Here is a 1,143,801-nt window from a genome sequence, read left to right as displayed (position 1 = left end):
AAGACAAAAAAGAACCAGAAACAAATATGAGATCAATGACAAGATGTGGTGAAGCTAAGCAGTGGGTCCAAGGCTGTTCATCCATGTGTCAGTCAAGTTTGCTTCAATTATATATATATATAACATATTATTATATATTATATATATATTAAAAATATATATATATTTGTTATTATTATAACCCCCAAAGTTTACAATAGCAAACTTGTATTTCTTGCTCATGGGACTGCAGTCCCCAGAGGCTCAGCTGGGCCTGGCTCTAGGCTGCCGTTTGGGTTTAAGCTGCTCTAGGGTTTCCTCCTTCTGGGCGAGCAGCTTCCCTAAAGCAACTTCTTTGCGTAGCAGAGCGCAGAAGTCCAAGAGGCTGAGCCCAACCATGTAAACACATGTTAAGCCACTGCTCACGTCACATCTGTTCCCTTTCCACTGGCCAAAGCCAGACATGTGGCCAAACCCAACTCAAGGGGACGGGGCGGCGAGGGTAGGGGAGGATAGCACTGACGTGTAATAAAATCAGCATAATAGTCTACTTTATTTAAAATGTTCTTAGTAAAATTAAAAGGGAGTAAGTGTTCTGTGACATGCCACAGAATACTGATTCCCACTGGAATTGCCTTTGTTTTGGGCATCTCTGCCATTACAAGAATCAAACCTGGCTTTCCACACTGGAAGATGTCCAGAATTAAAAACCCCATAGCAGTCTCTTCCGGGATTTTGGGATCTCTACTGGATGCAGCTGGGTGCTTTAAAAACCTTGCTGCTTGCGTGGATTTTTAAGGCTTGTGTTGTGGGGGAGGTGCCACAAATCTATAAATTCAAGATATACTATTCCAATATATACAATTCGAATACACAAAAAAGAGAAGATGAACCCAACCAAGTGATTACTGCAGTCAAAAACCAGTCTTCAGTGCTTCTCCTCTAAATCTGGGAGGGTCACTTTTCAAAGGGTCACTTTTGCATACTATGACGATTAGGCATGGAATCTTACTTTTGTGTTTGAATTACTTTTAGTTGTTCTTTGATGCTCTGGAAGAGAAAGAACAGGTGATGAGTTCAGAAACTGCATTGAGACTCCCTAATTGCTTCGCTGATAGTTCAAGGTTTTAGTCCAGTTTAGGAGCCCAAGAACTGAACACATTTTTCAGAGACCTGCACTGTGGTAGCTGTCCTGAATCATTTGTATAAAAATGGACACCCTAGGGCCGGCCCCGTGGCTTAGCGGTTAAGTGCTCGCGCTCCGCTGCTGGCGGCCCGGGTTCAGATCCCGGGTGCGCACCGACGCACCGCTTCTCCGGCCATGCTGAGGCTGCGTCCCACATACAGCAACTAGAAGGATATGCAGCTATGACATACGGCTATCTGCTGGGGCTTTGGGGGGAAATAAAATAAATAAAATCTTTAAAAAAAAAATGGACACCTTCCACTTTTCTGCAAGTTATTTTCGTGTGTATGTCTCTCTCTCCTGGTGGTACATATGGCTCTACCTCATTCTTTTAAACATCTGCCTAGTCTTCCATTTTGTGGATGGACTATAGTTTATTCAACTAATTCCTTGTTGATAGACTTGGGTTCCTTGCAGTTTTTCACTATAATAAATTAAACTGCAAAGAACCATCCTTCTATGTACACTTCTGTGGAATTGTGGAGGTATTTCTGTAGGATAAATTCTTAGAAGTGGCCTTTCTGGGTCAAAGATTATATGCATTTTTAATTTTGATACATACAGCCAAATGGCTCTCCAAAAGCATTGTATCAATTTGCACTCCTGCCAAGAAGGCATGAGAGGGCCCATTTCATTGCTCAGAATTTAAAAGTGCTTAATCAGACACGGGCTTGATGAACACTTCAGAAGCTGTTAGAAAGATAAAGAGAATGCATATGTTTCTATCGTGAATATGCCTCTGCTACAATGCTTACTGACTGGTTAGATAGGTCTCACCCTGTACTCATGGTTAGAGCTTGGTTCCCCCAATTTTTCAATCCAGGCGCCTTTTGTGAACTTGTGCGTACCCAGGTCATGATAAAGGCAGAAAGAAAGTGGATAAATGAAAATATCGATGCACTTGGCAGACATGTTCTGCTGCTAAGAGGCTGCTCTAAGAATCTCAAGCCACTCCTTTTACAACAAAATTTTTCGTAATTATTTATGGAAATTGAAGAACAATGACTCTCTTTGAATAACTCCAGGACCTTTACCACAAATGGCAAGTCATTTATTTTTCTTATGTAGACTGTATTTTAAATGTTTTTAGAGTTTTGAAGCTCATTTGGGAACACGAGGTGGCTTTTTTTCTCCGAATATTGCTGACATGCATATAGACCCGTGAGGAGGGTCATCAGGGCTTTCAGCTGCCCACTGAGCTGGGCTCATCAGCAGTATGCAGAAGCCAGTCTTTCTGATGAAGAAACCAGGATGTTGCCACATAGCCTGGGCATCTTTCTGACGTGCCAAAGTGTTGCAACGCTCTGCTGGGAAACCGTGAGTAGGGTCAATGCTTTGAGGAGGCCAAGGTCATAGGTTTGATCTTCAGGGAAGCCAGGTGGCCTTATTCTCTCCAAGGCCCTGGTATCTCTAATATCTGTCAATAGTTATGTCCCAGGACACTGAGCAAGCGGCAGCAGAGGCCTGGGCTCCTCTACCATGAAGGCTGGAGAATGGCTCCCAGCTCCTGTCCCACTGAATGCCATCCAGGGCACCTTCTTCACACTGGCCCAGTGCTGAGCGTGGTGGAAGGAGCATTGGCTAGGGTGAAGAGGCCGGGGCTCTGGTTATGACCAAGGTGATCTTGGGCAAGTCAGTTAACCTCTCTGCACCTCAGTGTTTTCATCTGTGTAAAGGAGCACGAGGCTCAGTGATGCCTAAAGTCCCTCCTTCTGTTCTCATGATCATTATCTTTACGTGGGGCCAGGAGACCCCCAGAAGAAATTCTCCTTGGTGGCAAGAACTAATCAGATTAAGTGCATTTCCAAACATGCTCAACCTTGGCAACTTGCCTCCCCAATCTCTCCATTTAGGCAAGTTGTTCTCAATTTTGGCTGCACACAGAATCACTGGAAGAGCCTTCAAAACTCTCGGTGCCCGACCTGCATCCCAGAGCAATTACACCCAAGTCTCTGGGGGCCCAGCCATCAGTATTGGAAAGCTCCCCGAAGATTCCAGCGTGCGGCTAAGGCTGAGAAACACGGGTGCCAGCCTTTAGTTGGGAGCCCTGGGATGGGGTTTTGTGTTGAGGCTCCCGGATTGTCTGTACCCCTCTCCCTTCATGCCTGGCTGCTCTCCCCCTACTCACTGGTGACCTTTAAGAAAGTTAATTCCTTCCCCTCTTTCCCGCTCCGGCCTGTCATTGAACTCACCCAGCTGATTGAGGCGCTTATGATTGAGAACCTCTTCTGACCGCTTCCCTTTCCCCAGAAATTAACGTGATCATTAAGGCTTATAATTTCACTCACCAGTGCTATCAATCAAGGGGCTGCGAAACAGAGTTAAGAGTCCTTTTGTAATTGGCAGCAGCCTGCGATTCGGAGCCGAACATCCAGGGGCCGTGGGGAGACTGGAGGAGGGGAGGGCCTGGTGTGCAGGGAGGGGCCGTGCCCCCTCGAGCTGACTCCCCAGGCTCTTTGTGGCCTGCTCCCACAGGGGCCAGCCGCTCCGGCTTCATCTGCGCTGAATGTCAAAAGGAGGAAACCAGTTCTTGCCAACAGCGCTGCAGGCAACTCCTTGCCCACCCTGAGCTCTCTGCCATGGAAAGGAAGGTATCTTCAGAACCCAGAATCGGGCAGACCAGTGGATTCTTTATACACTGGGCAACTTGAGTCTTGTGGGGAGGGGCGGTAGGTCCAGATTATTTATAGTTCAGAAGTGGGGTTGAGGCTGTCAGGCCCAAGGGAGCAACACCTTCCTCCCCAACCCCCTTGTTTAGAGACACCTTGGAACCACCTAAACAGCAGCTGAGCCTGGAGCAATGCACACTCTGCGCCCCTTCCTCCAGGCTTCCTTCTGGATGCAGGGAGCTTGTGATCAGAGTGGCCCTGGGACTACAGCGGAGTTTTCCCTCCTAGGACGGTTGGGCTGGTTGATTCAGTTTCCTACACACACAGGGTCTAGTGGAAAATCTCAAACATACATAGTAGGTGGGTGATGGGCCAGAGGTGAGGGAGTATTTTTATCTCAAACTAAGCATTATAACAACATTAAAAGTGACTTTCCTTTATTAGATAATAATACAGGAAAATCTGGAGAGGAAAAAATTATCTATAATTCCACCTCACTAACACAACTATTTTCACTTTTGCCTGTTTTCTCTAGTTCTTACATAGGTACCTACATATTTGAACATAGTTGTAACCATAGTGAACATGTTTGCATCTTGATGTCACTCAACATTTTATCACAAACATTTTTTGTTAGTAAGTTATGAAGCCTCAGAATGCCTTTTAGTGTTTGCATAATAATTCTGTTACTTGGTGTGTGCCGTAATTTACCAGCCATTCACTGTTTTGGATAATTTCTAACAAAATGTTTAATAAAATAAATTCACATTATGTGAAACAGCATGTATAAGACCTACCCATGGAGATGGTTAAAAATGTAGATTCCTAGTTCCCACCTCCTGAGACTGTGTGAGATGGGGCCTGGGCATATGCATTTTAACAATCCTGATGGAAGTGGTCCCAGCTCCATACTTCTGGAAACACAGCCTCGAGGCTTGCTTCGGGTTTCTTTAGGGGCCACCAAGGATGGAGGTTTGGTCACAGATCCACCACAGAGATACCGAGAGAAATTGCTTTCATTTTGCATTTCTTTTTTTTTTTTTTTTATAATTTTTATTTATTTTTTTTTCCCCAAAGCCCCAGTAGATAGTTGTATGTCATAGCTGCACATCCTTCTAGTTGCTGTATGTGGGATGCAGCCTCAGCATGGCCGGAGAAGCGGTGCCTCGGTTCACACCCGGGATCCCAACCCCGGCCGCAGCAGCGGAAGCGTGCGCACTTAACCGCTAAGCCACGGGGCCGGCCCTTGAGCTCTTCAATTAGCACCAATATCGAGCCCAAGATTGGAGCTGTCTCCTCAAAGAGTGGGTCACATGGGAGCTTCTTCCCCACCTGGCTCTTCACTGGTATTCACTGGGCACTGGCTCTCCCGGCAGCCTCTGAGAGGCCAGCAAGCCCGAAAGACAAGGTTTGGCCAATCAAATTCTTTCTAGGATCAACCTAGCTCTCTCCTCTCCACTTAAAGATGAGATAGGAAGGGTTCCACATATTTGCTCTGCTCCAGCATTTTGTCAATGAGAGGTTCCTTTGAATTATTGAATTTCTCTTTAAAAATGCAAGTACCCACTGGTAGGGTGAAGCTGTCCTAGGTGAGGCCACCCCTGATCTCTCCACTGTGCCTGGTCTGCTGGAGCCTGAGCTCTGTGAACAGTACCAACAGGTTCTCTGGAAGCTTTTGGTTAGGTTTGACTAATGAGGAAAACCAGAAGGAGGCTGGAGGAAGAGGGAGGGTGACGTTGGCTCTTACGGTGTTGCTGTGGGTTGGCTGCATTTCTTGACTTAGAGGCCACAGCTCCTGTCCAGCGGTCCTCTCCACACAGCTCTCTTTCCCAGAACACTCGTCCAACCTAGGGGTGGCTGTGGTTCCCCTAGTACCAGCCTCAAGGAGCTGCGCTATCTCTGTGGCCTCTCTCCATCTTGCCTTCATCTTTGCAGATACCCTTTTCATTAAACTCGGCTCCAATTCTACAATGTGAATGTGCCAACTGTTTTCTACTGGAGCCCTGACCAGTATGAGTAATATTTTGAAAATGATTCAATATGTTTTTGTGTTTGCATACCTTTCTGGGCACTTCACCCTTACCCTTGCCTGGCTGAGATAGCCATTTCGCTAGGAGAAATATTGGGATTTGTTATAAAAGGAATGAAAGAAGATGAGGAGGAGGAGGAGGAGAGAGAGGAGGAGGAAGAGGAGAAAGGGAGAAGGAGGATTCCACTTCTGATCTGAAAAGTAGGTTTAAACCACAATATAATAACATTACAGGGTGGGCTATTATTTTGTTTTCAAATCCTTCATTCTCTCCTTTTTCAAAGGCAGAACCTAGAGAACCCAGTTCACAGAGTTCTGTGGGGTAGAGAAAATTCTGCTTTGGCCTCTGACAGTGAAGCCATGAGGCATGCTGCTTGACGGCTGAAGTAAAGGGGGAAGAAAAAGAAAAGCCCCTTTCCTCTCTACTTCTTGGGTACGATGGAAGAAGGAAAAACCGAGAGTGAGCTTCGTGAAGCAGAGTGAGCCAGGCTCATGGATGTGTCCAATTTCCAGACCTTTGACCTGGTGTGGGGGAGGGCTCTGAAGAAGTGAGGAGAACTTCAAGGGAACAAGGCACTTTCTGCCTCCAGACCTCTTTGGATTCTGGTAATCCACGATACTTTTGTGGTGGCCATATCAACCAGGCCACAACAAGTGGAAAGAAAAGTGAGGTCCTATGGTTTAATTTTCTCTCAGTTCTGCTGTGATGTAGGAGCTGACTGAAGAGCTAGGGGCTAGCCATGGCAGGGCAAGGTGATGGACCACTCAGCACATGGTAGGGGTGGACCCCTGGGTCTACGACTATCTGGAGAACTTGGCAGAGATTCAGGAGTCAGCAGCCAGCAAGAGCTGAAGTGGGGCCCTGTTATCCAGGGACCACCATAGGCTCTGACCAAACCTGGAGACCAGACCACAGCTTAGCTGCTGGAAGCCCAGCACAAAAGCCTGCTGGTGGGCAGCACCCGGCAGACAAGGACATCTTTCCAGAGCCCAGCGGGGTGGGGGCACTGTGCCTGACGACCCCAGCTCTTCCTACAGCCAGGAGCACGTTTCTGCTGCACTAGTCCCCATTACATGGGACACCTTCCTAGGGAGAAAAGCAGGGAGAAGGAGTCGCTCTCCAGGAGACTGCAAACTACCTAAAGGGCTATTTAAATCACTCCCACAAGATAGGACGAAAAGTTAATTTTTGTCTCTAAGCAGCAGGTGTGAGTTTGTGAAGACAACCAGGTGAACTGCAGATAAACTAAAGAAATGGAGTATCTGTGCAATTTGAGTTGTAGTGAGAGTTTCCTCGGGGCCCTCGTACATTAGTTCTAAAGAGCTGGGCCCATCATTTGAATCGTGAAATGATGGGCTAAAGCAGAGAGATGTCCAAACTCCTGTCCAGCTCTGGCATTCCAGCACCGTGATCCAAAATAAGAATTTTGATTGGAGGAAGGAAAGAAGATGCCATAACCCTATGGGTTATGATATTCATCATTCATTCATTTCTTCACCCAGTAAGGCTCACTGGGAGCCTACTGTGCACCAGGCCTGAGCTCCATGGCCAGGACACAGAGATGAGTGATAAAGTCCTCAAGGAGCCCATTCAAGGTCTAGTAAGGGAAACAGATACACAAAGAATTACAACACAGTGATGTGGGCCATCATAACTGGAGACATGGACACTTTGCTAAGGGAACACCAGAGAGAAAGAATCTTTTCTTCCCTGGGACACGAAGTAAGCCTCCACTGGGCTGGCAACAGTTAGGCTGACTCTTGAATGATGAGCGAGGTAAACCAGGTGCCAAACAGTTGGGAATGGGGGCTTAGCTGGAACAGCATGTCAAATGCCTATTGGAATGGTGTTTTTAGGTCAAAGCTTCAGAGGCTGGAGGGTATGTTGTTAGGGCCTGAAGGGTTGGGGGAATGGTAGCAGATGATGTTCAAAACAAGATTGGAATCAGATTCTGCAGGTGTATACATCTTTATGCACCACATTCTACCTTGAGTTGTTACATACCGACCTTCAGTCCCCGTACTAGGCTGGAAAAGCCAGTGCTGGGCACTGCACTTAGAAAGCAGTCCATAAGTATTGAATAGAGAGTTAAATGTGTTTCTGTAGAGTGTATGGGGTCAACTGTGCTGAGAGACAGGTTCTATTAATCCATTTGACAAGTGTCAAGATGAAAGCAAGGGGGTTCTTAGGGACTTTCTCTCATGCAGTCGGTAAAATTCTGTGGTCCCCTTGAATCTCTTTAGGAATTACTAACTCCTGTGTTTTCCATCAAAACCTTCAGCATAACCCAATATCTGATCCATCCATTCATGGATCCCCTCTTACACTGCTGCTCTGTCCCAAAGCACTTTACCTTATTTTTTTAAAAAATCAGGGCCAGCCCTGTGGCCTAGTGGTTAAGTTCACTCTGCTTCGGATCCTGGGCGCGGACCTACACCACTCGGCAGCAGCCATGCTGTGGTGGTGTCCCACATACAAAATAGAGGAAGATTGGCCCAGATGTTAGTTCAGGGCAAATCTTTTTCAGCAAAAAAAGAAAAAATCGTCTCACCTGCAAGTGAAACTGACACTGCTGAAGAAAGAAAATGGCAGCAGTCCATTGCATAACACCGCCTCCATGGTAGTTTAGAAACGTAAGCAGTCAACACCAGAAGTGACAATGTCAGCAGCCTATGGTGCCCACATAGCTGGTGAAGACCTGGAAATAGCATCTCTCGTCCAGAGACTGAGCCAGCAGAGGAGTTAGAACACCAAATTCACCCCCCAGCTGAAAGATACACCTAGAACGAGGCATCTTCTCCAAAGTAAAAAGTGCCACAGTGAATTGGCATTTTCACACAATGCTCGTGAAGGTAAGTTAGTATACAATTCTTGTGAAAAACAATTTAGCAACTTGTATCACAAGCCTAAGGTATTCATTCACATCTTTAGATGGACTTCTGGAACCCTGGCTCAAAGAAAAACCTAAAACACAGCAAGGCTTTTATGCATAGAGATGCTCACCATAGTGTTATTCATAATATTTAAAAATTGGAAATAATAAAAATGTCAAATAATAGAATATAGCACAAACATATGTTGTATACTCTCCACATCTATTGTTATATCTGCGAGATTATGTGGAGGTATTATCACATGAAAATTTGCATAGGAAAAGATGGTGGGATTACAGGTAAGTTATTTTTTCACCTATTTTCCAATCAGGTGGTTTTATTATTTTTAATAGTTTGACATATTTATTGTATTTATATTAGTTTTTTATTGTTTATATTTTTATAGCCAACAAATTTGTTTAAGATTTCCCAAGCTGGATTATTGACTGATTTAATCTTGACTGTAGGGAATTTGCAGGTGCTGGCGGATCTGTGGAGATCCACAGTCTGGAAGGTAATAAGGAGGTGCCTGCCTTCTTGGAAATTCCTATGCAAGTTCAAGCAAAATCTCCCTCTCTGTGTGTCTCATTAATACCTACGGGAAAAACAAGGGCATGAAGCTGAAGAGAGGGCATCTATGAGAGGTATGAGCGTGAATGGTGAAGAGAAACAACAGTGAGAACCAGGGGAGAATTTAGAGATGGGCTGTCCCACTCCCATCATCTTACATGGGAGGCCCTAGAAGATGAGTGACATCTCCAAGGTCACAAGGCTGCTCTGAACCCAGAGCTCAGCAATTTCCCCAGCTTCTACAGCTGAATTTTGCAGTCCATGTAAAAGACCAGTCCTCTGCTTCCTAATATGGAATGTGTCCACTCGGTGCCTATATTAGAGGCTTGCTTTTCTTCTCACTCCCTCTCACTGAGGAGTGAAGGTAACTCTGTGGGCTCTCATCTCACAGTGCTCCTTCCCATTGCTGCCCCGCCCCCCCCAGCATGCCCCAGCAGTGTAGGGGCCTGAGGACTCAATGTGCTCGAGTCTTCCCAGGAGGGAAGAAAGAGTCTGGTCAGTGGTGTCGCATTTCTGTCCAAGAAACAGAGATCAAGGATGGAAAAACACACTTCTGTTTTTCTCAACAAATTCTTAGAAATAATGACTACTTCCTCAAAGAACTGTTTTTTGTTTATTTGGTCTTTTAAGCAAATTACTGATCCATGCAACAATATGGTTGAATCTGAAAACATTATGTTGAGCTAAAGAATCCAGGCAAAACAAGAGTACCTACTGGTCCAGAGCTGGGAATTGAAACCAAGCCTGGGTGACTTTAAGGCTTACCCTCTTTCTACTACTCCCCGGCCCTGCCTCTTGGTTTCTAGTCCAGGCTCGGGGTCTGCTGTTGGGGAGGCCACTGGACAAGTCCCTTCTTGTGTCTGAAAGATAAGAGGTTTGGACTGGATTGCTTCTAAGATTCCTCATAGTTCTAACATCTTATGACTCTATAAGTCATTTCTTTTTAAAAATTTACTTATTTTTGAATAGTTAATAGTCACATGATAGAAAATTCAAAAAGTCCCAAAGAGTGTACATGTCAGAGAGCAGAGGAGACCAAAGAGACGTGATGTCTAAATGCAACATGGTCTCCTGGATTGGATCCTGGAACAGAAAAAGGATCTTAGTAGAAAAGCCGGTGAAAGTCAAGTAAAGTTTGGAGTTTAGTTAACAGTAATGTATCAATGCTGGTTTCTTAGTTTTGACAAAAATACTGTGGTCAAATAAGATGTCAACACGAGCGGAAACTGGGTGACGGCGTATATGGGAACTCTTTGTATTATCTTGACAACTTTTCCGTAAATCTAAAATTATTCCAAAATAAAAAGTCTTTTTTTTTTTGAGAATATACAGTGAAATGTTTTCCTCTCATCTCTGTCCTTGGGCCACCCAGTGCCCCCAATCAGGCAACCAGTGTTACCTGTTTCTTATATAATGTTTCAGAGATAGTCAATTAATTATCAGACAAAATATCTATATTGTGTAAATATCATTTCTCAAAACAGAAAGTATGTCTGTGAGATAAATTCCTAGAAGTGGAGGCCCGGGGCTTATAGTTTTGTTATTGCCAAATTGTCTTCTGTGGAAGTTGTGCCAATTTATCCTCCCACAAGACAATGTGTATTAGGACCTGTCATTTCACCAACACAGACTGTTGTCTGAGACACCACTTCACTTCAGTTTAAGTCAGACTGTCAACTCTCAACATGCTCATGAACAAACCTCTCTAGAATGCTGTCACACAACAGTGGGCCCATTCTGAAGCACGTAGCAGAGGCAAGCGGGGGCGGCTGCAGTGGCCAGGGGCAGCAAGGCTGTGAAGAAGTAATAGCCACATGATGAACATTCCTAACGTCAATTACTGCTGTCCTCAGAAGAATTTCACAGAAGGGCATTGTCTCTGCTCCACAGCACACAAAGAGTCAAGCCTCACAAATTTGCTCATAGAGGGGGGAAAAAAAACCCCATAGGTCAAAGTGTTCAGATTACAGGTCCAGGAAAATCCCTTTGCAGAAAGACAGCAAATCCCCAGTGCAGTTGAAAGGACAAAACTTTCTTCACCTCAGAGACTCTCCAATGAATAAACCGGTTAAACACGGTTTGGATTTACTGAACATGAAAACAACTAGATTAAAGTATAATCTGCCTAGAAAGGAAAGGAAATGTACCGAGAAAGCTGTGTAATGACAAAGCTGCGGTGTTTACGTGGGCCAAGCAGGCACCGCCATTCGTTTTATAATTAAGTTTTCTTAAATGTTTAACTTTCTTTTAGATCAGGATCGTGAGTCCGTTCTCGATGGCCTCGTTGATAACGACACTGCTGTCAGGGCAACTGTGCGAGCACTGGTGGTACTGGTGCGCAGGAGGCCAGAGGCCCTGGCTGTCAGGGTGATGTCTGGCATGGGCCCTGGGCTAACTGCCAACAGTCTGTGCAATCCATAATGTAGGCAGCATCGCACAGGACCAGGTTTTAGAATCAGAAAGACCTGGGTTTGTATCCCAGTTTCCCTTTATACTGGCTGTGCGACCCTGGGCAAATGACTTACACTCTTAGTCTTCCTCTTGGTAAAATGCGGATAATATCTACCCAACAGGGCTGTTTTGAGAATTCAATGAGATAATACATGTAAAGGGCCCAGGATGAAACCCAAGAACACACTAGATGGTAGGCTGGCTGTTTCCAATCTCCCCCTCCCTTTCCTCGTGCACACCCATTGGAGCTCCAAGTGAGCCTGCCCCACTTCATGCAGACTCAGGGCACAGCAAGTCGCACTCTGTGCCAGGAAGGTTCAGAATTTGTCACATCAGGGGTTCCTAACCTTTTTTGTACCCAATATCCCTACTCAGATGTTTATAAAAGCATAAAACAAAACACATAGGATTATAAAGGAAACCAATTTGTTGAATACATTTATTAAAGTATTTTTAAGAACTTGTGGTAAAATAATATATGTGATTAACACATTCAACAAGATTTTAGGGCAGGTCTAATAACTACAATAATTTCCAAGTAGTGACCAGTGTATTTCAAGATCTGCAACAACAAATTTGATATATTTGATTTTTTTTTTTTTCCTGAGGAAGATAGCCCTGAGCTAACATCTGTTGCCAATCCTCCTCTTTTTTGTTGGGGAAGATTGGCCCTGGGCTAACATCCGTGACCATCTTCCCCTACTTTAAATGAGACACAACCACAGCATGGCTTGACAAGCGGTGCGTCAGTCCACGCCGGGGATCCGAACCTGCAAACCCCGGGCCACTGAAGCAGAGTAAGCAAACTTAACCACTACGCCACCAGGCCGGCCCAATATATATACATATTTGCATTTTTTAACTGGTAACAGTCATGAGTTCTGCTTATACTACTGTTATGGTTTGCTTCTTCGTTCATAATGGAAGAAATGCTAAATTTCAGTTAGAGAACACTAAATATAAAGATGCAACTTTTTTCCCATCCAAATTCAGACCCCAGGTTAAGAACTCAGGTGTTATAAAATATCACCACCTCCTGCCCCGCGACTACCGACAAAAGGCACTGAAGAACTGTCAAACCATCACTCCTTTATTTTATTCTTTCCCTCTGGCTTCTTTCACGATTTTCTGCTGCTCTTTGGTTTTCTGCAGTTAGAACATGATATGCCTAAGTGTTGCATTGTTTTGAATTTATTATGCTTGGTGTTCTCTCAGCTTCCTGGATCTCTGGTTTGCTGTCTTTAATTTTGGAAAGTTCTCAGCCATCACTGCTTCAAATACTTGTTTTGCTCTCTTTTCCTTCTGCTATTCCAATTACACGTTATACCTTTTGAAATGATCCCACAGTTTCTGGATGTTCTGTTCTATTGTTTTCTCTCTGCATTTCAGTTTGGGAAGTGTCTACTGACCTATCTTCAGATTTACTGATTCTTTCCTAAACTATGTCACATCTACAGATGAGCCTGTGGAAGGCATTCTTCATTTCTATTATAGTGATTTTGATTTCTGGCATTTCCTTTTGATTCTTAGAGTTTCCATTTCTGATTACATTACCCTTCTGTTCTTGTATGTTTTTCTCCATTAAAACTTTTAACATATTAATCGTAGTTATTTTAACTTTTAATATATTCATCATAGTTATTTTAAATTCCATTTGATAATCCCAATATCTGTGTCCTATCTGACTCTGGTTCTGATGATTGCTTTATCCCTTCAGACTATTTTGTCTTGCCTTTTGGCATGTCTTGTAATTTTTTGTTGAAAGTCAGACATGTTGCATTGGATAACAGAAACTGAGGTAAAAAGGCCTTATGTGTGAAGATTTATGGTAATCTGGCTAGGGAGTGGATGTGTTCAATGTTTGCTGAAGTTATAGGTACCAGAGGCTTCAAATTCCTCTAATGCTTTTGCTTTTGACTCTCTCTGAACTTTGGGTTTCCCTAATTACTCTTCAGTCTGTCCTACAGCTGTAATCCACTATGAGTCTACTGGAGCCCTGGTGGTGTGGTGATAAAGTGGGGAGGGCATTCTATAACTTATCTCCAGACTAGATCTCAGGTTTTTTTTTCTTTTGTGAGGAAGATCAGCCCTGAGCTAACATCCATGCTAATCCTCCTCTTTTTGCTGAGGAAGAGTGGCTCTGAGCTAACATCTATTGCCAATCCTCCTCCTTTTTTTCCCCAAAGCCCCAGTAGATAGTTATATGTCACAGGTGCACATCCTTCTAGTTGCTATATGTGGGACACAGCCTCAGCATGGCCGGAGAAGCGGTGCATTGGTGCACGCCTGGGATCCGAACCAGGGCCACCAGTAGCGGAGCGCGCGCACTTAGCTGCTAAGCCACGGGGCCGGCCCAGATCTCAGGGTTTTAATGGGTCTGTGACCTCCACAAGTGTTTCCCCACTGGTATAGCTTTCTCCCTCTGCCCCTTCCTCTCTTCTCTGGCTGCAGCATTCCCAATCTATTTCCTTAAGGCTTGACCCCTGTTGACTATGTGCGGGGTTTTCCCCTCAGGGGAGACAGGAAGGCTAGAGGGAGCTGGTGTGGGAAGAGCGCCCTTTCCCCAGCTGGGTTAAGGCTCTGGCAAAGTCTTCTACCCCGGAGAGTAGGCCTTTGTAATCAAGAAGGTCCTGGGTGTATTTCACAATAACTAGTCTTCTCTTCTCCCTGTCAGAGCCACAAGGGGCTCTTTTTTGATCTTCACTGTGGCAATCTGGTGGGGTTCCTGGAGGTAAAGCCGAGGAAAGTGTGGGGGCCCCTCTAAGACCATGGTCCCCAAGAGTTTCTCACTCTCATGCTAGACCACACTCAACCTCCAGCAATTCATCCACTTTATCATGTTAAGTGTTCCCACCAGTTTATGGCTTCAGCAGCTTCTGCGCAGGGTAAACAGATTTTGACTGTGTCTCTCTAGATGAGTCTTTCTCTCCCGATTTTGGGGTGGTGGTTTGCCCTGCAACCTTAATTCTCTGATAGCTGGGTACAAGAAAAGTCATTGATCTTCAGTTTGTCTAGCTTTTTCTTGGGTGCCAACTTTTAAGCTTCTTTACATGTCAGAGCTGACACTAGAGTTCCCTTTATTTTCAACGGCCATTCCTTCCCTCCACGTGAACTCCGTGCTCCTTCTTGTCCTCACATTTGCCACGTCTCCCATCTGGCTGTACTATCAGTTAGTCATCATGACAGCATACCAAGAAGACTGAGTGTCTTGAGAAGAGGGCCCATGTTTAACCTCTGGTCTATGTTAACACTTTGCATATATAAAATGCTTAGTGTTGCTGGTTTATATCCATTTATAGCACTCATTCTGACAGTAAAAAGCATCTGTGGTGAAGTTTTACCCGCATCCTCTAAACGTCCTTTTGTGCTTTTTAGTTAATTTTTCTGGTCTCCAAATCAAGGTCTTATTTTCTTAGCAAGGTTGGAATAAGGCAGACTTTGCTTACTGTAAATCAAGATTTACAAAAGTAATTTCTCAAGATCTGATAAGTCCTGACTTTTTCTCGATTTCCTGATCTCTTTTTGTAATGACTTAAGTAGTCATGTTAAGATCAAATCTGACCAAATTCCAGGAAGTCAAAGGGCCTTCTAGCTAACTGCCAAAACCTGGCTGTTTCAGAATTATTTGGGAAGCTTTAAAAAAAAAAATCCTGGACTCAGTCTTAGAGAGTAATTGTGGTACACAGCTAAGTTTAGGAAAATAAGATACTTCTGATCAGCAAGCTCTTCATGACCAAAAGTGCTTTTTATACCCACATTTAAAGTCAAACTAAAATCCAAACATTATCTATTCATTCACTCATGTTCGGCGTAGATGACATAGTAAATCTTACTGAAAATTCACCCTTCCATTCATTCAATAAATTTTTGAGCACCAAGTAAGGGCTGAGTACCAAGCCACAGGCCCTGTCCACAGAAGGAAGTGCACCAAGGCATGGCCTTTAGAGTCAGCTATCCTTCCAGACTAAATCCAGAACCATCACATCCTGGGGAACCTTGAGCATGTTTCTTTAGCTTGCAGAGCCTCAGTCTTCTCACCTGTAGAGGAGATTACCTACTTCTTAGGGAAGTTCTGTGACAGAGAACTACTGAAGAAGACTTCTACTCTCTATCCTCCTAAAACAGTTTCTAACTCGTTTCTCAGTCCAAACACTACTTATTGTAATAACCACTGCTAGCACCCACTGAGCAGTTAGTCTATATGTCAGGCAGCGTGCTAAGCTCTGTCCATTCATACCTCATATTTTATCTGTAAAGGCCTAGGGGCCAGCAGCCTCCTGCTTTTATTGGATATATTCACTCCAAACAGGCAAACTGAAACAACAGGACAAGGATTTCTAATCTAGAGTGACCCAGAACAAGAGGGCTGAGGTGAAAAGCCACAGGATGTAATAAAAAGGAGATGCCCCCCTGCACGCCACCCCACCCCACCCCCACCCCCCCGCGCAGAGGCCATCATCACTACTCATGGTCATGATGGCAGAACCTCTAAGCAGGAAACCAAATACCAGATAAACCTCCAAGCAGGAAACCAAATACCAGATAAACCTATCTGGGCACTGTCATGGGTTTAGTACCATTTGCTGTTATCACTACTATAGCTATGATTACCACTGCCATCAGATCACTATTATTAAGGTTTTACGTGTCCCGGACACTGCTGTTCTATGGATTTTACATTTAGTCCTCAACAACTCTAAGTCACTGAAGGTAACACTGATGTTGACCTTTTACGACTGGCAGGACTTGACACAAGGCACTCACTGACTGAGAGGACACACAGCCTGGGACACTTGCTGCCGAACTCACTGCCAAATTAACTTCTATCCTTTTAGGACGACTCTTAGTGGCTTCTAGAACCTCCTATGTGGTTCGAGTTAACAGCACCTGCATTTTTCCTTTACAGGGTTAAACATGTAGGTTTAAGATAGACCATGTTTTCAATTCTCTGAGAGATGACCCTGAAAAGTAGCCCCCTACATTAGGCAAAAACATGTTACCTGGAATAAGCAACTTTTTGCCTAAATTAAAATCTTCAACTTTCTGAGAACATGCCAGCCCTTAGGAAACTGTAGAGGCTAAAAGCAAGCAGGCCAATACAACCGTCCTAAACCACATTATTCTCTTGTCTACAAGTGATCAAAATCAAAACCATTCCACGGTGAGTGGAAACCTCGGCACTACTGACGTTTGCTGTTGTGGGAGGCCTCGCAGCATCTCTAACTTCTGCCCACTAGATTCTAGCAGCATTCCCCAGTTGTGACAACCAAAAATGTTTTGGGACATTGCCAAATATCCCCAAGGGGCAAAATCATCCCTGGTTGAGAGACACTGCGTTAGAGGAATTATTCCGTTTTTCGCAGAGCTACCATTACTCCGTTCTGCATACCAAAAACCGACGGCCTCTGATTGTACTTCTCTAGCTCACTGAAATAAAATTCATATGGTTAGCTTTGTGCCTTCTTAATTTATAGTAACTGAAAAGTTGAGTATTATGATATTGTGAAATATTGTTTAACAACAAAAGGCCTGATAGGGCAGCTCTGACTTCTTCCTAAGATTTCCAATCTGCCTAGTGGACTTCCTACTTTAGACAAGCCCTAAGCTGGTTTCCTCTCAGTGCACTGACTCATCTCTAGGAGATGCTTCTGGAGTGGGAAGACAAATTTTCCCTAGTCAGGGGTTTAACTCTAGGTCACACTGAGGGCCGGCCCCGTGGCTTAGCGGTTAAGAGCGTGCACTCCGATGCAGGCGGCCCGGGTTCGGATCCCGGGTGCGCACAGACGCACTGCTTCTCCAGCCATGCTGAGGCCGCGTCCCACAGACAGCAGCTAGAAGAATGTGCAACTATGACATACAACTATCTACTGGGGCTTTGGGGGAAAAATAAATAAATAAAATTATAGGTCACACTGGGTCCCCAAAAATCACCAGGATGTTGTGCAGATTCAAACTAGAGAGCACATACTGGCTGCAAAGGTCTGGTCACAACACAAGTTAGGCAGCAAGGAGTCATAAATGTTCTGGTTTCTTATCATTTTTACAAGTCAGGCTAGAACACTGTGCCCTTCTCCCTTGGTTAAAGAGGATCAAGTGTGCCACTCTCCAAAGCCAAATTAAAGAGAAAGCACGAATCTGCTGACTAAGAAAAGGGTTATTACACCCTTGCTAAGTTCGTTTAAACAAGTCACTCAGATGAACTAGGAAAAAATTCTTCTGAAAAATAGGGGGCATGGTATTGACTTATCTTAAAAGGCCTTTTAAAAAGAATGACTTGAGATTATAAAGCATTTTTCAAATAGACAAAGTGCTTCATAAAGACTCAATAAGCCTTAACGAATGCTTTTTCTAGTACATCATTTTTTTTGTTGTTTAAAAGAAAATACCCCATTCAAGGGGTGGTAGCATATTTGATATCACCACTGTTTAAAGAGGAATGGAGTTACAGGAATGAGAAGTATATAATTAGTAAATAATCCTTCTCAATAAGTGAGTTAAGTAGGAAAGCCATAAAGGGAAAAAAGAAAAGCTGGAGGCAACACAATCAGTGCATATCAGAAATGCATTTTTATTTTTATTTGAAAACAACTTAAATTTTTAGACAAATGATTTTAGTATATAAATTTGACTTTGTTTTTACACAGAATATAAAGATTTCCCTCACTGATCTTCCATGTGAAGGCAATTACAGGCCTGAAGGGAGATACCTTCTGCACACAAGTGTGCATCTTACATGTAGGGTACTGGAACCAACGGTGTAGTGCTCCTACACATAAATTAGGTTACATGACATCACATATTAAAAAGGGGATAAGAGAAATATTCTAGTTAATCATATTCAAGAAGCAAACATGACACAAAAACTGAGCAGGTAAGACCAAGCCAGTAACTTTAGTTAGGACACTGCAGATTATACTGGAGTAACAGGTCTGTGAGGCTATAGTGTGCACCACATTGAAACGGCAAGGAGAGCTATTTATATAGAAAGGCTGGAATGAGGGATTTTCACTAAAGCAAATTAACTTCTTGTCAACTGCCAAAACAAACGAAACAAAACAAAACAGAGCGTATGAGTGTTAGTATACTGAAGGCGTGTCATACCAGTTTCTGTGCAGCATGCTACAAGTTAGTTAGAACTTCTTCACTGGTGCATATGAATCATTAATAGTCACGGAAAGTTGCTTTTGCCCCTTCTCACCAAATTTCAGGCATGTCTTATTTTAGATGGAGTATAGCTTTTATCTATTATTTCATCCTGTAAAAACATGTGAAGACAACGTTCATTCTGTGCCAGAGGATGACCAGCGACCCTAGAAATAAAAAACAGAAATATAGTCCAATATTTTATAAAAGTGGGGGAGGAGGGTCAAACACACATATTTTAAGAGTAGGAAGCGTGTACAATTTAGTAATAACAAGTGTTATTCTGGACTGCCCATAAAGCTATGCTCTATCAACTAATGGTATATTTTCTCTCCTTTGGTTCACAAGGGTAATTCAGAAAACATTTAATCACTAGTTTTGCACTGCTTCTGGCCTATGTACCCAATTAGCTTCTTTACATATTAGTTCGTGTATTCATAAGAAACCTAAATAAATTTTAATGTTAAAAATGAAACATGTCATTGATTCTAAGAATCCATTTTAAAGAAGAAAAACATAGGAATAGAGTTAGAAATATACTGAAGTTCAATAAAAGCCCAAAAAACTAAGAAATAGGCACAAATGTCCAGTTTTCTTTTTGTTTTCTTTGCTTGCTTTTAAAGGTTTCCATTACAGACTAAACACAAGATCAGACTGGGCAACCAGACTTCTCAGAATTAAAAAATATCTAAGCTAGCACTGCCTTCTCCAAAAGGAAAGTATGTTCATAAAAAGACAACGAAGCTTGTGTGCTAAAGTAGATAAGTAAAAGTTAAAGGCTTTGTACAAATTTCCCTTCTGTTTACCTGGACTTACCAAAGCACAGATCTTCAAATTACTAGATAAAAATTAAAGTGTTGCTAATAAGTAAGCTCACACAACCTATTCTTTAGGATTTGACTTTATTTGGTCAAACTTAAGGCCAAGGAACGACAGCGAGCCCCTTCCTGGCATGACTTTATTACTCTGGCTTTTAAAAAATGGCTATATTTCAAATGGTAATAAAATTAAAAGCTAGAAATTTTGGTTTATTAAGAGCTTCTAAAGTAAAAGATAATCCCAAGTCTTCTAATATTTTCAAAAGAATATTTTGCCATGAAAATTTTAAACATGCACCTTTACACAAGACATGCTGATAATACCTCCATCTGCAAACAAAATGACTGTAAGTGTATTGTAAGTTTTATTGTTCATGCTAGAACATAGCTTAAATCAGAAGGAATCAAAAACTGTATTTTTTTAAATGCTGTAACTTTAAATGTAATTTGCAGAAATTAACCAAGAAAAACAAATACCAAATGTAGGTCAATACAAAATACTCCTTTCAATCACTCAAGTGTGTTAATATTTATCACATGATATTCAACTTGTTAGATACTTTTACTTTGTTTAAATGATACAAAAAGTTAGCTAGGAAATGGCCAAAACTATACTACAGTTTAGCTTAATATCTAAATTACTAGTAGTCACTAAAGTCATCTCAGAATACTATTCCCTCTTACACCTCAAGGAACAGGAAGCACTTACTTGTTTATAAACTGCTCCAGCCCTTGCTTCCTTTCTTCAATAAAATTGTCATCAAATATTCCATCATCTCCTCTAAAAGGAAGTTGGCGCAAAAATGCTTTCCCAGGGAGAGGGGGAACTACAACCTAAAACAACATAAAGAAAGTTAGTTGTCGAACATGCAGACTGGGTTGTGAACATTTACAAAGCACAACACGAAGACAAAGTGTATCTTCACTTATGAGAGCCATCACATTATTAAACTAGGTCAAATATAAAATGGAACCAGTAAAAAACACGCTGAAAAAAGATTGAATGTATGCTTTTGGAGGCATGATAACCAAGTGCAGAACAAGCCCAACAGACCAAAGTTCCTCAGTGGCGGGGCCCATGGCTTACTTATCATTTTTCCTGGACTTACCAAAGCACAAGTATACAAAAAGAACACTCAAACAATACCGAAATAAAGGCTACCATGACCCCCAGACTACTCTGATGCCACTTGGGGAAGACAATGCTTTATTACAACAGACACTGCCGAGATTAAAATCAACTCTTAATTAAATGAAGAAATACAATATTAACAATGTTCTTTCTGGCATGGGCAAATAAGAATTCTGTGGTCAGTTTTTCCCATTTCATACCCATTTGCGTATAGTCTTTCCTACTTGTGTTTGAGGTGATGCCAAAATAATCAACAACTCTATTTGTTGCCACTCTTCCATTTCCTGGGCTAAGAAACGGGTCAACTGTCTCCCAAATCTGCTATCCTATCTTTCCCTAAAGACCCGTCATTTCTTTCTTCCCACACTACAGGAATATCCCAAATTTTCCCCTTCAAAGCCTAACTATCCTCTAGGGTCAACTTACACTGATCTCTCTCTGGAAGTTATCCGGAGCTCAAATATCTGTTTGAATTAAATAGCACCTAGCTATTTACTTCACAAGTTAGTTTGGTTTCTCTATTCCAGGATTTCTCAACATGGCACTATTAACATTTTTAGTCAGATAATTCTTTTCATGGGGCGAGGAGGCTTTCTTGTGCACTGTAGAATATTTAACAGCATTCCAGGCCTCTACTCACCAGACGCCGCCAGTAACACCCCAAGTTGTGACAATAAAAACTGTCTCCAGACATTGTCAAACGTCTCATGGGGGACAAAACTGCCCCCAGTGGAGAATCACCAATCTATCCTATTAATGCCTTCAAATCAAGAACCTTGCCTCAGGTTTCTTATGGTTATTTTAAGAAAAGCTGGGCATAAAACAGAAGCTCAAATATCTGTTAAATGACTAACCACTTAGCTGAATCCTTATCTTACACTACAACAGAGAAAAGGTGTAAGCAAACATTCAAACAAGGAGAAATATAAATAGTAAACACCAGTAATAAAAATTATACATATTCTAAAAGAAGTAAAACTTTAAACCCTCAATACAGAGTTTCCATCCTAAAATGGCCCAGTGGCGTAGCAGTTAAGTTGGTGCACTACTCTTCGGTGGCCCGGGGTTTGCCGGTTCGGATCCTGGGCACGGACCTACTCACCGCTCATCAAGCCACGCTGAGGCGGCGTCCCACACAGAGGAACTAGAAGGACCTACAACTAGGATATACAACTACGTACTGGGGCTTTGAGGAGGAAAAAAAACAGGAAGATTGGCAACAGATGTTAGCTGAGGGCCAATCTCCCCCCCCCCAAAAAGAAGAGAGCTATCTATATCTTAAAAAAAAAAATTCAACAGGGTCAAAAAGAGAAAGATCAACACAACTTCATACAGATTAGCAAAAAACAAAGTAAGGGCAAAAAAAAAGAAGCACGAAACCAAATGCCCAACTTTATAATTCCTTCCTAGATCTACTTTCCCCAGATGACCAATGATTAAGACATCTAAAAACTTATCTCCAGAAGTTTGCTTTATCATTCTTCAATCTCTCCCCTGTATTAGCATTTGTCAACTTGAGAGTTAAAACCTGCAGGGACCTTACAACTGAGAACAAGGATCATGACCACTAACTGAGCTCCAGTAGAATGGCTATCTGATGGGCAGGGAAAAACATCTATAACTATAAAGCTATTACAAAAAAAAAAAGAATCTAGAGGCCGGCCCGGGGTTTGCAGGTTCGGATCCCGGGTGTGGACTGATGCACCACTTGTCAAGCCGTGCTGTGGTGGCATCCCATATAACGTAGAGGAAGATGGGCATGAATGTTAGCCCAGGGCCGATCTTCCTCAGCAAAAAGAGGAGGATTGGCATCGGATGTTAGCTCAGGGCTAATCTTCCTCACACACACACAAAAAAAGAATCTAGAACCAGTGCATTAAATAAATGACCACCATTAATTCAGGGTAGAATTTAGCATGAAATTAACTATGATTATCATCTGTAGAGATACAGTCTTCCTAACATAATATTCAAAATAGTCATTGAAATGGATGGTGAGGTTGTAGGTAACAGGATTAACAATCTACAAAAATCATGAGTGGCTTGTCTAGCTAAGATTCCAAAGATCCTCTTCAACATCAAATTACTTTTGCTTGAGTAATATGAGAAGATCTAGTTAGACTTCTTACACCAATTTAAAAGTCATAAATACGTGTGTGTGCATGTGGGGCAAGAAGCAGACAGGAGGCTATTTGGCCAGCATAATATACTGAACTCATACTAAAATAAAAGCTAAAAGATTTAACCATAATGACCGGTAAACACAATAAATGTTACCTACTTTCTAGCCTACTATAATAGATCTTAGTTACTAATATATAAACAAAATAACTTTAATTATTCTTAGCAATACTGTAATATAAGTACAACTTTCACATAGGTTATTTAACTGGTCTAATGTTAAAAATGAAGTATTGTGCTTCAAAGGACACCAACCAAATGAAAAACAATCCATGGAACAGGAGAAAATTTTTGCAAATCATATATCTAATGAAGGACTTGTAGGAGTTTTTTTTTATATATTCTAGTTACAACTCAATAATAAAAAGACAAAAAACTCAATTAAATGGGCAAAGGATCTGAAAAAATATTTCTCCCCACAAGATATATAAATGGCCGATAAATACATGAAAAGATGATCAACATCATTAACAATCAGGGAAATGAAAATCAAAACCACAACAAGATAACCACTTCACACACACTAGGATGGCTACAATAAAGATGAGAGATAGTATTAATAAGTGTTGGTGAGGATGTGGAGAAAAGTGGAACCCTCACATTGTTAGTGGGAATATAAAAACGGTACACTTGCTTTGGAAAACAGTCTGGGAGTCCCTCAAAAGGTTAAACAGAGTTATTATGTGACCCAGTAAATCCACTCCTAGGTATACACCCAAAAGAAATGAAGACATATGTCCAGACAAAAACCTGTACACAAATGTTCACGGCATTATTCACAGTAGTCAAAAAGTTGAAAGAACCCACATGCCCACCAACTGATGAATGGATAAATAAAATGTGGTATATCCATACCACAGAATACTATTTGGCAATAAAAAGAAATGAAGTAGTGATTAATGTTACAGCAGGATGAACCTTCAGAACATGCTCAGCAAAAGAAGCCAGACACAAAAGACTATATATTCTATGCTTCTATTATGTCCAAAATATGCAAATCCACAGAGAAAGTAGACTAGTAGTTGTCTAGTGCTGGTTGAGGACCAGTTGGGGGAGAAATCAGTAGTGACTACTAATGGGTATGGGGTTTCTTTTATGGAGTGATTTAAAAGTTCTAAAATTGACTGTAGTAATGGTTGCACAACTTTGTGAATATACTAAGAACCAATGAATGGTACACTTTAAATGGGTGAATTGTATGGCATGTGAATTATATGTCAATAAAGCTGTTATTAAAAAAAAAGTGATGCATACATTCATCAAATGTTTATTAAACACTCCAGTGTACCATGTGCTATGTTAAGCAAAGCCCAAATCTTATCAAGACACTTCTTCCCCTAAGTCAGACAAAGAAAGACAAATATTGTATAATCTCATTTATATGTGGGATCTAAACAAGTTAAACTCATAGAAACAGAGAGTAGTAGAGCAGTGGTTGCCACGGCTTGGTGGGGTAGGGGAAATGGGAGACGTTGGTCAAAGGGTACAAATTTCCAGTTGTAAGATGAGTAAGTTCTGGGGAACTACAGCATGGTGATTATAGTTAATACTATATTGTATACTTAAAAGTTGATAAGAGAGCTTAAATGTTCTCACCACCAAAAAAAAACGGGAGCAATGTGAGATGACAGATGTATTAACTAACCTCGTTGTGGTAATCATTTTATAATATATATATATCAAATCATCATGTTGCATACCTTAAACTTACATAATGTTATTTGTCATTTATATCTCAATTAAGCTGGGGAAAAAAAGACATTTTTTCCCTATGGTCATAACAAATTTCTTCTCTGTTCCCCAAAACTTTCCTAATTTGTTTTGTATATTTAGATCTTCAAACCATCTGTAATTTATATACAGTGAGTTATAAATCTTGATTCCCAAATAGACAGCCAAATGTTTCAACCCCATTTACTGAATACAAATTCCTTTCCCCACTGACTGACAATGTTATTCTTGTTAAGAACTAAATTTCCAGTAAACACATGGGTCAGCTTCTAAATTCTATTACATTACGCTAATCTGTTTGCCCACCCCTGAAGCAATACCACATTGTTTTAATTGCTATGGCCTTAAGATACACTCTGATGTCTGCAAGTGCTCAATATATGTTGAAAAGAATTTTTGGCTATTCTTAAGCTTTCTCTGATTCTAAAGCTCATATATAAATCTGCAAGTTTATAAGGAACTCCAGTAAGATTTCTACTAGAATTTTATGAGTTTATAAATAAGTTAAAAGACATGGCCTTACTTCCACCAGGCCTATCGCTAAAATGTCACCTCTGAGTGAGCCCTTTCCTTGACCATCCTATATAAGAGTAGCCCTCCTAGCACTTCCTACTTCCCTTAATTTTGTTTTTTTCAGAGCATACCACCATCTGACATACTACATATCTTACTATTTTTCTGTTTCCCCCCGCTGCCCCACACCGCAACTTACCCCATAGAATGTAAGCACTATAAGTGGGGACCTTAATTTGTTCACAGCTCTATCTGTAACTCAGAGAAAACAGAGAATGAGCTCTCAAGTGTTTATAGAATAAATGAATCTTCAAAAGTGATTATTCCAAATCAGGAATGTAATATTTCTATTTATTAAGGTCTTTTTTATCTTTCAGTGAACTTTTAAAGTTTTCTTTACATGGGTTTTGTATTTCTAGTTTTATTCATAAGTATTTTACAGTTTGATATTCTTTGGAATAAAACTGTTTTTCCTTTACATTTTTGATGGAATGCTATGATTTGTGTATGCTGCTCTTGTATCCAGCCACATTTATCTGGTTAAGAAAGTTTCCCTTCCATTTCTAGCTTATTATGCTTCAGAAATGAGCACAAGCTAGCCTTATGCTACTTCAGGGCTCCTACCATACCCACTTCTTTGCTACTACACTCTAGTAACAAAATAACTTTTGATCATTCTGAGCATACCACACGCCCTTCCATGACTCCATGCCTTCGATGTCATTCTGACACAGGGCTGAAATAGGGAACACTAGAATGAGACTTTGCTCTAATTTATTTTGTAGCCAAAGCCACCAAATTTTCTTCTAAGAGAAGACAATTCTTACACCAACGTATATAACAGGTAGCAACTGCAGGTTGCAACCAATTAGTAGATCGTGGTCGTCATTTAAAAAGCTAATCTGAAGAATATCAGCACATATCACACAGAGTAAGGTAAGTACTGGTTTATGAAACTTTTGTTATATGTACACGTGTGATGATGAAAAAATGTATTTATGATGAGTCAGTAAAAAAACTGGAAATACACTGATATAGGAGATATACTGAGGAAGAGAAAGTTGGCAAGGTGTATGGAGCAGGGAAGGTGGAATATGAAGATGAGGGAAAGGAAGGAAGTAATAGCAAGAAAGGTCTAAGTGTTATCCAGTGTGAGTGAGCAAAGGCCTCAATTGAGCCATTAAAGTAGACAAAAGAAGGAAAAGAGTTCTAGGAAAAATTATAGACTTCCCTCATCACCTATGAAATAAGATGAAATTGAACTATTTGAAAAAAACAAATTATTTTTGCTTTTACCCACTTTATTCAAGATAAATTTCTTAAGAGGTCTTAAATATTAAAATTTGGAATGTTTTGCTTTCAAGTTGCATTACAAATAATTCTTACCTTGCTCTCTCTTTCTAATTCACTTCGCAGCCATTCAAAGTCACTGTATCTTCTTCTAACGGTAGATTCTTTCAGCTTGAAAATAGGCAGATTTGTCTGAAACAACAACAAAAAAATCCACTTACAGGAATTTCAAAAGTGGGGAAGGGGCATCTGTTTGTCAAATTGATAACATGGCAAGCCCAGCTACCTTAAGATAATAAAATCATAAAGTTATTAACATTTTACCTCTAACAAAATAAAACTTGGCTAAGTGTTAAAAAGTAGGATATTTACACTAGAGAACAACTTTTAAAATGTACGTTGGCACATAGGCTTTTGGATGTCATTCTGTATGAGGTTAGTTACATAAATATAGGTCATTTTTTTCCATTTCAGTGAGCTATAAAAATGTCCTATAGAAAAAGGTGAGATAAAGCTAGCTGATTACTATCCCATTTAGATAGTACCTTAGTATACAATGCTCACAGGGGAAAGAGACTTCAACTACTTTGAAATGAAATATAAAATATTTTATTATGACTACATCAGATGTTTCATAATTAAAGAAATGAATAAAGGATTACTCTTAATTATGTTTTTAAAAAATGCCAGAAAGAGCAGGGAAGGAGTGCAATGTCTGCACTTTTACCACTAGTAGGAAACTAGGAGTCATACACATTAGATCGAGTTCATAGGTCCAGTGCTTTATAGGCTGAGGGCAGTTTAAGAACTGAAAAAAAAATGCCCAGTACTTTGAGGTTATGTTGGAATTGAAGACTGTTCATTACCAGACTGCAAAGACCACTTCTGTCAACTTCTAAACTTAAAGTAACAGCAAAGGGCCGGCTCCGTGGCTTAGCGGTTAAGTGCGCGCGCTCTGGTGCTGGCGGCCCGGGTTCGGATCCTGGGCGCGCCCCAAGGCACCACTTCTCCGACCAACCCGAGGCCGAGTCCCACGTACAGCAACTAGAAGGATGTGAACCTATGACATACAACTATCTACTGGGGCTTTGGGGGGAAAAAGATGAATAAATAAAATCTTTAAAAAATATAAAATAAAATAAAAAAAATAAAGTAACAGCAAAGATTTCTATTATCTTTTACTGAACCCTATAAAATGAGAAATTATACTACCAAATCCAATTTAAAATGGTTCATGATTAAGAACTATTAGCAGAAGCTGTATACCACCAAGATTTTATCATCAAGAATAGACTTTAAAATGCACATAATATCACAAAGTTTGTAGGGGACAGAAATGATCTAACACAATTAATACCACATCATACTGAAAATGCCATTTAATACTATATACTGTCAGATTATATTTTGTCCTTAATTCAGTCTTGGTGCTTGTAGAACTGCAGACCGGTTTCAGCTGAAAAGAAAAGTGCCACCAGAAGGAAAAACTGGCTTCCTACTTTGTATACAGGGACATCATCATCATGTAAAATTCACTCCTAGGAAAATTCCAATCATTTAAACTTAATACCACTGGTAAGTAATTGTCATTCAGCAAAAGAAAAGCTTTTTACTCAGGACCTTAAACGCATTTTGTAGTGGTCTCAATTTTTTCCAAACTGTATTAACTTCTCTATGTTATACCTTATAGCTTGGAAGCTTCTACAAATACTATTGGGCATAACACTGTATAGATTTCAAGCATGAAACCAAATCTCACAAGAGGTTTAAAAGCACTTGAATTTTCGTTCCCAGGTAACCACAACATTTGTTCATTGTATTAATGACTAAGAGCAAAATTGCACCTAACAAGACTCTTATTATACTAAAAGTCAAGCTTACATTTAGAGATGCTGGCTTCTGTACAGAGGGATATTCTCATTCCCCACAGGGAATAAAATTAGGTCCCCTGGAGAGCAGGATGATAATTCCCAGAAAGAAAGCACTGGATTATTTCTCTCTAATTTCATCCATTGGCTTTTTAACCAAGTTCACTCTTCCGTATTAAAATATTAAGTCTTTGTAAGTGTCTAAAGACAGAAAGGCCTTTACAGAATTGAGTGTTTTCTGCAGGTGAGATTTTACATTTTGAATTCCCTCCTCTCAAATTACTTTACAAAAGGGATTAGCTGCTCTCTTTATTCAATATGTTAAGATCAAGCTTGTGAAAAGAGTTCCCTAAGAATTTTCATACTTCTGGGCACGGAAGTCTATAAAGTTAATCTCTGAAACAACATATCAAGCTTACAGGTACAATGTTGAGGGAAGAGTGCCAATTCAGCTCAACTTACCTTCCATTTTCCTTTTTGAACTTTTGACACAATCATGATGATATCTGATTCACTTTAACAGAAGGGGAGCGGCAGAGAGAAAAAGTCCATTCCTCTCTATGATTAGCTAATAGTTTGATAGATTAGTAAAAAAGGCATGGTTAATTTAAGAAAATTCTTTTATTTAGCTTTCTCAGCTGGCTGTGATTTCTCTCTCTCTTTTTCTTTTTGTGAGGAAGATCAGCCCTGAGCTAACATCCATGCCAATCCTTCTCTTTTTGCTGAGAAAGACTGGCCCTGGGCTAACATCCGTGCCCATCTTCCTCTACTTTATATGGGACACTGCCACAGCATGGCCTGACAAACAGTGCATCGGTGCGGGCCCAGGATCCGAACCCGGGCCGCCAGCAGCAGAGCACGTGTGCACTTAACCACTATGCCATGGGGCTGGCCCTGATTTCTCTCTGTACAAGGACAGCTTTCGAGTTTTGATCAAGTCACATCAAGCAATTCTTAATATTATTTGCCCACTACATTTAGAGTGGTAAGTTTGTCTGTTAACTTCTTCCTGGTCATCACAAGGAGTTTCAACTCAACTTGATCAAAATACAAATGAAAAATACCAAGGTTTTTCATTAAAGCCACTAAACTACCACTGCTGATTACAAACTCTTATGATTGGTCACTTTCAACTTATCTAACCCTTATAAAATGTTCTATTTTGGTTTTCTAAAGAGAGAAGAGTAAGGATTAATTATTTTTTTCCTACATTTTTTTCCTACAGTTTTGAGAGGATTCAACTACTATTACATTTTGGGAGCATCTATAAAAGGGCATAGTGCTGAATAAGGAGAGGAATATGATGATGAATAAGACGCAGTCCTGGCTTTTATGAAACTTATAATATATAAAGGATGTTGAAGATAGGCATATAAAAGGTTAAATTTATGTGGTTAAAAATATCATACATCATAAACAAAAACAAAGTTAAAAGGGGTGGAGGGATGCACTCATATGGTGACTGACAAAAATAATGTACAACAAAAATTTCACAATAAAAAACAAAGTTTTGTTTGTTTGTTTGTTTGGTGAGGAGATCAGCCCTGTATTAACATCTGCCAATCCTCCTCTTTTTTTGCTGAGGAAGACTGGTCCTGGGCTAACATCCATGCCCATCTTCCTCCACTTTATATGGTACGCCGCCATAACATGGCTTGACAAGCAGTGCGTCAGTACGCGCCCGGGATCCGAACCAGCGAACCCCAGGCCGCCGCAGCGGAGCATGTGCACTTAACCGCTTGCGCCACGGGGCCAGCCCCAAAAAACAAAGTTAAAAGACCAAGAACAAATTGTAGACAAATACCTGCAACACAAAACAAAGGGATAATTTCATTAAAATGTAAAGAATTAAAAAACCAATGAAAGATAAAGATGCATAACTTGACAAATAAAATAGGCAGAACACAGAAAAATTAGTGGCCAATAATGTTCAACTGTACTCACACAAGAAATGCTAGTAAAACAGTAAAATCCCATTTTTATTATCAGACAGGCAGGTATTAAATTTTAATACGCAGTGATGGGAAGGGTACAGAGATAGGCAACTATCTCCAGTGATGGTAGTAAAAACTGGTATAACATTCATTCATTCATTCATTCATTCATTCATTTATTTATTTATTTATTTATTTATTTATTTAGTGAGGAAAATCAGCCCTGAGCTAACACCCATGCTAATCCTCCTCTTTTTGCTGAGGAAGACTGGCTCTCAGCTAACATCTATTGCCAATCCTCCTCCTTTCCCCCCCCTCCCCAAAGCCCCAGTAGATAGTTGTATGTCATAGTTGCACATCCTTCTAGTTGCTGTATGTGGGACGCGGCCTCAGCATGGCTGGAGAAGCGGTGCATCCGTGCGCCCCCGGGATCCAAACCTGGGCTGCCAATAGCCGAGTGTGCGCACTTAACCGCTAAGCCGCAGGGCCGGCCCCTGGTATAACCTTTAAAGGAGGGCATTTTGATGACATCTATCACTCTTTTAAATGCATATATCTTCCGAACCAACAATTCCACTAGGAATTAATCCTATAAATATTTCCACATATACAAAAAGATATTGCGGCATAGAAGTTTACTTGAGCCTTGTTTATGTAATAGCAAGAACAATAACAATAGAAAACTAAAAACCTAATAAAACTGTTACAAACATAAATTGAAATATTATACAGCTTTTACAAAATATAACTTGGCCATAGACTGATCAGGAAGCCTACCTGAGATGTGTTAAATATAAGTTTCAGAACAGTATATGTCGTATGAACCACTTGTATAATACAAAAAGCATAAAGAAATTGACAACTGATTTGGCCGGTATTCTTTTAACACATGGAGTCAGCCATACCATAGGAAAACAGTTGAAAATGATGGAAATAGGGTGAACTGCACGCAGAGAAGTAACAAGTATATCTAAGTAATTCATGTACATTCTAAAGCATAGGAGATGATAGGAAATAAAACTAAAAAGGTTAAATTGTGCCCTGAATGTCTGGCTAAGGTATCTACCTGTGAGTACCAGGAGTTAATAAACATCTCAGCAGGAAAATATCTTTGAAACAGAAAACAGAATAGAGAAGTTAACACAGAAGTAGAAGCCACAGATTTTGAAAGATTAGCTACAGGTATGTGTATGGGGTAGCACTAAGAACAGTTAGTTTCATTCTCATCACAAGAAAAAAATTTTTTTTCTAACTACGTATGGTGATGGATGTTAACTAGACTTATTGTGGTGATCATTTTGCAATGTATAAAAATATCGAATCATTATGCTGTACAGCTGAAACCTCAAAAAACAAGAATGAAAACAGCTGGGGGCCAGCCCAGTGGCATAGTGGTTAAGGTCGCATGCTCTGCTTCGGTGGCCCGGGGTTCGCAGCTTCGGATCCCAAGCGCAGACCTACACATCAAGCCATGCTGTGGCAGGCGTCCCACATACAAGTGGAGGAAGATGGGCATGGACGTTAGCCCAGGGCCAAACGTCCTCAGCAAAGAGAGGAAGACTGGCAACAGATGTTAGCTCAGGGCTGATCTTCCTCACCAAAAACAAACAAACAGTTGGCTCTAGCTACTTTTAAGGTTTATCTGCTTGAAGAATATGGACAAAAGTCATACTACTGAGGCAAACTATAGGAAAAATTCCTTAAAGCTTATACTTTGGATCTCATTTTAAAAGCTTTAGAATTATCCAGAGGAAATAAAGTGCTGAATTCTGAAATTAAACGTAAATCAGACTTAAACATGGTTAATTTACTTTAAGATGACTAAAACTTTTGAAACTTAAAAGGCAAGATTTAGTATTCTCTCATCCTGACATTTATATTTTCCCCCTAACTTTAGGAAAAGTCGCTCTAGTTGCTCAGGCTTGAGCACAGACTAGAAGCCACTATTTTCCTCCTAGCTCCCGTTCATTTTACCTAACAGGTAAAAGTGTCAAATTCAGCCATTTGTATGAAATAACAATATTTGTAGGAAATATTTTATTTGTAGGAACACTGACCAGAGACAGGCAAGACTAGAGATAAGCAAAACTAAGTCCATCAGCAGGCAAGAACCATAAACTAAGCCATAGCCTTCATCTACTTGTATATAGGTATGTACTATTAGTAAATGCTAAAGGCGAAAAAAAAAATGCTTACGGCAAGTTCAAGTAACCTTGGTCTATTTTAGACTTCTCAATTTCGTTCATGGAGTTATGAAAGTTCTGCAAATCATGTTTCATTATACATCTGAAGCAAAGACAGAGACTCCTATAAACATTTACATCAACTACTCTCACAGGATCTATATAAGAAACCCAATATTAACAATAATTTAAAGCTATGTCAGGGCTATGACCCAAAGTAACATTTAAAAAGCAGAGAATTATAATTATCTGCCCCTCAAAAAGTTATGTTAGTTGCCTGCAATCCATAGTCTATAAAAACTATTTTATTCCACATTTAAAACATACCTTTGTTAATCATTATAAGCCAAATACTAGCTAATTTGTTACCACTACTTAATAACATTTCTTTGGAAAACTATAAAACAGATTATCTATATTATCAAAGGAGGCAGAAGCTGAGAATACAAGAATGTTCACATCTGGCACTGAAAGGAGCCTTTAAAATCACATCTAAATACAGGACACAACGTTAAAAAGTCAGAGCAAAAAAAGTCAATGTAAAATCTCTTCTCCATATCCCACCCCTCCCACTGAAATCAAAGACATTAGTGGTTCTTCAACCTGGTTATGCCTCAGAATTACCTGGGTAGCTTAAAACTATTTCTTAAATGTAAGTATAACACAAATATAGAAAAGTGTGCAAATACATTGAGGGTACAGCTCAATAAGTTTTCAAACGGTAATAATCTGGGTACTCTTTAAAAAAAACAGTCCTGAGGCTTACTTTAGATCAACTAAATCAGTTTCTAGGGGAATTGGCCCTTTAAAAAAGTTCCCCAGATGATTAATTAATACAGAAGTTTAGAAATTATTACCATACCACCTCTGACTGGTTCAAAAGATCATATAAGCAGCTAAAGCAATGCTTAGAGGGAAATTTATAGCTATAAATGTTCACATTAAAAAAGAAACACCTCAAATGAATAACCTAACCTTTCACTTGAGGAAACTAGAAAAAGAACCAACTAAACACAAAACAAGTAGAAGGAACGAAACAATAAAGATCAGACTAGAAATAAATGAATAGAGAATAGAAAAACAAAAGAGAAAACATAAATGAAAAACATTCAATGCTTCAACTAAAGAAATGGAAGATTTTAATCAAATTTGAGATTATTTTTAATATCTTGTTTTACATAACTTTTGACACACAGTCATACTACTCCTTCTATGGGAGAACAAAATCAAAATCAGTAACCCTACTAACTTCTTCTCATTTTTTTTTTTTAAAGATTTTATTTATTTATTTCCCCCCCCCAAAGCCCCAGTAGATAGTTGTGTGGCATAGCTGCACATCCTTCTAGTTGCTGTATGCGGGACGCGGCCTCAGCATGGCCGGAGAAGCAGCGCGTTGGCGCGAGCCCGGGATCCGAACCCGGGTCTCCAGCAGCGAAGCGCGCTCACTTAACCACTAAGCCACAGGGCCAGCCCACTTCTTCTCATTCTTACCTTCAAATCTCACAGAGATTCATTCCATATAAAAGTACACATTTTCTAGTATTCTACACTACAATTGCAGTTAAGAGCTCAGTCTCTGTCTAGGTTCAAACTCCAGCAATGCCACTTAGCTATGTGACTTGGACAAGTAATCTGTTTCTCAATTTGCTCATCTATAAACTGGGGGATAATAGTGTGAATGTACATCTAAATAAATGGTTTAGAAGTTACACTAACTTAGAAGATTCCCTTTCTACTACTTGGAAAATCATACAAAGGATAATTACTTTGAAATAAATTAGATTTGTAATGCTGGAAGACCATGCTCTTGTAATCCCATCTCATACAGTTGTTGCTGTGATTAAATGAGGCAATACATATAAACATGCTTAGAGCTGTACCTAGCACACAATAATTGTACACTAAGTTATTTGTTTTTCTTCCATCATCCTTTTTGTGTCTTTTTTAAACTTAGCAAAAAGTTCTAAGATTATAATACTCGCCTATTCGTGGTTAGTGCCATCGAGTTGATTTTGAGACTCTGAGCAGCCCTGTGCAGAGTGGAGCCTCTGCCCAGTCTTTTTACACCATCCTCTCACCTTCTGGAGCTATATCAGACAATGCTCTGCTGCTATTCATAGGGTTTTCATGGCCAATTTTTTTGAAGTGCGTGGCCAGGTCCTTCTTCCTAGTCTGTGTTAGCTGGATGCTCCACTGAAACCTGTCCACCACAGGTGACCCTGTTGGTAGATGTGGTTCCCTAACCACTGCAGAAACGAACCTGGGCCGCGGTGATGAGAGCAAAGAATCTTAACCACTAGACCACCAGGGCTGTTTGCAATACTCTCCTATACCCTTAACTAATTGTTATTACTGGTACCTTTGCTTTGTAAACCTTCTACACACAGTTATTTTTGCTGAATCATTTGAGAGTAAACTGCAGATATCATAACTCTTTACCCCTAAGTACTTCAGTGTGCATTTCCTAAGAAGAACATTCTCTTACATAACCACAGAACAAGGAGCAAATACAGAACATTTAACACTGATATAGAGTCCATATTCAAATTTTACCAGTTGTGACAATAGTACCCTTTATAACTTTTTAAAAACCAGAATCCAATTAAGAATGAGCACTGCCTCGTTATCTCTTTAGTCTCCTTCAATCTAGAACAGTCCTCCTGCCTTTCTGCCATTCGAGAAATCGACAGTTTTAAAGAGTGCAGGCCAGATATTTGAGATGCATTATATATGTGAGTTTGTTTCCTCATGACCAGTTCCATGTCATGCATTTTTGGCAGGAATGTTCCTAACAGCAGGAATGTTGAAGCCTTCTCAGGGTATCACATCAGAAGGTACATGATGTCAGTTCGTCCTATTACCGGATCACTTGGTTAAGGTGAGGTTAGCCAGATTTCTCCAATGTAAAGTTACCTTTTTCCTCTTTATAATAAGTTTTTTCTTATTCTTGCACTTGCCCTTCATAATAAAATTTAGTGTCAGGTGGAATTTACCCAGCTAAATTTAAAACTTACAGAACTGTCAGAGCACAGAATGAATTCTGTTTCTTGGAGAATTCACATTTTTAGGTGAAGTTATTTGCCTGACATTAACCATTAGGCGAGAGACCGGCTTATTGCAGGAAAGCCCTACTACTTTCTGCCAGATATAGTGTGAACATGCAGATGTGTAAGTACATTATGTTCACAAACTGTTGATTCAGTAAACAGATTGTTTACAACAGAAGAGGATTTATAGTCTACTTGGTAGAATGAAGACATGGATATTTGTACTTGCCATAGGAGAAATTCAGGGCAATTCTCAAGCTTCTGCGCATCTTGCCTTAGGAGAATGTATTCTGCGTAGCTCATGAAAGGGTGATGGACTAATAACATAAGATACCTGGGACATTCAGAAAACTAGAAAAGAACCAGACTAAAAACCTGAAGAGAACTGTTCAATATTTGGTTGCTGTTCACTTGTTCTAATAATATACCAAAAACAAAACTCCAAGGGGATGAAATGTTATAAGAGATGTCTGTATGCCTGAGACTCTTAAACTGCTATTTATATAAAAAACAAACCAGCCATTTCCCACAAGGTATTACTAATCACATAGAGTAAAATCACCAGGAATCCAAACAGACGTTATATACTAAAGGACAGATTTCTGAAACCATGGCATAGAGCTCCAAAACAAGTGCTCCCTTCACGTTTAGGCAGAGGAAACTGCCACATTACTGGTCTCCAAACAGCTGGGTCTTACAAACTTACACAGGCTGACCTATTAAAGTCAGCAGCTCACAGATACCCTATATGTAACCTGATTATCGCTGATAGCCAAGCAGAAAACCAAGCTTCAAAATGTGATCACCTGAATGTAGCTTAACAATAGATATTAGAAAAATGTTTACTAGGTGTTTCTAGTATTTCTTCAGATAGTGTCACATGTACATTTGAAAAAAGAGACTGGCAACGACATCAAAAGTATACTCAATAGACCATACTCTATTCAACCAATCCTAAGAGATGTAAATGGATGCCTCACTGCAGTTCTCATTAAACGGTTGCATTTCTCCAAATATCTACATCTAGAGATAAAGGATAAGCTGAGAAGTGCTTAAGCTATTACCTCGCCCTTCAGTACTTCTGATACCTGTTTTAGCCAATCTGGAACAGCATGAATAACTGGAGATATGGTTTATAACCCAGATGAACTCTAAATATGGCTGAGAAGAAGTCATTTAAGTGAAGAATAAGCTTTCAGTCTGGAGAAACTTTGAAATGTAGATTGTCACTAAGCCAACGTATTTAGTTTAGTTTTTCTTTCTTTTTTTTTAAAAATAAGGACATGGCCTTCCAGTGATACAATCTCTCATTATTTTAAAAGAAGTATCCTTTATGGTATAATTTCCAAAACAGTAGAGAAGAAATCATCTAAGCTGGTTTAATGCATAAACCAAGTCATTCCATATACTTTTCCTACTTTGTTCATATTCTTCATTAGTGAATTGGCAACAAGACTCATTTGCAAGCTTACGCAAAGTTCTCAATGAGTAACCTTTAATGGAACTGTGCAGTAATGATTCTACTGTAAAGGAAACTTTGTTCATAATAGTTTCTAAACATTTACATAATCCTACAGGCTTCTGCTGAAAGAAAACCGCTGATTAATAGGGTAAGACCTTTTTTGAACAATTTTAAAAGTGCAAAACTATTTTCTGTATCTTCCCAACTTGCCTAATCATAAGAATCGCCTCAAGTATTTTAAACACACACCTACCCTGACACGTCCCAAGTGTCACCACCTAGAGAATCTCATTAGAATTAAGTCTGGCATGGAATCTGAACATCAGTATTTTTAGGTAATTCTAAGGTGCAGCCAGAGTTGAGAACCACTGCCCTAGACCTGCTAAATGTGAAACAGAATAAGGGAGCTGAGGAATCTGTATGATCACCAAGTGATTCTAGTTTAGCTGGGACAGATAGGAGAAATAATATTTTACCTCCTCAAGAATAGTGATTTGGGGGCCAGCCTGTTGGCGCAAGCGGTTAAGTGCACGCGCTCCAATGCGGCGGCCCGGGGTTCGCCAGTTCGGATCCCGGGCACGCACTGACGCACCACTTGGCAAGCCATGCTGTGGCGGCATCCCATATAAAGTGGAGGAAGATGGGCAAGGATGCTAGCCCAGAGCCAGTCTTCCTCGGCAAAAAAAGAGGAGGATTGGCAGATGTTAGCACAGGGCTGATCTCCTCACAAAAAAAAATAAAAATAAAAGAATAGTGATTTGGAACTAACACTATGAGAATACTGAACTGGAAATGGGACACAGTCATTATTAAAACTATGATGTAGAAACCAGTGAAAGAATATTAGTTAAGAAGCTCTAATTCAGTAAGCGTATTCTAAATATCCAGCATTGAGCACATATGGACTGCAGGGATCTAAAAAAGACATCCTCCTCAAGAGATATTTAAAGCATGAAATCGGGGGCGAGGGGGAGCAAGGGGGAAGCAAAGAAGTCTTCCAAGATTTATTACATGCAGCAGTTACAACCATAATTCATCATAGACTTTTACTGTTTAGATAAAAGGGTGGAAACCTGTACTAGAGAAATCAGGGTAGTAATAAAATAGATATAAAACATATACATATAAATATATTAGGTTAAGTTTGCACGGCGGACTTACAAAAACTATCCTTACAATTAAAAAAAATTAAAACAGTACATGTTCATTTGTAGATATTTCATTTTGATATATATCCTTTCAGACTTTTATATATACAAATTTTATTTTTATTAAATATATTATTAGCTTCTTATTTGATATTGTTAACATGATTGTACATAGACATCATCTATGTGAGAGGTGGTACAGTACAATGGTTAAGCACACAGCTCTGGAACCAGACAATCTGGTTTTAATCTGAACTCCTACATTAACCAGCTATCTGACCCTAGGCAAAATGCTATGGATGAGAGCTAGATGAAGACTTGATACAGATCCAGGGAATTTATATACTTTCCTCAGGACAAGCCCCTAAAAGTGAAATTACAGGGCCAAAGGCTACGAATGTTAAGGATTCAAAATGTCCTCCAGAGAGGCTACTCTACTGTATATTGAGGAAGTACATAACTGTAGTAGGCTACTACTTTGGTGGCCTACCATAAACCATGCCACTCAGTATCTTTCTTTCTGTATCTTCTCTATCTTTCTGAACCCTCTCCCATATTGGCTTGGCCATATGACTGCCTTTGATCAACGGTATATCAGCAAATATTTGTGAACTGGGGTTTGTCTTCTTAGAACATTTGTTCACAAAGACATTCTCTCTTGGAACCCAGACACCATCACTCTGTTAGAAGTCTAGCTCTCCACACAGAGGAAAACTCAGGACCTGATGAACAGCCCCAGCTGAGCTCCCAGATGGTAGCCAGCGCCAACTAGCCAGCCAGCCATATAACTGAGTCATCGTGGAAATAAATCCTCTACCTCTCAAGCTGCTTCCAGCAGACATCAAGGAAAACAGAGATAAACTGTCCCCTGTCCCTTCTAAGACCTGACCAAACTGCAGAATTGCGATAAAATGAATGTTACGTGTTGCTGTTTTAAGCCACCAACTTTTGGGGGTGTTCGTTACACAGCAATAGGTAACTGAATAAATAACCTGACTTTGGCAGAATTATGCTAAACAAGAAGCAGATTGAGAGGACAGTATTTCATATATAAAAACGTGGTATCTGAGGAGCCGGCCCAGTGGCATAGTGGTTAAGTTCACACACCCTGCTTTGGTGGCCTGGGGTTCACAGGTTCGATCCCAGGCACGGACCTATGGACCGCTTATCAACCCATGCTGTGGTGGCATCCCAGAAACAAAATAGAGGAAGATGGGCACAGATGTTAGCTCAGGGCTAATCTTCCTCAGCAAAAGGAGGAAGATTGGCAGTGGATGTTAGCTCAGGGCCAATCTTCCTCACCAACAAAAAACAAACAAACAAACCACATGGTATCTGAAAAGTACATAGAATTTTTTTTTACTTTTAACTCTTTGCTGTTTACTTTTTTGCTTCTTTATTAGCTTTTTACTATGTTTTAAGTAGCTGAGGTTCCCAGAAAATCCAAAATGGTTAATTGATTCTGGATTACTCAGCAAAGGAAGTGTTCCTCCATAACTTAAGAAGCTGATAAAATGAGCTGAACTGAAGTCTTTCGGTTCTAAACAAAGGCAAGAACTGAAGTCTTTCTATTCTAAACAAAGGCAAGTTTCTAAAATTAAAAGTTGTAATTTAAGACTGAGTTGCTCTCTCTACAATAACTTGATAAACCTCTAAGAATAAATAGTACCAAATAGTTCGCCACCTATATTATAAAAGAATGAAGCTGAGATGTTTTCTCAAAGAATGAAATATTACCTGAAAACTATAAAAAACATGGAAAGGGTGTTTAGTGTGAGTCAATTCTCTAAGACATGAGTGATACCTCTATTAATAGACGCCTTTCTCTTCTAGTCAGAGTGATTAGCTATAATAAGAGCAACTAGACAATGATATTAAACACTATATACACGCATGCTTTAAATTTAGATTGACAGCAGTGCCATTACAATACTTTATTCCTTTCATAAAGCCCCACAAAGAGTGATTATTGTTCTAATAACCTGAAAGTACTCAAATCACTAACACAAAGCCCTTTTATTGGAAACAATGAGTAACTCTCTGTTGTCTAAGACTCCTCACAATAAACCACCGTAAGAGCACAGGTCACAAGAGGAGTTGCAACTTGTCATCAAAGGTTTCAACGCATTAATAATTAGGTCAGTATAATTTTTAAAAATTTCTGGCCAGCATACCCTCTTTAACTGTTAGGTGTAATCAGTGTTTGAGGTAGGGCTGGAGAACAGAGTATTCTGATTCTTTTCCTCATAATTTAAGTTCATTTCTGTATTCTCTGTCTAGCCTCTTTTCTCCTCACACTTCCCGTTCCTTGCCCTGTTCCCTGAGTTGTGAAGTTTGTAAGATAAGGAAATCATTCCAGATCCTTCACCCCTAGCCCCCAAACCCTACTTGGAAGTATGGTAAATAAGACATTTTAAGTCATGACATTTATAAATATCAATTATGAAGTCTCATAACCCATTAAACTCATGTTACTTAGAATGCTAATAAGAACATAGCATAAAAAGCATTAAGTGAGAATCTACCATAAATATTGACTAAGCATATGGACATGGTCCTTGACTTAGCAGACTTTATACAGACAAGGAAGGTCAGAGTAAGGGGAAAGAAATTAAGGATACTGGAATACTGTGGGGGAAGTTTCTATAAGATAGTATACAATTTGGGGAGTACATTATTATGGTAAAGACATGTATGCACAACTTTTAAGGCTTAGAGGCTTTAAAGCTAATAGAAAATTTTTCTAAGTACACTTTTATGGCTGCTTACACCATTATGTATCAAAAGTTTTCAAGTTTAGATGTTCAACTTTGTGGACAAAGAATTTAAAGTCTTTCTTTTTTCCATTCACCTAAGATAATTGAGGTTATAATCATTAAGGTGTGTCTCAGAGAGACACTTCAGGTTCCAATTATTACATCACTCTTAGTGTGGAAGTTCCTGACATGCTACATTGTCGCAGGAAAAACGCAAGCAATATATATGAGTATATAATTCATTCACTATTTCCTTTCTATGACTGTAGACTTAGCATAATAGGAGCTAATGACAAATTTGTAACAGTATTTCTCATTCCTTGAAGCAGCAGGGAAGAGGTAAGTTAGTCAAATAGACCTGGGTTCAAGTCCTCCTCTGGAACTCATAACAGTGTGACCATGTCAAGCTACTTTCCTTCTCTAAATCTGAGCTGCATCATCTTAAAATGAGGATACTGCCATCTTCCTCAATAATTAAATAGGAACCATTATTACTTCACACCTATTATCACTTATTGGATACTTAGTACAAGGCAAATACTATGCCACATAACACATTTAATCCTCTGAAATTTCATTTTCTGGCTGAAGAAACTCAAAAAGAGGAGTTAGGGAAGCTGCTCAGGGTTAGCCACATATCTACTAAGAGGCAGAAAGAGAGACTTCTTACCCATGTTCAAGTTCAAAGTTCATGTTCTTAAGGCAAACTATAGTTACAGTACATGACACAAGGCAGATATTAAATAAACAAAGCTTAAAAACTCTACTAAGCACTTAATAAATATCTCAACAACTACTATGTGCATGGAGTTAAGTAATACTTGGTTAAGAGGCTTTTAAAAACACTTAAACATCACATAAAAAGTGCTTCTGAACACCCATAAATTAACATCAAAAGCATAATAACATGAGTAAGATCTTTTCTCTTCAAAATATGGAACCAAAAGAAAGGTATGATGTAAAAAGTTAAGGGTGGAGCTGCTGGAATGGTGGAGTGAGGAGCTTGGCAAAGCCTCTCCCAAAAAAATCAACGACAAAACTAGATAGACTTGGGCTGGCCTGGTGGCACAGTGGTTAAGTTCCCACGCTCTGCTTTCAGCAGCCCAGAGTTCGTGGGTTTGGATCCTGGGTGTGGACCTACACACTGCTCATCAAGCCATGCTGTGGTGGCATCCCACAAAGCCATGATGTTTGACAGCCCTCAAAACAGGAAGGTTGGCACAGATGTCAGCTCAGCAACAATCTTCCCCAAGCAGAAAGATGAAGACTGGCAACAGATATTAGCTCAGGGCCAATCTTTCTCACCAAAAAAAAAAAAAAAAAAAAAAAAAAACTACACAAACCTGTCAAAAACAACCATATCAGGACTCTGGAAATTGGCCAAAGATATATAACAAATCAAAAAGAATTTATTCAAGAAAAGCTACTGAACTTTTCTCAGGTAGGAACAGCGGAAATCTGTGGTGTTTTAGCCATCCCACACCAGCTCCATCAATGGTAGTTTTTACCAGTGCAGAGCAAGCTGTGAAAACTAGCACCATCACCACTAGAGGGGATCACTGATTAAGAGTAGAACGCAGCAAAGTTCAATAAGCAGGGGTATTGTTGAGAACAATAGTGATCTTGATGGCAAACAACTGGGTAAAGCCAAAACTGCAGCAGCCCAAGGCTGCAACACGGATTGGGGCAAAAAACAAAACAGGAGACTTGCCAGAAGTTTAACATGGATATCCTGAGACTGGCACAGCCATAATGGGCCTTGACAAGCTCCCACTTATCCCTGGTGGTCTGAAAGGCTGTGTGCTTACACAAAGCTGTTTGCAAGCTCTGGAAAGACTGGAGTTATCTATACATCCCTGGCTGCATGTCAGGTCTTTCACAGATACAGAAGAGCCATGAACATGAGAAGGCTTGGCACAAAGTAAAAGCTGAAATAAACTTGTAAACTGCCTATACAGTCATGCGCTACATAATTGATGTTTCAGTCAACGACAGACTGCATATACAATGGTGCTCCCATAAGATTAGTACCATATAGCCTAGGTGTGTAGTAGGCTGTACCACCTAGGTTTGAGAAAGTACACTTTATAATGTTTGCACAAGGATGAACTCACCTAATGATGCATTTCTCAGAACATACCCCCACTGTTAAGTGACGCATGACTATGCTGTGAATTCATTCTCCAACCTACATACAAATCCACTGGCAAAGAGCAGAAGTCTTACTGACTCAAGGTGTTTATGCACAACCTCTGAGCAATCATTGACTGACCACTAAGCTGTGCTGATCCAAGGGTGACCCCTAGGAAGCTAGGCTTAAAAAAAAGAAAAAAACTGAAAGAAAAAAAAAAAAAGTGATCAGAGATATCAGTAACTGTAAACTACAGACTTAGTGCAGGCAAGTCCTCAAAAAAATAGACATTAGCAACAGGACAAGAGGTGATCTAACTCAAGAGTCTCTAAACTATATTATCTAAAATGTTCAGTTTAATAAAAAATTATAAAACATGCAAAGAAACAGGAAAGTGTAATTTATATATGGGGAAAAACAGTCAATAGAAATTGTCTCTGAGGAAGTTCAGTTGTTGGACTTTGACAAGGATTTCAAAGCAGCTATCATAAATATGTTCAAATAACTAAAGGAAATCATGCTTAAAGAATTCAAAGAAAGTATGACGACAATGACTCAATGAATAGAGAATCACAACAAAAAGATGATAAAGAAGAACCAAATTGGAATTCTGGAGTTGAAAAGTACAATAACTGAAATGAAAAACTCACAGGAGGGGCTGAACAGCAGACTTGAGCTAGCAGACAAAAAAATCAGCAACCTTGAAGACAGATCAATAGAAATTGTCCAGAAGACAGAAAGAAAAGAGAATGAACAGCCTCAGAGACCAGTGAGACTCTATCAAGTGTACCAACACACATGTAATGGGAATCTCACAAGAGAAAGAAAGAATAAAGAATGGCTGAAGAATTCTCAAATCTAACTAAAATCTTTAATCTACACATCCAAGAAGCTCAGTGAATTCCAAGTAGGATAAATATAAAGAGATCCACACCTACACACATCATGGTCAAACTGTTGAAAGCCAAAGACAAGCAGAAAATCTTGAAAGTAGCAAGAGAAAAATGACTCATCACAAACAGGGGCACCCATATTACAATTAACAGCTGACTTATCCCCTTGAAACAATGGAGACCAGGAAGGAGTGGCATAGTCAGAGTGCTGAAAGAAAACACAACAACAAAAAATTCTATATCCAGTGTGGTAGACAGAATTCTGACATAGCCCCTAAAATTCCCACCCCCTGGTGTACACACATCCCTGTGAGTGTGGGTGAGGCCTATGAATATAATGGATGGCACTTCCACGATTATATTACATAATATGGCAAAGGTGAAGGGGTTTTGCAGGTGGAATTAAAGTCCCTCATCAGCTTGACTTTGAGTTCATCAAATGGGAGATTTTTTGGGGTAGGCCTGACGTAAATCAAGTGAGCCCCTTAAAAGAGGGTTTTAGTTCTCCTGAGATCAAAGAGCTTTTCCCACTGGCCTTGAAGACAAAGGCCACTATAAGTTCTATAGTTACAAGAAAATAAATTCTGCCAACAATCATTTGAGCCTGGAAAGAATCCCAAGCCTCAGAAGAGACTACAACCCTGGCCAACCCCTTGATGTAGGCCTTGTGAGACCTGAGCAAAGGGTCCAGCTAAGCCATGCTCAGACTTCTGACTTACAGAAACTGGTGAGGTAATATTTTAAGGTATTACACTTATGATAATTTTTAATACAGCAATAGAAAACTAATATATCCAGCAGAACTATCCTTTAAAAATAAAGATTAAATAAGACATTCCTAGATGAACAATGACTGCAAGAATTCAGAGTAAGCAGATCTGCCTTACAAGAAATACTAAAGAAAGTCTTTCAGGCTGAAAAGAAATCACATCAGATGGTAACTGAGATCCACATGAAGAAATGAAGAGCAGCAGTAAAGGTAATTACATAGGTCCATATATAAGACAGTATAAATATATTTTTCTCTTTTCTTCTCTTAGCTGATTAAAAAGACAATTGCATAAAACAATTATAAAACTATATTGTTGCCCTTATAACATATAAAGATGTAATACACATGACAATAATAGCACAAAGGAAGGGAGAGGAAATGGAGGTATATTGGAGCAAAGTTTCTGTATTTTACTAGAATTACGTTAGTATTAATCTTAAGTACACTGTGAAAAGCTGAGGCATATTGTAATTCCTAGATCAAACATTAATAATAATTTTAAAGAAGTAAAAAAGGTCTCAGGAATTAAAATGGTACACTAGAAAATATCTATTTAACACAAAAATCAGTAAAAGAGGAACAGAGAAACAAAATATGAGACATACAGAAAATAAGTATCAAAATGGCATAAACAGCCGCCGGCCCAGTGGTGTAGTGGTTAAGTTCGTGCGTTCCGCTTCAGCAGCCCAGGCTTTGCAGGTTTGGATTCCGGGTGCCGACCTACGCACCACTCATCAAGCCATGCTGTGGTGGCATCCCACATACAAAATGGAGGAAGATGGGCACGGGTGTTAGCTCAGGGTTAATCTCCCTCAGCAAAAAGAGGAGGATTGGCAATGGATGTTAGCTGAGAGCCAGTCTTCCTCACACACACACACACACACACACACACACAAAAGGCATACATAAATCCAGTATACCAATAATTTCATTAAACATAATGGATTAAACACTCCAATCAAAAGGCAAAGATTGTCAGACTGGATTAAAAACAAGATCCCATTATATCTTGTCTACAAGAGAGACACTTAAAATTCAAAAACAAAAACAGGTTACAAGTGAAAAGTTGGAAAATAATACAGCCTACAAATAAGCATAAGAAAGCTGGAGTGGCTATATTAATATCAGATAGAATAAAACTTTAAGACAAGATAAGAAGGGTAAGGACTGAGATTCTTGGCAAAAGGTCATAAAGAACTGCTTTCCTTCCCTGCTTTGGTAACTTGAAAGGAAAGAGTATAAAAACTTAAACTGCTCCTCCCCCATTATTTCTGTTTCCATGTTTTTTTACTCTGGTAAAACACAAAATAAAAGTTGCCATTTTAAGCGTACAGAGTGTACGTTTCTAAGTGTACATTGTTCTGTGGCATTAAGCACATTCACACTGTTGCGCAACCATCACTACCATCCACTGCTAGAACTTCCATGTTTAAAATAATACATTTTATAAGAATATAAGAAACTCCGAAAAGTTTTGACCTTTCCTTAAGCACATTCCAATGACACATCAGAGAGCTTGGGGGAAAACAATGTAGATCTGGGAATATGAGTCAGAAAATTTATCATTTACTGAAGTCAGCACTTCTCTCTTTTGATAGTGCAATAAAAAGCTAGAGTCAACTCTCAGACAATAATAATAGCAGCAGCTAATATTAAATAAAAGAGAGAGTATTTCCAGTCCATAGTACACATCATTTAATTCTCATATAACTCTGAGAAAGATACTAACACTCTCATCTTTAGGATGGACAATAGGTTCAGAGGGGTTAATTGCCCCCGGGCACTCAATTATTAGATAGGGCAAAACTGGGATATGAATTCGTGTCCATAATTTAAGTGTTCTTAAACTATGTTAAACAGTATCCCCTGAACAAATACTTGGTGGAGCTTCTAAAAGAATGAAAGTCCATGTCAAATAAATACTCAATAATAGTTTTGCTTCTCTGCCACAACCTCCCCTCCCCACCACACACATAATACTCAACTCTATCTCCTTTTCCACCATCACTGGGTAAGGAAAGATGGCCCCAGATGCTTAGATCAATTGGGAGAGAAGTCTAGCTTCCTTGAGAGGGAAATTTGAGCAATATGATAAACCTATCAGTCGAAACCCAACAAGAAAATGAAATATGGGTCAGGTATTCTGTTGGTGGGGTAGGAGTAGCAAGCCCTATACAGGGACTGATGCAGAATGAGAGAAACAAGATGTAATGTCAGGGCAAGTGTAGGAATTAATAGTAATAAATAACAGCAACTACGAATTAAAAGAACAAAATTTCTCTGCAGATTCTGGCATAGAATATAGAATTTCTACCAATACTGATATCAAAAAACTGCCAAGATGTCTCTGAAACCACATGATACTTTCAATAAAGTCAGGTGAAACTAGGACAAACACTAATCAGAACCACAAGCCATCAAAAATTGGCAAAGAAAGTGTTGCAACAATTGAAACAATCTTTGTAACAAGGTGACTTGTTCAAAACCAAAAATTTAAATTAGGAAGTTAAAAAAACGAAGTTCTCTAGGGCATTTCAATGAAGCTACAACTGAAGGTGTTTTTGCTTTGCAGCTTGTTCAAGACGGCCAACCCTGACTCCTCACCAACTTATGGTGTTTATGAAAAAAATATATTAATGCGTGCTTTAAAATCTAAATTTAATATCCACTGTGAGTTGTCTTTTGTTTGCTTACATGAGAACTTAAGAACTCTTGAGGAAGTGTTGCAGGAAGGGAATTCAGGAAGCACTTCTTCTTCCACCGGCCACAGCAAGACCTATGAGACCCAAATTTGTTGCAGAACAGGAAATTACTTCAGGGCCCCTGAGCTAAATATTTTGGGAAGGCCTGGGGCTCTCAACAGACCTGAATGCAGATATAACTGAAATCTATCTGGGACCACATAGATTTCACATCCAACCTGGACATGACTGAAGAGAAAAGAGTAAGATACTATGCACTCTGAAAGGCACCTTTTACTATTATCTCACTTTCAGTTAAGCTATAGTGTAAGTAAACTACAGTTTATAAACTTATGCTCAATTTCCTAAAGTAATAAAAAGATCCTATCAAGAAAATAAGTCTCTAGCCTTTGTTTGTTGGGATTACGAAATTTTCTCTGTCTTAATCAGTTGAGAATGGGGCATATGTAAAGTCAGTGCACACCTGGAGCTTGGCACAGGGGTAACAGTGACCAGACTGTGAGTGACCACTGACCAGAAACACAGTGAGATGGAGCAAAAAGGTCAAAGAAACTCAGGAGAAAAAGCCCTGTGTACAGTGATCCCTTCACATATGAGCCATCCTGTATATTTGAGGCCAATATCACTTATAAGCAACTAAAGACAAGTCAAACAAGTCCAGTTCAATTTCAAGGAAACTGGACAGATGTCTGGTAGTTTGGCGCTAACACGTTAATTCATATAGTCCCACATGGCTAATGGGTACTGTATTAAGTAGTTTTAGATAAAGGCAGATCAAAAGTTCTAAATAAAAGCAGATCAAAGAATATATTTCTTCTAAATAATCCACTGAACTATATTTGTAACTGATGGCCTACTTCAACCCATAAAGCTTTTCTTAATTTTATGAATGTTTTATCAGATTCTATATAATTATAATCATTCTTCCACAATGCTCCCTAAGCTTTGACATTCTTGAACTTGCTTCATATAGAAGCTCTGGGTGCCCTACATGTTTGATATGTATTTTTTATATACTTTATAATCTTTTAAAATCTATCCTGTCACAATGGATGTGGATGTTTTAAAAAACAGATTGTTCTTGCTCAGTTGAAATGACTACCTGAAATTAAGGTGCAGGTTTCTGCTCAAAATAGAAACAAAAAAATCATGTGACATTAGAAGAAATTGTGCAGTTATACATTTATTGCCTGAAATACTTAAACATATTTTGGACTCTGACACCCAGACTCACAAGTTGCAAAAGTCAAAGTACACTTTTCTCCTCACGTGTGCAGTGAACGGAAGAAGATACTCTTGCTTTCAAGACCTTGCTCGGAATTATGGAGGGTCAAAGACCTTGACAATAAAGTATGAAACCTTCTCTAAGTCAAATTTTATTTATTTATTTATTTTTTTAATCAAGAGCCAATAACCTAAAGTATTCACCACCTACTACTCATAATTTTATACTTGTCTAGTCTCAGAAGTTAGCCCTCTCTCCTAGAAAGGCACCAGATCACAACAGCAAGGATAAATAACTGTACTGTACTAAAGATTATGTGGTTCCTTCTCTTATACTCAGTCTTTTTAAAAAGCACACTGGTCATTTAGCATTGTTAACTGTGACCTATACTTGGATAGCCAAAGTGACTTAGTCTTTTAGTAATTTTCTCTTTAGTTTGGAAAAATAATCCTCTACAGCCTATTAACTTAAGTAAGACATTCAACTTTTTCCAGAGAAAATATTTTTCTACACCCTTGGTAAAACATCTTGGCGGACTAGAAAGAGAGGGGTGATGAGAGCCAATGGTGCTAGATTCTCAGAGGGAAGAAGAAAGATAAGGCTGTGGCCTACGACCAAGGCTCAGAGTCAGGCTGAGCCTCAGTCCCTACTGACTCCCGTTCCCTTGGAGTGAGTCTAGACTACTGTCTCCTTCTGTTGGAAAGGACCTTTAGGATGAGGGCATGGTCATTCTTATTAGTTTCCTATTGCTGCTGTAACAAATTACCACAAACTTAGTAGCTTAAAACAACACAAATTTATTATCTTACAGTTTAGGAGGTTAGAAGTCCTAAATGGGTCTCACTAGGCTGACATAAAGTGTCATCAGGACTGCATTTCTTCTAGAGGATGTAGGGGAGAATTTATTTCCTTGTCTTTTCTAGCTTCTAGAGGCTGCCTGCATTCTTTGGCTCCTGGTCCTTTCTTCCATCTTCAAAGTCAGCAACTGCATCACTGTGACCTCTGCTTCCATTGTCACACCTCCTTCCATGACTGACTCTCCCGCCTGTTTCACTTATAAGGACCCTTGTGATTACACTAGCTCCATCCAGATAATCCAGGACAATCTTTCCATCTCAGGAGCCTTAACTTAATAACATCTTTACATTTGACAATGAAAGTCACATTTGCCATATAAGATAACATTCACAGGTTCTAGGTATTGGGAAGTAGTTATCTTTGGGGAGTCACTATTCTGTCTATCACAGTCACCCAAGTCACAGATGCCACTACCAACTATGGCATTTGGAGATTTCTAACTAATGAGTAATGCATGGTAGACAAATGCTGCCAAATTCTTTGAAGGTCCTTCCATCCAAGAGGTGGAGTCTATTTCCCTACCTTCGAATTTGAACTAGCCTTATGACTTGCTTTGACCAAGAGAATGTGGCAGAAGTGACAAGCAAGTTTCAGAGCCTAAAACTCAAGAGATCTTGCTACTTCTATCTTCATCCTCTTGGAATGCTATTCTAAGACTGCCACATAAGGAAGTCAGTCTAGCCTACTGGAGAATGAGGGGCCATGTGGAAGAGAATGAGCCATCCCAGAGAACAGCCAGACATCTTATCAAATGCCAGACATGCCAACTCTCCAGCTAAAAACAGCTACATAAATGAGCACAGGCAAAAACCAGCAGAGAAGCTGCCCAGCCAACCCACAGAATGGTGGGAAATAAATCACCATTTTAAGTCATTAAATTTTGGGAGGGTTTGTTATACACAGCTAACTGATACAATATTGGTTAGTGGGAAGACTAGCCTATACTATGTACATATATTTGGAAGAACTTTTGGCAACAGGAATAAACGAAGGTCATTAGGGTTACGTTTGGGAGGAGAACAGCAAGTAGACTTTCTCGGCTATATCACAAAGTACAATCAGGCTGAAACAGGAAATGACTATTGTTAAGTAAGAATGATCAACTGGTCTATATTTATGATCTAACTGGAAATAAGAGCCATTACAGTTTCTAAGAAGAGGCAGTCAGATAACTAAAACTATATCAAAGAAAACACAGGAGCAAGTGTCTACCATACTGCCTGAGACATAGCAGGTGCCCAAGACATACTTAAAACCAACAATAGAGTAAAGAGGTAGAGAGAGATGTTTGAGCCAGACAGTAACAAGGGGTCCCAGGGCATAACTTAGTATATCAACTTAAGTATATCAACATCATCTGCCCTTTTAAACTAAGATAAGAATTCTATCAATTTACTATATTGTCCCATTTTGAGAACTAATATCAGTTTCTCAATTTTGAACTTAACCCCTTTCTAAAACCCAGACATTAACCTTACCCATATCAATAGGTGGCAATATGTGGCAATACCAATTTAAAGATTAAAAATCATTTAATAATGGCATACTGCCATCTTATGTAGAGGGTTAACATGTGAGAACACAAAACATTACATGGTGATATGGTATAAGAAACTAATTCTGGGCTATAAAATATCTAAACCATGATCCTGGCTAGAAGTGACTACAGTTAGTTTTGTCAGGTATCATCAGTTTTGCCACTGGTTTATTGACTGACCCTAAACCACCATGAACCAGCTGCCTATTAGCTTTATCAGCACCAACTTTCTCTCTTTCATTCAAACAAGTTTATAAAACGCTTCAAGTGAGAAAATAAGCTTTACAAGTCGAAAATCTTTGTGGGTGGCCTTAATACGAATACTAGATGTAATCTAGTAACTCATAAAGTTAGATTTTGTCTCTGTGAAAACTGGGCCTTTAGAAGGAAAGAATGGCATGTAATATTTCATTCAGCACCCAGCAACAGGGCTATGCTTTAAGATTCTATTGGGATTTGATGAACGTGTAAGGAAAAAAACCTAACTAGCAGTGTTATATTTAACTACCATTTCCTCAATCATTTACTACTGGCATCCGAAGTCGAATATTTTTTTCACAGTCCCATGTTTTGAAATGAAGATTCTCCAAGCACTTTTGATTTCTATTATTTCAAATGCTACATAAACTCTAGACCAGGAATTGGCAAACTTTTTCTCAAAGGGCAAGACAGTAAATAGTTTAGGCTGTTGCAACTACTCAACTCTGCCCTTTTAGTGCAAAAGTGGTCATAAATAATAAGTAAACAAACAGGTGTACTGTGTTCCAATAAGACTTTACAAAAACAGGGAAGCCCACGGCTTGCTGATCCTTGCTCTAGATCTATTAATGTCTTAAGAATGTTCTCAGTTATATAATACAGGGGAATCTTTGGGTGTAAATTTAAACAAGACCTGGTGATACACAGATGTATGCCTAGGCAACAAGATTTTATCTACTTTTGTTTCCACATGAAGATAACCAATAATGTCAAGGCAAAAGAGGAGTGAGATACTGAGAGCCAGACACAAGGAGAGGAGCTTTGAAACTCCTTTGTTCCTCTATAAAATTCCCAAACTTACTATAGAACAGAGAAGCTCATCCCACAAGGGCAGGAATGGATTAAAAAAAGAATGCAAACAAGCTATAGTGGCAGGTGTGGAAATAATTTTAGGAAAGTCCAGCAAACAGAGACACTACATCAGTGATATATCAAAATAGAGAGAGCAAAGAATTAGAAAGTGACCATTCTAATGTTATTACACAAAAGTAATTTTATAAAAATTATTTTTACTCTTCCCATGATTTTCTAGTAAGGGACACTGATCGCACTTATTTTGGTGGCTCAAATTATATACTCCATCATTCTATGTCATCAACTAAAACGCTGGCCCTAAGTAAAAATGCCTACAGTTTTAAACAACCATTGAAGGCAAAAAAAAAATGTTAATCATCTATTTTCAGTACCTCTAACCCAACCTCAAGAATCACGGCACGCCCCTATCAGATATGCCATGTCTTCACACTTGCCTCCTTTCTCTACTCATCAGAACTAATTCTCAGGAAGGAATCAAACTCATTCACTTTTAAGATTATCAAAACTAATGAGAGCCCAATTTTATTTCTTACAAATCAAAACAACTTTCTCTAAACTTTGAAATTTCAAGCATCAGCAAAAAAGGAAAAGAATCAAGAGAGATGATCAGAATGTTGCTAAAGTCACAACCTAGGAGGGCCGATCACAATCACTTATTTGCTACTGTGGCAAAGCAAAGCACGGTGTCTGTTCTTCCTTTCCTCACATGGCTGCCCAGCTAAACTAAACTTCCCACCTTCCCTGGTAGCTACATGGGGCAATGGGGCAGGAATATGCCTTCCCCTTGGCTAGAATGTGGAGGTGATGTTGGGAGCTGACAGTCACGCCACAACACGAGCCCTGGACTGCCCCTGAGACTTCTTTGTGTGTGTGTGTGTGTGTGAGAGGAAGACTGGCCCTGAGCTAACATCTGCCAATCCTCCTCTCCTTTTTGCTGAGGAAGACTGGCCCTGGGCTAACATCCATGCCCATCTTCCTCTACTTTATACGGGACGCCGCCACAGCATGGCCTGACAAGCGGTGCATCGGTGTGCGTCCAGGATCCGAACCGGGGAACCCCGGGCTGCCGCAGCAGAGCGCGCGCACTTAACCACTTGCGCCACTGGCCGGCCCCCCTTGAGACTTCTTCACATGAAAAAAAAATAAACTCTCTAGTTTTGATGTCTCTGTAAGAACAGCCCAAACTGTATCCTAACTGATACAACTTTTCCGGCAAGCAAATGTCACGTTTTACTACCATGTCCAAATTCCTAGGTTCTAAGTTAAATATTTCTTTAAAGAAGTAGAACTTTGGTTGAAAGCTTTAAGTCATTTAACTAAGAAATCAGTAAACAGTAGTACCAAGAATATAGTATTGCTTTTCTTGGACACCATCTTTCTTATCTGATGTTCAAAAAACTGCTGGCTCTGCTTACATGGAAGCAGCATAATATGGTAGAAAATGTCAAAGTATCTAAAAATAACAATTCAGTACTTTTTTTTTTGGTAAGCAAGATTATGAAGGTGAGGAGAGGAAAATCTCTATTACATGGAATCACCAAGATAACTAAAAGTTAAGCACTTTGAGAATTTACACTTTAAAGGTGCAGAGTGGAAATAAATATAAAAATAATAAAATATAAATATTTCTTTCTTAAATGGATATATATTTTGCCTTTTGTTGACTTCTGGCTTACTTTATTACACAGGGGAATAGACATGGATGGTGCAAGACAGGGGGCAAAAAGACCTGCCTTGGTTGAATAAGGTCAATGCCTCCCCTTCTTCCCCAAAAGCCAGGCTGTATAGCACAGGTTGGCATGCTTTCAGCTAGTATCTAAATTGCCTCCCCTCCAAAAACAGTTTTCTATCTTTGGCAAATGTCACTGATTTTCCTCTCTACTGTCAGGATTTGCTAATTTTTTTGTCTTATTTATTTTAGAATTTGTCCTTTTTTAAATCTCATCAAGGCTACCCATTGTGGCTCCATATATTTTTCTCATACTTCTCTGCTGCCTGTCATTTCTCAGAGACAGAGAGCATGGTGCAACCAGAAATAATCTTTGCTGCAGATCAGTAAAGCGCCCTTGCTGGGGTGCTTTTTAAACTACCACTTCCCAAATCCCACCCCAATCCAATAAAAAGAGAATCTCAACAGCTTCAAAAGCTCCCCAGGTGATCTAAATGTTCAGTGAGGGTGGAAGAAAAAGTATAGGCTCTGAAGGTCAGAAAATCTAGATTCAAATCCCAGTTTTGCCACTTGATAGCTGTGACTAAGGCAAGTTACTTAACCTTCCTAAACTTCATTTATTCACAAGTGTCCACTATGTGCCAAGCAGAGTGCCAGGTTTCCCCATCCGCTAAGAGCTTATAGGGGAAAATACAGGAACTAAAGGAAGCTGAAGACCAGCAAACAATCTTAATCCTAATAGAGCTACAAGGGCACACAAGAAGGAAATCTAGTCCAGATTCCAGGGATCAGCAAAATCTCTAAAATGGTGACAGTAAGGCTGAGCCCTGCAGGACAAGTAATGGTGGCCAGATGCAGCCGCTGAGACTTGTTAACAGAGGAGGAAGTGTGTGCAAAGGCCTGGTTACACGAGAACTCAGCTTATTCGGGAGATACAACTAGTTTAGTAGGACTGGAGCAGAAAATAAGAATGAGGGAAGGACAAGAGATGAGGATCAACAGCGACCTCAGCTTCTACATCTGCAAAACAGGAATATTATCTACTCTGCTTAGTTACCTCAAAGATCAAAATATATATATAGCACAGTGCCTTCAATGTAACACGTACTCAAGTGATCAATCTCCTCACTTTTCAGCTTTAACATACACAGAAAAAAAGCTCGCCTTTTAAAAGCATCTCTGCCAATCAACACCACTCTTTTTCTTCAGGTCATCTCATCATAGCACAAAATTGAACAGCACACTCTTTTCGGCTGTTTATTCTTCCTGGGCGCATCTTGCCTACTGTGGATTACTGAAGAGTCAACTCCCAGATCTCAAGGGTGCCAAGACTGGGATTTCCTTTAAAAGGTTAAAACACGTGAGGGTGCCCCAACACTAGGCTGTAGATAACAAAGGTTTTAACGTACTGTTTTATATTAAATGAACCGTAACTGTGAAGCAATTCTGACCCAGGACCAGAACACTTCAAATCTAACCCTGGCTCTGACACTACCTAGATCATTTACCGTGGGTGAGAGACAACCTTCTGTGCCTTGGTTCCCTAATCTGTTAAAATGAACAACATAGAACTATCCCTAATAACCCAATTTAATAGGGCTACTTTTTAATTGCCACTGCCTCCCTCTCCCATCTTAAAGGGATGAGTTAGATAAGAACAGAATCTTCAAAGCTAGCAACATGCCTTTCCTTGATGGAGACCCTGGAAGTCAGCCGTAGCTGGCAGCAAAGATGTCTATCAGACAACATCTCACAGCCAATTGATAAAGCTACATAGACTCTGCAGACGTCCTTTGGCACCAAAATGCTTTGATTCCTTAAAATATTATTTTGGCCCTTTAATAATACATGCTTATAAGTCCTAAAAATAAGTCTAAGAATTATTTATTTCTCAGCTTCCAATCTGGGTATTAATGATTCCTAATTTAAAATGAGAGGACTCACCCAGAGAACAATCACCAATACAGATTTAGAATTGCTAAAACTGTCAAGATGCTACTTTTGCTGACCACCTTTCTTGTAAAAATATTTATTAGCAAATGTTACTAATCAGCTTTATGTTTTAATATGCCTCAACTTCAAAAGGCTACTTTTGTAACTCTGTGAGGTAACGGGTGTTAACTAAACCTTTTGTGGTAATCATTTCTTACAGCACATCATTACGTTGTACACCTAGGGAACACCTGAAGTTAGGAAACATACTAACTCAAAATATGGAGTATTCTATTCAATATTTTTGGTCTTAAATGAGAAATTTACCATGTTCTGAATCGCATCACAAAATATAATAAAAAACTAAAACATTAAAAAAAAAACCTACTTGGTGAAGTACTAAACAAGATGGCTTCTTCTTATACCACATTTTTCTCAATGAAAGTACTCCTCCATGCCAAGTGGGTTTCTTGATAAGAAAATCTAACAATTTCAGTAACTCAACTATACATTAACACAGAAAATGTAGTTAGTTGATCACTAACTTTTAATTTAGAAGATATCTGAATTTAGAAAGAGGTAACTTTTGAGGGCTTATTAGGTACCAGTCACTGTGCTAAAGAGATCTACATCCATGACCTCACTTAGTTCTATGAGGTAAGTACTATTATCAGCATTCCAATTTTACAGAGGGCAAGTGGGGCTTAGATTTTGTACCTTACTCTGCTAATAAATGATAAAATCTATTCTTTGAACTCAGAGCTCAAGAAAGATCCTTAACTTCACTCCTGTTTAAACAGTTGTCTCTAGGCACAATAAATTTTAATTAATTCAAAGTCTCCAGAAAATTAAAGTTACATTATAGCACAAACTTAAAAACAGTAACTGAATTTCCCCTTTAGCCTTCTCTTTAACATGCCAAAATAATTCTAGACCCTGAGCTTTCCAAAACCTTTAATCATTTATGGTCTCTCTGCTGTACTCACACCCATTAGAACAATTTTAAAAAACATTAACAGTGTACCAATTATTTTCAAAAGCCCAGAGATACTAATCAAGTGATACTAATAGTCTTAAACATTATCCTCAAACCAAAAGATAAATGGAGATAGGGAAACTTACATTCTAAAGTGCCACCATCCAGATAAAATTACTCTGTGAATTAGAGTAATTTCAATCAGATCCTATAAAATTGAACATTTTTCTCAAGACCAGAATTAGAGAGTAACTATAAGATAGTTTAAGGGCCCACACTCTGGAACATAAAATGGTTTGCCACATGGTAAATTCAATAGCAAAAGGCAGGCAGTAGGGGCCAGGGAGAGCAGCAACAGTACAGAAAAGGAGTAATAAATAAAATTACAAAATGGTTTACCTATTCAACTCACTGGCCATTCTATCTTAACATAAGAGTGTAATTACTCTCAAAAATCATTATGCTGCTTAAATAACAGCTAATATCTTACTATATGGTGTCCTGAGTTTTAAATCAACACATTACATATTAAGAAAAACCCCAAAGGCATTTCATAAGCATTAGAAACTCACATTTTCTTAGAGGGCACCTTCATTTATGACTATGACAGTCATTAACACACAACAAGCTGGTTTATACAATACAAACCAGCGTAAGTGTATACCTCGTTAATTCCATAAGTCATTAATCACTCTTGAAAAGGGTTATTTTCTTTAAAATGCAAATGGTCATACCAAAAACACTATTTTTAAGTGTCACATCAGCTATCTGGTAATAAAGTATCAGATGTATTTTAAAAATAATTAAATTATCATACTAGAGTCCATTTAATACAATGCACTCAGCAAGGTAAACACAAAGTTATTAAATGGAGGAAGTGTAGGCAGGAGATTCTGCTTCAGTTGTGTGACAGGAAGTACCAGTTATGGAAGTTCAGAAACAGGAATACCAAGTTCTGTTTTAGCACAAGAAGTAAAGGAAAATATGCTGCTGAATAAGGGTAAAAGAGGAAGTTCTTTTTCAGTGAACGATCTACCATATATTTAAGACAATCCAAAACCATTCCAAAAAGTTAAAAAAAAAAAAGCTTCACTTTTTCACTAGGCTTATGTGATAATGTACTTCCCTAGGTATACTGGAGCCTGGACTTTGTAGTTCCCCTATAACAAGACTGCTTATGGCTCACATTTTACAGATCCATAGGGAGACAAGGGTGGCCTGTAACATTAAACTGTTAGCTTCCTATCTTAAAGTTTGATGATAATTAAATTTTTTTTAGGAACATTAACTACATGATAAGTAAATCATTTTTTAAAAGTTTCGCAACGATGTGACTGTACTTAACACTACTGAACTGCACACTTAAAAATGGTTAACATGGTATTTTTTGTCTTTTACCACACACAAAAAAAGAGCATAAAAAGTTAGTGAGAAATTACACCGCTTAAATGTTAACAGTAATTAACAGTAACTCGTTATATAAATTTTGATTACTCTACAGCTGAATTCTTACTATGCTTAATTTTTAATAAAGTAATTGGTTATCGTGTTTAACAGCTGGATTCATTTTATGTAATTAACTTTTAAAGATACTTCCATACATGAGCAAGTTCTTTAATCCCGAACCACACAGTGAAAGTGAAGCACGATTTTCAATTGGCATCTTTCAAATCAATCTGAATTACTTATTGCCAACAAATACTAGTTACGAAATTATAGGTGTGTTTCTACTTCAGCTGATTCCTCCATTCACTGAAGTGCAAATCTCGAAATTAAGAGAGTAAGATCCCTAAATGTATAGACTTTTCTTAAAGCAGTTGTCGTTCTGGATTGTGAGGTAGGCGACACTCCACGTCTCAGCCCTGAGCACGAAGGATGCCCTGAAAGCTAAGGTCAATCATTTCCAATCACGGTTCTCGCCTGGCTCAGCCCTACCAAGTTTGTCAGGCTTTTGTAAACTCTCATCTGGCTCTGTTCAAAAGAGTGTACAACCTCGGTTAGTCTGGAAGCCGGAGAAGGGCCTGGAGCAACCAGCTTGGCTTGGCCACCTCTGGGAAAACTCTCCAAGAAAAGAAAACCGGGAAGGCTCCAACTTCGCGCAAACCCCGTTTCTCAGTCACACCTAGCTCCCTTCCCGAGGAAGGGCTGTATTCTCGAAAGATCTACTCCTTTCCAACTCAAATGTCATTCCCCAGATCAGCTGCTTGAGGGGCAAGCGGCGCTCAACCCACGCCCTCTTCTTCCAGCACCTTCTACAAGAGCCAGCGCTGGGCTCAGCTCCCTCTGCAGCCCCCATCCAAGCCCTACATGAAGAGGGGCCCTGGTCCACGACCCCACCCGTGGACAGGGCTGCCCGACCGAGTCAGCGGGGGCTGCTGGCCTGGGCGTCTGTGGCCGCCTGACGGGCTCCCCTCCTGGGTCGGCTGGGGGCGACGAGGGACGGCGGGAGGGGTCTCTCTGTAGGGGGAAAGACAGCCTCACCTTGACCCTGATTTCGTAAGTGGTGAAGCGGCCCCGGCCGACCCCCACTGTCTGCGGGTTGCTCACATCAATCTCGAGGAAGTTGCTGGGCGGCCCGTAGGCGTCATTCAGGTTCTGAGGTTTGGTGATCAGCCGCCGGGTGTCCGCCACCGTCTCCGCCATTTCGCTGCCGCCGCCGCCGCCGCCGGCTCCCTCCGCGTTCCGCCGACGCGCCGCTGCTGCCCGCCGCGGGGACACCCGGCTCGCGCGCAGCGGTCGCGGGGCGAACGAGCACGTAGGGCAGGCGTTCACCCCGCGCGCGAAGCTCCTCCCCGGGCCCCTCCGGCTTCCGCCTCTTGTGCCCAGGGGAAAAACAGCTGACTCGCCGGAACACCGCGCCCCGGGCCGGGCAGGCCCAGCTGAGGCCGCGGAGGGGGACTGCGGGCTAGGCGGCGGAGCAGTAGAAGCGGGCGAGAAGTGAGGTCACGGGATTTGTAGTCGCAAACAGGTTCCGGCCGGACTACAGCGCCCACAATGCACCGGGCGAGCGCACCGCCGCCAGGCTCCGGCCGAGGTCCTGCGGTCCCAGGCGTCCCGGGCTGGCGCTTCCTGTCTTTCTGCGTCCGGAAACGGTCTTTGCGGCTTTGGGAACTGCGAGGACAAAAGTTAGGGAGCGAGATGTTCGAGATTTGCCCGCGGTGGAAACAAAACTGCCTCTGCTAACTCTATGCCAGCCTACCTGCCGTGTCACCGTGAACCGCTGAAAATGCCTTTCTTGATAACTAGTAACAAATGCCGCAAATGATGATTCTGACATCATCATGAGAGTTTTACCAAACGCGTGTGTGGATTGATGAATTGAAGGCGGTAAAGTAGGAGAGTGGAATAAAAACAAAAAAACTCGCGAGATCATAGTACTAAGGTCAAACCCTTTTTGGAGATTGGTTGGCCCTAGAAAACGAAATAACGGATAGTAGGTAGGCTGAAACCTGCCTTGAACGTACTATGTTTGAGTGACCTATATAGGGGAGGAAAAATTTTCCCTTGTTTCCTTCTAGGTTCTTTGGCTGTCAAATTGACATAACGCAGATTAACAGGAGAAAAACAAATTTGATTACTATGTATGGGAGCCCCACAAAGACTAGGAGACTCAAGGGCAAGTCCAGCAATTGAGGCTTATATGTCATCCTGAGCTAAGGAATGGGACAGGGGCCTGGGGCTTCAAAGGCGAGGGCAGTAATTCAGGTTGTAAGAAGAGCAGATGTTTGGTAATTAGATGCTTGCACTGCCATACAGATAGGTAATTCAGATAAAAAGTTATCTCTGGTAATAGCTCTCTTCCTGGGCCAGGTGCCCTATTTAAATTCTTTTAGGTAATTAAGGGAAAGGTGATTTTCTTGAATCTGCTGGGTCTTGATTGCGTTCTGTTCAAAACAATCCACATGCCAAAGTGGCACATTTTTGGGCGGGGTATTCTGCTCCCCTTCACCTGCAGCTTTTTTACTTGGTTTCCCACAAAGTCCAGGTAAATTTTAAACAACAACAAAAAAGAAGTGGTAAACGTACCTCTACAGCATTTCAAGTGAAACTCAGATAAGCCTTTATAAGAAATGAAAAAAAGACAAAACAATTAAGTAGATGGTAGTTCTAGAAATGCAGATTTGGAACCTCGAGGTAGAAGGACAAATTTCTATCCCTGGCTGGAGAGTCATCTCCCTTGATGTTATAGTCCCACAACTATCTCTGCGTTTTTAAATATGTTGTTTCAGAAAACCCATTCACTTTAAATAATCTGGTCTGTCCCTTAAGCTGAAAAATTGTCCAGATCATTAGCAACCATTTCTAATAACACTAAGAACAGTTGGAATAAAGAAATTAGTTAAATGTGATTATAGATGATTTTCCAGAAAACATTCATTGATTCAACAAATATTTATTGAGGGCCTACTAGTATTCTCAACTCTAGATACTAGAGAGATAAGGGTAAATAAGATGTGGAAATTGTCTGATCTCATCAAGTTTATAGTCTAGTATATAGTCTATCTTGGGGAAACATAAACCAATAAATAATATACCTGCCAATATGATTGGTGCTGTAAAGAAAATAAAACTGGATAATGTGAGACAGGATAACTGAGTCCTCTCTGAGTATCTCTTTCAAAGAGTAAAGGTAATGTCAGAATAAGTATGCCCAGGCAGGACTCCCTGCTGAGCCTGTCTGTTGTTGCAAGAGACTAAATGGGAACTTGACAGGTATGATCACAATAGTGAGTTCAAGAAATGAGTATAGATGACTCTTTGAATAAGAGTAGACTCTTAGCTCTTTGAATGAGAGCTAAGAGACCAGGACAGCACTGTATTGTGTTGTCATCCGTGACACCTGAACGAAGCGATCATGGGATGTTCACCTTCCTTGGAGGCCACTTGGGCAGCAGCAACAATTGCCTGCAGTGGGAAGCAGCTACAGCACAACAACTTAGCACAGTCATACAGCTAAAGAAGAGCTCCCCAGTATAAACATCAGGAAAAAAATGATCTTTATTTTTCAGGATATATGATTGTATTCCTAGAAAAATCCAAAAAAGGATAAGCTGCTAGAATTAAGAAAATTTAGCAGCTGAGTGAAAGTAATGAACCTAATTTATAGCTTTCCTGTCTAGGCAATGTCTAGTTAGAATAGAGATCGAAAAAATATCCTATTCACAATAGCAACCAAAAGTAAAAAAAAGAAAAAAACAGAGCCAGCCCCAGTTCCCTAGTGGTTAAGTTTAGCATGCTCTACTTCAGCGGCCCAGGTTCAGTTCCCAGGCATGGACCTACACCACTCATCTGTTAAATGGCTGTGCTGTGGTGACAGCTTATACACACACAAAAGAGGAAGATTAGAAGCAGATGTTAGCTCGGGGTGAATCTTCCTCAGCAAAAAGAAAAAAAAAACTAGGAAGGAAGGCATAGGATTTATAGGAACAAAATCATAAATTTTGTTGTTGTTGTTGTTGAGGAAGAATAGCCCTGAGCTAACGTCTGTTGCCAATCTTCCTCTTTTTTTTTCTTTTGCTTGAGGAAGATTCACCCTGAGCTAACATCTGTGCCAATCTTCCTCTATTTTGTATGTGGGTCGCTGCCATAACATGGCTACCGACGAGTAGTGTAGATCCGCGCCCAGGAACACAACTTGGATTGCTGAAGCAGAGCATGCCAAACTTAACCACTAGGCCATGGGGCCGGCCCCCTGAATTATGAAATTTTATCAAAGGACATGTCAATGCAGATAATCCATAATCAATCTATAAATGAAAATTGGGGTGAGTATATTAAAGCCAAGTTTGAGGACTATAGCCCAGGGCCTTCCTTCCCCAAGGAGGAAAGAACACCAAAGAAGTGGGTTGTACAGAGTGGTTATATACTGTCTTGGAATAAATAACATACATCACATATGACAGGAATATCTCTTTTACTACTGTCACGAGATGCTTAGCTGGGACAGCAAGTCGATGTCAGCAAGTCAGTGGTCACAAGGTGAGCACAGCAGGTCAGTAATTAATCCTTAGTTTCCAGGAAGAGATGCTTATCCTTAAAGAAATGCCGACATGAGGGGAAGTTATCCCTATCTTTAACAGCATCATTCTTGTCTTTGGGACAGAGTAAATGTTAAAGCAGATGTACAATGTGTGCTCAACAAGCCACGTCAGGTGCTTTTAGAAAAACAAGGTCAGGCCAAATTAGTTTTAAACCAAATGGCTTCCTCATATACTCCAATATATCTTATTGCTTTTCATTTATTCATCAGGATACACACACTTTTGTACCTTATTTCACTTAACAATGTATCTTTTTTGTGTGTGAAGAAGATGAGCCCTGAGCTAACATCCATTACCAATCCTCCTCTTTTTACTGAGGAAGATTGGCCCTGAGCTAACATCCCTGCCTATCTTCCTCTACTTTATATGGGTCGCCACCACAGCATGGCTTGACAAGCAGTGTATTGGTGTGCGCCAGGGATCCGAACCTGCGAACCCAGGGCTGCAGCAGCAGAGTGCACGCACTTAACTGCTATGCAACCGGGCCAGCCCCTTAACAATATATCTTGAAAATTGTTCCACATCTGTAGCAGTAGAATATTCCATTACATGATATGCTATAATTTAACTTGTCTCCTACTGACAAATATATATGGTGGTCTCAGACTTTCACTATTATAATGCTGCAATGAGTAACCTTGAATATGCTGCCATCACACACACGGGATTATATTTGTAGGATAAATTCCTGTAAATGGAATTACTGGGCCGAAGGATACATACATGTATAAGAGATATTGCAAAATCTCCTTCTGTCAGGTTTTACCAGTTTACATCCTGTTCAGCAGTGTATGGAAGTGTCTGTTTGTCCATAGCTTCACCAGCACCAAATGTTATCAAACTTTTCAATCTTTACTAGTCTAAATTATATCCTTATTTCAATCCTTACAATTGAGCATCTTTTCATATGTTTACAAGCCATTTGTATTTCCTTTTTTTGTGTGACCTATTTGTTTAAATCCTTTGCCCATTTTTCCATTGACTGTTGCTCTTTTTCTTGATGTGTTGGAGCTTATTAAATATTAAAGAATATGCCTTTTATGTGGTATAAATTGCAAATATATTCCTCAGTTTAACTTTTGATTTTGCCATTGATGGTTTTTACCATGTGTTTTGTAATTTATGTAATTTAATTTATCAGTCTTTTCTTTTATGGCTTCTGAGTTTCAAGGCATGCTTAGAAAGCCCTTCCTCCTCTTATAAAAAAATTTCAGGGGCCCACACAGTGGCATAGTGATTAAGTTCATGCGCTCCCCTTCAGTGGCCTGGGGTTCCTGGGTTCAGATCCTGGATGCAGACCTACGCACCGCTCATCAAGCCATGCTGTGGCAGCATCCCATATACAAAATAGAGGAAGATGGGCACAGATGTTAGCTCAGGGCTAATCTTCCCCAGCAAAAAGGGGAAGATTGACAATGGATGTTAGCTCAGGGCTGATCTTCCTCACAAAAAAATAAATAAAAAAAAAAATTTTGTGAGGAAGATCAGCCCTGAGCTAACATCCATGCCAATCCTCCCCTTTTTGCTGAGGAAGACTGGCTCTGAGCTAAAATCTGTTTCCAATCCTCCTCCTTTTTTTTTCCCCCAAAGCCCCAATAGATAGTTGTATGTCATAGTTGCACATCCTTCTAGTTGCTGTATGTGGGACGTGGCCTCAGCATGGCCAGAGAAGCGGTGCGTCGGTGCGCGCCCGGGATCCGAACCCAGGTCGCCAGTAGCGGAGCATGCGCACTTAACTGCTAAGCCACGGGGCCGGCCCAAAATCCATTTGTTTTTTTCTAGTATACTTATAGTTTTTAAAAAATATGTGACCCATCTAGAATTTATTTTGGCATAAGAGAAGTTTGGATCTAAAATTTTCCCCCATTTGACTAACTAGTTGTTCCAACACCATTTATGAAATCTATTTTTTTAAAAATTACTTTTTACTCACTGATTTGAAATGGTTGTATTATTATACTTGAAGTTCCATGAGAAATGTATTTCTCATTCAGTCTTGTATATTTCTCTGGCTGTATGTGGTATAATAAAAAATATATTGGTTTTTGTCTGTGGATCCTGGCACCAAGCTCCTAAACCCTTGCAATTTTCTGAGTATTAGCAGTGTCTTTTGTTATTCCTAATGAGCCCCTTTTGACCACACCTGAGTTTGTGCTTATGCAGTGACTCAGGGTGGGGCCCCTAGATAGCTTCAGGATGGGAGCTGGTCACCAGAAAGACCAAATACATGAAGAGAGGGTGGGAACTTTCAGCCACACCCCCTGACCTCCAGGAAGGTGGCAAGCAGAAGAGAGTCTGGAAGCTCCACACACCCCTTCCCCATACCTTGCCCTACATATCTCTTCTATTTGACTGTTCCTGAGTTGCATCATTTATAATAAACTGGTAAACAAAAGCAAAGTGTTTTTCTGAGTCCTGTGAGTCAAATTATCAAACCTGAGGGGGAGGGGGTCATGAGAACCCCCCCAAATTTGTAGTCGCAGGGCAGAAGTACATAGCACCCCAGTTGTGGCTAGTGTCTGAAGTGGAGGCAGTCTTGTGGAAACGAGTCCTTAACCTGTGAGATCTGTGCTAATCCCAGGTTGTTAGTGTCAGAATTGAACTGAATTATTGGACACGCAGTTGGTGTTGAAGAATCAGAGGCTCTGGAGATGCTGTTGATCTGTTCTAGTAGCAGACCAGATCGTCTCTGTCCTCTCAAAGGTTCCCTTCTCCGCTTCCACACTCAGGGAGAGGTCAGCACATGGTTGCCCCCTGGACAGTCTGAGTTTGGAGTCTCCAGGAGGCTTATACTTTAGGTGAACACATCTACGCACTGATTTTCTTTGTATATTTGTTCACAGTTTTATTTAAAGAAGACGCTAAGTGTTGCTGGAGGCAAGAGCTGGAGTGAGCCAGGCCCTGTTTGCCTGACCCACTCAGCAAAGGAAGCCTACTGGTAGCTTGACTCTCTCTCACAGTAGGCCGGTTGATGACCATCTATTGTGTTTTAGGCGTGCCCTTTGAGGGTCTTACTCCCCACCCTGAGAGCCTTTGCAAAGTATCTCTTCCAAAGCACACACAATTCTACATTTTGTTGTATTTTTTATGATTTACTGCCTCTTCCATATTGGCAAATCAGGCAGTGCCCAGCTGGCTGTATCAACATCAGCACCACCTTCTCTTGCTTTTTTCAAGTTCTTCTCTATCAGTTATTCCTTTTTTCCTATATTTTCTCCTTACTCTTTGTGGTAGCCATAAGAATGTGCCTCTCAGATCTCCAGCCTCAGGAAACATAATTAACCTATGGCCTCAGCTGCTGTGCTCTGTAATTCATTACTGCATCTGCCCTGGGGCCACATTTCCCATGGGCTGCTCCCAGCCAACAGCTGAGGATTGCTCAGACACCAGGGATATAAGGCCCCTTCCTGGGAGAAGAGGAACTCCTCTGATATATGACGTTGGATCCAATGTCTGGAAGAGTTAAAAGCAGCCACGACAGTGAGCAATTCTGTTTCTAGTTTGACAGGCTGACTTGTGAAAAAAATAGGCACAGGATTCCTTTTGAGATAGAAGGGCCCCTGATGTGAGATAGAAGGGCCGCTGATGTGTGGAGTGACTGATTTCAAACATGTAAGGACAGGCAAGGTCAGTGTAACCCTGGATTAGGGTAAAATAAACAAGTCCTCAGCTGCAGGAGCACTGGGGACCAGGCATTTGCATTTCTTCTCTCAGGGAAATGGAGTACCAACTTTCTGAGTAAAGAATCACCAACGTTATCTAGAGCAGTGTTTCTCAAATATTAACATATTATACATATAATACAATATATAATACAAGTCACCTAAAGGACCTTGGAGAAATGTGTCTTCTGATCCAGGAGTTCTAGAGTGAGGCCTGAGATTTTGCATTTTAAACAAGTTCCAGGTAATGCCAAAGTTGCTGGTCCCCAGACCACTCTGAGTAGCAAGGGTCCAGGGCGTTTCAAGAATGCCAGGTATGTTGACTAATTGATGGGGCAGGGAGAGGGTCCTATTCCAGAACCAATGGCATCATGTGGTCTCTTTAGCTGAATAGATATGTCCCCCTTAGGACTCTTAGACGCTTCTGGCCATTCATGTGACAAATACGTGCTGAGCAGCTACAATAAACCAGACACGGTGTTAGGTACTGGGGGAGGAGGGAGCACAGAGAAGAGGAAGGGTGGTAAAATAGATACAGTTTTTGCTTCCAAGATCTTTGTCTGGTCATAGGGACATAAGAACAAACAAGCCATGTCCGTAGAATGTGATGAGAGCCACATACTCTTGAGGGTAGTAGGGGAAGAATTCCAGAAGGAAGCAACAACAAAACTGAGACTTGAAGTTGGTGTTTGACAGGCAAAGTGCCTGTGATTTGGTTGTGCCTGTGTGCGGGAGGTGCATTCCAGAGATAGAGATAAAAGCATGCAGAGGCCCAGGGGAAAGAAGGAGCTTGGCACAGCTGGGGAATTACATGTAGTTCAGTACTACTGGAATGAAAGGGAAACATGACAAGGACTAAGGCCAGAGGGACAAGGCCATGAAGGGCATTACAGTCCAGGTTTATGGTTCTGGACATTCTCTAAAGACATTCTAAAAGAAACAACTGAATGGGGGTGATTTGATTTGATTTTTAGTTTAGAAAGATCACTCTAGCAGAACTAAGATTGTAGCGGTGGGAATGTAGAGAAGTGAATGGACTTGAGAAATATTTGCCTCTGTTTCTTTGGTTTGACCTAAAGAAAGTACTACACTGAGCAATTGAGGACTGCTCAGACCGGAAGTCTGTGAGATGCCAGGCCGAAGGAGGTCAGGATGCAAATAGCACCATGACTTCTAATGAGAGGTGGAAGTCCTGGCAAATCTCTGTGGATTGGTGTCAGTGTTCTAGTGAAAGGCCTTAGCCACCAGGACATACACTCCCAGGCATACCTGGTTCAATTCCTAATTGTATTTGCAAAGGAAGTCAGTTCTTCTAACCACTCATTTGGGAATACATCCTCAAAGGAGGCGTATTTGTCCAGAACCTGTGGATTGATTTTGGTAGACAGTTTGACCAGGCCTGCTGGACCAAGGCTTGATTCACTAAGCTGTTTAATGCTCCCAAACCTATAATTACCTCAACTTGGAGGACGAGCATATCGCTACAATGTTTGCCACCCATCATACCACACACTCACACAAGCACCATATCCTATTTCTGTTTCTTGTCATTTTGACTACATCAAATTCAACATGTGTAATATCAGTCTGATCCCATTTACCCTCAAGCAATACCCCCAATATTTACATCTTTTTTGCTGTAAATACTATCATTTTTCTAATCACTTGGACTTATAACTATGAGTCATCTTTTTTCTCTTCTTTCTCATCCACCTTTCGCCCCCCTGCTAGCTCCTAGTTTTGGTTAATGTTAGACTGCAGAGATCTCTATACTGCCTTGCTTTATCTAATCCCTCCTACCCATTATGCCTAATATCACCATGATTGACATATTACCATCTGATGATGTTTTTGTATTATAAATATCTCCTGGCTAGAATTTTATGTTTTATATAAATGTGTCTGACTTGAAGGCAATACTGTGAGCAAATCTATTCTATTTAATCAGGGCTTGGTAGAGGAAATGATCAAAATCCTCAGTAGCTGCGTAACCCTTGAAAAGTTACTTTGCCTGTCTATTCCTCCATTTCTTAATAAAATGGGGGTAATAATAGTACCTGCCTCATGGGGTGGTTATGAGCTTTGAAAGAGTTAATATTTGTAAAGCATTTAGAACAGTGGCAGACACATGGTAAGCCCTGAAATACTTAGACTCTGTGCAGGAGTGAATAAGGAAATGGGCTTATCTAGAAAGAAAGAGTGAGGTTGGAAAATCATAGGATGAGGCCTTGAACATCATGATTAGGAATGACCGGTGGTGTGTGGCTAAGTTTGTGAGCAGAAGATGTTGAACGAATGTTGTATCCAGATGAATCTAGTAGTGGAAAGTTTGATGATCCTCTTGACCAGAAACCTGAGCTAAAATCTACTGACTGAATGTTTCAAAGCCTTGATTTATTTACTGTTGTTTTAGATTCAAAACGTTGGTTTTCACAGGCACTTCAGTCTAACGCAATGTCAATTAATTAGGTCCCAAGTAAAACAGCTGCCATGAGAGGTTTGCATTTGAGAAAGTCAAAATTTTCAAAATATGGTTGGTTTTGAGGTATATTTTTGATAAACTAGCTTGAATACTGCATTGTGGATAACAAGGTTAAATAAAGGTTCTAATAAGACAAACAGTGACAATTTAAATAAATCAGATGTTTTTGTCGAAGATTACTCTGTGATTTTCTCCAATTATTCATGACACTTCACCCATTCATATTGTGATCTGCTTTAATAGTGGAAGGAAAAAAAAAACCTTGTCTCCTTGTTTATTCTTTGTTCTCAAGGAGATAAGCTGTTTATAAAGATATGTTATTTGTTATTTAAATCACTTTTACTGAAGTTGTTTGTTTCCTTGTTTCAGTTTCTAAAAATATTGCAACAATTGGAATGCTTCTTAGAGATGTCTATTCAATTCAGAGTGATTTGTACTGAAATTCTTTGCTAAATGGGCACAGGTGCTGATGTGTATAACATGCTAGAGTGAGTCAAAACTAATAAATGCTAAAAAAAAAGATAACAAGGATATACTTGTGTCAACTTTTGAAATCTGTGATTAAAAATATTTTAGACCTAAAGTCTTGGATATTTGTAAAGGTCTACCTCAATACTTGCCATTTCATAACCAGTTAATAATAGTAATAATAATAATGATGATAATAATAATAAATTAGATAACACCAAAACTGTAAGCAGAAAAATTGCATAATTTAAATCCTGATATCTATTTCTTAGAAAATGCCCTTTAATCACTTTGCAGACTTTCAAGATCATAATTATAAAAGTAATTACATTAAAAGATAATTTACCTGGTAGTAAAGTATCAAATTAAAGCTGAAAAACAGTACTTGTAAACAGAATTATATTTCTTAAAAAATTGTTGAACAGAAAACACGGGAAATTATATCTCCTGCCTCTCTTTTTGCTATGTATAAAATTACCTCCAGAATAAATTTTGGTAATTTAATACTATGAAGTTGCATAGTAGGACTGTATAGCATACAGCTCTGTATTATGCATCTTTCATATCAATCTATAAACCCAAACTATGGCTTATCCTAGGTAATCAACAGGATTGATATGTGAAATAAAGACAAGATGATTTGATTTTAAGGGACGGTTGATTATTTCCAAGAACTAAAGCTTTAAAATCCAACTGAGTTGATTTGGACTAAAGAAATGAAGCCTGGTACCATAAATTATAGTATGTATTCCTGCTGAGTAAGCCATGGATACTGCAAACTCGGATCTGTGGACGCACATCTCTCCCTTTGAAGTTGATGAGAATTGCTTGCCCTAAGTGAATCACACATTGGGAAAATTGGGCCCTTACAATTGTTGTGTAAAGACATTAGAGGTCTCATGACACTTTCCTCATCTGGCCCCTTAGTTTTCTCCAGTCTTGGTTCTGGCAGAAGACACTCAACTTTGGAATGAACCCTTTTTGAATTAGATATATCCCACGAATAAATGGTATTCAGGTTTTATCATCTAGTGAGTCTAGATTGGAGCTGGCCTGGTGGTGCAGCGGTTAAGTGCACGCGCTCCACTTTGGCAGCCCGGGATTCGCAGGTTCGGATCCCAGGTGCACACTGTCGCACTGCTTGTCAAGCTACACTGTGGCGGCATCCCATATAAAATAGAGAAAGATGGGCACGGATGTTAGCCCAGGGCCAAGCTTCCTCAGCAAAAAAAAAAAAAAAAAAAAAAAATAGAGAGAGTCTAGATTGAGAACTTCTTTGTTATCAGTTAAGTTGAGTAAATAAAACTCACCTTGATTTAAAACTTATCCAAGTACTCTCCCCAGGATGTCAAACAAAATAAAGCCACTTAGCTGATTCCTTTGAAATATAGGTCAAATCATGGCTAATTCTGAGTATAGTCACCTGGTGCAAGTACTAATACTTATAAACAAATGAATTCATATAGTTTTATGATTGCGTCTTTGGGTTTGGAGGATTGGCTACATTTTTGGTCAACTTTAGTTCCTCTGAATAAGCAGTCTATGGAACTGAAAAATATTCTGTCTATTTGATTGCCCGGATGCATTGCATTAAATCTGCCTAACCAATCAACAAAACTAGATTGGTTATGATGATCACTGAGTGGCAATCAAAATTCTATGTAGCATGGTCTACTTTTTGTCTGTGTATAGATCTGATTTTAGGGCTATTTGAAGAACTATCTCATTGAATACATAAGCTTTCAGTCCCTGTTACTATTCAGTTAACTTTAAGAAGGGGTAGTACCTATGTTACCTTGGGTAAGTCACTTTATCTCTGAGGATTATTGAGTCTTAATATGTGAAATGGCTGGGTTAAAATCAAAAGATCTTTTTTTTTTTTGAGGAAGATTGGCCCTGTGCTAACATCTGTTGCCAATTTTCCTCTTTTTTCTTTTTTCTCCCCAAAGCCCCAGCATATGGTATGTATCATAGTTGTAGAGTTGTACCTCTTCTATGTGGGACGCTGCCTCAGCATGGCTTGATGAGCAGTGAGTAGGTTTGCGCGCAGGATCCGAACCGGCAAATCTCAGGAGGCCAAAGCAGAGCATGTGAACTTAACTGTTATGCCACTGGGCCAGCCCCCAGAAGATCTTTAAGGTTCCTTGAGAATCTAAAAATAATTTTTCTCATTAAGTCTGGATATCCATCTACATGTTTTTTTTTTTTTAATAAGGCTGAATACTGAATACATATGCAGTATTAAACTTGGAACATTCTTAGAGTTTCCCTGAAAATATTAAAATCCAATTACTAGTTTTTGTAATTTTTATTAATATGTTTTCTTATAATTAACAAAAAGTATCAGAACATGCTTAGGAAATAAACGTGGGGGTAGGGATGGGGGGATGGGAACAGTTTTCCAGTTTTTCCAAAATAATATTTATGGGGGTTTATGAAAACAACTGAGATACTTGGTAATCACCCATGACAGGCTCTCTGGGTCTAAATCATTTGAGTGATACGAGAATATGGTAAGATATGTAGGAGCCGGATCTTGATTTTCTAAAGGTCTATATAAAGAAATTTTATTTCATTCTGTAGATAATAGGAAGGCATTGGAAGTTTAGAATGGGTGATGGGATGTGGTCAGATAGGTCACATTTTTGGAAATAAATCTGACAGCAGGATGGAGTAGAGGAGAAAGAGACAGAGCCAATTAGGAGATGACTGCATTAGCTTTGGAAAGATAGGAGGAAGACCCAAGTATAATAGATGAATTTAAGCCATATTAAGATGATAGATTCAATCATATCTGGTGAAAGATTGGATGTGAGTGATGAAGAAGAAAAATTAATCGAAGGTTGCTCCCAGATTACAAATTTCCACGTGAAGTTGGAGGTTAGAATTGATTGGGGGTTGCTGCTATTTTAAAAAGAAAGATGGCAGAGAGGGTATGTGGAGAAATTATATAAGGAAAGCCTCCCCTCCCCCCTCAAAATTTGGATAAGGAACTTTAAAAGAGGAAATATATAGGTAAATACAGACATATTACCATGTGGTTCAAATTTTAAAAAAAAGGATACCCTGGTAAAGGATCTTTAAAACTGAAAAACAGAACCAGTTATTTTTAATCTGTTGTTGAAAATAAGTAGAAAGAAACTAAATAAAGATTTGAGCACTGAACATGACTTCAAATATTTTGTCTTTGGCCAGTCTCTAGTTACAGGTGAAACAATGTTTCAGTAAAGGAAAAAAATGGTAACTTTTGTTGGAAGGGTAGCAAATGTATAATTCTTATTTATTAGAAGGAATGGACTGCTTGCAACAAAATCTACACTTTATGTAAATATATACATATTACTGAGGTAGATATATCTTGTATAGAAATTTCTGTGGTTTATAAGACACTTAGGCATATTTATTTAGTTTGTTAAAATTAAGTAACCTAAATTATATTTTCAGTTAAGGATCTTTAAACACAAATGTTGGAATTTAGAAGCTAGATATTTGAGTCTAAAAATGAGTTATTATGGTTTAAATAATTTCTTATGTGTCTTCAAATGAACCATATTGTTTCTTGTAGCACTAAAGTGTGTCTTTGTTAAATTAGAAAACCTGTTTCTAAAAGCTCTACTCTTTTACTCCCTTCCATCCACATTTTATGTTTTTGATATCATATCTAAGCTCTTTTTTGTGTGTTTGTATCCGTTACTCTCTTATCATGGAAATAGATAATTTTTTTCCTATTTGCAGTCTTCTCTTTCCCCCTTAAATAAGTCCCTTTAGCATTTCTTATAGGACTAGTTTCTTGGTGATAAACTCCTTTAATTTTTGCTTGTCTGGGAGAGTCTTATCTCTCCTTCCATTCTGAATGATAACCTTGCTGGGTAGAGTATTCTTTGCTATAGGTTTTTTCCTTTTAGCACTTTAAATATATCATGCCACTGTCTTCTAGCCTGTAAGGTTTCTGCTGAGAAGTCAGCTGATAGTCTTATGCAGTTTCCTTTGTATGTAACTTGTTGCATTTCTCTTGCAGCTTTTAAGATTCTCTCTTTATCTTTAATTCTGGATATTTTAATTATGATGTGTCTTGGTGTGGGCCTCTTTGGGTTTATTTTGTTTGGTACTATCTGTGCTTCCTGTACAGAGGAGACATCTTGCTGATATCTGTTTCCTTCCTTAAATTAGGGAGGTTTTCAGCTATTATTTCTTCAAATAGATTCTCTGCCCCTTTGTCTCTCTCTCCTCCTTCTGGGACACCTATAACATGGATGTGAGTGTACTTGATGTTGTCCCAGAGGTCCCTTAGACTGTCCTCACTGTTTTTAATTCTTTTTTCTTTTTTTTGTGAGGAAGATCAGCCCTGAGCTAACATCCATGCTAATCCTCCTATTTTTGCTGAGGAAGACCAGCTCTGAGCTAACATCTATTGCCAATCCTCCTCCTTTTCCTCCCCTCAAAGCCCCAGTAGATAGTTGTATGTCATCATTGCACTTCCTTCTAGTTGCTGTATGTGGGACGCGGCCTCAGCATGGCCGGAGAAGCAGTGCGTCTGTGCACACCCGGGATCCGAACCCGGGTCACCAGTAGCAGAGCGCACACACTTAACCGCTAAGCCATGGGGCCGGCCCTAATTCTTTTTTCTTTTATCTGTTCAGCTTGGGTGATTTTCTCTAGTCTTTTGTCCAGCTTGCTGATCTGTTCTTCTGTATCCTCTACTCTGCTTTTCAGTCCCTCTAGTGAATTTTTCATTTCCAGTATTGTATTCTTCATTTCTGATCGGTTCTTTTTTATATCCTCCATTTCTTTGTTGATGTTCTCACTGAGTTCATCCCTTCTTCTCCCAAGATCAGTGAGCATGCTTCTGACTTTTTGTTTGAACTCTTTGTCAGGTAGATTGCTCATTTCTGTTTCATTTAGTTCCTTTTCTGGGCTTTTGTCCTGTTCCCTTACTTGGAACATATTCCTTTGCCTCCTCATTTTGCCTCTTTCTCTGTGCTTGTATCTATGTATTAGGTAGGTCAGCTATGTCTCCTGATCTTGGAGAGATGACCTTATGTAAGTGATGCCTTATGAGGCCCAGCAGTGTGCTTTCCTCTCGTCACCAGTTCCAAGTGTTCCAGGAGTGACCCCCATGTGGGCTACATGTGTCCTTCTGTTGTGACAAGGTTGCTCTTGCCGTAGGTGCCCAGGGAGGCTGAGCTGTCCCCCTGTCCAGCTGGTTGTAATGCTCAGCTGTGTGTGGTTGTTGTGGACACTTCAGTCTCTTTATTGAGTGTGGGGAGCACCAGCTCAGTTGGCTGCAAGGTCTAATAGCACATTCCTGTTGCAGTTTTTCTATTAAGTGAGTAGGCCTCCAGTGTGGCTGGTTGTTATGTTCAGGGGCTTACAATTGCTATAGGCCTCTGGCCTATAAGTCTCTTGTCAGCTCTCTGAGGATTGCAGGTGGGTGGGGCTGGCCCCAGGCATGGGAGCACCCAATTGTTTCAGACTTTGGAAGGTGGGTCCTATCACCTATGTGGCTGTTTGAGAAGCACAAGTCTTCTGCAGCTGACAAGCCCCACCACCCACAAGGTCACACACACACAGTCAACACAGTCCTGCCCCATGTGTGCACCCTGACCCCCTGAAGTGGACCCAGTCTCTCCGAGGCAGGACCTCCACACACTCCACCATTGCCCCACACTCTCCACCCGCTCCTTACACACGCCCTGCCCAAGAGAGGTGGACCCACTCTCCAGGCTGCACAGAATCCAGGCAGCTTGCTCAGCAGGCTCACAAGTTGCCCGAGGGCTTGTTGTTGGGTGGGGCCAGTCCCTAGGGTGGGCTGCCTGCCCTGGCTGAGCTGGATTAAATCTGTGCTCTAGTGGGTGGGGCAGACCCTGGGATAGCAGGCCCCAGGGAGAACTCCAATGGTGTCTGCCAGTGTCTGTGTCAGCACTCCCACACCAGGTCACAACAATGGCCGCTGCCAATGTCCCAGTCCCCGGAGAGGTCTCACCTCTCACTGAGATGCACCCAGAGCCTAGCAGGTGAGTCTCTTTTCACCAATGGACCATGCACCTTTCTTTCTGGAGATTTTAGGTTGCTTTCTGAAACAGGTGAATTTGTGTATGGGCCCTTTAAGAGCTGGCTTTAATTTCTTTATGTCCTAGCTTTTCTAGGGGTATTCTCCATTGTTGTTAGTAGCCAGCAAAGCCATTATGACACTTGTCTCAGTTGTGCTGGGTCCAAAAAATGCTTATAGTGGCAACGTTCCCTGGCTCAGGTCCCACACTCCTCCAGGGAAGGCTGCGTACCTTTGGATTGTTCCCAGGCAGCTGTGAGGCACTGCGGCTTGGGAAGGTGGCTTTTGTTCTCTCCAGAAGGGAATTTCTGCCTCTTCCATCTAAGTCAGGATTGTCGTTTGTTGCAGGGGTTCCTCTTCTCCAGTTTTCAGTTCTCTCTCAGGGGTTACTGTTCCAAGATCAGTTGTAAGTCTGCTGTTTCCATGGGAGGAGGTGAGTTCAGAGTCCTCCTATGCCACCTTCTCGTAGGGTCAGCTAAAAGCCTACATTCTTTTTCACTCCTGTCTGCAGATCCTGAGAACAATTCTCTAGATGAGAAGGACAGGCGACAGTCTCTTTATGGTGGAATTAAGGATTCCTTCAGCAGGCTGCCTGGGAGTCAGCGGCATGCCGCCTGCTGGCTGTGCCCTCAGCCCATGCCCAAAAATCCTAAAATTTATATGGAACAACAAAAGACCCCAAATAGCCAAAGGAATCCTGAGAAAAAAGTACAAAGCTGGAGGTATTACACTCCCTGATTTCAAAATATACTACAAAGCTATAGTAATCAAAACACCATGGTACCTGCACAAAAACAGACACACAGATCAATGGAACATAATCAAGAGCCTAGAAATAAACCCCACACATCCATGGACAGCTAATTTTTGACAAGGGAGCCAAGAACATACAATGAAGAAAGGAAAGTCTCTTCAATAAATGGTGTTGGGAAAACTGGACAGCCACACTCAAAAGAATGAAAGTAGACCATTATCATGCACCATACCCAAAAATTAACTCAAAATGGATTAAAGACTTGAATGTAAGACCTGAAGCCATGAAACTTCTAGAAGAAAACATAGGCAGTAAGCTCTTTGACATTGGTGGTAGCACCATATTTTCAAGTATGACGTCTGACCAGGCAAGGGAAACAATAGAAAAAAATGAACAAAATGAAGCTTAAAAATCTTCTGCACAGCAAAGGAAATCATCAACAAAAATGAAAAGGCAACTTAACAATTGGGAGAAGATATTTGCAAACCATATATCTGATAAGGAGTTAATCTCCAAAATATATAAAGAACTCATACATCTCAACAACAAAAAAACTGACAACCCAATTAAAAAATGGGCAAAAGATCTGAACAGACATTTCTCCAAAGAAGACATACAAATGGCCAACAGGCACATGAAAAGATGTTCAACATCACTAATTATCAGGGAGATGTAAATCAAAACTGCAATGAGATATCATCTCATGCCTGTCAGAATCACTATAATTAACGAGACAGGAAATAAGAAGTGTTGGAGAGGATGTGGAGAAAAGGGAACTCCCATACACTGCTGGTGGGAGTGCAAACTGGTGAAGCCACTATGGAAAACAGTATGGAGATTCCTCAAAAAATTAAGAATAGAACTACCATACGATCCAGCTATTCCACTGCTGGGTATTCATCCAAAGATCATGAAAACATGAATGCATAAATATATATGCACCCTTATGTTCATGCAGCATTATTCACAATAGCCAAGACGTGGAAGCAACCTAAGTGCCCATCAAGGTATGAATGGATAAAGAAGATGTGGTATATATACACAATGGAATACTACTCAGCCATAAGAAATGATGAAATCCAGCCATTTGTGACTGGATTGAGGGTATTATGCTAGGCAAAATAAGTTAGAGGGTGAAAGTCAAATACCATATAATCTCACTCATACATAGAAGATAAAAACAACAACAAACACATAGGGACCAGCCTGGTGGCATAGTCGTTGAGTTCATGTGCTCTGCTTCAGAGGCCCAGGGTTTGCAGGTTTGGATGCTGGAAGCGGACTTACGTACCGCTTATCAAGCCATGCTGTGGCATGCATCCCACATATAAAGTAGAGGAAGATGGGCACAGATGTTAGCCCAGGGCTGGTCTTCCTCAGCAAAAGAAGAAAAAAACAAAAAATCACATAGAGACAGAGATTGTATTGGTGGTTACCAGAGGGGAAGTGGGGGAGGGAGGAAGGCAAAGGGGATGATTAGACACAAGTGTATGGTGATGAGTTGTAATCAGTCTTTGGATGGTGAACATGTAATCTACACAGAAACTGAAATACAATGATGCACACCTGAAATTTATATAATGTTATAAACCAATGTTACTGCAATGAAAACAAACAAAACAAACAAACAAATAAATAAATAAAATTTCTCCCTACTTTTTTCAAGCTTTAGAGCACATGTTTTATTTCTAAAATTCTTAGATATCATGAATCCATGCTGTCCTAGGCTCTTCCTCACTTTAGATTTTGACCTTATCCCATCTCAATTTCTATTTACATGTGTATTTGATTAACTCTTTGTGTACATACATTATCTCATTCAATTCTCACAAAACCTCTGTGAGGTAGCTAGGACAGATGCAATCTTAATTTTATACATAAGGAAAACAGAAAGAGAGAGGATAAATTATTGACAAAATCAGGACCCAAATATATCTTCTGATTCCTGCTATAGTATGTTTTCTGTCAACCACTTTCTTTCCCATTTCCTTCATTATTTTATTTCTCCTTCTCTGGATACTTTCGATCTGGTTTTGTCCTTGAGATTAGATGTCAGATCTACTTGGCACTTTCTCTAGGGAGATTTTTAAATAAAGACAGGATAACGCTTTCTGATTTTCTTCTATTAGTTTTTCTGATAATGTTCAAAATTTCTTTTAGGGTAATTTTTGCTTTTTTATTTGTTTTAGCAATTGCAGTAAGAGCAGGGGCATGGAATTGATGTTTTAATAAAATGTTTTACAATGGCTGCTTAATTAGACTTCTGGTCATAAGGATTCTCTTGAATACAACAAAAGTAATCCAAGTTATTTCCCTCTAAGTTACGTCATATTTGTATACAATAAAGTTCATTTGCCTTGTTTCTGTCTACTTGCACAGCCATGAGAAAATTTTCTGTAGATTTTCCTGCCAATTTGGCATTAGACTATACGTGAGTGCTTATTTCACTTCCATAATTATTAAGCTGTTGGAATGTCTAACAAAAGGTAATTTCATTGACCAAGGCAAGCAGTTGTTTTCTCAGAGGAAACAAAATGATACCTAGATACTCTCTGAAAGTCTTGAGTGTGATGAATATGTAAGTCAAGTAAGAAATAGTCCATTTTTTTCCAAAAGATCTTTCACAAAGTGTCACACCAAAAATTAGTAACATTAAATGAAGGAAACAAGCAAAAAAAACCCATTTTCTATAGCATGGAGGAATAGCTTGTCATGTCAGACGATGGAATTAAAGATAGAAAACAAATAGTATTAACTGATTTATTTTGAACGATACAATCAAAATAATTTTTTCCATAAATGATTTGACAGAGTTGGTAGAGAAATCTCCAAATTATTATACCATGCTATGCTCTCCTTTTCCTGTTTTTTGGGTATCTTCTATTGTGGACCAACTGCCTCACTTCCTGGAATTCTTTCAAGTGTAGTCTTTTCAGTTTTCATGCAACTGAAATTTGGCTTCTTCTTGTAGTCCAGACTTTCTTTCCTGCCTGCCTTAGCTCACTTTAGTCCCTGTTCTTGGAATGTCTTCATCTCCTGTTTAAAGTAAAGCTTCTAAAAGGTCTTCCTGATTTCCCAGCCAACGTCCTCTCCTTCCATTGATTCTATTACACCTGGTAGAATCTTTTGTTACTTTCTTCCTCTCTCCTGCTGGAATGCCAGCCTCTTCTGGACAGCAATTTGTATTCCCAATACACTTATCATAGTGACTCAAAACATTTTTTGTTTAATCAAGTTAGGGCAGATCACTTAGAAATTCCTCTTTGGATACCCTGTCCCCCGGCCACTCCATCCGTTCATTGTCCATCTCGGGCCCTTGGCTTTCCCATGTCACTTATCACTTCTTTCAAAACATTTGAGTGTATGCCATATTGAAAATGATTTATGCTATTCAAATACAGAAGGCAAAAGTGGTAGGAGCACATTTCAGGTACTCGGACAAAGATGAGTTGGACGCCGGAGTCAAAAGAAATGGGGCTACCATCCAGGGAGGTGTGACAAAGTAACATCAATATTTCGTTAAAATATGACGGCCCGCTGGCTCACCTAGATTTTATTTAGGTTTCTGAATCTCGGTCAGGTGGGCTAACCGAAAAGACTCAGAGGTGGTTACGTGACCACACGTCATAATCATGTTCCAACTCCTTGAATATGTTTTGGGACCCTCTGCTGCCGGCGCCAGGCAGAGAATTGCCCCTCCCCCCAAACCTAGAGTGCACGCCCCGCCCCCGGCAACGCCGCACTGCATGCTGGGAGTCGTAGTCCCAGCTGGCAGCTGCCCGGAGGGACGGAAGGGCACCGGAGCCCAGGCTGCCGCTTCACTACTAGAGGTCGCGTTCTTCCGCTGTTCTTTTTCATTCTATCGGTCGGAGTCTTGCGTGAGCCCGGCTGGGTTTGTCCGTGTCACCGTTTCTCTTCTGGGTTTCAATAAAGTTTTTTTCTTTCTTCCCTTGTACGGAGCTCAAGATGGCGGCCTCCTGGTCGCCCTTGGTTACCCTGCGCTTAGTGCAGAGCCGGCTGAGACGGAGATGTGTTGGGTGCGGGGCGAGGGCCGCTGCACTCGCTCCTCCGGCCACCGTCCCTGGAAAGCCCCTTTGGAAAGGTCAGTGACTGTGCCATGAGTAGGCCGAGCCGACTGAATATGCCCGGGGAAGCCTCGGGTCAGTCACCCTCCCTCCTGTATCTCCCCCAGCTGCCTCCTGGTTTCACGGTTTTTGGAGCTAAGGGCCCCTCGAGAGGAGTTTCAGCCTCTCTTGCCCTTCTGTTACTGTCTGCCCATGAGAGAGCCCTGCACACTGAGAGAGCTGGCCCACAGTGACTTTTCATTTTGAGGGTCAGAGGTCGGCCCCAGAGTTGGTTCCTTCCCAGTGTAGAGTTGAGACCTGGTGAACCCAGGTGTGGGAGTGCCTGGCTTAAAGGGATGCAAGTGTGGGGTTGGGGCCTGGGCACCCTTTCACCCTGCGCCTTCCCAAGCTCTCCTGGGCTGGTGACCGAGCACTGGATCTAATAGCCAAGCCTGGGACCTCTGCAGAGCCCCCTGGGTTTTGGGATTCTGGGAACGCAAGTGTACAAGCATTCTCAGATTGAGGGATCGATTCTTCATGTTCTTTTCAAGTCACTACAGGCTTCAGTGGGATTTTTTTTTTTAATCACTGGGCTTGCTTCATTCATTCATTCAGATTGTTACGTGTTCATCAATGAATGAATCATATTATATTTTGAGTAACCAAGCCCACAGGAGTGCTGATCTTATTCATATATACTCCCACTACACTGCGGGCTACTCAAAGGCAAAGACCAGGTGTCATTGTTTCCTTAGCGCTTAGCACATTGTTTGATTGGCAGATGCGTTTTTTTGAAGGAATGAATGACGTTATTCTTATTGTCTCCCCCATAGTTATGCTTTCCTTTTTCTCATCTCCAAGCACTCCCTCTTATATATCTTAATAAGTTGATTCTCATTGGCTAATTTAGCTAAAACTCTGTAAGTCTTTGGTTATTATCATCAACAGAGTTGAAATTAATACTAGCACTGTGATTAAGTCACCTTAGATTTTTCTGCAAAGTTTAGCATAAGTCACTTATTGTATAATGGAATATTTTGGTAACATAAGGTTTGGATCATAATAACTTTATTTTTTACTTTTGGAATAGGCAATAAAAGCAAATGATACAAAATTCAAAAGGTACAAAAGGAATATGGTAAAATGTTAAGACTCTTCCCCCTCTATCCCTTAGCCACTTGGTTTTCCTCCACAGAGGCAACCTCTATGACTAGTTTCTCATGTATTCTTCCAGAGACATTCTGTGGGTGTACAAACATATATGTGTATAAATATCTGTATTAAAAAAAAAATAGAAGTGGTAACATACTATACACATTGTTCTTTTCCTTTCTTTCTTTTCATTTAGTATATCTTGGAGCTCATTCCATATCAATATGTATAGAACTGCCTCGTGTCTTAAATGGTTAAAATAGAATTCCATTCTATGCATATACCATAATTTATGAAAATAATATTTAAGGAGCATCATCATAATAACATATAAGATTTACCGAATGCTTATTCTGTGTCATGCACTATGCTAAGTGCTTTCTATATACATTATCTCATTTAATTTTTGTATCCTCATTTTGAGGATAATGAATCCAAGGTTGCAGACTAGTTAAGTGGCAGAACTTGTGGGTTCAAGTAAAGGCTATACTTGGACTTACATCTGACCCTAAAGGCTATGCTGTTAACCTGTCCTCGTACTACTTCTCATTCTCAAAATTTAGCCAGTTTTGGGTGTGGAGATTTGATGAAAATGCAGTTAGGGTAGAGGTGGATTTAATTGTAACTAAAGATGCTCCCTCCCCCTCTTTAAATAAAAGGAAAATTTAAGTTGAAATGTTATTCAGCATTTAGAGTCTGATTTAAAAATTTGTTTTGTATCCCTTTCTTGATTTTTTTTTTTTTTGGTGTTTTACTGTCTACGTTTATATTTTATCTCTATTTTTTCATCTTTGCAAGTCTACTATTTACTACAGTGTAATGTGACGGAAGCATTGGCTTAATGTTAAACAAAAGAAGGAAATAGGGAAAGGAAAGGAATAAGGGGAAAGGGAGAGCAGGTTCTTACTTTGTTTTTATGTCTCATCTAAGCTTTAATGCCAGCCCTGGCTCCAAGACATTTTGGAAACTGGAACTATGAAATCTTTAGGGGTCCTAAAATGCTGTTCATCCAAATCACCTACCTGATTGCCTAACTTTAAATTCCTTAGGAAATAGAACATTGTGAGATCTATTTGGGATGCATGTATTTAGATTAGTTAGATTATTAAAAACTTGAAAGTAAAATTTGGTTTCTTAGGTAATTTAAGTATATATGTTCAATTTTGATTTCACTGCCTGTTTTCTTTTAGGTCTAAGTGTGTCTTCATTTAATGTAACAGTTATTCAATCTCCAGATAGTTAAGGGGAAGCATTTTATTAGAAATCAGAGTGGCTGTGGCGTGGGTAGAAAATGCCTCAAAACTGGTAATTCAGTTGAAGCCTTGTATTAAGTGTGAGGGGGAGAAAAAGTGAATGAAATTGGGTCCCAGTCCTTGAATAGCTCACAGTCTTGGAAGGGAGCTGAAATTACAGTAGCTAACATTTATTGAGCCCTTTCTATGTTCCAGGCAGTCTACTAGCAGTTTCTTTCTTCATAGTTTAATCTTCATAAAAACCCTATAAAATTGTTATCTATATTTTATAGATGAATAAACAAGCATGACCACCTAACTGGGATTTGAACCTAAGTATTTTTGCTCCAGAACCACAAATGTAACCAACTGTGTTCTACTAGCTCCTTAACATAACAATGGACATTAATAACCCATCATCTAGGCCCATCTTGAAGTGTTGGGTAGGACTCCAGAGGAGAAAGCAGCTCTGCTTAGGGAGAGGAGGATTTTTTTAGCAGAAGTGTAGAAGTGAGCTGTACATGGCCTTTATTGGTTTATGGTCCCTCAGGGAGAGTAGCTAGAGGTGAAGCTGGGAAGGTGGCCTGGGATCTGGTTAAAGGAGGCCTGTATAGTGTGCAAAGATGTATAGGTTCAGTGGGACAATGTTGTAGGTTTCTTAAGAAGAGAAGTGATGGGAGGCCAACCCCATGGCCTAGTGATTAAGTTTGGCGTGCTTTGCTTTGGTGGCCTGGGTTTGGTTCCTGGCTGTGGACCTACACCACTCATCCGTGGCCATGCTGTGGTGGAGACCCACATACAAAATAGAGGAAGATTGGCATGGATTTTAGCTCAGGATGAATCTTCCTCAGCAAAAAAATAAAAATAAAATAAAATAAAATATGGGCAGAGAAATCAGGGCAATTTAAGCATCAAAAAGAATAATGATATGCAATTATAAAATATTGAAAAGTAAAAATTCATGAGTCCAATGTGAGACACATACACACAAAGAAGCGGAAAAAAAAAAAAAAAAAGAAGTGATCAGATCTGTTTTAGCATGATTATTCTTATTGCTGCCTGAAAAACAGATCAGGAATGCCTGGATGGGGGAATAGTGGAAGCTGGGAGTTTATTTAGAAGGAAGTTGTAGTTTAGGGGAGAGTAGTTTGCAGCCTGAATTACTGCTGTGGTGGAGGTGGAGAGCAGGGCTGCAAGGGAGGGATTTCAAAGACACTTCTTTGGTAGAATTGACAGGCTTTGGGGGAGACAAGGGGAGAAGAGTTAAGATCAATTTAGATTTCCTAGTTGGGGTAATTTAATGGTATCACCATCCATCTATCAAGGGAAACAAAACAAACATGCAAAAGGGCCAGAGGCATTTTACAGGAGATTCCATTTTGGACTTGTTAAATTTGAAGTGTTTATAACGGTTCTGGTAAATGAGTCTGATTAGTTGTAGGAAATATGGGGATCTGAGACTGAGAAAGGAAATATGAGGTGTTGAGAGCCATGAGAATGGAAGAACTAGCCCGGGAGTATTTGTAGAGTGAAAAGGGGAAAAGGCTGATGGGGATTTTCAATTTTCCTTGAGGAAAATTGATATTTATGAGCAGAAGAACATGACTTTGTTGGAGAGCAGTTAGAGAGGTCATAGGAAAACTAGGAGAGAAGCCAAGGAAGAGAATATTTCTAGGTTTTCTAAAACTGAAAATTACTGTATCTCAAAATTCTATTTTTAGTTTCAGCTAGACTTAGAAACTGTTTATTTCATAGAGGCAAGGTAATATGAGAGTCACATCTTGTGATTTCTTATTATTATAGTGTCCTGTATCTCAATGTTATGTTTTTAGTGGTCTCTTACATGATGACTCATATTTGCCTTTAGCTCCACAATCTCCTTTATTATATGTGCATGGGAGATCTTGATTAAGTACTAATATGAGTAGAACTAACCCATCTCAGCCATATGAATTGGTATAATTTATTGGTAGTACAGATTAGTGTTTAAGAAAATGGGCTTTGGACTTTTATTACCCAATTAGATGAATACCCTTATGTGAAACTTTGTGTTTCTTGGATTTCCATTAACATTTATTATACTAGAAAAGAATATTCTTACCTACTCTTGAGGCTGATTAACTTCATGTTAATGGTTTCTTTCAATTAAATTTTTTTAAAGCATAGCACAGCTTATTACATAGATATAGCTAGTGCCCTAGATGTAGTTCTGGGGTGGAGAGAGGGGCAGATGAAATAGGGTTGATCCAAGAGTAGAAGTGATAGAAAGGAACCTCAGAGGTCCAGAAATGGATTATTGATCTGTAGATTAGCACTGCGTTATACCTTAAGTGCTTCATTCTCTTTAAGTAAATGATGGAATGTTTAAATGGGTATAACTATTTTTTTGGATTTGTCTTTTCACAAAAAGTACCACAGAAATAATAGGTGTCAAGGGTCTAGAAATGGGTAGTTCAGCCTTAGGCCAGTGTAATAATATGCTCTATAAATTCTCTGATAAAAGGTTGTCTAGCCTCTGCTTGAATATATCTAACTAGATCACTTATATATTTCACTGATTAAGATTTGTTCTAATTTCTCTCTTAAAAGCCTTTTGGATATGTCCGTTCTTTCTGCTATGTTTTGTCTTCCTTGCCTAAGGTCCACTGTTGAGGTGCCATTTGTATGCCTACCCTACTGGAGGTACCTGATACTTTTATCTCCAGAATCTTTTTCACAACCTTTGTTGACTGTCTTGCTTGTCCCTATTTCTTCTCTCCATTGAGCCAATCCTAGAAGTTACTTTTGCAGCATGATATCTATCCATGTTCTTGACCAGGTGGCAATTTTCAACCATTTTTAAAGCCTGAATGTGTAATTCTTAGGGTAGTTCCTTCATAGCTTCATAATGCAATTTATATCTTAAATGCAACTCCTGTAGATTCCATTTTAAAATTCTCATTTATATATGTGTGAGTGTATAAAATTTAAACGAATATAACGAATAGATGTTATTTTTCTTTATCGTTTGAAAGAAAATAGTTCCCTTAGATCTCATTATTAGTGTATGAACAGGGTGAATATTAAGGAGTTACTCAGTATGCTAGGCCATGCCTATAATTACTTCAGAATAGCTTTATTCAGATTTTTAGGCAGTATTTTACTGATTTGTTATCATGAAATTTAAAGTACTATTTTTTCCTTTCGTAAAGTTATACACATTGGCGTATTTAAGATTAACTAGCTTCTAAAGGAAAAGAATGATAACCAGCAAGCATTTAGTTTTAATTTTCATAATTTTTCTATTTAAATCAAAAGCACCCTTTTAAAGCCCCTAAATCAGCCTTTTATAAATAAAGTAAATCATCTTGTTGATGCATTCCTTGATGATGGCTTATGTTGTTTTTCTAAAGAAAGAGTTTAATTAAGATTTGATTTTCTTCTATTCTGTACTTTGTTTATTCATTGCTGAATCAAACATAGGTCTTGAATGTCACTGGTAAGTCTGACTTTTTGGGTCATTGATGACCACTGCAATTTTCAAAAAAGCAGCTGAATATTTATCTTTTGGGTATGATTAGAACATAATAGAGCATAAATGGGCTGCCCATGACCTTAGCATGGGCTTCTGTCATTGTAGGAGAACATTTCTGGTCAGTGGCCATTGTTTACAGTTTGTTAAAGTCAACATCAATGTACAAATAACTCATCAATAATTGTGAGCACAGTATTTGAATGGATGTTTAATAAATATGCATTAAAAATCTAATTACAGTAATGAAGTTTACAGCTGAAATTTTAATCCAGCCCTTTAGAAATATTAAATGTGCTTTTCCTGATTGTGCATTTTTCTCACAACAGTTGGGTAAACATTTTAAACTGGAAATCTAAATTCCTTATATAGTTTTGATTTCATTTAACTAAGCGTGTGTTTTTTTTGGCAACAATCTTGTTTCTCTTGGTGAAGAAGTGAAGCTCCTTTTATTCCATACAAAGAATATGAAGAACTCGTATTCTTTGAAGAATTTTGATCAGTTCTGCCTTAGGCCTGGTGAACCTATGGGATACCAGATGAATAATAAAATGTGACCTGGGAAGACTAGATTGTGATTTTGGTTTCCTTTCGTAGTACTGGATCAATCATTTAATTTGGTATTTCCATTTTCTCATCTGTAGAATGGGATTAATTATCCTAACTCTACCTTCCTTGAATGTCATTAATGAGGCTCAAATAAGTTATTATATAATATGAGAAAGTCCTTTGAAAACTATGAGAAATATTATATAAATGTGAGGCTATGCCAGGAGTAGTTGAAATATTAATACTGAAATGCTAGAGGCGGTGCATTCCAGTCAGTGAATAGAAATGGGATAAACTCAACTCTATATAGAATTACTAAAACCAATTTAATTTGAGGGAGGACTCACTTATATTAACAATGGCAAAAGGCTCGGTCTAATTTCAGTGCTTTGAATTCTAGAAAATGTAGTTTTGATTTTTCTGATTGTACAAAGGGCCTTCATAGATAACTGGGGATGGTTTTTGTTCTCCTGGATTTAACTACCTTTTCTCTGGATATCCTGAATACCTAGAGGTTCTTAGAAAATACGAATTTCATCATATTGCTTTCATCATCATGTTGCAAAGAGAGCTGTTGAAATTTGATTTATAGTATGCAGTTAAGTCACTAAGGTAAAATATCTTCATTTAGTAAGATACTGTTTATGGATACTGTTTTCAAAGGAACTCAAGTAGTTGTGAACTATTTACTGTGCAGCAAGATATAAAGATAACATTTCAGAGAATCATGGAATATTAGAGCTGAAGAGGACCTCTGGGTCATGTAGTCAAATGTCAGATGGGCATGTAGTTTCTATCTTAACTATTGCTTTTTGAGGCATCCTATTCATTTTTGGATAGCCCTAATTGTTAGAAAATTCTTTAAGTAGGCTGAAATTCAAGCATTTCCGTAACTTCTCCCCTTTCATCTTGAATCTTTCCCCAGGCACAACATATATAACTCGAGTCCTCATTGCACTTATGACAGCTCTTTAAACATATCAAGACTGATAATGTTCATTTATTTACTCATTAATGTATCAAATTATTGGATGCCTCCTTATCCCAATTCCAACAACTTTTAAAACATCCTTCTATTTCTCCCGTTCATCCATTCATTCATTTGTTCCCCAGATATTTCTTGGTGCCATCTATATGCAAGATACAGGATGCTGGGATGTTGTTACTCTCTTCTCAATGTCAGCTGTCCCTTGTCCTGTCAGTCAAATCTCATGACATGGTTTCTAGATCCTTGAACTACTTCCTTTCTTGAGATTACAATCTACTTTATGAATGTCACTCTGAAAATGTAGCCCCCATATCTCAGTATATTCCTTCAGCTATGTCAGGCTAGAGCAGTATTATAGATTATCTTTTCTGTTTCCTGTTGCATTAACTTTTGGTGGCCAGCTCATCTTCGTGTCTCACCTTAAGACTCCTAGGGCTGTTAAGACAGGTCTCTCCAGTTTGTATTTGATTAGTTATTTTTTTCTATTTAAAAAATAAATTATTATTTTTTTAATTTTATTTATTTATTTTTTCCCCCAAAGCCCCAGTAGATAGTTGTATGTCACAGCTGCACATCCTTCTAGTTGCTGTATGTGGGACACGGCCTCAGCATGGCTGGAGAAGCGGTGTGTTGGTGTGCGCCCGGGATCCAAACCCGTGCCGCCAGCAGCAGAGCGCGCGCTTAACCGCTAAGCCACGGGGGCCGGCCCATATTTTTAATTATAAAAATACTACATGTGCATAGTAGAAAATACAGAATGGACAACTACTGTTAACTTTATTTTTTTATTTTTTATTTTTTTAAAGATTTCATTTATTTATTTTTCCCCCAAAGCCCCAGTAGATAGTTGTCTGTCATAGCTGCACATCCTTCTAGTTGCCGTATGTGGGACGCGGCCTCAGCATGGCCGGAGGAGCGGTGCGTCGGTGCGCACCTGGGATCCGAACCCGGGCCGCCGGCAGCAGAGCGCGCGCACTTAACCGCTAAGCCACGGGGCCGACCATGTTAACTTTATTTTTATTTTTTAAGTATACTTATTGAAGTATAAGGTTCATTTAGAAAAGTACACAAATGATAAGTGTAAAGGCCGATGTGTTTGCATAAACAGATCTGTATAATGCAACCTAAATCAAGGAGTGACACATTTGTAGTGCCCAGAGGCCTCCCATTGTGCACCTTCCAAGTCACCAGCTTTTTACTCGCAATGGTAATCAACATCTTGATTTATATTCCTATTGATTTATCCATTCATCTGTTGATGGACACCTAGGTTGTTTCCATGTCTTGGCTATTGTAAATAAAACTGCAGTGAACATGGGGGTGCAGATAGCTTTTCAAGATAGTGATTTCATTTCCTTTGGATAAATACCTAGAGATGGAATTGCTGGATTCTATTTCTTAATGAGTTGTAGGAGTTCTTTATATATTTTGGATATGAATCATCCTTTGTCAGATATATAGATTGAAAATATTTTCTCCCAGTCTGTGGCTTGCATTTTAATTTTTTTAGTGGAGTCTTTAGTTATTATTTTTTAAAAATAGTTTTATTTTATTTATTTATTTTTTTGAGGAAGATTGGCCCTGTGCTAACATCTGTTACCAATCTTCTTCTTTTCTCATTTTTTCTCTCCAAAGCCCCAGTAGATAGTTGTGTATCATAGTTGTAGCGTTGTAGCTCTTGTTTGTGGGACGCAGCCTCAGCATGGCTTGACAAGCAGTGCGTTGGTCCACGTCCGGGATCTGAACCTGTGAACCCCGGGCCGCCAGAGTGGAATGCGTGAATTTAACCACTACACCACCCGGCCAACCCAAGTGGAGTCTTTTAATGAACAGAAGTTCTTAATTTTAATGTAGTCCACATAGCAGCCTTTTTTTGTGTGTCCTATTTAAGAAATCTTTGTTTACCTTCAAGTCATGAAGGTATTTTTAAGTTATCTTTTAGAAGCTTTATTGTTTTACTTTTCACATTTAGATCGATGATCCATCTGGAATTAATTTTTGCGTATGATGTTAGGTTTGGGTCAAGATTCATTTTTTTCCATATGGCTATCCGGTTGACCCAGGAACATTTTTTGAATAGAGATCTTTTTTCCAGGCCACTGTAGTGCCACTTTTGACATAAATCAAGGCAACCATATATATGTGGGCTTGGATTTTGTTCCATTGGTCTACTCTTGTGGCAATACTACACTGTGTTAATTCTTTAGCTTTATAAGTCTTAATATCTGGCTGTATAAGTCCTCCAGCTTCGCTCTTTTTCAAGAATTACTAGACTGGAGCTGTCTGGTACCATAGCCACTAGCCACAGGTGGACACTGAGTACTTGAAATGTGGCTAATGTGACAGGGGAACTAAATTTTTAATTTTATTTAATTTTAGTTAACTTAAATATAAATTTTAAAAAGATATTTGATTCAGCTATGGAAAACTTTTATTTTTAATAGATTTTATTTTTTAGAGCAGTTTTACGTTCATGGCAAAATCAAGCAGAAGGTACAGAGATTTCCCATATATCTCCTGCTCCCACACATCCATAGCCTGCCTCATTATCAATATAGGTATTCTTTGAATGACTTGGGAATGTTAATCTACTTTCCCAACTGTAGATTTTGTTAAGTTTGAATATAGATTAAGTATTTCCAATAAAAATTTAGCATCCAAATTGAGGTATGTTCTCAGTGTAAAAATACATACTGAATTTTGAAGAGTTAGTATGAAAAAATAGACTGTAAAATATCTTATTAAAATTTTTAAGATTTTTATTACATGTTGATTACAGTTCTTGATGACAAGAACTGTGAAGCGTCTAAGATTTTACCCTGATTGCAGGATAACATGTTAACCTGCCATGGTTTCATGAGTGTTGGCAGAAGACATGAAATTCCTGGATTATAGACAAAGAATTTTATTACTCATGGCCCAGCAGGCAACGTGAGCTTCATGTTTGCCTCAGTTCCCCTTGCCTCTCAAACCCTGTGGGGATGATGCAGAGGTTGGTACAGGTGGATGCCTGCATATTTAGCAGGTTTGTGTCACAGCTGAGAAACCCTGAGCTTAGGAAACCCTATTTTTTATAAGGGGGCTGCAAGCAAACTCAGCTTTTGAGCTGGAGGAGGACATTATTATACTGGACAGCAACAGACATTATTGAGAAGATGATCTAGGACAAAAGCTATCTGTGCTTCTACTCACAGGTGTGCAGAAATGCAAAAGACCTATGAAAAATTGTCTTCCAACAGTTGAAATGATAGTTTGTATATGTTGGATTAAATAAAATATGTTACTGCAATTAATTTTACCTCTGTTAAAAAACTTAAAAAAAATTTAGCTATTAGAAAATTTTAAATTATATGTGTTGTTCAGATTATATTTCTTTTGTACAACACTGGTATGGGCTATTCTAGGTCCTTTGCATTTCCATATAAATTTCAGAATCATTTTAGGAATTTCCTCAAAAATATATGCTGGGATTTTTTTTTAAGTGGAGTAAAATTTGTCTAGAGTGAAATCCACAAATCTTAAATGTATTATTCAATGAGTTTTAGCAAATGTATTCACCATGTTAATTGCACTCAATGAAGATACAGAATAGGAGTTGACAAACTTTTTCTGTAAAGGGCTAGATAGTAAATATTTTATGCTTTATGGGCCTTAGGGTCTCTGTCACAACTTTTTCGTGCCCTTGTGGTGAAAAAGCATCCATAGATAATATATAAATGAATGAACACAGCTGGGTTCCAGTAAAACTTGGTTTACAAAAATAGTCAATGAGCTAGATTTGGCCCAAGGGCCATAGTTTGCTGACCTCTGATATAGATAGTAAAGTTCCCTCCTGCTCCTTTTAGTCATTCTTTATATCCTGTAGTTGATCACTGTTCTGATTTCTATAACCATAGATTAATTTTGCCACAGATTAATTTTTCTATCACTATAGATTAATTTTACCTGTTTTGGGAATTCATATAAGTAGAATTATATAATAGATACTCTGTTGTGTCTGATTTCTTCTACTTTACATGTAGATTTTTTTTTCCGGATTAACCTACTTGATTTCATATTTTAGCAGTTCATTTTTGTTGCTCGGTAGTATTCCATTGTATGAATATACCGGAATTTGTTTATCCGTTCTCTTGTTGATGGACATTTGAGTTCTTTCCAGCTGCTGCAATCTCATATTACTTACTTTGTGGGATATGTGTTTTCATTTCTCTTGGATATATAGGTAGGAATGGCATTTCTGGTTCATATGGTAAGTGTATGTTTAACTTTATAAGAAGCTACCAAACTGTTTTCTAAAGTGATTGTACCATTTTACACTTGCATCATCAATGTATGAGTGTTCTGGTTGCAATACATCCTTACCAACAATTGGGGTTGTCAGTGTTTTAAGTTTTAGCCATTCCAGAGTGTGAAATGATATCTTATTGTGGTTTACATTTGCATCTACCTAATGACCAAAGATGTTGAGCAATTTTTCATATGCTTATTGATCATTTGTGTATCTTCTTTTGTTGAGTATCTGATCAGCTCTTTTACCTCTTTTTAAATTGTGTTGTGTGTCTTATTTGTAGATGTTCTTTATGTATACTGGATACAAGTTTTTTGTCATATATATGTTCTGGGAATAATTTTTTCTTACTGGAGTTTTTTTTAAATTAATATTATTGAGATATAATTCACATTCCATAAAATCCACCCTGTTAAAGTGTACAATTCAGTGGTGTTTAGTATATTCACAAAACTGTGCAGCCATCACCACTAATTCCATAACATTTTTATCAATCCAAAAAAGATATCCCATACTCATTAGCAGTCACTACGCATTTCCCTCCTTCTCATCCCCCCTCCTCAACTGCCCCCAGCCCTTGGCAACCACTCATTTACTTTCCATCTCTATGGATTTGCATATTCTTGACATTTCAAATAAATGGAATCATACAATATGTAGTCTTTTATGTTGGCTTGTTAGCATAATGTTGAGGTTTATCCAAGTTGTATGTATCAATACTTCATTCCTTATTATAGCTGAATGATATTCTATTGTATGGATGAATATACTATATTTTATTTATTCATTCATTCATCTGTTGATGGACATTTGGCTTGTTTCCACTTTTTTGCTAATATGAATAGTGTTGCTATGAACATTTGTGTACAAGTATTTGTGTGAACATGTATTTTCATTTCTCTTGGCTATATACCTAGGAGTAGAATTGCTGGGTCATGTGGTAACTCGGTTTAACTTCTTGAGGAACTGTTACTGTTTTCCAAAGCATCTACATGATTTTATATTTCCTCCAGGAATATATGAGGGTTCCAATTTCTCCACATCCTCTCCAACACTCATTATTGTCTTTTTGATCATCACTCTCCTAGTAGGTGTGAAGTGCTATCTCATTGTGGTTTTGATTTGCATTTCCCTAATGGCATTGAACATCTTTTCATGTGCTTATTGACTTTTCATGTATCTTCTTTGGAGAGAGATCTATTCAAATCCATTTAAAAAATTGGGGTATTTGTCTTTTTATTGAGTTGTAAGACATCTTTATATATTCTGAAGCCAAGTTCCTTATTGGATATGTGATTTGCAAATATTTTCTCCCATTTTGTGGGTTGTGTTTTCACTTTCTTGATAATGTCTTTTGATATACAAATGTGTTAATTTTGCTGAAGTCCAGTTTATTTTTTCTTTGATTGCTTTTGCTTTTGATGTCATATCTAAGAAATCATTGCCTAACCCAAGGTCATGAAGGTTTACAATTATGTTTTCTTTTAATCATTTTGTAGTTTTAGCTCTTACATTTAGGTTTTTGATCCATTCCTACTGGGATTTAATTGTGATTCATTAAGTCTGAGTTTCACAGGTGATTGTGATGTCTAGATAGGTTTGGGCTGAGGAAGTCCACAGCTGTTAAAAGAGTCGATCAGGGATTGGCAAACTTTTTCTGTAAAGGGCTGGATAATAAATGTTTTTGGCCTTGCAGGCCATATGTCTCTGTCGCAACTACTCACCTCTGGTATTGTAGTGTGAAAACAGCCATAGACAATACATAAACTAATGAGCACGGCCGATGTGGCCTACCGGCCAGAGTTTGCAGACCTCTGGACTAAATAAATATTCATGTATACTTTCTTTTTTGGGTTAGAATTTTTTTATGTATTCACATTTTTTTTTTTTTTAATTTGAGGAAGATTGGCCCAGAGCTAACATCTATTGTCAATCATCCTCTTTTTTTTCATTTTTTCTCCCCAAAGCCCCAGTACATAGTTGTATATCCTGGTTGTAGGTCCTTCCAGTTCTTCTATGTGGGACGCCACCTCAGTATGGCTTGATGAGCAGTGAGTAGGTCCATGCTCAGGATCCCAACCAGCGAGCCCCGGGCTGCCGAAGCAGAATGCATGGACCACTACACCTTTCCTCTTTTATTATATATTAAATTATTCCATAAACTTCTTTTTGGAATGTCCATTCAGAAATCTTTTGATTATAGTGTTTTATATTTATTTTCACATCTAATAGGCAAGATCTCCCTTATTACTTTACCTCTTCATGATTTTCTATGAATTTTGGATTAGGATTTTGTTGGAACTGTATTTAATCTCTAAATTAATTTGTAAAGAATTGCCAATGTTATGGTGTTGAGCCTTTCTTTCCAGTAACATTGTGTGTCTGTTTTTCCAAATTTTCATTTATGCCTTTGAGAAAGATTTTATTTCATATAGATCTTACAAGTTGATTGTTAATATCCTTCTTTATTCTAGACTTTTTATTGTAATTGTTAGTGGGATCCTTTTTTTTTTTAAATTGTATTTTCCAACTGCTTATTTTTAGTATGTTAGAAAGATAAAGCTGTGAAAATATTTTTCCAGTATCCTTCTTCTTTGCTTAAGAGGGGGCGTAATCAAGCCACTGCATTCTTTAAAAGTCATCAGCGGCTTCCTGTTGCCTTCAGGATGAAATTCACACTGCTTATCATTGCAAGGCCCAGTGTCACCTGGTTCCTTTCTACTTCTCCAGTAACCCAACTCTTGCCCGTCTCTGCCTTCCACTTTATATCAGTCATACTGAGCTTTTTTCATTTTCTTTAGTGTGCCACACTCTTGTGTTTGGGAGCCTTCTCTCAGGCTAATGCATCTCCTTCCCTCCTTTCCATCTTTCCCTGGCTAACTCCTGTTGGTCCTTTGCTCTAAGTTGAAACATCATTTCCTCTGAGTACCCTTCCTTAACTCCCTCAGCTAGGTTACTAGCTTTGGCTCTGTGATCTTCTAGCATCCTCTTCTTCCCTGTACCACACTTTATTAAAGTTGTTTATCTACTTGTTTGTATCTCTCCCAGTGCACTGTTAGTATTTTGAGCGCAGTTACAGTGTCTGTCTAGCTCATCACTGGTTGTATTCGAAGTTTTTAGCACAGAGCTTTGCACTTTATAGATGTTTTATAATTATGTGTGAAATTATTTGTTGCTTATCAAATTCTTCTATTTAATAGATTTTCAATTGATTCTTTTCAGTATAATTAAGTTTTTGAGCCTAAATGCACCTTAGTTAAATTTTATCCAATTTTTTTAGCATATCAGCATCATCTTGAATCATGATGTGATCCAGCATTGATTTGTCTCTCAACCTTGTGTCGTCTTATATTTGAGGGCTAGATCATTATGTCTTCACTTAGTGCCAAATATATTAATATTTGTTCTCAAAGCTCAAAAAGGTGTACATAAATCTAGTTTGACAAAATTCTTAAAAGCCAACTGTGAAATATAAGGGCTTTTAGATTTATATGGAAAAGAATTTCTTTCCTCTAACACTTCAACTTTGGACTTTTAATAGAAAAAAGCTGCTGGTGGGTTTTGGAAGTGTGTCGTTTATTAGCAGAGGCAGGTTGACCCCACAGTGCAGGCAGGGCAGAGCTCTAGTGGCGCCTGAGGAGGGTGGAGACCCAGGAGGAGCGGGTTGTTGGTTGCTCCAGGAGGCTTGAGTACTTCAAATTAGAGGGCCTGAGAGAGGTCTGTGTTTTGATTTTCTGTTGCCTGGCTACGACAAATGGGAACACAGCCTTCACTTGTCTGTAATATTATGGTGGTTTTAATGAGCGCGACATCCTGGTGGTTTGGGGTCACTTAGCTTCAGATCCTGTCTTGGTCATTCACTTAAGTTTCCTACCTTTTTAAGGTATTTTAGTTTCCTCATTTGTAAAGAATAACAATATTTACTTCAAACTGTTTTGGAGAAGTAAGATAATATATAGAAAGTGCTGTCTGTTTGCTAGGTACATAGTAGGCACTTATTCATGTTAGTTTTCTTTTTCTTTACCTTTCAGAATTGTGTCACGTATGAATTTTCAAATGAATGCAAGTTTGGCAAAGAAAACCTTAAGTTGTTAAAATTGACATAAAGCATATAGCTTTTCTGGGTTACATAAATACCTCCTGTAGTCTGTGGATTTTTTTATAACTTCCTTAATTATTCTATTGAAGTAAACACACATAATGCCTTGAAATAGATTCATCACAGATTACATTGAATATTTCTGGACATACAACTGTCTAGGAAGGAATAATGCAAAAAGTTTTCTTTACCTTGGAAACTCTTTAAATTTGTATGGTCATGTGTCATTTTGCATATCTTCAATTCTTTCCTTTAATCATAGGATCTTTTCAAGCTGAGAAATCCTTACAGAATGTTTTTGAGCTGAACCCCACTTTACTGACAAGTTGTATGTAAAATTTCTGCGCGTTAAACCACATTGTTACTGATTTTGAGTATGAAGCTGGAGATGGATTCTCAAAAAATATTTAACCTCAAGTATTAAAACAAAAAGCCTTAAGGATGAAGCAAACCTTTAAAATAACATTTCTGAAAGGGAAAATGCTTACTTTCTGTTGAAACAGTTTGGTCCACCATTTTGCTTAGGTCTCTAAAGAATATCTATAAGGTATTAACTATCTATCTTTGTGTAGAATTAGAAATCCATTCCAATTTAAAGCACCAAAGAGCACAAAGGCCACATGTCCCCTTTGCTATTATCACTTCAGCTCTATGAAAACAGTGTCAACACAGTTAAACTTCTTGACATATGTGTTAGGGTTCCCCAGAGAGACAGAACCAATAGGATGTATATACATTTAGAAAGAGATTTATTATTAGGAATTGGCTCACGTAATTAGGGAGGCTGACAAGTCCCAAGATCTGCAGTCAGCAAGCTGGAGACCCAGAGACCCGGGAGAATCAGTGATGTAGTTCTGCTCTGAGTCTGAAGGCCTGAGAACCAGGAGAGCCAATAGTGTAGTTTTAGTCCAAAGACTAGCAGGCTCAAGACCCAGGAAGAGCTGATGTTTCAGTTGGAGTCCAAAAGCAGGAGAAAACCAATGTCCCAGTTTAAAGGCAGTCAGGCAGCAGGAGTTCCCTCTTACTCATGGGAGGGTCAGCTTTTGGTCTTTTCAGGCTTTCAACTGATTGGGTGAGGCCCACCTACATTAGGGAGAGCAATCTGCTTCACTCAGTCTACTGATTCAAATGTTAATCTCATCCAGAAATACCCTCACAGACACAACTAGAATAACGTTTGACCAAATGTATGGGCACTCCATGGCCAAGTCAAGTTGACACATAAAATTAACCATCCCAACATACGTCAAGATTGATTGTCCTCTGTGTGTCAACAGCATTTCCCTTCATGTTCTTAAAATACTTGCAGCAGTCCAGGTATCCTGATTTCACAGGTAAAAGTATAAAGGCAGGAAGGAATGGGTTCCTGTCCTGGTCTTCTTTTGAAGAGCACTGGGGAAAACTTGGGCAGAAGCTGACTTCTCCTTAGGCATATTGGCTAGGATGGTGATCACATGCCCAATCTGCCTTGGAGAATGGCATTAGCATGATTGAGAGTCGAAATGGTGGAGTTAGGAGATGAATCCAGAGACTATGACTCCAGAGCCCATGCTCCTTCCACTGTAACATCTGGCTCCCTGCTGTATCTGGGGGTACAAATGCTAGCCTAGCCACTACCTGGCTATAGGAACATGGACAGCTTACTTACTTAGCCCCACTATGCCAAGGTTTCTTCATCTTTAAAGTAAAGATAATATTGGTACCTACCTCATAGGGTGGTTGTGAAGATTAAATGAGTTAATGTGTATAAAGTACTTAGAAAAGCACCTGGCACTTAGTAAGTACTCAGTAAAGGTTAGTAATTGTTGCTGCTGCTGTTATTATCTACACGATCTTGGCCAGTTTACTTATACTGCAGTGCTAACTCTCTAGTCCAAATCCAGACATCTCTGAACTGGACTATTGTTATAGTTGCCTAACTAGTCTCTCTGCTTCCACTTTGCATTTTCTACAAAACAGAATAGTCTATCAGAAAATAAATCAAATCGTGTCACACCCCTGATCAAAGCCTTCTACTTGTTCTTAATCCTACTTATAAAATCCACACTATTTACCATGTCTTAGAGGACCCTACATGATCTGGTCCTTGCTCTCCTTTCCAGCTTCATCTTATAACACATTCCACCTTGTTCATTTAGATCAGCCGCATAAACTTTCTTTCTCTTTCTCGAAAATGTGAAGGTTATTTCCATTTTCACTTTAGGGTTTTTCCCCAGCTCTTCCCTCTGCCGGGGATGATGTTCTCCCAGATCTTCTTCAGGGCTGACTCTTTTTGGCATTCAGATGTCAACTTAAATCCACAGGGAGGCTTTTCCTCATAATTTATAGGAACCCCCAGTCATTCGAATCTACCAGAGTGCTTCTCAAACTTCAGTGTGCATATGAAACACCTAGATATTTTGTTAAAAACGCAAATTTTGATTCAGACCCCTGGGCTGGGGCCTGAGATTCTGTATTTCTGTTTCCCAGCTCCCTGGGGATGCCCATGCTGTTAGTCAGAGGCCCTAAGATATCACTCTTTTTTATTTTCATCTATGTACTGATCACTACCTGATCCTTTCTGCTTCTTTATTTAATTTTTTGTCTATCTTCCCTTTTGACTTCACTTTTGACTGGGGTGAAGGCTCCACAAGGAAAGGAATTTGTTTTAGTGTTTTTTCACCAGTGTCAAGAGTAGTACCTGAGATATAGTTGGTTCTCAACAAACATGAGTAAATGAATGAACAAATTTATCCGTGGCTTTTTTTAGTTATTTGTATAACAGGATGATTGTGAGGAGTAGTAAAAATAATCATGTTACTTAACCTAGTCTCTGGCACACAGGTGCTCGGTAAATGTGAGCTGCTATTAATAGATTTTCCTTCTAAAACTCTAAGTTTTGACTATTATTTTTAAAACAGTGGTTCTTAACCAGTTTTTGTTCACAAACTTGTTTGAAAATCTGAAGGAGGCTGTAGTATGTTTAGAGATCTTGCCTCAGAGAAAATACACACACACACACATACACACACACATAATTTTAATTTCAAAAGGCTCCCAGGTCCCCACCTCCCACCCTCCCTCAGCCCATCATAGCCCCTTAGTCAAGACCTTGTTCAAAAAAACTCATGTGTATATAACAATTCTTGTTAGGGCTATTAGTGACAATTTGTTTTTTTTCTAATTTCTTTTATAATTGTGCTGTTGAGTTGCCTCTTCTTTCTGCGTTGTAGGCTACCATGTGCCATTAAGAAGAGCATAATTGTGGTTTATTATATTATTTATTAATGTAGTGAGATTAGTTAAGTGGAGCCTATTAGCATAGACTGCAAGACTGCAGAACTTCAGAAGAATTTTTTTGTTCTAGACTTCTGTCTTAAGATGAAAACTTAAAAATTGGGGGAAGTTGCTTTCTTTCTTTCCCTGCCAATAGCGCCCCTGCAAACAAATATGGTGAACATTCCTAAAACCTGCCAGACTTCCTGTAAGAAGTGTGGCAGGCACTAAACTCAAAAAGTGACACAGGACAAGAAGGGCAGAGACTCTCTGTATGCTCAGGGAAAGCAGCCTTATGACAGGAAGTAGAGAGGCTACAGTGGGCGGACTAAGCTGATATTCCAGAAAAAGGCTAAAAGTACAAAGAAGATTGTGCTGAGGCTTGAATGCATTGAGCTCAATTGCAGATCTAGAGAATGCTGGCCATTAAGACATGCAAGCATTTTTGAACTGGGAGGAGATAAGAAGAGAAAGGGTCAAGTGATCTAGTTCTAAGCTTTATCTTTTGTTTTATGATTAAGACAATAAAATCTTGAGGTTATGTTCATTTCAAAAAAAAAAAAAATATGGGGAGTAATCAAAGCAATCACAAATACATTCAAAGCCTAGGAAAACTCGTTTTTTTCCTGGGAGAAAAAATAAGAGTAATTGTTAAAATACTATCTAGGAAGTTATAATAGATTATTCTGATGCTGGGACATCATGATATTGACTAAATCTTATAGCAAGTGGGCTGCAAACTTGGTTTACAAAACTTAGTTTAGGAGAAAGTAGTGAAATAAGGTACAAAATTGGGGTATTAGAACAGCGCAGACTTTTTGGGCCTCTAAAATCTTCCATTTATGTTTGTAGATTAGTGTGTGGATCTTGAGAATGGCATTTTCCCACTGTCCATTTGGAGTACAATAAGACAAATTAATACAAATCAAAATAATATGGCAGCAGCATCACATAATTTGTGTACACTGATGTAGTAACAGATTTAATTTAGTGCAGCTTTTGAGAAGTCTTTTGTGTTTCAATTTATACAGCTGCTATCCAGGCCTAAGCTGGCCAATCTCTCAGCCTTGAGTGTCTTGCCTGACTGATTCTCTTTCTCTCTCTTTTTTTAAAGACTTTATTTATTTATTTTTTTAGAACAGTTTTAGGTTCACAGCAAAATTGAGAGGAAGGCACAGACATTTCCCATATATCCCCTACCCCTACACGTGCATAGACTCCCCCATTATCAACATCCCCTGTAAGAGTGGTGCATTTGTTACAATTGATGAACCTACATTGACACATCATAATTACTCCAAATCCGTAGTTTACATTGGGGGTCACTCTTGGGGTAGTGCATTCTATGGGTATGGACAAATGTATAATGACATGTATCCCTCATTATAGTATCATACAGAATATTATCACCACCCTAAAAATCCTCTGTGCTCTGTCTATTTAACCTTCCTCCTTACCTCCGCCCACTTTGCCTACCACTTATCTTTGTACTATCTCCTTAGTTTTGCCTTTTCCAGAATATCATATGGTTAGAATATATGACCTTATAGTATGTAGCTTTTTCAAATGGACTGTTTCACTTAGTTATATGTGTTTACGTTTTCTCCATGTGTTTTCATGGCTTGGTAGCTCATTTCTTTTTAACATCGAATGGTATTCCATTGTCTGGATGTACCAATTTATTTAAATCTACTCACTTACTGAAGGACATCTTGGTTGCTTCCAAGTTTTGGCAGTTATGAACAAAGCTGCTATAAACATCCGTGTGCAGGTTTTTGTGTAGACATAAGTTTTCAGCTCCTTTGAAATACCAAGGACCATGATTGCTGGGTCATATGGTAAGACTATGTTTAGTTTTGTAAGAAGCTGCCAAACTGTCTTCTAAAGTGGCTCTACCATTTTGCATTCTCACCAGGAATGAATGAGAGTTCCTGTTGCTCCACATCCTGTCTAGCATTTGTCCGTGTTCTGGATTTTGGCCATTCTAATAGGTGTGTAGTGGTATCTCATTGTTGTTTTAATTTGCATTTCCCTGATCACATATGATGTGGAGATCTTTTCATATGCTTCTTTGCCATCTCTATATCTCCTTTGGTGAGGTGTCTGCTAAAGTCTTTGGCCTAGTTTTTAATTGGATTTTTTGTTTTCTTGTTGTGAGTTTTAAGAGTTCTTTGTGTATTTTGGATGACAGTCCTTTATCAGGTGAGTCTTTTGCAAATATTTTCTCCCAGTCTGTGGCTTGTCTTCTTTTTTTTTTTTGTGAGGAAGATCAGCCCTGAGCTAACATCCATGCCAATCCTCCTCTTTTTGCTGAGGAAGACTGGCCCTAAGCTAACATCTATTGTGGCTTGTCTTCTAATGAGACCATGGCATTGTCTTTTGCAGAACAGAAGTTTTTAATTTTAATGAAGTCCAGCTTATCAATTTTTTTCATGGTTTTGTGCCTTTGATATTGTATCTAAAAAGTCATCACTATATCCAAGGTCATCTACCCAAGGTTTCTCCTATGTTTCCTGTTTCTCCTATGTTATCTTCTAGGAGTTTTATAGTTTTGTGTTTTACATTTAGGTGTGTGATTCATTTTGAGTTAATTTTTGTGAAGGGTGTGAAGTCTGTGTCCAGATTCATTTTTTTGCATTTGGATGTCCAGTTGTTCCAGCACCATTTGTTGAAAAGACTGTCTTTGCTCCACTGTATTTGCCTTTGCTCCTTTATCAAAGATCAGTTGGCTGTATTTATATGGGTCTATTTCTGGGCTCTCTATTCTGTTCCTTTGATCTAATTGTCTGTTCTTTTGACAATACCACACTGTCTTGATTATTGTAGCTTTATAGTAGGTCTTGAAGTTGGGCAGTTTCAGTTGTCCAATTTTTGTCTTCTCTTTTAATGTTATGTTGGATATTCTGGGTATTTTGCCTCTCCATTTAAACTTTAGAATTATTTTGTCAGTGTCCACAAAATAACTTTTTAGGATTTTGATTGAGATTGCACTGAATCTACAGATCAAGTTGGGAAGAACTGACATCTTGACAATATTAAGTCTTCCTATTTATGAACATGGAATATCTCTCCATTTTTAAGTTCTTCTTTGATTTTGTTCCTCAAAGTTTTGTAGTTTTCTTATATAGATCTTTTACATATTTTGTTAGATTTATACCTAAGTATTTCATTTTTTTGAGGTTCTAATGTAAATGACATTGTGTTTTTAATTTCAAATTCCACTTGTTCATTGCAGGTATATATGAAAGCGATTGACTTTTGTATATTGACCTTGTATCCTGCACCTTGCTCTAATCACTTATTAGTTCCAGGAGTTATTTTCTTGATTCTTTGGTATTTTCTACATTGACAATCATGTCATCTGTGAACAAGGAGTTTTATTTCTTCCTTCCTGATCTGTATACCTTTTATTCCCTTTTCTTGTCTTATTACATTAGCTAGGACTTCTAGTATGATGTTGACAAGGAGTGATGAGAGGGACATCCTTGCCTTGTTCCTGATCTTACTGGGAAAGCTTCTACTCTCTCACCATTAAGTATGTTCTTGGCTGTAGGTTTTTTGTAGATATTCTTTATCCAGTTGAGGAAGTTACCCCTATTCCTAGTTTACTGAGGGTTTTTATCATGAACAGGTTTTGGATTTTTTTTGAATGCTTTTTATCAATAGAATGCCTCTATTGATATGATCATGTCAATGATCAGACAGTGTCTTTGTCTGATTTTGGTATTAGGGTAATGCTGTCCTCGTAGAATGAGTTAGGAAGTGCTCCTTCTGCTTCTCTCTATAATTTTATATTTATAATTATACAGTATATTTTATAGTTTTAATATATAATTTATAGTAAATACATATATAGTAAAAATACCAGAGTACATTATACATAGAAAGATCTTTTTTTCTTGTTTTTTAATACTTTTACTAAATCTCTTATTATATCATGAAACTTGTTTTTTGGTTATATATATATGTGTATGTATATTGGGTCATGATATAAAAAGAGGGTCCAAAAATTTGAAAGCCACTGATTAAAGGACAAGTGAATGCATTAATAGTCCTTGGTGGAATAAGAAATAGCTCTTAAGCTGTAACCTAGAGAAAGAGAAAAGGATGGAGGTAATACAGGTGAGTTGGAATTCTGGTGGTAGGGAACTGAGGAACCTTGAAGGGTAGATGAGATTCTGTGGAGGAGTTAGACTGGCAGAGAGTTGGAGGAGGAGGATGTCCAGTCAGGGAATCTGTATGAACAAGGCAAGACTATGAAATGAAAGAATGGAAAATGTTTGAGACACAGTAAGTAATCCAATTTGACAAGAAGGCAACCCACATTGTAGAATCTACCTTTGCATTTTCCGTTCTACCAAGCTTCCTAACATTTCTACTTTTGCCTATCCTAATTTGGGCTTTTGTTATTTCTCATTTGGAATAGTTTTATAACCAGTTTCTCTGTACCCAGATTCATTTTACTTGCTACTGCCAGTTAATCTTGATACAGTACTGCTGCAATTTTTGTCCCTCCACGGCTACTTAAAAAAAAAAAAAAACTTAGATATTCCCTATTACCCATTACATATGGTAGGTATGCAATCATTTCTTGGATGCCTTTTGGAGAGTAGAGGGAAAGTAGTATTGAAATGCAGGCTGGGGCCCTATTATGGATTCCTTGAATCCCAGAATGAGAATACTGTCTGTGTTGGGGATCCCCAAGACTACCCCCAGTTTTGCTAATTTGCTAGGAGGACTCACAGGACTCAGCATATAGTTGTACTCACACCTATGATTTATTACAGTGAAAGGATACAAAGTACAATCAGCAAAGGGAAAAGGTATGTGAGGCGAAGTCCGGAGGAAATTAGGTGCAAGCCTCCAAGAGTCTTCTCCCAGTGGAGTCACATGGAGCATGCTTAATTCTTCCAGCAATGAACTGTAACAACAGGTGTGAAATATTATCTACCAGGGAAGCTCATTCGAGACTCAGTGCCTAGGGTTGGGGGGTGGTCACGTAGGCGCTTTACATAGCGCATGCCGAAATTCTGGACTTGTAGAAGGAAACTAGGTGTTCAGCATAAACCACATTGCTTGTACATGGTACAAACATTTGGGCACAATGAGTCACTCTTAGCATTTCTGGGAATGGTGGGAACCCTCTTGGAATCCAGGTTCCCAGCCAAGGGCACATGTTGGCAAGCTAAGGACAGTAATCTCAGGCCTGCCGTGTTAACTCTTTTCTGCACACTATTCATACTTAATGTGATCTTTTAAGGTGGGGAAGTGGCCTTAGGGGCTGCTTTGGAAATGGGAGTGTTGCCACACAAAATTGGGGTTCTCTTGCCTGATGTGCAAGAGATACAGATCAGCTGTATTCTGTGAGATCGATCTGCAGGGAGAGGGGGCCGTGTGCCCTTAGATCTGTCTCCCTGTTTCTGGGTTTGGGGCGAAATTTAAGAGGTTAGGAAGTACAGACTGGCACGTGGAAATGCTGGCGGGACAGATTTTGATTAGTGCTTCAAGCACTTATGACAGGGTTCTAAACGTTTATGATGAGGTTCTAAACTTTAATGATGAGGTGGGAAAGGAATTTTAACACTAGGTCTTCCCTAATGAAGGATTCCTCGCTTCTGATAGGAGTCCAAGTTTTTATTTTTTACTTTTTATTTTATTGAGGTCATATTGGTTTATAACATTGTGTAATTTCAGGTGTACATTATTATATGTCAGTTTCTGTATAGACTGCATCGTGCTGCTCACCACCAATAGTCTAGTTTTTATCTGTCACCATACGTATGTGCCCCTTTACCCCTTTTGCCGACCCCCCCCACCCCCTTCCTCTCTGGTAACCACTAATCTGTTCTCTTTATTCATGTGTTTGTTTATCTTCCACATATGAGTGAAATCATACAGTGTTTGTCTTTCTCTGTCTGGCTTATTTCACTTAACATAATACCCTCAAGGTCCATCCATGTTGTTGCAAATGGGACGATTTTGTCTTTTTTTATGGCTGAGTAGTATTCCATTGTAATATATACCACATCTTCTTTATCCATTCATCAGTCGATGGGCACTTGGGTTGCTTCCAAGTCTTGGCTATTGTGAATAATGCTGCAGTGAACATAGGTGTGCATAGATCTTGTTGTGTTGTTGATTTCAAGTTCTTCAGATAAATACCCAGTAGTGGAATAGCTGGATTGTATGGTATTTCTATTTTTAATTTTTTGAGAAATCTCTATACTGTTTTCCATAGTGGCTGCATCAGTTTGCATTCCTGCCAGTAGTGTATGAGGGTTCCCTTTTCTCCACATCCTCTCCAAAACTTATTTCTCATCTTGTTAATTATAGCCATTCTAACAGGTGTAAGGTGATATCTCATTGTAGTTTTGATTTACATTTACCTAATAATTAGTGATGAACATCTTTTTCATGTGCCTGTTGACCATCTGTGTATCTTCTTTGGAAAAATATCTGTTCATATTCTCTGCCCATTTTTTTTTTTTTAATTTGCCCCCAAAGCCCCAGTAGATAGTTGTATGTCATAGTTGAACATCCTTCTACTTGCTGTACGTGGGATGCGGCCTCAGCGTGGCGGGAGAAGCGGTGCGTTGGTGCGCGCCTGGGATCTGAACCCGGGCCACCAGCAGTGGAGAGCATGCACTTAACCGCTAAGCCATGGGGCCGGCCCTCTGCGCATTTTTTGATTGGGTTGTTTGTCTTTCTGTTGTTGAGTTATATGAATTCTTTATATATTTTGGAGATTAACCCCTTGTTGGGTATATGATTTGCAAATATTTTCTCCCAGTTGGTGGGTTGTCTTTTCATTTTGTTCATGATTTCCTTTGCCTTGCAGAAGCTTTTTAGTCTGATGTGGTCCCATTTGTTTATTTTTTTCTTTTGTTTCTCTTGCCTGAGTAGACATGGTATTTGAAAAAATGCTGCTAAGACCGATGGCAAAGATTGTACTGCCTATGTTTTCTTCTGGGAGTTGTACAGTTTCAGTTCTCACATTCAAGTCTTTAATCCATTTTGAGTTAATTTTTGGGTATGGTGTAAGATAATGGTCTCCTTTCATTCTTTTGCTTGTGGCTGTCCAGTTTTCCCAGCACCATTTATTGAAGAGACTTTCCTTTCTCCATTGTATGTTCTTGGCTCCTTTGTTGAAGATTAGCTGTCCGTAGATGTGTGGGTTTATTTCTGGGATTTCAATTCTGTTCCATTGATTTGTGTGTCTGTTTTGTGCCAGTACCATGCTGTTTTGATTATGATAGCTTTGTAGTATATTTTGAAGTCAGGGGTTGCAATGTCTCCAGCTTTGTTCTTTTTTCTCAGAATTGCTTTGGCTATCTGGGGTCTTTTGTTGTTCCATATAAATTTTAGGGTTCTTTGTTCTATATCCATGAAGAATGTCATTGGGATCCTGATTGGGATTGCATGGTATCTGTAGATTGCTTTAGGTAATATGGACATTTTAACTATGTTTATTCTTTCAATCCATGAACATGGAATAGCTTTCCATTTCTTTATGTCTTCTTCAAGTTCTTTCAATAGTGTCTTCTAGTTTTCAGTGTATAGGTCTTTCACCTCCTTGGTTAAATTTGTTTCTATATATTTTATACTTTTTGTTGCAATTGTAAATGAGGTTGTATTCTTGACTTCTCTTTCTGCTAGTTTGTTATTAGTGTATAGAAATGCAACTGATTTTTTCAGTTGATTTTGTACCCTGCAACTTTGCTTTAGTTGTTGATTATTTCTAATAGCTTTCTGGTGAATTCTTTAGGTTTTTCTGTGTATAGAATCATGTCATCTGCAAACAGCAGGAGTTTTACTTCTTCCTTTGCAGTCCGGATACCTTTTATTTCTTTTTCTTGCCTAATTGCTCTGGCAAAAACCTCCAGTACTATGTTGGATAGGAGTGGCGAGAGTGGGCACTTTTGTCTTGTTCCTGTTCTCAGAGGGAAGGCTTTTAGATTTTCGCCATTAAGTATGATGTTGGCTGTGGGTTTGTCATATATGACCTTTATTATGTTGAGGTACTTTCTTTCTATACCCATTTTATTGAGAATTTTCATCATAAATGGATGTTGGATCTTGTCAAATGCTGTCTCTGCATCTATTGAGATGATCCATGTGATTTTTATTCCTCATTTTGTTAATGCAGTATATCACATTGATTGATTTGCTGATGTTGAACCATCCCTGTGTCCCTGGTGTAAATCCTTCTTGATCATGGTGTATGATCCTTTTAATGTATTTCTGTATCCAATTTGCCAATATTTTGTTGAGGATTTTTGCATCTGTGTTCATCAGCAATATTGGCCTGTAATTTTCCTTCTTTGTGTTGTCCTTGTCTGGTTTTGGTATCAGGGTAATGTTGGCCTCATAGAATGAGTTAAGAAGCATTCTGTCTTCTTCAGTTTTTTGGAATAGTTTGAGAAGGGTAGATATTAAATCTTCTTTGAATGTTTGATAGAGTTCTCCAGAGAAGAGTGTGACTGTTAAGTTCTGGTCATGTCCTGGTCCTTTGGTTCCATGGGGAGGAGAATGTTAGGTTCTGTGGTCATTTCAGGTCAAGATTTTTTTTCTGCACATGCTCTGGCTATGTGACTTTGCAAATTTTCTGAAAGACAAGTCTTAGTCACTCTGTTGATAAGGAATGGGTCAGTTGAACTGGTCCTGGAGGGCCCACTGTTATAGGGGTGGTATGGGTGTGGGAATGAGGGAGATGTGAATAGAGTGTGACTTTGTGGCCCCTCTCGCCACTTTTCTCCTTAATAAATTTAGGATTACATGGAAGGTTTTGTATTACATGGAAGGTTTTGTATGTCAAAATGGTGCTGCTCTTAAAATTATGTTTGAAAACCATTCCTTTAAACAATGAGATAGGGGCCGGCCCCGTGGCTTAGTGGTTAAGTGCGCGTGCTCTGCTGACACTGGCAGCCCGGGTTCGGATCCAGGGTGCGCACCAACACACCGCTTCTCCGGCCATGCTGAGGCGGCGTCCCACATACAGCAACTAGAAGGATGTGCAACTATGACATACAACTATCTACTGGGGCTTTGGGGAGAAAAAGGAGGAGGATTGGCAATAGATGTTAGCTCAGGGCTGATCTTCCTCAGCAAAAAGAGGAGGATTGGCATGGATGTTAGCTCAGGCCTGATCTTCCTCACAAAAAATAAAAAAATAAAAAAATAAACAGTGAGATGAATTTCAAGCAAAATATTGATAAAACCATATTTGGATTTTAGCAAGATCATCCCTGTAGTTGATGAAAGATATTTTAGAGATTGTGGTAGTGGTAAATTTGGGGCAGTGTGGTAGGGGTAAATTTGGGGCAGAGGCAGGGAGACCAAGCCAGAGATAATTAGAGCCCCAGCTGGGGTGGTAGGATGAGGAATGAATGGGAGGAGGGAATGGAATAGAGAGTATTTACTGTGTAAAACTGAGTACCATTGATGATTGTGTCCAAATTCAAAAACAGAAACCATTTTAAGAGCCAAAGCCTCTATTTGGGATCAAAGAATTAACAATTCGGGGAGCATAGATTCAGGTAGAAACCCAAATGGTGTTCTGCTAGGGAGTCAAAGTCAGGGGCTTTTCAAGGCAAAGAAGGGAGATTGTATTACAAAGAATTTTAGTTGAAGTTGGAGACAAAAAGCTAGTCTTCATTGATTGACTATTGATTTTATCTTCAGAATGTCCACAATATTAATCTTTGTGATCAGGATGTCTGTTCTCCTGCTGATTTCTCAAACAATTGCTTATAAAACAACTCCCGTTTTGTCCCAGTCCAAAGGTTTGGCCCAGTCCAGGGTTCAAGACAGCAAGGCAGTTTCTCCAGAAGGGCAGCTTCGACTCTGTTTTAAAATGGTTCCACTACAGTCAATTTTGACAGTTGATTGGCTGAGGACCTGGTAAGGGCTGGGGAATGGGGTTCTGGGATGGAGGGGAAGGAAGTTAGTATTACTCTTCAGTTTCTTACCTGGTTAACTCCAGAAAATTAAAGGAGGGAGTGGAAAAGAGCACTTTCCCTGGTTTGAGATTCTCAAATCCTCCGATACCAATGGGTATCCAACAAGTCAATTCAATTCTGACGCTATATACCTGTTGGTAGAGTCAGATCCCATAAGTTAAAGGGCTCAGTCCCACAAAACTGGCCCCACTTCAGAGGCCAGCTACAAATGGGCTGTTCAGGCTACCCACACTTCTGCATGGCAACGACAAATTCAGGTTTGATAATTTGTTAGAAATGTCTCATAGAACTCACAAAAACACTCTACCTATGTTTACCAGTTTATTATAAAGGATATAACTCAGGAACAGCCAAATGGAAGAGATACACAGGGCAAGGTATGGAGGCAGGGGCATGGAGCTTCCATGCCTTCTCTGGATGTGTCACTTTCCAGCACCTTGATGTGTTCACCATTCTGGAAGCTCTCCAAATCTCATTGTTCAAGATTGTTTATAGAGTCTAATCTCCAGCCTCCCCTCCCCTCCTAGGAGGTTGGTGGATGAGGCTGAAAGTTCCAACCGTCTAAATGCTAAGTCTTTGTGGGGACCAGCCCTGTCCTGAGGCTGTCTTGGGCCCTACCCTAAGTCACCTCATTAGCATAAACTCAGGTGTGCTGGAAAGGGGCTCATTATGAATAACAAAAGGCACCCCTATCACTCAGGAAATTCCAGAAGTCTTAGGAGCCCTGTGCCCGGGACTGTGGATAAAGACCAAATATATTTCTTTTTATACTGCGCTAGTAAATATCTCAAATTCCTGGAAACCTTTATGGAACTCTCAACCTACACCTCCAGCTTCAACACTGAACTCAAGCCTCGTCCTTGGTCCTTTGAGGACCAGGGTTCTAGGAGACTTGTGGTCAGATTCTCTTTGGCAGGCTGTAAGCCCCCTGTATTAATTAGAGTGCGACTTAGGCCTCTGTAACAAAGAGACCCCCAAATATGCAGCTCAAAATGCAAGATAGAGGTTTATTATTCTTTTTCGTAAAAATCCAGGTAGGTGGTCCAGAGCTGGTTTGGCAGCGCAGCATTGTTGGAGAACTTTGCTCTGCTTTGCTCAGCATTCTGTGTGCCTCTCCTTGCCAGGTTGGCTCTTCCAGCTGCAATCACTGTACTTTCATTCCAGTCAGAGGGAGCGGAGGAAAAGGGAGGGGTGGTTTACCCTTTTCCTTTAAGGGCGTGTACCAGAGCTGCACGCATTTCAGTTCACGTCTCATTGGTTAGAACTGGTCATCTGGCCATCCTGACTGCCAGAGAAGCCCGGAAATGGAATATTTAACTTGGCAGCCTTGTACCCGGCTAAAACTTCTATTCGGAAAGAGAGAATATTCATGCTCTATCCCCAACATTCATGGTATATTTAAGGATTTTTTTTCCTCTCTTGGGAAAAAGATGGAAATAACATTGACTTAATTTTTTTTCCCCTAAAGTTAAGTAATTTTCGTATTATTGAAACAAAGGAAACATGGTATTCACTGAAACGAGAAACACTGGCAAAGTTCCTTTGAGAAATCTTTGTGTGAAAAATGTGCCAGTTTGCTCCTGTTTATTGTTGCTTCTAAAAAATAGAGAGGGAGTTACCTGCTCATTGAACCTGATAAGGAATGGGATTATAATTGGACCTTGCCGTGGCTAGTCATTTTTCTCCCAGCAGAGGCTTAAAAAAAGAGTCAGAACACCCTGCTTTGAAGCAGATGATCTGTTGTGTCCCAGTTCTCTGTGTTCAACCTAAAGGTTATGGAAAAGGAAAGGAATCTCACAAGCAGAGAGCTGAGATCATCATGATAATATCTGAATGCTGTGTTGTTTTGGATAGAGAATAAAGGGGCAGTAGAAAACCCCTTGTGACTAGTCTCTAAGTCTCTGGTGCTCAAGAACCAGAAAGGTACTACGCCTGCCGTGGGATGAACCCAGGTGGCTTGTTTGTTGGTGTGGAGGCAAAGCAGAGATGCTATAGCAGGTTAGGCTTTCTAGAAGAGGGGTTACAATGATAGCTTATGGGTGTTGGGGTTTATTCCCTTTTATTAAAAGGAAAGAATTATTAATATATTTATTATATGGAATGTGTTTTATATTGTTATTTTAATCAAAATGATATTTATAATAATTGCCCAAATTTATACACTTGTAATTGGTTAAAGGTTTTAATGTGACCATTAAGAAACATATGTAGAGCACTATGAACTATCTTCATTCAAGAAAGTCTAAAATTTTATATACATTTTTCTTTATAGCCTACACACTTCAGACACCCGAGAGTATGTCTCCAACTGCGGCTGCAGAGGCTTATTCAAAAGCTTTGACTATTTGCCATGGACCACTAGACCACTATGACTTTCTGATCAAAGCTCATGAGCTGAGGGATGATGAACATCAAAGAAGAGTCATACAGTGTTTGCAGAAATTACACGAGGACCTTAAAAGATACAGTATAGAGGCAGAAGGCCTTTTTTCAAAGGTGAGTTTTGTGTGATATTAAAGATTGAATAATTAAAAGTGTAAGCACTTTATAAAATGGATTAAATGCAGTTAGGTATAATGATAAAACAGCTTGAAAATTTCCCACCAGTTCCTTTAAACAAGCTCTGTGGAATCCCCCTTCCTGACCTCTTGATGTTCCAAAGTTTTCTTTCACCTTCTAAGGGATTCAGGTAGCTTCATATTTAGGTAATAATTCATGCAGTCCAGTCTAAATGAAAACTTGTGTGCAATTCAATGCGTTCCCCTCCCTCCAGCTCAGGCCTGGCCCAGGTTCAACTGTAGAGAAGGCTGAATGATTTGTCCTTCCACTTGCTCTGCTTCCCTGGCTTCTCTAGGGTCAGGATGAGAGGGATGAAAGATTAGAAAGAAACAGCAGAGATTTAAGGGACCAGTTAAGGGCCTTTTGTGGGGTAGATGCTGACATGCTAGCTCTCTGTTGAGGGGCACCTTGGTGGGTTCTTCAGGACTCCCGTGGGGTCCTCCCCATTGCTCCACTCTTTGACTGGCCTCTCATGACTCTGGCAGAACACCTCACACCACCGCATTCTGCTGGGACCCCCTTGCCCTTAGCCTTCTTGGGTAGGGTCCTTTCAGGGCAGTCTACCAGGTCACCTTTTATGGTGTCCACTTAAGCCCCAGGAACCATAACATCTCCTTTCTCCAACCCCTACTGCACAGGCAGCTTCACTCAGCCTCCTGCCCTCAGACTTTGCAGATAAGAAGCAAGTACCAGTCTCTGTCTTTGTCCTGTACACCCCATGTTCCTGGGAACATGTGTCAAGTTCTTCCATGAACTCTTCCACACCCTGCTTTGGTAGCTGCCTGTGGATTTCCTCACCTAAACAAGCATTCAGCTGCAGAGGGGGATGCCCATCTTGTCTTACACTCAATCCTCATCTCCTTGGATGCTTCTCTTGGGGGACCCACTGCAACTTGTCATGAGTTTTATCTGGGAGAAATGCCACAGCATTCCTTACCCAGCTAACAACTTTGTACCTTGATCACTTTCTTCAGTTCCCCTTTGGTTTTGGGGCTTTTTTTTCCTTCTTTTTAAGTAATTCCTGCATGGATATGGCTAGTGCCTCTCTTTAGACCATAGGGGAACTTGTTTCCCGTTGTCCTCAGCTTTGAGCTTTTGCTGAAATTCTGAGACAACAGGAAAACTCCCATTCCTTATCCCATTATAGAAGCCAGTGTCATCAGCGGTGTCATCTTCAAATTATGAAGGAAATTAATAGTAATAAGAGGTAGAATATGGTTCACTGGACAAACCACCTCCCCCCTACTGCCCCCTTCCCCCAAATATTCTTTTATTATAAGGTCTGTAGAAGGAAGGTACTGGATAACATATGTTAGTAGTACTTTATTTAAAAAATACTGAAAGTAATTTCAGTTTTTAAAAAGCACTGAGAATATAATTAAATAGTTTTATTTTTATATAAAGAAAAAGGCAGTCGTATTAACATCTTTTGGTTATAAGGAATAGAGATTCATTTAGGTCACAGAAAGAAATCAAGATTTAGAATAAGACTGCATATGCAAATAGCAGCGAAGAGCATCTTCATTTCACAGCCAGGCCTCCCCAAGCCTAGCTTTTGGCTGCATCAGTGGCTCTGAAAACTTTGATGACTTGACAGGCAGTATATTCTTACTCTAGTGCTCTGCCATTCATGTCATCTGCTTCCTTTGTTGTTCCTTTTCCCCTATACCCATTTCCACTTCTGTTCCTTCTACCAGCTTCTAAATTCTCTTCCTGTGTCTGTGGTTTAAATTCTTGAGTAAGAATCTGATAGGACAACCAACCAATCACTTCATTTGTGTTTGGGCTGAGCTCTCACACCAGGTTTTTCAGAGGCTGCTAGCCAGTGTGAAGATCAGATCTCTGCATAAGGTACCCTCCAGGGCTCCCGTGAGCCTGGCAGTTTCCCTCAGAGGTGAGTGTGGTAGCCACTGTGATTGGCCGGTCCAGCACAATGGTTACAGGAAGTAATGATGAATTATCCCTTTTGATGGCCAACTTTCTTCTTTTTCCCATATTTCTAAAAGTTTATAGATGAGCAAAGAAATAATAAGTTTGGAAAATGTCGACTGCTTATGTACTGCATATCTAATTATAGTTTGCAATACAGGTGGTCTTCCAAACAAAATAGCAACTTGGATATCTGTCATAGCCAGGAAACAAGATGTTTTACTTAACCGGATTTTTTGATTATCTGAGAATTAAATGCTTTCATGAATTTTGTATTTTGTTCCCTTTCTAGTCCTCTCCTTTTGGGAAGTACAGTCCTCTTTTTCCTTCTCTCCACTCTGTATTATCCCTAGGGCTCATCTTACTGTGGTTGGTGAACTTGTATCCAGTCAAAGGTATCCTTTAATCATTAACTTTTCTGGTTGCCAATTCAACAGTGTGGTTTTTTCCTTTAAGTTTATTGTTTGGCTCTTCTTAGGGGTATTCTCCCACACTTCCACATTTGATTTCTGAATTGGCTGTGATGGGTCTGCCTAGTAAACAGACAGCTATTTAGCAGTAAGTCAATGCAATACTCACTATCTAGAAGCCCTAGTTTTATTGTGTAGTTGTAATCTTACGTAAGTAGGAGATTTGCCATATCAGGTAGTTTCAAGTGTGTCTAATGAAACCTTGTATTTGTTAAATTCTAATGCATATTTGAATAAATGTTTAGTAGATAGATCAACATCTCTTTGTGGTAGTACTTGTCCTGTAGTTTCTTTAGCCGGCCAAATCTTTGACGTTGAAGAAGACCCAAACATCTAACATAATTTGAGTAAAACATATATAAAAGCTTTAGTTTTTGAAGATTGTAAAGATGCCACAGACCTATTTCTCCTAAAAATAAACACTGATATGCTGATTATCAGAGAAGGAAAATTTGGGCTACTAGGTTTTCCAGTGATAGGACTTCATTTGTAGAGTTTTTGATTTTGGTAAATAGGATTTATGATTTTATGGGTATTTGATTTTTCCCTCCAGATTTATTGAGCTATTATTGACATATAACATATGTAAGTTTAAGGTGTACAATGTGATGATTTGGTACTCATGTATATTGCAAGATGATCACCACAGTAAGGTTAGTTAATACTGCATCGCCTCCCTACATCCCCTCACATAATTATCTTTTTTGTGTGTGTGTGGTGAGAACATTTATCTACTCTCTTAATGGCTTTCAAGCATATAATACAGTATTGTTAATTATACTCACCATGCTATACATTGGATTTCCAGAACTTATAGCTGGAAGTTTGTACCCTTTGACCTCCGTCTCCTCATTTCCTTCACCCTCAAGCCCCTGGCAGCTGCCATTCTACTCTCTATTTCTATGAGGTTGGCTTTTTTAGAATTCTGCATATAAGTGAGAACATACAGTATTTGTCTTTCTCTGTCTGACTTATTTCACTTAACATATATGGGCATTTGATTTTGTTTTTAATCCAGATGTTTAAACATTCATTATGGTGGACTTACTTTTTTTTCATTATACTCCTAAGAAACTTTCTGTAAGGCTAAGCTATAATATTAAAATAAAATTCACCTTCTTCACAAAATGCCAGAATTGTTAATCAATGAGAAAAAAATTGGTGGCAGACTCTTAGGCTGCTTTCACCTACCTATGTAACAATGTTTTCTCTAATAAAAATTTGAAAAAGTTATGAGCAGATGACCATGCTACATGAGCAACAAACTATGAAGAATGAGCATTTATGAACACTTTACTTTTGTTATCCAGTAAAACTTAGAGCCAGGTTAATCTGACACATTTAATGTATGCATAATTGTTATTGTGCTGTGAGGTAATTAGGCATAAATGGTAAGAGTTCATGTAAATCACTATAATTAGAATTACTTTTACACAGCCAAATCAAGCATTTCTGGAGTCAGGGAGGGAGAGAATTACATAGAGTGTGGAGCTACTCTAAAAATCTCTGTTTCTGTTAATCAGGGGTATACAGGCAGCCAGGTTTTTTCATCTCTTGGGAGGAGACATCATAGCCCAAGAGACCTGGGAATTGGTTTGTGTGTGTGTGTGGGGGGGGCACAATTCCTTTGCTTTTTCTCCTGCTTTCCATAAAATAATGTTCAGTTTTTCCCTTATGAGAAATTATTATTTCCAGCTTCCTCCTGCATCCTATCTACCATCTTTTATTTGGCTACCTCTCTTCAGCCTGCCAAGAACAATGCATATAGCAGGTAGAAAAGACCTGGCCTGCCTTAAACCCAGCTAGTGTAAGGTCTTGATGCTTTCTTTGTTCTGGCTTCTAGCACCTGGAGGCTGGGAGCAGTTTACCTGGGATGCTGGGCTGTGGACTTTTCTCTCAGGAGATGCGGGAGGCCTTTTTGTCTGGATCCTGTCAGTTATTTATCCAAGACTAGGCAGTTTGCTGTTTTTTAACTCAGTTCCTCTTTTTTCTCCTCCAGCTGAGGGAGTGAGCACTTATTCTTGCCATTCCTCCTGTTAGAACTGGCATTTCTTATAGGTAGAGTAGATTGAGCAGTGTGATTTTGGTAAAACTTTCCTGATCCCTGGAACTTTATCCTTTAGAAGATCATAAGCAACATTGAGTACAGAATGGACAATACCTATAGATACAGTTTTATTAAAGACCGGGAATATATATATATATGTTTTGTTTAGGAAGATTCACCCTGAGCTAACATCTGTGCCAGTCTTCCTCTATTTTGTATGTGGGTCGCTGCCACAGCATGGCTGCCAATGAGTGGTATAGGTCTACGCCTGGGAACCGAACCTGGGCTGCTGAAGTGGAGTGCATCAAACTTAAACACTAGGCCATGAGGCTGGCCCCCAGAAATATTTTTAAATCAATGTTTGTTGTATCAAATTTTTATGAAAGCAGAAGCAAAAGCATTACGTTCTAACCCAATGAAGGCATTATCTGTAAGGATGTGAGACTGGGGGTCAAACTGTTGTTTTTTGAGAACTAACATACCAAAGTCTCACTTAAAATCTGAAATTTGAGAAACAGAGTGTAATGGACCTGCTTCAGTCTTCAGAATAATTAACCAATGTATTCAATTACATTTTAAGTTTTATCATGCTTCCAAAAGGTGAAATTATGCCTTCAACATAATTTCAGATGAGAATGTCTTTAATAAATCCCTTGCAGTGAATTTCAAGAAAGGGACTATAGCCCTATTTTATAATATTTAGGATTAGAATTTAATCTGTTATTATCAACCAAAGCTGACTACTTGGGTTATGGCAGCAGAATTACATAGGCCATATAGAGGCATCAGTACATGGAATCTATGTTGAGATTACGGTCAGGTCACTAGATCAGGGGTTGGCAAACATTTTCTATAAAAGACCACACAGGAAATCTTTTAGGCTTAGGGGGCCATACAATTTCTGTTGTTAACTACTCAGTTCTGCCATTGTAGTCAAAGCAGCCACAGACAATATATAAATATATGTATTTCAATAAATATTTATTTCTAAAAACAAGTGTCAGGCTGGATTTGACCCACAGGCCATAATTTGCCAACCCCTACTCTAGATAACTGCAGCCTGACTAGATTTGAGGGCTAATGAGAGACCATTAATTGTATTCAAGGTTCTACTTGAACTGTACTTAGTTTAGCTTTCCCATCTAATGTCCCATTACTTCCATTTATATATACCTGCCTCTAGTTAACAGAACTACTCACTGTTCTATTATATAGACAAATAGACAAGTGGGACAAGATAGAAAGTCCAGAACATACATGGAAACTTGATACACCATTGAGTTGGCACTGAAGATCAGTGGGAAAAAGATGGTCTAGTCAAGACACAGGGATGAGACAAGTGATTATCTATGTGAAAAGTGAAATAAAGTTAGATACCTTCCTCTCTAAACATAAAAAATAAATTCTGTAGAATTAATGTCCTAAATTTAAAGTGAAACTTTAAAACTTCTTGAAGAAAATATAGAAGAGTATCTTTATGAACCTGGGAAAAGGAAGAATTTCTTATACAAGATACGAAAGCCTAAATTATAAAGGCAAAGATGGATACATTTGATCATACTAAAATTGAAAACTTCTAGTCAACAAAAAGCACCATAGAAAAAGGGAAAAGGCAGACCACAGACTGGGAGAAAATATTTGCATCAAAAAGGATTGACTGGATTGCTGTCTAGAATATATAAAGAACTTCTAACAAAAACAGAAAAAAATCAAACAGTCTAGTAGAAAAATGGGCAAAGAAGAGTCTGTTTTGGGGGGATAGCTAGCAGATACCACAAAAAATGGATAAATAAATCAGAATGTATTTTTTTATTTTTTATTTTTATTATTTTTTTATTTAAAAAAAAAATCCCCCCCCCCCACAAAGCGCCAGTAGATAGTTGTACGTCACAGTTGCACATCCTTCCAGTTGCTGCATGTGGGACGTGGCCTCAGCATGGCCGGAGAAGCAGCGCGTCGGTGTGCACCCGGGATCCAAACCCCGGCCGGTGTGCACCCGGGATCCAAACCCCAGCCGCCTGTAGCGGAGCGCGCACACTTAACCGCTAAGCCACGGGGCCGGCCCCAGAATGTATTGTTAAAATGGAATGTTACATAGCATGGAGATGATAAACTTCAAAGTCAGGATTGTTAACTCTGAGGAAGAAGGGCACAAAGGGGGGCTTCAACTGTATCTAATGTTTTATTATGTAAATTTTGAATAAATATGTCAAAATGTGAAGAGCTGATCAAGTTGGGTGGTAGGTAACCAGGTGTTCAATATTTTCTCCAACTTAGCTTATTTATAATATTCCATAGCAAAAATATTTTAAGTGTAATTGTGAGACATTTCAACAGGTTTTTTTTATCATTTTGAGAAAATTACAACTTTTCTTGATAATATAATTCTAGACTCTATTTAGCATTTGCTCTTACAAATAGATTGAGGAAGGAGAATTATTAGCACAGTGCTTAAAAAGGCATAGGAAATATCTTTGTAAGAGGTTTTTAGCAATGGAATTTTTTTTCCTCTTTCTGAAATTTCATAAGCTGAATTTTCTTGGCCTTAAATCTTTTCCATGATTGCCAGATGTTTCTGAGTTCTATGTACAATATGTAGTTATGTCTCCATTTAATATTGGACTTAATCTTACCTCTCTTTTGGCAGTGTTTGGTCTTTTCCAGGTAAGGTATCCATTTCATGTACTGGGGAAATAATTAGCCGAGTGTCTTCTTGTCTTCTAAAGGAGAGTTAATACATTTCCAGAGTGGGTCCTGGGGATGGTAGTTCTATTGTGTAGCTGGGAAAAGCAAATGACTTTTAGTTTTACAGAAAAGTCTATCATGCTTAGCTAGAAAATATATCTCTTTGTTTATCAGAAGATCCAGAATTATTGTATATGAATTGAATTCAAGAAAAAGAGAGTTGGTCCTCGCTGTGTCCTAGGCTCCATGCTGGGAGCAAGGATATAGATGTGAATAAGATTAATGGTTTCTGATTTCAGTGATACCTTGTTCAGTGGAGGAAATAGTCATGAACAGTTATTTATAACTCAGTGAATTAAGTACAAAAATTCAAGTGGGTATAAAATGCATATGGGAAAAGTCTTTGAGAACCCACTCTAAATAAAAGGATTTAAATTTATTCTATTCTATATATTGCTTCGCTTGGGACTTATAATTCTGACTCGCATAAAGAATATATATATATTTTTTTTGGTGAGGAAGATTGGCCCTGAGCTAACATCTGTGCCAATCTTCCTCTACCTTGTATATGGGACACCACCACAGCATGGCTTGATGAGTGGTGTGTAGGTCCGCACCCGGGATCCGAACCCATGAACCCTGGGCCACCGAAGCGGAGCATGCGAACCTAACCACTACACCACCAGGCTGGCCCCCATAAAGAAATTTTATGAATCACATTACTGTTGATTTACTCTTGAAAGACCAGATTCCAAATGTGGATATATACATCCAAATTAACAGCATAAAACCCACAAAAAATATATGGTACAAATTTATATATTTATTTAAGTTTATATGTATTAACTGTTTGCTCCTGAGAAGCAATGTTTAAAATACTTTTTTCAACATGTTTAAAAAAATGCCAATTAAAAACATATTCAAGCTACTGTCATATTTATCTTATAATTGAAATAAATTAGAGCCAGCCCTGGTGGCCTAGTGGTTAAATTTGGTGTGCTCCACTTTAGCGGCCTGGGTTTGGTTCCTGGGCGCAGACCGACATCACTCATCAGTGGCCATGCTGTGGTGGTGGCTTACATGCAAAATAGAGGAAGACTGGCCACAGATGTTAGTTCAGGGCGAATTGTCCTTAGGAAAAAAACAAAAAGAATTTAAATAAATTAAAATAGGATACTGCTTTTGGCATATAGAATGGCTTTGCCATTTCAAGTGTGTCTGATTTCTGAACTGAGCGTGTAACAGTTTCAGTATTACATAAATTCAGTATTATTCTTGTAATAATGAACTGTTAATCAAATTAAATGCAATATTTACTCTCTAGAGAGAATAATAACATGTAAATAATACACTCAATAAGATTAATATTTAAATAAATTTTATAAAATGGTTCCGAGAATTATTATTCTATAAAGCTTCCATTTGTGCAAAAGTATATCACTTAAAAAATAGCAATTTTTGAAACTAAAATTGAGAATTCAAACTTACATTTGAAGAAAGACAAAAAAAAGTCACAAGTTTCTTTTCAAATTCAGAATATTCGATAATAAGTTCGTGTGAAGACAGAATCAACCCTAAAGGTAATTTTCTATTATTTTCAGAATGTGGGGATGGTGGGGGAAAATCCGGCACATAGAAGAAGAAAATCGGGATGAATAGACAGTACAGTAAAAAAATCCCTTGCCAGAAAGTATTTAGGGAGTCGGAAAACTGGAGTCTCTATTTTAAGAATTGTCCCCTTGGATCCACTGGCAACAAGGAGTGTGACTGGAGGAGGAAGTGGGGAGGAAAGCGTGGTAGCAAGGGGGAGAATCTGAGTAGAGGAAAGGGAGATCTCTTTTCACACGAAGGCCGACCCTTTGGTGATGCACATGCTCTATTTGGAAAAGCCACGTGATGTGATAGATTTTGATTTATGTTCTAGTAATTTCGTTCTTCTTGTCAAGCCTAGTTAATCTAGTTCTGAATTGTTTAGTTTTTCCTTTTTTTCAGTTGTTTTTCCATAAAATCTATTTCAGCCTGAAGTTCAGAGTTGTACCTAGTAAGCTCTTCACCAGTTACCTTCCCATTTACCGTTCCTAAAGATTCTCTATGAAGGCGGCATCTTTCAAGGATAACTCTTAAGAAGTAATATTCTCTTTTAACAATATGAAGCTTTTCAAGAATTAGATATTTGCCTTCACTTAGTTTCTTAAGTTGAATAGTAAGCCGATTTTGCTTTATGCAGTTGGTTTTGAGCTGACTGAAAACCTCTATTCTGAAACAAGAGACCATAAAAGAAAAACTGAGCAGTTGCAACCCATGCCATCATCTCATGGAAATGTGCAGATATTAGCATCTGAACATGTGTTTCAGGCCACACTGCCACAGCCATGTACAGTTTCTCTAGGAGAATCCTGAAGCACAGCTCCAAGGCAATCTGTAGCCCCTTCATGGCAGTGGAGACCACCACGGAGCTGCCTTCAGTTGCCTTTGCCCCAATAAACCACAGAAAACCCCCCACAAGTATTTCTCCCTGAACCACACTTCTACCTGGCAATCAGGATGGCTGGTCAGTGGAGCAGATACGAGTGGTGGTGTCTTTGCCTATAGTTTCCTCCCTCTAAGTGCATTCTCCACAATGTATCAAGAATGATATTTCTAACACATAATCTGATCTCACCATTCTCATGCTTAAGGCTTCTCATGCCCTCAGGAGAAAGTACAAAATGATTAGCATGTTCTACAAGGTCCTCGAGAGCCTGGTCTCTGCCTCTTGCAGCTTCATCTGTCTTTGTTCTTTGCTGGCAATAAAAGCACCAGTTCTGACAAGCTACTTGAAGATCCTTGATAGCCTGGGACCTTCTCTTGCTTCTGGGTGTTTGCTAAGGCTGCCCCCACAATCCTTTTGTTATGCCCCATCTCATATTGCTCACCTAGTGACCACATGCTTCTTCGGTAAGTACTGTGTCTTTGTTTACTGAGTCTTCTAGGTCTTCAGAACCCAGCTCACTGCCTGGCACAAAATAGGTGCTCAATGCTTAATCCATGTTTGCAGAATAAATGAAAAATGAATAAATAACAAAGCCATCACTGAAGATTCACAAAATAATTCTCTGCTAACTCTGAAGGCAGTTGTCCTGGAGGGTGTCAGCCTCCCCATGTGTCTGTGTGAGAGCGTAGGTGTCTCTGTGAGTTCTTATATCCATTTGCCTCTCTGTGGATATGTTTGTGTTCTCATTCTCTCCTTAGCATGAGTTCCTCACTAATCCAGGAGAATCCTGGAAGGCCACTTTAGTTCCTCAAATTCAGAACCTCATCTGGGTTCAGACTGAGGAATATTTTCTGCATCTTTCTTTTGATGAATTCCTGATTGGTTTGAGAATTATGCTAACGTCCTGGATATCCCTCTGAACTAGTGGTGGACTGGAGTAGATCACACCTAGCATAGCTTCACCTAAGCTAGTCCAGAAGCAGAATATCAATTAGGAGTGAGTAAAACGGAAGGATTTGCTGAAGAAATTGCCTCTGTCATTTGTCTCCCAGTGGCACATACAGGCACTTGTAAATACTTGTTGCTTCAATGCATGAGGCATTAAAAAGTCATTTGCATCTTCAAATTCTGTTATAATCAGAAATTGAGCCATTTCTTATGCTAGTTGTTTTAGATGTTTAAGCTCATTCTCCCCCCCACTTTCTAGTTATTTAGATACTTAAACAGGCTTAATTATACTAGTAAACTGAACAAATTAGTGTACTTTAGGTTATGAGGGTTCTTTTGCAAATCAGCTGAAGGCATTTAAAAAAAGCTTTTCGTTTAAAGGGAATTTATGGGTGCTAACATATAATTCAGTTTTTTAGTTTTTAAAAATCTTTTTAGGAACCTGAAGTGATCTACTTTTATCAAAAAGTGGTCTATGTTGAGAATGATATATGCTAGTTTTTAAAAGATGTAATTATGCTCAGCATTCCAGCTGGAATCATTGTCTCCAATTCTGTCATTTTGGGAGATAATAATGGAATGGTGAGGGGAGTGGGGAGAAACAGGAAAAGTAGTATTCCTGCCTTTTAAACAAATTGAAAACGACACTTTATTTTAAAGAACCATCCTTATTATGTAATGGTTCTAATGGAAATTATGCCAGATTAGCAGATGGATAGTAACCCAGAAAGGTGGAGGACATGCTATTTTAATTTATAACTTTGGTAAGAATCACCTTAGATTATTTTTTAACGATAGAATTTTAATCTCATAAGGAACAAAGAATAAAGTTAGAATGATCAAATCAAAATATTTGGAATGATGGATGACGAATGTTTGCTTTGCAGCAGTTAAAGGAATAGTTTTGGTAGCAGTTTTGAAAGCAGTTGTCTAAAATGCAAATATGCAGATACTTTTGGAATAATTTTAAACTTAATTCAAAAGAAAAAGTAATACAGTAATTAGTCACTTTACCGAATTTTGTTTTTTTTTTTCCTAACTTTTTATTTTGAAAAATTTCAACAATACACTTAAATCCACTGATGGTTAACATTTTACCACCCTTGTTTTTTCTCTCTCTCTAAATACATTTTTTTCTTTAGTCATCTGAAAGTAAGTTGCAGCATCATAACACTTGACCTCTAAAAACATCGTTATGTATCTCCTAATAAGGATATTCTCTTGCATAACTGTAGTACCATTATCACACCCAAGAAATTTAACATTGATATAATAATATTATCTAGAACAGAGTTGCCTGATTTGGCAAATAAAAATAGAGGATGTCCAGTTAAACTTGAATTTCAGATAAATAATGAATAGTTTTTTGGTATACGTATGTCTCATGCAATATTTGGGACATACATATACTAAAAAATTATTTTATGTTAATTCAAAATTCAAATTTAACTGGACAGCCTGTGTTTTATTTGGCAATCCTAAAAATGAAGCCCACATTCAAATTCAAATTTCTTCAATTGTCCCCCAAATGTTTTTTAACTCTGTGTGTGTGTGTGTTTGGATCCAGGATCCATACTTTGCATTTGATTTTATTTCAGAAAATTTTAATAGAATAATGATTAGATATTTACTTTTAAAAATATAGACCCCACGTTCAAAAGATTCTTTGTGTGGAAATGGGCTTTTTATATGTATAAAATTCAAACGTAAATTTTTACTAAATTTAGTGCTTTGGAGTACATCACCGAATGCATAACAGCCAGGACCCCAAACACTCGTGACATCAGTGCATTTCCTTATTGGACAATTTTCAGTATAGTCATATTGTTTAAAAAAATTTTAATGACTTTTTTTGACACCTGCTTTTCTTACCATCCTCCTTTTTTTTTTTTTTTTTTTGTGAGGAAGATCAACCCTGAGCTAACATCTGTTGCCAATCCTCCTCCTTTTGCTGAGGAAGATTGGCCCTGGGCTAACATCCATGCCCATCTTCCCCTACTTTATATGTGGGAGGCCTGCCACAGCATGGCTCGACAAGCGGTGCGTCGGTCCGTGCTTGGGATCTGGATTCTCGAACCCTGGGCTGCCAAAGCAGAGCACACAAACTTAACCATATGCCACCGGGCTGGCCCCTTATCCTCCCTTTTGACTTAGGTTATTATAGTAAGTCTCCTAAACTTGAGGATGCTCTCTGACTGCACATATATGAGTTTTTTTTTTCACATTCCACATATAAGTGATATCATATGGTATTTGTCTTTCTCTGCCTAACTTATTTCACTTAGCATAATGCCCTCAAGGTCCATTCATGTTGTTATAAATGGCAGGATTTCCTTCTTTTTTATGGCTGAATAATATTCCATTGTATATATGTACCACATCTTTATCCATTCGTCTGTTGATGGGCACTTAAGTTGTTTCCCTGTCTTGGCTATTGTAAATAATGCTGCAATAAACATGGGAGTGCATGTATCTTATTGAGTTAGTGTTTTTGTTTCCTTTGGATAAATAGCCAGAAGTGGAATTGCTGGGTCATATGGCAATTCTATTTTTAATTTTTTGAGGAAGCTCCAAATTGTTTTCCATAGCAGCTGCAACAATTTACATTCCTACCAACAGTGCACAAGGGTTCCCTTTTCTCTATGTCTCCGATACTTGTTATTTCTTGTCTTTTTGATAACAGCTGTTTTAACAGGTGTGAAGTGGTATCTCATTGTGATTTTAATTTGCATTTCCTTGATGATTAGTGATGTTGACACCTTTTCATGTACCTGTTTCCCATCTGTATGTCTTCTTTGGAAAAATGTCTATTCAGATCCTCTGCCCATTTTTTAATTGGATTGGTTTTTTGCTATTGACTTGTATGAATTCTTTATATATTTTTGATGTTAAACCCTTATCAGATATATGATTTGCAAATATTTTCTGCCAATTCATATGTGCCTCTGCAGTTTTCCTAACACAATTTATTGAAGAGACTATCTTTTCCTCGTTGTATACTCTTGCCTCCTTTGACATAAATTAATTAACTGTATATGTGTAGGTTTATTTCTGGGCTTTCTGTTCTGTTCCATTGATCTGTGTGTCTGTTTTTATGCCAGTGCCGTACTGTTTTGATTACTGTAGCTCTCTCTTGAGAATAGATACATTCATAGATACTTTACTTATATCAGGCCACTAACATGGCTAAGTGGAATATATTATGGCATCAGTTAGGATGCTTTCAATTACAAGTAACAGAATACCCAACTAAAACTGGTTAAACAATGCAAGTAATCAGTTGGCTCGTGTAGAAGTCCAGGGCTTAGGTATGCTTCAGGTGCAGTGTATTAGGGTCCTGGCTCTGTTTCTTTGAGATCTTCTTGATTTTGCCCTCCTGTGTATTTTGGCTTTGTGCTCAGTTTGGCTTATCTCAAAGTGGCAAACTTGTGTCATATCTATGCACCCTACTACCCAGAAGAAAGAGCTTCTTTTTCACCAAGTGTTGAACAACAGAACTCTGCTTGGTCAAACTTGGATCATAAGCTCAGCCCTGAACCCATCACTGTATTATGGGGGATGGAGCTGGAAGTGGGGTCATTCTCACTTAAAGAGCATGTCTGCTGCACAGTTGTGGAAAAGTGGAATGTGATGAATGTGGGGTAGAGGGGAACTATAGTTATATTTAAAGATAACTTCCAAAAAGAAGACATGCATTTGAGGCATTTTTTCTGGTAATATGTTGTTTGCACTACACCTCCCCATATTTCATCAAGTTTCTGTGTGATATATTTGAGGGACCTCCGACCAAAGTTGCTATGGCCATGGAAAGATCTCCTATTCTAATGCACTAAGAATCCTATGGTCCTCAGACTAGGTGACCATATTGTGGTCACCATCACCTCAAGGCATATATCAAGCCCCTGTTTATGCATGGCTATGGTTAAAGTAATAAACATAAAGAAGGCTGATTTATTTTGGAACTAATGGCTGTTTGAAAATATCCAAATTAATGCTGGGGTTAACTCAAAGCATATGGTCCAACAAAATTTTCTGAGTTGCCAACTTCAAACTTTATGTGTTCTATTTTCTTGCTTTTGTTAATATAAAAGTTTAAAATAAATTAAGCAACTAGTGTTGATGGTAGAGAAGAACAGTCAATTAGCAAATGAGTTATAAATCTGAGGCAGGGAGCTCAACAAAAGCCAGTACAGGAGTGAGGGGAGGTGATTTTTTTTTTTACATTTTTTTTTTGCAAAGAAGATCAGCCCTGAGCTTACATCTGATACCAATCCTCCTCTTTTTTGCTGAGGAAGATCTGCCCTGGGCTAACATCTGTGCCCTGAACTTCCTCTACTTTATATGGGATGCTGCCACAGCATGGCTTGACAACAGGTGCATTGGTGTGTGCCCGGGATCCAAACCTGTGAATCCTGGGCTGCTGAAGCGGAGCGCACACCTTTAACTGCTGTGCCACCGGGCCGGCCCCAGAAAAGGCGATTTTTATAACAGGACAGCTCTCATCTTTTGTTTCTGTGTGTACTCTGTACAAATTTCATGATTTCCTTTTAAGTTTGTCCCAGAAAGCTATTTGTTATTTCTTACCGTCGCCTGTAATTTGTTAAGGCATTGACTCAACACTTACTTTTAAGTGTCTGCTATGTGTGTTGTTCTGTGGATGCTAATGATTAAGTCCCTGTCCCTGCCATGAGGAGATCCTGTTCTAGAGTCCAAACTTTAATAGGAAATTTGGAATTTAAAAGTATTGGAAAATTTGAGGGGTGTGTTTGGTGGGCTGTTGGCTCCATCAAGTAGGCCAGTGGGCACCCGGATACGATGGAACTCTACATGTCTGGTTTTGGTCTGAGAAGCGGCTTCTGGTCTTTTGCCTGAGCATTAGAAGCCTGTCTTCTAGGGGTGCTACAGGGGAGGGGGTGACTGTGGTTGTATGTACATCTACATACAGATGTTCACTTCATCCTTCTCCCCCCTTTTTCTCATGCTCTCCACAGGACCCCTTGTTTCCAAGACCTTCAGCCTCTCTAGTGTCCATCCTCAGGGCGCGTTTCTCCAGGGCGGCTCTGTGCTCTGCCTTTCCACCCTGCTTTCTCAGTTACCCTCCTTTGTCAACATTCCATCTTCTAAAAGTTTGTTAAAATCTCTAGTCAGCTGATGTCTCCTTTCCAGTCCTGTCCTTTTTGTACCTAATACCTTTTTCATTCCTTTACTTTTCTTGTGCTGTGGCTGATGAGTCCTCTGGCAGAAGCATATCTACTCTTCTCTAAATCAACCTTTTTAATGAAAAGAAAAAAAACCCATTTATACTTGGTAACAAAACATTATAAAGGAGAGTACAATTAAACTTAAGACTCTCTTATCTCCTCTGTTCCCTTTCTGGATCATTCACTGTTGACAGTTTCTTGTAGAGCCCTCTAGAAATTTTCTAAGCCTTCACAAACAATTGTGTATGTGAATGTATGCCCACACATTCTTATTTCTTTTTTATATAGTGGGACCACAGCATACATGCTGGTCCATACTTTTTAAATTTTTTTTAACTTTAACACTATAGCTAGGAGACAGTCCCGCATCAGGCACTCTACTTCTTCTAAGAGTACCTCATTCTTTTTAATTCTTTCATATGAATGTTCCACAATTCAATAGTTTTTAACAGTGGTATAGTATTCCATCGTATGAATATACTAACATGTCCTGTTAATGGACTGTATATGCATCTTTGTGTACATGTGTGAGTACTCTTATAGGGTAAATTTCTGGAAAGGGAATTATTCAGTTAAAGGGTATGTGTGCTTTACATTCTGATAGACAATGCCGAATTGTCTGAAAAGAGATTGCAGCAATTCATATTCTTACCAGTTTATGAGCCTGCCTGTCTCCCTACATCTTTGATAATACTGTATCCTCTCAGACTTTTAGATTTTTGTCAGGATGGTATTTCCTTATTTTAAATCACACTTCTTTTATTGTGAATGAGATTAAGTATTCTTTCAAATGTTTAATCCATTTGTATTTGTTTTTCTTATCAATTTATTTATTTATTTATTTTATTATTTTATTTTATTTTGTGAGGAAGATCCCTGAGCTAACATCCGATGCCATTCCTCCTCTTTTTGCTGAGGAAGATTGGCCCTGGGCTAACATCCATGCCCATCTTCCTCTACTTTATATGGGACGCCACCACAGCATGGCTTGACAAGCGGTGCGAGAGTGTGCACCCGGGATCCGAACCAGTGAGCCCCGGGCCGCCACGGTGGAGCGCACGCACTTAACCGTTCCACCACTGGGCCAGCCTCCCCTTATCGATTTATAAAAGCTCTTTGTTTACTAAGGAAATGAGTTCTTGTCTATAATAGATGTTGCAAATGTTTGTTTGCAGTTTATTTGCCTTTTTCCCTTTGTAGTATTTTTTACCCAAACAGAAATGTTTAATTTCACTGCTTTTAATGTATCTATCTTTTCCCTTATGGTTTTTGGGTTTGTGTCTTGATTATAAGACATTACACTTCAAGACTGTAAAAATAAATTCACAGGAAGACATTTATAAAGATGTTGATGAGAAGGATTACAATAGAAACGAAAAATTTAATTTGGTGGGCCATGGTTCCTGAGAAGATTGTGGGGGGGTGGGGGTGGTGGTAAGGTGGGTACTGAGATCCAGAAATTGCTAGAAAATTGTATAGGAAGAGGAATCATCTTCCTTTGTCACAGGAGGGAGAGAGGAAAGGATGGGTGCAGATATGGGTGGGATTACAATTTCATATAAGAACTTCAAAGAGTTCCAACCCAATGCCTTCTGTTTTCTCGCTATGAAGGAGTAGGAGACATCCGCTGAGGGTGATGAGGGAAGTGTAGTTTAGCTTAAAGGGGACTGAGAAAGTTCCAGAGAATCATTTCAGAGACAGAGAGTGAACTAACCAGGGAAACAGAATTGTTGACGATATGGAGGGACTGGTGAGAGGGTACACTCTGCAGGGCTTCCAGACTTTTTTCAGCGGTCTTCAGAAGTCCGGGTGAGTGTGGTGGGAATGTTGATATCTTAGTATGAGATTTTTTTTTTATTTTTAGCTATCCTTCCATTCATTTAGTTCTAATTTTATTACTTTATGGTTGGAGTATGGTGATTCTTTAATATTTATTGAAGTTTCATTTATGGCTTAGCACGTGGACTATATTTGAAATTGTGCTCCCTGTTCTTGAAAGTATTCTTGATTTGTTTGGTGTAGAGTTTATTTAGCTTGAGTGTGTATCAGTGTTGTTCAGATCTTTGAGAAGAGTATGTCAAAGGGTGTGATGTTTCTCTTTGCATGGTCCACAGGTTTGGATGGAAGCAGGTATCAGTAAGTACGTGACGTTTGCGGTCTTCAGCGTGAGTGAGTGGGCCTTGTGATCAGTCATGCGGAGGTGGGCAGTGAGTGGGAACTCCCCTGTGCTCTGCCTGCACCCAATAGATAAGGAAATGGCAGGTTGTAGAGTTGATGTGGCTTATCCAGAGTCACATAGCTAATAAGTAGCAGAACCAGAATTTGTAACTCAGATCTTTTGGGTTCAACTCCAGTACTCTTCTGCTGTATCTTTTATGCTTAGGAGGTAGTTGATTACCACTGTCTTCCAGTGTTATCCTCCAGCTTCCTATCTGTACAATCTGTAATACAGTGTCATTGGATCCTTATCAAAAACCCATTAGAGAAGGTGTCATCCTCCTACTTTACAAATTCCCTTAGATACAAGTAACATGACTTACAACTTGTCACTAGAGAAACTTATTCATGTTCAGATTTTCAAGTCTTTTTCTAGTGCTTGTGCATTTTAAGGATTGGGTATGTATCAGAGTCCTGGCAGGAAACCTTCACAGCAGATGTTTCAAATAAAGACTGAATCAAGAGATGACTTAGATAGTCGTGGGCGGGGCAGCCTAAGGCAGCAAACAAGGGCTGGAGGGCTGGAAGAGGAGCCTGGAGAGAGCTGGAGCTGTGGCATGAGGACCTGATGGTCCTGGAGGGATGCAGCTCTGCTGGAGATGCAACACTGAAGCAGGGAGAGAACAGGAGAGAATGACCCGGATTTCTCTCTATCCTCTCCCTCCTATCTCCTTCAAATAGTGGGTGCCAGGGGCTGAGCCCAGCCAGCAGCCAGCCAGCAAGGTGAGCCTCCTGGCTCCAGAGCAGGAAGGAGGAGACATTTGGGGGAGGAGAGCACAGAATACCAGCGCTGAGGAAATATGCCAGGGTGGAGTTCTCTGAGATGTAAGAACAAATTAACAGGAAATTAAAACATTAAGAAAGGAAATTTAATGGTACTGAAAAATAGGGTAAATTGTGAGAAAATGTAAATTAGGTGCATGTAAATGATGTGAGTTCCTATGTAAGTTAGCCATTTTGAAGAAAACCGTGTGAACCCAACTTTCCCTGAATTCACTACTATAAATAAAGAATTTTAAAACTTCTTTACGACCTGTTTTATAGCCTTCTAAGTAGTCTTACTGTTCTCCATTCAATCCTCTGATTTCCCCCTTAAAATATAGATTTTTAAGTCCTTTGAAATAATTTCAATAATTTTTGGAAGACTGAAATTTTTATTAGGAGAAAATTAGCTTGCCTCTCCAAGTAATACTTGGAGTATATAACATTGTTTAGATAGACAATATCTAACATTTATCATTTTTGTTTGTCAATTTATTTAGAGTAAAATCTACACCTTAAACAGTATTTATGTCATACGAGGTGTTTGTGATCTCAGCTGTGGGAGGATGTTCTCCTTTGGTAGTCTACAACAGTATCTCTTTATCATCTTCTAAATATTACTATAATATAAATTATACATGTAACATATAATATAATATATTTGCCAAAGTGCTCTTTCAAAAGTATGTTGAATATCAGTGGGTAAAACAGAAGATAGGACGTGAGTGCTTTTCTTTTTTATTTAGTAGCATTGACTTCTTTCTGTGCCATCTTTTTTCCTCATCTTTGTTAAGTTTTTGCCTTGAACTTCATTTATTCAGCGTATATTGATTATATCATGTGAACAGTAGTAGAGTAGGCCCCACATTATTCCTGCAAAATGTGTTGTGAAGAATTATTGATTTATTAATTAATTATTATTTATTATCTTATTTTTTCTTATTATTAATAAGAATTATTAATGTCTTCTTACTCTAATGTACTTCTAGTTACCTAATACAGAATGTTTCTTTCAAAAGATTTCTAGGGGCTGGCCCCGTGGCGTAGCGGTTAAGTGTGCTCATGCTCCGCTGCTGGCGGCCCGGGTTCGGAGTGCGCACCTACGCACCTGCTTGTCAGGCCATGCTGTGGCGGCATCCCACATAAAGTGGAAGAAGATTGGCATGGATGTTAGCTCAGGGCCAGTCTTCCTCAGCAAAAAAAGAGGAGGATTGGCATCGGATGTTAGCTCAGGGCTGATCTTTCTCAGAAAAAAAAGTTTATATTAAAAAAAAGGGTTCTAATATATAGAATATACTTAGAGATTATTGGGTTGTAAGTTTTCTAATACATAGAATATACTTAGAGATTATTAAGTTTAAAGTGTTCTAAAATTATTTAATAGCTAATGCTTTTTTCTGGCAAGTTGAAAATAGAATAACCAGTGTACAAGAATGGTTCATATAAGATATCAAAACAAGGCAAATTAAAATGTTTTGGCAGGAGTGAAATCTGTTTTCAGTTGAGGTTTAAGAATAGGTGGTGAGTTAATGTGCAGAGAACACAGGGAAGGCATTCAGCTGGCAGAATCAAAGCAAAGAAGATACTTTTGCCTAAACCTTGGTGAAGATTCTTCTGGAAGGGGCATGCTGGAGTCAGGGCCTGGATTTATAGGGAAAAAGCTAAGAAGGATAAGTAAGTGAGAGAGGTTTCTGAGGCATGTTGGAGTGAATCCACAGATTAAAAAACAAAAGCATTGTGTACTAGATCCTGAAATCTAGCTTTTGAGAATGTTCTCTGCCAAAATATTGACTGCCTTGGTTGGTGCTAAGTGGCATAATCTTCGCTTCTTTCTGCTTTTGCCCTCTCTGAATTCTCTCTGCTCTGGCTTACCTTGGTTTTTGCACAGGTGTCTAGGAACTGTTTCGGAGTTTGAAGGTTATTCTTCGAAGTGGAACAAAATTCAGGATGATTATTTGGATTGGTAATTATATCAAGCAGAGAGAAGTTCCATTTTGTTTCTTCCTTGGAGCCCTCCATCTGCCTGTTTTGGCTTGGACTTTATTGCTTTCTTGACCTGCTTGTGCTGCTGTGGTTCTGGAGCAACTCTCCATCTTCCAGGGCTTCCTTCCCAGGATCCTCTGTGTTTCCTGGAGCCTAGGTGTTCCTATTTCTGTTGGGGAGGTTCTTTTTGAGACCTCGTATGTATAGAATGTCAATTTCCATTTTCACACTTGATGGATAGATTGGATGGGTTAGATTGAAAATCATTGTCCCTCAAATTTTACTCAAGTCTTTATCTGTTGTTTGTGACTTGTTCCTCCACCCCCCTCTGCCTACCCCCGCCATGACCACCTTGGACATTTGTAGAATCTTTATATCCTCAGTGTCTGAAATTTCAAGATTGTGACTTGTTACGGATCATATTTCCTTCATTGTGCTGGACACTTATTCCGTCCTCCTAATCTAGAAATCAAGTCCTTCAGATCTGAGGAAAATCTTTGCATAAGTTTCTTAGATAATTTCCTCCCCTTTTTTTTTTGGTGTTTTCTTTTTCTGGAATTCCTTTTTGTCAGATATTGGACTTTCTGAATTAATCCTGTAATTTTCTTATGTTTTTTGTCTTTTATTGTTGCTATTTATTTGTTTTATTTTCTGGAACATTTCCTCAAGCTTACTGTCTGATCCTTTTTATGGAATTTTATTTCTGCTACCGTATTTTAAATTTGAAAGTGCTCTCTTTTATTCTTAAAAGAGAATTTTTAAAAATTACATTGTGTTCTTGCTTTATAGTTTTAATAGCTTCTCTTATTTTCCCCAGTGTATTAATTGTATCGATTACAATTTTATTTTGAAGTTTCTTTTTGCTCTCTGTGTAGTGTCTGTTTCCTCTGAGTTTTTCTCCCCCACTGTTTATTTGCTCTGGTCTCCAACTTTTATCTTGAAAGTTTTTTTTCAAATTTCTCTTGATTCTTGGCTATCAATTCATTTTAGAGTCTTTTCATATACTTGTTAGTATTGGAGGCTCCATCTTAAGAGATTTGTTGACTGGTGTTTTCCTGTAAGGTGATCTGATAGGAAGATCTTTGAGAGAAGCCCACACATAAATGCTCTTGAGCCTTTTTTCCTGGGGACCATTCAGTTTCTCCAGAAAAATTCTTCTGATCTCTTGCTTGCTGGGAAGAAGCAAGGCTGTCGTTGTTTGGGGAGCCCATTTGGGAAAGAAGGGGAAGATTACATGGTTAGTAAAGGGTGTAGGGGATGTAAGCTCAAGTTGTGTGACTTCGGAGCCTTTGGTCTGGGCTGCTATGATTCTTGCCTCTGGTATTAAAACCTAAGTTGGGCTTCACAGCTTTTTACATCAAGTTTTTCGTACTTATTGTGTCCAATAGTCCATTTTAGTCCTGTATATAGCACAGTTAGGAACACTATGTATATGATGATATTTAATTATTTCCATGTTAGAGATTTATAATCTGTTCTTAATTTGCAGCTTTTTTCAAGGAGCAAACCTCCAAGGGGCCTGTATGTTTATGGAGATGTTGGTAAGTGTGTTGAAATAAGTTTTGAGTGGTCCAAACAGAAAGTGTCCCAGCTTTCACTCAGGGATAACTTCCATTTCCATCCCTCAACTGGCTACAGCAAAGGAATAGGGTGAGGCGAGGTAAAATAAGGGGAGAGGAAAGGGGACAGGAGGGCAGTTATCTTAATTTTCACTTTTACTTCTCATAGGGTGTGACTGTAGTTTAAGGCAGGATTAGTTAGCATGTTAGGGTGCAAACACTATTTAATGTGTGAAATGAGTTGATCTCAGGGAAGGAAATCATCTATAGATAAGTTATTAGATAAATCAGTGTCTCATTGCTCAGTGCTGTTTGACTCAGCTTAATACTTTTTTAAAAATAAGCTATTCTTTTTTACTTTTAATTTCCACTAATATTTCTACTCATAATCTAAGCCCTTGTCCTCAATTTAGTTATTATCTTTAATTTAGTTATTAATGTATATTCTTATCGCTTGAATGGTAACATTTCCTTGGTCTCCCACTTGGATACATTTGGCACAAAGACTCACATTTTCTTGGAAACCTTATGAGCTGTCACTTTCTAGATTTTCCTAGTCAGTTAATGTCTTTCTTCTTCCTTGACTTCTTGCTGAAATTATCTGTTTTCTGGTTTCTATTTCTTCAAATAAATCTTTTTCTCCTAGTCCTCAAGCTCTCCCTGGTTACCCATATTCACTGATGTCATGAAGGTGGCTCTTGCTTTACCTGGCCTTATTGCTTATCAGTCATTTCTTTTATTGGTATACTCAAAATGCACATTTACATGTAACACGATCAGTTTTGGTCCTCGACTAATAAACAAGCTTCAGGCTCTCCTATAGCCATAGCAAATTTGAATTATGAGGAAATGGTGGCAGAGGTTATCATCTTAGTAAGAATTTTAGGGCAAGAGAAATAATAGGAGTTGAATAAGTAGTTATAGTGCCTTAAAGATGCACCTCTTTTCTGGGTCCTCCCTCTTCGTCTGATTTGTTTACTAATGCCTCTAAATACCTGTTTTACATTTACAGATTTAGCAAATCTAGTAAAAAGAGAATTGTTTAGTTCACAAAAGTGAATGATGGAGATTGCCTGTTAAGATTCTTCAAGTTCTTGAAACTTACAGATTTAAAAATGTGAAAGAAGCTCAAACTATTCTTTTTCTTAGTTCATTGGCTAATTGGTATTTTTGAGACCAATGTATGCTTACTTCTTATTTAGAAAGCAATTTATACCAGGTGCTTGATCAGTTTTATGTGTCTGCATCTTTGGGTACCGCTAGCACATCTCATTCTGTTGTCATCTCTCATTCTTTGCCTGTTTGGAAAACACTTACTTCCTATACCTTCACTTTCATGTTTAGTCATTGCTAAAATCAACGTCTTTGTTTCTCCTGTTACCTTAACCACTTAACCATAAATGGAGATGGTTAGTAAAGACAATAGTTTCCACTTCTGCAAAAGGACTTAAAAAACCCAACAACCTATGAAAGTTACTGGATTTTAGTTTGGAAAATACAGCCATATTCTGACAACTTGAGGGGAGGTACAGTAAACGTAATTCATCTGAATGCTTGAAAGAATTAGAAAAGATGTGATAACATGGGATGTTCACATAGGCTGAGTGTGTGGCAACCTCCGGTTAGGAACTTCTTTATAATATAGAGAGGGGAAGAGAGAGGACTTTTGAAACAGGAAATGAGATGAAATTGGTGGCTATTATAATCAGTTGAGTTTAGAATACTTACAAAATAGGTAAAGAAAAGATAGGTCAAATTCTCATTTCTTAGGTGCTCTCTGGCTGGGAAAATGGCCTCAGAATGTTTTCACAAGCTCTTATTCTTTACTGTTTTCATTTTTTAGACTTGGGAAATAGGTATTAAGTTTTAAGGAGACTTGATGGGAAAGACGATGTCTGCTTCCTAGTACCCCCTTCCCGCTCCTTCGTCCTGCTCTTGGCTTGGGCTCTGTCATACCCACCGCATTGTACTCTCTTTCTTCATAGAAGTGTTGAGCTGATTGACTTAGATGGACCCTCAATCCAGGGAACCCCAGTAGAGTCGATATATAAGTTGGAGGGATTACCATCATGGTTCAACTTTGAAATGAAATGTTTTCATTAATAAAATGCTTAGTACATCTCATACAGAAGCCAAAAGCTGCAGTAGTAGTATTTTGTGGCTTCATTCTTCCCCTACAACTGGCTTTCTTATAACAAGGGTTCAACTCTTGACCAGCAGACTACAGTGGTGATGGCTAATGATTTCTTCGGTACATTAGAAGAGAATAAAAGTACATTTTTGTATATCAATCCCTTTTCTGCAACCTCCTGTTGAAACTCACCTGTTTCACATTTATAATTTCACCAATTGAAAGGTAGGCTCGTGTTTTTGTTTTTTTTTTGTGAGGAAGATCAACCCTGAGCTAACATCCATGCTAATCCTCCTCTTTTTGCTGAGGAAGACCAGCTCTGAGCTAACATCTATTGCCAATCCTCCTCCTTTTTTTCCCCAAAGCCCCAGTAGATAGTTGTATGTCATAATTGCACATCCTTCTAGTTGCTGTATGTGGGATGCGGCCTCAGCATGGCCGGAGAAGCAGTGCGTCAGTGCACACCCGGGATCTGAACCCAGGCTGCCAGTAGTGGAGCGCATGCACTTAACCACTAAGCCACGGGGCCGTGATAGGCTCGTTTTAAGGTTAGGAGCTGGGAAGCAAAATTCTGCTGAACTTGGAGGCAGTGATGGAGGACATCACTTCCAGCTCCTTCTGCAGGGGGTTGGTTGTGAAAAGGGCACCACTAGGGGGGGCTCTTGAGTAGTCATTTTTGGCTTCAAAATTAGCACTTAAACAAGTTCTAGGTTTTACAAATTACTCTCCTAGTAAGAATCTTCTTTTGAGAAAAATACAAGGTTTTATCGAGGATTCTGTAGAGACCAAAGCAAAATTGTGAAGTAGGTAAAATTAATGTTAGTTTCTTCCTCACCTTTTTCCAGTCTCTGTCCTCATTCTTCCATTCAGTCGATAAGTGTTTATTGAGCTTCTGCCTTTTGCCAGGCAGTGTGTTGTTTCTGGAGATGTAATGGTGACTAAAAGCACACACAGCCTTTGCTCACCTTTGCTCATTTTTGACCCACAGTAAGAAATATGTTTTACATCCTGACCCAGTGTATGCCTGCTCATGTGCGTGCACACACACACACACACACACACACACACACCTGAAAAATAGTTTCATGAAAGAAAACTTATCCTTACATGTGAGGCATTTTGATATTTTCTATTCTATTTTATTCTATTCTATTCCATTCTATTTTATGAAAAAATAATTCTGGTTTAGTGGTAGTTTGAAACATACTGGTCTAGTGTCTTTAGTATCCATTACTGCATGTTGGTGTACTAGGGTTTCTTCCTGCTATTTTATCCCTTCAGGCCTCAGGGTTTCCAATGCTGCACCTTCCATAGGACGAAGCTTTCTCCTCTACTTGTTTAAACTAAATTGGTTGGACTCCTATTATCCCAGGATCTGCCTTCTAGCTAAATGTCTGAACTACTTCTAAGATATTTCTAATCTAAACTATTCTAAACTACTTGCTAAATTTTTAATGGGTACCATTGGATTAGTAGGTTACCTCTCCAGAACATTTGCATTTAAAGAGAGTCTTCTAAGAGTTAGAATTTCACTGAAACTTTGGTGTATGAAATAGAACTTGAGTGACATAGCTGGCCACTTGGTGATTTTGGGCAAAGAAATCTTTTAGCATCTCTGAAATTCCGTCACACTCAGGCTCTTGCCCACCATACTAAATCTAAAGGTGCATATCAGAGACACATTGAAAGAATTTTACATTTTAGAAAGATCTTTGTTACCTTTTTTCCCCCTATTTTGCTAGTATCATGAACTGAGCTCCTCTGATACTCACCCAAAGCACTGTTTGGTGCTGAGGAAAGCTAAATATTGATAATTACCTGAGTATGTCTGCCAGTCTTAGAGGTAGAGAAAATATAGATGTTGATAAGAATAAGAGAAAGAATGAATACAAAATAAGTAGAAATTTAACTATATATAGCCTCTAACATTTTCACACTTGAAAAAATTAACATTATTTTTAATTTCATCACATTCAGTTATTCAGATTTCTAATTATATCATAAATGTTTCTGTTTTCAATGTGATATTAGATAGGTCTTTAGATCTCTTTCTCTCTCTCTATATATATATATGTGTGTGTGTGTGTATGTGTGACTCATGTCACACCATAGAGATGCCTCAGCAAAATCCAGATTGTTATATGTTTGTACGTGCATGTGTGTGTACATATACACACACACATACACACACATATAAACTTATTTGTCCTGTGGGATTTCCTACGACCTGGATTTTGCTGATGCATCTCTGTGGTGTGATGTGAGTCCTCCAAGTTTGTCTTTTTCAAGATTATTTTGGCTGTTCTATGGCCTTGGTATTTCCATATACATTTTAGAACTAGCTTCTCAATTTCTTTAAAAAAATCCTTCTGGGATTTTGATTGGGATCTATAGATTATTGAATCTATAGATCAATTTGGAGAGAATTGAAAACTTGATATAGTCTTTTAATCTATGGGCATGGTGTATTTCTTCATTTTTTAAGACCTTCAATTTCTCTTAGTGGTGTTTTGTAGTTTGTAGTGCAGAAGTCTGCCATGCTTTTTGATAAATTTATTTCTGTGTATTTTATGTTTTCTGATGACACTACAAATGGTGTTATATTTGAAATTTTTAATTTCCAACTTATCACTGCTAGTGTCTAGAAGCAGTTGACTTTGTGTGTGTGTGTGTGTGTGAGGAAGATTAGCCCTGAGCTAACATCTGTTGCCAATCCTCCTCTTTTTGCTGAGGAAGGTTGGGCCTGGGCTGACATCCGGGCCCATCTTCCTCTACTTTATGTGGGATGCCACCACAGCATGGCTTGACAAGCGGTGCTTGGGTGTGCGCCCGGGATCCAAACCTGTGAACCCCGGGCCACCACAGCAAAGCACGCACACTTAACTGCTACGCCACTGGGCTGGCCCCAGCAATTGATTTTTTGATAACCTTGCTAAATTCAATTATTAACTCTAATGGTTGTTTAGTAGATTCTTTAGGATTTTTTGTGTACACAATCATGTTGTCCACAAATAAAGATAATTTTACTTTTTCCTTTACAATTTGTATGCCTTCTAGTTCTTTTTTTGGCTCCTTGCACTAGGTAGGAACTCCAGTACAATGTTGAATAGAAGCAGTGAGACTGGATATTCTTGCCTTGTGTCAAATTTTAGAGGAGAAGTGTTTAGTCTTTCACTAGTAAGTATAATGTTAACTGTAGGGTTTTTTTTCCCCTTAATGTTTAATTTTTTTATTGTTAGCAAAATATATATAACATAAAATTTATTACTATTTTAACCATTTTTAAGTGTACAGTTCAGTGGCATTAAGTACATTCACATTGTTGTGAAACCATCACCAGCATCCATCTTCAGAATATTTTCATCTTCCCAAACTGAAACTCTGTCCCTATTGTAAACAATAATTGCCCATTCCATACCCTTCTCCCTCCCAGCCCCTGGCAACCACCATTCTACTTTTTGTCACTATGAGTTTGACTACCCTAGGTACCTCATGTAAATGGACTCATATAATATTTATTTTTTTTGGCTCTGGCTTATTTCGTCTAGCATAGGGTCTTCAAGATTCAACCATGTTGTAGCATGTGTCAGAATTCCATTCCTTTTTAAGGATGAATAAAATTCCATTATATGTATATACCAGTTTTGTTTATCCATTCATCTGTTGATGGATGTTTGGGTTCTTTCCATCTTTTGATTATTGTGAATAGTGCTGCTGTAAACATTGATGTACAAATATCTGTTCAAATCCCTGCTTTCAATTGTTTTGTGTATATGCCATGAAGTGGAATTGCTGGATCATATGGTCACTGTGCATTTAATTTTTTGAGGAACTGCCATATTGTTTTCCACAGCAGCTGCGCCATTTTACATTCCCACCAGCAGTACACAAGGGTCCCCGTTTTTCCACATTCTTACCAACACTTGTTATTTTCTGTTCTTTTTTTTTTCATAATAGCCATGCTAATGTGTGTGAAGTGGTATCTCATTGTAGTTTTGATTTGCTTTTCTCAAATGATTAGTGATGTTGAGATCTTTTCATTGTAGGTTTTTTGTATTTGTCTTTTATGAGGTTGAGGAAGTCTGCTTCTTTTCCTAGTTTGCTGAGAGTTTTTATCATGAATATGTGTTGAATTTTGTCAGATTTTTTTCAAATGTTGTGATGATTATGTGGTTTTTATATGTTGAATTTTGTTTTGGCAGGGGGTTAAGTTATTTGCATGCCGGATTGATTCATTTGAAGTATTTTTTTAATTGAAATTTGTTAAGATAATTATTGATTCACATGCTGGCTGTAAAAAGTAGTACAGAGGGATCTGTGTACACTTTACTCATTTTCCCCCAAAGGTAACATTTTGCAAAACTATAGAGTAAATATCATAACCAGGACATTGACATTGACACAATTCACCGATCTTATTCCAAGTTCTCCAGTTTGACTTGTACTCATTTATGTTCTATACAATTTATTACCTGTGTAGGTTCATGTATCTACCACCACAGTGAAGATAGTAAACAATTCTATCACCACAAGAATCCCTTGTGTTGTCCATAATTTTATAACCATACCTACTCACCTTCCATTTCTAAGTTCTGGCAACCACTAATCTGTTCTCCACTTCTAAAATTCTGTCATTTTGAAAAGTTATGTGAATGGAAAAGTATGTAACCTTCTGAGATTGGCTTTTTTTCACTCGGCATAATTCCTTGGAGAGGCATTCAAGTTGTTGTATGTATCAGTATCTCTGGAAATTGTTCATCTTATAGCTTCCTGGTGGCCATTCTTTGCCTCACATCATGGAATATCACCCTACACATGAGCAGCTGGTATTCAGCCAAAGACTCAAGAGTACCCACATGTTGATTTCTGGAGCTCTTTCATTATAGTATAGGTTCCTCTTGCAAATTTCATCTGCATTGAACTCCCATAATTCTGATCTCTCTCAACTCAACTCAGCTAGACCTGGGTGTTTTACTTGGATTTCCCCTTTCTGTCCAGCAATCTGGAAAGTGCCTCCAAGTCAAAAGCTGGAGTGATATAGGGCTTATCTTGTTATTTCCCTTCTCTCAGGCAACAGAGCCTTGTGTTGCTTCTTTTCCAATATCTGAAAACATTAGTTTCATATATTTCATCTGATTTTCTAGTTTTTTATATCGGGATGGCAAGTCCAGAACCAGTTACACTCACATGGTCTCTAAAAGTTTTTGTTTTCCTGATACATATTGCTAAGCCTTTCTTACTCTAAGGTTACACAAATGTTCACACGTTATCTTCTGGCTCTTTCATTTTTTAGCACCTTGAATTCATCGGCAATTAGTTTTGGTGTGAAATGTGAAGTGTAAGATCTAGTTTTATTTTTTGCAAATGGCAGAGTGTTTATCTTTAGCAACTATTAATTTTTTCATATACACTGTTTTTATATATACTTGGGTCTACTTAATTGATTTAGTTAATATTTTACGAAATCAGGTACTACTCAAATGTAATTTCTCTAATTTTTTTTTTTGGTGAGGAAGATCAGCCCTGAGCTAATATCCAATGCCAGTCCTCTTCTTTTTTTGCTGAGGACCATTGGCCCTGAGCTAACATCCGTGCCCATCTTCCTCTACTTTATATGGGATACTGCCACAGCATGGCTTGACAAGCGGTGCGTTGGTGCGAGCTGGGATCAGAACCCGAGAACCCTGGGCTGCTGAAGCAGAGCGCGCGCGCTTAACAGCTGGTGCCAACAGGCCGGCCCCGTAATTTCTCTAATTTTAAACTATAGTTTTATTATGTAGTTCCTCTCCCTTTCCTCCTTGCCTCTCCCAACCTTTATTACTTGCTACTTACCTTCTTTTGGAATATTTTTGACACTTCTTTTTGTATTATCCACTTAGGTGAAAATTTTAAAGTATAGGTGTTTATTTTGTTTTACTCAGATGTTAAGTACCTTATTTTTTTTCAGTTAATCATAGGTCTTAGATATCATGCCATGTCAGTACATATTGATCTATCTCATTCATTTTACTGGGTATGTAGTATTTTATTATATGAACGTTTCACAATTCACTTAACCAGTTTCCTGTTAATAGGCATTTATTTATTTATTTTTAACCAGGAGATAGACTTTAGAATTAGGTTGTCAAGTTATTCCTAAATTAATTTTGATTGGGATTTCATTGAACTTTGAAATAATTTAGGGAGCAAAAATATCTTTACAATATTTATTTTGGTTCTGAGTATTTTTAAGCCATTTGATAGACTTGTAGAAAGACAAATTAACTTGCAGAAAGATTGGTTTTACACTCCCACCAGAAGTATGTCAGAGTGCTTATTTTCCCATTTCCACATCAACATAAAAATGGTATATTGCTGGTGTTTTAATTTGTATTCCTTTTATTTCTGGTGGAGTTAAGCTTTGAAAAATATGTTTAAAGATGTTTACATTTTTTGCATCATTTGAATACTCATGTTCTTTGCACACTGATGATCCCCCCCACCCCCCGCCCCGTTAATTCTGTGTTATTCAGTATTCTCAGTTTCGGTAAAAAAAAAAAAACAGTTGAATTAGCTGAACCAGGGGAAGAATTTAATGGTTGCTTTAATTGTTAAGTCAAGTAATAACCTGATTCAGCCATGGTAGATTTATGAGCTTAAATGATATTTTGGGGCTCTCTCTCACCTTCTGTCCTTTTCCCTTCACTTTTATCTTTTGGTTCTGCTTTCCTTATCGTTGGCTTCATTCTTGGTCAGGACTTTTTAATGTTATAGGAAAGGCGGCTGCTGGAATCTTCTAGATTGCTCTCTTAAAAGGAGAAGGGATGATTCTCATTCTCAGAATCCACATTAACTCCCCCTAGAGAATGCTGATTTAATTGGGGTTACATGCCCACCACAGGGCCACCCACAATAAATAGAGTAATGGGGTATTTTGATTCACCCACCCTGTGATGAACACCCTCATAGAATCATACTAAGTAGAGAAGTTTTCAGAAGGAAGAGATTTAGGACAGACAGCAAAAAAAAAAAAAAAAAAAAGGATATCCATTGGGGGCTGACCCAGTGGTGTAGTGGTTAAGTTCTCGTGCTCCACTTTGGCGGCCCAGAGTTTGCGGTTTTTGGATCCCAGCGCGGACGTAGATACTGCTTATCAAGCCACACTGTAGGCGGAGTCCCACGTACAAAATAGAGGAAGATTGGCATAGATGTTAGCTCAGGGCCACTCTTCCTCAAGCAAAAACAGGAAGATTGGCAACAGATGTTAGCTCAGAGCCAATCTTCCCCACCAAAAAAAAAACACAAAAAACAGATGTCCATTGTAGTTTCTAGGAGCTCTTTACACCCTAAAGATATATAAGCTTAAATCCCCAGTTTCCATGAGGGCAGGGATTTTTGTCAGTTTTGTTCACTGCCATATCCTGAACACCTAGAATAGGGCCTCACACATGGTAGGCATTCAGTAAAAATATATTGATTAAATAAATAAGGATATTAATTTTATTTATGGTGATTTTGGTATTTAGAAGGTTGAATTTCATGTAGTCTAATCATTAAGCTTTTCCTTTATGATTCTTCTTTTTGCTTTTATCTCCAGAAACTTCTTATATGATGGTCTTATTATATTTCAAGCCCATTTTTTAGAGTTAGCATAAAGATTACATTCAAATATATATTATTCATATTTTTGGTTAGATAATTCATGACTTTTTGCTGGATCCACAAGTATACTATGCTTCATGCTGCAGAATTTGAAACTTTGTTTACTTTTTTGCATAAATGTAATGATATAAAATCTCTGCCACTCACTATATCAGGAGATATTGTACTGAATATTTTTGCAAAAAATTAATTTTCAATCTAAACGATCTCTTTATTAAAAATTTGTTTGGTGAATTATATTTTCGTATACAGAAAACTTTCTGGCCGTTCAAATGGCATGGGCCCAAAGTCATCTTATGGAATAGAGGAAAGTCTCAAAGATTTAAGACTCAGATCTTACTTCCTGAGCTTTGAATTGAGTAATCACAGCTCCTGTGAGGAGAGCATGGGTACTGTGGTGGGGTGGTGGTGGAGGAAGCAGTAAGGATGAGGGACAGGACCAGCATGCCCTGGCCTGGCCTACCAAGGACTGCCAGGTATGAGCCGAACTTGAGCACTGCCCCATCCCCAAAGCTCTGGGCTTTCTGTGAGGGAACAGGGCTTTCTGTGCATGCCTTGTTAAATACTCAGGCTGTTGACTCTTCAATTATTAATGCAGCTGCAGTGATTAAAAATTTCAGAGTGTTGGGGCTGGCCCCGTGGTGTAGTGGTTAAGTGTTGGTGCTCTGCTGCTGGCAGCCCAGGTTCAGATCCCGGCTGCGCACTGACACACCGCTTGTCAGGCCATGCTGTGGTGGCGTCCCACATGAAGTGGAGGAAGATGGGCACGGATGTTAGCCCAGGGCCAGTCTTCCTCAGCAAAAAAAAAAAAAGAGGAAGATTGGCATGGATATTAGCTCAGGGCTGATCTTCCTCACAAAAAAACAAAACAAACAAAATTTCAGAGTGTTGAAAATTAGAGAATTTCATTATAAGTGTTAACTGTATCAAAATTTCTTCCAGTAGGCCTCATTTTTTTCTTTACTGGTGCATCGGGATCCGAACCGGCGAACCCCGGGCCACCGCAGCGGAGCGCGCGCCTAGGCCTCATTTTGAAAGACCTATATTCGCGGCTTTTTAAAAAAAACCTGTTATAATTGGCAATTCTCCAGCTCTAATCTACATCTATTACTTATTTTCAGTATTTATGTTAGATACTAATCTTTATTTTCTCATTTTTCATTTTTGAATTTCCCCATAGTGCCTTAAGACGGTTACTCATGCTTAGTAATGGCCCAATAAATATTCATTTAATTAATTAAGTTATTTTATTTATACTGGTGCCTTTTGGAAGAGAAACTGAAGAATGAATAATCTGTAAATCTTGCCAGTTTATGAACATAGTTCCCTGGGGGAAATAGCCCCTGTAATGTTAACTAAGTATTGTATTTCCTAAAAACAAGGTTTTAACAGAAAACAGTAATACAAACATTTTATTTTTAGCTAGTTTAACATAAAAAATAAACACTCCTTTTTAAAAAAGTAACATTGTCTCAAAGCCAGCTTGGTCGTGTAGGGGTTAAGTGGCTCACTCCACTTCGGTGGCCTGGGATTTGCGGGTTTGGATCCCGGCCACGCACCGACACACCACTTGTCAAGCCATGCTGTGGCGGCGTCCCATATAAAGTAGAGGAAGATGGGCACCGATGTTAGCCCAGGGCCAGTCTTCCTCAGCAAAAAGAACAGGATTGGCATTGGATGCTAGCTCAGGGCTAATCTTCCTCACTAAAAAAAAAAAAAAAAAAGTAACCTTGTCTTACTTAAGCTTTCCAGTAGAAGAGTGTGGTTTCATTATCCCAAAGCTAATGAACAATCATTAGAGCAATCAGTACGTACTGTTTAATAGTATTCTTTTATTTTTTTTAAGGTACAGGGAAAACAATGGTGATGGACATGTTTTATGCTTATGTGGAAATGAAGAGGAAAAAACGGGTTCATTTTCATGGTTTCATGCTAGATGTTCATGAAAGTAAGTTAATGGTATGAAAGAAGTGATTTTTAAGTGGGCAAACACCACAAATAGTTTTTCTCATCTTTTAAAATTCTTAATCTTTTAATCTTTAAAAAATTAGATTTTTGCTTGAAGTAAGATTTTATTTGGTTTCATTTGTTTTGAGCCGTACTGAAACAATTAGTAATGTGTCCAGAGTTGGTCCTAAAGACAAATTCATTACTTCTAAATAAGAGAACAGGAGTTACTAAATGAAGGTCAGGCAAATTTCTTTTTCTACTAGGGATCATTAAGAAATGTTAAAACCTCACCTGTTTCAAGAAGTTATTCTTGATAAGGTCCTTTACTCTGTGTCACTTTAGCATGTAGGCATTCAGGTTATGCTAGTATGTATGCTTTATTGCTTTGTCAGTGTTCTTATGTTGTTTCATTTTTGCATTAATTGTCTACCAGTTATATTGTAACCCTCTCCAGAGCAGGAATATTGTGTTTTTCTTCTAATGTCTTCAGCATTTAGTACACATGTACTGAATGAAGTGGGACCAGCTAGAGACAAGGGAACATCTTGATTAGATATGCTAGACATAGGGCAGGATCACCTCCTCTCCTCGCATCCCTGAAATCCTCAGGACTAAGATCCATCTGTCAATCTATCTGGTCACTGTCTAGTCATCTAGTCTATCACTTTGTCTTCTCTAAAGTGATTGAACAGTGGGAATGGAATGGCCGCAAAGTGTCCTTACAGCCAGGGGAATATAATAATATGTGAACAACTTATTTTGAGGTAGAGAAAATGCAACTAATTTCAATAATCACATTTGGTTGTTTCTGGAATTTAAACTTAATTTTTATGTTCACACTAAAGCTTCATTTGGAGATTTAAAAAATATGTTATAGTTGTCTAAAATGTACTATTAATACAACATTTTATTTGTGTTTAATTTCATCCATTTAAGGAATACATCGCCTGAAACAGAATTTGCCAAAAAGGAAACCGGGGTTCATGGCTAAATCATACGATCCAATAGCTCCCATAGCTGAAGAAATCAGTGAAGAAGCATGTCTCTTATGTTTCGATGAATTTCAGGTAAGGTAGAGATGTTTCATAGATGTAGAATGGTATATTGAATGAAGTGTGAAGATTTAAATTCTGTTCCTGAGTTTAATAAATTTTTAGTAAATCGATTTGACACATTATCTCTTATGACTTTAATTTTACTATCTAGTCTAGGGGTTGGCAAACCATGGCTTGCACAAGGCAAGTCTGGCCCAGCTGCTTCTGTATGGCCAGTGAGAAAAGAGTGATTTTTATATTTTTAAAGGGTCAGTAAAAAAATAAAAAAGAAAATACAACACAGTGCACATACGGCTTGCAAAGCCTAAAATATTTACTATTTAGCCTGTTATTGAAAAAGTTTGCCCACCCCTCATATTCCAGTCAGTGGATTCACATTTCCCATACACCACAATGGAGATAATGTAATGATTACACAATAATGTTTTTAAAGATGTTGGAGTTTTTTTTTAAGTGTTATATAAAAAAACAAGTGATTCACACATCTCGTTTAAGCCTTACAACTTATCTGTGATGAAGGGGGGGAGTTGCCCTAATTGAACTTTTAAAAGTTTCTTCTAGTTTTAGGATTCTCTGAAACTGTGCATTTAAATTGGTAGTAAGTTATTTCCTGATCTTTATTTCTTATCAGAGCAAATATGGCATGAAGGCAAATACCATGTCTTATCTGTATCCTAGGTCGTAGCCACTGTTGTTGTAATAATAATAATAATAATAATAATAATAATAATAGATACTCTACATTAAGAATTATTTCCTTTTTATTTGACTGCTTTCTTTAGTAGTTCTGAAATGTAATAGTTGGTTGTTCTATAATGCTTATCATAAAAACGATTATTGGGATGAAAATAGAAAAATCCACAAGTACTGAATGTAAGCTTAGAAATAGGGCTTCACACCCAAAGCTTTTGAAAAATATTTCTGGGGCTGAGTGCAGAAACTCCTGTGTCTGATTGCTTAGAATAAAGGCCCAGAGAACTTTCAAGGGTAGGAAACTAACTGTTGTGTGCCTACTCTGATGTAGGCCCTGGGGGATTCATATATCTCATTGAAGCCTCACAACATATTTGTGATGAAGTGAGGGTATTGCCCTAGTTGAATTTTAAAGTTTCTTCCAGTTTTAAGAGTCCCTGAAATTATGCATTTAAATTGGTAGTAAGTTATTTCCTGTTCTTCTGTGCTTAAAAACCTGGGTTAGTGGGAAGATGATGTGGCCAGGATGCCTTTATCCCAATGAGGCATGATAGGTCTCCTCTAACAACTTAATACACGTAGCTAACAGTGGTCTTGATTTTTGATAGAGGAGAAAGGAGAATTTTCACCAGGAATGGTGTTAGACTGAATCATCTGGGGAGGAGGAATCTTTACTTCTTTCCTCCTTCAGTCATATTAAGACAGCTTAGCATTAACCCTTTGTATTGTAGAACTACAAAGGTCTTCAAAAGAAGGGCTTATGGAAAGGTGATGTTCCCTTGCTACTCTGAAGAGGGATATGAAGTGACCAATGTATTGCAGAAAGAGAAGGGCCTCACTTAGTTCTACATTTAGTTCTAAATACAGCACTGAGTTAACAGTTGCGCTGCCTTCAACAGCAAAGGTCAGGGGTGAATCAATGAAAGCCATCTCTCTTGGCTTCTCATTATGAGTCTCTTAACCCAATTATCTCTAAATAAAATTGAAGTGGCACAGTTAAATTTTTAATTAATATATTGAAGTTAAAATTTTAAAACAGTATATTGATACCCAACCTTTGTAAAGTGATTCATGGTTTACAAAGTGTTTTTACATCCTTACTTCATTTAATTCTATAAAATAGTTATTATCTCCATCATATAGATGAGGAATATAAAGGCATCAGAATTTCCTAGGTATCATGTAAAAATCATTACCCTTAACTTAAAAAATGTAAATTTTAAAACAGGTAGAGAGATGATTGACAGATTTCTGTGACACGAGGACGATTGGCAAGACTATTTCAGAGGGTTAGGAAGTGATGAAAATGTGACTGTGCAAAGGAGATCCTGAGAAGATTTATACAAGTAAGGCCATATTACCCGTTAGGCACAGGAGGCATAGTACCTAGGGTACATGATACTTTTAGAGGCCCATAAAAATGTTTTAATTTCTTTTAAAATTTGAAGAAAAAATGAATATATCAATAATGAATCCAGCTTGTATCTGTATTATATTTGTCTTATACCCACACAGTCATAAGATATCATATATATATAGATAGATAGATACGTATATATGTATATATATAAAATTTATTTTTTAATTGGGGAAAGGGCTCATGACAGTAGAAGTGCTTGGGGCCTGTGAAAATCATAATGCCGCCCTGATAGCGAGGTCCTAATAGAAACTAATAGAAACCTGTCTGGTTGCTCTGGGCATTCTCCATTGAATTCAGATTTCAGAAGGGTTGGGAATTGGTTAGGAAGGAGGAAACAAAAGCAACTCTCACAATGCTAATGTTCCAAATGAGCCAAGTCTTACAAAAGAAATGCAGGCAACAAAAAGGATTTTTCAAATTACATATTAAATATAAGGGAGATCAAGAGAGAGCAGTTGCCTTGCTTATAAAATGTTACTTGCTAACGAAGAAAGTGGATGTGATGGAGCTGTCTGCCTGCCCCATCCAGAGTTGGTTTGATGTTCATTCATTCATTTATTCATTCATCTCAGTTGCCTTAAAGAACCTAATTCCATACTACAGGACCCTATCTGTCCCACAATCAAATGGACTGTATCTGGACATCTGATCTATGAATAACTAGTCCACAAGCTTGTCAACACCCTTAGACTTGTGTGGTGTGGCCTGGGGATTGGGCCAATCATATACTCTCCCTCATGTATTTGAACTAAAAGGCACAGAAGGAAGTTCCCACTTAGAAATGAGACAGGAATGAAGAGACATAGGAAGTAACTGAATCACATTAGGGGGAGGAGTACTAGGGTGCTCCCTAGACAGCTGCGGAGCTCTCCAGAGCTACCTGATATCCCAGGCCAATCTCCAGCTCCAGTTCCCAGGAAGTGTTATCAGTCTGTTCCTGTCCTGGAGTCTCAAGTAAACCCTCTTTTCTTTTTCTGTTTTTTTTTTTTTTTTGTGAGGAAGATTAGCCCTGAGCTAACATCTATCGCCAATCCTCCTCTTTTTGCTGAGGAAGACTGGCCCTGGGCTAACATCCGTGCCTATCTTCCTCCACTTTTTATGGAACACTGTCACAGCATGGCTTGACAAGCAGTGCGTCAGTGTGCGCCCGAGATCCGAACCCCGGGCCACTGCAGTGGGGTGCGCACACTTAACCGCTACGCCACCAGGCCAGCCCTAAACCCTCTTTACTTTAGCTGAATCCCCTGTGCCTGGTTCTTGCAAACAGAGTCTTGATGAGAATGGAACTATTCAACTCATGTTTTGCTCCTGTCTTCTATGTCAAGAGAGATTTCCCTGTGATCTAAAAAAGATAGGATAAATAGAAGACCTGTGAGGAAATTTCACCTTCCTTAATATAAAATCTGCCTACCTCCAATGGGAGGAGAATTACCTGATGAACTAAAGCACAAGAAAAGCAGAGATGAGGTATCTACTGGCATACTTTTGGCTGCAGGTAACGGAAAACTCAACTTAAAAGGGCTTAAACTCTAAGGGGGGAAATATTGTGCTATATAAGATAGTGCCTTTCCGAACCTTGCTTAAACTTCCTGCTTCCTCTCTGACCTTATCTTCTATACTTTCAGCCTCGCTCGTTGCTCTCTACTGTTTCCAATTCTATTTTCTTCATAGATTAGGGAATCATAGTCAATAGTGGGTGTTATACCAAATGCTTCTTTTTCACCAGGGCTCTGAAGAAAATATGTGCAGAGAATATCAAATCGATTGCTTGTATTTGATCCCAAATTTCAGTGTAGCATTCTAGTATGTTAGAGTTGACAACATGAGAGACCCCATTCCCTTGAGCAAAGTTGGCCTGAGTGTCCTAGAATGGAAGATGTTAATAGTCTTTCTCTTTTAATTCCTCTATCATTCTAAACTTGAACCTTGGACTTTACCACTGCATTCAAGAAAAGCCCAATGTCTGCATGTAGCCATTGTTGAGAAGAGCCAGAGAAAGTGAGAGAATAAGGGCAAGAATGTGTCCCCTAAGGGCGGAGGTGATCCTCCAGCAAAGCCCGGATTTCCTAGTTTCTGTATCCTGGACTGACTTCTACTGGTCTTAGAGAAGCTCCTTCAGCACACCAACACTGGATTATTGCTTGTCCAAATCTCTACTTGTCCCCCTCTTCTAAAATTCAAGATAGTAAGGGCTACTCCCAAATACTGCTGCACCAGCTTTCTGAGACCCAACATCCATGCAATTTAGAACAAACCAGCAGAGCTTTTGCACCAGACGTTCTTTCTGCATGGAAGTTTCCCCCAGATACCTCTCCTCTGTGAATACCTCTCCTCTATCAATATCATTTAAAAACTAGTTTTGACCATTTTTATAAAACAGGAAGGCTATTATAAACTGCTAACAAAAAATGGATGCTTATTTTTGTGCTAATACAAATCAAATACTAATCAAAATAACTCTCTCACTTCTTCAGATCTTTGCTTAATTATCTCCTTAACAAAGCCTATCCCTAAACGCTATGTAAAATTGCAATTTGCCGTTGACCCCCACACTTCTAATGCCCCTTTCCCTCCTTTTTTTACATAACATGTATCATCTTCTAACACATATATTTACTTATTTATTATGTAAACTTGAAAGCAGGAATCTTTGTTTTGCTAATTGATGTATCTCAAATATCTAGAACAGTGCTTGAGAATGAATGAATGAATAATTATACAGAGTGAATGAATGAATAAATCCCAGTATCAAATGCTAACTATTGAAGTAGTCCCTCAACCAAGTGTCACCTCCCTTATATATAACAACCCGTATTTTTTCCTGTCAGCATTCTGAATTATCTTAACATTTTTGTCTAATTTAATAGATGAAAAATGGTATCTCATTGTTTTAATGTGTATTCCTTTAAATAGTAATATGGTTGAATTTTTTGCATATCTGTTTGCTTACTTTGTAAAGTCCATCTTTTATGAACTATCTGTTTGAGGCAATGCCCATTTACTTATTGGAATGCTTACATTCTATCTATAATGTATTCTGTAATAATATTAGCTACTGTTTACTCAGTGGTTTCTATGTGCTTGTATTCTTAGCTACTGTACTATACTGTGTATTATTCCATCTACAGCTAAAATTCTATACAGCTATATGTAAATAACACATAATTATACTAGCATATATACCTACATAGGTAATAGTCATAGTTAACATTTCTTGAAGATTTACTACAGGTATCATAAGAATTTTGCACGGTAGGTGTTATTACTGTCTTCATTATATTGATGAGGAAATTAAGGGTCAGAGAAGTTAAGTAACTTGTCCAAGGTCACACAGCTGGGAACTCAGTTTGAATCCATTGTCAGTGCTTTTATTGCCTAGTAGGAACAGCTATGTTATGTGTTCTCCTTGATATATGATGTCTTTTATTATGTGTTTAAATATACAGATCTAGAGCTGGGTAGACTTTTAGTAGATGTTTTAATGATAGAACCTAAAAATTATCTTTAAACCTATTAAGCCTAGTACAATACATTGCTGATTTACTAGAAAAGAATTTTTTAGGCATTTTAATCTTGACGACAGTATGTCTACAATCACCACTTCACTTTTAAAATTGAATCCTATTAGTAGTCTTGATTTTTAACTGGTTATTATTAGCATTTAGCTGGTGTTAATTAATATAATATTTATTTTACTAGGGAGATGAATGGGAATTGTTACTGCTTAAAAACAAGAATAAACTCTTTCTTTTTTGTGCTTTTGAATTTAGGGCATTTTTAAGATTATGTTTTGGTAGCATTCAGATTGCATTTGCAGAATGTATTCCTCATTAGCTTGGTCATCTTTACTAAGTGTAGCATTTCAGTTTTTCCTGTGGTATCAGATACAGTATTCTTATTTTGTTTGAGAACTTTGTCTAGATAACGTTTTTATGTGCTTTAGTTGCTGAAATAAAAGGTTTCCCTTGAAGTTTTCTTTAGGGTCTTCATTATGTCCTTCGTCAATATTTATATTTCTTATTAAACCATTTATGATTCTGAAGATATCAGAATACTAAAGGAAACTGATTTAAAGAAATGTTATTTCTTCCTGTCTCTTTTTAGGGACGTTGGATAGATGTTTTACTAATATGATTCAGAACAAAAAAAAAAAGAATTCTGATGAGCAAAATATCATGCAAAATTCTCCTCTATAAGCTATCAATATCATTTAAAAAATAGTTTTGACCGTTTTTATAAAATAAGAAAGCTATTAAAAACTGCTAATAAAAAATAGGTGCTTATTTTTGTGCTAATACTAATTACTGATAATGCATGCTTATGTTTGTCACTCATTACCTGGCACTGTACCAATCAGTGGATGACTGAGACTCAAGCACTTACACATGTAAATTAACCATTAGATTTTTTTTTTTCTTTTTTACTTAAGTGAGTCATAATGGAAAGCAACTCTAGGTCATAAAAAATCTTTTCTCTTTAATGCTAATGAAATGTCTCCACTCTCTGTATTAGCAGACTACCCTTATTGGTAATCTGTAGCCTTCTCTTTTGTTCCTGGTGGTAATGAAATGCTGGATGCTGAAAAAGCCTGCTCTCCAAGAATGTGTGGCCAATTGTCTCCTGTTCACTTGTACTGTAAAATTACTGTTCCCCAGCAAAGCCGAACAAGTGTGGGGACAAGATCAAAAGAGTGTACATTGGCACCCGGCTACACCAAGTGACTCCTGCTTTATTAATGAGGCATAGCTTCTCCAAGTTAATTTACTCTGATAGAGCAAAAACATTCCGTAATACAGAAACAGCAAATTATAATTCAACCACAAGTCTTTATTGTTTGCTTTCTTCAACTTTCAGTTTAAACCTTTGCATTGTGTTATAAGCTAAATGTTCCTTCACTTTTCTGAACCTTAGGGCACAAAAGCTATTTTTAATTTTTTCAAAAACATCAGTGAGATAGTCAAATGACCATTTTTATTCTCTAAGACTGGGTAATTTTTAACTGATATCATTCTTTTTAAAAGTCAGTGTATTGGGGATCCAATTTAAAAGTGCAGTTGCTTCTAAAATTTGCAAGCTTGTTCTGTCCTCTCATCAGAAATGCCACTGGTGTTTAAGCATTTGAAAAAGGCCTTCTGGGAGTGTTTTTCTGGAAGCACAATTTGACAGTGATCCTAAGCTCCAAATTAAATAATATCACTTTCCTAAATAATTAAATCGTACCACTTTTCATTTTAATCATCACTTTGTAAGTTCCTGAAGTCTTTTTAATTTAAGGAATCTTCAGTAGTTTTTTAGTTAACGTTTTAAAGTTACAGCCCGAGACAGCAAAAAAAGATCTGCACATCTCCGTATCTTGCTTTGGTTTTGTTTTGTTCAGATGGGAAGGAAACGATTAAATTTTTGAGTAAGATATCTGCTGTAAAGAGAAAAGTGATTTAGACCTGTGTAACCCAGGTTGTTGGTGTTCGTTGTGTTATAACCATTTAGTTGGTAACTTTTAGGATTTTGATTCAATTTTAAAGAATTCCACTAGTTTTTATGTACTCTAATATGATTTAAAAATAACAATGTAATTATGTATTGTGTGATATATTTTATGAATATAAAACAAGTTTTATTGAGAGTATCTAAAATGTGCTATTAAAGAAAGATTAAAACCTTTTTATATCTGGAGTATCTAAAATCCGTGTTAGTATATTCATAGGCGAAGGTGCAAGATGATGAATATTAGCCGTCACTATACATTTGTTTTTGAAGTCAGCTTCCTTTCCTCCTTAATTTCTGTTTTTCTTTGTGATTTTTAAATGCTTTTTAAAAAGTTATCATTAAGCTTGTTAATTGTGGATTTTTAAAAATAATTTTAGAAGAGATCAGTAGTTATATGTATCTCTGTAACTTAACTTGGATGGAATAGTTTTATCTGCATTATGCCTTTCTGGTTTTGTCAGAAGTTATTTTTTTAAAGCACCGTGTTAACTATTCTTGTTAGTTTTTTTTTTTGTTGGTGGAAGGAATATTTGTGTTTGCGAAGGTTAGCAGAGGCTGGCTGTGCTGGAAGTGACTGCAGTGCCTTTTGATTATTCATGGACAGTAATAGAAGGCACTTAAAAAGAACAATGAAATTGCTTATTTTTGTGATGGGCCATCTGTTGAATTGTTTTGTGCAACAATTGCACAATAGTATCTATGTCCTATCATTCTATTTTCAACAGCAGCTGATTATGTCTCACTGGCTACTTGTCCTTATTTCTAAAGTCCCATGACCATTTAAAGTCACCTTTTCAGGGCCTTTGCCAAAAAAGTATTAGAAATCTCAAACAGACTGTGTATTTTTTTTTTTCTATTTTTTTCTCTCTCTTTTCCCTCTTTTTGGGGGAAGGGGAGCTGTGATGGGAGGAGGAGGAGGGAGTTGGTCATGTTAGTTCTAATTAATTAGACTTCCTAAATGTTTAACACAATTATCTATGCTTTCCACCTGTAGTTCTAGAAAAGAAGTTAACATAGAACCATTTGATAATTCGCATGGAAATGATAGGCTTGCAAAAAAGAAGAATCAAGTTTAAAAGACTACTACATAGTCTTTCATGTCTTTAATTATCTACTCTTTTCTTCATGATGATAATTAGAATTTTTCTCTTGGAATTCACTTCCATTTAAAAAAAAAGATGAGCCATTAGCAAATTTGTTAGAGCAGAAGTGAAATTAAAATAAAACAAATGTGTTGTTGTCCGTAGGTCACTGACATTGCTGATGCCATGATTCTGAAACAGCTTTTTGAAAATCTGTTCAAAAATGGGGTCGTCGTTGTGGCAACATCCAACAGGCCACCGGAAGGTAAAAACAAACATTGTGCCAGTCTCATCCAATTAGGTGGAAACTAACAAGCTTTAAAAAAAATCCATAATTTTGTACTCATTTCATGGTGTTAATAAATCTGATGACTTTGCTTATCATTAGTTTTATAATTGACTTAATCTGAAAAATCAGTTGGTATTGGTATTTGAAAAATGTCTATTCTCAGCAAGCTAAATCCAGGTGATCTCCCGTGTTTGATGCCTTTGCTGTTTTTCTCTGAGTATTAGGTATGTCATATGTACATATCAAAAAATGCAGGCCTTTCTAATTGCTTTTTTAACTTTTTTTTTTGGTTTTGGTGAGGAAGATTGGCCCTGAGCTAACATCCGTCGCCAGTCTTCCTCTTTTTGCTTGAGGAAGATTGTCCCTGAGCTAACATCTGTGCCAATCTTCCTCTATTTTGTACGTGGGATGCTGCCACAGCATGGCTTGATGAGTGGTGTGTAGGTCCGCGCCCAGGATCTGAACCTGCGAACCCCAGGCTGCCGAAGCAGAGCGCATGAGCTTAACCACTACACCACCAGCCCGGCCCCTTCTAATTGCTTTTTACAGGCCATAAAAGAAACTCGATGAAATGAAAGAAAAAAAATCCTAATTAAATTTTACAAAAAGACCTAAAACGTACTTGCATAAGTAGTTTCTAGTACTTCATTTAATTTATCATTTCTAAAAAAGCACTTGTGGCTTATTAGGAAATTATTTGAGAATTAGAATACAAGTCATATTTAGATAAAAACAACAAGTTTAGAATCCTGTGTCTTTCAGCTCATCATGTGGTCAGTTGAAGGGCTAAGGAACCAAAAATAATATTTTATGTGTTCTTAATGTTAACATCTTTCTGCCTTGAATGCTCTTCTGCCAGATATCTGCAAGGCTAGGGCCTTGAAGTCTTTGCTCAAAAGTTACTTTGCTAATGAGCCTAGACTTATCTCACTATTTCAATCTATGTCCCTTCCCGTTTTTCCTAGCGCTGCTCCTCCTTACCTGCTCTATTTTTTTCCTGTAGCGCTTATAGACCCAGCATATAGTTTATTATATTTATGGTTTATTGTCTGTCCTCTTCCAGGATGCAAAAGCTTCATGAGGGCAGCGATTTTTCTCTCCTCTCTTCGTGGATGTATTCTAAGTACCTAAAACAGTGCCTAGCACATAGGTAGATCTCGGTGAATAGTCTTTGAATGTTGAATGAAGGAATGTTTTAAAAGCATCTGTCTGGCTTCAGTGTTGAGAATAGACTGTGGGGATGAGGTTTCAAGGCTGGAGGTAAGGAGACCATTTAGGAGATGATTGCAACAATTCTGATGGGAGATGATGGAGCAGTGAAGGTGATGAGAGTGGTCAGATTCTGGATATGTTTTGTAGGCAGAGCCAAAAGGATTTACTGATGAAATGAATATAGTATACAAAAAAGAAGAGAGGGATGAAGAATGACTCAAAGGTTTTGGCCTTAGCAATTGGAAGGATGAAGCTGCTGTTCACTGGGATGAGGAAGAAGACAACAGGAGAAGCAGATTTGTGTAGGGAGGTGGAAGTAGGGGTTTCTCTGATGATGTGGCTGATGCATATAAGAGTTTGGGTTTCAATGGTAGGATTTGAATTGGAGATATAAATTTAGAAGTCGTTAGTCCTAAAGGAAGCTGGAAAGAGCAGCCAGTGAGGTGGTAGGAGAAGAACCAAGAGAGTGTCAAGTGAGGAAAAGGAAAGTGATGCAAAAAGGATGGATGATCGCCTTTTGTTAAATGCTGCTAGGAGGTGAAAATGAGGTTGAGAATTGACCATTGGAGCATGGAGTTCACTAGTGAACCTGAAAAGAGCAATGTAATGGTGTGAGTTTTTTTTTTAAATAAGACATGTCACATTGATGATTTATAATGAATTTGTAATCTGATACACCCAGATCTTACTATGTGAACTGCTATTAAACTAGGTCTCTCTCATTCTGCATTTGTGTAGTTGATTTCTTTTTCTTCCTATTACATTTCAGCTTATTAGTTTGTCTACATTGTTCCATTTTATTGATTTATGTTAATATCTTTTATATTAATATCTAACATAAATTATTTTTAGCTATCCCTACTAACAATGACATTTATAAACTTGGCAATCATGCTTCTGTATCTTCAGCCATTCATCAATTAAAATGTGAAAATAGGATAGGACCAAGTTTAGACCCCTGTAGCATACTGCTGGAGGCCTTATTTTAGGGAGACATTAATTAATTAATCAATACTCTTTGGATCCAGTTATTCAAACAACTATAGTTGTACCTAATCTATTACACTACAAGAGAATTAAGAATGATTTTGTCAGAGCGCTTATTAAAACTACGTTATGTATACACCATTCTTGTGATTTACTAGTGTAGCAACTCTATGAACCAAGGCAGTGAACTTTTTAATATTAGATCATCTATTTAGGTGGAAATGAGGCTTGACTCTACTCTAGCTAACCTGTTGCCTTAACAGTGTCATCAGTATTACAAGTAGATATTCAGTGACAAGCTATGTTCATAAATAGCAAGGTGCTAGAACAGGCTTGGAACCCTCGCAGCAAAGACTATTGAAAGGAAAATTGCAGTTGACTGCTCAGGCTCCTGCAGTGTGGTAAATTGAGGAAGGATAACCACAAGGAGAGATTGAAGAACATTCTGGAGCTCAGAGCTTTGTAGGAGTGAACAAAGATACAGGCCCACTAAGGTAGCATGCAGAAATCTGAGGTGGAGCCACCCTTCTGGAGAAGACTGAAAGTTCAAGTTGCAAAATTGCATAAATTGAGCATTAGCCACAAACTTAAAGAAAGCCTTTTCTAAATATGAATCATAGAGGAGATGCTTGTCATAGCAAACAATCATCGTAAATAGCTTAATATTTTAATATAAAGAAGATTATATATATATATAATTTCATGGGTTGAAGAAACAAGACTCAGAGATTAGGTATAGATATCAGGAAAAGGCAAAACTGTAGGACAAAGAATGGGTCAGTGGTTGCAGGGGCTAAGGTGGGGAAATGTTTGACTACAAAGGTGCAGCACAAGAGAATTTTTAGGGTGATAGAACTGTTTTGTATCCTGACTGTGGAGGTGGTTACATGTGTTAAAACTCATAGAACTGTACACCAAAAAAAGGTGAATTTTACTGTATGTAAATTAAAAACAAATCACGTGGATAGTGAGTGGCAGAATAAGGGCTAGAACCTAGGTTTTGTGACTCTTTTAACACATTGTCCTCTGTCTTTTCTCCTTGTTGGTCATCACTGATCTTTGTCTACCCTGTCCCAGATAAAGTGTGTCCTCTTTTCCAATCATCAGAATGCATTTAACTTTTTCTTTAGGCCACAGTTTTTCATCTAGAGCCCCCAGATAGGTTACTGTTATTTTTTTTCATAGCATCTACTTATTCTCCGAGTGTCACAAGAGGTGGAGGAAGAACCTTCCGGGCAGAGGGTTGAGGCAAAGCTTGATGGCTGGAAAGAGAAGGCCCATTTGAGGAACTGAACAGTAGCCAGTGTGGCTGGAGTACAGCGAAGGAGGGGAAGTAGGATCAGGGAGGTACAAGATGAGTCTGGAGAAGTGAGAGCTAGACCTTGTAAAGCAATACTAAGGATTTTGGATTTTATTCTAAAAGAAATGGGAAGCCGCTGAAGTGCTTTAAGCAGAGACTGACAAGATAAGAGTTGGAAATATCACTCTGGTTATAGTGTAGAGGATGGGTTACGGGGTGGGGTGCAGTGCTATGGTGGATTCAGGGGGACATAGTAGGCGGCTCTTGCAGTACACTAGAGGCAAGAAGTGCTGATAGCTTCGTATAAGGCACTGATTCTCAACAGGAGGGCTGTTTTGCCCACCAGGAGATATTTGGCAATGTTGGAGACATTTTTAATTGTCCCCACGAGCTGGGACGGGGGGTGGGTGGGTACTACTACTGGCATCTAGTAGGTAGAGGCCAGGAATTCTGGCAAAACATCCTATAATATACAGGGCTACCCCCCACGACAAAGAATTATGTAGCCAAAAATGTCACTAGTGCCATGGCTGAGAAACCCTAGTATAGGGTGATGCCAATGGATATCGAGAGGATAGAGTTGGAAGATATTTAAGAGGTAAAATGGATAGTATCTGGTTTTAGGTTGGATACTGAGGAACAGGGAAAGGACAATTTCTAAATTTCTGGCTTGTACAACTGGGTGGGTGGTGGTGCCTGTCATTCAATAAAGACAAAAATCTGGAGATTAGAGGTCCAGAAGATATTGCCCAGTGGAGAACACATATATTTTTTTTCCTTCATTAATCCTTTAGCCTCTCTGTTTAAATGTCTTCCACTTCCTTTATTTCATTCCATTCATTTCTAGTTATGATGCATCAATTTCATGGGCAAGAATGAGGATTATTGCTATTGGTAGAGGTTATAATCATATCCTCATCTTTTATCAGCCAACAACTTAATTGTCAGTTTATAGACAAAGAAGTTATTAATTTTAATAGAAAATGATCAGAAATATTAATAATAATTAATTTTAATAGAAAATAATTGATAGTAAAGTAAAAGCAATACCAGAATTTAGGAACCTAGGAGAGACAATAGCTGTGGAAGGAAGTGGTCTGGGAAAGTCCTGCAGAAGAGAAGAAAGGGAAGAAATACTTGAGGGGAGTGAAGGGAATAAGGTATTAAAGGGTGCCTGTTTCTGTGTCACTGTTTTTCCTAGTCCTAAATTCTAATTCCTACCTTGCTTGGGTCCAAGGCCTCATCCTCTGTACACCATGTCATTGTTAAAACCCCAAACCAGTGTCAGTTCGTGATTACAACTTGAGCTTTTAGCTTCCTGTTTGTTTGCTGGTCTGTAGTGATTTTCCTACTTTCTTGCAAGCTCAAAGTATGTTTAGTATATTTTAAACAACATTTCTAGCACAGCATTTGTAGTGCTATAATTTTATATTTTCTAGGATAATCTGGTTAAGGCTCTTTAAGCTGAAGTAGAGAGGATCTTGGGTCAGATCCAGAGGCATGGGAAATTGCTGGAAAATTTTCCGATAAAATATATCTAGAGATAGTTTGTATTCAATTTCTTATTTTTATAAAACCTCAAGTAAATGATTTATTTAGCAATTTTGTCATTTAGGTAAATATTTTATATGGTCTATATACAAATAGATTTTTACTTTTGAGAGATTACATTGTCAGGTTATTAGAAGAGCTAGAAACAAAAATCCACAATTATAATTTCATATATATGTTACTCACTTTTTATGTTCTGAAATAAAATTTTGTTAATTCTGTGATAGTCTGGTAAGGAAAAATAATATTATAAGATTTAAGTGCATGGAGACCCTAACAACAAATTAATAATAGACTAGTAGATTAAATTAATTAAAAATTTGAAATTAATAAGCTTAAGAACTTAGCAAAAAAAAAAGAATAAATTTTTATGGGGAAATAGAATATGTAAGTCGAAATGACTGTAGCTTCTTTGGCAGTGAAACACAAAGTGCTAAAATGAAAAAAGTCCCCTTATTAACTGAAGCTAGAAGAACTGTGAGGACAGTGTATTCTGGACTTTCTAGTTTTTAATTACTGTTTATTATAATGAAAATGCTACAGATAGCATTAGAATGTCCAAGAATAATCCTGTATTACTTAGATTGTCCAGCGACAACATTGTGTATCCTTCCTCAAACTGACATATCCATAGTAAATAAAAGGTTGGATTATCACTAGAAAGTTGGCTAACAGTTACGTGTGCACACACATGCAATTTATCATATTAATACTTTTGGGGAGAAAAAATCCAGTGGTATTCACTATCAAAACTGAAAGAGTATTTAGAAAAATTTAACATCTTTCTTGATAGAATCACTCCATAAAATATAAATAAGTGGATAATGTCTTAATATGATACCAAATATATCCTTGTTCAAGGTTATGTTAAGACAAAATAGCCTAATATGGGAACAATAAGTAGGAAAGAGAAGTAAGTATTAGAAAATTTCTATTTTGTATTCTTTAAAAATCAGGAAAACATAGACTCTGTGATATAGATGATCTAAGCTGAGAGAAGACAACAGATTGATCTGAAATCCTTTTTACTAAGAAATCAGTTGAAATAAAAGAAAGCTAAATGAAATAAGAAAAGAGATTAATTAATTAAATTAAATCAATTAAAATCAGCATTAGAAGCACTAAAGTATAGAAATGAAACTACAGAAAATGAAATCAGTGGTGTAGGAAAACAAGAAGCTCTGCCAGAGTGTAGGAACAGAATAAAGAGAATAAAATGATGAAAAAAGTAAATAAGTCCCCTGGAGGAAAGAAGATTTAATGTAAACTAACTAAAAGGAAATGTTTGAAATAAAATTGATTATAACAATGAATTGAGTGTAAATGAATACTTGAGTTACTGCTTGCCTATATAGATTTGTAAATTTCGTTTGCCTTGGAGGGAGAGTTTACAGCTCCTGAGTGACAGTGTCATTATTTGTGGCCCTGATAACTAGGGAAATACACAGTCAAGTATTTTAGCATTTAAGATATGCCTTCTACTTTTCAAATTAGTAGAAAAGACAAAAGATCAAAGAAAAAATATTTCTTAAGCAAAAACTGGAAAACAGAAGAAACAGCAAAAAGTATGAACAAAAAGCGTGAAACAAGATCAGGCATGTCAGTGACAAGAAATATAAATCGGTTATGTTCCTCTATTAAAAACTAAAACTTCTGGTATGGCTAATTTCCTAGCCAAATGACCTTCTTACAGACAGCAATAATAAATTCTGAACAAAATACATAACACACCTATTTGAAGGTCCTAGAAAATGAAAAAAGGCATGCAGATTCTAGAGGGGAGGCAAAACTTGGAAGAAGGTCCAAAATGGATAGAATTTTCTGTCTTTTTTTTTTTTTTTTTTTTTTAGTGGCTATTTTACTTTAGGGCAAGTAAAGTCAGTATTACATTGGGTGTCTGAAATTCTGATAGAAAACTCACTGTTTTCTGGCCTGAAGAATAAGATAGCAGAGTTTGGGGCAAGCACTACGGCTGGAAAATGAGAAGTGAATCCTAGAGGGAACTAGATTGATGTAGCCCCAAGTTCTGTATATAAATCCTGCCCAAACTCTGACTGATCTCTAAACCATACATTTTGAAGGATGAACTACAGGCTTCTTAACTAATGATAGGCTACTGAACTGAGATTTGAGTTTGTAGTTTGAGTCTAAGCAAGGTTATTTCTTGCTAAAACAAAAATACCAACACTTTTCAGAAAATGAAATAGAATCTCAAATTGTCCCAAATTGTACAGGATACAATCCCAAAGTAAAGAATGGGGAAAATATGGCATTCCCAAGAGAAAAAACAATCAACAGAGACCAACACCAGTATGACTCAGATATTGGAATTAGCAGACAAGGACTTTAAAACAACAATTGTAACTATAATTGTTGGGGAAATGAGTTAAAGAAACTATGTTCATAATGAATGGACAGATAGGAAATGTCAGCAGAGAAATAAATACTATAAAAAAATACCAAATCTAAATCCTAGAATTAAAAAAAAGAAAATATTTTAAATAAAAATTCACTTGATGAGCCTAATAGCAGAAGGGAGATAACAGAGCAAAGAGCCAGAGAACTTGGAATTATCCAGTGTGAAGAATAGAGAGAAAATGATAAAAGAAAAGAAACAGAGCCTTAAAAATTTGTAGAATCATAACAAGTTTTCTAACATATTTCTAATTGGACTCCGAGAAGGCAAGGAGAGACAATGGGGTAGAAAAACTTTTGAAGAAATGATGACTGAAAAAATTTTAATCTGAGGCAAGACATAAATTTACAGACTGAAAAAATTTTAATCTGAGGGAAGACGTAAATTTACAGACTCAAGAAGCTCAGTGAAATTAAAGCAGAATAAATACAAAAAAACACTGCTTAGGCACATTGTGGTCAAACTGCTAAAAACCTAAAGTAAAGAGAAGTTCTAGAAAGCAGCCAGAGAAGAATGGCGTATTAAATACAGGGAAACAATGATTAGCTTCTCATGACTTCCATTAGAAACTATGGAGGCCAAAGACAAGGGAACAACATCTTTAAAATGCTGGGGAGAAATTATCAACCTAGAATTTTATATCCAACAAAAATTTCCTTCAAGAATAAAGACAAAATAAAGACATTCTAAATCAAAGAAAATTAAAAGAATTCATCTTCACTGGACCAGCACTACAAGATGTTCTAAAAGAAGTTCTTCAGTTAGAAAGGAAAGGATAACAGATGGACACTTGGATCCTTAGGAAGAAATGAAGAGCATTAGAAGTGGTAAATATTGGGATAAATATAAGTAACTAGTTTTTCTTCTTAGTTTCTTAAAAATAGAAATGTTTGTTTTATGGGAAATTATAACAGTGTCTTGGGTTTATACTGTATATAAATATGATGATATGACATCTATAGCATAAAAGGGAGAGTTTAGATGGACTTATATGGGTCCAAGGTTTCTACATTTTTTGTGAGGTGGTATGTTATTAATTCTAAGTAGAGTGTAAAAAGTTAAGGGTATACATTGTAACCCCTAGAACAACAACTAAACTAAAAGGCCAATAGACAAATTAAAAAGGAATTTAAAAATATATTCATATAATCCAAAAAAGTCAGGAAAAAAGGAGCAGAGGAAGAAAAAAACAGAGGAGACAAAAAGAAACCAAATAATAAAATCATAGACCTAAATATTAAATGTTAAATGAATTAAACATCGAAATAGAAGGTAGAGATTATAAGAATGGATTAAAAAAATATCGAGATATAATTTAAATATAAAGATAGATTGAAAGTAAGTGGATGCAAAAAAGGTATATCATACAAATAGTAACAATATGAAGGCTGATATGGGTTTCTTAATGTTAGATTAAATTGACTGAGGCAGGCTCTGCTAGTCCCTGTGGTCCCACCAGAGGATGCTTGTGCTGGGCTCTGCCTCTCCTTTCTCAGTTCATGGCAGTAGTGGGCCATGACTCTTGGACCATGGTGCTAGAGTTTGTCTGCCAGGGATTACAGTTGTAGGTAAATCAAGTATTGTATGGTGGTTTGTGGAATTTAGTTTTGAGCCTAAGATCATTTCAACAACAGAGCATCTTTTCTCTGGTACCAGAGTAAGCTACATAAATTCCTAATCTGGGATACAGCTGTGCAAGAATGATTTTGTGCCTTACCATGAATGAACTGCGATAGTTAGCTTCAGCTATAATCGTTTATGATACCAAAAAGAAGAAATATTGCAACATTAAGGAGTCAGTTAAAAGATATTTGTCAGCAAGGCCCATCTAGTTTTGTAGCTGACATTGCAGGAAATAAGTGTGATGATATCACAAAAGAGAAGTCATGGAGAGAGATGCTAAGACTGCACCGACTCATCTATGCAATTTTTGTGGAGATCAGTGCAAAAACAGCAGTGAACTTAAATAAACTCTAAAGAAGTTAGTCAAAGAATTCCATTCACTCGCACCAACACTCCGTTTGGTGGTAAGGGCTTCAGACTCCAAAGACAACCTTTAGAGTCAAAATGAAAGCTGTTGTTGGCTGGGCCTCAGCCTCACACATGATAATGAAGTGGTTCTAAGGGTTAACAGGAGAGCTGGAGTCTCTGCCACTAGTTGTTGCCTGGCTGGTTTGGGGTCCTCTTTATGCGCAAAAGATTCCCAGAAATACACAAGTTTGTTCTCTTATTGAAGACTCTAGTCATGATATTTAAGTCCATTGACTTCTGTTGTATAAAGAAGCTCTGCTGTGAAAAACTACTTCATTGGTATTTAACTTTACTGAAAATAAATGTGTAAGTGTATGGATGGTAGTATTTTTGTGATCAAGTTTTTATGTAACATTTTGTAAAATTTCTTTCTCATGGTTCTTAAAAAAAAAAAGACCCTGTGGAGCCTATAATCTCCTTGGATTCCCATTATCATTGTTATAGAGGATTGAACCATTTAAAATGTCGTAGGATATCTAAAGTAGAGGGCTGGTGATTATTATTTGATTAAAAAATGGGTTCAATTCTGTAGGACTATTTGTAGGATTGATGGAAAAGATTTTATCTTCCTGCCATCTCTTAGGCAGTTTTCATTGAAAACATTAGGCAAGGATACATGTGGTAAACTAACATCAACAACAATAGATGTGTAGATCACCCTGACTTTTCTTTCTGGTTTATTAATTTGTGTGTCAGCAAACACATTATTGCTGCATTTAAAAATAAGCCCTTATGATCAAGATAGTGGTGGTGCAGAACATCTCTGGAGTAAATTGAATTTTATTTGTTGTTCTAAACTGACTGGCAGTGATTAAAAAGGAAGGAAAGAAGAAGGGAAGGAAGGAAAGAACCAAGAAAGAAAGAAAGAGAAAAGAAAGTAATGTAAATGTTAATTTTCTGTTTAACCCAAATATTTTGTGAAGAAGAGATAGTTAAGCATTGTCTAGCATATGTAAAGTCTATGTGAGAGCTGTACTTAAGGTTTTATAAATTATATAAATACATTAATAAATTCTAAGTTTCATCTGAAACTCCAAAAATATAGATGTCAAAACAAATATTACTAGAGATAAAGAAGGACATTTCATAATGATAAAAAAGTCTATTTATTAGAAAACCAGAACAATCATAAATGTGTATGCACCTAATAACAGATCTTCAGATTATACAAAGCAAAAATAGATTCAATATTAGAATTAGACAATTGAACAATCATAGTTGGAAATTTGAATATCCCTCTTGAAGCAGTTGAATGAACAAAAATTTGTAAAGATATAGGCAATCATCTGTCTTGACCTAAGTAATATTTATTGAACATCAAACACAACAACTGCAGAATACAGTCTTTTCAAGCACACATGGTATGTTCACTAAGATTGAACATTTGTTGAGCCATAAATGAAATCTTAGTAAAAATTTACAAAGTTTGAAATCATACAGAATATGTGTTCTGGCCACAATGGAATTCAATGAAATGTCAATAACAGTAAGATATCCAGGAAACCCTAAAATATTTGCAAATTAAACAATACATTTAAATAACACATGGATTAAATAAGAAATCAAAAGAAAAATTAGAAAATATTTTGAAGCAACCTACTGAATGGGAGAAAATATTTCCAAATCATATATCTGACACGGGGTTAATAATATAATCATTTCAATATATGCAGGAAAAACATCTGACAAGATCCAACACCCATTCATTGTAAAATGCTAGGGTTAGCATTTTATTTTTAAAAAACCCAGCTAAATAGGAATAGAAAAAAACTTCTATAATCTGATAAAGAGTGTCTACCAAAAACTAGTAAAAATATTTAATGGTGAAATATTGAATACTCTCCCTTTCTGATTGAGACCAAGGAAGGCAATGATACTTACTCTTCCCATTTCTAATCCACATAATATTGGAGATCCTAGTCATTGAAATAAGGCAAGAAAAAGAAACAAAACACATAAGGAATGGAAAGGAAGAACTAAAACTGTCTATTTGTATAGAAAACACTTTTGACATAAAAATGTCTTTAAAATCTCCAGATAAGCACATAGAGCCAATATGTGAATTTAGCAAAGCCACAGGTTATAAGGTTAATATGCAAAAATCAATGATATTTTTATACACTTGTAGCAAATAACTGGAAAATGAAATAAACAATTTTTTATAATAGCATCAAAAGCATAAAATAATTAGAAATAAATTTAGCAGAAAACCTACAATACCTCTACACTGAAAACTATAAAACATTGCTGGGAGAGATTAAAGAAGACCTAAATAAATGGAGCGATATACTATTTTCTTGGATTAGAACATTCAATATTTTTAAAATGTCACTTCTTCCCGAATTGGCCAATAGATTCAGTGCAATCACAGTCATAATCCCAGCATACTTTTTTTGGGGTAGAAATTGATAAGTTGATTCTAAATTTTATGTGGAAATGCAAAGTACCTTGAATAAGCAAAACAATCTTAAAACAGAACAACAAAGTTGAAGAACAATAGCTGATTTCAAGACTTCCTATGAAGCTACAATAATCAAGACGTGGCATAAGGATAGAAAAATTAATCAATGGAGATTAGTGATTGGAATGGAGAGCCCAGAAATAGATACTTACTTATATGATCATTTGACTTTTTGATTGAAGCAGCAGGGCAAGCTATTATAGGGGAAAGAAATGATGCTGGAATAACTGGACACTGATATGGAAAAAACGAACTTGGACCTCTACCTCACATGGTACACAAAAATTAATTTGAGATGGATCATAGACCTAAGCAAAAAAGCTAAAACTATAAAGCTTTTAGAGGAAAACATGGAAGTATATCTTCATGACTTGGGGGTCTTAGACAAGTCACAGAGAGCAATAACATAAAAAAAAAAAAAAGATAAATTAGACTTCGAAAAATTAAAAATTTCTGCCCCTCCAAAAGCACCTTAGGAAAATGGATAGGCAAGCCACAGACTGGGAGAAAATATTTGTATATTATGTATTTGACAAAAAAATGGTATCCTGAATATATAAAGAAATCCTAGAAGTCGATAATAGAAAGACAAACAACGCAATAAAAATTGGGCCCAATTTTTGAACAGGCATTTCTTTTGACTAGTAGGCACATGCGGAAATGTCCAGTTTCAGTAGTCATCAGGTAAATGCAGATTAAAAGCACAATGAAACATCATACTACACACTCACCACAATGACTGAAATTAAAACGACTTGCAAAACCAAATACCGATGAGGATGTGGAGCAGTTAGAACTCTCATACACTGTTGATGAGAATGTAAAATGTGAGACACACTTTGGAAAAAAGGACTGGCATTTTCTTATAATGTTAAATATACTGCTACCCTATGACCCAATAATTACACTCCTAGCTATTTACCCGTAGAAATGGAAAAAAAAGTTCACAGAAAGACTTGTACAAGAATGGTTACAGCAGCTTCATTTATAATAGCCAATAACCGGAACGAACTTGGGTCTTCATCAACTGGAGGATGGATAAACCAACTGTGGCATATTCATAAAATTGAATGCTACTCAGCAGTAAAAAGGAATGAGCATATAACAACATGGATGAATTTCAGAAACATTAGGCTGAGTTAAAGACGCCGTATCTAGGGCCGGCCCCATGGCTTAGCGGTTAAGTGCACGCGCTCCCCAGCAGCCCGGGTTCGGATCCCCGGCGCGCACCGCTTCTCCGGCCATGCTGGGGCCGCGTCCCACATACAGCAACTGGAAGGATGTGCAGCTATGACATACAACTATCTACTGGGGCTTTGGGGGGAAAAAATAAATAAATAAAATCTTAAAAAAAAAAAAAAAAAAGAAGCCGTATCTAAAAGAATAGTTACTCTATGATTCCATTTTTATGAGGTTTTAGAAAAGGTTTTATGGTTTGCTTTACAGATTATAGTTTATATCTTTAACTTATCACAGTCTACCTTCAAGTGATATTATATCACTTCTAGTGTAGTGTAAGAACCTTAACAACAGTATACACCCATTTCTTTCCTCCCGGCTTTTGTGCTATTTTCATACATTTTACTTCTACATGTGTTATAAATCCCGAAATACATTGTTATTATTTTTGCTTTAAATACTTTTAAAGGGATTTAGATAATTAAAGTCTCATATTTACCCACAGTTACCATTTCTGGTGCTCTTTATTCTTTTGGGTGTTCCAGGGTTCCATCCAATATTATTTTTCTGCCTGAGGACTTCTTTTTAAGATTTCTTGTAGTTCTGTTGTTCTGGCGATGAATTCTTTCAGCTCTTGTATGTCACAAAAGTCTGTATTTTAAAAGATATTTTTGCTCAGGATAGAGTTCTTTGTTGACAATTTTATTTTTTTTCTTTGTCCTTTAAAAGTGTTGCTCTGCTATGTTCTGGCTTGCATAGTTTCCAATGAGAAGTTGTTATCATTCATATTTTTATTCCTCTGTATGTAATGCATCTTTTTTCTCTGGGTGCTTTTAAGTTTTTTTTTTTCCCCCTTTAATCACTAGTTTTAAGCAGTTTGGTTATAATATGCCTTGGTGTCGTTTTTTTCATATTTCTGTGCTTGCACTTTATTGAGCAATTTAGATCTATGGGTTTATAGTTTTCATCAGGTTTGGCAATATTTTGACCGTTATTTCTTCACATATTTTTTCTATCCCCTCCTCTTCTCGCCTTTGGGTACTGCCATTACACATGTATTAGGTTGCTTAAAATTGCCCCATAGGGGCCAACCTGGTGGCGCAAGGGGGTAAGTGCTCGCACTCTGCTTCGGCGGCCCGGGGTTCGCAAGTTCGGATCCTGGACGTGCACCAATGCACCACTTGTCGAGCCACGCTATGGTGGCATCCCATATAAAGTAGAGGAGAATGGGCATGGATGTTAGCCCAGGGCCAATCTTCTTCAGCAAAAAAAGGAGGATTGGCATGGGATGTTAGCTAAGGACTGATCTTCCTCACACACACAAAAAAATTGCTCCACAGCTCACTTATTTTCTGTTCATTTTTCTTCTCAGTGCTTCATTTTGGGTAGTTTCTGTTGCTGTGTCTTCAAGTTCATTAATACTTTTTTCTGCAGTGTCTAATCTGCTGTTATTCCCATCGAGCATATTTTTTTGTCTCACATATTGTCGTTTTAGAGATGTGGTTTTCATCTCTAAAAGTTCATCTTGGTTCTTTTTTATATTTTCCATGTCTCTATTTGATATGATCAATATTTCTTCAAGCTGCTTGAACACACGGAATATAGCAATAACTGTTTTAATGTTCTTGTCTTTTAAATTTATTATCTGTGTCAGTCCTAGGTCCGTTTCTATTGATTGGCTTTTCTTTTCATTGTGGGTCATGTTTTCCCGTTTCTTTGCATGTCTAGTAATTTCTTTTTGGATGTCAGACAGTGTAAATTTTACTTTGTTGGGTCCTGGATATTGTTTTGTTGCTATAAATATTCTTGAGCTTTATTCACTTTCTTAGAAATGGTTTGATTCTTTTGGGTACTGCTTTTAAGCTTTGTATGGCAGGACAGAGCAGCATTTAGTCTAGGACTAATTTTTCTCACTAGTGAGATAAATCTCTTCTCAGTATTCTACCCAATACCCCATGAATTATGAGGTTTTCCAATCTGACTGGTGGAGATGGGCACTATTCCCAGCTGTGTGTGAGCTCCAATGATGGTTTCCTCTAATACTTGCAGACGATTCTTTGCCTGGCTTTGGGTAGTTTCCTCACACACATGTACTCATCAGTACTCAGCTAAGGACTGAATTGGAACCATTAGCAGATCTCCAGAGCTTTTTCACTGGCAGCTTTCTATTCTCTGGTACTCTTCCTTGTGAACTCTAGCTGCATTTTCCTCTCTGGACTCTCATCCATCTCAATTCAGGGAGACTGCCAGGCTCTGCCTGGGTTCCCCTTGCCTGTGCAGAGTTCTATAAACTTTCACCAAGCGCTAAGCTGAGCAATTGTAGCACTCACTGCATTTGTTTTGTATTCTCAGGGATAACTGTTCTTTGTTCCTGCTGTCCAATATTTACACAAGCTATAACACCTAGTCTGGGAATTAGGGAAAGCCAGTCTAAAAGTTTGTCCACTATAGTGGATTCAAGGAAGGTTGATAGAAAATGTGGCCTTTGAGTAATTGTATAGTGTTAGAAAAGAAGGAAGAGAAAGTCATGAGCTCATGCTGACTCTTCTGCCTGGTGGCACCCTGCTCATTTTTCCAAAGTAGTCCAGTCCCTTTGTTACCTCTCTAAAGCTGCCTTTAGAGGTAGCTGATAAAACCCTGATAAAATGAATAACTTCTTGCTCTGTGTTTTATGTTTCTACCTTGTGTCCCTTTTTACCTTGAATCATGGTTATGGTCTGGTAGTGTCTGTCAGCTGTGATAAACGCAACTGGTCACAGCACGGTTCTGAAAAAGTCTACAAGTTTTAGCATCATTAAAGACCTAGACTCCTAGGTATATCAATTACTGGCTGAGAATTCAGCAAATTATTTAAAAAACTCTGAATAGGGGCCGGCCCCATGGTGTAGCGGTTAAATGCGTGTGCTCCGCAGCTGGCGGCCCGGGTTCAGATCCCGGGCATACACCAAGGCACTGCTTGTCAGGCCATGCTGTGGCAGCATCCCACGTAAAGTGGAGGAAGATGGGCACGGATGTTAGCTCAGGGCCAGTCTTCCTCAGCAAAAAGAGGAGGATTGGCATGGATATTAGCTCAGGGCTGATCTTCCTCACAAAAAAACAAAACAAAACAAAACAAAACAAAACAAAACAAAATGAAACTCTGAATATCAGTTTCTTTATTTGTAAAATGGAGTAGAACTGTCTACATTGTAGTGTTATTGTAATTTGTGTACGTACAGTGCCTAGTGAATTGCCTGGCTCCTAGTAGGTATTCTATAAATCCTAGCTCCTCCTTTTATTTATCTTTTGTCTTCAGCCTCATTTCAGTGCAGACATATAGTAGGAATTCATGAATGTATGTTGAATTCCAATTAGTTTTTTAAAAAGAAGCTAAGTAGCTCTTGCTGCTTAAATGGTCTAAAGGCGCCATTTTCTTTTAATCTATACTAAAATAAGAATCTCCTGGAAGGACAAATCAGATTGGTTCCATAAAGCTGTATAAATACTGTGTGTTAATTTATAGGAAAACTCCTTTTAATTACCCGTCTTAGAAGTTTTTCTTACTCTAAACCAATATTTACTCATATAAATAAGCATTATTCAGCCTGTTGGTTTTGACACTTGAATTTTTAAGGAAAAGATCTGCATGTCCATGTGCATCTCCAAAGTATTTAGATCCTTGTAATTACTTAAAAAAATCCTCTTTGCATGTATTTCATCTGTAAGTATTATTGTAGTTATTCACTGAGGAGAATGTAGAGGTCCTTATACCATTCTCAAAAAATGGATGTGCTATAATTCCGGTACTCTATCTTATATGAGCAAGTGCTCATTTAGCTCTGTTTAGAGATCCTTAAAAAATCATAGGCAAGAACTTCTGTTGAATTTTAAATAGTATTTAGTAAATAATGACAAATGTTGATATAAGTGTATTATAAAAACTTTATATCTAAAAAAATAATATCAAACAACTAATATTAAAAATTTGGTAGCTAAATAACATTTCAGGAGATGGATCTATTGCATTGATAATTACCATAATATTTGAATTGCAAAAACCTCTTCAACTTAATGAATACAGCCCTTTTTCACTTAAGGGTTCTATAAAAATCTAAAGGTTTTCAAGCCAAATGAATTCTATTTAGAATTTTGTTTAGAAAATACTTCTCAGAGCATAAAGTTTGAATTTTATATCCTTGTAAAGGCTGAGTTTTTTTTTTTTTCTTAAGTTAGCCCTTTAGAAAATTAAATCTTGAAGAGTAAAAGACATTGTTATTCTACTTTAACTTTGCTGATGAGTGGAGATCTTTTAATCAAGAATAATTCAAGTGGGCCTTTACATTTGTCCTTGCCATTAACTTGCTAAAAGGTGTGTGCTTGTTAAGTTACATCCCAGCCTTATATGTCCTTAGAAAAAGATATTATTCCATGAGTAAGACCAGAATGTTACCTTATAGATAAACTTTGATTAGCACAACTTGTTAGTTTTAATTCTATAACATTGTGTTCTTTGATACTCGCTAATGTTGTGTATGTTTTTTTCCCAATAAATTTTAAAAGAACTTATTGAAGCATAATTGATATACAGTAAATGGCATGTATTTAAAGGATACAATTTAAAAAATATTGACATAAGTAAACATCTGTGAAATCAATATAATGAACATTTCCATGACACCCAAAACTTTGTTCATCCCCTTTTTTCAACTCTCCCTACCATCTCTGTCCCACCCCAACCTTTCCCCTTCCCCAGGCAACCACTGATTTACTTTCTGTTACTATAGATTAGTTTGTTTTTTCAGTTTTATATAAATTGAATCACACAATATGTACCCCTCTCCGCTTTTGTTGATCCAGCCTCTTTTACTGAGTAATTATTTTGAGATTTAGCTAGTTTGTTCTGTGTATGAATAGTTTATCCTTTTTATTGCTGAGTACTATTTCATTGTACAGATATGCCACAGTTTATTTATCCATTGACCTAATAATGGACATTTGGATTGCTTCCAATTTTTGGTTATTACAAATAAAGCTGCAGTTTTTAGCTGTTATGAAAAAAGCTATTATAAACATTGAATGTATTTTTAAAATTATATTATTTTCGATTTTTACCACTTACTGGCAATCACGGCTGTCAGCTCTTATCATACAGCAATGTTTTTATGCACCTTCCCCAGCAGCTTGTAGTTAGGGAAGACTATGAAAATACCTAACTTTAAACCTATTTCCTGCCTTATACCCATTTTACTCATTCGAAGTATTGATTACGGGAAAGAAAAGATCTTATTTTGAATTTTGAAATTCTGACAGCCTGGCCAGCATTATCTTACCTTTTATAATATCCCTAAATAAAAATTTTAAATGTAACTGAATTAAAGCCTCTAGTCCTTAATTAACCAAAGACTTATGCAAATACTTGCTTCACTATAATGGTGTTATGATGAGTATTTTTCTAAAGAGAATAACTGTTTCCTAATGACCATATTTTATTTCCATAAGTAAATGTGGCAGTTGAAGTCCTCACGCCCGTCAGAATGGCTATAATTAACAAGACAGGAAACAATATGTGTTGGAGAGGATGTGGAGAGAAGGGAACTCTCATACACTGCTGGTGGGAGTGCAAATTGGTCCAGCCACTATGGAAAACACTATGGAGATTCCTCAAAAAATCAAGGATAGAACTGCCATATGATCCAGCTATTCCACTGTTGGGTATTTATCCAAAGAACTTGAAAACACCAATTTGCAAAGGTACATGCTACCCCTGTGTTCATTGCAGTATTATTCACAATAGCCAAGACTTGGAAGCAACCTAAGTGCCCATCAAGGGACGAATGGATAAAGAAACTGTGGTATATATACGCAATGGAATACTACTCAGCCATAAGAAACGATGAAATCCAGCCATTTGTGACAACATGGATGGACATTGAGGGTATAATGCAAAGTGAAATAAGTCAGAGGGAGAAGGTCAAATACCGTATGATTTCCTTCATTAAGTAGTAGATAATAACAGCAATAAACAAACACACAGGGACAGAGATTGGATTGGTGGTTAGCAGAGGGGAAGGGGGGAGGGAGGAGGGTGAAAGGGATAATTCGGTACATGTGTGTGGTAATGGGTTGTAATTAGTATTTTGGTGGTGAACATGATGTAATCTATGCAGAAATAGAAGTACAATGATGTAGACCTGAAATTTTTACAATGTTATAAACCAATGTTACTGCAATAAACAAAAAATTAAAAAAAAAAAAAAGACAAGAAAAAAACAAAAAAAAACAAAAAAAAACCAAAAAAAAAAAATAAAGAGAATAGCTGTTTCCTAATGACCATATTTTATTTCCATAAGTAAATGTGGCAATTGAAGTCTATTTTAGTTATCAAGTTTTCTCTAAACAAGGAAATATAGAAAGGATCCTATAATGCAATACTTAAAAAAAAATTGAGACGCATAATCTAATTTGTGGTTTTTATTATTGAGAAAACTTTTTACTGTTCTCATTTGTATACTTTATTTTTTTATTACTTTATAGATTTGACTTTATTTATTTTTTATTTTTTAATTTTTTGTTTATAGCAGTAACATTGGTTTATAACATTGTAAAAATTTCAGGTGTACAACATTATACTTCTATTTCTGCATAGATTACATCATGTTCACCACCAAAATACTAATTACAGCCCATCACCACACACATGTACCGAATTATCCCTTTCACCTTCCTCCCTCCCCCCTTCCCCTCTGGTAACCACCAATCCAATCTCTGTCCCTGTGTGTTTGTTTATTGTTGTTATTATCTACTACTTAATGAAGGAAATCATACGGTATTTGACCTTCTCCCTCTGACTTATTTCACTTTGCATTATACCCTCAATGTCCATCCATGTTGTCACAAATGGCTGGATTTCATCGTTTCTTATGGCTGAGTAGTATTCCATTGTGTATATATACCACATCTTCTTTATCCATTCGTCCCTTGATGGAATAGCTGGATCATATGGTAGTTCTAGCCTTGATTTTTTGAGGAATCTCCATACTGTTTTCCATAGTGGCTGGACCAGTTTGCACTCCCACCAGCAGTGTATGAGAGTTCCCTTTTCTCCACATCCTCTCCAACACATGTTGTTTCCTGTCTTGTTAGTTATAGCCATTCTGACGGGCATGAGGTGATATCTCATTGTAGTTTTGATTTGCATTTCCCTGATAGTTAGTGATTTTGAACATCTTTTCATGTGTCTGTTGGCCATCTGTATATCTTCTTTGGAGAAATGTCTGTTCAGGTCTTTTGCCCATTTTTTAATTGGGTTGGTAGTTTTTTTGTTGTTGAGATGCATGAGTTCTTTATATATTTTGGAGATTAAGCCCTTATCAGATGTATGGTTTGCAAATATCTTCTCCCAATTGTTAGGCTGTCTTTTCGTTTTGTTGATGGTTTCCTTTGTTGTGCAGAAGCTTTTTAGTTTGATGTAGTCCCATTTGTTTATTTTTTCTATTGTTTCTCTTGCCCGGTCAGACATGGTGTTTGAAAAGATGTTGCTAAGACCGATGTCAAAGAGCGTACTGCCTATGTTTTCTTCTAGCAGTTTCACAGTTTCAGGTCTTACATTCAAGTCTTTAATCCATTTGGAGTTAATTTTTGTGTATGTTGTAAGGTAAGGGTCTACTTTCATTTTTTTGCATGTGGCTATCCAGTTTTCCCAGCAACATTTGTTGAAGAGACTTTCTTTTCCCCATTGTATGTTCTTGGCTCCTTTGTCAAAGATTAGCTGTCCATAGATGTGTGGGTTTATAGATTTGACTTTTAAAAGGAACATTTCATATGCAATAAAATTTCTACCTCTTAAAAAATATTCCAAGTCTCTATTTTTAAAGAAAAATATGCAAAGCTTAGAATATGTTACCCCTTCCCGCTTGTTTGCTCTTGACAATATGTATGTTTATGTGTGTGTATATGTGTGTAAAAATACATACACTGTGACACATAAATATATATAAAATATCATTGTGAGGCAATAAATACTACCTGTTTATGATATATAATTGCATTAAATTTACAGTCTTAAGAATGGAGTTTTAATTTTTAGGTAATTTCTTTTAAAGTAAAGTGGCCTTAATGTCATTTACGTTAAAGTCAAATATATAAGTGTGATACAAATACATGCACAGTTCTAGCTATTGATGTGTTTTCTTAAAAGGCTAATCTTATTACACACTTTTAATTCTGTACTGAGAACTTTTATTATAGATTGAGAAAAGGAAAATATAATTCCTTTCCCAGTAGAATCCTATATATTCAAATATCAAATACCTTTCAATATATTATTTTCTTATCTTAAGTTATTGATTTAGGATCATTTGTGAATTTTGAAAAGCAATTCTTTCATTGCTTTTTATTATAGTTTAAAGGTAATTTGATTGAATGCCTTTTGATCTTCTTTCTGTGATTGTTAATTTTTTCTCTTATTAAGAATAGAATGAATTTTGTGTAATACCAGAATAGAAATCAGTTTTGGTTACTTTCCTTCTCTTTTACTCTGTTATCTTCTTTATCAGTAGAAAACTTGCCAGGCTAAACTATAAGCTAACGTTATGATTTAGGTTAAGTACAAAGCTAATACCAAGTTTTTCTTTCAGATCTTTATAAAAATGGACTCCAAAGAGCTAACTTTGTACCATTCATAGCTGTCCTGAAGGTAAGGAAAATCACTTACATGTGTTCACTGACTAATATCGTATTGCTTGATAATCAAGGGCTTTTATAGGATTGCCATGGTGTTGCATTCAAGTAGAATTCATTTTGCTATTAGATAGTAATAGTCAAAGACACTAAAGGAGAAAAGAATCTTTTTTATATGGTATTCATCAATGTGTACACAGGAAAAATTATAAAATATAGTCTAAATTATTATCTAACTGAAACATTTGATAGTTTGCATTTTATAAATTTTAATTTGAGGTTTGCTCATAAATATTATAGTAGAGTGTTTAAACTTATACATTGATTTCTGAAAAAAATGTTTAATGTTCCCTGTTTCCTTCAGGTTAATGGCCATTAACATGTTTTCCCAGCTATTAAAGTTGCTATTCTAGAGTAGCATTATTACAAAAATATTCTAATATATTTAAATGTGATTGCCATCAACTTATCATGAAATTATGTCAAGTTGAGGCACATAAATAGTTTAAATATTTGTGTGTATCATCACTGAATACAGTTTAAAATAGTCTTCATTACAATATGATTAAGAATAAAATAGCCTCCTTTTTCTCTGTTAATTTTTAGTAATTTTTTACACGATTATTCAATAATTCTACATCTATCAATATCTATTGAGAACCTACTATGTGCAAAGTTCTACATAGGCTTAATGGGTAATATAATCATGAAATAGGCTTTTCTTGCTTGCAAGTCATTTATAATCTAGTTGGGCTATAATATGTACACAAATACCTATAACACAAAGCAAAATGTAATAAGTACCAAAAAGAAGCATATGTGCAAAAATATGATTTCCGTAATTCTTAGGTACATAATTTTTCCCAGTCCATAACAAGATGACTGAAGAAAGGATAAAGTTTTATTTTTTTTTAAAAACCCTAAAACCTCAAAAATTCCTACAAAGAAGGAGGAGTAAAAACATTTTATCTTCAAATTTTCTGAAGATATAGTCAGACAATCTTTTTGAAATATACTTCAGTTGGAATTGTTATTGGTGTCAAGCTTTATTCCCTGTGCTATACTTAGGAGAATTCAAACATCTGTTTCCTTGACCAATTTTAGATTCCCAGAGGATTTTAATTTCTCTCAGATATTTATAGATGTAAGGAAAAGTACTTTTTGAAGATTTATACTGTTGGTAATTTTTTCCACTTTATATTCATATTTTGCATTTGGGGAGAAGATAGATTTGCTGTGTTTTCTCCCCGCCAGGAATCCAAAGTAATATGGTGTACATAGATGCAAAAATATAAACAGGGAAGCTAAGAAAAATAGGTGCTAAAAATAGTATCTTCATATAGCATAAAATACACAAAATATAAAGAGGGAAAGCTCATAGAATGAAACAAGTTAAAAGGTTCTCAGAGAACTTGGTAGCTGTACGTTTTTTTTTTTACCCCAAACCTTACTTTTTAGCCAGTAATTTGTCATACTTCAATATATAATAGCATTATTAATAGGCTGCTGAATTGGCCAGATTGAATTTAATTTCCTTTCCTTTTCCCACTCTTAATTTATTTTTTTTTTTGAAGAGGAAGGAAAACCAAAAAGATGAATAATCTAAATTTGAAATTGAACAAGAACTGAGATAAATATTATACAATTTGAAATTGAACATGAACTGAAATGCCTAGGAAACTAGATACCAGATTGGATGAGAAAGGATTGAAAATGTCTCATTTATTCAAAAGACTTTTCACGTGTTACGAACGTCAGCCTGTTGAAATGTACACTGGAGTGTGTTTCCCTGGAGCATTTTTGGTGGGCATGTGAAGTTTCCCTTGTAAGGAGAGGTTGTTTCATATTAATTTAAATGGCATTTTGCCTATTCACATATGCTAGTGTTACTCTTTTCTTTTGGCCCAGCTGAGAGAAAGGTAGCAGAAGTCAATCTTAAAACAAATAGAGAATCTGAGTTTAATAAAAAGGGATTATAAACAACATAGAAATGTATTTGTGGAAAATGTGCAGTGTAAAATCCATTTTTTCCTTTGTGTTCTCCTCTATAAACCAAGTAATAGCAAATTTGTAATTCACAACAAGAACTTGTGATTTGTTGCTTGAAGTATTGCAAAATAGCAAAAACTTAAATAAACTCATAGTAAACAATAATATTTTTATAAGATAGTAGGAATAATGAGGAGGACTGAAATGCTATTAAAAAACAAAATGTGGTATATACATACAATGAAATATTGTTCTGCCATAAAAAGGAACGAAATTCTGACATATGCTCCATTATGGATGAACCTTGAAAACGTACTGAGGGAAGCCAGGCACAAAAGGACAAATATAATATGATTCTACTTGTGTGAGGTACCTAGAAAAGGCAAATTCAGAGAGACAGACAGTAAAAATAGAGGTTACCAGGGGCTGGGAGGAGGGGGCACTAGGTAGTTATTGTTTTATGGATACAGAGTCTCTGTTTGGGATGATGAAGAAGCTCTGGCAATAGACAGTGATGATGGTTGCAATAACATTGTGAATGTACTTAATGCCATTGAATTGTATGCTTAAAATGGTTAAAAATGGTAATTTTATGTTATGTATATTTTGCCACAACTTATTAAAAAAAAGAAAGGACTGGAAAGGATATAGAAAATGCTCAGATACATTCCCTCTAGGAAGCCTTCCTAGAGTAACTCCTTGAAACAAAGCAAAGCGAAGTGAAGCAAAACAAAACATAAAAACCAAGCCCTTACGTATAATTTCTATGGCCTTTTAAGTAGGAAAGTTCCTGCTTTGCTCTTACTTGCATGTTCTTTGAGTTTATTTTGCTGTTCTTTTTCTTTTTTTTTTTTAGCTATCTGCTCAGCTGTCATCTGTTTCTCTTTTTTTATTTTTTTTTTAAATTTTTTGTTTATTGCAGTAACATTGGTTTATAACATTGTATAAATTTCAAGTGTACATCATTATACTTCTGTTTCTGCATAGATTACATCATGTTCACCACCCAAATACTACTTACAACCCATCACCACACACATGTGCCGAGTTATCCCTTTCGCCCTCCCCCCTCCCCCCTTCCCCTCTGGTAACCACCAATCCAATCTCTGTCTCTATGTGTTTGTTTATTGTTGTTCCACTGCTGGGTATTTATCCAAAGAACTTGAAAACACCAATGCATAAAGATACATGCACCCCTGTGTTCATTGCAGCTGTTCTTTTTCTGATTTACTAAGATTAATTTTTTAATCTCATTTCAACCTTCTTTCCTAAATGCATTTAAGGCTCTTTATTCCCTCTAAATAGCTGCATCCATGAAGTTTTGATATTCAGTATTTTCACTATCAAGTTCAAAGTATTTTCTAGTTTCCATTCTGATTTCTTCTTTAAGCCATGAGTTGTCCAGAAGTATGTTTCTTATCCAAGCATATGAGAATTTTCCGGTTATCGTCTTGTGATTGTTTCTTAACAAATGCTTAATTGCACTGCGTGCGGTCAGAGAATATGCTCTTGCAACTTCAGGCCTTTCAAATTTGTTGAAACTTGCTTTATGACCCAGTATGTGGAAAATTTTTGTAAATATTCTCTGTATTTTTGAAAATAATGAGTACTCTCCAGTTGTTGTATGTGATAATATATATAGCTCAACACACCCATTAGGTTAGATTTGTTAATCATGCTGTTCGAACCTTTATTCTTATATATTTTTCCCATCAGTTACTGAGAAGCTTATGAAAAGCATCTCCTACTATGATTGTGAATTTGTCTGTTTCTCTTATAATTCTGTCATTGGCCTTACATATTTGGAGGCTATGTTATAAGTTGCATGCAGGTTTAAAATTATTAAATATTGCTTTTGAATGGAACTTTTTTTTATTGTGAAATTTTTGTTGTACATTATTGTTTGTCAGTCACCATATAAGTGCATCCCTCCACCCCTTGTGCCCACCCCCCACCCCCCAGCCCCTAGTAACCACCAAACAGTTGAATGGAACTTTTTTAATCATGTTTTTATCATTAAGTAGTAACATAAGCTCCTTTGTCTCAAGTGTAGTCATAATTGCCTGTTGAAGTATTTTTATCATGTCTGCTTTAAATTGCACATTCATAGGGTAATTTTGTCAGATGATTCTAACATCTCTGTCATTTTGATGTTGGCATCTATTGATTGTCCTTTTACATTCAGTTTGAGATCTTCTTGGGTTTTGGTATGCGTGAATTTCACTTGAAACTTGGACATTTTCATAATTTGTCATGAGACTTTGGATTTTTTTATATCAATTTTTTATTGTGGTAAAATACACATAACATAAAAATTACCATTTTAACCATTCTTAAGTGTACAATTCAGTGTCATTAAGTACATTCATGTTGTTGTGTAACCATCACCACCATCCACCTCCAGAACTTTTTCATCTTGCAAAACGGAAACTCTGTACTCATTAAATAATAACTCCCCATTCTCCCCCTTCCCCAGCTCTCCATAGCCACCATTCTACTTTCCATCTCTATGAATTTGCCATTTCTAGGTACCTCATATAAGTGGAGTCATATAATATTTGTCCTTTTGTGTCTCGCTTTTTTCACTTAGTATAATGTCTTCAAGGTTCATTCATGCTGGGGCATGTGTCAGAATTCCATTCCTTTTTAAGGCTAAGTAATATTCCATTATATGTATATACCACATTTTCTTTATCCATTCATCTGTTGATTGACATTTGGGTTGTTTCCACCTTTTGCCTATTGTGAAGAATGCTGTTCTGAACATTTGTGTACAAATATCTGTTTGAGTCCCTGCTTTCAATTCTTCTGTGTATGTACCCAGAAGTGGAATTACTGGGTCACATGATAATTCTGTATTTAATTTTTTAAGGAACTGCCATACTGTTTTCCACAGCAGCTGCACCATTTTACATTCCCACCAACAATGCACAAGGGTTCCAGTTTCTCCACATCGTTGTCAACACTTGTTATTATCCTTATTTTGATAATAGCCATCCTAGTGGGTGTGAGGTGGCATCTTACTGTAGTTTTGATTTGCATTTCTCAAATGATTAGTGATGTTTAGCATCTTTACATGTGCTTATTGGCCATTTGAGTGTCTTCTTTAAACTTTTAGTTTTAGGTGGCTTTTTGGACACTATTCTGGCAGAAGAAGGAGAGGCACTACCTCGTTACTACCAGATATGGGTAGAAGTCCAGGTTCCTTAATTAGCCTCCATTGAGTGATCCTCCTTGTTATTGCTGGTGGAGAGGTTCCACTGACATCATGAGAGGGAGGGAGTGTGATGCTCAGTATTGACTGGCAGGGATGATATTTCCAGCTCCCTACTTGGCCTTCTCTGACATCATCCTGGCAGGAGTGTTGGGATGCCTCATTACAGCCTTGTCAGAGTGTAATTCTAGGCTCCCCTCAGCCTTGGCTGGAATGGGTAGAGGTGACATCAGTTTTTATTTCTGTGGTGTTTGCTTCAGTAGAACAGTTATTGTCAAAAAGTTTTTTCTCTTGTTATGCTGCCATTTTCCTGGTCCTTTGGCTAAAGAGAGCAGACTTTTGTTGGGGCCTCATTTGTCTGTGTCCATTGGCCTTTCTGGGTTGCTGGCTTCTTCAGCTCTAAGTCTGGAATATATGAACCAGAAAGAAAACTAGAGAACTCACCATTGTATTGTTCTTGGGGTCCATGTTCTTCCTTCTTTCCAGTTTTCAGTCTCTTCTTCTGTTTGTTTTATATATAATTTCCAGGATTTTAAATTGTATATAGCAGGAGGAATAGGGAAAAGTATACCTACTTCATCTTCCCAGAAGCAGAAGTCAGTTTATTAAAAGTCCTTGTCTGCTAATTCTATCCTCTCTGTCATTTCTGGTTTTGTTTCTGTGGTTGATTTTTCTTCCTGCTTGTGAGTTCTATTTTCCTGCTTCTTTGCAAGTTTAGTAATTTGTGATTGGAAGCTGGACATTGTGATGATTACATTGAGTCTCTGTTACTTCCTTTAAGGCTGTTGAACTTTATTTTGGCAAGTGGTTAAGTTTCTTGCAGATCAGCTTGATCCTTTTGAGGCTTGTTTTTAAGCTTTGTTAGAGTGTCTAGAGTAGCCTTTACTCTGGGACATTTTTAGCCTTTCTTCTAGGTGTGACCCTTCTAGGGTCTCTACCGAATCCCCTTAGTGTCCATTGAAATCTCTCTACTCTGGCTGTTCAGAATGCTTATATCTCCCAGGTTTGTGTGGATTGTTCTTTGCCTAGTCTTGTGGAGTTTCACCCTATGCGTGTGCAATATAATATTCAGTCAAAGATTACAGACTTTCCCTATGCAGATATCTGGAGCTCTTTCTCTACATAGCTTTCTCCTTTACTGAACTCTACCATGCAAATCCCAACTGCTTCAGCTTCCCAAAACTCTGATCACTGTCTCCTCAATTCATTTAGACTGCTCTGCTGCAGTCTAGAAATTGCCTCTAGGCAGAAAGCCAGGGAAAATGTAATGCTTGCTTGCCTGATTTATTTCCCACATCTCAGGGATTGCTATTCTTTGCTACCTATTGTGTTATGTCTGATATCAGATGTTTTACATGTTTTATCCAGTGTCTTAATGCTTTATGGCAGGAGGGCAAAACTGAGTTCTAAATACTCTACTTGGGCCAAAAGTGTAAGTCTCTTTCTTAGTTTTTAATTGTAAGGAAGAAGAAGGCAGAATTTTTTGTACTTCAGGAACTCAGTGCTGTATTTTTCTGTAGAAACAAAAATGTAAACAGGATAACTATAAAAAAAACACGTCTTGGGTACAAGATGTAGGCACATCTTTGTCTCACATGTTTAGAGGAATCATTAAGCAAATGATGATACAGTCACATGAGGGGATATAGTATACTTACTTGGAATGATATTTTTAAAAAGCTTTTGATAATATAGAATAATGCTCACAGATAATGTGAGTGAAAGAAATATGATGCAAAAATATATTTATTACTCTCTTAACTATGGAAGTAATATACATGGATGGAAAAATACTGGAAATGAGTATGCCAAAATGTGAATAGAGCTTATTTATGAATAATAAGATTATAGATGATTTAAATTTTCTCTTTAAGACTTTTCCAAGATTTCTGGAACAATCTTGTATTATTTTTATAATAAAAAACGTTTTTTAGCAGATAAATTTTTGCTCACTCTTGTTAGGAATGAGCAGACCTGAATAGGACCACCCATATTCAGCAAAAAAGCAAAATGGATTGAACATAGGTTCTCTGTATAGAGGCTATTGTTAAAAGAAATGATGTACACCTGAAATTTTTACAATGTTATAAACTAATGTTACTGCAATAAACAAAAAATTAAAAAAAAAAAAAAAAAGAAATGGAATAGGGGGCATAGGAAGGAAGCAGCAGGAGTAGACAGGAGACATAGACATGAAGTAACAAGTAAAGGCACATGAAGAATATACTTTGGAAGAACTACCTCAGGAAATGGGAGACTTTTTTAGATAAAACTTTTCTATATTTTAAAAGAAATTAAAGTACCGATGAAATAACTATAAGATTAGATGCAGGGTGCCAGCCCCGTGGCTTAGCGGTTAAGGGCACGCGCTCCGCTACTGGCGGCCCAGGTTCGGATCTGGGTGCGCACCGATGCACTGCTCGTCCGACCATGCTGAGGCGGCGTCCCACATACGGCAACTAGAAGGATGTGCAACTATGACATACACCTATCTACTGGGGCTTTGGAGAGAAAAAGGAGGAGGACTGGCAATAGATGTTAGCTCAGGGCTGGTCTTCCTCAGCAAAAAGAGGAGGCTTGGCATGGACGTTAGTTCAGGGCTGATCTTCCTTACAAAAAAAAAGAAAAGATTAGATGCAAAGTGAGCTGGCAGAGCTAAGAAAACAGACCGAGGGTGGACCCATTAAAAAAGTGAAAAACATCTTAGAAAAAGCAAGTTAAAGAATCAGCCCTTCTGAAAATAAAATCAGTGCTCAAGAGACCAGACTTATGAAAAAAATCACATACAATGAAGCTAGAATAGTCAGAGATAAAAACTATTACAGAGAAGATGCTAGATATGGAAAGCAGACAACAGAGATCAAACATTCACATAATTCGTATTTCTAAAAAAGAGAACATAAAGATAAAATAGAGGAATAATACATTTTTTCTGGTGCATAACTGAACTTCAAGGATAAAGAAAGAATCCTACAGTTACATAGAAGAAAAATCAAGCTGGGGGCTGGCCCAGTGGCGCAAGCGGTTAAGTGCGCGCGCTCCGCTGCAGCGGCCCGGGGTTCGCTGGTTCGGATCCCGGGCGCGCACCGACGCACTGCTTGGTAAGCCGTGCTGTGGCGGCGTCCCATATAAAGTGGAGGAAGATAGGCACCGATGTTAGCCCAGGGCCCTCTTCCTCAGCAAAAAAAGAGGAGGATTGGCGGATGTTAGCTCAGGGCTGATCTCCTCACCAAAAAAAAAAAAAAAAAAAAAAAAAAAAAAAAAATCTAGCTGGACTGAGACTTGTTTGCCACAAGTAGATACTATAATAGAATAGAATAGTTTTTACTAAATTAAAAAAACAAAGGTGTGCCGTTTTGTCAGCTAGGCTGTCATGAATATCTAAGTCCACAGATATGTATTTTTTGGTATATGGTAACTTGGGAATTATAGTCCTCATGAAGCTTCCTGAGTAAACTAGTTTAAGATTTTTATACCACTACTCAAAATTAACAACTTATAAATAGAGATATTGTGATAAGAGAACATTGGCTGTAGTCATTGAATCTGATTAAATATTGTCTTATTCTGGTAAGTCAGACAATAAAAATTTTTTCGTATCGTGTGAGAACTTCTGTAACTGAGTCAACTACAGAATGCTAAAGAGTATAGAAAAGGGGCCCCACCCCACCTAGTAGTTTGAGTGGAGGAGCTGGCACATGTCAGGAGTCTTTCCAAAGAGGAGATGATTCTTAAATTAAGACTTGAAAGACAAATAAAAGTTACCGGGCAAAGTGGGAAAGGGCATTCATCATGGAGGAAAAAGCACGTGGAAAAGACACAGAAGCATGAGAATTATAGATTAAAAATTTTGTGATTAGTAATTAGTTCATTGAGATTTTCATAATATAATAGCTATTGGGGCTGGCCCCGTGGCTTAGTGGTTAAGTGAGCGCGCTCTGCTGCTGGCCGCCTGAGTTCGGATCCTGGGCGCACTGATGCACCGCTTCTCCGGCCATGCTGAGGCCGCGTCCCACATACAGCAACTAGAAGGATGTGCAGCTATGACATACAACTATCTACTGGGGCTTTGGGGGGAAAAAAATTATAATAGCTATTGCTATTCTTCTGTTTACTTGAGGCTTGGAAATTTATTTAAAACTAAGATTTTTTTCTCCAAAAAATAAAAGCAGAATATGTTTTGTATTGTATGTAAATTAAAAAAAAACCTATTTTTGTAGTTAGCATTCCCTTATTTATATAAAAAGATAGTTAATATTATGATTGTTGTGCCTGCTTCAAACTTGAAACTTCTTGTTGACCATATGACATAAGGTCCTGATTGTACTGATTTATTCTTGAAGAATCCTTGTGATTTTAATAAAACTTAGGTAATTCTTCAAAAGTATATGAACAGATATAATTGTGAAAGCATTTGTTGGTATCTACATAGCAGCATTCTATAAAATTAAATACATCTGTCTCAGTCTCTGCACTGCAGTATTTTATAGCAGACTGTGATAATTTATACCAGGGGTTAGTAAACTATAGCCAGTGGCCAAATCTGGCCTGCTGTCTGTTTTTGTAAATAAAGTTTTATTGAAAAACTTCATGTTCATTTGTTTATGTATTGTCTATGGCTGTTCTCACAATACAGTGAAAGTAGAGTTGAGTAGCTGCAGCAAGAGACCTATGGCCTTCAAGGCCTAAGATATTTACTATTTGACCCTTTACAGAAAAAGTTTTCATGCCCCGATCTATGCAACATATAAAGGACAGAGAGATAAACAACTGTTTAAAATAACATATGTAAGTAGCACTTTTTTTCTATAAACTATGACTTTTATGTGATGGAAATCATGTGTCAGTATAGATTCATTAGTAGGGTCTTAGAGAAAGTGGCGTTTTAAGAGCTCGCTGGATAAATGGTTGATAGAAGGGAGGAAACTTGGTGAACCAAAAGACAAGAGGGTGGTTCAGTATCAATTTCAAGTAATTCGGTAACTTGAGAAATATCAGCTTTGTTAGGATCAACTTTCTTAGAAATATCTTCAATTTTATACATTAAAAAAGAATGACGTCTTAAATGTACATTCAGTGAATAATATACATTGAACATAATCTCATTGCATTGCAAACATTATTTAAAATTATTGTGGTTGAAAGGAAAAGAAGACCAATTAATATTTTGATGAAAAGAATGATTTCTTAGGTTAATTTCAACTAGACTCCTATTATTGGCCTTCTTCATAAATGGATTGCCTGGCAAGCATTGCTATTCTCATCTGATCAAATTCCAGCAATCCATGATATTTTGGACAGGTATTTTATATTTGGGTAAAAATCTGTCTGTTCACGCCATCACTTATACTTACGTAAACCGTCTTGTTTGATTCATTCCATAGTGAGCCCTGAAAGAGATAAATGCTATTCGTAATTTTTAGCATTAAAAAAAATTCTCCCTGTGAATTTCATTAACTTTGTTTTTCTGATTTTCTTAGTCAGTTTAACGATATGGACAAATCTAAAATAATCCCCCCATGGGAAATGTTCCTGTGCAATATTGTATGTAGTGCTTTTGCCACATAGTGATAGATTCTGTTATCAGTAATATAGCACTTTAATTCTCATTCACACTAACATTTTAACAAACTATCTTCTTTTTTAAGTTTTTTATTTCTGTTTAAAATTAAATGAGTTAGATGATTAATAGATTACTGAAATGATAACTGTAAGCTGGTCAAAAATAACCAACAGGGCATACTACAGTATAAATTTCTCTTTGATGAAGGTCAGTTAGATGATAGAATTAGAGAAAAATGAGATACTAGCATGAAGTCTGATATGTATGAGTTTTCCTTTTCCTGATAAAGAGTTGCCCATTTGGAAAGCATCATAATCTGATTTTTTTAACATTTGTTGGGTTTAATTATGCAATACATAAAAATACTTTATAATCTGAAGTAGTAATAGTTTTGTTATTATTATTACTACTTTTGTAATATTTATTTAATATTCAGATAATGACTTCATTTCTTGTCCTTGGTTGTTATTGTTTCTCAGCTATTTTGCATCCTTTATGCAAAACTTAAAAAAAAAAATTAAGCTATATATTAACCTTTGTATTTTTGTTTCCTGAGGAATTTTTTCCAAGGAATCTTATACCTGTAGTGAACTCTTTGAGAATATTCCCATGGTGTGATCCCTAGTTATAAACTTTAGAAAAATTGTTTATAACCCTTAGATAAAGTGCTTCAATGTTCGGCCTTTGTCCAGCCACCTGCGTTAGGATGTATAGACTTGCTAAGTGTATATTTGCCATTTTTTCTTGCCACAATTTTCATTGCATTGGTGAAATTGATTTGTCAGTTTGTTCATTATAACTTTCAATACTAGAGCTTTCACAGGGCTAAATAATCAGAATCAGCTTTTGAGGTCAGTGTCAGCCCCACTGACCTCCACTGTGTTGTCACCTGAGTCAGCCTAGCAGGGATTAACCCTTTGTTAGTGTGATAATGTCTTTACTTATGAGTTGGCTTTTTAATACTTAAGATTGAAAGATACAAAAGACAGAACAAAAGTAGTAGACTGAACTCCTGAATGGAAAAGAGTTGTGTCTTTCCCCCACAAACCACTAAAGTGTTCATTTGAATTTTAGTATTAATATTTTAAGATATGAAAATGACTATTTGACTTCAAAACATTCCTATAATTACCAAGTTTTAGGCTAAATAAATTAAGGAAATCTATGTAAGATATTTTCATAAACTTACCTATTTCATATATGTTTGAGAAAATATGTTTAAGAAAATTGGGTATAGTAACAGATGTTCAACTTTATTTGTGGTGGTATTTTTATGCTGTCCTTGAAATTAATAAATATCTAGAATACAAATTGTTGTGATGTGGATTTAAAATATAATTCTTGCCCATCTTCATACCAGAATGTACACCTTCTATTAGTCAGGGCATACCTATGCCAAAGTAATTTTAGGTGTATGCGTTTTAAAGTAATATTTTCTATAATTGTATTATATAAAATAAAAATAAAGATTTCTCATGAAATGTATAAATTATGTATTTGTTTCAAACTGGAATACAGCAAGCTATTGCTTGTATGTAAAATATATACTGTTTAGGCCTTGAATTCTCTTCTCTTAGAAGTTATTTTTTGTTAAATTACAAGAAATCAGTTCTTTGATGACAAAAATGATTTAAAGGAAGTGTGTCTTAAATATGAATTAGTGGTTTCTTTGACTCATGAGACAAATTAGTTTAATTACACGTGGCAATTTTCTTGGCTAGTGATGTAATGTGAAAAAAAATTCTCCCTTTCCCCTCCCTGAAAACTCAAGCCAATTAATAGAACTTTTAAGCTCTTTGTCATAGGCCACCATGGAGGTCTGCAGAGAAGAACTTTAATCCAATAAACATTTCATTTAGATCATGAAAAGAAAGCATGAGGAGAAGCTCCTGTAAGAGAGGGTGTTACTATGATTCCAAGCATGAAGAGATGTGAGGAATTTGCCAAATTAATCAAAAGGTTCTCATATTTAATGCATAAATGTGTCAAAACTAACAGAATAATTATTTAATTTGCTTGAACTCTATATTGAGAAAACTCTAAAAAGCCACAACTGTTTTCTTCAAAGCCTTCACTGTGGGGCTGGATGGACAGGGCAAAGGGAGGTTGTGAGAAATCCAGATAGCAAATAACACTGGCCGAAGCTGGTCAGAAAAGGGAATAGATAATTAGACGTAATTAGCGTGTATGAATTGTTGTCTCTCTGCCCTTAGCTTGAATAAATTTTGAAGAAAAAAGCCTAGTAGTGAAAATCCTTTGATGTAGGAAGAGTCATTGTGGCTTGGCAGCATAAAGGCAGTGTTTTATACTTCTTACATAATGGTTGTGATACAGAAAGAGTGAATGGACTCTGCGCCCCCCTGTCTGCTTTATAGCAAGGACTTTTGGATTCTCTTGAAACAAAATGCATCACAAGTTTTCAGTTGTTAGTAATGAGGTAGCGGACCTCATCAGTGCTCAGAGGAAGCCATCTTCAGCTTTTGTTTAAATCTTAATCACAGTTTTTTTTCTTTCTGGGAAATCTGTTTTCTTAAATCAACACTTCTTTTCCCTTCTTTGCTTGCACCTCCAGTAAAAGAAAGGAATAATGATCAAGAAAGCTAAATAGAAGAGTTAAACAAAAATTATCACATAAAAGACTTACACATTTTTATGTTTTTAATCCCATATTAAAAAGATGCTTGCTATATTCCTTTTTGCCTCAGATCGGTGACATTGTAGTAAGGTTGTTTTATAAGAAAATGTATAAGAAAACATATAGGGAATGATTTTAGATTGGTTTTTGAAATAACTTATTTTTCAAATTGAAATTACACAAAGTAAAGTGGTAAGCATGTTCCTTTTTTGCTGTAGTTAAGTTTTTAAATGGAAATCAGTTTGGTTAAAAATATTACTCAGTAGATTTACTGTAAACTTATTTGAGAGACATAGTGTAAATATAGGTTTGGAAACTTAGCTCTATGTGGATATTCTGTATCCACAAATTGTTCTTGAGAAAGCATTGCATTTATTTGGAAATTTTCTAGGACCTGAAACAATGAAACACCTAAAATGCAGTATCAATTTATTCTAGTAGTTGAATTATGTTCACTTTGACTATCTACAGTTTTTTAAAAAATTAGTCCTCAGCAAAAAGAGAAATTAGCTATTTAGCTATTTCAGAATTCTAAAGTACATCATGTATTTTGGTGGGGAGGTGCTAAAATAGTTTACACATTATCCTCAATATCAGAATAGTGTCTCTAAGTAAGTTTTATATTTCTGATAATTTTCACTTTCCTCTATCAGCTATTTTGGAATTTCATTTTAAAAAACTACCCTTCAGATACTTAAATGGTCAGATTTCCTTCTAATTAATATTCTTTTTTTTAGCATATTTTAATGATAAGACTTTCTGCAGTAGTCATCAGTGATCCATTCCTTCATGTGTAATCTATGAATCTATTTTTATAAGCGTCGCTTTGCTTTAGTGTATTTTTGTTCTGACGTTTTGATTCTGGATAGACTTCTTTCAAGCCACAATGCTCTGAGATGCTTTTGGCTACTTAACCCATTTTGCATATTGTGCCATTTGTAGAATAAAGTAGCCTTTTATACTCGAAGTTGATTTGAACTCTGAAAGGCAACACCTGAACATCTCACAAAACTGGGTAATTATGGCTGATTGTGTTTTTCAGGTATAGGTCACAGGAAATTCATTTGGGGTAAAGTATGTACAAAGCTAAGAAATATGCAGATTTTCTGTTGTAGGATTGTGTAAAAATTATTTACAGTTAATACTTGCATAAAGGTTAGAAAGGTTGATGAAGTGATATTTAGTTTTGCTTTACTATTCACTGCATGTCAGAATGTAATTATGACTGATTCATGAAACTGTCTTAGAAACGAACCATCTTTATTAAAATGCTGATCAAGATAAGAGCTGACAGTAATAAAGAATAGAACATTTTAGTCTTGTTGCTTTTGAATGATTGCTAATTACCCTAGAGGTCATGTATAGTGCTTGGTAGGATTCATTGACATTATTTCTTTTAAGTCTGCTGTTTCAACAACATCTGAGCATGAAGACACAAACTGTGCACGTTGAACAATAGTTTGGCCAAGTTTTTGAGGCTTCAAGATATCCAAGAAATCTTTTTTCTGCTCTAGTGAATTTAGCTTTTCTCTCTCAAAATTATAGTATATTAGGGGTGCTTGGTACAAAATATTTTATATATTCGTACACTTCCCATTTTTAAGTTGGTGTCAAATGGTATACATGGGTAATTGAGACAATGTCCTCTCTGAATATGCACACAAACATATAAAATTAATAAGAATAAAATGTAGATTGGCACTTAAGTTAGAATCCGTAGAAAAGACTTCTTAATGTATAATCAGAATGTACTCCTACTATCAGTAGTTAGTGTCCAACTTGTTTTTGTTTTTATTAAACGTGAACTTTGTAGTTTGTCTTTAAAGACATGTGGAAGTCCTTATAGTGTACTCCTCAGCCAATGGTGAATGATTGCCAAGATTCATATATTATAAAGATATAGTTGATTAACTTAATAAACTCTGACGTAATGTCTAAAATAACTTAAATCTTTGAATTATTAACAACTGAAAGTGGAATAAACCACACAGTCACATCACACGTATTTATGTGGTTTCTATGATATAGCAGAAAAAACAGTGGGTTAAGAAGGCAATCCTTTGTGTGTCTGTCTCTGTGACTGACTTTGGGCAAGTCTCTTGAATCTGCTTGAGTTTATATTTTTTTTCATCTGTAAATGATGGGATTGGACTACCTGATTGCTAAGCCCCTTATTATATTAGGGATTTTCAAAAAGATTAAGTTTCAGAAATTTACTTGTAAATTATTTCTTTTGAATTATGGTAGATTTCTCCCCCAAGCATTGTTCTAAATGTGGTTTTAAAGTGCTAGGCTAGCTAGTCTACAAAAGCCTAATTGTTCCAAATAGCTCAAATGTTATACCTTTGTAAGATAAAATAGAAGACAGCAATATTCTGGTTTCAGCATGTGTTTATTAAGTGCTTAGTCACTGGGGTTACAATGATGAATATTGTCCTGAGTTGAATCCTGCCATCGAAGAAACCAGGATGTTCTAGTAGAGGAAACAGACACACTAACAAATAATTATAGTATAGAAAAAATATTATACTACAATATAGAATGAGTAAGCGGTGATTGTGTGTTGGGAGATTACAATGCTAATAATTATATAAAACAGCAATATGTTAAATTAAATGAAAACCACAACTTTTAAATAAGTTTTATACCTTCTGTAACGCTGGTGATTGTGGAGGATGAGTGAATGAAATGGAAATTTATGTGAATTCTTACTCCTGTGTGTGTCTACAAATTTCGGAGGTTGATGAAACTAGAGCCTTGTTATGCCTTTTGTTTTCTTTATTTGGATATATCACTGCTATCACTCTTGGTTTAATAGTCATGCTTATGATTTTATTTTGCTCTAATTGGAATGAAGTAGAAGTTTTCCCGAGAAAACCGGACAAGGCTTTGAAGGGAGAAGGGGAGGGCAGACGAAGAAAGCTAAAAATAGTTTCAGTGTATATGGGAGAAGTTAACTGACGTGGAACTAAATAAGTTATGAATAGTGAGAGCTAGGAAATATAGAGCAAGGAATATGCAGAAACTCTTTTTGAGGGGGAATGAAAGGTGGTAGAAACGTGACTGTATTCTAAGTCATAACTAGAGGTTAAGAGAGCCAGTTTAACTTTTGGAATATCGTCATTGTGTGTGGAAGGCAGAATGCAAACACAGGGTTATACATATTAGACATTTTATAACTTGAGGAGTGCCTGTAAATAAGGATGATCATTCAAACTCTTTAACGACTGGTACAACATTGACAGACCAATCAGAACAGATGGTGGGCTATGAACAATGAGTCATGCCATCCTGGTGTGTGCTAGTGAATACCAGCGTTGCCCATAAATAAAAGTGTGTGTGTGTGTACTCACAGGGTGTCAGGGTTTGAAGGAGTCTTAGAAACATTTATCCCACTACCTCTTTGTACGGTGGAGGCAATTGAGGCTCATGCCTAAGATCACCTTGCCTAAGATTACACAGCTAGTGGCAGAGCCAGGTCTAGAACCCAGATTCCCTGCTTTTTATTGAGAGTTCTTTCCACCAAACCATACTGCACAATATGTGTGTGTGTGTGTGTGTGTGTGTGTGTGTGTGTGTATGTTTTAACATTTAATTACAATATATAATTATATATTCATTATATTTACATATTATAATCTTATTATCTTTAGGTAGAATTAATGGTATTCTTAATTGCTTTTATCAGTAAGGAACTCTTTATTTTTCTTTGATAAAAGTATAATCTACCTTACTAATCTATCTTTAGTTGTACACAATAAGTTAAATATAGTGAAATCTGAATCTTATTTTAGCTGATAGCTTAAAATTTACTCTTTAGATCTTTTATCAGAGATAAAAATAATTTGCAAGATTGACTGCATTCGTCTTCTTTCTTTTCCTCTTCAGATAAAAGTGCTAATGAACAGTAAAAGTGCAAAAAGTTGAGCAAATACAATGAAGAAAGAGCATAACCAGAGTTTAGAATATTTATAAATGCTATCTTGGATACTAAAAGTCTTAATAATGAAGTCTGAAAATAGACAGGGGTTATTTTTTAAACTAAATATTTTATTGAGATTTAGTTTTTTTTTTATTATTTTGGAAGATGTGGTTATATTATAAATAAATCACATGCATTATGGACTTTGTGTATTTATAGTTATTTTTTTTAGATAGAAAATTATTGTTTACTTCTGATTATTTGTATAGAAGAAGGAAAAATTTTGTGGGTAAATTTATTGGAATTTGAAAAAATAGATTTTGCAAAGCTGCATATATAGCGAGAAGTCCCTATTAGCCTGCAGATTTATTGCACAGTTCCTTTTTGTGGGACAAAAATAAAAGCTTACAGGAGCTGCAGTTAGGCGTTTGGTAGCATGCTTATAAAAAAGATTCTCAAAAGGTACATGCATCAACTTCTTTCCAGTCTATAATAAGCCATTCTTATGTTTTTCTTTTTTTACCTCAGGAATGAGGACTCTGGTTTTCTCAGATAAAGTAAACAGCAGGAGAAGAATGGAATATTAATTAAAATTCTGTTTGTTATGACAGAGCTGGAAATGTGTAATGGCTGTAATTTCATAAGATAGCTATCAGCTTTTTCTGAGCATCCCTATTTGGGGACAATAGATGGAGTTCTCTAAAACCTTTCCTTTTATAAAATTTCATGAGAGATTAATGAATTCATGCAAGATTAAAAAATCCAAACATCACATAAGCGTATATATGCAAGCACACCTCTTTTTATTGTGCTTCACTTTATTGCGCTTTGCAGATATTGCATTTTTTACAAGACCCCCTACCAGCAAAAAGATTACAACTTGCTGACTGCTCAGATGATGGTTAGCATTTTTTAGCAATAAAGTATTTTTAAATTAAGGTATGTACATTGTGTTTTTAGGCATAATGCTATTGCACACTTAATAGACTACAATATAGTGTAAACATAACTTTTATATGCACTGGGAAACCAAAAAATTCATGTGACGCTTTATCGCGATATTCACTTCATTGTGGTGGTCTGCAACCAAACCTACAATATCTCTGAGCTATGCCTGTATTAAACATCGAGAGCTCCCCCTTCACTACTCTTCCCTTTCCCCATTCCTCCCACCCTCCACCCCAGTCTCATTCCTACTTCCCTCCTCAGGAGTAGCCACTGTTAAAAATTTAATGTGGAGGAGTGACATCAGCATCATGGCTGAATAAGACATCTTTTGTTCATGTTCCCCCACCACCACCAACAGTTTGACAACCATCTACAGACAAAAGAGCCTTTGTGGGAGCTGTTAGATTCAGCACCATATGCCAAGGAACCTGAGAGGAGACTTGCCCATCCATGTGTTAGGTAATAGGCATACAGACTTTGGTCCTGGCTGTAAATCCTGCAGTGACCCATGAACCAACTCCAGCTCCTCTTGGCCATGGTCTGGGAGCCCCTGGAAACACTATCTTAAACAATCATCCAAGGATGAGAGAGCCTTTGTGGATGTCCAGGTTTCTGGTGGAGAAGTTCCAGCACACCAGTGGAGAGAGAAAAAAAAAAAAAAAGAGTTTGGACACATTGGAGAGGATAAGAGGAACAGTTTGACTTTATCTGTATCACCCCTCCCCCAAGACAGCACAGCTTAGGGCCAAGAGAGATTCCCCATAGGGGAAAGTAAGAGCATGTGAGTGATTACTCAGCTTCCCCAGCTGTGTGTGACGCTACCAAAGAAGCTCATTTCTCTTTTGCTCCATCCAAAGTGCTGAATCGTGAGCTGCATGACTGGAGGGCAGGAAGAGGCTGGGAGAGCAGCAGATAGGACGCTTGGTGGGCATTAAAGGGAGGCAGATCATACTAACTTCTTCACAGACACCATCAAGAAGCCTGCCCATGAGCCACGGGGGATACCTCGCCCACAGATTACCCCATCTGGCCAAAGGGCATCCCCAGTGCTCTGCACACGTCACCCGCACACACCCCCAATCTGTGGCTGGCACCCTGTTTGTGCTCCTGATGGTGGTGGTGAGGGTGAGCTGTGGCAGATGGCTAGTGAGCATGTTCAGAAAACCTGAATTTGTGGGCCAGAGAGAGATCACAAACTTGAACTTTAGTGCCACCTTTGGGAAAACTAAAGGGAGGCTCTCAGCACTTGGCATGGTGTGTTGTAGGATCGAGAGAAGGCATATAAGCTTAGGAAATCTGCCACAAGAGTGAACAAGAATCATGGAGCTGGTGTATCCATAGAAGGTCTGAAAAAGCCTCAAAATCACTAGCAGGACTGATGGAAGGTATTTCTCTCCTGAGAGCAATTAGTAAAAGACTAGAGGAGGTGACTGCTATTTCAGATGTGAAGAGAGCAATGCAAAACTTCAAGGAACATGAAAAATCAAGGCAATATGACACAACCCAAGGATCACAATAATCTTCCAATAACTGATCCGAAAGACATAGAGATCTGGGATTTACCCCCTAAAGAATTCTAAATAGCTGTTTTAAGGAAACTCAATAGCCGCAAGGAAACACACAAAGACAGTTCAACAAAATCAGGAAAACAATACACGAACAAAATGAGAAGTTTAATGAAGAGATAGAAATCATAAGAAAGAACCAAACAGAAATTCTGAAGCTGAAAAATACAATGAATGAAATGAAAAAAATGCAATAGAGAGCATCAACATCAGACTTGATCAAGCAGAAGGAAGAATCAGTGAGATTGAAGACAGGAACTTTAAAATTATCCAATCAGAGGAGAACAAAGAAAAAAAAATTAAACAGAGTGAAGAAAGCCTACATAATCTATGGGATACTATCAGAAGAAACAATCTGAATTATTGGGGTTCCAGAAGGAGAAGAGAGAGAATGGGGGCAGAAAGTTTATTTAAAGAAATAATGGCAGAGAATGCCCAAATCTGAAGAGAGATTTGGATATCCAAATTCATGAAGGTTATAGGTCATCAAACAACCTCAATTTAAAGAATCCTCTCCATGATACGTTATAATAAAACTGTCAAAAATCAAAGACAAAGAGAGAATCTTAAAAGCAGCAAGAGAAAAGGAACGTGTAATTTACAAGGGAACCCCCATAAGGCAATCAGCGGATTTCTCAGCAGAAACCTTACAAGCCAAGAGAGAGTGGGATGATATATTCAAAGTGCTGAAACACAAAAACTGCCAACAAAGAATCTATCCAGCAAAGTTATCCTTCAGAAACAAAGTATAAAGATTTTTCCAGACAAACAAAAGCTGAGGGCGTTCATCACTGCTAGACCTGCCTTACAAGAAATGCTGAAAGGAGTTCTTCAAACATTGAATTGAAAGGACAGTCATTAGTAACATGAACACATATGAAAATATACAACACACTGGTAAAGGTAAGTATATAGTCAAATTCCAATTACTCTAATATTGTAATATGGCAGAATGTTAAACACTTAATCTAGTATAAAGGTTAAAGGACAAGAGTATTAAAAATAACTAGAGCTACAATAATTTGTTAATGATTACACAATATAAAAATAGGTAAATTGTGATGTCAAAAACAAAAAAGGGGGTTGGTATAAGGGTAGAGTTTTTGTATGCAATTGAAGTTAAGTTGTTATCAGTGTAAAATAACTTATATCTATAAGATGTTTTATGTGAGCCTCACAGTAACCACAAAGCACAAACCTGCAATAGATACACTACAGAAAAAGAGAAGGGAATCAAAGCATACCATTAATAAGATGGCGTTAGTAAGTACTTACCTATCAAACAATTATTCTAAGTGTAAATAGATTAAATTCTCCAATCACAAGGCATAAAGGGGCTGGATGAATTAAAAAAACCAAGACCTAACTATATGCTGCCTACAGGAGACTCAATTCAGCTTAAGGACACATAGGCTTAAAGTGAAAGGTTGGGAAAAGATATTCCGTGTAACTGGAAAGCAAAAGAGGAGAGGGATGGTACACTTATATCAGCCAAAATAGTCTTTAAGTCAGAAACTGCAAAAAAAGGCAAAGAAGATCATTATTTAATGATAAATGGGTCAATTCATCAAGAAGATACAACAGTCATAAATATATATGCACCCACCATCAGAGCACCTAAATCTTTTAATCAAATACTAACAGATCTGAAGGGAGAAATAGACAATAATACAATAATAGTAGGGGACTTTAAAAAATGGGCAGAGGAACTGAATAGACATTTTTCCAAAGAAGACATACAAATGGTCAATAGGTACATGAGAAGATGCTCAACATCATTAATCATCAGGGAAATGCAAATCAAAACCACACTGAGATATCACCTCACATCTGTTAGAATGGCTACCCTCAAAAATACAAGAGATAAGTTTTGGGGAGGATGTGGAGACAAGAAAATCCTTGTGCACTGTTTGTGGGACTGTAAATTCGTGCAGCCACTATGGAAAACAGTATGGAATTTCCTCAAAAAATTAAAAATAGAACTAACATATAATCCATCAATCCCACTTCTAGGTATATAGCTGAAGGAGAAGAAATTACTATTTCAAAGAGATATCTGCACTTCCATATTCCTTGCAGCATTATTCACAATAGCCAATACGTGGAAACAACCTAGGCGTCCATCAATGGATGAATGGGTAAAGAAGAAGTGGTAAATATATACAATGGAATATTTTTCAGCCATGAGAAAGAAGGAAATCCTGCTGTTTTTGACAAAATAGATGGATCTTGAGGGCATTATACTAAGTGAAGTAAGTCAGAGAAAGACAAATACCATATGATATCACTTATATGTGAAATCTAGAAAAGCCAAATTGAAAGAAACATTAGATTCGTGGTTGCCATGGGCTGGGGAGTGGGGGAAATGGGGAGATGTTGATTAAAGGGTACAAACTTTTAGTTATAAGATGACTAAGTTCTGGGGATCTAATGTACAGCGTGGTGATTATAGTTAACAATACTATATTGTATACTTGAAAGTTGCTATGAGAATAGATCTTAAAGGTTCTCAACACACAAAAAAGAAATGATAGGGGCTGACCTGGTGGCATAGTTGTTAAGTTTGCACACTCTGCTTTGGCAGCCCCAGGTTCACAGGTTCGGATCCTGGGCGTGGACCTATGCATTGCTCATCAAGCCATACTGTGGCGGCATCCCACGGACAAAATAGAGGAAGATGGGCACAGATGTTAGCTCAGGGCTAGTCTTCCTCAGCAAAAAGAGGAGGATTGGCAATGGATGTTAGCTCCGAGCCAGTCTTCCTCAAAAAAAAAAAAAATGATAATTATGTGAGGTGGTGGAGGTGTTAACCAAGGCTACTATGGTAATCATTTTGCAGTATAGTGAGTGTTATCAGTTGTATACCTTCAACTTAGACAATGTTATGTGTCAATTATATCTCAATAAAGCTGGAACAAAATTAATGTGTCTCTTTTCAAGCATTTTTCTGTACAATTATATGCATACATGTCTCTGTATATGCCTAAATCTATAGTTTTGTTTTGTTATAAATTAGTGGGGTAATAGTTACATCTTGATCTGAGTTGTGCTTTTATCCCTTGGAGATAGGCTGGAGATCTTTTGATATCAGATATAACTCTATCTCATTCTTTTAAATGGCTGCTTTGTATTTCACATTATGGCTGCACTATCATTTTTAAACTAATCTGCTATTTTTGTATACTTAGGTTTATCCTAGTTTTTCGCTTTTCTTTTTTTCTTTTTTTCTTTTTTGTTTATTGCAGTAACATTGGTTTATAACATTGTAAAAATTTCAGGTGTACATCATTGTACTTCTATTTCTGCATAGATTACATCATGTTCACCACCAAAATACTAATTACAACCCATCACCACACACATGTGCCGAATTATCCCTTTTGCCCTCCTCCCTCCCCCCTTCCCCTCTGGTAACCACCAATCCAATCTCGGTCCCTATGTGTTTGTTTATTGTTGTTATTATCTACTACTTAATGAAGGAAATCGCTTTTCAAATAATACTTTAAAAAACCTGTTTACAAATATATTTTTAGTCACATGAGTCAATGTTTCTGTAGGATAGATTCCTAGAAATGGAATTTCTAGGTCAGGGGTTCTGTGCAATTAAAGCTTTGTTGGGTTTTGTCAAATTACTCTTTACATGTGTATTAGCTAACATGGAAAATTAAATGGTGAAATTGAATTTACAAATAGTAAAATGATATATTTTTAAGAAGTCACATTAAGCCTTCTAGCACAGTACGATATAAATAAATAAATGACAAAAAAATCATGTGGAGCTGAGGTATGATGCTCTGGGGATTTTATTGGATGTTGCTTGTACATATTGAGTTAGCAGCAAGTTATTGCAAATTCATATTACCAAAATATTTAAGAGTGGTGGAATTTTTGAACTTTTGCTATATGTCTTATTCTGAACATAGTAGGTTTGTGTAGCCATGAAGATCACATGGTCTGCAGACCCAAGTTCTGGTCTTCTGCCCCCATGAGCTAAAAAAACTCTAGACAAGTGATCAGAATATTTGATCTTTTTGAACCTCAAGTACTGCATTGGTAAATTGAGGCCAACAATCCTATCTTTAAAGATTATTGTAAAATTAAGTGCTCAATAAATGGTAGCTGTTATTTTTATTCTTCAGTTTTATAAAGATAACCATGATTAAACATTTATCTTCTGGATTAAATGGCAGTGGGGTATCTTCTGTATAACAGATAGAAAACATGTAAACTCTGTGTATCATCCCTCTATGTATCAATGGTTGCCACTTTCTGATGAGCAGAAACATCTCTTCATATAAACATTGGATTCTTTGTTTTGTTTTCTACCCCTATGCCAAAATAATTTGATAGTATAAGGACAAGACTTCATCAATTCTGACTTGCTCACTATCCTGGCACATAGTTATTTCGGATGCAAATTGGTATCTTAGATCATCCAACTTAATTAAGTCTTATCAGGAAACTGATATGCTAACGGCGCCCAAGCTCTTGACCAAGCTGACAAAGTCAGCATAGATTATTGTTCTCCACAATTGCCTACTTCCTGATAATAAATACCATACTTTACTAGAGTCCAAATATTTTCTGGAAATCACTCTAAGATAAAGAATGTAGAAGAGAAAGTAAGTCATTGGCATTCTTAACAAGACCTCTGGTTACGCAGTAGCAGTTGCCAGTCAGATGTTCCACCTTTCCTTTTATAGATGTGAGAGTGGTGGTGTGTTTGAAGGGCCATGGTTTCACCTCAGAGTTCCACACTGACAGAGAGACCCCGCAACTGTTGTGCTGGGCTTCAGTGCTACACTTGCCAGGTTTGATCAGGTGTACCACCAGATGCCGGTGCTTTGCCTTTTTTTCTCTTTTTTTTTTACAGTTACTTTGAAAATATTTTGTGACATATCCAGAAACTGATTATTTCAGAGGAATATTGGGGTGTTCCAACTCATAGTGGTACTCCAAAAAGATAAGGATGTAACCTCATTTACAATATGAGATGTGAGTTGAAAATCTAACTCTATAAACCTAGGGTCATCTAGTTGGAGATGTTGCAGTCCTTTCCTGGACCAATCTGTAGTATGTCATCACCCAGGTCTTCTTCTGTTCTTTCCGTACATTCCCATAGTTTTTTTTCCTAGGGAAATTTGTTCCAAGTCCTCTTCATCTAATCAAACTATTCCAGCTTTAGAATATTTCTCCAGCCCATATTAAGCTTCATCAATCCTTTGTTTCCTTAGTATTCTATTACTTTCCTACGTTGATTCAAATAGTTCTTGACAACTCATATGCTTTTATGTCCTTTAGCCCCATTGCAGAGTAGTGGTGATTTCCTTTTCATCTCATTTTGTCCAAATGTGAATGAGAAGGGAATCAATGCTACGGATCTCTGGCTCTGTGATTCTAGGATCATAAACACCAACCCTGGGTGGTCCTATGGCTTTAGTTACCACCTATGGTGGGACATTGTAGTTATTTTCTTCAAAATCCACTCCACCTTTCTGCTATTGTATAGTAGCCATGTGATTTGGATGGGACCAGTCAGAGGTAGGGCTGGATTAGGCCAAGCCAATGGGTCTCAACCCTGGCTACCCATTAGAATGACCTGAGGAGCTTAAAACAAAACAAAATCAGCCAAATAAACCTTCCTCTGCAAAAATGTCTGGGAGTGGTGCCTGGGCATTGATCCTTTCTAAATAATTCCCAGCTAAAGCTAATGTGCAGCCAGTATTGAGAGCCACTGGTCTACCAACCAGGGTATTTCCATCTTTCCTGCCACTTGCGTTGGTTTAGGAAACTTAAACCTAAGCAGTTAGCTTGTGCCATTCCTTAAGCTACATGAATTGGTTATGGTGGTTATAATCAGCCTAATCACCATAGCTCAGGAGTTTTGTTTTATGCATATGGATATGTTTTCAGTTTCATCTCTTTGTCGTGGAGAGACCTTACCTTGGGATGAAACTCCAACTTGGAGGAGGACAGAGTTTTCTGTCTCAGCTGAATTCTGACAAAGACTTCTCTTTGACCCTACTTTAGTTAGCCTCCTCTGAGCCCTCTTCTCTACTGGGCCTCGACTTTGGCCTACCATGTCTGTGTCGGTCTTTGCTGAGTCCAGTTTTAGCAAGAATCCTGCTAAATCAGTTCCTATTTTGTCATAAAAGCTCTTTGGGAAAGGCACTGTACTGGTTGGCTTCTTCCTGTAGTTCCTAACAGATTGACTTGCATCTAAGCTTTGCATATACGTTGCTGATGATTTGTTCAGTTGATCAATATTTAGTAAGCATTTACTGTGTACTATGTACTAGATAGTGTATTATGTGCTGGGGACACAATGAGGAACAACACAGATGTGATCCTTGTCTTGTAGAGTTTACAAGCTTGAAACCCAAATCTGTTTCTACTATCTCAATCATTATAGGAAAACTTTCAATTTGTTATAATTGCGGTATAATATAGCTGGACAAAGTCTCTAAAAAGCTTCCCCATATCATTTTTTTATGGGGTTAGGTTGTAAATAAGTAAACAAATCTGTTTGCAACATGGCTGCTCCTCAAGTTAGCTATCAAGACTAGGCCTTGCTTGGTTAGCATATGAGCGGGGAGCAGCACAGGTGGGACTTTCCCCAGCGGGCTGACAGAGTACTGCAAGAGGTCCCCAGTAAGCCCACAAGAATTTTGCATTGCCTTGTATATCCAAGAAAGAGCTCTGGTTGCTTGAACATATCCTGGGGTATGGTGGCAATATGGCAAAGTAGTTAAGAATATGAACACTGGAACCAAAATTGTGGGGTTTGAATCCTGGTTCTACCACTTCTGAGCTCTTTGACAATAGGCAAGTTATTTCTCTGTGCGTTAGTTTCCTATCCATCTGTAAAATGGGAATAATAATAATAATGCCTACCTTATAGAATGGTTGAGAGGATTAAGTGAGAGGAATATATTTGAAGAGTTTAGAATGGTTCCTGGCATGTGGTAAGCCCTTATATCAGTGTTTGGTATTTGATGATGTTGATGATAAAGATGGACTCGTTTATTTACAACTCAAATTCCCTTACTGAGTTTATGGCAGTCTTAAGAGATTTTAAAAAATATGAACAGCATCTTCATGCGTATTTTGTAGAAGAGAGTAATCGTCAGAGATGAGTTTGTACTTTCCTTTCTGCGTCTATGAGAGAGGGGAAATCACCATCATCATTGGCCTCCAGTCCTGCTTCGTAGGGCCTCTGAGTGTGCGGTGCTGTGTAGTGAGTTAAGCAGGCAGTCCTTGCTCTCTTGGAGTTTACCTTCCAGGACTGACAACATCAGTTTAGATGATCAAGTAAAGGTCATAAAAACAGTGGACTGTGAGTTGACCAGACATTTTAAACATAGAAAATATCCTATATAATGGAAGTTTACTATAATACGACCCATTATACTGTAGGATTTAGTACAGGGTGCGTATATCTCATACACAGTTTTGGACTAAATACTTACAGGTAATCATAGTAGAATCGTATGGTATAGACCTCTAGAAGAACAATTAGCATATTTATACTGTGCAGAGGTAATTAATTTGGGGCAGGGAAGGAGGAGTAGGGGAGCAAAAATTTATCATGTAAATTGTATAAGGCTGAAGAAAAATGACCCTCTGGCTACTGTTTAATGTAGCAATGTGACATGGTGGGATGACCATGGATTTGGGGATAAGAATGACCTGGGCAAATCATGGCTCAGCCACCTACAAACTGTGTGGCCTCTCTGGAGCTCTATGAATTGTGAATTTACTGTGTTTTCCCTTCCAACTGTGGCTGCAGAAAGAGTCAGATTTGTGGCTCACCAACAAGTGTATATAAGTGTGCTTTTTAGCTTCAGTTCTGGCTTTTTTTTTTTTTCTCTCACAATTGTTCTTTACTTTTTTACTGTTTTTAAAAATGCCTTCCTGTATGCTTATTAATGGAACAAGAGTATTAGCAATTATATTAGTTTGCTAGGGCTACCACAGACCGGGTGGCTTAAACAATAGAAATCTATTTTCTCACAACTCTGGAGGCTAGAAGTCCAAGATTAAGGTGTTGGCAGGGATGATTTCTTCTGAGGCCTGTCTCCTTGACTTACAGCTGTCTCTCCTGTCTTCACATGTCCTTCCTCTGTGTGTGCACATGTCCCTGTCCTAATTTCCTCCTCTTATAATGGCACCCGTCATGTTGGATTAGAGTCCACCCTAAAGACTTCAGTTTAACGTAATCACCTCTTTGAAGCTCTATTTCCAAATACAGTCACATTCTGTGGTACTAGGGGTTAGGACTTCAACTTATGAATTTGCAGAGGACATGATTTAGCTCATAGCAGTGATTAAAAAAAAAAGTAACCTCCCTCATAAATTTCCTCAACTGTAAAATGGGGATTAAAAAAATGATTAGCTTCCTCTGTTTGATTATTGTGAGAATTATATGAGATAAATTCAAGTCAGTTGCCCAGCACAATTGAGTCAAATAATAGGCACTTTGGAATTGTTAAATATCTTCCTTTCCTACTTTGTGGAAGGGGAGAGAAATTCTGTAACTGCTTGATAAAAAGAAGGGATACAGACCTTACCTACTAATGTGATAGGGTGTGGGTATTTTAAGTGTGAGAGACAGCTGCGGTAGCCAGGGAAGTAGGAGTGGGGCAGTGGGGAAAAAAAAGTTTTTGTTTACTTTGGAGTATGAGATAATCAAGAAAGCAAAGGAGCTGGGGTGGCTTGAGGTAGACTCTGAGGCTGGGGTCTACTCCAAAATGCAAAAAGCCTGGTGAAGAACTTTGCCCTGAAGTAAAAGAACTTCAGCAATAGTGTTAAGAATTTTAGACTGAAAGGGATCATAATTCAATTCCTTTATTTTATGGAGGAGAAAACTGGTGTCCAGAGAGGTTAAGTAACAGGCTAAAATCACACAGCTAGTCAATTGGCAGAGGACTTATCAACTTTAAAAAATTACGTCCATGATGGGGAGGAGAAGAAAATGGTAACTTGAGGCAAATATCTGAATTCTACCAGACTGTCAGAGCTAAAGCTATATCTTATTCATTATTGTATCTCCAGTAACCAGGGAAGTGCCCGACATATAGTGTTCAGTGATGTTTGTTAGGTTGATCCAAAATAAATATTAAATTTGCAGGAGACTTCTTAAACCATAAGTGTACATTTTTGTGATATAAAACAATGTAGCATATTTATGAAATTTATGGAACATCTTTGTATCATCTTGAAAATCAATATACAAAAAAGAATTACATTCATAAGTGAGTTTCCAAGCAACCCTGTTGGATACAGGGTCAGTATTCAAAAATCAGTTGTATTTCTTGATACCGGTAGCAAATACATACTTAGGAATGCTCATACATTCCTGGTGGGAGTGTAGGTTGTGCAGTCATCTTAGAAAACTGGCAGTATTTACTAAAGCTGAGCATACTTTTACCCTGTGGTTAAGCAGTTACTCTTCTCGGTATATATTTAACAAGGGCGTGTGCATGTGTGCACCAAAAATCACATGCAAGAATGTTTGTGGCTGCGTTATTTGAAAGAGCTAATAACTAGAAGCAACCCAAATGTCTATCAACAGTAAAATGAGTCAATAAATTGTGGTATATTCATATAGTGGATACAATATGGCAATCAATAAACTACGACTGTACATACACAACATGTGGATGGGTGAATCTCGCAAACGTCAAGGAATCCAATCACAAAAGAATACATGCTGTGTGATTCTACTTGTATAATGGTCCAGAAGCAGGCAAAATTCTGTGATGCTAGAATCAGGATACTGGTTACCTTTGGGGAGGTAAAAGAGGATACTAGGGGGGCTTTAGAGGTGCTAATCTTCTATTTCTTGATTGAGCTGGACACTAGTGATTTGTGTACTTTTCTGTATTTGTTATACTTAAATTATAAAAGGCTTAAAAATATGTGGAATTTTATGTATTGGATTTTTATATACCATTACTTAAGCTTAGAAATAGTAGCACACGGTTATTTTAAATGAGACTGAAGCAATTATCTTAGAATGTATAGCTGCCTCAAAAAACAAGACACCCTCACCCAGTCTCCCACTCTTTTTCTGGTTCAATATCTTTCTTTACTCTTACTTGTCATTTACTTATAGAATTGTATTCCTAGTAAACAAAATTAATACAGTATGCAGTATAGCTTTTCTGTATTTAAATCTATAGTTGTTTCTCTCATAGAACTTTTAAGATACCAAAAAGAATTAAGGTTAGAACCATGTGTATAATATGATCCCAATTTCTCTGTCTATCTACTTGTCTGTCTGTCTGTCTATCATCATCTCTATACGTATAGGAAAAACTTGAAGGATATAAGCTATAAGCAAACTTTTTTCTGATAAGGGGATAGACTTTCATTTCTACTTTTATACTTTTACTATTTGAATTTTTTACAATGAGCATGGCTCACTTTTTTAGTTTAAAAAAGATACATTTTTAAAGAATTAAGTTAAAAGATAGATCTTAGTTATTAAAATGTTTTATTTCCTAGAACTAGAACAAGTCTCAACCATTTTTTCCTTTTATGCTTACTTATTAAAAATGTATAAAACCAATCAGTTGAATACTGTCAAGAAAAACTCCAATAATTTTGATCCTTTAAATTCCTATTTAATATAATCACTTACCTAAGACATAAAACTTTGATTTATGTGGGGTTTTTTCCTCTTTTTCCAAATTTTCTGTAGTAAGCAATATTACTTTTGTAATAAAGATATGTAAGGGAGGCAAATCTTTATTTATTATTTCAGTCTTTGCTTATGAGGTTAATATATTGTGCTTTTAAAGGATTTTCTCCACAATATTTATTGTTCCAACTGGGAAGAGAAAAGCCAGAGTAGAAGCTATCTAAAGTTATTTTGTGAGATGGCTGTTTTTCTAATGGTATTATTCAGAATTGCTAAAAATATACACAATAGATTTTGAGGAAAATGCAAACTGGTGAAATACAGTTCTTTTAGTGGTACATTTTTCTTTCCAGAGTCAAAGGCCTTTCACTCATGAGTGTGTTCCCAAGGGTGTATTAACCTCCCTCCTTTTCCTCCCCAGATTTCCTAATTGCATTTTTAGTTTGTGTAATTGTATTCGTCCTTTGTGTACATAAATATACAAACTATTTTAAAATAAACTTTCTTTGGTGGCTGATTAGTTTTATGCATTTGAATTGGATGGTGATAAGAGGTCACAGGTCTTGTAAATATCCCTGGAAATTAGGAAATTACTTAAGAGATCATGCCCTTTTGACTATTCATTCTCAACGTAGAAATAGCTTAGCTTTCACCCTTCTGCATACTGTTTTGAAGAATCTAGCTTAAGTGAATAAAATCTGAAAAACTGAGGTTTATTTTTCTTTAAAAATATAAACCGAGTGTTGGTATTTTTCAGACAATTAAGAGCTAACGTCTGAGGGCTTTGGTTATAGTTCTTCTGCTGCTGATTAGGTATTCCTCAGTGGTGATTAGTGAGTGTACAAATGCAATCATTTGGTAGGGCTTAATCACTCATGAGAGAGAAGTTAGTACCCAGAAAGAGAAATTGAAGCTTGTATAACTTCCATTAGCCTTATTTTTTTCAAAGTGAAAAAAATTTTTTTTGACTAAATTAGAATATTAAGCCATATAAGATAAACTGTAGTTTAAAACAAATAGAGAACCTGGGGAAATACACTGATATGAATATATTGCTACACTCTGTAGTGTATTGTCTGTAGTACAGGTAGCTTATGAATAATTGGCCCTTCCATACCAGGACAGATTTCCCTCAGAGAGAGGGAGTAAGTAGTGCTGCCTAAACAAGTGTATTTCCTCCCTTCTTTGTACTGGGTGGCTGAGCCCCTACAATTATAGCATAGGCAAGAGGGAGGAAGTATCTCTTTTCTCAGGTTTACTGCGTTATGACTCATAGTTGAGAAGGAGAGAGATATATAGCTATGCCTTTTTTTCTTTACAGGTCATCTGAGGCAAGGGGAGAGTGGAGTGCATATATTTGGGCAATGCTGTATTCCTTTCTGGTGAGATGCATTACAGGGCCTGTGTTCTTGAGTGAGGCCTGGGGAGTGGGTTGAGCAACTTAGAATGATAAGCGAGGGATGTCTGTGTGGGGAGGCCAGCTGCCTGCTCAGGTCAAGCATTGTAGGGCGGCATGACCCTGTTAGGTTCAGGGGTTGTTTTTCACATGTGCAGTTCAAAAGCTCAAGTTTGTAGGCTTCCCCAGAGGACCAGCTTCTTCTTGGGGATTATTTTATACTAATCGCATTCACAATTGCTAATATATAAATCAAAATGCAATACCTACTCCAGCCTTTCAGCCCAGATTTCTGGGTCTTCACTTCTAGGATGACCAACTGTCCTAGTTTGCCCAGCACTGTCCTGGGGTTAGCACTGAAAGTCCTGCATCCAGAAAAACTCCTCAGTCTTAGGGAAACCCATTAGTCCCCGGGGGATGGTTGACCACCCTCTTTTACTTCCCTGAGCCCCTTAGCATCTGCAGCACGAGAAGAGGGGAAATTATTCTCATTGCTGCTGTGTGCAATCTCTTCCCTGTAGTGCAGATGATAAACAGCCCTCAGCCCTTGCATAGCGGGACAACCCAGGATGCAACTTCAGGGAGGAAGAATGTTGCTACATCTCAAATGTGCCCAGATATCGATTGCTGCGTAACAAATGACTGAAAAATTTAAAGGCTTAAAACAACATTACTGTATTATCTCTCCTGGTTTCTGTGGTTCAGGGATTTGAGAAAGGCTCAGCTGGCATTTCTGACTCCCTCACTACAATAGTGGCTACAACAGGAACAGCTGGGGACTGGTCAGGCACCTCCGTCTTCATGTCATCTCAGGGCCTCTCCAGGTCATCTCTCTGTATGGGCTACTTTAAGCTCTCATGACGTGGTTGCCTCCAGGCAGTTTGATGCTTATCTGGCAGTTCAGGGTTCCAGAGCAAGTGTTCCAGCCAACAAGTAAGAAGCTGCCTCAAATGTCACATTGGATATTATTGTGTAGCATCATTGACACCATAGTCACAAAATTCAAGGGGGAGTGCACAGACCCCACTTCTTGATGGTTGAAATGTCAGTCACAGCGTGTTGGGATAGAGAGATTATTGCAACTATCTTGGAAAATACAACCCACCACAATTACCTTAGCCACAAAATGCAGTTTTTCATTAATAAAAGTAGTGAAGTTGTTAAAATTTAATTTTTTCCTCATGAATTTTCATAATGCAATTTTCCTTTTGAATGAAAACAGAAAAGTCAGCCTGTGAATGTTTCTTGAATTGTTCTGAAAACCCATGCTCACGATCGTTCTACTGGAATGAGTGTATATATATATGTATATATTCCCTCCCCCTGCAGAAAAGCCAACTTACCAAGAGAGGTATATCAAAAGTTCATTTGCTTCCATAGTAAGAGTTTTACGGGGTGTATGTATGTATCTGTGTGTGTGTGTGTGTGTGTGTGTGTGTGTGTGTGTATGGTGTGTGAGTTTCCATGCACATATGCACCTGGGAAGATGGAAAGGAAAGATTAATTGGGAGAAGAGAAGGACAGCAGTGGCACAGGATGACTTAGGTTGAAGGGAGGTGTTCAGAGCAGGAAAGAACTCTGAAGACATCGACGACTGGAAAGGGAGCTAAGGGACAAGGGCAGTGGCAGTCATTTAGAAGTCAAGGGCAGGCATACCTATAGCATCACTTTAGTATGACCATTGGTTTAAAATGTGGATACTTACGTTCCGGTGCAGCTCTCTCAGACTCTCGCACATCGTGACGCTTAAGACCCATGACTTACTCTTTCTGACAGCCTCCAGCTTCTCACTTGAGAGTAATGGAAATTGGGATTTTAAAAAAATCTAATGCAATTATTTGGGGAATTTACTGACAGCGCTCTTTTAGCAAAGTTTCAGGAAGGCATGCTGCCATGTTAATTTTATTAAATTGATATTTTTTGGCTTGATATGTGGTTAATATTGCAACTTTTATGATTCTTACGAGTTCTATTGTTTTGTCCTAAACTCATTATATTATTTTATAGAGGAAAATTTCAAAAATTAAAAAAATATAGGATAGCAGAAAGATTGTAATTCTAAGCTACCACTTGTTGAAAAAGATACTTTATGTGTTTGGATTGTAGGAATACTGTAATACGATCCAGCTAGATTCTGGGATAGATTACCGGAAAAGGGAACTTGCTGCTGCAGGAAAACTCTACTACCTGTAAGTATTTTTAAATTTAAATTTAAATTTTCCAGGTTTAATATCTAATGATTAATTAGAAAAAGATGAGAAAAATAAGCAGAGTAATTATTACAACACGAAAGGCTAGTTCCGAAGCCTGTGATTTTTAATATGCAGAATGTTATACTGTTCACTTCTTTAAACTGTGTTTTTTGCCATCCACATTTGCATGATTTATGATGTGTGATTGGAGGAAACTCTAATTAGTTTTTTGGGGAGGAGTGATGACAGATGGTTAGAAAATAACGAGTATCCTCTTATAAGAGACTCTAGTATGAAGAGAATATCTTTATTGTGCTAAAGTAATTAATTATTTGTGGACATCTTCTGACAAATGTGTCATTTCTGTTCCCCCCAAATTGTTATTTTATTTTGTCAGGCAATCTGTTTGTAGTTCTCATTGTTGATTGACTTCCATACATAACTATGTAAAATATGTGTACACAAGTGCAACTGGATATATTTTGTCTTTTGAAAGCCAAGACTCGCCTGAGTAGGAGCAATTTATAATGATAGATGTATTCAGCATGTGCAGTTAATGCTGAAAAACAAATATAGTTTGTTGTAAAATGTCATTTGTGAGAACCTGAAAAGGAAGAAGTGCTTTACAAACGCAAACTGCTGTTTAGTGTGTGTGCGGCCAGTGTTTGGTACCTCGTGGGTTCTCAGTGAGTAGATCTGTCCAAGGGCTCATTGTGATTTAACTCAAAGGCATGTTTCTGCTAATTTAAATTTTTATGACAACGTGCATATGAGAGTTTCAGAAAAGTTCTTGTCTCTGCCACCTTGTAAGCAGAAGTACTTTACTGTTTTTGAAGCAGAAATTAGCTAGAAAAATCACATAATTAAAATTGCATACTTTACAGCGTACCAAGGGGACTATTTCAGTTTATTATTCAGATTCTGATGATTATTATAGGAGGTTCTTCATCTGCCCTTAAGTACTTTGTCTTTAAAGTACTTTATAATTTTAAAAAGTTCTTATAGCACTTTTTTCTGCTTTAACTTGGAATTTTTTTCCTCCAGTTTCTTTTGTGTTTGTGTTTTCTGGTTTTTTAATTTTTCTGATATTCTCAATCTTTCTCTGACTCTTTGCTACCTATTTCTTGATGTTCTAGATGTGTGATATTTATAAATTGACTTATTATTCTCTTTAATTTTTTTCAAAAGAGATAATCTTTGTTCCCTGTTTTCCCCCAAAATGTGTCCCTATGTGGAAGAACTAAAACATTTTCCTAATGGGAAGTTCCTTAAATAAAGATGGTGGTCTGGGTCTAAATCATGAAATTTGTTTCATAGTGCTGGAGAGGTCTCAGTGGAATTTACAGGAGGTGGAAAGTCTGTGTTTGCTTGGAGCATAGCCATTTTCTCTCTGATCTACCTTGTGTTGCCTCTTCCTCTTCCTGATAAAAATAATACAATTCTAACGCAATTAAATTCAGGTTGACACTTAAAACGTGCACCGGAGGAAAACTAATCTAACAATGTCTCAGAGTCCAGGAAACTAGAATCTACAAAAGATAGATACCATGAAACTCTGGAACAGTTTTCTTAAAAATATATAAATTCATTTAATCCTCAGGGAAGGCAGATTTTATCATGAATTTGACATCAAAAGGGCTTCACCCTAGTCTGGTAACCAAGAATAGAGAGCCTAGAGTCACATCGCACTTAGAGAGTAAGGCAGATAGGTGTCCCTGAGGAGAAGTGGGAGAATATTAGATACCAAGATAGCGTGCTAGGGATATAATTTATATTGTTTCACATGAGCCCTTAGGTAGAACTTCTTTCCTGACAAAGTAAAAGAAAATTTCCTGAGGTCATGTTCACATTTCTGATTTAATTAGGTTTCTTTTTGTGTTGTTCTTGTAGGAAAACTTACTAATTTCCCCCCATAACAGATTTTAATGTGCCGTGCTGTATATTGCCCTATTAAAGCACGGGTTTCTCTGCCTAAACCTCTGGAATTGGTTCCTGAATATGCAAGTCCAGACTACACCCTTGTCACTCTCACTCGTACCCCAACTAACTGAAAGTAAAAACAAAATTCTAGCTTTCCTCCAGGAGAACACCAAGCACTATCTCAGAATTTCATACAAGCAGAATCCCTTATATGATCTTTCATTAAATAGAAATATTCACTAATTCAGTATTTTATTAGTCTAACTTTCCAAAAGCCAATTAAAAACATCCCAAAACACAATCCAGATAATATCAACAGTTACCAGAGATTTTAAAAACTACCCAAAAAGTTGACATGGAACACTTTCTATGGTTCATAATATTGTCTGGGTTACAGAAGAACTAACTCATACAAGGCATTGTGTGTTTGTATGTAATCTACTTCAGTTGTAGTTTTATATTACGTTAAATTTAGAAATCATAGAGTACCTTTATAAATAAGTTACAGATGTTTTTGACCCATCCCAAGAAGTTTTTAATCTCGTATAAAACAAACTCAGAGAATTTAAATGTAGCAAGTTACAAGCGACAGAGAGCTTGAGTGCGAACATCCAAACTTTTGCATAGATTAAAACACCCCATGGTGTCCAATTTTTCATTCTGTGGTCACTGCACCATCATCTCAGAGAGGAGCACGAAGTCATTTTCTTCCTGGCTGCTTGGTGGATTGGGAATAAGATGCCATGTGTGGAATTTGGTTTGCCAAAATCCAAACAGGTTGACCAAGCATTGGGCTTGGACCAGTAATTTATTTTGAACTGCCTGGTGTTTGCCTAGGATGGCGCTATCCCATGCCTTCCAGAGGGTTTAACTGCTTCAGATTAGCTCTCTGCTTGGGGGCTGGTGACACTAGGGTTATCATTTTATATATGCGATGAGCATCTCTTTTCAGACAGGAAACACCACTGCTGAGGGGTCCATGAGATGCTGGCCCAGGCCATTTTGCTGTCACTTCTGTGAAGGGTTATGTTTTGCTGGGGAGAGGAGGTCACCTTGGACCCACGCTCGCTCTCTGTCTCTTTTCCTTTTTCATTCAAGAGCTGAGTAGTACAGGTTTTTTTCTACTAAGTCTTTTGAAGGAACTGGGGGTTGGGGGTGGAGAGAGGGTTCCTATTCAAACACCATATCTCCATCATACTCACATACAAACACCCCACCTCCAGCACAGAAGCCAGGGCCTCAATGGAAGATTATTTTGGCTGTCCTGGGTCCTTTGAATTACCATATGAATTTTAGGATCAGCTTATCAATTTCTACAAAGAAGCCAGCTGGAATTTTGATAGAGATTGTGTTAACTCTATAAATCACATTGGGGAATACAATATTAATTCTTCTGATTCATGTAATGTTTTATTAGTTTCCTAGGGCTACCATACAAAGTACCACAAACCGAATGTTTTAGAACAGCAGAAATGTATTCTCTTGTTCTTGAGGCTAGAAGTCCGAAATCAAGGTGTTGGCAGTTTGGTTCTTTCTGGGCACTATGAAGGAGAATCTGCTTCATGCCTCTCTTCTAGCTTCTGGTGGAGTTCCTTGGCTTGCAGGTGCATCACTCCAATCTTTCCCTTTATTTTCACATGACATTCTCCCTATGTGTCTCTGTTTCTAAATTTCCTCTTCCTATAAAGACACCAGTCATTTCATTAGGGACCACCCTAATCCAATATGACCTCATCTTAACTTGATTACGTCTGCAAAGACCCTATATCAAAATAAGGTCACACTCACAGGTACTGGAGGTTAGTACTTTAATACCTATTCAACCCATAACAGATGTCTTTTCATTTATTTTGCTCTTTAATTCCTTTCAACAATGTTTTATAGTTTTCAGTGTGAAAATTTTGCAGTTCTTTTGTTAAATTTATTCATAAATATTTTATTCTTTTGGAAGCTAGTGTGAGTGGATTTGTTTTCCTAATTCCATTTTTGGTTTCTTCATTGCTACTGTATAGAAATACAACTGATTTTTGCATATTGATATTGTCACCTGAAACCTTGCTGAACTCATTTATTTGTTCTAATAATTTCTTAGTTGATTCCTTAGGATTTTCTAAATACAAGATCATGTCATCTGCAAATAGAGATAATTTACTTCTTCCTTTTCAATCTGGGTGCCTTTTGTTTACTTGCCTAGAACCTCCAGTGCAATGTTGAATGCAAGTGGTATATTCTATCATAGAGAGTGGACATCCTGTTCCTGAGCCTAGAAGAAGGACTTCAGTCTTTCACATTAATTATGATGTTAGCTCTGGGTTTTTCATAGATGCCTTTTATTAGGTCAAGTATATTCCCTTCTATTCCTAGTTTTTGAGTGTTTTTATCATGAAGGGATGTTGGATTTTGTCAATGCATTGTCTGTTGAGACGATCTTGTGGGTTTTGTCCATTATTCTGTTGAAATGGTGTATTTCATTAATTGATTTTTGGATTTTAAATCAATCTTGCATTTCTAGGATAAATCTCACTTGGTCGTGGTGTATAATCCTTTTTATTTGTTGCTGGATTTAGTTTCTTAGTATTTCGTTGAGGATTTTTGTGTTTATATTCATAAGAGATATTGGTCAGCAGTTTTCTTTTCTGGTGATGTCTTTTTCTGGTTTGCTGTCAAGATAATACTGGCCTCATAGGATGAGTTGGGAAGAGTTTCCTCCTTTTCTATTTAGATTTTCTCTTTCCTCTTGAGTCAGTTTCGGTAGTTTGTATTTTTCTAGGAATTGCCCATTTCATCCAGATTATCTAGTTTGTTGTTATACAGTTGTTAATAGTATTCTCTTATAATCTTTTTTATTCCTATAAGGTTGGTAGTAATGTTCCCTCTTTCATTTCTGATTTTAGTAATTTTGGCCTTCTCTCTTTTTCTTGGTCCATTTAGGTAAAGGTTTTTCACTTTTATTCATCCTTTCAAAGAACCAACTTTTGGTTTTGTTGATTTGCTATATTATTTTTCTCTTCTTTATTTCATTAATTTCCACTCTAATCCTTATTATTTCCTTCCTTTCACTTGTTTTAGGTTTACTTTTCTCTTCTTTGTCCAGGGCCTTATGGTAGAAGTTTAGGTTGTTGGTTTGAGATTTTTCTTCTTTTTCTAATGTAGGCAATTACAGCTATAAATTTCCCTGTAAGCACTACTTTAGCTACATCCCATAAGTTTTGGTATGTTCTGTCCTCATTTTCGTTGTCTCAAAGTATTTTCCAATTTTCCTTTTGATTGCTTTTTTTGATCCATTGGTTATTTAGGAGTGTGCTGTTTAATTTCCATTTATTTGTGAATTTCCCAAATAACTTTCTGTTACTAATTTCTAATTTCACTCCATTGTGATTAGAGAACACACTTTGTATAATTTCAATACTCTTTAATTTATTAAGGTTTGTTTCGTGGGCTAGGATATGATCTTTCCTTGAGGATGTTCCATGTGCACGAAAGAAAATGTATATTCTGTGGTTACTGAGTGTTTATATAGATGTCTGTTAGGTCTAGTTTGTGTATAGTGTAGTTCAAGTCTTATTATTTCCTGTTGATCTTCTCCCTTATTGTTCTATCCATTATTGAAAGTTGGATGTTGAAGTCTCCAATTATTATTGTTGCATTGTCTATTTCTCCCTTTACTTTTGTCAGTTTTTCTTCATGTGTGTTGGTGCTCTGATGCTAGGCGCATATATGTTTGTAATTGTTATATCGTCCTGATGGATTGACACTTTTACTATTATGAAATGTCTCTTTTAATCTGTAATCACCTTTTTTTGTTTGTTTTAAAGTCTTTTTGACTGATATTAGTAGTGGTTGCTGTTTTCATAATATATCTTTTTTTTTTTCGTCCCTTTACTGTCAACCTATTTGTATCTTTGAATCTAAAGCGTATCTCCTGTGGACAGCATATAGTTGGATCTAGCTTTTTTTTTTTTTTTTTTTTTTGTGAGGAGATCAGCCCTGTGCTAACATCCGCCAATCCTCCTCTTTTTTTTTTTTTTTGCTGAGGAAGATGGCCCTGGGCTAACATCTGTGCCCATCTTCCTCCACTTTATATGGGGCGCCGCCACAGCATGGCTTGCCAAGCAGTGCGTCGGTGCGCGCCGGGATCCGAACCAGCGAACCCTGGGCCACCGCAGCGGAGCGCGCGCACTCAACCGCTTGCGCCACCGGGCCGGCCCCCGGATCTAGCTTTTTTATGTGGTCTAACAATCCCTGCCTATTGATTAAATTGTTTAATCCATTCACAAGTTATGTTATTATTGATATGGTTGGGATTTATATCTGTTCTTTTACTTGTTATTTTTTTTGTTTCATGACTTGCTTGTTCCTCTATTCTTCCTTTACTGCTTTCTTTTACAGTAAGTGAATATTTTTTAGTGTAACATTTAAATTCTTTTAATGATTTTTTCTATTATATTTTTTGTCTTTTTTTTTAGCGAAGAACTATTTATCTCTATGAGAAGTATAAAGTATAAAGTTTCATTCAAATTGAAGTGTTGTCTTAAATTCAAAATGAAGCGTTGTATGTTGCTCTATGTTTTGATAATTAAAAAGTCAGTAATGGTAATGAGTCTTTACTCTAAGGCCACCTGTAGGGAAAAGGGCTCGATGATGGGGAAATATAGTTGGCTCTCGAAAGTAGATGCACACTAGTATCTTTGTCATAAAAACTCCTATTGATATTTTATGAATAAGTGTCTATGACATTGCAAACTTATAACAACAACAACAATAGCTTTCTGCTTTGTATCCTCTCAGACATAGTCAAGTGGGCTGTTTATTATGTCTCTTAAATCACAAAATTTTCCTATTTGACATAATTTAGATGCAAATTTGAATATTTTAAATCAATATTATATTAACTCAAGGACTACTGAATTAAAAATTAATATCAAGAGTTTGAAACTATATGAAACACCACCCAGAAAGTGGTACAGCATCAAAAGAAGTTCATCTTGTATAGACTTCAATATCAGGTTCCATCAGTCATCTCAGCACACCTTTTATCTTCTATTCCTTTATTGAACTGTAGTTTGACAATAGCATATTACGGTGTTTGTTTTCCAGCAGGCCAGACAGGACCAGAAGAGAGCTGGCCCACCATTTCCAGCTAAACACATTAACAAAGTATTAAGTTGTATGGCTATACTCATCTAGTAAAGTGGAAATAAGCTGTATACACAATATGTACATGATTAAATAATATATATACTTATACATATAGAAGTACAAAAGAAAGTTTTTACATTTTCTTGGAATTCTTATCTTGTTATTTCATCTTCAGAGAGAGAGCATTTATAAGTAAAAGTCAATCTTCAACATAGGAAAAGCTGATCTGGCAAAGTCCTAGGTCTTTAGTTACTAGCTGTGTACCTTTTTTATCTACTAAAACTCCCTGGCCTCTCTTTCCCAGGTGGATGTGACCATCTTCTTCTCCTGAGGAGGAGTTAGAGCTTTTTACTCTCAAGCTTTTCTTCATTTTTATTGTTGTTGCTGTTCTTTTTTAAAACCTTCAATCATAATAGCCTTTCTGAAATTTTATGAATAAGAAATATTTTTGGATCTACCAAGTTGCAATACTGCATGTTACACCACTGATTTATTTGGGGGGGAGGAATGCAACATAGATTTGGCAGAAATTTTATATGGAATTTGGAGCTGAGAAGAGAGAGTGGAGGTCTGGAATTTGAGAGTTAAAAGTGCTAGATCCCACTTTCTGCATTATACACAGGTCAAGATTAATGGAACCAGGTGAGTTACTCTCCAGGTGATTGAGAAGGGTGGGAAATTTAGAGACTGAAATGGATCTCTGAATAGTCAGTTAAGCCTTTGAGTGATTGAGAAGAAGATAAATACTAGGACAAAATCCATCCTGACAACTGAGTCCGTTATATAAAACAAACCTACGGGATTTGAAATGCAACCAAGTCTGTTTTATATTAAGGCAAGTATAAATCGAGTTAATCTTAGACCTGCCTCCAGCCCCAGATTATGTTTGGTATGAGCACAAAGAGCTGTACAGCATGAATGCGCAAGGAATCAGTAGAGTGAGAAGCCTCACTGCCAGGGAAGTTTGGCACAGGAACTCTAAGAGGAAGGGAAAATTTCTCCCTCGTTGAATCAACTTTGGCTCTCTGGAATAGAGAACATGAAGAGAGAGGGACCAAGGAAAGCCAACCCTATTCTACTTGTTGATACCTTAACAAGCTGTTGATTTTTAAAAGGGGATAAAGGGGCAAAGTGTGGGTAGCATTCTGTTCCCCTGAGTCAATCCTAATGAAGTGGGAAGTTCTTGAAGAAATTAATTTCCATTTAAATTCATGTGTGACCCTCTTCTAGAAACCTCCACTTGTTTTGGAATTTTTGTTGAGAATTTCAAATGATCCAGCAATAATAAGGTCTTTTTTGATATGTTCTATTTCTTGAGTCTATGTTTTATGTTGAGTGCCTGATTTCAGCTGTAGAAATTTTCTCAAAATTGGAACGACTGATTACTTTCCTCTCTGTTTACTAATTTAATATAGAAAAATAAATCATGATTCTCATACTTCCGAAGCAATCAGGCTTTTAATCCAGGGTACTGTACTCACAGGATTCCTGTAGGTGTTGATGCCAAATTTCCTGGCAACGAAACAGTGGTCGATTCCAGGGCTTTTCTGACTTAAAGACACAGTGGTACTACTCAACAGAAAATACAAACCTTCACTACAGTTTCTGAGCTTAACAAAAAGTGACAGAAGCAATGAAATGGGTGGATTTTACCAGGGCATTATAGAACAAAGGAAAAAGAGTCCGTGCTCGTCTTGGGGCCCCCACACCCTGCTCCCCACAACAAAAAGCATTTGAAAAGAGTGACTTTGCTTCTTCTTCAGAAATGACTTCAATTCTCTTACTGTGGTCAACTTTTGATTATCTGTGGGCAGATTTTCTGTTTTGCATCTTATCTGCACAAAGGACTACTCTATAGTAGCATCCCACTTATGGAGCACTTACCCAGAATTAAAGGAAGTCACTTAAATTCTTTATCTCTGCGAGTTGTAGGAGCTTATGTTTCTGTCTCCCCCCTTGAGAGGAAAGGGAATACGATTCATAGCATCTGAGCTTAATTCCTGTATTTTCTCTGCATCAATTTGGTGCTACCCAAGTCACCCATCCTTAAGATATGCCTCTGTGGTTAAAACTGAACTACACAAAGCTGAACAGAACATTTTCTTCATGCTATGTGACATGATATTCTTGTAGCCCCAAAAGAAAACTCTGAATTTAGCTCCCTTTTACGCTGAAAAAATCATGTTTAATTTAGTGCCATCTTTAGGCTGTAGCTTTTCCATGCAACTGCTGTTGACTACTAGGCATTGCCTTTTCCTCAATTTTACTGGTTAGGCTGGAATATTTTTCAGTTACTTTTGTAATTTGAGTCTAATTTTAATCACTATTGTGTTTTTGTATAATCTATACCCTTGTGTGTTTTTTGTGCATTCATTTTTTGAATATACCTGTTGCTCACCTTAGGTCCCAAACACTTGATTTTTTTAAAACTAGCTGACCCTGATCCTTCTTTAGAGCTTCACAGGCGTGATTGTATTTCTGAGTATAGATTTTTAGTGTAAGGTAATGTTGCTATCTTTTTAAAGAGTTTCATTAGAAAACTGAGAGGGCCCTCGTCATAGACTCACTGCTGTTACTTCAGTTTTTCTCCATTAAAAATGCCTTTTTTTTTTTCTGTTTTGAAGTTAAAGGCATTTTCTATGCCTGAAATTTTTACAATAAAATTGTGTTCTTGAAATTTCCTACTTAAAAAAGTCAAGAGATCTTAGGTGTTTTTAAAAATGGATTTAAAAATTTTATGTATATCATAATGACATTGTACTAAGAAGATGCTTCTGGATTAACTATTGCAGTAATTTAATTATATTTGTATTTTTATGCCCCACCCATTTGCAAAATAATTTGAGGCAATTTACATTAAAATCGTTTAGCATACCTCCACCACGATCACTGAAATGGAAGAGATGGAAAATACCAAGTGTTGCCAAGGATGTGGAACGAGTAGAACTTTTTGTACGCTGCAGGTGAGAGGGTAAACTGCTACAACCACTTTGGAAAACTGTTGGGCGGTATCTACTAAGCTGAACATAGGTATACCCTATGAGCATTCTACTCCTAGTTGTATACCCAACAGACATGCATACATAAGTTTACCAAAAGACATGTACTAGAATGTTTACAGTAGTACTCTTATGGTAGCCCCAAACTGTAAACTACACAAATACTCATTGTTATGGACTGAATTGTGTCCCCCCAAGATTCATGGGTGAAGCCCTAACCCCCAGTGTAACTGTAGCTGGGGACAAGGCCTTTAAGGAGGTAATTAAGGTTAAATGAGATCATAAGGGTAGGGCCCTAAACCCATAGGACTGGTGTTCTTATAAGAAGAGGAGGAGATACCAGGAGTGCTTGCACATGGAGGAAAGGCCATGTGAGGACATACTGAGAAGGTGGCCCTCTGCAAGCCAAAGAGAGAGTCCTCAGAGGAAATCAAACCTGCTGACACCTTGATCTTGGACTTGCAGCTTCCAGAACTGTGAGAAAATAAATTTATGTTGTTTACGCCACCTAGTTTGTGGTGTTCTGTGTGGCAGCCATAGCAGACTCATTCACTCATCAACAGTAGAATGAAAATAAATTGTGATATTTTCATGCAGTAGAATACTGTACAGAAACAAAAATAAACAAATTGCTTCTACATGCATCGATATGGATAAATCTCACAAACATAATATTGAGTAAATGAAGCCAGATACTTGTTAATAAGGAAAATGAGCTTATATGAAGCAATATGTACCCCAGTACCCAACTTGAAAATGATTTAGGACACACTCAGTGATATGATCACTATTAGTGCAAAATGAAAGAAATTTTCCTATGTCTGGAATATTTGTCAACCAGGAAAGATCAGAACTATCAGATAGGGTAATTAATGCTTTATGTTTTAAAAACCTTTAAAAAATGGTGACTTTTACATATTATATTTTGAGGTATTTAAATTTTAAAATAATTTTATTTATCCTTTATTTTGTTTTAATGTTTCCTTCTGTTTTCTATATCAAAAGTCTATATCAGATAGAGATCATTTTTACATGTTAATTGAAATATATAATCGTGTCATAGTATTTTGGTTTTAATAGGGATAAACCATGAATTTATTATTATACTGTTGTTTTACAGAAAACTGCTGAAAATTTTAGTATAACCCTATGATGGAAAAAATGATTCACTGTTTATTATTGTGGGCACTCATTATTATTTGAAAATGTAAAACGTATTGTGATAAATACAGAATAACTTAAGCTTTCAGGAATTTTCAAGATTATTATCTTTTGAGAATTTGGAAACACTTTTTCTGGGATTCCCCCTGATTTTCCAGCTGTGTAGTTACCTCCAGCTCTCCTCTGGTTCTTCATGCCATAAGGACTGTAGGTTTTCTATTTGAGTTTTAGTTGCCCTGAGCAGTACTGACTTTACTCTCTTCAGTCTGAAAGCTGTAAAAATGGGCAACTTACCTCATTTTTCCCTTCTCCCAGGTGTCAGCTCCCTCCAGAATCTGTCTGCTTCTCTTCCCTGTCCAGTGCCTTCAGGTCATCTGTTTTTGGATTTTGTCCAGAGTTTATAGCTGCTTTCAGCAGGAGAGTCAGTTAGGGCGGAGCTTACTTTGTCCTACTAGAAGCAGAACTCTTCTTCCTGTTGTGATAGAGCACACCATCTAGTATCTTCCTGAGAAGTCCGCATGGAAAATGTATTTTTTGAGGGCTCATCTGTCCAATCTAATTGCTTGATTAACAGTTTGACTGGACATGGGTAGTTTGACAATAATGTTCCCTTAGAAAATTTTAGATACTATACCATTATCTTCACGCTTCCATTATTACAGTTGCAAAGTTTGATGTGAATTGATGTAAATGTTTCTTGACCTTTTATATTTGGCCTGTTTTTTTCCCTTTTGAAGTTTTTAGGATATTCTTTCTTAATTCCTGGTTTCCTGAAATTTCATGGTAATGTGCCTTAGAATGGAGCTTTTTCCCCAATTCTTTGTGCTGGGTATTCGTTGGACTCTTTCAACTTAGCAGATCATGTCCTTCAGTGCCAGGAAATTTTACTTTATTTTTTTCTTTGATTCTTTTCTTCTTCGTTTTTTTTTTTTTTCTTCCTCCATAGTCTTTGGAGCTTCTCCTGGAGCTCCAAAGTTTTTTGAAGTTGAAGTGTTACTTCAACTTTTTCTTCTAATTCTTTTCCTGAATTTTTTATTTAGCAGTCTTATTTAGAGCTCTTTCTTATGCCCTAATTGTTCTTTTAGTTTACAGCATCCTTCTTTGTTTTATGGATGCAATATCTTCTTCTCTCTAGGCGTATTGGAGTGTATTTTTCCCCTTCTGGTCTCTATTTTTTCTTTGCTTCTTCCCAGATCCGTTCTTCTATTTCTTTGTTTTGGTCTTCGTATTTTATCCTAGAGGCTTTCCTTAAATACCCCAAAATACTTGGTTGTCCATTCATACTTAAGATTGAGGCATTAAAAAGCTGATTAGGAGTTCTGTGTGCATAGAAAGGGTTTTATTGATTGGTGGGCTTCACTGGAGGGTGATAGGTGGCAGGTCAGGTTTTCCATTGACGAACCCCCAAATGTCACTATCTGCAGGTCTTTCTTTTGGCTATTCAGTTTCCCCCAGAGAATTTCCTCCAATCTTTCTGCCTGTTTCCTGGGATGGAAGCTTGGCTGGTAGGGTTCTGGGTACTGAAGAGGGAGGGACTGTCAGTTTCACTGTTTGATATGCAGGATTTCAGTATGGTGTCTCTCCCCCTTTCTTCATTGTTAAAACTGTCCCAGACAGTAAACTTACCAGTTTCAGCTGGAATGGAGGAGGTAGAGGAATCTGGCTGTCCAGGTAAATGGAGGGAATCTAAGGAACTGCCTTTGTCTTTTTTTTTTTTTTTTTTTTGTGAGGAAGATCAGCCCTGAGCTAACATCCGTGCTAATCCTCCTCTTTTTGCTGAGTAAGACCGGCTCTGAGCTAACGTCTATTGCCAATCCTCCTCCTTTTTTTTTTCCCCAAAGCCCCAGTAGATAGTTGTATGTCATAGTTGCACATCCTTCTAGTTGCTGTATGTGGGACGCAGCCTCAGCATGGCTGGAGAAGCGGTGCGTCAGTGCGCGCCCGGGATCTGAACCCCGGGCCACCAGTAGCGGAGCACGCGCACTGAACCGCTAAGCCACAGGGCCGGCCCTGCCTTTGTCTTATTTTCAAACTATGCCCCTATTTCTAGCCTGACCCCTCACCTGTATCTTTGAGTATATCTAGTGGTGCTAAACCTTTGGAAGGTTTTTGGTGAGAACTGGCTTCCTTCATCTTGGCTCGGCACCCCACCTCCCACCTTCTGATTTCTCAGTCTACTAAGGTTCTGTTCATCCAACGAAGGAAAGCAATGGCAGTCTTTTCTTCTTCCAGACCCCTCTCATCTTTCCAAGTGATTCTCTTAGAGAACTCTTCCCTGTATCACTTGTTTTTGGGGAAGGTAAATCACCCTCTTCTTTACTAAGGGGAAAGGAGGAAAAATGTTTTTACCACAAATGCTAGACACAAAGACCAGTGACTCCTGATCCCCTTTCCCCTCCTTATAAAGACACTGTGGTGTGGGGAAGAGGAGGGGATGGTGGAGGAGGGGTGGCATTTGGAGTAGGGCTGGTTTTCCTCATTATTTAACCGTGGGGGCAGGAGTCTGGATCTAGTTATTGGTGGATCATTGGTGGTTCTCTTTAGAAACTCGGCAGTACTTAGCACTTCTAGCCATCAACTTTGGGCCTTAATTGCAATTCCAAGACAAGAGGGAAAAGTTGCGCTCAAAAACAGCATAAAATTCCATTGTATGAGTGGATCTAAATGTATCTTAAATTCCCCGTTCTTAGACATTTAGGAGGTTCTTTTTCACTTTTTTAATGTCGGCAGTGTCACAGTGAACATCCTTATAGTCATTAACCATTATTATTTCCACAGGTGAAATTCCTGTGAGTGGAATAGGTGGGTGATATGATATGCATGTTTTTAATGCTTTTGATATATATTATGTGGTTGCCCTGAAATCTAGTACCAGTTTTACAGTCCTCCCAGCAGTACATAAGAGGGTCCTTTTTCCTCTTACCTAGGCTGGCTCTAGCTATTTTATCTTCTTTCCTATCTCTGCCAGTTTGGATAAAAGAATGGCATCTCATGATTTTACTTTGCATTTGCTATCACTAGTAAGAAGGAACGATTTTACGTAAGCTCCTTGCCCGTTGAGCTATTTTTTTTTTAATGCAGTTTGCCTGTTGGGTCCTCTGACAGTTTTTCTATTGGAGTATTCAATTTTTTTATGTGTTGGAGTTTTTTATACATTGATAATATTAATCATATGCCATAAATGTTGCCACTATGTTTCCTGGTTTGATGTGCCTATATATATTTATAACACTTTCTGTTATACAGAAAATTTTAATTTTTATATATTCAAATCTTAGATAAGTGCCTTAATTCTCTGAGTCTCAGTTTCCTCTTCTGCAAAAATGGGAAAATAACACATACCACACGGTAAGGTGGGGGTAGTATAGGTAAATTAACTGCTACATAATAGTTGCTCAGCAAGTGATAACTTTTGTTATTCCCTCTGTGACACACGGAAATAGTTCGGAATCATTTAAATTTTTTACTAGAATTACAAAACATACTCAAAGATGTTTAAACCAGGTGTGAACCTGGATAATAAGTAAAATTCTGAATCTTTTAGGCTAATATAGACAGGTAAGTTTTAATTTCTCTTTTTACTTTTCTAATTCTCATCCTTAAAAAAAAATTAATGAGGGGCCGGCCCCGTGGCGTAGCGGTTAAGTGCGCGTGCTCCGCTGCTGGCGGCCCGGGTTCGGATCCCGGACGCGCACCACCGCACCGCTTGTCAGGCCATGCTGTGGCGGCGTCCCATATAAAGGGCCCATATAAAGTGGAGGAAGATAGGCACAGATGTTAGCTCAGAGCCGGTCTTCCTCAGCAAAAAGAGGAGGATTGGCGTGGATGTTAGCTCAGGGCTGATCTTCCTGACACACACACAAAAAAATTAATGAGCTCTGATTGATGCATCCTCTTAAGTAGGGAAATCTGAAGCCTGAGTGGAGGGTGAGAAGACTAATGTTTTCTTGTAAGTTATTTGTTAAGGGATTATGAATATATTCATTTCTGGTGAGGATTCCTTTCATAGCATCTTTATTTATTTTATATCAATATAGATCCATCTAATAAAACCAAAAGCACGCATTAGCCCCTCCTGCTTCTGTGACAATATGAACATGAGTTTCCTATTCCCCAGCAGGTCAGTAGAACTTACTCCCTGAGGTCAAGTACAAGTGGGCTTAGGTGGATAATACTCTATTCAACTGTAAGTTAGATATACTGCTTTTATGAATATTTATTTTTAGGCCACTTAACACCAATACAGATTTTTATTTTGCATGTTGTAACTTCTGAGTAACTTTTTATAATAAATAATAGAATTCTTATAAGATACTGTTATAATAAAAATAATTGTGTGATTTCATCACTATAAGTGAAATCAAATATAGTAATTTCATAAATGGCATAGAGTATGTGGCCTGACTAAAGTCTAGTGAGCTGCATTTTAATATTAGAGCACAGAGTAAAAAAGAAATCACCACTCAGGAAATTTGTAAGCAATTGTTTATCCACCAAATATGCTTTTAGAAATGGCTTCTTTCTTGGTTATTTTTCAGAATTCAGTTTTCCTCCTCTATTTTGTAACATGCCTATCCTACGGAGAGGTTAACTTGCTGAAAGCCAGCAGATGTCCTGTGTGGCTAGCATGGCTCCCTCCTTTCCATATGCCTTAAAAAGTAGCTCACTTCTGCAACAGTTGTGTGTGTGTACACTGCCATTGCAAGGTGAAGAGAATTCTGAATGAATTCCCAAGACTGATGTTGGCAAAGCCATTTAAACATACATGTGCTTGGCGTGCCCATTGACATTTACACTGGCTTCTGTGATTTCTTTGTACCTTTAAAATAGTTTATCATCTCTATAGTCACTCTTTTTTTTTTTTTTGTGAGGAAGACTGGCCCTGAGCTAACATCCATGCCCATCTTCCTCTACTTTATATGGGACGCCGCCACAGCATGGCTTGACAAGTGGTGTGTCGGTGCACGCCCAGGATCCGAACCCGTGAACCCTGGGCCGCCGCAACGGAGTGCGCGCACTTAACCACTTGCGCCACCGAGCCAGCCCCTATAGTCGCTCTTTCTGTAGTGTCATTTTATTATTTTAATATGGCTCTATTCAAATGTCATACAAGGCTTTATGTAAGTCAAATAACATTTCCCCTGGCAAGTTAATCATTGCAAATGATGTTTTTAAGATCCTTTGAGGTGGAGTGGTTATTACTCGGAATGTGACAATTCCAAACCCTTCATAACGACTGTGTGCTTTGTTGCATTTTAAAGGCATTGCTGTAGAACAGTTGAAGAATTAGGTGCTTGTGTATTAAAGGCCTACCGCCTGATAATTATCTCAAGGGAGAAATTCGTTTGGTTTAGTTTAAGCTTAATCTAAAGAAAAAATAATTTGTAATATTAGTTTTCAGTAAGACTTTATTGAGATAGATATCCAGAACTAAGTTTAATTGCTTTCACACCTCGATAAGAGTGATTTGTGTGTCAAAATTAAGCATATTGGCAGGTCATCCTGTATAAGTTTGTATGTAGAGTTGAAGTAAACTTAACATTTTCGCTTGAAGTTTTTTTTTTAATGGCATTTATTTCTTCTGCTAGTTATTTTATTTTATTGACTGTTAATTTATCAACCCCTCTTTTAAAAAAAAAAAGTGAGAGGAAAAAAGGCCATAGTATTATCACATTTATATATGTGGGTTCCCTAAACCATATGGTGGTTTCTAATTAGAATACAAAGGATTCTTTGATGAGGCTAACTTCATAGTAGTTGGAATGGTGGGCATCACAGAAGGAGAGAGTTTTCCTGAATTTCCGACAAGGGCACTTTCCAGAGAAACAGTGTAGTTTATAATTGTCCTTATACTCGAAGTCTGATAAAGTTATTGATGTGCAGATCAAGTTGGTGTTTCGAAGCTGGTAATTTAATTCTGGAATGTTTGATCCTCTCAGTCAGTGGCTTGACTTGGTTTTTTTTTAAAGCAGCTTCAATATTTAATTTCACATGTACCCTCTCAGTAGAGATTTCAAAGGATACTTGCTGGATGCTTGACTGCCTTGTCTATTTGCTCTTGTTTTGCATGCAAGAGAGAGCCAGAGGCCTTTCTTCTCATTGTGTACACATAGTATTAATGGATTTACTCTGCCTGTATCGTCTCATTACTGGAAACAGCCAGAAGCACAGAAGTCTTTCAGTGTATGCAAATAAGGCAGAATCATCTACCTGAGAGTTAATATTCTCTGCTTTTAAGTGTATTCTAAATCTAATGTTTGTATTTAGAGCATAACATCCTGTTCTCTTTTTTTATGGGCAAAAAGCTAAGCAGGCTCAGGCAGCTGTTTGATGTTGGCTTCAAGTGTTATTAATTTCATATTCTATTATTCTTTTCACTGTAGCACAAGTGAAGCTGATGTGGAGGCTGTCATGGATAAGTTGTTTGATGAGCTGGCTCAGAAACAAAATGATTGTACGTAAGTTAATTTCTCTTGAAAGAGAATACATTTAGAACACAATGCCCAATCTCCACTGACCAATTAATAAGTTCCATTGCTGTATATGGGTTGATGCCACGCTCAAGTGGCAGTCATTGTATCAGCATTTTGTCTAATTTATGTGTTGAATCATGTGCTATTATTCATCAAGCTATGCATTTCCTATCTGTAAGAGATGAATTTTATAGTAATTATCCAGACAAGATTGAGTCTTTGTTCGTGTTCCCATAGTAACTAGACCAAGGATTCTAAAAGTGCAAGGCAGAGAGCTACGGCTGAATAAAGCCTGTGGAACCGTTGCCGACTGCACATTTGAAGAGCTGTGTGAGAGAGTAAGTATCCAGACACGTTCAGACTCATTGGCCTTTTCACATGTTAAAATACTTCATATTTTCCCCTCTGCCTATTTCAGATTTTAAAATACTATTCACAGAGTCAGAACTGATTTAAAAGTCTCATTAAGGGAAATACTCATCTGTGTATGCCATGTGCTTTTTATAGATATTGGCACAAAAGTTGCACTTAGAAGGACTCTAAAGAAAAATTAGAAATACAGAGAGAACTGTCAACTGTTGCTGGAAGCAAAACTCAAATCAGTTTTAGGGATGTTTTGTAAAAGTCAAATGTAAGAGAATTATGTTTTTAAAAAATTGATATGAGGTTACTAGGTGGTGAAAGGAAGATGAAGTAATACTACCTTGATCCAGGGAAGTACAACATAAAAGAATTTCCATTCCTCATTCTCATTGCCCATCTGTTATTGCTGTAGTATCTAACCTATTTGGGCCAGGGTCAAAGAAAGTGAATTTCTATAACTGTGACATCTATATTATATAATAATATATTCAACAGAGGAAAAAATGTATAAACACACACATTCATATAAATGAGAAAGACGTTCATTGCAGATTCATTATAGATATGAATTCTGTTTTTAAAAGCTCTGGAATTCTCAGCACTCAATGGATGTTCTATATATTTATTGACTATAAATCTTGATAAAAACAAATCCAAATTACACATAACTTTAAGCATAATGCCTCAACCGTCAGTTATAAATTATCATTTCAGCTGGTCTCTGATTTATCTTGACTTTTAGGTAACTAAAAAAGAATTATTGGGGTTGGCCCAGTGGCCTAGTGGTTAAGTTCGTGTGCTCTGCTTCAGTGGCTTGCCGTTCACAGGTTTGGATCCTGGGTGTGGACCTATACACCACTCATCATGCCATGCTGTGGCAGTGTCCCACATAGAAAATAGAGGAAGATTGGCAACAGATGTTAGCTCAGGGCCAGTGTTCCTCACCAAAAATTAAAAAAAAAAAAACAGGAAAGATTTGTTTTTTGGTAAAGGAGAAGAGAAAATCTTTATTTATACCTGCCAGCCATTTTAGGAGTATTTTCTTAAAAGCTAGTGACTTAATTACTTCTAACCAATGTAAATTTATAATTTTTAAACCAGAGAGTTAATCCAGTCTACAATTGTTGTTACAGAAACAAAGCACTTCAAAACCAATAAAGCTTAGGATCAATTAGGATCCTCTAACAGGGTGATAATGTCAATTTCTGTTAGTGAAAGTCATTCTGGGTGATATGGACCCTTCACACTTCTACTGGATCAATCTCATCAAGGTCTTAATAACCTAATATCTCCAGAAAAAGTTCTATTGAGGCTTCCATTTAAGTTGTACTTAACTTTGCCAGAAAAATAAACTTGAGAAAAATCTTGTATATTCAAAAGATGAAGCTCCTCCTCCTTCCACAGAAGGAGATCTAGTGAAGAAAGAGGGGAGGACAGACCTGTTGTAGACCATCCAAAGATGGCCTCTTGGAGCAGATACTGAGGAGATAAAAATATTTATCTATATTTTTTTGTGTGTTCATTATTTCAGGAGACTTAATACCAGGAAAAGGCTGCTAATCAGGGACCAAAATCTTCCTAGTCTACTGTATGGGGGTAGTGGGGAAGAAGATGGATTGGGACTTTAGCTTGAAAAATGAAAATAACACTTATAAAAATAAGTCATTTTTTACCTTATTTGACAAAAATATGGATTATAATCACAACTATGAACTAAATTTCTAGAATAAACAATGAACAAATTTACAAAATTTTAGGTCAATAAAATAGTATATCCTGCACCTCACAGTTTGGTTGTTCAATTACATAGAAAATCGTTTTTACAAAAGTATTTTAAATACTCATCAGTTTTTCAAAAATCCTCTTTTTAATTCATGAATATTTCAGTTAGTTTCTTTTAAAGTTGTTATGGTGTCATTATCCTTTTTGGTTTTTTTTCCTCAGGTTGGCCAGATCCTCATTTGTCAGTGGCTTTGCATGGATAGGTTTGCTTTTTATCTACATTATAATTGTGGGATTTTTACTACAGCAGACAAGCACTGAATGACTGATGAAAGACACTGACATGATGGGTGGGGTTAGGTACCAGTATTAGCCTGTAAGGGATGTTTGAGGAAGGGCTACATTTTCAAGTGGTCAGTTCCTTTGTGACTATTTTCTTGTTATGATGATTTTGTATTTCTTTGCAACCTCATAACTGTGGCAATTTAGATATTAAATACTTGCATGAAGAGGACTGTTGAAATCATTCAGCTGCAGGTGTAACCTAAAACTCTTAATTAGTTATAATGATCTTATGAGCCAGGCTAAATAGTTGCCAAAAACTGTTCAGTAAAGAAAAAACACAACCAACCCAAGGTAAAAAAGCAGGCATCTGGTATGTCTGGGATAGTCCCAGCTTTGGATCACCTATTCTAGTTTTCTGGGAGGCTCTTGAAGCCTGAGGCTCATCCAGCCACAACTCCTGACACTCCATCGTGAAAAAAAACCCTTTGGCAAAGAGTGGATAGGTTGAAAGTCTGTAATGATTATATTTGAGCCATGGCCCCTCCCAAGGAAAAATAATATATTTATAAACATATATTGGGTAGAAACTTATCTGTTAGTGTCTTGATAGGTAAAAGAAGGTTTTGACTATAAGTCCTTGATGTACACCATAAATAAAACTAAAAAGGCCCGGGACATTCCCCTCTTCTTACACCTCTCTCTCTCCATGCTTCAAGCACATTTCCTGAGATCTGGAATCCTGCAGGTTAACATCTAGCCCTTGGTATCTCTGGGATTCTCTTTCTTTACAAATCTATAATTCAACAGTGTCATGTGCAGGGAGGCAGTACCAATTAGGAAACTCGAGAGCACCTGCATAATAATAATAGCAAACATTACCATGTATTAGGCATCATTCTAAGCACTTTATATATATTACCTCATTTAATATTTAAAATAGGTAGGCACTATTATTGTCCGCATTTTATAGGTGGAGAAATTGAGGCACTGAGACGTTAAGTTACTTTCTCAGGATCACACAGCTAGTAAGTGGCAGACGCAGGGCTTTGAACTTTTTGGTAGTCTGGGAATATTATTGTCCGCATTTTATAGGTGGAGAAATTGAGGGACTGAGACGTTAAGTTACTTTCTCAGGGTCACACAGCTAGTAAGTGGCAGACGCAGGGCTTTGAACTTTTTGGTAGTCTGGGAATCAGATTCTGCACTCTTAATGACTACCCTATATCTGAAAATGTTCTGGTCAAGTTACATCAAACTGCGTCAGTTACATCAAATCTTTAGTATAATTGTGGTTCTCCCATGAAGTATGATCAGATGCTTTGTGAACTCCCACATCTGAGCTAAGCTTTGAGCCTTTTATGGAGCATGAAGCTGGCTGGGCAACAGACATCCTCCAGTCTGAGAACCTTAGTACAGAACTGTCCAATTCACGTGCCTTGGCATACCCACTGGGAATGGACACAGCTACTGACCCCTCCGTCCTCCTGAAAGCTATATAGCGCCTATACTTCCACACTAGGGACCTCAAGCCTTAGGCAGCCTCATTCATTTGCTCCTTAATAAAAATATTATCATTTTCTCTCCCTGCCATGATATGAAAAGATTGGGAAGCCCTGTTTTAGAGAACGGTGGGAGGGTAAAGGAGAATATGTTTTGGTGCTGTTTGTTCCCTGTCACTCCCTCCATGTCAGAGCGTGGTAAAGGAAAGTGAGGCAGATTCTTTTCAGTGGACATGACATGAGCTTTCAGGTTTGCTTACCTTGACACAATTACTTGCCTTAATCGGAGGCTAGTGGAGAAGTCAGAAATGTGATTACTTAAGTCAGTGGTTCTCAAAGTGTGCTTCTTAGACCTCTAGGGATCCCTAAGACCCTTTCAGGAGTCATTGAGGTCAAAACTCTCTGTAATAATACTAGGACACTACAGTCATGCACCGTATAATGACGTTTCAGTCAACAAAGGACCACATATACGATAGTCCCATAAGATTAGTACCATGTAGCCCAGGTGTGTAGTTGGCTATAACATCTAGTTGTGTAAGTACACTCTATGATGTTCACATAATGACAAAATTGCCTAACAATGCATTTCTCAGAACATATCCCTGTCGTTAAGAGATGCATGACTGTATTTACCTTTTTCACAGTGGTAACATTTGCAGTAGTAGTGCAAAAGCAATGATGGTAAAACCACTGATGCTTTACTATGTATCCAGGCAGTAGCACCCAACCATATTGTATTCTTCATTGCCCATGTATTTATAGTAAAAAAAAAAAAAAAAGAAAAAATCCAGTTCCACTTAAGAAAGTCCTTGAAGAAGCAGTAAAAATGATTAATTTTGTTAAATCTCAACCCTTGAGAATATATCTTTTTAATATTCTTTTTGATGAAGGAAGTACGTATAAAGCACTTCTTCTGTGTGCCAAATACAATGGTTGTCTTGAGGAAAAGCACTTGTGCAATTTTTTGAGTTGTTAGCTGAACTAGCCACTTTTTTCATGGAACATCATTTTTACTTGAAAGAATGAGTGACAAACTATGGTTATTCAGGCTTGGCAGACATTTTCTCACGTTTGGCAGTCATTTTCTTGAAAATGAGTGAAGTAAGACCATCACTTTAAGAAAAAGAACTAACAGTATTTGTTGCCAGTGATAAAATTTGAGCAAACAAGTAAAAATTAGAATTTTGGAAAACTTGTTGCTGTCACCATGAACTTGACAGCTTCCCAATTCTTAAACATTTTTATCTGATGAGATTGATGGTGATATTATCAAATGCAAAGTTTTGACATTGTGTAATTAAATGTGTCAACATTTGGAAGATCTACATAACTCATTAAACCAATATTTTCCAATAACTGATGCATGTTCTTACAAAATCATGCATGACAAAAGATCTATTTAAAATGCAAGAAAGACTCATGGATTTTAATATAACAGAATTAAAAAATTCTAATATTGTTTCAGATTCTACATTGCAAGTAACATTTTAAAAATTACTTCTTGTCAAGTTTTTAAAAATTTTTAAATAGACTATTTTTTAAAACAGGTTTAGGTTTATAGAAAAATTGAGAAGATAGTACAGAGTTTCCATATACTCCCAAATCTAGTTTCCCCTATTATGAGCACATTATGTTAGTATGATACATTTGTTACAATTAATGAACCAATATTGATATTTTTATTACTAAAGTCCTTAGTTTATTCAGATTTTCTTAGTTCTTAGCTAACCTCCTTCTTCTGTTCCAGGATACCACATTACCTTTAGTTGTCATGTCCTTAGGTTCCTCTTGGCCGTAACAATTCCTCAGACTTTCCTTGCTTTTGATGACCTTGATAGTTTTGAGGAGTACTGGTCAGTTATTTTGTAGATGGGATTTGTCTGATATTTTTCTCATAATTAGACTGAAATTATGGGCTTTCGAGAGGAAGACAACAGACGTCAAATGCTATTTTCAAACATTATATCAAGGGTACATATTATCAACATGACTTATCATTGTTGATCACATTTCTCTGAGGTTGTGTTTGACAGGTTTCTCCACCATAAAGTTATTCTTTTCCCCCTCTTTCCATAGTGTGCTCTTTGGAAGAAAATTCTTGTGAATTTTCATGTAGCATCAAAGAATACCCACAATTATCTGATAAGGCTATTAAAATACTTTTCCCTTTCCAACTACTTATCTGTTTGAGGCCAGATTTTCTATATACTTCAACCCCAAAACCATATCACAATAGATTGAATATAGAAGTAGATATGAGAATCCTGCTATCTTCTATTAAGCCAGACATTAAAGAGATTTGTAAAAAATGTGAAACAATGCCACTCTTCTTACTAAATTATTTTCATTTTGGAAAATATAATTATTTTTCATAAAAATGTTATTTATATTAATTTGTTAGGTTGAATGTAATGGTTTTATCCTTGTTATTTTAAATAAATTAATAAATATTTTAAAATTTTGTCAATTTTAATTTCTAATACAGTAAATATTGGGAGAGGTACCACATAAACAGAAGCTCTTTGGGTTCCTCAATAATTTTTAAGAGTGTAAAAGGATCCTGAAACCAAAAAGTTTGAGAACCACTTGCTTTAGGGTTAAACTTCTGTAGACCAAAAATGAAATAACCGTATTCAAAGAAAGCAAGCCAAAACTGAATTCTAAAGGCTTAATGAGTAAACTGACTATACCTAAATTTTCCTTATTGAGAAATGTAATTTTTACACCTGCAGAAAATTGTTTCCTCAACTGATAACTGTGCTCACAAGTAACTATTTGCAAAAGTAGTTTGTTATTTGTGTCTTAAAAATAATGACAGGTGGCCAGGTGTGTTCGTAAAAAGTCTTGAGCGAAAAATATATCAGTTCATGCATATGCATGGGTGTACACATTGTTCACCGTGAACTTCTTGTTTATTAGCTTTCTTCTTTGGTTCTTAGTATTCAAGGAATGGTCCATCAGATCTGTGTTTTGGCCTTCATCTGTCTATTAATCTTGGTTATGTCATATTAGTTTATATATCATTAGACTTATAACTGTACCAAACAGTATCTCTTGGGGAGTTGTCAAGAGACATTTTGCTTCTCTTTCTCTGTTTTATGCTTTATTTTGTTTCATGTATTCCAAATGAAACGACTGGTTGGGAACCACTTCTGATTTGTGTCCTGTGCTTGGTACACACTCAGTAAATACTAAAGGATGAATAACTTTTATCTCTACTATTTGGCCAAGAGTCAAGTCTGATGGTGTTTGGATGCCAGCAGTGGATGGTGATTATCATCAGGTAATAAGGGCATTAATCACCAGAGCCGAGGCAGCCCAGGAATCTTCATGGCCCTTTACCCTCCCAGCACCAAAACCATTCTTGTAGCATTGCTGATCTGTGTGTGCCCATTTCCCAGGTATGCTGACCTCTGGTAATACCACGTCCAAATAAGGCAGGCAGCCAGCCTGGCTAAAGCACGGGGGACGGGTAAGGCAGAAATGAGATTACAAAAAGCTTAGTAGAGAATAGGTCAGATTCTTGTAGGGAGGAATGTGAATCCAGTGTCAAAAAATGATCTCTAAGTCTTTTTGTCCTTTGTCTTTCTCTGCCTACATTCCTACTCAAGCCTTAAGCTGAAGAGTCTTAGTCTTGGTGTTGAAAGGCACCTTGAAAGTCATCTTATCCAACCAATCCTGAATCCTCCCTAAAACTCTGGTCGTCCAGTTGCCCTGCAATGTCAGTTTGGGGAATGCAATCGAATGTGTGGAAGGAATTTAGGACATATGCAGTTAGATGTACAATTTCAACATACATACCTGGACTTAACCTGTTTCACATGGGCCCTCAGTATTGTAAAGAAGATTTTTGGAATAAAATCTCATAATTGACCTATATCATAATTTGATTTGAAAAGGTAAGATGTATACTAGTAACTTTTTACCTGAATTTATTTAATTATCCTGAAATTTTGTAAATAAAAGAAAAAGAGAATTCTCTGCAAGGTTGGGGGTTTGACTGATGGATCGGTTTTTACTAACTATTGATGATAATTTATATCTTCCAAGGAAATAACTAAACATTGGGTTAAAAGTTGTTGATATGTTTTTTGTGTTTTACTATTTTAAAGGAAAAAAGAAAAAGGGCTTCTAGAAAAATGCCCATAAAAAAGGGGCTAGATTAGAAATTTGAAAACTGTAGCCACTCAGAATAGTTATGGTCATTTCCATGATGAAAAGCCAGGGGAGGAGGGTGAAGAAGAATTAGAAGGAATGAAGAAAAACTGAGTCAAGAGAACACCTTCCTACTTTCTTCACATGGCAAGTTTTCTATTATAGGACACACTGTGAGGCTGAACAGTCTTGCTCAGCTTCTGTTCCCAAACTAGGACAAAAATAGCTCCTGAGATGATGCAGCGTATGGCTACAGATTGTAAACTCTACAAGCCATGGACTTCTCAGACTTAGCTGCCTGAAACTTCTCTGAGGGAAAAAACTTGCTTTCATTTTCTGTGAATATATTTGTGTTGTGCTGCTAACTGATGTTTAAAAGCATGTGTGGTCCCTGTAATGGGGAGAAAGTACCTATGGATTCCCTGAGGGTCTTCTGGGAAGAGTAAGTGTGCTAAGAACTGTACACCTTCAACATGTTGTCTTTCTTAGCAAGAAAATTATTTTGAAGATCAGATCTACTGGTAGACAGAACTCCTCATATCACTTTTTTTTTTTTTTTTTGGTGAGGAACATCAGCCCTGAGCTAACATCCATGCTAATCCTCCTCTTTTTGCTGAGGAAGACCGGCTCTGAGCTAACATCTATTGCCAATCCTCCTCCTTTTTTTTTTCCCCCAAAGCCCTAGTAGATAGTTGTGTGTCATAGTTGCATATCCTGCTAGTTGCTGTATGTGGGATGCGGCCTCAGCATGGCCGGACAAGCAGTGCGTCGGTGCGCTCCCGGGATCCGAACCCGGGCCGCCAGTAGCGGAGCACGCGCACTTAACCGCTAAGCCATGGGGCCAGTCCCCTCATATCACTTTTTTTTTTATTTTTTTTATTGGTTTATAACATTGTAAAAATTTCAGGTGTACATCATTGTACTTCTATTTCTGCATGGACTACATCATGTTCACCACCAAAATACTAATTACAACCCATCACCACACACATGTACCGAATTATCCCTTTCACCCTCCTCCCTCCCCCCTTCCCCTCTGGTAACCACCAATCCAATCTCTGTCCCTATGTGTTTGTTTATTGTTATTATCTACTACTTAATGAAGGAAATCATACGGTATTTGACCTTCTCCCTCTGACTTATTTCACTTTGCATTATACCCTCAATGTCCATCCATGTTGTCACAAATGCCTGGATTTCATCGTTTCTTATGGCTGAGTAGTATTCCATTGTGTATATATACCACATCTTCTTTATCCATTCGTCCCTTGACGGGCACTTAGGTTGCTTCCAAGTCTTGGCTATTGTGAATAATGCTGCAATGAACACAGGGGTGCATGTACCTTTGCAAATTGGTGTTTTCAAGTTCTTTGGATAAATACCCAACAGTGGAATAGCTGGATCATATGGTAGTTCTATCCTTGATTTTTTGAGGAATCTCCATACTGTTTTCCATAGTGGCTGCACCAGTTTGCACTCCCACCAGCAGTGTATGAGAGTTCCCTTTTCTCCACATCCTCTCCAACACATATTGTTTCCTGTCTTGTTAATTATAGCCATTCTGACGGGCGTGAGGTGATATCTCATTGTAGTTTTGATTTGCATTTCCCTGATAGTTAGTGATTTTGAACATCTTTTCATGTGTCTGTTGGCCATCTGTACATCTTCTTTGGAGAAATGTCTGTTCAGGTCTTTTGCCCATTTTTTAATTGGGTTGGTAGTTTTTTTGTTGTTGAGATGCATGAGTTCTTTATATATTTTGGAGATTAAGCCCTTATCAGATGTATGGTTTGCAAATATCTTCTCCCAATTGTTAGGTTGTCTTTTCGTTTTGTTGATGGTTTCCTTTGCTGTGCAGAAGCTTTTTAGTTTGATGTAGTCCCATTTGTTTATTTTTTCTATTGTTTCTCTTGCCCGGTCAGATGTGGTGTTTGAAAAGATGTTGCTAAGACCGATGTGGAAGAGCGTACTGCCTATGTTTTCTTCTAGAAGTTTCATAGTTTCAGGTCTTACATTCAAGTCTTTAATCCATTTGGAGTTAATTTTTGTGCATGGTGTAAGGTAAGGGTCTACTTTCATTTTTTTGCATGTGGCTATCCAGTTTTCCCAACACCATTTGTTGAAGAGACTTTCTTTTCCCCATTGTATGTTCTTGGCTCCTTTGTCAAAGATTAGCTGTCCATACCCTCATATCACTTTTAAGATCACTTCTACTCTAGGAAAGTATGACATACTAATAATTGATATTTGCTTCAGTCTTTGGGAGGAATGTGTCATCTACTTGCACAGACAATGATTAAGAAATATGAATTAAAATTTTAAAAATTAAAGTGGTCAGTAACTTTTAAAAATTACAATTTGTTTTTACTTTTAAAGTAAATGATCTCACTTGGTTTTAATAATAAATGTATCACAGCCCTAAATAATAATTGGGAATAGTTCTCTAAACAGAAGACCTGTATGATGAAATGATTGGTAAAGTATTGAGAAAAAAAAAAATCTAGGCCAACCAATTAATATGACTATAAAACCCTTTAAAGATCTTGTTTAATTTTTAAAACTAGTTTTAACACTGATGGCTTTTCTAATGCTTACCTACCAACTGGCTGAGGTTTTTTTAAACAGAAAAATTTTTTATCAAGTAATTCTTTGATTCATCATTTTTAAATTTTTCTGTTTCCCACCATTAAGTATGTGAGTTGATATACTCCATAGTACCTTCCCCCTAGATTAGATCAGTTGACTCAAAATTAGTAATTACTTGGGACCGGCCTGGTGTTGCAAGCAGTTAAGTGCGTGCGCTTCGCTGCGGCAGCCCGGGGTTCGCTGGTTGGGATCCTGGGCACGCACCAACGCACTGCTTGGCAAGCCATGCTGTGGCAGCGTCCCATATAAAGTGGAGGAAGATGGGCATGGATGTTAGCCCAGGGCCAGTCTTCCTCAGCAAAAAAAAAGAGGAGGATTGGCAGATGTTAGCACAGGGCTGATCTCCTCACAAAAAAAAAAAAAAAATTAGTAATTACTTTAGTACATTACTAATTAGAATATTTAATAAGATATATCCCATTAGATGTATTATTACTTTGAGATATATTTTATAGAAAAAAGTTTGAAAATTGTGAGAATATACTATTTTTGTTTCTTAAAATAGTTCGATGAAGATATTATTGAGTCAGACAAAACATTTTGAGAAGAAAAACTAGAAATGAGCTATAATATCAAGAAATTATAAGATTTCCACGTATTTTAGGGTCAAATATTACTTAACTCTTTTATCTTTTATTGTTCATCAAGAAATATATGTTATATAAGATCCCCCCCATAATATTGTTACATTGATTTGGTGGTCAGCAACTATTTCTTAAGTTCTTCCATATCTGTGTGCCACTATGTTATGAGGAATATAAAAGAAGTGTAAGAAGTTTCTTTCAAAGAGTTTACAATTTAGTAAAGGGTATAGCATGAACCAAATACCAGACAGTGTAGTAGAGTGGAAAGAGGTCTTTGAGATATGAGTCAAGAGATATGAATTCCAATTCTTACTCAGATGCTATGTAGCTGAGTGGTCTTAGGCAGATCACTTAACCTTTCTGGGTCCAAGTAACTCATCTGTAAAAATGCATGATGTGAGTAGGTAGTTTCTGTCATTATTTTCAGCTATAGCAGTCTATTTTAAAGAGCTGTGCTCACTAGTTTAGTACATATTATGAATGCATCAGGAGTTAAAAGTAAAGATGGTAAGGATTGGTAAGATTCTGAGGAGACATGAGACTTAAGGAGGAAATTGATCTTGACCTTGAAAGGTGAGTAGAATTTAGATGAGCAGAAGGTAATTCAACCATGATCTGAAACCAAGCACTAAATGTTTTAGGAGGAACAGAAGACATTTGCCTAATGAGAGCAGAGTGCATGTTGAAGAGAAAAGGGAAATAGAATGAAAATGTCAAACAGATCAGCCATAAAAAACAGGCAGAGAAATGTAGACTTCTTACTGTGATCCACAGAGAGTCATTTTAGGTTTTAAGCAGGAACATGGTACATAAAGTAATGTTTTAGGAAGATTAATGGGGCAGTGTACTCTAGGAAAGGCTGTAGCTTTCACCAGCATGTTCTAGTGGATCAGCAAATAGTATCTCCTCTGGGAAAGGTCCTCCTTTCGGGAAGGAAATTTGGTTAAATAAACAAACATGCTAGGTGTTTGTTTAAGTTACCATGTGCAGGGTAGCAGAGAGAGCCCTACCCTTTTTATATTTTATGGCACTTGCCCTAGTCATTCAAATAGATATTTACTAAGTATTTAATGGAAAGTTGGCATAGTTCTAGATGCTATAGGGGGTACCAAGATGAATAAGAATCAATCTCCACACTTACATAACCTTAATTTAGAAGAGAAAATGTGATCTGTACCTGGATCACTAAAATGTGAGGCAGATTATAATTAGTACTACAGGATCAGTAGTACTAGATGCAACTATGAGCTTTTTAACTGCGGCAACTTTAATATATGCTATTGGAGCTGGAATTACCATGGCTGCAGGCACCAGACTTGCCCTCCTATGGATACTCGCGAAAGGATTTAAAGTGGACTCATTCCAATTACAGGGCCTCGAAAGAGTCTTGTATTGTTATTTTTTGTCACTACATCTCTGGTCGGGAGTGGGTAATTTGCATGCCTCCTGCCTTCAAAGAGGAAGTGGGCCCTGAAGGCTGGAGTGTTAGAGATTCTACTGGTGCAGGACATGTGGGAGAAAGTATGAATGGTGGCTGTTTGGTTGTTCCTAAGCATAGGGGATCATGAGGAAAATCTTTGTGATCTCTTCCTCCTCTGTGGTTTTATATTTATATGAAAAACACAGAGGTAGGAAATTACAGAGTATATTCAAAGAACTGAAAACTCAAGAAGGTCTGCTATTAATGACAGAGTAGCTCCTATTTACCAACCTACCTGTAGATCACAACTGTAAACTCTGGACAAAATCTAAAAAATAACTATCTGGAAGGTGCTGTTGAGCAACCAAAAGCATAGAGAAAGTGGAGTGCAGTTAACACTTGGAAGAAAGGGTTGATACTGGTGAATTTCTTATTTTTATAGTTTTTTGCCTAAGAGCAGATCTAGTTAGCCTCATGTGAGACATCTAAAACTCAGTAGAAACCTGAGTATTCCTGGCTTGAGGAACCAGAGACGAGTGACCATATCAGCTGGGAAATAAGAGGAGAAATCATGGGAAGGAGAGAACCCCAGAGGAAAGTCCAATATTTTTCACACAAACTCTGCCCAAATCTTGAGCTAACCTGTGAACTACACATGCACTGCTAAGGCTAAAAAAACTGAACAGAGATTTCAGTTGCTGCTCATCACAGAGGAGACAGAGTTTGGAGTTTGAGACTAGCCATGTTAATTACCTGCTAAAATAGCAACAACAAAAATTCAGTATACTTTGGAGAAATATAAAAGAATCCTAAATCTCCACAACATATCATTCACAATATCCAGAATTCAAAATTACTAGGCATATGCAGACACAGGAAAATCTGACCCATTTTAAAAGAGAAAATCAACAGAAGCTGACCCTGAGATGACACTGATGTTGGAATTAGTGGCGAGAAGTTTAAAGTAGTTTTTATATCTGTACTCAAGAATATAAAGGAAAATATACTGATAAGGAATGAACAAATAGGACATCTTAGCAAAGAAATTGAAACTATAAAAAAGAACCAAGTGGAAATTCTAAAACTAAAAATTCTAGATCTAAAAATTTTAAAGTTCCCTGTATGTACTTAATATCAGATTGCAGATGACAGGAGAGTCATTGAACTTGAAGACGGATCAATAGAAATTATGCATTCTGAAAAACAGAAAAAGATTAAATAAAAGGATGAAACCTCATGACATAAATTATATATCAAAAGTCAAACTATATCATTGGAGTCACAGAAGGAAAGGAGAAAGAGAATGGGGCAAAAAAATTTTTTTGAAAAAAATAATATCTGAACTTTTTCCAAATTAAAAAAAAAAAAAAAATCTGAATTTACAGATTCCAGAAGCTCAACAAACCCCTGGCAGATACAAAGAAAATCACTCCTAGGCGTATCATAGTCAAACTGTTGAAAACCAAAGAGGGCCGGCCCCGTGGCTTAGCGGTTAAGTGCACGTGCTCCACTGCCGGCGGCCCGGGTTCGGATCCCGGGCGCGCACCGACGCACTGCTTGTCCGGCCATGCTGAGGCCGCGTCCCACATACAACTAGAGGGATGTGCAGCTATGACATACAACTATCTACTGGGGCTGTGGGGGAAAAATAAATAAATAAAATTATTTAAAAGAAAACTAAAGATAGAGAAAATTATAAAGCAGACGGGAACAACAATATGATTAAAGACTGACTTCTTATCGGAAGCAACAGAGACCTGAAAACAGTGCAACAACATCCTTATAAAGTGCTAAGAGGAAAAATACCTAACAATCCAGAATTTTCTTTCCAGAGAACTTAAGAGTCATGGCTGGAACTTAGATTATGTGTAGGAGAGTGGTGTGCTCTCAGACAGGATAGGTGGGTTGAAGTCAGTGTAGGGAGGCTTGCATATTACCTGGTAGAGTTGGGGTTAGAAGGTTCATCACGATAAAACAAACTAGTCATTAGTTTTTAACAGATCTGTGTTGGATAATCTGGCTAAGATGTACAAGATTGGCACTGCTGCTACCATATATGGAGCCTTTCTGTGCATTAGATGAAGCTGCTTTTCAAGATGGGCATTGAGCTAAGTGAGCAAATCATGCCTTTATGTGGAAAAAAGAGTGCCCCTTCCTGTAGGTGGATACTGCCCCTCACTAGGGTGCATAGTTTGGCAAACAGAGCATGGACTGAATTTCAGCTCCTAATTGCGCCCTAAACCATATACATGGTAGATTGGAAAGAGGAAGATGAATAGGAGAGAAATCTATAGGATTGGATACACAGAGTTCTCAGGGCCAGGGACAAGCCACTGAGGACTCGGATGTTTTCAGTTTGAATGACCAGAGGAATGGCAGGACCCTTAACAAATACCAGAGGTAGAAGAAGGGGGCTTACAAACAATTGGAAATCTAGGACTGAAGGTACAGATCTGGAAGTCATTTATAGAGATGTGTTAGTTTGGAGTCTAATGACATTGAAAAAGAAAGAGATGAGGGGTACCGGTGGGGTTGGAAAGTCTTGTCATGAGAGTCATTGGAAATAGACAGAGCCAAAGTCCTAGGACAGATGAATCAAGGTACAATAGGAACAATAATTTCCCACCATTTTATTGAAGAATTTTTAAAAATAGAAGTAATTTACAAGATTAGTAACATCTTGGGATTTGAATGTTACTTTGTAGAAGGTCTTAATAGGCATATTTAACAAACCGCTGCTCATAACCTAATCTTACTGCTTTTCAGCCTTAATATATGTGAAAAATTCTGTAAACTGTAGATTATTCACACTTACATGGAGATATAAAAATTATCTTGCATACCTTTTGGTATTGTCAACTTCTTTCCTGAACTTTCTACATTGCCCTATCATGTCCTAATACAAATCCAAATTGTTAAATATTCCCATCATTCTGGACTGCTGCAGCCTTTGCAATACATTCCTAGTATGCTTTACTAAAGCCAGTGATGCTTTGCTTTTCTCAGGCTACATCTTCCTTCATACAATTCCATGTTCATGAAATAGATTTCTACTTCCCTACATCAGACAAATTCCCTCTCGTTGAAAACCCGCCTTCTCTCAGAATACCATTCTCTATGTTTAGTACTATGCACCTGATGGCTGCTCAGTACGTACTTGTTAACTAACTAAATTAACAGAGGCTCTGCTGTGTATCTTCTGACGTTTTTACTGACAATTTGTGTCTATGATTCTCTTTTGCTTCTTATTTAACTAAAAGCAAACTAAATAACAATACAAGCTTTAAAAAGAAGTAGAAAAAGAATAATTTTTGCTTGTATTTATTTATACTTTATTTGATTCCAAAAAGTTATGTGTGTACACACATGTGTATGCAGACTCACACACACACACTCCCATAGAATAAAATAGATTTTTTTTTTTAGTCAGGGCAAAAGGAAATAGAGAATAGTTAAGTTGAAAGACAGGAAAAGTTAGTATACATAAAGCCATGTCATAAACTTCTATAAAGTTCTTAAAATTGAACAATTAAATCAACTCTCAGGGCCGGCCCCATGGCTTAGCAGTTAAGTGCGCGCGCTCCGCTGCTGGTGGCCTGGGTTCGGATCCCGGGTGCGCACCGACGCACCACTTCTCCGGCTGTGCTGAGGCCGCGTCCCACATACAGCAACTAGAAGGCTGTGCAACTATGACATACAACTAGCTACTGGGGCTTTGGGGAAAAAAATAAATAAATAATTCAGACCACTGCTACTCACATGTTTAAAAAAAAAAAATCAATTCTCAGCCTCCTCTTAGACAAAGAAAGAAAAAAATATTCAGTAAGTTAGAAGATAGAAGCAAATAAGTTACTCAGAAGAAGTGAAGATTTTTCTGGCACTTGGACCTTTCATAAAGGGATTTATGAAAGGTGCCAGCGGACAATTTCCTCAGAACCATTCCTGCTGCCAATATAAGTTTGTATTGTATGGATTCTTATATACAAGCTGGGGGCATAATGACAAAGTACAGTTCAATGAAACTAGTGCCATGGAGGTCAAAAAAGTGCTTTATAAGTAAGCTTTTCTCTTTATTTATCTGGCTTATACCAGAGAAAGGGGAGGTATACCAGATGTTTTAAATGTTTAGATATTGGATAGACTCTTGTTTAAACCTTTCATGAATGTTGTGTATTTTAATAAAATTTGGGCAGCAGATAATTCAAGGTTGTCTTCTTGGCAAGAAGATGGAGTGAAGAATTCTATTGGTCTCCCTTTTGAAGGGTTTGGCCCTTTGTGTATCCAGCAGCACAGAGAGGCATTCTACCTTGCTCTGATTCACTTTTTAATATCTTTAGAATATGAATTAGCATTTTTAACCTGATATTTCCATGATTTGGAAAGCAGAATAGTGGGAGGAAGGATAATGACTCTCTGATGTCCACTTCTTTTCCAACTCTGATTAGGCTTTTCAAATATCCTAACCTAAGAGCATTCCATTTCTCTGCAATAAACTCTCACAAGGAAAAGCAAAATAAAAATAACAAAATCTCTGCATTTATAAGACTTTAACATGTTCAGAAGTCATCATTCTCAAATTTAAAATAAGTTCTTTGCTATTCTAAAGCCTTTTCTCTCTTTTCTTTTTGGTGTCCTAAATATAACTTTTCATGCCTCTTAGCTCTGATTTCCAAAGGAAAAGGAAATTGATTGACTTTTCATTTCAAATGACCATGTAGGACAAGTAGCAAAGGGTATAAAACCTCACCATGCACCTTGTTTGGGTAATCTTTCAGATTTCTTCTGGATAGATCTCAAAGCCAGACAAATTTGTAACACTGTCTTTCCTCCCACAGAGATGTAGCAAATACTGCCCTCTACCGAGGGGATGCTCAGAATGGCTCGATTATGTTAATGATGAAGTGCTAGTCTTCGGTTACCGATTTCAGAGATTTTGGTGGAATTATGTTGTTACTAATTACTTCACCATATACATTCCTATTAAAATCATTGTATTTAAAAATAGAAAAAAAAAAGATGGAAACATATTTTAGCCTTGGCCATATACATTTATTACCTTCTGTAGTCTGTACAATCAGATATCATAATTAATGTCTGAGGCATTAATAATAATGTTTAAATTTCCATTTGTTTTGAACTAGTTAAGAAAATCCCTTTTCCAGTGGGAAATTAGAAGGGCGTTGTTATAGCGTTACTTTAATAAATGAGTTTGTGAAATAACTCTAGCAACAGTTGGGCTATTTTTCCTCCCCCCGCCAATCTTTTTTGCTTATAGCCTGTAGCCTAGAAAACCAAAATGAAAAATGCAGAGATAGGTTAAAAACACAACATTAGAAGAATATGAAGAGGCAGGAAATTATTAGAATCATCATGACTATAAATAAGCATCACTGAATGAAAGCATCAATATAACCGCAAGGCAATATATAAAAACTGCAAAAGCATCTCCATGAGATGGTAAAAACTAGTGGTAAAAAATCTATTATACTAACCACCTGGGATTGAGTAAACCAGATAATCAGTGTCTGCTGGATTGCTGATATCTAGATTAGTCATTTCAAAGAACTAGCTGTTTGTATAGCTAAAATAAATTTTCCTCATTCTTTATTATATTAAAAGATTAATTATACATGGTTAATTAACAGTAGAGGATCACATTAAATAAACTACCTTCCAACCAAAAACTCCTTAAAGAAAGTAACCAATGAAATAATTACACACACACACACACACATTTGTATATGGCATGTTTTTTATTTATTTATTATTTTTGTGTGTATGTGAGGAAGATCAGCCCTGAGCTAACACATCCATGCTAATCCTCCTCTTTTTGCTGAGGAAGACCGGGTCTGAGCTAACATCTGTTTATGGCGTGTTTTTGAAAAGTGTCATGCTATCTGTGCTGCTGGATATGAAGAATATGGGTTCTCTTATTAGGCTAAATGTCAGTATAATGCACTATTCAGCTACTTGTGTTGTTCCCATTTTTCTAGAACCTGGTTAGCAAGGGAGCCTTGAGAAACAAAACCTAGTAATCCAAAGTGTCCCCATGGCTTCTTATAAAATCTAAAGCTTAAACTTCTCATTACCTTAGTTCAGAAACTTTAGATACCATGAGAGCTAGTAGGAAAGTCTAGCTAGGTTGAAAAATCCTGTGGTGAAGGTAGATTCTAGGATGTGGTTACCCAATGTCTGTGAGGGAGGCTGTGAAGGCCCATTTCCATAGCCTTAGAAACCTGAGAAGCAATTCTCTTTTTCATCGACTCTAGGCTGCTTTCTGACTATCCCTTACACTACAGTTAAATTGAAAACTTAGGCTAAATAAGGTACCCAGGCAGGACTTTCTAATTCCAGAAGTATCTGGAGCCTTTCTGAGTGGTGGGCTCTGAGCTACACTAACTCATTCATTGTTGCTGATTCCGTTGGCTGCTTGAACCCAGCTTATCCCATTTCCAAAAGGAAATTTCCTTCAAATTTTAGATGTCTATTAAACAGTTGGACACTCCATCCTAGTCAGATGCTAGCTAATTGTTTAACAACTGATTATCTGGTTTACTCAATCTCAGGTGGTTAGTATAACAGATTTTTTACCACTAGTTTTTACCATCTCATGGAGATGCTTTTGCAGTTTTTATATATTGCCTTGCGGTTATATTGATGCTTTCATTCAGTGATGCTTATTTATAGTCATGATGATTCTAATAATTTCCTGCCTCTTCATATTCTTCTAATGTTGTGTTTTTAACCTATCTCTGCATTTTTCATTTTGGTTTTCTAGGCTACAGGCTATAAGTCAAATGTTTTTATGCCAATTGTGGGAGTTTTCCACTCCCCAAATGAACTGGAAGTATTCCTAAGAATGAACCTAGCACAGTGCTTTTCACGTAGTAGGCACGCAATAGATCTGCTTTGATGTGGCTTGTGTTTTGAGAAAGTTGTCAGTTCCCAAATCTCCATAATGAGATATCTCCAGAATTTGGAGTTCTGTTACATACACAAAGCTAACCGAGTGGGGATGGGGAAAGGGTGCAATTGCCTCTGGTTTGCTGCCTGAATTTTTTAGTTAAGTCATTGTTTCTACAAACTCTGTTAAAACAAGAATATGACACCCCCCAAAAGAGTACTATATTAACCATTATTATTTGGCCATAGAAGGATAGAGATTTGAGCAAAGATATGGCAGATTTAGGTAGAACCAGCCTCCTGCAAGTAGTAAAACTTTTCAGCACCCAGAAGAACATCTTCTGAAGTAGAATGTGTAAGAGTTGGTAGTATTTTCTGGAATGGTGAGATTTTCCCTGCTGGGTGCTGTAGACTTCATACTAATAAGTATACTTACTTGTGGCTAATGCTTGTCCTGTAAGATTTCTCATCTTAAGGTGCCATATGACCAATCTGGGGAAATTATTTACTCTACAAGTGCACACATTTCAGTGCTCTGTTTTTCTAATTAGTATCTTTATTAATTTGATGCACATATACATGATATGTTTAGTTTGTTTTGAAAAGGACACGTTCATCCTAATTCCATTCAAGCATTTTTTTTTCCTATTAAAAAGTACCTCTGTTTAAGATATGAGGTATTATCATTTTTCTGTAAACAAAGCAAGATGCCACGAATACTTGTATAATGAGGAGCTTTCAGGGTATCACTACATAGAATTTGTAAAGAGGTGTCTATACAGATAAAGAGTAACCCTTAGGACAGTATAATCTAGACAGCACTTGAAATAATAATCGTCCTACTTGAGCTGAAATAATGGTGGCAGGACAAGCATTAGCCAGGCAGAAAAAAAGAAACTCAAGCTGACAGCTCATTCGTGTATGTTGAAGTGGATCAGCCACTCATGGCAGGGCAGAAGGCAGCCTGGTGGTAACGCTCATGCATTTCACATTGGTGTGGCATTGAGAAAATCCCCACTCCTGGCACCAGGGTCAAACCAAAGCACAGAGCTGTGCTGTTTCTCATACAGGAGAAAGAAGAGATCAAGCAAGCTCTTTATTCCTAAAAGTTTGTTAGAGAAACTGTGCTACATATAATCCAGCTGTATACTCTCGATAATTAAGGAAAACAAATGCTCTTTGCAAACTCATTATGGATTTAAAGTTCTTTAAGTTTTCATCAGGTTTCCACAGAAACAAAGAGTTTGAAACAATAGTCGAGAATGCACAAACCATCGCATAAGTGGATTTTAATTGTTCCTGTTTAGAAAATTATTCAGATAACCAGTCACATCAAAGACTATTAAACTTTTTAATTGCTCAGGTAGAAAGATGGAGAATGTCATCATTATCTATCACAAGAAGAATCTGCATTAGATAATGCTACTTGAATTCTGAGCTAGAATAACATACTCAAGGATGCTACTAACTGAAGTGCCATTTAGTACTCAAAAATAATCATATGCTTTAATTATTCATAGGACACAATGCACGGATTTACAGTACTAATTATGGTTTCAAAAAGTGTCTTATGCTATGGTTTACTTACATAGGAGGATCAACTAATGCAAAACAAAAGTATAAATATTAGCGACTGCCATAGATATCATGTGCATGCAATTTAGTGATATGTTAGTGAGGTCAAAAAAGTGGAGAAATGTGTCTTCTCTGTGTTTTGCAAAGTTCTTGTAGGATTTAGTACAGTGCCTTATGTTAAGCATGCAGTAGTTATAACTGATTTTGAAGAAGACTTGGTGATAGTGTATTCATTTATTCACCAATCTTGTATACGCAGGACTCTGTTCCCTGCTCTGTGCTAGGTGCTAGTGACATGGAGGGGAATAAGATAGTGCTGACCCTGCTGCTGGGACACCCAGTCTTGTACAGTGGAGTCAGTGAGGGTGGCAGCTACAAATTTAAATAGATTTGTGACTCCTCAAGCTCTTTAGTTTATGCATTTGTGTTGAATATGTTACACATTCACTCTTCATTATTATTAGGGAACATGTAGGGGACTAAATACCTGAAAAACAAAAACCAATATAAAGTATACTTTGTTTGGGATCAGTAAAGATCTTCAACATTGTTTTGATACAACATCATTTTGTTTTTACTCTTTTTTGTTATAATATATTTTGTTTGTCTTCCCTTTGGGAAATACAGGAAAATCTAAAAAATAAAGAAGATCGTTAAGTCTTTAAGTCTATCAGACCATTTAGGGATAACAATTGTTAGCATTTTTTACATATTTACTTAGCCTTTTTCCTACAAATATATTTTGAGCAAAACAGATACCTTAATACAGTTATAATTTTGCATTGTGCTTTTTTTACTTAGCTTTTTATCATGTGTTTCCGTATCAAAATATTTTTTATAAACACCATTATTTGTTGGCAACATAGTATTCCATTATATGTGCCATAATGTATCGAGCCATTCCTCTGTTGTTATATTTTAAAGTTACTTTGTAGTTCACATTGTTATAAATAGTCCTTTTGTATAGCCTTTGGTTGAATTTCTGATCATTTCCTATAGATTGATTTCTAGAAGCAGAATGACTGGTTAAATTTCTGACTTCTTTTAGGGTTCCTAATACAATCTAACAATTTTTTTTCCTGAACAATTGAACTAATTTACTCTTCCAGCAGCAGTGGGTGTCTCATTACACGCTTGCCAGCGTAGAGGTAGTATAATTTATTTTTCTTTGCAAAATTGCTATATAAAAAATGTTACATCATTTTGTCTTTCTTTAGTTCCTACTGAGCTTGACTATATTTTTCATTTGTTTTATTAGCCTCTTCTACTTTTTATATTTTCTGTTCCGTGAATTGTATATTCAAATTCTTTATCCATTTTTCTGTTGGAATGCTCTTACAATTTTAGTTTTATTGCAGTCAATCCTTGTCTCCCCCAATTCCTTTTTCATGTCAACTTGTTCTCTCTCTATGGCTTTCTGTTTTTATTTGATTGGGTCCATGTCTTCTTGCATTCTGTAAAGATGCCACATAATTTTCTGGCTTTTTTTCTTCTAGTTCTTTTTTTTTTCCCTTTATCTCCCCAAAACCCCAGTAGATAGCTGTATGTCATAGCTGCACATCCTTCTAGTTGCCGTATGTGGGACGCCACCTCAGCATGGCCAGACAAGCAGTGCGTTGGTGCGCGCCTGGGATCCGAACTCGGGCTGCCAGTAGCGGAGCGTGCGCTCTTAACCGCTAAGCCACGGGGCCGGCCCCTTCTAGTTCTTGTATACAGTAAATCATAAGTTTTATTTTTGGAAATAAGCTTTCTACTACACCTTAAAAATTCCAAAATTGATTACAAAAATCAATGAACATAAAATAAACGATGATATATGTGTTTACATATATTTATCAATTATGTAAAACCAGTCTTTTGCTATAAAAGCTAGATCATATTTTTGTACATGTGCTGGACTTGCTAATGACTTCTAAAATATGAGCTTTTCCTAGTAAATCTCTCTGCAGCAAGTACAGTATTTCAGTTAGCTATTGCTGTATAACAAATAATGCCCAAAATTCAGTGGCTTAAAAAAATAATCATATTTTATTGCTGTCTAGTCTACAGGTCAGCTGGAAAGTTCTTTTGATCTGTTTTGGGCTCACTTATGCATCTGCAGTCAGCTTTGCTGATCTTGGATGGGCTCTCTTATCTGTTTGGGGAGCCAGCTGGCTGTCCCGGGATGCTTTCTCAGTTTAGACAATTGGCTTTCCTTCTTATGTTCCCTCCTCCTCCAGCAGGCCAGCCTACGTGTTAGAACAGAGTGAGCAGAAGCATGCAAAGCCTCTTGAGACCTAAACTCAGAATTGGAAAATTGTCGCTTTTGCCTCATTCTATTGGCCATGGTAAATTACAAGGCTAGCTCTGGTTGAAGAGTTGGGCAGAGAGACTCCATGTCTTAATGGGAGAGCTGGAAAGTCAGAATCCAAAGGGTGTGGACAAGGAGGCAAGAGCTGTTGGAGCCACTGCTGTAATCACACTACCCCACAAAGGCATTCTTCATTTCTCCAAAAACGTTTTAAATGGGTTTTAAATTATCATAATTTTCTAGAGAATTTTTTAGTTAATGCATTTGAGTGCCCCAAACACCTTTAAACACTGAATGCCAGGGAAAGAGGGGATAAATAGTGGCAACAGTAGTATCAACTTATCAGTCATAGTGATCAGGATGTCACACATCAAAAATGATACTATTTGTGAGGCACGTTGGGCTATATAAGATGATTTGGCAGCATCTGTATGTGGTTTGGTGAAAACATTTATTCTATTTCTCTATATTATATAATTATGAAAAGAAAAATAAATTTACAAAGATATTTTAAAATATATGAAATATGAATTTGAACAAAACTTTCAAATAAAATATTTTCAAATTTGTAATGAGAAAAGTTGCCTCCATGAGCATAACTTTTTAAAAACCAGGTTTGATGCTGAAAATGGCTAAATGCAGTTTCTGATTAAAATTTTTTAATGGTAATCTGAAGAAAACTTGAGGAAAAATTTTTGATACTTACTATCTTGTGTGAATGAGAATCCTTGTTCACACAGGAGCTGTTAGGAAGTCTTCCACTTCAATAATGGTGGACTCTTTGTCAGAAATTTGCACCAACCTTGTAGTTAGGACAACAAAGAAAGCTGGATGAAGTAAGTATTAGGATAGGCTACCTGCTGAAACAAACAATCCCAGAATCTCTGAGACTTAAATAAACATGTGTTTCTTGCTCATATCACCATCCAGTGCAGGTTGGCTGGGAAACTCTGCTCCGTGCGGTCCTTCATGGATCCAGGCTTCATCTCACTTGTGCTCCTTGTGGTCCTTCATGGATCCAGGCTTCATCTCACTTGTGCTCCTTGTGGTCCTTCATGGATCCAGGCTTCATCTCACTTGTGCTCCTTGTGGTCCTTCATGGATCCAGGCTTCATCTCACTTGTGCTCCCTGCAGTCCTTCATGGATCCAGGCTTCATCTCACTTGTGCTCCTTGTGGTCCTTCATGGATCCAGGCTTCATCTCACTTGTGCTCCCTGCAGTCCTTCATGGATCCAGGCTTCATCTCACTTGTGCTCCTTGTGGTCCTTCATGGATCCAGGCTTCATCTCACTTGTGCTGCATGCAGTCCTTCATGGATCCAGGCTTCATCTCACTTGTGCTCCTTGTGGTCCTTCATGGATCCAGGCTTCATCTCACTTGTGCTCCTTGTGGTCCTTCATGGATCCAGGCTTCATCTCACTTGTGCTCCTTGTGGTCCTTCATGGATCCAGGCTTCGTCTCACTTGTGCTCCTTGTGGTCCTTCATGGATCCAGGCTTCGTCTCACTTGTGCTCCTTGTGGTCCTTCATGGATCCAGGCTTCATCTCACTTGTGCTCCTTGTGGTCCTTCATGGATCCAGGCTTCATCTCACTTGTGCTCCATGCAGTCCTTCATGGATCCAGGCTTCGTCTCACTTGTGCTCCTTGTGGTCCTTCATGGATCCAGGCTTCATCTCACTTGTGCTCCTTGTGGTCCTTCATGGATCCAGGCTTCATCTCACTTGTGCTGCATGCAGTCCTTCATGGATCCAGGCTTTATCTCACTTGTGCCTCTACCTCATTTGAGTCCTCAAAGCCCTCTCTACTGAGCCAGCAGATGAGTAAAGGAAGTGAGGTTTCTGTGTGGGAGGTTTTTATGAGCCAGATCAATAAGCGAAGCATATCACTTTCTCTTATATTCCACTGGCCTGGACTTAATCATATGGGCACACCTAAATGCAAGAGAGGCTGGGGAATATAGATTAGCTCTGTGCCCAGGAAGATGAAGAAAATATGGATATTGATGAGCACTAGCAATCTTCTTTAAAAAAGTGAGCTGAGTGGAGCTTTTGGCAGCCTCACTGAGTTAGTGGGACAAAAGTCAGAGACTAGGGCCAGCCAAGGATGGGGACCTAGTAAACTGCTCCCCACTTTGGATGGAGCCCTGAAGGCCTGCACTCCAGGAATAAGTGTGGACGTGAAGTAAACCATTTCTCTTGTGGACTTCAGTCAAACTTTGTGTGAGCCGAGTAGCTCAGAATACAAGTCTTGAACTTCAATTTTTTTCTACAAGTGTTTTTTTTCAAAGATAAATCCAGTACACAAAGATAGCCAAACATATGAGGAGACAAGACACTGTGGATGCAAACAAGCGAAAGCAACAAACAATAAAATTAGGAACATAAGATATTGGAATTATGAGTCCATATTTTAAACTGAGCTTGCATATTCAAAGAAATTTTTTAAAAAGCTAGGCTCAGAAATTTAAGTGTAGGGATCTAGAGACTAAAAAAAGAGATATATTAGCTTTGAGAAAGAACCAGTAGAAATTCTAGAACTATAAAGTACAATAACCAAAATTAAGAACTCAATGGATGAGTTTAATAGCAGATAAAACACAGCTAGGGAGAAATACAGTAGACTAGAATATTGGTCAGCAGAAACTATTCAAAATGAATCATGAAGAAGTGAGTAAAAGGAAAATACAAAAGAAAGGATAAAAGAAATGGAGAATATGAAGTTTAACCTGGGTTCATTTAGAGTACCAGAAGGAAAAGAGAGGGAGAATGGAGCAGAGGCAATATACATGTGCAGACATGCTGGATAGTGTCTGATGTTTATGGAGAAAAGGAACATTGACAACACACTAATCCTCAAACGTATGTGGAGAAAAGTTGCTCAAATTAGGACATGATATAAACGGGTATGTGTCAACCTAGGCTGTGACGTGCAGTTTGACGTTACTAGGCCTTTGATTTGGGGAACTTTGGGGCTGCGCTGGGAGGACTAAACGTGAATGATTTGGGAATGCTGCCGTTCACCCCATCCCCTCCCTCTCTCTCATCGCCCTAGTGTGAAGAATCATTAGCTGAATACAAGTGTATAACTGAAGTCAGATTTCATCCCAAATATCAAATCCTTTATCCTTTTGCCAAACTTTAAAGGAGAAAATATATGTTCAGCTTATGTTTTATTTTCTTTTTAAATGTTTCTGAAAAAGTTCTACTTCTATAGATTAAGAAAACTTAGGGAAAAAGAAGAGAAATGTCCATGACAAAACATCTCACACAGATGAGACATAGATGATAAGATGCCCATTATAAAAATGACCTCCAAAAAAGCATTATTGTTGTTGCTGTTTAAAAGTAACACAAGTTCACTGGGGGAAAAGATCAAAAAAGTATGACAAAGAAAGAAAGTTCATCTTGTATTCTACCATCCAAAGATAAACACTGTTAACATTTTGGTCTATGTCTTTCTAGGATATAAAACATACATATATATATACATATATATAGGATATAAAACAAAGGCTTGCCTTGGGAGTGGGAAATTTCGGCCAACTAAAAAGTGGGATTTTTTGGTAGGTGTTTTAATTATTTTGGGTATAAAAGATTATACAAATGGGTATAAAAGAAGGAATAGGCCTGCCCCCCAGTCTATGTTGTGTTTTATTCATACATTCACTCACTCATTCATTCAGTAAGTATTAAGCACTTCCTATGTGCCATGTACTAGGTTAGGGGCTGTTCGTTATGTGGGCCTAGGCCTTTCCGCCACATGTGGTGCTAATGGTATTACCAAAAGACATGTGGGAGGGAGAGGGCCTGAGGCAGACGCTGTTTTTGTCATCTACATATGACTTCGTGGAGGGCTAAGGTGCCGGGAGGGCAGATATTTTGGTGGACCAGAGACAGCAGAAAGAACCAGAGGGAGCAGCTTTTACCTCCTGAGTGCCAGTGCAGAGGCAGCCTGGAGTCCGTTTAACTGTTCACTTTAGGCTGCCTGGCTTCATGAGCTGAGGAAAAGGTTATTTAATAGTTAATAAAAGAATAGCTACTATTTATTGTCTGTTGTATGCCAAATGGTGTACTATGCATATATCATTTCATTTACTTCTCCCAATTAACTTTGTAAATTAATAACTAACATTTATTGAGTACGTACTATGTGATAGCTACTGTTGTAAGATTTTACATGCAGTCAATACATCGAATCCTCAGGACAAACCTGTGAGACAGTTCCTGTGATGATCCCCCTCTTACAGATGAGGAATTGGAATTGCAGAGAGACTTGCTCAAGGTCACATGACTGAACATGACAGACCAACAATTCCAAAGCCTCTACCATATATTCGCCCACAGCTGTTTAACTTATTTAATTAATGAAAAATACTGTTTCTGAGGAATAATAAACCCCATCTCCTACCAAATTCAATCCTGGACGTTTGTGTGAGTGTCACTTTTTAGACACTTCAACATTGAAGCCAGGATAGGAAAACATACTCTTTAAATACGACTATTTTTTTTATTGTGGTAAAATAATATGTAACATAAAATTTACCATTTTAATCACTTTTAAGTGTACAGTTCAGTGGCATTAAATACATTCGCATTGTTGCGCAACCATCACAACTATCCATCTCTAGAACTTTTTCATCATCTCGAACTGAAATTCTATGCCCATTAAACAATAACTCCCTAGCCCCCAATGACTTGTTTTTAAAGGAGTTAGATAACTGTATAAAGCTTAGTTTTCTTTATGTGAACGAGAACATAATTGTTTTAGGGATATGAAGGAAAGATATATTTGCCAGTATAACGGTAAATGCAGAACCTACTGACAAAGGTATATAATTTGTGAAAATAGCTGAGTGGGCAAGATTCTGATTTTCAGTTGCCCTAGGCACTTCAGGGCACTTCTGATAATCATTTTCCTTGGGCACGTAGTTATACTGATAGAAATCACATCCATGCATAAAGAGTGAGCCTAATTATACATAACTACATACCTAAGATGTGGTTTTACCTTTTTTTTACATATACTTTATGATTTACAAAAGATGAGACACTAAATTCTAACTGATCTCAAAAAAGTAGTGTGTGTCACCCTCAGAGCATGAGAGTCTTATTGTATGAATTATCCTTTTTACATGAAGACACTGTATCTTGCCTTCCCCCACCCCCTTTTGTTTTCATGACATGGGGATTCCACGGTCTCATCTGGTCCCTGCTGTGACTCCGAGGACAGGCAAATGCACAAAGGCTGATTTAGGGTTTTGGATGTAGCGGCTGGTGGAGCAAAACTACCTGGTCTTATTGAGAAAGACACTTCTCTACATCCTCAAGTCATTCGTACTTGAGGATGTACTTTTGAGCCCAATCATTTGAGCTCAAAATAATAAAAATTAAAAAGCAGCCAAGGGGCCGGCCCCGTGGCTTAGCGGTTAAGTGCGCACGCTCTGCTACTGGTGGCCCGGGTTCGGATCCCGGGCGCGCACAGACGCACTGCTTCTCCGGCCATGCTGAGGCCGCGTCCCACGTAGAGCAACTAGCAGGATGTCCAACTATGGCATACAACTACCTGCTGGGGCTTTGGGGGGTAAAAGGGAGGAGGATTGGCAATAGATGTTAGCTCAGAGCCGGTCTTCCTCAGCAAAAAGAGGAGGATTAGCATGGATGTTAGCTCAGGGCTGATCTTTCTCACAAAAAAAAAAAAAGCAGCCAAAATGGTTTGAGTGCTAATGTATGCCCCTGGCACTGTGCTAATTGCTTTAAATGTATTATTTCCTTTAATCCTCAAAATCCTGTGAGATAGGAATCAAATTCCTGTTTTGCAGGTGGGAAAACCCAGGAACAGAAAGATGGTGTAACTTGCCAAAGGGGTTAATCAGTGACAGACTAAGGATTGAAACCCAGGCAGGCTGGAGCCCCTGCTGCTAGCTACTCTGTTAACGAATGTGACTGGTCCATAACAGGCTTGACAGCAGGGTTCCTTTGTAACAGGGTCAAGGTTAAAGCAAAAAAATATTTACACATTCGAGCCCCTACGTGGGTGAAGTGAGCAGGGGAGTCCCAGCAAAGGTCAGGCACTTCGTCTGGAGGTAATGGCTCTCCAGCCAGGGAAGGGGAATGGGAAAGACAAGGGTCATCTCCTTCCAGCCCCATTTGTTATCTGGTTGGTGAGAGGAGATGGAAGGAAGGGACATCTCTAAACAGATTTCCGAGGGCGTCAGGTCATGCTTTGTGGGCTCTCTCTGGTTTTGTGCCCTTTGCCCTAGGTCTTATAATTGCTGCCTCCTCCTTAGCACTGCTCTCCCTTGAGGGAACCACTTCTCCAGAGCCTAACTCTCTGGTTTACTTTTACCTCCCTACATCTCCATGCGTAGTCTTCTTTGCTGAGTGTAACTGATTTCATCTGGTTGTTAGGATGGATGTGGGCTTAAATGAATGGACTCCAAAGTGAGATTGACTCTCCCCCTCCTCATAATTCCCTAATTCTCCCAGGAATGTAGCCGGATCTGTATTTCTGAAAGAAGGAGTTTTAGTGCAAATGACTCCTCAGGTGAGGGAGACATTTCTGGACAGGGAGGAGTATTGATAGATTCTGCCAGAAATTGAGGATGCTCAGCCACTTGTGTCATACGGATAGGTCATATTGATCCAGGAGCTTTCGGAGGTTCCTCAGAGTAGCTCCTGCCCCCTTTAATCTCCGGTCTCCTCCACACTCTAGCAGGGCCAGAAACACTCTCCCGACTCCTGCTCGTGGTTCTTGCTCACAGGGTACTGTCATCCTCACGCAACTTAGAATGAGGAGAGGTAGCATTTCCTGAGAATGTTCCTAACCCCAAAGAATGTGTTTGCAGGTAGTTTTCATAATTTTCATGCGTTCAATTTATGTTTGAGGAACAAGAGCCTTACATCTGTAGGTGGCACCTTTGTGGATAGTTTTGTGGACCTTGAGAGTTGTACCCTCCTCATATGGAGCGGTAGTACGCTGTGCCAAATTGTGCTCCAGTTCTCGGTCTACTCTGGTCATTAAAACCCTCTTGTATTGCCGACAGAGGTTAGCAATGTTTACTACATTGCACTTGAATAATTGTACCTCAAATTAAATGAAAAATATATTCTGATGATTTTCATACTGAAGTTTAGTCTTTATTTCAAAATGGTGACATAATATTTAGCATGCCATTGTATGATAGCTCCATTTAGCAATAGTGACAGTTTGCAGATGAGTCATAGGGAGGATTTATTAGGACATGTTTAAAGTTATGTCACGTAAATAAAAATTGAAGACTGGATTTAGGACGGGGGCCTACAAGGTACCAGCCGAGGTGGCTAGAGCTATTCCTTCAGTCCCCACCATGCTCTTGTCTTCTTTCTTGCCTACTCTTTACATCACTATTGCAGCACAGTACACACTGTCCTCAGCCTGTTCTGAAAACATTGCCCCGCTTGGTCAAGTTACCCCAAAGCTACACCATGACACACCGTGACAAGAAAAAGAGGTGTTTTTAAATTAAACTAATCCAAGGGCAACCAGAATTGGCTTATTTCAATTTTCTATTCTTTATCTCGTTTTAATTACAGCCCCTTGGAGCCAGTGACTATTTGGAACTATCAAAGAATTTTGATACAGTATTTTTACGAAACATTCCACAATTTACGCTGGCGAAGAGGACTCAAGCTCGAAGATTCATAACGCTCATTGATAACTTTTATGATTTCAAGGTAAGGATATAGTACATTTTCTCAAAATGAAACATTGTGGACCGTGGAGCCAGGTTGCCTGGGCTGGCATCCTGGTCCACCACTTACTGCACTTCTTGTGCCTGTTTCCTCATCTGCAAATCAGGAATGATGACAGTATTCACTTCAGAGAGTTGTTGTGAGGACAAAATAAGCTAATCCATGTAAAGCATTTAAATCGCTTGGCGCAAGCTGAATGCTGTATGAATACTATTAGCGGTAGTATAGTAACACTTCCATCATAAGACACTCTGCTACATTAATGATTCCATCATCCAACTAGATGTATCATGTGCCCTGTCTATGCTGATATACAACAGCATGCCTTCTCTGGATTGAGTCCTCAATAAATATTTGTTGCATGAATAAATCATTGGACTGATAAAATAATGAATGAACAAATGAATGAATGACTAAACGACCGTCCTCAGTATTGGAGCTTTCTCTCTCTATGACGCAGAATCCCCAGTAACTGGCGTGGTACCATTTTGTTGTTTGTTTGTTTCTTAATCTGTGTGTTTTAGCACAAGTTGCAGAGCCGTCATCTGTTCATCAGAGGCTGTATAGCTTAGTGGTTAAGGAGTGGGCCCTTGGGCCAGCTGTCTGCCTTGAAGACCAGCTTCACCTCTTGGGCTTCAGTTGCCTTCTGTAGAAAGAGGGGGTCATAATGGTACTTATCTCGTATGGGTGTTGTGAGGATTAAATGAGCACGTACGGCACTTAGAACATTGCGTGGCATATAGTGAGCTTTCACTGAAGGCGAGCCACTGCACTATTAATCGTGTATATCTGTAAATATATATTTACAGTAAAAGTATAAGTACAACTTCAAATTAGAGTTAACTTAAAAAGTTATTTTACTGTTAGATAAAATTTTCCTCTCTATTCCTTATACAGAAATGGGTAGAGCGGTGGTTCTAAAATTGAAGGGACTTTGAGGGGAGGAGGAAAGTACCAGAATCTGCTGGGAGGGAGAGGTGAGATTTCAGTCTTTCATTTATTCATTCATTCGTGCAACAACCTTTATCATGCCCAGCACAGTGCTGAGCTCTAGATATTCAATGACACGCACAGCCAGACATGGCGCCTGCCTTCTTGGAGCTTATAATCTTGTGTCGAAGGGACATTAAACAGATGTCACAGAGCTAAATGTAAAGTCACCATTGTGGGATGATCTCTTGGAAAGAGAGAGAGGAGTTTGATGCTGGGAGAGTAAACTGATCTTTGTGGGAGGGTGGGAGGTTCTTCTTGAGGACCACCTGCATCAGAACCATCTAGGCTACTTAAGACCTGGATTCCAGAGCCCACCCCATCCCCGGCCCAGCAAATGAGCCCTAATCCCAGGGGATGGGGCCTGGAAGCTGCATGTTCACAAGCTCCTCAAGTGCTTCTTATAAACGCTGAGAAGTGATGGCTGAACTCCACATGCAGGGTGAAAAGGGGTCACCAGGGTGAGGGTTTGCAGCAAAGGTCCCGTGATGGGCTGGAGCATGAAGGGCGGCCAGCGTGGCTCTGGTGCAGCGCTGACAGGGACCCTCCTTAGTGAGTGACATCAAAATCTGCTGCATGCTCCCATGGGGCTGACGTGTGTGATCAGGGAGTCAGGAGAGGCAGGAAGCTGGAACACCAGAGCTTGGGCATCAAGTCCTATCACTTGTCTCCACTGGGTCACTCATCCAGAGACTCTGCTCTGAAATAATCATGTAGGGTCTGGAATAAAGGGAGTGAGCCTGGAGGTGGCAGTCTGTTTTCAGAGGGTTAATTCTTCAAGAAGAAAGGAGTAGAGGGGCATTAGTAGGTGGTTCTTAGAGTGGAGGATTGATCCACTTATTTTTTTATATTTCAGCTAGGAATACATTACAGAAAACTTAAGGTCCCCATCCCTCAGTCCCACCCCCTAGTCCTGCCTCACCCTCACTGTGTCACTTCTTAGTTAAAGGGAAAAAAGATTTATGTGGCAATTCAATGGAATACCAGAACCACTCTCCTAACACTTGCTTCTCCTAACATTTAACTAAATCACGTATTTAAAGTTTATACTCTTTTTTTAAAGAGTAGTTGAAATTATCTTATTTCAGAAATTGGGAGCATTAAGCAGACATTATTCTAGAATGTATTCATGGAAATTTGTGAAATAAGGGTATTCCCATCTAAATAATGAAAAAAGTGTCATTTGTGATTAAAAGAATTTATAAGAGGAGATAGAAGGCCATTTGGATATGGAAAAGCTGGTCCCAAATTTCAACACATTGTTTTAAAGTATTGGTATAGTTATTTAAATAATGATTTTAAAAAATAGCTATGAGTCCTGAAAACAAGTTCAGGACTCTTTAAACATCAAGAAGAGTATGTTTTGTATTTGAACTAGTGGACATAAAATTTATAAAAATATAAAAGCTGTTTCCAATATATGATCACATATGCACACTCACTCAAACACATAATCAAGAAATATTAATGTAAAGCTTAGTGTTTTTGAAGGCTGTCTTGGCAGGATGCTGATATAAGTGGAGGTTCTGGAAACTCAGGGTGTAGAGTAGCTAGCAATGCATGAACTTAGCAGTCACTGTAAAGTGGTAACCTCTTTACAGTGCATCTGGGGAGCATCTTTGATGCATGGAGACGGGCTCCAAACGGCCAGGTATAAATGTCAACCTCGGGGTGTAGTGGAAAGACCGCTGGACTTAGAACCAGAAGATCTGGGCTGGAATCACGAGCTGAGACCTCTCCAAGCCTGAAGTTAACAACGAAACCTTTCATAGGATGTTATAAGCTGTGTGGAAATATTTTGAAATTTTAAACTATGCAGTTTAAAAATACCACTTTAATGAGACATAAACTATTAGAAAAAATATGAACATTTAAAAGCAAAAATCTGAGCTCTCTGTTGTGACAGAGTTATATTTTGTGAGAGATTTGTTCTTATCTTCAACTTGTGAAATGTAGGGAGTAATACCATTTCCTCATTTTCCTCTATTTCAGGTGCGCATAATTTGCTCTGCATTGACTCCTATCTCAAGCTTATTTTTGCATCAACATCATGACAGTGAGTTGGAGCACAGCAGAATACTGATGGATGATTTGGGGCTGAGCCAGGTAGGCGATATTAACATAATCTCTTTTTATTATGAAACAGCTTAATTGTCTTTGGTGTGATACGTGGCTGCACTTTGAAGAAAGAATGCAGTATATATTTAACCACTGATTTGCTGCTCTCTTCTAAAGCTGGATGGCAGACTTATTCTCAGTGTCACTGAGTATAGAGAATTACAGTCTGAGAGTGGAAGGAATCTTCATCTTCATTTTTGCATCTGACAAAAACAAAGTCCAGAGAGGTGGGCTAGTGGGCCCATGGTCACACCACTGACTAATGGCAGGCCAGAGCTGGACACCAGGGCACCTGTGTCTGACTTCTGGGCTCATTCTGCTACACTATGCTGTCTTTCTTGGATATTCTTCTTCATGTCCTCTGGATTTGTAGAATGCACGATATAGTATCCAAGCATGTGGGCTGGCTGTTCCAGGATCAAGGAGTGCCTGACAAGGCCCTTGGCTTAAAAAGAAATCCATGATTCATCTCCCAGCCCCCATTCTGTAAACATTTATGGAGCACCTGTGGGTGCCAGGCTCTGGGGACACTCGGTAGGGAGCCAGGCAATGCTGGTCCAGTTCTCCTGGAGCTTGGGGTCTGGTGATTCACTCCAGGCCAAGTAGGAGTGACTTTACATTTCCTTTGTCTGTATGAACGTTACAGGGCATGTTTCTCAACTGTAGACAATGAAAATATTAGTTAAAATTTTAAATCTATGTATAAACACTCACCCCCAGAATGAGGGGACCCCCATTCTTCCAACCCCAGAGGTGAAAGGCCATTTGAAATGAAGTAACAATTCCTTATTGACTTCAATAGACATTATGCATTCTCAGGAGTTTGGGAAAATGAGGCCAATAGTCCTTTAAAAAGCAAACTTTCAAAATATGATTACTTAATCCTACATGTAGAAATAAGTAGCTGCTTATAAATCCATGTGCTGGGACCTTTAGAAATGATGGTTTCTCAAAGAGCATACTTACATCGAAATAATGTCTTTGATAATTTGAGAGGATACCCTTGAGGGGCTACATCATCTCGCTTTCTAAAGTCCTTTAAATCATGGGCTCTTAAATTTGTCTCCCGAGGATAGGTTCAGATATAGGGTAGAGTGAGCTCAACACTCAGGGCTCATAATATATGAAGAAATCAGGGCATGTGACTGCAGGGTCATACAGAGTTACAGTGGGTCAATGGGCAACACAAACTTAGGAGTCCAGAACTTTCCTCGGAAAGAGTATAATAGCAAACCCCTAAGGAAAGAGACAAAAATTCAACGCCCACTTACTGGCCGCAAGCCCACGTTGGTATCACCAGTTCTAGGCTGTTTACTGGCCTCAGAGAGTGCTCCCCAACTGACCCCTAGATGGGAGGATGGAACAGCTCAAGACCAGAAGCAGCACTGGCCTTCCCAAAGTCAGCTCCCAGGCACAGTCTCCAGGCCCCATACAAGACCTCCGTCATCCAGGTGGAAAAGGCTCTTGAGAGGTTTGTCCTCAGGGCCTCCCCTTGGGAATGTGGCCCTGCCTATGAAGCTTCACAGGAAGGCGTCAGCCTCTTCTTAACTTGCCAGAACTGCTGTTTTTCTCTGTTACTTATTTCTGGCATGCATTTTTGGAGAAAGAATTCCTTTTCTGTCTGGAATGTCCTTCCTTTAGATTTTGCAGAGAACTTTCATCTGAGCAAAAATTTTCATAAATGGATTTTGGGGTGTTGTTTCAGCTTTAATTATTCTTCTAATGTTTTCCCTCTGGTAATTTGTTCTGTTTATTGATTATTGGTTTAAATTAGTTGATTCTCTAGTCTAATTTAAGAGACTGTATATGAAAAAATTTATGGAACATTTTAAAATCTAAACAGACAAACCTAAAAAGTTTTTTTAAACCTGTACTTAGTTCTGTAAACTTTTATTTTTAGTGGTTTTAATTGGTGCTGGGTTGTTGTTTCGTTTTGTTTTTTGGTAACCAGGAGTCCGCAGAAGGACTCTCCATGTTTACCGGAGAAGAGGAAGTCTTTGCATTTCAGCGCACGATTTCCCGACTCACAGAAATGCAGACTGAACAGTACTGGAACGAAGGGGACAGAAGCAAGAAGTAACCGTCACTTTTGTGTGAATAAAACGCTGGGCAAATGATTACCACAGGGAGAACTCTTTATTATGAGACTTGAAGGAATCATTTTCTCATCATTAATTATGCACTTTGTCTTCTGGACCATTTTTATCTAAAATTGCTGTCAAATAATGTAGTGGATTAGTAAGTTAAAGCCATTTTTCTAGGTCTACTTTTTGCCTATTTATTTGGCCTTGTTTCTGCACCACAAAATTAAAATCAGCACTCCTGAAGATTAACGTAGGACCAGACATTTTGGCTTCATATCAAGCCACTTGAATGAACCTTGAATACACACACACACACACACACACACACACACACACACACACCTGGTAAATGCAGAGTGTCTGGGCATCTCCAAGCTTTGGCTACATGGTAGCCGCACGATAGAAACACATCTTTCATGAGAGGGTAAAAAAAAAAAACCCTGCATTTCAATTTAAAACAAAGAAACCCTTCTGATCTTTTTTGTTTTATCCCTCTCCAAAGCCCCAGTACATGGTTGTAAATCCTAGTTGTGGGTCGTTCTAGTTCTTCTATGTGAGCTGCCGCCACAGCATGCAGCTGACAGACAAGTGGTGTGGTTCTGACTGGGAAGCAAACCTGAGCTGCCAAAGCGGTGAGCACCGAACTTTAACCACTAGGCCATCAGGGCTGGCTCGAAACCTTTCTGATCTTATTATAAACTAATGGGAATAACATTTTAGAATGTGGGCTCATACATGTGATTTGGGGGGCTATAAATTATACTAAGCCTCCCAGACTTTCATGTTTCCTCACAGCAGAGTATGTTTTTTACCCTGAGATCAAGCTTGGCAGGCAAGAACTGATCTCCTATGGACACAGAGTTGCCTGAAAAAATCGAGGATTATGACACCATAGAAATAAGGAACAAGGGTGTCAAATTCCAACCGACAGGCAGATCCCTCAATTCTGACAGCCAGTAGGAGGACAGATACCAGGAATGGGGACTGTTGAGAATATCGGGAGGGGGCAGAGTCCTGGACACACCACGCAGCAGAGTGAACTGCTCGTCTGAGGCCAGCAGGACCCCAGTGGACAGCAGGGTCCTTCCCACCACTCATACGCATTTGCTCTGGTTGCAGACTGCCACTCTCCACCCCTGCCTCTGCTTCTGCGGTGAGATGGACCAATAGCAAATAGGAAAGAATACTTGATGAACCTACTTATATAAAGTCTGATTTGTCCTACACTGAGGTCATTCCTTGATCCATTCAAGTACAACCTGACTTTGCTAACTATTGTCACAGGAGGGATCTTGGTTGAAGCTGTTACTGTTACAGGTGAGTCAGTTCAAATAAATGATTACAATTGTCAACATAAGTAAGCTCTTTGATCCTATTTAATTTGTCAGTTAGTGGTCTATCCACATTAGTCTATTTTGGACATTAACCTAAGTCAATCAGATGGATGGATAGGGTACCCAAGTGTAGAGAAAAGTTTAAGTCAAGGCTTATGAAAATTAAATGTGGTTTAAAAATATTTTTATTGAAGTGAAACAGTGAGTTCAAAAAGAGGTTAATAGGGAGAAAGGATGGAAAATAACCACTGTGTGCCAGATTTATTGCTAGACATTTATATGATCTCAGTTAAAAAATTAATCCTAGAGAGTTAATGTAATCATCCCTGTTTATAGATAAGGAAACCAAGGAAAAGTTAGGTAGCTTGACCTGAGATTCAGTTTACAACTACAAAACTCATGTACTATGTTTTATACCACACCACTTCTATAAAAAAAAGAGATCATTTTTAAGATTGATTCTCTTTTTTAAACTCAGTGAAGATGAATTTACAACAGAACCATTGCTTTCAACTGAATAAATATAAAATGTTTAACTTTATTTTTTCAGTCTTAGCTTTTTGCTTTTCACATTTCTTTGGCAATTATGCTGTATCTTAATAAAAAGATAACGTGAAGGGGTGGACAGACAGATGGACAACCTGCCTGATAGAAAGAGGAACTGTCCCTGAGGTGTGGGTGTATGTGAAATAGTTCCCCACTCAAGTTCTGTTGTAAAAGTTCATTTCAGGTCAGGTATTTGGAACTAGAATTTCATTTTTCCATAGAAACAATAATGTGGTGTTAGTTAAGGCCCTGGCTCAATGCACAGAAGCCTGTGGAATTCTCAACGTAGCTGCCTTATCATTTTGGTACTAAAGAACTGAGACTCCTTTTAAAATATTGTTTCTTCAGAAAACTGTAGTTCAGGTTCCACCTGAGTACCTTAATCAGGCCCCCACTTCTGCCTCACCCCCTACGCCCCACCACCTTCCAGAGCCTGGTGGGCTAGGCCCCGATGGAGGCGGCTTTCTGAGCTGGGAGTGGGGTTTATGCAGGGGCGGGTGGGAGGATAGACTGCAGGGGTTTGATGCATTGGCCTAGGTGCCAGGAGGGGAGAGGAGAGAGTTTCATGGTAGCTGGAAATGGTACATCTTTATCCCCATCTCCTCTCCACAAAGTGTGTTTCATAAAACAGCCTGCAAGAAAACGAAACAAAGATCTTAAAGAATAGCTGTTACCGGGAAACAATATGGCAGTTCTACTAAAAGAAAATTAATGCCAAAATGAGACATGAAAAACGACCCCTAGATTGGAAAGCCACGTTTCAGTTCATGTGTTTCTCTTCCGAGTCCTGCCCCGTCACATTCTTGGCATTCCAGTCTTTCTCCCTGGGCTTGCATGAAATCTCTCAGAGCAAATGCTCTTTTCTTGAATACTTGAGATTTTTACTTGAAGATGGAGTTGAACTGGGTATTGCTGTGGGTCACACCCACTCACCTGGAAACTCAGCCCGAGGAAGTCTTTATAGTCGCAGAAATGGCAAGGGCGCCCTCTGAAGTGATCACTAATTCCCAAACTCAGAAGAAATCAAGTGGAGAAAAAGGAAAACTTTTCTTAAAAAAAGAGAAAGACAAATCTGATCCCTGCATTATTCTTGTATTTCTTTAGGCAGTGGATAGGCTTATTTGTCAGTAAAAATGAAAAGAAAAACATGGTGGATTAAAGAATTTTTAACCTATTTCTGATGTTTATAAGGCCCAAAAGACTATAGTACCATTCTAATCAAATTTATGCATTTTCAGTGGGATTTCAGATTTTAGTCATAAGGCCATACTTTAATCTTCCTGAAGTATATTTCCTGTACCTACAAATGTGCAAATAACATAATTTTAAAATGACTTGGAATTTTGAAAGAAATTAAAAATTTCACTCATAAAATATATAAATGGATGTGCTCCTATCCATTTATTTGTTTAACATTTTTGATTTAAGAAACTCGTAGTGCTTACCGTGTGCTGGGTGTGGTTCTAAGTGCTGTGTGAGTAAACTCTTTTGATCCTCATGACAATCCTGTGAGGTGGGCGCGTTCCCACCATCGTACAGACAGGGAAGCTGAGGCACAGGAGGAGGCTACTGCAACACACTGAGTTGCTAAGGTGCACACTGGAGTCAGTAAAATGATCAAAGTACTGCTTTATCAAACTTTCCACATAACTGCTTCTGTCCTGAAAACAGTCTCCATACACCAAGTAACTTGAACCTACGCTTGCAGCCCCTTCATCTGGGATAAAAACACCCGGAGGGATTGGGGTCCAGGGCCCTTGACGTTGGGTTCCCGCTCGATTGTGGGAATCTGTCCGTCAGTAAGTCTGTCAGCCATCTTGTAAATGATCTTCAGATGATCCACTAAGCTCATAAGATGTCGCTTGCTGGTACAAAACGATGTTCTTTGGAGATGAGTTTACAACTTTTTCTTAAGGCAGAATTACGATTTTGTTTTTCCCATTGACAGAGGAGTTGGTTTTCCTGGAACAGAAAATTAAAAATTATAAAATCTGTCCTCTTGTTGAGTGTCTGCTGACTCTATACAGCTGGTTGCCTCAGCTGGTCACTCAGCCCATCAAACATGTCTACTGACCTGTTGTCCCTGATGGTGTGAAACTCCAGGAGGATGTCTGTCCATCTTTTTCACTTGCTTAGGAAGTCTCCCAGAGATTGTCCTGAGAAGTTTCCTCTTGTCAGGTCCCCAGTGGCTGACTGCTGATCTCTTTGACGCGCCTGCTCTTCTCATCTGAGTAGAGCAGGAAGGGATTAGCATCTGGTTCTGCCAGCCTTTGCCTTGTGACCTTGAACTAGTGCTCTGAGCCTCAGTTTTCTCATCTATAAATGGGAACAATAATACTCGTTTCATAGTTATTTTGAGGATAGTTGGCGAAAAGCACTTTGCAAATGGTAAAGGATTAGATTAATATGAGTTGTTATTGGTCCTAATGATTATGATCATAAAGCAAAATAAATGCCTACTCGGCTTTGCATCACAGCCCCATGAGGAATGCACATCAGTAGACGACACATCCCAACCCAACACGGTTTCTAGCAGAAGGGAAAAGATACATGTTAAATGGCTGGACACCAAGGGCACAGAAGTCAGAATTCTGGCTTAACGAGATGCTGTGAAGATTGTTAAATTCAAATCCATTCTTTTAGGATTAATAGAAAAAATGGATTGTTGCCTATTTGACAAACATCAAAGATTTCCCAGAAAGAAGGCACCATCTTGTGGTCAATGGGATGAACTGACAGAGAAAAAGTCCAAGAATCCCACAGCGTTGGAGAACAGTGGTTCTCAAAGCTGCATGTTCCCAGGCCTCGGTCTACCCCTGGAGAGTCAGATGCAAGTGGTCAGATGTGGGGTCCAGGATCAGTACCTGTTAATGCTCCCCAGGGGACTCTAACGTGCAGCCAGGGTTGATAACCGTCCATCAGGAGCTCTTGCTGGTGACCACACAGCCAGTAAGCACGTAGTTGGGCCTACAGCTGCGTCTCCTGACTCCGCACCAGGGCCCTTCCCAGAGAGCAAAGGCTGCTGCTGTGACAGTTGGGGCTCCTGGAGCCCAGGTCACTGGCGCACAGCAAGGCATCTCAAGGGCCTCCCTGCTGCCTCCCAGTGCCTGCTCCTCTCCTTCCTTCCTCTGTTTCTCCCCCTGCCCTCAACTCGCCTGCCTTTCTTCTCCCCCTCCACTGACAACAACAGAATAGCTAACCCAGCACTTGCTTTACAAAGCACTTGCTCCTACCCTATCATTTGATCCACGGCAGTTCTCTGAGGGAGGCGTGATTATCCCTACTTCCTATGAGGAAACGGAGGCCCAAGGTAACACAGCTGGAAAACAGTCTTCTAGACCCAGACCCTGTGCTCTGTGGCCTTGTCCGCTGTGGTAGTAATAATAATAGCCCCCATTTATTGAGTATTGTGGACCTTGAAGGCTGGGATAGGAAAGATATGGGTGGAGATATGGAACAACAAGGGGGTTGTTCCTCACAGCACCATATGTGATGGCAAAGAACTGCCATCTCAGTGGTTGGCAAAACTCTGAAGTACCAATTGGCACCATAACTCTGTAAAAGGAGGTATTATCACCACTAGTCTTTTTGTTTAGTGAAAAAACTGAGTGTCAAAGAGATGGATTAATTGGAAGCCACCTGGGAGTCTATCACTGGGGGATGGCTAAGGAAGGCAGACTCTGCCTGCAAGAGAATCCTCTGCCGCTGTCAGAAGCTATGAACTGGCTTTATGTGTGGTGTCATGGACAAAGCTCAAAAACCAAGTTGAGGGAAAATTAGACCCAATACCATTAATATAACTTTGGGAACCCACACATAAAATAACACTCAGTATTTTTGTAGGGCACACAAAATCTAAGTTTATTTATGGCAGATAGATTGGAGGGAACAGCATACTTGAGAGTGGATGCTTATGGGAGGAAGGACATGAGATCAAGTATGATGGATGAGAGAGGAAAAATAAGGGCAGCCTTGCATGGACAAATGACGCCAATGTGTTATAAACTGAGGAGTACGATCAATACAATTCGATGCACCAGAGGCTCCTAAAAAGAGAGAAGAGGGGCCTGCCCGGCGGCGTAGTGGTTTAGTTCACGTGCTGTGCTTTGGTGGCCCCAGGTTTGCAGGTTTGGATCCCGGGCACGGACCTATGCACCACTTATCAAGCCATGCTGTGGCAGGCATCCCACATATAAAGTAGAGGAAGATGGGCATGGATGTTAGCCCAGGGCCTATCTTCCTCAGCAAAAAGAGGAGGATTGGCAATGGATGTCAGCTCAGGGCTAATCTTCCTCACCAAAAAAAAAAAAAAAAAAAAGAGTGGAAAATATTTGGAATGAGCATTTGAAGGAAAGTAATGGGGATGTAGGGGTTCTTCTACGCATGGCTGAGGCAGCCCTGAAGGCCCAGCTGAGGGGAGGCAGCATGGGTGCTAAAGGAACCATTGGCAGAGTCACCGGATTTTCTCCAGCACACTGGGACTCCAAGGAGGTGCAAAGACAGCAGACATTTTTGGAGTTGGCAATGAGAGTTTGTAGACAGTCTCTGCAGGAGTGGGAAACCAGGGTGCTGGAGAGAGACTGGTGAGGCATGAAAAGCTGTGATGTCAGAGTACCGCAGAAGAGCTGGGGCAGGGGAGGGGAAGAAGGAAAGAGGGGAGTGACCCCCCCCTTCCCCGATGTGGTCAGAGAAGGGGAGTCAGGGATTCGAAGAAAGTAAGGAACTTGATAGCAGTTATTGAATGTCTCAGGACCACTTTCCAACTTTAAAATTATTGTGGACTTCAAAGAGCTTTTATTTGTGTAGGGTCTCTGTGTGTGTGTGTGTGTGTGTGTGTGTGTGTGTGTATTTAACCATATTAGAAATTAAAATTGGGAAATTGCTATTTATTTAATTCATTTAAAAATAATAAGCTCATTACGTATTGTACAAATAGCATTATGAAAAATATCTATATTTTCCAAAACAAAAACAATTTAGTGTGAAGAGTGGCATCGTTTTAAATTTTTGCAAATGTCTTGCTTAATAGAATATAGCTAGATTCTCATGTTTGCTTATGCACTCAATTTGTTGTGATATCAGACATCATGTAGCTTCTGGAAAAGTCAACAGTATATTTATGAGAGAATGAGAATGAGAAAAGTGAATAATGTCTTGGTAGTATGATGAAAAATAGTTTTGACCTCACAGATTCACTGCAAGAGTCTCTGGACCACACTCTGACAAGGTTGAGTTTATTGCTGATGCTGATGGGATAAAGGATTCCACTTAGGCCGCTGGAGCCCAGTGGTAAGAGCTGGTGTGGAGAAGTGGATGGGGAGAGGGCTCTGAGCACGGGGAAGGGGTGGGAATTTGAGTACAGGAGAAGATGACAGCCAGTCTACTGATGGAACCTCTCTCTCTCTCTCTCTCTGCTAACGCTGACGTCCTGACTTCCTGATCCCCGACTGTGAGGCCTCACTTTAGCCCTCATTGTCTCCTGCTGAAGCATTTAGCCCTTTGCCACCCCAGCCCACCCTTACAGCTCCCTCCTGGTTCTCCTCCTGCTTCTTACCTCCTCCTTCTCTGAGTGCTTCTGGCCCCCTTTCCTTTTCTCAGCCCCTGAGTTCTTTCTTGGACCCATTAAAAATGGTAATTATAAAAACAACATCCAATATTATACAAAGTAGTTTCACACTTATCATCATCTTCTCATTCTTTTCTTGATTTCCACAGCTACAAACACCACCAGATGCCCAAAATCCCCAAACGTATATTCCCATCTCTGACTCCCCCAGTCTCCCATTCTGCACTTCCAACTGTCGATTGCTTCTTTCTTCTTGAATGTTCTTTAAACTCATTGTGTCTAAAATGGTGTTGATCTCAACCCAGTCTTCCAAGCTTGCAGTATCTTCTTGAAATGATATTGTCCCAGGCACTCATGCAGCTGCAATAGCCTATGAATTGATAAAAAGCAGTGATGTTGAGAACACAAGAGAAAAGATGGACATTAGAATCATGCTGATGCAGATTGAGAAATGGTTCAACTAGGTATTAGTGCAGGACAGGACGTGGTGGATTGATAGTTATTGGAATAAGTGGCAAATTGGCCAATCTGAAGAGAGGAGCAGTTTGAGCAAACAAGATCCCACACTTTGGGCCTGTCCTGAGTGTTTCTACAGTAACTGAATCAGGTCTCTCCAGTCCTTATCCACCTTGGGCCTGAGGATCAACTCTGGCCAGAATGAGGCTGGGCTTTGGGAGTGCAGTAGAGAGTTGATCGTTCTCCTTCTTTTTGTTCATTCTTTCTTTTATTGAATAAAGATTGTTTAAGAGCTTCTTATGGTGAGGCACTCTGCTAAATGCTATGTGGGATAACATGATGTAAATGCTTTAAAAACAGTAGTTAGTTTGATAGGAGAATCTATATATTGATTATATTGTTTCTTAAGGAAAGCTTGCCAATTTAAATCAAACTAAAAACCAGAATCTCCAAGACTGACATAAGAATGAGACTCTCCTTACTGGAGGCACCAACTTTGTCTGGAATATTCGGCCCTCCCCTGCCCCTAATATCACCTTCTGTATAGTCTGGCTCAGGCAAGGATGAGCTATACTTGTTGAATTTCCCCAAATCTTAGCTAAGACAAAGACTTCATTCATGTTTGGGGGATACAGATAATAAAGTCAGAAAATACTTGGAATCTAGATGATCTGGCTAATAATATTTAATTTGATCATCTGCAGCATGCCTCTTTCCTTTGTTTCAGCCCCCCTTCCACATTCCAGACACCTTCTCTATCTCTACCACAAGGGGGTACCACTCTCACAGACACCAAGAGAGCTCCAAGAGCTTCCTTGGGAAGAGCAAGGTCCAAAAAATTCTCTACCCCTTCTCCAGCCGGGGTAGAGAATTGTTAGAGTTTGCCCATTTCCAGTTCTCTTCTCCTTCCAAGCTCACAGGAGGATCACACTTCCCAGCCTTTGGCAGTTAGGCCAGACCATGTGACTAGTTCTGAGCAATTGGTTGTGATGTGACATGTGTCACTTCCAAGGTGAAGCACTTATTAGCTGATTTGAGATCTAGATCTCTCTTCTCTTGCCATGGAAAACTGGAAGTATCCTGTTGAGACATAAAAGTAGCCCGGAATGGTGCACCACCACATGAAAATCCATGGTGAATGTTGCATGAGCAAGAAATAAAATTACATTCTGATAAGCCGTGGAGATTTTTGGTGGTGTTTGTTACTGCAGCATAATCGAGCCTATCTTAACTATATACCAGCCAGCCCCTGGGCCATTTCTGTTTCTTGTCTGAGGACCTGACTCTTCCCTGAGGATTGACACTAAGAATGGCTTCTCTCTTCAGCTTTATCTCCAGATCCACATGGTGTGATCCTGGGAGAGCTGAGCAATATCAGCACATCTCTATATCCTCCCAAACCCCAGTATCCATACCTACGCTATCACTCCCCATCAGCCCCACTGCATCCCTTAACTCAAAATGCTTTCTTACTTTGTTTTTGTGTTCTTGGTCACAGGGAAAATATTAGGTGGACAGGTTTAAATTTATCCTATGGGGGCTGGCCCAGTGGCGGAGTGGTTAAGTTTGTGCACTCTGCTTCAGCAGCCTGGGGTTTGAGGGTTCAGATGCCGGGAGTGGACCTACACACCACTCATCAAGCCATGCTGTGGCATCCCAAATACAAAATAGAGGAGGATTGGCACAGATCTTAGCTCAGGGCCAATCTTCCTCACAAAACAAACAAACAAAAATTTATCCTATGATTTTAGGCCCATCCTCGCTAGTACTCAGGTGGCCAAGAAAGCTGCTTCAAATTATTTAATGATTGGGGTTCAGATACCAGTTGTTTAAAACTTTAGGCAGCTGCAAGTTATAAAAACCATCTGCTCAAGTATCAAGTCTCAGAGAGAACCATTTTCAGAGATGAAATCAATCCAACCAAAGAAGAAAAGACAGAGCATAAAATCAGGCAGCCCTGGAGCACATCGTCCCCCTGACTCTCAGGGAGCCAGGCGCTTCACTCATCCAGTGCGGGAGGGATCCAGAGGCACCTGAGAGAAGGGCCGGGGGCAGGAGCAGAGCACTGGTTAGGAGTCAGGGGTGTATCTGAGACCCTGTGCTGCTACTAACCACACATAACCTTGGGCACACAACCTTGGGTAAGTCACTTAATATTACTCTTTGGGCCTCATCTGTGAAGTTGTTTCTGTGAATCTCTGACATTTTATAATTTGATTAAATGGTCTCCAGATATATATGACCAATAAACACATGAAAAAAATGCTCAATAACTCATGAAGGAAGTGCAAATTAAAACCACAATGTGATTCCACTTCATACTACTAGGATGGCTAGAATCCAAGAGAGATGATAACAAGTGTTGACAAGGATGTAGAAAAATCTGAACTCATACATTGCTGGTCAAAATGTAAAATGGTGCAGATTTGGACAACAGCTTGGCAGTTCCACAAAATGCTAAACAAAGTTACTGTGTAACCTAGCAGTTCTACTCCAAGGTATATACCCAAGAGAAATGAAAATATATATCCCCAAAAAACTTGTACATGAATGTTCATAGACAGCATTATCCAAAAAATGAAACAACCCAAATATCCACCAACTGATGAATGGATACACATAATGTGGTATATCCATACAAAGGATTATTAGTAGCATTTAAAAAAATGAAATACTGACACATGCTACAACACGGATGAACCTTGAGCACATTATGCTAAATGAAAGAACCTAGTCACAAAGGCCCCATATTGTATGATTCCATGTAGATGAAATGTCTAGAATAGGCAAATCCATACAGACAGAAAGTAGGGCCTGGGGGGCATGGTGGGGAATGAGGAATAATTGCTGATGGATACGGGGGTTTTTTCTAGGGGTAGTTTCAGGGGTTCTGAAATTGGTCTGTGGTCATGATTGCACAATTCTAAGAATATACTAAAAACTACTGAACTGTACACTTTGGTTGAATTTTATGTTATGTGAATTATATCTCAATAAAGCTGTTAAAAATCATGTATAGATATTCACTAATCATTCATTCATCATTTACTTGCTATCTAATCTGTGCCAGGAGCTAGGCCCACGCAGGTGAATGAGACAAACTCCCTAGCCATGATGGGTCTCCCTCATGATCTTCTGGGGCTGACACGTGGACATAATGTAGTAAGTGTCAAGAGGGCAGCTTGCCCAGGTGTCCTGGGCACTCAAGTCGGCCAGGAAGTTTAGTAAAAGGCAGAGAAAGGACAGAGCGACAGACACTGTGTGCTGGGGGAGAGATGCAGGTTGACTAAACCCCTCACTCCTCTCCAGGAGATTGAGCACAGAGAAAGTGCTAACAGACAGGGCAGAGTGTGATAAATACCATGAGAAATTACTAGTGCTCTGGAAATTCAAAAGAGGGAGATATAATAACTTGAATGTTTTTCTTCCGAATGTTCAGAGAGAAATGGCATATAATTTGGTCCTCCTAGACTTAACAATTCATCTTTAGAACCCAAAATTTAGGGTGCATGGTGTAAAAACTGCTGCTATCATCAAAACGTGCCCCTTATTTTGCACTAATAACCTATCATTTTTAACCAAATTCTGTAAAATGCAGAGTATTAAATTCAATTGCTAAAGAAGTCTCAGTTGATTTCTGTTGATTAGAGTAACATAGTCTGTAGAATTAAAAATAATTGCTTAGGTTAAGTGTGCGTGCTCTGCTTCGGTGGCCCAGGGTTCACAGGTTCAGATCCAGGGCACGCACCAACGCACTGCTTGTCAAGCCATGCTGTGGCGGAGTCTCATATAAAGTAGAGGAAGATGGGCACGGATGTTAGCCCAGGGCCAATCTTCCTCAGCAAAAACAAAGAGGAGGATTAGCGTCAGATGTTAGCTCAGGGCTAATCTTCCTCACAAAAAATTTAAAAAAAAGAAAAATAATAATTGCTTATACCTTTGTGGTACTGACAATAATCAGATTTTGCAGCACAAAGATCATCCTCAAACCATGATCAGGCAACATTAAGTTTGGGACAAAATAGACACTCAGTGTGTTGGTGGCTACACCCTCATGTTAGGACCCCGGAGATGTAACCCACGCGGTGAGAAGGAAAAGATGGAGCTGCTGTGACGTGGCTGGGAGAGGACTCGTTCCTTCAGGGGCCACTGAGAACGAGGGGCAGGATATTGACAACCAGAGCTGTGTCATAGCACAAGTTGGAGGGTCTCAGGATGGCCCTCTGATGGCGGCTGAGGGCAGGTTCTTCTTCCTGCTGGCACTGGTGAGACCAGCTCCCAGACAGGCCCAGGGCACAGCTCCTTGTTCGTGGCTGAATCAGATCTGCAGCCTGTGCGTGGCCTCTGGGCCCACCTTGACACTTGGGTCAGGAAGAGCTTTCTCCTCCAAGCCTCTGGGCTGTGTCCAGTTTGTGCCACTGAGTTTCGGCCCCTTCAACTCTGCTTCGAGGCCAGAAATTGTGTCCTAGGGTTGCAGGAGTGGGAAGGGGCGTCCTCACACCTGTTCTCTACCTCATCCACAGCCCGCATTGGCCCCGTTTGTCCTCTGCAGAGCAGAGCTTCTGTTTTCTGCTTTCATTTGTCCTCTTTCCAAGCCCAATGGGGGGTAAAACGGGTCTAGACTGAGACCAAGAGATGCTGGCTGGGGTCTCGGCTTGGTGATGGAGCAAAGCCCAGTTCCTACGGACTTTGGATTTCTCACTCCTCCTGGGAGGGCTAGCTTGTTGTTTGGAGGCAGAGAGACCTGGGGTTAGCTGCCTGCCTCTCAGTAGCCCTGGGACCCTGGTATGTTATCTAAGCTTGCTCCTCCTGCACGTCCCCATTTGTAAAATGCGGGAGAGCACACATACCCTGCAGGGTGTCACGGGGCCTAACACTTGGCATCCAATCGATGGTCACTATCATCTATGATTATCTTCTGAGAGACACGCTGGGTCACAGGGAAGCCCATTCTTGCCCGTTTTCAGGCTGACACATTACTTCCATCCGAAGGATGAGGAGAGGTGACCCTGAGGAACCCACCCACGAACTCAGAGGCCCAGATGATGCCTGGCCCTCACCCCTGCACCCCTGCTCCCACACGGCGGCCTGGGGCAGCCGGGTTCTCACCTGCAGTCCTCCTCCTGCGGGACTCGCTGCCCTTGGCGTTTGCATCTGTGCTTCTTGCTCCAGCAGCGCCAGTGAGGCTGAGCGGATGGGGGCCTCGAGTCCTCCCCCCAGCACAGATCTTCACCTGTGAGACGGGACTGCAGAGGAGTGAGGCCCCGGCACTGGCGCCGTGTACTGTCTTGTCCTCTAAGCTGAGGCCTTACCTCTTCAGTCGTGGGCTCCATCGGGAATCTGAGGAGGAACGCTCAGAATCCTCTTCTCAGAGTGATGGAGACCTATGGCCACATTCTGCACACAGGTCCTCTGAAGCCTTTGCGTGGATTCTTGGGGGGCCCACAGACCCCAGGTTAAGAACCCCTGAGTTACGGTCACTCCGCCTGTGTGTGCACAGCCTCTCCCAGTAAGAGAACAGCTCAGAGTGCTTGCCTGCTCTCTGGATGGTACCAAATTCAGGGCCTCTCTGGCCCAGGTGCTGCTGCTGGACATGCTGAGGGTGCTGAAGAGACTAGGGAACTGCACTGCCCTCCTCTCAGAGACTTCCTCCTCTCAGTGACCCAAGAGGGCCCCCAAGGTGTCTGGCATGTTCAGGGAGAGTCTGGCAAAACGTCAACATTATAATCGCAAATTGTAAGCAAAATCTTTTACTCCTTTGACAACATTTTCCTCACAGTAATGAGCTTTCAAGCAGTAGAATGAACCATTGATATTGTTTTCTGGATGATGGGTAAAGGATAATGTATTAGATTGTTCCCCAAACTCAGTGAACCATGAGAATCACTTGGGAAGCTTAATACAGATTATTGGACCCTACCCCCAAATCAACTGAATTTGAATCTTCAGTGGGGGGGCCTAAAAATCTGTATTTTAAATAAGTGCCCTCAGAGAACCTGTGATTAGCTAAGACTGGGAAACGAAGACTTAATACATTTAACGTTTCTAAAGAAATTTGTGGAGAAATCAAATACTCAAAGTTACTTCCCCAAAGTATTTTTTTTTCACCACCAAGAGTAGTTTTTATCTGTCACCATACATATGTGCCCTTTTACCCCTTTCACCCACCCCCTCACCGCCTTCCCTTCTGGTAACCACTAATCTGTTCTCCTTATCCATGTGTTAGTTTATCTTCCACATATGAGTGAAATCATAGGGTGTTTGTCTTTCTCTGTCTGGCTTATTTTCACTTAACATAATACCCTCAAGGTCCCTCCATGTTGGTGCAAATAGGATGATTTAGTTTTTTTTTAATGGCTGAGTAGTATTCCATTGCATATATATACACCACATCTTCTTTATCCATTTATCAGCTGATGGGCACTTGGGTTGCTTCCATGTCTTGGCTATAGTGAATAATGCTGCAATGAACATAGGGGTGCATAAGTCTCTTTGTATTGTTGATTTCCTGTTCTTTGGATAAATACCCAGTAGTTGGATAGCTGGATCATATGGTATTTATATTTTTAATTTTTTGAGAAATCTCTATACTGTTTTCCGTAGTGGCTGCACCAGTTTGCATTCCCACCAGCAATGTATGAGAATTCTTTTTTCTCCACATCCTCTCCAATACGTATTTCTCATCTTGTAATAATAGCCCTTCTGACGGGTGTGAGGTGATATCTCATTGTAGTTTTGATTTACATTTCTCTAATAATTAGTGATGTTGAACATCTTTTCATGTGCCTGTTGGCCATCTGTATATCTTCCTTAGAGAATGTCTGTTCGTAACTTCTGCTCATTTTTTGATCGGGTTGTTTGTTTTTTTGTTGTTGAGTTGCATGAGTTCTTTATATGTTTTGGAAATCAACCTCTTGTCAGATATATGATTTGCAAATATTTTCTTCCAGTTGGTGGGTTGTCTTTTCATTTTGTTCCTGGTTTCCTTTGCCCTGCAGAAGCTTTTTAGTCTGACATAGTCCCATTTGTTTATTTTTTCTTTTGTTTCCCTCGTGTGAGTAGGCATGGTATTCGAAAAATGCTGCTGAGACCAATGTCAAAGAGTGTACTACCTATATTTTCTTCTAGGAGTTTGATGGTTTCAGGTTTTACATTCAAGTCTTGAATCCATTTTTAGTTAATTTTTGTGTATGGTGTAAGATAATGGTCTACTTTCATTCTTTTGCTTGTGGCTGTCCCATTTTCCCAACACCATTTATTGAAGAGACTTTCCCTTCTCCATTGTATGTTCTTGGCTCCTTTGTCGAAGATTAACTGTCCGTAGATGTGTGGTTTTATTTCTGGGCTTTCAATTCTGTTCCATTGATCTGTGTGTCTGCTTTTGTGCCAGTACCATGCTGTTTTGATTACTATAGCTTTGTAGTATATTTTGAGGTCAGGGATTTTGATGCCTCCAGCTTTGTTCTTTTTTCTCAGGATTGCTTCAGCTATTCGGGGTTTTTTGTTGCCCCATATGAATTTTAGGATTCTTTGTTTTATTTCTGTGAAGAATGTCATTGGGACTGCGTTGAATCTGTAGATTGCTTTAGGTAATATGGACATTTTAACTATGTTTATTCTTCCAATCCATGTGCATGGGATAGCTTTCCATTTCTTTATGTCTTCTTTGATTTATTTCAATAATATCTTTAGTTTTCATTGTATAGGTCTTTCATCTCCTTGGTTAAATTTATTCCTAGATATTTCATTCTTTTTGTTGCAATTGTAAATGGGATTGTATTCTTGACTTCTCATTCTGCTAGTTCATTATTAGTGTATAGAAGTGCAACTGGTTTTTCTAAGTTGATTTTGTACCCTGCAACTTTGCTGTAGTTGTTGATTATTTCTAATAGTTTTCTGGTGGATTCTTTAGGGTGTTCTATATATAGAATCATGTCATCTGCAAATAGCGAGAGTTTTACTTCTTACTTTCCTATTTGGATACTTTTTATTTCTTTTTCTTGCCTAATTGCTCTGGCCAAAACCTCCAGTACTATGTTGAATAGGAGTGGTGATAGTGGGCACCCTTATCTTGTTCCTGTTCTCAGAGGGATGGCTTTCAGTTTTTCATTATTAAGTGTGGTGTTGGCTGTGAGTTTGTCAATATATGGTCTTTATTATGTTGAGGTAGTTTCCTTCTATACCCATTTTATTGAGAATTTTTATCATAAATGGATATTGGATCTTGTTGAATGCTTTCTCTGCATCTATTGAGATGATCATGTGATTTTTATTCCTCATTTTGTTAATGTGGTGTATCACACTGATTGATTTGCAGATGTTGAACCATCCCTGTGTCCCTGGTATAAATCCCACTTGATCATGGCGTATGATCCTTTTAATGTATTGCTGTATTCAGTTTGCCAATATTTTGTTGAGGATTTTTGCATCTGTGTTCATCAGTGATGAACATTGGCCTGTAATTTTCCTTCTTTGTGTTGTCCTTGTCTGGTTTTGGTAGTAGGGTAAGGTTGGCCTCATAGAATGAATTAGGAAGTGTTCCGTCTTCTTCAGTTTTTTGGAATAGTCTGAGGATAGGTATTAAATCTTCTTTGAATGTTTGGTAGAGTTCTCCAGAAATTCATCTGGTCCTGGAATTTTGTTTTTTGGGGGAAGTTTTTGATTACTCTTTCAGTCTCTTTACTTGTGATTGGTCTATTCAGATTCTCTATTTCTTCTTGATTCAGTTTTGAGAGGTTGTATGAGTCTAAGAATTTATCCATTTCTTCTAGGTTGTCCAATTTGTTGGCATATAGTTTTTCATAGTATTCTCTTATAATCCTTTGTATTTTCATGGTATCCATTGTAATTTTTCCTCTTTCATTTTTAATTTTATTTATTTGAGCCTTCTCTCTTCTTTTCTCAGTGAGTCTGGCTTAGGGTTTGTCAATTTTGTTTATCTTCTCAAAGAACCAGCTCTTAGTTTCATTGATCCTTTCTATTGTTTTTTCAGTCTCTATTTCATTTATTTCTGCTCTAATTTTTATTTTTTCCTTCCTTCTGCTGCCTTTGGGCTTTGTTTGTTCTTTTTCTAGTTCTCTTAGGTGTAATTTAAGATTACTTATTTGATATTTTTCTTGTTTGTTGAGATAGGCCTGTAGTGCTATAAATTTCCCTCTTAGCACCACTTTTGCTGCATCTCAGAAGAGTTGGTATGTTGTGTTTTCATTTTCATTTGTCTCCAGGTATTTTTAGATTTCTCCTTTGATTTCTTCATTGATCAAATGGTTGTTCAGTAGCATGTTGTTTAATCTCCACATATTTGTGACTTTCCCAGCCTTTTGCTTGTAGTTTATTTCTAGTTTCATAGCACTGTGGTAGGAAAAGACGCTTGATATAATTTTAATCTTCTTAAATTTATTGAGGCTTGCCTTGTTTTCCAACATATGGTCTATCTTTGAGAATGTTCCATGTGCACTTGAGAAGAATATGTATTCTGCTGTTTTTGATGGAATGTTCTATATATATCTATTAAGTCCATCTGGTCTAGTATTTCATTTAAGGCCACTGTTTCTTTGTTGACATTCTGTCTGAATGATCTATCCATTGATGTAAGTGTTGTTGTCAATTTCTCCCTTTAGGTCTGTCAATAGTTACTTTATATACTTTGGTGCTCCTGGTTAGGTGCATATATATTCATAAGTGTTACGTGCTCTTGGTGGAATGTCTCTTTTATCACTATATACTGCCCTTCTTTGTCTCTCATTGTCTTTTTTATCTTGAAGTCTGCTATAAAGATGGCAACACCTGCTTTCTTTTGCTTCCCATTTTCTTGGAGTATCACCTTCCATCCCTTCCCTCTGAGCCTGTGTTTGTCTTTGGACCTGAGATGTGTTTCCTGGAGGGAGCATATTTTTGGGTCTTGTTTTTTAATCCATCCTGCCACTCTGTGTCTTTTGATTGGAGAATTCAATTCATTTACATTTAGGGTGATTATTGACATATGAGGGGTTAATACTGTCATTTTATCTCTTGTTTTTCAGGTGTTCAATATTTCCATTGTTTCTTTTCCCTTGTATTTCTTTTCTTTTTTTTTTTTTGTGAGGAAGATTAGCCCCGAGCTAACATCTGCTGCCAGTCCTCCTCTTTCTGCTGAGAAAGATTGGCCCTGGGCTAACATCCGTGTGCATCACCCTCTATGTTATGTGGGATGCTTGCCACAGCATGGCTTGACAAGCGGTGCATAGGTCTGCGCCCGGGATCTGAACCTGCAAACCCCGGGCCACCAAAGTGGAGTGTGCGAACTTAACCACCACGCCACCAGGCTGGTCCCTCCCTTGTATTTCTGACTGCCATTTCAGTTTGGTGGTTTTCTGTGATGGTTTTCTCAGTTTTCTCTTTATTTATGATTTGTGGCTCTGCTCTGATTTTTTATTTAGTGGTTACCATGACGTTTGTATAAAAGATCTCATAGATGTGGTAGTACATTTTCTGATAGCCTCTTGTCTCCATTAGCCTAAGCAGGTTCTATCCCTTTCCTCTCCCTCTTCTGAGTTATTGTCACAGATTGTTCTTTTCTGTGTTGTGAGTTTGTGACTAAATCGAAGTATTTATAGTTATTTTTGATGCTTTCCTTCTGTTTGTCTTGTATGTTATAATTAAGTGTTTACTAACCTGTTCTGATACAGAGCTGCAATTTTCTGATTCTATTTGTCTATTTATCTCCTTGCTCAAGCTTTTGTAAACTTTTGCTTTTTAGTTTCAGATGGGAGGGCTCCTTTCAACATTTCTTGTAGGTCTGGCCTAGTGCTGATGTAAGCTCTTAGCTTTTGTTTATCTGGGAAGCTTTTATTTCTCCATCATATCTGAAGGATAGTTTCACTGGATAGAGTATTCTTGGCTGAAAGTTTTTGTCTTTCAGTATTTTGAATATATCATTCCATTCTCTCCTAGCCTGTAAGGTTTCTGCTGAGAAATCTGTTGAAAGCCTGATAGGGGTTCCTTTGTAGATTATTTTCTTTTGCCTTGCTGCCCTTAACATTTTTTCTTTGCCATTAACTTTTGCCAGTTTTACTATTATATGCCTTGGAGAACGTCTTTTTGCATTGATGTAATTAGGAGTTCTACTGGTTTCATGTACTTGTTAAGTCCAGTTTCTTCCCCAGGTTTGGGAAGTTCTCAGCTATTATTTCTTTGAACAAGCTCTCTGCTCCTTTCTCCCTCTTTTCTCCCTCTGGAATACCTATAATCTTTATGTTGCATTTCCTAATTGAGCTGTATATTTCTCAAAGAATTTGTTCATTTTTTTAAAATCTTAGTTCTCTCTCCTCTTCTACCTGAAGCATTTCTATATTTCTATCCTCTAAATCACCGATTCTGTCCTCCATAACATCAGCTCTATTTTTTAATGATTCTAGATTATTTTTTATCTCATTAATAGTGTTCTTCATATCCAGCATTTGTTTGGTTTTCTTTTAGAGTTTCAATCTCTTTGGTGAAGTATTCCTTCTGCTCATTAATTTTATTCCTGAACTCATTGAATTGTCTTTCTGAGTTTTCTTGTAACTTGTTGAGTTTCCTTATGACAACTATTTTGAATTCTCTGTCATTTACATTGTAAACATCTGTGAGTTCAGGATTGGTTTCTGGCGATTTGTCATTTTCCTTCTGCTCTGAAGTGTTATTGTAGTTTTTCATGGTGTTTGATGAACTTATCCTTTGCTAGCACATTTGTAGTAGTATCAGGTCATGGATTCCACCTGCCATCACTAGGGGTGGGCAGGAGCTGTGTTTCCTGATCCCACCTCATCTGCTGGAAGTTGTGCTGGGCTCCGTGTTTGCATGGCCTGGCCACAGCTGCTTGACAGGTCACATACACGTGTGCAGGCGCTCTGGTGGGGACTGCTGCCTCAGCAGGGGACTGGCTGAGTTGTGCACTAGGCAGGAGGGAAGGGGTGATTTTTCCCATGCGCAGGCTGGCTCTGTGCTCACAGGTGATTTGGGTGAGCTGCTGCCCTTGGTGGGGGCTCCTTTGTGGAGGCTGAGCCACGCCACTTGGAGAGAAGTGTTCCCATGGGCAGGGCTGCCGCCGCACAGTGGGCACTCCACCAGGCCAGGCTGCAACTCCAAAAGTGTTCGCACGCAGGCCGGGCTGCCCCCGCCTCCTCTTTACAGTCATGCACCGGCTGCTTTGTGAGGACCCACAACCTAGATTGCTGCTGCCAGGGAGGGAGAGGGATCCACTTACCTAGTTCCACTGCTTCCTGGGGATCTTGTCCCCCTACCTTCAGATGTATGGCTGTGTGGATTTCTCTGACATCCTATTGTGCTGTGTAGGGAATCCCCTATTGAAATGTCCATTTAGTTGTAACTTGGAGAGAGACAAAGGGAACAACTCACTCTGCTATGATGCTGACATCTGAGATATGTTTTTTAAGATGCAAAGTATTTTTAATGTATTTAGTGGTTCTACCACCTTTTTTCTACAACTTAAGGCATCTTTGAGAGGTGCATAAAACAGAGTAAGATTTTTTTTAACTGAAGTGAGAAATAAAACAAATTAGATTTAAATAGGAGTTTAAACTCAAGCTGCCCGGTAACCTTGTACATCAGATTTCACTGGAGCAATTCCCACTCTTGTATATTTCTCTCTTTCTATTTTCCCATAAGTGGATTTGGGGTAATCTCAAGTGGGACTATTTCATCCAACTAACCTTATAAAAAGTATTTTATGAGGACCTGGATGAAGTCACTTACTCAATATTTATATTCAGTGATCACAGCAGCCCTGACCTTATATTTATGTGTTTGAGTGTTGGGGGGTGGGGGGCGTCAGTTAACAAATCAACATAAAAATAAACAGGAAAACCTCAGGGTGTGTTTAGTGCTGAGACAAAAATGAATCGTGGGGTGATGGGGTGTGCCTGGGCTCCCCTCAGTTAGAAGGTCAGAGAAGGCTCTGAGGAGGCAGCATCCGAGTGGAGCCCTGAATGCCATGGGGGACAAGCTGTGTGACCTTCTGGGGAAGGCATTCTAGGCAGAGGGAAGCTACTGCAAAGACCATGATGGGAGTATGGGGGGAAGAGGAAGAACATCTGTGAGTCCTCGTCTAATGACTTTTTTACCTATTAGGTAAAAATTTTTCTTAAAAATCCAATGTATCTGGAATACTGTAGGGGATACTACTATTATGTCCCAGGCCACCACCAGCTGTGGATTTTTTTAGTTTGTTCTTGAGAGTGACATGGTGAGCTCTTCCTCCTTCATCTATACTTTCCCCTGACAGGCCTTTCTCTTTGATGACATCTCCTAACGGCCACTTCGTCTTCTCTCCAGCCTTTCCCTTATTGAAATGGTACAAAAACTTACACCACTGAACAGAATGCCACCTCCTCCAAGAAGCCTTTCTCAACCCTACTACAGAGAATGAACAGGAACTAAGAGTCTTTTGCTCCATTCTCCCACAGCCCTTTCTTGCATTTCTCCAGCAGCTCCTACTTCATTCTGCCCTGGATTGTATGCTGTCCCTTGTTTACACATCCGTCACCCTAGTTCACGAAGAAGGCTCAAGAGTGGGGCTGGGCTGTATTCGTCTCTGAGCTCTGCCCCAGCCAAGTCTGCGTGGGCATCTGCACATTACAGGGCTCATTGTTGGCAGAATCCAGTCATTCCATTAATCCAGTGTCAGGGAGCAGCTGAGCTTTGCTCTCCCTGTGCTAGGTTCTTGGGATGGATGAGAAGGGCCAGGCACAGCCCCTGCTCCTAAGAAGCTTAGAAACCCGTGGTGGTGGTGGCTGGGGGTGGGGTGAGGGGCAGGTAAGACTAGCACACTGAAAGTACTACCATGGGGCAGTGGTCTCCAAACTGGGGGCGAGTGCACACCACAGGAGCACTTGAGAAGCACTGGGATGAAGGAGGAAAGCACAAGAGATTCTGTTTTGTTGTATTGCTTATTTAAAATTTAGAAATAAATTAAAAATTTGGAAATAAAATTTTTTTCACTCATTTTCACTATCTGGCTTGCCCTGAGCACCTCCCTAGGTCCATTGTCAGATAGCCAGTGACATGACTCATCCTCAGGGAGAGGTGGCAGCCACAATGTTGAGGCCTGGATGCTGGTGCCCCGACTTGTCCACTTACCAGCAATGAATCACCTCACACTACAGTTTAGGTCTTACAGGACGTCCGCCACATGGTTACTTTTACATAGACAAGAACTTTAAATAATAGGCTCTTTACAGTATTTTGTAAATGAAATGGTGGAGGACAGACATGGCCATGAAAATCTTTTGTACCACATAGTGGTTTTTGGATTGCTCATAGCAAAGTGCTTAACAGAACTGTTGGACTTAGGGGGCCTGCCCCGTGGCTTAGTGGTTAAATGTGCTCGCTCCACTACGGGCGGCCCAGGTTGCGATCCCGGGCACACACCGACGCACTGCTTCTCCAGCCATGCTGAGGTGGCGTCCCACATATAGCAACTAGAAGGATGTGCAACTATGACATATAACTATCTAATGGGGCTTTGGGGAGAAAAAGGGAAAAAAGGAGGAGGATTGGCAATAGATGTTAGCTCAGGGCCGGTCTTCCTTAGCAAAAAGAGAAGGATTGGCATGGATGTTAGCTCAGGGCTGATCTTCCTCGCAAAAAAAAAAAAGAACTGTTGGACTTAAAGATGAGTTACGAACTTTTCTTTGACAAACAAACAAATAAAAGAAAAAACACAATTGTTCTAAATTTGCCGACCTTTCCTGTGATAAGTGGTTTAGTAGTGTGTTACCAATGAGTATTTTTAAATCAGTACCTTCAAGGAATGGGTGATATTTTTTAACAAGAGTGAGAAAGAAGCAGCCTTACAACAGCTGTAACTGCTGCTATAAAGGGAATGTTTTGAGCACGTCTGGGAACACTGCAGCAAGATGTGATTTGTGGCCCAAAATGATAAATGTCATTTATAAAAACTCCCACATCTGCACACTTAAAAAACAAAGTTTTAACGTCTTTGAAATTAAGTGTTCATTTGTTAGAAAAAAACCAACACAAAATAAAATAATTCTTGGTGTCAGGAAGAAGGAAAAGAACTTTGTGTAAGTGGTAGATAGAACTGAAAAACTTGTATCGTGGATTAGTAAGTGCAGACACTAATCCAATTTTCCTAATTTGAATCTACATGTCAGTAGCTTGTTCTAACAGCCATTCAAACCAAGTACAGAGCCAGCCCTGATGGCCTTGTGGTTCAAGTTTGGTGCACTCCGCTTTGGCGACCTGGGTTCGGTTCCTGGGCACAGCACCACACCACCATCTGTCAGTAGCCATGCTGTGGCGGCAGCTCACATAGAAGAACTAGAAGGACTTACAATTACAATATACAACTATGTACTGGGGCTTTGGGGAGGGGGAAAAAAAGAGAGGAAGATTGGAAATAGATGTTAGCTCAGGGTGACTCTTTCCCAGCAAAAAAAACCAAACCAAGACAAAAAAAATCCTAAAAACCAAGTATAGAAATCAACGTAAGACTAGGCCTTTCTGGGAGCCGGCCCCGTGGCTTAGCGGTTAAGTGTGCCCGCTCTGCTACTGGCGGCCCGGGTTGGGATCCTGGGCGCGCACCGACGCACCGCTTCTCTGGCCATGCTGAGGCGGCATCCCACATACAGCAACTAGAGGGATGTGCAACTATGACATACAACTATCTACTGGGGCTTTGGGGAGAAAAAGGGAACAAAAAAAAAAAGGGGGAGGATTGGCAATAGATGTTAGCTCAGGGCCGGTCTTCCTCAGCAAAAAGAGGAGGATTGGCACGGATGTTAGCTCAGGGCTGATCTTCCTCACCAAAAAAAAAAAAAAAAAAAAAGACTAGGCCTTTCAATTATAAAGTATGAAACTAAGATTTTTAAAAGAGAATAAAGCATTTCCAACCACGATGTTGAGAGTAAAAAGCTTTTTGAACTCGGTTAATAAAATAACAAAAAGTTAACTATTTACAATTTTACTTTAATTTCAGCTTTTAAAATATATTTTTGTATTAGAGTGTATGTATATATTGCTACATTAGTAGCAAAATATGCATCATCTTTATTGATTGGGCTATATGATGACAAACACTTAGAGACTACGAGTGTGGTACATTATTATTGGCTACCTCCCTGGCATCTATTCCTTTTATTCCATCAAAATTCAGGGTCCAGTGTTTTTGGAGAATGCCCCGCCCACTTTGTGGCAGCCATATGTGCTATGTGAGACTGATCCCACCCCAACTCCAGGAGTGGCCCCTGTTTGGCTTATACCAGTCAGAGGATCCCATCCCCCTGGGCATGATTGGCTTAGGGATGAGCACAGGATCCAATCTGGTCCTCACAGAGACAGAGGGAAATATTTGCCAAGGGCTTCTAACCCCAGGAAGCTTCCTTGATCTTCCAGGTACTACTAGAAAAGATATTCTGTCTTTCTCTGGACTATATAGCATGCAGATGTGAGGCCTGGCCTCACTCTACTATGGTGAGTTCTGCAGCCTGGGGATGATGCCAACATACAGAGGGGGCCAAAGTAGAAAGAATCACAGAGACCCAGACCCAGAACCCTAAAGACAATATGAACCTCTGGATCAATCCATGCCTGAAATTTTCCCTACCTTTGGTTTTTCAGTTATATGAGCCAAGAAATTCCTTTTATTTCATCGGTATTTTATGCTACTCAAAACATGAAAAACTCCAATTAAAACAATTAGGGGGGCCGGCCCAGTGGTGTAGTGGTTAAGTTTGCGCCCTCCGCTTCGGCGGTCCAGGGTTCGCAGGTTCAAATCCCGGGCGTGGATCAATGCACCATTCATCAAGCCATGCTGTAGTGGCATCCCATATACAAAAAAATAGAAGAAGATGGTCATGGATGTTAGCTCAGGGCCAATCTTCCTCAGCAAAAAGAGGAAGATTGGCAACAGATGTTATCTCAGGGCCGACTGTCTTCCTCACAAAAACAAACAAAACAATTAGAGAGTAGTGAATTTAGCTGAACTATGGAACAGAGGCATCACAACTGTTCTGGAATATCACTAATGTGAGGGCTGCACTGTTGATGAAATTAAGACTTGTTCCTAAACTCTGTCCTGAAGTATAGTCAACTCTGCACATCAGAACAGAGTTGGATTGGGGCCGGCCCCGTGGCTTAGCGGTTAGGTGCACGCGCTCCACTGCTGGCAGTCCAGGTTCGGATCCCGGGCGCGCACTGACGCACCGCTTCTCTGGCCACTGCGGCAGGGGCCGCGTCCCACATACGGCAACTAGAAGGCTGTGCAACTATGACATACAACTATCTACTGGGGCTTTGGGGGGGAAAAAAATTTAAAAAAAAAGCACAGAGTTGGATTGATGGGAGGGCCCCAATTCTCAGGGCACCTCATCTACCCAATTTCAGCACAAGTTCAATTGGCTAGCGGTTGGCATCTGACATTTTCTGCCTCCCTTTTTGGTAACCTTGCCATGTTCTCAGACAATCAGTTTCTTTTCACCTGTTTCATTCTAAGGGGCAAATGAGTTATGGGTCCAGTGGATTCTCCCTCCCAGAGGGTGGACTGCAAAGGACAGAGACTCGCTCTGATTATTCCAAGTGTGGAGATGAAGAGTGGAGTTTGCGTGCATGCTTGGCTTGTGGCCACAAGATGGCAGGAAAAGATCAGTAAACACAGGCAAAGACCTATGTCTTCCAGGCTCGCCAGAGGATAGCCCTGGGAACACTTGCTCCATCTTGAGGAAACCACCACCTGCCAGTGCCTGGCCAGGTTCCCCTTCTGGGTAAGTCTAGTATGGAGAGAAATAATTTTTTTTTTTTAGAGTTCCCTGTAAAACAATAAGAGGTGCTGACCAAAACAAGTAGATGCTGTGAAGTTTGATAGCGAAGATACCCAGGAGGGAGGGATACGTGTTCCTGCTGCCGCTTCTCCCTCTGCCTCTCTTTCTCCATCTGCCGAATAGGGGTTCTGGTTGTGACCTACCTCACTGTGATGAAGCAGCTAAGAGATAAGATGAGTACAGTGCCCCGAGTGCCGCAGATGAAAGATGTTTTTCTAGGAAGATTGGTGTCAGTGTGCCATGTGTGTCGAATCCTTCCAGAACCTTCTGGGAACACGTGAAGTGCCCTGGTATTCTGGTGGCTGAGGACCATGGGGTGATCTTTAAATGTGCTTCCAATTCTGACATACTTCTCTGCTTAAGTCAGACACTGACACCAACTGAGTTACACTCACCTCTTGAGAAGTGCCAGAGGCAGAGGAGAAAAACATTTTGTTTGCAAGGGAGGATTCTGGGAAGGACGGATTTGGAACCAGATGCCGCGGTTGAGATCTCAGCCTTGTTCTGACCAAGGCTGACTCCCTCAGCCTCAACTCTCCCACCTGGAAATGAAGGCGATGTCTATCTCATAAGCCCCTCGCAGGCTCAGCGGAGATGACGGGAAATGCTAACGCTGATCTGAATAAACTTTGTACATAATCACGTGTCGCGGTTAGAGACTATCTCTTCCTAGCCCTTTGTGTTGAATTTCACCCTCTTTTGAGGCTATCTGATTGTCCTCACTAGGGAAACTTGGAGTCCCTGGGTTTAGAGGCGCCTTCCTACATTAGAAGTGTGGTGGGAGGGCACCATCTCTGGCCAGCTGGTCAGCCAGTTTTGCATTCTTTCTCCTGCTAATGAGAAACTTCATCCTATTTCATAAATATCATTGTTATTTCTTGGCATTTTAAGCTGTGAGATGAGCAATATATATAAATACACTGAGGTCATTGTATATTTTCATTTTAATCAAGAAATTCTTCTTGAGACTTCACCAAAAGTCTTTCTGTTCCCATCCTGACCCTCCAAATGTCTTACACATGGCGGCTGGGAGGTGAAAATTAAAATGAACTGTAGAAGACTCTAGAGCTACAGGGATGAAAGCACCAGAGGAGGAGGTGCGTGCTCAGGCCTTGGCCAGGAGGTTCTCTCAAGGGATCCGGTTTTCTCCAGTTGCAGTCACAGAGCAGCCTCTTGGGGAAACTGGAAAACTTGGCCCAAGAACAAACTCTTCTTTAGCTGGAATGTTTTCTGGAATGGGCATGGGGAGAAAGTCTGGTGGTTCAAATGAAAGGAACTTGAGAAATAGAATTAAAGTGAAGGCATGTCATTGGTACGAAACAACTTTGGAACGAGAAGGCATTGGAGTTACGCTCTGGAAGGATGGAGAAGGCTGCAATCCAATGCCAAGCCTGGCTGCCGCCTTGCAGAGTGAGCCTGATGGGTCCTGCTGTGCAACTGAATGCGCTCAGGGGGCCCTGACGTTGGCACGGATCCAGGAGACCATGAGAGCTGGCAGCAGCAAGAGTGGGGAGCCCACAGCAAGGGGGTTAATGATGATCCACTGCGACCCCTGCAGAGAGACTGATGTCAAACAGCATCGCACGGATTCTTCCAGCAAGGACGGCAGCTGCGAGGGGTATCAGGAGGATTAGGACAGCATCTGACTCAGGGAGCAAAGTAGACCCATCCCCCTGGTTAACCGCAGGGTCACGCAGGCAAAACAATGGTGCGAGTCCTGACCGAGGCCTCCGCTGGCAAGCCCCAGTTTGACCTCCCAAGATTGTTCTGAAAAATTACCTTTTCAGGAGAAAAATGCTGCAAACTTGGGTCTTATCCCCAAGGTGATTCACTTTTCAGCCACTATTCCATTTTTTAAAGTTATGCAAGATTAGAAGAGGGTGGTAATGATGGGTATAAAAGCCAGAATAAATGTTAAGGGCTTTATTACATAGGTCATCTCTTTTTAAAAAGGGGTTTTTTCGTGCGCGCGCTCCGATGCTGGTGGCCCGGGTTCGGATCCCGGGCGCGCACCGAGGCACCACTTCTCCGTCCATCCTGAGGCCGAGTCCCACATACAGCAACTAGAAGGATGTGCAGCTATGACAGACAACTATCTACTGGGGCTTTGGGGGGAAAAATAAATAAATAAAATCTTTAAAAAAAAAAAAAGGGGGTTTTTTCCCCAAGCCGAATCTTTCCTGTGACAAGTTACAGGTCAACTAAGACAGAGGTGCAAAGACATCAAGCCATCATCCACTAACGCAGATTCCCCTTGCTGATGAAAAAGTGTGGGCAGCTTTCCTTAGCCTCATACCCAAAAGAAAGGAAGCCAGGGATCTAGGAATGGGGATAATTGACAGTTAGTCAGATAAAAAATATCCATTGAGGGCCCGGCCCAGCGGTGTAGCAGTTAAGTTCCCGTGCTCTGCTTCAGTGGCCGATGGGGTATGCAGGTTCGGATCCCGGGCACGGACCGACGCACCGCTTGTCAAGCCATGCTATGGCAGTGTCCCATATAAAATAGAGGAAGATGGGCACAGATGTTAAACCAGGGCTAATCTTCTACAGCAAAAAGAGGAGGATTGGCATCGGATGTTAGCTCAGGGCAACTCTTTCCCTGCAAATAAACAAATAAAATTTTGTATTTTACACTTGAGTGAGGGACAGGTGGCAACGATGGGAAGGAAATGTAACTGGGCCATATTGATAATGAGTCACAGGTCACTGTGAGGTTTGGCCCAGAACTGGACCCAGGTAAAGAAAATTTGACCTTCCTAAAGAGCATCTCTAAAACACACCAGCAAAAACTAACACAAAGCAGGTGGCCTTACAGTAATGCCAATTCAGCAGAAATAAGGACCTTCCAGAGTGGTAGATTTTCTATGGTTAGAAACCAAATGAGTCTGGTAACTTCATTAAAATAGTTTTCTCTTCCCCTTTGTACTCAGGAGCATTTGGCATCCTTTGTCAAGGCTAGGATTATATTAGGTACCTGCAAAAGGTTTCAACAAAAGCAATGTGATTTTGTATAGCTCTGATGATTTGCTGATGCAGTAATCAGAGCCTGGTACCAAGGGCTCCCTCTGTGGGCAGGGACTGTCTCTGTGCTCCGTGATGTCACAGGCATGGGAAGATTCCAAAGATCAGTTCTCCTTCCCTCTCTCCTGCCCTTCCTTCTTTCCTTCCTCCCACCCTCCTTCCCTTTCTTCATCTACACTGATTGAGTGCCTGATATGTGCTGGAGATACAAAGACAAATTAGACATAATCCCTGGCCTCATGGAGCTTCCAATCTGGTGTGGAAACAGCAAAGATGGCCCTTGCTAAAAAAGAACTAAATCTAATGGTTAGAACTAGGTAAACCATGAAGAAATAATGAGTGCCCACAAATACATAAACAAGAGGAAACAAAACAGCTCTGTGGCATTTTATCTGTGTATCGATGATATGGGCCAGACTGTTGTTTGTAAAACGGTGCAAACAGAAGGTGTTTGATAAGTGTTTGTTGAAGAAATTAATTAACACGGTCACAGATGCTAGTGCTAGAAAGAGCCTCTGAGATTCTCTAGTCTAGCCCTTTGGGTTTATTTTATTTTTATTTTTTTATTTTTATTTATTTTTTTGTGTGTGAGGAAAATCAGCCCTGAGCTAACATCCATGCTAATCCTCCTCTTTTTGCTGAGGAAGACTGGCTCTGAGTTAACATCTATTGCCAATCCTCCTCCTTTTTTTCCCCAAAGCCCCAGTAGATAGTTGTATGTCATAGTTGCACATCCTTCTAGTTGCTGTATGTGGGACGTGGCCTCAGCATGGCTGGAGAAGTGGTGCGTCAGTGCACGCCCAGGATCCGAACCCCGGGCTGCCAGTAGCGGAGCGCACACACTTAACTGCTAAGCCATGGGGCCGGCCCTAGCCCTTTGGGTTTATAGAAGAGGAAATTGAGATGTGGGGAGGTCAAAGGGCCTGGGTGAGCTGAGGATGGGGCAGAGAACAGCAGCCATGTCTCCTGGGTCCTGTGCGTTTTTTCCCACGTTGATCCCTGGTCTGGGCATTTAATATAGGATTTTTTTCTTTTGGTTATTTTATTTTATTTTAACCACTTTATTGAGGTATGATTGACATACAAATAGCCATACATATTTATTGTTGAGAGTGTGAACTGTACAACCACTTTGGAGAACAGTCTGGCATTCAGTGAAGTGGAAGATGCACATGCCTAGGACCCCAAAATTCCTCTATTAAGTGTATACTAAACTCATGCACACATGACCAGGAACGTTTAGAACAACATGTTCGTAATTGCCCTAAACTGGAAAAAACCCAATCAGCCACCAACGTTAGAATAGATCAAGTAACTCTATATAGATTATAGAGAGATGGATAACTCTTCATACAACGGAGTATATGGCAACGAAAATGAATGAAGTACAGTAGCAAAGAGCAACCTGAGTGAATCTCACGCACATGATATCAAGAGAGAGAGGCAAGACACAAAAGAACACACAGAAAAGATCACATGCAGAGTGATCCCCTTCCTGTGAAGATCAAAAACAGGCAAAACTAAATGATAGTGTTTGGGGTTGCAAACATAGGTGGAAAGCTATAAAGAAAAGAAAGAAAAGATTACCACAAATGTTAGCAGTGGTCACTTTTAGGGAGAGAGAGGAGGGTTTTGATGGAAAAGGGCACCCCAGGGATGTGTCAGGTGCTAGTAATGTTCTATTTCTTGACCTGGATGTTAGTTATATGGTTGTTCTCTTAATAACCATTCATTAAACTGTGCACTGTTACACAAACTGTAAACTGTTCTGTGATTTTCTGTAAGCACGTTATTTCTCAATAAAAAGTGAAAAAAAAGAAAGTATATGCTGAAGGAGATAGGAGTATCATCCTCATCAATATAAGGCAAGTCAAAAATATAGATGTCTTTTAAAATATTTGAAGTGTTTTTGTTTCATATAGGATAAGCTGAAAGATTCAAGGTTAATTAAACTTTTTTTTTTATATCTGAGAGAATGAACTAGCATTTGGCAGGACCACGTTAAGGACTTCTAGAGGGAATTTTCCAAGCTATCTAACATTCTCATCTTCTGAGTATTTCTTGAATCCCGAAGTTAAGCAACAATAACATACGAATTTTGACCTGGCCTAATTTAAATATTAATGTACTATATAACTGTGAAAAAGTGGAGGGGGACTGACTTAAAACATATATAGACAAACTAGTTCTTATACTTTTGAGAAAGGAATGCAATTCTCATTGTTCACTTAGGGATCAATTAGTTTGAAAAGAACAATTTGTTGATAATATCAACTTTATGGGGGAAAAAAATAGGTCAAAATGGCCTCTTTTAGACTGTGCCTCAGGGAATTCTTTTGTCTGTGGTTTCTCCAGATCAGGTCTGATTCCCTATTCCGCAGGTAAAGAAACTTGATTTCACCATTTAACCCAGAGAGTTGTCACGTCTGGGGACGGCTGGGAGTGGTGTCTCAGGCCACTGACCCTCCCTCACCTGTTGGGTCCTCCTCTCTGCTGCCTGCCCACTGGAGAAGAGCTGGCCTGTGCAGGCCACAGTCTCTCCCATTTCTAGGCTCCATGTCAGTCACAACCCTCCATGGTTGTCATGACAACCCAATCACTCTTCAACAACATATTTTCATGGCACAACAAGTGAAAAAAAAGGGACCAGGTCAAACCTTATCTTTTTACTGGTTGGCAAAATCCCCACAAACTCCAAAGGGAGTTTCACTCTCCATAGCGAAGAGGAAGGCCAACCAAAAGTGACTGGGTTTGGTCAGCTCCCTAAACATGACAGGTACCCCAGAGATTCTGTTCTTTTATGGAATTATTCACTTGGCTTCATTATTTGTTTCAAAATACAGATTTTACAAAAGTCATTTTAAGTATTAAAAAAAGCCTTCAAATTATACATCTGAGCAGTGAAATTGCAGAAGGACTCTAAATGCTGCACAAATGTGTGAGGTTCAGATGTTATGCTTCCATAAAATAACCCGTGTTTGTAGGCCTGGACACTGCCTCCTCACATATGTCTCATTTAGCAATTTTGTCACCCATTTTGGTGGCATCAGCTGTCTCTCCAGACAGGAGCACAAGAAGGCCCTAAGAGGGCACAGAAATGTGATATTAAAGGAATGTGAACTATCCAGAGAGTGGGGAAAGGGGTGAAGGAGAGCCCTTTCCAATACATGGAGCAGAGCTTCCTTTTGAGAAGAGTGGATTGAATCACCAACCAGAATTTCTTCTGTGGTGAGATCCCAGGTATGTGCTCTTAGGCCAGATGCCTTGAACCCCATCTGCTGGAGAGGGGAGCGTGGGCTCACAAAGCGGGTCCCACTAATACCACTAGGACTCCTACTCCCACAGGCCACCACAAAGGGCTCCACCAGGACCTGAACCGAGAGAACAGTTCCCCCAACAAAGGAAAAACTTTCTTCTAAGATGTTTGAACCGTCGCTAATGAATAGCATTCAAACTCAAATATACCATCCTCATAGCAATCAGGGTAGCTTTACTTGGTACTTTTCTATGACAGGATTTGCTGTAACCTATGCACAGGCCTCCTACCTTGCTAGCTTGAGAATTTTAAACTATTTACATCAAACTTGCAAAATTTGCCAAACTTAAATTTTCCCTCTGTCATCTTCCTCTTTCACAGGTTTACTCCATTTCCAGTGTGTACGTGGGAGAGGCAATAATTAGATTTAATATCCCTTGAGCGCTAAATCACACCCTGTGGGGACTTTAGTATCAGACTATTCCAGAAAACTTTACTCATTAGTGGACATGCCAAATTGTACCAGGGAGATGCAATATATTCTGAAGAGTAATGAATGGTTCCATATGGCCTTGATTTCTTTTAAGTACCACGTCAATGTTTTAAAGTAATTTATATGTAAGATTCCAATTACAGGCATTTTAAATAGATTTTCTAGCAAGTGGACATGGACACATGCTCACTTCACAAGTTTTCCCAAGAAGAGAAATGGAGTAGATGGATCACTTACAAAGTCCATTGCCATCTGCCACGGCCAGTCAGCCGGCAGCATTGCATTAGTTCTGCCTCCATGTCTTGTTCTTAGAAGTGATTTCTTGGATCTTACAATAGGATTTTCCAAATGTAGTCACAAACTCACCTCCTTACTGCTGGATTTCAAAAGAAGACTTGAGTACTTCCTCCCTTCAACTGGGAAACAATAACTGATAAGGTGTTCAGCCTGGCCCCTGTGCCCTCGAGGACCTAAAATCTAGCTGGGAAGAAAAAATTAAAAACAAGAAGTACTTGGACTTCAAATCTGCTCAGTTGTTTTTGCTAGACTTTTGTTCCTTGCTTATATTTTCAAGCTTCTCTTTTACTTCTTGAAATATACTAAGCACACTTATTTTCTGCGTCTTCTTATTCCAAGACCCCAAATCTTTGTGTGTCTGACCTTACTTTTACTTATGGAACCTTGCTTCCTCATTTGTTTTGTGTCTTCTGATTGTGAATTTCTTTTCCTGAAACTTTATCTTCGGGCATCCTTTTGGGCCTGGGTTCAAGATATTTCCCTGGAGAGGATTTGTGTTTGCTTCTGACAGTTGTTTAGCGCACCCAAAACTCGGACTCGTTTTTTTAATTCCATGGTGTCATGAATTTGGGTCACAATCTTACATGTCAACCACACCACACTTATGCACTTTCAAGGGAGATTTATATATCTTTTTTTATTCCTCCATCCAGCACCAGGATCAAGACAGGCAAATTTTTCGGGAGTCCTCCTCTGCATAACAGGTCAATTTCACATTCGTCTTTACTTTGGCTCTTTGGAGTCCCAGTTTTATAGAAGAGGTTCTTTTTTATATAGAATTGTTTTACTTTTTATGAAATTATTTTTTCCCAGCTTTATTGAGATATAATTGACATATAACATTGTGTAAGTTTAAGGTACATAAGTGATGATTTGATATACATATATATTCTGAAATGATTACCACAATAAGGTTAACACAACCATCACCTCGCATAGTTATCTTTTGTGTGTGTGTGGTGAGAACATTTAAGATTTATTCTCTTAGCAACTTTCGAGTATACAATACAGTATTGTTAACAATAGTCACCATACTGTACATTAGATTCCCAGAACTTATGCATCTTCTAAGTGGAAGTTTTTACCACTTGACCAGCATCTCCCCATTTCCCCCACCCTGTAACCCCTGGCAACCACCAATCCACTCTCTGTTTCTATGAGTTTGGTTTTTCTAGATTCCGTATATAAATGAGATCATACAGTCTTTCTCTATCTGACTTATTTCACTTAGCATCATGCCCTCAAGTTTCATTCACATTGTCCCAAATGTCAGGATTTCCTTCTTTTTTTATAGCTGAGTGATATTCCACTGTGTATATATGCCACATTTTCTTTATCCACTCATCTGTTGACAGACACATAGGTTGTTTCCATGTCTTGGCTATTGTGATTTATGCTTCAATGAATATGGGGGTGCAAATATCTTTTTGAGATAGTGATTTCATTTCCTTTGGATATATACCCAGAAGTGGCATTCTGGATCATATGGTAGCTCTATTTTTAATGTTTTGAGCAACCTCTGTACTGTTTTCCATAGTGGCTGCACCAACTCACACTGGGAGAGGTTCTTATCCTGCTCCTGATCTTGGACAGGCCTAAGGCTTTATCTTCTGTCTCTCAGCCCCTGCACACCTGTCAGAGTGGAAGCTCAAAGACACTGTGGTTTGACAGATTTTCTGGGAGCTTGCTCACTTCCCAGGGGTCCCACCTAAACTTTGTTTTTGGTTTCTGTGGTTGTCTTGCTTTCTTGCCAGCTCAATGATTCATTTTTAAAAATAGTAAAAAATCTTATCCAGCTTTAGTTTTCATCAAGAGGTTTGTTCTAGGTCTCTACCCATCATATTAAATTGAAGTACTTTAAAAACAAGGTTAGATAATGTGTAATAAATTACTAAGCAGAGTTGAGGTAGTTTCTCAAGTGCTTCTGTTCCCTTCACTTTCTATTCAGGACAAATGTCTGTCTTCAGAACACCAGACAGTGGGTGAGTGGAGCAAGGGCAATGGTGTGCTGGCAAACTGGCTCTTCGAGAAAAAAAAAAAGACTTGATTGTTAGCATTTGCCAATTTCTGTGGAGTAAATACCCCCACAACGATCCATTTCAAGTCACCAATTTGATTTACTGAGCAAAGAGTTGGGAAGAGATGTGCACAGTTCTTTCTCATGAACTGAAATGAGCCAGCTCCAGCATGCCACTGTAGAGGTGGAGAATACAAGTGAGGGTGGAAGTCAAATGTCCAGAGACCAGTCAGGATACATAAATGAGGGAAGAGAGCCTGATGATGAAGAGGTGAACTGGAGAGCACATACCAGCTAACTTGCCATGTGGGTATGGTGCCAGTGTTATCAGATCTTCTGATTTTTCAAGAAGAGTTAGAAATCTTGCTTTTAGGCGAAATCTCCTTTCTAAATGTTGGCAATTGACTTAGGAATTTTAAGAATACTTGAGAGAGCCAAAGAACAACCTGATGGCCGCAGATTTAGCCAGACAACCAACCACCAGCTTTGGACTGGTTGGGTTAGTGCTTGGGGTTGTTTGCTTGTTTGTTTCCAGCCCCATTCCTCTAGGCCAAATGGCCTACAGAAAGAAATACCACAGGAGGGGCAGAGCAGGGCTCGGCAGGAGCACATGCCACGGATTCAGACAGACCTCAGCTCAAATCCTGGGCCTGCTACTCACTGTGTGACCAGGGAAAAACCCCTTAAAATCAGAGGGATAGTTCCCGCTGGGGGAGGTTGTTCTAGAGATAAAGTGAGATGTTATGTGCATCGGACCTGCCGCCGCGACTGTAGTTAATGGCTCTGTTATCATTCCTAAGCAGAAGCCAATTAGTCATAGCTGAGAGCAGACTCTGGAGTGTGCAGGAGAGACCCCTAGCTCAGTGTTCTCAACCTTTGCTGCCTTAGATTCATCTGGCAAACACTGAAAAAAATATCAGTACCAGACCCTACTCTTAAAGATTCTAATTTCAGTTGGTCCAAGACGGAGCCTGGCCATCACTATTTTAAAAAGCTTCCCCTGGTGTTCTAATCCTAAATGCTTTAGATTCATAATATCATTTAACCCAATTCTTCCAACAATCCTAGAAGGTATTACCGTTATTTTGTGAATGAGGAACTGAGGCTTGATGGTTTAATAACAGCCCACAGTCCCATAGCTGATAAGTGAGGGGATCAGGCTCAACCTCAGAGCCTGAATTCTTAAACCCCACACCATTTAGCACCACTGTACCTACCTCATGTGGTCTTCCTGAGGCTTAAATTAAACACTGCAAATACAGTGCTTAGTTCAGGGCTGGAACATATTAACTGACAAATAAAGATTAGCTATCATCATGACCTTATAACATCAAAACAGAGACTCTTTCCCACTTTCTCTTGTCTGTGCAATTCCATCTCAGGTAATTCTTCACTCTTTTTTGGATCTCCCACTATTTTCCCCTCTGAAAATACAAATACTTGCCCTCCAAATGAACCAGAGGACAGTCACTGTAATGACCTGGAGGAGGCTCTGCCAGGGTGTGTCACACTCAGAGGAGGCAAAGAGGAAGAGAGGGGATGGGAGCTCCAGAGACTCCTGGGGAGAGTGGTGATGAAACCTGTCTGGAATGACACCCAGAGAGACAAGCTAACACTGAAGCTCTTTGGTACACAGTGTCCAATATGTTTTCCATGTGCATAATTTGCTGAGAAGAGGGGAGGCAGAGGAAGGGACTAATGAGGGTGTCAGACAAAAGACGGGGAGCAGCTATAGATCTGAATATTGGGGCTCCATCTTTTCAGCTGGGTCACACAATTGTTGGGGGGCTTATACTGCATTTGTGTTTCCTGTCTTCATTGTTGAGACGGACCAAGAAGCCAATCCAAGAGGGAAATGAGCACTTTGCTGCCAGGCAGCGTGCTCAGGCCCTAGTATTTGGGCTCTGGGGTCAGAGGGCGTACCTAGCTGACTTAGGTTCAAAGAGGACTGGGCAAGGACACAAGTGCTGAGCGGTGGCCCCCTCGGAGGCAGAGCCCTGGCATCTACCATCAATCCCTTCATAATTAGATGTGTGAAATGGTGAATTTACTCAGTTTATTCAGGTAAAAAAACATTTAACTTTTGCTCCTCCAGTGACCGAATTTGCAATATGGAGTGGACATCACCACCTTAAATCCTTTGTAGAAATAATCAGGGTATGATAAGAAGTGAGGAGAGCTGTGACCAAAAATTCTACCTCAGAGGTTATGCTGGCATTCCTATTCAGTCAACAACCATAACTTACTCAGCTTTCCTAGACTAAAAAGTTTAGAAAAAAAAAGGTAGGGGGAAAAATGGAGAAGGACCAAGGAGGCTTTCAGGGGAAAGCAAAGGTCACAGCAGTTTCAGGCTAAAAGAGAACAATCACTGAGATCCAATCTCTGAGTTTTTAAAGGCCTGCCCACAGGGACAAATTACAAGTGTAAATTCTTTGGGTAAGACGCACATTTACCAAGCTGAATTTTTATAGTCACTGCCATTTGAAGTTCTGATCCTTAACTCATTTGAAACTTACCCAATGCGATGTGTATGACCTCTTGTATTTGTCTTGTATGTTTTTAAACTCTTGAAATACTGAACTTTTTAATATGTCTTACACCCCCAACTAAGACTAAGCTCTTTGAGGGAAATGGCTAGATCACGTCCCTGTCCCCCACTCCTCACCAAGAAGGTCTCAATGAGCTCAATTAATCTATTAAATCTTTAACTTTTACATTTTTTGGTATGCCTTCGGGATATGCATTCTGTAAATGGACATCCCACATGTTTATAGTGAAAATCTCATGGCCAAGAGCCCAGCCAGTGTAAACACATTCTTTCTCCTTCTGCCCGTCTGCACTTTAATGACAAAAGATTGCTTAGATTTAGAGAAGAAAACGGGTAGATTTCTTTTACAGTGTGTTGTAAGTATTTTTAAAAAGCTGCTGAAAGTTCTTTGGATTTTATACTGTATCATGGTGCAAGGCCCTGGGTGATCTAGCCACCAGGTTCTGCGTGCAAAGCTGAACACCAGACTCCGGGTAATATGCTCCAGCTCCCCCGCCTCCCCATGGGCATTCGAAGCTGAGTTTTGGTCGGACAGCACTGTCCACACTGTCAGGCTATAAACCAAATGCAAACTCAGGGATTCTCAGTGGGGCAGGCCCACAACCAGAGGAGAGGAGCCGCACGCAGAGGAGCAACCCCAGGAAGCAACCAGAACCCTGTTCCCAGACTCCTCCTTCCAAAGACACCCCGAAGCAGCAGAAGCGCATTTGTACGTGGGCAGAGCTGTATGCCCAAGAGATGGGCACATATGGACTGAGGACATTCGGAGCAAGCGAACGAGGGCACAAAGCACGCAAGGTGGTGCGAGTCTCCCTCGCGGCTAGGTTGTTGTGTGCCAGTGAGCGTGTGAAATCTGCTCCGGAACCGGTGGCCGCGGGGCCCGGCCTGGCGCGGCCTCCAGGACCCAGAGAAGCAGGTAGCTTTGTTCCCGGAATGTGAATGAGGGAACCGAGCCCGGGGTTAAAGAAGGCAGCGTCCCGAGGCGGGAACACGTCGTTTCCGTTGAGGCTTGCGCAGCGCGAGAAACTCGCCGTCAGGCTCCCCGGGTCGAGGGGCCGGCTGCGCTGGAAGCCCGCCGCGGGGACAGCCTCGCTGGCCGGAGAGCAGCGCCAGAAGAGGCCGTGGAGCGGGCCCCGCGGCTTCTCCCAGAAGGCGCGGGCGGCCCCACGCGCCCGCCACTCAGCTCGGCTGCCAGCACTACATTCCATTTAAAAATAACACCCACGTGCGCTGGTAAACAAGCGCGCGCGCCTGGCGGTGCCGCGCGCCCCGGGTGAGCGTGTGCGGCGCGCGCCCGCCCTCCTCCTGCACGTGTCTGCCGGCTCCACCCGCGGCGCTCCGGCGAGGCTCAGTCTCCTCCCCCGCGGCGGGCCGCGCACCGCCCCCCAGCCCCGAGCCAGGCGGCTCCCGGGCCCTAACGCCCCCCTTACTGCCAGGCGCGCCCCGCAGAGTGCTCTCCAACTTTCCTCTCCTGACGCCACCTCATCGCGGCGGGACCCGTCACCCCAGGTCTGCTCCCTCCCTCCTCTCCCCGGTCCTCTCCTGTCCGCCTCCTTTTAACTCTCCCTCCGTCAGAGCGCCAAGGACTGGCTTCTGGTTCGCCCTCTCTTTTTCTCCACTCCTCCCTCCCCTCCTGCCTTAGAATTTTACTCGATTGTTTATTATTTGCTGTGCGGGCGGGGGCGGGGGCGGAGAGGGGCGTCTGCGGCCTGGAGACTGGTGGCTGCGGCCAGTCAGCGTGCGACTTGGCTTGACGAGTAAGCGGCGCAGCGAATGGCGACGCGGCGCAGCGCTCTCGGGTCACGCGCGTGTGGATACAATGACATCATCTATTTGTACGCGTCGAACTAGCTTGGTGCAGGGGCGGGGCCGCGCGTCACTTGAGTGACGGGCCCTTCGCAAAGCCCGGAGCCTGGAGTAGGCCGGGTGGGCGGACTCCTGCGTACGCTGGGTTGGACCTTTTTGTGTGTCGGGTTGTTGAGGAGCCGCTCTAGACTGTAAGATATCTCCAATGACTTGGAAGGATTTAAGAGAAAAAAAGATATTCATGAATCAAAGTGGATAGACTTTTGGTGTGTGTGTCGCATGTGGTGCATTCTTAGTGCACAAATGAACGATCTGGGCACTGATCGTAAGATAAGGACTTGTGAAGATGTTTTGCTAAACCTAAAGGAGTATCTCTTTTTTAAAGTAAAAAATGCACAATTAGCCGTTTTGCCGTCATTTACAAATTAGAATCAAATTACTTCCCATTCACAGTTGTCCAAAATCTGCTCATGCGTTTAGGAATGGGGAATAATTTGCTTTTCCCTCCTGAGTTACACTTCTCCCCTCGTTTGCCACGAAATTCATGAAAATTGAAACACGATTGCGGTCGAGCGTCTTAGGTAAGAGACAGTGCAAACCTTTTCGTGCCTGATCGAATCGAAGCGCATCAGTTTATGGAAGTCCTGTAGCCACCAACATCGTCGCTTGTCAGTATTTCCAAGCTGAGGTAACCCTTGCCATCTTCGGTCAGCATCTTATCTCGGGTGTTACCTGGTGTCCGGTTCCCCATTAGAACCGGACACCAGGGCGGCTCCGGGCGGGCAGACGCGCGTGCAGGGGACCGCCGGTGCCAGGCGCCCTGCCGGGAGTCAGAGAAGCCACGCGACTGCGCTCGTGGAGCGTTTGGGGCTCTGCGCTCCCCCTCCCTCTTCTCCTGGGCCAGCGCCGCGCTTTGTTGTCGTTGAGGCTCTGGGGAGAGAGGAGGAGCCCGGCGGGGACGGCTGCGGGAGCCCGCCGAGTCCCGGCCCGTGGCGCGCGCCCTGACACCCACGCCCGCAGCCCCGCGGAGCCGGGTCGCGCAGGCGCGCGCGCGCGCGAGCGCACTCACACACGCACACACACACAGCACACCCGGGCCCGCCGCCCAGCCCTCCCCCTGGGCGGGGACCCGCCCGCCGTCAGCCTAGGTTGAGGCACCCTGCGTGTGTCTATAACTTTGTGCTGCTGCCGCGGCCGCCCTGCTGGTGGAAGGGAGGAGGAGGAATGTGGAAAGCGGCGGCGCGCAGGCTGACAGGCGGTTCCTCCGGCGGGCTGCAGCGGCGGCCGGAGCACCTCTCCTTCACCGAGGTTGCGCGCCCCTTCCTCACCGTGCCCCGGGCCCGCGCGGGATTGTGCGTCCTCCCCCCTCGTCCCTGAAGGGAAGGAATCGAGGTAGGCGCCGGAGCTGTGCAGCGGGGCGTCCGCCTTCCCGGTGACTCCGGATCTGCTTTCGAGCTGGGCCAGGCGCTTCCCTTTTCCCTCCCCGTGACTCGGTGTGCGCGCCCCCCCTTCTCCCCGCTAGTGTTTTTAAAGGACTTGAGTGAAGGGAGAAAAAACTGTCAAGATGGCAGCAGCGGGAGCAAGGAGGTGATGAACGTGCTGGTCCGGGTTTTCTGGCGGCCCGGGAAGACTTGGCGCTTCCCGACCTGTTGGAAGATTTATGTTTGACTTGCCCCCTCCCCCCGATCTTTACAGGGAAGCGGGTGGAGGGCACAACGTGCGCGAGAAAATAAACCACACAAAACCCCAAAGTGGCTGTTCCTGCTCGGCTCGACCCTTTGCGAACACCAGCCGAGCTGCCTATCCCCCTTCCCGTCTTTCTCTTTTCTGGAAGTGACAAGGGCCCATTTGCGCGCGGATCCACGTTCGCCCTCCCGGCCCGCGGGCCAAGAGGGGAGAAGGGAGCTGCCCGCGCCGTCCCCGCGCTCGGGCCCCTCCACTGGGAGGGGAGGTGGCAGGGGAGGCGCGGAGGCGGCAGGGCTGGGGACGGGGAGGAGAGCTGAAGACGCCACAGACTTTGGCGGCGGCGCCGCGGGAAGCACTTGAGCGGCCCCGAGCGAAACATAAACAAACGCACGCCCGCCCGGGCTCGGACTCCGACCGCGGCACCGCTGCGCCAGCTCCGGCCGCTGCCCGATTTAAAGGCGCGGCCCGCGCCCCTCCCCCTCCCCTCCCCCTCCCCGCCCCTCCCCCTGCCTCCCCGCCCAGCCACCTAACCCAGGAGGGACCTGCGGCTCTGGCAGCGGCCGGGGGAGGGGGCTGCCCCGTGCGAGCCCGTCGATTCGCTCCTGTCTCCCCCGCGGCCCGGCCAGGGGGCGGTGTCTGCTGCGCCAGGTTCGCGGGACGCACGTCTCCAGGTCTGCCTGCTCCTAGGAGGCGGGCGCGGTGCGCTCGGGCGGCGGCAGCGGCAGCGGCGGGCGAGGACTCGCCGAGGACTGGGCTCCGGCCCGGGATAACCAACTCTCGTTCTCTCTTCTCTTGTGCTTCCCCAGCGGTGGCGGCGGCAGCGGCGCCCAGGAGCCCGAGTCTTCGCGGCGCCCCAGTCCCTCCCCCGCCGCACCCCTCCCCGGCGCGAGAGGAGAGCGCGAGAGCCCGAGCCGCCGGCGGGCGGGCGGCGAAGATGGCAGAGGCGCCGGCCTCCCCGGCCCCGCTCTCTCCGCTCGAAGTGGAGCTGGATCCGGAGTTCGAGCCCCAGAGCCGGCCGCGCTCCTGTACGTGGCCCCTGCAGAGGCCGGAGCTCCAGGGGAGCCCGGCCAAGCCCTCGGGGGAGGCGGCCGCCGACTCCATGATCCCCGAGGAGGAGGACGATGAAGACGACGAGGACGGCGGCGGGAGGGCCGGCTCGGCCATGGCGATCGGCAGCGGCGGGAGCGGCTCGCTGAGCTCCGGGCTGCTCCTTGAGGACTCGGCCCGGCTGCTGGCTCCCGGAGGGCAGGACCTCGGGGCCGGGCCAGCCCCGGCGGCGGGCGCGCTGAGCGGGGGGACGCAGACGCCGCTGCAGCCTCAGCAGCCAGTGCCACCCCCGCAGCCGGGGGCGGCTGGGGGCTCCGGGCAGCCGAGGAAATGCTCGTCGCGGCGGAACGCTTGGGGGAACCTCTCCTACGCCGACCTGATCACTCGCGCCATCGAGAGCTCCCCGGACAAACGGCTCACTCTGTCCCAGATCTACGAGTGGATGGTGCGTTGCGTGCCCTACTTCAAGGATAAGGGCGACAGCAACAGCTCCGCCGGCTGGAAGGTGCGTACCCACCTCGGGCGGGCGGCCGGACCCGCTGGGCCTCCTGCGCAGTTCGAGACGCGCCTTCGATGCCTCGGAGCGCGCCTGCGGGCGCCGGGGAGAGGGGTTGGCAAGGAGAGCCTCGGCGGGGAGGCTTTGGGGGTTCTCTGCGACCCCCGGAGGAGGGGAACCTGGGGACGGCCGAGGAGGGGTGGGGCGGAAAGGAGGCTCTCGGGGAAGCCTCGGGCATGGCCAGGTGAGGAGAGGGGGCAGGGGACACCGGCGAGGGAAGGACAGACGGACAGGAGTGCGTTTGCTGGATTCTCGGGACAGCACGGAGAAGGTAGGTCCGCGACCAACTTTGGAGTAGTGGGGGTGAGTTCACCGTAGTGGGGTGCGGTGAGGGCGCTGCGGGTGGAGCGAGGGGACGTGGGGGAGTGTTTGGGACTTGGTGCTCGCAGGAGGGGTTGGATTTGTGGTTTCCAGTCGGTCGCAGAAGCATGGTGTATTGTCACCAGCTGGATGAGAACCTTTGGGTCTAAGTTTCAGGCTTGTGGGTGTTAACTCCCATAGGCACATGGATCCCGTTTGAGAAAGCAGTGGTTGCCAACCTTTTCCTGGCCGGCTGTCTTTCCTTCCTCGTGTTGACACTTTTATTTTTCACAGATGTCTCTTTAGTAAACCTGCCCCCTAGTAGCCTCTGAGCTGTTCTGGGGCCTGGAACGGGCCAGCCCTGCCACCTCCACGCGGACTGGCCGCACCTGCTGCTCCCGGTGAGGCCTGCACTCGGGAGCTGCACGAGGCGGGGTGGAGGACTGGGCCTGCCGCTTCACCTAGGCCTGTGGGAGAGAGGTTTGGTGGCAGGGCTGGGCCGAAATGGCTTCTATCTGTAAGTGAACCTGAAGAGAGGCTCTCCACTGCTCCTTTTCAGCCTCTCTAGGTACTGGACACATGGTAGGGAGAGAGGTGTGGAAAGGCCTATGATGTAATGATTTCCTGCAGTTGGGCATCCAAAGAGATTAACTCCTGTGCCCCTGCTGGGCTGCTGATACCCCCTTGTTTTGCTCTTCCTGGCACCTCATCCTCCTGGCCCTTTTCCCCAAGATATGGATGTGTCAGTACCAGGCAAAAGCGTCCTGAGCAGGTGGAGATACCTATGGTTTATCAGTTGCTTGTATTTGCAAGTTAGCTTTTTTTTTTTTTTTTTTTTTTTTTTTTTTTAAGTTAAAGGAGTAGTTGCTTCTTCCTTTTATCCCTTCCTTGTCTTTGGGGAGCTGTGTATCTTCCTGGGTTCCAGTAGGTGTATAAAATAGGAGCCATTTAATCTTAGTGGAGAACTGAAGCAGTGGAGAGGAGTCTATATAAAAAAGCTAAAGAATTTAGTAAATTGGCTACTTTTAAAAAAAAAATTTTGCAAGCCTAGTGCCTGTTTTTTATTTTTTATGGCTAGAGTTGGAGAGGCCTTGTTTAGATACTTTAAAAGCAAAGCGTGCTTTGATATTATTCCACAAATCGGTCTCATTTCCTTTAACAAATGCTGACATTATGAATCTTATATTTGATTTAATTTTGTTGCTTTGCAAAGGAATGCCAGTTGTGTGATCTGAGGGCTGTTTCCAGAGAGGACGATAGTTAGTTCCGTTTCAAAGCCATGCTACTGTGATACCTTTTAAAACTTGAGTGTGCAAATAGATAGCAATGGTTAATTTCAGTGTACAGTGTCAGGAAGGGGTGAGTTTTACAGGATCTAAGAAGATGGATTTGGGGGTTTGGAATATTTTTTAAGTTTCTCACGCTTGAAATTTAGTTCTGTATATTTTGAATTTGGTACAGAGAATCAGTTAAAAGTTAGCTAACTTAGTTAAAAAGTTAATGTAGGAAGAGTTGTCACCTCTCCTCTCATTTTTAAGATTGCAAAAGTAATTTAATTCCACAAATAATATTTCTTGCTATTTTGTTTATAAAGATAGTAATTTAATAGCTTTTGATTTTTTTTGGAGATTTATGTGAAAAAGTAGTGTTACCAAAAGTAGCATGAATCAAGACTGGGCTAGTTAGATTTTCATGTAGCTTGCAGAACTTGCAGTAGAGATTTTGGGCCTAGTCTTGAACTTTGTGGTTTTATGTCCTAACCAGTTTTTTTGTCTCATGGTTTCTTTTTTTCTTCTTTGCTATCTCATCTCTCTAAAATCGTATGAAATATTGTAAATTAAAACTCAAACCTTAGTATTTTTAATACAGGGTGCACTTTTATGATTACTTTTAGTTTAAAATTTTACACCAATTCTATTTCTGAGTATCACGTGGCAGCTAATCCCTAAAGGCTATAGAGGTATAATTTAAAGAGTTTTCTAAGATGACCTTCATCAAAAGATGCAGCCATGCAAGAACTTCCAAATCTTTGATGATGGAGAAGGCCCTTTGAAACTGGGACTGGTTTCATATTTCAATTATGACTAATAGCCAACCTTTTTTGTGCTTGTGGTTCAGTGGGGGTGGAAGAAGAGGAAAAAGAGAGAGGTCAGGAGCTAATTGTGACCATTTCCATGCATCCCCGAGTTTCAGGAGTTGATTCCTATCATGATTAGTCATTCTGGAAGCCTGCATGTGCATTTAAACCACATTACTTTCACTCTGAGTTGTGCATTATGGTTTTAACTTCTAAAAAGTCTAGAATTCAGGTTAACCTTTTGTAGTCATATGTGCACATAGGCACAGTATGTAGGGTCTAGGCCTTACTCCTCTTTTGGCTTTTTGGGCCATTGCGTTATGAGATCCTGTAACCAGAATTACCACACTAAGATCATAGAATGAAAGAATTAGAAAGGAGACCTTAGAGATCAGAATTGAGACCAGTGGTTCAAAGCCCTGATTGCATATTAGAATCACCTGGGAGCTTTTAAAATCTACCAGTACTCAGAAAATCTGATTTAATTGGGCTGGTGTGTGGCTTAGCATTGGTTGTTTTTTTTTTTTTTTAAGTTTCTCAGGTGATTCAGACGTACAGCCAGGGTGAGGTTTGCTGATCTAGTTCATCCCCCTTATTTTATAGGTGAAGAACCTGATTCTTCAAGTTAGTGACTTCAAAGATCACACAGCTAGTTAGTACAGAGGTAGTTAGTAGCCACAGTTCTAGAAATCTTTGTTCTTTATCACACTGTTTTCCTCTTTAAATTGATCTTTTTTGAAAGGTTACTTACTAGGTAACAAGTGGTCTTACATAAGTAGAAGTTGCTTTCCTGAAAAGCATATTTCCCTCTGGATCTAAAAACGTCTTGGTTATTATTTTAGCGTTGGAAAGAGAAGGATATTGATGGAGGCTGAGTGAGTGTATTCTCCCTGTATAGCTCTCCAGTGCCTATCAGTATGGGTACTTATGAAGTGATAAAGGTGGCAAAAAAGAGAGCATTTCAACAAAAGGAGGAAGCTCTTGGTTAACTTATGTTTGTCAGATGCACACTGTGCCAGGAGAAAGGTGATGGCTATCTTACGGGTTCCTTTACCTCACCATTAAAGTCGAAATGAGTAATCTGATGTGGTTAAGAGGGGAAAAGGTTACATTTCCTTTAATTCAGATTAAGCTTACTTGCACTGCACCCATAATTAAACTGGTGAGTTCTCTTGGTTCCTCCTGTCCCCGGCAGACCTTTAGGACCCCAGGGTTTACCTGGGCAGCCCTGTTTATCACTTACTTTCCTACGTACACCTGCATTTCCCATGGTCAGGGCAGGATCACGTTAGGCAGCTATGAGTTTCTGTGGTGGTTCCCACAATTTCGCAAATGTAGCATGCGGTGTGACAGCTTCTACTCTGCTGCAGATAATTCTTCGAGAGACCGAGTCTTCCTCCATGTGAGAGTGTCCTAAGTCGTACAGCTTCTTCCCAAGGTAAAAAACTGAGGGCTGACCTGCCAAGAATGCTTGTTTATGTCCTCGCTGTTCTGGTCCTTTAGATTAACCCATCCAGTTCCTTTTCAAGATCCTGTATTAAGAAAATGTTATTTTAACTGCCACTTCTACGTTTAAAAACATTTTTAAAAATTTCAAAATGGCCAAGTCATAATAATTCCTTATTGGCTCGTAATTTTGACCTCAGTCACCTTTTGGAGTAACTCACCAAAGGGCCAGCTTTGGTCGTGTGCGAGGAATCTGTCTTCTGCTTGGCCCGTGTTGCCAAAATGCTGTTTTGTAATTTCCTTTGGCAGTGCTGTCTTCGTCAGTGATTCTCAACTAATATACTTCCTCTTCCTACAGCAGCGGTACACTAGGGGGACCGTTTTTCCTCTTTTTCAAAGCTGTGTCATCGACCTATGAAGTGAAGAAATTGGCCCTTTTAGACTTTGGTCTGTGAGCCCCATGGAGCAGAGAGACCCTTTAAAAAAGGAGCTAAGTGTTTGTTTTGATATGTTTATCTCCTTCTTAGAAAATGAAATGAAACTATGCAGACTTATTTTTAGGAGATTTTAGGAGGGTTCTATTTTAAGAGAATGATACCATAGAAGAACATCTTGCAGTTAAACTTTTTAATACTCCACTTGTGATTCTTCCTTAAAACCTGCAAGATATTTTTATTTGGAAGATGAATGAAGAGGCCTTGTCCCACTAAAAAGTCATGTACTCGGTCTGGAAAAAGTTTTGCAGACACCATCCATGCAAAGGTCTTGATAAAAAGGCAAGATAAGACTGTTTGGGTCTGTGCATTCTGACGAGGTACCCCACTTACCCATTTCTGATCAGATTCCAGATTCCCGGGGCTGGAGAGAATGTGGAATTTATTTTGTTTTCATACCCACTCATCTTGCCTGTAAGGAACAGACTCGATCCTATTCTGGACTCCTCATTTTTCTTGTCACCTTTTCCTGTATCACAAATGGAGGGGTCCTGAAGAGCCGTTTTGGCTTTTTGCTGCTGTAGAAGGAACTGGGGATGACAAATATATAGAGGTGGGTTAGTATCGGTGGATGTTACAGCTGGTGTACAGTGAGTAAAAGATTGGAAAGAGAAAACCCTTTTTACCCATCTGCTTCACATATCATTTCATTCATTCAACGAATATTTATCGAAGGCATACTGTGCGCAGGGCATTCTGCCAGGCCCCAGGGATGTCGTGGTCACACAAGGCGCGACATAAGGTTCCAGTTCACAGGAGTTCACCTTCTATTGGGGGAAGACAGAAAATAAACATGCAAATCTGTGCTCTGCGAGCTTATCCTTGTCGTCCATTTTCTTTGCCTTTTTTCACATTTGTACTTCTGCCTTCGTCAGTACTTCAGCCCTCTGCAGAGAAGTTACTGGCAAATGGCGAAGTGGGTGTTGAGCTCTGGCTTGGAGCTGGCCTTTAATTCTTGGCAGGTCATTTTCAGCTTGCTTTGGAGATGCAGGGCCACTGTAACGTGGCTCCTGTGGTTTGGGTCTGTTTGGGAGGAGGCTGAAGCTTCCCCAAGTCTACCTGGAGTAGAGCACACCTGTGGCCCTGGACTGCTCTGAGATCCCTGATTCTGTCTTGTGGGGCCTCCCTCTGGAGTAGATGTGGAGCCTTGATACAGCTGACTCATCCGCATTGCTTCTTGCCTCAAATTCAGAACTAAAAGAGGTCTTCAAGATCTTCATTTTACGGGTGAGGACACAGGCCAGGAACATGAGTGACCGGCTCAGGGACACACAGCTAGCAGAGATGGAGTTAAGACTGTGTCCGCATGAGCCCAGGGCACCACTGGTCTGTAGCCTGCTGCTAACCATTGTGGTTTCACAGCTGTTCCTGGCTGTGCCTCCGATTCTGCAAACTCTTTCTTCATTTGCTCTCCTCTGCTCCCCTCCCCACCTTGAGGCTGGCCGGCGCTGGAGTAGCTGTGGTTCTCTCTCTGCATTCTCCGTCAGCACGCTCAGCTCACCTCACCTTGCTGAAAAAGCCTTCTGTCTCAACCCCACCCTACCCTACCCACCCCCTGACTCCTGCTTGTTTCTTTGGTCGTTTTTCCGTGACTCCTGTATATTTCCAAGTGCAGCCTCAAAAGCACAGAGTGTGTCTACCGAACAAATAAAGAGTTTCTGATACTTGGACCTGCTTTTTGGATCGTTATGTCCTCAGCCCGTGAAGATAGCCTTGTTCTGGGACTCTGACACTGAAAGGTCATGCTGTGACTCAGGAGTGAGGTGATGGCACGTGTAGAGTCTTTTGGATACTTGTAGCAATGAAGGTGCTGTAAGTCGTGGACCTCGGGCGTTGATGTTGACATGATACAGTGTAACGGTGAAATGATGCTCTGCTATTGAAGGCATTTCTTGCTGTGTCTTGTTTCCTGGTGTAGAAGTCCCTGAAAACTTCATTAGTGCCAGTCTCCACCCACCACAGAAACTGAAGGAAACTTGATCTTGGAATGACCTTTCTTTAAGAGACAGTTGAAATCAAGTCTGCCCTCTGTGTGTGTACCCCACTTTATGCAGCGTCAATATGCCCTGTCTAGAAAGAGTCACTGTGGGATTGTTCAGCCTAAAATTTACTTACCCACTTCTTACACGAGCAAAGCTGTTGTGTAAACCTGAATTGTCCATAATGTTCTACATTTTGGGGCAGAAGTCCCAGATGTACTTGAAGTTTTATATCCATGGATTGGAAAATAGAAGTCATGTATGAAGGAAGAAAAGATAACAAGCAATCTTTGAGATGCATCTTTTCAGGGCCAGCCTGCAGCTCTTCTGAGTTAGAGTTTCTGAGTAGGTGGTTAGGCTGGTGATGGTGATAGGAGACCCCACTTCTGATTGCATCACTACTCAGTCAGACTCAGTATCTTGAACCATTTTATCCTTGACCAGACAACGTTGATTTCTCAGTATTGCAATTTCCCCGGTCGGGAAAAGTACAATAGCAGCTGTCCGCAGAATATTGTGATGTGTCACTGCTTTCTGGTAAAACACAAATGTAGGACTGGAGTATATTTCAAGCTCAGCTTCTCTAGAGCATGTGTCTTCCACTTTTCACTCCAGCTTTTTTCTCAGGTTTTAATCTTGAGACTTTTTCTCTGCAGTGCGTCAGGTACTACTAGGAGATAACATCACAAGGTGAAATGGACTAACTTCTCTGATGGGCTGTGATCCTTCCAGTAATTTCCTGCTCTAGTAATTGCTTATGGTGAAGAAGCCAGGTGACCGTCTGGGGGCTCACCATGCCTGGGTGTCCAGACACACCCGAGTCCTGCAGTAGAGAGGTGAGCACAGAGCAAGGAAAGCTTGTGGCCCACTTGTAGGGGCAAGGCCGACGACACAGGAGGTGACCCCTGCTCCGGACGAATGATATACGTTATCTTTCCTTTGGGGTGAACTGATAATAAATGCAACAGAGGTGCCTTTGGCAGTTTTCAGTATGTGTTTTGTAATTTCTTATTTATTTCTTTGAAGACCTTTGCATGTGTGTGGGGGAAGAATCCACATCATATTTTTCCTTGTGTTTTAGATGTCTAGTGAAATTAATAACTTGGCTCCTGAAGGCCTGGAGAATTTATTTTAAATTCAGAGCCAGCAGAGGGAGTATACAAGTCTTTAAGCTGATCTCAAGTATTTTTCCCACATAGCTAAAATAATACCTTGATTAAAAACAAAAAAAGAACTCTGATACATAGTGCTTCCGTGTAGGCTTATGTCATCATTAGAAAAGGGTAATTTAGGGGAGGGGCGGTTAAAAGCCTAAGGTAACTTTTTAAAAGGAAACCTTGGTCTTCTAGGACCCATGGTCCACTTTCCATCCCTGAATAGTTAAATGAAAGCACTTTTCACTGAAAGGCGTCCTCCCCTGCCTTTCATCTTTTTGCTGCTCCACTCCTGATAATATATGTGAGTGTTCGTCGATACCTAATACCAAACTTATCAGAGTATATCAAGTATCTGGATCAGTGGAATGTTCTGTGTTTCGTGCTATTTTGATTGGGACTTTTGATATTTTCCAAGACTTCACAATTTCCTGTGGACAAGAGAAAGACAAAAGCTACATTATTTCCAGTTCAGATGTAGTAGTCATGGATCCACTGGAGATGATAATTTTGAAATTTTTCATAGTTCTGTAAGGCTGTAATTTGTCATCTCCCTCCACCTTGCCCCCTATTTTGGTAGTGGTGGTTTATTTTAATTTGGGGGCTGCTGTGGGTTGAATGGTATCCCCCCAAAATTCGTGTCCACCTGCACCTAACCTCAGAGTGTGATCTTATTTGAAAATAGTGTCTTTCCAGGTGTAATTAGTTAAAATTAGGATTAGGATGAACCCTAAATCCAATGACTGGTGTCATTATAAGGAGAGGAGAGGAGAGGACGTACTAAATGCAGAGAAGGCTGCCTGAAGACCAGGCAAAGGTTGGAGCGATGCAGTTACAAGCCAAGGAGCACCAGGCATTGCTGGGAGCCACCAGAAGCTAGGAAGAGACAAGGAAGGAACCTCCCCTAGAGCCTTCCGAGGGAGCGTGGCGCTGCTGACACCGTGATTTTGGACTTCTAGCCTCCAGAACTATGCAGAATAAATTTTTGTTGTTTGAAGCCCCTCAGTTTGTGGTAATTTGTTATGGTGGCCCTAGGAAACAAACACAGGAGCATGGGGATGGAAGAGAGGGACAGGCAGGGTTGCAGATAAAGGAGAAGAATAAAAAGGGTTTATGTATTATGGAGATACAGTTGACACATAACAGTGTCAGTTTCAAGTGTATAACGATTAGATTTTTGTACATGTTGCATAGTGATCACCACATGGATATCCATTACCACACATAGTTACAATTATTTTTTTCTTGTAATGAGAGCTTTTAAGATCTCTCTTAGCCACTGTCAAATATACAATACAATATTATTAACTCTAGTCACCATGCTGTACATTAGATCCTCAGGACTGACTTATTTTATAATTGGCAGTTTGTACCTTTTGGCCCCCTTCACCCATTTCACCCATCTCCCCACAAGAAAGGTTTTATTTCGATTAAAATGTTAATCATTCATAGGCTACTTTCTGGTAATTTAAGTTTCTTCTTTCTTCGTCCTGCTGTGAGAGACAGAAGGGAGGCATGAATTCTTCTTGATTTCCCAGTTAGAGCTACTAAAACTTGTCCCTCCCTCCCGTTTCTAATATGGTGTGCTGGGCTCCCTCTCCTTCCTCCCCCACCCCCTCTTACTGAATTTCTGCTTGGCCTGTTTTGTGAAGCTAGTGGAAGGGCTGTGCTTGTGGAGTGTGGGCTTGAGATTTACACTAAGGCCATGAGGTCTGTCTGAGAGCTTTAGTCTAGAACATTCAGTCTTTGAGGGGAAGGAGGAGCCTAGGGTCCTCACTGGAAGGACCGTATTCAAGAAGAAGCCTCTCTTCCCTGTCCCTGTCAGAGCTTGAGAAGGTGGCGCCCCATCAGGTTCATTGTCATCAGTGATGGTAGTAAGGCTAATGCAGAATCTTCTGGAGTCCCCTCAGCTCCTCCTGTGCTTCATGGCCTTTCAAAGTCACACACACCGGAAGCTTCAGGCTCATGTCCCCTCTGGATACATATATGTCCAAAAACCAGCCATTCTGATGAAGCGTACAACATAGTGTGGTTGTCCTCACAGAAGTAGCAGCAGATATTTTCTAGGCACCTAGGAGGTGTTTGAGTGGAATTGCTCAGAAGTATTTAAGAATCAGAATTGCATCTGTTTATTCTCATATTTCAAAGTGATACTTTTGGAGACGGGAGCTAGGGTTTTATTGGAGAGACAGTTTGGTTTTTATAATAAAAAGGAGTCTACACGAATTCTCAGGCCTAGTCATAATAATTACTATTATAATAGTAGCTCTGATTTATTGAGCACCTACTCTGCCAAATGCCCAGCTAGGTTTTTGACATCTAATATTGATCCTACAAGATAGGCATTTTAAATGTAAATCCTAGTTTAAAGATGAGGCAATGGTTCAAAGAAGTTTAAGTAACTTGTTAGGGATCAAATCCAGGTTTCTTTGACTCTGGAACTTTTGTCTTTTCTACTAGAGTCTGCTGCATCCTGGAGTTTGGAGGGTACTTTGGGTTGGAGGGGTTACAACAATAAAATTAAATAGGTGCCATTTTATTTATTTTTAAAATTTTTTTGGAAGGGGGTTGAGTTTGTGTTTTTTTTCAATTAAGGTGTAATTGACATACAACATTATTTTAGTTTCAGCTATACAACATAATTCAATATTTGTATATATCGTGAAATGATCACTACAATTAGTCTGGTTAACATCCGTCACCACACATAGTCACAGAATTTTTTTTTTTGTGATGAGAACTTTTAAGATTTACTCTCTTAGCAACTTTCATATATGCAATACAGTATTATTAACTATAGTCGCCGTGCTGTACATTACATCTCCATGACTTATTTATTTTATAACTGGAAGTTTGTACCTTTTAAAAATAGCTCCCTTTTTAAAAGTTTCTACTATGTGCCACATTCTTTACATATATTACCACTGATTCTCACATTAATCCTTCAGAATACTGTCTTGAATGCTTGTCTTCCGAGTTGTGGCTGACTCAGGGTAACGAACACCTCTCTGTGCATTGGTGGAGGAGTGGACTGGGACCCATGGTTAACGCTCCTTCCTTTGATTTTGCATGAGCTAATAACTTAAGAATCGAGTCAGTGTGTGAGCTTTTAGTGGGGAAGTAGAGGAGTGGCTTGAGAATTTTTGTCAGAAACCTGTTGGTTTGGGGACTCTCATTTCTGTTTGGTCACTGCCTTGGGTGACATGGTTTATTGTGGATCAGATACAAAGTGTACTATTTAGAAATAATAGAGTGATGCATAGTGTGTAGAAATCCTTTGAGTTGGGCCATTCCCTGCCTTGGGAAAACAGGATATCTGTGCTTCAGTAGGCTTCAGGTAGGTAGATGAATGGAGACAACTCCACCAAGAAAAATGGATTTCAGGAAAAAAAAAAAAAAAAAAAATTTACAAGAAGTTCCTGGCAGAAGTTTGGCTGCCGAATCAGAGCTCATAATTAAAGGTATTAAAAATATTTTGTGAAGTGGTTGACTCTTTGCAGTGCAGTTCCTAACGGGTTTAAAGGCAGGCTGCCAAGACAGAAACAGAAAAAGTTGCATAATGCAAGTTGCTGGCCAGGTTAAAGTGTTGATCTCTACTGAAGAGCTTACTGCTTTGTCTTCAAGGTAAAAATATGTATGAGAAGGACCTAAAATGATGGTTTTAATTGGCCACAGGAATGCAGTACCCATTTGCCCTAAGATAAAATGTGACTAGCAGAATACTAATCCCATGTGTGTTGGAAAAAATTGCAGAACTCTCAGTTTCATAGTAAAGATAGGTGAGTAGTGTCTGGACAGTGTCCAGAAGATAGACTGAAACCATATGATAAAAGTGGAGCAGGCAGAAGGGTTCTGCCTGATAAGTGAATACCTCCAGAGCGCGTGGGAGGGTGGTGGGGCTGGAGGCCGTTGAAATAGAAGGTGGCGGTGGCCACAGTGGACTTATAAAGGTACAACTCTGACTATAAGCCTGAAGTTTAAGATGGGCATAAAATTATATCCAATAGAGCTTGTTAGACATCTCCTTGAAAATTGGTACTACATTAAAAAGATGAAATGGATAGTTAAGTCGTTAATTCACATAATTCAAATCTCAAAACTGCTTTTTTCCTGAAGGATTCTAATAATTAATTTTAAAAATGATATTTCTTTCATCATAAATTATCTAGGTAACTGCCTCAGTTCCATATTTCATATTAAGGTCAGCTGAGTGATGGTTAAAGCCTTCTGCTTACCTTCTCCTTTCTCTTTTTTTCATTTTTATTTTACTTAATATTTTTAAAAACTTGATATAGTTTAATTTTCTTCTAAAACTGTAATAGTTTTATAAAGTAGAACACTTTATCTAGGTCTGTCCATGAGAACTTTTCGTGTTGGTAAATTCCTAAAAAAAAAAGTTCTGTCGAATTAAAAAAAGAAATCTACCTAATTAAAAAAAAATTCGATCTCATTTAAAACTCAGTGTTGCTGTAGATCTTGCAGAGTTTGTACCTTACCTGATAGCTGTTCTGGGGCTTCCTGCCAGTGTTCATTTCCACATCAAGGACTTGTTAATTTCACCCTCATACCTTTGCATCTTGGTCTGTGTTGGGTACCTTCTTTTTTCTTTTCCCAGTTGGTAGAATGAGAAGGGACTTATCTTCATTCACTAGTTATTTTTCAGTACAGTCCCCTTAACAGCGTGAATTTGCCGTATACAAATATACTCATCATGCAGATAAACGCTGGCCCACAGACTAAATTGTAAAGATAATTTTTTTGAAAGTAAACATTAAACTTTGAGTCCAACTTCTGAATTTCTTGAAAAGAATCATGACCAGTTAGGTCATCCTTTGTTTAGCCCTGAGAAGCCTGGAATGGGTTTTTGAACATATTGTGGGTCTGATTATTTTGAAGTTATCTTTGAGCTGATACCGGTGTGAGTGTGGTTGCTTCGGCACTCTTGGCCTGTTCGTTGAAATTAGTGGCCTAGATCAGGCCTTCTATCTCCAACCCTGTCCAATAAAGATAAACTTACAGCCTTCTGTTTGAATGGATGCATGTCCTCTGCTGCACTGAATTATCTAAATCAGTCCTATTTTGTCTGCTCCGTTTCCAAGAAAGATCTTTATTTCAGGCTGAAAGTCTAGGTGATCCGTGGCATGTTTTAGGCTTGACCACATTCAACCTTCCTGTCAGCTGCTAAGGTGAAATTTGGCACTTGACCATTGGCATCATTTAGTAGGTGCTCTTTGGGAGGAGGGGAGAGGTTTATTATGATCGTCTCCTAAAACCAGGGAATGCTGTGAGTTAATCTGCGGGCAGTCAGTACTGGGTAAGTGCAGTACCACGTGTTAAATTACGAAAGCTCAGTTGTGGTGCTAGTGCAAACTACTGTCCTCTAAATTAATTTTAAAATAAAAAACATTCATTTGTTAAGTAATTATCAAAAATTACAATTCTCATTTTTAAGATGCAGCTTTATCCACATCTGAGTTTTCTAATCAAATCAAGAACTTTAAATTGATGAATCAGTTTTAACTGTTAACACAGTGGCAGTCCATCTGGATTTTTCTCTCTGGCTTCCAGTGTTGGCCCTGTTGACGTGAGCAGAGATAATTGTCACCTGACGTCTGTTTGTGTGACCTGCCCTGAGATTCCCTGCTCTGTCCATTGACCACCAACACTTCGTTCTTCTTACTGGTCTGTTTTGTGTTCATCATTCTGCCTTAAACAGGATCGTAAAGCTTTCAAACATTTTTTTTTCCAGCTTGTTTCCTCATCCATCTGTGCTAGTCAAGAAGGAAGAGAAGAAAATAGCTCTATTTGGAGAATGATCATCTGCATCACGATTTTACAACTTTGAAAACTCCTTTGTCAGTGTGGTTATTACTGGGAAGATAATTTCAATTACTAAATACTCCGAGAGTTGCTTCTTCAATCTCCTCTCTCGCCTCCTCATTAAAAAAAAATTTTTTTTTAAATTTTGCTTAGGCATAAATTTTATTGTCTTCTGGCACGTGATTTCACAGTTGAACCTTTAGATGATTTGTTTGTGAGAAGTTAAAGCTCTGCCTCAAGTGCCTAGTTACTAACTCTTCTGGGGAAAAAAAAAATAGCACATCTTGTTAAAGGGTTTCCTCATACGACCTTTGGACTGTTACCAAGTCTTTGGCGAATGTGGGCACTTCCTTGATCAGATAGCCATTTCTGATTTTTAAACCTAAGACAGCCAGCATTGGGTTAGAGCAGTCTCAGGATCTAAGAGCCTCAGTTTCACCTGTCCTTCCGGCTCCCAGCTTCTCTCCCATTCTTTCCTCTTTCCTTTGATGTCATTAGACATTATTTAAAGGGGGCTTTCTGCCCTTCTCTCTTTCCCATCCACCAATTATTATCTCTCTGTGACCTCTCTCTTACATCAGTGGTCTTCAACCTTGGCTGCATTTGAGAATCGTCTGGGGAGCTTTGAAAAACACCCACGTCTGGGTCCCATCCAAAAACAAGTTGGAATCCCTAGGTGTGGGGCCTGGGCATCTGTATTTTTTAAAGCAGGCAAGGTGGTTACGATGTACAGTTAGGGCTGAGAACCATTGTCTTAAGCGAAATGAGAGAGATTTTGGCTGTGGAAGTTATCAACTATTTTAGTATTGACTTTTAAACCTATTTCCACCCTCTCCTCCATGGGAAGATTACAAGGTGGAGTTTGCCCCCTGGAAGCTCCATATAAAAAGAAGTGTTGTCAAGTTGGGATCTAAGAGAACAGTTGGCGTCTGAGACAATGGCATTATTACTTAACAAACTGGGTTTAACTAGAATCTCCTCCTCTACTTTCTTTCGTGTAACTAAATGTGGTTTCTTTAAAGTTTCCAACTCCCACTTGTCTTTCTAGTCTCCACTGGACCCCAGTTAACTTATTTTGAACTTTTCAGTAATTTGTAAGAAGAGGTGGTGCTATTTCAAGTCATTGCGTAAGTCTTGAAAACTGAGACACGTAAACTTACTATCCCTCTTTTGTGCAACCTAATCGGATAGACTAGAGGGTTCTACCATATTCTGATGCAGTAAGCTAGTGGTTCTCAAAGTGTGGTCTCCAGATCAGCAGCATCAGCATCACGTGAGAACTTGTTGGAAATGGGGATTCTTGGTCCCATCCCAGACCTACTGAATCAGAAACTCTGGACCCAGCCATCTATGTTCTAGCAAGGTCTCCAGGTAATTCTGCTGCAAGCTGAAGTTTGAGAAACACTGCTTTAAGTCATTTGCTAAGTCTAGAATTCCTCTAGTGACAGATTAGGAGTCAAAAATCAAAATTCTCATGCCGTCTTGGCTTCAGAATCCTGACAAGAGTGGGAAGAGATGAACAGGTATCTTGTGGTGGTATCTGTTGAAAGGTAGCAAAGACCTAGCCCCTGGAGTACTGTAGACTTCCCACAGATCCTTGTGCTGTGTAGCTTTCTGTACAGGGCAAGGGTACCCGCTTCCCTCCTAGACAACAATAGGGAAGGATCTGCTCAGGTGCACAGAGGAAGCCAGTGTTCATCCTGGTGCGTATATGGTGTTCAGTGGACTTGTGTTTAGGTTGGATTCTTGTTTTGTGAACTTTTCCCCTTACTTGTTTGTTTTGGTCTTTTGGGAATGTTCCTAGTTTTAAGACCAGCATCAGAGAGGGGAGTAGTCTCCCTGACTCATCCACAGACGGACGTGGGACATGTGGGAGAAAGATAAGATTAAAATGTGCTGGGTGTAATCAGTGTGAGAGGGTGAGTGAAGGGGAAAGTGATGCAGCTTTCGTGATGAGGTCAGAGGCGAGGCAGTGGTGAGGAGATGGCATCCCTCTTGGCTCGGAGGCCTAGAAGGCGCACTGCGTCTCCCACCACAAGGTGAAGCCAGGTAAAGATAAAACAAGTTATTGCTGCTTGTCAGTCTCATTGGAGTCTGTCGTCCATTAAGCAGGGCCTCATGATCAGCCATATCAGACATAGCTGATGGCTTTAGAAATATAAATAGTGCAAAGAACAGTGGGTTGGCCAGGACTTGGAAGTTCATTTCAGGGCCTCTTAGCAGCTGCTTCAGAATGTTGCCTGAGATTCATAAATACTCTTATATCTGACACATTAAAAAAAAAAACAGGATTAGTTTGGATTACAAATTCTTCTGCTGTTAGTAGCACACCTTTTCCTACATGAAGCCCTCTCTGAGACGACACGGCGTGGGTGCTGAGCTTCAGAGGGGCTGTGTTCTGGGATGTCTTCTCAGGAATGGGGAGGGAAGTGGAAGTCACTTTCCTCAGATTCAAGATTCTTGAGAAGGACGGAGAAGGCAGGTTCAGGGGTTGAGACATCAGAGGGTTCATGCGGTGGTGGGGAAAGCTGCACTGAGAGACTTGTGCCTGGGGCCAGGGTTTGGAGGGGAGTCCTAAATATTGTGCCATTGACTCTGTAAGCAGCATTCGCAGTTGGACTCCAGGAAAGTCCTAGGGACTTTGAAGATCAGAAGTCAGTCACATGCAGCTTGTGGGAACTGGAATTGCTTGGGCCCATGGGATGCTTCCCGAAGCTGCCACTGCTCACAGATGAAGTGTGTAAACACGTGTCAGTTTACTGCCATTTTAGTTTTCCAAAAGGATGGGCTGCTGCTTGCATATTTTGGGGACAGGGAGAGGGAGGTATTTTGAAAAAATTCTGGCATCAAGGATGCCTTTCCAGAGGAGTAAAAGCCTTAAGGAACAGTGTGGCTCATAAGAAGCAGCCTGCCTGGCAGCAGGCAGTCTAGAAGGCTTGGCTCCAAGCCCAAGAGTCAGAGGGATCTGAGGCCTTGGCTCCTATGGCCTAGATCTGAAGATGGTAATAAGAGACACCTATCTGCTCAAGCTCTCTTTGAAAATCCTCTCTAGGAGGCTGTAGAGGCCTTTGGTGTTGAAAAGACGGTCCCTGTGCCCTGACTTCTACATGATGCTGAAGTGGGGAGAGTTGTAGTTGAGGTTGGAAAGCTTTTGTCCCCTCCCCCCAAAAAGGGGCAAAAACCATTATATCTTCAGTTTGCATTGGTGTGAATAGGTGTGATGTGTGCAGTCTTAGGTTTACCCATCATTTTCATGGCTGTAACTAAAAGTTCTTATTAATTGAGCTTTTATTATGGTCCAGACCCTACTAAGAGCTTTGTGCATGTTAGCTCTTCCTCTTTACAGGTGAGGAAACTGAGGTACAGAATGGTTAAGTGACATGGCCAAGGCCACACAGGTGGTGAGTTATAGAAATGGGATACCTGCATCAGTATGTCTCAACTTGGACTAAACTCCACAATCAATAATTTATCCATGCTTTAGGGATTTAGATTTTATAAGACTGCCTGAGACCTCACTGGGCTGTTCCTTCCTATCACATCTCTCATTTTGGTTTAAAAGAAAAAGGAGGGGAGTTTGCACGATCTTCTGTTAAAATTAAGACGTGTTCTGCCTGGCTTGTCGCTCTTTCAGAACCCATGAAGAACAGACTTGAGTGTTAGGCTGTAGACAGGCGTTCACATTGAGCACAAAAGGCCTTTTTTTTTTTTTTTTTTTTTTTGTGAGGGAGAGGGAGATCAGCCCTGAGCTAACATCCATGCTAGCCCTCCTCTTTTTTTGCTGAGGAAGACCGGCCCTGAGCTAACATCTATTGCCAGTCCTTCTCCTTTTTTTCCCCAAAGCCCCCCACTAGATAGTTGTATGTCATAGTTGCACATCCTTCTAGTTGCTGTATGTGGGACGCGGCCTCAGCATGGCCGGAGAAGCGGTGCGTTGGTGCGTGCCCGGGATCTGAAACCGGGCCGCCAGTAGCGGAGCACGCGCACTTAACCGCTAAGCCACCGGGCCGGCCCCACAAAAGGCTTTTTAAGACTTGCACTCCTGTGAAGTGTAATTATTCTTAGGGACAGGACTCTCCGAACTGCCTATTTTCTCCAGGCTGCAAAGCAGTTGTAAGTGATATTCCAAGAAGGGTGACCCAGGTCATATTTTGCAGATTCAGAAATGAGCCACAGAGATGCTCTCACCCTGAACCACATCTAAACTTCCCTGGGGTCACTGCTTTCCCTCTCCCCTTCTCCCCCTGGAAGTGGAAGCGGCCTAATTGTATACCACCGCTTGGTGGACAGCCACGTCGTGCCTTGGCCTGGCTTCGGAAGCCAATGGGTCATTTAGGTCTAGCTTTCATTCTTTTCTTTGGATCTGCTTCACACTTAAAGGCCCAGGGCATTGTGTGTGATGGTTTAAGACGGTGAACTGAAGTGAATAGATGTTGAATGATGATGGAAGCATCAAGAGAAAGAGGCTACGTTGTGGAGGACATGGGTGATACTTGAGTGGCGTGGGTGATGGCCCAGTAAAAATACCTTGGCAGAAGCTGGAGGGTTGTAGTTGTATGACTGTGGTGAAATATTAAGGGCAGTGGCTGGGTTTAGGACAGTTAAGCCATTATGTAATTTCTCCAAAGGATGTTATCAAACAACACATACATACTCTCAGTTCAAAGCCATCATTAATGAGAATATTTTATAATTAAAATGCAAACGGTTTTCTTTCAGTCTCGGTCATGGAACCATCGATACACTTTGGGGAGGAAAGTGAACCATAGTAGTTCTTATTCTGGAAGGAAAAAGAGGAAAGCACAGTTATTTTGTAGTTCTGAGAGGGTAAAAAAAGTAATAATGTTTTGTGTTTTGGTAACGTCTTCCAAGGAGTTCAGAATTATGAATAAGTTTTTCTTTGTCAAAGTGGGATAGGTATTCTGTCTGTAAACTAAATCTCCCAAAGTCCCCGGTGTTTGAGGGGCAAAGGAATGAGAGGAAAGAAATAGGAAACTGTACGTGCCGTCTTTCCCCGTTATCGCCCTTTCGTGAAAAATGATCTGCGACTTGCCCGCCAAGGCTTTGTTAAAAGAACTTCGTTGTCTGGTGTTTCTCATCTGAATGAAAAATAAAGTGTCTCCATTTTTTCTGAGGTTAAAGCTTTCTCAATACTTTAAAATATAGGCTGCACGTTCTCCAAGAAAAAGCCCTAAAAACAATGAGGCTATTTTTGGAATATTATATGAATAGTTTTAACTATTATCTAGGGACTAAATATTTTCCTTGCACTCTTAACCCCCACAGAAAAAAAGGAGAAATCAACCTTCTTTGTTGGTTTGGCACAGGTCATTTATTTACTAGCCGCTTAAGCAAGTGCCTACCAGCTGCTTTTAGATTAAATATAGAGATCATCCGAAACATCTTGCTTTCCAGTTGTGGGCAGCAGGCCCAGCAGGCTTGTGACTTGTCCTAGAACTCGTGGTGATTGGAAGTGAAGGTGAAGCTTGTGCTACGAAGTCCGATATTCCAGCCCTGTGTTCTAGCAGGAGGCAGTTTTTCATCTGAGAAGTCACGTGGGAATCTTTATATCCAGTTGTTACAACTCAAAAACATCTCTTTTCTCAGACATCGACTAATAATATTTTTAAAAGAGGTTGGACTTTTTTAAATGAAAATTTTGCATTCTGCGTGTAAACGGAGAGGTCCTAAAAGACCTAAAAGAAAATAAATGAGCTGTTTGTAAGATAATGGGTTTATCCTACTTAGCTCAATAACCTTTTAGTTAGGGTTTTGTCATGTAGATGATGAATGACTTCTCCAGATGTTAAGGAGTAGGGTTATTTCTTTTTTGAGGAGATAATTTTCAAGGCAGACTTTTAATATTTTGTTTTCTCTTGCTTCCTGGATATAAAGACAGGAAAGCCAAATCTGACCCGGAAGAAATAGTGCAGCAGGTCAGTCCACCCCTCAATCTGTGATTCACCACCTGTGTTAGGTGTAACTGGCCCCACCACTGCAGGCCCAGTACTCCTGACTCTCAGTACCTAGACCACCCTTCTTGGCAACCCTGCTTTGTGTACTCAACATTCCCCTTCCATCTCACCTGGGCCCTGTTTCCTGAGGGATTTTCTAGGAGAAAGACTAATCTGAGAAGCAAATTAATGCTAAATTGATGATGGAACCTCTCTGTTCTGAAACTGAATATCCTGGATGTCATCTGATTTATCCCTTTATTTTCTGGATGAGGAAATTAAGGATGAAAGATGTAAAGGAACTTCCTGAAAGCACACAGTGAGGCCACTCTTGTTATGAACTGGCTCAGTGGTCACCGCAGGGACCTCCACTTGTAGGAGGATGACTTGCCTGGCCGTCGTCTGGTGGGGGTCTGTGAACATGCCGGTATCTGCCTGGATGCGCTCCTCACTTCAGACACCACTGCGTTTATTCTCCAGGAAGGAGCAAGGCTTTTTGTTTCCCTGTGGCCAGTGTGGCGGCATTCTGTGGAAATGCACCTGTGGGGCACTTCCTCAGGCGGCTAAAATGCTGCCTAATAAACCTCCAGACCTTGACGAATGCCTGCTGGCAGCCCTATAATCCGAGTGATGGGGCCTGAGTATTCTAAGTGGTTGTAACTTTGAGGGTTGTGACTGTGGGAAAGTGTCACACTCCATGTAATGTTTCCAAGAATTAGTTACTCTGTGCCAGAGGAGTGGGCATAGTTAGCCAGATCAATGGCTTTAATTGGCAGCAGTTTGCTGCAAGTGAAATGCGCAGTTCCACCAGTCTTAATGATGGGCAGCCCATACATTTCATACTGTTTGGTAGACTTGATATCTTTTATTGGGAATTAAGTCCCCAAAGCAGCTTTCTGTAACTATTAAAGTCTGATTGATAATGCTCAGCTCTTTTGTAGCCACTGGAGAAGTTTGGTAGTATTGGGAATGAGCAATTTCTTTAGCTTTGGCATTGAGAGCAAAAGTGCCACTTCTAGTTGCTTTTAATGTTACTAGGAGATTTCAGTGTCGACTGATTATTGAAAGGTTTGTGGCAAATCGGATTTCTAATGTGGTGGTGAATTAATCTATATGTGCTTTAAAGGGGAACTGAAAATACAGCAAATTATCTGAATAAAACTCCTTGTGAATAAAGTTTCTTGGTCACACAAACGGTTGGAAGTTCAGGTCCCTCAGCGGCGGGTTGGTGGCAGTGGTGCTAGCTTCTGTAGCCTGGGCCAGGGTCGAGGCCTAACCCCAGCGCTCACATGACATGGTCATTTGGGGACAGGGCATGGGAATGTGTTGTCTGGGCCGCAGCCATGATTATTCATTCGTCTGCTTTCATTCAGCCAGCGTGGTGATGTGTGGAAGATCAAGATGGATGCAGAAGTGGGCACTGCCTTTGATGAGTTTGCAGCATAGTGAATGATAGGGATGTGCACACAAAAAGTTGCATCATTTCTTGGGAGACTGCACTGGGAAAGGCCCCTGTGGCCCAGAGTCTTTCTTGCCTGGAAAGAAGGGAAGGCTTGCTGAGCTGTGCATCCTGATGTGTATTTCTGCTCATCCTTCATTATTTTCACTTCTGATAATGAAATTTCTGACAGTGCCATGTGTTGTTGGAGTTCATTTTCTTTTGTTGATAAAAGTATTACTGCAATCAAAGAATTCCTTGCAGAACTTTTCAACCCTCAAGGAAAAGTGATAAAACACAGACCCGGCTTGATAGATTGCAGGGTACGGGGAGGAGGGAGTCGTCCTTCCTTTTGCTTTGGCTTTGCTATTTGTGTAACCGGGAAAGAATACTGAGTCTGCTTTTTGTAAAGGAGATAACTTGGCTCATCCCTAACTTGCAGAGTGTCGGGTAAATTAATGAGTGGAAGGCACGTAATAATATGTGGCACTTATGTAGTCTTTTGATGATTTCACCTAAAATCTTGCCATCTGGAAACTTGCATTGACTCAGATGCAGAGCCAGTTTTGGATGATACTGAGTCCAATGTGTATTTAAAGTGGTTTAGATTTTCATTTGGCTAAAACCTAGGAGGTTGTAGACTAATAGAATAATAATAATGCTGGCTTCTCCTAAGGAGCTCTGAATCGCCTCAGAAGCACTCTAATGGGAGGTAAGAAGCAGGAATCGTATTCTGTTTCATAGCCGTTAAATGGAAACGTGGTAGCCTGCACAGGGTCAGAGAGCTGTCCCTTTTGAAATGGGAAGTTGAATTCGTGATCTATGGCTTTGGCTCTTTGCCACTAAGCATTGCTGTCCCCAAAGCCTCCAAGCCATGAAGAATCTTTGCCATCTTATTTCTTAGCTCCTGGGAAGCAGAGTTTTCCCACCTGGGGTTTAAATTCTGCCGAAGGTGCCTAAATCCAAGCCTGACAGATCTCGAGCCCCTTGGCCTGGGGACCAGCTGCTGACTGTTGAGTTTGGACCCCAGTTGGCAGTGTGTCCATGGCTCTGTCACTCTCCAGAAGGGCCCTCTGCACTCCCTCAGCACCTCACAGACTGGGGCTGGGCTCTTTTTCCCAAGTCAGCTGAGAGCCTCTGCAAGCTGTGCCCCATGCTTTCCTCCAATTTACAGATGCCTTTTACCTCTCATTAGACTGCTTCTAAGGCTATTCAGGATGCCTTAGATAAGCTATCATTATTATTTTTCTTCTAGTCTACAGTCTCCTAGGTGTTTGCTAAATGAAAATCTAAACCGCTTTAAATACACATTGGACTCAGTGTCATCTAAGATTAGCTTCCACTGAGTGGAGGGGTGTGCTGTCCCAGGCCTCTGTGCCCTTCATTCTGGCTGCTGCTCTTTGCACCCTTTAAGGGAGACAGGTGAGGGACGTAGGCTGAAGTTCTGCTTCCACCTCAGTCCCATCCCACATGCTCAGCAGGCTCCTCGCTTTATTATTACCTCTAAAAGCTGACACAGATCTGCCATTCCTGGATGCACTCAAGCCTACTGAAAAGCAAAGACCACCTTTCCCTAAAGATGTTAATTTCAAATCTGTGTTTGTTTATGCTCCTTTTATGCCACAGTGGCAACTTACAAATTTATGCAGTATGAAGGATGAAACCTGAGAGTAAATGACAATCTAGTACTTGACAGGTGCTCGAGTTAGGCCACAAGTTTGGCTCTTGAGTTTCATAGCAGCTGAAGGAAAAAGGGATATAAGATCAACTTCCACATTTGTAATTGCGTTTAAATAAAAACAGACCAGTTTCACAGAAGGAGCCTGGCTTTTTCTGTGAGTGAGAAACTTTTCCTCTTAGGACATCATAAAGAGAACACTGATCTAAGAGATGACATTCGTATATTAGAAACTTGGTTCTCTAAGGTGACGAGCCAGTCCACTGGTTTAAGTGCTCTTTCCTCAGTGGTGTGTTTGTCCAGTGTTGTCAGTCCTTTTCTGACACACCAGGAGTTTGGTTGGGTGTGTATGGCTCCCGACTTAGGAGTGGCTGGGACTTACAGATAAGCAGTATGGATCAGGTTCTTTGGGAAAGTTCTCAGAGCAGCCTGTGGGAGAAAACCAAGACAGATGGGAAGCTGAGGCATCAGAAGAGGTGGACTGATGGCGAAAGTCTTGGTATAAGGAATTGCCTATACTAAGAAGAAGTAGCAGGGACTCTGCAGAAGGGGCTGGGGTTGAGGGGACTGCCAGGGAGCTGGTATGTAGCTGGTTCTCAGTACAAGGGCATTGGCGTAGTCTAGCCTCCAGCAGGACTCAGGGGATGTGAGACAGGACTGGTTCCCCTGAAGCAGGCAGGGAAGGGGCCGGGGGGGTGAGTGAGGAAGTAGTATTAACATTTATTGAGCGCCATCCTCACGATAAACCTGAAGGTAAAGATTTTATTCCTTTCTAATTGCTGAGGAAACTGAGGCTCAGAGCTGGGTCTGGCCTTTGATTCGTTCACTAGGAGTTTGGTGCACCCAGTGGACTGAGCTCACCCAGCTTCTGAGTGGCAGAGTGAATACAGACCGAGTCCCCACTGTACCTCCTGATTCCCCCTCCTCTATCAGAGGTCTCTGTCACTTAGAACAATTGCTCAGGGCTGGAATAGCCTCCAGGCGACAGATGAAGGGATCCTGACACTGCTTCTGTCTGGGTGGAACTGGTCCCCAAACTGCTTGAGGGAGTGAGGTGGTTCCATTGAGGGGCATCAGATGTGGGATTGATGGGAGTCGGGGGTGAGGCAGCACTGGGAGACTTGTGTGCCCACCTGTGGGACATGTATTATGCCACTTCATACAAAAATGTATGTATGTGTGTACACACACACACACACACACGCAAGATCCCACAGTTTGCCTTTGAAGTGCAAGCCGTGGCTCAGTCCTGTCCTTGTTCTTACTCCCCTCCATCTTAGGCCAGTCCATGTTCCTGCAAACAGACAAGGCATTGTTGAAAGTACAGTGCACTCGCCTGCTTTTGCATTGTCATCAGAAACCCTTGACAAAATGTTTAATTTCTCTCTAAGGTTATCTGTACTTGGTCAACTTGCCTGATGGTACATTTGCTTCTGGAACCTGGAACTTTCGTTTTCCCACCTGTGTTGTTACATTAAGTCAGTCATAGGACACACAAAATATTTTTATAGAAAACTAAAGGATTTCTGCATTTTGAGATGACTCTGACCAGTGTTTCCAAACTAGTAACATTAACTGGGACACATACCTCCCTCCTCTCTTCTCCTCTAGCAGTAGTCCTTCCTACTGCTCCCTGTTTGCAGTAGGGTAAGAGGGACCTGCCTCCTGAGTGTAAGGTTCCACCTAAAAATGAAGATAATTTTTAAGGCAACTTTAACAGAGTTAAAAGCTCTAAGTTCTTATGAAATCTGCCAACCAGTTGCATTGCTTGTGACCTCATTAAGAATGTTTTATTTCATCATCTTTAAACTGATAAATTCAACAAAGATAAAGATGATAGGTATGAGTTGTTTTTTGGGTAAATTACTTTTGAACGATTCTTTAATATATTTAAAAATGCAATTTATGTTTTTCTCTGCAGTTGGGCTTATTCTTTTTGCTAGTGTGCTGATTCATTTGCATGGACCATTGACTGGATATAATATATATATATTTTGTCTAAACTATATGAAAAAATCAAGGTTTACAAAAAGAAACTGAGGTGATACAATTACATTTCTTTAATTAATGAGCTGTTACGTTTTTTTTAAAAAATCAGATTTCAGCAATTCAGTTATAGTCAACTTTTTAAGAATGCATTTGTTGGAACAGCCCTGGTAGCCTAGTGGTTAAGTTCAGCGCACTCCGCTTTGGCGGCCTGGGTTCAGTTCCCCGGGCATGGACCTACACTGCTCTGTTAGCAGCCATGCTGTGCTGACAGCCCACATACTAAAAAATAGAGGAAGATTGGCATGGACGTTAGCTCAGGGCGAATCTTCGTCAGCCAAAAAAAAAAAAGAAGAAGAATGCATTTGTTATACAAAATGAGATATGTGTGCATGGACACAGACTGATCTTTCTCCCTTCCTCCCTCTGGTCAGCACTGCTTCTACTTTATATCCCTCTCCTCCTCCCAAAACGCAGTGGCTAAGAAAAAACTTAGAATATGAAGACACACTGAGCCTATCTTTGTGGTGAGTCAAGATGCAGTGTCCTGCTGGCTGGGAAACAGTGGTTTGGGTCCCACAGAGTATAGGAGGCTGGAGAATCAGAGGAAATCCAGCTTGAGTGGGTCTTGCCCTTACACTCAAAGTCTCAGCAGGATGCTTTCTGCTTTGCTGGGATTATTTTCTGCAATTAGGCAAAAAAAAAAAAAAAGAAGAAGAAAGGAAAAAAAAAACACACAGTTGCTTCTGGTGTGACTGGAAAATGGAAAAGCTTGAAGGAATACATACAGTTTTTGATAGAACGTAGTGACAGTATCTTAGTTCCTTAACATTTGTTAAGTGAACATAGTATTGTAGGTTCTGCAGTAGAACATTTGAAAATGGACATTCCTGAGGATATTTCCTAAGACAGAATAGCCAAACCTGTTTCTGGTCTGGTGGGGTTGGGGAAGTTTGATCTAGATGTGTATGGGGAGACATATGGATGGTATCATGGTGCCTGTGTCCTCTTCCTGTGGACCGTTCCACACGTAGCTGTTTTCCATGTTTCAGCTTTACTTAACTTCTCCAGAAAATTATTGTTTTTGAAAATAAAAGAAAAAAATCTCAGTGGTAGGGAGAAATATAGGCTGTATTTAAACTGGCCTTTGTAATTTTTCCTGGTCACACGCAGCCCACATTTTGGAGCTCCGTGACGTAAGTGCTCCTTGACTGGGAGGTGGGAGTCTTGACCTGGCCAGGCCTTGACCACCCTGGGCCACACGACCGCATGCACGACCCGGATCCTTGTTTACTTCCTCTCCAAATGCTGGGGACATTCAGTCCTAAGAAGGACTAGGTGCCTGCACCAGCCTTCTCTCTCAACCCTGTCATTCCTGACTGTCTTGGAAAGTGCTTCATCCGTGAGGCAGGCTTTTGTTGTTCGAGTGCAGGCATTATTCCCCAGCCGTGCACCCTTCTCCAGATTCCAGTGCAGACTTGCAGACCCGCTCCCCTGCGGTCTAGCCAGCGGTGGAACCTCGGCGTTAGCTGCTGTTAACTTTAAGAGCAGGAGGAGGAGTCTGGCAGGGGGTGGATCTTTCTGGAGCAGGGTGACTGGCCATCCAGCACGAGATGCCGTGACTAATTAATTTGGGAAAGCAGTGCTTTCTTTAGATGCTTATGGGAAATTTAAGGGACTTTTGGATTATACAGTGTTGCCTAATGTGGATTCTGTTAAGACTCAGTTTCTAATTGCAAGGATATGAAAAAACTCTTTCATACTGAATGTTATAGTCAAGCTTAAGCGATCCTTTGCAATTTCATGAATAATCAAAACAAAAACACATTGCCCAGGATGAAACTGTTGCAAAATCAAGTGGTATTTTTTTCTTAAGGAAACTTTTCACCCTCTAGGGATTTATTCTTCATCAAAGAATATCATGTTCTATACAATAAGTCATAATAAAAACCCTTAAACAGTAGTATTCAGACAAAAATAGACACATAGATGTATAAAGTCAAATGTGAAGACTGCAGCTTATTAACAGCATTTAATTTAAATTGTTTTTTTGAGGGATAATACTCAAATTAGGGGAAAGAAAAGAGGTAATGGATAGACAAAATAAAAGTACTTATTTAGACACTATAATGGCTGAGAATTATGAATGGAGAATTGAGACTGATGTTTCTGTTAGAATTTTGGATGCCATGCTCACAAATTCTATTATGGTTCAAAAAATACGCAACTTTTCTCATTTTAGTCTTGGAATTATTGCTTTTTTATGAGACTCATATTACAGCTTTCAGACTGGAGGGAACATTAGAGCTCTTTCTAGGTCAGCCGCCTCATTTGATGGAAGGACCCAAGACCCAGAACTTGGTGGTGGGCTCAGAGCACAAAGCCAGTTGGTTAGGCAGAGTGGTAGGAAATAGTCTCACTCTAGGCCCTTTCCTGTAGAAGATGTTGTTGCCTGCCTTTGTGACTATTATAAAGACTTGCTTGGGGCATGGGGGGAACAGTGGGGGCTGAGGGTACGGAGATTTCTTTTTCTTTCTGGGGCATTGTAGTTTCTCATTTCAAAACCCAGGTGTAGCTGGGACTCACTGGGAGATCTTGGAGAACTTCTCTTTTCATCTTTGTACCCAGCAATGGGATAAGGGTGGTCCATTTGCGTTCAGGATAACCATGCCTGTTATAGACAGGCAATCATCCTGAAGCTAAGGACCACGTGAGGGATGTACTTTATATCTGTTAGAACAGTATTTCCCAAATTGCATTCCCTTGGAAACAATAGGAGTCTTCATGATTGGGGCAGTTAGGTTAAACAAACTTTAAATGGTCGATTTATTTTCTTTTCTAAACAAGACTTCTCGGGGCAGTCCCACCTCAAAGGCAATCCCATCACATCCTTCTGGTGGTAGGGTATCTCAGGAGTCAGCATGAAATCCAAAATTCGGACTAATCAGGCAAAAGCAGAAGGATCTGAATCAAATTAAACAGTAGCCATGAAGTTCACTTTTCGGTCAGGCATTCAGGAAGCAGCAAATGAAAATTTGTTTGGATATAGTTTCCTCATAGGTCTTCAACAGCTTGAAATAACATCTTGAACTGGCAGTAAACAAAAATCTCAGGTTATCATTTTTCTTTCCATCTGATTGAAGAAGTTATTGTATAGGGAGGTGAAATGAAAGAAAACTTTGTGTTCCTGAAGCCAAAGGTTTTGAGATTGGCACTTTCTACAGTTACTGATAGGTTCCAATTGCCTTGAAAGGAAGAAATAATTCTTAAAAAGTCTTATGTACATGTTTTAAAGTTAACCATTGCAGCCTTTTTATTTTAAAAAAGTTTGGAAAGGGGCTGGCCCGGTGGCACAGTGGTTAAGTTTGCACGCTCTGCTTCAGCAGCCCGGAGTTCACCGGTTCGGATCCTGGGTGCAGACCTACACCACTCATCAAGCCATGCTGAGGCGGTGTGCCACACAGAGGAACTGGAAGGATGTACAGCTATGACATACAACAATCTACTGGGGCTATGGGGAGAAAAAAGGGAAAAAAAAAGGAGGAAGATTGGCAACAGATGTTAGCTCAGGGCCAATTTTCCTCAAAAAAACAAAAAAGACTTCTTTTAAAAAAAAAAGTTTGGAAAATTGTGGTATCTTGATACAGAAAGAATACTACTCAGCCATAAAGAGGAACAAACCCCTGATACAAAACAGGGATGAATCTCAAACATACAGAAGAGTCCATACTGTTTGATTCCATTTATATGAAGTTCTAGAAAAGGCAAAACTAACCCATAGAGACAGAAAGCAGGTCAGCGATTGCCAGGGGCCATTGAGGTAGGAGGAGATTGACTGCAAAAAGGGCATAAGGGAACGTTCTGGAGGAGATGATGATGTTCTGTGTCTTTATTTTGATGGTGGTTACATTGATGTATATGTTTGCCAAAATTCATCTAACTGCTTAAAGTAGGTGCATTTTTTGGTATGTAAATTATACCTTAATAAAGTTGATTTAAAAAGAAAAAGTTTAGAAAAGGCTATGATTGGAATTTCTTGTGTAACTTGAACCAATAGTACATTTTGGCCAGTTTTTAAGCACTGTAAGCTAGGCCCTTTGCTTTTGCCTTTCTTCAGGTATTCCTTTATTCACGATTACTCAAGAGTCGTCTTATCTCTACCTTCCTCCTCCTCTTGTGATGTGAGCAATAGAAATTCTTTCCCTTCAGGAACTTACAGTTCTTGTTAGTAGTAAGCAAGAATGCATTTTAAATTCACCTCAAATTATTTTTCAAGTAGGAGCTTCTGTAAACCTTGGTGGTTTTCTGGAATGGAAGTGTGGTGGAAGCACGAGTGTACGTGTGTGGAAAGAGGGTGTATGTTCCTCAGATAATTGTGCTGTGGTTGCTCACACCTGTCTAAGCTTCTGTGTTAATACTGAAAGTGTCATGAATTTTGCTTCTGGCATTTGTCTGCCACAGCTGTGGCCTCGGGTTTGCACATGTGTTGTGGTTTCAGGGTCTCTGGGAAGCCATTTGTTGAGAGGGGGCTGAGAATGGTTGATGCGGGTAGTAATTCAGTGGGTAAGGGAAAGAAGAGGAGGATTCTCAGGGCATCTGTTGCTCCCCAATCTTTAATCTCAATCTCAATCCCATTAGAAACCCAAGAGGGCATTTTTCTAGTGTGTCCACCGAGAAATGGATGCATGCCGAGGCATGTATAATTTAGTGGGTAATCTGAACATCTAGGTATTGAGAATATTGTTGAATGTTCCTTTTTAAAGTTCCCGTCCTCCATGGATTGTCCGAGATAGCTTCAAAGAGAGGACTAACTTGCTCTTAGTGAGTGGATCATGTTAGCTGGATTTGGTACAAGTGTTTTTTCTTAGAAGGGAGGATTACACATTACAGTAACAAGATGTTCTTTTATTTCCTAGTTTATCGAAAGATGTTGATTGTGAAATAGGGTGTGCAGATATTTTAGATCTCACTGTTTTAAAATAGATGAGCTTGAAAGAGTGAGAAAAGGTTGTGTCAGAAGGTTAACTATGCCTGAGGAGAGCTGAATAATTCAGGTGGGGAGAAGGAAAAGTAAATATTTTTTTCCTTTGCTCTGTATTTCTTTTGGACATCTTTTGATTTTGTGTTTGTGCTGTGTTTGTGTTAACTTTTTTTTAAAAAACTACTAAAGTGAACAGAGATGGCACAATGTGTATGCTGATTTTCTTCCCTTCTTCTTGTTTTTCTCTCCCCAAAAAGTTGTTGGCAAATTAATTTCAAGTGGGTAAAAAAGGGCACCTTGAGATTTTTAGGTTGATTTACGCTGTATGTTTGTTTACAAAAAGATGAAAAAAAACAGAAGAAGTTTGTGAAACTTTAGAGAAGAAAAAAGGAGAGTCCCTGCCCTCTCATTCCCGTTCTCAGGAGAGTTGTGGGGTAAGAGATCTGGGTTTATGCTTCTAAGGTTTAGAAGCCAAATAAAGAAAACAGAGCTGTCAAGTTACTGGAGTTCGGGTTTCTTGTTAATAGAATAAAGGGATGAAACAGCCTCATGAACCAGGGCAGCGCGTCTGAGTTCCCCAGGGCTTTCTGTTGAGGCAGGAGGCCCTCAGCCCTCTGCCCTCCTTCCCCACCTCAGCTGCATTTCCATCTTTGCTTTTGCCTCCCTCTCATGCTCCCTTCTTCTCTGGCTTGGGCCCTGTCGCTTTTGTGTTACTGCTTTCTAAACTCTAAGAATACACATGGCGTATCTGAGCTCTGCCTCCCTGGTGGTGGCCCCCGTCTTCTGTGCCCCCTTGGGCCGCTGGGTCTGGTGTGTCACAGTGATGAGTCCTTGTAGGTCAGGACAGCTGGGCCTCATCCCCAAATCCAGCTTTGTGGAATCTGGCAGGGTTCCAGCTCTTTCCAAACTGACTCCTGTGCCCCTATGCTGTGAGATAAGAATGGCTCCACCTGAGCAGAGCTGTGTGGGCAGGCTCTCTCTTCCTTTACGCGCTTCCAGAAACCATTTCAGAACATGTGTCTTAGCGGTCTGTACGCGTCAGGGAAAATACGTGATCTTGGTGGAGATGTTCATGATCCAAGGTATTTGTACGGAGTTCAACACTAGCAAGAACTAAGAGTTCAGTTTATCCTCCCAGTATTTTAATGTTGTGCTCAAGGAGAGGGGATTTTCTTTTCAAAGACGTGATTTCCACCCTTCCCAATCCCCCCTCCCCCAACAGCTGGGTTTTGCAAACCCTTGTCAAGCCACAAGTTGTTCAGGTCAAAAGCCTCCTGCTTATTGTTGTTGAGTTTATGAGAGACAAGAGCATATAGTGTTTTTAGGTAGTGACGTGGAACGCAAATCGAGTTTTCAGGAATACTGGAAGTATTTGTGAAGAAGGAGGTAGAGTGAAAAATACTTTTCATTATAACTGTCACCTCTCCAACTCTTCAGCTTAAGCTGAATTTCACTTATGATATAGAAAAACTTTGGTGCTGATTATATTGAATTCATTTCCCAAGCATGGTCATTGTTTTGTATGAAATACAACATAAGTTTTTGTTACTAAAAAACTCAACAAAAGCTGTTGGGGACAGGAGACCCTTTTGCCCTTTGATTGAGATCATTTAAATAAGTTTTTATAGTTTCTATAACTTTTCATTATTTGCTGTTCTCTCTGTGTTGGAAATATGTCTTTCTGGAGGGAAGGCAAGTTTGTTAATACAGACCCTGAAGATGGGTTATTTACTCTAGAAAAGAAAGGAGTAGTGAGAGCAGAAACTTGAGAGAATCTGCCTTCTCATGTCTCCCATTCCTAAGATTTCAGGATAGAACCAGCTTTTCTATTGACAGTAATTGCTGTCTAAGGGAGCTTTCTGTGTACACATGAAATCATAGTGACCTCTGTAAGACAGACCACATGTTAGGAGGGGCCTGCTGGTGTTAACATGCCAAGCTACCATTTTATCTTGTTAGTGGTGACCTTCCTAGTTCTGCTGGAAATTGATTTTGCATTAATGTGCCAGGTATAGGATATTTTGAGATTCCAGTAAAGTAAATATTTTAATGGTGGCAGCCCTGTTCCCCATCATTCTCTTAGACTCTGCCTAGACCCAGCTTCCTTCCTCCTTTCTTTTTTGTTTAAACTTTACCATCCTTATTTTTTCTTCCTAAAATTTTCCCTTACTTTGAAGAACGTCCCCCAAACTTATAATCTGTCAGTGTGTATTATTTTACCGTAAAGGTGAAATACATTTCTCCTCTCCGTTCCATTATCCCTTAGCATTAAAAACATTTTATAATATATTTTTTGCTGTTATTTGCGATTTTGAGGAGTAATCAACCCCTTGGAGAAAGTTATTGTGCCTATCCCCAGAAAAATGTGGTTACATAAGACATTTTGTATGTGATTTGCATATGATTTCAGGGGCTTATGGACACTCTAAATCCCATTTATGGACTCCTGGTTAATACCCTAAATTTTTTTAAAAAATTGCTCAAAGTAGGAATGTGGACTCATATATAGGGAAAAAAAACATGTCCAGGTAACTTGAAAAGTTATGCGTTGTTGAGGGATGAACATCTCAAGTATGTTTTGTCAGCAGGGAAGGAAAATGTTTGTGAAGGGCTGGGAAGGTTTAAGCAGGAGATGGAAATCAGAGATAGGAGCACTGAGAAGGGACCTTTAGGGAAAAGAGGGAGATAAATGTGTGCCTATCCATAGGCAAAATTATAGGGAGTTTGGGAGAATCTAGAACACTAGCCTAATCATACATTTTATTAAAAAGAAAGATCTTTGGTTCAATGAGTTTGGAAAATACTTAATATACTATCACCCTTTAGGGGCCTCAAGATGCATATCAGCAGGTTGAAATCCCTGAGTCCTGCGCTAAAGAAACCTGTTTTACATTATCTAACCCAGCATCTCCCACACAGTTTTAGGTCCAAGGGATTCTTTTTTGCAAAAAAAACAGTTATCAGCAGAACACACTTTGGGAAATGAACTGCTGGACTAGATAAACTAGCACTTTCTGACTTTTGAGAGACTTGAGGTGTGGATGATACCTTGAACCACAAGAAGCAGAGGAAATCCCAAAGGACTAGAGAGAAAATTTCACTCTGGAGGTGGCAGCAGCTGAGTGAGAACGTAACTAGGCCGTGCAGTTGTGTCCTCACTTGTCCTAAAGGAGAAGTGCCAGAATGTGGGTGATGGCGTTGTTGAGAGAGAGACAGCTCACAGGTTGTGTACGTTCTTACCGTGGCTAGATGAGAAAGAGAGCGCCAGACCTGAGAGTGTGCAGCTGGGCCGTCAGAAACAGTGTCACCCTGGAGATCGACTCTTGCAACTTCTCTGTCTGCATTAAATCCAGAAGCCCACCAGGCTGAGAATAGGCACTAGGCTTAGGCACAAAAAAATTGCTTGTGATTCTGAATGTAGAAGGCATTTTTCTTTTTAGCTGTGAGGATGCTCATTTAAGAGAAATTGCTTTCTTATTAAACAACATGATTGTGCTGTTTTTAACTGGATCAGGACATCTCCATGCTGCCTTGTGGTGTTCATACCCATTCTGGGTAATGACTACATGAAATTATGGATTCTGTGGGTTAAATGTAAGCTACAGTACAGGGCAAAGGGGTACTTTGATTCCACTATGCCTTGTTATCAGTCCCCTGAGCCCAGCATTCTCTCGGTTAAGTACCACATATTTTAATATGTTTCAGGGATTTTTTTACACAGGTATTCTGCAGTATTAATAGGCTTTGGTGGCTCCTACTGTAGACTGTATGTGGCTGAGTCCAGCAGCAGCGTGTACGGTAGCCAGAGAGCTATTTCAGGCACAAACCTCATGTTTCCTCTAATTTTTAATAAGCACTTAGGGCTGCCTGACTCTTGAGCTATATCACAGAGTCCATCACATGCCACCTACTACAGTACTAAAGAGGTACTAAAATTAGAATTCATGCTTTGGGTTTTAATTAGTGATTCTTCTTCCTTGGCTGAAATGACTTATCCTCAGCCATATTTGTTAAATAACCTCTTCTAAACCCATCAATTGTAAGTTAGAATTTGTGAACATTCAGACTTAAACCAAGAAAGAAAGAACTGAATGAAAAAATAAAAACATAACTCCTTTCATGGAGTTTTGAGGTTCCCAGTTATGTGGGAGGGCGTTATGTTTTCCTTTAAGGATCTGGTTCTCATGCAGTTGATAATATGATATTGTAGGTTCTCTCCGCTTTAATCCTTGCCTTCTTTCTCCTGACCCTCCCCTCATCTATCTCCCCCAATTGAGGGAGGGAAAAACCCCCATGCTTCTCTCAGTTTGAAGAGTCTTGCTGCCCTAGAATTGTGTTCTTCAATAGTTTTTTCATCTTCACTTGAGTCGCCTCAGCCCGGAGGAGGAACAGATTGGCTAAATTCTGCTGACTTGTTGCTACCCAGCTCCGCTGATATGGACGTTCGTAGGGTGGGGATGACAGGGGATTACCAAGCAGTTGCTGGGTGATAAACTGAACTGAGGCAACCACAAGTGGGATGTGCAAAAAAGAGCCACTGGGCCACACTGACCCATTGCTCTGCACTAGCCATCTGTGCTGAGGCCTGCTGGGAAACAGGGGAAAAAATCTAGAGCTTTCTCTTGAGCGAATTTGTTAAGTACAACATGAGTCAGAAGAAATTCCAAATTTTGGGGGCTATCCAGATTTGGTGGTGGGGGGGTGGAGTGGAGGGAGGAGGGTAACACATCTTATGGTGATTGACTTACTGGAAATTCACCCTTATGGAAACAAATTTAGGGAAAGAATTGTGAATGTGTTCTGGGAAGGCTCCCATTCATGGAATTGGTTTGGCAGACGAAGGGCTTCCAGGAATGAGAACCAGATTTATATAGCAAGATGTGGACAGTTGATAGTCTCTCTTCCTGTTACTGCAACCTGGTGGTGGATGGAGACTTCCGACCTAGGACAGGGCCCTCTTTCTCCACACGTGGCCCTCTACCTTGTTTATTCTTGGCTTCTCATGATAGCCAGGAAGGAATTTCTCTAATTCTCATCTGTGTATTTTCTTTCTCTCTCCCTTTCTTTTTAGATGCAATTAACAAAAAGATAACTAACAGTTATTATGTCAGAAACTTGAGATGTAAACCAAGTTCATTAGAAAATTGGATGAGAGCTGTTTCTTCCTACGTCAGAATAACTTTGTGTAAGCAAGTTTTTAATTTCCTGTCCTCCATCTTCCTTTTGCCCCGTTATTATTCCAGCTAATGACCCTTCTGAATTGAAACAGGTTTGGGAATGTTCTTTAAAAACATAACCTTTTTTAATGGGGATTTTCTTTTAAGACAAGGCATTTTTATACAAAAGAGAAAAATAGAATCCAGCTAGGTACTGACTTGGTTGCTTATTCTAGGACCAAAAAATATATTAATTTCTATACATCTGTATGCTCTTAGCTATGCCTAGAATAGTGTGTGTGTATGTATCACAACTGTAGTTTGTGGGTTTATGTTTTCAATACAATTATTTCTTCTTATTTGAATGGCATTCAGTGTTTGATTTAGGAAGCAACATAAAGAGTTTAAGATTATAGGCTTTTCATAGTGCTTCTCATAGTGACCTTCCACACAATATATGCCTTGCCCTGGAACTTTGATGGGAATGTTGTGTCCATGAAGATGCCTCTAGTCTTTTCCCTCGTAATCAGCCACAGAAGGCTTTCCCAAGTTTAATGTGCCAACTTTTTTTTTTTTTTGTGAGAAGGACTAGCCCTGAGCTAACATCCAATGCCAATCCTCCCCTTTTTTCTTGAGGAAGACTGGCCCTGGGCTAACATCCATGCCCATCCTCCTCTACTTTATATGGGATGCCGCCACAGCATGGCATAGCAAGCAGTGCGTCGGTGCGGGCCCAGGATCCGAATCTGCGAACCCCGGGAAGCCGCAGCAGAGTGCGCGCACTTAACTGCTGCGCCACTGGGCCGGCCCCATTAATGTGCCAACGTTTGACTGCAGTTCAGTGGATTTAGTTTTCTAAAACCCTTCTCCCACCCTCCTTTAAAAAAACAAAAAAAAAACCCTTAGTCCGTTAAAATCTGACTCAAACTTAGAAATGCTTTAGAATAAGTATCTGAGAAGCAAGCCCATTCCACATCCAGCATATACAGTTGTTTCTATTAAGGGCTATCCCATTTCTTCAGACAAATTCCAGCCTCTTCTTTCCATCCCATTTACTCTTGACCGTGGATGTGGATTGTCCCATTTCAAGTTTCCCTCCAGAATGTAGCCACATTTCAGCAAGAAAACGTTGGGTGGCTTGTTCTTGCCTTAAAGACCCATCTGAATCTGTACCAGCCCACTGTTGGGGCAAGATTGAGTTGCTGCCCAGCGCCACTTGCCACTAGATATTCCTGTCTTTCAAGACTTCTGAGGAGTAAGCCATTCACCTTATTTAATTAATTAATTAATTAATTTTTTATTGAGATATAATTGACATATAACATTGTATTACTTTTAGGTAGACAACATAATGATTTGATATGTGTATATATTGCAAAATGATTACCATAAGTTAACATCCATCACCACACATAGTTACAATTTTTTTTTTTTTTTTTTAATCCATTCCTTTTAAAAGACTACTGACAAAATCTAGTTGTGTTACCTGGGAGGACTAGCTTAACACAGATTAGTGTTCCATAAATATAAGCCTATAAAGTTTATTTCCTTTTATTATTAGTATGTTGAAGAAAATTTGAAAGCTACAGAACAAAAATGAAGAAATAAAAATCACCTATAATTCTGCAGTATATTGTTAACATTTCATTGTGCTTATTTCCTGGTTGTTTGGTTGACTGGGATTACGTATTCTACCCAAGGCTTTAAAACCTGGTTTTTCCCTTAAGCCTCAGGAACTTTGTGGTTTGAGGTCTTGGCTAATTTTTATAAAGAGGGTGGGATTATGGATACTTTTCCATGTCATTAAATAATCATGAATGACTTCATTTTAAAAAAATTAAATGTCTTATGTTGAGATAATTGTAGATTCAGATGCAGTTGTAAGAAATAATACAGAGAGATCCCATGGACCATTACCTAGTTTCCCCAGTCGTAATATCTTGCAAAACTGTAGTACACACAACCAAGTTACTGACATGGATACAGTCAAGATACAGAACATTCCCATCACCACAAAGATTCCTCCTGTTGGCCTTTTATAGCCATACCCACCTCCTTTCTCCCACCTCTACCCTGACCCCTGGCAACCACTAATCTGTTCTCCATTTTTATAATTTAGTCATTTCAAGAATGTTATATAAGTGGAATCATATAGTATAGTAACCTTTTAGGATTAGCTGTTTACATTCAGCCTAATTCCCTGGAGATTTATCCAAGTTGTCACACACATCAATGGTTTGTTCCTGGGGCCAGGCCGGTGGTGCATGCGGTTAAGTGCGCGCACTCTGCTGCAGTGGCCCGGGGTTCGCCGGTTCGGATCCCGGGCATGCACCGACGCACCACTTGGCAAGCTATGCTGTGGTGGTGTCCCATATAAAGTGGAAGAAGATGGGCACGGATGTTAGCCCAGGGCCAGTCTTCCTCAGCAAAAAATACAGGAGGATTGGCAGATGTTAGCACAGGGCTGAATTTCCTCACCAAAAAAAAAAAAGTTCCTAATTATTGCTGATAGTATTCCATTGTATGGCTATATCACATTTTATTTATCCATTTATCAGTTGATTGGATAGTTGGGTTGTTTATAGTATTTGGCTCTTTTGAATGAAGCTGCTACGAACATTTGTGTACAGGTTTTTGTGTGAACATGAGCTTTCATTTCTCTGGGATAAATGCCCAATGACTTCATTTTAATGATGGCATAATATTTTATTGTATGACATTGTTTTTCATCATATGAAATAAATATGTCATTTATTTAGCTGGTTATTTCTAGATGGATTGTTAAGGTTTTTCCTCCCCAGTTTTTCTGCTATTATAAATAGCACTGATGATGAGAATCTTATGGGTATGTCTGAATGCACATCTGTTTTTGTTTCTGGAAGTGGAATTGATGCCTCTGAGTATGCAGAATTTTAAAGCATTGCTTTCTTTTTTTTTCCCCTAGTATCTCTCTTCTTTCTTTCATAAAAATCTGTTAAGGGGCCAGCCCCATGGCGTAGTGGCTAAGTTTGCATGTTCCGCTTCGGGGGGCCAGGATTTGCCGGTAGGATCGCGGACCTACTCACTGCTCATCAAGCCATGCTGAGGCGGCATCCCATATAGAAGAGCTATAACTCTACAACTATGATACACAACTATGTGCTGGGGCTTTGGGGATAAAAAGGGAAAAAAAAAGAAAAAAGAGGAAGTTTGGCAAAAGATGTTAGCACAGGGCCAATCTTCCTCAAAATAAATAAATAAATAAATAAATAAATAAATAAATCTGTTAAACTCCTACCAGTGATGTATAAAAGTGTCCGTTTCTCGTACCCTTGCCACACAGAGCATTATTACTTTTAAAAATCTTTGTAAATTTCTGCCATACCTCTGTAGCAGCATGTACCTACAGCTTGACTCTTAGTTTTCCAGTCCCACTTTGCCTAAGAAAATCTTTCAGAATAACAGAGGTACCACCAAGATCTTGTTTTTGCCTGAAGTTTAGGCCTCTGCTGAACGGGTTTTGTAGAGCCTCCAAGAATTTGGTATAAGATGGGTACAGAGAATTACAGGAAATCGCTCTGAGTCCGCCTTCTTGTGTGTGTCTCTTATTGTAGCTCATATTCATCCAGAAGAACTAGACAGAGGGTGTGCTGTCCTAATTGGTAGCCTTAAAAAAGAAAAACAAACCTTGGCGATGTGAATCACTTTTTATAAAAGCTGATTAATATAAACAATATAGGGGTGTGGGTGTGGGAGCGTGTGTGTGTCGTATGCCATTTGAAGCTCTTAGAGATGAGATTTAAGTATAGTCTTTTAATGGAACTGTTAAGAAAAGGTAGGGTGGTGAGATGCTTTTCTTCCCCCTTCTTCCACTGAAGTGTTTCAGTGTTTCTGTGTGACTAGGCAGTGATTTTGAAGGAATAATATAGGGTTAAGAAATATACATCTACTGAAACCCACAAAATGTATTTGTGTTTTCTGAGATAAATGAAATCTTCTGTTTGAAAATTACTTTCTGGTGGAATATGGCAAACTGACATTCCTTCCAGCCTAAGACTTTTTTTTTTCTCTTTTTGTGTTTCGAGATGTGTAGTTGTTTTCTTTACCTGTGGTACCATATTTAAGAGAATCAGCCTGATTTCAGTAAAAATTGTTTTACTGTTAGAATGGCAAATCACTCTTATAGAAGGTTGCATGATTTCAGAATATCATGCTCACTAGTTTGTTTTGGTGCTAAATCAGTGTTCTGTGACAAAGAAAAGACCTCATTCTTACAAATGAATGAAGGAGGCTGGCAGAATCTGGCATTTCTGTTTTTAAAGTTATAGGAAATTCTTATTCATTCAGCCATTTTTTTAATTGATGTCATAATAGTTTATAACATTGTGAAATTTCAGTTGTACATTATTGTTTGTCAGTCACCATATAAATGTGCCCCTTCACCCCTTGTGCCCACCCCTCAACCTCCTTCCCCCTGGTAACCACCAAATAGTTCTCTGTCTGTGTGTTAGTTTATCTTCTACATATGAGTGAAATCATATGGTGTTGGTCTTTCTCTGTCTTCATTCAGCCATTTTTAAATACTTTCTACAGGTTTGTGGCTGAAGAATACTAAAGAGTGTCATGAAATGAGCAGGTCATCCATGAAAACTGTTCACTTTCTCAGGGATGATAGAGAAAACCTCTTTTCTCATCATTTTTTCCAGTTTATCATGCTTCTTACAGCATCAGTGATCTTAACACTAAGTATCTAGAACATTCACAAGCGTTTTGGCCCAGGAAAGAAAGTAGAGCGTTGAACATCACGTTGGTCATTCTTATCTCCAGGTATGAAGAGAATGCAGGAAGGGACTTCTGCTTAGTGTAGGGGAGGGGGGTGATCCCTGGGGGATTTTGAGTGGAGCGTTTTCTTTGAGCCCAGCCTGTACAGCCTTTCCCAGACTGAGTGCGTATCATAACTTTCCTACAGGGCAGTAAAAGGGCCTTGGGATCTGTCAACTTGATTGAAGCTCAGAGTTCAGTTCTATTTTTGAAATAAAAATTTCTCTACATGGTACATTGTAGACAATTTTTTTTATTTAAAAAGAAGTATTTTTGTAATGATCATGGAAATATCTACAGGTCTGAGAAATCCCAGAAGAATCTTTGACTATGAAATTGACTAGGAGTGTTGACTTCAGCGGCTCTGAAAGAATATGGTGTTGAGGATGATCAAATGCAAACAGCAGCATCAAGCCCTCAGACTACTTTGACTAAAATGGTGATGTGCGATTCTAATCTGAGTGGTTGTTAGGAGACAAGTTATCATCATGCAAAATTAGTCTGTTGAGGGGATCAGAAGGTGCCAGAGGAGAGAAAAACTTATATTTTAAACAAACAAGATTTATTGCATAGATATTTTAGGAAAGATTTACTTATGAAAATCTGGAATTATGGTGGATGTAATAAGAGAAACTGAAAAGACAACAGTATATTTCGTGGTGAATAAATGAGGTGAAAATCATCGGGTTCCTTTGCTGTCTTCAGTGGAAGGTTAAGTTTTTACGGATTATTATACCTTTGGATATAATGTGTGGATGACTGTGTGGAAGAACTTCCTGATATATTTTGTGTTCTTTTTGGATTTGGGTAACATTTAACAGTGACGTGCCTTTTCCTGAAGTGAGTGAATAGTCAGTTCTGTTTTAAAACTGTGTTGACGTGTGGAGCCTTCATAGGTTTTATTAGTACATAATATTATGTTTGACATTGACCTATTTGTGAATAAGGAATATTCAATTCATAGTCATTGTTCATTATTGTGTTTGAACAGCAAATAAATGTTACAGTTTTAGGATCTGTGCTAGAACTGAAGTTGAACAACAGTCAGGATTTAGCCAAAGAAAATAGCCAGCCTGGATGTGTCAGGCCCCCTCAAGTTTTTGAGGATTATTTTGTTGTTGTTGTTGCTTTTTTGCTTTTCGGTTTGGGCCGTTTTTTTAGTGTCTGGAGAACTGTCTGAGCTCTGGTTCATCCCTGTGGAGATGCCTTCATGTGCCACAACTGAATGTCATGAGTGGGTAGTGATTTTGAGACTTCTCTGATTTTGTTGGGACATGGCTCACCTGTGGGTTATAGTTGTCCCATGAGAAGAGAGACAAGGTATTCAAAGCCAAATGCTTCTGTTTTCCAGATTTTCTTCACACTGTTCCACGGGGGCATGGCCTCTTGGCTTTAGTAGTTTTTATTTTTAAGCTTAAGGTGTTGCTTAGGCCAAAATGAACTTGTTTTTTTTTTTTCGCTAAGGAAGATTCGCCCTGAGCTAACATTTGTTGCCAGTCTTCCTCTTTTTGCTTGAGGAAGATTGTCCCTGAGCTAGCAGCCGTGCCAGTCTTCCTCTGTTTTGTTTGTGGGACGCTGCCACAGCATGGCTTGATGATCAGTACTGAAGTGGAGCATGGCGAATTTAACCACTGCACAGCGAGGCTGGACCCCAAAATGAACTTTTTAATTTAAGTTCACAGTCATGCTCTTTATTATGGGGATCCTTCTGTTTAACTAGTACTAATTTTTTGAGCACATACTATGTATCAGACACTGTACATATGAAAGTTACTCATTTCTCAGAAAAGGAGGCTTAGATCAATTAAAACTTGCCTAAAATGGTACTTCTAGTAAATAAAAGTGTGGGATTTCAGATTGAATTATCTTAATTTCACAGATGGTCCAGGGACGATTGGAATTACCCTAGAAAGAGAAGATTTGTTTGTTTTTGTTTTGTTTTAGCCCAGGGAATATCAGGATGTTTCCTGTTTTGATTACCTGTTTAGATAAAGTGAGGGACCATGCCAGGATGGCTCAGGGGGGTGAGCATGGTGCAGTAGCATGAAGTTATGGTAGGACAGCAAATTAGAAGAAAATTAGGTTAAAGGGAGAAGTCACAGGTGGAATTATTTTGTAAAATGTTGTGCTTTCATATCAAAAGGCCAGAAAATAAAAAAAAATTTTATCTTGTAATGTGAGTGTGTGGTAGCTGATAGTTAATTGCTTTGCAAATTATCTTTGGTAAAATGTTTTGGATTTTTTTTAAGTGTAAGAATGGTAAGTAAATTAAGACAGTTTGTGCCACGAAACAACTTTGGTCTGAAACAGAACAATTATAAATTTAAAAGAGGTGGGGCAGGATCAGAAAACAACTAACTTAGTATTAGGGGTTTGAAGACTAGAGTTCTGTGTAGTTTGATAAGAGGCTGATCAGAGCTGCTTCCTTGGTTGTCAGTAATGTTCTTCTCCGTTAACGACTAATTGCTGCTCTTGCCCAGAAATCCAGAAACTCTGGAGATGAGGAATTCTTTTTGAAACCAATTCCACAGTACATCACCCCTTTTGTTCGCCACCACAGACTGTACCCTGGCTCCTCTTCCCAAGGGTGGTTCATTGGCACATCTGTCTGGTAGGGCGGTGTTTTCTGCATAGCAATGAGGCTTCTGCAATTGTAACATTCCTCCCCCTCTCCCTAGACTCTTGGGGTTCTTGACACACGGTGGCAATGCCACTGGTAGGACAAAAATCAAAAGGAGAAAAGGAATAAGAAAATCTTCTAGAATTTGATGTGTCTGTACGGTTCTGCCACGCTGTGATTCAGGAAACCCCATTAAAAACTTGCTTCTTCCAGGAAGCAGCCTTGTAAACAGGCAAGTTCAGAAAGCCAGGGAGCCAACAAACTTTTTCTAGTGCTTTTACCAGCCTCCTCTGCTTTTACCAAGGGCTTAGTAATCAGTCTGCACGTGTTAAGTGGTTAAAGTGTGTATTTTGATCAGCTTTAGCACGTGCTAGTTTGCACACCTGTTTTTGAAGCTGGCTCTTTGGCCACCGTTGCGTGCGATTTTTACTTTTTTGCCGGCTGTGACACGAGGGGGTCCCAGTGCCAGTCCCATAAGGATAGCTTAAGGAGAATGTTGAAGAAGACAGTGCTAGTTCAACCAGCAAGTATCCATGTTGGGCTTTTGGTTTTTGTTTTGTTATGTTTCAAAAACAAATGAAACCCTGGGATATTAGAATATTTAGGAACAAAGTGTCGTCTTTGGTTCTCAGACTCACGGAATTTAGAACTGGACTTTTTTTTTTTTTTTGTGAGGAAGATCGGCCCTGAGCCAACATCTGCCCATCCTTCTCTTTTTGCTGAGGAAGACTGGCCCTGGGCTAACATCCATGCCCATCTTCCTCCACTTTATATGGGACGCCGCCACAGCATGGCTTGACAAGCGGTGCATGGTGTACGCCCGGGATCCAAACCTGCGAACCCCGGGCCACCGCAGCGAAGCACGCACACCCAACCGCTTGCGCCACTGGCCGGCCCCATAGAACTGGACTGTTTAATTATTAACTTGTGTTTTGTCTTTCTTACCCAAAAGAGCATACTTAGGAGATGAAAGATTTTTTTTTATCACAAATTGAAATACTATAGACGGATAATATTTCCTACCCTCCCTTCTGCAGAAATCGGCTTCGCTAACGTTGTGCTTTCTGATCCTGGTATGGTTACATGTTACATGTCTTGAAAGTGGGATTATAAAATGCATTTGTCTCTAATGCTGTTTGTCTTGCTTTATTCAGATGCCCAGGTGATTGTGGATAGATTCGGCACAGTCTCTAAAGCCCAAGGGAGTCCCCATATTCTTATTTTTCTGCCATCCTGACACATAGTAAGATATAAACATCCTTTAGGGGCTCACAGATTAAATTCTTTGGATGCCTTCCCTCAAATGCTAGGGAATAAATTTATTCATTCGCTCAATAAATGTTTATTGATGCCAACTCTGTGCCAGGCAGTGGAATGCGGATTCTTTAACAGTGGATTTTCCTGGACGAACTAATCTTGATAATTATCAGTTTCTCTGTTCAGCACAGCAACATGTTGAGAGTTGATGGCAGGTCTGACCTTCAGTCCTGTCCTATTTACTGCCATTTTCCAAGGCCTTTGGGATCATAGAATGTCAGAGTTGAAAGATAATGTAGACATTCTAGTTATTTTCCTTCATTTTCTTAATCAGGAATACTGTAGAACTTCATGTGCAGACCCCCAGTTGGCCTCAGGATCACCTCAAGTTTCTCTGTCTTAAACCTAAGTGTTTTATGCCCAGAGTCTTCTTGAGAGGGCTTGAGTGAAATCTCTAGTTCTGCCCCTTGGAAAACTGATGGGTAGATAGATTGACAGTCTATCTTGACTCAAAGATGGCAGAGAATTGGCTATCACAGACCTATTTTCTGGTATTACCAGTAGTTCCGCCAAAGAGGCTCACTTCACGGGGAATTATCTTTTCTCCCCCAGAGGGAAATGGAACATGAAATAGATTAGAGACACAGTCTAAAGGAGTAGAAGGATACTCAAAGAACTTTTCAGAACTTTTTGGGTAAAAAAAAAAAACCCAAAACCCAACCCTTTGCTGATGCTACTGCAGTTTCTCTATCAAAAACAAAATCCAGTAACAAAAATACCCTGACAGAAATCAGGAAACCAAATATCCTACCTGCTAGCCAACTTTATGAGCTCTGAACAGAGTGTACCATTTAGGATCCCTTTTAGCTGTCTTCGGGTTTATTTGAAAACCACTCCAGTGTGTTTGTAAGTGGAAAACAATTTAGAAGCTCTTCTGTTGGCCTTGGTACTTTTTTAGGACTTAACATCTCTAGTAGTCAGTTCTTCAAAAAGTTTGAAGAGAAATATGCTCTTCTCAGAGAGAAAAAAAGAAAAAAAAAGCTGAACTTTTTCTTTACCCTTACACTCCCAGGGTCAGAAAACTGGCCCTAAATTCATAGCCTCTTAAACAGTTAACACTCAACAGTATAGAGCACGTTTCTTTTTGTTAACACGGAGGTAGCCACAGCGCTTCGGCCAGCTGCGAAGCTTTGTGAGCTGGAGCTCAAGATTTTGCCTTAATCCAAATGGACAGTTACCAGAGGACGTGATGCAGAAGAGGTTATTGGAGGTTAGTTCTTAAATGTCTTTAGGATCAGTCTACTGTAATTCATGTTCAGTAAGGGGATGGTTTATAACTGGTAAGCTGAGTAAATGGATTATCTCTAAGCCTTACTATTTTTAGCCTTTCCCCAAAAATGAATGGCGAATTGTCACGTCACTTCCAAAAGGCTTTGTTTCAGTGAGTGCTCAGAGACAAGACAGATCCCAAGAGTTGTTCCTAGGTGACGGCAGTGGGTGGGAATGGTTGTGCTGATGGGGGTGATTCCAGCACTCGTGGAGGGGCACCGGGGTGTGACATACCCAGGTGCCCACGGGCCTGGGTTCTAGTCCGTCCAGGTTTAGCTACTTAGCAGCTGAGTGACCTTGGGCAAAGTTGTAAAGCTCTGGGTCTGGATCTCTTTAGTTTTAAAATTAACCAAAGTACTCTCTGTCCTGTCTACTTCTTTCAAGGTGGTGGTGAAAATACAGTATTGAGATTGGAGGTGGTGGTGTTAAAAAAGGAGGTGGAAAGCTAAGTACCAGATAGGCAAGTGAATTTGTTGCTCCCTGTATCTCTCTTCGTATAATGCTATGGATCCCCTTTAGGGCTAAGGTATTTGTGTTTCTGGGTCAGTCACATGGGCCAACAAAGTGACCTCTTAAATTGCAAGGCGGTGGTGTTCTCACCTGTGTTTCTTCACGTCACACTCCTTTAGTGGTGACTGTCATCACAGGTCCTTTGGTTGTAGCTTAGGGCTTGACACTGCACATACCTACTTGCTGGTGACATGCCTAGAGGACTTAGCTGTTGACCACAGGGCTGCGTATTGACTACAGGGCTGCGTGTTGCCTAGGCTAGAATCCTTTCATTAACTCAGGAGATGTGCCTGTTGGGTTAAAACACACACACGCACACATACGTACACTTTTGAAAAGAAAAAAGTTAGGAGAAACCTGTTATAACCCCTTTTAATTTACGTGAGTTCCTTGCAGATTTGGTCAGATGCACGTGAACTATTTACTTAGTTGCATTAAGAGATTTTCTACTCTATGTGTTTTGTATTTATCCGTACATAGGCTTTATAACGACTATTTCAAATTATTACTTTAATAGGGCAAAGATCGGATGGATTTATAATTTTACTGTTTCCCTGTTGGAGAGTGGTTGTTTTTTTCTTTATTTTAATATTCTTTAATATTATAATTATTGTTTTTATAATTTTAAAATAAAAGGACTGAGTCTGAGAGTCCCATCAATTGCTTAGGTTCTCACTGTGGACTGCTGACCAGGGACTCAAAGTAAACTGGCTACAGGGAATTTTGCCCCACAAGAAACGCAGTAGAATTAAGAGGAGGATTCAGTGTTCTTAAGTCTGTGCAAATCAGAGTCATGCAACTGGACCTCCCAGTCTAATAGACTGAGCCTCTACACCTTTGTGCTCTGAGTCAAAGAGGAAAAAAGAATAGTGAAAGGACTGGGGTGTGTGTGCGTGTTTGGTTTTTGAGAGCAAGAGAGAGGAGGCGTTCCTATTCTGTGTACTTATATCTATTGTACAAGTAGATATCAGTGATGGGAGTGGAGGTTGGCGGAATCTGAAGCATATAAGTGCAGTTTAAACAATTCAGAGAGCAGCCTCCACATTTTTCTTGTGCTTATGCTTTTTAAATTTTTCTTATGCTTTTTGTTCCTACCCATCCCTCCCCCCCACCACAATCCATACAGACACAATTTGTGACCCAGAGAGGATGAAGACTGTTTTCCTACAGCCCTTCTGTTTTAAGCATTTGGATAATTTTACAGTGAAATAAAATTGTCTCTCTCTTAAAAAAAAAAAAAAAAAAAAAACTACCATGATTTATTTTGAAATTCACCTGTGGAAAAATTTGATCGAATTTACTGAGTTATATAGTTTGAATATAATAAAACTTACCAATTTAGGTGGAAAATTTGAGTTTTGATAAATGTGTACAGTTGTATAACTAACATGACAATCATGATATAAAACATTTGGAACGTTTTCATCACCACAAAAAGTCCCTGTGTGCCCCCTCTTCAGTCAGTCCTGTCCCCCTCTCCCCAGCTGCATCTGAGCTGCTTTTTTGCCTTTTCTAGAATTTTATAGAAACAGTCATACTGTACGTAACCTTTTGTGTTAGCTCCTTTCACTTAGCATAGTGCATTTGGGATTTATCCGTGTCTTACTTTTGTCAGTGGTTCATTCCTTTTAATTGCTAAGTATTCCATTGTATGAGTATTCCATTATATAAATATAGCACAGTATTTTATCCATTCATCAATAGATGGACATTTCGATTGTTTCTAGTTTTTTACTATTATGAATAAAGCAACTATGAATATTCACTTTCAAATCTTTTGGGGATATATATTTTCATTTTTTTGGAGTAAATACCTAGGAATAGGATTGCTGGGTCATATGTACATTTTTTATGTCTTTTTTATAAGAAATTGCTAATTTGCCAAACCAGCATTGTATGCAAGTTCTAGTTGTTCCATATCCTCTCCAACATGTGTAATTGTCAATCATTTTATTTTTATCCATTGTAGAATATACTGTGTAATGGTAGATATCTTGTAGTTTTAATTTGCATTTGCTTAGTTAATAATGATAAGCAGCTTTTCATGTGTTTATTTGTATTTCTTCTTTGTTCAAATGTCTGTTGAAATCTTTTACCTCTTTTAGAAATAGGAATATTTGTGTTTATACTATTCACTTTTAAGAGTTCCTTATATATTTTGAATGCAAATCTTTTTCAGAAATAAATTTTGAAAATATTGTCATCCTGAGGATTGCTTATTCATTTTCTTAAGTGTCTTTTGAAGAGCAAGTTTTTAATTTTGATCAAGTCCAGTTTATGCATTTTCTGTCCTAAGAAATTTTTGTCAAATCCAGTCATGATGATTTTTTTCCACTATGTTTTCTTCAACAAGCTGCATAGTTTTAGCTCTTAACTTCAAATGGATCAGAGATTTAAAATTAACTTGAGTATATTGTTCATTTATCCATTGAACTACCTTGATACCTTAGTAAATTTCTGGACTCTCTATTCTGTTCTATTGATCTGCATATCTCTTCTTGTACCAATTCCATACTGTATTTATTACTCTAGCTTTATAGTAAATCTTTAAATCAGATAGTATAAGTCTTCTAAGTTAGTTCTTTTTCAAAATCGTTTGGACTCTTCTAGATCCACTCTTCTTTAAATTCTCTCAGCAATATTTTATATGTTTCAGAGTACAGGTCTTGTCACTCTTTTGTAAAATTTATCCCTAAGTATTTCATATTATAATGCTATTGCTAATGATATTTTTAAAACTACAGCTTCCAATTGTTAATTTCTAGTATATATAAATACAGTTGGGTGTTGTTTATTGACCTGTCTCTTGCAACTTTGCTAAACTCACGTATTAGTTCTAAAACATTTTTTGGAGATTTCTTAGAATTTTCTACTTTGATGATCACGTTTTATGTCTTTTTCTACATATATATATAAATGTGTATATGTGTATCTTTTATTTCTTTTTCTTGCCTGTTTCACTGGCCAGGACCTCTAGTACGCTGTTGAATAGAATTGGTGAGAGCAGAGATCCTTGCCATGTTCCCAATCTTAAGGGAAGGCATTCCATCTTTCACTATTAAGTATGATGTTAGGTATAAGTTTTTCGTATGTGCACCGTATCAGGTTGAGGATGTTCCTTTTATTCCTGGTTGAGTGTTTTTTTTTCTTTTTTTCCGCATTTCTTGAGATGATCATATGGTTTTTCTTTTTTAGTCTTTTGATATGATGAAATGCATTGATTAATTTTTAATCTTAAACCAACCTTGCATTCCTACAGTAAATCCCACTTGGTCATGATGTGTTATCTTTTGTGTTGACAGACAGATTCAAATTTAAGATTGTTATATCCTCTTGATACATTGACTCCTTTGTTATTATGGAAATGTCCCTCTTCATCGCTGGCAATAGTCTTTGTTAAAATCTGTATTAATAAGGCTGGTTTCAGTATAGCTACTGCAGCTTTCATTTGATTAGTGTTTGTATGGTATATATTTTTCCTTCCTTATACTTTTAACCTATCTGTGTCTTTATATTTAACCTATATGTTTGTATGTTATATGTCTATATAGTTGGGTCTTGTTTTTATTATTGTTACTGTTGTTTGATCCAGTCTGACAATTTGCGCCTTTTATTTGGACTTTTTTTTTAAAAGATCATTTCATATAATGAATTATGATTTGCTTAGGTTTAAATCTACCACCTAGTTACAGGCATACCTTGCTTTACTGTGCTTCACAGATGCTGTGTTTTTTACAAGACCCTCCACCAGCAAAAAGGTTACGACTCACTAAAGGCTCAGATGATAGTTAGCACTTTTTAGCAATAAAGTATTTTTAAATTAAGGTATGTATATTGTTTTTTTAGACATAATGCTATTGCACACTTAATAGACTACAATATAGTGGAAACAGAACTTGTACATGCACTGGAATATCGAAAAATTCATGTGACTCGCTTTATTGTGATACTCGCTTTATTGCAGTGGTCTGGAACTGAACCCACTGTATCTCCGAGATATGCCTGTATTAGTTTTCTGTTTGTACTCTATGTTCTCTGTGTCCTTTACCCTCTTTTCCTGCCTTTTAAGTTGTCATTGTTTAAATGGATCCCTGTTATCTCCCCTCTTGGCTTATTAGCTACACCTTTTTGTTATTTTATGATAGTTGCTCTAGGGTTTGCACATCTTTAACTGATTATAGTCAATCTTTGAATAATATACCACTTTCTGTAGAGTGTAAGATCCTTGAAACAATATGCTCCCATTTCTCCCTTCCTATTCTTAGTCCTATTTTACTTCTACATACGTTATAAACCGCACAATACGTTATTGTTATTTCACTTTAAATAGTCATTATCTTTTAAAAAGATTAAAAATGAGAAAAAAAATCTTTATATTTACCTGTATGTTGATCATTTCTGGTTCTTTATTCCTTCGTTTAAATTCAAATGTCCATCTAGTATCATTTTCTTTCTGCTTCATGAACTTTCTTTTAACATTTCTTACAGTGCAGCTCTGCTGGCAGTGAATTCTCTCAACTTTTGTTTGTCTGGAAGTCATTATTTTATCTTAATTTTTGAAACACGTTTTTACTAGGTATGGAATTCTAGCGTACTAGCTTTTCCCCTCCCTTACTAAGGCTGTTCCTCCACTGTCTTCTGTCTTACCTAATTTCTGAAAAACAGTTTGCTCTCATTCTCTTTTCCTCTTAACTGATGTCTTTTTTCTCTGACTACTTTTAATTTTTTTCTTTATCACTAGTTTTGATATGATGTGCCTTTGTGTTTATTTAGTCTATTTAAGGTTTGTTAATCTTTCTTGGAGCTGTGGCATTACAGTTTCTATTGAAATTTTTAAAATTTTAGCTATTATTTTTCAATTATTTTTGCTGTTTTCTCCTTCTCTCCTCTTTTTGACCCCACTTACACATATGTTAGACGACTTAATATTGTCCCCACAGGTCACTGATAATGTGTTAACTTTGTTTTTCAGTCTTTTTCTCTTTCTCTGCTTCATTTTGGATAGTTTCTATTGATGTATTTGAAAGTTTACTGATCTTCCGCAATGTCTAATCTGCCATTAATCTCATCCAGTGTATTTTTTATTTCGGATGCTGTATTTTTCTTCACTGGAAGTGCTGCTGGATTTGTTTGTTTTGTGTCTGTCATTTCTTTTTTTTTTTGTGAGGAAGATCAGCCCTGAGTTAACATCCTTGCTAATCCTCCTCTTTTTGCTGAGGAAGACCGGCTCTGAGCCAATCTATTGCCAATCCTCCTCCTTCCCCCCCCCCAAAGCCCCAGTAGATAGTTCTATGTCATAGTTGCACATCCTTCTTGTTGCTGTATGTGGGACGCGGCCTCAGCATGGCCGGAGAACCGGTGCGTCGGTGCGCGCCCGGGATCTGAACCCGGGCCACCAGTAGCGGAGCGCGCGCACTTAACCACTAAGCCACGGGGCCAGCCCAGTGTCTGTCATTTCTGCTTCCTTTTCCTCTACCTTCTTACTGCATGAAGTATATTTTTATAATAACTTTTTAACAGCTTTATTGAGGCATAATTCACATTGGTATATAATTTACCTGTTTAGAGTGTATAAATCAGTGGTTTTTAGTATATGAATAGAGTTGTGCAACCATCACCACTATCTAATTTTAGAACATTTTCCTCACCCCACAAAAAAACCATGAACCTGTTAGCAGTCACTCCCCATTCTGTCCCACTCCTCTTCAGCCCTGGCAACTGCTAATCTACTTTCTGTCTCTATAGATTTGATTATTCAGGACACTTCATATAAATGGAATCATATAATATGAGGTCCTTTGTGACTGTTCTTTTTTGCTTAACATAATGTTTCCAAGGTTCATCCATGTCATAGCATGCATTAGTACTTCCTTCCTTTTTATTGCTGAATAATATTCTATTGTATGGATATATACCACATTTTATTCATTCATCAGTTGGTAGATGTGAGGATTGTTTCTACTTTTTGGCTATTATGGATAATGCAGCTATGAACATTTGTGTACAAGTTTTTGTGTGGACATATGTTTTCATTTCTCTTGAGTGTATACCTAGGAGTGGAATTGCTGGGTCATATGGTAACTCTCTATTTAACTGTTGGAGGAACTGTTGTATTGTTTTCTGAAGAAGCTACACCAGTGTAAGAGCTTGTTTAATGCCCTTGTCTCCCAGTTCTGTCATCTCTTGTCATTTTGGGGTCTGTTTCTATTGATTGATTTTCTTCTGGTTATGTGTCATAATTTCTTCTTCCTTTGTATGCCTGGTAGTTTTTACTTGTATGCCCAACATACATTGTTCAGTGCTTGATTTTGTTGTATTCCTTTAGAAAGTGCTGGACTTTGTTCTGGCATGCAGTTGAGTTACTGGGAATTAGTTGTATCATTTTGAAGCCAGCTTTCAGGCTTTGTTAGGGTGGGTCCAGAACAGCCATTATTTTAGGGATGATTTAGCCCTAATACTAAGGTGATACTCTTCTGAGGATTTTATCTGATGCCATGTATATTATGAATTATTTCCACTTCCACTAGTGGAAACAAAACTATTCCTAGCCCTGTGTGAGCTCTGGGACTTAGACCAACTGCTTTCTGGTGCTCCTCTTCCCCAGTTTAGGCAGTCTCCTCTCTCACAGAACAGAACTCAACCTTAGACTCTAGGGGACCTCTGTGCTGCCCCCTCCTCCCAGGTGTGCTGCCCTGCCAATTCTAGCCGTCTTGGCCTCCCTGAATACTCATCACACACAACTCAGTGTGACTACCCAGCTCTGAGTTCCCCCTTCTCTGTGCTGTGGCTTGGAAAGTGCCTCCTGGCAATAAATTTAGGCAATCATAGGGCTTGCCTCATTTGTTTCACCCTTCTCACGAATTGAGTCCTGTGCTGCCTGTTGTCCAGGGTGTGAAAACAATTGTTTCATATATTCTGTCCTGTTTTCTAGCTGTTACTCCATCATAGCTGGAATCTATGATAAATGTGATGTCAGTGCTAAAATCTTACTATATGAACTGTTTAAAGCAGAGCCTGTCATAGGGAGAAAAAAGGAGTTAGTGTAACTGTGGGGCCAAGGCAGAAAGCATTCCACCTATATACTACAGACACGATACCGTGACTTTCTGGCTTAGGGCATTTGTGATTTGAAGAAGAGATATCTGAATTTTCAATATGCTAGTCATTGTTTGAATGATTGCCCTTTTTAGTTATCCGAGTAATATTTATTAAATACCCACTGAGTACTTGGTACTCTGCTACACGTTACTTCTCCTTATTCCTACTTCTTAACAGATGGAGTATGTCAAACAAATGAAATAAAAATAATTTTCCTCTTCTGGTTACCAGTTGGACTCTTGGATTTTTCTCCTAAGCTTTGACATTCAGAAACTGGAAGTCGAATGCAGTATATTCTCAGCTTAAAGTTGGTCTCATTTCTCCATCTGTTTATTTGTGTCCAAGAATAACAAAAATCTCATAGCCATATCTGTATTATTTAATTACTTAAAATAATGAGTGGACTGAACCATGCTTGCCCCACTTTAAAACAACTCCTCCGATAGGCTGTTGCACTAGGAAGTGAGTGCCTCTGATTAAGAATAAAGACCAGACCTACATAAGCATATGTTGTATTGCTGTATCTGAAGTCATGAGAGTGTGATTAATGGTCCTTAAGAGTTTTAATGTGGTGTGTCTTACTCCTAAATCTCACTTAAGCTTGGCTGCAAAGCTTGGTTGGAAGACAAATGAGTCTTCTGTACTTGCCAAGCTAAGATATGTCACGGACTTCTTGGGTCCTCATTTCCTAAACTTGCCTGGATTCCTGACAGGTGAAATTACAGGACCAAGCTTGTGTGGAGTCATAGGGAATCTCCACAGATCTGTCTTCGAGCAGAATAGTTAAATAACATTCCTTGCCTGAGAGCATAGTTCATTTCCCAAACAATCCTAACAGTGTCCTCTGTTAGATCTTTAAGTTAATTAAATATTTTGGGGTCAGAAAAACAGACCATGCTTGTCATCAGGAGCATCATTGACTAATTCCTGTCTTAGAGGTCTTACGTAGTTTCAAGCTGCCTTTTGATTTGTTTATATGTGTGAAACATTTTTCCTTAACACATTTCCTTAACAGTACATAATTTTTTGTCTGTCCTTTTCCTTAAGTAGGAGGGAGGACAGTTTCTTCAGGAGGAAAATATGTGATGGTCAGCGGCCTCAGTTTATTCCATGTGGGATGTAGACATTTTCACTAAAAACTAAAGTTACCTGCTTTTTGCAGACCAGGCTCCTGTATTTCCCCCATAGTACTTTATAGAGCAAAGGGGCTGTGCGTGTGTGAGGGCGTAATGCTTTTCCGTGGAGCTGGGATCATTTGTATTATGCAACCACATTTCTGAGTCTGAGGATGAGAACACCAAGTTGTTATTTATCTTGGAAAGAACTAATAATTTGTTTGTAGTGAGAATTTTCTTTTATTTTTCAATAGCAGCAGCTGTTGGCAGCCTATTACTAAAGATTTCAAGTTGTAGTTTTTAATCTGGGGTGGGAGAAGGGGAGAACAAAATTAATGTTATTAATGTTTTTACTTGATAAAAATTGTTTTATTTGATATAGGGCCTATCTAGGGTCTTTATTGCATAGTTTTTTATTACTGACACTCAGCAAATGATTCTCTCTGTGTGCCTTTGGGCTCCCACCATATCCAAAATGTAGCCACTTCTTAAACGTTTGAATGAATGACTCAACCAAAAACATTAAAATGCTTATTGAAATCGTGTCTTATTTATCCCCCTACTTCCAAAGAGAATTTTGAGGATAGCTAGTGTTTCAGTTGTTCAAGTTGGATAATTTTGTTTGTATGGGGAGTCTATGTTCTTGTGAAATTAGAGTTTATGAAATAAGATCGGAAAAAAATAGAATGTATGATTGGGCACATCCTGTACTGCTTAGTGAATCACCAAACCAGTGTAATCGCCCTTAAGCACTTTGGAAGCTAGGCTTGTATGTCTTTGCTCTGCCTGAAAAGCTCGGAGTTGCCCATGAGGAGCAGCAGTTCATCTAGGCTGTAGTCATTGGCGCGATGCGTGGAGCCCTTGCAAAGTGTGAGTGAGTCGGCTGCCACGGTGGCTGCTGGTGTGAGTCGCAAAGGCATCAGATGCTATCAAGTCAAACCAGGGCCTGCCTTGGTCATTTTTAAGGCTATGGCAGGAGTCACGTTCAAAATACAATTAACGAGGCAATGTCCAGAAGAAAGAATTAAGTATATGTGTGGTGCATGACGCACCTCAGCTACTACATTGAAAAATCATTGGGGTGAAACTCTCACCGCATCGGCCAGTTTCTCTTCAGTCCAGTACAAACCAGCTTTGGAAGGAGTAGATGCATCATTAGAATGAAAACGTCTGGAAAAGTGAATTCCAAACTCGGGCCAAATTAGGTGTTCACATCCTCCTGACCTTGTAAAGTGTAAAAGCTTTTTAAGTGTTCTTAAAATGGTATACAGGAGGGTGTGTGTATGGACGTTTTTCTGGGAAGTGGATGCATAGCATTCACTAGACTCTCAGTGGAGTCCGTAGCTCCATGAGATGATCCACCGACCTAAGAGACGGGTATGCTTGCGGAAAGGAAGTTAAAGTCTTAAACCCATTAGAAAGGATGGTATTTATCCCTGGAAGAAAAAGGAGCATTTATTGGTCTTCATCTGTGCCTGCCTGTAGCACCCACTCCTCTAACCCTGAATCCTTTTAAGGAAAGACTTTGTTTCCCTTGTGGGCAGTAGAGTTTCCAATAGCTGGTTAGGCTGCTTTGAGACATGGAGCTAATTTTTAAAGATCTTTCTGCCATGGAAGCATTTTTTCTTCTCTTTTGCCAACCCCAGTCCTTGGCTTTCCTGGAGAATCTCAGCAGTCTCACCGTCTACCAGCCCCAGCGCTCTGGCCCTTTTGCACTTCTGCAGTGTTGTGGTCTTCAGCACAGCATTATTGCACAGTGGTTATAAACGTCTGGAATTAAAAGAATCCGTATTTGAATCCAAGCTTTACCGCTTATCAGCTATATGACTTTGGGCAAGTTACTTAGTGTCTTTGAACCTCAATTTTTTTTTTTCAGCTATGGAATGAGGGTAGTAGTACTCCCTATATTGTAGGCTTGTTTTAAGGATTAAGAGAGATAATGGCTATAAAGTGCCTTGCATAGAGCCCGGCACATTATAAGCTTTCAATAAACCTTAGCTGCTGCTGTTAGATGATGAGGATGTTGATGAATATGTAATTAATTTTCTCCCTACTTGATTGTCAGCAACTTGAGGGCGGGAACCATGTTTTATCCTTTTGTATATCATCTAGAGCTCCTAGAATACTAATTGTTGGTTGCTTTTTCACTGTGGTCCCACCTGTGAGGCCACCAGCAGAATCGCTCCATATCGTAGGCCTGTGTCTCACCTATTCCACTTGTTCTATGTGGAGCACCAGGGTGCTTGTCAGGTGCTCCCAGAAACATTTCTCAGGCAGAAGTGCAAGTTTTGCCTTCATTTCATTGGCCAGGTCCAGTTTGGTGAGGTTCAGTCTTTCTGAGATTCTGTAGCTTCTTACAGTGTCAAGTCTATATTCCTTGGGTAAGACTGAGACTTGAGTTCGGTTCCGTTCCCTCATTTGTTGTTGTTAGTCCGGTGGAATTGATTCTGACTCCTAGCGACCCTGTGCAAAGCAGAGTGCAACCCTGCCCAGTCTTTTTGCTCCATCCTGTCACCTTCCAGGCTATATCAGACAATGCCCCACTGCTGGTTTTCATAGCCAATTTTTTCAGAAGTGGGTGGCCAGGTCCTTCCTCCTAGTCTGTCTTAGTCTGAAAGCTCAACTGAAACCTGTCCACTATGGGTGACCCAGCTGGTATTTGAAATGAAATACCAGTGGCATACCTTTCAGCATCACAGCAACACCCAGCCGCCACAGTATGACAACTCACAGACGGGTGGTGTGGTTCCCTGACCGGGAAATGAACCAGGCCATGGTGGTTGAGAGCGCTGAATCTTAACCACTAGACCACCAGGTCTGGCTTCTGTTCCCTCATAAATAGGGGGAAAAACAGCTTCAAGTCCCATGCTGCAGATGGGGGGGTCAGTTGTTTCTTCTTGTACCATGTTTCCTACTGGCAGCATTCTCCATTCCCATTCCCCATCTCAGCCCTGCCACAAAGGCCGAGTCCTCTCAGTGTAATCACATCCTTGTCAGGCTGTATTCCTTTCAGAGCGTAGATTAATTCACACCAAAGTTAGTAGCTTATAGCAGTTTATGTCTTCTTCTCCCTCTAAGAATATGGGAGTTTACAAAGAGAATATGCGGAGGTGATATTTTAAGCAAGTGGTTCTCAGCATGGGCGTGTGTGTGTGTGTGTGGGCGGGCATGTGAGATTTTACCCCTAGGAGACATTTAGACACTTTTGATTGTCACAGCGTGGGAGCTGCTACTGGAGTCTGGTGGGTGGAGGCCAGGGATGCTGCTAAGCATACTAGAACGCACAGGTCAACCCCCACAACACAGAGTTTTCCAGCTCAAAATGTCAGTAGTACCAAGGCTGAGAAACCTTGCCTAAGCCCCATATCACAACTTGGAGGGGGAGAAAATTAGAGGCTAGAGGTCTTTAGTTCTCTTAAGTCAAGCCACTGAAGCCTTGCCAAATAGACAATACCTAATGGCAGGATGAGCTGGAGGGAGTTCTTGGTCTCAGACTCATGTATTCATGTTTATGTGACATTAGGAATGGTCATGGGCCTGATGCCACTGAGGAATAAATCACAAGTTTTGTCTGGAGAGTTGGGAAGAAAGAAGCAGAGGCATCTGAAACTTTGAGGAGTGGTCAGGGCAGCTCTCTCCAATTTCCTCTTGGAAATTGGCTCTGAGAGTGGAAGCTTTCTGTCTTGAGGTTTGCTTTGTACCTGAGAACCTACTTGCATCAGCCAGGAGAAGGTGGTGGAGGGAAGGAGGGTGGATCTTGTCCAGAGTACCTTGCGCTTGGAATCAAATCAGAGGAAAGAGTCCTTGCCCCTTGGACAATTATTGAAGATATGGTTGAGTTGAGATTTTTGTTCCCTACTTATATATATATAAGTGTGTATATATATATATATGTATATATATATACTTTTTGGTGTTTTTTTGTTTTTCAACATCTCTTTCCTTCCCCTCCCAATATTTCCCATCACCTGCCTCTCCCCACAACCACATAGACATTGAGGGGAGCCTTTCTGCCCCTCGAGGGAAGGAGCCATCACGCGTGGAAGCAGCTGGTTCTTACTGGCCGCCTCCTTTCCTGTTGCTGTGATCATCTTACACACCCAGTTTCCACGGATCCCAGGTAGATCCGTTTGCCTGACTCGTTTACTCTGAGCAAGGTGGCACCAGCAGCAGCAGCAGACATAGATGAAGTGACTCATTTTGCGTGATGTCTGAGAGAGAGCAGGGGCCTCTTTCTTTTAGAAATTTGCTTCTTTAGAGTTCTAGAATCGTGCATAAGAGGGCCTTAAAAAAAAAAAGTTGGCAGCATTTTCCTTCCTGAGCTGCAGTGGAAGCAGCAGGAGGGTCGGCCACTTCCAGGACAGTGAGGGAGGCACCACGGAGGGCACAGAAGGAGGCCTGGGTCCGGGCATGTGCTGTGTGTCCACCTCCGTTTTGGGGCACAGCTCCCTTTCTGTTCTTAGACGTGTCATAGGATTAAAGCATGCCTCAGAAGCCCACCAGGATCTGCCAATGGTTTCTAGAATCTGGTTTGGGGGAGGATTCTATGGGGTTTCCCTGGGCTAGCCCTCAGGAAGGGTCAGGGCAGACATCCTGAGCCCTAAATGTCTCGGGAGCCTTCTCTGAAGAGCTTATAAGCTGGCTTCTTTTCAGGATTTCTGGGTCGTTGGTGAGTGTGGGTAGGAGTTGTAGGATATTTTGTGGGCGAGTGGAAGATACTTGTGGCAGGGAGGTTTTCCTGAACCCACCTGCACATGTAAATCTTTCCTTCTCAATGTCTCACCTCCTTGGTTTGGGTGGAGAAGCTTGCCACCTCCAGGTTCCTCCCTAAGGACAATTAAGCATTGTCTCTGATTCAAGACTGACAGACACTGGCTCAGCCCCACTGTGGGCTGCCAGGCCTGGCCTTCAGTTCCCGTCAAGCCTGTTTTTCCCCTGGGCAGGCCTTGTCAGACTTTTTGCTCTTGGGTATTTGCATTTTTTGATGTCATTATTATAGGAAATCACATAGCCTCTTTCCAGGAAGGCAAAGGAATATGCCCCTCTCAAGCTTCTGACCTCTGCAGAGAACAGTTTTAACAAATAAAGTATATTATCAGTTTGTGCTGTCTCATCGAGGAGTAAATAATCTCAGGTACTAAAATGAAGTAAGAAGGAAGGAACTTCAGGTCTTGGGCTGTGGGTTCGTAAACTTGATTTAAGAAGAGTCTTCCGCCTTTTATGATGCTAAATGTCCTTAATGTTTTCTTCTTTATGAACAGTTGATAGAGTTTTTTCCTTTCAGCTAAAAAATAGAGAACCACCTGGAAGTTGTGTTGGTTCCTTTGTTAAATGCATTTTGAAGTAATGGAGAAATCTATATTCCTCAGTAAAAATAGGTATGAAGTTAATGGGCAGGTAGGAGTCATCGTGCCACCAAGATTTTGACATCTAGATTGTATGCAAACTGTGACAAAAACATCATAAGATAGTGTTGGGGCCACAGGGGCAAGAGAATTTCATTCTTCTGATGAACCTGCGGGAGAAGTTTGTTCTGTGGGAGAAGTTGTTTCACTTGCTTGGAGAGCAGGGTCCAGATTGGATTGTACCCTGGGCTTCCCAAGGGCTTATCTTGTGTTTGGGACAAAAACTTGGAAGCCCATGGGTGATGGAACTTAGGGTGAATCTCCTTTCCTTGTTCTGATGAGACATTTCTTAGAAAAGACTAATGGTAAAAATATCTCTGGGTTTACGCTAGAAAAATACAGCTCTTTTGGCACAGATCCAAGGAGGTGAGGATTAGGTTTTATAATTACATTTCAAGATGCGAAGGGGGAAATTATCAAGTTTATCAGACCAGTAGGTTGCTTGCTTAATAAACAGTGGCAAGAATAAAGCTGTGGGTCTAGGATGAGTGCACTTTTTAGAAAAGATTATTTGTATTTGTAGGGCACATCCTGTATGTGGGCTTGGAAATAAGAATTTAAGTTGCCACTTCATTTTTGAAGGAAATAATCAAAATGTAAAAAGCTAAAGTTAGTATTGCATTTTCGTAAAGCTTTAGATGTATTTTATATTCCTTAAACTTTTCTCATGCATAAAAGTGGACGTTGGAAAAATCACAAGTGCATCCTCAACTGGGTGGAAATGGGTGCTGGTGTTTCTCATATATATAATTTTTTTTTGCAGTTACTTGACATTTTTAAAGACTCAGACTAAAAAGTTGATTCATTTGAACACATGCAATATGCATAGGCTTAAACATTTTATCTGGTATTTGTTATAATTTAAGCAGGAGTGTTGATAAAACTATATTTAATGAACTAGCATATACTTAACAGTTATGGTTTTCTTAATTTAGTTTCCTATGAAAAGTTCAATTCCTTAACGTTTTCATGCTTTTTGGTGAGTTTGCTCACTTGTTTAATCTTAAAATAATGACTGAAGTAGTAATTTTGTTAGGTGATTAGATGGGTGGTCTTCCCTTTTGTACAGTCATAACAATTTCTTCCTTTAAGTTTATTGGCGAAAACTAGTAAAGATCCTAGGTTGCTCACAGGACCACAGTTTAAAAGTGCATTCGTGTGTCTGGTATGAGATACTTGTCCTCACTATATTAATCATTTGCACTAACCAATAAATTTTAACTTCTAAAGATATGGTGGGGGAAGAAAAGATGTGATGGTGATGAAAGGGATTATTTCTCTAACACTAAAGAAGTCTTTGCTCTGGGAAGCTGGGTGAGGAGAATTCTAAGCTCTGCGGCATGTATCACAGTCTTCTGGCAAGACCTTCACTCCCCTGTGACTCAACTGTGGTATAGCAGAAGGATGATGCCGCTCAGAGTCAGAGGCTGGGACCCAGACCCACCCTGCCACCTGCCAGCTGTGAGACCTTGGGTGAGCCCACAACTTTGCCACGACTCATTTACCTTATCTTTAAAATAGAAATAGTGTTGCTACGTGCTGGGTTGTTGAAGTGAGATGATGGGGTGCTGAGGTGGCGCCTGCCCTGCCGCAAGAGCGTAGTATGTTATGGTTTCTTTCCTTGCCTCTTACCTCCTTGTGAGGGCGGTCGGAGCGTGTTGGCTTAGAATTGTGTCTAAATTCAGCTGATGTGTTGCATAAGCTTCGTTATCTGCTTTTCCTTTCAGTTCTTCCTAGGTAGACAGCTGGTTGGAAGCAGGTGGGGGGAGGAAGCTGTTTGAAGCCGGCTCTGAGGAGAGGAAGTTGTCTGAGGCTATTTAGTGTAGGAGCACATTTCGGTATGACCCTAGACATCCGGAAGATGTTAACTTATGTCCAATACACTCTTTTAAAATGGTTAATATTTCGATGTTTTGGCATTGAGAAGTAAGTGTTAGTGATTTGAAAATTTCACTTTTGTGTAATCCACTTATATTCCTGTGGCACAAGATAGCTGAGGGGTGTCAGTTGGCCTGGGTAGAATTTAAATCACTGTTAACGGTGTGATCTCCGGGGATATTAGTATTCTTTCCTGATGTGTCAGTACTCGTTGGTCGTGTTGCCAGCCCACATACCTATGGCACCCTGTCCTCCTAGCAAGTTTTCACTGTTTTCTGGAATATCTGTCACTACCTTAAGACAAACCTCATTATTTTAATCCATCTTCCTAGGTTACTTAATGACTTGAGCACATATATCAGAGATAAACAGACAGGCAGGCCATTGATTTTTGAGATGAAGAACAGCTATATAACCAGGGAGGGAAAGATAAAATCAGGTTATAAGTTACAATCGTTCAGGGTGCTCTGCTTTCTCAGGGTTTTTTTTTGTTATTGTTCCCAGCAATCATTGATTTCATGGATTTTTTTTTTAACCTTTACCATTCTGCATATTTCAGAGTGAAATGTTCTATGAGGATAATCTTGTTAATCATTAATCTGGAATTTTATGTGCCCCAGCTGGCCATGCCAGTATTTTGATTAGGATTTTAGGTGATTTAAAAAAATCTGTGCACTCCGACATAACTTACTGTCAACCAGATACTTAAAACTAGGGGTATCTCCAAAGATTTCACATAGAAGGTAGCATTTGAGCTGAGCCTTGAATGATGACCAGAGTTTCTTAAGGTGAAGGATGGATGAGCTCTATGAGGGCAAAGACCATGTGTCTTTAGTTCACCTTGTATTTCCAGCCCCTAACAGAGAGCCTGGTGTAGGGTGTTTACTCACTAAATGTTTGTCAAAGGAATAAATGACTGAGCAGTGGAAATCCCAGGTAAGGGTAGATGGTGAGAAGAGGGGAACAGGTCTGCCAAAGGGTAGACTACAGCCTGTGAGAGGCCTTGAGGGTCAGGCCTAAGGGCTTGTTCTTTGTGCTGGGAAGGGGTGGTTGGTAGATGTCCTCTTGCATGTGGACATGCTGATTGATGGTGGCTTCTGAGCTCACTCCTGGGTCTGGCAGAAGGGAGGGCTCCAGCTCTGGTGGATTGGGCAGGGGGATGGAGAAGGATGTGGCAGTCCGCTTGTTGTGAGTTTTCTCTCCAGTGGTTTGGAAATGGAGAGTAAAGGAATCCGATCTCTATGTTAGACATTTTCAGTCTGTACCTGTCTGCCTTCACATATTCCCAGAATGGACACACTCAGGCTGGTCAAGGGTCTTTGGGGGCTACTGAGGGGAGCTGGAGGCCTGGACCCAGATGGTGGAGCGGAGAGTGAGATGCTCCCAGCAGTCAGATCCCTCCCTGTATTGCACCAGACTCAGTTATCACTGATGACTCGGCCTTAGCTGGTTCACAGTACTGATTGCTGAGTGGGGTATGAAAAGTGGTCCCTATCCCCTCCAAGAGCTTATAGTCTCATTGAAGAAATAACACCTAAAAAAACAAAAACAAAAACCCAAGTTGTATATTTTGCAGTATAGCTCAGTGAGTAAGAGCACAGATGTTGGAGCCTGAGTGTCTAGGTTTAAATCCTTACTGTTTTGCTTATCAGCTGAGTGACCTTGAGTGAGTGACTTAATGACTCCCTCTGTTTGCTTGTCTGTTAATAGTCTCACCTATCTCATAGGGCTGTTGTGAGGATTCACTGAGTCAATATGTGCATATTTAAAGTGCTTAGGACAGAGTTTGGTGCACAGTAAGTGCTATATACTTACTTTGGAGGTAGAGTCCCTAAGCCTCAGTTTCCTCTCTATAATAAGAGCTTCACAGGATTATGAAGGTTGAGTGAAATCATGTCTGTAAAGCATCCAGCACAGAGCCTGGCTGAGACCAAGTGCTCCATCAGTAGTAACCATAATCATTCTTATTATTAGATACTTGCCCCTTGGTGTAAGTTTGTTTGGTTCTCCCTCCACAGAGATATGGGAAGATATGATGTATTTTAGTCATCTATTTTTGCTTTCGGTTTCAGAATCTACTTTTCAGTACAAAATATGCATTTGTTATCAGGCTGCTGCATGCCAAGAAAAATGACAGAATTACCTCTGTGTGCTCATCTCCCCTCCTCCAAAAGCCCTGAATGGGCCTGAAGTCTCTGGCTTGCATATTTAAGTATTAACTGAGATAAAGCATGAGCTCAGCAGGGGCTAATCCGTAGTAACCCATTTTCTCAGTCTTTTTCTCCCACATGAGAAGAACTCGCAGGGACAGGACATTTTGGTGGTCCTTTGAAAGGAATGTCACCTAGAGAGTTTGAGGGAGGAAGAGTGGGGTTTGACCATGGAGTTTTGTTGCGTGGTGCATGGCTCATCTCCAGTCCATTTGCTTCATCCAAGACACGAGGTGGAGATAGGTAGGAGGAAGGAGACTCCATCAAGGTTCTAAGCAGGTTCTGTGGTGTTGAAAGAGCTTAAACCCACACTATCAGCCAGGGACAGGGTGGGGAGGGCACCTCCTTCCTCCCCCATTAGGCACTGACGGCAAAGACAAAAGGTGAGAGGAACTTTGGGTGGGTGAAAAGGTTTTTACACAATGAGTGCTGGTGGTCTTCTTATCTCTGGGGGCCTTTAAACTTCTGGAATAGGGATGGAGGCACGGAGGGTTCTTTTTGCCTAAGGTTTTGTCGTGGTTAAGAGTTGGGCTTCAGAATCAGACAGACCTGGGTTCCAGTCTGAACTCCTTGACTTATTGGCTGAGGACTGTGAGCAAGTTCTGTAACCTCTCTGCGCCCATTTCTCGTAGGTAAAATCCCAACTGAGGATTAGTATGCATATTAAATGCTTAGCATACTTCCCAGCAAAAAGCAGATTAAAATTTATCTGTTACTATTGGTGGTGGTAATATATTCACCAGCAACAGTCAGGTGCCAAGGAGGGCAAATAGAAGAGGAAACAGCATTCTTAAGGGTGAGAGAGCAGAGTTGCCTTCTAGATTGTGAAGGACCCTTCTAAGACCTTCTCCCAGTTCAGTTCTGTAGGAAAGGCAAGTGAGGTTGGGAATGAGGGTTGTGTAATTTTCTGGCGCCTTCTTCCTGTTGGTCTCTTAAGACCTGAGAGGCACTGGAATCAAGTGGGATGGGGGAGAACTGCCATAGGGAGGGGTTTGGTGATTTACAGTGTCAGTTTAGAGGGAGGTTTTTTGTTGTTATTTCTCTCCTATTACCATCTTATCCAGCATGTGGCACTTTGATGGCATCGAGAAGTCAAAGGATGGTAATATTATAAACAAATATTCTGTCTTTTCAGAATGGATTAAGAGGAGGTAGAAACTTTAGTTAGGTAATATTTTTGCTTCATAGTAAAACCTCTCTTTCAGCATAATCTTAAAAAAACCGCCTTTTTTTCTGACAGGAGACAGTAAGTGTGGTATCTGCTCTGTATGTGCTTTTCTCAAGCTTTTTTTGTGAATCAAGTAGCACTTGTCTTGAAGCACCTTTGAAAGGAATTTAGATAATAAACCCACGAAAGGAGGTCTTTTCATCCATAAATCCCTGTGGCCTTGATGGTGAACCCGAGATAAAAGGATTAGAAATACAGATCAGGAGGTTGATTTTGATACATTTGGCCGGTTATATAAATTCTCTGCTTATGGCTCTGAAATAGGAAAAGCCCACCTGAAGCTTTGGGGATCTCCTTACTACTTCCAGGTCATCCTTGAAGATCTTTAAAAAAATTTTAACATGACCAACTTTTTTATATTATGTTAGTTTAAACTCCACGTTGGCCCGTTCTAAGAGAAGATTGTTTCTTCTGATTTGGTCATAGATGACAAGTGGCTTCAGGGAAACCAGCTTCTGGGTATAGAATGGAGCGGGGAGAAATTTTGGGGGATACAAGTAAAAGTGAGAACTATTCTCATACAAGGAGTGAGAAAGGTATGAAGAGGAAGAGACCGGAGGGGAAGAGCAGGTTGGGCAAGAAAGGAAGAAAGAGGGCAGAAGGGTGAAAATAGGGAATGAGGAACTTCCTGGAGAGGACAGAGAAGGTACTAGGTAGAAATGGCCAGAGATGAGGGTGAGAGAAAAGGGAAAAGGTGGATGAATGGGGACAAGAAAATGCATTAGATTTGAGGGAGACAGTGCCTGAGGGGGATGCCATTGTGGCCATGAGACTTTCAAGGGAATTTGAACATTTGGGGTGTCCGGGGTGACATTTGAAACTTGGCTGTTCTAGGGAGCCCTTGGGCATTTGTGTCTAATGGGATCACTTGAACTTTTGTGCTTGGAGTGGGGAGGAAACTGTAGAAGGCAGCTCTGCCTATCCTTTTATGTTAATTTTCTGGTGACTTTGTGACTCAGACCTGTCTTTGTTGGGTCGGCTAGTTCTACATTTCTACCTCCTTTCTCTAAGTTAGATCAACTCATGCATGAGTCCTGCCACTTCCTTCTATAACTCTGTGACCTGTTTCACTTAAAAAAAAAAAAAAGAGAAAGAAGAGGAAGAAAAAGCTCTAATTAGATTTTCTCAAACTCTGCTATCCTTTCTTCCCATTTTCTCTCCCATTACCACCAATGGATCATTGTATTCTTCTCAAGGAGCCATTACAAAAAGGCTGTGTGTTAATTAATTGATAACAATGCATAAAATAATTATGAACTTTAGGATCCTTGATTGCTTTTCATTGGATAGAGATTTTTTTTTAACATATATGTTTAAGTGCCTATGCCCATTTATTTTAGATATTTTCATAGTATTCTTTCTAAAATATATTAAATTGTACTGCTTGCTTGCGTTTTTTTTTTGCTGAGGAATATTTGCTCTGAGCTAACATCTGTGGCCAGTCTTCCTCTGTTTTGTATGTGGGTGGCCACCACAGCATGGCTGACAAGTGGTATAGGTCTCTGCCCAGGAACCAAACCTGCGAACCCAGGCCACTGAAGCGGAGCGTGCCAAACGTAACCACTAGGCCACTGGGCCAGCTCCAAATTGTACTGCTTTCTTAAACTAAATCTGTGGATCTTAGTGTATCATCATAGACATCAGTATTTTCTAAATCTTCTGGTTTTGAGAAGACAGAGACTGAGGTGGTTAAGATTGTGGATACATTTACCCGCATTCATTTGGGTGTGCATATGTGCCAGGCACCTGGGGATATAGTAGTGAGCAAGACAGACACCATCCCTGCCCTGTTGGGAGTTGAGTATGTAAATTCTGAATGCAGACTGGTAAGTGTGGAAAGTGCCAGTTTTACTTGTCAGGCTGCCTCCAGGTAAATGAGATATTACTCTCTTTTGGGACCTGACTTGCACATGTGGTCATTTCCTCCTCTGGTCTACAAACATGTAGCCCCTTACTCCATATGCACTTTGGGGTTTTATTTTCTTGGGGGCAGGGGGAAGAAAGAGCATAAAGAGAAGGGCACATGTTGATTTGCATGAGACAGGATATTGTGGGTCTAGGATGTTTCTGCTCTCTAAATGATTATTCTGTATTCTTTAAAAAACACTTTTTTCTTACAGAAGACTAAATAAGTGAGGAATCTACTTTTCATGTGGTTTTCTCAGGCTTTTTTATGAATAAAGTAGCACTTGTCTTCAAGCACCTTTGAAAGGAATTTAGATCATAAACCCGTAAACTGAAAAGTATGATGCTGTGCCTACAGTTAAGTACCTTCTGTGACACCCTCGTGTCCTGCCTAAGTTTCATCCACTTTGTTCTTAGCATTTCTCTTTCAGAGTTGCTTCCTGGGGCCTGGGCGTAATTGCTGTGCTTCCTGGTAGAGGAAATGTGCCAGTGGTCTGCTGAAGAGACCGTGTCTAAGGGTGGACACTGCTTATAGCATTACTTGTTATTACTCATCTGACAGTATGTAAAATGTTTTGTCTTTGTAAAAAATATTTAGTGAGGTAATCAGAAAAGAAAGCTGATGTTTGTCTGTCAAATGAACCAGATCTGAAGTGAACGTGTCTCATTTCTAGGTGTTTTCAGGAGCAGACCCTCTCTCAGGTACTGACTGTGGGGTCTCTCCTACTGGTTGTCTAAGAGCTGACTTTTACACGCTTGTGTACTCGCATTTTCTCTTTCCGCAGAATCTTAGGTGTGAGGATCTATGAACAGTTTGCCAGTTTAAACTACTTTGCTGATAAGTATGAGAATGTGGTCAGAGAGGTTTGAAAATGTCTGCTTCATTTATGCATAAAGTATTTTTTAATTACTGTTTTGAGCCTCCTTAATTTAAAAATTATGATGAAAAAATTCAAACGTAGTCAGAAGTATGGAGTATATGTTCAACGGTTATCAAGATTTTGCCTCATTTGCTTAATCTATCCTTTTTTTTTCCTTTCTTGAGAATTTTAAAGCAACTCCCAGGCCTGTTTCACCTTTACGTACTTCAGGGTGCACCTTGGGAAGAGACAGACATCTTCTTACATAACCACAGTGCCATCATCACAACTATATTTATCATATTTTGTTGGTATCATCTCATGCCCAGTTTATAATTTAAAAAAGGGTTTTTTCAATTGTGTAAAACAATGTGTTTTTTTTTTTATAGTTGCTTTGTTCGAAAGGTCTACACATGGCATTTGGATGTTCTGTCTCTTTTAATCAGGAGCGGTCCCTAGTTCCCTCCCCCTTCTTTCTTCATGCCATTGACTTGTTGTGGAAACTGGGTCAGTTGTCCTGCAGAACGTCCCCCGTTCTGGATATATCTGTTTTCTTGTGGTGTCATTATCTTGTTCTTCTATTGCCTGTGTTTCCTGAAACTGGAAATTAGCTCTAGAGGCTTGATTAGATTCAGGTTCAACCTTTTTAGTTGGGCAGGGCAGTGTCCTTCACATGGCTGCACATGAGGGAAAGCCTCCTTAATTTAATTAAAGAATTTTTATTAGTGAGCGCTGAGTTTGGTTTAGACACGGTGCTAGGCACTCTGGGGACTACAAAGATGAATGAAGCATAGTCCCAGCTGCCTTAAATTTCTGTTTGGAAGCAGACTGTGATTAGCAGCATGACAAGGGTAAGTAAAGCGCAGCCAGGGACCAGGAAGTCAAGAGTTAGCCAATTAGTAAATATCTTGTATCAAGAGAGATCGCCTAGGGGCCGGCCCGGTGGCGCAAGCGGTTAAGTGCGCGCGCTCCGCTGCGGCGGCCCGGGGTTCGCTGGTTCGGATCCCGGGCGCGCACCGACGCACTGCTTGGTAAGCCATGCTGTGGCGGCCCGGGGTTCGCTGGTTCGGATCCCGGGCGCGCACCGACGCACTGCTTGGTAAGCCATGCTGTGGCGGCGTCCCATATAAAGTGGAGGAAGATAGGCACAGATGTTAGCCCAGGGCCGTCTTCCTCAGCAAAAAAAGAGGAGGATTGGCGGATGTTAGCTCAGGGCTGATCTCCTCACAAAAAAAAAAAAGAGAGATCGCCTAAGAAGCCTTTGAAATTTTAGCACTCCAAAAATGTTAGTACAGACATGTAATACTTTCTCCCATACAATAGCAGCTATGCTCTTTCTACAAACAGTTGTATTCCATATAATTCTTTCTTGAGTAGTTTTTCTCTCTCCCCTAACCCATTGTGCATTGCATTATTCAAGGTACTACAACATTGCTGTAGATGCCCTTAGTGCACCTGGGTCAGGATAGGACCTGCAGACATCCCTATAGTTCCCATAGCTAGTCAGCGAGATACTCACAAGGCAAGAAGTTCACGGCGAAAGAGAAAGCTAGTGCCATGTTTGAACTGGTGATCCACCTCTGTCAGCTGGCTCTGTTTCTCCATCTCTTCCTCCTGCCTGACCCGTGTAAATTTAGAGCATGGAAACAAAGTACAGTGTAAAAAACTTCAGCTTTCTAGTGAGCATCTTAGTATTTCTTTTCTGTTTTTCCCTTCTTTTGGAGGGATATTATGGAGAGGTTTACACTTTATGAAGAATGGAGCTGCAACTTTAAAATTGTTTATGTGGCCTTTATGAAACTGTTTTAAAAATCCATGAAATAGTATCTATTACTGTATTACAGTGTTTTTACCTGTCTCTTCTCTGTCCAATCCCCACTCCTTGTATATTTTTATTTCCCATGGGAAAGTAAAATTTCAACTAGATGTCCTCTCAGTTGACGGTTCATAAGTCAGAAACTTAAGCAAAAGAAGAAATTCCTCTATATATTCAAAATAAAAAGCTCTGTGAGGAGTATCTTGTTCACTGATGTATTTCAACATTTAACACAGTGCTGGATACTCAGTGCTCAGTAAGTACTGATTGAATAAGTAAAATGAGATGTTGGGGCATAGTGTTTACTCTTGTTTAGATGTTGTAAGTAAACAGTATGATCATAGGGAAGACTCCTTAGCCCACCTTGGATAAGGAACTTTGGTTCAGGCCCTCGGGGGTGATTAGAGGGGAGTGTGTGTGTGTGGTGCATTGGAAAATAGAAGAGAAGGATTTATCTTATCTGCTAACTGATTTTTTTTTTCAAGGTTGTATGTTTATAAAGAACATAGCATTTAAGATATCCAGCCTAAAAAGCTGCTGAGTAAAATTCTGGATTTTGTTCTTAAAAGAAAAATGGCATTTCTTCCGTAAAAACCAATTTCTATTATAAATGACCAAAAATTGTTAGGGACCAAGTTGTGATGTATTTACTGCATGAAGGTCAAATACTTAGGTCATTATAATTCTGCCCCTTTTTGTGCATGCAATACAATGAGCTCTTTGATATGGCAATACCACATTCTCGAGAAGGAAGGTCACGTGTTTTCGGGCATTAAGAGCATGATCTACTCTTTTTCGGTTCCCTGTTATAAGTGGCTCTTGAGATGGGAAGCTGGACTAATGAAGGGCTTTTGTCTACCTTTGTTCTATTTTTTACTTACACAGAAGTCAATTTAATTGTGACCCCTTAAAAGGAAAAGTTGAATGTCATAGAGCTGAGACCAATTGCTCAGAGCAGTCCACAGACAGCCTTCAATCTGGCTCAGTTACTCAGCTTTTTATCACATCCTTCCTATTGACCTGGAGTTTTGATTGCCTCCAAACGTTAATGAAGTATATGGCTTCTTTGTGTTCCACTGGGAACTGGTCCTTTTGCTAAGGAGGCAGTGTGGGTTGTTATGTGAGTCCTGGAGCCAGTCCACCTGGGTTCGATACATGGCTCCACTTATTAGCTGTTTGACCTTCGTGGAATTATTTAATAGTTATTTAGCCTCTGTGCACAGTTTTCTCATCTGTAAAATGAGTTAGTAGTGCAACCTAAGGCCTGAAAAAAATGCCTCGCACAAAGAAAGCACACGATAAACATTAGCAACTACTGTTACATATGTATGTGTAAATTTATTTGGACATGTAGTTCAGGTATTGAGTATGTGGAGGAGGATGACAGTGGAGTTTCTCTCTAGGTGCCAAGAGAATATTATCTTGGGCAGTTTAAGTATTCAGATGAGACTGAGCTGGGGTTGAAGGTAGTGGGCAGTGGAAGGGTACAGGGATGACCTCCTCCCTGCATCAAAGCCACTGGGAAGGGAGAAGCTCATGCTTAGACTACTGGGCCCTAACCAAAGCTGGCATTCCTTTTTGCCCCATTGGATCCATTTGCTAATGATTTGTGCTATAATTCCTAGGGTGGCTGAAACCAGGTTGTGTATTTGCATTTTTTTCCCCGTTCTCTCTTGGCTTCTCTTTAGAAAGAAAGCCACCTTCAATAGTAACTAGACCTTTAAAAGTTTTGCATGTATGGGATTTGTTTCAGAGTGATTGGGGGGCCAGGAAAGGGATGAGTGGATAGGGGATAGATATAACAATCTACAAATAGATATAGTAAGATTAGTTATGATGCTGGATGATGAGTACTTGGGGGGGTTGTTATAACATTCTTTCTGGTTTTGCATATGTTTGAAACTTTCCATAAGAAAAAGTTGTTTAAAAAATTGAGCAAAAAATGCAAGTCACATAACAATATAGACAGTGTGGTAACTAACTTTAGAATAGTGGTTACCTGTGAGGAGGGTGCAAGAGAAGTGGAATGAGCAGGGGATACACAGGGTGTTTCACTTATATCTGTAATGTTTTATTTCTTTAAAAAACAGTTATTTGAAGCAAATATGGCAAAATACTAAGATTTGTTAAAGTCAAGCAGTGGGTTCATGGGTGTTATATTCTGTGTAATATCTTTTGTCTGTTTAAAATATATGACAGTAAAAAGAATAATAAAATGGTATATTCTGTAGCAAGAAGTGTTTTTAGACACGTCAGGAGCCAAGCTACAGGAGATGCGAGAGGTACCTTCCCTGTCTGTTAGAAATACACATCCCATCATGGCATTTCACATTACGACAAGGGTGAGGCGATGGCCGGCCACTCGCATAGCTGCATAATGAGAGAGAAGCCTTCATGGGTCAGGAGAGATGGAGGTAGGGGGGTCAGAATTAAAGGCAGTTAGCGATGGCAGAATTAGTGTTTTCTGGAACATGCTGACGTATTGCCTTCATCAGAAGGTTTGGGCTAAGTCATGGGGACTGAGTTAGTTACAATGACTCGAGTGTTTAGAGACAAACAAGAAAAGGGGAGATTTTAAGAAAGCATAGCTTTTGTGTATAATTTAATAACTGGTTCCCTTGATAAGACTTCTCAAAAAAGGAAAGCTATTTCTACTGCCGGTTGGCTGTCCTTGTGGTAATCTTGTCTGCCTTCCCACGCAAAGCGGGGTTAAGCTGTGTCACCCCTCAGCTGGGGAGGCAAGTCCTCAGTTTGGGGATTGAGAAGACCGATTGTTCTGAGGCTTGGGTTCATGGTCTGCTTCCAAAACGTGACTAGCACCTCCGGGTCTCCCTGCCTCCGTCTGAGGAGGAAGACCTGAGACTGTGCATCCTTGTTCCCAGGTCCCATTCTGGGTGTGACTTATTTATAGGTGCTGGGGGTGTTGACCATGTGCAGTATGCGCTCACAAAACGTTAACCTGATCTTTGGGGGATTACAGACGTAAGATGTTCACTTGTTTGGTATATTTATTCACCAAAAGTCTCAACAGGAGATCCCTGTTTCCTATACTCAAGAGAACTCGTTTAACAGAGGGAAAGGATAAACCCAACATGCCTTACAGGTTAAACATGATGCTAATAGAGCAAACGCTGTGTTGAGCCCGCGTGGAGCTGGGGTGCATGGGGCAGGAGACCAAGCATCTCAGAGACCCTGCTTTTAGCACTTGCGTGCTGGTATCCTAGACTGGAGGAAGGGGGTGACTAGATCAGACCAGCCCTTTGCCACTATGCGTCCCTGGTAAATAGGGATGGAGGTCTCTAGGGTGTGTTCCGGAAGTTTGTGAGGGGATTGGAGTGAACTCACCACTCAAGAAGGGACCTCCCTTTGGTATAAGCCAGTTGAGAAACTATGGGAAGCAAAGACCACCCAGATTGGCAGCCACTGTTCTCTGGGAGGACTCCCTTCAGGTTCTGTACCTCTCAGGGCTTATTTGCATTCCCTGGAAGAATTTGAGAAGTTACAAGACCCAGGCAACATGAGCAGCTCTGTAGCTTCTTCCCAAGCCGACCCATTGAACGGCCTCTATTTAAATCCCAGCTGTTCTGAATGAGCAGCCCTACAAATGAATCTGAAGATCATCTGACGTGCAGGGATGGACTGGGGAGAGGTGTAGACGTCTGCAGAGTGAGGGGGTGTCTGGGGGCTGGGCGGGGTTCTGCTCCGTCGCCTTTGTCTTTTATTTTAGTTTACAACTTTGTGTCTTCCTCTAATAAAATTTTCCCCAAAGCTGGCAAAAAAATAAAATGAGATATTAAAAGAACATGCATAGAACTGAGAGGTTATTTTTCTGTTAGCTATTTTTGTCTTCCTTAATTGTTTGGCTAGTTTAGCACCACTTGAAAAAAAAATTTTATATTTAAGTTTGATGGGTTCCACGTGAGCATGTGAATCAGCAGCTTCTCGAGGTCCCGTCACACTATTTCAAACACAAAGTTAGAAAGCCAGAAACCAGCCTAGAAACTAGGCATAGGGCTTTGTCCTAGAGTCCTGCTCCACTTGTCCCTTGTTATGGATTTAAGTGTCGAAATCCAGTGAGACAAAGTTGGTTAATAACAGGATGGTGTCATTGGCCTCTGAGTGTTTTCGTGGATGTATAAAAGTAGTATTAGATGGTTTAAGTCTGTATCAGTTTCCTATACATTTCAGCCTCCTGATAAAAAGATTTCATTTTTCTAGAGTTGTGCTTCTATAAGACTATATTTCTACCAAGAATTTCCTTAACATTTCTCTTTTTCTGAATTTTTTCCCCCTGTGCAAGTCGGCAGTGTGTCCTCCCCTCCCATCCTGGTCTTTTCTGTCTCCTCTTTAGTAGCTTTTTAGTTTTTCTCCTATAGCTAATATTATCTCTATTAAAAAATTTTTCCCCCTCGTGCTGGATGCATGATTATAACATCCAAGATGTCTGACGTATTTCCGAAGGTAGCCGTTTATGAAAAAGAACATCCCGAAATCCTCGTGAGTATTAATAAAAATTGAATTTAAGCAAATATATGTCCAGAGTCAAGTCAGTAAAGCCGGACAGAAAATTATGTTTTCAAGTTTGTAAAACAAATATACTTAGAAGAAAAAAATGAAAACAAAGTATATTGCACTGTCAACGGTGGTTAAGTTAGAGTAGTTGGAAAGTGAGTAATTTTTTACCCTGTTTTCTAAATTTTCAGTAATGTTCTTATAAGCATGCTTATATTTATTCCCCCCACACCTCCATGTGTGGCACAGGGGGGTGTGAAGGAGGAGTGTGGTGGAGGACAGCAGTTTTCAAGTGCAGTCCTAAGAGACCCCAGAGGTCCTTGGGGGCTGCAGGGCCCTGAGGGACGATCGGGTGGTGGGAAGGGGGCCTGGGCCTTCTACCCCCCACTTTAACCAGAACATTTCTGTTTCAATTTGTTCTACATATCAAGGTTTGACTAAGATTTCATTTGGGAAAAGCATTCTACTGCTGAATATAAGGTTTGAAAACCACTGGTATAGAGAAGAGAGCAAACCTTGGCGTGAGAGCCAGGAAAGCCGGGTGTGGCCCTGGCCCAGCCCCGAACTAGCAGGGTGTGACTTTGTGCAAGTCACTTCACTTCTCTGAACTCCGGGCTGCCCGTCTCTGAAATGACGGGTTCGGGCAAGGTGATGTCTGAGGGTCCCTTACAGCTCTGACCTTTTAGGACGTTGTAGGATTCTGTTCAGGTGATGTCAAAAAATAAGGAACTCCAGGAAAAGTGGGCTGCGATTCCCAGCCGCCTCCTGCTGCCCCCACCTGGAGGACAGCAGACTGCTGTAGCGATCCCCACGTTGTGGGAGTTTTGGTTTTTAACTTGTGGTTTGTTTTCTAATAGGGGTGTGTGGTTAGGACAAGGAGCAATAGGAACCAGGACAGCGATGTACAGTGCTGTTTTGAAAGATGACTTATTGGTTTAGATTAGAGGTCCAGCCACTTTAGAGAAAGTGGATGGTAATTTCTCTTATCCTAAAGTTATTCCAAATCGACAACAGGAAAAGGGCCAGAAAAGTGACACCTCGTCCTGGCTAACAAGTCCAGGGTGTTCGTTTCCAGAATCCTTGCCCACTGCTGTGTCAGCACTGTCTCGATGGCCTTAGAGGGGTGTGAGGAGGCTGTGCTGACATCCCAGTCTAGAACAGACTTTTCACATTAATGGACCAAGAGGAGAGGTAACCTCAGGATCTGCTCTTTCTCCCAGGGGACGCCTGGAGCCCTGGCATCAGTTTGCTTCTCTGCCCTGAAGATAGGGCACCCTCCTTCAGACTGTGCCTCTCATAGCCACCCCAGTGAGGCCAAGATCCTGCTTCCTTTCATAGGCAGAGAATAATCTCTTCACCAGAATCCCTCTGGGGAAGCAAACCAGAACTCCGTTGGTTGCTACACTATTTAAGCATTAGCTTTTTGACTTTTTGGTAAAGGTTTCATCTCCATGTACTTAAAGTATATGGTGTAAATAAAATCAAAAACTCGGTTGGTCACAAGTGCATTGGACTGAAATGAGAGAAAGCCAGATGAGACGGTCTTATTTCTCATTGTACTCCGATCCCAGAAAAGCATTCCTGGGACCGAAACCCTGCTTAAGCTTGACCTCAGGTGACAGCAACGACAGGGGCCCTTCAGAAAGGAGCAAGTGGAGCTGGACCCTGTTGCAGGCAGGTTTGGGTTTGCTCCCAGGTTGAGCTTAACTCAAAATCCAGCTACTGCAACTGCTTAGGCACCTTCCTTTTATATTTAATTTGAGTAAATTACATATAGACTAACTCTTCCTGAAAAGTACAGTCAATTTTAAGAGGACAAAACTTGGACGATCAATATATTGTGGTCTCAGTCCTATAGCATAACACTGTAGATTTTACTTTCTGAATATTTATTGAACACCACACTACATGCATCAAACTCGTCAGTCACCCTGAGGTGCAGAAAGAGTAGAAAACTTACTCATAGGTCTTCGAGTTTACAATCTACTTGGCAAAGCAACGTCAGACAGAAAACCATACACCTGTGAAACAGAGATGGGTTCAAAACTGCAAAGCAGAGAGGAAAAGACAGTTCTGCTTTTAAAAATGGTGTACCCGCTTCCAGATGCAGAGGAACACAGCAGTGATCTGAATGGGGTGCGGCTGGTCACTGCTGCGGTAGTGAGCTTGACGTTGGGATTTGCAGGAAGTGATGGGTGTGAGGAGGAGGAGAGGCAGGGCTCCCTGAGGGAGTCGTGGAAGGAGGCAAGCAGATTGTTTTCATTGGAGAGGAAAGGTAGAGATGCTGTTCTGTGATAATGAGAAGGGTTGAGACTTTGAAAACACAAGCAAGACTGCTGCACAACAGGCGTTAGGATCGTCTTAGGCAGGAGGATTTTTCAGGTGCCATGATTGGGGCAGCAATACATATAGGATGAATTGACGTGGAAGTAACACACACGCACACTCCCCCCCCCCCAGTTGGCCATGTGCTCCCCCATGTGGCTTCTATGTTAGGTCACTGAGTGCTGTAACAGCAGCATACTATACTTTTATGAACATGAAGCACATATTAAATAAATTCTCCAAGATATGCTTCAGCAGTAACAAAAATGTCAGTATTTCATGTGAATATAGTTCCATTTATCCTGATGTTTAAAAAAATTTTTATCTGTCATTTTCAGTTGTTAACTTCTTAGCATCTATTCTATAGCATGTTTAGGATATTTAATCAATTTGGGTTTTTTGATCCTTTACAATTTCATATGTACAATTAGTAGATGCGAAATTTGGGTTATTAATCATACAGCTCGTTAATGCCTTCCAGACTTCCTTTCTGCTGCTTTGAATGATTTTACCCTTTCATGTTGGGTTTTTCTACAAAGTTGATGAATCCTATTCATTTATAAGTTCATTTAACAAATATCTATTTGGCCCTACTACGTTGTTACTGATTAGAAACAAAACTCAGTATTTCAGCATGATGAGATTGTTTTAGCTAATTTTGGTTTCCTTGTCATACCTTTGAATATGTTATTGGTTTAATTTGTTTTAAAATATTTCATCATCAATAGCAAAAACCAAACATTCTCACTAATGCTATTAAAACATTTTTGGGGGCCAGCCCGGTGGCGCAAGTGGTTAAGTGCACGCTCTCTGCTGCGGCGGCCTGGGGTTTGCCGGTTCGGATTGCGGGCGCACACCGACGCACCGCTTGTCAAGCCATGCTGTGGCGGCGTCCCATATAAAGTGGAGGAAGATGGGCATGGATGTTAGCCCAGGACCAGTCTTCCTCAGCAAAAAGAGGAGGATTGGCATATGTTAGCCCAGGGCCAATCTTTCTCACACACACACAAAAAAAAACAAAAACTTTTGTATGGGCTGACCCAGTGGCGCAGTGGTTAAGTGCGTGTGCTCCGCTTCGGTGGCCCGGGGTTCGCAGGTTCAGATCCTGGATGGGCACTGATGCACCACTTGTGAAGCCATGCTGTGGTGGTGTCCCATATAAAAAAAAGTAGAAGAAAATGGGCACGGATGTTAGCCCAGTGCCAATCTTCCTCAGCAAAAAAGAGGAGGATTGGCATCGGATGTTACCTCAGGGCTAATCTTCCTCTCCAAAAAAACCCCAAAAAACAAAACATTTTTGTAAACCCTTTTGAAAGCAATTAATTTTGGTAAATTTAGCACATTGAATTATGGTGAGTTGCTCTGCTTCCCCACCCAAGGCCCTGAAGAACCTCCACAGCTCCACTTAGCAGTTTGAATACCACTGGGTTAGCTGATCCCTGAAGTCTCGTCCCATTCTAAAATTCTGTCTCAACTTTTCTGTGCAGTTTTTCTCCTGCATTAAATAGGATAATAACATTTAACTTATCAACCAGACAGAGTTGTGATAACTACTTGATACAGATTTAAGATGTAATTCCCCTTAATCCATTTTGGGGTCTTTTCTTCCCTTTAGTGGCCTGGTTGCCCCCATAGTGAGCAGGATGGGGCATGAGAACTGGGGAGTGCACACGCAGCCATTAAACTATGAGTGTGTGAGGGACAGCCTCAGGGGTGATGTGTGCAGTGGGACGAGAGCTGTCACCAAATAAGTGGAACAGTTAACACCCTACAATCAAAATCTCTCTTGGGTTTTGCTTGTAAAGGATAAACTTTTCAGTGAAAAAAGACTTTGTACCTTGAATACAGATGCTATTCATTGTACTAAGACCCATCTACACAAGTGGGCTGACTGGAAGAGAATTCTGCATACTTATGTTCTGCATTCTGCGTGGGATTTAGGAAGAAGAATGCAAGAATACATGAAACTTGAAATATAAAGCCTTAGTAATTCAGACTTGCAGAACAGTACTCGACTAAATAATGAACAATACAGGTCATTGAAGTTTTAAGAAATACACTTAAGAGGGCTTATTGACAGGGGAACTGCTTATAACGAATATAACAACTTGGGATAAAAATAAGATAGTATGCAGGACGTTCTCATTCATATAAACAAAAAACGAGAAAATAAGTAGCAAAATCTACAAAGGTTGTGTGTAGAGGGTCAAGGACATGTTTTTTCTGCCTGGCACTTTTCTGATTTTCCTAGATTTTTAGAATAAGCATGTATTACTTTGGTAATCAAAGAAAAGTTAAAGACTGAAAACAAAGGCATAGCAACTCTTACCCAGTTCAAGGCTAACAAATGATAAAGATTTTGAAAAATTAGAATAATTTGTGTATGGCAGTATTGTACTCTAAACTACTTTACTATTCTCACTGAGACTAGAATTTTAACTCTTAACATGCATTGTTTTGGACAATTGCTGAAAGAGTCATAGCTAGGATTGTCTGACCCCTGTGACCCCAGCTGAGTAGCAGGAAGTCCAGTTAGTGGTCCCATAAAGCTAATTAGTTGCATCCCCAACTCATGCAACTTCAGTTTTTGTTACTATTGTAGCTTGTTTGTTTCTAGTCCTTTGCATACAGATAGAGCTCATTTGTAAGAATCTAGAACATGATGTATTTTTCACATGACCCAATAAGGACATCTAAGCTTCCTAGCTAAAGAATTTCTGTGTGCTGTCCACTTTCTATTCGAAAGAGACTAACTCATAAATAGGTTCTCAGACTCTGGTTTCTCCACATTTTGGTGTGCCGTTGTACCAGGAGAACCCGTGGAATCTTTTTGCCCCATCTCATGTGCTCTGCTGTGAAAGGTTTGCGTGTGGCTCGAGGGCCAGGACAATGCCAGTCCCTGCCCATGGGCTCTGGGTCCTGTTCCCTCTCACCCCCTGAGGCCTTCGCTGCACAGTGTTTGGGCTCTGGAGCCAGACCCTTGAGTTCTAATCCCGGATCCTCCGCTCATAGCATGTGGTCTTGGGCAGATTTCCGCAGGCTTCAGTTTTCTCATCTGTAAAACGGGGGATACTATTACCCCCGTTGTTAGAACAGTGCTTAGTACATAATAAGCACTCAATAAATGTTATTTTAAATTGTGATTAGTGGTCTCTTGCTGGCATCGTCCCTGGCTTCTGCCCCTAGCACTCCTGATTACTAGTGTTACCAAGATCACCAATGGTAACATCTGTGTCGCCAAAGCTCATGGACACTCTTCATCTCCTCCTCTTTCTATATCTTTCTGCAGTGACTGCTCCCTCCTTGAAGTACTATGTTCTCGCAGCCATGATCAGCACACTCCCCTCCTGCCTGGTGGCTCCTGTTCATCCTCTTTTGTTTGGTCCTAATCCTCTGCCTGACCTCATGTTGCATGATTTCAAGGGGGAACTTCTCAGATTTTCTCTTCTCCCTTTTTCTCTCTAGGTAAACTCGTCCACTCCGATGACTTCCCCTACTTGGTGGCTCATCTTCCAGGTCTCAGGTCTTTCTTGACTTTCCAGTCTAAGTCTTAGGTCACTCTAACCCACCCCGTTATTTTCTCTTCTGAGACCCTGTTGTTTTCCTTCAGAGCACTTTTGACAATTTGTAATTATGTATGTATTGTTCATTTTAACTAATGTCTGACCCTTCCCTCCCCCTCAGCCCACAAGATTGTAAAATCTGTGAATGAGAGCAGGCACCAGGTCTGTTTGTCCACTCGTGTTTGTGCACCTGGTGCCTGGAAGGAGCTGGGTAAACAGCTATGTGAATGACTATATGTCTGCGAGGCCCCTCCACCTCATCCTCTGCTCCTCCAACCCTGACAGTCCTGGTGAGGCTGGGCAGAGGCTGCACTTTTCTTGTTATTGCATCCACCCCCTGCCAACCTGGATCTGCCTTCTGTGTTGGGAAGTCTTAGGGAATTGTGCCATTTCCCTTACACCTCTGGCCATGGTCACCTTAAAGTCATAGAATCCTCCAAGTTGATGGTCAGAAGACTGAAATAAGCGCCAGGTGCTAGTTCCTGCGAAGTGCTCAGGGTGGAACATCCTGGGTGGTTTGCTTAAATCCCTAAGCAAAAGGAAATTGGGACGTGAGGTAGGATATTTATACCTAAGGACAAAACATTAATAAACTAACGTCAGTTTCCGAGATAGCTATTAGTTCATACAGCATTTGTGGTTTGGAGAGGTTTTTCCTTTTTAAAGCTTCCTTTAGTGTGGTTATAATATAATGAAAAAGAGTGTCTGTGGACTGCCCAGCCCAAGTGCTAGGACTTTCATGGAAGACATCAAAGAAGTTGGTGGTCCTGGCCCAGTGGCCTAACCCTCTACGGGGGGGTTGATGCCACAGGGGTCATTTCAGATCTAAGACCGTACAGGTTTATTTATGAAGTGCCAGGAATGGATTTAATAGCATATTAAGAAGAGATTAAAAGATGTTGAGAGAGACAGTTTAAACTCTGAAATAAACTCTTTTCATCCCACACAGGCTTAGGGGAGTAACTATGTAGAGTTTATCAGTAAAACGTCCATAAGATATCAGTTACTAAGTAAACTCCTTTCCTCTGAGTCGGTCGCCCATCTTTTCTTCCTATCCTGAGGATGTCCCTATCTTCACTAGCAGCCAGTGACTACAGCCCAGCAAGTACATACCTCACTGGGAATATTCAGGGCTCTTTTTCCCGGCGTGTTCTTTCTTACATATCAACGAAATTGGGCAGTATAGTTAAACATTCATAATACTGTCCTGTTCACTAGGCCTTCATAGCTGCAGTTTTCAATATCCAGCCTTGAGACATGAAAAATTGAGACAATTGTATGGTATTGTAATGCAATCAAGTTTTTATTCTTGTGTAACATTCATTATTCAGGGTATTGGAATAGCTTTATGACAGATTTCTTCATTTACTCATTTCCTGATTTTTGAAAATTCATTTTAGGGAAGGATGACTGATCATAATTTGGTTCAGTGGGAGTATAGAATTTTTTTAATACTCTTACTCGATGCTATCCCACAATGTCCAGATATGACACTCTTGGTTTTCTTATTGGATAGCACTTTTATTTTTTGGATGTGGTGCTCTGGGCTTGAGTGGAGACTGTGTCTCACTGTGTCTGTTTTACTTTTCCTCATTTCATTGTTGCTCCAAAGTTAGAAAAGTGTAAGCCTTTGTCCGAGTTATGACATTGTGGTATGTTCTGGATATTCTTTGCTCATTGGCTCTTGATGTTATTTCTGATAGTTTTGTGAACAGTGTTGCTAAAGTAGTGGTCCAGGCATAATTCCCATCATTGGTGGACATAGCCTTATGTATTCTGTTACCACAAAATTAATTCCTAGAAAAGACCATATGTCTCCCCAAGTCATCTTTCCCACAGTTCATTTTTATGTCTTGAATCCCCAGAAGTGCTCTTTCTCTTGAAATTCAGCTTGACCCAAAACAAGAAGTTTAAAAGCCTCATTATCATACAGCGTCTTCACAAATGTGCTTGCAAACGTGCTGAGTCCCTATCTTTAGGGGCCCCCACATCAGAGCTTCTAAAACTTTGGGGCCAGGAGGATCACTGCTCACTCTGCCAGCCTTGTGACATTGGAGGATGACAGTATCCAGCACACACAGAAACATTCATTGAAAAGCACTTTCAAAGTGCCTGATGACACCTACGTCAAGGTAGCTGGGAGACAGGCAGAGAAAGGCCTTTCTTCTTTGGTGTGTTTCTATTGCATTATTTACTTGAGGTGATTAGAAACCTTTAATTACCTTTATTAATACTTGGAATTTTGTAATCACCTATTTTTTGTTATCAATCTAATATATGCAAAAGTTGAGAGAGAGAGAGTGTGTGTGTGCGAGAGAGAGTGTGTGTGTGTAGACACACATAGATAACACATGCAGAAGGGTGTATCAATAAGATTAATTCCTAAAAATAGAGTTACTGGGTCTGTCAGTTAGGATTAGGTTTGGCTATGTAGGACAGAAAACCCAAATTTAATAGTGAGTTATTGTCACGTAAAAGAAATCGAGGGCTGGTACGGCCGCTCTTTAAGTGGTTGATGCTCAATCTCCGCTTACATTCTGTCTCACCAGAGCAGGCGGTGTTCATCCTTAGATGAACCACCCATGGTCCCCTCATGGTCCATCTAGATGTAGGCCAACAGGAGGAAGAAAAGCAGAACAAAAGGAATTCTCATCTGAGTCAGCTGCCTTTAAACAGTCTTCCTGAAAGTTGCTCGGAACTCTACCACTTACGTATTCTTGGCCAAAACTAAGTCACGCGGCCACATTTAACTTCAAGGAAGACTAGGGAATTTAGTCTCTTTTTTTCTGGGCAGCCATGTGCCCAGCTAAAAATCAACCTTCTGTTAGTAACCAAGAGGGGAGAATGGAGTGGTCTGTTGTACTAAGTCAAAGATTATGTGCATTTTTAATATCAAGAGATATTGATATTATTTTTAGAGGTTTGCACCCGCTTAATACTTTTGCCAGTTAATTCAAATGTTTATTTTCCCACAGTTACCAAAAAGAAAAAAATCCCAAATCTTAATTAAAAATAAAATGTTCTCTCCTACTGTATTCGAATTGTGTAGTTCACTTGAAGCATGAATATGATTTCTAATAAAACGAATAATATCTTCATTGTACACGTTTAAGTGCTTCTGAAGTTTAAGGCAGACGATTTAAATCTGACACTTTACTATGTATTTACTGTGACTTTCAATGCTAAAGGTAGATTTCCTTGGAGATGGAGAACCTGGGACAAGAGAGTGTCTACCTCCTTAATGCTGGACTTCTGGGGTTGTACTGCAGATGCTAACCTTATTCAGTATGGTTTACTTCAGAAGAGAGAAAAAAGGGAGAATTCATTTATCCTTTCAAGAAAATGTATTGAGAGTCTTCCATGTTTCAGGCATCTTTGGCATAGAAAAAGAGATGTAGTTTTGCTTTCTTTTGCTATTTAATGCTTCCCAGTTGCCTTCTTATATGAATTTATATGACTTCTCCATATTTTTATGCACCTTTTTCCCCCAAGAACTATTTTAATAATCATCACTAAACATAGTACCACATAAAAGAGAGCCGTCAGGAAGAAGGACAGAAAAGCCATAGGACTTTTTTAATGTCCAAGTGGTATCTAAATTTTAAACCTTTATTTTTTCTTATTGTTAGACTGCATATATAGATTTGGATAGACAAAGTAAAGCCTATTTACTGTAGTAAGAATACCTCACGGTAGCTTAAATTGGTGTTTTTTAAATGATGGCTTTTGCCAAGTTCTTTTGGCAGCTACACTAGACTGAAAGCACTAAAAATTGATGACTTGCAAGTTGTTGCTAATAGTTCCTTTTTTATGCAGCCCTTGTCACCTAACTCAGGCTGGGGTCCCTGTGTAATGTCAGTATCTGGAGGGCCTGTGCGGGGCCCTGCTGCCCGAGTGGAGTGAGTTGATTCTAATTTACTCCTGCGTGTCTGCATTCTTTTCCACGTATGGCCGCAAATAGTGTCACAGCAAATCATCGTAATTTTCTGATTGATATAAAGAGTGACCAAAGAAAGCTTATTGTGTTTGGTGGCCAAAATACCACACAGTGTGAGCAGAGTGGAACTGCTGGCCCATTTTATAGCACTCTAATTGATAATTATTTCTCAAAGAGCACATTATTTGGCCATCTGGCAGCAATCCAATATCTTTCTTAGAGGCACTGGATGTGTAGGTGCATGTGAACACTATAGTAACTATATGCCTCCTTCTCCAAGAATGGAAGTAGTTATCCAAGAGGAAAGGGGAGGGAAAAGAAAATACCAATTTCCTATGTACCAGAACATGTCTGGCTTAAATCAGTTAGTTAAAAAACTGTGGAGCATGAAATCTTGTAAGGTTTTTATATTTTATAGTAGAGGCTCCTGGTTCATATTTAATAAGCTATAAAATTAACTCTCTTCTTTTGGAAACTTGGAGAAAGTATATAAATGTGTGTGTGCATGTGTTTGCTCTTGGTTCACGGGAGCTGCCTAGTCCGTCTTCCTTTCTGCAGGTCTAAAGCTGCTAAATACTGTCAGAGGAATGAAGAGAATGTATGTGCGAGAGCTAAAAGGGAAGGAGGAGGGAATCCTGGGTTTCTACATACGTGACATGTTACAACGACAGAGTCACTGTGGCAAAGAGAAATGCTGAAAGTATTTGCATCAAGGTTAAATTTGGGGAAGCCCATAGTCAAGTCGAGGGGACTGAGGAGGAATTCTTCCCTCCGAGAATGGCCCAGGACTCCATAATGGAGATCTGGGCCCTGCAGAAACTCAACAAATGTTACCAGGAGGACTGCTGTGCGATGTGGTAGTCGGTTGTCAGGGAGGTGGGGAGGATGGACATAACGTGGTCTGCTCTTGTGTCTGGTAGAAGAGGAAGGCAAGAAGAGACAACCTAAAACTGCCGCTCACTCAGCTCTGCTCTTGACAAGCAAACCGCAGGGTTGAGCAACAGCCAAAAGAGATGGTGACTGATGCGGATGAAACGCTGCAAAGTGACTGTGTAGGGGAGCTTCTCTTTTTCTCCCCCAGCCCCTCCCCTTTTATTAATGGTTTGTTTTCATAAAGCCTTATGGGTCCTCAGCAGAGCCGGGTCAGAACATTCAAAGCGCTGGAGCCATGTGTGTCTGCCAGTCTTACTTGTTACTCATTTTCCTCCTTCATCCCATTATCTTGTGTTCCTTCTCATTTATGTAGGAGTGGAGAACAAAGGTAGCTAGAGATGAGTTGCCCAATTTCGTCTTTTGCAGTTAATGAAATGTCAGCAGTTCATAAACTAAAGTATTGGGCTGTCAAGAGCTGCAAGGGTCTGAGATTTGACCCTACTAGCCACAAGACTTGTGGGTCAGAGGCAAAGGAATTTATTACTGGCGTGTGGCACAGCAAGCATCATGAGCAGCAGCATATTTTGTGTCCCTTCCCTCCTTGCCCTCATGTCCCACGGGAGTGACACAGATGGGCCCAGGTTGATGCCTGCACATGTTATGGAATTTGTCCCTGGAGAGAAGCCCTAAGTTCAGGATCCTCAGTCTTTTGTAATGGGAATAAGCATATCTGCCCTTTGCTCTGCAGGGAGACGCTATCGCTATCTTTCAAGGCTATTCACTATGCAAATGCAGACATTCTTGAAAGATAGTTCAGAACGGAGGACGATTAGTACTTTGCTTGTAAGACATGCAGAAATACCAGAGATCCGTGGAGAATTGTCTCCAAACTTGGATTTGTTAACCTTATATGAAGCTTGTATGACTTCTGTTTCTGTCCACAAATTAACCTTAAGACTTGGCTTTCTCACTTGGGAAGACTGTTGAGGTCATAGCTGTTTGAAAGAACCTGATGAATTTGTTTCTGGAGAAACAGCTAATGTAGGGTAATACTGTTCCATATAATACCTTAGAGAATTGGAAGTGTGTGACTTGAAGTTACCTTTGAACCTGAAAATGGTTCGGCAACATCTGTTCCTGTGTGTTTTTCCTCTCTTGTCTTGATGTGAAGGGGTTAATCTCAGTGGGCCCCGTATGTACAATGATTTGTTAAGCCTTAGGGAGTGACATAGTGCCTGGCCGTGCTGTGGGCTCATACATATTTCCTATTAACAAATGAACAACCTGTCTAAGGAGAAAGAGTTGGAAACTTGAGGAAGCCCAGATGTTGGGGGCGAGAATCTAAGGGCTAAGTCAGACTCAACCAAGGAGGCAGTTATAAGGCCAGGGGTCCTGCGTCCTCAGGAATGGCCTTGAAATCACTGACAGCTAGTGTGTGGGCACCAGTGAGCCCTAGAACACTGATGCTGGTTGAGGAGTGGGCTCACTCCCCAATCTCTACCATACCCTTCAGTCTCTCTATCTTCTAGAGTCCTATCATCTCTCATGTGACTATGATTGCCAGTTCATATTATCCCTCCTGCTCTTTGGGTGATAGATATTACACCACTGATGCTAATGCTTCCAGTTTCTTAAGTGCTTTCAAGCTTACCTGGGAGTGTACGTGAAGTAGATTAGAGCCTAGTACGTGTTAGGACTAAAATATTGCATTCCTGTTGTGGCCTTTAGAAAAACTGTGCTTTATCCCATGCAAGTCCAACCTGCTTCATTCATCACAGTTTGGAAAGTAGTGCTGATATTAACTTGTACATTTGGGAACATCCTGGATTTTAAGTTAGAATGCACCAGTATCTGAATAGCTCAATGGCTGTTGTTTCAGAAAAATAGAATGAGTGCCTGGTCCTTTAGTTGGTGGAAATGTCCTCTGCTTTCCTTATTTGATCTTTTTATGTGGACTTTTGAGCTGGCTGGTGCTCATTGTTTGTGTAATTGGTCCCCAAAAGTGTCCTGGAATAAATGGTTGATTCACTAGGCATTTAGCAATGTCATTATATTGGTCATCAGCCACTTTTGCATCCTGTGGTTTAAACAAGAAGAAATCTTGCAAAACCAGTACCGTGAAATGCTGCACATGCAGGTGAGCTCGTTGGGTAGAGAAAGCAGTTCCTCAGGAGGCTCCTTGTTAGCTGCATTCACTGGGGTGTGGAGGGGAAAGAGGGTACTGTAGGCCTGAGTCATTCTGCAGAATTGACTGTTGCACTTTTTATTCCCGTAGAGAAGAAGTCCATCAGTGGTTCTGTTTGCAGTAGCCAACAAAAGATATTCTGTTCTGTGGCATTTACTTTCTTTCTCTGCTGCTTTCTCTAGTAACACCTTGATTTTTGATGACTATTAGAATAATTAACACTGACACTTGGAAGAGAGCCTGCTTCCAAATGCGTGCACATCTGTCTGTTTTGTAAATACCAGCCCAAACTTTTTCCTTTCCTGGCTGAAAACGTGCCTTCACCCCTCCCAATCTTTCCAGGGTGTGGGCCTGCGCGTCGCTGTGTGACTGTGCCCACATGTTGGCATCTATTTCAGAGCCACCAAAGAGAAATTGGTTGCTCTTGAAATAACAGGACAAAAAAGAACAGTTTTTCTGAGCCATAACATCTGAAGAGCTGGAAACAGTCAATGTTTGTATGTGTGACGCTAAAGCCAGTGAATATCATGTGAAGGAAGGGATTGTAAACTAAGAACAGAAAAGCAGTTTTCCTGGATTTCAGATGTCAAACTCTCAAGCTGTTTAACTCACCCACTCAGCACCTCCACATACATTTCTTTAATGTGCTTACATTGTCAGTGATTTCTGTTTCTGCAGGTTTTGATGCCAGAACAAATAATAGCATGCATACACAACCGTAAAGCAGTTTTCTATCAGAGTTTTTTGATGGAGGTTAAACAGAAGCATCCTGATCATGCTGTCAGTTGGCAGGCAAAAGGCATTGTATTTTAGAATTCACATACTTTTAAAGCCAGCTAATCTTTTCTGGCTCAGTAATAAACTAATTACACGTTTTAAATAGCATAGAGCAGAGTCCCTGTTTCAGATTAAGCCTCGTAATAGCAAGATGCAGGGCAGAGCAGACATTGCCTGGTGTGTCTGGCTTGAGGGCCCATATGTAGCATGGTGCTAGCTGTTTGGGGGTTGAATAGGCCTGCCAGGGACAGCCAGGTAATACTGGCTTGACTCAGTCATGGGTTAATGCTTCCTGAGCACAGAAGCCACCAGATGTGCTGCTGAGGAAGGCTTGGATACTTAACAGTTTATGGCAATAGTCGTGTTTGGTCATTCCCTACAAGTGGTGATCCCAGGTCAAGTTAGGACATGCCAATAGCGTCCCTTTTGGGGTGTGTCTGAGAAAAAAGGGGTCATCTTTAGAAACAATCTGGTTCCAATAAGGCTTGCTTCGTGGCTGGTCATTTTTCTTCCCTTTCCCCTCCCTTTCATAATCCTAGGGACCATGTGCAGAAATTTAGAGATGGGAACAATTCATTCAGTAGCATAGATTTCTGTAGTCTTTAAAGCTGCATGTTCCTTGGTCACCTATAGTGGTGCCTCTCTCCTTAGGCGCAGTATGGTGACTTTGGGGGGAAAGACACAGTGCAGTGGTGAGAGCCTCGCTTTTGGAGTTCGCTTCAGGCCTGATTTCTAGCACCATGGCCTACTAGACAAGTTACTTAACTTTTCTGCACCTCAGTTTCCTCCCGACAGACTTGTCATGAAAATAGAATGAGATTCGATTTGTCAAGCACAGAGCATTGGCCCAGATACATCAAGTTCCTTCGACAGCAGGTGAAGTAGACTCTACTTTGGATTTCTCTTGTTCCCTATGTGCTTGCTTGGAGGAGACTTAAAACCAGGGTGTGTTACCCGTGGTGTTAAGTATGCCTTTGGGGGCTCTGGGCCAACCACAGCACCAAGTAATGGGGGCCCCGTGGCATCCCAAGACAGGGATCCCAGCTCCTCACCATGGATGTACCCTTGACCGCTCTGCCAATCCCTTGCCTTACCAAGTAGCCCCCACGCATGGTCATTGCGCCCTTCTTACCATCCCTTATTATAGAGAACCTTAAGCCTACTTATTAGATTATGTTGTCTTGTTTTTAGAAATTGGGTTGTATAATTGAAGTTAATAGCCAAAGGTGAGACTTGTCAACTTGAAAACAAGCTAGATGCTTCCTCACATTTTACAATGGAAGCTTACTTCCATCTTCACTCCTGTGAGGATTGTTCATTGAGCTCATGTTTTATAACATTTCATTTAAATGTATAATTCAGATCTATTTTGTGGCTGTTGCCCCCTTCCCACTAATTCATTGATTAATTAAATATTTTTTGAGCACCTACTGTGGACCAGGCCCCATGCTAGGTGCCAAAGCTGTGATAAGACATGGTATCTGGTTTTAAAGAGTTCAGTATATGTTAGAGGAGACAGACTTCTATTCCTCAAGTTAGAAAGCAAGGCAGACTGAAGATGGATGGATGGATGGGTGGGTGGATGATAGATGATAGATATTATCCATCCTTTGTGCGCCCTGCACTTCACCCCTTCAGTTGGTGTGGGAATCCAGACATTGGGACTCACGTTTTTTTGTTTTTGTTTTTTTTATAATTTTTATTTATTTATTTATTTTCCCCCCCAAAGCCCCAGTACGTAGTTGTATGTCATAGCTGCACATCCTTCTAGTTGCTGTATGTGGGACGCGGCCTCAGCATGGCTGAAGAAGCAGTACGTCAGTGCGCGCCCGGGATCCGAACTCGGGCCGCCAGCAGCAGAGTGTGGGCACTCAACCGCTAAGCCACGGGGCCAGCCCTAATGTTGTTTTTATTTATTTATTTATTTATTTTATAATTTTATTTATTTATTTTTCCCCCCAAAGCCCCAGTAGATAGTTGTGTGTCATAGCTGCACATCCTTCTAGTTGCTGTATGTGGGACGCGGCCTCAGCATGGCCGGAGAAGCGGTGCGTCGGCTCGCGCCCGGGATGGAACCCAGGGCGCCAGCAGCAGAGCTCACGCACCCAACCACCAAGCCACGGGGCCAGCCCCCTAATGTTGTTTTTAGTGGTATTACTGTTACGCCTCAAGGCCAGGAGATCTGAGTTTGTCTCAGATCGGCTGCCACTTACTAGCTGATGGAATTCACGTACATCCCTGTATCTCTCGTGCCCGGTTTCTGTCACTGTAAAGTTAAGGTTGCTTTTTACTAGATGGGTTTCACAGATCTCTCCATTTTCCCAGTATTATTTTTTACTGAACTTCCTGCCCTGATCACTTATATAATGCCATGAAAGTGATTAAATTCTCTGATGTATTCCTGAATTCTGGATGTGTATTTCCAGTGCCCTTTTATTCTCCCATTTCCACCCACAATAAGTTTTCAAACTGGAAAAACTTGCAACTTTATTTTTTTAACATCTAAGTGAAAATTACGTTAATAAAACTATTTCTGTTCTACTTTGTTCTACTTTGCATAGTCAGTTTCAAGAATGTTCTGTAACTTCACAGCTTTTAACCCTTTGAAGCCATTTCTTGTGGCTAGCTGTGCACGGTGTTAAAAGGGAATTTAAGTAGCGTCTGTTTGCCGAGCCACTGTGGGAAGGGGAAACAGATTCAATCACATCAGGGAAGAAGCTTGGAGAAAGAGAGCAGGGCCTCAAATGCTGCAGCTTTAACCTGCTTTCTGGGGACTGTCGTTCTTTTGACTCCATGCCCTGAGCTGCCGCTTCCTCAGTCTGTGGGGAGAAGGACGGACGTGGGGTTGGAAGTGGGAGGGTTTAGGGGGAGAGGCAGGGTGCTGCAGGGAGTGGGTGTGGGCAGAGGTTGCAGGGCTGCCAGGGTTCTCTGTGTGCCGGAAGTGCAGGTTTGGCTGTGAGGAATGGAATGTTCCCTCTTGCCCTCCAAGAGCAGAGACAGCTGTGGAAGAGCTTGAAAAGAAGATTGCTAAACGAAAAAAATAAAAAATTAATATGAAAATAAAACCCACACTAGAAAACTCAACAAAACTGTCTGCAGTAGAGTGGTAGCCATCTTTTTCATGCTCTTTAAGAGAACTTGCTTCCCATCTAGGATTTGTTTTTCACTTGGGGGCAGGACAAATTGCCCAGCCCTTCATTTCCTAAGAAAGCCTCATGTGTCTCATTTTGCCTGGATAAAAACTGGGTTCATAATGCTCATCACAAGATGACGTTGATGATTTTATTCCTCCTAATGAGGGACCACAACCTGTCGCTTACTGCCTGAAAACTTGAGACAAATGTTAGTTTTCAAAGGAGGTCTCTGTGGGTTAGAGGATTATTATCAGCAAATTTCATGGAAATCTTATTTCTAGCTGAAAATTGAATCCTTCAGCCAAGTTCCTGACAATATTTATTTTAGAACATCGTCTCTTTTAAATAAGTCCCTTAATGGTTTAAACTCTCCTTGCTTTAGACAGAGTAAGAGTGCAGCTAGCCTGGAACTTGTCTTACACATCAGGGTTGATTGTGCAATCCTTTATGTGAATGTTTATTTTAGGTTTCTTCTCAGTCTGAAAGGCTTATTTGGCTATTAGAGGTGGTATTCCATATAGTCAGAAATAATAACTGTTTCTGATTGCAAGTCTGTTTTATGCTGTCATGCTTTCTATACTTGCTTTTGAACAAGTTAGGCCCAAAGGAGATAAAAATCTAGTGGAAGAGGGTAAGCCAGCTAAAACCTAGACTCTAGCAGTTGTCTCATGGGAAGGACCAGCCCTCACACTTCTCCCTCAGATGGTGGTGCTACTTGTACCTTTGCAACGTCCACCCAAGGGTCTTTGCACTGAGTGTAATGGTGTAGTGTTTTGCACAGTCGAGGAATGAGAAACAGAATGTATCATAGTTAGTAATGTTCTTGAGGCTGTCTGAATATGTACTTTGGTTCTCAGAGAAGTTCTTTAAGTAATGCTTGACTGTATTCTTAACAATGGAAGCTATTAAGTACCTCAGGATTGGGGTATGGCTTTTTTAGTGTTTATTTTTACCCACTCTTCTTGGTGTTTTACTTGAAGGACAGTCTATACGAGAGATTGTGTGAGATTGAGTGCTAATTCAGGGAGGCTCCTGAAATTTACAGGGATCAATTACTGTTCCAACCCATTCTTTCTTCAGTCTATATCAATTCCTGGGTTTATGGAAGTCCACATGCCCTCTTTTCTGTCCACGTTGGGTGGAGAAGTGGCACAGGGCAGAATAAGATGACTGTCCACAAGGCAGTGTAAGGGCAGGGACCATTCACCCTCCCCCTGGCCTTTTTTTTTTTTTTTTTTGTAAAAAAAGATATCTGGACCCCAGTGATCTGAAAAATTGCTCTAATGCTCCATTTTACTCTGTACATATAATCACAGCTTTAATCTGTGACCCCAATTTTCTCATCCTTATCTTCTAAATGGTGGAAATTTGGACTTAAAGAATAGCAACTGTGCTGTGTCACCAGACCTGGGAAGACTAGGAATCGTTAGGTTGGAATCAGCTTCTCAGACAGTGGAAATGTAAGGGGGAAATTCCAGGGGTTCTGAGCTCCAATTGCACATTAGAATAATCTGGGGAGCTTTAAAAATATACTTCTCCCCAGGCCTTACCCACACCAATTGAATCAGAACCCCTAGGAGTGGGGTGTGAGTGTTGAAAGTCTCCACAGGTGATTCTGATGGGCAGCCAGGGTGAAGAATTAATACATACTTAAGAGAAATCAGGGCCTCTTCCAGAGAACTGCCTTTGAAAGAGCCTGTCATTATATAGTCACGTGCCACATAACGATGTTTCGGTCAGTGACAGACCATGTATGTGATGGTGGTCCCACAAGGTTAGTACCCTATAGCCCAGGTGTGTAGTAGGCTGTTCCATCTAGGTTTGTGTAAGTATGCTCTGTGATGTTCGCACGATAACGAAATTGCCTAACAACGCATTTCTCTGACCGTATCCCCCTCTTTAAGTGACCCATGACTAAATCCAAAGGCAGCTTCCCAGGCCCTCTCCTGAAGCTGTATCTGCGTTGCTCTGCTGTGACACCCAGCTCCCTGGGTCTCCCATGGCTCATGCTTTCCGTTGGGCTTTTCATGTGACCTTTATCATCTACTGTTCAGCAGGTGCACACGTTAGAATTGAGGCATTTGGCAGCCTCGTTCTGAATTGTCAGTGCCCACAAGTCAAAGCAATGATACCATAAGTCAAAGCTGGCCCTGTGTGCAAGGTAGATGAGTACTGTATTTAAAGGCGGTCCTTTGCGGATCGTCCCCACTGAAATCCCTCGTAAGGACGAGGGAGACGCCTGCAGTCTGCCTGGTGGGAAGCAGTGGGTCTGGCTTGAGTGTTGACAACCATAATTCTCATTTTGCTGCTTTTGAGACAGCAGAAAAAAAAAGAAGAAAAGGCTGTCTTTTAAAAAAAAAAGAAAAGGGCAAGAGCCTTTAAGAGTTAAATTACACAACTCCCTTTTTATTTTTAAAGTCAGTGGATTCCTTGTTGCTGTTGCTGAAAAAGATAAATTGATACCACATGTTGCTTCCAGACAAAACCCTCTCTGTGTTCCAGGGGAAGCACATGCAGCTGGTGTCTGGGTTGGTGGACAGTCTCCACACGGTAAACACAGTTTGGAAGGGGCTGAAGCGGACACAGGGTAGCAACAGTTAAGAAATTACCAGTTACTCCTGACTGGCACAGCATCTTTGAAATTCTTTTAAGAGTTTGAAATCTTTTCCTGGAAGGAGCCGCCCTCACACCTTTTGGCTTAAAGTATATGGTGCTCGGAAAACAGTAAGTGAACATTTGTGATGTCACTGCTTCCGTATGTGGGATCTGACAGTTGAGAGCCTCTTTTGTGCTTGGCACTCCAATGAGTACTCTGCATGCGCAATTTCATTTACTCTTTCCAAATATCCTAGAGTTAGGCAGAGAGGGTGTTTTTATCCCCATTTTATGAAAGGGGCAACCAAGGTTAAGTCATTTGCCCAAGGTCGCAGGACAAATGCCAGGGCCAGGATTCCGACTCGGATCTGGCTGACATCAAAGCCTGCGGTCTTTCTTCGGCATCACGCTGCCTCCCTCCGTTGGCCTCCTTAAATGCATGTGTGAATTATCCACTTTGTAAAGTATTGGTGGAATACTTTTTCGTTTCAGGCAGCTTCTCTCCAACACCTAATCTGATCTGTTTTGGGTCCATCTGTCTTCACAACCAGTTGGCATATATGTAATCACTATGTGCACTTTAGCATTAGCAATAAATGCATCTTGCAGTAGACAGCTGCCTTCAGTATAGCAAGAAAAATAATTACCAGATTCTGATGTGTACAGTCATCTTGATGCTAATTTCTTCGAGGAGGGCCAAGCGAAGGGATCCCTAGCCTGTGGCCCACATGAACCACAGTAAGCATAGCGTGACTGTGGAAGGAGAGTTGCCTCATGCTGCCTCCTACACACTGCTGCACATACCTTGAAATATTAGGCCACTAATTGCAACTGCAATCACAAAGGACACCATTTAGCCAGTTGTTACTAATTAACTACACCTAATTTCTGTCCCAGAGCAGAGCTTGCTTCTGTGTAAATGGTTTTGTAAAAGAGAAGATTGAGGGGGCTGGCCTGGTGGCATAGTGGTTAAGTTTGCACACTCTGCTTCAGTGGCCCGGGGTTCGCAGGTTCGGATCCCCAGTGCGGACCTACGCACAGCTTATCAAGCCGTACTGTGGCAGGCGTCCCACATATAAAGTAGAGGAAGATGGGCACGGATGTTAGCCCAGAGCCAGTCATTGTCAGCAACAAGGAGAGGATTGGCAACAGATGTTAGCTCAGGACTAATCTTTCTCACCAAAAAAAGTAAGTAAGTAAAGAGAAAATGACATAAAAATGAGATGAAGAGTATTCTTATCTCTGCTCTCTCTTCAGACACGTTGTGATGGAGTTGCTTTAAGGGTTCCCTAAATCTTTGGATCCATGTTGGAGAAAAACTGGTATATTTATCCCTGAAGCTCAAGTTTCTTTCTAAAGATGGTGCTTTCTTGTAATTCATCAGTATCCTGATTTCTTGGTAGTGGATTTGACTAACCGGAACTATTCAACATGGTCTGGGGTTGAGGTTATAGTTGCTTCTTGGTGCCTTTAGTTAGTAAACTTGATGACAGAATGGCCTGAGCTCTAGCAATAGGAGTCTTGGTTGGTAATATTTACCTTTTCGCCTTAGCCTTAAGGAGAGCACATCCCTGGTACTTCAGCCAATTAACATTGGCCTGCCTCACAAGGTGTTTCAAAATGTGTATTTAGATGTGATCAGAAAAACCACTCTAGTCCTATCAAACCATTCCTCCTTTACCTTCAGCTCCTGATCCCCAAACTAATGTAAAATCTTAGAAATTTAGACTATTTGGTAAGATGATATATGAATTAGTGGAAAACCATAGAATATTTTTAATCTGGTAGTTTTATAGTTTAAAATACACATAGTACATTAGAGACTAATTGACAGAGCCTAATGGAGAGGTCTTTAGAAAACTTAAACTATAAATCATAAGAGGATTTTACAGTTGGCTTGCCTATTTTTATAAATCCCACTTCTTTATTCCTGGGATTGAGGTGAGGGAGGAGCAGTTTGAAATCTTACAGAAATCATATCATCATTAGTTTTTGTCATCAGGGAAGGTGTGGAGAAACATTGCAGTTCTGACATTTTATCCAGCATTTATTTATTTACCTTTTCCTGCTTCACCAAAATTTAGATAGAGAAGCTAGTGATTAGAATCACGACCTATGAGGGAAACCAGAATACAGTTCTGGCATCTGACCTTGTCAGAGTGAGGGGCCATATTTGTTAGCTTCTGTCAATGCCCTGCCTTCAGATAATGGATTTTGTAAATGGAAGGCTGGCCAGCCTGTATGGATAGAAGGCTGCTAAGAAAGGGGACTATGAGGATGGTGGTGGCACAGTTTCTGTTTGTGTTGTCTCAGTAATGTAACTGGAAAAACCTGTCTGAGTGTTGTGTAGGTAATACACCTCAGGGAATGTATTCTGCCACTAATAACCTCTAAAACAAGAATAGAGCAAATATTGGACACCGAAGCTAATCACCCGTGTAATAAGTTGGGTTTTGTTTCAGAATGGTAACCACTGCCCTCTCCTTAGAGTGAATGCTGTGGTGGGCACCTTAGCAAAGAAAGCATCTGCTCAAGTGAGCCTTCACTTATAGGTTTGCTCTTCTGAAAGACAGGCTTTCTTTTAAATTTTTTTTTTTTTTTTTAATTTTAGAAAAGACCCACCAAATTATTACCCCTAACTATTTTGTAAACAAAATTGCAGTAATAAGATTGTGCTTTTGTATCTTTCTTTCATAAATGTTTGTTTCTTTAAATGTTAGCACAGATAGGTTAAACAATGACTTCTACATAATTTGGTGACAGACCTTTGGTTCTTATAGACACTAGCTGTGTGACCTTGTGTGAGTTATTTAATATCATCTCTCAGCCTGAGTCTTAAGATATATGATGAGGGCACTGATGCCAACTTTGCAGGTTTGTTATGAGGATTAGAGACAATGAATCTAAAGCCTATGGCCCAGTACCTGCTGGTGCTGTAATCAGGCAGGCTCTCCGTTCTTCACCCTGGAAGTTAGGGCCTGGGCTCTGACCCCTGCAGATCTGTTCCTAGGTATGGGGATGCCAGCCCCTCTACCATGTACCCTTACAGAAGCTTAATTTTTATCTCCAAATTTTAACCAATTGTAGCTTTTCATTTTATAAAATTACACGTATACATTGTCGGGGTTTAGAGTTGTAGTAATAGATGACCATTAGAAAATTCATACAGGGCATTTTGGAGATCTCTAAATTATTTCTTTTTTTTTTTTCTCAGTTTGGAATTGGTTAAATTAAAAATACATTTTTAAGAAATATTGTTCCCTAAATGCTTTTTAAAAGGAGGATAACTGGATACTTATGATTGGTCATTGTTAATTCTGAATGTTGGTCTGAACTCTTTCCAAAATCTGGAGCAGAGGGGCCTGGCCAGGGTGGGGGTGACTGGACCAGTGTCCACGTGGCCCCGCATAGCCTCAGCCTATTTTTCCACCAAGAAGATGAAGCTTAAGTTTTTGTTTAATATATCTAGTCGTGTGAATACTCAATAGTAGAACCACCTTGCACTTGCCTGCTTTGTGAATCCCACCAAGTGAGTTTTAAGAGCATGCTTCAAATCCATTTTACAGAGACAGTGTTTTACTTTTTAAAGAAATGTAATTTCTGAACCATTAGTAGAGATGCCATTATTCTTTTAAGAACCATACGAGTGAAAGGGAAGCAGGATATATAGTCTCCTGGGCAACATTTGTCTCATCAGATACAGGCCTGTTGCCTGTTTGCTTCTCACAAATGCATCTTTATGGCCACCGTAGAAATGCCAACTTTTGACCCACGGTTGTTGACGCTCACTGCCCAGCCTGAACTGTAGGCCTTCCTTGCACAGAAACATAGACGTGGGAGGTACTGTGAGTATTTTGGGTTATTTACTTATGGTAACATCCCGCTGACTTGCTGTGTTTTAAAAACATTCTGGTAGAACACATGTATTTGTATCTTCTACATAAATACAGTTGGCGATTGCCAATTTTTTTAAAACTATGGGAACTTTTAGGATTGTTCGTATTTAATGCACAGCATCAGGCAACATCTTATGTCTTTAACTTGCAAATAAAAACTCATCTGGCCTGCAGGTGCTGTTCCAGATGTGGAGAATCCATCGACTCCTCTCTCTTATTCCACGTGAGGCATTTTACAGATTAAAAGGAGCTCGCACAGGTGGTGAGCTCTCTCCACCAGGGACTCGGTGCTTTCTAATAGCGTAAGAACACTCTGATTTCGTACGTGACTGGCTCCTAAAGTATCTTATCATATATCATCCTTACGTCATCCCTGTCAGGGAGGGGTGATTTGGATGCTATTAGGGCTGTAATGAAGATGGAGAACTGGAGTTATTGCAGATGGGTTAAGTGATTTGCTCAAGGTCACATGGTTGGTCACAGACAGAGATGGGACTGGATCTGGGTCATGCTGTCAACTGGGCTTATCTACCAAGCCAGGAGGAGGATTCTTGCAAGATGGGTGTAGTCATTAGTGTTTTGAAGCTATTTTTCCCTATTTCTCTTTTCTTTTTTTGTGAGGAAAATCAGTCCTGAGCTAATATCTGCCAATCCTCCTCTTTTTTAGCTGAGAAAGACTGGCCCTGGGCTAACATCCATGCCCATCTTCCTCTACTTTATATGGGACGCCGCCACAGCATGGCTTGACAAGCGGTGCATCGGTGCACGCCCGGGATCCGAACCGGCGAACCCTGGACCGCCGCAGCGGAGCGTGCGCGCTTAACTGCTTGTGCCACCAGGCCGGCCCTCTCTTTTCTTTTTTAATAAACCTTTTAATTTAGAAGAGTTTCAGATTTACAGAAAAGTTGCAAAACTAGAACAGAGAGTTCTCATATACCCAACATTGTTTTCCCATATTGTTAACATCTGTTAGCTTGGTACATTTGTCACAATGAATGAACCAATATTGACACATTATTATTAACTAAAGTCCCTAGTTTATTCAGACTTCCTTCATTTTTACCTAATGTCCTTTTTTTGTTCCAGCCTCCCACCCAGGATACCACATTATGTTTGGTCATCATGCTTCTGTAGGCTCCTCTTGGCTCTGATAGTCTTGAGGAGTACTGGACAGGCATTGTATAAATGTCCCTTAATTGGGATTTGTCTGGTTTTCTCCTGGTTAGACTGGAGTGATGGATTTTGGAAGGAAGGTGCCATTTTCATCACATTATTTGAATGCATGTCATCACCATGACTTATCCTGTTGATGTTCCCCTTGGTCACCTGGCTGAAAGAGTGTTGGTCGGTTTTCTTCAGTGTACAGTAACTCTTTTCCCGCCTTTTTGTACTGTTCTCTTTGGAAGGAAGTTAACTATGCTCAGACCACATTGCCTTGAGGGGAGAGTATCTATAAATTATTTGGAATTTTTCTGAATGGGAGATTTGCCTGCTTCTTCTGTCATTGCTGCCATTTTTTCCTTAAGCCTGCCAGACAGGTATGACATTGTGGCAGGAGGAGACGGAATCATAGAAAGGATAGGTTAAAAATGCACTCCAGTTCTGAGCTCATAGAAGTTAAGAAAAGGTAGATGCTGCTTCTATGCTGGTGGAAGAGGGGACGATGAGAGAATAAATAGCCCCTGGGTGATTCATTATCCTAGAGCCAGGGAGGTGTGTGGCGAAGTGCGGGGAGAGGGTGGTGTGGTAATAAATTATAAGTGTGAACTTCAGAATAGGAAATACAATTACAGAAAGGACAGCAAAACTTAGGAATTTGGGGAAAACAATGTCAGTGAGCTTATACATTCCCAGCATCTCCTGGATATGAAACCATCACCCACCTCCTAAATATAAAACTTGCCGTTTACAATGTTGTCATTTAACTCCAAGCCAAGGCGGGTCCTGCAGCTGTTTGTCTTTTTTTTTTTTTTTTAAGCCTCTGAAATTGAGGAGTTTTTAAAAAATGAGTCCGATTAACTGTTTCTTCTCGGTACTCAGTTTGCAACATTCAGGCTCATCTTCTGCATTTTCCCTTCTCTCTGCAGAACTCTATCCGGCACAACCTGTCGCTGCATAGCCGGTTCATGCGGGTCCAGAATGAGGGGACTGGCAAGAGCTCTTGGTGGATCATCAACCCTGATGGGGGGAAGAGCGGGAAGGCACCCCGGCGGCGGGCCGTCTCCATGGACAACAGCAACAAGTACACCAAGAGCCGTGGCCGTGCAGCCAAGAAGAAGGCAGCCCTGCAGACAGCCCCCGAGCCAGCAGACGACAGTCCCTCCCAGCTCTCCAAGTGGCCTGGCAGCCCCACATCACGCAGCAGCGATGAGCTGGATGCATGGACGGACTTCCGCTCACGCACCAATTCCAATGCCAGCACAGTCAGCGGCCGCCTGTCACCCATCCTGGCAAGCACAGAGTTGGATGATGTCCAGGATGATGATGCGCCGCTTTCCCCCATGCTCTACAGCAGCTCAGCCAGCCTCTCACCCTCTGTAAGCAAGCCATGCACCGTGGAGCTGCCACGGCTGACCGACATGGCGGGCACCATGAATCTGAATGATGGGCTGGCTGACAACCTCATGGATGACCTGTTGGATAACATCACGCTCCCATCGTCCCAGCCATCGCCCCCCGGAGGGCTCATGCAGCGGAGCTCTAGCTTCCCATACACCACCAAGGGCTCCGGCCTGGGCTCTCCCACCAGCTCCTTTAACAGCACGGTGTTCGGACCCTCGTCTCTGAATTCTCTGCGTCAGTCTCCCATGCAGACCATCCAAGAGAACAAGCCAGCTACCTTCTCTTCCATGTCACACTATGGCAACCAGACACTCCAGGACCTGCTCACTTCGGACTCACTCAGCCACAGTGATGTCATGATGACCCAGTCAGACCCCTTGATGTCTCAGGCCAGCACCGCTGTGTCTGCCCAGAACTCCCGCCGGAACGTGATGCTTCGCAATGACCCAATGATGTCCTTTGCCGCCCAGCCTAACCAAGGGAGTTTGGTCAATCAGAACTTGCTCCACCACCAGCACCAAACCCAGGGCACTCTCGGTGGCAGCCGTGCCTTGTCGAATTCCGTCAGCAACATGGGCTTGAGCGACTCCAGCAGCCTTGGGTCAGCCAAACACCAGCAGCAGTCTGTCAGCCAGTCTATGCAAACCCTCTCAGACTCTCTCTCAGGCTCCTCCTTGTACTCAACTAGTGCAAACCTTCCGGTCATGGGCCATGAGAAGTTCCCTAGCGACTTGGACCTGGACATGTTCAATGGGAGCTTGGAATGTGACATGGAGTCCATTATCCGTAGTGAACTCATGGATGCTGATGGGTTGGATTTTAACTTTGATTCCCTCATCTCCACACAGAACGTTGTTGGTTTGAACGTGGGGAGCTTCACTGGTGCTAAGCAGGCCTCATCTCAGAGCTGGGTGCCAGGCTGAAGGATCACTGAGGAGAGGGGAAGTGGGCAAAGCAGGTCAGTGCCCAGTGCTATGGCATGATAACCCAGTGGGGATGGTTGGGGGAGGCTGTCTTTTATTTGCTTTGAACTTGACTCCACATTGAGAATTTGAGAACCGTGGAGCGGTGGTGCACAGTAACATGGCTGCCGCCAACCAGTTCATCTCCAAGTTTTACCTGCAAAACAAATAGGGCTGTCAGGTGCCCCTCCCCACAATTTGCTGACAGCTCAGGCATTTTATTGCCAGTGAAAAGAACACACTACACACATTTCAGAGATTTCTTTCTTCTTTGTATCCAGTCGCCCTTGCTGACCTATGTCACAGGTCTCCCTACTTGATGGATGGATGAGGGTGGAAGGGAAGGGGAGGAAGGGGGACCTTAAGTCACACAAACTTCAAGGTTAAGGACCCAACCAAAGGACTTCCTGAGACTCTCAGGCCCAACCAACACTGCCGTTGTCGATCCTCCGTGTTGTGGTTTCTCCATCCTTTTTTCCAGTCAAGTAACGATTTGCAGGTACTTCTAATTTACCTGTAGAATATGTATTCTGGGCTCTTTCATACATGGGTATTTCCACCAGAAGCAAGATCTGGTAGATTCTTCACCGTGGTAGTAAGCATCTTTCTTAGTTAGCACTCAGCATCTACGCAGTTAAAAGGAAAAAAGAGTTAAATTGAAAACAGGAGTTTTTCTGTGAGAGAGCACTTACTCATGTACTTCTTGTTCCCCAACGTATAAATGACGTCAGGTTCCCAGCAGAGTGACATGGGTTGTGAATGGTGACAGAGGTTTTTAAAGTTGTGGCATTTTAAAACTGTTGGAACCAGAGCAACCAGGCCACATGATGTGGTAAGAAGAGCATTTGATTGGAATCAGAAGTAGAGGGCTCAGTCCCACTTCTGCTTTCTGGCTGCCGTCGGGAGTGTGTCACTTCGCCTCTGAGCCTGGATTTCCAGTTGTAGAAAATGAGAATAATAGCCCCTGTTACTTCACAGGGTTTTTGCAGAATCAAATGCCCTGAAGTATGTGCAAGTGCTTTGTAAAACTGCAGTGGGCCGAAACATGTATGGTGTAATTAGGTAAACATACTGACAGATGATTAAGCAGGGAACCCAGAGAGGTTAAGTAGCTTGCCCAGGGTCACACAGCTAGACTCTGAATCCATATTTCTTGCATGGCTTGAACCATAATAGTTCCTCCTAATTTCCTTGAGATGGTAAAAAATAGGAAATGCTCTCAACCGGAGGCAGAGTAACAGTACGCAAGCTTGCCCTGAAACTTTCCTCCTCAAGAAGTAAGATGAACACTGGGGTCTTCTGCTGACAGGTTTGCACCCCCAGGCCCTCCCACGTCCACAGGCTCTGTTCTGTGCCCCAGCTCCTTTTTTCTTTTTCTTAATCTCAGCAGGCTCCTTACACCCTTCTTTAAATGGCATAAAAGAGAAATGGGATTCCAAGGCACAGAAACCTGGGCCTGTGTAACCCTCCGCCCCGGTGAGGGAATTACCAGGGTCTCCTACGGTGACTCACTCCAGCTCACCGATGGTTGTGGAAAGCGCAATGTCAGGAGTGTAGTGGTGCTGAAGCTTCTCTGCTTTCCCAGGCAGACGCAGGCCCTTAACAGACCTCAGACATCTGTTTTCAGTCATTTAATTGCCCTTGAGATGGTAAAAAGACTGCCGTGGGAGCTGAATAGGGTGACACACTTCATGCTGGCGGTTTAGTACCACTCCAGAGCTGCGACTGATGGAGACTGGTGGGGAGAAATTTAGATTATTTGGCTTTTAGAAGAATAAATAGTTTATCTTCCTTTAATAAGAGGAATTTGATTATGGTTTCTAAAGGCACAAGTAAGTTTTAATTTTGGTGTAGTTGTAAGGAGGCCACTTTCTAGTTCGTTGAAAAGAATAAGTTCAGAAGGAAATGTACTATCAATTTTCGTCTGATTTTTCAAGTGACTGTTTTACTTTTAGTTGAATGGCAGACCTGTCTTGTATATGTATAATCCTAAAGGGTTGTATAAAAATACTTAAGGGAGACTTAAATACTTAAGTTTTTAAAACATGTTTAATTATTATTAAATATTTTGATAATATTATTTTGATAATAAGTGACTACTTTTGGGATAATGCATTTGATTATTATGCCCTTATGAAACCGTAGGTCATTTAGTCACCTTTTTCTCAGAACATTGTTTTAAGAAGATATTTCTTCAATTAAAAATGAGAAGTCATCAAATTTTCCTGAATGTGAACTAGTTCAGTATGACCAGAGCAAGAGTGGAAGCATCCTAAAGACAGTGATGGGTTTCGAGGGGGTCTGGTTTCTGGGTTTAGGATTTCTCTTTTACTCTGGAATGAATTGCTCCGTTGAACAGCCAGGAGCACGGTGGCCTGAAGTACATTCTTTGCTTTTAAACTTAACTTGTGGCTATCACTTTATTGAAGACTCTCTCCTGAATTCACACAACAGGCCTGAGGTTGCAATCGCAGGCCTCGCTTCTCCCAAATTAAGCACCCCAGCTTCCCAAAGAGTTGTTCTATAATGACTCTCTTGGTTTGTTGTTTTTTTTTTTTTAAACCAGTAGTCATGGTATTCTCCAGACTCACTTCCTGGCTTGCTCACTGACGGTCACGTAACCCTGAATTGGAGCCGTCTTGTTGTGAAGTTAATGGAGCAGTTCTGTCCAGGTGACAGACAGTTTTGCCGGAGAGCTGTGGTGGGGAGCTTCTCTGGGGGCTGGGTGTTTCACACGTGTCATTCATTTTAGACCATGTGTAAAAGCCTTTGACCTATGGGTCTATCTGGAAAAGAAAAAAATAACCATACCTTTTTATGAGTGCCAGTTACTGGGGTGTGAAGGGCACTTTCTTCTCTCAGGGACTCATAAAGCTTGATGCATATACTTGGTGCACAAATTGAAAGCATAGATGTCTGTGAGCTAGGGTGGTGGTTGCAAGGCTGAGCTTCCAGTGAGCCCTCCTCAGTTTGACATGTGTGTCCTATCGGAGAGAAAGCAGCTTCAGTCTCACCGTAATTTTATTGTCAAAAGATGCCTAAATTCACAAGTTCTTTCATTCATCTTCATCCTTTGGCATTTGGAAACCCCATTAGGGAGCAGCCCAGTATTTAGTTGTTCCAGCTGCTTGATGATAAGGATTGGAAACCATCAACCAGGAAAACCCAGATGGAGAGGAGAGGGGCAGTTTTCTTCCTGTTTCTGCCACTGGCCACATCACTGATGAATCTCTTAGAACAGTAGGTTTCTCGTCTGTCATAAGAGGACAGAATCGTAGAGTTTTAAAGATGCATAGTATGTATAATTGTAAACCTGAAACCTAACATTCTGTCTGTGAGATGGAGCTGTAACGAGATAGTGGTATACTAGTGTGGGAGGCCATGTGGAATTTATATGCAGGCTACTTCCCAAAAGGAGGAAATCTTTGATGCTTGTTGGACTGATGTTTTACTGCTGTGATTCTGTTATGTCTTTAAAGATTCACGTTGGGGGATAAGATTAATTCTGATTTAATCAAATACAGACAATCTAAGTTATTTATGCCATGTTTTTTCTTGATGTAGATATTTCTGTTTTAGGGAATGTAATGTGTGGTAAATATGAATCTGTACATATTCTGTGGAGAATATACTGTGTTACTTGTACTTGGGACTGTAGTCTAGTCTTTGGTTACAATACGCCAGCCTCAAGAATTCTGCACCTGCAGGAATCGTTATTCTTTTTAAAAAGCCTGAAGTCTCAACTGTCATTCATGAAGAAAATGGCTGTCTGGATCTTTCTAGTGTTGACAACCGTAAAGGAAAATTGACACAGCTGTGCAAAGGGGTTTCTGTGCAGAGGCTGGTGCACTCCTTCCATACATTCTTGTCCCTGGAAAGTAGTGACAACCAGCACCACGGCTGTTCTTCCTGGGCCTGTGGGGTTTTTAATGTGCCTGTGGTCACCTCTGGCCAGCCTGCTAAGCATGGGGACAGAGCCTGAGTGGCTCTCACTTAAAGTAGTTGCATATATAAATGGCTTTCTGGAAGGTCTCTTTTGGCCGCAGAGCATATGTGGAGCGTAAATAAATTGGGGTGAAAATCATCAGAATTACTACTGGTAATTCTTGTGAACTTTAAGCTCCTATTAAATGCTTCTTTTTAGAGTGTTCCTAATGCTCAATATTCAATATCTTGTAAATAAAGTCTTGTACAAGTAAAGTCTTCCCTAGGCACCCCCTGTGCTTCTCACAGGTGACCTTTCTGTATAGAGATGGAAAAAGGGGCCTGTTGGGATCCACTTCTGTGCCATCGCCAAAGAGATTGGCCTGCCAGAGGTCCACCTTGGCCCTGGGGCAGGTGGAAGGATATTTGCTGACTGCTTTCTCGTCCCGGACTTGGAGACACAGGTTTTAGCACTGGATTTTCGTTCCAAGATGGAGATTCTCCACCTTCCAAGAGACATCACCTACTTCCCCTGGGTTTTGTTGGTGTGTTCATTTGATTTCAAAACATTGTTTTCCTCCATCCTGCAAATTGTTTTGAAGTTTCAAGTTTTAAAAACTAAAATGAATTGAAATTTTGTTGTGCGAATTAGAGACACTTCACATATTTAGATGTCCTGTAGATCAGTGTTTCACAGAATGGTACATCCTCAGGATATTCATGGGTATTAAGTGGAAAATGGGTTCTGTGGTCAAATAAGTTTGAAGTATGCCATGTTAAAGTGAAATAGGGTTATTTCCAACAGGACTTTTCAGAGCCTTAAAAGTTAATATACATAATAAACCTTCTTGGGTAGGATTGCAGTGTTTCCTAAATTTATTTGATGTCTTTTGACATCAATAAGGATTTGAAGTCAAATCCTTTTTCTTTGAGAAACCATAGAACCAGCGTTCTATGGAACCCTGTAAAGAAATCCTGCCCTAGATGTTGCTGAAAGGAGTCGAGAGCCCGCTTGGCAACTATGGATTCTTTGCCTTTTTCCTCTTGATTCTTGTTGAGTTTTTTGTACAGCTTTGTCATATATCAAGCTTTTCTCGGCCATGGCATGGATTCTGCTCTTGGATGAGCTAGCTGCCTGGCAAAATGGTAGGCCCCACCTTGGCAGAAGTGCTCCAGAAAAGCCTGAATTCATTAAACATAATTCATTTATTGTGTACCTGAGTGCATGAGGCACAGGGGATAGAGTTAAATAAAATAGGGTCCTCCCCCTCAAGGAATGCATGGCCTGGTTGGGAAGGTGGTGGCAGTGGTGGTGGTGTTGATCATTCGTCATAGAGGAAAAGACTGCCTTACCTGCAAGATTGGAGCATAGGACCAATGGATGTGTGGCAACCTTACGTGCCTGGTTTTTGGGACAACCCTGCTTTGAGGTGTCCTGTTCCATTAACACGTGGTCTATTCTGCCTGTTTGGGGGATAAAAACATAGACCCTGCACGTCAGGAGCTCCATGCTGATGGGGCAGAGTTCAGACTAAATCCAGATGCTGATTTCTGTTAAAAGCCCTGCAGGACGCTTGCTCTAGTTTATGTTTGATTTCTAGAGCCGATTCATCTCTGTTGGACGTGAGCCAGCCACCCACTTCAGCTCACTGTTCCTGGGGCTCTGCTCTGAGGGGAACTGTGGTTGAAAAAAGCCTCCCCTGCAACCCACTCCAAGTTAAATAACGTCTGTGTGATATGGCAGAGGGGCTGTGGGATTTGTAGCAGAAGGCTGCCGTTTTCATGGCTTTGTGCCAAGTCACTCATCTCTCTGAGTCTCAGTTTGCTTATCTGTAATATTGGGTTAAAATGAAAACTTAGCTCACACTAGCTCTGATATGGGCTAATTTGCTTTGGCAACTTTTTAAAAAGTTATTTATTGTTTACTGTTTTTTAAATCGGCTCCAGAGGTTAATACAGAATAAAGGAAGCAGCCAAGCCAATCTTACACTATTGGCAGAATGAATACTTTCCTCAGTAAACCAGAATCAATCAGATTTCTTTTTATCAAAAAAGTTGCCTGTTGTGTGAAACCTTTGATGTCCCCTAGAAGTCCTGCCTTACCATCTTGGGGGTACCCATGAGAGAAGCTATTTTTTCACTAACAGAGGGAATTTCTGCCACAGATGGAAGGAGGAGGTTTGTATGTGGTACCCCAAGTGTTTCCTTAGCGTCTTGAAAGGGTTGCCTGAGAAGTCTGGGCTGTCTGGCCTCAGCTCTTAGGGTGCCTGTCGATCTCCCCAGGGGCTGATGGCAGCTGTGTCGAGGGAGAAGCCTCACCCTTCCCCTTCTCTGCTACCTCAGAGTGTAGCCTCTTCTGTTGGGAGGGGGCCTGGAATCTGATCTTCCCCCTCCCACTACCAGGCCATCCCAAGCCACACAGAGAAATAAAGAGCTGTTCCAGGAACAGAAAGATTACCACACAATAAATAGCACGATGCTGGCAGTGATCTGGCCGTGGACACCGCCCCCCCACACACACACAAAGGAGAGCCAGTGGTTTACCCCCTTTCTGGCTAACATGACACAATTTGGGGTTCAGAAAGTATGTCGCTGTAGCCTTAAGATCTCTTCCAACTCTAAGTTCAGTGAAAACCCAGAGAAAATGGGCCATTCTTCTCCAGGAGCTTTCCTCCCAAAGAAGTGGGGCCAGGCCTGGAGCTGAAATACACCACTGCCTCAGTGAAGAGCTGCGGTGCGCTTGGTTACAGGTGTTGCGTTTTCTTTCTTTCTCTCTTGGTAATAGACGTGGGCCTTACTCTGGAATCCTAGAATTTCTGTGGTTTTCTATAAACCTCTTTTTTGCTAAAATCTGTGATATTCCTTTTTTAAGGGATGAGAATTACTTAGTCATGAAGACCTCAGAGGGTAATTCCAGTGTTTCTGAAGGATAAACTTTAATTGCCAGTCTTGATTTGGTTGAAGGTTTGCATATCAGTATGTCCTGTCTCCCCCTACCCCTTCTCTCTCCTCCTTCCCTTTCTCTCTCATGAAAGAAGTCGGGACCATAAGTTTTTTTTAAGCATTCATGTCTGTGTGGAGTATTTGATTTAACTCCTCAGGGAAATTAATGGCCAAGAAGAGGCCAGAGATAGGAGTCTAGGAGTTCTGAGGTCAAAATTTTTAATTCATTTTCACCGGCCTCCCTGTGTGTACGTTACTGTAATTAGTTGGCTCTTCCATTGGTCATTTGTATGTTCAGAAATGATCAGAAAGCAGTATAGCCCAACGTATCTATAAGTAATCAGAAAATATGTGCTGACTGATAGACCTGTTAGAAGGTTTCCCTTTTCTTAACTAAAAATGATGCCTCAGGGCCAGCCCGGTGGCTTAGCGGTTAAGTGCGCGTGCTCTGCTACTGGTGGCCGGGGTTCGGATCCCAGGTGCGCACCGACACACTGCTTCTCTGGCCATGCTGAGGCCGCATCCCACATACAGCAACTAGAAGGATGTGCAACTATGACATACAACTATGTACTGGGGCTTTGGGGAAGGAAAAAAAGGAGGAGGATTGGCAATAGATGTTAGCAGAGCCAGTCTTCCTCAGCAAAAAGAGGAGGATTAGCACAGATGTTAGCTCAGGGCTGATCTCCCTCACAAAAAAAAAAAAAAAAAAAAATGATGCCTCAAGCCAAAGCACTCTCAGCCCAGCCCATCAAGTTTCCCTCAGGTCACCCTGCTGGCCGGGGTGGGCCTCGTGGTAGGGAGCCCCAGGCCCTTATCACCACAGTGCAGGTGCAGGCTGCTCAGGGGGATGTGGGCCACCCGAGCCCTATAAAATGCGGATTTACCTCACTCCACTTTGAATCTGCGCTGCTGGCCAGATCGCTGACCTCACGAAGGTCTTATGTCTCTTGTCAATCTTGGACCCACCCTCGAGACCCTCCTTTCAGTTCCTTCTTGGTTTCCTTCCTCTGTTGCACTGGTGTGTTGGTTGCTTCTTGGCCCCCGTCTGTGTCACCTGCATGTTCTGGTCACACCTTACAGGTGGATGAGTGTTTGGACGGTTTGTGGAACTAAAAGAGCTGATTTTGTGTGTTCAATTTCAGAATCACTTTTGGAAAAATTAGATTGTCTTCAAACCCCTGCACATCTAAAGCGGGAAGAGAAGACTGGAGACCCCTCTCTCCTGTACTTGGTGGTGGAACCCTTAGATGGGCTGGCTTATTACACCTGCACTTGCACCAGCCCCAAGGACACTGGGGTATCCCACCCTGAAGGGTTGGCTGCACGCTCCCAGTGGTTCCACCCCCACCCTCACCCCACCCCCACTCTCCCCCCTACTCCCAGCCAGTACAGTCAATGAAGAGTCACACAGGATGGGCCACACCCAGCAAATATAAACATTGTGATATTCAGGTCGTGGTTTATGGCTCTAAGCATTTCCTGCTGGATTAGGGTTCCCTTCTGTTTGTAAGTGGTGAATCACTTTAGCAATGACAGCTATTTGAGAGTTAGAATAGGAAGACTACTAATTTTTGGACTGGTAATAAAGGATATGTATGTACAGAAAGGGTGGGGGAAGGTAAATTCTTCATTAAATACTACTTAAAATTTTTTAATAACTTTTAAAAATTAAATTAGTTGAATGTTAAAGTTGTGCCTTCTACTGATCCTTAGGAGGTTTCCTCTTATAGAAAATATGAGTTTTAGAAACTTAATCAGAAGCCATCCTCCCCAAAAATTCTAGGTCTTGTCCCACAAGCAATAGGTTCTGCCTGGATACAAATAAGGTTAAGTCTTAGCAAATGTGAGTAGGTTTAAAATGCTTCATGGAAGCTATAGCACTCACATAAAGGGTGTTAAGTATTTGAATTGGCGGAGGGGAAGAGAGGACTGTTCCAGGAGGATGGTTCATTTACTTCTTCAGCCAACATTTATTGTGTGCCTATTCTATACGGTCATGATGTTTCTGTCAACAACGGACCACATATACGACGGTGGTCCCATGAGATTAGTACCATACAGCCTAGGTGCATAGTAGGCTCTACCATCTAGGTTTGTGTAAGTACACTCTATGATGTTCATTCGTTGATGAAATCGCCCAACGATGTATTTCTCAGAACATATCCCCATCATTAAGTGACACGTGACTGTATTTCAACTTTCCAGGCTACTTGGGATATCAAGAAAATGTTGTGTCCCTGAGTGGAATATACACTTCTTGAGGGCAAATACCATGTCTAACACAGTGCTCTTAAAATAGTAGGTGCTTGGGGGGCTGGCCCGGTGGCACAAGCGGTTAAGCGTGCGCGCTCCGCCGCTGCGGCGGCCAGGGGTTCGCTGGTTTGGATCCTGGGCGTGCACCAATGCACCGCTTGTCAAGCCATGCTGTGGCAGCGTACCATATAAAGTAGAGGAAGATGGGCATAGATGTTAGCCCAGGGCCGATCTTCCTCACCAAAAAAAAAAAAAAAAATAGGTGCTCCATAAGCATTTGCTTTGAAAACTTTCCTTTGCTTTCAAGGAGTTCCACATATCAGGAGTTCAATGTCTATGAAAAAATAACCGTTCCGGGCACTATATGATTAAGTGCCAGGTGAGTGGCTTAGGAGTTTGGAAGAGGACAGCCTGGAGGAGCCGTCTGATGTATGGGGGTGATTCACGTGGGCGGGGCGTGCAAACCAGGCAGCGTGTGACTGAACCTGACCCATCCGCCGAGGTAGGCTTGCTCCCGTGAGCGGTAGTGCGTAGTGGAGCCTGACCCCAGAGGTCTCTGCCAGCCGAGCTTTGGGGAAATTATAATTAAGTTTAAATAACCATGAGTCCAGAGAGGATCCAACACCCCTTAAAGGCTTTTGCCTTAAACGTGGTTCTTTAAAAGAATGTAATCCAGGGCCAGCCCAGTGGCGTAGTGAAGTTCGCTCGGTCCGCTTCAGTGGCCCAGGGTTCACAGGTTCGGATCCTGGGCACAGGCCTATGCACCACTTATCAAGCCATGCTGTGGCAGGCGTCCCACATATAAAGTAGAGGAAGATGGGCACAGATGTTAGGCCAGGGCCAATCTTCCTCAGCAAAAAGAGGAGGATTGGCAATAGATGTTAGGCCAGGGCTAATCTTCCTCACCAAAAAAACCAAAAAAATAAAATAATGTAATCCAAAACTTTACATGCTGTTTTATGTGGTCTGAAAAATCTAAGAATCTTAAGAAAATATGAAATCTCTACAACTTTGCTATTGACAGTAAATTAATAGGTATCATATTTCCACCGTGTCAGTCAACATATTCCACTCTGGATGTGCAAAGAATATTGGTTAACATAATCCCTGCCCCAGTATAAAGACATTCTTAAGTTAAACTTACATTAACCATCAGTAATCCTACAGTTTAGGCGACAGGAAAGTGGGTGCCTCTCTGCAGGGCCCCCTGCTCTTTGTCCCTCAAATGTGAAGTGCCAGGATGGCTGCTTCTCCTCATGAGGTTCCCCTGTGTTTATCAGCACAGCACAAAGCTGGCTGGAGGGCAGTCCACACTAGGTCCAGGTTATGAAGTGTCCTGCAGACAAAGGCTCTTCAGGGGCCTATCACCAGCCTTCAGAGACAGGCTTCACCTGCCGTCTTGAAAAGCCCAGGAATTACTGGGAGATAGCAGAAAGGAGTACTTAGACGAGTCAAGCTTTTACACAGACTAAGCTTTTTTAAAAAAATAGTATATCTATTTTGTGTCTTTCCAGCATCTTGTTTTGTTTTTTTTTGTGAGGAAGATCAGCCCTGAGCTAACATCCATGCTAATCCTCCTCTTTTTTTGCCAAGGAAGACCGGCTCTGAGCTAACATCTATTGCCAGTCCCCCTCCTTTTTTCCCCCATAGCCCCAGCAGATAGTTGTATGTCATAGCTGCACATCCTTCTAGTTGCTGTATGTGGGACGCGGCCTCAGCATGGCCGGAGAAGCAGTGCGTTGGTGCGTGCCCGGGATCCGAACCCAGGCCGCCACTAGCGGAGCGCACGCACTTAACCGCTGAGCCATGGGGCCGGCCCTCCAGTGTCTTCTTGAGTTGCCACCTTTGCCATGAAAAGCTTCTTATTTTGAGCTTCTCTATAACATCCTCATTTTGTCCCTAAGTATGAGGCTTGCCCATTAGAAAGCATGGAGCCTCTGGGCTGCATTTCCTGAAAACTTGACTTTCCTTTAGGGAGGCTCCTGAACTGAATACCAGTTTGGCCTCCAGCCTGGCCAAAACTTCCATACCTGTTCTGTTTCCCTCATAAACTATTCAGTGTCTAAAATGGCAAGTTGACGGCATTTGCCAAAATGTATTTTTATAGAGCTGCACTCCTAACTCCCCTTCTCTGGCGGTCACGGAGGATGGCTCTGCCCAGTGTCTCAGGCAGAGGGCTGGGTTTTCACTGGCCAGGCCCCTGCTGTCAGCGACCACCAGGCTGGTTTTCATGCACTTCCCTAAGTCCTCTTCACCGCCATTCCAACCTAGAAGATGCTGAAAAATTACCAAATTGAGGCAGAATGTTGTGAACTTTAGGTGTTTTCTTGAGCTGCTCTGTTTTGGCTGTGAAGATGAACTCTAAGGGAACTGCTGCCATTTTGGCACTCCCAAATTAGACGTGGTTGCCTATCCCAAGACCTGCAAAAATGCTGTTTTCCCTGGGGTGACACCAGCTACAGTAGCCTTGGTGGATGTGGGCAGATGGTTGTCGCTCATGATGGATTGGGGTCCGTTAGATCCTTCTAGGGGTGAAGCAGAGATGGCCGCAGGCAGGCGTTTCTTTGCTTTCTGCTCAGGGGTAGAAACTATCATACTCGGAAACCCACACCTGTTTTCTGAACTCCACATGAGGCTTCCCTGTCAGATTGAGTGAACATCAGTCCTTTTCCTTTTCTATCCTGAATGTTCCATATTTCATTCCCAGTTTGCCCCAGGAGTTGCAAGTTTGGCTTAAATTATGTTTGAAGAGTGAGGAAAGTGGTGCTTCACTTTAATTTTATTTTTCAGGCAGACTTCCCTCCAAGTATCTTTTAGTTTTAGCTGGAAAAGCAGTGGTCACCTTCATGAATTTGTGGATGCAAGAGTTTCATTCTCCTGGCTCTTTTTCCTTCCATGTCCTATTTGGTACTGGGGTCCTGTTCCTCTCCTCTCTGCCGAGAAGATAAAAACACTGCTGAGATATTGAAATCTGTCACAGTGGAGTTAAGTCTTGGAAGGACAGTAGTAGGAACGTTTATGTTTTACTCCCCGAGTAAAGTTGGTTGGGGTTGTTATGTTTTGTGTAGAGTTTTTTGGAAGCATTGCCCTTAGAACATCATGTGATTTAGTGTAATAATGAGGCAGGAACTTCTCTTCCCTGTAGATGCCGAGACTAGAGAGGGATTTGCTCTCACCAGAGACAGGATGACAGCATCCATAGATTATTTTTAGAATGAGCCTTGTCATTTGGTTTCCCCATCTCATTTTCCTTGCATCAACAGCCTGATTTCAAACTCATTTATTGAGCTGGGAGGGAGACGGAGGGGATCTCCTTCCTATTAATAAAAGTCGCTGATGGGACAGGACATTTTCACGTTTATTGTTAGTTATCCTGTTGCCTAGTAACTGGAAGGTGATAGCCGTAATTCCCTTCAGCTGTGTGCTTCCTTTTCCTTCCAAAAGTTTTCTTAATCTGATGTGTTTTTAAACTTAGAAGGGCATCAACATATACACATAAACCTCACAGTTAACTAAAACATCTTACTTTAAACAATGTAAGAATGGTGGGAGCGTCACTGAAACCCACGAAACTTGTACCCAACCTCAGTATCATTAAATCCCCAGCTCAGTAGCCGGTCTCATCACTTCACGTGCTCACTCTATTCTTTCAGGCCTTGATGGAGTCAGATAAACATGTGCAAACATTGAGCCACCAAAGAGCGGTTAAAAATCGAAGGCAGATGAGGAGCTGCTTTCCTAAGGACTATTTTTCATCGTAAGGTCTTCCTAGTGAATGGTATTCTGTTGTTCCTCTTGGAAGGATGATTGTATTTCTGTTCAACATTTATCTGGCTCCTTTATGTTTTCATAATACTTTACAATCTATTTTCCTTGTATCACAGAGAAAACAAGGCGCCTTTCTGTTCTGTGGAGTGGGAGTTTCTTTATTAAATTTGCCCCCTGTGAGAGCTCCCTGTAAACCTGGGCCTGGACCTCTCCCACCTTATCCTCTAGGCACGAAGCCCGGTTCCTGAGCCAGCTGGGAGGCATAGCCTGTGAGCCCCCTGGGGAGCTCTAGGACATAGCGTCACAAGGGCCCCAAGCCTATTCTGCAGAAGGGGAAAGAGTGATGATCAGTGTGTCTCCTTTTTAATGATGAAATCCCCTGAAGATTCTGGTCTTTGGATGAAGGAATGGGTATTTGGCCTGGGGATTGTTGTTGCTTGTTGCTCTAGACTGCTCAGTGTGGGCCTCCTGCCCCTGGTTCCAGGGCTACTGCCCTGTTCTGCTTAGAATGATGCCATGCTGGGGGGTGGAGGTGCCCTCTGCCTCCTTCCCTCACGTGCTGACCCGGTGCCTGCATTAGAGCAGGCTGTGTGCTCGGCCTCTGTATTTGGGGAATGAAGTGTGCCACCTTTCCAGTACGCACTGGTTTCCGTGGCTGAATAATTAACACCAGAGGGAAGAGGGGGATGGGGTCTGAATTAGGTAATACTTTACAGCTTCTCCCGTGGCACTTACAGTAAGTGAGGATCGGGACTCGGGGACCAGAGTCCCCTGATGACTAATTGCATAGTGATGTTAGATTGTGGTTTATTAAGTGTTATTGTGAAGGGAAAAAAACGAATCTCCTTCCAAAGCACCCTATCTGCACCCTGTCCGTCATGCTCAGGGGTGCCAGGTGGAGTTGCTAGAATAGCACTGGTCCTAGCAGGCTAAATTCCTCACGGAGACTGAGATCTGTATCTAGTTTAGCTTTTTCTGCCTCTGAAATCAACAGGCCATTATCAAATAGTCCAGGATAATGTCTGATACCCTTACAAAGCAGAATACCTCCAAAAAAGCCATCAGCCAGGGAAACTAAAGACTGGGAATGGGTGGGAAGAAGGAGCCTCCTTTTCCTGCTTTATTGTCTCTGCCTCTGATAAAACAACCTGAGTTCTTCTATTTGGAGCCATGACAAGGGGAACTGTGACCATGGGTGTGGAACATTACAGATAGCACGCCCTGCCATCTTTCTGAATATTGGTAGTGAGAGGTAAGATGGCCAGCCCATCCAGCCACAGAAGAGATTGAAGTCACAATATACTTGTGAAAATTCCCAATGAACTTACGATAATATCTCCTCTAGAGGAGGGAGAAGCAGATGTCCCGTAACCTGTGTGTGTGAGCTTAGGGATGCATTTTTCATTACTGCTAACCTGATCTGGCGAAAAGATCGTGAGTTCCTGTTGCCTCACTGCCACTTTTCTATCTATTTCTTGGCCTAGAGCCATGTTTTTTCTACCAGGACAGCTGACACTGTCTCCGTAAACAAAAGGTCTCATGTCTTGAGGCCTGTCATCTCACTTCCTTTAGCTACATCTCTATGAGTATATTTTTTTTTTTAGTCTTCTACTTCAGTGGTCCCATGAAGTCTGATAAGACTTGTATAAATTCAGATGCTCTGAGAGGACCTCTTTTGTGCCTTACGTTGAAGACTGTTGGAGGCAAAATAATAATAATGTTGTTAATTGTTATAGGGATGTTTTGTGGGAGGTTTTTTTGGCCATATGTGTGGTATATAATTTTTTTTCTCTGCAGATTATTTATTTATTTATTTATTTTGTGAGGGAGATTAGCCCTGAGCTAACCTCTATTGCCAATCCTCCTCTTTTGCTGAGGAAGGTTGGCCCTGGGCTAACATCTGTGCCCATCTCCCTCTACTTTATATGCCGCCACAGCACGGCTTGACAAGCGGTGCGTTGGTGCGCGCCTGGGATCTGAACCTGCGAACCCCGGGCCGCCGCAGCGGAGCACACAAACTTAACCGCTACGCCACCAGGCCGGCCCCTGTCTGCAGATTTTTAACACAAAAAGCCAATTCCTAAAACAGCCCACTCAGAGATTACTTGATAGTGAGGGAAGGCAAGACTACCCCACCCAGCAGCACAGACTGCTTAAGCCTTTGTGGCAAGTGGCCATTTCATCTCCCCTGGTATTGGGATGTTAATGGAAGGCCGGTTAACAAGGTCGGTCCACATAGCCAGCCGGGTAGAACCAGAAAAGCATAGCTGGTCTGCTTAGGGTGACCAACTTCCCTGGTTTTAGCATGAAAGTCCTGTGTCCCAGGAAACCCGCAATCCAGAAGTCTAGAGCAAAACCCCACCTGCACCCTGGACATCCCTAACTTGAAAGGACCCACCACAGCACCCCTAATTTGCCTTTCTTTGTTAACCTCCCGAAGTGAATGGCCCCATTTTCTCTAGGCTTTTCAACTGGAGGGCATTTTGTAATCCAGCACAGAAAGAAGGTAAGTATTCTCCATGCTTTGTCATTAGGTTTGAAGGATTTTTGAAGCAACACAGCTTTACTCTGAGTCCCCTTGGCTCGGAGCTGGGTGAGGAGACGGGAAGCTGATGAATTGTGAGCCTGAGATGCCCACTCTTGCTATTTGAATGTCCTTAATCATCTCTGGTTTTCTTTTCTCCTCCTGTAGACCCTCAAACTGACACAAGACCTACAGAGAAAACCCTTTGCCAAATCTGCTCTCAGCAAGTGGACAGTGATACCGTTTACAGCTTAACACCTTTGTGAATCCTGCACCATTTTCCTAACCCAGCAGAGACTGTTAATGGCCCCTTACCCTGGGTGAAGCACTTACCCTTGGAACTGAACTCTCTAAAGTATGCAAACTCTTCCTTGTATGGGGTGATGAGCCATCTGCCAGCGAAGGACAAGCACCCTGTTAGCACCACCCACCCTCGTCCAGAGCACACCGTGAGCCCCCTTGGGCAAAGCCGTGGTGTTTTAATATCTCGATGGTTTATGGGATGTTCTAAGTGTTGTTTTTGTGTCTGTTTTCCTTTGACTTTCTGAGTTTTTCACATGCTTTAACTTGCAGTATTTTTATGTTAAAATGTTAATCATCCTTACCCTGACAAATTTAAAAACAGAAGGAAAATGTTGTACCAGTTACCATTCTGGCTTTGGGCGTCACAAGCATTTGAGCCCATAGAACTTCATAAACTAACAAATTACATAAACTAGAGGGAGATTTTCTTTCTTCTTTTGTTTGGTAGAAAACTATCCTTTTCTAGAAACTGAACAATGGCACAACTGTTTGCTGTGTGCACCAGTCCAGGACTGAACCCTGCACAGGCAGAACGGATGGAGCTCGGCGTCCGACCCAGTGTGTTTCAGGAATGAGTCGGGGTGTTCAGGGGCCGAGATCCCCCACACCTGGTCTGCAGTTGCCAGATCCATAGGGCCTGTGGTCTCCTGTCAGTATCCTCAGCTAATGCAGTGAACAGTGATGGTGTGTTGGTTAGAAATTAGGATCTTTTCAAGGAAGAAATCAGCTCAGCTATCCACTCGTTGCCAAATGCCACTAAAGGATTTAGTTTTTAGGAGAAAAGACAAGGAAAAAAAGTAGTCCTGTTTTGCTTTGCAGAAGAAATGAACTTAACAGGTGAGCATTAAGCCTGCAGTGAGAAATATGTGAAAAGTACAAACCCAAGTCACTATTTTCCGAAATACACACCCTTGATTATTTTCAGCTTTGCTGTGTATAATCTGATCCACTAGATGTGTATGAGTGACAGGCAATAGCATACAAACTGATTTTTTTTATATATATATAAGCTTAGATTGTAATTGTACAAGTGACACGATGGAAGTACAAAATAGGGCAGTTTTGACTTTTTTTCTCCCACTTTCTTGCTTCAGTGGATTTCATTTTATTTTGTTTTCAAAAAGTTATGGTGCTGTATAGGTGCTTTCTGTTTAACCCGGGAAGTGTGATTATCTTAGTGACCCTCTTTGGTAGACAGAATAGTTGGGAACACCTTTGGTACATATGAAACTGGTGTAGGGATGCTCTGATTAGCACAGCATATGCATACTTCTCCAAAGTGGTATATGAAGACTCTTTTCTTTGCATAAAAAGCATTAGGCATATAAATGTATAAATATATTTTATTCATGTACAGTACAAAAATGGAACATTCTGCATGGACGTTAGGAATACAGGCTAGTATTTCAGCACAGACCTGCCTGCATGAGTTCTCGCAGACGCTTGCACCGTGCAGTGGGCACTGACTCCCTCCCACCAACACAGACGTGCCACCTGACCCCCTGCACCCAACACCGGCCACCAGGGGCCCCCTTGTGTACCTTTGCTTTATAATTCTTCTGGGGGTGACATTGGTGGTGATAACAGCTCCTAGCATCATGAAAGTTCCATTTGGTATTGTCACACGTCTCGCCCACCTCGCTTGGGTTGTCCTGTTTGATGGCCCTGTTGATTTCACCCTGCCTTTTCCTGAATCTGTAAATTGTCGTGCAATTGTGGTTATGGTAGACCTGTAGCGTATCGCCTTTTCTAAACTGCTACAAGTTTATAATCTTCATTTTAAAAGTACATATAATTTTTAAAAATATGTATTCTATTGGTCTGCTTGTCAGTGAGACAGACTTTTGCTTACTATATTCCTTTGTAATAATGCTAGCCATTGCCTCGATTCTTTGGGAGTCTGCTGTACACGAGAACTGTCCGGTGTCAGTGAAAGAGGGCTGCCTCTCTGGGTTCCCAAGTGCAGCTGCCCTGGCTGGAGGGAGAAGCAGTTCAGAGACAGCGACAGTAGCTGGGGTGGGGAGGTGAGGGGGTTATCGGATGCAAGGGAGAATCCAGAGTGCTTCCAACAGGAGGGCCTTGAGAATTTCTCTCCTGAGCTCGAAGAAACAAGCAAACTGAAAAGTAGTAATTTGCCTTTGCAGTTTTATAGACCCTGGGAGCTACTTTGGGAGAAAGAAAGGCAACCCTCAAATGTGTTTTGACTTTAAAATGTTGAATTCCTTTCAGACATGTGGCATCTCATTTATTCTCTTTTTTTCCCAATGTTTGTTAGATTTCAGGCAGAATGCCTTACAAAATGTCCCAGAACCAGATTATAATTTAATCTAAAACAGCTGAGGGAGGGACAGAGGCAGTATGAGAGCCGGGCAGCCATGGAGCAGATCAGCCAAATGGAGGGGGAAGGGTGCTTTGAATTTTTTTTTTTTTTCTTTAATTCAAACAGCTTCTACGTTTAGAGCATTGTGGAGATCTGAAATCAGGGCAAAGTCAAGTGCCAGCATCCATCCCAGGAGGGGGTCAGGCAAGAATGAAATAGTTAGGCCCGTCCAGGATCATAGCAGCCCCACTCGTACCCTTGGTCACCTTCAGCTGGCCACCCACCCAGAGGCCAGCTTCCGTAGACTAACTGAGTTCCCAGGCAGTTAGACTGGGTAGAGGTGTGACCTGAGCCCTCTGTCTCTTATATTGAGACCCCACTTTCAGGAAGGGCCAACTGTTGGCCACCATGTGGAGGTGAGTGTCACGGGTCCCTCACAGTTTCCTGATCTGGAGCATCTCAGAGGAATACTTAGGAGCCTCCGAGGGCAGCAGCTGTAATGTTTGCAGCCCAATGAGAACTATCCAAAGCTACCCTCAGCCTCTAAATAAGCTGCTCTAGGGAGCCTTCCACTTGTTGATGGGAAATTAGAAAGGAGAGTTACTAATGTTGAAAACATGACATGCACTCTGGGGCCCTGTGGTTCTCTTCAGGGCTCCAGGACCGGATCCCTTTTACCAAAGTTAGAAAAGAGCTTTATCACAAGCCTTCACTGTCCCGGTGTGAGGACTGACTGCCAGGTTCAGCGTACCGCAGTAACTGGGAATGAATCTGAGGTCGATTTCCTGTATTGCTTCCTCTGCAATATGATGATTGCTGAAACACATATTTTGAAAAATTTCAGAAGTTTGTCTTTCCTGTTAACGGGAGGATCGTGCACACACGTAGTCCAAAGTTGACTGGTGTGTGTGTCTGTTTGTGTGTTGAGTTTTGGCATTACGTGTGTGTCACTCCCCTACCCTGAGGAGAAGCCCTCATGGCCCACTGCTCAGGACAGGTACGCCCAGTCTCAGGGTGTCATTTCAGGTGGCTTCTGAACTTGTTAAAGATGGTAGGGACAGACTTGGTCTCGATCTAAAGAACCCCACTTAAAGAATAAGGAACATTTGAATCTCTTGGAAGGACCGTCAAGAGTTAAGCAGACAGCCAGTCTCATTTTTTTGCTGATGCCACGGGCTGGTGGGGGAAAGAAAAATGTTACCCTTTCTCTCTCAAAGCAGAAACAAAACCCTGACAGCTGTGAACTCTGATTTCCTTTTTCCTGCTGTATTTGGGGAACATTGTATGATTAGGCATAACGTTTTTTAAAAAAATTAAGAAAAGCAAATTTTTTTGTAGAAATACAGTCACTGGCAAAGAGGTACGAGAAAGCCAGCCTCTCCTGGAGACTGGGGGAGGCAGGCACGAGGCGGGGAAAGTGAAGGCTTTGTGAAATCATGTCTGTCAAACAAGAGCCAAAAGCAGATGCCCAAGTAACTGAAAAGAGTTTTTTATATTGGAACTAAATCTTTCATGGGTAACATGTTATGCAGGTTGAATGAATGAAATATTTCCTCTTGTTCAGTTTTATTTTTATGTATTTTTCTTTGATGAATGATTGGTTCCGAGGCCTTTGCCACACTCCAGAAATACTTGTGTGGCTGCTTTAAAAAACTGTGTGTCTGGTCACTTATTTCTCTAAAATTATTTCATTGCCTGGCAATCAGTCTTCTCTCATATACTTGTCCTAGCACATGAGGTACACGGGAAATGTAAACAGATGTGAAGGAGGACCAGAAAAATTAGTTAATATTAAAAATAAAAAATGTATTGTGCGTTTTGGCTTCACATGTTTAACTTTTTTTAAGAAAAAAAGTTGCATGAATGGAAAAAAAAATCTGTATACAGTATCTGTAAAACTGTCTTATCTGTTTCAATTTCTTGCTCATACCCCATACAAACTAGAATGAAATATGGTGCATGGCCATATTCAAACACGTAAGAGTCAAGCAGCTGACACTTTGGTTTGAAGCACCTCATCCTTTCTTTCAAGGCGAACACTATCATATTGCGTTCTTACTGAGGATCTTGTCTAACTATATGTTGCCATGAATTAACTCTACCACTTTTCTTCTCAAGAATCAAAACCAGTTTGATTTGGGATTCTTCCCCTTTCCAAATGAAATAGAGACTCAGTACTTACTTCCCTTGGTGTTTGTAGATATTGCTTTGTGTATTCCATTTAAAACTGTAATCTAGTTTGTAAAAGAGATGATGACGCATGTAAATAAAGCATCAATGACACTCTATCTTATTCCAAGAAGTCCTTTGTTCTCCCTCCCCCTTTGTTTAACCCCAGAAATGAAATAGCTGAGTTTATCTCCAGGTCTTCCCGTGGAATTACTTCACAGGCTACGAGAGGCACAAAGCTGAGATACTCTATCGTGAGATTTCCAAAGTAAATGAGTCAAGCAGACTTTTTCTCTGGCCCACTTTTGACCTCCACAGACAACCAGACAATTTAATAAAAGCAGATTGATGGTGTGTTCATGATGGCTGATAGCCACTTTTGGCGTGCGCTGAGTCATGTCGCCCTGGAGGAGCTTCTAAATAGGGAGGCGAGATATAGACTCGCTGCCTTCACTGAGTGTCAGAGGTTTTGCCCAGCTAAGTGTTGGCCCTAATGAGGTCCTCCTCATGTGAGTCCAGCAGGTGACTCGGTCATCGACAGTGCCCTCCTGCATATCGAAAGTCAAGCACAGTACTTCAGTTTTCTGGTGACAACAGCGTAAATATTTTTTCTGTGTACACGTTTAACTCGCAGCCAAGTTAGGGGGAACTCCACCCCATTGTAAAACTATTCCTAGTAGCTTGAGTTGTGTTTTTCATTTTAATAGATGTGTTATAAAAATTATTCAGCTTATAGAAACCCTCTAAGATTTGGTTCAAAGTCCCAAGCAACATGATGGACTCTTGGATCAAGTAGGTGAAAAATATCTTGAAGTTTGCCCTTTGGGATCAGTTCTACACTGGTGGAGAGTCATACTTTTCTAAGTTTGTCCTTACCGTTGTTTTAATTACCTATAGATAAAACCTCAACGTCTAATACCAAAGCCAGCTGGCAGAAGGTATTTCATTTGACATTGCCACCCAGTTTTGATTTTGTCTCCCAAAAGATTAAAGATGGAAATCCAATACCAGCTATCACAAGATTCTTGATAGAGTTCTCTACAACCAAAAACTAATTAAACTTAGTGATCAACAATTACTAAGTCGATCTCAACTGTGGCAGTGGGCCAGACCGTGTAATGGACACCAAGAGAACTAGGACTGTGCCCTGCCCTCCATAAGTTCATCCTCCAGGTATACTCTATCTGCTCCACCTGGGCGAGTAAAGAGCTAATTCTTGCTGACTCCCTGCTTCAAAAGAGGAAGAATTTGGACTAGTTCATCTCTCAAACACTAGAGGTTTGATTTCGCAAATGTTGAAGTAGTGAAGACAAGCCTTTAGGATAGCAAATGTGACATGTACCTACCAAGTCACCCACACCACCTTGGAATACAAGGGTCAAGCGGGGAGGAAGGTAGAATCCATAGCCACTACCTGCCAGACCCTCCACCCCCCTCACCCACTCCCCTAGGACGTGGAAAAGTAGGGAGATGGCGGTGGGGGAGGTCTGTGGCACCCTGGGTGCCTCTCAGCTCAGCCTGTGGTGGGAACTGGAAGGGTATTTGAAGTGTGGAGGTGAAGAGGAGCATTCAGAAGGGGAGCACAGCCCCCTCCCGCTCTGCTTCCATCTCCAAAGAGAAGCAACAGTGCTGAGTTCCGAAGACTGGACACATTTGGAGCTGGAGGAAGAGGAGTCCTTCCACCTGGATTTTCCTCATTTGAATGTTAAAAGAAGACTATCAGCAATATTTAGATCTGAAGAAAATTAGATTGTGTGTGTATGTAGTTCTGCCTAATGGCTATCACATAGTAATAGTCCAAAACTTTGTTTTTGCCCTCCTTCTCTGAGGACTTGCTAGAAACACTGCAATCATCCCCACTTTTCTTCCCACTCGGGGAAGAAAAATCTCAATGCCTTAATATTGGTACAGGAACTCCACTGTGAGTTCATCCATCCCACCAGCATCTACTGTGTGCCAGTCACTGTGTTTGTCCTAGGGACACGAGCCTAAAGCGTCTGAACTGAAATATGTGGGCCTGCTGGCATGAGTTCTTGAGTGGATGAATCCCATGGATGCTTTAAGGGTGTTATGGAGGGACAGAGGAATTAGAGTGGAGGTAGCCCAGAGGAAGTGAACTTTTGAGTAGAAAGGCGGAGGTGGATCAGGCTTTCTAGCTGAAGTAATGAGTCTTGGGGACAAAGGCCGGAGGCAAGAAAGATTGGAACGTATTCAGGAAACAGTAGTGGGTTTGTTTGGGACTTAAAGAGCTCAAAGAAGACAGGTGAGAAGTCAGGCAAGAAAAGTAGGCCTCCAGAAAATTCCAGACCAAGTCGCTTGGATTCTGCTAGTGGAATGGGAAGCCAGCAGGGCAGGGACCTGATCAGGGTGGGCCCTCAGGCACACTGTGGAGGTGGATCCTAGAAGGAGGATGTTGAAGAAATGAGAAGTCATGGTTATTCTAGAACTATCTTCACAACATGCTACCCACAGAAAATGATGTTTATGTGGCCCCTGGGTTGACAGAGAAAGCTGCTCCAGGTCTCAGTCCTCTCGCAGGCACAGGCCCTACAGGCTGCCCCCAAGGGCTGAGGGATCCGTAGCTCAGCAGCTCTGTAACTTTCCAACTGAGTTGAGAAGCCCTGATCTAGAAGAAATCACTAGAAACTTGGTAATGGTTAAGTCTAGGGGACAGAGGTATGGGACTTTGGCTTTCAACTCTTCACCTTGTGTACTATTTTAATTTATCAAAATGGGAGCGTGTTACTTTTATAAAGATAATTGTAGTTTCTGAAGAGCCTAGGTGGAGAGGCTAGCTTTGACTCCTCTTCTGAGACTGGAGGGCATAAGGAATAACTGGGAGAAGGTATTGGGGAACAAAAGTGGAGATAATGACGTAACTGTACTGTTTAAAAGAAATCTGATAAATGAATATGGTAGGATCATGGCAAAGTTGTGTCTTCATAACTTTGGGTTTCCATAATTTCCTCCTATTAACATCTTGAATATCATAGTATATGAAATACCTAATCAGAACAAAGGAATATATGCATCTATTAAAACAATAATTATGACAACTATTCATATACATAGCAAATGCTCATCTCAGATGCACTCTTAAAAATGTAATTATCCATTGCTCTTATATTATAACCTTATATATTGATAGAAGAAAAATAAAGAGCAGAATAGAAATAGCACATGCCAGCATAAACTATGCCTGGGGAGAGGTACTAAAAGGTAAAATGCAAAAATTGAAATACTTCTTGTGTTCTGGACACTTTTGGCCTCAACACTAGACTCGGGACCTCAACTATTGTCACCATGAATAAGATTTAAATGTTCCTCAGTCACTCCCTCCAAATGCAAAGTCAGAGGGCACCTGAGCCACCTGCTGCTCGAGCCCCAGCTGGTAGGGGCTCAGAAACCCTGGCCCCCTCCAGTTGGGGAGGGAGGGCTCTTCCTCCCACCAAGATGCACCCACTGGGTAACCCCCCAAGTAAGGAGAGGGTTCTCATGCTGGGACCTGTCCCCAGAAGACAAACGTCCGTTGTATTCTCACAACTGGGTTATGGAAATTCTTTGTCAAAATTATCTTCATTTTGTTGCACTGTATTTTTAAATATTTTGAAAGGTAATGCATTCACATGATTCAAAAGCCAGAAAGCATATAGATACAGGGAATGTTTTCTTCCCATCCCTGTCTGGTTCTCTGCCTAGTTCCTCCCACCCCAAAGTTTCTTGTGTATCTTTCCAGAATTTCTTATGCATCTACAAGCAATAAAAACACAGATTCTTATTTTCCTCTTTTTATTACAAAAAGTACATTATACATACTGTTCAGCATCTTGCTTTGTTAATGATTTGTTCACACATGGAGGAAATGTAGGTACACAGAAAGCCTCCTCATTTTTATAGTTGCATAGTATTCCATTGTATTATTGCATCATAATTCATTTAATCAATAGTCCCCTATCGACAGACACTGGACATTGCATTGTTTCTAAATGTTTGTTATTATCAGCAACACTGCAGTGAATAACCATATACATATATTACATACGTGTACAAGAATCTTTGTAGGATTAATACCCAAACGTGGCATCACTGGATCAAAGGGTATGTATACATTTGCAATTTTGATAGAGATGGACCAAATTGCCCTCCAATGGACCAATTCACAACACCAGCAATATATGAGAATCCCTGTTTTCCCATAGCTTCATATTTTTAATGTTGTGAAAATTAAATTGCAAGTCTGTTTTCCCCTCTCCTGCTCCAAGCTCCTTTGTTTTAAGTCCACATCTAAGGTAATGAGGGCCTGGTGAGAGTGAGGAGTTGGGGATGGGAGAGGGGCTTAGGAGGTAGACTCAGGGTGGCCTGGTGACCGCTGGGGAGGGAGAGGAGCTCTCGGCACTCAAAGCTGAACACCCGTCCTTGTGCCAGCCCGCTAAAGAGTCATGCTGCCAACCTGCCCATCCAGTCTGGCCACAGGCTCCTCCCCTCACGCCACCAGCTTGGACTGCCCAACCTCAGAGTCAGCAGCCTGGCCTCACAGCTGCACTCCTTCACCTCCCAGAATTCCAGAGGGGAGCTGTCACCCCAAGGAAACAAGTCTGGTCTCTTTGGCACCAAACCACACACCTAGATCTATTCATAGCAAGATTGCACAACCAGCTGGAGAACAGCCCAGCCGGGCATGGGGAGAGTGGTGCTGCTCCTGAGCCCGGCCCTGACCCACCAGTGCCCCTGGGCAAGGCTTCCAGCTTTCAGAGAGGGGCTGCCCCCATGGCTCCTCCTCCCAAGTGGGGGGAACCTGCTCCTCCAAAGGAGAAGCTCTAACACCGCCCACAGCTGGCACCCTGTGAGCCCTCCTGCCCTACTGTACATGGCATCTGGGATAAGAGAGGGGCCTCTCTTTAGTGAATGCAGAAACCAGGAGGCAGGCTTTTACAAAAGAGGAAACTGAGTCGCTTTACAAGTAAGGCCTTTATGTCTCTGGGGAGCCGGAGTCCTGGAGGAGGGGAGAGAAACTCAGCTTTGGGCTGACAGACCTTGATTTGAACCCAGCCCTGCCGTTCACCAGCTGAATGATGATAGGAGAGTCAGTTAACGTCCCTGGGCCTCTGCTTTCTCATTTGTGAAATGAGAACAAGGCTGCCTGTGTTGTGGGTTGTGAGGATCACCAGAGAGAGAGCCCGTGAAGTGCGGCAGCACGCTTCCAGCAAGTCAGCAGCAAGCCCTTCGTCAAAAGTCCTTTCCCTTTATACACAGCCCATTGGCTACACTCTGTAGGGTGTTGGTTTTTTATCATATAACAACATAAAACAAAATTTGACATATTAATAAGCCCCATCAGTATGATTACATTGCATATAATTAAGCATAAAAGGTAACCAACTCGTACAGTTTTTCTGCTCTCATTTTCTTCGATGTTCTTCAGGTTCTGTTGGCAGCAGGCATGCTCATGGCCCATGTCCTCCGTCCTGTGTACCATAGAATCATTATCATTATCACAAAGAACTCAAATGTCATGGCAAATACAGGTTGGAAGACTTGTTTCTAGTCCTGGATCTGCCACTAAACACTGTGTGGCCTTGAGTGAGTCACTTCCTTTTCTGTGGGTGTTAGTTTCCCTGTCTGCAAAGTCCACTTCATGAACTCCTTACTTCATAAAGCTGTCATGATGAGCCCAGAAATGGAGCACACGCCTTACCAACCACAAAGCACGTATCAGAACCACAGATGCTGCCTCGAGTCAGGAAATTGGCAAATGTTAATACTCTCATTTTCCAGAAGGGAAATGGGGGCAGAGTCCAAAGTGGGCTTAAAGGTTCATGATTTCTTACTGCAACCCACCCCTCTGCTCCAGGCCTTCAAAGCTACACAACTAAGAAAGGGAGAAAAGGAAAAGAGTGGAAGAGAGAGAAAAAGAGAGATGATGGAAGTAGAGGGGGGAGGTGGGGTGTGGCATGGAGAGTGAGGAAAGAGTGGCTTGTTCTGTGGTGTCCATTTCAGAGGAGGTGGTGTGCCCTACACAGATGTTAGCCCTGTGACCCGTCTGGTGTTACGAGTCTCTCCAGTTTCTGTCCTAAAGAAGTGAAATGATACAGGGGCCTGTGGTGGCCCAGCTGGGAGGTCTCTCAGGCACAGACAGGAGGCCAGGGCGATTGCTGCTAGTTTTAAGGGTGCAGGGAATGGTGGCAGGCTGAGACCCTCCCATACAATGAAGGGAAACTGTCCCCTGGCCTGTGTGTGTGTGTGTGTGAGACAGAGAGAGAGAGAGAGGCCCTCTGATGTTGCTGTCTCTAGGATGGGCCAGGATGGCATCTCTTCAATAGACTCCTTCCTGCCCAGGGTACTCTCGTGGCCCTGCTGGGTGTTTGGAGAATTGAATTAAAGAGAATCTACCCTGGTGGTTTGAAGCTTTTAATTGCTGTGTTTGTACCTCCCTGAGTGTAAAGGTTCAGGCTCCTTTCCCAGGCTTGGCTCTGCCCAAGGCTAGTGCCATCTTTGGGGAACTAAAAAAACTTCCCTGGGTGGTGGACCCACCACTTGGGCCTGATTTTGTATACAGTCATGTGCCACATAACGACATTTTGGTCAACGACAGACTGCATATACAATGGCGGTCCCGTGAGATTAGTACCGTATAGCCTAGGTGTGCAGTAGGCTAAACTATCTAGGTTTGTCTAAGTAAACTCTGTGATGTTCGCACAACTACAAAATTGCCTAATGATGCATTTCTCAGAATGTATCCCCATCGTTAAGCAACACATGGCTGTAATTAGGTTCTTGTTGATAGAAGCCACTTGTTAACTACAGAACTCAAAGCAAATATAACTTTCATAATGGGAAGATTTTTGTGTAATAATAAATGCATGATGAGAAAACAATCCTTTGTAAGAACATGTAGACTGCCACTTGCAAGGCCCCGTGGTGTGGTGAGAAGCATATGGACTTGGGAATAGACACAGTTTTAGGGCCTTATCCTCTCCAAGCTTCCTGTCCTTATCTCTTTCCTGGGGATAATAATAGTACCCCCTTCTAGGATGCTTACAAGGATTAGAGTGAGTGCATATAAAACGCCTACTTATTTATTCAGCTGTAATTCAACATATATTTATTGAGGGCCTACTATGTGCTGGCACTATGCTCGAGTTAGTGGTGAAGAACTCAGGCTTTAGAGGAAGAAAAGGAGGGAGATGAATAGGCATCTGGCTCTGCCTGTGTAACCTTAAGTAGGTTAGCCCCCTGCACCTCAGTTTTCTCATCTGCAAAATAGAGATGATAATAATAACCCTACCTCGTCATGTTGTTGTGAGGATTAAGTGAGGGGATGTGTGGACAGCGCTTAGAACAGTATCTGGCACATAGTAAGTGCTTGCTAAACCCAGCTATATTTATTAGTACACTGGAAATTGTGCAATATCATAGATCACAGATTTTGTAATTAGGTCTCTAAAATGAACTATACCCTATCCAAAGAAAAAGAAGAGCAGATTTTTCAAAATGAGCTCCGTGGGCCATGTGTATCAGGAAGCCATGAGGGAGCTTGCTAAAAATTCAGATTCCTTAGGTTCATTCCAGAAGTGCTTAAACAGAATCTCATGGGGCCTAAAATTCCGCCTTTTCAAACATTGTTTTCTATTACACTAAAGTTTGAAAATCCCTGGGAGTACAAGGTGAAAATTCTCATTCACTTAGGGGCATCCTCTGTGGTAGACAGAATAATGGCCCCTCAAAGGTTCCATGTCCCAGTCCCTGGAACCTGTGAATGTGTTGGGTTATACAGCAAGGGGGGGATTCAGGTTGCTAATTAGTGAACTTTAAAATAAGGAGATTATCTGCCCAATGTAATCCCAAGGGTCCTTAAATGGGATAGAAGGAAACAGAAGAGTTAGAATCAGAGAGATGGCATTGTAAGGAAGACTCCACTGGCTTTGAAGATGGAGGATGGGGCCACAGGCCAAGGATGAGGGCAGCCTCTAGAAACCAGAAAAGACAAGAAAAGGAATTCTTTTCTGTGCCTCCAAAAGGAACACAGTCCTGCTTGATTTTAGCCCAGTGAGACCCACTCTGGACTTCTGACCTCTGGAATAGTAAGATAATAAATTTGTGTTTTTTAAGCCACTAAGTTTGTGGTGATTTGTTACAGCAGCAACAGGAAGTGAACATGTCCTCCTCAGAAGGACTGCCACTCGATCTGGAAGACACATGAGGTGCAGCTGTAGGCTAGGGTGGGACCCTTGGCTAAGGGGAGCTGCAAGGAAGGGGAACCAGCCGCTCAGTTCAAGGGCTGTCCTCATGGCTTTGCTGACCCCCTCTGCCATTTGTTCCTTGTTCATTTACACTCTGGTGCTTGGGACAGCTGTTGAGCAAGACTCTTGTACATCAAGGAGGCTCAGAGTGTCTATAAATTGCCAACAATCCTGAGGCCCAAAGGATTTCTCTCATGCTTCCCATCCCAATCAAGAGGGCCTGGAGCACCTGAGAATAGCACAATTGGTTCTTCTCAGAGCGCTGAGGAAAGAGAAAGGAATACGCCAGGAGGCCCCGGACTGGAGCGGGGCAGTCCTTGCCCACACCCATTCTCCGGAGATGAGAACACGAAGGGCAGTTCTCCCACCCACATCCTCCCAAGGGGACGCACTGCTGGGCTCCTGGGCCTCTCGTCTCCTTGCTCTCCCCGGGGTCCTCCAGCACTGGACTTCCCCGCAGCCTTTCCTCCTTCTCTCCCCCTCCCACTCCTTGCCCTGTCCCCTCACCTTCTCTGCTCTCAGACCTGCTGAGACCAACTGAGTGACAGGCCCTGTGCTGATGGTCTTACATTCATCATCTCTTTTTCCTGATTTTATTAAGAAAAGTGTCAAACATACCAAAAAGTTGAAAGAATGATTACCCATATACCCACCACCTAGATTCAACAATACTTAACATTTGCCATATTTGCTTTACATATTGTGTATATATGTGTAAATGTTTTTGTTTTTGCTGAATCTTTTGAAAGTTTAGCCATCATAACACTTCACCTCTAAATACCTCAGCATGTGTCTTTCTAACTGCATACTAACCCTGCAAAGTGAGTACAGTTATCAGCCCCATTTTACACTTGAAGAATTTGAATGTAAGAATTTGAGATTTTAAGAAATGAAATTACTTGCCCAGAATCACACAAATGGTAAGTGATGGAACTGATATTTGAATCCAGGTCCTCATCCTGTCTTCTATTTGAATGGTTCTGGAGCTCAGAATTATGGTCATCCCAGAAAGGCATGCTTCTGCCTGTGGATTTCTCTCTGTGAGAAAACTCAAAGCATTTCAGACAAAATTTCATCTCAACAATATTCCCTTAAGGTCAAAGCTACCACTTCCCAGGAGGTTGGGTAAATTCCAAGATGGCAAGTTACAGGAAATGATGTCACGTTCAGGGTGCAGACCCCAGAGGAACAGATCATTAATGCTGCCAAGCCTACTGCCACGGAATGCAGGTAATGCCTTGGAGCACCCCCCAACATGTACCCGAATGTCCTCCCATCTCAGATCACTAAGAAGCAGGAGACTGGTGAATTGTCCCCATTTTCCTGGTGGAAACACCAAGGTATAAAAGGGGCTTGCTCACAAAAGAATTTTAATTCCCAAATAATGAAGAAAGTCCTAATAGTGGGCCTCAAAATAGGGGCTGTTACATAAAAAAAGACAAAATCGTCCCATTTGCAACAACATGGATGGACCTAGAGGGTATTATGTTAAGTGAAATAAGCCAGAAAGAGAAAGACAAACACCGTATGATCTCACTCATATGTGAAATATAAACCAACACATGGACAGAGAAAACTGTATTGTGGTTACCAGGGGCAATGGGGGTGGGGGGTGGGCACAAGGGGTGAAGGGAGACACGTATATGGTGATTGACAAACAATAATGTACAACCAAAATTTCACAATGTTATAAACTATTAAGACATCAATTAAAAAAAATAAGAAAAGTTAAAAATAAAAAAAATAGGGGTTGTTAACCATCTGAACCAAAATAACCTGGGAAGCTTGTGCAGACTTGGGAGTTTACCCCAGATCCAGGGAATCAGAACCTATAGGGGTAGAGGGGCCTGGACTCTTGACACCTTCCCCAAGTAATTGTTGCCAACTCAAGTTAGAGACCCAGTGACCAAAGTCCTAGACTAGTACACCACACACTACACACTATACTACTTTACACTACTACACTACACACTATACTACTTTACACTACTACACTATGCCTCATACCATACTACACGACTCTAGACTCCATACTATACCATGGGACTCCCTGCTAAATTGCTCTGCTTTCTCAGTGATCTATTTGTAAAAATTCTCAGAATAGTTTATTTTTTAATTGTTAAAAATTTGTTTTGATTTGCCTACAGTAAAATTCACTCCTTTTGGTATCCAGCTCCATGAGTTTTAACAAATGCATAGAGTCGTATAACCACCACAATCAAGATACAGAATAGTTCTATCACTTCCCCTAAAACTCCTTTGTGCTACCCTCTTCTAGTCTAATCCCTCCTGAACACTTACCCCTGGTAACCACTGATCTCTTCCCAACTCTGTAGTTTTGCCTCTTCCAGAATGTCATATGAATGGAATCACACAATACATAGCCTTTTGAGTCTGGCTTCTTTCACTCAGCACAAAGCATTTGCGGCATGTAACAGTATTTCATTCCTTTTGTTGCTGAGTAATATTCCATTATATGAATGTATCACAGTTGTTTATGCATTCCCCAACTGAAGGACATTTGGGTTATTTCTGGATTTTGGTGATAAACTCAATGATCCTAATTTAATTAACTGATTCTTTTCCATGGGAGAATAAAAATCTCCCATAGTGCCAGTGTGATAGAGGGGGTAGGTGGTGGGTTGAAGATAACAGCTCACACATGATTCTTGCCAATGGGTCACCTTTTTAACAGGCCAGGTTCAGCCAGGGAGGACTTAAGTTTGGCATTATAATAAACCTTCTGGTCTTCCAAAATCATAAAAATAACAGGGTTTTACGGAGTGCCTCAGAGCCTGGTTCTCACCAATGAAACGAAAGGCCCTTGGAACATCAGGCCTCGGATCTCACTCTGAAACCATCTGGGCAAGTCTCTCTTCTCTTAGAGTGTGTTGTGTCCCACGGGGGAGCCGTTGAGAGTCTTCTTGCTTCTTCTCTACAGTTTACGATGCTTTTCCCAACTGGGTCTATTTGATCTTCCAACAAGCCCAAGAGGGAAGAAAGGCAGATATGTTTACTTGCACTATTTTGAAGATAAGGTTGTGGGAGCTCAAGGAAGCTGTTACTTGTCCAAAGTCAACAAGACCCCTTGGTTGGGGAGAAAAACCTAGTTCTTCGGATTCTCAACCCAGTGTTTTCTGGTTCTAAAGTCTTAAAACCTCTACAGATGGACAATGCAAGAGTAGTGATTATCTCTTTAATCAGTGTATTTGAGAACCAAATCTTGCTCTAACTAAGTGATAGCGTGGGCAAAAAGAGAACAGAGCCAAGTTTAAATCATGACTCCTTGCTGGTCTCAATGTTCTCATTCATAAGATAGGCGAAACCATTCCTACCCTCTAGTATTGTGGCAAGGTCGAGAAGTCTCAGAAGAGCTAATAATGCAAGTGGGCAAGGCATATGAGGCACTCCACAGATAGCAGTGATTATTATTAATTTGGTTTATTAGGAGAAACCAGAGACCTTCACACCATTAACTCCGTGTGGTGGGTGCCCTCTGCCTCTCAGCGCTGCACAGGATTTCTGAGGCCTCATTTTTTTTCTGGCAGCGATGGAGGAAACCAAGGGGTTAAAGAGGAGGCCTGGGAGCTGGCACAGCTGGGGACCATTAGCTCCTAATGAGGGGCCAGCCCGGGAAGGAGGCCTAGGCAGCTGTGAGGACGGGTGCTGAGGGTGTCTCCGTGGAGGAAACTTAGGCTGAAAACTTTGTTTTTCTTTCTTTTTTTTTTTTTTGTAAGGAAGATTAGCCCTGAGATAACCTCCATGCCAATCCTCCTCTTTTGGCTGAGGAAGACCTGCCCTGAGCTAACATCTATTGCCAATCCTCCTCCTTTTTTTTTTTTTTCCCTTTTGCTCCCCAAGACCCCAGTAGATAGTTGTATGTCATAGTTGCACGTCCTTCTAGTTGCTGTATGTGGGACGCGGCCTCAGCATGGCAGGACAAGTGGTGTGTCGGTGCGTGCCTGGGATCCGAACCCGGGCCGCCAGCAGCGGAGCGTGTGCACTTAACTGCTAAGCCACGGGGCCGGCCCTATTTTTCTTAATTCTGAACTCAGTTTTACACTCCAGAGGGGAGCCCTTCGTACCTGAACTTGGTTTTGGAGCCCTGGCACTGGTGGTTCCCGCAGTAAATGGCTTGCCACTCCTTGTGGGGCAATATTGCTATTGATGTTGAGCCAGGGTGGTTAGGAAACGGGATCTTCCAAATGGGGACTTTGCGGTTTGGGCACACCAAGCTGCAGTCTCCACAAGCACAGTTGGGGGTTGAGACAGTTACCCACAGGGTGGGGCTTGAGGGTAAAGTGGTGCTTCTCCTCTGCCACTCCACTCCCTGCCCCCTCTCGGCATTATTATTATTGCCCCAGTGTCGCCTGTATGCTGGCCTCAGACTCCACAGAGAGAAGGGGCTGTGTTAGGAACAACTGGGCCCCAAGGAGGCCCCTGAGAGCAGAAAAGCAGGAGACTGGGGTGCAGAGGCTCTCTGGAGAATGCACTGTGTCCTCTGACTGCCTGTCTGTCCCCCACAGCACAGGGCCCCTTTACAAGACAGTGCTGCTGGTTTGGAGAAGGGAGAGAGAGAAGCAGAGAGGCCTGGAGAAGGCCTGAGTACCCTCTGCCTCCTCTAGGAAGCCTTCTATGACTGCCAGGCAGCTGTTGGTGCCCTCTGCCCTGTCCTCTCTCAGCCCTCTGTCCCCTCCTCTATGCAGCACTTGTCACACTTTGTTGTAATTACCCGTGTGGCTGGCTGTGCCCCCACTGCAGCTACCACAGGCAGCTGTGGTAACTGCTTAATCCACGTTGATGGAGTGACTGAATGAATCTGAAGAGAGGAAAGAAATTGGGAGGTAGCTCCAAGAGTGAGCTGAAGGGGCCCTTCATACAGGGAACCGCAGCTCTGCACTTTCCCCCTGATGGAAAACCTCTCGAAAAGGAGTGGCAGATAAGAGCCCTCACCCCTGCCCTCTCAGTTTGATTTCCTTTGACTTTTCCTTCCTTTGTATTCCAACTATTTCCCAGAAGCAGTGAGTACGGCTGAGTTTTAGGCACATGTGACATTTGTCTTCCCAGCCACCATTGGTGCTAGAGGCCTCACTCAAGTTCTGCCATCCCTCTGGGTCGGCCCGGCATGCAGAAGGCAGACACACGGGGTAAGCTTGTTCACTGAACACATTTAGCTGGTTCTTGACCATGGCTTCACGGCCTGCCCCTTTGATGCTGAGGTAAGAGTGCTCACGACAATATAAAGCAAATTCAAATCCTGAAAAGGAACAAAGCGTTGAAGCCAGGCAGCTACTCTGAGTTGGGTAATGGGGGAGAGGAGGAGATAATGAGGAGCCCCGTCCCAGGGTCTCATGGGAGATGGACAGATAATGATGATACAGTGTGAGGGCCGGCCCCGCGGCTTAGTGGTTAAGTGCGCGGGCTCCGCTACTGGCGGCCCGGGTTCGGATCCCGGGCGTGCACCGACACACCGCTTCTCCGGCCATGCTGAGGCCGTGTCCCACATACAGCAACTAGAAGGATGTGCAACTATGACATACAACTATCTACTGGGGCTTTGGGGGAAAAATAAATAAATAAAATTATTAAAAAAAAAAAAAAGATACAGTGTGAGAGTTAGGATGGGGCGAGTGACGCAGGAGTTAACCCGGATGGCAAAGCTGATGCCCCCATGGACATTCCATAGTTCACATGGACTCACCCTCTTCACCTGGACTTGTATGGTTAGTTGTTCCTTGCCTCTCCCTCAGCAGGCAGAGAGGTGGACCAGAAGGTGCTCAGGAGCACGTCCAACTGAGCCAGTTAGACATTCAGTTGACTCGCAGAAGCTTTTATCTCCACATGTCTGTTTGTTGATGTTTTTCCTCATCCTCTGTTGCCCAAGAGGATTGACTATGCACGAAACTGTGGTGTGGATTCTATGGTCTGCCTAGAGAATTACCTCAATGTTGCCCAGAGCTTAGCATTCTTAGCCACACGGGGCTCTGCAGATATGCTCAGTGGGACCCAGAACTCCTAGATGTCCTGCAGGCTGGAGTCAGCACATTCTAGAGGCAGGGGCTAGGATGTGAAGTAGGGAATGGGGGGTACAGAACAGCCCACCCCCCTGGGCTCGAATCTCCCTCTGCCTGAAGTCTGCTCCTCCCACTGGCTTCTGCACCCCTGAGCCTCCGTGGGCTCCCTCCACTTCTCAGACCCCTGGCCTCTCCTCGGACCCCTGGCCTCTCCTCCCCACTCAGTTTCCCATTGCCAAGCCCAGGCCCAGACACAGGAGGACACTGTGGCGGGACAAGTCTCACAGCTCAGGTCAGAGAGAGGAATCCTGGGCCCTGGCTATTTTCAGAGCTAAAATTGAAGCCCATAGTTTATTTCCTCAGCACTTAATTAGACTCCAGCGCAGCGCAGGGCTGCCTCCTTCCCGCCTACCAGCAGAAAGCCTGACCAGTGGGTCTGGGAGCTGACGCCATGTCACAGGAGGAGGGCTGGGGCCTGGAGTATTTTTGCATATGGGAGGCTGCGGAGAACAAAACCACTTGGTGCCCAGCCAGTGAGCCTAAGTCAGTTGGGAGAGGGAGGGAGCAGGAAAGCTGTTATATCATCCTTCCTTCTTTGAACTGCATCGTAAATCTGCTACACAGGAAATGGGGATTTGGAGGGGAGGGGAGGAAGGGGGCTGCACAGCCATGCTGGAGTGGGGGCTGGGCTACCGCCACCCTCAGAGCCCGGCTCAGGCGAGGCCGCGGTCTGAACTGGGGGTGCAGGTGAGAGAGCACCTTGGGTGTGTTGAAACCTTCCTGGCTCAGGTCGGGTCTGGGGTGACTGTATGTACCTATGGGTGATTTCTGGACCTGCTTCAGGTCTTCCAACTAAAACCACTCTCATAGATGCAGTTTTTAGAGCTGGAAGGAACTTTAGAGACCCTTTTTATGAGGTTGTTGAGGACAACAAAGAAAAAATAAATTACCCAAAGCCACACAGCTAGTGAGAACAGGAAGTGGGGATGGGGGTCTTCTAACTCATAAAATGGCTACTAGATCTCCCCTTCTTATTGCTGTTTCTAGGTTTTCCTGGAGGCACAGCCTTTCAATCCAGAGGGAAGGTAAGGCATAAAATGCAAATGCACTTGGCTAAAATGACATATTAATTCAACTCACATTAAGAGCTAAATAATTGATGTTTAATATTTTACTGAGAAGAGATTTTGGTGAGCAGAGGCCCCTGAGCTCCTTGGAGGAGCACTTCTGACCACAAGGGTAGAGAGGCATCATCTATTCATGATGGACCTAAGACCATCCCAGCCTTAGTATTTCTGGAGGGGGCAGCTGGAGAGTAGTTGAGACCTGTGATGTCTCTGAAATCGAACCAGTTTCCTCCCAGGGAGGAGTGGAAATATGAAATCTGGCTAATGACCACTCATATTCATAAATTTTACAACATTCCTCCAAAAAGCTCTAGATCCCAGCCTTAGGAGCACCATTACTGCTGGATTAAACTTACTCTCACCCATGAGGGGCCAGCCCCGTGGCTTAGTGGTTAGGTGCACATGCTCTGCTACTGGCGGCCTAGGTTCAGATCCCGGGCGCGCACTGACGCACTGCTTCTCCAGCCACGCTGAGGCTGCGTCCCACATACAGCAACTAGCAGGATGTGCAACTATGACATACAACTATCTACTGGGGCTTTGGGGAGAAAAAGGGGGAGAAAAAGGAGGAGGATTGGCAACAGATGTTAGCTCAGGGCTCGTCTTCCTCAGCAAAAAGAGGAGGATTGGCATGGATGTTAGCTCAGGGCTGATCTTCCTCACACACACACACAAAAAAATCTCACCCATGAAACCAAGGAATCTCCTATGTTTTCCATCTCTTCCTTCCCCTCCCGCAACACTCTTGAGGCTACCTCTCAAATGAGGAATCCAATGAATATAGTGTAAGACCTTCCTACACACTGCAGGACCCCACACTAAGTTAAATAATAGCCATAGCCAACATTTATTTTCTTTTATTTTTTTGCCAAGCACGTCACTAGCATTATCCCATGTCATCATGGTAACTATTATTATTATCATTTCCATTTCACAATGAGGATATTGAGGCTCAGAGAGGTTAAATAACTTGCCCAATGTCACCTAGGTGGCAGCTACAGCCAAGACTTGAAGCAAGGCAGAGTTATTCTACAGCCTGTGCTTCAACCACCCCAGATTGCTTCCACTAGTGGAAACAAAATTCTTTGGAGTACAGAGGGAGTTAAATAGAATTTTATCCAATAGCAAGTATGAAGCCCCCACTGTTTGTTACCTAGGCTCAAGGATACAGAAGGGTGAGGGGTGTCAAGCCCTGGAGAGTGACTGGCTGAGAGCTGAAATTAGACTGAGATTGCCATGTTCTATGCTCTATACATTTCTGCTTTTCTTGGAAAACAGCCCAAAAATTCCCTTCATTTCTCTTTGGCAGGGTCTTGGGCCATCACTCCATATCACCCCCATTCCATTCTTGTCTCATATCTGTCACCTAACTCATTTCCATGGCCTAAACCTGCAATTATTTGGTGTCTGCTTAATGCAAATAAAGCTAATTCCTGATGCCAGGGAGAGTTGACATAAGCTCTTGGTTGTTCCCTCTTCTCCTCCTCCTGTTATCTCTTCTCTGCTACTTAGTTTAGACATTTCATCACCTCAACCAGGAGGCACACAAGTGGAAGGAAAGCATGCTCCTCTTTAGTCTTTTGCTGTCAACTAACTTTGTTAGTAGTTCCCACTGGAAAAAGACTAGTGGGGAAGTAGTTTGAGGCTTGTAGATTACCATTTTGCTGGTGCATTCATTCCCTGTAATCTGATAGTCTAGATAGCATCTAAACTTTTTTCTTAGTTGAGCCTTGGCTGTGTTGTTAAATTATATGTCATCTTTCACCAAGACCCACCTTTGGTCAAATTCTGTGATTGAGGAATATGAACTAGACTCACTAGACTCTCATTGTATCCCATTAAATTAATTAAATGCATGTTAGGTGCTAGAAGATTGCCTAGCCTAGAGTAAACACTCAATAATTGTTAGTTCTTGTTGTTGTTATGAGATATTGCTTGAAAAATAATACTCAATATCCAAGGCATCAATTGTTTTTGTTATCCTGAGATTTTTCATTATACCAGCTGGGACTGAGTTTTACAGAAAAGTTTCTCAAGGGCAGGAATGGACGATAAAATAGAGCAGTACTAGTTATAAACTCCTTAGGGGGAGACTTCTGCTTCTAGTTATGATGGACTAACTTGTATCAGACCACCATCCACATGAGAACAACTAGAAAAATCTAGATTTTTTAAAAAGTGAGAAACATCTATTTGAAAGCATCAGAGAGCTACTGAGACAGGGCCTAAGGTGCTAGAGAAAAAGGAAGCACATAGAGATGAGGGGCTTGACGTATGCAGCTACTTTCCCCACAAAACATTTGCTGATTTTAAATAAGTACAGAGATGCCGAGCTGCTGAGCAGGACTGTTGGCAGTCTCACAGGGCTGAGGAGACAAAAATTGGGATTCAAGACTTTCCAAGGGGAGGGGTCCTAGTAAACATCCCAGTCTTTCAGCTGGGAACCTTGAAGGACTACACCCTGGTAGTAAAGCTAGCCTGAAAATAGAATAGCACTCACAGAGACTGAAACTCAGATCTGAATCATTTCAACCTCAAATTAGATTAAGGAGATATTCTCCTGGCTAACTGCCTGCCAGAAACAAAGTAAATCCTCTTTGGAGGAAGAGAATATCATCCAGAGTCTGAAATTATCACTACAAATTTTCATGCACAGTAGACCAGGCATAACAGGATATAGGACCAAATGACCGAAAACCAAGAGAAAAAAAGTTTTAATTTAAACAAATAGGTTGAATCTATTTTAAAAAGAAATGAAAATTCTAGGACTGAAATTAAGAACTCAGTGGAAGGGTTTAAAAGCAGATTAGACACAACTGAAGAGAGGATTTATGAACTTGAATATAGGCCAGAAGAAAATTTGCAGCCTTCACTACAATTACAGCAAGATAAGTTTAGGAAATACAGAAAACAGCCTAAGAGGTATATGGGACTTAGTGTAAACATTTATGTAATTAGATACATAGAAGAAAAGGAGAGAGATAAGGTAGCATAAATGATATTTGAAGAGAAAATAATCTGAAGATTTAAAAACTGACAAAAAACATAAAGCCACAGATTCAAAAAGTGCTACAAACTCCAAGCAGGTGAAAACAAAGCAAGCCACAATTAGGTACATTGTAGAAAAGGGGTGAAAAACAACCAAAGCAAAAACTGTAAAAGCAGCCAGTGTAAAAAAAAAAAAAAAACAAAAAAACACGAAAAACAATAAAACACATTTTGTTTAGAGACACAATAATGACAGCCAATTTTTCAACAAAAACAATGGAAGCCAAAAAATAATGAAATGACATCTTTAAAAGGTTAACAGAAGATAACTGCTAACCTAGAATTCTATACCCTGAGAAAGTATCTTTCAAAAATGAGAGTGAAATAAAGACGTTTCCAGCCAAACAAAAACTGAGATAGCTAGCTGACAGACACTAGAGGACAAGCTGAATAGTTTTTCAGGTACAAGGAAAAGAATCCCAAATGGAAGCAAGAAGATGCAGAAAGGAATAAAGAGTATTGTAAAGAGTAAATATATGGGAAAATCTAAATTAATATTGACTGTAAAAATAATAATAATATCTTGAGAGAGTTCAAATATATGTAGAATTAAAATACACAACCACACACAAAATATAACAAGTAGGAAAGAAGAGTTAAAGTATCCCAATGTCCTTAGCATTATCCAGGAATTGAAAAAAGTACTAATTTGTGTTGGACTTTAATAAGTGAAGGATGCATGTTGTAATCTTTAAGTCTAGGGATAACCAAAAAAAGGATAATAAAAGAATCAATAACTAACTAGTTAATAGAAAAGGGAAATGGAATAATAAAAAAATACTTGATTAATCCAAAAGAAAGTAAGAAAGAGAGGAAAAAGAAAACAGAACAATTGTAATAACTAGAAAACAAATATGAAGATGGTAGATTTAAACCCGAATATGTCAGTAAGTGTATTAAATAGAAACAGATTAAGTACTCTAATTAAAAAACAAAGATTGTCAGACTGGATTAAAAATAAATGTACCACTACAACCAAATATAAGCACACAGAAAGAATAAAAGTAAAAGGAAGAAAAAATATGTTTCCAACTAAATAAAAGAAAACTGGTGGGCCGGCCTCGTGGCTTAGCGGTTAAGTGCGCGTGCTCCGCTGCTGGCGGCCCGGGTTCGGATCCCGGGCGCGCACCTACACACCGCTTCTCCAGCCATGCTGAGGCCGCGTCCCACATACAGCAACTAGAAGGATGTGCAGCTATGACATACAACAATCTACTGGGGCTTTGGAGGGAAAAAATAAATAAATAAAATCTTTAAAAAAAAAAAAAAAACTGGTATGTCTACACTAATATCACAGTAATGTTTAAAGCAAGAAGCTTTATAAGAGATAAGTATATCTCATAAAGATAAAAATATCAATCTATCTGGAAGATATAACAATTCTAAATTGCACCTAATAACACATCCTCAAATTTTATAAAGCACATATTGACAGACCAGAAGTAAAAGGAAAAATAGACAAATCCACAATTATAATGGGAGATTTTAACACACCTTTTGCTTCTCTCACTAGCTTTTAGAACAAATAAACAAACAAAAAACCCACAGGGATATAAAAGATTTGAACAACACAATTAACAAATGCAAATGTGACCTAATTATCATATATAGAATATTGCACACAACTGCAGAATACACTTTTAATTTTTTTATTTATTTATTTTCCCCCCAAAGCCCCAGTAGACAGTTGTATGTCATAGCTGCACATCCTTCTAGTTGCTGTATGTGGGACGCGGCCTCAGCATGGCCAGAGAAGCGGTGTGTCGGTGCATGCCCGGGATCCAAACTTGGGCTGCCAGTAGCGGAGCGTGCGCACTTAACCGCTAAGCCACGGGGCTGGCCCAGAATACGCTTTTAAAATTTTGAGTACATATGGTACATTTATCAAAATTGATGATATGCTTGTCCATAAAACAAATCTCAACAAATTTCAGAAGATTTAGATCACCTTTTCTTTTCCTTTTTCCCTCCACAAAATATCTTTGTGTGGTTTTGGTATTAAGGTTAAATTGCCCTCATAAAATGAGTGGTAAGTGTTCTTTCCTCTTCTATTCTCTGGGAGAATTTATGGTTCTATGCCCACAGTAAAACTGAACTAGAAATCAATAACAAAAGATACTTAGAAAAATCCTTACATTTTTAGAAATTAAGTGATACACTTCTAAATAGTCTGTGGATCAGAGAAAAAAAAATGAGAAAATATTTTAACTAAATGGTAATAAAAATATATCAAAACATGTGGGATTCAGTTAAAGCTGTGCTTGGTGGGGGTGGCAATTTACAGCTTCAAATGCATATGTTAAAAAAGTTCTTTGTTAAAAAAGAAGAAAGCCTGAAAATAAATTATGTAAGACTCTATCTCAAGAAATTAGGGGGGGGCCGGCCCGGTGGCGCAAGCGGTTAAGTGCGCGCGCTCCGCTGCAGTGGCCCAGGGTTCGCTGGTTTGGATCCCGGGCGCGCACCGATGCACTGCTTGGTAAGCCATGCTGTGGCGGCGTCCCATATAAAGTGGAGGAAGATGGGCACCGATGTTAGCCCAGGGCTGTCTTCCTCAGCAAAAAAAAAAAAAGAGGAGGATTGGCGGATGTTAGCTCAGGGCTGATCTCCTCACAAAAAAAAAAAAAAAGAAATTAGGGGGAAAAAACTCAGCAAATTGAATCCAAGAAAGTAGAAGAACATAATAAAGAAAAAGGCAGAAAATTAATGAAATAGTAAACAAAGGTACAATGAGAGAATCAAGAAACCAAAAGTTGATTCTACAAAAAGATCAATAATATTGATAAACCTCTGGCAAGAATAATCAAGAAAAAAGTGAGAAAAAAAAGTATAGATATCAGGAATGAAAAAGAGCACCTTTCCACAGATCATACAGATATTTAAAAGAGAATACGAGGATATTATGAATAAGTTTCTTCCAATAAATTTGAAAATATGAAATGGATAAATGCTTCAAAAAAGACACTGTAGTAAAGCTGAGACAAGGAAAAATAGAAATCTAAATAGTCCTATATCTACGGAATCTATAATTTAAAACCTTCCTTCAAGGAAAACTCCAGGCCCAGAAGACTTCATCAACGAGTGTAGTATATTTAGGGAAGAAATAGCAATAATCTTACATAAACCGTAACTCTCCCAGAGAATAAAAAGGGAACAGTTGCTACCTTGTTTTATGAAACTGGCTTGACTTTGATACCAAATCCTGACAAAGATATTACAGAAAAGGAAAATTGCAGACTAAACTCTCAAACATAGATGCAAACACCCTATTCAAAATATTAGCCTAAAATATATGAAAAATATAATATATCATAATGAATTTGAGTTTATTCCAAGAATATAAGGAAAGTTTAACATTTAAAACTCAATTAATGCTGGCAGATACCACTCTAACCAAGTGATCAAGGTTACCATCACCAGTAATAGACATATCACATACCTCCTGATGTGGTGCATTGGGAAGAGCACATCATCTCTGTAGTGTATTTCTCAAAAATGAAAAACTTCAATTTAATCATGAGAAGACATCAGACAAACCCAAATTAAAAGATATTCTAAAAAATATCTGACCAATTCTCTTCAAAAGTGTCAAGGTCCGGAAAGACAAGGAAAGACTGAGGAACTGTCACAGATTAGAGCAGACTAAGGAGACATGACAGCTAAATGCAAAATGGGATCCTGAAGTAGAAAAAGAACCTTAGTGAGAAAACTAATAAAATCTGAACAAAGTATGTAGTATAGTTAAAAGTATTGTACCAGTGTTAACTATTTAAGTTTTGATAATTGTCCTATGGTTATATAAAATGGGCATTAGGGGCAGCTAGGTGCAGATTATATGGGAACTCTGTATGATTTTTGCAACTCTTCTGTAAGTCTAAAATTATTTCAAAATCAAAAGCTAAGAAAATTCACTTAATGTAATTTACCACAAGAACAGAATAAAGGAGGACATCTTATGATTATCTTAATAGATATAGAAAAAACATTTAATGAAATTCAACACTCATTCATGATTTTAAAAAAATTCTTAGCAAACTAGAAATGTAAAGAACTTCCTTAATCCTGTAAAGGGCATCTGTAAATAACTCTATAGCAAACATCATAATCCTCCTAATTGGGAAATGAGACAAGGATGTCTGTCATTGTGACATCTACAGTCATGTGCCACATAATGACATTTTGGTCAAAGACAGACCACATATATGATGGTGGGCCCATGAGATTAGTACCACATAGCCTAGGTGTGTAGTAGGCTATACTATCTAGGTTTGTGTAAGTACAATCTATGATGTTTGCACAATGACGAAATCACCTAACAACGCTTTTCTCAGAATGTATCCCCATCATTAAGCAACACTCTGTTCAGCATTGGACTGGATGTTCATAGCTAGTGCAATAAGGCAAGAAAAATAAGTGTGAGGATGAAAAAGAAATAAAACTGCCATTATTCATCAACATTATGGATATATAGAAATATATATGAATATGTACAGGTATATACATATTATTTATATAGATATAGCTATAGAGAGAAAATCCAAAAGATCTACAAACTATATAAATTAGTAAATGAATTTAGCAAAGTACCTGGATGTAAGATCAATATAAAAAATCAATTGTATTTCTGTATTCTAAAAGTAAATAATCAGAAAATGATATTTTTAAATTATAATATTACAGCATTTAAATAGCATTAAAAACATTAAATACCTAGGAATAAATCCAGTGCAAGATGTGCAACACCTTTGTGCAAAAATAACGTGTCATTGAGCTAAGTTAAAGAAAACCCAGATAAATGTTGAGGGAGTACAGCACTCAATATGGTAAAGATGCTCTCCCCAATAATCTACAGATCAGTGCAGTCCCAATCAAATTCCAAGAAATTGATAAACTGATTCTAAAATTTATATGACAGTGCAAAAGGCCAAGAATGGCCAAGATAATCTTGAAAAAAGACAAAATTGAAGAACTTGTACCAGTGGTAATCTGGATTTATTTTAAAGCTACAGTAACTAAGCAGTATGGCATGGTGCTAAAATAGATGTTTGATTGAGACAAAAGTGAGGGAAAGGCAGTCTTTTTAAAATCATAGTGGTCATTTGGGTGTCCATATCAGGAAAAAAATGAACCTTAATAACTACCTCACACCATCTACAAAAATTAATTCTAAGTCGACTGTAGGTTTAAATGTGATAGGTAAAACAATATAGCAACTAGAAGAAACACAGAATATCTTCATTATTTGGGGTAGGCAAATATTTCTTTAAAAAGACACGAAAGAACTAACCTTAAAGCAAAAGATTGATAAACCAGACTACTCTAAAATTTAAAACTTTTTAAAATAAAAAAATATCATTAAAGGAGTGTAACATTTATATAAAGTTCTAAAACAGGCAAAATGAATCTGTGGTGTTATGGTCTGTGGTAGACTGAATAGTGGCTAAAGATGTCCACATCCTAATCCCCTGCACCTGCAAATATACTACCTTATACAGGAAAAGAGATTTTGCAGATGTGATGAAATTAAGGATTTTGAGATGGGGAAAGTACCCTGGATTGTCTAGGTGAGCCCAATTTAATTATAAGGGACCTAATAAGAGAGAGGCAGGAGGATCAGAGTCAGAGAGAAGATACTACGATGCTGACTTTGAAGATACAGGAAGGAGGCCATCAGTCAAGAAATGCAGATGGCCTCTAAAAACTGGAAAGGGAAGGAAACAGATTCTCCCCTAGAGCCTCTGGAAGGAACCAGCCCTGCCAACACCTTGATTTTAGCCCACTGAGACTGATTTTGGATTTCTATCCTCTAGAACTATAAGAGAATAAATATGTGTTGTTTTAAGCCGCTAAATGTGTGGTAATTTGTTACAGCAGTAATAGGAACCAATACATGGTCAGAACACTGGTTACCTCTAAGAGGGAGAGAAGGCATGGTGTCGGGGGAGCTTATGGGGAGCTGATGATGTTCTATTTCTTGATCTGGGTGGCAGTTACGTGAACATAGTTATTTTGTGAAAATTTATGATTTGTGTACCTTTCTGAGCATATAATTCAATAAAAATGTATATATTAAAAAAAGCAAAAATTCCTTATGGAGAGTGTATTCTATGTTCTCCCACTACAGCCAGCATAGATTTTTGCCAAGAAGAAGCAAAGTTCAGTGTCTATGTATTGAGAGAATAGCTAAGCAGAAGAGTAGTTCCTGCATATTATTTAAGGACATCACTAATAGGAGCATATATTTAATTCTACGAAAAGGGAAGTCCTGTGCTTATGTTAGAAAGTAGTCTTGGCTTGTCTTACCTCTAAGGATAATCTCTCTTTGAGAGATTTATTTCTTCCAACTGCCTAATTTTCAATCAACATATAAAAGATTAACAAAAGATTTTACAGCAGGAAGTATTAACTTATAGACCTCATTATCCCTAGTGGTGATGCAAGATTAAAAGAATAAATAGGTTTTCTTAAGTTTTAGATGAGTTTGTGCGTGTTAGATTGTAATTGACTATTAAAGAGAATCTGGGATGCTTGGCGTATGGCCCCAACCTTTGAAGTTGACCTCCATGAGGACAACCAGGTGCTTCCACTGTGGGTGGACCTTGGGTCTGACTCAGTGTAGCCATTCTTAGGTTATTAAGAGGAGGCAGGCCGGCAGCCTGGGTCAGAAGCAGAGGCTTTTTAGCTACCAGATGAAGGCTCTGAGGATCCAGGCATCAGCCTCACTACTATTAAATTAATCATATCATTAAAGACCATGTGTTTGCATGTGGAAGCGTCCAAGGTCATAAAACTTGATGTGATTTTGGCGTTGGTGACCTGGTTGTCCCTGGCTTCAGTTCCAGGTCTGCCCCTTACCAGCTGTAAGACGCTGGTCATTGGGCATGCCACTCAATGTATCTGAACCTTGTCTGTGAGTGGGGATGCCAAGACCACTCCAACGGGGTTGTTTTGGGAGCTGATTAAGAAGTGATGTGAAAGTACCCAGTCAAGCGTGATATGTTCAAATACGAGGTATTGCTATTGGTTTTATCCTCAAAGAAAAAAAATAGTGCTCGGGTTACCATATTTTACTGTCAGAAGGATTTGTCTAGTGCAGTAAGATGCCCTGTGATAGAAGAGTTCTGTGGTCAAACAAGTTTAGGGATCTCTGAATTAAGGCATCTCTGCCTTTGGAGATTCCCAGTGCTCATTAGCCTTTTTTTCCTTCCAGAAATACAAACACTCATTAGCCTTTTAGAGGTCTTGAGAAGTCCTGCAGCAAAGAAACCAGGTTAAGTATGTTTAATCCAGTGTTTTCCAAACAAATTTGATCAATGAAGCCACCTCTCTATACACATTCATCCTTTCATACGCTCCCTGTATGGCCTCATTCATATCACGACCTCAATAACCCTCATACACCAATGACTCCCAGACTGATGCTTCTGGTCCAGACCTCTTGCCTGTGGTCCAGATCTATTCACCCAATTGCTTCCACTTGGATGTCTTAAGGGCACCTCAAACTCAATCTGTCCAAAATGTCTAAAATCAAAATCAGCTCTCTCCATCCCATACTTGGATCTTTTCCAAGGGTCCCCAACTTGATGAATGGCCCCAGCATACCCCAATTCCACAAGCCAGAAACCTTGACACCTCTCTCCCCCTGATCCCTCACACCCTCCACATTCAGTCTAGCACAATTTCCTGCCAAGTTTATATCCTAAATAGGTCTCAAACCTATCCCATTCTCTGCAGCCCCGTTGCTACCACCCTGGTCCAGGCTACCATGAGCTCTCAGCTTTACCATTCCAAGAGCTTCCTAGCTAGTCTTGCTGGTCACTCTTCTGCCCCTCAGTCCATCTGACATGAAGGAGTAGGATTAGTTTTCAGAATCCAGGTCTGATTGCTGCCTTAAACCTTCTAATGATTTCTCCCTATTCTGATGTTCTCTGTGCCCCAGTCTGCAGGTTTCTTCTACTTCTTCAGATGTCGCCACCACAGGCCTTCGCTTATGCCCTTCGCAATGTCTAGAATGTTCTCACCTGGCCTCCACTCCACCCCCTGTGCCTAATTAACCTTTGCTCATACTTTAGATCTCAACCTAAATACTGCTTCCTCAGGGAAGTTGTCCTGACCAGCACCAACCCCCGCCCCGTCCCCTAGACTTAGGGCCCTGGTGCACACCCAACCATGCCCACCACCTGGGCCTCTCCTGCATACCTCTTCTCAACTTACAATTACACATTTGTTTTTATGTTATTTAAATTAATGTCTTTTCTCCCCCACTAGACTGTAAGCTTTATGAGATTAGGACCTCGCCTGTTTTACTCAATATTGTCTATCTAGCAGAAAGCTCCACAGATGTTTTTTATTGTAGACAAAAATCCTCTCTTCTTCTCAACCCATCTCACACTTCCATTGCTGCTGTCTTGCCTCACCGGCCTCCACCTTCTTACAAAAATAAAAATTCATCTGTTAAGCTAAGCTCCTCTTTTCTCCTCAATAATTAATCATTTTACTGACTACTCCAAAGAGCCTCTTTCCGACTAGCTGTGTTTCTAAACTCATGTTAAGGCTGCTGCACAGGCTGCACACTCCCACTCCCTCTTCACAGAGATTACAGTGTGTGTGGCGCCCTCTGGAGTTGTGCAGTGCTTTGCTTTGTCTTTAATCAAAAGGTTCATTATTTTGGTCTGATTTAAGTATCTGACACAGAGCAGGTTTGGGGGCTAACGTTTACCACCACTCCAGGCCCCATTCCCCTCCTGAAACCTACCCCCACTGCACACCTGCAGAAATGTTCTCAAGCTTTTGCTGGACCCTTCGGGGGAATTGAGGTGCTTCAAGTTGCTTGCTTGCTCTGGTTTGTTGGATCCTCAGGTCAGCCTCTATCTTTCCAACTCCAGGCCTTAGCACAGGCTGTTCTCTGCCCGAGAAGGCCACTCCACCCAATGTCCAACCTCCTTCCCACCCACAGTTTAACTCCCACTCATCCTTCAGGCCTCCATTCACACACCATTTTTTCAGAGGGATCTGTCCTGACAACTCAAGTTAATTTAGTGCACACCCTACTATTCCCTCTCATGGCTTTCTACACTTTTCCTCCAAGACACCCATCACAATTTGTTCTTCCATATCTATGTGTGTATTTATTTATTTAGCAATTGTCTCTCTGCTAAACCATAAACTCCTTAAACGCAGGGCCAGTGTCTATTTTTTCGCCGACACCGTGCCCAGCCCAATGCCTGTTAACAGAGCAGGGTTCCATCAGTGTGTACCTAAAGAAGGACACAACGAATGAGCCAATGAATGTGGTTGCTCTCAAAATAGCTTTTGACCCTTGGCAATCTGCCTGGCTTGAAAACAATTTCAAGTTCAAGCAAAACTTAAGGAAGTGTAATTTGAAGAAACAAATTGCGTCTTGAACTTGCCCATGCCAGTTGTCTGTCTATTTTGATTTGTTTTTTCACCTCTTGGGTTCAGAGTGACCTCGCCAGTCTCGAATCTCCCAGGGCATGTACTTCTCTTCTGCCCTGTAATGATAGGCCGCCTGGGGGCTTGCTGGGCTGTGGTTTAAAAAGTCCACGGGTGGCTTCTCCTCTCCGCAGTGGAAGGGATGTTCTGGAGGGCAGGACGTGCATCTGCCTTCCCTGGCACCCTCGCCTTCAGAGGCAAGGCTGGGCACATGTGGTCTTCCAGTCCTGTTGGAACAGACTTGCCATCCCCTCTTGGTTCTCTGTTTTTTTTTTTTTTTTTGTGAGGAGGTCAGCCCTGAGCTAACATCCGCCAATCCTCCTCTTTTTTTGCTGAGGAAGACGGCCCTGGGCTAACATCGGTGCCCATCTTCCTCCACTTTATATGGGACGCCGCCACAGCATGGCTTACCAAGCAGTACTTCGGTGCGCGCCCGGGATCCGAACCAGCGAACCCCGGGCCGCCACAGCGGAGCGCGCGCACTTAACTGCTTGCGCCACCGGGCCGGCCCCTGGTTCTCTGTTTTTGACCTGAGTTCATTCTTACTGGTAGCAAAGCCATTCCAAAAGCATCTATGTAGTAAAGCTGGTAGCCGAAAATGCCAGTGCCCACCAATTCTCCCCCCAATCCTTTTTACCATTTCTGGTGCATCCCAGGCCCTGCTGTTGTTGTGCTTCCAAAGCCAGCCCTGTGGTTCTTTTTGGTGGACGGCCCTTGGGGGCTCTGGAGCTGCTTTGGCTGCATGGAGGGAGGGCTGTGGGGTCAGGCTGAGGCCACCCTCTGGGAGCCTTGGCCTACGTGCCTCCCCAGCCCTGTCCTGCACCTGCCACTCTCACCAGTGTCGTTATATCACGTGCACACAAATCCTCATTGGGGGCCTGCTTTTGGGGACCCAACCTAAGACGGTTGGTGTCAGGAGTGGGGCTGGGAAGCAAAGGCACACTGAAACCAGGAGTGAACAAAAACCCCAAAAACGGTCCTGAGAGGACCCGGGTGGAGCACAGACATTGTCGCTCGCATCCCACATTCAAGTTCACTCCACCCTATCAAGGAGTCTTCGTGGTGAAAACCGGCCACAATTTATGGGGAAAATTTACAAGAGGAGAGTTAGTCGGACAATTTACAGTCCTCACCTGCTACAGCTAATCTGGAGGCGAAATTGATATTCATGTAACACTCCTCTACCCCTCAGCTGGCTGTCACTTCTGCTGGTTGTTCTCTGTCAGGGTGACCCAGCCCTGCACTCTTGAGGGGTCTGAGCCTCTGGTTATGATGGCGTGCTTGCTATAATTGCTGGGTCACAGTTAACACTGGGCGCAGGAGTAACTTGGGCTGCCCTGAATTCCACACATACTCCTGCTTGGCCCGTAGCAGCAGGGACAGAGCTTCCTCCTAATGATCAGGGTTAATTCTCCCTGCCAGGATGGTCACTCCTTTCTTTGCCTGACGGCCTACCAGTATGAAGAGACCCCAAATTACCTAGTGGTGGCCAGAGCTTTAGATTTAGTGGATGTTTTCTGTGTACCTGGTGGAAATGTCTCCTTTCTGGGAATTAGGACCTCCAGATGCACAGACCTAAGTTGCGGCAAGGGAAACACAACTTCCTCCAAGTAGGTCACTGGCAATGAGGGTGAACAGGGCCACTCCTACCTCCATTGCCTGCCCTTCCTTGTCTGCATTTCAGGCTCCCTTCCCTGGGGCAGGGACACTCAGGTGCACACACGCTGGGGCCCCTGCAGGGTCATCTAGAGCTGCCCCCTGTGAGACTTTCTGAGACCTCACCCCTGTTTGGCTTTCTCTCCTTCCCCTACTCCCTTACTGGTTACCTCTGGGAGCACTTCCTTGATAAATTACTTGCACCCAAAGTCTGCTTCCTGGGCGAGCCAACCTCAGACAGACAGAACTGAAAGTCATCATGGGTAGAGTGGGCAAATTTTGAACATGTGAAATGGACTGAAGCCAGAGTTGAAGGGAGGAAGTTTGAGCTACTGGATGGAAACTTGAACTAGAAGTTGAGACTCCTGCTACTTTTTCTACATCACTGAAAACCGAGAAAATGGGCCTCAGCCTTCCCATGTGTCTCATAGGGATAATGCTTTAACTTTGAGCAATCTAGGAAAAATACTTTTGTAAAGTGCTCATAGCACATTTATTTAAATGTAGTGAATTTTAAAACTGATGAATTTATTTGCAGATAATATATAATAAGATAGTACGGTAACAATAGCTAACACTTCCCATGCATTTCTCTGGCCACGCGCTGTGCTAAGTGCAAGATTCTCTCCTTTCGTCCTTACACCTGCCCCATGCAGAACGTCTGGTTATTAGTTATTAGTCCTATTTTATAGGTGTGGAGACTGAAGGATAGGTGTGGAGACTGAAGGATAGAAGGTTATTCGCCTGTGTAAGCCCTGGGGCTGGGATTAAACCCCAGGCCTGTGCTCTGCACTGGCCCATTGCACCGCATGCAGAGAGACACAGAAATGCACCATCTTTCCCCAGAATGTCTGTGGGTATGTGCTATTCTGGTTTTTAAGTGTGCACACACAGAATCCATGTTTTATTTGAGTGGATGAGAAAGTGCTACTTCGTTGGGCTTCTCAGAGAAGCCAAGGGCAACCCCAGAAACTCCTTTGATCCTGCTCCAGTGCAGGAGTATCAGTAGATATTACTAATGCTTTCATTTGGCATTTTCATGAGAAAATCTTGGCTTTACTTAGTTCTTGGGTCGGCAGACGGGCCCTGCATGAAGGGCACTGCAGTGGTGTCAACAGCTCCCCCTATCGGTTCGGATGTTCCAAAATCTCTTCCTGAGGCCAGAGTCATCATTACAACACACCTACACTCAGAGCTGTTTTCTTCAAAGATTAAATTTGTCTCCTGAGAAACAGTTGTCAAGACTCTCTTGATCACTAAGGGAATTTGAATTTAGTTTGGCGATTTGTGGGTCTGAATTCCCACTTACCCTGGTCTACTCTCACAGACAAGACGCATGTGGAATGAACATCCTTGCTAGACTGAAAGCCTTGGATGGTGAGGCCCGTGTTTTGGGGTTGGTGTCTGCCACATAGTCGGCTCTCTGTAAATGGGAGTTGAATTAACAAATGAATTGATAGATGACTAAAGAGAGCCAGTATAGTTCACAGATAAGAGCCCAGACCCTGGTAACACATACCTGGATGGAAATCCCAGCCAGCTGTGTGACCATGGGCAGGTGACTTAACCTCTCAGAAGCTTAGTTTTCCCACCTGTACAATGTATATGACATTAATATACATCTCTCAAGATTGATGGGAGGATTAAATGAGTTAGTATGTGTGAAGAACTCAGAATAGTGCCAGGCACACAGTAAGTGTTTTCTCACTGAATTTCTTACAGACTGTGACATCAGAGTGTGCATTGGCCTGGCACAAACTCCCCTCACATTGGTTGCCCTCTCCTTATACCATATTGGAAGAAGAAATTTTGTTGTGTCATTATTAGCTTGAAACCCCCTCATTCTTATTCCCCACTAAAGTGTTTTTGTGTCTGGAGGTGGGGTTCGTGGACTGCTAGATTTCACTGTTTGCACAAAAAATTGTTGAGATCCTTAAAATCTCCCCTGTAGGGAGCAAGGAGAGAGACACTTTTTTTTCCTGAAGCAAATGTTTTTCCTGACAATTATCACTGCCTGCCAAAACCTCCCTCTAAGGCATCACTTCTCAAACTTTTTAAACTCTCTCCCTGTTGGCCCAGAATGACAAAGTCCAGAGTCATTCTCAAGAGAGAGGAGTGACAGGAATGGGCTGGTGGCTGGAAGCCACACGCATAATGCTTTAGCAAGGAGGAGGGACAGCACGGCTCTGCAAATGGCTACCATTGTGGATGATGTTAGCTCAGAGGGACTGCCTTCCACAGGCTTAGAAAGCTCTCCATTTCTTCATTTGTTCATTTAGCAAATATTTATCCAGCACTTCCTATGTACCAAGTGCTTGGGATGCTGAGGTGACCAAGACAAACTCTGCCTGCATGGAGCTTACATTCTATGATCGTTAATGTCTATTCAACGCCCGCTGAAAACACTGCTTACCCAGGACAGGTTCGCTGAGCCGTAGCAGTGCCTCAGGGATTCTCCGAGACTAAGCTGGAACATGCCCAGGCTTTTCAGCCAGTCAGCAAGAATCACTTGGCTTCTTTGGCCATGGGGAAAATGTAACTGGAACTCTTGTTGCCACGTGCAAATCTCAATCCTGGCATTGGGAGGCCCAAGGCTCCCGTCAGTCTGTGCGGGACTCCACACTTAAGAGTTAGGACTCCACACCTCACACCCATCAAGATGGCCGCTATCAAAAAAGAGAAAATAACAAGTGTTGGTGTGGATGTGGAGAAATTGAAAAGTTTGTGCACTCTTGGTGGGAGTGTAAAGTGGTGCAGTGGCCATGGAAAAGAGTGTGGAGATTCCTCAAAAGATTAAAAATAGAATTACCATGTGATCCAGCAATCCCCACTTCTTGGTATATATCCAAAAGCATTGAAAGCAGGGTATTGAGGAGATATTGGCACACCTATGTTAATAGCACCATTATTCACAATAGCCAAGAGGTGGAAGCACCCAAGTGCCCATCAATAGATGAGTGGATAAACGAAAGGTGGTATACACAGACAATGAAATATTATTCAGCCTTAAAAAGGAAGGAAATTCTTTCACATGGTACAACATGGATGAACCTTCAGGACATTATGCTAAGTGAAATATATGGTTACAAAAGACAAATACTGTATGATTCCACTTATATGAGGTATCTGAAATAGTCAAAGTCATAGATACAGAAAGAGGAATGGTACTTTCTAGGGGCTGGGGGGAAGGGAAAAGGGGAATTGCTATCTAATGTGTGTAGTTTCAGATTTGCAAGTTGAAAAAGCTCTGGAGATCTGTTTCACAACAATGTAAATATACTTACTACTGAACTATATACTTAAAAATGGGTAAGATGGTAAATTTTATGTTATATATTTTTTTTTACCACAATTAAAAAACAAAGAGTTGGGCCAGCCCTGGTGGTTCAGTGGTTAAGTTCGGCACACTCCGCTTTGGTGGCCCCGGTTTGGTTCCTGGATGTGGAGCTACACCACTCATCTGGTAGTGGCCGTGCTGTGGTGGCAGCTCACATACATAAAGAGGAAGTATGGCAGCGGATGTTAGCTCAGGGCAAATCTTCCTCAACAAAAAACAAAACAAAAACAGAAACAAAGAGTTAAGGCTCCAATGGCCAACGGCTGTTGCTGCTGCCTGGACACAAGAGGAGGAGCGGAGGTGTGTGTGTTGGCGTGTGTGTAGGGGGCAATGGGAGCAGGGGAGGTCCTGGAAGTCGAAATTAACCTGGTCACTAGAGAGTCTGGGGTTATTTTTACTTGGATGAGACCCCCAGAGGACATGAATTGGGGCCCAGTGGCTGGCAGTTTTCCTACCAGGTCTCCAAGTCCCCAACTTTCTCTTACAAGAGAGGAAAGAGAATATAGGGCAGAGCAAGCTTTCAAAAGTTCAAATCCCGTCTCTGGTACTTACTTAGCTATGTAGCCTTGGGCAAGATACCTGAACTCTCAAGTGCCTCAGCTTCCTCATCTGTAAAATGAGGGCATAATAGTACTCACATCACAGGTATAGAGTGAGGACTAAACGAGGCATCTCATGGAAGCCCTTAGCCTTTTGCCCAATACCCTATGTTAGTGTTTAGGTAGATCAGGGATTCTTGATGGAGTTGAGGGTGCATGGGAGAATTCAAGCTGTAATTAAAGAACTGGGCACCTGGGTGGGAATGTGTTCAGTGAAAAGAAAATGTGGCTACTTCTGGCCGGCATAAGCTGATGGCCTGAACTGACCCTTCCCAGGTCAGAAGGCAGAGTGGCACCGTGCATTATCCAAAGCCATTTTGCTCAGCCTTGGCAGGCCAACCTAAGAGCAGGTTGGAATGACAGTAGGAGGAGGGGTGGCCAGCACCTCCCCAACCATGCCTCTCCTGGGCATATTTCATTTTCCTTTTCTGCGCGCCCGTGGCTGGGTGGGAGGAGGCGGCCCAGGGGTGTGGGAGGTGATAGGCCACATGTGCAGGAAGCTGCAGGTACCTCAGGCGGGACCTTGGGACATATGCCATTTCTGGGGCCTGGTGCATCCCATCCAGGCTCCTGTCTCCTCTGGAGAATCACCCAGACCAACTCTGGGAGGTGCATTTCCAAACTGGTTCTTCCAGCTATTAACCCTGCAACTCCTGACAAAACACACACCCAGTTGAAGCTAATTAGCGTGGGAGGGAGATCAGGACTCTAGGAATTTGGTGCCAGCCTCCCCTGCAGGTCACTCAGGGGTTGGGCCCTTGGCAGGCCTCAGCTCCGAGCCATGCAGCAAGCAGCCTCCACCTGCATGTCTGGGAGCCAGCTGCTTCCACAGAGCCCGCGTCTGATGGGGGGTCCCCTCTCCTCAGGCTGCTCCAGGTGTATGCCCCCTGGTCTTGGGGAACCTGGGACTCCTGCAAGGTGACCGCTGTGGAATCATAACACCTGAAGATGAAGGATTCTGAGGAAGGACCACTTGCTGAGCACTTCCTTTGTCTGTGGAGCCAGGCATTTTGTATTCATTATTCCATCCTCACACCCACCCTGGGAGGTGGGTATAATTATTATTCCCATTTTACGGATGAGAAAACTAAGGCTCAGAGGTGGTAAGGTGCTTGTTTAAGGCCTCTGCCTTTAAATGATGGAGTTGGTATTTAAACCCAGGTCTGTTGGACTCCAAACCCTACTCACAGACACTTCCCCTTTCTGCCTCACGCTAAAGATAAAGTGATCAAGTTAGCTAGTGTATTTTGCACTGCCTGTCATGCTTATAGACAATTGCTAGTGTTAAATGTTGATGCTAAGAGCAATGTACTAATGATGTGAAACAGTCAAAAACCTTAAGACTCTTCACCTACAATAGGATCACATCACTCCTTTTGTCAAAAGTTTTCAGCGACTTCTCTACTTACCAGATCAAGTTCAAACTCCTTAGCCTGCCATACAAAGCACTGAAAAGAATATGACAGAATGCCCAACTCCTGTGGCCCTTTTCTCTGTTACGGATGATCTTCAGTCTGGAAAGGGAAAAATAACCCTGCTGAGTTGCAATTGGTGCCTGAGGAGGAGCACGACAGGGTTGGAAGGGAGTCCAGATTCCCTCGCCCACAAGTGCTTCCCAGCCCCAGCCTGGCCAGGGAGAACGCGGGGGCCCAGCTTGCTCCATGACTGGTGGTAATCTTTCACAGACCATAGCAAATGTGAGAATGCCCCAAAGAATGGGGTGGGCAAAAGTCCTAGTTTTCAAAAGAGAGAACACTTTGGATTCTGCAAACTACATACCTACAGCTATGAGGGGGAGCCCCAATAACAACGTAGTCCGTGCTACAGGACCCCTGTAGCTCTTTGGCGATCTGTGCTCCTATTTCTAAGGTTCACTTGAAACAAGTCATGCCAGTCTCACCCCATTTCCTCTTCTAATGGGGTTACTGGGCTGGTAGATCAGGGAGATGTTGATGATGTGCTATATCCAGATTTCAGCAAGACTGCTGATAGTGTCTCTCGTGACTTCCTTGTAGACAAAATTGGAAAATTGTGAGCTAAATGTGCTTTTATTTAGAAGAACTCATAACCGGTTGAATACGTAACCTGAGGAATGCTGATGATGGTAACTCAGAGGAAGTCTGTAGTGGTGGGCAACAAGTCTCCGCCCCAAGCCTATTGTTTGGGATATTTTTATCAGTAACATAAAAGGCAGATGATGCAGCATTGGGAGAGATAATTAACAATTTGGAGGCAGAAATAGGATCCAGACAGACTGAAATAATGGGCAGGATCTAATAGGATCCAACTTAATTGGAATAAATGGAAAGTTCTGGACTTTGATTTAACAAATCAATGACAGTGAAAAGGACTTAAGGATTTTAGTGGACTACAAGCTCCATGAGTTAATGGGAATCAAGCCATAATAAGAGGCTCATGGCTCCCCTCTGCCTTCAGGACGTCAGATCCCTCCACAGCATCAGATCCAGATGTGACCAGGCTACCAATCCCTTAACAGGTTCTGTAATGTGCCATGTCCTTGCACACCTCCATACCTCCACACACGTTGTTCCCACTTCCTTCTCCTCTAGCTCATCTGATGAATTCCTATTCACTCTTTTTTTCCATTTATTTTATTATTTATTTTTATTGTGGTCACATTGGTTTCTAACATTATATAAATTGCAGGTGTACATCATTATATGTCGACTTCTGTATAGACTGCATTGTGTTTACCACCAAAAGTCTAGTTGCCATCTGTCACTGTACACATGTGTCCCTTTACTCTTTGTCCCCTCCCCCTGCCCTCTTCCTCTCTGGTAACCACCAATCTGTTTTCTGTGTCTATGTGTTTGTTTGTTTATCTTCCACATATGAGTGAAGTCATACAGTAATTGTCTTTCTCCATCTGACTTATTTCGCTTAGCCTAGTACCCTCTAGGTCCAAACATGTTGCAAATGGCAAGATTTTTTTTTTTTGCTGAGGAAGAGTCGCCCTGAGTTAACATCTGTTGCCAATCTTTCTCTTTTTTTTTTGCTTGAGGAAGATTAGCCCTGAGCTAACATCTGTGCCAATCTTCCCTTCCTTGTATGTGGGTCACCACCACAGCATGGCTGACGAGTGGTGTATGTCCGTTCCTGGGATCTGAACCCATGAGCCTGGGCCGCTGACGCAGAGTGCGCTGAACTTAACCACTATGCCATGGGACCAGCCCATGGCAAAATTTTGTCTTTTTTATGGCTGAGTAATATTCCATTGTATATATACCACATCTTCTTTATCCATTCATCCATTGATGAGTACTTGGGTTGCTTCCACATTTTGGCTATTGTGCATAATGCTGCAATGAACATAGGGGTGCATATAATCTTCTCAAATTAGTGTTTTGTGTTCTTTGGATAAATACTCAGAAGTAGGATAGCTGGATCATATGGTATTTCTATTTTTAATTTTTTGAGAAATCTCCATACTGTTTCCATAGTGGCTGCACCAATTTACATTCCCACTAGCAGTGTATGAGGGTTCCCTTTTCTCCACATCCTCTCCGACACATGTTATTTCTTGTCTTTTTAATGCCTATTACTCTTTAAGATCTAGCTCAGCAGCTCCACCTGGGTGGAGCCTTTCGCGATCCCAACTGCCTGTGCCCCAGAACACTGGCTCCTCTGTGCTCCCTCATGGCACTCACCACATGGTTCAAATGGCCACTTCTCCTGCCTGTCTCCTCACAGGACTGTACACTCCTCGAGGGCAGGGGCTAGCTCACTCATAGAGGGGGTGTTCAACAAATGTTTGTGGAAATAGTCTGGCTGCCCCAAAGGCTAATTCTGTCTTTTGCTGTGTTTGTGCAGGAATGACGGACAGAAAAGATTTCCTAATTCTGCTCACACAGGGCAGGTAGACAATTTGAACATGGGTTTCAGTTCTGGGTCCCACACTTCAAAACAGACAATGAGACAGGATGGAGTAACCCCACTAAGGAGCAAGTTGGGTGGTAAAGGGTCTAGGCGCTCTGTCATGTGAGGAAAAGTAGAAAGATGGGAATGTTCAGCCAGAAAGCAGAAGGCTTAGAGGAGGACTCGAGAGCTGTCTTGAAGTGTTTGGGAGAATGACAGCCAGTGGTCCCTCACTATCTGGGGGTGTGGGAGTGTCAGGGACTTCTTCCAGTACTTGGTGAAGCCCTGGACACACACACACACACACACACACACATACACACACCGTCTTCTTGAAGTAGGAGATAGCATAGAGTGTGGTTAAGAGCCCGGCTTGAGGCTCAGATTCATGAATCAAATCAGGCTGGGCCTTGGGCAAGTTGCTTAACCTGCTTGTCTGTTTCCTCATCTGTGGAATGGTGGTAATATTAACACCCACCCCATTGGGGGATTAAATGTGACAATATGTGAAATGTGTTTGGAACAAAGTCTGCCATATTCCATAAATGTTAGCTTAAAAATATCAGAGGGTGTGCTGTCCTGCACAGCCTAAAGGAGTTGGCCTGAAGGGCCGCAGACACCAGATTCCGAAGCCGTGGACACACTTCCCTGAGCGGGTAGAGAGCCTTCGTGCATCCCTGACCTGGGAGATTCTGCGGCTCTGGGCTCTCCTCTTCTTCCCTCTTCGCCTGAGTCCCATACTCTCAGAGCCCAACCTCCGGGTAAAGAACCAGCCCCCTCTGCCCCAGGCCCACCCTTAACATGTGTGGGGGCTGCGGCAAGAGTCCAAATGGCCGCCCCAATACATGAAAGTTACAAGCCAAGCTAACAACTGCTAAACAAAATATGTTCTATCCTCGTAACTCGACAGTTACACCTTCATAACAACCTGGAGGGCCAGGTTCAAATTTAGAACTCCTTGAAAGTCCAGGCTAGAACGTCATGGTATGTGGAGAGCTGGCCTTGACTCCCAGCCCCTGGCATGCAGCCTGCCCCCTTCTCCTCACACCCCCAGATACATCCCTCAGCGTGAGGAGGCTTCACAGGCAGGTGTGTGGACACCCCAGCCACATGATGTGTAAGCTGTATTCATAACCACAACCCTCTCTTCCCTCCACACTCCCCTGCGAATGGTCGCCCCTCATGCATAAGGATGCTCCTTCTGTACGCATGGTCCACCCTCACGAGGGCAGACCAGGGGAAAAGGCCAGTCAGGTCTGTAAACATGCCCTGGGCTGTTTAGTCAGGGAATTCAGGTTCCTGGACACCCAGAGCAAGAGAGGACAGGGCTTGCCAGTTCCCTTTGGCTCTTGGAATCCTGGCCTTTTAAGGGTGAGGCCCAGAGCAGGGGCACCCCAGCCCAGGCCTGAGCACAACACTGTGCCTGTTAACCCTCAAAAGCCTGTGTGCCTCCCCTCTTGTCTGCTGCCCAGCCCACCCTGCCCAACAGGTTCAGAGTGGGGGCTGTGTTTGCCTCCGGGGAGCATTGCCTAGAAAGAGGGACGGAGATCTATTTACCCCAGGATCAGTTTGGAGAAAGACAGAAGGTGGTGACAGCTTTAAAGAGAGAAGGAGAGAAGCGGCAATGTCTGAGGCCTGCAGTCAGGGGAGCAGCAGCCTGGAGAGGCTTCAGTGTGGGGAGGCCAGGTGGCTCAGGACATCTGGTCTTCAGTGCTGATCCTGGGCCTGCTTGCCCTCAGGCCCATTTCTCAGCGTCCTCTCTGCTCTGTACAGCAGGGAGCAGGCCCTGCAGGCCGTAATCCCCAGGGTGCCGTGTCGGCAGGCTGCTGGCTTGGTGTAGCCTATGGGAGGCTTGGGCAAGAGATGGGAGGGTGGAAGCAGGTGGGAGGAAGCACGATATTTCTTCCCATCCTTCTCTGCCTTTGGTGCCATCTCTGGCAGCTGCATTTCTTTCTTGACCCCAGTTTCCACTGTGGCCCCAATTTCCTTTGGGTGACCTTGGTGCCTGGCCTTGGAGGGTCTGCCTCCTCCCTTTGTCCCTCCAGCCTCAGGCAGTGGTGACTTCCCGCTGTTGCTGATCTCTGGGTTGCCTCGCTGTCCCCTGGTTGACTTCCTAACCTTTTCCATCACCTGTGTAATCAACTCCTTGCATTAAATTCCTCCTGTTTTATACCCTCAGAAGTCAGTTTCTGTTTTCCTAACACTGAAATAAATATGCATTGAGCACTATTATGTATCAGTTGATTTCATATACAGTCATGTGCTGCATAATGACATTTTGATGAACAATGGACCGCATATATGACGGTGGTCCCATAAGATTAGTACCATATAGCCTAGGTGTATAGTAGGCTCTACCATCTAGGTTTGTGTAAGTACACTCTATGATGTTCACACAATGAAATTGCCTAATGATGCATTTCTCAGAACGTATCCCTGTCATTAAGCAACACATGAGTGTATCATCAGTTTAAGAATTCAGACCCAAACTAACGCATGTAACACTCATTTATATAGAGAGGAAACTAAGTTTCTAAGAGGCTACATAATTTTCTAAGGTTACCAGCTAATAAGTGGTAGAAAACTAGGATTTGAATCTAAGTTTACTTCTCTCCCAGGTCTGTCCTCTTTCCCGTATGCCTTAGTGCCTTCTGGAAATACTTCTTGGAAAACCGTATTGGGAAACATTTGAGGCTGTGTGGGAAGGAGAGTTCTGGGGTGAGGATGGCTTCTGGCCTCCTAAAATTACTCCAGCAGCTCCCTCATTGCTAGGGAGCCATAAATAAATTTAACTTTTAAAACTCTCATTTTAAGGATTTTCAGAAAATCTGAATAGAATGGAATCTCACTGAGTCCACACCAGACTGCCATTCAGACTGCTGGAAATAGATTTAAATTGTTAGGCTTAATGGAAAGCTGGGTGAGACACTAGAATTTTTTGAGAAACAAGAAGCCAGGCTGAAAGGAAATGCCTGCTATAATTAGACAATATTAAGTTCTAATCCAGTTAACGCCAATGTAAATAATTCCTCCCTTCTCTCTCTTTCTTTTTTCCTTCACTTCTCTTTTAAAACCTTAAACCAATGGCTCCCAGCTGATGCTCTTGCATCACAAGCTAGATTGGGGTGATTTGTTCCCAAGCAAAGAAGTTGGGTCTTTTCCCAGTTCATGGGGGAGGAGCAAGAGGGGGAGGAGAGGGTGGGAAATGAGGTTCATGGTATAACATTTCTCAACTTTAAGAATTTTTGTGTTTAATTTTTCTTAAAAATCACCTGAAACACTTATATGGACGAGAACCTAGACTCTAGTGTGAGACACAATCTGATTTACCATAAGTTTACTTATGAATAATTGAAGGTGTGCCACAGAGTGGCAGGATTCCAGTCACTCTGCCCTAAAAACAAGCTCTGGAACCGCTGCCTTCGAAAGCATGCCAAGACGCCTGCCTGTGCGAGCCATTCCGATTCCGTTCCAGGAGGGGAGCCGTGGTGAGGTACGGTTATGGTGACCCTCAGCTTCCCAGACAGCCTAGCCCCAACTCGGCTAACCCTCCATACACACTATTGCACACCAGACCAGGAGTCCTCCCAGTCGCCATCTTGGTTCAGAAAACGTTGTTGTCCCAGGCAAAGGAATCTGCTCCAGTTAGGATGACCCATACACATGTTGGAGGGCATTGCTCTGGAGTGACCTAGCAGCATCAGAAGGATTTAGGAAATGCCTTCCTTGCTTGGGTTTAGGGGAGAGGCTCTGTTGCTGGTCAATGTCTTCTTGCTCTCCATGACTCGTTGAACTAATCCAGAAGGCAGCCAAGACTTAAGAGTGGATTGTTAATGCTCATCAGTTTCACCCTCCGAGCCTGGCCTTGGAGAGAGTCCCTGTTAGGTTCATGGCCCGAGAGTGGAGGGGGAATACGAGTGCAGTCCAGGGTGGAGAATCCTGAACATTTGCCCTGGAGCCTGAGGTCCCCCACCCCAACTGTTTGCTGATGACCTCCTGCATGGGAGAAGAAGACTCTTGTCAAATAAGCATGATGAAGACACAGCATATCTCACTGTGTGCTTTGCCAAGGACAAAAACAATTTCCCAGGAATCAATAGTTAATGGCATTTGAAGATCCAATTCAAACCCCCTCTCATTAAACCAAGCCACTGTGTTCAATATTTGCTCCACAGCCAGGCAGGGGTTAATGGGATGCAAATCCATCCTGTAGGTGATGGTCTTTTATCAATTGTAATAAGTCATCAGTATTGGCAGCTTGCAGGCCAATTTTTCAGAAAAGCCAATATTTAATAGACTACCTCAGATGATTAAGTGAAATGATTTCTTGGAGTGGTCCCAGAGATAGCTCTAAAAGTTGTCTCAGCTAATTATCTCAAAACTAAAAGGGAGAATCATAATGCTATGTGTTAGTTTAAAGCTGGTTTCTTCCAAGATTAGAGCTTCTTAATCTGGGCTCTACACACCCAGAGGGTCCGTGGTGAGGCCACAGCACGACAGCAAGCGCCTTAGATTTACACACAGTTGTGTGCATTTGTATCAATGTTCATCAGATTCCCAAGTGAATCCAGGGCCCTAGAGAGGACAAAACTGCTGACCTGGTATTTGGTGCGGTTTATTTTACAGGTGATTTCTGCAATCTCTGATTAATGTTTCATTTTGATCTCTGCTTTTATCCCCTTATCTAGGTGGTCTTTGTATATGGACCGCGGGACTCAAGATGATTTATCAAACTGTTTTTGCAGCTAAGAAAGAAACGGCATCATTTGTTTGGGAAGCTAACACCTCACTGCCCACTCCTCCCCTCCCTTGCCCATCATTAAAACATTTGAATCTAAATCTGGAATAGTGTGGCCATGGTTAGCGTCTTCAAAATAAAGGCAAACCTGAGTGCCCCGCTCCACCCACAAATTCCATTTAAAGCCAGATTTCCAAACCTCTGAGGACAGTGTCTGTTCCTTGTCTCAGCAGGAATACTAAATTACACTTAACTTCCTCTGATGAGGTATTTCCCTCCCCACACCCTGGCAATTACTTGCCAATTAATACAATCGAGTAACCACCTTATGAATAAATTTTAATTTTGAATGTCAGGTTAACATTTTCCTCACTCTCCTCCACCCGTGATTTCCTGAATTTTCAAGCTTTGGGCATTCCCTTCTCCCTCTCTCTTTCAGCTGAAAACTGCACAGGACCGGGGGTAGTGAAGAATATTCATGTGAACCTCGGAGTGAAGGACGTCTGCCTACTTCCTTCCTAATGTAGCAGGCAGATATGTAAGCAGAAGGTCAATGAGGGCTGCATAAAAAGCCCTTGCAGATCTGAAAGCGATCATGTCTGCGAGTCCAGAATTGCAGATCTGAGTGATGATGAGCTCCTGACACCATCTGGTGTCTCCAGAAAAGAAAGCCCTGTTGTTCAGGGAACTCAAAGTTCTCTAACACCTACACATTCGTTCCCTCTTCCCCCCAAAGCCCCACCTGGAAGGCAGGTTAGGTGGGGATGGAGTCAGTGGCACCTGCCTTGTGCCATCCTCCTGGAGGAACTTGTACCTGCATCTCTCTGCATTTTTGTCCCAGTAACTGGCTCACCTTGTGTGGGTGGAGGCAACCATGATGACCTTCCACCCTAGTGCCAGAGACTGGACTCCCTTTCTTACTCTGCTACTAGCTGTGTGACCCTGGACAAGTCACTTAATTTCCTTCCACTCCATTATCAAGTGGAGATAATGATGCATACATTACAGGGGTGTCGAGATGATTAACTCATGTGAAATACATCAAGTGGTTAGCATTCTGTGTTAGGTTTCTTCTCATTTGTACAATGGGGATAATAATACCTTACAACACCATAATCCTAATTCTTAATAGCCTACTAAGGGTTGGGCTCTGTGGAAGGCTCCAATGAGTGCATGTGCCTGAATTTTTCTAAAAATGTTTGATTTAGAGGTTAAAACTTTTAGAATATGTTGCCACTAAGACATAAGTAAAACTGTATCAGGCTTTCCTAAAGTTTGTCCTTTTGGAACCAAAGAGAAACTGAATTGTGAAAGAGATCTGAAATCAACTATGTTTGGGAAACACTGCAGCCTATTGATTCCTCTTTGACATTCACACTGCATGTTAGTATCTTAAAGTCCTGTGATTTAAAAATAATGTTTAACTATGATTAACTGAATGTTTGCACATTTGTTCGATCATTTATTACAAAAGATGCTTTTATTCATGTTGCACTGTTGATATCCCTGATTCAATGTAACACTCTTTGATTTATGCTAAATCACCCTACTCCCAGTGTAGGCTATTCCAAGGATTGGATGAAACCAATTTCTGTAATAATTTTTTTTTTGCTGAGGAAAATTTGCCTTGAGCTAGCATCCGTGCCAATCTTCCTCTATTTTGTATGTGGGTCACCGCCACAGCATGGCCACTGATGAGTGGTGTATGTCCACACCCGGGAACTGAACCCAGGCCACCAAAGCAGAGTGCACTGAAGTTAACTAGTAGGCCATGGGGCCAGCCCTTGCTGTAATAATTTTAAAGATAGATTTTAATTGAATTGGAAATTCAAAATGGGGGTGTTGTGTGACTATATATTTAGTCATCAGGAATTTTTTTTAACCTATGATTGAAAAAGATGACCATCTTGCTAAAGATGGGTTCTGTATCTTCTGGATTCAGATACACCAGCATCTGAGCATATTGTTTAACCAAAAAATAATGTCATTTTTGGATGTAAATGGCGTTTTGTCTAATATGTCTGCTACTCAGGATCATCAAGGCATGTAGGAAAGAAGTAGAGAGATCTTTATCTAGATATTCACATAAGTATTTTTCAGCACCCTCAGGTAAAGCTAGATTGGGATGTTTGTCTTTGTTATCATAGTTGTGCATTCTTTACCTTTACCCTCCAGGATCAATGCCTCCAGAGTTTCACATCCAGCAGCACATGAAAGAGTGTCTATTGTTTATATGTGCTACCCACCATGCATATATTTTTCTCTTTAATCCTCACCACAACCTTTCAAGGTAGGTATTATTTCCTTTATCTTACAGATGAGAAGACTGAGGCTTAAAGTGGTTAAGTTAACTTGCTTTAACTTGCTTGTAGTAAGATGTAGAACTGGGTCTCAAAGGCCAGGTTGGCTGACTGAAAAGCTTGTGCTCTTTCCAATCTTTATACCACCTTCACTCCTCTTCCCCAAGATGTCTGGAGCTTTCCATGGTGGCAGGATCTCATACTCCACACTTTTTCTTATCTTCATAAAATTATACCTGTCTTGGTGCTATGGACTGAATGTTCATAGCATTCATATGTTGAAACCTAATCCCCAATGCAATGGTATTAGGAGGTGGAGCCTCTGGGAGGTGATGAGGTCAAGAGAGTGGAGCCCTCGTGAATGGCATTAGTGCCCTTATAAAAGAGACCCCAGAGAGTGCCCTCATCCCTTCTGCCATGTAAGGACACAGCAAAAGACAGCCATCTATGAACCAGGAAGTGAGCCCTAAGCAGACATTGAATCTGCTGGCACCTTGATCTTGGACTTCCCAGCCTCCTGAACTGTGAGAAATAAATTTCTGTTGTTTAAAAGCCACCCAAACTCTGGTATTCTTTTACAGCAACGTGAATGGACTGAGACACTTAGTAAAGGAGGAAAACCATCTGACTATTTCAATCAATGCAGAAAAAGCATTTGGTAAAATTTAGCACCCATACATGATAAAAACTCTCAGCAACTAGAAACTTCCTCAAACTGATAAAGGCCATCTACAAAAAACCAAAAGCTAACATCATACTTAATGGTGAAAGATTAAATGCCTTCTCCCTAAGATCAGAAACCAGGCAAAGATGCCTGCTTTCACTTCTATTCAACATTGTACTGGCGGTCCTAGCCATTGCAACCAGGCAAGAAAAGGAAATAAAAGGTATAAAGATCAAGAAAGAACAAATAAAACTGTCCCTATTTGCAGGTGTCATGATTGTTTATATATAAAACCCCAAGGAATCCACAAAATAACTAGTAAAAATAAGTAAATTTAGTAAGGTTGCAGGATACAAAGTTATTATAAGAAAACGAATTGTAGTCTTATATACTAGCAGCAAACAATTGTAAAATGAAGTTTTTAAGAAGCAATTCCATTTAGAATAGCACCACAAAACATAAAATAGTTAGAAATAAATCTAATAAAAGTCCAAATCTCCCATGCTGAGAACTACAAATCATTGCTGAGAAAAATTAAAGAAGATATAATTAAATGGAAAGCTATACTCTGTTCATTGATTGGAAGATTCAATATTCCCCCCAAATTGATCTGCAGATTCAACATATTCTCAATCAAAATCCCAGCAAGGTCTTTTGTAAAGATTGACAAGCTTATTCTAAAATGTGTATGGAAATGTATAGGACATAGGATAACCAAAGCTAACTTTAAAAAGAACAAAGTTGGAAGACTTACTCTACTTGATTTCAAGAGCTATTATAAAGCTACAGTAATCAAGACAGCTTAGTATTAGCAAAAAACTGGCATATAGTTCAATGGAACAAAATAGAGAGTCTAGAAATATACCCATACATATGGTAATAGGAGGTTTTCAATAAAAGTGCCAAAGCAATTCCATGGGGAAAGGAAAGTTTACAACAAATGGTATAAAACAACTAAATACCACACAGAAAAAAAATTAACATCAACTCTTACCTCATACCACATACAAAAATTAACTTGAAATGGATCATAGACCTAAATGTAAAACTTAAACTAGAAGAATACATAGGAGAAATCTTTGCAACTTTGGATTAGGCAAAGATTTCTTAGATATGTCAGATAAATTACAAAATAAATTGGCTTCATCAAAATGTAAAACTTTTGTCTTCAAAAGACACTGACAAGAAAATGAAATGGCAAGCCACAAACTGGAAAAAACTATTCACTACAAATATATCAGATAAAGGAATTGCTTCTAGACTATATAAAGAATTTCCACAAGTAAATAAAAAAGAGGACAAACAACCCAATTAAAAATGGTCAAAATAGGGCCCGGCTCGGTGGCGAAAGTGGTTAAGTGCGCGTGCTCCGCTGCGGCGGCCCGGGGTTCGCTGGTTCGGATCCTGGGGGCGCACCAACGCACTGCTTGGCAAGCCATGCTGTGGTGGCATCCCATATAAAGTGGAGGAAGATGGGCACGGATGTTAGCCCAGGGCCAGTCTTCCTCAGCAAAAAAGAGGAGGATTGGCGAATGTTAGCACAGGGCTGATCTCCTCACACACACACACACAAAATGGTCAAAATATTTGAACAGACACTTTATGAAAGAAGACATAAAAATAGTCAATAAGCATGTGAAAAGATATTCAAAATCATTAGTTATTAGGGAAATACAAATTAAAACCACAATGATATAACACTATATTCCTGTTAGAATGGTTAAAATTGAAAAGACTGACCATGCTAAGTATTGGTGAGGATATGGGGGCAAATGGAATTATATGTTGTGGTTGGAATGTCAAATGGTGCAACTACTTTGAAAAATAGTTCGATAGTCTCTTAAAAAGTTAAATGTCCATCTACCAAGTGACCTAGCCATTCTATTCCCAGGTATTTACCCAAGAGAAATGAAAACACATGTCCACAGAAAGGCTTATACACAAATGTTCATAGCAGCCTTATTTGAAATAATAATCCAAAATGGGAAACAACCCAAATGTCCATCAACAGGTGAATGCATAAAGAAATTGTGGTATGTTGATATAACAGAATGCTACTCAGCAAAAATGGAACAAACTATCACTACATGCAACAACATGGGTGAATCTTAAAATCATTATGCTGGATATATACACATGAAATACTACTCAGCCATAAAAAAAGACAAAATCAGGCCATTTGTGACAACATGGATGGACCTTGAGGGTATTATGCTAAGCGAAATAAGCCACACATAGGAAGACAAACACCATATGATTTCACTCAAATGTGGAAGATAAACAAACACATGGATAAAGATAACAGATTAGTGGTTACCAGAGGGGAAGGAGGTGTGGAGAGGGGTAAAGGGGCACATATGTATGGTGATGGATAAAAACTAGACTATTGGTGGTGAACATGATGCAGTCTATACAGAAACTGATACATAATAATATACACCTGAAATTTACACAATATTTTAAGCCAATATGACCTCAATAATTTTTTAAAAAAATCATTATGCTGAGTGAAAGAAGCTAGACACCTCCCCCCACAAGTACGTACAGCATGATTCTGTTTATTTAAGGTTTTTAAACATGCACGCTAATCTACAGTGATAGAAAGCAGATCAGTGGCTGCCTCAGGATGGGGTTAGAGAAAGGGATAGGTTACACAGGGGTGTAAGGAAACCTTTGGGGGTTATGGAAATGATCATTATCTTGATTGCAGTGTAAACATTTGCTAAAACCCATCAACCCGAGGAGAGTTGAAAAAAAATTACACCTGTCCTAGACCCATTTGTCCAGAGCATGTTCCCAGTTTCCTAAGGGTCAGATCATCAACCTGTAAAATGACTGAGAGATTTTGAGAACTTAAGGAAGAGGGACCACTAGAAGGCAGGAAGGGCCCTCAAGATTAGGCTCATTTTCTGCTTGTAAAGTGTTCTTGCCTTGGCAGAGCAAAGGAGCCTATAGGCATGGGCTGAAGGAACTTTAACAGGTATTTGATGCGCTCTCCTGGCATATGGTAAACAAGACTTGGAGGTGCGGAGATGCATGGGCTGCATGAAGATGCAGGTGGATGGTGTTGGGAGGTTGAATGACCCAGATGGTGCAGATGGAGGGCCTGATGTCACTCAGAGGCTGCTGTCTGCTGGCAGCCACCTGCCCTCACCTTGGCTCACTTCTGCTTGGCATTTTCATCAGTGACTTAGATGAGAACATAAATTATATGCTTGCTAAATATATATTTCAGCAAATATCAATGAGTCCTACAGTGTGACAGGTACCGTGCTGGCCCTGCAAAGGGATAGATCATGGAGGAGATGACTGGGCCACCTGGAGCTTAGACAATAAAGAAAGGCAGTGAGACTTACATACTTACAAATACCCCACTCAAAATCTTGACTTGACACCAAGAGCTTGGCATACGAGAAAGAGCATGGAATTCCAGGAAGAGCAAGGAGGAGTGAGTGTAGGGGGTGGAGGACATGAGGTCAGAGAGCCGAAAGGGCTAGATGAGTCCAACCTTGGACGATTTGGGCTTTGGTTCTGAGAGAAGAGCAGCAATGGAGGATTAGAGCAGAGGAGCGACATAGTCAGACTGGTGGTTTTCATAGACTGCTCTGCGCACCAGAGGGGATAGTGAAGACAGAGGAGGCTGGTGGCCCGGAGAGAGAGGTCAGGGCCTGAGCTGGTCAAGAGTAGGGCACACGTACGCAGCTCCCAAATGTGCTCCTCAATCCTGGCCTCATCCCCTGTCACAGAAGCCTGTGACACCAAGCTCTCTCCCAGGAGGGTGGAGGCAGCAGGTCTCCTACCCCATCCCCACCCCTACCCCTCCAGCTCAAGCTATTCATGTCACTGTTAGTGTGTCACTGTGAGCATCATGTGTCTGAGATTATGTCTGAGTGCCCCAATTTGCGCCCCTTAAAAAAGCATGTGAGTTTTGGTGTCAACAGATCTGGAGACAAATCTTGGCTCCATTACTTATTAGCTATGACCTTGGGCAAGTTACTCAACTTTCTGAGCCTCAGTTTTCTCGTCTATACGATGGGGATGAAAGTATCTACCTCAGCAGGATTATTATGAGGATTAAATAGGATATATATATATAAAATGCTAGGTAAAATTAGGCCTTTCCTCAGTTTTTGCCCCAATAAGTCAGAATTGCTTTCTGGCCTTCAACTTTTGGGACACAGAGGCAAATGACAATAAAATTAGGAAATATTGGAAATGTGAAAAATCCAACAACCACTAGGGCCAGGATGTCTCTAGGCAGATGGAAGGTCCAGTGCAATCTCACTGTCCAGTTAAGATGAGCATCAGAAAGCCTCAAGGTGGAGAGGTCCTCAGTGGCCCCCACAACTGAGTTGAAGAGGAGAGCAACAGCAGGGTTTCCCTCCCCTGCATGAAGCTGGCTGTCCCATCCTGGGGGACTCTTCCTTAGTGGTTCTCAGTTGAGAGTGATTTTGCCCTCCAAGAAACATTCAGCCATGTCTGGAGACATTTGATTGTCATGACTCAGGGGTGCTACTCGCATCTGGTGGATAGAGGCCAGGGATGCCACTAAATATCCTACAACACACAGGACAGCTCTCCCATTACCCAGCCCAAAATGTCAATGGTGCCAAGGTTGAGAAACCCTGGTCAAGTAAGAAAGCTAGGTTTGAATTCTAGCTCTCTCATTTATAGCTGTGTGACTTTGGGCAAGTTATTTCTCTATGCTTGTTTCCACATCTGTGAAACAAGAATGATAATAAGAGTTAGTACTCTGTAAGGATGTCGTGAGCATTAAATGAGTTCATAGTACGTACGGTGTTTAGATCGGTGACTGGGGCCTGGGGAAACCTTATCTAGGAGCTGGTTATTGAACAATTGCTCATTAGATTCATCACCCAGAGGTCGTAGCCCCTCCCCCAAGGACTACTTCAGCCCCAGATAAGTCTTCTCTTCTTTGGCCTACACATGCCCATTCTTTTCAACTGACACAGAAACTTTACCATGCTGGTCTCTTTTCTGGAAGGAGTCTAGTGTGTCAGTATTAAAATAAGCCTCCCACAATTGTACCCAACACACCTGATGTCCTGAAAGCACAGAGGGACCACGTTATACCTTCCTCGACTAGATGAACCTTGATGAAGGCTCTTCAGGTGGGGCTGGCTTTTAAGGTAAGAGCTGTGTGCTGCCATTGGCTACTTACGTTTTGACCACCTGGAACCTCATACCTTTGTTCCACAGACGAGGTGTCCCAAGGTAGAGAGTGTCCTGGAATCATAGAGAACATGGCTGACTGGTAACAAACGGCATATCAACAAGAGAGTTTTCCACTTAGTCTGAAAATTGGGTAAAACAAAACTCTGCTTTCCTTGAGGTTAAGTGGAGTTAAGTGATTGAATTGGAAAGAACATCACAGAAAAGCCACGTCACCAAGTAGGAGACCCTGACACCTGCACGCCTTTTTCCTCCCCTCCCCTCCCCTCCTCAGTTGGGTTAGTAGTCTGATTCACTGTTTTTATCATTTCCTAAACAACTCCTCAGGGAAGAGCCTCTTCTAGAAACAGGAACTCATAAAAGATTCTTCTTTGTCTAACAGCTTCATCCCACAGCAGCCTGGAGAGTGGCTGTTTGACACATAAAACAAGGGACCTTGCTACTGCCAAGAGCAAGATAAGTTCACTTCCAAAGTTTCCCAAGTCTGGGGGGAACCCACTTAAGCATTCCTCCCGTAGACTCTGAGAGGATCTGTTTAAACCAGAATGGCTTCAATTTGGTCCAATTAACCCCACACTGGGCTAACTTCTGCCCTTAGCTGTGTGTTGGCAGCTACTGCTGATCCCAGGTATAGTAGTGGGCAGGTAACAGCGGAAACTAACTTGGTGTATTAAAGGAAAAAATGTTAACCGCGTCCTCCAAGCGTGAAGGGAAAAACAACCCGGCTGAGGCATGCTGATCAAAAGTGCACAATCCACTCATAAATCTTCATAAAAGCCAAATCAGGTGGAAATAAAGCACATGGACAACTTAGAAGTGAGTGAGGTCTGCTTGTTTGTTTTACGTCGTCAGTTGAATGGCCATTATTTCCAGCTCCCTGTGATTATAAATCTGAACCAATTTCTTTCAGGTCATAAAGCGTTTTTTTTTTTCTTACCCAGTTTCCTTTGGGAATCCTTCCCTTAAGGTTATACTTTCAGTGTAAGGCTGCCCTACCCAGGTGGGGATCACAGCTTTCCTGTGGGAGACCTACAGCCTGCTGTTTCCTTTTCCTTTTCAGCATCCTTTTGTGGTATCCTCTGCATGCAGGATGAAGCTCTTCTTTGCCCGCGTTTGAATGGTGGTTTTTTTTTTTTTTTTTTTTGAGGAAGATTGACCCTGCGCTAACATCTGTTGCCAATCTTACTCTTTTTCTTTTTTCTCCTCAAACCCCCAGTACATAGTTGTGTATCATAGTCATAGAGTTGTAGCTCTTCTATGTGGGACACCACCTCAGCATGGCTTGATGAGTGGTGAGTAGGTCTGCGGCCAGGATCCAAACCAGAGCGGAAAGCGCAAACTTAACTGCTGCGCCACCAGGCTGGCCACTGAAAGGTGATTTCTACGGTTTGTAACTAGACAATGGGAAATGGCTATCGATGATCAGGGCAGGCCCTGGAGAGCAAGGTCCTGACACAGCTCATGTTGCAGTGGGAGGAATTGAGACCCAGATTCCAATCTGTGTTCGGCAGAACCCTAGGTCCTCAGAGGGTTAGGGGAGAGGGACGGCGGGAGAAGCTGAGCAAATCCTGACCCCTCTTCCTGTTCAACCAGAGCACTGCCACTTTGATATATTTTTAACTTTCAAAGTTTAATATTTATTTAGAAAAATGACAGCTCAATGAGTTTTTACAAACTGCACACACCAGTGGAACCAACCCAGATCCAGAAAGGGAACATTTCCAGGCCCCCAAGAATGGCCATGGTCCTTTCCAACTCTGCCCCCAAAAGGGGAGCCACTCTCCTGACTTCTAACAGTATCTCACTGATACATTTTTATACAGTGGGGGCCCCACACAGGTTTTTTTTAACTTTTTATTTTGAAATAATTACAGATTCACAGAAAGTTGCAAAGATAGTACAGAGAGGCACATAGGATTTCCTTTTCTTTTTTTTTTTTAATTTAAAAACTAGTGATGTGGTAGAAAATGGATGGATTTTGGAGTCAGGCCTCATAGAATGAGTCTAAATTCTTTCCCTTACCAGCATGTGACCCAGACACATCCCTTAACCTTCCTGAACTGCAGACAACGTTCATACTACTTTCCTGTGGTGGGAAGGGTTCAAGTCAAGGTGAGACATTGCATGAACTTGCGTGTAAACTAAGGCTGCTCCAGGGCTCTGGGTAGAGTGATGGATGGAGCAGGAACGTTCCAGCAATGCCTTGCCCATTGGCAGCTTCGTTTGGTTTCCAGTCAAGTGTCAGCAAGCACTCAGTACCCCAGCTCTTCCGCCATTCCCCTGCCCCCCACGCCTGCCGCAGTATCTCCCTCCAGCTGTTGGGGCAAGTGGGGTGTGGAGGAGTTGCAGCCCCCAGGAGGCCGTGTCCCTCTCTGACAGCTTGGACCAGGCCTGCCCTTGGTCCCTCACCTATGGACTGGCCATTGTGAAATCAGCCCTGCTCAGTGCCACCTGGAAAATCCACCCCACGCCCCCATTCTAGGAAAAGGGTGTGGCTCTCTGTTCATTAAAGGAGAATTCCCACTGTGGATGGGTGACAGGCAGCCTCAAGGAGTGTCCTTGCTAAATCTGAAGGAATCTGACCTGCTCTCATTATTGGGAGGGACGCTGAAGGCAACTCTCGGCCAGCAGGCCCTGAGTCATCAGGGAAGACAAGCCAAGCGCATATGACCCGTCTCAGAGGCTGAACCTGGGCAGACAGGTGACAACCCAGAGATAAAATCTGGGCGGGCCAGATCCACCGGTGGTTAACAATGGACAAAGGCTGTGGGTTGGCTCCTATCTACTCTGCCCACCTCAGGCTGTACCTGCCACACCTCTGGGCCAGAGAAGGGGATGGACATGGAGGAAGGACTTGTTTCTTGGGTTGCCTGCCATCTTTCAGGTTTCAAAATGTGGCACACACAACTGGCACCTCTGGGGACCTGAGCACAGTCAAGTATGCCCTTTGAGGCACCTATGCATCTGGGAAGTCCCCCATTTCCTTCCTTGGTGGTTAACCTTTCCAGGACGTCTTAGGGTGGCAGTCTTAAGCCAAAGGTGAGGAAGCTCTGGGGCAGAAGGCACGAGGATGTTGCCGATGACAATTATAATAATAACAATAATAGACAGGATGGTAGGGAGCGGCAGTGAGCAACGTGGAGAGAGGACCTGTCCTGGGTGGCAGCCTCAAGCAGCCTGGACACCTGCTCCTAATGATGGGTACCACTTATTGAATACCTATATGAACCATGCTTTGCGTGCGCTGAGTGCTTTGCATGTATTGTGTCATTTAATCCTCCCAATAACCCTATGGAGGTCATTATCATTATTATGATGTCCTTAAGCAAACTGCCTAAGGTCATGTAGCTGGTAAGTCGCAGAGCTGGAATATGACCCAAGTCTGTGTGGCTCCAAGCCCCTTTTCTCTTTCTCCTTCCTGGTCCCTTGTCTGCCACATAGAGGAGCAAGAGCATTCTCAACCTTCCTAACTTTCTACTCTGGACAGGGTTTATTCCTAGCTAACTGCCTGCTATGCTTGTTGAGAATGACTGACACATGTTAAAGGGTGAAGTGTTACCTTAGGGGTATTTGTGTTTTAACGGGAGCTTGGGTGATAGAGCAGCAACTAACATTTCTGTAGAGCTGTGGGTCTCAAAGTGAGCGTGTCGGCATGGTAGGTTGCAGACACTGATCGCATACGTTATCTCATTGCTTTATGGCAGTGCTTCTCAAACGTCAGAGGGCATCACAATCACCTGGGGGGACTTGTTCAAACCCAGATTCCTGGGCCACAACCCAGAGTTTCTGATTCTGCAGGTCCGGGGTGGGGCCTGAGAATCTGCATTTTAAACAATTTCCCAGATGCCGCTGCTCTGGGGACCACACTTTGAGAACCACTGCGTTGTAGCAATCCTGTAAGATTAGAAGAGCAGGCGTTATTAATATTCCCATCTTTTCCATAAAGAAATTGATGTGCAGGGAGGTTAGGTGGCTTGTGATTGGGCAGTAGAGTTATCAAAGAGCAGGGATAGGACTTTAACCCAAGATGTGACATCTTGTACCCCAGACCACTACTTCTCAACAGGTCTGTGCAGTACTGAGATTTCTGCAGTGATGATCCCCCCAAATTATATGAACCTCTTTTGGGTCATGTGGGTGAGCACCAAGACCTGAGTGCCGCCTGGCTCTTTGGGGCCTGCGTGTGCATTTGTGTCTGTGAAGGCATTCCCCCTGGTGGGGCGGGAGTCCTGGGCCTGCCCAGAGCGCGTGGCAGCAAAAGCCCGCCAGACTCAAAAGTCCACCTTCACGCGCACGCAGACTTATCACACGCATCCATGTCTTTACCTTGCTTTCATCTAACAGCTTGCAGCAAGAATTGGCCAGCAGGTCATGAACCGTATCTTCGAGCGCAAAAGGCGGAGGTCTCAGGTGGCCGCAGTTAGAGCTGGCTTCAAGGCTTTCAAGGCTGCTCCTGCGGAGCTTTGGTGAAGTGAGTCTGACAATCGTGACGTGGCAAAAAAGCCCTGCCATCGTTAATGCTCTTTCCCACGATGTACCTGGTGCATGGGCATCTGAAGGCCACTGCAGGAACAAATGCAGAGCCACTAAATATGCCATTTAATCCAGCATGGCAATTTAGTTTCAGCAAAACCAGACACTTACCTAAGAGCCATAAAGTTTAAGGAATTTTTATTAAACTTCATGTCTAGTTTATATTTTGTTTGGACATAGTCAAGAAACATAGTAAAAATAATTTAAATCCATACCAAGAGGCTTGAGGGATTGTTGTTGTTTATTTCTTCGAACAGAGAGACATATTTCTTAAGAAATGCTGCTCCACTTATATTGCCCCCTTTAAGATCCCAATAAATATGTACCTTACACTGGGATCCCTACAGATGGAAAAGGCACATTCCACTATGTGGGACGTCTCCCCGCCTCCCAGTGCCATGACTTTTCTTATAGAGGTGAAATTGAGTTACAAGAACATGATGAGAAGCTTTGATGAATAGAATTCAAGAACATAGATAATAGTAAATTAGAGTAAAAAGGTATCCAGAAAGAAAGAAATGTTCCCACAAAGCCCCCTGTGGCCTGGCAGGTGAAGGGTTCCTGGACCCCGGCCATACCCTTTCCTCCCAGTGGCCAGAGTCAGGGGTTTACAGCTGGATAGTCAAGGAGGAACTTAGGAAGTCATCCTGGCCTAGCAGAAAGGGCGTTAGATCTAAGGGCAGGCTTGTAGGCTCTGCTCTACCGTTTCTAGTTGTGTGACTTTAGACAACTCACGTAGCTTCGGAGCCTCAGTTTTATTATCTATAAAGTGGGGATTGTACTCAAAGTGCTTCTCTACTTTTGAATGAGATAATGTAAGTGAAACCTTGTCTAAACTGTGAAGTGCCATACAAATGTTGGTCCTTATTGTTTTTTCTCCAGCTTTATTGAGATACAATTGACATATAACATTGTGTAAGTTTAAGGTGTACAACGTAGTGATTTTATATATGTATATATTGCAAAACAATAACCACAATAATGTTAGTTAACACATCCATCATCTCACATAGTTACAATGATTTTTTTTGTGGTGACAACTTTAAAAAACTACTCTCTTAGCAACTTTCAAATATACAATATGGTATTGTTAACTATAGTCACCATGCTATACATTACATCTCCAGGACCTATTCATCTTATAACTGGAAGTTTGTACCTTTTGACCCTCTTCACCTGTTTCCCTCACCCCCTACCCCCACCCTTGGCAACCACCAATCTGTCCTCTGGTTCTGAGTTTGTTTTTTTTTAGGTTCCACACGTTAGTGAGATCATACAGTGTTTGTTTTTCTCCCTCCTTATTGTTTTATCTGTCATTTTTTAAAGTGCTAGCTGGTGGCCCCACCAACTTCTGTAATTCTGCTCTGCCCTCTCACTGCCCCTCCCGCCGCCTTCACAGAGCAGAACCAGCCACTCTGTCCCCACAGCCGTGAAGGGTCTGTTCCATGGATGCCACTTTCTGGGGCTCCCCGAGGGAGGGTAGATTCTATCTTGCTAGACCTGGATGGGGCCTTGGAGGTCTTCTGGTCCCACCCCTCCTCTGAGAGGTGAGGAAGTGAAACCAGAGACACTGGGCATGACCTTCTTAATGCCACAGGGGGAGTTAGTGCCAGACCCAGGAATGGGCTGTCTGGGATCATTTTTCAGTAAATTCTCTCTTTTCCTCATCCTTCCTGTTATACACAAGGACGGGAAAACGTGCCAAATTTTCTGGAGGTTCAAGATCCATTTGGCAGAGAGTGAAGCATGCAGAAGAGCCAGAGAACCCAGCCTGGGAGGATGGAAGATATCAGGGAGGACTCGCATAGTGTCTAGGAATGGAGGGCAAGATGGCAGAGGGTAAAAGGAAGGAGCCTCTGGAATGGTTCCAAGTCCTCAGAAGCTTCACACTGAAGGCTGAGGTATTTCTGTTAAGGATACGCTGAGAAGAGTCTCCTTCTCTTGTTAGAGAAGTTCATTTTTTTCTTCCATGTTTACCCATTAAAATGGTAATCTCAAAGGATCACTTTCAGGGAGAGGAGGGGGCTTGTAGGGAGAAGGGGAATGAGTCATTCCAGAAAACTTGAGGGGCTAAGGTGGGGGAGGAGGCTAATTATCTGACACTGGAAAGGCTGGGCCCTACTTAGTCACAGGATGTGTCATTCATTTCAGCTTGGCAAATGGCAGTGAACCTAGAAGGACCTATCTTGCACACTGGAATCAGGAGCCTAAGCTTTAAGACGTATTGAATTTAAATAAAAATTATTTGGCTGGAAATTGAAAGATAAGTGAGTTCAAAGGATAAATACTTTTGGAATATGTAGAATATGTAGAATCCAGAGAAGCTAGGCCCAGGCATTGCCTTAAGAGAGGAGGGTGTTTAATTTTTTTTTCATTTGTAAACCATTCCATCAGAAATGCATATGTGGTGCATGCTGCTGCGTGAAATTTTTTAATGGTAACTGCTTTAGCTATTCGACTATGTAGATATTTATCAGAAATACAAAAACATGGCTGGCCCAGTGGCTTAGCGGTTAAGTGCACGCACTCCGCTACTGGCGGCCTGGGTTCGGATCCTGGGCGCGCACTGACGCACTGCTTCTCTGGCCATGCTGTGGCCATGTCCCACATACAGCAACTAGAAGGATATGCAACTATGACATACAACTATCTACTGAGGCTTTGGGGGAAAAAAAGGAGGAGGATTGGCAATAGACGTTAGCTCAGAGCTGGTCTTCCTCAGCAAAAAGAGGGGGATTAGCATGGATGTTAGCTCAGGGCTGATCTTCCTCACAAAAAAAAAAAAAAAAAGAAATACAAAAACAGTCCAAACACTATTTTCAGATCATAATATACAGATAGAGGCCTAGAATTAGTCTTTAATCAGATGTGGTCAAGTCAAGAGATTATTGGTATTTAGGAGTCTGAACTATTCTCGTGAACCATGAAATGTATTAAATCAAAAACAAATCTCAATTCTGGACGTAGGTTTACAAGACTTGTGGTGACTTTTAACTTCATTCCAGCTGATTTATGATATGTGAGGCATAGAATTTGGCTCATACACAATTCAAGTACTGTTCTGCAATGCATCCTCAAGTTTTCGGAAATATCGTGTCATCTAGGTGGTCAATCCAGTGAAACTGAGTCATCCTCGTGGGGCAGATGCTTGATAATTTGGCCACGCCCCTGAGCTTAGACTCCAGAGGCAGCAAGAGAAACTCATGCATGATTCACATCGTTTAACCTATGCCTCTCTTCTTAAATTGTGACTTCATTTCCAGCAAATAGCTCTGCAGTGGTTCAAATCTGTGACTTTGTGGCACCCAGGGCAGTCCAGGAATGGGAAAGAAAGGCTGTTTCTGTTTCCTTTTCAAACCACATGCCCGTGTGAATCTGGACGCCTATACTTTCATGTTCACATTAGAAGCGCTCTCCTTCCTCCGACAGCCTCAACCTGATGCATTCAGATGATTCATATCATCGTAAGAAAGTACAACTGTGGGCACCGCATCAGAGCATGTTAATGCTAATGAGACCTGGATCTGAGGAAGCTGCTTAGTAAATCTCTCCAAGTTTCCACAACCCAGCTATTCGCCTTCATTAAAATAAACTGCATGTGCACACTCTGCTTTAACTTCTTCCAAGTGCCCCATAAACAGCCGCAGCGGAGGGCAGGAGCGTGAAGGAAACTCACAACCTTAATCGCTTCCTCCACCCCTTCATACCGGCGAGGAGCCTGACTTGCCAGGTTCCCGAGTCTTCTGACGAGGACCCAGTAGAAAGTGGGCATGCCTGCCTTCCCCATTCACTTAACTGTTCCAGCTGCATCAGGTGAGCTCCCTTTTCCATGTTTAGACCAAATGTCTCAAATTTCTTATAGGTAGGTAGTTGGCCCCTGAATAATTCATATGCGCTAATTGAGTAAATGTTAAGATTCGCTAAGAACCTCAGGCCTGACACACCCTGGCAGGGCAGTCGGGGCAAGAAGGCCAAATGCCTGTCTGTTGGATGACCCTTGCTGAAGACAAGAGGTGAGGCAGCCAAGCTTTACTGCAAGGTGGACACAGCCTTTGTAACTGGCTGATGAATGTGTCTCAGAGCACCCAGGATAATGGTCAGGGTGGGACAGGAATGACAAGCCCATCTCGTACGACAAATCCAAAGAGCTGCGAGTGGCCGCTTATAGCACTTTGTTAAGGAGGACTCTGGGGCAGCATCGAGGCTCACTAGGAAACAGATCTGTGACCATTTAGCCAAGTCTGCTGTGGGCACTGGATGGAGGACCGGCAGTGTCTGGCATCCCGGGTAGGTGTACTTTAGACAATAGCCAAGAATTCTGCTGATCAATTTTTCCAGCAAGGAAGCCAGATCAAATTTAACTTGGCCTCCAAGCTCTACATGTTTGCCCAACATCCAGCACCAACTGAAAGAAGCTCCTTGAGGCCACTTAAGAAGGAAACTTCAGACCCATCAGGGACATGCCTTAGAGAGCTGAGGAGATTCCTTAAGCTTTTACAGCTTCCTCATGCTTGTTACTTTCACGTCCATTTCCACAGCAGGGTTAGCAGTAAGTTCTTTAAATTAAAGGGGAACTGATTGCTGACTTGCTTGTTTTGAGGAACGAGGTAGAAGGGAAGAGTTGGGGAGACTACGCCTTGCCCAGGAGCTGGTCCTGGGGGAAGAAAAGTGCTCTTTTCCAGGGTAGCAGTGCTGAAATGGAAAGACCAGCAGGTCAAAGGCCTGGGGCCTGTGTGCAGGAGATTTGCTGCCCACCTGGGAGGACAGGTGATGGAGGGGGTGGGCAGGTGAGAGTCAGGTGCCAGGGAGACTGAACAGGTAGGTGTCCTGTGCGATTTTTTAAAAACTACGTTGAGAATGTTTTCTGACTCTTCCTCTTATATGATGATGATTAAAGAGAAATATTGATAATTTGATTCTACATGTGGCAAGAAAAGAAACTGACCCACAGTTTGGGCAAAGAGGACATCCATGTCGGCGTGAAAATGTCAGCTTCAGAATTGAAGACTTTGCTTTTCCTTCTGTAGAAATAGCTCCTAAATCTATAAAACTATAGAAATGGACTCCCCGTATGCTAAAGAGTTTTCTTCTAGTTTATTTTTTATTTGTGACTATCACAGGTGCTAACTGATCTCTAACTTCTAAATCACAAAAAAAGTTTATATTCCTATTAAACTTGTTTTTTCACCATTCTATATTGCTTCATAAGGCACTGGGGGCATTGCCCAAATAAATCTTTTAAGGAAATTCAGTATAAATTTTTTTCATGGCCAAAATACTCTTTGAAGATTGAAGAAAAACAAAATATGCTCATTTTCCTTGGAAAATTAGCTGGGGCTATTTTATGAATTGAATCTCTTAAAATTAAATCATTTCATTTGAAAGAAGCCAGAGCACATATTCGTTCTCGATGCTTCCTGCCTCTTGCTGGGATGGTGGACATTTCCAGAGAATTGCCGTGCCAATGTTCCTCAAGTCTGGTCTTTAAACCTGTTTTCCAAGCCTGCCCTCCAGTTGTTTGTGGAGAAACATGCCTTTCATGGTAAATGGAAACATGTCCAGTGTCAAGTTCCAGGCTCTTAGCTCTAAAATTAGAAAGTATTGAGGGGAGCAGTGATGAGTGTAGGACTGACGGTAGTTACTCAGAAACTCGAATTAGATGGGATTGTACAGATTTTGAAATATGTGTTTTGTTTGATTTTCCTCACGAAACCCAGGAACATTTGTGAGAAGAGAAAAGGGGGATGTGCTCCCAGGGAGAGTGTAAGGAGAGAGCTGTGGTCCGTGGTTTGCAGTTTGTATTAAAATGGGAAGCCCTCACCCCACCCCAAAATTCCTCCCACTGCATAAATCCTCTAGTGCTCTGTTTTCTTTATTTTTACTTCTAAAAGCAAAGTGGAAAGGGCAATAAATGGATGGATGGATGGATGGACAGACGGATAGATATGGGTGTGTGTGTGTGTTTAACTTTGAGAAAGTTCTGAAAACTTGCAGTCGGACCTCTAAATTTTTCCTGAAAATCAACTTCCTCCTATCTTAGTCTTACCAGTGCACCTGTCCCCAGGACACTGGAGTGTCCTGTTCTTTCTGTCGTTTAAAACCATGGCAGTGGGTGTCCTGGCTGCCAGTGCCACAGAGATGGGATGGGAGAGAGGAAGGGGCTAGTGTCCAGGCATGTTCTCCTTCTGCTTGAGCTTGATGTGGTTCTCTATTCCCTTCGGCTCTACCAGAAGGGGAGGAAGTAAGTAGAATAGGTCCTTGCCCTAGTCCCAGGTACTGTGAGCAGTTTTGCCCTGCCAATGAAAGCAAAGTTTCGCTAGACCCATTCTACGCCTGTTCATTTGTTTACTTCCACCTTTGTTTAGGTCTTAGGTCATTTTACCTAAACGTTACCTCTTCTCTTCATGTCTACCATGATCACATAACCCTGGAGAGGGCGGGGAATAGAGTTTATTTATCTACGTCTGTCTTCAGGGCTTGATACAGTGTCTGGTGCATAAGGAGCGTTCCACAAACACTTGAATGAGCATATTCTCCTTAGTACACAGTTACTGACGTCTACTATATGAAAGACCCAAACCCAGCACTGTGAGAGTGTGTGTGTGTGTGTGTGTGTGTGTGTGTGTTTGTGTGTGAGAAGGGGAGTCACAGGTGACTCGGGCACCTCCACCTTGCAAGGTCATAGTCAGGTGAGGGAGAGGAAAGGCATCTACTGTGGTGCAAGGTGGAAATGATGCCCAGTGCCCGCTGAGAGGTGCATATGAAGGTGCACACACATACATTATAGAGTCTCTAAATCTGACCCAGCGCTTGGCACACAGTAATAATGCTTGTTGGTTAAGTTTGAATGTTTTAAATTCAAGAAATACTCGTTTCTAAATGGTGCTTCGGGTTTCTAGCCTCCATACTTCTAAAATTAGCCAAACCACTCTGGAAACCACTCCTCTCTCCAGTCTTTGCAGGGGGTCTGAATCACATCCAACAAATGCTGCCCTTGCCCTCCCCAGATGCTGGGCCACCTCTTTCCCAGTTCCTGGAGCCCCTGGGGATACCTAGCAGCCCACAGCTCTAGAGGCAGAGGGCTTCTAGTGAGCAACCTGATCCTGTTTGCGACAGTGGTTAGTGGTTGTAGTAAAACAGCTAAAACTAATCTCAGGTGGGCATGGTCTTTGTTCTGGAAAATTCCATCACTAATGTTAGTCTATAGAGCAAAGGGCTCCAAGGACAAGATTTGCAGCCAGGCCTGGGCTGGCCTGGTGGTGTAGCTGTTAAGTTCATGCGCTCCACTTCAGCAGTCCAGGGTTCGCAGGTTCAGATCCTGGGTGCGGACCGACGCACCACTTGTCAAGCCATGCTGTGGCGGTGTCCCATATAAAATAGAGGAAGATGTGCACGGATGTTAGCCCAGGGCCAATCTTCCTCAGCAAAAAGAGGAGGATTGGCAACAGATGTTAGCTCAGGGCTAATCTTCCTCACCAAAAAAAAAAAAAAAAAATTTGCAGCCAGGCCTGCTAAGGAAAAGTGTGAGAGAAGTGGGGTGAAGGAGAGGAGGCCACGTTGACTCTCACTAAATAAAAAATTGAAAAGTCCTGACAGTTCTGTGGGTTGCTGGCTGGTGGCAGTGGGGAGGGAGAGAAGACGGGATGGGAGGCTAGGTTCTGGTGTGGAGCCATCAGAGGAGCTGGGAAATCGTGGGTAGACTTCTCCGCTTTGTTTTAAACAATTGAGATGATGTTGCCAAAGGGGCAAAGTTTGAAATCTGAACCTTGTAGCAGAAGTTATTCAGCAATTCTCCATTCATGTGACATTAAAATTCGATATAAATAAACAGCCTTGGGCAGTTTGGAAACTTAATAACACAGGAAAGTCCCAGAAGAATTCCAATGGGGCTGCCTGCATCCGGAACCCCCCGCCTCAGGTCTCTATTTTAATGGCTAACTTGTGTCCAGGGGAGGGACTGTAGATGGGGAGTCGGGACAAGGGTGGTAGTGAGACTCTTCTCTACCCTGGCCCTTGAACTTGACCTCAGCACAGGCCTTTTGAGAACTTAAAGAAAGCTATGGACATATCTTCATGCTCACCACACACACCATGCATGAGCACAGGAATGTATACAGTTTCAGAGGCATCCTGGGTCCCCTAAGCCCATCCACAGGCCCCTGAGCACCTCATAATTCCTTTGATCCCAGTGGTTTGCCCCCTCTTCACCTCCAGAATCAACCCTGAGTCCTTGTGTGTTCAAACCTCCCATGGCACGCCCCCACCTCCCCTCTCAGCCCCTTCTCCCACTCAACTTTTGGTACAGGCACAAAGGATTTGGGGATCCCTGAAGGTGCCGGGCGCATCAGGCTCAGGCCTGTGTTGCTACTGTGCTCTGTCCATCCACGTTCACCCCTCAACATCCCTTTGCATGGCTGCTGTTTGAATGAAGTCTTCCCCAGCTCTTTCAGGTGGAAGTAATTGCTCTCTTGGCATTTTCAAAGTGCTTGGACTTTATTCCATTCGTTGAATGATGCTGGCTATTATTTTGCCTCTATATGTGTCACGTGACATTTGTCCACACCAGTGGAGTAGAAGCTACTTGAGGGCAGCTGTGTATCTCACTCTACCTTGTAGCCCTCTTAGGAGACAGTATAATGTCCAATTTTGAGGTTTAAGGGGCTTAGGAAATGTTGGAGCAAATAAAGGATAGTGGCAGAGAAGCTCAACTGTCTCATGACTGACAGGGATCTGGGCGGGGACGGGGCTGTGACTACACATGCCGGGGGTCCTGCGAAGACACGAGAATGAGCTGGGCTCTGTGTGCCAGACAGGCCCTGCCTGGCAGAGCCCCAGACCCTAGCACCTTGTGCAGGGCTGAAAAGCAAAGGGAAGACTCATAGGATGCAAGATGGCATGAAATGGACTTAAAAAATAAAAAGGATGATTGTAATATACATTTTTTGCACGTGGCATTAAGTAAAAAATTTTCTGGCAAAAAAACTACCATCATTCATATTTCCTGTGAAACTCCGGCCCTTTATAGCATTTTGACTCTCACAGTCTCTCTCTCTTTTTCTTAAACCAAAGTGTTCTTTGCTCTTCACCGAACAATTTAGGCCTTGTTCTCATTTTTCACTTGGGGTGGTTAAAATGCTCTTGGGAAACAGTTCTACCATTCAGAAATCCCAAATATATCCGTAAGCCTTTATTATTCTTCAAGGTTACAGGAATTTTCCTTGGAAACTATTTGAATTTGAGTAGAATTTTTGCCTTTAATGCCTCCTCTTGCTTTTAAAATGAATTTCGGTAAATCGAAGTCTTGAACTTCTATTTATCGTTTATTTATTTTGCCACATTTAGTCTGGCTAAATATGCTTTGTCATTAAAAAACAAAAAAAGCAATTTCAGGTCTCCTCCTAAATTTCCTTTTAAAAATTAACTGGGCAAGATATTACAGTGTGTCATTTTTTACCTTCAGCGTTAAGCTAGTATTGACATTAAAAGATGAAGCCAACTAAACATGAAAAAGACATTTTTTGGCATCTCTTTTAACAATCTGAACAAAACCTCGAAAGCCATTCCATCTTCTGGTCCCAACTTTGTAAATTAGACCCCCGGATATGCCAAATTTCAGAAACTCTTTTATCTCTATGCTGAGACGCTCCTCTGAAGAGAATGAAATATACTGGATGTTGCCAGTAGAGATAAAAGCACGCCCATCTGAGGCACCAAGGGAGGATGCTGTCGGTCTCACTTCTTGCCTGACATTTTGGAGTGGAAAATGACAGTGTTGGCACCATAGCCTCTCCCATACGGCAAGTGTGTTGGCTCCAGAGCGACTTCCGTATCCCAGCAATCTGTCCTGCCTGCGCGCAGCACAAGCTGTGGATGCCCAACTTGGAACCAGATTCTGCAAACAGTCTCCTGGCTCCAACTGGGACCCAGGAGGAGGGACTGGTCATGGCTCTTCCTGGGAATAAGAGCACCGCCTCCCCCATTGTGCCCTTATGGGGCAGAGTTGAAGGAACCTCTAAAGGATGCATAAAAATGGAGAGACAGCTCTCCTAACACTGCCTATAACTAAAAGGGACATCCCGTAGGTCCCCAAAAGCTTCGTGTGCTCTTGTTTGGTTGGGTTCGACCAGGTTTGGTGGGAAGCTCTCAGATTTGGGATCACATGACCTGAGGTCATCTTACTTCCTCCTTTAGTAGCTGTGCATCCTCGAGAATGTCATTTAACCTCTCTGGACTTGTAAAATGTGGGTAATAATGTCTGCTCCCCCTCCCTCTGGGTTGCTATGGAGAGTAAGAGAGTTGATGGCTAGGATCCATTTGGTAATCTGGAAAATGCCACTTAGTGGACTGTCTGGGGCTCTGTGTTAAGGGTCTGTGCTCTGAGAAGGGGCCCTGGCTTCCAGGCAACTAGCTTTTGGATTGTGTTTACTGAGACATTTGGCTTCTTGGTTATTTTTCAAGGCCCATCACCCTACTCTAGTCTCACTTGTCCTCCCGCTTCACCTGGGACCTGGGCTGAACCACTCCACCCATCTGTACCTCAGCCACTCTTTCTGGAAAATGGGTCTGCTACCTGACCACCTGTCTTAGGGAAACCCATCAGAGCAAATCAAGTTCGTTCACTGAGCCAGCATTTATTGAGGGTCTGCTCTGCCTGGCACTGGGGTAGAATCATGAATAAAAGAAAACTCCTGCCCTAGAAGAGAGACAGACAGTGACCAGTCAGCTTCAGGGTAATGCAATTAGGTTACAGAAGAAAAATGGGCACAGTGTCACGGAGGCCACCGCAAGCCCTGCACTTCAATAGCAGGATTAGAATGGATCTTCTTGCTGACTTAATTTCACTGACGCCTCTGCAAGAGAACCTGTGCTGTGCTCGTCTTGGGAGAAATGGTGAAAGCAGGAGCCATTCACCCTTCTTGCACAGGGCTGGTCCCCATAACACCCAGAGCATCAGGGGAAGAAGTTTCTACACATCTTACCATATTCTCAGGCCTATTGTCCGGGGAGTGTCCTGAACAGCCCAAAGTGCACCAGACATAGGGTGATGTCACATCTGGGCACTTTGCGAACTTGCCCACTGAAAGTTGTTTCTAATTGGGGTCAAAGTAACACTCAGCAGTTACGGGTTTGATAAGATGGTGGTGAATGATCAACCTGCAGCACACTCGGGAGATGTCACGAGTGGCAGGAGGTCAGCCTTCCCTGACTCACGACTTGGTTATTTTTCCCAGCCACACCTCAATGCTGATGGAGAGGTTTCATCTGCCTGCAGCTGAGGGGATGACGTCATCTGAGCTCTACATAGGGTGAGCAGGGGTCACTGGACAGGTCGCCATAGTGACATCCTAATTATACAGAAATGATTTCTTCCATTCCTTCATTCATGCATTCATGTGTTCTTCCATTCACTTATAATTAATGTGTCAAATGGGCTGGACTTAGTGGGATATAACCAGGAAATAGCTTCTTTTTTCTTTCTCTCTCATCACTGCCCTTCCAACATGCTCTATCAGATCTTCTTCACTGGTCAATGTCTCAAGCAGATCCCATAACTATTCTGTCCCTTTCAGGTATCAATGAACTGCCCTCATGTTAGAGTATTAAAAAGCCCATTCCAATATATGCTTAAAACTGTTTCTCATAAAATTCTCATCAAATTCAAAGCTTTTTCCTCTTCCCCCAGCTCAAGCCTGAGTCCAGCTCAAAAAGTTTGCACAGTCTGTCATTTATTATGGTGTTGTCTCTTGCCTTTCATTAGCTTCTCCTGACACCCCAACATAGGGCAGAGAGAGGGAGGAAGAGGGAAAGAAGCGAAAATGTCCTTTTACTTAACTGAACCTGCTGTAATCTAGCCATCGGTGTCCTCTGGATACAGATGCCCAGGAACTAGTTCTTTCTCTTGTAAGGCACTTTAGTGGGCTCCTTGGATCTGCCCCACCCAACCCAGGGCCTGTGCCTTGCAGTGCCTGGACTTAGAATCATGCCCTCTCTGGCTGACTCTTATGACTTCCCCGAAGCCCTGGTGCCAATAGGATACCCCACATGGCCACCTAATGCCAGGTTCACCTCTCCTTGTCAATCAGGGGCCTTGGCTGGTCCTATCAAGAGGACTCAAGACCAGCTACCATCCTGAGTCCACGTGGCCCACAGAAAAACTTTGACCTATTGTCCCAGCAAGCTCTGAATGTGCAGGCCTCACCCAAGAGTTTTTTTGTTCTCCCAAGATGGTGGCAGCCAGGACAGGTCTACAAGACCCTGCAGCTCAGTAAGCATCCACCAGGAAGAGAGATTTTAGTCTCTGCTCCTGGAAGACTCCCCCACTCTCTGAGTGGTCCTCTTGGAGCCATCCTTCCGTGGCTCAAGGATGAGGGAAGCACTCCCTCCCCTCCTCCAATGAGAGGAAAAGGAAAATAAATACACAATACTCTTACTGAAACTAGAGAGTCAACCCAAAACTGTATCTATATCCATATCTCTATATCATTTTGGCCAGCTCTTAAGTCTTGCATGGATGGAAGCTGCATCTCTCTTTAGAATATGGAGCCACTTGTTACCCATCTCAGCTTTGGGCATCAGCAGAAATTCTCAAACAACAGAAAAATTCCAATTTAACTTTCTGTTATTCATTAATTCATTCGTTCATAATATATACTCAGCAAACAATTATCCAGCATGTACCATGTACCCAGGACTGTGCCCAGGTATACCAAGTAAGGAGCAAGACCGGCCTGGACTTAGCCCTCTTCTGAGCGGATCCATCAGTTGCTGGCATCTTGAAACCTTTCCAGAACATCTAAATTCAATTAATCCAACATCCTATCGACTGGACCTCTGTCATTCTGCACTGGTGCATGGCTACAAAGACAGTTATACCTTCATGTTTGTAATAATGGTCCCAAGTGCTGCAAGATCCTAATGTGCATTTTGAGTCATCACTGATAACTGAATCATCAGGATTGTTTTAATGTTGAGTATATTTTGCTGATATCTGATTCCTTAGCAATGCAAACTTAGTTATACTTCTGTTTTAATACCAAATAGACACATGCTCTAAGATAGAGGTGGTTACCTATAATCAGAATATTTGCTAAATCATGACATCCCATTATTTGACCAGGGTGGGTTCGGAACATTTTCCTGTTTGTTTAGAGAGTAGTTCATAGTTCAATGAAGGGTGTATGTGTATGCGTGTGTGTGTGTAAGTTTTTTCCATTTTTTGGAGTATTTTCTTTTATTAGATTGAATTTTCCTGGTATTTTCCCTTTTATCCAAAAAATAAAAGTGCCAACTTTCCTGGCTTACATGGATAATTCATTGAAATAATTAATTTAACTTGATTTTTTAATGCAAAGTCACGTTTTCCTGTTTGCTTGTGGAGTAGTTCATAATTCAATGAAGGGTGTATATGTGTGTGTGTGTGTGTAAGTTTTTTCCACTTTTTAAAATATTTTCTTAGATTGAATTTTCCTGGTTTTTTCCCTTTTATCCACAAAATTAAAGTGCCAAATTTCCTGGCTTAAAAGTGTAACTCATTGAAATATTTAATTTAACTTGATTTTTTAAAATGCAAAGTCATATGTTTTTAAAACACTGCTTCTGTTCTTGGCACTGCCAATCAAAAACATTCAACTTAGAATGTCTGCCTTGTTGCTGAAGTTGGATTCTATGTGGTTTGATTTTGTGGGAATTTTTTTCATCTCTTTAAACCTCAGCATAGATAAAAAGTTTTGATCTCACACAGGAAAAACACCAGAGAACCTTTATTGTTGTCAACTATTACATTTAAAAGGTCTTCCATTCTAACCCCAGTTCCCTGATGTAATATATAAATCTTGTTAACCTGATAAATATGATTTTTCAAGAGCAAAGAACTTCTCCCTTCTTTCTTTATTATGTCTAATTTTCATACCAGCATATAGTCCAAGTGTTGGCTGATAATGTTTTAAAGGGCATTGAAGTATAAGAATAACTACATACTTGCAGATGTGTTATGAAATATAACCCATTAGTCACTTTGTATTTGAAAGGCAGAAAAATAGGCACCTAGCAACAGCATGCCGTCACTCAGGCTTAGAGAAAAGCCGTTTTACATCCAGGGTATATTACCCCCTCTTTTGGGGGCTGTCTGGCTAGTATATTTAATTACACAAGAATCCTCACGAGGAGACTTGGCTGTTGATATGCATGGTGAATGACAGTAATGACATCTCCAAAGGATGGCTTTTGGCAGAGGAGGAGATGGGGCTTATTGGGAGCCTTCCAGACAGGTTCATAAGTTAGTCCTGCTCAGAGACCCCGAGGTTCCACTTGAGAACTGCACTTTCCCTTCTGGAAAGCCGCTCATCCTTCCTCCCTCTCTTCCCCTCTGAGTGGGTGAGTAGGAGGAAGACCCATCTCCAGACCCAGAAATAAGGATCTGGCACTTGACACCCACTCAGGACCCACTTTCACCCATCAGCAATGGGGGAGCATCAAAATGCTGAGCCCACATTAGCATCCAATTAGACTGAATTTCCAGAAGTTTCTTTTCTCACACCAGTTAGGACAAGTAAGAAGTAACAGGAGGCAAGCAAAGGTGACGAAGAGAAGAAAGAAAACATTCAAAATCTAACATTCAGCTGGGGAGAAATTCCTTGAGGAACCCCTACAGGTGCTTGCATCTGGGCCAGTGTAGGGGAGAGCTCCAGGGCCCCCCAGGCCATTCCTCAGACAGTCGCTGAGTCCCTGTGGTGAATTCAGGGGCTCAGACTGAGGCTACACGGCCCTGTCCTCAAGTGGTTCCCCTTCGGCAGTGGAGTTTAGCACCCAGGACACGCCCCAGAAGCAGGACGTTCTCTGTGTCATGAGGACTTGGGAGCAGGCAGAAATTCACATACGATCAAGCCAATGCCTTGCCTTCAAGTTTTGCCCTAAATGCTGGTTAAGTAGAGGGATGTAAAGTGCATCAGTGCAGTGGGGATTCGCATGGGGAAGGCCTGGGCTGGAGGGGAAATGGGCTTCCCCTTCTCCTTAAAAAAAAAAAAAACGAAAGAAGGACGGGAGGGAGAGAGAGAGGAAGAGAGAGACCAAAATGGTCCCCATGAGAAATAGTGGTGATGGTTGCACAACATGTGAATGTAATTAATACCACTGAATTGTACACTTAAAAATGGTTAGAATGGCACATTTTATGTTATATATATTTTACCACAGTTAAAAAAAATAGTGTCATATACCATTGACTTGTACATTTTAAATGGATGAATTGTATGGTATCTGAATTTATATCTCAGTAAAGCTGTTTTTAAAAAATGATATCCACAAGCAGTGTGTGTGTGTGCGTGCACGCACGTGCACCAGCAGGAGAGAGTGCCAGTTTCTGACTTAATCTACTTTGGGTGGAAAATTAGACAGAGTGAGGATTTGACAAAGGTAGGGAGGAGAAATGTAACCTGTCTGCCCATTGTTCACAGGTGCCCTGGAGGAAGGGAGAAAGAAATAAAGTACGATAAATGCCAAAATAATATCATAAATAGTACAGGCTTCACACATTTTTATGAGAGGAAGGATTCTCCACCACAAAGCCCATGCCCAGTTCCACTTTATGTACTTTGTTACAAAGTCAGAGGCATGGCTGGCTCTGCCTGCCGAGGCTCACGAAAGTGTGGCAACTAGTGATCAAACTGAAGCCCCTAATTTCCCCTTGAAATATCTAATTGTGTTGAGGAAGGCAGCACATGGCTTTTCATTATACTTTGGAGCCAGAGTCCCCTTTCCTGGAAGCATACCTCAAAAGGGTGTGGTGGGGGTGATGCTCGGTCTGGGTCAAAGGCCCGCATCCCTGCCTGGGAGACCTTGAGCGGTCATCAGGTCATCAGTCATTGCCTGGGCCACTTTGGCCATAAAATGCAGATGACAATACCTCCCCTGCCTTCTCCCTGAAGTAGCGTGAGAAGCAAAATCCAAACAAGATTACATGTGAATGCGCTCGGTAAACTGTGAATCACTGCCTCCGTGGAAGTTCTTCTGGATGCACGTAATAGAAACCCAATAAATATTCAAAAAGGAAGGCACTGAGCTGAAAGGATACGGGGAAACCTCTCAGAAACCCTGGACGGGAAGTGAAGCTGGATCCAGAAATGGGGTCCAGAGAGCTGGGAGCACAGGCAGCTCACCCCTTCGGCTCCTCTCTGCTTATCCACATGTTTTCATTTTTATCTCTCTCTGGAGACTGGCTTCTGCTGTTCTGGCTTGCAGTGCCAAGGATGGTCACCCCATGGCACCTGTGATTACACATCCTCTGTTCAAGCCATGAGCCAGACTTTTCCATCAGGTCCTAATTCAAATTAGTTCAGCCTGGGCTGGGAGTTCACTCCTTGTCCAATGAGTCATGAGTGTGGGCAGGGGTCACATAGGATAAACTTGGCCATCCTTTGTCTACTCCTATGGGTATGAGCTGGGCAGGTACCAGGAGAGGTGCCTTCTACAAACATGACAACAACATTAGTGTATGATTACAACAGTCAACGGAAGAGTAAGATTAGATTTTAGAATCTTTCTTTCACAGTGTCCCCATCTCTGCTGTCTTCCGTGAGTTCTAGTCTGTGAGCTCCGTGGAGGCTGGCCATGGCTGGACATTGAGGTCAAACAAAGTGAACCAAAGTGAGCCTGGAGGACCCGTCAGGGAGAAGCGCCAGGCCAGTGGGGTGCCTCGTGGGCCCTGGAGCCACTTTGCAGCTCCTCTGAAATATCACCAGGCCGTTCTGCTTGCACCCGGGGGTCCATGTTGCATTTCTCACAAAATGTATTACAAATGAGAGTGGGTACAAGTCATAGAAACCCAGTACAAGCTAGCTTAAGCAAAAAAGAAAATTATTTTGGGGCTGCTTTTCCAGATCCCTCTCTCCTTTCCAGCCTGCTGCTCTTTGAGCTGTTCCACTGTTTTCCAGCCTCCACCCAGAGACAGACGCGATATGTCGTGCGTTGATCTCCTCCCGGGTAAGAACAGTGGGGAAGATGCTGAACCCAGGGCTGCTGATTTCTTTTTCCCTGCTTTTTCTTCCATTGCCTGTGGTCTGCAATTACCCTTTCCCCCCTGGCCCTCATAGCTGTGAGAGGGTGAGCAGGTGTTGAGAACAACTCTGTTCTTTTTGAGTCAATCTCACTACATGGAAAAGATCCAACTCTCTCCGGGTTGCTGGCAGCTCCGCCAAGTCCAGACCACTGGGCAGCGTTCCCGAGAGCAGTGCTAGCCTGTTTGGTGTCACGAGGAGCTGGGTCAGGCCTGCTCGCCTCTGCCCCCAAGAGCAGGCTGCCTTTCAAACAGATGTACAGATAATTGGATGTTTTGGCTGGACTGCAGTGGGGTGAGGTAGCAACTCGACCAGGCTTTCAGAAAAGTAAAAAGAAAAACTCCAAGCTGAGGGCACTTCTTTTGTCCCACTTAGTTCTGTACCATCCTTAGTCTCCCTTCCATCCTCCTCTGCTGTTGAGCACAGGTGAGTTGGTGACTTACCTCTGGCTAGTAGACCTGTTCCGTGTGCTGGTGGTGGGAAGGTCAAGAGAAAGAGTGAAGGGAGGTGTGCAGAAGGCCAGGCCTTCTCCTTGCCCAGAATCTAACTGGGCAGACACATTGCAGTTCCCCTTGGGACTTAAGCCTTAAGGATTAACACTTAAGAAGCCACCAAGGTAAACAAGTATGTGATCTCATTCACAGCTAGTTGTTTAATAATAACAGCTGGCACCTGTTCCTGGCACTAATCAGTTTACGTATGTCAGTTCATTTAATCCTCACGGTGCGATGGGGTGGACACTTTTATTCGCTCCATTTTACAAAGGAGAAAATCGAGGCGTAGATTGGTTAAATAACATGCCCAATTTCACACAGCGAATAAGTGGCAGAGCCAGGATTTGAACCCTGATAGCCCGCCTCCAGAGTCACTCCACAAACTCCCTCCTATGCTATCAGCCTCTCACGATGCAAATAAAACACCCAGAACAGCGTGGAATCAGTCTTTGCTCTCGTGAGCCTGTGATAATTTGAAAGATACTACTGGAGAGAATAAATGTTTTTCAAATCTAACCATTGGAAAAGCAAGTTTTAGTGACTAAAAATTTCATGACCTATCCGAAGCCCGGCAGTCAGTTTGCAATTCTGCTAACCTCCCCCCAGAGTAAAACTGGCTGTTCTCACTGCAGTTCACACAGAGGAACCGTGACCTTGATGTTCAGGGGGAGGGAGGCGGGTCATCACTGAAGCAATGTGATCTGATGGAGGCTGCTGGAAAATGAACAAAGGTGGGAATTATTCCACAGCAGCTCACCCTGACGTTTACTGTGATTTTAAAATCTGTGAACATATGCTAACTGCTAGAAGCACAGAACAGCAGTTGGAAACGTGTAGACTTAACAAAACCAGCCACTCGTACTTCCCCACTTTGCTTCTCCTTCTCCCACAACCCACAGGATACGGTTGTCCTGCTAGCTCTTTTCACTCCCAAATCTGAAGAAAATGCGGTTCAAAATATCCCCTTTGTTTCAACCCATCCCCCTGTACATCAGGATAAGAGATTTTCCCCTCCTGTAACAGAAGTTGGTGTTTTGGTTCTTGGCTATGATATTTCAATATGCTGTGCCCTTCCCTGGTTTTTATTGTATCTTATTAAATCCACTTCTTTGTTTTACGTGGCTGGATGGAGAGCTGGCAACATGGGCATGACATTTTGTTTGGGATCCGTGGTGTCCCTTGGGAATTCAGACCAAGGGCTGTTCCTCTTGCCAGTTGAGGGAGCCCTGCTGTGTGGTTAGGCACCAACAACCCCTCCCCTCTGGTTGTCCAGCAAACCCTGCATCTTCCTCTCTTCTCTGACACCTTTGGGAGCATCCTGGGGGTGATGACCACTCCCTTCTCCGTGCCCATGCTGACTCCACTTAGCCTCTGTCTTAGTCCATTCAGGCTGGTATAACAAAATACCACAGATTGGGTGGCGTATCAACAGCAGAAGTTTATTTCTCACAGCTCTGGAGGCTGAGAAATCCAAGATCAAGGGGCTGGCAGATTCAGTGTCTTGTGAGGTTCTGCTTCCTGGTTCATGGACGACTGTGTCTGCTCACTATGTCCTCACCTGGTGGAAGGGCCAAGGGAGCTCTCTTGGGTCCCTTTTATGGGGGCACTAACCCCATTCATGGGTCTCCCCCCTCATGACCTAGTCACCTCCCAGAGGCCTCACCTCCTAACACCATCACATTGGGGGAATAGGTTTCAACATATGAGTTTTGGGAGGACAAAAGTATTCAGTCTACAGCGGCCCCTCTGACTTCCTAGTTTACATATTTTGTCTCCTTCTTCTAAATTGCAAGATTCTGGAGGTTGAGAACAGTGTTTTCTTCATTCGCCACCTGCCTCACTCCATCAACAAGCTGTGGCTGATGCTCACTGTGTCAGCGTGCACATTCAGCTTTGTATGCCCCATCCTCACCTCCCTGCCTTTGACCAAGGAATGAATCTAGCACTTTTCAGAGATTTCCCTGTTTTCTGAATCCTCTTCTTTCCTAACCAAGTTACCTTGGGATCTAGGGACATTCCTAGAACAGAAGCCAGCTCCACCCCTCTCAGTGTGAGAGAGGTCTGGAAATCAGTTTCTTGGGTAAACTGATGCTCTCCCAGATGCCTGCCCTTTCACATAACAAGCTCTCCCAGAAGGACCAATGCAGGCAGCAACTTCCTGTCTAAACACATCTCTCTAGAAAGTCCCATGCAAAGAGTGCTGGTTTCCCATCCCATATCCACTCCTTCTGTCTTAGTAACAGGGCTCCAACGTTATTCTAGGTGGCATGTATCCAGTGAAAAGACCATGTTTCTCTGCCTTTCTTGTAGAAGATGAAAGCAGAAATTGTTGGATAGGAGTTCTGGGAAAGCCTTTTTTGCCATTTCATCCTACCTGCCTGCTGTTGTTTGAAATGTGGATGTGATGGCTGGAGCCACAACGGCCATATCAACGCCGTGAAGAAAAGACTAAAAGAATTACAAAGACTCAGCCCTGATTTTCTTGATTCTAATTGATTCTTGAGCCACTAAACCAATGCCAGTAATTACCCACATCTGCATTCTCATGACATAAAAACACAAACTTTTTTGTGTTTAAGTCACGGTAGTCAATTCTCTGTTGCTAGCAACCAAAGCAATTCCTGATACACTGAATTAGAGAGAAGATAGTTCAGCGATTACTCAAAGGCCTTAGTTACAAGGAACTGAGCTCTTATGAAGCCATAGTTTTCAGAAATTTGTCCTTTGCTGACAAGCCCTAGAGCCAATCTTCTCTAAGTTAAGTGAGATCCTTTTTGGTGTTCTCAAATTGAACTTCTTCAGTGAAAGTGAAACATGAAAACCACTGGGCTCCCTCCCTGGCAGCAGTTTTAGGAAAGCAAGTCATCATCTCCGTTTGACGTGTGGTCACCTGCAAACACGTTGCTGACACCATGCCCATGTTGAAGCTCTGCAACACCTGGCAGCTGAACTACTACTTGCTTCTTTAAGCACAAGTGAAACCAAGCATTCAAATGTTCCCAATTTAGCCTCCTAAGCATTACGTTGGGCGCCTCTACCTTGGCCCACAGCTGCCAGCAATTCAAAGCTCTCTCTCATACATTTTCAGTTTTTTCAGTCCGTGCATTCTCTTTGTTCCCTACTGTGGTGAAGTCACGATGGAGGAATCTTTATAGAGGCAGTCTCTGTTGTATCTTGCCAGGGTTAGGTGTCCAAAAGGTTTCTCTGGGGCTGGAGTGGTGAGGAGGGTCCTTAAAAGAGAGCAGAAAAAGCTGCTCATGAAGCTGGAACACGCCCTCTTAAAGAGCCTCTTCCTCTCTGTAGCCAGGCCCTCGTCTCAAGCAGCCAGTTTAAGTGGTGTTGGTGCCGTTGGAGGGTGCAGGCTAGGAATAGCAAACCCCACCTTCTTTCTCCTTCACCCCTGGGCAGGTGAGTGAGAAGCTGGGTTGGCGAGAGGCAAAACTCCGGAGCAGGTGAACTCACCCTCAAAGGCCAACCATTGCGTTTTGTGAATCCGTGCATCCCCTGTTGATGCTGCCCAGGACCTGAGGGCTCTTAGACTACCCTCTACCTCCCTACGTTCTTTCTCCAGTCACACTCCAGGTTAATGCCACTTTCCACAGGGGCTGTGTGCAATCAGAGAGTATCAGCACTAAAGGGGCTTCAGAGATAGCCTTGTCTCACGTTCCAATTCGATGTATGGGTTACATGAAGTCCATGGCAGAGAGGTGAGCTGTCTGACTTCACAGCACTTGTTAGTGGCCCAGCCTTAGGTCCTGACCGTAGGCCAGCATGTCTGTCACATAATAGTCGAAGTTCAGTCTTATATAGTGTTTACTGTGAGTGAGGCACTGTGGTAAGATATAGATGTGTACACACACACACACATACATATAATCTTTCCCATTTTATGCATGAGGAATATAAGGCACAGAGAGGTTAAGTAACTTGCCCAAAGTCACAGCTAGTAAGTGGCAGAGTCAGGATTCGCACTCAGGCAGCCAGTCTGGCTCTGGTCTTAAGCACTGCCCTCTAAGAACATACTAATGCCCAGTCTTTGACTATTCACTTCAGATCCAGATGAGGGATCTCTAATAAATTCCTTGGCCAGAGGATTACTGGCTTAATATCTTGCCCCTGGAGGAGCATCTTCCAGAACATGATAGCCACAGGTGTTAAAAAAACCAACCCAACCCAAACCACAACAAAACAAAAGTAAATTCCACGGTCAAATATATTTTCAGTGTTGTATTAAACCAAGTGAAACAGTATTATTATTATTTTTTTTTACTACAGAACTTCTCAGAGCCTTTAATATGCTAATGGACGTTGTGAATTCTCTAAGAGGGTCTAAAAGCATTTCCTTTTTGGATCATAGAATCTTTTTTGATATAATGACGTCATCACCCATCATGTGGCCTCTGGAAAACTGAATTCGGTGAAAAAGGCAAATTGTGTCTTATTATTGTTATGAAAAGAGTTTTGACCTCAAGGATCCCCTAAATGAGCTCAAAGAGACCCCCACCAGGGTTCCCTGGAACCTGCTTTGAGAACTGCTGTCCTAGAAACTAATATTTAAAAAATAAGACTTGAAGTACATTGTCGTGGAGCTAAATATCATAGTGCCCCTTGCAAAGGACAAAGGAGAAAAGCAAATGAAAGAATATGGATGTGTGTTTTAAGAAGCAGTCTCTCATTCTAGCAATTCCTTATTTTCCTTTTCTTTCTCTTCCCTCCTTTCTCCTTTCCATTTAAAAATTCCTTGCTGCTTATAAGGTAGCTTCCTTTTCCAATAAGTCAACATTCTTGTTGACAGAGACATATTTGAGTAGAAGTAAAGTGTTATTATTTTAGGGAGACTCCTGACCCTTCACCCTATCCCCCCAATTCTCCTCTATTAGCACCCTATATGTAAACCTAAGATTTCTATCATTAGCATTTTGTTTATTTGTGTAAAGCCATGTTTTTCTAGAAAGATGCCCGAGTTCAGATACAATTTCAATATGTAGGTGGTATGGACATGTTGGGCTGCACCGCTCAGCTTGGGCATGAGTGACTCAGATTAGGGAGACTGTCCAGGAAGGGACCTGAGGGACGGGACTCAGGATGGCGAAGTCTTGCAGTGGGCAGCTGCATGGGACCCTAGGAAGTGAGGGTCCTGGTAAGAAGTAGCCACTCTTTCCTTTTTCGGGAGATGTCCAAAGATGTGTTTTATTCATTTAAGATTTTTACCTTGGGCCTGATCCCTGATCCAAGGGTTTATACTAGACCAGAGATCTTTGAACCTGACCTCAAACCTCAGCTCAAAGCTAATACAGCATTTGGGATACTGCACTCGAATTTGACAACCCAGACCAGGTGGGAAAAATGAAATCTGCTTCAGTCTAGGTGGCCCAGGATCCCCCTGTTACACTGGCAGCAGCAATGTAACATGGCCCTTTGCTCACAAGGAAGGTAAACTGCACGCGGAAGCTCCGATCAACATAATCTGGGCCAGACGAGAATCACAGACTGGAGGGGACGCTAAGTGTCCTCTCCCCCATGAGAACACCACCGCCTCCCACCTTCTTTGTCTTTTTCGTTCTCTCGGGTTTTAGGGCTCCGCTATCTGTAATTGGGCAAGTGAGAAGGCGTGCCTGTTGGGCGATGCCAACACTGAGTCACCAAACTCTTCTCTAGTTGCCACTGTCATGCCCCGTATGCTGAATTTAAGCTCCAGTTGGGTGCAGGGCGAGTCTTGAGCTGTTTGCCTGGAGTGGTCTTGTACGATGGGTGTGCTCCTTGTCAAGGTGAACCCATCCAACTAAGTGTTTTATAAGCAACAAAACAAGTTGATTAGGAGTTTTTCACATACATTAGTAACACATAGTCTTTTTAGAAAATTTGAAAAATATGGCTGAGAAAATGGAAAAGTCATCCATAATCTCATTACCCAGAGATAACCTCAGTCAGCTTTGGATGGGAATGCTTCGTGCCCTTCCTTTCTCTCTCTGACTCTCGCATCGTACCCAGCTCCATTCCCATGTGGGATTTGTGTTTGGCCAGAGTATTGGCCACATCTCCATTCCCACCCCACCTCACTTCCCCACCCCTCCACTGATTTGCAGCAATGGTCTACACAGGGGAAGGGGCCAGGTTTTGTGTTTGGATTCTCAGACCTGGAGGGTAAACGGAGATGGTAGCATGGAGTCTGACCCCATTTCTGCCTTAGGGATGGCTCTGGGTGGGGGTGGGGGTGCAGAGAGGAACACATCCACAGTTCTAGGAGAATTCAGTGTGGCTCCCACAGAGTAAGGACTCAAGTGCCTCTCTGCTCTGGCAAGTGAAGGGAGAGAGGATGTTCATTCTCAACAATGTATCGAAGCAGCTCCTTTCTCTCTTGGCACACCCCTGTCATGGAGCGGGGTCCTCTGGCGGGGATACGACCCTTGTGACCAAGAGTCTGCCACTCTAACTCACGGCTCCTCCAGCACTCACCATTGATGCTGCTTTGGTATTCCTTTCAGATTTCCTGATTTGAAGTCTATATTTAGTCTTTTCTGCACTAAAACATGCACAGTAGTTAAATACGATATCTAAGACGTCATAAACCAGCAGCCTACTCTTCCATATCAAATGTGTGGAGAGACATGGGCATCCACGGGCTGTGACGAGTCGCCTCGGGTTCTCAGCGTGTCGCCCTCACTCTTAACTCCTCAAATGAAGCAGGGAAAGAGCTGGGGAAAGTTGGGCTCTTTTGAGCGATGCTCCTCTGCTGGCTCAGCCTCTGCTGGTTTATCTGTTTATTTTGCAGTTAGTGCTAGAAGCACTCTCATGGGGAAATTCCACTTGGGGGCCCAGAATTTATATTTCAGAACTTCCTCCCCTCTTTAGAGCACCAGATTCTGTAAGGAGAGTTTGAAAGCAATAGCTCTCAGTTCTCTTTCCGACAATACTCTTGATATTCCCTAGTAATTTCAATATCCACAAAGACGATCCTTCCAATGCTCAGCCTCCCAGATCCTCAGCTCCTCTCCTCCCAGCGATCTTGCCCTTTGTGGTATCTTGGCCACTCATGCCCGTCGCCATGCCCTTGACCTTGCCATTACCAACAATTGTGCTCTCTCCGTAATCTCAATTTCAAACATCCTACTCTCTTACCACAGCTCTTCTTTCCAGCTCAGTCCTCCTCTCTCTCCAGCGATTCTTCAACCTCACTGAGATCCACAATTAATTGATCTACCACCTTTTTACTGTTCCTCACCACCCCACCACCACCCACAAGTCCTCACTGCCCTCCTTACCCACTTAGACTCTGTGGGCCCTCATTATCACCTTACCCACTAATACTAAGTCAACTCCCTTTGACCTCTCTCTCCTTTCATTATACCTTCCTGGCAAAACCATGACCCTGGCTGAATCTACTTCTGCCCACTGCGTCTCCACCTGCACGGCTGGGTGCGGCTGCCCAGTCTTACTTGAAGCTCATCCTCACAACTGCAGGGGGCTCCTTGGTGCTTGCCTGGCACTCTTATTCCATGTTCTGACACCTCTTATTCTCCCACTCTCCAAGACAATGATTTCACATCTTCTGCTCCCTCCTCAAACCCTCAACCTTCCTTCCACATCCTCACTCTCCGCTGATGACCTTGTTTCCTAATTCACTGAGATAACAGAACAATCAGATGACAAGTTCCACATTTCCACCCCCACTCCCACCCTCACCTGTGCCTATGTACTCTGCCTTCCCTCCCAGTACAGGGGTGAATTTCCCAAGCTTCTACCAGCAATGCTCAAAGTGTGGTCCTCCATCCTGACTGGTAGCATCAGCAAAACCCTCGAGATTGTCAGAACTACAAACCCTCTGGCCCCACTACAGACCTGCAGAATCAGAATCTCTGGGGTCGGGGCTGGTGATCTGTGTTTCAACTGGCTCTCCAAGTGATTCTCAAGCACGATGACATTTAGGAAGCTGAGCTAGATCCCTTTCTCTCTTACTTCCCCAAGGGTATCCCTCCAGGGGTTGTCCCCTCTCTCTTTTGCATCATCACACTTTTTTGCTCTCTTCTGGATCCTTTTCCATTATCTAGCTTGTTATACAAACAAGCTAGAAACAAAACAGAAAACCTTTCTTCATCCCAAACCCTACTTTAGCTATCACCCCATTTCTCTACTTCCCTTTTTCTCTTGAACTCCCCTCAATCAAGTCTTTTGCTTGCACCAGCCCTCCAAACTGGTCTTGCTAAGGCCATTATGGCAGAAATCAGCCAGACGGTCCCCATACTGTTTCCTCTTCCTGGGCACAGAACTCAATGACGTTTCCCAATTTCTTTGCTTCTAAATGAGGCCATGTGACTAGTTCTTGTCATCGGAACATGAGTGGGGGTAAGGTGACACCTTCAGGCTAAGGCATTTGAGCATGGCATGCTTCGATATAGACTGTCCCTTTCCTTTCCAAGGTGACCGTGGAGGCCACTGACTGAAGATGGAAAGAGCCCAGGTACTCAAATCACCCCATGGAAGGCTATCCACCAAGCACTTGTTTGGACTGTGAGGTGAGTGAAGAATAAGCTTTTCATTGTGTTAAGTCACAGATTTGGGGGTTGTCTGTCACAGAAGTAAGCCTACCTTAATAAAATTACCAGGGACCTCTGAATTTCTAAATCCAATAGTTAGTTCTCAGTTATTAGCACATGTGACTGAATAGTAGCGTTTGGCAAAGTTAATCAATGGTTCCTTCTTGAGCAATTTTCTGTACATATTTTCTAGGTTTCTCTCTTTTTTGAATTTTTAACTCACTTTAATATCCTTTGCTCATTCTCCGCTGTGTTAGCTCACCCCAGGGCTCAGGCCTTGCATCTCTTCTCTGATAGTACTCAATTCTCTGTTCATATTGTCTTGCTGTGGGCTTTAAATACCTTCTCTGCAATGATGATTACCAAATTCACATCTCTAACCTGGACCCAAGACTTACTTATCCAACTGCTTATTAGACATCTCCACTTGGCATCTAATAGACATCCCAAACTTAACATACTCCAAACCACACTCCTGATACTTCTAATCATGCTTCACCCATAATCTTCCCCTTCTCAGTAAAATGTTAACTCCATCCTTCCAGTTGCTCAAGCCGAAAGCCATGGACTAATCCTTGACTCTGTCTCTCATTTCCCAGATCTCGTTATTATCAATTCCTATAGGTCATACTTTAAAAATACCCAGATCCTCATCTCACACTTACCCTGCTACTGTCATGGTCCAAGCCACCACATCATCTCCTGCTTAGTTCGTTGCTCTATCATCCTAATATTCTCCCTGCTCACATCTTTTCCTGCCTACATGCTGTTCTTAGTAGAACAGCCAGGAAGGTCTTTATACACATAAATCAGATTATCTCACTTTTCTGTTCCAACCACCCCCCACTCCCGACAAACAATATTTTCTCAGATCACTCAGAATTGAAACCAAAATCCTTGAAATGGCTCTCCGGCCCTACATGAACTGGCTCCCCATTACCTCTCTGACATCATCTCTTCCGACTCTCTCCTTGGCTCGCTCCATTCCCGTAACACTATCTTCTTTGCTGCCTCAATCATGTTCTTGCCTGGAATACACTCACCCAGCAAGGTGTAGCTCGCTCTCACTTCCTTCAGATGTCTTGTCAAATTTACTTTAACAGTGTGGCCTTCCCTTATATAAACTCATGCCCACCCACACCTACACTCCCTGTGCCCCTTAGTACTAGCACCACCTGGCACACTATCCGTTTAGTTATTTATTGGTTTGTTGTTTGCCTACTCCCACCAGAAAGTAAGGAGGGCAGGGACTTTGTCTTGTTTATTCTGTGTCCCCAGAACATAGAACAGTGTTAGGTACACAGCGGGTGCTCCATAAACATATGTAGAATGAATGAAAGAACGAACAGCTAAATGGGCCGGCTACAGCCTCATTGGCCCTGGTGAGGAAGCAATCTCACCAGTAGAGTTTTGCATGTCTGCTTCATTTCTGGTGAATCTAGAGTCCTTTCTTGCTCTCCCAGTGAATTTTGTGCCAAGGATCTTGTCTTCAAAGTCTCTTGTGTGCCCTACTTTGGACTATCCTAGGAGATTTGTCCACCTTCTCATAGAATTGGCCTGGCAGACACTTGGTGATGTCGTACATGAGTCTGCAGCACAGACTCTTGCTCATGAGGCTCCAGAGTGCTGTTTTACACTGTGGGGAGGGATGATTCCCCCACCTGCTCTCCTATCAGGAACACCCTGATGTCTGACCGGGAGAGCAGCGGGCAGCATTGGGTTCTACATTTGAAAAAGTGCAGACAAGAAATCACGAAACCTTTAGAAGAGAGGATGGAGATTTGGAGACCTTTTAGTTACAGGATTCTTGAGGAGGGATGAGCAAGACTGGGCAGGTTGCTAGGAGGCGATGCTTCCTGATATTCCCCACTCACTGGCACTGTCTCTGGGAAAGGTTCTTGGAACCAGAAAACATTCAGGCTTGGCTGATGAAAAGCCTGTTTATTCCTAGTACACTGGACATTTTGTTCAGGAATAGTTCATCCATTTGAAAATATTGCCCTTGTAGTGGTGCCAAGGTCGTTGCCTGCTGGGGTTATCAGCAGAATACGTGCCAGTTCTGACTGGGGTATTTTAATAGGTGTATCTCTTCCCTGCCAAGGTAACTAAAGAACAGTGCAGAGTTAATTTTTATTCAATGCTCTCCCTGCATGCATTCTTAATATTCAGTTTTTGTTGGGAATTTAAGAGAAAGAAATGAATAAATAGGTTAGGATACAATGAACCGCTTTAAAAAGGAATTTTAAGTACTACTGACTCACTTTGTAGTTCTCCATACCCATTTGATAATAACAATATGCTTTGCCAAGCATTGGATAGTTTTCAAAAAATTTTTATATTCATTCTCCCCTTTGATGTCCAAATTAACCCTGTAAGGTAGGGTGGTGTGACCCTTATTTTAAGTGAGAAAACTGAGGCTCATGGAAATTAAATGGCTTGTGTCAAACAAGGTCAAAGAAATAAACATGGGGGAATGAGCATTAGGGCCCAAGTCTCTTGATGCGTAGGTCAGACCGTGGCCATCCCATCATGGTGAGCTGGGCAGGAATAGAGAGGTCCACGGAGGGGAAGGATCTAACTGGGTTTGGTCAGAGACCCTTGAAGTCTAGAAGTGAATGTGAATGGAAAGCAAGTTTATTAGTAGCTAGAGCCATTTGTGTCAGCCGACTCAAGGTAACAAACAGTTTCTTGCTCTGAAAACTGTGTGGAGACTCTACCTGATGAGTGGACAATGAGCATCTACTCAGGTATAGCAGGGTCTGGGGGAGGCAAGCATCCCTTATGGTAGCCCCATGGCACTGTGGGAAAATCTCCACCCTGGGCTTTCAGAGACCAGAGGTCCAGTGCCAGCTCCACAGTGCATAGGCCTATTGCATGACCTTGAGCAAACCCCACGTAAGACAGATTTGATCACCTCTGCTCATCCCCGCTGCCCCCCACTCCACCCAGTATATACAGCCAGGTTTTATTGCAATGTATCAATGGCTGGAATAAAGAAATAAAAACAGGCCCATCAAGTCTGTGAATGCTACAAAGCCAGAGAGCGTAACTAAAAATGGCAAATGACAGATCAAGTTTCTAGAAGATCTTGAGACTGGTTGGAACACTGGGATGAAACCTCTAAGGTAAATGGATAGACTTGTACTCAGGTTTAACAATAATTGCACCAGAGGCAGCATTTTTTATTGATCCACATCTTTCTTACTCTTAGAAAAGATTTGGGAAAGCTAAAGGTACAAGTTTGGTCTAGAGAAGATTTATGAGTTTTGGTTGACTGGAGGCTCACTGTGACTGGGGTGGACAAAGAAGTTAGTGTAACCGTGGGCTCTGCCAACAGAGGTGTGGGGCTTAGAAGAACTTACCTTGAGCTTGCATTCACGGCCACATGAGCATTGGGCTCCATAAGAATGTTGTTTAAGAGGGTCACTGACAAATTGGAGCCTGGGTAAGTGGTTGGGAAATTATATCGGGAAAGGAAAGGAAAATACTCAATGGGGTGATGTGATGGTGCTCTTCACACAATTAAATGATCAGAAGGACAAGGAAGTGCATAATCTAAGCAGAGAGCTGCAGAGCCAGAGGTAGGCCACTGAATGGAGACTAGAGGGATGCAGAGTTCAGCTGTAAAAATGGCGGCAGGAGGCCTTGCAAGGCGATTTGCTCCTTCTCATCAGATCATAGTAGCCTGACCTCCTGGCAGAGACTGTACAGGGAGTCCTGCACCATGTGGGATTGGAGCTAAGGAAGGTCACTTGACTGACACCAGCAATCTAGGAAACGAGAGAATGTGTGTGATGCAAACTGTAAATGTTCTGTAAACCTAAGTTCACACTGTTAGAGACAGGAGCCATGGAAGTTGCCTAAGCTTTCGTTCATCAACAGGCACTTTCCACTTTCCACTGTTCCCAGGTAAAGGATGAAAGTGTCTGTCTACACTCGCTCTCCACTAGTCTTAGAGTCAGTCTGTGCTCTGCCTGTCCCTCTGAACATACCTGGAGACAATGATGTTGCTTTGTCAAGACTTTTGAGTGTGTTTTATTTCCATTTCACATTTGAGGTCATTGAAGTACCAAAGATTTTAGGGTGGGGAAGAAATTCAGAGGCAGCTCCTGAAAAGGCTAACCTCGAGTGAGAGTCTGTTGTAGGTAAATCAAGTGAACTGAAGCTTTGTGACCTTCGATTTACTCGGGTATCCCTTTTTTTTTAAGAGAGCTGTAGATTTAAGGGTTGAGGTTTTTCTCTTTTCTTTCTCTTTTTAGGAGTTCTTTGGTTACCTAATAGATCAGCTGAACTAATCTAGAGACAAGAAATTTATCTTGCAAACAGAACTATTTAGATGCCTGAGTAATGAACTCTGCATCAGTAAAAACTATTGGCAAAATAAAGCTCACCTCTTTGGCTGAGAACCCTGGGGAAATGATGCCCAAAGCTTCAGGGATGAAACCAGATAGGCTTCCAATCGAGGGACCTTCCTGAAGGGTGTATTTGCATCTGGGGAGTAAAAGATCTGTGGCACACACGCCTGTGCTGGTTGTTCCCCATAACCCACAGTTGGGTTTCGTCTGGACTCTCTCCCCCACCCCCAGCCCATCCTCTCTTGCTCTAAGAATTGCTACTGCCCTCTGGCCAAACCACAAGGCTGTGCTCCAGAGCCAGGTTTCCATCAGAAGGCCCTGACCCATCGTCGCGGGGTTGGGGGACCGGAGGAGCACACCCATCTACGAATTGGTCTGGACCAAGAAGAGACTGTCTCCTGGAGGATGGTGTAGGCCTGGCCACTCTGGTGGTCAGTGGCTGGCTGGAGCTGGGCATGGGGAAGAGCCAGGGTTGAAGCAGCCATTTTCTGAGATGTGCTTTCAATCAAACAAAAACCTCCCACTCAGAGATAAGAGCTAAGAAGGGGCCTGATGTGGATGTGGGGGCCTGGTGCCTCCCTCCTTCCCCTCAACAACTGTGATTTTCCTGGGATGTGATTGCTAAGAGTGAGTTTGTTTTTTCAGAATTCCACCACAACAAGAACCCAGATGCTCTTGGAATTTATTAGATTCTTTGGCACTGAAAGTATATATAAGTGGTTTTAAGTTCAAAGTGATAGTCATGAGCAGGGGTCATAATTTTGAATTGTGTAGTATTTGAGACACGCTGTTCTCTCACCCTTTTAGGAAGAGATACAAGTGGGCCAGGGGCCGTGTTAGTGGTTAATCTCACAGGGCTCCCAAAGTCTTCCTTTCAGGTTTTTTAAACGATAGACATGCTTATAGGGCTGATGCTGATGAGTTTGAATCAAGGACTAATGCCTTGTTCTTGTTATTACTTTTGCAAAACTCTAAAACTCATTCTGAAACTGAAGGTCTTGCATAATCTTTAAGACAATGGTGTGTCAACGAGGAATTGCATTTGGCCGTGAGTGACAGAGACCTGAAAAGCAGAGACGTAAACAAATGACAGGCTTTTTTTCTTAGGTTAAATAAAAGTCTTAGGGAAGCATCCAGGACTTGGTGTGGTGGCTTCACAATGCCATGAGAGGCCCAGGTTCCTTCCATCTTTTATACCATCTGCTGTCCTTATCGTGTGATTTCCATCGTCATGGTCTTCAGATGGCTGCTGGAACTCCAGCCATGAGGTTCGCATTGGAAGTGGAAAAAGAGGGAGAACCACGAGCAAAATGTGCATGTCAGTTAGTGAGTCCCCCTTTTTAAGGAGATTTCTCCTAAGTCCCACCCAACAGCTACTACTTATGTCTCACTGGCTAGGTTTGGTTCCGTGATCATCTGGCAAGGGAGGCTGGAGTATGAAAATACTGAGCCAGACTCATTGCTGCCTCGGACAAAATTAGGGTTCCATTAGTAAGGAAGAAGCAGGGAGGGGGTGTCAAGTGGTCTGCGCTCTCACGTCTAAAGGAAAATTTCTGTAAGAAACATTCTATTGGCTTACATTCTACAGTCAAAACCTATTAGAATTTCATACAAATTTTTCATTAAGAAACCACATCACACTGTAAAATCCGACAGGGTTTCCCCAGCTGACCTACCATCGCTTCAAACTAAAGCTATATACATAGAACTCTTAATCATCCCACCCAAACCAACTCCTTCCAATCTGCCGACGTCCCTGTGTCTGCCAGTTCTCCAGACACAATTTATTCTTTTCTTACCCTTCATCCTTCACGTCCAACCATTCACAAATTTTATCTGCCTACTATCCAGAGCATCTCTTAAATCCATCTGTTCCTTTCCACCCCAACCATCAGCCCCACTGAATATCCACTAGTTCAGGCACTGTGCTAGGCTCTGCATATACAAAGGTCATTAAGGCATTTGGTCTTAAGATTTCAATCCTAGGTTATGCACCTGCGCCAATCTAAGAGCTGATCTTCCTGATTCCACTTCCAGACCTGCCACTCCTTGAGCACACAACCCTTACTTCAGGCACTGTCCTCTTCTTCTCACAGGGTACAGTCAAAATCTGTATTTTTCAGAGGCCTCTGCAGCCTTTTCCCATTGTGATTGTGTAGTCTTGGCTTTCCCTAGCCATATGCAGTTAGGGTGAATTCTATAAAGATCCCTGTCCAGCCACTTCCTGGCATTGTGACTTTGGGCAATATCTCTGGCTCCAAGTGGTGTATGGGCAATGGTGATGGGTAGCAGGGAAGACTTGAGTGGGTTTGTCAGAACTAGGAACAGTAGGAAAATTTGAAAGAGCCTCTTGTTTTAAGAAGGTACTTGACTACTTCTGGATCAATTCAGAGAGGCTTCAATGACTCTTAGGAAGATTAGGCCAGAGGACTTCAGTGAAACTTTTGTGCTTTGTTCTCCAGAGTGGAAACCCTTGATCAGTGTTACACACAAACACCACTTTGGGTGGAACAAGAGCTTTACAATGATCTGTCTGGGGCATCTCTGGAGTGCTTCAGAGTCTATAAACATTTTCAAAATATTTCATTTAACCTTCACAGTCATCGTAATGCTTGAAAAAAACTCCACATTTTAAGGTTTCTCCAGCAGAAGCATCACCAGGAACATCAACAGCCATTCAAAAGGATGAAATCTCCAGGCCTGCCATCCTCTTACTCTCCCTCTTTTATATAACTCTTTGTAGAGATATTGCCTGGAAAGAGGTAAAGTGGACATCGTTAGGCCCATTTGCAGTTGCAGAAATTGAGACTCAGGGTGGTAAAGTGACTTTTTTAGAATCACAGCTGGAAGTGGTAGAGTTAGGAAGCTAAGTCTGATCGTCTGATCTTGTCCTGTTGAGGAGATGGTGAGAGAAAAGGAAGATGATGACAATGAGGGAATAAAATCTATCTCATCCTCTCGCTACTCCTTCCCAACTCTTGCTAAGACTTCAGAGTAACAGGAACAAGAGGACACATGAGTAGGGACATGCTGGGGTTGGAAGAGCTGCCTGTGTGTCCTGGAGAGGATGGGGGTTGTCGGGGGAAGAGGGAGAATCTCCCTCTGCCCTTTCCCTTAAGGTTCTTCTGGCTGGCCAAATAATCAACAAGACAGGTTAGCAGGAGAAAATAATACCAAGTTTAATAACATGTATACATGGGAGAAACTCAGAAATGAGCAACTCGTCCCTCTGTCTAAGCTGCTTGCTTAAGTATTGCAGCTAAAGGCGAAGGAACGTGTTGGGGGTGGGTAGTGTCCTGGGACTTCAGAGGGCAGGAGGACAATTCTTTTCAGGGTCATCTATTGATAATGTGGTCAGGGAGAGATAGAGTTTTTTGATAAAAGGGGGTTGGTGCCCCTCCCATTGTAACATCTATTTTACATTATCTTTATAGCCATCATGATAGAAGATCTGTTCCAGGAATGAGCCACCATGTCAGATTCTTTAGGCAGTTAGTGGGGGCGGTCAAATGTCCTTATTGTCTTCAGCTCGAAATAATCCGCATACCAGAGTGGTGCTTCCTGGGGCAGCTTGCCCTGAGCACCATCAGTTCCCTCCTCTGAAACTTCCCTAGAAGTTTCACATATTAAAAGCTGAGCTGGTGACAGGAGAAGAAGCAGAGTGAAGTTTTCCTTGTTGCGGATACCATACTCTGTTATTCATCCATTTTCCGTACTTAGTCCACCAGGTGTTCATATCAGCAGGAACAAAGACTAGTGCAGGTTCTTTTGTGCTATCTAGCTGTTGACATAACCAACAGTCAGATTGATTAGTTAGCGTGGCTAGGGCTTGGTAAACTGGCATAAGGGGGTGTTTGGTCTGTGACCGACCTGTTGAAAAGGAGAGGGTTAGTAAAAGCAAGACACAGATTGGAAAAGAGCCCATAGCGGAGACTTAGAGAGGGGAAGAGGGACAGATAGAGACCAGCACTCTCCAGTCAGCTTTCTAATAAATGATTAAAAAAAAAATATATATATATATCCACTAATAGTTTGTGTGTGTGAGTGTGTATATATATAGGGAGTTTTGAAGCAAGGGGGAGGAAATGGGTCAAAGTAGGTTTTCTTGATCCGTGATCTTGGGAAAAGCTGTCTACTTCGTGATGTCGGCTGCTTCTGGGGCCTGGGTTTTGGCCCTCGAAATCCTTAGTTTAAGGTCACCTGTGGGGATTATCTCCCAGTTGTCTTGAGAGCGATGTTCTGGGTCTATTTTGGCGTGGCTCGCATGGATCCAGGAAGATTTTTCCTTTATTTTGATGGCAGTGCAGGTCGTCAGTAAGACTTCATAAGGTCCTTCCCAGCGAGGTGACAGTGCGTGTTTTCTTCTAAAGACTTTGATGTACACCCGGTCTCCTGGTCGAAAGGGATGGCAAGGCTTGTCAGAAGGTGGTGGCCATGCCTCTTTTACCTGTTGACAATATGCTTCAAGTATACTAGTTAATTTTTGGATATAACAAGTCATAGCATCAAATTGTTCACTTAAGTTCCCATAATATTCATTTAATCCAGGAATTGAAGGTTTAGAGATGCCAGTAGGCATCGGACGTCCAAAAACTCTTTCAAAAGGAGTCAGTCCAGGGACCGGCCCGGTTGCGCAAGCAGTTAAGTGCGCGCGCTCCGCTGCGGCGGCCCGGGGTTCGCTGGTTCGGATCCCGGGCGCGCACCGACGCACTGCTTGGCAAGCCATGCTGTGGCGGCGTCCCATATAAAGTGGAGGAGGATGGGCACGGATGTTAGCCCCGGGCCGTCTTCCTCAGCAAAAAAAGAGGAGGATTGGCGGATGTTAGCACAGGGCTGATCTCCTCACAAAAAAAAAAAAAAGGAGTCAGTCCATGCCTTCTATTTGGAGTATTTTGAATCTTCATAAGGGCCAAGGGCAGAGCCTCTGGCCATTTAAGTCCAGTTTCTTGACAGACTTTTCCTAGAGTTCTTTTTATATCTAGATTTTTACGTTCCACTTGCCCTGATGACTGAGGGTGATATGGGGTATGAAATTTTAATGAATACCCCAGAGTTTTTGCAAGCAAGTGGTTTATCTCTGCTGTAAAATGAGTTCCTTGGTCTGATTCAATCCATAAAGGAATGCCAAAGCGAGGAATAACTTCAGTTATTAATTTCTTTACCACTGTTGTGGCATCTGCATGTCTGGTCGGATAGCATTCAGTCCATCCACTAAACATGCAGACAATAACCAAACAGTGAGAGTAACCTAAAGCTGAAGGCAAGTCTATAAAATCCATTTGGAGTGCCGCAAAAGGCAGCGTGGGCCTGGGAGGACTTCCTGGATCACACTGATTTCTCCCAGAGACTTGGTAAGATTTGCAAGTTGTGCACTGGGAAGTGATTTGGTCAGAAATTTTATGTATGCCAGGGCAAAACCAATTGTCTTTTAGTTCCTTAACTATCCCCCGTTTGCACATATGTCCCATTTGGTGGGAGATAAGTGCAAGCCAAAAAGTCAAAAGAAAAGGAGCTACTGGAAGTCCATTTGGTCCAATGTATAATCCATCTGATAATTGTTTGGCACCCTTTTGTATCCAATTGTCTTTTTCAGATTGTGGGGCATTTGCCTGATAGTTAATAACATCAGTCAGGGATAAAGGCAGGTTTAGTTTTCAGTGATTCCAAATGAAAATGATGGAAAAAATCAAAAACGTTATTTTGGACATCTGTAGCCAGATATTTCAGGAGACTAGAAGAAATCAGGATCCAGTCCAGTCAACAGATATAAAACAAAAACCTCAAAAGACAACAAAACTAGGATCTAATATCCGCAAATTTATACTGAAATAGTTTTTACTGAAATATAATTTTTTCTCTCTAAAATCACCCTCATTTTTATTAAGATAGCAAAATTAAAACTAGTTTGCAAAATAAGTCTAGTTCCAATAGAGTTGGCCCAATTATTTACATAAGTACAGCAAGAATAGCAGTTGATCACATAGGCTCTTTTAAATCTGCTTTGCTGGAACTTTTTGTAAGGAATCTCACATTGAACTTTAAAGGTCTCTCGAGGCCAGGAAAGCCAAGCTAAAGATTTTGTCATCAGACTTTGCCTGCAATACCTATAGATTTGGGTGAATTCCTCTCTTCCGAGGTTTCCCCAAAATATTTCGAGGTTCCTTGTACCTGCCAGATAAGTGACATTCTTTACTTATCCTGGTAAGTGCTGCTTGGAACATAAAGGTACCAGGCCAATATTTCCACGTGGCTTTATTCCATAAAGTCCAATTTTCATTCCTCAAAAGCTGTATGGTTATATTGCAAATATGATGTTCCAGTCACAACCTTTGTAATAGAACCAGTGTTTCCAATTGTGTCCTGTTATAAGGAGAACAGATTCTTATTGAACTTATGCAAATAACTATATTGCCATGAAAATAACAATACTCACTTACTAAGAGTTTCCAAATCCTGGAGGGATCTGGTAGAGAGAAAAAGATAAATATTTCCATTTTACTTACAAAAGTATCATTTACCAAATTGCTATAAGTCATAGCTATCTCGGGAGAAAAGAGAAAAGAGAAAAAGTTTTCCTTAAATCTGAAAAAACAAAACATTAAAAATTCAGCAATACTTCAAATGAAAAATCATGAAAATTATAATCATCCTTATCAGTTCATTCAGTCCTGTATAATCCATTGTTGATCCCAATCTTTTTGTTAGCAGCTTCATGAAGTCAGTCTCTCCATCAGATTTCTGTAATTTCTTACCAAGTTCAGTTTTATGATCAGAAAGTTTGTCAGAAACCTGTATTGCAGTGTAAATATCAGAGTCCTTTCCATGAATTTTTCTGAAGTTGAAACATATTTTGCAAAAGCATTAGAGCAAAGAAATAAGTCTGTAAAGAACAAGACCTCAAAATGGCAATTGACAGAGAAATTTGGTTAATTTTGTGACATACAACATTTTAAAATAATAATAACCAGAATTATGACATGATAAACCAGGACAGATCAGAACTTCAGTAATGTTATACAATTTTAAAATGCCTATATCAATAACATTAACCCACAAAATACCACCTAAGCAAGCTTATCATCACTTGTCTGACAATGCTTTCCATGTAATTTAACATACTGAATAAGCCTAATAAGTTTAGTGTCTTCCTCCTTATAGGAAGAGAGCAAATTTCTTTGAGAAGTTCCAGGGCCCTTTGAAAATTCTCAAAGAATAAAAGTAAAAAAAAGACTTTATTTAAGATATGAATTTTGGGGAGGCTTGTCAAAAATATAAGCAGTCAAGTCAATGCAAACAGAGCACTAACAGTCCAAAAAGCCTTAATAGATAGACCTCAGTCTTTTGAACACAGGAAATTATTTTAACAAAACATAGATTTTCTGTCTTTTAGGTAGACTTACTCAAAGGTAAAGAAAAATCTTTTGTAACCTCTTTATCAAGTTTAAGCAAATTATCCTTTTAAGAGATAGAAGACCAAATGTTAATTTTGCACCAGCTTACTTTTGCTATTAAAACTCATTTACTTAATTAAATTCATTTTAATCTTAGCCAACTTGACCATGCATAAACTCCTTTTCCAGAATTCCTCTTCCACAAACCTATAACTTTCTTTTTACATTCAGAATTTGTCCCATGTCTTTCTTTTCCCTCCTAGTACTTGAGGACAAATTTATCTTTCTTAACCAAACAAAATAGTTCCATTCTTTGTTCCTTCTTTATACATCTTACTTTCCTTGTACACAGATATATTTTTCCTAATATTTAGTAGCTTCAATCACATATATTAATTAGAAATTTTAACCTTTAGAAACCTTAATTTGTAAGTAAAAACTAAGTAAACCATTATAAACTTTCCTTTATATTAGTATCTTGTGGCTTGGAAAATTTATAAACACTTCATAACTTCTAGAAACATGTTACTTTATAGCACAATCTTTTAATAAAACACATGTTTACCAATAGACCCAAAACACCTTTTAGTTTTCCTGTAATGAAAAGCCAAAAGTAGACAAATGTACATTTAGCAATCAATGTCTAATATCTTATCTTATTTGGAAATGATCTACTCAACTGAATTTTTATCATAAAATTTAGCAAAACTCTAAAGTTTTAAGTCACCAAAAAGAGTTTGGAAGCTGTAACCACCATAACACATAATTATTGTTCAAAGTTCACCCAACATTCATCTTTTTCACAACTATTTAGTTACTTAATCCCAATAATTATTTAGATTGCCTACAAGACTTCATAAGACATCAGATAAAATTAGCCATCATTTAAGTTATTATTTTTGTTAACCAGTTCTGTAATAGAAATAACGTCAGTTTTTTCTACAAAATTTCATGTAAATTTCATCACCTCTTATACCTTTAAACATAGTTATCATTAAGATTTTTTATCAATAGGTCTTAGTCTTCTAATTTTGGACAAGGGAAGCATTCCCAGTCAGACATTTTAAAACATACTCAGGCAAAGTTTATGTAACCTCTTTATATAAAATTAGTTCAAACATTCTAACCTTTATAATCTTATCAACACTTACACTTTTACATGTTCTCAATTCAATTGTAACCTGAATCAAGGTCTTAAGGTTAGTCAAATTTTTCCATTCCTTTTTTCTGGCCTTTTCTTAGGTACCAATTAAACAATTATGTGAGAGCTCTCAAAACAATTTTTTTCCCCCAATTTAGAAGTTTTTCCAATTCAAAGGATCCGTCGTCTGGCCATTGACGAGTAGGAGCTTCATTTGTGTATTTATTCCGATAGTGACTCGAACCAATAAGCCTTTTTAAGGAAAGACCCGGAGGTAACTTTCCACGCTTAGAATAAATCTACCATGGACGCAAGAGGCGTCCTTGGTGAGGGCGCAGATGATGTTGCCCCCATGATCCACAGAATTCACTCCCAAAGATATTCAGAGAAAGTAAAGACCTTCGTTGCACAGGCGGTAAGGATGGAAAACGGTATCTCCGGTCTCCCACAATAGTGTGGGACGCCTCCAGTCACAGACTCGCTAATCTGTGACACCGGGCAGGCGATACTGGAATGAGATTTTTCCAGCACTAACAAGCAACGAAGGTAAAGACGACAAAAGCCCTTATGGACTGGGCCTTTTATGACAAACTCCCCTGAGAGCTTGGCACAGCCGGACAAAGGGACAGTTTGGAACCCCAGTCTACTCTACTGACCACCAAAGTGCACCCCGGTAAATGCACCTTCCGTATGGTGGAGACCAAGGAGAATATTCTCACTGGTCACAAAGACAAGTTTTCTCAGGACACAGAACAAGACAGAAGGAAAAACCTCATCTGTTTTTTTTTTTTTTCCTTATGTGCACAATGACAGCTTTAGCCACGCCTTAGGTCTCTTGGAGCCAGAATAATACCTAGCGGGGGAGGTGCCGCGGGGTTGGGGACTGTGTGCTTTTACAGAGTACCTTGTCGTTGCACGGACATTTTCTTGCAGTTGGCGAGGGACTTGTGTCATCTACCCCGTTCCGTGACCCAACTTATCCTGTCACGGGAGTCTTCTGAAAGTGGCGAGCGCCCTAATGGCTCTTAACTGCTCGACCCGCGCCCACCAAATTTGCGGCATTTTTGGCTTCCAAGATGCCCTTGGCAATGAGCTTCACTTCATGTGCATAATAACCCACAGCAAAGTTTGTAGACGCCGGTCTGGTGAGACCCGCAAACTCACCAGTCTGTGGGGCTGGCCCGGACAGCAGGCTTATAGGGCCTATGCCTGCGTCCTACCCTATGGTATTTCCTTCTTATGACAAAAGACACAGACAAAAGAGAAAAACAGAGACTACCTCTGGGAGGAAAAGGGATCAAGATCAAAAAGCAAGAGTACTCTACCAAATTTAAACCAAGAGTCACTAAAAGCCCAAGAAACTAGTTTCTCAAATATTTTCTCCTGCCAATCTAAATTTAGAAAGAGAAAAAAATTCTCACCACTTCCTTCCACCGGACTCCGCAGATAGAGATTCCAGGAGGCTGACGTGGTAAGAAGTCTTACCTTTTGCCGGCTTTCGTCAGGCGTTCCCGTATCTCATCATCTGCAGTAGTCCAGGGAGAAGGCAGGTCTTCCAGCCAGAGAAGGCAACTTGCCAGCCAGTGTGGATCCTGCCGACTACACCAAAACTGTTGGGGGAAGAGGGAGAATCTCCCTCTGCCCTTTCCCTTAAGGTTCTTCTGGCTGGCCAAATAATCAACAAGACAGGTTAGCAGGAGAAAATAATACCAAGTTTAATAACATGTATACATGGGAGAAACTCAGAAATGAGCAACTCGTCCCTCTGTCTAAGCTGCTTGCTTAAGTATTGCAGCTAAAGGCGAAGGAACGTGTTGGGGGTGGGTAGTGGCCTGGGACTTCAGAGGGCAGGAGGACAATTCTTTTCAGGATCATCTATTGATAATGTGGTCAGGGAGAGATAGAGTTTTTTGATAAAAGGGGGTTGGTGCCCCTCCCATTGTAACATCTATTTTACATTATCTTTATAGCCATCATGATAGAAGATCTGTTCCAGGAATGAGCCACCATGTCAGATTCTTTAGGCAGTTAGTGGGGGAGGTCAAATGTCCTTATTGTCTTCAGCTCGAAATAATCTGCATACCAGAGTGGTGCTTCCTGGGGCAGCTTGCCCTGAGCACCATCAGAGTAAAGCACGTGGCAGTGTGAAGGGAGTGGGTTGCAGTCCCAGAAGCAGGATCACGGAAATAGCCTTGGAGGACCAGAGCAGGAAGGCTATGATCTTCCAAGTTGCTTTAGGCAATGTGGATGTCGAGACTGGATTTGGCCAGGGAAGTGGACATTTGTTCTTTCAGTAGTCCAGCATCCGTTCACTTTTCTCCTGGTAACCACATCTTTAACTTCCTGCTTGGGAACTACCATGAACCCTGTTCTCAATCTACGGATTTCTGGAAGAGTTGAGTCTACCCCTCACCCAGGAATCAAGAACCTGACCTGGGCCTAAGCTAATCACTCTATCAGATTTCTCTAGGCAAAGTAACAGGCAGCGACCCAATTAGAGCCAACGAGATTTTCCCAGGTGTTCTAGGACAAAAAGACACTCCTTTTCTGCTGGGTGTAGACCTGGTAGGATATAGTTCTGGGAGTTGCTGACAGCATGTTATGGTCGTGAGCCTATTTAAGAATGACTTCAACGTTCAACATGAAGCGGAGCAGAGAGATGGAGATAAAACTGGATCCTGATAAACCTCATTTGAAATCTTGTATATGATGATCTTCTGTCTGAAATTTTCAGTTAGATGAGCCAGTAAAATTTTTTTTTTTGTTTAACTCAATTTGGGTCATGTCTTCTCTCAGTTGCAGTCAAATGGATCCTGTTTCATGAAATAAGATTTTACTTTATATAAACTGTCTGCAGAGTAAATGTTTGTCATATAGATTTCTTATAATGGAACTTCTTTTTTTATAGAATTATGTTAGGAAAGTTTCAAAGGGCTTCTGCTTCTGGCTACAAGGGAGTGGCTCCTATCAGACCACCCTCCTGTCAAGAACAACCATAGACGCTATCTTTAACAATACAGCAGTTTGACAGTGTGGAGAAATGTCAAGGCAGCCAGGATTGGAGGGGATTGGATCTCGGAGAGAATGAAATACAGTTCCAATCAAAGTCCAGATTTTTGTGGAAATCGACAAGCTTTTGTATATGGAAAGGCAAAAGGCCAAGAATAACAAAGACTGTCTTGAAGAAGAAAAAAACATTATCTTAACACTACCAAATATGAAGACCTATTATAAAGCTATAGTAACCAAAACAGAACTATATTGTCTCAAGTATAGACCAATGGAACGAAATAAAGAGTCCAGACCCAGAAATATACAGTCATTTGATTTTCAACAAAGGTGCCTTTGCAATGCAGTGGGGAAAAGATAGTCTTTTCCATATACAATGTCCTAGGTCAACTGAGTATACATATGAGAAAAAGTGAACCTTGACCCCTACCTCACACTGTACATGACCTCAATTTCAGATGAATTACAGACTTAAATGTGAAAGATAAACAGCGAGGCTTCTAGATGATAACCTCAATATCTTCATGGGCTTGGAATAGGCACTCACTTCTTAAACAGGCCAGAAAACGCACTAATTATCTTAAAGAAAAATATTGAAAAAGTCAATTCCAAATATTGAAAAATCAGCCACTTGACTGAATTCGACTCCATCAAAAGTAAAAATTTGTGTTTGTTAAAAAAAAAAACATTAAATAAATGGAAATACAAGCCATGGTGTGGAACAAGATATTTGCTATGTATATACAAATATGCTGTTATGGACTTGTATCTAGACTATATAAAGACTTCCTATATGTCCATGAGACGATCACAGACAGCTCTTTTTTTTTTAAAGGGGAGCCTGAAGACTTAAACTGCCTTTACAAAAGAAGTGATAGAAGTCATAGTGGTTACCTTTGCAGATGGGATTGATTGAGGTAGGGGCATGAGAAAGCTTGGTGTGCCGAAAATATTCTATATCTTGTTCTAGGTGGTAGCTATGTGGGTATATACCCTATGTAAAAATTCACTGAGCTGTATGCTTAAGTTTTGTGCACTTTATTGTGTGTATATTATTATTCAATAACATGTTTTTCAAAAATGAAAAAAGCAAATATCTATACTGAAGCAGGCTTGCAAGTGGGGCACTCAGAAGTCTTCAGTGGAGTCTAATTTATCTATACGTACAGGTTAGGAACAAATATTAAATGAAGCTGGGTAGCCTGTGTACTAACCTGGCCCTTCTGTTAGAAGGGTATTGTTCAGTTCAATATAGGACAATATTTTACAGAGCATCTGCAATGTGCTATGATACTATGCTAGCTGGTGGGGATACTAAAATGACTAAGTTGCAGGTTATGCCTCAAAGAACTTATAGTCTGGCAGGGAGACAAGCTACTAAATGGATAATTATAATATGGTATGATGAGGGTGATGATAAGGGTCCCACAGGAGCCCAGATTTGGGGTGTCTAACCCACTCTGGTGTGTGATAGACTGCGATAGATCACGCCAGTCATTGCTAAAGTTCTTCTCACTTGCTATCTTCTACTAGAAAGGTTAAGAAATTCTAAATATTCACTTTCTCTGTGTCCCTTGCAGTTGGGGTGGCCATGTGACATAGTCATGCCCAGAGAGATATAAACAGAAGTCTACTGTGGAGTTTTTGGTATATTTTTTGCTTTCCCCTCTTTTCTTCCTTCCTTGAACATAGATGTGACGTCAGGAGCCATCTTGACACCACGAGGCCACACACTTGGAGAAGAATACTAACCTGCAGGGATGACAGAATGAAAGATGGAAGGATCCTGGGTCTCTGATGTCATCACCAAACAAGCACCATCAACTGCTGACCTTCTCACCTCATGGGTAAGAAAAATAACCCCAACTTGTTTACATTGCTGTCAGCCAGCCAGGTTCTGTTACTTGCAGCTGATGGACACATTTATAACTGAGTATGGGGCAGATGAGGGCAGGTAGTCAGGAAAGGCTTCCCCAAGAGTTCATGTCTAAGCTGAGCTTGGCAGGATGAATAAGTGTAACCCTGGGGGAGTGGTAGTGCCAGAGGGAATGTGGTCCAAGCAGGGGAGAAGCAAAAGAAGAGATGACACTTGTAGAGAATTACAAAAATTTAGTTTGGCTAAATCATTGAATGGGAATTGGGGAAAGCTCAGGCTGGAGCGATAAGCAAAGGTCAACTTATGAAGGCTATTGTAAGTCCCATTAAAGAAGTAAGACTCTATCTTAAACTTCAGTGGGGAACCATCAAAGGCTTATAATCAAAGAGAGGGATATGATAAGATTTATAGTTTGGAAAGATTATTCTGGAGCATGGAGAGCGGTTCAGAGAGACCAAGCATATAGGCAGGGGGAGCAGTTAGAAACCTAGTTCAGTGAAATGGTTGAGAGATGATAGTACTTACTAGGTGCCAGATGTCATTTTAAATCCCGTACCTGTATGATGGCAAAGGGGATGGGAACAATTGGATTAATTTGAGAGTTATTAAGGAGATAAAGTATGGAGTATTTGATGATTGGCTGGATAGAAGGAGTGAGGGAGAAAGAGAAGTCAGAATAGCTTGATGTTGGTGGTGTGGTTATGAGTGGATGGTGACACTTACCACTGAGTTAAGGAACATGGTAGGGGAGCATGTTTTGGTAGAGGAGGTAAAATAATGAATTAGGTTTTGGACACACTGATTTTGAACTGTGATTGGGACCTACAATTGGAGATGTATTTCCAGGGATGAGGAGGGAAGTCAAAGCACAGCAATGGATTTGTGATTTACCAGGTGTATGGGACAAGAATATTATGCACCTCCTCGGATTCTCTTGGCACCATGTCTGTTGGACCCTCAACCACCTTTCTGCTCCAAATGGGGTCATTGCCAGTTGGCTGAATCTGCTTGCAACTGGGCAATTGTGCCAGGCCCTCCTCCTTGGCTGCCACCACACAATCATGCCAAAGGTAACATACCATAGATTTTGGCTCCTCCTACCACTTCCAGATTTGGGAGAAATGGCTCACCATAGCTCCTGGGTCCTGGCATTCCAAATGACCACCAAAGAGGCCAAATGATACAATGTGAAAATGCAAGGGAGCTAACTTCCCATGGAGTAAATGTTAACCAAGGGATAATAGGAGACCAGAGGAAATTCCTCTATCTTATGAACTGACACAAGGCATAGTGTGTCCATATAACCTGTTTGGAAACATCCATGTGGTCAAGCAGACACACTTGCTAATAGCCTGTGTGTCTCTTCACAGTTCATTGTGAAGCAGTGACTAGTGTGGTAATGAGTCATCTTGCATTTGCTTCACATTCTTCCCTGCCTCACTTCCCAAATAGAGCATCTGGCACTTAATCCTTGCCTCGGGCTCTGTTTTTGAAGACACCAGATCCAAGATAGCAGCTGATCCGTGATAGTTGAAGCCACAGCCAACAATGAATAAGCAGAATATGAAGAGAGGTGAGCCTCACAAGAGAATATCAACAGGTAAGGAATGAGGAAGAAAGAAGAACCAGAGAAAAAGACCAATATAGAGAAGTCAAAGACACAAGAGGAGCCCATCTTCAGGGGCAATAATTGAATCTCATTGGATGTAATTTACAAAGTCTAAGGACATGGGTCATGGATCTTGTAAACGGCATTAGGGAAATCAAGGACAAATTGCCCCAGGCTTGTCTTATGTATTTTTTTTCATTGTTATATATCTACCCTTTGATTGTTTAACTTAATTCTATTTGAGACAAAGATTTATATTTGTCTCAAAGTAGATATTACCTTAAGACCCCACCAGCTTGGCGGTCTTCATTAAAGTGGATTCACATTAATAGTGTGTTTTGATGTCCCTGGAATCAATAGCCCCCATCAACCAAATGGCAAAGTCCCTCCTTCCCTTGTGTGGCTCTAAGAGCCCTAAAGACAGGAGAGGAATGGATCACATAAAATTTCTGCCACTGTCGGTATCCCAACCAATCCTCTGCTCCAGCTGCACCCTTCACTTTCCTTCATAGCCATTATTGCCATCCTTTTGGTTGGCCTATTGATGCCACCTGCCCCATCTACCTCCATGTCTTGCTGATTCTTCCCTATCTATCTTCTGGGGGTGTCTGCTGCCAGCACATGAAACTCCAGCATCAGCTGCCTCCAGCTCTCCAGTACTTTAGTCTACCTGTCATTTTGGTATCTACTGCAAATTGGCCCATGGTCGGTGTTTGATAAATACCCATTAAATGAAGTATTGAGTAGGGGAAACAAAGTGATAATAATGGATGGGAGGTTGGTGTGGGTACAGCAAAATCATCAGTCATGAGATCAGTGACAGAGAAAAGACTGCGTCCTTCTAGAGTAAATTTTAGCAAAAGATACACAATCCTTATGTCAAGGAAGCAAGAAGCCACGGCAGATTTGAGGAAAAGGCTAATGTAGGTGAAGCCAGGGAGGGTCTGAAGCCAGCCCGGCACATGGAAAGTTAAATAGGAGGCAAGTTATTCTCTTGCGATGACTCTGGCCTTTTATCTTGTGTAACTTCATTCAAAATCTCTGTCCTTGTGTTTTGTAGCTATTCTGGGTATTGGAATAATCTTATATTTGTTATCAGTCAATAACCAATATATTTCACTTTTTCAATTTTGGTGTTCTGCCTCCCTCAGGGGATGAGAAAGCTTTAATAGATAAAACAGTGTGATACTGGTGAATCGATATAGATTGATCTGGGTTGAAAGTCCAGGAATAAATCCAAAAGCACATGGATATTTAGAACATGAGAAAGGTGATTTTCAAATTATTATATATAAAAAAATCAATTATTGTCTAAGTGATATTAGAACAAATTGGTAGCCATCTGGAAAAAGTAGAGTAGGATCCTATATTAGTTATATCAAGTTGTGCTAACTGCTATAACAAATAAACCCAAAGTTCTCAGTGATTTAATACAATTAAGGTTTATTCTTGTGTATGTATAGAACAATTGGCTGTTACTGGTTGTACAATCTTCTACACAGTCATTCAGGTACCCAAGCTCTGTTCATCTGGATATTCTCTAGAACTGTGCTGTCCAATATGTGGGCCACTAGCTCCACAGGGCTACTGAGCACTTGGAATGTGGCCAGTGCAAAGCAAGATGTGCCATAAGTATAAAATACACATCAGATTTCAAAGACATAGTATGAAGAAAAGAATGTAAAACATCTCATTAATATATATTATAGTGGCTACTTGTTGAAATGATAATATTTTAGATATATTGGGTTAAATAAAATATAATATTACAATTAATTTCACCTGTTTCTTTTTACTTTTTCTTAATATGACTACTAGAAAATGTAGAAGGACACATCTCACTTTTATGGCTCACATTTATTTCTTTTGGATAGCATTGCTCTAGATCCCCAGAATCTTCTCCATCGTGAATAGATATGGCAGATAGGGAAAGAGAGAGGATGGGAGGGTCATATTACTTTCCCTCACATTCCATTGGCTAGAACTCAGTCATAATTCCACACCTACCTGCAAGGGAAGAAGGAAAATGTAGTTTAGCTGTGTGCCCAAGAAGAAGGGGAATGGATTTGGTTAACAACTAGTCAGTATCTTTCACAAATCCCGAACTCACACCTTATACCAACATTAATTACAGAGGGATGAAAGAGTAAAATGTTAAAAAGAAAGGAAGGAAGGAAGGAAGGAAGGAAGAAGGGAGGGCAGGTAGGAAAGAAGGAAGGGAGGAAGGAAGAGAGGAAAAAGAAAACCTGGGAGATTTCTAAAAAATATTTTAAAAATAATTTTCAGAAATATTTTTTAGAATTATTTAAAAAATAATCTCAGAATGAAGAAGGCCTTTCTAAGCATGACTCAAAATATAGAAGCCATAAGAGAAAAAGAATGATACATTTAACTAATTTTAAAATTTAAAAAATTCTTCCTGGCAAAACAAAACAACATGCCATGAAAAAAGAAAAGACAAGTCAAATTCTAACTGAGAAAAATCTAGCACATTGATATCTCAACCAAACTGTAAATTTCTTAACGTATAAAGAACTCTTACAAATCAGTTTCAAAAGAGCAAAAACATCCAATAGAATAATTAGCAAAGAATGTGAACAGACAGTTCACAGAAAACCGATAAAATGTTTCTTAAAAGTATGAAAAAATTCGTGACTTCACTTATAATAAGAGAAATGCAAAACTACATTTTTAACCTGTCAGGCTGGCAAAGATGAAATGTTGATAGCACATTGTGTTGGAAGGGTGTGAGGTCATGCTGGTGGGGGTAAAAATTGGTCTAACCTCTGTGGTGAGCAACTCAGTAGTAAAATTTAGCATATCCTTACCCTTTGATCCAGTAAGTCCACTTCCAGAAATTTCCCTATAGGAATTTATGTACAGTTATACTCATACATAACTGAAAAGACAATCTACAATAGTACAGTAGTCATGGCAAAAGATCGGAAATGCTTAATCAATATGGAAATAGGCAAATATGATGGAATACTATAGAGCCAGAGATGTAATATACTCATGGAATAGTGGTCAAGATACGCTCTCAAATGACAAAAGCAATGTAAGAATAGTATAGATAGTATGGAGGAGTAGAACAGAGATGGATTCTGGGAGAGGAATGGGAATTTAGAAGGTAATTAGGTGGCTGGAGGAAAGGGATGTGAGAGAAACTTCCCTTTTATAATACATCCTCCTTTTCCATTTTGTGCTGTTTGAATTTTGTACAATGTGTATATATTGCCCATTCAAACAAATCAATAATATATGTTTTTAAAATTTGGAAAGCAAATGTGTTATTTGGGTCCTCTGAGAAGCAAACCCCAAGGAGATTGGACACACAAGTGATTTATTGGGGAAAATGAGGAGGGAGCCACAGGCAGCAGGGAGAGCCCTCAGGTGAAGGTCTGACCCTTGAGAAGAAGAGAAGGAAGGAAGGAAGGAAGTTCTGACAAGGCCAATGGGAGTCCTTGAGCTAAAACCGCCAGTCAGAAGAGTCCCACCTCCTGAAGGAATGGGTGTGCCTTAGTCTCCCTGCCCCGCTTAGTCATTGGCTGGGAGCAGTGCCTGGAAAGGCGGCCTCAGAACTATTGATAGGTTTGGAGCACAGCAGCTGGGGCTCTTGATCAGTTGCACGCCCTGCAGCAGATCTTGTGGCCACAGCAACTCCAAAATCTGTTCTGTCTATCCCTTTAGCCAAGTTTGCAAATACTTCTCCTATATGATGACTTACTTTGATTTTTATAGTTGTAGTGACTTGGACTTTTCTGTTTTTGAATACTAACTTTTTTTCTTTAATCATTCATTCATTCATTCATTTATCCAACCAGTATTTATTAGATACTTACTATATACTTGCATTGAGCTAAGTACTGGGGTCCCAGACTCGAGAACCTTATGGTCTGCTGAGCAGGCTGACATGAATCAAATGATCAGACAGCATATAATTTCAAACTCTAACAAATGCTATCAAGAAAAAGTGTAGAAAGTCATGCATGCATCTAACATTAGTCTGGGAGGCTGGAGAAGACTCCCCAAAAGAAGTGAAACACTAGAAATATATGCTCATTGAGAAAGCAGGGAGAATACAGGAGAGTTTCAAGAACAAAACTAAAATCACTGTAATTCTAAAACCCAGGGATAACCTCAACTAGCAATTTTCTTCATCTTTTTTTAATACAATTGCCTAATACAGCACTGTTCAATAGAAATAGAATGTGAGCTACATGTGTAAAGTTTTCTAGTAGCCACGCTAAAAAAAGAAACAGGTGAGATTAATAATATAGTTTATTTAACCCAATGTGTCTCAAATATAATCATTCAATATGTAATCAATATAAAAATTATCAATGAGGTAGTTTACATTATTTTTTCATACTAAGTCTTTGAAATCTGATATGTTTTTTACATATAGAGCATATCTCACTTTGGACTAGCCACATTTCAAGAGCTCATTAGCCACATGTGGCTAGTGGCTATCATATTAGATAGTATAGGTTATATACACATATATACACATCACAATTGAGATCTTAATGTATATTCAGTTTTATGTCTTGTTTTTTCAGTTGACATTATATGTGTTTTCCCATGATAATAAATATTTTTAAGAATTATCTTAATATACAGCATACTATTATACAGATCCATCATTATTTATTGAACCGTTTCCCTGCTGTTGGATATTTAGGTTATTATCAACTTTTCAATATCATGAATCATGCTGGCTGCAGTGAACATCATAATAAACATAACTCTTTATTTGCATCACAGCTTGTTTCCTTGCAATACACTCTTGTTGGAGTTACTGGATCAAAGTGAATGAAAATTTTTAAGCCTCCTGAGACAGTTCATAACATTATTTTGAAAAAGGTTGTGCTCATTGCATTGCCAGCAGCCCTGCGAGTATATGTCTTGCTGCGATGCTGGCAGCAATGACCATTGTAATTTTTTCTAAATTTGTTAATTTGATTTGCCAAATTTGGCATTTCCTTATTGTCACAAACAAGTCTTTGAATTCCAGAGAGGCTGAACATTCTCTGTCTTTCTCTTCATTAGCTCATTTATTTCTAGTTTTAGATTGCGAACTTTCTTCTGTTAAAAGTGAATCAGGGGTGCCTCTTACATTGAATGGGGTAGGATTAGGCCTGACATTTGTGTTTATTTTTATAAGCTAACATGGTTTGACTGCAAATTCCACCAGCAATTGTTGAGCTTTACTAATTGCATGATATTGGGCTGGGTATTAGAGGGGATACCGAGATGAGGACATGGATGACAATCACAGGAAGCTTATGATTATGAAGGAGAAAGGCAGGCCCATGCAGAGCCTGCTGATCCACCAGACTGTACACAAAGGATGCAATGAGGGTTCAAAGGGCCCACGAGAGCACAGAATGGAACTGGTTAACTTACTCCAGATGGAACAGGACTCATGAAGGAAGTGAGATTTGATACATGAGGAATAAGCAGGATTTCCAGAAGTGGAGTAGGGTGAGAGGTGCCTCCAGGCTGAGGGAAGGGCAGAGACAATGGAGGTGTGGAAATGCTCTGGTATTTCAAGAAGAACTGGGATGAGTCTTGTAAAATGTCAGTGGTGGGAGAAGTGGGCAGGGCTCCTGGATTCACGTTCCAGTGGAATTTCAATACCCTGTTAAGGCTTTATTTTATAGGTTTGGAAGATTGGTGGTTCTTTTAAGCAGTTCTTTTTTTTTGTTTGAGAAAACAAAGTCTGAAGTCACAGAGCTTTTCAAAGGAAAGGGTCTAAAGAGAGGAAAGATTCTAAGTTCCCAAATCTTTTGCATTCCTTCCTCATGTTGGCATGCACCCCCAAGGTCGGTGGAAGATGCAGAATGGTAAAGCATTGTGGAATTATAATCAACTAAGGTCTGATTCAGATAGAAGACACACTTTCATCCATAGCGTCTTTGCAATATTGGTTTCAACTAATGATTTCCTGCGTCATAAATGAATGCGGCCACTGAAAATGCACCTTCCTGATAAAGTCTATCTCGTAAATAGCAGATCTTCCCACCTCAAAAGTAACTAGGGTTAGAGTCAGCCCTGATGGCCTAGCGGTTAAAGTTCGGTGTGCTCCGCTTCAGTGGCCAGGGTTCGGTTCCCTGGCACGGAACCACACCACTCGCCTGTCAGTAGCCATGCTGTGGTGGCAGCTCACATAGAAGAACTAGAAGGACTTACAACTAGAATACACAACTACATACTGGGGCTTTGGGGAGAAAAAAAAAAAAGAGGAAGATTTGCAACAGATGTTAGCTTAAGACGAATCCTTAAAAAAATAAAAATAAAAAGAACTAGGGTTGAAAGTGAGGTGACCTCAGCTCCCTTGTGGGTATGTGCCCAGAGGGCAGTGCTCCTGACTGGCTGGCCCAGCTCACGGGCTTCTAGCTGCCAGGTGCATCTGAACCCCACCAGCTAGACTGGGGGGACCGTCTTCTCTGAAGTCAGCCTAGTAAGAAGAGATGAGCTTTGGTTTCTCGGAAATACACCCAGTGAGTCCAGGTGCATGCCATAGAGAGGCCAAACACCCAAGAGAGTATCACAAAAGAAGGCTCCTTGTGGTGGCAGAGGCTTGCTTGTCATGGCCACTGCTCTGTCAAGTTCCAACTTGAGTCAGGTTTCTGCCAGGTCTCTTCCACCCCTTTTTTCACCCCCTCCACCACCCCTACCTCCACCATCCCTCCACCATCCCTTCCACCTCTACCCCCACCCCAGCTGTCTCTAGCCCCTGCAGTTCCATGCCTTCCATCTCTACCCCTCTATCTCAATCCCCTCCACCTCCACCCCCTCTACCACCAGCGATACCCCACCTACTCCAGGTTCTAGTCCTTTGGAGGAACATGAATTTGACCTCCTTTAGAATAGGCCAACCACTGGCTACCTCTGATTCATGAATGCCTGCTGTAACACTCAGGACTTCCAGTATCTTCGTTATCTCAAAGCCTAAGCAACAATCTCTGAGCCCTACCCACCTCTGAGGAAGAAAGAGGGGACAAGGGTCTAATTAGGTCTCTGCTCTGGGGAGAAGAAGCACCTGGAAGCAGAGAAAGCCTCCTTCCAGCACAGACAAGGAAGCCTTTTCGTTAGAGGGTGTTGAACGCAGGTGTTGATAAGATTAAAAAGGTGTACTACTTGCTAATCCAAGTGGAATACACAAAACCTGCCCCACCACTGGGTTCTACATTTTTCTTTGAGGCAGTTTTTACAAATGCTAATGAACCACTCCATTTGGCAACTTAGACAAGCACAATCCTCAGGCAATTTGATGCTTGTTGGTGATTGAAACTCCCTTTGGCTCCATAAACAGTGGGGACCAGTGCTGGCTGATTAGAAGCCCATTGGGCAGGCTTTCCAAAAGGGCCTGGGGCTGGGTTAGTGCTCTTCCTGCCTTCCGTGCTTGGGTGCGGGGTGAGTGGGGTAGAAGGAAAGTGAGAAGGAAGTGCCCTTTTCTAGATCTCTTGATTTCCCTCTGACTCGCCCTCTAGAATTCTCTGCACAGGAAGGGCAGGAGGGTTCTTACACATACACACTCCTCATCTCTGCCTGTGCCTACTCTCTATCTTGTCAAATAGGCTCGGTGAGGGGCTGGTTGAGGGCTGGGGCATATTTGGGGGAGACTGATCACAATCCACTCCCAAAGATTAATCCCAGGGCTGTGGGTGTGTGTTGGCAGAGAGATGGGGACAAGACAAAACAGAGAGGATAAAGACATGCTTTATAAATATGACAATTTGCAAAGGCTTTATTTTCGGTTTAGAGTGAAAGGCACTCCTTGCCATTTACAGAGCGATTCTGCGAGAGGGCTTCACTGCAATTCCAAAACGATCACAAAGAGGGGGGACAAGCTGGGTCTTCTGACTTTGGTTGGTTCCAGATGAAGCTGCTTTGTCATTTGCTCCACTCCTGTAATTTAGTCTCTACTCTCTCTGTGGGGAGGAGGGGAAGTAGAGTGGAGGGAACATGAAATGTTAGGAAACCCAAAGAAAAGAGCAAAAGAAACTGATGTTGTAGTCTGTCCTTCCGAGTTTGCAGTCCAGGAATGACGAAGGAAGACTGCCACCTACAGGCCAGGTTCCAGGGGAGCCCGCACGTGGGGTTCAGCCAGACAGACGTGATGTCAACGTAGAAAGGAGTCTTTGTGGAACAGTCAGTCAGCGCACCCTCTGCTTGCAGACAAAAACACTCTTAACCCCTTCATGACAAATGAGCATTTTCCAGATATAAAGAACAATTTTTTTTTCCCCACAAGAGTATGATCTTGTGAGCTGATTTCTGTGTTTAAAGAAAATAATGTAACAGACACCTCTGGACCCACCATCAAATTAAACAGATGTTCACATCATTTGGCTGCTAGGTGCCACAGGAGATGCCACTCCTGCACAACACCTGAAATTTTATGGCTGTTTAATAAAAATGAATCAGTGTTGTGAATCAGAGGCAAACATCATCTTGCTGTGCCATCCTGGTAGAAAAGCAATAGGATAAATAACAATTGAGCAAATATCAAATACATTATGGAGGATGCCTATGAGGGACAGGAGGCATGGAAAATGAGAGAGGAATCAGGCACAGAGGGGAAAATAAAAAAGTAAAATAAAACTAGAGAGGGGCCTCTCACACGGTAATGGTATGGAATAAAAACTGAAGAGTATAATTGAATCAACTCTACTCCCAAAGTGAAAAAGAAAAGAAAATTCACAGGATTTGAGCTTGGCTGGGAGGGATCTATTGTGTTATGGTGCTTCCAGTGGTATCATCCTGTTGTCCTTTGATATTTGAGATCTGTGTGTTCATGAATACCAAATTCTATTATTCCCGTTGTCTTCCATTATAAAATCAGATCTGCCACACAATATCTATACAATATTGGGTTTGAGTGATTAGGCAACCCCGACTCCTGTTGCAGAGAAGGGAGTAGTGTAGGTGTGCATGTGTTTCTTTGTGTATATGAATTTGTGCATGTGTGTGCATGTGTATATAAATGTGTTTGTGTAAGTATATGAAAGTGTGTGTGTGTTTAATGGAGGAACTCAAGAAGGATTATGGTTCTATAACTCCAAGCCAAAAGGGGTTTAAAGGCCCTCTGCCCAGCATTGCAGCACGTAGAGGGAATCTAAGCCCACCCAGGCAAGCAGCTTCCCCTGACTGGCACAAGTTCAGGCCCTGGGCTTGGATCAGAGAGACAGAGCTAGGCTATAGAAACCAGCAGGTAAAACTTGGAGTGTCAAGCCTATCCTTCCTGTGAGTGCCTAAGGAAACACAAGAATAAATACATCTGAAGCAGGAAAGAGATTTCCCAGTCTGAGTGAGGGAGAACAACCCAGCACCTGCGGAAGACAGGAGCTGGGCCAGAATCACTCTCTTAGCCCCACTTGTTGAGTGTTATTATCATCAGTTTCTTAGTGAAGAGGAACTAGCCATTGACACCAGAATCCACCGAACGTCCTTTAGGGCTCTTTGTACATAAGCACATAAATAGTGCTGAATTCTCATTAGTGGCTGAGTCCTTCTCAAAAAATCCTCCTCTCATTTTTTATGACATGTAAATTCAAGGACCTCTCTAGCTAATCCAGGTGTAGTATAGGACACCTGGATTATGAGGCTCCTCTCTCTCCATCTCAGAGGTGTGAATCATAACCAGGAAGATTTTGGTGTCTTTAATGTATTGGTAAATAACATGTACTATTGTTTCATTTATTTTAAATTTTATATAAATGATATCACATATAAATATTTACTTTGCATCTTTTTAGCTTACAATTATGTGTTTTAGATTTATCCATGTGGATGATACAGATCTAGTTCACTCACGTTAACTGCAGTGCAGTGTTGCATTGTATAAATAATCCGCATTTTATCTGCCCATTTTAATCCTGAAGGTCAGGTAGCTTGTTTCCACTTTCTAACTATTACACAGAATGTTGAAAAGAACATTCTTTTATTTGTATCTCCTAGGGCCTATGTATCTCTCAGGAACTGCTAGACCCACAAAGGTGGAATTGTTGGTCATAGGTCATGCATTAACTTTACCAGGTATTGCCAAATTGCTCTCTACGGTGGTTATACCATTTTACGCTTCCACTGGCTGCGGATGAAAGTTTTCATTTCTCCATTCTCACCAACTGGTATTGTTGGTATTGTCAGAGTTAAAAATTTTTTTTTCACTCTAATAGGTGTGAAATAATATATATTTGTTTTAATTTGCATCTCCTTGACTACTAGTGAATTTGAGCACGTTTTCATGTGTCTATCGACCATTGAATGTCCTCTTCTGCTAATTGCTTCTTCATATCCTTTGGCTTTTTGGTGTTTGGTTATTTCTCTTTTTCTTGCTTCTTTTTAGGAACTTATTATATATTTTGGATGATTATCTTTGTTTGGAAATGTAGGTGGCAGATATTTCCTCCAAGTCTATGCTTGTCTTTTTACTTTGTTACTGCTGTCATTTGTCTTTGAGAAGTTCTTACAAATTATATAGTTCAATTTATCACTTTTCCATGACAATTTTTGCTTTGTGCCCTTCTAGGATGCCATATATATTTTCCTATAGTCTGCCCAAATGTTTACAGCTTTCCCTTAACATATCTGAAATTTATTTTTGTGCATGCTATGGTATGAATCTAATTTTTCCCTTTGAAAACATTATTAGCAAATAGTCCCAGTGTCATTTACTAAATAATCATTTTTCCCCACTGATTGGTAATGTCATCTCCGTCATAGTCCAAGTTCCTATTGACATGTTAGTGTTTCTAGGTTTTTCAGATAATCTGTCCTGTTGATCTATTTATCCAAATGCTGATACCAGAGTATTTTAATTACTATAACTTTGTGGTATCTATTAGGGTGAATCCTGTCTCTGTTTCAAAATTGTTTTGGCTATTCTTGGTTCTTTACTCTTCTGAATGGGTTTTATGATCTGCTTATCCAAGTCAGTGAAAAAAAATTCCCTAGGGATTTTTAATAGAATATATTAAATTTATAGTAGAAATTTAGAAAAACTACTACTGCTAAGCTATTGACTTCCCATACATGAATGTCATCTCTCCATTTATTATCTCTCTCCATTTATTCAGGTTATTTTTTATGTCTTTCAGTAAACTTTTAGAGTTTTCTCCAAAAAAGTTTTCACACCTTTTGTTAGATTTACTTCTAGGTACCATATAGTTTTTAATAGTGTTGTAATGGTGGTATATCTTTTTATTTCATCCTCACTCTTGAATGGTAGTTTAACTGTGTATGGAATTCGAAGTTGACAGTTATTTTCTCTCAACATTCTGAATATAAGTTCTCTTAGTGAACTAGGAATAGAAGGAAAAGTCCTTAACTTGAAAAAGACTTTCTACTAAAGCCCTAAACAAACATTATTTTTTAACGGTGAAATGATAAGAGCATTCCATTTAAAGTCAGGAACAAGACAAGGAAAAATATTCAAATGTCATTTCACCCTAATTACCTGGAGCAAACAGTTAGAAAATGTAATAAAAAACAACAAAACACTACAGGGGCGGCCCCCATGGCATGGTGGTTAAATTTAGTGCATTCCGCTTCAGTGGCCCAGGTTTGCAGGTTGGGATCCCCAGCGCAGACCTACACCACTCGTCAGCCATGCTGTGGCAGCAACCCACATATAAAGTAGAGGAAGACTGGCTCAGATGTTAGCTCAGGGCTAATCTTCCTCAGCAAAAAAACAAAAACAAAAAGAAACACTACATACAGTTGCATCTATTTAAATTAAATCTGAGTCTCAGTCTTTTAACTGGTGAATTTAGTCCATTTACATTATTGCGATGGATTTATTCTTTAATCTTGTTTTGTGCTTTTTGTTTGCCATGTTGTTCTTTTTTCTCCTTTTCTGACTTCTATAGAACTGATCAATTTTTTTCCCTCAAGTGATTATATTTCTATTTTTTCCTATTTACCTTTAAATTTAGCAAGCATACCATTCAACAATCTTGTAGGTTAATCAATACCCCTTGCTTCCCTTTCAAACAAAATAAGGACCTTAGGGTGCTTTATCTCTAATCAATCTTCCTCTCTTCTCACATATTATTGTTTCTAGTATTTTGGTTCCATTTTTTTTTTATAACTTCTGTTAGTGCTTTTTTACTATTATTTCATACAGTCAAAGCTTGTTTAAATTTGACTATATATTTATCAAAATCTTTACTCTCCATTGCTTCTTTTTAAAATATCTTTATTGAGATACAATTTACATACTACACAATTCACTCTTTTAAAATTTACTACTCAATGATTTTTAGTGTATTCTCAGTGTTGTGCAACCACCAGCAGAATCAACTTTAGAATATTTTTATGACCCCCAAAAGAAATCTCATACCCATTAGCAGTCACTCCCCATTTTCCTCCTACCCTCCCAGGCTTAGGCAACCACTAGTCTGCTTTCTATATCCACAGATTTGCCTATTCTGCAAATTTATAGAAATGCAACTATACAATATATGGTCTTTTGTGACTGGCTGTTTTCATTTAACATAATGTGTTCAAGGTTGATCCATGTTGCGGTATGTATCAGTACTTCATTCCTTTTTATGGCTAAATAACATTTTGTCGTATGGATATACCACATTTTATTTATCCATTCACCAGTTGATAGACATTTGGGTTGTTTCCACTTTTTGGTTACTATGAATAATGCTGCTATGAACATTTGTGTGTAAGTTTTTATGTGGACATATATTTTCATTTCTCTTGGATATATATCTAGGAGTGGAATTATTGGGTCAAATAGTAACTCTCAGTTTAGCCTGTTGATTAATGGCCAGACTGTTTTCCAAAGAGGCTGTATCATTTTACATTCCCACCAGCAATCTATGAGAGTTCTAATTTGTCCATATCCTTGCCAACACTTGTTATTATCTGTCTTTGATTATAGCCTTGTTAGTGTGTGTGAAGTGGTATCTCATTGTAGTTTTGGTTGGCATTTCCCTATAACTAATGGTGTTAAACACATTTTCACGTATTTATTGGCCATTTTATATTTTCTTTGGAAATTCAGATCCTTTGCCCATTTTTAAATTGGGTTATTTGTCTTTTTTATTATTGAGTTATGACAGTTCTTTATATCTTATAGATACAAATCACTTATCTGATATATGATTTACAAATATTTTTTTCCCATTCTGTGAGTTGTCTTTTCACTTTCTTGATGGTGTTCTTTAAAGCACAAAAGTTTTAAATTTTGTTGAAACCCAATTTACATATTTTTTATTTTGTTGTTTGTGCTTTTGGTATCATATCTAAGAAAGTTTTGCCTAACCCAAGGTCACGAAAATTTATCCCTATGTTTCTTCTAAGAATTTTATAGTTTTCGCTCTTACATCTACGTCTATGATTAATTTTGAGTTAATTTTTGTGTATAGAATCAGAAAGATGTCTAACTTCATTCTTTTATGTGTGCCTATCCAGTTATCCCAGTACCATTTGTTGAAAAAGATTATTCGTTCTCCATTGAATGTTTTGTATTTTGTTGAAAATCAATTGACCATAAATGTAGGGTTTATTTTTGGACTTTATTTCGTTGATCTGTATGTCTATTCTTAATCCAGTATCACACTGTATTCATTACTGTAACTTTGTGATAAGTTTTGAAATCTGGATGTGGGGGTCCTCCAACTTTGTTCTTGTTCAAGATTGCTATTCTGGGCACCTTGTATTTATATATGAATTTTACTATCGTCTTCTTGATTTCTGCACAAAAAGCCAGCTGGGATTTTGATAGGCATTGCATTGAATCTGTAGATGAATATGAGAGTATTGCTACCTTAACAATATTAAGTCTTTCAATCCATGAACATGGGATGTCTTTCCATTAATTTAGGAATTATTTAATTTCCTTTAAAAATGTCTTATAGTTTTCAGAGCACAAGTTTTGTACTTTTGTTAAATTTACTTCCAAGTAGTATTTTTGATGCTAGGATAAGTGGATTTGTTTTATTAATTTCATCTGAAGATTTTTCACTGCTAATTTATTCCTTCTTGAATCCTTTCTCATCAGTCCATTTTTCCTATTCCCTGAAGTACATCCTTATGCAGTCCTTTCATAAAGAATCTGTGAATGGAAAATTATCTTAGTCCCTGTGTGAAAATGTCTTTATTTCACCCTCATTCTTGAATAATAATTTAACTGAGTATAAAATTGTAGGTCAGCAATTCCTAAGATATTTTCCGTTTTATTTTGGCCTCAATTTTTGCTGCTGAGATGTCAACTCTCAGTGTAATTGTTGTTCTGTTGCAAACAATGTGACATTTTTACTGGTTGTTTTTAAGTTTTTCTGAGGTTTATTTTTGGGATTCCACAATTGGAGGATTTGTCTTTTTTTTATTTATTCTAGAATATTCTCAGCTATTACTTATTTGAATATTGCATTCTCTCTAGTCTCTTTCTAGAACTCCTGTAAATATTATACTTTCTCATCTTATTCCCCGTTGTCTTTATTTTTGTCATTAAAAAAAAATCTCATTCAGAATTGTATTTTGAATACTTTCATATTTATGTTCTAGTTCTTTGTTGTGATTTTTTATTTAATACAAAGTAAGAGAGTTAACTCTCCTCAAAAAGAATATTAAATCTTAAAAGAAGGAGTGGAGTTTCACTCAGGGGAAAAAAAATTTCCCGTAATGAAGACACTATACCTTCTCCAATCATATCCTTTAAAAATAGAGAATGGTCCTGAGATGGCTACAATTTTTTTTAACATAAATATTTGTTAAATGATTGGATTTATGCTAAGGGAATATCTCTGAAAATGGTGGGGGGAAAGGGCCACATATTTCACACTCTTACCTGTTGAAACTGACAAATCATTGGGTGCAAAAGAGCATATACTTTGGAGTCAATCAGACTTGAGTTCAAATGCCAGCTTTGCCTTTAACCAATTATGGGACTTGGGGATTTATTTTAACCTGACTGAGTCTCTCTGAATCTGAATTTCACCCTCTATAATATAAACCCATCAATGTTGACATGAGCAACCAATGATAAGGTGTATATAAAGTGCCTTGTGCAGTCTGGCCAATGGCAGGGATTCAAAAAGAATTATTAACAAGAATCTTAATCAGAACTGGGGCCATCATGTGGGTTATCCCCATTTAGTATTTGAGATCTTCTCATTAGTCATGTCCCATCATAACACCTTTGCTGTAAATCTGTTCTCCCTAAAATACACAGATTAATAATTAATCCAGTTAAGAGATGGAATAATTTCTTGTTGAAATGTCTTTGGTAAGTGATATTTCACACACGTTTCTCCTGCAGCAGTCCCCTTGGACAGCTATTAAATGCTCCAAATAAAACATTCTGGGGTCTTTTCTTTCAGCAGATGGTGAAATGCAAAGTCTATCTGGGAGGCACACCCTATAAGCAAGACTTCTAGGACTCTTAAAAGATAAATGCTTAGAAAATTGATTCAATCAAAATGGAACTGTTATAAACACACTTTCCTTGTAATTTTTCAAACTAATATATTTAATTCTGCCTGGCAGCACCCTCTAAATTGAATTCGCATTAGAGAGATGAGTCCATTGGAAGAATATAATATGTTGATGCAGGAATTACTCTGCCTTTGGTGGGGACACTCAGCGTCTCCTAAAGGTGAAGCTATCTTGTGCTCAGGGTGGGATGGCAAATATTGCCTTCACTAGGCTGTTGTCATGAATTCTTTCTCTGGTGATAATTATGACAGGAAATGGGATTTTTACTGTAAGCACATTCTTTTTTCTTTTTTTCTTTTTGGTGAGGAAGATTAGCCCTGAGCTAACATCTGTTGCCAATCCTCCTCTTTTTGCTGAGGAAGATTGGCCCTGGGCTAACATCCGTGCCCGTCTTCCTCACTTTATATATGGGATGCTGCTGCAGCATGGCTTGATGAGCCGTGCGTAGATCCTTGTGCAGGATCCGAACCTGAGAACCCCAGGCTGCTGAAGCAGAGCACGTGAACTTAACTGCTGCACCACTGGGCCAGCCCCTGTAAGCACATTTGAATGACAAACATCTCTATATGTGTAGTGTATTCAGGTTTTTTCATGGATGGGCTTCTTGATTGTACAGCCACCAGAATGTAGAATAAATCCCATCTTTATTAAACAACATCCATTAGCCTATTATCTGCAACCCACTATTGTACACGTCATCACTACCCAGTACCCAGAGAGTGCTTGAACCATTGGCAAAATGGTGATCCCCTTGTTAATGTTACTAAACTATTGAAGGTGGGGAAACCTTAAATAATTTGGTGATATTGATAATCACAATAGTTAATATTTATCATATGGTCTCAGTGTGCCTGATATTATGCTAAGCACACAAGTATATTAATATATATTTATACGTATATAATATATATTAAATTCAGTCCTCACAGTAACTCTGTGAGGGAGGTCCTATTATTGACTCCATTTTATAGATGAGGAAAATGAAGCACAAGGAGTTAACTGCTCAAGGTGGCACAGCTAGGCATCAGTGGAGCTGGATCCAACAGGAGAGTCGTCTTACCTTCTCCATGTGAATGTGGGGAGACTCAAATGTACAGAGGGCTGCCCTCTCTATGCACAGTGCTTTTTGGAGTCAGCTGATGAACAGAAGCCATGCTTCTACCCATCAGTCTAGTGTGGTGTAACACCGCTAGATATACTGTCAAAAAGGCTGAAATTCACAAATTTTAGCTCTGGTTAATTTAAGTTGTATATTTATCTTATACTTACCGTAACAACTCCACTGGCACTTAGGCAACAGTTCTGCTCACTCTGCCCTTCCTGCCTTCCATCCTGCCTCCTTCCCTGCCTCCCTCCCTTCCTTCCTTTTTTTTTCCTTCATGTTTGCTGAGTGCTTGGGGATAAAAAGAGGAGGAGGTGGAGGAAGAGGAAAAAAGATTCTCTTCACTGGGGAAGCTTGCATTCTAGGTCAGGAAACAGGCTGTGTACCTGTGAAACAGCTAGAGAATGACAGGACTGTGTTTGGTCACAAGCTGATCACACTTTCTGTAGCTCAGGCCAGTAGCTTTGCATTTCAGTGTCTCCAGCCTCTTCGTCACACGTGTTTGGTCTCTAGCCCGCCTCTCTCCCGTGGAGTTAATGCACCATGGTCCTGCTCTGTGGCCTTCAAGCCCATCACCTTGACTCTGCCATGGTCCTCCCTACTTAGCTGCTCATACCTCATAGGGCCTTCTTGATAGAGCAGAACCCAAAGTACCCTGACCAGGTGGACATCATAAATTTCAAACCACTTGAGGCAAATTGGAATTCCACCTTCTAAACTGACAGAAGGTACAATCAAAACATTAAATTGGCTTTAGCACACAGACTAATTCTTATATATCTTTAGAGGGGTCTGGAAACATTGGGCCATAAGCAAGCATTTTCAGAAAGACCTCCTTAAATTTTGATGTGGTGATTATAAAATAAAGAGATTCTAGTCTCGTCCTCTGTACTAGGTTGTATTAGTCAGTTTGAATTGCCATAACAAAATACCATAGATCAAGTGTCTTAAACAACAGAAATGTATTTCTCACAGTCCTGGAGGCTGGGAAGTCTGAGATCAGGGTACCAGCACGGTCAGGTTCTGGTGAGAACCCTCTTCTGGTTACATCTCAACAAGGAAAATCATATTTCATTTAGGAAGCACAGAAGTGTAAAGTCACTAATTTGTGAGTTATACATTAAAGATTTGGAAAAGGGAGGTTATCTGATTTTGCTTTAAGATCTGGAAGCCTGCATTCAAATGTTGCTAGGATTGTAAATGTGTTCCATCTAGCAGCCTCAGCAATACCCAAAGTGGATTTTTTTTTTAACCCATCGCTTGTGTGTTTCTGAATATAATTCTTTGGTATGCTTGACGCTAATCAATGAGAGTATGCAGGCCTCGTATAACAAGGTATGGGAGCTGGCAAGAGTCTTGAATTAGCTAAAAGGTGATTGCTTGGACCACGTAGAGCTCACTCCAAGTATCCAGCCATACGAGTAAGTGACTTTATAGGGATTCATTTTATTCCTTATAAAGTGGAATGAGCTTTCAATTTTATTCTTATCTTTTAAATTGTTTGTGGCTTAATCTCTTTGTAAAGGCACACGTGTGTATATATATGTGTGTATAATTTCCATTATACTTTTTGCAGACCTTATACCTTCTGCAAGGATTTTAATGATGCTTTTCAGAAGAGAAAGCCAGGGTTCTCTCTGTGCCCCATCCTCTGCTCCCGTTGTGTTCACTTTCTTTGCAGCTTGCACATATAGGGTTAAGGTTTTCCAGTTTTCCTTTGAACAATCATCATAGTATTAAACAAAGCCTACTAATTTTCAGCCTACTATTTGTGTAGATGGCTCTCTGGTGCTTTTATATTTACTTAATTAAAATTCTAGAATGATATGATTCCAGTGGGTTACATTACTCTCACTCTTACCTTCCTCAATCAGTTATCTCTTAGCCTTTTTCTTTGCAAGAATTCTTATTGAAGACAACTACAGCCTAGCAGACCGCTCAACTCATAATTTATTATTTAAAAAAAAAACACACTAAAATGAGTGAAAGCGTTCGTTGTTGAGCACAATGGAGTTAAACTCAGCTTGATATTTATGCAATGTCTCACTGCCCCAAGGATGTAGCTAACTTATGCTTAAAATGAAAACAGAAAGGCTACAGTTTCCAGAGATTTCCTATCCATCTTTTATTTCTTTTTTTCTTTGAGCTGAAATTATTCCATCAGTTAACCACCGAGTTTAATTTTATAATCTGCTTGCAGTGCAGCAGGAGGGAACAAACGATGTGCACGATCTTTTCTCTTCATGCCCAGGACACAGTAAGATTAGCACAACACAATTCATTGCCCAGGCATGCAAGTATTGCAATGCACAGGACAGGCCTCTTGTATCTCTATGTGTTTCCCTCCCTTAGTGACAGAAAACTCATTGGACTCCAGCAGCAGCTGAGCTCTGGCAGCCATTGGCCCCAAAGCTCTACCTCCTGCCTCTCAGTAGGTAGAGGCCAGCTGGGGAGGTGGCCAATCCGGCGGTTTGTATCCAGGAGAACATGGCACAGTTAGCTATTTAAATCCAACCAGGATGATGTAAGCAAACCGGGCTGAAAGGGTTAGGAGAAAGGCTAAAGGAAGGAGAAATCTTGTCAGGCTGCATTATTTACAGAAAGCTGGGCTGAGGCTATGCGGAGACCCACACACCCACCACCTGTGCAGTGAGCCAAACTCCGAGCGCCCGCGTGCTCCCTCCTCCCAGCCTGGAGAAAGGAGGAATGGCTGCTCAAAATAATCTGATGCTAAATTATGAGGGGAGAGTTTAATTCTTATATGATTTTTTTTTTTTTTTTACTGGAAGAGCAAGTCTCTACTTAGATAAAAACACACAAGCCCGCTCTGGTTTGCAAACTGCTGGGGTTTCACAGGAAAGCTGGGCTGACTCTCTCGGGCTGATAAGAGAAAAGCGTTTGCTCCCACCTCTGGAAGTCTGCGGTCCCAATAACCCCGCGTGAAACTGGCAAAAAGAGTTCTTAGCTTGGATGCCGTTTTGCAGCACGAGCAAATGTTCAGGCTCAGGAAATGATGCTAAAGACATTTTGAAAAATGTAAGATGGGCTTGACACAGCGTTGGCACAGGATACGTGACGGGAAGCGGCGTGGTGAGCGGTGATAACGGCCCCTGGGGCCAGGCAGGGAGCTGGTTTCACACCCCAGCCTGAGCGGCTGGTGCTCTGAGGCCATGGCCTGCGGGGTGAGAGCGGAAATCTGGCCGTGCCCCTGGGGGGCCTGGGAGAGGACAGACCCTGAGGAGGGAGGGTGAGGCCCCTGACTGCACCTTCTTACCAGCAACGACTTGACAGGCCACCTGTACACACACCACACTTTGAAAAATTGTGTCGGGTTTGGTTGTTTGGGGCTCTGCTCACACCTACTTTTCCAAAGCACCTCCTGTCAACAAAGCTGGCTTGAGGACAAGGGAGGATGCAAAATTTGTCCTTAGGGTCTCTCCGCGCAATGCCACTTACACAGAAGCCCAATAAGAATTAGAGAGAGAGGACACTCTGATTACCGTTGATTACGGGGTAAGTTAATAACGGCAAGACGCCTGTTTCCGGACAAATCCGCCCCAGTGCGATGGGACCTGCGGCTGATCTGCTTAGGAGGATGGCTTTTCTCCCAGATGGCCACGGCCTTTGTGTCCGGGAAGGGCTTTCCTTCAGAATCTGGGGCTCCCCAGTTGCGATGCAGATTATCAATCCGTTTTTCCTTGCCACTCAAAAAAATAAACCTCCTGATCACAAGAAAGGGGGCTTTTCAACCTGAGAGTGTTCAGCGCGTTTGAGTACATATGGCAAGAACCTCTCGTAGATCATTAGCGAGCGCTCCTGGCGCTGCGGCTTTATTCCACGCTTCCGCCTCCAGCCTTGCTCCCACAGCTCTGTTCTTCAAGATTAACTACCATTCATTTAGTAACTTTTGCTGTAGAGAGGGGAGGGGAAAACCTGAGGATAATATGACTTTTGAGCAATTATTTTACTTGGTTTGTGTTTCTCCTGCAATACGCTTCCTTTAAGGAGCAAGAAGGGAGGTATTAATATCTATTTGCCATTTTGTGTTCCCTAATGTTGTTATTGCTGCTGTAATTTTAATAAGTGTAAGAAGGCAGAACTATTCAAGGACCCCTTTAACCAACAAATGATGCATGAATTCTGAAGGAGTCAATAAATTTAAATGATACAAAAGAACCAGTGTGGGTAGCAAAGTGACAGAGATAGCAAAGAATATAATTCCACAACATTGCAACAATATTGCGACATCAACAGACAGTATCTCATCTCCGTCAAACACGCCCAGGCACAGAAAGATAAAAACCTTTATGGCAAGATAGACATGATTCCTCCTTTAAGGTGCTCAAAATCTAACGAAGGAAACAGACATGTATACAAATAACTGTAAGACAAGGCACGCTCATGACAATAGTAAAGTGTAAAACAAATGCAACAACAGCGCTGAAGAGGCAATGATTCGTCTGGGGTGGGGCCTCTGAGTTACACCTTAAGGAGGAGGAGGATTTCAGAGGCAGAATGGGGGATATCCATATGAAATTCTGCAGCGTTAAAAAAGAATACTCTAAGTCTACATCAACACGTAGATCAAGCTGTCCAATGTAGACTACGTTAGAAGGAGGTTACTCAGCAATGTGTACAGAATTCCTACTTTTAGAGTTAAAAAATATATACATATATGCATAGTAGTTGAGGTTTTAAGCTCTAAAGGCAGACTGGATTAAAAGCTAAGCTCAGTACTTTCAGTGGATTGTATTATTGTTGAAAATATTTACTGTCCCTCCCTGGGGAAGGTTATTCTTTCCTGTTCACTGATACCAGGCTGGTCAGGTGACCTGCTGTAGCTAATGAAGGGGGAGCAGAAGTGAGGTTGTAGCTAATGAAGGGGGAGCAGAAGTGAGGTATGTCCCTTCTGAGTAGACCCTTTAAGAGCTATCATTTGCCTCTGCCAGGTTCTCTTTTCTATGGTCAGCTAAGTCCCAGATAGAGGATGCTCCTTGGGCTTCAGCCTGGGACCTGGAATGAAGACAACATGGAGCAGAGCCACACGTGGCTGATGCGGTTTATTAGCATAAGCAAGAAACAAACCTTTGTTACTGCAGCCACCGAGATGTTGAAGATGCTGTTACCAGAGCATAACTCAGCCTAAATTGACTGATAGACACTTTGCAACCTATGGGATCTTATTTGACCTCTTTAAACCTCAGTTTCCTTGTCTATAAAATGGGGATAATAATAGTACTGACCTCAGAGGATCATTGTGAGGCCAAAATGAGTTAATTTTAAAGCACATTGCATGGTGCCTAGTCCATAATAAGAATTCAGTAACTGTTAGTTATCTTTAAAAATGCATAGAAAAATGTCTGGAAGAATATACACCAACCTGTTAACAACAGTTACCTCTTGAATGTGAGACTACAGGTGACTTTCGTTTTCTATTTCACTTATTTCTTTAATCAAATTGTCTACAATGAGCATATATTATTTTAATAATCATAAAAAATAAATATTTCCACTATGGAAAAATAAACAATAGCACCTTGTACGTATTTCTATCACAGTGATTATTGTACCAAATTCAGCTCCTTGAAGGAAGGGGCTACATGCATTACCAGTAGACTGGTCTACTGGATGACACACGATCGGTACTCAACACGCATTACACCAGTGTAATTGATCACTGTTTCTCATCTGAACAACTGGGCGAATGGAAGGTAGTGACCTACTATTTCTGAGATGAGAAATACAAAAAAGAATACTACATGGAGCATAAACTCACAATGTGGGCATTCTACGTTTCTCATAGATACATTAATGGGCACTGGAAATATGAATTTGGAGATCAGAGTTATAGATGTGGGGCTCATCCAATGGAAGTCATAAGTCTAATATGTGGATGTAGAGTAGGAGCCTGGGCCTTTGGGCTCACTCTAGTCCCCACTACTCCCAATTGTCCACAGAAGACCAAGTCCAAGTATTTTTCAACAATAACATTCATTCCACAATTATTTATTGAGCACTTACCATGTGCCAGGCACTAATGGTACAGGAGTGAACAAGGGAAAATAAAATATCTCTGCCCCCAAGCAGTTTATATTTTATGGTGGGAGGCAGGCAATAACAAATGACAAAATAAATACGTAGACTATAGAGTGTATCCTGTAGTGATAAAGAGAAAAATAAAACATGGATGGGGGGAAGGGAATGCTGGATGAGGGTGTTGCAATTTTCAACAGAGTAAGTCAAGGCAGGCCTTGCTGAGGATATGACATTTGAGCATAAGACCTTAAGGAGGTGCAAGATATCTGTTACTACCTGGGGGGAACAGTCCAGATAGACGGAACAGAAAGGGCAGAGGCCTTGAGGTAGAAACACACTTGTGTTTAGAGGAGTGGCAAGGAGGTCAGTGTGGCTGGAGCAGAATGAGTAAGGCAGTCAGTCAGTGGTAGAACAGTTCAGAGAGATAATGAGAGGTAGAAGGTGGGTGGTGGACAGATCATGTAAGGCCTCATCAGCAGACTATTGAAGGAACTTTGACTTCTAAGTGATAGGGAAGGTCCTGAAGTTTGATTAGAGGAGTTACATAATCTGACTTGTGCTTTAAACTGACCAATCTGGTTACTATATCGAGAATAGATGGATGAAGGGCAAGGGTGGAAGCTGGCAGAACATTAAGGAAGTTGTTACAGTAATAGGTGATGGGTGTCTTGGGCTGGAGTGGTGGCAGTGGAGGAGATGAGAAGAGGTTGCGTCCTGAATCTATTTGGCAAGTGCAACTAACATAATATACTCGTTGATTTGACGTGGCATATGAGAGAATGAGAAGAATCAAGGATAACTCCCTGGTTTGGGGGATTAGCAACTGGAAGGATGGAGTTGCTGAGAGGGGAAGATTTCAAGAGGAGCAGTTTTGGGTAGGAAGTTAAAAGTTCAGTTTTAGACATGGTAACTTTGAGATGCCCTTAGCTAACCAAGTGGAAATGTAGAGAAGGTGGTTGGAAGTGTGAGCATTGAGCTCAGGAGAGTGATCCAGGCTGAATACACACATTTGAGAGTTCTCAGCACAGCAGTAGTATTTAAGTTGTGAGAATGGATGAGATCACCTAGGGAGAAAGTGCAGAGAGAACAGGAGTCTGGGGACTGAGCTCTGGAGCTCCTCAACCTTTAGAGCAGGGGAGATAAAGAGCAAGTAGCAAAGGAGAATGAATGAATAGTCAGCAAAAGAGGAGGAAAAGCAGAAGTGAGCAGCATCCCAAAGATAAATGAAGAAAGTGCTTCAAGAGGACGTGCTACTGCAGGATCAGGTGAGATAAGAACTGAGAATTGTCCATTGGATTTAGCCAGGTGGAGGTCACTGGTGACTGGATAAGAGCAATGTAGTAGAGTGGTGGGGAGTGGGTGGAGAAGCTATGGTCCCAGTGCAGAGAAACAGAAGGGGGAGCTGAGTGTATGGACACAGGTGCAGGTAAGTTGGCAGATGCAGTGGTGGGAGTATTGGATGTTAAGTGTGTATGTTTTCTACTATTTGCTTCTTTTTTTTTTCCTGGGAAACAGGAAGCAAGATCATCAGCTGAAAGGTAGAATGGAGGAAGAAGTGTTAGAGGTTTGAGAAGGGAGGAAAACGTGAACTAGTGACCCAGGGAAGTGAGGGGACTAGAGAAACATAGTGGGAACTTCAGGCCAGTGCTTAAGGGTCCCAAGTTCGGTGGCCACGAATTCAAGTGGAATGGTCAGTGGGGTTCTACATTAATCTCCACTGTGGGTGGAGAGGTGGATTTAAATAACTCAGAAGCTGGAGAAATAACCTGAAAGAGAGAGAAAAGAGTAGGATTAAGAGAAGATGTGGATGGATTAGGGAGTTGGAAAGGAATTTGGGAAGCATTTATGATTTTGAGAAAGCAGGAAATGTGGAGTGTATTAGTTATCTTCTGCTGTGTAACAAATTACCTCAAACTTGGCAAGTTAAAACAACACACATTGTTTCTGTGGGTCAGGAATCTGGGCATGGCTTAGTGGGTCCTCTGTTTCAGCGTCTCTCACAAGACTGTAATCAAGGTGTCAGCTAGGGCTGGGGTCTCACCTGAGGCTCCAATGGAAGAGGATCCGCTTCCAAGTTCATATAGTTGTTGGCAGGATTCAGTTCATTGTGAGTTATCAGACTAAGGGCCTTTCTTCCCTGCTGGCTGTCAGCTGGAGGCCTCTGTTAGTTCCTTGCCATGTGGGCCTCTCCATATGGTGGGTTATTTCATCAAACCTGGCAAAGGGAGAGAGTCAATAGAGAGTCTGCCAGCAAGGTGGAAGTTATAATCTATGTAACATGATCACAGGAGTGACACCACCTTTGCCATATTCTATTGGTCAGAAGCAAGTCACAGGTCCCTCCTACACTCAAAGGAGAGGAGATTCCATGAGGGTGTGAATACCAGGAGGCAGAGATAATTGGGATCCATCTTTTTTTGTGTGTGTGTGAGGAAGATCGGCCCTGAGCTAACATCTGCAAATCCTCCTCTTTTTTTTTTTTTGCTGAGGAAGACTGGCCCTGGGCTAGTATCCATGCCCATCTTCCTCTACTTTATATGGGACGCCACCACAGCATGGCTTGACAAGTGGTGCATCAGTGCGCACCTGGTATCCAAACCAGCGAACCCCGGGCCGCCGCAGCGGAGCACGTGCACTTAACAGCTTGCGCCACCGGGCCAGCCCCTGGGATCCATCTTAAGAGTCTGTCAGCAACAAGGAGAAGTAGATGAAATGACAGTTTTTAAATACAAAAGAGGGAAACTGAGGGAGCTGAAACACAGCAGATAGCCCCTCTCCTAGTGAAAAAGGAGATGAGGTCACCCCTTGAGAGAGAAAGAGCCAGAATGGAGGACATGGGGGAAAAATGTTTGTGACAAGGAGAGGGAGTCCGTAGGTTGAGTAGGTGGCTCCTGAACAGCACTGAGGGCCCAGCCACAGTAGATTTGCTGTGGAGCCAATTGGCAGTTAAGTGATTTGCTCCAGCAACAGATGGTGCTCTGTTTTCAGCCTGGAAACTAATGGTTGGAGGAATTGACCCAGGGTTGGGTGTGTGAAAAGGTCAGGGTCAAGAATGCATTAAAAGGGTATGTTAAAAGATCAGGGCCAAGAGTCTCTATGGCGCTGGTAAGAAAAAACCCAAATGACTGGGGCCGGCCCCGTGGCGTCACGGTTAAGTGCACGCGCTCCGCTGCTGGCAGCCCGGGTTCGGATCCAGGGCGCACACTGACGCACCGCTTGTCAGGCCATGCTGTGGCGGCATCCCATATGAAGTGGAGGAAGATGGGCATGGATATTAGCCCACGGCCAGTCTTCCTCAGGAAAAAGAGGAGGATTGACATGGATGTTAGCTTGCGTGCGCACACACACACAATAAATAAATAATTAAATATTAAAAAAAAAAAAAACCATATGACTCAGAGTCATTTTTCTACTTCCTGCTCCACATTCCCACCTCAACAACTGTCCCAGTGTAGGTCTGGCTGTTCCAGGGTCAGCCTGGCTCTGTGAAGGCCAGCAATCCGCCATGATGCAGGGTCAGGTTCCAGCAGGGCTTCCAGACAGTCTCACCAGGGACTGTGCAAAACAGAAGCTCTTTCCGTGGAGCGAGGATCCCCCTTGGAGGCCCCCCTCCCCCCCTCCAAGCACTTACCTGGCTCTCATCATCCCTTCCTCAAGTACCAAGATCTCTCTCACCTGTGCCCACCTCTTCCTCATCCTCTACCTCAGCCAGTGTGTCTCAGGCTCCTTTGGTGGTTAGCTGCTCTCCAGACACAGTTTAGAGTGAGTTATTATCAGTCAATACATTGATCTCAAATTCACAACTAGTCAAGGAAGTAAGAATGGCGAAGTAAGTAGAAGATACTATGATTAGTTTATTAAAAAATTTGATTCTCAGTTTCCTGATTAACTGTTGTCTTTTTCTTTCCTGTGCCATCACTCATCTTGTTTTTGTGCTCTTGAATGGGGCTAGACCACCACAAGAGAAAAATCTAATGGCCTTTGAAGGCCATCCTGTCCAGCCTCTCTCCTTTGAGCAAGGATGGTACCGGAAATAATAATCTTGGGTGAGAAGCCTTCAGTAGGACAAAAGCCCATGGCTGCTTGTAACTCTGCTGATTGAGAAGTATTTCATTTAAAGCTTAGAGTCAATGTAAAAGTTTCCTTGCTTCAGAAAATTCTTAGAGAAAGGATAATTATTTCCCACATGAATAGAGCTATGTCAGGTCTCATTCATCTTGGTACCCCTAGCACCCAGCCCGTTGCAAGCCCATAATACTCTTTCAACAAGTATTTGTTGAACTGAAATGAGCTGACCTAAGGGTGAGACCATGAGCAAATATGAGTCATCCCTGAGTGAGGTCAAATAAGTGAAAATGAGAAGAAATCCCGATGTTGCTTATCAGAGACTAAATATTGACACTTGAAGACTTGCTGCTATGTGGATTCTTTTACTGTCTTCCTATATAAGACACTGCTTTTTAAAAACACAAGGTCAGGATCTATTTTTAAGAGTCGTCTTTGGGTTGAAATTTTTTAAATGCACACAAACGTAGAGAAGAAAATAGCAATGACCCATATTCCCACCATGCAGAATTAAGTAGTTTTAACATTTGGGCATAGTTGCTTTCAGCCTTTTTATTCAGTACTTTGTTTTTAAAACCTACACTAGTGCACTTATGTGCTGAAAAATATGTGTCAGTGTGTGTGCACATGTGTGCATGCTGTGAAATCACATGTATGTGCTCACACATTTGTGGCGTTTTGTTTGCTTTTCCCTGGAGTTTCTGAGTTGGAAGGTGCTAAGTCACACACTGCTGTGGCAATAATGGAAAAATGGAGCCATGATTCTACATGTCAGTGTACAGAATGCACTATCCAAATAATACTTTTTTTTTTTGGCATGGGAAGATTCGCCCTAAGCTAACATCTGTTGCCAATCTTTCTCCTTTCTTATTTCTTTCTTCCTTTTCCTCCTCCAAAGCCCCAGTACATAGTTGTGTATAGTTTTAAGTTCTGGTTCTTCTATGTGAGCTGCCGCCACAACACGGCTACCGACAGACGAGAGGTCCACGCCTGGGAACTGAACCTGGGCTGCTGAAGCAGAGCGCACCAAACTTTAACCACTAGGCCATCAGGGCTGTCTCAAATAATACATTTTTAAAGCATTAAAAATTGTAAGTAATCCATGCACACAGGAAAAAATTCTGACACGACCCTCTGGCCTTCAGTCCCTCAGTTTTTCTCTTCAGAGGCCACCAGCACTGCCAGCTCCTTGTGAAGATTTCCAGAAGTACTATTTGCATATACAAACATATATTTTCTATTTTCCTACATAGATGGTAGCATACTCTGTATACTATTCTGTACTTAAGTGTTGAGTTTTGAAAATTTTGGAAGTGCTTCTTAACAGTAAGCTTTCTTTTCTTTTTTTTTTTAATTTCAATTTTATTGAGGTATAATTGACATATAAAAACAGTAAGCTTTCTAACTGTGGAAATAGCAATCGTGGTTTTCCTTCTTCCTTGGTCTCAGACAATTAACTTGGGTGGTCAAAGAATGTTCTGCACTAGCTTGACAGGTCCCTTCAAATCACAAATTCCCATGTCAGTGCTAGACAGTTTGTTCTCACTCTCTCTGGATGAACTTACTTAAAAGCCCACGAGAAAATCCTTTATATTTTTGGTAGCTAAACCAAAATTCCACAGAACACAACAAAATCAAACAGAGGGAAATTTGGGGCTCAGCTTAAAATACAGCTGGGCAAGCCCACACTCGGTTGCTAGAATAACAACCAGCTGGGAGGTTCCAGCTAAATTTAGCTTGGAACCTTCAACACGGTCAGCTCTAATGTCCACAAACCCCACATGGAGAACTCTCCCCCATCTCTGAAGCTGGTAGACAAGAAGGAACAACAGTGTTTGTCCAAAATGCTGACTTCGTGAAAACAACCTAGTCGATCTGGTGCGACTTAATAGGCTGTAAAAGGTTGGATTTACAGCCGATCAATAGGCAAACAGTATGATTTGTTGTTGGGGGAATATGAAGCACAGGGACTAGCATGATGCCAAACAGTGGAAAAGGTTAATTAACATTGTAAAGTTCATTTTAAATTTTGATTGAAAAAAGAAGAAGAACAAACTGGAACTGTAAGTGGGTCTCACTGTCAGGGCTGGCCTGATGGAAAGTGAAAGGTGAGCAGAATTGGTCTCCTCCGTGTGGCCCTCCTTGGGAGGGCTCCACTCACGCTCTGTCCCATTCCCCAGGGGAGGGCTGCAAAGGACACGGAGCCCCAAACATGGGCTCAAGTCTTGATTTTATGATTTGGTTAGCCTCAGTTTCCTGATTGGTTCAAGTGAGAGAGTTGGACTAGGTGAACTCTGAATCCTGAAACGCCCAGGTCTGGAATTCTTGGTGCTTTGTGCCCCCTACAACTAACTGCCTTGCAGCCTGGAGTTGCTCTACACCCTCCACACTAGCCCTCTTGAAACCCAAGTGGTGGGTGAACACAGGGGCCTTCATGCCTCAAGATGAGACTATGTGTTGAAAATATAACTTGGTAAGGGAGGAACACAAAGACCCTGAGAGAGCCTGGCATCCTCTCTGATCCTGAAAATGGCACTGAGGAAGTCCTGACACCCCAACAGCATCCCAGATGTTATCTGGGCCTCCTCTAGGAGAGGCATGTGACATAGTTTATGGAAAATAAACAGAATGAGGTTGCCAAGCATAGCCTAGGTGGTACCCAGGCAGAACCGCAATGAGTAGCAAGACTTCTTGTTCACTCACTACATTCACATGTGCAAAGAAAATGTCTATTATGGTCCTCATGAGGCTCTTACCCACTGGATGGTGATAAAGAGAAGCCAGATTGAGTCTGACCAGTTTAAGACCTAGATGCAGTCATTTAAATACTGTCTTCAGGATTACTTCAGTCTCCATGGTTCAGTTGCTCAGTTTTCCAGACTCTTCTCCTCCCTTCTCTGCTCCTTTCTTAGAAGTTGTCCAGTGGGGGGATGGGGGTGGAGGGGGGAAGCAGAAGAGGCTTTACAGGATGTCATGGCAGTTGGGAGGTGGGAAGGGCCCCTGGCCTCAACGCTGGTCTGCGTATGTGAATGCTCTCCGTGACCCCCAAGCTATGGTTGGGTTGGTTTGGTGTTCTACTGGTCTCAGCTGCCTATGAACTCCTGGTGTGTTCTTTCTGGGGGCCGCTGTCCCTCCCTGTGGATCTGGGCTCTCCTTCCCTCTCTCTGTCATTACAGACACCTCCGAATCCTTGCCAACCTTTCCCTCTGGGCCCTGGCCAGGCTGCCCCCCACAGCCTTGGCGGCAGGGTTACTTGGTGCCTAGCCACATTAGGGCCCTGGCAGATCTCCTGCTCAGGGGAGCTAAAGGATGCTCAGGATGCAAACTAGACCCTCTCTCTGCCTGTGCCCTAAACATCCTGGGGGTGGGGTGTGGGGGCTAGACTTCCCCAGACAGCCATGCTGCCTGCTCAGGTCTGGGAGAACAGGCGAGGTCCTGAGGGTGTGCACTGTGGTCAGGAGCATGGGTTTCACAGTCTCACAGGCCTGGCCTCATCCCCAGCTTTGTACTTAGCAGTGGTGTGGCTTCAGGCCAGGGCCTTGACTGCTGCCTAACCAGGAGAACAAGACACACCTCACAGGGATGCAGTGATAGTCCGTGAGATTTTCTGTAAAGCAAGCAGCTCCTTTTTGAGGCAGGGAATCTAGTGCGTAGAGGAAAGAAGTACCCTTTGCTAGCGAAGCAGGGAGTGGTAGGATTGTTCCCTAAGAATTCTCATCTTGACCCTGCCTGTCCCCATGCAGCACCATGAACCAGACATGTGCCCAGTTTCTGCTTTTTCTGTGTCTGTTTATTAATGTTTCAACGACTGAAATGCCATTCTTTGATTTTGCCAATAAGTCATTTTTAAAAATAGAAAATTTTATGTTACTCAATTACCAAATCTCCTGAGGATGAAGTCAATTTATACAGTGATTGGTTGACATTACAATAAAGGGAGTGGCTCCTTCTCTGGGCTTGGAGGCAGCTTGCAGAGTCCTGGCTGAAGGCATAAGGAAGGTCCAAATCATTGACAAATACAGGGCTGGTTATGGCGCCTCTCTCAGGAAAATGGTGAAGAAAATTGAAATTAGCCTGCACGCCAAGTACACTTGCTCCTTCTGTGGCAAAACCAAAATGAAGAGATGAGCTGTGGGGCTCTGGCACTGTGGTTCCTGCATGAAACAGCAGCTGGTGGTGCCTGGACCTACTACACCAGTTCTGCTGTCACAGTCAAGTCAGCCATCAGAGGACTGAAGGAACTGAAAGGCAAAGAGAGGTTCCACCATTTGAAACATCGCTCGCTACAACAAATGAGTGAATTTATACAACAAAAAAGGGTAACCCAGCCCTGCCTTCCTTTGGCCAACCACAGGGCACAGCCTATTCTGCTTCGGATCCACTGAAGGTGACAGGGTGATTTGCCAAAGTCGTGATGCCTTCCGGGCCCATCTTCTGTTGCAGACTCTCCACTTTCCAAACACTCCTTCCTCTCTCCCCATGGCCCAGCCCCGGGTGAGTCTCCAGTTCCCTCCAGTTCCTCCCTTTGGCTGTAGGGAAGGATAAGGTAACCAGATTATTCATAAAAAGTGTTACCCTGCCAGGCTTTTGCATCTTAAGCCTTCTATCATTAACTGGAATGAAAGGCTTTTTCTCTCCTTAAAGTGGTTTTAGGACTCAGTAGGTAGGGGAGGAGAAGGTCCATGTTCAGGGTGATGGCCCTGGGTCAGTAAGTGCTCCTGGAATTATCCCAGGCCTGTGCGGTGATCATTTGGCCCTTAGGGAATCTGGGGTAAGGAGCCAGAACCCAACAGTCCACGGCTTCCTCCAGCCAGGGTGGCCCAGCAAGATGGGGCCTGGCCTCAGGAAAGCCAATGGAAGGAGGAACTCGTGCCTCTTTTTGCCAGCCTCTCATGTTCACTTCCCTCCCTAAAGACACACCCACCTCCTTCCATCTCCTCACATCGGTCCCGCCTTGCCTGTCTTTTTTTTTTTTTTTTTTTGTGAGGGAGATCAGCCCTGAGCTAACATCCATGCTAATCCTCCTCTTTTTTGCTGAGGAAGACCGGCTCTGAGCTAACATCTATTGCCAATCCTCCTCCTTTTTTTTCCCCCAAAGCCCCAGTAGATAGCTGTATGTCATAGTTGCACATCCTTCTAATTGCTGTATGTGGGACACGGCCTCAGCATGGCCAGAGAAGCGGTGCATCAGTGCGCGCCCGGGATCCGTACCCGGGCTGCCAGTAGTGGAGTGCGCACACTTAACCACCAAGCCATGCGGCCAGCCCCGCCTTGCCTGTCTTTGACCCCGAGACTTCTAGATACATACATTATCATACAAGTGACAGCATTTTAGATCATAATTAATGCTGTCTCTGTACCAGATTTCCTGGTCTTATTCCCTATACCTACCTCCCTTCTACCCCCATGTTATTTTTCCCTGTCCTAATAAAATGCCTGCCAAGGAAATGTCACTGAAATTATCCTTTTCTTAATAGAGGAATTATTTTATAGGAAAGCCACACAGGCATTTTGGGGACATAAAATGCCACATCAATAAAATAACTAGAGCAGAAGATTTGACTCAAGAATAAGAACCCAAAAGAGAAATTAGAAACATATTGTTTCCTTAACTTTAGGGCCTGGAGAAGTGAAGGAAGCAATCTAATTTAAGGGCTATTCCTAACAGAGAATTCAGTCATGTCAGGAAAGCTGCAAGTCAGAGGGAAAATTCGGTGAAATCAAAGGAAGTTGGTTGTGTAACAATACTGTTAAAATGTCAGCACTCTTCCTGGACATGCACCCGGGCCGCCCAAATGAAAGCAGGCAGGTTAAAATGTCACTCTGCTTAGCTAAGAGGAACTGCCCTCCCAAACATGCTATTTGACTTCTGGTTACTTCTCTCCACAATTCAAGTTATTTATGTACCTTGTAGAATCAAAACAAGGCCATGATAGCTCAGGAATAGACTGGTTCATTATCAGTTTGCAGGAACGTAAGTTGAGACTTATGCTTTTCATTCTACTTCTTTCTTAAGAAACAGTTTTATGAGGTCAGCCCGGTGGCGTAGTGGTTAAGGTCACGTGGTCCACTTTGGTGGCCTGAGGTTCACGGGTTCAGATCCCCGGCATAGATCTACCTAGCGCTCATCAAGCCATGATGTGGCGGTGTCCCATATACAAAATAGAGGAAGACTGGCACAGATGTTAGCTCAGGGACAATCTTCCTCACCAAAAAAAAAAAAAAAGAAATAGTTTTATGGTTTTGCCATAAGCCACCACAAAACCTAATCTGGAAATATGTGGTGTCTAAATAAAATTAAATAAAAATTTCTTTTTTTTTTTTAATAAATTCAATTTTTTTTTTCACTTATTCCTTTTTTCTCCCCAAGGCCCCAGTAGATAGCTGTATGTCATAGTTGCACATCCCTTCTAGCTGCTGTATGTGGGACACCGCCTCAGCATGGCCAGACAAGCGGTGCGTTGGTGCGCGCCCGGGATCCAAACCTGGGCCGCCAGTAGCGGAGCGCGTGCCCCTAACCGCTAAGCCACGGGGGCGGCCCCTAAATAAAAATTTCTTTGCTGTCAGATTAAACACACAATTCTCCAGTTGCAAACTCTTCAGTGTCCCCCCCAACACACACACACACACACACACACCCTGCCTTACTGCAACATTGAGATTAAATGTCTCTACCCTGAATTCAAGGGTCACTATGGAGGGCCTCAATGGGCCTCATTGGTTCTTTCTCACTGTTGCCCATATGGAAATGACAACCTTCTTCTTCCATGAAGCCAGCACCAATGTCAGCCCCCAAACCAGATTCTCTCCTCTTCTGCATTCACAAATGCTTGACCCTATTCTTGTCGTCTCTCTCTTTTTGTCTTGCAACATACGTATAGTCATGCATAGCTTAATGATGGGATATATTCTGAGAAACACATCATCAGGAGATTTCATAGTTGTGTGAACATCATAGAGTGTACTTCATAGACCTAGATGGTATAACCCATTACACACCTAGGCTATATGGTACTAATCTTGTGGGACCACCCTCATATGTGCGGTCCATCATTGACCAAAAGGTCGTTGATGCAGTACATGACTATATTTACTCATTTTTCTGTCTATGTCTCCACACTTACCACCTCCCAATCCCCATATTGTAGGCTCTTGGAGGGCAAGAACTGGGTTAACATATCTTTGCAATCCCTTGGGTGCTGAGAATAATATCTTGAACATAGTTAACACTAGATAAATATCTAGTTAACACTAGATAAAATGATTGATGGTGGGGTCAGAAATATTTTTAAGGACATTATCAAGAGAGTTGTGCCTAAACCATTCACGGAAATTGTCTGTGCTAATTGTGTAGGCCATAGGGGATAGGAATTCCACAACCTAGCAGGTAAGCCCACTTTTTAATTTACTCACTTTTCAGAATAAAGTTTTCATTATTTTGGCAAACTGGAGTACCTTTCTGCAATTTTTCTTATTTTCTCTAATTTTAACTTTCATAAAGTTAGAGAGAAGCTAGTTGATCCTTTATAAACTTGGAGAGAGATATTAAATCAGAATAATAATAATAAAAAAAGGCTAGTATAGAATTTGGTCAGAATAGGAAGAAGTCAGAAAAGCCAAAGGAGACTCGACTTTGAGATGGGCAGACCACTGGGCACATTTAAAAATTGTTTTCCTACTTAAAAGCAAGGCTCACGTCTTACTCCATAACTCATCTGACAAAGGATACCAAACAGCTCTAGTTCTTCTTGCCAAATAATGCTGCACTCTCAGGCTATTAAGAGACAATTTAAAGAGGCTTTACTTATTTATTTCCCCCACCTTACTCCCAAAAGGATTTGAGTTGGCTTTATACAAATATATACAATATATCAAACTAAAAACAAACAGATAGAGATAGGGCAAAAGGAAAATAAATGTGGAATAGTAAGATAAAGACAAGGATAAAATTAGCGTGTAGAAATGTATGTCAGAAATTCTTGAACTTCTGAGTTTCCTGGGGACCAAAGCAAAGAAGGGAACAAAACTGACTACAAATTTCGCAGTATGTTTAAAATCAAAATCTAGTTCCTTAGTGTCTGTGTGCCAGATCCTGCACCCGGCCTCTCAGTGGTTTTCTTCATTTAGGAGTAGTTCATCTGGTGCCTGCTGTGGTGGGCCACGTGTGTTTGAATCGAGGGGAGCCCTTAGTTTAGCCTGTGTAGCTGTCTGTAAGCACAATGCCCATTCGTGTCATGAGCTGACCCAATGAGGTTAGCTTTGTGAGAAAGATCCGAAGGAGAAGATCTCGTTCTCCGTGGAGGCCTCACAGGCGGGCTTTTCAGCAGTAAGAGTTGCCCTCAAAAAGACCCTAGAAAAATCTGAAGAGGCAAAACATGTGTAACACATTCTTGATAGTTGACGTCTTTCTTCTTTCTACCCTCCAGAAACCATGACATTATCTGGGTCCTAAAGCCCCTGTCTTCTCCCCACAGTGTCCTATGCCGAGTGCCCCTGGCTCCACAATTGCTCTCTTCCTTTCCCAAATGGGGGAAAAAAAGATGACACATTTCTCTCTCAGATAGCCATTAGGAGGGAAGCCATGCAAGTAAAATAATTAATACAACGATGTGCATGACTGATATATAAGCCTCCCAGGAATAGATTTTATTTTTTGAGTGGCTTTTTAACCCACTTAAAACTCTAATTAACTGACTAGAGGATTGATTGATCAATAGATTGTGTGTGTAGAGCAGAGTTAGAGATTTTAAAACAATGACCCCTTCTCTGCATCTTTTGTTCGCCTTTAGTGACCCCTTTGGCATCCATCAAAGGCAAAGAATTTAGCAACTTGATCTCTAACTTCTAAAAACTTACAACCGTTGCCCTAGTGGTGTGTGAAACATGCTGGAGTCACTCACACCAGTTACCTCACTAAGCCTCAAACTTGATTTATGGGAGAATAATGATAGAAGTTACTTTAGGAAATTTGGACATGAAAGTAATAGGAATACTTTCTCTTCCCCCTTTTCCTGTCGCTCTCCCTCCCTCATTCCTTTGTCAAGTGTAAACCTGGTTAACAACTTGTTTCATGCTTGAAATTGTATGTCCTTAAAAGCACTTTTCTTCTCACCCTGCCTGAGGTTGTTCTGTTTCTGGACAGTATATAGCGTCTGCTCATGTATCATTCCACTGTCCAACTTCTGCATAAATCTTTCCTATTGGTGTTGTCTCATAATTAAGGCTACAAGCCTGACGGTAGGCTAGTTGCGCCAAAAGATACTCACTGCTCACCACTCAAAGGTTATATGGCCCATGCCACCTGCTGCAGACTACTTTGACCTATATCACTTGCCAGTGGGGGCAGAATTGTCAGCAGCAATTGTCAAGGGACAGGACCTTATGGATATATATATATATATTCAGTGCACCTTTTTGTATTTTGTATTCTGTCTTAATTACAGCAGTACTCCTACTGTTAGCATTGAGGCCCAAATTATGCTTTACTTTGTCCTATGTGCGGATAGGTTCCAGATATGAGCATCTGAGTAATTTTAAGCTTCTTGATAAACAATTTCCAATATTTTGAACATATTTTAAAATAATAGTCAATAGTGACAGAGTATTTTGGTTAAACAAGCCTTCCCAAATAATAATTATGATATCTGGAAATTTTTGTTTTAATAAAAGTGACTGTTAGGAAGCACTGAAAAATAACCAAAGGGAGAAACTAAACAAGAATCTACTCTGGTGAGATTCACTTTTGGAGCAGCTTTTTGCTTTAGATAACCTCCCTGTCTGTGTGCAGCTTAGGGGCAGCAGAAATCCACAGTCTCACTGGGTTGAGGAGTCAGAGGGCAGAGTTTGGGGGAGAGGGAAGATTTAGGAAGGGAAGGAGACCAAGAAGCAGTGAATAGCAAATCTGTAAGAAAAACAAAAAAAGAAAATTTTAGGCTGACCAATAGACAATGCACTTGTGAAGAGATCCCAGGGCACTGATGAAAATAACAGCAGCTGGAAGCAAAACTAACAGCCTAAATTTCAGCTGCTGCCTACCACAGGAAGATAAACCTTAAAGTGTGAGTCCAATTATGTTAACTATCTGCTAAAACAAAAATCATTCTTTAGCATAATATAACAGAATCCAGAGTCCCCACAATGAATTATTTACAATGTCCAGTATGAAATTTTTAAAAATCACTAGATATGAAAGAAGCTCAAGAAGAAAAAAAAAGAAGTTAATAAATTCCAATGCTGAAAAGCTGCAACAGTAGATAACTTTAAAGCAACTATCATAAATATGTTCAAGAACTGAAAGGAAAAATATATACACAATAAATGAACAGATGGGGAAACTCAGCAGAAAAATAAACTATACAAATAGAACACATGGAAATGCTAAAGCAGAAAAATATAATAATTGAAATAATAAAGTCACTCAAGAGACTTAACAGTAGATTGGAGTTGGCAGAAAATCAAGTCAGTAACTTGAAGTAGCAAAGTAATAATACCAACTTTATACAAAATCCTTTAGAAAATAGAGGAAAAAGAAATATTTCACATCTTTTTTTATGAGGCCAGTATAATCCTGATACCAAAATCTGACAAAGGCATTAACAGAAAGGAAAATTAAAGATCAGTGTATCTCATGAATATAAGACAAAAATTCTTAACAAAATAACACATCATAACAAAGTTTTATGCCAAGAATGCAAGGTTGGTTTAAGATTTAAAATTTCAATAAATGTATTCCACTGTAGTAACAGAATAACAAACAGATTATCACAATAGATGCAGAAAAAGCATTTGACAGAACTCAACACTTATTTATGACTTAAAAAAATAACTCTAAAAACTTGGAACAGATGAGAAGTTCCTCAATCTGATAGATGGTACCTATAAAAAACCTACATACTATATCTATTAATGCCATATCTATTGTTGTGAAGATGAATACTTTCCTCTCAGATTGGGGAATACCTGCTCTCATCATTTCTATTCAACATTATACTGGAGGTGTTAGCCATCGTTATAAGGCAAGAAATCAAATTAAATTTATAAAGCTTAGAAAAGAAGAAGTAAAACTGTCCCTATTTGCAGGTGTCAAGGAATCAGTAATAATAACAACAAAAATCTAAAACTAATAAATGAATTTAGTAATTTAATAAATGAAGGTCTCAAGATACAAAATCTGTAAACAAAGATAATTTGTATTTCTATACACTAGCAGAAATAAGTGGAAGATAAAATAAAAACCCCAAATGATTTCATTTATAATAGCAATAAATTATAAAATGTTTTAGAAATAAATTTAACAAAAGACCTTGTGAATGCAAAACCTCTGCACTGAAAACTATGAAACACTGCTGAGGGAACCTAAATAAATGGAAAGTTAAATGGAAAAATAAATATGTTCATATTTTGGGTGATTTAATATTTTTAGGATGTCAATACCCCCAAATTAATGTATAGATCCAATGATTCTCAATCATAGTCCCAGCAGGATTATGATTTTATTATAGATATTGACAAATGATTCTGAAATGTATATGAATATTCAAAAGACTTAAAATAGCTAAAACATTCTTGAATGAGAACAAAGAACTTACCTACTGTGGTACGCTGAATAATGGCTCCCTAAAGATGTTCATGTCCTAATCTCTAGAACCTGTGAATATGTTACCTTCTTTGGCCAAAGAGACTTTGCAGATGAATTAAGGATCTTGAGATGGGAGAATATTCTGGATCACTCTGGCAGGATGAATATGAGGGTCTTTATAAAAGGGACAATAGGATTAGAGTCAGAGAAGGTGATATGATAGCAGAAGCAGAGAATGGAATGACATAGCCAAAGAATGTTGGCAGCCTTTAGAAGCTGAAAGATGCAAGAAATGGATTCTTCCCTGGAGCCTCCAGAAGGACCCAACCCTGACAATGCTTTGAATGTTAGCCCCTTAACACTTACCTCAGACTTCTGACCTCCGGAACTTTAAGAGAATTAATTAGTGGCTTAAGCCACTAAGTTTGTGGTAATTTGTTACAGCAGCATTAGGAAACTAATACAGCTACTGTAAAGGACGTACATGATAAAGCTACAGTAATAAAGACAGTGTGGTGTAGGCATAAAGATAGTCATAAAAATCAATGAAACAAAATAGAATCCAGAAATAAAGCCCCACATTTACAGTCTATTGATTTTTCACAAAGGTGCCAAAGTAATTTAATGGGAAGAAGAAAGTATTTTTGAAATGGTGCTGGAACAACTGGACACACATTTTAAAAATGAACCTCGACCTCACATGATACACAAAAATCATTTTGGATAGACTATAGATATAAACATAAAAACTAAAACCACAAAGCATGTACAAGAAAACACAGGATAATAACTTTACATCCTTGGATTTGGCAAAAATTGATCAGACAGAACACAGAAAGTAATAACCATAAACGAAATTGACAAATTAGTCTTCATCAAAGTTAAAATATTCTGTTCGTCAAAAGACATCATTGATAAAATGAATAGACAAAGCACAGACTAGAAAATATTCATTACACATGTATCTGACACAGGTCCTATATCAGAATATATAAAAGAATTCCTAAAACTCCATAATAAAAAAATGAACAACCTAATTTATTAAAACAGGCAAAATACTTGAGCAGTCATTTCACAATGAAGTTGCTGGAAGCAACTCAGTGTCCATCAACAAGGTAGTAAGACCCATCTTACAATGGTTCTTCCACTGTAAGAACCAGTATTCTCACAATGGAACAGTACTCAGCAATAATAAAGAATGACTTACTCAACAACATGGATGAACCTCACAAAGGTTATGTTGAGCGAAAGAAGGCAGATTCAAGAGCATGGTTCCATTAATGTCAAGTTCTAGAACAGGCAAAAATAATCAAAAGTGAAAAAATCAAAACAGTGGCTGTCTCTGAATGGGGGACTAGTAAGAGGAGACATGAGGGAACTTTTTGGGGAGATGGAAATGTTCTATATTGTGATAGGGTGTAGGTTACATGAGAGTATTCATTTGTCAAAATTGTACAGTTAAGATTTTAATATTTTAGTGTGTAGAAATAACCTAAAAGAACTAACATTAAAAATTACAATAATTGGGTGTGTGGGGGTTGGAGATGCAGATGAAACAAGAATGGCAGAATATTAGTAATTGTTGAAGCTGGGTGTTGGGTACACGGGGTTCATTATACTGTATACTTTGTATACATTGGAGATTTTCCATAAAAAAGTTTTAAAAATATAACAGTTGATGTATAATTCCTTTTGACTACAGCAAGACCAACTGAACATTATCTAGTACTTTTAATTAGCTAGAGGTTAAAAATGAGAAATTAAGTGGCTTGCATCACGAACATGTTTCTCTTTATTTCTTGGATCATTTTCATTTGTTTCAATGTTCAAAAATAGAAGAGAGATCATCACTGTAATGCGGTCTTGGTATTGAGCTTTATAACTAACATTTCCTCAGAGAAAGACTAAAGAATTATGATTTTATTAGAAAATTTACAAGTCTTCCTGTCAGCAAATTGTATGAGATTATATTTGATGAACCCAAAACGCTAAGTTGTCTAATGTTTTAAAAAAATTCCACTGAACTATATACTTAAAAATGGTTAGGATGTTAAATTTTATGTTGTGTGTATTTTACCACAATTTTAAAAATTTATATTAAGTAAAAAAGTTCCAAATGAAGAGATGAAATGTTTTTCTTTTTCCTCCACATACTCAATATTTATTTCTCGTGCCCTTGGATGTCACATGGCACTCATTATTAAGTTCCTGGAAATAAAATACTTGTAAAAATATTTCAAAAATTGTCCTCAAGTTCCCAGCAAGCAAAGGTCTGAATACCAATATTGCCTGAAATTTATAAACAGAAATGTTTCGTGAACAGTTGATTCATCTGTAAACTTCTTAATGAGTTTGTTTAATTTTAACTGCTTGTTTTATATCAGCCTTTTTATTACATAATGTAAAAACCACAATTTTGGGGTGGGAGGCCAGAAGAAAAAGAAATACAATGGATTTCATGTATAAAGAACATTTCAGTATAAATTCACTGAAGCAATCCTTGGAGAAAGAGGCAGAATTGTAGAACTGACTTTTCATAAGGTTCTAATTTGGATTTTCTTCAAGCGTGTAAGCTTTCACACTGGAATGTCTCTGGCTGGGCTACTGGGGGAGGTTTTGAAATCTCTGTTTCCTGGGAACGTGGTGGTTTTAGAAACAAAACAGATATTCCTCCAGGGCAGTTTTGGGCAACCAGGCTGCAGGAACGGCTGAGCAGTCCCAGCCAGGTAGTAGGGCTGGAGTGAGAGTTTTCTGGAATGAATGAGCTCCCACCACTGTTTTCTGTCTTTGAGTCACTTGGTTGGAAATGTAAAGTCTTGAGAGAGAAAGAGTCTAAGTGACTGAGTTTGGGTCTTGAGCCTGCCCCTGGCTGTTCCGGAGGGTAGACAGGAAGTTTCTGCCAGAAAGAACCTCCAGGAACTCCTTTAGTCTTCTCAGTGATAGGGCAGAGTGTCTCCAATTACTGAACAAAATAGAGGAAATCAAATTCCACAAAAGCAAATAGGGTGCTGCTGTGGAGGGGGAATGGGTGCTGGGTCCACTTCTGAAAGGGAAGGCTATTAGAAGGGACTTTTGTAATATGGCCTCCTGTTACCCAACCATTTCATTTTCACTGATACATCCTCAGCTCCTCTAGCCCAAGAAGATGACCATGCTGTATGTTCCTATTTATCTCAATCATCTTTGCCACACTGGACACAGAGTGGCTAGATCAGGATGCTTTGGGCTGCAAGGAAAACCTCAACTCAACTGGCTCAAACAATATAGAAAAGTATTATCTCACATAACAAGTAATCGTGAGATGGGATGGGTTGGTTAAGTCAGTGGCTAACTGACTTATCCAGGATCCAGATTTATTTCATTTTTCTGCCCTGCCATTTTAAGTGTGTCAGTCACTGGCTGGCTGCAGCAGCTCCAGGCTTCAAATCTCCACACACCACTATCCAGAGGCAGGGATGATTGTGTCCTTGTGTCTCTCTCTTTTTTTTTTTTTGGTGAGGAAGATTGGCCCTGAGCTAACACCTATACCAATCTTCCTCTATTTTTTTGTATGTGGGATACCACCACAGCATGGCTTGACAAGCAGTGTGTAGGTCTGTGCCTGGGATCCGAACCTGTGAACCCCAGGCTGCCAAAGTGGAGAGCATGAACTTAACCACTACGCCACCAGGCCAGCCCCCCTTGTATCTCTTTTTAAGAGCTAAGAAACATTTCTCAGTCCCTCAGCAGATGTCTCTTCCTGCCTTACTGGTGAGAATTGGGTCATGTGCTTTTTTTTGCCAGTTACCATCAAGAAAAATGTAATTTCCGCAACTGGCTTAAACAAGATAGCCACAAGCTCATGGCCACAAAGAGTAAAATGGACAACTGGACAAAGTTGGGTGAAGTTTTGTGGATATTTGTCATATTTGTGGCTCTCTATATTTGAGAAAGTTCTCATATTATGAGTCCTGCCTACCCAAGATGGAAGCAGAACTCACCTTCCCAGTCAGCTGGTATGTTTGGGTGCAGGTATGTTACTTAGACTCCACCAATCAGACACACCTGCATAAGACTTGAATTCAGAACCAATGAAAGTGAGAATGAGGAATTTCCTTTTTCTAGTGAAAGTGGAGGAGAGTTGCAGAAAGACAGTGCAGTTTTCAGAGACAGCTGAGTGGTAACATCCTGTGCACAACATCCATATTATAAGCAGCAATGGCTGAGGGTCTCCACTGGAGCAGTTTAGTGGTGTAGGGGAGGAAGACAAATCCTCTACCCACTCTGGGTCCTTCCAGATGGGATATGAATTAAATTGACATGAGACAGAATAACAGGAGAAAATCAAACAAAGCTTTATAACATGTATACATGGGAAAGGCCCAGGGAAAACTCAGTAACTCACCAAAATGGCAGAGGCTCTCATCTTAAATACCATCTTCAGCTAAAGACAAAGGAGGATGTTGGGGGTGGGGGGAGTCAGCTATGGGAGAGTACCAGAAAAACACAGTAAACAAGAGTAAGATTACCATGCAGATTTTAGTCCTCACCTTCCACATTGATAAGAGTTTATAGAGATAAGGTCATCCTCTTCTTCCCCGTACAGAGACAGAGATACCTTTACAAATGGAGATTTCCTTACAAATGTAAATGTCTCTTACAAAGGGTAACTTCTACTTTTCAGAGCTTCTCCCATGTCTGCACTTTTTAAAAATAACCAACCCAAAATCTTCCTCATGCCAAAGAGACTCTGGGGGTGGCCAATTCTGATCCCTCACAGTGGTATAATTTGAGTATTGTTCCAGATTAGATAGCCTTCAAGCCTGATTTTCCAGCCCTTCTGGGGATTCTGTGAGCTCCCTCTGTCCCTAAATAAATTTCTTTCTGGCTTAAACTAGCTGGAGTGGGTTCTGTTGTTCATTACTAAGAACTCTGCAAGGAAGAAGTGAAGAATGGCTGTTGGTAGGCAAAACTGTGTCTGCGACAGTAGAGGATCAGTAGGTACCTGACGTTGCAAAACATCAGGGGGCTGTATTCTGTGGGGTGCAGCCCACCTACAGAGAATAAAATGTGAACGCTGCCCCAGAAGTTGTGCCCTGCTGCCAAACCTGGCTTCCTTTCTCCACTATCTTCCTTGGGACAGCTCAAGGACTATTACCTTTCTCTGGAAATCTGCTCTTACTGTCTCTCTCCTGAAGCGTTTCCACCTACTGGCTTTATACCCTGAGAATTTTGCCCCCTGGCCTAATGAGCGTGTGTAACTTAATACTGCATGGAAGAAATCACAGACCAGTCTAGCCAAGTCAAGCCAAGCATAAATAAAAAGGTTAAAAAAAAAAGAGAGGATGTATATGCTTGATTTTGTATTCTCTTACAAATAACTAAAAAGGTAATGACCTTCCCTGCAATTTAACATTTTTATTGAACAAAAAAACATTATGGCAACATTAATGAAACTTTTAACAACAGAAGGAACAACTTCACTTACAATTCTGCCCCTACCCCGCCTTGACAGAACTACTTGTGTCTCTAAACATTGTATTATTTGCAAATCTCAATGTATCAGCTATGCCTTTATATTTATTAAGTGGGTTCCACATATTTTACCTAAACACCAACTACCCCCACTAGACATTTAGGAGGCTTCTAGCTTATAAATGTTCTTATATTAATTTTGTATTAAACAGGCATAAAACATTGTTCTTCTTTTGGGTAATGCAAATCACTGAATCATATACATATTTTGAATGTTATTTGCCGGGCATTTTGCATTGCCATCAGCAATGTACATGTGGACCAGTTTCACTAATCTATTTAAACACCAGAGTACGTTTAAAATATTTTATTAATTTAATAGAAGCAAAATAGAACCTTATTGCTCTTTTATTTTGTATATTTTAGTTATTATTAAGCTTTTCCTATGATTGATTGTGAACACTCTCTCATTCAGCATTGTCATAGAATGTCCCAAGACAGAGTCAGCACAAGGCTTGTAGATTGTAAATGTAATAAAGATACGCACATTGTCAAGAATGTTTCAGAAAGTGCCATGTGGTTTTTTTCAGGAGCTAGTTTTAGGAAGAATTAATCCTTCTAGAGGGTTATTATACTGGATTGTCCTAGTTATGTCAAAGGATGGCCTGGGGGAGGGGACTTCTTCATTTGTGTGAACATTGCCGAACATTTAATTTCAAATTTTCTGCTTAGTGCATAATGAAAAATGTTCACTGAATTTGTGGCAGTAAACGTAAACTGTATTTTTGACGTTTGAAAAATTTGAAATAGATTAATATTACAGAACTACATCCGTTCTCTGTGACATCCCTTCTCAAAACTAAAACTGCTATTTTTCAGATAAATTACTCCTCCTTTTTTTCTCTTATTTTCTCTGCTAAAACATAAGCAATCATTTTTTTTAAAAAATTAGCCATTGAAAGAAATTTACATTTTGGCAAACGTGGCTTAATTTTGAATGCTAGTATAGAATTTCTCACAGAAAGCTGGGGTCCTGGAAAACACAATGTTCTTTTTTGAACTGCATTTTGAAAAGGGAAATTAATTGTAATTCTTGGTTTTCCAGGCCGTGCCATCCTGGGGGAGGACAAGCAAAAAGTAACAAAAATAGTTTCTGGCTCCAAGTGCCCACCAATGGCACTGCTGAAACCCATGTCCCCTGAGTCCTTTTCTCCCCCTGGCAGAGGGCCCTCTGGATAAAACCTGCACCTTGGTGGCCATTCAATGTGCTCACACTTGGTACCCTCCTCTGTTCTGCCCCCTGGTGGCCTCAGGCTACCACTGCTGCTGCCTTTACATAGTTTGACCTTGTTGCTGTCCAAAAGCCACCCATCCTCTGTCACTGCCCCCTCCCCCATGCCAACCTCAGGTGTCTGCTGGAGCTGTTCTGGATGAGGAGGAGCGGGCGTTATTTTCTCAGCACATTAATGCAACCACCATGCAGTCGCTCTTTGATAAGCTCACACACTCAGGACCTTACAGCCCCTTTTCCCGAAAAACTCTACTCAGGTTCCCCTGGGCCTGGATCAAGGACATTTAAGTGACACAATGCATTATTGCCTCAAAAAAATTCTCTCTCCCCTCTTCAACAGCTGGGACAACGGGATAGCCACATGCAAAAGAATGAAGTTTGACCATTACCTACACCATATTTAAGAATTAACTCAAAATGGAGCAAAGATTTCTAAATGTAAGAGCTAACACTATAAAACTCTTAGAAGAAAACAAGAGAAAATCTTCATGACCTTGGATTTGGCAATGGATTCTTGGATATAACACCAAAAGCACAAGGAACAAAAGAAAAAAAATCTGCTCTAGGAGTGTGGCCAGCCATCCTATATGGCTGCCCAAAAGAGCTACATCTGCTCTTCAATCCGCAGAAGCTCCTGGAATTTAAGAGGCCTACCCTACTGTAAGAAGAATCTTTTACCTCTGCGCTTGCTGCACAAGCTGCCCTCGTTAGCTTCTGGTGTGGGCTGCTTCCTCCCAGTGCCCAGAAGAACGCTCCTTTCCTGGCTACCATTGACTTCCCCACCCCTCCGTCTCCTTCCTGTGCCTTTGTCTTCACTTTCTTCCCTCTCAAATATCTCACGGTAGCATAGACTGCAAGAGTCACGTTATTTCACAGACCCAGAAACTGAGGCCCAAGGAGCTCCCACGATTTCTCCCATGTCACAAAGTGGTCGAGGGAAAGATGTGAGGCTTGACCTCAGATTCCAGGCCATGAGCCCAGGGCTCGCTCTTGTATGGTTCACAATGGGACTCTGCTGACTCTAGATCTGGGAGGCTGGTGACCCCTGCAGGTGCCTGTTTGCAGGAGCTGATTTGCAGGAGAGCCTTGGCTCCGGCTGACTGAAAAGGAAGGCGTTTGTTGGGGCCAGGAGGAAGAAATGGAGAGACAAGAAAATGAGAGGGACAGAGGAGGATCTGACCCTTAGCCAGGCCTGTGGACTGGTCTTGAGCCCCCTTGAGGGAGGAGCAGGTGAGAAGCCCAGGGCACAATGTGTGTGAATGGCTGTGTGAGACTCTGGGTGGAAGCAGTGCTGTCTCAGGGCCCAGAGACAAGGTGCGCAGAGCATCAGGAGAGCCCACGCCACCACTCCCACTGCAGAGTGGCACCCGTGGGGAGGATGGCAGAACCACATGCTCTCAAAGGAAGGGCTCCTGCAGCTGGGGCAGCAGGGGGCCCTTGAGATGGCGGGAGTAGGGGAGCGTGAGCGGGCTTGTTCCTGAGCACAGGTGAGATGGCACAGCTATAGGCACTCCCAGAAATAATTGGCAGGAGACTGGGGGTGGGGGAGGGCAAGCTGGTGGGGGAGCGGTGGTGACTGTCCATGGAAAGACATCCTGGCTCATAAGGGTGACACATTATGATGCTCTGACCCTGAATATCATGTTCTTAAGCCCACATTCATTTGTTTATTTATTCAACAAATATTTATTGAACATCTCTGTGTTCCAGCTACCATTCTTGTACTGAGGATACCCAAAGCTGAGCAAGAGGGACAGGATCTCTGCTCTCAGGTGCTTACCATTCCATTTAGCTTAGCATTTCCATTCTCTTCTTGGAGTTCCCCTCTCTGTGTTCCAAATGAACAAGAAGTATAATATACAGTGAAGAAAACAATAACCAAAAAAAGAGATGGTAAGGGCTGGCCCCGTGGCCTAGTGGTTAAGTTCGGCACAATCCGCTTTGGTGGCCTGAGTTTGGTTACCAGGTGCAGACCTACACCACTCATCAGCAGCCGTGATGTGGTGGTGACCTACATACAAAATAGAGGAAGATTGGCATGGATGTTAGCACAGGGCGAATCTTCCTCAGTAAAAAAAAAAAACAGATGGTTTGGGGAATCCTTTAAAACTTCCTACAAGGGAATTACTCTTTCTTCTTGGTAAGGTTCTTGAGAGCAAGGATTGTATCTTGGCATAGGACTCCTGTACTGAGTGCTTGGGGAACATGAAATGATGCTGTTCCATTCAGGATGAGCTTTCCTCACAGTCATGATGTCAGGGTGAGGCCTGGTTGGAGAACTGCAGTGCGCTCTGTCTGGAGCTGTTCTAGGAGACCAGCTGGTACAAGATGCAATCACATGGCTTTTTAAGAACTTAAGCAACTTAGTGCAAAGCCTGGCAGAGCTTTAATGCGGGTGCTAGGCCGAAATACAAGGTGGCGCATTGCCTGGTGAGCAATGGTTGGCTGGGGGCTTGGCCCCTGCAGCTTAATTAGAGGGCAGGGGAAGTAGGACCAGTGCGGGGCCTGGAGCAGCTGCAGCCAATGGGCAGAGAGCAGCAGGGGCCTGAAGAAGCCAGGTGGGGTCTCCACCCCTGATAGAAAATGAGCTGCTTTGAACACTGCTGTCTATGCCAAGAATTCCTTCCCTTAATTTGAGTTTGAGCTCTCAAAATCAAATGGGTTAAAAATTGCAAAGTTTCTGTTTCTTTCCATAGTCTAATAAGAACTCTGACACTGAAATTAATATATATGTCAATTTTCCCTCAATAAAGCTAAAATTTAAAAAAATAAAAGTTTTATAAAAAGAACTGTGATTGACACACTGTTCCTTTTTGACAATCTCTGGGTGTGACCTTAGAAAAAGCCAAGAAAGAATAATTTCACTGAGATCTTTCAGTGCTGAAATTCACTTTTGTTCGTCAGTTAAGGCCAGTCCACTGGCTTTCAAGTTTCAGACAGAAATTGTTGTACCCAGACTGCATCGTGAGATAATCATCCTGTTTATTTCCCAATTTATATTTCCTCTGTGTTTGCATCACAACCTTTCATCTAAGAGCCCTGCAGAGACGAAACAGGAAGTGAGACAGTGAAGTGGTTTATTTTAAACTTTTTATTTTGAGATCATTGTAAATTCACACGCAGTTGTAAAAAATCGTATACAGGGGTCCTCAGCGGTCCCGCGTACCCTTTGCCCAGTATCTCCAATGGTGACATCTTGCAGAATTATAGCACAATATCACAGCCAGGACATGGACACTGATACAGTCCATCACCATGTTTAGACTTCCTCTGTTTTGTGTGTGTGTGTGTATTTAGTTCTCTGAAATGTGAAATGTTTTGAGCTCTGATGAAGAAAAGTACTTTGCAAATGCACGGTGATTATCACGAGGTTTTAATTTTCTTGCAGCTATTACTTTTGCATTCTTGGTAGATAATATTGTATGCCCTATTTATGTAATAACTTTTATCTGAATAGCATAAAGAATTGTACAACTATTCTCATCCCAATGAACATGTGCGCTTCACATCTTTAGCTCTTAAAGATATTGCTATTAGAAGGCCAGATACTTCCAGCTAGATTTGGGACCTGCTAAGACTCCTTCTGTCTGATTATTGAAGCCTGAAGCTGGACTACATTTCCTTGATCGCCTGAATTCCCACAGTTAAGTTAAACTTATCTTTTCTCTATTTAAATTTTCCTTTTTGTCATATTGCCAAGATAATACATTCTTGGGCTGGTAACTCAACAGTATGTAAGTATATTTTTTTTAAAAAAACAAACAATGTGAGAGCCCCAAGAAGTGGCAAAGTAAGTGACTTGGGTGACCCCCTCTAAGCCCACAGGTCTCCAGACTAGTCAGGGGGTTCCTTCTCAGGGCAACTCATGGCTGTCATCACCCAAGAGCACCAGAGGCCTATCTCTCCTGGAGCCTCGAGCCCTGGAGGCTCGCAGCCTTCTCTGGGGCTGCCAGGTTCTGGGGGGCGGGGGGAAGGCCACACCTGTACACAGGTGTTGTTAGCACAGCACAGGAGTCTTGAGGAACAAACTACTGAAAAGTCAGGTTCTTCTCTCCCTTTGTGCCCCCCGTATCAGTGCCTCCTCTGGCCACCTTGGGCCTGCGACCACCCTGACTTCCTCCAGGGCAGTGGCCAGCCAGGCCATACCTTGGACCTCATTATCTGGCTCTCACAACTAAGCCACTTCCAAAATCTCTAGTCCTCAGCTCCCTCTCTGAGTACAACCTCCTCCCACAGAATTCTAGAGCTTGGCTGTATCTTGAGGGTCATTTAGTTCAACCTCCACATCTCACAGATGAGAAAACACAGCTATTAAGTGAAGTGCCCACAGGCACACAGCTGAAGAGTGGCAGAAGCAGCATGTCAAATGAGGTCTCCTGCCTTCCAGTCCAGGACTCTTTCTACCAGGGCACACGTCTCATTTCCCTCCCTCAAGCCACTGCATCTGCTTTGGGCCCTTGTGTGACCTCTGTCTTCCAGCCTCTCCGAAACCTCACAGACCAGCACACTCTCCTCTCCCTTTACTTCCAACTAGATCCACCATGAACCTGACCAATGGAAAACAGGAGGCAGGGGGGAATGGGCAGATACCTTTCATCATCTTTCTCTCTCTTGTGGACGACTCCAAGGTAAATTCCTCCTTGTAGTCCTTCCAAACAAGTGCCCAGTGCTGTGTAAATACCCTTGCTGAGTGCCCTGGCTTTCTAGCCGGGGGGACCATCCAAAGCCAAGGCCTAGAGATGGGGAGATGCAGGCAATGGCAGCAGTCTGGTTTGGCTGAGCACATGGTGTGTTAGGAACGTGGCCTCCGGAGTCAGACTGTGGGCTTGAATCCCAGAGGCACCATGTTTACCACCTGTGTGACCTGGGCAAGTGAAGAAACTAAACCTCAGTTTCCTTGCACGTAAAATGAGGATAACAGTAATACTTCGGTAAATCAGTTGAAAGATCAACTGATTTAAAGTCAGCAAAGCACTTAGCACAGGGCCTACTATAACCCCCAAATAAATCCTAGTAATTGTAATAAGGTAGAAGTACTGGCTGTGGTACAGATCGCTAAGGATCTGGGATTTAATCTGGTGGTCAGTGGGCAGACATGGAGAGCTTGTGACATCCAGGCACACCCAGGACTGCAGTCTATGACAGTCACTTTGGTTCTTGAGTATGGGGTGGACTGGGAGCAAGAAGAGAATGGAGTGGGGTCACAGGGGCCAGGTGGAGAGTAGATATAAAAAGGACCCAAGATGGCACAGTCACAGGAGGGAAGGACATCAAGGATAGCACCATGAGTCTGTGAGACAGGTATTTTCGTCTCTGGGTCATGCATAATTAGGCTCCTCTCTATTTCTTCTGCTCTGAAGCCAAGGATTTTTGTTATGTCTCTGCTTCCTCTTGGGTCCTGGCTGAGGCCCTCATAAAGGCTGGGATGCTCCATGCTGGCTGCTGCATGCTACAGGTTCCTCAGCAGCGCCAAAAAACACTGAACCCATCCCCTGTGCTCCCCTCCCCCAGCATCTGAACCAAGGTCTGGGTGGGTGCTGGGCAGTGGTGGATTTTGAAGCTCTCCAGGTGATTCTAATGGCAGGCAGGACTGAGCTGCAGTGAGATCAGGTACCATGGCCTCACCTCAGGAGTTAGCACCAAACTAGAGCACCCTGCCTTGGCATTACTCTCAGTTCTCTTGTTCCAGCCAGAACAAGCAACCTTCAAAATCTCTTGATTATCCAGAGACGCTCTTCATCAGCTCACCCAAACCATTGTGGCCGACGTCGTCAGCATCTATCCAATAGCCATTGCCCCTTCTTCCTGCTGAACAGAACTCCAGTTTGGTTCAGGTTGTGGTGGCAAAATGCTCAGAGAAGATGGGCTCCTCCCTCATACCCCAGAGAATAAATCTTAATTGATCTAAATCAATCATAGTAACAGTAATCCCATTCATCTCCACCAGGGACTGGTGTGTGGGCATGTGACACAGTTCTGGCCAATGAGATGTCAGGAGAACATGGCTGGGGGCTTCTGGGAAATTTTTTCCTTCCCTGGGTAAAGAGATACATATGGAGAGGGCCCTGCCCCTTCTCTCTCCTCCCCGCTTGAAGACACTATCACGTGAGAAAGCCCAGCTAAGTGCTGCCACAGCCATCTTGTGACCATGTGGAAGGCGTGACTGACACTCCTCACTGCCATCCTGGGGCTGCAGGACGAACTCTGAAATAGCCCACTTCGAGATGTATTGTTAAACAAAATAATAAATGTCCTTTACACGTAAGCTACTTTTGACGGGGTATTCTGCCGTTTGCAGCGAGAAGCTCTCCAAAGATACAGGCTTCCTCACTTAGCAACGTCTCACAAGCGAGTCCGACAAAGAACAGCGGGTTTCTGATTGTCTTGGTAGGTCTCTTTCAACATACAGGAGGTACTCTGGCCGTTAAGATGAGGCAATTCATAGTTAAGACTCCTACTGACTCAACCCCTGAAAGCTAGAACCCTCTGCCCTGCAGTGAAATACTAGGTAGTTAGAAAGTCTTTGTAATCAACTGGTAATTAAATGGACCCTCATTCATCAGCAGCCCTAAGAACGACTTGGCTGCTGCACAGCTCTCGGAGAGCACGGCTTGGGGCAGTGGAGGTGCTGTGGAAGGGATAAAGTGTTCAAGTAACACTTAAAGTAATACTTAAGGGGCATAGGTTAACAGCTGAACTCCACTAAACAGAGAACGTTCACGTAATTTTTTCAGCTGATAAGTTTTAGAACCATTCCATAGTCTTGCATCTCTCCAGTTCCATGAAGTTAGTTAATCTTCCTTGCATTGTAAATCTCCACCAACTTGCATTTTAATGTCCTTTTAAATTTGTATGCAAAGATTGCATAGACTATCAATTTGATGAACTCCTCACAGGGATTATGTGATAAATATAATCAAAGCATTGAGACTCCATATTGACAAAAGCAGCAAGTGTCTTGCAGTGAATATTTAGAATTCTAAATTAGCAATTTTTATTCCATGCCAGAAGCAATTTTTTTCGCTGGGTCACATCTCTGTTATGGTCATAAAAATCAATGAAGAGAATTGTGAGCATTAAAGAAGTATTTATTTAATCTGTATCTTTTCAAGAATATATCTAATATAGAAATCAAGATAAGCTATAGATATTAAATATGAAGTGTGTGTGATGTAAGCTGTAATATAAACTGTAAAATCCAGTGGTAGAGTCTGCAGATAAAAGTATCTATGAGTTTATCATTTTGTTGCATTTTTGCATCTTTGAGTGTGTAAGATTATATTATTACCTATCAAACACCTATATAATTCTTACCTTAACTCAAGATCCAGAAATTCAGCAGGCATTTTCAAATGAATGTAAAGATTCCTAGGTTCCTCTGATCCCTGTAGCCCTGCACAGGATATACTCTGAGATGAGTGAGAGGAGAAAATAAAGAGCATATCTTAACAGTCTCAGCAGTCTAGGAAGTACCTCTCAATGCTGTGAATGAGAGGCTTCAGTCTGAAAAGTTGTATTTATGTGTGTACAATGGGAGATGGCACACTGGACTTGGGCATCAAGAAAACCAGGTATCGGACCAGCCTCAGTGGCCTAGTGGTTAAGTTTGGCGCACTCCGCTTCAGCGGCCGGGGTTCGGTTCCAGGGGGCATGGACCTACACCACTCATCTGTCAGTGGCCATACTGTGGTGGCGGCTCACCTATAAAAAGAGGAAAATTGGCAGCAGATGTTAGCTCAGGGCAAATCTTCCTCAGCAAAAAAAAAAAAAAAAGAACACCAGGTCTCAGATCACTTTACTAGCTGTGTGACTGTGATCAGATCACTTACCCTCTCTGAACCTCAGTTTTCTCCACTCTCAAGTTGGGATAATAATCTCTGAACTAACTACCTCTCTGGCTTATTGTAAACGCCAAATAAAACAATAAAAATGAAATGCTCCAAATGAAAGCAATTTGGAAACTTTAAAGTGCTATAAATGTCAGATACTTATAGTTAATATTTTGTTTTTCTCTTTAATCTCTTTAAGGTGTAAGAAATGTCAACAATTTTGTTTCTAAAATAATTCCACTTACAAAGCTTAACTATGTCAAATTCTGTTAAATAGCCCTTAAGCAACCATGGAGGAACAGCCCGGTCAGTGTAACAGGCCATTGCTGTTACAGCCTCCATATTTTCCCATAGAGTGTCCTTCAGTGAGGTAAGCTGGGCAGCTTTATTGCTTTAAATAATTGCTTCCTATAATTCTGCCCTTGTCATTCTTTTCAATTGTTCTAACTTGCCTGGCAGACATTTCCTGGCCAACTGAGCTGACTAGCTTCAGGTTCCAGTAGTGTGTTTATGAGGTCTTTTTTAGACCAAGATCCTAGGGTGCAAGACCATAGTAATTGGCTGTGCAACAGGTTTTTGGTTTTTTTTGGGGGGGGGGGGCGGAGATCAGCCCCCAGCTAACATCTGATGCCAATCCTCCTCTTTTTGCTGAGGAAGACTGGCCCTGGGTTAACATCCGTGCCCATCTTCCTCCACTATATATGGGACATCGCCACAGCATGGCTTGACAAGCGGTGCGGCGGTCCGTGCCCGAGTCTGAACCTGCAAACCCCGGGCCGCCGCAGCGGAGCGCACGCACTTAACCGCTACGCCCACCAAGCCGGCCCCAGGTTTTTAAACTGAAGTTTCAACTAAGATAGTAATTGTATAATCATTAGTTCCAAAGTGGAGGTGAGGCATTCTCCATGAGGCAGGTTGCAAAGAAACATAAACTCCCTGGACCTAAGGGTCCAGGCGAGGCTAAAAATAAGGAGTCAGAGAGCAGACGGGGAGAGGAAATTTCTTTGGTGAGGAGTGTGATGGTGCCACCTCCTTCATCTCAAAGCCAGTGAGAGGGGCTTTGCAGGGGGGCCTGCTAGAGACTGCAGTTATGTGGTCCAGAGGACTGGGCCCAGGAAAGCTAAAGCTCCATCTGTGACAGCATGGAGGTGTCGGGGGAAGAGGGAGAATCTCCCTCTGCCCTTTCCCTTAAGGTTCTTCTGGCTGGCCAAATAATCAACAAGACAGGTTAGCAGGAGAAAATAATACCAAGTTTAATAACATGTATACATGGGAGAAAGCAGGGACACTGCGTTTCTCAACACAATAGCAGAAATTCTCGTCTTAAATACCATGTTCAGCTAATGACAAAGGAGGATGTTGGGGGGGGGGTCAGTTACAGGAGATTACCACTAAAGCACAGTAAACAAGAGTAAGGTTATTATGCAGATTTAAGTCATCACCTTCCACATTGATAAGTCACTAGAAATGAGCTCATCCCCCTCTCTTCTCCAAACAGAGAGGGAGATACCTTTACAAATGGAGATTTCCCTTATAAATGTAAATGTTTGTCTGGCAACTCCTCGCAGGGCCATCCAGAGAATGTGGCCAGAGAGACAGAATTTCTGATAAGATGGGCTTGTTGGTGCCTTTCCTATTGTAACATCTATTTTACATTATATTACAGCCATCAGATGGAAGATCTGTTCCAGGAAGGAGCCATCATGTCAAATTCTTTAGGCAGTTAGTGGGGGAGGTCAAATGTCCTTCAGAGAAAACAATCAAGGTAAAGAGATATATTTCAGGGTGGCCAAATTTTGATCTCCCACAGAGGGGAATGCATTGGGACGGGCCTGCACTCTCAGAGTCATTGGAGCAAGAGATGTGTGGGGTTTCCCTTGGCCCAGAGGTGGGGTCATTTTGGGAACGATCTAAATGGGCTGGAGTGAACGCTGGATTTCTAGGGACAGGGAAGAAGCTGCAAGCTCTCAACGGAATAGTGCTGCATCCACCCAAAGAGTCCATGGAAGAGGGGTCTCCATTCATGGAAACTCTGAAGGACCCAGGAACAACCCACATGAGTTGCTTTAACCCTAGGCCAGGCACAGCCAGCTCAAAGCCCATCAACTCCAGGAAGAAGTGCTCCACCTGCTGGTTTCTCCTCTCCCCACTCCAGCCCACCTCCACCCAGCAGGGTCTTACGCAGCCTCCAGTGAGTGGAGGAGCCTGAGCCTAAGCCAACCACATCCTTGGGGGGAAAGTCACCTACAGACCTTAAGCTTGAGACAGCAGAGGGGGACAAAGCCTTACTTTCAAGTGAAGTTTGATGCATTTGTTTGTATCTTGTACCCAATGTTATAATATTTGAATGAAGCTATGGTTGAGACTTAGTTACTGTAGGACTATCAGTTATCTAAAAATGAGCAGAAAATACAAGGACTCTACCCAACTTTCCATCCAGGGGCTGGGGAAGATAACCAACACTGAATATATTTCAAAATGGCAGTGAGACAAAAATAAAGTTGCATGTTGATCACATTTCACAGGTTGTGAATTCAAAATACTAGTTACCGTTTTATATTAAATGGGCAAAGCGCCCTTTGCACAGTGGAGTCCATTGCCAGTAAAAGAGACTTGATGTGATAATGCATGTTGAGTCACTGGAAAAGATTTCAACCCTGAAGAACACAAATACTTCATTTCAGGCCCTAAAATTATCTAATCAACTAAGTATTTATTGTCTGTTATGTGCAAAATCCTATTAGGTACTTTGAAGAATACTTACATTCCTTTAGTTCAGGTTAGTACCATTTCCCACCTAGCATAATGCCTTAAACATATTAGGTGCTCAAAAATATTTTCAATGTAATTATTCTTTACCAGATTCTTAGCACCAAGGGATGCGGCAGTTTTCAACGTCGGCAACAACACTTCAGCTGAAAAATCTCCATATTTATGAAACGTGGTGGAAACCTGAATGGAGAGTGACTATGGTCTCACTTGTGTTTAACACTGTAAGGTCTTGCTGAGTGGTCTAATAGGAGAGAACAGAATTTAAAGCAGAAACATATAAAGGGTTCTTTTTGCCTAACAACCGTAATGACGCAGTAAGAACAAAAAATGATTGCTCACGGGAGGCCTAGACTTGAATCTACCTGTCACTCACTAGACCTCGGGCCCCTGTTTTGTCTCCTGTAAATGGGGACGCCAGGCTGGCTACCTCACAGTGGCAGGAACACTCAAAAAGATACTATACAGTGAAATACCCTTTGTAAACTCTACAGTGCCGCACAAATGCAAGGGCTTCATAATAGCAACAGTTTAACATTTGTTGATTGCCACGTGCATCGCGCTTTAAATCTACTTTCTTATTCAATCTTCACAACCACCACAAGACCTGGCTAGGTATTATTATTTCCCTCCATTTTTTATAGATGAGGAAACTGACAGGTTAAGCAATTAGTTTCAGGTTATACAGAGCCACAACTTGAACCAGTAAATTCTGACTCTTACCCATGAGCTGCTGTCCAGCTTGCCGTTATTTAATAGAGTCGCTGAGCTCTCATAGAGCCTCAACAAATATGGTTCGGTAAACTGCTAATTTTAAAAGTACACGTCTTCCCACCCCGGCTCTTCCACGCAGACCCCTCCTCTTTCTCTCGCATCACCAATTCTGCCCACTCCCGGGCTCCAGCCCTAGCCCAGGCTCCGCCCACCGCCCCGCCTGCCGGCGCCCACGCCTCAGCATTTCTACGCATGCGTGGGGGACCCGCGCAGGCCCAGTGGCCGAGCGGCGCCGGGAGACTTGCTTGCCCCGCCCGGCCCCGCCCCGCCTGCTCCATCGCGCCGGCTGCTGCCTCGGGAAAGCTGGAAGATGAGCTGAGCCTCCGCACTGTTACTGTCTCCAGCGCTAATCACAGGTGCTGTGGGTCTGGCCGGAAGCCCCCTTCCCTGTGCCCACTCCCAACTCATTCCCTGTCCCGCTCCGCCCACCCAGCAGCGACCAGGCTCTGCAGGCTAGCGGCCCGGGTAGGTAGTTTGTGTACTGTTACCATGGAGACGCTGACCTGCCGGGCGGAACGGGCCGGCGGGCGGGGTGAAGATGCTGCTGCGCTCTGCCCTGGTCTGGAGCCGTGGAGGAGGGGGCATTGCCGGGAGAGGGGGAGCCGCTCTCCGCCCGCGAGGTGAGGCGTCCCCCTCTGGTTCACCCAGGACCCCTCTTGCTGTCGTCCGCCTCTCTGTCTTCCGATGGGGGAGAGAGGCGATGAGAATGCCCTGTGCTTGCTCTCGGGGTCGGGCCGTGGCTGTCCTTATTTCTATACACTGAGCATTTAGCCAGGTGCGTGGTGCTTAACAGAAGCCCAGTAATATTTGTTGAATGACAGAGTGGTAAACTAAGGGGCTTTGTCTAGGCAGACAGTGACCTGGCCAAGGTCACACATTGTACCTGGCCTCTTCTAGGCAACAGATAGCACCTCAATAGATAAATAAGTATATGTATAACAATATACATTAAAATATATTGTATGTACCTATAATGCATTTTATCATTCATTCCCATGAGTATCACAGCAGGTCTTCCATCTCACCCTTATTAGAATTATTTTAACTTGGTAGGAAAGCAAGTAGCACTCTTTATTTGTATCCTATTGTGTGAATCTATAAAACTCTGATTAGTTGTTGATTTGGTATAGCTGATATTCAATAAAATACTAAAAAATTCTGTTTTCATAAAGGAAAACACCCCTCATTTAAATTTTAAAACTTATAAAACGTCTGAAAACACTGAGCAAATGTCATTCCCTTTGCTTTGCAATTTCTTTGTTAATGCAGTTTATTCATGGGAGAAATTTTCGTTGTATTCTTTTATCAAATAGCGCTTGGACAGTAGTTAACATTTTTTAAGGGCCAGCCACCATGCTAAAGCCTGTTACATGAATTATGTCATTTAATTCTCAAAACAATCCTATGAAGCAATTACTATTATTACACACATTTTACAGATGAGGAAACTGAGGCTTAGAGATGTTAGAAGCCTTGCCCAAGGTTACATAGCTGCGAATTGTCAGAGTATTTGAACCCTTACTCCAGCATCTAAGCACTTAATCACTGTCTCTTTGGATGCTCATATTAACACAAAAGTAATTCAAAACCGTAGTAAGGGTCTTGAGTATTTGATTTGGAGGGAAAAGAGTATGAAGGTGGCCAGTCTTTCCCCTGTTGCAAACATCCTGATAATGCAGGGTTGCATGTATCAAGAAGGCTCTGGCTCAGGTGACTATTAGCAACAAAGGTAAAGACAAGTCTTTATAATTAGGTATAAACCTAAATGATGACTTGAAACTTTCCTCCAACCAGTACGAAATATTTTATTTAAAAAGGTCTCCAGTTTCAAATTTCCTACCACTGGTAGTGTTCATTCTTTAAAGGTCCTGTGGACATCATAAACTCAGGACAATGATGCAAGACAGAACTCAGCACTTTCTTCTTCCCCTTCAAAGTCCGCTTCTCCTCCTGTTTTCTTTTAAAAGGTCCCCTTGCCCTCAGACCCCCCCCCCTAGATTTGCATACCCAGTGTCACCTCTGGCCCCTTCCTATCCTCTCAGATGCCAAATCCTGTTGGTTCTTCTGTTCTTGGTGCACCCCGCTCGCTCTCATCTCTCTTCCTTACCTCTATTTCACCTTCACTCCTCTATCTCTGACTTGCCATACTTCATCCACTGATCACAGCGTTTATCAAGTCTTACTTCATGCCAGGCGACTTGAACTGAAGGCAAGAAAGGAAAAGGGGGCTAAATTTGATGTCATACTACCACATGGCATCAAGAATCAGATGCCATTTGAAATGAAGTCCAATATGCTTTCCTAATCCACTGTAACAAATGTCTCCAATTTAAGAAGCCGTGCAGCCTTCGTCTGGATATTTCCTAGCTCAGGTCTGCATTGGAAAATGGATTCCAGTGATTATAGAAGTGTCGACCTTCAGCCATGCCTTACGTGAGGCACTGGGGCTGAGTCTGGTGGGGCAACACCAGGTGCACAGGCAATTCTGATACACTGGGAGGGTGAGTGACAGAGAACTGGGGACCTTGTGGAGTACCAGGAAGGGACACCTAACTGAGGCTGAGAGGGTGGGAGAAGCATGTCCAGGAAAGCTTTCTTAAGGACCTCTATGAATTAGCTGGGTGATTTTATAAGAACTGCTTGATTTTGTCCCTTTTAATCTTTTACCTCCTTTGCATCCTGCCAATCCCTACCAGATCACATCATGCCTCAAAATCTTTTAATTTGCTCATTGGCTTTTGTTTAATTTCTTGACCTGCCATTCGGTGCTCTCTCTGGTCCAACTCCAGTCTTCGTTCCCAGATCTCCGTCTTGTCCAGTACGTATCCCCTATGTTCTTAACACTCTGCCTTGGCTCACTCATTGACTTCGCTGGAAATTCCTTCTCCACTCCAGGCCCAATGTCAGCCATTGCCACTTTCTCAAATTCAGCACATTTTCCAGAACCCAGCTCAAGCATCACCTCCTCCAGGAAGTCTACCTGACACCTTCTCCCAGTCAGAAATCTCTTCCTCTTTTGTAATTACATGGTAGTTTACTCTATTTATTGCCCCCATCAGTGTCTACCTTGTATTAAAATCATTTGGGTACAAGCAGGGCTGGTACTCAGCTGGGACACACCAAGAAGGCTGCTCCAGTTGTGAAAATACTGGCATGTCTCTATATTGGCGTGTAAATAGCTGCAGCCCCAAGTCCTCTGAGTGCCCCACCTCCCCCCACCCCATCTAGTGGGTAATATTTTGCATATCATTTCTGGGCATATGTCATAACTTTTTTTGCTGTTGCTTAAGACTCTATCCACCTCACAAAATTGTTGTAGGGATTAATTGAGATGATGTACTCGAGAGCACTCTCGATTACACAGTGCTTGGTATTAAAGTAAATGTTTAACTAGCATTCCTGGTCCTTCTTGCCTGAGAGTGAAGACATGATTTATTCCTGCCTGTGTTCCCAGAGATCCAGGCAGAGGGCTTTGTACAGAGGAAACAGTCACTGCCAGCTGCGTAGATTCATTCCTGTTGTCAGGAGAATTTTTGTGAAGTTAAAATTTCTGTGAAACTATCGTATTATAGTTCAGGTATACGTCACTATATATCGACAAGCTTTCAAACTCTGAGTGCTTGTGTTTTAAGTTGGCAAAAACCGTCTATAACAAGAATTTGTAATTTAACAAATATAAAGAAAAACAAAATCCTTCCCCCCTGTCAAAAACCCACTTCGAATATAATTCAGTTGTGTTATCAAACATTTCCATGTTTGATTTAGTTCATAATATATTAATATAATAATAATAGATTAACTGCAGATCTTACATCATTGAAACAGTTTCTCTCAGTATAACTGGTAAAGTAAGATTTGGAGGGAAGAGAGAGGAAAAGGGAGAGCGAAAATTGTGTTAGAATTTGTGGTAAAAATTTAGACACAAAGTCGAACAAAAAGATTTTTGAGCCCATTATCAACATTGTTTCCACCAGTAGCTGATCAATCTAAATTCCTCTACACCCAAATAATTTACAGAATTCTGAATAAACGTTCCTACTTCATTACTCTATGAAAGAGTATAATTTTCAATGCAAACTAAAATACAGCAAGGGAGAACCTTAGTCAGGAATGATAGTCCATTCTTACTTATCCAAAGCACTTTCTGCCATCTTTATTAGGTTCGCCAGATCCCCTTTGGACACTGCTAGACTTATTAGTGCCATGTGGGGCGAAGGAGTTGCAAACCTGACTTGAGCTCTGGAAGAAATTTGTTCATTGTGCAGAAAATTCTCGCTAAGTGATATAATTTCTTACTGCAATGGGCCTTTTAAAACAAGCAAACCTGTCATGACCACTTAAATTAGATGTTGTGGGACTGAATTTATATTATTATGCATCCAAAAATAATATATATGTACTTTATACAGATTTTTAATAATTACATTGAATATTTTTTTAATAAAGATCCAATCATATCATATCATATATTAGAAGTAAAATGTACTAGGCTTGCCATAGTTTTTTGTTAGTTTTTTTTTTTGTGAGGGAGATCAGCCCTGAGCTAACATCCCTGCTAATCCTCCTCTTTTTGCTGAGGAAGACTGGCTCTGAGCTAACATCTATTGCCAATCCTCCTCCTTTTTTTTTCTTCCCCAAAGCCCCAGTAGATAGTTGTATGTCATAGTTGCACATCCTTCTAGTTGCTGTATGTGGGACGGGGCCTCAGCATGGCCGGAGAAACGGTGCGTTGGTGCGCGCCCGGGATCCAAACCTGGCCCGCCAGTAGTGGAGGGCACGCACTTAACCGCTAAGCCACAGGGCCGGCACTGTTAGTTGTTTTAATATATATAATTCTGGAGACCTTGCTTAAATTCAAAGAAAAATTCCCAGAATAGTATTGCTTATCTAGTAATTTTTCACTGTTTTATGTCAACACCTGGCCTCTCCCTGTGAAAGGAATGGCATATTGTTTGTAGTTTTCATCATACCCTTTTCCACAAAAACTCTTAGGGTGGGCCCTGAGTAGAACTAAACAAATGTACTTGTTATCTGTTGTTGTGTAACAACTTGATGTATAGAATCATAATATAGTAAACCCTCTTTATTTGTCTAAGGAATCACCTGTTGATTCTACTTATGGAAATAGAGTCTGTTAGTTTCCTTGGGCATATGTCACAATTTTTTTTTTCTTTTTTGCAGAAGTTATTCTAAAATTGAGCAGCTGAAATATATGAATAATTTCCAAAGCTCTGTTTCCCTAGAGATATAACATTTTCAGGGATTATAGGGGTTTTTTTTTTATGAACACCTAATATCATATACTAATTAGAATTAAGTTTTTAAAATCTTGACTCTTGTAAACTTTAGAGTGCTCAGAGGTGTCTTGCCAAGTTAACTAGGCCTCCATGGGACACACCAGCCTTTAAGAAGGATCTACATTCTCATGGCCCTTGTGCATGACTTTAACTCTTTAACTGAGGGAGGTAGCCTGGGAAATACTAATATTTGATACTAATATTTGGTATCTATTCATCTAGGACACTATCTCAAATTGAAGGTGATTTGAATTAATTCATTCAAATATATCATGGGCAAATGTGAGGCTGAACCTTTCTCTGAGTTTACAAATTACATTTATAAAAACAAATATAGTTTGGAAATAGGCCCCCTCTGTCTAAATTTAACCTTATACTAGCATTTTGTATGGAAGGCAGTGAGAAAGAAAAGGCAACATTAGTTAAAATTTTAACAGAATCTCCTCAGTGTTTTTTTTATAGATTGGAGAATGTGAGATGATTTTCTTGTTCTAGTCTGTCTTGTTTCATGATTTATCCTTTTTCTCTCCAGGGTTAGCTTTCATTCGGGATCTCTCCCCTGCACATCATTTCCCTCAATTGCATTTATTCCCATAGGCATAACTGTGCACATCAACCTATATCTTTGAAAGCTCTTCTGTTCTGATCTTCCAACTGTAACTGCCTGGTAGATTTTTAATTAAAAATTGTTTATGAATTTTCAAGTTTAATATAGGGGAATGATTTAAGCGTATATGGATGGGTTTAAGCATTCTTTTCTAAACTACTGGATGAAAATAGTTAATATTTTGTACCATATATTTGTAGGGTGTGGTGTCTACCTGAAGAACATTTTACTTTAAAAGAAAAGATGCTGTCTCCAAATGATAAAAAGTTAGAAAAGCTGGACCCGTTCTATCGACCTTCACTGTCCAAGCAGAAGACCAGTGCTGAAATCATAAGTGAAGCACGAAATGCCTTAAGAACAGTTAGGACCCAAAGACCGTTTACACCACGAGAAGACCAAAGAAAACTATTTGGACCTGCGTCTTCAAGAACGCCAGAAAGTAGACCTCCTTCCTCCTTCAGGTATATGACATTTCTCTTGCCTGTACACTCAGATACGTAAGCCCCCAGATGACATTTTCCCTTAATTCTAGTTATGGATAGTGACTTTTTTAAGTTTGAATTCTGCTAATTATACCTCTTGTATCTGTTCAAGATTCCTAAAGATAATTCCAGACCTTGGATCCAAGAAGTTGCTTTGGTTTAAAATGGTTACTAGTGGTTGTCATATCAACTTTATAAAGCAATATGAACAAAGCTTTAAAAAAATCACCATGTACATTTCTTCTGTTCATTAGTCAATATTTTTTAATCCCTCTAAAAGCAATGAAAAGACTTATTAATAAAATATTTTAAGTACTATGGTTTTTTAAAATTGCTTCTTTCTTAAGGCTTATGCATTGAATGCTTTTACTTGTTTGGGGGCTAAACTAACATATACTAGAAATAAAAGAAATGATTCTTCACAAACTAATATTTCTGTTCCATCTCCCGTGCTAGCCTCCATGCGTCCAGTTTTGAGTCATCCGATTCCAGACCCATCTCTGGCGCACGTCTCAGTCCACTAGAGCTTGTGAGTACTTTATATTACCACGAGTGCTGTGAAATAGAATTGGCCAAAAGTACTTGGAATCAGCACTTTATATGCTGAAAACAATCACATAGACCTAAATGTACTAATAATTTAATATGAAAGCAAATTCTTTTACACTTTTTCAAATATAATGGTTAGTATCAAATGAAACATTATTTACCTATAGTTTGATAATGAAGAATTTTAGTAATATAGAGTGACCTGGCAAACAGAATGTTTCACAATATTTTTTTTTGCTTTTTTAAAAGAGTTATGTGTATATATTATTTTATTTTTAATAGTTATATATACAAATACATTATATATACATGTACATAGAGAGTCAAAGATTTGTTACAGAAAAACCTCCAGCAGTCTCCTATCACCTTCCTTATTCTTCATTCTCCCCTCCCCAGTGGCTCTCACGTTAAACTCTTTTGGCACATCCTTTTGGCATTTACATTCAAATTTCTAAAGAACACAGTGTCTTGCTACTCTCTGACTTATGAGCTTGAGGAATTGTCTAATGACTTCCCACTAAGGAAGATGAAGATTTAACTCTTATCTATCGTCCCACGTTTCCTCACAACACATTCACCCTTTCTGTCCCCACTGCTATTCCCAATATAGATATATCATAATTTTGGTTAGATCCCTTTTCTCTGGCTATGATTATATAAACCCTGTTTACAGCTGAGCCTTGAACCAATGATGATTAATGATGATTACTTCTCCTTCCCTGTTCCACTTTTGTTTTCCCTGGTGTTAATAATTGCCTTGCTTTTTTAGTTTTGTGTTATTATTATTTAAACCTCAAACTCTTCCCCACTGGTCTAAATCTCCTTCATATATTCAGGCACATGAGGTATTCTGTTTATCCATCTCCTTGGAGAACTTTCCACACTCCCTCTTAGACCCCTTGCCCTGGGCACCTGGCCTACAGCTCGCTCCTCCATCTTGTGCTGGCTTTTCTGTTTCCTGTATTCCAAGTCCTTCTCTTTCTTGATTTATTCTTGTTTTGGTGGAGCACTCCCTCCAATAGCTTCTTGAGAAAGGGTGTATGGGAAGTAAATTATTTGAGACCTTAATTGCTGTTTTTTCTTTCTGGAAGTTTGTAGGGTTTTTCTCTTTGTTCCCAGTGTTCTGAAATTTCATGATAATGGGCCTTTGTGTGAGTCCATTTTTGTCCATCATGCTGGACAACTTTCAATGTGGAATCTCATACCCTTTAGCTCTGGGAAATGTCCTTGAATATTTTGATGTATCTTACTCTCTTTTTTGTTCTTTTTGCTCCTTTTGGAATTTATTATTCAGATGTAGGATCCCCTGGACTGGCACTTCTATTTTCTTATTTTCTCTTTTTCTGTTTTCCATCTTTTTTTGGAAGAGACTTATCTTCTAATCCTTTTATTGAGTTCTTTTCATTTCTGCTGTCATCCTTTTAATTTTCAAAAGCTTTCCCCCCTCTAAATTATCTTTTTTTATAAATATAGTATTCTGTTCTTGTTTCATGGTTGTAGCATCTTATCTGAGTATATTGATGATACTTTTGATTTTTTAATTTTCTTCTCCCTTTAAAATCTCTGTTGCTTTTGTGTGTGGGTGTGTGTGTGTGTGTGGCTTAAACAACAGAAATTTATTTTCTCACAGTTCTGAAGATGAAAAGTCCAAGATCAAAGTGGCAGCAGGGTTGATTTCTTCTGAGGCCTTTCTCCTTGGCTTGTAGATGGCCATCTTCTCCCTGTGTCTTTACATGGTCTTCTGTTTGTGTCTCTGTTACATGTTTATGTTTGTTTTGGACTCTGTTTTTCATATCAGAGGCTCTCCTCTGATCGCTCATGCTGCTTGTTCAGCTGTTATTATTTGAGAATGGAAGCATGTGGAGAGGGTTGGTCAACCCATAGGTGATAGCTACCCACATCTATGTTTAGGGGGATCTGGCTGAACTGTGTTATTTGTGAAACCCCCAACGGCACTATCTTTAGGACTTTCCTTGTAGGCTAGTCAGTTCTCTATAGAAGTATCTTCCAAGCGCTTGCCTGGAGCATAAAGGCTGGTTGCTAACTTCCAGAAGCCAGGTGGAGGAAGAAGGTAGGAAAGCCTAGCATTCAGTATGTAAATATTCAGTTAATATCTATGTTTACAATAAGTACCCTCACCCTCAACTGTGCCTGGTTAGCCTGACTCAGAGACCCTCTGTTTTACCCTCTCTAGAGAACAAACTTCCCATCTATTCTCAGTTTAATGGTCTGACTGTGCGGAGCTGGGAGGGAAGGAGTTACACAGACTTTCAGCCAATCCTCATTTAAGGCACCCCTTTCCTTATTTCCCTGCTACCACAAGTACCTGGTGATGCCAGTTCCTTAGACTTTTACAGAATTGGGGTTTCAGTCAAGCTGCTTCTCAGTTTTTATTACTGTGTATGTGTGTGTACATGTTTGTGTGTGTGTATGTTTGTTCTTGATGACCTATTTGAAAGTAAGTTGCAGACCTTATAAGACTTCATCCGTAAAAATTTAAGTGTGCATCTCATATGAGCAAGGGCAGTCTCCTACATAACAATACTATCGTTACAGCTCAGAAAATTAACGTTACTCAGTAGTATTATTTAATGTGTAGTCTGTGTCCAAATGACCCCAGTTGCCTCAAAATGTATCTTACATTCTTAAAGTACTCATCAAAATGACTCTGCGAGGAAGATTATACTTGTTCTTATGTTACAGATGACAAAAATAAGATTCCAAAATAGTAAACATGAACCAATATGCAAGAAATACTTTGCCAGCCATCGTTGACACATGGCTTCTTGCACCTACAACCTTGGAAACTACTTGGGTTTTGAGCCAGCTACAGCAAGAGAGCCCCTGGTTTGGCAGCCCAGTGGGTCTACCTTGATGTAGAGTGGCTCTCTATTCTGTGACTCTGTCATTTGACTCCTATGAATTATTTTTAATATTGCTGTAGTTTTTCGAGACTCACTCAATTTGGGCCTACTCTTTTCTAAAAACTCTATTTCTAGAGTTTACCTGGTCCTTATGAAACTGGTAGAATTCTTGGACTGCAGGATTAGGTGTTAGGCAAAGATAATGTTGGCAGTTGCCTCTGTTTAGGGTCATTGCAATTAAATTTCTTCACTGTAGATGGTTGGGTGCTATGTGCAAAGTAAAAGTAGGCTGAGCAATCCCCATGTTAAGTAAAATAACTCCTTTGAATTTCAAAAAAATTTGAAATTTTTTTGTTATAGTGGATTATGTAAGGATCTTAAGTATATTTCATTTTAAACAATAATTAAAATTGGAGCTCCCAGTCAAAAAATTCTGAAAGTGGCCTCACACTACCTGCCCTTCCACCTTCTTTCCTCCTTTCCACTTCACCTTTTAAAGAACGCTTTGTCTCTGGTCACCACTAAGTTGTGAAAGGGAAGAGATAAGGAGAAATAAGAGTGAAGGGAGAGGCAGCAGGATAAAGGAGATGACTGGAGGGTGGGGGTGAGGTATCTCATAGTTATGGGATACACTTGATGAAAGAATTTGTGAAGACCTAACCAATTGAATTTCAGCACTTGTTGGATCTAGGACACTTTCTCAGGTTAGTTGGCCTTTTAATAATTCCTCTTCCAGCAACTCCACTTCTGGGTAGTTATTCAAAGCAAATGAAAACACTAACTCGAGAGGATATCTACACCCCCATGTTCATTGCAGCATTATTTACAATAGCAAAGACATGGAAACAACCTGAGTGTCCATCAACGGATGAGTGGATAAAGAAAATGTGGTGTATATACAATAGAATATTATTCAGCCATTAAAAAGAAGGAAATCCTGCCATTTGTGACAACATGGATGGACCCTGAGGGCATTATGCTTGTGAAATAAGTCAGATACATACATACGTACGAATACTATGTGATCTCACTTATATGTGAAATCTGAAAAAAAAACAACTGAATTCGTAGATACAGAGAACAATTGGTGGTTGTTGGCGGTGGGGGCGCAAAAAGAAAAAAATTCCTCAACCAGCGCTCAGTCAGGGAAGAAGGCCCCAGAGAGCAGCCCATTCTAGCTCCCACATTTAACAAATCTGCTTTACTCTTTTGCTTGTACGTTTACCATCCTCTCTTTTTCTCCCCCAATATCCAGCCTGTGCTCCCCTACACCCTCCAGCAGGCAGTGGAAAGCACTCAGGAAAGCCCTGGGCCTCAGAGAATGATGGGAAAACTGATGCTCCTGGTCCTGACCACACAGGCATTGGCCAGCTGGCCTGACTGGCTCACCAGGGCTCCCCTTAGCACTTGTAGTCTTATAAGACAGTGGGGAAAGCACTGTAGTTTGCAGTCTTCCATTAACATTTATATCTATCTGCTGTATAGGTATGCCCAGGAATACCTCTTTTCTTTCTTAGCAGCTCCTCACCTTCCCATGACAGCTCTGACACGTGCGGCTGTTGGGCGGTGGTTATTCCTATTATCATTCTGTCCTCTGGTTAGCTGCTGTCCAGATTTATGTACACAGGAGCAGCTGCTCTCATACTTTGGGTTGTATAAAGTAGGAAAAGAGATATGACCATGTGAATAAATGGGAAGTTTTGTGTTTCATCATTATCATTGTCAAAACAGAATTCTCCCTGTGTTTCCTAAACTTACAAAGCCTAGTTATTTAAGCTCCAAGTATTTTTATTAAACTTTTTATTGACACACAGAAAAGACACAGATCATAAGAGTACAGCTTAATAAATTTACACTCAACACACTCAGTAACCAGCATTCAAATAGAAGAGGTAGATAATTACCAGCACCCCAGAAACCACCTCCCGAGGGTGACGACTGTCTTGACTTCTCACAGCGTAGATTAGTTTGAGCGGTTTTTTATATTTTATAGGAACTAAGCTCTCAGTATTTGACACGTAATGCAAAATTTAATATATATTAAAAAGAAAGGGACTTAGAAGCCCATATATACCTTGGGGGTGGGGTAGATCCAGGGTAAGAAAGAGTAGAGTGAGAATGTCAAAGCAGTGTTTTTTCTTTCGCTATTTCTGAAACGAATGGTAACATTACAGCAGTGAGTCTCATGCTGAGAGGGACAGAGGAGCCCAGAGAACCTGGGGAGAAAATCATAGTAATAGAAATGCACATACAATTGCCACATCCAAAGGTTATGTGCTTGGGGGAATTTTTAATATTTGCTCTCTGACTTCTAAGAGGTCTGTGTGTGTGTGTGTGTGTGTGTGTGTGTGTGTGTGTGTGTGTTGTGTTGCTTTACAAATTAAATCACAGCAACTTTCTGAGGTGGGATGTCATGGACTCCTTTTCCAGTCTTCATGTAGAATGGAGGAGACCCTGGCTTCCCATCTAGTGACCCAGAGGAGACGTGTCAGAAACCGGTCAAGGCCCACGGTGCTGGGATGCGAGTCAAGGCCAGCCAGATCCCTTAAATGTTCTAGGAATTTTGTCTTCTTTAATTGGGTTGTTCTATGAAAATAGTCTTTCACTCTTCAATGGACTCGCACAGTTTAATCAACCAGAACAAGTCTGAAGATCTGACTTTCCCAGTGTCCTTGATTATACTCCAGTCACTGGTTAGTGTCATGACACAAAGTGGGAGGGAGGTGAGGTTCTCAAGTCAAGATTGAAACTTACTTGCAACAGTCTCTGAATTCTAAAATGAAGTGAATTTTATAGGAAAAAAATTTTACTGTTCTGCCTCATAAAAGCCATTTCACTCCACAAAGTGGAGGAACATTTTGTAGAACCTGGCATGGTAGAAACTGATGGCTCATTTAGTAGTTTTCCTTTGAAGAGTTAAAGATGCTCTTACATGTATCGCTTTATATTTTACGTAGTGAGATATATGTTTAAGTGGGATAAATAATTTAGTAAAGGTCAGTAGAAAAAAGGAACTAATTTTTCATTATACAAACAATTACTAATTTTGCACTAGGAAAATAATGCCTTTTATCATGTAGCAGTGAAAGGGCTTTATCTTGCCATCCAGACATAATTCAGTTTCTCTCTTTGGGGTAAAAATTAGCTTTGCAAAACGATATTTTCCCTTTTTATAAGATCTTTTATTTAGTTCCAAAAACATTTATAGCAGTTAAGGCATCTGTAAAAGAAACCCTTTACCTTATCTGCATTGTTATTATTTGGCAGACTTGTCGATCTTTATTTCAGATTCAAGGTACCTGCAGAGTACAGACATTTTGAGATAAGAAAACCTCATATCTACATTCAATATTGATTGTCCTTATGTATTTCATCTTTCATAATTATATCTAAAGCACTTATTTTCCTGTATTAACTCTACTCTTAGCTTTTTTGTTACTATCAGCTTCATGGCCTAAGTCACATTCTTATGACTATTTTGCAACAAATTGAGGAGCAAATTGACTATTTATTAAACAAATAGAGTGCAATATATACAGACAAATGAGTGTTGTCTCCTTCAGAATAGACCCCTCCAAATCCAGGATCTTGATTCCAACAAAGTTATGTCAGAGGCTAGGGCCTTGGCTCTTGAGAAGACTTAAAAGTAACTTGGAACTAAATCTGGTAAATAAAGGATGAGCAGCTTACATAGGGAGGGGAGCCAGCATTTCTTGAATCTCCATAACAGGAATTGTATATGTATCAATTTCCCTGTAAGAGGGACACTGCTGTCTCCATCTGCTAGCTGGGCAAGTTCAGAGAAGTAAATGTCCTGTCCAAGTTCACAGAACTAGTAAGTGGATTCCACTCCAGATCAGTTTGATCCCAAAGTCATTTACTTTTCCTCTATACTGTGCTGATTATTTGATTTACCCATTTTTTTAACTGTATTTATAAAAATGTGTCTCTAAAGTCATAAAAATAAATTTTTTTTGTCTGGTTTATGAACCAATTCTGAATGCAAATGAACAAGAGGATATTAAAAAATATTTTGAAGGATGTCGTCATTATTGAAATAAGCAACTTCTTGGAAGGAGAACTCTAAAATAGATGTCTGTGTTCTGTTAATCTGTTAATGTATTTGAGAAAATGAGTGTTTGAAATTGGGTGTCATATATGATAGATGACCTCACCTATTTTTCCAAATTATCTGACTTGAATTAAACACTAGACTTTTAAAAGTTTTGTTAATTAACTTATTGGATTGAGAGTCACTCATTTCACGTATTTGGGAAGTGACTGTAGGAACTTTAACTCTATTTTTGGTTATAGAGCTAAAAGCACTTGCTGCCATAAGATTGCTCTTTCATAGACAAATAGTTCTGCTAAAGTTGGAGGGAGGAAGGGTAGGACCACCAGACAACACTAAGAGTGGGAGCTGAGGCCCCTGGGGGGTTCTGGCCCTGGTGGTGGGAGGTCACTGCCATCTGGAAGTTCGACCAGAGGGAGCTCTGGGTAGCACAGTGCTTGGTGCAGGTATTTTAAAAAGTCTTTAAGGAATGGAAATTTTGTCAGCAATGTTCCTTTTCTAAAGGGTATCAGCATAGACTTTTTGAGATGTAAAAAATAAAACATTTTTATGTCATAAGTCCAAGACTTCTTGCACTCATATTTTGTGACTTTTTAATCTAAATTATTAGAAAAAGAATTATAACATTAATAAAAATACTTTTGTGGAGTCCAAGATATGTAAAGGTAATTCCACATAGTTCTTGGCACGTATAGGTGCCCAATAAATATTTTCTGAGCTGAATTGAATATAAAAATTTGCAAAGGATGTTGAATACACTATACCTGATTTTACTCTTATACAGGTAATATCTGTTTGCTAGCATGGGTAAACTATTTCTTTCAAAAACACTAAGCAAGACAGCAGAGTGTTTAATACAATACAATTGACGAAAACAATTTAGAAGTGTTATATACAACTTCTATACAATGTGTTGTAATATACAACACATTAAGTAAGATGGGCCAATGAGAGGTAGAACCAGGAAGGAGCCGGGATGAAGCTGACGGGAAGCCCTGTGCTCTCCTGGAAGTGTCATGGCCAGCTCCAGGGTGGTGAGTCTTATTTGAGAGACTCACTTTGAGAGACTCACACAGAAACTCAGGCCAATCATTTAAAACATCTCTTTCCAGAAACCGAAAGCTCCGACATCTGCTGCCACAGAGGAGGATCCCTGCCCTTCCTTTCCTAAACCCCCGGTGGACCCCGCGAAGATTCGAAGAATAAGCAGTGCTCGGGCGCGCTTGTTCAGGGCCGCCTCCCAGGGAGCTCTTCTGCCGGACAGAACCCATCCTCCAGCTGAGTGTAAGGCAGCGTAACATCCTTTAAAATCTGGGGCAGGCATGTGTCTTAAATTTGCACCCAAAAGCTACGTGTGTGATTTTATATGATTTTTCTTAGCCCCACGTGGTTTTATATTAAGACTTAGTATAGTGCAAAAGCTAGTTAAGAAACATTGTTCATATATTTTTTCTCGGTGTTTATAAAGCATGCCTAAATATTACAGTTTTTAAAACATGTTACGTGGTAGGAAAAGGCTGTTGGAATAAGTGTTTCCTAATAAATGGGTTCACATATATTGGAAATACATGATTTTTTCATTAGGGTTCAAAAAGTTATTCATTTCATTAGGCATGTTTAAGATTCATATAATGTCCAATGAGCTTAGGTCTTTGAAAATACCTTTCTGATCCCAGGTGAATATGTAAGAAAAGTGGAATGGGGCTTTTCCTGCTGCTGCAGAATTGCTGGCAGGTATCTAAATAGGTATCTAATAGGTATCTAATAGAGAGGCTAAAAACTTCGAATTCTAAGGGATGCCCCCCAGCAATTGGAATCACCCCCTGTCCAGGGCATACTAAGAGTTTTTCAAACTTCAGGAAATATCCCATTAGTGAGGTGACAGTCAACTCCGTGGAGCACACCAGCATTTAAAAAAAATGAAGTAGAATAGAATAGAATGAAAAATATCAGGGTACATTGCAGACAGTAAGGGTAAGTATTGCTTCAAGAGACTTTACTTCAGTCGTGTACATGTGTGTTCAGGGTCATATCATAAATTTATTATATGTTATATTGATATTACATAATATTATAAACTTACTATATGTAGTCAAAAAAGTTGGAAAACCACTTGACCAGGGGCTGACAGAACTGGCCGTCCGTCAGTCGATGAGGATTGATGAAGAGGGACAGGTTTACAGCCAGGGAGAGGAGATAAGCTGAAGATGGATGCCAAAGGTTACAAGCTGCCTGCTGAGGGTCCTTCTTGTTTGACATACAAGCATTTTCTATTAATTAGTCACCAGCATTTAAATGTAGAAGATCTCATGGAAGAATCCAGATTGATGACTTCTTGTGAAAAACTGGAAGATCTGACAACAGTGGGCCCCCATCCTGTGTAGCCCAGTTGGGGAATGATTGGATCTGAGTAGTACCCACCCCGTTAGCTGGGGATATGGTCTCAGTTCCCCATATCTCCCAGCCCGCTTCACTCATTTTCCTGTCTGGTTCCTGTGGGCTTTGGAGTTAGTGATTGCTGACGTAGCTGGAGGTAGAATCAAGGGGAAAGGAAAAGACAGAGAAGCAGTGCAGGGTGTGCGTGTCACACTGTGATGCCATAATGGAGTATGTAATTAGGCAACTTGCTTTGTCTCCGTGTCCCATCTGTTTCTTTTCTAACAGCCGGTCAGTCGGATGTTGAGCCCTACCAAATGCCAGGTGCTCTTCTAGGCAACTGAGTCCTGCCCTCAAAGAGTTTGTGAAGGGAGATAGACAATAAACAGGAAAACAAAGAAACAAGAGAATTGAAGTTCTTACAAGTGCCGTGAAGAAGGGAAGCAAGATGATGGGATGGGGAGTGACAGTGGCAGGAGGAATTTGCATTAGCTCAGGTGGCTTTGGAGGGTGTCCTGGAGGAGGTGGCATCTGAGTTGAAGTGTGAATAATGAGAGGAAGGCAGCCATGCAGAAATCTGTGGACAAAGTGGCCACGCTGAGGGGACGGCTGGGCCAGAGGTGGGAGCAAGCTTGGATGGAGGACCTGCAGGGCAGGGTGGCTGGAGGGTGGTTAACCCCGGGGAAGGTGGAGGGAGCTGAAGCCACAGGGCCATTTAGGACTGGGCCCCGGGAAATGGCCCGGCCTTGATTCTGCATGCAGTGAGAAGCCAGGGCAGGGTTTAAGCAAGGGAGAGACATCATCTGACTTAGGTATTTTCCCAAACAGCAGTTCTCAACTGTAGCTGCACATTAGAATCTCCTGAGGAACTTTTCAAACGGTCCACCACGGGGCCCCAGTCAGACCAGTAAAATCAGAAAGGATTGGTAACTGCAGGAGCAAAGTCCTTGCCAAGATGAGAGTGGCTGGGATCCAGTCCAAGGTAGGGGGTGAGGTCAGCCAGGAACATGATCACTTCCTATCAGCAGGGATGGCAGAGCTGGTGTGAGGGTTACTACACTGTTGTCTAGTAGACGTTTTTCCCCCGAGCCTGAAGGCTGTATCTGTGTTTAATGCATTTACCTCTTGGTAGCTCACATTTGACACCCCTGCAGCTTGCTGAGCTGTTCCCATGTGTGTGAAGGTGACTGAAGAGACTGGTGTTTCGCCTGCCATGCTCATCTGTGCTTCCCTCTCAGCTTAGCTCTTTCCCTCCTGGGCCGCCTGGACCTGCTTTGTGTGGCCACACGCCTCAGCTGTGCTCTGGGAGGTGCCGTCTGTGGCTGTCATTTCCCAGCACTGAGGCCACCTTCACGCCTCCAAGTGGCTCTGCAGCTTGTCTTTGTTGTAGTCCTTTTATCCTCCCTGTTTGCGGTTGCCCCACGTCACCATCCTCATCATCCCTGAGGTCTGTGTCCACACAGGGGAAATAATGGCAGGGAAAAGCCATTGTCATTTTAAAAGCTCACATCACCCAATTTAAAAAAATATTTTAGCACTCCAGCCTCGGAATCTTTGTCATTTGTACAGGAGCTCTCTGGTCTTTGTTTCAGAGTCTCTATTGTTTGGAAAAGGTATCCTTTGTTGGGAACTGAGGCTGTAAAGTCAACTGTGCATGGAGACAGAGGGTGCGTCCCTCCCTCTGGTGTGAAGTCATTTGTAGCTGACACCGCCACAGGCAGGGCTGGGGTGTGGCGGCGGGTTTGGAATTCTTGATTTAAGAAAATGAAAGGGGAAGAGATGTGTGTAGTCATCTCCATAAGGCCAGCAGTTTAATTGCTGTGCGTTCACATAGGGTTTTGGGCTGGAGATGACAATGTTGCCAACGCCTCCCCAGTTATTCAAGCCAGACAGAGACCTCAGCGCACTCTCCACCTTCTCACCAATCCCTGTCATCCTTGCCATCACAGAGCCCTCCACGGGCTTCCTTAATATCTCTTGGGTCTGCATTCTCCTTTCCCACCACTGCCATACCACCTTTACCACCTCTTGTCCCTGCTCTTCCAGCCCTCGTGTCTTGCTTCCCCCTCAGCTCACCAGGGCGCTGCAGGTGGGTCAACCTGCAGGTGGGTCCAACCCTCAGCCCTTGGAGCAGCCAGCAGAGCCTGGGGCAGCTGAGCTCCCAACCAGACATGAATGTGAGCAGTGCCCTTATCCCTTCATCCCAGCAGACCGTGAAAAATAATCACTTTCTGTGTGTGCCACGAGGGACAAGAGGTCAGGAAGCAAATAAAAATCAGATTACGTCATCTTCTTGCTGAAAACCCTTCAGAGGTCCCCTGGACTTAAAGGAGTGTTTGCCAAACTGAGTTCCAGGGAACACTTATGGCGAATATTAATAGCCTTTCCTTGGAAAAAGGGCTCAGTGCTCGGATGTCTGCCTACTTCCTCTCCCTCTTGGAGTCACAATGTCCGTGAGCATATTCAAGGGTTGGTAAAGCCATCTGGTGAAGACACCTGTTTAATTTTAATTCACTCCAGCATTTCACAAATCTACTTGGCTGTGGAATCTCTTTTGGGAAACACAGTTCGGGAAACACTGACCTAGCACAGAAGTTGGCAGACTTTTTCTGTAAAGGGCCAGAGAGTAAATATTTTAGACCTTGTGGGCCACACAGTCTGAGTTCAACCTCCTCAGCTCTGCCACTGTAGTGGGAAAGCAACTATAGAGTGATTTAGGGGCACTGAAATTTGAATTTCATATAATTTTCACATTACAAAATAGTGTTCTTCTTTTGATTTTTTTCTAACCATTTAAAAATATAAAAATCATTCTTAGCTTAAAGGCTGTACAAAAGTAGGGGGCAGGCCAGATTTGGTGGGGCTGCAGTTTGCTGACCCCTGGCCTAGGGGATGAAGTCCCTACTCCTCAGCATGCCCAGCTCTGCTGTGATCTGGCCCCAGCCTGACATTCCAGGCCCTTCTCTTGACTCTCCTTTGCTTATCCCCCATTCTCCATCCCTAGTCTGTGCACCAGCAATATGGAACTCCTTGCAGTTACCCACACCCATCCTGCTGTTTGAAGCCTTGTACAGGATCCTCTGGGCTCAGTGCATAATGAAAATGTAGAGCTCTTTGTTAAAAAATTATTCAGAATTTCAAGGGGGCCGACCCGTGGTGTAGCAGTTAAGTGCGCGCACTCCACTGGCTCCACTGCTGGCAGCCCGGGTTCAGATCCTGGGCACGTACCCACGCACCACTTGTCAGGTCATGCTGTGACGAGACGGCATCCCATATAAAGTGGAGGATGATTGGCATGGATGTTAGCTCAAGGCCAGTCTTTCTCAGCAAAAAGAGGAAGATTGGCATAGATGTTAGCTCAGGACTGATCTTCCTCACCAAAAAAAAAAAATTATTCAGAATTTCAAGATGGCAACAGCAGAGCATTAAACCAAGTGCAGAGCCCTTCTAAGTGTGGGGCCCTGCCTGACTGTACAGCTTCTACACACATGAAGCTGGCTCTGACTGCAGGCTTTTGTTCCTTTTTCTCAGAACTGCTTTTTGCCTCCCATTAACCCTTCAAAATGCTTCTCAGGCTCTACCTCCTCTGTGAATCTTTCCTTGACTCACTCCCAACCCCTCAGGACTCTCCCACTCTCTATACTCCTCCTTACCTGGCTCAGACCGCACTGTACTGCATTGATGTCTTTACACGTCTGCCTCTCTGTCTCTCCTCTAGACTGAGCAACCTCAGTAGGAAAAGAGGTTTCCCTACTGAGCCTAAAACAGGGTCTAGTATATAGTAGGTGCCAAAGAAATATCTGTGAAACAGAGCTGTTCCTGCTCAGAAATGCTGCTGGTTGCAGGATCCTTTTGAAGTTTACCCGTGATCCATTACAAAATTAGTACAGTGTGCAGCAAATATTTGCCAGGGAGACACAGAGCATCATTACACATGCTCGGTTTAATGGTGGACCTCCACCAGGAGTAGGAGTGAGCCCCAGGGCAGGCCTTCGCTGTAGTAATCACTGACAAGCTCGCTCAGGTCACTTGTGAAGATAGAGGGGATGCAGCTCCTCCACCCACAAGTATGAGTGTGTTTCCCCTCTAGAACAGAAGCTCCATGATGGCTGGGACGTCTCATTCACCTCTGCACCACCTTGCACAGCACCTGGCACATAGCAGTGGGCGCTTCATAAATATTTGTGGATGCATGAAGGAAAGAAATGAATGATAAAACAGGGATAGGCTGAAAATGCTTTGAAATCTAAAACAAACTATGTGTTTTGTAATTCAGTAGTAAAGTTATTTAAGGTAGCATGGTGCTATGGAGGGAGCCCTGGAGCAGAAGTCAGGATTCTTGGGTCTCATTAATAATAATGACAATAACTTCTAGGTTTTGAGTGTGCTAGCACCATATAAGTCACTTTACAAGGCCATATCATTTCATTCTCACCACATCCTCCAGAGGTGGGGACCACTGAGAAAGGTGAGAAAAGCTGAACAACCTGCCCACGTCATGCAGCTGGTGTGTTGGGAGCCTGTAGTTGACCCCAAGTCTAATGGAATGCAAAGCCTGTGCTCTTCCCACCCATATAGTCCTTCTTCTCCCCAGACTTGCTCTGTGGCTTTAGACCTGTCACTTAACATTTTGGGTTCTCAATTTTCTCATCTGAAAACTGAAGGTTAGACTAGCCAATCTCCAAGGCTCCTTTCAGCTATAAAATTCAGTGTTTTGAAAGCAAGGAGCTTGATCAGAGGGCTAGACTAGGTGGTTTTGTTATGGTTGGTTTTTATTGGTTTGTTGGTTGAAGTGCAGAAAAGGAAACCTTGAGTCATTTTGGAAAATATTGCAGTATTTTTCTATATGAAGCTCGTCCACCCTTTCCCTTTGACTAGAGTGCAGCAGCAACATTGTGGATGAGCTATTCCTAATGTCAATTTGCTAATAAAGAAACAGTGTTGTATTAGAAGTCTAAGAACCTGCAGTCGTCAACACAATAGATGCTTCAGTTCAGAGACTGGACATCTTTTTGCAACTCTATCTTATTCCTCTTCAGAAAGCCTTATAGGGGTTGCAGTGCCCTCCTCTTTCCGGCCCTAGTAGTGATCTGCTAGGCCTCCACGATCTTGCCCCTGCCCCTCTGATCACCCCTCCTCCTATTCTCCCCCTCGCACACTCCACTCCTGCTGTTCCTGGGGCACGCCAGGCACAATCCTGCCTTAGGGCCTCCGCACCTGCTGTTCCCTCTGCTGGAAATACTGTCCGCCATCATCTGATGACCAGATGCCTCATCTCCGTTAAGGGTCTGCCTACCATACCTACCGTGTTCAAAATTGTTGCCTGCCCCCATTCCCAGTCCCCTTTACCCTTCTCCACTTTTCTACTTTGCTTTTTTCCATAGCTCTTATTATCTTATATACTTTATTTATTATGGTGCATTACTTACTGTCTGTTTACACCTCTTAGAATGTAAACCCTATGAGGTCAGGGATCTTTGTTTTGTCACTGATGCATCCCAAGTGTCCAGGACAGTGCCTGACATCAGGGAAGCACTCCATAAATATTTTTTGAATGAAAAGTTACTAACAGCATCAAATTTAGGAAGAGGAGTTATTGTTATGGGACACAGAAGTATTTATGTGGTCTTAGGTAGTTCATAAACCTAAATTTGAGTGTTAGCCTTCAGGTGGACACTAAGCTAGTAGGGATAAGAACCTATTAATTTTTACCTGCCGAATTGATGATGCCAAGCCTGAAATGTGGTGAGCTCTTGTATATGTTCAGGGAGATTTTGGCCATATAATTCCAGGCTTGGTTATAAGTAGTATATATTTTTTTAGTTGTATAAATTCTTAGATTGAAAAAAATATTGAAAGATAGTGATTCCTAAAATTAAAAATGCTTTGACAAAAGCTTTTTTCTTTTGGTTATTACAGCAAAGAAGACAGTGGAATCCAAAGAAACAGTTATGATGGGGAACTCTGTGGTGAAAATAAATGGGATTTATTTAACAGGATCAAATGCCATTGGTCACTTAAAGAGTCACCCACTTCAGCTAACTTATGATGGCGGCTTCAGTGAAATCAAGGAGCAAGAAATGTTCAAAGGGACAACATCCTTGCCATCCCATCTCAGAAATGGAGGGTCAGTATTCTTTTTATTTAATTTTCTGGCCCAGATAACTATGTCATTTACCAGTTTGTTCTCTATCTTATGTAGATGATTGATTTGCATTTTCCATTTTATGTAAATAAATTTTAAGTTAATGGTGCATAAGTAGGAAAGATTTCTTCTCATGGTTGAATGGAGTTGGTTTCACCTTTTCCTATTTAATCCTCAGGAAAACATTTATTCATACCTGCCAAAATGCTTCTTTGACAGGACTGTCCGAATAAAGTCTTTGCTTTAGTTGAACTGTTCCAGGCAGCCCTTGAGTGATGACTGATCCTTCTGTTTGTGTGTTACTTGGGATTCTTGCCCGGCCTAGAATCCCTTGTGACCTCCCTTTGGGTTAGTTCACTGTTGTTCACTGCACAAAAGAGTGGACACTTAATTTATTTTTTTCTCCAGGAGAGACTTGTATTAAAATATTTATTTTGCGAACTAATAGTTAAAACAGGAGAGTCCTATGCATTTCTGCTATCCTACCAGTCCCTCATAAAATGAACGATTGGTAATTACTTTATTTCATACCATGTTCCTAGATAGGGCTTTCTAGAGCTTCCCCTAGAAGATTGAGAAGGAATTTTTCCACCATATTAAGGATTGGTGGAGAAATGTTCACTGTATGAACCACGTGAATTCTTACCCTGGTGTTTTCCTAAAGAAGCCTTGATAATTAGGGGTCGGGTTGGAGGATGGTGTGGGTAGAGTAGGCTCTGTTTCCAGTCCCAGCCATAACGACGCTAAGATGGGCAGAAGGTCTTGGACTGGACAGGGTCACTCAGTTAAAGACATTTTTCTACGACTTTCCATTGAGTCACTATGGACAAGTGCCCAGTTCGAATTTGCTTAACAAGATTAAATTCCATGGGCCATTTTAAGACCGAGTGCTCGTTGCCCTCACTTTAGATTTTGGGTCTGACTTGGCTTGTTCACGTGTAACGTGCTTAAAACTTTTCCCCAGACTGGCTGCTTGGCAGCTGGTTAGTTTAGCTGCGCTGAACTTGTCTGCTGATACTGCCTGAAGAGTTGTGCACACGCGGAATTTATATCAGGCAACCTAGTAGTCCTTGCAATGTCACTTTGCATTCAGAACATTTTTTAAATTAAAGGAAAAACGAAATGTCTCCTTAAGTGGAAGAGAACGACTTCAAATTGGGACTTGGGGAGTCGAGCACAAAACATCAAACCGGCCATTGCGACAAATCTTTTCCAGTTGGTGAATAAGAATAGGCTGCAGACCTCAGAGCTTACACATAAAAGACAGCAGGAGAACTTGTGTTCTCTTTCAGCACTGAAGTGAAAAGGAAACATTTATCTTGCTGCACCCATCCTTATAGTAATTAAAGTTGACTAGGAAAAACCAGACAAGAGCTGTTTTATTTTATTTTTTTTGCAAGCCCTCAGATGTTGCAGAATAATCTGGCAAGCCAGAGTTCATTATGTTTTCCTCAGTCTGGGACAGCAAAGGCATTTTCAGTTACATATTTTCTCCCACAAACAGCGAAGGAGAAATCAATTACGGACTGGAAGCACTTCTTCCTCACCGTCCAAAATTATGAGGCGCTGGCGGCAGTGCTAATTGTTTTCTTTGTGTTTTCTTAGGATGGCTTTTGCATCGTATAATGATTGTGTCTGAGTTGGGTTTGCAATACACCCTGGCAAGTTTAACTTCCAATAACGTTTTCGCTTTATGAATCTTTACCTCCTTTAATCATTGGATGGGATTTTGTTGAAATGGTGCCAAATAAAAGTTTATTCAGTAGGATTAAAACAAACCAGAAAATGGAAACTATTAGCAATTCTTTCATTAATTACATTTGTGACTCAATCTGGGACACTTGATAATTGTTTCTGGTAAACATTTAAGTGAATAATTCCAAGAAATGATCTTCGCCATGCCGTGGAGTATTCCCAGATTTGATGCTAAAGCCCTACCCTCAATTAGCGTGTTTTCATCTTTAGACCATAAAGTGGAAAATGAAGACTCTTGTCAGTGAGCTGGGATGGCAGAAGAAGGGAGGGAAAGGAATGCAAAACTAGAAAAGGAAGAGGCATGAGATGACAGTGGGTTGAGAAGGAGCGTGAGCAGATGGTATAAAGGGGAGAGAAGTGAGGTCACACTCTCCATGGAGGGTCCCTGCCTGCTTGTCTAGTGTGGGAGCAGCTACCTTCATGCTGAGTGCTCCTCAGACTGGGAGAGAAAGGAGCAGTTTATTTCAGCAGAACTGCATTGATTTGTACCCCCTTAATTTAGAATATGGATGACTCAGACATGGGATGGACTGGAGTTTATACTGGTTGTGATGGAAAAAGGATTTGCTAAGCAAGGTATCATCACAAACAAGATCTTGGGGAACTATTTAACTTTCCAAAAGGGAACACACTCTCAAGCATTTATCAAACTATCATCTTCAAACAGTGTACCAATTACGACAGTCTCTGTATGTCAGTTTAAGGATTCATTTAAGGTTTGGCAGGCCTGCCCCTTAGCAACACTCCATTTTCTCTTACTTTGTGTTGCCATATGGATTGAAAATAATAAAGCTTCCATTAAAATATATATATGTGTATGTCTCCATCTATCCATCCATCCAGTGGTTCAATCTGATGAATCCCTTTATACATCTGCTTAAAAAACTTTTAAGGCTTTCTGTGTAAGTATTGTTCAAATTATCGTGGTTTGGAAATGTGATCTTTAGGAGGAAAGCCCAAGAGCAGTCAGTTGTGGAGTCAAGAACTCTTTGCTGGGAGCTGGAATCCCTGGATTTGGGTTGGGTTCTCTCTCAGCCATTTGATTTAGCTGTATGCTCTGACAAGTCTCTTAACACGTTCAAGGGCTCAGTTTTCTAATCTGTAAAATGGAAATAACTGTGCTCCTTCACTCCCATCTCCTCCCAGACCGCATTGCAGGTTGTGGAATGATTAATCAGGCTTGAAAGCCTTATTTGTAAACTATCAGGTGCCACTAGTATTGTTGAAATCAAAAATAAGAAAAGAGGGCTTCTGGTTAAAGATGGCAAAGCAAAGGCATTCCGCAGAAACCTAATGAAAGCAACAAAGAATGAAAAACAGAGAAATAAATGTCATCAATGAAATAAAAGAATGGTTCCAATCCCAAACTACAAAACATGAAGCAAACTTTACACTGCAGAATGCGCTTGATTTTTTTTGTCTATTTAGCATACTTGCCTTTGGAGAGTGAGCCGTCTCACATTGTATAATAAATCCTGCTCAGTCCATGTTTGGAGAAGGGCTGACCCTGTCTTCCCTAACCCCCTTCCCAGAGGTGGTTATGTGATCCAGGGCTGCCTAATCAGAGTTCTCCAACCTACCAGCCATGGCAGTTGGTTCAGAGGTGGGAATAGGATCCAAGCCAGGCCAGTTGAATTCCTTCCTGGGACTTTTGCCAAAGCCTTTGGGGAAAGTGCTCTTTCTCCAAGTTTACAAGCTATAAAGATAATATGGTCTTAGAGCCAACAGTGGCCATTTCATTGCCTTTTGGAGGGTGACTCTGAGAGGAAAGTGGTGTATAAACAACAGAGACAAGGAATGGAGATAGTGACCAAGTTTGAGGATGATATATAAACCCCTAGATCCAGCTGTGCCTGAGGCCACCATGTCCACATTGTAGACTGCTCTGTTTTGTGAGCCAATATGGTCCTTTTTCTTTCTCTCTCTCTCTTCTTCCTTCCTTTCTTTGTCCATCCTTCCTTCCCTCCCTCCTTCCCTCCCTCCCTCCTTCTTTCCTTCCTTTCTTCCTTCCTTCTCTTTCTTCCTTTCTTTCTTCTTTCCTTTATTTGTTTATTTTTTTTGACAGGGACAGCTTGTGGTACTTAGATTACGTTTTTGTCACTTGGAATATTGCAACCAAAAGAGTCTAGTTAATCTGCCAGATTCTATGAAATATAGATGAAAACAAGGGGTAATTTGAGAGCAGACACTTCCTCAGAACCTTGAGCAAGAAACAAATTTCACTAAAAGTGGGTCTCTTCATTCAGCAGAGTGTATCCAATAGTCGTTAATCAAAGAAACAAGATCTAAGGATGTGGGCGAGCCGTGAGAGAAGTGGACATGCCCCTGTAAAGACCCCATTCAAGATCCAGATGGTGAAGCGACTGGGGGGAATGGAGCTGAGGGTGACGTGGTCTCCTCATTTCCTGTGAGCCAGCCAGTTTGTGTGTGTGTATGTGGGGAGGGGGTTTGCTAGATTAGAACTCAAGGAGCCTATCATGTAACATGGCTTCTCTGCGAGTCACAGCAAGCTGCCACCCGCAAACCAAGAGAACACACACTTCAGGTCAAGAAAAATAACAGACTTGGTGAGTGGATGTTCAAGAAAACAAATTTGAAGCTACAGATTACCCTAGTTCTCTCCCTTTGTGAATCCTATTCATTCTTGAACAAATAAATGGCTCTGTTTAAGGATAAATAACATTAGGACAAGAGTTAACATGGGACTCGAGCATAAATACGTTAAGAACATAACAAAAGGCGGATGAAGAAAATGGATCGTAAATAGATTTACCCTCCAAAAACAAGGAAAGTTAAAATAATTTTCCATAGTGTCAAAGAAATTATGTTATTGCTTTCTTAAAAAAAGAAAAAAGAGCTCTTCTTTGGGTTATAAGAGTTCAAATTAGAGATTATAAGCCCACCTAAGAGATGAAAAATAGGCTTGCAGTTCTCAAAAAAGAAATGAAAGAAAAATGTATAAGCATGGAGAGGAAAGTCACATTAGAAATAAAAAATGAGAACAAAACAGCTAAAAATGCAATAAGACATGGTGGACAGACTAGGGAAAATCATAGAAAAAGAAATGAATAAGAAGATATAAAAAATGGTTAGAGAGATTGAGATAGATATGGGAGGCATGACACTTGTATTCCTGAAGGAGTGAATCCTCCTTCTCCTTCTGTCCCCTCCTAGTACTATCTTACTTTGAACTAAGTGCCAGGCACTCTTTCAAGTGATTTACTTATATTAACTCATTTGATATTCACAACAACCCACTGAGAATGGAAGAGATCAGAACAAAAAGAACAAGAAAGATATTAAGACATAGTAAAAGACAATGTTCTGAAATAAAGATTTGAATCTGAAGCTCAAATGGACACATTGTTTCCCAACCAAGTTTGATATGGAATAATCCACGCTAAGACATTTCCAACAGTCTCAGCACTATAACACTACCCAGTACACTCAACTAGTAATTGTTGATTGGGTGGATAAATGGAAGAAGATATCCAATGGCCATTCAGGCTGAACAAGCAAGTTACATGAAAGGAGAAAGAGGCAGCTGCCTCTGGCTTCGTTAGAGCATCCTTCAGTGCCGGAAGACAGAGGAGTAATGTCTATGAAGTCTTAACTATAAGAAGGATAACCCAATCTCAACAACAAAAAAACTAACAACCCAATTAAAAAATGGGCAAAAGACCTGAACAGACATTTATCCAAAGAAGATATACAGATGGCCAACAGGCGCATGAAAAGATGTTCAACATCATTAACTATCAGGGAAATGCAAATCAAAACTACGAGATATCACCTCACGCCCGTCAGAATGGCTATGATTAACAAGACAGGAAACAATAAGTGTTGGAGAGGATGTGGAGAGAAGGGAACTCTCATACACTGCTGGTGGGAGTGCAAACTGATGCAGCCACTATGGAAAACAGTATGGAGTTTCCTCAAAAAATTAAGGATAGAACTGCCATACGATCCAGCTATTCCGCTGCTGGGTGTTTATCCAAAGAACGTGAAAACACCAATGCATAAAGATGCATGCACCCCTGTGTTCATTGCAGCATTATTCACAATAGCCAAGACTTGGGAGCAACCTAAGTGCCCATCAAGGGACGAATGGATGAAGAAGATGTGGTATATATACACAATGGAATACTACTCAGCCATAAGAAACGATGAAATCCAGCCATTTGTGACAATATGGATGGACATTGAGGGTATTATGCAAAGTGAAATAAGTCAGAGAGAGAAGGTCAAATACTGTATGATCTCACTCATTAAGTAGTAGATAAAAACAACAACAAACAAACACATAGAGACAGAGATTGGATTGGTGGTTACCAGAGGGAAAGGGGGGAGGGAGGAGGGTGAAAGGGGTAATTAGGAACATGTGTATCGTGATGGATTGTAATTAGTATTTGGGTGGTGAAAATGAGAACATGATGTAATCTATGTAGAAATACAAGTATAATGATGTACACCTGAAATTTATACAATGTTATAAGCCAATGTTACCACTATTAAAAAGAAAAAAAAAAAAAAGGAAAAAATAAAAGAAGGATAACCCAAGAATTGTATTGCCAGCCAAGTTGTCCTTCAGTAAAAAGGTAGCAGATAGACATTTTCAAATATGTATTAACTTGGGGACTACAGTACTCATGTACTTTCTAGAGAACTCTTTGACAACAAAATGGTGAGTCAAAATTCAAAACTCAGAAATGAAGAAGCTATGGCAAAAGCATTTGTGGTGAGTATTGACTTGATTTTCATATTGAGTTAAAACTTAACGACTCTTGGGCCGGCCCCGTGGCTCAGCGGTTAAGTGCGCGTGCTCCGCTGCTGGCGGCCTGGGTTCCGATCCCGGGCGCACACGGACGCACCGCTTCTCCGGCCATGCTGAGGCCGCGTCCCACATACAGCAACTAGAACGATGTGCAGCTATGACACACAACAATCTGCTGGGGCTTTGGGGGGAAAAATAAATAAATAAATAAAATCTTAAAAAAAAAAAAAACTTAACGACTCTAAAAATGATAGTTATGGAACCTTAACGATGTAATAGTAACATTAATAACCAAAATAGGTACTTGGGAGTTAGTGTGAGTACTAATGACTTCATTTCATAATAGGGAATCGATTTGTCCGTAGCTACAGTCTGAAATTGAAATAGAAAGTCAAAAAAGAATGATTTCAGCATCCTAATGTTTTTCATTATTTTTTTTTCTTAACTTTAGAGAGATCTTTTAGAAACTAATATCTCTTGGAAAGACCCATTCATCTGAAGTTCTACAATTCCTTCAGTTTCACCTCAATCTCTGTTTCACCTCAATCTCTGTTTCTCTGTTAAATTCAAGTGAAGTTTATACTTAGTACTTTTATATTACAATGACATGTATGGTATGATCCCATTTGTATGTATCTTTTCTCTGCCCTCCCCCAAGTCACCCTTCTCTTCTTTCATTCTTTTATCTTTTCATCTGAATATATGCAAAATATGTCTGGAATGATGTTTACCACATATGAACAATATTTATTGCTGGGTGATGGGATCCTGGATGAATTTTTTGAAATCTTCTTCGTACTTTCTTTTATTGCTTGGCCTTAAAAAATAATAATAATTATATCATTTTTTCAAAAATAATGAAGTCATTCTTTTAAGAAGTTAAGGATAATATGGCTGAGAAACTGTTTCCATTTGGAAAAGATAGGCATTGGACAGAATGATTTTGTAGAATGCTACCTTATTTGACGGTTTCCATTTGATAAGCATTTCTTGGTAAGCAAAGCTGTGTGCTAGGGAGGGTGGGAGATGTAAAAGTGGACCCTGTCCGTGAGGAACTTGCAAACACCACAGGCTTTGCTGCTCAGGTGTGGTCCCTGGAGCAGCAACAGCAGCATCATCACTTGGGAGCTTCTTAGAAATGCAGAATCTTAGGCCCCGCCCCAGACCTGCTGAATTAGAGTCTGCATTTTTATAAGCTATCCAGGTGAGTTGAATGCATACAAACATTTTAGAAGCGCTGTTCAGTGATTAACTCTAATGTGGGAAGAATGAAAGGAGAACCGGAAGAAAGCGTCCTGGGAGTTGAGAGGGGAGACCGCTGAATTCTGAAGATGAGGGAAGCTGTCCTGGGGTACGTGGGGTTTGGAATGCCTTCTGAAGGCTGATTTTCAAGAGGGGCAGACCACTGTGTTCTTTGCTAAAGGAGCAGCATAAGGGGAGAGGGATTTGCCTGGGTGGTGGCAGGTTCAAAGAAAGGTAGATGGCCTGGTAAAGCAGGAGCAAAGGTCCTGAGGCTATAGAGAGTGACTCTCAGGCAGCAGTGTGAAGAACTGTTGGAGAAGGGAAGGAGTTGCAGCTGTTGTGGCGGGAGACAGTGGTGTGTGAGCTGGAGCACCCCACTAGGGCATTAGAGATGGAAAGCAGAGGATGGACACCTGTGCGGAGTCCGTTTCCACAGTAACACGCTGCGGAAGAGGGCAGTCACAGCAACTATCCCCTAGGCTGATGCACTCAGAGCTGCAGAGGAAGAGGTTCCCAGGCTTTTCACAGGAGGTACCTTGAAACCGTGGAGCTGTGAAGGTTCAGGGAGCCATGAAACTGTGGGCTTTTACTCTAAGCCAAGGGAATTTAAGCCTAAGTTAAGCTAACATGGTTAGCTACAAAGCAGTGTCTAATCAAGTTTATACATATAGACCTTGAATAAGAACTAGTTAGTGATTATTGAAAAAGATACTAAGATTATACATATATATATGTATATGAATGAGGAAGATTGGCCCTGAGCTAACATTTGTGCCAATCTTCCTCTATTTTGTATGTGGGATGCTGCCACAGCATGGCTTGATGAGCGATGTGTAGGTCTGCATCCGGGACCTGAACCCACAAACCACGGGTCACTGAAGCGGAGCACGCTAACTTAACCACTATGCCACCAGGCTAGCCCCTAAATATATATTTTTAAAATCTTGGGCCACAACCCTATGCTAAAGATACCTTGGAGGACTTCTTTAAAATTTTGATCCTATGAACATTCCTTTAAAATCATGTTCTTTAATTTCATTGTGTTTGTATGTAACTGTTTAAGTAGAATTCTATTTTTAACGTCAGTTATTAAGACAGAGTGCTAATATATCGAGACTGTGTATCCGGTGCTTCAGGCTATGAAGACATGATGAAGGGACCACCACCCCTGGGTGGTGGCATTCTCAAATTGCAGTCAAGGAATCTAAGAGATTGTAAAGCAGGGCTCAGCAAACTAAGACCCATGGACCAAATCCAGCCTATTACCTGGTTTTGTAAATAAAGTTTTATTGGAACACAGCCACACTCATTCATTTCCCTATTGTCTGTGGCTGCTTTTGTACTACAGCGACAGAGTTGAGTAGTTGTGACAGAGACCGTGTGGCTGCAAAGCCTAAAATATTTACTACCTGACTTGAATCTATACAACTTGAGTCTAATTCCAAAAATGAAGTGTCTTTTTCTTAGGGCAAGGAAAAGTTTAGCTCAAAATTTGCCAAATTTTCTTTTTATCATATGCTTATGATAATTAGTATATTTAAAATTTAAAAATGCTTTAAAATTTAAAATATACCTTTAAAATTTCCTTTCCCATTTTCTTACATGTAATATTTTTGCAAATGGAAATAAACATATTGTTTTTTTCTTAATTCCAAATCTTTCCATTTAGTCTACTTCTTAATATCTTTATCGTTATTGCTTGAAAGCAGGAGTCAACAAACTATAGCCTAGGAGCCAAATCTAGCCAGCCACCTGTTTTTTTGTTTGTGTTTTTTTATAGCCTTTGAGCTAAGAATGGTTTATACATTTTTAAATCATTACATTTTAAATGGTTACAAATGTACCTGCATAATAGCCTCTATTTTGCCACTTGGCCCACAAAGTATAAAATATGTACTGTCTGGCTCTTTAAAAAAAAAGTTTGCTGACCCCTGACTAAAGAACTTTCATCATAATAATTGGAAGAACTGTCTAAATTATAGCAAAATCTGAGTTTTAGAATATTTTTAAAGAAATATACTTTATTTCTTTGGCATATATATGGTCCAGAAGGAGATGTTGCCAATATGATTGATTCATGGGTGGGCAGTAGTAACTCAGTCAGTCTGTGTATGGCGTTGCCTTGACTACAGAGCTTGGTTCTGGTTGTTCAGAGTGAAATGTAGGATTCTTGTCAACGATTGGGAAGAGAAGACCTTGCATTTTCTCTGAAATGTGTGGACTGTAGATGAGAGGCCTGGGCATGCCATACCCATTTTACTTTCTTGGGTACTCCGACCTGATTACAGATGGAACCATAGGAAGGGCAGAGCTGAGAGAATTGCAGAAAGATGGAATCAAAGCCCTGATCACACCACATCTAAAACCCACCCTAGTGCTTGACTTTTGGGTTATATGAGCCAGTAAATTCCATTTATTGTTTAAGTCAGTTAGAATTAGGTTTTTGTTATTTGTAGATGAAGATAGCCTAACTAATAAAATGGTGTTGTTCTGCCTCTAAAAAGAATTTTACAGAAGAGCTTTAAGGAATAATTTCTGGAATTGTTTTATTCTTGGTACATCAAAAATCATCATAAAAAATTTTAATTATGGTCTTTAACAACATGGCACAGGAAGCTAGGAAGAAGAACAATTATACTGGATGACTGAATCAAGACGCAAAAAGATCTGGTAGGCAGGAACCCTTTGGCAAATATAACACCGTGAAATTTAATAAGGATGGGTCCAACATGGATGGGGGAAATCTGCCCTAGCTGCTTATGTAAGAAAAGACAAGAATTGACCAACGCTGTGATGTGGCCACCAAAACCACTAATGTAGTTTTAGTCTGCATCCTTTAGAATATCTTTTCTTTGCTCCTCAGGCCATATCTTTAGCTCAGTGCTGGGTTCCAGATTTTAAAAGGGATCCAGACAAACTGACACTCATTCAGTGTAACTGAACAGGCTGGGAAAGAGATTTGAAACCGTATCATATGAGGAAAAGTCTTAAAGGGACTGGAGAAATTTGTTAATGACATTAATGATGACAGCCATGATAATAGTAAACACTTATTGAGTACTTACTGTGCCTGGGACTGTGCTAAGCAATTTCGCATTATATCACTTAATCCTCACAATAGCCTTACATTGAGGGATGCTATTATTTACCACCCCCTCATATATAGATAAGGAAACCAAAGCTTGGGTGAATATCTTACCTGAGGTCACACAGCTAATAAGTGGTAGAACCATGGAATTTAAATCAGAGGAGATGACTTTAAGTGGTGAGCTCAACATATTTAAATATTTGAAGGATTGTCAAGAAGAAGGATAAAGATTTGTTTCATGTGTCTCTGATTAGTAGAATCAAGACCAATGGGTAGAAGTTACAGGGAGACAGATTTCCACTGAGCATAAGGTGATCCATTCTTCTCTTCTTTAGCAAGGAGGGGGTTTTCTTTTCTTGATGCCGCTCTCCGCACCTCACTCTTCTGTGGGATTTCAGCTGTACTGCTCCATGGAAGCCTTGTAAGGCTTACCCTGGCCAGACTGGACAGTTGTCCCTCACTCCTCGTCTTCTTTGACTGTTAATCATGCTCTCTTTCTCCACATGCTTGGACTGCATGAGAGCATATTTTATTTCTCTTTTTCCTTTGGACTGCTTTTCTCCTTTCTGTCTTTTACCCATGAGTATCCGATAAGGCTTTGCCCCGAGATTCCAGGCTTTGAGCCACTCTTCTAATGACTCTGGTCCCTATGTACCTCTTTGATCCTGAACAGAGCTCTTCCGATTTCCACACCGCCATAGCCGATGTTCCATTTTTCATCAGAAACGCAGGATGGCAGGACTCAGACTTGCTTTACCCCTCAAACTGTTCTACTCCCCAACCTCCCCATTTCTCTTGACGGCAACCCTGCTATCCTGTTCCTCCCGGTCTACCTTCTGTTCTATCTCCTGCCTGAAATCAACCACCAAATCCCATCAACTTTTCATTTATAGGATCTCTTGAATTTGTTCCTTCTTCATTTCCACTGTCACCCTCAAAGGATTAGTCCTGGTTACCTCTCCCCAAGTCTCCTAAATACTCTTGTCACTGCGTAACTCTACATCTCCCCACTTCCTTGTATAAGAACCTATGACAGCTCCTCATTGCCCATCTAATTGGGTCCATTGACTCAACCCAGAGTTTCAGGCAGCTGTTCCCAATTCCTCCCGGCGGAAATCTTCTATTCTGTCTTGCTGGCCCAGTGCAATTATCCCCTGCCCTGAGTCCCAGGCTCCTCATGCCCCTCTTTACCTTCACTCATGCTGCTCCCCTCCTGAGAGGAGTCTTGTCATTTGCAGATTCAACTTCCCATTCTTATAAGGCCCACTTTGTGGTCCACTTCTCCCTCTCAGTAATCACTGCCTTTTCAGCATCCCTCTAGTGCTTGCACCCTGCTAAATTTCATATTCTAGTACTTGATTAGAAACTCCATTGGAACTTTACAATTAAAAAAAAACTTCCTTAGTTTCTCAAAGTAGATTTTGAACTTTTTCAGGGCAACACCTTATATGTCACAACAACATCCAGCACTGGACTGCTTGGACAGGTGCTGGTTGACTCGGAAGTAAAGAGAAAAATAATATTGACTATTTATAAAGTTCTTCAAGTGTACCAATCACTGGACTGAGTAGAGGCAGTGCCCTCATTTTAGGATAAGGAAACCAAGGCTGGGAGTTTAAGTAACTTGCCCAAGGTCACATCGCTGGTAAGTGTTAGACCCAAGATTGGAACCCAAGTAGTTTGGGTCCAGCACCTGCACGCTCACCACTGCACCGTGATGGTCATGTAGAGTGTCAGTCAGTCCCAATCCCGTGCTCTTCTTGAGAGCCAGTACCACCCAGCACTGTCGAGTGTTTGTATGCGATAAGAAGGACCCTTCTTTATTTTTCCCTCAGAAATGGAGGTACACAAATGTGCCATTTCAGGAGGCAACCTCATCACTGGCCATGTCCTCAGGGACGGTGGAAGGCCATTAGTTGAAAACTATCTTGCTTGATTTCAATAGCTGTTTAGGACAATGATGAAAAGAAGGCCTTGCCTCTATTGTCTTAGAACTTTCTTGTTATTTCTAGGAGTGATAAATATGGGAACTTTCTTGGCCTCACACCCTGCCATGCCTTTTGGTATTTTACCTTTTCATGGGGTTGATTTCCTTTATTTCTGTCTTCTTTGGGATCTGCTTCATTTGTATCTCAACTCTGAGAGTGTTGATAATGAGGATCCCATCCCCATTTCTTTGTTTCACTGGCTAGGACATCTTGCTACCAGATCTATGTTTCCACTATATATTAAAATGAAGCAATTGTTTCAGAGTATTAAATAATTAGACATTTTTTTTTGGAAGATTAACTTATCTGTTCTCTATGTGTGATAAAAAGAAGTGTAAAAAAAAAAAGGACATCTTTATGGAAAAAGTAACATTTGGAGAAGCTAATCCTTGGGGCAGTAGTAGAGGCCAAGAGCCGAGACACAGCACTGAACATTCACTGGGGATCTCACTACACAGGAAGCAGGAGCAACCGACACACATACGGATGTTCATGGCTGACGCTGGCCACGTGTATATGCATCCTTTATGATTTTTGTCAATATTATGTTTGGTGGCAAAAATGAAATTTTGTTGTAAAACTTACACTATTATTCTCTCTGTGTTTTTTACCTTGGAATTTTGCACAGATATTTAAAAGCAAGTACTTTTAAGTATCAGCTCTAGCTAAAGAGAAGTTATATACTGCATAGACCATTTCTACATTAAATATAACCTTTAAACAACCCAGGTATGGGGCCGGTCCCGTGTCTTAGCGGTTAAGTGCACACGCGCTCTGCTACTGGCCGCCCGGGTTCGGATCCCGGGCGTGCACCGATGCACCACTTCTCCGGCCATGCTGAGGCCACGTCCCACATACAGCAACTAGCAGGATGTGCAACTATGACATACAACTATCTACTGGGGCTTTGGGGGAAAAAAGGAGGAGGATTGGCAATAGATGTTAGCTCAGAGCCAGTCTTCCTCAGCAAAAAGAGGGGGATTAGCATGGATGTTAGCTCAGGGCTGATCTTCCTCACAAAAAAAAAAAAAAAGGTGATATTTAAAAAAAAAAACAAAACCCAGGTATGTAATCCTGCTATTGGCCAAGCCACCTCTCTCTTATTTGGAAGACAAAATATTTGTCATCTGGGGACTGCATAGATTTACCTTCAGTTTTTTAGCATTTAAGATATTTCTAAAAACATTTTCAGAGAACATTAATTTAATTTAAAAAAATGGAAACAGGACACACTGTGATGTAGTAGAAAGAGCAATGAATTGGAAATTACAAGACCTAGGTTCCAGATCTGACCCTGCTGTGTGAAAAGAAACAGTTTTCTTGGAGACAGAGAGAAAGAATCACCCAGCTCCTAAATGCTAGGCTTTTGTGATTCAAGCTGAGTTCTTTCTTATTGTAACAGTGACCTCTTGTGGTACATATCCTTAATCAATTTTTTGATTTGCAAAGTAAACTTTGGATTTTTTGTTGTCATTGTTTCTAGTAACTGTATTTCATATTGTTAAGCAAATCTGACTTGTTTTGAAAGATAAATCTTAGTTGGAAATCAGAGGTTGATTAAAATGGGATATAGAGCACCAAACCTCATTTCATAAACAATTCTCTGTGATCTCTTCAGAAACTGTGGATAGCCGACTCTTGACACTCACAGAAAGAGGAATGCTTTATTTTTTGTGCTGAGTTTTGTGTGTATTCCTCTTCCTCCTAGGGACCAGGGGAAAAGCCGTGGGAGGGCCTCATCATGCCCCGACAGTTCGGACCTGAGCAGGCTGGAAACCAAAGCAGGTGAGGAGCTTGTGTTCTTAGAGCCCCCAACTCTCCTTCATCTGCAGCTTCGCCATTCGTAGGAAAAACTTCTGCGTGGAAGATGTCTGAAGTTGGCTCACTGTTTGAAAATTCCGGGAAATTTGTCCAACTTGGTCACACATCAACATTTATTTTTATTATTTTCACAAGTCTTACTATTCTTACCTACTCAGCTCAAACATCTATAGATTACGATCTTAATGATTGTACAGAAATTATTTTGTAAAAGCATTTGGAAAGTTGCAAAATTTGACATCAACATAGTTCTTGAGTTCAAAATTGTTACTCACTTAAGTGAAACTTTATTAGCTATATGAAGACAGTTTGAGTCTTTAAACTGTTTAATTGAGAAAAATATAACAATATAAATCACAGGCTAGAAATGATACAAAAGGTATTTGTGCAATGGAATATAGCAGTTAGAGAAATAAACTAGAGTACATTTATAATATTGAATAATATTGAATAAAATGAGTACAAACTTAACATGAAACAATGAAATTGCAAAAACAATGACATACGTTGTTTATGGATACAGATCTATGTGGTAAAATTGTAAAGTCAAGCAAGATAAAAATAACGACTTGATTTAGAACGGTGGTAACCCTTGGAGGGGGAGGGAGGAGGGAATAGTTGGGGGGAGGCATACAGAGGGCATCAACTATATCAGTATTGTTTTGTTTCTTTAAAATAAGAAGGAGGATGAAAATATGGTTAATTATGGACCAAACTAATTGTGGGTACACAGGTGTTTGTTGCGGTCTTTGTGCTTTTTTTGTACACATGAAATTTTTATGAAACCAAACTAATATTAGGTTCAAAAATATTTTATTATCTTTAAAACTAATTTCTTATCAATAAAATGACTTTGTGGCCAATGGGAATTTCTATAGTACTCAGGAAAATCTTAGATGAGCTGATTTCCTTGTCAGCATTGTTGCTAAGGATCTTACATTTACGTGCTAAAAACATCAGCCAATAGACATTGTGTCAAGTTTCTGTGTCCAGAATTCAAAGCTGTGGTTAAGAAAGATAACCACTGAGACAGCAAAATCTTGAAAAACATGCTGAAATTTCTGCTTGACTTACCCAATTTCCTGTTGAATCATAATTTTTATTTTTAGCAAACTGTGAACCTAGATGAAAGTGCTTTCTAAAATATCAGGTTGTTGCCCAAGACTGAGACAAACTTTATTTATTTATTTTTTTGTGGATCTTAAAAGGTAATCACATGGTTCCATGCTTCAGTTTCTAGAATAGAAACTGGCTTGGTATATAAAATGGGATTTTTGTGGCGAGCAGAGTTGGAGGAGGTGTGTGAGGGGTAAAGATGTGGAGAGGCCGTAGCTGGACACAACTGCTCACACAAGGATTCCTAAGAGAGAGTTGAAAGCAAACGCTTATTCCGTGGTGTCTGGCTAACTTCTGTTCTGAGAAGAAACAAATCTTAGGAACATTCAGAAGGGCCTGGAAGAGCCTTTCCTTTCCAAATGTTAAATCAACTGTTCTGTGATTTCTGGCTCACCCCTGTAATTCAACTTTTCCTGGGGTGAATATCTTATCAATTTTTTTTTTGTCCTGAGAAAGGAGCTGATAATCATGGTTTCTCATAGAGCTGTTCCATTAAAGAGCATATTGCATGGAAGATAAAAATGCTGATTTGAACTTAGTAGACGTGAAGTCTGTATTTCTAATAAAGTTAAGTGTGTAATAAATATTTGTTGATTAAATTATTTGTCTGACTTATTATCTTCTGGCTTTTCACTTAACTTCATGTATGTCAATTTTTATTCACATACTTTGGACTTTGACTATGTCAGATACCTGGGAAGTTAAACAACTGTGTTTTTTATACTTTTTGAATATTCATGTTTACTTTTAGAATCCATGTCCCCAATTTATCAAAGTTAGGGCAGACTTGTAAAAGTAATGATCCAAGAGATTGAGATGGTGGTCTACAATCGTTTATCTGTGGTTCTGAAACCTCAAAAGCTCTGAAAACTAAAATATTTTTCAAACTCATTTAGCAGCAATGCCTGATCTGAACCAATGGGAGGGCAATTATAGTCTCTGTTTTGTTGGTGTAAATATTCACCTGTTTTGCTGCAGGGTGCGGCCCGGGAGGACCCTGGTGTGGGTGGTATGGAATATGCAGTATATGCACCATATTTCTTGAGTAAAATTCAGAATTTTCTGAATCTCAAACCACATCTGATCCTGAAGGCTTTGGATAAGGGGTTGTGAACCCATACAGATATGGACTGGTTTTGTCCTAAAGACAATTCAACTGTGTGTTTTATGGTGAATTCTTGCTTTGGCTTAGACAGATTATGTGAAAACTTGCTTTTAAGACTATTGACCGCGCCTAAACTGTTTAATTACAGCTTGGCTGACAACCCCATTTTATTTACTTTTGCTGCTGAAGTGCTTTTCCTGCCCAGCACGCATGGGCCCCTCCTGGTCTTAGGAAGGTTTGATGGAAGACAAGCCTAGACTTGCTGCCCCTGGGAGTGGCTATGTGCAGCATGGCGTGTGTTAGGGGAGGGCCTGGGTATGGGGTGGGATGGGTAAATTGTAGAGCTTTCCTGCTTCTCCTGGGTGACATCATGACTGCGTGCTTGGGAAATTTAATATGTGTTTATGTTTTTTTCTCTTCAAGAGTAACGCAAGAACATTAGAGCTTTGGAAAATACAAAGGAGCACATGAAAGACATTAATAGCCCATAATCCCAATACTAGGAGATGACCACAGTTACCCCATTTTACAGAGGAAAGCAAAGCACCTTGCCCAAAGTCAACCAGCTAGTAGGTGGCAGAGCCAGGATTCAAACCCAGATGGCGACTCTGGAATTGTGCTCCTCACAGGCCTCCCTGGGCAGCTTGTCCTTTTTAGTTAAAACAACCTAAAAATATACAGGCCACACACCCTTCCGCTGTGCACCGCTCGCTCTCTCTCTCTCTGTGGAACCCTCTGATTGCCCCTATGATTTCTAACTCTTCGTGTGACATTTTTAGGGTCCAGGCACCCACCCTGTGGATACTTACTTGGTACCAGGGCACAGAGAGGGCACGGAGTCCTTGAACCAGTACAGAGTGGGTGCCAGGGGACGGCCTCATGGGAGCCACTTCAGAGAAGGGTGGCTGGGGATTAGGTTTCTGGTGCTGCTCCTGAGGAGCTCCCACCAGCGGGGTCCCCAGCTATCCCGTCAGTGCTTTAGACCCTGAGGTATTGGCTTTGTGATTGACAGTTTCTAATATGGTTTATATTCCCACCCATGTTACCTTCCAGTCTGGGGCAAAATAGCATAGAGGTCAAGGACAAGGGCTGTGGAGCTATATGACCTTGGGCAGGTACTTAGTACCCTTGAGCCCCACTTTCTTTTTTTTTTTTTTTTAGAATTATTTCTTTTTTTTTTAAATTTTATTTATTTATTTATTTTTCCCCCCAAAGCCCCAGTAGGTAGTTGTATGTCATGGTTGCCCATCCTCCTAGTTGCTGTATGTGGGACACGGCCTTAGCATGGCCGGAGAAGCGGTGCGTCAGTGTACGCCCGGGATCCGAACCCGGGCCACCAGCAGCAGAGCGCACGCACTTAACCGCTAAGCGACGGGGCCGGTCCTGAGCCCCACTTTCTTCATCTGGAACATGGGGACAGTTTGGGGACCTCCTCATAGGACCTAAGGGACCTCCTCCTCTAGACTGTGCATCTTAAGCACACAGTCAGTGGTAGCTCTTCCTCTTCTACAGCCCACGTTCACTGGCAGCATGGACTCTTGATGAGTCGGTAGTTACCATACAGCCTGATACACTTCAGACAGTGATGACCTGTTTGTTTTTCAATCAGGAAAATGAAAGTCATATTAATTGAGTGTTGTGAGATGCTGGGCACTGGGCTCAGAGCTTTACCTATATCATGTCTTTGAATTCTCATAACCCTGAAGGCAAATATTCTAATCTCTGTTTTACTGATGAGGCTCATAAAGGATCAGAAACCAGCCCCCAGTCACCCAGTGCGTCAATAATGAAGCTGGGATTTGAATTGAGATCTGTCAGCGCCCCGTGCGCAGCCTTTTCCCACGACCCCAGCCAGAATCACTTGGCGTTAATGGTGCTGGCCCCACGATGATGTGTGCGTTTTATTTTCTATGGGAAAGAAAGTCCCTGTAGGCCTCCCTCTTAGAAAATTTTTCGTTAAACATTTTCAAAATCCTTATTCTTTCCATAGCTATAGTTCTCTATTTATTCCACATCACAGAGAGATAAGTTGAAGTAAAAAATAACTCAAAACTTTGCCTTACTGACAGTAATTTCAACATTTACAAAGCATAAGACTTGCAGGAGCTGGTCCCGTGGCGTAGCGGTTAAGTGCCCGCGCTCCGCTTCCCTGGTCTGGGGTTCGCAGGTTCAGATCCCGGGCGAGCACCGATGCATCGCTTGTCAGGCCATGCTGTGGCGGCGTCCCATATAAAGTAGAGGAAGATGGGCACGGATGTTAGCCCAGGGCCACTCTTCCTCATGAAAAAAAATAAAAGACTTCATGCAGTGTCCCAATCAGAGTTTAAAATTGTAATTTTTTTACATTATTTTATCTGAGTTTAATTTGGGGTGATTTGGTTAGAAGACATGTAGTTGTAATTAGAATTAGTTGGGCTTGGGGGCAAAGTGTAATTTAATTCTAGAGTTTATTAATTTCAGCCAAGACTTGTGTCAGCTCTCCAGTTACAATTCCTTTCTCATGGCTCTTTCTCCTGCTCTGGATTTCTTTTGCAGTCTCTAAAGCCGACTTGCAAGAAAAGAATACAGAAATAGAAGTGGATGATGTCTTTTGGAATACAAGGATCGTACCAATTTTGCATGAATTAGAAAAGGGTAAAAAAAACAGTTTTTGTTTTAAATCGGAAATATCTGTAGTTATTTATATGTTCCCCATTGCCCTGATATTTTTAGTACACTTTGGCTGTCATTTCTGTGAACATGTTCAAAACCAAATGAAGTCATCTATTTAGTTACCCAGTAATGTATGTATTAAATATTACATGGGAACTTAAGTTTTAGTGAGTAAAATTATACTTTCAATGCAGCAAGAGAGCCTACTTCTAAAATTCCCCTTGGAATATAAATTAATTATCACCTCCTCTGCCCAAGGAAATGCTGATTTGAACTCTCTAGGGTGGCAGTTGACGTAAGAAAGTGAAAGATTAAAACAGCTTTCAGGGCCTCTGAAACTTTGACTAAGTCTCATAGACTGGCACCCTTGGCAGGTGTGCACATGGTTTTCTAGATCCAAATGTATATGTCCTATTTCCCTAAGGTTGAACACACGTGTCAAGGATGCCACTCAGAGCAGGAAGAGGCCTGGGATGTGCCCAGCCCTTGTACTCTGGAATGCCCCAGCAGTAGAGGCCCACAATCGATGGGTCTCTGCAAAGGTGACCTATGGAAAGCTTGTCAAGGGAATGGCCTACCACCTTCTCCCCCTTTGCCGCTCCTTGGGGATTCCATTTCTGAAGTTGGAATGGGCTCCTGTGGAGCTACAGTCATGGCTCCAGGACTGACCCCAGTTCCTGGCACACAGCACACAGTAGGCCCTCACTAGGAATTTTGGTATAAGCTCTCCTTGGATGAGCAAACCAGCGTGGTAGCCACAGGAAGAGGCCCTAGGAGAAGCAGGGTAAGTGAGTCCTTCCTACCAACCAAATAGGGAAGTCATGCAAAAGACCTACTTCCTAAAAGGTTCAAATGACCTCACCCCTCCTCAGCTCCCTGTTGCTGCTTGGTGGTGTTCATGGTTAATGTGGGAGCCCTGAGCAGGGTTTCTGGTCCTGCTGCTGCCACTAACTAAGCATATGGCTGTGGGGAACCACCTAATCTTTGCACAGTAGTTTTCTCACCTGCCAGGTGAGGGATGGGCAAGATTGGGTCATCACCAGAGTCCACTGTGGCTCAAAACCCTGAGAATATGAAGAGGATGACTTTCCCTGTAGAGTCACTAATTTTCACCCTCATGTTAGTGAGCTGGCTTAACTTTGGGCCCTTTATTTTAGGAGATGTGTGCAAAAACTACTGAGAGAGCCATCAGTCTGGGTAAGGGTTAAGGAGACTATACCAGGAAAAACCCAGTGGGGAGAATGGCCAGCAGCCCAAAGGCCTAGCTTGGAGGAGGTCTTCAGCCTGAAGGATTTTAACAGGGTTCTGAGGGTTCTGCCCCCACGGGCACCACCAGAGAAAAGTTAACAGGAGTTTGGGTTTTGAAATGTGGATGCATCTCTTTTCTTAGAGAATTATTAAACACTGAAGGATGGCATTTCTTCCAAAGACAGCTTTAAGAACAGCCAATGGTAGCAGGGCTGGGTTACATGACCTTTTGAGGTTCTTTTTCTTTCTTCCTTTTTTTTTTAACTTTTTATTTTGACATAATTTCAGACTTACAGAAAAGCTGCAAGAATATTACGACTATGCTCTTCCCCCAGATTCCCCAAATATTAACATTTTATCACATTTGCTTTATCATTCTCTGTCTCCTTCTTGCTCTCTTTTTCTCTACCCCACCTCCTCATGCACACGGACACATACACATTGTTTTTTCCTTTTTGAACCATTTGAGAACAAGCTGCTGACATGATGTCCCATATGCCTAAGTACTCTGGCACGTATTTTTAGAAACAAAGCATTCTGTTACGTATCTGGAAATTACCATACAATACTATACAAACCTTATTCAGATTTTGCCAGCTATCCTAATAACTTCCTTTATAGAAAAAGAAAATCCTGGATCACAAGTTCCAAAGATTTGTCATGTCTCTTTCATGATCTTGACGCATTTGAGGAGTACAGGCCAATTATTATATAGACTGTCCCACAAATTGGATTTGTCTGTTATTTTCTCACGATCAGGTCCAAGTAAGGTATTTGGGGCAGGTATATGGCATGAGTGGCGCTATGTCCTTCTCAGTGCATCGTATCAGGAGCCACGAGATGCTGATTTGATCCATTACTGGGGATGTGAACTTTGATCACTTGGGGAAGGCGATGTCTGCCAAGTTTTTCCACTGTAAAGTTACTATTTGTCTGTTTGTAATTAATAAGTATCTTATGGGGAGAAATTACTTTGAGACTGTGTTGCTTTCTAGTACTCATCAAAGTTTCACTCACCAGCTTAAGCCCCTAAGACTCGTGATAGTTCTTAGATTCAAGTTGCCTTTGGGGACTATATAGCATTTGTAACAAAACAGCTGGTATAGAGTTAATTTGATCAAGAGTTTAAAATTTGAGCCTTTCTTTTTAATTTCTTTTAAGCTAAAAAAGCTACTCTTGAGTAGAACCCACCAGGCTGAAGAGTTTGTGGAGGGAAGTATTAGAAACATACCTCGAAGACCACCCACTACCAGAGAGTGGCCCACAGCCTGGACTAGGGATCTGTGAAGAAAGTGCCGGTCACAGAAGAATACAACAACAAAACAAAAGTGTTTCTCACAATAGAGTTCAAGTTTTCCCCTTTATTTAAAGTTAGTCTAAGTCATTTCCCAACAATTCATTTATTTAAGTGCATAACTGAAAGGCATTGAAGGTTACTTAGCTATTGAGGTTTAAAATTTTTTCTTAGATGTTATTGTTGAAAAGAGCTAAAAATGGCCTGAGTCATTTCCTTCTGCAGGCGCACACTTCCTCTATGTGGGCTTTTAAGAGCAGATTATGGTATTTATTTAAGATTGGTTTCCTACTTTTAATTTTTGTGATGAAATCTATCAGAGAGAGTATTTTCCAACTGAATACCTTATACCTTGGATTCTTTTATTTCCCTTCATTTTGTGTGCTACTTTTCTTCCTTGTATGCCTATTTGTATGGCTACCACTTTCAAAAATTACTTTCCTCAGAATTATAATTATAAAATAAAATGTCCTAGGTCTCCCCTGTTTCCTAACTAGAGTCTTCTTTTTGTTTTCCTCTTTTCTAATAACCATCTCCAAATAATGGTGGATGAGTGACATTTTGAGATTTTGTTCCATATGAGCCCTCTTTTCTCAGATAATGAGCATTATTCTCATAGAAAAATATTGATCATTGTTTTCATCAATAGATATATTGGATAATGAATATGCATTACACTATGTTAGAGGTGCAGGAAGTCTTCTCATTGTACCGTGCACTATTGCTACAAAGATATGTAAGACATGGTTCCCACTCACTTAGCATGGCATCTATTTGAGGGCCCTGGACATAGAGCTTAGCATACATATATATGTAAAAAGTAACAGTGCAAGGTCTTGTTTGTTGAATGTGGAATAGTACCTCTTTTCTGGAGGAGCCAGAATGTAAATAGAGCCTCGAAGGACCAAAATCAGTAGGAACAAGGGTCAGGAGAACATTCTCGGCCCGTGGAACTATGCCACAAAGGGTTAAAGGTGGAGATGCAAGTGATATGATTCCCTGAGACTGAACAGAGCACTGGTGGAGGTGGAGGGCACTTGGAATAAAGGAGACCAACCGAAATAGGTGCCATTCCATTCTTTCATACACTCTTTGAAAGACTGTGTGTTCTAGATAAGCTAACTGACTGATCAGTAAATAAGTCGACATGGTAGGAGATGGATCAACAAAATGAAAAAAAAAATCAAGTAGATGGAAATGATAAGAGAAGGGAAAAGACACAGCTCAGGGATTTGAAGATGTCCAGGGAAATAATCATGGGGTTTTACTTACACTGTGTTTGACACACTTGGAACCTTGACCTTAATTAGTAAGTGCTGCTTTACTCTCTTTGCTCTGACAGAAGAAAACATTGAAACGGTTTGTGCTGCTTGCACACAACTCCATCACGCTTTAGAGGAAGGAAACATGCTGGGAAATAAATTTAAGAGAAGAAGTATTCTCCTGAAGACCCTATATAAACTAGTTGATGTTGGTTCAGACTTGCTCAGCCTTAAACTTGCAAAAATTATTCTAGCAGTAAGTTTTTCTTTCCTCTGGTCTAGTAGACTGTAGCACATAAAAGTTTTGTTTAATGCTTGATTTGTAAATGTTACAAAGAAGATTAGAATGCAGTGTTTGTTCAGAATCTTGAAAAAAAAATTAAGGTAATAATCGGACATCCCAGGATTTAACTAGAAAGTACTATCTAAGGAGCTAAGGCTGAGTATATAAAAAGTGTTCAAATAAACTCTGAAATATGGACTGTGTCATATTAAAAAAAATATGACAATAGGCAAATACATTCAAAACAGTTGCTCAAGTAACTTGACTGGACATCAGTATCAGAGTGCAGGCTGTGGTTTCTGCCTGTGGTTTTCTGCTGGGTGCTTGATTCTGTCACATGATTTAATAACTAACTTGAGATAACTTGGGTCATGGACACGATGACCAGGTGCTTCATGAACCAGCGTGAAACAGAGAAACAGCTGCATGTGGTCATGGGAAGGTTGTCATAGAAGGCTCCCGTGAGGTGTTAGAAGAAAAGGCCAGACACTAAGTAAACGGCTGTAGAAACTCTTTCTCAAACATAATGATCTCATTGTTTGAGGGGAGCACTTTGTTGTCACAAGCCATAAACAGTTGGAACCAAAAGATAAGACACAATTATTATGGAACGTTCTAAGAGAGCCGCTAAAACCAATGAATGAAGCTTTGTTTACCTGGTTTCATAAAAGTAAAAGCTATTATGTTAACACCCATAGCTCATATAATTTAAAATCTTAAAGTACACAGTAAAGGTGTTGGCATACTTACTAATAGTTTAGTAAGAATGCTCACCATTTCTTATTTTGATGTCTTTCAAAAAGCAGAATAGTCTAACACATAGTCTGACTACATATCCTATGTAATTTTTTGGATAGGCTACATTATTATTTAGCCGTCATCCCAAACTAGTCACCCTCTCTTTAAAAATTGTGATATGTGCCTCAGAAAGCAACATTTCTTTGAAATAGTGATTTCAGTATTATTTTAATCCCCTCTCATTGATAATTGATCAATCAGCTTTAATGAAACAAAAAGGACACAAACCACAGGGAGGATTTAAGTCCAAAGTTGTTAAGTAGAGATGAAAAGATATCTGCATGCTTGCCTAGTTCCCTCTCCAGCCCTGGATTTGGGGGTCCTCCTTGGGCCAGGAGAGCCCCGGTGTGAGGCTGGGGGGGCTCTACCCGTGTAGCTGCCGTGGGCAGGACCCAAGCTGCCAGCTGCCCAGGGATCAATTGCCTTTGGTTTTTCATCAGGATCCTAGACATTTTGTTCCATACCAAACCAAAAAAATAAATAAATAAAAGAGAGAGAGAGAAAGAAAGAAGGAACATGGCATGAATTCAATAATGCTTTGCAGAGAAAATATTATCCTGGTTATTAAAGGTGCCATTCAAATTAATTAAATACATGGCACAATTTACCTGTTTTAGGGCAAAGGCTAAGTAATCTGCCAGCCAGTGAGCACGTTCTGAACTGAACGTATGATTAGATAAGCCGGTTCTGTGACATTGACTGCTGGGCTAAATCAAGGGCAGGACTCACCAGGCTACACTCCAGCGTGCAGAGATGGGTGGGCTGTCCCTTCCAATTAACCATAGAACCACGAGGTCAGAAGGACCTTCAAGGCCATCAAGTCCAACTTCTCATCTGCCGCCTGAATCTCCTATAATGTTCCAGGCAAGATGACGTTTCCCTTAGGCCTTGGTGATGGGGTTCTTTGTAAGTTTTAAAAGAACCAGGTCATAAAAAGCTGTTGAAGAAAAAAAAAATCATCCAAAACTAAAGATATATAGGATGAAGAAGTTTTTGGTAACTTCTCTTCTTTCTGCCAATATTTATTTTATCTATCAGTCTAATATTATAATTCAGATATTTCAAATTATTTATGGTTTAAAAAAATTCAGTGAGCATAACGTTAGTTGTTCTGACTTCTTGCATTCTTTGGTTAAGTGGGGGTTTACCAGATAGCCATTTTAATTTTAACATTTTTATCAAAAAAATCTTACAAAAATATATCAGTCTATGTTAAGAGTTTTTAGAGCACAAACATATATAATCAGTATGAATGCAACTACGTTCAAGAGGGGAAAAGTCTCTAGCACCCTATACAAGGGAAAAAACAGAAAAGAAATAACCAAGATGTCAACAGTGATTGTATATAGTGGTAGTATTATGAGTGTTTTTAAACTTCTCTTTAATTTTCCAAATTTGCTTTAAATAGAAAAGACTACTATTTTTAACCTAAGGAGTAAACTACCCCACTACAAGAGCCTACGTTGTGCCAGGAACTCTGACCCTGGGAATACAAGTGAATAAAATAGCCCCTGCCTTCCGGGCTGGCACTGTAGCTAGAGGGACAGACAATGAAGACATGAGGTGCCCAAGGGGCTGATGAGGACCCTGGGAGGAAAGCAAAGCAGAGTGAAGGGAATGGCGGGTGTGGGGAAACGTGCTGTTTTGTATAAGGTAGTCTACATCCCTTGCATATGATCTAATATTATGTTTTCATGTCTCAAAGTCATAATTTTACACCTATCAAGAGAGAAAGTATAGGAATTTGCTTTGAATGTAAACTGACCTTATAGCAGGCCTGGAAATTGTGGGAGTTTTTTAGTTTTTTTTTTTAATGAAAACTCTGGCACCAGTTTTTTTTTTTTTTTCTTTGCCACTTTTCACTAAAATAAGACTTGGGTCAGGGGTGAGGTTAGTTGTATTCATTCATTTATTCAACAAGTTTTGTTAAGTACATAACATACAGTATGAACCACACATAGGAAGAGTAATAAATCATGGCCTTGACCTCAAAGGCTCAGAATGTGGTGGAAGATTGTCAACTGATTAAAATATATTCTCAAATATTAAGGACAGTGCATATTTCCATTGATAGAGAATTTTTTTTCTATTTTCTTTAGTCAGCTTATTTTCTGAGTTTTTAAACAATATTTTTTTAAACACTAATCCTTCAAAATTTTTTTAGTTTCCGTTTCCTTTCTTCTTCCTCAGAACAGAAGGAAGCTCCATTCTGCCACGTGTGACCATTTCTGAGGCTCCCACAACAGAGCCTCGCAGACTTGCATGTGCACACGGATCCCCTGGGGGGCTTGTTAAAATGCGGATTCTGATTCAGTAAAGCTGGGTGGGGCCTGAGATTCTGCATTTCTAATACACTCTCAGGTGACACCAAGACTGACCTGTTTGAGGAGTAGGCTCCTCAGTTGCAAAACGGGAATGACAACACCTAATTTGCAGGGTTGCTCTGAAACAACATGCAAAGGGCCTAGAGCAGAGGGGCAGACAGAAGCTGCTCCATGGGTAATGCTCCCCGCCCTCTGCCCCTCTAGCATGGGGCTCACCATGTTTGTCTTGGCATCTTCTACAGTGAACAGCACAGTGCCTGGTGCACATAGGAGCTCAATCATATTTGTGGCTCAAACACAGAAGGAATCTTTAAAAAATGTGTCTGACAAATTCCATTATCTCTTTTTTTAAACTAACTGAAAACTCATTAGTAAACAATATTGAAGATAATTTTAAAGATACTTTTTAATGATAAAATAATGACCCATATGCCATCTTTTTCACACAGATATACTTATTTGTTCAGATGACCTCATTCCTACAAACACATTTTACACTCTTGCAATGAGTGCACGAAATAGTTCCATCTTACAGCGGGTTATAAATGTCTTTCTTACTTTTTTTGTGTGTGTGTGTGTGAGGAAGATTAGCCCTGAGCTAACATCTCTTGCCAGTCCTCTTTTTGCTGAGGAAGATTGGCCCTGGGCTAACATCTGTGCCCATCTTTCTCTGCTTTATATGGGACGCCTCCGCAAGATGGCTTGATGAGCAGTGCTTTGGTCTGTGCCCGGGATCCAAACCTGCGAACCCCAGGCCACTGAAGCAGAGTGTGTGAACTTAACCACTATGCCACTGGTCCAGCCCCTATAAATTTCTTTCTTTTTAAACGTAGTGTACACAGTTATACTTTTTGTACCAGCATGATATGAATAGTATTGATGTTCCACAATTTATTAAACTCTTCCCTAATATTGGACATTTAGGATGTTTTTTTCTTTTTAATTTTACTACTTTAGATAAATATACAGCTAATTTAGACCATTTGATTCAGTTAGGCCTCCTATCTTGTGTTTTTTTTAAAGTATACTTCCTTATTGCCCCTATGTTTAATTTACAGGACTATTTTTGTATGATTTAGAAGGTGATTTTAAGCTTTGAACATTACTTGTTATTATTTCAAAGTATTCCAGAAATAGCCTTAAAAATAAATATATATGTATTATCTAATCAAAGAATATTAAGTTTTATTTTCTTTTATACAAATGATAAAGAGAATCATAGTTACCCTTTTTTTTTCCTTCACCTCCACTGTGAATTCTTTTCTAAGTTAGTTTTATCTGGAATTTTTGTATCTATCTTCTTTTACTTTTCTGTTTTAAAGCAATTACTCCACTTAATTAAATTTATCAAGATCATTCACCCTTTTTGTCTCGGATACTCTTTGAAAAGTAACTAATAATCTCACATGAGATTTTATGAAGTAAGAAATAATTGGTTATCATTAAAATGTGCTTACTCTAAAGATCATTTGTATTGTATTTACTACAAATGAGCTAACTAGATACCCTAGTTGGCAAATATGTGACCTAAACCTTTCAAAGTTGATTTCTCTAGAACTTTCCTTGATGTTTTAAAAATACTCTTGCTGTACTTTTAAAATTGAATGTTTGTGTTAAGAAAAATTGTGGCATGTTTTTATTTCCCTCTGCAATAGAAATGTAAGTGTTTTCTTTCTCTGCAGCTTAAAGTGAGTAGAAAGAATCTTCTTAATGTCTGCAAACTTATATTTAAAATTAGCAGGAGTGAGAAGAACGATTCTCTGATTCAAAATGACAGCATTCTGGGTGAGTATCATTCAGTGCTACCATTGAGCAAATGTTGCACTTGAATATGAAAGAAAAGTTTGGAAAACAAAGTTATAATTAATGATAGCTGGAATATTTTATTTTCTAGTGATATGCAGAAGTTATTTGATGCCTATTTTTGCTCTATCCTTCTCTGTGTTTTCCACATTCCATTTAATGTATCCTTTGGAGCCTGGAGGCTAGTCTGCTTCTTTTTTTTTTTTTTTTTTTGGCTCTGAAGTATTTTTTAGTATTTTAACTTTTTTTTATTTTTTCTGGAAAATATTTGCTCTGAGCTAACATCTGTTGCCAGTCTTCCTCTCTCTTTTTTTCCCTCCCCAAAGCCCCAGTACATAGTTGTATATTCTAGTTGTAAGTCTTTCTAGTTCTTTTGTGTGAGCCGCCACCACAGCGTGGCTACTGACAGACGGGTGGTGTGGTTCTGTGCCCAGGAACTGCACCCTGGGCCGCCAAAGTGGAGTGCACCGAACTTTAACTGCTAGGCCATCAGGGCTGGCTCGTGCCTTTTTTTGTTTTTTTTAATGCCTGTAGTAACGTTATGTGACTTTACAAAGTGTTCACTATTTAAAAATTCATTTCCTGGTCTTGGATTTACTATTAGAAAAAACACATTTAATAGTACTTGGCATAATTGAAATTTTTGGTCTTTTGCTGTAGTAGGAATAACTAAAACTTGAAAGACATGTATAACTGTTGTAGAAATGTGACATCAAAGTGTCTCGAATATAAGGGCTGGCCCGGTAGTGTAGTGGTTAAATTTGCATGCCCCGCTTTGGCAGCCCAGGGTGCCCAGGGTTGGATCCTGGGTGTGGACCTACATACCACTCATTAAGCCATGCTGTGTCGGCATCCCACGTACAAAATAGAGGAAGATTGGCACAGATGTTAGCTCAGTGACAATCTTCCTCAAGCAAAAAGAGGAAGATTTGCAACAGATTTTAGCTCAGGGCCAATCTTCCTCAGGAAAAAAAAAAAGTGTCTCAAACATGTAGCTAGAGAAATTTTATTACATTCTATCTATCTAGCTAATAATGACTAATTCTTGATATACTCTTAAATAATTAAGATGCTTAAATTGTTACCTAAATAGGAATCTTTTATGAATTAGTATAGCTGATCTGAGGGAAGGCAGCAACATGGAAAATACTTTGAGTCCCCTTTTTGCAACATAGGATAAATGATCTCATATCTTTTTTTTTTTACCCCAGCGGATAGGGACAAAGCTAGTACTGAAAGAAATGTCTAACACTGAATTAGCTGATTGAGCTAAAAACAAAGGAAGATTCTGACAAATGATCATATTGACATTAATAAAATTAAATGTGAGATAGGCATGGTTAACCTTAGAGTTGCCTGGATTACTCCTCAAATCTGGTAGTTGTATGTTATTTGGATGGAGGGTCTTAAGTTGCCTTGGGAAAGGGTGGATGTTATATCCAAAGCATTCCTTTCTACAGTGATTGATATTTTTTAAAAGCTCCTATTTGGATTAATTTCCCATTCGTACAGCAACCAGTATTTTCTTAAAGGTTTTTTGAAATTTAGCTGTTAAATCACTTTGGTTATTAGTTATTCTATAATAACTCAGAATGTTTGTAACCAAAAATAAAGGTTGGTAAATATTAGTAAGAGGCAAGGAATGGCATTTACTTAGAATATTTTCTTATTTATATATTAGTAATCCCATCCTTTTGCAGTCATTGCTCTCACAGAGACTTGTCTTACTAAAAGGAACTTTTCCTCTTATACCATATGAGTAACCCCTAACAAGCATTTGAATGTAGGTTCTGACTAACATTTTACCAATTGTATTTGATGTTCACGTGCAAGTGCTTTAATATATCTCTCTCCAGCTGCTACTCTGATACATTTGTAATAATTTATCTTTTTGGCAGAATCATTACTGGAGGTCCTGAGGACTGAAGACCTACAAACTAACACTGAAGCTTTTTTATACTGTATGGGGACTATAAAATTCATTTCTGGAAATCCAGGATTTCTTAATGAAATGATCAGCAAAGGCACTGTGGAAATATTGATGAATTTGATAAAGCAAATAAATGAGAAAGCCAAGAAATGTGGTGCATGCTCACCTAATTCAGGCCACTTGTTAGTTCAAGTAAGTATCTTACTTGAAAAGTTTAGATGTGTCAAATTAGTTTTCCTGGTACCTAATAGCAGTTACCTGCCAGGTGGGTGTAACAGGTAACAGGTGGGCTGTTACCTCAGCCAGGTAGGGGTGCCTGGCCTTGGGGATCAAAGGTGGCAGCCACTGGTCTCCTGTGCGCCCCTTTCCCTCGGAAAGGCTATTCCATGGCTTTTCACAGAGCGGCTCTCCGCGCAGCTTGTGGACATTCGTTTCCACTACCCTGCAGAGAAAGCCTGCAAGAATGAAAAAGTAACACGTCTCTGCAAAACGATCGCAAGTTATAGTCAGAATTTCGACAGGCAGAGTTTTAACTCTTAGAGTTTTGAAGACAGGCCTAGCCTAGAGATTATTCAGGATAACGGGTAGCTAATGTCATGAATCTTGTATCTGCAATAAAAAACAGAAATTAATGATACTGCGTGGACAGTCGTTGAGGGGGTCTGTAGATGACATGCAGGCCTGAGACTACAGGAACGAAGGTCACAAAACTGGATACATTTAACATAACCAGGGCAGGAACAAAAAATGTGTCGTGTTAGCGTTTTATTACTTCTTTTGTGGCAGATTAAATTTCATAGTTAAATTATTTTTATTGGAGCTGCTTCAGCTCTCATATTCTTTTTTAGATGAGATTTTACTCTTTAATAGCATTTGTATATCAGATAATAGCATCTTTCATGTAATAATTCATGAGATTTGAGATGTGCTTGTCAATTAATGAGGATTGATTGAGCACTCAGGGTGCTTGAAGCCTCTGGGAAAGTGTATTAAAAATTAGATTTAGGTCCTGCCTTAAAGATACTTCAAGTCTTTATGATGATTATTAATTTTGAGCTTTGTGGTCTGTCTCTGTTTTGAAAAAAGATTATGAAAACCTCTTTTAGTCTTGAATGATTAAAAATTCTACTGGATGTGCCATCTTTTGGCTAGGAAGACTTAGAAACATTATTTTCATGCTGCCAGTGTTATTGAGTTATTCAGATTTTTCCCTCAATGAAATAGTTATTTTGGTTATATAGTTATTATATTTCCTTATTAAAATGCAAAAAAGTATAAGAGTCTAAAATATTTTCTGAATATGAGTCTGAAATATTTTCATCCTCAGATAACGCACCTCCAACATTTTAGTAACCCTTCTTCCATGCATTTGTTAATGCATATATAAACTTACATATGTATAATTTTATATAATTCTTGCTTTTTATCATGGAACCTCTTATTTTTAATAGTTGTTTTTGCTCGTTTTCCATTACACTCCTCTCTCCTTGCTTCTCCTTCTGGTCTGCCCCCTTAGCCAATGTTGTTGACACTGGTGTGCACAGCACCTCTTAATGCACTTTTCAAAAATGGAATAATCTATGCAATTCTTTTTTCTCCTTTAACAATACATAGTAAAAACCTCTTGAATCAACTCTACATATTCATTTTATTCCTTTTAATGGCAATATAATATTCTGTGATGAGGACACACCTCAAGTTCTCAGTCATTCTCCTATTGAGATATTCAGTGTTTTTAATTTTTATGCAACAGCTTCTGGAATTCTTGTCTGGTTTAAAAAAGCTCTTTCCAACTCATATTATATTATATATTTATATATACATATATAAAATTTATACATTTAAATATAAATTTTGAATATATAAATTTATTTATTAATATTTATATATTTATTTATTTATAATATATAAATATATATAAGGTATAAATAAAATATAAATAAAATCAGTCGGTATAAAGGAGGATTGAGTATTATTGTGACCAAAAATATATCAAATCAAGAACTAGGACCTCTGGTATGCCAGTAAGTACAGTGCACTACCCACTGTGTTCCTCTTTTCTTTCCCTTTTTCCTCAGTTCAGCATCCTTAGGTGCAAACTAACTTGCTAGGTCAGATGCCCCTTTACTTTCCTGACATCCATGCATCCATCCCTCTAGGGTGTTGTGGTGCGGGGCGCTGTAGTAACCTCCTCCTCGCTGCCCACCACCACTCAGCAGGCACTGTCGTTATCTGCAAAGCCTTCTCTGAACCTGCCTAGGATCTGGCATGGGTGGGGCTTACACGGCCTGAGGCCTCTTCCTGGAGCACAGGCAGCAGTCCACATCCTGGGAGCCCACCCTTGGTGCCACCTGAAGACATGCTCCTCCTGTGGTCCCCAAGTGCCATTTGCATCAGCTGTACAATGTCACTGTGGTGTGTGTGTTTACAGATTTGGGGAGGAAGGAGATATTGTTTTAGGCTGTGTCGTTTGCAGAATCCCCTGAACTGGACATTCCCTCGTATTTAATTAAAACAAAAAAAAAGCTGTTTTGTATCATATAAGTGATAAAATGTAAGCAACACGACTTCACTACAAGAGCCTGTGAAAATCTCTACTGTTGTGAATGTGTAACTCTGGCTGGTTTTCACCAGCCGGCTCACGTGCAAATTCGACCAAACAGATCTGGCCACGTAGAACAGTTTGTTTACACCAGCTTTCAGAACCTGGTAACTCTGGCTCATGAGGCATTTTTTTAAAGCAACTTTGTTCAATTGAAAAAATAAGAAGATTACTTGTCGTTGTATCGATAAAATAATGTCTGTGAGCCAGAGAGAACATGGCAAAGCAGCAAAGGTAAAGGCAGGCAACACTGACAGCTGTGGCTTCCTCTCCTTTAGGACTTTCAACCCGGAAAACCTCAGTAGCTTTAGCACACTTTCTGGGGTCCTCCTATTGTAAAACTTTGTACATTCTAGCATCGGGCACGGTGCTAGAGTCATCCCGTTTCCCTAAAGCTGCCTTTCTGTTGGAGGCCATTGAATGAGTGGAAAACAGCTGAGGCTGGGCCCTGAAAGTTGTGTAGGATTTGAGAAACTAGCAAAAAGGGAAAAGGATAAGGTGTATTTGGGGGATGCTAAAGAGGTGGGTCTGTCCAGAGCAGAGAGCTTCTGTGGGGGAGGCTTGGATGGTGAGATCAGAGGCTACGGTCATAGGTCTCGACTACCAGGCTGTGAGTGCGGATTTGGAGCAACAGGGAGCAGTTGGAGGTCAGTGTGTGAAGAGGAGGAGATGAGATCAGAGTGGCAGAAAGATGAATGTGCACAAGATATTAAACTGATAAAGACCGAAAAGCTGAAAAGTGACCGGAGGAGAATGTGTCAGTGGGACAGACAGATTGGAGGGTCGAGATCTCATAGGCTGTAGCCCCAATTCAGAGGTGTTGCTGCAGTTACTAGATTTTAGACTGATTATAATGGAGCTAAAGCAATGAGATCACGGAATGGGTGTGAAAGAAAAGCTCCTCCACAGCATATGGACTAAGGTTGCTTACTGGGAAAAATACTGAAGTGTTGAGATTTTGCAGGTTTTCTTTGTGTTGTTTCTTACATATATACATGTATATGCGTACATATATATTTATCACTGCATGGCTGAAATCAAGAGACGTTGATTTCACAAGTGTTTATGGAGTGGCTGCTCTGTGCCAGGCATGGTCTGCCTGGAGAGTAAGACAGCAGAGGACAAGACAGCTGCCAGGAGGGGCCTACTTTTTAATGATCCCTGTGTCCAGATAATAGTATTCTGATGACCTATTCTTCTACAAAACTATGGTACTTCTACATGTCCAATGCTGCATTCACTTCCGCCTGTCAGATACTTAATAACATCTTGAGAAGTTGAGAGGATGATTGTTGATGCTCAGAGGAACTGAGGGACCACCATCTGTGCACCAAGTGGAAATATTAATACTCTCAGTATCTGTGTGCCAACTAGAAGTATTGATACTCCCAGTCTGGCAAAATCCAAGACGTGAGCTTGTCTGTAAAATCATAAGAGTAAAGAAGGTTAAACTGTGCTTATTCACTAAATTCCAGAATACTAGAATTTGGGGAGAGCTCCCTGAAACTTAGAAAGAAAAATACAGGCCATCTAAAAGGCAAGGACCCATAAATGCCCATAGTAAATTGCATCACCCAAGGAAGTGACACAGATAGAAATAGGGATTTGTCAATGTTGACCTAGAATGGATTATCAGGAAGTGTTAGAGTTCATCTCTGACTTTTAAAGGCCAACAATTGGGAAGGCATAACACAGGAGCCGAGGAAAATTGCTGGCGTCACCTCCATCAGAAAGTCTGTGTGGTCTCCATCATGCCCCCTTTCTGGGGAATGGAGAAGAGTCTTCTGTATATGTCATGATCACAAACAAGCCCAGATTCCCTTGGTGTCTCATTTGTCCTCTTGTGTCTTGAGAACATCGTGTACAAAGCCGCTTTCCTGTAATTGAAGAAAATCTCAAGGTACTCACATCGACAGTTAGGTAATTTATAGGTACATAATATAACTACTAAAACCCAGATTGACTTGAGCTAGCGTTCCTACTTTTTTGATTCCTTTGTATTTCCAACCTTTTTCTTTACAGCCTGACCCATTTGATTCTGAGTTCAATCCTTAGAGAAATATATTCTTTCCTTGCTTCAGATAGAACACTTTTGAAGTTAATGCTGTTCTGCATCACCCCGGGTAGCATGGTTTCTTTTCCCTCCCCTCCTCTCACACCTATTCCACTTCTCTGCCCTCTAAGCCTGCTAGCGTCTCCCCAGGGGGTCCTCCAAATCCTAATCTTTCCCCCTCTTTGCTCAGTACATGCCCAGTGTCAAATTCTTTTTTCTAAAAGGAAGTTTCTCAGTAAGGCCGGTCCCCCACCACTTGTCAGTCCCTGCTCCATTCCTTCACTTTGGCTCTAAAGTTTGGGGAAAAGGAAAGTGAATTAAACAAAGAGAGATGGCTCAGACATTTTAAGCCTGGATGGTTCATAAAATGGTAGTATTATTATCAGAAATTAGAGGGTTATACAGGAACTGATTTGGTGAGAGGGAGGGTGGGAAATGATATAATTAGCTTTCATGTAAAACTTTAAGGTGCCAGCAGAATAGCCAAGTGGGACTGTCCAGTAAGCAGTTGGAAATATGAACTGATGCTTAGCAGAGAAAGTAAAGCCAAAAAGGAAGATTGAGGGTCATCTACATGGAGGTGATAGTTGAAGTCAAGAAAGACAATGAACTTACTCAAGGGGAAAGTGTAGAAAGAGAAGAGAGGGGGGCTCAGGACAGATTCTGTAAAATGGTCAAATTTGTGGAATGGAAGTGAAAAAAGAAGTGACCAGAAAATTGAGGAAGAACAACGTACAAGAGAATAGAGGTTTTTGAAAGCAAAGATTGATCAGCTTTGGCAAATGCTACGGAGAGAGCGCACAGCGAGAGAGGAATTCTGCTACTTTGTATGGAGCAGTTGAGTAGACAGGTGGGGTGAGGTCATGCTCCCTCTACGTCTTACATGATTTCATCTCTGTATTTTTAAATTAAAAGATATTTTGATATAGTTGATTTTAATTTCTAAGCCCTAAACTCCCCACTTTGGCTGATCTGAGTTCACTCCTGTATTCTGTATTTCACTCTGCCCCTACCACATAATACCATCGACTTCAAGAATCTTGATGGTCCATTTGACTTTGTGCCCCAGTGTAGGGACAGGGCTCAGTGCTGCCATGTGGACTCGTGATGAGAGCCCAGGCTCTAGAGCCCACAGCCTGAGCTGGGTTTCAGCTCTGACCCTGGCACACTTTTCACTTTCTGAGCCCCACTTTCCTCATCTCATAGGACTGGCTCTGCCTAGCTTAAAGGGTGGTTGGGAAAATTAAATGAGATGATCTATTAAAGCACCTAGAATAGGACATGGCACATGATGGCATTCAGCAGAAATTTATTAAATAAAATAAATTCAGAATTACCCAAACTTGAAACTTCAAAGAGCAATGACTTCTGATGAGAAAAAAAAATTAATCACAAGAACTTAAGATGAAAGTGGTAGTGAGGGATTTCAGATCTTGGATCTTTTTTGTTTTTCTGGCTTTGAGAAGCTATGTGGAGAAGAGTTCTGAAGAGAAACTAAAATTGGAAGGGGGGTTACATCAGCAGCACAGGATTCTGGATACATATGGACCCAAGTTCTCAGAGACAGTTGTTCTCTGCTTTGAGGATTTGGGGAATTTAAGAGAGGCTTTTGAATGAAGTCTGGGGATTCGCTTAAGCAGGGGTTGAAATTGCATTAGTAATGAAGGATTGTACTAAGGGGATTGGGGTCCTTTAAATCTTGCTTTAGTTATATTTAACAGTTTTCAAATTAGAGATTAATAAATTTGTATTTAGGTAATTAATTATGATGAGTATGAATACTTAAGTAGGAAATCATGTTAACTCTCTTTCTCTGGCTTAACCTTGCCTATGGGAAGCCCACCTCCTCAGACCATGAAATCAGAACCAAGGCAATAACTTCCACCTAATGGAACCTTCCTCTGGTTATTGGAGGAAATGAACTGCATACCCATAAAATGGAAGCAAATATTCCATGATTATATTTCTTCAATTCTTATAGATAATTTTATTGGCGATTTGGTGATTTGCTTGAATAGGAAGCAGCACACGAGTCATTTATTTTCTTATTGTTTTAGTTACGGTATATAATTTACAATACAGTGAAATGCTCAGATCTTATGTTTGATGAGTCTGACAAAAGCATATGGCATGTAACCCACACCTCTATCAAGATGCAGAAGATTTCTATCACCTCAGAAATTTCCTCCCACCTCTTCCCAGTTATCCCCACTCTCCTACCTCCCATTTTTCTGATCCCTTTCACCATAGATAACATCTGCCTGTTCTAGAATGTAATATAAATGGAATATACAGTGTGTGCTTTCTTGTGTCTGGCTTTTTTTTTAACTTTTATTTTGAACTAAGAATAGATTCACAACATGTTGCAAAAATAGAACAGAGAGGTCCTGTGTACCCATCACGCAGCTTCTCCCAATGGCGACATCTTAACATAACTATAGTACGTTATTAAAACCAGGAAATTGATATGGGCACAATACAGTTAACTAGAATACTATGTCTGGCTCATTTTGCTTATTAGCATATTGTTTTTGAGATAAGATTAAACTTCTTTTTGTCACAAGCTTTGGTATTGATTATTAGGCTTGCTAATTTTTTAATAATTTGTTAGTGGGAAGGGGGCAGCTATTTTATACTTACGAGGCTTCCTTCCTATAAGGAATACCCAGTAGTATAACTAACCACTCACTCACCCAATTGGCTTGAGAGAATAGGCAGAGCATACTCTTCCCTTTCTTGGGAAGGAGCTGTGTATAGGCAACTCATGGTCACCTCGGATTCTCCAGGAACAGCATATCTGAAGATTTAGGAAGACTCAGAGAACTCAAACATGTAATGCCTTGAGTTTTGAACTTGGAAATAAGAGAAAGACTAAGGCAGATGGAGAGGGGGAGAAGGTTATCACCATGGTTGGAGGATGTAGTTTATAGCTGAGGCAGGCATACTTTCTAATCCTGAACCCCCAAATTCGATTTGCCCACCCAGTCACAGGCCACGCCTACCCCTGGAGTAGCAGAGGAGAACACCCTGTGCTCACCAATCAGGAAAGGAGAGGTGGAGCGTGGCCAGGAGTATTATGCAAAAGGTATCTCCTCACAAGGAAGGAACATCAAGAGTGAGAAATAAGTATTCCTATGCCTACTGTTTCTGGGGAGAGCCATTTGCTTTGCAATTGCTGTCATATCTTCTTAGCCTCATCTCTTCATTGTAGATGTATTAATTGTGGCAATAAAGAAATGTCACTAGCTTTAACATGTAATTGTGAAAAATCAGAGTTATTACTTAATAGTTCTTAATGCATCATCTTTTTCAGACTCATTTTCTTTATTTTACTGCATTGGCATTCTATTTAGCTTATGTGACATTCAAAATTTCAGCTATACTGATACATATAATAGCCACAACTGCAAGAATAAGCTACCTACTCGTTTTACCAAGGTAGCTGACATAGAGGCAGTAAATGGAGAATCAATAATAAACACAGGCAAATGTTAAATAGAGTCTTAAAGAAGAGTGTTGGAGGTTTGAGGACAGAACCATTTCCTGCTGCAGTACGACACCCATGAAGTAGAAATGTGCCAAATAGGCTCCATAGCCAGGCACCAAGCATTGTCAAAGATTATGAATTAATATTACTTTCAGAAGCATATATCCTAACTCCAGTAAAATGCTTAGGAATTTTTGGTACTAGTGGCTTCCTGTGTAGGGTGGCATTCTTGTCATCGGTTTCTTTTGTTTCAGCCAGAACTGTACTAATCATATATGAGACAATATGAAACTTCTTGGGTTACCACATAGGTTCTGGTTTTGGCATATATGTGGTCTCCCTTGGGCACAAATCCAAAAAATGAATGTGCTTTTATTAATAGAGGGAGATGGTTTTGCTGAGGTTGGAAAATGGTGTGGCTTTGGTCTTAAATCATTTGACACTGTTTGTGGTCTCTGGCGGCTGTGTTTATTCTTTCACATCATCAGCGGGAAGTGAGCCATTTTGCAGTTGGCAGTTAAGTTGAGATAAAGCTCAAGGGATTTTGGTTATGGATATTCCAGATGATTGAGAAATAAAATGAATGCTTTTAGAAACAGCCAAATGGAGTGCGGGAGACAACGGACAAGGAGTTGGAGCTCAGGACACCCACCTACTTGGTAGCTAGTGAACTTTCCGAGCTTCAGTTTCCTCATCTAAAAAGTGGGGCTCATAATACCTTCCCTCTCTGTCTCATGGTGTTGGTTTAGGGAGCCAATGAGATCAAGCTCACAAGACAGCTTTATAAAACATGAAGGAGCTGCTCAAATCCTTTTCATAACAGCATCCAATGTATAAAAATAAATAAAACTGAATCTTGATGCTAATTTTGGTAGAGGGAGCATAATAACTTTCAAACTATTAATGGTACAGTTTTTGATTGTGTTATGTTCCAAAGGTTTCTCTGAAAGCTGGTTTTTTGAAATTGGGAAAATGTTGCTCCCAGGAGCAATGTTGTGATTGATGGTGAAGTTCCTGGGCTAGCCAAAAAGCCTGTATATCTTAGGATGCACGTAAACAGGAGTTTGGGGGTGGGCTGTGAGCTACAAGCCCCTCTGATCTGGGGCAGCTCTGATGGTTAAATGCCTTCTAGGGCAGAATCTGGTGAGTTCTCTAGGGACTGAGGACTTTGATGGACGGAGAGTGCGAAGGGGAGAGAGAGGCTCATCCACTCAAGAAATGAGCAGGATACGGAGGCTCAGGTGGACCAGCCAGTGCTCCCACCTTGCACCCACCCCAGTGCAGTGGAGAATGCCGGGAGTGGGGCCACAGGTGCTAGGCTTTTGTTGTCATTCTTAAGTCCAGTGATCTAAATCAGGAGGGCCTCATACTTTAGGACAAAAATTTCTTATATTTGCTAAGGTTTTTCAGTTAGTTAATAGTTGAAAATATAATTTGAAATTGATAATTAAGTACCTATAACTGATTTGAAAAACTAGAGGCTAAATGTTTTGAATTCTAATTTTGCCATGCTAAAATACTATTTGAGCCTTTATAAATTATCTAATCGCTTCTTAATACAATTTTTCCCTTTAAAATGGGTCTCCCAATGTTGACTGCACAGTGAGAACTTTGAGGCTCAACCCATTCAATGTGAGATAGGACAGCTTTGCCAAACTCACCAAGCATTTCACCTGGAGATTCTGATTGAGGGTGGGGCCCAGTACCTCTTATGATCAAAGAATTTGGGGAAACACAGAGAGAAGAAGCTGCCTCAGAAAAAGCGAGCACCATAAAGTTGTAGAGTGTAGTTCAGCCATTTTTCAGCAGTAAATTAGTAATCAGAATCACTCCAGACTGTTTCTTCCTTGATATATACCAAAAATTTAGGTCCCCCTTTTGTCCCAGACATCATCTAACAACTGCTAAAAAGCAAGGACACTTAAATTTTTATTAATCCTCTTTGAGGATTATCAATTCCATATTTGCCTCCTTCTTCTTCTTCCCACTGGCTGCCTTCTGACTCAGTGTGTCTGTCCCTGGGGGCTGTACCTTAGGAGATGGGGAAAAATAAGAATTGAAACTCATGTTTTTCAGTTTGCTGTTTCTTAGTGAGATGAGAGTTAAAAGGTTGGGAATTGTTCCAGTAAGTCCTTTAGAAGCTGAACAAGCATCTATGTATGCATCTAACTTTTACTTCTTTTTTTGTCATAAAGTATTTGAAATGGCTTGAAAGATTAGATACATTAAAATAGAGAAGTACATAACAAGCTAGAGTTGGGAACAACAAAAATTAGAAAGTTAAGAAAGAGCCGGATACATTTCTCCAAGCGTAAAGCTTGGACTTTGGTGAACCTTTGCTTTAGGGGCAGGCCCAGTGGGTGGGCTTTCCTGGGGGTGGAAAACAAAGACTCTGCTGCAGAGCTCATGGCTCATTAATGATTTCCGCAAATATATCTCTGTTAAAAGTTGGAGCGAGGTTGAGAATTAAGTGGGTTGACTTGGAATTTGCCTTGACTGTTAGCACAGCATTTAGCTAGACTCTCCTCCCACCGATCTTTTACATTTTTCCCAGAAAAAGCCACTTGTCTGTGCTCGGCATTCAGCCCCACGCCCACCCCGCAGTGAGATTGGTGGCTCACAGCCAGCCTCTCAAAATGGGGGGCCTTCATTGCTGCATCTGCCTGCTGACCTCCTCCTGATCCTTCTCCCTCGGTTAAGGTTTAAGCTCCGGTTTACCACCAGGCCTCTGCTAATCCTTGGCACTTTCTTGCCAAAAGCTTCTTAAAGGGGAAAAGTCTCCTTTTCTGGTTTCCTTGTCCCTTCATCTCCTCCTTTCTTTCTTTCTTTCTCCTCCTCACCCTTTCTTTCTCCCCTTCTCCCTCTGTTGTTTCATCCAGTCACCTTTTTATGGGCATATTTATTGTCCTCTGAGTAGAAAGAGGATTAAGAGACAGATTGTACACTAGAGGAGCTCACGATGAAATTGAAGGTACATGAAACAAGCAGTTATGATTCTGTGGCGAGTGTGGTACAGGAGTTTGTTAACCTGGGAGAGGAAGTGATCAACCGCTGTGAAGTCTTCAAAGAGAAGTGAGCCTGAGCTGGGTCTGGAACAGTGGGCAGGAGATGCCTGGGTCGGAGGAGGTGTGGAAGAGCACGATGGGCGAGGGCTTTCTGGGCAGAGGCAATGGTTTCAAAGGCTTGGAACTGTGAAAGGACAAGGACATTGTGTGTGGTGCAGAGTCTGGAAGTTGGCCGTCGTGGTGGGGAGAGAGAGGAAGGGAGGCGAAGGAGATGAGCCTGGAGGGATAAACTGTATTTTAGAGTGAAGAGCCTTTAGGATGTGGATTTTGCCGGATAAGCCGCCGGATGTCAGAGGAAGTCTTTTATCAGGGTAGGCTAGGATTTGAGATGCTCCCCCTGGCAGCAGGGAGCTGCTGTGGGGAGATGAACTGGACAGGGGAGAGACTGTGGAAGGAGTCCATTCAGGGGTTGGTAGAGTTTGGGAAAGAGATGAGGCAGGCTTAAGCTGAACCAGTGCCGCTGGTGATGGAAAGAAGTAGGAAGGGTGACTAGTCAGATGTGGCAAGGGAAGGGGGAGGGGAGTTAGGAGCCTAGGAAAGAGCTGCTGTCGTGAATGAAACAGAATAGGGAATACACACGAGCCAAGTCCCCCTCCAGAAAGTCTGTTTTTCTTCCATCAATTGTTTTTTATTCCTCTGTTCCTTTAAAATCATCTTAAAATCCATCTACCTCAGAGGTATTGTCTGATTAATCCATGGTTTTCTGGTATCCTAACCTTTCTATTTACACCCAGTCTTTCTTTGTAAGTATTCATCCATCCATTCATTCCATCCACAAATGGTTATTGAAGACCCACTGTGTGCCAGATGCTGGATTTGGGCCCAGGGGCACAATGGTGAAAAGACAAAGTATATGCCCTCACTGAAGCTTCTAGTATAGAGGAGTAGACAGACAGTAAAATGTAATATTAAATAACCTAACATTAAGTAGTTTGTAGGGAGTATGTGGTATGAGATGAAGTTCCAGGGGTTGGTAAGAATCAGATCATACAGCGCCTTGTAGACCATGGTCTGGAAATGGAATCCTATCCTAGGAGCAAAGGTCAAAAAGCCAGTAGGTATTAGGGTGACAGAAAGCAGAAATGAAGGCTTCTGGGATGTCTCTGAGGTTTGGGATGTGAGCACCTGTGTTGATGGTGGTGTCATATATTGAGATATTGCTATATATTTTTCAAGTGTGTGGTGTATGTTTCACATCTTTTATTCTACCAGCATCACAGCTGATGAATTTGGAAATATTTGAGGTATCATAGCTCACTCAACTATGTGCACTCCATACAGTGTGATGTACGCAATAAATGGATAGGGATTTAAAATCAGATGACATGTCACATATAAATGTGTACTCCCACTCTTGATTTGGGCCATTGATAAAAGTTGTATTTTGGGGGCAAAATAATATTGAACTGTCTTAACTTTTCTAATGAGGTGAGAAAAAGGGTTGAGAGGGAGAAAAACCTGAGATCGAAACAAGAAAATAAAAGCTCTTAAGAAAACTCCCATCCCTTCTGCTGACAGCGTGCCCTGATAGAGGTTTCATGTGGGGAACAAGAAGATGACTGTAGATCGAGATGCCCAGTCTGTGAAGCTTTAGGGACTAGAGAAAAGGAGCTGTTCGTGTGCACAATGGGTAGAATGGGTGTTCCACAGTCTCCCACGTTCTCCGTCTGCCTGGGTTCAGGTCAGGACTCACATGGGCATCTGTGCTCCGTGGTGTCCGAGTGGGAACGCTTGTGAATCATCCTTGGATTGACGTAAACCAGCAGCCCTCAAGTGCCTGGGCTGTCTCTGAAGAGGGAGAACAGGTAGAGCCAGGGTCAGATGATGAGAATTTTCCATTTTATGGCTGTGATGGCCTGGAATGCCTGGTGTGGTTTATTAGCTTTCACAGAGGACCCGATCCTTAGCTCAGGAGACTACGTTGTAGATCCACGGTTAAGTGGAATGCTCACATAGCTTGCTTCCCCTCCAGTGTTTCAGATACTGAAGCTTTCAGGGAAGAATTTACTGAATTGCTGGGTAACTGACTTGACTACAAGAGACTTGTACACATTTATTTGAAGCGTGATTTTTGTTTTCTCTTCTTTCAAGGTAGTCATTTATATTTTAAGGAAATCTTTTTGTTGCTGTTGTTACAAAGGAAAACTAATCAAAGATGCATGTCATCTTAATAATTGTTTTAAAGTTTATTAACTGTAGCTATAATGATGCTTTATATTTACATAAGGCTTTACAGTGTACAAAAACATTGCTCCATGTTTTCCATTTGATGCACACAACCACCCTGAGAGGTGAGCAGGGCTTGTAACTCTTTTCACAGATGAGGAAATGGGAAAGTTGAGGAATGGGTGAGTGTCTCAGTCACGTAACAAGGAAGAGATTAGGGACTTGAATCTCCATCGTTTGACTCTAAGGCCAGTGATCTTTCTTCTTTTGCATTTTGGGTGTGAAGTCCCACAACAGAGGTGGGGATGGGACCCTTGATTTTTGAGCTCCTGTTAGGTAATTGGCACTGGCAGTGCCATGCACACATCTCATCTCACTGAATCTTCACAACTCCAGGGTAATTATCACCATCCCCACTTTACTGATGAAAAAAATATGCTCTGGGAGGTTAACTAACTAACCCAGGCTAGTGAGCCGTGGAGCTGGGATTTGACCAGGCCGTCCAACTCCCAAGCTGAGTTAACCGGTAGCCTGCCTGTACTACCCCAAGGAAAGATCCCACTGCATATTAAAATTATTAGATAACAGCAACATTAGTTTTATGGATTTACTAAATTGTTCTCTTCTCTGCTTTTAGCAAAAGCTAAAGTAGATAACTTTCCTGAACATTTTTTTACAAAATAAGACAAATTTGCAAGAAATCAATCCTTGCCTCTTGGAAGAGAACAAGACTAATGGTCTTAAATATTCTTTGGCCACGGTATTATTTGATGCTACTTATAAGAATATGGAACAAGCAGTTTCTAATCTGTGGAAAGATGTGGCATATTACAGGATCAATTGGAGATCTTATGACTACTTTGTTATAAGATCTGATTTGTTTAACTCTGAGGTTTTGGTATACTAATTGCTTATTAACATGAGTATTCCGTTCTTTACCTTCGAACCAAGGTAGGCTTTCTTTGTATTCATATCTTGATTTTCATTTCATGCTACGTATGCCTAGGCCCATGTTCTCTGGTGGGAAATGCATAGCAGGAGCTTGGTTTAGCTACTGATGTAATGAAACTTATGGGATGAATTGTGCTGTACTGTTAAGTGTTGCTGTATTTTCCAATTTTAAAAAATGGCACAAACATGCTTTTATCCTAGATGACTGCTACGTTGAGAAACTTGGTTGATTCACCACTAGCAAGAAGTAAGTTGCTGAGCATCAGTGCCCTTCCCCAGCTCTGTGCGGCGATGGGACAGCACATGGGTGACAAGGATGTCTGCACCAATATCGCCAGAATATTCAGGTCTGTAGACTAGGAAAACCAAGCAGCCTTACAAAAATGCTAATGCTTAGATTTTGGGTTATCTTTCTTATTTGTGGGTATGACTGGCAAGGAATCCTGTTTTTGCTCTTTACTTTACCTAGAAGAAAAGGTGAATCTAGTGGCCCAAACTTAAAATAAATGATTTAAACCAATGGCTCCATTTCCTACGTATTTCTAATGTGATTCTAAACTCATTGATTGTAAATTACTTTAACTAAGTTATGAGTTATCCTAGTGTTTTTACAAAACAAATGAACGAATCTTCCTCTCAGCTCATTGCAGATAAAGAACTATATCACAAAACATGGCAGCCTTTCTGGTCCACTTGGAAACAATACTGAAGGGTTTTAACTCAAAGAGGGGACCATTGCTTAGAAAGTCTGATCTGACTTAATTTGTAATTGGAGGTCATTTTATTTCAGTTGTTTGACTGAACTTGGCTCACATGTTGACTAGTCAGGTTTACACTTACTTTACTCTGGAAGTGACGATCATCTGAGTCCAGGTTGTCTCAGAGCGAGATGTTGTTAAATTTCAGAACAGTCTTTAAATTATGTGTTTATATTTTCTCCCTCACAGCTCTTTGTCAGCGTTTTTACATATTGATCCTTCTCAAAAGACCTGGGCATTTCTTGAACTATAATATCATAGTTGTTGAAAGAAATACAAAATTTCCTAAAGACTGGTTGGTAATTGACCCCCGTATGAGGATGTGAGTCCAGATCTGGTCTTTTAGCACCACTTTCCTGAGCTTTGTTCTGAGTACTTAATTACTCCCATTTTGAAGCATTGTTAAATCATAAAGAATTTATTTTTGTGTATGGTGGCATGTAGGGATCCAATTTAATTTTTTTTTTCCGTGTGGCTAGTCAATTGTCCCAACACCTTTTATTGACTATGCCCTCCTTTTTCCACTGATTTTTAATGGCTGCTCAGTCATACACAAGGTTCCATATACTTGTAGGTCTCTTCCTGGGCTTTCTCTTCAGTCCATCCTCAGACCAGGACGGCACTGATTTTACTATTACAGATTTAATTTAAGTCTTGCTCTAAAGTAAGATGAATCCTGCATTTCTTTTCTCCTTGAAGATCCAAATTCTTCTTTTCTCTTCCTTATGAATTGGAGAATCAGCTAAGGTCCGTGATAGGAACTTTAGGGTTTTTCATGGAACCACACTGAGTATGCAGAGTAACTGGGGTGGGGGTGGGAAGAATTGACGTCTTTATGATATTGAGTCTTCGATCCATAAACATTTATGATGTCTTCTTCTATGCCTTTCAATTAAATTTTATAATTTTCTCCAAAAAGATTTTGCACATCTTTTGTTAGATTCATTTCTTCGTGGCTTTTGCTGCAATTTTGAATGTAATCTTTAAAAAAAATTATTTTCTAATAGGTTATTGCTGATGTGTATGAACAGTATTGATGTTTGCTTATTAATCTTGTATCCAGGAATATTGATGATCATTAGACAGTGAACATTGTCTATAGATTCTCTTAGATTTTCTCTGCAAATTATCTGCAAATAAGAATAATTTTGGGGGGGGCTGGCCTGGTCACATAGGAGTTAAGTTCATGTGCTCTGCTGCAGCCACCCAGGGTTCTCAGGTTCAGATCTCGGGTGCAGACCGACGCACCGCTTGTCAAGCCATGCTGTGGCGGTGTCCCACATACAAAAAATAGAGGAAGATTGGCAGAGATATTAGCTCAGGGACAATCTTCCTCAAGCAAAAAGAGGAAGATTGGCGGCAGATGTTAGCTCAGGACCAATCTTCCTCACCAAAAAAAACAGTACTTTTTGTTTTTTCCAATGGTTAAAACTCTTCCTCCCTGTCCCCACCTCTCTCTTATCGCATTGCTTAGGATGTCCCATACAAAGTTGTGAGAGTGTTGGGCCTGCTGCCTTTCTCCTGACTTTAAAGGAAACATTTTTGTGGTTTTACCAGTTAAAAATAATATTTGTTGTAGGTTTTTGTAGATATCCTTTAGAAGGTTAAGGAATAATTTTCTCTCATTAATGGATCTTAAATTTTCTCAAATACTTGCTGTGAATCTATTTTGATTATGTGGATTTTCTTTCTTTCTTTTTTTTTTTTTGTGAGGAAGATTAGCCCTTAGCTAACATCTGTTGCCAATCCTCCTCTTTTTTCTGAGGAAGATCAGCCCTAGGCTAACATGCGTGCCCATCTTCCTCTGCTTGGTATGGGACGCCGCCACAGCACGGCTTGACAAGCAGTGTGTCGGTCTGCGCCCAGGATCCAAACCTGCGAACCCCGGGCCACCAAAGTGGAGTGTGTGAACTTAACTGCTAGGCCACTGGGCCGGCCCCCTGGATTTTCTTTTTTTAATTCATTAATGTAGTAAATTACATTAATAAATTTCCTCATGTTAAACCATTATAAATTGCTAGGTTTAGTTAACCAATATTTTGTTTAGGATTTTTCATCTATGGTTGTGAGTTAGATTGACCTGTACTTTTCCTCTTTCATATTGTCCTTGTCTGGTTTTAGTCTCAAATTTATACCAGCCTCTTAAAATGAGTTAGGAAATATTCCCACTTTTTCTCTTTTCTAGAAGAATTTGTGAAAATTAAACTTCTTTTTCTTTGTGAGGAAGATCAGCCCTGGGCTAACATCCATGCCAATCCTCCTCTTTTTGCTGAGGAAGACCGGCCCTGGGCTAACATCCATGCCCATCTTCCTCTACTTTATATGGGAAGCCGCCACAGTATGGCTTGACAAGCGGTGCATCCGTGTCTGCCCAGGATCCGAACCTGAGAACCCCGGGCTGCCGAAGCAGTAGTCGCGCATTTAACCACTATGCCACTGGGCTGGCCCCTGAAAATTAAACTTATCTGTTTCTTGAAAAGTTTGTAGAACTTGCTTGAAAAGCTATTTCATCCTGTTGTGTCTGTGAATATTGTTGACTACTGATTTACTTTCTTTAATGGTTACATATCCAGTCATATTTCCGATTTCTACTTGGGTCAGTTTCAAAAAGTTATATTTTTTAGAAATTTGTCCATTGTATCTAAGTTTTCAAACAATGTAAGGTTGTTCCAAATATTCTCTTATCCCTTTAATCTCTGTTGCATCTGTAATTATGTCTCCTTTTTTTTATTTTAATTATTTAAAAAATACTTATATAGTGCCTACTACATGCCAGGCAATATTCTAAGCACTTTCCAAACACTAGTTCATTTACTCCTTATAACAACTTTAGAAGGTAAGTACTATTACTGTTATCTTCATTTTACATATGAGAAAGTTGAGGCATAGAGAGGTTCAATAGTTTTTCAAGGGTCACATAGCTCGTAAATCATAGAGCTGCAATTCAAACCAGGTAGTCTGGCTCTAGAATTCATACATTTAACCACTACGTTCCACTGCCTCTTCATTGTTAATATTGCTGTTCATTCCTAATTTTGATTATTTATGATGTTTCTCTTGTTTTCTTGATCAGTCTTGCCAAAGGTTTGCCAATTTTAGCAGTTTTTGCAAAGAACCAACAAATTTATTGGTCCACTCTATTGTATGTTTGTTTTATGTATTATTCCTTCTGTTCTTATCCTTATTAATCCCTTTCTTCTACTCTTTCTGGATATATTTTGTTTGTCTTCTGTTTTAGTTATACACTCAATTCCTGTCTTTTCAGCCTTCTCAAGGCTATAAATTTACCTCTAAATACTGCCTTAGCTGTATCCCCAAATTAGTTTTGTAGTATTTTTGTTGTTATTCACATCTAAGTGTCTTTTTATTTTCATGGTTTTTTGACCCATAAGTTATGTGTTTTTAAATTTCCAAATTGTTTTTTAAAAAATGTATTTTTTTTATTGATTTCTAGTTTAATTGTACTAGACCAGAGACTGTGATCTGTAAGACACCAGTTCTCTGAAAATTTACTGAGGCTTGTTAAGGGCCTGGTACATGGTCAAGTTTTTAAAATATTAATAATGTTTTACCTGTTAATCTGTCAATTAATGAGAGATTTATGAACATCTCCCAATTTGGTGTGTGTTTGTCACTATGGCCTTGTAGGTTTTGTTTGTTTGCTTACTTTAGAAATTTTGAAGCTCTTTGCAAGAACTTTTGCCTTAAGGTCTATATTGCCTGATATAAGTGTACTACTACCAGTCTAGTATATTCGAGCAGTTTAACATTTGCTTCTGATAGGGTCCAGGGGATTCACTAGTTGGTATCCAACCAGATTTTGTGTAAATTTCTTAGCTTATGTTTTCTGAACCACATGGCTAGTGAAAATTCACACCATATACATCTGTGCGAGGCTTCAGGTTTCTACTTTTCAAAGGACTTTGTTTTATTTCCCTACTCCATGTCCCTAGAGTCTAGAGCAGAGAGCAAGCCTCCTTGAGGCTTCTCTGCACTGGTGTGTGGAGTATTTCTTGACTCCTTTTTATGAACTGGGCAGCACTTTGAAGGTCTGTGTTTAAAGTAATGCTGTATGTACTAGAATTTTATAGAAAAACAAAGTTTATTTTTATTTTCCCATTTGGTGTTTCTGCAGCAAACTTACTTCTTACCACGACTGCTGTGTAGCCTTGGCCAGCTGCTCCCGATGTTATGCCTTGTTTTTGACTCTGATAAACAAATACCAGCAGAAGCAGGTCAGCTCTTCTTGCATTTAATCCTTCAATGTGTCTTTGCATTAGTGTATTTGTATAAGCCCATGTTGAATGCCTTTATGTTTTGGATGTACAGATTTCTATTAGAAGCTTCCATTAAATGTGTATTGGGCTGCCCCAGGAGGCAGAGAGTTACCTGCAAGAGTTGGCAAGGGAGTAGTTTGAGGCAGAAAAGGCCTCAAGAGAATGACTACGTGGTAGGAAGATTCCTGATTTAGGGAGGTGAGTGGGTGGATTTCCACAGTGTTGTTCCTCCCAGTGACCTGTAGACCCCCACATGAAAGTCGCCTTGGGGTGGGGTGGGGGTGCGCTGGTCATTGCCAGGCTCCACCCCAGGCCTATTGAGTCAGATGAGTGGGGAGGGGTCTGGCCATCTGCACTTTAACAAGAACCACGGGGACTTTTGATGCAAACTAAAGTCTGGTATCCCCCTACACTGGGTACACGCTAAGATTCTTCTTGCTCTGAAATTCTCTAATTCTTTGACCTTGTATGTGGAAGATGAAATTTCTAGGTAAGTATTTAAAGGAAATAATTTGGTTTTAATGGATTGGGCAAAAAATGTATATAGTTTATAAAAAGGAAGAACTCACAAATGACTTCCCTTAATGAAACCATAATACTTAAAATACAAATATTAGTTTTTATTATAATTTTTTGAATATTCATTAAGTGCAGTCTACTTTTAGTCACCTTTATAAGTGATTAAAGTGACATCAACTCTTTAGTAGTAAAACATTTTATACATGAATATAATATATATTCATTTCAAATATTATTAATTTTCAAAATCACATAATAAGTTTTACCAGTTTACAACTAAATAATTTATGTGTATACTAAGAATGTTTGTTTATATTAGCCATATCAAAACCACCTCAAAACATAGTCCCTATTTTCCTCAAATAACATTGACCTCATTTTTACCCATCCAAGTACTTCTGCTGAGAATAACTAAATTTGTCAGATTTTACTCTATTATTAGCCATTTATTAAAAGGTTACTTGTCTCTTTTTGGTTATAGATGAGAGAAAAAATTCTATGCTCTTATTATATACCATTACTACATTTTAAAGATGATAAACACTTAAAGGGTTAATAAGTTTTTATTTAATTTTTAAAAACTGATTTACAAATATGCACTTAAGTTTCTGATTCTGAGTATTTGGATTACAAATGCTTTCCCTATGTATTTTGTATTTTCTCTAAATTACATAATTTGAAAGATTTTAAGGCACACAAATTTGCTGTGTCAGGTAGAAAATGAATTTGATTAATCTACCTTAAAATATTCACAATCTGCTGTTAATTTAAGTGTCCATTAAGCACTTATTAATTTAGATTTTGGTACAGCATATTATCAGAACTATAATCTTTGGGGGCCAGCCCAGCGGCGCAAGCAGTTAAGTGCACGCGCTCTGGTGTGGCGGCCCAGGGTTCGCCAGTTCGGATCCCAGGCGCGCACGGACACACCGCTTGTTAAGCCGTGCTGTGGTGGTGTCCCATATAAAGTAGAGGAAGATGGGCGCGGATGTTAGCCCAGGGCCAGTCTTCCTCAGCAAAAAAGAGGAGGATTGGCATTGGATGTTAGCTCAGGGCTGGTCTTCCTCACACAAAAAAAAAAAAAAAAAAAAAAGAAGTATAATCTTTGGACAAGTGAATTACCCCAATGAAAAGCTTAGACACTCCAATTCCTGGTTTTCTTTTTTAAGGAAAAAATTAAAATGGTAGAAAAGATAGTTTACTATAGCATTAAAAGAATTCTTTTAGATGTTATACTTAAAAAGAAATTTAGTTATGAATTTTATTTTGTAATTTTATTTTATAGATTTACCTTATGGATTTTCATTGTAATTTTATTTTACCATCATTATTTGTTTTCACTCTGGTGTTTTGATCATAGATGACTTACCTAAGACTGTAACTAGAGAAGACCTCTTTGCCTTGCACTAGAATTTTCAAATGTGGATGAAAGAAACACTTCTTTATAACAGTTTGATTTCAACTTGTCGTAACCTGTAATTTTTTAAAAAAGAAGAAAACCCATCAGTTGAGTACTGATAAATAGCGCTATTATTTTATGGCATTACTAGTAGATACTGTTTTGTTTCTCTGATTGTAGCTTAGATGATGACCATGTTGAATAAACAGACAACAATCCTGGTATCTTGCCAACATGAGGCACTTGAGATGTCAGTATGGTTAAGGGTATGCTTTTTCTGGTTCAAGGGACTAAATGTCTTCAAGTTTAATTCACATAAAATTTTACCACTCTTCTCACTGAATTGCTCTTCACTTTAGACCAATAATTATCTCCTAATCAAAATTGGTGTTTAAAAGCCATATTTTTCTTGATTTATATTTTAATTTTGGTTTCCTATTAAAATTATGTTGGTCCAAAGAAGAATAAAGAGCACTTTGCAAACTATGTACAGTAACATGTTGTTATTCAGAACCATCAAGGAAATGTAATCACCAAACATTTTAATCATTGCAGTGAAAATCATATTCAAATATATTACACATTTCCTTGCCTTCTTAGAAGATATTAAAAATAATTTAATCTCTTCTTGCCACAGGTCAATATTGCGAGCATTAATTATTGCTGTAGAGGCTATTTGTCCCACATTGGGAGCATGAGTCTATTGATGAGGTTCTTTAAATGTCTGTGTCTTTTCTTTGCAAATTTCTCTCTCTTCCCTTTCTGTTGATTGTTACCTCTGCCTTTGGTAATCATTACCTGCCTTTTGTAATTCTTTGCTTGCAATTAGCAGGGGAAGCTCATAACCAAACTTGTTGAAAGTAACACCTAACAAGTCTGAAACAAAGTTGAATATGAATTGGCTCTTAGTGAGATGGGCTGAAGGGACTCTGATGAAATTTCTCTTGTCACGTCTCATCATCAAAAGTCAATTCATATTTCAAGATGTAGCCCTCATGTCTCCTTCCTTCTGAAGGCTTCCAAGGCCAGTCAATTCCTCCCTCGTCAGTGCATCATTTTAATGACTTTAACATAGCTAGTACACCCAGCTAGTACCCCCAGAGCTCAGGACCCAAGCAGTATGTCCATGATCTTAACCACTTCACTATTATCAAGAAAAATTATCCCAAACCTAGAAATATAGGGTGTGGAGTCAGACTGCATGTCCTGACAAAATCAGGGTGGAGTATTGTTTAATGGTCAGGCTTAATTCTTGAGGAGGATGTATATGAGTTTAAACTTGCTATTTACTGTTTGATTAGAATCTAGACACTATAAAGTTACACATTAATTTATAGATTTCTCTCTAGTAGGCAAGATTACCTCAAAAGTTATGGTTTTATTACCTTGTAGGCTATTAGCCAGGTGTTTATCTAACCTAGTCATCTTATTCTAACATTCTTTTTAATGCTGATTAACATCCAGTTCTTTGATTGTTCTTGGAAGCATTTTAAGCTCCCTCATTAATGAGATAAGTAATTTTTTAAATGTGTCAACCTTATATTTGTAAGAGAGTCATGTTGTTAACTTTTTAGAAATTATACTTTGACTCTGTACTGTCTTATAATAAAGAAGCAAGTTATAGTTTTGAACCATCTTTGATTTTTTTCTAGTAAGAAAAATAGATACCTAATTTATATTTTCCTAAAAACAAAAATATTCTAGAAGAGCAAAGAAATTGTTCAGGCTACAAGAAAGTAGTTATGTGTCCCAACTACTTCCTAAACTTGTTAACCAAAAGCTCCCATAGGTTGTTGTAAATATTTTTTTGCGTGCTTCTCCAAATGGTTACCATCTGTGTAGCTGCCTCACCCACTAATGGAAGTTTCTAAATGACACAGGCCTTGTCTTGATAAACCTAGGATGATGCTTGGCATACTAGGCTCATGATAAGTGCTAAAAGAATGAATTTTGAATATGTGAAATGCTTTGGAATCTGTGGAGTATTATAAAATACTTTTTCTAGTATTCTAGTACTTCTTCCTTAAACATTTACTTTCTTCTTCTTAGTTTGGAGGAGGAAATAATAAGTATTTTTTCCCATACTTTTCACATTGATGGGCTGCCAGACACAACAGCAAAACAGAAATGATGGATTTTAAATTTACTTCAGACCAGCACAGCATCTTAGGTTCATATTCCTCTTGGCCAAGGTGGCCAGTTGAATACGATTTATTTTTCTTCTTTTCCTAGAAATAAAAAATAATTTCCAGAAATCCCACACCATGTTCTGATGTGAGTGTATTAATCTGCAGTGGTTAAAAATTTTGCTACACCTGAGATTTACTTGGACGTTGAGGCTTTGAACCGATCTCTGAAATGTACATCAGCCCTCAAGCAACTTTTTTAATAGAATTATTACTTCCTATAACTATTTTTGTTTCAGCTCTAGGAAGCATTTCTGCAAGACTAACTTTGGGGCCGGCCCTATGGCCTACTGGTTAGGTTCAATGTGCTCCACTTCAGCAACCCGGGTTCAGTTCCCGGGCATGGACCTACACCACTTGTCAGCAGCCATGCTGTGGTGATGTCCCATATACAAAATAGGGGAAGATTGGTGACAGATGTTAGCTCAGGGTGAATCTTCCTCAGAAAAAAAAAAAAAAAAATATGTGTTCTCAGGCCCCATCCTGGGAGATTCTGATTCAGGGCTGGGGTGGTGCCTAAGAACCTATTTTTAAGAGGCTCCTCAAGTGATTCAAATGAACAGGAGGCTTGGGAACCTATGGTATAAATTATTAAGGTGGTTCCTTAAAACAATTTTTCTCCAATATTGACAGCAGGGAGTTTTCTACGAAACCTCAAAAGATTTTAAAGTGATTAATCACATCAGCCACACAGGGTCAGTCTTTCTCTACAGGCATGTGGCTGAAAGTGAATCTCCCTTACAAAGCAGGAACCAAATTAGGAAGCTAGGCCAGGTGTCGGTGTAAGTTTCCCCAGTAACTAGTGGTAACCACACATCTTTTGCCTTTTGCCCCAGCAGCTGAGGGGTGCTTTCTTAGCGAGAGGGAATGGGATGGTGCATTAGACTCTTCCATGAATCTTCTCTGCCAGACTTGTGTCAAAACCAGTTGTCCTGGGACCAAACCCAGTTTGATAACATGGCCATCACATTAATGAGGCTTCAGGCACTGGTCAGAGTGGGCTATTCTGGAGAGGTGAGCACAGGGCCTTCTCCTGCAGGACCCTGGGGACCCTCAGAGCTGCCTGCCAAAGGGAGGGCTCGTTAACCTCGGTTTGCAAGACAAGCCAGGAGTTGTTGAGTCCTCTGTTAGTGAAACAACCACCCAATTTTATTGTTAAAACAATCACCAAATACTCCTGCAGATGTCTTGATTTGAGAAAGTTCAGTGTATACCCATATCCAAACTTGGTAAGTTTGCAACAGACAAATTTGAGGTAGATTAGTTTATTTAAAATAAAATGGTGGTCCAGTTGGCACTACCCCTCTTCGCACAGCCTTCAGTGACGTCGGCCTGTCTGTGTATGATGGTTATGGTCTAAGCCAGGGGTTTCTGGTTCGTCCACAGTCTCAGAGAAAAGGAATCCACTCCTCCCAGCTCTTACAAAGACTTCCTCAGGGAGAACAAGGGAAACTTGTTTGGCTCATGTCTATGAGGTTAATTTGTCCAAGCTCCACGGTACCACTAATAACTCTAGTTCCCATACACACAAAAACTAAGACCGAAAGACAACATTTCCCTCAGCTTGTTGCAGCTTGAAAGCTAAGCTTTAGCATTGAAGTATCTATTAAAAACACTGACCAAAATTTAATTAAATGACAAATCTCATTTAAGAAACATGCACATATTGTATGCTTTGTGGTGTAAACTGCATTTGGTGCAAACCAAATGTGCAAACAGATGGGCCTAGTAATGGAGGAATGAGCAGGGTAGATATCAGCTTTGCCAAGTCGAGCCTGCCTTAGGAGGTGCCTCCAACGTCAGCGTGGGTGCAGTTAGCATCTCAGCAAAAATACATTTGGGTTTGAGAGTACGTGAAGGGATTTTCCCCATTTCTTCTGTAAATATCTACTGGGCAGAAGATCTGGTAAAATGCCTCAAATAAGACTTATAAGACTGGCAATATTTTGCAAAGGTCACGGTTCGAAAAGAATACTTTTATCCACATTCCCACCACTTATGTCCATTGAACAACTGTCTGTCCAACCCTCTCCGCTTTATAAACAGTGGATTTTTTAATTTTTTTAAAAGAGAACTTTCAGATGCAGGGCAGTCATTGAAGCCTTCACAAAGACTGTCTGGGAAGCCCCTGGCGTGCCCTTGCTTGTGCTGCTCTACAAGTCGTGTCTCTCTCATTCCATTTAGACTTCTTTTAGGGGAGCGGTTGTATTTAGCCCTCTGTACACCCAGTGGACACTGTCTGATTTGGAATGCTCAGGCATCGTGGTTTGAAAATGAGACCTGGAATGTCTGGAGAGTGAGAGCAAAAACATCTGCCATTTTTCTAGCTGTTCGTCTCTAATGCAACCACAGCTGAGCAGCAGCCCAGAGATAATGTGACCTCTCGCTCCCCTCCATCCTCTTTGGGGCCTCCGAGGATTGGTTAGGGAGGCACCTCCACCCCTTCCCCTGGTGCCTTTATATGGCGACTTGGCTCCCAGCTCACCCTCTGCCTCCTGCCTGGCAGGAGCGTGCCCTGTGGCTCTCTTCCCAGCCCCTCTGCAGGCACATTCCCAGTGGGAGCATTTGGCTGAGCTCGCTCCTTTTTTCAGCCTTGGCCTTGGTCTGCACCCCTGACTAGGCGGGCAGCGCAATAAGCCCTTAGCTTGTTCATTCTTTCCAGTGCCTGCTGCTTTGCCCTTGTGGAACTGACTCTTCCCCCACTCAGCACAGAACCCAAAAGCCTGATTTATGTCTGCTGACTTAAAAAAGAACAGAGCACAGTGAAATTCTAGCATCGCCCTGGTTCTTTTGAGTGATAGCCACATTCAGAAGCACGTAGAGGGTGCTCAGTAAGTGATTGCTGATGGAATGGAGAGATGGATGGAGGCATCAAGGAGAATCTCTTCTGGTATTTAAATGATTTTCCACTTAGATTCTGGGTTTTGAGTCTCCAACATCTCAGATTCTTCCATTCTGTTTGGCTCAGCGCTTATGCAAACTGTTGACCCACTCTCAGTACGCGGGGGTTAATTAGGGTTTTTGCAGTAGTGCCATCTGTCTTCCAGACTGGGAAAATGTTTCTGTTCTTCAAGCTACCTATAGGCTCAATTATCAATGGGGTTTTGTTTGAGGGTGGGAAGTTGGGTACATGTTGCAAATTGTAAATCCTGATTCAGCTCTCAGATCCAGATTGCATGAGAAGTTTCTGACCCAATCTAAACAGCACATCTTGATTAATTTCTAGTCGAGAGAAGGTTCTGATTTTAAACACATTTACACCCTCTTCCATTTCAACCCATTCTTGAAAATCTTTCTAAAATGTTTTCCTTTACTTAGTAGAAGTAGTCCTCTCCTAAGTGGAGTCTGCTGAATATAGTTTATTCTTTCTCTGACAGCTTGATATGTTTCCTTCCCCATGGTCAACACTGTGCATATCAGTTATTTTCAGGTATGGTAGGAAGGGTGTGGGAGTCGGGGAGGAATGTGTTCACTTTGGCTGGCTGTGGGCGGGGAGTAATGTGAGGTAATGCAGAAGTGTCGCACGGGGGCCAGATGGTGCATTAGATGCTGACTTTGTCATTTAATAGGGGGTGGAAGTTTTTGAGCAAGGAAATGACATAAGAGCTGTGCTTCAAGAAGTGGTGTTAGTGTTGATGGCAGAGGGAGGAGCCCGTCAGGGTCTCTGACAAGAGTCTACAGATGGATTAACCAGAAGGGGCATGGGAAGGAGGAAGTTGCGGAGATTTTGAGATGACAGAGTGGAGGGAACTTGGTAGATGGTTGGTGAGGGGAGTGAGATAGGGAGGAATCAAAGATGCCTCTAGGGCAGAGTCTGGGGGATTGGGAAGATGAGGGTCATTGGGAGTGAGGAGATGGGCCTGAAGGTGGTGTTGGAATCCATCTGTATGTACAGAGGGGATTGTCCAAGTCCTGCCTCTTCTCTTCACCAGTGATGGACTTTGGGGTCAGTGAGCCTCTTGAAGCCTCTGTTTCCTCATCTCTGAGTAGGGGGAAATCTTCCTTCCTTGACTTGAGGCCAGTCTCTCTCAACTGTTGCTGCTGCAACTTGATATAGACCATTCTGCTCAGCAGTGTCCTGCTCCTTGTTTTGCTCGAGTTAAAGTAATTTCATGTACAGGTGTGTGGAGCCCATTCAGACTGAGTAACATGCTTGCTCCTTAGGGCATAACATATGCAAAACTGCAGAGAACATCCCACAGGCTGTACCTGGAACGCACGGTTGTGGTCAGGCTTCTGACAATAGGCGTACCTGTTTGTCTGAGCCCCGGTTGGCCATAGCTGTTGCTAGGCTGATTCCATTTTAAGCAAAAATAGAAAGTTGATATGAACTGGTTATACTAGACTGCCTTCTTTGAAAAAAAAAAAAAAAGATTCTCTCTCCTGATTCATCTTGGTTTTGCTGTTTCAAAACTGCATAGTTGTGGTATGAATATGCAACTTTGCGTTAAATTTCATAAAAATGCTATGAAGGTGCAGTGTTGGTTTATCGGTCGTTCTCAGATACTGTCTGAGAATAAAGGAGAGAATCAAAGAACTGCATGTTGATGAAATAGTTTTCTGCTGTGGAATTAGTGGTCTCTGCAAATTGATGATTTTGGCCTTTGTCTAATTTTTCAAATCTTTATAGGGTTTTAATTAAGTGATATTTTGTAGACTTGAGATGGATTGGGCTGTGGAACAATAAAGAACCTCTCCATAATACTGTCCAGAGGCCGCTTGTGGTGAGCTAAGGGGCCTTGCAAAGCCCTCTTGCTCAGCCTCCTCTCTAGGATTGCAGATAAGTCGAGACAAGCACTAGCATGGGAATAAGGATACACCACCTCTGCCAGCCTCCTGTGAGACGACTTCTATTTTGGCCTATTCCATGCTCCCTCGATTCGTGGAGAATATATTTGAGAAAGGTCTGGGGAAAAGAGAGAGAAAAAAAAGATGCCTTAGCCAACCCTGAGAAAGAGGACGGCGCATAGCAGTTGCTGGAAGTTTGGTGCTGCACACGGCGCAATCTGTCATCCCCATTTGTTGATCTCGCATGCCATCCTTCAGTTGGCACCACTGCTGCCAGGAACCACCCCCTCCTTTTTCCATCTGAAGGCAGGGAAAGAGGCATTGTGGCAGTGTTAACTCTTCCTGCCCTAAAGCTTAGAGTTTCTCCTTCCCATGTCAGGCTTAATAATCTATGCCATGTTAGGACCCACAGAGATAACAGAATCAAGGAATTTTAGACCTGGACAGGGCCAGAGGGAATTTTTCAAAGAAGAAAAGCAGCACAGAGTCCTCCCCAATTCGACCACAGGCGACAGTGGCTAGAGGTCGTCTGAATTTTGAAGTATGATACTAAGGAAAGCTGCTTCTACCCACAGCCAGGGATCTGGCTAAACACTCCTGGCAAGTCAATGATGACAGGTGGGGGTGGTACAGGGCCAGAGAAGCCCACTGAGTTAGACTAATGAGAAAACAGACATAGGGACGTGCTGAGGAATCAGCAAGGCCAAGCGTGAGGGAGAAGGGAGAAAAGATGGTCTAGCATCCTTCAGAAGATGACAGTGACATTTTAGGAGGTAAATTGACTACTCCTGGTAATAATTTAGCTAACAGAATACAAGTACTTATTAAATTCTTTAAGAAGTCATTTAAAAGCACTGATCATGTCTTTCCTGTCTTGCTTAATGTACTTTTGTGGGAATGGGAGAAAAGCACAATCCAGGGAACATCGTGAAGTCAAAAATGTTTAACATGACTGCTGTCAAGGGCATGAGGGAGATTGCTACCCCGATTGTATAAAAGATTGGGAACAACAGATTTCTTTGTTCAGAAGAAAGAACTGGAAGTTATCACTTTTAGTGAATTAGTTAATTTGTATATGTAAGTGCTTGGAATGCTGCCTGGCACGAGGTAAGCCCCTTGTGTTGGTTGCTGCTGCTACTATTCGTAGTAATTGTTACAATTTTCAGAGGTAGAACTGGTGTAGAGTGTCTTTAATCAGAAATCATGTATCAAAGTTTATGCTAAAAGCTCATATTCCTCAACTTAGAAAATAAAAAATGGAGCTTTCCTTGGAGAAGCCTAATTCTCAGAAATACCCTCTGTCGTGGTTGGAGAATGTTCTACTTTTCTGTTGGGTGTGGCCAGGGTGGAGGAGCGCTTCCTTCCAGAGCCCAGGGAGGAGGCTTTACCATCAGGAATTACGTGACATAACCATTGGTTTAATGTGAAGTGAGATTCAAGTATTCTAATGAAATTCTGTGTGCTCGTTTTAGATTTAAGACCCACAGGCTTCAGCCTCTTTAGGGAACTGTCCGGGGATCAGAGACAGACAAGGTGACCCCAGGGCTCAGGAAGCGGATTGCCTCAGATACTCTTTCTCAAGACCGGATCCTTTTCCCTGCCAACCCATCCCATCCTCCCCTCCATGGATCCGCATGTCACGCATTTTTTCAAGGTTGAACTCAAATTCATTTGTGTGACTTTGCTGACCCCTGACTGTTCACCGAGCTTTATCTTATCTAAACTCTCCTAAGACTGTCACTGAACCAAAGTGGGTTCGCTTCCTGGTGAGTTAAAATCAGAGCCTCTACCAGAAATAGTTGTCACACAACTACTTTATTTGCAGCAAACAGGAGACCACATGGAATCATTTCCAAAGTCGTGGCTCCCCAAACAAAGGGAAGCAGGTGTCTTTTATTTTGGGTGGGGGATGAATATTTAAAAGGGAAGTTTTGTCATCACGGGAGAGGCAGGTCTTAGTTTGCACCAGGTCAGTCCGAAAACATGCTCTCACATACATCACATGTTATGCTAATAAGGCCTAGGCTCCACCTAAGGTGGAGATTTTTTAGTATTAAGATGAAGTAAAGGGCATCTTTTGTCATCTCCGGGCCATCTGTGAAGGTGCTGCCCTTGCAGTGAGGCTCAATCTGGTTCGGGCTGGCTGACGCTGGTGTCTCTTCCTAACACAGCTCTGAAAAACAACCTTGAGGAAGCGTTAAGCATCTTTAAACTTCCTTCGAGCTGCTTAGGGCATATGCCGGTGAGAAGACCGCTGGTTCTGTCCTTCGAGTTTAATGCTACTAACTAACACTTTATTGATAGTACATGAAAAGCGTTCAGATCAATGCCTGAATCATTACTCACTACAATTTGTGCTTTATCTTTTATCTCATTTAATCTCACAATACAATATTTCCCCATTTTACAGATGAGTTAGTGGAGGCACAGAGAGGCTAAGTAAAGTGACATGTCTGAAACCAGACTACCTGCTCTCGAGCAAGAATCGTAACCCCTTCGGTGTCTAGCCTCTTGCTCAGTCCTTGCTATTAGCCCACATGTAAGCCTTGTCTTCTCAAATAGATCAGAAGCTCTTCTGAGCACCTTGTCTCATACTTGTTTGTGTGTGTGCATTCCCCCAGGCCCCCAGCATTCAAAAGTTGTCTAAGGACTAGCATTCCCCTTGCTGGGGTGGCCCCAGGAGCGGGTTCTCCTCCTCATCAGTTGCTGCGATTGGCTGCGCAGTGGGCTGAGGTTTTTCCAGTGTGCACTCCCTCCCGGGCCAGGTCCAGTTCTTGCCATGTGTTAGACTCCGTCCTTTCTTAATGTTGGCAAATGGTTCCCAGCTGCACAGGCAGCAGCAGCCTGGCTTCTTCGCGGCCAGGGCCAGGGCAAACATTATTTTTTTTTCAAGAACAAGCAGGAACAAATTGGTGTTGGCAGAGCAGCCCTGGGCAAATCCAAAAGTCTCGTCCTTCGTCCTTGATCTTCCGCTGTTTCTTTGCCACACACAGTAGCCTGTGCTGCCCGCCCCCTCCGCAGGTCCCACCTGGACCTGGTTCCCTGATAAAACCAAGCCCAGCCCTCTGCCCTTTGTCCCTGTTCCTTAAGGCTGCCGAGAACTACAGATCTGATAAGGGTAAGGTTTATCAGAATCCCTCCTGGTGACATATTTGCATTTTAAAAGGAGGTAATTCCTTAACTGCTCTGAAAGAAGGCCAGGTAAAGGAGGAGATAATTAAACTACACGCCATGTGGGAGGCAGGGCAAGGATATAGAAAGGACTCCAGGTCTGGGTAATCCTGGGTTCAAATCCTGACTCCACCCGTCGCTAGTTGTGTGATTGGCAGCTTCTCCAAGTCCATTTCTTGTCTGTAAACTAGCTCAGCACCTGACACCCTAAGTATCAGCACCCAGGTCAAGTATTCCTTTAAAGTCTCCTCCCCCTAGAGACCTCCTTCACCCCCTGTGTTTAAGGCCTGCCGTACTCAGAAGTCTGTTGCCATCAAATCAAGACCATAATTATTTCTGTATCTTGTTGTAAAATGTTCTCAGGTTGGGGTTTTTAGAAACATTTATTTATTGTGAAATATAGCCTATATACAGAAAAGTGCATAAAACACATATTTACCGTTTGGCCGATAGTTATAAAGGTGTCACCCAGGTCACCACTACCCTGGTCAAGAGAGACAAGTACTGCTGTAAAGCTGGTATGTGTATATAACACAGTGGTTCTCCACCAGGGGCAATTTTGGACATTTGGGGACCTTGGAACATTTTTGGTTATGGCATCTGGGGAGGTGCTATTGGCACCTAGCAGTTGAGGCCAAGGATGCTGCTAAACACAGGACAGCCCCCCACAGCAAAGAATCATCCAGCCCCAATGTCAGAAGAGCCCAGGCTGAGAAATCCTGCTGTAACACAACCCGATCAGCCGTGAACGCCTGATTTTTGGAAACACAGTACTTCAGCAGGAGGTGAACTTTCAGGAAAAGATTTGGATGCTCAAGAAACTGTTAGTATCAAAACTTAGATTTACATAATACATTATTATTGGTAATGCTATCCCACTCCACTAATTGTTCTCTGGAGGGAAAAAAAAAAAGGCCAGCCAGAATTTCGGATGAAGGATCTGAAGCTAATAGACCTTGCTAATAGCATCAGTCAGTCGGTATTCTTTCATCGCTGCCAAATGCTTTTAATCTCCTCTGCAATTTGCACCAATCTTGGAAATCAAATACTGTACAAGTTAGTGGAAGCCAGACGTGTTCCGTTTTACTATTAATTAAATTGTGAATTAATTAATGACTGTAATCTTTCCAACAACTTGTCCCGGCCCTTATGACCTTGTAACCCTTTGTCTTTAATTTATTGCAGGATTTAGTCGTTCGTATTGTTTTTATTCTTGGCAACCTGACAGCAAAAAATAACCAGGCTCGTGAACAGTTTTCCAAAGAGAAAGGGAGCATCCCCACTCTGCTGTCATTGTTCCGGACATTCTACCAGCTGGATCTGCAGTCTGAGAAGCGGGCGGGTGAAGGAGACCAGCAGCCCCAAGTGCAGAGGCCGCTGGCCCAGGTGGAGGACGTGCTCGTCAAACTGACCCGCCTGCTCGCCAATTTAGCCATCCACCCGGGCATCGGCCCGGCCCTCGCCGCCAACAGGCATGTGGTGGGCCTGCTCCTTGCCACACTGGGTAAGACCCACGGCCTGGCTGCAGCATACACGGGCAGGCAGGAGCTGCTCTGTGCAGCCCAGAGATGGTTCTGTGGCTTGGATGTGGTGAGGGTTTTATGAGCACAATTGGCCCACATTAATGAGCCTTCTCTGCTGTGTGAAGGAAAATTCCTCTTGTGTGCAGGACTGCCTCAAAAGTAATCCAGATTTAAAAAAGAAAGAAAAAAGAAAAAATAGTAATACTGATAATTACTGAAACCCACTGAACTGTACACTTTAAAAGGAGAATTTTGTGGTATGTGATTTATATTGCAATTAAAAAAAAAAGTATACCAATCAAATTACCAAAAATTGGCCAAACTAACCACAGAGAGTTTAAAATCCCAAATTTTTCGTGGGTTAGTCCATGTGATTAAAGTTTATCTTTTTTTTTTTTTTTTTGCAGGTTTTTACATTATCTGTAATTATGGCCCCCAGTCATTCAGGTCCCATCTTTTCCCCTGTATTAGCTCAGGCTGCCATAACAAAATACCACAGGCTAGGTGGCTTAAACAACAGAAATTTATTTCTCACAGTGCTGGAGGCTGGGAAGTCCAAGATCAAGGTGCTGGCTGATTCGGGTTCCTGGTGAGAGCTCTCTTCCTGACTTGCAGATGGCTGCATTCTCCCTAAGTGTTCACATGGCCTTTCCTTGATGTGTGCGCATGGGGAGAGAGAGAATGACCTCTCTCTCTGCCTCTTCTTTAAGGCCACCAGGCCTATTGGATAAGGACTTCACCCTATGACCTCATTTAACTTTAATTACCTCCTAAACTCCCTGTATCCAAATACACTCACATTGGAGGTTAGGGCTTCAACATATGAATTTGGGGGAGGGGATAATTCAATCAATAGTATTCTGCCCCTGGCCCCCAAAATTCCTACCCTTATCACATGCAAAATACATTCATTCCATCTCAACAGCCCCAAAAGTCTTAACTCATTCCAGCATCAACTCTAAAGTCTAAGGTCCAAAATCTCATTTAAATATCATCTAAATCAGATATTGTGAGATTTGAGATATGTTGTGAAGAAAAATTCCTCCTCTGCTATGAACCTGTGAAACTAGACAAATTATGTGTTTCCAAAGTATAATGATGAGACTAGCATAGGATAGACATTTTCCTTCCAAGAGAGAGAAATAGGAAAGAAGGAAAGGATGACAGGTCCCAAGCAAGTCCCAAACCTAGCAAGGCGACTTCCGTAAGATCTTAAGGTTTGAGAACAATCCTCTTGGGTTCGATGCTTTGCCTTCTGGCCCCGCTGGGGCAGTGGTCCTGCCTCCACAGCTCTGTCAGTCAGGGCGCCAGGGCTCTGCAGGGCGGTCTCACCCTCAAGGCTGTGGGGTGAAAGCCATCTGCCCTGTTGAAACTGAGGCAGTGGCCCTGGTGATCTCTGAATCACCTTTGGGGTCATTCTCTCCTCCTCTTGAAGAAGAGTGTACATCTGCAGCCAAATTGCTTCAACATGCTGTCCTGCCAAATCCAAGGAGCTGGTCCACCTTCCTTCACTTCATCCTGTCTCTGTCCCCTTCAAACTGGCAGTGCTTCTGCTTGTAGAATCCCATAAACTCTTTATGGAGTGACAGTCCCACCACACCCTTGGTGTTCTCTCCAGCACATGCTTTCTCATTTTTTGCAATATGGATAGGCTGAGAATTTTCCAAATCTTCAAGTTCCAGCTCCTTTTGCTTAACAATTCCTTCTTCGATTCCTCTCTCTATTCTCACACTTTTTACTATAAGCAGTAGGAGAGGCCAAGCCACTCCTTAAACACTTTGCTTAGAAATCTCAGCTAAATATCCAATGTCATGGCCTACAAGTTCTACCTTCCACAAAACACTAGAACACAAACACAATTTGGCCAAATTCTTTGCTGCTTTATAACAAGGATCACATTTCCTGCAGTTTTCAATAAGCTGTTTCTTGTTTCCATCTGAGATCTCACCAGAATGGCCTTTAGTATCCACATTTCTATCAACATTCTGTTCTTGATTATTTATGCATTCCCTAAGAAGATAGAAGCTTTTTCTCCAGTTCTCCTCTTTTCTTTCTGAGCCCTCACCAGAATCATCTTTAACAGCCATATTTCTAGCATGCGCCTCAAAACTACTCCAGCCTCTAGCCATTACCCAGTTCTAAAGCTGCTTCCACACTTTTAGGTACTTATTACAGTAGCACTCCACTTCTAGGCGCCAAAATCTGTCTTAGGCAGCTTGGGCTGCCATAACAAAACAACATGAACTGGGTGACTTAAACAATAGAAATTTATTTTCTCACACCTCTGGAGACTGGGTGCCAGCATGGCTGGGTTCTGGTGAGGATTCTTTTCCTGGCTTATAGATAGCCGCCTTCTCTCTGCGTTGTCACATGGTCTTTCCTTGGTGTGTGCGCACACAGAGAGAGAGAACTCTCTGTCTGTTCCTCTTCTTATAATGCCATCAATCTTATTGGATAAGGACTCTATCCTTATGACCTCATTTAACCTTAATTACCTCCTAAAAGCCCTGTCTCCAAATACAATCATATTAGGGGTTAAACCTTCAACATATAAATTTGGGGAGGACACAGTTCAGTCCATAGGAACCCCCTTCCACTTTTTAGGCCTTATCATTTCCCACAGGCGCCTCTGCCTACCAGTGTGCAGGAAAATTAACTGCCATCCGGAGTGATCAACTTAGCCACTACTTACCAGATTCCATGAAAGATTTTGTTGTTGTAGAAGAATCTTTAATGGTAATCTTTGAACTTTCCCCACTTGGTATTCGATTTAAGAGCCATTTACTGAGTCCTTACTACATAATCAGTCCTATGCTATGTGTTGCAAGAGGTCTGTTTTAGTCAGTTCAGGCTGCTATAACAAAATACCATAGACTGGGTGGCTTAAGCAATAGAAACCTATTTTCTCACAGTTCTGTAGGCTGGAAGTTCAAGGTCAAGGTGCCAACAGGGTCACTGTCTGGTGAGGGCCCTCTTTATGGATTGTAGATGGCTGCCTTCTTGCTGTGTCTTCACATGGTGGAGAGAGAGCTCTGGTGTCTCTTCCTCTTCTTATAAGGGCCCCACCCTTCTGACCTCATTTAACCTTTATCACCTCCTCAGAGGCCCTATCTCCAAATTCAGTCACATTGGGGGTTAGGGCTTCAACACATGAATTTGGAGGGGACACAAACATTCAGTCCATAACAAGGCTTAAAAAAATGTAGGTTGGTATCTGCTTTTAAGGAACTCAGGGTATATGGTGGAGGAATGTCAGGTGTCAGACAAGAAGCTTATGAAAAGGGCCAGCAGCGAGGTGCATACAGAGTGTGAGGGCTGAGGGGACGGAGCCACAGAGCCCAGCTTTCAGAGTGTGGGTGTGTAAGTGACATTGCCTCACTTTATCATGGAGCTCTGTAGTTTAAAAAGCACTTTTGCATCTGTTTCCTCACAGCAACCGCATGAGGGTAGCTTGTTGCTATTTTAACCAGTTTACAGATGAGGAAACAGGTTCAGTGAGATGAAGTGACATTTACAGGTCACAAAGTTAGAGTCACTTTACACGTTGCCTGTCTCAAGAGAGGATTCTTAAATTCTGGGTGAGATCTGTCCCCATGACCTATCACTTCCATGTGATAACTCAAAAACCTACACATTCAGTCTTGAACTCTCTTCCACACTGCCGACTGCATATTAAGCCATCTGCACGAAACAGAAATTCAGTTTCTGTAACCTCACACCTTTCACCGTTTGGACTGTAACATTTCTCTGTCTTCTGATGATCCTTTTCATCTGGATGATCAATCCCTCTCTGCCCGGAGGCTAGGGATCCAACTGCCTCAGACTCAGCAGCGGGGCTCATTAAAATACCCTTTCCGGTTTCTGGACATTACCCAGAAACTGACTAGTGAAATCCACATTTCAACTCTTCTCCTGCCCTCAGGTGGGACTTCCACCCATTTAATGTTGAGACCCTGTGCTTCAGGGAACGCCCTTTCACCTCTTGGCTAGTGAGGAGCTAGCAGAAGCCTGAAACCCACCGGATGGGTTCTCATCTGTGACTGCAGCCACCTGGGAAGAGCCTGAGAACCTGACCTCAGACATCTGGCCTGGGGACACATCACTGTGAAGAGTCAAGTCAAGAAGTAGAGTTCTGCATGATTCGTTTTCCTGCACCTGTTAATATTCACACAGAAAGTGAGAACATTCCTGGTCACGTGTATTGTATGAGCTTAGGAATTACATTTCTACCTATGAACTAAAGGTGTAATGAATGATTTGTGTTTGACTTCTGAGAAAGGAGAAAGAGTCTGGGAAGCAGATCTGGCCTTCTTCTTCCACCTCCCCCTAACCCTGCTCCCCACACAGAGGAGTTGCTTGTACCCCAGGACTCGCCGCTACAAGACAGTCTCATTGCAGAGGGTCTTTTGTGTGTGTGTGTGAGGAAGATCAGCCCTGAGCTAACATCTGCCAATCCTCCTCTTTTTTGCTGAGGAAGACTGGCCCTGGGCTAACATCCATGCCCATCTTCCTCCACTTTATATGGGACGCCGCCACAGCGTGGCGTGACAAAGTGTGTCGGTGCGCGCCCGGGATCCCAACCAGCGACCCCGGGGCTGTGGAAGCGGAGCACGCGCACTTAACCACGGCTCCACCGGGCCGGCCCCCAGAGGGTCTTTTAAAATCAAAAATGTTTCTAAGGACCAGCCCTCTCAGCAAGCCCCCAGATTCAGAGATGTGCTGTCTTAGTGGCAAGCTCTAAATTCCCGATTCTCTTACATCCCTGAGTCAGCTACAGAGGGCTGTGAGGTTCTCTCATGCTCTTTGGAGGCAAATTATTGTCCCCAACCAGCTCTAATGGGCTCTCAGAAAGATGCTATGGAAAGAGCAGGAAGGTAGAGTTAGACAGACCTGAATTCAGATGTCTTCTCTGTGAAGTCAGGCCAGGTGTTTAATATCTCTAAACCTCAGTGTTCTCATCTGTAAAATTCATATGTTGAAGCCCTAACCCTCAGTGTGATGGTTGGAGATGGGGCCTTTGGGAAATAATTAGGTTTAGATGAGGTCATGAGGGTAGGGCCTTCATGATGGGGTCAGTGCCCTTATAAGAAGAGACACCAGATGACTTGCTCACTCTCCACCGCATGAGGACAGAGTGAGAAGGCAGCCATCTGCAAGCCAGGAAGAGCCCTCACCAGAACCCAACCACGCAGGCAGCCTGATCTTGGACTTCTAGTTTCCAGAACTGTGAGAAAATAAATTTCTGTTGTTTAAGCCTCCCAGTTTATGGCATTTTGTTATGGCAGCCTGAGCTGACTGAGACAGATACACCTTTAGAGTATTAATGATTGTGGGTTTAAATGCGTAGAAGTGCATTTAAAGCATTATTAATAATTGACTTTTGTGGGGTTAAATGCACGTAAAGTGCTTGTGCCACTCGTGATAGATGCCCAGTAACTGCGAGTGCCTGCCCTCTTGCCCCAGATGCCAGATGCCTTTCCTGCTGCCCAAATGCATGGTCCTACAGGAGGTGGCAACAGTAAGAGCTACCCTTCTTTTTCTGGGCAAGCTAATCAATTCTTCTACCAAGGCAAGAGGGAAAAATAGATCCCCAAACACTGCCCACGATCGAGTGTCATCAGTCCGGGAATGGAGGGAACCAGGGCTGCAGACTTCCTCTTTGCCAAGGTTAGACATTCACCCGAGCCGTTCTCCATGAGCTGTCATTCTGCATGACCCATCTGTTCACTTAACAAACACTTATTTAGCGCCCATAATGTACCATGCACTCTTTTAAGCCCTTTACAAATGTTAACACATTTAAGCTTTGTAACAACTCTGTAATGTAGGTGCAATTATCATCCCCACTTTACAGTCGTGGAAACTGAGGCCCAAGGAGGTTATGTGACTTGAGCAAGGTCACACTGCCAGCAGGTGGAAGATCAGGATTCTGGCTCCAGAGTCATGGCCAAGCAAGTGGGAATACTTTGGGGGAGGGGGGTGCTGTGTCCCTTCTTTTACCTTGTCTCCCTCAAAAACAATTGGGATCTTTTCACAGGTCCCCTAGAAACCTGAGGATATTTCCTGTTTGTAGAATCCATGCCCAAGTCCAAAATAATTCAGTTCTTTATTCCCTTCCCATGTATTTAAACTGAAAAATAGTCAATTAGAGCCTATTTATTCTTTCTTTCTCCAAGTATTCGTTGAGTGTCTACCACGTACTGGCCCCCATGCTGGCTGCTGTGGGTGGAGGGGCCGCTGGCTGGAGGACCAGAATGTTTTCTGTAGCATAGCAAATGACTGAATTTTCCTTAGAGAAAGCTATAAAAAGGCCATTCTCCTTAATGAAGAGAAGGCAAAAAGGAGAGATAATTAAATCAAAGGACTTAAGAGCTAGCACAGTCATCATGCTCGGCTCACAGCCCCCCTCTTATTCCCTGAGGAACCTTGGTTCATACAAGAGGTAAAAGGCACTTCCTTATCCCATAGTACACAGTGAGCGAGTCGTGATCCAAGATGTGCACAGGTGCTGAGGTGGCCTCCCTCCCAGGCTGGGGCAGGGCTCCCGGAGCAGGCGATGGCCAGGTGGAGAGGAGAGTGAGGGCACTCCAGGCACTGGGGGGACACGGGAGGGTCAGAGGTGAGAGGCAGAGGCCCGTTCAGGTTGCTATAGCTAGTTCAGTATAACCAGACTCGTGCCTTTTCCTCTGACTGCCAGACCCATGTATCCAACTGCCTTACCCTTCATCCACGGTGGGTCCTTCAGAAGGACTTCAACATAGCTAAAGCAGAACTCATGACCTTCCCCCCGACTGGACTCTCTTCCCATGACCTTAATTCAGAGAATGTGATCGCTGTCCATCTAATTATGTAATCCAGAAACCCAGGGATCATCCTGGGGTGATGATCCCCACCTCCCCATCCAGTCTTCACTGCGTACCGTCCATTTTCCTCTCCAAAGAGTTTTCCAGGCTGGCCCCCCTGCTCCATCTCCGCCATCACCCCAGCCTAAACTATGTTGTTTGTCACTTGGAATGTCACAGGCGGCTCCTAACTGGCATCCTTGCATCTGCCCTTCTCTGTGCTGTGGCCAGAGTAATCAGGAGATGAGTCTGAGGCTGAGTGGGAGGCAGGGACAGAATTACTCAGGGTCTCGTTTGCTAAGCTAAAGTTTCGTTCGCTCACCCCTTTGCTCGTTCTTGCATTCAGCAACTATCTATTGAGCACTCTGCTGCGCCAGACGCTGTTCTAGGTGAGAGACGGGCGAGGTGGTAGTGGAGGACGTGAGAGTGATCCGAATCTGCGTGTTTGGAAGTCACGGGTGGATTATGACCTAAGGGTCATTCTGTTGGGCGGTGGGGGTGTAGGCAACAGACCCCAGGGTGGAGCCCCCAGGAGAGCTCAGGGTCAGGGCAAACCACTGGAAGGGATTAGAGATGGCTCAGCTCACAGGTGTGTTGGCACCTTTGCTTTACTACAGACACACAGCCTAGATCAGTCCAACTTTTCTAGAGCCCCTGGCAGGAGGGATTGAGCTTACAGTGTTCTAGACCCTGGCCAGGAGTGGTCCCTGCATTTGGTGTATTTCCCTGCAGGAAGAGTCATGGAAAATAAAGCAGCAAACAGCGAGAGCCCACAGTGCCCTTGCATAGACCTTGCCTTGGACAATGGCTTGTCCCTGCCACTGCTGTCGCTGCAGTTAGGATGGCATTGTTTCTGCCTCTGCAATGAGTCATTGACCCCCTTATCCTCACTTTGTTTCAGAATACAAGTCAATTGATGATTGTGAGGAGCTGGTGATCAATACCACAGCAACAATCAACAACTTATCTTACTACCGAGTGAAGAACTCCATAATTCAGGACCAAAAGCTATATATTGCTGAATGTAAGTTCCGAGTTGGGTTTGGGTAGATGCATGTTCGTTTCAGGTTGTGACTTTATTAACGAACCACAGGACTGGAGGCATTCATATTTTCTGATTTCTGGCACAAATATCTAAGAGCCTGATTTGATTCTAATTAGAATATGGGGAAAAGTTAGTTTCTTAGTTTTTGCTCAAGTCCCTTATAGTTTGTATTTTATTATCATTTTTAAGTTTTAAGTTATCAGTATGTAGTATGATATTGGTTTCTAATAGCCTTTAAATTAAAACTTCAATTCACTGATTTAATTTCTCTGGCCGCCAAACCCAGTGCTCATAAAGCTTCTCGTGAGTAAAAACATGGATGGAATCCTGGAGGCTGTGCGCGTTTTTGGAAATCTCTCCCAGGACCATGACATCTGCGATTTCATTGTGCAGAAAAATGGTGAGTTAATGACTCGTATGTTCATAAACATGCACTTCTTGCCAATAAACAGCTGTGCAGTTTCGGAGCTGGGGTCACGACAACGTGACACTTGTTTCTGCTTTGGGACAAGTCGTGCTTTACATTCTGTTCTGTGCGTACGTAAGGCTCTCAGCTCAGGATGCCAAGATGGATCTAGGCAGTGCTCTGAATGTTCCCCTCTCCTTCGGGAGTGGCCTTCTGAGTTCCAAGGTGGGGTGTGTGTGTTTCTTTAAGGGAAGCAAGTGACCTATATTCATCGTCTCTGCCCATGCGAAAGGACTCAAGATATTCTACTTCATGTACTAGAATGTTCATTACAGTACTGCTTGTAACTGCAAAACTTGGAAACAACCTAAGTGTTCATCAACAGCCAAGAGGATAAATACATCACGGAACAAAATGTTCTACAGCAATTAAAATAAATGAACTAGAGGTTCATGTATCAACATGGATCAACCTCAAACACGTAATATAGGAGCAAAAAACCTAATTATGGGAGGAAATATACAGAATAATGGGATTAGTGTAAGTTTTAAAACATGCAAAACAATCTTGGGTATTGTTTATGCCACATACTCTTGCAGTAGTGGTATAAGGTACAAGTGGTATTTGGAAATGATAAACTCCACGTTTAAGACAGAAGTTACCTTTGGAGGGGAAGGGATGCCTAAAGATATAAAATTGGAACTGTAATGTTTTATTTCTTAAATTGGGTGGCAGGTACACAAAAGTTTATACTAACCATACTGTTTGTATGTTGCAAATATTTCATGTAAGAATAACTAAAAATACCTAATTATCCATGTTCATGATAGAAAATACAGATACATTAAAAAAAATGTAGGAGCAGCAGTCACCCATCATCTCACTACCCCAGAGATAACTGTTAGCATTTTGGTGTATCTTCTTTAGACTCTTAAAAACACACATACATTTGAGGCAGCCTTTGCTGAGCTGTCTGAATTATCACTGGGGCCAAGGTCAGAACAGGGTGACCACCTCTCATGTGTGAAAGAGAACGGGAGCACACATCTTATCCACTCTCCCCCAACCCTTTGCCCAGCCCCCACTGGGGGGAGGAGGCAATAGGACCAACAGTTCCTTTTCCTAGGAGTAAGGGAAAATGGTTCCCCGAGGCGAACAGCCTGTCCTGATCTGAGACATCCCCTACCCTGTAAGTCCTGCCTTGCCTCAGGCTGGTTTCCAGGCGTCTGAGCAAGTCTTCTCTTACCAACTGTGGCCCTGGAAGACTTCAGGGAAGATCTGAACAGGAGCCTACTCCCCTCCCCAGGGGCTGTGTATTAAAAGAAAATTGCTGCTGGAGGTTCAAAAGGGCCCCTGAGAACAACCGGAAATTAGAGATGAATGTCACCTGTGTGGTTGGAAGTCCGGGGTTCCCTCCTTTCCTGGGGACAGAGGACCTGGAGGGTGGAGGGGCATGTTCTGGAAGTGGTGGATGTTGGTGAAGCCACTGCTGGGCAATGGGTAAGTCCCCTCGCAGGGTTTCCATTTTGCAAGCCACTCCCCATTTCCCCTTTGCCATTTGTAAAATAAGACACAGCTGGGACCCCTGAGCTTTACTGGTCTGTGTTTGTTCTCTACCCTCCCAGTCCACAAGTTCATGATTGCACTGCTGGATGCTAAGCATCAGGATATTTGCTTTTCTGCCTGTGGTGTTCTCCTAAATCTCACTGTGGATAAAGACAAGCGTATCATCCTAAAAGAAGGAGGTGGCATTAAGAAGTAAGTTTCAAGCCATGGAGTCCTGACCCTCAGGATTCAGAGGACATAGTTTCCCAGGGAGCTGGGGCCCCTCGCGTCATTCCTCCAGGGCGGAGGCATTTTAACATTTGGAAGCGCCAAGCTAGGGCTAAAGAAGGGATTTAGGTTCCACTGGACACTTAAAATTCAGAAGTAGGTTATTGCTACTTTGTAGCTACTTAAATTTGTAGATATGAAATTATTTTAAATAACCACTGAATTATATAAATACATATTAAATATTACAGAAGGATAATGATCAGGCTAAAAATATAAAAATTAAAGAGATTCTTCTGACCTAATAACCTCAATTTAACTTTTATTAACTCAGGTTGGTGGATTGTTTAAGAGATTTTGGTCCTACTGATTGGCAGCTGGCCTGCTTGGTCTGCAAAACTTTATGGAACTTCAGTGAAAATATCACTAATGCTTCATCATGTTTTGGAGATGAAGACACCAACACACTCTTAGTCGTGCTGTTGTCATTTTTAGGTAAGACTCCTGACTGTGAGTCTGTGAGTTTTATCAGAGTGAGATAAAAATCTTTTTCTGTGACCTGTATGGATAAAGATTAGTATGTGTTTGGGTGGCTATGTTTCTATAAGTAATGAGAGCGTGTTAAAGATTATTATAATTTGGAAATATCTGGAAAAGGCTGAGTGTTATTTACAAAAGGGACACAAGGGCTTTTAACTCATTGAGTACTGTCGTGATTTCTTCTGTGGCTTTTTTTTTCTTTTTTTGCATTTTCTATAGACAGCAGAAATACAAGATTTCAGCATAAATGTGTTGCTGTTTAAAAGTATATAGACATTGTTGTAATTGAGAAAATATGGCTAAAAGCTACTCTGAATTGTCATGCTATTAATGAATCTATAGATTTTAATTAGCAGCTATGTTAATTACCATGTAGGAGAGGGTCTGCAAAACTATTTGACATTTCAGTGGGGTTCATATCCTTGAAAGGTAGGAAATCACTAATACAAAGCAAAGGAAAGAGGATAGTGTCTTACATTTAAAAATCTTTTATTTTTAGCATCATTTTTTTCACCCTGGGTTAGGTCTAACAATGCTGATTTGGGTCAGTAAATGAGTTGAGTGTTTTCGATAATCCTTTTCCCAAAATGGAGGCGATGGCCCTGCCATTGCTCAGCCACTGTGTTGGATCAGCCAGGCCGTGTAGAAAGGTTCCATGTGACTCAGAAGCCATGGGTTCAAATCCTGGCTCTTGCTGGTGGTGGGATTCGACAAGAGAATCAGAACCTATCTCTCTGTCTCTAAAATGGGGACACGATAATCCCTGCCCTGCTGCATGGGGTCATGAAGCTCAAACAAGCATAACGGAAAGACCAGAGACTAGAGTCAGATGGTTCTGAGTTTAAGCTCTCGCTTTATCATTTACTTGGTTTTAATCTTAGGCTTATCCTCTCTGACTTTATATTTTCCCGTCTCTAAGATGGGGATGATTGACGTCCACTTTGCGGAGTTGTTAGGATGATAACTGAGCAGACGTGTCCAAAGAGCCTTTTATAGTGCCTGACATGTGGCAAGTCCTTAAAATATGGTTGTGAAAGCCCCTTGTAAATTCTGTGTTGTAACAATGTTATTAAACAGGAACTCAGAACCAGGAGTAATTTCAAAGAATCAGGTTTGCTAGGTTGATGTGAAATTTGTTTTTTCCAGGTGAATATAATTGTGTGTGTGTAAGAGTAGGAAAAAATGGGTATGATTTTAAATCACAGGGTGACGGTCTGCTCTGTGAACACTGAGCTTTCTAAGGTTGCTGGGAGCATAAGTCATTGCTGAACTTGCCTTAATTCAGTTCTCAACTCTGGCAGAACATTGGAATCAGCTGTGGAATTTTAAAAAACGCACTTATCCTGGCCCCATCCCCAGGAATTCTGATTCAGGAGCTCTGGGGTGAGGCTGATTATCTGCATTTTTAAAAAGTTCCACAGGTGAGTGTGCTATTCAGCTAGGGTTGGAAACCTCTGCCCTGGTTAACGGGGGAGTTTAAGGGAAGGAAGCCCAGGGAAGAAGTAAGCCAGGAAACAAGCATATTGCCCAGAGCCTGCTGGAGAGGCACTCAGGACCTGGAAGGTCATTCCAGATGGAACCAGAGTCCTCCAGCGACCCCCTCACTAGCAGGCATCATCTGCTCTACCCTGCTGGAGACCCAGCTCTGCTGTTATGGAAAAAGTCCTTTCTCCCCCTTGTTCCCTGTAGGCTCCTGCTCGGTCGCAGCCTCAGCCACCTCGGGGCTTCTTGCTGCACTCAGTGTGTGTGACTCTGCGTCTCCTCTCTTGTTGGCACACGTGTCTATCTGTCTCCCATTTGGGGAGAAGATGTGATTGGTTCCATGAGTCACTCTCCTGGGGTGTAGGGCTTTCGTGCCTTAGGCAGCAGCTGCCTCCACCACAGGCTATCTGTGACTTCCTTTGGCTCCTAAGTCTGGGGCAGTCAGCCATAAATAACAAAATGGTGAGGCCATGTGGCACAAGGACCTCTTAGAAGGGGGTGTGGGCCTGGCTGGCTCCTCAGCAGGGGGGCAGCACACCTGGCAGGCACTTCACTATAGCAGCCCTATTGCCTACATTTCCCCTCCCTCACCTTCCCCTAGAGCCAGGCTGGCCTTCTGTGCTTCCCCAACCTCTGTGCCTCTGCAGGGCCGTATCCCTTAGCTGTCCAGCCAAATGCTGTCCTTCCAGGACAGGCCCTTTTCAAGCCCATAGTCTAGTCACAGGAAATCTGCACTTCTTATATAGCAATTACTCATGAACTGTGTAACTTCTTCTGTATGATTGTTTTGTAACTTTTATTTCCCCACTCCAGCTGAGCCACTTTAGGAAAAGGATATTGCCTTGTGTAAAGTAGGTTCTTGATAGATGCTTGTGGATTGACTAACAGTAGTGGTACCTCTGTTTCAATAGTGCTATATACTTTTAAAAGCACGTTCATTCTGTCCTCGTAAGATCTCTCTGAGGTCCTCAGCTAGGTGAGAGTTGAGGAACGTAGGTCTAGGAGAGTTAAGTGACCTGCCTAAGGTCATACTATAGCAAAGCCAGGATTTTCATCAGAAAATAAACGATCTGGCCCTGTGTTTTTCTGCTGTTCCATTACATAGTACACCCTTACCCCATCCCATGGAAGGGACAGGAGCATGGATAACAGTCCATCAGGGAGCCAAGTCCCCAGCACAGCTTGGCCCGATTTCTCATGTGATCACAAGTCCCTCCTTACGAACCGTGAGGACGAGGCTGCTTCCTGGCTGTTCTCTCCGCAGTGTGGGCCTCAGACCTCTGCTTCTGACAGGGTTATAGCTGTGTCTGGCCACTTGGGCGGCAGCAAGTGAAATGGATATGTGGGTGAGGGTGTACTTGAATTTCAATTCTTTTACAAAGATAGCTAAACAACAGGCCATCTTGAAAATAGGATGAGCTGTTAAATCCCAAAGGCCTATGTTGAAGTGTGAGCGGTTTTTAGAAATAATGGCAAGGCAATTGATATAGTAATATGTTACCCAACTTTTTCTTGATGAGTGACTAGAAAAAAAGGGAAAGTAATGGTTCTCAACAGGGTTGGGATGTGGGGATGTTGACAGTCTTTTTGGAAAATGTCTTAAAAAGAGTGTTGTCTAAAACTTCCTGATGTACTGTAATTACTTCTTATGAACTCATTAGCGATGTGTTTATCTTGAAGTTCTTAAGTGCTGTGCCAATGGGCTTCTCTCAGGGGAGCGGGCTGCTGGCGAGCAGTGTGTGCAGTTGATTGTGAATGTAAAACACACTAGGTTATTTTCTGTTCATCTAAGCTACGTGGAACTTAGCCCCTAGGTTATGTGACAAGGGGTAGAGGGGGGCCCTTGTTCAAGTCAGAAGATCACATGCCAAAGAGCCATCAGGTGCTTCTGGAATATGTGAGGATTGTGCCTTAAATAGGCAGGACGAGAATCAAACCCTCAATAGCTACCTGGTGCTGAACAGCAAGCTAGGAAGTAGTGCAGGGAGTAGGGGAAGCTTGTATCGATGCTGCAGGACACTTAAATTGTCATAGAGATCGTGTTATAATGATCACTGAGAAGTTTATTGTTTTGAGTCCTTTAATCTTTTCTAATACCTTCTCTGAAATTCTAGTATCTGAAAGTGTGTTATGCACAAAGAAAGCTTAAGAGTGATTGGTTATCTAAATGAGTGCTTTTCACACTGTGACCAGCCTCTTTAAAAAATGAACTAGCAAAGAAAGAAAATATCAGAACATATTACATGTAGTAAAGATAAGTATCCTATTGTGAAACACTTGTTATTTGTATATAAATATGTAAGTATTGTATACAGTCATAATGTCATAAGTATTTCTTAGGTCACAGTCAAAAAAGTTTGAAAATCATAGATCTAAATTTTTCTTGAATTAGCCTCTGCCACTCTTTGCAGAACAAGTTCCAAAATTTAATACCTAGTGTATTATGGCACTTTTTATGTATTTGCTGTATTTACTTTGAACCTTTAGGTTGCTGTTCTCTTACCTGTAGCTATTTGGCCACTTTCGTTATCTTGTCTAACCCAATTTATAATTAATAGGGCCCAAGTGTGGATTAACTAATTATAGGCCAAGCCTCAAGAAAAGTAACATAGTCTTGACATGAGATTGAAAAAAACCAAAAACACCAAAACAGAGATTTGCTCAAATCACCAAATCCAACCAAAGCCCTGGGGAGAGGAAGGGACGTCGAAGTGCCTGGGCAGCCCTCAGCCCTCAGCTGCCTGGAGAGGAAGAGCATAAAACAAGAGAATTAATTTGTTTGTTTTTCAGGAAGATTGGCCCTGAGCTAACATCTGTTGCCAATCTTCCTCTTTTTCTCTTTTCTCCCCAAAGCCCCAGTACATAGTTGTATATCCTAGTTGTAGGTCCTTCTAGTTCTTCTATGTGGGACGCCACCTCAGCATGGCTTGATGAGCGGTGAGTAGGTGTGTGCCCAGGATCTGAACTGGGGAACCCCAGGCCGCTGAAGCGGAGCACAGGAACTTAATCTCTACGCCACTGGGTCGGCCCCCAAGAGAATTAATTTTTTAATGGAAGTTTAGGGCTCAGAATATCTGGAAAAGTGAGCAGGAAGATCTAGAAATGGGAAAGCACTCGAGTCTCACAGAGTCCTCTTGTCCAGAAGCAGCCCAATGGGAAGGGCTTCCAAGGCATCAGACACCATCTGCATTCTCCTCCTCTCAAGGCCCTGGTTATCTTGTGGGTGGGGAGATCCAGGTTTGCTTACAGGGGTCTCCATGGAGCGCCTTGCTGAAGTGTTTGTGTCTGCCCAGAACTTATCTCAGAGCTGCATAGCTGTCCCTTTGGTTGGACGAGAGGAGGGGAAGGTACAAACCGGAATTCCAGATTCCCTTATCTTATTCTGAGTGGCGACACTAACACCAATAGTGCCAAAGTACACCAAGTCTATGAAAATATTCAGTGTAGAAAATTTGATGTAAACAGTAAGGAAGCATTTTATAATGGGGTTTTAATTGGCCCTATGAACAAGTTTACCGATTATGTAAGTAGCAATATTTGTGGTCAATTTAGGATTTAGCGGTTACCACTTAAGAAGTCTGCCTCAGCCACAGACCTAGGAAGTGGCAGAGCCAGTCTTCTGACTGGCAGGCCACTGCATTTTCCTGAAGTCTTTCACAAGTCCAATATAAACAGGTAAAAGTGTGGTGGCAGGTCGGTGCAGAAACCTTAGTGGCCATGTATCTTCCTGCTTGGGTTGGATATACTTATGGTGTTCACAGAATTCAGAGCGCCCTTGGATTAGGAAGCAGAAGCAAACTAAGGTTGTAGTTTTGCATTTTTTTACAAGTGCTTATCTGCATTATCCATGGACTCACTTGGGATTCTAATACTCCTTGGGGTTCTCCAAGTCTCCTACTTTTCACTGTTACTGGAGAGAGCATAGGGGTAGGGGATTGTCTTTTCAAAGAAATATGTCCAGGCTGCTTTGAAGCCAGCACAGTTAGTTTTCACTTAAGTTTACAGTGTCAAATTCAACTGTGCTACTTTCCCAAAAGATTTCCTGACTCCTTTTTTATCTGTCACCACTGAAGTAATTAACTTTTCTAATGAGCAGATAAGGAAGTAACCTATTAATACTTTGTTTATTCTGAGAAATGGGGATTTGATTTTTGGATGTGGACTTACATATAAACACTAGGGATTAGTTGAAATAAGAGCTCAATTCAATCTAGGATTTTTTTTTTGAGATTATTTTCCTTTTTTATTAAGAGACTAAAAATACTTATTTAAAAATATTTGTTAAGAACAGAAGAGAATAAAGAACTGCTCCCATAAAAAAAGCCTTTTAACACCAAATCATTCCTATGTCATGTTGGAATTAGAGATAACCCCAGATGAGTTTAACTCGAAAATTAAACTTTATTCAATAGAATTACATTTCCAAATAACTGCTGTAATTTTAATTTTTCTGTTACAGATGAAGAACTAGCACTGGATGGCAGTTTTGACCAAGACCTAAAAAACTATCACAAACTCCATTGGGAAACAGAATTCAAACCTGTGGCACAGCAGCTTCTAAACCGAATTCAGAGTCATCACACCTTCTTGGAACCCCTGCCTATTCCTTCTTTCTAACATGGTGCCAATTAACAACAGAAACAGGAAGTCAGGTCTCTTTCATTCTTAAGAAGTGGTAACAAACATGAACATTTTTTTCAGTATTAACCAATATCACAAGTTTTCAGGTACTGATTTTAGTGAGGAGTCTAAGTATTTTAAAAGAAATAAGCATTTCTTCTTGTTAGGTATTATGGAAAAATGAATATACATGTTGTACTTTCTGCTCTGAGAAATGTAAGATGAAAATATAAGCATGGTTTTTCTAAGTAAATGACTTTTTCTTCTATTCTTTATTAAATAAGTTAGTTCTAGTCTTAAAATCCTGGTTTAACAATCCTGGAATTTAAGTGCTTGCACTGAAGACTATTAGATTTTGTGTATAGAAAGTATGGTGGGCAACACTATTAGGAATACATTTCCACATAATTATCTGTATTAATTCTTATATCATCTAATAATAATTTTCTGGTTAGGTACTAGTATTTTTCTGGTTCTCATATTAAGAGAAGGAGTAAGCAGAAAAACTTAAAGAAGACTGCTTTGGGCCATCTATTCTATTAAATAAGTAAAATAGATGAAAAAGGGAGAATTTTACCTCTTTCTTGTCATTTGAAATAAAATGACTAGCCTATCCTAATTGTAACTCTCTGTGACGAGGGAGGTGATATAATGTACTAGAAGGAGTGCAGGCTTAGGTGTATGGCAGATCTCAGTTGGAATCCTAGCTCTCCCTTGCTTGGGCCTTGGGCAAGTAACTTAATTTCTTTAACTTCAGCTCTAAAATGTGGATAATTCCTATTTTATTATTATATTATAGTTATAAATATATTATATATTTTATATTTATATTATATTATAATTATAAACTATTATAGTTTAGAAAAAAACCATTAAATGGGCAAATTGCCCAGTACAGTGTCTGATGTGTAGAAGGTGTTCAATAAATTATAACATTATGATGGTAATTAGTTTATTAGTTTAACATTCTTTGTAGGATAAGTTTGGCCTTGGAATAAATGATAAAAACCAAAGAAACTGAGATTACTGTTGTTATCCTATACTAGCCAAACGAAGAGTTGGAAATAAAAGTAGGTTTACTACTTTGCTTGGAGAAAAGCTGTGATTAATGGTTCATCCCCCACCCTGCAAAATGCCAAGATTAATGGGATGAGGGCAGGCACCCCAGACTGGAGGGGTCTAAAGCCTGTTAGAAAAAACCTAAATTTCCAGGAACAAATACTTTCCAAGGGCTCTTCTAGTCTGGGGCTCATCCTTGGTTAGGGCTCAGCAAAATCCTCTAGGGACACTCATCTTATTAGAGTCTGTCATCCATAAGTATGTGCTAGCAGATTCACTCCAATAGATGAAATCATTTTAAGTCTGAGGGGCTAATCTCTCAAACACATTTAAGGATCTTAGTCTTTATTTTATCCATAGCAGGCTATATATTCTACTTTCCGTGAAAAAGATCAAACTTTTTTTCCCTCTAAAACAGCTCCTTCAGTATTTATAACTAATATAATAACTCATGGTGGAGTACCATTATACCTGTTCTCCTCCATACTAAACTCCTCCCCATCATACTCATGTGCAAGCTGGACCGTTTGGAACCATCTACCTGCCTTTAAAAAAAAATTGTGGCAAAAAACACAAAACATAAAATTTATCATCTTAACTATCTTTAAATGTACATTTCAGTAGTGTTAGTATATTCACATTGTTCTGCAACAGATCTCTAGAACTTTTTCATCCTGCAAAACTTAAACTCTATATCCATTAAACAACTTCCCATTTCCTCCTCCCCTAGCCTCTAGTAACCACCATTCTATTTTCTGTTTCTATGAATTTGACTAGTTTAGATACCTTGTATAAGTGGAATCATACAGTATTTGTCTTTTTGTGACTGGCTAATTTCACTTAGCATAATGTCATCAAAGTTTATCCACATTGTAGCATATGACAGGATTTCCTTCCTTTTTTAAGGCTGAATAATATCTCCTTGTATGTATATACCACATTTTATTTATCCATTCATCCATCAATGGAAATTTGGGTTGCTTCTACCTCATGGCTGTTGTGAATAATGCTGCTATGAACAGCATTATTCATAAATAATGTGTGTGTGTAATAACTGTGTAAATAACTCTTTGAGATCCTGCTTTCAATTCTTATAATTTTTTTCCCCCCCAAAGCCCCAGTAGATAGTTGTTTGTCATAGCTGCACATCCTTCTAGTTGCTGGATGTGGGACGTGGCCTCAGCATGGCTGGAGAAGCGGTGTGTCGGTGCGCGCCCAGGATCCCAACCCGGGCCGCCAGTAGCAGAGCACACGCACCCAACCGCTAAGCCACGGGGCCGGCCCTGCTTTCAATTCTTTTGTATACACACCCAGAAGTGGAATTACTAGATCCTACAGTAGTTCTATTTTTAATTTTTTGAGGAACCTCTATACTGTTTTCCATAGAGGCTGCACCATTTCCCATTACCACCAACAGTGCACAAAGGTTCCAATTTTTTCACGTCTTCGCCAACACTTGTTCTTTTCTGTTTTTTGTTTTGTTTGATAGTAACCATCCTAATGGGTGTGAAGTGATATTTCATTGTGGTTTTGATTTAAATTTCTATAATAATTAGTGATGTTAAGTATCTTTTTATATGTGTGTTGGCTATTTGTATATCATCTTTGGAGAAATGTCTGTTCAAGTCCTTTGCCCATTTTTTAATTGGGCTATTTGGTTTTTTTTTTTATTGTCATTGAGTTGCAGGATTTTTTATGTATTCTGGATTAACCCCTTATCAGATATTATTTGCAGATATTTCCTCCCATTCTGTAGGTTGCCTTTTCACTCTGTTGATTGTGCCCTTTGTACAGAAATTTTTAAGTTTGATGTAGTTCCATTTGTCTATTTTTTCCTTTGCCTTTGCTTTTGATGTTACATCCAAGAAATCATTGCCAAATGAATGTCCTAAAGGTTTTCCCCTGTTTTCTTCTAGGAGTTTTATAGTTTTAGTTCTTACATTTAGGTCTTTAATCCATTTTAGTTAATTTTTATATATGGTGTAAGGTAAGGGTCTAACTTCATTCTTTTGCATGTGGATATCCAGTTTTCCCTGCACTGTTTGTCAAAGAGACTATCCTTTTCTCATTGAATGGTCCTGGCACCCTTCTCAAAGATCATTTAACCATATACATGAGGGTTTATTTCTGGGCTCTTTCTTCTATTCCCTTGGTCTATATGTCTGTCTTTATGCCAGTACCATACTATTTCTATTACTGTAGCTTTGGAATATAGTTTGAAATCAGGATGTGTGAGACCTCCAACTTTGTTCTTTTTCAAGATTGTTTTGGCTATTTAGGGTCTTTTGAGACTCCATATGAATTTTAGGAAGGGTCCTTTGAGACTCCATATGAATTTCAGGATGGATTTTTCTATTTCTGCAAAAAATGACATTTCTTTTTAGAGAATGCATTGAATCTGTAGATTGCTCTAGATAGTACTGACATCTTAACAATATGAACACGGATGTCTTTCCATTTATTTGTCTTTAATTTCTTACAGTAATGTTTTGTAGTTTTCAGGATACAAGTCTTTCATCTTCTTGGTTAAATTTATTCTTAGGTATTTACTCTTTTTGATGCTATTGTAAATGGAATTGTTTATTTCTTTCTTTTTCAGATTGTTCATTTTTAGTGTATAGAAATGCCACCGATTTTTGTGTGTTGATTTTGTATCTTGCAACTTTGCTGAATTTATTAGTTCTAACAGGAATCTTCAGGATTTTCTACATATAAGATTATGTCATCTGCGAAAAGAGATAATTTTACTTTTCCTTTCCAATTTGGATGCCTTTTCTTTTTCTTGCCTAATTGCTCTGGTTAAGACTTCCAGTAGTATGTTGAATAGGAGTGGTGGGAGTAGATACCCTTGTCTTGATCTTAGAGGAAAAGCTTCCAGTCTTTCATTGAGTTTAATATTAGCTCTGGGCTTTTCATATATGGCCTTTACATTGAGGCAGTGTCCTTCTACTCCTAGTCTGAGTGTTTTTTATCATGAAAGGGTATTGAACACTCTGCATCAATTGAAATGATCATGTTTTCCTTCCTTCTATTAATGCAGTGTATTACAATGACTGATTTTTGTTATGTTGAACCATCCTTGCATTCTAGGAATAAATCCCACTTAATCTTTTTTTTTTTTTTGTGAGGAAGACTGGCCCTGAGCTAAACTCTGTCAATTTTCCTCTTTTTGCTGAGGAAGATTAGCTGTGAGCTAATATCTGTGCTTATATTCCTCTATTTTATACATGGGATGCCACCACAGCAGGGCTTGATGAGTGGTGCATTGATCTGTGCCCGGGATCCGAAACTGTGAACCCCGGGCTGCCAAAGTGGAGCTTGCAGACTTAACCACTACGCCACTGGGCCGGCCCCCCACTTAATCCTTTTAATGTGCTGTTGAATTCTCTTTGCTAGTATTTTGTTAAGGATTTTTGCATCAATATTCAACAGGGATATTGGTCTGTAGTTATCTTTTCTTTGGTATCAGGGTAATGCTGGCCTCATAGAATGAGGCCCTCCTCTTCAATTGTTTGGAAGAGTTTGAGGAGGACTGGTGTTAATTCTTTAAATGTTTGGTAGAATTCTCCAGTGAAACCATCCAGTCCTGGGCTTTGTTGAGAGGTTTTTGATTACCTGTTTAATCTCCTTACTAGTTATAGGTCTGTTCAGATTTTCTATTTCTTCATGATTCAGTCTTGGTAGGTTGTGTGTTTCTGAGTTATCCAATTTGTTTGTAGAACTGTTTATGGTATTTTCTTATAATCCTTTTTTATTTGTTACATTGGTTGTAATGTCCCGTTTTTCATTTCTGATTTTACTTAGTCTTTTTGCTTTCTTTTTTTTTTCTTAATCTAGGTAAGGATTTGTCAGTTTTGATCTTTTCAAACAACTCTTAGTTTTGTTGATTTTTTTTTCTATTGTTTTTCTATTGTCTGTTTTTTTATCTCTGCTCTAATCTTTATTATTTCCTTCCTCTGCTAGCTTTGGGTTTAGATTGTTCTTCTTTCTCTAGTTTCTTGAGATATGATGATAGCTTGTTGATTTGAGATCTCTTTTTTCTTTTTTTGGCACGGGAGATTGGCCCTGAGCTAACATCTGTGCCAATCTTCCTCTGTTTTATATATGCGACAGTGCCACAGCATGGCTTGATGAGTGGTGTGTAGGTCCGCACCCTGGATCTGAACCCATGAACCCCAGGCCACCAAAGCAGAGCACGCAAACTTAACCACTATGCCACCAGGATGGCCCCAGATCTTTTTCTTTTTTAATGTAAGGGTTTATAGCTATAAAGTTACTTTTTAGCACTGCTTTCACTGCATCCCATAAGTTTTGGTATGTTGTGTTTTCATTTTAATTTGTTCTGAGAAATTTTCTAATTCCTTTTGTGATTTTTTATTTGATGCATTGGTTGTTTAAGAAAGCACTGTAAAATACTTGTGGATTTTCCTGTTTTTCTTTCTGCTATTGATTTCTAGTTTCATTCCATTGTGATCAGAAGAGATACTTTGTATGATTTCAGACTTTTAAAATTTATTAAGACTTGTTTTGTGGCTGTGGCCTAACATGTAGTCAATCCTGTGGAATGTTCCATGTGCACTTGAGAAGAATCTGCTGTTGTTGGATGGAATGTTCTGTGTATGTCTGATAGGTCCAACTGGTCTATAGTGTTGTTCAAGTCCTCTGTTCCTTATTCATTTTCTTCTGGTTGCTCTATCCATTATTGAAAGTAGGGTATTGAATCTCCTACTATTATTGTGGTGCTATGTATTTCTCTATTCAATTCTGTTAATGTTTGCTTCATATATTTAGAAGCTCTGTTATTTGATGCGTATGTATTCATAATTGTTATATCTTGCTGGTAAATTGACCCTTTTATCTGGTATTAGTATAGCTGTCTCTACTCTCTTTTGGTTACCATTTGCATGGAATATCTTTTTCTATCCTTTCACTTTCAGCCTATATGTGTCCATAGATCTCAAGTTAGTCTCTTGTAGACAGCATATAGTTGGATCCTTTTTTATTTTATCCATTCAGCCAATCTGTGTCTCTTGATTGGGGAATTCAATCCAGTTACATTTAATGTAATCACTGATAAGGAAGGACTTACTATTGCCACCTTGTTGTTTTCTGTATGTCCTGTAGCTTTTTTGTCCCTCATTTCCTTTCTTACTCCTTCTTTTGTGTTTCATTGATTTTTTTTTTTTTGTAGTGACATGTTTTGATTTTCTTCTCATTTCTTTTTGTGTAAGTTCTAGAGATATTTTCTTTGTGGTTACCATGGGGCTTATATTAACAATCTTAAAGTATGGGGCTTATATTAACAATCTTAAAGTTATAACAATCTATTTTAAACTGATAACAACTTGAGTTGCATATAAAAACTCCACTCCTTTACAGCTCTGTCTACCCCTACTTGGTTATTGATGTCAAAAATTATATCTTGATATATTTTGTACCCATTAACATAGACTTATAGTTATTTTTATGCTTTTGTCTTTCAAATTCTATACAAGAACTAAAAGTAGATTTATGTGCCAAAATTACAATAATACAAATTTTTATATTTGTCCATATATTTACCTTTACCAGATAACTTTGTTTTCATGTTGCCTTGCATTCCTCTGTAGCATCCTTTTGTTTCCACTTAAAGGACTTCTTTTAGCATGTCTTCTAGGGCAGGTCTAGTGGTAATAAACCCCCTCAGATAAACTCTGGGAAAGTCCTAATTTCTCCCCTATTTATAAAGAACAGTTTTACTGGATATTGTATTCTTGGTTGATAGTTTTTTCCTTTCAGCACTTTGAATATATCATTCTACTGCCCTCTGGCATGCAAAGTTTATGCTGAGAAACCTGCTGATAATCTTGCAGAGGCTTGCTTGTACATGGCAAGTTGCTTTTAGGATTCTTTCTCTTTGACTTGTATCAGTTTGATTATGTGTCTCAATGTAAGTCTCTGGGTTTACCCTACTTGGAATTTGTTGAGCTTCTTGAAATAGTATGCCCATTTATTTCCTCAAATTTGATAAATTTTTGTCCATTATTCCTTTAAATAAGTTCTCTGCCCCCCCCCCCCCCCCCCCCCCCCGGTGACGTGTATATTGGCCTGCTTGGTGGTGTTCCGTTAAGTCCCGCTTCGGCGCTTGGTGGTGTTCCGTTAAGTCCCACTTCGGCTCTTTTCACTTTTCTTCATTTTTCTTTTTGTCTCTCTGACTTGATAATATAAAATAACTTGTCTCCAAGTTTACTGGTTCTTTGTTCTGTCTGATTGTCAAGTCTCCTGTTGAACTGCTCTAGTGAATTTTTCAATTCAACTATTGTATTCTTCAGCTCCATAATTTGTTTGGTTCTTTTTTATAGTTTCTGTCTCTGTTGACATTCTCATTTTGTTCATGCATTTTCCTGATTTCTTTGCCAATCTTGTTCTCTTTTAGTTCATTGAGATCTTTAAGAGATCTGCATTTCTTTAGCATTCATTTCTGGAGAATTGTTTTGTTTCTTAGATTGGGCCATGTTTCTCTGTTTCTTTATATGCCTTGAACTTTGTTGAGATTTGGGTATTTGAAAAATAGCCACCTCTTCCAGCCTTTACAGACTGGCTTCACCAATCAGCCTGCGTAGAGGTTCTGGAACCTCTCAAACCTTTTCTAGGGATGTATCTTCTCTGGGCTTATGTGCTTTTATTCCAGGATAGACATCTGCTTTTAATTTCTCTAAGAGGCTTGCCCCTGTTTCTATTATATTCCTGTTTGTACTCTCTTGCGCCCCCTGTGCTTGCCTGCAGAACTGTAGACTCCCTGCTGCTCTAACGCACCTCTCTGCTTGCTTCTGTTTTCAGTGACCTCCAACCAGCATCCAAACCACACCACCACTCCCATTAGTGCTCCTAGTCAGGTGAGACAGAATCTAGTCCCTCAAGCAGCCCCCAGACATGTCAGAATATTGGACACAAATTCTACTTTTTTCTTTCTGTCCTGAGGGAGGAGCCAGGAATTGGGAGTTTCTTCTCAATCATGCCTTGCTGTGCTAGGTAGGGGGAGGGTCTAGGACCAACAAAATGCCACACACTTTCCTACACTTTTTGGTGCAGCCTTCTCCTGGCTTTGTGTTTGTCTGGGTGCTGTAGTTTCCCAATTGGTTTCTAGAGTTCTCACAAAGGTATTTGGTCCGTATATTGTTGTTAACTCAGTGTCTCCATGGGGAATGAGGACCTGGAGTTTCATTGGTGATGTCACCTCAGATCCACCTGCCTTTTGCTATACCTTGACATTCACTAGTCACAAATATGCCAATAAACTTTCAGAGTATTTTAATAATGGAAAACATGCTTATCCAACAAGTTTTATGTACTTATCTACCAATGGTCTGTTAGCAAAACTAATTTGAAATAGCTAAACTATTAGAATAAAAATCTCAGCTTTTAAGTGAATTTTAAGCTTTTAAGGGAATTTTAGGTTAAAAATATCACCACCATTTATAGGAAGTTAAATAATTGTAGTAAATATGGAAGTGTTTAGAATTATCTCATTCTTATAGTAAGATACTGAGTTAAGTTTGGCCTAGTTAAAAAAGAAGTTCCCCAAATTTTACTTAAAAACTCAGATTTTAAAAATTGGATCCTGGAAACCTCAGCCAGAAATCTTTCCATGATTATTTAACAAAAAATTTTCCTCTTGTGGGGGAGGGTTTTGATATTCCATAGAGTATTCTATTTTACCTTCCCCAATTATTTTGGAAAGTATTAGTTTCAAAGATTATAGTAACATTAGAAATACTGTGTGTTTAGTTTTGAGAAAACATTTTGAGTAACAGGAAGCACCTGTCAGGGAGGCACTGAAACATCAACTTTGTATCACATGCATGCTTTTATTACTTTAGCCATAAGCACACTTTTTTACTCATCAAAATTTTCATGTTGACATGTGATTTCTAAGTGATTATAAGCTTCAGTGGACTGAGATAATGCATTCAGTTGATCTTGTTTTGTGATTATCCTACTACTAATTAGAAGCTCTATTAGAAATCTTGTATTTTCAAGAGGAAGTGCAAAGAACAAAGAGCAGAACCAGAATGTGTAAAAACTTAACTATATTCAGTGCAACTTTACTTGTTGGGTTCACCTGTATTGCTATGAGATAGCAGCAGACAGAAGGCGGCAAAGGCATAATGCAAATTCAGTGGGTAGGACTACATGTATATTATTGTAAGCTAACTAGAAATGGGCTTATCCATTTCTTTATTATTATCTTCAATACATTTTATATTTAATCATCAGTTTCTATCTATGGTGATTGATAGTCTTGTCTTCTCACTAGGGTATATATCCTTGAAGGCAGGTACCACCTCTATTCAAAACTGTGCCTCCCCATTCCCACCCCCATCTACACATTATAAATTTGCAGGCACTAGATTGATCTCAATAAATGTTTTGATGAGTAACAGAGTTATTGCAACACCTTTGATTATTAAATTTAGAGCTTTTCTTAGTTGTTTGACAGTATAATTTTTTTTGTTCTACAGTTGCTTCCTAATAAGTCCTTGTTTCTCATAATTAATAATTCTATTGGAACTCTAAAAGCCTCAGTTCAAAAAGGACAAGGCATGGGACCATCCCAGTCATTTCCAACATAACAGTCTTAGATAAGATCCTGAAGGTCCACTCTTCTTTGTATCCCTCAAAATGACATCGAGAGTTTGCCATTTATAGCTGTCTCTCATCTGATTACAGTGTTAAGTCTGAAACTACTTGGTTAATGAAAGTAAATAGAAACTCAGAATTGTTACTGATTGTGAAATCAGGACTTCTTAAGAGACTGAGACAGCAAATAAAATTGGAGAAAAATTATTCTTTATTGAAAAATACCAATAATACTGACAGACTTCAAAAGCAATTCACGCTTCCAGAATACAAAGTACTTAATACGTTTTTTTCAAACCTGTTTGCATTTCAAACACAGTTAGCATTTTTGTAAATCAAATTTGATAACCTGACTAAAAATATTTTCCAGCTTTATTATTTAGGAGCTGCACAACCTTTAAAGTGGGGACCATGAGGCAGGCAGGAGCAGAGGGGCAGAATGCACCTGGGACTGCACAGCAGTCTACAGCAACACTTCCCACAACTTCGGTGCTGGAAACAAAAATACTGCACAAGACAGCTGCCCTCCAGTGTCAGAGAATCTTGGGAGAAACAGCATATCAAAAGATGCCAGCTTTTCTTATAATTTACACACTTTCATTTAAGATTGCTTTTATGAAGAAAATCTTTAAGAATGCCACTGTAATTTAAAGTCATCCAATAACTCTGAATTTAAAAAAACTACAATGAAAGAAATGAACTGTTACCATCAAAATGGTCTTTACCGAGCTGTAATAATTCTATGCTTTTTTAGATGCAAAAAAATTAACACATATGCAAATTTAATTTGAAACCACACAAATTATGTATGTAGGCTCAGATAGTAGCAGTGTTCACTTTTATTACTAATAGCTTAACTGGAACAGCCACTCTATTCATTCCACCAGCAGGAATAGCAGCACCAAGATCTAAAATTCTTTATGTATAAAAGCTTACATCATTATCCAAGTCCCATTCTTTGCATGCTCCAATTCTTGTTATCTTATTTACCATAAAAGCAACAGGATTTGGAGAGTTACTATTTGCTGTATTAAAACAGTTATACAGCATCTTGTACTGTCAAAAAGCAAAATACTGTGAACGGCAGCCCTTCTTCACAGCTCTAAACTTGAAGCTGCCAAGCATTCACTGCTCGTGCCAGCAGTGGTATTTCCACAGTAAAATAGCAGAAACTAAAGGAATCATGGCACAATGGATTTCTGAATTCTTTTATCTACCATTGGTCCTGGGGCTTAGTACCTTCCCCTTGTAGACTATATTTGCTGATGGTTCCATCGTCTTTAATGGAGGAAAGGCATCAGGTCATATAGCGGGTAATGGCTCTCAGAGCGTAAAGGAGTTCTGCTTGCATCCGAGCTTCTATAAGAAGCAGATTAACATGAACCTGAGTATTAAAACACAACATCATTTAAGGTAGGGTTATAAGCATTCAAAATCAGTTTTTCAGTGCATCTAATAAAGAAACACCAAAAACAAGTACATTTTCTGTGTGCCACTGAATATCGTAGAAGTCTTGGGTTTGTTGAACAGAATATTAATTTCCCAAAACAAAAGCTATCTGATGATCTTTCTGGGTAGATGTTTTGAGCTTATATTTATAGTTAATAACATCTCTTCTTGGAGGTTTGTTATATTTCAGAAAATCTAGACACTGCTTTATTAGAATACCAACTTCCTCTGCCAAATCATCATTCAATAACTTCTATAAAGATGGATCAAAGACCAGACATTTCTATTTATAAACAATTTAAAAGAGCTCTTGCAAAACAGTCTTCTTTCTCTTAAGGGGTGACAGCCAACATGCCAGCACTTCTAAACATGGGCCAGCCCACCTGTCCCTCCTACCTGTCCCCTCTGTCTTTATTCTTTCACTTTAGGACCATAATGAGGTTCCCTTCCAAGTACCTGAGACAGCTGTGCTGAAATAGTCTGTGGGTTGGTAGAAGTGATGGAAAGGGTTTGAGAGTCATTAGATTAGGTGAAGGAGAATAAGAATCACTGCTAAGTTAGAGAATAAATAAGCCACAATAGGTACATACCTTCTCAGAGTGCTTGAACTGCCTCCAGAAGCTATCATACATTCTTTTGGTAACCTTTTCGGGAGTGCAAACCACAGTTTTGATATAAACTTTAAAGCTACGATCCAATAGCTGGTTAATTTCACCATAGTCATAGTCATCATATCTGTTAAAAGACAAATTGAGAATTATTGTATTTTCAATGTATAGTCTGTTTTCTTCTTATGAAAGTACACACATCAATAGTAAATGCTATTCTTTCTCCTTCTTTGTGTAGGCAGCTGTCCCCCAAAATAACAGCTTTACGATGTTTAACTTGGGGGTAGATGAGTGAATATAAAGAGATAAGAAACAGAGAAGTCAGGAAGATGAACAGAAAATCTGCCAGTGCCCAAGCAACAGTATATATATTTACAATCATGAACAAGCAACCACACTGAGGAACAAATTCTGGAAACAGAGTTTATGGACATTGCTGAAATTAAGAAATTAATCAGACAATAATATTATTGGTACTATTACATGATATATAAATTATAATCTATTTGTGTAAATAAAAATAATGAGAATTATTTTTCTCATGTTTCCAGGAGTTAAAAAAAATGGGGGGGACTGTCTCAGAGGAAAGGATGGTCTATAGATGGCCTCACAGTGTCTACACTTAGGAGAGGCTGTTCTGCTTTAAGCAAAGATGGTCAAAGGCACCAGTGTCTGCTCTGCCCCACTGGGTGATGGTTTCTAGAACACACAGGGACTGAAGTCTCCTACTCAGTTTTCAGTGGAAAAGGGAAAAAGCTTTGGCAAAGCTGGTCCTAACCATTCAGGAGGCTAAAGTCACTACTCTGGCCACTGATAAAATGAATAGCAAGAGAAAGGTTGTCTTTATAGCTAAAATATCAGAAAGCATTGCAGCATGAAGTTTGTGTGCATATATTAGACTGTGGAATATAATGGCTGCATTGCCTATATAACATAATAATGTGGCTGAATATCCAACGATCAGGACGTGAACATTTTGCGTTATAATGAGTATCATGGGAGTAGGGAATAGCTTCAGAAGGAGCTTGAGAACAGAGAGGCACTATAATGCTATTAACTTCCAAGAAGGTAGAAATGTGCGTGTGTCAGGAGATAGAAGATGATACAAAGAGAAAAGATATCGAAGATGTTTGGTAACAAACTTGGCCTCTCTATGCTCTAGGACCAGCCTGCTTGCCCTCCCCTTTCCTGGAGGCATATGTCATTTAACTTTTGTCAATGTCCCTAACTCGCCCTACTGCCTAGCTAGGAGAGGGGAAACAAACCAAGCTGCAATAAATTGGCTCTTGAAAGCATAAAAATAAGGTACTGGGGAGGGGATGTTTTTGAGTATATGTATATCTGTGTATGTGTTCCAAGTACCTGAATAATTTAGCCCAGAGGAAAATATCTCTTTATAAACATAAGAAAACAGACTAACCTTATTCCAAACATGCAGTGAATATAGTTCCAAATGGCCCGTCTGAGCATTGAGGTATCTACATCTTTGTGCATTGCCATTGTATTATAAGTAAGATTGTAAGCAATGTGAAATTTTTCATCAATCAACTGTCCCACGTCTGGATAGAGGCGATTTACCAAAGAATAACCATGGTCTTCCCAGCAATAGTCCTAAATCAGAGAATAGAGCAAATGTGAATAACTCAAATGCGGCCAAGAACAGCTCTATGTCTACCGCTCTGCAGTGTGGTGAGATTAGTGGCAGTTGGAATCCACTGCCTTTCTAGTACATCCTGAGCGCCCAGCTTCACTTGCACTCCAGTCTGATGTTTTCAATTTCTATACTGCAACATGCAAAAGGTTATGTTTTGTAACTCAGCAAGTTTAAAAACCAATTGAATCTCTTCCCCTTACACATAGGCTACCCATTTTCAGCTTTCTCTCTCTCACTGTCTCCTCACTCAGCCTCCAGAGGCGACCCAACTCTGGAGTCCTCTCTCCTTTTCCATCACTACAGCATTTCAAATGGTCCTCAAATTTTGTAAATTTTTAATTCAACACGTCCATCACTCACTCCTTTTCCTCTACCCCCCTTCTAACTCTCAGCTCTATTAACCGAGTCTCCTAGTTAGTTTTTCTACATTAAATCTCCTTGCTTCTCTTCTTTCCACATCAAACAAAACTTAATAAGCCCCCACTTCTATGTTGCGCCCATAATTTTTTTTTTTTTTTTGGTGAGGATTTGCCTTGAGCCAACATCTGTGCCAATCTTCCTCCACTTTGTATGTGGGATGCCACCACAGCATGGCCGCCGCCGACTAGTGCAGGTCTGTGCCTGGGAACCAAACCTGAGCTGCCAAAGTGGAGGGTGCGCCGAACTTAACCCCTAGGCCACAGGGCCGACCCCTGTTGCTCCCATATTTATTTTCCTGAAACACCTCTTTGATATTATACCATAACTCTGGTCAAAATCTACAAACCTGACCAATTTTAAACCAATTTCCCACTAATCAGAAGTAGGAATACTTTGCTTGAAGCTCTCAGTGGTTCAGCCAGTTTCTTTATGATCCCTTCCCTCACTCTATCCCTCAACGTAAGCTCAATTATTGCCTTCAGTCTCCTTTGTTTAGAATGCCCATGCTTTTGGACCTTTCAGATCTCTCAAATCCCAATCTCTTTCCATAAAATTTCCAGCCCACATGATCTCTTCAATTCTAAGCTATTATATTTCATGACACAATTTCACTGTCAAGTAGAAATATTCTATAACTCTTCGTTATGCCTAATTTTTGCCCCTTTAAACATCTTAGTTCCTTGACCAAAGAAACAAAATCTTTCAGTTCTCAAATAGTTTCATAATTCTGGTAAAATAGTTATTATTTAGCACTGGCCCATCACAATAATTGGGAAAGTTGGGAATATCAACTCATCTGAATTATTTACCTATCTAAATTAAGTATTTATACAATAGATTAAGAAATACATTTAAACTATGGTTTGTTTCTACTGATGGATTGGAAGCAGTTTTACAAAACTAGAGCACAGAATAGATAAATATTTGCTAACTAATTGATGATTCTCAACTTTCATTCTGGAACTAGAGGATATAGCTACTGCTGCTGCTGAGATATGCTTGCAAAGCACTTAGCACAGTGCCTCCTGCCAAGCAAAAACAGAAAAGGAGCCTGGTATCCCAGAGGATCACCAGGTCCCTAAATTTCCATGGACTCAATATATACAGAATTGTACTGGGGAAATTTTACTGTGTATTTCAAAGTTAATGATTTGGAAGCTAAAGAAACAAAGTTTACCAACAATAATTCTACTCCCTGTATTACTAACTTTATTCTAAGAGATAGGTGTTAAGTAATTGTGGAATAACATTTATTTATGTGAATCCTCCCAAGGTTTAAATTTGAAACCTTCAAAAATTCTCATAGCTTCAAATGACATTCAGTTCATATTTTAAAGGAAATTAAGGTTACAGTAATTGTCATGATTTATTACCTATGATATGTGCAAGAACTCACCCAAATTAAAAAGAAAAGAAAAAATTTACTCTCCCTAAAAGTCCTAACTTAAGCACATCTTTCACCTCTGATTTTTCTCATCCTCTTTCCCTCTACCCACACACATACAATGCTTGAGATGCTGAGGATATTTCTCTTGTCACTCAGGCCTGGTGCATATCAGGGCAGAAATCACCTCACTGTATCACTGGGGCTCAGTAGGAGAGGGGGAGAAAAACCAATGCTATAAATGTTAGGTTCAAATATAACTACTATTTATTGTTTAGTTATATTATGAAACTTAAGTGAGTTTTTATGCATCACCTGGGAACCTAACCACTACTGTAAATTTGTTTTATGAGTAAATGTGATCTGAATTCTGAACTGATTTATGAATTTTAACATTATAATAAATATACCTAAGGGAACTGCCTGTACATAGGAAAGTTACTTCTTTTTGCAACATTTTATAGTTCTCAAATCCAAGTGGTTCTTTCTTGTTTTAAGTCAGACTGAGATATTTCTAATCAATCATGTGCATACAACAAAGTTGTGATTTTACCTGGACTCGAAATGTTGGAACATGCATCCCATGTCTAGAGAAATCCTTATAGCCATAACTGGTATCCTCAAAGTGACGAGAGACATCTCTTGCTGGTGTAACTTCTTCATCATCTGAAATAATAATAATAATTTTAAAAAGCTGCTGAAAGCTTTTCAAAAACAGGATGCTAGTTAAAATTCATTTTACCTATAACAAGTAAAAGTAGGATAACCCTTTCTCTGACACTGAGTAACCAATATCAACTAAAATAAAGTCTTAAAACTATAGAGAAATAGCTTACTTACCAGTAAATGAACTGTAATTAAAGTAGATTCTCTGTTATACAAAAATACTTATGGTTGAAATTTCTATGCTTTTTATCCTCTCTTTCATAGACCACTCCCTATGTCCCCACTCCAATTGACAGATATTAGGTTCTACTTAATTGAGTACCTACTTAAAAGTATGTACTCAAAGAATGAACACCTTTTGGATAATCTTTATGGTAACAACAAATCAGCTATGCTCTAAACTTTACTTGGACTATTTTTTGGTTGAATATTAATCTTCTATAATATATAATATGATCTAACAGCTCAAAGGTCCTAGAAACAATTCAAGAGTGGTGAATGAAGGAAAAAGGTTCTCTGTGCATCATCATTTTTACAATGTTTCCTGCACGCTGTAAGCTTTTTTGGATTATCTTCATGTTTAGGAGTTGATGAGATTATCGTTTCAAGTAAACAGAATCAAAACTTCCTCAAGGAAAAACGAGCTAACATCCAACCTCCATTTATACAAATTGGATATTTTCTTTGCTATTAAGAAACTTAGTGCTTTTAACACACACTTTTTCTCCCACACTCTTATTGTCAAAATACATTTTTTAAAAAATTTTATTTATTTATTTATTTCCCCCAAAGCCCCAGTAGATAGTTGTATGTCATTCACAGCTGCACATCGTTCTAGTTGCTGTATGTGGGACGCGGCCTCAGCATGGCCGGAGAAGCGGCGCATCGGTGCGCGCCCGGGATCCGAACCTGGGCCGCCAGCAGCGGAGCGCGAGCACTTAACCACTAAGCCACGGGGCCGGCCCTCAAAATACATTTTGAGACACTTTATTAACTTTTTTCCTTTAAGTTACCTGGTTTATATATTAAATCCTGTAGCCTCATATAGATAAAGGCTAAACATAAAGGATTTAGGTTGTTGTTAGTTGTCTAATAAATAGCTCCTTTTCATAATCAGAATTTTAAAGCTAGAAGCAATCTCAGGGCTTTATGAATTCACTTTCCTCATTTTAAAGAAGAGAAAAAAAGGGAGCACTCACATATTAAGTGACTTATGTTCATAAAGCTTAATAGCAGTGATTTTAGTACTAGAACCCAAATTAAATGTCCTCCCTTAGTCTAGTGCTATTTTCAATATAACTTACTTTTCTAGGTTGCCTACTTTATTTATAAGTAGGAATAACTATGCAATAGCCTCTCTAAAAGGAAAGACATATTTGAATTAATGTTTTAAAACTTTTATTTAAATTTTCTAAATAAAAATGTTGGGCTCTTTTTTGTAAGCAACAGAAATTTTATCCACTATGTAATGGTTGCTTTTACCTGAAGAGAAGACAAACATGCTCTCTCTTTTTTCGATTTCAAATCGTGAAGCCATCTCTTCCTGACTTGCCTCTTCTTCATCTCGACATTCCTGTAACTGCCTCATCTTTTCCATGAGGGCTTCAACCTCAAAGAAGGAATCACTTACCTGAAGAGAAAATATAACTAAAGTTACATATGTCAGACACAGGATGAAATTTCTGAATTTTCTTTTATTAAGTCCATCTTATAAAAATTTGGATCTTGGGGCTGGCCCCGTGGCGTAGCAGTTAAGTGCACGCGCTCCCCTGCGGCGGCCCGGGGTTCGCTCGTTCGGATCCCGGGAGCGCACTGACACCCGCTTGTCAAGCCATGCTGTGGCGGTATCCCGCATAAAGTGGAGGAAGATGGGCATGGATGTTAGCCCAGGGCCAGTCTTCCTCAGCAAAAAGAGGACTGGCATCGGATGTTAGCTCAGGGCTGGTCTTCCTCACCAAAAAAAAAAAAAAAAAAAAGAATTTGGATCTTAAAATATAGGAAAAATAGATCTTATAATTTTAATGTACATGAATGAATCAAAAACTGAATTATTTTGGCCTGTTACATATACATATATGCAGATTTTAAAATATAAGAAAAATGATTTTGAAGGAGGAGGAGAGATACCGGTAACAATAAAAAAAGAAAAAAAGAAAAATGATTTTAAGAACACATTCTAATGTTAATACCTTAGAAAATTAGTAATGTCATTACAGTTAATGCTAAGTTTTAAAAATTTAAGTTTAACACTACTTGTCAATTTAAAACAGAACTGATATTTAAAAGTTAACTTCTACTTGCTCAATCAGTTAAAGAAAATAAGATACAAAAAGTATAAGTGGTTTTGCATCAGCTGTGTACACTGGGCATATTATCAACATGTCTATCATCTTTAAATTATAGTAATCAGCTCTAGTTACCGAATTTACCAATTAAGAATGAAACATGTCCTTACAGGGCTGGAGCTGTCCACCTGACCTCTGCAAATGGGGCTAGCAGCTGTCACTTGCTGGGATGACTATAGCAGTGACACATCTATAGTGACAGGTCTGACACATGAGGAGTGGCCAAGTGGTCTTGAACTAGCCAAACAATTTATACTTCTATACCCTGCTGCATTCTTACTATGAAAGCTGGATCAAATCTATGGAATATAAAATAGATATAGTACGAAATCTTAAAATTTCAAATCTCAATGTTTAAATACAAAACTAATGTTTTCCCCTTTACAAATTCCTTTTGCTAGGAATGTTCTTCCCCCTACTCTTCCACTTTTCCTGGCTTTCACCCATAGGTCCTTCTGGTGTCAGATTACATGCTTCTCCTGACCCCCACCCCCAACCTAGCCACTCTCATTATTGTTACACAGCACTCTGCTCTTTCCTTCAGAGCACCAATCACAGTTTGTAATTGTTACTGCATGATACTGGCTTACTGCCTGCCACCTTCAGACCAAACCTTCATAAGGGCAGGTGACCTGTTTAATTTAGTAGTATATATTCAGAGCCTAGCATAGTGCCTTACACATACATAGTAGATATTCAAGAAATATTTGTTGTGGAATGATTGTCAGGATAATTCTATATTAAGAAACAAATAAATAGTCTATACTACTTGTACTTTATATTTTTATATGATCCTAACAGTTATACCAAAATACCCGGTACTAAGCAGTTTCTCTCATAATTTTGTGAGGGAAAGTGTTTCTGTGATGTATTGAAGATTCTTCTCATGCATATATATTTCCATAATTATTCCTGAGACAGGATTAATAACCAAACCAAAAAAAGGGCTGAAAAGGATTATGTTGCTTAAGAGAATGACACAATGATTAAAAAAAAAAAAGTCTCTGTCAACTCAAATTTTCCCTCATTATATTAATTTATGTATTTTGTTTACCCATTTTCCTCTAAAATAAATAGCCCAAATTTTAAGTATTCTTAGGAAAGATAATTCTTGATAGATCACACTGAAGTAAGAGGGAAAGGAAACAAAGTGTATTTCTTTTGCTCCTTGAAAAATCTGTTAAAGTTGTTAGTAGTGTAAAAAAAAAAAGTGAATGCATTTCATTTTAATATTAAAATGTTAATATTGTATGAGGAAATTCTTTTGGGTTTTTTTACCATTTGTATTTGAAGAACTGAGTCAGATATCTGATATGTACCTAAAGAATAAGCTACATCAGCTCACTGTCAAGTGCCATCAGTGTGGGCTGTAAACCTTCTAAAAGCAGCCAACTCAACACCTGGGAATAGGAAACTTATCTACTAGAAAAATAAAAAATTTCTATTATTTCACTATTCTCTCATTTAATAGAGGGATAACTAGAAACAATCAAGTACTTTTTATTTAGCCTTGTACTAAATCAAAGGTGGGGAAGGACAACAATCCAACTCCAAGCATCCTAGCAACTGATATGCTCTCCCTTGGACCATCTCAGAACCTCTGAGCTTTAAGAAGTAATAAGTGGTCATATGCAGGCCTATAACATGAATCAAGATAGCTCAACAGAGGGTGAAACTGATGGTCTTGGGCCTTGTCAGCACACTGTAGTGGTCCACCTTGGGAAAATGATTTCCCTTCATGTGCTGATCTCACCATATGTAAATGCTACCTCTTATTTAGCACCTGATAAATGCCAAGCCCTGTACTAGGCCCTTCACATCTTTAGAGGTATTTCATTTACACCTCACAATAATCTTGCATTTGACCTTTATTTAGACATGAAAGAATGGAGGCTCAGAGAGGTTAGATAGCCTGCCCACAGTCAAATACATAAGTTAAAGGCAATTCAACCTGTCCAAATCTGTTTCAAAGGAATAATACAACTGAGAAAATCTGTGCAAAGTATTCAGAAGACTGTGATGCAGTTTCTGTGATTTCTCTTTGGAAACATAAAGTCTTGCTCTGACACTACAGCAAAAGAATGCAGAGGGAATTCTGACCCATCATATACAGGAATTAAAATTTGCTTTTAAATAATTCAACTCATTCTGATCTGTTTCAAAGTAATAACAAAACTGAGAAAATATAAAAGCCAGAAAAGAGAAGGAATAGAGGTGAAAGCATTTCAATAAATTTACATTCACGTTTATATATATTTGTGCAAAGTTATACATAAAAAAGAACTTGAGAAATTTCCAGATCAAGGCTGATGAAATCTTCTAAAACATAAACCATTAAGAAGTCAGCCTATTTCTTTTGTGCAAAAGGGAAGAAAAGGATGTGATTGGCATCAGGAAGTCTCCACCACCAAGTTGCACTGTTTTCCCCTCACCTCACTGCAGTAGCCATTCAATATTAGCTGGCTCTCATGGGGCACATGCTGGTGGCTCCTGATCCTAAAATTACCCAAGTGTAACCTTCTAGAGGGTCTTATAATTTTGTATATCCCTTAGCACTAGATTAGTGCTGGGCATTTGGAGGCAGTCAATAAATACTTGCTGAATGAACAGGTATAGGGGCCTAATATCACCATGGATTTAACAGGGTGGATTTTCTAAGAAGCCAAATGAAAAAATAACATAACAGCAATTATTCTCATTAGCCTTATGACAATCCTGTAACAAATAATAGATACTTACTGAAACATTTCCTGCTGAGTTGACCTGCATCTCATCCACACTGTGATTGCCATTTGTAATGTCACAGATGCAGTAGTTACTAACAGAGGGAGGTCTGAACGTGTGGCCACCATCACAATGAATTTCTGGACTGATTCCACAGCCAAATGTGAACGAGGCAAGAGAATGATAGTGTGTGAGTAGAACCACTGCATGTACCAGTTCTGCAAGGGACCAGCTGTGCTCTTCAGCTTTTAAAAGTCCCTTAGGGAAAAAAAAATGAGAACATACTTTTATATTGGAGTATGGCGTGAACATATTTTTATACTGGAGTATGGTGTTGGTGAAAGTATATAGTTCATCTTGGTATTTAATCTATTCGAAACAAGATTAGTCATTACATAAAACCTAGTGTAAAATTACAATTTGAGATATGTAGAACCCAGAATTTGCTAGTTTAATTTTTATGAATATGAATTCACAAATACAGCTTAACAATCTGATAATGACACATTATTTTGATTTTCTGAAATTCTGATTTAAAAATGTAATAGAATGCATTTTGCTTAAAAGCAGTTGCCATATTTTAGATGCTGGATTATGAATGCATTAACTATGTTGTTAGTTTAAAGTCTCAAACCAAATGTAATAAATATATGTTTAAAGTGGAAGCTACTGTATAAAAATGCCTGTGCTTTTCTTTATCATCAGGCCTCCTCAAAGAATTTTTACGGTAGCAGTTTGAACAACTTGACTCTGAATCCAAATCATCAAATTATATTTATTTTAAAAATTATGCCCAAGGTAAAGTCTACAATTCTTCAAAGTCTTACATCTGTGTTCTTTCTGCTTCATTATCTATTTTATAATCTTGTGTAATTTTTCATTACTAGACAATATAGTAGACAATGTATTAATCATATTCAAATCTTATATTTTCTTGATAATAAGATGGTTCAATTATGTAACAATATCTAAAATGTTCTATAAAATAGAAAAACCAAAAATATGTATTTTCGAGAATTTCTACTGGATGGTGGATACTCTTAGAGAATGTCAATCTACTTTTATTCTATTATCTTAACTAATAAATAGAATCAGAAGGAACTAGTTTAAGATAATGTTTTAAAAAGATCCACAACAAGATGCCACTTCACACCTGTCAGAATGGCTAAAATCCAAAACATGGAAAACACCAAATGCTGGCAAGGACGTGGAGCAACAGGAATGCACATCCATTGCCGGTGGGAATGCAAACTGGTACAGCCACTTTGGAAGACAGTTTCACAGTTTCTTATAAAGTAAACACAGGCTTACCATATGATCCAGCAGTCACAATCCTAGTTATTTACCCAACTGAGTTGAACTTATGTCCACCAAAAAACCTGCATATGAATGTTTGTAGCAGTTTTGTTCATAATAGCCAAAAACTGGAAGTAACCAAGATGTACTTCAATAGGTGAATGGATAAACAAACTGTGGCACATCCATACACTGGAGTATTATTCAGCAATAAAAATAAATGAGCTATTAAGCCATGAAAAGGCATGGAGGAACCTTAAATGTATACTGATAAGTAAAAGAAGCTAGTCTGAAAAGGGTATATTCTGGAAAAGGCAAAACAAGAGAGACAGTAAAAAAGATAAGTAGTTGCAGGGGTTCAGGGGGAAATGGAGAGACATGAAATAGAGGGAGCACAGGAGATTTTTAGAGCAGTGGCACTATTCTGTATGATACTGTAATGGTGGGTACACGACACTATGCATTTGTCAAAACCCATAGAACTGTACAACACAGAGAGTGAGCCCTAAGACTTTAGTTAATAGTAATATATCAATATTGATTCATCAGTTACAGCAAATGTATCATACTAATGCCACATGTTAAGAGAAACTGTGTGGCGGTGAATGGTAGGGGGTTGAGGAGAGTAAAATATGGGAACTCTGTACTTTCTGTGCCATTTTTATGTGAACAGAAAACTGCTCTAAAAAATAAAGTCTATTAAATTTTTTTTTTAACTGATGCCCTAGATATATTACTTCACTACTTACCTCAATGTGTTCTTTGGTAATAAGCCAAGGTCTATGGGCTAACACTTTGTTAAGTTCTCCTAAATTTTGTAGTTTTTGAGGAGCATTCTCTAAACCATTAAGCCACTTGGGGTCCCCACCAACATGAAGGAAATCATTTACATGGAGGTTCACTAAGTAGGAGCACTGATGTCTTGCTGCAGCCTTAAGAGAAAACAAAAAGACTATTCTAACTACAAGTATTAAAATCTTGAACAACTACAAATTCTTTTTCTTTACAATATGCAAAACAACTAAGTTTTTGATTAGTATATTTTCAAATTTTCCATAAACCATAGAAATGAAGTTTTCATATAAACATTTAAAAAATTCATCCTACACCACAGAAAGTACCTCAGAAATATTCCAGGAGCAAACAAAATTTGTTTTTTTTGGGGGGGCTTTAAAAATTTTATTTATATACCAACTTTGAGAACCTCAGATTAAGAAGAAACTCAAAGTGCCGACCATAAAATAATGGAATATTATTTACAAATCCAACAAGAGTCGCACCACTTGTGTCAACATGAACTATTTATAATAGTGAAATAGATATTGTGTTCTACTTTATTGTGTTCTACTTTATTCTCTTATTTAATGGAAAATGGTTCTCAACAGTGTGTAAATACACGTTTCTTTTTCTGTTATACATGACAGCATACTTTAGAAAGAGGAAAAACGGATACTACCTAAAAGGAATCCAATTAGAAGTCAGAATATAAGTATTTATCCTTGTGTTTAAAGCATTAACCATCTCTTAAAAAGATTCAAAAAAGCAGGCATACAGAATTTTTCACTGAATGTTTACAAACCATTATTCCAATGTAGTGCCGAAAATGTAGGGGTAAAGGACCATCCATCTGCAGTAGATAGTGTTGAGTTTTTAAGAAACTTTCTAAATATTGTGGGTGAAAAACCATCACTAATGTAATGTTATCCAAACGACCCAAAGCAGCAAAAGAATCTGCAAATAAAGCATGCATCTGTGTGTCTTCACTCCCCACTTGGAGAATCTGTAAAAAGAGAGCAAAACCATGGTTACATAAATTGTAAATCAGTGTTAAAGAAAGAAAATATGCACACACTGCATTCTAAGTGTCATCTAGAAGCAGATTAAATTTGGCTTAAGACAGAGAGGTTATAATTCTACAAATTTAACTCAACTGGGAGCAAGACAGAAGAATAAACAGTCACATATTATGTAGTAAGGGATAAACAACAAAGGCCGAACTTTAAAGGCCATCTAGATAGGCTGCTTGCAGAACTTGGCCAGAATCCAGATAAAGAAGCAGATTTAGATTATCAAACTTGCAGAGCTTGCAAAGAGACACTAAAGCCTTTCCTTATAACAACGCCTACTCTTACTCAATTTAAGGAGACCCAAAATTAACTAACAGCAAACAATCCTTGTGAAAACAAAGCATAGGAGCTTTTACATATTTAGAATTAAAGATCCAATCTAGCATTGATACCAGCATGTGGAGATGGTCGAGACCAAGTAACTCAGTTTACGGGCACACCTAAACAACATCAAAATATAAGCAGAGGAGTATCATTGGTCAAAAAAAGGTCTTGCCTTTCCTTGATTAAACATGGGTGTTAGAAAAACATCATGCAATACTAGAAATCAACATGACTACAACAGCTTTCTAATCCCACAGATTCACTGCCCAAGCATGATGATTAACTCTTATCAACTCTTTGTAAAACATGTTGTTGACCAATAGTTGTTCAGATGCCAAAATGTGGGTCATGCAAGCTTTCCTTAAAAGCATACAGTTCACTGTGTACTTTCACAAACAACACACCTCCTTTTCTGGGATGAATCTGCTTGGTCCGTGTCCTAGTGTTCGAGGAATTCTAATTCCAAGTTCCTAGAAAAGAAAATTATACCATCTCAGGCCTCCAGCAGTAAACAACATAAGCCAAGGCTACAGGAATAAGGAAAAAACAACCAGTTGAACAGAGACAGGCTTGTTTGGGGGTTTGTTTTCATGGCCATATATACATACCAACTCTTCTGTTTGCATGGCATAGCTGACAACAGCTTGTAATATGACTCTGACTAAAAACAATAAAACCTGTTTTACTAAAACCAGAGTTTTACGTAAAGTACTTGGCAGAAAGTCTAGAACAGAAAGTTCAGCACACAGCAGCCAACCCTGCGGATTGTCAGTGATACAAAATAAGACCAATGGGTTTGTATCCAAAACCCAACCGACCAAAATATCAATCCTTGTGTATCTTGTCAGTAAAGGAAAAAGCAGTAACCTCTACCTCGATGTCTTAAACTGAAAGAAGTGTAATTGTTATTAAATCAATAATAACACTTCACAATAAGAATAGAAATATTATGAAAAATAAAAAGTAGTTATTTAAATCCACAAAAGAGAAAGTACTGCAGGGCATGTTTTCTCTTTGGTTGAGTAAAACAATTTTAGAGAAATTCATTTTGTGAGTTTGCCTTAAATTTCTTTATCTATAGAATGTCATCAGCCTTGCTTATATTATATTTTAGAGCAGCTCAAGTAATTGAGAAATAAATGGTTTTCTGCCTTTTGACATAGTGAATCTAGAATCCTGTACCTGGACTCTAGAATCCTATACCTTATGTGACAGTGTAGTATGGCTAACAAAAACTGACAATCTACTGTTAAGGCTTTCCATTATATATATATATATGAGTCCAGATTGATAATGGGCCTCAAAACAAAAAGGTTGAATTATATTTTTTTGGTTTTGTTTCTATACCAAATATATAGTTTACATACCAAACTATTACAAAACAATGGTTTTACAATTCTAAGAAAGTGGCTATCAATATTTCAGAAATGGTGTATTTTTCTATAGGTATGGCAAGGGTCTATCCCAGTGGTCCTATATAATTCTCAAGTCTTTGTAAGTCCATCCCAACAGCCAAATTTAGTGGCCATATTGGTATCACTGTCTCCCCTCTTCCTTGCCTTCAATGGCCAAATCTTTCCTTCCCAGTTCCATTTAGAAATACATTTAGCGTGAAAAACTATGCCTTTTAAAACAGGATGTTAAGAAAAACCAAACATTCTTAGAAATAGATTATAGACCTATTAGGCTAATAACCTCTTAGTGTTAAGATCACATTCATTCCTTGATGAGGTACCAGTCTGGCAAGAAAGCTGGAGACAGAATAGAAAAACTGAAGAAAGGAAAGGAGTCTCTGACATTTAAGACTCCAGTTTCATTATTTTATACAAGGTTATTTCTAAGTAAAACAGAATTTTGCCAAACTCACACTTGGACTACCAGGGTCAATTTCTTACTAAGCTGAAGAGGTTGTAAGATGTTTGTGCCATTCTGTAAAAGCAGAAAGGGAAGCGGCCGGCCCGGTGGCGCAAGTAGTTAAGTGTGCGCGCTCCGCTGCAGTGGCCTGGGGTTGCCGGTTCGGATCCCGGGTGTGCACTGATGCACTGCTTGGCAAGTCATGCTGTGGCAGCGTCCCATATAAAGTGGAGGAAGATGGCCATGGATGTTAGCCCAGGGCCAGTCTTCCTCAGCAAAAAAAGAGGAAGATTGGCAGATGTAGGCACAGGGCTGATCACCTCACACACAAAAAAAAAGGCAGAAAGGGAAATGGTAGGAGGGGAAAGAGAGGAAGTGAAAGAAAAGATGGGGGGAGGCGTGGAAGATTGATAGATTTTTAAAAGTCAAGTTTTTCCCAAACAGGAAGGGTTGATCAAGACTGATAGAATGGGAAATATAGTTACTGCTATAGTAACTAGCAGTTACTAGACTCACATCAACTCATTCTCCTATATTTGGAGTCTAGTCTCAAAGATGTCCTTTGTTCTCTCTCTTTCTTAGTTAATAGACTAGGTACATGAGAAAGACACAAGAACATGACATGATCTTTTCTGCTTAATCTCATGCCCAAGAGAAGACAAAGGGTTGATGTGGGGTGCTCTGATGAGCTCTAAGATCGCATCCCAACTGATCCTAGTTCAGCTACTGGCAGGAGGCAGATCACTGATTCCATCTAGCCTTTCATTGCACACAAATTGAGCTCTAACTTCTGGGAAAAGTAAACAGGTGACAATTACCTTGAAAACAGCAGGAAGTCTGGTTCTAGAGCTGATGTCTTTAATTATTACTCTTCTGAGCCTCTTTGAGAGTTTCTGTACCTTAAAGGTCCTTTTAGATACCACTGTTATTATACAATTGTATTCCTGGTTTCTAAAAGGTTAAAAGTTTCAGTTTTCTGGAAAACTCACTTTTGAAGCACTTCTTTTCCTAGTCACATGACAAATTAGTTCTACCCTATTTTCTAGCAGATGTTGATCAAAAAAAGACACCACAGGTCTTCAATGGGGTGATCATAAGCCAAACTAAGTGCATTTCATAACTTCCTAAAGGTTACTTCAATTATGCCTTCATCTGTAGCTGTAAGAAACTGAATTACAGACTTTGAACAAATTTTGGGTAATGCAGATTCTAGAAATGCCAAGAGCAAATGGCCTTGCTGAAAAGCAGATGTAGATGCTAATCACAGAACAAACCTCACAGGCTCTTGGTGAAGGTGTGGCTGGAAAAACTAACATAGAATCTAACATTCCTCTCAACAATCCTCCTAATCAGCATCTTTGAAAGGCACAGCAACAGCCTCTGCCTTCACAACATTGCTGCAAATCTCTGACATAATATCTATTTCTTCATTAGTGTATAATACTAATTTTCACACTATGAAAATTCTCAGTGAATGTTAACAATACCATAGAAAGACTATATATGTATTCTATCACAGTGTTTGTATACTGAAAGTACTGCTCTAATCAGACTTTTCAAATTTATTAAAGATACATTTATGAATCTATATAAGCAGAAAGAATGAACAATTTGCCACAAATGCAAAAAGAAAGCATTTGTTGGCTTATAGTGTCTACCTACTTGCAAAACTACTTGAAAAGTAAAAATAATCAGACCATTTGAATCATTTTATTTTTCTCACTGCACTTGCTGCATTTTTTTTATTTTTTATTTTTTTGTGAGGAAGATCAGCCCTGAGCTAACATCCATGCTAATCTTCCTCCACTTTACGTGGGATGCCGCGTCAGCATGGCCTGACAAGCGGTGCACTGGTGCGCGCCTGGGATCCAAACCTGGGCCGCCAGCAGCGGAGCACGCGCACTTAACCGCTACCCCACGGGGCCAGCCCCTTGATGCATTTTTAAACTGTCTAGATATTTTAAAACCAATAATCATCACACTGATATTAATTTTTATTTAAAAAAAATTACAAAAGCAGTATGTGCTTCTTGAAACACATTTCAACAAGGCAAAGACATATTGTGTAAAAAGTGAAGTTGCCATCCCACGCTCTCTCTTCTTTAGAATTATTGCCTATAACTGGGTGCTAGCCTTTTGACATTCAAAAATTTTAAATAGAAATGAAGAAATCTAGAACTGTTATAGAGAAATATTCCTACTCTAACAAAATGTACTAGTGTTTCTTTTAAAATTATCATTAACTCGAGGGAATTTAGAAATATTGAAAGTTCAGGTACCTCTTTTTCCAACATCTATGAATACTTCTGTGTTCTACAAACTATATTCTAGAAAAATAAAAACTCACTGACTTCAAAGAACTGGATTTGTAAGGCTGACTTAGGCCATATGTGCGCGCTATACTTTAGTCAGGAGTTCCATTCCTGGAAAGTGTTTAACTGACAAGCACTGTGGAAGCTTGCTATTTGAAAGAGTTATGTTATTAATTCTTTTGTAAAGTGAACAGTTTTCCTATAAAGCACCACTTCCTAATTTATCTTCCCACATGTTGGGTGCGTTAAAAACAAAACACAACTATACACAGCTTCCTGAACACAATCCCATAGGCACTGTAATCAATGTGCAAGATAAAATGTTATCTCTTTACCTTCCAGTTTACATGGCTATATTTACATATTCTAGATCTGGGCAAGAACCAGGATTCTGCACACAAATACCACCAGAAATAACAGATCTATTCAAGCACAATGATTGAGGCTCACTTCTACTCAAAATGAGAAAAGATCTGTTACGGCCTGCAAACACAAACTGTAAATGCTATTTAACACTTTCACACTGTTTTCTCTCTTTGGCAAAGATGCCAAAGCAACAGTTATAAGTTTTTTTTTTTTTTAGGTTGTTGTATTATCTGTAAACAAGAAGCATATTATGTATTCATGAACGTTAAAATCTAGAAGTATTTGGTGTTCTACAAGCTTCATGAGAAAGTGTCTTCATTCAAGTTTATATGAGTATCCGTAGTATACTCATAATGTAGACTCCATTTATAAAAAATACAAATACTAAAACTGAGTCATTTTAGTGGGCAATGCTGCAGAGAAATTACTTCGCATTTAGATTTCTTGAACTAAGGCAATACTTAGAGTGTTCTGATTTCAATTCAAATTTTAATTACTATTTCTCTTTCTCCCTTGTCACCTTTTGAATCAAAGCCTTTCAAAGGTTCACGTTTTAAAGTTATATTAGTAACTTTCGAATGGTGCCCTATTTGCAACCACTTCGGAAAAATATAAAATGTTACAAATAGCTCTTTCTAAAGGCTAATTCAGACACAAAAAGGGATGGTTTAATAAACAAAAGTAAACGCTGTGCATAACGTCATACAGCTGGCAGGACGGACTTACTCTAGGCAGCAGCATCTTTTAACTGATTCAAATGTATTTTTTTCTTTTTCTTTCTTTTTTTAAGCCGGAGGCAAAGGGAGTGAGGGTCACTGAGTGCTGTAACCTGTTTCGACAAGACGCTGAGGGGAAGACTCCACAGGCTGTTCTGCGTGGGACCAGAGCTTTGCTCGGTTCGGACTTGCGGAGGCTTGTCCAGAAGACGTTATTTACGTTTGGAGACTCCCATTTAAATGACCGAGCCCGCCGCCTCTTCCAGCCTCAGCCCTTTTTGCCCGGGGACGACTCACGCTGGACAACGTCTCCCCACCCACCACAGGCCGCCCCTTGACCTGAGGGGCGCGGCCGGCCAACACGCCCCCGCCGGCTGGGCGCTCCAGGGGCGCCCTCCGGGGAGAGTCCTCCGAAGCCGTGAGGGTGCAGAGGCGGGGAAGCGACCCGACCTCCGTGCAGCCCAGGCAGCTCGGCTGGGCCCCCGCCCGCCCGGCCCCTCGCCCGGGTACCTCGTCCTGGCCGCGGCCCCCGCCGCACTGCTTGCAGCCCAGCAGCTCCGAGACGGCCAGCGAGGCCCTGTACACCTCGTTCGCGGCGGTGGCCAGGCGCATGTTGGCGCGGGGTCGTCTGCGGTCGCGGAGACCAGCACTGGACGGCCCACCCGGCTCTGGGCAGCAGAGCCTCAGTCAGCGAGGACCGCGGGGGCGGCGCTAACACACAGGCCGCGCGGCCCCGCCCCCGCCGTCACTCCGCCGGCCCGGCGGCCGCGCGCACCAATCGGGACCCGCGGCGCCGCGGAGCCCCGTCCCCCTGGCGCGGAGGGGCGGGCGTTGGCGGGCGGTCTGACGCTGCCGGACGAAAAACAACCTCGACGGGCTGAGTTCCCCCCAAGGAGCTAATTCTCGGGTCTGGACTCAGTTCGGTCGGTCGGGAGGCGAGCGCGCACTGTGGCTAGAAGGTGCAGCGCGAGCCCTCGGGCTTCAGTGAAAGGCCAGTGTGCCCCTGCCCCCAGCATCAGCAGCCAAGAGCCTGCCCTCCCTCCACCCGCTCGGGTCTATTTACCTAGAGCCAAACAGCAACCAAGCCCTAGGCTGACTCTGCCCCCACCAGGAAGAATCAAGTTCGCTTTACATTTTATGAACCATTGAAACTCCCCTTCTTTCTTTTCAGTAATGCCCAAACAACGCTGAATGGGCGGCAGAATGCAAGAACAAGTACGGGACCATGGGCTATATTCAGTGTGAAATTATTTTTGTAAGCTATGTAGAAACTATAAATATCACTCTTCTACACAGACAATAAGCCTTGGTAGCAGATCTCTGAATTGTCTTTTTCTTCCCAAGTATATTTGAAGGCTTTAAATTTCTAATGTTCCCTCATAAGCGCCCTGGGTTTGAAAGAAAGAATTTCTCTCTCTGAAACCTGATGAGGAACTTCAGAAAATATAGGTTATAAAAGAGCACAAATTACTGACACTGTTGGATCCGGAAAGCAAATCTCTCAAGTCCTGTGTCAACACTATGTCCTTGCATGGCTCCATTAACTTCTTTTAAAAAATCAACTCCTAAATTAGATCTCTTTTTGCATGTTTGCCCTTGTGTTTTCAAAAGCTTACACGCTCAGGTTAAAAAAAAAAGTTGGAACATTTTGACAGCGGGAAACAACTGGAGTTTAAATCAATAAATACTGACAGATACAGAACCAGGACTCATAAATGAAAATAAGTTTCAGCCTTAGGAGTGAGGTTACAATGTCTCAGAGAAAACTAAGTTATTCCTTTAGCTCTTCAAGCCTCAGATATTAAAAGTAGCAGGTTAAAAATGATTACTTTTTATCTTCTCCAGATAAATAAGATAAATGTTACATGTTCTCATACCCTGCTTTTATAAAATGCTAAAGTACCAAAAATGTTTTTTACTGGTCAAGAAAAGCAATTTGGGGTTAATGTTAACATGGAAGAAAAGGCTACAGAGGCTTCCAAACTCTGTAACCACGGGCCCTCCAGGACCAGTTCAACTGACCCCATCTTATCAACAGAGTAATTAAAAGTTGTCTTTCAGGAACCGGGACCCCTGTCCAGTTCAGGCCAGTTGAGACCACCAACCCATCAACTGGGCCTGTGCAAATGCTCAATAGTAACCTTTTTGACATCAAGGAGCTAAAAACTCTACCCTCAGATCACGGTAAAGCCACCATTTTGTGAACATGCGACATAGTGAAGAGGCATGAAGCTTGACTAGCTTGCGCAGATCTTCAATTACCTCACTTCTCCTTACCTCCAATCATCTATCCTACACTTCAGACCACCCTGCCCCTCATCCCATAAAATTGTGCCCCAAGCCCTGGATTGGGGAGACAGATCTGAGGGCACATGCCCCCTGTCTCCTTGTAGATCAATCTTGCAAAATAAAGCTATATTTCTTTTTCCAAAAGCTGATGCCATAATAATTGGTTGTTTTTTATGTGCATCAGGCAAAAGAACCCCAAATTTGTGTAGTAACACCTTCCTTTGAGCACAGCCGCAAAAACAAACTATAATCAAATGCCCACCCAGCCACAAACAAACAAGCAAAAATAAACCCGGTAGGTGATCCAATTTGCAGCAATGTGATGTACCCTCCAAGATAAACTGGTTGTAGATGAATAACTTGGAAACATAAATGGACTTGATATATGGGGTTGTGAGCTATAAAGCTAGTTAGATAATGAGGAAAGTATGTGAAAAATGATGAGTCTGGTTCTAGAAGAGTTGGGCTGTGAGGAAGGAATGAAATAGTGGGGTTAGCTGTCTAGTAGGGCATAACCTTGTTTGTGACATTAAAATTATGTTATTTGCAAAATGGAGAATGCTTACCTTTCTATTTTTTAATGAGAGGTAAAGGAAAAGCATGCATTTAACTAACCCCAAAATGGTTTAAAATAATTAAATGCAAATTAAAACTGCAAACCGTATACATATAGTAGTGTTTGATACTTAGTGCATGATCAATATTAACTGAAGAAGCATATACTGATATTATATAGGAAGCTCCAATTAGGATTCTTTTTTTAAAAAAAAAAATTCAGTTTGATTATTTATTTTGATGCTGCTTTACATAAAAAGAAAGATAATTTTAACTTATATTCTAAATCAGTGGTGTACTGAGGAACTTCGAGCCATTAAATGTCAACATTCCTTTATGATCTCTATAAAGACTGACTTAAGTTCTTCAGAGAGTACTAATTTCTGCTCTTTTCAATAGAGCAGTGCTATTAATTAGTCACTCTATTCTCCAACATAAAAAGGTTGCCGCCAAATAAATCTACAGTAACCAAGAATTTCAACAAATGTATTAACCTGCAAATCATTGTGTAGGATTTCACTTCCGGAAATGTTTTGTTCCAAATCATTCAATAAAAAGTTTGTATTTTCCAAAGATTTCACTTCTTGAGTAGGCCAGATGTCCTTAAGGTGCTTCTCCTAATGAACCCCCAGTGCTAGGCATGCGATAGGTACGCAATAAACATCTACTAAAAAGATGAACATCCTGAGCACAGAACAGTAATTGGAAAGGACTATGCTTTTGATATTTACCACAGGTTATCATTATAGGCCAGCAGCTATTTTACAAAGTCTGTTATTTAAACATTTCATTTCAACCTTTTGTTTCTTCTAGGAAGATTCCTGATTTCTAATCCAAGAAGTAAGAGTAATTCTGAAATATTTCCTTTCACCTGAAAATGTTTTCGTAAACTTACTCAGCTGTATCAAAGTGAGGTTTCTGCATCTGTCATTAGCAGTAATGGTCTCAACTTTAATTTTCTCAAGAACAAGCTGGTAAAAGCATAGGTGTACCAGCTTGTTCTTGAGAAAATCATGTCAAATGACTTGATCTGAGCAGAGAACCATGAAGCATTAGAGAGTCCAGACTTGGAGTGGTGGTTCAAGACAGGCTTCCTGGAAGAAGAGACATATGAGCTTAGATTAGCAGAGGGGCCTTGGCAAGAAAATTGGGGAGAGAGTTTGGAAGAGTAGAGACAGAGTTCTAAGCAAGGAACCAGCATGTACAAAGGCCTAGAGGCAGGGGAGAGAGTGAGAGTGGTCCATTAGGGAAGCTGAATAAAGGAAGTTCATTGGGTCTGAAGCAGAGGGCATGGAGAGTAATGGATGGAGTTTAGGTAAAAGATAAACAGTATGGAGGGACCTTGTTCAACTTCATCAAGGAATATAAATTTCATTCTTAAGAGTACTGTGGAGTTATTGAAAGTTTTAAACAGTAGAATGACATCAGATTTGCATTTCAGCTAAGGTTTAGAAAAATATATTGGAAGGGGCAAAACTGGAGGCACAGAGATGAGTTAGGAAGGCTATTGAGGCAATTCTGTCAAGGCAAGAGGGCGCTCTGAAGAAAATGGGAATGAAGCAAAGTGTAGGAATAAAGTGGATTTTGTCTCCAACATGATAAATTTCTTGAGAAAGGAAATCATGCTTCATACTCTTGTTTTTGAAATTTAAGAGGCAAATTTCAAATTATCTGCTCTCCTGACCAAGCACTTCCCTGAAACCATTAGACTTTAAAAAATATAATCAATTCATGAAAAAGAATAGATATAGTTTAGCAGAAAGAATATTAATCAGGCCAAAAGGCATAATCACATTTTTATGGGCCACATATTAAACACTGCATTTCCTCATTAACCAAAGGAATTAAAGTACTATAGATTTGTAGATCTATTTATTAGAATTTGAGTTATATTTAATAATTGGTTAGAAAACACACATAGCAATGGTTTCAGCCATTAAACCAAAGAACTCATTTAAGAGTGGGAGTGGGATTTGTTAGATTTATGTGGTTTAAGCATTCTTGAAAAATGCCCTATTGTCACTTAAAACATTTTATTTAGAATGAAGGCTGGTTTATAAGATTACTTCTGCTTACTAATTTTGTCAAAATTTTTCTCTTCTAGTTCATACCTTCCTGTTTTTATATATATAGCTTGTCTGCTAAGCACTTTTTTCCTTTCAACATCATGTTTTGGGTACATTGAGATCCTTTTAGCACTGCACTTTAATTTTACATTGTTCTCTTACTTGTCTTCTACTTTTTTAACTTCAATTTAATTTTTAGAATTATAGTACTTATAAAGGAGCAAGAATGTTGACAAATCTTTGCTCTCTTTCTCTCCTTTAGGGTTTCTTCTCTTAGAAATGCAGTTTTAAATCTCTACATAGGGTTTTAGAAACATAGGCCATCACATGTATTTGTAAATAAGTAGTATTCCAAAGAGTGTCAGTGGTTTTAAATTAGAAAATCACTTTCCCCCAAAGAATAAACGTGTTAAATTGTGGTCAGGTTTTCCAGGCTAATGGTAAATTAATAAGACCAGCAACTTATCAACTTCTACATATCAGACACTAAGCACTTTACATGTATAAGGTAGATATAATTATTTCTATTTTACAAATTTGTAAAACAGAAACTCATAAAGTGTGGGTAACTTGTCCAAGGTTATAAAAGTAGTAAAATGCAGCCTGGGATTAGAACTCAGGTCTGTCTGAATTCAAAACAGTAGAAGCTGCACTGCTTCTTTTAATGAATATTTTTAAAATGTTGATAACTATGTATTAGCCAAGTTCTTGATTCTGAGGGCAAGAAGAGGGCAGTAAGAAAGAAAAATTTGTCTCTTTTGCTTATACTCAGGGTCAGATCTGATAAAAAAAGAAATCATGGAATGAGTGATCTAGGTGATCTTTGAGAGATTCTCTCCTCTATTTCTCTATCCTTGTCACTCCTCTCACTGTCTCTTCCCAGGCCTTTGGTGACCTCATGCTACCCCAAACTCCTTCACCACCTAACTCACCTGAGTCTACCCAACCCCCTAAATGCTCCTCACACTACCCCTATTCCTCTGAGAATAACTGGTAGGTGTTGGGAAGAAAGCAGGCTTCTTAAACTAACTCACACTATTTATTGTACGAGGGACTGACACCTCATACTAATTTATTTGTTTAGTCTGTCTCAATAGAATGTAAGCTCCGTGAAATCAGAATATCTTTTTTGTTCACTGCTGTATTCCCAACGATCTAGTGTCCAGCACACAGCAGATCCTCAATAAGTATGTATTGAATGAATGAACTCCGCAGAGATGTTTCCATTTTAATAGACGTTTAACTCAATTGAAAGCTTAATAATGAATTTTAAGTTCAATATTCAGTTTTTAAAAGATTTGGGCCATCTACACAACATTTTTGGAGACTTTGGGGTCACTATATAGGCAGGCAGGCTCTGCTTGTGAATCAGTTTGTCCTTGGGTTCAGCTCTGTTAAGCAACTTCTATTTTTCATAGTCTCTCCCCACCTTCTCTTTGGGAACCCACAGATACTTCCAAGCTTCTTTGATTTTTCTATGCCTGCTCTCCTGCACTAACAAGATTGCAGCTATATAGGTTTGGGTAATTGTATATATGGCTCACTTAAGTCAGACAGGTACCTACAAGTCAGACACTGCCTGTATACATACCACTGTTTGACAAGATTCATGGGACATTTTGTAACCAAGTTTGGCTTTAAATATCCACAGACCTATCTAAGTAGAAATGACAGGAAAGAAAGAATCTGTTGAGATATGACAAGTAAATGGGAGAATTCATTCAGAAACATTAAAACTTTTAGAGGCTAATTACTTTTCAGCATCATGTTGGGTTGAATATGAAGAAATGGGTTTAACTTGGAATAGGATGAGCTTCAGGAAAAAGGTAAGTGAGTTAGGACTTTATCCTATACGTTCTTAGGAGCTACTGAAGGTAGCTTTAAAACTGAAGCTTTTAAAGAAGGAGAAAAAGGAAATGATACAAACTCAAAAAACGGTAACCAAAGATACTAAATATATGACATATTCAAGTAGGAAATATTTCTCAGACTATGCATATATACTGTATTGTGTAATTTTTACAATAGTTTTTTGAGCGGCTGGATTTCATCTGTACCTAAAAATATCTATGAAAATTCTCAAAGTGCTTCTGCTTGTAGGCATAAGGCAAGACCTGGTTTTAATATGTAACTTATGACTTTAAATCCAAGGAGTATATTAATCTGGCATAATATAAAAAATTATCTTTTCATGGGGGCTGGCCTGGTGGCGTAGCGGTTAAGTCACTGGGGCCGGCCCGGTGGTGTAGCAGTTAAGCACGCTCCACTTTGGTGGCCCGGGGTTCGCCGGTTTGGATCCTGGGCATGGACCAACCCACCGCTTATCAAGCCATGCTGTAGTGGCGTCCCATATAAAGTAGAGGAAGATGGGCACGGATGTTAGCCCAGGGCCAATCTTCCTCAGCAAAACAAATAAATAAAAAATTATCTTTTCAAAATAGAGTAAAACCAAACCTAATGTCTTCAACTTATCCTGAGCCCAAAGACTTGATGGAACTGAACTCTCAAGTATCTATTTCCTTTATAAAACTGAATTTACACATGGTTAAAATGTTTAGGCTAAATGCATATTAATGAGTCATTTAGCTTAATCATGCCAGTATTTTGAATGCTTTATTCATACTAAAGATAATTTTGACTCAAAGAAACAAAATCCTAATGACAATATTCTAAAATCCTTCAATCATGTTATTTTTTGTTTATAACAGCTCTCCTGACCCCCTATCCATGCCCCCCATGATTATTACTACCAAGTAGTGCAGAGAGCTCTACAATATGTGCTTTTGTTACACAGCTCAAGGAACCCCACTCAGTTCCTTTGTGATGATCTTTAGTTGTAGGTCCTTTAATCCTTTAAATCACCTTCTCTCTTTGCCTCCTTCTGAGATCTCTTGTTTTCTGAGACGGTCTTAAGTTGTAGATCCTTAACCTGGGCACAAAGTACAAGACCACATCTAGAGACTACTTGCATGTTATTATGCATCTTAGAAATAAAATACATTTAACTGAACTTTCCCATCTGTTCTTCTGTCCTCGAGAATCCTCACTGCACCTCGATTGGCCATTTTTCCCTGTGCCCAAAGGGTGTGGGTACATTCAGGGCACTGTAGTTCAACAAATAAAGATGTTTGTTTTTGCTTATCACTACTATCTTTCTGTGTAGCTAAAAATAAAAAAAGAGATAATGCTACTTTAGAAACTGTTTTTTACATGAGCTTAAGTTTAAACAGAATTCAAGTTCATTTCATTTGTATTAACAGAAAATCTGATTTTCCTAATTTTTGGCAAATAACTGAGAAATACCAAAATAGGATTTTATTCAGATATTACAAATTGGAGAAGGTAATATTCTTCCTTAATTTGTTATAACTCTAATTTAAAAAATATATTTTGGCATAGGTTTATGTATGGATGCCAATGCTATTATTTTACCAATGAACAGAAATCTTAATATTATGTAACCACTTAGTATTCAGTCATTCATTATCTATAAATATTTACTGCATGCCAATTATATTCATTTAATTTCTCAAATTCTATGAACAAGCAGAAATATCTTAGTTTGAGATTAGACATCTATTTTATTTAGACTTAACCTTTCACATAAGTCATACAGATAAGTTGGCAGATAGCCTGGGACTCTGTTAAGGAGCATTAAATGGGGAGTCATCTAGGTTACTGCTCAATTCTGCAAAAAAGTCTAACCAAAACAAAAACTCAGTCTGGAAATCTCTTAAAAACCCCTCTAGTTTTAGTCTCCTCAATTTAAAATGAAGGGCAAATGAACTTCATGATCTCTCAAGCTTTATTTCAGCTCTAAAGTTCTACTCTGTTAATATAATTCCTGATTTTATCAAGTTATATGCTTTAAGCTAACTAGAACCTGGCCTCCTCCTACACCAGGCTTCTTTGTATATTACCAACGGTTTTCAAGTTTTATTCTTAGGATCTATTCCTTACAAGTACTTTAGAGATATTATGAAATATTAAATTTGAGCTGTCTTTTTCAGGGGAACCTACAAATGTATAAATGCCTTGGAAACCACCAAAATAATAATTTGTTGCTACTAATAATTCAGTTACGGGACTAAGCAAAGCTTCTTCCACCATCTCTGTGAGCACATGTTTGAACATTCTTGTGAATGCGTCAGTGATTAGGAAGGGTATAGTTGGTGTGCTCTAGCCTTTTAAAAAATTCATGCCTGTCTGCATCTATAGTAGTAGTCTGCATCTATAGTAGTGAGTGGACTGCTACAGCACATGAGTACTTTGCTGTGTGAATCCAGAATTCCCTGATAACCATGCATACAAGGAAATACAGAAATAATAGTGCATACAAGGAAATACAGAAATAATAGTGCAACTATCATCCATAACCCCTTAATTTCAAATTTGTTTAAAACATAAAATAACCTCATTATTCTCACTAATTGACTTGATAAATACATTAACTTTAAATATTTGAACTTAAAGAAATCACTTATTAATAAAATGCCAGTTTCATATATTGTATATATCAGAATCATGGTAATATTGTTTGATTAAAGACTATGCTGACAAAAAAAAATCAGTAACACATTTGAATATCACTGTTTTATATATACGTCACATCTCCTGATCTGCAAACTAGAATTCACGGTAGGTTTGGAGGATCCATGCTAATCTGTAGCTCCCTACATTATTTGCCCAGGGCTTGGGTCAGGCTTTAAGGTTCAGAGAATGCCCCAATGATTTCTGCTGGTTCCGGCAGAGTGCTGGGGGAATCTAGTTCAAAGTTTCATTCCCATCAATGCCAACTAGAGCCTTAAAGGGAAAAGGCTCTTAGAATCACAACGGTTCATGAAGGTCTGCTGAATTACAAACCAAACTGGCCTTCCAATAGTATTTTCATTTAGCCTGTCCTACATCTGGTCTATACTGAAAGGATTATCAATCCTTCCAGCCCTTCTCTAGAAAACATGAATAAAGTCAATCTTATCCTTCAGTGACACAGATGCCAGTATGATCAATAATAGCTTTTATCCTAAATCAAAAAAGTTGACCTAATAAATTTTTCAGTGAAGTACTTTGGAATAGTTTTTGTTAACAATATGCATATTATTGATATCCAAATAATCTTTTGTGTTTGTAATAGGCAGGTTTTTCAATCATGTGTTCACTCTCTACAATTAGAACCTGCTTTATATCAGAAAATTCAACTTTCAACTATTCAACCAGATTTTTAAAGTTACACCACAGTACTTTAATTTGTGAATTAAATATACAATTAAAACCTTAAAATATTGCACATTTGATTTACAAATTGGTGAGTTTAAAAAACACCTAAACTTCAAAAGATATCAGAAAAAAGTATTTAGATCAGAAGAAAGAGCAAAGCAGAGTCAAAAGCAGCAGGATGCAGTTCAAATAGGTCACACTCAACTTTTAACTTTCCCTAAGAACAAAAAAACAAGCTTAGCAACAGCTTTCAGCCAATCACAAAGCAGACAAACAGGTAAGGACTCAACTGCTCCAGATACCGATGAGGTCCAACCTTCGATGCTTTTTTTTTAAATTATATAGTGTCAGAGAAGAGCACAACAAGTTATAAAACAGGATATACTGTCCTGGGTTAAAAGTAACATAAAGATAAAATCTCTTCACCAAACCTTAACAAAATATATCAGATTTTAATAACATAGTGATAATTTTGTTTTCATCCTTATCATGCCAGATACTGTACACATTAAAGGTACCTTTAAAATATTAGTGTATTAGTAATAAAATACAGAATTTTGTGGGAAATTTTCTTTCTTGTTTGTGGATAGAGGATAAGGGTGGGAATATCTATAAGAAAAAATTCTTCTCTTTAAATTCCCTAACACTCAATTTCTAAAATTCATGGGGGAGTGGGGGGGGGAGGTGGGAGACAGGACTCAACAATAAAATGCTACAGTCCAAATCCAAAAATAGAAGTAAAAACAACCATATATAAATACAACCTTAAACAAATATGCCAACTGAACAAATTGCACAGTGCCAATCTATGCAATTTTTCTTCTTTATTTCTATCACTCAATACATACCCTTCTTTAAGAGAAGAAAGTTTTCTGAGGTTTTAGAAGGGATTTTCAAAGAGTTACAGATTTCATCACTGTAATGTTTAGTGCAAACCTCAGTAGTATTTGCTCAAATTGACAATGTTACTTGCAATAGAGATGCAAAAACACTGTGAAACAATAGTTGATAGTTTTCCTCATTTTGCTTTTGTCTTGCCAAATTTATAAAGTATTCTAAAGTGATTTCCAATATCTGGTGTGAAAATCTTCAAGAACCACCTTTTGTTTTTTCTTCAAATGCTGCTTAAATCATTTGCTGGTTTTAGTTCCCTAAAAGATAATTATTTTAAGTAGTTCAGCTTGACTTGTCATATCATCAATTATCTCCTGAATTCACCATGCACTATAAAACATAGGAGGTTTGCTATTATACTGTAGGATGCTGTCAAAAATGTGTATATGTATACTTCCTCTCAATATTTTATTGTATTCTACATACCTCTAGGAAGGTGGGGGGAATCACATAATGTTTAGAGATTAGCTCTAGGTTTTATTTATCAGTGATATCCTTCCTTGATCCTTTTCCTCTGTCCTCAGTTGTCACAGATAACTAAGCTATGTTGAATCAAGAAAAAAAGGTAGATTCAATACATCATTTGGGAAAGAGACACTCTACATCAAGCTCATGTTTTCCTTGAGCTCTTAAACCTTAATAATTTAAATCAGTATTCATCCAAATCTTATTGAAACTTCCATCAATTACTTAACACATATATCTAAACACCATGGGTAGGCTGTATATGTTTCTGTTAAATTCATGAACCTCTATATGTAGGGATATATTGGTCCTATTTATTCAACCAATATTAATTAAGCATCTACTTTGGGCCAGGCATTATTTCTTCCCAGTCTATCTTCTTTGAGAACAATATCCGTATCTTCTTCCTTTCTCCTTCCTCTTTGTTCTTATAATCTCCTATAGCAATCCACCCACCATCGTCTTTTTGCTCCTAAAGGGGCACCTGGACTGAGAAATGCCTTAAACTACAAAGGCAAAGAGATAGTGGCTCTCCAGTCCGGCTTGGAGAGCAGGATTCTGTGTTATGGTGAACATCTGATTGTTATTGTGGCAGTGAGGTAATTGAATGCCAGGTGACGCAGAGCTTTAAAACCAATAACTCAGATTTTTAGTCTAAGATTTGATTCTGGAAGTATATAAATGCTATACTTCATGGTTTCAGATTTGATGATATTAATAGAACAGTTAACACATATTGTGGTTAGTATGTATCAGGCACTCTTCTAAAGCATTTTACATATATTTTAACTCATTTAACTCTCAAAATAACTCTTTAGGTGGATGCCATCTTCATTTTAGAAATGGGAAACTGTGAGACAGAGAGGTTAAGTACCTACTTCAAGGTTACAAAACAAGCAGGAAGCTTGAGTAAAGGTTAGAATTCAAGCCTGTCTGATTCCAAAGGCATGTTCTTTCAACTATACATGATGTTGCCTGATAATGTTTCAGTTTCCGTTCCCCTGTTAATATTCCAGTGATTGTGTGTCCATCAGGCCAAGGGACCATAAAGTCTTCTCTTCATCCCTTCTTATCTTCCCCTGCACTATTTTCCCTGCAATCTCTTCTTTATAACCAACTGCTCACCCCACCCTCTGACCACCCAAATCATTACAACATCATCCCTCTCAAGGAAATCTGGACTGGCTCCCCACTGAGCCTACTGCCAAAATAAAAGTGCTCCATAATGTATCTCAATATTCCTTCCTCCTGGCTACTGCCTTCCTTATACATTTAATCCTATCCTAATCTCATTTATTCCATTTACCTACTTGTGGTCCCCCTCTGAACCTTTATATATTTTCCCTGACACTTGCAAACATTCTTCCCTCACAGTTTCACTAAGGATATATTATTATACCTTCTTTCAAAGGTCTTCTAAAATTTCATCTTCTGCACAAACCTTCCCAAATTTTGTCATGCTGAATGAGGAATATCTTCTACCACTTGACAGTTTACCACACTAATACTGTCTCTTAATCTCCAAAATACCATCCACTATGTTTTGGATACAGTTATAAATATTATTTGTGGATGTGCTTATGTTGTGTTCACAGTTTTAAAGTACAATCTCAAAGTATTTACATGTCCCTTTTGGACTATGTTGAGAGTACATTCTGTTTCAGAAGCAAGGATTTGGGGAGTGGAAGTATGCTAACCTTGCTTTGAAATTATAACTACCAGCACATCACACACAAGTACTTAAAATATATTTTCACTATATTATAGGCTTTGCCCATAGAACACTAAAGAGAAAGCAATAGGTTTGAGTCTAACAAAAAAAATAAGTAAAATTATCTTTTAGCATAAACAAAATGTAACATTTTATGTAAGAGGGAAAAATGAAAACATAAATGAAGACAAATTGGCACACAATCATTATCAAAGTCACTTTAATAGACTTAAAACATAAAATATTATAGATTTTTCTTAGTGGCTAAATATGGTATTGCCTACTCAAAAAATGAAAGACAGAATTCAGAGTGATTTATTTGATAGGATTAAATCCAATGATTACCTACACACACACACACTTTGAAATGTTTTCTCCCACATTTGAAAATCAGTAATTTTGGCCAAAATAGCCGATTATTATAGACTATTGATATAGTAATCTCTCATTATACCTGAATTGACTTTTTTGACAATCTCAAGAACAGAATCTGGAACAATTAAGCAAAAAAAGATGTAAAATAGATGCCACAGAGTTTATATACCAAGCATATATACTGTACTCAGAGGAAAACCGATGGCCTATGTCTCTTAGAGATAATTTATTTTTACTTTGTACAAAATTACAACAAACTTATCTTGTTTCTAAGTCCACAGTAATTTAGAAGGGAGTAGGGACTACCATTTAATCTGATGCAGAGAAAGAATGATAGTCAACCATTTAATCATAAGGGAAGAGTCAGAAAAACTCTAAAAAGCAGAAGTAAGAACTTGGACAGCAGAGCAGTAGGAGGCCATTTACCGTAAGGGCACTCCTAGGTATTAAGGATCCCTGACAGGACCACTCTCTGACAGATTAGGGTAAAAACTAACCTGCATAATAGTGATCCTTACTCATGTTGGACAAAACATCTAAAAATATTTCTATAAGAAATATAATTTGCAATATATGGCTGAACTGGGAAAGTAACAGAAATTCTTAAAGTCAAAAACGACCAACAGGAGGAATCCAGGGAGGTAGTGATCACTGAGGCTGGTAGCTATGGATCCCCAGAAACCTAGGTCAAACCTAGGTCTCGAGCAAAGGAAACAGAAGACAAAGCCTAGGAGTTGCAAAGTTGGGGGTGGACCAGAGACCCCATCATAAAGCCAAACTCCAAAGGGCTAAACTATCAATGAAAGCCTAACCAGGAAAAACACCCATCTACAAAAGGAGGTAGAAAATTAGCTGTTTCAACTTTTGTTCTTGGTGGAAGAGGTGAAATCTCCCTTAAAAATTCATAAACACAAAGTAGCTTACACATGAGGAATTGGAGCCTTAATTCCCTATTACCTGCCTGATCTTAAAACAAAACAAGAACAAGGAAAGGATTCAGTTAAAGTGGGTTGGTTATGCTGGTTATGTGGGAAGGAGATAAAACTCCAACAAGTATAAGCTTACATTAATAAAACATACCATGAAAAAAAGCACCATTAGTGAAGGTCGGAAGAAACAATTATCACCTGACTCAGACCTGTAAGGCTTCAGGTGTTAGAACTACAGATACAGAATACCAGTTTAATATGCTTTTAAAAATTTTAAAGGAATAGAAAGCATGGACAAGGAACAAGAAACCATCAAAAAATAACCAGGCAGATTTGAAAACAAATTAAATACAGTTTTTATAATAATTGACACTTAAAATTCAGTGGACAAATAGTATATTCAGTATAGCTGAAGAGAAAATTATTAGTAAACTAGAAAGTAAATCTGAAGAAATAATCCAGAATGTAGCACATAATGCAAAGAGATGGAAAATATGAAAGAAAAAAAAAGGACATAGAGAATGAAATAGAAGGCCTAATATATATCTAATTGGAATTCCAGAAGGAAAAAGGCAATATTCTAAGAGATGATGGTTGAGCATTTTGTAGAACTGATTAGACACCAAGCCTCATTTTTTCTGGAAGTATAGTGAATCCCATGCAGAATAACTGAAAGGAAATTCATATCTTGACATAGAGTAAAACTGAAAACTTCCAAGAAAAAGGGAAGATCTTAAAGGTTATCCAGGAGAAAAGCCAGATTACCTACAAAAGAAAAGCTAAACTGACAGCCTAATTTTTAACAATGAAAACCAGAAGACTGTGGAATAGCATCTTCAAAGCACTGAGAGAAAATGGCCATTCTTGAATTGTATAACATATGAAATTATCTTTCAAGAAAGTGAATGCAAGAAACACATTTTAAGAGAGAAAAAGTAAGTCTACCACCAACAGATCCTCACTGAAGGAGATTCAGTTGAGGAAGAAGCAAAATGATTTTAGAAGTAGTCAACAAAGAAAAGGTTCTTTGTACTTAAGATTTTCATTTCATGGGTAAAATTCTCACCTATGTAGAATAGTACATTCCCTAAGAATTCTGAATTGTGTGAACATATGCTTTCATTTCTCTTGGCGTGGAGTGGAATGGCTGGATCATATAATAGGTATAGGTTTAACTTTTTAAGTAACTGTCAAACTGTTTTCATGGTGATTGTACCATTTTTACATTGCTACCAGCAGTGTATGAGATCACCAACACTTAGCATGGTCAATATTTTTAATTTTAGTCATTCTAATGGATGTAATGCAGTGGTTCTCACCTGGGGGTGATTTTCCCCCAGGGGACATTTGACAATGTCTGGATACATTTTTGGTTTTCACAACTGATGGGTGTGTGGGTTGCCACTGGCATGTAGTTGGTAGAGGCCAAGGATGCTGCCAAACATCCTACAATGCACAGGGCAGCCCCCCACAAAAAAGAATTATCTGGCTCAAAACGTAAATGCCGAGGTTTAGAAGCCCTGGTGTAGTAATATCTCTCTGTGGTTTTAAGTTGCATATCTTGGATAACTACTGATCTCGAACATCTTTTAATGTGCTTATTGGTCATTTACATATCTTCTTTTATGAAATGCCAGTTCAAATCTTTTGTCCATTTTTTTGATTGGCTTGGTTGTCGTCTTGTTACTGAGCTGTAAGTATTCTGAATACTAGTACTCTGTCTGATATATGTGTTGCAAATATTTTCTTCCAGTCTGTAGCTTTTCTTTTCATTTTCAAAACGGTGTCTTTTGAAGATCATAAGTTTTAAAGTTTTCAATTTTTTTTTCTTTTGTGAGGAAGATCAGCCCTGAGCCAACATCTGCCAAGCCTCCTCTTTTTTTTTTTTTTTGCTGAGGAAGACTGGCCCTGGGCCAACATCCATGCCCATCCTCTTCTACTCCATATGGGACGCCGCCACAGCATGGCTCGACAAGCAGTGCGTTGGTGTGCGCCCGGGATCCAAACTGGCGAACCCCGGGCCGCCGCAGCAAAGTGAGCACACTCAACGGCTTGCGCCACCAGGAGGGCCCTAAAGTTTTTAATTTTGATGCGGTCCAATTTATCAATTTTCTTCTTTAATATTTTATGCTTGTGTATTCTATCTAAGAAACCTTTGCCTACCCCAAGGTCACCAAGATTTTTTTTCCTTCTAGAAATTTTATAGCTTTAGATTTTACATTTAATAGATCATATAAATTTTACTATGTCTGAAAACCAAACTGTTAAAGTGCTTCTCTCCAGGGAATCGGACATGGGTGGGTGGTATTTACTTTCTTATATATCTATCTATTATATATGACTATCTTCTTGCTATAATGATTAGAAATTCCACAGGACAGATAACTTTTTGGGTTGGGGTGAGAACGCGAGGGAGAGGTATACCTCTAACAACAGAGCTAATTTTGTTTTTCTGTTATAGGGACCAAATCTGACCCTAAAGTCTGCTGTTACACTGCATATATGTATGTTAAATTAAGCACTCTCTGATGATTTTCTACTACATTAACTCCACACAGCAAAAAGTAAAGTGGTCTTTCTTCCAGAGACTACAGCAGGCAAATACTGGAGTAAGACAGGGTTAAACAACATGGTTTTACTTCTAGTATCCTGGGGTCATAAAAAAGCATTTCTTAAAAGCAACATTAGTTGATGCCACATAGAAAACTGGGCAGCACATACCACAGAGACAAAGAGAATCTACTACTTAAAAATGATTCCCCCAATCCCAAGACCTGGCACAGAACAAAGACTGGGCCATGAAGCCCTGTGTTGGACCAGGCAATCCTTTTAAAAAGCCTCCTAAGCCACGGCTATTTGTATCAGAAAATAACAACCCAAAATACGTTCCAAAATATCTGCAGCTGAAGAAACGAAAAAATAGTATTGGAATCGCACAATGGTGCATATTGGTGACACGAGAGAAGGTATCTTTGAACTGAGTTTGAAGATTACCTTGAAAAATATACATTAACTGTCTTATATAGATTTAGACTCTAAATTGTTCACTTGATAATAGTCTAAAATTCTTATAGTTCATGCCTACTCTGCAACAGAGATTTAGTGTACGAAGATGGTGAAGATTTCAGGATACTTTTCTACCTTCTCTGCTTAAGAAAATTATTTACTATAGAACATTCGCAATAATGCAACAGTAAATGGGGAACTAAAACAGAAGAATGGTCCTAAAGTCTACAAGGAATTTCAAAGAGCTACTATTTCTAAGTATTATAGAGCTGCATGTCCTAGAAATACTTTTTTCCTAACTGCTGATGACTAAAGATGCTATTAGGAACAATGGAAACCATGGTTTAAAAAACAGTAATTATACCAAAAAGGTGGTCTCCAGACTAAATGCACTTGATTCATGGCAATTTTACTATTCAGAATAATTCTTATGAGCAGCAAGGATGACTTTGCTTTATTAAATCTTTTTCTTGAGTGTGAATTATTGCCTAAGATGCTGTGAATACTGAATTTAAAATGTTGCCACCTTTCTACTGCCTCCCCTCCCCTCAATCCACTTCTTTCCCCCCAAAACCAAGCAGATTTGTCTACTCTCTCTGTTTTTCTTAGTGATGAAAGCAATCTTCATTATTTTCCTGTATAAATTTGTATTCAATTAAAGTCTAGTTTGCTGAGCTTCTTTAACCTCTCAGTGAGGTTCTTAGACATAGTCAAAGACTGACAGATAACACAAGCTCTTAGATATTAAGGTAACCAACCCTCACAGTGTTGAATCCCCCTCCCCCCAGTACAAGTGGCAGGTAAAAATTAATAAAATGGTCTTTTAACTTGATCATAGCTTTTCCTGACACTTGGAACTTAGAAGTGTGCATCTACTTCCTCTGATTTTCCATTCTTTGGTCTTACATCAGCATGAGCAAGATCCTTAGCTCTGGAACCCTCAGAATCTGAGCATTAGTACCAGACAAGAAGTCATTGCTAAGATCCCCTGATCTGAGAGTCTGGTCTAAGGGGAGGTATAAAAATCTAGAATAAGAAGAACAGGTTCTGGAGAAGCAAGGATATCAGAAAAACTGCTTAGGACTCTGAATGCCCACAAAGGCATGAACAGTGCTCTAGTCTAGACCATTTATGTAAAGATCTGGACTGCTAGTAATATGTTCTTAGGCATGCAGAGTACACTGGGGGAAAAAGTGGGAGATTTCTTCAGTGTGTCAATAGTTTAGGCACCTGAACTTTTTCATTTCTCAAATATTCTTTTCTCAGCTGCCTAAAATTATTCCATCCATAAGTTTGAGGATAGGGGAGGAATAGGTGAAACAGATGAAAAATAAAAATAACCAGGACCTGGATTAGAAAGAAATATTTCACAAAGGAAAAATATGTCTGAAATTCTCAAGAGCCTAAGGTCTTAGAAGGAACCATAAAGTCTTACATTATATAATGAATATGACTACATGGGAACTTTGAAAAATATTGTAAAATGTGCATAGAATTTTACAGTCTACAAATTCCACATAGAGAAGGACTTGTGCAATTTCTCACAACAACCTTGTGAGATAGATCTCATTGTTCCTGTATTACCCAGGATGAAACTTATCATGCAACTGAAAAGTGGCAGAGCTATGAGTCAAATGCAGGTCTGTCTGACTTCAGGTCCAGTGCTCTTTCTTTTCCACTACTCAACAGTTTAAAATGCAGCTTTGGAGTTAGTCCTCAGGGATCGTACAATTCAGTTGATCATAAAAGACTCAGAAACACCACGCAATGTATAATTCTACATTAAATTACATGCTGCAAACTGCAAACATGCAGGAGTAGAGAGTCAGTAAAGACTTGAAAGATGGGTAGAGGGGAAGGCAGAGGAGAGAACCAGCTGGATGAACTCAAGAGACTGTAAGGAAGTTGTCTGGGCTGTGGCAGGGGATGTGAGGTGATAAGCAGCGGGAAACGGGTTAGGGTCAGTTTGAGGGAGCCTAGAAAGCCAGTGAAAAAGGAGACTAGACAAAGCAGGAGGCACCAATGGAGCCCTCAAGGATTTCTGAGTAGTGGCATCAAGTGGCGAAAGCAGTGACTTTCACCAGTGTGTAAGATGAGGGCAGGCAAAGGAACTCTGTGCACACCTAAGGAAGAGCGACTTACCACTCCTCTTCCTCTTCAGCCTCACGAATTTACTGAACTTCACAATCCACCCACAGGGATCATTCCTGGACTTGTGCACATGCTCTTCCCTCTGACTACAAGTCTCTCCCCTCTAATCCCAGCCCACTTCTCACCTTCAGTCTGAAGTTAGAAGTCCCTGCCCTGGATAAGCCTCCCCGGATGCCTCCCTGCCTGGGTTAGATATCCTCCTTGTATACTTCCCCTGTTACAGCACTGATGTCTTGCACTGTAATTCCTACTGTGTTAGCCAGTCTCCCTTATTAAACTGAAAGCTCCAAGGGCAAGAAATGGCCCATCTTTTCCAGCACTGAATCCCTTGGCACATAATGGGTGAATCAGAGGAAGTAAGGAGGGGTATAAGATCAGGAAATAGAGTTAGGGGTTACTTTCCCTAAGATTATATGAACAGGCAAGAAACCAAATACATATACAGGCATGCTAAAATAAGGAAGAATGTAATTTGGAAGGTGACCTCAATCTCAGTGAAAGAGATATTTCAAGCCTTCTTTTCTTCTATCTACCCAAGCCCCTTAATGAAGGGGAGAGTTGGATCAGGGTCACGGCAAAGGTAGGAAGAAGATATACTTTTTATAACCACTGCTTGAGGATAATAGGCTGTAATTTTTTTAAAACCGCATTTTGGCCTTTCAGGGAGCAAAGAATTTAACAACTTTCATTTAACAACTATCTATAGAGACCACAGTGCTTTGCAAGAACCCACGCAAGGTATTTCAGAGTATACAAAGATGAAAGAAACATAATTCCAGCTCTAAGGAGCCTTATAATCCAATAAAGAACCACATACGGTGGAATTATGTTAAAGGTACAAGCAGTAGTATGGATTCAGAGGAGGGGAAGAAGTCAAGGAATCAAAAAATTTCAAGCAGGGAAATGAGGTGATCGAGCTTTGAGTTTAGAAAATTAGGAGATACCTCTAGGATGGTGTGAGTTGTAAGGAGAAGCTAAAGGCAGGTAGACTTTAAGACAGCGCTATGGTCTGGTTAAGAGGTAACTGGGGTATAAACCAGAGTGATAATGGTAGAAATGGAAATGCAGGGGACATAGTCAGTAAATTTAAGAAGGCAGACTCTTAAAACTTGATTATGAATTAAAAGAAATTTTATTTCCCAAGAAGCCTTTTGCTTCTTTCCATTTTATACCTAAACAAGGCAAAGGCAAAGGTAGTGTCAAGGATGGTTTTGATGGAGATGCTTATGGATAGGATGCTGAGTTTACTTTTATTTGTAATTGTTCACTTGCAGACAGAAGCCTCCAGCTGTTTATATTCCATAATGTCCCTCTGTAATTATCTTTGGAGCTTAAAGCAGCAAGATTAAGTGAAAAGAATCTGAACTTAAAATAAGAAGATCTGGATTCCAACCCCAGCAAATTATTTTATCTCCTCGTGCCTTATATTTTTCATTTGTAAAATAAGAGTTACCTACTTCATGGGGTTGCTGTAAGAACAAAATGCGATCCTATAAAAACTGTTAAAAACAAGTAAGTTACAGTCATGCGTCACTTAACGACTAGGATATGTTTTGAGAAACGAGTTGTTACGTGATTTTGCCGTTGTGTGAACATCACAGAGTGTACTTACTCAAACCTAGATAGTATAGCCTACTACACACCTAGGCTGTATGGGACCGCTGTCATACATGCAGTCCATCATTGACTGAAACGTCGTTAACCAGTGCATGAGTGTACTATATTAACAGCGCCGATATTTTGCCACCTTCATACCATCAGGTTACCATTTGGACAGGAGAAATATTCACAATAAATAAGAACAAGCATTCAGTTAGCACTGTCTCTCATTAGTGATTCCAGCTGTGTTTCTATGTAGATACAGGATGATAATCAGATAGACTATACTATTAAATATTTATAAAGAAGAAGGAGTAGAGTATAATGGCTAAAAGCATTGGCATTAGAGTCCAACAACCCAGGGTTTTAGGAATGAATTAACTCTCTCTTAGCCTTGATGTCCTTACTTGTACAATGGGAATGATAATACAGTGACCTTAGAGGGCCACAGGATTACATGAAATCACACATAGTGACTGTAATAGTAAGTGGTCAGTCAACATTAGCTGTGGGAGCTACATAGTAAGAGCTATAATACCTTGAACTAGTAGCCCGTTCTTACTTGGAATATCAGTTACACAACTCTTTAGCACAGCATTTGTGAAATACTCCAATTTTACTCCTTTTGGTGTTCTGGGCTTGAACAATGTGTATTTAAGATAAAAATTGTTAGTTATTGATGTACTTTTTACAATTTAGTATTTTTAATGCTATAATTCTTCTAATTACAATATTTACTAAGTATCTGCAAATAATTCAATGTTAAGCACAACCTAGCCTCAATGATTTTACATATTATAATAGATTCTATATTTTAAAAACAATATTGAATATTTTCTCTAATTTAACAATTCTTTGCCTTTTATTATTGATATTTTTCCAAGAAAATCCCTTGATCAATGTGGTAGAGATGTCTATTTGTTCCTAGCATCTGTTCTCTGCTTCTTCCATGGTTAATAAAAACCCAAATCTTTAGCTGGGCACATGGCTACTCTGAAGAAAGATATATTATCCAGCTTTCTTTGTAGCTAGGTGTGACCAAATTAGTAAGCTTTGGCCAGTGAGATTATAAAGGGAAATGAAGTGTGCACAGCAAATGTCACTAAAGTGAGGAACCATATGCTCACTCTCTTAGTAAATTCTTCCTCTGTCGGGGATGTAGGTGTGATTCCAGAGCTGGAGCAGCCATCTTGGACATCTATCCTAGAGATGGAAGTGACATCTTGGGGCTGCTGGAAACACACAGAAGGGCTTTGGGTGCCTGATGATTAAATGGAGCCTCTAGATCAGTCCTGGACTGCCTTCACTTATATGAGAGAGAAACAAACTTTTCCTGTACAGTATAAGAACTCCACTAGTGAGTTTTCTGTCACTGGCAGCCTAATCTAATCCAATTCTAAAAAATACAGACAAAATGAAAGCCAAATTTTAAGTTAACTTGTTTTCTTAATAAGTTTGTTCTCAACTTATACATGCCTAGTCTTTTTATGTCCCCTTTCTTCTTATTTCCACTGTAGACTCCTGAACCCCTGTAGATATTACCTTTGATCCATTTCCATGGTGTTAAGAGAGGGGAGAGAAGAAGTGGGTTCATTCAGCTGCTCTATCACTGCCACAGTTCATATCATATTCCTAAACTATCCTTTAGTCTACCCCTCTAGGGTCCATTTTGCTCTTCATCCTAGAAGTTCAATTCCATAAAAAAATTGTCTTCAAAAACAGCTTTGATTTGTTCATTACTCACTCAACAAATTTTTACTGAGTGCCAACTGTGTGCTCAGCATTCTGTTAGAAGATGAATAAAACAGACCCTGACTTCGGAGGGCTAAGTTAGGCAATATTTAAAAATGTAGATTGAATTATGTTCTATTATTTGTACACTATACTTCTGTGGTCCCAAATTTTCCCCTAGATTAAAAGTGAAAGATGAGTGAATGTAAAATATCAAGATTTGGGGTCTTATTTCTCCCAACAATATTGGGAGAAAGCAGATATATGGAGAGGGAGCAGGCAATAAGGAGGTATGGAGGAGGACTCTTAGAAACAAAGGAAAAGATAAAACTGTATAGCAAAGGAAGAAGGAGGGAGAAGGGAAAGGAACAGATATTCATTGAATTTTACTGGGCTTCATATATCCTTACAACTTCTTTCATATATTCATGATTAATATGGACAAGCTTATTGTTAAACTTCTGGAACTTTTAGAGCATAGCAACGGCCCTCCTTATCTGCCTTTTGCATTGCTAAAAGCAAAGACCTTCAAAAACCTTCAAAAGGCTGCCCACTATTCTTTCCCAATTTTAGCTCCCATTCAGAACTTCTACTCCTTCCCACCTCTCATTGGAACCTTCTTCTACCAGTGCCTCCTGAGGGAAGACGTGATTCAGCAGAATGGGGAGGGAGTGTTGTTGAAATTCCTAGCTAAAATTTAGGTTTATTTTTCTCATAGAAACACTGTTAAAATAGAATGTAAACATTATTTATGCCATTAACTCTATAGTTCAGTAACCTCATGTAGTTAAAATTGGCTTTTATGGGTTGTCTTTAGGATTTGCCAGAGTGAGAAAACAAGTTCAGAGTTTCAAATAATTATATGAATTTTAACTTTGGATTGTAGTTCCTTTGTGAGATTTAGAAAACCTGAAGATCATTCTTTGCCTAAGTTATAAAGATGGTACTACTATTTTTGGACAAATCGCTCCAGAAGAATGAAAAAACACAAAAACAAAAACAAAAAAACCCAACTCAGCTACTGATGTTGGGATATGATGCTTTTTGTTGTTTTTATCTTAGGTGAGGGAAAGTGTACTTATTAAACACTAAAACCAGTTTGACTATAACGTGTAGCTCTTGATACTCTATAACACGACATTATGAAAATTTTTTTTTATTAGATTGTGGCTTTAACACTTCACAAGTAGTTTCTTTTCCTGTCAACTTTCAGACAACTCTGCTTAAGCTTGAGCTAAATACCTAGAGGAAGTGTTACCACAATTTTAGCTTTCTTGTTTCCAGTTGAGCAATATTATTCTCAGCTTTTCTCCATTAGGAAAGTATCATATGTTCACCTACATTTCTCTTTCTAACATAAAAAGAATGCTCTTAAAATAATTACAGTAAAATAATAAAACAATTATAAATCTGAGACAGAGAACCAGAGGAACACCGCCCCATCAGTACTAGCAAAAAGGCTTACGGGATGCTTAACTTCCTTTGGCTTTTGTTCAGCACCTGACTCAGGAAACTCTTATCCATCAAGGTCCCTTGTCTTTTTCTACAGGGTCTCTGCCCATAACATGCAGCCAAAATGTAACTCTTGTTATATTCCTGATACAGCACAAAAAAGCACGAAAACATTCTAAGTAATAAAGACAATTTTTACCTCCCCAATGGGCCGTAAGGCCAGAAAAACAAGTTACCTCATTTATGAACCATGCTATTTAAGACTCTGTGATGCAACAATATTGTGCTATTTTCTATAAAAATGTATTCTTTCAATCAAAATCTTAGCTCAAATGTTTTGTCCAGCAAGGTCATAAAAATCTAGTTTTTTTTTTTTTCCTTTTATTCTTTCAAATTGGATTTAGGGCACAGAAAAATGTATGTTTTTATTTCACATAATAAACATCATTAGGCCCTAGAAACTATAAATCTCTACTAATTGGTGGCATCTTTGCATAGCAATAGTTATGGCAACCTTAATTCATGGAGATGACTTTGACGTACTGCAAGATGTTAAAATCCCCTTGGATTAAACAATACAATTATATTCAGCATCTAGTCCAGATCTGATGTACTAGTCATAGAATTTCAGAGCTAAAATATTATAAAATAAACTGAATGAAGCTAGAATAGGAATTTGGAGAGTGTCTAAGTACCAAAACTCTCATTCTATAGATAAAGAAGTTGAGAACCAGAGGTGAAATACATAGTTTTAATGTTGATGTATTTATCATATTATAGTTTTAAGAAACTTGGATATCTGTGTGTAAAATCAGGGCTGGCTTTAGGATTTGATAGAGTAAATGGCTGCTTATTTGGTGTAATTTTAGAAGTGCTATTATAAAAAAACATAAAAACTTGTCACCCAAATTCTTCCTCTGAGATGAAAATGGTAAAATGGTACGTAGTTGTCTTTCTTTTACATATTTAGTTGAGGTTCAATAATGCCAATAATTCTATAAGCAGATTAATTCCATTATTTTCTGTTAAAATGCAAATACCCTATAAAAGAGAAAACTCAAACTATATAATGATAATCCAAACCTTACGTAGGCATGTAAGGTGAAAATCATGTAGATAAAATTATCCTTGAAAATCTCTTTGGAAGGTATCAGACTAGAGACTGATAAGCCACTTCTTAGTAAGTCCAAAGCAGACATTTTGTCTTCCAGCAGTAAAGCAGGTGACTGTTTATTTGACTCAGCACTAGTTGGAGTCATTGGCTTGTGTTTAGGTGTCTTGTATAAAAAATCACATGTCTTTAACACCTGAAATACCCTCAGAACAGTGAGATGCTCGCTCTGTGAGAAGCGAGCAGGAGCTCAGACCAATGGAGAACAGAGCAGATTTCTGTTTCTCACTTCACACTCACTTGGGGGCATATGTTCACTGAGTGGGTTATTGGGCAGAATTGTCTATAATATTTACATCAAAAATATTTTCTATACAACTATGTACTGGGGCTTTGGGGAGAAAAAAGAGGAAGATTGGCAACAGATGCTAGCTCAAGGTCAATCTTCCTCAAAAAAAAAATATTTTCTGCCTCATATTTTAAAATTTTTGATGAGCAAGAACAGTTACATTTGCATCGTTGAATGTATGAATGATGTAACTCCACTGCAGGGATCAGTTCCCCCCTTAAGAGCAGGTTTTGATGGCATATTAGGGCAAAAGAATAAAGAATAGGTTCTGTGCCTGACAGCAAGGAAGGATTCCATGGGGGGTGGGGAAAGACCATGGCCAAAGGTAAATTTTGCCTACTTCACAAATTTGTTTAGAGTAAAGATGTGCATATGCTGCATAAAACCTAGGTCATAATAGCTTGTTAACCATAATACTCTACGTTCTCAAACATGACAGATAACCGAGAATTTACTGTAATTTCCCTCCACTTTTGCAAATTAGTGTCAAATTGTCATCTTTATATTTTACTATTTTCAGTTCAAGATGAGGTCCAATTTAAACTAACTTGGAGGCAAGAACATCAAATTTGCAAATCACAGAGCTATCCTGTGACTTTTCTTTTCTTTTTTTTTTTTTATGACACATAAGGGTTTATGGGGACTTACTTACAGGGAGTGTCCAGGGGTGGCCAGCTGGACAGAGTTACCGATACAGGGAGCAAAGAGGGGGTTGCTTATATAGGCAGGGGAACAAAGGCCATGGGCTTGCCAAGAGGGCCTGCCCTTGCATGACCAGCATTCCAAGGACCAGTAGCTCTTGTGACTTTTCTTATTGAGTACTGCCAGCAAACACTGCCTATCTTTATCTTGATAAGCACTGCTAAAGCATCTCAAGTGGAGGGGTCATAGTCCTATCACTAGTATTAAAAATCCTAAGTGACTAAATTACATAAAGACAGATTCTAAACTGCCTGACCCAAATAGCAAAATGAAGTTGCTAGAAATGGGAACAAGCATTTTCATGAATTTACAAACTAAGTGTCTATTAAGAGTCCTTTTGGCTACAAATCCAGTTTTTCAAGAACCTTGTTAATATTTCTTTTTTCCTAACTAGAGTCTTGTTCATGCAGAAAGTAAGTTTGTTAAGGAATTACTGTGGCTTCAAATCTGAAAAGGAAGCAGGAATGAGAGAGGAGAAAGCACGGTTGAGGGGGATTATTTCACAGCCACACACTGCACCACAGCTGTGTCTGGGAATTCACAAATGTGTATGTACCATCAGTCCAATGGAGGACTATGAGAGAACGTGGATGGCTGAGCTCCCTTAGGAACCATGATTGGGGAACCAACGAACTGGAAACACATGGCCTGTTGATACCAGGTATTATCTTCAGCTTGAAAACCCCAGTCATGGGATTAGCGATTATTATTCGAATTGCTGGTCTTCAGCTGTAATGAAAGTTATTTAAGCAACAACAACAACAACAAAACAATTCTCCCTTCTTTCACATAAGAAATAACTTAGTTTGGCAGGTCTCCTCTCATTTATATGATATCCCTTTTTATTATATTTAAATATACTTCTTTAATTAATTAGGCACAAAAATATCAGACAAGGTTTCTTGGTGCAATGATAGGGGTTAAGAAAGGATGAAAGGATTGTATTTAATGTTTAGGCTTTTGATTTCTCTGTCAACTAATTTTTTAAATGTGGGAAATTATTATGAATTTATCATTTTAGTTGCACTACTCTATCTTTGTGTAAACATTTGTCCAAGGACTCTTGGGGCACTCCAGCAAATTACATCAGGTATTTTGCTACAGTGATTAAGTTAAAACAAGAGTCTTTGGTGTCACTTCTTTGATTTTAACTTCTTAAAAACAAATGAAATGTTAACCATCTATATGAGAACTAGTATAAATTTTTAAAAAACATATCCTCAGTTTGCAGAGGGTATATCATTTTAAATTGAAACATACAAGTAGCAGGCAACATTTTACCATTTCTTCTTTCTAGACAATAAGGGAGTACTATGAACACTCTACATCCATAAATTTGACAATTTAGATGAAACGGATCAATTCTCACCACAACTCACCTACTATGAAATAGATCACTGGAATAGTCCTCTAACTATTACAGAAGTTGAATTTGTGGGTTTTTTTTTTTAAACACCCAAAAAAGAAATTTCCAAGTCCAGATGCTTTCACTGTTTAATTCTACTAAACATTTAAAGAAGAATTAACACCAATTTTATATAATCTCTTCCAGAAAATAAAAGAGGAGGAAACACTTCTCAATTCATTTTATAAAGCTAGTAGTAAATACCAAAACTAGACGAAGAGAGAACAAAAAGAAAAGAAAAAAAAAATACAATCCTAATGAATATGGACGTAAAAATCCTTAACAAAATATAAGCAAATAGAATTTGGCAATATTTTAAAAGCATTATATACTATGACTTAGTGGGATTTATCCCAGGAATGTAAGGCTGGTTCAATACCTGAAAATCAATCAATGTATCTACCATATTAACAGGCTAAAGAAGAAAAATCACATGATCATACCAATTGATGTAGAAAAAGCATTTGAGTAAATTCAACCCTGATTCATGATTTAAAAAAAAATCTTTCAGAAAAATAGGAACAAAGGGGAATTTTCTCAACTTAATAAAGAGCATCTACAAAAAACCTACAGCTGATTTTATACTTAGTGGTAAAAGACTGAATGCTTTCCCCCTAAGATCAGGAACAACGCAAGGATGTCTACTCTTATCACTCTTACTCAGCATAGTATTGGAAGTTCTAGTCAGTGCAATAACATAAAAAAAGGAAATAAAAGGCATACAGATCAAAAAGGAAAAAATGAAACTGTCCCTATTTGCAGATGAAATGATTGTCTACACAGAAAATCCCAAGGAAACTGCAAAATAAAAAAATCCTTTCAGAGCTAATAAGAGAGTTCAGCAAAGTTGCAAGATACAAAGTTAATATACAAAAGTCAATGGCTTTCCTATATAGCAATTTCAAATAGAAATTTGAAAAAAAAATAATACGACAGAAAAAAAGAAAATACTTAGGTATAAATCATAAAAGTATGTACAAGATCTATATGCCTACAACTATAAAACTCTGATGAAAGAAATCAAAGATCTAAATAAATGGAGAAATACTCCATATTCATGGATTAGAAGATTCAGTACTGTTAACATGTCAGTTCTTCCCATCTTGATTTATAGGTTCAATGCAATTCCAATAAAAATTCTGGTAAGCTATTTTGTAGATATCAACAAACTAAATCTAAAGTTCATATGAAAAGGCAAAAGACCTAGAATAGCCAAAATAATACTGAAGATCAGTCCTATTACCTGATTTCAAGACTTACTATAAGGCTACAGTAATCAAGACAGCATGGTATTAGTGAAAGAACAGACACATATATCAGGGGAACTTGGCAGAGAGCCCAGAAATAGACCTATACAAATATAGTCAACTAACCATTGACAAAGAAACAAAACTAATTCAATGAGGAAAGGATAACCTTTTCAATAAATGATGCTGGAATCATTGGACATTCATATGCCAAAAAAAGAAAAAGAAAATAAGAAACTTAAGACACAGACATTATACCTTTCACAGACATTAACTCAAAATGGATCATAGACCTAAATGTAACACACAAAACTATAAAAAAAATTCTATAAGAAAACATAGGAGAAGAACCAGATGACTGGATTTGTGATGACTTTTTAGATACAACACCAAAAGCACAATCCATTAAAGAAAATGTTCCATCCATCCTCAGCCTTCTTCTGACTGTATATCTTCTCCCTGGGTGACCTCAACTCTTGTATAACTTCGATAATGAACACTGATCCAGGCTGTAATTATATCTCAGTCCCTTCTCCTGAATTTGAGGCCCATTTATGTGGCTACCTAATATATTTCACCTTGATATATCACAGACATCTCAAATCCAACACATTAAAAGCCAAACTCATCACCTTCCCCCGACCAATCCCACTACACTACCACCTCTTATATTCTCTATCTCCATGAAGGCCTCACCATACATCTAGTTGTCCAATGCAGAAACCTGCAAGTCCTTGCCTTGGCTTCTCTGACTCCCCTACTAATCTCTTGCCAAGCTGTGAATATTCCACATCCTAAAAACTGTTAAATCTATCCCCTTACCCTCAACCCCAACCCCATCAATTTGGTCTCTATCCATGTCTCTCCTGTATTACAGCAACAGCCTCCTTTCTGTCTTGTTGTCTGTGCCACCTTCCAGCCTATTCTCCACTCTGGAGCAATCTTTCTAAATTGCAGATCTGATGATGTTACAATCCTTCATAGGTTCCCCTTAACTTTCAAAACAAAATTCAGCTTCATTACATGCATACAATTCCCTTCTGGATCTCCTCTCTGCCTACCTCTCCAATCATACTGAGTTCAACCTACAGTTTCTCAAACATGGTAACTCTCATGATTCTGTGCTTTTGCATAAGCTAATCTCTCTGACTAGAGCACCTTATCTCCCACCTTCTCAACTGGCTACTCCTCAGTCAGACTTCAGGAGCCACTGAAGTCTTTACTCTTCTACAGAGCCTTCCCTGACCATTCCCTTTCTGTGTCTCCTCATTTCTAACCATCCACAGCCCTCTGCAGAATCTTTCTTCAGAGCACTTATCACGATGTTTTACAACTGCCTGTTTACCTATCTCACTCACCTGTCTGTGAGCTCCTTGAGAGTGAGGAGTTTGCCTTATCTGTTTTCCCAATGCACAGAATAGATACTCAATAAATGTTTCTTAAATAAACAAATTGATGTGAGGCATGATGTAGAACTCTGAATGAAAATAAGAAGTTGATTTTGAAACTGTATGGACTGAAAAAAGTGTCATCCTTTGCTCTAAAAGAAAAACCAATGCCTCGACATTCAATAATTCAGACACTGTGGAACATAAGAAGTCAAAAATGTTACCTTTACAAGGTTTGAAAATCAAATTGAATATTTTTGCTCTCAACATTCACTGAAACAGTGTCAAGAACAATGTCCTTCATAAATGGGCCCCCCTTAATCTTTTGTCTTCCAAGGTCACAAAGGCCTAAATAAATACTCAGTTGCCCCCAACTGGCCCCGCGTATAGGTGGTGCAGGCAGCTTACCACAGGTGAATGATCTGAGGATCCACCTTCCTGAAACATTCCTCCACTAACTTTGCCTATTTGACTTGAGATTTGCACCATCAGTACTGCTCCACTGGGTTTAGTCAACAAAAGCAGTGGGACTACTTCTAAAGGACTGCTGTTAAGATATAAGGACTATCTAGGAAATAAGGCTATGCTCTGAAAAGGCAGGCACCTTCTCTAGCATCTCTCTTTAACACAAACACATTTATAAGATTAGATAGGAAGAGCCTCTCAAAATTTTCCACAGAGGCATCTCTAATCTGAGGGGAGAGAACACTTTCCATACAGGATAAAGTGGTGACCAGCCCAAGAGTAACTGGTCACAATTAGGACAATTCTTTATGTCAAATTTTGTATCTTAGTCCTTAATATAGCCATGCTTTATTTTTAACCTAAAATAATGTTTTAAATTAGTTACCAGTTAAATTACCCATCTATTCCTCAGAACTTCCCTCCCTTTCTTCCCCTCATTCCATTTTAAATTCCAGGAAGATAGCTTGCATTTATTCTAGCAATGATGATATGCAGATTTCACTACAGAAATCATACTGGAAAGGACAATACAGTTGGCATAGAATTGGCAATGGCATGATTTCGAACAAATGTTAGATGAGAGCACTTAATCTGGGAGAAACTTAATAATTTAAAGCTTCATGAGGCAAGATACATTCCAATTTAAAACACTAAGAATAGTACCATCAATGAAAAAGAAATCAACCTCTAAGTGTACCAAAAGAGTTGTAGGGCAAACAAGAGGAAAATATGCATTTGTTGAGGTACAAATAGGAGTGTTCCATAGAGAGGCATTAATTATTAATGGCAAACTCTACGAATAAAACATAAAACCCAAATCATTGGTCACGTGATTCAAAATTTACAGGTAGTAAAGGCAATAGACTCAAGCTATGGCCTGGCAAACATATACTCCACTGACATAGCCATGGATCCCAGGCTGTAATCATACTCTAATTTGTGAAGCTGAGAGCTATAAAAAGTGAGGTGGTGAGTACTCAAAACATTTCAACTGTTTACTTCTCTATTTTCTCCACTGAACAGCAAGTCTCTTGAGGACAGGGGCTGGAACATAGTATTTTTATTGCTTTTGCTTAGCACACTTCTTTGCACAGAGCTGGCTTACCACAAACATCTGTGGAATGTATGAATGAATGAGTACATGATAGCCATAATCTCTGCAAGACTTTGAAAACATCTTGGCACATCAGGGCAGGAAAAGTTGGTATCAAAAAAGAAGAGTGGCAGAGCCGGCCTGGTGGTGCAGCGGTTAAGTGTGTGCGCTCTGCTTCAGCAGCCCGGGGTTCGCAGGTTCGGATCCCAGGCATGCACTGATGCACCACTTGTCAAGCCATGCTGTGGTGGCGTCCCATATAAAGTGGAGGAAGATAGGCACGGATGTTAGCCTAGGGCCAATCTTCCTCAGCAAAAAGAGGATGTTTGGCATCGGACGTTAGCTCAGGGCTAATCTTCCTCACAAACAAAAAAAAAGGGAGTGGATATATTATTATTTATGTTAACATATTACATATTAACATATATCATATTGAAGTCAATTATATATTATATTAATATATATATTTTGATAACATAGAACTGAAAGAAAGTTAACTTACATAAAACTTTAAAAAATTTTTTCAAGAAGTAAATTGTATCATAGGAATTAAATGTCAAAACAAACACAAATACCCAGAAAAGAGGAAGCAGATAAACTGCATGTCTGACTTGGGTTTGAAACCTGGGTAACAGCTCTCAAAGAAATTCTAAAGTGAAGAGTCATAAATAAAAGTGTTATAAAATACAACAAACAAAAACAAGAATAAAGAAAAGGTAAGTACAGCAACAATTGATTTTTAAAACTCTGTGTATATGAAGTAAAAATATTGGCCAATTTAGTGAAAAAGTCAAACTGGTTATCAGGCATCTGACTTAACTACTTTTTCGATTTACAGCAGGTTTTGTGGCATGTCACAACCTTGCTCCAATCAAATGATAGAGACAGCCAGTGGAAGGGAGAAACTTCAAATCTAAACATGTCCAAATAGAGCAATAACTGTCCCAACTGGGGGCTGCTCAAGGACTGACCAACCATGTCATCAGCTAAGGTGTCGTCTGTCTGCAACAGCACCTATTAGGTAGCAGTGAACACATCCCCAGCTTAGAAAAGACACATGGAATTTTTTTATCATTAAAAAATGTCATTTCAATTTATAGTGAGTCATAGATTTACCATCTTGCTAAGGATAGAGACAGTATGGCAAGTCTTTAAATATTAAAAATAGACTTTAAATATATAAAAATTCTTGCAAGAGGAATAAAGTTAATTGGAATGGTCTAAAAGATTGATGAAATTAGCTTCCTAAGAGAGGCAGACAAATACCAAAGCAGTCTCCAACTTTCAAATAATCTGTCTATACAAATGGGCAAACAGCAGAAGTTCCCTCCCATCTCCCAAATCACAACACCAGACTTAGACAATCCTTAACCAAGGTTTCTAAGCCTAAGGGCAAATGCTCTGTTTTCCAGTTTGACCATAGGAAGAACAACTTTCCAAAAGAGTTATCTTCTTTTAGTAAGCATATGGAATTAATAAAATGCTGGTGCCAACAAATAATCACTTACCAGTAGCCTCCCTTCCTTTCTATACCCTCTTTCCAGTCTCTGGATTTCAGTCTAGAATGGGAAGGCTTAAAAAGGAGAAGATACAGCTTCTACTGCTTAAGGGGGGAGATGTGGTCCTCAAAATATACATTTCCATGGGAAGGATATTATAAGTCATAGTTTGTTATGGTAAAAATTGTTCAATTAGCATAACTTTTCAAGTAAGAATGGGCTGAATACTTTTTTTCTGAGCTGATCCTTGAAGTTAATCACCAAGTATTAATACTGCTTATACACAGAAATATAAGCTGAGTCCTAAACAACTGGTTTACAAAATAACTTCTGAAAGGAAACAGAGGAACTCATTTCAGAGATCAGTTTTACAATGGTTTAAAAATTCTTTTGGATCAGTAGCTTTAAAGTCAGTTTTACAAAATAGGAGAGTCCATGAGATTTCAAAGAGAATCATAATCTTTTATTAGAAAGATTTAAAAGTTTTTGTTTATTTACTGAACATTTGAACTGAGTCTGACTATAATGGTGCTTCTTTAGGGATAATATACCAAATCAGCTGATTATTTTTAACATTAAGGGAGTTGAACAAGCTGCAACATTGTATATTAATAAGTAACACTATGTGAATTAACTCTTTCAAAGAGAAAATGTTACCCTTCAAGGAATGTTTAAATTGGGTCCCTCTTATCACCTTTACACTGGACTGTTATGTCCAAGATAGGATGCTAAGGTGTGAAAAAAATCTGAAGGGTTGAAAAATTGCAAAGAATTTGGAAATCGCAGTTACTGGTTTTCTTTTTTTCTGTAACTGAATACAAGATGAAAACGATAAAACACTAATGTGACATCAACAGTTTTTAGGAAAGACGTCGAAGAGGAGTTGCAAACTAAAGTCTCACAGGTAGCTGCAAGATATCAGAATGGAAATCCACAAAGACAGGAGATTTTGCCTATTTTATTACAGCCTCATCCCACTGGCCTAGAACAGAGCTTGGCGCTTAGCAGCTGCTCAATAAATACTTGTTGAATAAATGAACGAATGAAAAGTATCCTCCTATACATTTCAGATATATTTTAAAAAGTTTTAAAGATAATTTTTAACATAAAACTAACAGTTTTGCTGTAAGAAAGTAGAAAATTATCTTTATCTATGAAATGATTAAAACTGATCAAAATTCTACCACCCAGAGAAAGCCACTGCTAACATACTGATATATTTACTTTCAGTTCTTTTTCTTATGTATATTTTTACATAGTTGAGATTAAACATTACTTAAAATAGTCTACCTAGCCTTCACTGTACACTTACATTTTTAGTGTAAGCCTTTTCCAATGTTATTGAAAACAAGTCTTCTTTAATACTTTTTAAATGTTATATTCAAACATTCAAAAAGACCTGAAAACAATTTTTAGCGACTTAAATAAGTTTTATATAAGGTACTGGTGCTAGGTTATTCTCTAGTCATTGATATTAAATTTGTGATTTACAGGCTTAAAGGCAAGACTATCTTATAACAAACACTATTACCATCAAGTATGCTGTTTTGGGAGGAGATAGGGTATACCTCTAGTTCATTCATTGTTCATCCACTCAACAAATATTTATTATTGGTTTACTATGGGCTAAGTACTGAGGATATGGTGAGCAGAACTACAGAGTTGCTACCCCCATAGAACTTATAATCTAGTCAAGGGAGGTAGATATTAATTGACTAATCAACAAATGAATTTAAAATCACAACTATAGTAAGTCATAAATGTTAGGGATAAGAGGTATATGGTCATATGTTTCTATACAATAAAAGCAGTCAGCCTAGACGGTTTGGTAGGGGGGGATGTGTGTGTATGTGTGTGTGTGTTTAATAGGGAACTGAAGGTAGAAGGTGGGTTGGGAATAACTTATCTAACATTTATTGAGAATTTTATTCAATACTAGTCAGGCCCTGTGTTAGGTATTTTACATGGCTTATCTCATCTTCTCACTTAATAATCACAGTACCTTATGAGTCAGAATTACTTCCCCCCCATTTTACAGATAAAGAAATTGAGGCTCAGAGAGAAGTCAAATAATTTGCTTAAGATTATATAGCCAGTAAATAAGGAGCTGGGAGGGAAACCCAGACAATAAGGCCTCAGAGCCTGAAGTCACATGTGACATATCCCACTTCCCAGCATAATTAACATTTATTCTGACATAAAAGGATTAGTAGGTGTTAATAAAGCATGAGGGGGAGGGAAGAAGGAGGGGAAGACATTCCATGCAGAATGAGAGGCATGAGAAAGGCTCTGAGATAGGAGGGACTTTGATGAATCAAAGAGGGAGTAATAATAATAAAGCCAGTGAACTAAGCACAAACAGAGAGAGTAAGGGGAAATACGGAGATGAGACTGGAAGAACAGGCAGGACCCAGCAAGGAAAGCCCTCCTGGGCCACAGTAAGGATACTGGCTTCAATCCTAAATGCAAGGAAAAGACACAAGATATTTGGACTGCTTTTATTTGAAATCCAAAAACTTAAGGGGAAGAAAATTCACAAAGGCGAGATTTAAATGAAGCAAGGAATAGATGGATGAATATTTGCTCAGTTTTAAAAATATTTTCTGGGACCTAGCATATATGTATCAATAAGTCTGAATATTTCAAGAACAAAAGTGGTGGCTTTTTACATACTTTTAAAAATAAACTCAAATGTAGATAAATTCAAAAGAAGTTTGGATTTTTTTACTTCTGGGTCTGATGTACAACTACAAAAGAGGATTTTACAAAGACAGAGTACTAGAAAATGGCTTTGGGCTAGGTTGTAACAGGTGTGGGTCAATCAGCTGATATTTAATACAGAGGCAGGTGGAGGCCCCAGGGCTGAGCTAGAAGCAGGGCAAGTTGACATAGATTTCAAACATAGTAGAGTCTAAGACTGATGGTATCACAGAGTTATGAAAATAGAAACAGTAAACATACCATTGAGAATAAGTTGGAAAAACTTGGGCTATTCATCAGGCTGCGGGAGGTGAGGGCAGAAGGAAAGTTTATAGTAAAAGGTATTTCCAAGATACAGTCTTAAAATATTCTCCTTATATGCCAACAATCTTAATATAACAAGATTGTACAGGGAATGGCATGATATATTCAAAGTGCTGAAAGTGAAAAACCTACAGCCAAGAATACTCTACCCAGCAAGGTTATCATTCAGAACGGAAGGAGAGAGAAAGAGTTTTCCAGACAAGCAAAAACTACAGAAGTTTATCACCACTAAACTGGCCTTACAAGAAATGTTAAAGGGACTTATTTAAGTAGAAAAGAAAAGACCACAAATAGGAACAACAGAATTATCAAAGAAAAAATATCACTGATAAAGGCAAATATACAGTAGAGGTAGTGAATCAACCACCTATAAAGCTAGCATGAAGGTCAAAAGACAAAAGTACTAAAAATATCTATTTCCATGATAAGAGGTTAAGGGATACACACACACACAAAAGAGGTAAAATAGGACATCAAAAACATAAAATATGGTTGTGGGGGGGGGAGGAAAAGCATAGGGCTTTTAGTAGGAGGTCAAACTTAAGAGACTATCAACTTAATATAGATTGCTATTTACATAGATTATTATACATGAACCTCATGGTAATCACAAACCAGAAACCTATAACTAATACACAAAAAATAAAGAGAAAAGAACCCAAACATAATACTAAAGAAAGCCATCAAATCACAAGAGAAGCAAGCAAATCAGAAGAAAGGAACAGAAGAACTACAAAAACACCCAGAAAAAAAGTAACAAAATGGCAATAAGTACATACTTATCAATAGCTACTTTAAATGGAAATGGACTAAATGCTCCAATCAAAAGACACAGGATGAGTGAATGCCTAAAGCAACAGGACCCATACATATACTGCATACAAGAGACACACTTCAGACCCACAGACACACACAAACTGAAAGTGAAGGTACAGAAAAAGACACTCCATGCAAATGGAAATGAAAAGAAAGTTTGGGTAGGGGCCAGCCTCATGGCGTAGTGGTTAAGTTCGGCACACTCCTCTTCAGCAGCCTGGGGTTTGTGGGTTCGGATCCTGGGCACGGACCTACACCACTTATCAGCCATGCTGGGGCAGCAGCCCACATACAAAATAGAGGAAGACTGGCACAGATGTTAGCTCAGGGCTAATCTTCCTCAAGCAAAAAAAAAGAGGAAGATTGGCAGTGGATATTAGCTCAGGGCGAATATTCCTCACCAAAAAAAAAAGACAAAAAAAAAGGTGGGGGTCACAATACTTATATCAGACAAAACAGACTTTAAAACAAAAACTGTAAGAAGAGACAAAGAAGGGCACTACATAATGATAAAGGGAACAATCCAACAAGAGGACATAACACTTGTAAATATCTATGCACCCAACACAGGAGCACCTAAATATACAAAGCAATTATTAACAGATATAAAAGGAGAAATTGACAGTAACACAATAATAGTAGGGGACTTTAACACTCCATTTACATCAATGGATAGATCATCCAACCAGCAGATCAATAAGGAAACATTGGCCTTAAATGTCACATTAGACTAGATGGACTTAGTAGATATATACAGAACATTCCACCCAAAACCTGCAGAATACACATTCTTTTTGAATGCACATGGCACATCCTCCAGGATAGATCACATATTAGGCCACAAAACAAGTCTCAATAAATTAAAGCAGACTGAAATAATACAAAGCATCTTTTTGGACCACAACAGTATGAAACTACAAATCAACTACAAGAAGAAAACTGGAAAAGCCACAAATATGTGGAGATTAAACAAAATGCTACTGAACAACTATTAAGTCAATGAAGAAATCAAAGGAGGAATCAAAAAATACCTGGAGACAAATGAAAATGAAAAAATAACATACCAAAATTTATAGGATACAGCAAAAGCAGTACTAAGAGAGAAGTTCACAGCAATACAGGCCTACCTTAGGAAATAAGAAAAATCTCAAATAAAAGATCTAACATTACTCCTAACGGAACTAGAAAAAGAAGAAAAAACAAAGCCCAAAATCAGTAGAAGGAAGGAAATAAAAATCAGAGTGGAAATAAATGAAATAGAGACTAAAAAACAATAGAAAAAAATCAATGAAACTAAGCGCTGGTTCTTTGAAAAGATACACAAAATTGACAAATCTTTAGCTAGACTCTCCAAAAAAAAGAGAAGGCTCAAATAAATAAAATCAGAAATGAAAGAAGAGAAATTATAATAACCACCTCAGAAACACAAAAGATTATAAGAGAATACTATGCCAACAAATTGGATAATCTAGAAGAAATGGATAAATTCTTAGAATCATAGAACCTTCCAAAACTGAATGAAGAAGATATAGAGAATTTGAATAGATCAATCACTGGTAAGGAGATTGAAACAGTAATCAAAAACCTTCCAAGAAATAAAAGTCCAGGACCAGATGGCTTCCCTGGTGAATTCTACCAAACATTCAAAGACTTAATACCTATTCTTCCCAAACTCTTCCAAAAATTGAAGAGGAGAGGAAGCTTCCTAACTCATTCTACAAGGCCAAAATTACCCTGACACTAAAACCAGACAAGGACAACACACAAAAAAGAAAATTATAGGCCAATATCACTGATGAACACAGATGCAAAAATTCTCAGCAAAATACTAGCATATTAAACACAACAATACATTAAAAGGATCATACACCGTGATCAAGTGGGACTCATTTCAGGCATGCAAGGATGGTTCAACACCCACAAATCAATCAATATGACACACCACATAAACAAAATGAAGAATAAAAATCACATGATCATCTTAATAGATGCAGAGAAAGCATTCAACAAGATACAGCAACCATTTATGATAAAAAAAAAAAAAAAACCTCTGCATAAAACAGGTACAGAAGGAAAGTACCTCAACATAATAAAGGCCATATATGACAAACCCATCATCATGGCTAACATACCCATCATCATAGCTAACATCATACTCAATGGTGAAACGTTGAAAGCTATCCCCCTAAGAACAGGAACCAGACAGGGATGCCCACTTTCACTACTCTTATTTAACACAGTATTGGAAGTCCTAGCCAGAATAATCTGGCAAGATAATAAAAGGGATCCAAATTGGAAAGGAAAAGTGAAACTGTTACTATTTGCAGATGACATGATTTTTATATGTAAAAAACCCTAAAGAATCCACCAAACAACTATTAGAAATAATAAACGAATACAGTAAAGTTGCAGAATACAAAATCAACATACAAAAATCAGTTGTGTTTCTATACACTAACAACGAAATAGCAAGAAATTAAGAATGCAATCCCATTTACAATTGCAACAAAAAGAATAAAATACCTAGGAATAAATTTAACCAAAGAGGTGAGAGACTTGTACACTGAAGACTATAAAACATTGTTGAAAGAAACTGAAGAAGACACAAAGAAATGGAAAGATATTCTGTGCTCATGGGTTGGAAGAATTAACATAGTTAAAATGTCCATACTTCCTAAAGCAATCTATAGATTCAATGCAATCCCAATCAGAATCCCAAAGACATTCCTCACGGAAATAGAACAAAGAATCCTAAAATTTATATGGAACAACAAAAGACCCTGAATAGCCAAAAGAATCCTGAGAAAAAAGAACAAAGCTGGAGGTATCACACTCCCTGATTTCAAAATATACTACAAAACTATCGTAATCAAAACAGCATGGTACTGGCACAAAAACAGACACACAGATCAATGGAACAGAATTGAGAGCCCAGAAATAAACCCACACATCCATGGATAGCTAATTTTCTATGAGAGAGCCAAGAACATACAGTGGAGAAAGGAAAGTCTCTTCAATAAATGGTGTGGAAAAGCTGAACAGCCACATGCAAAAGAATGAAAGTAGACCCTTACCTTACACCATACACAAAAATTAACTCAAAATGGATTAAAGACTTGAATTTAAGATCTGAAACTATAAAACTCCTAGAAGAAAACATAGGCAGTATGCTCTTTGACATTGGTCTTAGCAGTATCTTTTTGAATACCACGTCTCATCAGGCAAGGGAAACAAAAGAAAAAATAAACAAATGGGACTACGTCAAACTAAAAAGCTTCTTCACAGCAAAGGAAACCATCAAGAAAACAAAAAGACAACCTAACAATTGGAAGAAGATATTTGCAAACCATATATCTGATAAGGGGTTAATATCCAAAATATATAAAGAATTCATACAACTCAACAACAAAAAAATAAACAACCCGATCAAAAAATGGGCAGAGAATATGCACAGACATTTTTTCCAAAGAAGATATACAGATGGCCAACAGGCACATGAAAAGATGTTCAACATCACTAATTATTATGGAAATGCAAATCAAAACTACAATGAGATATCACCTCACACCCGTCAGAATGGCTATAATTAACTAGATGAGAAATAATAAGTGTTGGAGAGGATGTGGAGAAACGGGAACCCTCATACACTGCTGGTGGGAATGCAAACTGGTGCAGCCACTATGGAAAACAGTATGGAGATTCCTCAAAAAATTAAAAATAGAACTACCATATGATCCAGCTATTCCACTTCTGGGTATTTATCCAAAGAACAGGAAAACACTAATTCAAAAATATATTTCCACCCCTATGTTCACTGCAGCATTATTCACAATAGCCAAGATTTGGAAACAACCTAAGTGCCCATAAATGGATGAATGGATAAAGAAGATGTGGTATATATACACAAGGGAATACTACTCAGCCATAAAAATGGTGAAATTTTGCCATTTGCGAGAACATGGACAGACCTTGAAGGTATTACGCTAAGTGAAATATGTCAGATGGAGAAAGTCAAATACTGTATGATCTCACCTCATAAATAGAAGGTAAAAACAACAACAATAACAACAAACAAACACATAGATACAGAGATTAGATTGGTGGTTACCAGAGGGGAAGTGGGGACAGGGGAGGGTGAAAGGGGTGATAGGGCACATGTGTATGGTGACAGATGGTAATTAGTCTTTGGGTGGTGAACATGATGTAGTCTACACAGAAATCAAAATATAATGATGTACACCTGAAATTTATATAATGCTATAAACCAACGTTACCTCAATAAAAAAAAAAAGATTATACGTTGTGTAGAAACTGTGTTACTTTCCATGGATTTGACCCTTGGATAATAAATCTTTTGTAATCTCTGTTAACATGCAGATCAGTTACTATATTCATTTATGCAGTCCTTTGAATCCTATAGGTTCAGAATGTTTTGACTCTATATTTCTGAATTTTTATTAATTTTGCCAATAATAATGAATTTCACCTAGAACGTGTTTTTTGAAGCAACTGAATTGTATGATCAATTATCTATATAATATAGTTACATTACATATAATTTTTTATCAATTTTGTTTCCTGAAATTATTTTCATTGAAATAAATTCTTTTCTCATAAATTTTATAATGAAGATTTGATTCATCCATCAGGTTTATTTGTTCATATCAAATTTTACCATCCACATCAAATTTGATAAATTATAGGTTCTGCCATTGTGAGTCTTTTCTGCCTATTATTTTTAGCAAGTCTAATTTTCTCAAATGTGATGAGAAAATTTGCTTTTCTTTTATTGGGAAACTCACTTTGTACAGTTTTAGTAGTTTTCATCTTTATTTGAGGATCATCTCTTGCCCCATTTTTTCCCTTGTTAATTTTTCCATTTTTAATGTTACTAGCAAGATGTTTTTCTTTTCTTTTCTTTTTTCTTAGTTGTTTTTTCTAAGAAACAGAAAGGGGGTGGGGGTGGGTCTGGCTAAAATTCCCTGAACATAGTTCTAAGTTATTGTCAATTTAATTTTCTGTTGATTATTCATATCAATGATGAACCACAAATTCACCTAAATATAGAACTAAGACTAACTCTGGGAGTTATGCTTATGGAATAGAATTTAAATGTCATAAATCTTAAGAATATAAAATAATAATTTGACTAATAAAAACAGGAGGTGAGAGGAAGGGAGGAACAATACGTTCATTAATTTTTTCATTTTAATAGAAGAGAGTATAGCCTAAAGTTCAAACATATAGCTTTAAAAGATTTTTTATATCTGACTTTTATAATCCTTTAAAAATACAATTGAAGCATTCCATTAGAGATCTATTGTAAAGAAATACTATTTTTCTTCTAAGTGGAATTACTGAATAAAAAGATATGAAAAATTGTAAGTTACATCAATTTACATGCAGTGTATCCTGACCTAGATGAAGATTATCACTTTTAAAAAACTGCCAATATACTGGCAAAAAAATAATCACTTTAAAAATTTCTTCTATTATTGTGAAGATGAACTTTTTTGCACATTTGTTGGCAATTTTGTTTATTTATAACATCTATTTTTGTTTTTTGCTTTTTCTTATTGATTTTTAAGAGCTTTTAATGCATTAAGAATATTAACTTTTGTCGTACATGATGCAACTTTGTTTCCAATTTGTGGTTTATATTTTAATTTTATGGTATTTTTTGATGTACTTAATTTTTATGCAATCAAAACCATTTTTTTCTTTTTTCTTTTTTTTTTTTGTGCCTTCTCTTTTTGCTGAGGAAGACTGGCCCTGAGCTAACACCTATTGCCAATCTTCCTCCTTTTTTCTCCCTTTTTCTCCCCAAGGCTCCAGTAGATAGTTGTACATCATAGTTGCACATCCTTCTAGTTGCTGTATGTGGGACGCCGCCTCAGCATGGCCGGACAAGTGGTGTGTTGGTGCGCGCGCCCGGGATCCGAACCTGGGCCGCCAGTAGCAGAGTGCACACACTTAACCGCTAAGCCACGGGGCCGGGCCCCCGTTTTATCTATTAAAGGTTTCTTCCGTTGTATTTATGCTTTAAAAGACCTTCCCTAACTCGAGGTCAAATTAAAGATCAGTTACATTTCTTAGTGTGAGGTAGATTCAAACTCCATCCTTTTCCCCAAGAAGTTGAACAGTTGTTCCAGTACACTTATGGAACAAGCCCTCTCTCCTAATGGGATATGTTTTTGATGCTCTAGGTACTGATCCTCACCTCTGCCTGCCAATGGCTATATGGTACCCCTTCCTCTTCAGCCTTATTTTCTGCAGAAAGAACCCTCTTCCTACTCAGTCTCTGGGTGGAGAGAGGAGAGTGAGGGTAGGATAATCCTGGTCCTAACCTCCCTTTATTTTTTGCATCCAACTCTCTCCACTCTCTTCTCCAATCCCTTTTGGGTCATCAATGTAAGTTCAGATTCTACTTTCATGTTTTCAAGTTGTATGGTATTTTTCAGAAATGTAATTTGGTATTAACTACTGAAAGAATATATGGCAAATAATATATTGTTTTATTCCAATCAACAATATGGTTCTCAGAAATTTTGTAATCATCGGAAAGGAAAAGATCACTAAGTGAAACACTGCCTAGCAGAGATTATTTCAAATTTTCCAAAAATTTTATAAGTAACTAATCTAATCTAATCCTCAATAAATGTTTGTTATAGAGAAAAATTTATCTTTTTAGGTCTGAAAATATAGACATTGGGTATAGCTTCAAATTTCAGAATTTTTACTGTCAGAATGTTTTGTGCAAACAAATATAAAAGGATAAAGAGAAGAAAATAACCTAAAATTTTCTCTTAATAAACTACATTATGATTCACAATTAAGTAACCTTCAGATATTTTCTGGTAGCTAGCCACCAGTAAGAGCTCTACTGTAATAACTAGAGGAATCACTACATTAAAAAACAATTTTTTAATTCTGTAAGTATGTATGGTGACAGATGTTAACTAGACTTATTGTGGTGATCATTTTGCAATATATACAAATTTCAAACCATTGTTTTATACCTGAAACTAATATAAGGTTGTATGTCAATTATATCTCAATAAAAAAAAATTTTTTTTTTAATTTTCAGGGCTCTTATTCACACGTTTATTGATTAATTCTCCTCCCAGAAAGCTAATTGTTAACTCTAAGAATAGGCAAAACAGGCAAATTAAAAGTAGTTATAGTCATCGAATGCCCTGGTAGTGGCAGACAGTGGACACTAGGTCAGCTGGAACTCTATTTTCCACCCCTTTCTTCCCTGCCTGTCTCTATGACAGAGGCTCTAAAAGCTAAACATTTGATTTTTCAGCCTCCCTTGAGAGGCCATGTTACACAGTTCTGGCCAATGAGACACAAACAGAAGTCTGTCAGCACTGCCTCTTTCCTTTCCTTCTTACTGACAGGAATATATTTGTGATATGTAGTAGGCAGCCTCCAAGATGGCCCCAGTGATTCCCATCTCCTGTTATTCATACCTTTGTGTAGTCCCCTCCCATATTGTATCAGAGTGTGTGACCAATAGAATAGGGCAGAAGTGATGATATCTCACTTCCAAGATTAGGTTATAAAAGATCACCCCCGCTTTGGACCATCTGCCCTGGGGGAAGCCCACTGCTGTGTCATGAGCAGCCCTATAGAGAGGTTCATGTGGTGAGGAACTGAAGCCTCCTGCCAATAGTCATGTGAGCTTGGAAGCAGATCTCCAGCTCAACCAAGCCTTTATTGGACTACAGCCCCAGCTGTTATCTTGACCCAACCTCATGGGAGACCCTGAGCCAGAACCTCCCACCTAACCCACTCTCAATTCTCAATCCTCAACAACTGTGTGAGATAATAAATGTTTGTTGTTTTAAGCTGATAGGTTTTGGGGTAATGTGTTATGCAGCAATAGATGACAAATACAGTGATGCCTTAAGGTATAATAGCCATTTGGTGACCTTGAAGATGAGAGCCACATTCTAAGGAAGGTAGAGTGTCATCATTAGTATAGTTGAGCATCAGCATCAGCTCTGGACTACCTAAATTAAGATTTCTTATAGAAAGAGACCTCTATCTGTTTAAGCCACATAGTAAAGTTTTCTGTTATTTGCAGCCAAATACATTCCTAACTGACACACTCAATAATTCCCAAAACCCAATTACAGTTTCCAAAGAGAGGTTCTTTTTATTCAAAGATAGGCCCCTGCTCAGTTCATACTTCTCTTATCTTCTGGAACCCAGCTGTTCATTTCTTGATCCAGAAAAAAAACCCAGCCTGTCCTGCAGGCACTCCTGGTATTTAAAGGCAATGGCTAGGATTATCCCCTTCATTCAGCAAGCAATTACAATTCTTTAGTAGAATGTCTACTTCTTAAAATAAGTCTCCCTTTGGTGTATCCTTTTAAAAAGTCCATTCAGCTACACCCCAAGACACAGAGAATTCAGGAATGGATTCTAAACTGCTGGATTATATAATCCATAGGAAAATGGGTTTCTCTTATGACACTCTGCTTTATTACACAGATTCTTAGGAACATGTTTCAGCCAAAGAGCAGGGACTGGCTGTCTCTACCCTGAAAGAAGTATAGAAAAAGTGGGGCTTCGGCTCAAAAAAATCTCCTCTCCTAAAAACCCCGCATTCCCTCTCCTAACTGTAAATCTCTCTAGATGCCAAAAGACGCCAAAACTGTAACACATAACAGAAGGAAAGTTTCATTTGGCACAGAAGTAAAAGTAATTTAGATCCAGCGACCTTGCTTTGTTTTCTTATTCCAAGTGTACAATTGCTCAGAGATAGAGGCAACACAGCCCCAGAAGAGGAAGAAAAATTACAGGAAATCCTGATCCACGCTTATCCAAAATCATCAAACAATCTAGGCAACTGGTATTCACTCATATGATAGCTTTTAAGTTGTCAGCAATTCTTGGCAAATATAAGAATAGAAAATAACTTCAGCAACTCTGAGCTCTAGAAGGCTTAGTGTTCTCACGGGTCTCTTGCCCTTAAAAAAGGTGAGGGGGGGAGACCTAAGAAAGGAAATTTAGCCAGAAAATAAACCTTCTGCTCTAAGAGATAACATGATCCAAGATACCAGGCATACTATATTTGAGGAAATAGCAAATTTAATATAGAGTTTTCCAAAATTTATGTAACTTCATATGTACAAATTTATAGACAATGTCTTCCTAATATTTAACCAACCCAAAGAAGCCATTTCTTAAAATTTAATTTTAAGAAAATGTTATTTCAACGTTGAGATGTAAAAAAACATTCTAGGATCTTTGAAGCCAGCTGAAGTATAGTCCTAGATTCTAATAGTTGCTTAGTCATAGTCAAGCAGGCACAAATGGTGTTTGATAGAAATGAGATAGTTGCTATTCCAATGATCAGTAGATTTGCTTATAATGTTTATTCAATTGCATATGTTCAGAACAAATATGACATGGATTGATAAACCTGGAATAGCTCCTTGATTCTAAAACATGATCACTTCCACAACAGCTACATATAAAAAAGCAGAACAGGCAGGCAAAATTTGAAATACCAGCTCCCATCCCACAGAGACCCACACAGCACTCCTTACATTATACGTAGAGAAGCTGTCATATTTATGCATATTTTTGCTTTTGATCTGTGGAATTTAGGATTAAATTCAGTTCTACTTTTTATTCTTCCCTTTGCCACCCCCACAGACCCTCCCAATAATTGACAATAACATTGTTCTAACAAGTTACTTATGACAATATTTCTGAGACTTTTCTGCAATTTGTGTATTTCTTCCATTCACAGGAAGACAGGCCTAGACCATAACAATGACAGTGAACTCCACCAGAGGCAAGACAATGTGGGTAAGCGTAGGGACTTCCCCTTTGCTACACCATGATACTCTTTGACCTACTTTGGTTTTCTACAAATCACCCCTTTAGTTCTCAGCCTGAAAGCAACAAAGCTAGGCCTCTGTTAAACATCATGCATTAATACACAATAATACAACAATACACATGTACATTTGTATTAAGTAGTAAACACTACCCAATCTGCGGGAAAAGCCACACCACTAAATAAAACATTAACAAAGGATAATTCATTGAGGGTTTTTTTCCTGGAATAGATTCTAAAACACTTAAAAGGAGACTTTTAAGAGAAGTATTAAAAGAAATGCTGGAATAGCATTTTTAAACTAATGCTTCACGTGTGCATTCTTGACCCATAGATCCCATCTATGTGTAGGCTCTTTTGTTGAAAGTTTATAAAACTTTATAATTTCTAATCAGAATTAGAGAGATCTAACTGGCCTGATTTGACCTGGCAAGTGTTTCCTATGGGAGAAGATGCATTCTGCTTTTTCTATGGATTAGTTCAGTACTATGGAGTTTTATAAAGATTTTAGAAAAATGTCATGTGAAAATAAATAGCAATGACAGTGAACTAATCTCTTTTAGAGGGAAAAATCCCTCAAAGGCAAAGACAATTCTCTCCTTCATTTACCTTTTTAGGTCAGAAAAAGTAGGCCACTAATGACTATAATTAGTACAGTATCTGTAGGATGCTCCATTCTACTTTAACTACATAGAATAGTTTAGTCTTATTTAAATTATGATTAAATGAGATCAGTACTGATTGTGTTATGGAGCCACTAGTGAGCCTCAGAAAATTTGCTACTGGAAGCTAGCAATTTTTCCTCCAAGACAAGTGACCAAGAGAATCAGGAATAATCACATTTTTCCTTCTTTCTTTGTTAAATTCATGCCGGGCCCCTTTCAATGTCTCAAGAGGGAAAGTATACACTACTCTTTCTAACTTCCTCTCCCAATATTTCCATCAGGATAGGCTAACTTCTAATCAAATAAATTTAAATGGTTAATTCAATAAATGTATATGAGCCTTGATTTAATTTGTGATTAAAATTACTACAATAATAACAGAAAGTTAACATTTTCTTTAAAAATACATTCAACTCTTAGAAATATCTTATACATATTATTCACAACTCACATGTATATCTGATTTTAAAATGTGCATAATCTAAAATTAAAGCAACAGTAAGTTTTTTTCTAATTTAAAATTCCCTTAGGAAAAAAGAACAATGAGCTAACTAATATAGAGACTTCTGTCAACCACATCTGATTCCACACATAAAACCTAAATAATTGAAAGGCGTGTTAAAGAGAAAAACAGCCTTGACCTCCCCAAATGTTTTCAATAAATTTAAAATGTTATAACTTCTTATTTACAGATATCATAAAAAATTAAATGGGACATATCAGAACTGATTTCACCTAATATTTTGGGTCATGCAGTAAACTTGATCTTCACCACCCGCTCTTAAATTAATTAATCTAACAAATACTTATTTAACTCTTACTATGTGCCTACTGAATGATGCACAAATAAATGAAGAGAAAATCTGGCATGGCCTCTACCTACATGAAGCCTCACTCTGTTGGAGGGCAGAGATTAATCCAAGAACCATCTAAATGTGATAAAGTATGGTGCTCTGAGGAATAATAAGAGAGAGAATGGGTCTAGTCAGAAAAGTCTGAGAAGGCTTACCTGAGGAAGGTACAACTGAGTGAGATCTGAACATAGGAGGAGTTTATTAGGTGAAAAGTTATTAGATGAAAAGGAGAGAGAAGCCCTGTCCAGGGAGAGGGAAAAGCATGTGTAAAGGCTTTGTAGTAAGAGGAAGCACTCTGAAGCGCAGTACATTTGAAAAAGGAACCGCAGACAGCTGTGAGCGCGGGCCATACAGAGCAAGGAAGAGTACACTGCAAGATGAGGCTGCAGAGGACAGCAGCAGCCACACCATGTGGGGCCTCATAGGGAGGGCGGCTATTTATCCTGGTTTACTCCTGTTGACCCGGCATAATCATCCTCTCATAACGTCCCAGTTTGAATGATAAATTATGTGAGGCCATGTATAGAATTTTGTCCTTGACCAAAATAGCATCAGAAATCATATACAAGAATTTTAAAGTTGTGTGTGTGTGACAGAAAAATAGCAATATTATAATTTTTATAATAATGTTATAATAATAGCAATATTATAACATGAATTTAAACATGAAGGTAAATATACAATTGCTAGAGATCCCTTCAGCTCCCAAGTCTGAAACACACTTCACAGCTGGTCTCAGGGAGACCTGAAATTGAAATTGTAAAAGATGCCTGAAATTGTATTAAATGAATGAGCAATAAAACCTTTCTCTAGGAAGAAGCAGCCCTTGGGTGCTTGGTCATTGCCCTATTTGAGTCCCAGTTCCTGGCTGCCCTACAGAGGTTGAGAGGGCTTCTGTCCTGAAGGGAGGGCAGGAATATGTCTGTCAGCAGGAGTGGGGGTGCTATATATATATATGTATGCTATACATATATATAGCATACATATATATATATGGCATCGAGGAGGAGGAAGCTGCCAGGATAGGCCCAGGAGTAACTGTTTAAAGAGAAAAAAGTGGGCAGGCAGTGGGGGGGTGGGGACGGGGGAGGAGTGGGTAGGAAGAGGAGAGAATGCAGAAAAGAGAGAAAGCCTGGGGGTGGGGAAAGGCCAGCAGGCTGCAGGAAGTAATAGACCAATGATCTGCCCCGAATTCCCACGGGTCTTACCCAGTGGGCAGTTCAACAACAATGATGGATGGGAGGGGACGAAGATGAGTAGAAATGTTCATGAAGGAGATGAGAGCAGTCATGAGACAGTTTAGGGAACTACTGCTAAGGAATTGTCTATGGATCCTTACTGGGAACTCACTATCATGACATTTGCCTAATCCTTGAATCCTGAGGTCTTCTCTGAGATTAATACTGTGACCACTGCTGTTTTCCCTTTGCATATTTCTGGTGTACCTTTGCTGCTCTAACCTTTTGATAATACTTTGTATCAGATGAGTCTTGTTTTACATCTTCTAATCTGATAATCTTTCCACCTAGTCTATAAATTCCTCAGCAGGAGAGCTCTGCCACTTGTATAGAAAGATGTTCATTGTATACTGTGAAGTTAACAAAGCATTTTAAAGAGGGGGAAAAATACTTTCACAAGTCATCTAGTGTCCAAAAATATCTGAAAATAGTTATACATTTAAAGAGAAAAAAAAAACCTTGAAAACCCCCCAAATTTAGATATTCTTCTATTTTACCCCAACTTTCAGCCTTTATTTTACTCATAATGATGCTAAATTAAATAGAAGAAATAGGGGCCGGCCCCGTGGCATAGCAGTTAAATGCGTGCGCTCCGCTGCTGGCAGCCGGGGTTTGGATCCCAGGTGCGCACCAACACACTGCTTGTCAGGCCATGCTGTGGCAGCGTCCCACATAAAATGGAGGAAGATCGGCACAGATGTTAGCTCAGGGCCAGTCTTCCTCAGCAAAAAAAAAAAAAAAACAGGAGGATTGGCATGGATGTTAGCTCAGGGCTGATCTTCCTCATAAATAAATAAATACATAAATAAATAAATAAATAAATAAAGAAATAAAAGAAATAAAATTGAGCCAGGTGTATAATTTTGAATCCAAAGAATTGAAATTCATGACATGGAAATTAACAATGAATGGTAAAATCATCAAGAAACAGTCTTAGAATCTTGGTGAACTCATGGAATTTAGCCTTGTCACTAAACTGGCTTGATATCTGCCAAACTCGAGGGTTCCTCCCTATCCCCCTTTTTCCCCTACAGGCTATGGTCATTCCAAATCCTCAAATAGCTATAGCCTTATGTCCTTAAATTATATGCCAAGATAATACATAAAGGCTTATGGATGACTGGAGACTTAGCTCAGAGTCAATAAACTTAAAGGTGACTCAGGTCACATCTCAGGCTACAATGGGAGGTAGTATACTTGACCCCAAAGCATCATGGATTCAGCTACATAGACAATACTGTGCCCCAAGATGGACTAATTGCCGCCAAAATAAAACATGATTTAACGACAATATGTACTTGAGAACAAAAGGCAAGATCTGAAAGCCACAAGTCATCATCAATAGTCAAATCAAAACACAGGTCATAACCAGTTGTGTGTGTTTTTTTTTAACCAGCTTAGAGAATATCAAATATTAGAAAGAAAGAAAACCACAGAGCATATCAAGTGTAAACAAGTGTACATCACTGATATAACGTTGGCAACATTTGTGTGGTGATAAACTAATAACACTCAGTGATCTCTACCTATGTAACTGAGGCAAAACAACAACCAACAGCTCTCTCTTTTACACCTTCTACACCCATCTATCAGCCTACAAACCTTCAGATTACCAAATATACAGTGACAATTAAAAATAAAGAAAGAGTCACCAACAATAGTACTGTGTGCTCTTAGTTTTTTCATTAAGTGTGACATACAGGTTACCTTTCATATGAGAAATTGTGTTATCTGAATAAAACACATGAAATAACTGGGGTAGTTATTTACCCTAATATTTACCCCCACCACTTCTCCTGCTATTGGACCAACTTCCTGATCTGTTAAATTTAAAATTTACACTTACTTTCGATATCTCTCCCTCTGTCCCAAAATTTAATAGCTCATTAACTCTTTTTAATTCTTTTTTCCTATTATTTCTTATTTTCACATCTATTACCTTAACTTTCATAAGCTTATATTTTCCTTAACTATAAGCATATTTGAGAATTATTATCATTATCAGTGTTCTTACAGGTTTATAAAAAATATTATTTACCCCTAACAATGTTATTATTTATTATGATGCTTCTCAGCTTTATAAGAATGAATGTTGTTATTCAGTTTCTCTTTTTCCTATTTCCATTTAATCATTCAATTTTCAGAGATGTTTCTTTTTATTATTCAATTTTAAAAGAAAAAATAATCCACTGTACTTTAAATAACTAAAATATAAACTCATTTAGTTTTTAAAATCATTTAATTGTCCCTCTCACACATTCCCTCCTATTTGATCATGGAGACATGAAGAGGAACCTCTGAAGCAGAGCCATTCTTCTTTCTGAAGTAACTTCAAAGGTGGAATGAGATGACTAGAGGATTGAAAAAAAAGAAAAAAGAAGATTATTGGGCCTAATAGGAACAAGGCTACAAGCCAAAAAATAAAATACATGTGTACTCAGGTGTAAAAGGCTCTGGATCACACATGTGTCTTCCAGACATCTGTGGACAGAGTGATAGTAATATTCTCAATGTCACAAAATACTGCCCATTTATTAAAGACAGAAAAAAACTTAAAAATATAATTAATTTTCTTTAAAATATAGCAATATCTTTTTTCTATTATAATACAAAATAAGGCATCTTTAAGATAGATAAAAGAATTACTACTGTATACACAGTGGAAGGTAAAATTATAAAATTAATATAATACTCTAGAAATCCTGGTTTTGCATTCAAATTAATTCTCTCCAACTAATACTCATATTGATAAGTAATCCTTTGTTAGATCCCGTATCTTGATTTTCGGGCTTAATAATATATCCATAAACTAATAATAAAAAGATAAAAACCTACAATTTCTATCAATATCTCTTTCTCCCTAGAGCCTTTGCTGTAGCTTCCTAATGCAGGGAGAAGCAAGCACAAGCCTGTGTAGGAAGCACAGATTTCAGTCACTAAGGTGTTTTTTTTTTTTTTTTTTTTGAGGTGGAGAGGTTACTATTTCTCTTTTTCTCCTGTAGTGAGGGTAAGAAAGGCATGTGAATCCCTCTGGAATAGTTTGAAAAAGCAAGTAGGTAGGACTCATATGCGGGTCTATTCTATTTCTCTTAGGAAAATTTGATCAATTTGAGTAACTAAGATTTGGACATGTGCCACAGCATTGAGATTATCTGACGGCATTTAAATTTAATAAAAGGTGAAGCCAAAGAAGTCAACTAGATAGCCTTCTATTTTCTTTTTGTGTGTGTGTGAGGAGATCAGCCCTGTGCTAACATCTGCAATCCTCCTCCTTTTTTTGCTGAGGAAGACTGGCCCTGGGCTAACATCCGTGCCCACCTTCCTCCACTTTACATGGGACGCCACCACAGCATGGCCTGACAAGCAGTGCCTCGGTGCGCACCCGGGATCTGAACCGGCAGACCCCAGGCCGTCGCAGCGGAGCGCACGCACTTAAACTGCTTGCGCCACCGGGCGGGCCCAGCCTTCTATTTTCAGGAATATGTGATATGAAAAAAAGAAACTCATCCTGGAGGAGACTCTGAAGGAGCCACTAATGAAAAATGATGGCAAAATGCTTAACCTAGTGGCAGAGTGGAAATCCAAGAAATTTATCAACCAGTTGTTTAATTTTAGGAAAAAAAAGCTCAGAGGATTTCTAGGAAGATGATGGAACAAGCTAAATGCTCTTAGGAAATCTAATATAGAACCACCAAACTATCAGAATCAATGAAAAGCAGACCAAAAATCTAACAAGATGAAATTAAGAACATCATACTACTCTAAATTGGTTAACTTAAGTCTAAGGAACAAGAGCTAAAACCACCAAAAGGAAGAGATGCTGCAATGGTGGTGGAAATGGTGGAAACCACTTGAATAACCAACAGATATAAATGAATACTATTCTAAAAGATAAAAGAAGAAATGATGACTGCCCCAAAAAGGAACACATTGCAATAGTGAAAGACAGTGTTCAACTTAAAAGTTTTAGAGAGTCTATGCAGAGAAAAATTGATTTGCCTGGGTCAAGTGTCAATGAAGACTTGCAGTACAGCAAACATAAATCACATTTGAAGTAGCAAAGAGATCCCAGAACACAAAAGAAACATTCAGATCTGGAAAAAAACATAAAAAGCTGTCATCATCTCATTACCTCGTTGGACATGGTTATTCTGGTGCAATATTAACAAAATCAATTATGTTTCCTTAGACAGGTTTATTTAAAATATATTCTTTTAAATCCTTCATTCTAATATCATTTAATTTAGTTGCTTTTCTGATGAATAAAAGATCATATAACCCCAAGAGCGTGCAGTCTGGATGTCCCACTGTCCTGCAGCCCTTATTATTCAACAAAATAACTTGAACCTCAATGTCTCCCCACTTATCACAACTTCCCCTCCCCATCTGCAGAGATCTAGTCTATCTGGGCACAGAGGAATTGTGTCACCTTCACAGTCAGCTCCTCTACACTGTACCACATTTCCCTCAGCACGCTCACCCTGCATAGTGCCTGCTCCCCCATCATTCCCCAAAACATCACTAATACACAGCCATCAAGTATAGAAGTCTTTTATGGACATTTGGAGTTACAATTTTGGGGAGAGAAAATCCCCTAAAATTAGATGCTAAATATGATTGTCTCCCAGATTCAAAGAAAATATGAATGTAAACACTTCAAAGGATCCATTTCATGGGTAGACCCTCATTCCCATGACCATATCCCCACCTTATTATCCTACCTCTCTCCAGACTTTTCTCTTCCCTTGTTTCTTTTTTTTATTTTTCCCCCAAAGCCCCGGTAGATAGTTGTATGTCATAGTTGCACATCCTTCTAGTTGCTGTATGTGGGACACAGCCTCAGCATGGCCAGAGAAGCGGTGCGTCGGTGCGCGCCAGGGATCCGAACCCGGGCCGCCAGCAGCGGAGTGCGCGCACTTAACCGCTAAGCCACGGGGCCGGCCCTCTTCCCTTGTTTCTGAGTCCTCAAATCTTGCAAAATTTTCGCCCTCAACTGCTCTCATCTTGACTATTCACCAAAGCAATTCATTTTTGCTGCTGCCTTCTACCAGGTCAGCCCAAAGTGCCACTCTTTTCACAGCCTCAATCTACCCATCAAGATGTCTTCCTAAACAGCATGAAATAGACACAATATAGGTATGCCAGATATTCTCTATTTGCCTCTCCAAATCGCCTCCCTAACCTACTCTACCTTGTTTTGTGCTTCAAAATGCTCACCTCTATGGACTGTATCATGGGGTTCCCTTGCCATCTGGCTTACAATTAGTTAGGTTCGTCCAGTGGGAGGCACTAATAGATTGAAGGGCAGGAGAAAGAAGGTTGAGGTATTTATTCCCCGACTTCCTTCCCTGCCAGGCTGAGGGCTAGCAGTGAGTACATTCCTCTCCTGAAGGTGACAGTTCCTGTTAAGCAGGCAGCCTTCTCCTACAGCTGTAAATCTCATCAGGTTCCAGTAACTACTCCCAACCCTTGCCCCTTGAGGTTTACAGCTGTTAAACAATAAAGCTACTCCAAATGCTTATCCAAAATGCTTATCATCCCTTGGTTTCCCTTAACTCTGCCCACACCGTCATTAAACTCTCTTCAGGCACCCCATTTGAGCATGCCATACATTTCCTTCCAGGATCCTGGCTGATTCACCAGGGAGGAAAATAAACTAACTAAAAATTATATTGACATTCTCAGAGAGATTAACAGAGAATAAAATACTCATAATACAAGAATTGGTTGTTCTGAGAAAGGAACAATCAGAAATAAGAAAGCGTTCTTGAAAATTAAAACATGACTGTTGAATAAACATGTCAGTGGAAGCACTGAATAACAGAACTGGGCTGAAGAGCCAATTTGTAATCTGAAAGATAAATTCAGGGAATTCTCTAAGGTGTAGAGTAAAAAGACAAAGAAAGGAAGGACATTATGAGAAAAGGTTAAGATGAAAGTCTGACACTTATCTAACATTTGGTCAAAAAGGACACAGATAACGGAGGAAAAGAAATAACAGAAGAATAATTTGAGATTGAAATCTTTATATTGAAAGGGCCCAAGTGCAAAGGATTAACAATTAAAGGTGGGTGGGTGGAGAGACATATTCTGACACATACTAATGAAATTTCAAAACTTTAAGGATAAATAAAAACATACTCCCACAACATCCTTGCTCTTAGGAGATAAATGACAAAGTATTTTGGGGTGAAGTGTTTGTAACTTTCAAGAGGTTCAGCAAAAGGAGAGAAAAAAATTAGAGAAAGCCATTGTGGCAAAATGTTAATATGTGAATCGAGGTGAAGGGTATGTGGTATTTACTGCATTATTCTTTGAACTGTTCAATAGGTTTAAAAAAAAGTTGGAAAAAAAAGAAAAACAAGGCTCCCAGAGAAAGGTAAAACAAAACAAACAAACAAAAACAGGTTTCATAAAAAAGAATGAGGTTCAGATGGCATAAGACTTCTCATTATAAACACTAGATGCTAGAAAATAATGGAACAATGTCTTCACAGTTTCGAGAGAAAATGATTTTAACCTAGAATTCTAGTGAACTGTAATGAAACCTGAGGGTAAACTAAAAACACTTTCAAATATTCAAGGGCCAGACAGCTTAATTCCCACACACTCTTTATGAAAAAAATAAATTAATGAGTTTTTATTAAAAAATAAGTTTTAGGGGCCGGCCCTGTGGCATAGTGGTTAAGTGAGCACACTCCGCTGCTGGCAGCCTGGGTTCGGATCCCAGGCACGCACCGACGCCCCACTTGTCAGGCTATGCTGTGGCAGCGTCCCACATAAAGTGGAGGAAGATCAGCATAGTTGTTAGCTCAGGGCCAGTCTTCCTCAGCAAAAAGAGGAGGACTAGCATGGATGTTAGCTCAGGGCTGATCTTCCTCACCAAAAATAAACAAATAAATAAATTTTATGAGTTTATGTAATTTAAACAACATACCAGTGAAATACTTAAATGAGAAACTAGTTGAAACTGCATCTTCATTACTATCACGCTGGTCCAAGCATTATACCAACTACTGCTGAAACACTATTGCAATAGCCTTTTAACTGGTCTTCATGCTTCCATTGTTTTGCCCCTCCTACCCAATCCCACACAGGAGCCAATGTGATTTTATTATAATTTAATATTTCATTTTATTTATTTTTTTACATAGGTAATATATTCACACTGAACAAACAAAATACATTCATATCATTTGAAAATAGAAGGTAAAAAAAAAAAAGGCATTATATCCCTGAGACCCAGACAAGGAGGTCCCTGAACTTTAGAGGGACTGTTGTAGGCCTCTTCCAGCTGCATCCCTCCAGTAGGTGAAGAGTTCACAGACCCTAGGGCATGTACCCATCCACACCATGCTCCAGGTACTTGAACCCTGGGAGTCTCTGCCCAACTGGGCTAAGCCCACCCCCAGGGCCGGCACATGGGTTATCCTCCCTATGGTCAAACCCAGGGCCCATCAGCACACCCCTAGGCCCAGGGAGTGGGCAAGTGTAGCTGTATGTGGGGTGTACTCAGAGTCCTGATATGAGAGCAGGGTGCCCATCCTTCATGGTATAGGTCTGAGAGTGGGGTTGGGGTGAGCGGACAGGGTGGACAAGCTACATGCTGGCCAGGGCCCACCATATCAGAGTGGGCCTGGGAAAAGGTATATAGCAAAAAGCCTCGGTCCCTTCTCTGTCCCCAGCCAAAAGGCTTCCCTTGCCAGAGACAACCACTGTTTCTGACACAAGAGTGACCATTTTAAATCACAAATCTGATAATGTAATCTCCAACCTAAGATATTTTAGTGATTCTCCATTACTGTCAGGACGAAACCCAAAATCCTTAAAATGGTCAACATTGTGTTTATCAAACTATAATGTGCATTAGAGTCACTTGGGGATTCAAGTCTGATTCAGTAGGACTGGGGTGAGGCCTGAGATTGTGCATTTCTAACAACCTCCTAGGTGATACAGATGCCACTGGTCTGTAGGTCACAGCTTGAGTAGAGAGAGCCTATAAGAGATTAATATTCCTTTTGAAGCTATGATTTCAGCTACCCCAGTTAGGGAAAGAGACTTTCCTCCTGGCCTACCCACCTCATTTAAAAAGAAGCTGCAGCTGGCCCAGGCAGATGGGAGGGAGGGTGGACAGAAATTGCCAAGTAATAATAACAGCTAACATTTATTCATTCATTTAACAAATATTTATTGGACATCTGTTTGTATGTGCTAGCATTGCCTAGAAAGCACAGCAATGAACGAAAAAGTCTCCATCTTCACGGAGCTTACAACCCAGCAGGGCAGACAAAATCAACAAGTAAATAAATATCAATGTCAGGTAGCGTTGGGGACTAAGAAGAAAAATAAATCAAGATAAAGAGCTAGAAGGTAAGGAGAGGTGATATTTTGGACAACTGAGGCATATACAGGGATAGATTTAAGGTTTTTTGCCATACTAAGTACTAAGGCAGGCACTGTGCTGAGTACTAAAGAGATCAAGGTGGTATTACCTCATTGATATGAGGTGCTATTGTCTTATTTTGCAGAGGATACAACTGAAGCTTAGAGATGTTAAGTAACTTGCCCAAGGTGAGACAGCTAGGCAGAACCAGATATGGACCCTGGCAGTCTGGCTATTACCAATTTCTGTATTAATTAGCTTTTGCTGAGGAAAAACACAACCACAAAATCTCAGTGGCTTGCAAGTATGTACTTCTTGCTCGTGTTACGTGAGGGCTGGAGCTCTGCTGTGCTCAGCTGGGCTCCCTGCGTCTTAACATTCCTCATGCAAGACTTGAACTGTTATCCTCTAAACCACCAGGTATGGGCCTGCCAGTTTATGATAAACATCATAAGTAACTCAAGTACCAGTATCACTAGATACACCACAAGAGGATCAGCAGGGACAAACTAATGTTGAATTGACAAAATTTTCCCTTTGTTGATTTAAAACTTCCAAATTTCAATCACTAAAGCTTTTCTCTCAAGTTAAGGGAAAGAAGTTTAATATGCAGTGTGTCACTCTACTTTTAGCAGTGGTTCTTAATCCTTCGGGGTTACAATCTCTTTGAAAATCTGATAAAATCTGGGCTCTCTCCCAAGAGAAATGATTCTAAGTCTACACAAGTTTGCATTTAATTTAAGGGGCACACAGGCTCCTAGAAAAGCCATGACCCTCAGTTTGAGAACCCTTAAATTGTAGCATCCGCCAAAATAAACCTCTGCTCTGAAAACTTCCTTCTACTCCCTGGTGAACAAGAGGGATTCTCTTTCACTAATTATTTCACTTAATTAAAAGACAGTTAACTCTAATTATTAGCATATCAAAAACATAGTTTTGTTATCTAAAACAGTTCTGCAGCAAAAAAAAGTAAAGGCCTAGCTAGTCGTTAAGAACTACTTATTTCAGCTTTCCTGAAGGTAAGTTTTACTTATCGATGACCTGCATGTGAATTAGTCATCAATATTTTTATTCTATCGTGGCTGATTTTCCCTCTATACTCAGTGGCTTACAACAAGCATGTTGTTGAATACAACTCTTGGCCTTGAGAAATACAAATATAACTGTAAATTACCCTAAGTCACATATAACTTTTTTAAAAAGAAGGTAAATTTGCTCCCTCCTCCCCAAAATCATGAAACGCATTCCCAGACTACTAAGAAACAATTGAAGGTTCTGTATCATTTTTTAGTTTCATAGTGTATTGTTGATTTTCTTTTTTTTATAAACAGAGTACTACTAAAATTAACAACACAGTGGAGCAAACAGGCAAGTAAAAGTTAACTTTTGATACTTGATGCCCCATGTTTCATTATACAACAGCATCATCACAATCTGGTAGAGCTCTCATTAATACAACATATCCAAATTATTACATGGCTAATCCAAGGAATTCAAATAGGGCTACAAGGGTGCTTAAATATATACTTAAACAAGGCCAGCTGTGTTTGTGACTTGAGCTACATTATCTTAAAAGAGAGTTAAGACAATATGATAGTTGACTATAGCATCATAAGAAATAGGCATTTTTATTTAGTCACTATTTTTCAATAAAAAATGGCAATAACATTTGAATTGAACAGATCTAGGAACAATTATAAATAAATATGTAAATTTATGTTGTCTGCATTCAACAGAATCAATAGTAAAATATTTAGTTTTGAGAGGCAGTATGGTGTTGAGATTAATAGAACAAACTCTAGATACCAGAGGCCTGAGTTTGAATCACAGCTCCGCCCCGTACGCTAGCTAGGTGGACAGGGGCAAGCTAGATAACCTCTCTGTGCCTCAGCTTCCTCTTAGCAAACAGGTAAGTTAATGGGTGACTGATTGCAAGTACGAAGCTGAGACTCACACCTGGAAAAAAAATCCAAGCACTAGAACGTAATCTGTATGAAGGGAGTAATTTTTATCTCTTTTGCCCACTGATGTATGTAGTGCCTAGAACAGTGCCTAAAGATAGTAGGTGCTCAATAAATACTTGTGGCATGAATGACTGATATCATTATTATAAATATGGTGATTTCCGGATAAACGGAAAAACTGAACCAGTTAAGCTCAGCTATTTAAACTTGGAAACCTTTCCTTTTCCCCCAAACTCCCTCCCTCTAAAACAAAACGGAAACATAAGCATTCTTAAGTTGCACACCCAACTAGTTTCCTAAGGCCCATAGCACCAAAATGATTGATGAACTAGATTTCAGTTGAGCAAGAGTGCCATCTAGTGCTCATTAAGCTACAAGCTGAGAATTCGGAGTAAATTTTCATCCAGTGTGATGAAGGCAAAGAAAAAAAGACACAAATGCGAAATCTGTTAGGAAAAAATCTGTTCTATAACAGCCAAAGTCTTTGAGATAAATGTATTTCTAGAGGAAATTAAAGACTTTCCGCTTTTAAACTTAGTATATACCATATTAGAAGAAACATTTGAGAGTGTATACTGAAGTTCTACTTACCATAAAGGTCATTCTGCTATGAATAGAAAGCAGTGTATCTGAGCTTATTTCCTTTTTAATGACATGTGTTTTTTGGTCTTATTAGAAGAAACAGAAGTACCCCTTTTGGGTACATTTTGGAAAAATGTAGAAAAGCATAAACCATAGCTCAGAGATAACCACTGTTAGCAGTTGGAGATTATATGTATAGCTCCTAAATTTAAAATATACATGGGAAAAATATTTTAATTTTAATCAAATATTTTCCCAAGATATTAAAAATTAAATATGAGAAAATGATAAATAATGATTTTTTAAAACTAAAATCAAGAGCTTTCCCTACTATTGATTGAAAAGCCCTAACCTCAACATAACATTGTATTCATGGGGTAAAATTTTTAAAAAATTGCTATCAGTTATGTAACTGTTTTGGTCTGGTTCTGCAATAGCCAAAATCCATAAAGACTGGGCCTTGTAAAATAAAAAAAGATAAATTATTTCATCTGTTCCCTTTCAGATATCACTAAATTGATAGTGAAGTATACCAACTTGGGTTTCGGAGAGCTGGATACAAATGTGGGTTTGCAATGATGTTTAATCTCATTCATTATTCATTTGAGAATGCTCATAAAAGTTTTGGGCTTTATTTTTAACTCTCTTTTCCTCCCAAATCATAGACACAGCTGAGATTTGATTCACAGTTCATTAGACAATCATTAAATGATGAAAAGAAAGCTGTCTCTCACTTCCCACCTTTTGGACAAATGCTGTTTTACTTTTAGTACAAAGAATGGGAAGTAGCGAATTTCCTAGGATTACACAGACATAATGGGAGACAGAAGAGTCATGGGGGGAGGGGGAGAAGAAAGAGGAAGATCAAGAAGCTGCTAGAGGCAGGTGGGCTGGCCTCTCCAACTAAGCCTTGGTGGGCCTCAGCATGTGAGGGAGCAGGGCCTGAGGAAGGGCATCCATTGGCCAGGCTGGTGTGAGGCTCCTTTATCTAGAGACTGGTTGCAAGAGTGGGGAGGTGGCAGAGCCTGGGCTCATACTATTACTTGCTGAACCACACTCTCTTCTAGACATTAATTAGGTTCCTGGGCATATAACCTAAACCACAACTCTCTTCACAGTACGCAGGGAGGCCTGCTCTGCCAAGCCCCTAGCTTCAGGAGATATGTTGTTGTGGTAGGCTGCTTTTAAAATGGCTCCCAATGATCATGGCCTCCTGGTATTCACTCTGTTGTGTAATCTGCTCCCCTTGAGTATGGGCTGGACCTAGTGACTTGCTTCTAATGAACAAATTAAGGCAAAAGTAATGGCATGTCTCTTCCAAGATTAGGTTATAAGAGACTCTGACTTCTGTCTTGCTGGTACTCTTTTGCTTGTTCTCTCTCTCTCTCTGGCTCTTCTCAGGTGCTTTCTCTGATGAAGCAAGTGGAGAGGCCCAGAAGTCAAGGAACTGAGAGCAGCCTCCAGTCAACTGCTAACAAGAAACTGAGGCTCTCAATCCAACAGCCCTCAAAGAATGGATTCCTGTCAACAACGATGCAAGCTTGGAAGCACATCCTTCCTCATTTGAGCCTTCAGATGAGACCACAGCCCTGGCTGAAACCTTAATTGCAACCTCATGGGAGACCCTGAAACAGAGGTTCTAGCAAAGCTGTAGCCAGATTCCTGTCCCACAGAAATTGTGAGATAATAAATGTGTAGTTTTAATCCACCAAATTTGTTATGAAGCAATAGATAACTAATGCAGTTGTTAAACAAAGAAAAGTTCCTCGCCCACCCAAGAGACCATACCCTGAGAGTATTTCTTCACTAGCTAAGCCTGAACCCTACTTCTCCCCTTGGCACAAGTCGGCACTTCTTTTGAGGGTTTACAAATTAAGTTCTCCTCAGTTTACCTGCCTAGTCTCTCTCTCCGACCCAAGGGCTTATACACCATCAACATCTGAAATAAATAAGGACATCTGAGCAAACTTTCTAGCTCCACACTTCAGTGACCAGACCAGCTTGGAATCTAAGTGCATGGTTTCTAAGATAAACCACCTATCCTGACTATGTATTATTAATTTTACTGCTTTTTGCAGTTTCCACTTACTATTTACTAACTGGTATGAAAATACTTCAGTGTTTTAACAAGTATTACTATGCCAATGCATACTGGCTGAACATCAGCCTCTAGTTTCTGCTGTAAGGTTAATTCATCAGATAAGATTCAAGATCCTAGTTCCACTTCCTTTCAATGAGTTTTTAAATATAATTAATTAATGTAACTTTTACAACTTATTTTTAGGCATCTCGATCTTTAAATTATGATGGTATTACCACATGGAAACTGCCAAGCTGTTTTATTTATAATACCCAACAGAGCAATGAGAAGGAGCTTTGACAAAAGTCATAGTTGCATGTTCATACATGCACTGACAGATGGCAAAAGGAAAATAAAAGGGGGCCACAAAAAGGAAACAAAAATTAGGCCAAAACTTAGTCTGCAGGAAAGTACAACAGAGCATTAATTACTTCCAGCCAGTCATCAGAGGTCTGGTTTGGGCATGTTGGGGGTAGAAGCAGTGTACACTTGTGTAAACAAACAGATGAGCTGAGAAGAAAAGTTAATTATTACATTAAAGTTTATCTGCTCCATTAAGCTGTTTTTATTATCCCTATCCATCCTGATCTCTCCTTGCTCTGAATTACTATAACACTTTATATAGCATATAATTTTTCTACACTGATTTTAAATGTTTTCCAATATAAAAGTAATACATGCTCATTGCCAAAAAAAAGGAGACTATAGGAAAACAGATTAGTGGTTAAGAACATAGACTTAGGAGTCAGACATACCTCCTCACTCCCAGTATTCACTACTTGAGTTAAGTTACTTAATCTTTCTGTTTCCTCATCTGTAAATGTAAAACTCACCTCATAGAATAGTTGTAGGTAGAAAATTAGATATTGCAGGTAAATAGGCCTTCAAAGAAAGTGCATAGATAGTTTGTATAAATTCTTCCAGAATGTGGTTGTAAACCCCAAATATAAAAAGGCAACAGCATAGCAAGAATTGAGTTTTGCAGATCTGGTGTGACCCAGACGGTGTCACCAGCAGCTGCACCCCTTAGGAGCCCTGGGGCCCAAGGAAAGCAGCACCTTGGCAGGCTGTAAGTGCTTCTTCTCAATGAGAAAGTCTAGCTTTTGAGAACTTCCTGTTTCCGTGGCTAAATAAACTAGAAACTTAATCTAATCTTACAGTGAGTGGGTGCATTCATATTTGTACATTTGTTTTGTTTTGGGAAGATACCTTCCTCAAAACCTGTAACCTATCTGAAATTTTGCAAATGTTATATGTAAAATGCCTATAACAATGCCTGGCATATAGTAAGCACTCAATAAAATTATATATTAATAATTATTATTATAAAAAGAAAAATTTAAGTCTCCAATAATACCACCTCTAAAAGAGAACTATGATTAATATTTTGGTATATGCAGGTTCCCTGACTTTTACCCTCCTCTATAAAACTATATATATTTGGCATACTACTTTAAAAGTTGCTTTTCTACTTAAATATATAATTTTTTCTTTTCTTATAGATTTTAAAACAATTTTAATAACTGTATAATAGTACTTTATACAGATCTATTATAATTTAACTAATCCATAATTATTTGATATTTAGATTATTACCCCCTTATATATAAAATACATATAGATAATACATCTATATCATAAATAGCTCTATAGTGATTATCGTCATACGTAAATCTTTTGAGACGATTTCCTAGTTGTGAATTACTATGTACATACTTTCCCACCAATAGTTGCACTGTTATCAACACAGTACCATAAAATTTAACATTTTTAGTCACAGTCTTGATTTGTTCTTAAATTTTTTTTCTCTAAATCATTCACAAATTCTTAAGGGGAGTGGTTTTTATATCCCCTACTTTGTGTCAGAACAGTATCAGGCACAAAGAAAGATTTAAAATGAATTTTACTTTAAAAAAGCATACTCATTTCGGCCTTAGATGGAGAGGGAGGTTAGCTAGAGGTGCTGTGGGGTTCAGGAAAAAAACAATAACCTTGTTATTAAGTATTTTAACAAAGGAAAGAGAACTAACCATAATTTAGTTTCATTCCAACCAATAAAAAGCATTTAATATAAATATGTAGTACTAAAATGACAGAATATTTATCTCAAAGTTTGACGCTTCATATTTTACTACACATCTACTCCCAAATTCAAAGGAGCCATCAAAGACGAGTGTAGACTGGAATTAGATATCTCTTAATCTGAATAATTACCACTAAGGAAATAATAATAAAAGGCAAGAAAGAGAATAATAAAATAAAATCAAGATTAAAATACTTATTGCTTGGTGGAAAGGCCAAATACAACTCTAGCTTGGGGTCAAATTTTTGTTTAGAAAATTATTTTTATATGTTAAACTGAAAAAAGAAAGAAAAGAGCTTGCCTGATATCCATACTCCAATATTCAGTACAGGCCCAATCACACAAAATTTAATTAAATCTTCAGCATCCAAGGAAGATGAACTAAGCTTTTAATGCAGCATTTAGGAAAAAAGCAAACGTAATCATTCGTTAGTAGTTGGCAGTAATGAAGGAAGTATAGTATTTAGATTTTCCATCTTCTTTGACAACATTCATTGCCAAAATCATTTTCTTTCATCATTCTATACTAGATTTTTAGTGCATATGCCAATAGATTCCAAAACTCTGACCTAACAAATGGTATGCAAAAGTATACACAAATTGGCACTTACTATTATGGGTTTAAAAATATTTTGTGCTTAAAAGTATAGTTATAATTGGATTTACAATTAGAAAATATCAATGAAGTATTTTAAAATCTAATTTATAACATTAAGGCAACAAAGTTAAAATACTTCAACGATTACGTCAGTTTAAGTATACAGTTCAAATTAGGTAATTTCTTAAAATCATTATATAACTCAGGTTAGTTCACAATTTAGGAAATCAAGATTAAAATGTTCCAATTTGATCAGATAAATGTTGAATTACAGAAAGGACAAGAAAAAAAGTGACTTCTCTACACTATTTAAACACAATCCTTTATGGTTCTAATGATAATTTTCCATAATGACTGAATAAGAGAATCCAAAGACTTTAAAGTATGCATGAGAAACATACAAATGGAAAAATGATTTCTATATGAGCTCAATGTAATGATACAATCTGGGCTTGATGTCTAAAAAGACAATTGAGGCCCCTTTTCGTTTTAGCTGTAAACAACTTGCTGTATGACATGTAACGCAATACCATATTTTGGGAAATTTCAAACATTCATAATCCACAGGAAAAATACTCAACACTCCTACACTATTTTTTTTAAGCCTACAATAGTGCAGTCTTTCAGCTACAAAGCCAGAAGCATTATAAAACCAGTACTTTTCCACTAGAGTTACTTGTGGGGCGGGGAAGGGGATGTTCAGCACTGCAAACGTTAGGGTCTAAAATAAGATCATTGCAAGGAGTTACTACAACACTCACACTGCCAGCACTGTCATGGCAACAATGAACTAGTTAGGAGAATGCTCTTTTAACATTCAAAGCAATCTTGAGTCTATTACTCATGGAAATATACCAAATTTTCTTTTAGGCAGTTCACTAAAGAAATAATCTCTTAGTGTAAAGATAAGCCATTCATACACCATATTTCCAAGACCACAGTCCAGAGCCTCCTTGCAATCAGCTGAAATTTATAATGACAACATAATGAAAATTACATGCCACAGTGAAACATGAAAATTCAGCAGGGTTCAAATGCAATCTCAAGACGGGTCAGGGTTTAAATAAGAATTTGATATGCAATTTAATAACATCTGAGAATATGGTTTCCCCTAGAAACACCAAAGTTTTACATTTCATCCTAAAGGAAAAATAATTTGGAAAAGAAAAGAATATATATTTTCACTGTTAGGAATCTTATATTAAATTTTTATTCAGATAATGCAGTATAATGGTGAAAAGCCTGGACTCTGGAGCCTCACGGCCTGGGTGTGAAACCTGGCTCCTCCTCCTACTGGCTATGATACTTTGGGCAAGTTATTTAACCTACCTGGGCCTTGATTTTTCCTGACGTATAAAATGGGGATAATAACACCTACCCTTACAGTGTTCTTGTGAAGACTGAATGAATTAATATATGAAAAGAGCTAAGAACTAGGCTTTTGCATACAGAATGCCTGTTCTTATTACATTCAAAAGTATAAATCTACAAAACTAGAAAGATTAAGAGACTGCTGAAGATGATTTAAGATAACTTGATTCCAATGCCATGACAGATTATAAGGGGGGCAGGCACTGGAGCTCAGGAGAAGCCCAAAGACCCCTGCCACATGCAATCAAGCAAATTCAAGAAATCAAACATGGTACAAAATCTCCTCAAGCCCTGTTACCTCTTCTGTGGTGTCTTCTTGGTAATGTAATCTTTGCTTAGTTACTTTGTTCTTAATGATATCAAGCTGTCTAGGCTGGGCCAGTTATCTGGCAAGAGTGAAAGGACTGATTTGGGGACTTTCTGCTTAATATGTCAAGCTCCCATTGAGAGAAGCAGAGTAGGAACAGCAATAGCGCAGCTCTAATCTCCTCAGTAGACCTTCGTGGCAAGTGGTCTCTGCAGTAGATAACTTGCCTGAAGTATCAGACATGAATCGACCAGGTGCAGAGAATTCAGTTGCTTACTGACAACATTGGCATACAAGCCATCACTTGCTTTCCTATATTTTATGTCCCTGAAGATGTATTTGAAAGTCAAATGTTCATAGGTAGAATAATAGAATAACATGTTGTCAGGGGAGGAATCCAGTTCCTAGAGAGCTAAAACAATATTTATAAAATCCTCAATTTGGTTCCTAGAGGTGCTATTTCCTCTTGGGCACTATCCCCTAGGGCCAGGGAAGCTGGAAAGTAGGTGAAAACTTTCCCAGTTGCCCAAAGACTTGGAGGACGCTAAAGGGCATACTGTGACAGAGAGCTCAACTTCCCATCTCCTCTCCCCCATCATGCTGTGGGGGCAAAATAGAATACTAACAGTTAACATTCATTGAATGCTTACTGGGTTCTAGTAAGCATTGCACATGTTAGCCCATTTAATCCTCACAACTCGGTGAGGGAAGTGAGGAGGTTATGTAACTTGCCTAAGGTCACAGAGTTTGTTATGTAACTTGCCCAAGGTCACAGAGTTTGGCAGAGCAGCACTTAAAGCCAGGTCTAACTAATTCCAAAGCCCATGATCTTGACCATTATCCTTTAATGCTGTCCAGGTACTGAAGCACAGGCCTTGGCCATGGACCTCTCCATGTGCACTTGACCACTGGATGACACATGCAGCTGCCTGCCTGCAACCGTTCCCTGCCAGTGCCATGTTCATATACCAGAATGGTGTTGGACTCCAAGAAGGACACGGATGCTGCAGATCTGCCATCACCCCGGGGGCAAACCTCTGGGCAAGTCCAATGCTTACCCCAGGGCACTGGCTGGTTAGAAGCATCCTATGATAAAGTTGAACATCAGCATTAATCAGCTAACACACGAAAATTTAGTGTACAAAAGGCATTTAGGGATGTTAATATATGTGGATACAAAGTGGAGGATGTATGAAAGTCAGTTACATAAAAATTCTAAACTCTAAACATAAAAATCCTAATGTAACGTCAGTTTGAAGTTTGACTCATTAGCTAAAAGACTCAGATCAATTTCATCATTAGCATCGCCAGTGTTTATTGAGCACTTACTATGTACCAAGCCCACTTCTACATGGTTTACACGTTCACTTAATTCTCAAAACTACCCTGTGAGATTGGTATTACTATTATGCTCATTTACAGATAAGTAAAGAGCCTCAAAGAGTTTCTTCATAGTTAAATTTGTACAGTATATTGAAGTTTACAAAATGCTTTACCAGTTGATCTCCTTTAATTTTTATAATCACATCACAAGGTAGATAATAAAATTATGTCAATTCACAGATGAGGAAACTGAGACTACAGAGGTTAATTTATTCATGAGCATATGGCTAGTAAAGAAAATACAAGATCTTTAAACCATTTTGAGGTCATCTCTCTGTCAATGTGAGACTATATTTAGAATAGATGGTTAGAAAATAACATAAATCAAGAAAAAGAAAATGCAAGCTTCTTTTGTTTTTCAAGCAGAATTATTATTAAAATTAAGTGAAACAACCTTTCCTTTGACACGTCAAAAGAGAGATAAGCATAGTGTTTGGCATATAGTAGGTATACAACCAATACCTAATGAATGAAATGAGAAGAAATAATTTACTAGGTTCAATGATAAAATCTATCTTGTCTCAATAAAATTTCAATTATTTCTTATACTCAGAACCTCTGTCATCAACAAAACTGAATAAATATGTCATATTTTATAATTTAAGTCTGCTAATGTTCACATTACTTGTTAGATGAAAAAAGTAGACACACCTTAATTTGGTGAGGTGTAATCACTATCAACGACTTTGAGATCTTATTTTGTGAGAAAAGTTGTCTCCCTATCATTTAAATCACTTCTTACTTTTGAAAGGCTTCTCTAAATATGTCCTTCAGTACCACTGAACATATCACTCTACCACTATTTTGCAAGGCTTGGTGGTTATCACATGATCGGAAGAACTTCTTGCTGTGTTTAGGCTATGAATAGCATTTGAAAAATTACTCAGTTATAATTATAGACAGCTAACACCTGCCAACTTGCTAGAAAATGAAATCATGTAAAATTTAAAGACAAGTGTGCAATGCTTGTCAAACAGTGAAGTATCAAAACAGTAAATGTTCACTTTTAGTGGGGAAAACTAAGATTCTAGTTAGACTTTACCGAACATTACACATAGAAATGACAAATTACTCTAGTTAATTTTTTAAGAGGTATATATATTTATCAGCTTGTCAATTTAAACATTTTTTAAGTTAAAACATTAAATGAATACTATTTATTTAATGAATATGTATACATGAAAGTTGATTTGGGTAATATAACTCACAAAACTCATATTATAAATTTTATTTACCTTTAGCATGGTTTAAAAACTTAGGAAGTTGTTTTAAGGTAATTTTATAATATAAGTAATAATTTATAAATCTATGATGACCTTTTCCTTTTTAAATTAAAAATAGGGTAAGATTTAAATAAAATATAAAACTAATAGTATGTCATTTTTATAAAGTAATTCCATATTTCACTGCAGTCTAATCAGATTTTCCTATAAGTAATTATATGAAAGACAGAGCATGAGAAGACAGATAATTCTTGTATTGCCAAATTTCATGAGTTTTTCTTATAAACTGAAACATGTCACTGACTGTGACAGTCTGCTAGTAATACACAGACTTTTAACAATAAAAATGCCAACTAGGAAAATCTAATAAATGGTCCTAATTGTTATCCCACAAAAACTCCCTAAGTATTCCTAGTGAAAAAGCATTTTTTTAAAACAAGTATCTTTTCAAAGACTTTTTTTCTACACACAAACATTACAGTAAACGTATCTTTATTGATACTAGTTTAACTTGGTGTAGTAACCAACAGGAAAAACAGCAAAGCATGAAATAATGTTCCCAGAGTGTGACTATCTAGCTGAGGTTTTCATACTTAAATTTCTAGTCTGCTCAACGCCCAGCAATACCATCATCAAATATTCTGAAGAACCCTCAGATGCCCCTGAGTATACTGTGCCAGCATAATGAAAATACTACGTAATTTCATCAAGGTCAATTAAGGTCTTTCTCGCTTAATATAATAAATGTGATCTAGAAAAGCTGGGTCAAAGTAAATCCTATTTTCCTTTGACTTCCATTTAAAAAGTAGATATTTTACCACAGTGTGAAGAAGATGACTGATCTGACAAATTGTGACAAAGAAGAGATTAAAATTGGTGGCGAGGCTTGCTTGGTACTGATGTACTCCCAGAAGCACTTTCATCCTTCTGTGCATTTTAAGCACTGCCTCCCCCTTCCCTGGCATCTCCCCTGTCCTTCCATAAATTCTAAAAATTTTCCCATGTCTATGGTTCCTCCAGTCCATGCTAACTTGCTACCACATAAGCAGTGCCTGTTTTTAAATATGAAAATTCCTTATGATTAAGATATAACACCAAGCAGGGCAGTATTGCATCAAAATTTTAAGTAATTAATAATCCTTCATTATACCCAAGATACCCTGGGCTACTTTCTAAAAGGTAAACATTTCAATAAATCCTTAAGGTGGCTGTTTGAGCTATTAATTTATTATCTATTCAAATGGTTAAAAGATATGCTGCAAATTTCTAATGGTTTACCAAGAGGAAAATAAATATAACTCTAAAACAAAGAGAACAGCATACCTATTTTCTAATTCTTTTACTCCATGAATGATCTGTACAGCACTTTAAGGGTACAAAGTATTAAAGATGAGAAAATAATTCTAATTAAGCTAAACTATTGTTTTAGAAGGTCCTCCATGATATCACGAACAATCCATGACCTTAAACTGAAATCTAATAAGCAAGTGTTTAACATCCCATTTTCCTACAAAACCCTACATCCCATTTATAAACAAAACAACAACTATGTTAGAAAAATATCTTTAAAATTAATCATTCTGGGTTTTTTTCATGCTGGAGACCATTTGGGGGCACTGTAACAGGAATAAAATATTTGAAATCTGAAAACAAAAAAAAAGAGTATCTTTGTTAGTTTCCATCTTTCAGAAAAGTCAGAACAAAGGAATAGGATAGGATATACCTATATATTATAAAGAGGACACTCAGGGTAGATAGTGCAGATATGATTCATCCTTTCGCCAGTGGGTAAAAAAAACGATAGGCTCTTTACTTTGTCTTCAAACCACTTAGGAAAAAAACGTTAAAGGTTTGCCTTCAATTTCTTCACATTGTCCACCCAAAGAAGCCCAGACAACCCGAAGGTAAACAGTATTCTCCTCTGAGCTCAAAAGAAAGGAAATAGTCAAAGACGGGAATGAGAGGAAGCACTGAGTAGCCAAGTAAGCCAGGAGGCTTTCTGGGGGGAAGGGACTGAGCTCTCAGAGTATTGATATAATAAGAAAGGCCACTGGCCCTGTGGCGCAGCCGTTAAGTGTGCACGTTCTGCTCCGGTGGCCCGGGGTTCGCAGGTTCGGATCCTGGGTGCGCACTGACGCACCGCTTATCAAGCCATGCTGTGGCAGCATCCCATATAAAGTAGAGGAAGATGGGCATGGATGTTAGCCCAGGGCCAATATTCCTCAGAACAAAGAGGAGGATTGGCATTGGATGTTAGCTCAGGGCTAGTTTTCCTCACACACACACACAAAAAAAAGGCCAGAAAATAGCGGCTCTGGAAGAGAGAAGCCTAGTGTAAATCCTGAAAGAGGACACTCATACTTGCTGTGATACCTGAGTCAGGAGTGAATGTTTGAGATGCACTATCTTAATCTTTTGGCTTTGATTAGACATGGCAGTGAAAAAGAAATCAAAACAAAACAATCATTTAAAAAGGCCAAATCTGCTTCCAGAATGTCACTAATCTGTTATGTTACATTTTATCGCATCATTATAAATTAATTATGTTTCTAATCTAACACAATCCAAACTATAACTAGACCAAAGCAATATATTATTTTGGATATAAGAGCAGTTTTAATGGCAGCCTCTGATTAAACTTGCCTTCTGTCCCTCTTCTTCCTCACCAACAGAAATTCTTCGTTCAAGTGATGGGGCTCTCCTGGCTCCTAAGGGCTGAATACGGATTAGTTCAAACCAAAAAGAGAAATGCCCAATTTCCTTGCCAACGACTGTCTTAGAAAAGGGCATGTGACTCAACCCCAGTCAATAGAAACTGCGAGGAAGGCTGCTGGAGGGTTTCTGGGAAAAGCTTTTCTTCCCTGACAGACACATGGGAAGAAACTCTTTTCTTCTTAGCTGCAGAAGGTTATGACTGCACATGGTGCCTGGAACTGCTGTAGCAACCTTGCAATCATGAGTGGAGACAGCACTTGCTATGCTGGGAAAGGAGAACAAAAAAGATGGAAGGCAAAAATGTAATGTAGTTCGGCAAATGAATCAATCAAGCTTGAAATTACCCAACTTCCACACTGACGCCAAATAATAAACCTCCTATTGTTAAACCTACAAACTACATATTACTCAATTGGATAACAACTGGATACTCCAACTGCAACTCTAACAACTATAAATGTGCACCGTACCCAACAGCTAAAGTTTCATTTCTCCCTGGGGGTAACAATCACTTCACTAAATGAAAGCCTCCTCCACTTCACTTAACAAAGAAAAACAGTACTTTTGTTACTTGGTCTAACTTTTCTATCTTAAGCCAAATTACTTTCAGACAGCGTTAAGTGCTGGCAAGCTTATAAGAAAATTTAACAGTCTTCCTTTTTCATAGTACAGAAATGAAAATGATCAAACGCCCATTCTTGGAAAAGTATTTGGCTATTTTGGATACTCCTTATAATCTTTCAATGTATATACACACACTCACATTTTCCCCTTATTTACATGCATCGTAAAGACTATAGTTCACCAGGGGACTATATTAGTATATTGGACCAGTGTTAATACTTCTGTTCCTTTCTTTAGGGAATCAAGCATATCTAAAAGGAATTACGGGGTTAAAAAAAAAAAAACAGCATAGGGCCGGCCCGGTGGCCTAGCGGTTAAGTGCACACGCTCCGCTACTGGCGGCCTGGGCGCGCACCAACGCACCTCTTGTCCGGCCATGCTGGGGCCACATCCCACATACAGCAACTAGAAGGATGTGCAACTAGGACGTACAACTATCTACTGGGGCTTTGTGAGGGGGGGAAAAACAGCATAAATAAAGCCTCCTATGAGAATAGAAGACCTTTCTTAAAAGGAGGAACAAATCTTATTGATCTTCCAGTCCCAATTACAGTGCCTAGCACAGAACAGTTCTCAAAAAATGTATTGAACAGATTTAAATATGTTGACGTGAAATCAATGGGAATACAGAAAATGCTATCTCCCAATGTGCCAATTTTTACAGGTTTAGCCATTTTGAGTTGAATCCATCCTACCACTGCCCCACCATCTCTCCCTTTCTGATTATATAGTCCCCTGAGCTGACTTACAGCAATTAAGGGCCTTCAGGAACAGCCGCAGCAATTGCAAATGCAGTTCAGCTTCTGCTGCTTTACTAACGAATAACAGAAAGCATTATGGAGCACTACACTTGAATTATTTGGTTTCCCATGTGAGGCTGATGCTAGACTGTCAGCAGTGAGGCTGAAGTGCTAAGTGGAAGTAAGTGGTAAGTGGTAAGTGGCTGGACTTTATGTAACATTCTTAAGAAGTTTAGATTCTATCCTATTCTAAAGGATTTCAGGCAGGAGAGTAACAGGGTCAGATTTTCACTTTAGATAAATGGCTCTGCAGTTATGTAGAGGATGGATACAAAGGTGGAGGACAGGTTAAGTCTGGAGAAGTACGAGATAATGGCAGAACTAGAACAGTGGTAGCAGGGGCAGATATTGCTTTAGGAGCTATTTCTAATCGTATGTGTCACGGGCAACTTAATCTCAACATGTCTAAAACAGAAGTCATCATTCTCCCTAAACTGACCCTCTACCACTCTTCTATCTCGGGAAATGACTCAACTATTCACCAAGTAGTTCAAGCCAGAAACTTTAGAGCCATTCTTGATTTTGCTACTTTCCTCATCTCCTACATCCAATACTATACCCTCTGGTTTCTAACTCCTAGCTATCTCCCAAACCTATTCACTTTTTCCACTATATCCTACTCTGCCATCATTTTTGCTTTGGACTAGTGGAACAACCTCCTAACTGATGTTGCACATCCACTCTTAACCCCTGAAATCCATTCTCCACATTGCTTCCAAGTGATCCTTCTAATACACCATGGATCATGTCACCATCTTGCTCGAAACCCCTCAGTGGCTTCCCATTGTTCCTAGGATAAAGTCCACAATTCTTAACATGGCCTACGAGATCCTCTGTTACCTGGCTCCTGCCTAAAAACAGTAAGAATTCCTAATATTACTGAGTGTTTCTTATGTGCTGGGCACTGTGCTATTCTTTGTAAGCATTATTTCATTTTATTCTCATTGGGAGGCAGGAACTATTAGCACCATCCTTGTTTTGCAGATGAAGAACTGAGTCAAGGAGAGATTATGTAACTTATCTAAGGTTGTAGAGCTAATAAAGTATTGAGCCAGGTCTGATTCCAGAGCATGTGCTTAAGTTTTCACACTTCCTTCAAACTGTATGCTCCAACCACATTGCATTACTTTCAGTTCCTAGAACTCATCTGCTCTCTCTTGCCATGAGGCCTTCACACATACTGTTCCCTATGTCTGGAGTGTCCCCCTCACAAATCTCATTTTTCCCTGGATATATTTATTCATTCATCATATCTCTGCTTAAATGTCAACTCTTGAGGGAAGTCTTCCCTTACTATCTAAAATTACATTGTTTATTTACTTCTTTATGGTCTGTCTCCCTTCAGTAGAATGTCAAAATCGTTCACCACTGGTTCTCAGTTCTTAGAATGGCATTCACCGGGGGTTCAATAAACATTTGTTGAATGAAGGCATGAATGAATGATGTGGGCATGGAAACTCCCTCATCTAGTAACTTCATCTATTCAGACTGATAAGAAACAAAAAGAAGTCAAATATAAATTTGTTCATCCACTGGATATTTATTTTGCAGCTTCCATGTCCCAGCCAATACCCTTGAGAACTTACAGCCCTCCTGGGGGAGACAGACATATAAACATATGATTATAGCACAATATAAGTAAAGTGCCTGTAAAGTTGTGGCAGGAATAAAGTGCAATAGATGCAGAGATTTAAAAAAGTATAAATCTAGGGGAAACCTTTATGGTAGAGGAGATTCTTGAATCCTTTTGCAGGATGAATGAGTCTTGAAATATATATCACATAGTCCATGTATTTCACTTATGAAAGGGGAGAGGAACATCCACTGTATACTGGGGCACTTTACATCTCATTTAATTCTCACAACAGCTCTAAGTTATTCTTCCCATTTTATAGACGTGGAAATCCAAGCTAAGAGAGGTCAAGTAACTTGTTTGTCCAAGGTTATGCAGTACAATAATGAAGGAGGAGAATTGGATCCCAGGTCTGTCTGACTCCAGTACCCATTTACTTACCATATATTACAATCCTTTGACACTCCACCCTTAGCTATAAAACAGTACCTGATGTGCATAATGATGATCCCATAATGAAAAAAACATAGTAGTCACTACAGTCTAAGAGATAGAGAAATAACTTTTGATGCTTAAAAGGGTAAACTTCAGGTATCTAGAAAATTAATTCCTCCCTGGTAATTCTGGATAAATGAATTGTAATGATTGTTTCCAAAGTGTTTGTGAGAAGAAATATCCCAAGATCTTAAACAGAGTCTTCATTTTATGGACACGATTATTTTTCTATTGCTTTAAACTGAATTCAAGCCAGAATAGAAAAACTGTCAATCCTAACTTCCACATATATCCAAGTAAATTATAAATTTTAAAAACTTCTCATACAATGACTTTGAACAACGCATGTGGATTGAGTAATTTAGACTGACAAGCATAGTATTACTGAGCATTCTTAACAAGTAAAAACAAGCTTTCTCTAAAAAAAAAAAAACCCTAATAAATCTTCTAATAAAACAGGATAAATTGATTATGTACAAAACAGAAGGAAAACTATAATATTTTTAATCTGTTGCACTCACAATTTAAATAGGTATATATGCGAAAAAGAAAAGAAGCAAACAACTTAGGCAAACACTCAGAAAGCTAGTTGAGTAATTTACCATAAAAGTGTTTCTACCATGCACTTTACCTGGGCCCAACTTTTAAATCTGAAGATGTCAGCTCTTTTATAACATAGGCTTCTATTATTTTATGTAATTCTTTTTTTGAAAAAAAAAAAAAGGTTGCATTTAGAGAACAGACTGTTTTTTTGTTGTTTTGTTTTTAAGAACAAGAGAAAATTGTTTCACCAATTATCTTAAACAAGCCAACTAGGAAACATGTAATATCCTTTATCATTTTAAAGGCTTTTAAATGTGAAATTCCCACACAGAACACTGTTTGTAACAATGTGAAAAGCATACTGGCTACACTTTCCAACAACATGTAAAAGTGAATATAAAGAAAAGCAAGTCTTTACTTGCAATTAACTGTAACTTTCAAATATTTTTCCAGGAGGAATGCCGTTTCTGCTAAAACTCTCTAAAAAGACAACACTTTATTTACTTATATTTGAAAATTGCTTTTACGTTAGCTCATCTTGTACAATTTTGGCCCGAAATTCGACGTTTTCCAGAACACCCTAAATTTAAGATGTAGAGTGAATTCATAATAAGAGTTCACATAATAACCTATTAGAAACAAATACAAAGTGAATAAGTGCAAGTGAAATTTCACTATACTAGATATACAGTTGCAATTATAATGCTCTTCCTTACCTGGACGCTCTTCAAAATAAACTCACTTTTCTCTCTCACATCTTTAAAGGGACACCTCTTAGAAAGCATAAGCAGATGAGCAAGAAGCTTATTCAACCCATCCAAAGAAACAGCATTTGAAAGCCCGTCTGATGGACGACAAGGTGTCTCTTTCACCGAACGAAGATACTCGGTTTTTCTCAAAATGATTTGCCTAATGTTTTCCAGTGCTGTCTCTCTAGTAGTTGAATCTCTACTGCACAGTCCATCCCATCTCACTTCATTCTCTCCTTCAGCCATGACAGCTGGAGATTTTTCTTCGCAGTCTTCAGTTACCTATCAGCATGTCTCCAAAAGGACTTTGTTTTTTTAAAACGAGATATGTAAGAATAAAAGTCAGAGAAATCTAATCGTCAGGAAAACACACGTCTGGGTGACATTCAGAACCATAAGTGTCTTTTATATTGATGGCTTTCAACCGATCTACAAGATAGAGCTCGCCCTCTCTCCTTCTACACGAAGGGTTAGTCTCCTGGTTAGAGACCGAAAAAAAAAAAAAAGTTGGAAAGTTGAAACCTTACAGCGCTGGCTTCGCTGGACAGGCAGGCTCGGGAAGTGTTCTCCTCCGTCTCCCGGGGTCAGCGGATATCCTCACGTTGTGGAGCTGTCAAATCCGTGCTCTGCCCAAAAAGGCTGGCAACAGTTGAACGCCCTCCAGCCATTGGGGGTTTTTTGTCTGTGCAGCCACCGTGTTCTCGGGAGCGTTCCCACCCCGCCCCTCCTCCGGCACCAGTCCCCGCCCTCCGAAGCTTCTCTCTGCGCCTCAGCGGCCGGCCGGGCGCTGGCTGGGAAGACTCGCTGAACCCTGGCTCCCTGGCCGGCCGGAGACCAGGCGCTCCTGGGGGTGGCAGCCTCTGGCAGCCGCTGTCTCGGCGGCGGGGTTGGAGGAAAGCGTCTCCGGCCCCGCCGATGCCGGACCCCCGGGCAGACGCTGCTCTTTTCCAGTCCCTGCGTCCTCGCCCACCGCCCGCTAAACCAGACGGGCACAGGGCAGCCCCGCAATCCCTGAGCGCGAGGCTGGGCCGCGGAGCTGGGGGAGCTGCAGGGCCCAAGGCGCAGAGCCCGCCCCTTCGCCCGGCCCGATCGGTGGGGATCGGCCCAGAGGGCGGGAGCAGGGAGGGGAGATGGGGTCCTCACCCCCAACCCCTCCCCTTTCTCCGCCCGGCACAAACCAGGAGCCGCCCCTGCCCCAGCGCCCTCTTCCCCGCCCAGGCACACGCGACCCGCTGAGGCAAAGCCATTGGAAAAAGCCCCGCCCTCCGGCAGGCTACCTCCAGACCCCAAGTGCGCGCGCGGCCGCCAACCGAAGCCGGTTGCTACGCATGCGTGACGGCGAACAGTGCGCATGCGCCTGAAGAGGCACTTTGCGCCGTGGGGCGTTTTCCGTGCCTCGATGTTTGGATTCTCCGGACTGGAGAAGGGGGAAGAAAAGTAAGGAGGAATTGAAGTACTGTATACTGAAACTATCACAGACAAGACAAGCACGGCAAAGAAAGAGGGCACAGATGCGCTCCTGGAAGAAATTGAATCTAAATTTAAGATGAGCCTAAAAATACAGTCTCTTTACTACGCCAAATCTCAGACTGAAGGAGACAGGGCGTCCTCGCATTAACTTCTGGGAAATGTAGTTTTGATGCTGCCGGCGCGTTCTGTTTGCGACAGAAACTACAGCCCCCAGGAGCCACTGGGACGGTGCCTGTGGCGGCCTGCAAGCCAACGGTTAGCTCAGACGGAGATTGACTGAAAGCGTGGGTTTGGTGAGCACTGTAGGCTTGGCTGCCTTTGACTTTTCCTTTGACAGGATTTTTCCTTCATCCATTTCTTTTGGGATTTTGGAGACGAAGCCACCTGGAGCTGTCCTCCTTAGTCTGGGGACGTTTTCCAGTAATCTGCGTGGGAAGGACTAGTCCGGGTGCCCAAACCCAAGGGCGCGTTGAGGCGAGGATTTGGGAATGGTCGCGATCCTGAGGGTCGCGGGGAGCGGCGTAAGGCCAGGCAAGAGGGATGCTGTGGGCCGGTGCCCCGCGCTGCTGCTGCTGCTGCTGCCCTTTCAAGTGGAGTCTCGCGGGCTGGATTAGGGGTCCCTGTGCAACTGCACCTTCGTTTGCCATTGCATGGGGGTGTTCTGTGCTTTATTTGCTCAGTCAAGTGAAATCCCAAACGGGGCTTTGAAAGCAAGTTGTCAAATCCATTTTGTATGAGACTAAAGCGGAAAAGATCCTCAGTATTCCTAGATATGGATGTTTGCAGGCTTTAAGGATACTGTTGAAAAAAAGAGCTATAAAAATCTCCGAAACTTAGTATATTTAAAAGATTCAATCATTTGTTTACCAATTACTGTTTGTTTTTAAAAAGTCGTTCCTCTTGAAAAAAGTCGAGATGTGAAAGCCCGTGGGTGAACTGATAACCAAATTAGATTTTAATTCTTCGCGTTGCAGAATAGATATGTTTCTAAAAATTTAGCCTTGTTAGGTACTGAGTATAAAACAGTGAAAAAGACACAGCCACTATCTAGTTAGAGAAGCTAATGGTTAAACATACAGTGATAGTACTATATGATATCATTGGGATGGCTAGAAAGAAGATCACTTATCCTAGTCTTGGAAAGTCAGGGAAATCTTCAAACCAGGGAAAGAGAAGGCCAAAAGAACAGTATATGGCGAGGCCTAGAAGTAAGAGAGAGATGGTACTTTCAAGAAACTGCAATAAGCCAAATCATCTATATTTTGGGAGGGGTAACTTTTTGTGTATTGATGTACTTTGAAGTGCTCATCAGTTGAAAGTAGATTAGGAACTGGGATAGAATGGGGCCTAAATGCCCCAGAGAGAAAACCCTAACTTTTAAGTTTTTCTGCCTGGTTTCCTTTTGGTGTCTGTGCTTTCTTCTCCTGTATTGTCCTCTAACCTTGGTAAAGTCTTATTTAAGTCTTATAACTTTATTTTTGCTGTATCAAGACATATAAGGGCAGGAGTTATATAATCATAGATCTGACAAGGCAAGAGCATTATAAGGGGAGCAGCACTATTCTCCCAGTGAGGCCACTGAGAAGGGACAGTAATAATGAGATCTCCAAAGGGAAAATGAATATTGAGGACAAGAATTGGAACTCATGGATTTAACTCATAAGTTGCCCTTCTGTGTATGGAGATTCTTCTTCCGTTGTCAACCTCAGAAGATCTGGGTTTTGTTTATTAAAGAAGGCAATACAATTTTCCTATCAAATTCATCAGTGACCTTTTTCATTGCATTTGCAGGGGTATGGAGGGATGGAAGCCAGATATTTGTATTCATTTGTTAATATTTATTGAAAATCTGCTATGGACAAGCTCTGTGACTGGCACTAACTATACAGCAGCATACTTAAGAAGCTGCCCTTAAGGGGCCGGCCCGGTGGCGCAAGCGGTTAAGTGCATGCACTCTGCTTCGGCGGCCTGGGGTTCGCAGGTTCGGATCCCAGGCGCACACCGATGCACCGCTTGGTAGGCCACGCTGTGGCAGCGTCCCATATAAAGTAGAGGAAGATGGGCACGGAAGTTAGCTCAGGGCCACTCTTCCTCAAGAAAAAAAAAGGGGGGGAGAGGATTAGCATTGAATGTTAGCTCAGGGCTAGTCCTCCTCACACACACACAAAAAAAACTGCCCTTAAGAAGCATACAATCTATAAGGGATAGAGATAGGGTAGTAGCTGAAGGTCTCAGAGATAATGAGGGAAGGGTGATGTTTAGGAGGTAGAATCAACAGGATTTAGTGACTATTTGGATAAGGGAGATAAAAAAGAAAATGCCTAGGGTGACTACTATCCAGATGGTGAAGAGTAACTCCTTCCATTAATCAGACTAGGGAAATCAGACTAGGGAATATACTAGGAAGACCAGTCTTGGGATGGAAAGATACTGAGTCCAGGTTTGGACATGTTAATCATTTTGTTTGAGGGACTTATGAGTCATTGAGGTAAAAAATACCCAGTACTGCTTCTGAACAGTCTGTACATGAAACCTTAACTGTTGTTGTGAGATGTAGCTATAGATTCAAATACTGAGAAGAGCATGGACCTCAGAGTCACAGAATCTTGGGTTTGAATCCCAACTCTACTTCTTACTAGCTGTGTGAATTTGGCCAATTGTTTAATCTCACTAAGTTTGGATGTGAAGATGAGCCTTATTTTCTTACATGTAAGAGGAGGATAATACCTACCTTCCCAGGACTGCTGTGAAGAGTTAATGAGTTAAAGTATATAAAGTTTGTAGATTAGCATCTGGCATATATTCGCACTCAAGAAACAGTATTTTTTAAAATGATCATCTTTATGTAAAATAATATTTGTCCTTCAATTTGATTGAGATTAATAAATTATTATTATTATTATTATTTTGTGAGGAAGATCAGCCCTGAGCTAACATCCATGTTAATCCTCCTCTTTTTGCTGAGGAAGACCAGCCCTGAGCTAACATCTATTGCCAATCCTCCTCCTTTTTTTTTTTCCCCCAAAGCCCCAGTAGATAGTTGTATGTCATAGTTGCACATCCTTCTAGTTGCTGTATATGGGACTCGGCCTCAGCATGGCCAGATAAGGGGTGCGTCGGTGCGTGCCCGGGATCCGAACCTGGGCTGTGCGCGCACCCAACCGCTGAGCCACGGGCCGGCCGCTAATGAATTATTTATAAAGTGCTTTAGGGGCCGGCCCCGTGGCTTAGCGGTTAAGTGCGCGCACTCTGCTGCTGGTGGCCCAGGTTCGGACCAGGCGCGCACCGACACACCGCTTCTCCAGCCATGCTGAGGCCGTGTCCCACATACAGCAACTAGAAGGATGTGCAGCTATGACATACAACTGTCTACTGGGGCTTTGGGGGGAAAAATAAATAAATAAAAATAAAATAAAAAAAATAATAAAGTGCTTTATAGTTGAACCGATAAGTGCTATTTTGTATAATCCTATTATTGTTGGCATTCTCTAAGATTTTATAGTGAGATCTTTGAATTATATTTCATTTTTCCCCAGTTTACAACTTAGTTTTAATAATAATTTGCATTTTAATCTTCTTAACTGGAAAAGTTACCATAGGTAAAAATATGGCAATCATGATTTTTTTCATGAAACAGCTGCATAAGAGATTATATTTCTGAGCAAGGACTCCATGTCCAGCTTTGTTACAGAAATTATTAAAAACACCATATTTCATCAGTAACATATCTATATGATATAAAAATTAAAAAAATTCCCAGTTTAGGAAAATAAATTGCTAATCACATAAAATTTTATTTAATGTGATAGAGTTTTATACTGTTTGATTCAGAGTTCTTATTTTCATAATGTCTGCCTTATTTTTGCTGCAACAAATAAGGTAAATAGATGTTATAAAATTTAGAAGAACTTCATTAGGTCGGTAAATTTTCATAAGTACATTTTAGAAGACTGTTTGGGAAACAGGATTGTTCGATGGCTGAGAACAGATTGAGATGTTTTGCTAACTTTGGAGAGAAGCAGCATAGCAGTTCCATGAGACCATTGACTTTGGAGTGAAACCTTCAAATCTCTGCCTCTGCCATTTACCTTATACAGATTGCTTACCTTTCTAAAACTTCATTTTCTTCATCTGTAAAATACAATACATATTATTATCCATTCTTATATTTCTGGTCTTTGAATATACCAAATTTAGGATCTTTGGATATGCTGTTTTTTCCACTTCACAATGCTCATACCTGAGATTTTCCCATGGCTGCCTTCCTCACTGTTTTGGACTCATCTTGTTTACCACTGTACTCCCAGTGCTTCAAACAGTGATTCACACATGGTAGATGCTCCCAAAATACTTGACCCACTGGCTGACTGCCTACCTCATAGGCTTGTTAAAAAAAAACTCCATAAAATAATGTATGTAAAGCACTTAAGTGCTTGGCACCATTTGCTCTGTATGTTTGTTTGTTTTCCTATGTCCTATCTAATTGTAAAAAGTTTTAAGACATCTGCTTAACATACACACACACATATAAAATCTAATAGTTATAATTATCATTATTAATAGTTAATATTCACAGTGTTTGGTCTGTGCCTATATTATTCCAGATGATTTACATGGATTTTTTTTTTTTAAGCCTCACAATAACCCTATGAAGTAGATATTATTATCCCCATTTTTACAGATAAGGATGCTGGGGCCCAGATAGTTGAAATAACTTGCTCCAAAACACACAGCTAGTAAATGGCAGAGCCAGGACTAGAAACCATGCCTATCTGCCTCCTGACAAAACTCGTGTTCTTAACTTCTTTACAATGCTCAGTCTCCTCCCCCAAAATGGGTGGGTACGCAGTAAATGGGAGCTGGGAGCTGTTAGTGCAGTAGCTTTTTTCTCATTACAAATTTTTTTTTTTTGGTGGTACCAAGTATAGAGCTCAAATACCAAATTAGAGCTCAAGTGTTCATTCTTCTGCCTTCCCTGGAGAAAGGCTTTCTGCTGTCTTGAGGTGCCATCTCATCACATCTCATCACATCCAGTTGCTTAGCCTCTTGTTTTCACTTGTGTTTAAAATGGAAGAATCAAAACGTAAGCTGAATTCTTTATCTTTTATACCCTTATTGTGTTTAATGTCTCACAGTGTCAGAAAGCCTCAAAGGTCTAACTTTTAATGATAGCTCAACTCAAGCATTAACAGGACTGAATTGAGTTAACAACTCCAGAAATCCATCACAGCCCTATTTTTGAACTTTATCCATAATAACAGATTGTATCTGTGGCCTGAGCTCTTCTTTTTCTGTGTAACTTTTGGCAAGTCTCTTGATCTTTCTGGGCCTCAGAGTCTTCATCTGTGAAATGAGGGGAGTAGAACTAGATTTTTTTTCCTTTTGTCTTAACTAAAGTCCATAATTTGGACAACTCTTGTGTTGTACATTCTATGGGTTTTGACAAATGCGTAATGTCACGTATCATACAGTATCATTGCAGTATCATACAGAATAGTTGCACTACTCTAAAAATCCCCAGTGTTCCCCCTATTCATGCCTCTCTCCCTCTCCCTGAGCTCCTGGCAACCACTGATCTTTTTTCTGTCTCTATAGTTTTACCTTTTCCAGCATGTCATATGGTTGGAATCATACAGTATGTAACCTTTTCAGACTGGCTTCTTTCACTTAGCAATATGCATTTAAGTTTCCTCCATGTTTTTTCATGGCTGGATTGCTCATTTCTTTTTATCGCTGAATAATATTCCATTGTATGAGTGTACCACAGTTTATCTGTTTGCCTTTTGAAGGACATCTTGGTTGCTTCCAGTTTTTGGCAATTATGAATAAAGCTGCTGTCAACATTTGTGTGCAGGTTTTTTGTAGGCATAAGTTTTCAACTTATTTGGATAAATAACTAGGAGCATGATTGCTAGATTGTATGGTAATCTTATGTTTAGCTTTGTAATAAATTCCCAACTGTTTTCCAAAGTGGCTGTACCATTTTGCATTCCTACCAGCAAAGAACGAGAGTTCCTGTTGCTCCACATCCTCGTCAGCATTTGGTATTATCAAGAGTTTTGAATTTTAGCCATTTTAGTAGGTGAATAATGGTATCTCGTTTTAATTTGCAGTTCCTTAATGACATATAATGTACAGCATTTTTTCATGTGCCTGTTTGCCACCTGTGTATCTTTGGTGAGGTGTCCCTTCAGATATTTTGTCCATTTTAAAATTGGGTGGTTCATTTTCTTATTTGTTGGGTTTTAAGAGTTCTTTGTGTAGTTTTAAAAAAAGTTCTTTATCAGATGTGTATTTTGCAAATATTTTCTCCGAGTCTATGGCTTGTCTTTTCATTCTCTTCACAGTGTCTTTCACAAAGCAGAGGTTTTTAGTTTTAATGAAGGCAAACTTGTCAGTTTTTCCTTCATGGATTATGCTTTCGGTGCTGTATCTAAAAAATCATTGCCAAACCCAAGGTCACCTAGATTTTCTCCTATGTTATCTTCCAGAAGTTTTATAGTTTTGTATTTTACACTATAGGTTTATGATCCATTTTGAGTTAATTTTTTTGTGAAAGGTATAAGGTCTGTGCCTAGATTCAATTTATATTTTTGTTAATAAAGTTTCTGATGGATCTGAAATTATTAATTATTTTGATCAATAATATTAAAAGGTGAAAAAACTTTAAAAAAAAAAAGCAGTATACTGATTCTTTACAACTATGTAAGTGTTGTTCTTCAAAACTGTTCCTTGAGAGAGAGGCTTGAAGTCAGCCCAAAGATGGGGCCAGGGAGAACTTTATCTGGAACACATCACAAGAGTAGACTAACAGTTCCGTTTCAGTGCTGCTCTACTGTTATCTATTGTTAACATGTGCGGTTGGCTGAGTGCTATACGTGCAAATTGTTACTCAGGGAGACTTCCTACAGTTAGGAGTATTTTTCTTCGATTGGAATACCTTGTTATTTGTCCCCATTGACATTTCTTTGCTACTTTTCTGCCTGGTCATACAGGTTTGCAAAAATCTACCTGTGGTTTCTCCCCGATAATTTCACCCTTGCAAACTGAAGCCATCTGAACCTTAAATATCTCATTAGATGACGACTGACTTCAATTTAAGTTTTTAAAGCAAATTTTCCTAATTATCTACCATTTAGTAACATAAGCAGTTTTGCCTCCAAATGCTTACTTAGTTTTTCTTATTTTGGCTTGTTGGAAAATAGCTTGTCAACCAAGTATTGAGTGTACCGTGGTGTATATGTGTATCTGTGTGTTGCCCAGATGAATCATAAAAGCTTTTAAATTTTGAATCTTTAGATTTTATTTTTAAGGTGTCCTTACCAAGATCAATTTGAATGCGTTCCGTAACAAGATTGATTTGGATTATGATCTTTTCAGGCTTTGAAAGCCTGATTTCTGAAACATTGTCATACATACTATTCTCAGAACACATTCTTTCTCTTTTTCTCTTGTTATTTTGCTTCTATCTTTCAGGAATAAAAAAACCACTTAAATCAAGTTTACTCTTTAATATTTTCTCCAATTCTTCTGTCTTTGGTGTCTCCAGATTTACTGTTATGTGCTTTGAATGTCTAAATCTTCAATATTCTGGCATATTTTAATAGATTTTTTTTTAAAAAAAACTATAAAATTTTTTACTCTATATTCATTTTGCCCTTATTGGAAGATTTGTGAACAAACTCTAGCATATATACACAATTTATGACATAAATTTTATAAACCAATCTTACTGCTGGCTTCATTCTTATTTTTCTACTCTTGTTTTTCCTATCCACATATTTTATGTGAATAGATACATATATAGAGGTAAGATATTAAAATTTTGTCATTTAAAAATATATTAAATATTTCAAACAAAAAGAAAAATAAGAATAATACAATAAATACCCTTTTACCTATCACCTGCAATGAACAAATGTTAACATTTTGCCTTATTTGCTTTATTTTTTTTAGTGGAATAAAAAATTACATGTGCGTGGAAGTGCCCTTGGTACCATAATATATCGTCTGTGTTTTTAGAAAATTTTATATAAAAAACGTCTTATGATATCTATCATTCTATAACTTCCTTTTATCACTCAACAATAGATTTTCAAAGCTTATCCATGTTGCTAAACGTAGATCTAGTTTTTTTTTTTTTATTTTAGCTGCTGTATGGTGTTTCATTGTATGAATATGACGCAATTTATCCATTCCCTTGTTAATTATATTTAGGTTATTTTTTCATTTTTTTCTATTGCAAGCAAGGCTACAGTGCTCTAAATTAACATGTGCCATTTTCTCTAGGGTTCATTCATAAATACTGAGAACTGGAATTGCTGAGTTATAAAGTATATATACAGCATCACAATTTTCAAATTGTCTTACAAAATTTACCAGCAGTTCATGAAAATTTCCATCTCCCCGCATCCTTGCCAAATATTAACAGGTTTTTTAAGTTTTTCTTAATCTATTGTGTGTGAAATAATTTTTCATTGTTGTTTTAACTTGTATTTTCCTGACTACATTGTATTTCCTGACATCTCATTGGCTTTTGGCTATTCATATTTTCTCATCTGTAACCACTGTTCATGAGGAACTTTTGTTCCTTTATTAATTGAGCTGTTTGTCTTTTTCTTAATGATTTGTAGAATAGGAGTTGTTTCTGTAATGTAGATACTAATTTTTTATCTGTTACATATGTTGCTTTTTTTAAAACTTTTTCAATAGTGTCTTTTGTTGTATAGTTTTAATTTTCATGTAGTTTTTATCACTTTTCTCCTGTTTGTAAATTGTCTTGTTTATTATGAAATCTTTCTTACCCCAAGTCTGAAACATTCTGTATTTTCTTCTAAAACAGTTAAATGTTTGTTGTTTACGTGTAGGTATTCAGTCCAGCTGGAATTTATTTTTGTGTTTGGCATGGAGTAGAGTTACATGTTTATTTTTTACAATATGGATATCATGTTATCCTGGCACAAATTGTGAATAGTTAATCCTTTCCCCATGAAAATGCCCTCTTTTTCATATACCAAATTCCCATATATATCAGAGTGAATTTCTGGACTCTTTTCTGTTCTATCGGTCTCTTTGTCTGACCTTGTGCCAGTACCACTATTTTAATTACTAAAGCTCTATAATAAATTTTTATCCTATAATAAATTTTAACGACTAGAAGAACAGTCCCTTCTCTTTGTTCTTTTTCACAAAAATTTTACAAATTTTTATTTGGCATTATCCCTCCAGTTTTTATGGTTTCTGACTATTGTGTGAATATGTTTTAAAATTACATTTTCTAGATGGATTATCCAGATTATCTTGGATTTTCTGTGTAATCATATTGCCTACAAATAACAGTTTTGTTTCTTCCTTTTAAGTTCTTATCTATCTCATTTTCTTTTGCTGTTTTATTTCTTTGGCAGGATTTCTAGTTCATTGTCGAATAGTACCACTGATGGTGGGCGTCCTTGTTTTCAAATGGTGTTTTTAGTATCTGAGGTGGACTTTTGTTCTCGAAAAGAAGTACTTTTAGTTTGTTTTAGTTAGTATTCAATTTATTAAAGTTGTAATTTTTAAAATGTAATTTTTCTTAAGCCTTTGAGTTGGACTTAAAATTTTTACTAGATCAATTTTTATTTTTTTAAATTTATTTATTTATTTAATTTTTGCTGAGGAAGATTCACCCTGAGCTGACATCTGTTGCCAATCTTCCTCTTTTTGCTTGAGAAAGACTTGCCCTGAGCTAACAGCTGTGCCAGTCTTCCTCTATTTTGTATGTGGGTTGCTGCCACAGCGTGGCTGATGAATGGTGTAGGTCTGCACCTGGGCACCCCGGAACCGAACCCCGGGCCGCTGAAGCAAAGCATGCTGAGCTTAACCACTAGGCCATGGGACCTGCCCCATTACTAGATCAATTTTTAGATCTAGTAGTTTTTGCATGGAAATAAAGACTTTGACTTTTTCTTTGATTAATGTTTGGTTAACTAGTAAGTCTAGGGGATTAAATCTTCCTTAAACATGTAATAGCACTTATAAATTTATATTTCTTATGCATTTCAAACTACGTTTTTCAATTTAGCCTATCATATTTTCTCACATACTTAAATAATTGTCAAAGCAGACTTCAGTTCTAATAAGCAACATTTTCCTAAGTAATTAAGCAAGTTTTGTAAATCTAATACATTAGACTTATACATTTAATAAATCTGATTTTTAAAATGTTTTAAAAAAATCAGCTCCCATTCACCACTATGCCTGAGTGTTCTCTTCGTTTTTAGCACCTGGCCATTTCCCTTTCTTGCGTTTGAGTTTGGCTATATATTTTTAAATGTTATATATTATCCAGTATTTCTGTATTTAGGTTGGAGGGGAGCTTTTCTATTTTATATTAATTCAACATTTTGATCAGAACTTTTAATATTTTGTTTTACCTTCTTTTATTGTCTGTAATTTTATAAGTCACTTAAAAATCTTGCTAGAACAAGTGTTGTAAATAAATACCTGTTGAAATAATTTAAAATATGTATTATTTAAATTTTTAAAATCTTCATTTAATGGTTGTCTATGTAAGATCATCAAGGTATTCATAAAGATATTCACTGTAAAGACAAGTTTTCAATTGGTACCCACAGCTTAGAACTCAAGAATTATGGTAAAAGCTTCAGTAAAAGTTCAACATGTTTGTAAGTTTGCCTCTCTTTTAGTAAATTTTAGAAATGGATGAAAACTTCAAGATTACTTAAGTAAACCCTTTTATTTTATATATACAGGAAGTTATGGAGAAGTTAAGCTACTAACTAGGATAAAGTCACAGAACTAGTTAGAACTTAATATTATCATCCCCACACCAGTGAATCTAAATGTAACGCCCCACCAGTAAGTAGTAGTGTTTGCGAGGAGTCTCTGACACCAGGGCTTACAAAGACTACAGTATTTAGTGTTCCTCACTTTTCTCATTTTGTTTGAACCTAATTGCATTTTCTTATATTCTTCTTGTTCAAAAAGGGACAAACAATGGGTGTAGGACTTTCTGTTGTGATATGTTCTTTTTTTAGACTTTATTCGTTTAGAACATATAAGAGACGAATTTTGTTTCTTGCTCCAAAATAATTTTATGCTGGGGGCTGGCCGGGTGGCGCAAGCAGTTAAGTGTGTGCGTTCTGCCATGGTGGCCTGGGGTTCACCAGTTCGGATCCCGGACGCACACCAACGCCCTGCCTGGAAAGCTATGCTGTGGCGGCGTCCCATATAAAGTGGAGGAAGACGGGCACAGATATTAGCCCAGGGCCAGTCTTCCTCAGCGAAAAAAGAGGAGGATTGGCAGATGTTAGCACAGGGCTGATCTCCTCACAAAAATAATAATAATAATAATTTTATGCCAATTATTTGAATTCTGTTGCTCAATTTTACTGTATCTTCTATGAACCCTTCTTATTTCATGAGTTATGTTAATGAAAAAATGTTATAGTATCTACTGAATAATTTGGCTATATCATGATTTTGTCAGGTACTTTTGAAGGTGCACTACAATTTTTTGGTGCCATTTAGTCAGATATACCAGAGTGGTTATTTACTAAATCAAGTGAGTTTAAATACTTGAACACTACAATCTTGAACACTTTTTAATAGGGCAGTCTTTTTCTTTCTCTTCCTTTACTCTGTTGCTTGGATAGTAGAATATTAAATATACTGACAAAACTTGCAGGTGAGGAAGTTGATCAATTTTGTTTTATCCATTTCCCCAAATTTATTTGCCTGGAAATCTATTTAATTTACAGAGTAACCCCAGTTACTATCCTATGAAACTAGTATTCCATTTACCACATTTTGGTAAATATTGTATGAATCTTTAGTGAGCTGTAGATCTATAATCCTTAAATATTAGAATGATAAGTATATTTCTTTAAGTCAACTTATCTTTATAATTTGTTTTCTTCCTTTACAGCATGGATCATCCCCTCTCCCCCAATCATTCCCTTCCCCAGGCCAAATGTTTGTATTTATTTAGCTCATCTATACTGAGCCCTTAGCGAGCATGTACTAGAAATATGAAGATGAATGAAATAAAGTTCTATCTCTTGAAGACCTAACACACTGATTTGATAGAGCAGCAGAGCCATCTGTAAGGGATACCTCCTCACATCTTTACATAATTGTAGAGATCCATCATCTGCACTTTGCATTTACTCATTTAATAGCAAGAGAAAAATGTTTTCAGTGTTTCTCAATAATTTAAAGGTGAATCTTGATTTCAGAGGAGTAAAATGTATGCATTACATACACTAATAATTGTGTGTTAACTATTAAATTTAGATGTATTTTGTTTTATGTATTTCTACTACATTAGTTGAATTAAGTACAGCAAAGTGCTTATTGAATGGCTATCATATAGTAAGTCCAGTGGATAATAGAATAATGAATAAGATGTGGTCCCCACTCTTAAAGAACTATAGAGGAAAGCAGATGTGTGCAGACATTGCTAAAATAAAACTGTGTTTGTTAAAGCAACTAAATTAAATCACACAAACTGTAATTAATATGTTAAAGATAATGCTAAATTGATGAGAGTGATGGCTTTGCAAAAGTTATAAATTATCAACTTCAAAAACCATCTGTTGTTAATTTTTTATTCTTTCATTGTTAGAGGCAGTTGGGGGTTAGTGGGTAGAAGGGAGAAATGGAAGGAAATATGGGGGAATATATGTGTATATTTTTTTTTTTTTTTTTTTTTTTTGTGAGGAGATCAGCCCTGAGCTAACATTCGCCAATCCTCCTCTTTTTTTTTTTTGCTGAGGAAGACGGCCCTGGGCTAACATCGGTGCCCATCTTCCTCCACTTTATATGGGACGCCGCCACAGCATGGCTTACCAAGCAGTGCGTCGGTGCGCGCCCGGGATCCGAACCAGCGAACCCCGGGCCGCCGCAGCGGAGCGCGCGCACCTAACCGCCTGCGCCACCGGGCCGGCCCCTGTGTATATTTTTTTAAAGGCGAGAATAGAGTTTCTTTTAAAGTTTTTTTATGTTTTTCTCAGTTATCTCTACGGTAGGTATATTTGAAGGGAAAACAATTCTGGTAGTTATAATGTGTGTTTTCTTTGGAAAATTTACAAATTCAATTGTACTCAGCCAAACATGTTTCTCTGTATGTGGATTTATACAAGGGAAAAGTGTTAACCTTAAGCTGGCACGTGTCTGCTATCAGCAGTTAAGTTAGTCGGCCCACTCACTGTCAGTGTGTGCACTCAGGGAATGTAAACTTATTTTAATTTTGGCTTAAATAGCATTAAGAAAATAAATCTGTTAATATTTTTTTTTTGATCTGAGACTAAATATAGGGAAATATTGGATTATCTATGGAAAGCAGTGCCGAAACAGAAAGGGCACCACATTTAGAGTTTGGAGACCCGATTTGAATTCTGTTTTTGCCATTTATTAGACATATGACCTTAGGCAAGTCACTTAATCTTTTTGCCTCATTTTGCTCATGTGTTAAAAAATGACTGTAATAATAGTAATGCCACTTTTAAGGTTGCTAAGACAAAATTAGATGTGTAAAGGCTTTGTAAATTATAATACTTTTCAAGTATTGGTTGATAAGTTTTAGATTTTTCCTATTAGTACAGATATGAAGAATATACTGTATAAGACTACATACATTTTACAGAATTGAGTTTAGCAGTTTTGATTTATCTGTATTTATATGACCTTTACTCAAAAAAAGGAATGTAAATTTGTTTTGGTTATTTCCTAGAATCTCATTTTCTCCCTATTAAGCATTTTAGAGATACTTTTATTAACAATGTAGTAAGCAAATTGATATATATGTTATTCTATTAACCTATATATATTGTTTCTATTTTTTCTAGGTCTAATTGTCGTAAAGTTTTAATAGGAAGTTAACCAAGAGAAACTTTGTCTAAAATAGAGTGTTATAGATTGGAGAAATAGTCTCAAGACACAGTGAGAATTGTGAACTTTAGAACTTTTGTCTCAGTCTAAGCAAAGCTCCAGTAATGTCTTAATTTAAAACAGCTCCAGGCAATTTGACAGTATGTATCAGAAGCATTAAAACTGTCTTTAACATAACAATACCATTTCTAGACTGTATCCTAATGAAAAAACTGGTAATTTATCTACTGCCATTAAAAAACTACACTTTCAGAGAATATTTAATGATACAAGAAAATGTTTGTCATATACTATTAAGTAGAAAGGCAATTTACACAGACATTGTGTGGTACAATCCTAACTTTGGTTAAAATAATAAAAGACTGATTTATTTAATAGATACCAAAATATTAATAATATTTTAACAATCTCAGACTGGTAGAATTTACAGTGATTTTTATTTTCTTCTTTAATTTCCAAATTTTATAGAATGAGCACATATTACTTTTGTAATCAGGGGAAAAAAAAACAATACATATATAGTTTTTGCTTTGTTTTTTTGTCAAAATTCTTCCCAAATACTCTCACTCTAGTCTCTCAGCTAGCACAGTAAAATATTATGGATTTATGTATAATGTAAGTATAAGAAGTTGTAGGCAGTATTCATGTACATAAGAATAATATTATTAATGATGGAACTTATCATTGCAAATGCCTTTGGCTATACCTGGGTTTTGCCATGCTACAACCCTTCTCTTTCTTTTCATAAGCTGTAATTTGCAGCTGGTAGGAAGTTTTTAATTGAAGGATGAAAGTTGGTCATATTAAAGGAGGCTGGGGCTGTCTTAGCCAGGGCTCGTCTGGGCTGGACTGGCAAACTTAGCCATGATGAAAACAGCATGGGAGGGTCAACCCCACTTTTTGTGGGGCACCAAATTCTTACTAGTTTAGAGCAAGGTCAAAGCCCTGAATTGGTTAGACATTGCATTTATTTCCCCCAAGACTATGACCTCTTGCTCTTTCCACCTTCTTCTTTTAGCGCAAAGTCTGGCACATGTTAGGCACTCAGCAAATATTACTGAAATTGAAATGGAATGAAAACTGAAAATTATACAGGTTCCTAACGTTAGCTTTACTGAAAAGTCATCTCAATATTAAATAAAGCGAATTGTGCAGACACAGTCACAGGTAGCCTCTATTTGAATGAAAAGGAGATTCTCAGGAGCAATGAAGATCTATGTTTAGCCATCATAGAGTCTTCTCTATGCCCCTCGTATTTTGGCTGCTAGGGGGACATTGGAAGGCCCTCAGCACTTTCAGCAGTTGGCACAGTCTGCTAGAAGTAAAGTATGCACGTTGGAAACTAATGAAGAACTGGGACATTTAAGAGGAGGGTAATGCAAATTTTCATTGGTGCATTTTAAGTAAAATGTATTTTGATCGTCTTAATTAAGCTTCCACCTCAGCGAGGCAGGAAAATCAGGTTTTGTCCTTTTGCCCTCTGTGCTGTTCAACAACATATGCTATTTCTCATGTTAAGACCTTAACAGCTGTGCCAACAAGTCTAGTTTGAAAAAAAAATAAGGGCTTAATGGTATCTCTTTACAGATCAGCCTGTCAACAACTCTGTCCATCAATAGATTACTTCAGCCTTTTAGAACAGTTGTTCACTTTAGACGTACGGGTCAAAGTTGGTGTGGTTAAGACACTACAGCTTGCTAATAAGGATAAGAATTGGAGTTATGAATATGGAGCTCTGGAAGCCAAGGAGAGTAGTGTTCTGACAAACCTAGGTGTTTGTGTTGCTTTTTGACAGAATAACTCGGACACTACTGTTAGTGACTAGAAGCCTCTTTTGTCTGACTCACATAGACATCTTCCTTTTACCTTTTATTGAAATGACTTGTCAGTAGGACTTTTCTTGGAGTTCTGAATGGCTTTTAATTCATTTCAGTTTAGCAAGCATTTTTTAAGTATTGAGTTAGATGCTGAGATTACAAAGGTGAATGAGACTTGATCCCTGTCCTCAAGGCTTTCAGTTTAATGGGGAAGACACAAACAGATTATTTCAATATAATATATTAAACATATAGGTACACACAATAGAGAGTTAATTAGCCCAGCCTCAGGGAGCCAGGAATGGGAAAGCTTAATGGACAGATTAACTGATAAACTGTGTATTGCATAAAGAGTAAGAATATTCTAGGAAGAGAGAACAGTATGCACACTAGAAAGACATGTTCCCTCAGTAGAGGCAGGAGAAGAGAACTAGATAGATAGAGAACAGGTCATGGAGGGCCCTATATGCCCTGAGAACGTGCTTGATCTTTATTCTGAAGGCAGTGAGGAGTCACTGAAGAGTTTTAAGCATTGAAGTGACATGGCTGGATTGTAATTTTAGGTAGATCGCTCTAGAGGCAGAGTAGAGGATAGTTTTAGTGGGACAAGATTAGTATCAGGGAAGTCACTTTAGAAGACCATTGTAATAGTCCAGGCAAAAAATGATGAGGGCCTAGGCTGAGGCACCTAGTCAGTGGGGGGAAGGATGGGACAGTATAGGTGATTCAAGAAGTATTTTAGGTGTTGAAATCCTCAGGACTTGAGAGTTGGGGGGGTAGGAAGATGATGCTATTAAGTGAGATTAAAAATGTGCAAAGAAAAATAGTTTATGGGGGAAGATGATATTAAGTTTTGGGTATAAGTTTGAGGTGCCTTTAGAACATTTGAGTGGATATGAACTCTTAAATTCAGAGAAATGGTAGTCAGTACTTGATGAAAAGATAAATTATCATCTTGAGAAGAAATATATAAGTAAGTCGGTAAGTAAGTAAATAAATAAATCAGGGCAACCCCCAAAGTAATATTGTCACTTGAGAAGGGCTGGGCATAGAGAAGGCGTTAGGTATAAAAATTGGCTTTGTACAGTAGCAGTGTAAAGTTACTATAAGTAGGTTAAATATTGTGGGAAACGGAACATTCCACTTTGTGAAAAGTCATCTTATATACCATTTATAGATTACCTAGTTGGAGACTAGGATATAGTATGACATTAAAACAATACTGGATATAATGCAGGTTTTGATAGTTCAAGAGGGATTTTTGGATTTTGTGGTTTCTGAGTACCATTACGGACGTCAATGATTATACTGACAATTTTGGATGTGATATCCAAAATATAAAGATTTTTAGATACCAATAATAACCTTTATTGAGTGCTTACTATGATCCAAGCTCTATTCTAAGAAGTGTATGTTGATTCATTATGTATAATTCTCTGAAATAGGTAGATATTCTTATTATTCCCATTTTATAGATGGAGGGGAAAAAAACAAGGAAAGTTTGAGAAACTTGCCTTGGATCACACAGGATGCATCCTCAAGGAGTCTTGCTGCAGAGCCCACCCCTTAACCATTATGCAATACTGCCTTATCAAAAAATATATGGTACAGGTACATTTGCTTCATTAGGGAGAATGAAAACATGAAAATGCATTATATGAACAAAAGTCCCTATAAAAGTAACATTTCTAGAAATGTAAGAAGAACTTCAGGAATAGTTTAATGTCAAGAATATATATTTTTTAGTATGCCAAGGAATTATGTTGCTTATTAGGGAGAATGGAAACCTGACAAGTCAGAAGAATTAGGGAAATAGAAATACAGAAAGTTGAATTATTAGAGAGAGGGAAGGGAAGAATTTATGTCAGAGATTAATATTTGTAAAGGCTAACTTGTAAGGAAACTGAAACTCCCAGAAAAGAATGATAAAAAGTTTATTATCACTGCTACTTCTACGACTGTATATTTACGTAATACTTTATATTTTTTGAAGCTAAGAGAAAGGAAGTGACTTAACTAAGATTACACGCTATATAAGTGTCAGAAACAGGAAAGAACCCAGTTCTTCTGACTCAATCCAGAGCCCTTTCCATTACATCGTATTCCTTAGCGGAACCATGTGGATTCAGTCCTGCCCTCAGATCCATAGAAATGGAGGAGGAAATGCCTGAGAAAAGAATCAGTCCATCATTACTAAATTCAAGAGGGATGTAATGGGATGTAAGTCAAAGGGATGTAATGGTAAGGAATGAACCAGTGGTGCTGTAACTGAAAAGATTGTCATGCTTGTAGAAGCTGATGGATCTTTCCTGCTGATTAATATATATGACAGGAAAGTTGCCAAAAGAAAAGTGCTTAGGTATATGAATAATTGTTTTTCTTTCTGTTCTCAAGAAACTGTTGATGGTGGTTATCTTCACAGAGGGGAAAGCAATAGATGTAGTTAGGAATCATCAGTTTAGGAGTAGAAAAATTTTAACTTCTTATTTTGTGCTTTTCTGTGCTGTTTAAGTTTTGTTACCTGTGGATATGTTACTTTTTTAAAAAACATGTTAATATGGGTTTCTATATAATGGGATTATGGGCAACTTTAAAAGTTTTTTTAATTAAATATAGTACACAAACTGAACTAACAGATTTCATCGCAAGAGTTAGTGAGTAGGTTGACATTGACATTCAGAGTGGATTTTCCACAGATCCACATAGAAACAATATTTTTATAACATGATTAGAACAGCAGTGGCACTATAAAACCATTAATCCCTTGTTTCTTTGGGAAAGTGAATGTTAAATTATAGATAGAGATGTGGGAAACTTCACTTTCTACAGTCTTAGAAAGCCCCTCTACTCTGTACACGTACATACTTGTATACATTTGCTCCTGGGATAGGAAACAGCCTTTCTGAGTGAAAGAGGTAGGGACAGGGAGTGGCAAGAGTGAGAATCAGATTAGAATTCTTACATCAGTTGCTCTAGACAGACTGTGCGATGAGAGGGACCTTGAGAACCTTCACCCACTAAAGCAGGGAGAAGCTAGCAGTGTGGTTGTATAAATAGTTTGTTTGTGAGTAACACGTTTGTATTAGGGAACTCCTCGCAGTGATCCATTGGTGCTTATTTTCATTCTAAAGCCATTTTAGTCCTCTAAGGATCTATTTGGATGATGTGCTTGCTATACAATGAAATTGCAGTTTTATAAGATCCCGGAGCAGCTGTGGTGTGTAATTTGTGCAGTGTTTATATTACCTTTGGAAAGATGGAAAATGCATGTCTGAACTAGGAATACGCTGCTTTTCTGGAAAATTATAAAAGTGCTAAAGGAATTTTTTTCACAATGGCATTGTTGAGAAGGGATTTCATTTTTCTTAGAAAGGGCCAGGGTACTCTGGATATAGTGAAAATACTGAGTATGTTTGTGGTCTGTGAGTGGATGGGAATACTGAGTATTGGACTGGGACTGTAAATCATCCTTCTTGGCAGGAGCAGAGTTTGCTGTTCCTCCTGTTGTGTCTGGACAATTACCAGGGGCCTGCGGTGAATTTTGCAATCTGGTTCTCAAAGTTCCAGAGAATGTTGAAGTGTTTACATGGGGTACAAGTGGTCTGCTCTCACTTGTTGGTTGTTTTGTTTGTTTGTTTTGTGCTTTTTTATATTTTGAGAAAGTATAAAAAATGGTTAAATGTGAAGGGAAGGAAAAGGATTTTTATAATTTTTAGTAATCTGTCTTTGTTTTATCGTTCTTACTTTTAAAAACAAGTCAACACCCATATGAAATTATGTATGGAGTACATTTGAAAACCAGAAAAGAATCCCTCTACCCCAAAGTTTCTGAGCAGTCAGAATAGCTTCATACACGTTCCATTTACTGTGTTTCAGTGATTTTTAAGACATATTTTTTCACATTTAAAAAAAATTTCTAAAATGGGGATGCATCTTGTAATCATTATTGGCCTTGATTGAAGTCAGATTACTTCAAAGAGGGTTTACATTTGCCTCTACCAGTCATTTGCACTAAACTTCAGACCATTTTAAATTAAATTCTCTGTTTGAGGGTAGATTCCATCCCCTCCCCCCACACACACACACTGGTAGTATGAATTCAAACTACAGAGCTGTGTAAGAACTGTCTTTTGGATAAAATTCCCTCTACCCGGTGCCCAGTACTTGAAAAGTAGAGACTTTGAGGTTTCCTTGCTGTCTCTTTCTCTGTGGTGGGTTTATTTCCCATTTACCCTGCACTGCATTTGTAGCCCTTCTGTTGTTCCAGCTTTACATGAGAGGTCTCCATTTTTTTTTCTTCTCTTGTGGTACATAAAAGAATAATGTGTCTTATAATAGATGGTGGCTGAGATAAAAGACCCATCAGACACTTGCCTAGACCCTTACCGTCTTTCTTCAGAATTTGTTTACTCTTATTGTAGACACACTTCTAATAAACTCAATATCATTGTTACACATTTCTCTGCTCGTTCCTCATTGGTGATCTTCAGACTTCAATTTGCATAAGAATCAATTGAGGAGTGAAAATTATATATTTCTGGGCCTTATCCCCAGAGATTCTGTTTCTGTGGACCTCAGTGACATCCAGGAGTCTGCACTTTTAATAAATATCCTCGAGATATTCGTACCTAAGTGATTGAAGGACCACACTTAGAGAAAAACTGCATACTCTGTGTCTAAGTGAATACTCACAGCTTTAGCCATCTATATATACTTATGACTTCCAGATCCTTATCTTTGGTCTAAACCATTCTTCGATGCCAGATTCATCTATACAACTGCCGTGTCTCTATCAAAGACAGAATATACTCTGATCCAGGCTAAGTGGGCTCACGTCCCAGCTCAGCCACTTAATAGCTGTGTGACCTTGGGCAAAGTAACTTAACTTGTCAATTGCCTCATGTAAAATGAAATTAATATAAATACCTCATAGGGTTGCCTTGACGATTCGGTGATCAACACATGTAAAGTTCTTTGACCAGTGCCTGGCACATAGTAAGCTCATTATAAGTGTTAGCTGTTTTTATATTGTTATTGTCCCACAAACACCTCAAACGTGTCTACAATGAACCTTTTATACCACCTCCACACCCCTCAAAATCTGTTTTCTGCCTTGACTACAGCTTTAATTTCTTCCTATCGCTAATTTTCCTCATCCAGGTCATAAATTCTATGAATTCAACACCCTAATTATCTCTAATTTGTCCCCTCCTTTCCATTCCCACTTCTGTTGCTTTGGTTCAGGTCTTTATCACCTCTCACAGAGAGTTCTGGAATAGCCTCCTACGTGAACTTCTAGCCTCTGGTTGTTTTTCTCCATTCTAATCTCACAGGAATCTTTATCAAAGGCAATGTGATCCTGCTACTCCTCTGCTGGATGGCTCTTATTGCCTACGGGATAAAATCCAAACACCTGTGCCTGGCATACAAGGCTCCTCAGATCTGGTTTCTGCCTCCTCTTCTGCTACACTCAGGCACATTTGCAGTCTTCCAGCTTTATACATTACTTATAGTAGCTCGCCCGAAACACCAGATCCTCTCTTGCTTTCATAACTTTGCATAAATAAACAATATAGCGCAGTGGTTAAAGTGTGAGGTTTAGGGCCAGAGTGCCTGAGTCCAAATCCTGACTTTGCCACTTAACTGGTTGTACGACTGTGGGTAAAACAGGATTTTTTTGTGCCACAGTTTCCTCATCTTTAAAATGGGAATAATTGTGCCTCATAGAGTTGTTATGTGGATTTTAGTAAGTTAATGCACATAATAAATATTCAATAAATGTTAGGTATTATTATTTTTATTACCATTCTATTTCTTTTGCCTGTACACTTGATCTTCTCCTCTACCCATTCTCTCACTTTCTTTTGCCTGTCAAATCCTGCTCATTCATCCTTTATATCCCAGTTTAAGAACTAGCTCCTCCAGGAAGCCATCTCTGAAATCCCCAGACTCAGTTAGATGCTCCTCCTCTGGGTTCCCATAGCACCCTTTGTAGGATAATTAAGCTATGAATGCTTTAAGGACTGCCAGGGACTGCATTTTTAAATCTCTGAATGGCTAATGAATGAAACTTGATTGTTTTCTTGTTTCTTATTTGCTATAGATTGGGAAACCAGTTAGAAAGGGGAAGGATGTTCTGTTAGAGACAAGTAATCAGACAGCTCATAAGCAGACTGGAAGGGAAGAGAGAGCAAGAGATGAAAGACAGAAGACAAAATCTGTAACAGTTTGGAACTTTCCAGTGAAGGGACAAACAATCCAACAGTTATCAGGGTGGTTCTTTACGTATCATTGTGCATAATTAAAATGCTATGATGAGATCCTTAAGTCATCCCAAAAAGTTAAATTGTGTTGAGTATACTTTGACTAAAAGGAAGGAAAGTAGATTAAACATTTTAGAAATATTTCTTTTAAAACTAGTTGAAATAAATCTTGGCAATTAAGTAAGTAAGCTTTAGTTACTTATCATTGTCTAACAGTTCATGCCCCCTTGGGCTGCCTGACTAATCAGTACATTCTCGTAATTAATTCTGACTATTGAGTGTGCCCAACCTGTGAGGGGGAAAAAAAAAATGTTAAGGGCCAAGAAAGTGGATTTGTAGCAACTAATCTGAGTACTGTTAATTTTAAAGTTTGGACAAAGGCATTGAATCTCAGCCACCCCTTTCCATGCACACACACACTGAAAATTGCTAATCTTTGTACTCTTCTCAGGTGATCTAATTAATAACCAAATGTATATCTCTAGATCCAGCCTAGACTGCTTACCTAAACGCCAGACCCATATTTCAGTCCATTTACTGGATAGCTCTGTGTCTGTAAGCACCTGAAATCTGACATATCTAAAACAACTTGTTGTTTTCTGTTAGACTTGTATCTCCTTATATTATTCCTTATTTCCATTAATGCCACCACTATCTCTCCACTTGCCAAAGTGAAAATTTGGGGATTGTTTTTGATTTTCCTTTCCCCCATTTCATATATCAAGTTGGTTCCTAAGTCCTTACGATTCTATCTTTTAAGTATCTTTCTTGTTCATCTCATCTACTCCAGTCTTAATTCAGGCCTTTATTTTTCTTTGCCTTAATGACTTCAGTAACCTCTTAATTTATTATTTATTAAAGAAATTATAGTCCCCAGCCTATAATTTCTTCCCCCTCCAATCTGTCTGCCATCTGAATAAAGTTGTCAGAACGCAAACCTGATCCTGTTATTCCCTTTATATCCTTCATTAGCTCCCCATTGCCTAATCCTATAAAATACAAACTCCTTAGTGATATACAAAGTCCTTTGTGGTTTAGCCCTCGCATACCTTTTTAGCCATCTCTTACTGCCAACGTTTATTCACTGTGCTCCAGCCAAATTCGCTAGGGTCTATCATGTCTGTCAATGATTATACATTCTATCTTCACTAGTTATGGATTTCCAAATTTGTGTTCCTGTTAAGCCTCTTATTGTTTGCTCGTTTTCATCTATCTTGCATGTCTTTCCTCAGTGTCTGGTAAGCTTTGGTTAAGCAACTTATATTTAAGAATGGGGCATTAAAAAACTGATTAGAAAGTCTGAATCCATCCAGTCCGTTCATTTTATCATCTTTAGTATCTTTGTTAACTTGGGTTAGTCATAGTCCCTTGGTAAGGATCATCCCATCTCCAGTTGGACATATAGACCGCCAGTATTCTGGGAACTGAATCTTCCTGCTTTCAGTCTGTTGGCCCACCCTCACTTGTGCTGAGTGTCCCCCCAGTCCAGAGATACTCTAGAATTCTCTCTTTGTAGAACAAAACAAAATAAAACTTCTAATCTTCTTCCCAGATGGGGGTAGAGCAGTCGTCTGGCTGTGTAGAGAGGCAAAGGGCATTTGGGTATATAATTTAATTCTAAATTAAACTTTCATCTTGTTCTCTAGTTTTGGGCCCTATCTTAACTGCTGCTTACAGAGGTGCTGCTAATTCATGAGCCATTTGGAGGTTCTGCAGGGTAAACTTAAAAGTCACTTTTCTTACTTGGGCTAGGAGCCTGCCTTTTTGCATTAGCTAAATCTGTTACTGCTTGTACATCTGTTTTCCATTTTCTAAAGTTTTGTTGTTGTCACCTCTTGTGATCTCTTTGTCCTTGCAAGTTTATAGCATTTTTAAAAAGGTATTTTAATGTGCTTTTACTGGATTTCCAAGAGGAAGCAAAAGTCAGTGTGTATGTTAACTCTGCTGTATTTGCCTAAACTCCTCTTTCAAAACTGTAATTCCAAATTATTTCTGGCTTTACTTATCTCTCCATCTATCTGAGAGAGTTAGATAATCTCTCTTTTGTGCTCCCATGATACTCTGTGTATGCTTTTGTTATGGAACTGGTCCCATTGAATCATATCTTATCTTTAACTTGTGTCCCCTACCACGCACTGTTGTGTAACCAATCTCCAGAACTTTTTCATCTGACAAAACTGAAACTTTATAACTCCCTATGTATCCCTCCCCTCAGCCACCATTCTGCTTTCTGTTTCTATGAGTTTGACTACTCTAGATACCTTATATGAGTAGATAACAGTATTTGTCTTTTTGTGACTGGCTTATTTTACTTAGCATAATGTCCTCAACCTTCGTCCATTTTGTAGCGTGTGTCAGAATTTCCTTCCTTTTTTAAGACCAAATAATATTCCATTATTTGTATATACATTTTTGTTGTTGTTGTTGTTCATCCATTGATGGACATTTTGGTCACTTCCATCTTTTGGCTACTGTGAATAATGCTGTTTGGAACATGGGTATACAAATATCTTTTCAAGACCCTGCTTTCAATTCTTTGGGATATATATACCCAAAAGTACCATCGTCTTTTATGACATTGACATTTTTTAAGAAAGCAGTACCACCTTTATGAAAAATAGAATGTTTTTAATTTGGGGCTTTTGTGATGTTTCCTCATGTTGAGATTCAGTTTATACATTCCTGACCAGAATACTGCATAAGTGATGTGTCTTTCTCAGGGTTTCACATCTAGAGGCCTATGATGACCATCTTACCTCTCATGGGTGCTGTTAATTTTAACCATCCTATCAAAGTATTGTTGTTTCTCTACTGTATAGTTACTACTTTCTCCCTTGCTTCATATAAGCGATCTGTGGAGACACTTTAAAACCATGTAAATATCCCACTCCTTATCAAAATTTCCACCTCTGAATTTAGCATTGATGCTTCTTGCATAAATCAGTCTTTACTGTGATGGCTGCAAAATGATGATTTTTCAAACCCAGCAAGGGCTATTTTTACAGTTAATTACAAATTATATTAAATAGATCAATTTGAATGTCAAATGATCAATATATTAAATATAAGATTTGCTGCTACTTTTAATATATTATACATGATAGTCATTGAAGCATAATGATTAAACTGCTTCTGAATTTCTGGAATTTAATAGTTATGGTATTCCTATAAAGTCACTGCATATTTTAAAAGTTGAATATACAGTGTGTTTTAGGATGTGAATTTGGTTCTGATAGTTTTTCTTACTCTGGGTCTGCAGATTGTTTATCAGGTACTCTATTATCTGAATCCTGCTAGTGAACTCTGTATTTAGTTAATGACTAACCAGATAATATTCACTTTCTGCTACTGAAAAGGAACAAACTTTACAGTATGGAGTAGCTTTGAGAACTTTACCTGAATGGAAAGATATAAACTCTTTCTTCATTTTTGAAGCGTAATCTCATTCCGTGTGTATAACTAAAACTGGTTTGTCTAGAGCAGTTAGCATCGCCAAAGTATGTCTAAAGCTATTGCAGTTTCAAGCAATATAGAAGATTAGATGTTCAGAGAAACCTCTTCTGGAAAAGAATATAAAAATGCTGTGTAAAATGCCTAAAACATCTTTTTTAAAGCATGGCTGAGTTGGCAGCAAAGTAAGGGGAAAATATGAGGCTGCACATAGTGAGAAAGCTCAATTCCACAGGGATAAATGAGCCCTAGAACCCCTTTTATCCCTGAGGGAAGCTTCTAATCCTTCGTACCTTCTAATCCATCATGACCCAGAACCTAGGCTTTAAGGGAGTGTTCTTGCTTGCATGGGGCAGGAGACAAAGTCTGAGCTTGGGCATGGTGAGTGTTAAGTTTGGACACTGCAACATAAAGCAGGGATCCTTAAAGGATGAAACCTTCAGTGAATGACTGGAAAATAACCTGCTTTTCAGAATGACATTGCCTGTTTTGTCCTTGGCTTTGAATGGAGTGGACAAAAAGAATCTCTCCTGAGAAATCCTTATCACAGTCCTATACTCATATGAGTTTGGAGTTGGAATTCATACTGCCAAAAAAAATCTGAATATAAGTTTAGTTTAGTGGTGCCTTGGGTTTTGGGTGCCCTAAGGACCTAGCCGAAACAAATAGAAATCTTCTTTGGAGAAAAGTGCTTTAAATACTGGCTTGAAGAATTCTCACAAAGTTCCAAGGAATGTGAGCTTAAAATCAGAAATCACTAAACATGTGAATAAACCAGCCATTATAATAAGAGTCAGCAGAAGCCACAAAGACTGTGATTTCTAAAATTATAACATAGAATTTTTAAATGTGTGTTTAAAATGTTCAAAGAAATTTAAAAAGGGAGTATAATGATGGAATAAACTATTAAAATTGACCAGGGAGATTTGAAAAAAAATTTACAAAAATGAAAAATATAATAATTTAAAATTAAAATTAGTGGATGGGTCAAAAAGCTGTTTAAACACAGCTGAAAAAAGAATAAGTGAACTGAAAGATAGAGCTTAAGAAATTACCCATAGCGTAGCACAGCACATAAAACAAAGAGATAAAGAATATGAAAGACAGATTAAGAGAGATGGAGCTTAGATATCCAACATGTCCAGCTGAATTTCCATAAGGAGAGAATAGAGAAATAGAGAAGCAATATTCAAAAAGAAAACTGCTAAGAATTTTATAGCATTGATGGGTCTCTAGATTTAGGAGGCACAACAAATTCCAAGTAGAATTAATAAAAAAGAGACCCATACCTAAACACAATGTAATAAAACTGCAAGAATACAAAGACAGAGATGATCTTGCAGTCCCAGAGTAAAAGACAGAACTGCTAAGAATGTTATAGCATTGATGGGTCTCTAGATTTAGGAAGTACAACAAATCCCAAGTAGGATTAATAAAAAAGAGACCCATTCCTAAATACAGTGTAATAAAACTGCAAGAATACAAAGACAGATAGCTGATCTTGCAGTCAGAGAGTAAAAGACAGATGGCCTATAAAGAATGACAGTTAGACTGAAAGCTGACTTCTGGACAGCAACGTTGGAAGCTAGAAAACATAATACTTTCAAAGTGCTAAGAGAAAATAATTGTCAACCCAGAACTATATATCTAGCAAAATTATTTTTCAAGAAAAAGAGAGACATTTTAAGGCAAACAAAAACTAAGAAAATTTACTCCTAACAGACACTCACCCAAAGAGCCTCTAAAATACACTGTATTTACTTTAGAAAGAAGGAAAGTAATCTCAAAAAGAAAGTCTAAGAAGGAAAGAATGGTAATTATTGCAGGTTGAGTTTCCCTGGAAGCAGACTCGGAGACAGAGATTAGTATACACATTTATTAAAGAGTATTCTTGGGATCAACACCTAATGGAAAGGAGAGGAGCGAAGCAATATTAGGCAGAGAGAGAAGTTAAGCTGCAGTGAAGATCCAACAAAAGTTTCACTGATCCCACAGGGAGCTCTGGAGATGGCGTGATCCTTTAGAGTTGTCTTGAGTTGGGGCAAGAGGGTCAGGCCTTTTTACCCTCGTTGGATGTGGGCTGCCCCTGGAAGGAGCCTTGACCTTGGATGAGGCAGTTTTCTTTAGGCAAAGCAATCCCCAAAGAGGGCTGACAGCCAATGTCTGCCTTCTGGCAGCACTCCCAGCAGCTATGGGAAAAGTCCACATTCCTGAAAGGGAATCCAGGCGGTGCATCATAATGTCTACTACAATGAGCAAAAAAAACTTGTAGGTGAACATAAATAAACATTGACTTTATAAATCAAAACAATATTGTCTAATTTGTGTGGGTAAAATCAAAATAGAACTAAAAATCCCAGACAACCATAGCATTATGAGTCTGGAGGGGAGTGATTGGAATTAACACATTCTAAGACCTGTGTTATATGATAGAATACTACTATACAGCAATGAAAATGTGTACTATACAGCTTCCTACACCAACATAAAGCCAAGATACTTAGAATGATAAAAGTATGATTCTGTCTATATAAAGTTCAAAAATCACCAATGCTAAATGATATATTGTTAAGGATACATACAAATACAATAAAAGTTAATAGGCATTAGAATGAGTAGCACAAAATTCAAAGCAAGAATGGGGAAGGGCACACAGAGGGGTTCCGCAGTACACGGTAGCGCTCTATTTCTTAAGCTAGGTGTGGATACACAGATATTTGTTTTATTATAATTCCTTAAACTATACATTTATGTATTATATATATGGTAAATTGTTTAACTCTGTTAACGTATTAAGAGGGAAAACATTGGCTGGTCTTGGTGACTACATGCATGCTCAAGTTATCTCCTAAATTAGTATTCAGTTGTGCTGATTTGGATCCAGTCAAGTCCACTGAGGTTTAATCAGAAATGAACTATCACTGATTACATGATTGAGTCATTTCTGTTTGATTTATCCATTTTGCCCTCAATCAGGAGGCGGGATGAATTTCATTACTTTTTTATAGGCATTTCAGATGCAGTGAATGATGAAATTTGAAGTTTGAAAATGATCCTAAATTCTACAGCAAAATTTTACTAGATGAATTCAATATGTAATATCAGTTATCACAGTAAATATTCAATACAACATCTACATCAATAAGTATAGAAGCTCTACACTTATTTCCTCCAAAATCTATTTAATCCATAAAAATCAGAGAAGGCAGCTTTGAATTCGACATGAAGATAGTGAGCTCTGTGTCTCTGGAAATACTAAGCAGAGCTTAAATCACTTGTTAAAGATAGTGTGAGAATAAGTTTGTATTAAAAGAAAGAGTTGGAATAGATGGCCTCTAAGACCCTCTCAGACTTTAATAAGATACATGATTCTATGTTTGATTCAGTGTTTCTTACCTCCCATTTCTCTCCAGGAGGCATTTTCCTGATGACTCTCCATTAGGGTAGTCTCTGTTTAGATAAATATAAATCAGAGTCCTTAAGAGAGAATATTTTTCTCTAGGTGCATGAATTTTGGAGTGCAGGAAGCTTGAGCTGTGTGACCTTAAGCAAATTACTTAGCATCTCTAGACTTTGGTTTCTACATCTATAAAATGAGAAGACTGGAGTTCATATAAATTTTAAGTGGATATATGAAATTTCCCTATCAATTTTAGAACTCTCAGATATATTTATGACTTCTACAAACTTATACCATGGACTTCCTAACCATTTTGAATACAGTTGCCACTGCTTGAATCTAAATAACTTGAAATATAGCCTTTGTCACCTCTAATACTTTTTGGAGGTAAATACGAGATATTGTTTTTTAAAAACCAGACTCTGTGTAGCTGTCTTCTAAAGTTACCTGAATTGATTGTACCTTAACCTTCAGGTTAGTTGTTTTGAATGTCCCTGTAATTCAAAATGTCTCATAATTCTATAATTTTACAATTCTATAATTATTTTATTTTATTTTATTTTTTTGGTGAGGAAGATGAGCCCTGAGCTAACGTCTGTTGCCAATCCTCCTCTTTTTGCTGAGGAAGATTGGCCCTGGGCTAACATCCGTGCCCATCTTCCTCTACTTTATATGGGACGCTACCACAGCATGGCTTGACAAGCGGTGCAGCGGTGTGCGCCCGGGATCTGGGCCTGCAACCCCCAGGCTGCTGCAGCAGAGCATGCGCACTTAACCACTACGCCACCAGGCCTACCTCAACAATTCTATAATTTTTTTCATGTCACTTTAATTCTTAAGTCTATAGCAGTATTCTTTCATTTTTAATATAAACTGTTAAAGGAACATTTCACAATATTTTAGATAAAAATTAATGGTAATATTGGGGTTAAAAACTAATACAATTGCATATAAATTAAATATGGGTCAAAAAGCATAATTTCAGTTTTATTCTCCCATTTGACTATGCTGGGAAATTTTAAATTATTTTAGATTATTGCATATAGGATAGCACATTAGTTATTTCACAGTCAATTAAGTAAGCTTCATATGTTACTAAAGGCCAATTATAAGAGGAAAATAAATCAAGGCAAAGTTACATAACTGTTTCACATCTTATCAAGTAGGAAACTCTCTAAATTGCAAATAACTTTATTATGTGCTCTAAATAGCATAAACCTTAGGCTTCCATTGTTACATCCTTGTCACTATTCCTATGTTTCTTTCACTGTGAAACAGGTATAAGTTGCAGTGTATTAGTTTGCTAGGGCTGCCAAAACAAATACCACTCAGTGGCTTAAACAACAGAAATTTATTTCTCGCAGTTCTGGGCACTAGAAGCACAAGATCAAGGTGTTGGCCGGTTTGGTTTTTTCTGAGGCCTCTCTCATTGCATTGCAGATGGTTGCCTTCTCCCTGCATCCTCAAATGGTCTTTCCTCTGTATGCACACATCCCTGGTGTATCTCTTTGTGAGTTCAAAGTTCCTCTTTTTATAAGGACACCAGTCAGATTGGGTTAGGGCCCATCCTAAGGGTCTCATTGTAACTAATCATCTCTTTCAAGGCCCTATCTCCAAATACAGTCACGTTCTATACTGGAGGTTAGGGCTTCAACATATGAATTTTGGGGAAACACAGTTTAGTCCATAACAGTGAGTGAAATTGTATATAGTTTGCTTTCCTGCCACAGAAGTTTTCAAGAATGAAAATTATTGATTCTGTGCAAGTGACTTGAACGTTGGGTACAATCGTTGTACTGTGACTTGTGGCGGGTTAGCTCACAGTATGACATGACACAATCCATGAGTGCTGTATGATTTTAAACCAGGGAAATTGAAGTTCTCTGCAAAAAGACATCCTGATTTGTATAAAACTTCTATGTCTTTTGCTAGTTTCTCATCCTCTACTTGCCCTTTTAGTATGGGGCCCTTGGAACTGTCTTCCCTTCTTATATCTTACCAGTAGTGGTCTCCTCCTCTTCAAAATCAGTTGACTCTTTTTTGACCTAAACTTCTCCCTCCTTGAAACAATCTATTTCTGACACCATAGTTTTCTGACTTTCTTCTATCCCACAGGCTTCTCTTTCTCTTGTTCTCCTTTCTTATCTATTCTGTTTATATTCTTCCTTTGTATGACTTCTTCTATTCTCTATCACTTTATGTACCATCTGTATGCTAACAGTGTCATCACTTATATTTTCTGGACGAGACCTCTCCTCCAAGCTTCAGACTCTTATATCAGATTACCTATTTCACGTCTTAAGTTGATGTCTCAAGCTTAGAATAGTGTTTGACACATATTAGTACTATATGAGTATTAGTCATTATCTTTGTTATTTTAATAAATAGCACCATCATCTACCCAATTATTTAAGCTAGGAGTCATTCTTGATTTCTCCCTTTTCTTCTCCTCTTAGTTCAGTTCATCACTTACATTTTCAAAATACGTCTTGCTTCTATACATTCTCATCATCTCCGTTGTCACCACTCTAATTCGCAGCATCATCTCACATCTGGCTCACTGCAAATGTCTCCAAACTATAGGCTGTTTAACATAGTGATTAAGAACCCAGGCTTTGGAACTGAACTTCCTAGGTTTAAATCCTGGCTCCACCACTTACAAGCTGTATGACCGTGGGTGGCCTCTCTGCCTCTTTCTTCACTTACAAAATGGGAATAATAATAATAATAATAATACCTACCTCATAGGATTGTTATGACGATTAGATGAGATAATGCATGTACAGGGCTTATAATCGCAGGTAAAAATTCAGTAAGAGTTAGTCATTCTCAGATTTGCTTAGCAGCAAGAGTGATCTATGTTTAAATTGCTAATTTCTAATATTTTTTTGAATAAAGTCTTTCAGTCTTAAAAAAGATTTACTAAATTATATAACAAACACATGTATGCCCCTTCTTAATCACTTGTCTCTTTGAACCTCACCCTCTTAACCACCATCCTGAATTTGGTATTTATTATCTTATGGTTGTCTTTATACTTTTGATACATATGAATATATCTTTAAACAATATATAATATTGTTTTTACATGCATAATATCATATGAAAATATTCTTCTGCATCTCCTTTTTTTCCCTTCAACATGTTTTTAAGATTTGTCCATGAGGATACATGTTGCTATGTAGTTCATTCTTTTTCACTGATGCACAGTAGTCCAATGGATATCCTTTGTCCCTTTTTTATTAGGTATATTATCTTTTAAAACTTAATTTAGAGGACTTTATATCTTTTTTTATTAATCATTTATTAGTTATATGCATGTAGATATCCTCTCTCAGGCTGTGGCTTTTCTTTTCACCTTTTTTTTGTTGTTGTTGTTGTTGTTGTTGAGGAAGATTCACCCTGAGCTAACATCTGTGCCAGTCTTCCTCTATTTTGTATGTGGGTTGCTGCCACAGCATGGCCACCGACGAGTAGTGTAGGTTTGCACTCGGGAACCGAACCTGGGTCACTGAAGTGGAGCATGCCGAATTTAATGACTAGGCCATGGGGCCACCCCCTCTTTTCACCTTTTTAATGGTATCTTGTGATGTACATTTTTTTATGTTAAATTAATCAGTCTTCTAATTTATAGTTAGGGCTTTTTGTGTCATGTTTTAAAAAGCCTTCTTAATGCGAATCTGCTAAAGATATTCTCCTGTATTTTCTCCCAGACACATTTTACTTTTTACATTTTGGTTTTTAATGCACATGGATTTAATTTTTGGTATGGTATGAAATAGGGATCCAATTGTTTTTAAATTTTGAGAGTCAGTTGTTCCTTCACCAATTATTAATAGACCATCTGTTCACCACTGATTTGAAATGCCATTTTTGTCACGTATCAAGTTATTATACAGGTTTTGTGTTTCTGAGCTATTGTGTTCTATTGGTGTATTTGTCTATCCCTCTTGATTGTATCATTGCCTTACTTATTTTTGTTTCATGATAAGTCTTGATAACTGGTAGGACAAGTATCTTTATTTTATTGTTCTTCATAATTGTTTTGACTATTCTAGGCCTTTGTGAATTTTGGCCTGATCATTCTCTTGCTTTTGTTATGGTTTTACTATATATGTATGTATTCTTAAAGAATATAAATACAAAATGTTTATAAAATGTAAAACATAAAAATTTATGATACTGTGTGTATTATTCAGCAACTTGCTTTTTTTTTAATTTTTTTTTTGTGTGTGTGAGGAAGATCAGCCCTGAGCTAACATCCATGCTAATCCTCCTCTTTTTGCTGAGGAAGACCAGCTCTGAGTTAACATCCATTGCCAATCCTCCTCCTTTTTTTCCCCAAAGCCCCGGTAGATAGTTGTATGTCATAGTTGCACATCCTTCTGGTTGCTGTATGTGGGATGCGGCCTCAGCATGGCCGGAGAAGTGGTGCGTCGGTGTGCGCCCGGGATCCGAACCCGGACCGCCAGTAGCGGAGCGCACGCACTTAACCGCTAAGCCACGGGGCCGGCCCACAACTTGCTTTTTTTACTCAACAACTTTCTAAGATTCATCCTTACTGAAATCTATAGCCATAGATTGTTCATTTTCTTTGCCATATAGTAGATCATTGTGTTAATATACCACAGTTTATCTGTTTATCCGTTTGGGTTATTTCTAATTTTTTGCTATTACAAACAGTGCTGTTACAAATTTTCTTATTAAGGTGTTTCCTGTGACCATGTGTAAAGTTTCTCAAAGATATATTCACTAGACTGTAATAGCTATCTATCTATCTGTGTGTATATATGTGTGTGTATATATATGCATAGATTCAATTTTATTACATAATACTAAATTGTTTTGAAATTAGATTGTACCAGTTTATATGCCAACATTTATTAGAGTTCCCATAGTTCTACATCATCTCCAAATTTGGTATTGTCAGACTTTTAAATTTTACATAACTGTTGGGTATGAAACGCTAATATGGTTTTAATTTACATTTCCCTGATTACTACTGAGGTTGAACATCCTTGCATATATTTATGAGCCATTCATATTTTCTTTTTTGGAAGTGCCCCTTGTGTTTATTTTTTCTATTGTGTTTTATATTTCCTTTTTGATTTGTAGGAATTCTTTGGATGTTTTGGGTACTAATTCTTTATAAATTAGTTAAACTAACATCTACCCAGTTGCCAAGTTAGATAACCTAAGAATTATCTTTGAATCCTTCTTCTCTCTCAACCCTTAAATCTAATCATTGCTAACACTCATTAAACATTTACTATGTATCAGGCATCTTTCTGAGTACTTTATCTCATTTAATCTTTAGAGCAGCCTTCTATGTTAAGATACCATTTTAATCTTCATGTGCAGATTAGGAAATTGTGGCTTAGAGAGGTTAAATATTTGGCCCAAGGTCGCAGAGCAGAGCTTCAGTTTGAATCAAAGAAGTTTGCTTCTAAAGCCTTTTTTATTTTAAACATTGTAATATCTTTGATTATTTTCTTAGGTTGAATTCTAGAAGTATAGGAAAAACTCTTTGTTTTTAATAAAGTTAATTTTTTAAAACTTTTCTCTTTTGTTTGTAAAAATAATATATTTGTGTGTATATTTCTGTTTTTGCTTATGTTGATTTTATTGATAAAATCATAATTTTTTATAGCTTTATATTCTACTTTTTATCAGTCATATCATGACTTCGAAAATGTAACTTTTAATGACTGTATAATATTACAATATATGATTGTTATTTAGTGAGTTATTTACTACTTTTGGATATTTATTTATTCAGCAAGTATTTTTTGAATACCTTCTCTGTTCCAGGCACGATTCTGGGCCTTATATATAGAGTGGGAAACAAATCAGTCAAAGCCTCTGTCCTCGTGGATCTTACTTTCTAGTTGGCAGTGGGGAGACAAACAATTTTATATACAATGGAGAAAAAGCAGAGGAAGGCAGATAGAAAGTGCTGGGGAGGAGAAATAGGATTAGTGTTTTATAAAGAATGGTCAGCAGAAGCCTCTTTGAGCAGGTGACATTTGAGCAGAGACCTGATGTGAGGGAATAAGCCGTGCAGATATCTGAAGGAGAAGTATTCCAGGCAGTGGGAACCAGAAGTAAAAAATCCTGAGGCAGGAGCATGTTTCATGTATTATAGAACAGGAGAGAGGACAATGTGGAGCTAGAGAGGGCTGAGCGAGAGGAAGACTGAAGGAGTCAGAGAGGTGGAAAGTGGGGGACCCAGTTCATATATGGCTTTGTAAACCACTGTAGGAACTTGGGCGTTTTCTCTGAGTGAGATAGGAAGCCATTGGGAGGGTTTTGAGCAGATGAATGACATGATGTGACATTATGTTAAAATTAGGCTCATCTGGTTGCTATGTGAAGAATATGTTACAGGGGAACAAGAAGGGAGCTTTTATAATAATCCAGGGTAGAAGTGGTGACATAGGCCAATGGTCAGATAGTGGATATATTTTGAAGGTAGAAGTAGCATATAATCCTGATGGATTCCTGATGGATGTGAGAGAAAAAGAGGTAACAAAGACAAAATTTTTGATATTATAAGTTAACGCTGAAGTGATGATCTTTCTCATAATCTTTGTGCACATCTTTGATTCTTTTTTTAGTATAGATTCCTATAATTATTACTGATCCAACAACATGAACTTTTTAAGGCTCTCAATATATACTGTTCAATTGCTTTCAAAACAAGTGATATCAGTTTATATTCCTACCAGCAGTGTATGCATATTTTCTTGCCCTTAAAAGAACTTTGCATGTTTGAAATGTAAAGAATGACATTTCCTCGTTTTCTTTTAAAATAAATATGTTTTCCTTTAAAGTAAGTATTGCTGCCATTTATCAAGTACATATTTTGCTTACAGAAAGTGCATACTTTGCAGACATAAATTGTAAGTGCTTTATATGTTATCTCATTTTGTTTAATTATAGCACCCTTCCAGATATTACTATCCTAATTATGTAGAGAAGAAAATTGAGACCCAGAAGAGTAAAAGTTTTTTTGAAAGTCAGAAAGATAGTATGTGGGAGATCCAGGCTTTGAACTGAGGTCAAACTCCAAAAGTTACCTTTATATCTGGATATAACTGCTTTTCTTTGAATATTGCTAAGATTTATTGTTTATTGGCCACATTCTTTTATGAATTGATGGTTTGTAATCATTGGCCTTTTTTTTATTATGGTGTATTTTTCTTCTAATTTATAAAAGCTCTTTCTATATTAACGATATTAACCATTGCAAATATTTTCTTCTGCTTTTCTTTTGCCTTTCAATTTTGTTCATAATTGTATATGTTGTAGTATGAATTTTAATGTAGCCTTTATATATATCTTTTCCTTTATTTTTCTCCTGCTTTTAAACATAAAGCGTCTTACCCCTTCTAAGATTATTTTAACTGTTCACTGATTTTTTAAAATAATTTTTAAAGTTTTTTAAAAAATTTGACTGTATTGTATCTGAAATTTGTATTGATGTAGGAGTGAGATAAAGGTTAAACTGGATTTTTCCCGCTAGTTTTCTAACATCATTTATTGAATGAACAACAAAGAATCATTTGTTGAATCACATGGAAGTATTTATGTTCTTGTACTTACTAGTTACCATTGACCAGTTGGTTTTTATATCACTATCTTAACATTTTAGTTATTATATATTATAAATAATAGGTTGTAATATCTATTAGAGCATCTATAAGGCAAGTTCCTTAACCAAAAATTATCTTACTCAGTTGTAACAGTACTTTTTAAAGTACTATCCATTAAAAATAAAATAGGGTTAGTCCAGCCTTTACTGTGTTTGCTCATAAACAAACCAGAGAAAACCAGAACAAGAAACAGAGCTGTTGATCTTTCTCCAGTTTCTCTAAGGAAAAATCCAAACTTGAAAGAATTAGCAGTATAGGAAACAGAATCCCCCATTCCAAGAACCCATTGTAGTACCTCTGACTGCCTCCTAACACTGTCTCGATAATAGTCCTGTGGGATTATGCAAAGATAATGGCACAGTCAGCCACCAGCAGGAATAGACATTGCTTATTAAAAAGGACCATTTTGAGACAATTGCTTTCCTCAAGAGCAAGTGAAAATGCTTTGCAGTAAAGTATTTGTGTCTGTCACATTCTTTTGGGGGGATAGTTGCTTTATGCAGTGGCTCCTTAAGGCAATTAAGGTTTCTTAATTTTATACACCATAGAGACAATGATAATTTTCCTGGTTGTTTACAAGCTGTCAGGAATGCTTCCGGGCATAACTTGAGTTTCCCTGAGCTTTACCAGGCTGTTGATACAAATAAGGCCAATGTTTTACAGCCTTTTGCCCCCACTTGCAGATACCTCTAAAATGCCGCGCAAGAACTTCTGAGGTGATTTCAGTTACTACAGGTAGGCCCTATACCAGATGTGCCAGAATCCTTGAAGGTTGAAGCTTAGGTACCTCTCTGTATTTTCAGAAATTTTTCTCCAGATGTTTCTCTCATACATGCCCATGAATATGTCCTTTCCAGCTGCTCTCTCTCTCGTTGAACAATGTTACCAATGCACCAGAACCCTCAAAGTGCCAAAACTGTGTTAGTGTTCTCTTGCACCTTCCCCCTTCATTAGAACATAACATCTTATAGAAAGTAGAGCAGCTAATGCCTCAAATTTTTATGGAGATATCAGTGAAATATTTCTCAGTTTTTACGTATAGCCCTCTCTCTTCCCAACACCACGTATGAGTCCATGGGGCTGGGTCAGAGAAGAATTAGAATGACCGCCACTATACTCTACTCAGAATCACTCCTCCGCTCCTCCACCAAGTAAAGCTTTGATTTTGGATCAAGCTTTTTGTACTTCTTTCATCTTCCGTCAGAGTGAATTTATCTCCTAGGATGCCTCAATTCTCTATGTAAATAAGCTTCTAGTGGGCTTATGCACTTGTTTGTAACACAGGACTAGATTGTAAGGGTTAAGCTGGGACCCCTGTTACAATGAGAACCCCTGAGCTCCATGTCACATCGTAGCTTGTCTTCTCTCAGTTCTTTACTATTTCTTTTTCTTCACCTTATTTTCATCCTACCGGTGGGTTGTTACTCTGCTTATGCCCACTTTAAGATGTGTTTACACATTTAATTTAAATAAACTTTAGTCTAATTTTTAACTTATTGGCATCTTCTAAGTAGTCATTTCATATACATTAAAACCCCCAAATTTGAACCTGTTTTTAATTGGTGTAAAATTCAATTTGTAAAATAATATTATATTCGGAACAGAGGAAGCAGACAGAGTCTTCCCAAGGACTTCAATGTATAGTGACTAATGGCAAAATTTCATTCTTTTCATTATTGGAGAAACTCTAGGAGCTGAAAACTGAATCATGTATATTGAGTAACTCCAGTGTTCTTGGGGTAGCTTCAACCACATGCCTCCCTCTGAAGATGTACAAACATGTTCAGAACTTCTGTACTTTGGGGCTCTGCCTCTGCTTCATTGTGAGCTACTTGTCACTGACTTTACTCTCTTGTTTTTTGAGGGAACAGCAACTTAGATAGATGTAGTCTCCCATGGGAAGCAGACAGTGTCTGAGCAGGAAAAGGTCAGAGGGATGGAGACATGGTTAGTACATGGTAGCTGGTACTAATAACAATAGCAAAATGTGATTACCTCTTAAGAGCAAAGAGCATCAAATATTGTAGCAAAGCTTCCTAGGCTATATAACTTCTTAATTTAGACCAATCAGAATGTCCTGGAAGACAGCCAATCATGACAATAGCTAAAGCAGAAAATCCTATTGAGTGAAGTGTGTTCTCTGCCCTCCCAGGAAATACAGTAATGGAAGTGTCTTCCTTTTCCTTGTGAATTGGGAAGGCAGTGAAATCACTGAAAATTTGCAATTCTCAAAAATTAAAATAGGCTAATTATATAATGGAATTCTAAATTTACATTTAATTTTTTTTTTAATTTTTTTTTTGTGAGGAAGACCAGCCCTGAGCTAACATCCACTGCCAATCCTCCTCTTTTTGCTGAGGAAGATGAGCCCTGGGCTAACATCCATGCCCGTCTTCCTCCACTTTATATGGGACGCTGCCACAGCACGGCTTGACAAGCAGTGTGTTGGTGTGCGCCCGGGATCCAAACCTGCGAACCCTGGACCACCGCAGCGGAGCGTGAGCACTTAACCACTATGCCACCAGGCCAGCCCCTAAATTCACATTTTAAAACAAGATTTCTTTCTTAAAATTGTTCTGGTGAATTGTTTTTGGGTGAACAGTTATTACCCTGTTTCTTCCAATGTGGTTATGAATTAATTTAATTAACATTAAGTAGAATCTATTAAGTAGAATACTGGATTTCTAAAATATTTAAATTACAGAAAGGAAAATAAAATGATTTAGGAAAGTTAGACAAAAAATTACCTGCTAAAATGGTTAAAAATCTCTCCTACAAACAAATAAAAAACCAAAGCAAAAAAAGCCCAGAATGACAAAATAAAGCTATTTTAGATTCTTTAGCTTTGGAACCCCTCTAAACTAGATGATTAGAATGCTAATGCATTAAGTGGAATTGTGTCTTACTCAAGGGTTGGATTCAGAAATTGATATATCCAAAATTACCCTTGACAATCCAGCACCTTAGAGTTCAACAGTGAATCTTAGAGAATCAGATTTTATGATTGGCTTGTGTTTCAAAGCTATGTTGTCTTTTAGAATATGTACTTTCTCTTTGAACCCTAGAGTCACACTGTAGAGAGTGCTCAGACGTTGAGAGGTACATGAACTTTTGATCAACTGAGAAACCAGCAAAATTATGCCACTCATGTGATGGTCACTCCAGGGCATATGCTTGTTGTAAATCAGGCAGAATTATCCATACTATTTGTACAGTAAATAGTCATTTTTCTTTCTTTTATTGCTGAGCCTATTATAGTTGAATTTGTGATAATAGACTTCATAAAGATACAAATCCACAGTATGTGATTATGTATTTATGTTAAGCTTTCACCTGAATTTTTATCTAATGTTTTTGTCATTCAAATAGGAAAGAATGATGCTATGCTATATCATTCCTTTATTCTCTACAGATAATGGATCCTGAATTAATGCATAGTATAGTAGGAAGCTATCTTAAACCTCCAGAAAGAGTATTTGTTCCATCATTTACCCAGAATGATGAATCAACTCAGACTCACCACTCTGTGAACTTAGAAGTTACCTCTCCTAAAATGCTTCATAGTCCAAATAGCCAAGGTAATGCTAGTGTAAATTCTTACTTAAAATTAGGGGAATGGTACGAAGTTTGTTATATAAAACTTTTCATTTTTATGTAGAAAATAATATGATTGTGTATTTAACTAATCTTAATAAAACTACTCATTTTTACTCTGTTTAAAGTTTCTATAAACTTACGTAAGTTATTTAATATTTTTTATTTTGGCTTCTTCAGCTATAAGATGAAGATTAATATAACCAGCTAGACACATATTACAGGTTTATCATAAAAATATCATTATAAAATAGGAGAATGCTCTTTGAAGAATAAAAGATCAGATTTAGAATCCTTCTAAACTAGATGATTAGAATGCTAGTAAATTAAGTAGAGTTGTATCTTATTCGAGGATTAAATTCAGAAATTGCATATATCTAAAATTATCCTTGAAAATTCTTTAGGAAGCAGGTACATTGGAGTAACTACAAAATACAAGTATTATAACTTTTAAAATATAAATTTAGAAGGATCTTAAAATTGAATTAGGAGAACATTTATGACTCCAGGCATGCCTATGTCATAAAAATTACTTTCTAAGATGCTGATTATCACCTTATTTTTTAATACTCTATAGTAATGGTTGCCATTAATAAATAGACTAGCTTTGTGAGTAGAACAACCACAAGAAATAATAATCCAAATAGATGAGCCAGCTACAGGTACCATATAAAGAGCAATAAATATAATTTGTTTATCTCATTTGTAAAAAAAACGATAATCTCTAGCAAACATCTTTCTAATTGGATATAAACTATATGAAAGTTAACCTATAACATTTATTTATATTCCGTTCTTCTCTAGTTTTATAGTTTGAAGATGTAACTGAATAGAAAGTGTAAGATAATATTTGTAAGTTTTATAACTCTGAATTTATCTGAATCATGAAGATATTGATATAGCTGAATAAAAATCATAGTAATACATGTGTACTACTTATAATCTTTCAAACCTGACATCAGGTAAAAACTGGGTTATGATTTTTTTCCAGTGGAAAAAATTGTGTTCTACCTCATATATCCTAATTATTAACACTGTATCTTGGACAAATAAACAATAAATGTTTGTGGCTTGACTAAAACTGAACACATCAAGAACTGAGAAAAAACTTTAAACCAAATTTTCATGTTAATTAGTGGACACTATATTTTAATTTTCTTTATGCATACTCAGACTCTTATGCCTCCTAGACTATATGTTATCCTTTTTTAGTCTTTTAATTTGAAAATATTTATTTTGTTAAATTAAATTATGATCATTGGCTTTCTTAAATCTAGAAAAATCACTAAATACAATCATAAATATATTGTTTTTACAAGATATGTTAGAGAAAATTTGTTCCTCTTTAGACTTTTAGTCATATTTTTCATTTTTATGAGGAATATACATTACTTGTACGTTTTTCTGGCTCACTAGCAAAAATATACTGCTCATTTTTATATGCTACTAAGATGGTAAGTGTTCAAAAATTCTCACTTAAAATATTAAACAAATTTTTTTTCAACAGCTCTTATTTTAGCCTTAAAAACTCTTCAGGAAAAGATTCATCGTTTGGAGTTAGAAAGAACACAAGCTGAAGATAACCTTAACATTCTTTCCAGAGAAGCGGCACAGTATAAAAAGGCCTTGGAGAATGAAACAAATGAGAGAAATCTGGCACACCAGGAACTGATAAAGCAGAAAAAAGGTAAGAAAATTCAATAGTTCTCAGAAACAAGAGGTTACCAAAGTTTACAGTTTGAAAATAATAGGCCCAGTCTAAGCAGACTTACTCAAATATCTTTGTTCTTACATACATTCAAACCTTGAGGCCTTGTTCTTAGACATTTTGATAGTTGCAGGAAATGGATATAACTTTGAACTTACCTCTTATATCTAATTGTTATCCCAGTTCATGAATTCTTGAGATTAAAAGAAAAATGAAGCTTTAGACAAGTTGTGTTTAGAAATTAGAATATTTTCAGGATACCAACAAAATCCATTTTAACCCATAATATAATTGAAATACTTTATATTTCAGTTAACACTGGTTTTTAAAATTTGAAAATGTGAGGCAACGCTAGTAATTAAACAATATAAAAACAATAAAAATGAATAAAAATTTTATTTAACGTGACAGGTTAATTAGAGGAAATGGACAAGTAGGTGGAGGTTTCTGTGGAAATTATGAAAAGGACATCTGGACACAAATTTTAGAGATTTAAAACATAAGTTTGTTATATAATTTCACTTCAAAACATATGGCTTTGTTTTTCCTTGTAGCACTACACTCACCCTCATAAACAAGGTTCAAATTTGTGTTTCAACTTACAATAGAATGAAGAAACGGGGAGAAAAATTTTTCTGAAGTATTTAGACAAAAGTGGAAGCAAGAGCTGAAGAAAGTGAAAACTTAAAGGATTAGAAAGAGGTTGCTTACACCTTATGGAATTAACTGTGCTGCTAGTAGTCAAGAGCAGAGGAAAATGGGAATGGTGTAGAATGCATATACCTGAGTTTCTTGAAAAAGAAGAAATGTATTGATAAGGAGGAGACTTTAGGTTCTCTATTTTTCCAGATAGTGTCATTTCCCGGGAACAGCCAGGATTATTATCATCCCACAAGTCACTGATATCTTCCCCTTTCGGATGTACGCCCTCTGGGTCTTTAGAGGAGTTAATGTTAAACCAGTTATATACAATTAATGAGATAGTCGCAAAATGTATGTTCATATCTCAGGGAGAGTCAGTATGTAGACCTAAAGAAGCCTTGGACTTTTAGCTCTAGATTGAATTCATATAATGCATTTCTTGTGATAACTGAATCTCTGATCTATGTGATAATCAACTAATTAGCTCATTGTTACTTTTTCTTTTTTATAGATATAAGTATACAATTAAGCTCAGCCCAGTCTCGCTGTACTCTTCTAGAGAAGCAACTAGAATATACAAAGAGAATGGTTCTCAACGTAGAACGAGAGAAGAATATGATCCTAGAACAACAGGTGAACATATTTTCTATAAGAAATATAATTTGATATTTTTTTGAAGAATATTTAATGTCATGGGAAAATTGTCATATTATAAGCTTAAGTAAAGTAGGATATAAAGCTGTAATATAGAAGATTTCCTCTTACAGTGATACAGGCTAGGTCATTTGGACCAACCTTTCTGTAGAGGAAAACAAGAAAAACTGGATAGAATATTAAAAGGAATGGAAGGGAAGGAGGAAGGGAGGAAGGAAAAGAGAGAAAAAAAAAGGAAGAAAAGATACACAAAAGTATTAGAGAATTAACAAGGTGATGAAACATCACCAATTCAAAATCTGTGTGCAGACTTAAATCCAGAGAGGTTGGCCTGACATTTCAGGCCGCTTCCTTCTGAGGGCGTTTCTGATTCCAGAGGAGTCAGTTGAGAGACTAAATAACACTTTTGACAGCCATCCCCATGGGGCTAAGGACATTCAAGTTAGAATCCAGGGCCTACCAAGAGTAGGAACCCTAGTAAATCTCCTGTGCTCTGAATGCTTTGTAACGGCGAACAAGAAGGAAAACAACCCAGATTACAACTCTACTCTAGGTTATTAGAGTAATCCAGAAAATCTTAGTCCCTGAAATTGAATTAAAGTGATCCTGGATTGTCAGTGTTCCCAGGTACCTCATATTATTTCTACAAACATTTCTTTGACACTGTGAGAAACTTTTCAATTAAAGATAACCAGGCAGAAGGAGGTAAGGCGCTAACAACAAGAAATAGCATACATAACAGACTATAAACACTCTCACAGGTTAGCTCCAGCTAGGTCCTGGCTGTAACAGACACAGACTGTAAAATACTTTTGCTTGCTGTAATCAAGGATATAAAAGACAAGATTGAAATTTTTTAGCAGAGCATTGGAAACCATAAAATGGCAGAGCAGATTTGAGGAAGAACCAAATAAAAATTATAGAACTGAAAAGTACAATAACTGAAATTTAGAACTCAATGGATAGACCTAACTGCAGTTTAGAACAAATAATTAGTGAACTGGAAGGTGAAACCATCCAGATCAATGAAGAGACAAAATGATAGTAAATTCAGAAAAGAGAGTGAGGCATAAGTTAGAGTGAGAAGGTCAAACTTACATGTAATTGGAGTTCCAAAAGGAAAAGAGAGAGAGAATGGGGCAGAAGCAATATTTGAAGAGATAATAGCTGAGAATTTTCCAAAACTGATTAAAAAAAATCACACCACAGATTCAAGAAGCCCTATAAAACCAAAGCAAGATAAATAAAAAATCTATACCTAGACACCTCATAATAAAATACATAATAAGACAAGAATAAAATCTTAAAAGCTGCTGGAAAAAAAAAAAAAGATTACATTCAAAGGGGCAACGATTAAAGTGATGACTGACTTCTCAACTGAAAGTACTGAATCCAGAAGACAGTAGACTGGTATTGTTATGGTATTAAAAGAAAATAACTGCCGTCCAGAATCCTATGCCTGGGGGAAATATCCTTCAGAAATAAAGGTGAAATAAAGACATTTTAAGACTAACAAAGACTTCAGCAATTTGTTACTGGGAGATCTATTCTAAAGGAAACACTACAAGACATTATTGAGACAGAAGGAAAATTATGTTAGATGGAAAAGTCAGAGACGCAGGAAGGAATGAAGAGCAACAAAGATGGTAAATAAATGGGTAAATCTAAATGAACATTGTATAAAACACTAATAATGCTTTATGTGGTTTAAATATATATAAAGGATTAAAATTAATGAAAACAAAAGCTTATAAATTAGAACGTGGTAAATGTAATGTAAATTGTTCTAAGGTCTTTGCATTGTCTTGGAAATGGGTAAAAGTACCAATCAGTACTGGATTTTAATGGGTCAAGTATTTAATAGATTTTTCAAGGAACTAGAAGGTCGATTCTAAAATTTATGTGGAAAAGCAAAGGTCCGAGAATAGCCAAACTATTCTGAAGAAAAAGAAGGGGAAGCCTTGTTCTACTACGTATTGAAACAAATTATAATGCTAGCAAAATTAACATGATATTTGTATAGATAAACAACCAGAGTAAAGGAGTAGAATATAGTCAGAAACAGACCCACTTGTATGGAAACTCAATATAACACAAGTGCCATTGCAGATCATTGGAGAAAAGATAGATGGTTCTGAGAAAATTGGTTATCTGTGTGAGAAAAAAATGAAATTGGATCCCTACCTCATACCCTACACAAAAATCAATTCCGGATGGATTAAAGACTTAAATGTAAAAGGCAAAAGTTTGAAATTTTTAGAAGCAAATGCAGAACAATGTCTTTATGACCTTGGGGTGGAGAGGGATTTCTTAATACACAAAAGGTAACAAAGCAGTAGAACAATGGTCAAAGTTAGGAAGAGGCATTTTGCAGGAAAAAAGGAATCACAAATGGTCATACGTTTATAAAAAAGATGATCAATCTCATTAGTAATCAGGGAAATGCAAATTAAAAGCACAACAAGATACTACTTCACATCTACCAGATTGGGAAAAATTTGATATTCTGGGTGTAAATGAGGATACAACAACCAGAAGAGGAACCATTTTGTCTTATAAAGTTCAGCTTGCAGATTCCCAATAACCTAGAAATTCCTATCCCAGCTAAATATTGTAGATCAGTGACTTTTAACAGTTTTTTAAATGTTTTTACTGAGGTATAATTTACATACAGAGAAATGCACAGATCTTTAGTATATAGTTCAATGATTATTGATAAATGCATATACTCATGTGATCCACAGCCCTATCAAATATAGAACATTTTTATTACCCCAGAAATTCTCTCATATCTCTTCCAAATTATTCCCTGTTCTCTCCCCACCTCCTGACAAGGCAACTACTATTCTGATTTATTTTACCTTAGATTAATTTTGCCTGTTCTAGAACGTCATATAAATTGGAGCATAGAAAACATACTCTTTTGTGTCTGGTTCTTTTGTTTAGCATAAAGTTTTTGAGATTCATCTATGTTGTTGTATGTATCAGTAGTTCATTCCTTTTCATTGCTGTATAGAATTTCCTTATATAGATATGCCAAAATTTGGTTATCTGTTTTCCTGTTGATGGACATTTGGCTTGTTTCCAGTCTGGGGTTATTATGAATATAACTGCTATGAACATTTTTGTACAGATATTTTTTGTAGGCATATGTTTTAATTTCTCTTGGGTAAATATCTAGTAGTAGAATTGCTGAGCCACAGGGTAGGTGTCTGTTTTACTTCATAAGAAACTACGAAACTGTTTTCCAAAATATTTTCTTCTGGAAGCTTTTAGTTTTTTTCATTTTTCTATTTAGGTCTGTGACCCAACTGGAATTATTTTTGTATGGTGAGAGAAAATGTTCAAGGTTAAATTTTTTTCCTTGTGAATATCCAGTTGTTCCAGCACCATTTGTTAAAAGACTTTCCTTTTCCCCATTGAATTGTTTTGACACTTTTGTCAACAATCAACTGACTGTATAGATAAGGTCTGTTTTTGGGACTCTGTATTATCTATTCTTCTATCCTTATACCAATAACATGTGGCCATATAATAAGTCTTGAAATCTAGCAATGTGAATCTTCTAACTTTGTGGTTATTATAGATCCTTTGCACTTCCATATAAATTTTATAACCAGTGTGGTGATTTCTACAAATAAGTCAGCTGGGATTTTGACTGGGATCTTGTTAAATCTGTAGATCATTTGGGGGAAAATTGAAATCTCCAAAATATCAAATTTTCCAGTTCATGAACATGGTATATTTCTCCGTTTATTTCAATCTTCTTTGCTTTCTCTTCACAGTAGTTTTTAGTTTTTAATAAGAGGTCTTGCACATGTTTTATTAAATTTATCTGTAAGAATTTTCTGTTTTCTTAATGCTATTATGAACACTATTGGTTTTTTTAAATTTTCATTTATATACTATTACTAGTATATAAAAATATAATTGATTTTTGTGTAACCTTGTATCCTGTGACCTTGCTAAATTATTTATTACTTCTAGTAATATTCATTTTTCCTAAGAACTTTCTATATACACAGTCATGTCATCTGTGAATAAAGACAGTTTTATTTCTTCTTTTCCAGTCTTTGTGGCTTTTATATCTTTTTCTCACCTTACTGCACTAACTGTTACAGCTAATACAATGTTAACTAGAAGTGGTAAAGATTGACGTCCTTGCTTTGTATCTAATCTTGGGGGGAAAACTGCCAGTCTTTCACTATTAAGTATGATATTAGCTATAGGTTTTCCATAGCTGTTCCTTATAACTTGTGGAAATTACCTTTTATTCTTAGTTTACTGAAAGGTTTTATCATGAGTGAGTACCATATTTTGTGAACTGCTTTTTCTGCATCCAGTGAGAGCGTCATATGAATTTTCTCCTTTATTCTGTTAACATAGTAAGTTACACTGATTGATATTCAAATGTTAACCAACCTTGCATTCCTGGTACAGACACAAATTGATCTTGATATATTATTCTTTTTCTACATTACTTGCTTCACTTTGCTAATATTTTGCTTAAGTATTTTTATGACTATTTCCATGAGGGATCTTAGTTTGTAATTTTCTTATAATGTCTGGTTTTGATGTCATGGCTTTGCTGGCTTCATGAAATTAGTTGGGAAGATTCCTTTTTCTTCTATTTTCTGAAAGACCTTTTGTAGGATTAGTATTATTTCTTCCTTAAATGTTTGAGAGAATTCAAATTTGATAGACGCTATCTGGAACTGGAGTTTTCTTTGCAGAATGGTTTAAAATTATGCATTCAATTTATTTAACAGATAGAGGGCTACTTGGATTTTCTGTTTCTTCTTGTGCCTTTAGTGATGTCCTCTCTTTTATCCCTGATATTGTTAATTTATATTTTCATTCTTTTAAAAATTGTCATTCTGCTTTTCACTTTATCAATTTTATTGATTTTTTTCAAGGAAATAACTTTTGTTTTTTAATTTTTAAAAGTTTTTTGTGTATTTTCATTGATTTCCACTTTATTATTTCCTTTCTTCTATTTATGTAGAGTTTAATTTGCTCTTTTTTTCCCTAGCTTTGTATTTTGGAGGCTTAGATTATTAACTTTAAAACTTCTATTCTTTCTTTTTATTTATTTATTTTTTTGTTGATTGTGGTAACATTGGTTTATAACGTGGTATAAATTTCAGGTGTACATCATTATACTTCTATTTCTGCATGGATTACATCGTGTTCTCATGTTCACCACCTAAATACTAATTACAATCCATCACCACACACATGTGCCTAATTATCCCTGTCGCCCTCCTCCCTCCCCACTTCCACTCTGGTAACCACCAATCCAATCTTTGTCTCTATGTGTTTGTTTGTTGTTGTTATCTACTACTTAATGAGTGAGATCATACACTATTTGACCTTCTCACTCTGACTTATTTCACTTAGCATAATACCCTCAGTGTCCATCCATGTTGTCACAAACGGCTGGATTTCATCGTTTCTTATGGCTGAGTAGTATTCCATTGTGTATGTATACCAGATATTCTTTATCCATTCGTCCCTTGATGGGCACTTAGGTTGCTTCCAAGTCTTGGCTATTGTGAATAACGCTGCAGTGAACACAAGGGTGCATGTATCTTTACACATTGGTGTTTTCACATTCTTTGGATAGATATTCAGCAGCAGAATAGCTGGATTGTATGGTACTTCTATCCTTAATTTTTTGAGGAATCTCCGTAATGTTTTCCATAGTGGCTGCACCAGTTTGCACTCCCACCAGCAGTGTATGAGCGTTCCCTTCTCTCCACATCCTCTCCAACACTTGTTGTTTCCTGTCTTGTTAATTATAGCCATTCTGAGGAGCGTGAGGTGATATCTCATTGTAGTTTTGATTTGCATTTCCCTGATAGTTAACGATTTTGAACATCTTTTCATGTGTCTGTTGGCCATCTGTATATCTTCTTTGGAGAAATGTCTGTTCAGGTCTTTTTCCCATTTTTTAATTGGGTTGTTAGTTTTTTTGTTGTTGAGATGCATGAGTTCTTTATATATTTTGGAGATTAACCCCTTATTGTATGTATGGTTTGCAAATATCTTCTCCCAATTGATAGGTTGTCTTTTCGTTCTGTTGATGGTTTCCTTTGCTGTGCAGAAGGTTTTTAGTTTGATGTAGTCCTATTTGTTTATTTTTTCTATTATCTCTCTTGCCCGGTCAGACATGGTGCTTGAAAATATGTTGCTAAGACTGATGTCGAAGAGCATACTGCCTATGTTTTCTTCTAGAAGTTTCATAGTTTCAGGTCTTACATTCAAGTCTTTAATCCATTAGGAGTTAATTTTTGTGCATGGTGTAAGGTAAGGGTCTACTTTCATTTTTTTCCATGTGGCTGTCCAGTTTTCCCAACACCATTTGTTGAAGATACTTTCTTTTCTCCATTGTATGTTCTTGGCTCCTTTGTCAAAGATTAGCTGTCCATAGATGTGTGGGTTTATTTCTGGGCTTTCGATTCTATTCCATTGATCTGTGTGTCTGTTTTTGTGCCAGTACCATGCTGTTTTGGTTACTATAGCTTTGTAGTATATTTTGAAATCAAGGAGTGTGATACCTCCAGCTGTGTTCTTTTTTCTCAGGATTCCTTTAGCTATTCGGGGTCTTTTGTTGTTCCATATAAATTTTAGGATTCTTTGTTCTATTTCTGGAAAAATGTTGTTGGAGCTTTGATAGGGATTGCATTGAATCTATAGATTGCTTTAGGAAGTATGGACATCTTAACTATGTTAATTCTTCCAATCCAAGAGCATGGAGTATCTTTCCATTTCTTTGTGTCTTCTTCAGTTTCTTTCAGCAATGTTTTATAGTTTTCCATGTACAGCTCTTTCACCTCTTTGGTTAAGTTTATTCCTAGATATTTTATTCTTTTTCTTGCAGTTGTAAATGGGATAGTATTCTTAATTTCTCTTTCTGCTACTTCGTTGTTAGTGTATAGAAATGCAACTGATTTTTGTATGTTGATTTTGTATCCTGCAACTTTACCATATTCGTTTATTACTTCTAAAAGTTTGTTGGTGGATTCTTTAGGGTTTTCTATATATAAAATCATGTCATCTGCAAATAGTGACAGTTTCACTTCTTCCTTTCCCATTTGGATCCCTTTTATTTCTTTCTCTTGTCTGAGTGCTCTGGCTAGGACTTCCAGTACTATGTTAAATAGGAGTGCTGACAGTGGGCATCCTTGTCTGGTTCCTGTTCTCAGAGGGATAGGTTTCAGTTTTTCACCATTGAGGATGATATTAGCTGTGGGTTTCTCATATATGGCCTTTATTATGTTGAGGTACTTTGCTTCTATACCCATTTTATTCAGAGTTTTTATCATAAATGGATGCCGTATCTTGTCAAATGCCCTCTCTGCATCTATTGAGATGATCATATGATTTTTATTCTTCATTTTATTAATGTGGTGTATTACGTTGATTGATTTGCGAGTGTTGAACCATCCCTGCATCCCTGGAATAAATCCCACTTGATCATGGTGTATAATCTTTTTAACGTATTGTTGTATGCGATCTGCTAGTATTTTGTTGAGGATTTTTGCATCGATGTTCATCAGTGATATTGGCCTGTAATTTTCTTTTTTTGTGTTGTGCTTGTCTGGTTTTGGTATCAGGGTAATGTCAGCATCGTAGAATGAGTTAGGGAGCTTCCCTCCCTCCTCAATTTTTTGGAAGAGTTTGAGAAGGATAGGTATTAAGTCTTCTTTGAATGTTTGGTAGAATTCACCAGGGAAGCCGTCTGGTCCTGGACTTTTATTTTTGGGGAGGTTTTTGATTACTGTTTCGATCTCCTTACTGGTGATTGGTCTATTCAAATTCTCTACTTCTTTTTGATCCAGTTTTGGAAGGTTGTATGATTCTAAGAATTTATCCATTTCTTCCAGCTTGTCGAATTGGTTGGCATATAGCTTTTCATAGTATTCTCTTATAATCTTTTGTATTTCTGAAGTGTCTGTTGTAACCTCTCCTCTTTCATTTCTGATTTTACTTATTTGTGCGTTCTCTCTTTTTTTCTTGGTGAGTCTAGCTAAAAGTTTGTCAATTTTGTTGATCTTTTCAAAGAACCAGCTCTTGGTTTTATTAATTTTTTCTATTGTTCTTTTGGTCTCTATTTCATTTATTTCCGCTCTGATTTTTATTATTTCCCTTCTTCTACTGATTTTGGGCTTGGTTTGTTCTTCTTTTTCCAGTTCTTTAGGTGCATTGTTAGATTGTTTATTTGAGATTTTTCTTGTTTGTTGAGATAGGCCTGTGTTGCCATAAACTTCCTTCTTAGAACCGCTTTTGCTGTATCCCATAAATTCTGGCATGTCGTATTTTCATTTTCATTTGTCTCCAGGTATATTTTGATTTCTTCTTTGATTTCTTCGTTGACCCAGTCGTTGTTCAGTAGCATTTTGTTTAATCTCCACATATTTGTGGCTTTTCTGATTTTCTTCCTATAGTTGATTTCTAGTTTCATCCCGTTGTGGTCAGAAAAGATATTTGGTATTATTTCAGTCTTCTTAAATTTATGGAGACTTGTTTTGTGGCCAAATATGTGATCAGTCCTGGAGAATGTTCCATGTGCATTTGAAAAGAACACGTATTCTTCGGTTTTTGTATGGAATGCTCTGTATAGATCTACTGGGTCCATCTGTTCTAGTGTGTCATTTAAGGCCAGTGTTTCCTTATTGATCTTCTGTTTGGATGATCTATCCGTTGGTGTAAGTGGAGTGTTAAAGTCCCCTACTATTATTGTGTTACTGTCTATTTCTGTTTTTATGCCTGTTAATAATTGCTTTGTATATTTAGGTGCACCTACATTGGGTGCGTAGATATTTACAAGTGTTATATCCTCTTGTTGGATTGTTCCCTTGATCATTATGTAATGCCCTTCTTTGTCTCTTTTTACAGTTTTTGTTTTAAAGTCTATTTTGTTCTGATATGAGTACTGCTACCCCCGCTTTCTTTTCATTGCCATTTGCATGGAGTATCTTTTTCCATCCCTTCACTTTCGGTTTGTGAGTGTCTTTAGGTCTGAAGTGTGTCTCTTGTATGCAGCATATATATGGGTCTTGGTGTTTTATCCAATCAGCTACCCTATACCTTTTAATTGGAGCATTTAGTCCATTGACATTTAAAGTAGCTATTGATAAGTATGTACTTACTGCCATTTTTTACCTTTTTTTTTTTCTCAGTGTTTTAGTAGTCTTTCTCTGTTCCTTTCTTCTTCTATACAGAATTGATTGTCTCTTTAGTTTGACCTCTGTCTGAAAGCTCTACTCTTTAACTCCCCTCCTCCCTCCTTTTATGTTTTTGATATCATATCTAACCTCTTTTTTATGCATTTGTATCCATTACCCTCTTATCATGGAAATAGATAATTTTTCCTATTCGTGGTCTTCTCTTTTCCCCTTAAATCAGTCCCTTTAACATTTCTTGTAGCACTGGTTTCTTGGTGACAAACTCCTTTAATTTTTGCTTGTCTGGGAAATTTTTGATCTCTCCTTCCATTTTGAATGATAACCTTGCTAGGTAGAGTATTCTTGGCTGTAAGTTTTTTCCTTTTAGCACTTTAAATATATGGTGCCACTCTCTTCTAGCCTGTAAGGTTTCTGCTGAGAAGTCAGCTGATAGCCTTATGGGGTTTCCTTTGTATGTAACTTGACTTTCTCTTGCGGCTTTTAGGATTCTCTCTTTATCTTTAATTCTGGACATTTTGATTATGATGTGTCTTGGTGTGGGCCTCTTTGGGTTTATCTTGTTTGGGGCTCTCTGTGCTTCCTGTACCTCGATGTCTGTTTCCTTCCTTAGGTTAGGGAAGTTTTCATCTATTATTTCTTGAAATAGATTCTCTGCCCCTTTGTCTCGCTCTTCTCCTTCCGAGACACCTATAACACGGATGTTAGTGTGCTTGATGTTGTCCCAGAGGTCCCTTAGACTGTCCTCAGTCTTTTTAATTCTTTTCTCTTTTACCTGTTCAGCTTGGGTAATTTCCTCTAGTCTTTCGTCCAGCTCGCAGATCCGTTCTTCTGTATCCTCTACTCTGCTTTTGAGTCCCTCTAGTGAATTTTTCATTTCCAGTATTGTATTCTTCATTTCTGACTGGTTCTTTTTTATATCTTCCATTTCTTTGTTGACATTATCACTGAGTTCATCCATTCTTCTCCCAAGATTAGTGAGCATCCTTAACACTCTTTGTTTGAACTCTCTGTCAGGTAGGTTGCTCATTTCTGTTTCACTTAGTTCCTTTTCTGGAGTTTTGTCCTGTTCCCTTACTTGGAATGTATTCCTTTGCCTCCTCATTTTGCCTCTTTCCCTCTGCTTGTGTCTGTGTATTAGGTGGGTCTGCTGCGTCTCCTGCTCTTGGAGAGGTGACCTTATATAAGTGATACCTTATGAGGCCTGGCAGTGTGCTTACATCGGTTCTGAATGTTCCAGGAGTGACCCCTATGTGGGCTACGTGTGTCCTTCTGTTGTGTTGTGGTTGCTCTCCTGTAGGTGCCCAGGGAGGCTGAGCTATGCCCCTGGCCAGCTGTTGTAATGCTCAGCTGCCTGTAGTTGTGGGCCCTTCAGTCTCTTTATCGGGTGTGGTGGGCTCCAGCACAGTTGGCTGCAAGTTCTAATAGAACATTTGTGTTGCAGTATTTCTTTTAAGTTAGTAGGCCCCCAGTGTGGTTGTTAGGCTCAGGGGCTTACAATTGCTATAAGCTTCCAGCCTGTAGGTCTCTTGTCAGCTCTCTCAGGATTGCAGCTGGGTGGGGCTCGCCTCAGGCACGGGAGCACCCAATTGTTTCAGGCTTTGGAAGGTGGGGCAAACCCCCTATGTGGGTCTTTGAGAAGCACAAGTCTTCTGCAGCTGACAAGCCCCGCCACCCACAGATCCACACACACAGTCAACATAGTCCTGCCCCGTGTGTGCGCGCTGACCTCCTGAAATGGACCCCATCTCTCCAAGGCGGAAGCCCCACAGGCTCCACCACTGCCCCACACTCTCCACCTGCTCCTTGGACCCACTTGCCCATCTGCGGAGAATCCTGGCAGCTCACTTAACAGGCCCACAAGTTGCCTGAGGGCTTGTTGTTGGGTGGGGCCAGTCCCTTAGTGTGGGCTGCCTGCCCTGACTGAGCTGGATTAAATTGGTGCTCTAGTGGGTGAGGCAGACTCTGGGCTAGCAGGCTTCAGGGAGAACTCCAGTGGCGTCTGCCAGTGTCTGTGTCAGCACGCCCACACCAGGCCACAACAATGGCCGCCGCCAATGTCCCAGTCCCTGGAGAAGTCTCACCTCTCACCGAGATGCACTCAGAGCCTATCAGGTGAGTCTCTTTTCACCAAAGCACTGTGCACCTTTCTTTCTGGTGATTTTAGGTTGCTTTCTGAAACAGGTCAATTTGTGCGTGTGCCCTTTAAGAGCTGGTTTTAATTTCTTTCTGAACCAGCTTTTCTGGGGGTACTCCCCAAAGTTTTACTAGCGACCAGAGTCAGATATTATGCCACTAGTCTCGATCGTGCTGGGTCCAAAAAATGCCTACAGTTGAGGTGCTCCCCAGCTCAGGTCCCCACTCCTCCAGGGAAGGCTGCATACCTTTGGGCTCCTTCCAGGCAGCCGTGAAGTGCTGCGGCTTGCAAAAGTGGCGTTTTTTTCTCTCCAGAAGGGAATTTCTTATTCTTCCACCTCAATTAGTATTGTCGTTTGTTGCAGGAGCTCCTCTTATCCAGTTTTGAGTTCTCTCTCAGGGGTAATTTTTCTGTGAGTAATTGTAAATTGGCTGTGTCTGTGGGAGGAGGTGAGTTCAGAGTCTGCCTATGCCGCCATCTTACTTCTCTCTCTATTCTTTCTTTTTAAATGTTAGATTTTGTGACTAAAGCTATCACTTTCCCTCTAAACACTACTTTACCTGCATGCTGCAAATTTTGATATTTTGGTTTTTTATTATCATTTAGTTAAAAATATTTTTTAACTTCTCTAGTGATTTCTTTTTAAAGTCTATTGACTGGTCTTCCTCCTTGTCCCCTTCCTCCTCCTTCTTCTTTTTAGTAGGTGCTCTACAGGTTAAGATATGTATTCTTAACTTATCACAGTCTGCCATGAATTAGTATTAAAACACTTCACGTATAATGGAAGATCCTCACTACACTATGCTTCCACTTATCCCCCTTTGTGGTACAGTTTTCATACATTTTATTTCTGCATATGTTATAAAACCCGTAATACATTGTTATTATTTCTGCTTTAAATGTCAGTTATCCTATAAAGAAAACTAAGAAACAAGAAAAAATATATATTTGTCTACATTTTTACCATTTCTAATGCTTTTTATTTATTTGTGCAGATTTAATTTTCCATCTGGTATTTCCTTTAGTCTGAAGTACTTCCTTTACAAGTATGCTGGAAGTTCTCTTAGCATATATTTGTCTGGAAAAATCTTTATTTCACCATCATTGGTGAAAGATATTTTTACTGGATATAGAATTCTAGTTGGCAGGTTTTTTGCTTTCAGCACATTAAAGATGTTTTCTCAATTGTCTTCTGGCTTTAATAGTTTTTAATGAAAATTGTTATCTTCGTTCTTCTGTGCATAATGTGTCGTCATTTCTCAGGCTGCTTTTAAGACTTTCCCTTTATCATGGTTTTCAATGATTTGATAATGATTTGCCCAAATGTGGTTTACTTTGTATTTATTCTTCTTGGGTTTTTTGGTGCCTTTTTTTTTTTTTTTTTTTTTTTAGCTTCTTGAATCCATCAGTTAATATTTTTCATTAAAATTTGGAACATGTTTTGCCGTTATCCTTCAGATAATTATTCTTGTCCCAATTCCCTCTCCTCTCCTTCTGTGATTCCAATTGAATGTTAGACCACAGGTCATGAAAACTCTGTTTATTGATTGTATCTGTTTTTTGTTTTTGTTTTATTCTTTGTTATTGTTGTTGTTGAGGTAACATTGGTTTATAACACTATATAAATTTCAGGTGTACATTATTATATTTTGATTTCTGTGTAGACTACATCATGTTCACCCCAAGTCTAATTGCTATCCATCACTGTACACATGTGCCCTTTTACCCCTTTCACCCTCTCTCCTCCCTGTTCCCCTCTGGTAACCACCAATCTATTCTCTGTTTTTTGTTTTTTAATAAACTTTATTTTTTAGAGAAGTTTTAAGTTTATAGAAAATTGAGCAGAGAGTTCTCTTATACCCCTTGCCCCCTCACAGTTGCCCCTGTTATTAACATCTTGCATTAGTGTGGTATTAAATACCATTACAAATATATACATATATATGTATGTGTGGGTATATGTATGTATGTATAACTTTCCTCGGGCTGGCCCCATGGCTTAGCAGTTAAGTGCGCGCGCTCCGCTGCTGGCCCCCCAGGTTCAGATGCCGGGCGCGCACCGATGCACCGCTTCTCCGGCCATGCTGAGGCCGCGTCCCACATACAGTAACTAGAAGGATGTGCAGCTATGACATACAACTATCTACTGGGGCTTTGGGGGGAAAATAAATAAATAAAATCTGTATAACTTTCCTTTTCTTCGTGTTCTCTGTATGCTTTATTCCTTTGACGGCTGCTTTTCTATGTTATAGTTAGAGAGAAGGTAAGTCAATGAGTAGGTTTGGTCACCCTGTGAATAACACTTTATTTAATACAGGTTTCATTGGTGATGTTTTCCTTAGTAAAAATGTTATATAAAGATACATAGAAGAGTTTGTTCCATTGATGCTAATATAGCACCCCTTTTTTTTGCACATTATATTTGTTCTTTAAAAGTATTTGATTTTCTTGTTTTTGCTTGTAAGCACTAAAGTATGTACATGTATGTACGTGTTTCTTATGACAGGTTTATATTGTGCTTTGGATTCTCAGAAATTGTATTATTCTTGAGCCATTGGCATCACTTGCCAAGTTCTAGTTTTGTTTTTATCCGTTCCAGGCCCAGCTTCAAAGGGAAAAAGAACAGGATCATATGAAGCTGCAAGCAAAACTTGAAAAGCTGGATGTCTTAGAAAAAGAATGTTTTAAACTTACAACAACTCAGAAAACTGCCGAGGTAAGCTTCCCCTCGTTTCTTTCAAGTGGTGATGCCAGGAATAAATCTTTAGTGTTAAGCATAATTGGCACTGTACGTGAATATGCAGTAAATCTTAGATTTATAAAACTTCATTTACAACTTTTAGTAATCCAGTTATGAATTCCTGCTATAGAGGTGAAAAGTTAATGTACTCTGTCACAGGACGAATGAACTTGCCTTTTGATGTGAAATTGTAATTTTGGCTTCTGAGGTGGCAGACCATTTTCACTTGTCAGATAATTTACCTAAAGGATATTGAAAAGATTGTCTTTCGCCACTTGCAGTTAACCCTATCCTCAATCCCATCCTGAAATACCCTTTCCTTTTCCCACCCAAATCCTGTCCATTTTATAGGACTTTCTCCAAGTCCTACTTCCTCTGTGAAGCCTTCCTTGAGTTCTCCAACACTAGGAAGGCCTCCCTTTGAAATAGTACTGTCCTCTTATTCTGAACCACACCATGGATGTAAGATGAAATACTTATGTGTATAAGGTTATATAGTGTATACATGGTCTGGGTCAAATCATATTCATTCCTTTGTGCTTTACTCTTTGATGTATCTTACTCTTGTTTCCCTAAGTACAGTACAAGCTCTTAAGTAACAAGGACCATATCTTATATTTCTAATATGTCTTTCTATTCCCTCCCTCCTCCAACAACTGCGCCCTTATGCACATGATAGACATTTATTGTGATTTGTCTGTGTTTTGAAAGAAACATTGAGACCCAAGACTATAATTGGTTGACCTTCTAGACCTTTAATACTCCCAAAAGTTTCATCATGATGGTTTTGTTGCTGGAAGTTAATAAAGCCTATATGTGTACATTCTTTGCTTTCCCTTTGTTCTTCTTATATATGATAGCAGGTAAAGGAGTATAAGAAGAAAGCTCAGAAAAATCTCAGCATCTTCTGCCATTCCTTTTTCTTACTCTCTGCCTTACTTTGCCAAACTATTAAGAATCAAGACCACAAGGACTCTATTTGGAAAAGGAACAGAGGATATTTGGCTCTAGTTTTTATGTAATAATCCCATTTTTTTTTTTAATTCTTTTGCAGGACAAGATTAAATATTTAGAGGAAAAACTTAAGGAAGAAGAACATCAGCGTAAGCTATTTCAAGACAAAGCTTCTGAGGTAAATAGAGCATTATATCATCTATCACGATAAGCTACATATGTTTTATTATACTTTATTTTCATTAATGAGGCCTATATTCTAGACTCTAATTTCTGCTTCCTACATTGTTAATTTTGTCTCTTTTTGCTATAATAATGACATTTTCAATAAGTCAGCTAGTATATTCATATACCATGGATGCATTGCCAAGAAGTCTTTTGGTCTTTTGAAATTCTGACAAATATACATGTATATTCTCACTTGAAAGAACTCCTGGTATAGATTGTTTTCAATTTGATTGATATATGTATTAAATAATTCATTCTCTTATAAACAGAAAATGATTATAATTACCAATAGACTTAGTGACTTTCATGCACAAAAAAATAGTATTTTGGGTTTTCTTTTCTTCCTCAAAAAGCATTTTTATCTTTGTAAGCTGAAACCAGATTTCTCATTATAATGTTTTTGATAAACTTAAAAATCAATTTTATAAAGTTTTTTATTTAATATTATAGCTTCAAACTGGACTTGAAATCAATAGAATTTTAATGTCTTCAGTATCAAATCCAAAATGCTCCAAAGAAAAAAAGAAATCTTCAAAGGTATGCAAACACTTTATTCTTGTTCGCTAATACTTATTTATTTACCCTTTTAATATTTACACCTATCCATTTCCAAAAAGAATTTGAAAAGATTTATAATAAAAGACATGCAATAATGCTATGAAGTGGGGATTAAAAACATGAATCAAGTGATGATGGTTTTGGGTGTGAGGACAGAAAATTCCATGAAACCTCAACAGCAGTTGAGCACAAAACCTAGCTCTGAGTTTACTTGACAATCAAAGCAAAAGGAAGTATATAGTGGGCAGTATATCTGTCTTTGTGAAATAACAATAAGCATTCCAATTTTTCTAGAAAGACAAACATTTTCCTAGTACTAAACTCTTAGAGAAATGTATTTTGTGATATTTTATAAAAGAGTCACAAAACAACACAATAGATGCTAACAACACAATAGATCCTGGAAGCAGTTTTATATGTTATGTACACAACAAAAAGACAAGAATATGGTATTAAATTATAGATCTGTGAAGTTATTTCTCTAGAAAATTTTTTATTATTTGTTATTTATGCTCGTTCCCTTTGGATTTGCCTAAGAATAAGAATTGGGGAGTTAGTGCTTTATAGACTGACCAATAATATTTTGTTTAGATGAGTAGTTGTTTTGGATATATTGTATTAAACCTTCTTAATTGTCTATAATGGTAAGAAAGAAAATTTTAATCCCTTTTAATCTTATGATTTTGAAATTATAGTTTTGATGACCATTATTACTATTTATTCAATATGCATGTAGTGAGTATTTCTGTGTGCCATTTGTTGTGGGAGACAGGGATACTATTTGAGAATTCTGGCCACTGCCATAGGCTCACCTTGTGGATACAATAATGGAGAGAACATTATACTTAACTTTGGCTACTCTTTTATTGCATAAATAAGAATTACTGTTCAATAGTCTGACTGCATTTTTTATTTTCTTTCAAGGAATTTGCAAGCTACGACAGTGAAAAACATTTTCCCAATGCAACTTTATGTTGATTTTTTGCTTCTTTCCTTCCTTAAATATTTGTTTTTTGTCTTGTTTGTGCAATGAGATTAGAAGCTGCAAAACCAAATAGAAAATCACTATAAGTAATTTGCAAGTGGAAAAAATATTAACTTTTTTTATATTTATGTTTTGTGGCATCCTTTGTCTGATGAGTTAGTGGAAATTTTTTTTTAATTTACCTATTCATTGTAAAAATAAAGAAGGCATAGGGAGAAGTAATGTAAAAGAAATGAAGGGAAGAAAAGGTAGCTCCTGGAAGAGAAAAAGGAGTAATTAACAGCAAAATCACTTTATAAAAGTAGTTAGTTTAAATCCCAAGTTCATAGGATCTGCAAGTAATAATGCTTCCTTTTAAAGTTGGCTGGAGCACTGACGTTGCTAAAGGTAGGATCAAATTTTAAGAGACCTCTATGAGAGTCTTGCTTTTCTCACTGCCAGTTTCTCCATATCCTGGACATAGTTCATTCAGCTCATGCATCTTGATCTACAAAGACTGCTACTTCTCAATGGTAAAGAGATAAATAAGACAGGAATTTATAGAGAAGCAGTGAAATATACAAATATTAGACAGAGTGTAATAAAAACTTAATAGAGGTGTAAACAAAGTGGTAGTGTTGTACAGACAAAGAATATGTCAAAGGGTCATGCAAGAAGCAGCATTAAAGGAAACTTTGGAGAATTAATAAGTTTTGATAGATAGAGATGAGGAGAATTGTATTACAGTCTGAGGGTATAATTGGTTTTTCCACAAGCCATAGATAATTGTCCAATATTGGGGGTGAGATGGTGTCATAGGGAGAGTTAAAATTGGAAATATAGCTTGAGGTGAGATTATGGCAGACCTTCAATGCCATGTTAAGAGTTTAAACTTTTACTTTGTAAACAACTGGGAACCACTGAAAGCTTTTGAGAGGAGTACGGACGTGATTAGACCTGTACTTCTGGGTGGTAACTGACAGCAGTATGAGAAGGTGAGCCTGAAAGTAAAGAAGCAGACTTTGAATATTGTAAGTGAGATGATGGGAGCCTTTCCCATGAGGTTTTCAGTATTCTCTTAAAAGTTTAGATTTTAATCAATCAGAGATCTCAATCAGTATAGTGACTAGAAGAATTAACTGAAATTTCTTTTACTCTTATTATAACTGCTTGAAATAGCCTTAGACCAGACCGTTGTTTTCCATTACTTTAAATTTCTATTACTAAGGCACAGAGCTTGAATGATTATCCAAGGTCACCAAGCAACTCTGAGTGAGTAAGAACTGACTCACAAACTTTTGCGATTTATCTACCTCAAAGTCATTTTATTTCTTTAACTCTCAAAAAAAAAAAATTGAATATTTATAATAAGATATCCAAATTTCTACTTAGATTTGTGAGTATTTTGTTTTCTTTTCATTATGGAATATCATCATTTTTTTTATTACTCCCTTGCTGAAGTGTTAACTAGAATGATCAACTCACCCTGGTTTGCCTGAGACTTTCCTGGTTTTAGCACCGAAAATCCTGTGTCCTGGGAACTCCCTCAGTTGTGGGCCAGTTGAGACAATTTGTCACCCTAGTTCAATCCTTCCAACAAAAATAGTTAGTGAAATAATTTAAATTATTCTTAAGAGTGTAAGAATGTAGTTTAGCAATGCCTTTTAAAAAATGTTTCATGAAAGAGTATATATAACAAAAAATGTCTGCTCAAAGGATAATAATAAAATTAACACCCAAGTACTCACCAACCAGCTTAAGAATAGAACATTGCCAGCACTGTTGAAGCCCAGCATATCCACCTCTTAAGTTGTATCCCCCCCGCAACCCCTCCAGGGGTAACCACAGTTCTGATTTTGAATTTTTCATTCTCTGGCTTTTTTAAAAAAATCACTTTGCCAAATAGGTATTCCCCAAAAATATATTGTTTAGGTTTTCATAACTTTGAACTTTATATAAATGTACTTATTCTGTTTGTGTTCTTCAGCAACTTGCTTTTTCCATTCAACATTAAGTTTATGAGATTCCTCCACTTGGTGCATATCACTGCTTTTTATTGCTATAAATACTTTATTGTATGGAAATACCACAGTTTATTTGTCCTTTCTCCTTTCAATGAACAGTTGGGATGTTTCTTGCTTTTTGTTATTATAAACAACACTGTTGTGAAAATTCTTGTACGTGCCGTCTGGTTTACATGTACAGGAGTTTCTCTGAGATGCTGGGCCATGAGAGTCGTTCATTCTTAACTTTACAAGATAGTGTCCAAAGTGATTGGACTCGTTTATGTTCCAACCAACATACCATTGTTCCATTTCCATATCCTTACCATAAGTATCTTTTTTTGTTTTTTACTTTTTATTTTAAAATAATTATAGATGCACAGGAGATTACAGAAAAGTGTACAGGGAAGTCCCATGTATCTTCAACCAGTTTCTGATAGTAACACCTTGCATAAATATAGTATAGTATAAAACCCAGGAAACTGACATTGGCACGACACACAGAGCTTATTCAAATTTCACCAGTTTTATATTTACTTATTTGTGTGTGTATATATATATTTATGTGAGTGTATATAGTTCTATATAGTTTTATCACACGTGTAGATTTGTGTAACCATCACCACAATCAACATACAGGACTGTTCCACCACTATAAGACTCCTTCATGTATTCCCTTTATAGCTACACATCCCTCTCCATAACCCTTAGCACTTTATAATCTGTTCACTGTCTATAATTTTATTTCAAAAATGTTATATAAGTGGAATCATGCAGTACGTAACCTTTTAAGATTGGCTTTTTTCACTCAGCCAGTTCCCTTGAGATCCATCCAAGTATCAATACATTCTTTTCCTTTCTGTGTAGTATTCCATGTTAAAGTTGTACCACAGTTTAACCATTCACCTATTGAAAGAGATTTGGGTTGTTTTCAGTTTTCTTTTTTTGCTTGAGGAAGATTCACCCTGAACTAACATCTGCTGCCAATCTTCCTCTTTTTTTTTGGTGGAGGAGGATTCACCTTGAGCTAACATCTGTGCCAACTTCCTCTATTTTATACGTGAGTCACCACCTCAGCATGGCTGCTGATGAGTGGTGTAGGTCTGTGCCCAGGAACCCAACCCAGGCCGCCGAAGTGGAACATACTGAACTTAACCACTAGGCCACCGGGCCAGCCCTGGGTTGTTTTCAGTTTTGGACCATCACGAATAGAGCTGTTATGAACATTTGTGTACAGGTTTTTGAACATAAGTTTTCATTTCTTTTTTGGTGAGGAAGATTAGCCCTGAGCTAACATCTGTTGCCAATCCTCCTCTTTTTGCTGAGAAAGATTGGCCCTGGGCTAACAGGGCCGTGCCCATCTTCCTCTACTTTATATGTGGGATGCCTGCCACAGCATGGCTTGATAAGCAGTGCGCAGGTCCGTGCCTGGGATCCGAACCCGCGAACCCTGGCCCACTGAAGTGGAGCATGCGAACTTAATCACTACGCCACCAGGCTGGCCCACGTGAACGTAAGTTTTCATTTTTCTGGGATAAATGTCCAAGAATGCAATTGCTGGGTCATATGATAAGTACATGTTTAGTTTTACAGGAAACTTCCAGACTCTCTTCCAAAGTAGCTTCATTATTTTGTATTCCCATCAACAATGTATGAGCTATCTGGTTTCTCCACATCCTTGCCCTCATTTCGTTTTGTCACTATTTTTCCTTTCAGCCATTCTGATAGGTGTGTAGTGATATTTCATTGTAACTTGCATTTTCTTAATGGCTAATGATGTTATATATCTTTTCATGTGTTTATTTACCATCTGTCGTTTTCAGTGAAATCTCTGTCCATGTTTCTTGCCTATTTTCTAATGAGATTGTTTGTTTACTTTTGAGTTTTGAGACTTCTTCATATCATAAATGTCTTTTAAAATAATTTTTTTGTTTACTTTTTTCCTTGTCAATATTTAGAAAACTAAATGTTTAAAGAGAGGACCACCTCAGCAAATTTATTCAAAGTTTGGATCACTGCCTATTGTAGTTGAGAAGGTGAGAGGGGCAGAAATGAAGATACTTGTTCAAAAAAACTCTTGCTTTGTTGTAAGTGCTGTTTAAATGCCGTCAGTCATTTGAAATTGTTCTCAACTATTTCTTTTCCCCTAAAGTCTGCCAGTGCAAGCCATTCCAGGAATGCAAGCAGGCAAAACCTCCTGCAGATGATGCAACATTATGGCCCACATGTCCTTCAGAAACGTGCAGAAGTTACTGAGCCTAGATGTCTCTACAAGCCTACTAGAACAACTTCACAGTGTAAAGCTGTACCTCCTGACTCAGGAAAGTCTATTTGTATTTGTGATAATTTGTCTGAACTCTTGATGGCAATGCAAGATGAGCTGGACCAAATGAGTATGTAAGTATTTTTATTCTTTATCAGAAGTAGCAAGATATTTAGGTATCTTTTTTTCCCTCAATCTTAAGAAAAATGCCACTTATGAATTCTTAAAGGCCTTGGCCATTTGGACTTATTTTGATCTGCAGATTTGTTGTCACTTGTTTTTCATTGTATTTATTGATACTATTTAAATTTTCAACTGTGTGTAATTACTACTTTTCCAATCTAAGGAGTTTCTATATTCCGAAAATCTAAACTGTTGGACAAATATTACTGTCATTCTAACAAACCATGTCTGGTGACCTTAAACTCTCACAAAAGTTTTTATAAGGAAGATTCTCCTTTTGTTTTTTATAGTCTTTTTAGTTAAATAAATGATTTCATTAGACAAGTAGGACTGCAATTTCTTGTTTTAGACTCTGGCTGGTCTTCATTACAAGTTTTGAAGCTTGTAAAGAAGTAAACAAGATTCTGTATGGGATACATATTTTAAGCCCGAAGTTTAAATATATATTCAACAAAATTTCTAGAAAATATGTGATTTGGATGGCTAGCTAGTTGAACTAAGACCTCTGTAGAAGATATAACTAGTTCTATTGACAGTGTTTCTTTGAGTAGGCTGTCACCAATTCTAGGGATTTCTCAGGCAAATACTTCTATAGCTGGAATTCTTCCAAAGATCCTACATTAAGGATTCCAAAGTTGTGAGTAAAAAGATTTCTTTAATGCCTCTAGCTAAAGACATCAGAATATTTTACTACGTTTACTTATGAACATCAAGAATTCAAACATTTTTTTTAAAGATTCTTTAAGACCCTAAGGCTAAAATATTTCTAAATGTATCTAATCTCAAATCACAAGAGCCTGTCTATATTTACCATAGATTTAATTAGATAACCCTACAGAAAGAGATTGTCTTTGAAGATTAATATTTAGCTCTAAAATTTATGATTGGACAGAATATGGTTTAATTATGGCAAAGACATATACCATAAACTATACTAGTGCTTAATATTTGCTTTTCTTTTATAGGGAGCACCAAGAACTACTGAATCAAATGAAGGAGACTGAAAGCCATTCAGCCTTTGAAAACATAGAATGTGAACTAGAGCATTTAGTCAAGAAAATGGAAATTAAAGGAGAACAAATTTCCAAATTGAAGAAGCATCAAGACAGTGTAAGAAGGCTTTAGTAAAACATTTTAATAAAAAGACAATATATATCTGGATTCAGTGTTATATCTCTGTATGACCTTCCAAATTTGAGGTCTGTATGTGTGGCTTAGTGAAAACGTGATAAGAGTCACTTAGGCCTATTACAGAATAGAGCCATCTATCCCACTGGAGTAGATGGGCTTCTGTATAACTCTCCAAGGTAATAGTAAGAAAAGGGAGTAAGAAATTTAGTTATGTATTCAGAATTGGCTTTGGGAAAATTATGAGATGGACTAAATTTGCCTTTGCAGTCCTCCCAGTTACCCTTTTAGCATTCTTTCCTCTTATTCCTTCCTCCTCTAATGTCTTAATGATGTCCCTTATGTTGACAGGTCTCTAATTCAGTACCATGCATAAACCTGGCTCCTCAAGCAGTACCCCAATCATAAAACCACTATTTCCACTTTACAGAACAAACTGTGCTGTGTTCCATTCCCTGGGGACCTGTACTCAGCTAGCTATAGTAGGGTGGTGAGAGGAGACTCTATCCTTGCATGTGAATTCTAAATAGCTAAGAATGGCATAACAATTTTAATATTTTAACAGAAGAATCATTCAATATTATAATATTTTATCCCAAGACAATAACTCCATAGGTTGGATTATTAGTGCTCTTACACTGCTGGAGCAGAAGGCAGAGGGAGTCTTTCCAGGAACCCTCAAGTCACATCATATAGCTATCTGCCTATGGAATGATCATCATTCATATAAGTTGGTGATATATTAACCTCACAATTAAGCCTCCCCTGCTTTTATAGGAAAGTTATAAAGGATGCAGAATTTTATTGCCTTTATTCTTCTATGGCAATAGAAAAAAGGAAATGAAACTTTTGAAGGAAATATTTTCACTTTACTGGCTTTTAAGCCTATAATAAGTACATTTTTTTGTATGATTGTGTTAGGGTAAAGATTATGTAACTTGTATAATTTCTTAGAATTACATAGGAGAAACTTGAAGGGAATAGAGGAATAGTCATTTTTTTTTAATTTAGGCAGTCTGTACATAAATTATATTTTGAAAAATATTATTTATATTCCATAATAGCTGTAGCAGTATAAATTTTCAAGCATTTTATCATGATAAATTTAATATCTGCAATTAAAATAGCCTTAGACAAATGGAACACCAGGTACTTAGCCAGTGTCTGAATCATCTCTACAAATCAGGTCTGTGCATAAGTGAAATAGACTAAGTAATGGACTGGACTTGGAAGAAATGGGTTTCAGCTAGTTGGTAGGTTTTGTTTTGTTTAATTCTGTTTACCAAACCATTACCACATACTCCTCAGTGAGATAAGGTTATTCCCTTTTTTTTTTTTTTTTTACTGCTATTCAGTAGTACTTTATTTATTTATTTATTTATTTATTTATTTAGTGAGGAAGATCAGCCCTGAGCTAACATCTGATGCCAGTCCTCCTCTTTTTTTGCTGAGGAAGATTGGTCCTGGGCTAACATCTGTGCCCATCTTCCTCTACTTTATATGGGACGCCACCATAGCATGGCTTGTCAAGTGGTGTATCGGTGTATTGGCGCGCGCCCAGGATCCGAACCTGCAAACCCTGGGCCGCCAAAGCAGAACGCGCACACTTAACCGCTACACCACCGGGCCAGCTCCTATTCAGTAGTACTTTAAATCAGGAATATTTTTGAGTAAAATATATATATATTCAACTCTATAAACTCTTTGCTCATTCCTGATACCAAATCTTTGCTTTGCTGTTAATATCACCTGAAAAGTCCTTCTCTCTCCTCTCTGTTCCCCAGTTTTTACCCATTTCGTATCCTCCATAAACCTTCCTCTCAGCTTCTCCAGCCCACATTGATCTTGTCCTTCTTTGGCCTTCTCAAATATACACTTCTTGTCCTCCTCAGAGTTATCCTGGCTTGAATTATTCTCTAGTTTCATATGTATGCTTTTCTTTTACTAATAAGAGCAAAGAGCTCCTTGAGAGCAAGGATTGTTTTATTCATTATATTTCTACCTGACTAGCATAGTGTTAGGCATATAATAAGTATTCAATAAATAAAAACTTAGCAAACTTTTTATTTTCGTGTAATCTTTAAACCATAAATCTAATCCATCTACTATAGAGTATATTTTAAATATATTTTTTACTAAAATGTTAGATTTTTTTTTTTTCTCTCCAGGTCCGTAAACTGCAGCAAAAAGTTCAAAACTCAAAGACAAGTGAAGCTTCAGGCATTCAGCGAGAAGATAGCAACCCTAACACATCAAAGAATGTGAAAAATAGCCCCAGAAAATGTTTGCCAGCTAACCCTCTTCAGAAGAACAGCAACTTTCATCCAATACGAGTCCATAATCTTCAGATGAAATTGAGAAGAGATGATATCATGTGGGAACAGTAACACAATCACAAAGCTGTCACTTTAAATGAACTCTGTCAATGAAATCTTGAATTGTCTAAAGTGGTTTTAATTTAATACACCTTTATGAAATTTTGAATTATGTTTCTAGCCTCTATAGAGTGTCAAGTTATAGTATTTTTAAATTAATGCCTAATCTCTTAAGAGTCCCAAATGATAAATGATTGTTTTGTTTTTTTATTGACTGAAGTACCTAATCTCACCATGTTTTAGAAACTTTGTTCACTTTGCAGATAGCTTAAGTTAAATCTAAGAAATTATGCAGGATTGATGATATTTAAAATTGAATTAAATTTGAGATACAAGTACTGTTCCACTTTTTCATTTAGTAGGCTTGTCACCTTAAGAACCAATGCAAAATGAACAGAGCATGGAAAGGATTTTTAGCTTTCCTGGTGCTTCCTCCCCGTCTTATTTTAGTGCTGTGACATGTTTTTCTTTTTTGGAAAGGGAAAAAGCTTGGTGAAGAGGCCTTTAACCCAAGTTGCTATGTGACAATTACAAATAGGAGCCCACAGTAACTTAATTTTTAGATGACAGAACTCAACTGCAGAAATCCCATTCTTTTACAAAGCTAGTGTTTTTTTTTAATAGCAGCGATATATCTTACCTTATTCCTTCATAACTATAACATTTTATGACTTTTAGTCTTTGCATTATATATAATATTTATCTGTATAAATTGAAAATGTGACTTTCCAGCACCCACAAAACTGGCTTATTGTTTATAGGAAAGTATAGGAAGACGTTGGACATTTCATTGCCTCATCTAGCAAAAATTCAGAGAAATATAATAAATTATTTTTTATATTTTTAAATCAGAGATGTCATAAGAGATTTCTTTGTGTATGTATGCTTTTATAATAAATTTATACTTGTCAACCTATCTTTCCAGAAGCCTATGGAAACTAGTACAACTCTTCTGAACTTTTTTGGTTTCTGACTGAAATCCTTTGGGGCAGCTAGAGAATTGGACTCATCAACTGAAGTAGAAATAGAAGACTGACAGAAAAGGCATAATAGAAAGGAAGAACTCAGAAGATAGGGTAGCAGTTTAAGAGATGGTGATTCCAAAGGGGCAAAGTTGGAGGTACCTCTTTATCTACAACTGGGGGAATGTTCAAGCTGTAAGTGTGAAAGAATTTTTAGGTCAGGATCTTAGGGAACTAGGAAAAGCAATTTTTTAAAAGATAGTCTTTATGTCCTTCTAGTAAATTCCCAAAAAGTATGTGTAGGGGTAATTGTGGACCTTCTGGGGGAGAGGAGGAGAACTGCAATTCCTTCTCATTGAGAGAAGAGGTGCTAAGTTAGAAGACCTTTTTATACATGAAGTGGAGAGATGACTGAAAATGGGCAGATTGATACTTGGAATTGTCCTTGAAAGTAACTAATGGCAGAGATAAAAATTTCTCTCCCTCTGGTTTAAATAGTACGTGTGTCCTTCATCCATTTTCACTCCCTCTCCCTCTGCCAGCTCCTTCAACCCGAGATGTTCCACAGAGGGCTTCATCTAAACTCAGTTTTGTCACCTTACCTGTTTTTCTGCATTGCCTTTCCTTCTCAAGAATGTGAGTGCTATGGTTTATACTTAGCAAAAAGCTCACCAGGACCATAATACAGCCCTGTCTTTCTGTGCCTTTGTTTTCTGTGCACTTAGGAAGGTGGCTGAATATATTTAGTTTATCAATAATGAAGTCGTTACTTGTGAAAATGTATTGCTAAAACAAATTACCATAAAATTTTTTTTTTTTTTTGTGAGGAAGATCAACCCTGAGCTAACATCCATGGTAATCCTCCTCTTTTTGCTGAGGAAGACCGGCTCTGAGCTAACATCTATTGCCAATCCTCCTCCTTTTTTTCCCCAAAGCCCCAGTAGATAGTTGTGTGTCCTAGTTGCACATCCTTCTAGTTGCTGTATGTGGGACACGGCCTCAGCATGGCTGGAGAAGCGGTGCGTCAGTGTGCACCCCGGATCCGAACCTGGGCCGCCAGTAGTGGAGCGCGCGCACTTAACCGCTAAGCCACGGGGCCAGCCCAAAAATTTTAAAGTCATTTTAGGAATGCTTGATTATTTCAATTAAGAATTGAGAATTTTCTTGCAAAACCAGTGTAGTGTGGTATAAAAAACATAAGATTTCAGAATTAGGAGATTTAGGTTCAAATTGTGACTCCGCCATTAAATAGCTGGGACAATCAAATAACGTTTTGGAGCCTCTGTTTCTCATTTGTAAAGTAGGGATTATATTACTACCTACCTCACAGGGTTGTTGTGAGGAGTAAATGAAATAAAATGTCCGAGCACCCAGCAGAAGGGTTGGTACTGAGTAAAAATTCAATAAATTGTAAATCTGAGTGGCCAAAAAAAAATTGTCAAAGAACCTAAGTTTACATAGGTTAAAGCCTGAAAGCAAGAGCTGAAACATATTCTTGATAAAAGTGGGAATATTCTAATTTATTTGGTGTTTTTGTTCTTTCTTTTTTCTTTTTCTATGTGCCTGGGAGAAAATTGGTTTGGCTTGTTCCCTAACTTAAATTTCTAATGGGAGGAGGTAAAAAATACAGTACTACTGTGGTGCAGAAACACATAATCACACACAGCAACTTGGTTTGGAGTCTGTTTTGGTTGTTGGGGTGACATTTCTTAATGAGAGAAAATAAAGATTGGTCTCCTGTTGCTCCATCACAGCTACTGAACTAAAAATGTGTCTGCTCACAGACTGCTGCTTGCCAGAGCCTTTGACTCCTCAGGGGGTGGAGCAAACCATTTCCTTCCTGGAGAGGGGCAATCTATGGTCAGTGTACAACAGTTGCCGTAGCAACCCCGCAGCTGTGGTCTGCCTAGCAGAAACTCGGTGCGATATCATTGATTTTGTTCACTTAAGTGAAAAACTGGTTTGTTTGTTTTTTATTTAATCAGAAATTGAAAATATGAAATTGGAACTTTCTAGCCAAGGCAGGTCTCAACTTTGATGCAACTGTGAAACTAGAAAGTTCGAGTGTCTGAAGCAGCAGGTATTGTAAATATTCTAATCCTGGAAATAGAAGTTGGAATCTTGAATTAACTGTACTTGTGTAGGTCATTGGCAACTACCCATTTTTATTAGGTTGTAGCTGAAGATAGCAGGGTCAGAGGGAAATGCTCAGTTTTCAGCAGTATAAGATTAAAGAAGGCGACACTTAATGTAGTGAACTAGACGGCTGGGATGGTGTACTTGAAAATATTTTTGAGATTTTTGTATAGCCTTCTTACTTTAAAAATACAAGTTTAACTATAAAGTAGTATTCTTAAATCCATGATAAGATGTCAAAAGATTAAATTAAAATTTGACTTGTAATGTGAGAAATCAAAGGGAACAAGTCAGTTGGTCATGCGCAGTGGAAGAAGTGCTCACTGTGACCAAAAATGCACCAGCTGCCATTGTTGGTGTAGAGTAAATAGTGAAACTCCTAATGGTGTTTCCTGGAACTCTATTCAGCTGTAACTAAAGCTGTACCTACTGAGAACATTTAATTGTATGTGAAGTTTAGATAAGTACAAGCTGACTCCCAGATGTACAACAAGACAAATCTCTCTAAGGCATAATGGCATCTGTAAGATAAAAAACACCTCTTTATGGGTGCCATGACACCTTTTAATTAAAGCGAAATGAGGATAAATAAAAATAATATTGACTGTCACTGACATGAAATAAATTTACTTCTTGGTAATAGACCTTGCCAATGCCTCAGCCTTTTTCTTTATAACCTGTATACTTATTTTCATGTAACTTTCCACCTTTAATTCTTTTCTTTTGTATTTTGTTATGTAGGGAGAATTAGACATAACCAAATTGTAAAGTTAAAGTTTTAAAATTTTGTCTAGGCCACAGTTTGTTTTTATTATAGCTATAGATTAATTGTTACTTAAAGAATCAGGGGGATTTTTTTTCCTGGTAGGTTTTTTGAGAGTGTTCTGCTTATTGGCATAGAGTCACTGAATTCTTATTTGGTGAAAGATCCTACTAGATGCCGTAGGCAATCATTAGAATTATAAATTAGCACCCCCCCACACACTGAAAAAATTTATTTTTTATTATGTAAGCATGGTCCATTGAATTCCTATGTGTTTAACAGTTCTAGCAGAAAATAGTAGAAAAGCAAATTGATCTCTTATTACTTTATGCTCTGACGCAGTTTTGTGACAATATAAGGCTTGTTAACGACCAGTTAACAGTCTGTAATATTGGGAGACTGGATCCAGGGGTTGGCAGTTAGAGGAAGAATGTTGGGCATTATGAATTATCTGTCAAAGGAAGATAAAAATTTCTGTAAATGATATAATCAGCTTTCTAGAATAATCTTTTAAAATAAAGGTGAAGTTATCCACCATACTTTCTGCTTAGATTTTCCTGCCTAGATTTTGCTTCTCTAGCTTTTTCTCTTTCCTCAGGTCTCAATTTACTGCTTCCTCTAAGAAGTCCTCTTTAAGCCTCCCCTTCACACCCTTACCTTCTCCCAAATCTAGCTTAGCTGCCTCTTCTAGGTATTTCTCCTATCTTTGCACTTGGGACACTTTCTTGTTATTGTTTGTCTTCCCTATAGACTAAAAGCTCCCTGAGAGCAAGATCCTTTCTTGCTCACCACTGTACCCCAGTGCCTAGCACAATACCTGGCCTGTAAGTAGCCTCTCAATAAATATTTGATAATTACATTTCATGAAAATCTGTTAACCTTATTTGGTGGTCTCATCTGTGTGAGCATATTGGGTCAGGTACTGCTGTTTCAGGCACTGGTTCAGCTGTTTTGCTGTTTCACATTTCAAAGATGTGTGACCATATTTTACACAACCACTGTTTAAGAACATTCAGTATTTTATTGTTTATTTGTTTGGGGGCACAGACAACATCAGAATGATGCTTTCTTCTGTATTATGATGCTGAGAGGAAGAGGTTTGAGAGCCAAGGTAGTTCATTATTTGTATATTGGTGTATTTGGCTTGTTCATTCAGCAAGTATTTATTGATCTCTAATAATCAAGTATTTGTTGAATCTCAAGATATTATGCTAGATGCCGCTGGAGATTCAAAGACAAATTATGCATGAATTCTGTCTTCAAATTGCTTATAGTCTGATAGAGGAGATAAGATGTGTACCTAAGTATATAATACAAGGAAGAAAACAGTAGGTGACATAGAGGTATAATGACCAGCACAGAGTAAATGCTCACCAAATATTTGTCTACTAAATCTTTGTTCTCATCTATTGATAAAGTTGCCCTGTTTATATTTCTTCATTCTCTTTCTTGATATATATAGCTTTCATCTGTTTTTTTACCTGGTGGCAGTATTGATCTAGGACTCTTAATCTTCCATAGGCTTGTTATTTGAAGATACCAGTTCACCTAGTAATTTCAAACAAACACTGTCCGCATAACCAAAGTCAAAGACATGAATAGAAGAAATGGGTATGAAACACTGAGGTAAATGAGAAGAGAGTGGAGAATGAGGGTCGCAAAAATAAAGCAATAATGACTTGGACTAAACCAGAAAAATAAAATACAGAAAGGTTATATTCTAGAGGCCAATTAGTGACTTGCACAGAATTATGTAAATGATTGCCACTCACTTTCCTTATGAATTTAAGCCACTTAGTTTCCTTGTACTTCATCTTCCTCATTGTTGACCAAGTCAGTGTTTTTCAAACTGCAAGTCATATCCTATTAATGGATTGTGAAATCAATTTAGTGAGTAACTACCAACATTTTTTAAATGATATAGAATAGCAGTGAAAATATGAGAGTGCGTCACATAGAGAAGGTAGCCAGTGTTTTGTGAAACTTTGTGAGTACTGGATTATAATTTAAAATGTAATCCTAACTGTTATGTGGAGAAGAAAAAGTCAGCTCTTAATAAATGTTCAAAGGGAAAGAGTTTGAAAGATGTTGTGGAGGAAAGTGAGATAGCCAGTTTAAAATAGGGATACTCCCAAATCCCCTGTGATGGCTTGTGGCATTCTACTGTTTATCCCAGAAATGCGTTACAAATCTGTTTTATATGTTTTACAGATAGAAGTCCCATTTTAATCAGTACCATTACATTTCCTGGTCTATAGAATACTCTTTCTAAACACTAGCCAACCTGTATTAGAGAGATGTTGCTTTTCTAATGTGACACAAATAAATATATTTATTTAAATATAAATATATTCAACAGGAATCCCTTAACAAAATGACCTCATTATTCCTCAGCCATTGTTGCTATCTTGTCACTGCCTCTGTGTAGGATCTAACCAAGTATAGGTCTTATGGTTAGGAAAGAAATTTGTTCTGCAGCAACTTGAGACAGTTTTAAAATTCATAAAGATATGAGATTTGTGAGATAAAAACTATGTGCATATCTTGAATCTGAAATGAGCAAAGATTTATCCCTTGACCAACTCTATTTGTCTGAGCAACAACAGTCAACAGCACTAAAAAAATTAAAAACCTGATATACCACCAGTGTGGCACTCTTTAAAAACATGTCATTTTACTGAGCAATAGACCTGATGGAACATTTTTAAATGAGTGAATGGAGTATATACGGATCTTACCTGAAAAATAGCTTCATTAAATAAAGTAACTACTAACTGAGAGGCTGTATTTCTTTGACTTTTGATATCCTGTTCGATATATTTCTTCATGGCCATATCAGCTCTGGCTGTGGTCAGAACATAGGAAGAAGTGCCATGGGGAAGTGAAGATTAGAATGATGTTCATTATAATGGGATTCTACCCGCTTGTAAAACGTTATTCACCACTACAAATTATTAAATTTGTTTAAATAAAGAAAGATTTTAGTCCTTATGAAAAGAGGATTGTAAAGTGAGCCAGACTTTCTAGTCAAAGCTAAAGTAATATACTTTTGACCTTATTTTGCTTAATCTAATTAAGTAAATTTTAGGATAAGTTCTGAAAAACCTTGGACGGTATTTAGTTTTCCTTAAAGTTAAATGTACCTTGACTTGTAGGGTATTTCTTAGAAAAATCTAATACTGAACTAGTACAGAATGTGAATCATTTCTTGACTGAAATATAAGATCGATGTTTACAGGGCAGTTGTCCAGAATCTTCTCGCTGAATTGGAAAGTATTTCACTTTTCATCACTGTAGGTCCTTTTAACTTTACAAGTGTGTTATTTAAAACATAAATCATACTGGTACACAGGAAACCTATTTAAAAGTAAATTTAAAAACACTCCTGAGAATTCCATGGAACATTTATGGTTTTATAGTTTATAATTTCTAGCAAAAGAAAAAGTGTCTTTAATACCTTAAAAATATTTTTTCAGGGGTAGCTAAATCCAAAATATGTAATATGTGTGAGAGAATAGCGCTATTAATATCTTAAATATTGAATGCTTGAACACAACATAAAAAGCATTGTTACCTTCATTTTCCCCAAAAATAAACCAAGCTACAAATTTTAAAGCTGGGAAATTCAGTACCTGAGTTAAAAGAAGTTATTTCTAGGTTAAAATTTTTTGCTTTTACTTTAACTCAAAAGTAACTGGTCTTTTAAAACCTTATTCTATGATTTTATGTGTATAACTTCTCTGTTTGATAAACTTGGGAGAATTGATATCAGTATTACCTACTTTGATTCTGTCTTGTGCAATGATTTAAATACTGAGCACCTAAGCTAAATTTTCAGAGAGGATCCTTTTCTTTGTTCTTTTACAGTATACAGTATACAGTAAAGTAAAGGGAGAGCTGTGCCTTTGGTATTTGGGCAAGATATTTGCCTCTGATTTCTAATTCTCAGAGCCACTTCTGAACATTCCTGTGGAGATGCTACAAAAAGTAGAGTTTGATTCTCTTAACCAGTCTACTAAAATACTGTTGGTTCAAACGACCACCTGCTGAAATAAAACATAAACCACTCAGAGACTACAGCATTTAGAAAAGAAAATTTATATGCAAAGAAGATTTGCAAGGGAGTCCAAGCTTTAGAAGGCCAGCCGTATCAAATTAAAATATGACAAGTATTTAAAGGAAAAAACCTACAAAATTACCAAAATCACCAAGTTTACAGTTACTTTCTTCAAGGTGGAAAACAGCAATATTCTCACATAATTATCATATCCAAAAAAGGCATCACATATCTTCAGACATCAGATTGCCAAAATCAGAGATATAGTTGTTTTTATTAGAGAGTAACTTACAAGAAAGACTGAAGGTTTCCTTTACTTGGGGAACAAGAATCAGACAGGGCAACTGTTTTTGCTGATGTTACTTTATCTCAGGGTTGCAAAGTGTGTTTTCAAGAGTTCCTTTGGCTTTAATGATTCACTAAAAGGACATGTAGAACTCATAAAAGCTGTTATACTCACAGTTATGGTTTATTTCAGTGAAAGGATACAGATTTAAATTCCACAACTGAAAAAGGAACATAGGGCCAAGTCCAGGAAACACCAGGCGTGAGCTTCCAGTTGTCCTCTTACTGTGAAGTCTTGCAGGCAGCACTTAATTCTCCTAGCCACAATGTATGATGATATGCTTGGAGTATTGCCAACCAGGGTAACTCCTCCAAGCCTTGGTGTCCAGATTTTTTATTGTGGGCTGGTCACATAGGCATGGCTGACTACCCATGTGGCTGACCTTCAGTCTCCAGCCCCTCTAGAGGTCAAGCTGATAGCACATGGCCCAAGGCCCCCACCATAAATCACATTGTTAGCTTAGACTATCTGACATGGCCTAAAGCCCCCAGGTAAATAAAAATATTCTTATCAGGCAGGATATTCCAAGGACTTAGAGAAGCTGAGCAAGTACGAAACGTTTCTTTGGAACGTGCAAGGTTTACCCAACCTAGACATGCTGTGTTAATCGTTTACTGCACAGAATTGTTTTATTTTGTATTCTGACTCTGGAAAGTGAAGTCCATTGCTTACCCATCTGGTTAAGGTCTCAGTTTTGCTTCCAAATTTCCTCCTAACCCATGGCTTTGACCACATAAATTTGCTTAGTGATTTTCTGATGTAGTATCATTACTTTGATGTTTTGTTTTATTTGGTCAGTTTTAGTGTATAAGTGTGATAAAATGTTACGCTTAGTGCACAAAGACCTTCTTATAATCTGCTTAATAAAACTAGCCATGAGATACTAAAAGTTAACTTTGGAGGCTTTGTCAAGTCCATGAGGTTGATGCTTTTATATTGTCAATGCAAAATAGCCAATAACTATTCTATAGATAAGAGAGATAGGTGAGTTTTACTTGAGCCAAATTGTTTATAACCCTGGAAAGTCTTTTCTAGAAAGGAAGAAAGCATTCTGGAGAACCATGGTTTTCCTTACAGTCTTAGATCTTTTTAGAACAAAGAACATACATTAAACACACCCAGGATACATTTTCATCAAACTTTCAAAAAGTATTTAGTTGCAAGTTAGCAGGTCAACATGACCCTGATGTTGGTGGGAAAGGGAACTTATTTTAGGAGTACTAATACGGGCGTTACCAATAGGTTGTTACCAATGAGGTGTAGGAAGGGAAGTATGCATTCTTATCTTGAGAGTGCATTCTTTACTTTAATGGTTAAAGCAGATGTACAACGTATGTTTGATAGGCCAAAATCATGCTTTTTTTTAAATTCAAGCAGAATTAGTTTTGAATCAGAATAGTTACCCCGTATACTCCAATATGTGAAAATCTTGTGTCAATATGTAAGATATTGCTCTTATCAGCTCATATACTGAGATTAGAAACCAAGAACCAGCCAATTCACCTCGACCAAGTTGCTTGGACCTTTATTGTTTAATAACGGGCTTGCCATACCTAGTTTAATGAGATTTGGGGCATGACTGTGGTTACAAAAGCGATTTTTTAATTACTGCCTGGTACAAAGGAGAACAAATTTTTATTGAGTGTATGCAAAATGGCTACATGGCTATGAAAAGTAAAGACATTTTGTGTAATATTTAACCATTTTTACCATTTTGGGGGTACTTTTGTCTTTTTTGTTATTTTCTCCAGAATCATTTTTTTATGTTTTCTTGGCACGTATTACTTATACGCTGTATTAAGAATTTTCAAAGAATTTTTTTCTGAATTCTAAAGGGTCAGCTGGAACAGGATACCATTAAAAGAATTTTTCATTCCAGTTTATACAAGTATAGCCAATAGAGAGTTCTAGAGAGAAGAAAGGAATTTTCCTTAGATGTCCATTAGAAATAGAACATTAGCCATAATTAGCTCATTTAGTCCTAAGTAATTAATTCTTGTTTTTCTGATTTGAGGTGAAACAATCAATTTCATGGAGTCATCTGCGTCTAGATTTAAAGAATCCTAGAAATCCTGACTCTATCTTTTGCTAATCTGACAGGTATCTCTTTGTCATGCTGATATCAGCTATACTAAAAATCTGTTTCTGTGAGTCTACTTCCTGTAGAGCCAACAGTTAAGAGTATGGTAAAAGTCTTTATTCAGGTTTTCATTCTTTTTATGTTTCTTCTAGAAGACTGTTTCTGGTCCATAGCTTATGGTAGGGACTTTAGGCAATGTAAGGAAAAAGCAGAAACTGTCTGGATGACAAGTCTCAGTGGTTCAGGTTAATTGAAATAGCCAACAATACTAGAATAGTAGAAAGTGGAATCCTTTTTTCTGAAATAAGAATCATTTTATACTGATTTAGACAATAATTACCCTGAGAGGAAAACTATAAATCTCCAGGTTCTTTTAATTTATTCCATAAAATATTTTGGGATTATCACCTGGAAACAAAATATTCCTTTAAAAAAATCAATTTTTTAAAATAGTTATTGTGCCAATCTTTGTATATAGACATGAGTATGTTTCTGTCCAACCTGAAAGTTACACAATTGCTAAAAATATCTTTATTTTGTATTTATAATAGTACATTTTACTTAAATGTAATTAACTTAGGTTAAACTCCTCTTACTGATTTGCAAGTTCTTTTCATATTAAGGACTTTATAATAAGCAGGATGACTTTTACAGTAGTTTTGAGCTAATCAAAAAACTGGAGTATACCAAACATATCTAATTATTTTTAGCATTTCTCCTTTTATAGGATAAATGAGCAAACCTTTGTGGCTGTCTAGCAGCTGTTTGGGAAACCCCAGAGACAATTTTGGTGTAAAAGACATAGTAAAATTTTATTATTCTGAATTTGGGGAATACAATATCAAAAAAAGTTATCAGAGGAGAAAAGATTTGGGTAAGTGAAAGAAAACAGGTCACAGGGGGAACAGCCTGGTGGAGTAGTGGTTAAGTTCACATGCTCCACTTTGGTGGCCCGGGGTTCGCAGGTTCAAATCCTGGGCATGGACCAATGTACTGCTTATCAAGCCATGCTGTGTTGGCGTCCCACATACAAAATAGAGAACGATGGGTACAGGTGTTAGCTCACGGCCAATCTTCCTCACCAAAACAAAACAAAATAAGGTTACAGGGAATATTTAAAATAAACTAAGCATCAAGTAATGATATTTATTAGGAACTTTTTCAAAGATGAGGGACTTTTGTTTAAATAAATAGTTCAAGCCTATGACAAGAGCACAAAATGTTATGCTCCCAGGAGTATTTTGGTAATATAAGAAACTTCTACTATTTGGGCACTAAATATGTTTTAACTGCTTTTTGTTCAGAGTAGACATATACTCAAAGATCAATTTGTCAATTTAACAGAAAGAAAATCCAAATTCTAGTTTTACTCTTGTTGAATGCCATGCGTATTTTATAGAATAGAATTCACAAGTCTTTTTTTCCATCTTATGAATAAACTCATTTACATATAGAACTTTATAAAATAAGTTAATACATATTTATGCTTCTTTCAAATTCATTATCTACAGGTTTTATAACCCAAGACAAAGTCCATTTCCCCTCATACCTTTTACAATCTATTGTATACCCTCAAATTTGTCTTTTAATATTTTCTTTTGCATTCTGGCACATCCAAACAATTTTACTTTAAGACAAAACCAATCTCCTTTTCCCATGATAGACAAATAAAAAGTCATTATTTTGCATATAAGCCTCTTGACAGACACACAAATATTCTTTTACATTTCTTTAAAAGAATATGTATACCAACATTCCTCAGTTTTTCGTATATATCCTTTCAACCTGTTAATTGATGGTCACTTACAATGTATAAAAACAAAAGCTGGGCTGGCCCTGGTGGCCTACTGGTTAAGTTCAGTGCTCTCCATTTCAATGGCCCAGGTTTGGTTCCCAGGCGTGGACCTAGACACTCGTCTGTCAGTAGCCATGCTGTGGTGGTGGCTCACATGCAAAAAGAGGAAGATTGGCAACAGGTGTTAGCTCAGGGTGAATCTTCCTCAGCAAAACAAAAAACAAAAAAACCCAAAAGCCAAGGTTATGTTAAAACTATATTGACCCAGTATTTATTTCATTCTCTACAAATGACTTGCTTAGATATTATAATTTATATCCAAACGTTATTAATTAAATGACCAACTCAATTTTAATATTAGTTTAGGAATTAGAAAAATTTCTGTAAAATTTACCTAATTAGGCTTTCCGTGAAAAAACAGACTCAAGTCTTGGATAAGTTAGAAGGTATGCTACATTTTAATTCACACTGTAATAAAATAGGGAAGGAGACATTTGGCTATTTTAAAGCAGCATTGTTAAACCAGTCTAATTTGTCCAAGGATTCACCTTGGTGAGGAATATGGTTACTTGAATGTTTGTATTTTTCATACTAAATATTTAAGAGCTCTTCAAATTTTGTTAAAAAGTACTAAAGTTTTCTTTATATTTTTCTCTCGTCTATCACTTTGCATTTTATTACTTATCTTGTCAATTGTAAACAAGGCTATTAATTTAACTTAGAGCTAAAAGTTTTTTTTTTTCCTTCTGCATATAGGCTTCATTAAGAGAAATTTTTCTTCAAGAACCAGCAGACTTAAAGCAATGAAATTTCAGTATTTTCTTCTTTTTCTAAAAATTCTTGAGTTCTGTTATTTTAAATTTATAAAAGTGTTTAATAGTTTCTATAAGCCAATCAAAAAAGGAGCTCAATTAAATTTAAGAGACTTTACAATCTAATTAATTTTTCATCAGTGCAGAGTTTCTCAACCTCAGCACTATTGACATTTTGAGCAGATAACTTTTTGTCTTGGAGGGCTCACCTGTGCATCATAGGATAGTTAGGATTCCTGGCCTCTACCCACTAGATGCCAACAGCACCCCCGCATGCACACAATTGTGACAAGCAATAATGTCTCCAGATATTACCAAATGTCCCCAGAGCAGAAAAGGATCACAATTACTCCCAGTTGAGGACCACTGCTTCAGAAATAGGCAAAGGTGCTCAGAAAATATATACCTCACTTATCAGATGAATCGTATTAATCTTCTGGGAAAGCTATGAAAGGAACTCTGGAGAGTTTATAGCTAGACTTCTCCCTCTTTGTGTATATGCTGTTTTTGTAGCACTTGTCCAATCAGATTGTGAGTTGAGCTGGGGGCACAACTTTAAGTTTATTAAACCTTATTTTTGGACACCAGGCTCTTTCTCATGTCTTTACCTGGCTCATTGGTGTATTTATGCTTTCCTATTTTCTTTTGAAAGAGGAAAGTGTAAAAATTATGCACCTAGAACATTTTAGATTTCTTGCAGGGGTCATGAAGTTCCAGGCAAGCCAGAAGTAATCATTCTCATTCCATCACAAATTCAGGCTCATTTGTAGAATAGTTATACAAACCAAGCAAAACCTTCTTTAAAGTCTATAGCCTTTGCTCTAAAACCATGTAAAAACAATTTCAAATTTTATTCATGGTGTATATTTTATGTTCTTTGATGGCAAATCTGTCAGAATTAGATATCCCTATATGGTGTGTTCAAATGACAACTTTTCTGACTCATTAATCTCCAATAATGTCCTGAGGGAGGGTGAAAGTTAGCTTCAGAGAAAGTTTATAATTATAAACAGACTATTGTAAAAAGCTATGCCTTCTTTTTTTTTTGGTGAGGAAGATTGGCCCTGAGCTAAGATCTGTTGCCAATCCTCTTTTTGCTCGAGGAAGATTGTCACTGAGCTAACATCTATGCCAATCTTCCTTTATTTTGTATGTGGGACACCGCCACAGCATGGCTTGATGAGCGGTGTGTAGGTCCACACCCAGGATCCAAACACGTGAACCCCAGGCCACTGAAGTGGAGTGTGCGAACTTAACCACTACACCACCAGGCCAGCCTCTGCCTTCTTTTTTGAAGAGGAAAAAAGGAAATACGAAAAATGAACCAACAACCTTAGTTTTATATCATTAGCCACAGATGGATCAAATGTAATCAAAGCATGAAAAACTCATTGGCTGATGGTAGCAGCTCCAGATCTCCAATGACTGCTCTCTATTCCAGTGGGCCCAACAATATTTCTTTTTTAATTGATTTGAACTCAGAGTGGCATGCAACATAAAAAACAACATAGATGTTTCCTCAAAGGCCAGGCAGCAATAAAATAAATCAGTACTGTGGAAGGTGATATGAGCAACTTCCCAACCTAGTAGAGAAATCAGTTGTCAGTTTGACTAAACCAATGTCTCAACACCCAGAGGCAAAGGAAATATGTATCTCAGATAACAAGAGATAATAGAATTCTCAAGACACACGTAAAATACAATCAGATATCTTGTTATTTGTTACCACACAGAGACCAACAGTCAGACCATTAACAACTGTATTGTCAACATTGCTGCTACCAAAGGAGAAATAAGTGATTGTGTACAAATCAGAACCAGCATGAAAACCAGACTTAATCAGGAAACAAAAACCACACAAACATAAAGAGTCAGAAAAGAAATAGAATCAACTAGATTAGAACCCTATTGCCACGGGAGATTTACCCTAGGATTGGAAAAAACATACCTCAAAGAGCCCTTGAGTTGCTCTTAATGGACAATGCGGTTACTTGGCTCTGGCAGATGAAAACACCTCTGGCAGATAAATACATAAAATCTTGGTAGGATCTATAGAATTGTCAAAGGAATACTCAGACAAAGCATTTAGTAAAGAAAGGTTTAGTTCCAAGAAAAGTCTGCAAGAAACTCCAAGTTTTAAAAGGACTGGTTCATCAAATAAAAAAAAAAAAAAAAAAAAACCCCACAAAATTGCCAATATTACCAAGTAGTTAGTCTGCTCATGGTAGAAAAGACAGCACTTTTCTCACATGGTTGTCATAACCACAAATGTTATTACAGATCTGCAGCTATCAACATCGTATAAGTTGGTGATAAAGTTGCTTTTATCAGGGAGTCGGTAACTTATAAACAAAACTTAAGAATTCTTTTATTTTGGGAAAGTAAACTAGGCACAGTGACCCTGTTTTTGTTTGCTTATTTTATTTCTCTCATGGTGCAAGTTGTTTTCTTTTCTGATTATGATGTGCACACTTACTGATGATAGCAGCAGAGCAATATGTCAGTTTTGCTTTCACACATGCTTCTTTTGGTCCTTGGTAGTTAAAAATCCTTCCATGAACAAATATTGAGGTAGTTTATTATTACTTAAGGCAAAAGACATAATCCAGGAGGAAAAGCCAATGTTTGAGGGAGGTACTTTGGAAAACAGGGATATTTTTTCTTTTTTCTTGAAAGAAATTGTCATATCTTTGTGGACAAAATAGTAGAAATTTGGAAATTATGGGATTATAATACAAATGACTAAGACAAATCATGAAAATTTTATTTTGGCTGACAAAAAAGACTGAAGAGAAGGAGTAGAATAAAATCAAATTTGCCAAGGCATTTTAGTGAGAAGTTAAGTTTGATGCACAAGCTGACTTTTTCAGACCTCAAGGAAAAATACAGGCAGAATTCTACACTTCAAGAATTTATATAATACTAAAAGGATTGAGATTCATATAATCTATATCCCTTAGATGAGCTTCCTTTTCCAAAGAGCTGGACACTTTGGTTTTTCCCAGAGATCTATTAGACCAGTTTTCCTCAAAATATGGATTGTGATTCATTAGTGGATCCTGACATTGATTAATAGTAGTTTGTGACCAGGAGTTTGTTTTTAATGAAGTAGAGTAGAAAATAGGAGAGTACATTGAATGTAGTACTTCAGAAGTAAGTATTGAGACTTCTACTTCAGGTAGGATTTAGTAGAAAGGTCATTGCTAAACACTAAACAGATAAATTACAAATTCATATGTTTAAAGTCATTGAAAAGTTATGAAGACAACAAAGACCAGAAGAATGAGAATTCCAGAAAGGGAAGAGCCCTCCTGGGTGAGTTGACAATCCCTGGCTGTTTTATTCCTTAGAGAATTTACCAAGTCTGGTCACAGCGACTCCATTTTTGGTATAGGGATTCTTCTGGGACAAAGAGAAGCAAGGGGAGTTTTTGAAGGTTATGGATGCAGGCATGACAGATTTGAATCTAAAGATGTCTGAAATATACCACCGGATATTTGCTGAATGCTGGAGTATAAAAAAGACTGGAGAACTAGTCCAGAAAGTCATAATAAAACCTGCAGTCTTATAGTGCTTAGGAGATAAATTATTGCTAGAGAGACTGCATCAAACATATGACAGGTGTCTCCCTGAAGTTTTTGCCAGGTATTGAAATTGAGGGTGTGGGAGACTAAGCTCAAAAGCTTTGAAGAACAGAATTTCAGGGATAAGAAGAAAGAGAAAAGCCCAGCTGTCAATCAAAAGCCTCAGAAGGCCATACCCAAGAAGGAAAGCTGGATTGGAAAGGCAGAGTAAAATCTGTCCACAGAGTTTAGAATACAAAATCCCACCAGAGACAGGAAACCAGCACGAAACATGTGGCCAATTTCCCTCTCAAGACATTTGCCAGATTTTGAAGCTGCATGAAGCAGGAGGTTAATGAGCTAAACTAAAACCTCTAAAGGACAGAACTGAATCTCCCATAGTGTTTAAGGGCTGAAAGGAGGGAGATCTGCCAAGCTATCAATCAAAAGTCCAGTTGGGCCATGCCTGAGGAAAAAGGACAAAGGAAAGGTAGATGAGTCTAACTAAAATCAGAATTCAGCTCTAATCTAGTTCAATTCCTGTTGGGATTAAGGTGATCACTCTTTCAAATTATGCATCTAACAGAGGAAAGGGAGACACTTTAAGAGGGAAAATAATATCATTGTCAGTCCCATTGGTTCTTTTATACACCAAATATAGCATATAGTAAATTATAAAACTTGAGAAGAGGCAGGAAAATGTGAATAATAAGACAAAATACAGGTAGTAAAAGCAGACCCACACATGATCCAGATGTTGGAATTAGCAGACAAGGACTTTGAAATAATTATCATATATAAGCACAAGGAAGCAGAGGAAAAGATGGACAAAATGATGGATAATTTTGACAGAATCGGAATCTACAAAAATAATAAAACATGCATTATAAAACTTTACAATAGCTAAAATTGAGAATTCATTGGACAGTTTTAACAATAGCTTAGACTGAGCAAAAAGTAGAGTCAGTGGACTTGAGAACAGATAAATAGAAAATATCCAAAACTGAAGCACAGAGACAAAAAGAGTGAAACGGAGTATAACATACATGTGGAATACAGTTAAGCAATCAAACATATGTTTAATTAGAGCGACAGAAAGGTAAGAATTAAAGACAATGGGGCAAAAGCAATGTTTGAAAAGATGACAGTCAAGAAATTCCCTAATTGATGACAGACATCAGCCCAAACATTAAAGAAGCTCAGTGAACCCCAATACACAGTAAGGAGATATAGAGAGGAAACCACAAGTATATCATAGTTGTACTGCTGAAAGACAAAGATAAAGTCTTAAAAGCAGCAGGAGAAAACAAGACATATCACTTCCTAAAAAAGCAACAGTGAGACAGATGACTGATTTTCTGACTGAAGTTATGAAGCCAAAAGACAATTAAAAGACATTTAAAGTGCTGAAAGGAAAAAAAACTATCAACTTTATATCCAACTAAAATATCCTTTAGAAATCACAGTAAAATAAAGATTTATTCAGACAAATAAAAGTTGAGAGAATTCAGCAGCAGCAGACTCACACTATAAAAAATACTAAGGGAAGTTCTTCAGGCTAAAGAAAAATGAACCCAAATGGAAGCATGGATATTCAGGAAAGAAGAGCAGCAGAAAAGATAAATATGTGGGTAAAAGTTTCTAATTGATTTTCAAAGCAGCAAAAATAAAATGTATTGTGAAGTTTATATGTAGAAGTAAAGTCAAAATCAGTTGCATGACTTGTAGGAAGGAAGTAAATGGACCTAAATAATTATAAGGTTTTTATTCTTTGGACACTGGTTAAAAAGTACTAGCTTAAGGTAGGCTGTAATAAGTCAAGGATGCATATTGTAATCTAGAGGAGTGGTTATCAAAGCATGGTCCTTTGACTAGCAGCATAAGCATCATCTGGAAATTTTTTAGAAGTGAAAATTTTCAGGCATCCCCCAGATCTACTAAATCAGAAACTTTGGAGGTTGGGCCCAGAAACCTATATTTGAACAAGTCATCTATGTGATTTTGATGCACACTAAAGTTGAGAACCACTTCTCTAGATTAATACCAAAAGAAAACAAACAGGTATAATTAAATACCTAATAGAAGAGGTAAAACAGAATAATAAAAATACTTGATTAATCCAAAGTAATGAAGGAAAGGAGGAATAAAGGAACAAAGAATAGATGCGACAAATAGAAAAATAAATAAAATGAATAACATACCTAGTAAGATTGTGCACTTAAACCCAACTATAACAGTAGTCACATTAAATGTAAATGAACTAAATGCTCCAATTAAAAGACAAAGATTTTCAGACTGGACTCAAAAGACAAAAAGACACAGATAATTTAAAAGGATTAAAAAAATATACTATGTAAACACTAACTCCCAAAACAAAAAAGCTTGTGTGACTGTATTACTAATATGTAAATTTGAATTTAAGAAGTATTACTAGAGATGAAGAGGGCTATGTCATAATGATAAAAGGTTCAATTCAATGAAAAACAAACTTACAATCCTGTTTGTATGTAGCCAATAATATAGCTTCAAATATATAAAAATAAAATGTCAGAATTAAATGGAGAAATAGACAAATCCATAATCATTGTCAAAGATTTTAATATACCTGTCTCAATATCTCATGAAAATCAGACAAAAGAATCAGTAAAGATATAAAAGATTTGAACAACGTTATGAACCAACTTGATCTAATTGACCTGTATAGAATACTACTCCCAACAACAACAGAATATATATTCTTTTCAAGTGTATATGGAACATTTACCAAAATAGACCATATGTTGGACCATAAAGCATACTTAAAATATTTTTAAAAATTGAAGTCATGCAGAGTACTTCTAGGCTGCGGTGAAATCACACTAGAAACTAATAATAGAAAAATAATACCACTTCTAAGTAACTCACAGGTCAAAGAAGAAATCACAATGGAAATTAGAGAATATTTAAATGAGAAATAATAAAAACACAACATCCAAAATGGTGATGCAGCTAAAACAATGCTTAGAAGGAAATTTATAGTTTTAAATGCATACATTAGAAGAGAGGTAAAAATTATTGATTTAAACTTCCATCTCAAGGGCTGGCAAAAGAAGAGCAAATTAAATCCAAGATAGTAAAAGGAATGGTATAATAAATGACTAGTAATAAATAATAAATACATAAATAATAATGAATAAATTATAAATAATAAATGAATAATAATTCAACAGAATTGGTATAATTGAATTAATTTGTATAATAAATGAATTTAAATAAATAATAGATAAATAATAATAAATGAGCAGAAATCAATGAAAGAGAAGGCAGACATAAGTGAACTAGAGTAAACACAATAAAACTAAATATAGGTCATTTGAAAAGATTAATAAAATTATTAAATTACTAATAAGACTGATCTAGATAAAATAGCAAGTACAGAAATTATCAATATCAGAAATGTAAAAGGAGACAGCACTACACACCCTATAGACATTAAAAAGATAAAAGGCATCAAAGGAAAACATCAAGGAAGTGAAAAGTCCCAGAGACTGGGAGACAATATTTGCAAATTATATGTATGATAAAGGACATGTATCTAAAATATATAAAGAACTCTTATGTCTCATCAATAAAAAAAAGCAAAAAACTCAATTAAAAAATGGGCAAAGACTCTGAATAGATATTTCTCCAAGGAAGATATACAAATAACCAATAAGCATGTGAAAAGATACTCAACATCATTAGCCATTAGGAAAATGCAAATCAAAACCACAGTGAGATACCACTTCACATCCACTAGGATGGCTAAACTAAAAAAGATAACAAGTGTTGACAAGGATGTGGGGAAATTGGAACCCTCATACATTGCTGGTGGGAATATAAAGTGGCACAGCTGTTTTGAAAAACAGACTGGCAAATACTTTTACATGAATGCTCATAGCAGAATTATTCATAAGAGCCAAAAAGTGGAAACAAGCCAAATTTCCATCAACTGATGAACCAATAAACGAAATGTGGTATAACCATACACTGAAATATTATTCAGCCACAAAAAGGAATGATATACTGACAGATGCTAAAATAGGGATGAACCTTGAAAACATTATGTGAAATAAAAGAAGCCAGTCACAAAAGACCACATATTATATGATTCCAGTTATATAAAATTTCCAGATTGGTAAAGCTATACATAGAGAGAGTAGATTAGTGGTTGCCTATTGCTAGGGGTGGGGTGACTTAGAGAAAAGTGGGGAGTGACTGCTAATGGATATGGGGTTTCTTTTAGGGGTGATAAAAATGTTCTAAAACGGATTGTGGTGATAGATGCACAACTGCAAGTATTAAAAGTCATTGAATTATACAGTTTAAGTGGGTTAATTGTATGGTGTGTTAATTTTATCTCAACAAATCTGTTAAAAATATAAACAGATATTATGAATTACCTTATACCAAAAAAAATTGTCTACTTAGATGAAATGTTCTTTTTTAAAAAAATTTATTAAAATGAACACAAAAAGAAATAGAAAATATGAATAATCATAATCTGTTAAAGATATTGAATCTGTAATTTAAAACCTTCCTGTAAAGAAAAATTCAGGCTGTTTGTTGTTTCATGGGTGAATTATTCCAAACGTTCAAGGAAGAAATAATACCAATCTTAAATTTTTTAAGAAAATAGAGGAGAAAGTAGCACTTCACAACTTTTTTTTGTGTGTGAGGAAAATCGGCCCTGAGCTAACATCTGCCAATCCTCCTCTTTTTTTTTTGCTGAGGGAGACTGGCCCTGGGCTAACATCCATGCCCATCTTCCTCTATTTTATATGGGACGTGGCCACTGCATGGCTTGACAAGCGGTGCGTCGGTGCGTGCCCAGGATCCAAACCAGCGAACCGCGGACCGCTGCAGCAGAGCGCGCACTTAACCACTTGCGCCACCGGGCCGGCCCCCACTTCACAATTTTTTTTAAGAGGGCAGTATAATCTTGATATCAAAACCTGACAAGAGCATTATAAGAAAATGACAGGCCAATTTCTCTCATGAATATAAATGCAAAAATCATAAACAACACACTAGCAAATTGAGTCCACTTTTCTTTAAAAAAAAGATAAATCACAAGTAAGTGGCATTTATTCCAAGAAAGCAGTTTTGGATTAACAATCAAAAATCTGTGAAATGCACCACATTAACAAGTAAATGAGGCAAATTACATGATTATCTCAGTAGATGCAGAAAAAGCATTTGACACAGTTCAATACTCATTCAAGAAAAAAACCCCCAACTGTCAGTAAGCTAGAAGTAGAAGCAGGTTATTCACTTCAGGCATCAGATGAATCTGTTTCCTGTGTCTCCTCACCCAACCAAAGATCATGATCTATAGCCACACTGAAGAGAAAACACTAATGTGTTTGAACAATGCCTAGGGGATGGTGACACTGACTTGGAAGGAACCTGGGTCCTTGAACGCCCAGGAGGAGCAGAGCTGCTCTACTCCCCTGAACCATTCACATCAGCACTGTTACATTAGACACACCTAAACAATTTCGTTCTCTAAGCCACTGATGACTGTGTCTTTTTGTTAAATCTGCTTAACCTTACCCTACTGATCCAGAAGATGGTGTGTAATGTAAAATAGGAGAAATTTCATTTGCACACAGGAAGAACACTTTGATGATCAAAGATGACCAAGCATCAAAAATGTTTACCCAGGGAAATTATAGAGTATCTATCCGTGCAGATATTCATGAAGAAGACTGAATTGCCCCACCGTGATATGGGGCCAGCTTGCTTATCAGTTTAAGTTCTGGCATTTGCTAGAATAAAAATCATTGTTTTATTTTGGTACACATCGTATTACCGAATTTTAGGGGCTTTAAAAATGCTCGAAGATGTGCTGATTTATTTGTTTTGATAGATGGCCTTAATCCATTTATATTTATTATAATTACTGATATATATGAACTTATTTCTACCATATTTCTTTTTGTTTCCCTTTTTTTTCTCTTTTCCTGCCGCCTTTTGGATTTAAAAGACCCGTTCCTACCCCTCACCCCCATTTGTTTGGGAAGCTCTAGGTTGCATTTCTATTCTTTTAGTAATCACTTTGAAGTTTTTGACATGCATTATACATTTTCCTAGCAGAGTCTAAAGTTACACACATTCTCTTCTAAACATGGCTGCTTTAACCCCATTGAAGCCTGCTTTAACCACCCACTGAACACCCTCAAACCCTGCTCAAGCAAATATTACTATCTTTTTCTTAGAGCTTAGATTTTACCACTTTTTAAACACATAAAAAAAGATGTTTTGTTTGTTGGTTTGCAATCAATAGTTAATTAAATGTACTTATTTTTTAAAAACACTATTGAAGCAATTCTTGAGAAAGTCCCTTTTCTGGGACTTTAAATGCCTGCCTGACACAGAGTAGGTGCTCAGTGAATGGAACCCACCCTATCCTCCCTCCCAAAATAAACAGTTGTTTGTCTCTTTGACGCTAGACAGGAGTGCCCAGCAGGCATAGATTCCTCTGGGCTGGATCTATTTCATGGACAGTTGTCAAAGACTGACCCCTCCTTATGTTAATTTTGTGAATACTGTACTTGACTATAGCAAGCTAAATGGTGAAGGATTAAATGTTCTCATTTCTGAGCTGTGAAGTGTTGAAACTGATCAGGAAATGAAGGCAGAATGTCCATCCCTTCGGAAAAGAATCAGCCAGTCTGTGTTGCTACAGCTCTTGGCTGCCGGTTGGAAAGCAGCTGTTAAGGCAGCTGTTTAACTGTTTGCCTAACTTGAAAGAACACTGCCAAGTGGCAAATATTTTTCATAACAACATTTTGCTTTTTGCTAAGAACAACAACAGTGCATTTTATTGAGCTCCAGCAGTGTGCCAAACATGACAGATTTATCACTCAGCAGGTTCACAACCTAGACTGAACACGGATGCTCATTTCCATTTTTAATATTTATAAAAAGAATAAATAGGCTCCCAAAGGAAGCCTTTACACAAAACATCTCTACAGCTTAATTATTTGTTGAAACGGCAGCAGATTAACTTCAGAAAATGAAATATCTCTGAAAGGAAGAATGAAAATCTTAGAAATGTCAAAGGAAAAAGGGAAGGTTTAAATATTTTAAACCTCTTTAGTGTGGCCCAAGAGTGACTTTACCCCTACTTGTCCAGGACAAGTGAGGGCAGCAGCAGCACAGGAAACACATTATTTACTGAATCCCCTACAATTCATGGGTCCCATTCTGGGTCATGCAGTTAATCTATGTTGTTAATTAGAATATTGACACTAAGTACTTAGCAAACAATTGCATTGTATTTGACAGGCTGTGAACTGGGTTGGGTGGGGGATGGGGTTATCAACTATTTTATTTAATGGTAAAAGCAGTATGATAAATATAAGCATTTAAAATTGAGAAAAATACATCAAATGCATAAGTATGATTTTCTTCCAAACCCAAAAGTGCATGGATCATGATCATGTTAGATAGCTCTCCACCCTCGGTATATTCTCCCTAGTCAGCAGCTCATGCCTTCAAAAAGGTTTATGGAGAAATACTCTAGGCATGTAGAGGGATCCTGTACATACCTATCGTTTGTTCCAGTTGAAGTAATACTAGCAGTCAGCAATAACCACCATTCATAACATTTAGTGTGTAATCCCCACAGCCTTTATTAAGACTACAGGGATGGGGCAGGGGGATGCATTCTCATTTAATAAACCCCCGAGTCAAAGCTGGAGCAGAGATGTGTCTGAAGGTGAACTGGGCTGAACAAAGATACTGTCAATAGAGATTCTAACCTATGTTTTCTCTACCATTTACTAAATGGTAATTAAATCAATACACGATAACAGTCTAGTCCGGCTGTTTCTTCAACTTGCAAAATCATACATTTCCGCAAAGTTGACATGATTTCTTGGACAAAGATAGACAAAGTCTCACACACTGGGTAATGGTCACTGAGGGATCAGCCACAAGCTTTGTGCTCTTCTTTTTCAGGGACACAGAAGAACAGTAAACACAAGCCATGGATGAAATTTATAAGATCACTTCCACAGAAAGAATCCAGCTGTTGGAGAAAGAACTGGCTGTGCAATTGACTGAACTGAAGTCTGAGATAGAAGAACAGGAGACTCTTCAGGGAACAGCTCATCGATCTTATAGGTAAACAGTGGCGGTGCGAAGGCATGGTCTTCAGGGGTTTTAACCCTCACTCTCACTCCATAATCTCCATCAGTCCCCCTCTTCTTTTTATTTGGACAATTGGGATTATCTTAAACTCAGATGTGACTGCTGCCCCTAAGGTTTTCCTATATTCTAGAATTGTTGAGGCATTTAGAGACAATGTCCTGACAAAGAAAATGGAAAAGTGCTCTTAACATTTCACATATACCATTGTCTTAAAGTTCCAGAAGCTATTATGTATACAAATCAAACTCAATGAGAAGAGATCTCATTTCCTCCAATAATATTTTAATTGAATTTGACCTTGATTTTGATGAGAAATTTCAAAACTGAGATAATGCTAGATATCTGGTGATGAATTCTGCAAAATGATGTTCTCTTAGGAGCTATTCTGTAGGTAAATGCTGCCAACGACAGCAATCAAATTCTCTTAGAGAAACGAGGTAGCCAGATCAGCCCCTAAGTGGCAAGTTTCATGGGCCAGGACCTTATATCCCTGTTTCTGTTATTGTCACAATTGATCAAGAGGAACAGTTATAAGAACCCACTTAGGTTGACTAGCTGAGCAAACACAACGTGGATGGTGAGGGTTGGGGAGGGAAGATCAGGTGAAGAAACAGTAAGTAGGTGCATTAGTACCTCATTCCAAAGATGATTCTGAAGAACCAGTATTTAGTGTGTTTTATAATTTGGTATTTAAAGCCCTTGGGTGTATGAAGCAGATCAATGATTGTGTGATGAAGTGGAAAGGTAATGGCAACATGCAAGTCACAATTTCTCTCAACTCTGGTTTCTTTATTTGAAAAATGAGGTTAAAAATATGTACCTTGCCTACTTTATAGAGATCAATTGAGATAATGCATGTTAAAGCACTTTGAAAACCAGAAAAAACCATGCAAAAATCAAGTGTTGATACTGTTACAATTTAAATGTCAGAGTGTCAGGTAAGCGGCTCCCCACTGTACATTGTGATAAGAAAGGCTTTCTGAAGTCCTTTTTAGGACAGAGTGATGGGAAATCTCTGGATATCTGTATTTCTCTACTCTCCTAAACCACCAAACACTGCACTGAAAGAGTCTATTACTCCAACAGATGCTTATTGGGCACCTTCTGTTTGCCAGGTTCTGGAGTCCAAGGAAAATGGAAAATATCCACTCCTGACAATCGCTTTAGCGTTCTCATTCCCTGCTAGACTGAAAAATCTATTGAGAACTGGAAGATGATTGTGCGTTAATCATTTTACCACATAAGCCCAGGTCTTTGTAGTTGTTAAGTGCTTCACAGATGCTTGCTGAATGAATAAATGAATGAATGTATGCTGCATGAACAATGCTTGATGAACAAATGAGTGAATCTCTTTTTGTGGGTTGATGTACACACCGCTTATATTCACCAATCTCTTTTAGGTCATTCACAGACACTTTGAGGTTCACTGAGAGGAAAGACATGATCTGAGTAAGAGACGGCTGGGACAGCTAAGCCCAGGGCCCTGCCCAATCTCCCAGCGTGCCAAATTATTAGAAGACAAGAGGGCAGGGAAGGGACAGGTTTCTTCTGTTTCCCTGACGGCCTGGTTAGTAGCTCATCCCCTTTCTAGTTGGTTACTCGTTCTCCACCCCCATGAGGCTGCAGCCAGGATTCGGGTACCCAGTAATCACAGAAAGGATACTTTCGATTTATTGATGCTTTTACTCTCAAGGCCCTTTCAGAGCTTGCCTTGTTTTTTCCATCAAAGCCAAGACATCAGGAGATAAGGGAGGCATTTTCTCCAACTTCAGTTGGGAATTCAACACAACTGTCTCAGTGGGTTGCTTAGGCTCATGTGGCTGAGGGTCATCCTGACCGTCAGCCTGGTGCTCTTTCCACAGGACCATGCCTCCAGTGGGGGGAACTGCTGGCAAGGGTACAAACTAACAGTTTACTTTCATCTTCCCTTGAAACTTATCCACGGAGACCGGTAGGGTCCTATGAACAACATTAACCTAAATTTTACTGCCTATAATCCCCCTCACATCTTGAGGTAATCTCTCACATGTGTTCCAGAACTACCTGCTGTGGCTCCCTCACCAATGTTTATAAAGTCCCATCTTAAGAAAGTGACGTCTGCACCAGGGTTGCTATCCCCTGATGTTCCCAAAGCTGCCAAGCCTTGGGGTGTATCTTACACCAAGTGGGGAGAGCTCCCCTCTTCCTGACCCAGGGTCCCACTCTCTCATCGGGTCCTACAGCAGTGCTGCTTGTGCCTCCTTATCAGACCCCATGGTGCAAACAACTCCCTCGTGACTGGGCTTGGACCGCAGTCCACGAGGCTGCTTAAGCAGGCACTTCTGCTATGTTTTTCCTAGGGATAAACAATTTTTCTGCAGCAGAAAATTTGGTTATGATAATTTCCCAAGTATTTCATGTTTGACACTTAAGGGTCATTTTCATCCCCAGATAATTGAGCAAAAAGACAAAAATAAAAACATTTTGTTTAAATTATAAGATACTAGGTCTCTGGTCAACTAGGGTGAGATAGAGGTCTGACAAGCATAGTAGTTGTTAGACATCAGGTTCCCGGAGGACATACAGGTGGGAGAAAGAAAAATCTTCACCATCATGTGTCTCCCTGTACCCTGGAGTCAGAAATCAAGAGGCATAGGGGGTAGAAGGAAAGACTACGATTGTGTGGGGAAAAGAAGAAGAAAATAGGCCCCAGGGGAAGGTTTAGCAAACATGAGGTACACACAAGAGAGATTCTGACTAAGACGGAAGCATGTGGCCTTTAACTGCCCCCAACGATCCAGTATAATATGATATACGTATTTAGAAATGAGCAGTCGTGAAGAGTTATAGATTAATCGGGGCCTATCGATAATCTGATCTATTTTAGCTTCTACAGTTACAGCTTCTATTGCATATGTCTTTCTGCAGCTCTGTTCGAATACCAAAGGACATTTCTTACTTTAGATGAGAAAGGGAATTGGCTCTAAAGAAAACTTTACAGGTGAGTAGGAGAGTGGGCAATTTCAATACAACAATAAATTAGATTTTGCTAACTGGTTGGAAACTCTTAGCAGGAAAAGTTTGTTTTTGCAAACAAACAGTTGATGTTATTGACAGCATTTACGAGAACAAAACAGCCCAATACTCAGCTGACTGCTGGATCAGAGCAGGTCACTACTTCTTTGGAGATATCTGATTTTTATGATGTTTTGAACTTTACAGTTCCTTGATTTGTGATGTTAAAATTCATTATTTGGAAACTTAGGTATAATAGCATAATGTGTTGTGTAAAAACTGTCAGAAATCATATGTCGTTTTTTGTCATAAACGCTGATAATTTTGTTTTCTTATTTCCCTTTGTTTGCCTGCTCTGTTGCCTGCGGTTCAGGTAGCTGAGTCAAAGCCCCTTGTTGTTCAAGCAGACGTCATGCAGAGGGAGCTAGAGAGCTGCCTAAGAAGAGAGTACACTCCTGAAAATTTACCTTTGCTTCTGTTGCAGGTAAGAGTCATATTGCAATTTGAAAAACAGATCTGGAATTTAGTGGAAATGTATGAACAAAGCTGGCTTTCTGGTATACCCTCTGGCCAGGGTAGGATTTTCTCTACATGTGTGGTTTGCAGAAGTTGGTTAGTGTAAACGCTCTTCTTTGTTAGGGACCCATGCCACAGTTAAACTCAGCTCAGTTACTGTCACTAAACAATTGACTAAGTTTCTGCTAATTACTCCCTGCGCTGGTATTACGAGGTAATACCGCATTGACTAAGACTGTCTCAGTCCTCATAAAGCTGTTGGCTGACCTAGGGGAGATATTTCTGGAAATCTTTCTTAAGAAAATAACTCACAACACCAGGAAAAAGATTTTATGTAATTATTGTGCATTATAACAAAATGAAAAAAATGGAATTGCCTGAGTGTCTAACAACAGGAGAAAGAGTTAAGAAAATCATTGTGGTATTTGATAGAATATTGTTCTGCCATTAAACATTTTTTAGCATAAGGAATCATTATATTATGTAATATCAGTTAACAAAAACTAAATGTGCATGTGTGTATCATATCATAATAATGGTCACATAATGTATAGAAAAATCACTTGAAGAACATAGACCAAAATGTTAGCAACCACTGTTTTTGGATAGCAGGATAATGAATTTCCTCTTTTTACTTTTATATATTTTCTAAATTTTCTATAATAAGCATGTTTTGTTTTGATTTTTAAAATTCTTTATTCTTTACTCTTGTGTTATAAATTGTATCCTCACTATGCATACAAATTAATTCATTAGCAACTAGTTAGCAATTAACTAATAAATGAATCACAAAGTAACATAAGATGTTGAGATTCTATTTGCAAGTCAAACTTGTCATGATCTTCACCCTGATTCTCTTTCCCTATCATTTCTGGCACTCTTCATTCCTTTGTGTATCTCAGTGGTTCTCATTGCAGAGAAGGGGAGGTTGCAGATGGGGGACATTTGGCAATGTCTGGAGACATTTTTGGTTGTCACAATTTGGGGAGGGGAGTGGATTGCTACTGGCATCTAGTGAGTAGAGGCCAGGGATGCTGCTAAGCATCCTACAGTGCACAGGACTGTGCCCACCAGAAGTGTCAATAGTGCTGAGGTTGAGAAACCTTAGTAGAGTCTAAGTTTCCATATGGTATCATTTATCTTCTGCCTAAAGAACTTACTTTAACATTTCTTGTAGTGCAGATCTGCCAGGGACACATTCTCTCAGACTCTGTTTTTTTGAAAAAAGTCTTTATTTGCCTTCATTTTCGAAAGGTATTTTTGTTCAATATAGAATTCTAGGTTGATAGTTTTTCTCATTTATCACTTTAAAGATGTTGCTCTATTATATTCTGCCTTCCATTTCCAAACATAATGTGTCCTTTTGTTCTCTGGCTGTTTTTAAGATTGTGTCTTAGTGGTTTTAAGCTATTTGATCATGATGTTCCTCGATGAGGTTTTCTTTGTGTTTCTCTCCCTTGGAGTTGATTGAACTTCTTGGGTTGTGATTTTATCATTTTCATCCATTTTTTTTACAAAATTTCAACAATTATTTCTTCAAATATGTATTCTCTCTCCATCCCTCCTTCTGGGACTCCAATTACACATGTGTTAAATCACTTCATAGTGTTCCATAAGTCACTGAGGCTGTGTTAATTTTTTTTCAGTCTTTTTTTCTTCAGTGCTTCACTGTATATAGTTTCTATTGCTGTATCTTCAAGTTCACTAACGTTTTCTTCTGCACTGTCTAATCTGCTGTTAATCCTGCCAAATGAATTTTTTTATTTCATATATTGTAGTTTTCTTTTACAGTAGTTCTATTTGATTATTTTTGACATTTTTCATTTCTCTCTTTATTATGTTCACGTTTTCCTTTCAATCCTTGAACATATGGAGCGTATTAATAATAGCTTTTTTAAAGTCCTTGTTTGCTATTTTCATCACTGGTGCCATTTCTAGGTCTGTTTCTCTTCATTAGTTTTTCTCCTGCTTATGGGTCATATTTTCCTGCTTCTTTGCGTGTCTAGTGATATTTCTTTTGGACACTGGGCTTTGCAGTTTTGCATTTTTGAATGATGATTTCTTTTTGTCTTCCTTTAAAGAGCATTGGACTTTATTCTGGCAGGCAATTAAGTTGTAGATCAGCTTCATACTTTCAAGGCTTGGTTTTAAGTTTTGTTAGAGCAGGTTTAGAGTAACCTTTGCTCTAGGGATAGTTTATCCTTATTACTAAATTGTGACCCCTCTGACGTCTCCACTGAATGCCCCATGTGTTCAATGAGGGCTCTGCACTCTGGCTGACTGGAACTTGAACATCTCCTAGCCCTGTATGAACTCCGAGAACTGGTCAGTTTACAAGTCCCTAGTCAGTTATTCTTTGCACAGCCTCATGGAGTTTCACCCTCTGTGTGTATGGCATAATAGTCACCAAGAAACTCAAAGCGATCTCTCTGCAGATTTGTGGAGCCCTTTATCTGCATAACTTCCTCCTTTCCAATACTCTGCCCTGCAAACTTCAGCTGATTCAGCTTCTCTAACTTGAATTTCTCTTTCCTTAAATCAGCGATACCATTGTGCTCTGCCTAGGATTCCCTTTCCTACTGCATGGTTCAGAAAGCGCCTTCTTCAGGTGATAGGGCTCCTTTCATTCGTTTCCTTCTTCTCAAGGACCACAGTCCTACATTGCCTGTTGTCCCATGTCAGAAAACAGTTGTCTTATGTATTTTTTCCTATTTTCTAGTTGTTTATGATGGAAGGGTAAGGTCTGGTCCTACTTATTCCATTATAGTCAGTATTATCTTTATTATCAGAAATAAAACATTTTAAAAGATTTGGCTTACTTAACTGCTCTTAAGTATAAATAAAATTTCTGGTCTAAGGTTAAAAGCTATAATTTACCTGTAACATGCATTGTATTTTAGACTCATAACTTCAGTTTTTAAGAAATCTTAAGCTCAGCTTTAGGCAATTTTACAGGCCTTTATGTTACTGCTAAAATTGTTGATTAACTGATGAATGAAACTACAATCTGTTGGATTGGCAACTGATCATATAGATTCGGAAATGCCTATTTGCTTTATTTAAGTTTGAATGGTATCTTGAGACAGGTTTCTTAACTTTATGATCTTCATGTAGAAAAATCTGTCTTTCCAAAACAACCAGAGACTGATTTTCTTATTGTTAGTGTTCTTAAGACTTAATTCAGTCTTCCTATTATAATTGTATACTAAGTGTAAATTATTGTTATTATTGTTAAAGTATTATACAGAGAGAATTACCCAGCTGGCCCAGAGTAAATATTTACACATGCTTAGGTGGAAGAGGTTTTGCCAGCACAGTAAGATCATGGAGCAACTTTATCCTCTTTACAAGGTAGGAAGCCCATGAAAAGAACCTGTGCTATTTGTCATAACGAAACAAAATGATCAATAAGCTTGTCATTACACTATTATTAAGTATAGTCGTCATGCCTGTACATTATATCCCTAGGCTTATTCATCCTATATAACTGCAAATTTGTGTCCTTTGGCCAACATCTCCACGTTTCTCCCGCTCACACTCCCCAGCCCCTGCTAACCACCGTTCTATTCTCTGCTTTTACGAGTCCGACTTTTTGTTTTCTTTAGATTCCACATGAGATTCCAAGTGAGACCATACAGTATTTGTCTTTCTCTGTCTAGCTTATTTCACTTAGCATAACGTCTTCTAGGTTCATCCATGTTGTTGCAAATATTAGGATTTCCTTCTTTCTCATGGCTGAATAATATCCCATTGTATATATATACCACATCTTCTTTACCCATTCATCAATCAACAGACTCTTAGGTTTTTTTCATATCTTGGCTATTGTGAATAATGTTGCAATGAAGATGGGAATACAGATATCTCTTCAAGATACTGATTTAGTTTCCTTCGGATATATACTCAGAAGTGGGATTGCTGGATCATATGGTAGTTCTATTTTAATTCTTTGAGGAATCTCCATACTGTTTTCCATAAAAGCTGCACCAATTTACATTCTCATCAACAGTATAACTTGTCAATTTTTTAAAACTCACAGCTAAAGATGGGAAAGGAACTCAGGGATGTACTTACTTGCCTGTTGTTCCTGTAGCAGAAGATAATGGTACCTATTTTTAAGAATGAGATTTGAAGGAAGCTTCATATGATAGAAAATGCATTTTCCTTTGTAGACTTGGCCTCCTCTGCTATAGGTAAAAAGTTAGGAAGCCAACTCCAGTTACCAAACATCCTTACGCACTGGCTCTTTCCTGGAGACTCTCTCCTTCAAAGTCCTAAGAATGTGACCACTGCCCTTGTCAGTCAAATTCAGAATGTGGGAGAATTTTGATATTTCAAGAGGCCCTTATTTGGCCCCCAAACAGCATTACCCTATGCTTGGAATCAAATGACATAAGAGAATAAGGCTTGCAGATAGCCAAGTTCTGTCTTTGCATCTCTCTTAAACAGAAACAAATTGCCTACATTATGCAGGAGTACAATGATGCCCTTCAGAGAGCTGAAAGATTGTCTGTTGCACGAGAAAACTTCCTTCTGGGAAAAAACAATCCTCCCAACTTAGTGACACAGGAAGACTTGACTATTTACACAAAGTGGTTAGTGTGTCACCTACACTCACTCAAGACTATTCACCACTATCTGCAGGTACGTAAAACATAGTTATGGGATGACGCACTACCCTCCCAGGTTGGTCAGCACATTGTTTTCTCACATCTGTCACCTTGTTTTGGATTGTCGGTTTCTATGTTCCACCTGCCCTACAAATGACAGGAAAATTATGGGTCACTAGCTTTTTTCTTTGAAATCTTTTTCTTTTAGAACTTGCTCTAATGAAATCACTCCATTAATTTAGCTTTCTCAGAGATGTCTCTGTTGTGCTATTTCATATTCTCTCTGTAAGTTCTTGTTTTCATCATCTTGTTCAGGATTTATGCTCACTAATGTAGATCCACTTTTTTATTCAGCAATACCTAATTAAGGTCTAATATATGCCAGGTACATGTCCTGGGCCATGCAGGGAAGATATAGTCTTTGCTGGAAAGTAAGTGGGTTCCAGGATGGTAGGAAAATGCGCAAATAAATTGTCAACTGAAATACAGTGTGATAAGAAAGAATAGAATAAGTATAAGCACTGGGTAAAGAAAGTCACAGAGGTGAAGCCCTAACCCAGGCTAGAGGCATCAGAAAGGAATGACTTGATCGTATTTTCATTTTAGAAAGATTATTGTTTTGCCACCTAAGTCTTTTCTTACTTCTCTATACCTTAGCTCAGTGATACCACCAACCACAGAGTCACCCAAACCAGAGACCTGGCCACATCCTAACATCATCCCTTCCCCAGTCAATCACTATGGGGTCTATCTCTGACTTCATATGATATGCGATCTCTTCCCACTCACATGATGTAATAACAATCTGCTCCTAAGTCTGGGTCCCCCACTAAACTGTGAACACTTTGAGGTTGGTCCATGTCTTATTCATCTTTGCATCCCTAGCACTTCACACAGTGCTTTGTCCATTATGGGTGCTTGATCAACGTAGACCTGCCCAGGGTTAAGGTCATTCAGAATTGGTGACAGCACCAGGTCTCCCAGCTCCAGATTTAGCCTCTCATGATTAGGCAGGTTACTGAGACCACCTCTACCTCACTGCTCCTCTGTCAAAGCAAAGGGCTGCTCCTGAACCAAAGTCTGGAAGCTTCTGTGAGAATCGAGTTAACGTGCAGCCTCTTGGTTGTGCCCTTCTGCAGGCTCTCCAGTATCTGCCCATCTCCAAAGTGCTGAGTGTAGTAGACGAAGCCCCTGAGGTTGGTCAGGAGAATGAAAATGTCCATGTTGATGACATCCAGTGCTCTGCGTGTCCAGGCCCTATGGATACCAGCATTTCAGGTAAGAAATTAGTCTCCCTTCCCCTAGGGTTATGTGGAGAAAAGAGGATTGTGAATTTGCACAAGTGCTGTTTTGTCACATGATCTTGCTTGAAATTTTTCTGCATACCAAAAAGTTATATTTTCTTAATAAACTGTTAATTTAATATTTTCTGATGGAAAATAATAACAAATACTTCTCTTAGGCGTTAATCTCTCCATCTTTATAACTAGCAAATCAAGAGAGAGGAAAAAAGCAACGCACTTGAAGTTGGGAACACTGAGCTCTAGCCCTGTTTCTGTTGTGGCCTCGCCACCTTTAGGTCATTTCATCTCCTTGGGCCTCAATTTACTCATCTCCAAAATAAGCCTTTCAGATTAAGTGTGTTCTAAGGTCCCTTTCATCTTTAATATTGCATGATTTAGAAGACTTTCCTTATCTGAATCAGTGTAACAGTTTTACGGCCCCTACCTTTTGTGACGGGTGACTAAGAAACCTGATCAGGTTTCTACTCTGAGTGACATATTTGCTTGGGGTATGTACTGGGCGCACCTGGAGAGGCAGCCAACCCAGTGGTGGGGAATCAGAGAAGGCATCTCAAAGGAGAGGAGTCCAAACTGGGTGCTTAGAGATGAGTGGGAGTGAGCCAGGTGAAAGGAGGTGAAGACTCTCACCTACTTCTAATTTGTTGGTTAACTTATAAATCATACTCTCTGTTTACCATGAAGGACTATAGGTAGTTCTGCTCCCACTAAGTCATTCCCCAAAGGGTCTGTTGGGTTTATCCTGCAGGCTGTGAGAAAGGGGGGTCCAGGCTACCTCCCCCAGAAATCCAGCACCAAGAGTTTGTCAGATAGGCCTGGCCAAGCATGGTGCAGTCTGTAAATTGTGGTAGAGAACATTGGGCAAGAAGCAGAACGGCCTTCCCCGTCAGCAGAGGAGGCTCTGCCTCCAAATATCTCAAAAGATTCTCCCTTTTCTCTTCTGGTGTTTATTGGTCTTAATGCTCTTGATTTTGGATGTTTTCCAGGGCCGATGAGAGCAAAAGCTGCCTTCATCCTGCCCCAACACACAACAGAAAAAGAAGAACTGAAACCTCAGTTGAGGCTCCTGCTCTCCCATTTCAATATCCCATATGATGTGGATGAACTAAGGGATGCTGCTAAGGAAATGGAACTTTTCTACTTGGTACTTGATGGACTCTTTCTTAATACAAATATAGATGTTCATGAAAGAAAACACTAGTATTCCACAAAGTTGGATATTTATACTGCTACGATTGTTTCTAGAGTGATAAACTATGATAGCAAGAGGTGAGATTCAGATTAGCAGTTGAACTTCCTCTCTGTAAGAGTAATGGGACCCTTGACTATCCAACCCAGAGGGATTGTAAGATTTGTTTTTCTGCGGAATTTAAAGAAAAAGGTAGGTTATAGTCCGTAGTAGATGATGTAAACGTAGCCAAGATTTAGCAAATTTGCATGGTGGAGTTGTCTACATCTAAACCCCTTCAATTCTCAGAATGTGTTGCAATAGCTCTCCTATTGGCAAATGCTTTGTATTCAGTAAAGTGTGTATTGTCTAGTAATGTTTAAAGTCATGCAGTCTGCTCTGCTATAACACAGTGTGGCACTTCCTTAAAAAAACCCGTATTCTCAGAAGCAATGTTAAAACTTGTTTCAAAGGGAAAAATAGGATTATTTTTTAGTTTTAACAATAAAGATTTTTCTAGCTCTGGGTGCATAATGTTTGCAAGTGTATATATTTGCTAGGTAAAAATAATAAATTGATTGATCCGAACAGGGCAAAATCAAATCTGAACGTCTTTGAAGGCTCGTTGTGTGAGAAGAAGCCACTGTTTCCTCTATCACCATTTGCCTGACCTTGAATTTTCACTTCCGTGTGTTTTATTCCAGCTTTACTTCTCTAGGACTTTTTCTAGTGGTATGTCACACAGACTCTTTAAGCTCACGGAACCAGTGGAATCACATGTCCTCTGGTTTCTTTGAAGGTGAAGGTGTTTAGGTTTTTGCCTTTCTTTTCATTTCACCAGCAGCTGTATCTTCAGCAGAGCGCTTCTATGGGAGTATCTTTACCTTCATTATCACCAAATATTATGATAGACAAAAAACAGAATCAGAATAAGATAGTGTTTAAAAAGAGCCAAAATAAATTTAAAAAAATAATAGCACAGTAGACTATCATCAGTGATAGCAAGAGAACAGGAGGCTATTGGGCACTCTCACGAGGCAGCCTTGTTCCCAAAGAACAGCTTGTCTCCTTTATATAATGATAATTTCCACTGCTGATTTTCCTATCACAGTATTACGTGCAATGCTAATTGTGCTCCCAAGATAATCAATCACATTACAACAATTTTCTGTGTAGGAAGAGTTCCTGTATTTGGGTACTGTTTATTCTGGTTCTCTAATGCCCTAGAGCAGGGTCAGCAAACTACAGCCTACAACCTATCACCTGTTTTTTTTAAAATACAGTTTTATTGGAATACAGCCATGCCTATTCATTAATGTTTATCTATGGCTGCTTTCACACCACAACCGCAGGGTTGAGTAGTTGCAACAGAGACCGTATGGTCTGCAAAGGCTAAAATATTTGAAAAAGTTTGCCACTCAGCCCTAGACTAGCACTGTCTCATTGAACTGCCTGCACTGATGGATCTGTCTGTCTGATATATATCTGTCAGCAGATACTGTCTGTATCTGTGCTGTCCGATATGTTAACCACTAGTCCCATGTGGCTGTTGAGCACTTGAAATGTTGGTAGTGCAACTGAGGAACTAAATTCTAAATTTTATTTAATTTTAGGGAATTTACATCTAAATGTTAAACAGCCACATGTGCCTAGGGGCAACAGTACTGGACAGCACAGCCTGGGAGGGACCAAGATTAACTGGAAGAATCTTTAGCTCTGTGACTCATTGAACTCACTCACTCATTCCAGAAACCTCCATTGAGGCCCTCATATGTGCCAGCACTGTGATAAGTTCTGTGTGTATGCGTAATAAAATATAGATAACATAAGAGTTACTATTTTAACCATTTCTAAGTGGATAGTTCAGTGGCATTAAGTACATTCACATTGTTATGCAACCATCACCATGTGTCAGGTTCTTGAGATTCATAGGCTGTGCCCTCAAGAGGCTCACCATGTGTGAGGAAATCACGACGTAATGCGGCCAGTGCAGTGATGAAGGCACACCACAGGCTCAGTAGGCCTGGAGAAGGGAGGAAGGAGTGTTCTGCATTTTGGCAACAGGAAGTTCTGTCACAGAAAGCACTGGTAGCCTCAGTCTGAAAGGGAGATATCAAGGGATTGGCTGAGGTACTTTAAAGAGTATTCACAGGTCCTAGCATCTGGACCCTTCTCTCTGCAACATCCAGTAGGCTTCTGGGAGCAGGATTTATCTAATCCTTAGCTTTTCTAGTTTACTAGGTGGCCAGAAAAAATGAATGTATTTCCAAAGGTGGACAATTTACTTCCCAGATAGGGCCTGGCTCAAAATACATGTAAATAAATGTTACATAATTTCCAATCTTTGGAGCAGATATTCAGAACAAGTCACATACACAATTATGGTAATGAGCTGACTGAATACATGTACCTCTCAGGTATATACCTCTAAGGTCCTGTGACTGTCACAGAGTTGTGTTTTATGAATCACTTTGACTCCAAGACTGTTTCAAAGGCAATCAGCAGCTGTTTCTAAAATTACCTGTAATCTGAGACTTTTTTTCTGGGTTCTAATTCTCTCTTCTTAATCCTGTTTAGGTTTCCCAAAAATTTCAAAGCGTCTTCATGGAGCAACAGGGAATGCAAACGTTTCCGGACTACGATGCTAAGATAGCTAAAGTGGAGGATTTCGGTTTGGCAGGACCTGGTATGGCCTTGAAAAAGAGAGCCAATTGGATATCCTTTATAAAGGTAAGGAGACCTATGGTGACAGTCACCTATCATTGATGTCAGCAGTGTCACAAAGTATCCTCCAAGCAGGCCAGGCAACCTGGCAGCACCAGGTCTATCAGGTCCCTGCTGTCCCCTCTCCTCAATGCCCTCACCAAACTGCCCCTTATGACCAAAAGTAGGTGCCTGCCTGTCCTCAGCAGAGGCAGCTCAGAGAACCTGGCCTTGTGTGCCAGGATCTCCCAGCTCCTTCCTGCCTTGGGTCTCTGTTGAAGTTAGCCATGCTGATCCACCTTCTCTGGAAGTTCTCCATACTCCTGTACCCCTATGTTGGGTCAGAACTCCCTTCTTGTTGTTAATGGTCTTGGCTATTTGGCAAGAACAAAGAATAACAAAATTTGTATAAATCCAGCTTTTTAGTCAAAAATTATTTATTGAGTACACACTGTGTGTCAGGCACGGCCCTTGGTGCTGGAGATATACAATTCACAAACAACACACAAGTAAGCAGATTAAATGAGATGATTTTAGTGGTAGTAAGTACAGTCAATTCTCATTATCTAGGGTAGGTATGTGCTATGAAATTGCCACGAACGCTGAATTAACAAAAACCGAACCATTGCTCATAGGGGAAACGCAGGGTTAGGTTCATCAACCAGTCAATACATAACCTTGTTTTACGAGTGTTTCTGTTTAAAGACATTTTATTTAATATATGTTGGGTCATTAGCATCAAACTTGTGTCCAACAGCACTAGAACTCATGCCTGAAAGAAGTGTATGGAACATGTGTATTTCTTCCATAAGACACATCGCAGCCTTCCTGCACTTAGGAACACTAGGCAGCACTTCAGCATGACGCTTGGGCCATTATAAACAGTGAAATCACCCCCAAAAACCACAAAAGTACAGAAACTGGCACTAAATAGACCACAAAAAGGACACTTGTTTACATACGAGAGCTGAAACAAGAAGGCAGAATCTGACCTTGTTTGACCTCAGCTGGAAATCTGGAGTTGGGCGACTCAAAGTTTTTACCATTCTGTGCATTTTTATGAATGACCAGGAAAGCTCTGCCAGAATTGATTTTAGGGTTAAAAATAAATTTTAGTGAGTAGGCAAATTTGCAAATACAAAATCCGTGAATAATGTGGATCAACTGCATTATGAAGGAAAGAAAAGTCTTATGAAATACAGACAGATGGAAGGAAAGCAGAGAAATCAAAGATTACTCCTAAGTCTGGGACTCCAGAAAATAGGTAGTCAGTGTAGGGGAAGCCAGGCTTCCCATTTAGATTGTTACACTGCCATCCAAGTATGGATGTCAAGGAGACAGCCAGGTATAACAGGCTGGGGCTTAGAGCCAGATATAAATTTGAGAGTTATCAGTGTATTGATGTATTTACAGCCATAGAACTAATTTTTGAAATAGAGCTTGTCAGTGTGAAAGGTGAAGTTTTACATATGGAGTCACCAGAAGTCTTTGTGGGCAAACTTCTCTTTGCCCCATAAATCAAGTGCAGTGCCCAGCACTGATGGATTTAGAGTCCCTCCTGCTCATGGATGGTGCTGTGTCATCCCAGACAGAGCCACTGCATCTCATAGGCCAGGCACCAACAGAACCTGCTGCTGCCATCTCCCTCCACGGATCTGTGATCCCACGCCGACCCTTTCCAAGACTTCACATGCTCTAGCAAACTTTCTAGCTCTGAGGCCAGATCCCGTTTCAGAAGGTCCTTGAATCTCTTTGCTTGCAACTTTTATTGAGAACCATTGTTATATTGTAACTTTGTGTGAACATGTTTATCCACTAGATTAAGCCAAAATGTGATCCTTGGCAAAAGAAACTTTTGACCAGACTAAAGGAACGGAGAAGAATAGATGTATTAATGCAACTCCAAACAAAGTTTTTGAAGGTAAGAAAGTAACTATGTTCCCAAGTAGATAAAATTCTTTCTAAAATAGTTCTCAGAAAACTGAATTTTCTTTCCCTTTTAAAAAATGTTAGCCATGGATTCATTATGAAGGCTTTATTTGGAACTTTCTAATCTAATTGCCAAATTTGTATAATCCTGTTAGCTTTCGGTAGAGAGTAACAATTATCAAAAGAGGTAGATTTTAGTCCAGCTTTAGCACTAAGTCTTTGTGTGATATTGGTCTAGTCACGTAACCTCCTTGAGTTTTATCTTTCTCATTGGTGAAACAAAAATATTAGACTAAATTATTCTATTTTTATTGTGTTAAAAAACACATAGCATAAAATTTATCATCTTAACCATTGTTAAGTGTACAGTTCAGTAGTGTTCAGTATATTCACATTGTTGTGAAACAGATCTCCAGAACATTTTCATCTTGCAAAACTGAAACTGTCTACCTATTAAACAACAATCAATTCCCTATTTCCTCCTCCCCACAGCCTCTAGCATCCACAATTCTACTTCCTATTTCCAAATTTGACTACTCTTAGATATCTCATACAAGTGCAATCATACGGTATTTGTCTTTTTGTAACTGGCTTATTTCACTTAGCGTAATGTCCTCAAGCTTCATCCACGTTGTAGCATGTGACCGGATTTCCTTCCCTTTTTTTCCCCCCATGAACATTTATATCAGCTCTATTAGCAATAGCCAAAAACGGGAAACAACCCAGATGTCCTTCGGTGGGTGAACAGTTAAACTAACTGTGGTACATACGTACCACGGAATAGCAGTCAGCTATAAAAAGTGACAAACTAGTGATATACTCAAGAACCTGATGAATCTCCAGAGAACTACGTGAGTGAAAAAAGTCAGTCTCATAAAGACCAAATGAGTCCATTTATACAACACTCTTGAAACGGCAAATTATAGAAATGGAGAACAGATTCGTGGATTCTAGAGGTTAAGGAGAGACTGGTGGGCAAGGGAAAAGAGTGTAGTTATAAAAGGGCAACATGAGGGATCCTTGTGGTGATAGATCTGTTCTATATCTTGACTGTATCAGTGTCAATATCCAGGTTGCAATACTGTATTATAGTTTTACAAGCTGTTAACATTGGGGGAAATGGAGTGAAGGCTACAGGGTATCTCTTTATATTATTTTTTTTCCTTCTTTTCTTAAATTGTGGTAAAATACACATAACATGAAATTGACCATTTTAACCATTTTTAAGTGTACAGTTCAGTGATATTAAGTACATCCATATTGTGTGCAACTATCACCACCATCCATCTCCAGAACTCTTTTCATCTGGCAAACTGAAACTCTATACCCATTAAACAATAACTCCTCATTCCTCCCTTCCTCCCCTTAGCCCCTGGCAACCATCATTCTACTTTCTGTCTCTATAAGTTTGACTAGTCTAGGTACGAGATATTAGTGGAATCACACAGTATTTATCTTTTTGTGACTGGTTTATTTTACCCACCATAATGTCCTCAAGGTTCACCCATGTTGTAGGATACGTAAGAATTTCCTTCCTTTTTAAGGTTGAATGATATTCTCTTGCTTGTATCCACCAGGTTTTGTTTATTCATTTGTTGATGGACATTTGGGTTGCTTTCACCTCATGGTCATTGTGAATAATGCTGCTGTGAACGTGGATTTGTAAATATCTCTTTGAGATCCTGCTTTCAGTTCTTTTGGATATATACCCAGAAGTGGAATTGCTGGATCATAAGGTAATACTGTTTTTAATTTTTTGAGGAAACTCCATACTATTTTCCATAGCAGTTGCAGCATTTTACAATCCCGCCAACAGTGCACAAGGGTTCCAATTTCTCTACATCCTCACCAACACTTGTTACTTTCTTTCTATTTTTTTTTGATATTGGCTATCCTAATGGATATGAGATGATACTTCATTGTGGTTTTGCTTTGCGTTTCTTGAATAATTAGTGATGTTGAGCACCTTTTCATATGCCTGTTGGCCATTTGTATATCATATTTGGAGAAATGTCTATTGAATTCTTTTGCCCATTTTTTAATTAGGTTATTTGATTTTTTATTGTTGAGTTATAGGAATTCTTCATATATTCTGGATTTTAACCCCTTATCAGATATATAATTTGCAAATATATCCTTCCATTCCATAGGTTGCCTTTTCACTCTAATTGTGTCCTTTGATGCACAGAAATTTTTAAGTTTGATGTAGTCACATTTGTCTATCGTTGGTTTTTTTGCCTGTGCTTTTGGTGTCATATCCAAAAACCCATTGCAAAGTTCAATGTCATGAAGATTTTCCTGTTTTAGGTCTTATGTTTAGATCTTTAATCCATTTTGAGTTAATTTTTGTATGTAGTGTAAGATAAGGGTCCAACTTCATTATTTTGCATGTGGATATCCAGTTTTCCCAACACCGTTTATTGAAGACACTGTCTTTTCTCCATTGAGTGGTCGTGGTACCCTTGTCTAAGATCATTTGACCATATACTTGAGGGTTTATTTCTAGGCTCTCTATTGTATTCCATTGGTTTATATGTCTAATTTTTGCCAGTACCACACCATTTTGATTACTGTAGCTTTGTGATATGTTTTGAAATCAGGAAGTATGGGTCCTCCAACTTTGTTCTTTTTTTTCAAAATTATTTTGGCCATTTCAGGTCCCTTGAGATTCCATATGAATTTTAGAATCAATTTTTGTACTTGTGCAAAAAATGCCGTTGGGATTTTGGTAGAGATTGGACTAAATGATCTTTGAGGTTCCTTGTGATAGTAAAATGATTGAAATATAGTAATATGTGTATCACTGAAGTAGAAGTTCAGCTCTGGGACTATTATTCGATTCTTTACCTCCAGAAGAGGAGAAGGAACATTTATTCAGCACCTACTACATGCCAGGCATTCTTGCAGCAATCCTGGGAGAGACATCATTAGTGTTTTTATTAGGTTGACTTGTCCTATTCTGCACGGAAAAGCCAGGATTCCAGCAGGGATACAAGCTCAGGTCTGTACCCTTACAAAGCCTGTGCTTTTCCCACACAACTGAGCTGCCTCCTTCTCCATCTCTTGGCAGCTTCCTAACAGCAGAGTTTGTACCAAAACTGATGGGTGTTTATCTTTTCATTGGTGCCACAATGCTTATGGGGGTGCCACCTGCTATTGTGTTTAGGGGGTTGTCACAGAATTTTAAATGAGCTGCTACATGTATTTGAATACTTTTAGTGTTGAATGGATGAACATACATAAGGGAATCATGATGTTTGAATTTAACCTTATTTTTTAATTGAATAATGTCCCACCTAGGGCTTCTTTCTTATTCATGTGTACATGATCAAATTCTTGCTGAGAAGAAGGGAATAATCCTTCTCCCAACTATTCCTTCTCCTCTCTGTTCTACTCAAGATTTCCAACCCTGAGCGAGTAATGCAAGTGCTCCAAGATCACGCTACCAAAACAGTCACGCTGGCTCCATCTCATCCAACTTTCCAAGCTTCCCAGGGTTTGCATCAGTGCAACTATGACCAAATCTGGGAGAACATTTATAGCAACATCAACCTCTACCAGGTACAACGGAAAGAAATAACCAGTATGCCTTTCTGTTCAACTCACCATCTGTGTATAGACCTGAGAAATTTACTTTGGTAGTTTTTCAGAGACCCTACTTGCAAAAGCTCTATTACCTAGCCAGATTTGTTTTCAATATAAAAAAGGATTAAACGCTAATTAAAAAGAGGGATACAAAGAGGTATAATATGAGATATTGCCACCAGGACATATATTCAACCGGTAAATACCAATGCAAAGCTGCACATTCCAGTGCTCAACACCAAATGAGTTGGACAGTTGTTAAATATCGTGAGTGTTTAGAGGGAAGGTGGTCCCCACATGGTTGGTTCTATTGGGGAAAGCCTCTTGAAGGAGGAGGAAATTATGCTGGGCTTGAAGGAAATATAAAGCTTAGCAAAGTGACGGTGGAGAGGGAAGTAGGGAGCACACTCTAGGAGGGAAGAATGAACAACAATGCAGAGGAGATACTTTACGTGGAGTGTTCAAGTCCAGTTTGGTTGAGCGGAAGATTCATGTTGAAATATCGTAAAGGGAAGTTTTTTTAGGGGGGAGGAGGGTGCAGGTTGTGAATGCCCATAAATTCCAGACTAAGGAATTTGTGCTTTATCCTGTAAGCAAAGTGACATATACAAAGCTGTATTTTTTAGAAAGATTAATGTGGCAGTAGGGTGTTACTTGGATTGAAAGATGGAGAAATTGAAGGCAGGGAAGCCAGTTAATAATTACTACATAGGATAGGCATGAAGTTTGGCAATGAAAGGAAGTTTTTACACAAAGCTAGTCAATATTTGTCTTTACAACGCTACCATAACATTTCTGAAGCTCTAATCTGCTATTCTTTGTTCTCTAAGAGAAGAGTTTTGTTTCATTTGCTTATTTAAGATGGGAAGAACATGATGTGTTTCTAGTCTGAGAGAAAGGAGCAGTGGAGAAGAGGAGGTAGAAGATAGGAAAGGGTGAATCTGAGAAACAGATGGCTCTGGGGAAAGAAGAGGGGATGGGATGAAGAAAACAGGTGGAGGAGTAATTTTGAGAAAGGGAGAATGACATCACTTCCCATGAGGTGAATGAGATACACAGAATTTTCAGGTCAGAGAGATAAGATGTGGGGGCTTGTGAATGGCCTGGCTGTCTCAGGAGAGGAAGAGGAGGAAGAGGTCTGCATCAGTGAGTAGAAGGTGAAAGTAGCCTGTGAGGGGGTGTATCACTGTGGGGAAGGCCACAGGATCGCCAGTGAGCAAAGAACATAAGGATGACCATGTTGTTAAGAGGGCCCAGATGAAGTAAGAGGGCATGAATTTATAGCGAGCCCATTTGGCGTAATAATTCTATTACTTTCACTTCTAAAGATAATTGTAGAGTGACTAAAAATTATACATAAAGTTGAAGGTGTGGAGAAGTTTAGTAGAATGCTAGAAAGAGAAGCACTGTCATGGTCCACCATCCCAGGCTGGGTATGGGAGAAAGTGAAACCTGAAGTGGGCCTAATGAGTTACAGATTGGCTGGAAGCAAACACACGTGTGCACACAGGTGTACACACACACACACACCCCACAACTTCTATAACTTTTCAATTTGTTTAAACAAGGATCTAGAGAATCTAAAGAAAAATGAATTGGCCACACAGATCAGGAACAGATGCAGCATATCATGGCATAGGTCTCCCTGCCCCTGAACTGCCTGACAGGACGTGCAACCACCAGTGACATTCTCTCCTCAGCTAGCATCCTGCCAGAGTTGAGAAAATGGCCGCATTTTTCCTATCTCATTGCCATTTCACACTGAGGTATATGTCACCATTCAGGAGGACTTTATTTTAAATGTTCCCTTGGGACATTTAAAGGCGATATTTAAAAACTCTTTTGCTTGTCTTTTGCTTTGTCTCTTTTGCTTCTTGAACCAAACTTAGCAGGAAGGGGCTAGGGAGTAGGGAAGAAGGGAGGGGGGCAAAGGCAGAGTCAGGCCAGGAATCTCTGAACAAGACCTCTGCTCCTAGGATCCTGGACGGTCTACCTCTTGATGCTGATGTAATCCTCCTTTACCCAGGAAGTTCTGGTATTAACATTTGAGATTCATCACCACAAATCTGTTTTCCTCCTTGGCTGAGAGAATAGGGAGAACTGAACCCCTGGGGGCCATATTGGGGCAAAAGGAAGTGAATATGGGTGATGGATGGGTAGGAGGCAAAGGAGGATGGAGTCAGAGATGAAGAGCTTCATGTATGAAGTCATGGAGAAGTGATGAGGTCCAGGGCTTGGCCAGGCCAGCAGGTGACAGTTGGAGTAGTGCTCATGGGTACTTAGAGAACAAAGGAAGTTACCTCTGTGGGACCACTGTGCCAGCGAGAAGCAGAAGGTGCATAGCGAGAGCAGGAGATGATGGCTCAGGTAAGTGTTGAGATGCAGAAAACACTAAGTTAGAGCCATGGTGTGAGGAGCCCAGCTCACAGCGGAAAGAACTAACACTTCTTGCTGTTCTGTTACTGCTTCCCTCCATCTGTAGAGGAGATGGAAAGTCGGGGTATTGATAAGAGGCAGTCTGTGCTTTCACTAAAGTCTGTTTTGAATGCAGTTGCCCAAATGTTAAAAAGAGAGAAAACCACTTCCTCTGGCTATTTCCTGACTTGTAAATGTTATTCTTGGAATTGACTAAAGGGAGAAAAATGTGAGCACTGTATTTTCAAGTTGATTTATGGTAAGTAGAGCTTAAAGAGACTTAGAATACCTGTAGATTCTAGAGGTGGAGCATGAGGGGAGATATATAACACAAATTACATATTAGGGTCATGCAAGTTTTCCAGTTTCCCATTCATTCATTCATTCGTTTGGTGATTATTACATGGATGCTGCCTTTGTGCCAGGAATTGTGCTGGGCTCAGGGAACGAAATGCGCAATAAACAAGTGAATAAAGAAGCAATTCTCCATCTCTGATTTGTGGATGCTATGAAGAAACCACAGGAGTAGAAGGCAATGAGGTAGAGACGAGCACCCTCTGATAGAGAGATCGACTAAGATCTTTCAGTGTGGGGGGCATCTGAGCTGAAATTTGATGAATGAGAAGGAGTCAGCCATGCAAACGGGCGGGAGAAGAGCTTTCCAAGTAGGGAACAGAAAACAGCACAGGGTTTAAGACAGGAAATTCTGAGGCACCGACCAATAGTTTTCCCCTTTCCTTCACATTTTCCTGTGGGTATTATTTTGTGACCTCTTCAAGTATTTCTGCTTTGGTCAAGAGTCACTTTATCCAGGGGCCGGCCCAGTGGCGCAAGTGGTTAAGTGCACACACTCTGTTGCGGTGGCCCGGAGTTCGCCGGTTCGGATCCCGGGTGCGAACAGATGCACCACTCATCAAGCCCTGCTGTGGCGGCGTCCCGTATAAAGTGGAGGAAGATGGGCATGGATGTTAGCTCAGGTCCAGTCTTCCTCAGCAAAAAGAGGAGGATTGGTAGATTTTAGCACAGGGCTGATCTTCCTCACAAGAAAAAAAAAAGTCACTTTATCCAGCAATATGGCACCAATGGTAGCGTGTTGCCATTCTGAATGTTGACTACTAAATCAGATTAAGTTAGGATTAAGTAAAAGTGGCAGCTGGGAGGAGTCAGAGGAATGTGGGTACGAATTTTAAAGCTCTGTTACTATTTTGCAAGCACGTAGCAGTCAAATATGACTTTTAGCCTCTGTATGCTGGTCAGCATCCTGATTCTGAAGTTGGCAAGCGACCACCAATACTCCATGAAAAATAACTTTCTTAAGGGCCTTCTGCATGAAGGAAAGCAAACCTCATAGGACTGTCTGTTTTGACAGCTCTGAGAGAATGTAAGCAATAATTGTAGTGCAATTTCAGAACAGTTTCTGGTCAATTCTTGGTGAATGCTGTACACCAGTAACCTTTATTTAAGGAGTTTTTAAAAAATAAATGTTTTGTTTTAGAATAGTTTTAGACTTACAGAAAAGTTGCAAAGATAGTACGAAGAGTTCCCAGGTATCCCCTACCCAGTTTCTCCTTTTATTTAACATCATTTGTTACTGTGATACATTCGTCACGCCTAAGGAACCAACATTGGTACATTACTGTTAACTACACTGCACTCTATTTGGAATTCACCAGTTTTTCCATTAACGTCCTCTTTGTGCTCCAGGATCCTACCCAGGGTACTAAATTGCATTTAATCATCATGTCTTCCCAGTCTCCTCAGGTCTGTGTCAGTTTCTCAGTCTTTCCTTGTTTATCGTGACTTTGACAGTCTTTAGGAGTACTGGCCAGGTGACCTGTAGAATGTTCCCTAATTTGAGTTGATGTTTTTTTCCTGGTTACATTGGGGTTATAGGTTTGGGGGAAGAACACCCCAGAGGTGAAGTGCCCTTCTCGTCACATCATATCAGGGGCAGATATCAACATGACTTATCACTGGATGTGTTCATCTTGATCACATGGTTAAGCTAGTGGTATTTGACAGATTTTTCCATTGTAAAGTTACCATTTTTCTCTTTGAGGAGTTTTTAAAAAGTTAATTTTAAACTACAGAAATAATTTAAAATTCTCTTTGTAAAAACTGAAACATCACTGAATAGTTAATGCTTTAACTGAACTAACGGAGACTCTAATACTGGTCCCCATTCCACTTCCTCAGAGGTAAACACTTATTGCTTCAAGCCTTTTCGAGTTTACATCCATACATATGTCCCCATATAAAAATGTATATATTATACTTTTGTGTTTTAGTTTTCTATATAAACATCCCTATGGATATCTTTCTGCAACTTGCTTTTTTCACCCAACAGGATGTCTTAGAGATCTGTCTCTGTTGCTCTTTTAAATGGTTACATTATATTTTATTGTATACTACACATCACACAGCAACTTCTGCCCTGATACTTGTTGCCATTTTTCCCCCTCTTAGAAACCATGCCTACTGGACTTTCTTGTACATGCCTCCTTGTACGCGTGTGTGTTTCTTTAGAGTAGATATTTAGAAGTGGATTTTCTGGGTCACAGGATATGCACACTCAAAATTTTTCATAGATGCTGCCAAAGTGCCATACCGTTTTCCTCTAACCAACAACTTATGAGAGAACCTGTTTTCCCACTTTCATTTTAACATTGAATATGTTTGTCTAAACATTGATAATGCTTGTAATGTTTCTATCACAGTTTAAATTGGCTTTTGACTTATCATTAGCATTGAAGGCTGGCCATGCTTGTTTTTAAACACAATTCTAATTCCAGATTCACTTAAAGATCTGGGTTTAGGGGATAAAGAAACAAATATGAAATTTTCTTATAATTTTTAATTGACGATAATGTATAACTAGAAAGAGATAATTCTGGTCCAAATGGACTGCATTTTTTGGCTATTCTTTTGAAAAGACTTTAAAATAATTTAACTGTAGTCCTGATCAGAAGAAGGAATGGACCAGCTAGCCCTGTGTGGATCCTCCTGAACCTGTACTTCTGTTATATCAAGTTACTTGTGTCCAGTGCCATTCCCTACCTGTTTATTAAAATGGCTATGTACGGACATTAAATACTATTGATCATCGTATTTCTAAAGATATGGTTTAAATTGGTCGCTGTTCTTTAACATTATGGAGTGGTGAAGTGGCAGAAAACACTGTATCCTTTGACTCTTCTTTTGCTTCTTCTCACTGGCCACACCAAGGAGGGAAGAAAGGGAGACTCTATCTTCCCTCTGTCTGTTCTACTGCTCCCCTCCATTTCCAGAGATAACGCGATACAATGAGTACATGGTGTGCTCTCACAAAAGTGGTGTTGTGTACAGTAGCTCCAGTGTGCAGGAAGTTCAGGGAAACATAAAACACCTTTTTCCTGGTTTCCCTCATCAAATTCAATAGAACATTTAAAAAACAAACATTTTCTAATGACAATAGTGACATGTGTTTATCATGGAAAATTTGGAAAATATAGAAAAGTTCAAGGAAGAAAATAAAAATCACCCATTATTTTACCACCCAAATATAATCACAGTATTGCTAACATTTGGTATGTACATTCTGTGGACATACACAAGTAAGCTGTAGAGATATTTGGGGAGTGGGGCATACATAATAGACTTACTTTTTCTCTAATTATTCCCCCACCCTTCCTCCCACTTCACTGCTCCTGCCAATTTCCCAGAAGAAAATGAGATTTGTAATCAGGGTAAATCTCAGAACTGTCAAAATACATAAATTTAGCCATACTGGCAAAGACCCAGCCACAAGGTAGAGTAAATGTCAGAGGATTTACTACCCAGGAAGAAGGCATGAACACAGGTTGTTGTGTTGACATTCTGGTTTCTGGTCAGCCCCGCTGCTTACCTGCCCTGTGTCCAGTTCTCTTGGGGAATACGCTCACGGACTGTTAGTATTTCCTAAGCATTTTCCTTCTGTGGGCTGTGGTTGGTTCTGTCTTCCTGGAGGATGCTGACTCTCTCCCTTTACTCACTCCAGCCTGTTGTGCCCCTTCCTTTCTTCCTGGCCATCTGCTGGTCCAGCCGTCCTTTTGTGGTTTGTTCAGTCATGACTTCAAAGTGTTTTTCACTGTCATTTGACGTCACTTTCTGTTCCTTCCTATGTAATTCTGGGTAATTTTAGAAGCAGCTGAAAACATCACAATCCCATCACAGAAAAGCTGTGGCTCCGAGCCCGCCCTCTGGAGCCACATGGGGCAAGGCTGAACTGCCATACAAGAGCACCATAGGCCTGGGAGGCAGAAGGCTTCCTTAGAGCCCCTCACACCCAAAATTCTGGATCAAATAGAAACTGTCAAAATTCAACTCCCCTCATGGAGTATATGCTTTCCTACAGATTTTTAAAAAAATAACAGAGACTCTCTTTACCTTGGGATCTTGTGTTTCTGCGTTAAGGAACGGGAGTGCACCATGTCACCTCCAGTCCTAGAGTTGTGGATGTTCACACAGAAATGCACTGATGTGCACACTTACCCAGAACAGACAGGAGCTAACTCTACACACAGGCAGAATGGGAAGCCACTTAATGATATCCAGTTAGACAGCTTTCTCTCTCACCTACTCTTCCTAATATCCCTGTCCAAAATTTTCTTCCCCATTGCCTGTCATAAAGACTGGTAGTCTCTCTTTAGAGTCTTGGGGACTGTATTAGTTAAGATTAGGTTTGGCTACTGGTCATAGTTAAGCACAAAATAGTAGAGGATTAAAGGAGATGGAAATTTCTCTCTCTCTCTCCTTCATATTAATAACCAGGGATAGGAAGTACAGAGCTGGTGTGACAACTCTGCTTCATGGAGTCCTCAGGGACCCGAGCTCCTTCTATCGTGGAGTTCCAACAAACGTGGCCTCCATACCCAACACCAACACCCTGTCCACAATGGAGTTCCAGCTGTCACATTTGTGTTCTAAGCAGCAGGATGGAAAATGGGGGTGGGAAAGCTGCCACTTCAGGGCAATTCCCAGAAGCTGGCACATGGCATTTTCACTTTCATTCCATTGGCAAGAACTTAGTCACACAGCTACACCTACCTGCAAGAGAGGCTTGGAAATGTCATCTTTATCTGGGTGGCCAAGTGCCACAATAAATATTCAATTACTGTGGGAAAAGAGGAAAATAGATATTGGGGAACAACCAGCAGTTTGTGCCATAAGGACTTGTTGGAATTCTAAGAATCAATTATTAGAACATGAGTAACCCAAAGAAGGGGATTTCAACCTACGCCTTTGCCATTCAGTGTTTTCATGGGGATTGGCACCACTATGAAAGAGCATATCTTATGAGAATAGGGTGTATGCCCAGGGACAGGCAGAGAGGGCAACGGAGAAAGGAGCTGCCCAGAGGGCCAGGGGCAGGACCATACAGCAATATCACTTTCTTCACAGTTTTCCCTAGGACCCTGGGTCCATAACCGCATCCTTCCCGACATATAGTTCCTGGGTAAATATGGCAAGGAAAGATGACCATTGAAATAAGTGTAAACCACAAATTCTGTGATCAGTCCTACAAGGCTGACTGACTACTGCAATCCATGGGCAGGAGAGAACTGACATGTACCGAGCACCTACGAGGTGCCAGTCATTATGCTTTATATACATCCTATCATTTCATTCTCAGGGCAACTTATTTTCCAATATCATGCCATTTTACAAATGTGAAAACAGGATCAAGACTTTAAATGATTAAATCATATAGCTAAAAATTAGAAAGAGATGTTTAATCCACTGATCTCTCTCAGCCTGGAACAAGGCTAGATTAGAGAAGTTCAAGGTTCCAAACATCTGCAAATGTGGGTATCAACTTTTCATAAAGTGAGTCATGTAACAGGCGGTGGGGGGGGTGGTGGCGGCTGGTATTTAAAAGCTGTGAACAATTTTATAAAACAAAGACTAAATAATAGTAAAAACAGTAACCCCTAATTTATTTTAGAAATCCAGATTTTCACATGTCAAGTTGAAATAGATCAAGATGCTCTTCTACTTATTATCTAAATATGCCTTGGATCATGAGATTTAATTTTGTGATGACCCAACCATGATTTTGTTAATAATATTGCAAATGTTTATGTAATTCAACTAATGCTACTTTTTTGATAGAATGAAAATATGAAGGAAGATGACCTTTCAATGGAACGAAATGAAAATGACCTAGCTCAAATAACTCTCAGCCAACTTGCTGACGAGGCTGTCAAGCAGAAAAAAGAGACAGGGTAAAATTAAATCATTTTATTGGTGACTCAAGGAAATGGATTAAACACTATGGGGAAAATTGAGTGGCTGATTAATATGTAGGTTACATGTTAATTCAAAAATATTTGAAGCTGAAATAAAAGCGAGACTGTTAAAGCAGGTCAGACAACTAAATTAATGTTTCACCCTAGGACTGGGTTTTTAACAAGAGTGACTGCTAAGAGAAATTTCTTTTTATATTTATACATAAAGAGTAGTTATTTTCCCTCTAGTGCATTTTTAAAGGGTAGCTATTGTGAAACTCCCATAAGTTAAATAAAATAATTTCAGTTTGGTGTATTTGAACTTTCTGAACCACTTTGAGTTGAAAAGCATTTACTCTATTTTTCCTGCCTTGTAAAGGTACAGCTTTGCAATGGCCCTACAAATGCTGGGCTTGGATGACGGGGCTGGGCCCAGTGATAGGGATCCTGTCCTGATGAGAGGGACCTACTTGTCCTTTCTGTATCTGCGCCACCTGCGAATCAGGGAGCTGCAGGTATGCGGATGGCCCCGCATGCTGGTCTCAGGCATCTGAAATGTTTGGTTGTCTAGAAAGGGGGCTTTCCTGTTATCCCAGTAGCAACACATTTCTCCACTTTGTTATGATTCTTGCATGAAATCAGGCCTGCCTGTGGGTGGTGTGTTCCTTTCTCAGCAGTAGGGTTGACTTGCCAACCTCCAGGGCCCCATTAAGTTTTACTCCATAGAGTGGGGCTAGCACAGAGCAGTGTCCTGACTCTGTTCTTTTTTTGTTTCAGCGCATCTGCTTAGGAATTCTGAACTATTTCAGATCCGTTGAGCGAACGCTGACTATCAACACTGCGGGCCTTACCTTGGTCGCAGGGAGCCTAGTCCCCACCAAAGAAGATAGTTCCTGGGTAAATATGGCAAAAGGAGGCTTGGGCACCTTGCAAGGCCTCGGAGCTCACCACTACGTCCATGGGACATCTGCTGAGCACAAGGTGAGGTTTTCTGTTACGATTGTTGCTTCCTTGATTATCCTGTCTCCTAAGCCACCTTCTTCTTAGCATCTGGAATCAGTTAACATGATGGAGTAACAGGTGGGATTTCTTAGGGAAATGGTTTTTAAAAAAAAATGTGGTGATGGACAAACAAAAATGTACACCAAAAATTTCACAATGTTATAAACTATTAAAACATCAATAAAAAAAAATGTGGTGAAAAGGCAAATGGCTTTTTAACCACAGTAAAATGCAATATCCACTTGAAAGCAGGACATAGGCGGAAAGCACTCTAAAAGCAGCCCTGGAGGCCACACTAGGAAGGAAGGCATTTCAGTTGCTTATTTGTCAACTTTGTAGTGAACAGACATGAGGGGCCCTTTCGGTTATTCTAGCCTGAGAACTGCATGTCCTTACAGAGAAGCTCTTGTAAGCTCTCCTTGACATCACTGGAGGTACATTTTGCCTCTTTCCTGTTTTCCAAGCCCCAAATGAAAAAAACAGATTAAAAAATGAAGGTAGAAAAAATTTGAAGGGCTGAACAATAAAAAAATCTTTTATCCCTCCAAAAACCTGTTTGCCCCTTGGTGCTTTTAATATCTGAAATATATTTTTCTATAGTCTACAAAGTTCATATTAAATTCTTTTGTTTGGGAGTAAAGTTGAAAATGCCTACATTTTCTTGGAATGTTGTAGACACTTGTAATATGTTCATCTCAATCTCTAGAAAGTTTATTCCTGAAGGTAGGATTTAATAGAAATTTTATCTTCTTTAAAGATACTAGGTTAGGGCCCACCCGGTGGCATAGTGGCTAAGTTTGCGTGCTCTGCTTCGGCGGTGGCCCAGGGTTCGGGGTTCAGATCCCAGGTGCGGACCTACGCACCACTTATCAAGCCATGCTGTGGCAGGCATCCCATATAAAAAGTAGAGGAAGATGGGCATGAATGTTAGCTCAGGACAAATTTTTCTCAGCAGAAACAAGAGGATTGGCAGCAGATGTTAGCTCAGGGCTAGTCTTCCTCAAAAAAAAAAAAAATACTAGGTTTATAAATGTGAAAAATAAAATCTGTTTAGCTACCAAACAAGTCATATTCTAAGCTCGTCTCACCCCTGCTTTATGCTTGTCATGTCTGTAAGTGTGTGAAATCTTACTATCATCTGTCACTAGTAGGCAGAGTCCAGAGTAGCACTGTCCAAGGAAATATAACGCAAGCCACATATATAATTTAAAATTTTCTAGTAGCCACATTTCAAAAAGTATAAAAAATGTGAAATTAATTTTAATAATATAATCTATTTACCCCGATGTACCCCAAATATTATCATTTGGGCATGTAATCAATATAAAGAAATTGTTGATGAGATATTATACATTTTTTGTATTAAGTCTTCAAAATTTGGCATGCACCTTAAATATACAGCACGTCTCAATCAGGCAAGCCATATTTCAAGTGCTCAATAGCCACGTGTGGTTAGAGGCTACTGTATTGAACAGTTCAGCTCTAGATATTGAAAAATATTTTCTTATTTTTCCCAACCAGTCACCTGAAGCCCAACCTTCACTCAGTAACCAGGAGACTTCTCTTTTGGGTCTCCTTCCCTCACAGGTACCACCCCCCCATTCCCTCACCATACACTGACTTCCTCTTTTACCCCTCTGCCCTCCTCCTTTGATCCTAGCTCCTGGTTAGTCAAGTCTGGTTAGTATGCCCCTCAGTGGAGCTAGAGAGGAAGGTTAAGGCACTTTTGAAACAAATACACCTATAAAACAAACACATCTTTCTCTTGCTAATGTTGAGCCTGCCTCTTACCACAGCTCTGGTGTGTTATTTGCTAATAGAGTAAAAAAAGATCTTTCTTACCACTGAAGTCTCTCCCAGTTTGTTTGATCTGGGATGGGAGTAGGGGGTTAGAAATGAAGGAGGAGAGGGGAGACAAATCCTGTCCTGCTCTGTTGATTGTAGGAGGAGCTTCTCGAGGGTAATGCAATATTTCTTTCCTAGGCTGTTTTAAACGATAGGAATAATAGCACCCTTAGAAGCTGCCAGCAGCTACAGCTACTACTTTAGCTTGAGAAACTCAAGGAGGTGGCCTTCTTTCAGGCTCTTTAATAGGACCATGTGGTTTAGCAACACTCCATGTGTGTGGCCTTGTCAGCATTTAAAACAGAATGTCCAGACCTAGCTATGTGATTCTTTCCCACATAGCGGATGGGAGGCACAGATGTAATTTGTTGGGTTGATCTCACTAGGCCCAGGGCTGAGGGTACTGGGGGCAAGATCCTTGGGCTCACCAGCCCAGGGAGCTGACATTGGAGAAGCCGCTAAGATGGAGACTCCTTCCCTGGGCCCAGCGTGTTTGATCCCATGAGGAAAGTCTTGGGCTAGTATTAACAAATGTTCACTCAATGACAATACCAGAAAAGGAAAGCTCTTACAACCCATCATGGCCACTTGGCCACTTTATGAGCCTACTTTAGGCATGTGGCAGAGCAGAAAGAGACCCAGAAGGAGAGGCAGTGGGCTTTTCCTGGCTGTTTGAATTTGAGCATGTCTCTTCAGGCACAGAGGCCTGACACCCCATGGTGTGTTCAGGATCTGCCTAGATTTGACATGCTAGTAGCAGAGGCTGTTGTGAGCAAGTGCTGGGAGATGAGGCTGCAGAAAAAAGTAGGCCAGACCATGAAGGACTAGGCTGTCTTTAGGGTATGGACCAATGCCAAGGTTGGTGGGAACAGAATGTTAAATAGGAGAATGGTTCTCCTCATTGCTTTGTAAATTTCTCAAGCTCTTTGCCCAAATGTAATCCTGTTTATTCCCTTGCTTGAAGTCCTTCATGAGTTGCCTGTTTCTCACAAGATAAAGTCCAGGCCCCTTGGTGAAGTTTACAACGCTGGGCACAATCTGGCCCCTGCCAACCTCTTGAACCTCATTTCTCTCCTCTGTCCCTTTGCCTCCATCCTTATGGAGCTGGGCCTGGCCCTCCTCTGAATGGGCAGAGCTGTTCATGCCTCTGGGCCTTGTACAAACTGGCCCTTCCATCCCTCACCTCCTCTATCCTTGGTAAATACGTATTCTATTCAAGAGTCTATTCAAATATCACCTTTCTGGGAAGGCTTCCTTATATCTCTCTGCAGAGCTGACTGCTTCTCCCCATGACTTGTCTACCTCCATTTTAGCACTCAGCTCAGTGCCGTGCCAGACTGTTGGCTTATCTATCCCCACAGGCTGTCATTCATTTATTCATTCCACAAATGTTCTGACCAATAAATATACTGGGCACCGTTCTAGGCACTAGGGATACAGCAGTAACCAAAACTGGCACAAACTCCTGCCATCATGGGACTATTTAGTAGAAAGAGACAGACATCAAATAAATAAGTAAGTAACATATATAGAATGTCAGATGGTTTGGCACCAAAGCTTCCCCAGGCTTCCTAGCCCCTTGCAGTTGGGTGGGGCCTAAGCTTTGGCCAGTGGGCTGTGAGCAGAAATGACGTGTGTCACTTCCAGTCCAAAACATTTAAGAGCTGGTGCATGACCCCCCAGCTCTCTTCCCCTGCTGCAGCTAGTGGAAGGCACGTGTTGAGACACAAAACAGAAACATCCTGGATCCCTAGGTCACTGCTAGAAGATAGCTTCCTAGAAAGTACCTAGTCCTGCAGTGGGCTCTGTGTGAGTGAGAAATTAATTTTAACTCTAGGCCACTGGGCTTTGGGGTTGTTTATGACGGAATAACCTAGCCTTTGTGGACTAGTAAAGATGGTAATAGGTGCTATGGAGTAAAATTAAGAAGGAAGGGGGGATAGAGAGTGGTGGAGGTTGGTGATGGGATGTTGCAGTTGTAAGGGTGGTGAACAGGGAAGGCCTTACTGAGAAGGTACTATATGAGTAAAGACCTGAAGGAAATCAGGAAGCAAACCCTGTGACTGACTGGGAGAAGAGTGTCAGGCAGAGGGGAGAACCAATGCAAAGGCCCTGAAGCAGAACCGTGTCCAGCAGTGTTGCAGGAACAGCAAAGAGTTCAGTGCAGCTAGAGTGAATGAGGGGGAAATTGGCGGGAAATGAGGTTAGAGAGATTGGAGAATGGGGAACAGGTTATGTAGGGCCTTATGGACCATTGTGAGGACTTTGACTCTGAGTGAGAAGGGGAGCTCTTAGGTAGTTTTGAGCAGAAGAGTGATGTGATTTGACTTACATTTTAACACTCATGCTGCTATATTGGAAATAGACTGAGGCGCTCTAGGGCTGAAGCAGAGACTAGTTAGGAGGTTACTACATTGATCAAACCAGAGATGATGTATCTGAGAAGACAGCATGGTGAGAAATGGTCAGATTCTGGACATATTTTGAAGGTACAGCCAGTCTGATTTCCAGGCAGGTGGGATGTGGAATGTGAGAGAAAGAGAGAAGTCAAGGTTTATTCCCAAGTTTTGGCCTAAGCATCTGGAAGTTTGCACTTGCTATCATCCGAGATGTGGTTGGAGCGGGTTTGTTGGGAAGATCAGGATCTCAGTTTAGGACACAGGAATTTTGAGATGCTTACTAGATGTTCAGATGGCAAAAGAAGGTAGAGAGTTGGATATGTATCTTTCACATAGTAGATATTTAATAAATGTTTGTTGGACAAAAGAAAGGCTCTGTCCATAACAGAATGGTTATGAGATCACAAAAAAGACAATGTATATGAAAGCGCTTTGCAAAGTATGTCATGCTGTTCAAATCAAGAACGATTAGCTACAATAATAATATTATACTTTGCAGGTGAGGCAGAGAATAGAAGATATTTTTTGTTTTCTTTTTAAAATATTTGAAAGATTGTAGCCAATGGATTTAGTCATTCACCTAACAAATTTTGATGAAATTCTGAAACTGGGCTATTATTATCTGAAATTAATGCAAAGATGATTTATAAAAAGGTAAGCTAGTCAGAAAAATATTGTCTACATTGCCAAATGGCCTAAAATTCTTATTAACAAGTGATGGCAGAAACTAATAGATTGAAAAGAATGAATGATGGGCCACAGATTTTTCAATAGTTGTTATACTCCAATAGTTATCTTGGCATCAATTTGCAGACTTAAAAACATATGAATCATTCAAAAATATCAGATTATTTCTTACCCAAACAGGTAATTATTGGCTTCCCCTTCCTGCCACTCCTCTAAGCATAATATTGAAGGATCAACTCTCTCTAGACCACAAAAACTTTAGAAGGAGACTCTTCCACGTGGCCACGGAAGAAATTAAATAAAAAGGAAATAATATAAAGACTGAGCCATAACCCTGCATGAAGTAATTTGGCCATCTGGTCTTCAAAGTTCATCTCCTATGGGCATAAGCACACATTTCAGAGACAGGAACTGATGGAAGGAAAGAGAAGGAATATGTATGTCTATAAAGAGGGCTTGAATAATAAGGTGGGGGTGGGGAGAGTGGGAAAAAAGACCGTTTAAATAGATGATGGCATTATAGTTGGCGTCTTGACACTGCCATTGCTATCCATCAGCTTCAGAACTCAAGCCAGTAGCCGTTTCTTTAAAGTCTTATAAAATTCCCCTGTACAAGAACATTGGGAAAGGTCTTTTCTGGTAAAGTGAATAAAGCGTACCACATTAATTTGTCCCTTTTTTCCTCAAAAGAGAGCTCATTTTGTATAACAGGTGATAGGAGTTAAATGCCCACAGAAGCCAACGTGCTGGTTTATAAATCTAAGCAAGCTGTTTAATTTTTGTATGTGACATGTCATTTTCTCAGCGTCTTTTCTGTTTTCCACTGGTGCCTATCATTTGATAAGAAACAACACTTTCAGTTTTGGAACTCCTAGTCAAAGGAAGCTCCTAATTATTAAGAAGTTTTATCTCTAAAGAATAGCAAAAAGCAAAGTAAACCAAAACAACAACCTCCTAGAGGAGTACTTAAGTATGAAATTCCTTTTGATGGAACATTTTAAACCATAGCTTTTAGAAATGCTCATACTTACTAGTTTCTAAGTTTCTGCTTGAATAATTAAGAATCTGTAATTAAATGGGCAATTCATTAAAGAAGAATCTCTTCAGAGAAATTATTTCATCATCTGATGTACTTATAACAGCACATAAAACTAATAGAATCACAGATCTGAAGGACCCATAGAGTACACCTCATCCACCTTTCTGACATTGACAGTTAACCATCCAAGCAGATGACAATCTGCCCTATTTGTGAAGCTTCCAGAGGGGTTCCTGTAGTTATACAATGGACAATGCAACATACACAAACCAATTAACAGGTCTACTGAGAGCCAGAATATAATGACTGCTTAAAATACATAATAAATGGATTCTATCCAACAACTGATTACTTAACTTAGCAAAATTTTTATTATAAGAATGAACAGATGGGGGATAAAAGATTGGGAGCCATTGGTTCCATAGTTTAAATGACTCCTGAATAACAACTTAGAAAATCAGATTCTTTATATACGTAAATAAAATAAAATAACCTAGTGTTGGTGAGAATGTGGAGAAATTGGAACCCTTGTGTACTGTTGATGGGAATGTAAAATAGTGCAACCACTTATATAAAACAGTATGGTGGTTCCTCAAAGAATTAAAAATAGAATTATCATATGATCCAGCAATTCCACTTCTGGGTATATACCCAAAAGAATTGAAAGCAGGGATTTGAAGAGATATTTGTACACCTGTGTCCATAACAGCCTTATTCACAATAGCCAAAAGGTAGAAGCAACCCAAATGTCTGTTGACAGATGGACAAATATGATATATACATACAATAGAATATTATTCAACCTTAAAAAGGAAGGAAAATCTGACACATGCTACAGCATGGATGAACCTTGAGGACATTATGCTAAGTGAAGTAAGCCAGTCACAAAAGGACAGATACTATATGATTCCACTTATATGAGATATCTAGAGTAGTCAAATCCATCAAGACAGTAAATAGAATGGTGGTTGTCAGGGGCTGGGGAGAGGAGGAATGAGGAGTTATTGTTTAATGGGTGCAGAGTTTCCATTTTGCAAGATGAAAAGAGTTTTGGAGATGGATGGTGGTGATGGTTGTACAACACTGTGAATGTACTTAATGCCACTGAACTATACACCTAAAAACGGCTAAGATGGCAAATACTATGTTATGTGTATTTTGCCATTAAAAAATATATATATGTAGGGACCAGCCTGGTGGCACAGCCATTAAGTGCACGCGCTCCGCTTTAGCAGCCCGGGGTTTGCAGGTTTGGATCCCGGGCACACGCTCACACGCCTCTCGTCAAGTCATGCTGTGGCAGTGTCCCATATAAAGTAGACGAAGATGGGCATGGATGTTAGCCCAGGGCCAATCTTCCTCAGCAAAAAAAGGGGAGGATTGGCATCGGTTGTTAGCTCAGGGCTAATCTTCCTCACACACACACACACACACACACACACACACACACACACAAACACACACAAAAATATTTATATATACATATATATATACACAATATAAAAAACTAGGCCAATGTTTCTTAATCTCTTTTTTATTATTGCTCCCTACACAAGGGCTCCTTTTAGGCATTTTTTTCCCCAATGGTCCCTCTCCAAAGAATTGTTAATATAAGAGATATGCCATATATCTGTACAGTATATATACTGTCCTTTATTTATTAAAAGAGTAAGATTTCTTTTGCCCTCCTAGAACTACTTTTTACCCTGGACATTATCCCCCTCATTGAGAATACATGTATTAGGCTGTAAGGACATGAGATGAGCATCCATGAGGGCAAAACACAGGATTTCTGACTGGTATATGTTAAAAGTACAGGTAGGAATCATAGAATCACAGACTAAAAGAATATGTGCAAAAATATTAAAAAACATCCATTCACCCATTGTTTTACTTAGATATTTTCTAAGCACCTATTATGTGTTAGGCCCTGTGCTAAACACTGAGGATACAATAATGAGCAAAAATAGACATGTTCCTTACCCTCATAGTACTTATAATCCAGTGGGTGAGACAAATATTTGTCAATAATCACACAAATAAATATAAAACAGCAACCTCAGTAAGAGCCTCAAAAGAGAGATATTCGGTGCTATAGGGAGGCCAGGGAGAGTTCCCTGTGAAAGTGATGAGCTGATAGAGAGCTGAGGTTGGAAGGTGAAGGGGCTCTAACTAGGCAAAGGGGGAGGGAGACCTTTCCGTAGAGAAGAGATAGCCTGTACAAAGGACTGGTGGCCAGAGGGAGCATGGCACCCACAAGAAACCAAAAGAAGACATGAATGGCTGGGTCACAGGGATCTGGGTGGAAAGTGATGCAAAATGAAACTAGCCCAAGGTTTCTCAGCCTTGGCACTGTTGACATTTGGGGTTTGACAGTTCTTTGTTGTGGGAGGCTGCCCTGTGCATTACAGGATATTTAGCAGCACTCCTGGCCTCTACCCCCTAGATGCCAGTAGCAACTCCCCTCAGGTTGTGACCACCAAAAATGTCTCCAGACACGGCCACATGTCCTCTGGGGAGCAAAATCACATTTGGCTGAGAACCACTGAAGAGACAGAGGAAGGGGCCAGACTGTGTAGGCCCTGTTAAAGAGTTTTGCTTTATTCTGTGAGCAATAGGATGCCTTTTAGGGAAATTAAAGGGGAGGAGGGAGGACAATCAAAATCAAAACTGCATTTCTAAAAGATCTTCTGCCAGCAGGGAGTAAAATGGAGGGGAGGGAAAGCCCAGGCCAGAGGAAATGTGGATAGACCAATTAAGAGTCTAAACCAGTTTAGAAGCTCCTAGATTAGTCTTAGTAAAAGATAATAACAGCTTGGACTAGGATAGTGGGCGGTGGAGATGTAGAGAAGTAGATGGATTCGAGAGAGAGGAAGTAACATCAAGAGGACCTGGTGACAGATTGGATAGATAGGGTGAGGCAGAAAGAGACATCAGGAATGATTCATGCTGGAGGAAGTGGATGGGTGGTGGTGCTATTTACTAAAATGGGGAAGCTGGAGATGACCCAGCTTTTGTGGGCGAAGGTTTGTGGGCAAAGACCACACAATTTGATTACATTAAATTTGAGGGGTCTTTGAGATGCCCAGGAACAGATGACAAATAGGTAATTGGATACGTGAGTCTGGAGCTCTAGGAAGTCTGGTTTGGAGATACTAGTTGGGGAGCAAATGGTCTAAAGAAGGTAATCTCAGCTGTGAAAGTGTACTATCTCCTAAGGAAGCGGTATAGGAGGAAAAGATGAGGTCCTAGGACTGGGGCTTGAGTGTGGCCACCGTTTCATGACCTGATAGAGAAAAATATACCTCAAGCGTCAAAGAAGGAATGGCTGGAAAGTTGGCAAGAGGAATGAGAATGTGGAGTTCCAGAAGGCCAGGGAAGAGAGTGACTCAAGAAACAGGGAATGGTAACCTATGTCAGATGCTCCTGAGAGATTATGTAAGATGACTAGATAAAGTGTGCTGGATGTGGAGAAGAGGTCATTGTTGGTCTTAGTGAAAGGAGTTTGGGTGGCTTGATGGAGACAGGAGCCAGATGGGAATGGGTGAAGAGTAGGAGGTGAGGAAATGGAGACAGTGAGTACAGGTCACATCTTGGGAGGTTGGACCATGCGAAGGAGGAGAGACATAAGGTGGAATCTGGGGAAGGATGTGATGATGTTTTCAAATGAGAGGGACATGAGCATGTTTCAGTGTCAATTGGGAAATATCTGGTTGAAAGGAGCTGGATATCCAAGAAGGAGAAGGGATGCTTCAGAGGTGGGAGAGAATGGCCTTAGAGAAGGGGAGCAGAATTGTCCCCCACAGTGCAGGAGGAAGCAGGAGAGCATGATTCAGGTGGACGTGAATTTTAGGGGAACACTATTCAACACAACACATGAGATTGTGTTAATGCATTTTAGAAGTATTATAAGATTAAAACAAAAATATCTTTAACACCTAACGTTTATGGATCTCAAGTGCCTCATATGCACAGTGTCACATACTCCCTCCACTGTTGAGGTTTCTCCACTGTCCCCATGTTACAGATGAGGAAACAGAGGCTAAGAGTAGCTGAGTGACTAGCCCAGGGTGAGACCCTGGCAGAGCCAGGACCTGCAGGCAGGCACTCTGCTTCAGACACCACTTTTACCACTTAGCTCTACTGCCTGCCTTGTTCCAGGTAACCCTGGATCAACTAGTTATCTACCTCAGGAAGTATCCTTCCCTGCCGACACTCTTTGCCCATATGTTTTTCTTCACGTACAGCTCTTTATACATTCAGCATGTCTACAGCTCCATGCTGACAGCCCACTGCGTGGGAGCAGAAGCCTGCTGCTTGGTCCATTTGGGCTGGCAAAATATAGCACTCCCTTTTCTGGTAACTTCTGGGCTTGGCTTTTTTCCCCAGGTCCACAGCGTCCAATTCACGGAGTTCTCTGAAGTGGAGAACCAGGACGATTACTACAGCATAGGAGCTGGCTACATCTACACCCAGGACCCACAAGGAGTGCATATCATGTATGACGAAGCCTTGAGTGATCTGAGGGACCTAGAGACAGAACTGCTGCTCGTGGCCAGCCATTACATTGAGAAAGAAAAAGGTCAGAAGTCAGATTTTAAAAGATCAACCAGCCAAACAAAAAAACGAAAACCCACTAAGGGCTCTGTTTAACACCTCCCACCTCAAAGTATAAATGCATAGCCAATAGTATCTGAAAATTCAATAAGCACATTCACCTCTCCAACATACACCTGCTTTAAAAAAGATATGGGTCCAGCTCAAGTTCCCCTTCTGTTGGCAACTGTGACTCCTCTTTCAGGGCTCGGTTGCAATTCTTCCTGTTGTTTCAACTCAACTTGTTGCCCAGTGGCATTTCTGCATCACTCACTGGGCCCAGGGAGTGTCATGTGGAGCCCTGAGGGAAGCAAAGTAAGCAAGTGAAATTGATGATTTTTTTTTTTCCCAAGTGACAAAAAAAGTGATTGACCTTGGGGAAACTGCAGTTAGAAGCAGAGACATCCTGGGGTTCCTAACAGAAAACCACCAGGATGCGAGAAGATCTGGCTAGGACAATTCAGATAAGCCCCAGAGGGAGAAATCATTCCTCAGGGTCATCAGATTACCCGTATTACATATTCTCTCTTCCTTTGGGCATCACTCAAAGTTATCCAATTTTAGAAAGAAGTAAGGAAAGGCCTTTCCTTTTGGAATAATATGACAGTATTGGCATTACATTTGGAAAGAGCTTAGCTTCAAGACACGTTGCAACACCTAAAGGGAAATTTAGCAAGGGTCTGTGCTCTTTTGTAATATATGTAGACTGTAATTAAGAATAATTCATGTTCAGAGAGTGACGTCAGCATCATGGCGGAGTGAGCTTTCCCGTGAATTCTTCCCCCACAAAATACAACAAAAGTAACAGCCACAGACCAACAACGGAATCCCAGACAGTCAAAAGCTGGAGCGGAGGGATCCACACTGCCGCACATCTGAGAGCGGAACGTGCTGGGCCCCCGGAGGAAGTGGGGAGAGGTAAGGAGAACTCCGCTCCCTCCCCATCAGATCAGCGATCCGGTCCGCGCGGCTCCCAGAGAGGGGGGAGGGGCGGCCCTCGGCGGGAAACTGTAGCTCTTCGGGCTCTCTCAGCCAGTGGGAAACTCCCGCACAGAGGGCTCAGAGGAGCCACAGGGCTACCATCAACATCTGAGCAACCCAGAGAGCGGATAAAGAGGGGCAAACGAGAAGCCTCCCACGTCAGGGACCCAGAGGGCAAAAGAGAGAGCTCCCCCCTCCCCGCAACCCGGAGTCTGCAGCTCGACCAGATCTAGCGGTCCGAGGCAGACCTGAATAAACTGGACTGGACCCGTGGATCGCAGTGGGGAAAAGAAACAAAACAAAACAAAACAAAACTGCGGATCGCAGCAGAAAAACTGGGGCAGAGCGCAGGGGGCTTAGACTACACAGCCCTTTACCACCACACAGTGGCGGCAGGTGGAAATTGCAACCAGAGACTTCCAGGATGAGGAAAATCAAAACCAACACAGGAACCACAATGCAAAAATATATGAAATCACCAGACCAGAAACAAAATGACAAGCACCCAGAAATCAACCCCGAAGACACAGAAATCCATAAACTAAATGACAGAGATTTCAAAATAGCTATCATAAAAACACTCAACGAAATACGAGACAACACAGACAAACAATTAAATGAGATTAGGAGTTTCTTCACAAAAGAGATTGAAATCATAAAGAAAAACCTATCAGGGCTAATGGAGATGAAGAACACAATGGAGGAGATAAAGGAGAATCTGGAATCTTTAAAGAACAGAGCTGACAATATGGAGGAAAGAATTAGTACTTTAGAGGATAGGAATACAGATATACTCCAGATGGAAGAAGAGAGAGAACTAAGACTAAAAAGAAATGAAGAAAGACTCCGAGAAATATCGGACTCTATTAGAAAATGTAACATAAGAATTATAGGTATTCCTGAGGGAGAGGAGAGGGAAAGAGGAACAGAGAGCCTATTCAAGGAAATAATAGCTGAAAATTTCCCAAATCTGGGGAAGGAGCAGGAAATACCAGTAAGCGAAGCCAACAGGACTCCTATATATATTAACAGACAAAGGCCTTCACCACGACACCTAGTGGTAAGGCTAGCCAGGGTCAACGACAAAGAAACAATATTAAGGGCAGCTAGACAAAAACAAAAAATAACGTACAAAGGAACTCCCATCAGGCTCTCAGCGGATTTCTCAACAGAAACTTTTCAGGCTAGAAGAGACTGGAATGATATATTCAAAATACTAAAAGACAAAAACTTTCAGCCAAGAATACTCTATCCAGCAAAAATATCCTTCAAATATGATGGAGAAATAGTAACTCTCCCAGATAAACAAAAGCTAAGGGAGTTCATGGCCACGAGACCGCCACTACAAGAAATACTCAAGAAGGCCCTCAGGCCTGAAAAAAAGAAGAGAAAGGGAACACAAAGCTTGGAGTAAGGAGAAAAGTAGGTAGACAAAATCAGAGAAATAGTAGATCTTTACCGGAATAGGTTAGCAGCCACTTAAATACTAAACTCAAAGATCAAAGGAAGAAATTCACCAAAAATAAATTTAACCTCATCACTGTAAACACACAGCCACAACACAAGATAGAATAAGGTATAACAAGAGCAACTTAGAAGGGGAAGAGGAAAGTGACTGAATTGACTTAGTATAAGGAAATAGGAGGCTATCAGATAATGGACTATCTCATACAGAAGATTTTTCGCCCAAACCTCAAGGTAACCACTAAACAAATAATCAAATTAAAACCACATATGATAAACAAAGAGAAAACTAGAAGAATCATAAGACAGAACAACCAAACTGAATTGGCAGTCCAAAACAAATGGGACAAGAAACAAAGGAAATGCAAAAGAACCAGAAAATAAGTGACAAAACAGCAACATTCAACCCTCATATTTCAATAATTACCCTAAATGTAAATGGATTGAACTCTCCAATCAAAAGATACAGAGTGGCAGGATGGATTAAAAAGCAAGACCCAACAATATGCTGCCTTCAGGAAACACATCTTAGCACTAAAGACAAGCACAGGCTCAGAGTGAAAGGATGGAAGACAATACTCCAAGCTAATGGCAAACAAAAGAAAGCAGGTGTTGCCATACTCATATCAGACAAAGTAGACTTCAAGATAAAACAGGTTAAGAAAGACAAAGAAGGGAAATATATAATGATAAAAGGGACACTCCATCAAGAAGACATATCACTTATAAATATATATGCACCCAACATAGGAGCACCAATGTACATAAAACAACTATTAACAAACCTAAAAGGAGAAATCAACAACAACACAATAATAGTAGGGGATCTTAACACCCCACTTACAGCAATGGATAGATCATCCAGACAAAAAGTTAATAAAGAAATATTAGACTTAAATGAAAAACTGGACGAGATGGACCTAGTAGACATATACAGAGCACTCCACCCAAAAACAGCTGACTACACATTCTTCTCAAGCGCGCATGGAACATTCTCTAGGATAGACCATATGTTGGGAAACAAAGCAAGCCTCAATAAATTTAAGAAGATTGAAATCATAACAAGCATCTTTTCAGACCATAAGGCCATGAAACTGGAAATGAACCAGGAAAAAAAAACTGGGAAAGTGACAAAAATGTGGAGATTAAACAACATGCTACTGAACAACCAATGGATCATTGATGAAATTAAAGGAGAAATCAAAAACTATCTGGAAACAAATGAAAATGATAACATGCCATATCAAACCATATGGGACGCAGCAAAAGCGGTCCTGAGAGGGAAACTCATAGCGATACAAGCCCACCTTAACAAACAAGAAAAAGCCCTAATAGGCAACCTTAAATTACACCTAACAGAACTAGAAAAAGAAGAACAAACAAAGCCCAAAGCCAGCAGAAGGAGAGAAATAATAAAAATCAGAGCAGAAATAAATGATATTGAGACCAAAAAAACAGTAGAAAGGATTAATGAAACAAAGAGTTGGTTCTTCGAGAAGATAAACAAAATAGACAAACCCTTAGCCAGGCTAAGAAAAAAAGAGAAAAGGCTCAAGTAAATAAAATTAGAAATGAAAGAGGAGAAATTACAACGGATACCATGGAAATACAGAGGATTATAAGAGAATACTATGAGAAATTATATGCCAACAAATTGGACAATCTAGAAGAAATGGATAAATTCTTAGACTTATACAACCTCCCAAAATTGAACCAAGAAGAAATGGAGAATCTGAATAGACCAATCACAAGTAAAGAGATTGAAATAGTAATCAAAAACCTCCCAAAAAATAAAAGTCCAGGACCAGATGGCTTCTCCAGTGAATTTTACCAAACATTCAAAGAAGATTTAATACCCATCCTCCTCAAACTATTCCAAAAAATAGAGGAAGATGGAACACTTCCTGAATCATTCTATGAGGCCAACATCACCCTGATACCGAAACCAGACAAAGACAACACAAAGAAAGAAAATTACAGGCCAATATCGCTGATGAACATTGATGCAAAAATCCTCAACAAAATATTGGCAAACCGAATACAACAATATATTAAAAAGATCATACACCATGATCAAGTGGGATTTATACCAGAGACACAGGGATGGTTCAACATCCGCAAATCAATCAACGTGATACATCACATCAACAAAACAAAGAATAAAAACCACATGATCATCTCAATAGACGCAGAGAAGGCATTTGACAAGATACAACATCCATTTATGATAAAAACTCTCAATAAAATGGGAATAGAAGGAAAGTACCTCAACATAATAAAGGCCATATATGACAAACCCACAGCTAACATCATACTCAATGGGGAAAGACTGAAAGCCATTCCTCTGAGAACAGGAACGAGGCAGGGCTGCCCACTCTCACCACTCCTGTTCAACATAGTACTGGAGGTTTTGGCCAGAGCAATTAGGCAAGAAAAAGGAATAAAAGGAATCCAAATAGGTAACGAAGAAGTGAAACTCTCACTATTTGCAGATGACATGATTGTATATATAGAAAACCCTAAAGAATCTGTTGGAAAACTGTTAGAAACAATCAACAACTACAGCAAAGTTGCAGGGTACAAAATCAATCTACAAAAATCAGTTGCATTTCTATATGCTAATAATGAACTAACAGAAAGAGAGCTCAAAAAGATAATACCGTTTACAATTGCATCAAAAAGAATTAAATACCTAGGAATAAATCTTACCAAGGAGGTGAAGGACCTATACAATGAGAACTACAAGACATTATTGAGGGAAATCTACGATGACATAAAGAAATGGAAAGATATCCCATGCACGTGGGTTGGAAGAATAAACATAGTTAAAATGTCTATATTACCTAAAGCAATCTACAGATTCAATGCAATCCCAATCAGAATCCCAATGACATTCTTCACAGAAATAGAAAAAAGAATACTAAAATTTATATGGGGCAACAAAAGACCCCGAATAGCTAAAGAAATCCTAAAGAAAAAGAACAAAGCAGGAGGCATCACAATTCCTGACTTCAAAACATACTACAAAGCAATAGTAATCAAAACAGCATGGTACTGGTACAAAAACAGACACACAGATCAATGGAACAGAATTGAAAGCCCAGAAATAAAACCACACATATACGGACAGCTAATTTTCGACAAAGGTGCTAAGGACATGCAATGGAGAAAGGAAAGTCTCTTCAATAAATGGTGTTGGGAAAACTGGACATCCACATGCAAAAGAATGAAAGTGGACCATGTGCTATCGCCATTCACAAAAATTAACTCAAAATGGATCAAAGACCTGAAGGTGAGACCTGAAACTATAAAACTCATAGAAGAAAATATAGGCAACACACTATTTGACATTGGGTTTAAAGGAATCTTTTCGGACGACATGCCTACCCAGACTAGGGAAACTAAAGAAAAAATAAACAAGTGGGACTTTATCAGACTAAAGAGCTTTTATAAGACAAATGAAATCAGAATCAAGATGAACAAACAACCAACCAGCTGGGAGAGAATATTTGCAAAACATACATCTGACAAGGGGTTGATCTCCATAATATATAAAGAACTCACACAATTGAACAACAAAAAAACAAACAGCCCAATCAAAAAATGGGCAGAGGAAATGAACAGACACTTCTCCAAGGAAGATATACAGATGGCCAATAGGCACATGAAAAGATGCTCAACATCACTAATCATCAGGGAAATGCAAATCAAAACAACACTAAGATACCACCTCACGCCCGTTAGAATGGCTATAATCACCAAGACAAAAAACAACAAATGTTGGAGAGGATGTGGAGAAACAGGAACCCTCATACACAGCTGGTGGGAATGCAAATTGGTGCAGCCTGTATGGAAAACGGTATGGAGATTCCTCAAAGAATTAAAAATAGAGATGCCCTATGATCCAGCCATCCCACTACTGGGAATCTATCCAACGCACCTGAAATCAACAATCCAAAGAGGCTTATGCACCCCTATGTTCATTGCAGCATTATTCACCATAGCCAAGAAGTGGAAGCAACCTAAGTGTCCCTCGACTGACGATTGGATTAAGAAAATGTGGTATATATATACAATGGAATACTACTCAGCCATAAAAAAAGACAAAATCGTCCCATTTGCAACAACATGGATGGGCCTGGAGCATATTATGTTAAGTGAAATAAGCCAGAAAGAGAAAGACAAACACTGTATGATCTCACTCATATGTGGAATATAAACCAACACATGGACAGAGAAAACTGGACTGTGGTTACCCGGGAAGTGGGGGTGGGGGGTGGGCACAAGGGGTGAAGGGAGTCATATATGGGGTGATGGACAAACAAAAATGTACAACCCAAAATTTCACAATGTTAGAAACCATTAAAATATCAATAAAAAAAAATAGTGAAAAAAAAAAAAGAATAATTCATGTTCATATTGTTATAAAATGCTGCTCAAAGAATGTTTGACAATTAACCCTTCAGATCCCAGATAGAATTAACTTAATATCTGACTGAATTCTTGTCCTATCTTTGCTGCAGACCATTGGGATCTGAATCATCGGATGCAGTGACAGCATCCAACATCCCAGGGCATTTAATTTCAGCTTTTAGCTTTTATCTTTACTGGTTCTCCCACATACTAATGCATCATTTTTGTCGATATTAATCTATAACACTGTGCAACTATTTCCAGCTGCTGACAATGTAATTTGATTGAAACCCTTAGCCAGTAGTCATTTAGCCACACGAGCATCTTTCAACTGAGCTAGTAAGTATACAGTCACTGTGAAACGATTTCCCAACTGCTGCTAGAGAAATTCCTGATCACAGTCTTTCTCTTGTCCAGTTCCCATCATGTACTTGACAATTACTGAACTCAAACTTCGGCACCTGAAAATCTTTTACTTTTTGATATTTCATTCTGAAACAGAACACTCAAAACTTTAAAACAATAATAATGCTGATAGTGAAAACTACCGTTAATATAGTGGGAAAATATTTTAGCTGAATAATGACAATGATTACCTTTATTGATTTAAGTTGGTAATTAACATAATTAAGGAATATCTTAGAAACTTCTCTGAAAAATTTCGACTTGGCTAGCATCAATTGAAATAGCAGGTTAAACTGAGTGTGTTGTTAAACCACCAGGGACCTGTTTTTAGTGAAGGAGAAATGTACATTTTGCCTTTAAATTATAGGTTTGAGGACATTTTAGTAAAATTTCACGGTAACTGAATTTTAGTTATATTTCTAAAATTAGTCTTTAAAACTAAAATTAAAAAGTAGAAGTCAGCAAGTATGAAATTAGGGCCTAGTCTTTGCTGATGGCTCTTTAGCTGATTCTTAGGGATTCCAGAAACCAATTGAGTGTTTTCATCCCTGAGATGGAGCCGACAATCCGAGGGGCATCTTTCTAATAGGAATAACTTTGTGAAGAGGCCTGTCTCAGATCATTCTCATCTCCTTCTCTCCCAGGTCACAAAGAGGGCAGCGAGTCAAGTACTGGCCGGGACTGGGTATGGGCCCATGCAGGCGTGGACAGATTTGCTGTGCTGTATGACATGTGGACTTGGGAAGCAGCTCTCCTAGAAAACAAACGCCAGGTATTTTTGCCTAGAAAACAAAACATCTGTTAAACATTCTTATAAAACCCAGTATTTTTTTTTTTACCCAGAGGGTCTTTTATTTTTTTTGTGAGGAAGGTCAGCCCTGAGCTAACATCCATGCCAATCCTCCTCTTTTTTTTTTGCTGAGGAAGACCGGCCCTGGGCTAACATCCGTGCCCATCTTCCTCCACTTTGTGTGGGACGCCGCCACAGCATGGCCTGACAAGCCATACGTGGGCGCGCGCCTGGGATCTGAACCCCGGGCCGCCAGCAGCGGAGCGTGCGCACTTAACCACTATGCCACGGGGCCGACCCCAGTGGGTCTTTTAGAGCAGCTCCCAACAAAGTGAATAATTATTTTATTTAAATAATCCCAGTTAGTTGTAAGGTCGTGAGTAATAAATTTTATTTTCTTTACTGTGGTTCTTTGTTACAAAAGATAAAATGTGAAGGATACTGCTTTATCTTACAGGCATCACTTGTTTAAGCCTTTCTTATAATATGCATTCTTTTAGTGAGAATGAATGATGAGTCCATTCACGTTCATTGTCCTGACGGGGACAAGCCTCGCTTTGCTACACGCAGACAACCTGAACTTACTGTGGCCTTGAGAAGTGAGTGGGTGAAAGCAGTTGGGCAAGAAGTGCTTAGTGCAACAAGTTACCAGGGTAAATTTAAAGCAATAAAACAGCAAGTTACTAAATCATCCCTGTCGTTAATGGCTCATATCCAAGTAATAAATGAAACACTGCTCTCATCTGTGTCCTTCGCATGGATTATTAGCTCTTCTGATAATCACCAACTGTTGGGAGTTTACTCATCAAACATTAGGTATTTGCTGTGTACCAGGTACTGTTCCAGACATTCGGGACATGTAAATAGGAGATGATCTCTATCTTTAAGGAATTTCCAGTCTATAAAAGTTGATCCCATCTCTAACTAAAAAATATAACCCACTGGCTAACGGTTTACAATGGAGACACATGAAAGAGCCACCGGGACCCCAGTGGATGGAGGGATTTGTCCTGTTGGGGGCTGTCAGAGTAAAGGAAATGTTGGCAAGTCTTCTCAGAGGAATGGATACTTAATCTTGTTGCTAAAAGATGAGTAAGATGTCTGTCAGAGCAGGAAAGATTCTCAAGCAGAGGAAACAGCATTAGCAACGTCAGGGAGGTGTGAAACGGGGATGGCGAGTTTGGAGAATGGCAAGAAGACTGCCCTGGCTAGGATGTAAAGGCAGGATGAGAAACAAGCTGAACTTATGTTCTGGGTGCAGCCCGTGAAGGGCTTGCTAATCCATGCTACATCTAGAGTTTATCTTATAGACAGAGAAAAGCCATTGGTGAGTTTCAGTAGGGGAGAAATACCATCATAGCTTTGTTTTCAACAGCTGTTTAGGTGTCGCTGTGGAGAACGGATGGAACAGAGAGCTCCCGGAGAAAAGAAGCGCGGTCATTGCCACAGAGACCTGAAGAGTTAGGAGGGGACCTATACTTAGGATATATCGTCCGAAGAGGAAGGAGGAGCAGACTTGAGAACACTTTGCAAGAGTGGAAAAGGCAGGATTTGAAGACTGGATGTTGGAGTGAGAGAAATTAAAATGACTTCCTCAGGGTCAGGGAGGAGGCTATTAACTGAAATAGAATGCGGGAGGAAGGGTGTCTTGAGAGGGGAAGATGATATTGAGTCTAGGACACAAGGCATGTGAGGAGAGTTTGCTAAAACCCAGGTGTGAATGTTTTGTGGGAGCTGTAGTTTTGAAACTCAGCAGCAGGTATGAGCTGAGGTGTGAATGTGGAAGTTAAACTACAGTAATTGGTCCAAATGACTAGGAAAAGCCAGAGATGTCTGACATGGGTCCCTGGGTAACACATTTAAGGGGAAGGTCATGGAACAAGAACCCATGAGAGGAAGAAGGAGTAATCAAAGAGACTGGAGAAAAAAGGAAGGAATAGTGTTATGAAAGCCAGCGGAAAAAAAGCATTTGCATTAGGATGGTTACCAGTGTGGAGTGCAGTGAAACATCAAGAAAGATGACTCCTGCAAACCAGGCAGTGGGGTCAGCCATCAGGGGCCACTGCCAGCTGTGTAGGGCTCTCTCAGGAAAATATGGGGCTGAAAGCCAGGTTACAGCGCGCTAAGATGTGGTCAGAAGATGGGGAAGTGGAAATGTTTTCCTTGAATTGTTTTTCTAGTAGAATCGATGGTTTACTGTTTCATCTACTCTCTGGTCTGTTACTCATGGAGATGTAGGTCACCCAATTTTTGAAAACAACTGGCTGGCTTAAAGGGTGCAAGCTTTGAGTTTTGAAAATTGTTCCCCTTTTTAAAGCTAACGGGCCTCTCGAGTTGCAGTTTGCATCTGCAACCTTGATCTGCCAATTACAGCCTTACTTTGGTCAATTTAGTAAACGGGCGATTGAGACTGGTGTAGTAACTGCAAAGGCTGCAGTACACGTAAATAACACAGAATCCTCAAACTCAACAAGTTTATTGGTCCAGACGTGAGTTATAAACAGCCCCCGTTTTCTGTACTCCCTCTCCCCACCTTCCTTTTCAGTGCTTCTAGTCCTCCTCTGGAGGCCCCAGACAGGACTCAACGGTGGAGAAGAATAGAAGGGCAGAGTGCTGAAAAACAAACAAATTTCCCCACGCTTGAGCCTAGGGTTCATTCTGTGCTGAGCAACCCGGGCTGGCCACCAGTTTCTTCTATGGTACATGAAATTATTTTAACTTAAAACAATCATTGAAAATATCTTCCTCTTTTCTAATCTCGAGAATAAGTTCCCTACAGAAACTGAGCTATCTGTGCCAAAAAATGTAAAATGTGGCCTTCTAAATCAGAAATTCTGTCAAAAGAGCCAATTTTGAATGGACAAACCAGATTTTTATCTAGTGTACAATTGATTTCCTCAGTACTGATTCTGCTGCCAAGTTTCCCCACCTGCTTTTGATTGTTAAATATATTGGCATCATTAGAGTTAGGAATTGCTCAAACCCATTGGGTTGTCTTAAATCCCTAAAGTAACCATATTATGTAGAAACATTCATAAAATTAGAGCTGGTGTGAATTTAGGTGGATTAAGGCACTCAGAGATGCCAGACATCGGCTGTACCAGCTCCTAAGTGACATTTGTACCAACTGCTACTTCTCTCCACGGCCACCAGAGGACACATTTTCAGCGTCATAATTTGAATTAGTGCTCAGAGCACTAAAAAGATTTTCATGTTATTCTTTTGAAAGGAAAAAAAAAAAATTCTGACAAGTTGTATCTAGCATTGATTTTCTGTTTTACACTTTTATTTGACCTAAAATACAATTTGTAAAAGTTTTTTAAATCCCAGAAATAAAAACGTTTGAGGTAAAAAATAACATAAAGAAAGTAAGGTTTGAGATTATTCATTTTGGCTATTTTTCTATTTTCTCCAATATTTGATGCTTACCGTCAATATGTACCACATATTACTTTCCCTGCAAGTTGGCCTTTGACACACACAGGTGACATTTGACAGGCTGGGAAGACTTAGACAAATACCAGCCCAGAGTTGAAATGGAAATGGGCCGGTTAGCAAACAGAAAATAAATAGAACCCATGAAGCGGAAAGATCAAGGTCCTACCCTGTTGGGAAAAAATTCATAATAAAATTATGCAAGGGTCTATCTGAGAGCTTATTGAGGTTGAGGCCAAAGCTTGAAAAAGCCTTATCCGTTTAAAAAGAGAGCCACATTTTCCTTCTCAACAGCTAGAGTTGCCAGGTAAAATATGACAATATTTGGGATGTGTTTATACTAGAAAAGTATTCATTGTTTATCAGAAATTCAAATTTAACTAAATGACCTGAGCATGTGAGCATGGCAATTTAGCACCTGCCTCTGCAACCTGGTATCACCAGATTGAAATCACTAGCAAGAACCCTCCCCACGAACTTCTCCTGCCAAATAACCAAACAATAGGAATCTTTGTACAAAAACAGGTCAAGGCAATGCAAATACTATAAACCGGCTCCTGGGATCGCCCTTGGCACAGTCAAAAAGGTTCAAGTTAGTCCAGAATGATTTAGGGAAGTAATTGTTTCTTTCCTAATCTCCCTCCAGGCTACTGAGTGACACCCTTCTTACCCCATCTAGTCACTCCTTCGTTTCTGCTTTGTCTTTTGCTATTTAATGCTGAATGTTATTCTAGAGTAGAGCTCTGTGGACAGAACAAGGTAATTTAGATCCCCCTGCTTGCTTCGCTTTCTCCTGGGCTCACTTAAAGGCAGGGGGACCTTCACCTCCCTTCATTTCACACTCTCTGAGATGTGTGAGTTTCTAACCTGTGGGGTACATACTATGTCCTGAGCTTTTAGCCTCCTTTGGTGTTTTCCTTTACATACTAAGGTTGATTCAAGGTGCCTTAGACCAATGCTTCCCAAAGGGCATCCTGCAAAACTGAATGCTCAAGTGCCCCAGGCTCTCCCTCCCAGAGCCTTAGCATTGAAGCCCTTAGATCCTGGACATCTATTAACAAGGCAGTATTTGATTCCTAGTCTGCTATTGATTCTCATGCATTTAGCTTCCTGAGGAGCCTCAGAAGCCATGATTGGCAAGATCAAGACACTCCTGGCTTTTCCTGTCGGGGGGTTCCTGTATTCCCCTTTGCCTCCTGTGCCCTAAATAATGCTTACACCTTCTCAGTTCTGTCTGGTTTTACATTCTTAGCCATGGACTCCACACAATGAGAAGGGCTGTTTATCTCCTTTTAGGATATTCTTTACTTTGTTAAGAAGAGATCTGATTTCCTGGCCACCAGCCACCAAGAAGACCAGTACCCTAGGAAATGAAACACACTCTTTCTCTAATGCCTCCCAAAGTGTGCTAGGCTGTTGGGTTGGTGCAAATTGCAACCTCAGCAATTCACTCCTTGCTGCCAATTAAATGCGGTCACACACTGGGCAAGCCTATGTGTCTGTGGTGTCATGGCTACAATAGGAGCCGAGGCCCTCAGAATGAGTGAAATCTCCATAAGAGGAGCTAGTCACAGAAGACTGTTTGGGGAGGGAGATCTTGAGCTAAAACTCTGAGAGGGGATGTCTTGGATTAGACTGCAGAGGAGAGAAAGGAATTCTTTCAGTTGTGAGACCAGTGGGAGTAAAAGTTCAGAAGCTTCTAGCCAGAGCCAATTTATCCATTAGACAATATAGATTCAGTATTTAAGATCTAAGAGCTTTACAGGAACCAATGAAAATGTTTGAGATCTGAAAAAATCCATGCATTACTCCAAAATATGAAAAGAAAATACAAAGTAGATATCAATGAATGCTTAATTACATGTCTGTAAAATGTAAAAACTTTGAGCACTTATAAACATATCATTACATTTGAAAATAATTTATAGATCAGATTTTCTCACTTTGTAAGAATCCCCAAGTATATACTGCCCAGAAATTATAGCCAATCATTAATTGTGTTGCTCATAGCCAAATAATTTGAAAAGCAAAATTATAAATATCATTTAACTTTTTTTTTCTTTTTGGTGAGTGAGATAGGCAGGAAGCTGGGAGCAAGGTCACTCCACCAGGTGCAGCGTCCTCATTACAGGGCAGCAGCTCTTCAGACGTGCAGCACTCCCCCTGACCCTGACCAAGAGTAGCCCCAAGCCTCATTATACCCTCATTTGCATTGCGGTTTTGACCCCCCTTGCGGGGGATCACCGCCATGACAGTTCCAGAGATGCCTATGTAAGGAAAAAAACTCCCCCTCCTGACGTGGCGGTGGAGACAATGCCCCGATTGGCACACATTCCAAGACCCTCACCTGTCCCTGGAACCCGAACTTCCTTAGCCACCGACCACCACAACTTTGGTGCAGTAGCTCCCCTCGAGCCTGCTTGCCCCTCCCCTTGGGGGGGGCATACTTTTGCTTTGCTAATAGATCCTCCTCTGTTAAAACTTCTGCTGTGTGTCCACTCTCCAATTCTTTTGTGTCTGTGGACCAAGAACCTGGGACCCCACTGCACTGATCTAACCGGCACCGGTGACAGTGAGGCAGATCGGCCCTGAGCTAACATCTGTGCCCATCTTCCTCTATTTTGTATATGGGTTGGCCACCACAGCATGGCTTGATGAGCAATGCGTATGTCCATGCCGGGGATTCGAACCTGTGAACCCTGGGCCACTGAAGCAGAGCACAGGAACTTAACCACTACGCCACCAGGCCGGCCCCCTTATTTAACATTTTTACAGAAAAGAAATTTGATTGGGATGTGAGTACATTTTAATATACTTGATATAATGTGAGACAGGGTCTCCAAAAGTAAGGTGTCTAAGGCTTATGGAGGTTTTACACCACCCTAAAACAGTAATTACTTTGTTCAGAACTACTTACTTACCTTGCCCTTAGGTCCCTGTTTGGGATTCCAACCCCGCGATCTCTGAAGAGGTTTTTCTGATTGATACCATGACTAATTACACACAAATAAAATTTACACACAGAACGGAAATTCCTTAAGCTCACAGACAAATGTAAAAGCAAAATAAAGAACATCTCTTTCTGAATTCCCACCCTGGGAACGCCTTTGATGGTTAGTGCCGGGAAGCTTTCTTTGGTTTTTAGAAAAGACTTGTGGGGGGCCGGCCCCCGTGGCTTGACGGTTGGGTGCGCGTGCTCCGCTGCTGGCGGCCCAGGTTTGGGTCCAGGCGCGCACCGAGGCACCGCTAGTTGGCCGTGCTGGGGCCGTGTCCCGCGTGCAACAACTGGAGGGGTGTGCAGCTATGACGTGCAGCTATCTACTGGGGCTTTGGGGAAGAAAGGGAGGAGGACTGGCAATGGATGTTGGCTCGGGGCCGGTCTCCCTCAGCAAGAAGAGGAGGATTGGCATGGATGTTGGCTCAGGGCTGATCTTCCTCACAGGAAAAAAAAAAAAAAGACTTGTGAACTCTGCTAGAAAAGCAGCTCTCTCCATACCTTGAGAGTTCTGGACACCAGACCCTTCCTAGTGGAGTCTGGTCTGGGATAAATGCCTTTGTATTTAGGGGGGACTTGCACCCTTAGCCTTCCATTCTATCCCCCCCCCTCATTTCTATATAGGTGAAATTTGGGCAAGTATTAAATAGAAGGGGTCAGAAATGGGGCTGAGGATGCGGAAGAGGGAAGAAGGCCACGTGCCTACCTTTGGTGATGGAGTAAAATGGGGGAAGGAGAATGGGTCTGTGGAGAAAAGTGTTGGAGAAAAAATATTTAATGAAGTGACATTGAGTGCATTGTCTCATTGGAGGTTATAGTTATTAGACATATGTTGTTCATTATATAACCTCGCTTTAATTTGTGGAGAGCAGGGGAAGAGGAGACAGAGGCAAAATGAGTGTTCTTTCCTTGCCCTCCCTGACTCGGTGGGTTTACTAGGGCTATCTCTCTCCTGCTGATGCCCGGGGGCTTTCAAAACACGGACTGCGTGGGGCCTCACCTCTCTTTGCTGTGCCCTAGGGCTGCCTCTGCTGTTCCCTGACTATCAACCTTATTTGCAGCTTCTTGACAGTTGCTTTGAAGCCTACCAGCATGTGCTGGACCCAGAGGAGAGGTTTGCCTTAGCACAAGTGATCACTGACATCATGCACAGGTGCCCAAGGTTTGATCTCAGCCACTCTTACTTCATTAAGGCCTACCAAGATGAATGCACCTGCCTGAGGCTTCACCTACAGCTGGTGAGGGGCATCCTCAACCAGCACGTGAGTACAGTTGGGTTTTAAAATATTACATGTGAGAAGAGGATGGAAAACATGGGCCAGAACTGAAAATTGCAGAACCTTCCTTTCATTGTCGGTCCAGAATCTAGGTTTTCAAGGGCAGCGAGTACAGCACGTTTATTTGTAAGATCATTTGCAGTGTTGAATTCCAAGCATAACCACAGTCTTAAAGGGAGGTTTCCAACCCTAATTACGTTTAACGGTCCACAAAGAATGGACAACCTGCTTTCATTAGATCATAGAGTTTATTGGTAGTGGAAGGACTACACATATGCTTTTCAAGACGTTAGTGTATAAAATTATGTTAATTTTTTTTTAATGTTGTGACTATTTTTAGGACACAAAAGGAAACAATCACAGTGTATGTCCTCTGGGGAAAAGCTAGTGGCAGGAAGTAAACAGGAGACAAAGACCGTTGCAGTACACTTACCTTAAGCCTGCTTAGAATTTTTTCCTTGTAGTCAATTGTTTGACAGAAAGAAGTTTTCTTGTGTCTCTTAAGATTGTCCAAAGTGGGTTGCCTTTGCTCTTCTTGGCTGGCCCTTGGTTCAGACTGAGAGAACAGCATGTCTCTGTGTGAGTGGATCCTCGAAACCAGGTCTGGGTGAAAATTAGTCCAATAATGAAGACACGCAAAGGGCTGATGTTCTTCTCATGCCAAGTCTCATAACTCACATCCATGGGAAAGTTTAACTTTTCTAATTTTAACTTTTATGCTACATTTCTAGATAGAGCGTCAGCGGGAGTATGTCCAGAGGCTCTGGCAAGAAAGCCCTCCAGATGATAGCAATAAATTTGGACTTCCCCTTAACATCATTTGCAAACAACTTATTTCCATCAACAATAGCTGGTAAGTGGGTGTTGTCTTTAGGCATTTTACATTTAATCTTCTAGATAAGTTAAGGTATGACGTTAAGTCTAAATGCTATTCTACAAAGAACCTCTCAAGTATTTGGGGAGGTGAGAGAAGTAGATATAAAAGCCACAGAAAAGGAATTCCCTCACATACTCAATATCTGTTTGCTTTGTAAGTAATAAAGAATAGGAGGCTATAGAAGAAAATATAGGCAGTACACTCTTTGACATTGGTCTTAGGAGTGTCTTTTTTGAATACCATGTCTACTCGGGCTAGGGAAACAAAAGAAAAAATTAACAAATGGGACTACATCACACTAAAAACCTTCTCCAAGGCAAAGGAAACCATGAACAAAACAAAAAGACAACCCACCAACTGGGAGAAAATATTTGCAAATCATATATCTGACAAGGGGTTAATTTCCAAAGTAAATAAAGAACTCATACAACTCAACCACAACAACAAAAAAACAACTTGATCAAAAAACGGGCAGAGGATATGAAAAGACATTTTTCCAAAGAAGGTATACATATGGTGAACAGGCATGTGAAAAGATATTCAACATCACTAATTATTAGGGAAGTGCAAATCAAAACTACAATGAGATATCATCTTACACCAGTCAGAATGGCTATAATTAACAAGACAAAAAATAACAAATGTTGGAGATGTGGAGAAAAGAGAACGCTAATTCACTGCTGATGGGAATGCAAACTGGTGAAGCCACTGTGGAAAACAGTATGGAGATTTCTCAAAAAATTAAAAATAGGAATACCATATGATCCAGCTATTCCGCTACTGAGTATTTATCCAAAGAACGTGAAATCGACAATATAAAGAGACTTATGCACCCCTATGTTCATTGCAGCATTATTCACAATAGCCAAGAAGTGGAAACAACCCAAGTGCCCATCAACTGATGAATGCATAAAGAAGATGTGGTGTATATATACAATGGAATACTACTCAGCCATAAAGAAAGACAAAATCATCCCATTTGCAACAACATGAATGGACCTTGAGGGTATTATGTTAAGTGAAATAAGCCAGACAGAGAAAGCAAACACCGTATGATTTCACTCATATGTGGAAGATAAACAAACACATGGATAAGGAGAACAGACTAGTGGTTACCAAAGGGGAAGGGAGTGGAGGGGAGGGCAAAAGGGGTAAAGGGGCACATGTGTATGGTGATGGGTAAAAACTAGACTATTGGGGGTGAGCAAGATGCAGTCTATACAGAAACTGATATATAATAATAGGCACCTGAAATTACACAATTAAACCAATATGACCTCAATAAAATAATTAAAAAAAAAAAAAAGAAGAGGCTAGAATTGAATCTTATGCCACTGAGTGGAAAATCTTCACTCCCTTGCTAGGTCCTAAGAAAAAGCAGTTGCTCTTGAAATGCTGCCAGATGATTTAATCAGAGGTGCCAACAACATATATGAAACTTAGATGTGCTTAAACGTTTCTCAAAAAGGAATTTCTTTATTGTAGCAAGTGTTACCAAAAAGGTTTCTGCAGACTCATCTTGTGACCCCACCCCTTTAAGGAGCAGATTAAATTTCCTGAGATCACTCAGAGAAACAACATACTTTAGGTCACCCCGTTGACATGTAGTCCAATTCCCCCATTCCCTTCCAGCCTTAGAGGGTAGAGAGGGAACCAAGAAGTGGGTGACAAGCCCTAGGCTGGTCTGTATGGCCCAGGATCACAATCGCTCTATTGGCTCCAAATGGGTGGAAAAATTGTCCAACTTCTTTCAACATCCAACACATATTTTTTGAGCTCCTACATGTACCAGGCAGTGTACATAGTACACTGGGGAGTGGGGGACACAGATATGACCAACAGAGGCATGGCCCTATGCTCCTGTGAAGGGTAGAGTCCAGCAGCACAGGCACACTTTCAGTAGGAATTTGCCACAGTGGGCTATAGTATCATCCTGGGGACCAGCTGGGTGCCATGGATTTCATAGCTGAGATTCTAACCTTGTCTCTTGAGAAAGAACCCTGGGAGTTCCAAGCACAAGTCTGCATTTTCCTACAGACCTTTCTCAGGGCTGACTTCTTCACTGTAATAAGCTCGAGACACCAGCTATGTGTGTGCAGCTTGCTATGGCAAGAATCTACTGTTCAGGAAATGGTTTCTGGTGGAACATGCTAGGGCTATATGGATACTAAGACCTGTCAGAATAGTCTCAAAAGCAAATGTTATTCGCTTGATAAAGTTCCTTTCCAGACTTAGGGTTGTATTTTTTAAGATCCAGGACTAAGAAGAATTCCATTTGTGTAGATTTAAGAAGTATTTATGTTTTTTAGTTCTATGTAAGTATTAAAAGGCCCTTGTGCTGTATCCTTTATTTCCGAAGGAATAACCCACAGACAAGCATTTTATCATTTCTGGCTTCATCTATTTATAAACTACAACATAAATGATTCCAGAAGTTGTGTACAGAATTTAAAAATTGTCTTTGTCCATTATGTTTTGGAAAAAAACAAAAAGAATAAAGACTCAGGTGAAACTAACCATGGAAATTATTTTTTTAATATTTAGTCACTTTATTTTGTTTTCAAATATTTGACTGTATATTGATTATTGCAATATTGACAGTCTTGCCATACACAATTTAAGAATTCTCTTCTTATTGGGCTTTTAGAATATATTCCTATGTCCTCCAGTTTTAAAAGAGTTCACATTAAAGCAAAGAACGTGTTGTATAATCCAGTGGGTTCCCTGAATGGCCTCTGAGGTCCCTTGGAACTCCCAGTTTTTTATAGTGTCCTGGATTGTAGGAGCTGTTTTATTGGTCTTTAAAAATATAAAATTCAAATATCTTTGGATACAGACTAAGTTCTTCATTGTGTAAACTGTCATTAATTCTTCCTCTTCTTTAAGCCCAGCTCTGAAAAACATTTATCTGCTGGAGTTCCACCCTTCCCTGGGCCTGGCTTCACTCATCCCCAGAGCCCTTGAGCATCTCCTCCAGGAGGCCCGCCACACCTGCAGGCCCACCACGGCCAGTGGCCTCGCCTTGGTGGAGAGACGCGTGCTGCGGCTGGCCCTGGATGTGTGGCTCACCCCTGCCAAGCCGGAGTCCTGGTACAGCGCACAGCTCCAGAAAGATGTAGGTTCTCTGATGGGGGTAGGTGGGTCCTCGGCAAAGAGAATGTTTCCTCCCAGATGTTACTACTTAGCTTTGCTTTTCTGTTTGGCTCTATTCCCCACTATTTGGCCAGAGACAGATCATAGTCACGGGCCTTGCTAACATTTTTATGTGATTTTTTTTTTCATTTTTGGTTAGTTTCTAGTTTAACAGGATGCTGCTACAATTAAAATGAAAAGAGAGTTGTACATAGGAATGTGGAAAATGTTTTCTGATTTACTTACATTTTAACAATATAATTTTTAATTAAAAATTATATATTTTCTTTCTACCAAGACTTCCTAAAATGTAATTTTTAATTAAAAATTATATATTTCCTTTCCAGCAAGACTTCCTAAAATGTACTTATTTTGTCCTGAGCCGAGATCTGGTAGAGGAAAGACAGCACCGAGTGAGGAGTCAGGGACCTGGACTGAAGTTCAGCCTTGCCATTAACTTGCTGTATGACTCTAAGCAAGTCTCTTAGCCTCTCTGAGCCTCACTTTCCTATTTTGTAACATTATGTTCATGTATCTGGGGGGAGGTGGGTGGATGTGAGCTCAGTGATCTCTAAAGCCCCTTCAAGCTCTAATGCTCTATGGTTCAAACTGTGGCGTGATGATTTATGTGGTGTTTGTAGGTGGATTTGAATCCTTTGCTTTTTCTGTTAAGGCTGTGACAGGCAAGCCTGGGTTTCCAATTTGACCTTACTCTGTGGGGGTACTTGCTCTATGAGGGAGAAACTTTCAAGGGCCCCAGCTGCCAAAGATATCTGTTCCACGGGTCTGCCTAGGTCTCCTATCCCCTCCTGCCCAAACTAAAATTTTAAATTGATCAAAATAATGTAAAATTACACATAATTTTAGCAAAAGAGGAAGGAAAAAAATTGCCCTAAATATGACCACTCAAATGCATTTTGTAATCATTGTTTTTCTGACTTCAAGTATTCCACATATGCATGTTTTACATAGTTATAATCATATGCTTTGATCACTATCTCCTGTTTTTCTCAGTTAACATTATATGATATATTTTTCCATATTGTTAACTAGTCTTTATACTCAACTTTATGACCACATAATTCCCTTAAGTGATGAATCTTATGATTCATTTTATCTAACCATTTCCCTATTGATGGACATTCAAGTAGTTTCCAATTTTTCATTATTATTAAAAATGCTATAAAGTACATTTCTATGCTTTGCTTACAGATTTTTCCATATTTTGAATCAATTCCATTGGATAGATTCTTGGAAGTGAAATTGCTGAAACAAAATTTAAGTCTTTGGACACATGTTAGCAGATTGCTTTCCAAAAGAGTTGTGCCAAATTATAATGCCCCTAAGAATGTATAAGAGTTCCATTTCTGCTACACTGTACAGTATTAGGTGTGTTTCATGTCTGTGCTACATTATACATATATATATACATATATATAAAAGGTGGCATTACACTGTTAATTTGCCTTTCCTTGCTATTTACTGAGATTAAATATTCTTCCAAATGTTTTGTTACTAGCTGTATTTTTGGTGGATTTTCTGTTCTTTCTCTTTGTTTATCTCTTGGAATCCTAATGTCATTCCTATCCACTTACATGAACTCTTCTTAAATAAAACCTTAACCCTTTTGTCCATCATATTTTCTGCAAATGTTTCCAATTTGTCTTTTATTTTTTGAACAGAAACTTCTTATTTTCATATGGCAAAGTCTGTTGATCTTTTCTTTCGTGATTTCTTCTATCCTCCGAAATCCAGAAAGCAAATCTTCCTCCAGATGTTTCATATTTGTCTTATTTGATTCTAATTTTTTAAGGTTTTGATTTTGTTTAAGAAATATTTAACTCCTTTAGTATTCCCCCTGGAGAGTATGTGTGTGTGAGTGTGTGTGTGTGTGTGTGTGTGTGTGTGTGTGTGTGTGTGGTGTGAGGTATGGCTCAAAATAGAATTTTTCCCCAAATTACCAGCCATGTATCCCACTACCATTTATTGAGGATTCTTTCCACATTGTATTATTGTACTAGATTTTTTTAATGTATTTTAAATTCTCTTTTAAATCATAGTGAATATCTGAGAGATACCTGTCTTGTCTCCCATTGATGCCACACAGTTTTAATTATTATTTTTGAAATGTGTTCAAATTTGGACCTAAAAATGATAAATATTCAGATTAATCTTTTATATTAGGCCAAAAGATGGGACAGATATTGCCCTCAGAAGACATGCAGGAATTAGTTTAATAAATCTCTTTAGGGGCCGGCCCCGTGGCTTAGCCATTAAGTGCACACGCTCCGCTACTGGCGGCCCAGGTTCAGATCCTGGGCGCGCACCGACGCACCGCTTCTCTGGCCATGCTGAGGCCGCGTCCCACATACAGCAACTAGAAGGATGGGCAACTATGATATACAACTATCTACTGGGGCTTTGGGGAAAAAGAAAAAAGGAGGAGGATTGGCAATAGATGTTAGCTCAGAGCCGGTCCTCCTCAGCAAAAAGAGGCGGATTAGCATGGATGTTAGCTCAGGGCTGATCTTCCTCACAAAGTAAATAAATAAATAAATAAATAAATAAATCTCTTTATCACTTAGGAAGACTTCAAGAGTCTAGAAATTGCATCGTTGGCAGACAAGGCCTTTGATAGATAAGTGGCTAGATAAGGGAGCTTGTGCACCCTTGGGGAGCCAAACCAGGAAAGGCAGATTAGGGGGTCCCCAAACTGGGTCCTTGCTGGGAATGACATCTTGGAGGGTAGCAGTGATGTCAGAGCAGAGGACCGACCGAGGAGAAGGGTGTTAAAGATGAATGTGCTTGCTTCACAAATTGCCCAGAGCTGGCTGAGTGGAGGACCACTGTAAAGGCAGTTTTGTATAGACTGAAAAGTTCTTGAACTTGGAATTGGAATGCCTAAGTTTACTCTTGACCCTGCTGTGTGCCCTTAGAAAGCTTCAGTGTTGCTTCAGATCTCTCACTGGTAAAAGGGAAATGATGGTGTCTGTGATGCCTACTGCATGGGGATCTTGTGAAAATAAAAATAAGTTAGTACATGTGGCAATACTTTGAAATTTTGAAACTGCAATTAAAGGGGTTTATAAAAAATTATTATTATTACTGGCCACTAAAATACTTGAAAAATATCAAGGACTTCTGTTTCTATTTAGGTCATCTTTATTTCTCTTCTTTATTTTGGTTTAAAAGATTTATAACAATGGTAACAGCAAGTATTGTGTACCAGGGACTTTTGCATATATTAGCTCACTTAACCGTCTTAACAACCCTATTAGGTAGTTATTATCTATTAGTTCCTATTAGGTACTGTTATTATCCTTATCCCCCCTAGCAGATGAGGAAACTGAGAGACAGCGAAATTGAGTAAATTGCCCCAAATCTCACAGCTTCTCAGTGGCAGAGCTAGGACTTGAGCCCAGGAAATCTGGATCCAGAGTCTGTGCCACTGATAGGATTTTTCATAATATGTGCAATTTATTTTTTCATACTTTAAAAAGTACTTTGTTTCCTTCCAGCTGTTTTCAGCTAAAGTGATGGGAGATCCCTTTCTCGTGGGGCAGACAGGCCTGCTTGCACTCAGGTCTGCAGTGGACGAAGGACATATGCAAGGCCAGGATTCTCATGGGCTGCTCCTGGAAACGTTTTCCAAACTTCTGGAACTCTTGACCCTCTGCCACTGGCTGATACAAATGAGTCTGGAGAGTGTACACTTAGCTGGGTCAGTAGGGGGCCTGAGGATCCAGATGGGGAATAACAGACCGTGAGTCTCCCTACCTACAAGCCTTGCCCCCTCTGTGCCTCCAGAGCAGCCAGCGTGAGCTTTCTAAATGGCTAAAATGATGGCCTCTCTCCCTGGCTCTTCTCTCACCCTGGCCTCCCCACATGCCTCTCTGACCGCTCAGCTAGGCTAGGTCGTGCCCTTGCCACCCGGGCTTCCGCTCCATTCAGCACACTGCCTTTTAATTCGATGCTTAATATTGGCTTATCGATTTTCCTAGTGTAAGCTCCCTGACTGCAAAAGCCCTGTCTACATTGTTTTCCATGACGTCCCATCACCTGGTATGAGGCCTGACCTGCACCAGGCACTCAGTGAATATTGATTGGATTTGCTCTCGACTATAATGAAGTGAATAGCAGAGAAGAAGCAGCAGAGGACCCAGAGAAAGGAGAGAGATGAGTCCGTGACAGCATCCAGGTCTGACAGAGGTGTGGAAGGTGCAGCAGGTAGCAGGAAAGACAGAGATTAATGAGTTAGGGTTAGGTATGAGTGTAAGGTGATGGTAAGACACCCAAGTGGACATGTTCCATAAGCAGGAAAAATATGGAACTAGAGAGTTTGTTGCAAACATGCATGAGTGCTGTTGGTGTTCTGTTCCCCATGAGAGGCCCTATGGTCACAAAGAATCCACCATCAACCATTATCAAGGGCCTGCTGTGGCCTGAGTTTGTACTGGGGACTTTGCGTGTATTAGTTCATTTAATTCTCAGAATATCCTTATGAGGTGGCTTATAAACATTTTACCAGTGAGGAACTAGTGGCTCAGAAATGTTAAGTAATTTGCCTAAGATCACATAACTAGAAAGTAGTAGAAATAGAATTCAAACTATGAGCCAAAATATTATTAACCTCTCTGATACTACTTCCCCATTATTTCTGATCCTTCCTCTCAGAGAGTTCACAGTGTAAAAGTTACCCCAACATAGTTTCATATGATATTTTAGTTATTTGAACAAAATACTATGAGAGCACAGAAAATGGAATATTTCATTCTTTCTAAGTGAATCAGGGAAAGCTTCATAGAAGAGGCGCTGTTATGGGATGATTTGTCTCCCCCCAAAATTCATACATTCAATTTCTAACCCCCAGTACCTCAGAATGTGACCTTATTTAGAAATAGGGTCTTTACAGAGGTTATCAAGTTAACATGAAGTTATTAGGATGGGCCCTAATCCAGTATGACTGGTGTCCTTATGAGAAAAGGAAATTTGGACAGACACACACCTCTGTGTGATGTGATGTGAAGACACAAGGAGAAGATAGCCATCTAAGCCAAGGAGATAGGTCTGGAACACATCCTTCCCTCAAAGACCTCAGAAGGAACCAACTCTGCCAACACTGTGAGACAAATTTCTTTGTTCAAGCCATCCACTTGTGGTACTTTGTTACAGCAGCCTAGCAAACTAATATAGGTGCCATTTGAACTCAGCCTTAACCAACTTCTCAAGATGGAGAAATGTGTTAGAATGGGAGTAAGAGAAGAGGAGAAGGCATTCTAGACACATAAGGCTGAAATGCCGGAGCTGAATAGAGCCTCACTGCAAACCACGGAAATGTGAGAGTAGAGCTCAGAGTTGAAGCAAGACAGAGATGGGGTCACAGGTTCTTACACAAGGGGTGATGGTCAGAGTTGGATGATGGACTTTCTAAGGAGGGGATGGAGAAGATGAGAAGAGGACCGGTTTGGGGAACCCCAGGAAACACCAGGATTTGAAAATAAAGAGGAGGAGAAACCAATGAAGACAGAGAGAGTGGTCTTGAAACAAGAGCATGGAGATCCTGGAACCAGGAGAACAAAGATGTTCCTCAAAGAGGGGATGGAGGCCAGCCATGAAGAGCTTTGAGAGAAGATGGTGAACCTTATATTGAGGGTAATATTGGTGATCTCATGAGGGGTCTGAGGACAGAAGGTAGCTCGCAGGAAATGAGAGTTGAGGGAGTACCCAAGCACATCTCCTCCTACTTTAACTACTGTTGTTAACTGTCAAAGCATAGGGCAAACACAAGACCTTTGTGACTCATTCACTTCATATGGATTTGACTTACTTTTGTGTTGACTTTTGCTTTTGTGCTTATTCAGATGTTTTAGTTTTCTTACCACTTACTTTCCTTTTAGGAAAAAATAATAAGAAATGTTCTTGGCTCTTTTTTTCCCCTTTTAGTCTTTATAAGGAATTGGCATGTGAGATGGGTTTTGAAGAGTTCCATTTGTATCTGAGGCCTGTTCACTTTGAATTTGCATCACACAAGGACAAGGTGGACCATCCACCCCCTGTCTTTATAACCTCTCTGCTGGAGGACAGTGACCGTGTTGACAGGTGAGCCTTGAGAGGGTCAAAGTAAAAATAAATGTAACTGTAGAAAAATAATTTCTATCACCACTGAACACGGAAATGCAATTAGATTTCTAAATTTACTCCCTTATATTTTATCTGCCATGATGCCAACTTTTTTCTTTTTCTTCCTTTCCTTTTTGATAAGAGGGGAAAAAAATAAGATCTCAATCCAGGGGGATAATTGGATTAAAAAATGCCAAGTAACTGAGAAATGGAAGAATCAGATCAGACAGCTCAAATGAGACGGAATCACAGGCTCAGCAGCTGCTGGGTTGACCAGGTTGCTTCAGGGTAGAAAGGATGTGAGGATTGGTCTGATGTGGCAAGAACCACAGATCAGAAGTCCAGGTCCCTTCTCTCACTTTCCCTGGGACCAGGAAAAAGTCAGTCAAGTCTTTTGAGCAGCTGTTTCCTTGAAACTCTAACACAATGTACAAATCTATCACGGATGACAAGATCTCAGCCAGGCTCCTTTGTTGCCAGTAGTAGAAACTGAATCAAACCAGTGAGACCTCTTTTCTGTGCCCCGTAGATTTAGCCCATTGCCTGAAAGAAAACACTCTTACTAGTACCAGATCATGAATCTACTCAGTTGGGGAAAGGAATCTTCTCCCCCCACACAGAGTCAGGCTTTGATGTGTGCCTTCTGCTTCCTTCTTCTTTCCTTCTCTGCTAGTCTGTCCTTCCCCTGAGGGTCCTAGCTCTGTCCCCAGAGATTCCTGGTACCAGACCCACCCCAAGGAAAGCAAAGATGACCACAAGGAGGAAAAGTCACCTTTGTTTTGCTAATGTGGCTCTCTGCTCAAAATGTGAATTTGATGTGTTAATATGCTAAAGGAGAGAGCATGGGCTAGAATGAAGGGGGTTAGGATGGTAGAAAGCAGTATCCCAGAATTTCCCAACCTCGGCACTGTTGAAATCTGTGACTGGATAACTCTTTCTTGGAGGGAGCTGGCCTGTGCATCAGAGGTTGTTTAGCAGCATCCCTGACCTCTACCTACCAGATGCCAGTAGTATCCCTTCCCCTATTTGTGACAATCAAAAATGTCTCTACTCGTCACCAAATGTCCCCTGGAGGCAAAATCTCGCCTGTTCTATCCTGTCACACTGCCTAAACCAAAAAGAGAATTTATTGTAAGGATACAGATAGCTGGAGGCAGGAAGTGTGATTGGGCATCAGGCGGGGCTAGGTCTCCAACCTGGAGCCAAGCTATTCTCTGGCTCTTTGAAGGCCCCCCACCAGAGCTGGTAATTTATGCTGCTGTGAAAAAAGGGCATATTTTCATTCAGTGGGAATCAGCAAGTCAGCATCAACTGCCTGAATGCCTTGCGGTCTGGTCAAGTGGTGATTGGTCCCCACTGATGACCCAGAGATCCTATAAGATCTTGGGGAGCCTCCTGAATTACCAGGAGAAGGTTTATGCATCCGGAGAAATTGTGTCTTGAGTTTGCGTTTGTTTTATGTATGTTAATTCCTGAAAGTTGCCACTTTGGAGTGCTGTTATCACAACAACATATACTAAACGTGAGCATAGTGACTTGCATTTTTAAAAGGACATTCATGCATATCCCACTTAATATTTGCCATAACCCTCCAAGATAGGTGATACATTCTTCATTTACAGATGAAGAAACTAAGATTCAAGATATTAATTGCTTGACAAAGTCTCAGACCTATGGACAAAGCACCATGTCCTAAGGCAGAAATGTGCCAGCAAAGATCATTTAGATGATTGTTGGGGCCATGGGAGAGAGTGAGAACTGGGCAACTTTTAGGGAGTGGACAAAGGGGTCCGAGTCAGGGAGGGGCCTGAGCAGGTAGGATCAAGAAGGTAAGAGGAAAAATAGGAGAAAGCAGTGGAATGATGATCAAGGGAAAAGAATTGCCAATACTCTGGGGTAGATGGTCGCCACAACCAAACTGCAAGGAAAGTCCAGTAAGGACTGAAAAGACCCTGGAGCCCTTCAGTCTTTGGGTGGAAATAGCAAGTCTTGTGTAAAATCTGTTCTTGCTATTACTACTGATGTCCCAGAGCTGATCACATGCCGTCCTGTCCCATCAAAAGGGACATCTCTTGACCACTGGCAGGGCACGTTGAAACAACTTCATGTTTCTTCTTGCAGATATTCACCTACTGCTCTTGGCTTAGCCATCTCCGAAGTGGATGATAACCAAGTTGGCAAATTTAGTTTTTATACAAAGGAAGCCATCCTTAAGGTAAATTGCTTTATTTTTTAAAAAAGAAACTAAGGTAAAATTAAGCAATTTGCTCATGTATCCCTTTAAAAATCCTGATGTTTAATTTGTGTAAGTTTGGCTCCCATATATAAGAAAAGTTTCCAACTTCGTAAATAATGACGAGAGCCTGGCCTTATTTGCTGTGCACACTGGCCTGGTTTGAACCAGACTGCAACACCCCTCGAAATAACCTCTGTTAGATGTTAACGAGCACATGTAGTGAACCATCTTTGTATCAAGCTTTTAAAATATACACTTGTCACTGGAGCTTTTACCTGATCTTTTTAAACCTGGTGCTATTTTTTCCTGTCACTCAAGTGGATTTTCTTTGCTTCTATGTGTATATGTGCAGGTTTGTATTTGTGTGTATTTTTTAAACATTAATCTAATCTTGACAGTTTTACAAGAGCCTGCCACTGAGCACATGTTTACTAGTTCTTCAGAGCCCACTCATCCTTTTCTGATCATTGGGAAAAACTGATGGGGTCCAACTGCAGAGCCAATCCGGCCTGGAGGCTGCCTTCCTGGGGTGAAATGCTGCTTAGAGAGGGACCAGATTCAGGCTGTGGCTGAGGAGCAAAGATCTCAGCATATCCTGCTGTTCAATCCATGTATTGACATGTTGAATAAGTGATAATCTCAACCCTCAACTTCACCTCTGTCCTTATGAGAGAAATTCCTAATACCTTTCACATTTCTTTCCTTTAGCTCTTGTTCCATTCAGGAGTGGAAAATATGCAAGTGACCCTTGCATGCCAAGCTGCTCAGAAAAATGCTTTGATGGTGGCTGTCCAGCAGGCATCCTTCTATCACACTCCCCGAGGGGGCTGTCCTGCTGATGTCAAGGTCAGCCTGTAAGACAGAGAAGCCTGAGGCATGCTGCCACTACTGCCAGCTGATGGCAGGCCATCAGTCCTCCTCTTCCTTGCCTTCTTCCCTCCCTCCCTGGCCCATGCAGCCACCCACCTCTTCCTTTCCTTCCTCCATCCCCCCTTTTCCTTCCTTCTCTTTCTCCCTTTTCTTCTTTCTTTGCTATCTTTTTCCTTTCCTCTTTCCCTCCCTCCATCCTTTTTTCTTAATGTGAATCAACACATGACCAAATCCTTAATTTTCAGTGATTTGCTAATAATTTTTCCTTTGTAGTAACTCTGTAATGTTGACTAGCTAGAATCATCCAGCAGAAAATATCCTGTTCCTCCATCTCTACCTTTTGTAGATAAATGATTCCCTTGTTTTCCATTTTATCCTTCCTGTATTTCTTTTTGCAAAAGCAAGCAGATATATTTGTCCCTTTTTTCCCCCACAAAAGTAAAACACAATATATACTCTTTTTTCCTGGATTTTTTTGGTTGTTGTTGTGATAGAATTCACATAACATAAAATTCACTCCTTTAAAGGTATAATTCACAAGATCATGCAACCATAACACTATCTAATTCCAGAACATTTTCCTCACTCTCCACAGAAATCCTGTACCTATTAGCAGTCACTTCCCATCCCTCCTTCCCTCAGTCCCTAGCAACCAGTAATCTACTTTCTGTCTCTATAGATTTGCCTGTTCTGGACATTTCATATAAATGGAATTATACAACACATGGCCATTCATGTCTGGATTTTTTCACTTACATGCTGTTTTCAAGTTTCATCCATGTTGTAGCATGTATTGGTACTTCATTCCTTTTTACTGATGAATAACATTTCATTATATGGATATACAATATTTTGTTTATATATTCATCAGTTGACAGACATTGGGTTGTTTTTATTTTTTGGCTCTTATGAATAATGCTGCTATGAACATTCACGTACAGGATTTTTTAAGGACGTATGTTTTGATTCTTAGGTATATACCTAGGAATGGAATTGCTAGGTTATATGGTAACTTTATGTTTCACATTTTGAGGAACTGCCAAACTGCTTTGCAAAGTGGCCGCACCATTTTACAGTCTCACTAGTAGTGTATGAAGGTTCCAATTTCTTTACATTTTTGCCAACACTTCTTATTGTCTCTCTTTTTTATTTTAGCCATCCTAGTGTGGATAAAATTGTATCTTACTGCAGTTTTGACTTGTATTTCTCTAATTACTAATGATGTTGAGTATCTTTTCATGTGTTTATTGGCCATTTGTATGTCTTCATTAGAGAAATGTCTATTCAAATCCTTTGCCCTTGGATTTTTTGTCTTTTTATTATTGAGTTGTAAGAGTTCTTTATATATTGTAAATACAAGTCCTCATCAGGCATATGATATGCAAATATTTCCTCCCATTCTGAGAAACTTGCTTGATAGTGTCCTTTGAAACAGAAGTTTTTCATTTTGATGAGTCCAATTTACCTGTTCTTTCTTTTGTCACTTGTTCTTTTGGTGTAATATTTAAGAAACCATTGCCTAACAAAGTCATGAAGATTTACTCCTATGTTTTCTTCTAAGAATCTTGCAATTTTAGCTCTTACATTTATATTGATGGTCCATTTTTGGTTAATTTTTGTATGTAGTATGAGGTAGGGGTCCGACTTCATTCTTTTGTGTATGGTTATCCAGTTGTTCCAGCACAATTTATTGGAAAGACTCATCTTTCCCCCATTGAATTGTCCTGATTTGGCATCCTTGTCAAAAATCAATTGACTGTAAGTATAAGAGTATATTTCTGGACTCTCAATTCTATTCCATTGATCTGTATGTCTATTTTTATGCCAGTGTCAATGTGTTTTGATTACTGTAGAGTTGTAGTAAATTTTGAGATTAAGAAGTATGTGTCCTCCAACTTTGTTCCTTTTCAAGACTGCTTTAGCTCCTTGGGTCCCTTACATTTTTGTATGAATTTTAGAATCAGCTTGTCAATTCCTGCCCCCCCAAAAAAATAATAATAACAAAAAGCCAGTAGGGATTTTGACAGGGATTTCATTGAATCTGTAGATCAGTGTGGGTACTATTGCCATCTTAACAATATTAAGTATTCTGATCCATGAACATGGGATGTCTTTCCATTTATTTAGGTCTTATTTAATTTCTTTCAACAATATTTTGTAGTTTTCAGTGTACAAGTCCTGCACTTCTTTTGTTAAATCAATTCCAAAGTATTTTATTCTTTTTGATATTACTGTAAATGAAACTGCTTTCTAAATTTCATTTTTGGAGTGTTCGTTACTAGTGTATAGATATACAATTGACTTTTGTATATTGATCTTGTATCTTGCAACCTTACTAAATTTGTTTATTAGTTCTAATAGTTACCTGTGCATATGTGTATGTATTCCTTAGAATTTTTGTATATATACAAGATCATGTCATCTGCAAATAAGAGAAAATTTTACTTTTTCCTTTTAAATCTGGATGCCTTTTATTTCTTTTTCTTGCCTAATTGCCCTAGCTAGACCCTCTAGTACAAGATTGAATAGAAATAGAAATAGACATTATTGTCTTATTCTTGATCTTAGGAGGAAAGCATTCAATCTTTCACCATTAAGTATGATGTTAACTATTGGTTTTTCATAGAAGCCTTTTACCAGGTTGAGGACATCCCCTTCTATTCCTAGCTTGTTGAATGATTTTGTCGTGAAGGGTTTTGGATTTTACCCATATACTCTTTTGCACTTTGTTTTTTCACTTAACGGTATATCCTGGAAATCACTGCAAATCAGTTCATAGAGATTTTCCTCCATTTTTTTTTTACAACTATATAGTTCTCTCGTCTGTGTATGTAGTGGTGAATGTAACTCAAGTGAAAAATTAAACATGGTTTTAGGAAATCAACTTTCCAGGTAGCTTTAAACATTCTTTAAGCCTTAAGTATTCCATATAGCTCAGCATGTTTACCCTTCATCACATTTATCTACTTCTAGTTATCTATTTCTACTCTTCACATTCATAGGAGAGTACAAATTTGTGAGTGTGGCAAGAATACTCAATCCCCACTTCTACTGCCGAATACTAATTCCCATAGAAACCAAATACTCAAGTAGAAAGTAGGGACAGAGTGAGTTATATTGATTTTTAGAAATTTAACCCCAAAAATCTTAATTCAGTACCTACTATTAATTCAGTACCTAACTATGAAGTTAGGCTCATTAGATAATACTGAGATACAATTCATGCTCCTGAAGAACTTATAGGGCAGTGTGTGTAAGTGGGACAGACCCGCCAGCGGTTCAAATACAAGGCATAAAAGAAGTTTGACAAGCTATAGAAGGAATTTAATGAAAAGAGAGGTCACATCTGGGGAACCAGGGAGAGTAGCACAGAGAGGGGGCTTTTGGGAAAACCTGAAGGATGAGCTTTTTGACAGGCAGAGATGACCATGTGATCATTCTGAGTAGAGAGAAGATCCTTCCGATACTCAAGCACGGGAGCGAGAAAGGGCAGATGGGGACTAGGAAAAAATGAGGAGTCCAGCTGGACCACCAACTGTGGTTTTCACACATAATTGACATATAGAACCCTTTATTCAATTAATTTAATCTTATGAAGAATACCAATATATAAAACACATGCAAGTGGGATTGTTCTGGTTGAAATGGAGGTTGAGAGGCTTATGAGTCACTCCCTGAGATCCATCAAGGAAGCAAATGTTGAAAGTCACTAGAGAGGAGCACAGGATTGGGGTTGAAGGCATTGGAGTAGTACCTTAGGAAGACCTGCAGCACAGGGAGGAGTAGGGAGGCATTAGGGTAATATATATATAAATATGTGAATGTGTGTGTGTGTGTTTATATGCTCTCCTACAAGTGTGGCACAAGAAGAGGGCTGATGACATAATAAGGAGGAATAAATGATGGAGATAGTGAAAGAGAGCAAGGGGAAAGGAGGGCAGGGAGGGAGGAAGGAAAGAGAGAGAACCAAGTTGTACACTGCTGCCAAAGCCAAAGGAGGGGAGTGTTTCAAGAAAAAATGAGTCACCAAAGAAAATGTAGAGATGGCAAATAAGCACATAAAAAGGTGTTCACCACCATTAGTCATTAGGGAAATGCAAATTAAAACTCTAGTGAGAAATTAATACACACCCATTAGAATGGCTAAAACTTAAAAGACTCACCATTCTGAGTGTTGGCAAGGATGTGGAAGATCTGGAACTCTCATACACTGCTGATGGGAATGCAAAATGGTCAATCACCTTGGAAAACAGTTTGGCAGTTTCTTAAAAAGTTAAACATACACTTACCATATGATCTAGCCATTCCACTCTTAGTTATTTACCCAAGAGAAATGAAAGCATCTGTCTATACAAAGACTTGTACACAAATGTCTATAGCAGCTTTATTTAAAATAGCCAAGAATTGGAAAGAACCCAGATGTCCATCACCAGGTGAATGGATAAACAAATTGTAGTATATCCATACAATGAATACTACTCAGCAATACAGAGAAATGACCTGTTGATATACACAACAATATGGATGAAGCCAGACAAAAAAGAATAAATACTGCATGACTCCATTTATATAAAATTCTAGGAAATGCATTCTACTCTATAGTTGCAGAAAGCAGAGAAGTGGTTGCTTGAGGAAGGGGGCAGGGTTAGGGGGATGGCTATGGTCATTATTTTGATTGCAGTGATGGTTTCACAGTTGTATACATAAGCCAAAACATACCTAACTGTACACTTTAAATATGTGCTATTTATTGAATATCAATTATACTGCAATAAAGCTTTTATTTTTTAAAAAAAGAGAGAGTACGAAGTTGAAAGCTGATAGAGTTAAATGTAGAGGGAAGAACCAGAAGAGTAGGGATTAAAATGAGGCCATTTGACAAAAGTTCATTGCTGACTCTGAGAGAGCAGAGTCATAAATTCATAAATTTATTTTCTCATAATTCTGGAAGCTAGAAGTCCAAGATCAAGGTGCCAGCGTGGTTAGTTTCTGGTGAGAGCTCTCTTCCTTGCTTGCAGATAGCCACATTCTCACTGTGTCCTCACGTAGCAGAGAGAGAAAGCTCTGGTGTCTCTTCCTCTTCTTATAAGGGCATCAGCCCTATCATATTAGGGCCCTACCCTTATGACCTCATCTAACCCTAATTACCTCCCAAAGGCCCCATCTCATAACAGCATCACACTGAGTGTTAGGGCTTCAACATAAGAGTTTAGGAAGACACACAAACATTGAGTCCATAATAGCTATTTAGGAAGTTTGGTCAGAATTGAGAAGGAAGCTTGATGGGGTAGAAGAATTAAGAATAAAATAGATGTGAACATATTTGTAGGAAGGGGCTGGAAAAGAGGAAGCAAGTGAGGATAGAAAGAAAAGATGGGCATGGCTGGGACCTCGAGTGCAGGTGAGGGAGTCGGAGTTAATGGTTCAATTCAGCAGCTTCTATGGTCCAGGCAAAGCAGTGAGCTACTGATGGAGATACCTGGGCTCATGGAATGCCCTCAACAGCCCCATGAGATGGGGACATCATCCCTTTTTCTAGGTAAGGAAACAGGTTCTGAAAGGTTAAGAAACAGAGCCAAGATCACAAGCTGAGTGTTGGCCCTGGGATCTGATTGCAGAGCTTGTGTTTTCTTCCCTCTCAGCTCACTCACAGCCTTTCTAAGATCTCTTGAGTCTTCTGAACTGGTATATTCTATGATTTCCAGGAGACTGGGATAGCACAAGGGTCTCAGAAAAAAATCAAGATGGAAACTTTAGACTTTTTACCCAGGATTTTTTTCTTTTGCCTCGTTCTTCTTCAGTGATTCGAATATGGATAACTCCTTCTTTCTTTCTTTGAAGAAGAATGGTCTTTCCTTGGAAGCCTTAACATTTTTCTTTTAGTTAGTATTTTAGAAAAATGTAAAACAATTCCATCTATCGTGCCTATAGCTCCGTAAACAATAGGCATACTGGAAGATATAGATTTCCCTTTTTTTCTTCCTTATCCCTTCCTCTCCTCTCCTCCACCCTCCCTCTCCCTCTCGCTCCTTCATCATTACATTGTGCATGGCAGCATATGTATATAGCCCACCTCCATCTGCTTAGGCTGTGCCAGAATAGGCACACAGAGACAATTTTTCAGGTCTTGCAGCCATGAAGCCCATCAGCAGTATTTCTTGAGAGGCCACTCTATAGAGAACACTCCAACTAGCCACCTTGTAGAATGGAGAATTTTTTTCAGAGCACTTTAGATGACTGCACTCTATTTTGGAAATAGTTATACTTTGTGCCTCACCCCTTCATTGTGCAAAATTATATCTCTCTTTCCTTCCCTCCTTTAATCTCTCCTCTCTTCCCCTCTCCTCCTCTTTTCTTCTCTACCTTCCACCCTCCCCCTCCCCGGCCCATGTACCCAGTCATTTACATGTGTTTGGGGTCAGTTATGGCTGGGAGATAATTTTAAAGCCAGTAAAAACCACAGGACTTACAAATCCAACAAATTTAATTCACTTCGGTTTGAAATATTTTAGGAAATAAGTTCAGATCTGAGAAATCGTGGTGGAATGAGTCCAACCAGAAGAAGAGATTCCAGAATTGTGAATGGCATAGACAGCTTGCTGGTAGCCCCAACTCCAAAAGTCCCAGACACCCTTACTCATCCTTCAGAAAGATTCCAGGCTACCAAAAGGTACGGCCCCCAGGGATTGTTTAAAATAACAGAAGTGTCCTCTTTTAAATCAGTTAATAACATAGTATTATGGGACTGAATGATGTTAAACTCCCAGAGTGGCCAGCATGTGTTTAATTTTTAAGACCTTGTATGAAGACCTTGTATGAAAACTGAGAAGACTCAGCTGCTTCCAATATACTCCAGTCTATGATGGAGAGTCAACACTTCCTAATTCCAGCCTCTTTTCTCTTCTCTTCTCCCCTCTCCTCCTTTCTCTTTCTTTTCCCCTCCTTCCCTCCCTCTTTATTTTTCAAATTCCAAAGAGGGTAGAACACAAGGAAGAAGAATATGGGCCTCTCCAAATTTTCCATGTTTATCCTAAACAGAAAAGCACTGAACTACCCTCGCTATTCTAACAAGTGTTTTACCATTGCTTAGAATAATAGGACGGTGCATTGTCAGAGGGGCACGGCCTCTATGGAGATAGGTCCCACATCATGTCCTGTATCAGGGATGCCCTATAATGTCTTGATCTCTTCTCTCCGTGATAAAGAAAGAGAGATGTTTGTATTCTGTAATAATTATAAATACTCTGAGTATTTTATTGGGGCATACCAATGACACTCTAATTTAATTCTGGCAAATTTAGAATGAAAAAATAATAGACAAAGCTACTCTACTACTCAAGATGCTATTAGTCTGACACATGGCCAGAGTTTAGGTGCCCTAAATCCACATTCCCAACGTGTGGATGGAAGATTTAAGACCAATGTGTCTAGTTAGGAGGACCCTTGGGAGGCCACTTCAGTACAGGTACCCCTAGAGTCTGGGCCAGGAGAGCACAGAGGAACCTGGGTAGTACAAACACTGGGCCAGGCTATGAAGTTTGGGACTCAGGAAGGACTGCTAATGCATGCTTCAGGCACATGGGGGTCCCCAAGGAGGATGGTGACACATCAGCCTCCCTATGAATATAATGAGAAATACTTGAAGCAGGTGAGAATCACAGAGACAGAGCCACCTGCTCTCCTGCTGCAATGCCCAGTGCGTGGCCCCAGGTGTTTCTGTCCTCCAGAGGGCTCTCTAGCTGTCTTCTTGTTATGTGTCCACTTACCTCCTGCCTTGGGCTCAGATGTCTCTGTTTACTTGTCAGGGCCCCAGAGGCTTTCGTGTCTATTCAGTTAGAAAAGGTGTGGCTTCGGGACATGATGCTGAACGCCTTCCTCCTCAGGAAGCAAACCATGGCTGACAGAATGAAGAGCCCCGTGAGTGTTGTAAGAAGGGCTTCCTAAAGCTCTCCTCATCTTTTACATTTGAGCAAATAAAAATTCTGAAGTTGGAATCTGTTGCTTTCGGCTTATTTGGATAGGACCATTGGAAATGTAAAGAACTGAAAAAGGGAATTCAATAAGAAACAGAAAGGAAGCAAGTCAAGCTAACTGTAGTCTAGTTTTTTAAATATGTGCATTTCTCCAAGGCCACATTTTGTTTTGTCACTTCCTTTTTTTTTTGGGAGGAAGATCAGCCCTGAGCTAACATCCATGCTAATCCTCCTCTTTTTGCTGAGGAAGACCGGCTCTGAGCTAACATCTATTGCCAATCCTCCTCCTTTTTTCCCCCAAAGCCCCAGCAGATAGCTGTACGTCATAGTCGCACAACCTTCTAGTTGCTGTATGTGCGACGCAGCCTCAGCATGGCCGGAGAAGCTGTGCGTTGGTGCGCGCCCGGGATCCCAACCCGGGCTGCCAGTAGCGGAGGGCGCGCACTTAACCACTAAGCCACAGGGCCGGCCCCTGTCGCTTTCTAAATGGAACTGGTTTCAGCACCTGCTCTGCGACATTTGACAACTCCTGAGTGACCCACAGGTGCTTACGGGGTTTGGACAAGGTGAGCAAAGGCTCTTGCCATCTAATTCACCTGTTATCTTGGCTTTTCAGATGCTACTGCCATGTTTCTATTTAAGGGTTTTATACTAGCCTAATCTGTTGAAAAATATTATAAAACTCAAACTTTTACTCAGTTAAAAGTATTGCTTAGTTTTGTGAATATCATTTCATTATTCATTAATTTTTTGATGAGGAAGTCATTAGACAAATACATAGTTATTTGGGAGAGAAATGACAAGATTTACAACCTCTAGGCTTTGTCCCTGCATGTGACTGAAAAGGAAAGATGTCAATTTACCTATTCCAGTCTTACAAATGAGATATGATGGAGGCCAGACTTTCTAGATTACTACTGAGCAATGATGGAGGTCAAAGATCCCTTTTAAAAAGTAATTGAGACAGTAAATTACTTTTCTTTTACTATAAGATTCAAAAAAATATTGACCAAGTGAGAGATGTAATAGCTCTCTGCCCTTCAGGAATTATACAATGCCTATCAGATTAGAAAGGCTGAGGCAATATAATTGTTTTGTCGAGGTCTGAGATTTCAGCCTACTTACAAGCTAATAAGTTAGCCTGTTACTGTTCTGAGGATGCTGGCAGAAGTCACAAGACTCCTAGGTCAGAGACAAAGAACTTTATTGCTCACAGCAGAGCAGGCAACATGAGCTTCATGTATGTGTCAGTTCCCTTTGCCTTCCAAGTCCCAAGGGGGCAACATGGAGAGCCTAGATGCATGCAGGTTTGTGTCACAGTTGAGTAACATTGAGCTTGGGGAATCCACCTCTTTTATAGCAAGCCTGCTCTTTTTCCTGGAGGGAGACATTACCCATCCCTCAAGACTGCTCTCTGCAAACATAATCCTGAGCAACGGCCTGGGTAAAGAGTTGTCAGGGCCTTGCATTCTCAGAAAGATGTGCAGGAGCGGGAGTGACTCCTGGAGGAGCGAGTGTCAACAAGTTGACCTTCAGAAAGAATATCTCAATTGTGTGGCCTTTTCCTACTTTAAGTTTGCTATAAGCTTGAACACACATACTAGCATTGGCAGTTCCTATAGCCAACTGTCTAACAGAAGAACTATCATTCTCTTTTATCACAGGATGAAATTGGGAAAGTCAAAAGAGACGTTATAGTTGAATATTGTCAGAAGTAAGTATGGTATATGTGAACTACACTTGCTGATTTCTCTGACTCTGAATTCAGTAAACAGCAGTATTATGTAGAAATGCAGACAGTGAATAGGCGGTTTGTGTTTAAATAAGCCACAGTCCTAGTGGATAAAACCAAACTAAACTGTCCTCTGACACACAGAGGAAGGAACATCAGAGGTGAAGGACAGGAGGCACTTTGAAGAGATCCATGCCTCTCCCTTAAGGCAACAGCAACCTAAGATGGAAAGTTCTTCTGGACAGAGATCTTCTATTCTCTTTAAAAAGTCTCCAGGGAGGCAGATCCTGGAACTTGTGTGAGAGATGGAACAACTTGGATTCACCTTCCGGACCTTAACTCTTCTTCTGACTTTTCAGGTTCAACCGCCACATATCTCACTACGCTCTTCGGGGTCAGATCATGGCATATTGCAATAGCCTGAGAGCCCTGCTGGAGGATTTCCCTGCCATCAGGGATACCTTCTTCATGGTGGGAAAACCACAAGAAAAGAAAGGGTTGAGGGACTCCACGGAGGGCCTCAAGGCTGACCCCAGGTGCGTGATTTCCTTTAGAGCTGGTCACTCCCCCTCCCCACCCTGCCCCTCCCACTGGAGAGGCATGTTAAATTTGGTATAGAAATCTTTCTCTCTTTACTGCATTGGACATTGACCTTCTGGACCAGAAGGGCAAAAGAAGGTTAACACTCCAAGAATAAGAGTATCTTTGCATTTGAACCCAGAAGGAATTCTTTGTTTATGGGCTGTTCGACTGCTTTTCCAATCTGTGCAGTTTTGTTTTCCCCTGGAGAGCTGAGAGATTTTCATCAGTCACACGTTTTTACATAAGCCAGCATCTAAAATAAGCAAACAAATAAGTAAACTTGATCTTGAGATTTTCTGGCTTAAAATATTTTACTCAATGGAATAGAAGAAGTATTTAGAAAAAAACAATACCGCACCAGTGCTTTGGACAAATTAGTGTCCTTCTATATTTCTCTGATAGAGAAAAAATATATATGTAGAGTGATATTAAGCGATAAGAGCAGAGCTCCTTCCATACTTCCTAATCATGCTTTATCCAGTTTTCCGAATGTTCTTAAGTCAGCCTACCTAGAATTCACTCACCTGGATGGAGGAGTCAGTGACCACATTTTCTTTAAAAAAAGAAAGGAGTGTTAATTATACAGTTATGCAGTCTCCAAGGGGGAACAAAAACATCCTGTAGGGTGAGTTTCCTCCCTCCTTAATATTTCCCTTACAGCACAGAGCTTAGTGCAAAGTAACAGTAATACTTAATAAATATGATCATGGATTGATAACAGGGAATTGAAAGACCATTTGTATCAGACCACTCTTTCACCCACTCATTCATTCATTCGTTCGTTCCTTCATTATTCAACCATTATTTACTCAGGGCTTACTTAGTACCAGGCACCTTGCTAGGTGCTGGAGTTATAAAGGCTAACAAGTCATTGACTCTGGCAGTAAATTCAGTCTAGTGGGGAAAGCTCTATCTACAAACAATTAACTTCAAAGATTTCAAAGATAACATGTTCCAGTTATATGAAAAGTCTTGTGAGGACACAAAAGAGGAAGTGTTTACCTCTAGCTCAGGGCATCAGGGCGAAATTCAAAGAGGAAGTGATGGGTAAGTTGGAGCTCACAACACAATGGGGATGAAAGAACTAGAGAATGTTAGAGAATGAAAGAAGTTGAATCTTTAAGCCCTTGACTGACTGATGGCTGGCTATCAAAGTAGTGGCCAGTCCTACCTTGATGCTGATAAGGTGCCCAGTTTCTAGATACCAATTTTTTGTCTCAGGAGCTCAGCCAGTGCATTTACTTGGGTAGACTTCAGGATTTACCTAATGGAAGGTTGTGTTAGAGAGAGGAGTAGGCAAAGATGCATCAGGAGACTGAATATTTGCTAAAGGGTTTGACTTGACATCTGTTGCCTAATGAGGCTGAAATGCATCTTTCCCTCATATGAAACATCACAGGATAATCCTCTAAAATTTCTTAGTTCCGTTTTCTCGTCCACCCCCTAGCCAAGTCAACCATTATAAGCCCAATCTACATTTGGGATCAAATTTTAAAAATATTTTCCAGAAGTCTAACCACAAGTTCACTATATTTGTGTTTAGGATAAAATGTATTCAGGAAGTCTATTTTTGTTTCTGATCTGTTTTATTTGCAGCAACCAAATAAGTTTGTCCGGAAGGATAGAGGGAAAAAATCTAAACTTATAGGTCTTACTTTCTTCCTTTATTGTTTCTCATGGATGACTGTGTGTTTCCTAAAAATTAAGGAAACAGTCATTTAAGGGGGAAAGCCTAGAGCCCTAAATCATCTGCTCAGTTAATGTGTGATAATTTCAAGGTAGGGTTTTGGGCCAGGGAAGTGTGAGCAAAGTGAGTGCCCACCCAGAGCCCACGTCTTATAGTGGGCAGTGGGTGAGCAGCCATTGATATAGATTCAGCAGTTCCCCACAACACCTGTCTCCTACTTCTAATCTCTCTAGATTTTAACATGTCCCTTTTAATACACACGTAAAATGGAGCATAGAGAAAGCAACTTCTGTCTTCTGTGGAAGTTTGGAAAAGGTATGGTATAATATTCTTTCTAACTCCAAAGTCTGTGATTCCATGTACTGAGAACTAATACAAATTGAACCACAGCCACAAGAAGGTATAGTGCAGAGAGCCATGGCCTGGGAGTTAGAGTATTTGGACTTTACCCAGCTCAATCATAAGTTGTTTTTAGGTCTTGGGCAAACCACTTTTCTTCAATCTCTGGACTTCAACTCTTCATCTCATGAGTGAGGAAATTGAAGCAGCTCTCTGAAATTAAACATGCAAAGAGTCTTAGTGCTAAGCTGTCTAGAGCTTGATTCCAAGAAATGGGACTACTGAGGAAAGACTTCCTGGAAAGAGGCCATTTAAGAGCGTTCATGAAGTGATAAATGGGGTCATCCCAGAGACCCCATTTGACATGAAGGGATAGAGCTGAGGAATGAGGGTCATGGAAGACAGAGGTCCTCACCTTATTCATAAAATAAGGAGTTGGGTTAGATCGAGGATAAGAAATAAGTTTTATTTTAAATGTCAATTCCAACAAAGTATTGGTGCCCTGCTGAGGTTTCTGAGACATCCCAAGCTTGTGAGACTGTTGTAATTGATTGGCAATGTCTGCCACAGTCAAGGAAAGGGAGAAAGGTGGCCTCCCTGCTTGTGTTTGCCATCCCTTGACTAGAAGAGCCCCATATATTCTGTAGGTTTAAAATTCTAAGACGCTACTTAATACTTAAAAGGCTGTAATGTACTGTTTAGTTTTAGCAGAGACCCCTGCCCCTGAACCAGAGTCTCTGTAGAAGAGGAGCCAAGGGGAGGTCTCCTCCCAAGAAGGACGTCCTTGAGGTCTCATGCCCTTCATAGTTCTAGAGGAGATGAGTCTGGAAACTAGGATGACACTTGGCCATACTCCCAAGAACAAGAACAAGGCTGATGGAGGAGCGAAGAAGGGACAGAGAGAGAGGACACTAACATTAATTGAGCCCTTTCTATATGATAGGCAGAGCCACCACCATCCCATACTGTTGCTTTATGCGGATTAGAAGAAGGTACCCCTTCCTCTGTGCAAGTGTAGCCCCACTCCAGGGTGCAGAGCTTGGCAAGTAAAGTATAGATTGGATCTCAGCCACTGCTGGTTGCCTCAGGGTACACCCTGAACAATAGCACATGGCAGCCTTGATACCAAGTGCTGTACAGCAATGCATTAGACATGGTCCTTGCCCTTCAGGCAAGGGGAAATAGACAGGTAACTACAGTACATTGTGATAAAGGATAAAATAAGAGTATAATGAAAGCACCCACCAGGAAATGTTCAGTATTATGTGAAGGACTGGGGAGGTGGGAATAGAGAGCAAGGCAAGCTTCAGGGAAGAGGGGACACTTAACCTGAGTCTTGAAGGATGACTAGTGTTTCAGGTGGACAAGGAAAAGAAATTTATTTCCAGCTGGGAGGCCTGCATGTGCAAAGGCACAGGGATGTGAGACAGCAGGCGGACTTCTGAGTGGCCTCTATCTAGGATAAGCTAGGGGACATGGGATCTACAGAGCGATGGGCAAGATCCAGAAGTCTGGCATTTGTCCTTCAACAAACAGGGAGAAGGGGAACAAGATGATTGTCAGGGACATTATTTAGGAAGCTACTGAAACTGTACAGACAAGAGATGGTTGGGAGATGAAATCAGCAAGGCCGGGTGCTGGATTTACTGTGGAACTGAGAGAGAAAGAGAAATCTGGGACATCGTGCAGAGTCTCTGGCTTGGGTGAATAAAAAAGTGGCAGGGCCATTATTGTTTCATGGGTACAAAGTTTCAGTTTTGGAAGATGGAAAAAAAAATTCTGAAGATAGATGGTGATAATGGTTGCACAACAATGTGAATATACTTAATGCCACTGAACTGTACACTCAAAAATGGTTAAAATAGTAAATTTCATGTTACATATATCTTACCACAATTTTTTTTTTTTTGTAAGGACATCAGCTGTGCTAGCATCTGCCAATCCTCCTCTTTTTTTTGCTGAGGAAGACTGGCCTTGGGCTAATATCCATGCCCATCTTCCTCTACTTTATATGGGACGCCGCCACAGCATGGCTTTGCCAAGCAGTGCGTCGGTGCGCGCCCGGGATCCGAACCAGCGAACCCCGGGCTGCCGCAGCGGAGCGCGCGCACTTAACCACTGCGCCACTGGGCCGGCCCCCTTACCACAATTTTTTTTAATGGGGAAAAAAGGATAGCAATGCCATTAAGAGAAAGAGATGTAGAGAAGGAGATAACAAATCACAGCTCAGAAGCCTCAGCTGTGAATTTCTTCCGTTAAGCTCTCAACAAGTCTCAGGTGCTTCTTATTTTGGATGTTCTCCGCACCTTCATATTCTTCCATGCTGCCATGCTTCTATCACAGAATCATGTTTGCACATCTAGCTGCCTTGGGAATGTAAGCTCCTTAAGGGCAGAGGCTGTCTTCATTTCACATCTCGGGTATGTACCTCTGCCTTTGACCTTGGTTGAAAGAGAGGGTGTGTATAGATGGGGGGGAGAGGGAGGGGGTGCAGGAAGTGGAGGGAGTTCCAGCCAGTGGTCTTTAATTCAATTATGAAATAATAGACTATGTCATCATCTGCTGGCAAGAATTTGGTATGATGCTTAAAGAAGACTTGGATTATTGAAAAGGAAATGGGCATAAGAGCTGATCAATGGAAAGAAAAAGGACTGTCCCAGGTTGACACGGCTCAGGCTGGAAAACATTTACTTGTTGTGCATCACTATAATTAATGGTATGATTTCTTCCAGCTGTGCTCAGCAGCATCTGACTAGAAACAGAAGCAGGATAGCTGGAGGGATCTAGAGTTGGGGTTCTGCTAGGTAGGTGGGTTGTGAGTACAAAGAATTGAAGGTGCTGGTGAGAGAGTAGTTCATGTGCTTGACTGTGAGACCCAGTCTGGGTGGGGCAGGGAGTGAGGTCAGAATGCAACTGACAGAGGGGAGGCGAGACGGGAAGGCCTGATGACATCAAAGAGCATATTTTATGGGGTTGAAAGAGGTTTAGTGGGAGTGAATGAGAAAAATGGAGGAATAAAAGACTGAGCTGGGAAAGTGGGATGTTTGAGTTGAAGTCTTCGGAGGTGATATTGCCTCAGGTGATGATAAAGTCTGGAGTGTGGCCCCAGGGTGGGCTTCTGAAGGGGAGTGAAGGTGAAGAGGGATGATGTTGAGCAGGTCAAGGAACTGTCAGGCCAAGGAGTTGATGGGCCATCCAGAAGGTGGGGAGGAATCATCCTTGTAGGGCCAAGAACCAGGCTACGCTCCTGCACCGAGCACCCAAAGCTCTCTGCCCCTCAGCTGATGGCTGCTCATTGCAGGCAGGGCTGGAAGTGGCAGGAAATTTCGGATGAGAAGTATGATACTTGGTAGAGGGCTGTGTGGCTCCAGAGACGCATGTGCTTCACAGACGCCAAGGACAGGTTCAGCCACACTGCTGCCAGCCCCGTGGCCCGCAGGCCCGTGCGCTCAGACGCAGGCCTCGTGACTTTTCATTGTTGATATTCAACGTTTCTTTGGGGCACCTTCAAACACTGTGAACTGAATAATAGAGATAAGACTGGATTAGGCTAGCTTTGATCTCCTCCAGGACAGGATAGTCTGACTTTGTGGTTGCTGAAATAAAGGAAATTCTCCAAACTAACACATACTTTGTTCCTGAGCTTTGAGTTACCTGATTAAAACCCTGCGACTTGAAAGGTAGGTTTAAGGCCAATGATTCACTTCAAGTAGAGTTTTAATGATTTAAAAAGTCTCATTCAGAATGTTCGAGATTGAAAACATTCAGCCCTCAGTTAAAATGAATTACATTTTACTTTGATAAGTGGAAAGGGGCATCTGAATTTCCCATAGAGACCCAGAAATAATAACAATAGTCAAAAAATGCCCCCATGATTTCCAAAATGTCCCCTAAAAGGTAAGACCCTCCCACTGAGAGCCCTTGCTAGAGACAACAGAAGTAGGAATGACAAGTGGGTACAAGTGAGAGAGAGTGATGGGGTCAGAAGGACCTGAGGAGTAAGGGAGAAGGGAGGGTCTAATAATGACTCTCTGATCTCTGGTTTGGGGGATGGGGGTGTGAGGTTCTTTTACAGAGGGAGAGGCACAGGATTGGTGTGGAAGGGGGTGAGGAGTTCAGTTCTTTCCTTTTATGATTGAGGTGGTCTGAGGCACTGCCAGCCAAGATGAAGCAAGTTGGAACTCTGGCACTGTGGAGGGGGAACCTGCAAATGTGAATTCAAGAGTCACTGGCGAATGGATGGTAGTTGCAGCCAGAAGAGTGAACACCATTGCTCAGGACTGGAGAGAGAATGAGAAGAGGAGAGCAGAGGGCTGAGGTGAACCCCAGGCGCCCTGGGCAGGAAACAGTGTGGAAGGAGGGGCTCCACATCTACTGCATACTTCCTCCTGCTGTTTGTCTGTCTGTCTGTCAGGCCTGCCTGGGCTAGCATAACCAGGACAGGCCTGAGGTGGCACTAGTCTCTGGCCTTCCCCCATAACCCTCAATTCCAGGACATCCCCTCATTAGCATATTCAGGTCCCTACTTCTTAACAAATGACGCTGAGGGTTCCTACATGCCTCTCTACCGGGCCACACGCATGCCTTGGCCCCCACCCACCCCTGGCCACTTTGCCAGACACCCCACTGTAGCATCATAATAACAAACTTTGTACAGCACCTCACAATTTATAAAATACTTTTCACATCATCTGGATACTCTTTTTGAAAATTATTTCTTATACAGGTCCTGTGAGTTAGAAATTATTATCCCCATTTTATGGATGAAAAGACTCAAAGAGGATAATTTGTCTAAGGCCACACAGCTGCGAGTGATGGAAGTTGGTCTCAAAATGAGGTCCTCTGATGCCAGATTCCACATCTGTTAACTGCACATATCACCATTTTCCACACCAGATGAGCACAATTACTTAGACTTGAAGGCACCAAATCCATCCAAGTGGGAAACAGCCCTCCAACCCCCACCCTATGTTACAGTGGGCTGTCTCACTCCTGAGATGATTATAGTCACCTCCCTCCAGTGGGTGTAGTGGAAAGATCACGAGCTTCCATTTATACGAAGGTCAAAAGCAGGCGAAACCCAACAAAATAGTCTTTTAATGGTGCATCCATTTGTGGTAAAACTGCAAAGAAAAGCTAGCATTGATTAATGTAAAATGCAAGAGGCGGGTCACCAAGGAGGTGCACATTGGGCTTCAAAGGAGGTGGTGACATTCTATTTCTCAGGCCAGTTGTGGGTACCTGGGCTTGTGTGAATCCTTAAACCAGACATATATGGATTATGTGTTGGTATGTAAACCTGCAACCAAGAGACAGCTATACTGCTGCCTAAGAAGTGATAAGGTATTTGGAGGAGGAAGAAAGCAGAGAGGAGAAAGAAGGAAAAGAGGGCCAGAGTCTGGAGAACTGGCAAGAGACGTGGAGGGATGGGGAGGAAAATAGAGGCTGGTCTCTAGAGCCTGCGTTCTAGAACTGGACAGATCTGCATTTAAATCTCAACTTCATCTCTTAGGAGCTGGGTAGGCAAGATCTATGTAACATCATAGGGCCTCAGTTTCCTCATCTGTGAAACAGGAACAAAATAGGTACATCCTAAGGTGGTCATAAGAATTAAGTGAGAAAATATGTAACACCCAGTATGGTGCCAGCCTCCTAATTCACGCCCTTCCTTTCCTTTCTGACCACACCTTCCTTCCTTCCATGCCCACTCCTTCCTCCAACACAGCTGAGGCTAAAACTAGCCCAACTGCTCTTCTCCCGTTGGGCTATTTATAACTGTGGCCACCTGTGAGTGGCCTGCAATGGAGGCCGGCTGCCCTTGGGCTGGGACACTGGGCTTGTGTGTCACCACAATCTGGGCTGGAGGGCGGTAGTATAAATGGCTCACACCGGGGACGCCTCTTTTATAGAGAGATGCTACCGGTGCTTTCTTCTAATGCCGCAGGACGTTTCAGCCCCGGCCACGACGTTTGCTGTCTGCTGACGGGGAAGTCTTCCTCAATTTATGGTTCATACCCCATCCTTCTGAAGTGCTGGTTATGTTTAAAACTCTGCCAGAAAAGGTTTGTATTTTTTAATGCATGCCAGAATGGAAACTGGCTGTTTTTTATGTCTCACGGTTAAACATCAATTTCAGAGAACATCTCTTGTTTTTTTCCAGGGACATCGAATAACTGAAATCTTCTCACAGCTCCTAATATTTTTGCCTGCTTTATTATAATTTCTCTTGGGCCACATTATTTCGTGAGTTCTGTTTCTCCCTGGTCATTAATGAACACTAATTGGAGTTTCCAACATTCCTTATTAATCCTTGATTTCCTCCCAAACCCTTCGAGAAAACCCCACTCTGATGCAGTAACGCTAACGAGAGGTTGAAATCATGCTTAATCACAGTAATCAGCTGGTTACTGCTTTTTTTTTTATGTTTATTTATTTATTTATTTTCCCCCAAAGCCCCAGTAGATAGTTGTGTGTCATAGCTGCACATCCTTCTAGTTGCTGTACGTGGGACGCGGCCTCAGCGTGGCTGGAGAAGCGGTGCATCGGTGCGCGCCCGGGATCCGAACCCGGGCCGCCAGTAGCAGAGCGCAGGCAGTTAACCGCTGAGCCACGGGGCCGGCCCTGGTTACCGCTTTTGAGGGGTTGCTCTAAGTACCCAACTTAGTGACAGGGTAACCATAAAAAGAAAAAAAAAGAGTGGATATAGATATACATAAAGCACTCAAATCTTTGTTAAATTCAGTGCAATGTTGAAAATGACAATTTGGGAACACTCTGATTTTTCTTTGTAAGTGAAAATCTGTTTAGCAACCTAAGTTTCTCACCCTTTTTTTCTTCTACCTCCTCCACCCCAGCTTTATTGGGGTTTAATTAACAAATAAAATTGTATATACTTCAAGTGTACAACATGATGATTTGATATAGATATACATTGTGAAATGGTTACCACAATTAAGTTCATCAACACATCCATCACCTCACATAGTTACCTTTTTTGGTGGTGAGAACACCTATCTACTCTCTTAGCAAATTTCAAATATATGTTACAGTATTATTAACTATAGGCACCATGCTGTACATTAGATCCTCAAAACTTATTTGTCTTATAACTGAAAGTTTGTACTTTTGACCAACATCTCCCCTTCCCCTCCTTATCCCCGCCCCCCACCACTGGCAATCACCTTTCTATGGGTTTGCCTTTTTTTTTTTTAGATTCCACATATGAGTGAGATCATACAGTAGGTGTCTTCCTCTATCTGGTTTATTTCACTTAGTATAATGTCCTCCAGTTTCATCCATATTGTTGTAAATGGCAGGGTTTCCTTCATTTTTATGTCTGAATAATATTCTCGAGCGTATGTGTGTGTCTGTATCACATTTTCTTTATCCATTTATCCAGCTACTGGACACTTAGGTTGTTTCCATGTCTTAGCTATTGTGAGTGATGCTGCAATGAACATGGGAGTACAGATAATCTCTTCGAGATACTGCTTTTGTTCCTTTTGGATATATACCCAGAAGTGGGATTGCGGGATCATATGATAGTTCTACATGCAAAAGAATGAAACCGGACCCCTATCTTACACCACTCGCACAAATTAACTTGAAATGGATTAAGATTTAAATGTAAGACTGGAAATCCTAAAACTCTTAGAGGAAAAGCTCCTTCACATTGGTCTTGGTGATGATATTTTTGGATATGACACCAAAAGCACAGGCAACAAAAGCAAAAATAAACAAGTGGGACAACATCAAACTAAAAGGCTTCTGCACAGCGAAAGAAACAATCAACAAAATGATAAGGCAACAACCTACTAAATGAGAGAAAATATTTGCAAACCAGATATCTGATAAGGGGGTAATACTTCAAATAATACCTAAAATAAGTAACTCATATAACTCAATGGCAAAAACCAAAAAACCAATAATCTGATTTAAAAATGGGCAAAGGACCCGAATAGACATTTTTCCAAGGGAGACATACAGATGGCCAACAGGTACATGAAAAAGTGCTCAACATCACTAATCATCAGAGAAATGCAAGTCAAAACCACAATGAGATATTGTCTCATACTTGTTAGAATGGCTGTTATGAGAAAGACGAGAAAGAGACCACAAGTGTTGACAAGGATGTGGAGAAAAGGGAACCCTTGTGCATTGTTGGTAGGAATGTAAATTGGTACAGCCATTATGGAAAACAGTTCGGAGGTTCCTCAAAAAATTGAAAACAGAACTACACTTTCTTTCATTGAAGAATTTTCAAGTGTTTCTAAAACACTTGGTAGGTAGTATATATAAAAATACTACCTTCTGCAGTTAAATCATAATTTTTCACTTTTCTTTCACTTAAATGTTGTTGATATTTAAGATCCAGTGTTTGGTTTCAGTCATGTGTTTAAACTATGTTGATAAATATCTTGCTTTGTTTGCAGGTATTCCCTCAGGGCAATGTTGTCTGAATATGAGTCCCTGCTAGAAATTTACATGTGACTTTGTAATTCACTGATGGTCATACAAACACATTTTGATGGTGTTTATGGCCACCAATGGCTTTAAACAAAGAGAAACACGTTGCTTTAACCACTACCTCCCCCCACACAGGAGTTACCTTGTCCAAAGACATATAACCCCGGTTCATGAATAGGTTTGTTGTTCTTTTTTTCAGATGTTATCCTGTAACTATTTTCCTGTATTATGCTCTGAAAATATTTATCTAAATATTCTTGTTTAAAGGTATTGTCCCTAATCAATGCTCATGTATTTTTTTTTATTGATGTTTTAATGGTTTCTAACATTGTGAAATTTTGGGTTGTACATTTTTGTTTGTCCATCACCATATATATGACTCCCTTCACCCCTTGTGCCCACCCCCCACCCCCCACCCCCACTGCCCCTGGTAACCACAGTCCAGTTTTCTCTGTCCATGTGTTGGTTTATATTCCACATATGAGTGAGATCATACAGTGTTTGTCTTTCTCTTTCTGGATGCTCATGTATTTTTATATGCCTCTTAGAAACTTCTTAAAACTTATTTCCTTCTATTGATTTTACCCACAGGCAGCTTTCAGAGTCTTGATGCTAACTCTACAGCTGATAGCCCCTCTCCATGACATTGTGGCCTACCTTTTCAGTTTTGCTAAACTGGGAAATTGTCCAGCATGTTTTAAATTTCCTCTAAGTCCTAACCCTTTGAGAGGTGACTGGGGAGGAACCGAGAGCATTGGTAAGTGATTAAAGATGATTAAAAGCACCTTCAATATTCAGGTGAAATTCTATGAAGCTTTTTTTTTCAGCTGTGTTGAGGTAGAATTGACAAATAAAATTGTAAGACATTTGAAGTGTACAACGTGATGATTTGATATGCGTATACATTGTGAAAGGATTCTCCCCGTCTAGTTAATTACTATGAAGCTCTTAATACTTGGAAAAACAGAACTAAAATATTTTCTCATAAATGACAATGATAAGAAGGGCAAAGGGAAAGTCTCATTATATACTGTCTCCAAACTGATTGGTTCCACATTTTCAGGTTAAACCACGAAGTATACCAAGTCAGAAGTTGGGGGGCCTGGATTTTTACCCTGCCTCTGCCACTTGGTTACTAGAAGCTGGGCACTTTAGTTTCTAGGTCTCTGTCCATCTATGAAATGGGAGTATAACACCTGTCTCATAGAGGCATTCTATGGATTAAAATCTGTGAAATTTCTAGAAGGATGTACAAGCCCCCATTAAATATTAGTTTTCTTTCATTCCTTTTTCTCTCCTGTCCTTCGTGAACTAATATGTCAAGGTCAGAACCACGCATTCACTGTCAAGAAGCTTGCGGACAGCCGTCGGTTAGCTAACAATAACCCAATAGTCCTGTGATAAGAATGATTGAGGCTTTAGTTTCATATGCCCAGCGCTAATCCACAAACTCTAACTCAGCACGAGGTTCTAAGATAAATGCACGAGGTAAATTAAAGACCCCGAAACGCTTAGAAAGTTGGGTTTATCAGAAGCAGGGAAACTGATCTTGTTATTTTAATAATTTGACTCCTATCCAAATTATGTCATTAGTCATGTAAGTATTAATTAATAACAATATATTATAACATAGTAGCCAAGAATTTTAAAGTATGAGAAGAACCAAAGAAATGAGGTAATATACCTATTTAAACCTAGTGATCTTAAAACAAATGTGATATCATCTGAGTCTTTTCCTCTCTGGCTGATGCATAAAGGAACTATGTTTGTGGGAGACCTTGACTTGTCTGCTGGTAGATTTGCACTGTGCTAAAGAACACTGAAGGAATCTGTAACCGCTCAGACAGGAGACATAGGGAAGGGTATAAGTGGCGATCCGAGAGGAAGATGGATGCCTGTATCTGAGGAAAGGCAGCATGAAAAAGGGGCGGGTTGGTGCTGCCTCAACAGAAAGCACAGAATTGTTGCAGACTAATGAGCTTTCAAAACTGCTAGCAAGCCTTCAGTATAAGCGTCAAGAGATTAGAGAAGTTCCAAAGCCCTCTTAGATCCTCTCCTTTTACTAATTTGGGGACTGTTGTAAAAGGGGTTTACTCAGAAAATAAGCTAAGACTCTATTAGGAGGGCTGCTGGATGTTGGGAGGGGATGGGGACTGGGCTTCAGATGAGGGACAGGAGAAAGGAGGATGGGCCAGGCAAGATGCCATCCTGCGCTTAAGATGGGGAGACAGGTGTTATGTGCAGATGAGATAGAGCCAGAGCCACGTTTCCAAAGGAAATCACTGCACAGGAAGTCCTACAGCAGCGGGGAGGTCAGAGCCTGTGGGGAAGGTGAACTAGGGGCACTTGCCCTCACTTGAATCAATGGAGAAACATAGGAGGGATGGTCCTGATAAGACAAGAAAAGGATATTGGCAAAGGCAACAGCGCAGTCCAGAAAATGGTGAACTCACCAGTGTGACACTGAGGAACAGTGGGAAATGAGGCCAATTGTTGAGGACCTAGAATTCAGGATGAAGGAAATTGGTTTCTTACTATTTATATACTCATGAACAGGAAACCATTGAAATATGTGGGGCCAGGCTTTCCGAGGTGTGCAATTAGAGACACACACCTTGTCATGTTGCCAGGAAAAACATTTGTGCTCCAGGGAGAATGTGCAAAGTTTTGCATACTCTGCTTTGCTGAAAATAGATAAAGAGCAAACTGAACTAAAAAAATCTCACTCTGAGATACTCATCTTTTTTAAATGGGTAGGCTGCTCAATTCCTGGCCTGCTTCCCAGAGGAGGCAAAGAGAATTAAGGTGAAAAGATGAGGTGAGTCTGTTCATATACCCACTCAACTCCTTTTAGCCGTCTCAGAGCTATTTGGAGTTAGATAAAATGACTTTTGTGGACTTAGATGCTTTAAAATATTTTTTAAAGAAACACTCCAGATTTCAGCTTTGGTCCTCCCATTGGCAGCAGAAGCAGCTCTTAGACGCTGTGGACTAGCTCTGTGGACCCTGCCAAACTCTTTCCTTCCTTGAAAGCCAGCAACTCCCTTTGGAGTCAGCATGAAGCAGAGGATGTAATCAGAATGTGGGAGTTTACATTGTGATTTCCTTGTAAAGGATTAGGAGGCCAATTAAAGCCCAGATACTACACACTAAACTTAAGGTTTCAGGAACTCTCAAGACAAACTAGGAACAAGGTGTCCTGGCTTTGAGTATTCACATATTCGCATGGAGGCATGGCCACTGTGATTCTTCTCTCTCTCTCTGATTTCCCAAATGAGACCCTCCTGGGACAGGCACAAGAAAAGGCTCATTTGTTTCCTGATGTTTCCTGGGGCAGGGTCCACTCCCAACCCCACCACCTCCACCACATGGCAACCACCTGCCCCATCCTCACAGAGAGGCTGCCTTCCCCACCATGTCTGCTGCTTCCCCTCCCACCAAGCAGTGTGACCCCGCAAAGAAAGGGAAGCCAGAAGCCAAAATCAGTAAATAACAAAGAGTAGTCCCCCCCTCCACATCTGTATTTTAATAATAATACCACCTATCAACACAGAACAGTTTTGCTGGGAAGTGATCACGGAAAAGTGCCCACATAGCACTATATAAACAATAGTGGAAATAGTGAAAAGAGGAAAATCACCTATAATGCAACCACTCTAACAGGTGAAATACTTTTATTTAACTTTACTCCCTTGTAGCCCTTGCCCAAATGAACTTTCCATTTACATTTTATGGGGCTTTAATCACAGGGTGTGCGCAACTTTGCAGTCCTTTTTCATTGTCATTGCAGAGGATTATAAGCATTTTCCCGTGATTGCTGCTTAGCCTGGCATAGCGCATTGCTTGTAGACCAAACACACTAGGCCTTGAACAAATAAGGCTCATTGACCACCCTCTACCCATCCACCACTAAAGGTCTTGTGCAGTTCTCTCTAAGGTGATTCTTCTCCTGGTGGCAATTTCTTTTCAGCCTGATATGACCATCAGATTTATAAAGGAGTCATAAAGAGTGTGATGATTGGATCCACTTCTTTGGGGGCTGGAAAAATATCCAAAAAGCAATTTTTGTGTGTGTATAAAACATCAAATGGTTGGGCCGGCCCCGTGGCTTAGCGGTTAAGTGCACGTGCTCCGCTGCTGGCGGCCCGGGTTCGGATCCTGGGCGCGCACCGACGCACCGCTTCTCCGGCCATGCTGAGGCCGCATCCCACATACAGCAACTAGAAGGATGTGCAGCTATGACATACAACTATCTACTGGGGCTTTGGGGGGAAAAATAATAAATAAATAAAATCTTTAAAAAATAATAATAATAAAAAAATAAAACATCAAATGGATATGAAATCTGGGCTGCTCATCTTTTCCTAAAGCCAAGAGCATATACTGCAGTGTCAGCCCTAGGTCTGCCCTGATCAGGCTCTCATGGATGACTTCCTCACTCCCTCAATTCCTCTGCCTTCCATGCCAGATATGTGGGAAGAGATCCAGTACTGGGCCAGGTAGGGTAGAAGGCTGCTCAAGTCTGGACAAGCTGTTCAGATAGAGTAACTCCGGAAATGCCTCGTGGGTCTCCCGTCTCACTTCTGCCTAAGGCATATCAGGCACAGTGATCAATTTCCACAGTCCTCTTCCCATAGCAGGGATGTCTTCTCCAGTAGAAAACTATCATTTTCCTCACTGATGAGCATTTCAGATCAGCTGACATTCTGGTTGCACTGGAAGTATGGGCCCACCCATGCCCCACCAATGCTCCCTAAGGGCTCGTCATTTTCTTACTGTGCTGTCCCATTCTGACCAGCTCCTTCCCTGGGCCAATAATAGAGATGCTAGTACAGCCATCTAGACCCAGGCCATGTTCCTCAAGCCAGCACTGAGTGCCCCAAAGGCCCTGAACTTAAATTTCCACCCAAAACATGTGAATTCTATTTATACCCAGCCTACTTCTGCAGTAAGAGTCCAAGAAATAAGCTAATTTAGGATCTCCCACACCTACTTCTAAAATGATGAGAATATCCTAGGAGGATGTGTGTGTGTATACGTGTATACACATATGTGTACATATTTTTTGCTTGCCTTTGATGGTCTTGAGTCTTCCTTAATTTGTGAGCCAGTGACAAGATGAGCCAGTGACACAAAGGGCTGATTTGGATGATGTGGCTATGAGAAATGAGAGCTGGTTTATAATCTATAATAATTTCAAGCTCCTAATAGATCTGCTGAGGCCTATACTTTCCCATTCCTTGTAATTTCTCTTTTTCAATCTATTTAGAGACTATAGCCTTGTAAATTTTAAAACTTTCATTCAACAGCATGTTCTTATTCTGCTGAAAAACAAAGCAAATTTTTATCTTCCCAGAGGAGGAAGGAAGGAAGGAAAGATAAATCAAACCTTGGGTTCTAGAATATAATGCTTTGCTGGTCTTGCAAACAATATAATTAGTATACCTACAAACAAAGAAAGAGCAATCCATTTAGCTAAAAAGTTAGCTTTGGAGGTGAAATGATAGTCCCCTGGGTTAGCTATAGTAGCCTGTGTCTGGCTAAAGTGCTGTTCATCTTCTAGGGTCTGAGCTTCAAGAGCTGCAGAAAATGATTGGCAGCCTCCAGAGTCCCCAAGACCCTACCCAGGTGTCCCAGGCCCTCCTCCTCCGAAGGGAGGTGATGTTTCTGCAGTTTGATGCTGCAGTGAGGCACCTCATCCGGTAAGGGCTGAAGCATTAATCCTGTCTAGTGAATTCTCCAGAGCAGGTGTTTCTGAGTGACGGTGGAAGGAGGCCACTTGGCAAGATTAGATAATGAGCTTAAAATAGTCAGAGGCACCACCTGGTCCAGAATACTGTGGCTACCAAACGTGTTTGGCTGCAAAGGCTGTCCGTGCAGAATGTGTTCTTGTCAGATAATAATATTCTTGATTTTATTAAATGTCCTTTCAATACAGTTAGTTTGCATAAAAACTGCTGCTTTCAATGTTCAGGTTGTTTTATTGGGAATAATATTTTTTATGCTTCTGAAGATGGTTCTTTCCAAGAGGTTTGTTGATTTTTTTTTTCTGCTGAGGAAGATTCACCCTGAGCTAACATCCCTGAGCTAATGTCTGTGCCAATCTTCCTCTATTTTGTATGTAGGGTGCTGCCACAGCATGGCCACCAAGAAGTGGTGTAGGTCTGTATCAGGGAACCGAACCCAGGCCACTGAAGCCAACCAAACCCAGGCCGCCAAAGGGGAGTACACTGAACTTAACCGCTAGGCCACAGGGCTGGCCCCTGAATTTTGTTGATTTTTTTCAGCCTTTATTGACCTTTTAAAAGAACAATTTTTACTGCTCTTCTGAAGCCAGTGGAATTGGCTGCCTGAGTTATCTTTATAAATAAATAAATTTACCTTTGGCCTTGTAGGTGTTAAGTACTCTGCAAACAAAAAAATGTTTATTTGGTTAATTAATCATGAGTGATGAGAAAATTAGTTTGGATTAAGAGTCACAATGTTTCCAGTAAAAATAAGTTTTGTATGGGAAGGGAAGAGGTCAGGCCTGAGGGTCTCTGCTCATTCTTAAATTGTCAAAACTAATTAACTTTCTTTGATTAATTCTCAGTGTGAGATTCAGCCAACAAAGGGACCTCGGAGGGCAGTGCTCTTTCCTGTGGATTGTAATCACTTCCCACCATTCACGTGGGCATCCATAGAGAATGGAAATGTGGGAATTGTGTTGAACTATATTTTCTCTTTCACCTCTGCATTTTCTTTACTCTGAGCATCAGGGGACTTTGGATTTAGAATGTAAAATCAAAAGGACAAAAAAATCAGGCGAATGTGTTTTCTTTTTATGGACAAACAGCTTTCTGAGATATAGCTTAGTCGAGCAGGTAGGATGTAAAGACTGACCAATTGTAGGGAAGGCATTCATTAGCTCTCCGGGCTCTGAAACCCTGAGTCAGAATTTGCAAGGAATTTACACAGGGTGAAGAAATAGGACTATACTCCAGAAGTCCTTTTTTGGATTCAGCTTTGCAGGGTTCAGCTTGCTACTGTTCTCCCAGGGAACCACTCTGCCTCCCCCAGGAATTGCTTTGTGGGCTCTCTTTGTCCTGGCACAGTCAGTCTGCAGGAATGGAGGGCACGGTGTCCTATGTGTGGTTTCAGTGTATTTTTCGGAGGACCTCAGAAGGAACCACCCAGGACAGTATACCTTCATTCATCGCATTTCCTCCGGCCTTTTTTCTTCAGGTTGTGTGTCTTTGGAATCACACAGCTAGTCAGTGGCGGACCAGAATTAGAACCTAGGTGCATCTGAGAACCAGGATGGACAGCAGGCAGCAGTGTGGATAGAAAAGGAGGCTCTGAGGAGAAGGCAGGAGGTGGGACAAAGAGAGAAGCTGAAAGATAAATGTCATCCTGCTTGATCATTTTACTTCGTGCTGAACTTGCAAACAAGGAAAAGTCCTTAGATAATCAAAAGAGACAGGAAACTTGGGAAATTTTCCCTGCTCTTCCCAAAGCTCACCACGTCTGAGCAAATATGACTGTTTACCCTGGGGAACTTTTTGCTTATGTAAACCACAGGCTTCTCCAGAATCTGAAAAGAAAGAACTGAACTCTTCCCTGGAATGAGAGCAGCATGCTTCCGTAGGCTGCAGGGAGGGGAGGAAGGCTATAGCTCAAGGACAACAGGACAATGGCCCCACATGGTCACCTGATGTCTGGCTCCTGCTTCTCTGTGGCGAAGATCAGCTCGGGTTTCAGGACAGATGCACATTTCTAGGCACAAAAGTTTCACTCTGCCCCTACTGACCTGCCTCCCACCAAGCCTGGGCAAGGACCTGACAGAAATTGGTGCTGTCCTCCAATTGTGTTGGAATCACGTTGCCCAGGGCCTCCTCTGGGCATTCTCCTCTGGGCATGTCCACCAACCTATAGGAGTTATTTATTAGCCAATTTAAGAAATGCCTGAGGATTAAGCTTATCTTTAATTTCAGGTGAATTAATCGTTTGCGTTGAAGGTAAATGCTTGGATGGCACAGTGGTTCTAATTAATCTCATATCTTTTAAGTCAGAGGTCGGCAAACTACTGTCATAGGTCCCTGCCTGATTTTGAATGGCCTGTGCACTAAGGATGGCTTTTACATGTTTAAGTGATTGGGGAAAAAAATGAGGAAAATACTAGTATTTTGTGACACATGGAAATTATATGGAATTCAAATTTCAGTGTCCATAAATATGAAGTTTTTTTTTAACACAGCCCTGCCCGTTCATTTATGGGTTATCTCTGACTGCTTTCACATGACAACTGTGGAGCTGAATAGGTATAACAGTGATGGTATGGTCCGCAAAGCTGAAAATATTTACTGTCTGACCCTTTAAGAAAATGTTTGGCACTCCGTGATTTAAAGGATCCAATTCCTTTGCACTTCAGGGATGGAGGGAGGCAGAAAAAAAAGGTCCTCAAAGGACCTATTAGGACCTATAGAACAGAATAAAATATATGGCATAAAAAGTGCCTCTAATCTGAAAGTATTCTTGATGTTCAGGCTGATTAGTAAAAAGGAGACACAGAAGGAAAGATCTGGAAGGCGCTATCACCTCCTGTATACCCTGATTCAGGAGGACATCAAGGCATCTCTAAAGAAAGCAACACCAGCTTCTTAGTCCTTGAACTTTTGTTGGTTTTCTCTTCATTTTTTAACTTGATTTTCATGCTCATCTAGTTTAAGTATCTCTCAACATGCAGATCTTAAAGTGTGCTTTGGGGTTATCTGGGGATTTCTGGGAGGTACAGAGAAGGCCTCATGTGGGCTGGAACTAGCTCATGACCATGCTCCTGGTCTCCAGTGTCGGAGAAGTAAGGAGCCCTGGCCTCCTTAGGGCCACTTTGCGGGTGTTTTTTGTTATTTTTTCTTTCTTATATCCTTGCCTCCGGGAAACACTCTAGCATGTGCCCTGTGAATTTTCTCCTCCATGTGGTTGGAATCAGCCTGCCCAGGATCATGCTGTGGGTAGCTCTCTCGTGCACAAGATAATTGGTGTCTAGGAAACCCTGGACTGCTTCTTGACAGTAAGGCAGCTAGAGTGTGGCAGAACAGTCTGGAGAATTCGTGCTCTATTCCAGTATTTTAGTGGGCTGCTGGGGACACTGACTTTATTAGGGGCTTGTGATCAGCAGGTGCACCACTGGCACAAGCAACAAGCCAGCTTTTCGTGCCTGTGGGTCTCCCTGTATCTTGAGGGCTGCTGGCAGTTGCGCTGGTTAGACTCCCCCCGAGCAGAAAGCACAGGCCAGCGTTTACTGACTGAGGATCTGAGTAGGTCATCCCAGGGGCTCGTGAGGCATTTTCAGTATTTCTAAAGGCATGATGAAAAAGACACATTTGCCCAAAAGCTTTGCAGGTACAGAAAATGTCAAGTTTCCTTCTTTCTTTTGTTTTTTTTTTTGTTTGTGAGGAAGATTAGCCCTGAGCTAACATCTGTTGCCAATCCTCCTCTTTTTGCTGAGGAAGATTGGCCCTGGGCTAACATCTGTCCCCATCTCCCTTACTTTATATGTGGGATGCCTGCCACAGCGTGGCTTGATAAGTGGTGCGTAGGTCTGCGCCTGGGATCCAGACCTGTGAACCCTGGGCCACCAAAGCAGAGCACACGAACTTAACCACTACACCACCAGGCAGGCCCCTCTTTCTTTCTTTTTTTAACTGGAATCATAATAACTGAGCAAGATAAGGGGGAGAGGCAACTTGCTTTGGTCAAGTTCCCACCAGGTACCAACTCCATGAGATAGAAATCATTTTCACCATTTTTACAGATGAGAAAATAGAGATTCAGAGATGTTGCGTAACTTGTCTCAGGTCACACAGCTTGTTGCATCAGAACTTACATTCGCAGTTTGTCTGACTCCAGAGCCCTTTTCTTTCCTTTCTATCATGTTTCTTCATCTCTTCCTGCAGCTCAGAGCAGGGGCTGGAGCCTGATGTGGCTTTGAGTTAAAAACAGGAAAATGCTCAAAGGATATTTGGTAGAAAAATCTTTCAAAATATGGGGTCCATGGAGAGGGAGGAAATAAAAGAGGATCTAGTGCTAAAAATGTTGGCTATCATCTTGAGACCCCTTTCTTTACATAGCATTACATTGTACAGCTCCCTAAAAAATAGTTCTATTGATAGAGGGAGATGGCTCCTATGAAGGCCAATGATCTAGACTGAGGAATTAGGAAAGTGAGGAAAAGGATGACCAATGATTTGATCATTGGGGTGCCTATAATCTGACTCTGGTCTCTTTAGAGAGTGTGTGTCGTATTCTATGATTCTGTAGCTTAGAGTAGCAGTCACATGGACATCTGAACTGTATTGATATTTTTGAATAGTCTCCACGCAATAGACTTCGTCTCTACCCAAAGCCGTGTTTGGGGCTCTAAAACTCTGCTAAGAATTGTGGTCATTTGTGGCACTTGGTAGTTCCAAGATCTGCACAAACTTGCCAGGATAATTGAGTATGTCAGTGTTCTGTGTTCTTTTAGGTGATGATCAGTCAAGTGTAGCCACTAGAGGAGACACAAGAGAGACTCAGGAAAACAAAGTCTATTATACTCACAAGTCCTAGAAACAGGATGCATGCCACACCACACAGGGCCACATTGGAAAACATCCGTGGCTGTGTCGGTTAGGAGCAAGGAGAGTACTTAGGCCGTGGCCTGGAATGGAGAGGCCGGGCAGGGTGAACAGTTTAAGATTGGCTAGTTTAAATAGTTCCAGTCAGCATGTTTGGAACCGTATGGGTGGTCACTAGTTGCCTAGCCCTGGGATGATTGCAGCAGAGGAATATTGCCTCCCGGGGTGCAAGAGTCCAAGAAGAGAAGTAGGACTCTGGATGGGTTGGTTTGCATCTCAAAGGTTAATTTGCTCCCTGCTGAGCCCTTTGCTATCTCTAAGAATTGGCTAGCCCAGGAGGGGCAATCTCTCCCCAGCCAGGAAGGTTTTCTAAGATGCCAAAAGATCATAATAAACAGAAAATAAGTTTTAAAATATAAGCAATACAGTCAAGGATTGAACAAGTAAGATGTGAACAAAGCTGGAGTCAGATGCTGAGAGAGAAAAAATCCCATGGATTAGTGAGAGAGATGAGCAAGAATGATGTGAAAGGAGCCAACCAAGGAGAAGTTGTGTGGGATACTGGGCTTCTGTGCTCTTGATTTGGGCTGAAAATAAATGTTTTCCTTAGAATATTCTGCTTTTTGGTACCATTGTTTTAAGTAGATTATGTACAACCTATAAGAGAGGTTGTATATAGAAAGTGCCTTGGGACTTTAGACGAAGGTCAGAGGCAGCTGGATAATGAGCTCTGCCTCATCCGGCCCTACTGGGCTGGAAGGTCAGACCCATGTGGGACCCATCTTTGTATCTCGGACAGTTCCTGGCACAGTGCCTTGAACATAGTAGGTGCTTGACATATCACTGTCACAGGGTGTTGATTGAGTCCCTTGGCAGGGCCCATTGAGAATCATGAGAAAAACCTTTGAAAGATATAAGAAACAGGATAAAATGTTTATATATCCCTTGAGCAACTCCAAGGTCCATCCTTGAGCTATTAGGATAAATGAATTATTTTATCCAGTGTCTCAGTATATAACAGCACTCAACTATCTTTTGTTAATTCTCATTAAAATGTGCAAAGAGTGGAATGATTTTTGTACTAGTACAATGGTTTGATGTGCAAATATAGAGCTCCTTTGATCTGTCTTTGAACTTAAGTTCGTAAGCCCTTACTTCTGCTGATGGCAAAATATTAAACTTTCCAATTCCATGTCATTCAGCCAAATGAAGAGTTTGAGAGTGGTCAGTTTGACACTGAAAATCAATTAATTCAAGATTATCCCCCTTTCCCTTTGTTTTAATTGCCTCCTATTCACCCTGTTGGTGAGGGAGGGATTCTGCCGTAGGGTATTGGGGATGGCCGAACACATGACACTCAACACGGGGCGGACGAGATCCACAGCAGTTTATTAGTCACATATACTTACAGCCCAGAGGAGGAGGACACTGTGTGCCATGTATGGCACAGAGCAGGTGCCCTTGGGAACAGAGTGAACAACCAAGGGCTGTGGGAGACGCGCTTTGGAGTATCAAGAGGTTGTGGTGCTCCCTGGTTTCCATAGGAGGATGTGATTGGTTGTTTGAACAATTTTGTGGTCTGGCAGGGAACTGAAACCACTACTCCGGGATAAGCAGAGACTGTGCTTGTCCCTTTGATAAGGAAGATTGTTTGACTAGAAGACTTTACCTGTGGGAGCAGAGTCAGGAGGGGAACTTGTCGTTAGGCCATTAGAGGTCCTCCCAATATTACCAGATGTCAAAGCAGCACATAATATTGGACCTTAATTTTAGGCCTTACATCACACCTTTCCCTTCCTTCATTCCTCTCAGAAGTACTCTAAGTTCCTGGGGGTGCTTATAAATCATCCCGGCAGTGGAGGAGGAGCAGCCACCTCCCCATCTCTGTTGTGGGTCAGCTGGTCCAACCCCAGATCTCTTCTGGTTGGGCCTGCTGCTCAGCCCTTCTCCTGTCACCCCCTTGTTGGGGCTCAGAAACTCCCCAGGTCTTTCCTCAACACTTTGTCTGCTAGTCCCTGGGGGGAGGTTGCTTCATTTCTATCAGTGCCAATATCTCCCTTATTCATTGCTGATCTCCTTTTCGATGTCTGCTTTATGCAAGACTGGGGCAAAGCCCGTGGAGGATCCAGGCAAAAGGTCCCTTCGGTTCTGGGATACCTTCCCCCAGCTTATCCTGTGTCAGTATCTTTTCTTAGGCATCCACTAGATCTAAGCTCTAGAAATACTCTTTCCTTGTTTGCAAAACTACTGTTTCCTTTGGGGCAAGAAAATCATCATAATTTATCGTGCATACTTCCTTCTCTATAACTTATGGTATAAATTTCATGCTCTAGTCTTCAGGATTTTTGGTTCTTGATATGCAAAGCCAAATTTTGTTTAAAACAAAACAAAAAGCTTTCTCTCTCAAACGCCAGGCTCTAATTACTTAATTTAAAATTTGATTTTACATATCAAGAATGGTTGTCTCAGTTGTCTTAAAATAATCATTTCAACAAATAGTCTGTATCTTTGTTCTAGAGCTACAAGCTGAACTGCACAATACAGTAGCCACATGTGGCTATTTAATTTAGTTTAAATTAATATTGATTTAAGTGAAATACAATTTAAAATTCAGTTCCTCAGTTGCAGTAGCCACATTTCAAGTGCTCAACAGCCACATGTGTCTGGTGGCTACCATATTGGACAGTCAAATATAGAACATTCCCACATTGCAGAAAGTTCTATTGGACAGTGCTAGTCTAGGGTATATCTACCTTTCCCTTGAGGACTGTGAGTTGTGAGAGTGAAGGGCAGTGTGTAAAGAAAGGGGACTGAGGAATGATGTCACTGAGGAAGAAACCTGTTAATACCTCATAATGTTATCTTGCTACAGTAACTTTGAAGAAAGTTTTGAGCTTTAGAAGCTTAAGCAAACTGCTTTTAATGAGATTCCCCCCATGTCTTGGTAGAAGAACATTTTTGGCAACTGGAAATGCTCCTGCCTACCAGGCTGTCACAGACGGCATGTACCACGGTTTGCCACCACTGAGAAACTCTCTCGTGAAGAGCATTTTTGCTTCACAGCTCGGCCTGCCCCAGCCACTGGATCCACGGAGCCCCCAGGTCCGTTGAGAGGTATTTTTATACCTATAAAAGATGTGTTGTGCATAGGGGATTTTGTCACTTTGTTTCCATTTGGTTAAAGTGTTGCAGGGGATCTCCACAGTCTAAAGCCCTTGGTTGGCTCCCCTTCTTCACACGGTAGAGCAGTCTGGGCCCCTATGGCCAGCTGTTATTCCCAGTAAGGGTCTTTGCCTCCAAACTGCTCAACAGGCTAATTGGGGCAACTGCTCACAGCTGACAGCAAAACCAACACTTGATCTTTTCCATTTAATAAATGACTATTACAGTAATTACAATACATACATTAGGTCAGCAGCTGAGTTTTGAGCAGCCCTGGTTACTGTGTTATTGAACATAATCCTGTTATTGAACGTAATATTGTTGCTCCCAGGCACCAACAATGTTAACCTCCTTCTGCAACCAAAGAGTTTAAGATTGAGGAAAGCTGGAGATCAGACAGCTGGGCAATCATGGCAGCACTAGGTCACAAACTGTGTTAGTTATCTATGGCTGCGTAACATATTACCCCAAAATTTAGCAAAGTAAAACAATCAACATCCATTATCTCATATAGTTTCTGAGGCTCAGGAATCTGGGAGCAGCTTAGCTGAGCAGTTCTGGCTCAGGATCTCTCACAAGGCTGTGATCAAGGTATTGGCCTGGGCTATAGTCATCTCAAGGTAGAGTCTTGGAGGAGAATCTGCTTTCAAGCCCACTCACATGGCTGTTGGTAGGCATCAGAGGATCCACTTTCAAGCTTACTCGTGTGGGCTCCTCCACAGGGCTTCCTCACAGCACAGCAGACGGCTTCCCCAGAGCAAACAATTCAAGAGAGAGCAAGAAAGAGAATCCGCGATGGAAGTCATAGTCTTCTTATTACCTACTTTCAGAAGGGGCATCCCATCACATTTGCCACATTCTCTTTATTAGAAGTGAGTCACTAATTTCAGCTCACACTCAAGGGGTGAAGTAAGCCCTACCTCTTAATGGGAAGAGTACCAAAGAATTTGTGGACATATCTTTAAAACCACCTCACCGGCCCACGTTTTGATTCCAAGACCTCCAATTTAATGTCCTTACGTTACAAAGCTAAGCCAAGAAACGCCAACATTAATCCCACGTAAGTTCCACACTTCTACCTCCCCTAGCTACAAGACAATGACTCTTGGCCCAATGCGTGACCCTCATTTAGACCCAGAAGACAGGGTCTGACCATTGGGCTTGCTCCTGCTGCCGTTGGGTGTTGCCTGGAATGAGGTGGATGTAGGTGTCCTGGCTGCCAGCTACTTGACTCACCTCCAACTCTAGGAATTGCCTGAAGCCAGTGCCATATCTGGAAGTATAGTGTGGGGTCAGGTAGACATACCCTCTGTATCCAGGACTGCATGTGGTGCCAAAGGCATAGGGGCTGCCTTGGCTGTTGGATAGTGATATGGAGAACACAGAGGCCCGTGTGCAACATTGTGGCATTGGTTTTGAGTTGCTACTTCGCTTTGGAGCACAAAGGTGATGAAGGACAAGTTTTTAAGGTTCCTAATATTGGCAACATTTGAGTGAGTTTACTTTTGTTGATTATAAATATGTCTCATTGGTATGATACTGTTCTGGAACTTCTGAAAACTGGTGCTGACTAGTTACACTGAAGTCTTAAGTACTCTTCAGTGGTTAGCCACTTTCTGAAAAATCGATTTAAAAAAATAAGATTAACCGTCTGCTCTTGATGGATAGTCCCTGATACTGTAGAACTATTTCTATATAATGAATAAATCATCCCACCGTGTTTTGGGGTACAGACATAAACATCCTGTTCATATACAGATGTCTATTACTTATGGACACAGTACAGCATTATCATGTTTATTATTTGGTTCTTTTAGGCATTTACGCTGTTCTCTTGGAGAGCATTTCTGGAAGATGGAGGACCATTTCCAGTTATGAGTAGCAGCCCAGATACGCTAGAACATAATATGCAGGTAGGATAAGTCTTCCCACTTGTCACAGAGAGAACTAAATGCAGCTTGCAAAGCAGGTGTCATTGGATCCATAGGTCAGATCCTCCATACTCTAGCCAGTGGTGAATAATTAATGAGATAAGCAAGGCGTTTGATTATGAAGGTGTAAACCCAATGCCACAAGGTGAGTCATGTTTTCTTACAACAGAAGAGAATCATGGTCACAGCTGGTATTGGCTTTGGTTGTAGACTCAGCTGAAATTCCCATGGCCAGTAATGATCTAGGAGAGTGGCCATCCATCTCCAGTCACTCTCTGGGCCTATTAGAGAAATTCCCAGGCTGGCAGCTCAGGGGCATGTGACTTTTGACCTGCCTATGAAACAGTAGTAGGAAGAGAACTCTTTAAGCAGGACTCATAAGGAGAATTTCTTTCAATTATGTGTTTTCCCCCTGATTATTTAAGCAAATATTATTGTGTTTTTATTTTAAAAAATAGAAAATATGGGAAATTATTAAGAACAACATGAAAATCAATCATAAATTTGCTTCAAAATCATATGAAGGTGGGGCGTGATGGGGATGGGGCAGGACTGGCCGTAGGTTGATGGTTCTTGTGGCTGGGTGATAAGAACTATTCTGTTTGCATTTGTATATGCTCAAAATTCTCCATAAGCAAAAAGGTTTTTTTTTCCTAAGTAAAATAGTAAGAATAGTTAAGAAAATCAATCATAGTCCCCGACTAAGACACAGTCACAGTTCCCATTTTGGTTTATTTTTTTCTGGTGTTTTCTCTATGCATATATGTGTTTATATCTGTACTTCTAAAGGAAAATTGATATCATAGTCTACATTCACCGTGTACAGACACCGCTGTAAGGGCTAGGAGACTTGGACTTTCATACAGAGCCAAAAATCTGATATGTTCAAGGAGGACTTTGAGTTAGAAATGTTACTCTGATTTTTATGGCTTTTTTAATAGTTGAGAGGGTGGGGCTTGTAAATACAATTACTTCTAGTTTTCTCCTCCCAAAAACATAGGGATAAACCACAGTGTAAAGGATACACAGAAGTCTTCAAAATGGATGTTTTTGTTTTGTTCTTTTTCGCTTTTAGCTGTGTCTCTGCAGGCTGAGTGACCGTGACCTCAAGGTGGCTCATGGAGAGCTGGTGGGCATGCAACTGCTGATGGAAGATGTACTTCTGAGCAACTATCACACGATCATGGAGGGTCCCTCAGGACAGCAAACCACACTGGACAAAAATACACAGGTATTCTTGCTGGACAGTCTACATAATTGGCCAATTCTGTAATTGTACTGAAGGGCCTTCCTATATGGGAGATGGACTAAAGAGCCACGTTTGTCCCACAGCCTCTCCAGTGGGTCTCAGGCCTGTGCTAATGCTGCTTGGGAGCAGCACTGAAGCAGGGGTAGCCTGTGAAAGCCACTCCAAAGTATCTTCTTTCACGATAAGTCCTGTGATTAGCAGTATATCCATTTCTTTTAATGTTAAAAATAGAACAGAGGTTGTGGGAGGTCCACTGAAACCAAATGGAACAAATACTCCAATTGGCTGCTGTTCTTTGTGAGTCACATATTTAGGACTGGAGTTGGAAGAACCAGAGGGATATGATAGAGGCCCCGATTGAACATCTCCAGCCTGGGCTCCCATCTTCACCGCTCGACTATCCTATGGGCTCCTAGGCAAGCACTCCCTCCTCTGGACTTGTCACTCTAAAGCTCTAAGGTGCCAAGAGCCACTAGCACACCTAGTGTCGTAACTTGAAACAATTCTGCATGTATCTAGGAACCAGACAGAGACTTGTCTGGACACAGAGTAAGCTGGCTGGTGCCTCTGTTTAAAAAGCCTCCTTTTCAGAGTGAAACTTTTTGAGAGATGCCTGCATCAGCCATCTCCATTTCCTTACCTTCCATCCACTCCTCAGAAACTGCCATCTGTCTTCTTCCTCGTCTCACCACTGACCACTCTCATCAAGAGCACTGTGTTCCTTGTCACTAAATCCCCTGGATACTTTTCAGTCCCCTTCCAACCTGACCCCTTGACAGCATTTGACACAGTGTGTCCTTCTTGAAGCCTCTCTGTCCTTGGCTTCCAGAGCACAACTTTCTCCTAGTTTTCCTCCGACATGGCTGGCCACGCCTTTTAGACTTCTCTGTAGACTCCCCTACCTTTTCCAATCCTGCACATGTTGTTTTTTGTGTTCTGTCCCACTTCTGCTATTACCAGGCTGCATTTTGACTTCCACGACTCTAGTCACTTTTGGCTGCATGGGCCCCTTCCTCCATAAAAAGACATTAAAAGTTATAGTGTACAACCATGTTAATATAAAAATATATTAATATAACATATTAAAGCACTTTATTCAACCTAAATGTTCTTTTTTTATGATTTTAAGAGAAATTAAAACATTTTATGGGCCCTAGGCACTGTGCCTTCTGTGTCTAATCAAGTTGGCCCTGAATACTATTAATACGACTATAAGCTATGATTGAGATCTGTTCAGAGTGCTTTATTTATTGTTAATTTCTTTAATCCTCACAATAATTCCATGAGGTAGGTACTTTCATTATTCTCATTCTACAGATAAGAATACTGAGGCTCAGGCCGGCTCCGTGGCTTAGCGGTTAAGTGCGCGCGCTCCGCTACTGGCGCCCCGGGTTCGGATCCTGGGCGCACACCAACGCACCGCTTGTCTGGCCATGCTGAGGCTGCATCCCACATACAGCAACTAGAAGGATGTGCAACTATGACATACAGCTATCTACTGGGGCTTTGGGGGAAAAAAGGAGGAGGATTGGCGGTAGATGTTAGCTCAGAGCCAGTATTCCTCAGCAAAAAAAGAGGAGGGTTAGCATGGATGTTAGCTCAGGGCTGATCTTCCTCACAAAAAAAAAAAAAAAAAAAGAATACTGAGGCTGAGAAAGGTTAAGTGATGTGCCCAAAGTCACATGCCTAGTGAAGAGAGAAACCCAGATTCCAACCTAACAGTCTGGCCCGGGAGCCCCCTCAGACTCTTCTCTACTATGTGGCTCCACTCCTCACCCTCTCCCTAGGCGAATCCATCTACTTTTATAACTTTGATGACTTTACATGCGATGACTCCAAAATCTACATGTCCAGCCCAAATCTCAAGCCATCAGATTCATACATTCAGCTGCCTTGTTCCATCTCAGAGACAGTCTGTTCCAAACTGAGCTCATTCTACTGCCCCAAAACTTGCTCTTCCTTCCATACTCCCTGTCAGTTAACCACCGTCTGCTCAGTCGCCCAAGCCAAAAAATCTGGACACCCATCTTGGACTTCTCTCTATCATACCCCATAATTAGACAAGTTTTACTATCCTATTATTTTAATATCTCTCAAGTTTGTCTACTTTTCTCCATCCTCCCTCACTACCCCCCCTCCACCAGTCCAAATCATCATCATCTCCTAATGCTGGGCTATGATCATAACCTCCAATTGGACTCCCTCTATTCACTCTTGCCTCCTTCCAGTCCATTCACTGGGATAATATTTTTAAATGCAAACCTGATTATGTCACTTCTCTGCTATAACCCTTCAATGACTTCCAAATGCCCTGAGAATAGAGTCCAGGTGCCTTAACCAGACCTTCATGACTTGACTCCTGCCAGTATTTCTACCCTCAACTTCTTTCATTTGTCAAATCCACCTTGCTTTCTCTCCTCAGTATCTTCATGCAGGCTGGTATCTCTGGTGGAACACTTCCTTCTCCTCCCGCTCTCTACTTCACCATCTTATTAACTCCTCCTTTTCCTCCAGGTTTCAACTTCTAAACCATTCTTTTGGAAGCTTTTTCTGATCTTCCACCTCAGAGCTGATGTCTCTCTGTGCCAATTAGGGAGAACCTGCTATAAGTCACAGGTTGTCCCACTAGCCATGACTTAAATTAGAGAAGTGTGTTAATCTTTCAAAACACGTCTAGAAGGAGGCACTTCAGGTTGGTGTGGTCACTCAGGTTGGTGCAGGCACCCAGCTCTACCATCCTGCGTGTGTCAGCAAAATGTCTCCCTCATCCTTGTAAGATGACAACAGGAGCAAAAAAGGTTTCTCCTTCAGGGGCTTTACCTTTTATCAAGGAGGAAAGTCTTTTCCGGAAACTTTCCAATAGACTTTCCTTGTGTCTCACTGGTTAAAACTGAGTCACAAGTCCACTCCAGGCCAATTAGTGGAAAAGGAACTGTGTTTAGATGTGCAATCTAAATTCCACAACAGAATTAGATGCTTCACCCAGAGGGACCATTTGCAAAGCTGGGTATAGACCAAGTAGTGCTAAGATCCAGAGGCATGAGGGGCCCTTTGCTCCCTCTGTCGACCGTTTTCTGGCCCTGTTCCTGATGGATTCTCATCTTTCTCTGACACTCGCATCCTCACCACCTTGTTCTTGATCCTGTCTCTGTTCCTTCTCCCATCCTTTAAAACACTTAGGAAGAGAAGACCTCGCTTAATATGAATATATTAACAAGGTAAGTTTGCTTTAAGATTATTATTTATTTTAATTAGTTTTATTTTATGATTTGTTTATTTACGAGTATTTAAATGTTCATAGACAGTAGGAAGTAGTGGAATTTATGCTGCCCATGAGTTAGGACTCAGAGTTTCCTGTCACAGCTGTACCATCAGTTCTGTGATCTCATAGACTTCAGTCTCTAACACTCCAAAGTGACGGTGATGGATTAGCTCAGGGCCTTTAAAACGGTGGTCCCAGGAACCCTGGGTTCCTCAGAGGCACCTTGGGGCTTTTAGAGCGAAGAGGGCCAACTACGTGGCCTATGGGCTGCCCCTTCCCTGTCACCATGCTTGGCCTTGGTCTGTTGGATATTTTGGGCCACTGGGTAAGGTTTCATTTGATGAAAGGTTTCTGAGGATAAAATAAATCTGGAAATGCATGGATTAGCTGATTGTTGAGGGGCAGGCTACAAGGTTGAGGGGTTGCCCACTGACTTCTGGAGCTTGCTTACCCCTGGATGTTGCTTGCCAACTCTTCCTCTGACCAACCCTCTTTCTGGCAGCCACACCCTGCTTTAGATATGTTAATAGCACTGATCTAGGATCCAGTTACACCAGGTGGTTGTTTTTCTTCTTCCTAGCCAGGAACTTTGAGTGTCTAAGGTGCTGTCACCTGAGGCCCTTCTTGTCATAACGTCATGATCCAGATTTGCCATCTTCCTCTACAAAGGAAAACTCCTTTTCCTGTGACTGAGATGCTGTCACCAGGCTGAGGGCCTGGACCCAGGTCCCTGTTCTGTCTGTCACTCTTTGGGTGACCCCAGCCCGCACACCACTGGCTGCAGGACAGCAGGGACTTAAAAACCCTGTCGCTTCCAAATCCTCCAGGGCTCATAGCAGCCCCTCAACAAACACCTCTTTAAGGACAGCACCAATGAATGAATGAATGAATGAACAAATCATAATTTTAAAGTAAAATTGCCTATGGAATAATACATTCAAAGTAAGAGACATGTTCTCTGCCTAACTTTTAAAGGATGGGAGAAGGAACAGGAGATAAGACAAACTTAAGTTTACATTTCCTTACCTATAAAATGGGTAAAATCCCCAGTTTAAGGTTGTATTATAGCTCTACCATGATGGAGGGTTAAATCTCGAGTGTGTTGAAGAGCACTTTCCAGAATTCAGAGGCTAAAGCTGAAAGGCTCAATTTTTCAAAGGCAGATAAAATGTTAGTACCCAAGTAAAGAGTTTTAAAAATGAGTGGTTCAAGACTCAAGCAGAAAGCTGAAGTGGAGACATTTCTCTCCCTTCTGTATACCGTCTGTTCAGGAAGATGCTTACCCTCTCTAAGCTCTACATGTGCTGCAGGCCTGTAAACCACTCCTCCTGGGGAGAAAGTCATTCCCCAAAGACTTCATTCTGCGTGGGCTGCATGTAAAAGGTTATCCTGTTGGTCCATGATCAAAAAATAAGGATTTCTGTAATGCTTTCAGCCAGATTTGCCCAGAGTGCCAGGATTCAGAAGTCACTTCCACAGCAGCCCAAAGGCCTCCGAGCTGCTGAGGGGCCCGTGCCAGGCAGTGAAGTCCCTTGCTTTGCTGAGATCACTTTTGGTACTGTGGAAGCAGCTGGAAGTGCTAAAGGAGCACTGGGGCCAACTCAAGCTGCGAGGCCAGGACATCAATTCTGTCTCTCTCCACAAACAGTTCTCGGAGCTCTACGGGTGAGTGGGGCTGAAGTGGAAATTCATGTGAACGAGCGGAACCCGGGGTTTGGTGAATTCCTGCACCTCGCTCTGCGGGTGAGATTTCGTCCGTGAATCCTGGTACACCCAGCCCCACTGAGCCCAGAGGAAGCTGGGCAATGTGTCTCCCCAAACAATGCTTTACAGGGAAAGCGGGGTTCTACTGATGTCAGGGACAGCGCTGATTCCACTAAGCAACACTGTATATCATTTACCCAGAGTTCTGTCCCTGGGAACTTGTGCTTCTGAAGTGTCCCCATGGCGCTGACTCGGAGCATTTAGCTCCTGGGATTCCAGCGAGCACTGGGTGGGGAGACGCTGCTGCTGTGAACTTCACTCCACTCTCTGCCCCATTAGACCCAAGTGCTGAGTCTCTGAGAGCTTCGTGCATTGCAGCCAGGGGTGTAATAGGGTACGGAATGAGGTCTAAGGTCTGCGAGATGGTGGGGTGTTTTCGCAGCTTCAAGCCCTGGCTGGGATGACTTAGCTGGCAGGAAAGACACATTGTCTCCACCATGTGTCTGTTACCAAGCAAGCATTCACTAAGCACCCACCCACCGTCCTGAACCTTATTGATCACAAGACAGTTCACTTTGGTGGCATAGTCCAAATTGTCTTATCTTGTGAGTTATGACAGTCAGCTTTCCTGGTAACCAGAGAATAAGAAGCCTTGTCAATATTTTGAAAAATGAAGACTGAAATTAAATGTACCCAATGGGAAAAGGCCTCCAGATTGAATATTGACTAAGGGAGTGGCAACTGTGCTGAATTTAGATGTCATGTCTGTGATGGGTTGGCAGGTTTACACATGATGACAGGAAACAGAGCATGAATGAAAATAATTGTCAGAGAATCTGAATGAGAAAAAATACATTTGTTTGCTAATTTCTGTCTTTCTTCCTTAATAGAACTGACATTCTCTACCCCAGCATGAAAGCTATAGCTAGGCGGATGGGGAAAGAAGATGAATTTGAAGGACTTATAATAAGTGGTCAGACTATTCTTCCCCCCAAAGGAGCTTCAGAAATTGAAATAAAAACTCAGCAGGTATGCAAGAGCTATTTTGAACTTGGCCTTGAAAATTTGCTTTATGGCATTAGTTATAAAACTACAGATATACCCAAGTGGTGTTTTTTCTAAGTTAAGTAGAAATCAAAGGTTTGTAAATCATTGAACAGGTTTGGAGGGAACTAAGTATTCAAAGGCGTGTGGGGCTTTGATTAAGCAAGTAACTACCCTTAATGTCTCACTATTATAAGTCTAGATTTTCATATTTTGATTTTCCTCAAATTAGGGTGCATCACCACAAAAAGGACTGTGATGGAAAACATAACCAGTATCTTAAACATAACCTAGCATCTTACACATAAAATCCAGCACACAAGTATCCCCCTCAACACACACACCCATGGAAATGGAATATTTAATATGGCTCTTGTGATTGTTTTTCTGAGAAAAAGACAACACAATCTAGGCACCAGCCCATCTGGTGCGTGTTAGATGATCCATGTGAAGAGTTTGTTTCCCTGAGTGTTTGTTCACCTTGGTCCTGGGACACGAGCTCCACGTGGCTGCGCTTATTCTAACAGGTGACAGAGCCTCAAGCTGTTGGAGTGTCACTGCAGAGATGTGTGTCCACTGAGCATCGAGGCGAATTCAGCCCCCCACCCCAACACACACACACACACCCCAGTCCCAAGCCCATTGCTTACTCTTCTGAACCCTGGTTCCTCTCTAGCAGTTGGAGTCCTCCAACAGGGAGAAACGTGGGCTCTGCAAGCATAGTGGGTAGAGTAAGGGCTCATGGTTATTGGCACAGTTTTCTCTCGGTCGTGTATGGATTTTTAAATCTTCTCATGAAATCCTCTTTGGTATCTAAATCAAGTTTCAGACCTGAGGACTTTCTTACAATAACAGCTCATGAAATTCCTGGCCACATTTAGAGATACCAAAACACCTGAGGTCATCTCAGACATTGAGCACTTTACAATTAGCAGAACTTGGTAAAAAGAGTTATATATTATCAATCAGGATGTAGGCCAGGAAGAAAAGATGTTGGTCTCCAAAGAGCTGTATCTACCCCCGCAGGAGTGCCTGGGAGCCCAAGAAAGGAACCCTGTCTTCTTCCCCCAGAGAGAGTAACTGAAGGACAGGACCTAGCCCAAGGGCCTTATGCAGGAATTTGACTTAGGATTCCAGGGTATGAACTGAATGTGGAGAGTGACTTTCAAACTGCTTGCTCTAGCTTCAGAAACTTCTGGAAAATCTTGAAATTCATATGATCCAGGAAGTATTAAGAAAAGTTAACAGAGAGATAACACTGGTTGTATCAGAAAAGTCCAAGGAGCAGAGTACTCTCCCTACAGGTAAAGTATGTTTATTTTATTACTTCACAAAATAACATTTATTGTTTTTTCCTAATTATAGAAGCAATCCATGTATCCATATTCATGGTAAAAAACACCACAATGCCCAGAAAATCATATAAGAATTACTTTTTAACACCTTGGCCCAGAGAGAAGTACTATTAACACTTTGATATATTTCTTTCCACTTAATTAAATAGAAAACATTTGTTAACTTCAGTCTCGACTTTGCTGATTAACTCATAACTGAAACAAAGTTGAAATGTGGGAAACACATAAAGCTTTTCTTATTGGTAATATATATAAGTATATATAAATATATATTACACACCTGTATGTCAAAATCTTACAAATACATATATTTGGGGTGAGAAGACAATCAAAATTTTCCTTTCATCTGAGGTCTAAAGTCAGGGTCGCCTCAGGGGCATGTGACCAGTGCACTCACGTAGGACTCAAGGGCGCTTGGGGTTGAATGCTTTGTAAGTGCCGTATTGAAACTTGTAATTTGAACTTGGAATTTGTGTTTCGTAAGTGGAATCCAGTGAGTCAATGAGGCATGCACCAAGGGCTTGGAGCCTTGGCTCACACACAGACCTGCGTCCTGCTGCCTCCCCGCCTTGCCAGAAGGGGTTTTCAGTTACCTGCACCCTGCTCTCTGGCACTCTGGGCACCCCTAACGTCCCCCTCACCATCCCCACCCAGCAATCACTGCCACCCTCCACCCCAGTGGGAGCCTGAGCACAGTGAGGGTCTGGGTGGGGCTCCTGTCTTGGCAGCATCTCAGGGACTGCAGGCTGGCAGCACTGCGGTGTGTTTGATGGGTGACTCAGTGGGGGCAAGCCTGTTGCCCATCCCCAGCTACCTAGAATATCCCAGGACAGACGTTGCAATACCTCTGGGGGTTGCCTGTCCACAGTGGGTTGGGGCAGTGGGCCCATGGGAAGGGGAGACACCCGGCTCCGCTTCTCCACCCCTGGCCAGGGCTTGGGGCCTCAGTCCGGTAGCTGATGGGTGCACTCATGCACCTAGCACAGGGCAGGACCCCTGAGTGCCTGTGAGGGTTGCACTTGCCCTGCAAGCATTCCCATGCCCTGGGAGTGCAACATTAAAAACAAATAAAAACACCATGACAGGTCAAGAGAGAGACTGCAGAAGAAAGGAAAACACGTTATATTTTGGAAACTATAACGGCACTTTCCCCCTGCTTTTTGAACAAGAAGCACTGCATATTTATTTTGCACGAGGTGCCATAGATTATGTAGCTGCTCCTGTCTGAACTACAGCGTCTACTCCTAACTCCTTCTGAACCCACAACTTGAGCTACAGAGGAATTGTCTGACTAGCAAAATAAATTAGGTTTTCCTTTTGAGACCAAGTCCACAGATATGGTACTGTTAATTAATAACCTCTGTCCTCACCTAGGACATTGTCATTTTATCAGTGCTTCCAGTCACTGAATTCTGTAAACAGGGATTGGGATAAGGCTGTGCAGTGAGAGGGCCAGCCAGTCCCCAGCTGGCCACCTCTGAATGTCACCAGAGAGCTGAGTGTGGTTGAGCTCCAATTACAGAACATTGAACGAGACACAAAACGCCTGTTGTTTGTGCTGTGTTTGCTGCATCCGGGTGGCGGCCCCCTTCCGAGTCCTTGGAGAAAATCCACAAGCACGCAGCAGGTGCAACCATCTGCACGTTTCAGGGCTGCGGTTCTTATGAGACACCCCGGTGGGGGCTGGGGGAGGAAGCGTCTTTGCTTCGCGGCTGTGCTGTGTGCTGTCTTGTGCAGGGTGCTTGTCAGCTGTGCTTGGAAGGGACCTTCAGTAAGGGGCGGGGGGAGTCAGGCAGAGGGGAGGGGTAGAGTTCTTTTTAATGGGGTAAGGTTGATGTTACCAAATCTTACTTTGGCTAGAGTATACTGACCAATTTTAAACTCTTGTTCAGATTCTGTACTCATAAGACTTGTAAAATCAATGCCAGTAGTGAGGGTGTTTTGTTATTGTTGGGTTTGGGTTCGGGTCTGTTCCACACAACTCAGTGTGGAGGCCTGGTCTCCTCCTGTACTGTTCCCCCAGTGCACGTGATGGAGTCCCCACTGTGCGCAGGGTGCTTTTATGTACATATCTTCAGTTTAGTCTTCCTGAGACCTCTGTGGGCTGCGTGCCTTCGAAGAAGGCGATAAAACCTTGGAGTCCCCACCCACCTACCGCTCATCTCAGCAGTAAGAAGCAGCCATAGTGGATGGGGCTTCCAACAGGGGCCACTTCTTCATGCAGAGACTACCCTTTGTGGCCAAGGTTAGCTTGGGGCTGGGGGGTTTTCCAAAGGGAGTTGGGAATAGAGAGCACTGAGAACCGGGGGACATCACAGGCTCTTATCCTTCCCTCGTGGTCTCCTCTCTCCCTGTTGGCCGACTCCAGTGTCTACATTTATACCTGCCATTTATACCTACATTTATACCTGAGAGGGGATCCTCAGTACTCCTCCCCTCTACCTCCCTCCCTCCTTCCCAGCTTCTCTGGGGACTTAATCTTTTTGTACAGCTTCTGAATGAGTTTCCAGTTCGTCAGTGAGCATCTGAAAGTGTGGCAGCCACAGGTGGTCCGGTGCTACCTTTTGGTAGCTGAACTGGTGCTCCCCTGAGAACTTTCAAAAGTGGCCGCAGAAATCCTGGTTCAGCCTCAGGGCTTGCCTTATCAGAGATTCAGGCTCCACTGCTTCAGAAAGGCTCTGCCATTCCCCATCTTTGACATTTTGGTGTTGAAGCAATTTTTAATTGATTTTCTAAATTTCTCTGAGCAATTATAAGGCCAGCAGTCTCCAAAGTGGTGTGCATACATCCCAGCGGTGTGGGAAGAAAATATTAGAACTTCTAAATAGATTAAGTCCATGTGTAAGAAGTCACATGTCACACTCCATACTGAGGTGTCCTGAAGGGACCATGGGGAGGCAATCCACAAGTGAACAATAAGAAATAGTAGAGGTGACACTTCTAATGTGTGAAGATAAACACATGCTTATCTTCGGCCACATTATGAGGTTAAAAAAAGTAACCTAATCACACCTGATAAGAAGTCAGACAAAAAATTTGAAAAAGTCAAGGAGACTGTTGGGAATGTGGATTGAGATCCATTCTCACCACTGATGAGCCTCACCCTATGTACATCGTTCTTTGCAACATTAGGCATGATAGTATCGTAGGTAGTTGCAAATAGATAGACATACATACATTAAAAGAGAGTGAACCGAAATGTTTTGCTTGAGGGAAGCACAGTCAAAACACTTAGGAGAGACTGGTCCAGGCCAGCATTTCCCCAGCAAGGAGCCTGGAACACGAATTCCTCACCATGTTAATGCAGGAGGTCTCCCAACCACCTTTCACTACCAGCCTCATGGATTACCTGAAGCTTTCCCTTCCTGTGGTGACACAAGCCAGCACAGCACTCACTAATCCCAGTCTTTGGGTTGCGTGTGTTTACCTAGTATCATTGACCATTGTTTGCTCCAAACCTGTTCATGCCGGTTTTGCCTGTCATTGTGTTTGAGTAATTTAATTAAGTATTATGTAAACCAATGAAATAGGAGTACAAAAAGAAAGAGATCTGTTCTATAAAAACTAAGTTGAAATAGATAAACTGTGGGACATCCAAACAATGGAATATTATTCAGTGCTAAAAAGAAATGAGCTATCAAACCATGAAAAGACATGGAGGAAGCTTAAATGCATATACTAAGAAGCCAACCTGAAAAGGCTACATACTACATGATACCAATGAATATATGACATTCAAGAAAAGGCAAAACTATGGAGACAGTAAAAAGATCAGTGGTTGCCAGGGGTTTAGAGAGGAGAGAAGCATGAACAGGCAGAGCACAGAGGATTCTTAGGGTGGTGAAGCTATTCTGTATGACATTGCAGTGGACACATGCAGTTTGACACATGACATTTGTCAAACCCATAGTGTCACCAAGAGTGGACTGTAATGTAAACTATGGACTTTGGATGACAATGATGTGTCAGTGTAGATTCATCAGTTGTAACAGATGTACCACACTGGGGTGGGATGTTGATAGTGCGACAGGCTGTGTGTTGGGGATGAGGAGGCAGGGGATACATGGGAACTTTCTGTACTGTCTGCTCGATTTTTCTGTGAACCTAAAACTGCTCTAAAAACAAGAAACAAAAAATGACGCATTTGGATTGTTTCATGGTCTTTTAAGTTTTCTCTCTATAAAAAAAAGAAACAAACCAAAAACACACACATACTAGAAATTGTAGACCATGCACTATGTATTATGGTTTATAGAAGAAAAATGGTACAGAACTCCAGTGAGTGGGTACACACCAAGAAAAGGCCTAGGGTCTATGTTAGAAGATTGGAAAATGTTTGTATATTTGTACATTTTTTAAGTCAAATAAAATGTTTACAATAGTGCATGTCATTGTTTAAGCATTCTCTGGTTTAACAAACTTTTGAGTAACCAAACAACTCTTAGTTTTGATTGCATTGGATAGGAGGATTTCTACTGTGTTTTGCAGGGGTTGGGAGAGAAGGGTTTTGTTTGTTTTTTATCAAAATAAGTTTAGGAAAGTTGGGGTAAATAACGTTAAAAAGATTCCTTTACTCTAGACCTTCTCAGAGCATTTACTATCCCTACTGTGCATTGTAAATCGCCAGGAGAGAGATAGAGTATGAAATGTTCCTTAAATTTATTTGACCACAGAACCCTTTTCTCCTCTTGGGAACATCTATCATCAACTCAAGGAACTAGTGTTCTGGGGAGCAGAAACGCAGGAGTACAAAATACATACATATGCTTGAAGCAATAAGGTTTTCAACCTACTCACTTTTAGGGGGCCCCCTGGCTGGTTGGAAGAACAACCTTGATTGGCAGTTGTGTGCCTTCAAGTTTCAATTCTGCCTTGGCTTAGGACCCAGGGGCCACTCAGGCACAGAGTGCTCGTGGTTGTGTTAGAGAAATAAAATGCTACCAAACCAGGATGCCCTTCCTAGAGGGAGGAGGCTGCATGGGGGGCAGGGAGGAGGTGTTCAGCAAGGGAGAGAGGGGAAGTGCTTTGGCCACCAGGAAGTCAAAGTTTCCTCCAGTCAAACAGAGGTAGAGGGAAGAACAAAATCCCAATTTAACCCCAGTGTGCTGTCTCCCTCCCACTCCCACGCTTCTGTCAAAAACTGCTTCGTCTCATAGAAACCATGACCACACACACACTGAAAATAAGACGCATTTGGAGACCACTGACTCCACTCGGCCAGGAATGACTTCTTTTGGATGAATTCTACTCTCCTTGGCTCCCCCTGACTCCTGTCTACAGGTGCAGATGCGTGTCTGAACTTGAACTCATGATGAAGAAACATGCTGGGAAGATTTCCCAGCACTCTGGTAAAATAATTCCCCTTCAGCTGAGCCCAGAGCTAAAACCCAAACCAGCTCTGTGGGCATTTGCCAGGTCATGGTCCCCAAACCAGAAGTGTGTGACAGATGTGGTGCCTCGCCAGACTTATCTGTGAGCCAGAGATGTGCCACAAAAAGTACCCTGGAAAAAGTATCCAATTTCTTATCACAAAATTTCTGAATACATGTCAGCTCTGTCTTGTCAAAGCTTACACTTATAAAAGCCTTAAATATCTTAAGCGTGATCTTCTAGGCACATTAACTCTTTTGGATTTTCCACTTCAACTGAGCTAGGACAGAGGTGATATGTCTACTTGCCTTTATTATCCTAAAGGAAAAGCAAAATCAGATTTATATCTTTATGATGGAAAGTAGCCAATTGTAGAAGAAATGCGGAATTCCATTTTCAAAAACAAGACCCCCCCAATAAATAATATAGTAAGTGCAAATACCAGGAGCCCCTGCTCTGTCATATGGATGTTTCTGGGAGGGAGGATTGTGCTGGGCGCTTCCTCTGTGTGCACTGAGTCTTCCGTCAGAAAAACGAAAGTATGAGTAAGAGATCTCATCTGAAATTAGAAACAGCTCGGAGCAGGGAGGGGCCCTGTGGGTGCTCTCACTGATGGCCAGCACCCCCTCCACAGAAGGGAGTGGGGCCGGGCTTGGCTCCCACCTCTGACTCGGCAGGTCTCTCTCTGTTTCAAGACTTCCCTGGGGCCACGCACAAGGAAGTAGGCTCTACCCAACATAATTAACACACACGTGTGCTTTTGTCCTTCCATATGGAAGTTAAGGAGTGTTGACATACTTCCATGCTTCCATTCCAGCACTGTCATATTATCTTAAAATTTGGTTTTATTTTTTAACAGATAATACATTTACCTGGTTCAAAACTCAAAATGATATAAAAATATAAAAAAATGTATATTTAGAAGTCTTGTTGCTACCTTCGACCTCCTTCTGCCAAACCTATGTAACCACTTTTATTAGTTTTTTTATATACCCTTTCAGTGCTTCTTTATACAAGTACTAACTGATTCTTTCAGTCAGTGCCTATTCACTGAGCACCTACTATATTCTAGGCTACTATATTATAAGCACTGTTTGGGGGAGGCGTTCTCGTGGTCATGGAGCAAAAATCCTTATTCTCGTGGCGTTTACCATCTAGAAAGGATAGACAGACAATAATCAATAAACATAAAAAATAAGAAAATAGTGGAGTAGGGAGGATGGTGGTGTGGAGGTTTGAAGGGGGACACATTGCAATTTCAAACAGGGTGGTGAGGATGGACTTCACTGAGAAAGTGACATTTTGAGCAAAGTTTGAAAGAAGGTGAGGGAGTTAGCTATGTGGGAATCTGGGGGAACAGCATTCCAGACAGAAGAACAGCCCATACAAGGCCCTAAGCAGAGCATGCCTATCATACTTACGGAACAGCAAAGACCCGAATGTGGCTGGAGTGGAGAGAGTGAGGGAAGTCAGAGAGAAAGAGTGAAAGGACAGATGAGGCAGGGCCTTGCGAGGCCGCCAGTGTTTACTCTGAATGTAACAGGGAGCCTGTCCCAGATTGTGAGTGACGTGAGCTGACACATATTTTAGTAGAATCTCTCTGGCTGCTGCATTCAGAATGGACAGTGAAGGAAGAAAGGGTGGGAGAAGGGAGAGGCTGGTTTGGAGGCTATTGCAATAGTCCAAGCAAGAGAAGATGGCGGCTCAAAGAAGGCTGGGAGCAGTGGAATTAAGTGGTCAGATTCTGGGCATATTTTTGATCCATTAGTCACTAATGGATTGGGTATTGGGGTATGGGAAAAAGAGAAGAGTCCATGATAACTCCAAGATTTTTTGACCTGAGCAATTGGGAAAATAGAATTGCCATCAGCTGAGATGGCAAGTTAGGGAGGCAAGATCAAGAATTTAATTATGTGCAAGTGTAGTGTGAAATGCCTTTTAGAGATCCAAGAAGAGATGCCAATTGGGCATAAGATCTAAATTTGAGGGTTGTCCGCGTGTGGATGGTATTTAGCCATGAGACGAGATGAAATAGCCAAGGGGGTGTATAGATAGAAAAAAGGAGGTGGATCAAGGGTTGAGTCTCAAGACACTCTCATGTTAAGAGCTGGGGGTCGGGAGGGGAAAAGGAGAACCAGCAAAAGATGCCTAGAAGGAACACACAGTGAGGCAGAGGCAAACTAGGACAGAGTGGTATCCTAATGTCTAGTGATGGAAGTTTCTCAAGCAGGAGGAAGTGAGAAATTGTGTGAAATGTTGCTGATAGTCAAGTAAAACCACTGGCTTTGGCCTTGTTGAGGTCACTGGTGTTTATGACGAAATCAGTTTCAGTGGACTGGTGGAGGTGAAAGCTGGGTGAACGGGTTTAAGAAGGATTTTGAGAGAAGTCACAGACAGGAAGTGTAGACATCTCTTCCTGCGAGTTTTGCTAAAAAGGGGGCAAAGAAGGGAGTCAATAGCTGACAGAGGAAGTGGGGTCAAGAGAAAGATTTTTATGAGGTGGGAGAAATAGTGTGTGCTATTGTGAATGATCCAGGAGAGAGGGGAGAAGTGATGATACTGAACAATGCCAAATTTGGGGGGCAATGACCTTGAGTAGGCTTGAGGGAATATCCTCCCCCTTTATTATATTTATCATATCTTTCTTTTTTTATTATTTTGTTGAGTTCACGTTGGTTTATAACATTGTGTAAATTTCAGGTGTACATTATTATATTTCAGCTTCTGTTTGGACTGCATCGTGTTCACTACCAAAAATCTAATTGCCATCCATCACCATACATACGTGCCCCTTTACCCTTTTCGCCCTCCCCCACCCCTTCCTCTCTGGTAACCACCATATCTTGCTTATAAATGATAATATTTTATATCCGCTGTTCTACACCATGAATTTTTCATTTAATCTATGGTTCTTTTCATATCAGTACATGGAGAAGTTCCTCTAGTTTTTTACAGCTGCATACTATTCCATTGGAAGTGGATGTGTTGTTTCCAGACTTTCACTGTCCTAAGCAATGCTACTCTGAATAACTGTGTATATGCTTCATCTCACATATGTCAGCCCTGCTGCTGTTTCAATTCAGGAGCTCAAGTTCATAGTCTGTCAGCTCTCAACATTTCTAATCTGACTCTTTCTTCTCTCATTTGGATTTCCTCCCCTTTTTTATTAACTGTATATTCAAATTAATTTTGCCTTATGACACCAGGAATGTACTAACACACATAAATATAATAGCTCTTCATTTATTTCTGACGGTTGTGTTAGGCCAAAATAATTGTTCCCAGATACACATACAGACTTAATGAAAATAGATGTCATGTAGGATCAATAATAACAGTTGACTCGAGATTTTAGTTATGGTAACAGAATATTGTTCACAGGACATCAGAGGTGCTTTTCCTAATCTTTTCATTAGGAATCTTGTTAGAGATCTTTCTTATTCCCATGTTCTGGAGGATCCTGTGTCCTCACCGACCTCCTCCCTCCCCGCCTCACCCATTAGTTTTTGTGTATTTGGAAATGACACTTGTTTTCAGTGTTATGTCTCAGAGAGTTGCCATTTTATAGCCATTAACGGTTGTTCAATGTTTCATGATACTAGTGTTGGTATGTTTCTCCCCCCAGACCTTTGGAAACACCAAGTCATGAAAGAAAACTTTTCAGTTATTAGACCACAAATAGTTGAAAAATTTATACAGAGATTAATGGAAAATTACCAGGATGGCGGACTAGAGGTATGTACTGAAAATTAGTCATTCTGGAGTGTTTTTTTTTTTTAACATAACCCCAAACAAGGAAGAATTTCCCGTTACCACATTGCCTAATGCTTCCCTTACTCCCGTAGAATGAAGATATGAATACTGAGGCTGAACTCGAAGTAGTAATCACTTGTTACCATTGTAATTTTGGAAAAATTTCTAACAAAGATGGGAGAGTAATTAGAATATGCATGTTTGCTGATTTCAGATCTGGCCAATTTTTTAAAGTAAACTTGGAGTTTGTTCATGAAGGAGTTATTTTTAGCAACATTTCCTGTTGATTTTTTAGTATAGAAAATTTAAAACAGAGAAACCAAAATAGCCTATAATACCACTATTAATACAACATTTTTAAAATGTACAATATGAAAAAAATACCTAACAGCTCAGACAGGCAACAGTTGCACCCCTCGTCCACTTCCCCATCCCCAGTTTCTTCTCCACAAAGGAAACCAGTATCAACAGTGTTTTTGTGTATACATATTTGAATCCATAACAACTCTCTTTAAATATATTTAACAATAATATATACTTAATACATACAACATGCATACACATAGTCCTTGGAGTTTTGAACCGTTTACTCTTGACAGAAAGTGCCTTTCTAAATCAAAAGAATCTGCTGAAAAAGCAGGATAAGAGAGTGTATGTGGATATTTGGCCGTAACAGAGCTTTTAGGATCATGAACAAATTAAGCATAAGTGCATTAGGTAGATATGAATCCAGTTTCCTTCAAAATTCAAACATTTAAAAAAAAACCTGACTTAGCAAAATGTGCTCAATTTTTTTAAAACAATGTTTTCTCCAAATTTATATTTTTCTAAGCTCTTCAAATATTCCTCATAATTTTATAATAAACACTTCTGTCCTTAATTATGAGGTAGAGAATTCACAAGGTTGGTTGGGGATAAATTTCTCTTCACACTTTGATGATTTATACGTATTTGCTGTAAGTTTTCAATTATATCCAAATGTGGTACTGTGCATTCTGATGAGGGGGTGAAGTGGTTCCTTTTGGGTCTCTGCAGCTCAGGGGTTCTCAACCAGAGGTGATTAGGGTAGGGCATGCTCAGAAAATTGTTTGAATCAAAAAATTTTGTGTCTCTTCTTAAAAAGGAAGGAAATTCTGACTCATGCTTCATCATGGATGAACCTTGGAGACATTATGCTAAGTGAAATAAGCCAGTCACAAAAGGACAAGTGCTACATGATTCCACTTATATGAGGTCCCTAAAGTAGTCAAATTCATAGAGACAGAAACTAGAATGGTGGTTGCCAGGGGCTGTGGGGAGAGGGGATGGGGAGTTGTTGTTTAATGGGTACAGAGTGTCAGTTTTGCAAGATGAAAAGAGTTCTAGAGATTGATCGCACAGCGGTGTGAATGTACTGAATGCCACTGAACTATACACTTAAAAATGGCTAAAAAGGTAAATTTTATGTTATGTATGTTTTACCACAATAAAAACAAATAAAAAGTTTGTGGCTCAAGATCTTCTCATCCCCTATCTGTATACTTCACCCCAACACTGAAGGCAGGATCTCCTGGGAAAGAAATGTGGGTATTAGTAGACAGGGCAAACCCATATCCGATACAACTGACACTCAGGGCACACTGCAGAGGTTGGCATCAGCCAGCTGGTGTCTTGGAATAACAGGACCTGAGGATGTTAGGTCCCGCCAAAGTCTGTGCCTGGTGGCTTCTAGCCTCTTCTGGATCATCTGCAGTGACAGGGAACTCACTCTCTTCAACCTGGCCCCCCATTCCTGGCAGCTCTTGTTTCAGGCAGCTCTTACTGAGCTGGATTTGGACTCCGCACCATCTCCACCCGGGATCCTCGTTCTGTCCCTGGGACACCACAGATGGTTCTGACCCCTCACAAAGGGCCTTTAGATACTGAGGGCAGGTCAGTCAGAGAAGCTTAGTGAGCGCCACTGGTAGCATGTGCGAAGCCTCCGTAAAATTACAATGAACAAACCCAAATAGGTGCCCCTCTGGGTGGTGGGTTACAAACCGTTACCCCTCCCTCCAGATGGGTACAGGACAGGCCCTAAGCCCTGTGCTCCACTCTGGGCCCCTCCAGACGGACCAGGTTCTTTGGGCACCATCTTTCAGTGGCCAGAAGCCCATCATTGTACTGTCCCCCAGCCTACGTTCCCCATTTGTCCACAAGGACAACATGAGAAACCTTCTCAGAGGTCCTATTGAAATCCGGATACACTGCATCTGCAGAATTTCCTGAGGAAAAGGGTTAATCTGACCTGAACTTTCTTGAAACCATTTTGGCTCCTAGTGATCTTTGCCTCCTTCCCCAAATTCTAGAAAACCAGGCTTTCACAATCAGTTCTAACATCTTGCCCAAATTTTACACCAAACACAGTGGACTGAAGGTAGAGACTGATCTTTATTGCAAATCAGAACTACAGTTGTCTATTTTGTGGATTCCAGAACCATTTCCCTTCATATGCCAAGAGTCATTCACTCATCCAGCAAGTGTTTATAGATCTCCTATTTTTTTTTGCAGGCACTTTATTAGAGATATAAAGGCAAAAGGTACAGTCCCTCCCTCAAAGAGCTTATGGAAACAGGTGAACCAGCAGTGTTAGGAAAAGGCACTTCGCATTAAGTGCTTTGATAGAGGCACACACAGGGTGCTATGTGAGCTCAGAGAAGAGGGACACAATTCAGCTAGGGAGTGGGGCAGGAAGTAGTCAAGGAAGACTTCCTGGAGAAGGTGTTGTTTGGGCCAAGTCTTGAAGCACAAGTAGGAGTCGGCCAGATGAGGAGAGGACGGGGAGGGAAGGCAGAGCAATCCAGGAAAGGAGGATAGCAGAGTTCAGAGAGGGATATTGGAAAGGTGGGCAGGGCCAGATACTGAATGGCCCTGTGTGCAATCCTGAGGAGTTTGGATTTCATCCCAGAGTCAGTGGGAAGTCACTGAAGCATTTTGTCAGCAGAGGTGGGTTTTAGAAACATCATTAAAACATTTTGTGTGTGCCTGATGGTAGATGAATGGTTATGAGGGACTCCGAGACGAAGCAAACCACAGAAGCACAATTTGCTCCCAGCAGGGCTAGACTTTTGCCATAAGAAGGCCTGGCACCTGCCATGCTTCACCCCAGGCTGGCTCTCCAGCAGACCCATGAGGCAATCTGGTGCTCTTTCAGCCAGCGCCGCCCATCACAGTTCCGGTTTAAGTGTAGGTGAAGGAATCAGCGCACAGGGGGCACTGGGCCAGCGGTCTTCACTCTGTGGTTCTCATGGAACCCAGGGGTCTGCCTTGGAGGGGAAGTTGGCAGGTGAAGCCCCTTCTTGCTGCATTTTGACACAGAGCTGACATTTAGTGACCTAGAAAGGTAGGGTGGGTTGCAGAACAGCTTTTAGGAAACAAATTGCTCTGAGACCTCAAAGAAGGATTGTGCCAACAGAAGCCACAGGGGCTGTAGTGCCACAACAGACGCTGCTCAGGTGGCTCCAAACGCTGCCACTGGATGGCCCAGTACACGGTCTGCAGGACAAAAGATCACCTGGAGAGAGGGACTGCTGGGAGCTTGGGAGTCTCCCTGCACCTCTCCGTCACCCCTCAGTCACAACTTCTCTCTGCCCCACCTCAGACATGCTCCCCATTCCATATGCCCATTGTAGATGCTCTGGCTGGGCTCTTTACCCACTCTCCCTGCCTTCACGCTCACCAGCTATGTGCCATCCCCTTGAGCTGATCTTTCAGCCCAACCTCCTGAGGCCTCAGCAGAGCCACTGAGGTAAGGAAGCAACACAGCTTCTCTGGCCTCTGGAGATGCTCAAGGGGAGTCCTGGCCGTTCCCACTTTTTTGGTGTAACAGAGACTCACCCAAGGGCTCCTCATCCTTGCTGGGTAAAGTATCATGCCGGCTAAGAGGGGATGGCAGAGGGCCACTGTGCTTCAAGTCTGCGTTTCTGTTGGTTTGTGATCCTGTGTCTGTAGTGGCTATGGTGGCAGTAGTTTGAGAAGCGTTTGCCCTGCTGCTCTTGCTCTTGGAGGCTCTCTTGGCACGCTTGGGTCTGGGCACTGCTGTCCAGGACAGTGAGGGGTGAGTCACTGTGGCTGACTCCAAGCACTGGGCCCGGGCCACCTGGATAAGGTCACTGGCCACACCTTGCTGGCCTCCAGTGTGGTCTCATGACTTCTCAAGGCTTCAGGCTTTCATCATACTCAGTCCGGGAAGTGTTTCCTTTGTCATTACTAAATTCACGCAGCCTTGGCCTTTTCACCATAAAGAAGTCAAGGTTCCAGGGGATGGAATCTTGGTTCCCTTTGCCTAGGTGTCAGCAGCTAGCTCTGGCTGTCCTCCTCACTTTCCAGGGGCTGGATGGACTGCCCTCACCCTCAGAGTGTGCATGTGGGAGGCTGAGCGCCTTCCTGTGCCTGCCTGGTTCCTGCTCGTAACATCCCCCGTGAGCAGAGGTTTTCCTCTGCTGTCTCCATTCTGCATATCTTGAGTGCTTTCTGCCAACTGGCTACGGTTAATGACCTTTATAAAAGCTTTACTATCTTTTAATTAGTATATACATTTTATTTATACATATATTTTTATATATAATTATTTTAATTATGGATATATTTTATGATTATATTAGAAAATAGAAATATGATTGTTAGAAAATACATTCATAATCTTACCCTCATTGATAACCACTATTATTATTTTGGTGTATTTCGTTCTAAACATTATAATTTTTTTTAAACATGCACTTTTTTTTTAACAAAATAAGATTATTCTATATGCCCTTTTGTTATAGTGCACTTTTTTCACTTGACTATATATTATAAACATGTTTTCTTGTCAATAAACATATGTCCACAGCATAATTTTGGTGGCTGTTTAGTATTTCACCGTCTAGGTGGGTGAGATGGATTCTACCTGTTTTCCATTATTAGATTGTTTCCATTTTTCTTCTCTGTTGGAAATGCTGCTATAAGGACCATCTGTTGACATATATATATATATATTTTTTGTGTGTGAGGAAGATCAGCCCTGAGCTAACATCCATGCCAATCCTCCTCTTTTTGGTGAGGAAGACTGGCCCTGAGCTAACATCCGTGCCAATCTTCCTCCGCTTTATGTGGGACACCGCCACAGTATGGCCTGACAAGTGGTGCATTGGTGCACGCCCCGGATCCAAACCCGGGCCGCCAGCAGCGGAGCGCGCGCACTTAACAGCTGTGCTATGGGGCCGGTCCCTGTTGACATATATTTTTGTGTATAACTTTTATTATTCTCTAAAGATAAATTCCTAGAAAAGGAGGTACTGGATCAAAGGGCATGAACATTTTTAATCTTTTCACAGACAGTGCTAGTCTGCCCTCCAAAATTCCGCACTGATTTCCCCTCCCATCAGCAGTGGTGAGCCGGCCATTCTCCTCACTCCATCAGTACTGGATTTTGTCACTATCTGCCATCTCTGCTAGTTTGCCTCAATAACTTGCCCTGGCAAAATCTGTCTAGGCTTTCTCTGGAGGTCAGTAGGGGCACTGAGGTTGCACTAATAGGACAGTGTCCTGAGCCTCACTGGGACAATGGAACCAGGGCCATGGGAACAACCCCAGGCTGGGAGGACAGCCTAGCTTCTGCAGCAGACTGCTGGTGAGGCTGGAGCTGCCTGACCCTGGAAGTGTCACAGATAAAGCTCATGGAAGCGTGCAGGCTGAATCTTGGAGTGGGTCCCCTAAGACCCCCAGATATGCGCACAGACACACTCATTGATACACATAGAGGGACACACACATAGAGACCTATACAGACACGCACAGATAGAAACATACACAGAGAAATACAGACACACAGAGAGACACACATATACATACACTAATGCATACAGACAAACACACAGACATATTCACAAATGCACACAGACACACTCACTGCTGTACACACACAAGCACTCGCATGAACGTGGAGGTCCTAGTCAGGTAGATCTGTCCCATCTTTCACATATTGGCTCTCATTTCTCTCCAGAGCCTAAATCTAAGCCTGCTTTAGAGGGGTGGACTTTTCTTCTGTTCCTTAAAGGCCACCTCTGCAAAAAGGGTTCCCAATCTCCTAGAGAAATGGAGGGAATGGGACTGCCCAGAGTGAGCAGTCTGGCCCTTTGACCAGAGCAAGAGGGACCCCTGCCCGATGCCCTCTGGCTCTCCTCCAGCCCCACCCATCCCCACAGGGTGAGATATCCCTGTGGCCAAGGGGTCGTGTCCACTCAGATCCCTGGCCTCCCTTCTAGACCGTGCTCCAGGTACCCAGGACCCTGGAATTCCCTGAGCCCGGGGCCTCTTCCCCAGATCACCCTCCCCAGAGGGAGAGTCGGACCTCACCACCAGTGTGCACACCGTGGCCTGAGGCATGGTCAAGGGCAGCTGTGTGGGGGTGTGAACGGCTGGGGTGTCTGCTTACATGCGTGCGAGGGTCCTCCACATGATGTGAGGCCAGAGGTGGGAAGAGAAGGTCATACTGTAAACTAGGGGTTGGGGACCAGCTCTCCCCAAGTCACCACATTTCACCATAGAACTCAGAGTAGTCCAAGAATGATAAATTTAAACGTAGCCTTCTAAGTGATTTTGAAAGTCTGTTTTTCAAAGTAGAAGAATTAAACATTTTCATTTTAATAATTTCTTAGTTTGATTTATAGCCTTTAAATATTTGGGATGCTGAGACCTGTGGTATGTGGGCCTCCATTTGTACTCTTATTCCTGGTCCTGCAAATGCTAAGAGCAGACTTGAAAGAGAAGCTTGCAAGGCAAGAGCCGATGTTTTTCTATGGAGGAGAAATGGAAGTGAGTCTGTGAGGCAAGGCAATGTATGCCATGAGCCCTGGTATGGTGAGGCTGCCCTGGTGGAGCTGCTGTGAATGATGCCCCTTCCTTTTCAGATCACTTTCAGGAAAGACCACCTTGAGGCTTGCCTCCTTTCCCTGGGTTGTGATGTGATGGCAAGAGAACGCAGCAACTTCGAGAGCTACTCCATGTGTTATGAGCATGTGTTGGAGCATGCTAGGCAGAAGCTCTTCCAGAAGGAGCAAGTATGTTCCCAGAGAGACAAGAACTGCGTTGGGGAAGGTGTGGGTAGGCAGGCTCAGGAGTCACTCTGAAGAGGAATGGGGGGAGGTGTTCTTATGCAAGAATTGAGAGTGAATGGTACTCCCCCAATTTCTCTTCTCATTGGCTCATTTGCTTGGGTTCTGGTATTCTCAGCAGCAAAGGTGATGGCCTCAGCAACACTGGGTTGTGTGCTTAGGAGGCGTCTAGTGGGGAATATAAGAGGTCAGTGACAAAGGAGCTGGTCCCCCAGGGCAGATGCACAGCTGACCTTCCCACCCTCAGCAAATACAAGGCACCTTGTGCTGTTCCTGATCTAGCAAGGAAGCCAGGATCCTTGAGTCGACTCTGTCTTCAGGATGCACATCATGGGTCTGTCTCCCTGAGGAGACTTCCATAAAATGAGATCCCACTGGTGGGCTCCAAGAGTCACTTCTCCTGTCCTAGATTACATACAGTTTTGAAATGGATTGCATCAGAGGTTCAGTGTAATTTTAGTTTGTACCTAAGAAAAGTGTTAAAAGTCTGAAAAAAATCAAATGAATCATTAAAATATCAAAAAATGAGTCTTGACTTCACCCCCCATTTGGCTTATCTCCATAGCTGAGTCCTCTGCATGAGTGTGAGTACCTGGAAGTTGGTGCTGTCTTTTGATGCTGTGTTGGGCATCCTAAAGTCCAATGGGGCAAGAAGGGCAGTCTTGGCTCCAGGTGGGGCCCAAGAATCTCAAAATGAAGCTCCAAAAATGGGAGGTGTCTGGAGCATGTTGTCCTGAATTGAGCCGCAGTTGGAAGAATAAATGTTTGAGTTTGGTTGTACACTGCTTTCTTCTCTTCAGGAATTAGAGGTTTTACGAAGAGGGCAGAGTCCACCTGAAGACAATGCTGGTCAGGTAGGTCCGCTATTACTAGAAAGCTTCTCTTCTCCATTTCCCAAATCTACATTCTCAGCAGTAGCCAGACATGGCACTCCTGGTGTCATTTTCTTGTGCACCATCAGGGGAGGCCTGTAGAAGTCCTACCAATGAAGGTCCACTGCAGAAACCCTCCAGGAGTGTGCTTTCATTTTTTAAGCCATGAGGGCATTTTTTTTTTAAGTTTTTTGGTGCTTTTTGTTATTTTTTTATTGCTTTTTAATTGTTTAATCTTTTTGTTGTTATTTTTGTGGTTTGTTTTGTTTTGAAGCCAGTTAAAGTGCATTCCAAAGAAAAAGAGGTATTTAGGCTGAGGTGTCAGGGGAAGGCCAGTTTGGAAATGGAGGTCAAGACAGTTGAAGTATTTCCTCCAAATGAAATGTGCTTAAGTAGTGTTTCTTCTGTGGTCGTTCATTCAGCCACCATTTATTGAGCACCTAGTATGTGCCTGGCACTGTTCTGGGACTCTTAAACCAACCTTAGATCCTTCCACCCACATTTGCACAATGGGATATTCGCCTTCCTCATTAGGTTCAAAGTTAAAGTGCAAATTCAACATCGATATACCAAGAGCTATTTTGTAGTGGCAGTTTGGAATTCCTGAATTATTTTCCATTTAAAAAAGTTTCTGCTGCTAGGTTGCAGAGCTCAGTCATACTATGATCATGGAAATCACTGCTCTGAGAGCCCAACTCACGGATTTGGAAGGAGAGAATCTGAATCTCAAAAAGCAGATTAGAAAAGACGTCCAAGAAGAATATGAAGCCTTAGTCCAAGCCTTGTTTGTGACATGTTTACACATCAAAGTAAGTGACCTGTGTCGGACGTCTGAGCAGTCCTGTGGGGAGCTGGCGGTGACTGACCCCATGGCAGCTGCACACAGAGGGATCCATGACAGAATGCGCTTGTGGTCATGAGATTGCTGGGCCTGAGAATTCTCCAGCTTTTAGATGCAGAGAGTGAGTCAGCCATGTGTTATCATTATTTTATGGTGATAGACACTAGATTTTAGATAATTTAGAAATGTGATATTTTCCTCACTCTACTGCCAGGTGTCGTTGTTGCCGTCTGATTGCTGTTGAGGGAAGCGTGGCTTCTTCTTCTCAAAACCCTAATAGTTTATGTCCCTGTTTTGTCTACTGAAGGTGACCACCCAAACAGGGGAGCCCAGTACCCTGGGCCAGGCCAGACCCCAGTGTAGGTAGCAACAGGCACCTCCTGAGAGCTCACTGGGCAGATTCAGAATTTCAATCAGCTTTCAGAGATTTTTCCAACCCTCAAAATGCACAATGCCAGCCTTTCTCTCACATCTGGTGTCAGGGAGCTGCTGACCTGTCCGTGAAGGCCCATCCAGAAGAAGAGTGATGGGTGCCCATGTGACCACAGTACTAGGGAAGCCTGTGCCTTTCTTATGTCTGAGCAGCTGTAGGATGGAGGCCCCATCCCTCCAGTGGACCATCACAGAGCCTGGTCCAGCTACCGCACAAGTGTGGATTTCAGTACAAACCTACCAGCCCCCAAGTCCACAGCTTCCCCCAACCTGCCCCCTTCCCTGCTACTGGATGTTCCCCAGAGCCAGCTCCAATTGGCTTACCTCGCTATCTCTCCCAGGGGGATTCCAACGTGGTCCCTGAAGTTATGACATTGAGAGGAGCTTCCACCGATGCTCTGCCTCGGCCTGGTCATTCCAAACAGGATTGGAGATTCCTTCTTATTTGTGAAGCATTCACAAAATACAAGTGCTTACAAATATTAAAGGGTCAGAACCAAAATGCATTGGGCCTGGTGCCTCGGGGGAGGGGTGAGCAGACAGAGAAGTCTAGAATTTGCTAAGCCATCTTTCAGGTATAAAATTGTTGAAAAATTTCTTAAGTTCTTTTTAGCTTCTGCCAGATTCCTAGACAAAACGTGGATTCTCTACTTCTCCCAGGCTAACCTAGTTCCACAAGCCCCCCACAGTAGGGAATCCCTGTTCTACCCCAGGGTCCCAAGAGAGTAGTAAAGATTTTGCTCTGTGGCCAGAGGCCAGGCTTTCTGCCATGACTCCCCAGCTGGGCACTATCGCCCTGCTTTCCTCTCCAGGGAAGTGGTTCAGAGGTGAGAGGGCACCCCACTCCCACCCCTCACCCAAGGATGCTGGGTCTCCAGTTATACTTACCAACCATCCAGCCATCTCACCATAAGCCGTTAGCCACAAGCCATTCAGAACAAGCTGTTCATAATGAGATTTCTGCTGGAGCCTACATAGGAAGGCAGCCAGCCTGATTCCCTCCTCTGCTTCGTCTCTTTTTAATGGAGTTCCTCCTTAGTGGCTCATCTACAGTGTTTTATCTGATTAGATTCTGCTGAGTCAACCTGATGGCAAAAATCCCCAGGTTTAAATTCCCAATAACCCTTTGGGGGAGGGAGCGATTCGGCTTTCCACCTGTGACCTCCCACTCTTTACGCGCTCAGCTCTCCTTGGCGTCGGCCGACCTGGGCAGGCTCTAAGATGTGCAGGTGTCCACGGGACGAAGCCCTGTGGATTGAAGACAACACTGAAGGGCCGCTAGTTGAGACTTCCAGATATTACCTGATGGAATAATTAATTGTCTGGGTTGATGATTTTTAAATATGAAATCATTTCTGAAAGTTGGGTTTTAGAAGGCAAAATGACTCTTCCTCAACTGCCCTTCCTAAACTTGAGTCTGCAATTTGCAGGAAAAGCTGGATGAGAATCAGCTTAATTTGATCCAAAAAGTGTGTGAGCTCATCGATGAAGTAAGAACAGAAGGGATTGACAATCTGAAGGGCCTAAAGAAAAAATGGGGCTCCGCCAGACCTGATGAAGAAATGAAAGAAAACCCAGCCAAAGTAAGTGATTTCATTTAGCAACAGGATATCAGCATATCATCCTAGCATCCGACCCCGCCGCTCACTGTTGCATTCCGGTCTGGTTTCCCCGAGAAAGCATTGCATCAGGCATTTAAAAAGGGCACAGGGGCTCACTGCACAATTGTGTCATCTTCTAGAAGGCATGTTTCTGATGTTAGGATTTGTGCCCTTCCTGAGAAGAATGTTGGGGCAGCCTTTTCTGAAAGTGAGCCTTCTTGGCAGGAGCAGCTGCGGGCCTTGGAGCAGGACAACTGCAGCCTGGCCGCCCTGGTGTGCAAAGCGCGGAGCCTGGGCCAGTGGAGGCTGGCTGTGCAGCAGGCTCGTTTCCAGGGCCAGCTGAGCAGAGCCCAGAAGGTGAGCAATGGGGGAGGGAGGCCCTGCCCAACGGGATGGGCGGGGGAGGTGGGCGGGGTGCAGACTGGCCTTCTTGGCTGCAGCTGCTGCGCTGGTGTCGCGTGGCAAGACAGACCATCTTAAAGGATCTGACAGTTGGGGAGTTTTCCTGGAAATGGGTAATGTCAGAGCCTCGGGAGAAAATAGGAAAGAGCCAGAAGTAAATGGCAAAGAAGTAAATGGGAGAACAGATCAGAGAGTTTAGCAGACGAAAAGGAAAAGATGGAGGAGAGACTTTATCGAGGGCTTGAGGCAGCTTCTTCAAAATACTGCAACTCTTTGAGTTGCTAACATGATTATCTGAGGAAAATGAAGTACTAACAAAATAATAAGTGGAAAATCTGCTTTAAGGCAAACTGAAACCAAAGCACTTATTGATAGCGGTTTGGAAACTTTCACTTACTGCTTCTGAAAGTCTTGATTTACGCCAACCTGTCACACTGTTCTTAACTGAAATCACGGAGGCCATGACCAGCAGGAGCTCCGTTCGACCAGAGGTGTCAAAGAATGATGGATGATGAAGTGGTTTAGAGACTGCTTATGAAACTAAAACTGTGAAAAGGAAACTTATTTCGTATCTTACTGTGTTTGGGATGTTCACAGGAAGCTATGCAAAGTAAAAAAGAGTGTTTGAGCATCAAACTAATGGCAGAACAAGAAGTGGTTTTATTTCGTCAAGAGTTACTGGCTCTAAGGCAGACCCTGGCCAGGGCGCAGGCTGACAACGTGAGGATGTGCAGGCAGCAGGCTAACCAGGTATCTGAGCCCCACCACCTCTCTTCTGCCCTCTCTTTGAACATGCTCTGCAAAGCTGGATGTGGCAACTACAAGTGGCACCGTGCTGCCTCTAGCAGTCACCAGAGCTCCGCAGCGTGAGGCTGAGCAGCCAGAGCTGCCAGAGAAAGACGGCCTGGACCTCAGCTTCCTTTCTTCTCCCTCCTTTCCAGCCCAGAAACCAAGGGCAGTGGCCAAAAGTCTTCTGTTCTTATTCATATTTGGCTAAGATGGTGAAATATTACTCATACATAAGATCGTTCTTCTGTGTGTGTGTGTATGTGTGTGTGTTTCTCTGAGGATCTTTTTGCCCAGAGAGCATCCTGGGGTCTGAGTCTCTGCCTTTAACACAATCCTTTCATGCTCCAAGCACGCTTTCCCTCGACAGCAACCCTCTGCCCGTGGAGTGCAACCCAGGCGTCAGCATTATTCCCCGAGCAGAGTCTTGGGTCCTTTCCCGATGACCCATACTAAGTCTTACTTTCAAAAGTTACTGCCGCTTAATAGGGGCTGGCACCAAAATAAAGGTGTTTCAAGTCTAAGATCTTAATAACTGTGCCACCCTCTGAGCGTGAATGAAGCAGAGAGACCCTAGGTTTGGAGCGAGAACAGCTGAGTTTAAATAACAGCCTGGGAAAGCTAGGTATATTTAAAACATGAAATATAATTTGTTTATTTGGACCTAATTCCTCCATTATTGTGTACCAGGTGAATTATGATATATAATTATGTAAACTGTAAAGTCATCATACAAATATTAATCATCATTATTAATATTATAAATAAGGATTGACCATCTAGTACTTATGGTGCTACTGATTAGAAAAATTTCAGGGGCCGGCTCCGTGGCTTAAGTGGTTAAGAGCGCGCGCTCCGCTCCTGGCGGCCCGGGTTCGGATCCGGGGCGCGCACCGACGCACTGCTTCTCTGGCCATGCTGAGGCCGCGTCCCACATACAGCAACTAGAAGGCTGTGCAACTATGACATACAACTATCTACTGGGGCTTTGGGGGGAAAAAAAAAAGGAGGAGGATTGGCAATAGATGTTACCTCAGAGCCGGTCTTCCTCAGCAAAAAGAGGAGGATTAGCACGGATGTTAGCTCAGGGCTGATCTTCCTCACAAAAAAAAAAAAAAGAAAGAAAAATTTCAGAACAGAACCAAATTGTTACTACCCTTTTCCTTCTTTAGCCGTCTGGAATCTAGCTTCCCCAAAGCTATTTTAGAAGTCAAAACAGAGGCAAGATTAGACCCTCCCTCCCCCATTCATCCCCACTCATCCCCCACACATATTACATCATCAGGTGTCTCCAGGTTAACCCTTCTACTGCCATCTCATGATAAAGGCTCAATGATAACGCAAATATAGTTTGTGATGGATATGATTATTTGGTTAATAAGCCAATTAACATACACATTATCATCAAATTTTGGGATTAAAAAACCAAATTATTTGACCTGATACTGCTGTATAGTGGCATTATCACTCGCCTGGCTTTTCTTGGTGTGTGTTTGTTGTTTTTTCCTCAGAGCTGTAAATGCCAGGCTGGGCTAGATCCTGGTGGTCTTGCTGCTGGCTAGCACGGGACAGAACAGCTGGGCTGTACTACCCTGAGCCCAGGAATACCACACAGGTCTGTCGCTGGGCCCCCAAGGAGGGGACAGTCGTGTTGGCCAAACGCTCGTTCCCCGCCTTCTGCTGAGAAGAAAGACTCCGCGCCTTTCTCATTTCCTTGGCCTTTCCCTGCCACAGGCTCAATTGCTGGAAGAGTTAGAACACAGAGTGACGCAGGAAGCTCGCCACCGGCAGCAGCTGGATTTCATAAAAACCTCCAGCATAGAGAAGCTCTTGGAAGACGTGGAACACAAAGAACAGCACCTGCAGCTCCTCACTGAGGAGGCGGAGAGGGCTTCCAAACTGGGCCAGCTCCAGCAGAGGAAAACTCGGAGGGAACTCCAACAGGTAACTCCAGGGAGAGGTAGCGGCTCCTGGAAAGCGAATCAGGGTGCACCAGCCAGAGCCGGTTCATTCTTCCCGTCTTTTCCAGGCCTCTCGTGTCCTCCACAGCAGTGTTTCTCCACCTTTGTCACTTCTAGGCACACCAGGAAAATGGAAATATTTATACCCACGCTGGGCAATTGCTCAGGCTGCTTATGGTGAGAGATGATGGCTTGACCACCTCAAGGCCCAGAATCTTGGCACCCTTAGAACCCACTAGAAAAATGTATTTCTATCTAGCTCTAATCTTGGAACTAGGGATCCTTTAGAAAATTCTGATAAGTAATCTGGAAAAGCAGCAAGTATCATGGAAGCTATTGTAAGGGGATTTTATTTATAGTGTTTCTGGAACTGCAGAGACAAAAAGGAAAGGCAAAGGTAGTTTTCAGACAAAATATGTTTTTGTTAAATATACCCCACAGAAAAAAAAAAAAAAAAAAGAGGAGGAAATAATGCAATGTAGATGTGGATTAATGCAAATTCCAACAAAGGAGACCACAGAATGTAATTGAATACAAAGGGAAAACAGCACCTTCCAGCACAGGCTCTTCACACATATTCATTGAATGAATAAATCACTTAATTAATTCACCAGAGATATTAGGAAACAAGAGTTGGAAAGTTAAATTTAATTATTGGCCAAGTGTTTCAAGTGCTCAAGGAGGAGATCAGCAAAGAGAATACAAAAATAAATGGAAAAAAAAAGGATAAAAGTGGAATTGAGGCAATGCTAGAGTAAATATTTTTGTAGAGATGGAGAGAACATGAGTAGCTTTAGAATAAAAGAAAATTAAAATTTCACATTTGTTTCATGAAAAGTAATCTAAAATATGACTGAACCCATAAGAAAAATTTGGTGTCATGTATTTGTCCTTCAAATTATGCTTTTCTAAAAGCCACCACAAAAATAGGGAGGTTCATAGAGTAGTTTCTCGAAGTCCTCTCTAATTAATAGCTAATATTTGTTTAATGGCAGAGATTCTAAAAGTAGTCAAAATATTTCGAGTTTCTCTCAACAAATACACATTTTTAGTATTTGTATGTAAAAACAGTCATTGGCTCATTCTAAACAACCCCTTCAACTCCGCTGGAAGCCCTTGTGCCCCTGAGCTTAGCCACCCCAAATAGCAATCCACTCAGACAGCAAGAGCCCCCATGGCCAGCAGTGGCTTTAATCTGTCTCCAACCTCCAACTCCAGCGGTGGCTTTTGACCCTCTGACCTTGGAGATCATGAACTTCCTTGCCTACCTCCTGCTCCTGGGACGGTCACTTAGAGCATAGGCCCTAGACTCAGACTGCCTGATTCACATCCCCAGGCCCTCCTGCTGTATGACTTTGGGCGAGGTCTGTGGCCTCTCTGTGCTTTAGTTTCCTCATCAGTTCACGGAGAATAATGTACTGACTTCATGGGATTTGGGGGAGGATTAAATTAGGTAATTCAAATGAAGCACATAGAACAGGGACTGATACACAGCTCTTGATAAATATTGGCTGTTTGTCTTTCTGTTGGGAATATGAAGGTGGACAACTTTGGAAACAGGTAGACCTCTGTGAAGTAGGAGTAGGGTGTGCTAACACAAGGTCCTTATTAAGTATGTTTCTTTCCTTTGCTAGTATTTTTCAAGTTGGTTAGCAATGCCTGGCTCAAGGAGTCTTGATATGTTTTCCCCTGGCTCTCGCCCATGAAGAATGAGGATCCTACACAAATTCTTGTAGTACAGAGAGGGACCTTGGGCCTAGTTTATATTAGGAATTTTTCCTAACTCTGGGGATCTGATCATCTACTGCAAGTTAAACTACACTTGAGAGCATCTGCACACACAAGGAACCTCCCCCGTAAGGTTTGTGAGACAAGCCTGTGGTTGGGTCTCTACAGACACTAGTAGGATTTAAAACACCTGTGGCTGAATTTTTGCGATGAGCATGCGAGATTACACTAATTTTTGTGTATGAGTTTCCTAGGGCTGCTGTAACAAATTACCACAAACTAGATGGCTTTAAAACACCAGAAATTGATTCTTCCACAGTTCAGGAGGCCAGATGTCTGACATCAAGGTGTTGGTTCCTTCAGGAGGCTCTGAGGAAGCATCTGCTCCATGCCTCTCTCCTCATTTCTGGTGGCTGTCTGTAGTCCTTGGCATTCCTCAGCTTATAGCTACGTCACTCCCATCTCTCCCTCCCTCATCACACAGCCTTCCCTGTGTGTCCCTCTATGTGTCTGTCCCCTTTCCTCTTCTTATAAGGACATCAGTCATTGGATTTAGGGCCCACCTTCTATCCAGTATGACTTCATCTTAATCACATCTGTAAAGACTCTATTTCCAAATATGGTCACATTTTGAGGTTCCAGGTGGGCATGAATTTTGGGGGGACACTATTCAACCCACTACACTACAATTACTTTTTATAATTAAAAACAATTAGGAGATAAAAATAAATTTAAAAAGAAAAAATACCTGTGGTCTATGCAGATGAGGTATACTTTGGACCCAGCTACTGTCTGGCCGAGGACTCTGGGTCAGTTGTGTGAGGGCAGAGCTATGGGAATAAACACAAAGTTTGCCTCTGGGTGGGGACCCTGGGCAGGCCTGGGAGACAGTGCTCAGGGCCTTCCCCACAGACGTTAAGCTGAGCTGAACATAGACTGGAAAGGGAAAGAGATCTTCCCTCTGCTTGACACCGACCAGAGGCTCCCATGGGTCCTTGGGGCAGATGTGTGGCTTGGTCTACAAGGTCCTCTGTGACCTGGGCCCTCCCCACTCCCCTCCCCCCACCCCCACTGGTGAAATAAACGTAAGAGATATAACTTCTGTAAGTAAACTCTTGGCTGTTATAAGGTAATAAGGGGTTCCATGAGCTGCTTCTGTTCTTCTTTGGTTAAGTTCTCAGCCTTTCTGGAGCTCTTGATTCTCAGAAGGCTGAGTTCAGCCTGACCAGGACTTCATGAAGACTTGTATTCCTGGGGTAGCCTGGGACCTACACTGTCCCTAGGAACCTCGGGACTAATGTATGCGCCAAAAAACATCTCTGCTTCCCAAGCACTTTTCCCCTCAGATGAGACGCCGGCTTGCCCAGGAGCGCAGCGTGAAAATGGACGCTTTCCAGCGTGTAGAAGAGCTACAAAGTCAGCTTAATGACGCTGAGCAATCGTCTGTTCAGAGGAGCTCCCCAGGTGGTAAGGATAGCTCCTGCTCTGGCTGGCGCAAGCTCCCAGTGTCTGGGGTCTGAATTGAAGGACAATCTCAGGGACTAGTGATAACAAGCCAGGGGTTATTGAGTGGGTACTCCATGATGTTTGTTGAATGAATGAATGATACTTGAGTGAGTAAACTTTAATTCTGATTTGCAGTCAGAACTTTCTACTTTAATTCCCTTTGGAGTACTGACATCCTGTTCTATAAGGTGTCAATAACAAAAACTGGTCCCAGGAGTGTGTAATATACCACTTAAAGAATATTGGGTACGTCACTGGATTTTAAAGCATCTTAATGCCTTGCGACATTAATGACCACATTTCTCTGATGTTATTCATAAAGTACATTATGATTCTTAGTCCTGGGGGCTTGAGGGGTCCTATGCAAATGGCAATCAAAACAGCCCTCTGGGCAGTGCATGGCAAGCAGCATGGAGCAGAGCCTAGATCCCAGGACATCTCTAAATTAGCCTCCTCCCCTATAAGACGAGGCTAAATAAATTCCAAGTTATCTTCTAGATCTGACTATCAAAAATATCACCAAATATCAATAACCATGATTGGCATATTGTTCAGATCAGCCAAGCCTCTTCTTTCCTGTTCTGCAGTGTAGCCCATGGTTGAGTGTATAACGCAGCCCAGGTTCAAATCCTGCTCTGTCACTGGTAACTATGTGACCTTAGGCAGGTTAACTAGTCTCTCCGTAAAATGGAAATCCCCACCTCAAAGACATGTTCTGAGGATTAAATGAGATAATGCATGTCTGGCACATAGTATAGTAGCACTAAGTTACTGTGCAAATGTTGGTTACTACACATATACACATATACATGTGTATGTGTGTTGTACTTTATCTATGTCTCCTTTTGGCTACTTACCAGTGTGAGTGATGGGAGAAAACACAGCCTTTCAGAAGCAGAAAGATCAGTTTCAAAGATCAAGCAGACGAAGATCGAGTTACTTTGGGTTTACAAAGAGCAGGGCTGGGCTTGCCCTCCTCTGTGCCCCCCACCTGGGCCCTAACAGCAGGACTGCATCCCCGCCCCAGCTGCCCTGTCCAAAGTGGAAGTCCACCAAGAGCACCTAAGGGCCCTGTTTTGGCCACTGACCCTGAGCGGTTCTACACTTTGCACTGTCCTTTCCACACTCCCTGGGGTTTCTCTGTCTCTCCCTTTCAGCTCTGCCTCCAGCCCAGGCAAGCATCTTTTTAATCCATTTCTGGATTAACATGTCCAATGGAGCTGCCACCCATGTCCTCCAACACCTGAGAGTGTTTACAGAGGAGAGGCAGGGTGGGGCTTGAGGCAGGTGGAGGAACCCTAATTCCCAGGATTGGGGCTGTGGCAGGAGTGAAAGAGAAGCCACTTTCTCAGGAAGCAGAGGCAGAAGTCATTCCCAGGCCTCAGCCCCCATCTGTTCCCCTCCGCGATGACAGGAAGGGGTTTGCTGAGGACTTCTATGTGTAGATTCATTAGAGGGGAGGGACTGACAGCATCTTGGAAGTAGCCTGATGGAAAATCTTTATTTAATATGTTATTAATAACTTCCCTATATGCAGTACAGAATGGGTATCACTATAATTCCCTGAAATTACACTGTGCTGAATGCATTTTGCAAAAACATTTTTAGAAAAACCTTTATAAGAATTTTTTAAACAATTTACTATTTAGTCTGTTTAGTGCCGAGAACTCCAAGGGGACAGCCAGATAGCACCTATCCGATTAGTGCTAAAAGGTGAAAGTCAGCCATTCCCACTGCTTTCTCAGCTGCTGTCCAGCTCGAACGTGAGGTGACGCAGATCTGTAGCAGCGATGGCAGCAGCCTCCCTGCTCCGGCATCAGTAGCATCAAAGGCGGAGTCAGAGTTCAAGGGCGAGCTCTCTTTACTTGGCATTAATATGGATTCCCCTAGGATCTTGCAACTCCTGAGAAACTATAATTTGTTCAAGTGCAGTTATTCTCAAAGTGCTTAAGGAAAAAATGAAATCAATTAGCTCACAAAACTGTGACATATTCAGGGGCGGACTGGCTATGGTTAGCTTGATCAAAGTTTGAAGCATTTCATGAGGACTGATTTCTCTCTCTCCGTCTCTGGGCTCTGGGAATGCTGGAAGCAGAAAGGAAGTGGAGCCCCTTGGGAAGCAAGATGGCTGCCTCCTCTGTAGTTTCCATCCTCTGTTCAAGTTCGCGTGGCAGGAGTGGAGTGTGGAGATGGGGCAGTGAAAAAGAATCCGGCTTTGACTGGGCTGACATGTGCCTAAGTTTGAACAAATCACTGGAGCCAGACACTAAGACGCCTGATGGGCTCAGGCCAGCTCACATTTCCTCGCCAGGCGCTGAGGATGGGGTCACCTCACTCTCCCCTCCTCTTCGCAGCAACTATTTTAAATCTTCCTGGTCTCTTCAGACCTTCAGACCCTGTACTCCTCCCTGCCAACACTTCACCTCCCATTTCACAGAGAAGTTAAAAGCCATCAGATGGAAACTCCCTCTACTTCTTGTCCCCAGCCTACCTCCATCTCTACTCAGCTGCTTCTCCTCCCTTCCTGTTAACATGGAAAAGGTGCTCCTTTTCCTCCTAGGGACAATACTGTGCACAGGATCCCATGTGCTCCTACCTTCGCAGGGGCCTTGAACTAATCTTTTTCTGCTTCCTCTCTACACACTTGTGTTTTCCACCCATCTATCCTTCTAATCTTGTAGCCAACAGTTGCTTATGGAGCATATATGTGCCGTGATCATAAAATCCACCGTAAAATAAAATTAACACCTATCTAGTTGCTTGAGCCAGAAATCTGGGAGCTATTCCTTCTCACCCTGCAAATCCAGTTAACTACCATGTCCTATTAATTTGAATATCTCTCAGTCTGTCCAATTCTACCCACAACAGTCCGAGTCACTCATCATTTCTTTCTCTTTGACTTGGTCATGTGACTCTCAGGCGAAAGACTCCATCCAGGTATTGACAGCTTCACTCAAAATTGGTGAAGCTAGATTAGATGCCCATTTTAAGCTCTAAAATTTCATTAATTAAATCTAGGCCTGTACGTTGCAACCAGAGATATAATTTAACATTTTTAACATTGTAGGCCTTATATCCCGGGCTCAGTACTCCCTAAATTCTGCTTCCACATCATCCAGATACTCCCAGCAACACCTTTTAAAGACTAATCTTATGGTCAGTAAAATAACAAGAAGGATTCAAAGGCCAAAGACTGTAAGTAATAATAAATTTGATTATATATATGAACAATGAAAAATATGAAATTATGGTTTTAGGGTCACTTCAAACTTACATTAAAAAATAATATATAAGGATCTTATCTAGGTGCTTGGGTCTTGTCTGGATAATAAAATTCTGGATTTCTCACAAAGGGAATTTATACATGAATTGTTGCTGAATCACTGTGTTTGTGCTGGGAAGGAGGGTCCAGGGCCTCCTACTCGGCCATCTTGCTAACATCACTCCTCAATAATAAAATTCTGATTAATTTGAATAATAAATTAATCTTAATTTGAAACAGTTAAGCCTAAAAGCACTTACTCAATTACAATTCAATAAATGGGTGTGGAAGTCAGTACCAACACCTTTCTGTGTTCTGTCTGAACTTTGTCTTTTTTTTTTTTCCAATTATCTACAACAATTAACTCACAGCATCAGATCCTTTAAGTTTGCAGGCAGAGCAGAAACAAAGAATTTCAGAAATCATTTTAAAATATGTGAGAAATCTACCCTCCAAAGAAATCCTTGGAATAGAGATTAGGTTGAGGTATAGTACATATTTGAAGAATTTTTAAAAAATATTTCAGCTTTTAGTTTATCTAAAACAACATTTACGTCCTCTTCCCCTGCCTTCTCTGTATTAAGTTAATAAGTATTACGCTCTCTGCTCCACTGTCTTTCAGAATCTCCTCTAGATATTTACATATCTAATCAACATATTTAAGAATTCCTCCCCTTAAGAATACTTAAGAGGAAAAAATTTAATCAATCTGTCAGAGAATATGCCATTCTAAGTCTTCTTTTGAAGGTATAATTCTGCAGCTGATGGTCTAGTTATTGGATCAAAAGTTTGCTGAAGTATTTCTAAACATGCAGTTAAGGCGCAATATACAGAGAAGAAATAAGTCAGGGACATACCCAGTTGAGATCCCTGACCAAGTAGAGCCATGTTATTAATGCCCACCATTTGCTTGACTCACCAGTCTCTGTGCAGTTATCTGTCACCAAAAGGTGAAATTCTAGTACATATCTATTTGTTTCTGCAAAAGCCTTTTCCAAAAGGAAGCAATGCTCAGTTGATGTGATGGAATTACAAGGGCTTTTGAGATTCACTCCATCCCCGTTTCACTCCCAAAAGTTAATATTCCTACTGTGGGGGAGGTTGGCAATCGCAACTCTTATGGTTGAGAAGGCTGCTAAGTAGCTAAATGCTTTAGTAGAGATACATTATATTTGAGAGATTTAGAAGGGTGAGAGTTTAAGGCTAATTATTGGCCATTGCCCTACTAAATAAATAAATCCTAATAAATAAAGAAGTGTATTGTGGGCCCATTTGCTTGTTTACAGTATAGAGACCCCAAGCAGAAAGCTGAGGTCTAGGAAAGGCACAAAATTAGTTGGAGCCTCTTCAAATCTATCTAAGGTCTGACTTCTTAAGCATGGCCTATGAGACAAGTCAGATAAATACAGATTGAAGAGGAATTTATACATGGCTGGAATATAAGAACACCAATGATTTTCTTAAAAAAGTAGCACTGCACTAACACAAAAGATAAAATATTAAGGAATTTTCAGATTAGTCCAAATGTGGGCTATCTTTTCTTCCTTAGCTGGAAATGGCTTTCCATTGATGGATTCATTGTTGACCAGTTCCCCTTACGACAAGTGGCAAAATATGTATAAGAAGGCACCCTAAGTGGCCTAACCCAGACTGAACCAATGATCTTGGTCTCATTAGTAACAGTGACTTTGAATGATGCCATAACAAGAATTATTCTTGAAATAATCTTCTTGAAAAGCTCCAATATCTACTTAATATTTATATTTCAGGTACCTATTAAACACAAAGAAAGGATTCACCATGTCTTCCTACCCAATGTGGCAGAAAATGTTCAACTTTCAGCTTTTCAAGTTCAAACGGCTCCATCCAGAATCCCCTTCAGACCTGATTGGTAATCATGTTTCCTTTTTCCAAGTTTTATTTCCAGGAGCATTTGAATGAATAAAAATGATTCTAAACTCCATTAAACCTTTTATCTAATTTTTATTATCAGTACTATGGGGATAGTGTGGAGGGACTGAGATGATTACATCTTGGATGGACCAGACGAAGTAGGGTTTGGCCCTAGATTTTAACACCTAAGAGCTGACTTGCATTTCTACAACCTAGGCCTTGCCCCTCATCAACCAGCAGCCTCTGTGGTATTCCAGGAGAGAGCATATTGCTGCTAAGCAGTATTTACTAACAAGTGAAAAAACAGAACAGAGATTAATCCAAGTAAACTTCAAAGCACTTATTTCTATTTGTTTCACTTAAGAACATCGTCCTTTCTTAACAGTCTTTTTATTCTTCTTACAAATGCCCAAACCCTCTTCAGACTTATGTAAAGTCCTAATCCAAGTCTTTTTGTTCAGACAAGAAAATCTATCTTGTGTAAAGGAATAAATAAATAGATGAATGGAACAGAATAGACCAGAGAAACATATTTACATACATAAATTTATATATGATATATGTAGCTTGTCAAATTAAGGAGGTTGATTCTATTTGAAGTAGATTAAATCATCACCTTAGACTATACACAATGAATTCCAAAGAGATTAAATATCTAAATGCACACACACATGCACATGCACACAGACATACACACAAACTTATTTCTGAAATAGAGCATAAAACACAAAAGCCAAGAGGAAGTTGACGGCTTTGATATCAAAACTAAAAATTCAACATGACAAAGTATGGTTACCAGTTATCAATTTATGACCTCTCAGCTCCAAATTCATCCTTAATTGTCTGCTGTGAAATAATGAATCTGGACCCTGTAAATATTTCTTCTTTGCCACTTGGCAAGATGTTAAGCTTTGTCAGTAGAAGGTGCTAGAGGGACCCTGGAGGAGGAAGGAGGGTCTCCTTTCCCGGTTCAGGGTGCTCCTCTAGGCAGGATCCTGCAGTGTGCATGGCTCTGCAGCGTCAGGTTTCTGTAGTGCATGCAGCTTCTGCAACACCTGTTCCGGTGGTGCATGCAGCTTCACGGTGGAGTGTCACTAGCATGGCACCTCCTGTGAAGGGCTTCTCCTCCAGCACCTCTTTGAGTGCTTCACAGCCCCAGTGAAACTTCTCTGCTGACCAGTAAGCCTTGGTCACACTGTCTCCAATGAGGTCTGGATGTCAGCCCTGGAGGGCAGTGGCTGCTCCCTATGTCTGCTATCCCTGTATTCTTGAGAGCCCTCTTTATTGCTTACCAGCCAGTCCTCCCATACTTCAATCCCTTGTTATAGTTAATAATTCTTTGTATTAAGCTTTCCCTGTTTGATTACCATGTGGTTTCTGTCTCCTAATTGGCCCATTACTGTTATAGAACTGATACCGGTAGTGGAGTGGTCCTAGGGGACAGACCCACAAAGGTGGGATTTGGGGGTTTGGTTGCACCCTTGGGCTTGAACACAGTGCTGAGCTCCTTGCCAACAGGAAATGGAGTGCTAGAAATTCTCTGCAGGTAGCAGCATGACAATTAACCAAGCTATCACCGGTGGTAGATTGTGATGAAGTACCTGCTGAAGCATGTGCCTTGGGAGCCTAATTTGCTACTACACAGACTCTCATGGCAGTAGTGATAAGCATAAAGACTGCGGTGTGGGATGGAGTTTTTTTTAATGCTCTTCAGCACTTACAGGGAAAATGACAAGCACAGGTCCTTTAATTCTTAGCTCAAATCATGGTCTGAGAACCAGAGAGCTTCCATGGTAGCCTTTAAAAAAAATCTATTTCTTGTAGTCAGAAGGATAATACTGCTAAAAATCAGGTACAAATTTTAACTATACAGAAGCTAAATTACAATAACAATCTCATCATTTCTCACTGCTGTTGAGATGGGCTGTCTCATTTCAGTGGTGATGATGCAATCCCAGAGTAGCAGAAGCCAACTGCCAAAGACAAGGTGGGTACATCTATTAGGAAGGACATATCAGGAGTCAGAATGCCTTGGCATGCAGAGATCTTTGGTGGTCAACATGTCCCCATGAATGAAATCATATGGGCAGCCAAATAGAATATTGCTTGATTCATATAACAGAAAAAACTTTGGCAACCAAAACCTGACTTGAATCAGTACAGTGGAGAGTCACAGCCTCTCTCACCCAGATTCCAGACTGAAGTCAATTCACAGACCAGGGCCCCTTAACGGCAGGGAAGGCTAGAACCCCTTGAGGAAGGACCCTACACCACTGCTGCGGGTACATACCATAAATCTTCCTCCAAACATTTTCCTAACAGATCTGTAATCATTTGCCACAGTGACTGTTCATGAGAGAAAAAGAAATATCCATATCATTTGGTGAATACTAGGCACTAACTCTAAATTAATTCTAATTCCTGAGGATCCAAAACACCACTGTGGCTCACCAGTCAAAATGAAGGCTTACGGTGAGATGATAGAAGGAGTCTTAGCTCAGGTCCGAATTACAGTGGACCCAGTTGGTCCATTATGACCCACCGTGTGGTTATTTCCCTACTTCCTGAATGTATAATTGGAAAAGACATAATTAGCAACTGAAAGGATTCCTATATTGGTTCTCTGACCCATGAGTTGAAGGCTCATTATTGTAGGAAGCGATAACTGGAAGTCCCTGGAACTTCCCCTTTCTATCAAGAAAATAAACTAGAAGCAATATTGCATCTTCAGGGGAAATTGCAGAGATTAATGCCACCGTCAAAGACTTGAAAGAAGCAAGCGTGGTGACAACCTATCACATGACCACTTAACTCACCACTTGGCCTGTGCAAAAAACAGATGGAGCTTGGAAAATAAGTAGGGACTATCAGGTCCACACCGAAATCAGGGGGATATTCCAGTTGCAGCTGTTGTCTTAGATGTAGTATCTTTGCTGGGGCAAATGACTATGCCCCTGGCACTTGTTATGCAGTTATAATACCTTTTGCTCCACATCAAATTGTATGAGAACAGTTTGCTTTTACTTGGCAGGGCCACAGTATACCTTCAAAGTCTTGCCTCAAGGTTTTGTCAATTCTCCTGCTCTCTGCCGTGATATAGTCCATAGAGCTCTTCATCACCATGATATTCTACAAACATCACATTGGTCCATTACATTGATAACATTATGCTGATTGGATATGATGAGCAGGAAGTAGTAAGTACTTAGGTGCCTTAGTAAGACATATAAGAACTAGAGGCTGAAAGATAAATTCCACAAAAATTGAGGGCCCTTAACTGCAATGAAGTTTCTGAGGGTGCAGTGGTCTGGAGCATGATGAACCCCCAAGATGAAAGGCGTGTTGGTTCATCTCACACTATGTTACCATGAAAAAGCGGCACAATGCTCAGTAGGCCTTTTTGGATTTTGAAGGCAACATATACCATATTTAAGTGTGCTAATTCAACTCACCTAGAGAGTCACCCATAAGATTACAATTTTTGAGTGGGGACCAGAGCAAGAGAAGGCTCTGTTATGAATTTGAGTTACAGTACACGCTGCTCTGCCATTTAGGTCCTATGATCCAGTGGAGCCAATGAAACTAAAAGTGTTCTGGCATACAAGAACACTGTATGGAGCCTCTGTCAAGCACCTGGAAGAGAACCACAGGGCAGACGCCTAGGGTTTTGGAGCAAATCTGTGCCCTCTTCTGAAGATAGCTAGTCTCCTTTTGCACCTTGATGGAGACTGAAGGCCTAACAATGGAATGGATAGTCGGTGATCATGTAGCTTGATCTTCCCATCATGTTTTGGGTGTTGTAGGACCCACCTAGACATAAACTTGGGCATACACAGCAGCAATCTATCATCAGTGGAAATGGTATACAATAGACTTAGCTTGCCTGGGTACAAGTAGCTTCCCTGAACATGTGGCTCAGACTCTTTCAACACCAACTCCTGTTGCCTCCACTTCCTCAATCCATACCTCTAGCCTGGGGTGTTTCTCGCAAGTAGTTGGCCAAGAAAGTAAAAAAATCAAGGCTGGTTTATAGATAGGTCTGCATGATATGTTGATTCCACTCAAAAGTGGACAGCTGCAGCACTATGCCCTACTCGGGTGGCCCTGAAGGTAGTACTGAAAGAAAATCCTCCCTGCGAGCAGAACTTCGAGTAATACATTTAGTTGTCCACTGCGTCTGAACTGAGAGATGGCCAGAAGTACAGATCTACTCTAATTTATGAGCTGTTGCTAATGGTTTGGCTGGATAGTCAGGGAGTTGGAAGAAACAGGAGTGAAAGGTGGGTCTCAGAATGGGCACACAGTGTGAAGATATTTGTGTCCCGTGTCAGTGCCCACCAAAGGGCATCCACAGTAGAGGAGGCTCTGATAATCCAGTGGACAAAATAACACACTCTATGGGTGTCAGTCAGTCTCAATCCCCAGCTACCCCAGTGCTTGTTCAATGGACCCATGAACAATGTGGCCATAGGGGCAGAGCTAGAGGATATGCATGGGCTCAACAACATGGACTTTCCCTTCCCAAGGCTGACATGCACTACTGACAAGTGTCTAATCTGTCAAACACCAAGACCAATACTGAGGCTGCAATATGGCACCAATCCCGTGGGCAATAGCCATCCACCAGGCAGCCGTTTGGTTACATTGGACCTCTTCCATCATAGAGGAGGGGAGAGATTCAACTTTCTCTAGAATAGACACACATTCTGGATATGGATTGCCTTCCTGTCCGTAATGCTTCTGCCAGCACTACCACCTGATCCATGTAATCACAGAATGCCTTATCCACCATCATGGCATTTCCTATAGCATTTTTTCTAATCAAGGAATCAATTTCACAATAAAGGAAATGGTGCAGTGAGCTCATGCCCATGAAATTAACATACCCGAATACGCAGAAGTGGCTGGTCTAATTGAAAGGTGGAATAGTTCACTGAATGCTCAGTTATAATGACAGTTGGGAGACATCACCCTGAAAGGATGGAGTTCAGTCTTACTGCAGGCAGCACAAGCTTTGAGCCAGAGTGTATGAGTCTACAAATCACAGGATGGTAGTGGGAGCGGTTCCTCTCATACTTCTCATCACCTCAACCTCAAGCTGTGCTGGTTTGGAGGTCTTGGTTCTCAAGGGGTGCTTCAACCAGGAAAACAACAATGGGTCTACTGATATAAAATCTAAGATGAGACTGCCACGGGGCCATCTTGGGATTCTTATGTCACTAAACCGATAGGCAGCAAAAGATGTTCCCCTACTGGCTGGAGTGATCGATCCTGATTACCAAGAGGAGATTGTATTGCTGGTTCAGAGGCGGCAAGGACCCTATCTGAAACACAGGGGATTCTCTGGGTGCCTGAGTACTTCCACACCCAATAGTAAACGTTAATGAAAAACTATGGCAACCAAAACAGGTAGGACAATTGGAGGACTCAGGACCTTTGGTAATGATTATTTGGATCACCCCACCAGGTAAAGCATCCTGACCAATTGAGGTTCTGACCAAGGGCAAAAGAAATACTAAATAAGTAGTAGAAAGTCATAAATTCACGGAAACTAGGGCTTTAAGCTTCAAATTCATCCACTGTTGCCTGCTCCATCCATTATTATAAAGTGAAGCTGGACCATATGAAGACTTCTTTGCTAGATGGCATGATGTTTTGTCAGTAGATATCGGAAGGATTTCTTTTCCTAGTTCTGGACAAACTCCCACAGCCCCCAGCTCTAGCAGTACACACAGCCTACCAGTGGAGTGTCACTGGTGTGGCACCTCCTATGCATGGCTTATCCTGCCCCTCCTTGGATGACTTCACGGATTGCCATTGGTGTAACATCTCCCCCTGGATAGCTTCCCTGGCACCACCTCAGACTCACAGCTACTACAAACTTTATCCAGAGAGCCTGGGTTGTATCCTCTCTAACGATTTCTGGAATCCAGCTTGAGGGAAAGCAGATAGTGGCCACTTCCTATACAGTCATGCACTGCTTAACACAACATTTAATAAAGGACATCCTTTAGGCAGAGGTCAATACCAGTAGCAACAGATATCTACACAAAGCGATGGAGAATAGAGGAAATAACTACATGGGTGAATATACAGGACTTTTTATTATCACCTAAAAAATCTATTTTGGACCCCATTCTTATCAAAATAACAATTTGTTTCTAGCAACGTTTTAGGGAGTCTTCAAGCTTGGCACAGAGTTTTATATAATACCTGACCATACGTAAGGCTAATATGAAACCAAAAGTTCGTGATGTTCATGATTTCTATGGCAAAATTATTAAGTCCTCCCTTCTGGGTCTTAAGGCTTACAGGGGAGTATTCATTCTCTCTTCTTAGTCCAAGTGCTGTGATTTAATATGGAATATAATTTTTCCCCAAACATGGACCAACAGAAGATTTCACATACCAGCATGTGGCTTGGTACTAGATATTTATACCAAGTACTCTAAAACAGAAGCCCAATTTTACTTTTATGTGCCATCTGAACTAAAAAGGCAGAAAGTCACAAACAAGCTTTCAGTTATATAACAGATGGTATTCTCATAAATTCTTTACTTGGTAAACTAGAGCATAAGTAGATGATTTCTATTGATTTGTGGAAGATCACCTTGCATGTCACTCCCATAGGCATACCAAGTCCTCCCTCCAACGCTTATTTGTAAGGCTCTGTCCTCCAATGATGAATACATCCCTTAGTTATTATCTGCAATAAAAATTGAGTAACACAACTCATCCCCAAACAGACTGATAAGGTAAATCCACTAGCATTCAATTTTATAATCAAAATGCAAAAAACACACTTCAGTTAATAAAAAAGAGCAGATTAATTCAATAAACACATAGATTTATTTTAAATCAGTTTGGTACACAATACAGATTGGTTTTGCAGTTTTTAACGAACCGAAATAGAAATTTCTAAATACAGCAGTGTCTGCCTGTGCAACAAATATCTGTAAGGTAAAATAAGGTATTTTGATAAGACCTACATCTGCATGAACAAATCAGATGAAAAATCTGAAAAGGTTTCTATATACCTTCTGGATTAAAAAAACCCAAAAATTATCAATGGCTCAAGATACTACATTGCTAAAGAAAGGGGGGAAAAGGCTGTGAGTTCTGTAAGAGTTCTTGCAAAACCGAACGAACTCCATATTATGATTTTGTTGTTAGAGCAATATTCAAAACTACAGAAGATGAGAAGCTTCATTGGCTACATTTTCACAAAAACTGTTATATGTGTTGACATTAATGTGTGCCAAGATGGTCATATCTAGGTAAATGACAATTATACCATTGTAGCTAATTTCTGCCACTTTGGGAGGAATGGAAATGGTGTGTATTTTCAAATGAATCTGCTATCTTGCAGCACTCACTAAAAGCTAACAGCCATGGCACCATAATAAAATTTTTTGTGAGGTACCTAGAATATTACTAATGAAAACACAAAAATGTGAGGCAAACCTACCTTTTCCCAAAAACTTTTGAAGCCAGAGATTTTAAACAATTAAGGCACTTGAAAACATTAGGTGTATGTACAAATGTGCAAGTAAAACAAACTTTAGCTGTACCAGCAAGTAACAAAGAAACAGTAAATCTTCTCTTTAAGAACCTTTAACATACTTATCTAAATGCAAGGAATTTTGGCTCATGAAATGGACCAAAGCAACATGTCATTTCCTACTATAAAATATTGAAAACCAAGTGCTAAATTCAGCCACTAGAGGCTAAAGAAACTAAAACAAAAAAACTTTAATGATCTAAAAAAGCAAAAGCTCATTTTAAACTAACTTAAGCCTCTGAACTAACCCAATGTGTCAAAGGCAGGGGAGAAGTATCCCTCTAAACCCCCAAATCTAGTGCTTTGTAAGAAAACTAAAGAATAAAAGTATGCATGCTTATTACACTACGGGAATCGAAACTAAGAAGAAAGGATGGGAGAGAGGAGAAAGAAAGAAGAGAAAGCACAATCTGTTTTTCTAGGGCAATCATCATTAAAAATCTACAGTAATCTCATCAACCAAAATCCTTGGATTTTCAGAAATTACAGTGCTCACATTTGCTGTCTCAGAACTTAAAATGATTGTCTCATTGAAAGTTAGTAAATGATTCTAAAACAACTTATTTGCTTCTTGCCTCATGAACATAGCTACTTTATAAGAAAGCTTGGTGGAAACCCTTCCAAGATACAACAGTGTTACAATACTTTTTTGAAGTACAAAGGAAAATAAAATTAAATCAATTTTATCTCTACACTTTTTAACAGCCCTAAGAAAAATATTGGGAGGTTCAATATGTGAAGGCTTTCACCTTTGTGTAACATCCTTTAGCTTAAGTCACTCAGGTGTGAAGCAGGTGAGTTTTCAATGAAATACTAACGGTATCTAAAAGCAGGTTCACTACTGCTCACACCAGTAGTTACATCCTCAGACCATTCTTTACCTTCCTTAATGGCAAAGAACAAATCACAAACATTGTAAGTTACAGTCTACCTTTCAGTCTGTCTTTTAAGGCACTGTTCTTTATTTTCTCAATGATATAAGGTGCTTCACAAGTATGAACAATCTGCTGTACTTCAATGGTTTGTATCCTTTCCATTCATTTCTTTAAATCTGGAATGTAATTCCTTGTGTGGCATCTTATTTCTAATGTAGAAAAAATAACTGCTATCAAGCACAAAATTTAACTCTAAGGATACAGTTTACTGTAAGAATACTAAATTTATAAATTTATTCCACTTTTGAAACGATAGCCAAAAATCCACCTGATTCTCATTTGGCACATTCTTCTCAATTCTGGTCACTAAACTACATCCTGAGTTAGGATGAAAATAATGCAGCTTTCAGGCTTTAAAACGACTAAATTTAAACCGCCAAAAGAGTCATGAGGTTGTCTCGCAGGACAATGTTTTCCATCACTTACAGAGTTACATTTGGCATGTCAAGAAGAGAGAACATAATCCCACAGCAGCAGCCATTTAAAATAAAAGACAGCCACAAGGATTCATGCAGAATATTTTAAATATTCTCGTTGAGCAAAATGATTTAGCTAATTTTCTTCAAGGATGATGCTCCAAAATATCCTATATGCATCCTCTGCAAATTTAAAGCTCTTGGAATAGTGTCTTCCATGTGGGACATCTTGCAAGATAGTATTTTGGTTTCAGTGAGTTACACGCCAGTCCTTGTTAATTTAATGGGTCTGTTTACAGAGTGTGGTAGTTTCGTTCTTTAGACTTGCAGAATTTATAGAGAAAGAAAATTACAGCCTGCACACCCAAGACAAGGACAATTCCTCCGATGAAACTGGCTGCATCAAAGGTCGACTTCCGCGCAGGTGGTGAAGTTGGAGTTAAAGTGGTATTAGTTGTACCTGTTCAATGAGATAGAAGAAATAACAATACTTACTAAGTCTCAGGATGATTCTCTATCATAATTTCAAGCTCCACCTGAGCTTCTATTTCGCCATGTGTTAAATTCTATCAAGTATTTCCTTGAGTCAAGTATTTACAGCTAGAATTTACCCATAATTGAGGAGAACAATCATTTACCAATCCCACTCTTCATGCCATCCAGTGATATCAAGTGGGCAATATTGCCATATAACTTCAAATATGAAAGTGACAGAAAGATTCTCTTGGTTTATAAATTATGCCCTGGGAACACGTCAAACCCTTTTAAAATTTGCAATTTCTTCAGACTACACTCATGCACTGCTTAACGACGGGATACATTCTCAAAAACGCATCGTTAGGCAATTGCATCATTGGGCGAACATCATAGAGTGTATTTACCCAAACCTAGATGGTATAACCTAGTATACTCCTAGGCTATTGGTACTAATCTGTCAGATATGCGGTCCTTCATTGACCAAAATGTTGCTATGCAGCGCATGACTAAAGTATATATATTTTTTTTTTTAATTTTATTTATTTATTTTTCCCCCAAAGCCCCGGTAGACAGTTGTATGTCGTAGTTGCACATCCATTCTAGTTGCTGTATGTGGGACACGGCCTCAGCATGGCCGGAGAAGCGGCGCGTCGGTGCTCGCCCGGGATCCGAACCCGGGCCGCCAGCAGCCGAGCGCGCGCACTTAACCGCCAAGCCACGGGGCCGGCCCTAAAGTATATATTTTTAACTAAAAACTTTAACTACAAATTTAACTAAAAATACATATTTTTAGTTAACTGCTAGAGTAAATATTGATGTTGAAAATTCATACAACTTTTGAATCTTACTAAATACATAAGGTAAATAAAAATTCAGTTGCAATTTTTCAAATTACAAAAATAATCTTAAGTATCTACAATTTATAATTTCAACAAGCAAAACAACTTGTTATTAAAGGTATCTTAAATGTTACTCTGCAAATTTTACATTATGAGAAAGTATTACCTAGTTATAAGAAAATAAGCACAAAAATCTGAATTCCTTTTCAGGGACTAAAACATGTCTGTATAATAAGTGGCCCAGGTTTAAAATTAATTACAACTGTTCTGTATTTCTTCTTGTGAAGACAGAATGGCTTCATTGAAACTGAAAGGCAGCACAAGAATGAAACCAAAATAATAAAAAAAAACACAAAAGATTCATCAGAATCAAAACAACAGTATATTGGGGCTGGCCCCATGGCCTAGTGGTTAAGTTCAGCATACTTCACTTTTGCAGCCTGGGTTCGTGGGTTCGGATCCCACGCGCAGACCTACACCACTTGGCGGCGGCCATGCTGTGGCAGTGACCCACATACAAAATAGAGGAAGACTGGCACGGGTGTTAGCTCAAGGACAAATCTTCCTCAGCAAAAAAACAACAACAAAACAGTACATTAAATATGAATAGAGAGAAGGCTTCCCAACCTGCGTACCTTCAGTGTCCTGTGGCATAACCTAAATACGATTTAGTTAATAACATGTCAAATCATGAACTAATAAAAAATTAATTTTCACATGTACTTTCAGGAGTTATAAAGGAATATAACAGGTTAAGAAATATGGTTGAGTGGCACATTTGGTAGTGATCTTGGCTTTTTAGACCTTTTTCAGTAAAAAAGGATGGCTATATTTTCTTCACTCAAATTGCCATGGTCTAATACAGCACACAACCAATTCCTAACAGTAATCAGTATTTAATTTTTAAGTTTTAAGAAATTAGATTTCACCTACAAGTTGTACTAAAGGGTTTTAGAAAAACATTATCATTTAATTCTAACGTGTCATGCCAAATGTGATTATACATTAAAAAACTAGAAGAGGCCTCTCAGCAAACCTATAATTATTGCTTTAACAGCCTACTATCTTGGTCCTTCAAATGTAAGAGATGAGTTTCAGTTCATAACTATTCCTGAATACAACTGGGAAACAATGGCAGACATAGTAAAAGGCAATGTGCACACACATCCTACCTCACTGTTGGTTTAAAAAGCCTCAATTACCTGATGTAGCAGCTGTGGTGGAAGCTGTAGAAGTGGAAGGCAGAGTTGTGGTTTTAGCTGGAATGTAAACAAAATGTATTAAAAACAAATTTCTAAACTTCCCGGTTATCTAGCATCTATCTTTTTAAAATAATGCTACCAACTTCAACATACTTTCAACTTTTTTAGAGAATAAAGGCGAAATTTCAGTTAATGGTTAACTAACATATCTACACATTCAGAATACTAGCTTTTAATGTATTTTAAAACATTAAGCCATATAAAATTGTATCTATGTTAATTAACATCTACATATATATCTAAGTATAAAATCTATGTATATATGTGGATAAAGTTTGCAAAAAGACACACAGAAGGGCAAGAATTAGTGTTTAGGTGAGGGAACTATAGGCTCTTTATAAATAATCTTGCTTCTAAGACCAAAACTATTAACTTTAAAAGTCATTGTAAGAAACAAGTGCAACTCGGTATTTCTTATGTAGGTATCAAGATTTGCTTATCTTCTTAATTTCAGGGGGTCGGCAAACTTTTCTTAAAGGGGAAGACAGGAAATATTTTGGCTTTGTGCACTGTGTAATGCAAAAGCAGCCAAGGACGACACGCAAATGAACAGGCAAGGTTGTGTTCCAATAAAATTTTATTTGTAAGAACAGATGCCCTGGGGCCATAGTTCCCCCAATTTAGATTACAACAGCCCAAGCGTAAGCTCTAGTCTCGCACACTGCGTGAGTTCAAATAATCATCTGATGATACCTTCAAAGAAATGCACACTCATGGGAAGAACTGGTTTGAATGTGAAAACATTTTAGGAACTAAAGCACTATATTGAGAGACTTCTGTTAATACTGATACTACTAATAGATACTAATAAACAATATGTTAATAATACTGATGGCTACGTCCACATACGTTTGTATCCTTTTCTCTCTCACTGTGAGCACTGCCACACACATTTTACCCACCCTGCTCATGGCTGGAGAATTAGGTCATCTCTTATTTCTCCATGCTATGAACATCTTACAGGGAAAGATCTGATCTCATCTCTGACAGGATTGATTCTTACACAGAATTCCTAGATTAGAGGATATGATTATTTTAAGACTCATAATCCCTTCAATGTTTTGGTTGCTTATACATTCTGTGTAACTCAAAAAGTACACTTTACAAATTAAACATATTATCAAATTCTTTTCAATTTTACAACACTATTACTAATTATGTCTGACAATGTTAGGGAAAAAAATTCACAAATTTGCTATTTGGTTCTCAACATCCGCCCTCTGAACGTGGTAAAAACGAATTCTTTTTTGTTAACAGGCAAAATACTTACATACTTTTACTTTTGACCAAAGTATTACATTGACAAATCTTCAAAATTATGCATTACTTAGGGAATATACCTCTACTGACCTACTGTATGTTCCTTTCATTTAAAAAAATAATTCATAGGTTATAAAAGCTGTTATTAGTGATAGAAAATTTAGAAAACACAGTAAAGACATTTAAGTAATCCCATCACTCAGAGGAACACGTTACTTCCTGCTGGCCATTTTTCTAGGTATGTATATAACAAAAAAAAGGAAACTGTACTAGAACTACTTAGCACAGTTTGTCTTCCACTTTTGCAAGCCCTGGCTTCCTTCCACTTCCAAAGAGAGAGAAAACAAAAGAGAAACTCATGGTAGTGCACAGGAGAACCCAGTGTGGAGCAAGCAGGAGAACTACATCAAGACTCATGGGGAAGAAATTAAAAGTGGACCCACAACAGTTTTGGGTAAATTGTTTCCCCCTCTCTCCCTTTCTGTTCACCTCCCACCTTCTGTAAATTAGTTTTCTCTGAACATCTCTGCTTTCATCAACCTTTAACATCCTCCTTGTCAATGACTTCTAATGAGTGCTTGAGGTTTTTGACTTTACCACTTTTACCACTGTGTGCTCTGCAAAATAAGTTTTGCAGCATTTGCAGATCTCCACGGAGTTCAGTATTTCCACTGCAGCCATAATTCAGGCTACTGACAGTATCACTGAAGGTGCAGTTGGGAAGAGCTGCGCACCACTGGCTAGCAAAAGCTGGTACAAGCTAGCTCATGCTGCCTAAGTCTTTCAAAATGAGTTCCTGGCCTTGTTATAGCATTTGACCACTTTTCCTCTAAAAACCTACACCCAAAACACACACAGTTTCTCAGACACACTTCTCTGGGCTTTCTTACTTCTCTGCCCATCCCTACTCAGTTTCCTCTCCTGTCCTCTTCCCACTCCTTAGACTTATCCTTCTCTCGTTCCCAAGGGTTTGGTCCTCTAGCCACATTCTCCTCTCTAAAAGCTGCTCCAGCGGACTCTACTACTGCCTGCACTGATTAACTTACCTGTATTTCTAGCCAAGAGCTCTCCCATCATCTCAATCATCAAGTGCTATCCTTGTACTTTCTAAGCCTATTTGCATATATCTGCAACTCTTCCCCTGTTAATTCTCTAGAGTTACTGGAAAGGCTACCTAATCTCCCTGTGTTCACTCTTGTCTCCTTCCAATCTCTTCACATTGTCAGAGTAAGTCATTTTATTAAAATTCAAGTGTCATCATATGGCCTACATGCTTCAAATCCACCAGCAAGACATACAAAGGCACTTCCCAATCTGGCTCTTGTCCTCTTGACTGTCCAGCTTAGCACTTCCTCACCTTGTACTGGACACTCCAATGCTACTCCCTGACCTCACTGTACTCACATCTCCTTCACGGGAGCTGACCACCCTCCTCTGCCCAGAAAGCCTCTCATATTTTACCGGGGTAATCTCAAGACTCAGTCAACATCTCCAGTGTCATCACATGCCATACTACTCAATACGCACACTCTCCTACAAATCCCCCAAGAGCTGTGCCTACTTACCTCTTTCATAGTCCCTATAATAGACAAAATGCTGTCTTACTTCTGTCTCCATATCTCTATCATCTAGCCTTGTGCTTGTCCTGAAGTAGTTTTTTTTCTTTTCTTTTTTTGCAGGGAAAGATTCGCCCTGAGCTAACATCTGTTGCCGATCTTCCTCTTTTTTTTCCTCCTCAAAGCCCCAGTACATAGTTGTATATCCTAGTTATAAGTCATTCTAATTCTTCTATGTGAGCCACCACCACAGCATGGCAACTGACAGATGGGTGGTGTGGTTCCACGACCAGGAGGCGAACCCAAGCCACTGAAGTGGTTGAGTGCCAAACTTTAACCACTAGGTTATCAGGGCTGGCTCCTGAAGTAGATGTTTTTTAATTATTTACTCTTTTTTTGAATTGGTAAAGATTTTAATAAGGAGATATTATCTAGTGCTGTTGAAGGTATGGTGAAAAACTTACCAGTTGTTGCTGGGAATGAAAAGCATATCTTTCTGGAAAGCAATCAGTATTGAGAGTCTTATCCTCTGACCTAGGAGTGGTGTTTGAATCAATCCTATCAGAGATGACAGCAAATATTTCCCTATAAGATGTTCACTGCATGGAGAACAAAAGATGACCTAACCAAGCAACCAAGAGCAGGATGGGTCAAGTGTGTACAACAATGCTTACAGTAAGAGGAAAACAATTCAAACACGTATGGACATATTATCCAACTTAATAAGTATATTTATTTAGATACGTACACAGAAAAGACTAGAAGAACTTAATGACTGAAAACATTTTGGTGTACCTCTGGATGATGGCAATTATAGGGAATTTTAATTTCCTTTAGGCTTCTGTATTTCCCAAGATTTCCACAAAATCCACAAAAAGCAGTTTATAGGCTCTGTGCAAAGCTATAGCAAATCTGCTCGGAGTCAATGAACGTGAAACACTGGAGTCATGTGTCAATGTCACAAACAGTACACATTAATTATTGTCGTCCAAGACTAAATATGTCTATAATCATACCAACAACTTTTAGGTATTTAATCACTAAAAAGTTATCCATCAAGAGAACTTAAAAATCCTGAAAGGAGGAGGACAGAGTCAATTATCTTGTATTACCTGTAGAATTGGTTGGCAATGGAGTGGGAGTGGGAACTGTGTAAAAAAAAAACAAACAAACCATGTAAGTCAAAGCTGTCTAAACTATCACAATCTACAACACTATTTCCCAACCTACAGTCATTTGAGTACCACTTTCACAATTTTTACATTTAAGTATCACCTGCAGAGGAGACTGACAGTTGCTCTCACCCAATATCAGTCACCCCTTGTTTAGAAACAGAAGTACCAATTTTTAGTGACACTTCCTTCCCCCAAGAAAAGACATTTTGGAGCCTCCCCTGCAGCTAGGTGGCCATGCATAACTCCTAGGAAGCATCTTTAAGGTAGAGATGGGCCTCTCTCTTTCCCTTCCTCTTCCTGCTGGCAGGACACCAAAGTGATGGCTGGAACATGAGCACTCACCTTAGAGAGGAAGGTCACAGCCCTTTTTGAGAAATGACAGGGTGGAAACCTAGAAGGAGCCTGGTCCCTGATGGGTGCTGAGCTGTTACTTGAGCCCAGGCTTCCTTTCCACAAGAGCAAGGTAAATCTGCCTATTCCTTAAACCACTGTAATTTGAGATTTTATGTCCTTCATAGTTGAAACTAATTCTAACTGATGCATCATCAAATAAGTAGAATTACTTATTCAATTTTTCTTTAAATTACTGTCTTTAAAAATGTTTTATTTAGTCTTGTTTCTAAGCAATAATATCATGAAACCACAAGTCTGATATAGTTATTAGTGTTTTCTAACACACATTCAAATAAATATTAAAAATGTTTGTTCATTTACCACCTAAACCATGTTATGCAGTCTACATAGGGTATAACTGTCTTATACTAATGAAATGCTCAGTTACAAAGTTCAAGTTGGGATGGGGAGATAGGGAAACCCCCACCAAAATTCAATAGTTATAGGCAGTCTATTCTCTGGGTAAAGAGTAAAAGTTAAAGAGTAGTCAAGTTCCTCAAAGTACAGAAAACAGATAAATACAGAGAAGATTCATCTGACCACAGCACAAACTATGCTGGAGACTGAAAATCACCAGTACCATAACCAAAAAGTGCCAGAACAAGGTTGTCCAGGCCTGTAAAAGCAAAAAAAGAGAGGGTCTAAACTGCAGTGAATTTCCAGAAGAGTTAAAAAAAAAGAGGCATCTGCACTTACAACATTCCACAACCAGCTTCAAAACATTGTCCTTTTAGCAATCGATATGAATATGCTATTCATATCTAAATTTCTAACAAGATGCGAGTTATGGAAATGCCTCAAACCAAATATGGAAATAAGGCCTCCTGAGGCAATGATCTTCCCCACCTCTCTGTGGCCACTTTTGCCAGCAGCCACTGTGAATACTCACCAGAACAGAAGTTTGTGTGGTTCACCAGCTGGCAATCACCAACAGTTGCATTATCTGAACAGTGGCTTTTATTTGCTATGGGGGGGGTGGGAGACGAACAATACCAATCATTCACTTATATTATCTTTGACTTGGCTGCTAAACTCAAGAATTGTTTCCAAAAATCAAACTCATGCATAAACACTTTGGAAGTCCACAGACCAACAAAATACTGTTATTCTCTTTTCCCCACTGTTTTAGAAATATTACACAAGATCTCTCCAAATGTTATCCTTTTAAAATTCACAGGAGTATATCAAATGGGTAAATCTGAAACGCTTAGATCTCAGAATTGTGGTATGACTACTGCACAAGGAAGACTGCTAGAATCCACACAAGAGGGCTGAGTCAGTAGGGAGAAGAGGTCAGGATGTAATAAAAGCTTAGTCAACAGGGGAGGTGCCCTGACAGCAGCAGTAGGACCTCTCTCCAGATCTCTGCTTCAGTCTTCTACACTTTCTAAAACAGCTTCCTGGACGGGCAGACATGTAGCAAGAGTAAGGGAGAGCCTCCCCCAACATATCCCACCATAGGGCACTCAATCTTTCAAACTTGCCCAACTCCTATATAGTGCCATACATGCAAGGAGCGGCGCACTCTTAAGTTCCATTTTATGACCTAAAAAATGTGACTTCTACAACAAAGTTAATTTAACCCCAAATTAAGCTAATATCTTAATTTTAAAAGAGGTTTTTAAATTTTGTTATAATTTCCAGAACTCTTAAATTTTTCAATTAAGAATAAAGAAGCTTATTAATATGTAGCTTTGGCTTTGTCTTTATATATATTTTAAAAACCTGACTGTTTTTACTGATAAGAAAAAAATGCAACCATCTTACATTAAGAAAACAGAATAACTTATGCTGTAATCCCATGGTTCTAACAAGAACCTTATGGGCATTTCGAACTAGCTCCATAACTAGCTCTTTATCCCTCAAATTAAAGGTAACTTTAAAATTTAACAAAAGCACAGGAAAGAGTCAACTCTCTTCCCACCTTATTCTCCTCCCATACCTAAGGATCCAACAAAGTTTCACACGGTCTCCTTATAGTTCATCTAGCAGAGCTCCTACAGATGACAAACGCCTCAAACATTTTTCTGGGGAACAGTTTTCAGGGAAAAATTGCACAACTTTCTTTCACAGCTAATTTCAGTGTATTAGTGCTCTCTCAATCCTACAAGGGTCTAAAATGTCTCTTCCTTTAAAAGCTATTGAGCCATAATTATCAAATCTAAGGAATTAATTAAAGGAGGGGAGAATGGGAGACAAGAAGAGATTTTAGGGGGAGGGTTAAGCAATTGGCACTTTATAGAAAAGTATCTGATTTGCAAAATATATAGTGCACACTATCCTAACTGTTCCACAAAATTTTCAAATGTTCAAGAATACCTTGTAGTATATTTTAAAATGTTATAACAAAACAGTTTTGCATGCTCAATATTAAAGCAATTCCAAAGTTTCTTACCTTCTTTACATTCTATCCAAAAGCAAGTAGTGTTAGCAATGCTAGGATTAAAACAGGAAACACAGCTGTTTCGGCTTTCACAGGTTTCTGGGGGGGAGGGGGGAGGTGTATGAAATCAATTAATTGGTATCTCATTTTGGGTTTGTACTACATATCTTTTTTAAACAACACTAAGCATTACTACAGTACCAGAATTACTAATTAAGAGACCTGGTAAAACTTTATAGCCCATGGACAGACGAATGGATTAAAACAATGTGTTATACACATATAATGAAATATTGTTCAGGGAAAAAAAAGGAAATCCTGTCATATGCTGCAATATGGATGAACCTTAAGGATATTATGCTAAGCGAAATTAGCCAGTCACAAAAGGACAAATACTGCATGATTCCACCTATATAAAGTATCTCAGAAGCAGAAAGTAGAATGGGGGAGGAAAATGAAGATTTGCTGTTTAATGCGTATAAAGTTTCATGCAAGATGAAAAGTTCTAGTGCTTATAGTTAATACTGTAACTGTACACTTAAAAATTTGTCAAGAGGGTAGATCTCATGTTATACGGATTTTTTTTTTAACCACACACACAAAAATACTTCATAAACTGACTTACTAAGAAATTCCAATTATTATAAATGAGTTATGAAGCCAGAAGTCAACTCAACAGAGAGGGGGGAAAAAAAACAAGCTACTGGGAACACTCAGTACTTCATGGTATCTATCTAAACAATTCTTTTTTCAGGGCAACTCTTTCACAGCCACTCAGGGTTTCTTGAGGCATTTTAAAGCATCCTAAAAATAAAAATATTGGAAAAAAGACTATGTTATAAGGCCAACACTACATATAGGGAAATCACTGCCCCAAACATCAGATGAAACATTGGCATTTTTAATAGTAATAAACACGTATTACAGGTTGAACTCAAGTTCCAATGATGCCCATTCTGAAAACCCCAGAGATTCGCGTAATTCATAAATCATCCACTCTTTCCAGGGGTCCTCCAAGACTATGGAGGGTAAGAGATGACACATCTGGAGGGAGCTACATTCAAGTATATAAAATTTAACAAGTTAGCAAGGTCTTTGTCAATAATTTTAAGCCAAGTGGCCCAGAAACACGACCTCAAAGAAGGCTAATTACAATTCAATGTCTGGACAAACAAATGAACTATAGAATTGGGCTCTGTTTTCCTAGAAGCTCAATGCCTCCAAAAAAATCCCTGTTTGCTTTTTCTGTGCCTAAAAAATGGTTTTGCATAGAGACACTGCATTTCAATACTTCATCATTAGTATTTATCAGAGACTGGGACATTCATGGGGGGGTGTTACAAAGTAGAAATAAGTTCTTCAGAGGTTTGTATACAGATGGAAAATGCTAGTTTAAAACCTTTTGTGCTTGAAGATGAATGGATAGCATAGTGAAGGTTATTTACCATGAATTTAACTTGCTACCTTTCAGACTGCACCTTATCCAAGTACTACTTAGAGAAAACACAAATCATCTCCTTTGGACGCATTTCAATTACACAAAGGCAATTAACTTGATATTTCCAAGCTTCTCTTTAAAATAACCCACAACTACAATTCTGGGAGGAAACTGCCAAACAAGGAGACAAAACATATTTTGCTCTATCATTAAAAAACGTACGGTAAGAATTTCTACTATTGTACTGCAATTTATTTTCCCAATTTAAAAATTTTTGAATTTTACCATTACATATTTCTGAATCTAACAAATAACACTGTCTATTATATACTTTATTAAACTTTTATAAAATACAAAAACTAGGGAAGACACTGTAAAACAATATGACCGGTCTGAAAAAATTGGCGAGGTCAAGATCCTTACACTTCGGCAATTCTTCGGTCAAGATGCCAGTTATTCCTTACCCAATATTAACTAGAATAACCAATCACACTAAATTGCAGGTTTTAAATATCTGGGGTTTCTGCATCTTCTAACCTCAAATTTATCTTCCCCTCTTCTCTTTTGCGTTGTCACGGGATTGCCAATTTCTGCTTTAAGATTCAGTGTATGCCTCAACCAGTTCCCAAATGGTGTGCAGAGCTTAAAAAAAGGTGTGTTCCTGATCGGGTTTTAGAGAATCGACAGACCTGGGTTCCAATCCCAGCTTCACAATCTATTAAACATATGGTCCGGCGGAGTTACTTTATATCTCCATCTACTTTCTAGGTTCCACCACCTATCTAAAACACTAATAGAGATATACGCGAAGCACCGCGTAGGCGAATGGGTATTTTTCTTCCTTTACACGTACCCTAGAGTGTAAAGTTTTCATTAATTAAATGTTCAAACCTCAGACATATCCCATACCTATACGCAAAATCTATGCAATTAGATAGCAGACGACTTATTTTCTCAGATCCAAGTCTGAGCATTCATGTCTTAAGTTTCTCTTTCTCTCCTTCGCCAACTTCTGAAGAAGCCTCCCTGCGGAGAGGACCCGGGTGGACCAACGCCTGACCCCAGGGATCGGGAGGGAGTTCGGTCCATCGCCAACTTCGGAGGCGCGTCGCCTCGCCCCGTCATCAACCCCATAGCGGCCACCGCGGAAGGAAGCCACGTCCCCTCGTCCGAGCCCACGGCGAGGCCGGGTATTACGAGGCACTTTTAAAAAGCACCTCGGCATGGGGCCCTGTGGGACTGGAAACAGCCCAACGGCCACCCAGGCTCGGCCGCCCCTTTCCCACTGGGGCGCTCCCACCCCGGCCACTCCGCGCTCGGCCCCGGCGGGACTCGGACGGGCCGCCATGTTGCCCGAGCCCGGCCCGCCCCGGCCCCGGCCCGCGCGCCCCGCGGACAGGGAAGGTGGCTCGGCGGCTGGCGGGCGCAGAAAGCCCGTTGGGCCGGCGCCCACCTGGTACCAGAGTGGTGGTCGGCGGGTGGGTTGTCCCCGGCGTCGAACTCGTCTTGACGGTGGGCGGTGGAGTCGTGGTTCCAGTCACGTTCCCGGTCGGTTTCGGGCTCTGAGCTGCAGTCAGCACACAGAGCGCGACCAGGCAGGCGGCGGCCCGGAGCAGCGAGCGGGAGGGCCTCGCCATCGCGTCCTCAGCGCTGGGGTTCAGGCGAGAGCTGCGGCGCAGGACACTCCTGCCGTCCCTCTGGGCCCCGCGGCGCCGCTTCCGAGTCTCAGCTCCCCGGGCGGGAGCGCGCTGAGGTCACGTGAGGGCCCTCGGGCCGCGGCGTGCGGGGGCGCGGTGGAGAGGGGCGGGGCTCGGGCGATACCAACTGGAACCGTAGGGGGGAGCAGGGGTATCGAGAGGACACCGAGGGACGCTGTTCCTCAAAGCGACTGTACTATAGCGAAGAAAGTGACTAGACACAGGAAACTATTTTCTTTTCCCTCAAATTACCACACAGGACGCAGTTGGGCTTTTCTCCTTCCTGCGATAGGGAAGGCTCTTTCCCTGGCTTAGATGGAACAACCTACATGATGTGGCGCTCGGCGTCCCCCGCAGCGACCAGCGAGGCTGTAATTCCGCGGCCCCACGTGACCTCCGGGACCGCGCCTCCCGGACCTGAGTCCAGCTGGGCGGAAGTTGTTTCTGCGCTGTGCAGTTAGAGCCTGGGCGGGAATTGTTTGTGCCCTGCTATTGCGTTCTCAAGGTGTTTGCATATATCTTTAGTAGGACCTGGGCTTTTTTTTGGAAATGGATTTTGCTGAAGTAACCCCGTGTCGGGACTCCCCAGGGAAGTAGAGACGCCACGTGATTAAGGGCTTAGAGCACCGCCGCCCACGTAGTGTGAGCGGCTGAAACACCGAGAGCGTCTCCTGGCTTCCAGCCAGAGCCTCACACTTTTCTACCTCTGCCCCGCTTTCCCAGGTTGACTTTTCCGAATTTGTTGCTCTTTGAGTCAGCGGTAACAGCAGCCAGTCAACGCCACCGCTCTAGTCAGAGACTCTCAGAGGATTTGAGTTGGGAGTCCATTCGATCTGTTGCCACCCCCGGTGTATAGGTGAGGAGACTCAGTACAGTGACTTGACCGAAACCCCCGATTGCTTGGCCTCGGGGCTGGATTTCGAAATGCCTGTTAATGCCCTGTCACTGCTCAGGCTTTTATTAAGGGTGAGCGCCATCTGATGCCGAGTCTCACAAAAACATTCACAAGTGCAGCTATGCTTATATCAAATGGTAAATATTAGATTATAAAAGTAGTACTTAATGTGTTTTTAGCTATTTGTATTTATCATGTAATTTTAATTACGCAAATTTACCCTGATAAGATAACACAAACGTTAATTGCTTTTGTGAGATTTGCTTTGCTATGAAAACACCAGAAAAGGTGACTGCATAAGCGCTTTACCTTTTTTTGCCTAAACTTGAAAACTTTTATAACTCCCTAGAATCTAATCAGTGGGGTCCTTCTATACCCTCATGACTATGGACGTTTGTTCCATTGACTGCACTAGTTGGAGATTTGTTCAGATGTAAAGAAGAAACTGATGGTTTTTGAGTGATCCAACCTATGGCCTGAAGCAGGAGAGTGCAGCCAAGTAAATAAGTGAGGTCCCCTCATCAGCCTTCCAGCAGTGAACCATCTGCTCCTCTCTCAGGATACCTCTCACACGGGATTTATTTAGCACATGACCACCACCCAGACCAAATGAAGGCGCTAACCAACTTTTATTTTTTTAAGGTTACAAATATAATAGAAGTTCTGTCTCTTCCCATACCCCAATGGGTTATCTTGTTTATACCATAGGATGAACACACCTCCCTGGGGAGGCCATTGTTTTCCGGTTTGTCATCTGGGTGTTCAACTCGAGTCCTCAGATTTTTGTTAGTTCTTATAAGGAAGCATTTCACTCTCTTGTTTTAAGACTAGAAAAGCGCCGGCTTATTTTATTTTATGTGGCATCTGTTGAGCTAGATCAAGGAAGACTTCCAAAGTCATTTTCACCATTCCAGAGCAAGGACTGGCATCTGTGATAGAGTTTTAACAACATGTATTACACCTCGTGTAATATTTAAGTAAATTCCAACAAAGAGAAGAATTGTAATAAATAAAGATTAATAGTGAGCTGAACTGTATATTCAGATTCTTACTATTAATATGTGATGAGTATTGATGGTAAAGTACTAGAGATCCTCTCATTAGGAGGCTATCCTCTTTGTAGACATGTCTTTTGATAACTGTTCCAGGGTTTCAGAGGGGAGCATTACACTTTAGAGCAGTTGTTCTCAACCTTGGCTGAACATAGGAACCACCTGGGAAGTTTTGAAATATACTGATGCCTGGGTACTGATTTACTTAGTCTGGAATAAAGCCTGGGCATCAGGATTTTTTTTTTTTTTTGGTGAGGAAGATTGGCCCTAAGCTAACATCTGTTGCCAATCCTCCTCTTTTTTCTTGAGGAAGATTGGCCCTGAGCTAACATCTGTGCCAATCCTCCTCTATTTTGTATGTGGCATGCTGCTGCAGCATGGCTTTAGGAGTGGTGTGTAGGTCCACACCCAGGAACTGGTGAACCCTAGGCTGCCAAAGCAGAGCGCACAAACAACCACTACGCCACCAGTCCAGCCCGACGTCAGGATTTTTAAAGGCTCCCCGGTTGTTTCTAATCTGCAGCTTAGGTTGAAAACCACTGCTTTACTCTTGCTTCTCGAAGTGTGGCTCAGAACCAGTATCATCCATACTACCTAAAAATTTGTTAGAAATGCAAGATCTCAGGCCTCCCTTCAGACCTCCTGAGTCACAATGTGCGTTTTAACGAGATCCATATGTACACATGTACACCTCTGAAAGTTTGGGAAGACTGCTTTACACTATACCTTGTGGAGAACTATTCTACCCTCCTAAATTGCTGTTTTTCTTAATAGTGAACCATCTACAATATTACATCAGGCGAGACATGTTGTAAAGTTTTTGTTTGTTTTGTTTTACAAACGTTATGTAAGGTCAGGGTGCGAACAACACGAAATTCTTGGATGTGCAGGAGTTGTGGAGCCCAGCCTAGATTCTCTCTAGGCTGGCATCTGAGACATTTATTTTTATTCTATTCTGCTTCCAACTCTGGGTCTGCTAGAGCTTTTCCCATTATATCTCTTAGACTTCAGGAAACAGAAGGAAGCCTTTTTCTAACTCATTCCTTAGGAACATCTCCCAAGTTCAAGCTAAACTACCCCCCAGGCAGCTTCCTGATATCCTGCCTTAGCTACTCCTTCCCCCTGTGCCCAGGCACCCATTGGGCTCCTCCCCGTACTGTCTTGGAGAGCTGATTTTCCACCGGAACACACAGAGATGGACATTCTGGTTATTAAAATATTCAAGTGATTCTGTACTGACAGGTAAAGAGCACTGCTTGGAGTAGCCCAAGTGTCCCAGTCCTTCCCCTGAGACCCCAGCTGCCATGCTGCCTCTCCAGCAGGTGGAAGGCTCACCTCCAGCCCAGCCAGGAGCTCCAGGACCCCGCACCAGGCTTCTAGTGGCTGTCTCTTCTGATTGGCCAGTGTTTTCGTACTTCTGGCTGCCTTGATAAAATCAGTTCCTTGTCTCATCATTTTTCCTCGTTCCTTATTTTCTGTTGTCATACTTGAGTGTTTTATATCTTTTTCTTCCACCTACCTGCATGCCACAAGTCTCTCATACACCTGTCTTTAATACATCCCTGTGGCTCTTAATGTGTGGTCTCTAGACCAGCAACATCAGCATCACCCAGAACATGTTAAAAATGCAACTTCCCCAGTCCACTCCAGACCCACCGAATCAGAAACTGGGGTGAGGCCCAGGAATCTGTGTTTTGATAGGCTCAAGCATTTCAGATGCACACTGAAGTAAACAAACCTATGAGGTGTCACATTTTCAAAGCCCCCTATCAAATATCAAACTTTGTAATTTATGTTGTGTAGGTTACTATTGAGTTTTTTAGAAATATTTTGTATGATTTATAAAATTTGAGATCTAGACTGACTAGATCTGCCACTTTAAGTTGTGGTTCCATGTGGGGAAGGGTAGTGGATAGTATAATCAATATAGTAGTCTAATAAAATGAGTTTCCATGAGGGAGAGAGTATCACTAGGTGTGATAGAGATCAATTTGAGGATATACCTTTGAGTTAATTCAGTCAGTTGAAAATTAATATGATGTTAGTGAGAATAGCTAATACTGAGCATAACAGGGACTTGATGTTTCTTGAAATGATGATGATGATACTCTGTCGCTGGCGGCTTGACTGGTTTTTGTGACTTGACATTCCAGAAGGGAAACTAATTTTTTGTTAATATCTGCTATGTGTCAAGCATCATTAGAAGTGTCTTCACATATTATCTCAATTAATCCTCAAACCACTATGAGATAGGTGTACCCCAGTTTACCAATGAAATTAACCCCCAAAAGTAAATAATAGTATTGTTATTGATTTTATAAATTTACTCAGAGAATCACCAAAGTTTTACAGCCAGAAGGGAGCTAACTACTTCTTTACTTCTATCTGTTCTTTTTACAAATAAGGAAGGTGAAAGGTTAAGTGATTTGACTACCACATTGCTACAGAGCTGGGACCAAAACAGTCATGCCAAGTTTAAAATATGTGTAGAATACACAGCTGGTGGGAATGCAAACTGGTGCAGCCTCTATGGAAAACAGTATGGAGATTCCTCAAAGAATTAAAAATAGAGATGCCCTATGACCCAGCCATCCCACTACTGGGAATCTATCCAACGAACCTGAAATCAACAATCCAAAGAGGCTTATGCACCCCTATGTTCATTGCAGCATTATTCACCATAGCCAAGAAGTGGAAGCAACCTAAGTGTCCCTCGACTGATAATTGGATTAAGAATATGTGGTATATATATACAATGGAATACTACTCAGCCATAAAAAAAGACAAAATCATCCCATTTGCAACAACATGGATGGGCCTGGAGGGTATTATGTTAAGTGAAGTAAGCCAGAAAGAGAAAGACAAACACTGTATGATCTCACTCATATGTGGAATATAAACCAACACATGGACAGAGAAAACTGTATTGTGGTTACCAGGGGCACAAGGTGGGCACAAGGGGTGAAGGGAGACATATATATGGTGATGGACAAACAAAAATGTACAACCCAAAATTTCACAATGTTAAAAACTATTAAAACATCAATTAAAAAAAATATGTGTAGACTGTAAAAACTCAGAGAATGGAATCCTGAGGTTGCCAGACCAGTCATTCATTAACAAATAACCAGCACTGTTTGCAGTTGGGGCAAACAAATGCTTTACATAGAGAATTTTAAATGTTTATCTGAAATCACCCAAAATAAGAAAAATGTCCATATGCCACACTCCCCTTATAAACACGGCTTAGTGTAAGATATAGCAATGTACTTGACTTTGCCACAGCAAGTAGGGCAAGGTCACATAACTAATGTTTTGTATAAATCATAATGCTTTACTTTCATATTTGTAGACTTGGAAAAATCTAGAATTCCTTCTGTTTAATCAAGTCAAAGTCTTTCAATTTGGTTAAATGGAAGTCTGTTATTTGGAGTTAACTGGGTTAAGCTTTCAAGTCCTTTGTAACAATCAGTTTCTCCAAACGACATGGTTAAACACACAAATCATTCTAATACAGAAGATGTTCTAATACAGAAGTATCACTGTGTGTCCCTGTAAATGGTGGTGACAGGAACCAGTGCATATACAGATCTGTGGTTAAAGTTTCTATACAGTCCGAAAGTGGAAAGTGAGAGCAAACAAAAGGACCGTGAACTTGCCATCCTTTAGAAGGTTGGCAGAGTTCTACCTTTACATTGCAGGTAAACTGAAAAATAGAGGGAGCTGGAATCAGTTTCTTACACTCATTAAAATATCCCAATTCTTTCACAATATCAGATAAAATGCTTAACGCTCTAATACACAGGTTCATTGCCAGTAAGAATTGCTCTTCTGCTTGTTATTACATGACTAATGCTTGCAATTAGGTTTAACCGGGATCTCTGCAAAGCATCAGTTTCAATCATCACATGCTTCACTAGTTGGTGAGAGTCCCTGTGGCAAGCCCAGCTCCCCTTTGTTGGAGATGTCACCAGTGTGACTAGAGGAACCCATCCACAGGCCCAGAGAGGATCTGGAGGCTTCATACAAACAGCCTGAGCTCCTGGGTTGCCTGAAACTCGTAAGAATAAAGGAAGAGGAGATATTTCCTCTTCAGTGTTTCCCAAATCTGCCTGTCAATCAGAGTCATTAAGGAGCTTTTAAAAAATACAACTTCCTAGGTGACAACCCAAAGGTTATACACTAGTAATTTATTGAGCATACATTTATGAGCACTTATACAGCACGACAGGTCCTGGGTTCTTCATTCCTTTAACCCTCACAACTGCTCTGTGTAGCAGCTACTCCTGTTTTGACTTGAGGAAATAGAGGCACTGTGAAGTTCTTGCCTGAGTTGTGCAGCTAGGGAATGGCAGAGGCAGGATTCAAAGCTAAGCTGTCTGGCTCTAGAACACACATTCTTAACACTGTGCTGCCTCCGGGTCAGTTGAGAATGTGACACAGGCAGTATGCTTTCTCTTCAGCCACGTCAGATCTTAGTATATACCATATGTCATATAGCAATGAAGCTGTTATTTAAAAAAAAAAAAAGTATACACCTGTTTTCAGGAGCTAGGGTTAGTGGAGGGCAGAGGAGTAGGTGTGACCATAAATGGTAGCCTGAAGGAAGTCTCCGTGGCACTAAAGAAGTTCTGTCTCAATTGTGGTGTCAGTCACATGAATCTACACATGATAAAATGACAACACATACACGTTGTACCAATGGCAATGCCTGGTTTCGATATTGTACTATAGTTGTGTAAGTTATGCCTTTTGGGGAAACTGGGTGATCAGTACACAGAACCACTCTGTACTATTTTTGCAACTTCCTGTGAATCTATAAACATTTCAAAAGAAAGAGTAAAAAAAAAAAGCCTATGCTTACCTTTGGGAAGCCCCAAGTCAACTAAAGGCCTGTCTCCTTAAGACTGGCTCAACGAGAGCTCCTTCTTGGTAGACAAACCTTCCACTAAGGGCAAGAAAAACACAGTGGCTCCGGGCAGAGCAGGAGCACAGTGGCTATGGTGGCAGCGGCAGCTGAGCAAAGTCACCACTACCAGAGTCAAGTACTTTGCTGAGTACACAAAGGCGGCTGAAACCAGTCCCTTACATCTTGGAGTGACTCCCAAATGACTAGTGCCCAGCTGGCTAATTACAAGTTACAAGAACCTCTAGGGAGAGAGAGCCAAATAAATGCACAGAATCCTTGTCCCTCATCTAGAGACTCTGAATGGGTCAAAGATGGGGTCCAGCAGTCTGTGTTTTAAAAGTTCCCCAGGTGACATGGGTTTGAGAAGCTCAGATTAAGGAGCAGCTGATAAAAGCTGGATCCCCGTAACACCTCAGGAGTCAGCCACCATGGGGACTGTAACTCAAGCCCTTGGTTTTCATATGGTTGGTATGACTCAGAGACAAGCATTCTATTCATGTTACATAAAAACATCCAAAGTGTACAGTCATGTGCCACATAATGACGCTTCGGTCAACGATGGACTGCATATGTGACGGTGGTCCCATAAGAATAGTACCATATAGCCTAGGTGTGAAGTAGGCTATACCATCCAGGTTTGTGTAAGTCCACTCTATGATGTTCGCACAACGATGGAATCACCTAACAACACAGTTCTCAGAACATATCACAGTCCTTAAGGGACATGTGTCTGTATACCCTTTTCTGAATGCTACATATAAACAATGAAATATTACAATGAGTTATTTTTTTCTGTTGCTTCTCTCCTATTTGGTTATTTACCAACTTTCTCATGGCAGAGATGCAGTTACAAACAGCAACATAATTCTATTACAAATGTTTTAGGATTCAAAGGCCATTAGGTACTGCTGCTAAATTAAGAATCGTTTTGGCTACAAGTAACAAAATACTCAACTAACAGTAACATAAACAACAGGGGTCTATTTGCCTCATACGTAAGAAGTCCAGAGATGGGTGGTTGCTGGTATTGGTTCTGCAGCTCAAGAGTTGGGGCTGCCATCTCTGCAGTTCTCTTGGCCTTTCCTTCAGGGCTCCAGCCTCTCTGCATTCAAGACTGGATGAAGGGGAAGGGGCAGGACCACTGGCATTCTGCTCCTGTCTCATTGGCCAGAATGGTATCCCATGGTCACTCCTGGCTGCAAAAGAGGCTGGGAAACTGAGTATTTCGCTTTCATAGTCTCTATGGCAGAGGCAAGAAAGGAAAATGGGGAGGGATTGGGTGTTGGGTGAGCCAGCCTACAGCATCTGCCAGTTTTCAAACTAAATTTTATCAAGCACTGTTTAATTAAATCTAGAAACAGCTGATCAGATACATAATAATAAATTGTCAGAAAATATTCATATGAAAATCAGCTATAAAGATCTCCGCTGTCAATAATTATACATTGTTGTGTTGGTCTTTCATTCTCTGTTGGAACCAATTCCAGTTGTTGAAGAACTTCTGTTCCTTCAATCAATTGTCTATATAGGAGAAAAAGTGGAAAATTTAGTCAGTCATAAATTTTCAGATCTAGCTTACATTCCTAAATTGAGACTTACCTAGCTTAGCTAAGGCTATTTCTTACAAATTAAATTAACATCAGTCATAAATATCTTAAATATCTAGCTCTGTCCACTTTGCCATGCTTCCCCCACATCTGCTTCCCCCACACATGCTTCCCTTCCAATCTATTCTCCTCCTGCCGGCTGAGAGATCTTTTAAAAACGCAAATCTGATATCATTTCCCTGCTTAAACACTTCAATAATTTCCTATCATCCTTATGAGAAAGATAAAAAATCTCTAATGACCTTCCCCACTCCTCTCCAGGGCTGTCCTGCACCCACGCTCCCCTCGCTCTCTGGGCTCTGGCTGGACTGGCTTTCAGTACCTCAGTGGCCCCACGTGCCCTGCCGGCCACAGCTGTCTCTGTCTCCTTGGCTCTTGCCCCCCACTACCCCTTTGCTTGGGCACCTCCTGGCCTTCCTTCAGATCTTAGCTCAGTCATCACTTCTGCGGGGAAGTTTCCCAGACCCCCATGCTATAACCCTCTCCTTTATAGGAGTGAGGGTTAAACTTGACATATATTTGTATGCTGCTTTGATTAATTTCTGATTCTCCCATGAGGGCAGGGATCATGCTTTTGCTCAGTGCCTAGCACAACGCCTGGCACATAGTAGGCACTTGATCAACATCCATTAAAAACATGAATCTTAATCTGAAACATAACTTGTCCATCCTTAACTCATGATCTCCCCCACATCCTCCTTCTTGTATTCTCTATCTTGGGGAATGGCATCAACCATCCAACCAGTTCCAAAATCTAGGCATTCCTCTAGACCTTCACCGCCCAATGTAGTAGCCACTAACCACATATGGCTATTTAAATTTAATTAAAATTAAATAAAATATAGTTCCTCAGTTGCACTAGCCACATTTCAAGTGCTTAATGGCCACATGTGGCTAGTTGCCATCATACTGGGTAGAACAGATTATAATACATTTTCATCACTGCAGCAAGTTCTATTAGATACCATTGCTTTAGACTCCTCTTGACCTCACTACCAGCATCTAAATAGTCATAAAATACTGTTGAATCTAACTTCCAAACATCTCTTGAATTTGTCCATTTATTCCCCTGCTCATTTGTACTTCCAGTGCCTTATACCAGGACTTCATTTATGGCCTACTATCACCATCGCTTCTTAACGGGCTTTTCCACCGTTGTTTTCATCCTTTGCCAGTTCATTCCTAGCTTCTGCTAAAAAGAGATTTTTTTCAAAGTGAGAACCTGGTCATGTTGCTCCCAATTTAAAATTCTTCCATGGCTTCCCATCCCCTTGGGGTTGGGGGTCCACGGTCAGCAACATGGCACCCACAGCCCTTTGGGACCTGGGACCTGGCCGTCTCATCTTCTCCAGCCTCCACTCTCTCCCTTCTCCCTGGGCACTAAGCTCCAGCCAGATCAAATGACTTGTAGATAAGATGCTCTCCTTATTCCTTTGGGCCTCTCTGCAAAGGCTCTTCACTCCTCCTAAAACTAATTTTACTTATTTTTATTTCCAGCCTTCTCTATCCAGCTAACTTCTGCTTGACTTTCAGTACTCATCTCACCTTCTCAGGAAGGTTTCCATGACCCCTCCCCTCTTTAGGGGTCCCTTATAATGAAATTAATTCCCCCCACCATCCCTAAATATACCCCTTCTACCTATGTATGACTGGAGATATTACAGGCTTATATTCTGATATTCTTTCCCTATGAAACCACTGGGCAAGGCCATCAACAAGACTATGGGCTGATGCAGTCTCCCCTGAAGGGCATTCCCGTGTCATCCATTTGAAGAAGGGACAAATTCACGGACCAGAAACTAGAGCTCGGAAGGAGGGTTTGTCTCAGAGAGGAGAGGAAATTTCTGTATCTCTCTCGACCTTGCTAACCATGTCTGGGCTTCCACAAGCTCAGATAAACCTGGAGATGCTCTGAGATGATAGGGCAGAGAAAGCATCTACCACTAGAGGCAGCCCTACAGCTGGGAAGGAAGGTATCCGGGGAGGAGTGAGTTATATTCTGTCAGGTTATCTAGTTGCCTATTATGGTGTTACCTTTCTGCTTCTCCCCTAGTGTTCTGTAAGGTCTTGTTTAAATATTTCAGCCCAGACTCAGCTATGATTTGGAGATTTAAGAGAGAAATTGAGATCATAACTTGGGCTACAACAATAAGAGGTGCAGCGCCTCCCTAAGGCCAGTGTGGTGGTGACAACAGAAATCACTGGGAGATTTCCCTGGAGGAAGGTGAGTCACATGGAGAACAGCAGTCCTCAAAAGGAGACCCAGCTCTCCTCCCTACACTGCCATCGTGTAAGGATCTGTGTTCACTTTCAGTGAAGGAGTTGGAGGGTGTTGCCTTACCCTCTCTCTTCTATTCCCAGTGCACTCTTCACAGAACTTGCACAGCCCATGTCTCACTGTCTTACAGTTGGTGGTTTTCCAATCACTATATGCTTTCTAAAGAGCAGGAATTGTGCCTCATCACTCTTTCCCAGGACCGAGCACCATGACTGGCATATAGTAGGTGCCTGATAAAATGTTGGTTGAATGAATGAGTTAGGATGAAAAAAGATGGGCCAGATAATGAAGGACCTGGAATGCCACTCTGGACTTCAGGCTCTATGCATCTGGGTGGAGGTGGTGAAGGAGGCATTAAGTGTTTTAAAGTCATCATGTCTGTATTTGCAAAAGGGACCTTTTGGAAAGATAGAAAGGATCAACTAAGCATGTGGTTGAGGGTAGAGATACTATCAGCAAGATGACAGGAAGATATTGAAATGACCCAAGAAATTGTGAGGGTTATTTGGATTTAAAAATAATTAAAGAGGGGGCCAGCCCCATGGCTTAGCGGTTAAGTGCGCGTGCTCTGCTACTGTTGGCCCGGGTTCGGATTCTGAGTGCGCGCTGACGCACTGCTTGTCCGGCCATGCTGAGGCGGCGTCCCACAAACAGCAACTAGAAGGATGTGCAACTACGACATACAACTATCTACTGGGGCTTTAGGGAGAAAAAGGGGGGGAAAAAAAAAGGAGGAGGATTGTCAACAGATGTTAGCTCAGGGCGGGTCTTCCTCAGGAAAAAGAGGAGTATTGGCATGGATGTTAGCTCAGGGCTGATCTTCCTCACAAAAAAATAAAAAAATAAATTGAAGAATGCATTTTCAAAATCAGAATACACTTTATTAGGACCAGGAAAAATGGAAGATAACACATTATTTTAGGTTATGCATCTATTAATACAAAATTATCTCTTTAAAGAAATCTCTTTTGGATGAAAATATACTTTCTGCTTTTTCAACCTGGAAATATCACCTGCATTACACTGAAGGAATAACTGTGGTTAAAAGTAACACTGGCATGAAATTTCTTCAAGGGGTGAAGAGTCAATAATTATCCCTAGGGAGCAGCTGGAATATTATAATATTTATGCAGAAAAATTGCAACACTTTACATCATTTCAGGGAAGACAAAATAAGCTTCAACTTATATTCACGTCAGTAATTAAGTAGAGATATGAAACACTGGAGTGGTGAAAAGCATAGTCATCATCCACTTTAGGTCCACATGCCTATAAGCATCTTGCTAATAATATTCTAATAATAATTATTACCTGAGATATTTGAATATTTTAAATTGTTCAGTAAAAAAAAAAAAGTTACTTGGGGGGCCGGTCCAGTGGTGTAGCAGTTCAGTTCAGACACTCCACTTCGGTGGCCCGGGGTTTGCAGGTTCGGATCCCGGACACACACCAATGCACTGCTTGTCAAGCCAAGCTGTGGTGGCGTCCCAAATAAAGTAGAGGAAGATGGACATGGATGTTAGCCCAGGGCCAATCTTCCTCAGCAAAAGAGGAGGATGGGCAACAGATGTTAGCTCAGGGCTAATCTTCCTCACCAAAAAAAAAAAAAAAAAAGTTACTTGGGGCCAGCCTGGTGGCGTAGTGGTTAAGTTCGTGCACTCCCCTTTGGCAGCCCAGGGTTTACAGATTCAGATCCAGGGCGCGGACCTACGCACCGCTTATCAAGCCATGCTGTGGCAGGCATCCCACATATAAAATAGAGGAAGATGGGCATAGATGTTAGTTAGCTCAGGGCCAATCTTCCTCAGGAAAAAGAGGAGGATTGGCAACAGAGGTTAGCTGAAGGGTAATCTTCCTCACTAACAAAAAAAAAAAGGTTACTTGTAACTTGGATAGTTTTCATCTGTCTCTTCACAATGTTTGCAGACAATTACTTAAATGGCTTCACCTCACTTCTGCATCTAAATAGATATACATTATTAAGCACTATGGTATTATTTGTAATTAAGAATTGATAATATCCTTGACGCTGAAGATAGATAGAAGGATGGATGGCTAGACAGAACATTATAATGGCCTAAACAGTTTCTGTGTTTTTTATAGATAGTAAGCTTCTTACAAAATATTTATTTCTAAGTATGTTTGCCTATTGTATTACTTTTGCTTTTGAATTCTATCTTGAATTACCCATACACTAGATACAATATTTACCCCAATCTTCTTGAACCATATTTTTACACATATGAATATTATATAGACAAACTTACAATGCACGTACCCAAAAGCCACATATTTTCTATCTAGATAGGGAGTTGGCTGTAGTGTGATGTAGAATTGTGACCCATTGCTGTGACGGCCTTTGTTGACCATTCCAAGAATGCCCCTTTTATTATGAGGAACTGTAAAGTTTTCATCTAGAAAAGACAATAAACAGTAGGACATTAAAAGATTTCTATCATCTCCATTTATTGTAATACATAAAGCACAACAGAACTCTTGGAGACAAGGGCTCTCATCCATATTTATCAATACGTTCCAAATTGTAAATATTCTATTTGTTTCATATTACTTTCACTCAACTGGCCTGTTAAAAAAGATAATCAGTAAAGTCTTATTAGAACTATTTGAGCATTTACCTTTAGTTTATTATTACCATAGCTAAAAACAAGTGTGCTAAGAAAATTAATGATGTAAAAGGAAGTACTTTAAATTAATAACATAAAAGGAAGCACATACTTTGCTTAGGAATAAGGGTCAGCAAACTTTCTTGTGCTGTTTTGGCAGTAGGATTTCATTCAGACTACCAATGTGATCATTAGAAATGCCTTCTTTGAGAAGGCTCTCATGGACATGACCCTCCCCCTCACAGCATCTTATACAGAGCCCTACTGTAGTCTTCATAACACTCTGCGTAATTGTTTCCTGTCTAGCAGGTGAAAGCAGGGACCCTGTCTCGTTCTAGCTTTACCCCAGGGCCTCTGAGCACATTACCTGGCATATGTGTGGCCTTAAATGTTGATCATAAAAGGAAATTAATTTATGCTTATTTTTTAGTAGTCTTTAAATAAATTTTAATCTCAAACCTTATATGGATTGACCAAGATTTTGTGGAAAGTGAAATTTTTTTTTAGTGTAAGGTTAACAAGTGCAAAGAATTGTAGGGTGGTTATCAGGCTACTATTTTTAGGAAATACCATTTCCAGCATGGAATCAGATTTGCCTCCAAACTCAAAAACACGGAGAGAAGTGGTGGAAGAGAAATTCAGTAAAAGTTTCATTCAATAACTTTATAAAATTCTGGGAATAATTGAGAGATATGAATATTAACTGTCAATAAGATTTTCTTAAACTGCAATTGCTGACTATTCTTAAGTTTCAAAGCTAAGCCAATTAAGCAATTAAGCCATATCTGTGGTGGTTACTTTTTGCTTGTTAAACTGCAAACTGAATAAAGACCTCTGAAATCTTATGACATGCAAATAAAGCATTTTTGTACAAATAAGTCCATATAATTACATTGATGCTCCGTATTCATTTCAGTAGAATAGAAAAATAACCCATTAATTTCACAGAAAATCACATGGAATAGAAATCTGCCCAAAGCAAAGATTCAGAGTTTTAACAAAATGGTATCCCTCATTGCTCTTAGATATTATGATTAATTTTTCTTAAATTCTCTAAGTAATAGGAAAGAAAATTTATAGAGTTGTAACTTTTTGTTGGCACACACACACAACTTTGTGTGTGTGTGTGTGAGATCAGCCCTGTGCTAACATCTGCCAATCCTCCTATTTTTTTTGCTGAGGAAGACCGGCCCTGGGCTAACATCCGTGCCCATCTTCCTCCACTATATATGGGACGCCGCCACAGCATGGCCTGCCAAGCGGTGCATCTGCGCGCGCCTGGGATCCGAACCGGCGAACCCAGGTCACCGCAGCAGAGCGCGCGCACTTAACTGCTTGCACCACAGGGCTGGCCCCTAGAGTTGTAACGTTTTTACTAAAAATTCTATGATTATGGGAGAACTTTTAAAGCAGTTATTCATAATACCTATTTTTAAAATGCTACCTATGTGAAAGCCCCCGTATAAAGCAGATAAAATGGCCTAGAGTACTCTTCTCCTGAGGATACCTCTTCAGCACCCCGTGGAACTCCTTAGAGGACAATTTGAAAACCACTGCTATAAAGGGACAGAAAAAGAGAAGGTTTTTAAAAGGTATAGGTAGTCCCTGACAAATTTAAAATGCGCTGACCTAAAAAAATGTGTGTGAAAAATAAATGACTACATTATCGATTCTCTAAGTACAGAATGTTGATGCAGCACTTAAGGACCTGAGGCCATGCTGCTTCAGACTGGCAGTGATGGCAGGACAGGGGCAGACTGCTCAGTGACTGTGCCACAACCAGGCAAAACCCTCGGGGGGAATTCCACCTGCTCCTGGCAACATCCCATTGGGCCAAGGGGTGGGGGTTAGCCATTCCTCCCCTTCCTGTTCTTTCCACAGTTACTGGTGGGGCCTTTGCCCAGAATAACAAGCTGTGGTGACCCTTCCCATGTCAACCTGACAGGAGCTGTAGCTGGGACTGGGCTGTCGGCACCTGCTTCACCAGCTCACTTAGAGAATGAAGTGGACCCTGGCCACGCCAGAGCACATTACCCGCTTAAAGATGGGAGCCGACGGCATATGGGAGTTCAAAATAAAATTTTGTCTTTAGAGAAGCTTTACTGAAAAATGGCTATCCTAAGAGTATATTTACATTAATAGAGAGAGAGAGAGAGATTTTTCCACAAGTAACCATATTAAAATGGAGAATGAAAATCCCAGGTTTAATTCAACATTTGTTCATTCAACAAATACTTATTGAATGTCTACTGTGTTCCAAGTGCTGTTCTAAGTACTGACCTTAGCACTTTTGAGTTATATAAAAATGTAAATTTAGTCTCAAATAATAATTTTTTTGAGGACAGGAAAAAAACCAGACCCTTAAATCAACAACCATTTTTCCTTTATCCCACACTATGTCTGAGTGGGATAATGAACTATTATAGATTATTTTAATTTTATCAGCAGCCCTGAGTGGAAAGGAAAAATTTAAACAATCTACAAAAAATGTTTTGAAGTAGGAGGAACAGAGAAACATTTTTTATTGCTGGGCAAAATTAGAAAAATAAAAAAATTTGAGTGCTGACTAGATCAACATAATTAGTAATAATTTTATTGTTAAGTCATGGTAACTGAGGCGTGGACGCACAATAAAGAGTCAAAGGAAGTTACAGAAGTTGAAAGGCTACCTCTCATTACACTGTGACTCACGAGTTCTGCCTGCCTCTGCCACTTATAGTAACATAGTTACTACTCCCTGGTTAAAACTGTACCATTTGTAACATACAACATTAAGGGGGAAACGTAACTGTTTGAAATAGAAATCAGAAGTCATGTGCTGAAGAAAATCAGTTTCTGAATTTATTTAAAATAAAGCTCATTCTGATGCTTATAATGGAAGCAACTATTACAAGTCCGGGAAAACTGCCTTGCATTCTCTGGTAAAAGTATAATCAGACAATTTTGGGATATTTCCATATAATTTTCTAAGGATAGTTATATCAGGTGGATGTCTGACCCGAATCCTGCAATATCAGTTTTTTAAACCTATTGCTCCAATTTTACCATCATATTTAAATAATATTCAGCTTCTAACATTCAGATTAGGATTTGGGAAGAAAATTTTTAAAAAGTTGTGATTCAAAACAAAGCAAAGCAGACTTGCCTCAAGTTAAAAAAGAATGGTTAACCATTTTATAAAACAATCAACTAATTAAATTATATGTAATTTACTTCGTTCTTTTTAATTCACTGTGTTAAGCTTCATAAAAGTGAGTTTCGTGGTGGTGGTGGTTTGTAACAAGCCCTGGGTTTTCATTCTGCATCTCATGGAAACAGAGTTCAAGGAGAGAAATTCGGAGGAAGGGCTGCTGGCTGACGTATTAACCTTCCACAGAGGGGGTGAAGGAAGACCGACTCCCTCACTGTGGCTGTTTTGAGTACTGGCCATGCTCTCTCTTTCAGTCACTCATCTTTCCTTCTGGACCATCTCTCCTTGTCACTTGATTGCTTACTGAATTTCTAATTCTGTACTGGCAGACAAACTAAGTAATAATAAAGGCTTCCCTAAACACACTGGGCCTCCCTGGGCACCAGAGGACTGCCAGGCCTCCACCTGGAGACTACAGCCCCACAACAGCCTAAGGGTGGGAGCAAAGGATAATCAGCAGAGGCACCGGCACGTCCAGCGGGGCAGGCGAGGAGATGAGTTGAGAGATCAGTTCTGTCTGAGACTGCGCCTCCCAGCAGAAAGAGTTTGGGTGATCTGATCATTGCCGTGGGGTGGAGAGGCACAGCGGATTCTCATCAGGGATTCAGGATGCCAGGAAAGCTTCCACAAACGTTCTTTCCTAGTCTGCAGTGTCTCATTTTAAGACTCAACTCAAAAGCTGCTCTGGGCCCCCGCCCCCAACTTTCCCAGGCAGTGTTCTCTCTTCTCCCACAGCGCTCAGTTCCTCTGCGGGAGCAACGGGCGCAGCACCTGTAGTTTATCTGTTTAAACACCTGTCTGCACAAAAGCACTAGCATCCTTGAGGGTGGAAACTTTGTCGTATTGTCTTTGTTTCCTAAGGTCCCGGCACCACGTAGGTACCTAAGTAGGAGTTTAATGTTTTATGAATAAATAAATGAATGGTGTCACTTGGACTGTTTCATTTGATAAAGCTGTCTCCACATCAATTTAGAGGAAACTCCCTTCTACTTTTTTCCCTTTGACTCTGGCCCTTGGCTCAATATGATGATTTTTTTTTTTAACCTTTTCGTTGTATTAAAATACAGACACCAAAAGCCATTGAAAACTAATGTATAGTTAAAAGAGTTATTATAAGGCAAACAACCTTTTAACCACCACTCAGGCCAAGAAAAAGAACTTGGCCAGCCTCCCTCCGAAGTCCCTTGTCAAGTCTCCCACAAAAGTAACCATTCCCCTGACTTCTGAAAAATCCCGTACCTAATGTTTCCTGACAGTTTTACCCTCCAAGTGTGCGTCCCCAGGCACGATAGCTTAGTCTTCCCATTTTAAAACACTTGTTATGCCTTTTAAATCTCTTGTAATCTGCAGCTTCTACCTCTATCCCTCTCTTTCCTTTACACTTGACCTGTTAATGAACCTGAGCTATTTAACCTCTAGAATTTCTCCCAGTCTTGAGTTTGTGGATTGCACACACAGGGTGCAGTTCAACATGTTTCTCTGTTCTCTTTCCTGTCAGTTCTGTGATAATACTTTTGTGTTGAAAATGCAAATTTGTTTCACCTTGATTGATATGTTTGGGAACGACTTGAACATAATGAATTTCATCTCTGCTCATGTGCAGTTTCCTCCAGGAGAAACACCAGGTGAAAGTAGAAAGCTTCACCCAGCTGAACTGAGCCGACCTCAGACATCTACCAGCTACCTCAGGTCACCGCTTATGAGCCACATCTGCTGTTACAGCTTGCCTCCACTTCAGAGAACCCGCCTTCTGCCACTTCGAAATCACTCAGAGCTACAACTCTTCCCACGCCACCTCCACAAACGTCAGGGAGTTTTCAAGGTAAAGTGCCTTATTTATTATAGTATTTATGTGCTTCTTGCTCGTTTATGTAATATATATAAAACTGCATTACTGTTTTTATTAGGTTACTATCTTATTTTTAATGTGTCACTGAGGAAGTTTTTTGACCTCATTTTTGCCATAAGTCCTATGGTTTTTATTGTGTGATTTTATATAGTGCAGAGATCTTTAAGACCACATTATTGCAGAACCGGTTGTATTTCTTGCAAATTGGCAGCTGGGTCCAGAGGCTTAATCAGACTCATGTTCTGCCCCTTTGGTAATGTGTTGTTTCAACAGAAGGCTCATAATGTCTGGTTGTCTCTGTTTTTGTGAAGTTAGCAGATACTGATGCAGCAAATGCCTACATCCATTATTTCACTGGGGGCAGCTAAATGGTGATATTCTAATTCTATTTTTTCCTTTTCATTATTAACTGGAATACTTTTATAATGAGATGTTTCCATTTATCTACAATTTGGTACAGTTGATACAGGAAAGGCAAAATAAATGCTTGATTCTTTCTCTATATTCATCAGTTTTCAAGATAATGAATTCGTTTCCTATCATTCCCCCAAAAAGTAAGCAATTAGGCTTTATTTTATAATGTGATATCATTATGAACTCATGGATTTAAAATATTTGTTGGGTTTCAATCAACTGCAGTTACTATTCAAATTACTCTATCTTTGGCTGGTGAGAGCCTCTTAAAATTGGCTCCTGAGGCCTTTGACATGACCCTAGTAAATTTTTTATAGGGCTCTTGGCTAGCTGATGATAGCATGACTGAACATGAGGTTCCAGGCTCATTTTGTAATTTCCTGTCCCAGAACTGGAATCTGCCATTTTTCCCAGAAGCCCTGGTTTCTTTAAGCAAGAAACGACATTTCAAAACAACAATCTAAATGCTAGGAATGTGTATCACTACTGGGTCTTTGTTGTTTATAGACCAATTCAGCGGACAGAGCTATATAGATATAGATATGACATTTATTGAGTTTAAAGTAGTATTTCCAATTCAAATTCAAGACTACAAAATATTATACTCATTAGCCTCTATCATATTTCATCTATCTCCTTTCTTCCACATTAAAAATTGTGATTCTCAAGGATACAGGAAATGATAAAATGAGAATATCCCATACTTACTTACTTTTCCCACATTACATATACAACAACCTCAGAATAATAATACCATCACCAGTATCATTACTGAAAATAGTTTAAAAATTTTTTGCACATATTCTCCCCATTTTCTTTCATTTTTTAAATAATTGGACTAAACAAATACGTACATATCATACTCTCATCCTTTTAATCCTCATTAAATTTTAGTTTGACAAGTCACTATATGATTAATACCACCAGTCCTTAAGTCAAGGTCTCCCGTAATTTGTTTGTGTGAAACTCATTCTATAGCTGATTCCTCAGGAGGGCTTGTGGCAACACTATTCCCTGAAGCTTTACATGTTGATAACTCTGTGTGCCCTTTATAATTCAGACTCAGTTCGGCTGGATATCAAATATTTAGCTCACATTTCCTTTCCTTGAGCATCATAAATATATTACTCCATTTTCTTCTGGCATAAGAATATGACGATAATCTACTCTTCTTTCCCTTATAAATCACTTGCTCTTTTTGCCTAGCTACCCAAAGAATTTTTTCTTTTTCTTTAATGTCCAATAATGTTACCAAAATATGTCTTGGTGTTGGTTATTCTGGTGCAGTATTGTCAGGTAGCGGTGTGCTCTTTCAATAAGTAGTTTCAAGTTTTTATACATATATTTTTACCTGAGGTATAGACATACAATAAAATGCATATATCTTAGATGTTCAGTTTGATGCATTTTGATTACATATAGTTGTGTAACCACCACTGAAAACAAAATATAGAATATCAAATCCTTTTTTATTTCAGGAAAGTTTTTCTCAATTATAGTCCTTAGGATTTCTTCCATTCCTTCACATTCATTTAATTCCTTAGAGATAGTCATCATCCGTACGCTGGATCTTCTCTTTCTGTCTTTAATATTTGCCACTTTCCTATAAATTCTTTTTATCTTCATTTATTTTTGGTTTTTAAAAATTCCCTTTCTCTACCTCCTACTTCTTTTAAGACATATATCTGTTGTGTTTATTTGGTCTTGTGTTCTTTCTAGTTTGTTCATTTCTGAAATTCTCTTTTATTGTTAATTCTTTCCTTAGTTCTGTAACCTCATGTCTAAGTTTTTCTACTTCTGATTTAGGAATCCTTTCCTGTCTTTATCAAAACGTCTTATAGCATTTTCTTAACATCGTTAAGCTCGTTTTGAAATCCTCACAGTTACGGTCTGGTCTGTGAGCCTGTCTTTCTAGTGTGCTCTCACTACCTGTGGTGATGTACTCTCCTCCATATTCTCTTTTTTCTTCTAACAACCATGAAGCTTTTCGCTGCTCATTTTTATGTAAAATTAGTTTTCCTAAATGTTCAGAAGGAGGTGTGGCTTTAGAAGGACGGTAGCTTGTCTGAGGTCACAAAGCCCCCTCTGGTGCCATTTTTGTGTAGTGTTCAACAACGTGGCAGCTTGCTTTCTGAGATCCATGGCTCTGTCCCCATTCCCTCTTTATCACTGTTGTCCCTATATCCCTATATCCACTCCCAGCAGTTCCTCCTCAGGGGGCCTGTCCTGGAATAGAGCGCTTTCAGATCAGTTTCGAGTTGACAGAGGTCAGACTGCGCCAGCCTCTACAGACCTTACTCGGGCCCCACGTACTCACCTGCTCTTGGCTATTCTGGGGTTCTACTATTCTCAGGTCCCACAGATGCCCTGCTTTCTCCTGCTCAGATGCTGACACCATGCAGACTTTGTGTATGTTGGTAGTTTGTCCTCACCTGTTTGCCTTTTGGAATTCATGTAGATACCTTCTCACCTAGTTTTGTTGTAAATGTTATCCAGGGGTTTTTAGTTTTTCTACCTAATTCTTCTGTCTGTTTTTATGTTGAGGTTTTAAAAAATTAAAAAACTATGCCACCACCACTACTATCTTCCCAGGATCCCAACAGCAGTCTTAACAAGATGATTATCAAGCTACCAGTTCTAAGTATGAGAATGGCAAATTACAAGCCTTAAAAATATCAATTCCCTTTGACCCTACAATATTAATTCTAGGAATTTATCCTAAAGAAATAAAATAATTAGGCAAGTAAAAAAAAAAAACGTATGTACAGTGGCTGGCCCGGTGGCGCAAGCGGTTAAGTGCGTGTGCTCCACTGCGCCGGCCCAGGGTTCACCGGTTCAGATCCCGGGCGCGCACTGACACACCGCTGGGTAAGCCATGCGTGGCGGCGTCCCATATAAAGTGGAGGAAAATGGGCACGGATGTTAGCCCAGGGCCAGTCTTCCTCAGCAAAAAAAAAAAAGAGGAGGATTGGCAGATGTTAGCACGGGGCTGACCTTCCTCACACACACACAAAAAGAAAAACAAAAAGGAAAAAAAAATGTATGTACAAAGCTGTTCTGGCCTGGACTGGGGTGCCTTCCCCCATATCCCATTTTTGGGTTTTTTTGTTTGTTTGTTTTTGGTGAGGAAGATTGGCCCGGAGCTAACATCTGTTGCTAATCTTCCTCTTTTTGCTTGAGGAAGATTGTCCCTGAGCCAACATCTGTGCCAATCTTCCTCTATTTTTATGTGGGATGCCACCACAGCATGGCTTGATGAGTAGTGTGTATGTCCGTGCCTGGGATCTGACCCCACGAACCCCAGGCCACCAAAGCGGAGTGTGCGAACCCAACCACTATGCCACTAGGCCGGCCCCCCCATACCCCATTTTTAACTCCCACTTTTAGTATGTGCATTTGTAGGATGTTACCCCCAACACCATCTTACTTGGAATTGTGAATTGTCCTGTCTTAGTAAATCCAAATAATCAACTAATATATGACTGACAAAATGTAAAGATACATACCTTCAAATGTTGGTCCATAAATCGACTCTCCACCGTCTCCTTTTCCAGCTGCTATATCTGAGAAATAACAATAAACAAACGTTAGAATTCTAGGACTAAAAAAGTGAGTACAATAATGGCAGGGGAAGAATGCTTTAAATTGTGATTCCCCTATACCAATGACTAGAGTAAGTCACCTAATTGTTCAGTCTCTACCATGAAAATATTACTACAATGTTTTCACTTGTATTTTGTAACCACTTTCACATTTGTGATCCCATTTTTTCCTAATAACTCTCAGAGGTAGATTATATTATAATGCAAAACTTTGAAATGAGGAAGTATTAAATTATAATTGTGGTCACGATTTTAAAAAATGTGTTCATAAAAATTCTGTTTACTTCACAAGTTATTCCATCGTCCATCTTGCTTTTCAGAAAAATGGAAAGATTAAACTGAGAGGAAATAGGAACAGTAAGATCTTTTTAGGACAAGAATAAAAATAGATGCTCTAAAAAGAATTAGTGTTCAAATTTTCATTCCTTGGAACCCTATAGTGATAACTCTCTTATTTATCCAGTATTGTGGAAATAAGGTTCCTTTGAAATGGAATGAGTTTTTTAAAAAAGGTATTTATATGACCTATTTTGTGTTATATGCATTACATGCATATTTTTGACTTAGGCAATGCTCCTACTGTAAAAATCTTCCATGCACAAGTTATTTTTTTCTCTATCCACAGCTAAAAGAGAAGTGAACTAACTCTGGTGAAAATAGAGGCCTCTGAGGTCTGTCTTCTGTCCCTCCGGCCTCCATCTATACCTCTTTACTTCTTCAGCTCTCCAGTCCACCCTCTTTGAATAGTATGCAATAAATATCTGTTAAAGACTGTGCCTTTTTAACTCAGTATGAGCGCTTTATCTATAATAAAGGTGTGCTATTTTACAGAAATCTGATGCAACAGCAAGCATGTAGGGTTCATGCAGGACAAAGCATGTAGCATTTAAATTATTACTATTCATAAAGCTAGTTCAGAAGTTAATTGATAAACCTTAATTCTCCTATCCTACTCCGCCTGATACTCCGCCATGATTCACCGCAGAGCTCTCAGCAGCTCTCAGGAGCATAGTGCAGTGGCTGAAGGCTAAATCTGGGATTGGGGAAGTTGAGAGTCCCCCAGCACCAATTCCTTCAGATCCTAAAGTCTGCTTTGCTCAGGCAAATCGGCCTGCGTGGTTCCCTCCCCTTCTAACACTTAACCACCAGCAACTCTCCTTTGCCCCGTCTCTCCAACACCACCATTACTCTTGCCCTTTGCTTCAGATATCTTAGGTGAATACTGCACATCGAAACCATTTCAATCAGTGTTTAATATTTTTTGTGGCCATAACACACCCCCTCGAATTCAGCCTTGTATATCTGATTTATTTCTATACTTCTGACAACAAATTCAGCAAAGCAGAATAGTGGTTAAAAGGAAACTTTAAAGTCAGGTGGTTTTGATTTAAATCTTGATGTTAGTTACCTTTTCCAAGCCTGTTTCCTCATCTGTATAGACGGGGATAATGGTAAGTGCCTCCCAGGTCATTCTGAGGATTAAATCAAGTCAGGTAGGTAGAGCACTTACTGTGGTGCCCGGCAGAGCGTCATGCTCATTCATTCGTAGCTGTTATTATTGTGCAGCATCACAGGCTAATAGAATGCATCCTCTCATTATCATCATCTTCACCATCATTATGCTCAAGATGATGATGATGATGATGATACAATGTTTTCAACTATATCTCAAGAGGTCCTTCTGAAGGCAGTAGGCCTTGTGGGAGCCATAGAGAGAGAATCCCACCCAAGTGGCTTAACGACTTGCTATCTTCTTTAATTTCGTACTTTAGAAATTAATAGAATGTATGTTTCCTGTTTAACTATCTGTTCATTCATTCATTGATTCATTCCTTTACCAAATACTTTTCAGGCACTGTTCTCGATCCTGTCGATGCAACAGTGAACAAAATACATAAAGACCTCATGGAACTTATATTCTAGCTTATATTATATTATTAATATTATATATTATATGATATAACTTACATTAATTAATATTAAATATTAATAGTATGTCTGGTGGTGACCAGTCCTAGGAAGAAAAATAAAGCAGGGTGAGGGGATAGGAGAGCAGCAGGGAAGGGGGTGAGGAGAGGTGTGTGGAGAGGAAGATGGCAGTTTTCAATAGGGTGGTCAGGTAAGTCCTTGCTGAGATGAACTCTGGGCAAAAATCAGAAACAGATCAAGGAAGCAAGGGGATGTCTGGAGGAACAGATGGGTGGAGTGTGTCCTGGGCAAAAGAAATGACAAAAGACCTCAAGTCACACATATGCTTGATGTGCTTAAGGAACAGAGGGGAGGCCAGTGTGGGGAGCGGAGTGAGCAAGGGGGAGGTGTCAGAAGATGGGATGGGGCGGGGAGGAGTCAAGACTGCGTAGGGCCTGTTGATCCCAAAGGGCAAGCGATAGTGCCTAGAAGCATCCTAAGGCAAAACCAAATTTAGCTCCTGTACTCCAAAATTCTACACACAGCCCTGTGGGAGTCTGACATCTGAAGAGGGAAAAACGTTTACAGAGCTTGGCACTTTCAATATACCATGTCATTGAATCCTCACCACACCCTGTGATATTATAATTATCCCCATTTTATGATTTAAGAAACCGATTCAGAGATGCTAAGTGCCTTATCCAAGGTGGTACAACTTGTATGTATCAGTCTGGATTTGAATCTAGTAATCAGAACTTTTTTCCAAAATGTCCTTAACATTGCTGCCTCGCTGTTTGAAAACATGACCCAAGATCTGTGCCCTTTGCGATTTGGAAATTTTACTTCAAATAAATAAACAAATAACATGACCTACTTTTCCCAAATCTTGCTCTAGGCCTTGGGAGGAGGTCTAACCAAAAACCAAGAACAAAACAAAAAAGAACATAACATCTGGGAGCCCAGCACATAAGAGTCCACACTGAACTAAGTATGGAGAGACCCTGATATTGGCCCCCTTGAGGATTGTTTTATACTAACAAAAATTGGAAACAATCTAAATGTTCACCAATGGGCAATTAATTAAATTGATATAGCAATATGATGAGAAATTAGGCAGACCCTAAAAATTTTATATGTTTATGTATATTGATATATGAAGATAAATACCATAATAAGTGGAAAAATAATGAAGTTAGCAGTACTGGTGATATGATCTCATTTTGGAGAAACTGAGGGAAAAATAGCTGATTTACATATAAGATGCTTGGATTAAATCTACATTTTTCTCCTCAGCAGCCTCTGAATGTTCCAGATGGTAGAGAAATAATTAAACATTATTAATCTAAGCCTCTGCATATTTCATCAAGTTCAAGCAAATCTCCTTCCACACTAAGCCAATTATTTTTAAACTGCTGCCTGATTGCTCTCAATGGGATACCTCCCAAAAGGCCTCCAAAATTTAATTTTGTGCTATTAGTCAGGCATCTAGTCTGTGTAAGGCCAAAGGATTGACTTGAAAAGAAAGCAAAAATGGAGACCAAAATGCTTTAGATCTGACTTTTCAGTTGTAACAGTGTTACATCTTTGATGAGAAATAAGTTGTTTTCCATTTATTCTATATTCAAATTCCCACCTTAATATGTTTCTTAAAAGCACTGTATTTTCTAGGTACTCTTATTTATTTAGCATTTAAAATTACATTTTGATTAAAAAAATGTTATCCTTCTTTTTTATATCACTTTTTAGTTTGGAATATTCCTGGTAACATACTTTAGATTTGTTTATTTTAATAATTAGGGAATTTTTAAAAAGAGCATGAATATCTTAATTCATCATTTGGCCATATAAAACATCCTTTAAATATATATAACATCTAATATTAAATATATCTAATTCTATATGCATTTCACAAAGGTAGATAAACAAAATTTTGGATGTTCTAATTTAATGTTGCAATTCAGTTGTACTGAAGACTTTAAATTCACCTCCGCCTTGTATCCAGCCATTCCGTACCACTCGATGAAAGACTGAACCTGCATAATGTAGCCTGATGCCACTTTGAGAATATCCTGCTTTTCCTGTGCACAAGACCTGGAAATTTTTACATGTTTTGGGACATACATCACAGTAGAGCTGCAAAACAAAGATTAAAGGTTTCAAAGATTAAATATTTAATATTCTGACAGTTATAGATTCCCACCTCTCCCAACTTATTAAAAAGCAACAACAACAAAAAACCCTCTTACCTCAAAAATCAATCTTCCAATTGGATAAAAATCAATAGAAATGTCCAAGAACACAAAATCATGCTATTAAAATTCAGGAGAAAAAGATAATACAGGTCAATATCTTGGAAGGTTTTCAAAATGACCACAAATAGAATAATGTTTTCAGTGATAAGATGTCAACAGCATTAACAGTAGATAATGTAACAGCAAAATTAAAAGAATGACTTAAAGAAGTTTGTTTCATTTTATTATAGCAAGTCTGTATAACCTAAATACACTTTTTAAAACCCTTCAGTAGCGAAGCTTTGAATGATATTAACCAATCATGCAAGACCGAGAACACATGGCCTAGATATCTACCACATCACAAACTAGGTGTGGAAAGGAACACTAGTTCCTCTGGGAAAAGAAACAGACTGGGAATTCTTTTCTTTCCTGAGTAATTTTGAGAAAGGATTCAATGTGAGCACCATGGATTTGGTTACTATGTGTTCTGAATTTTCAGAGACAGCGCAGATCAGCTAACCAGAGCCAGGCCACAGCCTTTCTGAGTGGGAAAATAAGGCCACCATGTCCATAGGAGGTGCAGTACCGGGGTAGGGAGGAGAGGATGCTGTGCTTTTGAGTTATTTCAGTCATGTCCTCATGTTCCCAGAGGCCCCCAGCTCTTGTTTTCAATTGACATCCTTTCTGGTAGAGACAACTAACATTTGTGAGACTTTGTCTAACCCTACAAAGGCATCCAAAATGAAAACCTAGTCTCCATCACAGTAGCATGCATTCAGGGAGCAGAGCACATCTAATGGAACACATTTCAGTACATAAAAATGCTGCCTGATATAACAAGGTACATAATTTGCCCTGCCCTATTTCTTAATAGTCTAGGAAACATAAACGAAATCATTTTAAAATGGATCATTATTTTACGTCACTCTAACTTTTTTGTTTTTTTTAATTAAAAGACTGAAATAATATTGTGCTATTTGGCATCCAGGAATGAAGTATTACATCCATACTAATTATAATTAATTTGTTTGTGCCTCTCAGCTTCTGTGCTACAAGTTCTTAATTATAAAAGAATATTATAACTTTAGAATAAGAGGTATAATATAGTAAAATTCACAGGCTTAATAGGAAAAAAAAGGATATACTGGAAATCATGACTGACTTAGGAAATGAGTAAGTCCATTCAGGTATCATTAAACTTCCATGTGCATCAACATATTATCTTTATGCGGTTGTCAAGAGTAGATACTTCTAAAAATTCCAATGAAGAGAGCAAATGAATGCGACACAAGGTAATGTCGCCTCGCAGCCAACCATGCAAATGTAATTGTCTCATATATGGTTCCAACCCAGAAGTAAACAAGTCCCTGGGTTTTACTCAGCAAGAAAAATCTATTCTCTGCACAAAAAATCCAAGGATTTTCTCTGGAATCTAGGTCCTCTCTCACTGCCACTAATTAATTCAGGCTGTCATTATCTCTAGCCCACATGACTACAGCAGCTTTCCAAATGGCCGCCCTGCCACAAAGCTTTCCCCACTCCACCCTGTTTCTGTACAGCCCTAAGTTTTTCCAAAAAAGCAAAGAGGATTATGTCATAATCTTTATGAAAAGTTCTGTTGGCTCAGCTGTCTTCTGGATAAAATCTAACTCCTTAGTTCAGAATGGACAGTCAGTTCAACGTTTCTTTAGTGGATCTGTTTGGGTTTTTTTCCTACTTGACATCTGACCACTCTTCCTATTTGGGGAACTCCCCACAGGGCCCCACCACCCTCTAAAGCAGCTCAGGGGCCAGATGCTCCCCCTCCCCACCCTGTGAGAGCCAGGGTGTGGGGATATGACCCGGACTCGACTAGTCAGGCGCTCCCGCCTGGGGCCTTGGATCTCCAGGGAGTGACACAAGGAGGTGAGAAGTTATTCTCCGTGAAGGCGGCAGTGCCAGCTCCACCAGCAGGCACCCATGGCAGCATCCCGGCTGCACACTCCTGGGGCGCGACTCTGGCCATGTTTTCCTGCTGCCAGGCCTCCCTTGGTTCTCACCTGCTTTCCAAAGCTGGTTCTCCAGCTTTCCCGTCAATTGTGAGGTTACCAATATCCTTTCAATACAGACCTTTTCTCCTAAGGTAATCAGAGTAGCTTGGTATTGTTGGCACCAAGAATCTTGACATACTCTCATTTTCCCAGCCTCGTTTCCCACTAATTCTGGCCTCCTTGTTGTCCCCTGCCATTCACAGTGTACTCCATGTACTTCTAGACTCCTGTCCCTTTGGGAATTAACTGGTATGAACATTAAATTCCTCCCCAGGCCCCAGAGTTTCTAGCATTTTCCAAGTGCATTGTTTATTCAACCAAACATTCACTGAGCACCTGGTATGTTTCAGATTCTGTTCCAGGCAGTGGTTAAACGAGGATGAACGAGACAAGATCTTTGCCTCTGCACAGCTCAGATCCTAGCACTGGGTCTTTCTGTGGGCACAGGCTACCCTGGGCATGCAATGATTTTCAGCATGTGGTAGTTGTTGCTACAAGGTTTCTGAGCAAAATTACAAAGTACTTTTACCTCTATTGCCATTTCACCCTGATGTCTTTCTCTCGCCTTCTGGACTTCAAGTTTCATGACTGTCCTCAGCCATTGGAAACCTCCCCAATGCCATAGCTTGTCTAGTCCTGCTCTTGCCAACTGTGTGTCATGCTTTAAAACGTCACCTTTCTTCTCAATTAGACTTTCCATTCTTTCCGTGCAGTAGCTCTCACTTAGGTGTTAGAAAGTATGAATTAAAATATTTCATGCTAAATGTGAATGAATGATGGACTCGACCTTTTCTGAGAGGGGTGTCTTTAGTCATGCGTCGCTTAATGACGAGGCTATGCTCTGAGAAATGCATCGTTGGGTGATTTCGTCGTTGTGCAAACATCATAGAGTATACTTACACAAACCTAGATGGGATAGCCTACTCACACCTAGGCTATACGGTACTAATCTTACAGGACTACCATCATATATGTGGTCCATCGTTGACTGAAACGTGATTATGTGGCACATGACTGTATATTTTTAAATGGATGATAACTAATAGGGAATAAGGATGTTGAACAGGGATGTTCTTCTCCTCTGTGTGGTCCGCCTGCTGTGAGATATGCTTGCTTTACATACCACCGAGCTCAACCTGCCATATTACAATCCTTTACAATTGAATCGTAAGGTCATTGGAAACTTAAAACCTGGTCTCCTGCTCTTTTATATGTCCTTTTGTTAGAATATCAGTAATTAATGCTGAATCAATATAAATGATCTAAGATTCTACCATTTTGCTTTAAAAATTAGTGTAACTTGCCTTGGTGTCTCTTAAGAATTTAGCAGAATAATCCATAGTAAGTGCCTCATAAAGTGCCTGGGGCTTGAAATCAACTATATCCCACACCTTGTGGGCCCATTTCTGAAGATCAAGTGCATCGCCCAGGAGCTGATCATTAACAAAACACATCACGTAGGAAGAATATTCCCAGATTTCATTCCTGAGTTCCTGTAAAGGAAAAGGAGCAAAAAAATGTAATGAGGAAAAAAACATCACAAAAAAACCCCATAAGCCAGAGCTTGGGATGAACTCTAGGACTGAATCTTTAAAAAATACATTTTTTGCCATCTTTCAGAATTTTGCTCTCAAAAAGAATTTAAGGGCATTTTCAAGAATCTGCTATCACTGAAAGCAAAGAATGACTTAAAAGTCATCTTAACAATGGTACAATCATAGAAAACAGATGGTAATCTGGTAATAAGAATCTGTGTGTAGCATACTTGTTATATTAACTTGAAGACCAAAGGCAGCCTCTGGCCTCATTTCTGAAGCACATTTGACCTTGTGCATACGTGGAAAGGTTAGTGGTTCTGAGTCATACGTGGTTTTCAAGGCCAGGGATCAAAAGAATACTTTTTTGACAGAGTGGGGTCAGGGTGAGGAAATGCCTCCTGAGGGCCAATTAAGGGCAGTGAGGAAGGTAATGCACCTTTCTCAACACTTTTAAGTCTTAAGCCCCTCAAAATAAAGTGTTAGTGTTTTCATCCACACAACACTGACATTCACCCTCCTAAATCCCAGTGTGTGGCCATTGAGTAACGTCCCCTCTGAGGAGATCTGGCTTATTATTACCCAGCGCCAGTCCTGGCAGAACCATGAATAATTTGGGACAACTATTCTCCAATTTTAGCAGGCAATCAGAATTACAGATTCCTGAGCCCCACCTGAGTTTCTGATTCTGGGATGGGGCCTGAGAATTTGCATTTCTGACAAAACCTCAGGAGATGCTGATTCTGCTGGTCTGGAGACCGCATGTGGAGAGATGCTGGTTTGGGGAACAGTTTGCCTTCAGCTTGCCAACGTGCTCCATTCCCAGCTCCTCTCTCAAGGGATTTCATGTCCTATTGCTCACTTCTCATGCTCTTATCAAAACCTGCTTCAGAGAAGAGAATAAACTTATTCATGCTGGACTGTAAACCACTGATAGAGCCTATGGGTAAATACTCCCCAGAATGTTTGAATTTACCAGTATTATCATATTTTATAGGACACAAAACTTTAAAAAGGGGAGAAAAAGTTTAATTGCGAATATTTTAGTTAGCCTCGTGGGAGAAATGCAGTAGAAGGTACACTTTATTCGGAGGCTGAAGATGTAAATACCTTGTCTCATGATAACAGGCTAGATCCAGCAGTTTCTAGGGCTTTCCAGCACTAAGATGTATGATGCTGCCTTTTTTGGAGGGGAAAGAAAGGCCTTTCCAAAGGTCCTGAAGTCATCCCTCAGGGGTGGCATTACATTCTGCTGAAGCATGAGGCCAGCCAGACCTAACCTCAAATGTGCTAAGAAGCAGTACGTATAACACAAGACACGACACTTACATTGAAGAAGGACAAAAAGCTGGCCTGAAAGGGAAGAAAAGGTTAAAGGGACAAGTATCCAGGAGATGAGGGTGGGAGAGGGAAGAAAGGAAGGAAAAGGAATAAAGGATAGGTGGAAAGCAGCAGCAATGATTACCCAGAAAGCCTCATGCAGGCCTCACGAGAAAAGCAGAAGGCAAAGAACAGAACACATCTCAAGGACAGTCACCTAGGCCGTAGAGGGCAGGAAACCGCAGAATGGAATCCATGCCAATCTTGAAGAGGATGGTGGGAGAATGTAAGAGGACTGGGTGCAGACCACAAAGCAGGAAATCATGGCTCTGTGTGGGTGGAGAGCACAACGCTGGTAGGCAGTATAATAAGTTTAATGATAAAAATTATGAGAAACATTGTTTTATGTCAGGGTGACCAACTGTCACAGTTTGCCTAGGACTGTCCCAGCTTTAGCACTGAAATTCCTGCGTCCCAGCAAACTCCTCAGCCCCAGGCAAACCACTGGTCACCCTAGTTCTTGTAAGTATTAGAGTTAATATATATAAATCCTTAGTATAGTGTCTGGCATATAATAAGCACCATATATAAGTGTTTACCATGGTTCTATTTGAATTCCAATGAAACTGTATTATGGCTATGAAGATGGCGTGAGACGTAACAAGTGGTGTTCTTGACTCAGTCTTGCACGGTTCATGTGACTGAGCAGAGTGTGAAGTGGTCGTGTAAAGCAACACTATCTACATGATAACCACAGGATCACGGGACATCCTTCTGCAACCAAGCACAGAGCAGTCGCAACTGCTGTGGTCACGGGACATAGGATTTCATCAGCCACTGGGGAGGTGGGGTGAGGCAGGGAAACCAGGACTGGGACCCTCTACAGGACAGGGCCAGGGGTGATAAGCAGGAGGCGTACCCCAGCCCAGCCTCCCCCCTCAACACCAGACATTGCTGAGCCTGGATGCCACCTTAGAATCCCTCATATCACATGCTCCAGGCAGCATTACCAACTGATGAGGGTTGACACCCAAGAGGAAACCTATCTGCCACTCCTGGATAAGCTCTGCTAGCCCTAGGGTCTGGGGTCCTCCAGGGTACCACTAGAGGAGAGAATGCAGGGAAGGAAGTGGCAATGAGGACAAGGCTACTCTCTGGGAACTTAGTGCCTGTCATCAGAGCTCCCCTAGGCAATAGGCCCACACAAGCCTCCCGCTGTGTCTGTGCTGCACACACCAAAACCTTTCAGAGTTAGGGCCAAGAAGAGTGCCAGGCCACAGTGACCTGAGTGCCAGGGCGTCACAGGAAGTGTACGATGTGCTAGGAAGGAGGGGTAGCCATCCGCAGGGGTGAATAGCAGCACTGAGAGTTTAAAACTTACCTTCATCACATGCCTTCCCAAAGAAAATCCTGTAAATGTTTTACTTTTTCCTAAAATCAGCCTGGTAAAATGATTGAAATAATTTAGGAAAAGTGCATACGTTAGAGAAATAAAATCTAGTTGCACTGAAATTACTCCTTCACTTTTTCCAAAACAACGCATAGGTCAATAATTCAGGCAAAACTTTGCTCATTCCCCAAACCCCAAATATCCTTTACCCTTTTTTTCTCCTGTACATATTGATTCCATGCAAATTCTTGAAGAGGAACTATTACGGGATCTTCAAATTTGGATGGATAATTACTCTTCAGACTCTAGGTTTCAAAACAGAATAATCATTTTAGAGTAAGTTCCCTTTTAAAGTAGAAATCATTTCCCTCAATTTTTATGGGGTCTCCAGGAAGTTTTATTCAATGCACACCCAGGCCACACAGTCTGGCCTAGATGCCCCTTCCCTGCTCCCAGAGGCCCCTGTACTTACCTCCATTAAGTCACTCCTCAGTCTACACTGGGGCTCTGGCTTATTTGTCTCTTACCGGTAGGGAATAAACTTCTTGAGGGCAAAGACTATGTCTTAGTTTTCCTATATTCCCACTGGCCTTAACATCTGGCATATAATGGACCATTCACACACAACAACTGAATAAACAAATAAATGAGCTTATGCCAAAAGTTTTGTGATCTGCCATGTTCTTTTAGGACCAGTTTTTCCTAAATTTAACTCTTACTAAACCTCAGTGGATCTACAAATACTTTTAACTAAAATTGTTATTTCTTTAATTCACTGATATATGGAAAATGGCCAAAAGGATATTGTTGTGGTTATACCTCTTGGAAAAAAGAGAAGTAAATACTAAATATTTTTGGTTTAGATATTGAGCATGTATTGATTTAACATATATTGTTTTGTCTATATGAATCAGAGAAAATTCTTACTGATTAATCATCTCTGTCAAAAAAAAAAGTTTTGGTTCCTGATATGTTAACACTTTGCATCCTCCTAAAGCAAGAGAAGGCAGCTGAGGCAATAACAATCAGGCCAACCCTTTCTGAGTGGGTCTGAGGAGTAGATGGGCCAACAGGGAAAAGTGACAGCTGGCCACTCCAGTTGTGATCTAAGAGGACACTGGCCTGGCACACTCCATCAGGGCTGGATACTCCAGAGGGGAGAAAGCCAGGATGTGAGCGTATCCTGCCTTGGAACCAGGGGTAGCAGAAGAGGGCAATAGCAATCTGGCCATTTCCTTCTTAGACTACTATACCCAACCAACAGATGGGGTGTCCTTTTCTCAGTTCCAGTGTCTGAGGCAATCATGCAAGATGACTGATGTTTCTAACTGAGGGACCACCTGAAATAACTAATGAGCCCAATAGTTTTCAAATTAAGCATACACAATCATACTTTCTTCATAATTTAGTGTTTGTTCTAGAATGAACTACATCCAAATTAGAATATATGTAATACCTAATCTTACTCTTACAAATCTAAATGCGTGTCAGTTAATTAGGCATTCAGGATTGCTCACAAATGATCATGTTGGGAATATATTCAAGGATCCTTTATTAAGATAGAAATAACTGAATTTACATTGATATATTTTCATATTCAAATAGAGCTACAGTAGGCAAAAGCTTAAGAAAGGGAAAATGTAACATTCTTAATATAATAAAGACATTGTTTTTCTTGACTTAGTGTCCTCTGCATCAGAGGTTGGTGAACTGTGGCCCACAGGCCAAATTTGGCCTACTGCCTGTTTGGTAAGACCTGAGAGCTAAGAATAATTTTTAGATTTTTCAACAGTTGAAAAAAACAAAAGAATCATATTTCATGTCATGTGAAATTATATGCAAGTCAAATTTTAGTGTCCATAATAAAGTTTTATGGGGAAACCACCATTCATTTACATACTGTCTGTGGCTGCTTTTGCCCAAGGACAGAGTTAAGCAGTTGTGAATGAGAGAGCCTGTGGCACTGAAGGCCTAATAATTAAATATCTGGACTTCACAGAAAAAATTTGCCAACACCTTCTTTACAGCATGGAGCAGACACAGAAAATGTGTGCCTTCAGAAAAGGAGCTAAGAAAAACAGGGGAAAAAAATCCATCAAACTCATTAAATACAACTTGGACCATAAACCTTTGCTGATCCCCCCAGCCCAGATAATACAGTTCATAATTTCTACTTCTTTTGATGATCCATGTAGCATTTTCAGACTTCTTATCACTTGTTCTCTTCATCTTGATATAAACTTTACCTATTTTACAAATTAGTTACTATTTCCTGATTTGATATAATTACAAACTTTTATTTAACTCTGTGGACTTGGAACAGGCAGAAAGGTAGGAATTTCTTAAGAGTTCTTCTATTTGGGAACATTTTGTGTCAAGTATCCAGCTGGGTACTTTGGGAGATACAAACATGAATAAGGCAGTGTCCTGGAGTCTAGTGGGGTTTTGAAGGAGAGGAGCTTGGCATAATCTTACAGCAGCATTTCTGGAGCAAACTCCTGATGAATAAATGAAAAGCAACAAGAGATACTGAAGTATGAGGAAACCATTTGGTTTAAAACTAATTTGGATTGACCTTGTTTTTCCAGAAAAGGCCTGATGTGGCCTGTTGAGCATGCATTGTACATCTGCATTAAACATTTACAATGTCCCAAAGAGGAGAATGATGTCCTTAAAGACAGGGATATATGTCTCCCCGCCACATATCAGCATTTCTTTAAAGATCCGCATTTCTTCCCAGAAGCTAAGGATTAATTACTGACCTACTGTGCTTGTCTTGTGACCACTGACCACTGACCTGCTATGTTCATCTTGTGACCAGTGACCCACTGTGCTAGCAAAGTATCTCATGACTATAGTAAAAGGGATATTCCCGTCATATTTGATGTATGTTTCTGGTTCCAAGATGCTATATAACCACTCTACACCCCGCTTCTTCCGAGAGCTTCTTTCCTTGGTGAAGGTCATTTCCACCCCCCCCCCCCAGCTACAGTTGTCAAAACTGGCTCATATAGTTAACTCACCCCAATTTTGATTTATAAATTGATTATAGATTATTTGCCTCAACACCCCAAAAAACGTGCTGAATTCTGCATTTCAACATTTCATACATTTCTACATTTCTCCTGCATTCAGATTATAGGTATGCTGCTGCATTACTGACCTGGCCAAAGTATTCCACTTACTTAAAGTGTTTTTCCTCTTATACCATTCCACATGGTTACAAAGAAATGTCTGGATTCTCCAAAGCACTTGTGCGTCATTTGTTAAGAAATCCCTTAAGCACCTAACTCAATTGGAATGCAGTGAATGCTATAGAAAATTTAAATTAAAAAAAAAAACCTTCACGCATGAATAGTTTTCAAAGAACACTTGAGGAGGGAGTTTGTAAAAAACCAGCTAGTTATACGGTAACTCTTTTCCGTAAACATTTTTATATGAATTTTAAAAATCGATAATTCAATTAAAAATTAATGTGGAATAAAATGTGTAGATATGTAGATGGGGGAGTTACCTTTTTTCCCAGCAAGTTTCTGAACGCTTCCTTCGCGCGGATCCCCCATTAAAGGTCGCCCTTCTCGAAGTGGAACGCCCGCCGGGACCCGCACTTGCCCCTATACGCTCGAATCCATCCAGACTGAGCCCGCCCAGCCGGGACACCCCTTCCCCGAACATCGACCGCCACCACCAGGAGGCGCGCGACCGGGAAGCAGGAGGAGGCGCTCGCACAGTGGTTTCTTGGCGGTTACCTCAGCTGCGCTCTTCGCAATCTGAAAGCTGGAGCTTTTGAAGAGCCCCACCACCTTCACCTGCAGCGGCTGCTCGGGCGGCGACTGCGGGCGGCACGGGACCGACCTCGGCCCACCCGGCTGCGGGCTCGCCATGGCGGCGCTCGGGGACTAGTCGGAGCACAAACACTGCCCGTCGCCAGGGCAACCGCGCGGCCCCGCCCCCGCCGCTCACGAGGATGGGGGTGCCCAGGGGCGGGTTCGGGGCGGGGCGGGCGACGACGGCCCGGCCTTTCCTTAAGTTTGCGCCTGTTGCTGGCGAGAGGTGGGAGAGGGCGTGCGGGCGGCCGCGGCCAGGAGCGGGCTTCGGTGAAAAGGAGCCGGGAGCCCCGCGCCCCGCGCGCCTCAGCCCGGCTCGCCGCCCGCCCGGGCCCCCTCTGAGGTCCCCGTCCCAGGGCCCTCACGAGCGGCCCTTGCCTCCCGTCGGCGCGCGACTTCGCGGGAGATCGCCTTTCCGGGTTGGCGGGCCGGTTGCCCGGGTAACGCGGGAGTCGGTGCGGCGCCGAGCGCCCGGCCCTGGGCCTGATCTGGGCCGGCTTGGGGGCCGCGGCCATCGGCGGAGCGCGGCGGCGGGACCGACCACCTGTGCGCGCCGCCCCCCGCCCGCACCCGTCCCCGCCGCGGCCATCGCTGGGGAGGCCAGGCCATCCCGCGGCCCCGGAGCGTCCCCGCCATGAAGCCCAACTTCTCCCTGCGGCTGAGGGTCTTCAGCCTCAACTGCTGGTGAGTGCGCCCGCCGGGTGGGGTCCGGGGCCACAGTCTGGTTCGCAGCCACACGGCCAGAGGAGGGAGGCCTTCCTCACATCCGGGCCACGGCGCTACCCTGTCCTGCAGTCTCGGGGTCCCGGGGATCCCGGTGGTGGCCTGAGAGCTGAGCGCCCCAGCCAGCACCTGCCCCGGCCCTTCTCGTCCTCAGGGGCATTCCCTACCTGAGCAAGCACCGGGCCGACCGCGTGAAGCGCCTGGGAGACTTTCTGAACATGGAGAGCTTCGACCTAGCTCTGCTGCAGGAGGTTGGGCTGTGCAGAGCTGGGGTGGCACCCTGGCCCGCCGGGAGGAGGGGCGGCGGAGGGCACTGGGGGGCACTTTCGTCCGGGGGAAGGGCCAGGTAGGTATCCTCACCCTTTCCCTCAGGTGTGGAGTGAGCAGGACTTCCAGTACCTGAGACAGAAGCTGTCACCCACCTACCCAGCTGCCCACTACTTTAGGAGGTGAGAAGCCTACTGGCCTGGAAGCCTGTTCTCAGACCAGGAGGCTCTTGGCCCAGCCAGCCCTTCCCTAACCTGCCTGCACCCTCCTCCCTCTTCCCCAAGATCCTCTCCTCTGGGTGTGGGAGCAGGAAAGGGTGGAACCTGGAAGATCCTAGCTCTTCAGCTCTTCTCAGTCTTATTATCAAGCCACCCTATCACCCCACAAAGGTTGTTGCTTTGAGCTTTGTGTTATGGCTGGTCCCAACAGCAAAGAGAGAAAAAAGTAGCTGATAAGAGCTAGGAGACAAGGGAGGGGAAGAGGGCTGGGTATTTCTCTCCTTACTTTTCTGGCTATTAATCGAGACTTGGCTTTCAGTGGCATTGTTGGTAGTGGCCTCTGTGTCTTCTCCAAACATCCAATCCAGGAAATCACCCAGCACATCTACACCCTCAATGGCTACCCCTACATGGTAAGCCTGACCTCTTCCACATACCCTCCCCGCCCCCCACTAACACATGGTGAAGGAAGCAGCCTTCCTAGGGCTGCAGGGGATGGGCAGAAAGAGGGTAGCAGTGCCCTGAGTTCCTGTCCCCTCCTACCTGCAGATCTATCATGGGGACTGGTTCTGTGGGAAGGCTGTGGGGCTGCTGGTGCTCCATCTGAGTGGACTGGTGCTCAATGCCTACGTGACCCATGTGAGTGAAGCCAGCGGTGTTTAGGGCTGGGACAGGCAGCCTGGTCCTGGAGGGAGAGCTGGGACTCCTCTAGCTGGGCAGCCTGGGGGTGAGGTGTGGGAGCAGGATCTCCTAAGGTCAGTAGACAAGGTTCACCCATTTTTTTTTTACCAAGCACCATGGCAAGTGACAGACACAAGCTTAATTTAGACCTGCCCTTGGGACCCTCAGTCTCATCTGCTGCAATCTCATCTGTCTTGCTCAGCTCCATGCCGAGTACAGTCGACAGAAGGACATCTACCTAGCACATCGTGTGGCCCAAGCTTGGGAACTGGCCCAGTTCATCCAGTGTGTGAGCCTGAGCTTAACAGGGGAAGCGGGTTGGGGTCCAGGGGCTGAGGGGTGGCCAAGGCCCCACTTACAGGGCAGAGCTGGCGAGGGAAGAATTCCTGCCTCACCAACCTGGTTCCCCCAGCCATACCTCCAAGAAGGCTGACGTGGTTCTATTGTGTGGGGACCTCAACTTGCACCCCAAGGACCTGGGCTGTCGCCTGCTGAAGGAGTGGACGGGGCTGCATGATGCCTATCTCGAGACCCGGGACTTCAAGGTGAGGGCCTGCCTGATTATTTCCCCACCTACACCCCCAGCTTCTCTTCCCTCCTCCTTCCCCTGCATCCTAGCATGAGCCAGCTATTCACCTAGGGCTCTGAAGAAGGCTGTACAATGGTACCCCAGAACTGCTACGTCAGCCAGCGCGAGCTGGAGCCGTTCCCGTCTGGCATCCGCATCGACTACGTACTTTTTAAGGTCAGGCTTCTCCCCTCAACATGCCTTCCCCCACTGTCCCTTCATCTCTTACCAGCCTGCGCTGATCCCCTGCTCAACTAGTCTAGTCTTAAGTCACTGATGGCTGGAGAATGGGATAGCCATGAGCTGGTTCTCTGGGAAGAGGCCCCCAAATGTGTTTCTTTCCGGCCCTTACTTTCTCTAGGCGGTTTCTAGGTTCTACATCTCCTGTAAGACTCTCAAGACTACTACAGGCCATGACCATCACAGTGGCACCCCCTTCTCTGATCATGAGGCCCTGATGGCTACTCTGTGTGTGAGACACAGCCCCCCGCAGCACAACCCCAGCCCTACTCACGGTGAGTCACCCCCCATCCTTTCCCTTGGTCCTTCCCCACCACAAAGCAGCCCCTCCAGTCTGACCCTCTCTCTCCTGCCCCACTGCCCTGCCTTGTTCTAGGAGCAGAAGAGAGGTCACCGTTGATCAGTGTGCTAAGGGAAGCCTGGACAGAACTGGGCCTGGGCATGGCTCAAGCTCACTGGTGGGCCACCTTTGCTGGCTACGTGACTGGTCTCGGGCTGCTTCTCCTGGCCTTGCTGTGTGCCCTGACGGTTGGAGGAGGGGTCAGGGAAATTGCCTTACTGCTCTGGGCCCCCAGTGTAGGATTGGTGCTGGGGGCCAGTGCAGTCTACCTCTTCCACATGCAGGAGGCCAAGGGCTTATATCGGGCCCGGGCTGAGCTCCACCATGTGCTGGGAAGGGCAAGGGACGCCCAGGACCTGGGCCCAGAGTCTCAGCCAGCCCCGCTCTTGGGGCAGCAGGAGGGGGATAGAGCTGAGGAACAATAAAGCTTGACACTTTTGTGGCTCTGCCTCTTACCTTGTAGAGGCCGCGATTGGGGCCAAGCGTCAGTGTGATTGTCACAACATAGACCTTCAGGCTCCTACACATCCCTTGACCTCCCTGCGCACTCCCTACCTCCCACCTGCAAGCAGCCCAAGCCCTGTTCGCAGCAGAAACATTTTTATTACAAACAGTGAGGCCCTCTCCCAGGTGGCCCAGATGAGCAGGGTGGCAGTGTCCTGGGGGGAGGTGGTCTTCTTTGTAGGGAAGAAGGCAGGCAGCCCACCCTGTTCTAGCCCTGGTCCCCAGGCCCCGAGGCCAGCTCGCGGAGCCTGCGCTCCTCCTGGAAGCGGATGAGGGCATCCCGCTGGTTCACCACGTCCACCAGCTTCCTCAGGACCTGGTCCTCAGCCTGCCGATCGGCAGCTGTCTTTAGGTCTTCTGAAGGGAGGAGACGAAGGTTACAGAACAGGGAACCGGGCAGGGAGGCAGGAGAGGTGCGACCTAATCTCAGCCTATGTGACTTCTAAAACCCGAGCTTTGTTTCCTAAGCTGTAAAATTAGGTTTGTCAGCACCAGTGGTTTTCTAGCATTGTTTAGTAGCTGCACCATTTTAAAAGGAAATCTTGCATAAAAGCCCAGTGGTACAGCCCTGATGGAACTGAAGGCACGGTAGGGGCTTGGAGCCCCAATCCTGTGGCTTCCTCCTGACTTGCCTCAGAGGTACTCAGAATAGAGGACCATGTTGCTTGGTGAGTATCTGAGGTCACGAGGCTTGTGCACACCAGTCCCGTGATGTCTGCCTCCCCACAGCCCCCCTACCTTCCCTGTTCATGTAGCCTCGTAGCTCCTGGTCCAGCTGCCACTGTTTCTCCTCCAGGTTCAGCTCTTGCACCCTGTGGAAGGCAGGGATGAAAAAGGCACAGCTGTCCAGGGGGCCCAAGCACCTGGCTGGGGCCTGGCTCACGTGCCACTGTCACCACTCCCTGCCCCTTACGTGATCATGAGCTCAGCCTCCTCAGCCAGCAGGCTGTTCTTCTTCTGAACGAGCTGTAGCAGCTGATCTAGCCAGAGTGCCTTTTGCTGTTCTGGGGAACCTGACAGGAAGGAAGACGTGGGGGGGTGGGGGGGGGGTGGTCAGAAGGCCTCCAGCCAGGGTCACAGGAGTCCTGGGCATGAGAAGTGAGCCCAAGTTTGGTGGTTTGAGGGACTGCTGGGGCTGAACACAGTGCTAGGAGGCAGAGGGGTGTCCTAGGTTGTCCCTCCCCTGTCTTCACTCACTGCTCTGGCTCCTCAAGGCCTGCTCCAGCTTCATGCCCAGGGTCTCCAGGTCCCTCAGATGAACCTCGATCTCATTTAGTCGCCGCTGGATGGCCTGAGGGGTACAAGACAGGAGGCCCAGGAGTCTTCAGATTGCTCAGGAATAGAGTGCTGGAGGAGCTCTGAACCCTAGTCTCAGAACTCGGACCCCATCAGAACTTCCAGGAACCCCTAGGCCTTACCTGGGCCTTGGAGAACCTCTTCATCTCCTCTTCCCTAGCACGGCGAAGCAGAGTCCGACGCCATGTTGGGTACTTGTGCATGGTGCCTGACTTCTCGGCAAAGGTCAGCAGAGTCTGTGGCAGGGTCAGGCCAGTCAGGGGTAGGGCCTGACGCCCTGGTGGATAGGGGTTGGGGAAGCTCTGTTTGGAAGGGGCCAGAAGGAACCTGGGCTGGAAGTGGGGTAAGTTCTGGTAGCAAAGATGGAGGCTTAGAGACACAAAAGAGTCAGACTGGGTGAGAAGACCTTCTGAGAGAAGGGCTCAGTGGAGGGAGTGCGGTAAGGTTTCTCCTGTGGTGGGGTGGGCTGTATTTAGCGGATGCGTGCTGGCTTGGGCAGAATGGGTAGCCAGGTTCCTCCCACTCACCTGTTCCAAGTCTGGCTCCAAAGCCACATCTTTTTCTTCCTCTTCCTCTTCACTGGAGGAGGGACTCTCTTCCTCTTTCTCTGTCACCACAAGAACTGAGCAGAGAAGAAGCAGACATGGCCTGGCATCTGCAGGACCTCCCTTTCCATTCCCCAGCATTCCCCTTCCAGGAATCCCAGTACCACCTGCCCCATCCCCACCCTGGGTCAGCAAATCTGGGCAGAGCCGTTACCTTGAGGGCTCTCGACTGGCACTCCCCAGCCCATAAAGCTGCCCTCCAGGGCCTGGCGGGCCAAGGCAGAGCAGCTGCGGGGGGGCTTGGGTGGAGGCGCCATTTCTGGGTCAGGGGTCAGGTTGAGGGAGGACAGCCGCTGGCGTTCTGGGCTGGACAGGCGGATCAGCCGGCGGGCGGGCTGGCTGGGCCTTGGGACAGGACTGGCCCCCTCCTGGGCGGCCAGGGGAGTCGGGCCTGATGGCTTGCTATTCTCATCCGGTGTGGGGAGATCCTGGAAAAGCCCCCATGTGGTCTGGTCTGTGACCTGCCTTGTGTGGGGTTGAGGCTGCCCCTTGAGACAGATGTCGGCCCTGGCATTCACTCACTCACACCGTTTATGGACAGTGTCAGGCAGTGTTCTGGATACTTGGGATACATCAATAAGTAAAACAAGACCAGACCCCCCTGTCTTCATGGAACTTACATTCTAGTGGAGGAGAACACTCAGTTACCCCAGCAAAGTTGGCTGGGCTTGGAGAGACCCCTTTTATCTTTCCCACCCCTCAACACACACTTTCACATCTTCTACCTGACTCTCAGGGCCTCTGTCACTGCCATCCTCTTTGTGGCCTGGCTGGGGCAGGTGCTGGAGGCAGTAGAAATGTCCTGGGAAGGGTGAAAAGGGGGAGGAGGCATCAGATGGGGGCAGCCCAATGCCCAGATACCCAGTTTATTGGGACGGTGGGGGCAACAGGACTCTGGATTTGCAGGGGAATTTCTACCAGCCTTCTGGTTCCTTAGAGCCCCACATTTGAGGCTTTGGAGGGGGACAGAGAAGACCCTGAGCTCAGGGGAAGAAAGTGCCATCTTGATCCTGTTTCCACCCTGTGCTCAGCACCCCAGCTCCCCTCCACCTTCAAGCTTCTTGCCCCTAGACAGGGCCAGGCCCAAAGCCCCTCCAGAGGCCTCCCAGGCCGCTCACCATCCCCTGGGTGCTGCCCGTAGTCACCCAGCCACAAGGTGGCCTCACACGCATGGCAGCGGAAGCAGCTCCGATGGAAGAAACGGCCGTCAACACAGAGGCGTTCCAGGATATAGAGGTGTTCCCCACAAAGTGCACACAGGTCCCCAGCAGCGGCCTGCAATGACGCCCAGGCCACAGGGTCAGCTGGCGTCAAGGCCAGCTGCAAAGTTCTTCCCTGGCCCTGAAACAGCCACCCTGCCCTCCCCAGGCCTCTGCCTGCAGACAGGGCCCCCATTCTTACCTCCTGGTGTTGGGATGCAGGTGTCAGGGGTACACCAGGCTCTGGAACAGGTGGCTCCTCAGTACTTGGGGTCTCAGCCTCTGCCTAAGGAGGTAAGGGCGGAAGTGGAGGTGCAGGATCAGCTGGGGAGTGGATGTGTGCAGATGAACAGAAAGGGCTGGAAGGGAAGGGAAGTGAGACTAGAAAGGGAGACTGGATTGGGAGGTCACAGGACCTGGGGTGGGGAACAAGACATGGGGGGACGGGACTTGAGGCAGGGGATTGTCCAGCCCCTGTGTGCATTTACCTCCAGGCGACGCTTCTTGCCACCAACATCCTCCCCATTTTCCTGCAACAAGTCCTACACTCAGCATGGGGCTCTGAGCCCCCAGTCCTCCGCTTCCCCCATTCTGAATGTCTTCCTCCCCATCACCCCAGGGACCCCCATTAGGAATCCACTGTCCAGCACCAACCCTGCCCAGACTCTCCACCTGGGCCCGCGTCCGTTGCAGGGTCCTCTGCATTTTGCCAAGGAATAGTATAGCACTGGAGGTCCCTGGAGAGCCTTTGCTGACAGGGCCTGTTGGGAGAGTCAGTGTGTCAGCATAGATAGGGGACCAATACTGTACCCCCAGAACAGACAGCTATGCTCCAGCCCAGGACACCTCTCCCAGGCTGTCTCTCAAAGGGCGTCCTCTCCTCGCTCTCCCATACACAGCTCCTCACCCCACCCCTGTCCACCCACCTACCCTCCAGGTCACCTGGGTTGTGGAGTGTGCTCTTGAAGGCACTGTGGAAGTGGCTGAGGTAGGCGATGAGGCCCAGTGGGTCGCTTCCTGCCACCACTGCCTGTGCGGACAACACCGGTGTGATGCCCAGCTCATGCTCTGCCATCCTCAGTGCCCAAGCAGTCACTTCCAGAGCCCCCAGCCCCTGCAGCTCTGAGGGTTCCCTGCAGGGTGTTGGGGGAAAAGTCAATGGGAGACCAGAACCTGAGTGGGGAGAGGGTGACGAGAGAGCAGTAGAGGAGGGATGGTGGGCAGGGGCTGGGGGACCGCAAAGGGAGGAGAGGGCACAAAGGGTTTTTATGCTCTCTGCTACACGTCCCCACCATCACCCAGTGACAACTGCTTCTGGCCTTGGGGGCACTCCACCACTCACAAAGCTCTCCCCTAGCGAATGCATTCGATTCTGGTGGGAAGGCAGAGTCAGGCAGGGCTACTGTCTCTAAAGAGGTGAAGTGACTTGGGCAGAAGGATTACTGGTGGCGCTGGGACTCAACTAAGTGTGCGCCCCACCATTCATTCCACACTGCCTGAAGTAGAGGGAGGGGCAGAGGCACGAAAGAGAGCAATGCTCTTCCAGGGACCCCGAGCCCAATTCGTGACTCACAGTAGGCCAGGCCGCAGCCTGTGCACCAGGGCACAGAGAGCTAGCCCGTCAGCCCAGGAGGAAGACAGGTCGGTGACATGGACACCAGGGTACCCAGCTGTCTGCTCCTGGCACCAGCGTAGCAGCTCCTCCTGGGTGCCCGCCGACTCTGGGAGAGGAGGCTGTGCTGTGCCCAAGGCCCCCGGCTCACAGAGCCGAGACGCTGGGTGTGGGGTCTGTATGGGAGGGGGAGGCTGGGACCCACCCCTACTGGGGCACCAGCCTAACGCTCACTGTCAGCAGCACCTCCTTCATCCCAATTTCCTCATTACAAAAAAATCCCTGTTTGGAATAAAGTAGGGGAATGAATCAAGTGAAATCACTGCCAGCCATATAGGGGGCAACAGACTGTGAACTGAGGGGCAAGGAAGGCCTAGAGGCTCAAAGGAAAGGTGAGTTTGGGGTCTGCAAGGCTGGAAGGGGTCAGGCAGAACAGCTAAGAACAGTGCAGCACGCTGCCATTCAGCTGCTATGGCTGTAGTGGTTGTTAAAATACTGAAATACTTCCACATAATTGGCAAACGGCTTCTGTTGAGTGCTCTGCAGCCCCTCTACTCTCTAGGATTCCCCAAACTTGCCCATCACCCAATGGTGCTCCAGCACTCTGCTCCCTGCCTGAGGCTGCATCTGTTCTGATGGATGGTGCTGGCACCTCACTGGTTGGTACAGATTTTGGTCACGGCCCTGGAGGAAGGTCTGCTCACCAGTGGTCAGCTTCCCTGCATCTGTCTTGTCATTCTTCCTCCGCACAGGCTCCTTGGCCACCACGTCATACAGGTCCTGTACCTAAGGCAGCCCCTTTCAGGTGTCAAGGCAGGCTGACTGCACACACACCTCAGCCCAGGGGGAGGGGCCTGCCTGGGGTAGGGCTCACCCAGAGGAGCAGGAACTGGGCGGGCCTGGAGGGAAGGCCTGACCTGGAGGAGGGGGGCTGACCTGGAAAGTCTGGTGGGGGTGCCGGGGAGTCTGACCTGACTGGGGGTCACAGCCCGGAGGTTCAGGTTGGGGTAGCGGGTGGCTGGGTCCAGCCCATACTGGGCCACGTTGCGGTGCATGTTTTCCGGGGATGTCTGGGACAGGAGCTGGTACAGGCTCTCACTGAGGGGGTAAGGGTGAGGGGCAGGGGCACGAGTGGGGGGGCACCCATCAGCACCCACCCCTCAAGAACTGCCAGACCCTTCTTTTATTCTTCTTTGCCCATGCCCCCATCTGTTCACCCAGCAGCCCCCACACTCTTTCTGACCCTTGTCCTATATCTAGCCCTGCCCCTCCCGCACCCCCCAACCCAGGCCTCACCGCTCTGCCAACACCTCTAGGGGCTCAGCGCCCTCTGCCCACCGCTTCACCATCCAGGCTGCATCAAAGGCTGCCAAGAAGCCCCGGGCCACTCCAGTGCCCAGGGGCCAGAAGGGCTGCAGGGTCAGAAGGACAGGAAACAGCTCAGTGAGAGTCCACGCAGAGTGCCCAAGCCCAGATGCCCCCAAGGTCACAGCAGAGGGGGCCCCTCACCACACCAAGCAGCCTCTCACCTCCACCAAGCCGCCCTCAGCTCCCCCTTACAACAAGCAAACCGTTTTTTACCCCCACTTCCCATGAGGCATCTTCCTCCCCCAACCATGGAACCCCTGTGCCTCCTTACAAGGAGTCCCTGTCTCTGGAAGCACCAAAAAGCCTCTCCCCCTCCCCAGTCAGGGAACCCTGACCCCCTCACCTCCACTAGGCAGTCCCCCACCAGCCCCAGCAGCAGGCGGGCGCCATGCTTCTCCTGCACTCGAGCAGAGCTCTCTGCCCGCATCATGCTTGTGAAGTCAAAGGCAGAGATGTCAGGCTGCCCGTGGGCGTCCTGGGCAAACTCCAGCTTCCCGAGCTTGCCATGGGTGGCGAAGTCAGCGGCTGCCCGGGCAAAGCGCTGCAGAGCCTCAGGCACCACGTTGGCACGGCCCAGCAGCCGGTCGGTGTCCGGCCAGTCCTACATGGCCAACAGATCAGAACCAGCAGGGTCAGTTGGGCAACCCTGTCCCCCTGGGCAGAGAAAATGCACACCGAGGCCCCGAGAAGCGGCTTCCCCAGACTCCACAGCTGTTAAAGGCCGAGCAGGGACTAGAATTTGGATGGCCTGCCTCTCATGCTCAAGCCCCCTCCTCAGCACTCACCTGCCCCTGAGGCCCAGCACCACTGCTATTACCATACACTTGCTTTGGACAAGTCACTGAAGAGAGCCTCAGTTTCCCCCTCATTTAGAGAAAACGTACCCAACTTCTCAAGGTACTCATGAGAGTCAGGTGAGAAAATGCACACAGAGCTCACAACACAGTCCCTAGCACATGGAAGGTGTTCAACTAGTTCATTCAGCAAATACTTATTGGGTGCTTACTACACAGCAGGCACTATTCTAGGCCCTGGGAATAATCAGAAAGAAAAGAGACATAGAGACAAAGCCCTTGCTCTCATGGAACTCAAGCTTGTAGTCCCGGGGCCAGGATAAGGTGTTTGGCCTCAAATATGATTCAGGCTGCCATGTAAATCCCAGGGGAGAAGAGCTTGCTGAGGTGGAGGTAATGTCGGGGCAGAGGCAGGAGAGGACGGGTTCCCTCCACACCCGGGCAAGGACTGTGTTCAGGCCTGGCTACCTCCCAGGGCCCACCACCCCCCTCCCTGCCTGGGCCCAGGCCCCACCTGACGTAACACCCCCAGCCGCAACAGGCACTGCTTCTTGGCTGTCATCACAAAGTAGTGGGTGTCGTCCTTGTAGTACACAATGTTCTCCAGATCAATGCCTGGGGGGACAGGGCAGGGGCAAGTGTGTCTCCTCCTTATTATATGTCACCTCTCCAAACACCCCAGCCATGCCTGACCTCTGAGAGCTAGGGTCACAGCTTAGACTGCAGTGGGTGTCCCCCACACAGGGGCCCACGATTCCTAGCAGCACAATGGACCATGTGTCCCAGGCCCAGGAGGCCCAGGACTTGGAGCAGAGAGAAACTTGGGTGGGGCGGCAGCTGGGAGACCTGGGCCACATGTCACATGCTTGCGGCTTCTCAAAGGGGTGTGCACACCCCGGGGGGCATGGTGGGGCAAAGCCAAAGTAAACACAGGGCATCTTCTTGAAGAACCACTTTCATTTTGTATTTATATCATTTTTATATTAAAGCGTCTATAAAAAAGCACAAAGTGAAATGCCATGCATTTTGTGAGAGATTTCCAAGACTTGTAATGGTGGGTGGCCAAGTAGGGCTGTGCCTGCTGAGTCCCCGGGGTCACAGGTTCTTTGCTGCCAAGACCCCACACAGATGGAAAAGTGTGGGATTCTTTGGACTGAGGACCTGGGAGGGAGAGGCAGGAGCGAGCCTGCAGTCAGGCAGGGGGAGGGGTACCTTGGGAGAGGGGCTCTGACCTGTGGCTTTGAGCAGGCTCTGGAAGAAGCTCTGGTTATAGATCCTGGCCACGCCGCTGATCTCAGGCACCTGTGTCTCCTCTGCGGTGCGCCCGTTCACAAAGTTGGCCGTGATGCCAATGGCCAGTTTGCCGCGCATTTCTCGCACTGTGAAGCCTAGAGGTGGGGGCAAGTGGGTAGTGGCGGGAAGACAAGGGGTGTAACAGCCTAGAAAGGCCAGGAGGAGCCCAAGACGCTGGCTTCTTCAAGGGAAAGGATCACTCACCTTCAGGGACGAATTTACCTCCAGCAGCAGAGATGAGGACATCAAATTCATAGTTGGCCAGTTGGGCTGAGGGGTTGGGCTGCAGCTGGGCACGCCAGCCACTCCCTGGGGCAGAGGGTGTGAGAGGCACAAAGGTGTGGAAGTCTGAAGGGGCCGCAGACAAGCCAATGAAATAATTAAATACGTGTGTAAAGGGCTTTATGGTTTAGAAAGCAGTGACACAGTCTATCAAATTACACCTTCGCAACAGCTGTGGAAAGCAGGTAAGGAAGGAAATATTACTCCCATTTTACAGATGCTCCAATTGAGGCTCAGAGCAGTTTGCACAAGGCCACACTATTAGAAAGGGAGCCTCAGCTGACTCCCAACCCCACCCTTTTTCTCCCCTGGGGCCAAAAGGTCCTTGGCAGATGGGGGCTCTCAGAAGCAGAGAAGTACTTACCCTTTTTGGGAGGGGGCTGGAGGCCAGTGAAAGTGACACCCCAGTGAATTTCCACCCCCAGCAGTAATGCCACTTTCAACAAAAGCAGCTGAAGCTGCCGGATGCCTGGAGGGGAGAGGATGTTAGGAACAAGGACCCCAGGACCACACAGCCTCCCTGAGCACCAGTGTGCACCTGGTCAGAGCTGGAAAAGGTGTTAAAGATTACTAGGTCATTTTACAGACGAGGGACCTGAGTCCTGAATGTCACCTGGCTGAAGTGAATCTTGTCCACTCTGCCTCTTGGCTGGCCCAGCAGCCCCCCACTAGTGTGTCTCTAGCCCAGGCTCACCCACCCCTCCAGGCCACCACGTGGTGCTCACTGATGTGGTCCAGGGTGCCTGTGCAGAAGCGCCCGTAGAACTTCTTGGCGCCGAGTGCCCGAAGGTCATGGATGGTGAAGGGCCAGAGGTGAAGCACGTTGTGGCGAGAGAACTTGGTGCGCTTTTCCACAAGCACCACATGCGCCCCCAGCAGCGCCAGCTCCACAGCAGCTCGCAGCCCACAAGGTCCAGCGCCCACCACCAGGCACTGCGAACACACAAGGCAGTGTGGGCATGGCATCCTGTCTCCCTCATCCGACTCCCCCAGTCTCCAAGCCCCAGGTACCATGTATCCACCTTGGTGCTGGTGCAGGCCCGGCCCTGCTGGTAGACAGGGTGCCCTGCTCTCTTGTCCAGCTTGGCCCACAGCGACTTGGCACTCCAGTAGTTGAGCTGGGTCTTGATCTTATGGTACTGGGACAGCCCCCCACCGGGATCCAGCTCCAGGGCCTTGCATAGCCCCTGGAAGCTGTTCAGCACATCCTGGCACAGCTGGGCCTGCAGGAAGCTCTCAAAGTGGGCATGTGCTGGGTTGGTGGAGGTGGGTGAGGCCATGCAGGCTTCTGGGGATCCCGGGGAGGGGAGCAGCTGGCAGAGGCACGTGGCTGCTGGACAGAAGGAGGGAAGAGAAGGGGAGGAGGCTGGAGAAAGGAGGAAGGGAAAAGGAAGAGGAGAAAGCAGGCTGGTGTCCCCAGGGAGCTCTGGGTCCAACCCCAATTGGCTCTGCTCCTCTGTCCCAGCCCACTCCCAATCTGCTCCAGAGACAGCTGCTATCCCCTCCACTCCAAGTGAAACCGGCCAAATTTGGAAATGGAAAATCAGCAGTCCTGGGCACAGAGGGCACATGAGAAGCCAAGGAGCCTCCGGCTCAGCCTTCCTGTCCAGAGATCTCCAAGCCCTGCTCAGTCTCCAGGGCCCCGAAGGCAGGAATTGCAGGAATTCTTATCTGCCTTCTAAAGGCTCTGGAAGCAGGGCTTGGGGGAATTTCTCAGACAGGGAGAGGGCAGGCTGCCCAGGAGGAGAGCTGTCCTTGCAGGCAGGGACAGACCCTAATACCCCAGCTGGTGGGCACACATACTGCCACATCTCACCCCACAGCCTCCCTGTGCTGGGCACCCCTGGAAGGCTGCAGTGCCACGCTGGGTGTGGGATGTGTCTTATGACAGGGGCAAAGTTTTTCTTATCACTTGTGATTGGCTCCTGAGGGAGGGGGAAACGTCTTTAACTGCATTAGGTTCCACTTCCCACTACCCAAACTACCTCAACAAACAGCGGAAGATGTTGCCACTGACTGGGTGATGGAGGACTGGGTCTATCTCTGACTCACTGTGGTCGAAACACTTCCCCTGTGACTTGCCTCTGCTCCAGTGGGCCTCAGGGCCGTTAGGGGGAGAATAGCAGCTGGGTTCGCCCCTCTCAACTTCCTCCCACTCCTCGTCGATGCCCGGCCTCATCCACTGTGCGCTCAGGGGCCCTCTCCCAGGAATCTCCCGAGACAAGGCCTCCCTTTGTCCCCCTCTCCCTCGCTCGGCCCCCATGCAACTTGAGGGTTGTCGGAGGGGGCTTTCTCACGCTGGAACCAAGAGGAATCACAGGGTAGGGAGGATGGGGTTGCCTACGGGGGAGTTAGGGAAGGTGGGTGGCATCAATGGGGGCAGATCCTTGGGGCTGATGCCCCCCTCCTCAGCCGCCCCACCAGTCCCAGCGGGAAGGAGCCCGGCGGGCCAGGCCAAGGCAGGAAAAGACTAAAAGTAGTCCGCCACAGGTCACCTGGACTAGAGCGGACCGAATGTCATGAAGGGCAAAGGTCTCTCTTGGCGGAAGGGCCAGAGGAAAGGGGAAGACCTCAGCGAAGGAGGAGAGAGGGGCGACCCAGCCTGGAAACGCCGGGACAAAGGATGTGCGAGGGGTGGAGCGGTCTGGAAGGATGGAGAGGGAGCTGGACCACTGGCGGCAGCGGTGGGCTGGCTACTCACACTCTGGACCGTAAAGTCTGGAGAGGGCCTGAGCAGGGCGGGAGCTAGGGAAGACGTGCCCGACCCGCCAGGAGGGGCTCCGGAGCGCCCGGGGCCTCAGTCCCCGGAAGCGCGTCCCCACCCCCACCCCCGACCCCCGCGGGCAGGGGGCGCACAGCTATCGCAGCTGGACAACTTACCCGGCTGGCGGCTCCGGAGCCGGGAGGGGCCGCTTCCTGCCGGGCGGGAGTCCCAGTCAGGGAGGGCGGGGTCGGAGCAAGGGGAGGTGGGCAAGGCGCAGAGGGAAAGCCGCGGATGCGGGGCGGCGCGCCGGGTGCCCCGCCCGGAAGGCCGTGGGGGGAGGGGGCTTCGGCGCGGGACGCGCAGCCTGCAGAAGCTTTATTCGAGCCTCATTAGCATCTCATTACCCCCAAAATCCCCCGCACGCGGCAGCCCGGGGCCCGCCCACTCCTGCAGGGTGGCTCCCGCGGGCGTGGCGCTGCAGATGCCCCTTTCCGCTCGGGGGCTGGATACGCGGGCACGGGGGGTGCCCGGTGCCCGACAGCGCACTCGCGGCCTCGGACTCCCATTTCGGTGCCTGCACCTGCAAAGCTAGCCATTCCCGGGCGAGCGAGGACACCCACCCTTGCGCAGTACCGACACCAAGGGCCGTCTCCGAGCGCTGGGCCCAGAGGGCGCTCAGACTGGGCAAGAAGTTTGCAGAAGCTGGCGGGTCCGTGGGGTGGCGCCGGAACGTCTGCGCTCTCTTCACCTCTCCCTACCAGGAGATCCACGGCCCGGGCGCCCCACGATGGATCCAAACTCGGCGTTCACCTCCCCTGCAGCAAATCTGCCCCTAGACCTGGGCTGAGGGCTGAGGGATTAGGGCACGGATTAAGTCCTGGGGATTCGGCAATCTGCAGCTTCCAAGCGGCATGAGAAGTGAGCGGGCAACAGGGTCTTGGGGGTGTAGTGGTGGGGTCGGGGGTGTTAGACCACTACTAAGAAAGGGGGAAATGGGAGAGGTGTGTGGAAGAGAGGCTAGACTCCCAATATTCAAGAATGCCTTGGAGTGAGGACCCACAGAACCGCCAGTGCTGAAAGGGGTTTGAGAGACCTTTGGGATCAACTTCTCCCTATTCCAGATAAGGGGACAGCACTGGATGTGAAAGCCCTAGCCCAAGGTCATTCAACTAGTTAATATTAATAAAACATCAATTCTCATTTATTGAGTATCTACTGTGAGTAGTTCCCTAATCTCAATAATCACAAAACAGTCCCATTTTACCTAAAAGGAAACTGAGGGTCCCAGAGGTTCTGTGACCTGCAACAAGTTATACAGCCAGTGGCAGAGCTGGTATGGGGCCCAGGTCCATCCGGACTCCACCACACCAGTGTTGATCCAACGTGACAAAGGAAAGGTTGGCATTTAAGAAGCTGTTTCTTGTTTAAAGGAGGTGACATTGTTACACTGGAAACACTAACAAAACAGAGGAATAAATGGGAAGGTTGCTCTCCTTCAGATCCAGGGATCAGAAAGAGCTGGGTGCCCTATGGATCCTCCCTTCTCTTTCTTCTCACTTTGCATTTCCCCTGGAAATCCTCTGAGACCCAGTAAGACCTGAACACTCACTGTTGCCAGCTTGAGCTGAGAAGCAGGCGGAGAAGGGAGGCAGAGGAAATGCCTGCTCTCTGCCCAGAGAAGCAGACCTGAACACACTGTTCCCAGCTTGAGCTGAGAAGCAGGCAGGGAAGGGAGGCAGAGGAAATGCCTGCCCTCTGCCCGGAGAAGCAGGGCATGCAGCCAAGTCATGCTCACAAACTAGGGCAGCCTCCCAGCTGGGCCCATCCTAGCTCTTGAGTGTGACCCAACATTTGGCTTGAAATGAATTTGCCAAATATCAGACACACCCATATTTAAATACATAGTGTAAGAAGTGTTCTGAAGTTCAATGTAAACGCGTTACCAGGCTTTTAGAATTACCTCTTTCCCCTTTCATTCAACCAGCTGATCTGACTTCGTTTGTTTCCAAAGGCCCAACAGGCTCTGGCCCTTGACTGACTTGCTGTTGCATTGAAACAGGGTTATGTGGCTCTCTATATGACAAATGGTAAAATTTGTCTTTAAAAAAGATCACAGAACAATAATGACTTCATCAATGCTAAAAAACTGCTGACTGGGAGTTTCACTTAATGCTAATTAAAGATACACACTGGAGCATACAGCAGTGGGGAATATATTGGTCTGTAATCCAGAATCTCTGGTCAGATTCCAGCTTTGCTTCACACTAGCCTAGTGTGACCTTGAAAAAGTCACCAACCACCATGCTTCAGTCTTATCATCTCTAAATGGAGGCAGTTTAATTACTCAACTTCCTTAAGGACAGGGATACGTTCTGAGAAATTCGTCATTAGGTGATTCCTCATTGTGTGAACATCACAGTGTGTACTTACACAAACCTAGATGGGACAGCCTACTATACACCTAGGCTATGGTACTGGTCTTATGGGGCTGCCATTGTATATGTGGTCTGTCACTGACCGAAATGTAATGTAGTGCACGATTGTATTCAATGTTGGGGACTCTAAGAAATGTACAGACTAGAAGACCCAAACCAAGTTCTATTTATAGTTTCTTCAAGGAAAAAAAAAAATGACCTCTACTAAAGCTAAAAGAATAAATTTATTATTTATCTACAAGCATTGTTCTTCTTAATTAGAATTTTACTTGAGTCATAATTCACATTATATGTGTATATAGAACTAAAAATCCTGGCGCTATACCCATAGGCCAAATCATATTGGATCAAACAAATGGCCAATACCTGAAAAGTCAGTTTTAAAATAATCCCATTCTAATGTTTTTGCAAATAATCATGCCAGCTGTGGCCTCGGTTAAAAACCTGAGCCATTAAGACATTAAGGATCCCTTTCCTCTAACCCACACTGTGTTCTCTCTTTGGCCAGAAACTAGGTCCCCAGCAATGCAGGTGGCATGTCTAAGCCACCCTGCACCTGTAGGTTAGTGCCTTCAAACAACACCCCCCTGGTCCTGGGCTGGAAGCTATGGCTGCAGTGTGACCAGACACACGCAGCCCCTGAGGTAAAAATAATGATGAACTGAGCCAAAAGGGTAGAATGCTGTGAAAAGATATGACAGGGTGGCTTGACTGAGATTAGAGAGGGTCAGGGAGGGCCTTCCGGAGGAAGTGACACTTACAGTGAAGTCTGACAGCAGAGCAGACTTAGTCAGATAGAGAGTGTGGGCAGAAACATTTCACAGCTGAGAAACCACCTACCTCAAAGCCCTGTGGCAGGAAATCACTGGGTGTGTGAGAACAGCAAGCAAGCCAGTGTGGCTGGAAGAGAGAATGGGAAAGGGGCCCACGAGGAAGCTGGACTGGAGATTTTACTGGGTACAGTGGGAAACCGCAGAAGAATGTTAAATGGAGCACACGTGACCATATTTGCCAAAATAACACAATATCCAATCATTAGCTTGATGCTAAGGGCACAGTGGTGAGCCCAAGTCACACTTCCAGTGGAGGAAGGGCTTGGGGGAGGGGAAGAAAGGAGCAGTCAGGCCTTAGCAGGAGTCCAGGCAAGGACGTGGTGCAGCAGCAGGATGGGAGAAGAGGATGGATTCTAGTTTGAGGTGACACTGAGGTAACTTGGTGATGGACTGGGTGGGGGTGAGGCGGGCCCTATCAAGAATGAAACCCAGCTTTCTGTCCTGGCTGATAAGATGAGTGAGTCACAAACAAATTTGAGTCCCCTGTTCTTTCCCACTCTTCCCTGAGACTTTATCCCTCCATATGCTGAGTTTGATTCAGGGGCCTTTCCCAGAAACATGGTGATTTCATAGAGGTCAAGATAACACCTGCGACTCTACCCTGAGAGGCTGCAAAGGTTAAAAATCCCAATAGGTTCAGGATCAGTTTTTAAAGACTTTCCTGTATTTTTGTTATGAGAGTGCTTTCATACTTCAAACACTAAGATTATAGGAAAAATTTGTCCAGGAGTCACTTAATCATACTAGGATTATCTGAGAGGTGGATTTTAAAAATGTAGAGTTTGGTTTGTAACTCTAACTTAGGCTAAGGAAGTTTCAGTTTAACTTTTCATCCAACAAGGATAAAAGTAATAGGAATGAACTAAAACCAAGAGCCAAACTGTTCTTTGGAAAGTCTTCAAACCCATATTTAAAATGACTTATTATGGATATTAAGAATTCAAAATAAATAATAAATTCATGCTCTAAGACCAGGCAAGTTCCCGGACCTGACTCCTGCTCAGATTCTTCCCTCTTTCTACATGTTACATTGCACATAGACTCATGTTTAAAAAAAAAAAAAAAAGCTAAGGTCTCTTGCTAATATTACCTATTGAATGAGCTTTAGTATAAAAGCTCTCGTTTCAAATGAGAATGATTCTATATTCCAGTCAACAAAAGTGTTTGTTGTTTTGATTATGTGTAAAGAATTTGAAAGCAAGATAAACTATCACAGTGACATTCCAGCTTTTTTAGAGATCATTCCTTGATACCTGCTGTTTACAAAAGGAAGGCAAAGGGGATTTTTTTAGGGGTCATTTCTCCAAGCCTGCTGTTTACAAAAGCAGGACAAAGAGTTTTCTTTCAATACTTAAGAATTTAGGCTTATTTTAGTTTGGAAACTCAGGATGAAAACTTACTGCAATACTTACAAATAAGGGTAGCAAAAATAAAACAAATCTGCCCTAAATGTGAAATATCCTCAGAAGTTTGAAAAAGTGGCTCACTCACCAAGGTCCATGTTAGTTAAGCCATTTTCACCTAGCAGTAACTTTCATCCAACTGGTAAATTTCGGTTAAGCTTTAAATCAATAGTAAAATACTAATATGAATATTATTAATGTTATTACATTTCTGCAGGAGACTGTAACTTTTGCTATTATTGTTTTATGTAAAAAGTTTGATTATATGCTAAAATTTAAGGCACAGATCCTCAATTTTAGTCAAAAAGGTTCTATTACATTAGGCAGGTCATATGTAAAGAGAAATCCAGCTTAAAGTTTCAAAAGACTGGCGATAGAAAGCCCATTGGGTGGAAGCAGTGTAGTGGGATCAGCTAGCCTATGACCCAGTTCTGGCTCTACTTACTGTGTGACCTTGGGCAATGGACTTCATCTGTTTGGACTTCAATGTTCTCATCTGTAAAATAGGCATAATAATATTACTTACCTCATAGGAATGTCATGAAGTAAAATAAGATTGTGCTTCAAATGGGTTACAGGTTTGTCCCAGACACTGCTGCCCTCCTCATTCCAGATGCCTGTTGTTATGGGCTGAATTGTGACCCCCCCCCCCCCCAATTTATGTTGATGTCCTAACTGCCAGTACCTCAGAATGTGACTGTATTTGGAGATAGGGCCTTTAAAGAGGTAACTAAGTTAAAATGTGGTCATTAGGGTGGGCCCTGATCCAATATGACTGGTGTCCTTATAAGGACATTAAGACAAACAACTGCAGAGGGAAGCCCATATGAAGACACAGGGAGGAAAAGATGGCCAGGAGGCCTCAGAAGAAACCAATCCTGCCAACACCTTGATCTGGGACTTTTAGCCTCCAGAGTTACGAGAAAATAAATTTCTGTTTTTTAAGCCACCCAGTCTGTAGTATTTGTTATGGCCACCCTAGCAAGCTAATATGCCAGTCATGGCCACAGGGGACTGGAGTCCTCTAACTTCAGGGTGCTGTATACATCCTACTTTTTGTGCACCATGATATGGAAGACATTTGAGAAGCACTAGGATAAGATACAGACCTAATACACTGGACTTCACTCCTGGCCTCTTGCAAAGACTCAAAATGTGGCAGATGTTATTACTCCAATTGATGAAAACCTAGATGTAAGCATCTATAATGAGAATCTCGTTGTATTCCTCAGCATTATTTAACGGGTTGCTCACATTTACAACATAAGAACCAACTGCAGAAAATACACAGAGTAGAGGTAGGAAGATGAGTCTCAAGAAACACAGGGGCAAGCACGAGAATAACTTACTCAGTGGCAAGAGCTCATGTCTCCCCAAGGCTGGCCCTCTGCTGAAAGAAAACCAGAGAGATGCACCTTCGAAAGTCCAGGTCATTTCAGTAGCCTGAAAGCATAATATTCTACTATTTCCCAAGAAGTACAATTTGTATTCTGCACTTGTTAAAACAATTTTAAAAATTGTGCAAGTTTAGTACAAAATGAGCTGTGGAACTGAGCCAGTGACTTCTCCAAGACACAATGGAAACATTTTTCCATACATGACATTTCCTTTGGGTACAGTCACTGAACTTTAAAATTCAGGATTTCATCCAAAGGGGCAGAATGTGTATTTGAGTCACAGAAGAGAGCCTAGATTTATCAAGCTATCATTTTCTCCTTTCCCTTTGACACCTCGTAAAGAACCCAGCACTCTTCCAGAAGATATTTTTATGACTGAGACTGGCTCTCGAGCTAGAAACAGGCAGGCCTGTGCTGTACAATACAGGAGCCCCCAGCCACATGTGGCTATCGAACATGTGGCTAGTGTGACAGAGGAACTGGGTTTTAATTAATTTTAATTTAAAAACTGATACTGGTTTCAATTATTGAAAAAAAAATTAAGTACATCTGCAACTACTTGAATATGTGAATCTAGGTGTTCAACTGTAAATTGTATGAACTCTAAATATAGATCAAGTATGTCCAATGAACATTAGCATCCAAATTGAGTATACACTAAGTGTAAAATACACACCAGATTTTGAAGACTTACTGTGAAAAAAAGGATGTAAAATATCTTAATACATTTTTATATTGATTACATGTTGAAATGATACTATTTGGCAAATGTTGGATTAAATAAACTATTTTATTAAAATTAATTTCATCTTTTTATGTTTTTAATGTGGCTACTAGAAAATTTAAAATTACATATGCGGCTCACATTATATTTCTCTTGGCACAGAGGTAGACTGTCATCAAGCTAATTAAACTTGACTTTATAGTCATGTGACCATATATCCTGAATAATTATCCAGCTATCCAAGAGTGAGTTGTTAAAAATTCATTTACTTTAATACTATGTGTCTCCTGGAGAAAATGTGGGCCAGTAGGCTTTGAAAAGCTGGTCAAGTCTTTGCATTTTAAGAATTAGGTTTAAATAAATAGTTTAGGGGCCGGCCCGGTGGCGCAGGCGGTTGGGTGCGTGCGCTCCGCTGCGGCGGCCCGGGGTTCACTGGTTCGGATCCCGGGCGCGCACCGACGCACTGCTTGGCAAGCCATGCTGTGGCGGCGTCCCATATAAAGTGGAGGAGGATGGGCACAGATGTTAGCCCAGGGCCGTCTTCCTCAGCAAAAAAAAGAGGAGGAGGGGCCGGCCCGGTGGCGCAAGCGGTTAAGTGCGCGCGCTCCGCTGCGGCGGCCCGGGGTTCGCTGGTTCGGATCCCGGGCGCGCACCGACGCACTGCTTGGTAAGCCATGCTGTGGCGGCGTCCCATATAAAGTGGAGGAAGATAGGCACCGATGTTAGCCCAGGGCCGTCTTCCTCAGCAAAAAAAGGAGGAGGATTGGCGGATGTTAGCTCAGGGCTGATCTCCTCACAAAAAAAAAAAAAAAAAAAAAAAGAGGAGGATTGGCGGATGTTAGCACAGGGCTGATCTCCTCACAAAAAAAATAAATAAATAAATAAATAGTTTAAATGACTAAGTGAAGAACCTGAAATAATTATTTAGGGCATAACTGTATTTGTAAAAACTATACCTTTGCTCTAATCAGGCCTGATTTAACATTACTTTGGTTGATACATATAAGATAAATCATTTTGGAAATTCTATGAATTATATACAATAAAATAGAGTTTGGCAAATATGTTAGAAAAACGCCTTCATCTTCTCTCAAACCTGAACAATTCTCTATTACTTTAACCTCCAAAAAACTTATTTGATTTGGGTGGACATCAAAGATGTCTAAGACAAGGAAACAAGTAACTGATGTGAAGACTGTTAATTTTAGGGTAGATTACCCCTATTCTCCACCAGCATTATGTAAATTTACATATACTAGTGCTCACCTTCTTTTCTCAAAAATCCTCTACCAGTTTACTTGAAAGAAAGCAGTCACAGTATTCAATAAAATATGCTGAGCTGGAAAACCTAACCCAAACAATTTAATCTTTTGATGATTATTTAAAATCATACAATGATTACAGACACATGCTGGCTATTAAGTCTCTGAGGCTCAAAATTATTTTTAAGATTAGGAGAAGAATATTTACTTTTAAAAATGATGTGTCCATTTTGTGGCTACTTTCCAATAAAAATAGATTTTAAGTTCCCATCTCCAGACAGTTATCAGACACCATACACAGATCAACATTTTCAGAAATCAATTAGAATTCAGTAGAGTATATTTAACACAAATTACACTGAATAAAATTTTATATTCCAGGCTAATTAAGAAAGCTTTAACTTCATCATGAAGATCAAATATTGATGACAAAATTCAGAATTTGGGGTGAATACCTTGACCCAATTTCATACTTTAATTAGACTTTCTAATTAAATTTTCAATAACCTGCTTTTAAAAAATATGTAAATCTATGTTTCTCAGAAAAGTTGAATTCAGAATTTTAAAAATAATCTTATACTTTTGGCTTTCTTGTTCTATGAATTTTGAGTTAAAATAGACATTTAATTTGTATGTCTTTGAATCTATCTTAAACGTGACATGATGAGCCCATCATACCACACAAATATTAAATGTTGCGAGTTACTATGTCTGGGGATTGGAAGTTATTAAAAGGAGAGATTCCCTAAAGTTGTGATCTGTCTTATTCAGCCCTGACTTGTCTTATAGTGGCAATTGTGTTGCCTTAGAGATGAGAAAGCGAAACCAACCACTCTACCCAATTCAACGTATGACTTCCTTTGTTCTAAAAAATAAAAAATATAACTGGAAAGGTCAGCAAGACCATAACCTATGGCTGTGAACATTTAATACTTACAGAAAAGTCTAAATCAATGCCCCTAAAGAAAAATTATACAAGTCTTTAAGAGATGTAGTAGATGAAAAGGAAAGCCATTCATCAGTATTGAAATACTAAATCCAAATCAGTACTTTATATAAGACATGATACACACATCCTGCAGCCCGGATGGAAAGCATTGTAACTGTCAGCTAGTTATCACATCTCTGTAAGGATCTGTAAGTGAGAGTCTCAGAAAGCCTGACTTCAAGCACACAATCCAGTTATGGCTGTTATGGCTGGCTTACGGAGAAGAGACTGACAGAGCAGTCAAACACGTTTTCAGGTCAGCTCTGCTCCTGGCTAAGCCGTGTGGGCTGCGGCACGTGGTGGGTGGGCGGCAGCGGAGCAGGCTCCTGTGTCAGCTGCAGGTGCTGAGCTGGATCTGAAGCACTTGCTAAATGGAGCTCTCCTGTTTGCTCTTGATGGGCGTGAAGATGTTCCAAGGTTTCCTTGGAGAGTGTGATTACGTGCACCGGCTCAGTCTGTGAGGGTTCCATCTGGCTTTCAATCATATCGAGGCTCTGAATGTGTTCTGTTTGCTCCTGTTGAGCTGAAAGAATTAAATTCTGCAGCTGTTCTGGCTGTTGCGTGAGGAGGGTGAGATTAGCAGCCTGGTCTGCGGTCATGTTCTGGGAACTCTCTGAAGCGACAATGCTGATTCCTTGGCTAGGACCAGGCATGAAATTGATGTTATGCACAGAATCGGTCACAAGAAGCTGAATTTCCTGCTCTCCGGAGGTGGAGAGTTGATATGGCTGCAGCTGAAGAATATTTCTGACCTCTTCAGTAGTAGTATTGCCGGAAACGCTGTTGGCATCGGACACCTGTTTCTCTTTGCTATGGATTTTCAAGTGAGCCTTCAAGTTGTCTAAGCGAGCAAACTGTAAGTTACACTCAGGGCAGGAGAAAGGCTTTTTGCCCGTGTGTAGAATGCAGTGTCTCCTCTTGGCACTGGAGTCCGAGAAGGATTTGCCACAAATGCCACAGGAGTATGGCTTTTCTCCTCTATAAGAAAATATATATTTTATATTAAAAACAGAAAGATCTATTTATTACTTCCTGTTTATTTAGGGAGAAGCACTCGAGAATAGAGGAAAATTAACTTGACCAGGAGTCATAAGTCACGAGTTCTCCGACTAACTTAAGGAACTGGAGCGAGTCACAACTTCCATGAGCTTCAGTTTCTAATCTTAAAAAACAAAAGGTGGGGGTGGTGTTTCAGGAAGGGTGGTGGATGAGGCTGGGCTAGGCGTGATAAAATTTTATGATTCCATAATCTTTATTTCAGATAAGAAAGTAAATATTTATATATTACAATACAATTTTTTGTTTTGTTTTAGTTCTCACAACTAAATATTAGACTCTAATGGCCAAATATATATGATTCATTTCAATATTAAAAAAATGAATAGCCCCTAATTATTTGTGATGCTGTTAGAAGGACTACTAAATCCAATCTGGAAGTGAGTTGTATGAACAAAAGCATTATTCAGAAAACATTAAATTTAATATTTATTTTTGAAGATTTAAGCTTTGGACCAGCCCTCAGCCCAAAATCAAAATTCAAGAAATGAAATCAATAATGCAATCTTTTGCTGGCCAGAATCAGTTTTCTTGATTTTGCGTGAGGAATTTCTTTATTGAAAAGATAAAATAATAAAATACACAGAAAATTCTACCAGAGTAATAATTTGGGGAAAAGAGCTGTATAGGTAACATACGTCACCCTACTGAACGCCAGGGTTGAATGAGGACACCACAAGAGAAACATCTGCAAAACTTTACCGATGGATCCTGATGTGGGTCTGCAGAGAACTCTTTGCTGTGAAAGATTTGCCACAGATTTCACAAGTAAATGGCTTCTCACCTAAAAAAGGCAAAGTCTTTAGAAATATACACTCAACATAAAACAAAAAGCAAAACTCACTCCATAGTTTCACAATATAAAAAAGAAGAAAAGCAACACCGCTAGAATCCTCAAAAAGCAGGAATGAATGAAGCACTCAACAAGCACCTACTATGCACGTGAGCACTGTGTGGATACAGAGAAAGCGTAAGGTATGGTTCTTTTCCTTAAAAACTTAAAAACCGAAACAAGGTGAGTAGTCCTTTATGTAGGTTCCTATACGTAGGAAACAAAGGAACACACCACACTTACTCCTGTACAATCTATCCTTAGGTAACTGACATGCTCATACCTTACCGCCTGGTTAGGCAGCCCTCTTGACCTTCATAAGGACCCCTGTGCACTGGGTGACTTACATATTACTCATGTTTCTATCTACCCTCCAACTGCAGCCTGACTCCGACCACTTCTCACCACCTCCTCTGATACCCCTAGTGCAGGCCACTGCCGTCTCTCTGTAGCGGCCTCCTAACAGGTCTCCCCACTTTGGCTCCTGCTTGCCTGTCGTCCACAATCAGTGCAGCAACCAGAGTGATCCTTTAGGCAGCCAGACCAGTTCATGCATCTGCTGCAAACACTTTAAAGGCTCCCTATCCCCATCCCGATATAAAAACCAAAGCCCTGGGCATACAAAGAATCCCAGATCTGTCCGCCCACTCCCATTCCTCACCCCAAACCTACCCACCCTCATCAGGCACTCTCCCCTAGTTCACCGATTCAGACTTGCAGGCATCCTGAAGAGGCACTGAACACCTCACTCCAAGGAAGCCCAGCTCAGGGCCCTCGTGCTCAGCCAGCCCTCTCCCTGGTATGTCTCCCCCAGGGGGTCTCTCTCCACACTGCCTCCAAGTCTCTGCTCAAATGTCACTTTACCAGAGAGGCTTCATCAGTACCGGTCCACCCCCAATACTTCTTAGTCCACTGCCTTGAGTTAGTTTTCCCACAAGGCTGTTACCACCTCATATACTATACATATTGTTTACTCTCTCCACTCGTAGTACCCCAGTGCCTAGAATCGGGCCTGGCACACTGTTCCAGAAATCCTGTTGAATTAATGAATTTCACAGAGTGGAACTAAGGCCCACACAGGATGTTGTGACTGCCCCAGACCCCACTATGAATTAATAAAGCTTCGAAAAGCATTTATTCAGCATTAGTTTGTATACTGCACACAAAATAACAGACTGTCATGCCTGCCAGAGACAAAATTAAGTGATCCTAATGCAGGCAAAGGAACTATGAATTTAAAAAGAAAAGAAAAGAAAAGAAAAGAAACAAAATCCAGCTTAGCTAGAAAACAGCAAGAGATGAGTGCAATTTGAAGTGGAGGATGGTCAGGTAGTTTTCCTTTCACAGCATCTACTGGAAAACTCAGGCTAGACGTTCTTCCAAGCTCCATCTAGGCAGAAGACACTTGTGACAACCTGCATGCGTCTGCATCTTTGCATCAATAACTCTTACCACTCCAAAGGTTAAAACCAGGCCACTGCCATTATCTTTCAATAGCTTTCCAAATCAGAGCTGGGGCCTACTCTGATCTCGGTCTATCTTCTCCCTCTCCAGATTCAAAGACTGAGGACCTGCTCTGTTTGCTTGTCACTATAAAGTTCTGTGTGGGAAACACATCCAGCAATGCTAACTTTATCATTCAATTCCATCTGGGTTTGGGTTTACAACATCTCAGAAAGTCTTTCTGTTGGCAAATGTTTTAAATAATGGAAATTCTTTCCTGGAACATCCTCCAGGACAGTAAGAAGACAAACCTTCCTAGCCACGGTGAATCTGCAGAAAGTCTTCCTACTCCTCTGGTTTCTGATCTGTTCTGGTAAGAGGTACACAGCTTGACTGCCTTCAGTGGAGTGACCCAGCCCTTCCTCAGTTTATTCACTTCTAAAGCACTGATACACCATCAACAAAGTACAGAGCCAAGAACAAAAGACATGCTCACTGCCTCCAAAAGAATGTACAGTTGATCTGAGAAGATAAGATACATGTAGTAATCAAGTAATGTGGGGCTGTATTTGACTAAACATTAAAATGAGAGGTATCAACAATACTGAGTGTGACGAGATGATGGATGTGGAGGAGGCAGGGTCTGGCTAGAATGGAGCAAGGCCTGGGTCAGGTACTAGGATAAACAGCATTGCCAAAAAGCGGCTGTTGGAAATGACCACACAATGTGGACAAAGAGGTACAAGGATTCACTCTGAGGAGTGGTGGAGCTCAAAGGTGAGACCAGGCCACAAAAAGCCGTAAATTCCAGGCAGAGGACCTGTGGAACTTCTGGAAGTTTCCAGCAGAAGAACGACATGACAAAAGTACTATGAAAAAAACGTGGGAATGACGGGTAGGGTGGGCTGTAGGCAGCAGGACCAGGCAGGAATGCCTGTAATAGTCTACACATGAAGTGCTGAGGCCTGGACCAGGGGGTGCAGGAGGCAGATGGAGAGGAAGGAAAAAAGGTGAGGGGACAGGGCCTGGGTGGCAGTAGGGCCAGAAGGTAGTTTGTTATAGGAGGATTACACAACGGCAATTAAAGGAAAGGCAGAGACACAAGACCTACAGGTCCCAACAAGGAGGATGCTGACAGAAATATCTAAGTAACTCAAGGGTTTCCTTCCAGACCCTCTTCTCAGCAGTATACGCCACCAACCCCACCCTGATGACTTGTAAATCCCCATCTCAGCTCCAGATAGTACTGACTACTGGGGGCTTGTTGAGTATCACAGCTGATTTCCCACTGCCATCAGCTCAAACCTGGAATGACTCTCTTGGTTAATGGCTGCACCATCCAGCTCCTGCCCCAGCCAGGCCCAACAGTCACATGACATCCTCTGTGCACTCTGCGTTCACATTCAATTGGCAATCCAGTTCTGTACATTTTAATTCCTAAAACAGCTGCTTTGTTTTTCTCTAAAAATCACCCATGTTCATTGTAAAACACTCAAATAATATTGAAAAGTACAAAGTATTGAAAAACCACTCCAGAGCCCCCTCTTGAGGTAGCTAGTTAACACTGCGATGAACATCTTTACGGACATCTCTTGGTGCATATACACACATAAGTATACAGTTTACACCACGAGATCGTCTAGTGCATGCTGGTCTGTAATGGCAAATAAAGCCACGCCACCATTTTAAAAGAGTGTTGTTTCCACTGTGTATCTTGTCCAAAATTTACCTAACTAATCCGTTACTGACGGACATTTAAGTAATTTTTAAGCTTGTGACATTACAACAATCCTGCTTATGATGAATATCCTCATGCAAACATCTTTTCACAATTGGGCAGTTTACATTTTGATGCATATTGCCAAAGTTCTTTCCAGAAAGTTCCCAAATTTATTCCCACCAACAGAACATAAAGATGTCCATTTCCTCAGATATTTGCCAATCTAATGGACAAAAACAAGTGCACATTTCTTTTTCTGTGACGATTAATGCAGTTAACATCGTTTTATACATCTACTGGCCATTCTCATGTCGTCTTCTGTGATGTGCCCTTCATATCTCCTGCCCAGTTTTCTGCTGGGGTCCTCACTCTTTCATATTTGGGATATTAATACTTTGTCATGTTTGCAGTGACTATTTTTCCCCCAGACTAAAAATCTCTTAAGTACATCTCTTCCTTCCACTCTCTTGACCCGAAGGCCTTCATCTTTCTTCCCCAGAGAGCCGGCTAACTGGCTCATCCCCAGGACCTTCCCTCTCTGGCCATCTTCCTGGTGCTGCCTGAGTCCTTTTCAATACACAAATCAAAATATACCTTCTCTCTGCTCAGAGATCTCCCCCGCAGCTGCCTTCGCCATGGATCTGCCCCCTGTTGGCAATCTCAGCCCAGCTGCTCACTGTGGAACTCCTCACTGCGGCCCTCGGATGCTGGCCTGTCACAGCCTCAAGCCCCGCACACCCTGTTCCTGTCTGGGAACACCTCTTCCCACTTCCTCTGTCCATCCAGCACTTACTGTGGCCTCAAGATCTGGGTCTTTCCTCTGGGGTGCTCTCCCAGATCTTCCCAGGGAAAGCAAATCATTTCCGTCACTGTGTTCACTCTACTGAGGCTCTCAGCCCGCTGTACTGAAATTCTCACTAGATCACGCGTGGACTCTGTAAGGGTACGTTATGGTGAGGGGCCCCCAGATCCCACAAAGATGGGGATGAGCAACTTAATGGATGGTCTGGAAATCCAGGAGGAGATTTAGGAAGCTACGAACCCAATCCAACAGAACGAGGCTATGAATGAAAGCTGTGACTTCACTACCTTTACGATGTCTTACTAGGCAGGGCATCCGCATGTGAGCGGGAGCCCTTAGGGCAGAACCAGTGTTTACCTAACACCATCCAACGGACAGGGACACTGAGGGCTGGGACTGTATTGGGGGGTCAGAGGTCACTCACCAGGCTTCTCCACCACCTGGGCTAATTCCCTGAACTTGCTCCCAGCTCACCAAGCACTCTTCTGATCACTAACTTGGTTTTCAGGTAAACTGATGTCAGGAAGGCGGTACTGCGGGCAACAGAAAGGTGTAGTCCCTTTGTTAAGTTAATGCATTCGCTGGTCTATCAGTCGTGAGACTGGCTTGGCTTGGCTCGGTCCCTGTCAGCCTGCCAGCTGCAGGTACAGGGATAAGGTTTGAGCACCAGAGCCTGAGCTGCAGCCACCTCACGGGCACTGCCCGTCTGCCTGACACCTTGCCTCCATTTCAAGACGCATCCATCTCCCCCACTGAAGATGCTCTCTTAGGGAAGAGAACATCTCTGATTTATCTTTGACTACCTGTGCTTGGCACAGGACACCTAACCCGGAGAGAGTTTACATTAAAGAGCTAAGAGGTGACAGTCTCGGTTTTCCAACTGAGCGTGGCCCCTGCTGTTGCAGTTGGTGCTTCTTGCCCTGGCCCTCTGGGCATGACCTGCCTGCTAAGGTGTGTTCACACCACTGTCTGCGGAGGTGAGCGCCAGCTCCGCCAGGCAGCCTCTTCAAAACCTTCCACTCTGCCCGGGGAGCAGGGAAGTGGCATACCAACACTTTCAGCACCAACATCGTGCACACTCTCTGTGCTAGGGACAGGTGGGTCACAGTCTTTGCCCTCAAAGAGCCCAATTTGTTAATGGCTTTGACTTCTTTTCTTATTTCTAAGTCATACAAACCACTTGACAGAGTGCTTTTTGTCTCTTTTTTTTTTGTCACATATCTTCCACTTTCCTTTACTGCTTCTCCTCAAAGTAGACAGGTGGAGAAGAGTTTGCTGGGATTATAGAGAGAGGACCTCAGTTCCTTTTCACGCCCACTTCAAGGCCTACTTCTCCTCATAAAGACCAGGAGCCTCAAGTACACCTTATATACTCAGAGGACAAAACTAAGATGAAATGTCTCATCTCCGACTACTCAACATAACCAAGGCACCTCAGCTCTCCTCCACCTCCACGCCCTCCCCTGGTATTCTCAGCACAGCTTCACATGCTACTTACAGGCCAGTGTGAAAGCACATAAATTTCTCGTGCCTGCACGTCTCGCCTGAATTCCAGACTCAAACATCCAGCTGCCTCCTCCACATCTGCACTTGGATGTCAAATAGACATCTCAGACCCACGTCCAACACCTAACTCTGGATTTGTTCCTCCCAGTCTTTTCCAGTTTCTCATCCTTCCAGCTGCTTCTGCCTCCCCCTTCTCTCACCCCCGATATCCAATCATGAGCAAATCACACTGACAATTCCTTCAGAATATATCCAGAATTAGACACTCGTCACCACTTCCACTGCTAGCACGCTGTACCAAGCCCCTGATTGTTGCAACAGCCTCCTAACGGGGCCTCCACCCTGCCTCACCCCAACCAACATGGTAGCTGGGGGGATCCTATTAAATTCTAACACATTGTGTCACTCCTTTCATTAAAGTCCTCTCACTTAGAATAAAATACAGAGTCTTTCCTGTGGACTCGAAAGTTCTTAAGCCTGAACGAACACTAACATTACCTGGGGAACTTTTACAGAGGTCAATTCTGAGGCCCTACCCCAGATCAATTCCATCTGAATCTCTGGGGCTGGGACCAGGCTTTTTCTTTTTTAAAACTTCTCAGGTGACTGAAGCACCCAGCTAGGCTGAGAGCCCCTGCACCACATGGACTCCAGCCGCCTCTGGTGTCCACCTACCCCACTCCTTCCTATTCCCACCTCCCTGGCTCTGCCGCGGCCACTCCTGCCTCCTGACATTTCTCCAGCATCTCAGAAACTCTCCCATCCCAGGGGTCTGCCCCTGCTGTTCCCTCTGCCTGGGAAGCTCTTCTCCTGGATAGCCACAATGGCTTGCTTGCTCCCCGCAGCATTCAGATCTGCACCCAAAATGTCACCCCATCAGTGAGGCCTTCCCAGACAAGCCTGCACAGAGGAGGGCAGCTTCCCTGCCTGCACCGGTCCCGTTCCCCTGCATTTAGTTCTTCATAGCACGGACCCCACCTAACATGTCACGCAGTCATTTGTTCTTTGTCTTCCCTGTTCAGATGTTAGCCCCTCAAGAGCAGGGGCTCTGTCCATCTCATTCACCGCTGTATCCCCAGGATCAAGAACAGTGCCTGGTACCCAGTCACTGTTCCGTACGTATGTATTAAATGGATGATTTAAATTTCACAGAACCTATAATGATAATGTCTGTAGAAAGACTGTACAGAGATCCATTTTCATAAAACTCATACCCTATGAGACATTTACTTTAAGAAAGTAAATGATTTTACGGAGAAAAACTTGTGTTTTTAAAAAAATGTCCAAAGCAACATAAACCAATCTGATATATAATTTTAGTAGACAATTTAACAGAATCATTAAATAATCAACTTACAATAGAAAGCTTTTCTTAGAAACTATCTAACAGGTTTATTTTTAAGAAGTGCTCCTTATCAAAAGGTTCTAAAAGGCCCACCTTTTTACTTTTCTGATCTGAAATGAAAAAATTTGACCTCCCCTAATCGATCTTGCCTCCTCGTCATCCCTGATGCTGATTTTTCTGGAGGTGGCGATGCTTAAGCTTTAAGTACTGGTTTTAGGGGAGAAAGCGGAAAAACCCTCAGTGTCTATGATACCTTTGTGTATGTTTCAAAATTTTCTAAAAAATTTTTGTGATAATCTTTAATGTTGAAGTCAATTAAGAGTGAAACACAGAACCAGACTCAGACTGCACCATTTTGCGGTATTAAATGAATGTCACGTATGAACAGTGCTCAGTAAGTGCTCTCTGTTTTACTAACCTACAGAGACGTGATTTCCCCACAGAATGATGTTGACTGCATTCTGCCTTGGACTCATAAAATTCCCACCCAATTTACATAACTGCAGTCTGAGCAGTGGACTCAGAGTACTTCATTCCTCACTCTCCTGAAAACATCAAGTGTACTGGAAAGAGAGGGCGAGCCGGACTTTTACCTGTGTGTGTTCGTAGATGTTTCTTTAGCTGCGACACATCCATGAATTTGCGATGGCAGTGGTTGCATTCCGGTAATGAGTGGCCTTGTCGCAACAATAAAAAAAGTGTCAGTGCATATATGCTCTCCCTGCATTTCTTCAGTGATCTGTGTTAAAGCACTTCCCTGAAAAATAATCACTTTAAATATGGCACTTTTAATAAAACAACAATAATTTTTTTATTAATCTGGTAACAGTCAATATTTTCCTGTGCATCTCAACTCACTGCTTCCTCAAGAGAGCTGGGACCTTTCCAATCTCCCTAAATGTTACCTCCCTTTTCCCTCGAAGCACTGACGTGACTGTGGCCATTGATCTTAAATGACACTCCCCACCCCAACTCATTTCTTATCAGTTGTTAGGAAAGAAAAAAGGACAATGGGTAGAGCCAGGAGGGAGAAAAGCCTGAACTGACAGCTATGAGGTGGTGACGTCTCTGTCCAGGCCCCACTAACAACCAATCAATTGGTGCCCTCTCAGTCAAGCGGCACTTCTGAAAGATACCAATTCTGCAGGGTTTTTGTGTGTTGCACCAAATCTGTAGTATAAAAATTAAATATAGGGGCCGGCCCGGTGGCGCAAGCGGTTAAGTGCGCGCGCTCCGCTGCGGCGGCCCGGGGTTCGCTGGTTCGGATCCCGGGCGCGCACCGACGCACTGCTTGGTAAGCCATGCTGTGGCGGCGTCCCATATAAAGTGGAGGAAGATAGGCACAGATGTTAGCCCAGGGCCGTCTTCCTCAGCAAAAAAAAAAAGAGGAGAATTGGCGGATGTTAGCTCAGGGCTGATCTCCTCACAAAAAAAAAAAAAAAAAAAAAAAAAAAAAAATTAAATATAAATCACATGGTAGTAGGGAATAACACAAGGACATCTAATTTAGATTGCTTTTTACAACTCTTTTCCCTAAATACTCATTCATCGTCTACAATATGAAACTAGTGTTTCAGAAATAATTTGTGTTTGCATTTCTGCCCCACCCACCAATCCAGATTTTCTCATTTTATTGTACCTGTATGAACTCGGTAATGGCTCTTTAGTTGTCTTTTCTGGCTGAAATATTTTCCACACTGATCACAGGTAAAAGACTTCTGTCCTGCCAAATAAAAAACAAAACACTAAAATGTGAAAAAGTATAAAGAACCAGAATGCTCACTAATAAGGTAAATACCAGTGGGCCCAGGTCCCCATTTTTATAAATGATACAAATGACTTGTCTACAAACCCAAATGCCTTCAGAGTCTACTACAGTAACATAAATGTACAACAGTACGTAAGGCAACAGGGAGTGGTGGAGTCTAGGGTAAAACTGGAGAATCCAAGTTTCCCCCCAAGGCATCCAAAGTAAAATAATTCTAAACTCTGGTGGTTAAACCACGTTTGCACACTGAACTTCTGGCAGCCAGCTGATAAGCCCTAGTTTAAGGCTCGATGCTGTGCAGAACTCTAAACTACACTCTGACAGTTCCATAATTCTGTCCTCCAATGACACCATGTGGGAAATGATATGAGGCTGAGAAATCACCATTTGGATCCCGTAACGCCCACCCTGGGAATGGGAGCCTGGTGGCAGTCGGCCCTCTGGTGCAAGCCCGGCTACCTGAGTGTAGGCTCATGTGCTCCAGCAGCGAATGCTTGGTGGTGAGAGCCTTGCTGCACACGCTGCAGGTGTACGGCCGCTCGCCCGTGTGCATCCGGGTGTGGACCTGCAGGGAGTGCTTCTGGGCAAAGCCTTTTCCACACTCATTACATTTGAAAGGTCGCTCCCCTGGAATAAGAGCCCCAGAACCATGGTGTAAGCAACAATCTCCACATCTTTCTGTTCCCTCCCAAATTACAATGACAACAAAGGGATTTTTCTTAAAAGGCACATGTCCAAAAGGCCAATGAACAGGAGAGATGACATCAGCAATAAAATTCTGCAAGCTGGACTAGACGAATCTGCTGCCAGCAGAGAGTGGCGCTGAGATACAACTTAATTTTTAAGACTGAGCCTCCATAAGGCTCAGGAATTGGTGGCACCTGTTTTCTTTGAAAACGCGGGTAAGGAGCATAAATGACACTCACTGTTTCAAAGGTAGGTAGACCCCCCAACTCAGATCCAGACTCCCACCCATGCAGCCCGGAGACGGACCCTATACCAACAGAAGATGGAGACTGCTCTCTGCAGCAGGTAAAATGAAGGGTCTCTGGCCTAGGGGTCTCCGATCAGAGGTCTCCAGGCACAGTGCAATGGGACTACCACACGGAGGGCAAGTCAAAGTTTATGTCTGAGATGATGAGAGCCCCCCCCACACCCACCTTCTTCCCCGTCCCACTCTAGACACTGGCAGCCAGGCCTACAGCCCCTGAGTGGGAGAGTGGAGTGTCTTCACCTAGAATGTGAAGGGCCGAGGTAAGAGAGCTGAAGCTGGATGCCAGGCATCAGCAAGGAAGTGGCTGCCAGCCACGCCACCCTCAGCCAGGCCGCTGTCTACAGGCCCTCTCCACACCCGCAGAGCTGCTAGTAGCTTTTAGAAAACCATTCTTACATACGATTATGATTTTTTAAAAAAATCACCATTCAAGGAAGGATTTTAGTAGTTGAAACAGATACCAAAACAAACAAGAAAAAAAGCAACTTGCAGAAAACAGAAACTGCCCCAGGTGAGGAAAACATTAAAACCTAACAAATAAGTAAACATGATCATTACCATGCTCACAGAGGTAAGACATTACATTGTGAAACAGAAAGAGGATTCTAATAAAATTCAAAAAAAAATTCAGAGAAAAAAGAGCTCTTAGAAATAAAAAAATAAGTAGAAATAGAAAAACTATAAGGGCGGAAAGAAAAAGTGGAAATCTCTCAGAAAGTAGAGCAAGAAGTGATGGAAAATAGAAGAGACAAGATAAGGAAGTTAAAGGATGGGTCTAGGAGGGTCCTGGACCAAACAGCAGGAGTTCCAGAAAGAGAGCACAGAGAAAACAGAGGCGAGAAATTGTCTATGAAATAACTCAAGAAAACTTCTGGAACTGAAAAATATGAGCTTCCAGACCATATGGATCTACTGGTATCCAACCAAATGGAAGAAAACAGTCCCACGCAATAACGATGCACTGCCAAATTTCAGAACACTGGGGGCAAAAGGGAAGGTCCTACATGTTGCTTTCCTTAACCAGTGTCATAAAACTATTTAACTCTTTAAACTATGCTTTATTACAGTTCAACAAATATTTCTCAAGTGTCTGCTTTGTTCAAAGAACCAGAATTCAGGGTCCTCAATCTATCTGTTAAAAACAGCAAGGCTCCAGACAATGAAATCAGCAGCTCTGGGGTTGGGGCCCAGGCATTGGTCATTTCAGAAGTTCCCTAGGTGGTTCTAATGTGCAGCCAGACTGAGAACTACAGTGCTAGATGCAGCTGGCTCAGATGACAGGAAGCTGCTAGATAACAGAAGACTTAAGCCCCAGTCCCTATACTTAAGCTTACAATTAAGTAGAGCGGTATTTAAGCAGTAACTACAATGGAACCTAAAGGAGAGTGAGTTAAGTGCGTAACAGAGGGCTCAAAGATGGAAGGGATTTCTGGCTAGGGCTGTACTGTCCAGTAAGGTGACCATTTAAATTAACTAAAATAAAATAAAAAGTTCAGTTCCTCAGTCACACTCACCACGTCAAGTGTTCAAAATCCACACGTGGCTAGTGGCCACCATACTGGACAGCACAGACATAGAACATTTCCATCCTCACAGAAGGGTCTCCGGGCCAGTGCTGGGCACTAGAGACTGAAAGGGAAGGCATTTACAGCTAGAAGGCTAAGAAAGTTGTCCAGACAAACCTGGGCAAAAGCATGGTCAAGATGAGGAATGTTCAAGAGTCAGAAAGTAGAATAAATTTGGCTAGGGCTTGATACCTGGACATTAAAGCCTTGAACCAACAACTCCAAATAAGAAGAGGGGTTCTGGAATCAGGCTACCTGGGTTCAAATTCCCACTCTGTCACTAAATGGATGATGACAGGGCAAGTTACTTAAGCTTTCTAGGACTTGGTCTCTTTATCTGTACAATGGGGATAATATCACCTATCTTGCAGGACTGTTGTGAGAATTAAATGCAATAGCATATAGAAAGGCTTTATTACAATGCCTATCACACAGAAATTGCACAATAAATGAAAGCTATTATTATCATTACTATTTCAAAACACATTCCAATAAGCTGTGAAAGCATAAATTACCCGTGTGGCTCCTCTGGTGGATTGCTAAAAAGTGATTGTACTTAAAGACTTTGCCACAGTCCTTACAACGGGCCTCAGCGCCACCGGGGCGCCTTCTCCTTCCACAGACCCTCTTGGCTGAACCCTGGTCATCTTCATCTCCAACAAGTTTGTAATCTTTAAGTTTGACGGACTTCCGAATCCTTCGCTTGCTGTACCGACTCTGGTTGTTCTGTCCATCCTGGGTCTTGGGATCCAGGTTCTCATCTTTTTCAGTGGGCATTTCCTCCCCTCTGCCTGGCTCACAAGCAGGCTCAGCTTCTTCCATTTCTTTTGCTGGAATCTGTTCATTCAGTAGGCGATTGTCTCCTTCTTTAACCACAAAGTTTTGTCTGTTCTGAACTGAACTGTTCACTCTCAGCTGTATTTCTTCCTCCGCAGCCACCTCTGATTTCCCCTCCTGCAAACTGTTGACTTTTCTTGGTCTTCCCCGTTTCCGCTTTGGAGGATCATTTTTCTTATTAGAAATAACAACCACTGGAGCACCAGCCATGTTCAAAGTTGGTGGCTTTGGGGAGCTGTGATTATTCTGAAAGTCTGTGTAAGCTTTTACCAGGTCATAGACTTTTAAGAACTGAGCAGTAGCCAGGATTTGTTCTGTACTTTTCTCACTGGCCTGGAGACAACCCGTGTAGATAAATTCCAGCAGGATACCAAATGTGTCTGCAACCATGCCTTCCAGCATGTAAATGGACTGGCCAATCTCCCCCTCTTCAGCAAACATCATTGAGAAGTATTCACTACTAGCAGCGAGCAAGGCCTTGTGGGCTCGGAAGTGCACATTCTCCACGATTAAAGTAATGTCACAGAGAAAGCCTTTCTTCCTCTGATCCTCAAAACTGGCCAAGACAGTGTCACTGTGTGTGTCTGAGTGTACAACAAGCTGCCCAGAAGGCTCTGACGGTGTTTCTGCCATTTTCTTTGGAAGCCAAGAAGGATTAAGCCTGAAATAGAAAATAATGTTTAAAAAGGAGGAAGCCTTGTCTAACAAGGTTCATCTCGGCCTGAACGAACCTACTATTCACGTCACATCGCTAACTGAATTCTATCATTTACTTCTTTAAAAAATCTACTTAAAAACGTAGCTTTGGATTCTCGTTTCTGTTGTACCATTACCCAGCTGCGTGAATCTGCAACATCCACGTTACCTCTCAGTGTCTGTTTACTCCTCTGTAAAATGAAGGAACTGGGATCAACTATTTCTCAAGTCCTTTCCAGCACTAACTTTCCATAGTTGCATAAATATCAGAATGAAAACTACAGTGTCTCGATTTCACACATTATTAGCCATTCTGTCTGTCTGAAAAAAGCAAAGAAAACGTACACGCGCCAAGTGAATTTTGGGGTAGCCGCAATTAAATAACGGAAGGGGCAGCGGGCCTTGCTCTGGAAGGGCGGCGTGGATCGCCCAGGCTGGCGGAGTCCGTGCGCAGCGCAGAGCGGCGGGGGGACGAGTCCCCGGAGCCCGCTGACCCGGGAGCGGGGCGCAGGCGAGCCCCCGGAGCCCGCTGACCCGGGAGCGGGGCGCAGGCGAGCCCCCACCTCCAGGCCCAGACCCCTCGGGCCGGACCCGGGAGCGGACGGCTGGAGAGGGGTGGACACGGCCGCAGGTCCCGCGCCCACGGACGGCAGGCCCAGGGGGGACCTACCTCTCGGGGCTCCCGGCGGGGTCCGGATCGCGCCGGCCACCCGAAGGCCTGACGGGCGTCCCCGCGCCGGGCACCCCCGGCCCCCACCTCCGCCAGGCCCGCCGCTGGGGCTCCAGCACCGCTCCGGCTTCTGGCCCTGCGCCGCCTCTGCCTCCGCCAACCCGGAAGCGCCGGCGCCGGGAGCCGTCTGCGCGCGGACGCCGGACCACGTGGCCCGCGGAGGCGCCTCCGGCGGGGCGGGGCGGGGCGGGGCGGGGCGGGGCGGGGCGGGGCGGGGCCGGGCCTGAGGTCCCAGGCAGATCTAGTGTTTGCGCTGAATTGCGGGCGGTGGACAGGAATCACGTTGTCACTCTGCAATTTTGGAAGTTTTATGTCATATTAGACCATTAACTTCTCACCGACACCTTAATCATTTTGTCTGTTCCCGGGCGCCGAACTTGGCGTTAAGGTCTCGAATGTGTGATAGATGAATGAAATCGCCTTTGCCTTCATCATCATCTAATGCTAATATAATAATATTGTTATTTGCCTCCTAAATATTTTTCACATCTGCCTTCCCTTTTTCCTCCCCATTTCCAATGCCTTAGTCCAAGGCAGTGAAGACAGCGCTCTAGTCTGACAGATCTGGGTACTGAGTGACCTTGGGCAAGTTATGTATCCTCTCAACCTTGTTTACCTTACCTGTAAAGTGGAGATGTTAACACTAGTGCCAACTAGGTTGGGTTGGTGTGGGGTAAACAAGATTAAGTATGTAATGGGCTTAGTAAGTTCCTGGTTTAATTCATGTCTACTATGATTAAATTTTAATCATGATTTTTATTATCATTGGTATCATTATTATTATTCAGACTTTCATCATCTTTCTTCAAGAGATAATGATTAAAGGTTCCTAACTAGTCTTCGTTGCAGTGTTATTCCCTCCAACACACAGGAGTATGAGAGATCTCTCCAACTACAAATCACATCCAGAGACTGGAGTCACTCCTTGCTTAGAATCCATTGTGGCTCCCACATACCCTCCTGATAAAGGCCAAGGTTCTTGAGAGGTCTACAATCCCCACCCAAATCCAGTCTCCTCCTGCTTCTCTCTCCAACTATTTCAGCATTTTCTCCCAATTTATGTTTCACCACTACCTAATTGCTTATAATTTATCCCCCTCAACACAAACTTCCAGATCCCCAGCATGCCATGGATAGCCATCAAGATTTTGAAACTGGAGGTGTAATTACCAGCCTGGCTTTTAAAAAATTTTACCAGTTTTTATTAACATTAGCTCCTTCTCTGAAGTTTCCCCTTTGTCCTGAGTTGCCTCTAAACCCCAGAATTTGTGGGGGTCCAAGTGGGATGGAGGGCTCTGCCTGACTTACATACCAGCAGGAAGAGAAGTCAGTCTGAGGAGTTGACTGCCCCATTGTTTCTCACTGCCACAAAAAATGCAGTAAAAACACTGGTTCTCCACGGATCCTCAATCAACAGCTGAAAATGACTCATTGCCAACTTAAGCTGAGCACTCCCACTCCCTCACTCAGTCATTGCTCACATTGCACATGCTCTGTGAGGGGAGGCTGGATCTGGAGGAGCTTCCAGCATCAGCCACTCTCAGCAGAGACTAGACCTTTCTTCAGAGCAATTTTGTTTAGGATCCATGTTGACTTTTCTTGAATTATTTGTTGTCGTTGTTGTTTTTTTTGGTTAAGGCCAGCTGGTCTACCTTCAACAGGTCTTCATAACTTTAAATCTTGCAGAGCAGGGTTCTGGGTGCCAATCATTCATTCAACAAATATTTATTCAGTGCTTACTAAGCGCCAGGCACGGTGTCAGGTGCTAGAGATACAGCAACTAACAAGGCCTTTGCCCTCATGAAGCTTTCATTCTACTAAGGGGAGAAAGGACAGGAATACAAGTAAACAAACACTATAATTTCAGAAAGTGTTAATTTTGTAAGGCGTAATGACAGAGACTGATGGGGGAAGTGAAGTCATGATGGGGTGACATTTGAGCCGAGACCTAAAGGATATGGAGCCTGCTGTGTGAAGATCTGGAATAAGAATGTTTCAGGCAAAGGAAAAGCCAGCGTAAAGGCTCTGAGACTGGAAATGAGCTTGGTACTTTTGAGGGCCAGAAAGGCCTGTGTGGCTGGAGCACAGCAAATGAGGGGGAGAGTGGCAGGAGATGTGCTGGAGGTAAGGTTGCCAGATTTTGCAAATAAAAACATAGGACATCCAGTAAAATTTGAATTTCACATAAACAATGAATTATATATCATAGTACATTCTTATACTAAAAAAATTTATTATTATCTGAAATTCAAATTTAACTGAGCATCCTGTGTTTTATCTGACAATCCTCATTGGAAAGGATGCCTAATTCTGACAATATGGGAAGTTAAAATTATGAAAAACACTTTTACTACTAGATAGCAGACATAACAACAGAAAATGCATAACCTAGCTTAAAGGAAAGTAAAGCAAATCCCAGGGCCCAAAAAATAGAGGGAATTGAAATCAGAGTAGTAAGCTAGCCTTGGAGCTATGGAAATCCTAGGGGCATTTAATGAAACCAGGACCTAGAGGCTTAGGTTTTAATGGGCAAACTGGGACTCGTAGATAAAGCCTTTGGTGTGTACAAAGTAGGGAGTTGGAACAGAGACCTTCTCCCAGAAGTCAGGCCCCTCAAAAGGGCTACAATCTCCATGAAAGGGTGGAACAGAAAAACAATCTACTGCAAAGGGAGAAAGCAAGAATCTTTCTTGGCCTCGGCTCCAGGTAAGGGGAAAAAGTCTCCTCTGAAAATTTGTGACCTGTCGGAATTTTAAAAAGAACCACTCCCCCAAAAATCTTGCTAAAAATTAAAATGTAGTCAATGAAATTTAAAAATCAATGGACAATATTTCAATAAAATTTACACATAACCACACACAAAAATCTGTGAAAATTAATAAACAGAAACCTCATTTAAAATCAAGTCCAGTGGCCACAGAAGGGGGACTTCTCTTGCCCTGTGACCATTGCAGAGTCCAACAGGAAGAAGAAAGACTTCCTCTTTTTGCCCAGCAACAGCTTAGCCAATGAGAGACTGTACAACTCAGCCAATGAAAAGCCACTACACTTCCAATTCCCAGTCTCCTCCAATGGACTCTTTGGTTACAATAACCCTCCCAACTTCCTCTTCACCTCGATGAAAGAGTTTCTCCTCCCCTTGTTGCTGGGTCCTTGCATATGCCTTGCCATGGTTGCAGATTCCAGGTTGTAATTCTTTACTGATCCCAAATAAACCCATTTTGCTGGAGAAATAACTGGCTGTCTATTTGTTTAAGGTCAACAACTCCAGGGACAGGTTAAATAGTTGAAGACAGAATTTGTGATCTAGAAGGTAGAGCTGAAAACTTGTCAAGAAAGCTAGTCTCAAAGAGATGGAAAGTATGGAATAGATGTCAAGAGACATGAAGAACAGAATGAAAATAATTTATCATATAATCTAATTGGAATTCCAGATAGAAAGACTAGTGAGAATGGGAGAGAAACAATATTTAAAGATAATGATGAGAATTTTCCAGAATTGGTGCAAAACACAAATCTACAGATTTGGGAAGCATAACAAGTTCTAAGAAGGCTAAACAAAAAAGAAATTCACAGCTCGATATATTGTCGTTAAACTGCAGAACATCAAAAAGAGATCTTAAAAGAATGTAGAAAGAAAATACTAATTATCTGTAAAGGAAACCCAGTTATACTGACAGCTTAGTTCTCAACAGCAACAGTGGAAGCCAGAGTCTCCAGTGAAATGATATTTTCAAAATTCACCTATTTTTTTCCTTTTAAGTAGATTTTTTTTTGAACAGTATTAGGTTCACAGCAAAATTGAGCAGAAAGTGCAGAGAGTTCCCATTTACTTCCTGCCTTCACACATGCACAGCTTCCCCCAATATCAATCTCCAGCATCAAGCAGGTACATTTATTACAATTGATGAGCTTATATTGACACATCACTATCAGCCCGAGTCCACAGTTTCCATTAGGGTTCACTCTTGGTGTTGTAAATTTTATGAATTTGGACAAATGTATAATGACTTGTATCCACCATTATAGTATCATACAGAATAGTTTCACCGCCCTAAAAATCCTCTGTCCTCTTATCTATTCATCCCTCTTTCTGTGTTAACCCCTGATCTTTTTACTGTCTCCATAGTTTTGCCTTTTCCAGGATGTGAAATAGCTGGAATCATACAGTATGTAGCCTTTTCAGATTGGCTTCTTTCTCTTAGTAATATGCATTTAAGTTTCCACCATGTCTTCTCATGGCTTGATAGCTCATTTCTTTGTAGCAATGAATAATACTCCATTGTCTGGATGTGCCACAGTTTATTTATCCATTCACCTAATGAAAGACATCTTGGTTGCTTCCAAGTTTTGGCAGTTATGAGTAGAGCTGCTATAAGCATCTTTTGCAAGTTTTTGTGTGGACATAAGTTTTCAACTCATTTGGGTAAATACCAATGAATGTGATTGCTGGATCACATGGTAAGAGTATATTTAGTAAGAAACTGTCAAGGTGTCTTTGAAAGTGACTGTACCATTTTGCATTCTCACCAGCAATTAATCAGAATTCCTGTTGCACCACATCATTACCAGCATTTGGTGGTGGTGTTGTTCTGGATTCTGGCCATTCTAATAGGTGTGTATCGATATCTCCTCGTTGTTTTAATTTGCATTTCCCTAATGATATATTATGTGGAGCATCTTTTCATATGCTTATTTTCCATCTGCATATCTTCTTTAGTGAAGTGTCTGTTAAAGTCTTTTGTCCATTTTTTGATTGGGTTATTCATTTTCTTATGGTTGAGTTTTAAGGGTTCTTCATATATTTTAAATAGCAGTCTTTTATCAGATATGTCTTTTGCAAGTATTTTTTTCCATCTGTGGTTTGTCTTCTCATTATCTTGACAGTGTAGTGTCTTTTGCAGAACATTTTTTCTGCATTTTTCATTTTATTGAAGTTTTTCATTTTAATGAAGTCCAGCTTATCAATCATTTCTTTCATGGATCATGCCTTTGGTGTTGTATCTAAAGAGTCACTGCCATACACAAGGTCATGTAGGGTTTTCTCCTATGTTATCTTCCAAGGATTTTATAGTTTTGCATTTTACATTTTGATCTGTGATCCATTTGGGTTAATTTTTGTGAAGAGTATAAAATCTGTGTCTAGATTCATTGTTTTGCATGTGGATGTCCAGTTGTTCCAGCACGATTTGTTAAAAAGACTGTCTTTGCTCCGTTGTATTGCTTTTGCGCCTTTGTCAAAAATCAGTTGACTATAGTTATGTGGGTATGTTTATGGGCTCTCTTTTCTGTTCCGTTGATCTATTTGTCTATTCTTTCACCAATACCACACTGTCTCAATTACAGTAGCTTTCTAATAAGTCTTGAAGTCAGATAGTGTCAGCCCTCTGACTCTGTTCTTCTCCTTCAATATTGTGTTGGCTCTTCTGGTCTTTTGCCTCTCCAAATAAACTTTAGAATCAGTTTGTCTATATCCACAAAATAACTTACTGGGATTTAGACTGGGATTGCATTGACTATATAGATCAAGTTGAGAACAACTGACACCTTAACAGTATTGAGTCTTTCTATCCATAAACATGGAATATTTCTCCATTTATTTAGTTGCTTTCATTCATCACAGTTTTTTAGTTTTTCTCCTATAGATATTATACATATTTTGTTAGACTTATTTGGGTGTTAATGTAATTTGGGTGTTAATGTAAATGGTGTTGTGTTTTTAATTTCAAATTCCACTTATTCATTGCTTGCGCATATGAAAGCAATTGACTTTTGTTTATTAACCTTGTATCCTGCAACCATGCTGTAATCACTTATTAATTCCAGGAGTTTTTTGGTTGATTCTTTTGGGTTTTATACATAGACAATCACATCATCTGCAAACAAAGACAGTTTTATTTCTTCCTTCCTTCTTGTCTTATTGCGTTAGCTAGGACTTCCAGTGTGATGTTGAAAAACAGTGGTGAAAAGGGACGTTATTGCCTTAGTTCTGATCTTAGTGGGAAATCTTCTGGTTTCTCACCTTTAGGTATGATGTAAGCTGTAAGATTTTGTAGATATTCTTTATCAAGTTGAGGAAGTTCTCCTCTATTCCTGGTTCACTGAGAGTTTTTATCATGAATGGGTGTTGGATTTTGTCAAATGCTTTTTTTGCATCTATTAATATGACCCTGTGATTTTTCTTCTTTAACCTGTTAATATGATGGATTATATTAATTGATTTTTGAATGTTGAGCCAGACTTGTACACCTGAGACAAATCCCACTTGGCTGTGGTGTATAATTCTTTTTACACTGTTGGATTCAATTTACTAATATTTTTGTTGAGAATTTTTGCAACTATGTTCATGAGAGATATTGCCATGTAGTATTCTTTTCTTGTAATGTCTTTGTCTGGTTTTGGTATTAGGGTAATGCTGGCCTCATAGAATGAGTTAGGAAATATTTCCTCTACTTCTATCTTTTGGAAGAGATTGTAGAGAATTGGTATAATTTCTTCCTTAAATGTTTGATAGAATTCACCAATGAACCCGTCTAGGCTTGGTGCTTTCTATTTTGGAAGGTTATTATTTATTGAATCAATTTCTTTATAGCTAGAGGCCTGTTCAGATAGTCTATTTCTATTTTTTATACACAAAATTATCCTAAGGAACAAGGGAAAAAATCAAAACAATTTTGTGCAAACAAAAGCTGAAAGCATTAACCACCAACAAACCCCTACTATAGGAGAGGAAATAACGCTAGGAGGAGAGTGTAAGATGTAAGAAGGGGTGATGAGAGGAAAAGAAAAATGAGGAAAATCTAAACAAACACTATTAGGGAAAGAAAATGTTACTTGGATAGTAAACAAATAGACTAGATCCAAAATATTGAATGAAAATAGCATTCACGATGGGAAGCTGGTGAATCTATTTGAAGAAATAATAGCTGAAAACTTCCCTAAGCTAAGGAAGGAAACAGACATCCAGGTACAGAAAGCACAGAGAACACCAAACAAGATAAACCCAAAGAGGCCCACACCAAGACACACCATAATTAAAATGTCCAGAATTAAAGATAAAGAGAGAATTCTAAAAGTCGCAAGAGAAAGACAAGTTACATACAAAGGAAACCCCATAAGGCTATCAACTGACTTCTCAGCCGAAACTTTATAGGCTAAAAGAGAGTGGCATAATATATTTAAAGTGCTAAAAGGAAAAAACCCACAGCCAAATACTCTACCCAGCAAGGTTATCATTCAAAATGGAAGGAGAGATAAAAAGCTTCCCAGACAAGCAAAAATTAAAGGAGTTTGTCACCAAGAAACCAGTCCTACAAGAAATTCTCTTTTCCCCTTAAATAAGGGAAAAGAGAAGACCACAAATAGGAAAAATTATCTATTTCCATGATGAGGGTAATGGATACAAATGCACAAAAAAGAGGTTAGATATGATATCAAAAACATAAAATGTGGGAGGAGGGGAGTTAAAGAGTAGAGCTTTCAGATAGAGGTCAGACTAAAGAGACCATCAACTTAATATAGATTCCTATATACATAGGTTACTATACATGAACCCCATGGTAATTGCAAACCAGAAACCTATAATAAATACACAAAAAACTAAGAGAAAGGAATGCAAACATAATACTAAAGAAACCAAGGGAAGAGAGCAAGAGAAGAAAGGAACTGAGAAGAACTACTAAAACACTGAGAAAAAACAAAAGTTAAAAAATGGCAGTAAGTACATACTTATCAATAGCTACTTTAAACATTGATGGACTAAATGCTCCAATTAAAAGGCATAGGGTGGCTGATTGGATAAAAAAACAAGACCCATACACAGCTGGTGGGAATGCAAATTGGTGCAGCCTCTATGGAAAACGGTATGGAGATTCCTCAAAGAATTAAAAATAGAGATGCCCTATGATCCAGCCATCCCACTACTGGGAATCTATCCAACGCACCTGAAATCAACAATCCAAAGAGGCTTATGCACCCCTATGTTCATTGCAGCATTATTCACCATAGCCAAGAAGTGGAAGCAACCTAAGTGTCCCTCGACTGACGATTGGATTAAGAAAATGTGGTATATATATACAATGGAATACTACTCAGCCATAAAAAAAGACAAAATTGTCCCATTTGCAACAACATGGATGGGCCTGGAGCGTATTATGTTAAGTGAAATAAGCCAGAAAGAGAAAGAAAAACACTGTATGATCTCACTCATATGTGGAATATAAACCAACACATGGACAGAGAAAACTGGACTGTGGTTACCAGGGTAGTGGGGGTGGGGGGTGGGCACAAGGGGTGAAGGGAGTCATATATGTGGTGATGGACAAACAAAAATGTACAACCCAAAATTTCACAATGTTAGAAACCATTAAAACATCAATTAAAAAAAAACAAAAAAAAACAAGACCCATATATATGCTGCATACAAGAAACATACTTCAGACCTAAACACTCACAAACTGAAAGTGAAAGGATGGAAAAAGATACTCCATGCAAATGGCAATGAAAAGAAAGCTGCGGTAGCAATATTCATATCAGAAAAAATAGACTTTAAAACAAAAACTGTAACAAGAGACAAAGAAGGGCATTACATAATGATAAAGGGAACAATCCAACAAGAGGATATAACACTTGTAGATATCTATGCACCCAACGTAGGAGCACCTAAATATATAAAGCAATTATTAACAGACATAAAAGGAGAAATAGACAGTAACACAATAATAGTAGGGGACTTTAACACCCCACTTACACCAATGGATAGATCATCCAAACAGAAGATCAATAAGGAAACATTGGCCTTAAATGACACACTACAACAGATGGACCTAGTAGATCTATACAGAGCATTCCATACAAAAACTGAAGAATACACGTCCTTTTCAAATGTACATGGAACATCCTCCAGGATTGATCACATATTAGGCCACAAAACGAGTCTCCATAAATTTAAGAAGATTGAAATAATACCAAGCATCTTTTCTGACCACAACGGGATGAAACTAGAAATCAACTATAGGAAGAAAATCAAAAAAGCCACAAATATGTGGAGATTAAACAAAATGCTACTGAACAACGACTGGGTCAATGAAGAAATCAAAGAAGAAATCAAAAAATATCTGGAGACCAATGAAAATGAAAATACGACATGCCGAATTTATGGGATACAGCAAAAGCAGTTCTAAGAGGGAAGTTTGTAGCAATGCAAGCTTATCTCAACAAACAAGAAAAATCTCAAATAAACAATCTAACAATGCACCTAAAGGAACTGGAAAAAGAAGAACAAACCAAGCCCAAAATCAGTAGAAGAAGGGAAATAATAAAAATCAGAGCAGTAATAAATGAAATAGAGACCAAAAAAACAACAGAAAAATTAATAAAACCTAGAGCTGGTTCTTTGAAAAGATCAACAAAATTGACAAACCTTTAGCTAGACTCACCAAGAAAAAAAGAGAGGAGGCTCAAATAAGTAAAATCAGAAGTGAAAGAGGGGAAATTACAACAGACACCTCAGAAATACAAAAGATTATAAGAGAATACTATGAAAAGCTATATGCCAACCAATTCGACAATCTGGAAGAAATGGATAAATTCTTAGAATCATACAACCTTCCAAAACAGGATCAAGAAGTAGAGAATTTGAATAGACCAATCACCAGTAAGGAGATGGAAACAGTAATCAAAAACCTCCCCCAAAATAAAAGTCCAGGACCACACGGTTTCCCTGGTGAATTCTACCAAACATTCAAAGAAGCCTTAATATCTATCCTTCTCAAACTCTTCCAAAAAATTGAGGAGGGGGGGAAGCTCCCTAACTCATTCTAGGAAGCCAACATTACCCTGATACCAAAACCAGACAAGGACAACACAAATAAAGAAAACTACAGGCCAATATCACTGATGAACATCGATGCAAAAATCCTCAACAAAATACTAGCAAATCGCACACAACAATACGTTAAAAAGATTATACACCATGATCAAGTGGGATTTATTCCAGGTATGCAGGCATGGTTTAACATTCGCAAATCAATCTACGTGATACACCACATTAATAAAATGAAGAATAAAAATCACACGATCATCTCAATAGATGCAGAGAAAGCATTTGACAAGATACAGCATCCATTTATGGTAAAAACTCCGAATAAAATGGGTATAGAAGGAAAGTACCTCAACATAATAAAGGCCATATATGACAAACCCACAGCTAATACCATTCTCAATGGAGAAAAACTGAAAGCTATCCCTCTAAGAACAGGAACCTGACAAGGATGCCCACTTTCACCACTCTTATTTACCATAGTATTGGAAGTCCTAGCCAGAGCAATCAGGCAAGAAAAAGAAATAAAAGGGATCCAAATTGGAAAGGAAGAAGTGAAACTGTCACTATTTGCAGATGACATGATTTTATATATAGAAAATCCTAAAGAATCCACCAACAAACTTTTAGAAATAATAAATGAATACAGTAAAATTGCAGGATACAAAATCAACATACAAAAATCAGTTGCATTTCTATACACTAACAATGAAGTAGCAGAAAGAGAAATTAAGAATACAATCCCATTTACAATTGCAACAAAAAGATTAAATTACCTAGGAATAAATTTAACCAATGAGGTGAAAGATCTGTACACTGAAAACTATAAAACATTGCTGAAAGAAATTGAAGAAGACCCAAAGAAATGGAAAGATAGTCTGTGCTCTTGGATTGGAAGAATTAACATAATTAAAATATCCATACTTCTTAAAACAATCTACAGATTCAATGCAATCTCTATCAAAGTTGGAGCTTTGATGTTGTTGGAGCAACATTTTTCACAGAAATAGAACAAAGAATCCTAAAATTTATATGGAACAACAAAAGACCTCGAATAGCCAGAGGAATCCTGAGAAAAAAAAACAAAGCTAAAGGTACCACACTCCCTGATTTCAAAATATACTACAAAGCTATAGTAACCAAAACAGCATGGTACTGGCACAAAAACAAACACACACATCAATGGAACAGAATCAAGAGCCCAGAAATAAACCACACGTCTATGGACAGCTAATTTTTGACAAGGGAGCCAAGAACATACAATGGAGAAAGGAAAGTCTCTTCAATAAATGGTATTGGGAAACCTGGACAGCCACATGCAAAAGAATGAAAGTAGACCATTATCTTACACCATACACAAAAATTAACTCAAAGTGGATTAAAGACTTGAATTTAAGACCTGAAACCATGAAGCTTCTAGAAGAAAACATAAGCAGTACGCTCTTTGACATTGGCCTTAGCAGCATATTTCCAAGTATCATGTCTCACTGGATAAGGGAAACAACAGAAAAAATAAACAAATGGAACTACACCAAACTAAAAGCTTCTGCATAGAAAAGGAAACCATCAACAAAACAAAAAGACAACTTAACAATTGGGAGAAGATATTTGCAAACCATATATCTGATAAGGGGTTAATATCCAAAATATATAAGGGTCTCATACATCTCAACAACAAAAAAACTAACAACCTGATTAAAAAATAGGCAAAAGATCTGAACAGACATTTCTCCAAAGAAGATGTACAGGGGGCCAACAGGTACATGAAAAGATGTTCAACATCACTAATTATTAGGGAAATGTAAATCAAAACTACAATGAGATATCAACTCATACCCGTCAGAATGGCTATAATTAACAAGACAGGAAATGAGAAGTGTTGGAGAGGATGTGGAGAGAAGGGAACTCTCAAACACTGCTGGTGGGAGTGCAAACTGGTGCAACCACTATGGAAAACAGTATGGAGATTCCTCAAAAAATTAAGGCTAGAACTACCATATGATCCAGCTATTCCACTGGTAAGTATTTATCCAAAGAACATGAAAACATGAATGTGTAAAGATACATGTACACCTATGTTCATTGCAGCATTATTCACAATAGCCAAGACCTGGAAGCAACCTAGGTGTCCATCAAGAGAAGGATGGATAAAGATGTGGTTTATATATACAGTGGAATACTACTCAGCCATATGAAACGATGAAATCCAGCCATTTGTGACAACATGGATGGACCTTGAGGGTATTATGCTAAGCGAAATAAGTCAGAGGAAGAAGGTCAAATACCATATGATCTCACTCATAAGTAGAAGATAAAAACAACAACAAACAATCACATAGAGACAGAGATTGGATTGGTGGTTACCAGAGGGGAAGGGCAGAGGCAGGAGGGTGAAAGGGGTGATTAGGCACGTGTGTGTGGTGATGGATTGTAATTAGTCTTTGGGTGGTGAACATGATATAGTCTACTCAGAGATTGAAATATAATGATGTACACCTGAAATTTATGTAATATTATAAACCAATGTTACCGCAATAAAAAAAAAAGGAAAAAAAAACAGTAGTGATAGCCACTCAATGGATATAAATAGAATGTTTAACTTCAAAAACTTTAGAGGAGAAAATGGAATTAAAATGTCCTTAGTCAATCCAAAAGAAGGAAGGAACAGATGAAAAAGAATTGGAGAAGATGTTGAAAAGTTGGCAGGGCTAGATCATGTAAGGTCTTTTATGCTATATTAGTCAGAGTTCTCTAGATAAACAATAGGATATATAGAGAGATTTAGATATAAGAAATTGGCTCATGTGATTAGGGAGGCTGGGAAGTCTAAAATCTTCAGTGTAGGCTAGCAGGCTCAAGACCCAAGAGAGCTGATGATACAGATGAAGTCTAAAGGGATTCTGCTGGAAAATTTCCTCTTACTCAGGGAGGCTGGCCTTTTTATTCTATTCAGGTCTTCAACTGAGTAGATAAGGCCCACCCACATGACGGAGGGCAATCTGCTTACTCAGAGTTCACTGATTTACATTTTAATCTCATCCAAAAACCCCCTCCAGGGGCCGGCCCGGTGGTGCAAGCGGTTAAGTGCGCACGCTCCACTGTGGCGGCCCGGGGTTCGCCGGTTCGGATCCTGGGTGTGCACTGTCACACCGCTTGGCAAGCCATGCTGTGGTGGTGTCCCATATAAAGTGGAGGAAGATGGGCATGGATGTTAGTCCAGGGCCAGTCTTCCTCAGCAAAAAGAGGAGGATTGGCAGATGTTAGCTCAGGGCCGATCTTCCTCACAAAAAAAAAAGCCCTCCAAGTTGACACATGAAATTAACCATACATATGCCAAGAGTAAGGAGTTTGGATTTTATTTTAACTGAAATAGGAGGGCATTGGAAGATTTAAAAAAGGGACTGATGAAATCTGATTAATGTATTTAAAGATTGTTCCAGGTGCTAGGTGAAAAGTAGATCCTAGAGGGACATGAGTAGAGGCATAGAGACTAGGTGAGAACAGTGCAGAACATGAGAGCCCGGGCTCCTCGTATACTCTGGAGGTAATTCTCTTTGACAGGGCTTGCTGAGAGAGTGGATGTGGGGAATGAGGAAATGAATGCCATCAAGGTTGATCCCCACGTTTGGGACCAAATCAACTGAGTGTGTGATCTGATCTGGGGGAAAACTGGAGGAAGAGAAGTTGGGTGGATAACAAGTGTGGGGTAGAC

At 40.5% G+C, this 1,143,801-nt stretch overlaps 12 protein-coding genes, 1 long non-coding RNA gene and 2 pseudogenes across 34 annotated transcripts; 8 read left to right on the top strand and 7 right to left on the bottom strand.

Moving 5' to 3' along the window:
* Positions 1–18,241: 18,241 nt before the first annotated feature.
* SNX3 (sorting nexin 3) lies at positions 18,242–59,567 on the bottom strand. 2 transcript variants are annotated; one of them, XM_058566513.1, is made up of 4 exons: positions 59,155–59,567; positions 26,603–26,698; positions 20,369–20,493; positions 18,242–19,008 (listed from the first exon to the last, which is right to left on the bottom strand). In XM_058566513.1, the coding sequence occupies exons 1-4, from the start codon at positions 59,314–59,316 to the stop codon at positions 18,903–18,905; spliced, it is 489 nt and encodes a 162-aa protein (XP_058422496.1). In that variant the 5' UTR covers positions 59,317–59,567; the 3' UTR covers positions 18,242–18,902. The 2 variants fall into 2 exon arrangements, with proteins under 2 accessions (XP_058422496.1, XP_058422495.1); XM_058566512.1 differs by having other exon boundaries at positions 59,221–59,347.
* Positions 59,568–79,920: 20,353 nt separating this feature from the next.
* AFG1L (AFG1 like ATPase) lies at positions 79,921–265,913 on the top strand. Of its 2 annotated transcripts, none has more exons than XM_058566509.1 (13): positions 79,921–80,231; positions 111,499–111,722; positions 133,990–134,041; positions 145,678–145,779; positions 146,718–146,848; positions 155,684–155,783; positions 177,560–177,618; positions 211,586–211,668; positions 229,274–229,344; positions 229,601–229,701; positions 260,381–260,521; positions 263,522–263,635; positions 265,599–265,913. In XM_058566509.1, the coding sequence occupies exons 1-13, from the start codon at positions 80,096–80,098 to the stop codon at positions 265,725–265,727; spliced, it is 1,443 nt and encodes a 480-aa protein (XP_058422492.1). In that variant the 5' UTR covers positions 79,921–80,095; the 3' UTR covers positions 265,728–265,913. The 2 variants fall into 2 exon arrangements, with proteins under 2 accessions (XP_058422492.1, XP_058422493.1); XM_058566510.1 differs by lacking the exon at positions 79,921–80,231 and adding an exon at positions 109,038–109,167.
* Positions 99,442–99,756, top strand: LOC131420478 (large ribosomal subunit protein eL42-like; annotated as a pseudogene).
* Positions 265,914–306,096: 40,183 nt separating the features above from the next.
* Positions 306,097–428,381, top strand: FOXO3 (forkhead box O3). Of its 3 annotated transcripts, XM_058566494.1 has the most exons (4): positions 306,097–306,282; positions 307,383–308,128; positions 406,558–407,990; positions 423,578–428,381. In XM_058566494.1, the coding sequence occupies exons 2-3, from the start codon at positions 307,511–307,513 to the stop codon at positions 407,953–407,955; spliced, it is 2,016 nt and encodes a 671-aa protein (XP_058422477.1). In that variant the 5' UTR covers positions 306,097–306,282; positions 307,383–307,510; the 3' UTR covers positions 407,956–407,990; positions 423,578–428,381. The 3 variants fall into 3 exon arrangements, with proteins under 3 accessions (XP_058422477.1, XP_058422478.1, XP_058422479.1); XM_058566495.1 differs by lacking the exons at positions 306,097–306,282; positions 406,558–407,990; positions 423,578–428,381 and adding an exon at positions 321,379–327,181 and having other exon boundaries at positions 307,150–308,128; XM_058566496.1 differs by lacking the exons at positions 306,097–306,282; positions 406,558–407,990; positions 423,578–428,381 and adding an exon at positions 327,345–334,994 and having other exon boundaries at positions 307,151–308,128.
* Positions 405,157–867,693, top strand: CEP57L1 (centrosomal protein 57 like 1). 5 transcript variants are annotated; one of them, XM_058566503.1, is made up of 11 exons: positions 405,157–405,281; positions 835,956–836,121; positions 837,645–837,824; positions 838,999–839,120; positions 853,066–853,182; positions 854,261–854,338; positions 854,839–854,925; positions 859,872–859,949; positions 860,066–860,310; positions 861,325–861,469; positions 863,656–867,693. In XM_058566503.1, exons 1-11 carry the CDS (start codon positions 405,168–405,170, stop codon positions 863,872–863,874), a joined length of 1,551 nt encoding a protein of 516 aa, XP_058422486.1. In that variant the 5' UTR covers positions 405,157–405,167; the 3' UTR covers positions 863,875–867,693. The 5 variants fall into 5 exon arrangements, with proteins under 5 accessions (XP_058422486.1, XP_058422488.1, XP_058422489.1 ...); XM_058566505.1 differs by lacking the exon at positions 405,157–405,281 and adding an exon at positions 795,995–796,361; XM_058566506.1 differs by lacking the exon at positions 405,157–405,281 and adding an exon at positions 809,925–810,009.
* On the top strand, positions 554,545–585,118 carry LOC131420298 (large ribosomal subunit protein eL43-like; annotated as a pseudogene).
* On the top strand, positions 585,068–687,492 carry ARMC2 (armadillo repeat containing 2). The gene is made up of 18 exons (XM_058566508.1): positions 585,068–585,419; positions 590,904–591,164; positions 591,642–591,714; positions 599,783–599,954; positions 606,966–607,173; positions 621,747–621,823; positions 626,616–626,714; positions 630,617–630,792; positions 635,624–635,726; positions 637,643–637,866; positions 652,200–652,345; positions 656,892–656,991; positions 670,282–670,600; positions 678,363–678,485; positions 678,793–678,906; positions 680,538–680,670; positions 681,020–681,180; positions 687,167–687,492. Exons 1-18 carry the CDS (start codon positions 585,289–585,291, stop codon positions 687,322–687,324), a joined length of 2,778 nt encoding a protein of 925 aa, XP_058422491.1. The 5' UTR covers positions 585,068–585,288; the 3' UTR covers positions 687,325–687,492.
* On the bottom strand, positions 697,199–795,281 carry SESN1 (sestrin 1). Of its 5 annotated transcripts, none has more exons than XM_058566497.1 (10): positions 794,566–795,281; positions 712,127–712,192; positions 711,131–711,331; positions 710,301–710,483; positions 708,271–708,513; positions 704,669–704,816; positions 703,074–703,186; positions 700,483–700,673; positions 699,045–699,189; positions 697,199–698,389 (listed from the first exon to the last, which is right to left on the bottom strand). In XM_058566497.1, exons 1-10 carry the CDS (start codon positions 794,842–794,844, stop codon positions 698,303–698,305), a joined length of 1,656 nt encoding a protein of 551 aa, XP_058422480.1. In that variant the 5' UTR covers positions 794,845–795,281; the 3' UTR covers positions 697,199–698,302. The 5 variants fall into 5 exon arrangements, with proteins under 5 accessions (XP_058422480.1, XP_058422481.1, XP_058422484.1 ...); XM_058566498.1 differs by having other exon boundaries at positions 697,199–698,364; XM_058566501.1 differs by having other exon boundaries at positions 795,126–795,278.
* A 123,267-nt stretch (positions 867,694–990,960) lies between the features above and the next one.
* Positions 990,961–1,033,211, top strand: LOC131420334 (coiled-coil domain-containing protein 162-like). The gene is made up of 17 exons (XM_058566169.1): positions 990,961–991,059; positions 992,937–993,032; positions 994,126–994,281; positions 998,997–999,226; positions 1,000,156–1,000,294; positions 1,001,493–1,001,613; positions 1,010,660–1,010,769; positions 1,017,696–1,017,845; positions 1,018,700–1,018,753; positions 1,019,413–1,019,580; positions 1,021,475–1,021,627; positions 1,021,871–1,022,002; positions 1,022,645–1,022,797; positions 1,024,568–1,024,777; positions 1,027,869–1,027,989; positions 1,031,096–1,031,223; positions 1,033,060–1,033,211. The coding sequence occupies exons 1-17, from the start codon at positions 990,961–990,963 to the stop codon at positions 1,033,183–1,033,185; spliced, it is 2,346 nt and encodes a 781-aa protein (XP_058422152.1). The 3' UTR covers positions 1,033,186–1,033,211.
* Positions 1,033,212–1,040,013: 6,802 nt separating this feature from the next.
* Positions 1,040,014–1,054,604, bottom strand: CD164 (CD164 molecule). Its single transcript, XM_058566492.1, has 6 exons — positions 1,054,332–1,054,604; positions 1,051,453–1,051,539; positions 1,049,947–1,050,021; positions 1,048,602–1,048,637; positions 1,044,614–1,044,670; positions 1,040,014–1,042,555 (listed from the first exon to the last, which is right to left on the bottom strand). The coding sequence occupies exons 1-6, from the start codon at positions 1,054,513–1,054,515 to the stop codon at positions 1,042,389–1,042,391; spliced, it is 606 nt and encodes a 201-aa protein (XP_058422475.1). The 5' UTR covers positions 1,054,516–1,054,604; the 3' UTR covers positions 1,040,014–1,042,388.
* A 6,439-nt stretch (positions 1,054,605–1,061,043) lies between these two features.
* PPIL6 (peptidylprolyl isomerase like 6) lies at positions 1,061,044–1,091,310 on the bottom strand. 3 transcript variants are annotated; one of them, XM_058566489.1, is made up of 8 exons: positions 1,091,162–1,091,310; positions 1,087,622–1,087,717; positions 1,084,472–1,084,660; positions 1,081,150–1,081,212; positions 1,080,889–1,081,036; positions 1,076,900–1,076,956; positions 1,067,595–1,067,730; positions 1,061,044–1,062,952 (listed from the first exon to the last, which is right to left on the bottom strand). In XM_058566489.1, exons 1-8 carry the CDS (start codon positions 1,091,294–1,091,296, stop codon positions 1,062,841–1,062,843), a joined length of 936 nt encoding a protein of 311 aa, XP_058422472.1. In that variant the 5' UTR covers positions 1,091,297–1,091,310; the 3' UTR covers positions 1,061,044–1,062,840. The 3 variants fall into 3 exon arrangements, with proteins under 3 accessions (XP_058422472.1, XP_058422474.1, XP_058422473.1); XM_058566491.1 differs by lacking the exon at positions 1,087,622–1,087,717; XM_058566490.1 differs by lacking the exons at positions 1,087,622–1,087,717; positions 1,091,162–1,091,310 and adding an exon at positions 1,085,377–1,087,613.
* Positions 1,091,311–1,091,487: 177 nt separating this feature from the next.
* Positions 1,091,488–1,094,715, top strand: SMPD2 (sphingomyelin phosphodiesterase 2). Its single transcript, XM_058566488.1, has 10 exons — positions 1,091,488–1,091,923; positions 1,092,117–1,092,213; positions 1,092,335–1,092,411; positions 1,092,767–1,092,860; positions 1,092,997–1,093,086; positions 1,093,331–1,093,413; positions 1,093,541–1,093,673; positions 1,093,769–1,093,873; positions 1,094,058–1,094,211; positions 1,094,313–1,094,715. Exons 1-10 carry the CDS (start codon positions 1,091,874–1,091,876, stop codon positions 1,094,699–1,094,701), a joined length of 1,272 nt encoding a protein of 423 aa, XP_058422471.1. The 5' UTR covers positions 1,091,488–1,091,873; the 3' UTR covers positions 1,094,702–1,094,715.
* Positions 1,094,716–1,094,859: 144 nt separating this feature from the next.
* On the bottom strand, positions 1,094,860–1,106,769 carry MICAL1 (microtubule associated monooxygenase, calponin and LIM domain containing 1). 4 transcript variants are annotated; one of them, XM_058566483.1, is made up of 26 exons: positions 1,106,554–1,106,769; positions 1,106,110–1,106,145; positions 1,104,252–1,104,562; positions 1,103,955–1,104,162; positions 1,103,594–1,103,698; positions 1,103,152–1,103,256; positions 1,102,887–1,103,042; positions 1,102,169–1,102,269; positions 1,101,204–1,101,461; positions 1,100,789–1,100,904; positions 1,100,464–1,100,590; positions 1,100,197–1,100,278; positions 1,099,454–1,099,601; positions 1,098,823–1,099,013; positions 1,098,553–1,098,641; positions 1,098,369–1,098,410; positions 1,098,083–1,098,166; positions 1,097,800–1,097,956; positions 1,097,407–1,097,483; positions 1,096,836–1,097,109; positions 1,096,604–1,096,698; positions 1,096,199–1,096,312; positions 1,095,978–1,096,071; positions 1,095,694–1,095,793; positions 1,095,519–1,095,592; positions 1,094,860–1,095,137 (listed from the first exon to the last, which is right to left on the bottom strand). In XM_058566483.1, exons 3-26 carry the CDS (start codon positions 1,104,507–1,104,509, stop codon positions 1,094,989–1,094,991), a joined length of 3,204 nt encoding a protein of 1,067 aa, XP_058422466.1. In that variant the 5' UTR covers positions 1,104,510–1,104,562; positions 1,106,110–1,106,145; positions 1,106,554–1,106,769; the 3' UTR covers positions 1,094,860–1,094,988. The 4 variants fall into 4 exon arrangements, with proteins under 4 accessions (XP_058422466.1, XP_058422469.1, XP_058422470.1 ...); XM_058566486.1 differs by lacking the exon at positions 1,106,554–1,106,769 and having other exon boundaries at positions 1,104,252–1,104,595; positions 1,106,110–1,106,279; XM_058566487.1 differs by lacking the exon at positions 1,106,554–1,106,769 and having other exon boundaries at positions 1,106,110–1,106,279.
* Positions 1,106,770–1,107,826: 1,057 nt separating this feature from the next.
* On the bottom strand, positions 1,107,827–1,112,634 carry LOC131420471 (uncharacterized). Its single transcript, XR_009223546.1, has 3 exons — positions 1,111,714–1,112,634; positions 1,111,050–1,111,100; positions 1,107,827–1,108,006 (listed from the first exon to the last, which is right to left on the bottom strand). It is a non-coding gene; the product is annotated as an uncharacterized LOC131420471 (long non-coding RNA).
* Positions 1,112,635–1,115,011: 2,377 nt separating this feature from the next.
* Positions 1,115,012–1,130,371, bottom strand: ZBTB24 (zinc finger and BTB domain containing 24). Of its 5 annotated transcripts, none has more exons than XM_058566479.1 (7): positions 1,130,210–1,130,371; positions 1,128,522–1,129,504; positions 1,125,907–1,126,074; positions 1,125,319–1,125,402; positions 1,124,273–1,124,356; positions 1,116,734–1,116,815; positions 1,115,012–1,115,953 (listed from the first exon to the last, which is right to left on the bottom strand). In XM_058566479.1, the coding sequence occupies exons 2-7, from the start codon at positions 1,129,474–1,129,476 to the stop codon at positions 1,115,233–1,115,235; spliced, it is 2,094 nt and encodes a 697-aa protein (XP_058422462.1). In that variant the 5' UTR covers positions 1,129,477–1,129,504; positions 1,130,210–1,130,371; the 3' UTR covers positions 1,115,012–1,115,232. The 5 variants fall into 5 exon arrangements, 4 of the variants coding, with proteins under 4 accessions (XP_058422462.1, XP_058422464.1, XP_058422463.1 ...); XM_058566481.1 differs by lacking the exon at positions 1,130,210–1,130,371 and adding an exon at positions 1,129,885–1,130,179; XM_058566480.1 differs by lacking the exon at positions 1,125,907–1,126,074.
* Positions 1,130,372–1,143,801: the final 13,430 nt, after the last annotated feature.

Source organism: Diceros bicornis, chromosome 23 (assembly GCF_020826845.1).
Source record: "Diceros bicornis minor isolate mBicDic1 chromosome 23, mDicBic1.mat.cur, whole genome shotgun sequence".
NCBI classification, from domain to species: domain Eukaryota; kingdom Metazoa; phylum Chordata; class Mammalia; order Perissodactyla; family Rhinocerotidae; genus Diceros; species Diceros bicornis.
This window is presented reverse-complemented; position numbering and strand designations above follow the sequence as displayed.

What these genes read in the sequence shown, in the direction of transcription:
- SNX3 (XM_058566513.1), bottom strand. Translation starts at nt 59,316, where the DNA reads ATGGCGGAGACGGTGGCGGACACCCGGCGGCTGATCACCAAACCTCAG. An exon ending in CTTACGAAATCAGGGTCAAG is followed by an intron (nt 26,699 to 59,154) that starts GTGAGGCTGTCT and finishes TTGTTGTTTCAG; the next exon opens with ACAAATCTGCCTATTTTCAA. An exon ending in CTGGAGCAGTTTATAAACAA is followed by an intron (nt 19,009 to 20,368) that starts GTAAGTGCTTCC and finishes TTTTATTTCTAG; the next exon opens with GGTCGCTGGTCATCCTCTGG.
- AFG1L (XM_058566509.1), top strand. Translation starts at nt 80,096, where the DNA reads ATGGCGGCCTCCTGGTCGCCCTTGGTTACCCTGCGCTTAGTGCAGAGC. An exon ending in GGCTCAGAAACAAAATGATT is followed by an intron (nt 229,345 to 229,600) that starts GTACGTAAGTTA and finishes GTGTTCCCATAG; the next exon opens with TAACTAGACCAAGGATTCTA. An exon ending in ATAACTTTTATGATTTCAAG is followed by an intron (nt 260,522 to 263,521) that starts GTAAGGATATAG and finishes CCTCTATTTCAG; the next exon opens with GTGCGCATAATTTGCTCTGC.
- FOXO3 (XM_058566494.1), top strand. Translation starts at nt 307,511, where the DNA reads ATGGCAGAGGCGCCGGCCTCCCCGGCCCCGCTCTCTCCGCTCGAAGTG. An exon ending in ACAGCTCCGCCGGCTGGAAG is followed by an intron (nt 308,129 to 406,557) that starts GTGCGTACCCAC and finishes TTCTCTCTGCAG; the next exon opens with AACTCTATCCGGCACAACCT.
- CEP57L1 (XM_058566503.1), top strand. Translation starts at nt 405,168, where the DNA reads ATGCCCATCTTCCTCTACTTTATATGGGACGCCGCCACAGCATGGCTT. An exon ending in ACTGATAAAGCAGAAAAAAG is followed by an intron (nt 837,825 to 838,998) that starts GTAAGAAAATTC and finishes TCTTTTTTATAG; the next exon opens with ATATAAGTATACAATTAAGC. An exon ending in GAGCTGGACCAAATGAGTAT is followed by an intron (nt 860,311 to 861,324) that starts GTAAGTATTTTT and finishes TTTCTTTTATAG; the next exon opens with GGAGCACCAAGAACTACTGA.
- ARMC2 (XM_058566508.1), top strand. Translation starts at nt 585,289, where the DNA reads ATGGAGACGCTGACCTGCCGGGCGGAACGGGCCGGCGGGCGGGGTGAA. An exon ending in AGCCGCTCTCCGCCCGCGAG is followed by an intron (nt 585,420 to 590,903) that starts GTGAGGCGTCCC and finishes ATATATTTGTAG; the next exon opens with GGTGTGGTGTCTACCTGAAG. An exon ending in CCTGCTCCTTGCCACACTGG is followed by an intron (nt 670,601 to 678,362) that starts GTAAGACCCACG and finishes ACTTTGTTTCAG; the next exon opens with AATACAAGTCAATTGATGAT.
- SESN1 (XM_058566497.1), bottom strand. Translation starts at nt 794,844, where the DNA reads ATGGCTGAAGGAGAGAATGAAGTGAGATGGGATGGACTGTGCAGTAGA. An exon ending in TTACCAAAGAACACATTGAG is followed by an intron (nt 708,514 to 710,300) that starts GTAAGTAGTGAA and finishes TTTTTCCCTAAG; the next exon opens with GGACTTTTAAAAGCTGAAGA. An exon ending in AGTTCAAGCACTCTGAGAAG is followed by an intron (nt 698,390 to 699,044) that starts GTATGTACCTAT and finishes TTTAATACTCAG; the next exon opens with GTTCATGTTAATCTGCTTCT.
- LOC131420334 (XM_058566169.1), top strand. Translation starts at nt 990,961, where the DNA reads ATGTACCACGGTTTGCCACCACTGAGAAACTCTCTCGTGAAGAGCATT. An exon ending in CAGTTCTCGGAGCTCTACGG is followed by an intron (nt 999,227 to 1,000,155) that starts GTGAGTGGGGCT and finishes CTTCCTTAATAG; the next exon opens with AACTGACATTCTCTACCCCA. An exon ending in CTCGGAGGGAACTCCAACAG is followed by an intron (nt 1,024,778 to 1,027,868) that starts GTAACTCCAGGG and finishes TTTTCCCCTCAG; the next exon opens with ATGAGACGCCGGCTTGCCCA.
- CD164 (XM_058566492.1), bottom strand. Translation starts at nt 1,054,515, where the DNA reads ATGGCGAGGCCCTCCCGCTCGCTGCTCCGGGCCGCCGCCTGCCTGGTC. An exon ending in GACCACCACTCTGGTACCAG is followed by an intron (nt 1,051,540 to 1,054,331) that starts GTGGGCGCCGGC and finishes CCTCCCCCCCAG; the next exon opens with AAACCTGTGAAAGCCGAAAC. An exon ending in CACCACAGCTGCTACATCAG is followed by an intron (nt 1,042,556 to 1,044,613) that starts GTAATTGAGGCT and finishes CTCATTGAACAG; the next exon opens with GTACAACTAATACCACTTTA.
- PPIL6 (XM_058566489.1), bottom strand. Translation starts at nt 1,091,296, where the DNA reads ATGGCGAGCCCGCAGCCGGGTGGGCCGAGGTCGGTCCCGTGCCGCCCG. An exon ending in TGGCTGGATACAAGGCGGAG is followed by an intron (nt 1,076,957 to 1,080,888) that starts GTGAATTTAAAG and finishes GTTATTTCTCAG; the next exon opens with ATATAGCAGCTGGAAAAGGA. An exon ending in AGAAAATATGTGGCTTTTGG is followed by an intron (nt 1,062,953 to 1,067,594) that starts GTACGTGCATTG and finishes TCTCCTATATAG; the next exon opens with ACAATTGATTGAAGGAACAG.
- SMPD2 (XM_058566488.1), top strand. Translation starts at nt 1,091,874, where the DNA reads ATGAAGCCCAACTTCTCCCTGCGGCTGAGGGTCTTCAGCCTCAACTGC. An exon ending in TCGAGACCCGGGACTTCAAG is followed by an intron (nt 1,093,674 to 1,093,768) that starts GTGAGGGCCTGC and finishes CTATTCACCTAG; the next exon opens with GGCTCTGAAGAAGGCTGTAC. An exon ending in CAACCCCAGCCCTACTCACG is followed by an intron (nt 1,094,212 to 1,094,312) that starts GTGAGTCACCCC and finishes GCCTTGTTCTAG; the next exon opens with GAGCAGAAGAGAGGTCACCG.
- MICAL1 (XM_058566483.1), bottom strand. Translation starts at nt 1,104,509, where the DNA reads ATGGCCTCACCCACCTCCACCAACCCAGCACATGCCCACTTTGAGAGC. An exon ending in GCAAGAAGCGTCGCCTGGAG is followed by an intron (nt 1,098,167 to 1,098,368) that starts GTAAATGCACAC and finishes TTACCTCCTTAG; the next exon opens with GCAGAGGCTGAGACCCCAAG. An exon ending in TGGAGCCAGACTTGGAACAG is followed by an intron (nt 1,096,313 to 1,096,603) that starts GTGAGTGGGAGG and finishes ACCCTGCCACAG; the next exon opens with ACTCTGCTGACCTTTGCCGA.
- ZBTB24 (XM_058566479.1), bottom strand. Translation starts at nt 1,129,476, where the DNA reads ATGGCAGAAACACCGTCAGAGCCTTCTGGGCAGCTTGTTGTACACTCA. An exon ending in CCACCAGAGGAGCCACACGG is followed by an intron (nt 1,126,075 to 1,128,521) that starts GTAATTTATGCT and finishes CTCTTATTCCAG; the next exon opens with GGGAGCGACCTTTCAAATGT. An exon ending in ACCCACATCAGGATCCATCG is followed by an intron (nt 1,115,954 to 1,116,733) that starts GTAAAGTTTTGC and finishes ATTTTCTTATAG; the next exon opens with AGGAGAAAAGCCATACTCCT.